At 41.9% G+C, this 1,069,084-nt stretch overlaps 11 protein-coding genes and 1 long non-coding RNA gene across 17 annotated transcripts; 8 read left to right on the top strand and 4 right to left on the bottom strand.

The window, feature by feature from the left end:
- Positions 1-25,949: 25,949 nt before the first annotated feature.
- On the top strand, positions 25,950-176,567 carry sestd1 (SEC14 and spectrin domains 1). Of its 3 annotated transcripts, none has more exons than XM_078228493.1 (19): positions 25,950-26,256; positions 50,926-50,990; positions 62,765-62,853; positions 74,873-74,981; positions 86,116-86,206; positions 105,716-105,829; positions 110,539-110,652; positions 122,106-122,203; positions 127,991-128,046; positions 130,962-131,173; positions 134,724-134,846; positions 152,913-153,107; positions 156,023-156,137; positions 158,442-158,601; positions 163,535-163,616; positions 163,763-163,885; positions 166,757-166,948; positions 168,181-168,314; positions 175,528-176,561. In XM_078228493.1, the coding sequence occupies exons 3-19, from the start codon at positions 62,799-62,801 to the stop codon at positions 175,649-175,651; spliced, it is 2,097 nt and encodes a 698-aa protein (XP_078084619.1). In that variant the 5' UTR covers positions 25,950-26,256; positions 50,926-50,990; positions 62,765-62,798; the 3' UTR covers positions 175,652-176,561. The 3 variants fall into 3 exon arrangements, with proteins under 3 accessions (XP_078084619.1, XP_078084621.1, XP_078084620.1); XM_078228494.1 differs by lacking the exon at positions 25,950-26,256 and adding an exon at positions 26,342-26,581 and having other exon boundaries at positions 175,528-176,567; XM_078228495.1 differs by lacking the exon at positions 50,926-50,990 and having other exon boundaries at positions 26,100-26,256.
- Positions 176,568-230,495: 53,928 nt separating this feature from the next.
- Positions 230,496-402,263, top strand: ccdc141 (coiled-coil domain containing 141). Its single transcript, XM_078228492.1, has 25 exons — positions 230,496-230,780; positions 231,057-231,179; positions 264,454-264,645; positions 264,875-264,983; positions 265,980-266,233; positions 268,251-268,370; positions 270,616-270,810; positions 288,536-288,708; positions 292,054-292,189; positions 313,966-314,085; positions 317,952-318,143; positions 318,880-319,053; positions 332,282-332,461; positions 338,838-338,963; positions 340,459-340,647; positions 344,537-344,716; positions 344,812-344,961; positions 366,417-366,557; positions 366,635-366,832; positions 367,973-368,156; positions 378,967-379,085; positions 381,082-381,156; positions 385,362-385,910; positions 388,912-389,885; positions 400,825-402,263. Exons 1-25 carry the CDS (start codon positions 230,679-230,681, stop codon positions 401,108-401,110), a joined length of 5,241 nt encoding a protein of 1,746 aa, XP_078084618.1. The 5' UTR covers positions 230,496-230,678; the 3' UTR covers positions 401,111-402,263.
- On the bottom strand, positions 382,469-425,522 carry LOC144503727 (uncharacterized). The gene is made up of 3 exons (XR_013499553.1): positions 425,325-425,522; positions 415,486-415,600; positions 382,469-383,210 (listed from the first exon to the last, which is right to left on the bottom strand). It is a non-coding gene; the product is annotated as an uncharacterized LOC144503727 (long non-coding RNA).
- Positions 425,386-776,265, top strand: LOC144503721 (titin-like). Its single transcript, XM_078228491.1, has 277 exons — positions 425,386-425,549; positions 433,236-433,390; positions 433,504-433,633; positions 434,267-434,417; positions 452,539-452,642; positions 453,102-453,305; positions 458,008-458,295; positions 458,504-458,592; positions 458,688-458,905; positions 460,130-461,612; positions 462,955-463,245; positions 463,404-463,514; positions 465,776-466,060; positions 466,666-466,728; positions 466,838-467,096; positions 467,193-467,262; positions 467,497-467,709; positions 469,442-469,584; positions 471,887-472,083; positions 473,566-473,796; positions 473,997-474,241; positions 474,398-474,594; positions 474,689-474,853; positions 476,016-476,184; positions 476,277-477,970; positions 478,060-478,341; positions 479,712-479,978; positions 480,140-480,412; positions 480,520-480,783; positions 480,881-481,141; positions 483,322-483,582; positions 485,386-485,649; positions 486,210-486,470; positions 487,220-487,480; positions 487,643-487,903; positions 488,000-488,141; positions 488,252-488,420; positions 488,566-488,797; positions 491,145-491,429; positions 491,860-491,985; positions 501,823-502,011; positions 503,553-504,437; positions 504,737-505,252; positions 505,673-505,720; positions 525,209-525,487; positions 526,679-527,242; positions 532,400-532,681; positions 532,808-533,086; positions 533,221-533,499; positions 533,609-533,887; positions 533,997-534,284; positions 537,076-537,354; positions 537,572-537,853; positions 537,987-538,265; positions 538,400-538,678; positions 539,923-540,201; positions 540,311-540,598; positions 540,847-541,125; positions 545,686-545,967; positions 546,077-546,355; positions 546,504-546,782; positions 546,883-547,161; positions 548,068-548,355; positions 548,603-548,881; positions 549,071-549,352; positions 549,435-549,713; positions 549,894-550,172; positions 550,313-550,591; positions 550,920-551,207; positions 551,906-552,184; positions 553,749-554,030; positions 555,317-555,595; positions 555,772-556,050; positions 556,654-556,932; positions 557,068-557,355; positions 557,608-557,886; positions 558,514-558,795; positions 558,917-559,195; positions 559,389-559,667; positions 559,802-560,080; positions 560,424-560,711; positions 560,857-561,135; positions 569,083-569,364; positions 569,464-569,742; positions 569,832-570,110; positions 570,242-570,520; positions 570,626-570,913; positions 573,629-573,907; positions 573,998-574,276; positions 574,402-574,680; positions 574,850-575,137; positions 575,304-575,591; positions 576,659-576,949; positions 577,490-577,777; positions 581,245-581,334; positions 581,750-582,032; positions 582,377-582,560; positions 582,695-582,781; positions 582,894-583,161; positions 583,248-583,508; positions 583,602-583,811; positions 585,351-585,428; positions 585,529-585,555; positions 587,007-587,030; positions 588,217-588,285; positions 588,812-588,874; positions 589,852-589,941; positions 590,876-590,941; positions 592,708-592,782; positions 595,781-595,939; positions 596,588-596,671; positions 598,842-598,925; positions 600,221-600,301; positions 601,290-601,373; positions 603,308-603,382; positions 605,391-605,474; positions 607,648-607,731; positions 608,275-608,358; positions 609,173-609,253; positions 610,312-610,506; positions 611,676-611,759; positions 612,646-612,729; positions 613,840-613,923; positions 614,673-614,753; positions 615,178-615,252; positions 615,666-615,749; positions 620,733-620,804; positions 623,770-623,841; positions 625,317-625,388; positions 627,644-627,715; positions 629,653-629,715; positions 632,877-632,945; positions 633,346-633,429; positions 634,560-634,643; positions 636,537-636,620; positions 640,696-640,779; positions 641,113-641,577; positions 642,337-642,420; positions 643,163-643,237; positions 646,687-646,737; positions 647,747-648,142; positions 648,443-648,712; positions 648,800-649,075; positions 650,791-650,927; positions 651,041-651,167; positions 651,285-651,551; positions 652,438-652,704; positions 657,279-657,542; positions 657,646-657,785; positions 658,028-658,154; positions 658,374-658,640; positions 658,743-659,009; positions 659,119-659,385; positions 659,551-659,690; positions 659,801-659,927; positions 660,543-660,685; positions 661,184-661,307; positions 661,408-661,674; positions 661,793-661,890; positions 664,858-665,026; positions 665,124-665,390; positions 665,484-665,750; positions 667,211-667,489; positions 667,582-667,990; positions 668,100-668,224; positions 668,310-668,576; positions 668,681-668,968; positions 669,082-669,381; positions 669,486-669,788; positions 669,882-670,069; positions 671,376-671,490; positions 671,607-671,891; positions 672,785-672,936; positions 674,569-674,716; positions 676,427-676,604; positions 676,689-676,810; positions 677,272-677,559; positions 677,656-677,952; positions 678,063-678,249; positions 679,429-679,544; positions 679,759-680,058; positions 680,174-680,473; positions 680,567-680,672; positions 680,767-680,963; positions 681,064-681,369; positions 681,480-681,758; positions 681,864-682,163; positions 682,272-682,574; positions 682,746-683,123; positions 683,246-683,548; positions 683,751-684,050; positions 684,148-684,444; positions 684,533-684,817; positions 684,914-685,207; positions 685,293-685,592; positions 685,704-686,012; positions 686,137-686,327; positions 686,433-686,862; positions 687,141-687,449; positions 687,535-687,683; positions 690,393-690,425; positions 690,527-690,656; positions 690,746-691,045; positions 691,161-691,478; positions 691,577-691,873; positions 692,002-692,301; positions 692,509-692,823; positions 693,284-693,432; positions 694,105-694,255; positions 694,341-694,622; positions 694,713-695,015; positions 695,124-695,426; positions 695,504-695,785; positions 695,869-696,168; positions 697,998-698,300; positions 698,406-698,714; positions 698,829-699,110; positions 699,225-699,524; positions 699,619-699,912; positions 700,024-702,990; positions 703,098-703,418; positions 703,538-703,822; positions 706,758-707,057; positions 707,205-707,507; positions 708,827-709,102; positions 710,819-711,118; positions 711,214-711,516; positions 711,636-711,935; positions 712,089-712,376; positions 712,604-712,900; positions 712,995-713,297; positions 713,415-713,720; positions 714,927-715,214; positions 715,335-715,625; positions 715,729-716,016; positions 719,403-719,990; positions 720,082-720,186; positions 721,997-722,194; positions 722,289-722,585; positions 722,690-723,277; positions 723,401-723,703; positions 723,818-740,923; positions 742,058-742,354; positions 742,501-743,088; positions 743,194-743,496; positions 743,625-743,921; positions 744,141-744,428; positions 744,522-744,821; positions 744,907-745,209; positions 745,313-745,618; positions 745,724-747,490; positions 747,599-747,892; positions 748,011-748,298; positions 748,432-748,731; positions 748,856-750,922; positions 751,034-751,336; positions 751,458-751,763; positions 751,871-752,161; positions 752,269-752,568; positions 752,683-752,988; positions 753,084-753,389; positions 753,650-753,931; positions 754,044-754,637; positions 755,292-755,579; positions 755,743-756,042; positions 760,445-760,747; positions 762,911-763,213; positions 764,608-765,192; positions 765,298-765,603; positions 765,760-766,059; positions 766,152-766,727; positions 766,812-767,117; positions 767,207-767,800; positions 768,104-773,916; positions 774,027-774,180; positions 774,514-774,807; positions 774,917-776,265. Exons 2-277 carry the CDS (start codon positions 433,286-433,288, stop codon positions 775,213-775,215), a joined length of 98,019 nt encoding a protein of 32,672 aa, XP_078084617.1. The 5' UTR covers positions 425,386-425,549; positions 433,236-433,285; the 3' UTR covers positions 775,216-776,265.
- On the top strand, positions 517,739-525,126 carry LOC144503958 (titin-like). Its single transcript, XM_078229123.1, has 2 exons — positions 517,739-517,760; positions 520,285-525,126. The coding sequence occupies exons 1-2, from the start codon at positions 517,739-517,741 to the stop codon at positions 524,313-524,315; spliced, it is 4,053 nt and encodes a 1,350-aa protein (XP_078085249.1). The 3' UTR covers positions 524,316-525,126.
- LOC144503957 (titin-like) lies at positions 562,710-566,964 on the top strand. Its single transcript, XM_078229122.1, has 7 exons — positions 562,710-563,178; positions 563,338-563,616; positions 564,163-564,441; positions 564,578-564,865; positions 565,137-565,415; positions 566,278-566,559; positions 566,681-566,964. Exons 1-7 carry the CDS (start codon positions 562,824-562,826, stop codon positions 566,962-566,964), a joined length of 2,046 nt encoding a protein of 681 aa, XP_078085248.1. The 5' UTR covers positions 562,710-562,823.
- Positions 567,117-567,945, top strand: LOC144503726 (myosin light chain kinase, smooth muscle-like). Its single transcript, XM_078228505.1, has 2 exons — positions 567,117-567,399; positions 567,544-567,945. The coding sequence occupies exons 1-2, from the start codon at positions 567,228-567,230 to the stop codon at positions 567,825-567,827; spliced, it is 456 nt and encodes a 151-aa protein (XP_078084631.1). The 5' UTR covers positions 567,117-567,227; the 3' UTR covers positions 567,828-567,945.
- A 9,896-nt stretch (positions 776,266-786,161) lies between the features above and the next one.
- Positions 786,162-810,421, bottom strand: plekha3 (pleckstrin homology domain containing, family A (phosphoinositide binding specific) member 3). Of its 4 annotated transcripts, none has more exons than XM_078228486.1 (8): positions 810,138-810,421; positions 799,959-800,075; positions 799,432-799,587; positions 798,036-798,172; positions 796,161-796,331; positions 795,951-795,994; positions 795,362-795,486; positions 786,162-791,087 (listed from the first exon to the last, which is right to left on the bottom strand). In XM_078228486.1, exons 1-8 carry the CDS (start codon positions 810,175-810,177, stop codon positions 790,948-790,950), a joined length of 930 nt encoding a protein of 309 aa, XP_078084612.1. In that variant the 5' UTR covers positions 810,178-810,421; the 3' UTR covers positions 786,162-790,947. The 4 variants fall into 4 exon arrangements, with proteins under 4 accessions (XP_078084612.1, XP_078084611.1, XP_078084613.1 ...); XM_078228485.1 differs by having other exon boundaries at positions 787,971-791,087; positions 795,362-795,489; XM_078228487.1 differs by lacking the exon at positions 796,161-796,331 and having other exon boundaries at positions 787,971-791,087; positions 795,362-795,489.
- Positions 810,422-810,598: 177 nt separating this feature from the next.
- Positions 810,599-824,218, top strand: fkbp7 (FKBP prolyl isomerase 7). Its single transcript, XM_078228490.1, has 4 exons — positions 810,599-810,932; positions 816,232-816,383; positions 818,633-818,760; positions 821,897-824,218. The coding sequence occupies exons 1-4, from the start codon at positions 810,730-810,732 to the stop codon at positions 822,056-822,058; spliced, it is 645 nt and encodes a 214-aa protein (XP_078084616.1). The 5' UTR covers positions 810,599-810,729; the 3' UTR covers positions 822,059-824,218.
- Positions 824,219-826,982: 2,764 nt separating this feature from the next.
- On the bottom strand, positions 826,983-841,757 carry pjvk (pejvakin). The gene is made up of 6 exons (XM_078229221.1): positions 841,547-841,757; positions 838,132-838,327; positions 833,944-834,085; positions 830,405-830,522; positions 829,726-829,869; positions 826,983-827,284 (listed from the first exon to the last, which is right to left on the bottom strand). Exons 1-6 carry the CDS (start codon positions 841,755-841,757, stop codon positions 826,983-826,985), a joined length of 1,113 nt encoding a protein of 370 aa, XP_078085347.1.
- Positions 841,758-850,915: 9,158 nt separating this feature from the next.
- On the top strand, positions 850,916-888,496 carry prkra (protein kinase, interferon-inducible double stranded RNA dependent activator). Its single transcript, XM_078228484.1, has 8 exons — positions 850,916-851,148; positions 852,831-853,000; positions 871,451-871,553; positions 871,778-871,853; positions 879,443-879,560; positions 882,824-882,945; positions 885,478-885,670; positions 886,703-888,496. The coding sequence occupies exons 1-8, from the start codon at positions 851,096-851,098 to the stop codon at positions 886,858-886,860; spliced, it is 993 nt and encodes a 330-aa protein (XP_078084610.1). The 5' UTR covers positions 850,916-851,095; the 3' UTR covers positions 886,861-888,496.
- A 4,206-nt stretch (positions 888,497-892,702) lies between these two features.
- Positions 892,703-992,625, bottom strand: osbpl6 (oxysterol binding protein-like 6). Its single transcript, XM_078228483.1, has 21 exons — positions 992,524-992,625; positions 978,633-978,755; positions 976,336-976,389; positions 973,213-973,326; positions 969,449-969,619; positions 960,649-960,781; positions 960,451-960,554; positions 958,424-958,516; positions 951,104-951,272; positions 946,271-946,401; positions 935,398-935,535; positions 933,823-933,910; positions 919,100-919,353; positions 918,503-918,640; positions 916,081-916,144; positions 907,795-907,873; positions 902,995-903,139; positions 901,878-902,022; positions 898,455-898,581; positions 896,810-896,932; positions 892,703-896,506 (listed from the first exon to the last, which is right to left on the bottom strand). The coding sequence occupies exons 1-21, from the start codon at positions 992,623-992,625 to the stop codon at positions 896,398-896,400; spliced, it is 2,604 nt and encodes an 867-aa protein (XP_078084609.1). The 3' UTR covers positions 892,703-896,397.
- Between the last annotated feature and the right edge of the window lie 76,459 nt (positions 992,626-1,069,084).

Raw genomic sequence — 1,069,084 nt, 5'->3', positions numbered from 1 at the left:
TGCCATAATCTTGTACACTGCTAATAAATGTTCCTTCAACCTCCTTTCTTCCAAGAAGAATAATCCCAGATTCTCCAAACTAACCTTCCGATTAAAACACGTCATTTCTGGAACCTTTCTGGTAAACCTCTGAATGACTGTCATATTCTCAAAAAAGTGTGGTAACTAGAGCTCAGCGTAACTTCACTGCTTTTGTACTTAACACCTCTATATATAAAACCCAAAATCCCATCTGATCTTGTACTCCAAATCCCCTTGCAATAAAGGCCAACATAGCATTTTCTCTCCTAATTGCATGTTAACTTTGTGTTCCTTGTACGAATACACCCAAGTCTCTCTGACCATCATCATTTACAAGTACCGTGCATTTTAAAAAATACTCTGCTTTTCTATTCTTATTATTAAAGTGAATAACCTCACACTCCCCTTACTATATGCCATCTGCCACCTGGTGGCCCATTCACTTAACCTATATACATCTCTTTGCGGCCACTTTGTATCCTCTTTGCAGCATGCATTCTCACCTAGCTTTGTATCATCTACAAACTTGGATACATTACTGTCTCTTCATTTAAGTCATTAATGTAGATTGTAAATAGCTGATGCCTCAGAACTGATCCCTGTGAAACTCCACTGCTAACTTCAAAATGTCACATTTATGCCATACTCTGTTTTCTATCCAGTAATCAATCCTCTATCTCTGCTAATGTATCACCCCCAAATCCATGAACCCTTAACTTGCATATCAATCTTTTGTGTTGCACCTTATCAAATGTCTGTTGGAAATCCAAGTTTTTTACAGCAACGGGTTTTCCTTTATCGACTCAACTATTTACACCCTTAAAAATCTGATAAATTTATCAAGCAGGATTTCTCTTTATTAAAACACCGTGACGTGTTCTAATCATACTAGATTCCAATACTAATATCAGGTTAACTGGGCCTTCGTTTCCGACTCTATTACTCCCTCTTTCCTTGAATAGTCATGTTAGTTTTGCTCATTTCCAATCTGCTGAGACCATTCCAGAATCTAGGGAATTTTGGAAAATCATAGCCAGCACATATTCTATCCCTGCAGCTATTTATTTTAGAATCTGGGATGTAGGCATCAGGTCATGGGGATTTGTCAGATTTTTATCCCTTGTGTTTCTCCAGTACTTTTTCTCTGCTGATATTAAGTACCTTAATAGAGTCATAGAGTCGCAGAGGTTTACAGCACGGAAACAGGCCCTTCGGCCCAACTTGTCCATACCACTCTTTTGTTTTAAACCCCTAAGCTAGTCCCAATTGCCCACATTTGGCCCATATCCCTCTCTCCCCATCTTACCCATGTAACTGTCTAAATGCTTTTTAAAAGACAAAATTGTACCCATCTCTACTACTACCTCTGGCAGCTTGTTCCAGACACTCACCACCCTCTGTGTGAAAAAATTGCCCCTCTGGACACTTTTGTATCTCTTCTCCCTCACCTTAAACCTATGCCCTCTAGTTTTAGATTCCCCTACCTTTGGGAAAAGATATTGACTATCTCGCTGATCTGTGCCCCTCATTATTTTATAGACCAATATAAAATCACCCCTCAGCCTTCTATGCTCCAGAGAAAAAAGTCCCAGTCAATCCAGCCTCTCCTTATAACTCAAACCATCAAGTCCCGGTAGCATCCGAGTAGATCTTTTCTGCACTCTTTCTAGTTTAATAATATCCTTTCTATAATAGGGTGACCAGAACTGCACACAGTATTCCAAGTGTGGCCTTACCAATGTCTTGTACAACTTCAACAAGACGTCCCAACTCCTGTATTCAATGTTCTGACCGACGAAACCAAGCATGCTGAATGCATTCACCACGCTGTCTACCTGTGAATCCACTTTCAAGGAGCTATGAAAATGTACCCCTAGATCTCTTTGTTCTGTAACTCTCCCCAATGCCCTACCATTAATTGAGTAAGTCCTGCTCTGGTTTAATCTACCAAAATGCATCACCTCGCATTTATCTAAATTAAACTCCATCTGCCATTCGTCAGCCCACTGGCCCAACTGATCAAGATCCCATTGCAATCGGGGATAACTTTCTTCACTGTCCACTATGCCACAAATCTTGGTGTCATCTGCAAACTTACTAACCATGCCTCCTATATTCTCATCTAAATCATTAATATAAATAACAGATAACAGCAGACCCAGCACTGATCCCTGAGGCACACCGCTGGTCACAGGCCTCCAGTTTGAAAAACAACCCTCTACAACCACCCTCTGTCTTCTGTCAAGAAGCCAATTTTATATCCATTTAAATATCTCACCCTGGATCCGTGAGATTTAACCCTATGCAACAACCGACCATGCGGTACCTTGTCAAAGGCTTTGCTAAAGTCAATGTGGACAAATCAACTGCTCTGCCCTCATCTACCTTCTTGGTTACCCCTTCAAAAAACTCAATCAAATTTGTGAGACATGATTTTCCACTCACAAAGCCAAGCTGACTGTCCCTAATCAGTCCTTGCGTCTCTAAATGCTTGTAGATCCTGTCTCTCAAAATACCTTCCAACAACTTACGCACCACAGTTGGCTCACTGTGAGGCTCACTGGCCTCTAGTTCCCAGGCTTTTCCCTGCAGCCCTTTTTAAACAAAGGCACAACATTTGCCACTCTCCAATCTTCAGGCACCTCACCCATGAGGAATATTAATTTAGGATCTCATCCATCCCTTGTGGATCCTTAAGAGGCCCTACTCTCTCCCTTGTTACTCTTTTGCCCTTTATGTATTTGTAGAAGCTCTTTGGATTCTCCTTTGCCTTATCTGCCAAAACAATCTTGTGTCCCCTTTTTGCCCTCCTGATTTTTCTCTTAACTCTACTCCTACACCCCCTATTGGAGGTATTGATAGAGTGGATTCTCAGAGGCTTTTACCCAGGGCTGAAATGGTTGCCACAAGAGGTCACAGGTTTAGGGTGCTGGGGAGTAGGTACAGAGGAGATGTTAGGGGTAAGTTTTTCACTCAGAGGGTGGTGGGTGCGTGGAATCGGCTGCCGGTAGTGGTGGTGGAGGCGGATTCGATAGGGTCTTTTAAGAGACTTTTGGATAAGTTCATGGAAGTTAGTAAGATAGAGGGTTATAGGTAAGTCTAGTAGGTAGGGACATGTTCGGCGCAACTTGTGGACCGAAGGGCCTGTTTGTGCTGTAGTTTTTCTATGTTCTATGTTCTATACTCTTCAAGGGATCCACTTGATCCCAGCTGCCTATGCATGTCATGTGCCTCTTTCTTCTTCTTGACCAGGGCCTCAATATCCCGAGTCATCCAGGGTTCCCTACTTCTACCAGCCTTGCCCTTCACTCTAATATCCTCATCTTTATTAGGTTTGCCCCTATTCTGGTGTGTAACTTGAGTTTTCTACTTTGAAGAGAGACATAAATATTTGTTCAAAGTCTTTGCCATTTCCTCATTGCAATGATACTTCCTCCTGCCTCTGCTTCAAAGGGACCTACATTTCCTTTAACTACTCTCTTCCTTTTTATATCCATGTAAAAGTACTTACAATCTGATTTTATATTCCTGCCTGGTTTACTATTCTATTTTTCCCTTTCTTAAAAATCAACTTTCAATGGTCCTCTACTGATTTCTAAAACACTCCCAATCCTTAAACATACTACCATTCATTGCACCATTTTAATCTGCTTCTTTCAACCTAATCCTCTTTTAATCTAATCTTATGCTTAACCTCCTTAGTAAGCTATGGATGAATCTTTCTGCTTGAGTTTTTATTTTTCAATATTTTGAATTAATTCTTTAAATGTTTCCCAGTATTTATTTACTGTCGTAGCAGACTATTTATCAATCAATTTTAGCCAGCTCTCTCCTCATACTTATGTAATTGGCATTGTTTAAATTAAAGATTCCTCTCTCTGATTGGAGTCTGTTTTTTTTTAATTCATTCATGGGCTGTGGCATTGCTGACTATGCCAGCATTTATTGCCCATCCCTAATTGCCCTTGAGAAGGCGGTGGTGTGCTGCCTTTTTGAATCGCTGCTGTCCATGTGCTGTAGATATACCCAGAGTGCTGTTAAGACGGGAGTACCAGGATTTTGACCCAGCAACAATGAAGGAACAGCTATACAGTTCCAAGTCAGGAATAATATGTGGTTTGGAAGGGAAATTCCAGGTGGTGGTGTTCCAATGCCTCTGCTTTCCTGGTCCTTCTAGGGCATAGAGGGTGCAGGTTTGGAAGGTGCTGTTGAAGGAGCCTTGATGAGTTGCTGCAGTGCATTTTGCAGATGGTACACACTGCTGCCACTGTGCATCAGTGGTGGAGGGAATGGATGTTGAAGGCTGCTTTGTCTTGAATGATGTTGAGTGTTGGGAGTTTTTTCAGAGACTAAGTAATGCCGAAACTTCAGCTAAAACAAAGACTCGCAAAGTCAGTATCCTGGTTAAAGATGTATCTTTATTTGACCAATGATCACTGGGAGAGATAGTATTGAGCAGTCCAACACGAGGAGGCTCTGAGCATTCCAATACCACTCTGAAGTTACAGTACAATAGACAGGACAATTATAAATTTTCAAGTTCACTTTTCCCACCTTCCAGCAAGTTATGAGCCAGTCTTCATTAGTACAAGTCAATCATTGTTAACAGTTGTCATTTACCTTCGCTAATTACATTCTACTCAATTACATCAAGGGATTTTATTGGTCCGTAGAATCCGGATGCTTCTTCCCCCTGTTACTTAGCAACCCCTGACGCTTAGCTATAGAGTTCAAATGTGCTGTTCTCACCAACTCTCAATTGCGTCAATAGTCGAGCCAGACAGTTGCTATTCCCATGTCTGAGAAGCACTGATTATTATCAGTACGAATTGAACAGCTGTATTATTTGGGAACCCATACTGTCCATAACTTATGCTGATAAGAATATACACGTTCCATGGTTTCATTGTTCCAAAGAATGTGGTTTGTCTCACCAAGTCTTCATCCCACCATGCTGCTGGGCAGCCTGCTTTTGGCTAAAGCGCACAGACCATTTTAAAAATGCATCTGAAATACATTTTAAAGTCCAAAATACATGTTTAAATCAGAAATACTTGTTCAAATCTCTTACTGTGGTTATATGTGTCTTTATGCAGACAGTACCTCTGTTAGTCTGTAAGTCTGATCTAGAATCATTTCACTTAGTGTTAGTAGTTTTATTAGTATCTTAAATCCCTGCTTATTTGAAATTTCTCTAACATTGAGCTTCGTGGGTATATTTGGAGCTGCACACATCCAGGCAATTAGAGAGTTTTCCATCTCACGCCTGACTTGCACCTTATAGATGGTGGACAAGCTTTGGGAAGTCAAGGTGTGCGTTCTCTCCTCAGAATTCCCAACCTCTGACCTGCTGTTGTAACCGAATTGATGGGCTGAAAGGCCTCTTCAGCACTGTGTGATTCTGTGATTCCGTGATTCTGTGATATGGCTGGTCCAGTTCAGTTTCCGGTCTTTGGTAACTCCTGGGATGTTAATAACGGGGAATTCAGCAATGGTAGTGCCAGTGAATGTCAAGGGAAGATGGTTAGATTCTCTCTTGTTGGAGATGGTCATTGCCCAGCACTTGTGTGCCACACCTTTTTATACCACTACCTAAAATTCATAGAAGCATTCTAGGGATATCCCATGAAGAAATGACTACCCCACCCACCACTTTACTTTACCCTGAGATGGAGCCACAAAGGCACTACAACCGAAGCTATCTGTTCACAAGGACCACCATCGAGCAAGCTGTGACGATGCCATTCCAGTGCTTGAACTAGTAAGGTGGTTCTCTGCAATGCACTCCTACACTGCACTAGAATCCATTCTCACATATTGTGGTGGCCAGCTGCACTCTGAATAACATGGCCCTCCACAGAGGTATGGTTCTTGAAGAGAGTGAGCTGCGAGAAGGACACCACTCATTGGAAGGTGAGGAAGATACTTAGCAAAGAGATACTTTGCAGGGAGATGGCCTGGGCCAAATCAGAAGTCTAAGCTCTCATCAGCATGGCATGAATGCCAGGGAACATCTGATCCAGGAATGTTTCACCAAGCCACCTCTCACCCAGCAGCACCGCATGCTCTGAAGCTCAGTTTGATCTGCCTGTGAAAAGACAAAACCTTGAATTAGATCCACTCTTTTCAACGCCAGGTAACCATCTGCCCTGCAATCCCACTGTTTATATTCAAAGGACCTGGCTTCCCTTCACCGTTTAATCCCTCTTTTCCAGTTCTGCTCTTAAACAATGGAAGCTGACATATCTAGATTCATGCGTCAGCATTTCCAATGTCAGCAAAAATTTACAAAATGCATATAAACAAGTGAAGCGATCCCAGTGAACCTCTCAGTGCTCTGCTCGACATAATGGCCTCTGCTCTCAACCACTTTTACATAATGCTCCGCTGTGGCCTCAGAGCAGGTGGAGGCAGTCAGCTCATCTGTCTCTGCTTGCAACTGAGATGCATGTTGTAGTCATCCTCATCGTGGTGGTGTCAGTGTGGGCATTTTAAAGGCTCCTGCACCTGTGCCAATGCAGAGGCAGCCTCTATCATTCATTGTGCCCCCTGCTGCATAGATGCCCCTTCAGTCAAAGGGCCAAGGAGAGCAATGATAGTGATGGTGCCCATTGTTTTATGTGCTGCTTATTTACTGAGTAAAGGAGGAATCTGGAGCCAGTCTTTCTTTAATGTAGGTTTAGTCACCAGACCTGAGAACACAGGTATCGGCTCCCTTTCCATCCCTCCACACAGGTGGAAACCACTTCTTATATATACTTAAGAAAAATAGCCTAACTGTTCCCACAATTAGTAACAACTGCTCACACTTCTAACTAGAGCATGTACTTCACTGTGACAGGATCATAACATTGCGATTCTCTTCTGAACAGGTGCCTAATTACAGACAAAATGTAAAATAACTGAAGCAAGATAAATAAATCTTACACTATCATGAGTTGTTTTTCTTCTAAGACTTTGGGGCAGGACTGTGGCACAGTGGTTAGCACTGCTGCCTCACAGTGCCAGGGACCCAGATTCGATTCTGGCCTTGCCATTGTCTGTGTGGAGTTTGCACTTTCTCCCCATCTCCGCATGGGTTTCCTCAGGGTGCTCCACTTTCCTCCCACCGTCCAAAGATATGTGGGTTAGGTTGATTGGCCATGCTAAAATTAACCCTCGTGTCAGGGGGATTAGTAGGGTAAATGTGTGGAGCTAAAGGAATAGGGCCTGGGTGGGATTGTGGTCGGTACAGACTCGATGGGCTGTATGGCCTCCATCTGTACTGTAGGGAATCTATGATTTTATAACTCCTCACCGGAAATGTTCCTTTTGGCAAAACAATCTGACAATTCATGGCTGGTATTTAGCTATTTTAGTTTGGAAATTTCCTCTTCCTTCCCCCTTTGTTTCAGACTAGTGATATAAATTTTAATCTGTTCTCATTCACACATTTTATAGACTGCACATTATCCTAACGGGAATGATTATATATGTATATATATATATATATATATATATATATATAACATTGTTGAGGTACGGTTTCTTCAGTGTCTTCCTGATACTGAATTTACACTAATGGCTGGGATTCTCCCATTGAGTCATTGTTCAAGATTCTCTTTAGGTTAACGTGCAGGTTCAGTGGCAGTTAGGAAGGCAAATGCAATGTTAGCATTCATGTCGAGAGGGCTAGAATACAAGAGCAGGGATGTACTTCTGAGGCTGTATAAGGCTTTGGTCAGACCTCATTTGGAGTATTGTGAGCAGTTTTGGACCCTATATCTAAGGAAGGATGTGCTGGCCTTGGAAAGGGTCCAGAGGAGGTTCACAAGAATGATCCCTGGAATGAAGAGCTTGTCGTATGAGGAATGGTTGAGGACTCTGGGTCTGTACTCTTTGGAGTTTAGAAGGATGAGGGGGGATCTTATTGAAATTTACAGGATACTGCGAGGCCTAGATAGAGTGGACGTAGAGAGGATGTTTCCACTAGTAGGAAAAACTAGAACCAGAGGGCACAACCTTAGGCTAAAGGGACGATCCTTTAAAACCGAGATGAGGAGGAATTTCTTCAGCCAGAGAATGGTGAACCTGTGGAACTCTTTGCCGCAGAAGGCTGTGGAGGCCAGGTCATTGAGTGTCTTTAAGACAGAGATAGATAGGTTCTTGATTGATAAGGGGATCAGGGGTTATGGGGAAAAGGCAGGAGAGTGGGGATGAAAAAAAAATCAGCCATGATTGAATGGCGGAGCAGACTCGATGGGCTGAGTGGCCTAATTCTGCTCCTATGTCTTATGGTCTTAAAAGAAAACTAAATGCTCAACAGGCGAGAAAACGGGAATATTTCCCACCCGTTTTTTGGGCATACTTACCAGAGTGAATCTCCAACATTCTGAGCATTGCAGAGTGCCTCAGTGGGATTCACTGTGGTAAGTAGGGGATGGGACCTATTCCCGCCTGAGAAACTGGGAGTGTGGTGCTGAGTGTAGCACTGCACATGCGCCAAACACCCGCCCCCCCCCCCCACCATTGCCGGCCTCCCAATCGCTGGCCAACCTCACAAGTCCCCGATCGCTGGCCTTCCTGACCCCCCCACCGATCACTGGCCTACCAGACCCCACCACCCCCCCCCCCCCGGGCCATCCCCGATGTCCCCCACCCCCATCCAGCTGTGTACCCCACTGATGGCCAGGCCCAACACTCCCGCCCAGCGCCAACCCCCAATGGCCACTCCTGGCCAGCCCAACCCCCTTGGGACTGCCCAGTGCCTGGTGGCAGGATGAGGGTGCCTGGTGGGTAGTAATTAGGTGCCCAGTGGGCAGTGCCAGGGTGCCAGTCTGGCACTGCCAAGCTGGCACTGCCCAAGGGGCACCCCTCCTTGCCTCCAACCTCCTGGGGGGGCCTCATTGGCCTCTGTTCCCACCAGCGAGGTCAGGACTCCTGTTCCCCGTTAGTGGGGAGCAGTCATAAATCCCGCTAGTTGGAACCACTCCCGGTGGACGGGGAGGTGGGGGTGCTAGCAGAACGGAGAATAGTGTCTGGGGTCTTCTAATCTTAGGGAAATGGAGATTTCCATGTGATAATCAGCCCCACACTAATTTACACTGGTCACAAGTCTCTCAAGGGCTTTTTTTTAAGTGCAATCAGCTCCACGCTGAATATTGGAGCTGAGGTGATTATCATGTGGAAATCTGCATTTTGAACCTCGCTAAAAGCACTTCGCTGGTCTCTCCTGGCCTGTTGTGCTGCTCGAGCAGCGTAGCGGGCCGGGAGGATTCCTGACAATATCATTAATTAAAAAGAATGCAAGTCAACTGTCTCGACAAGTGCAAGAGTCTCAGCGGCCAGGTACTTTGTTACTATTCTCCTTAATTTCTTGCCTTCCCAAGCCAAGGGACAACATTTTTGATTTTCTCCCAGCAGAAATATTGTAAAACCAGCTGTACTTAAAAACCCATCACCCAGGTTTTCATTGGAGACATGAATAAAAACAATTAATGTTATATTCTTAGGGTCACCAAAAGATGGAAATTTCAACACACATTTCTCCATCTTTACTCTTTTTACTATTTTACTCGCTTGTAAAATCTCCTTGACCTTTGGATATTTAATTACAGTACTCAGTTCTATGACATCAAAACTTACATCTGGCCTTATCTGTGTGCCCAGCCAATTCAATTGTCCAATTAGAGTCTGCAGCTGCTCCATCTCAGCTTTGGAAGCAACTGCGTCTTTTTGTGAGGAACTGTTGCGATTGGCTGTGATGGGTTAACACTCTCTGAGTAAGTTTTTTAATGTAAAGTAACATCAGACCCTCACTGTCCTATTTCTAACCCAGTGTAGTTCAAGGCCTCAGAAGCCTGACTCACAACCTTAACTTCTGTTCTAACACTATCAGTAACATTGACAGGAATTTTCTGGCCATTCATGCCGGTGGGATCTTCCGGTCCTGCTGACGGCAAAACCCCGCCATTGGTTTCCTGGCGGCAGGGGGTGCGTCCAATGGGTAACTCCATTGACAATGCCAGAATCAGAAAATTCCGCTGATGGTCAATGCCAGGCTGCCTCCACCACTGCGAAACACACAGTGGGAGATGTGGAAAATCCCACTTTCTTATTTTAGAAGTCGCTAATACCACCCCATAGGAAGTCATCAACATGCATCGTAAAGATATCTGAGCGTTTCCCACCATGATACCAATAAAGCATGGCAGGATTTGCCTTCAGTTGGAAACAACCCAACTTTAATAGAACTGATCTAACTGAAAAGTATTGAACAATGTCTGATCCATAATTTTGAAGCATAATTCGAACCATAGACATACTTATCTAACTTCCAAAGTCTTCCTTCTGCATCTGGTGCCTCCTTTGGAGATTGGAGAAACACTTCTCTCTGGAGGTGATCCCCTGCAGAAATGCAGCTTTTACTTATATTAACAAGAAAATGTTACTAAGGAGGCCAAAATATTTTCAAAATTACCTTTCCCACTATAGGCGAGTCTATTCCCTATCTCCTAAGCAATCTTCAAAACCTCGGGTCACTAACCTAGGCTTGGCCTTATGAGATCTATCCAGTAGAACATTTTGTGTACAGATATATCAAGGCGATAATACTGACTAACATCTATCTGAAACCTCTGAATACACACCACCCTTTCTCCAACTGTCTTAACTCTTTCTATTTATCCTCCCATAGGGTTTAATCTCCTACTTTGTTGACAGCTACAAAAGCTTCTCAGTCATGGGGACTTCTGCCTCTTTATGTGGGGATAGTTCTGCACTCACCATTTTATTATGTTGTCTGGTCAGACTGTGACCTCTGCTCACGTATTCAAGTCTTACTAGGCTACTAGTGTTAGATCCCCTGTTAACTTATCTGATGCCCTTTCCACCCTACGTGAAGGTTTCCTTAGATTCATCCCCCAACCCATCACTGTAACATGAGTTACACATGCTTACTTTCCAGTCTTGTATGCCATTCTCCCAGTCCATGGCTTTCACTGCTTGACCATCTTCCTGAACATTTAGCCAATTCTTATCTTTTCCAGTAGATTTCCCTGTCCCTCCCAACAATGTGGCATCCTTCCAGTTATTTGATCCTTCTGGATGGTACCCTTCCAGGGAATCCACTTTGGGCAGTTGACCTCCAGACAAAATAGCTCCTTCCTGTTCACGACAATCAGTGTTTCTCCCAGCATCTAACCCCTGATCTGTCCTATCTTGTCCCCATTCATTTCCAGGGTTCAAGTGCCTATGGTCACCATCCATTTGCACACTCTCCCCGTGGCTGCGTGGGTTTCCTCCGGGTGCTCCAGTTTCCTCCCACAATCCAAAGATGTGTGGAAAAGGTTTACTGGGCATGCTAAATTGTCCCTTGTGACAGGGGAATTAGTAGGGTGAATATGTGGAGTTATGGGGATAGGGCTTGGGCAGGACTGTTGTTGGTGCATGTTCAACGGGATGAATAGCCTCTTTCTGCACTTAAAGGATTCTATGATGATTATATCAAAAGACAGTGGTTCTCGCATTGACCCTAGAGGAACACCCAAACACCATCCTCCACTCTGAAATATAACCATTTACTACAACTCACTGGTTTCTGATCTTCAGCCATTTTTTTATCCAAGCTGAAATGTACCCTCATATTCTATTAGCCTCAATTTTGTTAACCAGCCTTTTATGCGGTACTTTGTTAAGCACTTCCTTAAAATCCATATGGACTGCATCCACTTCATTCCCTTTCATCAACCTAATGTAATTTCAGAAAAATATCAATTAAATCAGTCAAACATGATAGACTTTACACAAATGCATGCTTGTTCTCCAAATTAACTTCCCCAGAGGTCAGCTACTTTGTTGTCTTGATTATTGTTTCTCAAACCTTATCCATTTCTGATGTGAAATTGACAGGCCAGTGGTTACTAGGAATGTTCTTTGTGATGACATTTGTAGTTTAGGAGAAGCCTGTTGTTCCTTTTTAAGGAAATCCCTTTACTTCCAAAGTGGCAAAGTGGAAGTATTCTGAAAAGTTTGTCATTGGACTGCTTGGCAAACATTTTAGTCCCTTGTGACGTAAGGCTACCATTTGAATGAAAGCTAAGAAGAAAAGAGTATCTAGAAAGCTAATTGGATGTTGAATTACTGTTGGTCTAAGCAGACACATTTCAGAAAAGATCCTGATGGAGAAAAGGTCTCTGAGAATAAGATGGGAATGTGTTACCAAGGGTGTAAAGCAACTAAAGTGGGAAATCATGGCAACTAATGAAAGAGATTAAAAAAAGATAGATTTCAGGAGCGGAGCAGTGATGAATGAGGAAGGATGTGTCTTTTCAGAGCCTGTGGAAAATGAGTGGTGAGACTACTGTCCGAAGGGACTTTGGACTCACCTCCTGTGTGAGTAAAGGAATAAATTTCCACCTGGGATGTACAGAGGGCTGTGAGACTCAGTAGCTGAGTTTAATGTTATATATGCTAATAGGGGTGTACTTGTAGATTTGTATGAAGTTCTTTGTTGTACTGTGCATTTCAAGTGAAAATAATCTTTTTATCTGAAATATCATTTACCTGTTAATTCATGTTTAGATTATATTGATTTTGGTTGCATAACTATGGACATGTGTGCTATTTTGCTTTCAGATAGTGCTCATCTTTATTCCGCTATTATTACTGGACCAAAGCTTTAGTGGGGAGATCTTATTGGCTCAGCACACCGGTTGATCAGTGTGGTGAGCCGGTAAGATTGCAAGAGAGTTGAAAAACCGGGTTCGTTCCTTGTTTTTTGCCTCTCCTGTTATTACCAGCTCTGTTAAGCCAGAGTAATCGGTCTCTTGCCCAAGAAAGGCGTGAGGCTGATTTTAATAATGATTAGTTCATTTTAATATGATAAGTGGAGGTCCTCACTGGCGAGGATCATGTATGTTCCCCAACCAACGTGACCGAACGTGATGGCCTCGCTGGTGGGACTGGAAGCCATTGAAGCCCCAGAGTGGTTGGGGGCAGGGGGCAGGCAGTGGCACTGACAGCCTGGGACCACAGCAGCTCCAGCCTGACACTATGGCACTGCCCACCAGGCACCCTTCCTCTGCCAGCCTGACACCCTGGCAGTGCCCACTGGGCACCCTGACACTGCCCACCAGGCATCGAGCTGGGCAAGGGATAGGGACTAAGGGGGTGGGGCCTAAGGGGAGGAGCAGGGCCTGAAGGGGAGGTACTGTGTGGGGAGATGCACACTCTGCATCAGGGATCACCAAGGGGGCTGGGGGGTGGAGGCAGTGAAAGAGGGCAGTGATCGGTCAGGGGGATGAACTGGGGCAGCAATTGGCTGGGAGTGGGCAACAATCGGGGTGGTGATCAGGGGGGCCACAATCGGAGGGGGCTGTGATCAGGAGGTGATTAGGGGTGGAGGAGCCAATGTCCGGGGGGATGGAGGAGCGACAATCTCTCAGTGCGCTGTGTACTCTTGACATAGTGCACTGGGACATCAGGTCTCATGCACAATAGCAGTCAGCAGCTGGCTTCCTGGCATGAATAGACTCTGTCCGCTCCCCCCACCGGCGAGAATCATACTTTGCATCTTTTTTTTCTAAGTGTCTTGATTTTTTTCTCTCGCCGAAAAAACAGGTCTGAAACTCTTCCATTTTCACACTCATTTGGCACTTGGAAATTTTTTAGTAAGATCACCCTTGTGTCTTTTATACTATCATTACCATTCCCTTTGTCTGATGTTCCATGACATTTTTCTCACTTAATATCTCCTGCCATCTAAACTATCCCTGATCTTTGATTTTGCTCCACCTGGCCTTTCTCCCCTTTTCAAAGCATCAAGCTTTTACCTCTTTCTGGATCCAAAGAAGAGTCATATTGGGCCGCAGATGTTAACTCTATTTCTCTTTGCACATATGCTGCCAGACCTGCTGAGTTTTTCCAGCATTTTCTGCTTTTGTTTCAGATTTCCAGCATCTGCAGTATTTTATCTTTATTAAAATTGCTACACTGTTGCTTAGTTCAAACCCCTGTATCTCTCAGTCACAAGGTGCTGAGTTCAAATCCCATTCCAGGGCTTGAGCTGAGACTTCAATGCAGCACTGAAGTGTCAGAGGCACTGACTTTCAGATTAACAATTAAACCGAGGCCCCATCTGCCTGCCCAGGTGGAGGTAAAAGATTATTCTGTTGCTTTGAAGGCCAGTGGCGTTATCCTTAGTGCCCTTGTTAATATTCACCCCGCATTCAGCATCAGAAAAGAACAAATCCTCTGGTCATTTATCATATTGCTTTTTGTGACAGCTTATTGTACACAAAACTGGCAGCCACATTTCCTACATTACAACAGTGACTACTTTTCAGAAGTACTTCATCATCTTGAAACTGCTTTGAGACATCTGGCGGTGATGAAAGTTGCAAAAAAAGTAAGTTTTTATATTTTTAAAATTTATGATTAATCTCCCCATTCTAATCCATTATGCATCAATTCAAGATCTTCCTTGCCTCCATTCCACACTGCCAAGTACATATATCCCCACCCTCTTCCATGAGAAGGTATAAGGACTTCCTCATCCCATTGCGTAATGGTTTGAGACTTTACCCTCCACATTGTGAAGTAATTTCAATGCCACCACTGAGAAACAATTCAGACGTTCCTCCCTATTCCCACAGCTTTACTGGTCAGATTCCCCCCAAAAAAGCAATTTGGCATTCTTCCCAGTCAGAAGTAAGTTTTCTCCTATTCAAATCAGTTTGATACTCAACCCCAAATTGGCAATCATTCAACTCTCTTTCACCTGTTCCTGCCCCCCACCCCCCAACATACAGATAAAAACATAGGGGGGGTGATCTTACCAAAACAATTCTAAATGCCAAACGAGCATGAAAACAAGAGAGTTTCAGATTTGTTTTTTCGGCAAGGTCACAAATGAAATCTTAAGCCACTTAGTGCAGCAAATGATGCATGATCTGATTCCTGCCAGTAGAGGAAGTGGACTGTATCAATTCTCACTGAAAAGCTGGCTGCTTGCATTAGAGGACGCTATTGCGAATGTTTAGATCTCGCTGTTCTGTGCAACAGAATTGAGAGATCTATCAGGCATTCCACCTCCTTGGATAATCACCCCGATACCCCCAACCTGGCCGACCACCCCACCCCCCTCTCCCCCCGGCACCTGGCCCAGCCGATTGGCCCCCCCTCTGGCCCAATCAATCACTGCCCTGGCTAATCCCCGGTTGCAGAGTGTGCAGCAAACCCCCGCCTTCCCTTAGGCCTTGCCCCCATCATCATCCACCCCTTGGCACTGCCTGGTGTCTGATGGCAGCTACCTTGTGCCATTGTTGTGATATTGTCACAATGTCCTTTCATTATATCAATTCTGCTTTGATGTTGACATGTTTGAAATTAACCCCTTAAAGTATAGCCTGCCTCTGTGTGTTCTTCATGTTGAAGTTTGGCCTTTTTATTTACAGTACTTGTGTCTGTGGGTTTGGGGATTTTCATATTTCATCAAGTCCAGTTGGAGGGGTTTCTGATCCTTCACTGTTGTGTAATTTCAACATAGGTTTACTCCAGAAGACTCTTGGTGCTTACACTAATATGCTCTAAAAGTTTTCCTTTTCAAATCTCAATCCACTTCCTTTATTAATAGACTCTGCTTCCATCAATGCTTTCAGCATAACATCCCTTCTCCTAATAACTCCCACATACTCGTAAAACCTTATCGTTCTAACCACTGCCTTCATTCTTGTGGTGCTGATGTTAAATTTATATTATTATTTTTAATTTACCTTACTAAAACGGCTCATAATTTTGAACATGTACGAGATAAAATGGGCAAACTTGGTTTCTGACAACCTTGGCATGCTTACTTTCATGGAAGTTTCTACCAACGCAGGACTTTCCAAGGCAAACTATGTTGTCTCATTTTGTGGATGTGGTAATCTGGGTGTTTGTAGGACTCCTTGTTCCACCTCTCCATCAGGTCCATTTGCTTGGCATCTCTCTGTAGGTCCTCCTTTTCCTCTGCATACATTATCTCAGAGAACTCCTGTTGTGCAATTCAGCAAAGGCAATAAAGGAAATGGGGCCAAAAAATAAAATAGAAAAGTAGCTTCAGAAAAACTAAAGCAGTCAAAAATGACAAGAGGGTTTTTTGTAGGTCTGAAACATAGTTGAAATTTCTGAATCCTTTATAGATCCTTGTGCCTGTGGAACTGCCTAAGGTCTCCCCACAAGTGATTGCCCCAGGTGTGCGGTCACAAGAGCCTAGCACACTTCTTGTCAACCTAAGAATATTCCTAAGGCTCATTGTGAAAACAGAGTGCAATAATGATGCGCCACTTTGGAAGCCTTTGGCAGCACTAGTCACCAAATTCAAGATTGCAACAATCCATGGCAGCAGTGTGAGTTTTACATTTCTGAGTTACAGTGTGCACAATACAATGGTCCCATTGATATGGATGAAGCTAACTTTAAGCATCTTGTTATCCACCTCTCTACTTGCTAATGTAAGCAAGTTCCTTCTATATTTCTTTCCCAAGGACCCCAAACCATTTGTCAATTCAATTTTAATGAGGTTAGAAATAGGCAGTAGCAGGTCTGGATGTTTTCAAGGTTCAGGCAACGCAGGTTCAGAAAATTGAATCTTCTTCATTTTTGTGCTAATGTCTTATTTCACTGGAGTCAGCATTCTGAATTTTAACCCTTTTCACCCATGTCATCGAACAAGTAATGCTCAAAAAACATGTACTCTGTGTACTCAGAACCCCTTGAAATTTTCAATCACCAAGGGCCAATGCACAGCCACAGGCCTAAGGCCCACGGCTATGCATTTTTCTTTCATCCTTTCTACTGCCAGTCACCCAAACAGGCCCAGAAGGAAGAAACAGCAAAACAGGGAAATAAGAATACCGGTCCAAACTGGTCCTGTATACTTTCAAATAGAACACAGGTAGAACGGGGAATTAAGAATACTGGTTTAAACTGTTTTTTTCCTTCTGGGAGGACAGGAAAGTGCTCAGATTATCCCTAGTTTATGCAAATGGCTGAGGCAAGAATTTCAGATGTGCTGCTTGCTCTGACAGCAAGGCAAGAAAATATGTCTTTATATGTTGCAATTACTAATTAGGTGTGCAAAGTTGTTTAGCGTGGTATTAGATGGTCTGAACAAATAAATACACATTAAGATACTTCAGAAGTTAATCTTGTACCATCAGCTGCTGTCTCAATTGAATCTTAAACCTTGGCAAAAAAACAAAAATGCCTGAACCTGCTGAACAGTCTGTGACTCCTAAGTCTACAGATCTGATGTAGCTCCCTTAGCAAAAAGGCTTTGCAAAAGGGACTGCAGTTCCCATTTCCTGTGTGGCACCTTGTGGTAGAGTATATTATTAGTTTCCATAGTAACTTGCTGCCTGAAGACTTGCAATCAAGGATTGGAGGAACACAACATAACTATTGAGCAGGTATTGCCAAAATACTCATATGCAAATGTAACTTGATAGTAAATAATCACATTACACTCTGTAAGTGCTTCAAAATTCTAATAAGGGTATCTTCAAATATTGAGAGACAGCCACCCTACTCTAGAATGCAATACAATTCCAAAACTCTTCAATCTTGCTATCATATTATTTCTTTCAAACTCAACTCCATTCCTTTTGCATTGTGGTCAAAAATGTGTTTAATCAATACCTCACCAAGCAAACATATGCAGCAATTTGATACATATCTTCAATTACTTTTTTTTTCTCTTGTTTCATTTCAAAAGAATCTTGGAATGATACAGCACAGAAGGAAGTCTTTTGTACCATTGTGCCTGCACCCGATGTTTGGTAAAGCTATTCAATTAATCCCACTTGACTGCTCTTTCTCAGAGCCCTATGAAATTTTTCCCTTCAATTGTTTATCTAACTTCCTTTGCTGTCTTCCATGGAAGGAGAGCGTGGGGCCCTGGAGAGTTGTATGGGTGGAGACAATGGACTGATTTTGCACCCCTGCAAATACACAAGGAGGTGCCAGAGGAAAGATAGCCAGCATTGAAGGTGGTGTCACAGCAAACCATATCATGGAGGGAACAGTCCCTTTAGAGTGAAGAGAGGAGATGTGTAGGTGGTGGGATCCACTGGAAGTGGATGAAATATTCAAAGACTACTTGGTGAATTTGAAAATTGGTGAGGGAACTATACCACAGTTTTGAAGAGGGGAAACAGGTACGAGAAAAGATATAACAAAAGCATGGGCCGGAATTCTCCTGGCTTGCTGTGACTGGTTCACTGGTCGCGAGTCTCCCAAGTGCTTTTTTTTAGCGCAATCAACTTCGTGTCAGAAATCGACGCGCAGCTGATTATTATATGGAAATGGAGATTTCCATATGATTACCGGTCCCGGGATGGTATTCTCTGGGCCTACTAGCATCTCCCCCCATGCCCACCAGGAGTGTTTCCCTCCAGCAGGGTTTACAACTGCTCCCCACTCACCGGAAACAGATGTCCTGACCACGCTGGTGGACAGAGGCCATTGAGGCCCCCCCAAGGAGGTCAGGGGCAAATGGGGGTTGTCCCTTGGGCAGTGCCAGCCTTGCAGTGCCAGCCTGGCACTACCCAAGGACAAACCGGCACTGCCCACCAGGCACCTTGGCGCTGCCCGCCAGGCATCAGGCAGTGCCAAGGGGTTGGAGTCAGAGGGGCAGGGCATACTGGGGACGGGGCCGATTGGGGTGATCGGGGGAAGGTACCTGCCGCCACTCTGCAAGTGGAATCGGTGGAGGAGAGAGGGAGGAGGGCAATCGGGGTTGGCCATGGGATGGTATTGGGCCTGCTCATCGGGTGGGGCGATGTCAGGGCTGACCATACTGCCATACATCTTGTAGATGGTACAGACTACAGCCACATTATGCTGCTGGTGGAGTGAATGCTTAATGTGGTTGGGTAGGGTACAAATCAAGAGGTCTACATTGACTTGAATGGCTTTGAAATTTTTTGAGTGCCATTGGAGCTGCACTCATCCAGGTAAATGAAAAGAATTCCAGCACATTCTTGACTTGTGTCTGTAGGTGGTGCAAAAGCTTTGGGATTCAGGAGGTTCGTCACTTGCCGCAGAACACCAAGACTCTGACTTGCTCTTGTCACCAAAGCAATAATGGCGTTGATACAGTTAATTTCTGGTCAACGGTGAGCCCAGAATGTTAGAATCATAGAATCCCTACAGTGCAGAAGGAGCCATTCGGCCCATTGAGTCTGCACCAACCACAATCCCACCAAGACCCTTTCCCCATAACCCTTCATATTTGCCCTGCTAATCCCCCTGACACTAGGTTAATTTAACATGGCCAATCAACCCAACCTGCACATCTTTAGACTGTGGGAGGAAACCAGAACACCTGGGGCAAACCCATGCAGAGACAGGGCGAGTGTGCAAACTTCACACAGACAGTGACCCGAGGCTGAAATTGAACCCGGGTCCCTGGCGCTGTGAGGCAGCAATGCTAGCCACCGTGCTGCCCCCTGTGCCACTGTGTCACCCCCATCATGTTGATGACAGGTCCAATGATGGTAATGTGATTGAATACCAAGGGGAGGTGTTCAGACCCCTATTTGGAGATGCTCATTGCCTGACACTTGTGTGGCATGATTGTTCATTGCCCTTACCAACTCAAGTCTGGGATATTATTCAGGTCTTGTTGCATTATTCAGGTCTTGCTGTATCTGAGGAACTGTGAATTAGTTTGATTACAGACATTATGAAGGAGGGAAGATCACTGATAAAGTACCTGAAAATGTTTTGACCTGAGATTGAAATGACTGGCCCTCAGCAACCACAATGGTTTTTCTTTGTGATTCCAGCCAAAGGAGATTTGTTCCCAGTTCCCACTGACTTCAATTTTACTAGAGTTCCTTAATACCACATTCAATCAAGCTCTGCCATGACCATAATTCACTTTGCCGCTGGAATTTAGCTTGTTACTTTAAAAAAGATTACTTTTGAAAAGAAATTAAAACTTCCAGTTAATAGTTGAAAGAATGATACAACTAAATTTCACATTTTAAAATATTTACTGTAACAAAAGACTAAAAGCTCTATTTGACAATATGAGGAGTGGAATTCTCCCATCTGAGATTAATTCCAATACTGATTAATTCCGAAACTGATAGCCAAGTTCCGCACACATGAGGACGGCCTAAACCGGGATGTTGGATTTATGTCACATTATCAGTAACCCCCACAGCTTGCCTCCTGGGCTTGCAGAATCTCACTAGCTGTTCTGTCTGGAGACAATACACATCTCTTTAACCTGTGTTTAATGTTCCCTCCACCCACATTGTCTGTACCTTTAAGACCTGGTTGGCTGTAGGATTCGCATTCTAATCAGTATTCTGCAACTTGATTTTGTGTGTTTGCACTGTTTGAGAGCACATTTCCACTCCATCTGACAAAGGAGCAGTGCTCCGAAAACTTATGGTATTTGCTACCAAATAAACCTGTTGGACTTTAACCTGGTGTTGTGAGACTTCTTACTGTGTTCACCCCAGTCCAACGCCGGCATCTCCACATCATTAATTCCAATGGCAGGGATGGGGACAGGGAATGTTTCCTGCCGTGGTGGCTGATGGGAAATCGTGCCATATCTTCCAGCCTGAAGTGGGGGTTTTCTCTCAGGTGCTAAATATTGAGCTGGACCCAGCTAAGTACAAAGACTCACGAAAAACACTATGCTGGTTAAAGATGTTTTTTATTGATCAACGTGCCAGGAAAAAGGCAGCCGGACATGCCAACTCCTTTCCAAAGTTTACAATGCAATGGCAAAACGGTTATACATTTTTTGAAAATTCATTTCTCTCGCCTACCCTGTCTCTTAACTGGATGCTCCAATTGCGTTGGTACACATTATTTACCTTGACCAATTGCCTCCTACCTTCTAGCAGAATTAGGAATTCATTGGTCTATAGGACCTGGAAGTTCCTACCCCCTGTTACTAAGCAACCTTACTTACGTAAATCCGTAAGGTTCAAAGGTTGTTTTCTCACCGTAAACTACAGAGTTGAAAAGGAGACGTTCCCACTGTCTTGCTCTGCCTTATTATCAGAAGAAATTGATACTTCATATACCTTGTGAATACCTATATTCATTTCTAAAGTATGAGAAATTGCACTCTCCATGACTTTCTTCCGATAACATAACTATATTCTGTGGCTTATTGTTCCCAAAGAATGTGGCCTGTCTGGTTTAACTCTCTTCCCATTATGCTCCAGGGCAGTTTGCATTTTGGCCAAGGTGCACAATACATTCACCAATACTTGTTTAAATCTAAAATACATGTTTAATTCCTGTAACAGTAGTTATGTGCCTATGCAAGTAGTATCTTTGTAATTTTTTTTATTCATTCATGGGACATGGGTGTTGCTGGCTGCCCAGCATTTATTGCCTATCCCTCGTTGCCCTTGAGAAGGTGGTGGTGAGCTGCCTTCTTGAATCGTAGTCTGTGTGTTGTGGGTTGTCTCACAATGCCATTAGGGAGGGAATTCCAGGATTGTCACCCAGCGACCCAGTACCTTTGTATAAAATAAGTACAAGGTACATTGTGACCCTTATTCTAAGTTAATTTCCCCTCTTTAATAATCTTATTCGTTTTTAAATCCCAGAGTTTTCTGAATCCCTCTAACACTGCCTGACCTCATTAATTATGCATCCAGGGGTTTCGCACCATATTACATGGTGTCGTGGGGTTGATTATACCTATCCTGACTCCTTGAACCTTGGAAAACTTTTAACATCTAGCTGCTCTCTCCCTTTCCCACCCCCTGGCAGACTAACTTTTTCGGTGAGTTTTTAGGAATATCTTAGGAAGCTGTTCCCAATTAAAGCCCAGTTCTACGGCAATATGAGACACATGGACCTTGTATCTTTTGTATCTTGGTAGAAATGCTATCTTTGAGAACTCAATTCTTTTTCACCTTGGAACTAATGGACAGTTGAAAGGACAACTATTTACAACCTGACATTCTCAACACTTTTCTGGAACTTTGAAGACTCAGTCTGTCCACTGTTAGCACACAGGCTGCTGCCATTATCTCCAAGTGTAAACACTTTGCACTGTCTTCCTAGTAGAACAATATGTACCTCCTTTCATCTTTAATAATCAAATCACCCAGGCTTGCTGTCAGGCAGACTGCAGAATAGGTCACACGACCACTTTATTTAATCATAAACTAAAGATACGGAACCAAGACATAACAATTTTAAAAACCTTATAATTTCAGCAAGCTCTTCTGTCCATGTTTGGGCCAAGGTTGTAAGGATGTCTGGAGCCAAATGGTCATAGCAAAATCAAACTGATCTTCAGTGAGCGGATTGAGTAAGTGCCAGTTGATGGCATATTTTGCTAATGATTGAGAATAGGCTGTAGGCGAGTGTTGACCGATCAGATTTGTCCTGATCTTAGAGAACAGGATATATCTGGACAATTTTGCACTTGGTTAGCTACATGCCAACATTGTATATGTACTGATAGAGATAGGCTAGATGTGTGGCTAGTTCTGAAACACAAATCCTCATCACTGTGTACATTGGATAAGGACAAGTTCAGGCATGCCGATGATGCCTTCCATGGTAAAATAGTCTGCTTACTTTCATTGCCTGGGTTCACACATTGAAATATACTGATGGAGTACTCATTGAGCTGTTTCAGGTTTAAGACAGTCTTGAGACGAATACATGCACTAGTGTGAAGCAACTGGCCTAAGTTGATGTCTTGAGACGAATACATGCACTAGTGTGAAGCAACTGGCCTAAGTTCTTCTGGGCAAAATAGGGGGAAAACAGCCACAATTCCTGCCTCAAATCACTATCTAGTGACCTCAGTTGACACTAGGTAAGGTTGGCCCTAATGATTTTTAATAACTTAAGAATGATGGCAGGATAAAGTACACCATAGAGAGGATGCAGAATATTCTGAAGGGGGTACAAGTCAGTACAATTACATGGACATGGCAGATACTTAGGTCCTATGATTAGATTTTCAGAAGGTAGCAAAAAAGTTTAAAAATAGGACCTTGAAGGTAGTATAATTTCTGGACTGCATCCCAGTGCCATCTGCTAGCAAGTTTAGAGTTAAGAAAATAGGGAGGAACAATGCATGATGGAAGAGGGAGAATGTCAGATACTTGGGGTATTGGAGTCAATTTAGAGAATCACAGAATTATTACAGTGCAGAAGGAGATCATTAGGCCCATCGTGCCTACACTGGCTCAACAAACGAGTATTATGGGTCAGTGCCATTTCCCTGCCTTTTTCCTGTACCCCTGTGTATTGTTTCTGGGGCAGGAGGGAGCTATTCAAAAGGGATGGGAAGCACTTCCACAGGACTGGGACAATATCCACATGGAGATTCATGGGAGATGTTTGGGGAGAGTTTACACTAAATTACAGGTGATGTGGGTACCAACATATAGAAATAAAAAAAGAGGAACAAGGTGCACAAAGGAGTGAAGTGTTGGAAGTAGTACCATATTAGATAGGAGCAGACTAAGAAGAGTACAAAGCTGGGTTTAGAATGCATGTATGTAAACACAGTGTGGTCAAGAATGTTGGTGAGCTATAAGCACAAATAACTATGCAGGAATATGACGTAGTGGCAATATAGGAAAGTTGTTGAGGATTGCCCGCTTAATGAAGTAAAGTTTTAAAGTTTATTTATTAGTCACAAGTAAGGCTTACTTTAATATTGCAATGAAGTTACTGTGAAATTCCCATGAAAATATTCATGAAAAAAGAGTTAAGAGAAAGGCTTAGGTGAGATAGAATTCATTTGATTAGAGCTGAGAAGAAAAAAGCAAATGGTCAGAACACTGGAGGTATTCGAGAGGCCTCCTAATAGTGAGAGAGAGATAGAGGAACAAATCTGGCAGGAATCTTAAAGAATGTGCAAGAATTTTAATTACTCTAATGTCGATTGGGATAATGTTAAAGTAAAGGGGAAGGGTGGAGGGGAAGTGGTGGTGGGGGGAGAGAGTTTCTTCAATATGTTCAAGAGAATTTTTTTGACCAGTATTTTTTTCCTCCAATTAGGAAGGAGGCATTACTGGATATGATGCTAGAGAATGAGATAAGCCAAGTGGGCCAAATGCCTGTGGAAGAACACTCGGGTACAAGTGATCATTGCATCACAGGGTTTAGAATAGTAATATAGAAGAGCAAGGAACAATCTAAAGTTGAACTTCTAAATTGGAAGAGGGTTAACTTAAATGGGATAAAAGGGGATCTGGCCAGGGTAAGATGGAACCAAATACATTCCAACAGAGGAGGTCTTGTGGTGCCATGGGTAGTGTCCCTGTCTCTGCCCCAAAAGCTCCGGGTTTGAGTCCCACCCTAGGACTTGAGGCCAAGGAGGATGCATTCATAAGATGGCCAAACATATTGACAATCAATCTGCAGATCAATCCAACACGTGCCAATGGCAGGTGGTAACAATGGGAAAGATTCCTGGTCAGCTATGTGATGGAAAGAAAGTCAGAGCCTCTATTATCACAATAACTCCAGACTATGACATACATGTACAGACAGCAACTTGGATTCCTTGAATGAACTGTAACACACCACCATCACATTCCAGTGGGAGAGAATGAGAGGGACTCCAAAACCAGGACACCATGGGGATGGTGAGGGAGGTACAGATGATGCTGAAACAATAAAAGGTTGATGATGCTTGTCAAGTGAAGTCTTCAAGTGAGAACCAGACGGAATGGAATAAGTTGAGAGAGGAAGCGAAGAGGAAAGTACGACTGGCAAAGAAATAATATGAGAATGGAATAGGAGTTAACATAAAAGGAAACAAAGAATATTTTAGTGGCATGTAAATAGTAAGTGGGTAGTCAGAGCTGGAGTGCATCTTTCTAGTGATAATGGTGATATATGCTTAGAAGCACAGAGCAAGGCTAGAAAACTTAGTACTTTGTATTGATGTTTAGTAGGGAGGAGGATGCTTACAAAATATTGGTAGAGGTAGAGTTGTTGGAGGTAATAGATGGATTGAAAATTAATAAGCAGGATATACTGGAAAGGCTGACTAAGCTTATAGTGGATATGTTGCGTGGTCCAGATGGCTTACATCCCAGATTGTTCAAGATTATGATGGGTTTTGATCAGATACAAGAAAAGTTGTTCCCATTAGCTGTGGTACAAGGACCTGAATACACTGATTTCACATTATGGGCAAGAGATATGGGGGGATGTGAGGAGAAACATTTTTTACACAGGTAGTGACCCAGAACTTACGACCTACAAGGAAGTGGAGAAAATCAATGATTTGAAAAGGAAATTGGGCACTCCTAAGGGGAATAAACTTGCAAGGCTATGGGGATAAAGCAGAAATTTGGGACCGGTTATTGGTTTAAAGAGAGGTGGCATCGACTCTATGGACTGTATGACCTCTGTGTGGTAATGACTCAGTGATTTGGACAAGATACTAAAACGCTGCTGCCACTTGGCAAATGTTGTCGCCGCAAAAGTTAGTATCTTCAAGGATAGAAAATTGGGGAAAAATTCTTCTTGATTCATATTGAGAAGTCTACGAGTCTATGAAATATCTCTGAAGTGTCACATCAGATATTTTCAACAGTGCTGAAATAGACAAATTTGAATAAAATTGAATGTATATTTTGTTACTCCAGAATCAGGCAAGTGTCTCACTTCAAGACAGATCTTGTATCACACTCAATAAGGGTTTACATATTAACCTTGTTACAGTAAAAATAACCAATAGCTAGTTTATCACTTGAGTTGCTAATGCAGTTTAAGGTTTATCAGACAATATCAAGAAACGGACAACCTTTTGTTGAAAAGAAAAAGGGAATGATTTTGGTAAAATATGATCAAGATGTGAAAACTAAGTCAATTTTGCTGAATTTCAGGTTTATTTTCCCTCTGCTGTGAGATTTATTTATGTGGTGGATTTTCATCTGTGCGCTGATCTCAGTCATACGGCACTGCATTGGGAGGTGGTGGAAACTTCTGCTTTGTTGTGCAAGCAGGCTATTTGTTGTGTGCGAAACATTAATTTTGAATCAGACGTTAATATGTTAAAAACGCTGCTGAGAGCCGCAGGCAGCGTTAATTGAGATTGCTTGCAGTGAGCGGGTTGCTGCTGCTGGGGTTGAGAGCGGTCTAGCTGCTCTTGCATTGCAAGGGAGAGAGAGGGGGAAGAGAAACCCGCAGTGGAGAGGGGCAGTGCCGGGATTTGCAGCAGGGGAGCAGCGGGCAGTGCCTGTCCTCCAGGTGAGCGGGTGCAGCAGCTCGAGGCAGAGGCAGCGGCGGCGGGAGGGGGGGCTCGCGCTCATTCACCTGTGCGCGTGGCTGGGGTGGGGCTGTGCGGTGGGGGAGGGGGCAGAGCGGAGTCTCCCCGGGCAACAAAGGAGCAAGTCTGCCCCGGGCAGCTAGGCGGCCCTGCTCCCGAAGCCGAACCAGTAGCGGCCGCGCGGGTTGAACTGGAGCTGGAAATCTTTTATTTTGTGCCTGTGTTTTTTTTTGTGTGTGTGTTGTGAAAGAAATTACGATTTGCGGCTGTTGCTAAGCTGAAGGCTTGAGAGGATTGAGGGGAAAGGTAGGCCTGAGGTGGGGTGGACGGAGCTTTGTTCAGTGGCAGCGCCCACTGCCACTTGGTGGTTCTTTCCCAAATCGCTGTCACTGTGCTGATTTTTCTTTTAAAGTAAAGGCTTGGCTCTGTTTTTGTGTTAAAAAAAAAAGACACTGTTGCAATCTGCGCTTTCCACTCTACTTGGTAAACGTTGTCCTGATGCTGAAAGTCAGTCGGCAGAGTGCAGTGTTGTTTGCACTCCAGCCATTTTCGAAAAGAGGGGATGAGTACTTCCTGTGGGTTGGGAGGGAATCACAAAAAAAAATTAACGGTATCTGCTGTTCTTGAAGTATCAAATTGCTGTCCTCTTTTTGGAGATGTTGGACAAATGCTGCAGTACGAAGTAGGTCCATTTTCAGAACACTGGGTTGATGAGGTTTAAAATCGTCAACTGGCTCTCTGACATCTGTAAATCCATCACTACGCTTGGGAGATTAAACCAAGTAATCTGCATGGGTGGTATTTTTTACTTGATGGACAATGTAGCAAATGCTTTCGTAAGTCGAGGCAAGGCTCAGTTTGTTAAAATCCAAGGCTACGTCGCTCCCACATGCCCAACAGGATGGTAATGGAGTTCAACCCACTAAAAAGATTGGTTACCAACATGGAGAACAATGTTTTCCACTATTTATTCAGCTCCATATTGGTGAAGTAGCCTTTATTTGGAACTGAATGAGTCGAATCCTGCCAACCTCTCCACTCATGGTTTGTTCCTTCAATGTTTCAATGATTCTAGTTGTCTAGTTAATTGCAGATGGTGCCTGGGAGTACTGCAGTCATTTAAGTCACACAGACTTGGGTGTCATTTTGACTTATTTGGTCGGATGCTTATCTTTGAGTCAGAAAGTTATAAGTTCATGAACCAGTATGCAATTTTGCACAGAATTGAATCAAACTCTTCAGAAGAGTGGAGTGTTGTATTGTTGGGAGATTTTTTGGCTGATGTATTAATTGAGGCCGTGCCTACTTTATCAGGAGGACATACAAAAAACTCTAATGCTGTTTGCAGAAGAGCAGGGACTTCATGTAGTGTTGTGGTCCACATTCCTCCTGTCAACACCAAAAGTCTGTGTCAGACATAGCTCAGTGATAACACTCTTGCCTCTGAATCAGAAAGACATGGATTTAAGCTCCACTTATGAGACTTGAGCACATAATCAAGAATGACATTTATGTACAGCTTGGAGGGAGTGCTGTGCTGTGTGATGAGATGTTGAAACTATGGTCCTTTCTGCTGTCGCTGGTGGTCTAACACTTAAGATACATGATCTATTTCATTGCCATTTGTGGGAGTTTGATGTGTGTAAAGGGGTGTGTTTCCCATGTTACAATAGTGACTATACTTTATAAAATATTTAATTGGCTGTAAAATGCTTTGGTGCATCCTGAGATGAAAAATGCTATATAAATGCAAGTCATTTTTCCTGTTCTTCCCCACTCTAATGCAATCTTTCTCTTGAGTCATACTGTCTCTCCTGAAATTCAGCAGTTCCCCCAAATTAAAAAATATATTACTTCTGTTGCACTCAGCAGTAACAGACATGTTGTAATAAAGTCAGATTATCAAGGACTGCTCATTGAGGCTTAGTAGAAACAAAGCAAAACTGATCTTGTTAAAACTAAATTTGACAAAACTAACCCCATCTTTAACACATCAAATATGAAACACCTTTACGTTTCCAGTGATAGAGAGCATGGTTCAACAAAAGTTGGCAGGTATAACAAAATCCTCTTATGGACTGTTAATGTTTAAAGAAATCAAAATACCCTGTAATTAACTGACAGAACCACGCCACAGGATTTCACATTTTTAAACAAAAACAACCTTTTATTGTATCAAGAATTAAACAAAGAAAGCAGTAACACAATAGTTGTTTACTTATGCTATGAACTCAGTTTTACTTTTTACTTACACCGCAACACTCCCCCGCCCCCACCTTTATGGGATGTGGGTATCGCTGTCAAGGCTGGTATTTATTGCCCATCCCTAATTGCCCTTAAGGAGGTGGTGGTGAGCTGCTTTCTTGAACTGGTGCAGTTTGTATAGATTAACCCCACAGTGTTGTTAAGAAGGGAGTTCCAGGATTTTGACCCAGCACAGCGAAGGAGTGGTGATATATTTCCACGGATGATATGTGACTTGGAGGAGAACTTGCATCTGCTGAAGATGCCCTTGTACTTTTCAGTGGTAGAGTTTGCTGGTTTGGAAGGTGCTGTTGAAGGAGCCTTGATGAATTGTTGCAGGGCATCTTGTAGATGAGACACACTGCTGTGACTTTACGTCAGTGATGGAGGGAGTGAATGTTTGTCGATGAGGTGCCAATCCAGTGGATTGGTGTAGAGCTGCACTAATCCAGGCAAGTAGAGAGTATTCCATCACACTTCTGACATGTGCCTTGTAGATGGTGGACAAGCTGTGGGGAATTAAGTTACTTGTGGAATTCCCAGCCTCCAAGTTGCTATTGTAGCTACAGTATTTATATGGCTAGTCCAACTCAATTTCTGGTCAATGGTAATGCCCAGGACATTGATAGTGGATGATTCAGCGATAGTAATGCCATTGAATGTCATGGGGAGATGACTGTATTCTCTCTGTGAGGATGGTGATTGTATGGCACTTGTGTGACACAAATTTTACTTGCTAATTACCAGTGCAAGCCCGAATGTTGTTCAGGTATTATTGGATAAACCGTATCTGAAGAGTTGTGAATGGCACTATGATAACCACCATGAGGTCCATGGGGATTCACTGATCTCCCTGCGGGGCTCATTGAGTATGAGTTCACCTGGCAACAAGACTGCTGGGCCTGCTGAACTGTAGTCCCACGCAGGGACCAGTGTGTGTATACCACGGTAGTGGTTTTAGTTTGCATTCTGTAACAAGCTATGTTCCTTTCCTGTCAGGCTTCCTGAGACATTACAGGCACAGAACATCAAGCAGTCACCAGTGAACATCCCCATTTCTGACTTTTTGATGGAGGGAAGGTAGTTGATGAAGTAGCTGAAGATGGTTTGGCCTAGGTCGTTACCCTGAGGAACTTCATTGATTTCCTGGGGCTGATCTGATTGACCTCCAACAATCGAAACCATCTTCCTTTGTGCTAGGTATGACTCCAACCATTGGAAAGCTTTCCCCTTCATAGAAATCCTACAGTACAGAAAGAGGCCATTCGGCCCATCGAGTCTGCACCGACCACAATCCCACCCAGGCCCTACCCCCATATCCCTACATATTTTACCCACTAATCCCTCTAATCTACGCATCCCAGGACACTAAGGGGCAATTTTTTTAGCATAGCCAATCAACCTAACCCGCGCATCTTTGGACTGTGGGAGGAAACCGGAGCACCCGGAGGAAACCCACGCAGACACGAGGAGAATGTGCAAACTCCACACAGACAGTGACCCAAGCCGGGAATCAAACCCAGGTCCCTGGAGCTGTGAAGCAACAGTGCTAACCACTGTGCTACCGTGCCGCCCTTGATTCTCCTGGACTCCAGTTTTTGTAGGGCTCCTTGATTCCATACTCAGTCAAATATAGCCATGATGTCAAGGGCATCCACTCTCATTGTACCTCTTGTTTGGACCAAAATTGTAATGAGGTCAGGAACTGAGTGGCCCTAGCGCAGGTGCATGTATATCAAAATTGTGTTTATTAATTTGTCAATCAGATGCCCCGTTTATCTATGGTTAAAACTTTAATTCCTAATACCAAGTGTTATATTCTAAAACATATGTATTATGTACTAGATATTTGCATTACAGGATAGAAAACCTGAGATATTTCTGAGGTACAAGCTCCATCATTTTGCTCATTCTAAATGCAAACTTTTCTTTATTTTAAATATGCAATTTGTCATGGATTTCAGGTACTTTTTTTTACCAGTATTGCACAGATTGAATTCCGTAATTTCATGAGTGTATCAAACCACTATTTCGCTGATGGGATGAATCATAACAGTTTTAAAAATCTAACCATTATAGCCCCGTAATGTTATTGTCCAAAAAAAAACAAGAGTTGACACGTCCTAAGTAGTCTGGCACCTGTAATGAGAGAGAGCCAAAACTGTTTATTTTTGAAGTGCTGCAAAAGTTCTAGAAATTTTGAACACCTCTATATGTAACTTATTTAATTCTCTATTTATATATGAGATGGATTTAGTCAGTATGTTTAATATAGATCTCTATTTTGTCAATAAGGAATAATATATGGAACTATTATATTTAAGAGACGAACAAACTTAAAGCTAATGTACAAAAACTAAGTTCTCATCTTTTATCGTGTGGGACAAAATCTTAGGTGTTCATCTTTGTAAATGGTTTGGATTTGTTTCAGTTAATGCACCAAGTCACTTGGGAATTTTTCTGGTGACATTCCTTATTCCCAAGGTCATTGATTACAGCGTACCATTGTCAGCAAATATTTGTTGCCACGGCAACAGTCCTCTGATGCAGAGCAAGACTACACAATTTTCAAGGCAGGGATAGCAGACATATTTTATTGTAACGAAAATTGAAAGAAAATTGCTACCTTAGCTGAATTTAGATTTACACTAAAGAAAGAAAATGTTGGTAGCCATCTTTGATTGTAATGGAACGTGGCCAGCTTTTTGTTTAAATATTGATCTTGCTGTTTGGAACTTGTTTCTTCACGTGAATAGTTCTTCAGCTGGTGCGGTTGGACCTGGGAATAGGATCATTGTAAAACAAAATTGATAGTATGGAAAAACTAATAATCGAAGCAGTATTCTGTAGTAGAAATGGCTGCCTAGGTGTGGTGATACTTTTTTAGCCACATTCATTAATTTAGTAGAAAATGTATGCAATATATTTAAATATACCTTTGTATGTACCCACTGAACAAACATTGCCAGCGTTTGGGGCAAAACTTTGGAATTGCAGTATTTCTCTTGGATCAATGTTTGAATGGTGTGTCAGACACAACATTCTATCATGGGACTTAATAGGATGGAGGGTTATAGGTAGGCCTAGAAGATAGGGATATGTTCGGCACAACTTGTGGGGCCGAAGGGCCTGTTTTGTGCTGTAGTTTTTCTATGTTTCTTTCTAACATATCTTAGCTTTGAGATCTGTCCAGCAGTCGTGAGTGGTACTTCAAGTTCGTCGAAATGATTGCTTCAAATGTGGACTGGGAGTGTCCAGTGACGGTGTCTACTACTCAGAAACTGAACAGAAAGGTGTTTTGATTTGTTTTCCTCCTTTTATAAGCAGTTGCGTATTTCGCAACCTCTCCGATTTTGTGTGATCCAATTTTTAGGAATAACCCCACAGCAAAGGTAAGATGAACTCAAAGGATTAATTTATTTGCAAACACTCAAATGCAGGAGGAGTGTGACAACTTTGTCTCATTTACACTCGTACAGTAAAAGAGGGATAGAGAAAAGAAAAATATACAGAGCAAAGACCACAGAGAAAAGAATTATTGTTTCGTTTGAGTCCAGAGTTCAGAATCAAAGCCCAATGAGGTATTCCTTCATGGAGGTCAACAGGTTGAAAGCCGATGCTGTATAATTCACTTTCCAGTGGAGTTGACTTAGCATGTGAGAATAGACATGCAGTGATCAATCAGTCTTGTACGCAATGGTACAGAATTTCCAGTAGAAACAGTATAAGATGGGAGATAGGTGTTCAATATGGGCAGAGCCCCTTTTTTGCTGCTGCTTGTAGTTGATAAAATGGCAGTTGGAGTTTTCAGTACAGCAAGGCAATATGACAGGTTTGAACAACTAGAGAATCATGTCACTTGACTCCCATCTCTCCACTCTGGCTTTGTCAAAGGATGTGTATCCCTGAAATTGTCTTGTAATCACATTAATAGAGTTCTAAGACGTTCTACTAACTCTAGCAGGATAAGAATCATCTATCTACTCCCTTAGTGTATGTGATAGCCAGTACCTTCAATCATTTTTTTATTACCTGGTTGGTTATCTAGCTCTGTTGAGAAGAAAAATATAAATTGACACATGGAAGATCTAATATATGCAATGGGAAAGCAGAGACAGGATTGATTTGTTTTAATTGCTGATCTTGTTTTGAAGCATGTCTATCTTCCGTTTTGTTGATCAGTTGAAATATTAATTATTTAACCAAATTGCATTATCAATATTTCATTACTTTTAAAACCTTGAATTTTTGACTTCAGAACAGTGTTCTGTAAATCTTTCCTCATAACTTTAGGCACATAATTCTGCAATCATTGTTGTCATTCTTTTTTGAACCCCTTATTTAAATACTCTTTTGCAGCAGGAAGGGTAACAACATTAAATTCTAAATACAGCCTCACCAATTTTCTGCCTCGTATAAATTGTAATTTAATTAATCGTAACTTGATAATTTTGTTTGTTGCTGAGAAGAGAGACATGTTGACGAAGCAAGCGATTTCTGGTTGAGGCATTCCATGGAAAAAGCAACAGGGAACTGTAAGCTCCCCATGTTATCTGGTAATTCAAGAAAGGAGCAAGGCTTGAACATTTTACTTTTGTTTGTAGAGAACGGGTCCATATGTTTGAGAATATGCTGCTTCTAGCAAACATAAATGAACCACATTTTGACCTTGACTGATTATCTTGGGTTGGTTGCGAGTGTAGCTATTAGCACACTTAGAAATGTTCAACAAGTGCTGCCTAATCACAGAATTATATCTAACAATAGCTGTTTTGTTTTGGGTTTTGCAAGCCCCAGTAGTTGTTGCAGTTTGATTTGTCTTATTTCTGCATCTCAAGGCAGAGAGGTGCGATTTGTGGCTGCAGTAAAAAGGGTAAGGGATTAACTTTATTTTCATTACTTTTTCGTGGGGTTTTTTGTTTACGAGTTTAAGGGAAAAGCGGAAGTAGGCCGGGCGTGGGGTGACCTGGGAAAAGAAAGAAAAAAAAAATTTTTTTTAAAGCACGCGGGATGTTTAAAAAGCAGGCCGCACTATCCAGCGGGCAGCGTCGTTAGCGGGCAGTGGAGTGAGCAGGTAGCAGAGTGAGGGCTGAAGGGCTTCGGCTCAGCGGGCTTAGGCGGAAACGTGCAAGGGAGGGTAGGTTTGGTTTTTAGTTGTTTCACCTTTTAAATCTTCAGTTCTTTCTCTGTGGAATCTGAGGAAAAGGGGCATTATGAATGTGAAGCCAGTTTGCTGTTCTCAGTGCCTGATGTGGGAGGTTGTGGAGTCTCCTAGCCTCCCAGAAGTGCATACCTGCACTGGGTGCGTCGAACTGCGGCTCCTAAGGGACCGAGTTAGGGAACTGGAGCTGCAGCTTGAAGACATTCGTCTGGTCAGGGAAAACGAGGAGGTGATAGACAGGAGTTATAGGCAGGTGGTCACACCGGGGCCACAAGAGGCAGGCAAGTGGGTCACAGTCAGGAAAGGGAAAAGTCAGGTGGTAGAGAGTACCCCAGTGGTTGTGCCCCTTAAAAATAAGTACTCTTGTTTGAGTACTGTTGGGGTGGACAGGCCACCTGGTGGAAGCAGCAGTGGTCGTGCCTCCGGCGCGGAGTCCGGCCTTGTAGCACAGAAGGGTAAGGAAAGGAGGAAGGCAGTGGTGATAGGGGACTCTACAGTGAGGGGGTCAGACAGGTGTTTCTGTGGAGGAAGTCGAGAAACGCGGATGGTGGTTTGCCTCCTGGTGTCGGGATCAGGGATGTTTCTGACTGTATCCAAGAAATCCTGAAGTGGGAGGGAGAGGAGCCAGAGGTCGTGGTGCATACTGGTACCACTGACATAGGCAGGAAAGGGGAAGGGGTTATGAAAAGAGAATATAGGAAGTTAGGTAGGGAGTTAAGAAGAAGGAACGCAAAGGTAGTAATCTCGGGATTGCTGCCTGTGCCACGAGACAGTGAGGGAAGGAACGAAATAAGGTGGAGGATAAATGCGTGGCTGAGGGATTGAAGCAGAGGTCAGGGATTCAGGTTCCTGGATCATTGGGACCTGTTTAGGGGCAGGTGCGACCTGTACAAAAAGGACGGGTTTCATTTAAATCCCAGGGGGACCAATATCCTGGCGGGAAGGTTTGCTAAGGCTACGGGGGAGTGTTTAAACTAGAATGGTTGGGGGGTGGGAATCAAAATGATGTGACTGGGAGAGAGGAGGTTAGCTTAAAAATAAAAGGGGCTTGTAGTCAGTGTGAGAGGAAGGATAGGCAGGGGACGGAGAAGAGGAGCGCTCAGACCGAAGGGTTGAGATGTGTGTATTTTAACGCAAGGAGTATAGTGAACAAAATGCATGAGCTTAGAGCGTGGATCACTACTTGGAAGTGTGATGTGGTGGCCATTACAGAGACTTGGTTATCTCAGGGACAGGACTGGATACTTCAAGTGCCGGGTTTCAGGAGGAACAGGGAAGGAGGCAAAAGAGGTGGGGGAGTGGCACTGTTGATCAGGGATAGTGTCATGGCTGTAGAAAAGATGGATGCCACAGAGGGATTGTCTACGGAATCTCTGTGGGTGGAGGTTCGCAACAGGAAGGGGTCAATAACTTTACTGGATGTTTTCTATAGGCCGCCCAATAGTAGCAGGGACGTGGAGGAGCAGATTGGGAAGCAGATCCTGGAGAGATGTGATAATAACAGAGTGGTCATGATGGGAGATTTTAATTTCCCGAATATCGATTGGAATATCCCTAGGGCAATGGGTTTAGATGGGAAGGAGTTTGTTAGGTGTGTTCAGGAGGGCTTCCTGACACAGTATGTGGATAAGTCTACAAGAGAAGAGGCTGTACTTGATTTGGTAATAGGGAATGAACCTGAGCAGGTGTCAAATCTCTCAGTGGGAGAGCATTTTGGGGATAGTGATCATAACTCTATCTCCTTTACATTAGCATTGGAGAGAGATAGGATCAGTCAAGCTAGGAAAGTGTTTATTTGGAGTAAGGGCAATTATGAGGCTATTAGGCAGGAAATTAGAGGCATAAATTGGAAGGAGGTTTTCTCAGGGAAATGTACCGAAGAAACGTGGCAAATTTTCAAGGAAAATTTGTCTGGAGCTTTGCACAGCAACGTTCCAATGAGACAGGGGAGTTATGGTAGGTCACAGGAACCATGGTGCACGAAAGCTGTAATGAATTTAGTCAAGAAGAAAAGCCTACAATTTGTGTCATCAGCAAACTTGCCAACCCATCCTTCCACTTCCTCATCCAGGTCATTCATAAAAATCACAAAGGGCAAGGGTCCCAGAACAGATCCCTGGGGCACTCCACTGGTGACCGACCTCCATGCTGAAAAAGACCCATCTACAACCACGCTTTGCCTTCTGTGGGCAAGCCAGTTCTGAATCCACAAAGCAATGTCCCCTTGGATCCCATGGGTCTTTTTCAGCATGGAGGTCGGTCACCAGTGGAGTGCCCCAGGGATCTGTTCTGGGACCCTTGCCCTTTGTGATTTTTATGAATGACCTGGATGAGGAAGTGGAAGGATGGGTTGGCAAGTTTGCTGTTAACAAATTGTAGGCTTTTCTTTTCTTGACTAAATTCATTACAGCTTTCAGGGAGCTAGGTAATGTTAGAAATCTGGAAGAGTATACGACTAGTAGGAAGGAACTTAAGAGGGAAATTAGAAGAGCAAGAAGGGGTCATAAGAACGCCTTGGCAGACAGGATAAAGGAAAACCCCAAGGCATTCTACCAAGTATGTGGCCAGGGGAAGTTTTTGGAGGGTTTAAAAAGGGCTTACCTTGGAGGTTCAGCTTCATTGTTCCCAGGAGCAGGCTGAGGGTAAGAGAGTGGGTTTTCTGACTGTAATTAATTATTTATTTTTTCAGTTAATTTTGGGTTGAAAATCGGAGGTTTTTTTCAAAACCGGAAGTCAGGCCAGGAGTGGCCAGGGGAAGTTTTTGGAGGGTTTAAAAGTGCACCAAAGTATACAGCGGGCAGCATCGTAGCGGGCAGCAGAGTGAGTGGGAAGTTGAGTGAGCTGTCAGGGCTTTGGCTCACAGGGCTTGGACGAGCAGGGTTGAGTTTTTGTTTCCTTACACTCTTATTAACTTTTCACTGTCTTACTTGACATAAAGTGTCCAATATGAGTGTGAAACCAGTGTGTTGTTCCCAGTGTAGGATATGGGAGGTCCTGGAGGCATCTTGCCTCCCGGACATCCACATCTGTGAGGGGTGTGTCGAGCTGCGGTTCCTGAGGGACCGTGTTAGGGAGCTGGAACTACAGCTCGAGGATCTTAGGCTGATGAGGGAGAATGAGGAGGTGATAGACAAGAGCTATCATCAGGTGGTCACACCAGGGCCACGGGAGGAGGCCAAGTGGGTGACGGCCAGGAAGGGCAAGGCTAGGGTGGTTGAGAGCACCCCGGTGGATTTGCCCCTGCACAACAAGTACTCCTGCTTGAGTACTGCTGGGGGGGACAGCCCGCCTGGGGGAAGCAGCAGTGGCCGTGTCTCTGCAGTGGAGTCCAGCCCTGTAACTCAGAGGGCTAAGGAAAAGAGGAGGAAGGCGGTATTAATCGGGGACTCGATGGTGAAGGGGACAGACAGGCGTTTCTGCGGAGGTAGGCGGGATTCTTGCATGGTGGTCTGCCTCCCTGGGGCCGGGATCCAGGATGTCGCTAGTCGCGTCCCGGAAATCCTGAGGTGGGAGGGAGAGGAGCCTGAGGTAGCGGTACATATTGGTACCGCTGATGTGGGTAGGAAGGGAGAAGGGGTCGTGAAAAGGGAGTACAGGGAATTAGGGAGACAGCTGAGAAAGAGGAAAGCAAAGGTAGTAATCTCAGGATTACTGCCTGTGCCACGGGAAGGTGAGGGCAGGAATGGAGTGAGGTGGAGGATGAATGTGTGGCTGAGGGACTGGTGCAGGGGGCAGGGATTCAGGTTCCTGGACCATTGGGACCTCTTTAGGGGCAGGGGTGATCTGTATACAAAAAACGGGTGGAACATGAACCACACGGGGACCAATATCCTGGCCGGTAGGTTGGCTAAGGCTACTGGGGAGAATTTAAACTAGATAGGTTGGGGGGAGGGGAGCTAGAAGAGTTGACTAGGATCAAGGAACTAATTGATGGGGGGGAGGATGCAGGGGTAAGGGGAATTACAAAATTAATGGTAGAGGAGAGGGTGCAAGTGAATGAAGGCGGTAATTTAGATAAGGGAGTAGAGGGAGAGGGTGTTCGCGACTCATCAAAGCGGGTCCAGATAAAAGCTGGAATAAGGACACTTTGCCTGAATGCACGAAGCATTCGGAACAAGGTGAATGAGTTGATGGTGCAAATCAGCACAAGTGGGTACGATCTAGTGGCCATTACAGAAACGTGGCTGAAAGGTGACCAGGACTGGGAGATGAATATCCAGGGGTATCAGGCGTTTAGGAAGAATAGACAGGAAGGAAAAGGTGGTGGGGTCGCGCTATTAATAAGAGATAATATCAGGGTAGTACTGAGGGATGACATAGGCTCTGAGGAACAAAACGTGGAATCATTATGGGTAGAGATGAGGAATAGTAGAGGGAGAAAGACACTAGTAGGTGTGGTATATAGGCCCCCAAATAATAATGTTGAGGTGGGGAGGGCTATAAACAAGCAGATAAGGGATGCGTGTAAAAACGGAACGGCAATAATCATGGGGGACTTCAACATGCACATTGACTGGCAGACTCAAGTCGGTAAGGGTGGAATGGAGGAAGAGTTCTTAGAATGCTGTCGGGATAGTTTCCTTGAACAGCATGTTACGGAACCGACGAGGGAACGAGCTATTTTGGATCTGGTATTGTGTAACGAGGTAGGTAGAATTAAGGATCTTATTGTGAAGGACCCTCTTGGGTCTAGTGACCACAATATGGTCGAATTTCTGATTCAGATGGAAGAGGAGAAAGTTTGGTCTCAAACCAGTGTCCTCTGTTTGAACAGAGGGAAATATGATAGGATGAGGGATGAATTGGCTAAGGTAGACTGGGAGAGCAGGCTGGCAGGTAGGATAGCTGAGGAACAGTGGAGGATTTTTAAGGAGACCCTTTTCAGTTCTCAGCAAAAATATATTCCAGCAAAAAACAAGGATTGTAAGAAAAGGGAGAACCAGCCGTGGATAACGAAGGAAATAAAGGAGAGTATTAAAATAAAAACAGCTGCGTACAGAGTGGCCAAAAATAGTGGAGAAACAAGTGATTGGGAAAAATTTAAGAAACAACAAAGAGAGACTAAGAAAGCGATAAAGAAAGGAAGGATAGACTATGAAGCTAGGCTAGCAATTAATATAAAAAATGATAGTAAAAGTTTTTATAAATATATAAAAAGGAATAGAGTGGCTAGAGTGAATGTTGGACCCTTGGAGGACGAGAGGGGGGAGTTAATAGTGGGAAATGAGGATATGGCTGAGTCTTTAAATAAGTTTTTTGTGTCGGTCTTCACGGTGGAGGACACAAATAGTATGCCAAATATTAACGATAGAGGGTTGGCAGCAGGAGAAATACTTAATACGATTAATGTTACCAGAGAGGCAGTGCTGGGTAGACTAATGGGACTGAAGGTGGACAAGTCCCCGGGTCCGGATGGAATGCATCCCAGGGTATTGAAAGAAATGTCAGAGGTAATAGTGGATGCGTTAGTGATTATTTATCAAAACTCGTTGCATTCTGGGGTAGTGCCGGTTGATTGGAAAACGGCTAATGTTATGCCGCTGTTTAAAAAAGGAAGGAGACAAAAGGCGGGTAACTATAGGCCGGTCAGCTTAACGTCTGTAGTAGGGAAAATGCTGGAATCCATTATTAAAGAGGAGATAGCAGGGCATCTGGATAGAAATGGTTCGATCAATCAGACGCAGCATGGATTCATGAGGGGAAAGTCGTGCTTGACGAACATGTTGGATTTTTATGAAGATGTGACTAGGGCGGTTGATGGAGGAGAACCGGTGGATGCGGTGTTTTTGGATTTCCAAAAGGCGTTTGATAAGGTGCCCCATAAAAGGCTGCTGAAGAAGATTAGGGCACACGGAGTTGGGGGTAGTGTGTTAAAGTGGATTGGGGACTGGCTATCCGACAGGAAGCAAAGAGTCGGAATAAATGGGTGTTTTTCCGGTTGGAGGAAGGTAACTAGTGGCGTGCTGCAGGGATCGGTACTTGGGCCGCAACTGTTTACCATTTATATAGATGATCTGGAGGAGGGGACGGAGTGTAGGGTAACGAAGTTTGCAGACGACACAAAGATAAGTGGAAAAGTGAATCGTGTGGAGGACGGAGAAGATCTGCAGAGAGATTTGGACAGGCTGAGTGAGTGGGCGAGGATATGGCAAATGGAGTATAACGTTGAGAAATGCGAGGTTATACACTTTGGAGGAAATAATAACAAATGGGATTACTATCTCAATGGAAACAAATTAAAACATGCTACCGTGCAAAGGGACCTGGGGATCCTTGTGCATGAGACGCAAAAGCCCAGTCTGCAGGTACAAATGGTGATCAAGAAGGCAAATGGGATGTTGGCCTATATTGCGAGGGGGATAGAATATAAAAGCAGGGATGTCTTGATGCACCTGTACAGGGCATTGGTGAGGCCGCAGCTGGAATACTGTGTGCAGTATTGGTCCCCTTATATGAGGAAGGATATATTGGCATTGGAGGGAGTGCAGAGAAGGTTCACCAGGTTGATACCGGAGATGAGGGGTTTGGATTATGAGGAGAGGCTGAGGAGATTGGGTTTGTACTCGTTGGAGTTTAGAAGGATGAGGGGGGATCTTATGGAGACTTATAAGATAATGCGGGGGCTGGATAGGGTGGAGGCGGAGAGATTCTTTCCACTTAGTAAGGAAGTTAAAACTAGAGGACACAGCCTCAAAATAAAGGGGGGTCGGTTTAAGACAGAGTTGAGGAGGAACTTCTTCTCCCAGAGGGTGGTGAATCTCTGGAATTCTCTGCCCACTGAGGTGGTGGAGGCTACCTCGCTGAATATGTTTAAAGCGCGGATGGATGGATTCCTGATCGGTAAGGGAATTAAGGGTTATGGGGATCAGGCGGGTAAGTGGTACTGATCCACGTCAGATCAGCCATGATCTTATTGAATGGCGGGGCAGGCTCGAGGGGCTAGATGGCCTACTCCTGCTCCTATTTCTTATGTTCTTATGTTCTTATGTTAAGAGCAAGAGGATAAGATGTGAAGGAGTAGGACCTATCAAATGTGACGGTGGGAAAGTCTGTATAGAACCGGTAGAAATGGCAGAGGTACTCAATGAATACTTTGCTTCAGTATTCACAGTGGAGAAGGATCTTGGTAGTTGCAGTGCAGACTTCCAGTGGACTGAGAAGATTGAGCATGTGGACATTAGGAAAGAGGATGTGTTGGAGCTTTTGAAAAGCACCAAGTTAGATAAATCGCCGGGACCGGATGGGATGTACCCCAGGTTACTGTGGGAGGCGAGGGAAGAGATTGCTGCGCCTCTGGTGATGATCTTTGCGTCATCAATGGAGACGGGAGAGGTTTTGGAGGAATGCGGATGTGGTTCCGTTTTTCAAGAAAGGGAGAAGAGATAGCCCGGGAAATTATAGACCGGTGAGTCTAACCTCAGTGGTTGGTAAGTTGATGGAGAAGATCCTGAGAAGCAGGATTTATGAACATCTGGAGAGGAATAGTATGATCAGAAATAGCCAGCATGGCTTTGTCCAAGGCAGATCATGCCTTACGAGCCTAATTGAATTTTCTGAAGATGTAACTAGACACATAGACGAGGGAAGAGCGGTAGATGTAGTTTATATGGATTTCAGCAGGGCGTTTGATAAGGTGCCCCATGCAAGGCTCATTGAGAAAGTGAAGGGGCATGGGATCCAAGGGGACATTGCTTTGTGGATTCAGAACTGGCTTGCCCACAGAAGGCAAAGCGTGGTTGTAGATGGGTCTTTTCCAGCATGGAGGTCGGTCACCAGTGGAGTGCCCCAGGGATCTGTTCTGGGACCCTTGCTCTTTGTGATTTTTATAAATAACCTGGATGAGGAAGTGGAAGGATGGGTTGGCAAGTTTGCTGATGACACAAAGGTTGGTGGGGTTGTGGATAGTGTAGAGGGATGTCAGCAGTTGCAACGAGACAGATAAGATGCAAGACTGGGCGGAGAAGTGGCAGATGGACTTCAACCCAGATAAGTGTGTGGTGGTTCATTTTGGCAGGTCGAATAGGATGAAAGAATATAATATTAAGGGTAAGTCGCGTGGCAGTGTGGAAGATCAGAAGGATCTTGGGGTCCGGGTTCATAGGATGCTCAAAGCAGCGTCGCAGGTAGAGGCTGTGGTTAAGAAGGCGTATGGAATACTGGCCTTCTTCAATAGAGGAATTGAGTTTAGAAATCGGGAGATAATGCTACAGCTGTATAGGACCCTGGTCAGACCCCACCTGGAGTACTGTGTCCAGTTCTGGTCGCCTCATTACAGAAAGGATGTGGAAGTCATAGAAAGGGTGCAGAGGAGATTTACAAGGATGTTGCCTGGATTAGGTGGCATGCCTTATGAGGATAGGTAGGAGAGCTAGATCTTTTCTCCTTGGAGAGGCGAAGGATGAGAGGTGACCTGATAGAGGTGTATAAGATGTTGAGGGGTATTGATAGAGTGGATTCTCAGAGGCTTTTACCCAGGGCTGAAATGGTTGCCACAAGAGGTCACAGGTTTAGGGTGTTGGGGAGTAGGTACAGAGGAGATGTTAGGGGTATGTTTTTCACTCAGAGGGTGGTGGGTGCGTGGAATCGGCTGCCGGTAGTGGTGGTGGAGGTGGATTTGGTCGGGTCTTTTAAGAGACTTTTGGATAAGTTCATGGAAGTTAGTAAGATAGAGGGTTATAGGTAAGCCTAGTAGGTAGGGACATGTTCGGCGCAACTTGTGGGCCGAAGGGCCTGTTTGTGCTGTAGCTTTTCTATCTCCACTGTAATAGTATGCAATTAGCTGTATTGTGCAATGGCTCCAGCACAGACCTTTTCCCTGCCAAAATAGGTGTCAAATACAGGGGTGTGTTGTTTCGCCAACACTATTCTTAATCTTTCTTGCAATAACGATGCAATATACTACAGACAGACTTCCCCACCCCAGTTGTGCTTATAACTTATGGCACTGCTATAAGCATTTGAATCTCAACCGGTTGAAGACTAAACCAAGATAATAACCACTTCTGTAACAACAGTATGCTGATGATGCACAAGTCAGTGTTCACTCTGAAGAAGAACTGCAACAAACAGTTGATTTTGATTTATTATTGCCACATGTATTCGTATGTAGTGAAAAGTCTTGTTTCTTGTCCGCTATACAGACAAAGCATACCATTCATAGAGAAGGAAACGAGAGAGTGCAGAATGTAGTGTTACAGTCACAGCAAGAGTGTAGAGAAAGATCAACTTAATGCGAGGTAAGTCCATTCAAAAGTCTGATGGCAGCAGGGAAGAAGCTGTTCTTAAGTCGGTTGGTACGTGACCTCAGACTTTTGTATCTTTTTCCTGATGGAAGAAGGTGGAAGAGAGAATGTCCGGGGTGTGTGGGGTCCTTAATTATGCTGACTGCTTTGCTGAGGCAGCGGCAAGTGTAAACAGAGTCAATGGATGGGAGGCTGGTTTGCGTGATGGATTGGGCTATATTCATGACCTTTTGTAGTTTCTTGCGGCCTTGGGTAGAGCAGGAGCCATACCAAACTGTGATACAACCAGAAAGAATGCTTTCTATGGTGCATTTGTAAACGTTGATGAGAGTCGTAGCTGACATGCCAAATTTCCTGAGTCTTCTGAGAAAGTAGAGGCGTTGGTGGACTTTCTTAACGATAGTGTCGGCATGAGGGGACGAGGACAGGTTGGTGATCTGGACACCTAAAAACTTGAAGCTTTTGACCATTTCTACTTCATCCCCGTTGATGTAGACAGGGGCATGTTCTCCATTACGCTTCCTGAAGTCGATGCCCATCTCCTTCATTTTGTTGACATTGAGGGAGAGATTATTGTTGTTGCATCAGTTCACGAGATTCTCTATCTCATTCCTGTACTCGGTCTCATCATTGTTTGAGATCCAACCCATTACGGTGGTGTCGTCAGCAAAGTTGAAAATCTAGTTGGAAGGGAATTTGGCCACAGTCATGGGTGTATAAGGAGTATAGTAGGGGGCTGAGAACACAGTCTTGTGGGGCACTGGTGTTGAGGATGATCGTGGAGGAGGTGGTGTTGCTTATCCTTACTGATTGTGGTCTGTGGGTTAGGAAGTTCAGGATCCAGTCGCAGAGGGAGGAGCCGAGGCCCAGGCCATGTAGTTTGGAGATGAGTTTTGTAGTAATAATGGTTGACATAATTACTAAAACCTACAACAATATGGTCTTGCCCTGAACACCAGGAGGACCAAAGTCCTCTGTCAACCCACATCAAATCCAATGTGTTCAATTGAGATTCGTGATAGAGTTGGAAAATATCACTCCTTCCCATACTTGGAAGTTATCTATCTTGAAAAGCTGACATTGGATTTGATGTACATTTTCATCAATGTGCCATCTCAGTCTATAGTTAATTATGTACAGCAGTTTTCAAAACCCAACACTAAATGTCAAAGCTATGGGACAGTGGTTCTCCAATGCAAAAGACTATACAAAGACATCTGGAGCTGGATGAAGAGGAGGACCTGGAACACCACTCTTCCTTGGAGGAGGATGGGAAGAGAAGCAAGCTGAGGATGAAAGAGCCTAGTGCTCAAGCATTGGGGGGAAATCACTGAGGCCATCTGCAGCCTCTTGGCAATTGCATGCCTGGCATGGCCACAAGGATGATGCTAATCCAGCAGCATTTCACTTGAGTGGCTCCCAGCCCTGCTGACAGATGGCTCTATAACTCATCTTTCATCAGAGAATGGTTATCCAGCACACACATGCATCTGAATAATCACATTGCCACCCATGTAGATTGAAAATGGGGTCTCCACAGCCAAAGGTCTTCCACAACACCGACCCTGGGACCGCAGCATACCCAGCAACTCGCGCACAGCATTCAACACCATGTCCGTTTTATTATCAGGCAATAAAAATGCAAAAGTATGCTCATTTGTATGATCAATAATACAATAAAAGAAAAGTAAATGATGTCAAGCTGAGAAAACATCACCCAAGTGGTTAATAATGTGGCACCTTTGTTTCCTGTTCACTTCTACTGGGAACTTTCCCGATTTCTGAGGGTAAGGTGGAGAGCCTGCTCCCTTAATTCTGCTTGTGGCTGAGATGCATGTGACTCCCATCCTCATTGTGGAGGTGCCCTTAGGGGTTCCTGTCTTATTGTAGATGCAGCTTCTGTCACAGCCTTGCGGCACTAATGGGTTCTGAGTTTGAAGGGCTGAAGAAGTGGGGGATAATGCCATGTCCATTGAGAGGCAGCCCCACGCATCAGCCTCTTTGACTACTTTAGCCCTTTCATAGCAGCTCCATACACTGGTCAAGACCACCGGTTGGAATGCAGTGGAAATCCACTTCTTGTATCTCGATGCTATTAGCAACACTGAGTGATCTCTGCAACAGTGATTGTCACTGTCTCTGTGCATGTCAGTGTACTGCTCCTGCACCCATTGAGTGGATATGGCTCTCCAAGAGGTTGGCAACTCCCTCAATGGAAGAGCTCAAGCATTCAAATCCCTGAGCTGTGATGGCGCACATGTGCTGCTTCATTTTCTGCCCATGGCTCCGCGATGCCTTGGGATCTTCAACGTTCAGGAATTCATCTACCTCCAATGGTCGTCTTGTTTGAGACACCCAAGGCACAGCATCTCTGCCCAAAAGAGTTTGCCTGTGATTGTCCTTTTGCCTTCCAAGCGGACTGCCTATACATGACTCTGCCTCGCTCTCCCCTTGCTCACTTATGGTATGCAGCCCACCTGGTGCAACTGAGGTCCAACCTGGATGTCTCTAAGTGAAAGGTGTGGAGGAATGATGTCTTAGTGTTGGCTTACCAACATCTCCTCCCTGCCGAGGAGGTGGTGATGACAGGCTACAACATCCTGCTTCTCTGCAACCGGCCCTGTGGAGAAGACAAGAAGGTGGTCATGAGAATTCTGGCCACTCAGCAGGTGCCTCATCACAGGCAACTCAGTAGATGACAGCGCTTGAACAGCCACAGAACACATTAGACAGAAATAGTTTCTATGCCCTTCATCTGTCTGAGTTATCAAATGACCCTGCTGTGGACCCTGTTTCACTATCATACATGTCTTATCATTTTGGCACTCTAGTGATCTCCAACTCTGTTTCCTCCTTAGGGGTCAGTGTGTGGAGCTCTGCACACTGCTACTAGACTGATTCATTTTGTGTGCTGCCTTCTCCTACAGGATGCAGAGAGACAGATTTATGCTGACCTTCTGCACTCATTCCAATTTGACATTCATAAAATGGTGTGTTCTTCAGTGATGCTCCTCCCAGCTTGATAGTGCACTATGTATAAATGTTGCTGCTGAGTCTGTGATGCTCAGTTTTTCTGACAATGTTAAGGAGAACTACAGGCACTCAATCTGCTCAGCTTGTTACAGAGTTTGACATCCGTCACCCAGGTGTCATTTCCCTTTCCAGACCTTTGCCGATTATTGAAGTACTTTTTGGATTGCACTCATGTCCTCCCAATGACTTCCGGCTACAGACTTCTATGCCACTTCTTCCATCATGTTTGCTTGGTCTTTCTTGGGGCGTTATTTCTTCTGGACAGAGGGACCAGAATATCTCTTGAAGACAGCATTTATTAAAGTCTCAAGGAAGGTATCCAAAAAGACCGGGGTGCCTGCCCATGCTAACACTGGTCCTCTGTGCTCCCTGCTACTAAGTTTATTTATTAGTGTCACAAGTAGGCTTACATTAATACTGTGAAAATCCCCTAGTCCCCACACTCCGGCGCATGTCCCGGTACACTGAGAGAGAATTTAGCATGGTCAATGCATCCAACCAGCACATCTTTCGGACTGTGGGAGGAAACCGGAGCACCCAGAGGAAACCCGTGCAGACTCCGCACAGAGAATGACCTGAGGCCGGAATTGAACCGGAATTATTCCCTGGCGCTGTGAGGCAGTAGTGCTTGCCACTGAGCCACCTGCATATCTTCAGACAACTGCAAGTCGTCATGGCTGCTTTTTCAGCCATCCTTTGTAACTGGGTTCCACCTCAAGTCACTCCTAACACCACTGATTGGGTGTCAAACTCGCCTCTGGGCCAAATAGTCCGACAATGGAAATCTCCTTTGACTGGGCGGGAATTTTCGGTCTTGCCCGAGCGAGGCCATAAAATCTCGCCCAACATGTTTTAGGACAGGGAAATACCATTCAACAGATTTATTAACAGTTTCTGGAGAGTTAAAGAGGAATAAGTAGAAACAGTGTGCATGGATTTCCAAGTTTGCAGATAATACAAATGTTACAAATGTAAGGTTTTATAAGGTGGTTATGGTTCAAATTGTCTCTCTTCATTCAAGAGAAAAAAGAACATGTGACCTGTTAGGCAAAGACAAAATGCGACAGATGCTGGAAATTTAAAATGTTGGAAAAACTCAGCAAGTCTGGCAGCATCTGTGGAGAGAAAAGCGTGTCTAATATTCTTCATCAGAACCCCTTTTCCGTTTTGATGAAGACTCATATTAGATATGAAAAATTAACTCTGCTTCTCTCTTCACAGATGCTGCCTTACCTGTTGAGTTTTCCAACACTTCTGTTTTCTATATGTGACATTAATTCTGCCCAATGATTTAACCAATGTGACCTGGTTACTGTAGGGATGAGACCCAAATCAAGTGCTACTGAAAACCACATGCCAGGTTTAACATCTGAAAACAAATGACAGAGCGACTGGTTTAGCGATGGGTAGACTAGAACTCTTGGGCAATCTAATTAAAAATAAAACCCTGGGTAGAGAGAGATGCTGTGTCACAGAGAACAAGGGACAGCAGCTGCTGCAGTGAGCAGAAGGAAAAGATCGCAGCTGGACTACGAACTTTATCAACTGCTGGGGGTGTTAGAAGAGGAGGATTTAGACAGGAAACTCAAACTAAATTTCACATCAAGGTCTGACAGAGCCACTCAATTCATCATGACCTGAACATTATTGGCTTTTATCAATGGAAGGACACAGAAATCAGGGAAGGGAAGAGTTGGAGATGGATCATATGAAAAAAGGTTGGAAATTAGAAGCAAAATTAAAGACGACGTCCAGTTTAGGAGAATAGGACATGCCAGTGATGCTGAGTTGAGGGAGGGGTGCTGAGTAGGACTGCAACAAGAGAAGTTCAACATGTCCTACAAAAAAGCAGGCATAGCTCGGGCACATACTCCTATTGATAGAAACCCTTTTTATTTGGAGAAAGTTGAGATGAGTTAAAGGATAAATTGTTCTATGAGAAAGTAAGTTCAGCCAGCCAGAGGATGGCTGCGCTCTGTGGAGGGAAGATCTTCAGAGTAACAAAAACACAAAATTCTGGAAAATTTCAGCAGCTCTGACAGCAGCTGTGGAGAGAGAATAGAGCCAACTGAAGATCATCAGAGTAGATGAGGTCAATGAGTGTTTTGGAAATTATGACAATGTTCAGTGGTGATCTAGCAGGAGATCAGAGAGTTGGCATTAAACCTTTGCAAGACCCAGATCAGTTTGTCAGACAATGAAAGAACCACCCCTTGTCAGCAGGTTTAATAATGATGTTAGGGCTGGACCTAAGAGAATGGAGTGCAGCCAGCTCAGAGGGAAACGGGTTAGAGCGATTTGAGGAGAGTAAATAAATTGAGACCACCAAGATCACGTCGACAGTTCTCAATGAAAAGATCAAGAGGCCAGAGGGAGGGGTCCAATAGATTGAAAGATTGTTTTCCCAAGACTAGGGAACCTAGATCATGGGTTGCCTTGATAAGGGGTTGGTTAATTTGGACCAAGATTAGGAGAAATTTCTTCAGTTAGATGGTTGTAAAACTCAAGAACGCTCTATCCCAGAGTGTTGTGGATACTCCATTATTGGATATATTCAAGGCTCACACATATTTTGGTGTTGGGGCATCTAGCATATGTGGAGGTACGGGAAAGTGGAGTTGAGGTAGAAGATCAGACATTATCCTGTTCCTATTTCTTTTGTTCTTATGTTCTTGTGGTAAAGTTAGTTATGAAGCACCAGGCAAATTTATTCAATTTTTCTGTTCCTGTTTCTTTGTACATTCAGAAGACAGAAATTTCTGTATGTTGACTACTTTGAAATATGAAGGGCAAAAAATGCTTGCTCGGCATATTGTTTTTATCATGTTATAATTGGATTACAAAATTCTATTGAGTATAGATGTAAGTTTCTGGAAAAGTTCCTGTGGACTGGAAAGTAGCAAATGTAACCCCATTATTGAAGAAGCGAGAGAGAATAGAGAATTACAGACCTGTTAGTCAATAATAGGGAAAATGTTAGAATATATTATAAAGATATGATAACTGGACATTTAGAAAAGAACAGTAACATTGGGCAGAGTCAACATGGATTTTTGAAAAGAAAATCATGTTCAACAAACTTGTATTTCTTTGAGGATATTACTTGTAGCATTGATGAAGGAGAAACAGTGACTGGTGTATTTGGATTTTCAGAAGGCTTTTGATAAGGTACTGCTCAGGACGCTAGGAAATAAAATGAGAGTGCCTGGGATTGGGGGAAATATACTAGTATGGATTGAGAATTGGTTACGATGTGGAGATGATTGGTTAACAGACAGAAAGCAGAGAGGTGAAATAAATTGATAATTCTCAGGATGACGGGCTTTTACTGTGGTGGGGGGGGGCAGCGGGGAGAGGGTACCACACGAATCAGTGCAGTGACCACAGCTGTTTCCAACTTATATAAATGATTTGGATGTGGGGACCAGTTATTTTTCCCAAATTTGCTGATGACACCAAACTGGGAGAGAATGTAAGATTTATAAGGCGGTTTCAAAAGGAGTTGGAAGGTTAAATGAGTGGGCTAAAACATGGCAGATGAAATATAATGTGAATAAGTGTGAAGTTACTCACTTTGGTAGAAAATGTCTTGCTGCAGTTGTACAGAGTATTGTGTCCCCTTATCTCAGGAGGAATATACTTTGCATAGTGTGAGTGCAAAGGAGGTTCACCAGATTAATCCCTGGGATAGTGGGATTGTCTTCTGAGGAGAGATTAAGGAGACTGGGTGTGTGTTCCCTAGAAACTGGAAGAATGGGATATGACATAATTGAAACATACAAAATTCTAACACGAGGCAACAGGGTGGATGTAGCTAAAATGTTCCTCCTGGCTGGTGAGTCTAAAACCAGGAAACATTATCTCAAAATAAGGGATGGGGCCTTTAAGACTGAGATGATGAGGAATTTCTTTACTAAGAGGGTGGTGAATCTTTGGAATTTTCTATCTGAAAGTTGTGAAAGTTCAATGATTGAACATGTTCAAGACAGAATCAATAAATTTCTGGCAACTAATGACATCGAGGGATTTGGTCAGTGGGACCAGGCAAAAAATGGTTCGGCACAGACAAGAAGGGAAAGTGACAATGAGGTAGATGGTTAACCATGACCTAATTGAATGGAAGAACAGCATGATGGGCTGAAATGCCTACTCCTGTTCCTATGTCCTTTGTTCCTGTTGCAGAATAATGTTAAATTGATAGTGTTGCTTAAGGTGAAAAAGGTTCATATTCTTAATGTTTTGTTTAGCCAGGAACTGAGCGTTAAAAGCCACATCTGATTCATTGCTATAAATTGAGTAAGAATTCTTGGCTCTGTAACTTTTCCTTTTTTTTTGCCCCCACTGAAGCTTTTTCCCAGGGTGCAAGAGTCAATTACTAGGGGGCATAGGTTTAAGGTGCGAGGGGCAAGGTTTAAAGGAGATGTATGAGGCAAATTTTTTACACAGAATGGTGGGTGCCTGGAACTCGTTGCCGGGGGAGGTAGTGGAAGCGGATACGGTAGTGACTTTTAAGGGGCGTCATGACAAGTACATGAATAGGATGGGAATAGAGGGATATGGTCCCCGGAAGGGTAGGGGGTTTTAGTTCAGTCGGGCAGCATGGTCGGTGGAGGCTTGGAGGGCCGAAGGGCTGTTCCTGTGCTGTAATTTTCTTTGTTCTTTGAAACTGTCATTCCGTTGCAATGCAGGCTTGACTTTTCTAAAGTCCTCCTTATTGGTATCCTGTGCTCTACCATATATGACTTCCAGCTCACCAAAGATTTTATTGCTCCTCTCCTATCTTATAACACATCCTAATCACCTATTATCCCTCTACATGCCAACTTTCTCGTACTACTTATGCTCTGATGCATTGATTTCATAATTGGTTCAAAATTTGTTTACAACTTGACCACTTTCTCAGTGTACACTCCCTCCCCTTTATTGGTTTGCCACTGGTGACATAGCTTTACTATTGTTTTCTTTTTTAGGACATGGAGTGTGATGAATTTTGAGACACCAATGGGCCATGTATTTGCTAACAGAAATCCTTCAAGTAAGTTGTAACACTTGTTTCAATGCTGCACATTTCAAGAATATCATATAAAATAATCCACAAGAAGGGGTCAACAATCTAGTTAGATAACATTTTTTATAAAGTTGTTTGGTAGTGCAGAACTTGATAATTGCTGAAAAAAGGGAATGACATCATTGAAACGTACAAAATTCTAACACGAGGCGATAGGGTGGACGTAGCTAAGATGTTCCTCCTGGCTGGTGAGTCTAAAATCAAAGCCTCTCCTCTTGCTTTCATCAGGACAGCTTACAAAAAAATTCTAATAGTGAAGGGGAATGACAGTTTATGCTGCATGAAAAGAGAGTACACATTGATTGGCAAATGGACTCTGATTGGTGGAGGTGTTTCCATGGAGAATGCAGCATGGAACAAGGCCCTCCTTTGCAGACAGAAGGAACATGTCCGCACACAGCATCTTTTTCAACTAAATGAAAGCTTGAGTATTGCTGAAAAAATACATTTTGTTAAAGCTTTTAGTCTTGCACTCATCAGGGCAATCGCAAGGGGAAATGGCAATTTATACTGTATGAGAAGAGAATGCTGATTATTGGGCAAATGGACTTTGGTTGGCAGAGTCCATTTGCCCACCACTAGATGGAGAATGTACAGTTAATGGTGACTGACAGTTAACTGCCAAGCATTGTTTGAAAATTTGAACCAGGTAGCTTGACTCTGGTCAAGGCATTGCCCTGAGGAATGAACTACTGAATTGTTGCCACTTGTTTTGTTTAGTTGAAACAGATGCAATGTGTACCTGTTCTTCCTGTCTGCAAAAGCAAAACCACTATCTAAATAAAAGCTTTAGGAACAATCATTTCTGGTTTATTCCTTGGTGCAATGCCTTGACCAGTCGGAGTGGCCCAATTTGATTTTGAAGAAAGTTGGGCAATTGACTGTTTCATCCTGCATGTCTTTCTTTTCAGCAATTTTTAAAAATTTAAGTTTCCTGTCCGTATTTTGCTTATTTTCGTTTGTACCTGTGTAAGTTGAACTTAAATGTGCAACTTTTCCTACCTCGGAGGCCTGTGAAAGTATTATCAATATAAATAAGTAAGCCTTGCCAGTTGAACAGCTCTAATGGTTTAATATCTCATGTGGCTATCATTTCAAGAAAGTGAAAATAATAGCATTCACAGTGGAGTCTTGGACGTTATCTCAAACGTGTTGGCTTGTTCGACTTTAACCTGGCCTCTGTGAGGTCATCCATTTTGGTAGGAATAACAGCAAAATGGACTATTATTTAAATTGTAAAAAATTGCAGCATGTTGCTATGCAGAGGGACCTGTGTGTCTTTGTGCAGAAATCTCAAGGAGTTGGTTTGCAGGTGCAGCAGGTAATTAAGAAGGCAAATGGAATTTTGTCCTTCATTGCTAGAGGGATGGAGTTTAAAAACAGCGAGGTTATGTTGCAGCTGTATAAGGTGCTGGTGAGGCCACACCTGGAGTACTGTGTACAATTTTGGTCTCCTTACTTGAGAAAGGATATACTGGCACTGGAGGGGGTGCAGAGGAGATTCACTAGTTGATTCCGGAGTTGAGAGTGTTCGCTTATGAGGAGAGACCGAGTAGACTGGGGCTATACTCATGGAATTCAGAAGAATGAGGGAAGATCTTATAGAAACACACAAGATTATGATAATGATTATGAATAGATAAGATAGAAGCAGGGAAGTTGTTTTCACTGGCGGGTGAAACTAGAACTAGGGGGCATGGCTTCAAAATAAGGGGAAGCAGATTTAGGACTGAGTTGAGGAGGAACTTTTTCACACAAAGGGTTGTGAATCTGTGGAATTCCCTGCCCAGTGAAGCAGTTGAGGCTACCTCGTTGAACATTTTTAAGGCAAGGATAGATACATTTTTGAACAGTAAAGGAATTAAGGGTTATGGTGAGTGGGCGGGTAAGTGGAGCAGAGTCCACAAAAAGATCAGCCATGATCTTATTGAATGGCGGAGCAGGCTTGAGGGGCCAGATGGCCTACTCCTGCTCTTATGTTCTTATGTTCTCTGTTCAGGGAACAGTGAGACAAAGTAGTCCATCTTCGCCCATGATATTTGATGTTTTCTTGCAGAGTTAATAAATTTCCTGGGAGTCATCCATAGAAAGAGTTTTAACAACACCAGGTTAATGTCCAACAAGTTTATTTGGTAGCAAATACCATTAGAACCGTAGAACCATAGAAAATTACAGCTCAGAAACAGGCCTTTTGGCCCTTCTTGTCTGTGCCGAACCATTTTTTGCCTGGTCCCACTGACCTGCACTTGGACCATATCCCTCCACACCCCTCTCATAAGAACATAAGAAATAGGAGCAGGAGTAGGCCATCTAGCCCCTCGAGCCTGCCCCGCCATTCAATAAGATCATGGCTGATCTGATAGTGATTTAGTTCCACTTACCCGCCCGCTCCCCATAACCCTTAATTCCCTTATTGATCAGAAATCTATCTACCTGTGACTTAAATATATTTAACGAGGTAGCCTCCACTGCTTCAATGGGCAGAGAATTCCAGAGATTCACTACCCTCTGAGAGAAGAAGTTCCTCCTCAACTCTGTCCTAAATTGACTCCCCCTTATGTTGAGGCTGTGTCCTCTAGTTCTTGTTTCCTTTCTAAGTGGAAAGAATCTCTGTGCATCTACCCTGTCGAACCCCTTCATTATCTTATATGTCTCTAGGATCTTCCCTCAGCCTTCTAAACTCCAACGAGTACAGGCCCAATCTACTCAATCTCTCCTCATAAGCTAACCCCCTCATCTCCGATATCAACCTGGTGAACCTTCTCTGTACTCCCTCCAAGGCCAATACATCCTTCCGCAAATAAGGGGACCAAAATTGCACACAGTACTCCAGTTGCGGCCTCACCAGTATCTTGTACAATTGCAGCAAGACCTCCCTGCTTTTATACTCCATTCCCTTCGCGATAAAGGCCAACATTCCATTTGCCTTCTTGATCACCTGCTGCACCTGCAAACTGAGTTTTTGCGATTCATGCACAAGGACCCCCAGGTCCCTCTGCACAGTAGCATGTTGTAATTTTTCACCATTTAAATAATAGTTCATTTTACTATTATTCCTTCCAAAGTGGATAACCTCACACTTGTCAACGTTATACTCCATCTGCCAGATCCTCGCCCACTCACTTAGCCTATCCAAATCTCTCTGCAGACTTTCCGCACCCTCCACGCAATTCGCTTTCCCACTCATCTTTGTGGCATCTGCAAACTTTGTTACCCTACACTCGGTCCCCTCCTCCAGATCGTCTATGTATATGGTAAACCGTTGAGGCCCCAGCACCGATCCCTGCGGCACGCCACTAGTCACCAACTGCCAACCAGAAAAGCACCCATTTATTCCAACTCTCTGCTTCCTGTTAGATAGCCAATCCTCAATCCACGCTAACACTTTGCCCCCAACTCAGTGTACCCTAATCTTCTGCAGCAACCTTTTGTGAGGCACCTTATTGAACGCCTTCTGGAAATCCAAAAACACCACATCCACCGGTTCTCCTCTGTCAACCGCACTCGTTACATCTTCATAAAAATCCAGTAAATTCGTCAAACACTACTTTCCCTTCATGAATCCATGCTGCGTCTGCTTGATCAAACCATTTTTTTCCAGATGTCCTGCTAATTCTTCTTTAATGATGGATTCCAGCAATTTCCCAACTACGGATGTTAAGCTAACCAGCCTGTAGTTACCCGCCTTTTGTCTACCTCCTTTTTTAAACAGTGGTGTCACATTAGCTGTTTTCCAATCAGCCGGCACTTCCCCAGAGTCCAGCGAATTTTGATAAATTACAACCAACGCATCCGCGATTACTTCTGCCATTTCTTTCAGTACCCTGGGATGCATTCCATCCGGGCCCGGGGACTTGTCTACCTTTAGTCCCATTAGCCTACCAAGCACCACCTCTTTAGTAATAGTAATCGTTTTAAGAACCTCACCCCTACAGTCCCACGACCATCCATGAACCCGTCCAAGTTTTCCTTAAATATTAAAAGCATTTACCACTTTATCTGGCAGCTCATTCCACACACCCACCACTCTCTGCATGAAGAAGCCCCCCCTAATATTCCCTTTAAACTTTTCTCCTTTCACCCTTAACCCATGCCCTCTGGTTTTTTTCTCCCCTAGCCTCAGCGGAAAAAGCCTGCTTGCATTCACTCTATCTATACCCATCAAAATCTTATACACCTCTATCAAATCTCCCCTCATTCTTCTACGCCCCAGGGAATAAAGTCCCAACCTATTCAATCTCTCTCTGTAACTCAGCTTCTCAAGTCCCGGCAACATCCTTGTGAACCTTCTCTGCACTCTTTCAACCTCATTTACATCCTTCCTGTAACTAGGTGACCAAAACTGTACACAATACTCTAAATTCGGCCTCACCAATGCCTTATATAACCTTACCATAACACTCCAACTTTTATACTCGATACTCCGATTTATAAAGGCCAATGTACCAAAGGCACTCTTTACAACCCTATCCACCTGTGACGTCACTTTTAAGGAATTCTGTACCTGTATTCCCAGATCCCTCTGTTCAACTGCACTCTTCAAGTCCTACCATTTACCCTGTACATTCTACTTTGGTTTGTCTTTCCAAAGTGCAATATCTCACACTTGATTGCGTTAAATTCCATTTGCCATTTTTCAGCCCATTTTTCTAGTTGGTCCAAATCCCTCTGCAAGCTTTGAAAACCTTCCTCGCTGTCCACTGCACCTCCAATCTTTGTATCATCAGCAAATTTGCTGATCCAATTTACCACGTTATCATCCAGATCATTGATATAGATGACAAACAACAATGGACCCAACACCGATCCCTGCGGCACACCACTAGTCACAGGCCTCCACTCAGAGAAGCAATCCTCCACAACCACTCTCTGGCTTCTTCCATTGAGCCAGTGTCTCATCCAATTTACTACCTCTTCATGTATACCCAGCGACTGAACCTTCCTAATTAGCCTCCCATGAGGGACCTTGTCAAAGGCCTGGGTGAAATCCAGGTAGACAACATCCACCGCCTTCCCTTCATCCACTTTCCTGGTAACCTCCTCGAAAAACTCTAATAGATTGGTCAAACATGACCTACCACGCACAAAGCCATGTTGACTCTCCCTAATAAGTCCCTGTCTATCCAAATATTTGTAGATCCTATTCCTTATCACACCTTCCAATAACTTGCCCACCACCGACGTCAAACTTACTGGCCTATAATTTCTCGGATTTCTTTTGGAACCTTTTTTAAACAACGGAACAACATGAGCTACCCTCCAATCATCCGGCACCTCCCCCGTGAATACTGACATTTTAAATATATCTGCCAGGGCCCCTGCAAGTTCAACACTAGCTTCCCTCAAGGTCCGTGGGAATACCCTGTCCGGTCCTGGGGATTTATCCACTCTGATTTGCCTCAAGACAGCGAGCACCTCCTCCCCTTGAATCTGTAAAGGTTCCATGACCTCCTTACCTGTTTGCCCTATTTCCGTAGACTCCATGCCCGTTTCCTCAGTAAATACGGATGCAAAAAAACCACTTAGTATCTCCCCATCTCTTTTGGTTCCATACACAGTCTACCACTCTGGTCTTCAAGAGGACCAATTTTATCCCTCACTTTCCTTTTGCTCCTAACATACCTATAGAAGCTCTTTGGATTTTCCTTCACTCTGTCTGCCGAAGCAACCTCATGTCTTCTTTTAGCCCTCCTGATTTCCCTCTTCGGTAACTTCTTGCACTTTTTATACTCCTCGAGCATCTGATGTGTTCCTTGCTGCCTGTACATTTCACACAACTCTCTCTTCCTCTTAATCAGTGTTACAATCTCCCTTGAGAACCAAGGTTCCTTATTCCTATTTACTTTGCCTTGAATCCTGACAGGATTGCCTTGAATCCTTGAATACAAACTCTGCACTCTCAAAATTTCTCCTCTGAAGGCCTCCCACTTTCCATTTACATCCTTACCAGAGAACAGCCTGTGCCAATCCACACTTCCCAGATCCCTTCTCATTTCATCAAATTTGGCCTTTTTCCAGTTCAGAACTTCAACCCGAGGACCAGATCTATCCATATCCATGATCAGGTTGAAACTAATGGCATTATGATCACTGGATCCAAAGTGTTCCCTCACACTCTCATCCATCACCTGCTCTCACTCATTTCCCAATCGGAGATCCAATATCGCATCCTCTCTGGTTGGCACCTCTATATACTGATGTAGAAAATTCTCCTGAACACATTTTACAAACTCTACCCCGTCTAAACCTTTAACAGTATGCGAGTCCCAATCTATATGTGGAAAATTAAAATCCCCTACTATCACAACTTTGTGTTTCTTGCAGTTGTCAGCTATCTCTCTGCTGATTTGCTCCTCCAATTCTCGCTGACTATTGGGTGGTCTATAATACAACCCCATTAATGTGGTCATACCTTTCCTGTTTCTCAGCTCCACCCATAGGGCCTCTGTAGAAAAGCTCCCTAATCTATCCTGCCTGAGTACCGCTGTAACATTTTCCCTGACCAACAATGCCACCCCCCCACCTTTTATCCCTCTGCCTCTATCCCGCCTGAAACATTGGAACCCTGGAACATTGAGCTGCCAGTCCTGCCCCTCCTGTAGCCAAGTTTCACTCATGGCTATAATGTCATATTTCCATGCGTCTATCCATGCCTTCAGCTTATCTGCCTTCCCCACAATACTCCTGGCATTGAAATAGACACACCTCAAAAAGTTATTTCCACCACACTTAACCCTTCCATTTGTGATTTTGCTTGAACTAACCTGTCTTTTTACTCCTGCTCCACTATCTGCTCTGGCACTCTGGTTCCCATCCCCCTGCAAATCTAGTTTAAACGCTCCCCAGTAACACTAGCAGACCTCCATGCGAGTATATTGATCCCCTTGTAGTTTAGGTGTATCCCGTCTCTCTTGTACAGGTCCCACCTGCCCCAGAAGAGGTCCCAATGATCCAAGAATCGGAAACCCTGCCCCCTACACCAGTTCTTCAGCCAGGTATTCATCCGCCCAAGCATCCTACTCCTACCCTCACTGGCACGTGGTACAGGTAGCAATCCTGAGATTACTACCCTCGGGGTCCTGCTTTTTCACTTCCTTCCAAGCTCTTTGTACTCACTCTTTAGGACCTCCTCACTCTTCCTACCTACGTCATTTGTACCGATGTGTACCACGACATCTGGCTGATCACCTTCCCACTTTAGAACGCTGTGCACGCGATCAGAGACATCCCTGACCTTGGCACCCGGGAGGCAACAAACCATGCGGGAGTCTCTGTCCCGACCACAGAATCTCCTGTCCGTACCTCTGACCATTGAGTCCCCTATCACTACTGCTCTCTTCTTCTTCCCACCCTTTTGCGCTGTAGAACCAGACTCAGTATCAGAGTTCCGGCTGTCGCAGCTTGTCCCAGGTAAAGCATCTCCCACAACAGTATCCAATTCAGTATACCTGTTGTGGAGGGGTATGGCCACAGGGGAACCCTGCTCTGCCTGTCCTTTCACACTGCCATTTCCTCTCCTTACAGTAACCCAATTTCCTGTGCTCTGTTGCTTAGGTGTAACTACCTCCCTAAAGCTACTGTCTATAAACTCCTCATTCTCCCGAATTAGATGGAGGTCATCAAGCTCCTGCTCCAGTACCCTAACACGCTTTGCTAGCAGCTGCAGCTGGGCGCATTTTTTGCAGGGGTTGTCGTCAGGGATACCGGAGGTCTCCCTGATCTCCCACATCCTGCAAGAGGAGCATTCCAACATCTTGCCTGGCATTTTTTTTTACTTTGGGGAAAAACAAGAATAAACTTTCTGGGAAAAAATAAACCTACTCTTGATTTTGTCTGTTCTCGCCGCTTTACATTTTGAAAACAAACCAACTGTGGTACAGTATTATTTCTCTGCACAGCTCAAGAGGAGGTCTTTAATGATATGAAAATGCAAGAGAATTTGCCCATGCATTTCAGTATCTATTGGTTATTGTGGATTTTAGCTTGCACTGCATTCATTGGTATTGCACTGAGAAGTGTTGGAGAAAAATTGAAGTGATGAGAAGAATTGAGGAAAATTAAGATTAAAAATGAAATTGGGAGAACTAAGATGGTTATATCACAGTTTGGTATGGCTCCTGCCAGGCTGAAGACTGCAAGAAACTACAAAAGGCCGTGAATGTAACCCAATTCATCATGCAAACCAGCCTCCCATCCAATGACTCTGTCTACACTTTCCGCTGCCTTGGCAAAGCAGCCAGCGTAATTAAGAACCCCATAACCCTTAATTCCTTTACTGTTCAAAAATGTATCTATCCTTGCCTTAAAAACATTCAATGAGGTAGCCTCAACTGCTTCACTAGGCAGGGAATTCCACAGATTCACAACCCTTTGTGTGAAGAAGTTCCTTCTCAACTCAGTCCTAAATCTGCTTCCCCTTATTTTGAAGCCATGCCCCCTAGTTCTAGTTTCACTCGCCGGTGGAAACAACTTCCCTGCTTCTATCTTATCTATTCCTTTCATAATCTTATATGTTTCTATAAGATCGCCCCTCATTCTTCTGAATTCCAATGAGTACAGCCCCAGTCTCTCCTCATAAGCCAAACCTCTCAACTCCGGAATCAATTAGTGAATCTCCTCTGCACCCTCTCCAGTGCCAGTATATCCTTTCTCAAGTAAGGAGACCAAAACTGTACACAGTACTCCAGGTGTGGCCTCACCCAGCACCTTATACAGCTGCAACATAACCTCGTTTTTAAACTCCATCCCTCTAGCAATGAAGGACAAAATTCCATTTGCCATCTTAATGACCTGCTGCACCTGCAAACCAACTCCTTGAGATTCCTGCACAAGGACACCCAGGTCCCTCTGCATAGCAACATGCTGCAATTTTTTACCATTTAAATAATAGTCCATTTTGCTGTTATTCCCCGGACATTCTGTCTTCCACCACCTTCTGTCAGGAAAAAGATACAAAAGTCTGAGGTCACATACCAACTGACTCGAGAATAGCTTCTTCCCTGCTACCAACAGACTTTTGAATGGACCTACCTTGCATTACGTTGATCTTTCTCTACACCCTGGCAATGACTGTAACACTACATTCTGCACTTTCTTGTTTCTTAATGAACGGTATGCCTTGTCTGTATAGTGTGCAATAAACAATACTTTTCACTGTATGCTAATATATGTGCCAATAATAAATCAAAATAGATAAGTGCAGCTGTCTGAAGGGGTGTTTTGATATGCAAATTAGAATACCAGTGAAAAAAGCAAGTATTTATCTATGTGATCAGGGGAAAACAATTGGCTGTCGAAGATGTGACCTCAAAGTGGAGAGATAAGTAATTGGCACTTATTTGCTCAAAACTGGATCTACAGGGTGGGTAACGTCAATGGGGAAAAAATGATATACCGAGAGCAAATAACAGAGAAAGGGACACAGTAGAAGCAGCTATTATCATAGCCACACCCAGGTGCAGAAAACAGTCTCCCGAAAACAAGGTATTACTGAAAGCTGGCTGGTTAAATCCAAGACATGAACATAGAAGATTATGCCTTGGCTGAAACTGAAGATGGTTTTTTTCCAAACGTGGACAAATGACATGTGCATAGGAACTACCTGCTGGATTTAGCTCATAGAATGATATAATATTGGATGCTGTTTGGGGAAAAGAGCATCTCAGATTTCAGGAAAGGTATGTAGTTGGGAACAAGGTGGTAACTTTGACAGATTGGAGTGGTAATACACTGTGTGTGCATAGCCATCCATGTAGTTAATGGTACTGTTGTGTATTATAGTCTTCCTATTATGGTCCTTCCTTGTAAATTAATAAATATTCTTTACTAATTGATCTCAAAACGACTGGACTATTCCTCCCTGGTTTGCACATCTTTTCTCTCAGTATACCAAATTGAAAATATACACCACATAGAACCAGTGTTCTGAGTTACCCTTCGGCATTTTGGGATACCCAAAGAAACAAAGAAATCTCAATATAAAATCTTCCAACAATTCTTGTTAATAAAAATAAAAAATTCTGGTAATGTATTGCATCTTCATTGAGAAAAACCTGCTTGTTATAAATTCAGGTGCATTATACATATTTTTTCTGGTTCAGTTGTGACTGTTGCTGCTGTAAGCAACCTGAGTCTTTTACTATTACTTGTACAATATTGTAACTCAGGTGTGACAATGGTGCTCCTTTCTGACCTGAAGTACTTTTTGTGTTGTGCATGTGTTTCTGCAATCTCTCCAAAGGCGGACTGAGCAAACACTTCGCGAAATGAGGCTCATTAATGAATTGTTGAGCTCCTTTATTTTTCAGTTGATTGGGCTCTCCTTCATACAAACAGTGCAACTTATTTTGCATAATCATAAAATTAAGAATGCACCATACTTTTCCACATTTAATCAAGATGACTTCTGACTGTTTTCACCTACACTTCATCCTTTGCTACTTTGGCTATCAAGACACAAACAGCAATCAGACCACCTGCCATGCTCTCAGGATCAGAGACACCCTAACACAATAGTTTTGAGGTATTAATTGGTCACCGAGACAAGCTAATGAGTTCCTTCTAAATTACAGCCCATAAGGGGATATAATGCTTTAATGCCTTATGTTTCTGGATCATTAGTCCAGGCCTCTGTATTACTAATAACCACTGTACTACCATTTCCATGATTGCATTTGACAGACGGTCAGTTCTGGTGAGAAAACTGACATAGAACTCTCCAGCTCCACTGGCTAGTTTTCTCTGCAGATCTTGTCTCTTTAATGGCAAAAGAAAGTGTGGCCGTGGTTTGCGCTGTCTATTTGGTGAGGTGGGGACTCAGAACCTAAAACAAGCTCCACTGAACCTTTCACAGAAATAAAAATTAATCCTGCTGCCATCCTGGCAGTGCCAACCAATTTGCAGAACCACTGCTGGGACAATGCCAGGACACTTCCTGGCCATGTCCTTCTCTCCCAGGGCCTATACTAACCTCTACGATCCTGCTGGGGGAATCCCCTTAACAGGTGCATGTCTATCTCGCTGGGGGGGGGACGAAATTGAAATCACACCCAATATGGACGTGCACCTGATTATTTCACCAGCAAGGTGTGGCAAATATCAGAGATCCCAATCTTGCTGGCGCGATTCGCGATTTCCAGGTTTCGCCTGATCTTGAGACCCCCATGACAAAATTGTGGACGGCATTCCTGTGTTTTTTCGATGCATATATTGGGACGAGGGACAAACTAAGGGACAAATTCATGTTCAAGAAGGAAAGCAGGTGGAGAAAAGAAGGAATTTAATCCACCTTTAAGCTGACATTCAGTAGCCTACAAGAGAAGTTAGTCTCTCGATGGGCTAATCTCTTTGCCAAAACCCCTTACATGTAGGTTAACACATTAGGTGCCAGTAAGAGTGATACATTATATTGGACTGAAATACTCATCCAAGCCTTGCTGTTCCATGTTTGAGCTGAATATCAAGGTCATGCCACAAGCTGTTCTGTGTAGATGGTTGCACTATTGTGAAGAGAGATTTCCAAAAAGAACTGCATTTGTATCTTGCATAGTTCATTTTTATTTTACTGTAAAGGTTAAGAGTTCTTAGTTTTTACAAATTGGAAGCAAAATATTTGTGGAGTAAAGTTTGTTACGCTCCAATCTGTCAAAGCTATTTGACTAATCTAAGGTTCATATTGTAGGTCTATTTGTTAGGTTTAATTTTTTCAGACGGTACTGACACAGTGAATGTTTATCTTGCAGAACCTTAGACACTGACCATTCTCATTCTGAAACAATGGAAGCCACAAGTATGTTGCCCATACTGAAGAAAAGGCTAGCCTTTCTCTCAGGTACAGTATTGTGTATGCTGCACATAATGGGTACAGTTTTCAAAAAGATTGCTTAATGTTCCCAGTATGGGTTTGATTTTGTGAAAGCGAAACCATGTACAAAATATGAGCTCATGGTGTAGGGGATTGGTTAGCTAACATGAAGCAGAGCGTAGTGGCAAAAGGGTAATTTTCGGTTGGTAAACTGCAGTGGAGTGCCATGGGGATCAGTGCTGGGGCCTCATCTATTTATAAATCTGCATCAATATTTTAGATGAAGGGACCAGATGTATGTTTGCTAAATTTGCTGATGTCATGAAGATAGATAGGAGAGTAAATTGTGAACATGGGGGGAAATTTTCCACTCCTGCCTACCATGGGAATCGTCGTGGGTGGGACGAAAAACTTGACAGACTCGGGCGAGAATTTCCGGTCTCGGGCGCAACTGATAAATCTCACCCAAGGTGTCTGCAAATTGGTATAGATAGGTTAAGTGAACGGGAAGAACTTTTGCTGATAATGTGGGAAAATGTGAACTTGTCCATTTTGGCAGGAAGGATAGAAAAGCAATATATTAAATTAAGTGAGTTTGCAAAATTCTTCGATATGGGGGTCTAGCTGTACACGGTGAGTACAATATGCAGGTGTAGCAAGTAATTAGCAAGGCAAATAGAATGTTGTAGTTTATTGCAAGGGAAATCAAATATTAAAGTCGGGAAGGTTAGCTGCACTTGTTAATGAGGTCATACCTGGGGAGGGATTTTACCGGCTTGCCACGCCGGTCGATCTGCGTGGCAAACCAGTAAGATAGGGCGAGAGGTGAAAAATTAGGTTCTCGTCCAATTTCTCACCTTTTGCGATCTTGCCGGCCCTGTCTGCCAGTGAAATCATAAGGGCGCGAGGCTGAATTAAATATTAATGACATGCTTAGCAATCGTCCAGGCTCACTTACCTTGCCCCCCTGGCTGGTTGAGGTCCTCACCAACAAGGATCACAGATGGTCCCTACCAACGGGACCAAATGTGATGGCCTTGCCGGTGGGAATGGAGTCCCGGTGGTTGGGGGCGGGGCAGAGCCGTGCAGTGCCCATAGGGCACTGTCAGCCTGGCACCCTGGTAGTGCTCACTGGGCACTGCGCAGTGCCAAAGGGTGGGGACCTGAGGGGGGTGGGGCCTGAGGAGAACAGCGCCATGACCGGTGGGGGGGGGGGGGGGGGGGGGAAGTTGGGAGAGTTAGGTGAGGAGCTCTGTAGGGGGGTGGGAAGAAGGGAGCTGGCTGAACGGCCGGGTGACTTTTGGGGGGAGGGTTGGGTCCAATTGGCAGGAGGAGGAAAATGATCGGGGGGTGCGATTGGCTGGTGCTGCGATCGGGAGGAGGGGGGCGTGGCAAACTGCCAGCACCACGATCGGGGTGATTGGCCTCCCCATCGCTACTCCAGCCAATCGGCTGGGGCGGCGATTGAGGGGGTTTCTCTAAAAGATGAGTTTCTGGTAAAGCGTCTGGCCTCCAGTAAGTGATCATATGACAAGTTGTCTGGGAGATAAGCAATGGAAAAAGGGTCAACAAGAAGTTAATTAAAAGGGTGAGTAGATTGTGTGCTTGTGCATGTTTCTGTTTCAAGCTGGTGTGATGCAGTTCAGAATAATCTGGCTGCAGAGCCAGCAACATCTTTTTCGAGTAAAGTTAATGTGCAGCTCCATTTCAAAGTCCATTCCCAGGTCCTCACTGTGGAACTTGGGCAATAAAGTTGAGTTATAAAGGACCAATCGAAACAGGGTGAAGTATGATGGGATTCCTGGGACAGAATTTTACTATCCCACCTGCCACGGGAATCATAGCGGACAGGGTACAGACCATACAAAGTTCCGTTGACCTTGGATGGGATTTCCCGGTCTTGAGGCAAACGTGGCCAGAAAATCTCACCCCTTGTAAGACAGGTTGCGTTGGTTACTTTGAAGGCTTGTTAGGAATCCTAGAAATACGCAGCAGTGGAGCTCTGACAAACAAGTCCACAGTGACAGAACAGGTGGAGGAAGATATGCTATCTGGAACATCTTAAAAGCTGTTCAGGTGGACAAATATCACTTCCAATCATCTTGATTTCCTTGTCATTGGATCAAGGTTTCATTCCGTCAACATGCGTGGGAAGCTGGTATACAACAGTTTCTGCACGCTAAAAGATGCCACGCACAGGTATCTTTCTTTCTTTCTGAGCACATGGCCCAAGCCCTTCAGCAACCAGCAAATTGCGAGCAAGATTTTTTTTGGAAACTTCTAATCATGATCTGACACAAAAGCGGCAGTTAGAAGATGGTCATCTAGTACTCAGTTGAAGCAGGGCTGCCTTTCAACAGCTATAACTGTGACTGAACAGCTCTACTTACAATGCATTCTGCTCATCTCTTATTGGACAGGAGGCTAGGAAAGGTGTCCCGAACATAATCTGCCACACCTCTCCTGACAGGATAAACACATCCACCTTCTGTGGTAGAAAGACATAGAAGGGACAAGTCATAAAATTTTTGACCTGGAACATCAGGACCCTCATGGACACACCCATGAGCGAATACTCAGAGTGTTGCACTGCATTTGTCACCCAAGGAATTTGGTGATATGCTATCGACATCATTGCTCTGAGTGAGACCTGAGTGTCAGGGGGGCAGCTCAAAGAATTCTAAGACAGCTGTGTTTCTGGGAAGAGAATTCAAAAGAACAATGCAGAGTTCATGGAATTGTATTTGCTTTCAAGAATGAACTTGTGGACTCTTTGTTCTCAAACTGACAAGGACTCAGTTTGCCATGGTGATCAGTGCACATGTCCCAACACTGATAATGAAACCAAACATGATTTCTGTAGCAAGCTGGACCAAGCTCTCTGAGGGGTTCCACAGGAGGACAGACTTGTCATTCTTGGAGACTTCAGTGCCAGAGTTGGAAGAAATTCCAATCTCTGGACTGGATCTATTGGAGGGAAGGAATTAGAGATATCAACTCCTGCAGCATTCTTCTCCTTACCAAATGCTTAGAACATGGGCTCATCATCATCAATACCCTGCTCTGCCAGAAGAACAAATACAAAATGTCATGGCAGTACCCACGGTCCATACACTTGCATGTGATTGATTACTTCATCATCTGTGCTCAGAATCGCAAACACGTCCACACCACCAGCGCAGTGACAGAGGCTAATGACTGCTGAATTGATCATCGAACTATTCCTTCAATTGTGTCCATCAAATTAGCTCTCAAAAAATGAGTGCAACAGAAGAGATGTCCACAAAAGGTTAGCATCAAAGCTCTGAAGGATCCAAACAGAAAAGTCAGATTTCAACAGTGTCTTTGGGAAAATCTTTTAGACTTTGATCAAAAACAGAAGAAGAGTGTCCACAGTGCTTGGGATATCCAGAAGTCCAAATCATCATTGTCTGCAAAGAGACACTTGAATTTTCTGTCAGCAAACAGGATTGGTTTAACAAAAGTTATTAGGACATCAACGAACTGATCACAAGCGCAAGACTTTCTGCACCTTGCAAAATGACTCGAGCTCAAAGCAAAATAAATTGGTTTACAACTAAGTAAAGACCAAGGGACAAAGATGCACTCGTGATGTGAAGAACCTGTGGTGGGCAGGCAAGACAAAAGGAAATTCAGTATCTCGCCAACAGAAAATGTATCTGTGGTTTCTTCACTGCCGCAAAGATCATTTATGGCCCAAGTGTTCAATGATCAGCAGCGTCTCTGAGAGGCTTAAGGACGGGGGATATCTGATCAAGTGTTATGAAACCCCACTGATATGTGCGAGAGTGTTGCAACCTGAAACATTGGCTTTGTATGGTGCTTTTTTTTTTGATATTGGTGAGAAACGTTTGCAGAAGCAGTAAGAACTCTGACCTCTCTTGCATTAAACAAATAAGTAAAAGTATTTATTAAGATGGAAGAAAGATAAAACACTGCAAAGAACAACCTTACACTTCAGCAAATTAACAGTAAGCACTTAAGACCGTCAAATACTGAAAACCCAATAGTTTCTGTTTCCCCGTATCTAAACTTTGCTGAGACCACCATTTCCCAAACAACAACCATAAACCTATTGGTCAAATCTAGCCACACTGTACAGCTTAAGTGACCAAGCCTTGGGAATGGTCTTCTGTTCAGTGGACTGGCTTGCCTTTAGCACTTCACCTCTAGCTGAGCTGTTTCCTGAAGATGGCTCTCGCTGCTGCTTCTTCGACTCCTCATCTGTATCTAAACTGTTTCCTGGCTCTCAGCACTCTGGTTATTAATTGTATCAATTGCAAAGAAAGCCCTGTTTCTTATTCTTTCCTTTCTCTTAGTTGCTGCCCAGACATGGTTTGCAAAACGCATGGCAGTTTGATTTTACTTATGCAACCAAAATATATAGAACATAGAACATAGAAAGCCACAGCACAAACAGGCCCTTCGGCCCACAAGTTGCGCCGATCACATCCCCACCTCTAGGCCTATCTATAGCCCTCAATCCCATTAAACCCCATGTACTCATCCAGAAGTCTCTTAAAAGACCCCAACGAGTTTGCCTCCACCACCACCGACGTCAGCCGATTCCACTCACCCACCACCCTCTGAGTGAAAAACTTACCCCTGACATCTCCTCTGTACCTACCCCCCAGCACCTTAAACCTGTGTCCTCTCGTAGCAACCATTTCAGCCCTTGGAAATAGCCTCTGAGAGTCTACCCTATCCAGACCTCTCAACATCTTGTAAACCTCTATCAGGTCACCTCTCATCCTTCGTCTCTCCAGGGAGAAGAGACCAAGCTCCCTCAACCTATCCTCATAAGGCATGCCCCCCAATCCAGGCAACATCCTTGTAAATCTCCTCTGCACCCTTTCAATGGCTTCAACATCTTTCCTGTAATGAGGTGACCAGAACTGCGCGCAGTACTCCAAGTGGGGTCTAACCAGGGTCCTATAAAGCTGCAGCATTATCTCCCGACTCCTAAACTCAATCCCTCGATTAATGAAGGCCAGTACGCCGTACGCCTTCTTGACCGCATCCTCCACCTGCGAGGCCGATTTAAGAGTCCTATGGACCCGGACCCCAAGGTCCTTCTGATCCTCTACACTGCTAAGAATGGTACCCTTCATATTATACTGCTGCTTCATCCCATTGGATCTGCCAAAATGGATCACCACACACTTATCCGGGTTGAAGTCCATCTGCCACTTCTCCGCCCAGTCTTGCATTCTATCTATGTCTCGCTGCAACTTCTGACATCCCTCCAAACTATCCACAACACCACCTACCTTGGTGTCGTCAGCAAACTTACCAACCCATCCCTCCACTTCCTCATCCAGGTCATTTATGAAAATGACAAACAGCAAGGGTCCCAGAACAGATCCCTGGGGCACTCCACTGGTCACTGACCTCCATGCAGAGAAAGACCCCTCCACAGCCACTCTCTGCCTTCTGCAGGCAAGCCAGTTCTGTGGACCCCTCCACAGCCACTCTCTGCCTTCTGCAGGCAAGCCAGATCTGGTAGGGTGCTATTAATATACATTTTAATAGCACCCTACCATTTCATGATGCAACATGAGGAAAGTTGTCAATGCCTGTTGGAGGCAGCATTTTGAGGACTTTTAAATGAAGAATCAATTGTTGACCAGTGTTTTCAACTCCATCCCATAACATCCTGGTAGAGACGAGCTCGTAACTTGGCCAGAGATGATGAAAGCCATCACTCAGTTAAAGAACAACAAAGCAGCAGGAGGTGATGAAATCCCCATTGAAACTTTTAAGCATGGAGGAAATTACCTACTGCAGCTCCATGCCCCTATCCTGCAGATCTGGAATGAAGAGGAAATCTCAAATGAACGCAAGGGTGCCATGATTGTGACAATCTTAAAGAAAAAAACCCAAAACCAACTGTGGTGATCACAGAGGCATCTCCGTTGCATTGCTGAAAAGATCATTACAAGATCCCTTATGAACCCAATGAATCATCAGCCAATTTTGGGCTCGTGGAAGACAGTCACGCTAGCGACGGATAGCCAATAATAATTTGAAGCTTGGTGTGCTGGCTAAAAGAGATTAAACCGCTTGTTAACTGTAGGATTCCTAACAGTGAGCAAAACCTCTGGGACAGCCAAGCTGAAAAGGGAGAAAGAGTTCTAGATGTAGACTCCAGAGTTAAAGAATATTTGAACCAGGAATTTTCTGACCCGAGATGACTTGCTTAAGACACGATATATTTGGAGTCTACAACCGTGAGTCAGTCGGAGGAGATTTGAAGGGAAAGCCTTGCCAGAAAGAGTGCAACATGCAAGAAATCTCGACTGGTACACACATCTTCAAAGCAGCGCTCAGGGTTTGACTTGAATATTGGGATTGTAAGTCAAATGGGTGTGGAAGGAAATTTGAGTTAGGAAGTTCGGATCAAAGCATAAACATTTGTGTTCATTGTTCTTTCAACATATTTAACGTAACTGGTCACAGAGTGTAGTTGGGAGTATTCATGCTCTCTGATTTTTGTTTAGTAACTTTCTTTTGATTTTAAGTGTGAACCTTGTGGCTTAATTCTTTTAGTAAATACCTGTGTTTTCAGAATTTAAGAAAAAGCACATAAACATGTTACTGGTCTTTAGTGAGATCATAACAATTGGTGATCTCACCTGGGATTATAACAATTGGGAGCTCATCTGGAATTCTAACACTTTTAATAAGAGACAACATTGAAACATTCAATTTGCCTTCCCCATCACTTGATATATTTGTATGCTAGCTTTTTGTAATTCATGTACAAGAACTCCAAAATCCCTCTGTACCACAGATTTCTGCAGTTGCTCTATTTAAACAATATTCTGCTTTTCTGCTAAAAGTTTATTTCATTGCAAGCTATTTTCTTCTGCATTTGGCGGTGGGATTGCCATTTCCCTTGTATCTTCCTTGATATAACCATGAAGGAGCATGGCAATTTAACTGGGTGACAGGATTCCCAAAGGACCAAGGAGTCTTAAATGGCATCCACGTGTCCTTAAAGGGGTTTGAACATTTATGTCAATGCCACTTGCATTCAAAATCACCTATTTCATAATGAGACAAACAAACCAACCGTTTTTGTGGTTGCTGATCTTTTATGTTTACAGCATTCAATTTTTTTTATTGGTGAGAGCTGTGGCTGTATTGTCATATGGTTGTAATCCAAATAAGGAATCATAAACATTCGAAATGATCCAAGGAAGAATCTGATCAGAAAATTTTCTTCCTTATCATTTTGTTATTAACTGTCTGATATTTGAGCTCAATGCCCCAATACAACCCCATTTCTCCCTCACATGGCCACCTGTCCCTTTCTTCCTTATCATTTTGTTATTAACTGTCTGATGTTTAAGCTCAATGCCCCAATACAACCCCATTCCTTCCTCACATGGCCACCTGTCCCTTGCTATTCAGTTGGTCCCATCACCAGGCTTTGAGACAATACAGGTCAGCATTCTGTTAGGTTGTAGACATGATCAGGAGCCTTCAGCAGTCAGTGGCAAAACTAGAAATTGCTGGAATAAAAACAGAAAAAGTTGGATAAACTCAGCAGGTCTGGAAGCATTTTTGGAGAGAAACAGAGTTAGTGTTTCAAGTCTAAAGATCCTTCTACAGAACTGAAGAAAATTAGAAATGTACGGAATTATATAGTTCAAATGGGTGTGCAGGAGGTGGGGCAGAAGAGAAGAACAGGGATAGGCAGGGCAAAGGAGAGAAGTACGGATTTGTCATGGACATAAGATAAAGGGAGCGTTAATGGTGCCATTAATGGATGAAGAGCACTAATAGTGGCCAACGGTGAGATAACAGAATGTGTTAATGGGACCAACTGAATAGCAAGGGACAGGTGGCCATGTGAGGGAGGAATGGGGTTGTATTGGGGCATTGAGCTCAAAAACAACAAAACTACAAAAGGGGTGGGGAGGTGGGTTTAAGATGGAGGGGGAAGTTTGCTGTCCAAATTTGATTGAGGTTAATATTGAGTCATGTCTGAGCATCTGCAGTACTTTGCTTTTTTTGAGTAAAAAATTCTGGTAATGCGCAGCATGTCTGACATTCTCAATTATGGGGGTAAGAAAGACTATCATAGAATCCCTAAAGTGCAGAAGGAGGCCATTTGGACCATCAAGCCTGCATTGACAACAGACCCACCCAGGCCCTATCCCTGTAACTCTTATATTTACCCTGATAATCCTCCTGACATTAAGGAGCAATTTACCATGGCCAATCAACCTATCCTGCACATATTTGGACACAAGTGGGGACATTTTGGGTATGTTGATTCGTATATGGTACCTCAAATGTCACATCTTGTATTTTATTTTAATTGTGAAAATACTGGCTGACCAGTGTATTTCCAAAATTTTCCCTTTTTTGATCTCAAAATTTAGTAATTTAAAAATGTTAATTTTTTAGATGTTAGTGTTGTTTTCACATTCAAAAGGAAATGGTGTTAAACCAGTCAGTGGACAGTAACAGATGACATACAATGAGTAAAAATGCCTTTTCCAGCCTTTATTTGGCTTCTATATCTAACTTTTGTTTTTTGCGGGTTAAGGTATTAAATTTTGCCTACACATTAGTTTGCCCAGTGAATTTTAAACCTTTTAATAAAAATTGAATAATGTCCTTTTATTACCATTTTGCACTGATTTGGAAAAATTGCAGTTAGCACCAAGTCAACCTTGTTTCTGTGGAAAATCTCTTTAGATTAGCAACAAATTAAATACTTCATGAAGGAAAGATGTTGTTTATGCTGTAAATGAACCTGCAACAAATTACCATCTGCATTCCTCTGGTACTGGATGTTGAGGTCACCCTGCCATGTTGTCACTTAAGGCTGCAAGATGTATCTTGATTTATCTTTTTTTCCCAAAAGGCCAAAGCTCTGCAAATATTTTTACAGTTTACAGATTTTACAAAATTCTTCTTTGTTTGTAGTTCTCTTGTATAAAATACTATGTTTGGCATTGAGTCTACCAGTAAAATTAAATCGGATTATTTTGAAAACAAAGAAATGTTCCCTGAGGTACTATATACTTGTTCCTTCATCACTTTCTGCCAAATAAAGTTAGAACTAAATCTGTGCAGTAGAGTTGAATGACATTGCAGATAAAGTTTATTTCTCTATCCTGCCATGGGCGATTTTTTTTTAGCACCTTTCAATTCTGGTGTCAATTTTACTTTGACTTCATCTTTGTGCTTAAATAAAACTTCAGAGGAAGGGTATGTCCAGTTTTACTGATGAAGTCACCAAACTGTTTAAATCCTTGATTTAATTGTGTGTGTGGAGTGGGAAACCATTCTCTACGTTGTTTTGCCAGATGTGTGCTGCTTGGCATACTTCCCTACATGATTCATGGAGTAGATCTATTGAGTCACCAAAAACCTCATAGCTGTTTGTTTCCTGCTTTTAGACCCAAACTGTGTCACTGTTAATTTCCATTTTTTTAGAGCTTGGAAGTACAACCTCTGCCTAGAGGATAATTTGAGGACAGTGTCATTATGTCAGCACAAAACTCTTCCACCAATCCACCTCCATATGCATCCACCTATCTTGGCTAATCGAGTTATTTCCACTTCTTTTCCTCCTTTTTCCAAGTCTTTTTTTTCCCCACCCTCTGAAGTCTCTTGTTTTTTTTGTCACAGAACAATTTCTTTAGCCTTATCCCATCCTTGCACTGAACAGAAATTCATGCTCACTGAATTTAATCTGTACCTAAAGAGGGGTTTAGAAAGGAAATGCAAGAGTCCAGGGCACAAATGGATGAAGGCACAGTCATCAATGGTGGGGTAAAGTGGAAATGGACAGGAGGCCTGATTTGGAGAAATGCAGAGTACCTGGAGAGTTGCAAAGTGGAATGAGATTTTAGAGAGATGGGGAAGGGTGGGGCCATGGAGGAATTGGGCACCAAGCTTAAAGTTGTAAAATCAAGTGATTGTGGAACCAGGAGCTTGTGTGGATCAGCGATTGCAGGTCTGAAGGGTGTGGAACTTGTTGCGAGGTAGGATGCGAGCAATAGTCTATTGGATGAGCTTACCTTTATGGTGGGAAGAAGCAATGAGACTGGCAGAGAGAGTATTGGAATCGTCGAGACTGGAGGTAAAAGCATGGATGAGGGTTTCAGCAGCAAACTAGGTAAGGAAGGATTGGGGATGGATATTGTTGCAGAAGTGGAAGTAGATAGTCTTGGTGATTGAAAGGATATGAGGTTGGAGGCTCAACTGGAGTTAATAAGTCTGGTTCATCTTGGCAGTGGCCAAGGAATGGGATGGACTGGAGTTAATAGCATATGAGTGCTAATTCATTGCAAGAGGATGCACATTCTGGAATTCAGTATTGTGCTGCATAAGCAGTAACCTAAAACTTCCTGATGGATGTTTGCTAATAAAGTAAAACCAATTGTAATTTAAGGCAACAGTCAACTGATTATGGCACCATGGAGTGCTAGCAAAATTGAAGGATAGCTGTCCAGTGGGAGTTATACCTGATGCTTTGGAAAATGGTTGTGCTTATGGCTAATCATTGCAGCTCAGATATTTGCTACATGAGATCATCAGGACTGTGTCCTTGGCCTAACCATCTACATTTGTGATTTTTCTCTTCATTTATTGAGCTTGTTTGCTGATGATGCCACAGTGTTGTGCTCCAATCACAATCTCTGATGAGGGAAAAACTCATGCCAGCTTTCAACAAGATTTGGTTGAAGTTCAGGCTTGGTGTGATAAGTGGCAGATAACATTGCTTAAATGTACCAGCCACAACACCATCTTTTATGAGAGCAAGGCAGAATTTGGGTACTCTATATCGACTTGCTCATCTCCTGATGCCTCAAAGCCTTGCCACCATCTACAAGGTCCAAGCTGAGAGTAAGACAGAAGGCATCCCACTTCACTTCATTCGTATGACATTAAAGAAGCTTGACACAATCTACAACACATCACTCTAATTGATGTCATGCCATTGGAATTAGTAATTCACTGTTCCACCTCAAGACGTGGTACACCACAAAAACCTACCAAGCTTTGACAGCCCCCCCTAGTTTGACAATTCTCACACCTAAGAAGTTCGAGTACAATGTCATGGGAATACATGCAAAACAGGAGCAGACTTTTGTAAACTGGATTCATTGAAGAGAGTTACATATGTTGGCCACCTGCAGGTGTGGTACAGAGTCATAGCTTTGACAAAGGGTCATCTGGACTCAAGGTCAGCTCTTTTCTCTCCTTACAGATGCTGCCAGACCTGCTGGGATTTTCCAGCATTTTCTCTTTTTTGGTTTCAGGTTCCAGTATCTGCAGTCATTTGCTTTTATCTGTTGTCTTAAACCTATTTGCATTCCTAGTGCAAAAACCCAGAAGAAGACCTCATTGCTGAAAACTAACAGTTCTTAAAGGAGAATTCCAAATTAACACCGCTGCCTCCAGTGAGAAACCATAAGAACCTGCACTGCAAACAAGCATCTGGACGCTATGATTTTTTTTTTTGCTGGCCTTATTTGTTACTGGTCAAGTTTTTACCATCAGTGGGACAGTTCACCCTGCTAACCTACTCATAATAGCATATAAAGGTGCCAGATAAACATAAATCATACATGTTGGTAGCAAGTGTGCTGGTAAGTGCTAATTGAAATATTTCCGTTTGCTCTTGTGGAAGAATTTGTTGGACTGAATTGGATAAATTCGAAGCTCCTACTGTTGAAATAGGTTCAATTACAATGAAAGTATTTGTAAATAAGGAAGACAGTCGACATTAAGGAATGATGAGTTCAAAACAAACGCTGAATGACTGTCAGTGGGTGGGAATAGTGGCAAGGCTAGTGCAAAATTTGGACTTGGGATGGGGAGGTGGTAGCTTTCTTTTGCACTTGTTAAAATGTACTGGGTAGCATTTAAATACAGAACACCGAGTTTGTCATTGAAAATCGTACTGTACCTAACAAGGGTTTGAGTTTATGATCTAATGCATTAATGTGATTTCACGATGACGATGTACTGATGCAAGTTATTGTCTCCTCCTTAGGGGGCAAGGATAGAAGAAGTGGCCTTATCCTGACAATTCCATTATGCTCAGAGCAAACGAACATGGATGAGCTGAGTGTCACTTTGGATTATTTGCTCAGCATTCCAAGGTGATTCTTTGATTCATGCATTCTAGCTATATTTAATATTCTAGCTATATTGTACAAATTATTGTCACTAATGACATTTAACTTTCTGTCAGCTGAGTTCAATACACTTGAGATTATTTTGTGATTAATCAAAAATATTATAAAATGCTTTTTATCTATTGTAAGTATTATAGGAGGAAAAAATTAAAATTCAGTTTAGGGATTTTCTTGTGATAAATGGTTTACTTGTGTTTCATCAAGAGATGATATATTCAGCAAAGAACTCCTGGCTCACTCTCAGCTAATTTTCATGCATATTTGTCGACTGTATGTTGGATATGACACATGCTGTTGAAATTTAAAACTGCAGGCAGACTTTTGAATTCTCTATCATTGCAAAAAAGACTCTCAGATTTTACTTCAGATATGTGTGCATTTGTGCCTAGAGACGCATGTAAAAGTGGGCTAAAGCAAATACGTGGTGTAAATGATTGAGGAAAATTGGGCCTCAGTGAATTAATTAGTGTTCCTGAATTTCTTTAATTTTTAACACCCACCTGTTGATCTCTCAGCTTGCCCTCATGGTTCTATCCACAAGCAATAAAACTGAATTTCTTGTAATTGAGAAAAGATGCCTGACGAGTGAAGATCTATAAGCCAAGACTGCTTTCAAACACATTACTCATATAAGACATTTATGAAGCTGTTGGATAACTGCTTTTCAAAGGAGGCCATTGACAGACTATTGGGTTTGAATTTTCAACAACAGTTAAAGCACCAACCATCATTGAATTATCCAATGATAAAGATAAGGTCGCCATAACCCCAGGTGACTCTAGGCTGCTGTCCCATTTGACGGGGAAGAGCTGACTGGGTGGTGACTTAACCGGAGGATCATCACACCTCAGGCGAGGGGCAAGGTTGGGAAGGCAGGTCTTCATAAATAATCTCAACCGGGATTGGAATTGAACCCACACTGTTGGCGTTACTCTGCAGCCCAATAGAGGTGGATGAGAATGAACATACTTTTGTGGTAACTGGGAAGCTGATTTCACCAGGGTGGGGGGAACTTGGCATCAAGATCCCACTTGATCCAACCATGGCAATTCAGTTTGGTAAAGAAGTCATTGTGTGTTTATTGAGGGGCATGCTCAGATTTTGGCAGAGTGCACATGCTGTCTGGACTAAGTGCAAAGAGGTGGAGACACGGAGCCATTCTTGGCCAGTATGGGGACTTAGGTGGGTCCCATGAAAGGTTGAATGGCACAGGGGGTGATTTGGCAATTTGCATACAGTTGTTAGCCAAGATAGTGGAGTTGAGGAAAGAGTGGTCAGTAATCAAATAACAGTCAGGGGGTTGTCAACATGTTGGTATTGTGCGACCATAAGAGAAAGGACCAAGTCTTCCAAATCTGAGGGGGCGGGTGTGTAGGTGTCCACTGAACACAAAGAAAGCAACAGCTGGCAGTGGGGACTGAATTTTGGGTCTGTTAGCAATGTAGGGGAGAGCCCCGGGTATGAGGAGTAAAAAAGAGAACAAGGAGAGGCAGGAAAGACACGAGTCAATTTAGGATCTACCGCAGATGACAGAGCTATCTTTAAAAGAACAAGAACCAATGCTACAGGAGACTGCAGGTCTCCAGGCAGATGGTCATATTGCCGAAGACCTCACAGTACTGCTCTCCATGTTCTGTTAGTAGCCGTCAAAGTCACTATGGCTGTAACCGTCTTTGCTTCTATCTCCTTTTGAGAATTGGCTGTGGACCATGGTGGCATCTTGCAAGGCTGTGCATCACTGCATCTCCCAGGTTATTGATATCCTCTTTGCCAGCGCTGGGCAGCACATTCAATTCCAGACAGGTGTGACCTTGTTAGTTTCATCGCTATTTTGGATACCTTGAGTTGCAGGCCATTATCGATTTCACTCTGTCTCTCCTAAGACCTCTTTCAACAACAGTTAAAGCACCAACCACAGTAATGACTACCATGACCTGCTGAAGTTCAACCTGTACTTGCGTTATCGCGCCTTTGCTCCAGGCCGAGCGACCCCTATTTAGCAGGCAAACATGTTTCCAATCTAATCGATTTCACACTCCTGACTTTCAAGGCATTGACAGACTGTCCAGTGAAATTCAGAAAGTGGAAGAGCTTTCACTCGCTCAACATTCAGCTGATCTGTGATCAAAGCAAGCTCTACGCATATGTGTGCTCATTTTCCTGGCAGCTGCCATGACTCCATCCTCTGCCACTTCAGGCTGCCCCAGCTCTTCGGTCTGATGCCAGTTCGTAGATGGATTCTCGGGGACAAGGGTTATCACTTGAAGGGACCTTTTGAAAAGATACGCCTTTGCGAGAGCTTGAGCCAGAAGCATTGCAAGCAAAGCCACCTGCTCACTATGACCACCATTAAGCAGATCATCAGCCTTCAAATGATGCAGTTCTGGTGCTTTTACTGGTTGGGTAGCGTACGGTGGTCCACTCCTCTAAGGGTTGTGCTCAATTGTTAATCTTCAGAATTCTTCATAACATGGCCCTCTAAAGAGATGTGGACCTTGAAGATGGTGAAGTGCTGGAAGGACACAGTTCATCAGAGGAAGAGAAGAGCAAGACTTGGAAGAGGAAGAAGTTGCAGAGCACTGTGGTGTCCCAGCTGCACAGGGAGGTGGTCAGAGGTGTACAGGACTTGAGGGTCTTGTCTAGATTCCAGAAATGTCAGGGATCATTCGATTCAGACACTTTCTGCTGAGCACCTCTGATCCAGGAGGAATGGCATGATATGGAACTTTGAGCTACCTGAGAGAACACTTCCATTTGAACAGACAGCTTGGAGCACCATAGCTCTTACCAACCATAAGGGATGTTATCTGCCCAGCTGTCATTGGTCACAAACCACTCCCTTTCTCCGATGTCACCTTTCATAAATAGAGGCTCACATGTCTTGTTTTGCATTGTGTTCCAAAAGTAGCAATATACTAATTTACAAATGGAAGAGACCCCAGTGACCCATTCATTGCTCTAGTGGTGGTCTCTGCTTCCAGTCATTTCTACATGGCGCTCCACTTGCCCTCGGAGGAGATGGAGGCAGCCTTTTCATTTATTTCAGCTTGTGGCTGAGATGCACGTGATGGTTGCCTTCATCACGGAGGTGTCAGTGGGGCATCTTCAGAAACTGTTGTAGCAGTGTTATGGCAGAGGCTGTCTTTATCATAGAGGTCTGCTGTCCAGGTGCCCCATGCCCCCTTACTAAGAAAAACCAAGTGAGTGCTGATGAGGGGTGCTCACTGATCTTCCTCAGTTACGACCTCGGCTTGTTGTTTCAGAAAACTTGAGGCGGCCACCAGTTTTGTTACAGCTGGCATCTATTCCAAACATCTCTGCACTCTCTGTGCCACTCACCAATATAGGTCAAGGCTATATAGAGTGACATGCACCTTGTGATCACCGGTATACAGTTCCTTTCTATGTTTTAACCAAGATGGGAAGAGTGCGCAGTTTATCTAGTCCACTGCTCCATAGGTCACACTGAGTGAATATTTAATTCACTCACCAAAATGGCCAATTGTTTACCTTTACTATTGCAAGACTTCTTACAATAAACTCACAAAAATTGATTTATGAAACAAAGCTTTTTTTAAAAGTTGCAAAACTGATTAACATACAGTTTAAATAAATGCGATTTATAATGATTTATCCCTTTGAAAATCCCAACACACACACAACAAATAAGATCCCTGCAGAGGTTGACATAAGAAACACATTATGAAAAAGAATAAAGCTTGAACTGGCCTTGATGCTCTTTTATTTGGTGTTATTGCATATGAAGATGGTGTAACAGTAGTTGTCTGAAAGAGCTTTCCAAAGGATCTTTGTTGAAACACTGTCATGGGGCTGCCCCAGGCGTGTTCCAGGCCTTTGTCTCTCCTAAGACCTCTTTCAACAACAGTTAAAGCACTGAAACACCAACCACTACCATGACCTGCTTAAGTTCGACCTGTACTTGCATTGTCTCGCCTCTCCAGGCCGAGCGACCCCTATTTAGCAGGCAAACATGTTTCCAATCTAATTAAGGCAATGTCTGCCTCAAAATTAGGGCCGATGACTGCTTCCATTGAAGGAAGAGGGAGTGGTTGGAACCTGGAAAAGTCCTAGCATTCCGTTGCCTCTCCACAGAACAAAAATCTTGTCCTGTGAGATGACGTATAGCCTCAAACAAAATGACGTTATCTGTAGAAATTACAGTCACCGCAGCCCTGAACTTTACAGGCCCATCCACAAGGCATTCGTGCAGGACTACTTAAGGCCCAGATTATTTGAATAGTGAAAACTTACACGTGGCTAGGGCAGCCCCATGATTTACGAATGTGGATCCAGAGGTCCTCCTCGAGACTGTGAAAGAGAAGAGGTCCTCTTCACAGAGGGTGGCAGGAAGGGGTCACTTGCCCAGACAAAGCAGGTCCGGATAGAAGTGGCTGATATGGTTGAGAGTCAGAGTGGTGGACAGTTTTAATTTACCTCCTTCAAGTTTCGAAAAAATTGTTGGTTTCCCAGAAGTGTAGGGGCGACTGAGGAAACACACATCACACAAACCTGAAGCTGCTTACCATTTCTATGATCATATTTCCTGTAACTCTGTAAGTAAACTTTTAGTCATATTTCTTCTCCTGAAGATGTTAAGTTCCTTTCTTTTGCTGACATCCAGCTCTACATCACCACCTCTCGACCCTCCACTGTCTCTTTGATGCCTGACTGTTTGCTGACATCTGGTCCTGGATGAGCCAGAACTCTCCCTACATAAACATTGGGAAGATCAAAGTCATGGTAATCAATCCCCACCACATACCCCTTCCCTAGCCACTAATTTCATACCCCTCTGTCACCATTAGTGGTTAATCAGACTGTGGATCCTATTTGAGTTTTAAAAGCTAGTCCTAATTCTGTAATATTGCCCATTTCTACTCCTGTCTCAAACTATTAGCTGCTTAAAATGTCATCCATGTTTATGTTACCTCTGGACTTGACTATTACCATGCTCCTTTGGTTGCCCTTCCATTTTCTACCCACCATAAACTTAAGATTAGCCAAAATTCTGTCGCTCGTCACCTAACATGCATCAAGCCCTGTTTGTACACCACCTTTGTGCTTGCTGATCTACTTTAGCTCTGAGATCCTGAAAGCCTCAATTTTAAAACGCTCATCCTTGTGTTCAGTAGCATTATCATCCCCATTTCTGTAACCTTTTTCTTTCTTTACAACCCTTTTGAGAAGTCTGTTTCTCCAACTCGAGCCTTTTGGTCACTTCCTATTTCCTCAATTCACTAACAGCTGTGCCTTCAGTTGCCTGGGTGTTAAACTCTGGAATTCCCTCCCATATGCCCTCTGTCCATTTCTCCTTCTTCAAGACCCTCCTTAATGTGCACCCTGCTGTTCTAATCACTTCTCCATTAGCTTAGTGCCATTTTTTGATCTGATCAATCTGCTATGAAGCTTCTTGGGACATTTACTATGATAACAGCATACAATATATGTGTATATATTTATATCTATGAAATTTATGGTTCATTGTATCAGTAAGGGCTACCACTCCCACAAATTCAAAATAGATTGGGATGCCTGGCTGCACGTTTTACTTGTGAATGCACAGCATGTAGGGGTCTGCAATGATGTATTGAATATCCAAAGCTTGGTTATCGCATGCATGCTTTTGGGCACTGTGAACATGTGTAAGAACGGATGTTCAATGATGGAGCTTATTCCTTTCTACCATTCCTGATTATACCTTTTTGTGCCATTGCTGCGGAGAGATACAACCAAGTACATCGTCCACTAGGAGATCGTTGCGAAGAACATTGGGATGCCGATAGGCTGATTCAGATGCTTGCTCCTTCAGTGCTTCCCATTGAGGGTAGTGAAAATAGTTGTTGTGTGCTGTTTCCTACACAATTTTGATAGGACAGAAGGTCTGAATAATGTTTTGTGGCTTCAATCAAAACACAGGATTCTGGACTGCTGGAACCAGAGGAAAGGGACAGAGAGGGTGGTCAAGATTCAGCTTGTAGCATAAATTTTTCTCCAGTAAGTGCTTCTGCAAAGTTGCAGTGAGAGGAATCAGGCACAACTGACTCTTGTATGACAAAAAAATCATAAGATTTTATACTTTAACAAGAAAATGTTTCTTTAAAATTTGAACAGTTGAACAAATTCTTATAAGACTCTAAATAGACTCTAAGTAATGCAGTTTGATACAAACAGAGAATATGGCAATGTTACACTCTTTCTAGAAGTGTAAACGACTATTTACAATAACGAAAATGAATTGATCTGAATCCTAATGTAAACTACAGCAGGTATAGGACCCTCCCACCCCACTCCTCCTCTCAAACCCCACCAGGCATTGCCAATTTCTTGCCTTCTCCTCCTGGGTGTTGTGTGCCATTTTGTCCTGCAAAGTCAAAGGGAGAGAAAATTGTGGTTGTTTGAAAGTGTGGGACAGCTGGTCTGAATCTTTCTAGCGGCATTCACTGCAAGCTCACAGTTCATCAGGATCTGCTTAAGAGACACGAGTGAGGCAGTCTCCATGATGGGTGAGGATGAAAGGGAGAGCTTGGTGAGTGTCTTAGTTACAGTGCTCAGGTAGAGTCATTGAATTTCTTGTGGCATAGCATCATCTTGTGAACTAATGAATTAATGACGTCTTTTAAAATGTGGTCCTTCAGATAGCTTTTACTCCCCAACTTCACAAGAAAAAAAACAAAATTGCCCATTCTAACACTTTGTACCCTGTATGCAACTGAGCCTGGCAGGGAGGTTTTATGCAAAACTCAACAGAATGGGTGTTATTTTGATAGCAACTTTGATTTGCATCCTCACAGGAAACTTTACGCTTTTTTCTGTCTGCATTCTGCGATGGTGCCAAACAGGCATATGTCAGACCCTGCCATACATCCATAACGTACTGATTATACTGAACCTGCATTTTAGACTTTTTATGTGAATCCATAGATCACTTGACCAAGTGTTGTCTTCGGGTCTGGCAAAGGGCGAGTTGCTGGGAGGTGGAATGTTAGAAGATTATAGGGAAGGGGAATGAAACGTTAGGAGAAAGGAACCTGGAAGTAGGGTGTAACAGATAGAGCACTTCTGCTTTATTGGAAAAGACCCCCAGCCTCAGGTGATTCAGGATTAATTTTCTGTTCAAGGGCAGAGAGGGTTTTGAGCTTGTAGGAAGGGGGTAGGGTTCTCCCAGCAGCGCAGCGGGTTGGGAGACATCAGCAGAGGCCGTTTCGCGGGCTTCATGCTGGGTTATCCCAGCCGAAGATTTGCAGAGTAATCAGCACTGCACCAGAAATCTGAAGTCCCCAGGCCTCCTAGCCTCTCCCCCGTCCTGACTGGGAGTGGTTCACTCCCTCGGGGTTTACAACTGCTTCCCACTTTCCCACTTATGGGCAACAGGTGACCACCGACCCCCGCTGGAGTGAAGAGGCCATTGAAGCCCCCCTGAGGTCAGGGATGAGGGGGGCTGGCCTTTGCATAGCGCTACCCAAGGAGCAAACTGGCACTGCCCACTGGGCATTAGGCAGTGTCAAGGGGGGCAGGTGGGGGCGAGGGGGTCCAGCCGCCACTCTGTATTCCGGGGGGGGTGGGGGGGGGGGGTGGATCGGGAGATCAAGGCTGGCGGAGACACTGGGTCTTGCCCGGAGAGGTCTGGGAGGCCAGCGACCAGGTGGGGGGTGCTGCAAGGCCAGCGATGGGGGAGATTGCTGGGTTGGCCGGCAATATGGGGCCACTGGGCATATGCCGATCTCGGCGCTGACAGAGCAGCGCATGCGCAGTGGCCCACTCAGCGCTATACTGTTGTCCTCTCCCAAGGGAATAGGTTCAGAGGGAATCCTGCTAGGGCACTCTGTGATGCACAGAATGTCAGAGATTCAATCTGAAAATCACACTAAATAAATCGGTGGGAGTTAGTTCCATTTTCACACGAATTGTGGACTTACTCCAGGATTCTCCCAAAAATATTGAGAGATGGAAATAGACAGGAAGACAGCCTCGTGGAGGGGAGGGGTATTTCAGTGTATTAGCTGGCTGGCAATTGCAGCAGTGTGGTTGCAACATTCTGAGTATTCTGGAGCTGGGAATGAAATAGGGTGTTGCCTGGTTGTGACCATAATTGACTTGGAACACTTAGTGGGGAGTGGGGAGATTGGTGATCCCAAAGAGGAAGAATCGCAAGTATTTGACATTTGTCGAATAGGGTCACGCTTGACATTAACTAATGTCAACATTATTGTAAGCACTAAAAGATAAGGGCAAAGCAGTGGATGCAAGGTCAGCCCAATGTGGTGGTCACTATGAAGAGAAGCCTAATTATTAACAGAGTGCTCAGACTAAGCCACTAACTTGAAGAATGCAGTAAAAAAAAGTAAATTCCTTTTAATTTGGATCTGTCTGATTCTACTGAATATGTAGAAACAGAAATTTACAAAACATAATTTTTGAAGACGAATACCCAAAATAATAAGTGTATTTTGAAAATGGTAGAAGACTCTTAATGCACAAGAGATTAACAACCTTGATAATGTGGCAAAGATTATTTTAGCCAGCTTCATCCTTTATTGCTATGGGCCTTGATTATTGTTTACAATGTCTGACAGAATTTAAAATAGTTTGATGGTTTAACTTTCTGTCAAGCATTAAATAGAGTTATTGATATTGTTATTTTTAGGTTCAGAATTACCATTTGGCTCATGGTGTTTTTGGAATACAGCAATTAATTGTTGAAGTAGAAGTGAAAGCGTTCATGAAAACACAAGATGATAATGCTAATGTGGAATTGTGCAAAGTAAACCTGGAGTATATTTGATTTGATCACAAAACTACAGCTGAAAACAAGATTTTTTACAAAACAAGAGTCAGACAAAACAAACACTAAATACTATCTCCTATACTCTAAAACCTGAAAAGGTTAAAGCTGAATTAACAGCCAAGTTGTGATTGATTATAAATTATACATTCAATAGCAGACACAACTAAGTCAAATTGGCTCAGCAGTTCACTCAGCATATATGCCATTAATTTCAGTCAGAAAGTAGTTCAAAATTTTGTCTTCCTCACGAAGAATTTTAGCTCGCTTTTTTTCCTAGGATGTAGCTTGATCTCCAACAGCAGCACACAATCAACTCAGGGTTCTGTGGGCATGGTCTTCACCAAAAATGGGTGCATGTCTGCAGAACTCCTCAAACTTGCTTATGATGGCCTGGATGATATATATCCACCAGTGTTATCCACAAGTTATGGAAACAGCTGCAGCAACTGTATATTTGCATATTCTTAGCTTCTAGGTCAAGTCATTGTCGCTTTCAGCCTACCTGTGCTGCATCACTGGGACCTTGGCTGTATGTCCTTTTCATATCGTTTCAACCCGTTTCAGTGTTCCGAGAAGACTTGGTTTCCAATCTCAGTTTCAGTCTTAAATTTTCTTAGAAACTGGGGATCAATTCCCTTTATTTCCATCTTCGACCCTAATTGAAAAGGAAAACCTGTCTCAATTACAAGCTTTGAAACCACGGATTTCATCAATACATGTACAAAGTAAATTTACACGTATGGTATACAAGGCTTTGTTTTTAAATTAACATTGGAGCATGTGGCTAAAACGGTCTGACCACAGCCACCTCTGTGATTAGCCATCAATTTATATCACATAGCATTGCCCTAAACCTCTCTGCCCCTCCACTCTTCTTTCAGGTGCTCCTTGACACTTATCTCTTTTGACTAGCTGCCATAATGTTATCTTATTTCACTTGGTGTCCAATTTTGCTTCTTTATGCTACTTGAAATGCCTTGGAATATCTCATTACATTGGAGGTGCGATATAAATATAAGTTGTTCTGTTGCTACACTAATCAAGGGGAGTGAAGAGTATTCCATCATACTCCTTGTATTGTGTAAATAATGGAAAGGCTGAGGGCAGTCAGGAGATGAGTTATTCACCACAGAATAACCAGTCTCTGATTTGCTCATTTAGCCACAATGTTGATGTTGCTGGTCCAGTTAAGTTTCTGGTCAACGGTGATCCCAGGGATGTTAATGGTGGGGGATTCAGCCAATCCATGTCAAAGTAAGGTGTTTAGGATCCCTTATTGGAAGTGGTTATTACCTACATGCCACTTTTCAGTGAAGTCACAGTGCTGTCAAGGTCTGTTGCATCCAGGCACTGACTGCTTAATTATCTAAGGAGTTATGAATGTAACTGAACACCAAGCAATCATTAGTGATTGTCCCCACTTCTGACCTTGGGATGGAGGGAAGGTCATTGATGAAGCAACTGAAGATGGCTGTGCCTAGAACACCTTACTGAGGAACCCTTACAGCAATGTCCTTGGCCTGTGGTGACAGGTCTCCAACAACCACCCCCATCATCTTTTATTTTGGATATGATTCCAACCAATGAGAGTTTTTCCCCTGATTTCCATAGCCAGCAATTTTACAAGGGTTTGGTGAGCCTGAAATGAGGTTTGATGAGTAGGTTAACAGTCTCCCCATGTCTTTGGAGTGCTGCATATGAAGAAATCCAAGATTGTCTGTGGCTATAGAATTGTGAATTGGTAAGAGAAAATCCTTCATTGAGTTTACCAGAAAGTTGAGTTTACTTTTGGTACTAATGGATCCATGATTTCATTGAATTTGAAGGTATAGGTAAAACCTAATAAATTACTTCCTGTTGTGAAATAATTTAATTAATTTGAAGATAAATGCGAAGAAAGTGACTCAGGAGATGGTAAGATCATTTGTTTAGACTAATTTATCACCCTAAATTTAGTCATTGTACAATGATCCAATTCCCAATTGTATGTTGAGTTAAAAGACTTTGTATATCTCTATGTTTTAAAACTCAGGCCTTGTACTCATAATTGACACTTAATTTGTCCATATATTTTCTTCAAGTGGCTGTTATACAGTTTTTGGATTCCCAGAACTGGTTTTGGCAAGGGATTTTTGTGATTGTTGCTCACGTTACCAATTCGTTAAAAGATACATTGAAGCTCCAGAAAATGTTTTAATATGTTACATATGGTTTTTAGTTCTGGGTCTAACTATATTTGTGATTCTTTTTATTTGATCTTCTGTTTTCAAGTTGACTTTTCTTTTCTTGCAGCGATAAGTGTAAAGCCAGGGGTTTTACAGTTATTGTGGATGGACGGAAATCTCAATGGAATGTGGTGAAGACGGTTGTACTGATGCTGCAGGTGAAGTTTCTTGACACCTGATAGTTATGCACGTAACTCACTTCACACGATATCAAGATTTAGTTGTCAATGTTAGTCTGTTCTAAATTTATTCATTTCTATTAAAATATACATGATGGTGCAAAAGACATGTTACCACATTCCTCAAATACGAATATGTTAGTAAAATTGGTGTTCTTCAGAATAAGGTTGTACAAAGAAACTGGACACCTGAATATTTGACGGAATATGAAAAGTTTTATGATTACTGAACATGTAATCATTTTTTCGTCCCATGGAATTTTTGAGTCTACTTATCTTTTTTCAGCTTATTGAAAACATACCAATTAGGTTACAATGTGAAATTCGTATAAATGTTTCCTCTTTGTTACGAGGGCTGTAAAAACAGAAGAAAGAGATTTATTTTGTTTTCGACTTGAAGTTTTGATACATCGGGCCAAGTTTTGCATACTTGGCCGTTGTGCCTTAGTGCTGGGAAACTTTGAGCTGCATGAGTTCTTGGCTGCTTAGTATCCACAGCTGTTTGCCAAAATTCCACCTCCTAATGACTTTTCAACATTGGTCTTCATGTAGCATTTTGAACTAAGTCAAACACTTCAGTGTTTATGAAGATGCAGGAATCTGTTGAGGTTTGGAGGATCCATTGTGTCTCTCAATGGGGAAATTAGTGACCATAAATTCTGTTTGTGCACATAAGAAGCAGTGCTTCATTAATTATCTGAACTGTAGTACTAACAAAATTAACCTTATGGTAGTAAATACAATGGATTCAATTGTCAACCTCAATTACATCACTCTTTGTTTTGTAGAAGTAAGAAATATCATCAGGCTTTTGGGTCAGCGATTTTATTTGGCTACAAATATTTTTTTCTAATGAATGAGCAATAGTTATGGTTTTTGGGCCTCAACAGATTTGAGCAGAGCAACAAAGGCCACTCCCAAAAATGAGCAATTGCTCTCTGCAAACAAGAGTGTGATCTTTTATGTACATATCTGGTGATGAACATTGTTCGTGACTTGAACCCAAACCCTTTTTATTGTAATTGGATAACTGAACTGATGCCGCATCACATTTTCTTGGCTTCAATATAGCAGAAGGATAAACATTATAATTTTGTGACATACTATAAATTGCAAATTCGATTTATTACAAGTAAAACTAGTCAGTAGTATCATAGATTTCATTTTATTGTATTAACTTGGAACTTCTCCGTTTCCAGAAATGTTCAGTGCAATGTTGCTAACTCATGACAATTCTTAAAGCTAGACTAACAAACATAATATTAAAAATTATACCATAAGATTTTATCTCTAGGCTAATCCTACTATGAGAAGGTATTTATTATTTAAATTGCAATGTTTATGGAAAACAAGTGTGTTTTATCATGTTCATTATTACATTTTCTGAAGGAAAGAGGGGAAGGATTCTATTCCACCCCTGTTTGTATTCCCTGCTTTAGTGTTCCCTACAATCTTTAATTTCTCCCCATCACATTTCTCCTACCATGGCTAACCTTTGTGTATTACTCCCTCCTAACATTCCCTGCTCTTATCTAATCTGAGCTCCTGTGCCTTTCCCTCCATATATCCTAATACCTTTTGCTGTTTCTTTCCTAAGTGATATTAATTTCCCCTCCGTGTGCCACCTGTTATTTCTTCTGTTCTGAATGTCAGTGTATTTTCTCCTCTTGCCACCTGTGATCCTGCTTCATGCTGTGTTACTATTCTCCATTTTTTTCATATTTTGTTGCACTTAAATTCCCCCACCTCTGATAAATCTATTCTATTGCTGTGTTATTGCAGCCATATAAATGCTGTGATTACAAAGCTTAAAAGTTTATTTATTAGTGGCACAAGTAGGCTTACATTAACACTGCAATGAAGTTACTGTGAAAATCCCCTAGTCACCACACTCCGGCACCTGTTGGTGTACACTGAGGGAGAATTTGGCATGGCCAATGTACTTAACCAGCATGTCTTTCGGATTGTGGGATGAAACCGGAGCACCCAGAGGAAACCCACGCAGACACGGAGAGCGTGCAGACTCTGCACAGACAGTGACCCAAGTCGGGAATCGAGCCCGAGTCCCTGGCGCTGTGAGGCAGCACTGCTAACCACTGTGGCACCGTGCTGTCAGATGCTAAAAATCTTGCAGGGAGTAACTCCTCTCCTGTCTCCCCAAAGCCTGTCCAGCATCTACAATGCACAAGTCAGGAGTGTGATAGCATGCCCTTCGTTTGTCTGGATGAGTGTAGATCCAACAACACTCAAGAAGCTCGATTCCATCCAGGACAAAACATCCCGCTTGATTAGCACCCCTGCCACAAATTTCTTCTACCATTGATGCACATTGGCATCAGTGTGTACCATCTACAAGATGCACTGCAGAAACTCATTAACGCTCCTTGGCATGACTGCTACCATCTTGAAGAACAATGGCAGCAGACACATAGGAACACCACCACCTGGTGAGTTCCCTCCAAGCCACTCTCCATCCTGACTTGGATATATGTCACTGTTCCTTCACTGTTGCTGGGTCAAAATCCTGGATCTCCTTCCCTAACAGCACTGTTGTGGCAACTACACCAAAGGACATCAGCAGTTCAAGAAGGCAGCGCAGTTGGAAAGGGGGGAACTTTGAACTATCATCATCACTAGAGCAAACTATTGGGATTGAAGGCAAGCAAGTCCCCAGGGCCTGATGGCCTACATCCTAGGGTCTTAAAGGAAGTGGCGTTGGAGGTACGGGAAAAGTTCTGGAAGAATGGAAAAGTTGCTAATGTAAAGCTCTTGATCAAACAGGGAAGGAGGCAAAGTTAGGTGCATTGTCCTGAACAGGTACCAAAGTGTGGCGACTAGGGGAACTTCACAATAATGTCATTGCAGCATTAATGTAAGCCTTACTTGTGACTAATAAACTCCAAATGTAAGAAACTATAGACCAATTAATTTAACATTTGTCATTGGGAAATTGTTGGAATTCATTATTAAGGAAGTAATAACAGGACATTTAGAAAGTCAAAATGCAATCCATCAGAGTCAGCATGGTTTGATGAAGGATAAATCATGTTTATCTAATTTGCTTGAGTTCTTCAAAGATGTAACAAGCAAGGTGTATAATGGGAATCCTGTAGATATAGATATCTGGACTTCCAGAAGGCATTTGATAAGATGCCAAATAAAAGGTTAGTTCACATACGATTAGGGTAATTTTCTTTAGCTTGATAGAAGATTAGCTAACCAACGGAAAGAGAATTTGGGATAAATGGAACTTTTTCTGGTTGACAAGATGTGATGAGTGGGATGCCAAAGGATTCGTTCCTTGGGCCCCAACTGTTTACAATCTATATTAATAACTTGGATCAGGGATAATAGGTACCAGAGCCAAATTTGCAGGTGACACTAAAATAGATGGGATAGTAAGTTGCGATAATGAAACAAGAAATTTACAAATGGATATGGATAGGTTAAGTGAATGGGGCAAAATTTGGCAGATTAAGTTTAATGTGTTGATAAGCATAAGGCTATCCATTTTGGTATGAAAAATACAAAGGCAAATTATTATCTAAATGGAGAGAAACTTGGGAGTGTTTTGGTGCAGAGAGATCAGGTGTCCTGATGCATGAATTGCAGAAAACTAGTATGCAGATACAACAGGTAATAAAGAAGGCAAATAGAATCTTGGCATTTATTGCTCACGGAATAGAATATAAAAGTAGTGAAGTGTTGCTGCTACTGTACAAAGCATTAGTGAGATCGCACTTCGAATATTGAGGAGGGATGTAGTTACTTGAGGAGGGATGTAGTTGCATTGGAGGCTGTTCAGAGGAGGTTGAAAAGATTGATTCCAGCGAAGAGGGATTTGTCTTATGAAGAGACATTGGGCAGTTTTGGCCTATATTCCCCAGAGTTCAGAAGAATGAGGGGGGTTCTAATTGAGGTGTATAAAATGATAAACGGGATTGACAAAGTAGACATGGAGAGGATGTTTCCTCTTGTAGGGCAATCTAGAACTAGAGGTCATAGTTTTGGGGTAAGGGGTGGCAGATTTGAGCAGAGATGAGGAGAAATTACTTCTCTCAAAGGGTCGAGAGTCTGTGGAATTCATTACCCCAGAGCATGGTGGATGCCGGGGCATTGAGTAAATCTAAGGAAGAGGTGGACAGATTTTTAATTGGTAAAGGTTTGAAAGGCTTGAATGGTGAACAGGCAGGAGAGTGGAGTTAAGGCTGAGATGAGATGAGCAATGATTGTATTAAATGGCAGAACTGGCCTGAGGGGCTAAATTACCTACCCCTGCTCCTAGTTCTTATTCTTATAAGAATAGGAATTATTATTATTCTAATGAGTTAGGATGGGCAATTAATGCTGGCCGAGCCAGTGATGCTGACATTCCATAAATGAATTTTAAAAATTCCCAGAACTTTTTTTATTTCTTCTGCCTTTCTACGCATGTTCACATCCTAACATCTCACACTCATTACACCCTGGTACCCGTACCTCCTAAATCCTGAAATGTCACTCCCAGATCTCCTTTTGCAATGCTTCCAGATACAAACATCACCCTCCAGTATCACTCCCTGATAGCAACAGTGTCAAAATATGAAATCACACTTTCATCAATGCTGAATTGGTGCATCACTGCCAGGCCTCAATATCTTCATCTGTTTGTTTTTCTTCATTATTACCATCATATTTGTGCTCTTACTCCCTCTCAGATCCATTCCTAATACTCTGATATTCCAATACATCTGTTTCCGTGTGTTCCTATGTTCCTTCTAACCCAAGCCCCTTCTAATTCCTCAGGACGTCATTACCATCTTACTCTGAATGTGAGGACTTTAGCACTGATTTCCTTTCTTGAAATTGGCTTGTAATCCAGCTGCAATTGGGGGAATGACTTTAAAGAGTGCCCAAGAAGTAGAGGAGCCTGCATTACTTAAAATGATTCTCAGTGGCCTCTAGGGCAGGTATCAGACCCCCAGTCATATTGAGGTGGGGAAATGACTGTAGAAGTGATGGGCACGCTTAGTCACAGTGGTGGGGGAGTAAATCAGGTGGAAAAACTATTATTGTCCAATGCCAGCTTCACACACACACCTGGTGAGCACTTCATACCTAATAACTCAGGAAGCGGGCTGGTCGGGGTGTGGACACTGAGTGGGTGAATGTCTCTTCCTTGTGGAATGTTGAAGGGCCACGGCAAAGAGTTCGTCCTCGGTGGCCATCTCTGACTGTGCTGCGGCGGCGAAGTCAGAGATGGCCATCCAGGACCATCTCTGAGGCTGAATCCTCGTAGATCTCTCTTTGGCTTACTATGAGTGGATTTTCCTGTCCGCGAGCCAATGTGTAAGGTGCCTTTGGTGGCGTGTCTGGTGCAGCAGTTGTCCATGTGGAGGTTCCTGACGGCGGAGGTGATCAACATGGTTTTTTATTGTCTTCTCCCCAGTCTCCACAGTGTATGATATTGGTCCAGTTTTTGAGAGCACAAATCTTGGGATCTATGGGGCGCCATCTCCAAAATTCTGTACATGAACGGTGTCACCCTGTTTCAAAGACCTATCAGGCTTCTGTCCACCATGGCCCCTTTTTTTGGGATTCTTGTTTTTCTTTGACTTTGCCGCTCAGATTTGAGAAAAGTGAGGTTAAGCCTGGTCCGAAGGCGTCAGCCGATCAGTAGCCCATCATGTGCAGTGTCGTTCTATAATTGAAAAGGAAACGTGCAGGCTTCGTTTCAAAAGAGCCTGTTATTTGTTTTTTCATGTTGTTCTTGAATACCTGGACTGCTCGCTGAGCCAGGCCATTTGAAGATGGATGACCGGGTGCCATGTGGTCGTGCCTCACTCCTTTTGTGTTTAGAGGTTTGAAACTCTCCACTGGTAAATGGGGTCCCGTTGTTCATTACAAGGACCTCTGGTATACGATGTGTGCAGAAAGAATAGTAAGAAGTCTCACAACACCAGGTTAAAATCCAACAGGTTTATTTGGTAGCACAAGCCACAAGCTTTCGGAGCACTGCCCCTTCATCAGGTGAGTGGGAGTTGTGTTCACAAACAGGGCATATATAGAGACGAACACAATTTACAAGATAATGGTTGGAATGCGAGTCTTTACAGGTAATCAAGTCTTAAAGGTACAGACAATGTGAGCGGAGAGAGGGTTAAGCACAGGTTAAAGAGATGTGTATCGTCTCCAGCCAGGACACTTAGTGAGATTTTGCAAGCCCAGGCAAGTCGTGGGGGTTACAGATAATGTGGCATGAACCCAAGATCCCGGTTGAGGCCGTCCTCGTGTGCGGAACTTGGGCTATCAGTTTCTGCTCAGCAATTCTGTGTTGTCGTGTGTCGTGAAGGCTGCCTTGGAGAATGCTTACCCAAAGATCTTCGTTATTTAAGCAGAGGGTTCACCTTGGAGAGCGGGTAAGCGGGAGAGGAGTGTTTTTTTTAATCAGGGAAGAACACAAGGGAGTTTTAATGATGAGAGCTGCAAAGAAGTAGTCAGAGATGAGCTTACCTTCCAGATTATGACCGATGCTAGCGTGGCAACTAGGGCATTTTCACAGTAACTTCATTGCAGTGTTAACGTAAACCTACTTGTGACACTAATGAATGAACTTTGAATGGGTGGCTCTGAATATGAGCTGGAAATTTTATTTGGAAGGAAAGATTAAGGAGGATAGAGGGCAGTGTGGTGAGGCGAGAGTGCAAGGAGAGCTGAGATGGAGATTGGATTGCTGACGATGCAAAGGAGGGAAAAGAGTGAAGATACCCGAGTGAGAAAACCAGGTTGAGGCTTGGGGGACTTGAAGGTCTTAGAATAGGGGGGGTGGTGGAACAAGGTAATGTACGAGTGGGCAGCGAAAGAGAAGAGAAATATTGAAGGAACCAAGATGTAATTTGGTGATGATGCTTATGCTGCCCACATGGTAATTTGAGTGGGCCATGTTATAGCAAGATGGGAAGGTTTCAACTGGGGGAAAGCCCAATTATCAACGCACTCTAAGTACAAGTTTGAAGTTTACGGAGGTTAAAGATTCCAAAGGAGATCGAATTAATATAAGGTGCAGTGAGTATGTTTTAATTTATTTAAAAGAACACCTTGCACTCAGAGTTAACAAGCTGACTGATAACCAAAATAATCCACAAGTTCAAGAACAGTCCAGTACTTAAGAACATAAGAAATAGGAGCAGGAGTAGGCCATCTAGCCCCTCGAGCCTGCCCCGCCATTCAATAAGATCATGGCTGATCTGAAGTGGATCAGTTCCACTTACCCGCCTGATCCTCATAACCCCTAATTCCCTTACCGATCAGGAATCCATCTATCCGTGATTTACTTGAACAAGTTAAAACAAATAATATAACAGATATGATATTACCAATCCCCTTGGGAGTTAAGGTCAGAACTTTGCCTTCTGTGTCTCACCATGCAGAACTTCGTTTTATTACTTCCCTTATTTTCTTTTTATTCAAACACTAAAGGAGGTGGATAATTTGCAAGATCTAATCAAGTACTTGCATTCTGGAAAAGCATACTGAGATACTTGGCGTTCTTACACAAATGATAGAACATAGAACATTACAGTGCAGTACAGGCCCTTCGGCCCTCGATGTTGCACCGACCAGTGGAACCAATCTAAAGCCCCTCTAATCTACACTATTCCAATATCATCCATATGTTTATCCAATAACCATTTGAATGCTCTTAATGTTGACGAGTCCACTATTGCTGCAGGCAGGGCATTCCACGCCCTTACTACTCTCTGAGTAAAGAAGCTACCTCTAACATCTGTCCTATATCTCTCACCCCTCAATTTAAAGCTATGTTCCCTCTTGCTCGCCATCACCATCCGAGGAAAAAGGCTCTCACTATCCACCCTATCTAATCCTCTGACCATCTTGTATGCCTCTATTAAGTCACCTCTTAACCTTCTTCTCTCTAACGAAAACAACCTCAAGCCCCTCGGCCTTTCCTCATACGATTTTCCCACCATACCAGGCAACATCCTGGTAAATCTCCTCTGCACCCTTTCCAACACTTCCACATCTTTCCTATAATACGGCGACCAGAACTGTACGCAATACTCCAAATGCAGCCACACCAGAGTTTTGTACAGTTGTAGCATGACCTCCTGGCTCTGAAACTCAATCCCTCTACCAATAAAAGCTAACACACCGTACGCCTTCTTAACAACCCTATCAACCTGGGTGCCAACTTTCAGGGATCTATGCACATGGACACCCAGATCCCTCTGTTCATCCACACTACCAAGTATCTTACCATTAGCCCAGTACTCTGTATTCCTGTTACTCCTTCCAAAGTGAATCACCTCACACTTTTCCACATTAAACTCCATTTGCCACCTCTCAGCCCAGCTCTGCAGCTTATCTATGTCCCTCTGTACCCTGCCACTTCCCTCCGCTCTGTCTACAACTCCACCGACTTTAGTGTCATCCGCAAATTTACTAATCCATGCTTCCACGCCCTCATCCAGGTCATTAATAAAGATGACAAACAGCAGTGGCCCCAAAACAGATCCTTGCGGTACACCACTCGTAACTGAACTCCAGGATGAATATTTCCCATCAACCACCACCCTCTGTTTTCTTACAGCTAGCCAATTCCTGATCCAAACCACTAAATCACCCTCAATCCCATGTGTCTGTATTTTCTGCAAAAGCTTACCATGGGGAACCTTCTCAAACGCTTTGCTGAAATCCATATACACCACATCAACCGCTTTACCCTCATCCACCTCTTTGGTCACCTTCTCAAAGATATAAAATTTGTCAACATAGTAAACATGATAGTAGCAGTCATCAGGAGAACATGGACTGGTGAAATGGGGTGGACACAGAAGTATTTAAATGTACAGGTTAAATGTGAAGTGACATACTTTGGGAGAAACTACTTGGAGAGGCAATATGATCTAAATGGTACTAGAGTAAGTCCGTGTTTCACATTGCCTCGTTCAGTGTTTTTTGTATTATTGTTGCAGATATAATGGGGCCGGTATATATTCATAGTATTGGGACATTAGCTTTAGCATCATTTTGAATAGGGGCCGCTGGAGTGTGGGAAATCTAATTGGAGCCAATTTGGAAAGGCCTCTTCCGTTCTTCCAGTGAGGGTTCAAGAGTGAGAGTGGTGAATGGGAAACTCATGAAGGAAGGAGTTAGAGGGAGAGTCTGATAGGGAAGGGGTAAACAGAAAACTTGGCCTGCGAAGGGGAGGGCGGGAGAGTCGGGGAGGGGAGGGCGGCAGAGCCGGGGAGGGCGGCAGAGCCGGGCAGGGAAGGGGAGAGCGGGTGAGTCCGGAAGGGAAGAGTGGGGAAGGGGAGAGTGGGGCAGGGAAGTGGAGAGCGGGAGAGCCGAGCAGGGAGGGGGCGGGCGGGAGAGTCGGGCAGCGAAGGGGAGAGTCGGGAAGGGAACGGGAGAGTTGGGCAGGGAAGGGGAGAGCGGGCGAGTCCGGAAGGGAAGAGTGGGGAAGGGGAGAGTGGGGCAGGGAAGTGGAGAGCGGGAGAGCCGAGCAGGGAGGGGGCAGGCGGGAGAGTCGGGCAGCGAAGGGGAGAGTCAGGAAGGGAACGGGAGAGTTGGGCAGGGAAGGGGAGGGCGGGAGAGTCGGGAAGGGGAGGGCGGGAGAGTCGGGCGGGAGAGTCGGGCAGGGAAGGGGAGGGCGGGAGAGTCGAGCAGGGAAGGGGAGGGCGGGAGAGTCGGGCAGGGAAGGGGAGGGTGGGAGAGTCAGGAGGAGGAGGGCGGGAGAGTCGGGAAGGGAACGGGAGAGTTGAGCAGGGAAGGGGAGGGCGGGAGAGTCGGGCAGGGGAGGGGGAGGGCGAGAGAGTCGGGCGGGGAAGGGGAGAGTCGGGCAGGGGAGGGGAGGGCGGGAGAGTCGGGCAGGGGAGGGGAGGGCGGGAGAGTCGGGCAGGGGAGGGGAGGGCGGGAGAGTCGGGCAGGGAAGGGGACGGCGAGAGAGTCGGGCAGGGGAGGGGGAGGGGGGGAGAGTCGGGCAGGGAAGGGGGAGGGCGGGAGAGTCGGGCAGGGAAGGGGGAGGGCGGGAGAGTCGGGCAGGGGAGGGGGAGGGCGGGAGAGTCGGGCAGGGAAGTGGAGGGCGGGAGAGTCGGGAGGGGGAGGGCGGGAGAGTCGGGCAGCGAAGGGGAGAGTCGGGAAGGGAACGGGAGAGTTGAGCAGGGAAGGGGAGGGCGGGAGAGTCGGGCAGGGAAGGGGGAGGGCGGGAGAGTCGGGCAGGGGAGGGGGAGGGCGGGAGAGTCGGGCAGGGGAGGGGGAGGGCGAGAGAGTCGGGCAGGGGAGGGGGAGGGCGAGAGAGTCGGGCGGGGGAGGGCGGGAGAGTCGGGCAGGGGAGGGGGAGGGCGGGAGAGTCGGGCAGGGGAGGGGGAGGGCGAGAGAGTCGGGCGGGAGAGTCGGGCAGGGAAAGGGGAGGGCGGGAGAGTCGGGCAGGGAAGGGGGAGGGCGGGAGAGTCGGGCAGGGGAGGGGGAGGGCGGGAGAGTCGGGCAGGGGAGGGGGAGGGCGGGAGAGTCGGGCAGGGGAGGGGGAGGGCGGGAGAGTCGGGCAGGGGAGGGGGAGGGCGGGAGAGTCGGGCAGGGGAGGGGGAGGGCGGGAGAGTCGGGCAGGGGAGGGGGAGGGCGAGAGAGTCGGGCGGGAGAGTCGGGCAGGGAAGGGGGAGGGCGGGAGAGTCGGGCAGGGAAGGGGGAGGGCGGGAGAGTCGGGCAGGGGAGGGGGAGGGCGGGAGAGTCGGGCAGGGGAGGGGGAGGGCGGGAGAGTCGGGCCGGGGAGGGGGAGGGCGAGAGAGTCGGGCGGGGGAGGGCGGGAGAGTCGGGCAGGGGAGGGGGAGGGCGGGAGAGTCGGGCGGGGGAGGGCGAGAGAGTCGGGCGGGGGAGGACGGGAGAGTCGGGCAGGGGAGGGGGAGGGCGGGAGAGTCGGGCAGGGAAGTGGAGGGCGGGAGAGTCGGGAGGGAGAGGGCGGGAGAGTCGGGCAGCGAAGGGGAGAGTCGGGAAGGGAACGGGAGAGTTGAGCAGGGAAGGGGAGGGCGGGAGAGTCGGGCAGGGGAGGGGGAGGGGAGGGGGAGGGCGGGGGAGGGCGGGAGAGTCGGGCAGGGAAGGGGGAGGGCGGGAGAGTCGGGCATGGGAGGGTCGGAGAGTCGGGAGGGGGAGGGCCGGAGAGTCGGGGAGGGGGAGGGCGGGAGAGTCGGGCAGGGGAGGGCGGGAGAGTCGGGCAGGGGAGGGGGAGGGCGGGAGAGTCGGGCAGGGGAGGGGGAGGGCGGGAGAGTCGGGCAGGGGAGGGGGAGGGCGGGAGAGTCGGGCAGGGGAGGGGGAGGGCGGGAGAGTCGGGCAGGGGAGGGGGAGGGCGGGAGAGTCGGGCAGGGGAGGGGGAGGGCGGGAGAGTCGGGCAGGGGAGGGGGAGGGCGGGAGAGTCGGGCAGGGGAGGGGGAGGGCGGGAGAGTCGGACAGGGGAGGGGGAGGGCGGGAGAGTCGGGCAGGGGAGGGGGAGGGCGGGAGAGTCGGGCAGGGGAGGGGGAGGGCGGGAGAGTCGGGCAGGGGAGGGGGAGGGCGGGAGAGTCGGGCAGGGGAGGGGGAGGGCGGGAGAGTCGGGCAGGGGAGGGGGAGGGCGGGAGAGTCGGGCAGGGGAGGGGGAGGGCGGGAGAGTCGGGCAGGAGAGTCTGGCAGGGACGGGAGAGTCGGGGAGGGCGGGAGAGTCGGGCAGGGAAGGGGAGGGCGGGAGAGTCGGGAGGGGGAAGGCGGGAGAGTCGGGCAGCGAAGGGGAGAGTCGGGAAGGGAACGGGAGAGTTGAGCAGGGAAGAGGGCGGGAGAGTCGGGCAGGGGAGGGGAGGGCGAGAGAGTCGGGGGGGGGAAGGGGAGGGCGAGAGAGTCGGGGGGGGGAAGGGGAGGGCGAGAGAGTCGGGGGGGGGGAAGGGGAGGGCGGGAGAGTCGGGCAGGGAAGGGGAGGGCGGGAGAGTCGGGCAGGGAAGGGGAGGGCGGGAGAGTCGGGCAGGGAAGGGGAGGGCGGGAGAGTCGGGCAGGGAAGGGGAGGGCGGGAGAGTCGGGCAGGGAAGGGGAGGGCGGGAGAGTCGGGCAGGGAAGGGGAGGGCGGGAGAGTCGGGCAGGGAAGGGGAGGGCGGGAGAGTCGGGCAGGGAAGGGGAGGGCGGGAGAGTCGGGCAGGGAAGGGGAGGGCGGGAGAGTCGGGCAGGGAAGGGGAGGGCGGGAGAGTCGGGCAGGGAAGGGGAGGGCGGGAGAGTCGGGCAGGGAAGGGGAGGGCGGGAGAGTCGGGCAGGGAAGGGGAGGGCGGGAGAGTCGGGCAGGGAAGGGGAGGGCGGGAGAGTCGGGCAGGGAAGGGGAGGGCGGGAGAGTCGGGCAGGGAAGGGGTGGGCGGGAGAGTCGGGCAGGGAAGGGGAGGGCGGGAGAGTCGGGCAGGGAAGGGGAGGGCGGGAGAGTCGGGCAGGGAAGGGGAGGGCGGGAGAGTCGGGCAGGGAAGGGGAGGGCGGGAGAGTCGAGCAGGGGAGGGGGAGGGCCGGAGAGTCGGGCAGGGAAGGGGAGGGCGGGAGAGTCGGGCAGGGGAGGGGGAAGGCGGGAGAGTCGGGCAGGGGAGGGGGAAGGCGGGAGAGTCGGGCAGGGAAGGGGGAGGGCGAGAGAGTCGGGAGGGGGAGGGCGGGAGAGTCGGGCAGGGAAGTGTAGGGCGGGAGAGTCGGGAGGGGGAGGGCGGGAGAGTCGGGCAGCGAAGGGGAGAGTCGGGAAGGGAACGGGAGAGTTGAGCAGGGAAGGGGAGGGCGGGAGAGTCGGGTAGGGAAGGGGAGGGTCGGAGAGTCGGGCAGGGGAGGGCTGGAGAGTCGGGCAGGGGAGGGGGAGGGCGGGAGAGTCGGGCAGGGGAGGGCGGGAGAGTCGGGCAGGGGAGGCTGGGAGAGTCTGGCAGGGACGGGAGGGCGGGAGAGTCTGGCAGGGGAGGGTGGGAGAGTCGGGCAGGGAAGGGGAGGGCGGGAGAGCCGGGCAGGGAAGGGGAGGGCGGGAGAGCCGGGCAGGGAAGGGGAGGGCGGGAGAGCCGGGCAGGGAAGGGGAGGGCGGGAGAGTCGGGCAGGGGAGGGGGAGGGTCGGAGAGTCGGGCAGGGGAGGGGGAGGGCCGGAGAGTCGGGCAGGGGAGGGGGAGGGCGGGAGAGTCGGGAGGGGGAGGGCGGGAGAGTCGGGCAGGGGAGGGGGAGGGCGGGAGAGTCGGGCGGGGGAGGGCGGGAGAGTCTGGCAGGGACGGGAGAGCGGGAGAGTCGGGCAGGGAAAGGGAGGGCGGGAGAGTCCTGCAAGGTAGGAGGGCGGGAGAGTCGGGCAGGGACGGGAGAGTCAGGAAGGGGAGGGCGGGAGAGTCGGGCAGGGGGAGGGCGGGAGAGTCGGGAAGGGGAGGGTGGGAGAGTCGGGCAGGGGAGGGGAGAGAATGGGAGAGTCGGGTGGAGAGCAGGAGAATTGGGCAGAGAACATGCTTGTGGGTAAGTTGGGCAGGGAAGGGGTGAGCAGGAGAGTCGGCTGAAGAAGTGGTTCATGAGAGTTGGAGAGTTGTAGGAGAGAATCAGTCTGCAAGTGGAAAGAGTTAGCTCATCTTTAAGTTTATTGTGTTTTTAAAGTTATTTCATTTCCAAGTCTAGGAATTTAGGAATATACAATATTTCAACTTGGATCTGATAATTGTTCCAGACAGGAAATGTTTTACAGAACGTAACTGCAGCTTATATTTTGGGTGTAATGATAAAATCTGATTCACTTCAAGTTGCACTTTTCAGGAATGCAATTAGAACTTTAAGTGAGGACTAATTATATTCTAAATGGACTGGGGGAAGCAAGGCACAGGGCCTGGGGATGCCTTTTTAAAAATCTTTTAAAGTGGTATAGCAAATAAGTTGGTTAAGGAATAGCATGGGACACTTGACTTTGTAAATATGTGCAATGGGAGGAGGCTCCATGGGCATCACCACCTTTAAAATTGGCAGAGCCCAGCACGTGGCTGAAACATTTGCAACCAACTTTAGTCAGAGGTGATGAGCTAATGATTGTTTTGGCCTCTCCCCAATGTCCCTCACAAAGGTTAGTCTTCAGCCAATTTGACTTTTTACATGTGCCAGCAGGAAATAGCTGAGAACACGAGTTATAACAAAAGCAATGGACCCCAGCAACTTTGCAATGTAGTTTCCATGATTTGTGCTCCAGAATAAGCCGCACCCTTAACCAAACTGTTCCTGTACAGCTATGATACTGGCATCTACCTAGTAAAGTGGAAAATTACCCAGCTATGTCCTGTACACAAAAGCAGAACAAATCCAATCCAGCCAAGTACCATTAGTCTACTCTTAATCATCAGCAAAGTGATGGAAGGTGTCATTGATAGTACTATCAAATGGCTGTACTATCCTGCTCAGTTTAGATTCCATCAATATTACTCTGCCTATTACAGCCTGAACAAATACCTGAACTTCACAAGTGAGTTGAGAGTGACTAACTTTGATATCAATAAAGCACATTCTTGAGTTTGGCACTGAGGAGCCCTGGCAAAATTGAAGTTGATGGGAATCAAGGGGTGTAAACTCCACTGAGTGGAATCATATCTAGCACAAATGAAGGTGGATGCTAATCATCTAAGTCCCAGAATATTTTTGTAATGGTTCTTCAGGACAGTGTCCTTGGTGCAGTCATCTTCAGCTGTTTCAGCAATGACCTTTCCTCCATCATAAGGTCGGAAGTGGAACTTTTGCTGATGATTGCACAGTGTTCAGTTCCATTGGCAACTCTTCAGATCATGACACAGTGTATGCTGGCATTGGGAAGAGCACAGTTGGTGTTAAACCAGTGATGGGCAAGTAAGTGGGCTGATTGAGTGGCTCTCCTTCACCTCAGTGGGCTGCAAGATTGCAATCAAGCTTGTTCACTAACTGTAAATAAAATTAAATACATTTAATACATGTCGAATATTTTATAACGAGTTATAGAAAATGCTTAATCATTGATATATGACTAGAATTTTCATTAACTTCAGATGATTAAAAACAAAATAAATATTTACACTTTGGATGCAGAGGGAGCTCATGGCTCTCACAATGTGTGCAATCAGCACGCACCTTACTTCACTTGTCCTTGCTTTATGTATGTATCACTTCAGTCATAACGGTAGAAACAAAAACATGGATGGAAATCAGTGGAATGCAGCAACCCTGTGTGTGGGCAACAGTCAACAAAATATCTCGGTGGACTGCATGTGGCCCACTGTGTTAAGCTCTAAGATATTCCAAATCCCTAAAGGGAAGCTTGAAACTCCTGCTCTCAACTGCATTTTGCAATTTGGTGTAATGTGAGGAAAGATGTGAAGACCAGAGAATGATGTCCCAGACATTTTTGTGTTGATTTTAAACAACTAAATGTTTATTAAACAGTAAGACACACAAGTTTATTTTTAGTCGACTTTCTTAACTAACTTAATGGCTATACACAACATATTTAAATTTACCCAATTCCAAAGCCCTTTATTTCACTCACTGCAGAGCTAATCCTCCCCAAACAACATCCTATTGGCTTTTACAAACTATCACCAAAATACAATAATAGTTACCATACCAGACACTTTGGGATTGTTTCAGACTTGAGGCGGAATAACTGTTTTTACAAGCTGGCTTTTCTGTAGCTTTCTGGGAACGCACACAGCTTTTCCTGCTGTGGGCTAAGTTCTCAAAACATTAGCTTGCAAAGAGTAAATTGCTCATGATGCACTTTTTTTTTCCCTTTTGATCTCCCATTCTCTGAACTAACCTTCTCAGAAGTCACTCTTAATTACCTTTTAGAATGTAATTTTGAAATTCGCACCTCGGGTTCGATGAACCGCTAACATATTTTCATCAAACGATTGTTACCCATTTGCCTTTGGTAAACATCCATTTTACGCTATTGCTTTTACTTCTCAACATATCAAAAGCACTAATTAAATCAACCAAGCCAATCTGTCTCTACCACTGCAGTTTCCATTTTTAAGTAATTTCTAAAAACATACAACCAACCTGACACATTTTCCCAATTCCTAAATTTTAGCGTCATGATTTCCTCACAGCATGTAGCAAGATTCTGCAAAATATTGAGGTTTAGGTTCACCAGTGGCATTCATGGCATACAAGTGCCAGGCAAAGATGATCTACAGCAAGAGATATTTTAACCATCCTCCACTATTCATAGCATGTCCAGAAATTCATAGCCCATTGTCCAGAAATTTAACTAGAACAGCCACATCAATGCTAAGGGTACAGGAGCAAACCAGAGGCTGGGTATTCTGTGGCAAGTAACTCACTTGACTTTGTGAAGCCAATGCACAAGTCAGGAATGTGATTGTTGGGCTGCAATCATCCAGGCAAGTAGTACGCAAAAACAGCAATTTGTCACATTGTACCGGTCCAATTTGTCTCTACCCAAACTTCCCACACAACATTGGAAATGAGCCGAGTCCTACTTGCAGTGCAGTCCCAACAATACTCGAGGTGCTCAACACCATCCATGACAGAGCAGATCGTTTGCTTAATACCTCATCCACTAACTTAATTATTCATTCCCTCCACCAACAATGTATTGTGGTTGCAGTTTGTTCCGTCCACAAAGTGCACTGCAGCAAGTCTTCCAAGTCTTATTTGATAGCACGTTCCAAACCCTTTATGGGTTAGAAGGACCAGGGTAGTAAGCACACAGAAACACATGGGGGAAACAGTGGTATTGTGATAATGTCGCTGGTCCAGTAATCCAGAGGTTCTAATGCCTCACTCGAATCATAACAGCTTGTGGAGTTTGAATTTAAAAATCTGCAATTAAAAGCTAGTGAAAGTATCATATGGTTTACGAATAATAAGAAAATTTGCCATCCTTATCAGGTCTGGTCTATATGTGACACCAGACCCACAGCAATGTGGTTGACTCTTAATTGCCTGACACTCAGTGCAAGAGTAATTAGGGATTGGTTTAAAAATAAAATACTGGCCTTGTCAACTCAGCCCACATCCCATGAAAAAATAAAAAAAGCCCATCACATTCCATCTTGACTTGGAAATATATTGTTGCTGCTTCGTCATCGCTGAGCCAAAAGCCTGGAACTCCCTACCTGAATCATGGTTGGTTGTACCTGTACTACTACAACAGCAACGGTTCAAGACGATGCTTTCTCAAGGGCAATGAAGGATGACTAATAAATGCTGGCAATACCAATGATGCCCATACTCCATGAACAAATTTAAAAAGTGAGTGCAAAAACACAGCAGTCTTGGTAAACCTTTATAAATCCTTGGCTTGGCCTCCGAGACCTGGGTTTGATTCCTGGTTGGTCACTGTCTGTGTGGAGTTTGCACATTCTCTCCGTGTCTGCATGGGTTTCCTCCGGGTGCTCAGGTTTCCTCCCACAGTCTAAAGATGTGCAGGTAAGGTGAATTGGCCATGCTAAATTCTCCCTCCGTGTACAGGTGTACCAGAGTGTAGCGACTAGGGGATTTTCACAGTAACTTCATTGCAATGTTAATGTAAGCCTACTTGTGATTAATAAGTAAACTTTATTCTGGGCAGGATATCAAAGCTTGGAGAGGATACAAGGAAGAGATACCAGGAAGATACTAGTTGTATTGAGAGATTGGAGAATCTGGGATTGTCCTCCTTTGAGCAGCAGAAGTTAAGAGCAGAGCTATTCAAAATTATAAAGGTTTTTGATGGAGCATGTAGGGAGAAATGGTTTCATTGGGCAATTGGGTGGATAGCCTCATAGAATTAATATGTGGCAAAAAACTGGAGGGAAATGAGGAGAATTGTTTTCACATTAAGTCTAGAATGTGTTGAAAAGAATAGTGGAAGTTTCAAAAGCCAATTTGACATGGACGGGACTCGGCTCATTTCCAGGAAAAGTTTGGGTAGAAACTAAATTGGACCGGTACAATGTGACAAATTGCTGTTTTATGTACTGTAAGATTCTAAGAGCGTCGATATACTTTGAAACTGATGACATGATGTATTCCATCATTCAAACTGCAACATGACACTGAGAATATTTCAAATATGCACCAGGGCAAAAATAAACCACCACTGAAGTAGGCTGCAAGTGTTTATGCACTGCATGTGTCATCATAGAAGATATATTATCTTGTTGATCAGGCACAGTAAAATCTTACTGGGAAACATCAACGTCAAGTATTTTATGTGGTGAAAAGAAGAGTCTAGGAAATAACGTTGACATTTGATTGCATGACAGTGTACTTTAATAGGACAGCATAGAAGGACTAAAAGCAGTCTATTAAAACCGATTTTTACTTTGTATCAAGTTTCTCATTCCTGAAGGATTTGTTTGTTGAGGTACTGTTCTATGGGTGTCACTTGGTCGCTATTCATGTGAGGTATGAATATGAATATTGCAGGGGTGGGGTGAAAGAGCCATAACGCAAGAAAGAGAGGGATTATAGAAGTGTGCTTTGTTGATGATGATTGCATCTGTGAAACTCAGGTGAAATCTATTGTCAGATAGGATTCCTGGATTTCCCTGGGCGCGTAAAGAACAGCATATTGTGGAGCTGTGTAGCTACGTAGCATCGTACAATGTTGAAGAGGAATATTTGAAGTTGTGGAAGTCAATTCTTTGCTGTATCGACCATGTAAAGTAAAAATGACCTTTTTTAAATTTGAAGCATCGTTTGCCTATTAATTCATATTTAATATGTGTTGATTTGGATTTGTGTTAAACTTAAAAATTGCAGAAAGTGGAATCTTGTTTCTAATTTCTTCTTTGTAAGTTATTGGTTAGAATGTTTTTTTGTTTTCCCCCAAGGGGATTGTTACAGGACGAAGTGGAAATAATTACATTAAATTTGGAAATTCAAAAGTTTTTTTGTTGTGGGAAAGCTAGAGTAAATAATTTCTCCCAAATCAAGTGACTTTAGGTCTCAAAAACTAACGGCATGGAATTTCACACCAGTAATTTGTGTGACTGGGGAGACTGCATGATAGAATTTATAATTTTTGGTTTTAAATTGCATCTCCAAACATTAGACAGAATAGAAGAAAAATGTCTTGCTTCATCCTGTGATGCATATGGAGTGTTGGGTATGTAGTGTTTGGAATTTTATGTAGCTATAATATAGCCCAAGATCAAGCATTGTTACATGTTTGAACCTATTTTTAATTGTCTCTCTACATATTTATAGTAGCAAACAAGAGCTAAATAAGCATAACAATTGACTTCCATTTACTAATTTATATGCAACTCAAGAAAAATTAACTCCTTGATATTTCTAAAGATTATGTGCATTGGGTGTTACTTACACTTTTTACTCCTGTCACTATTGGCTGCGTGGAAGGCATAAATACATGACCATTGTGAACTGAACAGAACTGCCTTGATCTTAATTTTGCTCTCTTCACAGGTATTATGAATAATATGTAATATTTCCAATATCTTAATATTTTGGGAAGAAATGTAAAATGTCTGCATGTGAAAGTGATACAGATTTTCTTCTGTTACCTAGAATGTGATTCCTGCTGAAGTGTCTTTAGTATGTGTGGTGAAACCAGATGAATTCTGGGACAAGAAAGTGACTCATTTCTGCTTCTGGAAGGAGAAAGATAGACTTGGATTTGAGGTATGCAAACACTGATGTGTTCTCCCAACATAGGTATTGTAATTTTACAATTGTTTAACCTGGTTTACAGCTTGCAGTATTATTTTGCATTCGTTATATATACATTTAATATCAAAATCTATTAATGGCAATCAATATCTGAAAATATGAAATTTACAGCATTACTCCTCATTATACTTATTAATTGAAATCATGATAAATCTTTCATTTTGAAACACTTGTGGAAAATCAACAGCTATTGTTTTCAACAGGTAAATTATAAACAACATCTTTCTACCATTCTGAAAATGACATTGTGCAGGTAACCTATAGTTATTTATAGCTGGTTTGAAAAGTAGTATTTTAATAAATTGGATCTTTGATAATTGACATTGTTTCTTATATATTGATATTTTTGTTAAGAATGCTCTACAGGGTTTACATTTATAGGATTGCTGCTTTATCCAAGCCAGAGTCTGACAACGGTTCAATTTTTTACATTACTTTTCAAGCAGTTAAGTAAAGAGGATTCCTGTTTTCAAATTTGGAAACTTGATCTTTTTCTTAGGATTGGGTGTTTTAGTTTATTTTTGTTTCTACTTTGAAGTTGATAAAATATGGAGGACAGATGTTTATTGTGCTCTTATGCAATAGGCTAGGTTTATAGTCAGCAGTGAAACAGTGGTACTTACCGTTGACCTTGAATAAAGCTACGCACAAAGGTTTGATTTGTATAGCGCCAACTTTGCCTTTCCTGACGTCAGTTTAAATCTGATATGAAGTCAAGGGGATCATCATCAGGCATTCAGTGCAACAGTGATGTCAACAAGCAGGGTAAACAGCCAACCATATTGAAGTATTCTCTCAGACAGCAAACCAGGAAGTAAAAACCACTAAATCCCTTCATTTTTAAATTTAATTGTAAAATAAATTGTTAGAACCTCTACACAGGATTAAGTTAGAAGCTAAAATAAATATTTAAAAAGAAAAACTATTTGAATACTAAATGGAATTTCTTATTCTAATGGAGAAATTTGATAATCAGCAAATATATTCAGAGTCAGTGAGACTGTTTAGCAATAATTATGAATGTGCACACTGTTTAAAAACCTGGTTACACCTCATTCAACAAAGTGTAACTTTAACAAGGCTTTTAAAAGTAAAACCAAAAGTGCAAGAATGGAAATTCTTGTCAGTACAATGATGCCTAATATATTGCATTTTAGGCCTCCTTAAAAGTGCACCCTCTGGATTAGAGTCAAATCGTTGATAGCAATTTCTGAATTTCCACATTTAACTATGCATGTGTGGATTCCAGTAGTTGCTGTCTGTTTTGGAGGAGTAGTTTTGGCAAATGGTGTCAGTTTCACCAGTATATTGGTATTAACGTCAAATGATTGCTGCTACGAGGGCAACTCTAAATGAATGGTCCATGATGGATTGAATGGCTTCCCTCATCCTTAACTATTTTATGATCTTTTCGCATGAAAATGGTTATAACTCCCGCTATTTTATTTTAGCATGATTTTCAGAATGAATCTCTGACACTCTGCATCACAGAGTACCCTAGCGGGATTCCCTCTGATAATCTGTGGCCGGGCCACCAGCCCCGATCCCCTGAACCACACTGTCCAACATCGCGGAGACGCGCACATCAACAGATGACCTTAGCAAGCAGGCTTCTGGGTCACTATCTAGTGAGCACCAGACATCTTCTGATGCACATCAGGTGGAGGCAGTAATGTCCCAGGAATCAGACAGCCGGATGTCTGCTCGATTGCAGGACTCCGATGTGTCCCAGCCGGGTGTCTTGCCTCTGGACACATTTGCCCCTCAGCTGCTGACGATGCAAAGGCAGAACCAGGAATACGAAAAGGGGATTTCAGCGACACTCCTGTAATTGCAAGGCCGAATGGAGGGGTCCCACAGCCTTCTGTCTCAGGCGATGGTGATGGTGCAGACAATGCAGGGCACCAGGCCAACACTGCAAGCCATCTGCAGTGGAAAGCCAGGGGCGCAAAGTCAGATCCATGACGGAAGTTGTCTGAAACTTGTCTCAATCCCTGGAGGCCATGGCTGAGGACTTTGCCTGTATGGTTCAGATAATGGTGGGCCCTCAGGACAGCTGCAGACACGAGGAGAGATTGGAGAGGTCGGTATTGTTTTCCTTGGAATGGAGAAGGCTGAAGGGTGACATGATTCAAGTATACAAAATTGTGAGGGGTAGAGATAGAATGGACAGGAGGAACCTATTTCTCTTGACAAAGTGTTCAAAAACCAGGTTCATAAGTGGCAGAAGGATTAGAGGGGACATGAGGAAACACTTTATGCAGAGGACTGTGGGTGTCTGGAATACGCCAGCTGAGTTGGTAGTGGAGGAAGAGACCCCAAATTCTTTTAAAAACCTGGACCTGTACCTTAAGTGTTGTAAGCTGCAGGGCTATGGGCCATGTGCAGGAAGATGGGAGTAGAAAGGGCACCTGGGTGTCTTTGGGTCATCATGGGCCAAATGGCCCCCTTCTGTGCTGGATAATTTCTGTGGTTCCATATTATGACTGTCTGCACCTGATTTGTAGCCTTTTTCTACCAGGGCATAGCTCATCAGTGACTGTAAAGATGACAACCACTCTTAAATTTTCATAAAATACACAAACCAACCACTGCAATAAACCAGTGACCAAGGCCATCTTCAAGGGGTTTCAGATGTTATTACCTTCCCATGCACCCACCAAGCCAAAGTGAAATCGTAGTAAAATGGCCAATAAGACACCAGGAGTACTTCCTGCAGCAATGGCTGTTGAAACCTCTCCATTGTTTGAAAACTGATGAAATGAAACCTTCAGTTCTAAGCAAATGGCTTTGGAGCATAGAATCATAGAATCCCGACAATGCAGAAGGAGGCCACTTGGCCCATCGAGCCTGCACCGACAACAATCCCACCCAGGCCCCACCCCCATTACCCAACGTATTTACCCTGATAATCCCCCTGACACTAGGGGCAATTTAGCATGGCCAATCAACATAACCTGCACACCTTTGGACCATGGGAGGAAACCGGAGCGCCCAGAGGAAACCCACGCAGACATAGGGAGAATGTGAAAAGTCCACACAGACAGTGACCAAAGGACGGAATTGAACACAAGTCCTTGGTGCTGTGAGGCAGTAGTGCTAATCACTGTGCCGCATATTCACCAGGGTTCTGAAATAGTGCTTCCATTACTTGGAAATATTATGAAAATTCTACAGTATACTCCAGTAAGATTGTCAAAAATTGCTGTGGCTTGCTATGTGCTCTAAAAATTGGTAAGTAAGAAGGAATTGAATCTTTGAAGTACAGAAGTGAAGAAGAAAGTAGAGTTGGGTACTGATGCCCTAACCAAGATGAAGGTCTCGGAGAGAGGGAGGAGGGGCACAAGGCAACCTGTTGCAAATGGCACATGGTGTCACAGGAGTTTTCATTGTCTGCTTTCAATAAAAGGTTCATATTTCCTCTGCAGATAACAAAATGCCTTTGATAAACCCTAGCATTGTTCTCAGATAACCACTATTAAACTTGCAAAGAATGTATACCTTCAATCCTGTTCCTTTTTTCTTTCTTATTTAAAATCTGTTCATTTCTAAAATTTTCCAGTTCTGATTAAACATTATTTCTGATTCCCTCTCCACAGATATTGCTAGACCTGCTGAGTGCTTCCATTATTCGTGATGTTAGAATTCCTTGTTAAGAATGACAAGTCAGTCTTGAAAGATTGCACATGATTTTGTGGTGTCTTGGCTGGCAAATCCAGACTAAAGGGATGTTAGATGCCAGCTGAAACATTGTCTAAAATCATCATCTGCAACAGAGATGTTGATAACATCATATTTGTATTGAATACTTTGATACTTCAATCTCGCTCTCAGCTACAGTATCAGGTGGTAGTAATAAAGCTGAACATTTTTATGATTTGTAACTGAAGATTGTGTGAGCCCCACAGTACTTGATACCTTCTAATTGGGTCCACATATATCGACACATGCTTGGCATATGTTTTTTACAGAATGCTTCTAAGGCTGCATTCAAATTAGATTTATATTTATGATCTAGGGCTGGGAGTATTTTTCTTAGAGGAGTTGTGGATTTCCTCTGGGTGCTCCGGTTTCCTCCCACAGTCCAAAGATGTGCGGGTTAGGTTGATTGGCCATGCTAAAAATTGCCCCTTAATGTCCTGAGATGCGTAGGTTAGAGGGATTAGTGGGTAAATATGGAGAGATATGGGGCTGGGGCCTGGGTGGGATTGTGGTGGGTGCAGATTCGATGGGCCAAATGGCCTCTTTCTGCACTGTAGGGTTTCTATGATTCTATGAATTATAGTTTGATTCCTTTTAAGATACGAGAATCCCAAAGTTGCAGAATGCTAAAACTAACAATGGAGTTAGCGAAAATCTATCGTGTAATTTGGACCAAGTCCACTTAAATCAGACTATGGAAAAAAGCATTCAGATTGAATTTTGTGCTTTGGTATCATTCAGCTGCAGGCTTGAGAACAATACATTCGTGGGAGTCTATAGACTAAAATAGTATTTGACTAAAGACTGGATGAAAAGTCAGATTATGCACAACTCTTCAATTGGAATTCTGACTGTGCTATAAGACCTACACTATACCTGATATATTTACTCAGATGTTTATAAAGATAAACGCGGGATTGTATATATTTACTTTGCTAATTTATTTTCATTTTCAACAGGTAATTTTGGTATCTGCCAACAAGCTTACACGTTATATAGAACCATGCCAATTGACAGAAGAATTTGGAGGTTCACTTTTGTATGACCACATAGACTGGCTGAATAAAAGATTGGTTAGTATTGTGAAGTTACAAGTATTATAAAATCAGCATATAAAATATTAGTATATTAATATATACATGAGGATAATTAGATATATATTAAATGTTATTCTGCATAATTAAAATATTGCCTAACAGACTGTACCTCAAATTCCCTCAGAAAATGGGAAACGTATCTGATTCTTCAACCATCATCTGTTTGGGGCAAAAAGTTCAAAAAATATTCTGGATAATATCTTTGACGTGGAGATGCCGGCGTTGGACTGGGGTAAACACAGTAAGAAGTCTAACAACACCAGGTTAAAGTCCAACAGGTTTATTTGGTAGCAAAAGCCACAAGCTTTCAGAATAGGCTGTTCCTTCGTCAGGTGGGTGGGGGTTCTGATCACAAACCGGGCACAAAGACACAAACTCAATTTACATGAATAATGATTGGAATGTGAGTCTTTACAGCTAATCAAGTCTTAAAGGTACAGACAATGTGAGTGGGAGGGAGCATTAAGCACAGGTTAAAGAGATGCGTATTGTCTCCAGACAAGACAGCTAGTGAGATTTTGCACATCCAGGCAGGTTGTGGGGATTACAGAGAGTGTGACATGAACCCAAGATCCCAGTTGAGGCCATCCTCATGTGTGCAGAATCTGGCTATCAGTCTCTACTCAGCGACTCTGCGCCGTTGTGTGTCGTGAAGGCCGCCTTGGAGAACGCTTACCCGGAAATCAGAGGCTGAATGCCCGTGACCACTGAAGTGCTCCCCAACAGAAAGAGAACAGTCTTGCCTGGTGATTATCAAGCTGTGTTCATTCATCCATTGTCGTAGCGTCTGCATGGTTTCGAACAAGACTTCTTCACTGCACAGGACCTTCAACCGATGCTATACACTAGATACATCGATAACATTTTCTTCCTTTGGACTCATGATGAACAATAACTGAAACAACTATATGATGGCATCAACAAGTTCCATCCCACCATCAGACTCACCATGGACTACTCTCCGGAATCGGTTGCATTCTTGGACACACGCGTCTCCATTAAGGACGGTCACCTCAGCACCTCGCTGTACCGCAAGCCCACGGATAACGTCACATGCTCCACTTCTCCAGCTTCCACCCTAAATACGTTAAAGAAGCCATCCCCAACGGACAAGCCCTCCGTATACACAGGATTTGCTCGGATGAGGAGGATCGCAACAGACACCTCCAGATGCTGAAAGATGCCCTCATAAGAACAGGATATGGCGCTCGACTCATCGATCGACAGTTCCGACGCGCCACAGCGAAAAACCGCACCGACCTCCTCAGAAGACAAACACAGGACATGGTGGGCAGAGTACCGTTCGTCGTCCAGTACTTCCCCAGAGTGGAGAAGCTACGACATCTCCTCCGGAGCCTTCAACATGTCATTGATGAAGACGAACATCTCGCTAAGGCCATCCCCACACCCCCACTTCTTGCCTTCAAACAACCGCACAACCTCAAACAGACCATTGTCCGCAGCAAACTACCCAGCCTTCAAGAGAACAGTGACCACGACACCACACAACCCTGCCACAGCAACCTCCGTAAGACATGCTGAATCATCGACACGGAGGCCATCATCTCACGCGAGAACACCATCCACCAGGTACACGATACATACTCTTGCAACTCGGCCAACGTTGTCTACCTGTTACGCTGCAGGAAAGGATGTCCCGAGGCATGGTACATTGGGGAAACCGGGCAGACGCTACAACAACGGATGAATGAACACCGCTCGACAATCACCAGGCAAGACTGTTCTCTTCCTGTTGGGGAGCACTTCAGCGGTCACGGGCATTCGGCCTCTGATCTCCGGTTAAGCGTTCTCCAAGGCAGCCTTCACGACACACGACAGTGCAGAGTCGCTGAGTTGAGATTGATAGCCAGGTTCCGCACACATGAGGATGGCCTCAACCGGGATCTTGGGTTCATGTCACACTATCTGTAACCCCCACAACTTGCTGGATGTGCAAAATCTCATTAGCTGTCCTGCCTGGAGACAATACACATCTCTTTAACCTGTGCTTAATGCTCCTTCCACTCACATTGTCTGTACCTTTAAGACTTGATTAGCTGTAAAGACTCACATTCCAATCATTATTCATGTAAATTGAGTTTGTGTCTTTGTGCCCTGTTTGTGATCAGAACTCCCACCCATCTGATGAAGGAACAGCCTGTTCTGAAAGCTAGTGGCTTTTGCTACCAAATAAACCTGTTGGACTTTAACCTGGTGTTGTTAGACTTCTTACTGTAATATCTTTGACAACAGTGAACTGAATTGTGAGCTGTTTAAAAAAAAAGGGACAATTTAGTTTTCCAGTGTACTGTCAGCCGTGGAGAAGGTGCTGGTGAGTCACCTTTTTAGACTGCGGCCGTCTATGCAGTGAAGGCAGTTGCACTCTCCTGTTAGGGAGGGAGCTTAAAACAGCGATAATGAAGAAATACATTTTCAAGTCAGTTCAGTTGTCTACTAATGTATGATGTCTGATGGCCAAACCTATAATTTATGTTGTGGTTATGGTTCCTCTAAGAACTAGGTTTCTCTGGAAGATGGTTTCTTGTGGGTGGCACGGTGGCACAGTGGTTAGCACCAGGGACCTGGGTTCGATTCCTGGCTTAGGTCACTGTCTCTGTGGAGTCTGCATGTTCTCCCTGTGTTTGCGTGGGTTTTCTCCGGGTGCTCTGGTTTCCTCCAACAGTCTGAAAGACATGCTGGTTAGGGACATTGACCCAAACAGGAGCCAGAGTGTGGCGACTAGGGGAATTTCACAGTAACTTCATTGCAGTGTTAATGTAAGCCTTACTTGTGACTAATAAATAAATAAACTTTACTTGTAAAAGGCAATTTACTTCCAGTAGCTGATCATGTAACCAAGCTTCTAGGAGATAAATAGCCGTAAGAGGATAAACAGAGATTGATTGCAATAGCGAGTAGATTCCTGTATGAGTGGTTCTGTTTTTCAAGCAGTTTAGTTTAGAACAAGCTGTCTGCAGGGAACATTTTCCAGCCAAATTCAGTTGCAATTATATGCACTAGCTAAAAGGGTTTAAACCTTTGATAACTAAATGATTCTATTGACAGTAACTCTATTAACAGACTTATGGGACAGCCAAGCTTAGAAGAGAGAGAAAGTTACTGGATGCAAGGCTCCAGAGTTAAAGCACATTGGAACCAGGAGAATTCTGATCTGAGGTGGCTATGCTTAAGAGGCTAGCGCCGCCTGCGTTTAACGGGAAGTCTACAACCATGGGGCAGTTGGAGGAAATTTGAAGGGATAGCCTTACTGGAAGTAAGCGAAAGGTCCAAGAAATCTCAACCTTCAGTTTTATCTTTGAAACATTATTCACACCAAGTGGTTAATCTTCCAATAAGTATCTGCCTTGAGTTTTGGAGATTAAAGACAAACTGGTGTAGAAGGAAATTTGAATTGAGAAATTCACTTTTCAGTTTACGTATCTATGTTCATAGTACTCTAAATGTTTTTAATGTAACTGACTATAAGGTAGAGTATAGTAAGTATTAGTGTTCTTGATTTTTGCCATAAAATTGTTTTAGACAGTGGAATTTGCAGCTTCATTCTTTTAGTAAATACCTGGATTTTCAGATTTCCAAAATACGTAACTTTAATGGTTTCTACCACGATCGTGACAAAGGTAATAAAATTTTGATAGAGAATACCGATTAAGACCCTTTAAGAACCCTAAGAATGACCGAGAAATAGTAGATGTCTTTATGACTTTTTCATGTCAGATGTATAATTGAGTCAGGTGACTGCTATCAAATTACAGGGTTTGAATTTACAGGGTGAGAGGGAGGTTGGATTCACAAATTGCCCTTAGTGTTAAAACAACTGAAGTTACAAAAAGAAGGCTAGACACCCAGTCACGTTGGATACCAAAATAAAGTAAAATAGGAGATATCAAATGCCATTCAATGGATTTTGACATGCATCGATTCTGATCACTAAACAAGTTTTGTGCCAAAGAACGAGTGTGGTAAACAAGTTGTCAATTTATATTTTGATTTGATTTATTATTGTCACATGTATGAGCATACAGTGAAAAGTATTGTTTCTTGCGCGCTATACAGACAAAACATACCATTCAAAAAAATCCTTTCTATTCCAGCTGTTCGTAGGAGCTCATCAAATATTGCGTTAAAATATTTTGTCTGTGTTGAATCTATTGATTCCTTTTGTAGCTTAAACCTCTAAACACTCGTGTGAATTTGGCATTTGAGAGCCATCACATATACAGCCATGTTGACTACATTTTACCATTTCATCGGGGATTTTCACAATAACTTCACTGCAGTGTCAATGTAAGCCTACTCATGACACTAATAAATAAACTTAACTTAAACGTATAGAGAAAGATCAACTTAATGCAAGGTAAGTCCAGCCAAAAGTCTGACAGCGACAGGGAAGAAACTGTTCTCGAGTCAGTTGGTACGTGACCTCAGACTTTTGTATCTTTTTCCTGAAGGAAGAAGGTGGAAGAGAGAATGTCCGGGGTGCGTGAGGTCCTTAATTATGCTGACTGCTTTGCCGAGGCAGCGGGAAGTGTAGACAGAGTCAATGTATGGGAGGCTGGTAAAAGTGGATGGAAGGAGAATGCACAGAGCTATAGATGTGAGGTTGTTGTTGGCAATTTGCAAGATATTGTGAAATATATATCACAAGAAAGGTGACGTTTAAGATAAGTTTATTTATTAGTGTCATGAGTAGGCTTACATTGACACTGCAGTGAAGTTATTGTGAAAATCCCCGATGAAATGGTAAAACGTAGTCAACATGGCTGTATATGTGATGGCTCTCAAATGCCAAATTCACACGAGTGTTTTGAGGTTTAAGCTACAAAAGGAATCAATAGATTCAATACAGACAAAATATTTTAACGCAATATTTGATGAGCTCCTACGAACAGCTGGAATAGAAAGGATTTTTTTGAAGTGGATAACTAACTGGTTGAGTCAATGAATGCACACGAATTAAGTGTGACTATGTTTTATTAGTAAGGATCAAAGGGAAAATGCAAATTGAGCTACTGAGAGGGAAGTAATCAATACTTACATTTGAAGATAATCATAGTTGTTGCTTTGCCCATGATCCAAAGATTTTAAGTCTCCTGAAACCCATGAAGATGTTACCGATATCAAGATTGTAAACAGGTGTGCTGAAACACACCTGTTTTTTTAGTTCAAGACAATTCAATTGTTTGTGACTTTTAGTCTTTTCTCTTGGATCAATCTTTCTTTGAAAAGGATCCACAGTCCATACCGTTTGGTGGGGTTCTGCAGCCTACACTCTGATTACCAGCAGTCCTGTAAAGCTGATGATGTCTTCCAAGGGAGAGAGGAAGGCCTGCATGTCTCCCATGTCTTCCCATAGAGCCAAAAACACTGTGTGAGATTGAATCTTTCATAACATTCACTTGGCAAGAGAAGAGTAGGATTAGGAATTGGGTGATGGAGAAAGTTAATCTCAGGGAGACAGGGAGAGAGAATATTTAGGGAACAGGAATTTGGAGCAGGAACTGAAAACAATTGCTTTAGTTTTCCTCCAATTAAGCATTGGGAAATGTTTGCTCATTCACTACTGGAGGCTAATAAACAATTAAAGATGTTTTTGATACCTATGCGACATCTAGATCTTCATAATTACTCTCTTGTTTTTAATTTCAGAATTGGAATTGAATTGTCACCTACTAAATTACACAATCTAGCTATTAAGTATTGCTCTCATTTTAATTGAAAATGTACCTTTTTAATTATAGGGGTAAGGGAGTAAAGTATTGATTCTGTAAACTACAGAGAAGCTATACCAAGTTGTGAATTTTTAAATATAGATCTAAAATAAAATTGAAGCAAGTTATTGCAGATGCTGGAATCTGATACAAAAACTAAAATGCTGGAAAACCTCAGCAGGTCTGTGGAGAGAGGACAAAGCTAACGTTTTGAGTCTGGATGACTTCAGCAAAACTAAAGAAAGCTGGAAATAGGATGAGATCTATACTGTTGTGGGGAGGGAAGGGTGGAGCATTAGGGGCTGGGTGGAGGCTAGGGAGAGATCGACAAAGATGTCGTGGACAAAGGGAATGTGGTGATCATGGCGAAGAATGCTGCTGATAGTGGCACATTAAGAGATCAGAGTGTCTTAATGGCAGAACAAAGGTAAGCAGTGTGTCAAGGGACAACCTGGAACAGGTTATAGATGGCCCTAGGGAGGTGGGGGGAGGGAAGGAAAAAATGATAGGAAGCGAGATAGGATAGGGGATGGAAAAATGAATCAGTGGAAGAAATGAAAACAAATAGGTAGAAATAAAAATGGGGTGAAGGTGGCGGAGAGAGTCTAACAGTCTGAAGTTGTTATACTCCACGTTCAGTCCGGAAGGCTGTAGCATGCCTAATCAGAAGATAAGGTGCTGTTTCTCCAGTTTGCATTGGGCTTCACTGGAACATTGCAGCAGGCCAAGGACAAATATGTGAACATGAGAGCAGGAAATGGTAAGTGACAGGAAGGTCTGGGTCCTGCTTGCGGGCAGACCAAATGTGTTCTGCAACCCAGTCTGCGTTTGGTCTCTCCAATGTGGAGTAGACCACATTGGGCACAGCGAATGCAATAGATCAAATTGAAGGAGGTGCACATAAAGCGCTTCACCTAAAAAAGTGTGTTTAGGCCCTTGGATGGTGAGCAGAGAGGAGGTAAAGGGGTAGGTATGAATATTCAAGTTGGTTTTAACCTTGAGTGGGTTAAAAAGGGCAAAGCAAGTGTCCTTCTCCCTTCTAGGGCCTCATCAGCATAATGCCAATCAACTCCTGCTCCTTTTGGCCCCACAAGGAATGTGAACAAAACTTCAATGCTCTTTTGGTGCAGGAGTCTTTTCCCACTGTCTCCACCTATTGATATAGCCTCAAAAAGACTACAGTTGAAGTTGCAGTTGAGGCTGAATGATGTAATTGTCAGACCCACTGCTGAATGTCAGAAGAGAGGTTAAATTGAAGACAGCAGAATCCATGCTGTATGTAAGTCATCTATCTAATTTCAACTGGCAGCCCAGTAAAGTTCAAAACATTTCTCCAAACTTTAGTAGCCAATAGAACTATTGCTTCATCTCACTTTGTAAATATTGGAAAGTATGTTGACTTATAATTTTATAATTCATATTTAAATAATATGGTTGCAGGAATTTTGAAATGTTAGCTCTGTATTACGATGATACATTTATGACATCACAACTAAAGACATCAGGAAGGCTCAGAAATGTCTGAGCTTGAAAAGTTTTTTATTTATTTATTAGTGTCACAAGTAGGCTTACATTAACACTGCAGTTAAGGGGGCGATTCTCCCAAAAGTGCTGAATTGGCGAGAAAACTGGTCTAGATCACGACTGTTTTTTCTATGCAACTTCAGACCCGAATCTCTCCTCTCTGTGCACTGTAGAGCTCACAATCGTGAATATAATTAAAAACCCGGGGGGTGGGGGGGCAGAGTCTATTTGCGCCCGAGGCTGACAGCTCTGAAACTCTGCGCATGCACAGTGGCCCCAATCTGTCAGTCTCCCCATTTGTGCTGGCCAGCCCGGGACCCCCACAGTGCTGTCCCTCCAGCCTCACCCCACAGCCCGATCGCGGCCCCGACTCCCCTCCTCCTCTCCGGGAGCACCCTGATGTCGTCCCCGTCCCCCCCCCAGCCTGCCCCAATCGCTGGCCTCCCTCCAGCCCAGATTGGGGATTCCCATGCAGAGTGGCAACGGGACCCCCCAATTGCCCCCCCCCGGCCCTGCCTCCAGGCATGGGGCAGTGCCAAGGTGTCCCCTCCGCATGGGCACTTTGCCCCTTGGGCAGTGCCAGGGGGGCACAGGGTGGCACTGCCAGGGTGCCCAAGCCAAGGGGGCACCACCACCCTGCCGCCCGACCCTCTGGGGGGCCCTGATTGCCTCCCCTTCACTCTGGCAGGGTCTCCTGCTAGTTCCCCAAACATGGGGAGCTACTCTAAACCCCACCGGAATGAAGTACTCCTGGCGGGGTGGGAGATGCTATCAGGCTCGGCACGTTCCGTGCTAGGCCCGATATTGACAGTTAAACTACATTTAAAATGTATTTAAAACAGATTAAAATCACTTACCCCTCTTCCCGCCAGTTTCCAGCGCAGTCCCAACTGCGCCTGTTCACTGGCTCTGGGAGACGTGCATGCGTCGGGAACATATGCGCAAATCCCGCGAAATGGCCGACATGTGATTCTCCCAACCCAACCCGCCAGAAAGTTTGCGGGTCGTGATGGAAGAATCGCCCCCTAAGTTACTGTGAAAATCTCCTAGTCACCACACTCCGGTGCCTGTTTGGGTACACTGAGGGAGAATTTAGCATGGCCAATGCACCTAACCAGCATGTCTTTTGGACTGCGGGAGGTAACCAGAGCACAGACACGGAGAACATGCAGAGTCCACACAGGCAATGACCCCAAGCCTTGAATTGAACCCGGGTCCCTGGCGCTGTGAGGCAGCAGTGCTAACCATTGCCACCTTGGGTTACTGATGTGGCATACTGCCTACTTTGTCCCCTTAAATTGACATACAGAAAATATGCAACTTAGTGCTTTAACATTGAAACAGGATGACAGTGAACTGAATACAAATAATTCACTGCAGCACATTCTCATTGACATGCCAGCACGTGTTTTCTGGAGGTTGAGAATTTTTCAGAAAGGAACACCTCCGTCTTCTGTTACCTTGCTGATAGGATTGCCTCTCCTGCTTTGCTTATATTATCAGAAGGCACATGTGCCTCTCAATAGCATGAAAGAATGAGGACCTGCCTATCTGGTTCACTAATGTCCTTTAGGGAAGGAAATCTGGCCTGGATGTAACTCTAGGTCCACAGCTATGTGGTTGTCTCTGATCTGGTCTCTGCAATGGCCTAGCGAGCCATTCCTTTCAAGGGCAATTAAGGATGGACAGCGAATGTTGAACTGGCCAGTGACCCCCACGGCCCAATGAAGATTAATAGTGAAAAGAAATTCATACCTGACTTAGTATCCTTCGGGAGACCTTTGTAGTGTAGTGCACGGTGTACCGTGCATCCGTGACAAGAGCTTTTAGTTTTGAGAGCATGCGGATCATTTCTTACCTTCCAGGTTATGTTCCTGAGAAATGCCATTGCTCAAGATGATTTGTAGGTTGTTTTCCTTTTTTCTGTCTCAAATGTTGCAGCCTCCTCTCAGTTTCTCTCTTGGAACTGGTCCTGTTCATTTTAATAGCTCAATGAATTGATTGCATTCATTGACATTTCTTCAGGGAATTCTGGTATTGCATGCGATGGCTGCTTTTCTCATTCATTTAAATCCAAATGCAATCAGGAATTCATGTGATTTTACAGTGAAAGAATCACCAAGGACCCCATCCTATTGCCAAGAGTGCTAACTCAGCATGCTTATTGTTCGATGCATAGGTTGCCTCAGAGCTTGAAGTCGGTCATCTGCCAAGAAAAAATAAAGTATATTTGTGTCTTTTTGCTGCCTTGTGCTCCATGCAGTAAACGTGTGTAAAATGTTGATTAATTGTAACATTAGAGTTGCTGGCATTTCACTTTCTCAATTCAATCAAATTTAATGATTTCCCATGTTAATATAATTCAAGCAACTTAAATTTGTATAAACACAATCATTCATGTCATAGATTCTCTGAGAGTTGTTTGAGCACCCCATATTTTGTGTAGTGGTATTCCTGGTGACCCTTGAACAATTCTGCATATGCAGTGAAAGCAAATGAACAAAATATCCCTGTTAGAATTTCTCTCAAATCACCAAAAGCAATAACTTTATTTGAAGTATTGCAAGGACATACAGAACCATAACATTTTTCAAGTTTACCACCAAGTGCATTGTTGGACTGATGTAACCTGTTGAACATTTACAGGTTGTACTTATAATTTAAAGAGCACATGGGAGCATGAAAAACAGTTTAAAAGTAATATTGGTGATAATCCAATCATAAAGGCCAGTATATTGTTCACAAGGGACCCATTATCCTTTGAATCTCCTGAAGAAGAGAACATAAACAATTACAACAAATCAATCTTTTCTCTCTTACTCCAGCACAATTGTTCTCTTGAGTCAAACCGCTTCCCACGAAATTCAGCAGTTGTCTCAAATTGAAAAATTCAATAGTTTTTAAATTGTATTTGTTTTGAACCCAACAGTAACAACCATGTTAAAAATCAGATTACTCATATTGATGCCATAATAAGAAAGAAGCAAAACTGGTCTGGTATAAACTATTTTTTTACCTGAAAGTCTCCACATTAGAGCTAACCAAAACACATGGGGTGGAATTTTCCTAAAAAATGGCGAAGTGTCAGGTTCTGACTGAAAACTGACATGCTTCCAGAGAAACAGCCAGGTTTTCACTCCAGATCTTCTGACACTTCGTCAAAAAAAAAAGCAGGGGCCATGTTTTGTGCCGTCATTCTTGAGGGGTGGGGCATAAAGACACCAGCAAGGCTGCTCCAAGGAGATTGGGGTGCCATTTTAAAGGGCACCGCAATCTCAAATTAAAGTTTAAAAAACTCCCCTACCAAGGACATTGGGATTCCCGGCAGACAAGGGGAGCATCCCTAACCCTCAACCACAGAGGGGCAATCTCTCGCCTAACACACCCACACTTAATGAATGCCCCATCTCCCCCACTATCACTGCAGACATTAAGGTGACCCATGACACCCCCCACCAGCACCGCTATGCAGGCACAACCCCCCCCTGCCCCATCCTCACATAATGGGAAGCCTCCAATGGGGTTTCCTAGAGGCTCCAACCCTGACAGTGCCAGGACACTGGCTTCCACAGCCCAGGCATGGTCATCTGGATTGCTGGAGACCAGTAGTTATTCCTGTTGGTGTCATTGAGCGGTTTTAAGAATATTTAAATCTATTCAAACTAATGGTAATCAAGCTCATGCCTCCACTGGGTGTGAACCTGAATATATCATGCGGAAGAGATTCCCTACCGCAAATCCTGTTATGGCACTCTCGTGAGAATTTGCAGCCAGATTGTGCCTGTGGTGAACGGACCCTGAAAATTCCCTTAATGATATCAAATATGAAACATCTTTATGTTTACAGGAATAGAAATTCAGCATTGTTCAAGAAAAACAAGGATGGATCACTTAAGATGTAAAAGCAATCTTGTTGGCAAGATTGCAATGATTAAGAAATGTGTATATTTTTCTTTAATATGATTTTGGTGAATTAAAAGACTTTTCAGATTTTTGCTCATACTATTTTACTGAATGAAAAGTAGTTTTTTTTTATCAATCAGATTCTTATTGTTGAATTCAAATGGTATTCTGCATCTGTTCTGTGCAAGTTAATTTGAACTTGAATAGCAGCTTGAAAGTGAAATTTTTAAAGCTGAATAATTGAGGAGAAAGTATTTTTCTTATTGAACTTAGGTCTTTGAAAAATTTACAAAGGAATCTACATCACTGCTGGATGAACTAGCTCTAATTAATAATGGATCTGAGAGAGGCAATCAACAGGAGAAAGAAAGGTAGGAATAAAATGTGTATGTAATGATTTATGGTTTTGTTATGACATTATGACTTTAAGTTTATTCTTTAATTTTCTTTGCAGTCATGTCTAATACAAACTCAGCCTCAGATTTCTTTAAGATTGCTACTTCTTTTATCATGCAGATTTGTAAAGGGTTAATTAATTTGAAAGTTTCTCCTCCGTTTCTTCATAAAGTACAGATTTTTGTCTCTGATATTTTCAAGCCTATAGATGTTAAAGCTTATGGGCTGGATTTTCTTCTTGGGCTTCATGACCCTACTGTCAACTCGAGTAAGGCCCAGCATTCTGCACTATGGAGCAAACAGTTTTCCCAACTTTGCCAATTAATGGCCAGGGGGCGGATTTGCTATCCAATTAAGGACTCTTGAAGCTGGAATGCCATCCGGAGGCTCTCCAGTTCAGAAGGAGCAGTAGGCCATCTTTGTGGTATATGAGTTCTGCAGTGTCCCTCGATGAAGATGCAATCGCTTCAACATTTTCTGCTGATTGGAAGCTGTTTCCAGGCAGCTACGGTGTTCTGTGATGCCTCTGGGACTTCAAGGCTGACTGGAAAATTGGTGGACCCTTAGATAATTGAATTGGTCTGCCATGACATCTCCATCCTGTTTCCAGGAAAATGGCCCCTGGGATAATCGGACAGATGCTTGATTTTTAAGGAGAGTCCGAAAGGAAGAAACATCCCATTTTTAGAATCAATATCCTTGACCTTGAATATAGTAAAATTCACAAAAGAGTAACACATTCATCAAAACCTTCAATTTCAGAGGCAAGGTAAAACACTTGGGGCCCGATTTTACCAAAATTTCGTGGTAAAGTTGGGCGTTGGGCCTAAAACGCGGTCCAGACCTGACCCAAGGCCAATCGCGCCTTTACCAACGGCCGATCTGGGCGCCAATCTGGCGCGTGCCCGAATCAGCCAGCGGGCCGATTTAAATGCATTTGCATGCATTTAAATTGGCATAATGAAGCCCGCACCCAACTTACCCAAGGATTCCCACTTTATGAGGTTCCGATCCAATCGGCGCCCACGCATTTACCGTGTTGCTGAATTCAAGTCCGATAGGGCTTCAATTCAGCAACTGAACCGCCGAAGCGCCCCCGACCACCCTTCGCGGACTGCCCCCGTGAACCCCCCCCCCGATCGGACCACCCTAGGATGCAGGCCCCGCCAGCAGCCCCCTCCCCCACCCCCGGATTAGACCCCCCGGGCCCCCGACCTACCTTGATCGCTGGTGTCCGTCGAAAACATCTTGCGATCCTGGATCCTGGCCTTGCTCCGGGGGTCCTGATGGGTAGGATGACGTCGCTTCGCTGAGGGGGGGGGGGAGGGGTAGGGGGGGGATGTGACATTTCTTCCCGGGGTGAGGGGGGGATGTGACGTCTCTACCCTGAAAGGGGGGGGGGGGGGGTTAGGGGGGGGGATGTGACGTCTCTTCCCTGAGGGGGGTGGGGGGGATGTGATGTCTCTGCCTCCCACTGTCAGCACTGCCTTTGACTTTCGCGCTTGGACACGCTGAGTGCTGGCAAATCTGAACTCTGCGTGCGCAGTTCGGGGCTCCGACAGATGCAAATGCCCTAGGCCCCGCCCACTGGACCCACGCTGAAAAAAGGCGTATGGGGGCGCTGGAGCGTGGCTGCCGGGCGCGGGTCTGATTTACGACTGCACCCGGCACTTGGAGCCGATTTGGTAAAATCGGCCCCATTATGAAGTATTTATGTTACAGAAATGGACCAACTAGCTCAGTGGGCGCCATGCCAGTGTCTATGGTCCACAGAAGCCATCCTTTCCTCATTGAACCTCATCAGCATATCTTTCAATTTCTTTCTCCCTCAGGCTGTTTGCCTCAGAACCTTCCTGTGGCAGCAAGCTCCTTATTCTGTTCTGATCAATCTTTCCATTGGAATGGAATTCCCATTGGAATCCAATTTCTATTTTTAATGGCCAGCTCATCTGATATTACTCATCTTTCACCCACTCGAATGTTGAAAGTTCTGCCCATTATTTCTAGCATTTCACTGTAGGTATTACAGAATGTAGCGTTTTAATTTAACTCATTTAAATGCTTCATTTCTATTAGTTGGCTGATGTTAGCCTGATGGCAGTTAACAACAGACAAAACTCTAAACAGTTTTCACAAATGACATTTAATAACCTTAATGTGGCTTCCAGAATCATTTCAGGCCAAGCCACTAATAATAAAGCAATGCTTGAGATGTGCAATATTTCAGATGGCTATAAAACTCAACTTAAAAGAGGATGTAATGCTTCTTAAAAATAAAAACTTAGTGATCATTAGTTAATAAATTATTCAGGCTGGATTATATTTTTATAAATAAAACCGATTACTAGATTAGAACAATGTTTTTAAGAAGAAGAAAAGACCATTAATGCCAAGAAGCCCATTTGTTTTTCATGAACCAATCTATGCATCTTATTACCATATCCCTCAATTGCTTCTCTCTATAGAACAATTGTATTTCAAAAACTCATACTGTTTACTTCAATGACTTTTCCTGTTGACTTAATTCTCAACTATGTTGGTAAAAAGATTCCATACGATACATTTTTATACTTCTGCCTCCTAATTTTGAACTTGTTCAATGATAAACGTCTTGCTTGGATCGGATAAAGAAAATAAAAATGCTGGCAATGCAAAACAATTTCATCAATTAATATTGAGTTAATATTTCGGAGACCTTTCTTCATAGGGTTAACCTACTTCCAGGTCATTGCATCTCCAATTTGCCTAGATTTATTTTTTTGTCAATTCTAATCCCACTCTTGAATTTCAGTTGGCAGAGGGGTATGCAGTATATTGGAAATTGTATATGCAGCATTCTTGAACTGTTTCAGAAAAGTCTGAAAAAGCTAATTTGTTGTATGCAAACAATACCATGTACAGTTGCGCCTTCTCGCAGATTTATGATGGCATTCATTTAAATTCGTAGGATGGAATCTTATGGCTGTTCATGCCGGCAAGATTTTCTCATCCCGTTGCAGTGAATGGAGATTTGGCTAAGCGCTAAATTCTCTGTCCTTGCTGCAGCGGCAGTGGGACTTGAACAGCTGGTAAGATCGTGCCCTTAATCTTTAGCCAAGCATGTTCTCAGAATTTTACCAAGCAGTTTTAAACAAAGGAAATGTTGATGCAAAACTTAGTATATTTCAATTTGAGGTAGTGTTTAATCTGACTGAGACCAGGATCAACATATGAAATTCAAGATGGCTCCTGTATAGTCAGTCATTTCCCAAGGGAGCTCCTCACTGTAATTGGGCAGCACAGTGGCAGAGTGGTTAGCATTGCTGCCTCACAGAACCAGCGACCCAGGTTCAATTCTGGCCTCGAGTGACCGTCTATGTGGAGTTTCCATGTTCTCCCCGTGTCTGCATGAATTTCCACTGGATGCTTCAGTTTCCCCTTCCACAGACCAAAGATGTGTAGGTTAGGTTGATTAGCCATGCTAAATTGCCCCTTAGTGTCAGGATCCGGTTACAGAACTAGGGCCTGGGTGGGATTGTTATCGGTGCAGGCTTGATGGGCCGAATGGCCTCCTCCTGCACTGTAGGGATTCTATTATCCTATAACCATGCATCTGGCCAGAAGGGGGATGGGAGAGGAGGGGCCATCTAGTTGAATTTGATCTGAAGGATAGGGGTGGGGTGAGATTTGGGCCTGGTGAGGGAGTGTGGCAAAGAGTCGTCTTGGGTGTGGGGGAAATTCTGTGGGTGGGGAATTCCCTTCAGGGGGTGTAGTCCTGGGGCTTGTGAAATCTGGGGAATGAGGGGAAACACTGCGAGATGGGAAGTCACATGGGCAGGAGTAGTTAATGGGTGGGGGGAACCCTGGGGGTTCGGGATGTGAGGAGAGTCCTGTGGAGGCTCTGTGTGGGTCTGAGAAAGAGATTTTATTTCTTTTAGCTTTTTCTGGGTAACTATTGATGTAACTATCCGAAGTTTGCAATTGAAATCACATTTTCGGATGTTTGACAGGGCGATTACCCAGGGACGTTTGCTCTTTAAACCTTATCTGTGAACCTCTAGGGTGGGGTTTCCAGTGCATCTTTAGGGGTGCCCTGGAGCTTGGAAGTTACGGTCATTTTTTGCTAATTACTACAAAGTACAGATGCCTATTTACATCACATATAGTATGTTGATCTATATAATATGTGAACTTTTTGAATTCTATACTGAATGTCATGATGCTGCCTTATTGCCATTTTGTCTTTGTTGACGTCTGGGGGCATGTTAATTTTCAAATGTTAAAATGAGGCCGCATTAAAAATAGTTTGTGAAGCACTGCTTTGCTAGCTTGTTAAGGTGCATCCTCCTCCCACCCATTCTCTTTTTTTAAGTACCCCTTCCTTCAATGTTGCTGAATCAAAATTCTTGAACTCCCTTCCGAACAATATTTTGGGTGTTCATACAACACATGGCCTGTAGTGTTTAAGAAGGCGGTACACCATTACCTTCCAGAGAGCAATTAGGGATGGGCTTCCATGAACAAATAAAAAAAACCTTCTCTGTCACCCATCCCTCACCCCTGCTCCCATGGTAAAAGTGTCCTTTAATTTATTTCATATCAGAGTTGGTCACCCTGCAGGCCACTGGTTCGACTGGTTTTTCAGCTTCAGTCCACTCCAAAACCACTCCACTGACCAAAATATCAGCAGAGAAATCTTCTGCTGCTTTTAGATTTTGTGTGTACTCCAATCTTCGCATCTGAGTCTTCACACCACCTGGATCTTCATTCCATTGAAAATACCTCTATCAATGCATCCTCCAATACACTACACCCTAACAGCTTCTGAACTTGTTTTACCTGCCTTCAAACTCCAATAACAGCTTGTTAATACTTCATGCTGATTTCACCTTTCCTGAGTTGTCATTATTCCACCACAGGACCTCAGACTTTAACTCTGGATTACTTTCTGTTACCGCTATCTATTTCCTATTGCCTTTTTACTATCCTGTTTTTATGTACCTTAGCTTCTTGGTAATAGACCTATGTAACTAGAGCTTTCCCTGCTTCAATTCACGACCGCATTTTCGTTTCCACTCCAGACCTGCACCCATCAATTTATTATTTTTACTTTTGCTCTTTTTAACTTCCTTTCTCTGCACCACTCTTCGACACATTTATTGTGTATTTTCAGTGATAATTACTCCACCATTGAGTGCCTTCGTTGACTGGGCCCCAAGCTTTGAAATAACCTCCTTACACCTCTCCAGCTCTCCATCTCACATTTCTCCTTTAAGACACTTCTTAAAATCTAATTCTTTGACAAAGCCTTTGGTGATCTGACCTAATAATCTTTTGTGTGGCTCAGTGTCATACTTTGGGGTGGGCACAGTAAGAAGTTTCACAACACCAGGTTAAAGTCCAACAGGTTTATTTGGAATCACGAGCTTTCGGAGGGCTGCTCCTTCATCAGGTGAGTGAAGGAACAGCGCTTCAAAAGCTCATGATTCCAAATAAACCTGTTGCACTTTAACCTGGTGTTGTGAGATTTCTTAAAATAAATCTAAGTTATTATTATGCATAAGATATCATACAGTACCTATTAGTACCACCAGATAGGGTTGCACAATGCACAGATATCCAAGGGCAAACTAATGTATTTTGCAGTTTGTAGTGCTTTCTCAACTCTTTTGAAATGTTTGGCAATCCATTTTTTATTTTTATGTTCTGGAACTGCTCTCTGTGATTTTGTTTTGCACCCTGTGTGGCATCTAGAAAGTTTAACTTCTTGTTTACATTGATAGACCTGTGGAATACAGTTTTCTTCCTTCCGTGGATCCAGAAACGGTTTTGCAAACAGGTAGCTTTTTCTAATGAATATTAAGTCTTCAAAAATATTTTAATTGCCATAGAAAATACTAAATTTAATTCTGCAATTAACTTGTTAAATAGATTTGTTCTGCAAAATCAGATCCAAGCTGTACCTCTGCATCTGTTTTGGATTGTTTATGTGTAGGATAGCAACTTAAATATCAATGCCACTTTAAAAAAAATTATTGAGTTACTTCCGCTAATAACACCTGTGTGTTATGTGTATGTATTACAATTCAGATAATATTGTGATATTGGACTTTTCAGATGTTTAAAAGGATAGACTCCTTTTTCATGCACAAGTGGCACGGTAGCACAGTGGTTAGCACTGCTGCTTCACAGCTCCAGGGACCTGGGTTCGATTCCCGGCTTGGGTCACTGTCTGTGTGCAGTTTGCACATTCTCCTCGTGTCTGCGTGGGTTTCCTCCGGGTGCTCCGGTTTCCTCCCACAATCCAAAAATGTGCGGGTTAGGTTGATTGGCCATGCTAAAGTTGCCCTTAGTGTCCTGAGATGCGTAGGTTAGAGGGATTAGTGGGTAAAATATGTAGGGGTATGGGAGTAGGGCCTGGGTGGGATTGTGGTCGGTTCAGACTCGATGGGCCAAATGGCCTCTTTCTGTGCTGTAGGGTTTCTATGATTTCTATGATTCTAAGCCTCTATAAACACAGTTATCTTATAAATTACAGTGACATTTTTTAGAACATGCCCACTTTTTTGGCAATTAAAAAGTTTATTGTCCATTTAGCTTCCAAACATATGTGAATCAGTCAGTGTCACAGTATGTACCTGCTCCCATGTTCTAGTAATTTCTGATCCAGTCCCCCCATTTTTGGTTCCGACAGGCAGTACTGTTTTGCTGCTGTTCATCAAGAGAAAAACATAGGGTCATATGGACTCAAAATGTCAACTGTTTCTCTCTTCACAGATGCAACCAGGCCTGCTGAGTTTTTCTGTCTTTATTATGTATAATTCATGCACCTGCTAACCTTGAATAAACTTCGAACTGTTGCCTTTGGTCCAGTGCTACCAATTGCATGCAATTTATTCCAATAATGGATATGTTATGTTCCGTATATTGTATGGAAAAAAGGCCTATTCTGCTCATTTGTTTCCTTGTGTAGCTTCCCGCAGACATAGAATAAATGGGATCATGAAAGGTTTTTAAGGTGTAAGCTGCGGCTTGATGAGTACCACTTTCGCCACTGTCAAAATGTTGTGGGACTTCTACACAAAAGTCTTGGCCTACGCTCTGTTGTAGTACTGGGGGAATGCTGTACTGTCAGATGCCACTTTTCGAATGAGAAGTTAAACCGAGTACTGATCTACTCTCTTGGGTAGACATAAAAGTCTCAATGACACTATTTTGGAGAAGAGTTGAGTTACTCCCAGTGTAGAGCAGGGGAGTTACTCCCAGTGTCCTGGCCAATATTTATCCCTCAATCAACAGCATGAAAACAGATTCACTTGGTCAGTATCACTTTGTTGTTTATAGGAACTTGCTGTTTTCATATGGGCTGCTGCATTTCCTACATTGTGGCTTGGATGATTGCCACTATGGAGAGGCTCTTTGTCGTGGTGAAAATCTCGGAAATTACGGAAAACTCTAAATCCCTCCCATTTTCACTCAACATCGCTGACAAGTTGGGGCTTTATTTTAGATAAGGCTTACTATGTGTTATTTTGTGCTCTGACCCAGACTGCTGCAATCGCCCCTCTTTGTGGGAGAGTGGACAAGTTTCTTTTTTGTTGATGTCTGAAACTTTCTGTAGCATAAACAGAGCATTTTCATGATGCAACATGAACACTAAAATCCAAATATTATTTGAATTCTGCTGCTATTTCATGTACTAAATGAGGTGCATGAATGCTAATCACAAACAAATGCTTCCTTACTTTGGCATTAAGCGATAAGATATCAAATTCTTCTTTTAGTTCCCTTAGGACAGTCTCTATATTATCTTAGTAAAGGGAGGTGACATAACAGCAAGACTTCTTTACAAAGAGGATTTGTTATAGTGTCCGAGAAATGCACATAAAGCAGAAATCATTGTGCTTGCAAGGACATAATCAGTGCCTGAGAAAATACTTTAATATTTTTTTCATGAGATGTGGGCGTCACTGGCTAGGCCAGCATTTGTTGCCCATCCCTAATTACTCTTGAGGAGGTGGTGTGAACTGCCTCTTGAACCATTGCCATTCCACATGGTTTAGATGTACCCACAGTAATGTTAGGAAGGGAGTTCCAAGGTTTTGATCCAGTGACAGTGAAGCAATGGCGATATAGTTCCAAATCAGGATTGTGTGTGGCTTGGAGGGGAACTTGCAGGTGATGGTGTTCCCATGCATGTGCTATCCTTGTCCTTCTAGTTGATAGAGGTTGCGGCTTTGGAAGGTGCTGTTAAAGGTGCTTTGGTGATTTGCTGAGATGCATCTTGTATATGGTATGTACTGCTGCCACTGTGTGTCGGTGTTGAGGGGAATACATGTTTAAGGTGGTGGATGGAGTGCCAATCAAGTAGACTGCTTTGTTTTGGATGGTGTTCAGCCTCTTGAGTGTTGTTGGCGTTGTACTCATCCAGGCAACTTGAGTATATTCCATCACACTCATGACTTGTGCGTTGTAGATGGCACAAGGAATTCTGCAGCAAGTAACTCAGTTACTGACTTCTCAGAGGCTTTGAGAAGTCAGTAAGTGAGTTACTTGCCGCAGAATTCCCAGCCTATGATTTGCTTCTGTCGCCACAGTAGTTGTATGCTGGATCAGTTCCTCCCTTTGAACAAACAGATGCCTGTTAACTTATGTCTGTTTCAAAATTGCGTGTTTCAGTTTTGAAGTAAGAGATGTTTGTACCATTGGTATATGTGAATTAGTGTTTAAATATTTTCTATAATTACTCTAAAGGTCATGAACTACTATCAGAATTGCAGCAGCGCCGCTTTAATGGGTTAGAAGGGGGTATGTCATGGTCCCCAATGGATGATGAATTGTTAGCTCAGCCCAAAGTAGTGAAGCTACTGGATTCTCTACGAGAACAATACACTAGGTATCAGGAAGTCTGCAGACAGCGTAATAAACGTACTCAACTTGAGGAGATACAACAAAAAGTTATGCAGGTGAGCAATAATTCTGAATGTTATGCACATTTTTACAAATTGCAATTGTTTAATCTTAAAACAACTGTTCTCACTTCTTGTGGGATTGAGTCCTCTCGGTCATCAGATTGCAGGTCTGTGTTGCCTTACCTCCTTTTTATCTAAGCTAAGTGTTGAGGTATTGCAGTTGGCCTATGGTTCCCTGAGGTAGAGAGAGATCAATTAACAAAGGTGTTACAGTTCTGCCTCAGTCAGAATATTATTTTTCAAGCTCCATTTTAAAGACTTGCCACATAATCTAGTTTGGCATTTCAGTACAATTTAAGAGTATGCTGCATGATTGAAGATGCCACCTTTTAGAAAGGATGTTAAATTAAAGCTTTCATGGCACTGTTTGAAGAACAGCAGGGGAGTACTGGCCAGCCTTTACTCCAAAACCAACATAACTAAAAAGTCAAGTATCCAGTTATTAATCTCTGTTATTTGTGGGATCCTTTCTGTGCATACTTGTTGCAGCATTTCCCTAGCTTACAACAGTGACTTAAAACTAAAATGTATTTCATTGGTTGTGGAGCACTTTGCGACATCCTGAGACTGTGAAAGGCACTGTATAAATAACTCTTTCTTTCTTCCTCATTGCTGATTGCTACCCAACAAGCCTTGAGGAAACAATTGCATGTGTGGACTTGGTAAAGGGCTTGATTTTAGTGTTTTCACATGGCAGATTTGATTATCATCATTCCCTTTCCAAGCTTATAAAAGGGCCTCTGACCAATGTTCATGGTGGCTGGTGACATAGAAAGTACGGCTGCCACTGATAGTGCTGTGAAAATCCGGGCTGGATAAATGGCCAGAATGCAGGAGAGCAGGCATCTTGGAGGGTTGTAAGGCTGATGATATGGGGAAGGAGCGGAAGAATGAGGTGTTTAATAAGGGCAGTCTACAACACTGGATCCAGGTAATTGATGGCATAGCCACTAAATGCAGAAGAAACTAGAATCGGAGGAGCAGGTACTTTGAGGAAGAATGGGTTGTAGTACAACAACACGTTTCATAGGTAATGAGGGGTGAATCCATGGGAGGATTTACCATTGAGGATGAGAGTTCCAAATTTGAGGTAATGTGGGACTGGGAGCCAATGTAGACTAAAGAGTAAGGGCTTGAGTGGGGCTTGATCCAGACTAAGATGTGGTTGCCACAGTTTTGGAAGGACTGACTCTTGAGGGGTTGAGGATTAGAAGCGAACCAGGAGAACATTTTGATAGTTGAGTCTCGAGGTGAAAGTTCATGCATTTCAAGATTTCTTTTACAATACCTGGAACATCTGTCTTTAAAATTTGTTACTTTAACTTTTCATTGTCAGTGGCGGTTGACAACAATCCGTTACAATCTTGGAAGCTGGTTTCTTACAAGTCCATACTTTGAAGCAAATGAGGAATGACATGTATGAAAGGGCTAAATCGTTTGCAGGCTGCCATTTCCCAGATGAGCTGACCTACAGCTTAATTAATGGCACTACTTGAAGAGTACATCCAGAATCGTTCACAATGAATAAAAGACCCCTGACTTGATCATCAAGGAATAAAACATTTTAAATAAATAAATCTTCAAAGAGGATTGTTTATTCGGAAGAGGTGGTTTGATTTTGGTTATTTTGGAATCCGTTTCTTTTTCAAGACGGTTAGCATTCCATAACTGGAAAATATGGATTTTGAACAAATTAATGTTACTACTTTGTGGATTGGTAAACAATTGCTGTCATGATTCAAGCAGCTTCCCTGAGAGCTGGGCAGTGTGCTTTATGTTGTGTTTAAACTTTCAACTAAGAGATACACAAGAGCAATACATGTTGAGTCTTTACGCTGTTTTGTTTCTCTCCCTCTCCTATTCTCTGTTTTGTAGAAATCTCTGCTTTCATTCTACATCTCTTGCCAAATGGCCCACTGAAATTGGAAAGTAATTTCAGAGGAATCGTGGTGAAGGGTGGCATACTAAGTCTCCAGAACGCTGCATTACTGTGCTACTATACAGTATCATAAGAACATAAGAAATAGGAGCAGGAGTAGGCCATCTAGCCCCTCGAGCCTGCCCCGCCATTCAATAAGATTATGGCTGATCTGAAGTGGATCAGTTCCACTTACCCGCCTGATCCTTATAACCCCTAATTCCCTTACCGATCAGGAATCCATCTATCCGTGATTTAAACATATTCAACGAGGTAGCCTCCACCACTTCAGTGGGCAGAGAATTCCAGAGATTCACCACCCTCTGAGAGAAGAAGTTCCTCCTCAACTCTGTCCTAAACTGACCCCCCTTTATTTTGAGGCTGTGCCCTCTAGTTCTAGTTTCCTTTCTAAGTGGAAAGAATCTCTCCATCTCTACCCTATCCAGCCCCTTCATTATCTTGTAGGTCTCTATAAGATCCCCCATCAGCCTTCTAAATTCCAACGAATACAAACCCAATCTGCTCAGTCTCTCCTCATAATCAACACCCCTCATCTCTGGTATCAACCTGGTGAACCTTCTCTGCACTCCCTCCAAGGCCAATATATCCTTCCGCAAATAAGGGGACCAATACTGCACACAGTATTCCAGCTGCGGCCTCACCAATGCCCTGTACAGATGCAGCAAGACATCTCTGCTTATATATTCTATCCCCCTTGCGATATAGGCCAACATCCCATTTGCCTTCTTGATCACCTGTTGCACCTGCAGACTGGGTTTTTGCGTCTCATGCACAAGGACCCCCAGGTCCCTCTGCACAGCAGCATGTTGTAATTTCTTTCCATTTAGATAATAATCCGATTTGCTATTATTTCTTCCAAAGTGAATAACCTCGCATTTGTTAACGTTATACTCCATCTGCCAGATCCTCGCCCACTCACTCAGCCTGTCCAAATCTCTCTGCAGACCTTCTACGCCGTCCACACGATTCACTTTTCCACTTATCTTTGTGTCGTCTGCAAACTTTGTTACCCAACACTCAGTCCCCTCCTCCAGATCGTCTATATAAATGGTAAATAGTTGAGGCCCCAGTACCGATCCCCGCGGCACGCCACTAGTTACCATCCGCCAACCAGAAAAGCACCCATTTATTCCGACTCTCTGCTTCCTGTCGGATAGCCAATCCCCAATCCACGCTAACACCCTACCCCCAACTCCGTGTGACCCAATCTTCTTCAGCAACCTTTTGTGAGGCACCTTATCAAACGGCTTTTGGAAATCCAAAAACACCGCATCCACCGGTTCCCCTCCGTCAACCGCACTAGTCACATCTTCATAAAAATCCAACATGGGTATAGAGGGATGTGGGCCAAATGCAGGCCCACATCCCTCTATCACCAGACCATTCGCTACAAATTTAATTTTTAAATGGAACAGTAAATGGTTTGCTAAATAGTTGATGCCCAAACTGATGATATATATATATTCCTATTTGAGTCTCCAAGTATATCTGGTTGTACCACTGTTTTTTTGTTGTGTTGTTTTATTTCACATCGGAGGGATTTTCAGGAATATTGTTCTGATGAAGATTTGCCATTCAATTAACAACATTGATTTCTCACTTTAGGTTGTGAACTGGCTGGAAGGACCTGGCTCAGAACAACTGAGGACTCAGTGGGGAATTGGGGATTCTATTCGAGCTTCGCAAGCCTTGCAGCAAAAACATGAGGAAATAGAAAGCCAGCACAGTGTAAGGGTTTGTTTTTGCACAGTACAACAGAAGTATATTTAATGCACGTGAATTAATAGGTTTAAAAATGCCAAAGAGTTAGAGTCATAGAGGTTTACAGCATGGAAACAGGCCCTTCGGCCCAAATTGTCTATGCCACCCTTTTTTTTTTTAAACCCCTAAGCTAATCCCAATTGCTTGCATTTGGCCCACATCCCTCTATACCCATCGTACCCATGTAACTATCTAAATGCTTTTTAAAAGACAAAATTGTACCCGCCTCTACTACTACCTCTGGCAGTTTGTTCCAGACACTCACCACCCTCTGTGTGAAAAAATTGCCCCTCTGGACACTTTTGTATCTCTCCCCTCTCACCTTAAACCTATGCCCTCTAGTTTTAGACTCCCCTACCTTTGGGAAAAGATATTGACTATCTAGCTGATCTATGCCCCTCATTATTTTATAGACCTCTATAAGATCACCCCTCAGCCTCCTACACTCCAGAGGATAAAGGTCCCAGTCTATCCATCCTCTCCTTATAACCCAAGCCATCAAGTCCCAGTAGCATCCTAGTAAATCTTTTCTGCACTCTTTCTAGTTTAATAATATCCTTTCTATAATAGGGTGACCAGAATTGCACACAGTATTCCAAGTGTGGCCTTACCAATGTCTTGTACAACTTCAACAAGACTGTCCAACACCTGTATTCAATGTTCTGACCGATGAAACCAAGCATGCCGAATGCCTTCTTCACCACTCTGTCCACCTGTGACTCCACTTTCAAGGAGCTATGAACATGTACCCCTAGATCTCTTTGTTCTGTAACTCTCCCCAACGCCCTACCATTAACTGAGTAAGTCCTGCCCTGGTTCAATCTACCAAAATGCATCACTTCGCATTTATCTAAATTAAACTCCATCTGCCATTCGTCAGCCCACTGGCCCAATTGATCAAGATCCTGTTGCAATTGGAGATAACTTTCTTCACTGTCCACTATGCCACCAATCTTAGTGTCATCTGCAAACTTACTAACCATACTTCCTATATTCTCATCCAAATCATTAATATAAATGACAAATAACAAGGTTCAAGGTGCCAGTTTATTTCCTTAGGATTTATAACTATTATTTCTGTTTAGAGGGAAGATAATGAGAATTTAAAACAAATTTCTGAAATAAAATAATTATACTAAAATAATGTGCATGATGTGCTCCTTTTTACAATATACAATTTTCCCATGAAATAAAGTTGGAACACGCTAAGTGACCTGATTGGTATTCTGCTGGAAAGTACAGTATTACAAAGTATCAAATGAATACTCCAGGGAATGCTCATGATTCTTAATCTTATCTCTGACAATTGCTGTAGTTAAAAATTAATTTTAATCTTGTATACTGTCACTTTTATTGCCATTGGCCCATTCCCATGCTACCTGTCAGAACACCATGATGCTGAAAAATGCTTGATGCCAAGTTCATGCGTTGAGTAAAAAGTGATTGAAAATAAAATGTCTCATATAAGTCAAAAAGCCTGTGGCAGTGCCATGTTACAGTAACTTCTTAATTTTCAGCCAGTGATAAAATTAGATGAGTGCTTAACTTTGCGTGTCATGTTGCATCGCCTTAGACTGGTATTGCTCTTCAAAATATAAGTGTGGAAACAGATTAAGGGACTGATTTACAGTGTGCGACAAATAGGAGAATGGAAGGTGGGTTGCAATCTAACAGTAAATGATTTATAAACATTTCAATGCTTAACTCAGTACAATTGTGAGCTGAAACTCAAGTTTTGTAAGTCTTCCCAAGAGTGTTTAAAGTGTAGGAGTGCCCCCAGATCTGTAGCTAAACTCATGGGTCATCATTAACTTACATAAAATATAAACTGATGATTTTATGAAGTTGAATAGAATGTTCTTTTTTTCAATTCAGAGTTTCCAAGAAATTGCTAACGTCTTAACTTTCTTTGTGCTTCACAACAATTGTATTAGTAGTTGATCAGTGGTCATGTTGTATTAGGAGGTCGAAATCATGTATAGTCTTCGGGTGAAGTAGGGACAATAAGGGATAATTGAACTAAGGCATGCAGAGGTAACTTAGTCCCATTTTTTAAAGCATATATTCCTATTTTTATAATACGTTGATTTTATGTTATTTGTAATAATTAAACATCAAAACTTGCAACAGATTTGCCAAGTCAAAAAGTAGAATTGATTAGAGCAAGGAAGTTTTTCTGCAGTCCAAGCTCCGACTCGGATTTAAAATGCAATATTTTTAAAAAAATTCTTTCACTAGATTTGGGTGTTGCTAGCTAGGCCAGCATCTGTTACCCATCCCTAATTGGCCTCAAGAAGATAGTGGCGAGCTGCCGCCTTGAACTGCTGCCAGTCCACATGGTGTGAGTACATCCACAGTGCTGTTAGGAAGTGAGCTCCAGGATTTTGAACGAGCAACAATGAAGGAACAGTGTTCCAGTTCCAGGACAGGGTGATATGGAGGGGAACTTGCAGGTGGTGGTGTTCCCATGTATCTGCTGCCCTTTTCCTTCTAGGTGGTCATGGGTTTGGAAGATTCTGTTGAAGGAGCCTTGGTGACTTGCTGTCATGCATGTTGTAGATGGTGCACACTGCTGCCACTGTGTGTTGGTATTGGAGAAAGTGAATGTTTAAGGCGGGTTGATGGGGTGCCAGTCAAGTAGGCTGTTTGTCTTGGCTGGTGTTAAACTTTTTAAGTGTTGTTAGAGTTACGCTCTTCCAGGCAAGTGGAGAATATTCCATCACATTCTTCACTTGTGCCTCGTAGATGGTGGACAGACTTTGGGGAGTCGGTGAGTTGTTCGCCACAAAGTTCCCAGCCTCTGGCCTGTTTTTGTAGCCGCATTATTTATATGACTTGCGCAGTTCAGTCAATGGTAATTCCCAGGATGTGGATAGTGGAGGATTCAGCAATGGTAATGCCATTGAATGTCAAGGAGAGATGGTTAAATTCTCTCTCATTGGAGATGGTCATTTTCTGACTCTTGTGGGGCACAAATATTACTTGCCACTTATCAGCCCAGACTTTACTGTTACCTAGGTTTTGTTGCATATGGACATGGACTACTGCAGTGTCTAAGTGTTGCGAAAGATACTGACAATTGTTTAAACATCACAAACATCATTACTTTGACCTTATGATGGAGGGGACGTCATCGATGAAGCTACTGAAGATGCTTGGACCTAGGGCACTACAATCCTGCAGCGATGTCCTGGGACTGAGAGGCTTGACTTCCAAAAACCACAGCCATCTTCTTTTGTGCTAAGTATGTCTCCAACCGGTGGAGAGTTTTCACAGCTATTCCTGTTGACTTCAGTTTTGCTAGGGCTCCATGATGCTATCGGTCAAATGAAGCCTTGATGTCAAGCCTGTCACTCTCACCTTCCTTCTTGAGTTCAGCAGGTTTTTCCATTTTAAGCCAAGTCTGTAACGAGATCAGGAACTAAGTGGCCCTGGACATTGATAAGTAAGTGATAGCACTGTTGACATTATGTCCCATCGCTTCACTGATAATTGAGAGTACACTGATACTGTTGTGGTATTTGGCTGAGTTGGATTTGTCCTGCTTTTTGTGAACAGGACATATCTGGGCAATTTTCCACATAGCCAGGTTGATACCAGTGTTGTAGCTGTACTGGAACAGCTTGGCGAGGAACATGGCTAGTTCTGGAGCACAAGTCTTCAGTACATTGTTGTCAAGTTCCAAAGCCTTTGCAGTATCTTGACATCACGTGGTGCAAATCAAATTAGCATCTATGATTCTGGGGACCTCAGAAGGAGACCAAGATGGATCATCCATTTGATACTTGTGGCTGAAGATTTTTGAAAATGCTCAGCCTTGTCTTACTGGGCATCCCTTTCATTGAGGATAGGGATATTTGTGGAGCCTCCTCCTCCAGTTTGTTGTTTAATGGTCCACCGCCATTCATGATTGGGTGTGACAAGACTACAGAGCTTGGGTCTCATCTGTTTGTTTTGGGATCGCTTAGCTCTGTCTATCGCTGATTCTCCTGTTTGATATGTAATAGAGCCTTTGGCGACAGTCCTGTGTTGTAGCTTCAACAGGTTGCCATCTTTTTAAGTATGCCTGGTGTTTCTCCTGGTATGATGTCCTGAACTCTTATTTAAACCAGGGTTGATCCGCTGGCTTGACGGTAATGGTAGAGTGGGCGATATTCTGAGCCATGAGGTTCAGATTTTGATTGAACACAATTCTGCTGCTGTTAGCCCACAACACCTCATGAAAGGCTAGTTTTGATTTTCGAGATCTGTTTGAAGTCTACCTTATTTCACAGAATGGTTATGGCTCAGAAGGAGGCCATTTAGCCCATCGTATCTGCACCGGCTCTCCAAATGAGCATCGTGATTTAGTGCCATTCCACTGCCTTTTCCCTGTCCACCTGCACATAGTTTCTATTAAAGTAATCATCCCTCATGAATGTTTCAATTAAACGTACCCCCACCACACTTCCAGGCAGTGCATTCCAGACAAACAGCTCATGTGAAAACGTTTTTCCCCACATCACATTTGCTTCTTTTGCAAATCACTTGAAATCTGTGCCCTCTTGTCCATGATCCTTTTACGAGCAGGAACAGTTTCTCCCTATCCCCTCTGTCTAGCCTCCTCATGATTTTGAACATTGATATCAAATTTCCTCTTAGCCGCCTTCTCTCTAAAGAGAACAGTCCCAACCTCTCCAGTCTATCCTTAAAACTGAAGTTTCTCATCCCTGGAACCATTCTCGTAAACTCCTGCACTCTCTCTAATGCTTTCACATCCTTCCTATAGTTAATTTGTACTCCTCCATGTTGGACACCAACTGGAAGATGTACTGAGGGTGACATAGGGAGAGAATGTACTCTGGGTGAGGGTCTTTAATGACCATCACCAAGAGTCGCTCAGTAACTTCATTACTAACCAAGCTGGCCGAGTCCTGAAGAATATCGCTGTTAAGACTGGATTTCTGGCAGGTGGAACTGTGCCAAACTGTACGCAGTACTCCAGATGAGGTCTAATAAGTTCAGCATAACTTCCTTGCTCTTGTACTCTATGCCCCTATTAATAAAGCCCAGAGTACTATATGTTTTATTAACTGTTCTCTCTCCCTGTCCTGCTACCTTGAATGATCTATGCAAATTTACACTGGACTCTCTGCTCCTGGACTCCCTTAAAAACTTTATCCTGTAATTTAATTGTCCGTCCACGTTCTTCCCAACAAAATGCATCACCTCACACTTCTCCACATTGAACTTCATCTGCCATCTATCTTCCCACTCCACCATCATCTTGTCGATGTCCCTTTGAAGTTCTACAATGTCCTTCTCACAGGTTATAATGCTTCCAAATTTTGTGCCATCTGCAAATTTTGAAATTATCACCTGATCACCAAGATCTAGATCATTACTATATATCAGGAAAAGCAAGAGGCCCAGTTCCAAACTCTGGGAACACCATTATGAGCCTTCCTCCAGCCCAAAAATTATCCATTGACATTGCACTCTGTGACCTCCTCAGAAACTCCAGCAAGAAATCCATGTTGGTTCTGCCTAATTGCCCCACATTTTTCTATATGACTATGAATTCTATCCCGAATAATTGTTTCTATAAGCTTGCCCACAACTGATATTAAACTAACTGGCCAGTAAGGTGATGTGCAGCATAATACAATTGAAGGCATCCTCAATGTAAAGACAGGAATTTGTTTCCACAACTGTGCGGTGGCCACTTCTACCAGTGCTCTCATGGGACCGATGCATTGTCAGCAGGTAGATCTGTGAGGATAAGATCAAGTAGGTTTTTCTCTTTTGTTGATTCCCTCACCACCTGCCACAGATCCAGTCTGAACAGTGATATCCTTCAGGAGTCAGCCAGCTCAGTTAGTAATGGTGTTACCGTGCCTCTCTTGGTGATGGTCATTGAAGACCCTCACCCAGAGTACATTCTCTCGCCAAGGCATCCTCAATACATCTTCCAGTTACTGTCCAACATGGAGGAGTACCGATTCATCCGCTGAGGGGTGACGGTAGGTGGTAATCAGCAGGAAGTTTTCTTGCCCTTATTTGACCTGATGCTATGAGACTTCATGGGTTCCAGAGTCAATATTGAGGATTCCCAGGACAACTCCCTCTTGACTGTAAACCACTGTGCCACAACCTCCAGGGATGATGCTGGTGGTGTATGGGACATTGTTAACTATGATTCAGTGAGTATGTCTATGCCAGGATGATGCTTGGTCCGGCCTGTGGGGCAATTGTTCCAATTTTGGCACAAGTTTCCAGATGTTAGGAAGGAGGACTTTGCAGTCTCAATAGCTTGAGTGTGCCTTTGTCATTTCCAGTGCCTAAATTGAGATTGGGTGGTCCATCCAGCTTAATTCCTCTTTGTCTTTGTCACAGTTTGATGCAACTAAGTGGCTTGTTAAGCCATTTCAGACGATAGTTAAAAGTCAGCAGACCTATAGCCAGACCAGTTAAGGATGAAAGGCAGATTTATTTCCTTCGGGGATTAGTGAACCAGATGGGTTTTTATGACAATCCCTGATCGTTTCATGGTCACCATTACTGTGCTTAATTGTTATTTACAAATTTATTAATTGAATTTAAATTCCACCAGCTCCATGGTGAGATTTAAACCCAAGTCCCCAGACCATTAACCTGGGTCTCTGGATTATTAACCAATGACATAACCACTACGTCACCATCACCACCTCTTAGAATATTTCCCAACAAGACACAAAGTAGATTATAGATTATTATTACATTGTGTCAGTTAATTGGAGTGATTTATAAAGAAGATTACTTTCATTGTTATAATTGTGAAATTCTGTTTTCATCTGCATGATTAACAAGTTTATTGCTGCAGAATGTTGGAAAATGTAATCTCAGATCAGTGTTCAGCATTGTGACTGCTGGGCAGTTTGCTGAAACTGCCTTTAACTAAGAAATAGTACAATTAATTATGGTGATTTATCTTAATCTAATCCTGCAAATTGTTTTAGTAAGTGATCAAATATTAATTATCCGAATATCTGTTAAATGTAATGTTCTATTCCAGCAAATGAATGTCAGTTATTGAAGGATAGAACTGGAGCCAATCTTTACACACTTTGATATTTAGAGTTATTTATTACAAGACCACACTACCTAACCCAACAACCACAGTTTCAGCCTGTTTCATGCACAGTTTCACTGTTTCATGCCCACTACTTGCATACAATTAAAATATAGTTAAGAGAGCCATGTGAGGAGCAAAGGTATAATTGTATTATTGCCAGTAATATACCAAGTGGCCAAGTACAAAATTTACCAAATGTTTGACTGCTTAAATCTATAATGACTTTGTGAATGGCGTACTCATGGAATAGAATCTTAGAACAGAAGAAAGCCAATTTGCCTGAGGTGCACAATGGTGAGAGACTATTAAATGTTGGTGTTCAGAGAGATTTGAGTACCTCGTACATAAAACATGGAGTGTTAACATGCAGGAACAGCCAAGCAATTCAGATGACAAATGGTATGTTGACCTACATTACAAAGGGATTGGATTACATGAGTCAGGAAGTCTTGTTACAATTGTATAGGGCTTTGGTGAAACTATATCTGGAGTATTGTGTACAGTTTTTGTCTCTGTACCGAAGGAAGGATAAACCTGTCTTAGTGGGGATGAAACAAAGGCTCCCTCTGTCCAATATACCCATTTACAAAATTAAGTATTCCATGACCTTTCTTAATCGCCTTATCAACTTGACATGCCATCTTCAATGATTTGTGAATTTGCGCCCTGAGATCCCTCTATTTTTGCAACCCCTCAAAATAATAACAATTTAGATTATAGCGACTCACCATGTTGTTCATCCCAAAGTGCAACACTTTCCACTTTTCCACATTAAGTTGCATGTTTCTAGTCTGTCTGTGTCATCCTAAAATCTGCAACTACTCTGCTCACTATTTACTAAGTTGTCTCATATTGTATCATCCATGAACATCAAAATTCTACTCCCTCTCCCCAAATCCAAATTGTTTTGTATAAAAGAAAAGCAATGGTCATATTACTAACCCCTGATTATCCCCATTGCATACTTCTCTCCATAAGACCATAAGACATAGGAACAGAATTAGGCCACTCGGCCCATCGAGTCTGCTTCGCCATTCAATCATGCTGATATTTTCTCATCCCCATTCTCCTGTCTTTTCCCCATAAACCCTGATCCCTTTATTAATCAAGAACCTATCTATCTCTATCTATCTTAAAGACACTCAATAACCAGGCCACCACAGCCTTCTGCGGCAAAGAGTTCCACAAATTCATCACTCTCTGGCTGAAGAAATTCTTCCTCATCTCTATTTTAAAGGATGTGGAGTTACCGGCGTTGGACTGGGGTAGGCACAGTAAGTAGTCTCACAACACCAGGTTAAAGTCCAACAGGTTTATTTGGTAACACGAGCTTTCGGAGCGTTGCCTCTTCATCAGGTGAGTCATCTGATGAAGGGGCAATGCTCCAAAAGCTCGTGCTACCAAATAAACCTGTTGGACTTTATCCTGGTGTTGTGATACTGTTTTAAAGGATCGTCCCTTTAGCCTGAGGTTGTGCCCTCTGGTTCTAGTTTTTCCTACTAGTGGAAACATCCTCTCCACATCCACTCTATCCAGGCCTTGCAGTATCCTGTAAGTTTCAATAAGATGCCCCCTCATCCGTCTAAACTCCAACGAGTGCAGACCCAGAGCCCTCAACTGTTCCTCATTCGACAAGCTCTTCATTCCAGGGATCATTTTTGTGAACTTCCTCTGGACCTTTTCCAAGGCCAGCACATCCTTCCTTAGATATGGGGCCCAAAACTGTTCATAATACTCCAAATGGGGTCTGACCAGAGCCTTATACAGCCTCAGAAGTACATCCCTGCTCTTGAATTCTAGCCCTCTCAACATGAATACTAACACTGCATTTGCCTTCCTAACTGCCGACTGAACCTGCATGTTAACCTTAAGAGAATCTTGAACAATGACTCCCAAGTCCCTTTGTGCTTCTGACTTCCTAAGCATTTTCCCATTTAGAAAATAGTCTGTGCCTCCATTCCTCCTTCCAAACTGCATAACCTCACACTTTTCCACATTGTATTCCATCTGCCACTTCTTTGCCCACTCTCCTAACCTGTCCAAGTCCTTTTGCAGCCCCCTGCTTCCTCAATTCTACCTGTATCGCTACATAACTTTGTATCATCTGCAAACTTAGCAACAGTGCCTTCAGTTCCTTCTTCCAAATCGTTAATGTATATCGTGAAAAGTTGTGGTCCCAGCACCGACCCCTGAGGGACACCACTAGTCACCGGCTGCCGTCCTGAAAAAGACCCCTTTATCCCCACTCTCCAGCCAGAAAAACATCAGGTCACTACTACTCTCTGCATCTCCTCTCCTATCCAATTACATGCCCAAGTTACCATCTTCTGTTTCGTACCCAGTGCTTCTACTTTCTGATTAAGTCTGTGAGGTGGTACTTTTTCAAATGGATTTTGAAAATCTTTGTATACAACAACTATTGTGCTACCTTCATTAATCCTTGTGTTGTTTCTAATCTTGTATTAATTATATGACTGTGATTCATCCAAATGTACATTTATACCATGGAATTAGTACTGAAGCATGTTTCATAATGTCCTCCAATGAAATAGTATAATGTGCATTTATTGTTCAGTGCACTGTTATTTTTCTGTTGATCTGACGTATCTTTAAAGTATCTCACTGAATTTTATGAAACAATCTACTTCTCAGTAGCAATAGCCAAGAGTTTTAAAAGGTAGCACTCCAAAAACCAAAACATATTAATATAAATGAAAGGGGCTTAATGGGTATAATAATATACATAAACAGTTACCAAAACTAATCAGGAAAGATTTCACATATTTTAGCGTTTCAGTGGCAGTAGTCTTTGTAATGTGTGGATGAGGATGTGTATGTGTGGATATGTTCATGATACAAAAGAAGGTTCATTTCTTGTGCATATTTTAGCATATATATGGCTGAATTTATGCTTAATGTTGTTACTTGCTGATATGGCAGCCCATATTAGATCATGGTATCAGTATTGACTTTGTTATTAAGTCTGAAAAGGAAAACGGGATCACGAGCAGGCCAATCAAAAGCACCGATAGATTCATACATGCCATGATCTTTGCAACAACCAGCATGTTGCTATTTTCAATCAGTTAGATGCAAAGGGATTGTCTGCATTAGAAAAAGTGGGAATAAATCATCTGAGAGTCCTGCAACAATGTGGGCAGCACGGTGGCACTGCTGTCCCACAGCTCCAGGGGCCCAGGTTCGATTCCAGTCTGTGATCCTATGATTGCCATGTTTACTAAGTGCTCTCTTACCATCATCAACTAATTATAGAGCAAATAGAAGTAAACCTTCTAGAGCAGGGGGACTATCTCATAACACAAGAGGCAACTGATAGAGAATATGCCATCCAACCAAATGGATTTACTTCTTTACATGAACCTGCCACATCAGGGCAGTTGCCAGTTTGGAATCTGGTGGATCAACTAAAATTTCATTTTGATCACCGCATGGTTCCTTTCATGGAGTCTATTACTGAAAGTACTCGCAGATGTCGTATTTATTACCATAATGCTCATATTTTCACACATCCCTGAACTTGTCATTGGTAAAATCCCCTCCATTGTCAGTTAGAAACTTGATTGGTGGAGCCAAGTCGAGTTCCTATCCATCTCTTCACAATGTTATCTCTCAGAATCCTTTTCTCTTCATTATGTATTGTTGTAGAAAGGCTAAATCTAGTCACCAGGTCTAAAGAATGCAAGGTAAAAGTATTCCTGTCTTTGTCCCATATCTTTTTTGATAAGGTAACAGAGAGGGTTAATGTGCTGTAAATCCATTTCACAAAAGCATTTGATAATGTGTCATATAATAGGCTTGCGAGCAAAATGAAGCTGATGAGATAAAAGCAACAGTGACAGCATGGATCTAAAGTTGACTGAGTGACAGGAAACAGAGAGTAGTAGTGAACAGTTGTTTTTCAGACTCGGGCATGTTGTGTGGTAGTGTTCCCCAGTGGTCTGTACCAGGACCGTGCTTTTCTTGATCTATTTCAGTGACCTAGACTTGCGTATATGGAGCACAATTTCAAAATTTGCAGATGACAGAAGTTAGCAGAATTGTGAACGGTGAAGAGATAGACTTTAAAAGGACACAATGATTGAATGGGCAGATATGTGGCAGATGAAATTTATCGGAGAGAATTCTGAAGTTATGCATTTTGGTAGGAAGAATGAGGAGAAGCAATATAAATTAAAGGATGCACTTCTGTAAGGGGTTCAGGAGCAGAGCGAGCTTAGAGTATGTGGACACATTATTGAAGGTGGCAGGGCATGTTGACAAAGTGATTAATAAGGCAGACAGGATCATGAGTTTTATAAAAAGTGCTTTTGAGGGGGTGCAGGAAAGGCACCTGCAAACAGGCTCTCAGGGGACACAAGTGTGATTAGTTGACTCTTGTGTGGAATGTTGAATGGTATTTTGGATGAGGTTTGTAAGGTTTATGGAGGCCTTAATTTCACCATTGTAGCCAAGAGGAAGGTGTGATGCTCTGTAACAGAAGAATGGTAAGGTGAGTGACTGTTGTACAATGGGAATTTAGTCTTGTGTTCATGAAAACTGTAGTCAAGTAAGGCATTTACAGATCGTCCAGCTGTACCAGGGAAATCCAAGTGGATACCACCTCTTGCTGAGAGCCTTTCTAACCCACTGCTCCTCTCTCTGTGAACTTGTCCTCCTCTTTGATGCCTCTGGCTCAGCTCTATCTCATGCTCCAGTTCAAAGTGGGTTACAATTACAGTATCAATGACTGAGGACAGGTGGCATGACCAGAACCCTTGCATTCACAGCCAAAGCCTTCTCCACATACAATGCAGTCTCTGGGCATCACCAATTTTACCCAACTCTTCAGACTACCAAGCAATTCTACAAACTTAATACTGCAAGTTGTTGATGATAGCTTTAAATAGGTATCTCCTTCCTGCTGTTGAATGCATATTTAATTGTGCATGTTTAAGAAGGCGCTTTGGCTGAAGTGGCAAGATGAAAAATGGCAGTTCCAGTGTCAAATCAGCTTCAATGATAACCGATGCCACAATCTACCTATTCTGCATAATTATAGCACACACTCCTAATGTCTGCATTAACGTCCTCATCAAGATTCCATTCAGTGCGCATTGCACAGGACTCTTGTTCTCTTGCAGCACAGAAGCTATTTTACTATCAACTCAACATCTGTAGCACTTGAACTGTGGGGAATAAGGAGTCCAGTGTGTGGATTTATGGGAAGCTGTAAACAGTATTTCCAATACTTAAAGAAAAAACTTTAATTTAACTGAAAAATAAACTGCCAAAAAAGATTGGTAACAATCAAGAGGAGAAATAGATGCCATGAAGGAAAAAATTACTTTTGTTGGGGGAAAACAATCTTTAAAGTCTGACCACAACCAAACCTAATGTTGCCTTTCTCCCAGTTAGTTTAACATTTGCAATCTAAATCGCTCTAAACTTTCAACTCTCCAAAAGGCATTGGGAAAATTACTAAAGATAAAAGAATTTGAAATCAGAGGAAATAATTGCAATCCTAATTTGAAGCAAAGCAATGCCTAAAAGATATAAATGTTTTTATTGATAGTGATGCATTCTAGCAGGGGATAGCAGTTGGGAACAGAAGACCAAGCTGAATTTTGTTTCCCCTGAACCATGGGCATTGAGGCTGATAATATGCACCAGCATGAGCTCAGTCACTTCCCTGCAGAAATAAGGGTCTACTAATGTTATCATGTATATAGAAGCACAATAATGCTCAAACAAATGCCTAATGGCATTTATTGATATTTATTTATTACAATGCCTGACTTGTCTAATAGAAATGCTTATGTAGTGGGATGGAATCAACACCAATATTGGCAACAAATACAGTTCCTTCCTCTAGAGAAACCAGCAAATAAAAAATATTTTAGTACTGGGTAAATGGTAGGACTCTGAAGAGTGCAGTTGAACAGAGGGATCTGGGAATACAGGTACAGAGTTCCCTAAAAGTGACGTCACAGGTGGATAGGGTCGTAAAGAGTGCCTTTGGTACATTGGCCTTTATAAATCGGAGTATCGAGTATAAAAGTTGGAGTGTTATGGTAAGGTTAAGGTTATATAAGGCATTGGTGAGGCCGAATTTGGAGTATTGTGTACAGTTTTGGTCACCTAGTTACAGGAAGGATGTAAATAAGATTGAAAGAGTGCAGAGAAGGTTCACAAGGATGTTGCCGGGACTTGAGAAGCTGAGTTACAGAGAGAGATTGAATAGGTTGGGACTTTATTCCCTGGAGCGTAGAAGATTGAGGGGAGATTTGATAGAGGTGTATAAGATTTTGATGGGTATAGATAGAGTGAATGCAAGCAGGCTTTTTCCGCTGAGGCTAGGGGAGAAAAAAACCAGAGGGCATGGGTTAAGAGTGAAAGGAGAAAAGTTTAAAGGGAATATTAGGGGGGGCTTCTTCATGCAGAGAGTGGTGGGAGTGTGGAATGAGCTGCCGGATAAAGTGGTAAATGCGAGGTCACTTTTAACATTTAAGAAAAACTTGGACGGGTTCATGGATGAGAGGGGTGTGGAGGGATATGGTCCAAGTGCAGGTCAGTGGGACTAGGCATAAAATAGTTCGGCACAGACAAGAAGGGCCAAAAGGCCTGTTTCTGAGCTGTAATTTTCTATGGTTCTATGGGCTGATAGTGGTAATATTATAAGAGCCCGTGTAAATCACCTCTTAAGGTGGTTATTGACTTTTGAAGCTGCAACATTATGATTTGAAGTTGAAGACAGCATTGCAACTCAACAGGGATTCCCAAACTGCTTCTGTGGAACCCTCCTTGGTTTGGGGTGGGGGGGGGGGGGGGGTTGGGGGCTGTGGGTGAGGGAGTGTATGAGAGTTGGTGCTCCTATTAAAAATGACAAAAGAAGGTAAAACTTGGAAGTATTTGTTGCATAACAGAACGTTTTAATTATAGTAACTGGATACCTGTAAGACAGAGAAATATCTTTAAATTTGGTTTTGTATGTATATACCTATTGTGAAATGATCATCATTTTTGTGGTTCAATTTTTCAATATAATAATGTTTCTCAGAGGTTCCTTCAGTGCTCTTGGGAGGTTGAGAAGCCCTGCACTACAGTCACTTTTATCTACAGGAATTCTCTCCGAAGCAGAATTTCTGATGTTCCCCTAATAAGAATCATCATTTTACCAAGTGGAAGCAATTGCAAGGCTAACCGGAACCCGTACTTGTATACTGCATTATTTTATACCTTTATTAATGCTTCATTGTACTTTTAAAGGTTAGAAGTATGAAGAATATTGTTCTTTACTTCCTGAATGCTTGCATATTAGTACATGCTGCAAATATTGCACTGTACTGCAATGGTAAATGGAACTCTCCATTAACTGGCATTTTTTACTAACCGGCCCCACCCTGTGCATACCAAATCATAGAATCCCTACAGTGCAGAAGGAGGTCATTCTGCCCATCGAGTCTGCACCGACAACAATCCCACCCAGCCCGTGACCCCGCATATTTACTCTACTAATCCCCCTAACCGACACATCTTGGGGCACTTCAGCATGGCCAATCAACCTAACCCGCACATCTTTGGACTGTGGGAGGAAACCGGAGCATCTGGAGGAACCCCACGCAGACACAGGAGAATGTGCAAAACTCCACACAGTCACCCGAGACCAGAATTGAACCCGGGTCCCTAGTGCTGTGAGGCAGCCGTGCTAACCACTGTGCCAACATGCCGCCCCCATAAGTTTTTTATTAGTCACAAGTAGGCTTACATGAACACTAATGAAGTTACTGTGAAAATCCCCTAGTCGTCACACCCTGGCGCCTGTTTGGGTACACTGAGAAAAAATTTAGCATGGCCAGTGCAGCTAACCAGCACGTTTTTTGGACTGTGGGAGGAAACTGGAGCAAATAGGGGGATAATGTGCAGACTCCACACATACAATGACCCAAGCCGGGAATTGAACCCAGGTCCCTGGTGCTCTGAGTGCTGCCACAAAAGGAAACCTGAATTGAACTTTCCTGATCCAGATTTTTGAAAAGCACAGAGACTAAAGTGAATTGAATTCACAACACGAGATGGCGAACCCCAAATTGCATTACTGTGCTTCCACATTCCACTAAAGATTTCACTGTATATCAGGGATATAATTAACGAGAGAATGTTTTCAAGCTTGTGATCTAACCAGTAAATTGTTCAGGCTTTACTGTCAATTCATGAAGTCCCCAAAGCTGTTCAACTTTTCTGGGGGAGGCTTTGGCGTAACTGTATTGTCTCTGCACTAGTAATCCAGGGACCCAGGGTAATGCACTGGGGACCTGGGTTCAGATCAAATTGTCCTGCCACATCCAGTCGTGAATGTTGGTGGACAATTAATTCGCTGGAGGGAAAGGAGGAGCCCAGCACATCAGTCCCAGAGACAAAGCTGAAGCATTTGCAACAATCTTCAGCCAGAAATATTGAGTGAGTGATCCATTTCAGCCCCCCCAGCATCACAGATACCAATCTTCAACAAATTTGATTCATTCCACATGATATCAAAAAAACAGTTGAAGGCATTGGACACTGCAAAGGCAATGGGCTGTGACAATATTCCAAAATTGTTCAGGCATGTCTTGTATACAAAGCAGGACAAATTAAACCTGGCCAATTGCCGTCCTGTTATATATTAGACTTATTGTGTGTTGCGTGGTCCCTTTAAGGGTTTGATCACTTGATCAGTCTTCATTGGCTACTTCCTGGGCTTTATTCAGTCTCGATTCAGTGACTGTGGAGTAAACAACTACCTGATAAACCTGTCATGTTGTTACACCTAAACTCAAGTACTATCACTTTCTATTATTTTATCCTGCAACAAGTGCTACAAATATAACAGGACCAAAAGAAAACTGGCGATGAGGAGCACATTTTAATTCTTCAACAAAAAAAACAAGAAAAATCGAAGTAGCGCCAACCATCGGAAGACAACAAGGAAGTCTTGACATTAGACAAAATAAACGACAGGTTAGGCAAAAGCACCTGACATCGGATCGGTAAGGCTGTGGGCAGAAAAGAAGGTCCCTAGTTAATTAAACAGACACCCCAAGGAGTTCAGACGGCAGAGCTTGCCACGTATACTGTTGGAATAGGTACGGAGGTAGAGTGGGAGAGAAAAGATTTTTGCACTGCAATAAGTCTTTGGAGAAAAATAGCTGCTGCCATTGGCTTGCCCTACCGTAGAATCTAGATGATAATTCATCAAAGACCAGTGAAAAATGGCAGGAAATTATGGCACCATTGGGCTATTCAAGGAAGAATCTGAGAATTGTAATTCTTATACACAAAGATGTCACTATTATATTCAAGCCAATAAAATATCTGAGGATATTGTAGTCTGTGTTTTCCTAAGCACTTTTGGCGGCAATACTTTTGATCTACCAAAAAGCTTGGTTTAGCCTGAGAAACCTAGTAGTAAAATCAATCAAGAACTAATCAAATTTTAGAAGTTCATTATGCACCGAGACCGTTGATCATTGAAGGAATCCGTTAGTTGGAGAAAACAACCCAAAGTGCCTCATGGAACATTGTGAATTTGGTGACTCTTTGGATTATTCTCTCCAAGACGAACTCATTGTGGTGTTAGAGATTATGCCATACAATGAAAACCGGAACGGAATTTGGGGTAGAAAGCAGCCTCGGAGATTGCCATTTTAATGGAGCTTGCGGCAAAAGAGGCTTCTCAGCTAGGAGCAAGCACGATGATCCATAACACAGGTGCCACCCAGAGGAGGTATGCCCAGCAACAGGCATATCATCGGTCATTTGCAGGCTGAGTGCTGGAGCAAGAACAATCAATGCAAAAATTGTGGCAAGATTGGTCACATAGCCAGGGCTTGCTGGAAGAAAACAACTTCTGCAGAAAAGAGTGTCTCTAAAAACAACCTGGATATACCAAAGAAGAAAAATAAAACAAATTTCACCTGGAAGTAAACTGAGGAGCTGGGCAGCCAGTTCTTTTGTCACAGGAAAGCTGACTCTGTTTTTCTGTCGTACTGCCAGATGGGGACAGGCAGGACTTGGCTCATACACTTGGATCTTTGTATGGTGTACTGATTATTTTAGTAAATATTTATTATAATTAAAATATTTTAATTTGATTCTGGACACCAGACTTTAAGAATGATGTGAAGACTTTGGAGAGGTTACATATGTACTAGAATTGATTCGAAGAATGAGGGATTCCAGTTATGTGGCTAGATTGAAGAAACTGAGGTTGTTCTTGTTGGAACATAAAAGGATAAGAGGAGATTTCATAAAGGTGTTTAAATTGTGAAGAGTTTAGATCGAGTAAATAAAATGGCATGGTTTCCAATGACCAGATGGTCATTAATCAGAAGGAAAACATTTAAAATGATTGGTAAAAGGACCCAGAGGCGATGTAAGGAAACTTTCTTCGCACAATGAACAGTGAGAATTTGGAACACTGCCTGAGAGGGCGGTGAATACAGATTCACCAGTGGATTTAAAAAGGGAATTGGATAAATACTTAAAGGAGAAAGAATACAAGGGTATGGAGAAGGTGGATGGGATTGGGACGAGCTGGATTATATTTAAAGGGGCAACATGTATTCACTAGGCCAAATTGTCTCCATCCATGCTGCACTGTTTCACAAGTCTATCATTTTGTCCACAAAATTTCTGATGATTGACGAGAATTGATGGAACAGTTAGATCTTTTTTAAGTGGTTTAGCTAGAGACGTGTGATGCTTTAGGCCACCTGAGGATTTTTTTGTAAAATGGTCTTTCTGTGATGTCAAACTTCTATCATGATATACTTCTATCATTAGAGTATACATTAGCCAAACCTGTCATGTGTAAAACCTAATAATTGGGCGATTCAGAAAAAGGGCATTTCTGTGTGTAGAATCTCTGCTGTCTCTTACTGTACTTTTCAATTTCTCTACAGGAATGGTTTGCAGTGTACGTGGAACTTAATCAACAGATTGCAGCACTATTGAACGCAGGGGATGAGGAGGATTTGCTTGAACTGAAGGCCTTGCAACAACAGCTGAGTGATGTTTGTTATCGACAGGCCAGCCAACTGGAGTTCAGGCAGAATGTGTTGCAGACAGCTCTTGAATTTCATGGTATTGCTCAGGATGTAAGTTACTTGTTAATACAACCATTTTGCACATTTTGGGAACTGATATCAATTAAGTAATTGTTTGATGATCTGCTTTAGATTTACCATGGTAAGAAATGTGATAAATTGACCTTAATGTACAGTGTTGTCTAATAAGTGCAGTCAGATAAAAAGCTACTAACTGACAAGCATATAATGAGAGTGTGGTTCTGCCATGCAGCAAAGTCAAAGATAGAGTTGATTAGTTATACTTTACTTTTCTAAGATGGAACAAAGAGAAAATAAAAGCTGCAAAATAAATACATTCTCTCATTTCCCTTATTCTAATTGTCCCTCATGATAGCAACCACCACAACACACACCACAATATTTGTGGACGGTAGGTTAGAGATATCCACTGTCTAGTTGTGAGGCACCTGCTTTTCTTATTTCAGGTGCCAAAAGGCATAGCAATACAATTAGACACTTTAGGGATTTGTGTTTTTACTGTCTAGTTGGTTTTGTATTTGCAGCACTAGTTAAGGTTGTCAAAACCTTCAGGGTTGTCATGGAAATCATAGAAACCCTACAGTACAGAAAGAGGCCATTCGGCCCATCGAGTCTGCACCGACCACAATCCCACCCAGGCCCTAGCCCCATATCCCTACACATTTACCCACTAATCCCTCTAACCTACGCATCTCAGGACACTAAGGGCAATTTTTGGCATGGCCAATCAACCTAACCCGCACATCTTTGGACTGTGGGAGGAAACCGGAGCACCCGGAGGAAACCCACGCAGACACGAGGAAAATGTGCAAACTCCACACAGACAGTGACCCAAGCCGGGAATCGAACCCAGGTCCCTGGAGCTGTGAAGCAGCAGTGCTAACCACTGTGCTACCATGCCGCCCAGGAGAATACCATGGAGTCCCCAGAAATTAACTATTAATCTCCTGGATAGTGTGAGCAACTTGAAAAGTATCATGGGGGTGTTTCTTTTTTATTCCACTCACATTTATTAGTTATTAAATTATTGGAGTTGAGGTTAACAGCCTCTTTGACTATTTGCAATTCACTTACAACTGCACTTCCAAAATCCCAACTGTGGAACTTTTGAACTTCTATTCACCACACCCATTCTGCAGCTACTGCTTTGCTTAAACACACCCTCAGTACACCTTTCTATGTCCTAATCCCCTAAAAAAATCATTACTCTCTCTCACCTGGGTCATTCTCCATGTATGGCCCTCCTCTCCACTCTCTCAAGAGATATCATTGGCAATCTGACTTGACCATATGAAGTACGATTGGGTCCTGCTCTCATTGGCTAAAAATGTTTTCTATTCCAGATGATCCTGGAATGCAAAAATAAGCCCACTTTATGTACTGCAGGCTGCTCTCTCAAATCCCATGTCATCTGTTTCCTCCATCTTCACCTCCCACGGTGAACACCAGGAGCTCTGGATTTCTTTATCACTAAGATTGAGGCAGTCTGATTAGCTGCCTCTGTCACGTACCTCACTTCAACTCATTCTCGGGCCAAACTTCATCTAAAGTTTCACCATGTCCTAACCCTTCACTCACATAATTCCCTATTTTTTCTCCTATTCCCCCCCCTTCAAGTTCTCTTGGAGCTCATCCTATCCATGAAACCCACCTCCTCGAGGTCCCTCAGCCCTATTCCCACTAAAATGCGAACTACATAACATCCCTTCCTGGTCCTCATATGTCACTTTCATTTGTTTTCGAACCACCTTCTGTTACCTTTGATCCCCTGCAATAAACTGTTCTTGGCCCCTTCCTATTGCTCTTCTACATACTGTTCCTTGGCAACATCATCTGGAAGCACACCATTAGTTTTCACATGTACACTGATAGCACTCAGCTCTACTTCACCACTGCTTCTTTTGACTCCTTTGTTATTTACTAATTGTCAGATTGCCTATTTGACATTCAGTTCTGGTGAGTAGAAATGTAAACCAATTATATCTTTAGAAGACTGAAGCCATTGTTTTTTGTCCCTGCCCGAAACTCTGTTCCCTAGCTCCCAAGTCCATTCCTTCTCCCTGACAATTGTCTGAGACTAAACCAGAACTTGGTGTCCTTGTTGATCCTGAGGTGAGCTTCTGGCCACATATTTATGTTGTCACCAAGTATGTCTCTTTCCACCTCTGCAGCATTGTCCTACTTCATCCTTGCCTCCGCTCATTTCTGCTCAAACCCTCATTCGTGCCTCTGTTGTCTCTAGTCTTGGTTATTCCAATGCTCTCCTGGCTGATCTTCCACATTCTACCCTTTGGCAACTTGATCATCCAAAACTTTGCCATTCTGGAACTAATTCACACCAAGTCTCATTCACATTTACCCTTGTGCCTACTGACTTACATTGGCTTCCCAGTAAATCAGTGTTTTGATTTTAAAATTCTCATCCTTGTTTTCAAATCCCTCCATGTCCCTCACTTCCTCTGTAATATCTGAGGGGTGTGAGAATGGAAGATATTTGTACTCATCTCATTTTGTCCTCTTGCTTATCCCTGATTTTGTATGCACTACTGTTGGTGGCTGTGTCTTCTGTTGCCACAGCCCTAAGCTCTGGAATTCCTTCCAACCACTTCTTCATCTCTCTCTATTTAAGATGTACCTGAAAAGCTATCTCGTTGCCCAAGCCTTTGCTCATCTGACTTAATATTTCCTTCTGTGGCTTGGTGTGTTTTGTTTTAAAGTGGTCCTGCAAAACACTTTTTGGGACATTTTATTATGTTAAAGGTGCTGTATACATGAGTTAAAGATAATTAGTTCACATTTTCTTGAGTTTTTACAATCGGTTTCATTTCTAGAATGTGTTTTTAAAATGTGCAACCTTTTTATTTTATTCAAATTAGTGAATATTGTGAGCAATTAATGCCATATATTTGCTTGAAAATTGAATCTTGTGAATGGATCTTTCACAGTTGTCTCAGCAACTAGATGGATTACTTGGGATGCTTTGTGCTGATGTAGCACCAGCTGACGGGACTGCTATTCAGCAAACATTAAAACTTCTGGAAGAGAAACTAAAGAGTGTTGGTAAGTGGAGAAAACTTGTACTATAATTTCCTGAAATTAATTACGATATCATGATTTTCTGCAGATTTAAATATATTGAGCATTGTAGGTTTGAATTGTGGAAAGGGTCTGCTGTTCTCATTTTGTGTGCACAACATTTGATGTAATACAGGTATGGTACAATAAATCAAAATATTATGAGCAGCAAATTGGAATTTGGGTGGATAATATAATCTGAAGATGTTTTTTACAGCCTTAATGTTCCATTAATGTACATATACATGAGACACAGTTTTGTTTTTGAAAAGCATATGTTTATATGAAAGTATTTAGTGGGAAGGTGATACCACGCTGTAAACTGTTGGTTGAAATTGACATTGAACAAATTCACAACTGAACTGATGTATCATGTGTTTCACACCAGGCTATAATTACGTTTTCATTCATAATTTATACTGGCAAACTCAACATTTTACCTGCATAAATACAATACTGCAAGGCAGTGGAAATCATTTTCTTTAAAACAATATTTTTTAAACCAAAAACTCCTTGAGTTTTATTGGTAGTGAATGAGGTACAAAAATACTTCATAGTTTATTCCTTCTGTCTGTAATGTTAACTTAAGCTATTCTTGTTGCTAATGCTAAGTAAATTATATTACGGTTAATTGAAAGGATTCTGAATGCATGAAGAGGTCATATGGGATTAGTACTTAATTTTATCCTTTCTCACTTGATTATTCTGTCTCATGGATATTTATATGAAAATTGTGTGTTTTATTCAGGTTATGAGAGAAACTTAGCACGATTTTTGATATAATTTGAACAAATATGTGAGGATACGTTCAGCACCATAGATGGAGCAAATGAAATTATCTTTTAAGCTTTATAGCTTAAATATCAATATTCTGTGACTCACTTCATTTATAAGGTGCATATTAATGTAATACTTAGCGGAGGACAGAATTTCTTTGTAGTACATTGGAACTTAAGAAAAAGTTTCTATTTCAAGACTGAAATAGCCAAAATTCTCATTATTTTACGTTGAAATCCAAAGATTTAAATGATGATGCAACTGTCTGGGAGGATTAGGGAGAGGAGGCATATCAGAGATGGAAAATTAAAGACTGATGGGAGTCTCAGGAGAATATGACACGTATGACCTCCCACTGACCTTTATCCATATATCCCCCTGCTAATTATATTATTTCTCCCACCTTGCCCTCTGCCGTACCTCCTGTGAATGTGCTTGGAAGGAAAGCATGGACACTGAACCAAAGATAAAGATATCCAAAGGTGTGAATAAAGACTTGATCAAAGTTGTGTTTTATTAAGGAGAGGGAGTTGGAGAGGCTGAGGGGGTTAGGGAAGGAATTTCAGATTGTGCCGTCCAAGTGACTCAAAGCATGACTGCCAATGGTAAGGGAAAGAGATGTGGAAGTTTTGTAGGCTTATCCAGGAACAGGGTTCAAGGAAGGGCTTTGTAACACCTGTAGAAATAAAGAAGGAGCAGGCCACAGCAGGATTTAAACACAAAGGTAGCTTTTAATTTGAGAGGTTGAAACCTGGGGGGCACTGCAGGGTGGTGCAGATAGGGGTGATGAGTGAGCTGGACTAGGTATGGGGTAGGATGTGTGTCATAGAGTTTGGGATGTACTGTAAGATTGGAGACTGTCCAGGAGAGCGTTGGAATAATTGAGTTTGAAAATTACAACAGGTTGCATGAGATTTGAGCAACAGCAACGTATGATTGAGATGTGGTGAGGTCATTGGTAGTTGATGCTATGGCAATGGAAGTGGAAGTTGAAAAGATATGGGATTAGAAGCTTAATTTAGGATCAACTAAGATGCCAGATGAGATCAGACTGCTTTAGCCTGAGAAATTGGCCTTGAAGTAAGGTGGAGTAGTGACTAGAATACAGAGAACTAGATGGAGCTGCACACAACAGCTTTTATCTTATTAATTGCAGCAACCCAAGACTGGCTGATCACCTTTGTGCTTTGCAATAATAAATTTACAATTCCACATCCCATTCCAATTTCAGCATAGCTCTTTGGGAATTATTTTAACTTTTGAGAATGGTATAAAATCAGATCAGCTGCTCATTATACATTCTTCCCAATGTTCTTCTCCATTGAAGTAAATGGAAGGTAAATCAAGCCAGATGTCTTATAAGCAACTCGTTATGGTGCCCAGATTGCACTATTATTTACACTTGGAGGTGACAATTCTGCTACTGAGCAGATACCTTTTGACCTGCCAATTAATTTATTTGCACTGCTGTAATAGCAGGGAACTTGTTCTTAAACCACTCTTGTTTTGTAGATAGTGCTTTGCAGAGTTTACAGGAGAAAGGTCAAGGTCTTTTAGACCAGATGACATCACAGGCTCCGTGGACATTTGGAAAGGATGTCTCCATTGAAAATAAAGACAATATAGAACACATTCAAGGACTTATGGAGGATATGCAGCTTCGAAAACAAAGGTACAATCTAGCATTTGCGTATATGATAATTACAAAGCTGCAATATATGAACTGGCAATGCCAGTTTGGCCCAAAAAGTTACAAAAACCAAGTGTTAACTTGATGTTAAAAATAAATGATTACCTGCAAATCAACACAGCAAATCCCACAATTTTGTGTTAAAAGCTCATGAAAAATACATTTTCATGAATCTTTGAAAGATTTGGATATATATTTTCTGTTATCATGTCTGAAAAGTGTTTCATATTCAAAATAACTCTCTCATCTTTTGGGGGGCTGTTAACCTAGAAACTGCTTTCCTAGCAGTGAATGTTAACAATGAACATGAGACTAAGAAGGATATTTTGAGGAGTGAGGGAGGTAACCAAAATCTTGGTTAAAAAGAAATGAGTTTTAAAGAGGATTTTAAAGGTGGAAAAGAAGGTGACGAGAGAGGGATTTAGGAGAGAAATCCAAATGCAGTAACGTCCTCATGTAAGTCAAAGAAGCATTACTTAAGTCTGAAGCTCTCTCACACTTTGATCCTAATTTACCCTTACAGTTAGCTTGTGATGCATCCCCTTATGGTGTAGGAGTGGTGGTCTCCTATATCATGCCATTGGGTGAAGGAAGACCCATTGCTTTTGCTTCTCAGACCTTGAGCAAAGCTGAAAGTAACTATGCCCAGATTGAACAGGAAGCATTAAGAATTGTTTTTGAAGTAAAGAAATTCCATCAGTTCCTATATGGGAGAGAGTTTGCATTGTGACAGACCATTGTCCACTCACTACCATTTTTGGATCACAAGTAAAATTTGTCACTTGCAGCAAGTCAAATGCAAAGATGGACATGACTCTTGTCTGCACGTACTTCATTAAATATCAACGGTCAAGTGTACATTGTAACATGGATGGACTTTCAAGCTTGCCCCTACCTTGCAGTTCTTCGGACTGCTCGAAGGGGAATATTTGGTACTTTGAACAAATAGACAACACACGTATCATTTCTGGGCAAGTGAGAAAACACACTCGGAGAGATCCTGTCCCTCAGAAGTGATGGATTTGGTTTTACGAAGAAAAACTTTAGAACTAGCACCTAACCTGAAACCCTACTACTCCAGGAGAACGGAGCTAGCTGTCAGTACAGTCAGGATGTCTTCTTTGGGGGCTCTGAATGATTATTCCACCACCATTGTGGAAGCAGGGTGTTAAAGAAGCTACATGAAGGCCACTGCAGAGTCGTACATGTGAAGGAAATCACAAGAAGTTGTTTCTGGTGGCCTGGACTTGATGCAAAGATTGAAGAAAAAGCTAGAATATGTACCTGTGCAAAGGTAAGAAACCTGCCATCCTTAGCACTACTTCATCCATGGGAATGGCCTGATGAGGCTTGGCAACATGTGTATGTGGATTTTGCAGGACCTTTCAAAGGACATATGTTCTTAATGGTTGATGCTCACACCAAATGGCCAGAGATTGTCGTGATGACATTTGTTTCATCTGAGAAGACGATTGAGAAGCTAGGAAAAGTATTTAGTCGTTTGGATTTCTTGAACAGCTGGTAAGTGACAACGGACTGCAATTTTTCTCTCAGGAATTTGAGAACTTCCTATTTAACACATTAATTCTGCACCCTATCACCCTGCTACGAATGGAATAGCAGAACACTTTGTCCAAATCCTGAAACACACTTTCAAAGCAATTAATAAACAAGGTTCGCTTATCAAACGCATTAATAAATTCCTACTGATCTACCTGAATGCCACACATTCCACGACCAAGACCTCTCCTTCCTTGTTCATGATAAAAAGGCAGTTGTGTTCCTTATTTGATCTTTTGAAACCTCCAAAAATGAAGAAGATTATGCAACAGCAGCAACAAGCACAAGTGGAATGGCAGGAAGGTAAGGCGAAACACAGAATTTTCCACCAAGGACAAGAAATTTTGGCTCTGAACTACCAGAGGGGAGAAATGGGTTCCTGCCATAGTCCTTGCACACACTAGTCCTGTCTCTTATGCTGTCCAGACCAAAGATTACATTACCTGGAGGAGACATGCAGATCAATTATTGGCTGGAAGGACAGATCCGCCAAACCTGGAGCTTGGTGAAAATTCAGGATCATACTTAAAAAGTCTTGACTTGAACCTTCCTACAACCCCTACGCCACCAGACACCATTAAGGAAAGCAACACCTCATCATCTGTTCAGATGCAGAGACAACCTCTAGTTCCTATGTCAGTTCTGGTTAAACCAACCACCAATGTGTCAGTGCAAAGGCGAAGACGCTCGAGGTTCCCATCAGTGAAAAGAAGATGTCAGATCATCCATTCCGAGAGCGATGACCTGCAGACTGTCTGACTTACTAACAGTGACTGACTTATTGACTATTGTTCATGTTGAACTTGTTTGGGGACATTCAATTTAAGAGGGGAGGAAATGTTATGTATTTATTCTTATTGGCTCACAGGAGCTATGCTGTATTAATGAATGCACTGGAAATGATGTAATAGACCTAGCGAAGTCAGGGCGGGCGTGCCGGTAAAATCAGGGTCTTGTTTTCAAGACAAAAGCAGATGGTGAAAGTTAACTTCAGTTATTCAGATCTGATCCCATGATTATTTAAATGCAGCATAGTTGTTTCTGACCCAACTTTCTCATTCTCAAACTGAATGCTGAATTCTATCATGTTATGATAATTGTTTCCGAGGGGTTCTTTTACTCTGAGATTGTTTATTAAACCTGCCTCATTTCAAATTACCAGATCCAAAATAGCCTGATCCCTGGTTGGTTCTACAATAAATTGTTCTCGGAAACTGTCCAGAATACACACTATGAATTCTTTCTCATAACTTCCCTGCATTCCTGCCTTCTGGGTCTCCTTACCTGCCTCAGCTGTAGTCACACCCTCCTGTCCCTGATCACTTTCCAAACCAGAAGATTCTATCCTAAGGGGTGTGACTGCCTCCTGAAACAATGCGTCCAGATAACTCCCTCCCTCCCTGATATGTCGATTCAGTCAAAGCTGCTCAAGCCTCAGATGCTTCCTGTAGACGTGTATGCCCTGAATAACACCAGAAGCCAAGCACTCCCGCGTGCTACAGCCTTGACACACACCCTACTGGAAGAACACTCTCTTCTCGCCAAACATCCGAACTCAGACTGCTATGAGGAAAATTTCTTCACTCAAAGGGAAGTGAACCTGTGGAATTCTCTACCACGGAAGGCTGTGGAGGCCACTCATGGAATATATTCAAGAAAATGATTTTTTAAAGATTTTAATAGCATCAAGGGGTATGGGGAGAAAGTGGGAATATGGCATTGAGATAGAGGATCAACCATGAATATATTGAATGGCAGAGCCGGCTCAAAAGGTCAAATGGCCTAGTCCTGCTCCTAATTTCTATGCTTCTATGTCTCCACATGAATATGGATAGTGTCACGAAACCCCACTGATCTTATGCATGAGAAGCTTCCAAGCTGAAAAACTGGTTTTGTATGGTGTATTGGTTTTTTGGATATTGGCATCAAACATTTGTGGAAAAAGTGAAAACTCAGACCTCTCTTTCGTTAATCAAAGTATTTATTAGAGTGAAAGAAAGATAATAAAACACTGCAAAAAAAAAATTATATTTCAGCAAATTAAGCTCTTAGTCCCTCAAAGACTGAAAGCCCAAAAACATTTGTTTCCCCCGCACATAAACTCTGCTGAGACCCCATTTCCCAAATAGCAACCATAAACCTATTGTCAAATCTAACCAGTGATTACCACACCAGGAATGGTCTTCGGTTCAGCAAAGAAAATGATACTTTGCACAAACTGGCTTGCCTTTAGCACTTCATCTCTAGCTGGGCTGTTTTTCTGAAGATGGCTTCCTGTCCATCTTTCTTGCTGCTGCTTCTTCCACACCTCTTCAGTGTCTAAACTACTTCCTGGCTCACAACACTCTGACTACTAATTACATCAATTGCAAAGAACACCCCGCTCCTTATTCCTTCCTTTCTCTTAGGTGCTGCCCAGACATGGTTTACAAAATAAATGGCAGTTTGATTTTATTTGTGGCAAAAAAATATTCATTTTAATAGCATCCTACTGTTTCGTGACCATAGGAGATTTCATATCCAGGAAGGAGTACCGAAAGGCATTGAAATCAGTGGAGAAAGGGTAAGAAGCACTGAGATATAGATTGAAATCAGAGGATGAGCAATGGAAATTTGGAGTTCTCCTTCCCAAAGAAGGCTGAGTGTATTTTTTTAGATAAGAGCATCATTAGATCTGAATCAAGGACTCGTAAATGAAGCAGAGATTCAGATCAACCATGATTAGATTGAGTGACATAACAAGGGACTGAATGGTCTACAGTTGTTCCCATACATGATGAGGAATTGCTCAGTGCAGATGCTGAAGAAGAATGGAGGGAGGATATCACTTGAGAAGTTGGTAGACATATTGCACTGCTGAACTAATCATTCAAATAAGAAGTTTTGAACTGCACAGATCTTTGCTCAGCGATTAGTGTAAACATATTAATGATTATATAATTTTTTAATATCAAGTTTTAACTCAATAATGGTGGAGTGATGTTTCCTAAAATGTATTTGTATTTTGCAATTAATTACTGAATTAGTTATATTCTTTGGATACCAGGTTGACTACTGTGAGCAGGTTGCAAGAATTGTTAATTTAAGATTGGCTATAACAATGTCACCTTGTTAAGTTCAAGTTATTAATTTTTTAAGTGATTTAAATTCTCACAATATTTGTTGTGCGAACCATAGGAAACACCTGTTTATTTAATGGATTATATGTTTTAAAATGGATTTGTTTTACAGGTTTATGATAAATTTCCAAAAAGAATAAATTGGAGTTTATTGATTGAACTTAAAACTGAGACAGAGTACTTATTAAATGATCAACAACTATAACCTTTTCTTTCTGTGCTTACGGGCTTTGCAGATGTGAAGATATGGTGGATGTGCGGAGGTTGAAAATGCTTCAGATGGTGCAGCTTTTCAAATGTGAAGAAGATGCAGCACAGGTAAATCATTGAACTGGTTTAAAGTAAGAATCTGGAAATAAAAATGATGGAATGTTTATATATATGAACTTAGTGGGATATCAAACTGGAATTTGGAAAGCAGTGCAACGTAATAACAGGGATTTGTTTTGCTTCATTTATAAAAGGCAGTTGAATGGCTAAGTGAATTATTGGATGCCCTTCTGAAAACCCATATTAGACTTGGAGATGATGCACAGGAAGCCAAAGTTCTCTTGGAAAAGCACCGCAAATTTATTGATGTTGCCCAGGTATGTCAATGCGCTTAATGTTATAGCTAAATTATATTCACAAAGGAAGCAAATAATGATTTGTTGTTTATGAGAGAATTTAAGATAATTAACTACTCAATAATTGTTGCTGCCAACAAAAACAGCTTTCATTCACATGGTGCCGTTTTCAGTGAAAAATCTCCCAAGGCACTTCACGGAGACTTAAGGAAAAGTTGGACAACGAGTTAAAGAAGGAGGTATTAAAATGGTTGACTGAAATGATTGTTCAAAGAGGTGGGTTTTGAGAAATGCTCTTCCCTTGCATTTTTCTGATTCTGGCTTGTTATGCACTGAATGCCTTTCATGCCTGGGTTCCACATTCTGCAATTCCCTCATTAAACCTCACCATCTCTCCACCATTTCTCCACTCTCTCCTTAAATCCAACTTCTATGAGCAAGCTTTTGGTCACACCTCCTAATTTCTTAGAATTTTTCCGTGTGTGTCCATGAAGTACCTTGGAATGGTTTTCTACATTTAAGTCTTTGTTACTGTTACTACTACTAAGAATTTTTTATTTTAGTCAAGTCAATCTACTAAAAGAGTGGAATATTGTTTTGTCCATATTTCATGTATTCTGCTGCATAATTGTCTTGTCTACAAATTGTATACCAAGAATAATCTTGCAATACATAGTTGTGCACTGTGTTCGTCAAACAAATTCCATCTTTACTATATATTACAATGAATTCTTTCCGCATTATTCTGACAACATCATGAAAAGTTGTTTCTATTTGCCTACTTTAGGGGGCAGTGTCACTATATTCAGTGAAGTGCCATTTCTACAATACATTTTCTTGTTGCATTGTTTAACCCATGGGTATAAGTGATATAACATAGCCAGGGTTACAGAGATATTTGCCCCTTTTTACTGCCCATTGTTACATTCTATAAACCTTGGTCTTAATGTTTTGTCTTCCTCATGATGTCTGAAAACACTTGTTGAGTGATATTTCTTCAACATTTGCTTGAAGTTTCTTGGGAATTTTGCTGAGTTATCACTTAAATCACACTTCTGCTTTGGCTGCAGGAAGGAAATGTTTCCCAATCATCGTAATTGTAATGAATATAAAACAGAAAATGCTGAAAAATCAGTAGTTGTTAAAGGAAAATGTTAAAGGTTTGGATGTCGCTCCTTCATCACAACTGGAAACTAGAAAGTATTTAGTGAAGAGGTCAACGGTCGAATATCAACACTGAGAACTGAAAAGCTGAGAGTTGGATATCCTAAGTATTGCTGCAGAGGGAAACTAACAATTTAATAATGTGAAAGTTTTACCTTTTAAAAATTGTGAACATCACCTCATCAGGCAGAGAAAAGACATTAAAGAAAAACGGGTGTGGAAGTAGCTCAGCAAATATATGGGAAGGAACAAAAATAAAGCTTCAAAATCGAGAAGTTCAAAATGCTACTTTCAAGTACGAATCTACCCGAACTTGCAGATGGGACCGGGATTAACAGTCTACTGAGACAACACCTTCAACAATGAGCATTTCCTCAATGCAGCACTAAAGTCTCAACCGATGTTCTTTGAAAAAAAACTGACCATTTGTAATGGCAAAATTTTGACAATGTGCATTGTCATTAATTTCTTTTGGGTGGCCACACATATGTGGCATTTAATCTGGAGCAAAACCTTCATGTTATCTTCCAGGCTGTTGTGTGGCCCGCACATGTGAGCAGCAAGGGAAACATTGATTTCAACCTAAATTATGAGCTGAAATCCAGTAAGGAAACCTCTTCCTACACTTTGGGCTGAGCAGTGAGAATACTTCTGCTGAGCCAAGGCTGGTACAGTTCCCAAATTTTATGTTGAGTTTAATTTGGATCAGCATGAAAGTATTAGAACAGAAATGGGAATGGGAGTGTGATTTGAAGTGGCTAATCATAGAGAATCAGGTTATATTTTTGAACAAAATGTAAGAGTTCATCAAAGCCATCACCCAAGCAGGAGTTATCCTCCCACATATAGAAACCCATAATGTGAGTAGCAAATGCAGACTAGATGGGAGAAAATGTTCATTTAGAGGAGTATTTGGGACGCCAGAGGAAAATAGGCATCCAGAATCTGAATTTGTTTTGACATCAGAAGGTGCTGAAAGGTCTGAAAAACCAGTGAAAAGATGCAAATTTAGGAGAATTCCTTGTAGAAAGCAGGGAATGGAAAATGTGCAGTTCTGTTGAAAGGATGACACCCAAGGATGTCAGACTAAATGCCACATGTGTGGCATTTGTGTTTTTATCCAAAAACATTAATAGAAATGCATATTTCATAACGGCAAAATTTTGACAGAACATTGGTCAAGACTTTAGTGCTGTATTGAGGAAGTGCTCATTGTTGGAAGTGTTGTCTCTCAGCAGACTGTTAATCCCAGTCCCATCTGCAAATTCAGGTAGATTTGTACTTGAAAGTAGCATTCTGAACTTATTGATTGTTTACTAATTGTTATATCTGTTCCACGCTTGGGTTTAATTTTAACCTAACCTGCCTATTTATCATTCCTGTTATAACTCCCAACCTGACTAAACATTTGTGAATGGTGGCACACTGTACATGAATTTTAGGGAGCAGAACATTGATGCTTCTTCATAGTTTAGCACATTTGAATTATTCTATGAAGCTAGGTGAGCAAATTACTTCCAAGTATCCTGCATTGTTTAATCAATGTGTCTGTTGAGATAAAGCAAAATATTTGAAAGATAAAGTGTCACTACTCAAAAATTCCTTAAGTCTAGTTTTGAATATTTTTAATTTGAACTTAAGTAAAATAAATTGCTATGAATAGAATGCAAAAGTGATCCAAGTAACAGCCTGTTTTATTTATCCCATCCAATAATGCTGTGTGTCTAGAGTACCTACGATTATGGAAGACAGTTGCTGCAGGCCACAGTAGTGCTGTGCCAATCTCTACGATGTACCACAAGGTCTTCAGGGGAGACACTACCAAGACTGAACAGAGTCTGGAAACAGTTTACAGTGACGTCGGAAGAAAGGATTCACAGACTGAGTTTGGCTTACACATTCAACTTAACTGCTGAAAAGGTTGTGTTTCATTTAATTTTTAGCATTGGGTGCCAATCAGGAATGGGAAGCATGGGTGATTTTATTTTCCTCCTGACCTGAAGGACTGAGATCAGTTGCAGTGTCAGACTGTCATCAAGGTTAACACCGCTCAGATTTGAATTTGTAACAGGAATTTTCCTGACATGTGTTAGTCAGTAGCGTTTCACAGACAACGATTGTTTACTCAGCCATTGTAAAAACACTTAATCCGAATGTTTTCTTGTGTGAAAGAGGAACTTTGATATAATAGGAACTACTAGGAATTGGAAGCGTTAGCTTCTGAGTAAATGTCTACCAACAGTTTTCTAAGCTTGTTGTCAAATAATCCTAGTTCCAGTTTCAGTTCCACTGGATTCAACCACTTTGTAGAAAATGATGCACAATAATGTTGTAGCGTGGTAAGTTCACTGCATTAAATTTGTGCGAAAATGGAACATATCTATTAAAGCCCTCAAGGTCTGTGCATTGATTTCCAGTCTCCATTGTATATTCACTAAAACAGTGCAAAGAGAAGTATGCTTCTAATTAGTATCTAAAACAACCAGTCCCACTCACACCCTTATAGCACATCCACTCTTTCAAATTAAGTGAGCACACAAAAAACTGTGCAACTAGAATTTTTTTTACAATTAATTGCTCACAAAACTTAGCTGCAATTTGTCAAAGTTCATACCTAATGCTAAAACAAGTTTGTTTCTGAGGTTAAAATATTACCCAAAATATTTATATTTCTTGATGAATTGCAATGGCTTAAATAAAATTATGCCTTTATATCAAGGGAGCTTTCATATCACTGCTTAATTTTTATCAATTTTTACAGTGTTAGCAATTAAAATGATCTTCACTCAGTTTTGATTTGCTTTTAAAAAATCATGTAGTGATATGACTGTTTCCATTTATATACCTGTGATAAATATGCTTAATTTTAAAGCCCCTAGTTTTCTTCATGCTCTTATTTTAACAAGCAGATGAAAGTGAAGTAAATCCCATAGTAAAATAATATTGCAGACCTTTTGTAATTTGTATTTTTAGCTAAATATAGACCTCAAAATTACATTCGTGGGCAACTTAATACCTAAAATCTAATATTTTGACACAGACATCCTAACCACGTATGTGTACTTATTATTTAGAATTGACTGGAATTTTATTCAGAACATGGTTATACAATTGCCTTTTCCTTTCATAACTTATAAGCATTTTTTCTTCAGATACTGAAGGATAACTCTCAATTGGAGGAGCAGACTGAAGCCTGGAAGGAGTTTCTAGAAAAATTTGATGAAGTTGAAGTCACTGGCAAATCGTTATTAGACAGACTAACGGTGCCTGTGATTTACCCTGATGGGTAAGATTTTACATTGTTGACATGTACTTGTGCACTGTATCCCCTTACAGCTAAACGAGACAGTTATTGTCATCTAATGCACTTCATGTTATTGAGAAAATATATTTACCTTTATGATCAGCTTTTTCACAGTTGTTATTCTGGTGGTGTCTCTAATGTAGAAAACATTCCAAGGCTTTTTAAAGGGAAGAGGTGAGAGATTAATGGAATAAATGAATAAATGCTATATAATAATTGGAGAATTAGCCGAAGTGACTGACAGTTTTGTTAAAAATCGTAAAGGAGAAAGGTTTCAGCAGAGAATTCCAGAGAGGAAAGCCAAGACAGTTGAAGGCTCTGCCACCAATGTTAACAGGAAGGAATGAGTAAAAGGCCAGAATTGAGGTACTTTAGAGTGAAGGCGAGGATATAAAGCACATTGCAGAAATAAGGTGTGCAAAGCCATGGAGCAATTTGAAGAAGAGGATTTTTAATTCAGTGTAGTCAGGGTCCGGAAACAAATGTACTTCATCAAGGGCAGGGTTGATGAGTGAATATGGTTGTAAGAAGTCTCACAACACCAGGTTAAAGTCTAACAGGTTTATTTGGTAGCAAAAGCCACTAGCTATCGGAGCGCTGCTCCTTCATCAGGCAAGTGGAATTTCAGTTCACAAACAGGGCATATAAAGACACAAACTCAATTTACAAAATAATGATTGGAATGCGAGTCTTTACAGGTAATCAAGTCTTAAAGGTACAGACAATGTGAGTGGAGAGAGGGTGAAGCACAGGTTAAAGACATGTGTATTGTCTCCAGCCAGGACAGTTAGTGAGATTTTGCAAGCCCAGACAAGTCGTGGGGGTTACAGATATTGTGACATGAACCCAAGATCCCGGTTAAGGCCGTCTTCATGTGTGTGGAACTTGGCTATCAGTCTCTGCTCGGCGACTCTGCGTTGTCGTGTGTCGTGAAGGCTGCCTTGGAGAACGCTTACCCGAAGATCAGAGGCCGAATGCCCGTGACCGCTGAAGTGTTCCCCAACAGGAAGAGAACACTCTTGCCTGGTGATTGTCCAGCGGTGTTCATTCATCTGTTGTCATAGCGTCTGCATGGTCTCCCCAATGTACCATGCCCCTGGACATCCTTTCCTGCAGTGTATCAGGTAGACAACGTTGGCCGAGTTGCAAGAGTATGTATCGTGTACCTGTTGGATGGTGTTCTCACGTGAGATGATGGCATCCGTGTCGATGATCCGGCACGTCTTGCAGAGGTTGCTGTGGCAGGGATGTGTAGTCTCCTGAAGGCTGGGTAATTTGCTGCGGTTGTTTGAAGGCAAAAGATGGGGGTGTGGAGATGGCCTTGGCGAGATGTTTGTCTTCATCAATGACATGTTGAAGGCTCCGGAGAAGACGTCGTAGCTCTCCGCTCCGGGGAAGTATTGGATGACGAAGGGTACTCTGTCCGCCATGTCCCGTGTTTGTCTTCTGAGGAGCTCGGTGCGGTTTTGCGCTGTGGCGCGTCGGAACTGTTGATCAATGAATCGAGCGCCATATCCTGTTCTTATGAGGGCATCTTTCAGCGGCTGGAGGTGTCTGTTGCGATCCTCCTCATCTGAGCAGATCCTGTGTATACGGAGGGTTTGTCCCCCGTAGGAGATGGCTTCTTTAACGTGTTTAGGGTGGAAGCTGGGGAAGTGGAGCATCGTGAGGTTATCCGTGGACTTGCGGTACAGTGAAGTGCTAAGGTGACCATCCTTGATAGAGATGCGTGTGTCCAAGAATGCAGCCGATTCCGGAGAGTAGTCAGTGGTGAGTCTGATGGTGGGGTGGAACTTGTTGATGTCATCATATAGTTGTTTCAGTGATTGTTCACCATGAGTCCAAAGGAAGAAAATGTCATCGATGTATCGAGTGTATAACATCGGTTGAAGGTCCTGTGCGGTGAAGAGGTCTTATTCGAACCTGTGCATGACGATGTTGGAATATTGAGGGTCAAATTTGGTCCCTGTGGCTGTTCCGTGCGTCTTGATGAAGAACTGGTTGTTGAAGGTGAAGACATTGTGGTCCGGGATGAAGCGGATGAGTTGTAAAATTACATCTGGAGATTGGCAGTTGTCGGCATTGAATACTGAAGCAGTTGCAGCAATGCCATCGTCGTGGGGGATGCTGGTGTAGAGTGCCGAGACATCCGTGGGGCGTGGAGTGCTCTTGGTTCAACTGTTCCATGTGTGCCGAGTTTCTGTAGGAAGTCTGTAGTGTCGCGACAAAAGCTGGGGGTTCTTTGTACAATGGGTTTCAGGATGCCCTTGATGTAGCCAGAGAGGTTCTCGCACAGGGTTCCATTGCCCGATACGATGGGACAGCCAGGTGTGTTTGCCTTGTGTATCTTCGGGAGGCAGTAGAGATCTCCAACGCGGGGAGTACGTGGGATGAGAGCATGGAGGGTGCTCTGAAGGTCCGGATCAAATGTTTTGATCGGTCTGTTGAGTTGACGAGTGTGTTCTTTGGTCGGATCTGTGGGTAACTGTCTGTAGTGTTCCTCATTGTTCAGTTGTCGGTACACTTCTTTGCAGTAATCCATTCTGTTCAGTATGACGATGGTCCCTCCCTTGTCTGCTGGTTTGATGACAATGTTGTGGTTGGTCTTGAGCGCGCGGATGGCGTTGCGTTGTGATTGGATGATGTTCGGGGCTGTCTTGTGAATGCGGCTGATGAATCTGGCATTGATGCACCTCCTGATGGCTTGGGCATACATGTCAAGTCGAGGGCAACAGCCTTCCGGAGGAGTCCAATTCGACTCTTTCCTCTTTGGTTGCTGCACCGCGGATCTCTCTGTCGGCTGTTCCGGTTCATTGGCTGTCTCATTGAGTTCGTTGTTGGCCTTTTGGGGTTTGTGAAAGAACTCCCGCAGCCTCATTCGCCTGATGAATTCCTCTGTGTCTGCTGCGAGACTGATGGGGTCTATTTTGGTGGTGGGGCAGAAATTGTTCGCAGCCGAGGGCTCATCAGGCGAATGAGGCTGTGGGAGTTCTTTCACAAACCCCAAGAGGCCAACAACGAACACAATGAGACAGCCAATGAACTGGAACAGCCGACAGAGAGATCCGCGGTGCAGCAACCAAAGAGGAAAGAGTCGAATTGGACTCCTCCGGAAGGCCGCTGCCCTTGGCTTGACATGTATGTCCAAGCCGTCAGGAGGTGCATCAATGCCAGATTCATCAGCCGCACTCTCGAGACAGCCCCGAACATCATCCAAGCACAATGCAACGCCATCCGCGTGCTCAAGACCAACCACAACATTGTCATCAAACCAGCAAAGGAGGGGCCATTGTCATACTGAACAGAACGGATTACTGCAAAGAAGTGTACCGACAACGAGGAACACTGCAGACAGTTACCCGCAGATCCGACCAAAGAACACACCCGTCAACCCAACAGACTGATCAAGACATTTGATCCGGACCTTCAGAGCACCCTCCGTGCTCTCATCTCACGTACTCCCCGCGTTGGAGATCTCTACTGCTACCCGAAGATACACAAGGCAAACACACCCGGCCGACCTATCGTATCGGGCGATGGGACCCTGTGCGGGAACCTCTCCAGCTACGTCGAGGGCATCCTGAAACCCATTGTACAAAGAACCCCCAGCTTTTGTCGTGACACTACGGACTTCCTACAGAAACTCGGCACACATGTGAACCAGGAGCACTCTTCGTTACAATGGAACTTGACACCAGCATCCCCCACGACGATGGCATTGCTGCAACTGCTTCAGTACTCAACGCCGACAACTGCCAATCTCCAGATGCAATTTTACAACTCATCTGCTTCATCCTGGACCACAATGTCTTCACCTTCAACAACCAGTTCTTCATCCAGACACACGGAACAGCCATGGGGACCAGATTCGCACTACAATATGCCAACATCTTCATGCACAGGTTCGAACAAGACCTCTTCACTGCACAGGACCTTCAACCGATGCTATACACTAGAAACATCGATGGCATTTTCTTCCTTTGGACTCATGGTGAACAATCACTGAAACAACTATATGATGACATCAACAAGTTCCATCCCACCATCAGACTCACCATGGACCACTCTCCGGAATCGGTTGCATTCTTGGACACACGCATCTCCATCAAGGACGGTCACCTCAGCACCTCACTATACCGCAAGCCCACGGATAACCTCACGATGCTCCACTTCTCCAGCTTCCACCCTAAACACTTTAAAGAAGCCATCCCCTACGAACAAGCCCTTCATATACACAGGATCTGCTCAGATGAGGAGGATCGCAACAGACACCTCCAGCCGCTGAAAGATGCCCTCATAAGAACAGGATATGGCGCTCGATTCATCGATTGACGGTTCCGACCTGCCACAGTGAAAAACCGCACCGAGCTCCTCAGAAGACAAACACAGGACACGGCGGACAGAGTACCCTTCGTCATCCAATACTTCCCTGGAGCGGAGAAGCTACGATGTCTTCTCCGGAGCCTTCAACATGTCATTGATGAAGACGAACATCTCGCCAAGGTCATCTCCACATCCCCACTTCTTGCCTTCAAACAACCACACAACCTCAAACAGACCATTGTCCGCAGCAAATTACCCAGCCTTCAGGAGAACAGTGACCATGACACTACACAACCCTGCCACAGCAACCTCTGTAAGACGTGCCGGATCATCAACACGGACGCCATCATCTCACGTGAGAACACCATCCAACAGGTACACGATACATACTCTTGCAACTCACCCAACGTTGTCTACCTGATACGCTGCAGGAAGGGATGTCCAGAGGCATGGTACATTGGGGAGACCATACAGACACTATGACAACGGATGAATGAACACCGCTCGACAATCACCAGGCAAGAGTGTTCTCTTCCTGTTGGGGAACACTTCAGCAATCACGGGCATTCGGCCTCTGATCTTCTGGTAAGCGTTCTGCAAGGCGGCCTTCACGACGCACAACAATGCAGAGTCGCCGAGCAGAGACTGACAGCCAAGTTCCACACATATGAGGATGGCCTTAACCGGGATATTGGGTTCATGTCACACTATCTGTAATCCCCACGACTTGTCTGGGCTTGCAAAATCTCACTAACTGTCCTGGCTGAAAACAATGCACATCTCTTTACCCTGTGCTTAACCCTCTCTCCACTCACATTGTCTGTACCTTTAAGACTTGATTACCTGCAAAGACTCGCATTCCAACCATTATTTTGTAAATTGAGTTTGTGTCTTTATATGCCCTGTTTGTGAACTGAAATCCCATTCACCTGATGAAGGAGCAGCGCTCCGAAAGTTAGTGGCTTTTGCTACCAAATAAACCTGTTGGACTTTAACCTGGTGTTATGAGACTTCTTACTGTGTTTACCCCAGTCCAACGCCAGCATCTCCACATCATGAATAAGGTTGAAGATGGGATGCGATCCGTGTGGAAAAGCTGAATTTCAACAAGAGTTTACGGATGTTCGGAGAGGATTAGGAAATGTGTGACAAAAGCATGATTAAGTGTTTTGCTGTTGGGGCACATGTGGACAATTTTATGGAAGTGGAAAAAAGCTGTTTTGAATATAACTGTGGAATGTTATTTGAGTTTAAAGTGTACATGATGGGGAACTTGTTTGAGACAGTGGATCTTTGGCCTAGCTTGGAGCCAAGTTAACTATAAAAACAACAACCATCTGTATTTATATTGCATCTTTATAAAACAACCCAAGACACTTCACAGGGACAAAAACAAAACATAACATTGAACAACCTAAGTAGACATTACAGCAGATGACCAAAAGCTTGGTCAAAGAGAGGGGTTTTAAGAGATAAGTTTTATTAGAGGAAGAAAGTAACGTAGAAAGATGGAGAGGCTTTGGGAAAAATTGCAAAATTGAGGGCCCAGGCAGCTGAGGGCATGGCTACCGATGGTAGAGTGATTTCAATTGGGGATGCCGAAGAGGCCAGAACTAAAGATTATTTGGAGAGTTGTGGTGCTGTGGATCACAAGGGTAGGGAGGAGCAAGACCCTGGAGAGATTTGAAAACCAGGATGAGAATTTTGATGAGTTGTGCTACAAAGCCAGACTTACCTCATCAAAGAGTGGGAGACCAGGAACTCCAAGTCCTAACCAGCCTCAGGAATTTTACGCATGTCCAGACTAGGAGTGGATTGCACATGTGCAGTGTAGCGCTGCTTTTGGCTTTCATAGAGAGCCATTATCCTGCAATACCTGTACTTGGGGGTACTTGATGCTGAGACTAGGTAACAGACTCATAAAATAAAGAGTTCTAGGTTTCAGCATTGGCATTCTTCACTGTGAGCACAGAGTTTATCAGATTTTTTAGGTTGTGCATTCTATTGTGATCAATATGTTATGTAAACCAACCTTAATTTTATAAATGCTCATAATGGTCGTAATCTGATAACTCATTAAGTCAGCATTTTCTATATGAATCGCTAAAACTATACAAAAATAATGTTTGCTGTGGCAATATATACCCATCTGCCTGAAGAATCAGTTCATAGAATCATAGAAACCCTACAGTATAGAAAGAGGCCATTTGGCCCATCGAGTCTGCACCGACCACAATCCCACCCAGGCCCTACCCCCATATCCCTACATATTTTACTCACTAGTCCCTCTAACCTACGCATCTCAGGACACTAAGGGGCAATTTTTTAGCATGACCAATCAACCTAACCCGCACATCTTTGGACTGTGGGAGGAAACCGGAGCACCCGGAGAAAACCCATGCAGACACAAGGAGAATGTGTAAACTCCACACAGACAGTTGTCACCTAAATTGGATAAGATCCAGAACAATTAAGCTAAATGCCTAAAGTGCTTTCTTTGTAATGTTGGTTATGCCTCCTTTATACAAGCTGTAGCACTATAAAGTTAAAAATGCATGTTTACACTTTGTGCCCCCACGGACTTTCTCTTACAGGCGGTTTGGAGAGGTAAATGATGCATTCTTGAGCAAGAACTGAAGAATTGGTAGAGGGTGGATTAAGCTGCAACATTCTTCCACATTCATTTGAAATGACATTGTTGTGGTGGGGGTGGGGAAATTCATACACATTTGAAATCATCCTGGATAAAATTAGTAACAATCACTCACAATGCCCCACAAAACTTCATCACATTTATTTTCAGTCTTTGCTATATTTTTTCAGTAATTCTGTTTTTCCGCATTTAAGTGTATTATCAATATTTATTTTCCAGAACTGAACAGTACTTTGGAAGTCCAAGTGACATGGCCTCAACAGCAGAACATATTCGAGAAAAGATGCGGTTGGTTAGCCAAAAGAAGCCACAACCACCAGAACCAATCCCAAAAGACAGTTAATTGATTAACCCTTTACCAAATGGCCAATAACAGGACTGGGAGTCACCTACTCAGCATACCATTCAGATACTAGAAATTTGTTTTGCTTATGATGATGCTACATTGGAAAATGGGTGCACAATCCAGGTGTGCATAAAATGTGAAATTTTGGTGATGGACCTTGGAGCAATTTTTGCGTATAACATGCCCTGTTATACTTTGGAAAACTGGCCTGATATCCTTGCTGTGCATTATATGTCTAGAATTATGATAGAAATATATGCTACAGCTGAGGGAAACGGAGATTCCATTCCATGCATATTCTGCACAGCTTGCTTTTGAATACAGGCCATTGTCAGCTTTGACTGTAAAAGCCATATTGACTATTAATGTTGCAATGACATTAAGATCTGAGAATAATATAAGAGTGGAATATAAAGCATTGCACTGAACTGAATTCCTACCCCGAGAGCTTTACAGTCCTGTCAACTGTTAAGTTTAGTGGTTGGCACAAAAGCTTAATGGTGCTACAAAATCTTTTAGAATGTCCCATGGACTAAGCAGTCCCTTTTACTGTTCTTAGACAGGTGCAGTGGTACTTTTAGGCTTTTAATATATCTGTTAGTAGATGTTGATAAAATGTTTCCCTTACAATTATGTCTTAATTTTTGATTTTTTTAAAGTTGCTGCTTTACTTTGTGCCAATATGAAATGTACACTTAAATGCCTTTGATGTAATTTCTTTTTTTTTCAATATCTAATATGTTTTACATATGACAATTGCATCTTAAATGATACTTGGAGATAAGGACCTTTTAAAAATACAGATAAACAATTATTTGTTTTGACAGCCCAACATTTTAAGCAGCAATTTGGCATTGAAAGTTCATGATTCTGATCCTTGCAAAATAAAATACAACATGTACACTGTATTACCGACATCTGTGTCCTTTAAACTAGAATGAAAAGGATTTTTAAAATTGAAAAGCCTGGATAAAAGCCATGATTCACAAAGCTTAAAAATGACAGAAATTAAGTGATGTAAGGCTTGGGCCTATTAGTAGAAGGGTAGAAAAACTGAGTGATTAAGGAGATAAGAGTGAGTTAGAATTGGAGAAAGTGCAATAAGTCTAAATTTTAGCCTACGAGAATGCAGAGATGAGGAAAACTATGTGGGACAACAGATCTCTGATTTGAGGCTGGAGGTCATTTGGGTCACTAGATTGAGAAATTGAATGTAGTTCAAAGAACAAAGAAAATTACAGCACAGGAACAGGCCCTTCGGCCCTCCAAGTCTGCACCAACCACGTTTCCCGACTTAACTAAAACCCTTTCGGAGACCATATCCCTCTATTCCCATCTCATTCGTGTACTTGTCAAGACGCCCCTTAAAAGTCACTAGCGTATCCGCTTCCACTACCTCCCCCGGCAACGAGTTCCAGGCACCCAATACTCTCTGTGTAAAAAATCTGCCTTGTACACCTTTAAACCTTGCCCCTCGCATCTTAAACCTATGCCCCCTAGTAATTGACTCTTCCACCCTGGGGAAAAAGCTTCTGATTATCCACTCTGTCCATGCCTCTAATAATCTTGTAGACTTCTATCAGGTCACCCCTCAACCTCCGTCGATTCAGTGAGAACAAACCAAGTTTCTCCAACCTCTCTTCATAGCTAATGCCCTCCATACCAGGCAACATCCTGGTAAATCTTTTCTGAACCCTCTCCAAAGCCTCCACATCCTTCTGGTAGTGGCGACCAGAATTGAACACTATATTCCAAGTGCGGCCTAACAAAGGTTCTATAAAGCTGCAACATGACTTGCCAATTTTTAAACTCAATACCCTGGCCGATGAAGGCAAGCATGCCGTCTGCCTTCTTGACTACCTTCTCTTACCTGCGTTGCCACTTTCAGTGACTTGTGTATCTGTACACCCAGATCCCTTTGCCTATCAATACTCTTAAGGGTTCTGCCATTTACTGTATATTTCCTATCTGTATTAGACCTTCCAAAATGCATTAATGCAGTTCATAGGAAGGTGAGCAAGATCAGTAGAAAGTATTAACAAACATAAAGACAACCTGATCTGCTCCCGAATCTTGCTTTGATTATAAGTGGTTGAAAAGAAAATGAGCAGAAATGAAGTCAATAAAAGATTTTAGTTCAATAAAATTAAAATCTCATAAACGCAAACAAGAAGCTTGTGTGTAATTGGATGAAGGAGATAGCCAGAAAGGTTTAGTTTCTAGCGACATAATAGTTTAGAACTTTGTTCTGCTGTAGATGCTGTTTTGGATTCAGTCACGCTCTTAAGAAGAGTAAATGTTTTGCTTATGTGGGTGTTGTCTCTCACTTCTATTTGTGCAGTGCTGTAATCCAGAGGTGTGACAATTGTTCCATCTTGTGATCTGGACAAGATAATGTGTCCTCCTGTGTACTTGCAGTGTCTCCCCAAGGCAGGTATGGTGAGACTAAGAATTTTGATCAGATTTATTTAGACCAATTGGTAAAAACTGTCTTTGTGTAGTGATGTGAAGATATGAGTATATGTTTTTTTTATATCTTGATCAAAGGAGCAAAATTGAAGTCAAAGGGAATTGGGAAATTTTTTTGCTGGGTGGAGTCATGCCTAGCACAAAGGTTTTGGAGGTCAATCATCTCAGTCCTGGGACATCACTGCAGTAGTTCCTCAATGACCTTCCCTCCATCATAAGATCGGAAATGGGGATGCTTGCTGATGATTTCACAATGTTCATCACCATTCACAACTCCTCAGATACCAAAGCAGTTCATGTCCATATGCAGCAAGACCTGGACAATATGCAGTCTTGGGCAGATAAATAAATAACAAGTAACATTTGTACCACGCAGGCAATTACCATCTCCAACAAGAGAGAATCTAACCATCTCCCCTTAACAGTAAATTGTATTACCATCGTTGAATCCTCCAGCATCAACATCCAATGGGTTATCCTTGACCAGACACTGAATTACAAGAGCAGGTCAAAGGCTGGGAAATCTGCAGTGAGTAACTCACCTCTTGACTCCCTAAAGCTTGTTTCCACTTGTCTGAATGAGTGCAGCTCTAACAGTAGTCAAGAAGCTCAACATCACCCAGAACAAAGCAGCCTGCATGATTGGCACTCCATCCACTACCATAAATATTTGCTCCCTTCACTACCGATGCACAGTGGCAGCAGTGTGCACTATTTATAAGATGCACTGCAGCAAATCACCAAGGCTCCTTTAACAGCACCTTCTAAACCCATGACCTCTGCCACCTTGAAGGACAAGTACAGCAGATGCATGGGAACACTACCACCTGCAAGTTCTCCTCTAAAACGTACACCATCCGGAACTGAAACTATATCGCTGTTCCTTCAATGTCATTGGGTCAAAATCTTAGAACTCCCTTCCTAATGACGTTGTGAGTGTATCAACACCACATGGACTGCAGCAGTTCAAGAAGATGGCTCACCACAACCTCGTCAAGGGTAATTAGGGATGGGCAATAAATGCTGGCTTTGTCCACATCCTGTGAACAAATAAGAAAACAATAGACAACAATGAGATACATTTTTAAATGAATAATGTTTGCGACCTAAAGGATTTATGAATGGGTACAGTAGAATGGCAGAACAGGAAGAAAGCATGCAAAATCCGACAATGCTGAGAGGCTCTAATGATCGGAGTGTGGTGGTAGAGAGAGAAATGTAGGCACCAAGGTTGCTGAACACCTCCAAGCTGCAACTAATTGGGGATCAGCAACCCACAATCTCACGCATTCTTTACAATTGTCTGGCTTTTAACTTTTAACAATATCAGACCTTTATCACAGTTCCCATTTTCTCCCTGAAATCAGACACTGGTAATGTAGGATGTGTGCAGCAGCAGTTGTAGAAATGGCCGTACTTTTGCAATATAGGCATATATCTAAGATATAAAGTTGGACATTAACGGGCGGAATTTTCTGGCCGTTCATGCCGGCTGAGCGCCAAATTCTCTGTCCTCGCTTGCAGCAATGTTCAATCTAATTTTTTATTAAGTGTGCAGGTAATTGCTTTACAATGTTGTCCAGTGCAATTTTTTTATGCTGCAACATACAGTAATTTAAAGAAACAATTTTGGCGGACCCTGCACCGGAACTTCTAGGTTGTTGAATGGCTGCACAACTTACAGGGAACATTAGTCTTCAGTCAATGTTAAGGACTCGCAGGACCATTTCTATATTTAGCGAGTCTTATCTGCTAATAGGACCGGAGGTAACTAGAGGTGGCGATGTATGAGTCTTGAAGGTTAAGTGATGGGTATGACACTGTAAATATGGCTGTGTCAGGCGATTGCTTGGCCAGTCCTGGAATAGCTCTTTGAACTTTGGCACCAGTCTCCACATAGAGTCGTAGAATGGTTACAGCATGGAAGGAGACTTTGGCCTGTCGTGATTGTGCCAGCTATCTGCAAGAGAAACTTGCCTGCCCCACTCCCTTAATTTTTCCGTGTAGTCTTGCAAGTTTTTCCTCTTCAGAGAGTTATCCAATATTGTTTTGAAAGCCACAGTTGAATCCGCATCTCATCATATTCTCAGGCAGTGCATTCCAGATCCTAACCACTTGCTGTGTTTAAAAAAAAAGTACTTCCTCATGTTGCCGTTGGTTCTTTTGCCGTTCTGTGGATTCTCAGTCATGAAATATATTCAAGGCTGAGTCCAATAGATTTTTGGACTCAATGGCAAATATAGATATGAGAATCAGGCAGGACAATGGAGCCTAGGTTGATGATCATGCCTGATCTTATTAAATGGTGGAGCAGGTTTAGGGGTTGTATGGCCTACAACTACTAATTTTTATGTTCTAAAATTGTAATTTTTATGCTCCAATCACTCCATGACCATGTCCTTCCTTATCTCTCTTACTCCCACCATCCATACAACTTTCAGAGAATTTTGTGTTCTTTCAATTCAACTTTTGTGCATCTCCCACTGCCGCCTTTCCACTGTTGACATCCATGTCTTCAACTGTCCATGCTCTAAACTCCTGTATCTCTCCATAACTCCTCATAAAGTTAACTTCTTTTGACTCGAGTTTCAGTCACCTGTCCACTAACTCCTCCTTTGGCTTGGTGTCAGTCTTTCTCCTCAGGAGCCCTATAGGCATTTTTCTATTTCAAGGTACAATATAGACAGAGGACCAAAGTTGGGGTAGTATACTTGAATTTCAAAAAAGCACTAAGTTATCACATAGAAGGTCAATATGTATGTTAAGAGATCATGGAGATGGGAAAAACATATTGGCATGATGGAACATTGGTTAATGGACAAGGAGTAGAGATGAATGGGGCATTTTCAAATTGGCAGGCTGCAGCGGCTGGCGCACTGCAAGGATCAGAACTGGGCCCTCGGCTATTTACAAATTATATTAATGACTCAGACAAAGAGACCAAAACTAATATACAAGTCTGCAGACCGTACAAAGCTAGGTGGAACAGTAAGGCTACAAAGAGAATGAACAGGTTAATTGAGTAGGCAACAAGGTGGTAGATGGAGTATAATGTGGGAAAGTGTGATATTCACTTTGGCAGGAAGAATAGAAAAGCAGATTTTTTTGTAAGATGTGAAACTTCTCGATATTTATCTTCAAAGAGACTTGGGTGTACTTGTACATGGAACACAAACAGCATGGCACAGTGGTTAGCACTGCTGTTTCACAGCACCAGGGACCCAGGTTCAATTCTGGCCTTGGATCATTCTGTGGAGTTTGCACATTCTCCCTGTGTCTGTGTGGGTTTCGTTCCACAGTCCAAAAATGTGCAGATTAGGTGGATTAGCCATGCAAAATTGCCCCTTAGTGTCAGGGGGATTAACAGGGTAAATAAGTGGGGTAATGGGGATAGGGCGTGTTGGAATCGTGGTCGGAGACTCAATAGACCAAATGGCCACCTCCTGCACTGTAGGGATTCTATGAATTTTATAGGGATTTGGTGCGACCACACCTCAATTACAGTACATAGTTTAGGTCTCCATATCCAAGGAAGGATATACTTTGCTTGGAGTTGATAGAGCAAAGGTTCACTAAGTTGGTTCCTGGGATGCGATGGTTGCCCTGTAATGAGGTTCAATAAATTAAAGCATTATCAGCAGCCTTGTCCTCAGCCGCATATCCCTCCACAAGGGCTGTTGGATGGACACCAGGATTGAAAGAGGTGAAAAGGAGGCAAGAGCCTCAATGCAAGGTGGCAACACAGGTGGAGAAGGTGGTGAAGAAGGCATATGGTATGCTTGCCTTTATAAGACGGGGTATAGAGTATAAAAGCTGGAGTCTGATGATGCAGCTGTATAGAACGCTGGTTAGGCCACATTTGGAGTACTGCGTCCAGTTCTGGTCGCCGCACTACCAGAAGGACGTGGAGGCATTAGAGAGAGTGCAGAGAAGGTTTACCAGGATGTTGCCTAGTATGGAGGGTCTTATCTATGAGGAGAGATTGGGTAAACTGGGGTTGTTCTCCCTGGAAAGACGGAGAATGAGGGGAGATCTAATAGAGATGTACAAGATTATGAAGGGGATAGATAGGGCGAACGGTGGGAAGCTTTTTCCCAGATCAGAAGTGACGATCACGAGGGGTCACGGGCTCAAGGTGAGAAGGGCGAAGTATAGCTCAGATATTAAAGGGATGTTTTTTACACAGAGGGTGGTGGGGGCAGACACGCTGACATCGTTTAAGACTTACCTGGATAGTCACATGAGCAGCCTGGGAATGGAGGGATACAAACGATTGGTCTAGTTGGACCAAGGAGCGGCACAGGCTTGGAGGGCCGAAGGGCCTGTTTTCTGTGCTGTGCTGTGCTGTACTGTTCTTTGTTCTTTGTTATCTACCGGCAAATGATCAAATCTCGAGACAAAGCTGAGGACCAGTGCCTTAGGAGGCTTAGCCTCCCATGGTACGTCATTGCTGACATCTGCAAACTTGTTCCCAATAGAGAAATTGGTGGTCGACTAGATGCCTGTCACTGGAGGGCCAGTTTCTGCTCCTTGCCAAGTTGTGTGCTCTCTTCTGAGAGGAAGAGGAAGGAAGAACACTATTGTGGAGGGATACTGTGAAGCATGGATGCAAGTGGTCAACAGATGAAAGATGAGTGTTGGTTGTTCAGATAAAGAAGTGAGATGCCTCCAGTGAGGAACAATGGAGCTGTAAGATGTGTTGGCCTCATGAGTACAGTGCAGGTGAATGCTTTGGAAGTCAGCGTGCGGGACCTAGTGATGTACCACTCACCTGGTATGTCATCCTGAGGTCATGAAGCCTCTTGGGGTACTGTCTCCAGGCTGGAGGGACAACCCTTCCTTGGTCACCTGCATTCAAATTCACTTGGCCAGAGAGGTTTTCCTCTTCCTTTCTTTGGGAGTGCTCACTTCACTGCTACCCCCTCAGATCCTACAGCAACATGCTAAGTACAATTACGAGATCCGGGAGCAGCCTTCTTGGGTATTCTTTCCCTTTCTGTGGTTGCTGCAAAAATCCAATTTTTAGTGAACCCTTGTAACCCCCATCCTGTGGTGCCTTTAATTGAAAATACTTTGACAGAATAGACATGTGGTAATTGATCGGGGAGCCCGGAGGTGGGACACAAATGCATTGGCTCAGGGAAAGAGCGTGGCAAAGCCAGCCCATTAGGAAATCTGGTTCATGACCCAAAAATGGTCTTACTGTTCCAGCTTCATAAGGTTCTGGCCAAAGTCCTTTCTGCAAGGTTAAATGATCCAAATTGTGGAAGTTATTCAGAGAACTTCTAAAAGTATTTTGACTTTTATTGTGTTGGGTGAGACATTAGGGCCTGGTTTTACGGTTGGTGGCGAAGCATTGACCTTGATGTAAGCCTCACTGAGAGATCAAACAGTTTGGTGAGAATTTCACCTCTAATTGCTGCGCAGTGGCGTTGTAACTGATTGCATTGCTCTTTACTGGGCTTTCACAACATGGGAGTGGTGTGATGTCACCTCAGCCATTCGCATTAAAGGATTTTCCACAGACTTCCCAGCCCCTTCCCAATATAGGAAATTAGAATCACTACAATAAAGTCCTTTTTTTTCCCACATATTGCAAGTTAAAGATTGGAGCAGATATGGGCGGCACAGTGGCACATTGGTTAGCACTGCTGCCTCACTGTGCCTGGGACCTGGGTTCAATTCCAGCCTCGGGTCACTGTCTGTGTGGAGTCTGCACATTCTCCCTCTGTCTGTGTGGGTTTCTTCCTGGTGCTCCGGTTTCCTCCCAGTCCAAAGATGTGCGCGTTAGGTTGAGTGGCCATGCTAAATTGACCCCAGTGTCGGGGGATTAGCAGGGTAAATATGAGGGGTTATGGGAATAGGGCCTGGGTGGGATTGTGGTCGATGCAGACTTGATGGGCTGAATGGCCTCCTGCACCGTGGGGATGATATGTGATTCTATGGGAATGTCTAAGCTGAAATATATTGAAGAAGGTTTCTCAAAGAATTTTCTTAAAATCGACTAATTAGTTATTTAACAGCACACCACAATAATCAATTATTCATTCCTTGGCGATTCTGCTGTTTGTCAAATTTTCTGATGGATTTGATGTTCCTGACAGACTTTTATGCCCTGCTTGTAACAGGAACCACCCGAATGTGAACTGTGAATTTATAACTTGCCTGTGTGGGATTTGCATTAATATATGAGAGGTGAATGTGCAGCAATTTCGAGTTCTTCTTGAGCACAGTGTCACTGAACATGGTACTCTGTGCATACATTGTCCAAGCTTCAATGTGGTAAACAGCATAAGAGCTGAACCCAGGCTTCTAATGAGCTATCAGTCTGTGCTTACCTGTCCGTTATCTTATAATTACACTATTATGTTCGAGGGGGATCTGCCTGCTGAGGTAATATGGGCTGAAGTTAGAAATAGGAAAGGAGCGGTCACGTTGTTAGGAGTTTTCTATAGGCCCCCAAATAGTAATAGAGATGCGGAAGAAGAAATTGCAAAGCAGATTATGGATAGGTGTGGAGGTCACAGGGTAGTTGTCATGGGGGACTTTAACTTTCCAAATATTGATTGGAACTTTCATAGGTCGAATAGTTCGGATGGGGCAGTTTTTGTACAGTGTGTGCAGGAGGGTTTCCTGTCACAATATGTGGATAGGCCGACAAGAGATGGGGCCACATTGGACTTGGTACTGGGTAATGAACCGGGCCAAGTGTTAGATTTGTTTGTGGGAGACCACTTTGGAGATAGTGACCACAATTCGGTGTCTTTCATTATTGCAATGGAGAGGGATAGGGCCATACGGCAGGGCAAGGTTTATAATTGGGGAAGGGGTAATTATGATGTGATTAGGCAAGAATTAGGGAGCATAAGATGGGAACAGAAACTCAGGGAAAGGCACAAATAAAAAGTGGAGCTTGTTCAAGGAACAAATACTACGTGTCCTTGATAGGTATGTCCCTGTCAGGCAGGGAGGAAATGGCCGAGTGAGGGAACCATGGTTCACAAACGAGGTTGAATGTCTTGTCAAGAGGAAAAAGGAAGTGTATGTAAGGATGAGAAAACAAGGTTCAGCTGGGTCGCTTGAGGGTTACAAGGTAGCAAGGAATGAGCTAAAAAAGGGCTTAGGAGAGCTAGGAGTGGGCATGAGAGGTCCTTGGTGGGACGGATCAAGGAAAACCCCAAGGCTTTTTACTCTTATGTGAGAAATAAAAGAATGACCAGGGTGAGGTTAGGGCCGGTCAAGGATAGTAGTAGGAACTTGTGCATGGAGTCAGAAGAGATAGGAGAGGCGATGAATGAATACTTTTCTTTCGTGTTCACCAAGGAGAGGGGCCATGTTTTTGAGGATGAGAGTGTGATACAGACTGATAGGCTGGAGGAGGTAGATATTCTGAGGGAAGATGTATTAGCAATTTTGAAAAACCTGAGGGTCGATATGTCCCCTGGGCCTGATGGGATATATCCTAGTATTCTTTGGGAGGCAAGGGGTGAGATTGCAGAGCCTTTGATCTTTGGGTCCTCACTGTCCACGGAGATAGTCATGATGTGGAGATGCTGGCGTTGGACTGGGGTAAACACAGTAAGAGTTTTAACAACTCCAGGTTAAAGTCCAACAGATTTATTTGGTAGCAAATGCCATTAGCTTTCGGAACGCTGCTCCTTCGTCAGATGGAGTGGATATTTTTGAGAGCAGATATCCACTCCATCTGACGAAGGAGCAGCGCTCCGAAAGCTAATGGCATTTGCTACCAAATAAACCTGTTGGACTTTAACCTGGTGTTGTTAAAACTCTTACATGGGGATAGTGCCAGAGGACTGGAGAGTGGCGAATGTTGTTCCCCTGTTCAAGAAAGGAAATAGGAATGACCCTGGTAATTATAAGCCGGTTAGTCTTTCTTCGGTGGTCGGTCAGTTAATAGAAAAGGTCCTGAGGGATAGGATTTATTACCATTTGGGAAGATGCAGCTTAATCCGGGATAGTCAACACAGATTCATGAAGGGTAAGTCTTGCCTCACAAATTTGATTGAATTCTTTGAGGAGATAACTAAGTGCGTAGATGAAGGTAGAGCAGTTGATGTCGTATACATGGATTTTAGTAAGGCGTTTGATAAGATTCCTCATGGTCGGCTCATGAAAAAAGTTAGGAGGTGTGGGATAGAGGGAAATTTGGCCGATTGGATAAGTAACTGGCTATCCCATAGAAGACAGAGGGTGGTGGTGGATGGAAAATTTTCAGACTGGAGACCAGTTACCAGTGGTGTACCACAGGGATCAGTGCTGGGTCCTCTGCTATTTGTGATTTTTATCAATGACTTGGAGGAGGGGGCTGAAGGGTGGGTCAGTAAATTTGCTGATGACACCAAGATTGGTGGAGTAGTGGATGAGGTGGAGGGCTGTTGTAGGCTACAAAGAGACATTAATAGGATGCAGAGCTGGGCCGGAAAATGGCAGATGGAGGTTAACCCTGATAAGTGCGAGATGATTCATTTTGGTAGGACAAATTTGAATGCGGATTACAGGGTCAACGGCAGGGTTCTGAGGAATGTGGAGGAACAGAGAGATCTTGGGGTTCATATCCACAGATCTCTGAAGGTTGCCACTCAAGTGGATAGAGCCGTGAAGAAGGCCTATAATGTGTTAGTGTTTATTAACAGGGGGTTTGAGTTTAAGAGCCGTGGGGTTATGCTGCAACTGTACAGGACCTTAGTGAGACCATATTTGGAATATTGTGTGCAGTTCTGGTCACCTCACTATAAGAAGGATGTGGAAGCATTGGAGAGAGTGCAGAGGAGATTTACCAGGATGCTGCCTGGTTTGGAGGGTAGGTCTTATGAGGAAAGTTTGAGGGAGTAGGGCTTTTCTCTAGAGCAGAGGAGGATGAGAGGCGACTTAATAGAGGTTTATAAGATGATGAGGGGGACAGATAGAGTGGATGTAGCTGTTACTAGGGGGCATAACTAGAAGGTTCATGGTGGGAGATATAGGAGGGATGTCCGAGGTAGGTTCTTTACCCAGAGAGTGGTTGGGGTGTGGAATGGACTAATTTGTCATCAAGCCCTCCCCACCAAGCCCTGCAAAATATGGCCCATTGCGATTTAGTTGAAGTACTACAATTTAACTGTTGCATGAAAACCTTGCCACTATTAATTTTATTTCGTAGACTAGCTTTAAGGTTTGAAACCTTCAGCTAATTGGTCTTTCAGAAATGCTATTTTCAGTTGAAGTTTAAAGTGGTATCCAGTGTTCCAAGTGAATATTTCATCGGTAGAAGGGTTGATTACATCTTGCACCTGTTATGCCAGATTATGTTGCACATACGTTCTTCAAGTTCATAGAGAACAAGGACTTCTGTATTGGAAGTAATTTTGCCATTGGACATGAGATCCATAATGAAACTGAATTGTTGCTTTGCTCTGGCCTTTTTAAAAATTCATATATCTAATTAATGCTATTTGATTTGATTTATTATTGTCACATGTATGAGTATACAGTGAAAAGTATTGTTTCTTGCATGCTATACAGATAAAGCATACTGTTCCTAGAGAAGGAAAGGAGAGAGTGCAGAATGTAGTGTTACAGTCATAGCTAGGGTGTAGAGAAAGATCAACTTAGTGCGAGGTAGCTCCATTCAAAAGTCTGACAGCAGCAGGGAAGACGCTGTTCTTGAGTTGGTTGGTACGTGACCTCAGACTTTTGTATCTTTTTCCCAACAGAAGAAGAAGGAAAGAGTATGTCTGGGGTGCGTGGGGTCCTTAATTATGCTGGCTGCTTTTCCGAAGCAGCAGGAGACATAGTCAATGGATGAGAGGCTGGTTTGCGTGATGGATTGGGCTTCATTCACGACCCTTTGTAGTTTCTTGTGGTCTTGGACCGAGCAGGAACCATACCAAGCTGTGATGCAACCAGAAAGAATGATGATAAAGCTCCAGCAAATTTCAGCCAGGAGATAGAGATGTTGATGCATGAATGAGTGGATTATGGCTTTTTCATGCTTTTTTCCCTTGGAAAGCTGAAGCTCCCTCGGGAGCATATATATGCTTTAATAGAAAAGATGGGTTTTGAGTATCTTAGTCAATAGAGGATAATTATGCAGGGTTTGTACAAGATTTTGCAACACTTGCTATTTTGTTACAATGAGACTTCTGCATCATTCTTGGAGTCTCGGTTAATTTATTTTTAGAAATTTCTGAAATTATGAATATGTGGCCTTTTTAAAAATTCATATATCTAATTAATGCTGTTTGATTTGATTTATTATTGTCACATGTATGAGTATACAGTGAAAAGTATTGTTTCTTGCATGCTATGCAGATAAAGCATACTGTTCCCAGAGAAGGAAAGGAGAGAGTGCAGAATGTAGTGTTACAGTCATAGCTAGGGTGTAGAGAAAGATCAACTTAGTGCGAGGTAGCTCCATTCAAAAGTCTGACATTTTACTATAAATCCTTCCATGGTTAATCTTACAATGTTTTTAAAGGTAAAGAGAACAAACAAGTCACTGTCTAAGGTGCTGTGTCATATAGAATGACGGGCCACCTAAATAGGTTGAGGAAGCAGGGAGTGAGATTGGAAGTTTTACGTTTCCTTGAGGATGATCAATCAGTCTTCAAAAAGTTCATGGGATTTCTAAAAAAAAACCAGGTGATAATAGCATAAATGTGTGTAGATCTACAATCTCCTGGGGTTTATCTTATTGCTTATGTAGGATCAGAAAAAATATTTTAAACGGGGCTGTGAAGTAATTGCCAGTCTCTTTTTTAACCTCTTGTTAGTGCATATTCATGGCATCAGCCAAAGGATGTGATATAACTTATGGGCCTGATGGTCCTTTTCTCATCCTGGAAATCGAACATTTCCCCATTCCTTCATTCTAACACTTTATTTCATTTTGTTTTCCTTCACTCTCCTTTTTAAGCTTAACGCTGTAGAAAGATATGTTTCTTCTTGCACATTGTTGGACCTCATGTAGATAACATTGTTGGAAAATTACCACACTATGGTTTCTGACCTTTACTTATCTTTGATTATTGTCAGTCTATACTGACATTCCCAAGTACAATGAAAATGGTAATTATCAGCTTTGCATTGCTTCCCAGTGAAGTGTCACAGAATGCTCTCTGGAGCCTTCCTGGAATGCAGACAGCTGCTCTAAATCTGAAGCACAGCATGTGCCAAATAAATATGGCATTAACTATGTCACTATCTAAATGTATGGCCTTGGTTGAATATGTTTCTTGATCTTTGAAATATGAGGGGGTTTACTGAAGTGTTTTTTGTTTTGTGGACTTCTATCTCAGACTCCTACAAATCTGTACTTCTTGACATTTAAGTTAAAAATAGAAAGCAGCACATCTATTTAAGATGACATTGGCATGTGACAATTAGCAGCTATGAATGAATGAATCAAGCAACCAGAGTGTTCAGCAGAAAAAGGCTTCAATGTATAGAATTAATAAGTCACCTTCCATCAAAATGCACATTAACACGTGTATCTCTCCCACAAGATGAACACACATGAGGAAAGCCGTTTTGCCATATTTGCTCATCCATGCAAGAGGCAACCCTTTCCCCAGCATGGCATGCAACTGGCTCTTGATCGAGTCTAAAATTGTTATCCTAAGTGCTTCTCCATTAAGACTATGTCATGATTACTCTTTGCATTAAAAAAATTGACCTTTGTTGTAAATTTTCCCTTCATTTTAAATGATTACCATTTTTGTCCTGAAATCTTGGTTTACCTTGAAGTAATGCTTCAGGGTTGTAATTTTCAGAACATTAAATTGCCTTATATATGTGCTTCCTGAGTCTCATTTGATACTCCATAACTCAAGGCTCTGAAGTTGGAGCTTTAATTTGATCTGCTTCCAAGATTTGAATGTTTCCCTTGTATCTTAGTAACCTGAGCACCAGATGTGGTCTGACTAATGCAACCTCTAGTTTTAACAGAACTCTTATGACTTATATTCGACTGATTTCACAATCGTTTATCATTCTGTTTTGATTTTTAATTGTTGTTGCACTGTGTCCTGATATACCGCATGCTTAATCTAATGCTTCCCAGGCTCTTTCAACCTCACCTTCATCATGATCACACTTTTTTAATGGCTCGAAGTTAAACAGCAGCAAATCTTAACTGGAAAGTTTGGGAATGTATGAATTAAAAGCAGAAAGTAACCGATCAGTAAAGAATTTCTGAGGACTTGGGGAAATAATCTTTAATGGCTCAGGCAGAAGAATGTACCAATGTCTGAAATATGGTTTGCAGTGTAAAAAAGACTTTCAGCGATTACAAATTTTATTATAACATGATTGAAGTTCTTTAAAAAAGACACTTCAATGTATATAGTGCATTTGATGACTGTAGGGCCTTACAAAGTGTTTTAAAGTCACTGTTCTAATGCAGGAAATGCAGAAGTCAATTTTCATAGAGCGGAATCCCACAAAACTGTGATAATGATCAGTTTTTTTTTTAAGTGATATTAATTGAGGGATAAATATTGCTAAAACATCAGGTAGAGTTCTTCTGTTTTTCAAACTAGTGCCGTGGAATCTTTTATCTCGACCGTATGTCAGTAACTATCCAGTGCAGCAGTCTCTCAGTATGTGCTCAAGTCTAGGGAGTGAATCTTCAACCTACAAGTTTCTGACACCAAGGCAAGCTACCACTGATTCACAACTAACACCTAATGGGGGCAATATTGAGGCTGCCCTTTCCCTCAGTGGTAATAATGGCAGGGGCTCAAAATCCAGAGGGTGTGATTTGCACCGGTGAGTTTCCAAGTTCTGATCTTACCAGCCCCTGGCCGGTAAAGCAGTCTGAAACATACCGTGGGACTGCAGAAAACTCATTTTCATACATTAGCATGACATTAGTGAGCACTCTCTCTGGATATTGAGACTGTACCAAACTTTCAGCTGGCACCAGCATGATATCACCTGGCGCCATTAACAACAAATCTATATTAGAGTGAACTTGGTGCCTTCACCTCTGTGTAAGTTTAGAAAGGTGTTATGCATTGGCGCAAGCTTGATGGGCTGAAGGGCCTGTTCCCGTGCTGTACTATTCTTTGTTCTTTGAGAGGGGTTTCAAAGGTGAGCGCTCAGGCAGCCTGTCCCCTCCACAGTGTGCACAGCTCAGAGAGCACTGAAGAGGACTCAGGGACATGGATAGGTTCAACTCAGGGCCAATGCTTGGTTCCCACAATCCCCATTTTGGGGAGAAGGGTGAGGAGGGGTCACTTGCATGCCTTCTCTACCTTTCATGTCGGGGCACTCCTTGCTTTAAAGGGGTTGTGAAGGCTGGTATGCAGGCAGCGCTTCCCATGTCCTCCTTCTTGGGTTTCTGTTCATATCGCAGCTGATGGAGTGCCCCTCCTTATTGGGGGCTGGCAAGGGGATGGGAGGGAAATAGCACTGTCATCCTCATACTCCACAGGGCTGAGACGCCGGGTGAGAACGCTGGTACCCTAAGCTTGGCGACATGAACAGACAGGGTGCAGTGTTGGCCTCAGTGCACTGTAGTGACGGCATTTTCTCCTCGGATAGAAGGCGATGGGACTCCTCCAATTTATCTTGGACTCTGAGGAGGGCTGCTGTCATCGCTTCCTGACTTTTGCGACTCTGCATTTGCAGCTCCAGCAGCTGCGGGATGACTGGACCCAGGGGCTAATCAGTGGCCTGGGGCTCAGCAGAATCCTGGGTTCCGGCATCCCTCTGAGTTCCAATTTCCTGGGACATCCCTGCCTTCACCTGCTGTGGATCTTCAGCTGTGAGTGCTCACCAGGTGAGTGACCCAGAAACCTGCCTGCCTGCACCTCCACCGAGGTGCTGGTATCTGTGCTGGTGCTGGGTTTGGGTGACAGCTGTGATGCATCTTCCATGGTGGGGTCAGAGACGACTCTACTGCCCTGCTGGAGTTAAGTTTTTAAGTTTATTTATTCGTGTCTATCAGTGTAGCTTACGTTAACAGTGCAATGAAGTTACTGTGAAAATCCTCTAGTCGTCACACTCCCTTGGGCTACCGTGGGCGGCACGGTAGCACAGTGGTTAGCACTGCTGCTTCACAGCTCCAGGGACCTGGGTTCGATTCCCAGCTTGGGTCACTGTCTGTGTGGAGTTTGCACATTCTCCTCGTGTCTGCGTAGGTTTCCTCCGGGTGCTCCGGTTTCCTCCCACAGTCCGAAGATGTGCGGGTTAGGTTGATTGGCCATGCTAAAATTGCCCTTAGTGTCCTGGGATGCGTAGGTTAGAGGGATTATGTAGGGATATGTGGGTAGGGCCTGGGTGGGATTGTGGTCGGTGCAGACTCGATGGGCCATAGGGTTTCTAAGATTTCTTCCGGTGCCTGTTTGAATACACTGAGGGAGAATTCAGCATGGCCGATGCATCTAACCAGCACATCTTTCAGAGGGAGTCCAGTGGTTCTGGGGCACACGAGGATGGACTGGCCTATTCTGGTAGTCAACCTGCAAGGGAAGGCACATGGCATTAGCGCATTACATCGGATGTTTACTCACTTGATACTTAAGGAATGAATGCATTTATGCTGAGGACTCTTACGTTTCTTTGCTACCTCCACTTCACCAGCAGCGCAAGCACGGTCTTCCTCCTCCCTGGGCCAGCTCAAGGGGCTGCTCCTCAAAGCATGTGAAGGTTCACAATTCCGGCTGGCTGCGCCCACTGGTCCCTGCTGTGCTCCATTTTGTCCGGTAATGACAGGTAGGGAGAGCCTATGTGAGAGTGTTGATATTTAAGATGGCGATGAGGTTTGACAAACACGGGGCTTGGGTGAAAGCTGGAATGTGAGGAGCATAGCAGCTACTGGGGGAACATGGTGATTGTATGGGGGGGGGTGGAAGGGGGAACCTGGGGCTTCTTGTTGGTAGATGTCGAGGTGGCTGAATTAGAGAAGGGTTTGGATGTGTGAGGGGGGTCCAGGGGGAGACTTGGAATGGTTCGCTCACCCTGGTTGAGCGAAGAAGATGATTCATCTTCTTCCGGCACTGCTGCGCAGTCCTTTTCTGCAGTGAACTCACACTCACCAGGACTACCACTGCATCCCAGGCCAGGTGTGGTCACCCTACTGGATGGCCGTCTCCTGCTGTGTGGGCACACGGTTTCCCACCTCTGCACCACTCCATCGAGCAGTCTGATCAGTGCCCCTCTCTGTGAAGCATGGTGCTGGCTTCTTGCCTGAAATTCCTGCAATCATTGTGGAACAAGTGCTGGGTACTGCTGGGGAGCCATTTGTATGGAGTTCCCAGTGCCTGCAGCTGTTGGTCATTACCCTGACAGTGAATCAGAGGGAATATGCCACTGGTGTGGCATGAAACTTGTCAGAATAGAAATAACTACTAATGAGACAGTCTGAAAAAACACCAGTACCATCACAGCAAAACACTCCATTTTTCACGCCACATCCAATCTGCCCAGTGTCTTTTATGTCTTTGGGTTTGTTTGGATTTTGAAAATGCAATCTTACGAAGCAGCCTACCTAACTTGCCATAGTTACGTGATTCTGCCATAAGGCAAGCACTGTAGGCTGTCATTTCTACTCCGTTCAGTAAAGACTCTCAGAGAGACAGACATTGAAGACATTACACGTGAAACAATGACAGGAAACATAGATTTATTAATCCTGCAAATGCTGCAGAGGTCACACTGTGAACACAGGTTCCAATTTGCAAAAAACAAACTGATGAAAAAAGGGAACAAAGAAAAGCTGCAAGTGAAATACTGGCCACGGAGAAGACACAGCTCAGAAAGGCGCACACAAGTTCAAAGCTGCAGATAGTTACTGCGAAAGGGCAAAGGAAAAGCCGACACAAAAGGATTGCAAAAAATTTGCAAGTAAATTACTGAGCAAGTAAAAATGGCTGCAGTAAATTTTCTACTCCCATCTCCACTTGAAATGAATGGTGACACGTGAAAAAACTTGCAATCTCTCAGTTTTCCCCTTGTAACAGACTTAACAACAAGCCTGAACCTGTAAATTTAGCCACACTCCTAACATTGCAGGGGAGGGACTGCTACAAAATGTTTACCACCTAAAATCTGACAAGCAAAGACAACAGATGGCAAATATTTTGAACACCCTGACTGCATGGTATAATGTGGTATATTTGGACTTTCAGAAAGCATTGGACAAAAGTCCAGCATAAGAGACTATCGTGCAAGATTAACGTGTACGTGATTGGGGGAAGTGTATTGAGATGAATAGAAAACTGGTTGGCAGAGAGGAAACAAAGAGTAGGAATTAATGGGTCCTTTTCAAATTGTCAGGCCTCCCCTGTATTAGTGGGGTGCCACAGGGATCGGTGCTGGAACCCCAGCTATTCACAATATATCAATGATTTGGATGAGGGAACAAAATGTAACATCTCAAAGTTTGCAGATGATACCAAGTTGGGTGGGAGGGTGAACTATAGAGAGAATGCAGAGATCCTTCAGCATGATCTGGACAGGTTGGCTGAGTGGGCAAATCAATGGCAGATGCAGTATAATTTGAATAAATAAGACCATAAGACAAAGGAGCAGAATTAGGCCACTTGGCCCATCGGGTCTGCTCCGCCATTCAATCATGGCTGATATTTTTCTCATCTTTTCTCCTGTCTTTTCCCCAAAGCCCCTGATCCCCTTATTAATGAAGAACCTATCTATCTCTGTCTTAAAGACACTCAATGATCTGGCCTCCACAGCCTTCTGTGGCAAACAGTTCCACAGATTCACCATTCTCTGGCTGAAGAAATTTCTCCTCTTTGTTTTAAAGGATTGTCCTTTAGCCTGAGGTTGTGCCCTCTGGTTTTTCCTACTAATGGAAACATCCTTTCCACGTCCACTCTATCCAGGCCTTACAGTATCCTGCAAGTTTCAGAAAGATCCTCCCTCATCCTTCTAAGCTCCAACGAGTATAGACCCAGAGTCTTCAACTGTTCCTCATACAACAAGCTCTTCACTCCATGGATCATTCTTATGAATCTCCTCTGGACCCTTTCCAAGGCCAGTATATCCTTCCTTAGATACAGGGCAAAAAAATGATCTCAATACTCCAAATGGGGTCTGACCAGAGCTTTATACAGCCTCAGAAGTGCATCCCTGCTCTTGAATTCTAACCCTCTCGACATGAATGCTAACATAGCATTTGTCTTCCTAACTGCCGACTGAACTTACACGTTAACGTTGAGAGAATCTTGAACAAGCACTCCCAAGTCCCTTTGAGTTTCTGATTTCCTAAGCATTTCCCCACTTCGAAAATAGTCTGTGCCTCCATTCCTCCTTCCAAAGTGCATAACCTCACACTTTTCCACATTGTATTCCATCTGCCACTTCTTTGTCCACTCTCCTAACCTGTCCAAGTCCTTCTGCAGCCCCCCCGCTTCCTCAATACTACTGTCCCTCTACATATCTTTGTATCATCTGCAAACTTAGCAACAGTGCCTTCAGTTCCTTCTTCCAAGTCGTTAATGTACTGACCCCTGAGGCACATCACTAGTCACCTGCTGCCATCCTGAAAAAGACCCCATTATCCTCACTCTCTGCCGTCTGCCAGTCAGCCAATTTTCTATCCATGCCAGGATTTTACCATTAACACCATGGGCTCTTAACTTATTTAACAGTCTCCTACGCGGCACCTTGTCAAAGGTCTTTTGGAAATCTAAATAAGTAACATTCACTGGTTCTCCTTTATCTAACTTGCTTGTTACCTCCTCAAAGAACTCTAACAGATTTGTCAGACATGACCTCCCCTTGACGAAGCTGTTCTGACTCAGTCCTATTTTATCATGCACTTCCAAGTACTCCGCGATCTCACCTTTAATAATGGACTTTAAAATCTTGCCAATGACTGAAGTCAGGCAAACTGGCCTATAATTTCCCGTCTGCTGCCTCTCTCCCTTCTTAAACAGCGGTGTTACATTAGTTACTTTCCAGTCCTCTGGGACCCTTCCTGCCTCCAGTGATTGTTGAAAGATCACCACCAATGCCTCCACAATTTTCTCAGTTATCTCTTTTAGAACCCTGGGATGTATTCCATCCAGTCCAGGTGACTTATCCACTTTCAGACCTTTCAGTTTCCCCAGAACCTTCTCCTCAATGATAACCACTACACTCACCTGTGCCCCCTGACTTTCCTGGAGTTCTGGCATCCCACTGGTGTCTTCCATCATGAAGACTGATGCAAAGTAATTATTCAGTCCCTCTGCCATTTCTTTGTTTCCTATTATTACTTCTCCAGCCTCATTTTCCAGTGGTCCAATGCCTATTTTTGCCTCTCTTATCTTTTATGTATTGAATAAAACTCTTCCTATCTTCTTTTATATTTCTGGCTAGCTTACACTCATGTTTCATCTTCTCCCCCTTATTTATATTTTAGTTGTCCTCTGCTCACTTTTAAAGGCTTCCCAATCCTCTGGCTTCCCACAAATCCTCACCACCTTGTATGCTTTTCTTTTGCTTTTATGCTGTCCTTGACTTCCCTCGTCAGCCATGGATGCCTTGTCCTCCCCTAAGCATGTTTCCTCCTCCTCTGGATGAATTTATTTTGTGCCTCCTGAATAACCCCCAAAAACTCCAGCCATTGCTGTTCCACTGTCTTCCCTGCGAGGTTCCCTTTCCAATCAACTCTGGCAGCTCCTCCCTCATGTCTTGGTAGTTGCCTTTATTTAATTGTAATACCGTTACATCTGATTCCAGCTTCTCCTCTTAAACTGCAGGGTAAATTCTATCATATCTTGGTCACTGCTCCCTTAGGTTCCTTCACCTTAAGTTCCCTAATCAATCTGCCTCATTACAAATTACCAAATCCAGAATTGCCTGTTCCCTAGTAGGCTCTGTCACAAGCTGCTCCAAAAAAACGTCATTTAGACATTTCACAAATTCCTTTTCTTGGGATCCACTACCTACCTGATTTTCCCAGCCCACCTGCATATTGAAGTCCCCCATGATTATTGTAATATTGCCTTTTTTATATGCCTTCTCTATCTCCTGATTTATTTTCTGCCCGACATCCTGACTACTGCTAGGGGGCCTGTACATAACTCCCATCAGGATCTTTTTTGAGGTTATTCACTCTGGAAGCAAAAACAAGAAGGCAGATTATTACCTGAATGGTAGTTGGGAGAGGGGAGTTTGCAGTGTGACCTGGGTGTCCTTGTGCACTAGTCACTAAAGTTAAGCATGCAGGTGCAGCAGGCAGTAAAGAAGGCAAATGGTATGTTGGCCTTCATTGTGAGAGGTTTCGAGTACAGGAGCACGCATGTGTTGTTGCAATTATACAGGGCCTTGGTAAGGCCACATCTAGAATATTGTGCAGTTTTGGTCTCCTTTTCTGAGGAGGGAGGTTCTTGCTCTCGAGGGAGTTCAGCAAAGATTTACCAGGCTGATTTCGGGGATGGCAGGACTGATGCATGAGAAGAGATTGACTAGATTGTTTTCGCTGGAGTTCAGATGAATGAGGGGAGATCTCATAGAGACTTATAAAATTCTAACAGGACTAGACAGGGTAGATGCAGGGATGATGTTCCCAATGGTGGGTCTGTCTAGAACCAGGGGTCACAATCTGAGGATTTGGGGTAGACCATTTAGGACGGAGATGAGGAGACATTTCTTCTTCCAAAGAATGGAGAGCCTATGGAATTCATGACCACAAGAAGTAGTTGATGCCAAAACATTGAATGCATTTAAGAAGTGGCTAGATATAACACTTGGGGCAAATGGGATCCAAGGTTCTCGGGAGAAAGCATGTTTCGGCTATTGAGTTGGACGATCAGTCCTGATCGTGACGAATGGTGGATCAGGCTCGAGGGGTCAAATGGCCTCCTCCTGCTCTTATCTTCTATGTTTCTGATGCACTATCAATCAAGTCAAGACTAGTTGTAAGCAAGACAAATAGGCTTTTATTAGCAAGAACTTGGAGCCATCCATGTCGGAGATCTGGTCTGTACTGAAGGCTAGGGGGAGGGGCCACCAACTTTATACCCGGACCAGGGGGAGGTGTCTTGGGCGGAACTGACAGGGACGTGCCACATATACAGGTAATAATAAACACGAACTAACAGTGGTTAACCCCCACAACAGATAACGGTGGTTTACCACATTCACCCCCTGTTAAAAAAAGAGTCCGTCGGGGGTGAGGCAGAGCAAACAAATATTTACAATATTTACAGGTTCAGTCTATCCGGAGGCTTGTTCTGCCGCTGCGATCACCGTAGTGCCGGTTCCGATGTAGTTTCAGGTCGCGGTGTCGTTTCAAGCGCCAGGACGTTGTTGTCATCCGTAGTCTCGTCCGCTCGTCGAGTGCGTGGTGACGACTCCTGGGGCTGAGGCGAGCTGTATACGGGGGTGAGAGGAGTGAATGGTGGTTCTGATGTGGTAGGGACAAAGTTGGGGATTGGGGGTGAGGGGTTGGGAGCCATAGTGGTCCCTGAGTCACCTGCGGGCGCTAGGTCACGGATAGATACTGTGTCCTCCCGCCCATCGGAGTACGCCACATAGGCGTACTGGGGGTTGGCGTGGAGGAGTTGAACCCTTTCGACCAGGGGGTCAGACTTACGGGTCCTGGCATGCTTCCGAAGCAGGGCCCGGGCATGCCAGCCACGACGGTAGTGAGGTCCCCGAGGAAGACTTCCTGGGGAACACGAACATCCGTTCATGGGGGGTGGCATTGGTTGCCGTGCACAGGAGGGACCTAATGGAGTGTAGTGCCTCCGGTAGGACCTCTTGCCAGCGGGTGACTGGAAGGCCTTTAGACCGTAGCGCTAGTAAAACGGTCTTCCAGACTGTGGCGTTCTCTCACTCCACCTGTCCGTTACCCCGGGGGTTGTAGCTAGTAGTCCTACTCAAGGCTATGCCTTTGGAGAGTAGGTACCGTCGCTGTTCATCACCCATGAAGGAGGATCCCCGGTCGCTATGGATATAGCTGGGGAAACTGAACAGAGTGAAGAGGCTGCGCAGGGCCCTGATGACTGTGGCCGAGGACATATCTGGGCAGGGAATCGCAATGGGGAAACGTGAGTATTCGTCAATGACATTGAGGAAATATACGTTGCGATCAGATGAGAGGAGGGGGGCCTTTGAAGTCGATACTTAGGCATTCAAAGGGGCGGGTGGCTTTTATGAGGTGTGCCCTATCAGGTTGGTAGAAGTGTGGCTTGCATTCCGCGCAGACCTGGCAATTCCGAGTTATAGACCTGACATCCTCAACGGAATAGGGCAGGTTACAGGCTCTAATGAAGTGAAAAAACCTGGTGATCCCCGGGTGGCAGAGGTCGTTGTGGAGAGCCTGTAATCATCCACCTGCGCACTGGCGCATGTTCCATGGGACAGGGCATCAGGTGGCTCATTGAGCTTCCCGGGCTGATACAAGATATCATAATTGTAGGTGGAGAGTTCGATCCTCCACCGCAATATCTTGTCGTTCTTGATCTTGCCCCGCTGTGTATTGTTGAACATGAAGGCAACGGATCATTGGTGCGTGAGTAAGATGAACCGTTTACCAGCTAAATAGTGGCGCCAGTGCCGTACAGCTTCCACTATGGCTTGGGCCTCCTTTTCGACAGAGGAGTGTCGAGTTTCAAGGCCTTGGAGGGTTCGTGAAAAGAAGGCCACGGGTCTGCCCGCCTGGTTAAGGGTGGCGGCTAGGGCGAAGTCAGACGCATCGCTCTCCACCTGGAACGGGATGGATTCGTCTATAGCATGCATCGTGGCCTTCGCGATGTCAGCTTTGATGCGGTCGAAGGCCAGACGGGCCTCTGCCGTCAGGGGAAAAAGGGTGGATTTTATAAGCGGATGGGCTTTATCCGCATAGTTGGGGACCCACTGTGCATAGTACGAGAAGAAACCCAGGCATCTTCTCAGTGCTTTGAGGCGAGTGGGGAGGGGAAGTTCCAGCATCCGGTCGGGATCGGGGCCGATGACCCCATTATCCGCTACGAACCCAAGGATGGCGAGGCAGTGTGTACGGAACACGCATTTCTCCTTATTGTAGGTCAGGTTAAGGAGACTAGCCGTGTGCAGGAATCTGTGGAGGTTGGCATCGTGGTCCTGCTGGTCATGGCCGCAGATGGTGACGTTATCCAGGTACGGGAAGGTGGCCCGCAGCCCGTTCTGGTCTACCATTCGGTCCATATCGCGCTGGAAGACCGAGACCCCGTTGGTGACGCCAAAAGGGACCCTAAGGAAGTGGTAAAGGCGACCATCCGCCTTGAACGCCATATATTGGCGGTCCTCCGGGCGGATAGGTAGCTGCTGGCATGCCGACTTCAAGTCAATGGTGGAGAACAAAGAACAATACAGCACAGGACCAGGCCCTTCGGCCCTCCAAGCCTGCACCGCTCCCTGGTCCAAACTAAACCATTCTTTTGTATCCCTCCATTCCCACTCCGTTCATGTGGCTATCTAGATAAGTCTTAAACGTTCCCAGTGTGTCTGCCTCCACCACCTTGCCCGGCAGCGCATTCCAGGCTCCCACCACCCTCTGTGTGAAATACGTCCTTCTGATATCCGTGTTAAACCTCCCCCCCCCCCCCCTCACCTTGAACCTATGACCCCTCGTGAACGTCACCACCGACCTGGGAAAAAGCTTCCCACCGTTCACCCTATCTATGCCTTTCATAATTTTATACACCTCTATTAGGTCACCCCTCATCCTCCGTCTTTCCAGTGAGAATAACCCCAGTTTACCCAATCTCTCCTCATAAATAAGCCCTTCCATACCAGGCAGCATCCTGGTAAACCTCCTCTGCACTCTCTCTAAAGCCTCCACGTCCTTCTGGTAGTGTGGCGACCAGAACTGGACGCAGTATTCCAAATGCGGCCGAACCAACGTTCTATACAACTGCAACATCAGACCCCAACTTTTATACTCTATGCCCCGTCCTATAAAGGCAAACATGCCATATGCCTTCTTCACTACCTTCTCCACCTGAGACGTCACCTTCAAGGATCTGTGGACTTGCACACCCAGGTCCCTCTGCGTATCTACACCCTTTATTGTTCTGCCATTTATCGTATAGCTCCCCCCTACGTTAGTTCTACCAAAATGCATCACTTTGTATTTATCTGGATTGAACTCCATCTGCAATTTCTTTGCCCAAATTTCCAGCCTATCTATATCCTTCTGTAGCCTCTGACAATGTTCCTCACTATCTGCAAGTCCAGCTATTTTCGTGTCGTCCGCAAACTTACTGATCACCCCAGTTACACCTTCTTCCAGATCGTTTATATAAATCACAAACAGCAGAGGTCCCAATACAGAGCCCTGCGGAACACCACTAGTCACAGGCCTCCAGCCGGAAAAAGACCCTTCCACTACCACCCTCTGTCTTCTGTGACCAAGTAAGAAGTCTCACAACACCAGGTTAAAGTCCAACAGGTTTATTTGGTAGCAAATACCATAAGCTTTCGGAGCAATGCTCCTTCGTCAGATGGAGTGGTCTCTGTTCTCAAACAGTGCACAGACGCAGAAATCAAATTACAGAATACTGATTAGAATGCAAATCTCTACAGCCAGCCAGGTCTTAAAATTTAAGACCTGGCTGGCTGTAGAGATTTGCATTCTAATCAGTATTCTGTAATTTGATTTCTGTGTCTGTGCCCTGTTTGAGAACAGAGACCACTCCATCTGACGAAGGAGCATTGCTCCGAAAGCTTATGGTATTTGCTACCAAATAAACCTGTTGGACTTTAACCTGGTGTTGTGAGACTTCTTACTGTGCTTACCCCAGTCCAACGCCGGCATCTCCACTTCTGTGACCAAGCCAGTTCTCCATCCATCTAGCCACCTCCCCCTTTATCCCATGAGATCCAACCTTTTGCACCAACCTACCATGAGGGACTTTGTCAAACGCTTTACTAAAGTCCATATAGACGACATCCACGGCCCTTCCCTCGTCAACCATTCTTGTCACTTCTTCAAAAAACTCCACCAGGTTCGTGAGGCATGACCTCCCTCTCACAAAACCATGCTGACTATCGTTAATCAGTTTATTCTTTTCTAAATGCGCATACATCCTATCTCTAAGAATCCTCTCCAACAACTTCCCGACCACGGACGTCAAGCTCACCGGCCTATAATTTCCCAGGTTATCCTTCCTACCCTTCTTAAATAACGGGACCACATTAGCTACCCTCCAATCCTCTGGGACCTCACCTGTGTCCAGTGACGAGACAAAGATTTGCGTCAGAGGCCCAGCGATTTCATCTCTCATCTCCCTGAGCAGCCTGGGATAGATTCCATCAGGCCCTGGGGATTTGTCAGTCTTTATATTCCCTAAAAAACCTAACACTTCCTCCCTTGTAATGGAGATTTTCTCTAATGGGTCAACACTTCCCTCCGAGACACTCCCAGTCAACACATCCCTCTCCTTTGTGAATACCGATGCAAAGTATTCATTTAGGATCTCCCCTACTTCTTTGGGCTCTAAGCATAATTCCCCACTTTTGTCCCTGAGAGGTCCGATTTTTTCCCTGACAACCCTTTTGTTCCTAACGTATGAATAAAATGCCTTGGGATTCTCCTTAATCCTGTCTGCCAAGGACATTTCGTGAACCCTTTTTGCCCTTCTAATTCCTCGTTTGAGTTCTTTCCTACTTTCTTTGTATTCCTCCAGAGCTCCCTCCGTTTTTAGCTGCCTGGACCTAACGTACGCCACTCTTTTCTTTATGACCAATCGCTCAATTTCCCTGGTTATCCACGGTTCTCGAATCCTACCCTTTCTATCCTTCTTTTTTACAGGCACATACCTATCCTGCAGCCCTAACAACTGTTCCTTATAAGACTCCCACATGCCAGATGTGGATTTACCCTCAAACAGCCTCTTCCAATCAACAGCTGCCAAATTCTGCCTAATCCCACTAAAGTTAGCCTTCCCCCAATCCAACACCTTCCCCTTGGGACACCAATCATCCTTTTCCATCACTATCCTAAAGCTAACAGAATCGTGGTCACTATTTGCCACATGTTCCCCTACCAAAACTTTGAAGACCTGACCGGGCTCATTCCCCAGTACCAGGTCCAGTATAGCCCCCTCTCTAGTCGGGCTATCTACATATTGTTCCAAAGAACCTTCCTGTACGCATTTTACAAATTCCTCCCCATTCAGACTCCCAACCCATACGCGATTTCCAGTCTACACCAGGGAAATTGAAGTCTCCCACTACAACAACCCTACTTTTTCTGCACCTATCCATTATCTCCTGACATATCCATTCTTCCACTTCCCTTGGGCTGTTGGGGGGCCTGTAGTATACCCCCAACATAGTGACTGCGCCCTTCCTGTTTCTGAGCTCCACCCACAGTGACTCGTTACATGACCCCTCTGAATTGTCCTCCCTCTGCACTGCTGTGATATGCTCTCTAACTAATACTGCTACTCCCCCACCTCTTTTGGCCCCTCCTCTGTCTCGCCTAAAACACTTGTAGCCCGGAATATTCAGCTGCCAGTCCTGTCCCTCTTTCAACCAAGTCTCTGTCACCGCAACCGCATCCAAATTCCTCGTAAGCATTAAGGCCCTAAGTTCGTCTGTCTTACCTGTTACGCACCTTGCATTGAAGTAGATGCACTCCAGACCTCCAGGCCCAGTGAGGTCATCCTCCCCCAGAGTGCTCTTCTTCTTTGCCAGCCTTGTCCTGGCCCCAAGCTCGTCCCCAGCCTCTACACTTGTAGACCTAATTTTTTGATCCCCACCCCCCTGCCATATTAGTTTAAACCCACCCGAAACTGCACTAGCAAAACTCCCAGCCAGGATATTCGTGCCCTTCCAATTTAGTTGTGACCCATCCTTGTACAGGTGCCCTCCTCTCTTGAAAACTTCCCAGTGATCCAGGAATATGAAGCCCTCCCTCCTGGACCAGTCCTTTAGCCAAGCGTTCAATTGTACTATCTCCCTATTCTAGCCTCACTGGCCCGAGGCATTGGTAGCAGCCCAAAGATTGTCACTCTGGAGGCCCTACTTTTTAGCCTATTTCCCAACTCCCTGAATTGCTCTCGTAGGATCCCCCTGCTCTTCCTATCTACGTAATTCACACCAGTGTGTACAATGACATCCGTTTCTTTATCCTCCCCTTTTAATATGCCTCCTATCCGCTCGGAGACATCCAGTACCCCAGCCCCAGGTAGGCAGACTACCATCCTGGAGTCCCGTTCGCACCCCACAGAATCGCCTGTCCGTGCCTCTAACCGACGCGTCCCCCACCACTATTGCTCTCCTAATCCCTCTCTTTCCTTTCCGGACCACAGAGCCTGACTGTGTGCCAGTGACCTGGTCACTGTGGCTTACCCGTGGAGTGTCATCCTCCTCCACACTATCCAAAACAATATACCTGTTTTGGAGGGGGACAACCACAGGTGACCTCACCACTAATTGCTCACACCCCTCCCCTCTCACACCTGTCGCCGAGCCCTGGAAGCCACTGGAGTACTCTCTGGTACGTTACCCTTATGACCTTTACTCCTCCTAACTGTAACCCACGTGTCTTCCCCCTGAGGCCCCGGTGTAACTACTTGCCTATAACTCATGTCTATTTGTCTCTCATTCTCCCTGACTAGACTAAGGTCATCAAGCCGCTGCTCCAGTTCCCTGACGCAGTCCCTCAGGAGCTGCAGTTCCACGCACCTGGCGCAAATGTGAACCTCCGGGCGGCCAGGTGTTTCCGGGAACTCCCACATCTCACACCGAAAGCAACAAACTGGCCTATCACTCATAGCTATCCTTTTCCTTTATAGGAATGGAGAAAAAAAAACATACTCCACTTCGCCCTTTCCCCGAAGCCCTGTGAGCCAAAGCCCTTACAGCTCACACTCTACTCCCTGCTCACTCCACTGCCCACTCCCGCGCAGCCCGCTCAAAAGTGTGGCCTGCTTTTAAACCCTCCAAAAACCTTCCCAGGCTTCTCCTGGGCCTACTTCCTGTTTTGGATAAAAAAAACCTCCGATTTTTTACACAAATTTAACTGAAAAATAAATAAATCACATGCACAAACACACTGCCTTACCCTCAGCCTGCTCCTGTGGAACACCCGATGTTGTGCAATCTGATTGACCATGTCAGATATGCGGGGAAGCGGGTACGCGTCCAGCTGCGTATATCGATTAATGGTCTGACTGTAGTCAATGACCATTCTGTGTTTCTCCCCAGTCTTAACGACTACCACTTGTGCTCTCCAAGGGCTCATCCTGGCCTCGATGATCCCTTCCTTGAGGAGCCGCTGGACTTCGGACCTGATAAAGGCCCTGTCTCCAGCACTATACCGCCTGCTCTTGGTGGCGATGGGCTTGCAGTCAGGAGTGAGATTCGCAAACAAGGAGGGAGGGGCGATTTTAAGGGTCGAGAGACTGCAGGTGGTGCGCGGTGGGCAATTTAGACGCCGCTGATTGCAGACGGAGAGCGGGGGAAAAGGCCCATTATACTGTATAGTGACACTCTTCAGGTGGGTCATGAAATCTAGCCCCAGGAGTACAGAAGCGCAGAGATGTGGCAGCACGAGGAGCCTGAAGTTATCGTATACTATGCCCTGCATCGTCAGGGTCACCACGCAGCACCCGAGGACATTTAAAGAGCGGGACTGCGATGCCATGGAGATCGTTTGCTTGATGGGCCACACGGAAAAGGCATATCGGCGCACCGTATCAGGGTGAATGAAGCTCTCCGTACTCCCGCTGTCAAACAAACAATGCTCCCTGTGCCTGTTTACCTCGATGTCCATTATGGACTTGGCGAGTCGATGAGGCTTGGACTGGTCCAGGGTAACCGATGCCACAGTTGAATCCTGCAGATAGCCGTAGGGGGCTGATGAGGTAGGAGATGGCAGCCCCTGTTGGTCACTCGCGGCCGAAGTTGTCCAAGATGGCGGCCCCTGTGGGTCGCCGGCGGCCAATGATGTCATCCAAGATGGCAGCCCCCGCGGTTCGCACGTGGCCGGGGCCGTCCAAGATGGCGGCCCCCGCGGGTCACACACGGCGCTCGTGGATTTGGAGGTGGACTTACGGCAGACTTTGGCATAGTGCCCCTTCTTCCCACACGCGGAGCAGAACGACTCCCTCGCCGTGCAGCGTTGTCGGGGGTGCTTACCCAGGCCGCAGAAGAAGCATTTCGGGCCTCCAGAGGCTGCTGCAGTGGTCAGGTCACCGGTGAGACGTGGTGCGGCGTAGGTCTGTGGCCCTCCCGGTAGCGACGGCTGCGTTGTCCACAATGCGCCCACGTGGTCAGGTGAGTAGGCTTCGAGATATTGGGAGGTCACCTCTAAGGATTCGGCCAGTTCCACCGTTTTCTTTAAGTCCAGCGCACCCTGTTCCAGTAGCCGATGTCGGATATAGGTAGTTCCAATGCCCGTGACAAAGGCATCCCTGATTAAGTCCCCTGTGTATTGGGTGGCAGTCACAGTCTTGCAGTTGCAGTTCCGGGCAAGCAGTCGCAACGCGCGCAGGAATTGGTCAACTGATTCTCCTGGCTGCTGTCTGCGTGTAGCTAGGAGATGTCTCGTGTAGACTTCATTAGGCCGTTTGTTATACTGGCCCTTTAAAAGTTCGATAGCAGCTGTGTAATTTTCCATGTCCCGAATCGTAGAATATACTACGTCACTTACCCGGCCGTGGAGTACCCGTAGTTTGTCGACATCCGTGCGGACAGCAGTGGAGGCGTCGATGTAGTCTTCGAAGCATTTCAGCCAGTGATCAAACGTGTCTGACGCTCCTGCAGTTTGAGGATCCAGATTCAGTCTGTCGGGTTTTAGCAACTGCTCCATTTTAAAGAAAATCTTGCTAATAAAATTGATGCACTATCAATCAAGTCAAGACTAGTTGTAAGCAAGACAAATAGGCTTTTATTAGCAAGAACTTGGAACCATCCCTGTCGGAGATCTGGTCTGTACTGAAGGCTAGGGGGAGGAGCCACCGCCTTTATACCCGGACCAGGGGGAGGAGTTTTGGGCGGAACTGACAGGGATGTGCCACATATACAGGTAATAATAAATACTAACAGTGGTTAACCACAACAGATAACAATGGTTTACCACAGTTTCAATGCACATCTTGAACCTCGAGTGAATGTTACACATGAATGTTGTGTGTTTAGTAATAGAGTTCATAGTGAAAATGAAGCTCTGAAACCAGTACATCACAACAGTAATGCAGCAAGCAGAATCATGTGAATTCAGACAGCTAAAAGATGATCTGATACTCGATGAGAGCAAGTCTACTCAAAGATGAGGACCGGACGCTGAAGAAAGCGATCGACGTGTCAAAATGCATAAGTTGTGAAACGTTAGCCACAGCATATATATAGCAGAGCAGAACAGGAGATGCATTGTGCTGAGAGACAGTCCAGAAGCTAACATAGACAATGGACAGATGCAAATACCGTGGAGGACAGCATACAAAGGACAAAATGAACTGCCCAACACGGGGAAGCAGTGTTTTAACCGCAAGAAGCAGAACCATTTCACACACAAGTATTTTGCAAGGAAAAAAAACAAGTCAAGACGGATGACCACTGGAGAAATATCAGCAATAAAGAACTATATACCATACAACAGGTTGGTTCAGTGAAGTCTATTGGCAAATGGTTTGTAACTGTCACCATGATGACCACAGAGGGAGAGCATCAGGTGGACAAGAAATGCAAAATAGACTCTGGTGCACCATGCAACATAATGACCTTCACAGATCTGTGTGAAATGGCTCACCATGGAGCTCCTAAATAAGACCTCAAAAATAAGACTGAAGCTATATGATTGCACAATATTCATGCCAAGACGACAAATTCATTAGACAGCCCAATGCAATGGCAAGAAGGATGATTTAGAGTTCCAGATCACGAATGGGACATGACAACCACTCAACTGAAGCAGGTCTAAGGCTTGGACTGGTAACCATGAATGTGCCAACAGAGATTCACAACATGTCACAGCACATAAAATCATTGATGGCATAACAGATCCTAGAGGAGCACAATGTTATGTTTATAGGCTTTGACAAAGGGTCATCTGGACTTGAAAAGTTAGCTTTTTTCTCTCCTCTCAGATGCTGCCAGAACTGCTGAGGATTTTCCAGCATTTTCTTCTTTGGTTTATGTTTTTGGGTTGGGATGTCTACTAGGAAAATATCATCTCAAAGTAGATGAGAGTGCAAGACCAATTCAGCATCTGCTGAGAAGTTTCAGCTTGCCTCAAGTCAAGGCTAAAAAACAAGATAGAAGAGCTGGAAAAGAGGGTAGTAATCAAAATGTAACAACTCCTACAGGTTGGATTAGCAGCATGATAGCAGTGAAACAACCTGGAAAACTGCGACTTTGTATAGACCCAAAGGACCTAAACAAAGTATTAAAGAGATTTCACTACCCCATGCCAACCATCAAAGGAATTCTTGCTGCAACTTTCCAAGGCAAAGATATTCACTACCCTAGATGCCAAGGATGGTGACTGGCAAGTGAAGCTGGATGAAAGCAGCAGCTTTCTAATAACATTCTGGTTACTGTTCAGGAGATACTGATGACTGCTCACGGCGTTTGGCATTTTCAAGGCTCAGGAAGAGTATCACTGCAGACAACACAAGGCTATCAGTGATCTTCTCAGAGTGAAAGCCATAGTGGATGATCTGCTAATTTATGGATGTGGAGAGACAATGGAAAAAGCCACAGTGGAAAATCTAGCGAAGACCTATACAAGGCAATCCTCGAGTGGAGAAACACACTGAAGGCATGTAAAGTAGTCCTATTGAGAGACTAATGTCTTCTGCATATAAATTATTCTTCCAATAGTAAAATTGTTACTAAGGCAGAAGTAGCATCAGGTTTGAGTGAAAAGAACAAGGTGAAACAACAGAGAGCCAAATTTCAATTTGACACGACTCCCAAACCATTAACAGAGCTGAGTATTAGAGTCAGTCAGGATGCAAATCTTTAACGCTCACAACAGGAGTCAGCCCACGTGGAAACTTGGTGGCACATGCATAGTGAAATTATCACATCAATTATATACAGTCGAAAAGAATGGCCAAATATACTGGTGTAACTGCAGGCATATACTTTCAATTAGTGAAGCTGCTCCTTCACCATAATCGAATGATCAGGGAGAAAGGATCTCACCAGCTCCACTGAGTACAGAATTATCATCACCTCCCAAATGCCCATGTCTCCCAACAACTGCAAAGCAACAACACCAAGGCAACAAGTGACACTGGAATGGCACTCCAGAAAAGGAACATCATCCAAATGAATAGCCAATGTCAATGTGCACGTGTTCCATGAAGAGACTTGCACAGTTTAAAGAGGATGTGTGCAATACATATGCAGAGAGTGTTCTTGCTAATGCATGAGAACAGTGGGTATACAGTGGGTAACTCGGATAACTCAGTCACACAGCAAAATATGTTTTTGTTTGCTAAGAAAAGGGGGATGTTTGTATGAAAAGGGAGATGTTTGGGTTTTGAAAATGCAATCGTGCTAAATGTACTACATTACTTTTTATGGTCAAGTGACTCTGCCATGAGGCATGCACTGTAGACTGCCATTTCTATTTAGTTCAATGAAGACTGTCACAGAAAGACACTGAATAAGACTGCTGTCCTTATGCACAGAACAAGCCCCTTCAGTAAAATGTTTACTTGAAGGTTTCACCCTACAGCAAAAGTTTAAACATGAACTAGACATTTTTGCCCAGAACCATGATGCTGTGAGCTGAAGGGAGGTTCTGAAGTTCCAGCATTTGGTGTATGCACAAGATTCCAAGCAAGATACATCAGCAACAGTGTTTAGTCCAATTAGAAAAATATTTATTTTTTTCTCTCAGTACCAGTTAGTTGTTTATGAAATAATTTTGAACTAAAGCTAGAAGATAAGCTTCAACAACTGTATTCAGGAAAAATTTATAGTGAGCATTGGTTGTTAAACAATGAAACTGAGATAATCAAGCAATCAAGGATTTAGCTTAAACATGACACAGTACGGATTCCCCATGTGTGGCAGCATCCAGTCACTTTTGACTCCAAACAATATTTCTGGTTCTCAGTGGATAAAATAAGATTGTGTGTAAGTATTTCAGTTCAGATATCTATGAAAATTATTTTAATACAAACTATATGATCATTTTGAATAGACTTTCAACAAGCCTTTAAATAAATGCTATTAATGTCATTCTTTTCTTCAGAAAATGAGCAGGAAATAAACAGCAGAGACATTGTTTCATTGTTTATATTTATAATTTGAAAAACGAATTATTTTTTCTATTACGTTTGTTTATCCAGCAGCAATTGGTATGTGGAGAATTAATTATTTGCATTAAGGTGGGAAATCCCAGAAGCTGTGTAAAGTACTCAAATATTTTTGTACGTTAACTTGATATTTAATTTATTGATATTCATGTTTCCATGTTTTAAATCTAAAAACATTCTTTGGGATTTTTTTATCACAGTAAGTAATATTTACTGAAGTAATGTCCGCATAACTCTGATTGACAGAAAGGTTGAGCATTTGTGGAGGGACCTGGTTGCACATCCTGTTTTCCCACCCACTTTTCAAGAGATACAAAAAATTGCTGACAGAAATTTTTTGTTTGAAATTAAGACAAAATAAGTTTTGTTGTTGTAATTTGTCATCTAGGATATAGATTTACCAACAGTGGCCCTAGGATCTAAAAATATTGAGTTGGGGGGTCTCCAGGTCTATCAGTACTATGATGAAGGGATGAGAATACTGTGGAAAGCTGTTCCATGATCATTGGAACACATCGCTGGATCCTGGACTGTGAGAGCATTGCAGAGAGAAGTCATTGCGTCAGTTAGTCTCCTCCCTTGTACACATTTGCACTTTTTGTGGGCCATTAGGCATCCCACTAGTTCCTTCTGTCTAAAAGCATCTAAAATGCATTTAAATTTAATAAAGATGTACAAGCTGGAATAACTCTAAGAGGGTGATTCTCCCAACGGGATTTACTCCAGTTTTTATGCAAATTCGACACTTAGAATTCTTTTTGGAGAATCCCACCCTAAATTTGTACCAACAAAAATCAATCTGCAAACTTAATTCATGAAGTGTATGTTATATTCAAAAAGGACTTGTCTTTTTCAGAATTGAGGGCCTTCAATGGAATTTAAAGTCATAATAAGCAAAGAAGAGAAGGGGTTAACCCAATCAGGCAGCCAATTAGAAGAAATCCAATCATTTAAACTCATTTTCGAGTCTGGTTTGAAACATTTTGGAAAACATACTGAAATGCTATTTGACTTCAGAGTTGTTTATTGTTCTGATCTGAATTCCCCTTTCTCAGTATTCCCATGTTCTCCCATAGCCCACCTCCTTTCCCGGCCCTCCTTTTCCATCATTATCATTTTCTTCCTTTTCCCTTTCCATTTTCTCTCCTCTTCTCCTTTTCCTTTCCCCTCCTCTTCTGGTAAGTTACTGCTTTCCACTTTCTTCCTTGATATCACATTGGTTTCAGTGTCCCCAAATCTCAGCCTGCTTGACCTAAACAAATTCATATTGGTCTTCACTGCCTATATGCCACATGTTATTGACTAGTTTCATATTAAATTCAGAATCTGAGACAGACCTTTCATTGAAAGATCACTCTAAGTACCTGTTACTCTTGGAGGTGACACTATAATACAGAGAATGATACAGGACAGATGGAGGCCATTCAGCCTGTTGTCATCTCTTTGACAATTAGTTCCACATCACAGCTCTGTCCCCATAGCTCAGTAATATGTTTCCCTTCGAGTACTGAGTGAATTCTCTTTTGAGAGTTACTATTGAATCTACTTGCACCATCCCATCAGGCAGTGCAATCCAGAATGCAACAATTTGGTGCATCTTAACCTGTGCCCCTGGCTACTTCTGGAAACTGGAAACAATCTCACCTTATTTATTTTATCAAAACCCTTCATGATTTTGAACCTTTGTCAAATTTCCACTTAACCTTCCCTGCTCTAAAGAGAACAACCCAGCTGCTCCAGTCTCTCCACCTTAACTGAAGTCACTCTTCCCTGGTCCCATTCTAGTAAATCTTTTCTGCACCTTTTCTAATACCTTCACATCCTCCCTAAAGCATGTTGTTCAGAATTGCACACAATATGCCAACAAGGACCTAAACAATATTTTATAAAGATTTCACATAACTTCCTTGGTTTTGTGCTCTATAACTTTATTTGTAAAGCCAAAAACCCCATATGTTTGTTAACTACCTTCTGAACTTGTAATGTACCTCCAAAGGTTTGAGTGTATATTATATTTATATACCTCAAGATCTCTCCGTCCCTGCACTTTTAAAGTTGTCTCACATTGCGAGGCATTCAGTATGTTATAATTAGAGCATATGACCCGGAGATTATGCCATCTGACACAGGGATCTCATAAATTCTACAAATGCTGTATGAAAAGTCTTTGAACAAACTATTTCTTTTCTCAGTAATTGGAATTTCTACTATCCAAAAATGTGGACACAGAATAAAGACAATGGGCTGAAGTTTTGCGGTGGGAGTGTGGAAAAGATGCCAGGACTCTTTCCAGTTTCAGAAACCAGCCCCAGTGAAACATACAAACATATGAACATAAAAAACCAAGAGTAAGAGTAAGTCACATGGGCCCTTGACATGGGACTCCACCACTCCATAAAATCATGGCTGATCTGATTATGACATCAACTCCATGTTCCCGCCTAGCCCCTATAACCTTTCACCCTGGATAACCTTTTCTATCTACCTTTCTGTCTACCTCTGCCTTAAAAATATTTAAATTCTCTGCTTCTACTGCCTTTTGAGGAAGGGGCTTATAACCCTCTGAGAGAAAACATTTCTCCTCATCTCATATTCTCAGTCTTCAATGAGCGACCCCTTATTTTTAAATAGTGACCCCTAGTTCTAAATTCTCCCACAAGGAGAAATATCCTTTTCACATCCACCCTGTCAAGACCCCTCAGGATCGTATATGTTTCAATCAAGTCACCGCTTACTCTGCTAAATTCCAGCAAATACCAGCCTGGTCTGTCTAACCTTTCCTCATAAGGCAACGTGCCCATTCCAGATACGAGTCCAGTAAACCTTCTCTACTAGTTTCAAAGCATTTACATCTTTCTTTAAATAAGGAGACTATCATTATGCGCAGTAGTCCACATGTGGACTCACCCATGCCCTGTATAACTGGATACCCTCTGTACTGTATTTAATTCCCCTCACAATAAACACTAACTTTGTATTAGCTTTACTAATTCATTGCTGTAACTGCATACTAACCTTTTGCAATTCATGCACTAGGACTCCCAAATCCCTCCGCATCCTAGCACTCTGCAATCTCTCTGTCTTTAGATAATATGCCTTTTTATTTTTCTTGCGTCGTCGATGGAGACGGGAGGGGTGCCGGAGGATTGGAGGATTGCGGATGTGGTTCCTATTTTCAAGAAGGGGAATAGGGATAGCCCAGGTAATTACCGACCGGTGAGACTAACCTCAGTGGTTGGTAAACTGATGGAGAAGATCCTGAAGGACAGGATATATGAGTATTTAGAGAGGTTTAGTATGCTCAAGAATACTCAGCATGGCTTTGTCAAGGGCAGATCGTGCCTTACGAGCCTGGTGGAGTTCTTCGAAAATGTGACTAATCACATTGACGAAGGGAAGGCGGTAGATGTGGTTTATATGGATTTTAGCAAGGCATTCGATAAGGTCCCCCATGCAAGGCTTCTAGAAAAAGTGAGAGGGCATGGGATCCAAGGGGCTGCTTCCCGGTGGATCCAGAACTGGCTTGCCCAAAGGAGGCAGAGAATGTGTATAGATGGGTCTTTTTCTAAATGGAGGTCGGTCACCAGTGGTGTGCCCCAGGGATCTGTTCTGGGACCCTTGCTGTTTGTCATTTTCATAAATGACCTGGATGAGGAAGCGGAGGGATGGGTTGGTAAGTTTGCCGACAACACGAAGGTTGGTGGGGTTGTGGATAGTCTGGAGGGATGTCAGAAGTTACAGAGGGACATAGATAGGATGCAAGACTGGGCGGAGAAGTGACAGATGGACTTCAACCCAGATAAATGCGTCATGGTCCATTTTGGTAGGACAAATGGGATGAAGGAATACAATATAAAGGGAAAGACTCTTAGTACGGTAGAGGATCAGAAGGACCTTGGGGTCCGGGTCCATAGGACTCTGAAATCGGCCCCGCAGGTGGAGGAGGTGGTTAAGAAGGCGTATGGTGTGCTGGCCTTTATCAATCGAGGGATGCGTTTAGGAGTCCGGGGATAATGACGCAGCTATATAAGACCCTCGTCAGACCCCACTTGGAGTACTGTGCTCAGTTCTGGTCGCCTCACTATAGGAAGGATGTGGAAAAGATTGAAAGGGTGCAGAGGAGATTTACAAGGATGCTGCCTGGATTGAGTGGCATGCCTTATGAGGATAGGCTGAGGGAGCTCGGTCTTTTCTCCTTGGAGAGACGAAGGATGAGAGGAGACCTAATAGAGGTGTATAATATGTTGAGAGGCATAGATCGGGTGGACTCTCAGAGGCTTTTTCCCAGGGTGGAAATGTCTGCTATGAGAGGACACAGGTTTAAGGTGCTGGGGGGTAGGTACAGGGGAGATGTTAGGGGTAAGTTTTTCACACAGAAGGTGGTGGGCGAGTGGAATCGGCTGCCGTCAGTGGTGGTGGAGGCGAACTCAATAGGGTCTTTTAAGAGACTCCTGGATGAGTACATGGAGCTTAATAGGATGGAGGGTTATAGGTAGGTCTAGAAGGTAGGGATGTGTTCGGCACAACTTGTGGGCCGAAGGGCCTGTTTGTGCTGTAGTTTTTCTATGTACTTCTATGTTCTATTGCCAAAAATGGACAATTTCATATTTTCCCATATTGCATTCCATTTGCCAGATCTTTGAGCACCCACCTAACCTTTGTAGCCTCCTTATGTCCCCCCAATAATTTACTTTCCTATCTATTTAGAAATGATACCATTGGCCCCTTCATCCAAGTCATTTATATAAATTGAGGCCCCAGCACTAATAACATGGGGCACCTCATTCATTACATCAATTCAATTGTGACTTTCAAAAAAGAATTGGATAATTATCATTTGTCTTTTTTTTAGAAGTTGAATTACGAAAGACATTAAAACTTGTTGAGGGGAACACCAGGAAGGATGAGTAGGGGGGCTCTCTTACATAATATTTACAGTGTAAAAACAAAGCCTTCAGGGTGATTATGCTCCACATAAGCCTGCTCCCACCCCTCTTCACCTATCCCCATCAACATATCTTACTATTTCTATCTCCCTCGTGTATTTATCTTTTTTTCTCCTGAAGTGTATCTGCGCCAGTGACCTCAGCTATTCTTTGTGGGAATGAGTTCCATATTTGGACAAATCTCTGGGTAAAGTTGTTTTTCTTGAATTCCCAATTGGATTTATTAGTGCGTCTGTCACCATGGCCTGGGTAGCATCTACTTCCTTGGTAAAGACAGATGCAAAGTATTCACTTAATACCTCAGCCATTCCCCCTGCCTCCATGTGTAAATTCCCTTGAGGTCCCAAATTGGCTCTGCTCTGCTTTTTAAATCTCTTTTACTATTTATATGCCAACAGAAGATTTTGGGATTCCCCCTTTATGTTGGCTGCCAGTTTTTTGCATAACCCCATTTCACGTCTCTAATGTGCTTTTTCACTTCCCCTCTGAATCTTCTGTATCTCTTGGTTCTCAATTGTATTTTCTATCTGACACCTCTCATGCTTACACCTTTGTTATATTAATTTATATCTTCTTTTACATCCATGGAATTCTGGATTTGTTTGCCCTGTCTTTCCCTGTTGAGGGAATATACCTTGACTGTGCCGGAAACATTCTTTGTTGAAGGTTGCCCATTGTTCAGCTATAGCTTTTCCCATCAACCTTTCATTCCAATCTAACTGACCCAGCTCCATTCTTGCTCCATTGAAGTCTGTTTTCAAATGGCTCCGTGCTGCAGGGGGTGGGAGTTGTTCCATGGTGGCTATTTTTGGATCGAGGGGGGCCTGCAAGTGTTTGGTAGGGGGGGGTGGAAGCGGGGGGGGGTGGAAGCGGGGCGGGGGGGGAAGTGGGCGGGGGGGAGCGGGCGGGGGGGGAAACGGGGTGGGAGCGGGCGGGGGGGGGAGCTGTTGTTGCTCATGGGGCCTGACTTCGGGGTCTCAGCATGGACCCGGGTCTGAGCACTGACCTCAGGCCATAGCGCTGACTCTGGGTCCTAGTGCTTGCAGCAGCAAGCAATGTTGGTGGTGGGGGATGGGCTGGAAACTCTCAGAACTCACACAACACCAGATTAAAGTCCAACAGGTTTATTTGGTAGCAAAAGCCACTGTGGACTTTAACCTGGTGTTGTGTGACTTCTTACTGTGTTTACTCCAGTCCAACGCCGGCATCGCCACATCATAACTCTCAGAACTGGCAGTGCTGCAGCTTCAGGACTTGTCAAGCAGCACTGTCTGGGGCTACTACTGCATGGGTTCTGGGTGTGTGTGCGTGGGGGTGTGGAATGGGGGAGGGCTGTGTTGCCATTCTGGGGGGCTGTTGTGGGGGGCAGATTGCAGAGTGTGCATTGCTGGGGAGGTGGAATTGGAGAGTGTGTTGTTGGGCTGTGAGCAAGCAGAGTTCTCTAACTTTTCCATCTCTCCCTCCCCTTGCCCCAACCACCCCCCGTCCCCCTCTCCCCCTCCAGATTGACGAAGGCTTTTGCAATGCAACCCATTGATCTCGCTGTTCTTTTGGTTTCTGCTGTAGCTGAGGAGGAGGAGCAGGAGGATGAATTGTGAGCACAGGAAGCCCAGGCCATACCACTCACAGGAGGAGAGGGAGACAGTCACCAGAGGCAGGATGTGGCCGCCATTCGCCCCAAGGGGAGAGAGGGCGGAGGCACCAGCAGTTCCGCTCGCGAGTGTCCTTTAAGCAACTGTCAGACATCGCGTGTTGCAACGGCTCCGGAGACAGTGGGACACCTGGGCATTTGTTACAGCACCTGGCACCTCGAGGCACGGGGAGCACCCACTCCCAGTGGCTGTAAAAGTGACGGTCGTCTTAAATTTTTATGCCACTGGGTCCTTCCAGACCGCCAGTGGAGACCTTTGTGGCATCTCACAGTCATCTGTGCACGAGTGTGTGAAGAAGGTCACAGACGCCCTGTATGACCTGGATCAGGCCCAGCAGGAATCTGGGCTGCAGGATTCGCGGCCATCGCGGGGATGCCAAATGTGCAGGGGGTTATAGAGTACACCCACCTCGCCCTTGAGGTCACGGAGAAAAACCTTGGAAGATTCGTGAACAGAAAGGGCTTTCAATCTATGAAGGTACATTTGGTGTGTGACCATCAGTTGCACATCATGCATGTCTGCGTCAGATACCCCAGTAGCGTGCATGACTATGTTATATTGAGCTCAGTAGTCTGGAGGTCTTTGAGGAGTAGCCCAGGATGCAGGGATGGCTCGTGGGGGACATGGGGTACCCGCATCAGACTTGGCTGATGACGCCTGTGCGGAGACCTGAGACTAGAGCGGAGACCTGATATAATGAGGCTCGCGCTGCCACCCGGTCAATTGTGGAGCAGTGCATAGGGCTCCTCAAAAGGTGTTCCAGGTGCCTGAACCGTTCTGGCAGGACCCTCCATATAGCTCCCTAATAATGTCCCGCATTGTGGTGGTATGCTGTGCCCTGCACAATCTGACAAAGCAGCGGGGAGACCTTGTGGAGGAGGAGGAGGTGGAGGCTGACCAGCCGGGCACTGTTGGGGAGGAGATTGCCCAGGAGGAAGAGGAGGAGGAGGACGACCAACACCACCCAGGCGCTGGAGGGCTGGTGACAGCAAGGGTCAGGCATGCGAGGGTAGTGAGGGAGGCCCTTATCACTGCACGGAACTAGAGGCCTATGAGGCTGATGAGGGTTCCAAGTCTCTCCCACCACCCCCCTTCAATCATCCCCCAGCCCTTGTGCACCCCTACAATCTCCTGCAATATTGTAACACCAGAATGTTGGGCCTGGGTATGCTGTGTTAGTGAGTTTGTGGCAGGCAGGAAGGTGATAACGACTCGCTATGTGCCATTGTGATGTTGTCCTAATGTAAAGTAGTCTGACTCCTACCTGAGCTCCACATACACACTGGCACCTGGGCCCACATTTGGGTAGGGGAGTGAGGGAGCACGAAACACCCATGCAGGGCCTCGGGGTGGGGGGAGAATGTCTTCCTGATTCTGGGGATGCCATGGCAGATATTGTAAGTCGCTGCCACTGCATGCTACCCGCTGTAGCCAGTGAATGATTTGAGCTCCTTGCAGTGTGCTGGGGGCTCTCCCCACTGATATCAATGTTCAGGGCCCCTCTGGCGAAGGTTGGGGTACGTGCATTCCTGTTGGAGGCTAATCAAAGACGTATTAGTCACAGGTGTGGGATGCAATAACATTTATTGATGCCAATAAAAATGCAATCTCGGCACTGTCCCACTTAGTCTCCTGCAAGCTCTCGAGCCTCTCAGCCAATGCTACAGAATCTTGAGAAACCTGTTGAGGTCGTCAGCTGGGGCCCTCTGGGATTCTGCTGCTGTGACTCGGCCATCACTTGGACCCTGCCACTCATGGTGATGATTTCCAGCCCCAGGCCTCTAACCGTAGACACCACCCTCGCAGTGTTGGCCTAGGAACCATGCAGGGCCGGCAATAGCTGGTCCACCTGAAACCTTTGGGACTCCTCCCAGCAGGCTCACAGTCGGCCCAGTTTTGCAGTCAGTCCCTCCTGCATTCCCTGGCTCTATTGCTGCATCTCCAGCAGCTGAGGGAGAAGTGATCACAGAGGCCCAGCATGTAGCCTGGAGCCAGCTGAGTCCTCACCTCTGGCAGGCCCCCGCCTGCCAGAGGCCTCAAATGTTCCCTCCTCCACCTGATGTACATCAGCAGATGTGTCGTGCACACCACAGAGTGACCCAGATGCCTCATCACTAACTTGACCCATCGATGTGAGAGTCTCTGGGATGGTGAACTGCAAGGTGGAAGCTGGTACAAAATTGGTGCCGGCCTCGGAGGTCCCATCATTGCCTTCTTCCAGGGAGTCTTCTGCACTGTCATAGGGAGGATGGATGGGAGCAGCAGGGGGGGCAACGATGCCAAATGGGCTCAGTGCATCAGGGTCCCTTCCTGCAACACAGGACACAAGGTTAAGTGCAAGGGAGGGGCAGGAATCTGGGCTGCATGTCACTTACTTCAGACATCACCAAGGAACGGAGGATTGGCAAGTGCTCACTTCTGTGCTCCAGCCCGACCTGGCTGTTGTTTATGGTGTGGATCCCCTTCTCTCCTGCAAGCTCCAATACCTGCTGCTCAAAGTGGGTGAGGACCCGGATCTCTAGCACATCACCCCCTGTCTTCGCCCTCTCCCGGCATATATGGGCATTCTTCTCAAGGAACCATGTAAAATCTGATGGCAGGAGTCCTGGAGGGTGTCGGGAGTGGCCCTCAGAAGGCAAGGGTTTTGAGACTCTTGGAGGGAGGTGATTGGGGTCAGGTGCTGGAAGCATGCAGGGTGCTGGGGATGGGGATCTGGGAGTCACTTGGGGAAAGATGCTAGTTCAGGTTTAACACTCACCCTTGCTGACCCGATTAGGTCATTCAGTTTTTTCCAGCACTGCTTTCCAGTCCTCCCGGCCAGTGCCCTGGCACTAACACATGCTGCCACTGGCTCCCAGCTGCATTGCCATCCCTTCCCCAGGGGTGACATTCTGGTGAGGGGGGAGGGTCGCCTGCCTTGCCTCCACCGCCTCCAGCCACCTGGCAAGATCTGCATCAAGGAAACAGGGGGCTATTTTCCTTGAGGCCATTTCTTTCTGCACTGCCTGCCTGTCTGTCCATCCTTGGGATTTTTATGGATCTCTCCCTTGTTAGGGCAGATCAGCTGCAGGCAGTTTGGTGAATGACTTGCCCATTAGAGCATTTCAGCAAGTTTAATGCAGTTACCTTTGTTATGATGGAGTGGAAGCCAGGTTTGGGGCGGGGGGCGAAATGTGCCTCTGTGATGATCGGGGGCAGGGAGAGAGTGGGTCATGTTCCTCAACAGTTGGGGCCAGGGTTGATGATGGGAGCATGTGCAAGGGGGTACTGGGGGTGGGGTAAAGGGGTTGGTAATGTTGGGGGGGGATCTCCGATGTCCGTGGTGGAGAGGGGAAGGCTGTATCTAGCCCAGGGGGCGGGGTTCTATCAGGAGAACCGCTTTTTTTTTAGCATTTTCTGCACATGTGCAGTTTGTGGCTCCGATCTGAGCTGCAGGTTGTCTGGCAAGTTAAGCCCCGCCCATCATCTCTAGTGGCTAGAAACAGTTTAGCCCATATTTTCAATTTCTAAGCCCATAAGATTGGGAGTGAAAACTCGCCAAAAAGCGGATCTGGAACTCTCCCGTTTTCACGCTATCTGGACACTTAGAAAAAATCTTGTAAAATCCCGTCCATTATGCCCACTAAAGTACCTTCACCTATTCCTTCTGTAACTTTTTCAAGAGTATAATAAGATTGATCAATCATGCCATTTGCTTTTGAATCTGTGCCCATTATTCTGTTTTATATTTTCAGTGGTTGTGTGTTTTTTATTCCAACATTGAATGAGAATTCCCTTATCTTTTGTATCACTAATTTTAACCGAATTGTTCTATTGTTCCCTGGACTAGCAAAATCCTCTTTTTTAAACATAAGTCGGGAGATAATGCAGCTTTATGAGACCCTCGTCAGACCCCACTTGGAGTACTGTGCTCAGTTCTGGTCGCCTCATTACAGGAGGGATGTGGAAATGATTGAAAGGGTGCAGAGAAGATTTACAAGGATGTTGCCTGGATTGGTTGGCATGCCTTATGAGGATAGGCTGAGGGAGCTTGGTCTTTTCTCCTTGGAGAGATGAAGGATGAGAGGTGACCTGATAGAGGTGTACAAGATGTTGAGAGGTATAGATCGGGTGGATTCTCGGAGGCTTTTTCCCAGGGCCGAAATGGCTGCTATGAGAGGACACAGGTTTAAGGTGCTGGCGAATAGGTACAGAGGAGATGTCAGGGGTAAGTTTTTCACTCAGACGGTGGTGGGTGACTGGAATCGGCTGCCGTCAGTGGTGGTGGAGGCAAACTCGATAGGGCCTTTTAAGAGACTTCTGGATGAGTACATGGGACTTAATAGGATTGAGGGTTATAGGTAAGCCTATATATAAGCCTCGGTAGGTAGGGACATGACCGGCGCAACTTGTGGGCTGAAGGGCCTGTTTGTGCTGTATTTTTTCTATGTTCTATAAGAATCACATTAGCTGTCTACTCATACATTGATTTTTAAAATACCTGTGAAAGTGCATCTGCTATTTCTTCCCTAATAATTTAATATGCATGGATATGACTGGTGATTTTATCCTCTCTAAATTTGATTTATTTTTAAAAAAATACTTTCTACCTTAAGTATCTTTTTCTTAATATTTTCTTCTAATCGCACATTCACGAGCTTAGTGTCTCTGGAAAATAACAAGGTAAAGCAATTATTTAATATTTCTACCATTTTGCTTTTATAATCTTTGAGTTTATCATGTATATCCTTTAGTTGCTCAATCTCTATCCTGACTTTTATTTCATTATAAGGTTTTATTTTGATTATGCTTTTGTCATTTATGTGTCTGCAGAATATTTTACTGTTTATTTTCATTTTCTTCATAACTTGATTTTGTAGTTACTCTTTGTGTTCCTAATTTTCCCCCCTTTTGTCCATATTCCCTTTTCTCATCCTCTTTTTAATTTTAATTTTGTCTGTATTTATATATTCATCCCTGGTGCATTATTCCTCTCTCCCTTCCTTCTCTTATCCTCCTTTCCCCATCTCTCTTCCCTCCTTTTTCCCCCCTATCTTCCCCTTGGCCTCACTCCTTGCAATATTGATGTTAGTGGTTGTTCCAGTATTTGGGTTTCCTCTAAACTTGAATTTCAATCCAGCATTCTCCAGTGACCGTTAATTGTTCCCACCCTACCTCCCTCCCCCCAAAGTTAGGTCAACTAGTTTATTATGCACCAATTTATCCCATTCCAACCACACAAGTTTTCCCACTTTGCTTCTTTCCCTCCTCTCCAGCCTCTAACCCTGCAGTGTTTTCCCCCTTGCTTCTAATCTCTAACTCTAATCTGCTGTCCTTCTCCAATATGGAATCTCAATGTATTTTCACCCTAAACCATGTTACTTTTGCCTTCCCATCTTCCAAGGGAATTCCAATCATTAAAACACTACTGGTCCACTTATGCTCTGTCCTTTGAGCCCATTTCACCTTTAAGACTATATGTGGTCTTGACCCATTCCCTGCGTCCAACAAAACAAGGCTATTGACTAGTTTTAAATGAACAGTTGAACTGACAACAGTTGTTAGAATTAACAATCATTTTATATTTTTTTCACAAACTACTTATATTCTAACTTATATTCTTTGTGTTAAATCTCTGATTGGCGTTTACATATGCTATTCAAAATCATTTGATTTTAAGCTATTCGTTGAGATTGCTGAGCTGGTAAAGGGTTACCATTATGGGACAGCCTATTGACCTATTCTTTTTAAATGCCATAGCACTTTTTTTCATTCTTATTCCTGGCTATATAGGTAACTTTGATGAATTTAAAATGAGGCTGTAATCTTAATGCACAACAAAATCAAATCACTACTAACATGTGCACACAATTGTGGAACAAAATGAGAAAAGAATTCAAACAATTGAGGAAAGGGACATTGTAACATTAACTATCAAATAACAAATTAGGTTGTGCTGTTGTTCTAGCACACACAAGTACTGAAAGATAAAGTGGTGTGAGTGATATACAATTGGCAGATCTGTAGTGGCTGTGAAGACAAAAATGGAACAAGTCTCTGATAAAGTACATCATGCACAATCCCAGTTATTTTTGTTATCTTGTGCAGCTGACACTTAATGATGTTTTATTGGAAATATGTGACAAAGTTACCTAAATATTTGTTTAAAAATCAGTGAAGACAAATCTCTGAATTTCAACAGCAATGAAGATACAAACCATAGATTTTAAGAATATTTTCAACTCAAAACATCACAATTTTAATTTGAACAAATGTAGCCTGGGTGAAAACATGAAGCTGTTGATTTTACCAATTAAAAAGTCATAATAGAAATTATTAGAGAATGACAAGGCAAAGAGTAACTTTTGATTTCAATAATATTAAATCAGCCACCCCTTATACATCCTGTCCCTGTCTTTGTACATAATTTTCTCATTTCTACCAAATCTGAAAGTTATCCCATGGAGTTTCTTAAATAAAAACTAGCCAGCAATATACAAATTGTAAGAACTTTTACAAGTATATCAAATGGAAGAGAGTAGCTAAAATAAACATTGGTCTCCAAGAGGCAAAGACAGGAGCAATTCTCATGGGGAGTGACACAGAGATATTGAACAAAAGTTCCTGTCTGTCTTCACATTGCATATAGAAGGTAGACAAGGGACTAATAAGAATGATGAACTTAAAGTATTTAATATCAGCAGAGAAAGTCTACTAGAAAACCTTAAGGAAATAAAATCCAACAAATCCCCAGACCTGATTGCCTGCATCATAGGGTTCTAACAGATAGCTGCAGTGTTGTGCATGCACTGATTATTATTTTCCAAAACTCCCTATATTCCAGAAATTTCTCATAGGCTTAGAAGTTAGCAAATGTAACTCCAGTATTCAACAAAGGAGGGAGAAATAAAACAGAACTACAGGCAGGATAGATAAAGGGGAACCAGTAAATGTGTGATTGAAAGATATTTGATACAATGCAAGGTAAGGGCTTATGAAGTTGGGGTTAATCTATTACCATGCACAAGAAGGAGAGAGTAGGGTTAAATGCAATATTTTCATATTGGCAGGCTATAACTAGTGGAGTGCCACAGGGCTAGGCCCTCAGCTATTAACAATCTCTCTTAATTACTTAGATGAAGAGACCAAGAATAATATATCTAAGTTTGCTGCCAATACAGCATTAGGAATGTAAAGTGAGAAGGAGGTGAAGAGGCTGTGAAGAGATCTAGATTGATTAAGCAGATGGGCAAGAAGCTGGCAGATAGTCATTTATGATATAGAAGAAAGCCAATTGGCCTATGGAGGCTATGCTGACACCCCATGAAGCAATTCAGTCAGTCCCACTGCCCCACCTCCAAGCTGGGTTATAATGTGGTGAAGTGTAAAGTTATTCATTTCGGTCATAAGAATAGAAAAGCAGAATATTTTTAAAAGGGTGGTGCAGCTTGTGAAGATTTATATTCAGAGGAACTTGGGTTTACTTGTACAAGGAACACAGAAAGTTAACATGCAGGCACAACAAACAATTAGAAAAGCAAATGCCATATCAGCCTTTATTGTAAGGGGTTGGAGTACAATTATACAGAGCTTTGGTGAGATGTGAGTATTATACATCATTTTGGTTTTCATAAATAAGGAACAATCTACTTCGAGGCAGTACAGCGAATGTTCACTAGATTGCTGCTTGGGATGAGATAGTTGCCCTATGATGAGAGGCTGAGTAAATTGGGCCTATACTCTCTGGAGTTTAGAAGAATAAGGGGTGATCTCACCATAACATACAAGATTGTTTCCCTGGCAGGGATATCTAGAACATAGGAGCATAGTCTCAGGGTAAGGTGTCAATTATTAAAGTCTGGGATGAGGAGACATTTTGTCACTCAAAGGATTGAGAATCTTTGGAATCTAGTCCAATGAATTGGAGATGCTCCTTGTTGAATATATTTAAGGCTGAGATAAACAGGGAATCAAGGGATATGGGGAGCAGGCAGGAAAGTGAAGTTGAGGCTGAAGATTGCATTAAATGGCTGAGCAGACTCATGGGGCAGTTTGGCCTGCTCCTGCTCCAATTTTCTATGCTGTTATGTTCTCAGCAGGGATGCAAGATCTTGTGGCAGCTCAGCAACCTATGCTCCAATCAATTACTAGGATTGGTGAGGCACCATCCCATAGGGGTTGCAGGAACGTTATGGAGCATGAACCTACTGCCTTCCCTCAGGGTGACAACATACATGCTCCCACCAGAGTCACTCTGCTAGTGTCCTTGCTGTTGCCTCTCAGCCAGACATCCAAAGCTGATGCTGCACATGTTGGGATGGTGCAGCCTCAAGCTGGGCATTGTTGGTCAACAACTGCTTGAGGGCATCTTGGAAGACCATTCCCATTCTCCCTTAATGAAAGTCAACAATGTTCTATCAGCGATCCTGCAACAACTGGGGTAGCACTGCATATGAGGACTAGGCTGGCCAAAGGCACCTGAAAACAGACACAAAGAGAATGTATAAACATGAGTAGTTCATCTTTGTTTTTATAGTGGATATGTGTTGGATAAATATTTTATGTAAAGATCATTGATGGTGGCTTTTATCGCAGGATCTTGGACACTATATGAATGTTAAGGTGGGGAATGGTAGAGCTATATTGATGAAGATATGTTCCAAAGAAAGCCAAGTCTGAGCACACATACTCAGACAGCTTGTCCGGAATGAAGTGGTCCAGTGGCAATATTCTTGCCTCTTGCTGCTTCTGTGGTGACCTACAAATGCCCAATGGCAATAGCCGTGCTGTCATGATGGCAAGGCTGTGAAGGAAGCTGCAGACCAACACACATTTGGCGATATTCTGTGGTGAGTATTGTAGGACTTCCCCAAGTGTTCCATTCAGTGAAACTGTTGCTTTAGAACTCCAATTGATTGGTCCATGTTGTTTGTGATGGCTGCATGGCTTTCATTACATGCCTATTGTCTTCCTGTAATTGAGTAGTGGAGGGGATTCATCAGTCAGAGATAGAGGGGAGATAACTCTGAGCACCCACCCTCTGGTTGTTGTTGGATGTCAGAAAGTGGCAGGAATAGCAGGTTATCTTAGGCAACTGCTAAGATAGCACATCATGGTTTGTGGATAGTTGCACACTAACTGCACATTGATGAAATGGTTGCCCTTGTGGGTTCTGTACCATTTCCCGTTGACATGCAGAGCCATGTGCATGTGGTCAATGTCTCTCTACACCATACCTGACAAATCCAGTGCACACTTCTCCTTCTCTTTGATTGCTATATAAGGACATGCATGTCACCCACTTGTGCCTGGAATAATCCGGCTGTGTGGAAGTCTAATGTGACTAATACCTTGACGGCCATTGGCAGTGCCTTGCACTCTTTTCCTGTGTGAGGCTGCATGTCCTCTTGAAGGAGGTGGCACAGTTCCGTGATCATGCCCTTGTGGAATCTGAGTCACCCTAGGCATTGCCTGTGGGTGGGTGGAGGCATGAGAAATGCTCTTTGAAAATATGGTGGGTAGAACCTTCTGAGAAGTTCTCTCCTCCTCAGTCTTCACTAAGCCTCCCCCTCTGCAGCCCTGGCTCCATTTCTCAGACCTGTTGCAGACCTGAAAGTATTGCAACTACTGCCCCCATACTTGGTGTATACAGGTGACCAAAATCCTGTGCGCCCTGAATGGGTACATCAAACTACCAAAATAAAACCCGCCAGAAATGAGCCCGAGTACTTCGAACAGTTTTCCTGCTAAGCTGCAAGGGTGCGCAGCCATGTAATAGCCTGAAAGTTATTGCATAGGCCTAGTTCTAATACATGTAATGCATGTGTGTGGTCCATCAAAAGAATTAATAGGGATTGTGCAATGAAAAAAAATGGGCAGACCATAACTATATTTTAAAGAACATTGGTCAGGAACCCTTCGCCTGCAAGATAGATGACTGCTCCTTTACAGAATTGACAGAATCTTTACAATGCAGACGGAGGCCACTCAGCCCATCGGATCTGTGGTGTCTCTCTGAAGAAGCATTCTACCTGGTCTCACTCCTCTGCCTTATCACCTTATCCTTGTACATTCTTTCTTTTCAGATAGCAATCCAATTCCCTTTTAAATACTTCAATCGAACTTGCCTCCACCACCCCCTCAGGGTGACCGTTCCAGACTCCAACCACCCTCGAGGTGAAAAAGTCTTTCCTCACACTACTTTTAGTCCTTTGCCAATTATTGTGAATCAGTGCCCTCCAATTCTTGATCCTATCAAGTGGAAATAGTTTCTCATGATTTATGCTGTCTTCACCAAGCCTCCCCATCTGCAGCCCCTGCTCCATTTCTCAGTCCTGTTGCAGACCTGGAAATATTGTAATACTGACTCATACCCCTTGCAATCAAGCTTTGTCTTGGATGGTGTCAAACTCAAGTGTTGTTGGAACTGCACTCATTCAGGCAAGTGGAGAGTATTCCAATAAACTCTTGACTTGTGTCTTGTAGATGGTGGACAGGCTTTGGGGACTCGGGAGGTGAGTTACTCACCACAGAATTCCTAGTCTTTGACCTGTTCTGGTAACCACAGTATTTATATGGCTAGTCCCGTTTAGTTTCTGGTCAATGATAACCCACAGGATGTTGACAGTGGGAGGTTCAGCAATGGTAATACCATTGAATGTCAAGGGGCGATAGTTGGATCCTCTCTTGTTGGAGATGGTCATTGCCTGGCACTTGTGTGGCATGGATGTTACTTGCCACCTGTCAGTCCAAACCTGGATATTGTCCAGGTCCTGCTGAATTTGGACCTGGACTGCTTCACATGTGAGGAGTTGCGAATGATACTGAACAGCAGTCATCAGCAACATTTCCACTTCTGACTTGATATGATTTGATTTGATTTTGGTTTATTATTGTCACATGTATTAGTATACAGTCAAAAGTATTGTTTCTTGTGCACTATACAGACATAGAGAAGGAAAGGAGAGAGTGCAGTATGTAGTGTTATGGTCATAGCTAGGTGCAGATAAATATCAACTTAATACAAGTAAGTCTGATGGCAGCAGGGAAGAAGCTCTTCTGAGACAGTTGGTCTGTGTCCTCAGACTTTTCTATCTTTTTCCCGATGGAAAAAGATGGAAGAGAGTATGTCCGGGGTGCGTGGGGTCCTTGAATATGCTGGCTGCTTTTCTGAGGCAGCGGGAAATATAGACAGAGTCAGTGGATGGGAGGCTAGTTTGTGTGATGGACTGGGCTTCATTCAAGACCCTTTGTAGTTTTTTACGGTCTTGGACAGAGCAGGAACCGTACCAAACTGTGATACAACCAGAAAAAATGCTTTCTATGGTGCATCTGTAAAAGTTGGTAAGAGTTGTAGCGGACATGCCAAATTTCCTTATCCTCCTGAGAAAGTAGAGGCATTTGTGGGCTTTCATTAACTAGCGTTAGAAAGTTAGGGAGGGCCCAGCGCAGGTTGTTGGTGATCTGGATATCTAGAAACTTGAAGCTCTCCATTATTTCCACTTTGTCTCTGTTGATGTAGACAGGAGCATGTCCTCCACTACGCTTCCTGAAGTTAATGACTATCTCCATCATTTTGTTGACATTGAGGGAGAGATTATTGTTGCCGCACCAGCTCACCAGATTCTCTATCTCTTTCCTGTACTTTGTCTCATCATTGTTTGAGATCCAATCCACTACGGTGGTGTCATCAGCAAACTTGAAAATTGAGTTGGAGGGGAATTTGGCCACACAGTCATAGGTGTATAAGGAATATAATAAGGGGCTGAGGACACAGCTTTGTGGGTCACTGGTGTTGAGGATTTTGATTTGATTTGATTTATTATTGTCACAAGTTTTAACATAGAATGAAATGTATTGCAGGAGGTGTTGTTACCTTTCCTGACTGATTGCGGTCTGAAAGTTAGGAAGTCTAGGATCCACTCACATAGGGAGGTGTTGAGGCCCAGGCCATGGAGTTTGGAGATGAGTTCTCTCGGAATAATGGTGTTGGAGGCTGAGCTGTAGTCAATAAATAGGAGTCTGACATCGGTGTCTTTGTTATCTAGGTGTTCCAGGATTGAGTTTGGGCCAGGGAGATGGCATCTGCTGTTGACCTGTTGCTGTGATATGTGAACTGTAGTGGATCCAAGCAATCTGGGAGGCCGGAATTGATTCGTGCCATGACTAACCTTTTGAAGCACTTCATAATGATGGGTGTTAGAGCCACCGAACGATAGTCATTAAAGCACGCTGTCTAGCTTACCGTGATGATGGTCATCTTCTTGAAGCAGATGGGGACCTCAATTTGGTGTAAAGTAAGGTTAAAGATGTCTGCGAATACCCCTTCCAGCTGGTCTGCTCAGGATCTGAGTGCTCGTCCGGATACCCCATCCGAGCCAGTCGTTTTCCATGGGTTGACTTTCCAAAAGAGTGCTCTGACGCCTGCGATGGGGACCTTGGATATGGGTTCGGCTGAGGCTTCTGGATGGAGGGTGTGCTCTCACTGACCTCTTGCTCAAAATGGGCATAGAATGCGTTGAGCTCATCGGGGAGGCATAGAGGTTTACAGCATGAAAACAGGCCCTTCGGCCCAACTTGTCCATGCTGCCCTTGTTTTTTTTAAAACCCCTAAGCTAATCCCAATTGCCCGCATTTGACCCATATCCCTCTATACCCATCGTACCCATGTAACTATCTAAATACTTTCAACATCCAACTTGTGCTCCCTAATTGCCTGCTATAACTATTCGTTTCCACTATTGAACTGGAATTGCCAATTGAATGCAGTAGCTGCTGAATTGTGCGCAGCTTTGAGAAGTGGCCTTATGTTAATTTTTACATTGATAACTTGTATTGAAATTCCCAAACTCACTTTTTCTTAATTCGGGTTATGATTTCACAAGAAAGAAATGTTGAAAAAAATTGGTTTGGAGTCGGCAAAATTTGCTTTTGAAGTTTTTTGATGATTTACAAGAATGTTATTTTTTCCTGTTGTCATATAAACATTGATTTGTAAGATCAGAAAAACTCAATCATGACTGCCCTGTCAATTGAAACCTATTCCTGTCATTGTTTATGGGTAAATGATTCCAAACATTGCATTTCACCTGCAAAACGTTATGTGCAATTCTAGCTACCAAGTACATTCTGCTTGTCAGTAAAGTTGCCATTTGGGCAAAGCTTATGTCAATGTAACCATGTGAGGTGTAAATTGTAACTCTGAACTTGGATGCCAGCTCTTCCTTACATTGCCTTTTTATTTCTCAGAATGGAAATTGCAACACTGAATCACTTTTCTAAATTATACTTATTCATTATAAGTTCAGAAATAAAACTTTACTGTAACTCTGTGACTATTCATCAGTTGCAATATAAATCTGAAAATTTAATTATGACAACTTTTTGCTTACAGCTCTTGCTGCGAGACACAAAATAATTTCCTTCAAATTGTGATTGTTTCCATTTGATCATCCAAGGTCATTTTAACGGCATCCAGTGTTTCTCTGCTGATAACGGAGCAGGACTGGTAGATTGGTGCTGTCAAAATAGGGGTGTGTCAGTTTCCCAAAGCAGTGATACAACACATGCTGCTTCAATCTATTTTTAACTCGCTGTTCTCTGCTGTGGATATCGAGCCAGTGTTAGCTGAGCCCTTTTCCTGAATACATGTTCAGTCGTGAGCACTGCAATTTTATTGTCTTTTATCAGTAACTTAACAGCCTAACATTTAGATTCTGTTGAGAATTCTGTCTGCAGGTTTAATCAATCATCTGTATGAATTACTAAGTAAGAGACCATGTCCAGAGAAAGTGACTCTGGAGGTCGACCTTCAGCAACGACAATCAGTACTGTAGCTGTACAAACAGGAGACTCAAGAATCGTAGTAGCTATACTAAAGGTGAGTGCTTTCTCCCTCCAAAGTGAATATGCTGTAGTTTTATTAAGTTGTGATGTTGAAAATTGAATTTTGATAACTTTGGCCTGTGTTTTGCTTTCCAGCCTATAGCTCCACTCCTGTGTGAAATCCTGTGTACCTCAGTATTAGCTAACTTTTCTTAGGTTCTAAACTTGAAGTGTTTTGAAAGTATTAATTGCAGTTTTATGTTAGCTATGTGTATCAATAACATAAAAAATGTAATCCTGATCTATAAATCAAATACTTCTTGCATTTCAGTCTGGAATGTGTGTGGAACTTCAGTTGGTTGAATCAGTACCAAATCTTCTTGAAATCGGCAGTAATGTGGATGAAACCAGGAAAATGCTGAATGAACATGAGATTCTTCTAGCTAAACTGAAGGTAAGGGGCATTAATTGGGAGCAATTGCATCACAATTAGTAATCACAGTTAGCTAACCTAACTGTATATTTCATGTACCAAATATTAAAGAAATAATGAATTGATGAGACAGAATAATATACCCTCCTGTAGATGTGGCCAAAAAGAGAAAATGTTTAAAGCTGTTGGAAAGGGCTGTACTGATGTTATAATGGCCACACCTTTGTTTTATTGCCAGACTTGGAAGGGAAAAATTAGCAGATTCTAGTCACAAAGATTCTGGAATTGTTCCACCCGCACTTACCACACTGAAGTTTTCAAGGTCCATAGGAATGTGTCTTGTTATTGTGGGGGATGAGATGTATTTGCGCTATTTGTAGGAAGGCTCCACCTTTGACCATTCCCCTTGTGGCGTGAGGGGCTTTGTAAGGGGCAGGATGGAAACTAGCCTTTTCAAGATGATGCTGGATTTCCCAACTGAGATTGGGACCAAAAGCTTCCTAATTTTCTGAGCCTTCCTGGAGGATTCATACTTGAGTCACAAGAATAGCTGAGGAAATTTGGTCTTTTGTAACAGTACATGTGGTAGCTGAGCTGATATGGAATTTCCAAACATTGAATCCAAACCTAATAAGTACAAAGTAATTGTTTTTCTTTGAAACATTGAGATATCTTTGCTCAACTTTACATCGTGGTAGCTGCTCTTCGTCATTTTTTAAAAATTTGTGATATGTGTTAAGCTAGCATTTATTATCCACTCCAAATTGCCCTTGTAAAGGTACTTGTGAGTCACCTTCTTGAACCACTGTGGCCCATGTAGGTATACCCACAGTACTATTAAGAAGACAGTTACAGATGTCTGATCCAGCAACAAGCAGCAACTCTAGTGTAATAATGATACCAAAATACTTCACGGGAGCATTATGAGACAAAATGAGTCAAGCTACTTAAGGGGAGGTTAGGTCACATGACCAAAAGCTTGGTCCGAGAGAGAGGTTTTAAGGAATGTCTTAAAGGAAGATAGTCATCCTTGACTCCAAGCAACTGCCTTAGAAGAAGAAAGAAAGTGAAGTAAAGAGGCACAGGGAATAAATTTTGGAGCTGAGAGCTTTGGCAACTGAAGACAGGGCCGTTAATGATGGAACAGTTAAAATCTGCTCAAAAGAACTGGATTAGATGGGCATGAATATATCGGCAGAGGATTGTGGAGCGAGAGGAGATTCCAATGACAGGGTGGAACAAGGCCATGGAGGATTTGAAAGCAAGAAAGTGGCAGCTTCAAAAAGGGTTTTGCAACTCATCTGTTCGACAAAGTAAGCCTGCTGTAAACATAGTCAGAGGGTCACCAAGGAGCAGCATGTAGATAAGAAGGACAGATACTTGTAGGATACCAGACATAATGGAGCAGGAAAGGAGAAGCTATTGCAAGTGATACTCTGACAAAGATTAGATAAGAAGTGAAACAGAGTGCTGTCCTATCCAGTTGTATGATAGTGGAAAGGTATTGGAGGAAGATGGTGCGGTCAACTGTTTCAAAGGCTGCAGACTGGTTGAGAAAGATGAAGAGGGATTCTTTACCTTTGTCGCAATCATATAGCATGTCATTTATGACTTCTATGAGCTGTTTTGTTACTGTCACAGGGACAGAAACCAGATCAGAGGGATTCCATCATCGAGTTCCAGAAAAGATGAGAACAGAATTTGGAGATTACATCATATTCAAGGATTTTGGCGAGGAAAGGGAGGTTGGCAATGTGACAGTAGTTTAGAAGAATAATTGAGGCAAGAACTAGTTGTTTTGAGGAGAGCTGTGATGATGACAGATTTAAAGGAGAGACGACCCCTAAAGAGAGAGAACTGTTAACAATATTGACCAACATGGGGACTAGGAGGGGAAGTGGCATGATCAGTAGTTTAGTGCAAATGGGGTCAAGGAAGTGATGTGTTTCATGGTGAACTCAGAGAGGTCACAGTGAGATAGCAGAGAAACTAGAGAAATATGTGGGTTCAATGTTGAGGCAAGGATTATTGTAGAGCAAGGTTGACCGGGTGGACCAGGGGAAGGGAGGGATATGGCAGAGGCAGCTGATCGGAGTGATTCCATTTTCATGACAAAATAGTCCCTGAGCTCCTTGCACTTATTGTTGAAAATTAGAGGACACAGGAAAAAGAGACTTAATGGGCCACATCTTCCAGTCTCCAGATCATTGGAGACCAGGTGTATGACTGAAGATGTGCACCGTGACCCTAGAGTAGACCTGATGCTTGGATCAATGCAAGAACCTGTGGTTGGCAATTCCTTGGCTCCCAGGGTCTCTCCGTGAATGTCTCTGACTTTGAGCTAGAGTAGGAGACTTTGACAGATCCACAGTACTGACCTGGATACCTAGGAAATGTTATCCAGATTAAAATCTAGACTAACACCTAGGTAATTCCACAACTGACTGCCCAACCACCCCCTCAACCTGACCCAACTACTTCCCAACCCAATTAATCCTCTGACTTGACTATTTGCGTGACTCAACCTGACTATCTTCTGACCCAATTTGACTATCCCCTCGTCCGCCTGATAACCCGACTACCCACCTGATTCCCTGACTTACTCCCTACTTGACCCAACGACCCCTCCCACACGACTACCACTGGACCACACTCCCGACCACAGCTGCCTATCTCCCTGACTCCACTACTACACCCGATCTGACTACCTCTCCCAATCTACTATCCTACTATTTCCTCGACCAGACCTGCTTACCCACTCACCCACCTCTCTCAGGCAGGATGAGAGAGAGAGATTAATGGTTTTAGTAAGGAGTTGGGTATTTTTTTTGTGAATTCATGGGACATGGGCGTCGCTGGCTGGCCAGCATTTATTGCCCATCCCTAGTTGCACTTGAGAAGGTGGTGGTGAGCTGCCTTCTTGAATCGCTGCAGTCTATGTGCTGTGGGTTGACCCACAATGCCGCTAGGGAGGGAATTCCAGGATTTTGACCCAGCGACTGCGAAGGAATGGTGATATATTTCCAAGTCAGGATGGTGAGTAGCTTGGAGGGGAACTTGTAGATGGTGGTGTTCCCATGTATCTGCTGCCCTTGTCCTTCTAGATGGAAGTGGCTGTGGGTTTGGAAGGTACTGTCCAAGGATCTTTGGTGAATTGCTGCAGAGCACCTTGTAGATAGTACACACTGCTGTTACTGAGTGTCGGTGGTGGAGGGAGTGAATGTTTGTAGATGTGGTGCCAATCAAGCGGGCTGCTTTGTCCTGGATGGTGTCAAGCTTCTTGAGTGTTGTTGGAGCTGCACCTATCCAGGCAAGTGGGGAGTATTCCATCACACTCTTGACTTGTGCCTTCTAAATGGTGGATAAGCTTTGGGGAGTCAGGAGGTGAGTTACTCACCACAGTATCCTAGCCTCTGACCTGCTCTTGTAGCCACTGTGTTTATGTGGTGAGTGCAGTTGAGTTTCTGGTCAATGGTAACCCCAAGAATGTTGACAGTAGGGGATTCAGTGATGGTAACACCATTGAATGTCAAGGGGCAGTGGTTAGAGTATCCCTTGATGGTCATTGCCTGGCACTTGCGTGGTGTGAATGTTATTTGCCACTTGTCAGCCCTCGCCTGGATATTGTCTAGCTCTTGTTGCATTTGAACAAGGGCTGCTTCAGTATCTGAGGAGTCACAAATGGTGCTGAACATTGTGCAATCATCGGTGAACATCCCCACTTCTGGCCTTATGATGGAGGTCATTGATGAAGCAGCTGAAGATTGTTGGGTCTGGGATATGACCCTGAGGGACTCCTGCAGTGATGTCCTGGAGCTGAGATGACTGACCCTCTACAACCACAACCATCTTCCTACATACCAGATATGACTCTAACCAGCGGAGTGTTTGCTCCCCTGTTACCCATTGATTCCTGTTTTGCTCAGGCTCCTTGATACCATGCTCGGTTGAATGCGGCCTTGATGTCAAGGACTGTCACTCTCACCTCACTTATGAAATTCAGCTCTTTTGTTCATGTTTGAATCAAGGCTGTAATGAGGTCAGGAGCTGAGTGACCCTGACGAAACCCAAACTGGGCGTCACTGAGCAGGTTATTGCTGAGCAGGTGCTGCTTGATAGCACTGTCAATGACCCCCTCCATCACTTTACTGATCAAGATTAGACTGGGCGGTAATTGGTCGGATTGGGTTTGTCCTGCTTTTTGTGTCCAGGACATAACTGGGCAATTTTCCTCATTGTTGGGTAGATGCCAGTGTTGAAGAGCTTGGCTAGGGGAGCGGCAAGTTCTGGAGCACAAGTCTTCAGTACTATTGCCGGAATGTTATCAGGGCCCATTGCCTTTGCAGCATCCAGTTCCTCCACCCGTTTCTTGATATTACGTGCAGTGAATCGAATTGGCTGGAGACTGGCGTCTGAGATGTGGGGGACCACTGGAGGAGGCCAAGATGTATCATCGGCAATTCTGGCTGAAGATTGCTTCAAATGCTTCAGCCCTATCTTTTGCACCGATGTGCTGGGCTCCTCCATCATTGAGGGTGGGGATATTTGTGGAGCCTCATCCTCCAGTGAGTTGTTTAATTGTCCACCACTATTCACGACTGGATGTGGAAGGACTGCAGAGCTTAGATCTGATCCGTAGTGAGATCGCTTAGCTCTGTCTATCACTTGCTGTTTTTGCCATCTGGCATGCAAGTAGTCCTGTGTGGTAGCTTCACCAGGTTGACACCTCATTTTTAGGTATGCCTGGTGCTGCTCCTGGCATGTCCTCCTGCACTCTCCATTGAACCAGGGTTGATCCCCTGGCTTGATGGTAATGGTTGAGTGGGGCATATGCCGGGCCATGAGCTGCAGATTGTGCTGGAGTACAATTCCGCTGCTGTTAATGGCCCACAGCGCCTCATGGATGCCCAGTCTTGAGTTGCTAGATCGGTTCGAAGTCTGTCCCATTTAGCATGGTGATAGTGCCACACAGCACGATGGAGGTTATTTTCAATGTGAAGGCAGGACTTCGTCTCCACAAGGACTGTGCGATGGTTACTCGTACCAATACTGTCATGGACAGATGCATCTGCAGCTGGCAGATTGGTAAGGATGAGGTCAAGTATGTTATTTCCTCTTGTTGGTTCCTTCACCACCTGCTGCAGACCCAGTTTAGCAGTTATATTCTTTAGGACCCGACCAGCTTGATCAGTAGTGCTGCTGCCGAGCCACTTTTGGTGGTGGACATTGAAATCCTCCACCCAGAGTACATTTTGCGCCCTTGCCACCCTCAGTGTTTCCTCCAAGTGTTGTTCAACATGAAGGAATACTGATTCATCAGCTGAAGGAGGATGGTATGTGGTAACCAGTCAGAGGTTTCCTTGCCCATGTTTAACCATGAGACTTCATGGGATCCAGAGTCAATGTTAAGGACTCCCAGGGCAACTCCCTCCTGACTGTATACCACTGTGCTGCCACCTCTGCTGGGTCTGTCCTGCTGGTGGGACAGGACATACCCAGGGATGGTAATGGTGGTGTCTGGGGTATTATCTGTAAGGTATGATTCCATGAGAATGACTGTGTCAGGCTGTTGCTTGACTACTCTGTGAGACAGCTCTCCCAATTTTGGCACTAGCCCCCAGATGTTAAGGAGGACTTTGCAAGGTTGACAGGGCTGCTTGTTCTGCTGTTGTCTTTTCCGGTGAATGCCTAGGTGAATGCCAGCTGGTTCGTCTGGTTTCCTTTCTTTGTTTAGACTTTGTCGCGATTGATACAACTGAGTGGCTTGCTAGGCCATTTCAGAGGGCAGTTGAGAGTCAACCACATTGCTGTGGTTCTGGAGTCACATGTAGGCCAGACCAGGTAAGGACGGCAGATTTCCTTCCCTAAAGGACATTAATGAGTCATTAGTATCAAAGGTAAAGGTAAGGATGTAGTTGAGCAAACCAATAGCTACAGGAATGTTGAGGTGAATAGAGAGCCAAGGACTAGGTAGTTGGGATTTTGAAAGTGGAGCTGTAAGTGAATTGGGGTACAGTTTTTTCCAGAAGCGAATGAGGTGGGGTTGTGGGTTGTGAGTGAGGCAAGGAAGTGATCAGAGATGGTCTGATCTATTATTGATACAATGGTGGTAGCAAGACTATGACATGGCAGTGTTAGGGGGTTGACCTTGAATATGGGTTGAGGAGTTTGTATGAAGGGTGGGATTACAGGACCATAAGAGGGCAGTGAACCCAAAGGAGAGAGAGCACGATGAATTAAGATGGAGGTTGAAATCACCAAGAATGAGAGGTTGTTCAGTGCTTGGGGAGAAAAGCAGCGATGATACCTCTATGAGAAGCTTATTAGTGCACTTAGGAGTGCTGTCGAGAATGAAGATTTTGAATGAGAGGTGGGAGTGGGGGGGGTGGGGTGAAACAAGGTGAAATGCTCAAAGAAAGATAAAATGTCAGAGGAACAGAGGGTCAGGCCAAAGTGATGAGGACCACCCCAGCATTGCAACAGTCTTGAGAGGCAAGTCTTATGGCCAGGTGGGAGGTGTTGTGGTAAATATTACCACTCGAGTCCATCAACTTCCAGTAATCAAAGATTTTATTCACGTATATGCTGAGGAGAGATCAGATCAATCCTGATTGCTTTCCCTTGCATCACTCAATAATAGTCTGTGTCACAATTTTATAATCCTTGGTTCTCACACAGCAAAACACTGTTTGGGGCAGTCCTCAATCACCGACGTTTCTTTAATACATACATCATATGACCTAATCAATGAGTAGGGCACTTTGTGCTTTGGGTGTTCCCTGTTATCTCAGCTTTTGGCCTCCAGAGGAGGTTTGTTAGGATGGCTCCGTCTGTTTCCTATGTCCTCAACATCTTGTTTACCCAAGCTGTGAAGGCCATTAGATTTTATGACTTGTGATTTTTAATTAGTTCCCACAATTTTGACTATATTTCCCATCATTTGTGGAAAGGCTGACTACATTTGTGTATTTTAAAGCTATTAATGTACATCTTAACATCAATCTTAGTATGAAATTGGTTAATTGACTCCACTTCAATTACTTCAATAAGGGAAAAGGTATCATCACCTCTCAGCTGTGTTTCTGTTAAGGTCATGATGTCAATACAATCACCCACAAATTCATGAATGACAAGTGTCTTGTTCGCACATGATTGGACATTCTGAGTGAGATGTGGGTAGGGATGGTGAGAGCTGATCTACTGGCAGGGGCCACATCATCAGCAGAGGGAGAGATGAATTGGACAGGGAGGACATTGGCGAGAGTAGCCCTCATCAGACCTACTTTGTGGGAAGGTCAATGAGAGTGTTGGATGGGGTAATTGGGTTCTCTTCTTGTCTTGGGTGAGTCCTGAGCTCCTCAATGAACGCTTTGGAGAACGCCAAGAGAGGTGGATCGATAAGTTGTTGACTTATCTACTTGAGGCTGGGACAGCAGCAAGAGAACACGGAAGATGTTACAGGCAGGGGAGAGATGGTAGAATGGTTTCCTCTTTTTCCATCTCTCAATTGACCAAAGACAGATGTGTTACAGAGGAGAAGTGTTTTTACCCTTGAGTGCTGTAACTCTCAAGAATAGATGAATGACAGATTTTCTCATTGGTTTTTAAAAAGAAGGATTAATGATTAGTATTCAACACATGAAATGCGTGCGCATGCACACACACATGCACTCGTGTCAAGGTGATTACAAAAGAGATAGCATACACTTGGGGTCTTCAAAGTCCAATAAGTCACTATCACGGTTCTTTCAAGCTGAACACTTGAAACGTTGCAGCCCTGTTGTTCCCTCTTCGGTCCAATAGAGGCTGGAGGTTTATGAAGATGGTTTTCCAGTAGTTTACTGTTTCTCTGGCTTCACTCCAGTCAAGGTGCAGTTGAAGCCCTGAAGCGAAAACCTGGTTTGGTTCCTGATGCGCGATATAACTCACGAGGCTAGAGATGCTCGAGGAAATAAAGGCTTTTATTAACTACTACAATAGAGCTACCATATATAATACACGATCCCAGACTGAGGGGTCCCAGACAGAGCAGTGACCTTTATACCTCTCCCAGGAGGCGGAGCCCGACTGGGATGTACCATAATAACTATAATACAGGTAGAACAGCCCAACCCTAACCCCAACAGTAACATGTAGAACAACCCAACCCTAACCCCAACAGCAACATATATACAGACTCATAGTACTGGCCAGACCCTGGCTCAGTACTACCTGGTGGGAACCAACGATGGTTCACCACATTCACCCCTCCTTTGAAGACAAAGGGCGGCGGGGTACAAAAAAAACACAGAACAATTGGTCATCAGTCTATAAGTTCAGACGGTCAGGGGGACCGCACCGTCGTTGTGACCTCCTCAACACCAGCGATGACACCGGAGTAGGCACTCGCGGTGGCGTTCTCCCCAAGGCGGTGTCCAACGGCTCCTCCAATGTCTCACGGGCCGGGTTGACCCCGAGGTGGTGACAATCCGTTGAGCTCGGACACGCCTTGAAGTGGCGACCATCTCCTGGATTCAGGCAAGCTGTACACGGGAGTAAAAGGGTTAAGTGATGGTCCCGATGCTGCCCACGCCGTGTCAGGAGGGGAAACAATAGTTGGGGGGTCTCTAACAGGAGGTATGGGAGCGACAGGGGTTTCCAAGCCCCCTGCTGGCGCCAGGTCTCGAATCGAGACCGTGTCCTCTCGCCCGTCAGGGTATGCCACATAGGCATACTGAGGGTTGGCGTGGAGGAGATGGACCTGTTCAACCAAAGGGTTGGACTTGCGGGCCCTAACATGTCGCCGCAGGAGGACAGGTTCTGAGTACGTCAAACAAGACGGTAATGAGGTCCCAGAGGAAGACTTCCGAGGGAATGAAAACAGTCTCTCATGGGGAGTAGCGTTGGTTGCCGTACACAGGAGTGAGTGTATGGAGTGGAGCGCATCAGGGAGTACCTCTTGCCAACGGGAGACTGGAAGGCTTTTTGACTTCAACGCCAGTAAGACAGCCTTCCAGACTGTATCATTCTCACGTTCAACCTGTCCGTTACCCCTAGGGTTGTAGCTCGTGGTTCTACTAGAGGCAATCCCGTATGAGAGCAGGTATTGCCTCAAGTCATCGCTCATAAACAACGAGCCCCTATCACTGTGGATGTAACAGGGGTACCCGAACAGGGTGAAAAGATCTCGAAATGCCTTGATATCCGTGGCAGCGGTCGTATCAGAGCAGGGAATGACAAAAGGGAATCGTGAGTACTCATCAATGATATTGAGGAAGTACACATTCCGATCTGTCGAGGGAAGGGGGCCCTTAAAGTCCACACTCAGTCTTTCGAAGGGACGAGTGGCCTTAACGAGTTGTGCCCTGTCAGGTCGGTAAAAGTGCGGTTTGCATTCCGCGCATACCCGGCAGCTTCTAGTTATGGACCTGACATCCTCCACCAAGTTGGGTAGATTCCGGGCTTTCACGAAGTGGTAGAGCCGAGTGACCCCTGGATGGCAGAGGTCATTGTGGAGAGCCTGCAAACGATTCTCCTGCATACTGGCGCATGTTCCATGCGACAGGGCATCCGAGGGCTCGTTGAGTTTCCCTGGACGATACATGATGTCGTAATTATAGGTGGAGAGTTCGATTCTCCACCTCAAGATCTTATCGTTCTTCATCTTGCCCCGTAACGTGTTATTGAACATGAACGCCACGGACCGCTGGTCCGTGATCAGGGTGAACCGTTTTCCCGCCAAGTAATGGTGCCAATGCCGGACGGCCTCCACAATGGCCTGGGCCTCCTTTTCCACCGCTGAATGCCGAATTTCGGGGCCTTGGGAGAAAAAAAGGCGACGGGCCTGCCCGCCTGGTTAAGTGTGGCGGCCAGGGCGAAATCAGATGCATCGCTCTCCACCTGGAAGGGGATGGACTCATCGATAGCGTGCATCGTGGCTTTCGCGATGTCGGCTTTTAGTTTTTCAAAGGCCAAACAAGCCTCTGGTGCTAGGGGAAAAGAGCTAGACTTTATGAGCGGACGGGCTTTGTCCACGTAATTGGGAACCCACTGTGCGCAGTAAGAGAAGAAGCCTAAGCATCTTCTCAGTGCTTTTGCGCTAGTGGGCAGGGGAAGTTCGAGAAGGGGACGCATACGGTCTGGATCAGGGCCAATGACCCCGTTTTCCACCACGTATCCGAGGATAGCTAGGCGGCGCGTGCGAAATACACACTTCTCCCTGTTGTAGGTCAGATTCAGGCGAGATGCAGTGCATAGGAATCTAAGGAGGTTGGTATCGTGGTCCTGCTGGTCATGGCCGCAGATGGTGACGTTATCCAGGTACGGGAAGGTAGCCCGCAGTCCGTTATGGTCCACCATTCGGTCCATAGCACGCTGGAAGACCGAGACCCCATTGGTGACACCAAAGGGAACCCTTAGAAAATGGTACAAGTGACCATCCGCCTCAAAAGCCGTGTATTGTCGGTCCTCTGGGCGAATGGGGAGCTGGTGGTAGGCAGACTTTAGGTCGATGGTGGAGAACACCCGGTACTGCGTAATCTGGTTGACCATGTCAGAAATGCGCAGGAGGGGATACGCATCCAGCTGCGTGTATCTGTTAATGGTCTGACTATAGTCAATGACCATCCGGGGTTTGTTCCCACTCTTGACCACCACGACCTGCGCTCTCCAAGGACTAGCGCTAGGTTGTATGATCCCTTACTTGAGGAGCCGCTGAACCTCAGATCGAACGAAGATCCGATCCTCAGCGCTGTAACGCCTACTCTTAGTCGCGATGGGCTTGCAGCCTGGCACGAGATTCTGGAATAGGGAGGGTGTGGTAATCTTAAGCGTCGAGAGGCTACAAGTGGAGCGCGTTAGGCAATTTGGAGGCTGCTGTTCTCCCACTGAAAGCGGAGGGAGTGGCCCACCATACTGTAGGGTTACACCCTTCAAGTGGACCATGAAATTTAGTCCGAGGAGTATTGGCGCGCAAAGGTGCGGTAACACCAGGAGCTTGAAGCTCTCGTAAACTGTGCCCTGCACCGATAGATTTACCACGCAACTCCCTAGCAAGGTGACAGACTGGGACCTTGATGCCATCGAAATTGTCTGCTTGACAGGCTGGATCTGGAGGCCACACCGCTTCACGGCGTCTGGGTGAATAAAGCTCTCTGTGCTCCCGCTGTCAAACAGACAATAAATCGTGCGTTTGCACCTGTATGTCCATCATGGATTTGTCGAGTCTGTGAGGCTTTGCCTGGTCCAGGATGATCGACGCCACCGTTGGTTCGTGAGCGCCACTGCAGGCAGCTGAGATGGATGATGACGACCCCTGCTGGTCATTCGCGGTGGGTGCCGACCAAAATGGCTGCTCCCATAGGTCACACGTGGGCGATGGCGCCAAAATCAGCGACGCCTGGTGGTCGCGCGTCTCTTGCGACTCCGTCGTCTGGAATGGCGACGTCCTGGCCAAGCACGTGGAAGAAACCCTTGACGATGCCGACGACGAGGAACCCGGCTCCGGGGAGTCGCACGCCGCACTGCTGTTCCTGGAAGTAAGTTTGGATCGACATACCTTCGAATAATGCCCCTTCTTGCCGCAGGTGGAGCACAACACCGCTTTAGCGGGACATTGCTGCCGATTGTGCTTCACTCCCCCACAGAAGTAACACCGCGGGTCGCCCAGAGCTGCTGCCATCGTCAGGCCCGAGGGTGGGCATGCCATCACGCAGCTTTTCGGACCCGCTGGGTGAAGTGGGGTCTGTGACTGCTCCTGCCACGCTGTCTCCACGTGGTCTTCGGGATACATTGCCAGGCTTTTGGAGGCCGTTGCTAGCGTATCCGCTAGCTCTATAGATTTAGTGAGATCGAGATTACCTTGCTCCAACAGCCGAAGTCGGATATAAGATGATCCGATTCCTGCCACAAACGCATCTCGAGCGAGGTCGTTCATGTTCTGGTCTGCCGACACTGCTTTGCAGTTACAGCCCCTGGCTAGCTGTAGGAGCTCGCACGCATACTGTTCCGTCGTTTCGCCGGGCTGCCGTCGTCGAGTGGCTAAGAGATATCGAGCATGCATCTTGTTTGGCGGTTTAATATAGCGCTTCTTAAGAAGCTCGAGGGCCCCTTTGTAGTCGGTGGCCGCACGGATCGCTAGATATACAGTGTCGCTTACCCTCGCGTGGAGGACCCGGAGTCTGTCGTCGTCCGTGGTGACTGCTGCGGAGGCTTCGAGGTAATCCTGAAAACATTTCAACCAGTGGTCGAAGGTGTTGGAGGCGCCCGCCGCACGTGGGTCCAGCGTAAGACGTTCGGGTTTTAACATTTGCTCCATGCTCTCTGTATCGTTTTCTTTTTTTTTCAACGACGAGAGTTCAATTAGTAGTTAATAAAATTGATGCGCGATATAACTCACGAGGCTAGAGATGCTCGAGGAAATAAAGGCTTTTATTAACTACTACAATAGAGCTACCATATATAATACACGATCCCAGACTGAGGGGTCCCAGACAGAGCAGTGACCTTTATACCTCTCCCAGGAGGCGGAGCCCGACTGGGATGTACCATAGAACATAGAACATAGAACATAGAACATTACAGCGCAGAACAGGCCCTTCGGCCCACGATGTTGCACCGACCAGTTAAAAAAAAACTGTGACCCTCCAACCTAAACCAATTTCTTTTCGTCCATGAACCTATCTACGGATCTCTTAAACGCCCCCAAACTAGGCGCATTTACTACTGATGCTGGCAGGGCATTCCAATCCCTCACCACCCTCTGGGTAAAGAACCTACCCCTGACATCGGTTCTATAACTACCCCCCCTCAATTTAAAGCCATGCCCCCTCGTGCTGGATTTCTCCATCAGAGGAAAAAGGCTATCACTATCCACCCTATCTAAACCTCTAATCATCTTATATGTTTCAATAAGATCCCCTCTTAGCCGCCGCCTTTCCAGCGAAAACAATCCCAAATCCCTCAGCCTCTCCTCATAGGATCTCCCCTCCATACCAGGCAACATCCTGGTAAACCTCCTCTGCACCCTCTCCAAAGCCTCCACATCCTTCCTGTAATGTGGGGACCAGAACTGCACACAGTACTCCAAGTGCGGCCGCACCAGAGTTGTGTACAGTTGCAACATAACGCTACGACTCCTAAATTCAATCCCCCTACCAATAAACGCCAAGACACCATATGCCTTCTTAACAACCTTATCTACTTGATTCCCAACTTTCAGGGATCTATGCACACATACACCTAGATCCCTCTGCTCCTCCACACTATTCAAAGTCCTCCCGTTAGCCCTATACTCAACACATCTGTTATTCCTACCAAAGTGAATTACCTCACACTTCTCCGCATTAAACTCCATCCGCCACCTCTCGGCCCAACTTTGCAACCTGTCTAAGTCTTCCTGCAAACTACGACACCCTTCCTCACTGTCTACCACACCACCGACTTTGGTGTCATCAGCAAATTTGCTAATCCACCCAACTATACCATAATAACTATAATACAGGTAGAACAGCCCAATCCTAACCCCAACAGTAACATGTAGAACAACCCAACCCTAACCCCAACAGCAACATATATACAGACTCATAGTACTGGCCAGACCCTGGCTCAGTACTACCTGGTGGGAACCAACGATGGTTCACCACAGTTCCTTAAATAGGAAGGTAAAGGCCAACGCAAATTCGTTGCTTCCCGATGGATTTTAGGCAGGATCTTGTTCCTTTATTGGTCTGGAAATCGCCATCTTTCTTTTTTAACTGCTGCTCCCAAAAAAATTGTCATATTAAATGACCCTTATCAAAAACCTGATTTCTGTCAAGTGACAATGACGTCTGTTTTTCATTGCCCTCACAAATGGTCTCTGTCACCTTGGCCATTGACATTGTGTTGTTTGAGTTTCGCTCATTTATGTATCCTTGTGATAGGATAGGATTCTTCTCCTATCCAGTCTGCAAGTTCATTGTGAACTAGTTTCTGTAACTATTTGGTCAATGGCCACATTAATCCACAGGGAATGTTTGTTGTGTTTTAATACATTGCTTAGAATTCCAGGCTAACTTCCAGGGCTGGAACCATGTGCAGTTCCATGTATATTGACGGTTAAGAAAAAAATGACCTGATTGCTCAACTCCATTTTGTTCAAAAGCAGTACCAATTCTCCATTTGGTTTTAATAGTAAAGTGTCCATCTTCTAGAAGTCTGTGAGCCCATATTACGTGAGCATGACAAAGTCGAAAAGCTGTGGTAGGAAATTTGGAGGCCAAAGTTCCTGTAAGTGGAGAAGTGAAGAGAGGTATGATGATAAAAGAGAGAGGTAAGGAGGGGTAAGAAGAAAATAAGTTAAACAAAGAACAGCTTTCGTTACCCACCAGTGCCACTGGGACCATGCACACACCAGTGTACCAGGGGCTTGGGATCGCCAAAGGAACCTGGTCACAGGTGAGGGAGGACAGGGTGGGGTTGCGGGGAAGGGGCCGCTGGCCGTGATGTGGTGAAGGTGTCAGAAGAAAGGCCAGGGAGATTGGTTGGCTGTCAAAAGGCACCCTTACCCAATGCTGGGTCACTCAATCAGGCACTCAGTGCCCCCCAACTACCTGGACTGTGTTTTTTGCATGTACTGCCCACGCTGGAGCAGTCGTCAATTTACAATTCAATTGTTCAGCTAAAATTTTTCGGACCATTTCGTCAGTCACGGTGGGATTTCCCTCACGTATCCTATTGCTAAAAGACTTTGTGCTGCTGTGTGCTTTGCTACAATATTCAGATTTTCACACACTCCTGAATTCATCATTGGCAAATTGTCCTCCATGGTCAGTGAGGAATTTAGCTGGTGCTCACAGCTCCATTCCTATCTGTCTTTCCATTATTATATCAAGATTTACTTTTTTGTCTTTACCAAAAATTACCATTGACAGACTACATCTAGGCTCATCATCTACAAAATGCAGAGAAAAGTATTTTTTCTCTGATTCACACTTTGAGGTCCATCACTATGGTTTCTTTGAAGTCTCTCACCAATGGAAGACTTACCACTGGTCACGATGGCATTCTCCTGTAGTTTTTTAAATAAATATCACTTTTTTCACTAATATCCTTGACAAGTCTAGTGTATCCTGCATCCAGTACCCCTGCATCATTTAACAGAACCTTCAACCTATGGCCAGAGGGAGTGCAAATAGTTGGTGTGCTTTTATAATAATTTGCTGCTTCTCCTTTAAATCCCTATCTGCAACTGCCATTTATAGTTTTAGACATTCTGTCTCGAGATGATAGGCTTTAAAGGAATACAATAATGTCCCACTGTGTAAATGCCAAATCCACAGATCTCCCAAAGACTATTGTGCTCCAAGTCCAACTTAACTTGAGACTTTTTCACTGAAAGCTTACCTAACATTAAAGGTATTTCACGTGATTCAACATCAGTGCTGATAAAATGAATTACCTCTACTATTTTGTATGGAATTACTATTCTTTTTTAGTGATTTCAACATGTTACCACCACCAAAACTGAAACAAGAACAGTCACATTATCTGGCTTTACTTCGGCCTTCCTTACTTAAAAAATCCATGTAACATTCTAGCCAATCCACTTTACATACTGTGGACATACATCCACCGTCTAGAACTGCACAACTGAATGAATCTGTGACTAGGGTACTCATTACTGGACTGAAGCTTCTGGTGACAGATACAATTCCTTCTCGTTGGACTGTGTTGTCTCACCTTCTGTACCTTCCATGTCACGCATTGGCTCAAAAGCCCTGTTTTTCATTTTTGGGTAATTCAATATATGAAACTTAGAGTTGCATCTGAAGCACCTGTTGACCACCCCTTGGTTATTCCTCGGGTTCATCCTTCCATAATTGTCTCACTGTCTGTTGTAGCTCCCAAAAGGGCCTCTGTCCTCCATATATTTTGTTTGTAACTCATCTTGCCTACAGATGTTTGGGCGCTATATTCAAATAGTCCTGAAATGTTGCTAGCATTGTATCTTCCATCTTTGGTGTCAAGGTTGAAGAGCCCATTTGTGCCACTGAAGAGGATGGAAATGAATGCTTTCCAGATATGTTTTAACGTTTTGGATATTTTATCTCTCTCTTTGAAATCCACGTATGTTCAAACCAATCCAATCTGGCCTATCCAAGTTTGATATCCTAGCACAGTCCAAAAATTTTAAGACAAGTACTGATTTAGGAATTTCCAAGTGGGATCGCTGCAATCTCGTACGTAGTCTGTTAAACTCCACGATGTATTCTTCAATGGAGCGATCATCCATTTTTGAAAATTTAGCAAAGTCTGACCAAACCTCATAGGTATTCAATAAGTCGCCTTTCATCTAAATTTTATCCATGAATCTCAAGAGAATGCCCAAACCTCCTTCGTTGTCCAGTTCCTGATCATCTAGTTCTGAAAACACTGTACAACTGATCTTGCTGTTAGCAGGAAGCAAAGTGCCAGTCTCAGCCCATGCTTTCTTTTCAGTAGAGATGTAACCTTGTCCACACATCAACTTCATTTTTCCATTGTTCATAAGGTTTTGTTTCACAAGACAGTGGTGGAAAATCATTTCCTACCACCCTATACCTGGTTTCAGTATTTTCAAAACATCTCTAATTATAGTCTTCTCTCAAAAAATTTAACACCGATACTAGCCGTCTGTCTGGAAGTGAATCTTAGGGCATGATTTTCCAGCCTCCACTGCAATGTGTTTTCCAGCAGCAGAGACAGCTTGCCATTGACTGCCTGTGGGATTTTCCAGTCCTGCGGATATCTAGGTTATTTTGCATGGCTCATGCAGCTTGCTACCAAGGAACCCAACGTGGATGCCTCACTGGAAAATCCCACCCTTTTTCTTCAGTCCTCACATTCAGGCAACCATCTTTGACACCAAATGTCAGAGAAATTCCCAAGCCTGGTTGTGAATACAACACTGATATTAGGATGCTTTGGTGGAAACTGTTTGTTGCTTGCTAGAGAGCTCACTTCTCCATCATCCATCGCCCACCCATAGGTCAGCGATCACTAGGCAGGGCATGAAGGGTTGGAGGGCATTGAGGTTGCAAAGTTCAGCTCAAAATGTTTAAATATTCTTTCATGGGATGTGGGCATTGCTGACAAGGCTGACGTTACTGACTTTCCCTAACTGCCCTTGAGAAGGTGGTGGTGAGCGGCCTTCTTGAATTGCTGCAGTCCATCTGGTGCATTTCGGAAGGGAGTACTGTGCTATTAGGAAGGGAGTTCCAGGACTTTGATGAGGCAACAGTGAAAGAAGGACAATGAAGTTTCAAGATAGGATGGGAACTTGGTGTTCCCATGCACCTGCTGCTCTTGTCCTTTCCAGACGCTAGAGGTTGTAGGTTTGGAGATGCTGTCAAGGAAGTCTTGGTGAGTTACTACATTGTACCTTGTATATAGGGGACACTGCTGCCACTGCATGTCAGTGGTGGAGGGAGTGAATGTTTAAGTTGGTGGATGGGAATAGTAATGCCATTGAATGTCAAGACAAGACAGTTAAATTCTCTCTTGATGGGTGCTAGAGATGGTCTTTGTCTGGCAGTTGTGTGGCATGAATGTAACTTATCGCTTACCATCCAATGCCTGAATGTTGTCCAGATCTACCTTCATATGCACACTGTTTCAGCATCTGAAGAGTTCCATATGGTTCTGAACACTGAAATGAAATGAAAGTCACCAAAGTACTAGAGAACCATAGGCTGCTCTCCCCCTTTTTGAGAGAGAGAGATGACTGGTTGTTTTAAAGTTTATTTATTAGTGTCACAAGTCGGCTTACATTAACACTGCAATGAAGTTACTGTGGTGGTGATTTAACCTGAGGGTCAACACACCTCCGGCGAGGGACAAGGTTGAGAAGGTGGGGCCTTCATGAATAACGACAACCAGTACGCACATTGAGCCTGTTGGCATCATTCTGCATCACGAACCAGCCATCCTAGCAACTGAGCTAACCAACCCCCTACTGAACACTATACAACTATCAGTGAACATCCCCATTTCTGACCTTATGATGGAAGGAAGGTCATTGATGAAGCAACTGAAGATGGTTGGGCCTAGGACACTACACTGCAGAACTCCTGTAGTGACGTCCTGGGACTCTGATGGTTGGCCTCCAACAACCACAGCTTTTTCCTTTGTGCGTGATATGACTCCAGCCAGTAGAGAGATTCTCCCCTTGTTTCCCATTAACTTAATTTTTGTCAGGACTCCATAATATCACACTTGGTTAAATGTTACCTTATGGTCAAGGGTAGTCACTCTCACCACACTCTTGTGTTCAGCTCTTTTGTCCATGTTTGAACCAAGGCTATAATGAAGTCTGGAGTTGAGTGGTCCTGGCGGAAAACAAACTGAGCATCAGTGACTAGGATATTATTTTGTAAGTGCTGCTTGGTTGTGCTGTTGACGGTGCCTTCCATCACTTTGCTGATGATTGAGAATAAATGTAGGGCAGTGATTTGCCAGATTGGATTTGTTCTGCCCTTTGTGGACAGGACATACCAGAGCAAATTTTCACATTGCCGCATAGATGCCAGTATTATACTGGAACAACTTGGCTAGAGGCATGGCTTATTCTGAAGCACAAATCTTCAGTACTATTGCTGGGATATTGTCAGGTCCCATAGCTTTTGCAGTATCCAGTGCCTTCAGCCGTTTCTTGATATCATGTGGAGTGAATCAATTTGACTGAAGACTGACATCTCTGATGCTGGGGACCTCAGGAGGAGGCTAAGATGAATCATTCACTTGTCACTTCTGGCTGAGGATGTTGCAATTGCTTGTTTCTTGTTTCTTGCAAGGATGTGCTCGACTCCCCCGTCATTGAGCATAGTGATAATTGTGGAGCCCTCCTCCTGTTAGTTGTTCAATTACTCGCCACCATTCATTAAAATCATACATGTATAAAATCTAAAAAGGTTGTGTTTTTCAGCTACAGTGACTGCAAAAGACTCTACTCCCCAGATGCAAATGTGTAAACAGTAGCTTACTTTTTTTATAAAGATTTGCTTGCATTTCCTGAAATGAATTAATAAAGTGGGCCACTGTTGGTGCCTGAAGTTCTAACACTGCATGAGGTGCTTTTTCAAGGGCCAAGGGAGAGACGGGGATAAAAATTGATACACATTGTGCCTGTTTTGATCTGGGTGCAAAGCATACCAATATAAGCAAAATCATGAGGGGTCTTGACAGAATAGATAGAGAGAAACTGTTCCCATTGGCAGAAGTGACCAGCACTGGAGGACACTGATGTAAAGTGATCAAGTTCCCCCAGCTAAATTTGTGGGCCCTATTTATGGGTGCCCTAGCCTATGCCAAAACATGTCACATCAAATGAACATGTAAATCAGGAGCCTAATGTCTATTACAGTACCACTTGATGAAATTCTCAAACAACGAGTATGCAGGTGTTAAGTTCTTCAGTGGTCACCAATGAAAGATAACAAACGTTCTTTTCAAAGTTCCTGTTGACGTTCCCGCCTTTCCCTCCCCAGCTCACAGCTTGCTTCAGTGCTCCATCCTGCGAGTTGCTCAGGCAACTGGCTTCCCGCGAAGTTTGGATGAGGTAGGAGGCCCTTTTGGGAACATGGGATTTGGAAAGTAAAAGCAGTGCAGGCATGATAAAAGGATATGGACTGAGCAGAATATACCATCTCAGCTGTCCCATAATGGTGCTGCAAGAATGTTAATGACATTACCAGGTCAGGCAAGTAAAAGTGGGATATCCCATCCAAAAGGTGCTATACTCAGCGTATTTAACCATTTATAATCTCCTTCCCCTAACTGCTCTGAAGGACTTCAAGACCTTCGTATTAATATCCTGAAGAATCCAGAGAGCTTCTTTACCTCTAAACGTCACCTGTGAGTGTGTTTTCACTTAGCCGGAGATGTGCAGTTCATTGAAAGCCTCAAATACTGTACAATTTCATGCATCTGTCATCACCTCTAATGTAATTCGTGCTGGTATCTGGGACAGACTGCATCTCATGGCAATCTTGAAGTGGAAAATAACTGTAAATAAAAATGGATTGACAATCTCCCTGCCTTTGTTCTTTTGTGCTCCATGCAGAGTAGGCTTTGGGGCTCGTGGAGAGGTACAGAGGAAAGGAATAAAAGGTAGAAAAGGTGGAGGTCAGGTTTGTCTCAAAATTTGGGTGCCACGAGATGAGGATGTCCCAGTCTTGTGAAGCTTTTCTAGATGCACAGCATTGGGCCACATCATGCACCTGGATATTCAGATAGCGCTATGAAGGAGCACATATTTAATGCTCATATATCACATACTGCCACCAAGAGGAAGCATGATATAATAGGATGCAATATGCATTTTCACATACTGAGATGGAAGTAAACTAATGTTAGAAATAGATTTATGCTTGAAGGCAATATTATTGGCAAGTTTGGGAAGTACCTTTGACTAGGGGCCCTGTTAGTTGATATGTGTGCTTGCGGGTTTGAAAAAGACATGTTGTGCTGGGAAAGGGGCTGATGTTTTGGATAAGTATGGTAATAAAAGATGATCTCATGGTTTGGGGATTGAGAACATTGCAGCAAATATGTGTTCTCCGGAACTGGGGAGTTGGATACACATTAAACCCCAATTAAACCTTCCCAGCTACTCCAGACTAATCGCTTGTGAGGAATTTGGTTGCGGTATCTATACCTATTGATATCGGTAACAAGCCTTGTGTTTATTTCATTGCAGATCTGACTCACTATAGGAAGTAAAATGTGTGTCAAAGTGAAACTTTTACAAATGGAACACCTTTGTAACTTGGCAACTGGAATCTAAAACATCTGTAAAAATCTGTATTCACTGCAATGAGTTTAACTGCACATTATTATTTGAACATGTTGAATTTTAACATTTTAAAATTTGTTTATAAAGTTTGTGAAGGTAGGTAACCAGATCTTGTATTAATTAATGCAATGATGACATAATCAGATAATCAATAAGAAGTCTTTTTTGGCTACTGGGGTGGATTGAACTGGATATGCCGATAAGATGCTACTCGTTTCTCTGTTTCAAAACACAGTTAAAAATTAGGCCAATAGGAGCAGAAATATTAATGACTGAAAGTTACAGCACCGTTACAGATTGTGAATGTGTTAGCACTGTTGCCTCACAGTGCCGGGGACCTGGGTTTGATTCCCGGCTTGGGTCGCAGTCTGTGCGGAGTCTGCACATTCTCCCCATGTCTGTGTGGGTTTCCTCCAGGTGCTCTGGTTTCCTCCCACAGTCTGAAAGATGTGCTGGTTAGGTGCATTGGTCATGCTAAATTCTCCCTCAGTGTACCCAAACAGGTGCCGGAGTATGGCAACTAGGGGATTTATAGTCATAGAGTCATAGTGGTTTACAGCATGGAAACAGGCCCTTCGGCCCAACTTGTCCATGCCGCCCCCTTTTTTATTTAAACCCCCAAGCTAGTCCCAATTGCCTGCGTTTGGCCTATATCCCTCTATACCCATCTTACCCATGTAACTGTCTAAATGCTTTTTAAAAGACAAAATTGTACCCGCCTCTACTTCTACCTCTGGCAGCTCGTTCCAGACGCTCACCACCCTCTGTGTGAAACAATTGCCCCTCTGGACCCTTTTGTATCTCTCCCCTCTCACCTTAAACCTTTGCCCTCTAGTTTTAGACTCCCCTACCTTTGGGAAAAGATATCGACTATCTAGCTGATCTATGCCCCTCATTATTTTATAGGCCTCTATAAGATCACCCCTAAGCCCCCTACGCTCCAAAGAAAAAAGTCCCAGTCTATCCAGCCTCTCCTTATAACTCAAAACATCAAGTCCCGGTAGTATCCTAGTAAATCTTTTCTGCACTCTTTCTAGTTTAATAATATCTTTTCTATAATAGGGTGACCAGAACTGTACACAGTATTCCAAGTGTGGCCAGATTTTCACAGTAACTTCATGTAAGTCTACTTGTGACACTAATAAACTTTAGAACTTTAAAAACTTTAAACTTTTAAAATAAACTTTAAACTTAATATATGTGGGAGGCACAAATGAGATGTTAAGGAGCCGTCATCTCCACCTTTATATCTGCTGGGACTATTACCGTGATACCCCCCACTTGCATTACCAGAGTTGGCTTCTTCAATGCCTGATCATTTTCTGATGCAAGTGTCATTTCTGGACTCTCAATCAATACTTACACCCATGCCTTCTTCCTCTGCACTCTTTCATCTCATTCTGCCAATCCACTGACCTCACTTATTGGCCACCATGCTGAACATGCAACCAACAGTTTTACTTGCCAGTGTTTGTTCCTGCACATCCCACAATTGTTGCAGCTCTCCTTTCACTGGACCCTGCTGGAGTATATGTCACCCAAGTACCTACCCTGGGCAAGTGACCTGTAGGAAGTGCTAACTCTGTGCAATGTATCTTGATCACTCACATTACCACCATCCAACCTTTCATTCTACTGCATCGTGTACCTCAGGACCATCGTCATAAAACACATGAGAACTTGAGGTATAACCTGCCTTGTTTTCTTCATCTGCCACTCAGAGTTCAAGTTTTTGTAATTAATTTGATAATGGTGAATGAATCTTAATAGTTTAATTACCATGTTTGGTAGGTACTATCATGACCTATAACCTTATCAAGAACTTTCTGTTCTTTATGTCCATCTCTTACTAGTATACTAAATCTTCTGAATTGAAGTCTATCTCATATGGTCTTATACATTGCTTCTGCACTTCACAAATTTTCTTAGCCTTTATAGAAGCCTATATGTAAATTATTCAAATGTGCATTAAGAATGTGAATACCTTCAAGCACAGAAGGCAATGTGGGACAAAGTGACACTAACTGGTAGGAATTATATTCTCCAACCATCTGGAGTGAATTATTTGCATGAACGACCCATGCCATGCTGCCAACATACAGCCTGATTGATTAGCTAAAATTTTATGTCGAATTTCATTGATCACCACGTGATTGTTTTCAAAAAAATCGTTGCTGAAAGACTTTCAGTTGCAGTATTCAAGACCATGATGCTCATATTTTCACATATGTTTGTAAGTTTGACATTGTCAAATTGCCCTCCACTATCAGTGAGAAACTCTGCTGATGTTGGAAGTCCGGTTCCTGTTATAAAACCATGTTTTATATCAAAAAATGACTATTTACTGAAGGGGCTGAACCCACTGTGTAAGTTTTAAAGAGTTAAGTGACATAAACAGCAGCCCTTAAAATGGCAGATATTTACTTAGCTTAATTACAAAGCTATCAGACAGAAACCATAGGGCGGGATTTTCCGGCCGTGCTCGCCCCAAAACTGGAAAATCCCGCCCAAGGTCAACGGACTTTTCCATGGTCTGTCCCTCACCTGCTACGATTCTTGTGGTGGGCGGATTGAGAAAATTTGCCCCATAAGGTCTGGAAGTAGCTCATTAGAACAATCGGTGTGAGTGACCCATTCCCTGAACTACTCTCAGACATCCAGACATAATATGTTTATTCATGTGGGTATGTACCAAGTCGTTAAACTTGATTGTTTTGGACAATGGAACCTGGCTGAGGATAGGACTCCACTGGCCATTTACTCTAATCACTGTAAACATGGGACCTCAGATGAGGGTTCCCCACATTGCTATGACCATATTTAGTAACTGGCTAGTTTAAGGATGGAGGTCATGTGAAAGCAAGTTACTCTTTCTGTTGAAAAGAAACTGCTTTTCCAGGGTTGGAGTCAGACAGACTGAGTGGGTAACAGCGAGGAGAGAATTCTGCCTCTCTCTCCTTCAGCCATTCTGCAAGTGTGTGCCCTATGTTCATTTGAGACTATTAGCTTTGTGGACCAGAATGAAATAACTTGGGACATCTTAAAAACCTTATCGATTGAAGAATTATGCAGTGTAGCAAGAAAAGTAGTAGTGAGTGTCGGTGCAAAAACTAAAGAACCTGAAATCCTCAAACTTTTGACAACTATTTTTTCAATTGAACTTGAAGGACAGGAGGCAGACTTGGAATTGGAAAGGGGCAGACTACCATTAGCAAGGATATAGCTGGAGCAGAGATAACTAAAGCTAGAATTCCAAGAACAAGCAAGGGAAATGTAAAGGCAGGAGGAGAGAAAGGAAAAAAAAGGAATGAGAAAGATAGCAAAGAAAATGCCAGGAAAAAGAGAGAGAGAGGGGGGCCTTCCAGAGGGAAAAGTTTGAGAGGGAGTTACAGGCACAATAAAGACCAGGAAATAATACAGCTTGAGCTGGTAGGTGAAGGTTGTCTGTGCAGAGTGAAAACACCACTTCTGAGATGAATGAACCTAACTCAGGACAAAGCTTTGAGTTCTTAAAGAACTCAGAATTGGTGCCAATGTTTAATGAGGACAATGTTGAAACATTTTTTATTTCATTTGAAAATCTTACAATGAAGTTGAATTGGCCAGGAGGGCTGTGGACCCTTCTACTTCAATTGGCAGGAAGAACTCATGAAGTTAATACCCCATTATCTGAAGAGAGATCATCAGACCACCAGAAGTGACTGGAGCAAACTTACATTCAGTTCGAAAGGGTCAAGCAACTTGCTTTCAACCGATGAATACAGGCGCTCAAGACCGATCTCCCATACAAAAACCTCCGGATGTGATTCTCCTAGAGGAGTTAAAAAAATTACTCACACTTTCCACAAGGATACATATTGAAAAGCAGAGGGTCTCCAAAGCTCGACAAGCAGTGATTATGTCTGATGGTTACATGCCCTTTTCCCAAGAAAAATCATTCCTGAGGTGTGAGTTTATGGCAATGAGGTGAAAGGTCCTCTTAAATTATTGAAAGAGGCCTTGGAATAAAGGGGAGACTCCCTTACTAGACCATTCACCCATGTTCTGGGACTGGCTTATGAGAGCCTGCACTGTGGCTCAAGGCACCTTAAAACCTTGCAGAGCATTATGGAAAGACAGGCAGATAAATTTGCTAAGACCTGGACATATAAGCCAGGAGACCAAGTTTTAGTGTTACTGCCGATACATAAGAACATAAGAAATAGGAGCAGGAGTAGGCCATCTAGCCCCTCGAGCCTGCCCCGCCATTCAATAAGATCATGGCTGATCTGAAGTGGATCAGTTCCACTTACCCGCCTGATCCCTATAACCCCTAATTCCCTTACCGATCAGGAATCCATCTATCCGTGATTTAAACATATTCAACAAGGTAGCCTCCACCACTTCAGTGGGCAGAGAATTCCAGAGATTCACCACCCTCTGAGAGAAGAAGTTCCTCCTCAACTCTGTCCTAAACTGAGCCCCTTTTATTTTGAGGCTGTGCCCTCTAGTTCTAGCTTCCTTTCTAAGTGGAAAGAATCTCTCCACCTCTACCCTATCCAGCCCCTTCATTATCTTATAGGTCTCTATAAGATCCCCCCTCAGCCTTCTAAATTCCAATGAGTACAAACCCAATCTGCTCAGTCTCTCCTCATAATCAACACCCCTCATCTCTGGTATCAACCTGGTGAACCTTCTCTGCACTCCCTCCAAGGCCAATATATCCTTCCACAAATAAGGGGACCAATACTGCACACAGTATTCCAGCTGTGGCCTCACCAATGCCCTGTACAGATGCAGCAAGACATCTCTGCTTTTATATTCTTCCCCCTTGCGATATAGGCCAACATCCCATTTGCCTTCTTGATCACCTGTTGCACCTGCAGACTGGGTTTTTGCGTCTCATGCACAAGGACCCCCAGATCCCTTTGCACAGTAGCATGTTGTAATTTTTTTCCATTTAGATAATAATCCAATTTGCTATTATTTCCTCCAAAGTGAATAACCTCGCATTTGTCAACGTTATACTCCATCTGCCAGATCCTCGCCCACTCACTCAGCCTGTCCAAATCTCTCTGCAGACCTTCTACGCCCTCCACACGATTCACTTCTCCACTTATCTTTGTGTCGTCTGCAAACTTTGTTACCCAACACTCAGTCCCCTCCTCCAGATCGTCTATATAAATGGTAAATAGTTGAGGCCCCAGTACCGATCCCTGTGGCATGCCACTAGTTACCATCTGCCAACCAGAAAAGCACCCATTTATTCCGACTCTCTGCTTCCTGTCGGATAGCCAATCCCCAATCCACGCTAACACCCTACCCCCAACTCCGTGTGACCCAATCTTCTTCAGCAACCTTTTGTGAGGCACCTTATCAAACACCTTTTGGAAATCCAAAAACACCGCATCCACCGGTTCCCCTCCGTCAACCGCACTAGTCACATCTTCATAAAAATCCAACAAGTTCGTCAAGCACGACTTTCCCCTCATGAATCCATGCTGCGTCTGCTTAATCGAACCATTCTTATCCAGATGGCCTGCTATTTCTTCTTTAATGATGGATTCCAGCATTTTCCCAACTACAGACGTTAAGCTAACCGGCCTGTAGTTACCCGCCTTTTGTCTATTTCCTTTTTTAAACAGCAGCGTAACATTAGCCGTTTTCCAATCCGCCGGCACTACCCCAGAATCCAATGAATTTTGATAAATAACCACTAACGCATCCGCTATTACCTCTGACACTTCTTTCAGTACCCTTTCAATGAACCATGAAGTAGGAAAGAGTATTGGTAAAGCGAATTACTTAATTGACACCACAGACCATAGGAAAAAGCAAATGCGTGTCATGTCAGCATGCTAAAGTGGTATTACAGACAGGAAGGGGATGAACAAGAACAAGTAGTGAGGAAAGATTTGGATCTAAGGAGTAGTGAGGATGAGCGAGAGGGAGAAGAAAGCCTTGATGATTTGATTTATTGTTGTCACATGTATTGGGATACAATGAAAAGTATTGTTTCTTGTGTACTGTGCAGACAAAATCATACCATTCATAGAGTACATAGGGGAGAAGGAAAGGAGAGGGTGCAGGATATAATGTTACAGTTAGGGTGAAAAGAAAGATTAGCTTAATATATGATAGAACCATTCAAAAGTCTGATGGCAGCAGCGAAAAATTTGTTCTTAAGTTCCCGACCGTTGGATTGGCCAATACTGAAATGCTAGGGAGGCTGAGCTCTGTTATTTAGACATGGAACAGAGAGGAGACTTAACAAAGCTGTTTGCAGCATTTAAAGAGATTCACAGGGACAACTCAAAATGCATGGCCCTAGTCCTACATGATATAGGTGGAGGAGAGACCATTCCTATAATGCAAAACTCTTATTGCATAGGTGCTGAGAAATTAGCTCAGGTTCAGGAAGAAATTTAAGTACAAGCTCGAGCACCACTTGATTGAGCCCAACCACAGCAGCTGAAGTTCTCCTGTTGAACTAGTGCTAAACCCAATGGCTCAACATTGATTACAGAAATGCTAATGCAAGGATCAAAGCTGATCCATACGCAATCCCTTTCCTGGAAGACTGTATTTACAGAGTAGGAAACTCAAGTTGTGTCACCAAAATAGATTTGTTAAAAAGGATACTGGCAAGTTTCCCTAACCACTTGAGCTAAAGAGATCTCTGTTACACCAGACAGCTAATTTCAATGCTGAATAATGCCATTTGGGTTAAGAAATGCCCCAAACACCTTTCAAAGGCTAATGCACCAGGTGGTGTCTGGCTTGCACAATGTATATTATTTTTGTACCTGGACAATCTGTTCGTGTACATCTGCAGAGACCACCTAGACCAGTTAGAATCCCTGTTCCGTAGATTGCAGTTTTCCAACTTAGTTGTAAACCTCGCAAAAAGTGAGATCATTAAAGCTCAGGTAACTACCAAGGGCATGATGCAGGTAAAGGTATTGCTCAGGGCAGTAAAAGTGCAAGTGGGGACACGTGTGCATAAAGACATAGTGGCTGTATTCTGGACAGTCTGGAATTGCGGGGAGGAGGGTTGTAGAGATTGGGACTGCTGGAGGAGGAGATCAAGGCGGGCTGAGTGGGGTGGGATTGGCTGGCCCAGCGATCAGGTGGTGGGAGGATCGCACGGCCAGTGATGCGGGGTCACGGGGCTGGCCAGTGATTGGGAGGCCGGCAGTGCAGGGCTACTGTGCATGCACTGATCTCCGCTTTGACAGATCGGCACATGCACAGTGGCCCGCTGAGCGCTATTCTGCCAGCCTCTTCAGCAGGAATAGGCCCTGCTCACTAATTTTTAGCGTGATTCACACTAAGGCTCTCTATGGTGCAGAGTGTGGGAGATTCATTTTGAAAATGCTGCTTTAAAAAACCAGCGGGATTTATTCCAGTTTTTATGTGAATTCAGCATTAGAATTGTTTTGGGAGAATCCCACCCCAAGTCATTAAACTTAATCACTTTGTACAATGGACCTCAGCTGAAGAGGGCTCCACTGACCATGTAAGCTAATAGCTGTAAACAAGGGATCTGGAATAATGGTTCCCCAGTTTGATATTAGGAATTACCTAGTTTGGGAATACAAATCATGTTCTAGCAAGCTAACCCTTTGTGTTAAGAGAGGAACTGCTTTTCCAGGGTCAGAGTCAGACAGATCATGAGTGAGTGTCAAGAGAACTCTCTTTCTCTCTCCAACCTTAATGCAAGTGTATGCCCTGCATGTAACTGACCCGCTAAATGCCGTAGTTAGTGTCTTCAATGTAAACCAAACAGCTGCTGACTTCCGAGTAAAGACTGAGATCATCTGTCGAGACTTCAAATTGGCTCTGCAGAATCCAAAAAAATCACTGAACACAGCCTGAAACCATTCAACTCATCAAGCTGCAGGATCCGTGTGTGAAATTACAACTTTCCCTAGTAACCTCAGTGTGTTGTCATCACAAAACTTAAAGCAAGTTGTACTTTTATATTCCTTAACCTTGCATTGATACCAGTTATTTAGTGAATCAGTTTAACATTTAAACAAATCTGCCCCACATACTGTCGAAGTACAAACATTATCGAATACTACAAATTTAAAGGAGTCCGTAACCAACACACGTATCACGGGATTAAAACTCCATGTGATCAGTTTAATTGTTCAGGTTCATTTTTTTTATCCTCAACATCATATTTCTTTTTCTCATGTGTTATTTTGAGGTCCCTGTCGAGTCGTTTTGATCAGTTCAACGCATAATATACTTCTAGTCATATCTGTGAGACCTAATAACTGTTGCCGAAGGAATTTGCCTATTAGAACTATTCCAATTTTGTCTCCCGCTGTAAGGCAGATCTGCTAAATGTGCTTTCATCATCTGCCTGTTTTTAATCCTTCCTTTGTACAGACCCTTTCTTCTAGTTTCTGGACTATTTTGAAATCTGACAGGTATTAGATCTTCTATTCCTTGTGTAACCACAGGATAACTCATTTCTTACATTAAGGCTGAAGGAAAAGACTACCTTCAGGATGTTATTTTTTTAACTTACTCTCACTATGAAGTTGATCCCAATGTATCCCACAAACATCTGGCTATTGCCTTCTCTCTGCTGAATATTTTGCACCCTGTCCTTGATGTCCTTTACGCTTGCACCAGGGTGGCAAAACACCATGCAGGACTCATGATGATGGTGAGAGAGATACCTCTCTGTCCCCCTATCTATACAATCTCTTATAACAACGACCTGATCAAAGTGTACAAGATTATGAGAGACATGGACAGGGTGGATAAGGAGCAGCTATCCCCCTTTGCTGAAGGGTCAGTCACGAGGGGACATAGGTTCAAGGTGAGGGGCAGGAGGTTAAGGGGGGATGTGAGGAAAAACTTTTTTTACCCAGTGAGTGGTGACGGTCTGAAATGTGCTGCCTGGGAGGATGGAAGAAGCGGGTTGCCTCACATCCTTTAAAAAGTATCTGGATGAGCACTTGGCACATCATAACATTCAGGGCTATGGGCCAAGTGCTGGCAGACGGGATTAGGTGGGAGTTCAGGTGTTTCTGATGTGTCAGTGTGGACTCGATGGGTCGAAGGGCCTCTTCTGTGCTGTATGATTCTATGATTTTACAAATTACATGTCTACACTCTGCTGTCTTGCTTCATGTAGTCCCTTACCCATTGGTGCCATGGTCTGGGCTGCACTCCTGCACGGCATTGCCGCTCCTAGTAGTCTCTAAAGCTGAGTACCACTTTAGGGAAGCACACACTTGAATACTCCTGCATTTGCTACCTCTTCCTACCCTTTTGATGGCCATCCACCTATTGTCCAGAACTATCTTTGCCCTAAGGACTCGCCACCTCCCAAAACATGTGAACCAGCAAACTCTCATCCTCCCTGATGTTCCACAGTGCCTTGAGCTTCCCCAAAAACCTTGAGATTGAGTTCGAGCAGCTGGAGCCACTTCCTACACACATGGTCCCCTAATACACATGAAATGTCCCACACAGTGCAGGAGTTGCAAGAAACAGGTCTCAACTCTAACATCCATGTGAGAGTTAAAGTTAAATGCAAAACTTAACTAAGTTTTGGAATCAGATTAACTTTTAAAGATCTTAAAATCCCCTCAGTCACCAACTTCCCCGAAAGTAGCACTAAGTAGTCTGTAGAAGAAGTACTCTGTAAAACTGGACTCCATGCTGTGTATTCCATGCATTAGCAAAAATCTCCAAAAAATTGAAAAACCTTGTTCAAATCTTTTTGAGCTATCCAAAACTAATCCACTGCCCCATGCTCACCCCATAAGCTTGTGTCTACCTCTCCTTAAAGTATATATCAAATTTTCAATTAAAAAATCCAGTGTTGTCTGCCTCAAAAACTCTGTGGCAAAACACACTGTGCTTCACCAGCCCGATGAGCAGGAATTTTTTAAAAAATGATACTGCAGCACCTTTTTAAAAAGATTAAAGCAGTGCTCTCCTGTGCTGAAAACAGCCATAGTTAGTAAATCGGCAATGCATGACCAGTTAAGGCATATGGAAGGGCCAGACTGGGCACAAAATTGAGTGTTATGGAGAAGATTTATGATTGCATCAGGGCTTGAATAAGAAAACAGAGGCTGAAATGGGAATACACTAGTATATTCGGTAGGCCCAATAGCCGACAACATAATTACCAGACAAGGAATAAATGAATCTTCCGATAACTTTGAAGAGATCATGAAGTCCTTTGACACTGACTTTAACCTAAGAAGCAAGAACATTTTTGGAGTGAGCAAAATTTAACACGAGTCTGAAGGCTGTAAATATGGTGACCTTAAGTTCGAGCCCATAAGAGACCAAGTAGTAATGCGAGTGGTTGGTTATACTCTTTAGGATGTACTCCAATCTAAAGAAGATCTGATTTTGGAAAAAAAACACTCAAATCACCGGATAATCGAAATTCTACCAGCGGAACCAATTCATTTTGCATGGCAAAGTTAAATTGTGGTACAGAACAATCCCAATAACCCAGCTCATAAAGCAACAAAAGGGCAAGGAGACTCCAGGGCAAGGAAAGAAATACTCAGCAAAACACAAGATGGTGGCAGCCCATGTGAATGCTGTGGTGCCAAAGGACCTCACAGGTGCAAGCAGTGTCCTGCAATTATTATGGAGTGATTTTACTACAACGGCCTGAGACACTTTGGAAAGATGTGTAAGTCCAAAACTTTGAGATATGCAGAGGATCCCAAGCACAGTATGAGGTAGATGAGCCATACTGAGAAGAAGTCCAACAATGCTTCTTGGGAGAAATTAAGGATCCCCGATTAAAATTTGGAATGCTGACATATCTACCTATCTGTAAATAGTCACGTCACAAATTTCAAGTTAGACACAGGAGCCAGTGTGATGCTTCTGTCAGATCAGAAATCATGGCTAAAAGACCTCTGGCCACGGACAGCAGACATACCAATATATAAACCCGGAGGAATCTCAACACCGGTCATAGACATGATTCAAGAATCGGTCCGGTATGGCAACAAGTAAATCATCAAAACTCTGTATGACACCCGTAATCAACTTTTTTCTCTCCTGAATGGGGATGTATGTGTTGCCGTCAAACTCCTCAAAATGGCAGCAACCAAGCTGGAGCTTCAAGCTCACATGCACAACATGAAATAGATCCTGGAGCAGGAGCAAAGCAATCACCAACTCACCAAGATATAACTCAGGGAGGCACAAGTGCATATGAAGAAACAGAGTGCAGCATTGGAAGCCATGCTGCAGGTTGAGCTCAAAGATGGAGGAACATACGAACATAAGGGACGTTCTTCCTGGAAGTTAACATTCAACTTCCAGGAAGAACATGGCTGACCCCACTGAAAAAGAAAACCCCAGGCCACTCTATACAAGCATATTCCCTCCAAAAGGAGAAGGACAAGTCCATAGTATCTGACTCAGGAAGACAGATTGTCAACAAAGAAAAATACAACACTAGAGAGTGCAAGAAGTGAACCAGATGTAGAAACGCAAATAATTGCAACACCAAGTACAACAACCTCGCCTCCAGACCACCAAAGCAGAGTTTGTAATCTGATAAGGTCAGACTACCATTCCTCTAAACTTGCAAAGAACGGGATCTGAAAGAGTTGGAAAGCCTGCAGACCATCTGAATTTGTAAAACCTGAGACTTGTGGGTGGCGAGGGAGGAGGGGTAGCATTTAAACATTTGTTATAAATTCATTTGTGTGAAGACTTGGGAGGAGGTACAGTATTAGGATGTTCAGGACTGTAAGGGTTAATTTGGGACTGGAGAAACAGTATTGTCGACATTATGATGTAAAATAACATGAGTAGTGGAGGGTAATTGTGAGTCAGGTAGAAGTTGACATGAAGATAGCACCTATTCTGGACTGTATCCTATTTGTATGCATATAGCTATGTGTTATTAATAAGCAGTTATTGTTCAACCATACAAGCCTCTAGATCTCTTCATAATACAACATACAACCTTACAACACTCTCAAACAACAGTAAGCTTCTTATCAATCCAAGCACTTGATTCTCAAGGCTCTTTGTTACATTTCTCCCACCATGGTCTTCTCCTGGTTTGTCTTGTGCCTATGTTGCACATGTTTCTGCTCACCCTCCCACTCTCTTTTTGTTCTCCTTTAATTCCCTCACTCTACCTTACTTTCTGTTCCTATCTTCTCCACTCCCTTTATCCCTTCTGCTTCCTCTCTCCAACCCCCTCTGAGACCGAGGCTGTTGAAATGAGTGCTGAAACAGCAGGATTAGTGATTTCCTGCGAATGAATAGCAGCCATTTCCACAAGTAAAACACAGTAATCTGTCAGAATCAGTTGTCCCAGTCATCAGCTATCACTGTTCACTGAAAATATTCAAAACAAATAGCAGAAGTAGCTAGGATGTTGAAATTGTTTTAACTATAAACTGATTATGAAATGAGTTTTGATGAAAAGACTCCAGTCTTAATTTATTTAAACAGCCAGTTAAAGTGTACAGAAAGCTTTCACTGTGTTGTTCTCTTTAATAGGCACGTGAAGATGGTGTTAGGGATTTGCTGCTTGAAGCTGACAGAACAGCAGAGGCAAATAAAAACCAGAGTCAACTGTATGAGGAGATGGGAAAAACTCTGGGAGATAATTGGACAACTCTCAACAAAATGCTTGGAAATCGAAAGACACTTTTAAAAATGGCCTCCAATTTCTTCGATCAAGCTTTAGAGGTTGGTAATGAACAAAGGAAAAGTGATTACAAAACGCCCAGCAATTTAACCGAATATAAGAGCATTTTACTGCAGATGCTAGAATCTGAAACAAAATCTCAATTCAACCTAATCTTGGAATTAAAATATGCAGTTAGATTAATGTAAATGCTGATAGTGTGCAGTGATCTCTCAATTGACATGGTAGCTTTATAGTTGATTCTGTCCTTTACAAAACTATATTTTTTAGTTTGCTATAAAAATTGATGAAGCTGAAGATTTTCTGAACAGTGCGCAGGTATTTGAGGACACGGAATCCTTGACGCAACTTCTACAACACCATCAACATCTTAAGAAAGGCAAGTGGTTGAATGAAATGTATCTTGACTATTTGTAACTCGGAGGAAGAACAGGAAGACATCTGCAGTCTTTTAGCCTGCACTGTAATTCAACTGCAGCTGTTGTGTGGGTGGGGTGCAGCTATGCATTTGCCAAATAGAGGGAAAATGCAGTTGACATAACTGTGATCCCAGGTGAAGGAAAGCTGGAGCAGCTGAGAATTAATAAAACAGATGACGCAACGTATCTTGTTTCAGGAAAGCTATGCAAGCATTTCTGAACTGTAAGCAAACATTCTGTTTTTACTGCAGAAGTCCATTTACCACATTGTTTCTGTCTCTTAATGATGTAACTATACCAATTATTGATTAACCTTCATCAGCAGCAAACCAAGCATCAGTGCCTTAGCTATGATTGCATCCTGCTCCTGACTTGACAACTTTAGTACTGAACTTGAGAAAAAGTTGACAACCAGAGAGAGGAGAGACTGAATCGCATCATAAGAGATTATTGGACTTCGAACTTTGGACTTCAAATCCCAGCATTGATTGCATTAGTTCAAATTGGGACATATTTTACTCATTGTCTTGCAGCTGATGGGAGAGTTTGGAGAATTCTACTTTTGGGCATTGGGGAGTGAAGCAAATGATTACCAGCTTCACCATAGAAATATGTGTTTTGATTACTTAACAGACAAATGCTAATTGGCAGTGGAAAATGCAATTCAAATGCTACTTCAATCCCTTTCTGAACTGAAAGTGATATTAAGAGAAAAATAGAAAAAGATGAGTAAATTACTTGATAGAATAGAGAAAGAAGAGGTGACGAGCAATTTTGGAAATTAAGGAACGGCTGATAAGAAGAATGCACACTAAGTATATTTGAATGTTTACTTGAAATTTTCTCTAAGCAATCATCCGGCAAAACAAACCCTTTATGGAAGTATATAAACTATTTTCTATTCTGTGTGTAAGTTGAATTGTAACCTGGTTCTGAGAAGTTTACTTCTGTTTCAGTCCTTTTAACAAACTCAATGGCTCTTCTCAATAAAAGTCAAGAACTCCTCGCTCTAATCAAAGAGTTCAAAGTATCTGGACCGAAAATCAACTCTGAGCTAGTTCAGGGAGCTCATAGCAGCTGTGTAAAAATCGAAAGCCTGTTGGAACTGCTACAGGACAGGAGGAGACAGTTGGAAGAACAATCCCATCATCAGAGGCTGGACCTGGAGCAGATTCTGCAGATTTATCAGTGGGACCAGCAGCTAGAGAAAGTAAGAGCCAAATCTATATTATTACCAGCACATTATAAATTTGACTTTGGAATAATAAAGTGCTTGCTTAAGAACAGAATTATTTTTTCAGGAAAAATTGCAATTGGTTCCATGTATGTTTTGAGGAAAGTGCAATGCTGCCAGTATAAAGAGAGTGACCAAGAGTATCCTTCAATTGTATATAATACAAGGAGACACCACAGGATGGGCAGCACTGCCAGCCATGTTCATGTTCTGAAAATTAATATTTTAAAAATCCACTATTATATAGTCACTGGGAATGGGATTGGAATCCAGTCACCGTTAAGATTAAATGTTATGTTTCACGCGCTGCCAGCAATGAGAGGAACATTTTTTTCCTATCATCTTGCTTTGGTTCCAGTCCAGCTTCCATAATTTCAAAAACAAATTTAAATAAGCTAATCTAATTTTACTTTTAAACTGAGGAAGTACAGAAAATATGTATAATCACTTCCAGGCTTTCATAAATTTGACATTACAATTATTCAGTTTTAATTTACCTCTATCAACTACTGATATAAATTATTATTGTCACTTCATGCAGTCTTGAGCATGAAAAGAAACTAAAAGTTAATTAGAATTCAATTATGGAAGGAAATATAAATAGTGTCATGTATGATATAATTTTTCTAATCATTCTATCATATAATTATTTTAGGACTGGAAACTTTAAGTTACAACAGTTATCAGCTAAATAGGGTTAATATTTTTATTCCAATGATTTTCCATTTAACATCAGACATGCACCATTGGACACGCTCTGTATCAGAGTCCAATGAAAGAGTCTGTTTTTTGTAAACGTTAAGTACATTTAAAATTTATTGAATTTAAATATGTTTATGATATAGAATAGAATAGAAACCCTACAGTGCAGAAAGAGGCCATCTGGCCCATCGCGTCTGTACCGACCACAATCCCACCCAGGCCCCACCCCCATATCCCTACATATTTACCCGCTAATCCCTCTAACCTACACATCTCAGAACACTAAATGACAATTTTAGCATGGCCAATCAACCTAACCTGCACATCTTTGGACTGTGGGAGGAAACCGGAGCACCCGGAGGAAACCCATGCAGACACGAGGAGAATGTGCAAACTCCACACAGACAGTGACCCGAGCCGGGAATCGAACCCAGGTCCCTGGAGCTGTGAAGCAGCAGTGCTAACCACTGTGCTACCGTGCCACCCTGGTTAATTCTGCACTGGTTAATTCTCTATATTGTTAACCATGGTGAGTCGACAGAGATAAGTTGCTTCCACATATGCAATCTGGCGAATAGGGAGCCATTTTACTCCCAAGTGGCACTCGTTGGCCAGAATCTCCATTGTTACAGTCAACTCGTCATGTGCAAGATTTAATTTCTAACTGTTTATGCAATCAGTTTCAAAGTTAAATGATGAAATGGAAGTGATCAAAAATGATGTCAACTGTGTGTTTGTTTGTGTATGTGTGTTTGTTTTATATACACATATTGCAAATTGGGGCGGCAAGGTGGCACAGTGGTTAGCACTGCTGCCTCACAGTGCCAGGGACCCAGGTTCAACTGCAGCCTTGGGTGACAGTCTGTGTGGAATTTGCACATTCTCCCCGTGCCGACATGGGTTTCCTCCGGGTGTTCCAGTTTCCTCCCACACTCCAAAGATGTGCAGGTTAGGTTGATTGGCCATGCTAAATTGTCCCTTAGTGTTAGGGGGAGTACCAGGGTGAATATGTGGGGTTACAGGAATAGGATTTGGGTGGGATTACTGTTGAAGCAGGCTCGATGGGCCAAATGACCGCCTCCTGCATTGTAGGGGTCCTATGATTCTATGTAGCAGCTGAGGACATAATGTAACACAATACTTGGATAGCTTTGTTTGGTACACAGATGTTTATATGCTTATGTCCATGAATTGATTGTAGACAATAAAAAAGCCCAACTCTCTGTAAATTGCATGTACAACACTGCATAGCAAATGACTTTCACACTTTTTTACTATTTATTTGATGAAGGTGATGCAGTGGTTCCAGCATGATGGTGAATCTTATTTACAGAATGAAAAGCTAGGGTCATCTCTGACTGAAAATGAATGGCTGTTGCAGGAGCACCAAGAGTTTGGGCGTAAAGCCCAGGTAAGTGCATACCTTCCAAAACATTATTGCATGATTTATTTTCAACATAGCTTTTGCATGATGGATAAAATGGAGTTGATTTTAAAGAGAACTCTCTGTGCAGTTAATTTGCTCCGCATATTTGTTAACAAGTAAAACATTTTATGCAATATTTTAAAAAATGACACTCCACGTGTATGTTTCCTGAATACTTCGAGAATACATCAAGAAACATATTGTGCTAGATTTTAATGTGCAAGAGTGTGGAGGTTTGGGAATTTAAAGATTTGAAACCCAGGGCTGGAACTGCAGTTCTTCAGAAGGAAAACATAAGACCATAAGACCATAAGACATAGGAGTGGAAGTAAGGCCATTCGGCCCATCGAGTCCATTCCACCATTCAATCATGGTTGATTTCAACTCCATTTACCCGCTCTCTCCCCATAGCCCTTAATTCCTCGAGAAATCAAGAATTTATCAATTTCTGTCTTGAAGACGCTCAACGTCTCGGCCTCCACAGCCCTCTGTGGCAATGAATTCCACAGACCTACCACTCTCTGGCTGAAGAAATTTCTCCTCATCTCTGTTCTAAAGTGACTCCCTTTTATTCTAAGGCTGTGCCCCCGCGTCCTAGTCTCCCCTGCTAATGGAAACAACTTCCCTACGTCCATCCTATCTAAGCCGTTCATTATCTTGTAAGTCTCTATCAGATCTCCCCTCAACCTCCTAAACTCCAATGAATATAATCCCACGATCCTCAGACATTCATCGTATGTCAGGCCTACCATTCCTGGGATCATCCGTGTGAATCTCCGCTGGACCCGCTCCAGTGCCAGTATGTCCTTCCTGAGGTGTGGGGCCCAAAATTGCTCACAGTATTCCAAATGGGGCCTAACCAGTGCTTTATAAAGCCTCAGAAGTACATCCCTGCTTTTGTATTCCAAGCCTCTTGAGATAAATGACAACATTACATTTGCTTTCTTAATTACGGACTCAACCTGCAAGTTTACCTTTAGAGAATCCTGGACTAGGACTCCCAAGTCCCTTTGCACTTTAGCATTATGAATTTTGTCACCGTTTAGAAAATAGTCCATGCCTCTATTCTTTTTTCCAAAGTGCACGACCTCGCACTTGCCCACGTTGAATTTCATCAGCCACTTCTTGGACCACTCTCCTAAACTGTCTAAATCTTTCTGCAGCCTCCCCACCTCCTCAATACTACCTGCCCCTCCACCTATCTTTGTATCATCGGCAAACTTGGCCAGAATGCCCCCAGTCCCGTCGTCTAGATCGTTAATATATAAAGAGAACAGCTGTGGCCCCAACACTGAACCCTGCGGGACACCACATGTCACCAGTTGCCATTCTGAGAAAGAACCTTTTATCCCAACTCTCTGCCTTATGTCTGACAGCCAATCGTCAATCCATGTTAGTACCTTGCCTCGAATACTATGGGCCCTTATTTTACTCAGCAGTCTCCCGTGAGGCACCTTGTCAAAGGCCTTTTGGAAGTCAAGATAGATAACATCCATTGGCTCTCCTTGGTCTAACCTATTTGTTATCTCTTCAAAGAACTCTAACAGGTTTGTCAGGCACGACCTCCCCTTACTAAATCCATGCTGACTTGTCCTAATCCGACCCTGCACTTCCAAGAATTTAGAAATCTCATCCTTAACGATGGATTCTAGAATTTTGCCCACAACTGAGGTTAGGCTAATTGGCCTATAATTTTCCATCTTTTTTCTTGTTCCCTTCTTGAACAGTGGGGTTACAACAGCGATTTTCCAATCCTCTGGGACTTTCCCTGACTCCAGTGACTTTTGAAAGATCATAACTAACGCCTCCACTATTTCTTCAGCTATCTCCTTTAGAACTCTAGGATGTAGCCCATCCGGGCCCGGAGATTTATCAATTTTCAGACCTTTTAGTTTCTCTAGCACTTTCTCCTTTGTGATGGAAATGATGTTGTCCTTTACATATTCACTTAAATCTTTCCGGATGAACTATACACAGCTCTTGTCACAAGTATCACCTGATACTTGAGACAATCCTTTGTATAAAGCCTTCTTTAGGATGAGATACAAGGGCACTCAGTGCACTGTAATTAATATATCATATAACTGTTTCCAAATATTCCCACTTTTATCTGTCCTCTGGTCTGTACTAAAGTGTATAAAATCTCGGTGGGTTCTTGTGATTGTTGATTTTGCTCCCACAGAAGTTCTGTTAGAAAGAAGTAACTAGAACCATAAACATTTTATTGCAGGAAATCACCTCTACAGCTGAGAGATTAAAAGCTGAGGCTGATGAGATTCTGCTTATGGAAGATTTTACAAATAAAGAACAGATGGCATTTCAAAATCAGAAACTGAAGGTGATGTGTGAGGAGTTCTGGCTCCTCATGAAAGAACGAGGAATATTGCTCCAAGAAGCCCATGAATTTTTTAACAGTGCAAACAAGGTTAGTTCCTGAGACATATCTGTGTTGGTATTTTTTTGCCAAATACTTCATATATACTGAAATCCACATTCTTCTGTACAGCGTATCTTGTTCAGTATGATTTCCAATGAAGATGGTTGAACCTGATCTGTTTTTCTGTCTTCAGGATTTAAAGAGGGATAAAGCAAAAGCTACAATTTTCTTCTTCATAGTTCTGGAAAAATCATTAATGCCGTTAAGATTTTAGATGTGACTAAAATGAGTGACATGGTGGCACAGTGGTTAGCACTGCTGTCTCACAGCACCAGGGACCTGGGTTCAATTCTGGCCTCGGGTCACTGACTGTATGGAGTTTGCACATTCTTCCCATGTCTGCGTGGGTTTCCTCCGGGCGCTCTGGTTTCCTCCCACAGTCCAAAGATGTGCGGGTTATGTTCATTGGCCATCGCTAAATTGACCCTAGTGTCAGGGGGATTAGCAGGGTAAATATGTGGGGTTCTGGGAATAGGGCCTGGGTGGGATTGTGGTCGGTGCAGACTTGAATGGCCTCCTTCTGTACTGCAGGGATTCTATGATTCTCGTGGAGCATTTTTGGGAGGGTAGAGAAAATTTGGGCACGATAGGTTGTTCCTTTCACCTCTGGAAAAACATTATAAATTTCCATGAACCCTAAAGGGGTCAAGGGGTATGGTGGATCTCCACCTGCTGCTTTAATTTCACCATGCCCTCATCTTAAATTGTGGGATGGGATGTTTAAAGTAATTGTGGTGAATTCCCCATTTCTATGCAGGTTCAACCATCACTCTATATTTATCTTGATACACAGCCCATATGTGGCTAATCTTGGAGTGAAAACTCCATACTATGTTCCTGGAAGATTTCTGGTTAAATTTTGGGACAAAATCCCAAGTAAAGTCATGAAAATCCTCATTTGAAAGTAGTAGTTGGAGGCAGCCAGGGCAGAACAGAGCCCTCAGTATGACGATTTGGTCAATGAGTGGGATTTCGACCCTGTGACTTTGAAGTCATTGTAGTCGATGACTGCCACTATGATTAAAATTATAGACTACAGACTTAACCTTTTGGCATATTGCTCAATTGCTGAACTGTACAGTATTGATAAGCTTGATGAAGTGGAGGAAAGAGTTCATATTGCTAGAGAATGCAGCTTCCAATCTTTGGAAAGTCAGTTACATGGTATGTAAAATACTCTGATCAATCTGGAGAGCTGGGGTCCGAGGAGGAGTGGCTGTGTGACTGGCTTTCTCAAAGAAGCTGAGGGCAAGCTCCCAGCTAATTTTTTGGGGAACCGGCTACCATGTTTTTTTAATCTCGACACGAAAGCTGGGCGTGTTTGTCTTGAAGGCCCACTTTGTATCCTGTTCTCAGGACCTGATCGCCAGCCGGTAATAAAGCATTTTCGTAGCTTCAGTCGCAGAGGTTTCAGTGAGGCTGGAAAGTGCTGGAAAGCTCTCTAAATGCAATTTGCCCTGCTTTATCCTCCTATCCTGAGGGTGACATCTGACGGATCCTTAAGGCTGTTCAGCAATCCTACTCAGGCTTTGGCCTCTCCAAACTCTGTGGATGACAATAATTTGGAGTCATAATCTGCATTTCATCACTAATTCTTGTCATTACATTCCTTTATTAATGTTATTTAGCATGTTGACAGGGGTGATCTAGTGTATGAGCACTGAGGTGAATTTTGCCTGTGATCCTTTGAAAACCAAGGACATCCATTTGTTTATATGGCATGCAATCACCAGTATGTTCCTTTAATTACTCCAAGCTTAAAAGACAGATCTGAACTGACTATATCCTCATTGTGCCTGGGATGCAAGGTGACGCAGGGCACTACCTGCATTGCTTCTGGTCCTGTGTCAAAATTTAACCCTTGTGGTTTAATATCCTTAAAGAGCTTGGGAGTATTGGGGAATGCATTGGATAGGTTGTATGGCACTAGGGCTATGCGATATTTATGATTTTTAATTTCTAATCCTTGTATTTATATAGGAACACAGAAACTAGAAACAGGAGTAGGCCATTCAGCCATACAAGCCTGCTCAGCCATTCATTTTGATCATGGCTGATCATCGAATTCAATATCCTGATCTCCCCACCTCCCCCCGCGCCCCCCCCCCCCCGTTCTCCCCATATCCATTGATCCCTTTAACCCCCAGAGCTATATCTAATTTCTTCTTGAAATCAGACAATGTTTGGCCTCAGCTACTTTCTGTGGTAGTGAATTCCACACATTCACCATTCTTTGGTGAAGAAATTTCTCCTCATCTCAGTTCTAAAAGATTTATCCCTTATCCTCAAATTATGACCCCTAGTTCTGGACTCCCCCACCATTGGGAACATTTCTGAATCTACCCTGTCTAACCCTGTTAGAATTTTATAAGTTTCTATGAGATCCCCGCTCACTCTTCTAAACTCCAGTGAAAATAATCCTAACCGACTTAGTCTCTCCTCATATGGCAGACCTGCCATCCCAGGAATCAGCCTGTTAAACCTTCGCTGTACTCCCTCTATAGCAAGGACAACCTCAGATAAGGACACCAAAAGTGCACACACTGCTCCAGATGTGACCTATACCAACGCCCTATAAAATTGTAGCAAAACATCACTATCCCTATACTCAAATTTTCTCACTATGAAGGCCAACATATCATTTGACTCCTTTACTGCCTGCTGTACCTGCGTGCTTACTTTCAGTGACTGATGCACGAGGACACCAAAGTCTTGCCGAGTATCCACCTCTCTCAATTTACACCCATTCAAGTAATAATCTGTCGTCCTATTATTGCTACCAAAGTGGATAACCTCGCATTTATCCACATATACTGCATCTGCCATGCAGATGCCCACACATTCAGCCCGTCCAAATCATGCTGAAGCATCTCCGCATCCTCCTCGCAGCTCACCCTCCCACCCAACTTTGTATCATCTGAAAATTTGGAGATAATGCATTCAGTGCTCTCTTTCAAATCATTAATATATAATGTGAACAGTTGGGGTCCGAGCACAAATCCCTGCAGAACTCCACTAGTCACTGACTGCCAATCAGAAAAAGACCCATTTATGCCAACTCTTTGCTTCCTATCTGCTAACCAGCTTTCCATCCATCTCAAGACATTAACTGCAATCCCATGTGCTGATAATGATGGTGTATACTATGTATTATCCTTTACTCTTGTCATGGCTAATATGAGAAGCACCACTGCAGGAGGTGGGTGGGTGGTGTGCTGTAGAGGTTGTGGGTATAATCTAATGAGTCCTCACAGCTGGCGAGAAAAAACCCCTTAGAACTATTGGTGTTGCGTTGTTTGTTTCTGTATTTTGTAGTCAAAGAATCTCTGACGGACTCCTGTAAAGGAGCAGACAGAGCACATATCCTGGGAAAATACATTGTTTTGTATCAATGATGCCTCTGATATAGCTCAAGATGGGTAAGTATTCTTTGATGCGTGCCTAAGCATCGTGTAAGAATCTTTGACTGATCAGTCTTTTCTATATTTGTGTCAATATTCTCTTTGGCTGAATACACAATGGCAGTAACTGCTTTGGAAAATATTGGAATGTAAGTTATGTGCCTCTGTCTCTAGTATCCTGTAAGCTGACTGGCAGAAGGCAGAGAGTGGGGATAAAGGGGCCTTTTTCAGGATGGCAGCTGGTGACTAGTGGTGTGCCTCAGGGTAGTGCTGAGACCATAACTTTTCACAATATACGTTAACAATTTGGAGGAACTGAAGGCACTGTTACTAAGTTTGCAGATGATACAAAGATATGTAGAGGGACAGGTAGTATTGAGGAAGCAGGGGGGCTGCAGAAGGACTTGGACAGGTTAGGAGAGTGGGCAAAGAAGTGGCAGATGGAATATAATGTGGCAAAGTGTGAGGTTGTGCACTTTGGAAGGAGGAATGGAGGCATAGACTATTTTCTAAATGGGAAAATGCTGAGGAAATCAGAAACACAAAGGGACTTGGGAGTCATTGTTCAAGATTCTCTTAAGGTTAACGTGCAGATTCAGTTGGCAGTTAAGAAGGCAAATGCAATGTTAGCATTCATGTCAAGAGGGCTAGAATACAAGAGCAGGGATATACTTCTGAGGCTGTATAAGGCTCTGGTCAGACCCCATTTGGAGTATTGTGAGTAGTTTTGGGCCCCATATCTAAGGAAGAATGTGCTAGCCTTGGAAAGGGTCCAGAAGAGGTTCACAAGAATGATCCTGGAATGAAGAGCATGTTGTATGAGGAATGGTTGAGGACTCTGGGTCTGTACTCGTTGAGAAAGATGAGGGGGCATCTTATTGAAACTTACAGGATACTGCGAGGCCTGGATAGAATGGACGTGGAGAGATGTTTCCACTAGTAGAAAAAACTAGAACCAGAGGGCACAACCTTAGGCTAAAGGGATGATCCTTTAAAACAGAGATGAGGAGGAGTTTCTTCAGCCAGAGAGTGGTGAATCTGTGGAACTCTTTGCCGCAGAAGGCTGTGGAGGCCAGATCGAGTGTCTTTAAGACAGAGATAGATAGGTTCTTGATTAATAAAGGGATCAGAGGTTGTGGGGAAAAAGCAGGAGAATGGGGATGAGAAAAATATCAGCCATGATTGAATGGTGGAGCAGACTCGATGGGCCGAGTGGCCTAATTCTGCTCCTATGTCTTATAGACTTATGGCCTTATATAAGTGAGGGCTTGCACCATTATGCCCATGTAGTCTTGGCTTTATCCTGTTATCCTGTTTTCCCCCAATCTCTGAAACATCCTTTCATTATTTGTATCTTTGTTTGTAATGAATAATCCGAACCAACTGCGTCGGTGCTCTCCTGTCTCTTTCTGTACGTATATGTGGAAAAATGATTATACTGTACTTTCTTTATTCATTTTATGGGACATGAGTGTCGCTGGCTGGGCCAGCATTTATTGTCCATCCCTAACTGCTCTCCACTTCAGAGGGCATTTGAAAGTCATCCACATTGCTACAGATCTAGTGTCACATGTAGGCCAGACCAGGTAAGGATGACAGATTTCCTTCCCTAAAGGACATTAGTGAACCAGATGGGTTTTTACAACAATTGACAAAAGATTTCATGGTCATCATTAGACTTTTATTGAATTCAAATTTCACCATCTGCCAATGGTGGAATTTGAACCCGGATCCCCGGATCTTGCTCTGGGTCTCTGGATCACTTGTCCAGTGACAATGCCACTATGCCACAGCCTCCCAAGTCCTTGAGGATTTGCTGTGTTGCTTTCAAGACAACATGGAAAGGGTGGTGGATTGGGCGATCAAGTGGGAGATCAAATTTAAAGCGAGGACGTGCAATGTCATTCATTTTGAAAGCGGAAACATAAAATAAGGAATACAATTTTAAAAGGGGTGCAGGAGCAAAGGGACCTGGAGCCTGTAAGTGCACAAATCTTTGAAAACGGCCGAGCAAGTTGAGAAAGTGGTAATAGAGTATACAGGATTCCTAGCTTTAGAAATGGGGGTAGGGAGTACAAAAGCAAGGGATTTACAATAAACTCGTGTAAAGGACGGGTTCGGCATTAGCTGGAATATTGTTTCCAGTTTTAGGCACCAGACTTTAGGAAGGATGTGATGGCATTTGAGAGAGTGCAGAAAAGATTTACCAAAATGGTTTCGCGGATGAGGAACTTCAGTGGCATGGATAGGTTAGAGAAGCCAGTGCTCCTTTCTTTGGAGAAGAAAAGATTAAGAGGTAATTTAGTCAAACTGTTCAATAAATTAAAAGAACTGGATCGAGTAGATAAGGAGAAGCTGTTCCCATTGGTGAAAAGATCAGAAGCAAAGGACATTGATTTAAGAAGCAATGGCAAAGGAGGGAAAACACTTTTCTACGCAGTGAGTGGTTCGGATCTGGAATGCACTGCCTGAGACTGTGGAGGAGGCAGATTCAATTGAGGCTTTAAAAAGAAAATTGTATAATTATTTAAAGAGAAAAAAAATCAGGGAAATGGAGAAAAGATGGGGTGTGGGACTAATTGAGTTGCTATTGCAGAGAATTGGCACAGACTTGACAGGCTGAGTGGCCTCCTGTGCCGTAACCGTGCTATAATTCTGCATAATAATGCAAGAGAAAATAGGATTTTGATTCTCTGCTGCCATCTTGTGGATTTTTATTACAGTTATTTATTTAACAAATATGTGTAATTGTGATTTGCAACAGTGTAATAATGTCACTAGAAAATCTCTGACTTGGAATAATGCATGATTTTAAATTTGAAAATTAATCCTTAACTCAGCCCAACTTGCAAGATTACGAGATACTTGCAGATTAGAATGAGCATTCTGCCAACTATATTTCATCCACCGAAAGAGCCGACAGTTCCTTATAGTCATATTTAACCTATTCAAAGATTCTTTTCTGTCTCATTGTATTTGAAAATTAATTCTAGATGTTGATTGCTGTCTGCAGGAAGAAGAATTTTCTGATGTCTATTATAAAATTATCTTTTACTATTTACAATCTGTGTTCCTCTCTCGTCGATTCCCATTGTTTAATTTCAGATTAAACTTTCTCGTGCTATTTCCCAATTTAAATACTACCGCAAGATCACTCCCAGGTTACCTCCTTCCCAGACTGGAAAGATCAAGTCTCTCCACTAAGAGCTTAAAGAAAATCAAGTTGTGTGTGAAGCAGGTTACCCGATTGCTGTGGCATATTTGGTAATAAAGATACAGGGAGGGATTGTGGTATCCCTTTCTTTGTGGGGTGTGGGGGGGGAAGCATGGAGAGTGGCAGGATGGGCGGAAAATCCCATGCAAGTCCTAAAATGGGTTTAATGCCGGTGGGATTTCCCATTGCAATTGTCTCCACCCCCTGCCAATGACATAATGGGTAGCCCATTTGACTATATTTAAATATAATTATCAGGTCTTTACGTCTGATAGTGCCTCCCCTGCCCCTGCTTCCCATATTGTTAGATTGTCCATCACGCCAGCATGAATCACGACAGGAAAGATGGAGGATGAGGGGAGACCTAATAGGGGTGTATAAAATTATGAAAGGAATAGATAGGGTGAACGGTGGGAAGCTTTTTCCTAGGTCGGTGGTGACGTTCACGAGGGGTCATAGGTTCAAGGTGAGGGGGGGGAGGTTTAACACGGATATCAGAAGGACATATTTTACACAGAGGGTGGTGGGGGCCTGGAATGCGCTGCCAGGCAAGGTGGTGGAGGCGGGCACACTGGGAAAGTTTAAAACTTATCTAGATAGCCACATGAACGGAGTGGGAATGGAGGGATACAAAAGAATGGTCTAGTTTGGACCAGGGAGCAGCACGGGCTTGGAGGGCCGAAGGGCCTGTTCCTGTGCTGTATTGTTATTTGTCTCCCTTGACGTCCACCTAATGAGCAGAACACGCTGTGGGCGCAGAGCTGAATACAGCCCCCCCCCCCCCCCCCCCCCGGGGAAGAGGGTCATGTCCAAGTGCAGTGGCAGGAAGGGTGTTCCGTGGGGAGGATGTTGTGTGGGTGGGTGTGTTGTAGCGAAGGGGGGGTTCCCAGATTGGGTGGGGAGGGGCTCCGTGGTGGGGCAAGGAAGGAAGGAGTTCCGAGAGGGGGGAGCAGGAGTGGGTTGAGTTCCAAGGGGGGGGATGTTCCATCATCAGGGGTTTCTGGTATGGGGAGTGTATTTGTATTTTTAAAAATTGGTGCACCCTTTAGAAAGATCTTTTTAAAACCGAGGTTATTGGTGTGGCAGGCTCAATCAGAGCCCACCCTGCCAACATGATGTCGTGGGACCCGCCCTTAACTTTTTTGGACTAAGTGGTTAAAAATACAGCCACTCGATGTGCCACTCTGCTAAAAAAGTGAAAATTCTGTCTGAAGTCTAAAATTACACCTCAATATGAATTTTTATTTTTATCTTGTTACTTTTTAAGAACATTCATGCTGGAAAATGGAATAATAATTCTTTTTGCCTCCAGTGTCAGCACCTCCAGGTCAGGTATTTTGTAACCAGGCGCTAAGTAAAATTTGTTTTACTCTGCCCGGGGAATGTGCTTTAACCCTTTCCTGCAGAACCATTTATTGTACTCCCTTATCTTTTTCTCTTTTCATCCTGACTCTCGCATCCATTACATTTTCCGGTTCTAGTTTCTGCCATTATGTTTCACTAATTGGTTATTTTTAAAACAAACATTATTTTAAAACATTTTTGTTGTCAATTTTGCTACCTTCGGAGGGGATGGTTCACATCGGCATTCATTCTGCGTAACATAAATGGTCCACATTGAAGTTGGCAATAATTTGAATTGAGCAAATAGCACAAACCATTTAGCATTGCCATTAATGCCAGTTGTAAAGTTGCTGCTTGCAGGGTGCTGAGCATGCTGGTTGTTTCAGGCAGAAAACATGTGTTCACTGAGAAGATTGCACTTTTCAAAGATGTAGGCCGCGATTCTTCCATCCCGCTGCGCTAATTATTTAGCAGAGTGGGCCAGGAGATTCTCACGTCGGCCGATTCGCGGGGTTCGTGCGAGCGTTCATGCCCAGCTTGTGTCTCCCAGTGCCGGATTTCCGGTGGCATCTGCTCTCCACGCCGGAAATTGGCAGGGAAGCTCCAAGACCATTTTAAATGGTCATTTAAATATAATTTAAATACAATTAGTCGGCCCTGACTGAAGTCTCGGCCCGCTAGCATCTCCCACCCAGCCAGAATATTTCACTTCTGCGGCGATGACACTGGCTCCCCACTTTTGGGCAGCTAATGGCCCGGCCCCGCTGGAATGAATGGGGGACAATTGGAGTCCCCCAAAGGGTTGGGGGGTGCCCCCTTGGCATCCTGGCAGTGCCAGCTTGTGGCTGGGCCGGGTAGGGGGGACCCTTAACTGCTGAGTAGGTGATGGGGGAGTGGGTATGTGTTGGGTTGACTGGAGATCTAAAAGGAGCTCTAATCTCTGAGATTAGAGCCAGCCCTGGTGGCATCTTTACGTCCCTATTCTAAAAGAAATCCTAAGTGTGGGAAAATTCAATGAGAATCTCCCCAGGTTCCAAAAAGATTTCTAAATGTGGTTGAATTGCACTGACCATCCCAGTGGGAATCTCAATGGGACAATGCTTAGAAATTTTTGGGAGAATTGCACCCATCATCTAAATGGTGAGAGATTGCAGAGCTGTGAGGTGTGGAGCGATCTGGATGTACTCATGCATGAATCACTAAAGGTTAGTATTCGGGTGCAGTAAGGAATTAGCAAAGCTAATAGAATGTTATCACTTATTGCGAGGGGAATCAAATATAAAAGAGAAGTTATCCTCTCTCCAGGACATTGGTGAGGCTATATGTGAAGTACTGTGTACAGTATTGGTCTCCTTATTTAAGAAAAGATACATATGTTTTGCAAACAGCTCAGAGAAAGTTTACTAGACTAATATGTGGAATGGGAGAGCTATCTAATGAGGAAAGGGTGGACAAGCTAGGCTTGTATTCACTGGAGTTTAGAAGAGTAAGAGGCAACTTGATTGAAACATATCAGATCCTGAGGGGCTTTGACAGAGTGGATGTGGAAAGGATTTTTCCTCTTGTGGGAGAATGTAGAACTAGGGGCTACTGTTTAAAGTAGGGGAAATACTGGAAAATCCCACCTTTTATCTCTGCTCCTGTGGTTAATTGAAACCACAAATAAGGTAGCCAAATGCATGTTTAAAAGAAGGAACTTCTTTATATAAATAAATAATGAAAGTTAACAACAGTAACACAGCAGAATAGTAAGAACTATGAAAACAGGAGCACTAGTAAAACAGTTCTTATTTACAGGTCACCTTCGTGCAATCTGAAAACCCGCCAAAGCCTGCACGTGCTCAGAGCCCTCAACAGATGCCAACAAAGCAATGACACAGTGGAAAGACTTTTAAGAACACTCCGTATTCAAAATGATACTTTGTGACACTACCACCTCCAGCCCCCCCCCCCCCCCCCCCCTTGAATTTCAATCTCCCATCAGGACAGAAAAACAGCAAAAATAATGCTTTATTATTTAAAAATCTGTCAGGAGCGTTGGGATGTGACTTGCACAAACCACAGGTGGATATTGTGATGGTAGATTTGGAATCATAGGTGAAGTGGCAGATTGAGAATCTTTACATGAAAGTTCCTCTTCCACTCCTCCCCCCTGCAGAGTCAACTGTCAATCTTTGAACCAAAGGAGCCACTTCCTGGTGAACATACACAGCAGCATTGTCTTCAGCAGTCTTATTTGTAACAGTTGCTGACTTTGAAACTTTTCCTGACTCTTGAGCCATAACATAAACGAATATGGTCTTGGTGTCTGCGAACAACTCTTCCATGTTGCAGCCTCATGACCCAAGTTACTGGGCCACTTTGGATTAAAATTATTCTCGGTTACCACCTCTGGTTAATGTCAAAGTTCCTTATGTAAAGATCACCTGGTTTAAACTGCCTCTTTGGCGTGACAGTCATGTCCCTCCTTCTGCTTCTCTTGTCTCCTGCTCACTTTTGCTCTGAGATCCGGATGAAGTACATCCAGATGAGACTTTGTCCTTCGACCTAACATCAATTCTGCTGGAGAGAGTCCTGTAGTGGATTGTGGCGTGATACGACACTGGAATAAAAATCTTGTCGAACTTTATACTCAAAATATCACCTGTCATTCTCTTCAATCCCTCCTTCAAAATTTGAACAGCTCACTCCGCCAAAGCATTTGAAGATGGACGAAATAGTGCAGTAAGCACATGGTGGATACCATTCTTTTGCGTGAATTCCTGAAACAACCCACTTGTCAACACAGTGCCATTATCCAAAACAAGCAAATCTGGTAGACCAGGTGTTGCAAAAATTTGATGTAGCTTCTCAGTTATCATAGGAGCTGTAATATTACTCACATTATGTGTTCCAACCATTTTGAATACACATCTGTGACAACCAAAAATATATGGTTCATGAAAGGTTCCACAAACTCCACATGCAGTCTGGACCACGGCCTATCAGGTCACTGCAAGGGTGAAGTGGTGCTGGTGGTGCCATCTTCTGGTTGATTTGACATGCTAAACAGGATTTTGGATTTCATCTTGTCCTTCAAGTCCTGACCATGTTAGGCTACCAAATATATGACCTGCCTCCATCTTTCATTCTGGAAGCACCGGGATGAGCGTCATGAATTTCATCCATGATTTGCGAGCAACCAGGGAGCGGAATGACCACTCTTGACCCCCACAGTATGCATCGCTTCTGAACGCTGAACTCATTCCTATGCTTCACATAAGCTTTCAGCTTGTCATTTTCTATGATAGTTGGCCATCCTTGCATCAGAAATCTTTTACCATGTGACAGAATAGGATCTCGGTCCGTCCACTGCTTAATCTGCTTTCCACTCACTGGAGAATGTGCAAGTCTCTCATGTTAGAAAATTGGAAGGACAGAATAACTTGGATGGCAAATCTGGTAAAGAGAGATGATGAGTCAATGCGTGTGCATTTGTGTTGTCTTTCCCTGCTCTGTACACAATATTACACTGATAAGCTGACATGGGAAGCACCCAGCGTTGTATTCTTGCTGAGGCCATGGGAAGAATACATTTTGACTCACTGAAAAGGCTCATCAACAGCTGGTACATATGGTGAATAAATGACCACAGAGGTACAGATGGAATCTTTTCACCACAAAAACAATAGCTAGACCCTCTTTGTCCAAATCTGAATATCCCTTTTCAACCTTTGTCAGTGTCCAAGATGCAAAACCGATGGGTTTTTTGGACCCATCCTTCATTAAATGAGAAAGTACCATCCCAAAACTGTAGAGCGAAGTATCTCACGACAGGATTAGTTGCCTGACTGGATTAAAACGGACTAGCAGATTAGTGATTGTAGCTGTGCTTTCACATTACATGAAAGCTTTCCTCTGTGTGAAGTTCCACTTTCAGTTGGTTTCTTTGTGTAGAGGTAAACACAGTGGAGACATCAGTGTTGATAGGTCTGAAGAAAACAATCCATAATTGATCAATAAGCCCAAAAGTGGCCTGAGCTCTGACACATTTCTGAGCTTTGGCGCTTCCTTAGTGGCTTGAATTTTCCCCTCCACATGAGATAAGCTTGTGCAGTGATTCTGTGGTCTAGCTACTCCACACTTAGTGCCTGGAAAATGCACTTGCTCCTCTTGACACGCAGTCCTGCCTCTGAAAACCTCTTTAAATCTTGATCCAGATTGCTGAGGTACTCCTCCTCCGTCTGGTTTCCTGCCCATTGGGCACTTTGAATTTTTTTGGGAAAATTGCACTCTACATTCTTTATTATCTACCCTTGTGCTCTCTTTGAGTGCATCTTGTCTATCAGACTCACTTGCTGCTCTCTTGACCCGATTCCTGAGAAACCGCTGACCACCCAAATTCGCTCCTTGGTCCCCGTGTTAGCTGATACTGTCAGCAATTCTCTCTCTTCAGCTATTATCACTCTCTCCTTTAAATCTGCCGTCATTATCCCTCTGCTCAAAGAGTTGCACTCTTGACCCCATCATCCTTGAAAACTACTGTTGCATCGCCAACATTCCTCTCCTCTCCAAGGTCCTTGAAGGTGACGTTGCCTTTGAAATCTGCTGACATTTTCCCAGAATTCCATGATTAAATCTCTCCAAACAGGTTTCCGCCCTGCCCCACTACTGTATTGGCTCAGTAAAGTCACAAATAACATCCTGTGTGACAGTGACAAAGGTCAACTTTCCGTCCTCATCCTTCTTGACCTGTCTCTTACCTGTGACAACCATCCTCCTCCAATGCTTCTTGGTCGCTCAAATGGGTGAGACTGCACTTACCTGGTTCCATTCTTATCTATCTAATCTTAACTCTGGTATACTCCAGGAATGTATCCTTGGCTCCTTTTTATTTCTTGTCTACATGTTGCCACAACCACCCCTCCCTTCCTGCCACCATGCCGCCTTTTGGTTTCATTGTTGCCGAGCTGTCTGCTAGAAGTCCTTTTATTGCTGCTTCAATGGCTTAAATGGAGTTTTGTTTATTTTTACTCCGGGCCTTGGGTACTTTCTGGGATTTCTTTTATGACCTTGCATTGTGAGGGGGAAGATTGATTGACAAGTCAAAGTTAGGTGCTTCCTCCCCAGAAGAATCCAAGGATTCATTTTCAGTTTTGGTTTAGGGTCAGAAGCTGTTCTGATTGCCAAGTGGCAGGCAGGTTTTCTCTCTCTATCTTTCTCTCTTGCCCCCTCCCTTGGATTGAACATTCTGCTGGCTAGCTGGAAGCAGGTATCCTGGCCGAAAATTCTGCTGTTGGTGGTTTTGCTCGCTAGTACCTAGAGTCTCTCTCTCTCTCTCTCTCCCTGGTGTTTTGGGAAGCTGTTCTGACTTCAAGCTTGTCTGTGTGTGTATATCAAGAGAACTGCAGCATCCAACCGAAGGATTAAGTTCCAGCATCACGTGAGCATTTGTATTTTCTGTGCTAAACCTGTGGCAAGGGTTTTGCTTATGGGATTTGTTCGGTTGGAACGGTGTTTAGCTGTTAGGGTTTAAACAATATCACGGTTGTTTTTTTTTCTTGTTTGTAATTGGTAAAAGTTATTGCTAATGTTCTTTCTATGCATGTTAATTGTATTCTTAAATAAACTTTGTTTGATAAAAGCTCCCTGGTGGGTCAGTTGAATCATACTTGAAGTGAAACATCTCATGCTGACCCTAGCCAAATTCAAATAGCAAAACTTATGATTCAGGCAACCTTCATTACACACTTTGGAATTTCTGACCTGAGTTATAACAATTGGGGGCTCTTTGCTGAATTAAAATCTATATTCTTGATTGATTTGGGATTATTGGGCCCAAAGACAGTGAGTGGTGAGAATATTTGCATTTTCTTTTCAGGTGTTGTATTCAGGTTTAACTAGGGAGTGCCTTGTGGAATAAAGGCTCATTCAGAGGCTAAGAAGTTCCTGGGAGTGGAAGAAGTCAGGCAGGGGAGTTTACAAAAGGTGGCTAAAACAAAGCTTTTGGAATTGGCAAAACGTTGCAGTTGACATTACCTGACGGTGTAAGGAAGGGGGGGTAATTGTGGTGAAAGCTCAGTATTTAAAATTGCCAGAAACACAATCAGAATCAATGGAAATGGCTAGAATTCGATTTGAAATGAAACAACTCCAACATGAAAAAGAATTAAAGCAGCTTGAATTCAAAATAAAAGAAAGGGGGGAGACCATTGCTGCAGAGAAAGCCAGAGAAAGGGAGGAACAAAAAGCACAAGAAATGAGACTGCTTGAATTACAGGCAAGCAAAAAAGAGTGAGAATTTGAACTTTGGAAACTGGCAATAAAAAGTGAACGTCAATGAAAATTGGTCAAGGTAAAGGAAAAAGTACAATTTGAATATAGTGATGCGGATAGTGAGAAAGAGCAACAGCATCATAGTCAAAGGCTTGGTGGGGATCTATTTAAATATATCTAGTTAAATATGTCAAGATTTGATGAGAAAGATATAGAAGCCTTTTTCATTTCATTTGAGAAAGTGGATAAACAAATGAAATGGCCACAGACCATGTGGGTATTTCTGATTCAAACAAAGTTGGTAGGTAGAGCTAGTGAGGTGTTTGCATTACTATCAGAGGAGGTATAGGGGAATTACGATGAGGTGAAAAAATCCATCATAGGTGCATATGAACTAATGCCAGAAGCTTACAGACAATGGTTTAGAAATCTAAGGACAGAACCTGGTCAAACATACATAGAATTTGAAAGGATCAAACTGAATAATTTTGATAGGTGGATAAGGGCATTGAAAATAGACCAGACATATGAAGCTCTCGGAGATATGTTTATTTTGGAGGAGTTTAAAACTTCACTTCCTGATATAGTGAGAACTCATGTGGAAGAGCAGAGGGTTAAAACTGCGAGATTAGCAGCAGAAATAGCAGATGAATATGAATTAGTTCATAAATCAAAGTTTGGTTTCTGACATCAGTTTCAGCCTGTGAGGGATAGAAACTGGGGACAAGAGAGATCCTCAGGTGGTAAATCTTGTGGGAGATAATAAAGACAGTGTACCTCGGGTTAAAAGGGAAATACAGGAGGGTGTAAGAGAAACAAAAAGCCTCAGAGTCATAGGGGTTTACAGCATGGAAACAGACTTAATAGACCAAGATCCCGTTGCAATCCTCGATAATCTTCTTCACTGTCCACTATGCCACCAATCTTTATGTCATTGGCAAACTTACTTACCATGCCTCCTAAATTCTCATCCAAATCATTAATATAAATGACAAATAACAATGGATGCAGCACTAATCCCTGAGGCACACTGTTGGTCACAGGCCTCCAGTTTGAAAAACAACCCTCTATAACCATCCTTTATCTTCTGTCATCAAACTAATTTTGTATCCAATTGGCTACCTCACCCTGGATCCCATGAGATTTAACCTGATGCAACAACCTACCATGCGGTACTTTGTCAAAGGCCTTGCTTAAAGTCCATGTAGATAACATCAACTGCACTGCCTTCATCTACCTTCTTGGTTACCCCTTCAAAAAACCCGTGAGACATGATTTTCCACTCACAAAGCCATGCTGACTGTCCCTAATCAGTCCTTGCCTCTCTAAATGCCTGTAGATCCCATCTCTCAGAATACCCACTACAGACATTAGGCTCACTGTCATGAATTAGGCCATGCAAAGTCGCAGTGTTGATGGTTTAAGAAAAGCACTGGGAAGACTGACATGGTAAAACAGCATAAGCCAGTGGGGTTTATTAAAGTGGTAAAGGAAAGCCTAATTGAAGCGGAAGAGGTGCAAAAGAATGCACAGCCTGGTCAGGAGTTGATTGATAAGAAGGTGCCAGATTTCTTTAAAGAATTCACTTGTGTGGGTAAAGTTTACTCCTGTGTATCAGGAGGAGTAGGTAAAGAAGTTAAAATTTTAAGAGATACGGGAGCAAGTCAATCTGTGATGGTAAGAGATGAGGAATTATCTAGTTTGAAGGAGTATTGCCAGAAAAGGTGGTAAGTTTTGCTAGTGGGGATAAAGTCTTAGTATTGCTACCGATGATAGATGAACCTTTAAAAGCAAGGTTTTGTGGGCCTTATCAATTGAAAGGAAATTAAGTGAGGTGAATTATTTGATAAATATGCCAGATAGAAGGAAAACTCAGAGCGTATCATGTGAATATGCTTAAAAGGTATTTTGATAGGGAAGGAAAGCAGAAGGAGAGTGTTCTATAGAACCAAATCCAGATTACTTTGAATTTGACTTTCTTCAAATTTAATTGGATAATGAGAAAGTTATTAGAAATTGGGTTAAATTATTGAGTTATCTTCCAAAGGAAAATCAAAATGACCTGAAAGACTTAATAAGATCATATGGACAAATGTGTGGGAATAAGTTGGGAAGCACTAGAATGGTTATACATGATGTAGATGTGGGAAATACTGTTCCAATTAAACAACATCCTTGTAGCCTTAACCCTCTAAAATTGGCACAAGTTCAAAAGGAGATTGAAAGTATGCTGTTAAGGTTTATACAATACCATGCACTTTTTTCGTAATTGGTAAAAATTATTGCAAATTTTCTTTCTATACATGTTAACTATTCTTAAATAAACTTTGTTTGATAAAAGCTCCCTTGTGGGTCAGTTGAATCATACCTGAAGTGAAGCATCTCATGCTTGCCCTAGCCAAATTCAAATTGCAAAACCTATGATCCAGACGGGCGTCATAAAACGCTTTGGAGTTTCTGACCTGAAGTATAACAGATTCCATTTGAAATTAAGCAGGATCGGAAAAGTAAAAATAATGAATAAGTACCATTTCCTTGTTAGTAAAGTATTGGAAATGTACCTAAAATCTGCAAAATAAAATAGCTGAAGGAAAATTATTCAGAATATGGCTATCATGAATATCGTGCACAGAATGTGTCATTCAACTTGTTCAGGTTCTGTGTACCTTAAACTGTTGCCCTATTATTGTTCTAACGCTATTGTACAGATGTCAATCCAATGTTCGAAGAAAAAGGTCTGAGAGGTCTTACATGGACCATAATATAGTCTTGCAAATGGAATTCAATCTCATCTTTAAAATTCATGAGCGCAAATATATTCTAGTCTGGAAAAAACTCAAGTGGTCAGACAGCATCTGTGGAGAGAGAAACAGAGTTAATGACCTTTCGTGAGAAAATACATCAGTCAAAAACACTAACTGTGTTTTTCTTTCTGCAGATGCTGCCTGACCTGCTGAATATTTCCAGCACTTTATATTTTTATTTCAGAATTCCAATGCCTGCAGTATTTTATTTTTCCGCAATCTGGTTTATTTCCTTTTATTATTCTTCACCTGGAGCTTGCAGATGTCAGTCCATCAATTCCAATTGAATGCCCAGTCAGTATTAATTTCATAATTAATTAAAGGGGAGAGAGAGGGACTATGTCCTTCACTGAGACAGACACATGTGAATCAAGGAAGAAGTGGGTGCGGTAGTTGAATAGCCTTTATTCATTGCAACTTTCTTAAACTTTCTGACTTGAGTGGTCTTTAACTGTTGAAGGTGATGTGCCTCAAATTTTAACACCATTATCTACTTAAAGAACCTCTGACAAGTTGTAAAGTAGTTGCTTAAGTGGAACCTACAAACCTTGCACAAACATGTGGACACCAGGTAACATTCCATTAGTTTCTTCATTTGTTGGATGCTTCTTGTTTTGTAAATATTTCTTGTAGGCATCGTCATGATTCAGGTTACAAGATAATTGAGTAATGTTACACTATGTTTCTATTGACAGGGGTTTGATGTACTGGGAGACATAGAAAGTCATTTAAAACACCTTAATTTAAAGTCTCTGTGCTTGTCGGAACTCTCTGAGGAACATAATTCTCTGTGCCGGGCAATCAAAGTTGCAACTTCAGATGCTCTACAGAAGGGACAACTGCTGCTGAGTAAAGTCGATTCCCAAAGGTAGGGAATATCGTGTAAAGAATGCAAATAATTCCAGTGTGTGAACTTAGTGAAACTGAGTGCCAATTCTTTGGCTACAGCGGTTTTAATGTGGTAAAATACCCCCCGTCATAGCCCCCACAGGCCCCACCCCCTTGGCACTGTCCCAGCACACTGGCAGTGCCCGACTTGCACTACCAGATTGCCTGGTGGGCACTGCCAGGGTGTGCAGAGGGCATTGCCAGTGCCAGGCAGGCACTGCCCAGCCATGTCCCGACCATCCTGGCCCTTCAGTTACCTCTGAGGCCTCTGGCATTCAGAGCGCTGCTCCTTCGTCAGGTAAGTGGGAGTTCAGAACTCCCATTTACCTGTCGAAGGAGCAGCCCTCCGAAAGCTAATGGCTTTTGCTACCAAATAAACAGGTTGGACTTTAACCTGGTGTTGTGAGACCTCTTACTGTGTTCACCCCAATCCAGCGCCTCCGGCATGGCCATTACATCTGGTCTCCCCTGATGAAGATCAGTAATGATTCTTGCCAGTCTCGTGCTGTGCCCAAAGGTCGGAAGATCCTGGGAGCTGGGAGAATCCGGAGCCAAATGGATCAGGCAAATTTAAATGCTGCTTTAAATATGCTAATCAGTCCAGTTTGCGCCATTAAAAAGGGACCGGGAAGAGGCCTGCATGCAATCTTCCGGGTTCGGTACGATCTGCGCAGGCACAGTGAGGTCGGAAAATTGCCCCCTTAAGTTCCCCTTGGATTTCTGATGAGAGTGACTGGCAGGACCATGTGATAATGTGGTTTGTGTGCAATCCTGGGCCCATAGCAAAGGAAAAGGCTTTTGCAGAAAGCCATTAGTTTGCAGCCGAAGCCTGGTTGAAGTTAGATGGAGTTTGCAGGCTTCTGGAATTCTAGCTCCACTGACAGTTCCAAGACTGTTAACAAATGTTAAAGCAAGTATGCCTGGCTTTGCCAACTGTATTTATTTAAAAGTGGATTTGATTTATGCAAAATGGGACTTATTTGGGACTGAAACAGACATAAGCTAGAAAGTAAAGTTGCTTTCTTTAATTTTTAAATATTGTTCAACTATTCATGGTTAAGCTGATTCATATGTTAGAATTATATTTAAACTGTTATTAAATTTAAAAATTTCACTGTAAAAGATCCGTAATTTGTTAGTGGAATTACTCCTGGTGTGAAACATCCTATCCCCACATTCACGTCAAAATAGAAAAATAGTTGGAGTCTAGTCTGGCTTCATAATGTACCTTGGGTTTCTGGTCTGGGACCCTAACAGTTGGTCAGTGGTTTTCCTACTCAGGATGCCTTTCTTTGCCACTTCCAGCACTTTGCATGCAGAATGTGCCTCCTCTTTTTTAGAGTTGCAGACTGGCTTTAAGCAATGCCTGTTAACTTTATGTGGTGGTAGCCTCTCCTGAACTTGGGGGCCCCTGCTGAGGGGTACATTTAGTGTCACACAGCTATCACATAAATTACCAGATACATCTGAAGGAATGGGCATGGACTAATAATGCATCATGATCTCCATGCCTGTTTTTTAGGGCCTATTGAATTTTGCCTGCAATGCCTTTATCCATAATTTTAAAGACAGCTTGTGATATATTCAATCTTCTTCAGAAGACTATAAATGTCAACCTCTCATGGGGATGGAAAGGCTTCAGATGTCCATGTATGAGTTGTTGTCCATGTATGCGTTGTTGCAGAAAAAAAACATGCTACTTGATGTGTTTTATATGGTAGACAATGGTAAGATTATTGATGGGTTTGATGGTTGGCTGGTTCATGCCTGGCAACTCTATTTAGGACTTTTATGGCTGTGGTCAGCTTCTTATATTGCACGATATACATTATATACCTTATACATTAATGATCTGGAAGATGGAACTGAGGGCACAATTGCTAAATTGGCAGATGATACAAAGATATACAGAGAGACAGGTAGTGTTGAGGAAGTGGGGAGGCTGCAGAAGGACTCAGACAAGTTAGGAGAGTGGGCAAAGTAGTGGTTGATAGAATGCAATGTGGGAAAGTGTGAGGTTATGCACTTTGGTAGGAAGAATATAGGCATAGACTATTTTCTAAATCGGGAGAGGTTTCAGAAACCTGAAGCTCAAAGGGACCTGGGAGTCCTTGTTCAAGATTCTCGTAAGGTTACCATGCACGTTCAGTTGGCAGTTAGGAAGGCAAATTCAATGTTAGCATTCATTTCTAGACGGCTAGAATACAAGAGCAGTGTTGTATTGCTGAGGCTGTATAAGGCTCTGGTCAGACCCCATTTGAAACATTGTGAGCAGTTTTGGTCTCCATACCTAAGAAATGATGTGCTGGCCTTGGAGGGGGGTCCAGAGGAAGTTCACAAGAATGATCCCAGGAATGATGGGTTTGTCATATAAGGAGCGGTTGAGGAGTCTGGATCTATACTCGATAGAATTTAGAAGGATGAGGGGGGGATCTAATTGAAACTTACAGAATATTGAGAGGTCTAGATAGAGTGGATGTGGAAAGGATGTTTCCACTAGTGGGAGACTAGAACTCGAGGGCACAATCTCGGAGTGAAGGGACGCTCCTTTAAAACTGAGATGAGGAGAAATTTCTTCAGCCAGAGAATGGTGAATCTGTGGAACTCATTGCCACAGAGGACTGTGGAGGCCAGATCATTGAGTGTCTTTAAGACCAAGATAGAGAAGTTCTTGATCAATAAGGGGATCAAGGGTTACGGGGAGAAGCCAGGAGAATGGGGATGAGAATTTTATCAGCCATGATTGAATGGCAGAATAGACTCGATGGGCCGAATGGCCTAATTATGCTCCTATATCTAATAGTCTAATGAGTTATCCATTGGTGGCTGCACAAAGGTTACTTTGCATTAATATCAATATATGACCAACCTTTATGTACATTTTATTTAATGTTTTTAGAAATTTATAGAAAATCTAAGATGTTACTAAATTATTTTAAAAACTGAAGTATGGACATGTGCCCAGGAAAATACCTGATTTTGTTCATTGTTACATTTAATTATTTATTGTGACCGAAAGCAAAACCTAAAACAATTAATCATTCTTGCACAGTATGTATATTTCTTTCTAAATAATAATTGAAGTTGACTCCCAGGAAGCTTTAAAAATTCTGAAAGGCAGTCCTTATGTTAGTAAGTGAAAGCTTTCCAATGCTGAAATTTGCAAGGTCAGAAGGATGATTTCCTTTTTGTGGAATTGGTATAAGAAATACTGACACCGGCCTATTTTTATGATGTGTTTATTCTGAATTGATTTAGCAGCCTCCCTGTCCCTTCATTGGCTACGAAGATGAATCAGCAGCTGTCTCTGTATATTTCATTTCAGAACTATTGGAATTCAGGACATGATTGGCTACATTCAGCGGAGAGTAGATCAGCTGACTGGACAATGCTATGCTCATAAGGAACTAGCTTTAAAGAAACAGGAACTGATCTCTTCCTTCGATGATCATTTTGAAAAGGTATAAAAAAAATCTAATCCAAAATAATCTGTACCTTTTTACTAAAATCATTTGGATAGGAAACTGCATCGACGAACTTTACATATTGTTCAAATGGTGTGATTATTAATTTATGCATTCAATAAAGTGAAATGGGTTATTGGTTGAACATTTTTTTTTCTAGCACTTAGTCTTGGCTTTTAAAGGTTGATCCATACTTCACCTTCAAATTAATTTACAACAAGAACCTAAATCTATAGAATCAGAGAAGACCATCTGGTTGGTCAAATGCACTTCTCTAAAAGGGCAGCACATATCATGGACTCCCCCAAACTGATTTCCGTCATCAGAAGCTTTAATGAGTGTGATCTTGTTACGTAGTTTGCAGTTGTTCTGTTAGCATCAATAACAACATGTAAGTCTTTATTTGAAAAATGGTAGGCTAGAATCTTACCACCGTTCACGCCAGCGGGATTTTCCCATCCCGCCGCAGTGAACGGAGATTTGTCCGGCCGCCAAATTCTCTGACCTCATTGCAGTGGGAGCATGGTGTGAATGGCAGGTAAGATCACGCCCATAGTATATCTTAATACAAAAGCAAAATAGCATTGGTGTGGGTGTTGGGAATCTGAAATGAAAACAAAAGTTCTGGAATACTCAGGAGATCATGCATGCATCTGTGGAGTGAAACAAAGGTCACGTTTGAGGTTGAGTTGACCTATCATTAGAACTGAAAAAAGGTACAAGTGTAATAGGTTTTGAGCAGGTGAAAGGGGGCAGGAAGGGAAAGTCTGCGAGAGGTGCAGAGCAGAAAATATGAAAAAACAAAAGGTTTCATGATGCCAGAGGGTATGGGAAAAAAAGTGTCCAGGTGAGGTGTAAATGATTACGTAGCAGCCACCTGAATGAAACATTAAGGAATAAAAAGAGAAATGAGACAAGACTGACCCAGCTAAAAAACATATCAAAGGTAGAGGTTACGGTCTAAAATTGTTGACCTCAATGTTGAATCCAGAAAGCTGGAAGGTGCTACAGAGATGAAAGATGAGATGCTGTGCCTCAAGCTTGCATTGAGCTTCATTGGAACACTGTCGCAGACCATGCCACAATTTTAGTTCACAACCACTGTCTCCATCTTATTCTGTGCGGTATTTTTTGCGAGGTTGGTCTTGTCTCTTTTTTAATCTCTTCATGCTGCTAGGTAACCATTCAAGCCTCATCTGAATACATCTTTTGTTTCTTTACTATATCCATTACCCTATCACATACCTTCCCTTTTGTTCTTCCTGCATCCCTGGGCACCACCCCTTCCACTGGCTCAAAACCTATTGCATTTCTACTTGTCTTCAGTTCTGATAAAAGATCATCTTGACCTGAAATAATAACTCAGTTTCTCTTCACAGATGCTGCCTCACCCGCTGTGTTTTCCAGAAATTTTTGTTTACATTGTAGTGTGCTTTAATGTTGGGAGTAATTATTTTTACTTTGCTTTAATCAACATGAAAGTTGTACAATTTATAGGAAATCCACCTTCACATCCAATGATCCTCGGTTCTTGATTTCAAGTCAGGCCTGAAATACAAAAATTGAAGCCAGTGCATTTTAAAATGTTTCAAAAAATATCATGGCTTCTGGAGAGTGCTTTATAAAATTGAGGAATTATATGGAATGGAAGATTAACATTGTGCAAGCTTGACACTTAGATATGATAGCATTTGATTTGCGAAACAAACCCCAATCGTACAGTGTAAACTTCAGCAATTCATGTTTTGTGAGTATTTAATCGCTATTGTCATAGTTGCTTGACTATACAGAACTTGAGTATTGCTGAAAGGAGAAACCTTTCACCAAAGCTTTTTATCTTGCAGTCATCAGATCAAATGCAATAATGTCAAATTTCAAACAATTACAGCAGTTTATATTACAGGAGAAAAGGGTGCTGATTGGTTGGCAAGCCAGCTCTGTTTGGCCAAGGCATTGCCATGGAGCAAGCACCAGGGAAGTATAGGCTCCCCAAACTCCCTGATAATTCCCTCCTTATATGAGCAGTGGCGAGGTTGATTTCAACTGTTACATACATTTAGCTAAATGTGACAGTTGGATCATTGGAAATGAACACTGCATTCTTATCCACTTCCTCTTCAGTGTGCTGTGAATGGGAAGATCACTTGCTGACCTTAAACACGCCTAGTGTCACTGATCTCTTTACAAATATTTATGATCAAGTGACCTTCATATCAGTAACCCATTATGAAGACAACATGGCTAACATAGAAACATAGAAAATAGAAGCAGGAGTATGCCATTCAGCCCTTTTAGCCTGCTCTGCCACTCATTATGCTCATGGCTGATCATCAAATTCAAAATCCTGATCCCTTCTTTCCCCCCAAATCCCTTGATCCGTTTTGCCCCAAGAGCTATATCGAATTTCTTCTTGAAATCACACAATGTTTTGACCTCATAAGAATTGCTTGTCGTTATGACAAGGTAATAGACCTTCTTGTCTTCCACTTAAAATCGCTTAATAGTCCTAATTAACTTTGTGTCACCAAACTACTGACATTTACAACCCTGGTCAACTATTATAAATTCAAAAGAGCTTTGTGTGCAAAAAAAATACATTTTCACCCATGCTGGACCTATAAAAGTGGAGAAAATTCACCTTGTCTGCTTGTTTGGAGAGGGAGGAGTTATGCTGATAAATGGTGGAGGGCCCGGATAAAGGTTTTGAAGAACTGGCATTACAGATTGAGAACATTCATCTGTGAGTGACTTACACTTTCTTTAAATACGCTTTAAGTTCCTCGATCTTCACTGGGTTTAGCATCACATGAAAGTTAGTTTTTTCCCCAGGTTAATTTTGCCAGTATCCTGTGCTTGAATCAGAATTGACTCGGCAGTCTTTAGCTACTTCAATTTTATAACCTAAAATGGTCAATGTCATTCAAACTTTATAGGAAAACTCAGTGATTAGCTTGGCTGAGTTGGTAGCTGTGACACTTCTGGTTCAGAATCATTCAACAGCGCTAGAACTAGATTCGCCACTTATATCGCTATTTTGGGGATCTTGCTGTGTAATGGTCAATGGATACTTTTCAGACTGGAGAAAGGTTTGTTGTGAAGTTTCCAGGGGCCAATATTAGGAATGACCTAGATTTGGTGTGCAGGGGGCAATTTCAATGTTTGCAGATGATACAAAGCTTGGAAGTATTGTAAACTGTGAAGAGGACAGTGTAGAACTTCAAAAGGACAGTCAAGTTGTTGGAATGGGCAGATAGATGACAAATGAAGTTCAATGTGGAGAAGTGTGAGATGATGCATTTTAGTAGAAAAAACATGGATGATATAACATATGGGGTAAAATTCTTAAGTCGGTGGAAGAATAGAGGGACCTGGATATAATTGTGTAAAGACCATTGAAGGTGGCAGGACAGGTGGAGAGAGCAATTAATAACGCATAAAGTATCCTGGGCTTTATTAATAGAGGCATAGAGTATAAGTGCAAGGGGGTTATGTTGAACTTATACAAGACATTAGTTAGACCTCAGCTGGAGTATTATGTACAGTTCTGGGTGCCACATTATAGACGGATGCAAACATATTGGAGAGAGTGCAGAAGAAGTTTACAAGAATGAATCCAGGGATGAGAAGCTTCAGTTATGGGAATAGATTGAAGAGGTTGGAACTGTTCTTTTGGAGAGAAGAAGGTTAACTTACATCCATCATCCAGAAAGACTGACGTGTCCAGAACAGAATGGAAGAAATTTGGAGTGAAAAAGTGTGTTTGATAATTATAAAGTTGTAGTTGCTAGTTGCATTCATTTTCTTAGTTTAAGCATCCCAGGCAACATATTTTTAGTAAGCCATTGGTGCCTCTTTATGTTTTATATATTTAAGTAGTTGCATGATTGCTTTAAGAAGCGGTCACATGATTTGATGGTGCTGTTATTGGCTGTTTTATAAGCTTCTGTCTTAGTTTCAGTTTCTACTCTGTACAGGCAAAAACTCCTAGAATAACCCTTGTTGTTATTTTGAATCCACATGTGCAAACCACATCTTTTTCTTTTGTGTAAAACCTATAACCCCCAACATAGTTAGAACAATACAAAAAGAAAATTGTCATGAGTCGTGATTTTGTTTCATCAAGAACATTGAAAAAGATCCTAAGTGAAGGAAAAAACATTGTGGGTCTTCAGACTTTGGATATTAGAAGGTTGGAGGGTGGTGTGGAAATCAACAACTGGATTAAAGGTTGAAGTATTAATTCAGGAAGATCTAGTAAGAACAAATAGGGGTGGAAGCCCCCTGTGTGGGGTTGAAAAGAGGGTTTTTTCCCAATCAGAGAAGGGTGAAATTCCAGGCAGTATCTGGCAAATTTGAAGCGAAGGAATACTTTGCTGTACGGCTTGACTCGTTTGAAAAGAAATGCATCAAGTCAACGATATCCAGAGTAAAAAGGGGAGTACTGCGAAGACAGTAAAAAAAATATACAGAGCAGTCTTGAGTCACTAGTGTCTGCAAGATAAATGATGGGTCAATTAGGATCAATGAAGAAAATGAATTATGGAGTCCTTGTACAGAGCGTTTTCAGTACTTTGTACAAGCAAATAAAATTTGGAGTATTAGTCTCCAAAGCCATTGATCACTGGAATGGTTCAGGTTCCACCAAAGAAACAAGTGGAAGGCAGAAGCATTGCTCAGTCTGTGGCAGCCTTAAGAAAGCTGGTACAGCATTATGAGTTTGCTGAGGATTGGAAGATACTCTGAGTTTGTCTAGTTTGTGGTCTCCAAAATGAAGCTATCCGAAGGAGATTGCTGACAGAACATGCTTTGACTGTAAAGACAGCAGTAGAAATCGCAGTGTCAATGGAACTGACAGCGAAAAGGCCTCACAAGAAAATCCACAATTTGGGAACTGCCTAAGAAGTCAAAACAGCAACAAGCATGTCACAGATGTGCTAAAATGGACCATTCAGAGAGTGAATACTCGAGCAAGGATAGTCAATGCAAGAATTATGGCAAAATGCGTCACATTGCAAAGGTTAGACCAGCTTCCCCTGAGGATAATATTCAGAAGAAGAATCTGGGTACCTTTAAGAAGAATAACAAGTTACATTCTACAAAAAGACTTTACAACATGGAAGAAAAGAATTATGACTGTGAAGAGAATGGCCAGAGATATGATGTAGAGCTCCAACTGAATGTTTTATCCATATAGGGTGAATCATATAGATTCTGGGTGATTCCGAAGTTAAGTGGACAACCTATTAGGATGGAGGTTGATACTGGTGCTGTTGAATCTTTAAATCCTGAGTCTATATATCAATAAAAGCTGAAGCATCTTCCTTTAAAACTAACTGATGCACTTTTGAGGACATAACATAGAAGAGATTGTGCCGTTAAAAGGTTACATCATGATCAACATAGCGTTGAGTGGACAAACAGTGGAGTAGTTTCTCCATGTATTCCGTGGTAATTTTCCAGCTCCATTTGGGAGATCATGGTTGGAGAAGATAAAACTTAACTGGAGTGCTGCCAACAGATTGGTTGATACTAAAACAGACCTACAGCACCTTCTGGATAAATACAAGAGTCTATGAGAAACAATATTTGGCTCAATGAAGAGAGTTCCAAGTGAAACTCAAGATTAAGCCTAATAGTTAACCAAAAATTCTCAAAGCAAGACCGGTGCCATAAGCAATTCATCCAAAGGTCGAAGAAGAATGAATACGACTTGTTAACACTGGTGTGTTAGACCCAGTTACAATGAGTGAATGAGTGACTGGGCTACGCCCATTGTACCTGTCATGAAACAAGATGATTCAAGTTCATAGTTGTGGCGACTTTAAAACAACCATATACCTGTTATGTGCTGATCAAAATCAGCTTCATTTAATTGAACATTTGTTTGCTGGGTTATCAGGTGAGCAGAAATTCAGCAAGATTAATCTTTCAAGCATATTTACAGATGAATGTAGCCGCTGAATCACAACCATTACTTACCATTGTTCCGCATGAAGTCCTTTTTTTTTGTTATAAAAGGTTGCCTTTTACCAAAGAATTACCATGGAAGCCCTGCAGTAGAGAAGGAAGTGATTTGGCCCATCGAGTCTGCACCAACTTTCCAAAAGTGCATCCCACTCCGGTCCACACCACTGCAATATCGCCATAACCCACACATTTTACCATGGCTAATCTACCTAATCTGCACATCTTTGGAGTGTGGGAGGAAACCGGAGCACCCCAGAGGAAACCCATGCAGTCATGGGGAGGAGAACATGTAAACTCCACTCTGATAGTCACTGAAGGCCGGAATTGAACCCACATCTCTGGTGCTGTGGGGCTAACTACTGTGCCATCCATGAAATGACATTTACGCCAGCCCTATTCTGACGATCAATAAATCAGATTTTAAGTGGTCTCTCTGGTGAACAGTGTTACCTGGATGATATTTTAATTTCAGGGTCCAATGAACAAGAGCACTCGAATAATTTAGAAGCAACATTACGTCGTCTTCAAGCATATTGCAAAGTCTATATATCAAGAAAGAAAAGTTTGACTTTTTCCAGATGTCAGTCCAGTATTTGGGTCAAATTATTGATCATAAAGGCCTACATAAAGCATCTAAAAATATGGAAGCTATTTTAGAAGCACCACGTTTGACAAATGTGATGCACTTGAGCTTCTTTCTAGGATTGATAAATTTTCATGGCAAACATTTTTCTAACCTAGCTACATTATTGAAGCCATTGCACAATTTACGATGTGTGAAACAGTCTTGGGACTGCTCCACAGAATGTGAGAAAGCATACAAGGATGTCAAAGATCTTTGCAGAAGTCTGAAGTATTGGTTCATTTTAATCTGAAGCTACCATTCCTGCTTGCTTGCAATGCTTCATCTTATGGAGTAGGGGCAGTAGTTTCACATATTTTGCTTTTGGGAGAAGAACAACCAATAGCTTTTGCTTTGCATACTCTGACTAATACTGAACCTAACCATGCTCAGATAGAAAAATAAGCATTGAACATAATTTTTGGCATTTGAAGGTTTCATCATTATTTATATGGTCGTCATTTCACGTTATTAACTGATCATCGACCCTTAACTTCTATTTTTGCGCCATATAAAGGCATACCATCGTTAGCTGCTAGCTGATTGCAAAGATGGTCACTGATCTTATCTGCACATTCCTATGATATAAAGTATCATCAATCAGAGTGCCATGCTAATGCTGATGCATTATCACTCTTATCTTTACCTATTGAGCGGATGCCACCAACTAGTTTTGCTAATATTCTTTATTTTTCGCGAGTAGATCATTTACCTGTGACAGCTTCTCAAGTTCAGAGACATACCAGAAATTATCCCGTGATGGGGAAGGTGACGGATATGGTATTGAAAGGAACGATAACTGGAACGCATCATCGGCATTCTGATTTGAAACTATATATGTCAAGCTTGAGTTGACCATCCAAGGTGGGTATTTATTGTGGAGAGTCTGAGTGATCATCTCTCCTAGTCTACGTGGAAGAGCTCTTGAAAAACTACATTGAGGTCATCCCGGTATAGTCCAGATGAAGGAATTAACACAGTTATTTTTGGTGGCTGGATCTGCATGCTCAGATTGAAGAAAGTGGAACAGTGTCAATCCTGTGCATGATTAAGAAATACACCACTGTTGTCTCTTTGTGAATGGCCTAAAATGCCATGGTAATGATTGCATGTAGATTTTGTTTGAGGGTTACATGTCCTTAATCATAATTGATGCACACTCAAAGTGGCCAGATGTTGTTATCACGAGATCTACTGCATCTGAACAAACTGTTGAAAATTTACGAAATTTTGGAAAGTTTTGGTAAACTGGAACAGATTGTTAGTGATAATTGTTCAGTTTACTTCACAAATGTTTGAGGATTATTCCAAAGTAAACGGTATTCAGCATATAACATCCACACGTCATCATCCATCAACCAATGGATTTTCTGAAAGATTTGTACAATCCTTGAAACATTCTTTAATAGCTTCAAAAGAGCAAGATTCATTATCATGTCGCGTGAACAGCTTTTTGGTATCTTGGAAACACGACTCGTGCAACTACTCAAAGTTCACTTTCATTACTACTCTTAAGAAGAAAGTTGAGAACTACATTTGATTTTTTATTGCCTCTAGAAACTTCAAAGAAAATAGAGCATCAACCACAATCTCAAGTTGCTAGATGAGAAGTGAGGGCAAAACAACACTTATTTCAACAAGGAGATTGAGTGTTAGCATATTATTATGCCACGGGTAAAAATGGGTACCAGTCATTGTTTTGGCATAAACAGGCCCAATATCTTACACAGTTTAAACTGAAGATGAACTAGTTTGGCAAGGTCATGCTGACCAATTGTTATCATCTTGAAAGGATTTCTCAATCATCTCCAGAAGTACCAACTTCTTTAGTCCCTAGTGTTGTGAATACTACTATGGGAAGACTTAATTGAACCCGAGGAGCAGCATGGTTAGTCATGGCACAGATTAATTCCAGCCTCCTAGATTGCCTGGATCCACTACTGTTCGCCTACTGCCACAACGGCTCCACAGCAGACACCATCTCCCTGGCCCTACACTCAACCCTGGAACACCTAGATAACAAAGACACTTATGTCAGTCTCCTATTTATTAACTACAGCTCAGCTTTCAACACCATTATTCCTGCAAAACTCATCTCCAAACTCCGTGGCCTAGAGCTCGGCTCCTCCCTCTGCAACTGGATTCTAGACTTCCTAATCCACAAACTTCAATCAGTAAGGATAGGCAACGACAGAGTACAAGGAAGAGATAGAAAATCTGGTGAATTGGTGTCACAATAATCTCTCCCTCAATGTCAGCAAAACGAACTAGATAGTCATTGACATGGAGGACATGCCCCTGTCTACATCTATGGGAATGAAGTGGAAATGAACAAGAGCTTCAAGTTTCTAAGTGTCCTGATCACCAACAACCTGTCCTGGTCCCTCCATGCCGACGCTATAGTTAAGAAAGCCCACCAATGTCTCTACTTTCTTCAGAGGCAAAGGAAATTTGGCATGTCCACTATGACTCACTAACTTTTACAGATGCACCTTAGAACGCATCCTTTCTGGATGTATCACAGCTTGGTATGGCTCCTGCTCTGTCCAAGACCGCAAGAAACTACAAAGAATTTTGAACGTAGCCCAGTCCATCACGCAAACCAGCCTCCCCATCCATTGACTCTGTCTATACTTCCTGCTGCCTCAGAAAAGCAGCCAGCATAATCAGGTATGCACCCTGGACATACTCTCTTCCACCTTCTTCCGTCAGGCAGAAGATACAAAAGTCTGAGATCATGTACCAACCAACTCAAGAACAGCTTCTTCCCTGCTGCCATTAGACTTTTGAATAGACCTACCTTATATTAAATTGATATTTCTCTATACCCTAGTTCTGACTGTAACACTACATTCTGCAGCCTCTCCTTTCCTTCTCTCCCATGTACCCTATGAACAGTATGTTTTTTCTATATAGCACGCAAGAAACAATACTGCTCACTGTACACCAATACATGTGACTATAGTAAATCAAATCAAATCCTACTTCTAGTGTCAAGGACAGCCAAATTCGTATATAACCGAAGAGGAATAAATGTCCTCCTGATTGACTTACTGATTGAGTATAATGATTAATGGTGCATTGTACTGTCTAGAGTATTATTGATCCTATATATAACATCGCAGTAATTTGTTGTCATGACCGCAGAAGTAAAGGGGGAGAGATGTTATATATTTAAGTTGTTGCATGATTGCTTCAAGAGCCAGTCACATGATTTGATGACAATGTCATTGGGGTAGATCATAGGCTTCTGTCTTAATTTCAATTTCTACTCTGTACAGGCAAGAACTCCGAGAATAAACCTTACTGTTATTTTGAATCCACATGTGAAAACCATATATTTTGTCTTTTTGTGTAAAACCCACAACCTTTAACATTGTTAGGGCATTACACTGAGAGACTGCTCTCATTTGTTGAGATGTCCAAGTAATTTACTAGCATACCAATGGATTGGGGAGCATCTGGGTTACTGGCATTATTAGATTCCTTCACTTCGGAAAACACAATCTAGACTGTAGTTTAGACCATAAATGTCAAGCAAATTTATTCAGCAGTAAAGAATGAGTAAATAGTACGATCGCACAACATAACTTTGATCATAGTTATAAAACTTTAATGATCTCCTCACTGAACCAACTATTCTTATGAAGTGATTATTTTTTATTTGCCAATGGACAGACTTAAACTCCCCAAAATCTTGAGACTGACTTCCCTATTTGAACTAGCTCAACTGAAAAATACTTTAAAAAAGACAACCAGAATTACAGAAATTTGAATAACTGTGTGTGTTAAATTCAAAACAAGACTGTCAATCAACGGCAGGTTTAAATATATCCTGCAAGATGTTTGTATTTGATCTGAATGGCTTTGCATTTCTACCAGATATCAGGACCCCACCTCTAAAGGCAGGAACGGAGGCATGGGTAGGGAGTACAAAAATACCAGCGGTGACGGATCGTGAGTCAGTTTCAAGGCTCCGATCCTGGCCTTGCAATAATCACAGTAAGAAGTTTAACAACACCAGGTTAAAGTCCAACAGGTTTATTTGATAGCAAAAGCCACACAAGCTTTCGGAGCTCCAAGCCCCTTCTTCAGGTGAGTGGGAATTCTGTTCACAAACAGGGCATATAAAGACACAGACTCAATTTACATGAATAATGGTTGGAATGTGAATACTTACAGCTAATCAAGTCTTTAAGAAACAAAACAACGTGAGTGGAGAGAGCATCAAGACAGGCTAAAAAGATGTGTATTGTCTCCAGACAAGACAGCCAGTGAAACTCTGCAGGTCCAGGCAACTGTGGGGGTTACAGATAGTGTGACATGAACCCAATATCCCGGTTGAGGCCGTCCTCGTGTGTGCGGAACTTGGCTATCAGTTTCTGCTCAGCGACTCTGCGCCGTCGTGTGTTGCGAAGGCCGCCTTGGAGAACGCTTACCCGAATATCAGAGGCCGAATGCCCGTGACCGCTGAAGTGCTCCCCAACAGGAAGAGAACAGTCTTGCCTGGTGATTGTCGAGCGGTGTTCATTCATCCGTTGTCGCAGCGTCTGCATAGTTTCCCCAATGTACCATGCCTCGGGACATCCTTTCCTGCAGCGTATCAGGTAGATAACATTGGCCGAGTTGCAAGAGTATGTACCGTGTACCTGGTGGATGGTGTTCTCACGTGAGATGATGGCATCTGTGTCGATGATCCGGCACGTCTTGCAGAGGTTGCTGTGGCAGGGTTGTGTGGTGTCGTGGTCACTGTTCTCCTGAAGGCTGGGTAGTTAGCTGCGGACAATAGTCTGTTTGAGGTTGTGCGGTTGTTTGAAGGCAAGAAGTGGGGGTGTGGGGATGGCCTTGGCGAGATGTTCGTCTTTATCAATGACATGTTGAAGGCTCCGGAGGAGATGCCGTCGCTTCTCCGCTCCGGGGAAGTACTGGACGACGAAGGGTACTCTGTCCACTGTGTCCCGTGTCTGTCTTCTGAGGAGGTCGGTGCGGTTTTTCGCTGTGGCGCGTTGGAACTGTTGATCAATGAGTCGAGCGCTATATCCTGTTCTTATGAGGGCATCTTTCAGCATCTGGAGGTGTCTGTTGCGATCTCGCCAAGGCCATCCCCACACCCCCACTTCTTGCCTTCAAACAACCGCACAACCTCAAACAGACCATTGTCCGCAGCAAACTACCCAGCCTTCAGGAGAACAGTGACCACGACACCACACAACCCTGCCACAGCAACCTCTGCAAGACGTGCCGGATCATCGACACAGATGCCATCATCTCACGTGAGAACACCATCCACCAGGTACACGGTACATACTCTTGCAACTCGGCCAACGTTGTCTACCTGATACGCTGCAGGAAAGGATGTCCCGAGGCATGGTACATTGGGGAAACTATGCAGACGCTGCGACAACGGATGAATGAACACCGCTCGACAATCACCAGGCAAGACTGTTCTCTTCCTGTTGGGGAGCACTTCAGCGGTCACGGGCATTCGGCCTCTGATATTCGGGTAAGCGTTCTCCAAGGCGGCCTTCGCGACGCACGATGGTGCAGAGTCGCTGAGCAGAAACTGATAGCCAAGTTCCGCACACACGAGGACGGCCTCAACCGGGATATTGGGTTCATGTCACACTATCTGTAACCCCCACAGTTGCCTGGACCTGCAGAGTTTCACTGGCTGTCTTGTCTGGAGACAATATACATCTTTTTAGCCTGTCTTGATGCTCTCTCCACTCCCATTGTTTTGTTTCTTAAAGACTTGATTAGCTGTAAGTATTCACATTCCAACCATTATTCATGTAAATTGAGTCTGTGTCTTTATATGCCCTGTTTGTGAACAGAATTCCCACTCACCTGAAGAAGGGGCTTGGAGCTCCGAAAGCTTGTGTGGCTTTTGCTACCAAATAAACCTGTTGGACTTTAACCTGGTGTTGTTAAACTTCTTACTGTGTTTACCCCAGTCCAACGCCGGCATTTCCACATCATGACTTGCAATAATCATCAGGGCAGGGGAAGGCAGGACAGGAAACCACTCTCCTCTGCATAGAGGCGAATTAAATTTGTTGAAAAACCAATCTTAGAACTGGTTGGAAACAGGCACATGTGTTTTAGAAGCTTTCAATTTCAGAACAGCTATAAGGAGACAGGTACACAGTCAAGAGCCAGCCACGGATGCTCCAAAATGTCACCCTGACCCTATAGAAGGGTTGGTGGGGCAAAGAGGGGCTTGGTCAGATGGCAGGGAGAGTGGCACTCAGTGCTGGTTAGATTGGGGTCAGCAGCCCCCTGGAAGTGCGAATGCAGAGGTACAGGGGAGAAAGTTGACGAGGACAATTGGGAAGCCAGCCATCCAGAAGGAAGGTTTAAGCTCACAATTGAGCGCGACTGTCAGATTTTTGACCCATGATAATTGAAGACAGCATCCTTTGCAGGAAGGACATGGGAGAGGAAAGAGCCCCTTCTTCACTCACCTGAAGAAGGGGCTTAGAGCTTCGAAAGCTTGTGTGGCTTTTGCTACCAAATAAACCTGTTGGACTTTAACCTGGTGTTGTTAAACTTCTTACTGTGTTTACCCCAGTCCAACGCCGGCATCTCCACATCAGAGGAAAGACAGGCAGGAAAGCAACAGAGACCAAGCCTTCAATAGATCAAGGTAGGAGACTGGGACACCCCAAGGCAGAATGTCACAGACATTTCACCCCCACCCCCCCCCCCCCCCCCCACCCAGATGCAGTGCATCATCAGAGATCCATCAACAGGACCAGCTTCCACTCCCTCAATGTCTAACTGGTCTGCACAACAAGAGCTTTGTCCCTTTGTGCTCTTGCTTTCTTGCCAATTGCCGTGACTGCTGCCATCCTTCACCAGCCCATGCTGCCTCAGATCTTCACTCCACCACGTCCACCGTGGATGGATCCCAAGGGAAAATAAATATTTCTTAGAAGTTTGGTTACTGTCCCCTGTGCAGGGACCCCAGACAGAGGCACAGAAGCAATTCTGCCACTACTACTTCTCAGCATAACCTGCATTGAGTAGGCCATCGGGCTTCTGAAGATGAGATTCCAGTGTCTGAACCTGTTAGATGGTGCAATCAAGTGCCCTCCTATGGGGGTCTGGATCATTGAGGTAGTTTGCTGTCCTCTCCATAACATGGCCTGGTTATGGTGTGAGAGGTGTGGACCTTGAGGACAATAGGCACGCCCTGGAAGGAAACAGTTCTCTGGGGCAGGAGCAGGAGGTGAGAGGAGGAGGAATTGGAGGTGGAGGGAGATGATGCTAAAGAAAGAGGTGCCCCTGCTAACTGATGAAATGTCTTCTTCCTGCCACCCTGTGGGAAGAGGATCTTTCTCGTCTCCTTCATGGCCTCCAACATTAAATCCAAGTCTTAATCAATGAAGCAAGGGTCTACCCAGATGCCAATCCTTATGCTCCCCTCTAACATCTTGCTTCCTTTTTATAAAATGGATGGCTCTGGCATAATCAGCAGATTTTTTTCCATTAGGACAACCGACAGCCTCGTTGATGGTGGCTACGGGATGTCTAAGTGAGTCCCACATTTTATCTGATCTGCCTCCATTTCTGCTCCCACTTACCCTAATTGTGAAACCTGTCTTCATATCAGTTAGACACCTCACCTCCAGGAAAATCAGTTTCCCACGGAAGGCGGGTTTCTGATTCAAAAATAGACCTGCTTCCTATTTCCCATCCCTGTGGTGAAAATTGAGCCTTGGGGTGTGTCAAAATAATTCATTCTTGATATTAATGTGGAGATGAGAACAGAACATCGATATGGGAGAGTGGAAATAGACGAGTGGTCAACTGCATTAAACAACAGTGAACCATGGCCTATTTTCAGAGTCGGGCACCATTTAAATAAAACAACAGCCCATCTGCATTACAATTTTCTGGCACCTAGTTGAAAGGTCTGTGAGGAAATCAAGTGGAGGAAGAGATTTGTAGGATTTACTTTGCAGAGGAAGCAGGAAAGAAGACGTGGTTGGAAGAGGGGAAAGGCAGCCCCCTGATTTTCAGGTACATTACTGGATGCTCTGTTGGAATGTAGTAAGAGACAAGAATGAAGTGCTGTTTCCAACCAATGGATAGAAGAAACACCAAGTTACCACCACCAAGGAGTCCTGGTTGGAAGTGGCAGAGGAGATGAACAGCAGGAATGTGACCCCCAAGATCCTGGATTCAGTGTTGTAAATGGCTCAATGAGCCGACTTGGCCAGGAAAGGTGAGCATTTCACTTTATTCACTCAAATCCTGCAGTGAGTGCATCCCTCCTTGCTTTATCTCATCAGTCTTACTCCATGCACACCACTCCTCACCACCACAGCACTTTCACCAAGACCAAACTGAAGTAATGTCCCCTCCTTCACACACATTCCCTTGACACACTCACTTCTCAATTCCTCCCTCTACCACTGCCAGCAACTAAAATACTCAACTCACTTCAATTGATCTTCTCAGCCAACTCCACCACTGTCGCTACTCATCCTGAAGTAGCCCCCTTCCCATAATCCTCAAAGGTGTGACCTCAGCATGTGGCTGATTCTCACCTTCACCATTTGTACTGCATCTTAGGGAACATGAGTAGCCAATCAGCCCCTTGAGCCTGTTCTACCACTCAGTCGACCATGGGTGCACTCTTGACTCCATCTACCCACCTTGCTTCTGTAACCCTAAAAGAACTGCCAAACAAAAATTTATCAATCTCCATTTTGAAATTTTCAATTGATCCCCAGCCTCAGCAGATTTTTGGGGAAGGGTGCACTCTTTGTGCAAGAGTGCTTCTGTAATCACCCCTGAATGGCATGGCTCTAATTTTAGGTTTATCCCTGTTGCTTGGACTCCAATGGATGTGTACATGCAAATCCACTCATTGGTTTGATGTGCCACGCTTGCCAGAGAAGAGAGTGCAGAAAACTGGGGGAGGCCAGGACTGGTGAAGAACTACAAGAAGTAGTTGAAGTTTCCCTGGTAGAGATGCAGGCTTAGGAGATGAATGGCATCTCAAACTCCCTCAGCATTGGAGATGGTGAGGCTGATGGTCCTTCAGAGAAGGATGACCTAGAAATCATAGAAACCCTACAGTGCAGAAGGAGGCCATTCGGCCCATCGAGTCTGCACCAACCACAATCCCACCCAGGCCCTACCCCCACACATTTACCCACTAATCCCTCTAACCTACGCATCTCTGGACTCTAAGGGGCAATTTTTAACCTGGCCAATCAACCTAACCCGCACATCTTTGGACTGTGGGAGGAAACCGGAGCACCCAGAGGAAACCCACGCAGACACGAGGAGAATGTGCAAACTCCACACAGACAGTGACCCGAGCCGGGAATCGAACCCGGGACCCTGGAGCTGTGAAGCAGCAGTGCTAACCACTGTGCTACCGTGCCACCCCTCGTAACCCTCTTAATAACCTGCTTGTTATTAAAGCAGCCCTTGTGTCGTGGACAGCCAAATGTTCCACTGGCCGTACATTCAGATCCCCAGCATTACTATTATCATAGCTGTCCTCATCCACTGAGTAATGAGTGCCTTTTTCATCCTGCTGCACCATACTTCTTCACTCTCCATGTTGTGTGGGTTGCAGCATGCAGCAGTCATCTGTGATGCTTACATATACTGCAGTGAGTCTCCTGATCTGCCAAGACACTTGAACATTAGCTTGCTCAATAACGTATATGATGATGTGGCTGGTGAGGTACTTCTCGTGTGGTTGAGTGATGAGGTTGCTCAGTGGTGTCATGAACCAATGTTGAAAGATATATCCCTTGTCCCCAAGCAGCCATACTTTCATGCAGGGACATTGTGGGATTAGAAAGCCGCAGTGTGAAAGCATAATGCCAGCTCTCAGGTAATCATGTGCCAACAAACATGAATGCCTGTCTTTGGTTGCAGATGAGCTGAGCATTGACGGAGTGGAAGCCCTTCTGATCGGGTGTGTCTGATTGTCATGTGTGTGCAATCTATTGCATGCTGCGCCTGTGGAAACATATCAGTGATGCAGACTCCAATGCTTGCCCTATCTAGTCTTCCTGAGACAGCAAGGTTCTATGTTTGTCTGCCCTGAAATTGAATCCAGCTACAAATTGCCTCATAGATTTGTGAGGCACAGTCTGCAGACACCTTTTGAAGGAGCCAGAAGCAAAGAACTTCCAACTGGTGGTTAATTTAATTGCCACTGACTTGGCCAGGCCACCAGATCCAGCTGGCTCCTCCAAGAGGTCATGGTTACTGAGCCTCTGCTTGCACACCCCTTAAGGCCTTCGACAGTCGCACCATCATTAATGCAGATTAGGCTCAGTATATTTAAGAATATGCAAGTGAAGAAGCTTTTCAACTTTAGTCATTTGAAAAGCCCAATACGAAAGTCGTTAAAAATGCAGTGCAAGTTTCAATGAAAATAAATACTTTAAAAAGTGGAAAAATCCTGCACTGTAAAGTTCTGGGGCACATACGAAGATGTCAATATCTTGGGACAAAAAGTTTCATTTTATTCACATTTTTGTCATATTTGAGCATATCAATATAAAACTTGGATCATTTCATCTTCAGTTAAATAGTATTTGTTCTGTCCTAAAAAGCTTGTATGCTTTTTGAAATAACTTTGATAAAAACCAAGAATCACACTTTTATAAAGCATCAGTGGGACAGATTTTATGAAAATTCCCTTATGTCTTGCGCCCCAACATAGATCTGCAGTGTTCTTTAACACTGATGTACAGGACAAATCACATGGCACAATGAACAGGTAGATAATAGCCATACCCACAGAAAGTTTCAAAACTAAACTAAGCTGCTGCAGTTGCTTTTGTGCCGTGATTCTCCGCACCTCCCGCCATGTGTTTGATGGTGGCGGAGACAGTCTGCTGCCGTCAATGCGATCTCCCGTTTTGTGCGATCTCCCATTTTATGCACGCTCCCACCACCAGGAAACCCGCAGTGGGGATTTGCTGCCAGTGGGATTGGAAGATCCCGAAGGTAGGAACGGCCAATGTCAAAGACACAAATAAATTTGAGTAGAATGATTTCAAAAAACCTTAAGTTTATACGAAAATCAGATGAACAATATCATAATGTTAAAAGTCATTGAAATAAAATCATTTTGAGAACAGTTTGAGGAATTGACTTGTTCATTGTTCAGTAGACATACTTTATAGATAATGGACGAGATCTTCCGGCTGTTCACATCGGCATGATCTTCCAGTCCCACTAATGGTGCACCCCCACCACGGGTTTCCTGGCGGCATGGGGCACATTCAGTGGGAAATCCCATTGAGAGCAGCGGGACCAGTAGATCCCACCACTTCCTGCCACCAAGAATCACGTCACTGGGGGTGGGGCAGAGAATCCCACCCAGTGTCTGAGGAAAGGTCTGTAATGTTCTGTTGCTTTTCAAAGACGTGAGATGAGTCATAAGAACATAATAAATAGCAGGAGTCGAGCATTCTTGAGCCTAATTCGCTATTCAATATGATCATGGCTGATATTCTAACGTAATTCAACGTTTGGACCCATTCCCTATATCCCTTGATTGCCTGAGAGATCAAAAATCTCAGTCTTGAAAACACTCAGTGATAGAACATTTACAACCCAAGGATTCACAACCCTCTGATGAAGAAATTTCTCCTTCAAAATGATTGACCTTGATCCTGAGGTTATGTCTTGGTGTTCCACATTAAGCAACCAGGGGAAACAATGGCCGCGATTCTCCCAACTTTTCTGTCAGGTCGGGGTGGGAGACGCGCGTCTCCGGCCTTGAACAGGGATCTGCACATGCACCGGGAACGCATGCGCATCTCCCAGAGCTGGCGAACAGTCACCGGTCAGACCATGCTGGAACCCGGCGGGAAGGCAGGTAAGTCATTTAAATCTTTTTTGCATGTATTTGAAATATGCTTATTAGCTCATTATCGGGACCTTTCAGGTCCTGATTGAATCTCCCACCCTGCCAGAAGTAGGGCATACAAAGACACAAACTCAATTTACAAAATAATGGTTAGAATGCGAGTCTTTACAGGTAATCAAGTCTCAAAGGTACAGACAATGTGAGTGGAGAGAGCGTTAAGCACAGGTTAAAGAGATGTGTATTGTCTCCAGACAGGACAGTTAATGAGATTTTGCAAGCCCCGGCAAGTCATGGGAGATACAGATAGTGTGACATGAACCCAAGATCCCGATTGACTGCATTCCGGCGGGATTCAGACTAGCTCCCCACGTTTGGGGAACTAGTGGGAATGAAGGGGGGGTCAATCAGGGCTCCCCCCAGGGGTCGGGCAGTTGGGGGGTTTGTACCCTCTGGGCATGGGCACCCTGGCAGTGTCAGCCTGTGCCCCCTGGCACTGCCCAAGGGGCAAAGTGCCCATGCCCAGGGGGCACCTTGGCACTGCCCACTGGGGGTACCAGGGGGTGGGGCCTATTGTGGGTGGGGCCTAGGGGTGATCGGTGGGGGTGGGGGTCCTGCTGCCACTCTGCAGACAGCATCGGTCTGGGATGGAGGGAGGGCAGTGATTGGAGCGGGCTGAGGGGGTGGTCTGCCGGGTGGGGGTGGTCTGCTGGATGGGGGGGGGGGGGGGGGGAGGGCGCTCCTGCCGGATGTGGGGGGAGCTGCCTCTGGGGGGGTTCAGCAGGGGGAGGTCTACCAGGGTGAGGGGATGGGGGGTGGGTGGTACATTGGAGTGCTCTGGGATGGGGGGGTTTCAGGGCTGGTCCGAGAATTGCTGTGGGGGTCGCGATCGGGCCATGGGGGGGCTGGGCAGCACTGCGGGGGTCCCGGGCTGGCTAGTGATCGAGCTGGCCAGCAAAAGGGGAGTCTGACATATTGGGATCACTGCGCAGAGTTCCAGAACTGTCAGACTCCAGCGTGAAGCGGCCCCGCCCTCCCCTGGGTTTTTAATGAGATTCCCGACTGGGAACTTTGCAGTGCACCGAGTGCGGAGATTCAGGTGAGAAGCTGAACTGACAGAACAGTCGGAATTTAGAATAGTTTTCCCGCCAATTCAGCACTTTTGGGAGAATCGCGGCCAATGTTTCCATGTCTATCCTTGTCAATTCCCTTCAGAATCTTGTATATTTCAATGAGAACACTTCTAATTCTTCTAAACCCCAGAGAGTATAGGCCCGATTTACTCAGCCTCTGATCATAGCACATCCCCCTCAGACCGGCTCAGATCTAGTGAATCATCGCTGTATCACCTCCAATGCAAATATATACTTCTGTAAATATGGAGATCAAAACTGTGGGGAGTATTCCAGGTGTGGCCTCACCAAAACCATTGCAGTAAGACTTCTTTATCCTTGTATTCCAATTCTCTGGCAATAAAAGCCAACATGCCATTTGTCTTCCTAATTTGCTTACTGTACCCACATACTAACTTTCTGTGCCTCTTATAATCAAGTCTCTCTGAACCTCAACATTTACAAATGCTGTGCTTTTTAGAAATACTCTGCTTTTCTATTTTTATTACCAAAGCAAATAACCTCACTCTTCCCCACATTATATGTCACCTGCCACCTTATTACCCACTCTCTTAACCTCTCTATGTCTCCTCACAGTCCTTTTGTTTCTTCCTCACAGCTTACATTTCAACCCAACTTTCTATCTTCAGTCGATTTAGATACATTAATTACTGATACACACAGACTGAGTAATGTAGATTCTTTATAGTTGAGACACTGAACCTTGCGGCACTCTACCAACTACTCCTCCAGCCTGCCAATGTGAAATCGCCCCATTTATCCCTTCACTCTGTTTCCTATCCTTTAATCAATCCTTCATCCATGCTAATATATTACCCCTCCCCCCAACTCTATAAACCTTTATTTTGCACATTAACCTTTTGTGTGGCACCTTATCGCATGCCATTTGGAAATCCAAGTGTACTGCATGGACTGGTGCTCCTTTATCTAACCTATTAGTTACATCCTCAAAACTCTCTAATAAACGTGTCAAACATTATTTCACTTTTGTAGGGACACAGAATAAATCCAGTTCTAAAATATTTTCCTCTTCATCTCTTTGGTGTCTTAGCAAAAATTAACTTTGATATCTGGATAGGTGAAGTTATTTTTGAGTCAATTAGGAAGGAAGGACATGGCTCTGAGAATAATCTAAAATATCTAAGATAAGGGTGGAAAAGACTCAAAACTCAAAGTGGCTTCCAAGTCTTAAATCCACATGTAACATTTTATTGCTCAGTATTATAAAGCTACAATTAATTTAAGTAGAAATCAAAAAATTCAATTTTCAATTTGCCTTTTTTAAAGTACTTGTTCCCTCAAGTAGCTTTAGTTCAGTTCAATAAGTTGGTATGTGGGATGTGAGTGAATTTTCCTTGATATTTAAATGCTCTTCTGCTTTTATGATATAAACATGAGCAGTTACATTAAAGCCTATTAGGACATTGACTTTTGCTGGGATCCTAACTCAGTCTATTTCACCTTTCCTATCGGTTCTTGCCGGAGGAGAAACATTTTGACACCATGCATTATACAGTGTCCTGAATGAGGGTTACATGACTGAGCAACTTGACAGTTTGAACAGCCTGAACTGAACAGTCGTAACATCATAAATAAAATTCAGCTTCAGACATTTATGGGAAAATGTTTCATGTGTAACTGCATGACAATGGAGCAAAGCACTGTGGGGTCACTAATCTTGTAGGTATCTTGTGGTGTTAAAGAAATGATACCAAATAACTGGGTGGAAGAAAAAAAATAGATTTTTTTAAACCGAGAAACCATGGTAGCAGCAAAGTGAGCAACTGTTCTTTCTAGTGTTGAAAACTGAACACTTTAATCTAGGTTACCGAAGTACATTTGTCTGAAATGATTGTTTGAATCAAATTATATGTCTTAGAGTGATTAGATGGCATTATGACATTGGACTTTAGACATAAAATGAGAGCAATCAGAAGGTTGTGTAGTGTTGACAACAGTCAACTGAATAAATTGATACATTCAAATTACAGAAAGAGCTGAAAAGAATATTCAGAGCAAATGAATTAATCCACCATAAATAATATTTGACCTATTTCACTTTTTCCCATCATTATAAGTGACTTCTTTAAATTTATAAAATAAATTATATGCTTGATAAGGTAAATCACTATTTCAGATTGTTTAATGGACAAATTTGCAGAAACTAGTTTTAACTATTTGACTGTAATTTGTCAAGGTCTCAGGATTTCTACAAGCCTATAGATCACGACTTTCCAGTACTTCCGAGCCAGGTTCTTCCCTCTCTGAATCTGAAGACATTCTGAACAAATATTTGGAAATGTCTGACCAGTATAAGGTAATCTTTATTTATAGATTTCCACTTTGTAAAACTGCATGTGTTCTAGGTGAGATTTATTGTTTTCTCTATTGATGCTATTATGTAAAATAATATATTTACTGTGCAATGTTGAACTAGGTTCTAATGGTAGGAAATCTCATTCAATAGTGTTATAGGCCATATCGCTGATCCATCAGAGTCACAAATGGCCCACAGTATGACTTCAGAAAATAGCAGCCCCACTTAAGGATGGTATTAATTTACTATTTGGCAAATGTGTAATGTCTACTTGTGTTCCTTTGACCTAGGCTGGAAAGTATGGTTTTGCTGGGCCAGATCACTTTTCCCTTGAAGTTCATGAGGACTCCAATTCAGGAATCTGTGTAGAGCCTAAGAACGTTACTTTCTCTGATTTAAAACACATTCTTGCCAGGCTGCTTCAGTGTTGGAGCTTATTTCAGAGACAAAGCATTAAGCTGGCTCAGCTAATACAAAGACTCACGGCGACAGTTTCCTGCTTAAAGACGTTTCTTTATTTCTCAAGCTTGATTCAATGCAGTGAGAGAGAGTGATTTTGGTTGCGATCCAAAATCACTCTAAAAGTACATTGCAATACTCAGTATTACAATTATACAATTTTCAAAAGTCGTTTGTCCGCCTCTCTGCTCACCCCAGCCGGGTGTGAGCCAATCATTATTGGTATGGATTATTTACCTTGGCCAATAACATTTACTTTCTGACAGCATGGGAATATGTAAGTTCATGGACTTTGAAAATCTTTTCTCACAGTCTTCTAGTCACTTCTTATTGGGAAACTGTATGCCCTATTCATTAACTGGGATTGCTAGGACTTTCTGGAGTCCACACGGAGTAGCTGTATTCTTCCGAAGAATGTGGTTCTTTTTATTTAACTACATTCCATCATGCCTTAGAGCATTGTGCTATTGACTGAGGTATCTGCTTTTAATACAGAATATTCAGAAATGCGTATCTAAATTCTCTTACAGTGGTTATATGTGTCTCTATGTAAACAGTACCTTTGTAAGATATATTCCAGGCTCTTTGTGACTTCACTCTAACTTAATCTACTCTGATTTGTTAGTCTTTTAGTCCCAAGTTATTCTAAACCCCTCTTACATTCAGAAAGAGTAGGAAGTCTTGCAACACCAGGATAAAGTCCAACAGGTTTATTTGGAATCATGAGCTTTCACAGTGCTGCTCCTTCACTCACCTAATGAAGGAGCAGCGCTCTAAAAGCTCTTGATTCCAAATAAACCTGTTGGACTTTAACCTGGTGTTGTGAGGCATCTTACATGCTCACTCCAGTCCAACATCGGCACCTCCACATCATATATGCAGTAAGGCAGTGTGCGAGATGCAGCAATTATTTGAATAGGGGCGTGTTGTTCACAACGCTGCTAATGTGGATCTGCAGAGCCCAACAAAACTTGCTTCAAATAAACGCCATGCCCACTCAGCAGTTTTTTTAATAGTTTGGAAGTTCTAGATTTGATCCTGTCGGTCTTTAGTTCGAGCCTCAATTAAAACTAATGGAGCCACTTTGTCATGCAGATGTTCACAAATATCCCTATTGTCACAACAGCTGAGAGGGAAGGAGGCCTGAAATAGTATTCTTCTTACAAATTTGCCCTTTATTTAATCTTGTGAAATATTTTTATAATTGGAAGGATGAAGGTTGGGGTTTATACTAAAGCTACTCCTTGAGCTATTTTTTTTTTCACAATCAATAGTAGATTTAAAATAAATCCAAACAGCATTGTGAACTGAATTGCTTTCTTCGGTTATGTTGCATTTTTAACAATACACCAGATTTTTTTTCAATTGCAGAGAAGCATTTTTAGTTAACTGAATTAGGAATCTGCAGCAATCACATAATCAGGAACAAATATGTGACTATGCTAATGAAAGATGATTCTTTGTTGGGATGTATTTAAGGCAATGTGTAATAGTGAAAAAATATACTGAGAAAGTAAGACCTAACAAAACAAAAGCAAAATACTGTGGATGCTGGAAGTTGGAAATGAAAACAGAAAATACTAGAAACACTTGGCGGGACAGACAATGTCTGTGGAAAGAGAAACTGAGTTAGAAAGTCAATAAAAATTCAGCAGTCAAATAAATTAAGATGTGAGGAAGCTTCTTGAAGGATGCATAGGCTTTATATCCTTAATACAGGAGAGAAATACTGTGGCTCCGAATATCTTAAATGAAAATAGACAATGTTGGTAAGACTTAGCACGTTCGTCAGTACCTGTGGGAATAGAAACAGGGTTAATGGATGGAATTTAATGGTTGTAGTAGTCCACTGACCCATTGGGGCCATTTCTGAGAATCCCATCAAGATGAAATCCCAATCAGGCAGTCTGCTGACTTCTGCCAGGGTTCTGGCTACACTGAGGGGAAATTTCCCACCAAGCTTTCTCCTGAAGAGAATGTTCCGCCTCTGAAAGCTTCCAACTAATCAAAAGCTATCAGATCACCAGTACTTAGAGCAGTGGCCTCTGCCAGTACTGTGGTGACCTCAGGATGAAGATTGTTACTGGAATCCTGATGTGGAGGTGAGTAGAGCAGGATCACTGGGACCAGACATGGAGGCCTTTGAGGATTTGATGTCAAGAGTATCAGGAGGCAGAATGAGGTGCTGCAGTGATCTTTAACTGGTAACCTAAGCACCTCAATTGGCCTCCAGATGCGATGTATTTTCCTGACCCTTTCCATCTCAGACTTGATTGGGGAATTGGTAATGTGACAGGTTCTCCATCTTGCACCTTGCTCCATTGTATGTCTTCTCCACCACACAACCTGGTTCTAAGGCGGGGTAGAATTAAATTCTGCCCAACGTTTCAGTTCAATTATTTTTTTTATTAGATCAGGAAAACAATGAGAGATCCAACAGGTTTTAAGCAAGAGTCAGGGAAAGGGGTGGGGGGAGCAAAGAACAAAATAGAGGATTTGTTATGGGGTGAAACAGGAGCGATTAAATGATAAAAGGGATGATGGTGCAAACCGAAAAGTAGGTGGTGATGAAATAAGTGAAGAAACAAAGGATGTTTCCAGAAGAGGGAATGGGAAATTAGAAACATTACCAGCAGCTCCTTTCAGTTCACAAATGTGATCCTGAGCTTCCCGTCATTTTAGTTCTTTGTTGCACTCCCAATCTGACCTCTCTGACTTTGGCCTCCTCCACTGTTCTAATGAAGCCAAGTGTAAGCTCAAGGAACAGCATCTCAACTTTCAGATCGGCATTTTAACGCCTTCTGAATTCAATACTGATTCAAAAATTTCAGATCGTAACCTCTGTCCCCATTTTATTTTGTATTTTGTGGTTTTGTTTTTGAATGGCAGATGTTGGTACTGATTCTGTTTTTGTCATTTATACCTCCTCTCGACACATCTTTGTTTCTTGTCCCATTAGCTTTTCCTATTTGCTTTTCACCATCATCCCTTTTGCAATTTAATTTCTCCTGCCTTTCATCCTATCACAATCCTTCCCTTTTCTTCTATCCTCCCCTCCTCCCTTTCCCTGCCTCTTTACTTGTTTTAAACCTGTTACATCTGTAACTTCCTTCAGTTCTGATCAAAGATCATCAACCTGAAATGATGGGTGGGATTTTCCTGTCCCGCCCGCCATGGGAATTGTAACGGGTTGGACAGGACCATGCAAAGGTCCACTGACCTCGGGGGGATTTTCCGGTCTTGGGGTGAGCGTGGATGGAAAATCAAGCTCCATAACTCTGTTTCTCTCTACATATACTGCCAGGCCTGCTGAATGTTTCCAGCATTACCTGTTTTCATTTCTTGCTTCAGAACATTGCAGTTCTCTTTTATGTATTTTAACTGCAATGTTATTATATGTGTTTCAGGAAGTAGAGAATGAATTAGAACGCATTACAGACATCATCAAACAGGCAGAAATGTTTAATGTCCCAGAAGTAAAATCATTTTCTGAAAGGTTTACCATCCTGAATGGAGAATGGAAAACGTTGTGTCGGGACCTGAATGCACGGGTCGAACATTTGCAATCTTATACAACCTTTCTGAAACAAGCTGAAGAGGTGATTCTTCAAGACAAATTATCTTACTGAAGCATGTTTTGTTCAGTTATGCTATGTGGAACTCAAAATGCATTTGTTGATTACGATCTTAAATTAACAAATACTTTCTTGTTCTGTTGTGGGCGAATGGGTGGAAGCAGCAAGAGCTCAATGTGGAACTGGCATTATTGAAATGGGTTTGGAGGTGAGGTAGAGTATCTCAGTGCTAGGCTTGAGTCTTGAAAGCCATGGAACGTTGATGGGTGAGTGATGGCAGTGTGATAAATTGAGAAACATGAGGGATTGGTGGAGCAGTGCATGATGTTATCACAGTTGTGTGACCGCTGTCAGATGCTTGGATCCAGATACCGGGAATTGACCGCTTTGGCTACTAGCTCACATTCCCTTCAGGTGGTCCTTGAGGCCTTCTGGCTACCCTGCAGAGGCATAGCTTCTCTCCTCCTATATACTCCAAACACTGTGGCCTCCAGCACTATACCTGTGATTCTGGGACTCATTTCTGTGCCCTGATGTTCCAACTAGTTTGTTTTTTTAAATTAAAGCTTTATGATTTTTTTGAACATGGTTTGGTAGTCATAATGTACTCATCATATTCGTCATGATTAATTCTTTAGTTTATAATTTCTTAGCAGCATTAAATATTTTTGTTTCTTATCAAACTAAACACAGTATTTAAAAGTTAAATTATGCAATATGGACTGGTTTTGAAACTAATCTGCATCATATTTGTCATTAGGTTGAAGCCTCAATGAAATGCTTAGAAGATTGTTACCAGCCTCAATCTATGAAGGACAATGAAGAAAATGTAAGATCAATGTTGGAGCTTGTCGATTCCAAATGGCAATTGGTACTTATGAGCTTTCTTTCACTCCAAGATCTGGGGTTTAACTTCAAAAGTGCAGTAAATATGGTAAGACTTTTGCTACAATTAAACCATTTTAATGCAAATTCTTCAATTCATGTTGAAAGTGTGGATTACTCGGGTTTTTGTCCTTCATTAACTGTTATGATCCCAGCTGATGTTAAGACTGGACAAGTCCAATCCCAGAGGGGAACATGGCTCGATAGATCCTAACCTTTTGAAACTGCAGAGGAAAGTTACTGAAACTTTCAGGAGTCTGCTGATGAACATCTAACACAAAGAATCAAATATTTATTAATCAAGAAAAATGAACCATATTACACCAGAAAAGAAGATTGGAAAGAGCTCAATACAAACACAAGAAAATTATTCAAATATTCACTATTCCTTCACATAGTTATAGTTTTACAGACATGTACAAATTTAGAAAGATAAAGCAATTTACCCTATCCATTTTAAACTCTAAATGCAGGGTAAGTACAGTGAATTAACAGGCGAACTGTAGTCATACCTTCTTTGGAGTGTGCAGTGTATCTAAAAATTCTATACATTCTCAAATCAGATTTCCCAAATGATGTTCCAGATTAGTTTTCTATCACCTATGTCAATGGACATGTTAATGTAATTTTAATATCACAGGACCAAATTTATTGGGTTATAATTCCCACCTAGCATTGGAAAGTCATGGAATTATAAGAGTTCAAAGCACACTTGCCTGCTCTGGGAAACTTAATTGAAACCTCCACTGGCTTGAGCTGCTGGCAGCCTGCAGTGAAAGAGTCCTGGTAGGCCCCAGCACAGTCCAGCTCCGGCAAACTCAGGGAGGCCACAATCCCTTTTATACTGCATAGGTAGGTTTAAAGGGTCCAGTAGAATTGATAGGCCAATGAGCAGTTAAGTGTCCAAGATAAACGGGTTGGGGGGCGGGGTGTGTGATCAGGTTGGGTCAGGTGGAGGGTCAAGTGAGGTGGGGGCTAGGTCAGGAATGTCGGAAGGGGTCGGGAGTGGCAGGGTTGAGTTGAAAGCAGGGGATCAAGTAGGGAGGAAGTTGGAGTCGGGGGAGGGGGTGTCAGGTCAGGATGGGGGGGGGCGGGGTCAGGTCTAATGCAGGTGTCAGTTTGGGTTGGAGGGGTCAGGCATCGGAGGAGTGAGGGAGTCAGTAGTCGGGGGAGTTGTGGAGGGGAGGGGTCGGACATTTTGAGGTGGGTGGTTTGGGTTGGGGGAGTCCAGGGTTGAGGAGAGCATTTGGGAATACTCTGGGGAGTTGATTAGTTAGGGGGTGGGGAGTCTGGAGTGTGGGGAGAGTCCCATGCGGGGCTCCATCTGGGTGTTTAAAATAGTTATGCTGAAATTACAAGTGTTTTTATTCCTTCTAACGCTTTCAGAGTAACTATTAGCATAACCCTGGCAGAATCACCTGAAGTTAGCATGAGAAGGTTAGGGAGGTTCTCTCATTCAAAAACATCAGGAAGGGGGCTGGGGTGACTGAAAGCAGTTCCCTACTCTTGTTCCCACCCACACTCTGCAAACACCCTCCCGCCATCACTCAGTTGTGGCCAGGGATCCAGCGACAATAATGGGCTTCGGCTGGTGTCATATCAGCCACCACCTCCCTTAATAGAATTGCTAACCTCTGATTGGCTGGCAGTCACTTTTGTCCCCCCCCCCGCTGAAACTGTATACCAAATGCAAGCATTTCAAGACACATAGATGTGAATTTCATATTTAGGACTATAAAACTATTGAAATTTAACTTTGTATTTGATATTTTCAGTGAAGCTTTACTGACATGATTCCGCCTGAGTGAAATCTGAGAACACGATTAAGTGTATCTTTTTATACATCCATATTAGTAAGCCAATTATTGATACATTTGTTCCCTTTGATGTTTGAAATAAGCCCTGACTAATTTATTTGATATAGCCTCCTTAGGAACTACTGGCAAAGAACTATCTTTGTTTTACCTCACTGCGTTATGAACAGTATCAGCTCATTTGACAGAATAAGGATGCCAGGTTCATTATTAATAAGGTATTTAAAGTGCAGAGTATCAGATATCAGTACTCGACTCTGTTTCGTATCTTTGCAAAGCTCATACATTGTCATTGTCTATTGATCTTACTACAGTATTTATTCATTTGGAATGGTGGTGATGGAATCCTCTAAGTGTTTTGCATGGCAGCGTAACATGTACAGAAACTGGTAAAGTATCTCAATGCCGATAATGGGTGGCATTACACATTATTACTTCTCAGCTTCATTCTAATAAAGGCAAAGGAAATTTTTAAAACAATATAGGGTGAGCTTGCACTACACAGAAAATAACGTTGCAGCTTAGCAACTGAGAGTGGAATCTGACCACCTTAGTTTTTTGGTAGGCCAATTTTGGGCTGGGAAGCCAAATGCACAAATATCGGGACTTCTGGGTTGCTCTTTTTGGAACGTGATTATATGATTATGTTGTTGGGTTGGAGTATCAATAACTCCTGAAGGCTGCCAGTTGAACACACTCTAACTTTACTGTAACATATTTACAGTTATGGAAACACGTTCACTAGTTTCTTTTCCATGCTGCTTTCTCCCAGCTCTTCAGATCATATGAATATATGTCACTTCCTTCTGTGACATCACGGATTATTCCAGTTAACCTTTTGTGGGACTTAGTCGGGATTTTCTCCGATATTGGTAAAGGCCGATGTTGGGCAGGAAAAACGTTGTTGTAACCACCGACAGCAATGGAGGCTTTCTCCGCCACATAGTGAGGAACTTTGGACAAATACTTCAAGTCACGGGTTCCACAATATATCGCCATCAGGAGGCCTCTGATTCGCCCAACCCGCCATCAATGCAGACATTCAAAGATCCGCAATTTTTAAAGGCCACCCCAGTGCATAGTGAGTAAACCAGTTCACCCAGCTGCACATCCTGACACTCTCCTGCCATTAAGCTGGCACCACCCTGGCACTAAGCCGTCACCTAGGCATGACACTCTGCCACATGAATGTTGCACTCACATGAGCTCCCCTTGGAGGGCTACTCATTAGGTGCAGGCTTTCTGAGACCAGTCGTGCTTTATGCCATTCTAATAGTATGCCACCATGGATAGACTTTTTGACATGGGATAATTCTGGTGTTTCGGCTAGATAGCTATATTATAATTTATTGTAATTTTTCTGACATTGAACGTCTGGAAACATGTCCCATCACTGACAGGGGGAGGGGACAGTCACATCATGCTTTCATATTGTCGTGAAGTGCAACTTTGGATTACTTGTGATATTTTCCGCTCCCATCACTGAACCCACCCGATATGAATGGGAGCGGAAAATCTCAGGCTTAGTCTCAGATAGTCCATTATACTACATCTCGCTAAATCTCCGTTCGGACTTCAACATTCTCTATCCTGGAAATCCACTGCTTCAGTCTCCTCGTCATTCTGAACGTTTCAGTGTTTTGAAGCCTCATAGGAAAAGTAGCCTTAGGTAAATGTTGTTTTTTATCTCTCCATGTTCTCTTCCTGTTCCCTCTTATCTCTTTTTCTTGTAATTCTCGCCTTCTCTCCATCAGTAATTGTGGTGTTTTACAAGTCTACTGTAATATTCTCCTCATATGCAAGGAATAAAGCATTCTGCTGTTGGTCTTCTGGATGCTGTTGAACAGAATTCAATTTAGTAGCTGGTTCGGGAAAATCTGCTTCCATGTCTTTAATTTCAATTATTGTGACATCTCTGGTCTCTGATCTTCATTCTGTTGCGCCAATGAAATCAAAACTCTTCTGTTTCGTCTTACTATTCATTTTATTTATTTATTAGTGTCACAAGTAGGCTTACATTAACACTGCGATTAATTTACTGCGAAAATCCCTTAGTCGCTACACTCTGGCGACTTTTCGGGTACACTGAGGGAGAATTTAGCATGGCCAATGCACCTAACCAGCACATCTTTCAGACTGTAGGGGGAAACCAGAGCACCTGAGGAAACCCACACAGAAATGGAGAGAGCGTGCAGACTCCACACAGAAGGTGACCCAAGCCGGGAATCAAACCCTTTTTTCAAGTGATGGCAGTTCTAACCACTGTGCCACCGTGCTGTCTTTCATTGTCCCGTGTGTTCCATCTGGACAATGTAAAATCTCAAGTATGGTGATTTCTCCAAATCTCAATTGATTTCTGATCCAAGCCTGTTCTCCGTGTCGAAGATCTGATGATGTTCTTGCTCTGTCTGTGATGACAATCTCAGTGTTTCATCTGCTTACTTTGTTAAGATTCCTCTCTTTCTTGTCCTTTCTCGAAGTCGGTGTCTTTGACCTCTGGTGTCATTGTATGTGAAAAGGTAGGAATCTGTGCCAGGAACCTTCTTCCCATGTACATATGAACAAGGTGCAGGAGCAGGCCATTCAGCCCCTGGAGCATGTGTCAACTGAGCTGATGGCTTGGAGTCAATCCATTCTGCAAGAATGAGAATCTGTAACTGAAGGGTGCTATTTGAAGATCCTGATTCTTTTTCAGTAACGCCTTTACAGTTCCGACACCTCTCTCAGCTTCTCCATTAGCCTGAGGAAACCTGGAGAAACTTGTTTGAATAAATCTGAATAATTCTGTAAAATCTTGAAACTCTATGCTTGTGAATTTTGGTCCATAATCTGATATCAGAATATTAGGAATCCCATAGGCGGTGATGTTATCACTGTTTCTGATGTATGACAATCTAACTGATTCACTTTAATTCACCTTGAGTAGCGATCCACTATATGATGAACATTTTCCCATTATGCTCAAACAAATCCATTCCTAGCTATTCTCATGGCCTTGTTCGGAAAAGAAAATGACACTCGTCGTTCTTTTGATTCCTGTGAATTTACATGTGATCCATCTGGATATAATTTCTCCCAATGACTTTGAGATACCTGGCCGTTGAACCGAACACTATGCTCTAGCTCTGCACTTGGTAATAACCAAATGACCTTGATGTAGGTATTGGTAGATCTCAAATCTCAATGCTCTTGGGATTACCAAGTTATCGTTGTATACCAGTAAATCATCAGTCATAATTAGATATGCTCCCAGCTTAGAATATTGTCTCAAGTTAGGTCTTTGTAGTATCTATGTTGGCTAGTCTCAAATGCAAAATTCTCTGATCTGCCTACATTCTTTGGGTATGATAAGAATTTGGCAAAATGTTGGTTCCAGTGAGGAAAAGCATGTGTTTCACTCCAGAAAAACAAATCGGTTTTCTCTCCAGATCTTACCACACACTGTCAAAAAAAACCAGCTGGGTGAGTTTCATGCTATCATGCAATGGCACAGGACCTAAACAAGTCAGCAAAGCCCGGCTGCACTGAGATCGGTGCGTGATGTTTAAAGGGTGCCCTGATAAAGACTCCCCCCATCCCACCACAGATGTCTCAGGGGCTCCCCTGTACCACCCTCCTTCCCAAAATCGGAGTTGGAATCCTTCCCGATCAGAATTGCAACTGACATCTCTACCTCCCCCTCCACCCCCCCCAACAGTCAGTGTTGGAACCCCCTCCTTCCCCCCTCCCCATCTCCTCACATGGTCATTGCTGGCATTCCAGCATCCATGTCTGCTCCCAGCCACCATGTCTGCTCCCAGCCACCACCACATACAAATGAATCCCCCAACACCCCCATGAGGCTCCCACTGTGGTCTGCCCCTGCACTGCCCCCTGGCACAGGTTGGTATTGCCAAATTGGCATTGCCATGTCAGCATGGGAAATTGTGCCATTCTGGCAGTGCCAACCTGTGTCAAGGGGCAGTGCTGGGGGCGTTGCTCCACTGCCCGACCATGGCCCTCTCCCCTAGGGGCTATACTCACCTTTACACCCCCAGGGAGATTACACAACAGGTTCACATCTGGGTGAACCTGTTCTAAGCTGTGCCGACGTAGAACATTATGGGCCTGAACCTGATTAATTACTGGTGGAGGGGGCACTGAAAACCAGAAGTTGCAATCTCACCGGCGAAATTTGCGACTTCCGGATTTCACCACATCTTGAGTTTCCACTGGTATTCCCACGGATGGTGAGAGTGGGCTCACCCCTTGTCTTATTTTCGAACCTCTTGGATTTCACTCGATCTTTATGCAGTTGCCGGTAATGTGTGCACTGTCATTATCGCAAACACCCCGACGACTTCCACAAATTCAATATCACATTTTTATAGATTCTCTGTTCCAATGTGTGATGATGTGCCTGCTGTTTCCTTTGGAAATATACTGTATGAGTATCAAACCTCATCGATCTTAATTTAAACCTTTGAACTCTTGATGGCATTGCTGCAAGCTCTTTCAAATTCAGTGGTGTGATTAAAGGCTTATGGTCTATTTCTATCGTAATGTGAAAATCTAAGACACAGTCAGCAAATTTGGAACATGCCCATGTGGCTGCTAATGCTTCCTTTTTGATTACTGGGTATCTATTCTCCTGTCTCTGTTAATGAATGTGATGCATGAGACTGGTCTGCATTTTCCATCCCTGTGCATCTGGAAAAAGTACTCCGCCCAATTCTGGACAGGATGTGTCCACTATTAGTGTAGCTAATTTCAATTGTATTGTGCTAATATCTCAAGTCTCTCCTTGGTTTTTTCAATGATTTCTTATGTGCTTTTTCCCAAACCATTCATTGTCTTGGTGTAAAAGCTGATGTTGTAGCTCGTTGAGCTCTGTTAAGTTTTTTTTTAGAAACTTTGCTCGATTCCCTTGGTGAAAGATTTATTTCTTTACCTTTGGAAGTAAAAGAAATAGAATCTTTCGGGTGTAAAACATATTGGTTTCCCTTCTGGGCTTAGCGTTATACAGTAAGCTGTTTTTAGCTCTCCAAGTTCTTTAAAATAACATCGGAAGTTCTGCTCTAAAGTCTCCTGATTAACTTTCATCAATCTTTATTTCTTCTATTCTGCAGATGAGATTCAATTCCATGAATGCTTTTCTACTTAAATGTGAACAACTTTGATCTAGAATTACAACGAGGACTCTCTCTCTGTGCTTTAAAGTCTCTGTTAATTCTCCCAGAACTTTCAGCTTTGTTCATCCTGATTCGTGTAGCTTTCTGTAGGATAGTTGAAGAACTCTCTTGTTTAACCGTGGTTCAGCATCGGAAAGAACTGAATCTGCTGCTTCAGTATCTAGTTTAAAGTCTTCTACAGGATCTCTGCACTCCCATAGTTCCTGCTGAATTCTTTAATCTCTCTCCCAAGGAGTGTCTTGTGAATCTTCACTGTCATGGACTCTGTTTCCTTTTAAAACATTTTCATTTTGCGTGTTCTGCCCATTTTCTTCTACTCCAACAAACTGCTTAAAATGCCCCATCTTTTTGCACCAATGGCATTGTGCATCTTTGGTGGGACAATTCCCATGCCCATATCTTACTCCTCCACACCAGCAACATCTAGTCTGGGCTGCCACCCAGAAGTGTAGCTTCTCATGCTACACATCTCTTGATTTTCCATTTTTATGTCTGACGAATTCAACTGTATCTGTTACTTTGGGATTTATTGTGTTTAGGTTTGAGTAGTTTCATTAACTCTCAAAGACTGCCAGCTGCAAACAGTCTCACTTTATTGTAATGTATTTCCAGTTATGAAAAAAAAGCTTCTTTCCATGCCGCTTTCTCCCAGAGATTCAGATCACATGAGTATACGTCATTCCCTTCTATGACATCACGGATTATTACAGTTAACCCTTGGTCTAACATTATCCAATATACTACAGCGACCATTTAAGAGTCAGCTTCTGAGCTCCCCGACCAATTAAGGAGGGTAAGGGAATTGCAGAGTCATTTGGTCATTCTTTGTTATTTACTGCTTTTTTAAAAATCATTCATGGGATCGCTGGTTGGTCAGCTGTTCTGGTTGTAGGTTACTTATGACCAGTGTCTCACTAATTCACAGAAATGTTACAGTGCAGAAGGAGGCCATTTGGCCCATTGTGCCTGCACCGGCTCGCCAAACAAACATCATGGCTTAGCACCATTCCCCTACCTTTTCCCCGTACCCCTGCATATTGTTTCTATTCCAGTAACCATCTAATGCCCTCTTGAATGCCTCGATTGAATTTGCCTTCACCACACTTCTAGGCAGAGCTTTTCAGAGGTGAACCACTCGCTGAGTGAAAAAGTTTTTTCTCACATTGTATTTGCTTCTTTTGCAAATCATTTTAAATCTGTACCCTCTTGTTCTTGATCCATCTATGAGTGGGAACAGTTTCTCACTATTTACTCTGTCCAGCCCCTCATGATTTTGAATATCTCTATCAATTGTCCTCTTAGCCTCTTCCTCTCTAAGAAGAAGAGCCCAACTACTTCAGTCCATCCTCATAACTGAAGTTTCTCATCCCTGGAATCATTGTTATAAACCTCTTCTGCACTCTCGCTAATGAATTCACATCCTTCCAATAGTGTGGTGCCCAGAATTGTACACAATATTCCAGTTGAAGTCTAACTAATGTCTTGTAAAAGTTCAGCATAATCTCTTTGCTCTTTTGCTCCATGCCCCTATTAATAAAGCCCAGAATACTATATGCTATAATATTATATAGTAAGTGTTCTCTCTACCTGTCCTGCCACCTTCAATGATCTATGCACGTATACATACACCCAAATCCCTCTGCTCCTGCATCCCTTTAAGAATTATACCCATATTTTAGATTGCCTCGCCATGTTTTTCCTACCAAATTACATCACCTCGCACTTCTCCGCATTGGACTTCATCTGTCTGCCCATTCAACCAACTTGTCTATGTCCATTTGAAAATCTATACTGTCCTCTTCACAGTTTACAATACTTCCAAGTTTTGTATCATCCGCAGACTTTGAAGTTGTCCCCTCCACACCAAAATCTAGATCATTAATATATATCAGGAAAAGCAAGAGTCCCAGTATCAACTCCTCGGGAACACAACTACAAACCTTCCTCTGTCCAGAAAAATATCCATTGATATTCCTGATCCCATCTCTGACTTACCCTCTTCATGTATGCTCTGAGCTATTGGTTGTGAGTATGAGCATAAGCTCTGGTGTTTCTTCTTCAACACTGTCTTATTACTCTTCCGTTTCTTTCTGTTCTGCCAATCCATGACCAGGTGGCAGTTCTAGGTATCTGAAGGAAGAAAGTCACAAGGGTAAGTGTTGCCTTGACAGGCGTTTGGGAAAAAAGGAGGTGCATGCTTTTAGACCATGTGCAACATGTAAATTAGAAATGATTGTGGGATGAGGGGTAAGTAGGATTTGAGATGGAGGATTAGGTATGAGCAAACCATCTTCTTTGATGGCTTCAGCCCCAACTCTGGCAATAACTTGTCATGACTGCTTGAATGATGGAGCAGGCTGTCTCTTCTATGAAGTAAGGACATGCATCCATGCCTGTTCCTGTGCTGGCTCTAGGTATGTATCACCTTGCTCTGAAAGAAAGTGTACCAATGATTCTGGTGCAATCTGGTTGAGTAATAACCTCGCATGGTTGAACAGCTGGCAATATGAGTAAACACTGAGATCTGGGTGTGAGACTGGAGGCAATGCTAAGTGCATATGAGGGTGATGCGAAGCTATGAATGTATGTGTCAGGATTGATAGAGATTCTTGGTTGGTGAGTGATAGGCAAGTATTTGAGTTGTAAGGCAATTGGAAAAGAATTTACTGACCTTGACCACTCGTGGTATCATTAAAACTTTTATAGCTCTTCACACAGGTTTGCGGGGCTGCAATGCTTGCAATGACTGTCATGGCTAGCTGCACCTAGTGCCTTCTCAGACTTTTCCTGAAGGACCTCATGGCCTCCCATATGTAGAGGGCATCTCTACTCCTGCCCACTCCCACATCAAGGTGTTGGGTCTCATGTCTGAGAACCTTGGATTACGCTTTCTGCCCTGTTGTATCTTTCGTCAGCCTTGATGTAAGACACTCTTCCCCAGCCACTTTCAGAACCTACTGCAGCTAATATGTACTTCACCTTGAAGAGGTTCAGGATAGCTTTAAATAGCACAAACTACTTTTAAAGTTGTGCTAGTTAGCACAAACCTGGGTGCCTTGCTGATACGTGCAGCCATTCAACAACATTAGTAGTAGCAAGTCCTAGGCTTAAGTTAGTTGGTAGCATGAAGTTTGCATGCGGCCTGCATCAATAGGAACAAAATGTCTTTTAACAGTTTTCAAGGCTCCAGCTGAGGCTTTGGTAAAGTTGTCTGTGCAGGCAGCTGGTACGGTTGAATATTAGCTGTAATTTAAGAATGAAATACTGGAGAATCTACTCTATTTTCATTGGAATTTTATCTTCTTGGAAAATAATTTGTAGTTATTTAATTCCTTCAGAAGAATAAGTAATCAAGGTAGGAACTGAGTGACAATTAATTGTGTCATGCATTTGTTTGTATTCTTATTTCCTTACTGCTACTGTGGAATTATATTTATCCTTTTTGATCTTAGGCTTGAAATAGACAGATGATACTTCATGAGGTTGTTTTACATGATTAATTGTTTGATTTGCTTTGTGAATGCACAGATGCAAGTCTGATGACTGTGTGTGTGTGTGTGCATTAAATACTACAACTACAAAGAAAGTGACATTTTAGTGCCATGCAAAAACTCATTAATATGTCATAGAAAACAGGTCCCCAACTGTAGTGTCCTGCCACTAGTTTACCCCCTTGGTAGCTGGCCAGGCTGTCAATCTGGCCAGGCTGTCAATCTGGCCAGGTTGTTAATCTGGTTGGTTGTTGGGAGGAAATGGAATACCATTTTTTAGTTTTTAATGAATATCAGGACACAAAAATCTGATTTTTGATGTGCCTCGCATTGGTATTTGGAAAAATCAAATTTTCGCTGGTTGTAAGCCCCAGTGTTATTTTCCAGGTAGGCCAGTGATGGTCATATGAAGTTTCTATCCAAAGCTAGTGGGAGACTCAATTTCCTACTGTAAAAGGGACAGGGAAGGGATTCATTCTCCTCCCTGGCCCACAGACATACCGGATGATGAGTCCACAGTATGCTGCTGGAAACTTAATAGAAAAGGGCCTTCAAGTCTTTAAGAGATCTGAGAATTGCAATGTTCAAGGTGTCTTTCATATATTGTTCCCTGCTGGCATGATCCTTGTGCTGGTCATCATTTGGCCCCAGTCTCCTATCGTGTCAGACAGTTTGACAAAAAAATCTTCCTAGTTAACTTATTTGGAGGAAGGGAAGGATCTCTGAAGGATTGTCAAGTCGATGTGGTTGCCTGATTGATGCTCTATACCCTGCCTTTGCAACCCATATCTGTTTGGAAAGGCTATGTACTTTGCTTTGTAGATGTTGATCGTTGGTGGTGTCTCATTCTTAAAGCAGAGCCCAGTACCACTATGAACATGACTAATCATTCTTCTAGAGAACTTTTCCAAAGGACAGCAGTCACATCACATTGCCATTCATATGCTACTGTATTAAGTGTAGCATACCGAAGTAATAAGGAAACCACAGTTGCCTTGTTGGCACATCTACCAAATTCCACCTACCATTTCTGCAGTCCTTGGCAAACCCACATGGGACTAAATGTGGAAGCTTGTGTTCTCAGGGTATCACACAGCAGTGAGGCACATGCCAGACTGTGCCATATTTGTAAGGACTAATGCAACTGTCTTCAGTGCAGAACTGTCACATGCACAACAAAAACGGTCAACTCTTAACCTAAAGTTTAATGCTATGGAATCATGCTGTGGTGTGGCAACTATCCTCATAAGCAGCTAATGCAGCAACCATTAAATGGGGAAGCGAGAGTGGAGAGCGAGTGGCTGCTGTCAGCTGTTTGCAAATTCATGCTTGAACCTAGGGCTTACTTTGCCCTTGCAGCTTCCAACTTGTCAATCCACCATTCCGACACTTGGAAAAAGGCTATTGATGCCTTTGAAGTTTCTTTTAGGCTCTTCAGATGTTCTGATTTTTTTTCACCCCCCATTGTGGCAGTAATTAACCCAATTCCTTTAAATTTCACTTGAACACTATTGTCTTCTCCTGTTACTAGGTCCATCTCTGGATTCATTTTGGGTTTGTACTGGACATTATGAATAATTATGCAAATGAGCTTGGAACATAATCATTATTTAATTCCTTCAGAGGAATCAGTAATTTAGGTAGGGACTGAGTGGCAGTTAATTGTGTTATGCATTTGTTTGTATCCTTATTTCCTCACCGCTATTGTGGAATTATATTTATACTTCTTGATCTTAGACCAAATTGTAGAGAAATATTTTACAGAGAGAGATTGAATAGGTTGGGACTTTATTCCCTGGAGCGTAGAAGATTGAGGGGAGATTTGATAGAGGTGTATAAGATTTTGATGGGTATAGATAGAGTGAATGCAAGCAGGCTTTTTCCGCTGAGGCTAGGGGAGAAAAAAACCAGAGGGCATGGGTTAAGGGTGAAAGGAGAAAAGTTTAAAGGGAATATTAGGGGGGGCTTCTTCACGCAGAGAGTGGTGGGAGTGTGGAATGAGCTGCCGGATAAAGTGGTAAATGCGAGGTCACTTTTAACATTTAAGAAAAACTTGGACGGGTTCATGGATGAGAGGGGTGTGGAGGGATATGGTCCAAGTGCAGGTCAGTGGGACTAGGCAAAAAATGGTTCAGCACAGACAAGAAGGGCCAAAAGGCCTGTTTCTGAGCTGTAATTTTCTATGGTTCTAAGTGAGTTATCAAGCTGTGCAAACCCAATTTGAATTGATTTAAACCTGGAGCTGAAAATTGGCTATGTTGACTCAAAAGACTTGAGGTTCTGGAACGCATGTGTTTACTTAAGCATTGGAATGAAGACTAATTTGGCTTCTGTATACTATGCTTTTCATGTTGAATATAAACAACCATGGATATTAATTCAGCAAAAAAATTACTGATTAAGAATAAAATGAGACAATGGCTCTCTCCTTTAGCTGAGTGATGAGGACAAATTTTGTCAGTTCAAAGCTTTCAATCTATCATCAGAAAACCCTATCAACAATGCTTGGTCTTGGTTTGATCCAGTTGCAGTGGCTGAGGTCAGGAAGACTTGAACTTACAATTTGAATTTCTGCTCATAGCTAACATTCTGATCCTATTTTTAAAAATTAGTGTAAATTAATTTATTCTGTTTTTCTAATGTTTATAGTGAAGCGGATGTACATTAGCTGCTTGAAATACAATACAGTCCTTATTGATCATGAGAGTACAAACTGAGGCATTAATTGAGAAAACACTATTGTGAAATATTTATCTGAATGAAATAGCTTCTTACTGAAATTGCATTTCTTCTTCTTTCAGAGAATTGAAAGCTTGAATCTGAACCTGAAAAAGTCAGTAGATGTGGTTGAAAATAAGATTGACCAGCTAAACAAGAAAAAAATGGCTCTCACAGATCAGTGGACAGGTTATCAACTGCAGTTAAACCAAATTCAATCAGTCAAAAAACAGTGGAAAAAATTCAAAGAGCAACTTAAAAAGGTAAGAAATAACTGAGCAAATGATAATTGAAACATTGCAACTTCATGAAACATTGGGTCATTCGCAAACAGTGAGGGCTGGATTTTCACAGTCCCCCCCATCTCCCCCCCCCCCCCCCCCCAAATTTTCACAAGAACGAGATAAAGGTGCAGGCTGGTGAGGGTCATGAGCCTCCGCCTTACTCTTCCAACCTGGCTGGCTCCATTGTGGGGATAGACATCACCCAGTCTCTGCAGTTTTCATGGAATCAGACCAGTCTTTCAAGGATTAGAGGTTCATGGCCTCTCACAGGTGGTGTGTATCCTGGTCTGGATGAGGGATCCTTTAAAAAGATAAGTTCAAAGCTCTTACCCATCCCCTCCCAAGACCAAACTATGCCCCTCCAAATAAGCACTGAGGGTGAAAAGGGCACAAAGTGTTCTCTGCTTGGGGACTTCATGTCCATCACCAAGAGTGGCTCAGTAGCACCAACTGGCCAAGTCACAAAGGAGGTATCTAATAGACTGGGTTTGCAGCAGGAAGTAAGGGAACCAACTAGAGCAAAAAAACCTATTTGACCTGTTACATATGCCTCTGTCCATGGCAGTATCAATAAGAATGACCAGTGCACAGTCCTGTCAAAACAAAGTCCAATCTTACATTGGTAGTACCACATATGATGGAGGGAATTCTCAATGTGCTTAAATGGGATAGACTTGAACAGATCTAACAACTCAAAACTGTACATCCATTAGGCATTGTGAACCATCAGCATTGGCAGAATTGTATTCAACCACAATCTGTAACCTCATGGCTCAGCATATACACAACTCTCAACATTACAATCAAACCAGGGATCAATCCTGGTTCAATGAAGAGTGCAGGGGGACATGGCAGGAGCAGCACCAGGAATACCTAAAGATGAGATGTCAATGTGGTGGAACGACTGAAGGCACTGGATACTGCAAAGGCTATGGGCACTGACAATTTTCCAGCAATTGTACTGAACATTTGTGCTCCAGAACTAATTGGAATTGGGGAAAATTGAACCATCTCCCTTGACATTCAGTGGCATTACTATCACTGAACCCCCCACTATCAACATCAGGTATGTTACCATTGACCAGAAACTGAACTAGGACTAGTCATATAAATACTGTGACTACAAGAGCAGGTCAAAGGTTAGGAAATCTGTGGAGAGTAATTCACCTCCTAACTTCCCAAAGCCATCTACAAGTCGTCAGGAGTGTGATGAAACACTGTATACTTGCCCGGATGAGTACAGCTCCACAAACACTCAAGAAGCTTGACACCATCCAGGACAAGGCAGCCCACTTGATTGGCTCACCAATCAAGGTGGACACACCAATCATGGTGGAGGGAGTATTCACTCCCTCCATCAGCGGCACACAGTGACAACAGTGTGTTCCATCTACAAAAAGCACTCTAGCAGCTCACCAAATCTCCTTCACCAGCACCTTCCAAACCTGCAACCTCTACTATTTAGAAGGATGTTGCATGGCAACATCATCAGCTGCAAGTTACCCTCCAAGCCACACACCACCCTGACTTGGAACTATATCACCATTCCTTCACTGTTGTTGGAACTCCCTCTTTAACAGCACTGCGAATGTTCTTACTTGGATAAAAACTAGGACTACTTGGATAAAAACTAGCCCCAGGTTTCTTCAACTGATTTGTGGCCAGATTGTTTATTAATTTCTGAAAACATACTGGGGGCGATTCTCCCATCCTACTGTGCCAATCTTTTAGTGCAGTGGGTCAGGAGAATCGTGCATCGGCCGATTCATGGGATTCTTGTGAGCGCTCGCGCCCCGTTTGCATTTCCCAGGCCTGGATTTCTGACGGCATCTGCACAGCACTGGAAATGGGCTGGGAGGCAGGGCTAATATTCAAATGGTATTCAACATACTATTTAAATGCTATTATGAGGCCCGGGACTGAATTCTCTGGGCCCGCTAGCATCTCCTACCGCACCAGAGTGTTTCACTCCAGCGGGGATTACTATAGTTCCCCACTTTCGGGGAACAAGTGGGATGACCCCGTTGGAGTGAAGGGAGGGCCATCAGGGCTCCCGGGGGGGGGGTCAGGCAGCGGGAGATGGTGCTCACTGGGTATGGGAACCCTGGCAGTGCCAGCCTGTGCCCCCTGGCACTGCCCAAGGGGCAAAGTGCCCATGTCCAGGGGGCACCTTGGCACTGCCCACCAGGCATGGGGCAGTGCCAAGGGGGGCAGAGTCTGCTGGGGGGAAGGGCCTTGGGGGCAATTGGTGGGGGGGGGTCCCCACTGCCATTTTGCATTGGGATCTGGTCAGGGCTGGAGAGAGATCAGTGATCAGGGCAGGCTAGGTAGGGGTGGTCAGCCGGGATGGGGGATCTGCTGGGGGGGGGGGTCTGCCTGCGGGGGTGTGGGGGGGTCGTCACTGCTGGGGGGGGCGGTGGCTGGTGGTTGGGTGGGCTGGAACGGGGGCTTGGGGCTGGCCTGCGAATGGACAGGGGGCCGCGATTGAGCTGTGGGAGGGTTGGGGGTGCAGCTTTATAGGGGTTGCAAGGCTGGCCTGCGATCGCGCTGGCCAGCAAACCGTAGGCTGGCAGTTCGGGGCCACTGTGCATGCGCAGAGCCCCCGCTGATTTCAGTCTCTCCAGCGTGAATGGGCCCCGCCCCCTGAAATCTAATGATATTCATGCTGGTGGCTTCTGCAGTGCACAGAGTGTGGCAGATTCTTCTCTGAACTTCCACTGAAAAAAGCAACGTGAATTGCTCTAGAATTTACTTAGAATTCTTTTGGGAGAATCACCCTCGGCTATGTCTGGAAATATTGGGTCCTATTTTACCATTTTGATTCTAAATGCTGGGCGAACTTGAAACTGGGAGTGTTTCAGATCCGACTTTTGGACCCGTTCTCAGGCGCCCCCATACACACTCTGCCTGCAAAAATATCAGCGATTCTGAATCGCGCTGCAGAAGCCTGTGGACGGGGGTTAACACCCCAAAATCCTGCAGCTCCGATCAGCGCCTCCAACTGCACATGCGCGGGAAAAAAATGATAGAATGTAGCTCCCCTGCCACATCCCTCCCACACCAGATAATGCCTCCCCCCGGTCCGCACAGACATTGCCCCACCACCCCCCCCAACATTACTGACCCCTTATCCCCCTCCACCACCCAGACCAATCGCGGGCCGCTTCCCTCCCCCCCCCCCCCCCCGCCTGCCCCCCCACTGATCTCAGGCAGAGTGGCAGCGGACCCCCCCCCCCCCCCCCCCAAAAACCCCGATCTCAAGCAGAGAGCTGTCGGACACTCGGCACCTACCTCTGATTTGGACTTTTGTGAAGCATGTCTGTTTTGCGCCAAATCTGGATGGGCGAATGCGGTGGTGAGGGGGGAAATGCTGGTCAGGTTGGGCATGCAACCCTTTAAGTCAATTTAAATGCATGCAAACGCGTTGAAATGGCTGTCGGGCGCTGTCCTGATCGCGGCCATTTTCTGGCCTTGGTAAAGGGGGAACTGATGTGGAGATGGGCACGGATCACGCTACTCGCCTCACACCCGACTTGACCAAGCTTTCATGCCCGAAAACGGGCGCAACTTGATGGTAAAATCGGCCTCATTGTATGATTTTAACATATTGTATTTTCTTCCTCATTGATCGAAAGTGGGTGTCACTGGTAAGGCCAACATATATTGCCCATCCCTAATTGTCCTTGAAAAGGTGATGATGAGTCATGAACTTGGACTGCTGCAGTCAATGTGGTGTGGGTATACCTACAGCATTGCTAGATAGGGAGTTCCAGGATTTTGGCCCAATAACAGTGAAGGAATGCTGATGTATTTCCATGTCAGGATTTTGCATGACTTGGAGGAAAAATTGCAGGTAGTGGTGTTCCCTTGCATCTGCTGCCCTTATCCTTCCAAAGGATAGAATTCACAAGTTTGGAATTTGCTGTTCATAAAGCCTTGATGAGTTACTGTGATGCATCTTCTAGCTGGTACACATAGCTAACATTGTGCATCGCTGATGGAAGACGTGAATATTTGAGATGATTGATGGCATGCTGATAAAGTGGGCTGCTTTATCATGGATGGTGTAGAGTTTCTTGAGTGTTATTCAAGCTACACTGATTCAGGCAAGTATGGAGTATTCCATCACACTCCTAACTTGTGAGGTGCATATGGTGGGCATGCTTTGATGAGGCGGGAGGTGAACTCCTCACTGCAGATTTCCCAGTCTCTGACCTGTGTAACACAGTAAGGAGTCTCACAACACCAGCTTAAAGTCCAACAGGTTTATTTGGTAGCAAATACCATAAGCTTTCCACTCCATCTGACGAAGGAGCAGCGCTCCGAAAGCTTATGGTATTTGCTACCAAATAAACCTGTTGGACTTTAACCTGGTGTTGTGAGACTTCTTACTGTGTTCACCCCAGTCCAACGCTGGCACCTCCACATCACTACTGTGTAACCACAGTGTTCATATGGCTGAACCAACTCAGTTTCTGATCAATGGTAACCCTTCAGGAAGTTGATGGTGATATTCAGAGATGGTAATCATAGAATCATAGAAACCCTACAGTACAGAAGGAGGCCATTCAGCCCATCGAGTCTGCACCGACCACAATCCCACCCAGGCCCTACCCCTATATCCTTACAGATTTACCCACTAATCCCTCTAACCTACGCATCTAAGGACACTAAGGGCAATTTTTAGCATGGCCAATCAATCTAACCCGCACATCTTTGGACTGTGGGAGGAAACCGGAGCACCCGGAGGAAACCCACGCAGACACGAGGAGAATGTGCAAACTCCACACTGACAGTGACCTAAGCCGGGAATCGAACCCAGGTCCCTGGAGCTGTGAAGCAGCAGTGCTAACCACTGTGCTACCATGCCGCCGTGATGTTGTTGAAAGTCAAAGGGAGATGATTAGATTCTCTTTTGTTGATCTGAATCAGCCTTTTTAAACCATGTTGTTATCAATTTATCTATCTGGCCTAATCCTAACCAATCTACCTGTTACAGCTATATCTGTCCATGACAGTATTGATAGGAGTGATCATTGCACAGTCCTCATGGAGACTAAGTCCTGTCTTTACAATGAGTGCACTCTATTTGTTGTGTGGCAGTACCGCAGTGCGAAATGGACCACATTAAGAACAGATCTAGCAGCACAAAACCCAACATTCATGAGACACTGGGCAACAGCAAAATTGTATTCTGCCACAACCTGTAACCTCACGGCCCAGTAAACTGCTCACTCCTTCATCATCAACCTTGGTTCAATGAAGAGTGTAGAAGAACAAACTGGAAGCAGCAACAATTGTATCTGAAAATGAGGTCCCAACCTAAGAAACGTAGAAACATAGAAACTAGAAGCAGGAGTAGGCCATTCAGCCCTTCAAGCCTGCTTCACCATTCATTTTGATCATGGTTGATCATCAAATTAAATATCCTGATCCCCCCTTCCTCCCATATGACTTGATCCCTTTAGCCCAAAGAGCTATATTTAATTTCTTCTTAAAATCAGACAATGTTTTGGCCTCAACTACATGTGGTGGTAGTGAATTCCACACAATCACCACCCTGAGGGTGAAGAAATTTCTCCTCACCTCAGTTCTAAAAGGTTTATCCCTTATCTTCTAACTATGAGCCCTAGTTCTGGACTCCCCCCACCATCAGGAACATTCTGTCTGAATCTACGCTGTCTGATCCTGTTAGAATTTTATAAGTTTCTATGAGATCCCCTCTCACTCTTCTAAACTCCAGTGAATATAATCCTAGCCGACTTAGTCGCTCCTCATATGACAGACCTACCATCCCAGGAATCAGCCTGGTAAACCTTTGCTGTACTTCCTCTATAGCAAGGACATCCTTCCTCAGATAAGGACACCAAAGCTACTCACAATACTCCAGGTGTGGCCTCACCAATGCTCTATACAATTGCAGCAAAAAAAAGCAAAGCTACTATTCAGGACTGCAAGATGCAGAACAGCAAAAGTAACCTGCCATTGACAGAGTTTATGTAACATTGTACATGGCATTCCAAATTCTGGGCCCCATACTAATAATCATTTTTGCTCTTGAAGATATGTAACTTTAGGCCCTCAGTCCTCCAGTTGTATGTTAACAAAGTAAATTGTAAATGAATTTATGGTCTTTGAAGGAACAGGCTTGACCAGTTGAATGTCTCTCCCTTTTTATCTCTGTTTCTTTTTGACTCAGCTCTAAAAACGTAGAGATTTATTTGACTTTTTCACTGTATAACTTTGAAGTTTTTGGTAGAGATTTACAGCAATGAAATATTGTTCAATTGTCAGTAAATTTGAAAATTTAAATGTAATATAAAATGAAAGGCCACTTCAGAGTTCTTTTGTTCAGACAATTCACAGTTTGAAGACGTTGGAAGATGACCTTATTCCACCATTCAGTATTGACCTGGGATGCAATCTTGAGACTATTATGGAGCTGCAAGACAAATTCAATAAAGCAAAGCCACATTTACAGGTAAGGAGTGCTACCTTTCTAATAACTGGGAGACTAAAAAGTACAACAAACCTGATGGCCTTTAGAAAAAAATGCACCAAATGCAAACCAGGACTGGGTTCATCCATCGGTCTAAGCCAGAGTAATTGAACAGATAGATATGGTACAATTGACTTCAGTGCCTTAGGCAAGGGAGGGAAAATTCATTGAGATTCCTCTCCAAATTGCTGGATTTGATCAGGACACGATTAAGTTTGGATGTGATCTTCCTGCAGTTGGAGACCTAATTAGTGTCGAGATTCACATATGGTTACAATAGCAAAGCACAGGAGGAAAGGTATGGAGAACGTTACATGGGGAAAGTGCTACAGAAAGTAATTCTCATCCTTCGTGTAAGAGACAGAAATATGGGGAAAGGCACTAGAAACTTCAATTAAATAAATGATCAAATAACCTGTTTGAGTGATATTGGTTGAGGGATAAATATTGACTGGGGCACCTGAAGAACTCCACCCCCTTTCCACACCCTCTGTTCCTCTTCAGAAAAGGAGAAGGAATTTTTTGCGGTCACCCAAAGGGAGAAACAGGGTCATGGTTTAACATTTCAGCTGACGGATGGCACATGCAACAGCATAGCACACCTTCAATTCTGCAAGGAAGCATCTGCCTAGATTATAGAAGAATAGAATCATAGAATCCTACAGTGCAGAAGGAGGCCATTCGGCCCATCGAGGCTGCACCGATCACAATCCCACCCAGGCCCTATCCACATATCCCTACATATTTCACCCACTAACCCCTCTAACCTATGCATCCCAGGACACTAAGGGGCAATTTAGAATGGCCAATCAATCTAGCCCGCACATCTTTGGACTGTGGGAGGAAACCGGAGCACCCTGAGGAAATCCACGCAGACACAGGGAGAATGTGCAAACTCCACACAGACAGCAACCCAAGCCGGGATTCGAACCCAGGCCCCTGGAACTGTGAAGTAGCAGTGCTAACCACTGTGCTACTGTGCTCAAGTGTCTGGAGAGAGACTTAAACCTCTGACCTTCATACTTTTGCCCTACTCAAAAACAAATTTAAGCCAGGCATTGGAAGGATTTTCATTGGGCACAGTGTGAATAATTCATGGAATGAATTCCATGATAGAGTGGTGAAAGTGAGAATTAAAGTGAAATTGTCCTTCTCTTCTGTAAATATCTTGTGATCTGTTATAGAAATTATTCCAGATATTTAGTAGAGCAGACAGAAACATTTGCATGCTGAATGTGTATCGGTATTTTTGGGTTGGTAATAAAATTGTTGTCTCTAATTTTTCAGTTTATTTTGAATAAATATGGCAGTAAAATTGGTTCGATGTTGCTGCCTGCATCTTGATGTAAGTTGGATGTATGCAATGAACCTATGATAAAATGTTGTGGGCTGGAATGTGATGACTTAACTTTTACTGCATGTTACCATGAATTACTAATTCCACAATGTTGATTTGGTGATTTTCTTTTTACTATAGCAGTTAACTGCCGAGGTGGAATACAGAGTGAAAATGGCTGAGCTTTTGACACTGAAAGGTGTTTTCCTAAAGGAGAGAAATGAAAAAATCACTGAGTTACTGAATCTTCATCAGCAAGTGAAGAATAAAGCAAAGGAGTATGAAATGGTTTTTCTTATGACGGTTAAATTTCACAAGATCATGCAAGAGGTATGCACTTAAATGTAAATATTTTACAGTGGCTTTGATCATGTATACATAGAACCATAGAACAATAGAACATCATTTTTATTTCATCCTATCTCTAATTCTGTTTGTGATTATAATTTTTAGAAGTTGATTATTGCATTTCTGTAATCTTCACCTTGCAGCTTTGCTTCTAAATTAACATTGTCACATTTGGAACCTGACTTCTACATATCACCACTACTGGGTCTCTTTTCTTATTGATTAGCATAGCCATGCTACAAAATGATAATATTCCATCAGTTGAAGATACATTTTTCTGCTTGAGGACTGTATCAAAACACAGATTATTGTAAAAAAGGAACAAAATGGTGCGATCTCTGCTGCATGGAAAATGGAGGAATAGATCTTTCATCCTGTTTCTCTAATGATTGCCCCCCACCTTTTAGAAAACGAGTAATGAGCCATAGAAGATATTTAGAACTATTTGTTAAGTTCTTGTAAAAAACCTTGTTTAAAGTTAACAGTGGGAAATACAAATAAGATTGCACAGCAGGGAAGGCTCTTCCAAAGGTACATATTTAACTGCAACTCAGATTGAATGATTGAGGTGGACTGTCGAAGTAGTCCAAGCAGACAAACCAAACAATCAAACTCCTGCACCGCATAGCCAATGACAGTGAAGGGTACAAATATCCTGAACATTTATGATGCAAGGACCTCAGGAAACATGACAGGAGTGAGACCGTTATACTTGTCCTACTACAGTAGGCCCTATGTTCCCTTGCATCCAGCAACTTACATTTCAGTAGTGACTTGCAGCAGCAAAAACAGCAAACGTGTGGTGGAATTGCTGCCATCCCCATCATATGTCACTGATTGTACACAAAGATATTTCTACTTTTATTAACCTCCAGAATATCATGATTGGATTTTGCAGTTGTAATGATGGTGAAACTGTTAGCATTCATTGTCATTACTCCTCTGAATCTGAGAGCAGTTTCAGGAGCTTGCATATGCATGGTAGAACACGGAAATTCACAAGTTGCTGTCACTGATTCAATTTCCCTCCATGGGTACATGGAAGTCTCCACAGATGATTCCAACAATATCCTAGCCATCTTTCGATCTTCCACCCTCCATCAACTTGAATCCACCCAAAGCTCTGCTGCCTGCATCCTAATTTGCACCAAGTTTGTGGGCGGCACGGTGGCACAGTGGTTAGCACTGCTGCCTCACAGCGCCAGGGACACTCAGGTCTGTGTGGAGTTTGCATGTTCTCCTCTGGGTGTTCCAGTTTCCTCCCACGCTTCAAAGATGTGTGGGTTAGGTTGATTGGCAATGTTAAATTGCCCTTTAGTGTCAGGGGGATTAGGAGAATAAATATGTGCGGCTATGGGGATGGGGTCAGGGTGGGATTGTTGTAGGTGCAGGCTTGATGGGCCAAATGGCCTCCTCCTGCGCTGTAGATTCTATGAGGTTCCATTGACTAATCACTCCTGTATATGTTGACTCCCATTGACATCCATTCTGGTGATGCCTTAATCTTTCAACAATTGTTTTCAAATGTATCTTTGGCCTCACCCCTCCCACATTCCTACAACCTAGTTAAATCTTTGTTCTCCTCCAGTCGCATCCGCAGTTTTTAATTGTGCTTTCAATACCCAAGGCTGAAGTTCTGGAATTTCCTCCCTACACCTCTCTGTCTCTCAACTTCACTCTCCACTTTAAGATGCTCGTTAATACCTCCCTCTTGATTAAGCTTTTGGTCATCTGCCGTAATATCCCCTTATGTGTCTCAATGTCAAAGTTTGTTTGAGTAGTGCCTTGGGACATCTTATTACATTAAGCCGTGCTTATTGCCAATTGTGCAGGATTAAATGATGCTGTGGATCAGCAAGATACATAAGTGCCAATGAGCTACTACCATGATGCTGCACTCATGTCAGTGCTGATCATTTGTCCTGCTGAGCCTAGAAGAGCTTTGCAAAGTTGTCTCTGGAATGCAATTCAGACAACCATTCCTGCATGATCTTACTTATGACAGCTGGCATAGCATATCAGGGTATTACATTCCAAGGCCTTACGGAAACCAGCTGTCACAGTTATGCAGAAACATTCAAGTGATTGTGCATCATCAGCACCAGTTTTAAAGCAGGTTGAATAAGATCTGCATTCCCATGCAGCTCTGGAGGATCACTCAATATTGCGGATCCTGACCAAAACAAACCAAAATCATAGAATCCTTATCGTGTAGAAGGAGGAAATTTGGCCCATCAAGCCTGCACCGATAAGTCCCACCCAGGCCTTATCCCCGTAACCACACATATTTGCCCTGCTAATCCCCCTGATGCTAAGGAGCAATTTACCATGGCCAATCCACCTAACCTGCGCACCTTTGGACTGTGGGAGGAAACCGGAGCACCCGGAGGAAACCCACGCAGACACAGGGAGAATGTGCAAACTCCACACAGACGGTGACCCGAGGCCGGAATTGAACCCAGGACCCTGGCACTGTGAGGCAGCAGTGCTAAACACAGTGCCACCATGTCGACCTGATGCACCATCCTGAACGATCTATATGGTATTTTATCAATTCTGATTGACTGATTCCACCCCATCATTACAATGGGATGGTTGGAGGAGGGTGTCAGAATAATAGAATCAGATCAGCCGTGATCTTATCAAATGATGGAGCAGGCCAATGTGCCAAATGGCCTAACTCTGCTCCTATTTCTTATGATTTTATGATCTTATGAATTGGGTTTTAAAACCAAAGATGGGTCCTGCCATTGGGCCCATGACTAAACTGGTAAGATTTCATCCACAGACAAGTTAATAGAATAACTTGTCAGAGGAAAAAAAATGGAGAAGTGGAAGGAAATGTATTTTGGAGGAAAGAAAATGGATGGAATATGGACATACATAGGAAAGACAGTGAAGGGTGTGAACAGACGGAGATAACTAAGCATGTAAATGTAAATTTACTGAAAATAGGACCAGTAGCTTTATTAGGCTTTATAAACAGGGGCATAGACCATAACAGAAAAGAGGTTATGATAAATGTGTACAAGATTATGGTTAAATCTGAGTTGGATGACTGTGAGTGCCCCATTATAGAAAGGATATTAAAATCATAAAGAGCATACAAATAGATGTATGTGGACCTCTGCTGCTGGCAGAACAAGGTAAGTTGGTTGTTAATGTTTCTGAATGTTTTTGCGGCATTAAAACAACTTTAAATGAGGTACTGAATTCACATAACTGGCCTGGAAACATGGGAATTTTAAGAAAATGATTGATAAGGGTTGAGGTTTTACTCATTTAAGCGGTATTGGTGCATTAGGTAGCCACTTGGAAAGAGTTTTGTGATATGCTGAAAATTAGAGCATTTTGAAAATTATAATTTTAAGAAACAATGCATTATTTGTCAGAATTTAAAATATTGTCCTTAATTTGACTTCATTTAGAGATTTAATTCTATATTAGATTGTCTATATTTCCAAAGTATTAGTACCATTGTTTCTCCTAGCTAGCCTCTTTCATTCTACCTTCTATAAACTTGATATCATCCAAACCTCTGCTGCCCACACCCCAATTTGTATCAAGTCCATTCATCCACCCTGTGCTCACTAACCTACAATGGTTCCCAGATAAATGCCTCAATTTTTAACTTCTCCTCCTTGTTTTCAAATCCCTCCATGGCCTTTCTGCTCTTTATCTCTGTCGTCTTTGACCAAACATTTGGTCACTTACCCTGATATCTCCTTGTGTGTCTTGGTGTTGTATTTTATTTTATAATGCACCATTGAAGTGCTTGTTACGTTCTGTTATGTTAAAAGCCCCATATAAATAAAAGTTGTTGTTATATTAATTCATGTTATCAATTGTAATTTAATGGGTTTTGATTCAGCTTGAAGGGATGATGAAGACCGGAGAGTTGGAATATCCAGAATTGTTAAGAACGTCAGACAGTAGTAGTCAAGCAAAGATACAACTTAATCACCACAAAGAAAAGCAGATACATGTGCGCCATTTATATAAATTGTCCCTCACATTAGCAATGGATATCATCTCCATTACGCAGCAGTCCGTAAGTTAAATTTGGATTGTACACAAATCTTTCCATTGACACAAGTTACTGAATTCACTAGCTGGTTTAACCTCTGATAATTTTCCTTCGGGTAGAAACTCATTGAAGCTTCAGTGGACTCTCTTCAGCAAAAACTTGAAGTGCTAGAGAGCCAGAGCATCGAGTGGAGTGCAAAGGCAGACAAACATGGAGAAAAACTGGAGACAAATTTGCATTACTGTACCATGAGAGAAGAAATAAATGAGGTTAGTAGAAAAATCAATCAGTTTTTTTTGGGAAAAAGTATCAGTTGATTTAAAAACATAATTGCAGTGGATGAGGAGTGTGGGTGGATGGTTTGCCAGACCTTATGAATTTTCTCCTCCATGTCAATCTGCAACCTTCCCTTACTAAAATCATTCGCCTTAGACTGCCTTTCTTTTTTCATCTTTTTGATACCTCGAATTGTGATGTCTGCCAGTTGATGACTGTTCTCAGAATTATATATGGAGCAATGAGAAAGGAAATTGGTTGTACCGTTTACACTTTGTGTTCAAAGGGACTGACACACAGGTGGAAAAAATACTTTTTGTTGTGGGTGGAAAACAGGAGAAACGCTCCATGCATGATCTGTGCCTGGAATACAGGTGCTGACCACCAGGTGGCCACTTGAATCTGACCCCTTGGATATGTTAATGAGCCGCTCAATGCCTGATTAAGCAGCTTTGAAATTTGTTCATGCTAAAACACTCAGTGGTTTGATGCTAATGAGGCTTATCCAATTGTCCTTTTCAGTACTACTGGAGACTCTCACCCAACAAGTAAATATATTTTTTGAAAGTCATCTTTATATGGCAACAAGAGGAAGTATAAGTGTTCTTCTTGGTTCCACGGTGCTGTTGTGCCTCTTTTAGGGAACAATGCTGTTGTGGCCTATTGATGGTCTGCACACAGCTCTCTTGTTCGCCTTCCTCCCAGCCCCTCCACATGCCTATCCTTCATTTCCAGAACCCACGCAATTGGGTCAGCTTTCTCTGGGATAATTTTGCCATCTGTTTTGCCTCTTGCCCACACTCTGAGTATGTTACATTTTCCATGCCTGGAAACATTTCGAGACAAATTTCTGTTTTGGTGCAATTTGTGTCAATGGGTTTTTCAGTGTTCAAAACAGTACTTTAGGAATAGAGTTACTTAGGACTAGAGCCATGGTTTCCCAATCCATCTAGTGATCTCACTGCCTTGCATTGGTCCTGCATAATGTGATATTGCTCTTCTTTCAACTGTGAGAAGCATATGCGAGGCTAATGGTCCCTTTAAATGATTAATGCATTTCCTATTAATAAAATAAACTAGTGAACAATGTGAACCTTCTTTAAAAGTTACCAATTCATTACCACATGGTTAACTGAAGGGAGAATGACAGCACAGTAAGACCAGTGAGAACATTGATCGTAAAAGCATAGCAGGAAATCAGTGAGAGACAGGCCAGCTTAGTGCTCTTACAATAAAAATGAGAAATTCCTTAAATATCTGGGAGAATTTCCCACAACAATATGTAGGAAGTCTCAGTAACCTGTGCATTCCCAGGCTGGCATTAACTGTTCCAGGAGAAGCCTACATCTCCCAGCAAGCATTGTGATCAAGAGCAGCAGAACAAACTTGGAAAAATTGACTCAACACCAAAGACCACATTCCACTTTAATTATAATGTTTAAATAACTATTTATTTTATTTATGAAGCACTTTCCTACACTACAAAAGACATGAACGTATTCCCTATACAATGAACTAACTTGAAGGGCAGTCATCATTTTTATGGAGTGATGCGCGACAATTAAGCACGTGGAACCAAGGCTTCGATATTGAAGGCTTTTATTGTGTAACAATGGAACTACTAACACGAATACACCAGTTCAGACTGAAGGGGTCCTGCCGGAGCAGAGGGTCTTATACCTCGCCACCGGAGGCGGGACCCCACTGGAATGTGCCATGATAACACTTATAACAGGTAAACACCCTAACCCAACAACATTGTACAACCCCCACAGTAACAACACCCTAGCCCAACAGTAACATAATAACAACCCCCAGTGGTGAACCAACGATGGTTCACCACATTCACCCCTCCTTTAAGAACAAAAGGTGGCGGGGTGCAAGAAAAAAACAGGTCATATAAACAGAATTCACAAGTCCAGACGGTCTGGAGGACCGCACCGACGCTGTGATCTCCTCAACACCGGTTGCGAAACCGGAGCAGGTGCTTGCGGTGGCGTTCTTTCCAAAACAACGTCTGGCTGTCCCCTCAAGGACTCCCGGGCCGGCTGGCCCTGGTGAGGCGATGGTGCAGGGGATCCTGGAACCTTTGGTGGTGGTGGTGGTGATGATGGTGGCGCCGATCTCCGAGTCTCAGGCAAGCTGTACATGGGAGTAAAAGTGTTATGCACTGGTCCCGGTGCTGACCGCGCCACGTCTGGGGAAGCAATGAGGAGTAGTGGATTCGTGACTGGGGGAATAGGAGCGACAGGAGTTGCTACGTCCCCTGCGGGCGCCAGGTCTCTAATGGAGACAGTGTCCTCTCGCCCGTCAGGATATGCCACATAGGCATACTGAGGGTTGGCGTGGAGGAGTTGGACCGGTTCGACCAAGGGGTCGGACCTGCGAGCCCTCACATGTCGCCGCAGAAGGACGGGTCCTGGGTACGTCAACCAGGCTGGCAATGAGGTTCCCGAGGACGACTTCCGAGGGAATGAGAACATCCTCTCGTGGGGAGTAGCATTGGTTGCCGTACACAGGAGGGAGCGGATAGAATGGAAGGACCTCCTGCCAACGGGAGACTGGAAGGCCCCTGGATTTCGGTGCCAGTAGGACAGCCTTCCAGACTGTAGCATTCTCCCTTTCCACCTGTCCGTTACCCCTAGGGTTGTAGCTCGTGGTTCTACTAGAGGCAATCCCGAATGAGAGCAGGAATTGCCTCAAGTCGTTGCTCATGAACGACGAGCCCCTGTCGCTATGAATGTAGCAGGGGTACCCGAACAGGGTAAAAAGCTCACTGAATGCCTTGATGACGGTGGCAGTCGACGTGTCCGCACAGGGGACAACAAACGGAAACCGGGAATACTCGTCTATTATGTTGAGGAAATAGACATTCCGGTCCGTTGAGGGAAGGGGGCCCTTAAAATCCACACTCAGCCTCTCGAAAGGGTGAGTGGCCTTGACCAATTGTGCCCGGTCTGGTCGATAAAAGTGTGGTTTGCATTCTGCGCAAATCCGACAGCTTCTCGTCACTGACCTGACATCCTCCACCGAGTAGGGCAGGTTGCGGGCTTTGACGAAGTGGTAGAGTCTGGTGACTCCAGGATGACACAGATCATTGTGGAGAGCCTTCAAGCGGTCCTCCTGCATGATGGCGCATGTTCCGCGCGAGAGGGCATCCGAGGGCTCATTGAGCTTCCCTGGACGATACATAATATCGTAATTATAGGTGGAGAGCTCAATTCTCCACCGCAAGATCTTATCGTTCTTGATCTTGCCCCTCTGCGTGTTGCTGAACATAAACGCCACGGATCGTTGATCCGTGATCAGGGTGAACCGCTTCCCTGCCAGGTAATGGCGCCAGTGTCTGACTGCCTCCACAATGGCCTGAGCCTCCTTCTCCACCGCTGAGTGCCGAATTTCGGGGCCTTGAAGGGTGCGGGAAAAGAACGCGACGGGCCTGCCTGCCTGGTTTAGTGTGGCGGCTAGGGCGAAATCAGATGCATCACTCTCCACCTGGAAAGGGATGGATTCATCCACCGCGTGCATCGTGGCTTTCGAGATGTCGCTTTTCAAAGCCTTGAAGGCCAATTGGGCCTCTGGCGTAAGTGGGAAGGTCGTGGACTTAATGAGCGGACGAGCTTTGTCCGCGTAGTTGGGGACCCACTGTGCATAATACGAAAAGAACCCGAGGCATCTCCTCAGTGCTTTCGTGCTAGCGGGCAAGGGAAGTTCAGTAAGTGGGCGCATACGGTCTGGATCAGGGCCAATGACCCCGTTTTCCACCACGTATCCGAGGATGGCTAACCTGCGCGTACGGAATACGCACTTCTCCCTGTTATAGGTCAGATTCAGGCGAGATGCAGTGCGCAGAAAGTGTTGGAGATTCGTGTCGTGGTCCTGCTGGTCATGGCCGCAGATGGTGACGTTATCCAGGTACGGGAAGGTAGCCCGCAACCCGTTCTGGTCCACCATTCGGTCCATAGCACGCTGGAAGACCGAGACCCCATTGGTGACACCAAATGGAACCCTGAGGAATTGGTATAGACGACCATCCGCCTCAAAAGCCGTATATTGTCGGTCCTCTGGGCGGATGGGGAGTTGATGGTAGGCGGACTTAAGGTCTATGGTAGAAAACACTCGGTACTGCACAATCTGATTGACCATATCAGAAATGCGCGGGAGAGGATACGCATCCAGCTGCGTATAACGATTAATGGTCTGACTATAGTCGATGACCATCCGAGGTTTGTTCCCGCTTTTGACTACCACGACCTGCGCTCTCCACGGACTAGCACTGGCCTGTATGATCCCTTCCTTGAGGAGCCGCTGAACCTCAGATCTAATAAAGATCCGGTCCTCAGCGCTGTAACGCCTACTTTTAGTAGCGATGGGCTTGCAGCCAGGTACCAGATTTTTAAAAAGGGATGGTGTAGTGATTTTCAGGGTGGAAAGATTGCATGCGGGGCGCTTTGGGCAATTTGGAGGCTGCGGCTGATTCCCTACTGCCAGTGAAGGGAGTGGCCCACCGTACTGTAGGATCACACTCTTCATGTGGACCATAAAGTTTAGTCCGAGGAGAATTGGCGCACAAAGGTGAGGTAACACAAGGAGCCTGTATTGCTCGTAAATTGTGCCCTGTACCTCAAGAGTTACCATACATCGTCCTTGGATCGGTGCAGACCGGGACCGTGATGCCATGGAAATTGTCTGCTTGGCAGGGAGAACCCGGAGTCCACACCTTTTAGCAGTTTCAGGGTGTATGAAACTTTCGGTGCTCCCACTGTCAAACAGACAATTCACAGTTCGACCACTAACCTTTATATCCATCATGGAATTTTCAAGTCTGTAGTGCCTGGTCTGGTCCAGGGAGATCGACGCCACCGTTGGCCCCTGGGCGTCACTGCATGCTGCCGATGTTGATGCTGAGGACCCCTGCTGGTCGCTCCTAGTCGTCGTGGACCATGATGGCCGCCCCCATGAATCGCACGTGGGCGAGGGCGCCAAACGCAGCGACTCCTGGTGGTCTTCCTCCTCCTCCGTCAGCCACGATGGCGCCGTCCTGGGTTCGCACGTGGTCGGACCTCATGGGTACTGCGACGCCGAAGGAGATTGTCTCCGTTCCGGAGGGTTACAAGCTGCACTGCCGTTTTTAGGCTTGGACCTGCAGACTTTGCCGTAGTGGCCTTTTTTACCACACTGGCTGCAGATTGCCGTTCTTGCCGGACACTGTTGCCGTGGATGCTTGGCCCCACCACAAAAATAGCATCGCTGGCCACCTGGAGCTGCCGCCATCGTCGGATCGATCTGGTTAGCGGGGCGAGGAGGGAGCTGAGCTTGCTCCAGCCACGTTGACTGCACGTGGTCCTCGGGGTACAGCGCCAAGCTCTTCGACGCCGCTTCCAGCATCACAGCCATCTCCATTGCTTGGGTCAAGTCGAGTTTCCCCTTTTCCATCAATTTAAGCCTGATGTACGAGGACCCTACCCCTGCTACGAACGCGTCTCGGGCGAGGTCGTACATATATTGTTCGGCTGATACGTCTTTACAATCGCAACCCCTGGCAAGCTGCAGGAGCTCATTGGCGTAGTCCTCCATGGTTTCGCCCGACTGCCGACGTCGTGTAGCGAGGAGGTAACGAGCGTGTATCTCGTTGGGTGGCTTCGTGTATCGTTTTTTTAGGAGCTCGACGGCACCCGGGTAAGTGGGAGCTGCACGAATGGCGAGATAAATCGTGTCGCTTACCCTTGCGTGGAGGACCTGGAGTTTATCACTGTCTGTAGTGATAGCTACCGAGGCTGCCAGGTAGTCCTCGAAACACTTCCACCAATGGTCGAATGTGTTAGCGGCACCGACCGCACGTGGGTCCAGTGTCAGACGATCCGGTTTTAAGATCTGTTCCATACTCTTTTTTTTGTACAGCTGTGAGTTTTCTGTTACACAATAAAATTGATGCGCGACAATTAAGCACGTGGAACCAAGGCTTCGATATTGAAGGCTTTTATTGTGTAACAATGGAACTACTAACACGAATACACCAGTTCAGACTGAAGGGGTCCTGCCGGAGCAGAGGGTCTTATACCTCGCCACCGGAGGCGGGACCCCACTGGAATGTGCCATGATAACACTTATAACAGGTAAACACCCTAACCCAACAACATTGTACAACCCCCACAGTAACAACACCCTAGCCCAACAGTAACATAATAACAACCCCCAGTGGTGAACCAACGATGGTTCACCACATGGAGGCTAATGCAGCACCCAATTTCATGTATCATAAAGTCTCAAACAATAATGAAATGAATGACCAATTAATCTTTCATTCATGGTGAAGGTGGAAGGAAGAATGCCCTACTCTATTTGAAACACTCTATGGGATCATTAATGTCGACCTGAACTATTGAAAGAAGTAGATAAGGGCCAGAGTTGGATGAATTTGATCTTTAAAGCTTTAAAAGGAGGAAGGATCATACATATTTAGTCGCAGTCAAGTAATGTCTTGATTTTAAAATGTTTTCAAATCTCTCCATGGCCTTGCCCATCCATAGCTCTGTAATCTTCTCCAACCCCACAGCCCTTTGTGATATCAGCAGTCCTTTAATTCAGGCCTTTTGTGCATTCCCAGTCATAATTGATCCAGTATCGGTGGCTGTGCCCTCAGTTGTCTAGGCCCCAAGCTCTGGAATCCCTCCCTATATGTCTCCGGCTCTATGCCTCACATTCTTGCCTTAATACACTTCATAATACCTATCTCTTTCTGGTCATTTCCCCTAATATCTCTTTATGGGTTCAGTGTCATGCTTTGTTTTATAATACCTGTGCAGAGCATCTTGGAAGTTTCATTATGTTAAATGCGCTATATAAATGCAAGTTCTATTGCTGTTGTTTGGTCTTCCAAGTAGAAAGGGGGAATTATTGAAGAGGTGGTAGGATGCCAGGACTGAGGGAACTGTACAATCTTTCTGGACACAGAAACAGAGAGTCGGGATAAATGGGTCATTTTTTGTAACTAGTCAAGTGCTGCAGGGATCAGTGCTGGGCTTCAATTATTTACAATCTATATTAGTTAATTGGATGAAAGGACAGTGTATCGTAACAAAATTTGCTGACAACACGAAGATAGTAGGAAAGCAAATTGTGAGGTGATCATGCAGGCCTGGATTTTCCATTCGCCCACTCGGCCAAACTTCCTGTAATGCTCCCCCTAGCTTAGCCCTGAACTCGCATCTTTCTCTCGTTGCTCTCCTATCGTTACTCATGCCCTTTATGCACACATCTCCCCCTTGAAGATTGAGGGAGTCATGAAAATCCCCAGCTCAGACTGCTAGACTTGGGAGAAAGTGTCCTCCAAGGCGGGATCTTCATTGCCGGGGGTCAGGTATGAAATGGAATCAGGCCAGGTGACTCGGGAAGAAGTGCGGAGGCAGGCTGTTTAAAAAGCCTCAGTGCTATGGGGCTTCGTCCCAGTGAACAAAAATACAAAGGTCCTCCAGCCTTCACCCTCCCTCACCCTATCCATGCCACCTCATGTGCCTATATGCACCATTCCACTATATCCCTCTTGCCCCCATGCCAAGCTCTGCGATTCCACCACCCCTTCAGTTCCTTCATGCCTGGTGTGCAAATTCTACACTCCCACCCACCACCTATATCCCCTGTGCTCTGCTGTTCCACCCACCCTATCAGGCCCATCATGTCCCTTGTGCCAAGTGCTGGCACTTCCATGCCAATTGACCCATTGTACACATTATAGAAACAATGTACACCATAGTGTATAATGGAATCTGTCAAATAAACTTTTAAAAAATGTAATATATTGACAGTTTTTCCCATGAAAGAAAGTCTGGACTGCAAACCAATAAAATCATCCAGAGCATTTGACGTTTCAAAAACTTCAAACCACAAACACTTAAAGTCACTAAAGTTAAGCCAGTAAACATTGTGAATGTGACTGCTGAGATCAGAGAGCCTGAACAGTACAAAATGAGATTTGGTTCATAGCCCAGACAGCTATTAAATTATGAGAACACCTGTTGCACAAAAGAAACATTGTTTGATGACAGCTTCGGCTCTCTAATCAATGCAGTCAATTTCACAATGTTTGTTGACGTAACGTTAGTGGTTTCAAGTGTTTTTGGTTTGTTCTTCTTGAAACTTCAAAGGGCCTGGATGAGTGACATGCTTATTAGCTTGAGTCCAGGCTTTTTCTCATAGGAGAAATTGATCAGTGAATTACCTTTTTCAAAACTATTGTTTGACAGATCCCACTATACCCTATGATGTACACTGTATCTATGAAGTATTCAGTGGGTCAATGGGGATAGAAGTGCCAAAGCTTAGTATGGGAACATGAGGAGCCTGGGGGAGTGGGTAGAAGGACAGCAGTTTGCAAAGGGCCAAGGGGGGCCTGAGAGTTTGGGTGGAAGGGCAGAGTATGACAAAAGGCATAAGGGGAATGGGGGTGGGTGGAAGGGCAGAGTCTGGCAGAGGGGCATAAGGGAGACCTTTTGAACTTACAAATTTGCAGAATTACTGTTATTGTGACTATCATTGCTTTGACCTCAGCTTATCCTTCAGTCCTTGTAAAATTTGCATTATTTTGGACTGTCATGCATGCTTTTACATTTCTTACAGTTGAAACAGTGAGTTACTGATGCGCGACAATCAAGCACGTGGAACAAGGCTTCAGCTATTGAAGGCTTTTATTAGCAAACAATGGAACTAACTAACACGAGTACACCAGTTCAGACTGGAGGGGTCCTGCCGGACCAGAGGGTCTTATACCTCTCCCCCGGAGGCGGGGCCCCACCGGGATGTGCCATAATAACATTTACCACAGGTAAACACCCTAACCCAACAACATTATACAACCCCCACAGTGACAACACCCTAACCCAACAGTAACATAAGAACAACCCCCAGTGGTAACCAACGATGGTTCACCACATTCACCCCTCCTTTAAAAACAAAGGCCGGCGGGGTGCAAAAACAGGTCATATATGTACAAAATTCACAAGTCCAGACGGTCTGGAGGACCGCACCGTCGCTGTGATCTCCTCAACACCGGTTGCGACACCGGAGCAGGTGCTTGCGGTGGCGTTCTCTCCAAAACAGCGTCCGGCTGTCCCCTCAAGGACTCCCGGGCCGGTTGACCCTGGTGAGGTGATGGTGCAGGGGATCCTGGAACCTTCTGTGGTGGCGCCGATCTCCGAGTCTCAGGCAAGCTGTACATGGGAGTATAACTGTTATGCACTGGTCCCGGTGCTGACCGCGCCACGTCTGGGGAAGAAATAAGTAATAGGGGATTCGTGACAGGGGGTATGGGAGCGACAGGAGTTGCTACGTCCCCTGCGGGCGCCAGGTCTCGAATGGAGACAGTGTCCTCTCGCCCATCAGGATATGCCACATAGGCATACTGAGGGTTGGCGTGGAGGAGTTGGACCGGTTCGACCAAGGGGTCGGACCTGCGGGCCCTCACATGTCGCCGCAGAAGGACGGGTCCTGGGTACGTCAACCAGGCTGGTAATGAGATCCCCGAGGACGACTTCCGAGGGAATGAGAACATCCTCTCGTGGGGAGTAGCATTGGTTGCCCTACACAGGAGGGAGCGGATAGAATGGAGCACATTTGGCAGGACCTCCTGCCAACGGGAGACTGGAAGGCCCCTGGATTTCAGCGCCAGTAGGACAGCCTTCCAGACTGTAGCATTCTCCCTTTCCACCTGTCCGTTACCCCTAGGGTTGTAGCTCGTGGTTCTACTAGAGGCAATCCCGTATGAGAGCAGGAATTGCCTCAAGTCGTTGCTCATGAACGACGAGCCCCTGTCGCTATGAATGTAGCAGGGGTACCCGAACAGGGTAAAAAGCTCACTGAATGCCTTAATCACGGTGGCAGTCGACGTGTCCGCACAGGGGACAACAAACGGGAACCGGGAGTACTCATCTATTATATTGAGGAAATAGACGTTCCGGTCCGTTGAGGGAAGGGGGCCCTTAAAATCCACACTCAGCCTCTCGAAAGGGCGAGTGGCCTTGACCAATTGTGCCCGGTCCGGTCGATAAAAGTGCGGTTTGCATTCCGCGCAAATCCGACAGCTTCTCGTCACTGACCTGACATCCTCCACCGAGTAGGGCAGGTTGCGGGCTTTTACGAAGTGGTAGAGTCGGGTGACTCCAGGATGACACAGGTCATTGTGGAGGGCCTTCAAGCGGTCCTCCTGCATGATGGCGCATGTTCCGCGCGAGAGGGCATCCGAGGGCTCATTGAGCTTCCCTGGACGATACATAATATCGTAATTATAGGTGGAGAGCTCAATTCTCCACCGCAAGATCTTATCGTTCTTGATCTTGCCCCTCTGCGTGTTACTGAACATAAACGCCACGGATCGTTGATCCGTGATCAGAGTGAACCGCTTCCCCGCCAGGTAATGGCGCCAGTGTCTGACTGCCTCCACAATGGCCTGAGCCTCCTTCTCCACCGCTGAATGCCGAATTTCGGGGCCTTGAAGGGTGCGGGAAAAGAACGCGACGGGCCTGCCTGCCTGGTTTAGTGTGGCGGCTAGGGCGAAATCAGATGCATCACTCTCCACCTGGAAAGGGATGGATTCATCCACCGCGTGCATCGTGGCTTTCGCAATGTCGCTTTTCAAAGCCTTGAAGGCCAATTGGGCCTCCGGCGTGAGTGGGAAGGTCGTGGACTTGATGAGCGGACGGGCTTTGTCCGCGTAGTTGGGGACCCACTGGGCATAATACGAAAAGAACCCGAGGCATCTCCTCAGTGCTTTCGTGCTAGCGGGCAAGGGAAGTTCAGTAAGGGGGCGCATACGGTCTGGATCAGGGCCAATGACCCCGTTTTCCACCACGTATCCAAGGATAGCTAACCTGCGCGTACGGAATACGCACTTCTCCCTGTTATAGGTCAGATTCAGGCGAGATGCAGTGCGCAGAAAGTGTTGGAGATTCGTGTCATGGTCCTGCTGGTCATGGCCGCAGATGGTGACGTTATCCAGGTACGGGAAGGTAGCCCGCAACCCATTCTGGTCCACCATTCGGTCCACAGCACGCTGGAAGACCGAGACCCCATTGGTGACACCAAATGGAACCCTGAGAAAATGGTATAGACGACCATCCGCCTCAAAAGCCGTGTATTGTCGGTCCTCTGGGCGGATGGGGAGTTGATGGTAGGCGAACTTAAGGTCTATGGTAGAGAACACTCGGTACTGCGCAATCTGATTGACCATATCAGAAATGCGCGGGAGAGGATACGCATCCAGCTGCGTATAACGGTTAATGGTCTGACTGTAGTCGATGACCATCCGAGGTTTGTTCCCGCTTTTAACTACCACGACCTGCGCTCTCCACGGACTAGCACTGGCCTGTATGATCCCTTCCTTGAGGAGCCGCTGAACCTCAGATCTAATAAAGATCCGGTCTTCAGCGCTGTAACGCCTACTCTTAGTAGCGATGGGCTTGCAGCCTGGTACCAGATTCTTAAATAAAGAAGGTGTGGTGATTTGTAGAGTGGAAAGATTGCATGCGGGGCGCTTTGGGCAATTTGGAGGCTGCGGCTGATTCCCTACTGCCAGTGAAGGGAGTGGCCCACCGTACTGTAGGATCACACTCTTCATGTGGACCATAAAATTTAGTCCGAGGAGAATTGACGCACAAAGGTGAGGTAACACAAGGAGCCTGTATTGCTCGTAAATTGTGCCCTGTACCTCTAGGGTTACCATACACCGTCCTTGGATCGGTACAGATCGGGACCGTGATGCCATGGAAATTGTCTGCTTGGCAGGTAGAACCCGGAGTCCACACCTTTTTGCAGTGTCAGGGTGTATGAAACTCTCGGTGCTCCCACTGTCAAACAGACAATACACAGTACGACCATTTACCTTGATGTTCATCATGGAATTATCAAGCCTGTGGTGCTTTGTCTGGTCCAGGGAGATCGACGCCACCGTTGGCCCCTGGGCGTCACTGCATGCAGCCGATGTTGATGCTTCAGGACCCCTGCTGGTCGCTCCTAGTCGTCGTGGACCATGATGGCCGCCCCCATGAATCGCATGTGGGTGAGGGCGCCAAACGCAGCGACTCCTGGTGGTCTTCCTCCTCCTCCGTCAGCCACGATGGCGCCGTCCTGGATTCGCACGTGGTCGGACCTCGTGGGTACTGCGATGCCGAAGGAGATTGTCTCCGCTCTGGAGGGTTACAAGCTGCACTGCCGTTTTTGGACTTCGACCTGCAAACTTTAGCATAGTGGCCCTTTTTACCACACTGGCTGCAGATTGCCGTTTTTGCAGGACACTGTTGCCGTGGATGCTTGGCCCCACCGCAAAAATAGCATCGCTGGCCGCCTGGAGCTGCCGCCGTCGTCGGATCGATATGGGAGCGCGAGCCCGCGGGGCGAGGAGGGATTTGAGCTTGCTCTTGCCACGTTGTCTCCACGTGGTCCTCGGGGTACAGAGCCAAGCTTTTCGACGCTGCTTCCAGCATCTCAGCCATCTCCATCGCTTGGGTCAAGTTGAGGTTCCCTTTCTCTAGTAACTTAAGCCGGATGTATGAGGACCCTACACCTGCTACGAACGCGTCTCGGGCGAGGTCGTACATATATTGTTCGGCTGATACGTCTTTACAATCGCAACCCCTGGCAAGCTGCAGGAGCTCATTGGCGTAGTCCTCCATGGTTTCGCCCGACTGCCGACGTCGTGTAGCGAGGAGGTAACGAGCGTGTATCTCGTTGGGTGGTCTCGTGTACCGTTTCTTCAAGAGCTCGATGGCCCTCGGGTAAGTGGTGGCCGCACGAATCGCAAGATAAATCGTGTCGCTTACCCTTGCGTGGAGGACCTGGAGTTTGTCGTTGTCTGTAGTAACAGCTACAGAGGCTGCCAGGTAGTCTTCGAAACACTTCCACCAGTGGTCGAAGGTGTTAGCGGCACCGACCGCACGTGGGTCCAACGCCAGACGTTCTGGTTTTAATATTTGTTCCATACTCCCTTTTTACTGTTGAGAGTTTTATGTTTGCTAATAAAATTGATGCGCGACAATCAAGCACGTGGAACAAGGCTTCAGCTATTGAAGGCTTTTATTAGCAAACAATGGAACTAACTAACTCGAGTACACCAGTTCAGACTGGAGGGGTCCTGCCGGAGCAGAGGGTCTTATACCTCTCCCCCGGAGGCGGGGCCCCACCGGGATGTGCCATAATAACATTTACCACAGGTAAACACCCTAACCCAACAACATTATACAACCCCCACAGTGACAACACCCTAACCCAACAGTAACATAAGAACAACCCCCAGTGGTAACCAACGATGGTTCACCACAGTTACATACCCAGCCAATTTATGAATGTTTTTACCTGCATGATAACGAGAAAAATAGCGCAGTAACTTATGTACAGATGTGTTTAGAATTCAAGTTTTACCATTGATTCTTAAAGTGACCTGGTTAGGCTCACTGGCCTGGGAACTACAGGCCAGTGAGCCTAACATATGTAGTGGGTAAGTTGTTCGAAGGTATTCTGAGAGACGGGATCTACAGGCATTTCGAGAGGCAAGGACTGATTAGGGACAGTCAGCATGGCTTTGTGAATGGAAAATCATGTCTCTCAAATTTGATTGAGTTTTTTGAAGGGGTAGCCAAGAAGGTAGATGAGGGCAGTGCAGTTGATGTTGTCTACATGGACTTTAGCAAGGCTTTTGACAAGGTACCACATGGTAGATTGTTGCATAAGGTTAAATCTCACGGGATCCCAGGGTGAGGTAGCCAATTGGATACAAAATTGGCTTGATGCCAGAAGCCAGAGGGTGGTTGGAGAGGGTTGTTTTTCAAACTGGAAGCCTGTGACCAGCGATGTGTCTCAGGGATCAGTGCTGGGTCCACTGTTATTTGTCATTATATTAATGATTTGGATGAGAATATAGGTGGCATAGGTAGTAAGTTTGCAGATGACACCCAAATTGGTGGCATAGTGGATAGTGAAGTTTATCTAGGATTGCAACGGGATCTTGATTAATTGGGCCAGTGGGCTGATGAATGGCAGGTGGAGTTTAATTTAGATAAATGCGAGGTGATGCATTTTGGTAGATCAAACCAGGGCAGGATTTACTCAGTCAATAGTAGGGCATTGGGGAGAGTTATAGAACAAAGAGATCTAGGGGTACAGCTTCATAGCTCCTTGAAAGTGGAGTCACAGGTGGATAGAGTGGTGAAGAAGGCATTCAGCATACTTGATTTCATTGGTCAGAACATTGAATATAGGAGTTGGGACGTCTTGTTGAAGTTGTACAAGACATTGGTAAAGCCACACTTGGAATACTGTATACAGTTCTGGTCACCCTATTATAGGAAGAATACTATTAAACTAGAAAGAGTGCAGAAAATATTTACTAGAATGCTACCGGGACTTGATGGGTTGAGTTATAAGGAGAGGCTGAATAGATTGGGACTTTTTTCCCTGGAGTGTAGGAGGCTGAGGGATGATCTTATAGAGGTCTATAAAATAATGAGGGGCACAGATCAGCTAGATAGTCAACATCTTTTCTCAAAGGTAGGGGAGTCTAAAACTTGAGGGCATAGGTTTAAGGTGAGAGGGGAAAGATACAAAAGTGTCCAGAGGGGCAATTTGTTCACACACAGCGTGGTGAGTGTCTGGAACAAGCTGCCAGAGGTAGTAGTAGAGGCAGGTACAATTTTGCCTTTAAAAAGCATTTAGACAGTTACATGGGTAAGATGGCTGTAGAGGGATATGGGCCAAATGCGGGCAATTGGGACTAGCTTAGTGGTTTAAAAAAAAGGGCAGCATGGACAAGTTGGGCCGAAGGGCCTGTTTCCATGCTGTAAACCTCTATGACTCAATCTCTGTGACCAGTTATATCGCCCAACCTCACCCCTGCCTCAGCTCACTTGCTGCTGAAGCCCTCATCCTTGCTTTTGCTATCTCGAGACTTAACTATTCTAATACCCTTCTGGTTGTTCTCCCACATTCCATCCTCTCTAAACTTGAGATCGTCCAAAACTCTGTTAGATCCCATTCCCCCATCACTTCTGTGTGTGCTGACCTACGCTAGCGCCCGGTCAAGTAACACCTTGATTTTAAAATTCCCATTCTTGTTTCCTAATGCTGCCATTGTCCTGCCCCTCCCTTTCCCTGAAACTTCCTCCAAACCCGTGACCCTCAGAGACATCTGCAGTCTTCTAATTCTGGCCACTTGTGCATCCTCAATTTTAATTGCTATGCCATTGGTGGCTGTGTCTTCAGTGTCTCGGCCCCAAGCTCTGGAATTCCCTCCTGCACCTCTCTGCCTTTCTACCTCACTTTCCTCCCTTAAGATATTTCTCAAATTGTACCAGCAGGTTTTTGGCCATCTGACCTAGTGGGTGGGATTTTATGGCCTCACACATCCCGAAACCATAAAATCCCGCCCAAGGTCAACGGACCTTCCCAATGTCCATGCTCCTCACCCGCTCCAATTCCCATGGCGGGCAGGGTGGCAAAATTCCGGTCAATATCTCTTCTGTGGCTTAGCCATGCTTTGTTTTGTATTGCTCCTCTGACGCACCTTGGGACATTTCATTGTGTTAAAGGTGCTCTATAAATATGAGTAGTAGTTGTTGGTGACCATAAAGTACAGCAGAACAATTATTTTCTTTAATAGTTTATCAGGCAAAAGGTGTTCTCAATGTATACAGGGTTTTTCCCTTATTAAAGACTTGACAGCTGTCATACAGCCAACTATTCGGGTGTTTGCCTTTGACAACATAATGTATTACCTAACACCTTCCACATCTGAATAAACAAAATCAGTACAGCTGCTCAGAATGGTCAGTGGCTAGTGCTTCCAGTCTTTTAGGGGAACAGTGGCTCAGTGGTTAGCACTGCTGCCTTACAGTGCCAGGGACCAGGGTTCAATTCCAGCCTTGGGTGACTGGTTGTGTGAAGTTTGCACATTCTCCCCAGTCTGTGTGGGTTTCCTGTTTCCTGTTCCTGTTTCCTCCCACAGTTCGAAGATGTGCAGGTTAGGTTAATTGGTCATGCTAAATTGACCCTTAGTGTCCCAAAATGTGTAGATTAGGGGCATGAGCCACGGCAAATGTGAGATTATGGGGTGGGGCGGGGAGGAGAGCCTGGGTAAAATGCTGTGTCAGGGAATTGGTGCAGCCCTGATGGGTTGAATGGCTTCTTCTGCACTGTAGAGATACTATGATTTATATCCAGCTGAAAACACACAGGTCTCGATTAGAAATTCTGTACAATGTTAACTAAGACAATGGCTCGCCCCCAACCATCAATGGGCGAAACGAGCCGGTAAAATCGCAGAGAAATCAAGATCACGCCAGATTTCTCGGCACTTGTGATCTTACCGGCACAGGATTTCCGGCGCGGTCAAATTTATTCAAACTTATGTTAAATGTGATTTTCATCTGTTTAGCAAACCCCACACTCAATCATCCAGGCTCACTTGCCTTTATGGCCTAGCTGGAAGAGATTCTCTCCAATGAGGAAAGCATCTGCTCTCCATGAATGGACAGCCAAGGGGTGGAGCCTGAAGGGGGGCTGTGGGGAGTAGGGCCTATGGAGGGGGCAGGGGCCATGGGGACGGGGCCTGGAGGGAGCGGCACCAGACCAAGGCGGCCCAATTGGGTAGGTGGGGGGAGGGCCGCTGCGCACTCTTCCAGAGATCGTGGGTGGGTTGGGGAGGGAGGGCGAGCTCTCTGCATGCGAACAATGGGGAGGGCGAGGAGACCGCTGCTGCTGCTGCTCTGCCTGCGATCAGTGGTTGGGGGGGTGGGGGGCACAATCCGTCTGGGCAGCAGGGGGGGTGGCAGGTGCTATATTTCCGGACGGTGTGGGGTTCGGCCACAGACCCCTGCGATTGCTTGGGGGGACACTGTTGAGGCCAGCTGCAACAGCAGAAGCTTGAAAAATTCTCTCTCTGTCAGACCTCTGCTGTTGCAATTGCGCGTGTCCAGCCACAGAGATCTGCACAATGGCAATAGCTCCCTCTGCTGCCTGAGCAGGCTTGCTGGTGAATTAAGCCCTGCCCACTACCCCTCATAGCTAGAAACAGTCTAGCTCATTCTTTCTTGTGCTAAGTGCACAAGATTGGGAGTAAAAACCCGGCCAAAAAACAGATCTGCAACTCACTCATTTTCACACCAGCTGCACACTTAGGCCATAATTTTACTGTCCTGCCCACCACAGGAATCGGAGCGGGTGAGGGGCAGATCATGGAAAGGTCCATTGACCTCAGGCAGGATTTTACGGTTTCGGGATGAGTGAGGCCATAAAATTGCACCCTTAGAATTTTTCTCGTAAAATTCCACCCAATGTGTCATGGATTTTTTTTCACTCTCAGCATAAATTAGTACGTTAGAATAACAAATATCATCTGAAACTGGAGCTGAGTAACAGTGATTAAAAGATGTCCTATTTTGTTTAAAATCTTTCCATGTGATTAACATTTGAGTTTGAAGAAAATGTCACAGTGCCAATTTTCAACAGAATATTTTTATTTCTTGATTTTAAACTCTCAATTGAGTTGCTAAGTCCAGAGATATCACAATTTTATTATTGTGGTCTGGTGTAAAGAAAAGATTTCTAAATTTTAAAATGCTTTCAGTGTTGCAAATTTCAACAGATGGTAGCAGGAGTTCTGTTCATACCACAGTTTTGACATGAAAGCTATACTTAGAAACTACCACTCTTAGAGTGACACTGAAATTCAACCAGCAACTATAACTCATTGGATGTGTGGTCAGACAATTATATCTGAACCAGAAAGACTAATGTATATGTCCAACACTGAGCTACACTGGGCTCTTGTGAAATGTCATCAAATCAACAAGCTCAGTGGCTGCATCAGGAGCAGTGTCATCGTATTTAAAAGTAGCAAAATGACTTTAGATCTATAAAGAGACACAGGAGAGGGCACCCAAACAGTTGTTTCTCTAAGTCGCGAGTCTACATTTTAATGGTGTGATTCCCTTACCAATATTTCAGCATTTTTAGAAATCGTACTTCAACATTGTCTGGTATTTGTTGGTTTTAAACAAGAGTTCTATTGACAGCTAAAACAAAATTACTACTCAGTGTTTTTACAAGCATATATTTTTTAGCAGTCTTTTCAAATTTGCAAATGGTTTGTTCCAGGTGACAGAAATACTTGGTTTATAAAGAAATGATGTTTCATGTGCAACTCTGTGACTGCTGTAATTGTAAATCTATTCATATAGCATTAAATTGAAATGAAAACTAAGTGGAACAGTAATCCAACATGGTAAGGTTGAGGGTTCATCCCTCACTCTACAATATTCTTGGTGTCAAATTCATTGCAATGATGATTGTTGGAGGTGGGGGGGGGGGGGGGGGGGGGGGGGCTCAGACTGGATTTCATGCAAGAAGGAAAATGAGAGTCAGACATTCCTACACTTCATTCCCAGACAATTATTAGAATGGCATTGATAATATGTTACCCGCTAACCTTTCGGCTTTATCTGGAGAAACCTAATGGAATAAATCAAAGGATGACTAATCTGAAAGTAGGAAATGCAAGAATTGTAAATGTGCCTCTTCATATATAGTAGCTGTCTTTGAAAATATTACAAAACATCACTGTACTTATTCCAAATCTGTGGATAATCGTGGCATATTAATATTGTAGGCCTTGGCATAATGTTTCAAATTTGCCCATTTATTTTAAACCAGTTACCACCATCTTTTCTTAAGTAGTATATACTAAGCATTTATATTCTATAATCCCATAACATGATTTCAAGGTCATAGGTTTTCAACATTGGATTAGATATTAGACTGGTTTGTTCCACTCAGTGCTGTGCAATCAACATGTTCAAACGGAGAGACCGAGAGTGTCCAGGAATTGTGCATTAGGGCCTTAGCTAGGACTTGGAAGTGAGGTGTTGCAGCAGGTGCCTGACCACCTCGCGCAGGGCGCTTCACCCTGCAAACTCAATTCAAAAAGGGGTCAGATCAGGTGAAGTGAGGATGGGGCAATTGCAAGGACTGTGGAGTCAGGGGAAGCATTCCTCTTCTCCCCGATCTATAGAATGAAAAACTTTACGAACCTTTCTAGAGTTGGCTTCCACAGGAGCTGCTGTGGCGGGGGTGGGGGGGGGGGGGGGGGGCTTTAGCCATGGTTCATCTGGGCCATCTAAAAAATTAATTTAACAATGGGACCAAAGCCTGCACATGTTGGGCACAGGCCGACCTACTGCTGAACTGGTATGCTTTGCACCCATTTTATTCCCAAAAACAGATGCAACACATACCAATTCCTACTCCCAATGTGCTGACAGTTCCCTATGTGAGTAAAGATTTAAATGAATGATTAAAAAACGTAACTGGGAATTCCTGAACATGGTGGCAAACTTGGTAGAAAGGGTAAGGGACACTTCATTGATGGTAATGGCGAGGGTCCTGGTGAGACCGGAAAAGTGACTAGAAAAGCCCCAACCACCCCTCATGCCTGCGTGGGTCCACACCCTCCCCCTCGCACTTTCCCAGGACCCTGCACTTGGGCCTGCCTGTAATCGCACCCTTCTCTTCTGCCTCCACACCCCCGCCCCATCCCCTAAAATGCCCCCAGGCCGCTGGAACCCTCTGGACCTGTGCTGGACGGAATCCAAATTCCAGGACAATTCCAGAACAGTTGGTGGACCCACTTCTTTATATTTCAATTACACAACCTTCTTTATGCTTTAATACACCATTGATTTTCCTTATGCTGTAGTCACTAATACCTCCAATAACAGTGCTGTTATGCTCGGTTTGACTTTCCGTAACAGCTGACATTGGCACTAATAGATATGCTGTGACAAATTTTTTTTGCTATGACCCAGCTACTGCATTTGTCTCCTGGGTTGGAAACAAGCTGTTAGTTCTTCCAACTCACCCCATGACTCTTTCGGTTTACTTCAGGGGTTGGGTCCAGAAAACCATAAAATTTCTTCCCACATAAATGCAATTAAAATGAATGAATATTTGCATTATCATAGAAAACCAAGACTACAATATCTATAATCATTACTCTACCATGATTAATTAGCGTAATGACAAAGCCACTGGCCATGATTCTCCCATCCCGCTCCGCTAAAAAATTAGCGCAACAGGCCGGGAAATCCTCGTGTCAGCTGATTCGCGGAATTTGCGCGAGCGTTCACGCCCCACTTGCTTCTCCCAGTGCGGATTTCCGGCGGCTTCTGCTCTGCACCAGAAATTGGCGGGGAAGCAGAAAGACCATTTACATGGTCATTTTAAAATAATTTACATATAATTAGTGGGCCCGGGACTGAAATCTCCGGGCCCGCTAGTGTCGCCCACCCTGCCAGAGTGATTCTCTCCAGCAGGGATTACAGTAGCTCCCCACTTTTGGGGAGTTAGTGGCTCGACCCTGCTGGAGTGAGGGGGGGAGGGCAATCAGGACCCCCGAGAGGATTGGGTGGTGGGGGTTTCCCCTGGGCATTGGCATCCTGGCAGTGCCAGCCTGTACCCCCGGCACTGCCCAAGGGGCAAAGTTTCAATGCCCAGAGGGCACCTTGGCACTGCCCATCGGCGGGGCAAATCAGGGCAAGGCCTAGGAAGCAGGGCCTACGGGGCGATTGGTTGGGTTCAGGGCCCCGCTGCCACTCTGTATAGGGATTGATGAGGGAAGCAGGGAGGCCAGTGAACGGGGTGGGCTTGGGGGGAGGGATCAGCGGGGGGGCAGTCAGTCTGCTGGAGGTGGGGTCAGCACTGTAGGGGAAGAGGGGGCAGCATCGGGACTGCAAGGGGGGTTTCTGTCAGGAGGGAGAATCGGTGGGGGGGGGGGGGGGGGGGGTGCTGGAGATCGCAGCAGGCTGGGAGGCGGGGAGGCCAGAGGCTGGGCCTGGGAATGGTTGGGGGGCCAGTGATCGGGCCATAGGGGGGATAGAGAGCTAGCATTGCTGGGGTCACGGGGCTGGCCAGCAATTGAACTGGCCATCAATCGGGAGGCCATCAGTGCGGTTCACTGTGCATGCGCTGATCTCAGCACTGACAGATTGGCACATGCGTAGTGGCCCACTCAGCCTGCTGATTTCAGCCTTTCCAGTGGGAATAGGCCCTGCATCTTGAAATTTAATGATATTCACACTGATGGTCTCTGCAATGCACAGAGTGTGGAGATTCTTCTCTGAACTCCCACTGAACAAACCAGTGTGAATTACTCCAGTTTTCACGTGAATTCGACACTTAGAATTTTTTGGGAGAATTCCACCCACTATCTTTGTACTCTTAACAATTAGGTATGATCCTTTTGTAACATTGTTAAATTAAATGAAAACCAGCTCATTTACAACTTGATATTCATCATGTATTCAATTATCATTGCCCTGATTTTATAGGAATATTTTAATCTAACTCTTTGGAGTACAGTTTTAAAGTTGATATAATGAATAAATAATAATTCTGTAAAAATATATATCTTTAGTTAAAGGAATCCTATAAAGAACTCAAGAAGAAGTTTAACAACTTGAAATTTAGTTACCTGAAGAAAAATGAGAAATCCCGCAATCTGAAAGCTGTCCGAAATCAAGCCCAGCAAGTCGAAATATATGCTGAAAAATTTGAGGTAACGCTAAGAACCAACGTAATTTGATGCAACTAACTCAGAACCTCGAGTTCATGTTGTGCTTTCTGTGTTAAAAGATATTCAAGAAGAAAATGATTCAGTATGTGACAAAAGGCATCACAGTGCTGGAAAAGCATGTCCCCAGAACGGAAATAGATGTACTTGAAGAATCCTTGAATGAATTACAGAAACAGGTGAATGAACTTGACAAGACAGTGGAGGAATACAAACAAAACTTGGACGTGACTATGCAATTGCAACAGGCCATGGAAGAGGTGGGTAGTGCGAATTATTGTAGTGGTACACATTTAAACATAATCTATCTTCTGTTATAGGAATAACATAGAAAAGGTAGTTATTTTAGTTGATTATCACCAACTCTATTATGTTGCTCGACCATTGTTTATGCCACACCTGTTTTCAGCTCATGAGATCATTGGGAAAATGAAAAAAAGGCATTTTAAAAATGTAGTATATTTTTTATAAAAGGTGAATTAAAAATACTCAACAGAAACCATGTACGCCTGAAAACTTGAGCACCCAGGTTCTGGCGAGCATATAGATCCTAGTTTTACTTTTCAGAGCTAACACTAGTGCATGGAGATAATCTGTGTTTTTAAATGGTACTAGAAATACAGGATATGGCACTGAGCATTTTGTTTTCACTTGGTTTGTTTTGGGAAGATGCTCATTTATCTTCGGAACAAAACAATATGTATTTAATTTTCTCCTCTCTTTCTCTGTCATTTTCATTACTGCAGAGGCAGGCGTACTCTATTTTTAAAAAATCCCTTAAGACCTTATTCCTCAAGATGAAAGATGAGATACACAGGGGCATGAACTTATATTGGGATACTTATGTATTTGCACATTATGAAATATATTCAGGGTACACATGGCAACGTGATGGACATATGAGGGAAAGATACCAATCAAAGGGATTTGGACTAATTAAATTAATGTTGTAGTGCATAATAGATTGTATGTCCATTAACAAAGGTAAATAAGAGAAAGGGTTTGGACGTGAGTGTTGACTATTCATTGAGTATATCTGTGAAGACAAATTGAAGCTATAATCAATAAAATTATTTTGGATGTACTCAGGTTATAAATCAAAAACCTAATTAAAGCATAGTATATTGATGTGATGTATGGTGGCATCTAAAATAATCCAGCACTTATTCCCCCTTCAGTAATAGAGACATGAGGGAAAAGTTCTGAGAGAAAGTTGTTCAAGATCTATGGAAGGAAAGGACTTGATGTGTGAATGGCCTTTCAGTGCTCCATCATGAATAGTTTGAGTACATTTTCTTGACACAGAAAATGATAAGATGTTATGGTTCATTTTCAAAAAATCATTTATGTGAGTGCATCACTAAATATATCAATTTGCTTATTTACCACATGCATTTCAGAGTCAGTTTTGGTGTGAAGATGCAAGTGGTACAGTTGTTCGAGTTGGGAAGTATTCTGCTGAGTGCAAGACCAAGGAAGCAGTGGGAGTTCTCCACAAGCAGTTTGAAAAGTTTGTGTGGCCCACCGTCCCACAGCAAGAGGAGAGAATCCAACAAATCACAGAACTGGCAATGCGACTATATGGTTAGAGCGGATAATTATTATACTTTAAAATGTTTTTTGCATTCAGCAAGCTAAGCAATGTTAATGTGGGGAATGGAATGCTTGTCATATTGGACAATGTGCAGGCATTGCAGGTTCATTTGGATTGGTCAGAGTAAATCTCCTTTCACCCTTTCCCAACAATGTTCCTCAACTATTTTTTATTTCCCACAGTGTCCCAACAATATGCCCCAATCCCCTCTGTAGAAAGAAGTCATCCCTTCACTCCATTTACAAGATTCAACTACACACAACAGCCATCTAATGGTTTATTTGAGTGAGATTGCAAACCAATGGCAATTAAAAGAAAAATTACATTCCATGGTCCGATACCAAGAATGAATTGAATTGAGATGGCCCAAACTCATGTCGAGAAAGGTGCTTACAACAGATCAAAAACATTTCCATCCTCTCGATCTGGTAGATCCCATGTTCTAGAAGTGAAAGGTCAGGATTTAAACCCATTGCATCACCTGGTCTTAGTTTGGCAATTTTTAAATGGGTGTTTAAAAATTCCATTTTTTTAATTGCAATATTGTAAAATATATTTTATATTGTCATCTGGCTTTTAATTTAAACATTTTGCAAGCATTCCAGTTCAGTGAGACAAACAAAAAAATCAGTCGACTCCTTAATTTATTCAACAGTTTATTTATTTAACACTTCTGGTACCAACTCAAACATTGGGGCAGCACGGTGGCACAGTGGTTAGTACTGCTATCTCACAGCACTAGGGAACCGGGTTCAATCCCAGCCACGGGTCACTATCTGTGTGGAGTTTGCATATTCTCCCCATGCCTGCATGGGTTTCCCCCTTGTGTTCGGTTCCCTCCTTCAGTCCAAAGATGTGTGTGCTAGGTTGATTGGCCATGCTAAATTGACCCTAATGTCAGGGGATTAGCAGGGCATATATGTGGGGTTACGGCAATAGTTCCTGGGTGGCATTGTGATCGGTGCAGACTTGATGGGCCGAATGGCCTCCTTCTGCACTGTAGGGATTCTATGGATAAACAGTTGCAACTCATTAACTCTTCTCCTGAACTTTAACTCTTAACTGAACATCAACTCTCAACTGAATTTTAACTCTCCACTGAACATTAACTTTAGCTGACCATCAACTCTCAATTGAACTCTTAATTGCACATTAACTTTAACTGAACATCAACTTTAATTAATTAACTGAAAATAGATACTATCAAGTTTAGGAAAAACCTTGACCAAGAAATATCTCTGATGTAGAATCTATCTTTTTCCCTGAGGAAAATTCCTTCAGGGCACATGTTTCTTACGATGGTTAGTCTCTATAGAGTTGTCGCTGGCAAACAAAGACTGCAGTGACTTTTATCCACAAATCCTCCACTTCCTTCCAGAAGATTTTCTGTCATCCAGCCAACTATGTAACCAGAAACTGATCACATGATTCAAACATCCAATGAAATTACTTATGAATGACTCCATTACGCTTACTTCACATGACATTTACCACACCTCATGGTAATAAAATTCAAAGCCAGGAATGTCTGAGCCAATGTAAATAACTTCCCTTATTTAGTCAACACAGAAAGCTTCAGATCACAGTTCCCAGACCGGAGCAACTTTACAATCTGCATCTGGTTTTAATTGTAAGTTAACCAAAAATCCCAGCATGCTTAACTCTCAGCCAGAATAGCCATTTTAAATCCACTATTGCCATTATTGTTGTTAAATCATTGTTGTAGCCATTCTTTCTCGATCCACAATATGTTAGAGCTATGATATATAGGCAAGCTGTTGTTGTTGAATATCTTTCCATAACAACTAATTCAGGCACCTCCAGATTTATTATTGTTTAGAATTCTCTTAATCATTTATGTGTCCATGAATACAACAATTACTTATTTATTAGCAACTTCACATAAAGGCTGGAATTTTCTGGCTGTTGACACCAGTGGGATTCTTTGGGCATTCTGCAGTGAACGGAGATTTGGTTGAGCACCAAATTCTCTGTCCTCGCTTGCAGAGGTGGTAAAGCATGAACGGCTAGAAAATTCTGGCCAAAATTTCCTTAGCATCTTCAAAGGAGCTTATAAAACAAAATATGACACTGAACCATATAGCAAGATATTATACAGAATTTTCCAGTCCTTCCTGCCAGCGGGATCTTCTGGTCATGCTGATGGCAATCCCCACTGCTGGTTCTCCAGCAATGGAGGGTGCGGGCCACACAAACCCTGTAGGCATCAGTGGGACTGGAAGATCCTGCTGTATACCATGGTGGTGTGCCCCATCACCAGAAAAAACACTGCACGGGGCTAGAAAATCCCACCCATTAAGTCAGATGATCAAAGACGCGGTCAAAGAAGTCGGTTTTTGGGAAGAAAGCAAGAAAGAGAATTGTAGGAAGCATGGTCCTTAGCATGGGGCCTAGACAACTGGAGGCAGGGCCACCAATGGTAAAACAGCTATAAAATTGGGGATGCACAAGAGGCCAAAATTGGATGAGCGTGAATATCTCAGAATGCTATTGAATGTTATTGCAGGTTCTGGAGGTGGAGAGGAGTGAGGCCATGGAGGGATTTGAAAACAAGGATGGGAATTTTAAAATCCAGGCATTGGTTGACAAGGAGTCAAAGTATGGCAGCAAGCACAGAGTGATAGGGGAATCGGACATGCTGCGCATTAGGACACAGGCAGCAGAGTTTTGGATGACATTGCATTTAAGGAATTTAGAATGTGGGAGATCAGCCAAGTGTATGTTGCAATTGTCCAGTCTAGAGTAACAAATACACAAATAGGGGTTTCAGCAGCAAGTGAGCTGACACTGGGCAAAATTGGGAGATGTTATGGAGGTAGAAATAGGTAGTCTTAGTGATGACATGAATATAAGGTTGGATCAATGGAGTGCCAGAGTTGTGTATTGACTGGATTCATCTCAGACCATTGCCAGGGAAAATGATGGAGTCCATTGCCAGGGAATAGAGTTTGGGACTGGGACTGAAAACAATGGTATCAGTCTTCCCAACGTCTTATAGGAGGAAACTTCTGCTCACCCAGTACTGGACGCAGGATAAGTAGTCTGATAATTTAGCAACATTGGAGAAGTTGAGAGAGGTGATGGTGAGGTCGAACTGGGTATCGTTAGCGTGCATGTGAAAACTAACACTGTACCTTCAGATGATGCTGACGAGGGGCAGCATGTAGATAAAAAATAGGAGGAGGCCAACGTTTAATCCTTTGGGGGATGTCAGAGGTAACTGTGTGGGGGCAGGAAAATAAACCATCGCAACTTATTTTCTGGCTGTGGTTAGATAGATAAGAATGGAACTAGGTAAGAGCAGTCCGATCGTGCAGGACAAGAATGGAAAGGTGTTGGAGAAGGATGGTGTGGGTTATTTTAGTCTTGTGGTTGGGGAAGCCAAGGTTAACAATCCATTCACGGGCTTTGGCTGACATAGTGTGAAGGGTTGGGATGTCACCAGGTATGGATTTCTCGGAGCAGAAGTTCAGTATGTGGGTGATAGGCTGATTTGGATAGCCACAGTCACAGTCTGAGCTGTTTTTCATGTTCCATTTGTGGACCCAGTGGCCAATTCTTCCCTGGCTCATTCTTAATTAGTCGAGGGTTGTTCAGATTAACCATGCAAGGTTGAAGCCTGAGACTTCATCACTTGGGTCATTAACCTTGTTGCAATTGGTGATGTTTGCAGTCAACTCAGCAGTTTGCAGGGTATGGAGTGTGTTCCAGCTAGGACTCTGGGTGTTTTATTTGGGTCCTGTGTCAATGAGAGTGCTTTGTTAATTGTTAGTGTTTTTTGAGGATGTTTTTCCTGCGAACAGCAGACAGTTCAAGGTGTGCTAACACAGGCAGCCACCAGAGCTGTTTTGGTCTCAATCTCCCAAAAATAATCATAGAATCATAGAAACCCTACAGTGCAGAAGGAGGCCATTCGGCCCATCGAGTCTACACCGACCACAATCCCACCCAGGCCCTGCCCCCACATATTTACCCGCTAATCCCTTTAACTATGCATCTCAGGGACAATTTTTAACCTGGCCAATCAACCTAACCCGCACATCTTTGGACTGTGGGAGGAAACCGGAGCACCCGGAGGAAACCCACGCAGACACGAGGAGAATGTGCAAACTCCACACAGACAGTGACCCGAGCCGGGAATCGAACCCAGGACCCTGGAGCTGTGAAGCAGCAGTGCTAACCACTGTGCTACCGTGCCGCCCCATCCTCATGACGTCCCAGATGCTGTGGTCAACCATGCCAAAGGCCGCAGGCAGCTTGAGGAGGACAAGGAGGGAAACTTCATCTTTGTTACAGTTGCATAGTATAAGAGCTGTCTTTGTTCTGTGGCAGGGGCAGAAACCTGATTGGAAGATCTCAAACATGGAGCTCTGGGAAAGATGGGCACAGATTTGGGAGGCAGGATCATGTTCAAGGGCTTTTGAGAGGAAAGAAAAGTTAGAGATGGTAGTTTACAAGGCTGATGGGTCAAGAGAGAATTCTTTGAGGAAAAGGGTGATAAAAAGGAAGAATAACTGAAGAGGCAGAACGGTTTACAATATCTGCTAATAACGGGGTCAGGAGGGGAAGTTAGGTGATCAGCAGTTTCGTGGAAATAGGATCCAGAGAACAAGAGATGGACCTCATGGACAAGTTGAGCTCAGAGAGGACATGAAGGGCGATCATAGAGAATCTAGAGTAAGACATTAGTTTATGCCTAGGGCGGAGTGAGGGTTGATGGTGGTGAATTAAAGAAGGCTTGACAATGTGGCTAGTGGGTCATGGTGGAGGCAGCTGATCAGGTGGTCTCAATGTTAGTGACAAAAATCCATGAGCTCCTCGAACTTGTTTTGAAGATGAGATTAGAGGAGGCAGGGGAGAGGGGCTAAAGAAGACCATTGGAAAGGATTACTAATGATGGTAATTGTTAGGTGACATAAACCCCAAAGATGAGAGGGATGAGAGGATCCGAAATGTTTATTTTGCAGGGGGAGGGAGCTGGGGTTGGGTGGGTGGGTATGGTGGTTTTGAAGCATTACCCTTTGCACAGCCCCTCCCAGATATCTTTCCCTATTCATGCAGCCACATGGTTCCCCAGGGTCTCCAGGACTGCTGCTTCATGATATGTCAAAGGTCTATTATGTGTTCCCAATTGTTATGAGCAAAAGAGCAGATAGTCTACCTGTACCCTAGTGGCAACTGTTGACGAAGGGAAGGATTTTAAGGTTCAACAAGAAATTTCTGTTTGGGAAAAATGGCAACACATAAATTTTAAAATCCTGAGTTAATGAATCCCTGTGGGGGCAGTTTGGTCAAACTGACTTTGCCTTATGGATGTTTAGTGTAAGGCTCATGCTCTTATATGCCTCAGTGAAGGTGTTAAAGATGGCTTGGAGTTCAATCTCTGGCTGTGCGCAGATGCAAACATCATCTGTGTACTGTAGTTCAGTGAAGAAGATGGGACGACCTTGGTTCAGGCCTGCAGGCGGCAGAGGTTGAACAGATTCCCATTTGTTCTGTAGTTTAGCTCCACTCCAAGGGAGCTGGCTGAGGATGAGATGGAACATAGCAGCAAGGAAGATCAAGAAGAGTGTTGATGCAATGACACAGCCTAGCTTGACCCCAGTTTGCATGCAAATTGGGCCAGTGGTGGATCTCTTGGTTAGGATGATGGCTGGTCACCAACCTGGCATGAGGTAGAAAGACCATTCAACGGATAAAGAACAAGACATCTGGAGAAGATGGAATCCCTGCTGAAGCACTAAAAAATGGCAAAAAGCATCATTGACGTGAATATATGACCTAATTTCCCTTATGTGGAGGAGGAGAACATGCCTTACCAAGGGTCATCCAGACTTGAAACTATGGCTCTTTTCTCGCTCCACAGATGCCGTCAGACCTGCTGAGATTTTCCAGCATTTTTGAGCTTTATAGGAAATTTGGCACGATGGTCCATTGGAGAGGAGTGACATGGCAGAAGCAGTGAACCAGATGGTCTCAATATTAATCAAAAAGGAGTCTATGAGCTCCTTGCGCTTATTGCTTGAGGTGAGGGTGGATGGGATGGGAAGAGAAGTTTAATAAAATGGTTTGCAGGAGGGAAAAGCCGCCTGGGGTTATCTTTCCATACTAGGATGATCCTGGAATATTGTGATGGCACAGCGTGACGCTGATTTGAATGGATATATTAAATAAAAAGTTCAGCCATTCATTACTTGATCTGGCTGAACCACTCAAAGCACCATTGAATCCTGCTCCCGTCTATTGAAAACATTCAATATTCCAGGATCATCCTAGAATGGAAAGATAACCCCAGACATCTTTTCCCTACCACAAACCATCTTATTAAACTTCTCTTCCCATCCCATCCACCCTCACCTCAAGCAATAAGCGCAAGGAGCTCATAGACTCCTTTTTGATTAATATTGAGACCATCATTAACAGAGTGGAAATAAAGGCTGTATCGGGGGATTAGCCAGATTGAGAGAGTAATGGTTTTACTGCAGATTAGAGTATCAGAGTTGATGAATCTGCTGGTTGCAAAAATATTGTGGAGAATGCAGGACCAAAAGGTGGATGATTGGAATTTTGAAAGTGCAGTGATCAGTGAATTGGGGATAGCTTTTTCCAGTGTTGGACTCAGAAGGAAGTAGGGTTAAGACCTGGAAGGGGAGGTGAGTGGAGAGTAATATAAGGAATCATATAGCACAGAATAAGCCCCTCGGCCCATCAAGTCTGCGCCGACAAATTTGAAACACCTGAACTTGCATCTAATCTCATCTGCCAGCACTTGGCACATTATAACATTCAAAGCTATGGGCCAAGTGCTCATCCAGCTATTTTTTGAAGGATGTGAGGCAACCTGACTCTACCACCCTCCCATGCAGCGCATTCTAGACCGTCATCACCCTCTGGATAAAAAGGTTTTTCCTCATCCACCCTAATCCTCCTGCCTCTCACCTTGAACCTATGTCGTCTTGTGACTGACCCTTCAACTAACGGGAACAGCTGCTCCTTATCCACTCTGTTCGTATCCCTCATAATCTTGTACATGTCAATCAGGTTGCCCCTCAGTCTTCCCTGCTCCAACGAAAACAGCCTAAGCCTACTCAACCCCTCTTCGTAACTTAAATGTTCCATCCCAGGCAGCATCTTGGTGAATCTCCTCTGCAACTTCTCCAGTGCAATCACATCCTTCCTACAATGTGGTGACCAGAACTGCACACAGGACTTTAGCTATGGTCTCATCAAAGTTCTATACAGCTTCCTTGCTTTTGTAATCTATACCTCGATTGATAAAGGCAAGTGGTCCATATGCCTTTTTCACCATCCTATTAATATGCTCTTCTGCCTTCAGTGATCTATGGACAAACACGCCAAAGTCCCTTTGTTTCACAGAACTTCCGAATGTCCTACCATTCATTGAATACTTCCTTGTCAAATTACTCCTTCCAAAGTGTATCACCTCACACTTTTCAGGATCAAATTCCATTTGCCACTCATCTGCCCATTTGACCATTCCGTCTATATCTTCTTGTTGCCCAAGACACTCAGCCTCATTGTTAACTACCTGGCCAATTTTTGTGTCATCCGCAAACTTACTAATCCTACCCCCTACATAGTCACCTATGTCGTATATATAAATGACGAATAATAGGGGCCCAACACAAATTCCTGTGGTACACCACTGGACACTGGCTTCCAGTCAGTGAAGCAGCCTTCTGTCATCACCCACTGTCTCCTACAACATTGACCGCACTACCCTCATCTACACATCTGTCCACCTCCTCAAAAGATGTAATCAAATTTGTTAGGCATGACCTCTCTCTGATGAAGCCATGCTGACTATCCTTGATCAAGCTTTGCCTCTCCAAGTGGAGATAAATGCTCTCCTTCAGAGTTTTCTCCAATCGTTTTCCCACCACTGACGTGAGACTCCCTGGTCTGTAGTTCCCTGGTTTTTCTCTGCAGCCCTTCTTAAATAACAGAACCACATTAGCTGTTCTCCAGTCATCTTACACCATCTCCATGGCCAGCGAGGAATTGAAAATTTGGGTGAGAGACCCTGCAATCTCCTCCCTTGCATCCCATAGCAGCCTGGGGCACAATTCATCTGGACCTGGAGATTTACTCACTTTTAAGGCTGCCAACACCTCCAATACTTTGTCCTTCCCTATGTCAATTTGCTCAAGAACCTCACAGTCTCTCTTCCTGAATTTTTGAATTGATTTGATTTGATTTATTATTGTCACATGAATTGGGATACAGTGTAAAGTATTGTTTCTTGCGCGCTATACAGACAAAACATATCGTTCATAGAGTGCATAGGGGAGAAGGGTGCAGAATATAGTGTTGCAGTTACAGATAGGGTGAAGAGAAAGATAGACGGTTTAAAGGAGTAAGAGTTACGTTTTAAGAGCATAGAACAAGAGTAAAAAATGGAAATAGAGGGTATGCTGGGGACAGCTCTCAAGAAGTCGCCATGCTCCGGTGCCACCCTTATGGAAAGTGATCTGAGATGGCCTTATTTGTAATTGTAATTATTTGTACTCCTTCCAATTCAATATTTTTCAATGTGCTGTGCCCAGTCACATCTGCAGAACAATATTTGTTTTAGAAATGCAATGAATGAATAGTAATCTAGTTAGATTGCACAAATAAATTGTAAAGATAGTTATTTATTTAACTGTTATCAGAGGCCGAATGTTTTAACTGCCGCTGATTAAAATATTCTAAATTTGCATCAGTATTTGGAATGTAATCATTATACTCTTTTTACTTCTTTCTAAGTTGTCTGATTAATGGTTATTCTATCTCTCCATTCTGTGGTGTAATTTACAGTAGTCAAGTGCCACAATAATGCCAGAGTTTGCCTTACATTAGAAAGATAAGCAATTCAGGGTAAAGATTTTTCTATCTGTACAAAGAACTGAGCATCTGTGCTGGACATATGGCTGTGGATTTTGTTGTGTGACTTCTCCTCCCCCGCCGTGAACCCCTCACTGGGGGCCTGAGGTACTCTGCATTTGTGAAGAGTATAAATTACCATTTGGCGCACACACACACATACCTTGTACCGCACCACACCAAAACGGACATCAGAAATAGGAAGACAGCTGCAGGTCTCTGCTGGCCTTGGAACCATGCCGAGTTATAAAAACAAAAAACTGGCTGCAGCTAATTTCTACCTTTGAATTGATCTTGGAGCCCCTGCCTGAGAAAACACTTGTCACAAGTCTTGTTGCACCATTTTATGGATGCCCTTGCATTTGCTGTCCCATGAACGAAAAGTAGGATGTGAGATCTGGAAACAGTCTCTTTTATATCATTATATTGTTTATGATGGGCCTGCATCCAGTGCCAAGAACAGGCTCATCAATAATCCATCCAGGGTATTCCAGGAAATCATGAAGCAGTGTAGTGGAGATGAGAAAGGTATTTCCCCTTTTTATTTCTCACTATGCCTGGGGATGGAGTGTACATGTATGATGTGGTGATGCCGGCGTTGGACTGGGTTGGGCACAGTAAGAAGTCCTACAACACCAGGTTAAAGTCCAACAGGTTTATTTGGAATCACAAGCTTTCGGAGTGCTGCTCCTTTCTCAGGTGACTCACCTGAGGAAGGAATAGCGCTCCAAAAGCTTGTGATTCCAAATAAACCTGTTGGACTTTAGCCTGGCGTTGTGAGACTTCTTACTGTACATGTATTGTTACTGATCACGAACCAAAGTAATTACAAAAGTCTTTCAAGATTCCAGTAAGGTTAGGCCTCTTATTTGTCAACATATTGGGCAGGATTTTCTGGCAACGCATGCACTTTGGAATACTGTGATCCACGTCAGATCAGCCATGATCTTGTTGAATGGCGGGGCAGGCTCGAGGGGCTAGATGGCCTACTCCTGCTCCTATTTCTTATGTTCTTATGCCCCAAGACTGGAAATTCTCACCCGATTTCAACGGACCTTCAAATGGTCCGCCAAATTTTCTGTCTCACCCGCTACGATTCCTGCAGCAAGACAGGAGAATTTCGGCTGATAACTTAGGAAAAATATACAGATCAAACATTCTGAATGTGGTAGAAGTGTCTACCATATCCACGCATGTATTGATTGCTTCTTCAACAAAGGTCTGTGCATAGTTTTGAATACATTTGGACTTTTGTACAATCAGCCACACTAACCAACAAGCATTTTCAAAGTTAAGCATATTTGATCAGTAAATGATTTGCTGAGGATGATTTTACAGCTGGTTGCTACTTTACAGTGGTCTTTGTCAAGTAGATATTTCAAGAGAAATGCGGGGAGTATGAAACTTGTGATTACTTTTGAATATTGATCTGTCAACCTTTCAGAAAGACAATAAACTTCTGACCTGATTTGCTTTAAGTACATCAAAATCATCCTTGAATGAATTTTTACCTTAGTTTTTCTGTTCCAAGTGATCTTAATCCCAATACTTCTTCCAGATCAATAACTTCAAATTGTAAGAGAATGTTGTTTTACAACTGCCTTAATTAACTGAGAAATGTCACTTTGATAGTAAGTTTTAATGTGGACACGGTTGCATAACATCTATTGCTGATGCAGAGATATTTAAAGATTATTTTATGCAGTAAAGTATTGGTAATTCGCCACCTGTAATTCAAAGATTAAACAAGCACTCTATTCAATTTAATAGTTACAATATATGCAAATAAGAATTAAATGCAACTAGAGAAATGTATATTTGAAAATAGAGTTAGATTTGTCTTCCTTTAATTTGGAAGCCAACACTGGTTGATGTCTGTATTCACACGTAAAGGTCCTGAAGAAGCAAAGAAACTTGTGAAGAAAATGGTAACAAAGCACAATGAAATCCTTGAATCAATAAAGGAACTATGCAATGGATTAAGAGAACTTGAATCAAAACTCCATAATGTGGTAAGCACAAAAACTGTTCAAGTAGGAATTTTCAGTTTTATTGATGACTACAGTGGATGACTGTCTCTACACATTCCTCATGTATGCTAGCTCTACCTCACCACCATTGTTATCTTTACCCCTCCAATGTCTGGTATTGGATGAGCAGAGGTTTGTTCTCTTGGGCCCTCAACTCATCTGCTACTGAAACCTTCATCCTTTTTTACTTGTAATGCTCTCTTGACCAACCTTCCCTCTTTCTCCTCCATAGAATCCCTTCAGTGCAGAAGGGAGGCCATTCAGCCCATTGAGTCTGCACTGACAACAATCCCATCTAGGCCCTATCCCTGTAACCCAACATATTTACCCTGCTAATCCCTCTAACCTATGCATCCTGGGACACTAAAGGGTAATTAAGCATGGCCAACGCACCTAACCCGCACATCTTTGGACTGTGGGAGGAAACCGGAGCACCCGGAGAAAACCCACGCAGACACGGGGAGAACGTGCAAACTCCATACAGACAGTGACCCAAGCCGGGAATCAAACCCAGGTCCCTAAAGCTGTGAGGCAGCAGTGCTAACCACTGTGCAAAAAATCTGCAGCCAGTATCCTAACTCAGATCAATTCCTACGTACCTATCTCCCCCGCGTTCACTGACCTACATTGCCTCTCAGTCCTGCAACACATCAATTTTAAAATTCCCAATCCTGTTTTCAAATCCCTCTATGGCATCACCCGTCATTATCTCTGCAACATCCTCCAGACCTACAAACCTCCTAGACTTCTGTGCTGCTCTAATTAAAAAAAAGGTAACTGAACTGAAACAGCAAAGGAGATTCGTTTTATTAAAATGCTAAAGGAGGTGATTGATTGACAAGTTCAGACTACCCTAAAACATGGGAATCTTGTATCGAGTTTGAATGCATTGGGCAGTCAGGGAACCAGAGTATTGTACTTTCAAGCACTGAATCAAATTTGTGATCAATTGCTCTGTGTAGAGGATTTCTACAGTTAATGTAGACATTCATTAACTCAAGAGTCATGTTTGTATTAATAGGGAAATGAAAATCATGTCAAGTAGCCTTGTTTGTATCTTTGAGGCATAATGGCTTCTATATATGTATGTTGTGCGTATTATTTTTACACATCTTCCTGGTCCAGAAATTAACACTATTTTGCAATAGTTTGATTTTTAAAGTCTCTAAATGAGAATGACATTCTTGTACATTGCCAAATGAAAGATCAAACAAATATACCACAGTGTCATACCGGTTTTGTAAAGATAATACAATTTCTGGTTCAATGGAATTTGGGGAAACAGAAGACAAAACTACATAAACATGCCCCCAGCTCAAGTATGCAAGTACATTCCATGTTTTTCTCACCGTTTCATTTAAGGGCGACCCGTTGGCACAGTGATTAGCACTGCTGCCTCACAGCACCAGGGACCCGGTTCGATTCCTGCCTTGGGTGGCTGTCTGGAGTTTGCATCGGTTTCCTCTGGGTGCTCCGGTTCCCTCCCACAGTTCAAAGATGTGCAGGTTAGGTTGGTTGACCATGCTAAATTGCCCCTTAGTGTCCCAAGGTGTGTAGGTTAGGGAGATTAGTGGAGTAAATACATGGGATTATGGGGATAGGACCTGGGTATGATGCTCTGTTGAAGAGTCAGTGCAGATTCGATGGGCCAAATGGCCTCCTGCTGCACTGTAGGGGTTATATGAAAACTTTTCATTTTTTGTAAAAGTTCAATATTAATCATGTCTGTATGATGTCAGTATAGCAATACTTTTCATACATCCTCCAAAGAAGGTCAAATTCTTATAGTAAATCAATCTATTACAAAAATAAACCTTGTATTTGGCTGACATTAGGATGTTGACATTACACCAAGTAGCAAAAATGCTCCCTGTGCCAGAACTGAACTGATTCGAAGGAAACATCCTGCAAATGATAGCTGAGTGCCTTTAACTCATATATTTTAACATAGCTTACACTGAATGTCAATATCAAACAGGCTGAAGCTGAACAGAAGCCAATGGAAAGCTCAAGTCAATCAAATGGAACAAGCAATGTTCAGGAGGAAAAGCAGGTAAATATTTATATATTTATTAGAAAAATAACAAAGTAATTTAGAAATTGATTATCTCGGAGAATGATCACAATGTGAGAATTTATTTATTCCATTTGTTTTCGCTCCATGCAAGGCACTATGTGGCACATTGACATGAAGGTCATTGACACAAGGGGGATCCTTCCTGGACCAAAGCGCATCCAAAAAAGGAGGGTCTTCCCACTGCCCCAACCTGCAGAATCTGCTGGGAGGCTGCCAGGTTTCATTGCCTGGTCTCCTCATGCGGCAGCGGCACCCAACTCCCCCGAGTCTGGCCAAACTGCTTACAGAGGTGGAAGTGGCCCCTAATTGGCTACTTAAGTGGCTCAATTTGATTTTTGATTTATTTGATTTGATTTATTATTGTCACATATATTAGTATACAGTGAAAAATATTGCATGCTATGCAAAGCATACCCTTCATAGAGAAGGAAAGGACAGAGTGCAGAATGTAATGTTGTAGTCATAGCTGGGGTGCAGAGAAAGATCAATTTAGTGCAAGATAGGTCAATTCAAAAGCCTGATGGCAGCAGGAAAGAAGCTGTTCTTGAGTTGGTTGGTACATGACCTCAGATTTTTGTATCTTTTTTATTCCGACGCGAGAAGATGGAAGTATGTCCAGGGTGCGTGGGGACCTTAATTATGCTGGCTGCTTTCCCGAGGCAGCAGGAAGTGTTGACAAAGTCAATGAATGGGAGGCTGGTTTGTGTGATGGACTGGGTATCATTCACGGCCCTTTGTAGTTTCTTGTGGTCTTGGGCAGGGCAGGAGCCATATCAACCTGTGATACAACCAGAAAGGATGTTTTCTATGGTGCATCTATAAAAGTTGGTGAGAGTCGTAGCGGACATGCCAAATTTCCTTAGTCTTCTGAGAAAGTAGAGAGGTTAGTGGGCTTTCTTAACTATTGTGTTGGTATGGGGGGGGGGGGGGGGGGTGGGGGGGATCAGAACAGTTTGTTGGTGATCTGGACACCTAAAAACTTGAAGCTCTTGAATTAGGCACCTGGCAGGTGCCACACATGCCAACCTTCCTGCTGCTGGCAAATGGCACCTCCCAGTCTATCCCAAATGGCTGGTAAAATTCCTACCAATCTTCACCCTTACAACATCCATCTTACTCCACAAATACCGACTAAGCTGTTTTCAGCAATGGTACCATGTTTCTGTGCTGTTGGAGCAAACTTTGGAAAGATGGAAGCTTTACTGAAGGTAAGATCTTCACCTGAAAGGAGTCGTATGGACTCAATGTTAACTCTGTTTCTCTCTCTACAGATGATGCCAGACCTGCTGAGTTTTTCCAGCATTTTCTGTTTTTATTTTAGATTTCCAGCATCCACAGCACTCTGCTTTTATTTTAGCAATAAGAGAGGGTAGGAGGGGGGGAAAAAATATAAAGAGGACAAAGAGAAAGAGTTACACTGAGAAAAAGAAGACAAACAGTGCAGTATACAGTGGTCCGCTCACAACTCTTTGATATCTGCGTTCCATGCATACTATCTGTAAATAATTGTAAGGCAATCTGTAAGTGGTATCAGATTAACAACATGGAGACAGCAAAATGTACTTAACACTTCTACATCAATGATTATATTGCCCTCTTAATCTCCTTGATGATGATACTCTCATTAACTCTTTTCAACAGCTTATTGCCAAAAGTAAGCTGACGTCTATCTACCTGACTATCAGACATATGGGACTGAAATTTCCCAACAGGTACAATAGCAGGCTAGGCATTGTGAGTGGTGCCGATCAGCTTCCCATGGCAGCAGCAGGAAAGCTCGGGCATGCACCTGGTGGCCAATGTAGCCACTTAAATGGACAATTAAGGGCCACTTCTTGCCTCTGCAGACATTATGGCTATTTCAGGAGAGCCTTCCACTGCCAGTGTGTATGTATGTACATTGCCAGAATCTGAATTGGTCGCTACCAGTGAGAGATCAAGTGATGATGTTTTATCATCATCAGTCTCCTCTTCCTTTGGGACTTCACATTCCAACACCACTGCCCGATTAGGTGGCAACTCTTGGGTATCTGAAAGAAGGAAAGCATAAGGGTAGGGTTGTGGTGAGGGAAGACAGGGAAAGCAAGAGGTGCATCTTTATATCATCTGTAGCTTGTAAATCAAAAGCGACTGTAGGATGGTTAGATAGGGACATACAGCCATCTTTAATGGTCTGAGCCCCACCGCTGGACACAACCTTAGTCATGGCCACCTAACGTTGGCAATCCTGGTCTCCTCCAATGGAGTGAGGACCTACATTTGAGCCTATGCCCTAGTGGTTAGTTATTGCTGCCTGTGGTTACATGCCAATTTGTTCTGCAAGGAAGGGAGAAGTGTGCAAGTGAATGTGGTAAATGTGGTTGGGTGATGTGATTGTTGAATAACTGTGAGTGTGTGTATGAGATATGAGTATGAGGTTTGCAGCAGTGTTAAGTGTGTCAGGATCAGTTGAAGCTAAGAATGTGAAGGACGAGTTGTGGTCAATCAAAAATTTTGGGTGGATGAGTGAAGGGGTATGGAGCAGTATGTGAGGCCAGTGGTTTATTTGTAAGACATCTGAATTTGCATTCACACACCCAGATTACTTGTGTAATGTCATTGAATTTCTTGCATGACTGCATCCACGTTCTAGGGGCTACAATGCTGGCAATGACAGCGATGGCTATCTGCTCCAATTACCTTCACATTGTCTGACCAGTGAACTTCCTGGCCCTTTGTGTATAAAGAATCTCTCTCTTCCTGTACACCTCCTGCATCAAGTCCTCCAGTGCAGCGTCAGAGAATCTTGAAGCCCATGTTCTCCAACATTGCACCATATTCACTCTTCTGGCATAATTCCCTAACCACTTCCAGCACCTGCTGCAGCCAGAATACACATTTACTTTGAGACTCAGACAGGCTTTAAGCAGTACATTGCTCGCTTTAAATGGTGCTAATCTTGCGTAAACTTGGGCCCCTGCTGAGGATAGCAGCAACTCAGCAGCATGTTTAGCACTGGGTTGCTAATGCTTTTATTTAAGTTAACGGGCAGTTTGTCTGCTGCCTGTATTGAAACAAACAGGTGTGGCTTATTCATACATTATGATCCTTGCACCTGTTTTTGGGCCTTATTTACCTTTTCCCCCCCAGTATCTCTACATTTTAATTGTGGCACATTACTCCTTTAATATTACTTGTAAAGTTATAAATTAGAAGCGATTTAAAAACCTAATGTTTTGCTATGTAGCTAAATGCACATTAACAACGAATAAAACTCTTTGGCCCAGATCTTCTGGTCTCTGGAGCCCCAAGATACACATCGGGACTCCTCGGAGAGCCAGTGTGCTGACTGTGGGATTTGTATGGGAGATTTGACCTTCCGATGGCCAATTCCCCTACTCTTCAGTGGCCTCCAGAAAAAACCTCCAACTCTGAGTTAGAGTTGGAGATTTTAAAGTTCTGACATAATTATCTGGATAGTTAAGTCGGAAATGTTAGAAAAATCCTAGTCCAACTCCTGGGTAGCTATACAACTGACCCCACTGACCTCCTGCCACCCTATGCACCTACCTATGTGCTATCCTACCCACCTACCACCATTTGCAACTACCCACCTTCCATCCTAGCACCCTATGCACCTATCCACGTGTCACTCGATCCCCTTACCCATTTATCTCAGCTACCTATGCCCTTACCCACCTACACATTCACTCACACACTCGTGTGCTAACACACTGAAAAGCTGTTTAAATGTTCCAGCTTTTTCAATGTGTTAGTGAACACCTATCAGAAAAAGGGCGGCATGGACAAGTTGGTGCCTTAGGGCCTGTTTCCATGCTGTAAACCTCTATGATTCTATGATTCGCTATGACAGCTAGTGCCATAAAAGGGGGACATGGTTTGTCGTCCCCGGACAGTCCAGCGCTAAGAAGCAGTTCCATTTCGGGTATGCTTCACATTTCTGGAGAAGCAGGGTTCAGAAGCCCTGGCCAGAGACGTGAAGCTCCGACATGGTGCAGTGAAGTTGGAGTGGAGTGGCAACCTGACATTGATTGCTGACAGTGAATCTCCTGAAGATTTGGGCATTTGTGCTATGGTGAATGTTAAAAGTGAAATAACTGCTTTCTTTAAATTGAAGAACCATGCCAGTTAATACTGAAGTTAAAAGTGTCTTAATTTTATGTCTGTTTAACTACTGTTAGATGGAAACTGGTGATTTACAATCATCTGAAGATGCAAGGTTGCAAATAACACATCAAACAATGGACAACCATGAGCAAGAAAAAGTGACCACAGCTTCATCAAAACCAACTGTGGACTCAACTAAAGGGACAAAAGAAAACAAGGACCTAAGGCCATCCTTGATACATGTTGCCGATCCTAGTCATGTTCTTGGACTACCCACAGATGATGTTCAGACAAGAACAGATGGCACGAAGAACTGCAGTGGGGGAGAGATATGTGTTCAGTGTTATACCACCACCTTGTCCCAGCCATTTCAAATCAAGCAGTCCCAGACAAACTTGCTCTTTGCATCAACAAATTCCGCTAATTCAGAAAGAAGGGTTTTTGCCCTTCAACTCATAGGAAACACATCAGAAAATACTAAACTTTTCACAACTGCTCTTGGGAACAATTCAGAGATATCAGTATCAAATTCTTCCAAAGAGGATCAAACAGATGAAACAGAAAACCGAGGGACACCGGGTAGTCAGACTGAACTGCAAAAAGACACGTTGTTATCCAGTCATGTATGTATTCCTTTACAAGATTCCTAAATTAACAATGCTGCAGCAAAGGTAATGACTGTTTCACCAGGATAGGCCCTGAACACATTTAGTAAAATTTGCTGAAAAATTCCTCTGCTCACAGAAATGATTTATTATGAATTATTTCAAAACCATATTTTCAATTCACAAGAGAAGAATAGTTTATTTAGTTCAATCATGTATTCTCTGCTTGAATGCAGGTCATTGGCTCATCACTAATGCTTCATCCTGAGCTATTTCCTTAGCAATTTATTTTTCCCCAGTGGTGGCTTTGTCATTGCCTTCCACTCTCGGAGGCAAGGCAAGGAGGCAGCTCTCAAGTCTATCTCACCTCAAATCAGAATCAAACCAATACCACTGACATTTTTCTGAACCACGTGCCAGCCATCTGGGTAATTGAGCAAACCAACCCCGTTGAATTTAGTTATATAAAAAGGTTCATGACAATTTTGGGCGGTTAGGAATATTGATAGGTGTACATTTTTAGATTGATTGAATGTAAATAAACAGCTTTTTACAATGTGAATATTCTAACAAATTGCAATTATAAGGCACCGTTCATGTAAATCATGCCAAGGTGTTTCAATGTCGTGTTATTAATTAAAAATTTGACTCCAAGCTACATAAGATATTTGGACAGGCGATACAAAAGCTTGGTAAAAGACCTGGAAAGGATCTTGTTGGGGGGGCGGGGGGTGGGAAAGGTAAGAGGTTTGGAGAGTAAGTTAAGTAGTTTAGTAAATTCAGAGTAAATAAAAAGGCTCAGGGCCTCGACAGCCGAAAGCACGGCTGTCAGTGGTGCTGCAGTTAAAATTCAGAATGTACCAGATGCCAGAATCGGAGCAATGTAAAGATCTCAAAGTGTGGTTTTGGCTGGAGGAAGTCACAGAGATAAGATGGAGCAAGGCCAGGAAGAGATTGGAAAACAAAGCTAAGAATTTTAAAATCAAGGTGTTGCCGGACCAGGAATCAATGTAGACCAGCAAACACAAGGAAATTGAGTGAACAGTGGGTTAGGATATGGGCGGCAATGTGGAAAATGGGTGGCCGGCCAGATCAGCACTGGAATAGCCTAGTCTAGACGCAACAAAGCTTTTCCAGCTAGATGGAGGAAGATTCTAGTGTGTGCCAAGTGGGAAAGTCTCAGTAAATGTTGTTGGACATTGAGATCCTGATGTCATAACACCCTCTTCCGGCTTTCCCTGGAACAGGTTCTGAGACCTGCGGGAAACCCCTGTAAGTCGGCAGGAAAGCATTTAAGGTACTGAAATGGAGATGCTTCTTTCCCTAAAGCTCACGGCATCCACGGCGGTGTCTAGACCTTGCCAGGGTGACTGAGGTGGATGCACTGTGGGAAGAGCTACTTCAGTGAAACTGACAAGCTGGAAAGGTTTTGATCAGTTACACTGAAGAGCTCCAGCCATGGCCATTGAGAAATTTGTTCAAAGCCCTTCTTAGCTATGACTGTTCTGGTTGAAGACCTGTGGCTGCAGAATGAGGCCCTCATGTGGCCACTTAAGGGCTTCAATTGGCTTCCGGGCAGGAAAGCTGTTCACAACCCTTCCCACTCCGGTCTAATCAAAGAGAGTCAGGAAGGCAATGGGGTCTCTACCCAGCACCTTCCCACCCTCCCCTCACATTCGCCTGCTCCTAGGGAAGTATTAAATTCCATCTGCAGAACCTTGTATTGCAGAAGGCCATTCAGCCCATAATGCATTGCCTGCTCTTTGGAAGTCTCAATCACCTGCTCTTTCCCCTGGCTCAGACAATTTTCTCCACTTCAAGTATCCATCCAATTTCCTTTTAAAACGTTTTATTCCACCACATTTTTAACATTGCATTCTAAAAGATAACTCGCTGTATAAAAAAATTCTCCTCATCTCACCCCAAAGTCTCTCTGGTCCTGCACTGTCTTTAATATTGTACTATATATAGCCTCTGCCTCATTCTTGCTTCCAAATGCATGACTTCATACTTCTCTGTGCTAAGTTTAAGCTGTCATGTGTCTGCCCATTTCAGAGGTAGCCTTTGTCCTCTCGATGTCTGGGACTATCCTCCTCACTGTTTACTACTTTCCTGAGTTTTGTGCCATCTGAAAACCTGTAAATCATTCTCCTTATACTCACCACAGGTCATTCATAAGTATCTAAATGAGCAGTAGTTCTAATCCCACCTCAAGTGAGCACCACTGTCCGAAAAATATTCACACTTACTCTCTGCTTTTTGTCCCTCAGCCAATTTTGTATCCATACCACCACTGCTCCTTTAATCTCATGGGCTTCAGGTGTTACATAGAAGGCTTTGTAATTTTATGCAGTTTTTGTCATACAGATGTCCTTGAAAGAAATATGTTTGAAACCAAGCACATTATGAATTTAATATAATTAGCCTGTTGGTCAATCTCCTATCTTAAAGTTTATTTATTATTGTCACAAGTAGGCTTACATTAACACTGCAGTGAAGTTACTGTGAAAATCCCCCGAGTCGCCACACTTTGGCGTCTGTTCGGGTACACTGAGGGAGAATTTAGCTCCCAACCAGTTTGTCTTTCAGACTGTGGGAGGAAACTGGAGCACCCAGAGGAAACCCACACAGACACTGGCAGAGCGTGCAGACTCCACACAAACAGGAATTGAACCTGGGCCCTTGGTGCTGTGAGGCAACAGTGCGAGCCACCGTGCAGCCCTTTCTTTCTTTGTTCTTAGATGTTACCACCATTAAATTTAACAGTAGCCGTGAAATGACCTTACTTCCTCTGCTGTCTGGTTTTCTGATGGAAGAACAGTATTGTGAATTCCTGCATTTATTTGCTGAAGAATTCAGCAGTAGAAACTGCAGACTTGACGGTGAAAAACAATATTGGGGTCGTTATCAAGGTGCCACCTAGTGGTACAGCAGAAAAACTAACACTCGGATAAGGAGAGCATGGTGTACTTAACAAATTCAATATATTATAACTACTGTTTGTTTTTTGTTTTTTAAGGAACCCTTAAATGCCAACTTGGATGGATTAATGAGCACTGATTCAGTTCCAGAAGATCCATATTCACAAGAAGCTACAGAGTTATTTCATCCTTCCGCTGAAGGCAGCACAGTGACTGATGGAGATGTGCAAAATGAATCTTTAGTAGATGAAACCCTATCTGTCGAAGAATATGAATGCATGTCACCTGATGACATTTCTTTGCCTCCACTTCCTGAGACTCCAGAATCGAACATACTCCATTCTGAAACAGAAGTGGATAAAATGTCCAGGTTGAGTTCCCACAGCCTATTTGCTGGGTCTTACAGTGGCCAACCACAGATGCAAGCAAGCTGTAGCAGAATGACTGACAACTCCGACCTGCTAGCACCTGTTGGCACTGCTGATACCATAAATCACTCAAGATCACAAGTTTATAGTGGATCAGAATGTCATTCCTCATCTCGTCCAAATCACAGCACTGAGCCCTGCACAAAATATAGATCTGAGTCTTCCTCATTTATCCACAGCCCACTGACAATTCCTGCACCCAATATTGTTTCGAGCATGCATTTCATAAAATCCCAAACGGTAACTAACTCATCAGCCTGTGATTCTTTCTCTGAAGTGCATGAGACACAGCTACAGACTTACAATATGCATGAAAGTGTGACTGAAACTCAGGAGTTGCTGCATGGTCGTAATCGGAGCTGTTTTAGAAAAGAATTGAGTTCTAACAGAAATAGCTTATATGCTTCCTCTGAACCACTAACAGTGCCCCTCAGTGTAGACCAATCAGTGCATGATACAAGCTATCGTATGGATACTGTGGTCGGTGAGGAAATCAGACGTACATCAAGAAACACAACCACGTGCAACCTGGCTAGCAACACACCCAACTTCTCCAAGCTCTTGTCTAATGTCAATGTGCTAGAAGGTTCTCCTGTGACCTTGGAAATAGAAGTAACAGGATTCCCAGAACCAGCTTTGACGTGGTGGGTAACATATAACAAGCAACAATAATTTATACAAGTCAAATTGCTTCTGTCTGGGAACATTTCATATTACATGAAGATACATTTAGCTCCTCAGCATGAGCTGTTGACCATGGGTCTGATGTTTTTTTGTGTTATTACAGCCTAAGTCTAGACATAATTTTTTTTCACTATTCAGTTAAGGTCATTTTCTAGGAAGCTTGAAGAATGTATGAGAAGTTTAATAACTAATGAAACCACAAAGTAAATTAACTGAAAATTGAATAATATAATTACATGATTAATTAAAGCACATTAAGAATGGCAGAGCGGGTGATGTGAAAAGACTGCAGCTTGTGGGAATTCCTGGATGCTGTTGTCATCTAGGGCAAACACATCTGCAATAAGTTTTCAGCTTGAGGAGCTTCAACTCAGAGTTATTGAGCTGGAGGCCGAGCTGTAGACACTCACATTAAGGAAGGAGAATGTTACCTGGATGTTTTTTACCAGGAGGTAGTCACTCCATTTAGAATATGGTCTTCTGATTTGGTCAGTGGTCAGGGACTGGGAAGTGTGACAGGGAAGGGGACCCAGAGGGAAGGAGTGCAGGAGCCTCAGCTTTTGCAATTGTCCAATAGGTTTGAGGCTCTCTCAGTTTGTTTGGATGAGAGTGGGGGCTGCAGGGTGGATGAATGAACTAACCAAGGCACCGTAGTACAAGAAACCATCCAAGTGGAGGAACGGTTAAAAGGAACATAGTGGTAGTAGGGGACAGTATAGTGAGGGGGATTGGCACTGTTCACCTCAGCAAAGAGCATGAGTCCAGACTGCTATGTTGCCTACCCGATGTCAGGGTTTGGGATGGTCAATTCCAGAGCACTGTAGGCTCTGGAATTGCTTCAGACAATATAGAGGGAAGCAATGGGATAGGAGAGAATATGTGATGAAGCAGAACAGTGCTTCTCTTTAGCATTGAAGGCTTCATGTTACCTGATCATCTTGGACTTCGCAAGTGCCCGGGATGGCTATGAAGACACACTGGTTGTGTGGAAGAGGAGACATTTCAATATCAGGCAGTCAAGTGTTTGAACTCGTCATGCTCATGTGCTCTACCCCCATATTAGGATTAGGATAAATACAGCTCAGGATCCCTAACTTAAACTGCAGGGTGTCAATGTCATTTCGGGGAGTGTACCACAGCTGACTGAGTTATTTCTAAGTGTAGTCTCAGCAGCAATATTTTACTGGCTGCCTTGCCCCATGTATTACATTTCTGCTTCAACATCACTGTAACGCATTGTGGAATACTGCAATGGTTCTGATGGATCTCCTTGAGGAGGCCTACCAGAGTGAAGGCAGGCAGCCACCAGGCTACTGAGGATTGTGCAGGTGCCCCTGAGTCTTGTAGGGTGCTGTTGCAACTGGGATACTGGACAGATGTGTGAAGAAGCACCACTTTTTGCCATCTGATGCTGGGATGCCCTCCTCCAAGTAGCAACTCATCTCAGCACAGACACATGCCCTCGAAGTTTGTTCATCCTTCAAAGAATCAGGGTCATAGGAGCATTCTGCACAATGATGCAATGTCATCTGGAAGTTCTTGGGTGAAATCAGAGAAATAGCAATGCTGGTGGTCATGCTGGCCCATGATGGAGGTGAGTTGTTCAAGAAGACCTTCAGTGCATCTCATCATCCTGGAGTCTGCTGGCAATGGGGGCCTAATGAGCATTCCTGTCTCTTCTGGCCTATGAAATGGCCTCTTCACCTGCATCCTTGACTTTCACAACCTCAACATCATCGGCACGGTAGCACAGTGGTTAGCACTGCTGCCTCACAGCGCCAGGAACCCGAGTTTGATTCCCGGCTTGGGTCACTGTCTGTGTGGAGTTTGCACATTCTCCCCATGTCAGTGTGGGTTTCCTCCAGGTGCTCCGGTTTCATCCCACCGTCCAAAGATGTGCAGGTTAAGTGGATTGGCCATGCTAAATTGCCCCTAAGTATCAGGGGGACTAGCTAGAGTGTTATGTTATGCATGGGGTTATGGAGATAGGGCCTGAGTGGGATTGTGGTGGGTGCAGACTCGATGGGCTGAATGGCCTCCTTCTGCACTGTAGGATTCTATCATCCCCTTTGAGGTCCTCCACAACAGAGGAGGCCTGTAGCTCCACCATCTCATCATCTGCCAAGTCCTCCCTACTTTGTAGTGCCAGGTTGTATAGTGAGCAGCAAGCCACAATGATGCTTGAGATCCTCTGGGAAGTGCACTGCAAAGCTCTGCCAGATCTGTCCAGGTATCATAAATGTATTTTCAGGATCCTTATGTTGTGTTTCATCAGTGTCCGGGTTGATCCTCGTTATAACTTCTTTCAGCAGGTGCCTGAGGCCGCTGCACGGGCATCATCCGCCATGTCCTTTGTGGGTAACCCTTGTCCCTGAAGACCCAGCCCTGAATCCAGTGTGGCCACTCGAAGATGTCAGGGATCTGAGAGCTACTCATTATGTACAAGTCATGGAGACTTTCTGAGTACCTGGCACAAACCTGCGTGACAAGTTTGTTACAGTTGCTCATCAGCTGCACATTGATCCAGTAGTAGCCTTTCCAGTTGACATACTGGACTGACTGTTGCCAGGGAGCTTTTATAGCCACATGAGCACAGTCAATGGCACCCTGCACCTATAGGAAACCAGAAATCTTATCAAAGCCCAGTATTGTTGCGTCCTGGTTTGCTAGATCTCTGTTGATGTTGACAAAATTGTGGACCTTTGCAAAAATGTCTTCAGTAACCTCCTGGATGCATTTGTGAGTGGACACTGGAGAGATCCTGCAGAGGTCCCTAGTGGAGCCCTGGAAGGAGCCATTGCCACAAAAGTTGAGGGCAGCAGTTACTTTCACAATCACTGGCATTGGATGCCCTCCAACTCATCTTTGCACCAAGTCCTGCAAAATGTGGCAAATGTGAGTCAGCAGATCTCTTGACATACAGAGGCATCTGTGACACTGGTTCTCGCTCATCTACAGCTAACACGTGCAATATCTATACACCCTGGATCGCGCAAGACACTTATGAATGATGGCTCTCTGAGGATCATACTCTGCCTCTAGAGGAGGACCTGTTGCTGCTGATCCCTGCAAATGCTGCGCAATCTGAAGAGGACTTAAGCAGCCACTGCGCAAGACATGCAAACTGACCTCTGAGTCATGAGCAAAACTACACATCATTTAATTTCTGTTGTGAAACACATTGTTCTAATTGCATGCCGATGTCAGCTCTTACTCCAGCATGGAGAAATGAATCCTGTGAGCAGATATCATAAATGAGATGCTAATTTATGCTAATTGCATTCATGATGCTCGGCTGCGAAAAACATGGCCCATCATTGGCAGCTGAACTACACAGTTGCTTCCTCATTTTACATTGCCATAAAACCGCTTTTGGGCCTTCTCACGAGAATGAGCTCTCGCGCCCATTATGACATCAGCCGCAATCGGGAACAGAAAAACGCAGCCAAAGACTGGTGCGGGAGATGTGGGTTCTAGTTTGTGGTACACTGGCACCAGTATTGGAGAATGTGGTGGCTATACTGTTGGGATGGTTTCCACCTGTAGCCTGTTGGGACCAGCTGAGCTGCATAACTAGGGACGTACAGAGGGTTTTACACTAAATAGTGGAGGCAAGGGATCAAATTTGGGAAGATGGGGGAAATCAAAGAGTAGAGAAAAGGAAAGAGAGCGAGCTATTAATCTGGGAAGTACTAATCAAACTGTGACAGGATGGGAGAGAGGGTACAGGGAGTACAAATCTTAGAGTAAATCAGCATAAAAAGATACAAAAATAATATAAGGACAAAACTAAAGACTCTGTATCTGAATGTAACATTCAAATCAAAACTGATGAACTGAGACAGCAAATAGAAGTAAATCAGTATAATCTGATAGCCATTACAGAGACATTGTTGTAGGATAGCTTAGATTGGAACCTGAATATTGAAGGATATATGGAAGGACAAGAAGCTAGGAAAAGGTGGAGGAGATGTTCTGTTAATTAATGGTGATGTTAGCTCATTAGCGAGGGATGACCCAAGTTCAGGAACCAGGATGTAGAAATGCTTTGGTTAGTGATCAAAAATGATAGAGGCAAGAAGTCACTTGTGGGAGTAGTGTACAGGCCCCTTAACATTAACCATATGGTAGGGTGGGCTATAAAGGAAGAAATGATGGGAGCTTATCAGAAAGATATGGTGATAATCATGAGGGATTTTAATCTGCATATAGATGAGCAAACCAGATCGCCAAAGGAAACCTAGATGAGGAATTCATAGAATGTTTTGTGATAGTTTCTTAATACACCACGTTCTGGCACCAACCAGAGGGCAGGGCATACTAGACCTGGTATTGTGCAACAAGATGAGATTGATTAATGACCTAATTGTGCAGGAGCTCCTAAGTAGCAGCGATCATAATATGACTGAAGTTTACAATCAGTTTGAAGGAGAAAAGAGTGAGTCCAAAACTAATATTTTAAACTTAAATAAGAGCAATTATGAGGGCATGGAAGCACAGCTAGCTAAAATAAACTGGCAAATTAGATTAAGGGACAGGTCAATAGAGATGCATATTTGATGGCATATTTCAGAATATACACAATAAATATATTCCAATGAGAAAAAAAAATTCCAAGGGCAGGATCACCATCAGTAGTCAACTAAAATAAAAGATAGTATCCAACTTAAAGAAAAAGCATATAATTGTGCAAAGATTGGTGACAGATCAGATGATTAGACAGAATATAAAAGCAGCAAAGAATGACCAAAAGATTAGTAAGGAGGGAAAAATTAGAGTACGAAAGAAATATAAAGACAGATAGTAAGAGTTTCTATAGATATTCAAAAAAGGAAAGCGTTAACAAATTGAGCATTTGGTTCGATAGAAAGTAAGTCTGAGGAATTAAGGAAAATATGGAGATGGCAGATGAATTGTACAGGTATTTTGTATCTGTCTTCACTATAGAGGATTCAAGTAACATCCCAGAAATAGCTGTACATCAGGAAACAGGGGGGGATGTCTGGAAAATTACCATCAGCAGGGAAGTGCTACTAAGAAAATTGTTGGAGCTATGGGCTGAGAAGTCACAGGTGCTGTGGATTTTATCGCTAAAAGAAGTGGCGAGTGAGATAGTTGATGTGTTGGTTTTAATTTTCTAAAACTCTCTAGATTCAGGGAAAATTCCATTAGATTGGAAATTTTACAATTTATAACAACAACTTGGATGAAGGGACCAAAGGAATGGTTGCTAAATTTGCAGATGACAAAAAGATTAATGGGACAGTAAGATATTAAAAGGCTACATCGGTTCAGTGAGTGGGCAAAGATCTGGCAAATGGAGTATAATTTGGGAAAGTGTGAAATTGTCAATTTTGGCAGGAAGAATAAAAAAGTAGCTCATTATCTAAATGATGAGAGATCGCAGAACTCTTGTGATGCAAAGGAATCCAGGTTCCTGGTGCATGAATCACAAAGGGCTTGTATGTAGATGCAGCACGTAATTAGGAATGTTAATAGAATGTTATCATTTATTGCAAGGGGAATTTAATACAAAAGTAGACAGTGTTATGCTTCAGTTATACAGAACATTGATGAGACCGTATCTGGAGTATTGTGCACAGTACTGGTCTCCTCATTTAAGTAAGGATGTAAATGCATTTGAAGCAGTTCAGAAAATGTTTACTAAACTAATACCTGGAATGGATGGGTTGTCTTTTGAGGAGAGGTTGGACAGGCCAGGCTTGTATCCGCTAGACTTTAGAAGAGGTCTTGACAGGGTTGATATGGAGAGGATGTTTCCTCTTGAGGGGGAATCTAGTACTAGGGTCCACTGTTTAAGACGGAGATGAGGAGAACTTTTTTCTCTCACAGCGTTTCACGTTTTTGGGACTCTCTTCCTCAAAAGGCGATGGAAGCAGAATCTTTTAATATTTTGTAAGGCTGAGGTCGCTAGATTCTTGATAAACAAGGGGGTGAAAGGTTATCATGGGTAGACAGGAATGTGGGGTTGAAGTTAGAATCAGATCAGCTATGATCTTATTGAATAACAGAGCAGGCTTGAAGGGCTCCTAATTCATATGTTAGTTTTACAATTCTCCTGGTATGCACAAAATTGTGTGTAAATTGTTGCAGGGTAATTGCTGTTTAAAATCTTCCATCAGCCATTGGATTTGGACATTTTCAGTATATAGAATTATTAGGACTGCTGAATAGCTTGTCTGAACAGCTATTACAAGATGGCCTTGGCTGCCATATATTACACTTACTGTGACCAGTAGCTTCCTCTGCAAGAGAAAGGTAGAAATGTGGTAGAGGGAGTGTAACAGACAGTGACAAGGAAGTCCCTTGAGCTCCTCACACTTGTCATTGGAGGTGAGAGTTTTGGGTGCAGGGAATACATGTTTACGGAAATGTTTAGTAGTCAAAAAAAGCTCTGAGATATTTTTGTATTCCCAAATAATCCTGATCAGTTTTGTTAGAACAGAGCAGGTGCCATAGTACTTGAGTTGATCCAGCCAGATCTAGTGATGAAAGACTATATCAGTTGTGTACCTTTTGCATTTAAGTGTGCCCCCTTCAACTAAAGGGAGCAGAGATGGGGGTGGTTTACAGAAAAGGTTTAACAGGATGTTGCCTGGTTTGGAGAGTAATAACAATGAGAAGAGATTGGACAAACTTGGTTTGTTTTCACTTGAACATCGGAGATAGTGGGGCAACCTCAAACTACAATTTACAAAATTATGAGGGGCATGGATAAAATAGATAATCGGCGTCTTTTTCCCAGGATAGAAATGTTAATTACTAGGGCACATAGGTTTAAGGTAAAGGGGGGGAAAGTTGAAGGAGATGTGAGAGGCAAGTTTTTTTACACAAGGTAATGAATGCCTGGAATGCATTGCCAGAGGAGGTGGGAGAAGCAGATACAATAGCAACATTTAAGAGGCATCTTGACAGACACACGAATAGGCAGGGATTAGAGGGATACGGACTGTGTAGAGGCAAAAGGTCTTTTGTTTAGAAAGGCTTCAAGTGTCAGCACAGACTTAGTGGGCCGAAGAACCTGTTCTGTGCCATACTGTTCTTTGTTCTTTATCCTTTGATGCCAGGGTGAGAGAGAAAGTTAAGGGTTTAATGAGTGCATCGAAAATGGAGTTGAGGAAGTGATTGAGTAGATAGAGAGCTGCAGAGTTATTGTGTTAATGGATGGCTGGAAGTTTGAATGTGTCATTATAAGTGACTTGGAGGAGAGTTTTCTCCAGGGGAGGATGCAGAAACTGGAAGGGAGATGTGAATGGTGGGTAATACAAGGAGTTGATGAGTAATGACCCTTTGTCTGAAATCTACATGATGAAAATTGAGATGACACAGTCAAGGGGATGGTGTGAATATGGGTAAGTGAATTTTATATGGAGGAAAAGATTAAAGGGGAAGACAGAAAAGAGGGTAAGGTAACTTGGCGCAGTGATTGAAATCACCAAGGATGAAAAGTCACAGTGCAGAGGCTGAGGTTGAGGAAATGAGTGAGAAACCTCTGTGGGGCTTCCCTGAGCTGCAGAAGATGAGCATTTAAATTGAAGGTTGTTTTAGTGCAAGGTAACATGCTCAGAAAAGGAGAATGTGTCAAAGAAATAAAGCAACAGACCAAAATGAGATTTGGTGAGTAGGACCACAATGTCACCATAGCAGTTTGTCTGGTGTAGGTGGAAGAATGAATTGTCAAGTATGGCAGTTACAGTAAGAGGAAAGGTGTCAACACCCATATGCCAGGTTTCCATCAAAGCCCATGACATCGATGAAATCATCCAGAATAGGGTCACGAATGTTGTATACTATGGATGGGATTTTCCACATCCGTCACAGGAAAATCTGCCACGAGGATGGGGGCCTGGAAAATCCCGGCCTACATCTAACACACACACCAAGAAAATGAGTCTTGTAACCAATCATCTTCTAAACTGTAGAGCATTTTTTGTGTACACGCTACTTCAATAGACCTAATGTTATTGACAGTATTTAGATTTTGTAGAAGCAACAAGATCAGATATGGAGACAAAATAATACTATATCATTCCAGTCATTATCATTTTGAGTTTTCATTATCAGTTTTCACTCAAAAATTGATAATTCCAGAAACTCAATATGGCAAAACAAAGAAAATCATACTGATCCAAAATAAAAAGGGTGATCTTTACTGTTGATGGAGAACATGTGACCTGAGAAATCATAATTCTGTAAGGTTTTCAATGAAAACTAGGACCTTGTAATTGCATTACTTTAGAACATTGAAAAGCTGATCTCAATTATCTTGTTATATCAATCGGACTTTGAGAAAATAGAACATAAGAAATAGAAGCAGAAGATGCAGCCTCTTACCCCTGCTGCTTCATGCCATAAGATTGTGACTGATCTTCTCCTTTAACTTCACTTTGCATCCTATCACCATATCCCTTGACTTCCTTTGTCACCAAAACTCTCTCAATCTTGAATATACCTAATGTCTGAGCATGCACAACCCTCTGGGATCAAGAAGTCTAACAATACATAGCCCTGTTGATGAATACATTTCTCTTAATTTCAGTCCCAGAAGGTTAACTCCTTATCCTGAAACTACAGCTTGGTCCTAGACTGCAACCTCTCTGCACCTACCCTGTCAAGTCCTCTAAGAATTTTATATGTTTCAATGAGATTACCTCTCATTCCTCTATAGACTCATTATATTCAATTTCTTCCCATTGGACATCACTCTCATTGTAGGAATCAATCTGGTGAACAACATTGCAACCCCACTTGAGCAAATATATCCTTCCTTAGGAACAAGACCAACTCTCTACTCAATACCTCAGGTGTGGGCTCACCAAAGCCCGATATAAAAATAACAAGATATTTATGCTTACTCTTGTATTCCAAACTCCTTGTCGTACAGGCGAACACAGCATTTGCTTTCATAAATGCGTGCTGTACCTGCATATTAATTTTCTAAGCCTTATGAACAAGATCACCAAAATCTGTTTACATCCTAACTTTTACTAGTATCTAACCTCGTAAAATGAATTTGGCTTTTCTCACTATCAAAGTGAAAAATATCAGCCACGATCTTACTGCAGCAAGATTGGAGAATCTGGCGCCCAGCCAAATCTCTGTTCATTGCAGCGGGATGGGAAAATCCTGCCAGCGTGAATGGTTGTAAGCTTCCAGCCATCATATTTCCAACATCATCCTCCCCATTTTCCATCCATTTCCCCACTCACTTAACCTATCTCTATTCCTTTGCAGCCTCTTCGAATCTTCTTCTCAGTTTACTTTCCCACCTAGCTTTGTATTGTTGGCAAGCTGGTCCCCTTATCTAAGTCTTTAATTTTACATTGTAAATAGCTGAAGCCCAAGCTCTGATCTTTGTTGTGCCTTATTGGCACAGCCAGCCAACCCTAATTGATACATTGGCCCTGATCTTCTGGTCTCTCGATCATCGGAGACTGGGTGTACTCGCCAAAGTGGACTACAGGACCCCTCTGAAGTTCCAATCCACTGACTTCATGGAAATAGCTTGGGAAGTTTGAACTTCTGATGGGCAATAACCATGTTCCCAGGGACCCTACGAAAAAATCTGAGTTAGAGTTGAAGACTTCAGATAGTTCCAACTTGCTTACCTGAATTGTTATCTAGTAAATGTTAGACAGAAAAATCCTAGTCTAATTCCTATGCAACTATACAACTGACCCACTCTTTCCTTGGCTACCCCTTCAGCCTCTCGATTACACTTCCAGAATTCCCTCCACCCCTGACCTGACCTGACTAGCCCCACCTCAACTTTCCCTGACTGATCTGACTAGTCCCACCACCCGAAACCCCCAAACTCAAACTGACTAGTCCCACACCCAACTCCTCTCATGACCCCCAATATCCCCCCTGACTCGCTCCGACCTGATCTCACCAATCCAAATTACCCAGCTCCAGCTGCCACCCTACCTACCCCCTTACCCACTTAATGTCACCCACCTTATAACACATAGCTGTAACACATTGAAATGCTGTTTAAAGGTCCTTTACAGTGTGATAGTGAACGCTGACCAGAATGTGGTAGCTAGTGCTGTAAAAAGGGGCATGTCTGCTGCACAGATTTCCTTCGCTGATGTCTCCGAGATTTCCTGCACTGGCTGATTCCTGCAGCAGTTTCCATCGGAAGATTGGCCAGTAAAATTTGAGGAAGAGAAGCCCATAATTTTTATCTGATCAGGGTTGGAAATCAGGGGTTCCAACACTGATTGGAAGATTGGGGCCATTCATTCCCATTTGCTGTCTTCTGTTCCTTGATGGGATTAGGGTGTTGCTGGCTGGCCAGCATTTATTGCACATCTCTGTTGCCCTACAAGATCCAATTTCATTCATTTCCATTCAAAAGCTGAATGATTGAATTGTTCTAAGTTTTCTCATTGCTTGGTACTTTGCTACCAAGAATTAATCTTCAGCCTCTTTTTGTAGAGTTTCAAGAAGGCATACAAATAGGAAAATGACAAAAAGAACTGAAAGTGATGTTAGGATTTTTATTGCTTGCAGATAATTAGGATGTGGAATTCTAGCAGAATCATTAAATATAATTACAATGAAATGAGATAGCTGCTTGAGAAAGAATATTTGAGCATGAGGAGCAAGTAAGATCATGTACAGGAGTAAAACACTTAACTGTGGTTTTCCCATGCTAATACATTCCATGCTCCTGTATATTTGTGAGATTTGAAAATGTTTTGAAAAGCGTGTTCTTAGTCACTTAAGACTAGGTAACAATATTTTGCCTTTATACAGAAAACTCTTTTATATAAAATTCATTTTCTAATTTTGGGCTAATTATTAAAAATAAAAATGGTATTATTAAAATGGTGCTGGACGTTGCTTGACTTAAAAATACACTCTTTACTTCAGGTACAAGAATGGACAGAAGCTGACAACAGATCAGCATTTAAAAATTTCAAACAAGGAAGGCAAACACATTCTTTTCATTGACAAGGTGTCTGATAAAGATGCTGGCATTTATGTTGTACGAGCTAAAAATTCTAATGGTACTGTCAGTTCCAGTGCTATCCTTCAAGTACAAGGTAACTGCAGTCTCAGCTGTTTCCACACTGGTGATGTAGACTGGTTCACCTGTCTTGGTTTGTTGTGTACACTGTATGTTAGCTTGTTTCTTGTGTATATGCTGTTAATCTAACCATTGCAAATATATGTTTCTGCCACCTAGCTGTCTATCACTGTCTGTTCTGCAATATCTGCACTTACCACAATCACATATTATTGTACAATTTTTCTGGCAACTTTAGTAATGTGTTTTTATTGCTGACTTTTTCAGGGATTATTTTTTCACTGTTGCTCAAAATGAATACATGGAAAATACTAATGTTATAATTTAATATTTTTCAGTGAAATAGCTCTTTAGCAATTGAACAACACTAACTTGAATGTTGTTTGTAATCAGTAACATAAATAAGAATTTAACTGTCTGATTATAGTGATAGAAGTGGAAATGAGTACAGGAACATTATTTGCAAAAGACTGAAAAAGGATAATGACTTGAAAGGCTTTTTCATTGCTATCTTTAAAATGTTCATAGAGAAACAGTTTTGAAGTTATTTACAGACAAATATGGACTCTTTAATTACAAAGGCAATTTTTGCTATTCAACATTTTTGAAATAGAGACATTGCAAAAACATGTGAAAATTGTAAATGAACGGCTGGCACAGTGGTATGGCATGCTGGCACTCGAATATGTATGATATGTGTTAATTTCATGCATGATCAGTTCTCTGTCTAAGATGTCTGTGGGGGAAGATATGGAGGAGAGACTGGGTGGTTTCCAACAGGAAAGAAGAGAGAAAATCAAAGGGCAATTGCCCTCGGTGAATACACACGATATCACAACACACTCGTGGAAAAGCACAAGGTAGCATTGGCCCGGGTTGGCCCACACTCAGTCAGAGAATATACTATTGAATTGTAAATCTAGCCGTTCGAATGGTTAAGGAAAATAGAAGTATCACACAGTTTTTTTAAAACCTTGCAGACGAAATGTGCATTGTTTTAATGATGTTTATTTGATCACAAATAAGGACTTGTTATGTTCAGTAGATCTCTACTGTTCGCAATACCTTCTCTCTCTGGATCATTTTAAAACTACGATGGGGGACTTTCAGAAGTGAATTTTCCAAAATAATTTTATATTTATTGGAACTGTGTTTTAATAATGACTTACATTTCACTATATTTTACTTGTACAATTATGCCAACAAATCACAATTTACAATGTATTGATAACACATGACTAATTATATGTCTTTCTTCGTATTACCATAAACATTTGGAATTAAGAATATTTCATTGTCATTACCTACTTTTGATTCTTCTCTATGATACAAATGAAATTCATATTGCTGTAAGTTGTACCAGTGCAGTCACACTGGCCAAGAATCACTAAGACAACAATTATATGCTGACTGAAATGCATGGAACACTATGTCTGTTGGATGACTGGACCATATTGCGGGTCACACTTGGGTCAACCACAAAGGAACATTGTGCGCACTTCCCTCCTGGCAGTTCATTTTTAAAACTAGGCAGAAAATAGGTCAGAGAGACGATTCTCTCAATATTTAACCTAATGTCCAAAGGACCAGTTGAGCACCATCTTAATGTAGTTTCATACCAAGAGTCCTGAAACAACTAGTGTGAGCCTCGCATCATTTATAGAGCCATATAATCATTTTAGTTTGCTTGGAAGTCAGGTGGACATTTGCTATGAGTTATGCTGTATTTTTCATATTAACTCATAACTGAAACCACACATACAAGTGGTATTAAAACTGCACTGTGAAACATTTGGGATCAACAGATTTTTTTACTTACTGTAATGTGTATGTACAGTATATTGGAGATGAATCAGATTCACAAGGAGATTTATATACAAGGTGGCTCCATTGTGCATGTTTTATAGCAAAACATAACCGATTAGCGATGTAGAATTTAATTATGCATTGCTAAATGTTGACAGTTTAAATATAACTTGCGTTGTGGTAAATTTGTGGCTGGTGATTCTGTGTGGTGTTAAATATATCAGAAGAAATGTAAGTGAAATAAAATGCACTCTGGAAAAATAATCATTTCTTTCAGTTAAAAATGATTGGTTAGATCAAAGAATATTTTCACAATCACAATCCAAAAAATGGAACAGTAAAAGAGCACATAAAACAAATCCCCTCAAAAACATCTTTATTATAGTGTACAGACATTAACTGCAAATGTTTGGGGCTGCAGTGGTAAATATGTGGCCCATGTATTTTAAGAGTTAATGGGAGGAATATACCCAGGCCCTTTGAATTGGGTTTGGAGGTGGGTGCGGGGAGGGAGGGGAAAACAAATTTGGTTTAAAAAAAATGCATTGGACCGGTGGAAAAGGTAAATATCAGCCTTGCTGCCCAGAAGTCAATGGAGGCCTTTAAGTGGTCAATTAATTGGGATCCACGCCATTTGGGTAGTTTGCCAGGTATACCCTGTTGGGCCTGTCTGCAGTCAGAGGAGGGGTCCCTTCTGCTCAACCACTTTGTACATCAGAGAGGGCCATATGGCAGCAGGGGCCTCCCTTGTAGTAAGACTTTTCTTCTGACCTCACGCTGACCGGATCCTCCCTCCCCAATGCCAGAGTCTTCCTGACTAGCCCTAATGAGGCCACCCCACTTGCCTGGGTTCTGGGGCCTCCAGACATGTTCACGGTGGCACTATTGGGTTTGAAGATTGGCCGGATCTTCCTGGAGCTGGGATCTTCAAGCTGAAGGCCCTAGCAATCCTAACAGCTGACAGCTAAGTGCCTGACTGGAATTTAGTCCCATCGGAGCTTTCAGAAATGACAACAGATTTATTGCCATCCCCAAGTCATTAAATTTGGCCTATCATGCCAAAAATTACTTTCCAGCCTCATTTTCCAGCACTTGATTCATTCTCTTGTAGTTATATCATTTTAAATGCATGTTTAAGTATTTTTTAAATGCATTGAGACTTTCTGCCTCTATCACTCTTTCAGACAGTGACTTCCAAATGCCATCACCCTCTGCATGAAAAAACATCTCCTTCAAGTCTTCTACCGATTACTTTAAAGCTATGCCCCTGGATAATAACCTCTTTGCTGAGGGAAATAGGTCCTTCCTATCCACTTTATCCAGACCCTTCATAATTTTATACACCTCAATTAAATCTCCCATCAGCATTCTCTATTTGAAAGAAATCAACCGCAATCCTTCCTTAAATCTAAAATCTTCCACTCCCAGCAATGCCCTTGTAAATTTCTGCTATAATTTCTCTAGTGCGATTGACCGGAATTGTATGGAGTACACTAGCTTTGGCCCAACTAGGATTTTATATAGTTCTAGTGTAACCTCCTTGTCCTCCTATTATGTGTCTCAGCGAGTAACATGTAAGCCTTCTGAACTGCCTTAACCATCTGTCTGGCTAGTTTCAGGGATCTGTGGACATGCACTTCAAAGTCATTTTGTTCCTCTGCACTTCTAAGTATCCATTTATTTGCTATTTCCTTGTCTTGTTTGCTCTCCCTAAATGCATTACCTCACACCCCTCTGGATTGAATTCCATTTGCCACATTTCTGCCGATCTCTCTCGTCCATTGATATCTCCCTGCAGTCTGCAGCCTTGTGTCATCTGAAGATGTGTTCTTCTTGATTCCTACATTTAAGCTTCAATCAAAGATTGTCTCCCACAGAAAGCCAAAAAAAAAACAAGCTGGTATGGAGCTAGTACATCAACTTCCATTGCCTCTTCATTACTGTGGCAGTAATCATTACCGCACTGAATAAATCAGAACCAAATGAGCCTTTTAATTTCTAAGAATAATGAAGTGTTTGCATAGAATTCTGCATAGAATTCTCACCTTTTGTAAATAATGGAGTTACATTGCATTTTTTCAAACAACAGGGACAAAAGCTGAATCAAAAGAGTTCCCTGTTAAATAACTCATCCAATTTGCATCCCATAGAAATGAACAGCTAAAGGATCTGCACTGCAACTTTACATTGTGATGTTGAAAATTAATCCCCAACCTTTCAAGTTGCCACTACATCCAGTGAGTGGGAGATTGTAATAGGCCTTTAAAATGGAGTTGGATGAGTTCTTGCAAATGAAATATAGCTCAACTTAGAGCATGTGTGTAGGTTTAGCTGGGTTTAGTGATACCAGTTACCAGGGTCTCTAGCCTTCCCGATTGCCTTTAGAGGTTGGAAAAACATTTTCCAGAATCATTTTCCTAAATCAAACTAAGTATTTTTTCCATTGTGTTTTGTCTTTCCCAGTCATTGTGTGACTGGTGAGGTTATGTTGCCTCCATATTATGCAAGCCTTGTTTCCTGTAATCAGTACAAAGAACCAGAAGTTTGGTCGAAGGGAAGAGTGATATTGAGAGAGGGAAGTCCAGAACCTCGAGGCATGGCAGCTGAAAGCACAGCCACCAATGACAGAGTGATTATAACTGGAATTGTACAAAATGCCAGAGATGAAGGAATGCATGAATTTCAAAAGCTTTTTAGGCTGAGTGAAGGTTAAAAAGATAGGGTTAATTTTAAAATTGCAATGTTGCTGGACAAGAATCATAAAAAATAGAAGCAAGCCATTCCACCATTCCTGTAGCATCAGAGGCTGGGATTCTGTCAGTTGATGAGGGTCTTGTCCATCAGTCGAAGAACCAGCGGGAAACCCCCATCAGCTCCATGGGGGAGGCCCGGCATAATCAAGTGCCTTCAGGTACTTAAGTAGCCAGCGTTGGGCCTACCCTGTGGGGAAAGTCCTGCAGTTTCCATTTAATCGCTGATCCATCACCAAATTACGGGGGTTCAGGGATAATTGGTGTCAATTAGCCCATTAATGAACCAGCCCACTGTAAATTAAATCCAGCCCACTGTAGGTTAGTAACCACATGAATGATGGGGCTAGTTGGGAGCATTGGAATGGTCAAGGCTAGAATTGAGAAAAGTGTGGATGAAGGTTCAGTTTATGAGATGAGACAGGGTTGGAATCAGATAATGGCATGGAGTTGGGACAAGGTAGTCGTGGTGATTAGGTTATTACATGTTTCATTTGGACCATTCGCTTACTTGTGTCATGATGACGTTCATTGAATTTTTTTGGCACTGTTAAGTCCAGCTCTGCACTGAGGCTGATGAAATGTGACACTAGTGCAGCACCAGCTGATTAGTGACTCTCAGTCGGCAGTAGAGCAGCTAAATCAGAACTTGAACTGGGAGGGCGGCACGGTAGCACAGTGGTTAGCACTGCTGCTTCACAGCTCCAGGGACCTGGGTTCGATTCCCGGCTCGGGTCACTGTCTGTGTGGAGTTTGCACATTCTCCTTGTGTCTGCGTGGGTTTCCTCCGGGTGCTCCGGTTTCCTCCCACAGTCCAAAGATGTGCGGGTTAGGTTGATTGGCCGTGCTAAAATTGCCCCTTAGTGTCGAGATGGGTAGGTTAGAGGGATTAGTGGGTAAATATGTAGGGATATGGGTGTAGGGCCTGGGTGGGATTGTGGTCGGTGTAGACTCGATGGGCCGAATGGCCTCTTTCTACACTGTAGGGTTTCTATGATTCTATGATTCTATGTTTACATCAAATTTAATTGTTTGGGCATGCATATTGTAAAAGAAATACATGGTACCCACAGTCATAAGAAACAGTTGTCCAACTTTGTCCAACATTTTTAAAGATGTGGAAAGCAAAATTTTGATTTGTGTGTTGCCGAAAAAGGTGCATTGGAAGCCAGGGGCCATGCTAGTGCGGAGCACTGTGCCTCCAGCTGCTTTTGCCACAGCACCCATGCTGTGAAGCACACTCATGCAGGTCAGCCACTCATGTGGAAGAAGCCATTGAACGAGTGCTGACATCACTGAGCCCTAGCTCAATGCCCTTTTGATGCTTTATTTGTGAACTCAGATCATACAAGCAAGAGGGATCCACCACTCGTGTTTTGTAAAGGCTCAGCAATCAATTTGCAGATAAGGCAATTTAGAATAACTTCTGCCATTGCAAAGCCTCTGGAAGTACTGTGCAGTGTTTCTGTAGATGGTGCGGTGAGTTCCTGGAGTTGACAGGGAGTGTGGCTGCATCCTCATAGAGAGGGTAGATGATTTTATGACAGCAGCAAATATTAGGGCAGTGGTGACAGTGTCCTTTGGTCAACATTACAACAGGGAGATGACCCTGCAGATAGAAAAGTTCTCCATGATACCCTCTCCAGGATAGAGCCAGATAGAGTGCCTCCTACGGAACCAATGACGTCTCTCCTCCAGTTCACCTCCACTACAATGGCCTCCAGCATCACATCTGTGAACGTGGGAGCCCTCCCTCTTGTTCTGAAGTTCCATTTTCCTCTTTAAAACTGAAACTATGGCAGTCAGCAGCAGTGTTCTGTGATTCATTGCAGCTTCCCCTGAATTGAGAAACCATTGCCATGACATTTCATCTGCTCTGTTCCTGTCCAACCTGTTTATAACCCTCTGCAACCTCTTTATGTCCTCATCACTTACTTACCCATCTAACTTTGTATCATCAGCATACTTGAATATGTTACACTCAGTCCCTAGCACTTAAGGCACTAGCACAGATTGTAAATAGCTGATGCCCACATATTAATCCTTGCAGAGCCTCATAAGTTGCAGCCTATCAACCCAATAATGTCCCTGTTATTACAACTCTCTGTACCTGTCCATTAACCAATCTTTAAACCATGCTAATACATGATCAGTCCCATGAATCCATTTCTGTATAACAATCTCTTATGTGGCAACTTATCAAATGCTTTTGCAAAATCCCAATACACTACATTCACTGGTTCCCCTTTATCCATCTTACTACTTACATCCACAAAGGTATGACAAGCACATTTTCCCTTTCATAAATCTGTGTAGAGTTGGCTCAATCATGTTATGATTTTCTATGTGCACTGTTACCATATCCCACATGGGTAGCCAAGAGCAGCGAATGCATCATAAAAAGACCTCACCTACTACCACCAACTCCACTCGCCAATCACTCGCTGCTTCCAGGTAACTCCAGCTATTTAGCTGCAGCAGACTCATCACACAAACACAATGGAACACAATCAGTCTGTCCCCTGCAGGACAAGGTTGTGTGTAACCGCTGAGAGCAGAGAAGACCTGATGGATGAAAAGTTCACTGCATCTCTTGAACTGTGTGAAGAAGATGATATTTTGGGGCCTGCTGCAAAGGAATCCATGGCATCAAGCATCACCAAGGCCATTGAGGATAATAGATTTTCCTGCAATATGATCCTTCTCAACTTCCAGCTCACACCCATTCTACTATTTGACATGATGAGCAAGCTGCTGATGGTGTGGCCATAGACCATGGAATTTCTACCCTTACCGCCTCCTACACCCAACCTTTCCCTTTTTGATTTACTATTTTCAGGCACCCAAGAATTGCTGCTTTTCCAGCCATGACAGCTGAAGAAGAAAGAGAGAGAGCAGCAGCACCACAACACTGACCTTGACTACCCATGTGGGATAAAGTAACAGTGCACATAAAAAATCATAACATGACTGAGCCGAGTCTACACATAATTGTGGAAGGCAAAATGTGTTTGTCAAATCTTTCAGAGTTTTTTGAAGATGTAGTAGTTAGATTGATAAGGGGGGAGCCAGTGAATATAGTGTCACTTCATCTGACACTTGCAGCCATCAGTTCAAATACCAGCACTGCAAGTACCTTACAGGCAAATATAGAATAGGGATCTACATGTGGTAAGTCATAAGGCATGAATGGCATCTCTTCCACAAACATTCACTCCCTCTACCACTGACACACAGCAGCAGCAGTGTGTACAATCTACAAGATACGCTACTGGAACTCACCAAGGGTCCTTAGGCAGCACCTTCCAAACCCACAACCACTATGATCTCAAGGGACAAGGGCAGCCAATACATGGGAATACCATCAGCTGAAAATTATTTTCCAAGCCACTCAAAACCCTAACTTGGAAATATATTGACACACATCTATCACTTCCTTTAGCGTCAATTTCTCATCTTTTAATAGATTTTCTCTCACCGAGGGGTCTCACATGCCAAAAACTAATCTATCTGTAATCAAGTCATTTTTAGCTGTCCAAATATACATGATTATGCAAGCTTATTACTGCTATCACGTACTGTTCAATGGGTTTCGTATGCACCATGTTCTCTAGTGTTGAAAACATAGCGTTCATACATAACATTCACTTGAGGTTCAAAGTGTTCATTCAAAGCTTTCAAAATCTCTGTTGTCTTTTTTCTTTGCTCATTGGTTAGATTTATGGTGGAATATACATTGTAGCAGTATTAGAAGTATGGCTACTCTTATCAGGTCAGGCTTGTTAACTAAGTCTGTTGCAACCCCATAGTTTTGCCAATCTAAATGAAAAAACTGCCAATTTTGCCACGTATCACATTTCATATCTACTGGAGCTGGGATTGAAAAATTTACTGCAGCCATTTTATTCAGTATTCGTTTGCAGCCTTTGGGATGTATTTGCTTTCCTTTTGTCCTTTTGTGCATATTTTTCCATTCTCTCTTTTTTCTTAGCTTTCTGCAGATTTTAAACTTTTCTATGTGCCTTTCTTCGCTGTGTCTTCGCTGTAGTCAGCATTTTGTTTGCAGTCATTTTCCTTTGTCCTTGTCTCAGGAGCTTTTTTGCACATTTGAACCTTTCAGTGTGCTTGAATCCTCAGTGTCTTATCTGCAGCATTTGCAGGATTCAAAAATCTGGTTTATCCCCACTTCTGAACACCATGTTTCATGTATAAGGACCGCAGTACTTCATCAGTGCTGTCAGATGTGACATGTAGGCATTTCAAAACCCAAACACTAAGTCTGATGACATGCTAGTCTTCAGATTGCATCCAAGCCAATGCAAAGGGTAACCTCATTGTAGAAAAATAAATTCGAAGGCACTTCATACGGCCAAAAGAAAAGAAAATGGTTGCAGAGCCACATATTAGAGGGAATGATCAAAAGTATGATCATAGAGTTGGGGTTTAAGAAAGGTCTTTTGAAGTAGATGGAAAGATTTAGGGAGGGAATTCTAGAATGTGAAGCTTAGGCTGAAAAGAATATACCCAGACTGAGAGTTTGGGATGTGTGGGCGGCTTGCACTATTGGCAGACGTTAGATAGTGAAGGATATGGCCATGTACATACAGATTTAAAGACAATAGAATTTTAAAGTTTGGGTGAGGTACATTGAATCAAAGCAGGACAGTAAATAATGTTGAATGGGGACTTGGGGGTGTGGGATAGGATATGGTTAACAGAACTTTTACATGAACTAAAACTTCCAGGAAGTGGAGCATGGAGACCAGCCAGCAAAGCATTCGAATAGTCAACTTTTGAAAGAATAAAGGCATGAATGAGAAAATGCCACAATAAGGCTGAACTGGAGGCAGAAATGAATGATGTTATGGAGATACAAATAAAGTCTTTGTGATGGTGAGAATACGGCTTTGATTTATTTTTGTAATGCTTAGTTGGAGGAAATTGTTGCTCATGGTGGCAGTGGCTAGCATTGCTGCCTCACAGCGTCAGAGACCCGGGTTCAATTCCCAGCTTGGGTCACCGTCTGTATGGAGTTTGCAGTTTTTCCTCCCACAGTCCAAAGATGTGCAGGTTAGGTGAATTGGCCATGCTGAATTCTCCCTCCGTGCACCCGAACAGGCGTGGGAGTGTGGCGACTAGGGGATTTTCACAGTAACTTCATTGCAGTGTTAATGTAAACCTACTTGTGACTAATAAATAAACTTTAAAATTGAGCAGTCTGAGCTCTGAGAGTCAAGGAGAGATTGAAAGAAGGAGTAGAAAAGATGACAGAGTGTTTTCAGTGTTCATGTGGAAGCTGGTGTATGTTTGAAATCATCAAAGGGCAGCAAGAGATGAGGAGGGGCTATAGATGGGAGGATTCTAGAAGTTATGATGAGTGGGTGGGACTTTGCTGGGCATGCTCTGGCTCTGATTGGATAAGTAGGAGTGAAATCAAAAGGGAAGCCGACTGAGCTGACCAATGGAGAAGACAAGCCCTTGGAAAACCAAATAGTTATTTTGTGGGAAGGAGTTTCCTCGCCTTTGCATCCAAAGAACATTCATTCCTTGGTGCAAAGGTGACAGAAATTTGCTTCATAGTGCCTCAATGTATTTGCATTACCTTGGAATTTCCATTGCTTGTCTTGCCTCTTCTCGAAGTGATGGTGCAGAGGTAGGAAGAGAAGCCATTGCTGGAGTGTTTCTGGCTTTATTGGATAAGTAGGAGTAGAATCAAAGAAGGGAAGCCTACAGAGCTCAAATATGGGGAAGGTAACTATTTAAAGCAAACTTGTTAAAAGAAAGGTACATTTTGGTTGCAACAGGTGCTGCAAGTGGCTAGGAAAAGAGAATCATAGCTGTTAGAAGAGAATGCATCAAGATTTTCAGATGTAGCATTGGAGGCCTTGATGCAAGAAGTGAAAAGAAGAAGAGCTGACCTCAATCCACAGGGGGCCAAGGATGCCCTTCAGACAAACTCTGAGAAGGCAACGGGAGCATAGCCCATTGTGGTTAATGCAAGTAGCCTCAACAACCTGATGCAGTGCTGCAAGAGGCTTAATGGCCCCACACTGTGGAAAAGATCAATAGATGATAACTATAACTGAATATAACTTATAACTGAAGTACTAACCTCACACATTGCTTACAAACTATTTTATCAATCATACTTCACAATCACAGTTTCACATCATTTCTAACGAATTTGATTGAATTTTCTGAGGAGGGGCTAGGTGTGCATACGTGGGAAATGCAGCTGATGTATCTACATCAACATGAGATCCAGAGCAATTTGGCAAATTGGATCCAAAATTGGCTGAGTGGCAGGAGGCTGACTGTTTTTGTGCCCAGTGGCGTATTGCAGGGATTGGTGCTGGGTGCCTTGCTGTTTGTAATCTACATGAATGATCTGGATGTGAATTTGGGAGATGTGATTAGTAAGTTTGCAGATAGCACGAAAATTAGTGATGTGGCAAATAGCAAAGAGAAAAGTCTTGGTTTACAGGGTGATCTAGACGGGCTGATCAGATGGGCAGAAGAGTGGCAAATGGAATTTAACTCTAAAAAAGTGTGAAGTGATGCATTTTGGGAGGACCAAGAAGGCAAAAGAATGCTCAATGAACGATAGGATGCTAGGAAGTACAGAGGATTGGATGTCAACAGCCTTCTGCCAATTCTGGTGCAGCCCCTGGGGTACTACACAGAAGCATTAGGACATGCAACAGCAGAAGACAAGCGCAAAGGGAATACGTAAGAGTAATTAGTCAACTTTTGGATTTTGCTTTATAAATTTGGTTTGGAATATTTATTTTGTGGTGGCTTTTATTTTTATCATTGTGGTCAGGAGAATGCTGTGTGTGTCAGTGACAGAGGAATGGTAAAGTGTCTATTGATGAATGAGGATTAGGAGTTGCGTTCATTGATACCGCAGGCCATTCCTCCTTTTCCTTCATGATGGTGAGCTCCTGAAGCATGCATGTAGATCACCTACAAATCTTAATATGCACTCTCTTGAATACTACAGGGTCCCTTCAGAGCCCTCCAAGCAGCAGGAGTATTGTTCCAACATGCTAATGGTTTCTCGATCATGTGACATGTGGCTGCACGGCTTTCATTATACACATAGGTCTGGATTTTCATTCCCACGGCCAGGAAATTTCCCAGTTCATTGCATCAATCTCAGGGAAACAGACCCAGAATGGCAGGATCTGTGATCTGACTGATGGGATGGGAAGGATGCTGAATGGAATCAGGCCGCCATCCCCAGATGCAGGTAGGAGGTGGACATGAGGGCTGCCAAGTGCCTGTTGGGTAGCTAAAAGGCCAGCCTTGGTATTCTGAACTTGCCCCAATTGTTTTCTTAACCATTAGGCTCTCTAGTCCTCACCCCTCATTCCGTAACCCATTTCCCATGCCTATAGATGTCAACCTGTGCCAACACACAACCATCACCCACCCTCAATGGTCTCTCATACTCTCCATGCCAACCCATGCTCCCACCCCCCCCCCCATAGTTCCTTATAACCCCTATGCCAACTTAGTGCTAAATCATGCCCCACCCACCACTCTTTGCCCTCACACCCTCCATGTCAACTCACCCAGTATCCATCATGGGCAGACCTCAGGAGCAATGCTAAGATGAAATAAAATAAAGTTCTAAATATCTATTCCACACTTCACTACATTAAAAACTCTAATTCATGAAAGCCAATTCAAGACATTTAGATCCCTCAAATACTTAATCCCATATTAAAAAAACAGGTGTATTCATAACATCCCATCAAAGGCAGCTAAGCATTTATAACCTCTTTGAGCGGCCAATCAAACTACGAACTTACAACCCCACCCTTTCCCACTGTGATGATAATTGGTTGTAGAAAGCAGTTAAGCATTAATAATGCTATAATATCACATAGGGTTATGGAAACAAAAAGCCACTGAAACTGCTAAAACAGTTTTTTCAACTCTCACCTACAAAGGCAGTTTGTTTTCATTTTTTGAAGGCTTGGCTATTTAAATAACTTGACAGATTGAGGGTTCTATATACTTTATCCTCCCTTCATGAGTATTTACTCCTTGCTCTAAAGGTACAAACCCTCACAATTTGGGGTAAGGTCCTCGCTGCAACAAAAATAGGGTCTGTTTCATCTCAGCACTGAATTTAAATGGTTCTGCTAGCTTTGGGTTTCCCACATCTGGGTGTCACATCCCATCCCCATTTCCATCTCCCCGTCTCCCCACCTCCCCCTTGCACGGAAATTTGTTTTTGCCAGACATGAGGGGCAGGGTTTTGGATCTGGGAAGTTCATTGCCATTTTGGATACTTCACAGAGCATCCATGAGTCTGCAAATATCCAGCCCATATTGTCCACACATGCTTGATGATGCACTGGAGTCATAAACTAGCTGATCAGCAGATAGCATTTGTCACTAAGTAACTATCCTCCGGTTTGCCCTGGTGGCTCAAATACGTAAAGTGGACTGCCACAGAATGAAGGCAACGTGATTGCTGCCAGAGTACCAAGCAATGACCTACATGATATTCTGAGTATCTTTGTCCACCAGCAGGACATTGAGTGAGTGAAATTCCTTTTGGCTGTGGTACACCTCAAAATTGATATACAGAGTGACATGTATCCAGTTAATGTCAGCCTGCACTAAGAGGAAATCTATGATCTTGGTGGCCACTCATGCATGTTCCACCTGTTTCTCTCTGGTAAGAGAGAATAGAATGGAATGCTTTCCAAATAAAGCCTCAGTGCCCTCCCTAGAGCAACAGTGCATACTGAATTGGCTGTCGCAAGTAACAACTGTTCCAGCTTGAAAGGAGTCCGATGCATAATAGTATAGGGTCATGATCATGTTTATAGCCTTTGGCAATGCAGTCCTTGCCCTGTTTTGAGGTTGAGGTCATGGCAGGAGTGGGTGCTGGGTTGCAGGGAGTACCTCCTTGGTGAAATGGAGACTTCTCAGACATTGTTCTTCACTGAGGTTCAGTTAGAGAGTTGCTCCCTCAACATCTGCGAGGATACGGACTGTTGCTCAGACTCCTCATCCCCTCTTCCTCACCCCACTTTGAACAGCCTGTCCTCCTTTACCGTGAGCATATCTAAGAGCAAATGTTTTGCCCAGGCTTAGCACAATGGGTTAACAAAATTGAGACTCATGATAAATGAGGATTCGTGTCAGCTTGGATAATAAATATGGTTTGAAGATAGAAAACAGCAGGGTCTGGACCTGATGGAAGCCAGTGGTGTTTCCTGAGTGTCAGTGCTGGGATTGTTGCTTTTTTTAGCAATAGAGACTAAAAGACAAAGTTCTAAAGTGTGTCAAGGACAAAGTGACCTGGAGGTGCATGTGCATAGATCTTTGAAGATGTCAGAATATATTGAGGGAGTAGTTAGCAAAGCATGTAGAATGTTGTCCTTCATAAATAAAGGCATTGGATAGTAACATCTGAGCTCCAGCTCCAGGACAGTATAACAGGGGATACACCACTTATGCGCTGGGAAATCATTTTGCATCCTCAGATGTTTCCAGTGAGTTTTGCACGGCAGTTGCAACTGCAATCTTCCAATAGGCAATTGCCCTGAACTGGGAACCATGTGATTTAAATCACAATCTTCAGATGGTTCCATCTCTCTTACATCAATAGTTCCCCATAAAAAGTTAGAAGAATTAAAACCACTTCTAGTTTTTGGGTGACTATTGTACAGACCAATACCAACACCCCCACGAGACTCCCCTGACAACCATCCCCACGTGATTCCCCTATCCCCCAACTAACATGCCCCATGGGTCTCTCCACACAACACCAGTCACGGCCTGATGAGCCTCCCCACCCAACCCAACCCTAACCCATTGACAGCCCCCTGAGTGCCCACCTTCCCTAACCCACTAAATTCTGATCATTTACTTGAGAAACCTACTTTCCCCCTGGCTTGTAAGTTCCTGAAACTTTAATCCTACCTGATTTATGGCAGTCCGTGCAGTAAAACAGGAGGTGTGACTTTCTTGCATCCAGCTCTGAAGTCCACGACGGACCACTCCAGGAAGGCATTACCCTGCACTGTTCTTGCCTGGCCTGAATCAAAAGGTTGGGTCAGAAAAGAATAGAAAGTTTTCAAAGTAAAATTGTAAGAGAGATAATCCAACTCTGATTGCCACCCATTAAGTGCAAGTGCAGGAAAGTTATTCTGAACCTGTATGAAGCTCTTGTTACGCCACAATGAGAGCATGCATTTAGTTGCAATTACCACTCTTAATAAGGATGTGAATGAGGGTCCTTGACAGGGTGCAGAGGAAACTTACCAGAATAGTTCCAGGGATGGAGGATTATAGCTATGAGGTTAAGGTGGAGAAGCTGGGGCTGTTCTCCTTGGAAACAAGGAGTTTATGGGGAGATTTGATAGATGTGTACAAGATTGCAACAGGTTTAATGAGATAGACAAAGAAAAACTGTTTCAATTAGTTGATAATAGAAGGACTGGGGGGCACAGATTTAAGATTTTGGGAAAGAGAAGGAAGGGAAGAGTGTAATCCCAAAGGAAATAGGAAAGGTACTTGAAGGATTTATGGAGATAGAGTGGAGGAATGGGATTGATTGGATTGTTCTCCAGAGAGTTGGCATGGACTTGATTAGCCAGTGACCCCTGTCTGGCTGTGACTCTTTGATTTTGCAACTCCCTTTAGACTATAGAAACTTTAAATAACAGTTCAAACTCCCAAGCTCCTCTATAAACTCAGCAACAGCCGAAAGAAATAAATCAGCAACAGACCTGAAAGTAGCTGATGATCCCTTTAAATAGTGCGGGTGAGGGCGTGCTTCCTACTACTGAACACATATTCAGCTGTGCAAGGTTACGAGAAGGCATCAGCTGGCATGTTGCATTCCAAAAGGGCACCACTGGTGTCAAATCAGCATTACATGCTGTTTGACATCATTATTTCCCTACTTTGCATACTCCTGGCTCATTGTCCCTGCACCCGCAACAATGCCCAACTCAAGATGGTCCAGCATTGCCCATGTCATCTGTGTGCGTATGCATCAAGGACGCAATTTGGCAAAAAGAATGGTAACTCTAGAACTGATAAAAACAATTGCTAAACAACCAATTTTGATTGCAGCACTAACCTATCACTGCTGAGTATGAGTGCAAGTAGCCAGATCAATCTTTAATGCGATGGTGAGATGATGCGAGTGTGGGATTGGTGGACGGTATAGACAACCTGAAGAATTCTCCCAGATGGGCTGGATTTTACTAGTCCTCTGGATCTAGTCGAGGAGGCATTGGCAGCCAATAAAACATAAGAAAGTGAGGGGTGGCATTATCCTCATCTTCCTGCCATCAGACCATTTTTCAGCAGTGGGGAAGCTGGCAATGGTCCTCCTGCCCAGAGGGAAATTGAGGGAAGTTACATTTCTTTTCAATCTATTCTTTCAAGCGATATGAACGTCTGTGGCTCAGCCAGCATTTATTGTCCATCCAGGTGCTGGTGAGCTGTTTCCTTCAATCATTGTAGTCCATGTGGTGTAGGTACACCCACAGTACTATCAGTGAGGGAATTCCAGGGATAGTGAAGGAACAGTGAAATATTTCCAAGTCAGGATGGTGTGTGGCTTGGAGGCAGTGGCATTTCTTTGCATCTGCTGTCCTTGTCCTTCTCGATGGTATTGGTCACGGGTTTGGAAGGCGCTTTTGAAGTATGCTTGACAAGTTGCTGCAGGATGTCTTGCGTATGGTACACACTGCTGCCACTGTGTTGGTGATGGAGGGAGTGAATGTTTAAGGTGGTAAGTGGGGTGCCAATCAACGGCCAATTAAGGGCCTTTCCCACCTCTACTGGCATTTAGCATGTAGTAGGAGGCTCTCTGCAATATGGGGAGATGACCAGGAAAACCTTGGCAGCTTCCCAGGAATTTCAGGAAGGGGGACCCTCCTATTCAGGCACTCTTTGGCTACGGAGGCACTCTCCTTTGGCAATGGCCACCCCAGCGGCAACAGGGCTGTCTGCTGTAACCATTGTAATATAAGTGTGCCACAGCATAGCAAGGGTTATGTGGGACTGAAGAACAGTACGGCCCACAGTATGATGTAGAGATACATGATCATAGACAGGAGTCGGAGTTGTATAGAGCCACTTGAGCAGGAGTCAACATGGAGTTAGCTCTTAGTTCAGGCCACACCTTAGAGATATATGCTGTTCGGTGTTACCAATAAAATTCCTACTGTCAACCTTACAAGCCTCTGAACCTCTTCGAGACTTACTGAACAAACACTTACAACATGGTCCAAAAACAGAAAATGCTGGAAAATCTCAGCAGGTCTGATAACATCTATGAAGAGAGAACAGAGCTAACATTTGAAGTCTGGATGTCTCTTCATCAAAGCTGGCTCCAGTTCTGAGTTATCCAGACTTGAAACATTTGCCGGAATTTTACCACCTCGCCCGCCTGAGGCTCGTAAGATCCTGCCCGAGGCCAACGGAGAGTGCCAGTAAAAATCCGGCGATTATCTCTATACTCTCTCCACAGGTGCTTTCAGAACTGCTGAGATTTTCCAGCATTTTCTATTTTTTGTTTCAGATTCCAGCATTTGCAGTAATTTGCAGTTAACAAAGGAACCCAGAACCAAAGAAGCTGGGAAGGACCTTGGAATCTGAAAGAATGAAAGCAACAGCATCTTAACTTGACTGAAGTGCACCTGGACTGAAGACACAGCTGGAGGTCACCAGAAAGGTCCATTGCAGACATGGAGGCTGAAGAGGAGAAGAAAAATCAATTATACAGCTGAAGGACTCCACCAGAGTATGTAGAGGTTCATTGTGAATCCCCAGCGATTGCAGAGTCAAGGGTGAACAAAAATTCAGTTCTAAGCATGAACTAGCCTGTAAAAGTGCTCAGGCTATGAGTCAGTCGGAACAGTCCATCTTGCTAATCACTATGCAGCCTGCGTTCAGGGTCAGCGCTATACCATGTGGCAGCCGAGCTCATCTGAAAGCAAAGTATTAAGAACTCAGCCAAAGCCCAGGAATCGCTTTTTAATTGCCCTAACATAGTCCAATAATGTTCTAAAGGGACCAATTCGTTGATTAAACAATTTGCTGCAAGAAATTGATCCCTTTGATAGGTTGTGGGAGCCCATCAAAACCCAACAAGCACGGCAAGAAACATTGAAAAAATGGTTAGTGCCTCATCATGAAATGAAACATTTAAAGCTTCATTTCTCTGAGCTGAAAATCAATCCTAACAGATCAATTTGGGAAGGGCCAGACCAGGCGCAGAACTGGGGGCTTTGGCAAAAAAGATTTTCAAGATACATGTAGGCAGCAGGATTCGATAAAAATACAGAGGCTGAACAAGTGAATAGACTACTGTAGTCAGTGGGTTTGATAGCCAATGACATTGTGAGGCAAAGAATAAATGAATCTTCAGATATGTTTGAAAATGTTCTGAAATCCTTCAATACCTTTTTTAATTTAAAAAGTAATATCATTTCAGAGCAAGAAAAGTTCAGAAAGCGAGTTGAACAACCTGAAGAACCCATTAACTCTTCCATAAGCAAATTATGCATATTGGCTGAAGGCTGTGACTCTGGCAGCCTTCAGTCAGAGCTCATATAAGAGCGAATAGTCATCAGAGTGGCAGATAAAGACCTTTCAGACATACTACAGGCAAAAGATGATCTGACTCTAGGAAGGGAAATCCAAACAATTGGGTTGTCTGAAATTCACCAACAACAACAGTTCATTTCATGTGGTGAGGTTAAACCATGATGTAAAGCAACCTCACCTGGCCCACTCATTAAGCAACTGAGGTGCAGGGGGACTCCAGGTCAAAGAAGATATATCCATCAGATCACATAAAGCATATTAACGCCGTGAAGCCGAAAGACCTCAGGCAAGAGCCATATTTAGCAATCTCTTTATAGTGTTTCAACTACAACCATTGGGACACTTTGGAAAACTGTGCAAGTCTAAGGCATCGGTGGGGTTTTTCTGGCCTCGTCAGCAGCAAGCATCATTGCGGACAGGACTGGAAAATTTGTTGGGCAACTGGCTACTCTCTAAATTTTCCCATCCTGCCTGTGACAATGTCTGCTGCTGGTGGCGCTGGAAAATCCCAAAACAGTCTAGAAGACTGAGATATCAAACCAGGAAGAAGTCCTTCTTGGGTGAGATCAAGGATCCTGGATTCTCCTTTTGCAATACTGACATCTCTGTAAACGGTCACCTCACCTGTTTCAAATTAGACCCAGGAGCCCATATTATGATCCTCTTGGATGAGGACCCATATCTGAAAGACCTACCAATGACAGACACACCACTTAATAACCCTGGAGGAATCCAACTTACGGTCATAGGTATGATCCTTGAACCACTCCGGTGTGGTGGCAAGCAAGTTTTTGAAGTTCTGTACACCATCTGAAACCAATCTGTTTCTCTCTTAAGTAAAGATAACTGTGTTTCCCATTACTGCCTCAAAATGGCAGACAATGTCAAAATAATCTCTGTTGTCAACTACATGGAACTGCAAATTCCTGGGAGGTCCACCAGTAAAGAGACTCTCAGCTGGGAGTTCAGCTCTGAATTGTCTTCGTTCTTGCAGGGTTGGTTTGTCCAACTCTCTTGCAGGTAGAAGTTCAACTTTGGTCAGACCAGCCAAATCTTTAGATAAGTACCATCGTACTTTGAGCAGAAGACACACATAAGAAGGACCAGCAACAGAACAATGAGCCCAAACCTCAGGCTCCAACGGTTGCTGTTACACAACCTGGTAATACCATGACAATGAAACTGCAATTTCTAGCAGAAGCGCATGTCAGCAATGTAGTGCTGGAGCAGGAGTACAGCAACTATCAACTCACCAGAGAGGTACAAGGGCACAAAAAGGAATGTAGTGTGACAATGGAAGCCAAACTGCAGGTTGAAATCTTCGATGAGGAACATTCAAACAGAATGGAGATATATCTTCGACTCCCAGAAAGATCCTGGCGGGCCCCACAGAAAAAGAAAACCTGAATCCACCCGACGAATGAACGAAGTGAACACCCACTCCAGAAGGAACGCCTCAAGCCTATGGTATCCGAACAAAGCAGATGGGTTGTCAATAGGGAAAAGTTCAACTCCAAGGGGTGCAAAAAGTGAATCAGGCGGAGACAATTAAGTGCCAAAAACACAATATTAGAAGTGCGATCTTACCTGGTATTCACGCCACGCTCTCGCTGCAGCAAAGTCATCGAATTTGGTAGTCAGTCAAATCTCCATTCACTGCGGCGGGATGGGAAAATCCCGCCAATGTGAACGTTGTTAAGATTCCGGCCTACAATTTCAACTCCAAGCCAACAAAACTTGCCCAAAGCAACTGGGCCTAGCACTCCTTCAAACTTGACCAGAATATGTTGGGTGAAGAGTTGGGGGCAGTGTGGTGTAAGGATGTTCAGCATACCGAAGGTTAATGTGGAACTGGAGAACAATATAGAGAGACACGTGACAGTGGACAGGAAACAGAGGGCTGGAACTTCCAATTGATGTCAAAAAGCGATGGCCCGCTGGAATGACGAGACTTTTTTCCTCCGCAATTACCTGCTCTTGAAAACTTCACTGAAATGTCCAATGGCCGAAGCTGCTTGGAGCCTTCAGAGCTCAATGCAGTAACGCAGCATTAGATTCAGGAAGGTCACGCCTCTATTTTTACTGCACTTGCTGCTATAAAGCAGTAAGTTTATAGGGCCCAGTGAAATTGACAGGTCAGGGAGAAGGTAAGTGTCCAAGTTAAGTGGATGGGATTTGGGTGGTCGGGAAGTTTGGAGGTCAGGGGGGTTTGGAGAGGGTGGAGGTCAGGATGCCAGGGGAGGTCGGAGAGGTAGGAGGACTCAGATGTTGGGGCCTCAGGAAGTGAGTGAAAACCCTTGGGGATATGGGGAATACCATGGGAAGGGCTGGTTAGTTGGGGAGTGGGAGTGTTCCATGCAGGGATCTATCTGGGTATTTAAAATAGTTATGCAGAAGTTAGGAGGTATTATTTCTTCCAATTTTTCTTGAGTAGCTATTAGCGTAACCTTGGCAGAACATTCTGAAATTAACTACTTAAATCGCTTTGCAGCGCAATTACCCAGGGGGAAGTTCACATTTCTGGACAATTATCGAAACTGGGAACTTCTGAGAGGATTCCCCAGCGCATTTTTGGAGTACCCCCAAATATAACACTGGGAAGCCAGAAAGGCCAAAATTGTATGAAGTGACTCGAGTAGGAGTCAACATGGAGTGAGCTCCTATTTTGACCTATACTTTTTATATTGGTATATAGCTATCTGTTATCAGTGAACACTACTGTTCAACCTTACAAGCCTCTGAACCTCTTTGTGAGACCCGCTGAACAAATCCTTACAACATACAAAACTGGCCAATATCACCCCCAGACCAACAGAACTGGTTGTGAGAACACATGTCCATCATTGTTCCCTCCTTCTCCAAGTGCAGCCCCAGTGGTGGCTGCTACTCCTGGATACTGCTGAGCTGCTGACCTCATGATGAGCTGGCAGCTCTTGGAGGTGAGCAGCTGTGCCACTAACAAGGTATGGCTGTGGGTCCTGCTGACCATCAATGTGGGGTCACCCTTCCCCACTTTCAGATCAGTCACATGATCCCCACCATCAGATCTAAATTCAGCCCGCATGTGTTTGAGGAAGAACCAGATTTGTCACTATGCCATCAGTCAGTAGGACAATCCATATACAGGATACTTGCAGTTGTAAAAGTCCATACCTATAATAAGGGGAATAAAGGGCATTCAATTATTAATTTGCAAGTGTAAAGGTAAATGATATATTTTCAATAACTTGTCCTTCAAGTGGAGAGGTGTAATTAACAATAAGGCAATGGGAACATGCTTTTGGACTAAATGTTAAATAAAATTATTTATTGTTCTTTGACATTACCATATTATACATCTTTGCCAACAAATATTTAAGTAATTTAATTATTAATTAATAATTAATTACAACTGCAATCTGCTGAAAAGGTATCAGAGTTGGTAAAAGAAACTTGCTTCTATTTGTTAGTGTCTCCAAACATTTTCTTGTTCTTCAAGTTTCCTGTGAAGCCAAACAGGTCATAGAATCATAGAAACCCTACAGTCCAGAAAGAGGCCATTTGGCCCATCGAGTCTGCACCGACCACAGTCCCACCCAGGCCCTACCCCTTATCCCTACTTATTTACCCGCTAATCCCTCTAACCTACGCATCTCAGGACATTAAGGGGCAATTTTAGCATGGCCAATCAACCTAACCTGCACATCTTTGGACTGTGCGAGGTTATTATAGGTGCTAGGGAATGTATTATTCAATCTGAAAGATTTTTTAATGGCCTGAATTTTCCAATTACCTGAATTTATTTGACTATAAATTATATTAATATTTTGTTATAATTCATTACCATTTATGGTACCTTATGTTGTGCTGTCAAAATGTAATAAATAATGAGTAAATAATTGTTAAAATTGGCTTTGTTCTTTGATCTGGTATTCACAATACAATTTCATAGCTTCCACTGTTGGGAACTGAAACATGTCCACCATTCTCAAGAAAATAATCGCAAAAATTAAAACTGATGCCAATTGAATATACCGAATGTTTAGTTTTATTCATTTCTAATTTCAGTTCATCAATTTAGTTAAAAATTTCATGGCTTACAAGTTTCTGAAGTGGATACTAAATATGGATAAGTCAGAAAATTAAAAAATCTGGGGTACAAAAAGTTGAATCCCACTTCCTTGATGACATCTGCATGTGGTGGATAGGAAAGAAGCAGTTCCAACAGGGGCAAGGGGAGGGATATCCATTTTGGGGCAGGAAGCCAGCAATAGACTTTACTGTCATGCCTTGCCCTATTTCTGCTACTGTTCCACCCGATGTTAGGTAGAGTATTCCAGCTCCCCTTGCTTCAAAACCACTTAGTTTTAACTGGATTCTTAATTATGAAGAAAAGTATATTACTCCATTCTTTGTTCAACCGATGTTTAAATAAATGCCAGTATGAAAAGGAAGTTTGAACCCAAGGAGTTATGTACAATCTGCAATTTTAGATCTTGTGCAACAGTTTATTTACATCAATGGCCTGTTTTAGAATTTCTTTTTATGTTCCTTGTATCTGAGTGTTCTGAAATTCAATACTGAGTTAACGCTAATGATGGGTCAACAGACTCCTAAATTTAATCAAGTCATTGCAGCTGTTTTAAATGTCAAATAAGCACGCACAGATTGACAGGAGCATTTGGGATGATAGTTCATTGCAGGATTTACTGTTTGCATAGAAGCGTTATAAACTTATTTGAATGAGCAAAACAGTTATCGTAATATGCAAATTTCTCAAGGTAATGGAAAGTAACAAGTTATAACTTCAGTCAGGTGCAAACACACCTTGTGTCCATGCCCATAACTCTTCCCTTGTTTTATTAAGCAATGTCTAGATTTCTAAATTTTAATTCTTGTTTTCAAATTCTTGTATGACCTCATCCTTCCCCATCTCTGTAATCTCCTTATGCCCAAAACCTACCAATGTATCTGCACTCATTTAATTCTGATCACCTCAGTATTCCTAATTTTATTCACTTCACCATTGGCGCCTGTGCCTTCAGTTGCTTAGGCCCTAAACCCTGGAATACTCTCCTAACACCTCTCCAGCTCTCTACTTTACTTTCCTCCTTGAAGAGACTCCTTGAAACCTACCTCTTCAAAAAAAACCTTTTGGTCATCTGATCTAATATCTCCTAATGTGGCCCAGCGTCATATTTTATTTGAGAAATACTCCAGGATGTCTTATTATGTTAAAGGTGCTATATAAATATACATTATGGTTGTTGTACTATTGAGCTCAGTGTGATATGCAGTTGGCAGGTAATTTAGGCATGCTGTTGAAACTGTTCAGAATCACTAGGCTGATTCCTGGGATGAAAGATTTGTCTTCTGAGGAAAGGTTGGACCTATATTCATTGCAGTTCAGAAGAATGAGATGTGAACTTGGGAGACCTCGTCCCGTCCAAGAGGTCCCCATGCAAGGACAGCGCAGGGGTTGCCTGGGAAGTTTAAACTTCTGATGGACAATTGCTTTGTACTGAGATCCATCCGATACTGCGATTTCAATCAGAGAATAGTTAATGAGAAAAAGTCAGAAGGAGTTAAACAATTTTGCTTCCTTGATAACTATGGTATTAATCCCCCTGACCCGCCCCCTCCCCCACTGGACCCCCAATCGCCCCGACCACCTGGCATCTGCCCCGCCCCCCACCCCCCACCTCCACACATGCACACCCACCCAAAACCTCTGAATACCCGCCTCATTCCTCGACTACCCCAATCCCCTGAATATGCCCCCCAAGTCCCAATTATACCCTAAATCCCCTACCTACACCCCTAACCTCCATGACTATCTCCCACCCACTGGCTACCCTCCTGACAACCCTGACTATCCCTCTGCTAGCCTCCCACACCCCTGACTACAACCCTCACTTCTTGCCTATACCCCAACCTGCCTGACAATAGTCCTGACCCTCTGACTAAGGCCCTGATATCCAACTATCACCCACCCCACTAGCTAAACCCCTGACCCCCATCTACTCACCCCCAACTATCCTCTACATCCTAGTGACCCTCTTGACATCCTCACTCATGGTTTCCATCCTGAACTCCCTTCCTGTCCACCCAAAACCCAAACCACCTAAATCCCCTCCCCCTGACCACCCAACCCACCCTCCTCACCCTCCTCTCACCAACCACCCTAACCCCTACCCACATACCTTACAACTTACCTTCTCCCAGCTTCTCAAGGTGGCTGGGACCCATAAATGTGCCTGGTTTACAGCAGCTGGTGTGTACAAAGTGGGTATGGTTTCACTACCCCCGACGCTGCTGCCTGCACTGACGCCTCCAGGAGCTGCTTTACATTTCTCACTAGGCCTGGGACGAAAGATCAGGTGGAAAATGTGCAGCTCCTGACTTGGTTATCTGAAAAGGAGTGTAGTGGCAATCCAATGGTGAGTGCCAGTCCGATGAGGTTCTGGCCTATAAGTTTCGGAGGTGGCTTGGCAGGGCAGATGCTGAGAGGTGGATTCCCCTTGTGACTGAGTCGAGATCTATGGGGGCACTGTTTAAAAATAATGGGTCACCCATTTAAATTAGAGATGCGGATGAATTTCTCCCTTCAGAGGGTTATTAATCTTTGGAACTTTCTTCCCCAGAAAGCAGTGATCTGCGGGTCATTGAATATATTCAAGGCTAAGTTAGGAAAATGGAGTTAAGGCTACAGTCAATCAGCCATGATCTTACTGAATGGTGAAACAGACTCAAAGGGTCACATGGCCTCCTCCTGCTCTTATTTCTAATGGTCTTATGATGTTGCACTGACGCATACCAATCTGAGATCATCTGTTTTTAAAAAAAGATTTGTTCTGAAGATGTGGGTGATGTTGGCAACGTCACATTTAATCATTCATCCTTGGTTGCCCTGAGTAGGACCTGTCTTTGAACCACTGCAGTTTATGTGACGGTGGTCACATGGTGGTATTAGGTAAAGAATTTGAAGATAATGATCCAACAACAGTGCCCAAGTCAGGATGACATGTGATTCAAAGTTGAAGGTGTTCCCATGACATTGTTACTGTGATTCTACCTGGGTCGTCCAGGAAGAATCCCCTGTGAAGGGGATTGTCACAGTATAGGTACAACTTTATTTTCTACCAGCAAAATCTCACTTCATTTTAAATTAGACATTAACTAATGCATGTCAAAAGTGCATCAAATCTCTTCCATTAAAATAATTTAATACTGTTCAACTTATCATCACAAGCTGTGATTTTACATTATCCAAGAGATATTTTATTATTGCAATAACTTGAAACTGTTATTCAGTTTCTCAATTTTCTACATGACTTCCTTGTATAACTTTGAGTTTCTTTTGAAATAATTGGACTAGATTTCCCTCCTGTTGGCAGGATAGCAACAAAACAGGACAAATGCCTGACCACATCAGTCCATTACTAACCTGGCACAATTCCTTCTCAACACCCTCAATTGGTATACAAGGCAGAAGTGGAGCAGTAATACTGCTTGTGGCTTACCCTCTCTGGGAGAGATGGAAATTGATAGCTGTAGTGTTCAGATTACTGCAGCTACCTCAAAACCCACAAATCTATCTGGACAGCAGTACTCAAACAATATGAAATTACAGTAGTCTGAAGCATCGGTAGCACAGTGGTTAGCACTACTACTTCACAGCTCCAGGGACCTGGGTTCGAATCCCGGCATGGGTCACTGTCTGTGCGGAGTTTGCACATTCTCCCTGTGTCTGCATGGGTTTGCTCCGGTTTCCTCCCACAGTCCAAAGATGTGCGGGCTAGGTTGATTGGCCATTCTAAATTGCCCCTTAGTGTCCCGGGATGCATAGGTTAGTGGGTAAATATGTAGGGATATGGGGATAGGGCCTGAGTGGGATTGTGGTTGGTGCAGACTCGATCGGCCGAATGGCCTCTTTCTGCACTGTAGGATTCTATGATTCTATGATCTTAACAACTGGAAGAAGTTCTAGATTTTCCAGGCATCCATGGAGGTCCTTTTTAGTAAGTGAGGACAAAAAGAGCAGCAGTGTTGGGTGTAATATTCAAATATACAATTGTTTTGTGTTTGATTATGTGAATCTGTTTACTATTGATGCTCACTGTGCTTGATTAATTAACCCTGGGTATGTACTCCGAGAAAAGTAAAAAAAAAACTGTAGAAATTGCTGGAAGAAAGAACAGTAAGCATGGAGTAGACATTTTAAAGTACTATGAATAAAATTTGTTTTACATAACAGAACTAGTTTCATCTCTGCATAGCTTCAAAGTAGAAAATATACAGTACTGGGCACTTAGAGAGGAGGGTGGTTCAGATTATATGGAAGTACGTGATAGAGGTGAATGCTAGTTCTACCATTTTAAGACTGGCACACAATGCAAAAGAGATTACCTGTCCTCACACAGGTAATAAAAGTAAGTCTGAACACTGGTAACCTTACACATCTATATTGGTACTTTCTCCATTCATCCCCAAAAATATCAATGTGCTAGGGAAACTTGGCAATACAACAAGAACATTTCTAAAAACACTCCCAACACCATCTTAAATAACACCTACTCTATCAACTCATATAAGAGCTATAACTTAGTATAATGGGTTAATATTAAATATGTAAGTAGACAGTCTACATCATCAGTAATGTAAGATCACATGACAATATGTCAAACCTCATGTTAAGCCTTGTATTGTATACAGTTAGAATGTTCAATAAAAGGTAAGGTTTACTAACAGCCTAGCCTCCTGTACTCTCAGTCAATCCAGACCAAGTGTAGCTTTATCTAAGATCCACAACAATGATAACAGATCACAGCAGAAAACATGATGGAAAAAAACACCAAGTAAATGGCCCAGTAACTGGTAGAAGCACTAAAAGAAATGACTGTGGGATGAGGACAGCCTGGGAAAACGCCAACAAAAACCAAAGGAAGGTTAGAATGAAGAAAAGCCATGGAAAAAAATCTTATTTTTACCAGAGGGCTTCAGAGCCTGGATCAGGCTGTGAAATGGAAGAATTGGCATAGTAGGCTTACCAGGCATAAAACCGTTTTGAGACTAGAAGAAGAGAATGGCAGGAACAAGTCAGAAACCTTCTCTACACCATAGGCAGTGATGCAGATGACATAATGTGCAGGCAGGGCATAAACAAAGAGAGAGCAACATACAAAGAAGCAATAAAAGGCTTCAACACATTTTGCAACCTTAGAAGGAACACCATTATGGAAAGGGTGAACTTCAATAAATATACCCAATGACTGGCAAAGAGCATTGGTTCCTTCTTTAATGATTTGTATCACCTAGCTGAGAATTACGAATATGGACGCCTGAAAGAAATTAATTTGGTATCACATTGTTGCAGGAGTCTTAAAGGATTATCAGATTTTCGGCACTCAAGGGAGGATATGATGCTATCAAAGGCCATGCCATTAACAAGACATGGAGAAGTGAGAAAGCAAAATTGTGTATTTATTCAAGGTGACAGGGAGATCAAATGGAAAAAAAATGATTGACACAATGCAGGACACAAAAATAGTAGTATCCCTGTCCAAAACAGGGCAGGTACAAAGAGGGCAGTAACCACCATTATTCCCTGTTCTCACTGTGGTTGGAAAAGGCTGCACCGATGTGAAGAATGCCTCATCAAAATGTAGGGTGCCATTTCTCTATGAGGAGAGGACATTTTAAATCTGTATACCCCCAGCAAAAAGCTCCTAAAACTGGAAGAAAAGGAGAAACCAATAAAATCATTGAGTATTCAGGAAATTGAAGATGAAAGAGACAATGAAGTGCCATTCATGGGACAAACTATAGGATTTAATGGGAACTATTGGATTGCAGATATCCGGTCAACAGACATAAAACATACTTCAAATTAGACACTGGAACAGGAGTTTCAGTTCTTTCAGACACAGAACAGTGGCGAAAGCTAAAATCCCTTCTGTCATCGAACATATGACTCCATGGTCCAGGAGGCATTCAACAGAAGCTTAAGGGGTAGTTGACTGCTAAACTTTAGTATAAAGAAAGAGAAATGACAGAAAACCTGGTATATGATCCAAAGAGTGTTTGCTGTTAAGCTGATGAAAAGCTTGCAAGGATCTGCAATTCATCTATAATGTTGAGGAAGCCAAAAAAAAGATAATTCAGGACAGAATTTCCAAAATTATTCAAATGTCTTGGGAAAACTGAAACAAGTGTACAAAAGACCAGAACTTAATAGAGCTATGTGAAAACTGACAGAACATAGGCAGAAGAAAAGCAGGTGAAGGAATTACAAGCTCATTACCTGGAAGAGCAGCTTGCATCAAGCAAGAAACAAATGGACAGACTTAAGCAAGATAAACAACAAGCAATGGCAGATGCATTGTTAAGAAATCTGTTGAAAATCCTGAACAAGAGGACATAAATTTATGATATATTGTCCTGTATATCATTGACCACAAGATTTCTACCGTCACAAACACGGGGGTGAAATGAAATTCAAAAGGTGCCAAAGCAGGTGCTGAAAATAAGGAAGACTGAGAAAATGTATGGCAAGAATAATTCTTGATAATCTCACCCTAAAGCAATACTTCAAGCAATGAAGATATTTTGGTGCTGTAGATGATCTGCTGATTTATGATCAGAGATTGGCCATAACAAGAGTCTTCAGACTCAAGATCCTTCAGAGAATACACCTGGGATACCTAAGCATGCAATTCTGTGTGGTGGCCAAGGGTCTCAGAATCAGTAGAGGAAACAATTTTGAGCTGATTCACCTGTGGAATCCATTGCCAGGAGCAAAGAGAACTGCTAATGGTATCTTTAATGCCAATCACGCCAAGGAGACATCTCAGAATGAATCTTTTTAAGCTCAAGGAGAAGACATTCCTCATAGTTGTTGACTATTAGTCCAGGTAGATTGAGGTTAAGTATCTTCATGGTCCAACCTCAGAAGCAGTCATTAAATCACTAAAATAATTTTTTGCTGCACATCGCATTCCAGATCTTGTCATTTCAGGAAATGGCCCATATTTTGCACACAAATGTTTTAAACAGTTTAGAGAAGACTATGGATCTGTCCACATGACTAACTCATCCAGACATCCACAAGCTAATGTAAAGGCTGGAAGAGGAGTAAGAACAGTGAAGGTTTTGTTGGAGAAAAATGACAACATCAATTTAGCAACGCTAATTTCAAACAACCCCTAAATGACTCTGTCAGGTAGGAAGGCAACTACAAAATCAACTTCCTGTTCCTCCACACTTTTATGCCATTTCTCAAAGCGGCAATTAGAGAGAGAATAATAGAGCAGGAGGAAGAGTATCATCCAAATCAAACAATCAATGCCACAGACAGCAGTATTTACCAGAACCCCAACCAGGAGAATCACTCTGGATTCTTAACCAGAATCACACAGAATTTTGGAATAAACACTACAAGAAGAAAGCCATCAATGGAATGGACTAACTATCCAAATGATCAGGAAGACAACTTGAATAGAGAGCCTGTAGGCTCTGAAGATTCACATGCTACCCGACCAAATTCAAAAGAGAACATGGAGAATTTGAACTCTAGGCAACTTTCAAGAGAGCTAAGAACAAGGCTGGTGAGCTTGGTGAAACCACCACACCACTTATCTTTTAGAACCAGGGATGAAAGCTGAGACTTTAGAGGAGATATTAATGTAAATAATATATTTAACTGAGTTAGAGACATGGGGGAGATGTAGTACAAAAGGTTAACGTGGTACGTAAATAGAAAGTCTACATAATCTGTGATGTAAGGTCACATGGCAACAGAGTATGCTGAGAGATAGTTCTCTGAAGCCTCACGGTAAGCTTTCTACTGTATACGGTTATTAGAATGTTCAATGAAAGATAAAGTTTACCAACAGCCTAGCATTCAGTCTTAGTCAATGCAGATAACCTTATCCAAGACCCACAACAATGATAACAAAAAAAAACAGTCTTCAAAGATATAAAAACAGAAAATTCCGGAAAAACACTGCAGGTCTGGCAGCATCTATGGAGAGAGAAACAGGATGAATGCCTCAGAGTTCTGGAGTTCTGGGGGAATTTCACAGTAACTTCATTGCAGTGTTAATGTAAGCCTTACTTGTGACTAATAAATAAAAAACTTAAACTGGAGAAGTCATACGGACTTGAAACATTAACTCTGTTTCTTTCTCCACAAATGATGCCAGACATGCTGAGCTTTTCCAGCATTTTCTGTTTTTATTTCAGATTTCCAGCATCTGCAGTATTTTGCTTTTATTTTAGTCTTTAAAGATAACTTGTTTAAAGGGAAAATATATCTGATCCTCTTGTCAATATGGACAAATAAGGAAAATGTTCATGGTACTCCTGTCTCTCCAAAGGAAAAACTTACTCATAACCATCATATTCAAGGAACATCAATCCATAAAATTCTGAGTCCATAACAAGAAGAAATCTTAGAAATCATGGGCAAGAGAGGCTGCAGAGGCTGGAAGCAAGGTGGAAGTAGAAGTTTGGTAAATGTTAGATAGAGATCAGCATAAAAAATCTAGGTATCCTATGTTTGCTCAAAGTATAGCCCTCAATTGCCCTTACCCTCAACAGTTCTTTCTTCAAGGGGAAATGGCCCCTTATGAATAGCTAAAAATGCCTTTTCGTATTTTGCAACCTAGAAGGTGCCCATATTTGAAATGTATTAGTCATTACCTATGACTTGTAGAAAACCCAATGGCAGCCTGGAAGATTTCTTCAGCATCCAGCTACCAGGCACAGCTTCTGAGGATATTGATGGTTGGTGGAGAGGCAGTTTCTGGACTATCCTTGCTTCAGTAGGTGCCTTGAGGGTCAGCATTAATGTCATCTTAAATTAGATTTCCAATGCTTGAATGAAACTATTCATCTGTGATAATTTCAACCAGTTGCATCTCTGAGCCTGTATCCAGCAGAGTGGATGCAGGCATCAATATTCCTCTTTACAGTGAGACTACTGCCCATAAAGGCTAAAGTTTGAGGGAAATAATTGGAGAGGAATGGTCCGGTCATTCCCCTCCAAAAGGATGCAAATAAATCAAAGTAAATTAGAAGGGATACTATGGCCACCTGAGAATATTAATGAAATGTCAGGGAAATGGAATCCCACTAATCTCTGAAACTCAGATTAAGTCGATTTCAGTCGATGTCTAATAACATTATAAAAGTAGAATAGAGTATGTATTATACGTAATCCAAGAGTACTCAATGTTGGTAACTGCTGCTAAAGTGAAGAAGTCCTATAATTATTATTACTGGCATGAAAAACTCACCAAAGGTGCATGTGTTCATAGCCCAACTTGCAAAACACTTAATGAATGAATCAATTAATTATTTAAAGATAGTATGAACTTTCCTGAATGCTCTCATTATTCTTTCATCATGTAATTATGTAATTTTGTATGGAGCGAATTATATCAAATTCATCTTTTACAGTATCTGGCGTACATGCATTTTCAATACAAGTATCAACAGGAACAATTATTTTGCTGATGGGTGGTTTTCTAAGTTATCAGTGTTATTATTTGTTTTTGTGATGTGGGTGACACAAGCAAGGCTACGTTTATTGTCCGTCCTTATTTGCTCTGAAAAGGTGATGCTGGGATTCTCCTTGAAATGCTGCACTCATTGTGGTGATGGTACTCTGTGTCAGTGTTTAGTAAGGAAGGACTGAATGCTGACCTAGAGGTATTACCAGAACATCAATGCATGTCCAAGGTCCAAGTCAAGATGGTATGCACCTGAGATTTGACAGTATTATCATGAAATTTCTGTTCATCTAATTCTTGATTGTAGAGCTTTGAGGAGAGAATAAAGGCTTATATGTATTCACAGCTCCAAGACATTCCAAAATGCTTTACTACCACTGTACCTTTGAAGTGTAGTTGCTGTTATAAAGTAAAAAAATGCTGTTGATATAATCTGTGTAAGTTGTTACAGTGCACCCGGTGTAGCTCATGCACAGTACACCAATTGATGGAGGCAGTGGATGTTAAGTTTTGATCAAGAAATGCTGTGCTCATAAGATGTCATCATAAAACATATTTTAACATAGCCGAACGATCTGATATACTCACCAGTTGATGTATTTTTATTTCTAGTACAAGACAAACCTCCAGTTTTTGAAAAGAAATTTGGTGATTCAGTATTAATGACAGGGGAAGATCTGATACTCCATTGCATTATTTCAGGACAACCAAAACCAAGTATTACATGGTTGAAGGATCACGTGATACATTCACGCAAGAAAGCCAATGTGAGCCATCTAAATTTGATTTTATTTGTTTTATTTCAGGTTATTAGAGTCTAATGGTTATATGGTTTAATAACATATTTAATGTGCTTAATAAAGTGTATTTTTTTATTTAGAGAGAGCACTTTGATGAAAATTATGTATTCAGGAAAAGAAATATAGGCTCAGCTGATACTGGAATATATAGTTGCATTGCCAGAAATGTAAAAGGAGAAGTGCACTGTTCGGCTTCAATAGTTGTTACAGGTATTTGTATAATTGATTTATTGCAATGTAAAACTTTCCAATATTGATTATATGATACACTCTATGCCATGTGTAGCTTATAGTTAAGTATATGCTAATGACTGGATTACTATATTCAGAACAAAAAGATAAGATTTATATAACATAATGTAACCATTTTATTTTCGATAGCTAACAGATTTATCAAATTTGCAGCTCATGATAAATATCAGTTCTTCAATTAATGTTATTACATATTGGCAAAGTGGAGCAAACATATTACTGGTACCCGTTCAAGCTGAACAATAGCACCTATGAAATGGACACGTTAAAGTGCAGATTGCCTAGAACAACTTTGTTTCTAAATGCATTTGGGGTTCAGAAACCTATAGCTTAACCAGGTTCATGCTGATGCTTTAAGGATAACATAAACATCACGTAAACACTTCCAATGTATATTAATCTATATCTTACTACATAGCTAGTAAAAATATGTTTTATCATTACAGCTGATAAACTTCAGACATTTTCAGCTTAATATGGAATTATAACAATCTAAAACATCAATTTACTTTACCATTACTGAGTACAATAATGCATGAGGAATTTATTTCTACATAGTTTTGAAACATTATTAATGGTGGTTGATTTCAGAAAAACATAAAGAATTATCCAATATCAGTAAGGAAACTCCAGAAAAGGATCAGGGAATTATGATCAAGAAAGTTAGACCTGATTCATCTACAAATACGCACGGACGTGGAGCATGTTGTGTAAATGTTCAAAGATCAAAGACATGGTCAAGGTAAGTTGACCATTCTTTTTGTGTAATGCCCTTATGTATGTCCTTACATTTGTTGCAATTGTGTAATACATAAGAAGTGCCAACAAATATTTTTACTTTTAACTCACTGTGCAGTTTCTTCCTATTTCCAGTTTCATTATTTTAATACAAATGACAAAATTTGGTAACTGAAAATACGAACTTGAACAGTGAAATTGTTGTATGGTGAGATTGAAAGAAGGTGGAAGGAATCTTGAGCAGAGCATAAACACTGACATAGACCTAGGGTGGGATTTTCCGCCCATGCTCACCCCAAGGTCGGAAATTCCCGTTTGAGGTCAATCAACCTTTGCAGGGTCTCTCTTCCCCCCCCCCCCCCCCCGCCGCTACAATTCCCATGGCAGGTGGGATGGGAAAATTCTGCCCCTATTGCGTTGAATGTCTCGTTTTGGTCTTACGACTACGACATAATGTAATTCTATGTAATATGCATACAGCATGGCAACATATTTCTCTACAGTGGCATACAAAATGCAGCATAACTTATGTAAGAAAAGCAAACAGCCAAATAGAAGATAATCAGAATTATACTTGAAGAATTTAACTTAATCTCATGATCCTTATACAACTGTAGTTTCCTGAAGCTTAAACCCAGCAGTTCATATTGTACCAGAACTCATCAATTATGTTACAAAATGTTATTATTCAAATGATGGGCAAAGTTGAAAAAGGACATAATTTTATTTCCCAATTTTTAAATATATTTTTCCTCTCATGGAACACAGCAAACAGACAGACAGAAAACGTGAAGTTGTTCACTTTGGCAGGAAGAATAAAAAAGCAGAGTATTATTTAAATTGAGAATGGCTGCAGAACTCAGAGGTGCAGAGGGATCTAGGTGTTCTAATGCATGAGTCCCAAAATGTTGGCATACAGGTAGAGCAAGTAATTAAGAAGGCTAATGGGATGCTATCCTTTATTCTGATAGGAATTGAACATAAAAGTGAAAATGTTATGCTTTAGTTATACGGGGCATTGGTGAGACCACTTCTTGAATATTGTGTGCAGTTTTGTCTCCTTATTTAAGGAAGGATGTAAATGTATTACAAGCAGTTCAGAGGATTGACACCTGGAATGAGCAGCTTGTCTTATGAGGTAAGGTTAGACAGACTGAGCTTGTTTCCACTGGAGTTTAGAAGAGGGGTGATTTGATTGAAATATATCCTAAATGGTCTTGACAAGGTGGAAGTCAAGATGATATTTCTTCTTGTGGGTGAGTCCAGAACTGGGTGGCTTTGTCTTAAAATTAGAGGCTCCCCTTTAGAATGGGGATGAGGAGAATTATTTTCTTAGAGGGTTGTGTGACTTTGGAACACTCTGTCTCTGGAGGCAGGGAGATTGAATATTTTTAAGGCTGAGGTAGATAGATTCTTGTTAGGTAAGGGAATCAAAGGTTATTGGGGGTAAATGGGAATCTAAAACTTGAAACACAAACAGATCAGCCATGATAGTATCAAATGGCAGAGCAGGCTCAAGGGGCCAAATGGCCTACTTCTGCTCCTATTTTGTATGTTTGTAAATTTGTTTGTTAGCCAAGCCCTATCCAATCCTTAACCCATGTTTACACGTGTACATTTCTATTGGGGTTGTTGGATAGCCAATCAAGGAGTCCTAACTGATATCCAACTCATCTAATTTGACATCTTCATCAATGATTTGGCAGATGGAATTGCTTGGGAGAATTTTAGAGTTCTTTTCCAAATAATTTCTGACACTTGGGTGACAACTGCTGAAAGACAATACCTGATGTGAGATAATATGCTATGTCCAGGGCTTGGAACCTACTATTGAGTTGCAGAGAGGTGAGCTGTTGCTGCTGGAAACTCTCTCATCTAATTGATAATACCTCTGTTCATTGCAGCCAAGAAGACTATGGCAATACACCCCCATATCTTATGGTGAATTTCACTGTTGACCATATTGGTTCAGAGGGTTCCTCTGCACAAATTTATATCCCTTATGTACAGGAAAATACTATTTTTTGTTAAGACTTGGGCCTGGGAGGGAATGTGGATGGAGTTTTCAGGAAAATGCAGAATTGTTAAATTGCTACCATCCAACAAATATTCCCTGGATTGAATTCTCCTGTTTTGAGGCTAATTGCCAGACTGGTGGGTAAATGGGAATGTTTCTTGCGGGCCTTGGCAGCATCTTTCAGGTGGGATTCACCCACATGGAAGATGCTAATAAACTCAATTCATGGAACCCACTGTCCAGTCCTCACTGTTCAAAGACTGGGCCATCGTTTATTAAAGGATAATTGAGATCTATTTAAGCATGAAATGAAATGAAATAAAAATAAACACAGGTGGCTGGAGGATAATAGAATTACATTGAGCTGTCAATGGAATCTTTAGCAAGGCGTTGAAGTTAATTTTGTTCGATATCAAAGAGTTCCATTGGAATGGAGAGGTTTTCAAAGATTTCAGTTTGCTCAGAAACCTCAGCAACTTCAAAGCAAAGACGTGTGCGTTCATTGGGGCTTAGTGCACAGCTGGGCAGAATGGAACTCACTCGCCTCTCTACTCCCCACCCAACCCCCGGCCAGGGAAATTTATACCTTTACACCTCCTCTTTGTCAGAAGACTTCAAAGGGATCTGCGGCTTCTGACAGGGAGAAACAAATATCTCTACTGCAAAGTGGAATGCTGCAATGATTTTAAATCCTGCCAGGTGATCACGGGCGTGGAGATTGAAGTGGCCTCACCATTTCAGAATTTTCACAGCCGACAGGCAGGAATGCACATATTGATCACAGAGGTACCTGAAATCACCAGGCCAGGGCTGATCTTCAGGTCGGCTGGGGCTAGAAGGGGCATCCAGCCATGACACCCCCATCCTGTTGGAGAGTGGCGTGGCCAACACCTTGCCCCCAACTTGAGCCCATTCAACCAGGATCTTTGAGGGACACTTTCTCTGCAGCCTGGCAGCAGAAGAGAGGCAAATGGCCACTGGATCAACCTCCTGAACCTTCTTGGGGCCCAAAGCACCAGGCCAGGGTCTCGATGCCTGGGCAGTGCACTGTTGACACTACTAAGGCGCGTGGCCTGAAGGGAGGCTGAGGAGGAGGTCTGAGGGGGGGAGGGGGAGGCTGTGTGGGGTCTGACGGGGATTGGGTCGGGTCACCCCCATGCTTGCATTGTATGTGTGTTTGTGTTGGGGTGAGCCACGATTTGAGTGGTGGGGGGAGGATGCCCCTATTTTCTGAGGGGTTAGGGGTGTTCCCCTGGGCCTTCGGGATCCAGCACACCATGTCACCACTTGTCGCTAGCACATGTAAAGCCTGCCTGGTGCTGTTCCTGCTGGCATGCCGGGTGAATGGCAGGAGGCTGGTGAATGGCCTGTCAAACCCGCTAATGATATTCAAATTAGTGGGTTAGTATAACTATTGGTTTGCAGCCCACTCTGGGCAGGAACCCAGCTGGAGCCGGCAGGTCAGGTGAATTCCGAATGTCCTCATGCCTGTCGGGAATCCCGATTTTTGGCTAACTCCACACTCACTGGGGCATTGGGATTTCTGCCGGCCATCTGAAGAGGTTGGAGAATCGGGCTTTTGTCTTTGGAAGTCTTCCCCACACTCACTGTTTGCCTCCTCCTCTTCTTGACTCCATTTGCTGAGTACACGTATCATTCATCAGGTGCTTCTTTTATTCTTACATTTCTTTGAAGGCCTTGTCTAGAAGACACATTGCAAATTGCTGCCAGTTTTCTTCCTGTAAATTCTTCCAATGATAAAGCTTTATGAGACAAAGCAGCATGGACTCTGTACATTACGTTCAATCAAACATCTAGCATCAGTCCAGCTAATAGCCAGAAACTACCAGAAATTAATGAGTTTGAGAACAGGACCCCAAGAGAAGTAATATTCCCAAGTGAGAAGGTGCCAGTGGAGGGTCAACGCTAAAGACTGGAGTAGGCTATGAGTTCAATACTACATCCCCACAGCAGCTTCAAGCGATTGGTATTCTACCTGACCTGAGTTCAAATGTGATTTAATGCAAGTGCACAAGGCATTAGGTTTAACTTTTGCCACAAGCAGTAACCAATCAACAGTATCAGCATCTTAAGTGCCCACTTTGTGTGGCACATGTGATGTCTTCATGGCCATCTGTAGGGATATCTCAAACAATGAGGCAGCAATCATGGAATAACTTTCTATAATGATCACTGTCATTGAGACCTTAGATGCCCTTGTGCTGCATTGGAAACACAAGATCATCTAAAAACAGCAGTAGCAGTGGGTTTTACTCACACGAGGGATGCACTATTGACTCATAGTAGCCTGCTGAGCCATCCACCCCCAAGCAGCAAGAATTTCAGAAAGGGAGGTAGCAATTCCTGTCCTTGCTGGAGACTAATGAAAAGTTGGTGATCACATCTGAAGTTTCTACACCTTGAGAATCATTGCTACCATTCTGAGAGGCTTGCGGCACTGCATCAACTCTTTCCATCACAGCAGGCAGTAGAATAAGATAATATTTTGCTGTAAGCAAATAGTGTTCGTGAATTTTAAAGATTCCCCGAAGGGAAGCATGGATAAGAACAAGATTAGGGGACAAAAATTGGGAGGTATGAGTAAGTGTCTCAGTGAAGATGTCCCCAAATAAATTCATTGTGTGTTCCCACGCCTGTCTGAAGACCATGGTCCTTCATTTTTGCTTCCTTTTCTCCATCACTCTCTTCATATACATCTGCTGCCCATTGCTTTTTCCATCCTCCAACTGCAATGCTTATCCCACTTTATGTGATGTAACTGTTCAGCATGCAGCAGATATTGATAATCTAGATGATTGTAGCCAGGCTATAAAGTAGTGGCATTATTGTTTGAACATTCCTGCAGTGGGATCCATATACACCTGGATGGTGGCATGGTAGTTGTTAATGCAGTACAGGTCAAGATTCATGGCTCTAATAGGTATTGCTGGTGTCTGGATATTTACTGACTACTTGCCAATCGATGAAAGCACTTTAAAAGATTGTGGATGCTCCATGACTCTCAGATATTACAAGACCTCACTGTGGTTGAAAACCACCTGTGCTTTGAGGAAATTGAAACATTTCCAGTTCATCCATGAATCAGGGTTGTGATGTGGAGCCGTAACGCTCATATATGTGTCATCCCTGGTGCTCAATACATTTGGGAAACTTGCTAATTAGTAAAGGCTCTGTATCCTCTGCGATTAGTATGTCATTTCTCTATGAAAGGTGATTGGCAAATATGGCATCTGTCACTTGCTGGGTTTAAGAATGATTTAAGGACTACCTTAATGGTAGATGTATCATGGTAGGCTGCAGGATCCTGTGGCATTGAAACCTAATGCACCATGGGCTCCAACAGTGAGAGATATTCCAGTCCTTGACAGAGTCAGCAATTCAAGCTGTGGGAGATAGTATAGTTCTGCCACTGCATTTGCAATGAAGGAGAGGGGCTCCAGACCACTCACATCCGACATACTCAAATAGAAAATACATGGTCTGCAACTGTGGGTCTTAAAGTGATAGTGGATGCATTCATAGTTCCTGTGCTGTTGTTGAATTTTCAGATGTTGTCTCATTGTGGATTGTTCCTCTTTATCAAAATCATGCATGAGAATGGGGCTTGAAATGAGTCAGACCCATTGCTTTTCATGATTTATATTAATGACCGAGACTTAGCTGTAAAGTACACAATTCAAAATTTGCAGATGATTAAAAATGAGGAATTATTGTGAACCATGAGGAGATAGTGATAGATTTGAAGAGGACATAGGCAGGCTGGTGGAATGGACAGACTTGTGCCATTTAATGCAGGAAAATGTGAAGTGACAAGAGGCTTGGGGTACAAAAAGAAAATTATGGTGAACCTTTATAAGATACTGCTGTTCATCTGAATCTGGTGCAAAATCAAAGGGACCTCCAGGCATCCAACAAGAGCAATGTCAACATTGCACGGTATTCATCCAGTCACACTGAAGGATTATCACAGACCTCACAGCAAGAAGTAAAAATAATTTATCATCTTTCACTGTAGATATATTTTTAGGCGATTGAAGTAATGATTGGGGCATAAATATTGGATACTGAAATATCATAAACAAACCTTTTTATTATTTTAAAACTATAGAATTTTAAATCACAATGGAAAAAATAATATTGCACAAATATAATGTTAGTCTTCCAGGGCCAAAGAGGCTCTTCATCAGTAGTTATGCCTCGGTACACCATTAAAATTCCAATTAGTCCTCATTAACAAGGTATAAGTTGTTCAGGGTATTGTTTAACAGCAATAACACAGTGCAACATGGGAAGTCTTATTCATTCAGTGATTTCTAATTTATTCCCATTCACGAGAACTTGAAAAGTGCACCCTGTGGCAAACCATAGAATCATTGACAGCAACTTTTGTATTTCCATGCTTAACATCCTGTGAGTAGAGCCCAAACATTGCTGTCAGTTTTCGAGACATAATATCAACAAACACTGACAATTTCACTGTCATTACTATTGCAAAATCCCTGCCACAGTTTTCTACTTTGCTGAGATCGCAGGAAACTTTGAATACTTATTAAACTACGAAGATAGTGAAATATTTTGAGATTTTGTTGAAACATTATTGGGGATCAGGGAAAAATTCTTTAGAATTTGTATGCTTTTTAAAATATTATTGTGTAGTACCCTTGATGAGTGCAAATTGTATTGCAAAAGAAATAGGGGGTCAGGGGCTGAAAGAATCCGAGCTGTTTTATATTCTTATACATAACATTATATTCTCTTATCTGAAAAGTGCTTAGAGGGGAATTTTATGAGATTTTTTTCTAAGTGTCCAGTTAGCGAGAAAACGGGAGAATTCCTGATCCGTTTTTTTGGGCGAGTTTTCACGCCCAATCTTATGAACTCAGTCTTTGAAAATATGGGCTAGACCATTTCTAGCCACTAGAGGCAGTGGGCGGGGCCTTGTTTGCTGGCAGCTCAGATCGGAGTCACAAACTGCGCATGCGCAGGAAAAGCGGAAAACCCCCCAGCTCTGCTGATAGTATCCCGATACAGCCTCCCCACCCCCCTCCCCACCACAGACATTGGAGACCACCCCCCCCCCCCCCCCCCCCCCCCACATTACTGACCACCTTGTGCCGGGCAGTAAGGGTGAGTGTTTTACTTCATCTAGCAATTTTCCCCTAAATGACCCCCAGAACCCCACCCCTAGCACCCTGCATGCTTTCAGCCTCTGACCCTTCAGCACCTCCCTTCCCCCACCCAAGAGTATCACAACCCTTGTCCTTTGAGGGCCACCCCCTGAAAACTTCAAGGACTTGTGCCATTAGATTTTACGTGGCTCCTTCTGTCCCCACAGGAGGAGAATACCTATAATTGCCAGGAGAGGGTGAAGACAGGGGGTGGTGTGCCTGAGATCCGGGTCCTCACCCATTTGAGGAGCGGGCACTGGAGCTTGCAGGAGAGGAGGGGATGCGGACATTAGTGACAGCATGGTTGGGCTGGAGCGTAGAAGTGAGCACCTGCCAATCCTCCACTTGTTGGAGAAATTGCAAGTTGCATGCATCCAAGATTCCTCTCCCTCCATTGCACTTAACCTTGTGTCCTGTGTTGCAGGAAGGGACCCCGACATGTCTGGGCTATCTGGCATCACGGCCCCCACTGCTGCTCCCACCCATCCTGCCCCGACAGCTCGGAAGACTCCTCGGAGGAAGCGGATGAAGGGACCTCCGAGGCCGGCATCAATTTTGCATCAGCTTCCACCTCGCAATTCACCATCCCAGAGACTCTCACATCAGTGGGTCAAGTTAGTGGCGAGGCATTTAGGTCACTCTCTGGTGCACACCACACATCTGATGATGTACATCGGGTGGAGGAGGGAACGTCTGAGGCCTCTGGCACACAGGGGTCCGAGGTGAGGACTCAGCTGGCTCCAGGCTACATGCTGAGCCTCTGAGATCACTTCTCCCTCAGCTGTTCGAGATGCAGCAACAGAGCCAGGGAACGCAGGAGGGGCTGACAGCCACACTAGACCGACTGTGAGGCTGTTGGGAGGAGTCCCAAAACCTTCAGGTTGACCAGCTATTGACTGTCTTGTGTGTTTTGCTGGCCAGCACTGCAAGGCTGGTGTCCGCTTTGGAAAGCCTGGGCAGGAAATCCTCAGGTTAAAGTCCAACAGGTTTATTTGGTAGCAAATACCAGAAGCTTTCGGAGCGCTGCTCCTTCGTCAGATGGAGTGGAAATGTGCTCTCAAACAGGGCACAGAGACACAAAATCAAGTTACAGAATACTGATTAGAATGCGAATCCCTACAACCAACCAGCTCTTAAAGATACAGACAATGTGGGTGGAGATCTGGTTGGTTGTAGGGATTCGCATTCTAATCAGTATTCTGTAACTTCATTTTGTGCCTCTGTGCACTGTTTGAGAGCACGTTTCCACTCCATCTGACGAAGGAACAGCGCTCCGAAAGCTAATGGTATTTGGTACCAAATAAACCTGTTGGACTTTAACCTGGTGTTGTTAAAACTCTTACTGTGTTCACCCCAGTCCAACGCCAGCATCTCCACATCAGGAAATCCTCACCATGAGTGGCAGAGTCCAAGTGATGGCCAAGTCACAACAGGCCACAGCAGAGTCCCAGAGGGCGACGGCTGAGCCACAGCAGGCCACAGTTGAGGGCCTCAACAGGTTTCTCGAGATTCTGTGGCCCATAACTGAGAGGCTCAAAAGTTTGCAGGAGACCCAGCGAGACAGTGCTGAGATACAGCGGGCTATGGCTGCAGCCCTTGAGCACATGGCTCAGTCACAGATGGTCATGATTGAGGGGCTGCAGAGCGTGGCCCAGTCTCTCAGGGCACTTGCTGCTGCCATTGACTGGTGGCCCACAACTCAGAGGGCCATTGCAGAGGGCTTGACCACCATGGCAGGAATTCAGATGGTCCTCCAAGACTGGCAGGGTCTGGTGACGCCGAAGCTTCTAGAGCTCACTGCAGAAGCACCTCCGTCCCATGGAGTGATCCAGGGGCCCACAGGAACCCCGAGGGAGGGGGAAGGGCTCAAGCCCATGCTGGGGCTTTCCACCCTCGAGACTGCGGCTATGGCCACACCCTCTGACTCCCCGCTTCCTGACACTGGGGCATCTTGGGTTAGCAGGATGATGAAGGTGTCATGGATACATCCCTGAAACCTGGAAGCCGGCCAGGGCCCTCAAGGTCCAGGCCCTCCAGAGGACAATCACCAAGGGCACCACGGAGCGCAGTAGGCAGCTGGCCACCTCCACATCTGATGTACATCCAGGGGAGACACCGAGACATAGTGGTAGGCCATGTAAAGTTAAGAGGTTGTAGCGGTCCTGAGATGGCATGGGTGAAGTACAACACTAGGTAGATAGAATATTTAGGCACTTTAAAGTTTCACATTCACATGTTTTTATATTATCACTTATTTTGAAAGCACTATTAGTGACAACAATAAATGTTATTTCACCCCACACTTATTACTAACTTGTCCCTAATTAGCCTCTAACGGGGATGTACTTACCCCTACGGTCTCTGGACGGACCCTGCATATTGATGTCAGTCAGGGAGGCCCCTCAACACACTGTTACTAAGAAAGTCAAGGCGCTCAAATAATTCACTGGCTACCGCAGGTGGTGTACATTGGCGATTTGCAACATCTGCTATGGCATCTTCAGAACCCATAAGAGATTCCCTTCCCTCCGCAACCCACCTACCCCCGGGGCCCTGCATGGGGGTTTAGTGATCCCTTGCCCACCACTCGGACATGGGCCAAGCTGCCAGTGTGCATGCGGTGCTCAGGTAGGAGTCAGACTAGTTTGCATCAGGGAACCATCACAATGGCTCATAGCGAGTCATCATCACCCTCCTGCCTGCCGGGGGGGAGGGGGGGGGGGTGAGTGAATAGCACCCATGTGCGGCACAACAGCCTGCTAGTGACCAAAGCGCATGGTGATCAAGGCCTCCTTCACCGCCCTCACATGCCTGATTCTTGCTGCCTCCAGCTCTCCAGCACCTGGGTGGTGTTGCTCATCGTTGTCCTCCTCTTCCTCCTCCTGGGCGGCCTCCTCCCCAGCGACGCCCGGCTGATCGGCCTCCACGTCCTCCTCCTTAAAATGGTTTTGTCGCTGCTGCGCCAGGTTGTGTAGGGCACAGCACATCACCACAATGTGGGACAATATCAGGGGGCTACATTAAAGGGCCCTGCCAGAGCAGTCCAGGCATATGAACCGCATTTTGAGGAGCCCTAAGCACCACTCCACTATTGAACGGGTGGCAACATGGGTCTCATTATATCGGGTCTCTGGATCAGTCTCAGGCCTCTGCACAGGCATCATCAGCCAAGTCCAAAGTGGGTACCCCATGTCCACCATGAGCCATCCCTGCACCCTGGACCTCCGGGATATCAAAACTCCTCAATATAAAGCTGTCACGTGCGCTGCTGGGGTGTCCGGTGCAGACGTGCATGATGTCCAGCTGATGGTCACACAGCAACTGCATGTTTATTGAATGGAAGCCCTTTCTGTTCATGAATCTTCCTGAATTCTTCACTGGGACCTTGAGGGTGACGTGGGTGCAGTCTATAGCCTCCTGCACATTTGGCATCCCTGCGATGGCCACATATCCTGCAGATTGGGCTTCCTGCTGAGCCTGGTCAAAGTCAAATTTAATATACTGGCCAGCCCGGGCATACAGGGCATCCATGACCTCCTTGACACACTTGTGGACGGACAGCTGGGAAATGCCACAAAGGTCTCCATTGGCGGTCTGGAAGGACCCATTGGCGTAAAAGTTTAAGGCGGCTGTCACTTTCACAGTCACCGGGAGTGGGTGCACCCCCGTGCCCCGAGGTGCCAGGTCCTGCAACAAATGGCACAGGTGTCGCAATGTCTCCTTTCGGAGCCGGAGCCATCGATGGCACACAATGGGCCCGATTTTAACCAACAATTTGCGCCTGTTTTCGGGCGCGAAATCGTGGTAAATTCGGGCGTCGGGCCTTTAACGCGACCTGCACTCGAATCCGAGCAAATCGCGACTTCACCGACACCCGATTCGGGCGTGGATCCGGTCCGCGCCCGAATCGGGCGGCTCGACGATTTAAATGCATTAGCATGCATTTAAATCGATTTAATGAACCGCGCGCCCAACTCTACCACCAAATCCCACTTTACCACCGCGCGGCCCGACCAGATTTCTATTCTGCAGGGGAACTTCCAAAGCTCTCTCTGCCCTTGTGAAGTCAGTCTGTGGCCACCATCCTTCTCGACCATCCTTCTCAGAGCGCCCCGATATCCAGCCCACGCCCCCCAGCAGTGGCAATCCCTCCACCCCCCTCACCCTGGCAGACTCCCCCACTAACCACCCCGGCAGACCAACTGGAGGCAGATCCCCCCGACGGGAGGCAGAGCCCCCCGGCAGAGCACCCCCCCCCCCCCACACCCCCCGGGATCAGACCCTCCTGGGAAGCAGGCCCCTCTCAGCAGACCACACCCCCAATCTGCCTCGATTGCTGGTCTCCCTCCACCCAATCCTTCTCGACCATCTTCAGTCCTTCGAGAGCCTGCAGCACCTTCCCGGCCACAGACTTGGAGCCAAGGCTAAAGTGACAGGGCTTCACACCGTTCCGCTGGCGTCTGCCGGAGGAGGGGGGCGGGCTCAGATGGATCTCTGGTTGCGGGGGGAGGAGGGGGCTCAGATGGATCTCTGGTTGCGGGGGGGGGAGAAGGGGGCTCAGATGGATCTCTGGTTGGGGGGGTCTGCCGAGGGGAGCCTGCCTCCCAGAGGGGTCTGTATTATTAAACTGACCAAAAGATAAGTGTCCTGGGTCATGTGACCTTGCTTCTCCACAAAAACTTCAGAAGGGATATTCATCTAATGTCTGGAATAGGGGGCATAACTCAAAAGACTGAACGCACATATATCACAGCGTGAAAAGCCAGCATTCTTTTAGATGAAATATACAGTCACCATAGACTTTTCTTCAACTGCAGTAATGACTGAAGTGGCCAACATAGGACCAGTTGGAAGAGAGCTGACAGCCTCCAGTGTAAAGTGCAGCGAGACGTTTCAGAGTCTGGTGAATGGTGATATTTTTATCTCAGCTGGCATATGTCTGATAGATATTGACTATCTACCTTGTCTATGCCCCTCATTATTTTATAGACCTCTATAAGGTCACCCCTCAGCCTCCTACGCTCCAGAGAAAAAAGTCCCAGTCTATTCAGCCTCTCCTTATAACTCAATCCATCAAGTCCCGGTAGCATCAAAGGCAAAAAAGATAATTTATTGACCAAATTCAGTTGTTCGAGATGAGACTCGACGGTTTCCAGGCAGCTGGACAGAGATATTGGTACAGGATGGATCAGTGGGAGCACTGACTGATAGACTAATCCATGGAAATCTTTCGGCACCCACTCATTATCTGTGTTTCTAAGATTTCTAAGATTCTAAGAACACAGATTTGTGGCATCATGGAAATATTAAAAGTTACTTCTGATCAGCAAGAATGATGCAAATTGCAAATGTAGTTACATACATGCAGCTGTGTTTATTGCTTCTGAGTGGTTTGCACAGGAACAGGTTATAGAGTCATAGAGGTTTACAGCATGGAAACAGGCCCTTTGGCCCAACTTGTCCATGCCGCCCTTTTTTTTAAAAAACCCCTAAACTAATCCCAATTGCCCACATTTGGCCCATGTCCTTCTATACCCATCGTACCCATGTAACTATGTAAATGCTTTTTAAAAGATAAAATTGTACCCGCCTCTACTACAACCTCTGGCAGCTTGTTCCAGACACTCACCACCCTCTGTGTGAAAAAATTGCCCCTCTGGACACTTTTGTATCTCTCCCTTCTCACCTTAAACCTATGCCCCCTAGTTTTAGACTCCCCTACCTTTGGGAAAAGATATTGACTATCTACCTTGTCTATGCCCCTCATTATTTTATAGACCTCTATAAGGTCACCCCTCAGCCTCCTACACTCCAGAGAAAAAAGTCCCAGTCTATTCAGCCTCTCCTTATAACTCAATCCATCAAGTCCCGGTAGCATCCTAGTAAATCTTTTCTGCACTCTTTCTAGTTTAATAATATCCTTTCTATAATAGGGTGACCAGAATTGAACACAGTATTCCAAGTGTGGCCTTACCAATGTCTTGTACAACTTCAACAAGACGTCCCAACTCCTGTATTCAATGTTCTGACTGATGAAACCAAGCATGCCAAATGCCTTCTTCACCACTCTGTCCACCTGTGACTCCACTTTCAAGGAGCTATGAACATGTACACCTAGATCTCTTTGTTCTGTAACTCTCCCCAACGCCCTACCATTAACTGAGTAAGTCGTGCCCTGGTTCAATCTACCAAAATGCATCACCTCGCATTTGTCTAAATTAAACTCCATCTGTCATTCGTTAGCCCACTGGCCCAATTGATCAAGATCCCGTTGCAATTGGAGATAACTTTCTTCACTGTCCACTATGCCACCAATCTTGGTGTCATCTGCAAACTTACTAACTATGCCCCCTATATTCTCATCCAAATCATTAATATAAATGACAAATAACAGTGGGCCCAGCTCTGATCCCTGAGGCACACTGCTGGTCACAGGCCTCCAGTTTGAAAAACAACTCCCTACAACAAGAAGCCAATTTTGTATCCATTCAGATACCTCACCCTGGATCCCGTGAGATTTAACTTTATGCAACAACCTACCATGCGGTACCTTGTCAGAGGCCTTGCTAAAGTCCATGTAGACAACACCAACTGCCCTGCCCTCATCTACCTTCTTGGTTACCCCTTCAAAAAACTCAATCAAAGTTGAGATACATATTTTTAAACTAACAAATAATCGTCGTTCTGAGTGAGATATTTACTCGCAGGTATGATTTTAAGTCAAGGCATCATTTCTACTCCTCAGATCTGTGATCTGACACAGGAGCGCTTTTTCAGATTTTTTTCGAACTGCGCATGCACAGTTCAGAGCTCCGAACGTTCCGGCAGCGCTAAGCCCCGCCCACTGCGCGGATCAGACTGGAGACCGCAAAAAGCGTATGGGCGTGCTGGAAAGAGAAGATTCCAGGCTCGGATCTGTATTACGTCCAGATTCGGCACTTAGACTCAAAATGGTAAAATCGGGCCCAATATCTGACAGTTGCTCGAAGGACACTCGTGTGCAGAACTGCTGGGATCTCCGCTCCCTCTTTCTCCAGCCCCCGCCCCTGCAGTGAACGGTGGCCACATCTTGCCTCCGGCGTCTATCTCCAATGAGTGGTAAGGCCTGGGTCTCCTCTGCCCGCAATTCATCCTCCTGCTCTTCCTCCTCAGCTCCAGCAGCAACCAAAGGAACAGCAAGATCAATTGGCTGCATCGCAAAAGCCATCTTGTCAATCTGAAGTGGGGTGGGGGGTGGAATTTGAGGAAGGGGAGGGACAGATGGAGAGGTTAAAGAACTCTGCTCACCCCCCAGCTCTGCAACACACATTCCACATACCCCCCTACAGGCCCCCAGCAACACACACTCCCCATACCCTCCCACATTTTGAGTGGACTTACCTTGCATTAAGTTGATCTTTCTCTACACCCTAGCTATGACTGTAACACTACATTCTGCACTCTCTCGTTTCCTTCTCTATGAATGGTATGTTTTGTCTGTATAGCGCGCAAGAAACAATGCTTTTCATTGTATGTTAATACATGTGACAATAATAAATCAAATTAAATCAAGATCCCCAGCAACACATACTCCCCATACCCTCCCACACAGACACCCAGCAACACACACTCCCCATACCTCCCCCCACAGACCCCCAGCAACACACACTCCCCATGCTCCCCCCCCACAGACCCACAACAACACACATTCCCCTTATCCCCCCCCGCCAGATCCCAGAATGGCAACCCAACCCCCCCCAATTCACAAACAAACACCCAGAACCCATGCAGCCGTGGCCACAGACAGTGCTGCTTGACAAGTCCTGAGGCTGCAGTACTGCCCCTTCAGAGAGCTTCCAACCCATCCCCCACCAGCAACAGTGCCTGCCACTGCCTGGACTAGGACCCAGAGTCAGCGCTAAGACCCAAGATCAACACTCTGACCCGGGTCTGTGCTGAGAATCTGAGGTTGTACCCCAAGTAACAACAGCCCCTCCCCACACACTCGCAGCCCACCTGACCTGAAACACAACATGGCCACCATGAAACAATCCCTTCTGAGCAGCATGCAGCAGTTTGAAAGCAGAGACTTACCTCCTTGCTCACCTTCACTGATCAAGCACCTGAATGTGACTTTTATACATGAGGTGTTTTCCTGGCCGATCCGGCTGCAGTGAGTTGAGGTAGTTAAGGCAGGTGAGCTGGGACGATTGGGAATGAATCTCACTAATTACATTGTGATGAATGCAAAAAAATGCAAATTGACGTTTTGCCTGTTTTAGGCGAGCTCCCGATCCCCAAATTTTTTTTTCTTGGTAAAATGGGAAGGGGCACAAAAACAGGCGCCATTCCCACTAGTCACATCACACCTGATTTTATGACATTTTCTGATGACAAAACAGGTGCGATGATGTTGTAAAATTCTACACTTAACTTTTTTTAGCACCCCACATTTTCTTATTGATTTTCAATTATCAACTTCCGCATGGTAGATATATGTCATGAATGCTTCTATAAAATGTAAATATAAGCTTGTCTTTGAATTTCTGCAGCTGTATATAACATATATGACCGCACGATATATAACTACCAAATTAGAACACGTCTCCATTTTATATGATTAAGAAATATTATAACCATATGCATTTTCTTTACTTTGTTCAATCTTTTATAATTATTAAAAGAAACTTGTGCAAGGAGCTTTGTATATCATAATATTGTCACTACTATTATAACCTTTGCATAAGAATTAATTGCAACAGAAAACACAAACTACATTTAGTCCTTTTTTACAATCAGATTGAATTACACATCCTCATGCATTCTGAACTGTTCGCAAATCTTAATAGCTTTCATTTTAACTTTTGCAGTAGTACCGGTAATATGAAGCAAATGTGAAGTTTTATGTTAAAATGGGAATTTGTGTGCCAGAGGGACCACTATTTATTAACAAAATTATTTGATCAGTTGCTTTGGAATGAAGAGACTGTTAATCTGATTTGGTGATTGATAGAAGCAGTTGTTAGTATCAATGTGTCATCAGTGATTGATGCTTTCAGTCATGCACAGTTGCTAAAAGCTTAATTCTTTATCAGTTTAGTGATAATTGCAATACACAAAAGTAAAGATCAAGAAAATGAGACAATAAAAGTGATGACTGTATTTGAATTAAATCTAATAATTGTGACCACGGGCATTGGATATTACTCAGAACTAATGTGCCAAAATTAGCACAGTCTGCATAAAAGCAAAGTGACAGGCGACGTTGGCTTGCCTAAAATGGTTTCATTATCCCATGATGCCCTGCTGTAGTGGCCAATCAGAAGTGTCTAAGAAATGATGTTGCATATTTTCAACAGAGTTGTGGTATATAAGGTAAAACCACCATGTTAGCACTTCTGAGCGGTTCAGGCATTCCCAGCCTTGCCTCGGGTGTAGGGATTGCATGGAACCTCCGGGTAGTTTTGTTTCCTTAACATAAGAGGAAAGCTCCATTCTCTCAGTGGATTGTTGGAAAAATTCTGAATAAGGAGGTGGTTTCCGAAGCTTTAAGACCTTTGGGCTTAGCCCTACAACTTAGGCACTCTTGAATATTCAGGTTAGTAAATCAATCTTTCTTCTAACAGAGCATTTTGTTTTCATGGTAATAAAATGAATTCAGGTGAATTTGTATATGAAGCAATAAATACATGTTTGAGTGTAAAAGTTTGAGAAAACCGCCGGTTAAGATATATTTATCTATACCTTATTAAGTCGAGACAATGATACTCAATCTTCTGAGTGTACAATGGATTTATTGAACAATATTTAAAGACAAATCAAATTCAGTGGTTTAAATCTAAATTAATTAAGACATTCAGACTGCAATCAAAAGTTTTCAAGGTTATCCTATTGACAGATAAATTAAGAACTGCTAAAAATAGCACTGATTTTATGCATCTGGTATCAGCTAAGCAGTGATGTCTTTTTAAGGGAATCAGCACTGAGCTATTAGTTGCGCCACCAGCTATGTAACACATGTCCCTTGTCAATCAAAGTCATCCAGCTAAATTTAGAACAACTCTTTTCTTTTGCCAACTGCATAGTTAATCCTTATTTAAAGAAACTAAGAATAATATTTGTAAGATGTTGCAAATTAATTTACCTTGTAATATTTATTCTAAATAAAATGTATTCATCTATATTTCCTTCCATGTGTTTATATACCATATTCGTTTCCATTTAAACTAATATTTGGATGTAATTGTGTTTTTAAACTTCAAGATCAGAATTATATCCGAGTTTAGTTAAATCTCAGGTTATAGAAAATGTAGGTAGGAGTGGAGCAAGAAAATATTTTCAACAACTGAAGCACACCTCGCACAAAATATTTATTTGTTAATTTTAATCGAATAAATAGTTAATTGAAACAATTCTTCTATAGTGCAGCATGGTGATCTAACACAGGAGTGCTCAACACTTCAATATTGCGTTTTTTAGCTATCTGTTAAAGCATTCCATCGCAGTTGCCAGAAACGTCATGAGCAGTTAAATCCGGTTATCAGTGATGTTTGCTCAAGCACTGAGTTGACTCACAGTCCAAATATATTTAAACTGGATATTGCTGTAGTCACTGAATCGACATTATAAAATACAAGCGATTATGATAAAATAAAGTTCCACAAAGGTTGAACTGAGGATAACTTCAAATTGCATGCATGCACAAAAATCATTCTGGCCCACAATTTATTTATTATTCTGAAACAGAAATAGCGTTCAAACTAAGTTGGATTCTGACCACTGACTTGCAACAAACTAACGAGCAGCCCGTGTCAGTCAGATATAAAAATATGACTTCGGAAAAATGTTTATTCGTTTCATTCCTTGAAACAATGGCCAATGTAACATTTCTAAGAAATCCCGTTACTAACTATCCATGTTTCTCTTTTTTTTGTTTATAGAGTGCCTACGAAAATGGCAACACAAGCTCCGACTTTTTTACATCCGCTTCAAAGCGTTGTGGCACTTGAGGGTAGTGTCGCAACCTTTGAAGCGCATATTAGTGGTAAGTCAACTTTCGAAGTGTCACCTCAACTCAAACAGATACAAAGGACACCCAATAGAGGAGATTAAAAATCACTGTTCTCAGAGTGAATTAATTGGATAGTCACTTCTGCTGTTCAATGTACACCTGTCTGGCACATTGTGCATTTTATTCAGGCACCAGTAAAATAATTGTTCCCCACTACAGTTACTTAACGATATCGATTGCTGAAAAAATGTATCACAGTATTGCTTAATTTATTGTCGAGATGCACATATAAATAAACATGTTCCCCACAAACCACCCCCCCAAAGAGTGTTAACTGATCAAATCCGAGTAATGTAAACTGAAATACATATGTTTTATTTCTACACTATTTTGCCCATGTCGCTGTGTGTGTGAATTGCTCTAGTGTCTGTGTGTGAGCCGCACTCGTTTCTGGAGCCCCCCCCCTGACTCTTGTTCTCCATGTTTGGTCAGGATTGCCAGTTCCTGAGGTGAGCTGGTTCAGAGATGGCCAGGTTCTCTCCGCTGCTGCTCTCCCGGGCGCAGAGATTTCTTTCAGCGACGGCCGCGCCAAGCTGACGATCTCTCGCGTGACGCCCGCACACAGCGGCAGGTTCTCTGTGCGAGCCACCAATGGATCAGGACAAGCGACTAGTACCGCCGAACTGCTGGTGACAGGTCAGTGATCCCCGGGAGGGGGGCGGGGGGGAGGCTAGGGGACAGACCTCATTGAAAACATCCTGCAAATCTCTCATCAACTACATGGGAGGCCACACCAAGCTGCAGATACACCGCCATCGAGGCTGTTGAGTTTCGCTCAACTCTATGATACTGAAAATACATGTCCTAAACTGGTTAAAAATACTACACTCTTCCTCAGAGGTTTGGATACTTTTACTTCACACCCTCAGCTAATACATAATAAACACATGAGGGGCTGAATGTTCGCGTCTGAACTGTTTCTGACACCCCTGAACAGTCACTGAGCTGGATTTACAGGGAAGGGGACAGTCCAATTGCCATGGCGACAGGTTGTCTGATTAATGGTGGTAGGCGGGTTCCTCTGGAAGGCCCAATCAGAGGCCCTCCAATTTGAGAGCAGCTGCAACCTGCAGCAAAGGTCAGGAACTGAGGGTGCTTCAACATGAGGGTAACTTCTTTAAGAATTTAAGTATGAATTCGGAGTACGTCTCGAGGCCCTTCCAGCCTGCCCCACCATTCAGTAAGATCATGGCTAACCTGTCTGTAACTTCAATCCTGCCCACCCCGCAGAAGCTTTCACCCCCTTGTTAATCAATAATTGATATATCTCTGCCTTAAAAATATTCAAACGCTCTGCTTCCACTGCCTTTTGAGGAGGAAAATTCCAGAGACTTGTAACCCCCTGACAGAAAAATATTTCCCTCATCTTTGTCTTAAATGAGCGACCCCTTACATTTAAACAGTGGGCCCTCATTCTAGATTCTCCAACAAGATGAAACATTGGCCGGAACTCTTCCACCTTGCCCACCACAGAATCGGAGCGGGCGAGGGTCCTAAAATGGAAATCTCCATTGACCTCGGGCGGGAATTTCCAGTCTCGTCCGTGTGAGGTTGTAGAACCCTTTGTCATCCACCCTATCATTACCCCTCAGGATCTTAAAGGTTTTGATCAAGTTGCCTCTTATTCTTCTAAATGCTAGTGCAGTGGTTCCCAAAGGGTGCGGCGAGCCACATTGGTGAGGCGAGAGAGGATGGCAAGTGTGGCGGGAAGATTCAAGGACAATCAAAGAAACATTTAAACATGGTTTGATGTTTTTATGTAGCTGCATTGTTTTATACTTTCTGGATGTCTCATGATCATATTATAAAGTAGTTGTGTTCTATGTTATGAATCAAGCACTGCCAGGAGTTGTGTTTTTTTGTTTTTGAATGTATTTCTTATCAATAAAAGATTCGGTGTGGCACGAGCAAATTTTTATTCCGAAAGTGCAGCCCAGTGAAAAAAGTTTGGGAATCACTGTGCTAGTGGATACAAACCTTACTTTCCAACCTTTCCTCATAAGACAACCCACCCTTTCCTGATATTTGTCTAGTAAGTCTTCTCTGAGCTGTTTCTAACATAGTTACATCTTTCCTTAAATAAGGAAACCAATACTATATATATATATATATATATATATAGTACTCCAAATGTGGTCTCACTAATGCCCTGTACTAAAGCATAACCTCTCTACTTTTGTAATCAATTCCCCTCACAGTAAGCAATAACATCCTATTAGCTTTCCTAATTACTTGATGCACCTGTATACCAGCCTTTTGTGATTTATGTACTAAGACATCCAGATCCCTCTGCACCTCAGAACTCTGCAATCTCTCACCAGTTAAATAAGGTTTTTTTATAGCCTTTCTGCCAAAATGGGCAATTTCATATTTGCCCACATTATACCCCATTTGCCTGATTTTGGCCCATTCACTTAAACTATCTATGTCCCTTTGTAACCTCCTTACATCCTCTTCAGAACAAACAGCCAAGTCACCGCTATGCAGGCTCGGGGGATGGAGAGAGATGGGGGGGGGGGGGGGGGATAATCGTAATCCCTTTATAGGAGAGCCCTTTGCTGCACCCACACCCAGAGAGGCAGGAAAGATCCAAAGTCTCACCTTGTGGGGACAGATAGCTGTGCTGAGCCCTGAATTCACTGCCACCAAAATGGCTGTCACCAGGAATAGGTGTTTGGAAACTCCAGCGCTGGTATCTTTGGGCCCATTTGCCTCTGTTCCCAATCTTGACAGGACCCAAAACTTCTGCCCCACACATTCTCAGAATTGCCAGTCTCAACATGAGGGAAACTCTTAAAAACCAAACAATTTCGTATAAAATCTACCCTTTTTTTTTACAAGAGACAAACAAACCATTATAAATTCAGTGTTTTATCAACCTCATTAGTGGCTTATTTAATCCCCAACAGGAATGAACTTATTACAAAGTTCTATCACTGCCCTGTTTGGGTGTAAGAAGGCCTAATTTCAATGATCAAAGTCCTGTACATCGAAAGAAACGGTTATTTTTCAGGCATCCAGCGTGGCTACCTCAGATATGCATTTGGCCCGTTGCATGGACTAATGAGAGGTCTGATTTAGGGCCCTTCTGGAAAACTGGGTTGCTTAGAAAACTCTAACCAGTAGGGGGAGTGGTCTCTCTTGTAAGGCTCATTCATCTCCTCCCCACCCATTCAGTGAGGGCCTGTGGGATATCCTTCTTGGAAAGCTCAGTAGTTTCCTTCTCCCCGCCCATTCCCCTATTGAGAGTTGATGAGTGCGAGTCCATATGTGGAAGTCTCTGCAAAAGCATTCCTCTATTACCCATGGTCTCCTGTTCCTTCAACCCTTCCGCTTTCCCCACCCACCCAACAAACTTGGACATCATGGAGTGACATCTGACTTCTTAAAGCCCCCTCCTCTGAGGCTCTTATGTGCACCGAGCACATAAGAGGGATGAATGTCCCGAAGCCACCAACAGATGCTTTGCCTCTGTCTCTGGCTAAACCATAAACTTTGGCACAATATGCTACATTATACCATTACTCAGGTATTTATGTAAGCACATAGCTCACCACTTCAGATTGCAAATTTAACAGAGCAAGTTGAAGTGTGGGCATGACCAAATGGGTGCACATATGCAGGAAGTTTTCAGAGCTTGTTTTTCCATTCCTCCTACCACTGTGAATAACTTCCCAACATTATACTATATCTTTTAACTTGATGCCCACTCACACAACCTGTCTATATCTCTGGGGCAGCACGTAGCACAGTGGTTAGCATTCCTGCCTCACAGCGCCAGGGACCCCGGGTTCGATTCCCGGCTTGGGTGAGTGTCTGTGTGGAGTCTGCACATTCTCCCCGTGTTTGCGTGGGTTTTCCCAGGGTATTCTGGTTTCCTCCCACAGTCCAAAAGTGTGTGGGTTAGGTTGATTGGCCATGCTAGATTGCTCCTTAGTGTTAGGAGGATGTCAGGGTGGGGTACGGGGATAGGGCCTGGGTGGGATTGTTGTCGGTGCAGGCTCAATGGGCCGAATGGCCTCCTTTTGCGCTGTAGGGATTCTATGATTCTAGCCTCTGTTTGTCCATTTCACAACTTACGTTTCCACCTAGCTTTGTAATGTCAGCAAGTTTGGATACATTCCTCCTGGTCCTTTTGCCTAAGACAATATAGATTGCAAGTAGCTGCGGCTGAGCATTGATCCTGGCAGCAATCCACTAAATCCAGCATTTTTCCAACAACTGATGTCAGGATAACTGGCCTGTAGCACCCTGTTTTATCTTTCCCTCCTTTCTTAAATAGTAGTGTTACATTTGCTAATTTCCAGTCTGCTGAGAATCATTCTGGAATGTGGAAAGTTTTGGAAAATTACAACTAGAGCACTCAATGAGGTGTTTCATCCATCTGGATTAATGGATGGAAAACCATGGGAATTGTCACCTGAATTCACATTATGTACCCTCAGCAGGTGATCTCTTCTTGGGGCATCAATTGTAAAGTTACCATTCTCTATTCATTAGCACCCTTCAATCTGAGTTCAAAAAGCTAAAAAAAACAACTGAACAAGTCCAAAAGATGTGCGGATTAGGTTGATTGGCTATGCTAAATTGCCCCTTGGTATCAGGGGGATTAGCAGGGTAAATATGTGGGGTTATGGGGATAGGGCCTGGGTGGGATTGTTGTCAGTGCAGGCTCGATGGGCTGAATGGCCTGCTTCTGCACTGTTTTTTACCTCCATTGCTTGTGTTGTAAACTGATGGTACAGATCGCTGGCCTGAAATAGAGTCTGCTTGATTTCATTTCTGTATAGAAATTAAAATTAGACAGTTATTGTAACAAACAGAAGATACCCACATAATAAAAGCAAATTACTGCGGATCCTGGAATCTGAAACCAAAAGAGAAAATGCTGGAAAATCTCTGCAGGTCTGGCTTTGACAAAGGGTCGTCCGGACTTGAAACATCAGCTCTTTTCTCTCCTTACAGGTGCTGCCAGACCTGCTGAGATTTTCCAACATTTTCTCTTTTGGTTAGAAGATACCCTCAGGTATTTTACGGCTAAAAATGACAATTATCCCCATACACATTCCCTGAAACCTGGGTATGGTTCTGCAGTAGTTTAGATTGTATAACTAGGGAGCCCTGTGAAGCACAGAATATTGCATTGGATAATAGCAAAATCACTATTTAGGGACAAAAGGCAAAGCAAGTCTAATTAGAAAATATCAGTTCTTGTGGTAGTGACATATTTAAAGTGTGGTGTGTTTGTCATGTGCAAGATTTTTAGTTATTGCTACACAATAACATGATCCAAGAGAGCTATAAATTTAAATTTAGAAATTTCTTTCACATATTGCAGCAGAGACAGCACCTCCCAACTTTATACAGAGACTACAAAGCATGACTGCAAGACAAGGATCCAAAGTTAGACTGGACGTTCGTGTAACCGGAATCCCTACACCTGTGGTGAAGTTCTACAGGGAAGGAGCAGAAATCCAGAGTTCTCCCGACTTCCAGATTGTACAAGATGGTGATTTGTACAGTTTAATAATTACTGAAGTTTATACGGAGGATTCTGGAACCTTCTCCGTGACTGCCACAAACAGTGTTGGACGTGCCACCTCTACAGCCGAGCTCCGCGTCCAAGGTATTTATTTGATGGTTGTAATTGCATACATTGAAACAATACTTTGCACAATTCCAAAATTAATTGAAGAGCCATCCAGACTTGAAATGTTAGCTTTGTTCTCTCGCCACAGATGCTGAGATTTTCCAGCATTTTCTGTTTTTGTTTCAGATTCCAGTGTCTGCAGTAGTTTGCTTTTAACTTTCAATATCATGTTCCTTTTCTACAGCTGATGATGAAGTGGTACCAGCTAAAAAGACAAAGACAATTATTGCTGCTTCTGAAATTTCCCAGGCAAGAAAAGTCCAAGTTGAAAAGGTATCTTGGTCTTATTGTTCACTCTGAAATCAACGTTACTGTAATTTATTTGTTATAATCTGACGATTACAATTTTCTTTTTGTTTATATTCCAGAAAATGGAAGCTCATTATGAAGCCAGATCTTCAGCATCTGAAATGATTATTGATGGCAGAACAGTAGTGCAGCATTTGCATCATAAGACGCCACCACGCATCCCACCAAAGCCAATGTCCAGGTCCCCAACTCCGCCACCTACGACTGGCAAAGTGACTCGCCAACAATCCCCATCTCCTGTTCGTCATGTGAGGGCCCCAGCACCTTCACCTGTTAGGTAAGGGAAATTTAAATGCCCATATCTTAATATTAAAACATCTTTCTTAATGTGTTTCATAACTGATAATTCATGTCGAATAATAAAGTAAAAATCAAAACTTCGCTGAATTTCTAAATAAATTTTGGGATTCATCAATCTGCTCCTTTTGGGTTCCAATCAAAGGTAAAGTGCATGGAATTAGATCTGTTTTTACCCAAGAATCCATCTGCTGGCCAGAATTTAGAGTTCATGGTGCTACCTAGGGCATTTAGATTGAAGTTCTTCAGTTGCTTGGATGCAACACATTCCCGAATTGAACTCAGTTGAATCCAATTTCCAAGTTTTAGTTTAGTTTGCAAAGAAAATTGGCATTGTATTTAAATGGCAGCTATTTTAGAGTGATAGAAGAGTGTAGAATTAATTAGGATCAGAAAAGGATATTGCAGTCCATCTGGTCAGTGCAAAATTTTAAAAGTGCCAAATGATATTCCATTATAACATTCAAACACTTTTTACCCCTCAATCATTTCTTTCATCAAAAAGCTATTCAGTTCCTTGTTGAATTTTCAGGCAATTTTGTTTCTAATTTTGTTTTTTATAAATATTGTAAATAATCTGAAATACCTGTTTATTGTTCATCTTTTGAGTTTCAACTCATGACCATGATGAAGTCGACCAAGGTTCAGTAATTATAATCATAATATTAGAATCTTGAAAATATCAATAACGCCTCTCCTGAGTCACCTCTCTTCATTATTCTTACATTAATAATGTAAATGTTCTTATTCCTTTAACTTTATCTTTAGCTCAAATGCATAATCCCTGATATCTGTTTGCTCTTCCTCCACTTTAATCTCCTCAAAGCCTCGGTAGCATGATGAACTGATTGGTATGTATCCCTCCAGGTGGGTGGGTCTGCACCAATTTCTATACAAAACTCATTCTTTGAACTTCTGGGCAGAATGGGAAAATCCTCCCTCTGGCAGGATTTTCTGGTCCCTCTGAAGTCAGTGGACTTGCCGTTTTTAGGGCGCTGCCCCCATCGCCACAGGGCTGTAAAATTCTGTCCTATGTTTTCTTCCGTTTGCTAAAGACAACAAGATTTTGTTTGGAAAAGGAAAAAAAAATTTCTGTGTGTGCAATGCTCAAAGGCAGGTTTACCACTTTGACAGCGAGAATTGTACCATTGAGTCACCATTGCAGGAATTATTACATTTAAATGCTACATTTTGTAAAATACAGATCTGTGTCTCCGGCTGGAAGACTCTCAATATCACCTATCAGACCTGTCAAATCTCCAGTTCTTAGTCGAAGATCTCAGACAACAGTTGTTGCTGCAGAAGTTATACCTCCTTGGAAGCAGGAAGGCTATGTTTCAGCAGCTGAAGCACAAAAGAGACAGAGCCAATTAACCACAAGTACCACACAGATTCATAGAGAAGAAAAATGGGAAAAGAGATATGGAATCCACGGACAGATGACAATCACTGGAGCTGCAGGAGCTGCTGGAGCTGCTCGAATGACCACAGTTGAACATGGTGTCAGTGCTGCTGGAGCTGCAGGAGCTGCTGGAGCTGCTCGAATGACCACAGTTGAACATGGTGTCAGTGCTGCTGGAGCTGCTGGAGCTGCTGGAGCTGCTAGAGTTATCTCCTATGAACATGGCGTCAGCGCTGCTGGAGCTGCAGGAGCTGCTGGAGCTGCTCGAATGACCACAGTTGAACATGGTGTCAGTGCTGCTGGAGCTGCTGGAGCTGCTGGAGCTGCTAGAGTTATCTCCTATGAACATGGCGTCAGCGCTGCTGGAGCTGCAGGAGCTGCTCGAATGACCACAGTTGAACATGGTGTCAGTGCTGCTGGAGCTGCAGGAGCTGCTGGAGCTGCTCGAATGACCACAGTTGAACATGGTGTCAGTGCTGCTGGAGCTGCTGGAGCTGCTAGAGTTATCTCCTATGAACATGGCGTCAGCGCTGCTGGAGCTGCAGGAGCTGCTGGAGCTGCTCGAATGACCACAGTTGAACATGGTGTCAGTGCTGCTGGAGCTGCTGGAGCTGCTAGAGTTATCTCCTATGAACATGGCGTCAGCGCTGCTGGAGCTGCAGGAGCTGCTCGAATGACCACAGTTGAACATGGTGTCAGTGCTGCTGGAGCTGCTGGAGCTGCTGGAGCTGCTAGAGTTATCTCCTATGAACATGGCGTCAGCGCTGCTGGAGCTGCAGGAGCTGCAGGAGCTGCTAGAGTTATCTCATATGAACATGGCATCAGCGCTGCTGGAGCTGCTCGAATGACCACAGTTGAACATGGTGTCAGTGCTGCTGGAGCTGCTAGAGCTGCTGGAGCTGCTAGAGTTATCTCCTATGAACATGGCGTCAGCGCTGCTGGAGCTGCAGGAGCTGCTGGAGTGATGACCATTGAACGAGGTGTCAGTGCTGCCGGAGCTGCCAGAGCTGCAGGAGCTGCCGGAGCTTCTAGAGTTATCACCGTTGAACGAGGTGTCAGTGCTGCTGGAGTTACCACAGTTGAACGTGAAGCTGGTGCTGCTGGTACTGCTAGAATAACCACAATTGAACAAACTATTAGTGCTCCCCGAATTACCACAGTTGAGCGAGTGACCAGAGTTACCACAGCGGAAGGAGCTGCTGGTGCTGTTGGTGCTGCTAGAGTTACCACAGTTGAAGGAAGTGCTGCAGCTGTTGGAATGACTGGTGTTGCTGCTGGCAAAGAGGTAAGGCAAATTTACTATTTCATAAAACATGATCAACTTCTGAGAGAAATAAAGCATTGTTAATAATTCAAATCAGGTCTGTGTGAAAACCTAGGACATAAATGTATTAGGGGCAATAAGTTTTAAACACAGTGAAAGTTGATTAAAATAGATTGATGTAAAATAGCCAACTTCCTGCTTGGATATATGGGACAAGTACTCTATATCTGTAAAGATCTAATAATCAAATTTGTTTTCTTTATGCTTTACAAATGTATGGATTTGCAATATGCATTTTGAATATTAATTACTCCAATACAGATTCATGTTGAAACCATTTTTCAAATTGCATTTTAATTTATTACATGGCATATATAACATAATCCATCTATTTTTTGCTGCCACAAATTCAGACAGAGCATGCCGTAGGAAAAACAGCAGCTGTTGCTACTGTAATAGCTGCTGTTGACCAAGCCAGAGTACGTGAACCAGTTACTGTAACCACAGAAAGAAGCACATCAGAGAAACATGTATTCACAGTACAAGCAGAACTGGTTGAGGATCAGGTAGTTTGAAGCACAATGAAAAATAACTTCACACATTTGTTATAAACATGTAACCTTTTTCTCTCATGAGAATTTCACAGTGAAATTTATTATGTAACAATTAAATATTGTTATGTGTCCTCTAGTTTTGCCACGTCTCCCTGTAGTGGTATCACTTAATTTCACTAGAATTTCTTTCGACTTATACCCCTTTGGGTTTGCCACTTCTCACTGGTCCCTTAGTTTCACACTTACTTCCCTTTTTTGATATCTCTTTAGTTTCATCACTACTCCTCGGTGAAGTGTGCACCACCTTGCATGTACATGTCATGTAATTTTAGATGGTTTGCTTAAAATGTATTGGTTATAAATGCATTAATGTATAGTGTGCATTTTTATTGTCAAAAGCAATGCCGATTTATTTTGTAACTTAAATCTTTACACGTTGACTTTTAAGGTTGGAAAGTAAAAGTTTCCTTTTGTAAACTTTCTGGAACAGAATCGGAGCGGACGAAGGTCCGACAATGGAAATCCCCATTGATTGCTGGAATTTCCGGTCTCGTCCAAGCGAGGCCGTAAAATCCTACCCGGACCCCTTATGTTTGCCTTGATTAACAAATTGACCAGCTTTTGAAAATAACAGTATCTTTAAAACAAAATAAACTTCCAGGAAATTGTAAAGAAGAAATATGTTTTCAGATCTCAATGTGATAAATCAAAACGCAAGATGGTATTGCTTTTGAAGGTCATAGTTAATCTTGTGAAATTTAAGATTAGACTATGAATGCCCTCGCAGACTTAGCCCTTGTTGTCTGCAGATTGAAGTTGGCAAAAAGGCTGAAGCTGTGGCTAAAGTGTTGGCTGCTGTGGATCAAGCACGTACTAGACATCCTTTGTATGCTGAAGGAGTGCACACAGAAGAGACATCAATGGAGTATGAATATGCACAGCGTGGTGTATGTCAAAGTGCCACTGAGTTTTCTGCTGAAAAACGAAAAGCCCCTGCTGAACAACAAGTTGTCACCACAACTGTCAGAAAAGGGACAGTTATTGTGCCAACTGAAACACAAATTTCCTATGGCGAGCAAGCTGAAAAACACATTTCACAGGTTAGACATCATTTAACTCGTAAAACAATGAGCTAACATTAACAAAGATTCTGTTATTCATGATAACTGTGAAGAACATCGTACCAGACTTTAAAAAAAAAATTTATTGGTACACTCTGAACTAAACATGATAATAAAGATGTTGTTGGTTGCTATAGATTGAAAGAGCATCAGAATCCGCAGTACATCTGGACCACAAACTTGCCAGTACAATTCCTCACTTCACTGTTTCAAAAATCACTGTAGCCAAACCAGAACCGACCCAAGAGGTAAGGGTGAAAATTCTATGTGGCAGGCAAATATAACATTTATAACATTAACCTTAAATAGACAGGACTATAAAATGAGGTACTTGATCGTAAAAGAAAACTATTGCTACAGATATTAGGAAAGTAAAATCCATGTAGTTTGTTTAACAAGACCGTTAGCAATTTTAGGGAAATACTTTTGTAATTCCCACCATGTAAACAAGGTCTGTGGATGTACCATGCAAGCAAATGAGATAAATGTATAATTAAGTACAAATACCTTCTAATGGAATAAATCATGTGGATATTGACATTGGTAATGATTGACACACATGCTAAACACATTAGATCCAATTTCAGGCCTGAAGTGAACGCCCCCAACTAGGAGGTCCCAATTTAGACCTTAGAAATTAGTAATGCTATTTAGGTGAATTGTTGGATCTTAGCATGCCTCTACAGATAGCTTACCCCATTTCAAAAAAGAAGTCAGTCTTGACAGGGGAGGAGGGAGATGGCTGGGAAAGAAGGGTTAGAGTGATAATGGAAGATTACTTGCACTGTGGAGCGAGGAAGGTACTCCTGCTTCTCCTTGCTCAACAGGAACTCATTTTACACTTTACATTTTATTTGAAAATAAATTTTTTGTTGGCGACCAGAGTCCAGTGTGGTGCTGGCTTAGCTCCAGTTTCACACAATTTCCGTGACAGGCCTAAAACAGATGTTTGACTCCTCATTTATATGTTTAAGGGACCTAATTATTGTCTTAGGTATCGTCCTAATGATTAAGACCCAACCCAATATTATGGCATACATCTTTCAGGCATATCGTGGGTGCTAGATTTCTTCCTTGAAATTAGTGCTTGTGCTTGTTTTCAGCTCTGATGTTTATCCCACTGCTCTTACAGCACATGTCATGGTAAAACATACAAACAAAACATAAATAGTGGATATTGTTATCATTTATATTATGGAAAACATTTTTATACTCGAGTCATTTGAAATATTATAGAAATCAGATACATATACTGTAATTAATGAGGAAGCATGCAGAGTGAGATGGCAGATATCATACCTCAAGGTACTTTTGACATGTATTAAGCAACTTGCATTTGTGATTCCTATTACTTTGCTATACAGTATAATCATTTTTTTTTAAGTTTATGAATGATTTAAAAAGCCTTTTCTATAAATGGCCCAGAATTTGCTTGAAAAGTAATGGCAATTTTAATGTGCTTGCAGTTATTAGTTTAATCTATTATTTGTGGCGGGGAAGAGATAGCAAGTTGTGAATCACCACAAATTGTTGAACAATTTGCACTGCTCAACCAATAGCCTTGTGAAAATGGGATCTCCCCCATCAGCCTCCCCGTGAGTTTCAGGAAAGTGCTGCGTTTGCACTATTAAACAAATTCACCGCAGGAAGTTAGGGCTGACACAGAATGATGTAAGGACCCTTTTCATTTCAATGTTTAATTTCCTGCAATGCCACTCAACCATTCCAGGCCATAAAGGTAACAATTGAGACAGGTTATAAATTGCTCCTGGAGGTTTTTAAAACTTTAAATGTTACATTTTTAAAACTATTCTTATTTTCCCTTTCCATTCCTTTCAATCTCTCTCTGTCAGTCTAATTTTTCTCTCCATTTTGTATTTAATTTGGTGTAATTCACGCCATTTCCTTTTCCACCATGAGCTCTGTTTCCTTCTGCCCTTGATTGAGGAAATAGAGTGTTGGTCCTGATGTCCAGTAAGCTCTGGGATGCCTGTTGATTTGGTGACCCACCGTTATCAATTTGCATTTCCAGCACTTTGCAAGGCAAAATGTTTTTGGGCTGAAGGGTTGGAAAAAATATATAACAAGTGGGCACACCGTGAGATGTTACACACCAGCAAATTCTGGGCCAAATTGCAATTTAGTTTTATTTGTTTGTCATTCATTTTACATTCTCACAAGTACAGTTTTTTATCTTCATCATTTATACTAATAGTTTAATTTTTTAACAGTTGTAGAGAATTAACTGAAGATCTTGGAACCTAACCCTTCATGTTGTAGGAGGCTGTTTGGTCGTACCTTTCACCCTTACCTCAATGTTTTCTAAACCAAGAGTTCCTTTCTTCCTATTGACCATTTTGTTTTCATTCTCACGCAACATTTTCCAAAAAAACCCATCTAATTTAGCTAACCTAACAATCAATCCATCCCTGCCTGTCATGTGACCAGTCATTAAAACAATTAAAGTAATTTGTAAAAAATGTAATTTTATTCTTCTTGGCCTGGTTAGGTTTCTATAGCAGGAACTGCCATTGTTACTCTGGAAAAAGAGTTGTCTGCGTCTTCTGCTGTGAAGGTTACCAAGCCAGTGAAACGTCCCGTGTTAAAAGAGGCCAGAATTGTGACAGAGGAGAGTGTCTCTCCCCAGCCTCGTTTTAGAGAAAGAACAGATGTGTATGAAACACGGTTTGATACTGAGGTGCACAGGCATCTAGGTTTAAGTGTTTCAGGCTCACTTGAAGCTGATTTTGATGTTGAACACGAGGAAGATCAATATGAAGCAGAAGATGAGCAGGTTTGTTAATTACCCAGTAGTGTGCCCTAAATACGCTAACTTTGTGTGTTCCCTACAAATTAACAGCAGCAAATAGTGCAAAACATTTTGTTCCTGATCGAAAGCACAGCTAACATTTTCAACTTGCCCCTCTCTCATCTGAAACTGTTCAGTACAGCGTAACACCTTAACTCCTTTTATTGTGAGAATGAGAACTCAATGGTGTGACAGCTTGACAGTCTTCTGCAGGAAGCTCATTCCCATGTTTCTGTTTGATGTGTGACACTCTCCAAAACCTAATACGAAAGCATAATACTGTGGTTGCGGGAAATCTGAAATAAAAACAGAAACTGCTGGAAATACTCAGCAGATCAGGCAACATTCAGAGGGAGAGAACAGAATTAGTGTTTCAGGTTGATGACCTTTAGTCAGAACCAGAAAAGTTAGTGATGTAACAGGTGCAGAGGTAAGGAAAGGGGGGTAAATGGAAGGACAAAAGGGGAGAATATAATCGTGTCGACGGCATGCAGATTAAATGCCAAAAGCAAAAGTGAATTCCCCTAAATCTGTTTGACTAGTTGTCAAATATGGTGTGTTTTCTTGCTCACTATACTTCGTTTTTTCAGATCACAGAACCTGTTGCTCCAATTCCAACAGTAGTTCCACTTACCCCACCAAGTTTTGTGTCAGTAAGTAATTAATTCACATGAAACCACATTTTAAGTGGACCATTTGTACATTGTCGTCTTTATATTTGCTTCATTTCCAGCAATTTAATTCTACTGTATTTTTTTGTAGGGCTTGAAAAATGTCACTGTAATCGAAGGCGAATCTGTAACCCTGTCATGTGAAATCGCAGGACATCCTACTCCAACCGTGATGTGGTTTAGAGAAGATTATCACATTGAAACTTCCATTGATTTCCATATAACCTTTGAAAAAGGCATTGCTAGTATAACAATTAGGGAAGCCTTTGCAGAGGATAGCGGTCGCTTTACATGTACTGCCACCAGTGATGCTGGTACTGCTAGCAGTTCATGTTATCTTCTTGTTCAAGGTGTGTATTTTTGCAGCATTAACAAAGGTGATTAAAATTTGAGAAACAATTATTGTAAGGCACTGTTAAAATAATTTATTATTTGTACTTCTTCAGTGTCAGAAGAGATTGAGAGCAGAGAAGAAGCCTTTGCAGTATCAGAGCAAGTTGTCACTGAAAAGAAACGGTATTTAAAGTCTTTAGATGTTACTGTTAAAAACAATTAATCAAACTTATTGTTTTTTTATTTCTGATGTTTTGCTTTTTTATTCCGGATTAGGATATTCTTTGACCTTTGATCTGTGCATTAGATGGGGAGTAGCATAAATAGTATGAAGATATATGCCAACATGTGTTAAAACTAAGTCATCCATGATGATCTGTCAAATCAAAAACAGTCTCATTATTTGTTTCTTACCAGAGTTGAAATGAAAGTTGAAACTTTATCAGGAGCAAGTACTACCCCTGAGTCAGTGGAAGATGGCGCAGGAGTTGCTCCTTTCTTCATTAGAAAGCCAATAGTACAGAAACTAATTGAAGGTGGAAGTGTCGTTTTTGATTGTCAGATTGGAGGCACGCCTAAACCTCATGTTTACTGGAAAAAAGCTGGAATTCCATTAACAGCTGGATACAGGTATAATATTCTATTAAAAGACACTTGAATCCTTATGCTAAGGCAATTTAAGTCATAAGACAGCCAACTAAAATCACTTTCCATTGTTTTATTGGAATATTGACTGAACTTCAAAAAAACACAGTTGCGTAACAAAACTATTGCATTTAATAATTAAAAAAATGATTCCGTGTTTGGGAAAGTGTAACTTAGAGTTAGGGTTACAATAGTGTCACCTCTGAATTGTGCTCACTTTGAGTGTGAATTTGAAAATTTAATGTTTATGCAGCCCTGTACATGTTCTTTAGGAACCAGACACAATTAATGAATGAATGGCATGTTGGTGTCAAGCTAATTATGTACTGGGATAGGTTTTAGAAAGCCAACAGGTTACTCTAACATAAGGGCGCAAACGCACTGTCCCACTGCACTGGTCGATCAGCATGGCGAACCGGGAAGAGGCCAAAAAGCCGAACACCATCTTCCCGGCCCTGTTTTGGCGGTGGGATCAGCTTTGCGTCCAGAAAAGGCGGCATGGTGGCAGAATGGTTAGCACTGTTACCTCACAGCGCCAGGGATCAGGGTTCAATTCCGGCTCTCGGTGACTGTCTATGTGGAGTTTGCAAATTCTCCCCATGTCTGTGTGACTTTCCTCGGGGTGCTCCGGTTTCCTCCCACAGTCCCAAGGTGTGCAGGTTAGGTGGATTGGCCATGGTGAATGTATGGAGTTACAGCGATAGGGTGGGTAAGATATTCCGTCAGAGAGCACCGCAGTGGATCGGGCAAGCCAGCCAAAAGTCCATTGACTTTTGACGGGACCAAAGATCCCAGCAGTGGGCAGGGCTGGAAAACCCCTTTAAAAATATAGCTTTTATATGGGCAATGGAAGTAATGTCTTGATGTGTTTATGTTGTTCAAATATAGTTAGTGCTGCACCCACATGGGTGGCATGGTGGTGCAGTGATTAGCACTGCTGCCTCACTGCACCAACGACCAGGGTTCAATTCCAGCCTTGGGTGGATTTTGCTCATTATCCCCGTGTCTGCGTGGGGTTTCCTTCCACATTACAAAGATGTGCGGGTTAGGTAGAGTGGCCATGATAAATTGCCCCTGAGTGTCAGGGGATTAACAGGGTAAATACATGGGGTTACAGGAATAGGGATTTGGTGGGATTGTTGTCGGTGCAGGCTTGATCGGCTGAATGGCCCCCTTCTGCACTGCAATGATTCTATGATTCTAATCATATGTTCGAGTGTAAGTTAAATGTTGCATGGGACATGATGCTTCTTGCTGACTTTTGTGCTTCATTCTCACTTGGGTTCCTGCATTCTTGGGATCAGTGACGGTCAAGGTCAAGGAAGACAAAGTTAGATGCAGTAATTTGGAAAGTAAAATTAATCTTCTGGGATTTCACCAGATTCACCTTTAAAGGCAGGGGGTCCTTTTGTAGGTTATAAAAACAAAATACTGCAGATGCTGGAAATGTGGGATAAAAACAGAAAATGTTGGAAATATTCAGCAGATCTGTCAGCATCTGTAGAGAGTTACAGAATGTTGCGGGTCACTGAATGTTTCTCACAGGACCAGGTGAGTGGGCTGGGTACAGCCTGTGCCGTCACACGTTCTGTGCACTGTTTGGAAGGAATGAGTGTAATAGCCTTTTCTTGTTTCACGTTTCTTTCATGTTCATCAAGATTTTTCTTCCTTCTGATTTTTTGAGGTTTTGTGCTTTATGTATTTCTTTCCTCTCTAGATACAAGGTGAGCTACGACAAGGAAATGGGAGAATGCAAACTGGTGATTTCCATGACTTTTGCAGATGATGCAGGTGAATATTCCATTGTTGTTCGGAACCAACACGGAGAAATTTCTGCATCAACTCAACTGCTGGAGGAAGGTATGGAGCCTTTAAAATAATAGTTAAAATAACTTAATTTTCTGCAACAATTAAATCTGCCTCATTGAGGTACTGTGATAAAATTATTTTTGAAATTGAAACCTCTTAGTTTAGGTAATGATTAAATAATTTACTTTAATTGAATTAGCTTTCAAATTTTGGCTACTGTCTACAGTTATAATTGTGATATGTACGTAGGATAATAACATTTTACAGCATAGAAAGAGAGCATTTAACTCATCACATTATCTACAATATCTATCTAATTTCCATGCCCTTACTCACTATTTTCTTTTTTGGATGTTCATCCCTTATCATTTCAAAAGTCCATTATCCATTCTGCTCCTATCACTATTTCTGCTTGAAACTTCCATAGGCCAACAACCCTCTGTCAAAAAATTTTTAATCTCTCGCTACATGTTTTGTTCTTTCAAAGAGCTGGCACAGGAGTGAAGGGACAAATGGCTTCTTTCTGTGCGCCAAGATTCTATCGCCATGAAAATTGGACCAGTAGTGCCCTGTGTTTTGGTGCTATGGGTACTCTTTGGGGTACAAAATAGCACTTGTGGCACAACTGCATAGTTTTAGGGTGAGTCACACCAGATACCATTGCAGGGGGGCATTAGCAGGGATTCGGTGAATAGTTTCTGGAAGTAAGCCAGCAGTGCCTTTTTGGAGCTCAATACTCCAGCTAACGCACACACATTGCTTTGTGTGTGCCACATGCCAACTTTGCCCTGCACCACAACTGAAAAGGATTCCACTTTGTCAGTGTCCAGCTGGTGTAAGAGCAGAGGCAGAGAATCATGCAAGTCGATGTCTATGTTGTGGCAGCAGTTAACATGCCTTCATTCTGCATAGCTCACTGTGCCAGCTACATTTGAGTCAACACAATAAATCAAAGGGTGGCAACTATAAAACAAGGGCTATCTGCTGACCACATGGCTGATGTCACTGGTGCACAACCCACATACATATGTGCAGTGTACATACAATGAAAGCCATGCTGCCACACTAAACGTGATATAGCAAATGATTGGTGTGCAGAAACCCCAATGCTTCTGCTGCCTCAACCACAACAGAGGAACCGGCAATAATAGACAGAGCTTTGTCATGGTCTGTTGCTTGCTGCACAATAACAAAATCAAGAGGAGACAGTCCTTGCCATCGACTATATAACAAGCAGATCAGGAGCAGGAAGAGGAGAAACAGAGGAGGAAACACAGATAGCCTTTTTCCTGCTGGGCTGTCAGTGATGAATCCATCTTTGTGCAATACCAGTACACAACCCCAATTATCCGTTCACCAACAATCCCACAATTTCCCTTCTCTCTGTCACTGACTGTCACAGCATCCACTTAGCTGCAATGTAAAAATGAAAGCCCACAGAAAATAAACACTCCAAGTCAAATTTATAAATCAAATTACTTCATGTTATATACAGAGGTCAGCTAATCATTCTTGTTCATTCTCTTGGAGCCTGTTTCCAGTGTGCCTTTGCCCCTGTGAGTGTTCCTGTGCAGTGTTATCCCGGTGACTGCTGAATGTCATTGGAGAAGATTGCAGGTGGCTTCGAGCAGCTTTTAGCCTGGAAGGCCCAGTCGCGGATAGCACAATCTCGGCACGGGTGGGAGCACTCTTGGCTGGCTGCCTGTAGGAAATAGTTTGGCTACTAGGATAGGTGTGAGAATCAGTGCTGACCTCTTGAGCGAGGACAGCAGTTTTGGGTTTTGTGGAGCTTTTCAACTTCTTTCAACATTTTATCTTATTTAGTGTACGATTTCATCCTCTCAGTTACCTCACATTAAATGTCATCCGTAACCATTTGCTCAAATTGCAATCTGAAATTGCTAAGTGTCCTTTTTCATCGTTAAGCATAGTAAGAAGTCTCACACCAGCAGGTTAAAGTCCAAGAGCTTAATTTGGAATCACTCACTTATGAGGGAGCTGCTCGCCGAAAGCTCATGATTCCAAATAAACCTGTTGGACTTTAACCTAGTGTTGTGAGACTTCTTACTGTGCTCACCCTAGTCCAACGCCGGCATCTCCACATCATTGCTAAGCATGATTCCTACTTTGCTGTTGTCTGCAAATTTTCATGTGCCTCTTTCATGCAAGTCCATCTGCTCGAGACGAGAGCAATGATCTTAATACTGATTTCAGAGGGACACCACAGTTCATATCCTTCCAGTCTGAGTAGAAGATAATTTATGTGCCATATTTGTTTAGCTTTTTGTATTGATTTGCCATTTTAATAACTCAAAGAATTTGTTGTTCTAATTCTGATGCAATTTCTTCTTAGCTGATTATGAGCTTTACATGAAGGAACACCAGGTGGTGACAGAGCGAATAGAATTAATAACAGAATATGTCCAAGAACCCAAAGTTGCAGATGTAGCACCAATGTTTTTAATGACTGAGTATGAAAAAGAACAAGCACTAATCAGGAAGAAAATGGGCAAAAGCGCAGCCATAATGAAAACTATGATGGAAGAACATGTGAGATTCCTCTTAATATTTGTTAACGTTTCTTAAGAAATATTAGAAATGCATTGCGAAATTATAACATTTGTTTTAGAATGTGAGAGGTAACTTGTGTTATAAGTGTTATGGCTTAATTAAGCAGTTTTGCAAATACAGTAGAGCATAAGTTGCGTGATTATTGTTCACCTTTGGATAAAATCATCTTGGCAGCCAATATTCTGTCCATGCAGAGATTTTGTAAACTTCACTAAAGTGCAAAAGAAATGGATGGGCGAATAGAACAATAACTGATATTTACATATCAGTTATTACATATATTTGATCATAAATGCAGAATTTTCAAACATACTAATGCACAGTACTCATTTTTGAATGTTAATTGTGTGGGGGAAGGGGTATGCGTAAGGCTGAAGGTTTGTCAAGGGCACCTAATATCCACACCAGCTCTGAAAGTGATAGGGGGTGATCTTACTGGCTTGTCCCATCAGTTGACGAAGCCGGTAAGATCAGGCAAAAAGCAAAAAATCGGCTCCACACCCAGTTTCTTGCCTCTTGCAATGTTACTGGCTCTGAATTGCTGATGAAATCAGCTTCACACCCTCATTGCGCCCACCAATGGGGACCTGACGTGATGGTCTCGCTGGTGGGACTGGAGGCCATTGAAGCCTCCAGGGTGGTTGAGGCACGGCCAAGCAGTATCCTTTGGGCAGTGCCAGCCTGGCACCTTGGCACTGCCAGCACCTGGGCAGCGCCAAAGGGGCTGGACCTGAGGGGGGTGGGCAAGGCCTGAAGGGGACAAGTCCATGTGGGGGGGAGGTAAGATGGGGTGGGTTCCGTAGGGGTGGAGGGAAGGGCGGGGATTGGTATCACCTGGATTGGTATCGGCCAGGGCAACGATCGGGGGGGGTTGGCGTGGGGATCGGCATTAGCCAGGGTGGCGATGGGTGGGAGGGTGGAGTCTAGATTGATTGGGTAGCAATTGGGCGGGGTGGGGATTGGCATCAGCCACGGCGGCAATTGCGGGGTGTGTTGAATCGTCATTGGCTGGGGCGGTGCTTGGCGGTGGGGGGGGGGGGAGGTGCACTGGGAGTGCACTGGGAGATCAGGGTGCCTGCGTAATGGTGCCCCTAGAGCTCAGCAGCCAACTTCCTGGTGAGAATAGGCTCTGCTCCCTCCCCATGTTGGCGAGAATCACATCTGGGCTTTTTTGTTCTTGGTGCCATACAATTGCATCTGGGAACTCCCCACAAAAATCGGCATGATTTTCTCTCAATGTCCTGTTAAAGAATATAAGTAATATGAGTACTGTTCTTTACTTCCTGAGTACTTGCATATTAGTCCATGCTGCAAATATTGTGCTGTATTCCATTTGTAAAGGGAATTCCCCATTAACTGGCATTTATGATTAACTGGCATCACCCATTCCCTGCACGTAAAGATTTTGCTGTATTTTGATCTATTGCTCATTGCCATATAACTTCTGTTTTTTTTCTTCAGGAATACCACATTTCTTCATTTGAAGAAAGACTTATCAAAGAAATTGAATTGCGAATCATCAGAATTACTTTGGAAGAGCTTCTTGAAGAGGATGGTGAAGAAATGGTGTTGGATATTCCTGAAGATGAATCTGTTGCACCAGGATTTGATTCGACATTGAAAAGCTTTAGAGTTCTTGATGGAATGGGCGTTACTTTCCATTGTAAAGTAGCTGGTTATCCATTACCCAAGGTAACCTATTTTTTGCATTGGGAACCACATTTGCCATGAAGAATGTTTGAGATGAAATTTTTTCTAGTTAGATATCGTGGTTAATGTGAAGAGCTGAAAATATGTATCGTACAATCTAAAATGCTTGTGTAAATTTTTATTTCGGGAGATTTTTAAATGATCTAATGCATCTTGGTGATATATGTTTCATATTTTCATAGATTGTATGGTTCAAAGATGGTAAGCGTCTGAAACATGACGATCATTACCAGATGGATATTTCTCAGGATGGTAGAGCTAATCTGCGTATTCCAAAAGTTTTACCAGAAGATGAGGGCATCTACACAGTGTTTGCCAGCAATGTCAAGGGAAATGCTATTTGCTCTGGAAAGCTGTTTATTGAACCCATTGGTGCTCCAGCAAGCCATACTTATTTACAAACAACAGAAATAATGAGGAGAATGCGGTACTATTTATTTGACACTATTATTTCGTACTAATATTATATGTTATGCTTCACATTCGGTAGCATTCAGAAAATTTAAAAATTAATCAGCTAATGATTTCAAAATAGAAATTATGACATTAATGATAATGTTAAATCCATTTTCCCTTTCTTCAGTTCTGTGTCTCCTCGATCTCCAAGTCGTTCACCTGCTCGTAGATTGGAAGATACCGATGAAACTCAACTAGAGAGACTGTACAAACCAGTTTTTGTTCTGAAACCTACATCATTTAAGTGTTCTGAGGGACAGACAGCTAGATTTGACCTAAAGGTTGTTGGTAGACCCATGCCTGAGACATTATGGTTCCACAATGGTAAGAATTATATTTTGTCACGTCGACGTATTCGAGTGTGTACAAATAATATGGGGAAATTAGGTATTTGATTTAATATCCATTTCTGTTACAGGTCGTCAAATTGTGAATGATTACACTCACAAAATTGTCGTAAAGGAAGATGGGATTCAATCCCTGATCATCGTTCCTGCTCTGCCAAATGATTCTGGTGAATGGACTGTTGTGGCACAAAACAGAGCTGGCAAAAGCTCTGTTTCCATGACACTCTCTGTCGAAGGTACGTTATGCTTAAATTAAAAATGTGTAGAATTACTTTAAGTGAACTTGCTACAAGAAATATGTTTTTATTTTTTCTGTGTTTGTTGGAAGAGATGCATAGCGATTAATAATGAGCAGCACTGGGACCACTGCTCCAGTGCCTTTTGCACCGCCAGCAATTTCATAATGAAAAGGTCCAGTTCTTTATAATATTTATATTTTGCTCCATCTATATTGCTTAGAATGCACTGAGAGTACTGAGATGTGGCAATAAAGTTTCCAGTGCCCAGCAACCCTGGGAAGAAGGATGTATTTGGGCTGAAAAAACATTGCGTGAGATTACAATTAGTCTTCTAAGGCCAAAATGTTGAGCAGTGTATAAACAGGATCATTATAGTAGTACATTGGGATCACCCAGATTTTAAAAAAGTGTTAACCTCTTGACAGATGATTCAGCTGCTCTATGGAAATAGATTTAATTGCAATAAAAACATGTGACCTTGTGTCACCTTGCCTGCAAGCGCTATGTGCATTACATGTTAACTGGCAGTGCAGTTTGGGGGAGGATAGAAACATTGGAACAGGATTAGGCCACGTAGTCCGTCAAGCCTGATGCACACCCAATGGGATCATAGCTGATTGATGATCTAACTATATGTCTGACTTTGCCCCAGATCCCCTAAAAAGTTTGATTAACAAGGCTATATGGGTGGTATGTGAAATTAGCCTCAATTATACTGTGAGCTAGTCCATGTTACATGCCAGAGCAACAGATGTTGAAATTACACTTTGTACGTTTCGAGGCAAAAAAATTAATCATTTTAAAAAGTTGATCTGTTTTTTATATTGCTTTTTGAGGCTGAAAGGGTGAATCTTTTTCCGGGTTTTGACAGAATCTCAAGTTGATAATTCCCAAATGTGGAGGAGGGAGTCAACATGAATAGCATGTGAATTTCACTTCCTCTTGGTGCCAATTTGGTTGCAATGCATGCTTCTCCCAGTGGCAAACCACAATGTGAAACTACAGCCCAACTCTCAACTGTACAGCAATTTGGAGCATCAACATATTGTGCCATTCAAATTTCCAAAATGTAGTCATTATGTACACAAAATTTATGTTTGTTATTGCATATGTTTACTTTTGAACAACAACATTTAGAACTGTGTTGTTTTCTTTGCAGCTAAGGAGCATTTACTGAGACCACAGTTTGTGGAAAAATTGAAAAATGTCAGTGTTAAAGAAGGTGCCCCTGTTGCAATGGCAGTAAAAGCTGTTGGAAACCCAAATCCTGATATTGTATGGCTGAAAAATAGTGATATTATTGCCCAACACAAGTATCCAAATATTAAGTAAGTACATTGCAATATTAATAAATCATTAATAGGTACATGTGCATATGCAGTATTTGCTGATTTCTAATTTCTACCTACTTGTATCTTAGGATTGAAGGTACTAAAGGAGAAGGAGCACTGAAAATTGATTCTGCAGCAAATTATGATGCTGCCTGGTATACTGCAACTGCCATCAATAAAGCAGGTCGCGACACAACAAGATGTAAACTTAATGTTGAACTTGAATTTGCTGAACCTGAACCAGAAAGAAAGTTAATCATTCCAAAGGGGACCTATAAAGCTAAGGAGATATCGGCTCCTGAGCTAGAACCCCTTCATTTACGTTACGGCCAGGAACAGTGGGAGGAAGGTGATTTGTATGATAAAGAAAAACAACAGAAACCCCATTTCAAAAAGAAGACCAGTTCTGTGAGGCTCAAATGTTTCGGACCAGCACACTTTGAATGCAGACTAACACCAATTGGTGATCCAACAATGGTTGTTGAGTGGTTACATGATAGTAAGCCTCTTGCTGCAGCGAACAGACTTCGTATGATCAATGAATTTGGATACTGTAGTCTTGATTTTGAAGTAGCATATCCCCGGGATAGTGGTATCATCACCTGTAGAGCTACAAACAAGTATGGCAGTGATCAGACATCTGCAACTCTCATTGTAAAAGATGAAAAGAGCCTCGTTGAAGAATCTCAGTTACCTGAGGGTAGAAAAGGAATGCAACGAATTGAAGAACTTGAAAGAATAGCCCATGAAGGTGCACTTACAGGTCTTTCAGAAGAATTGATAAAAGAGAAGACAAAGCCTGAAATAGTTTTGTTCCCAGAACCAGCAAGAGTGCTGGAAGGTGAAATAGCACGCTACCGGTGTCGTGTCATAGGCTATCCTCAACCAAAGGTCAACTGGTATCTTAATGGGCAACTTATTCGCAAGAGCAAACGGTTTAGGCTACGTTATGATGGTATCTACTACCTGGAAATTGTTGACTGCAAATCATATGATTCAGGTAATGTCAAAGTTACGGCAGAAAATCCTGAAGGGGTTGTGGAACACACTGTGAAGCTAGAAATAACAGAACGAGAAGATTTCAGGTCTATTTTACGGCGAGCCCCTGAACAGAAAGTTGAAATTGGCCCATCGGAACCTGCCAAGCCATTTTTTGAAGTCATTAAGGTAGAAAAACCAGCTGAGGCTGCAGTCAAAGAAGTAGTAACACTTAAAAAGGCTGAAAGAATTATTCACGCGAAACTAACGGAGGAGACCGAAGAACTACGTAGCAAGTTTAAACGTAGAAAGGAAGAAGGTTATTATGAAGCCATTACAGCGGTGGAACTCAAATCACGTAGAAAGGATGAAGCTTATGAAGAAATGCTGAAAAAAAGAAAGGATGAACTTCTCCATTGGACCAAAGAAGTACCTGAGGAGGAAAAGAAACTCCATCCTCCTGAAGGCACTGTCACCATTCCAACTTTTAAACCAGATAAGATTCAGTTATCACCAAGTATGGAGGCACCCAAAATTTTGGAGCGTATTCAGAGTCAGACAGTGGCTCGTGGAGATGAAAGTCATTTCCGTGTTAGAGTGGTGGGCAAGCCAGACCCTGAATGCCAATGGTTTAAGAATGGTGTCAAACTTGAAAAATCTGAACGAATTTACTGGTATTGGCCTGAAGACAATGTCTGTGAACTTGTAATTGGAAATGTTGTACCTGAAGATTCTGCCAGTATAATGGTGAAAGCTATCAACGTTGTTGGTGAAATCTCAAGCCACGCTTTCCTGCTTGTACAAGGTAGCTTTGTCTACTAAATGCTAGATGTGTGTTTTTAAAAAATTATTCTTCCTGATATTTACAGTATGTTTTTCCTCATCGTTTTTCAGCCAAGCAAGTGATTACGTTTTCCGAGCAGTTGCATGATGTCAAAGCAAAAGAGAAAGACACTATGGCAACTTTTGAATGTGAATTGTCAGAACCATTTATAAAAGTAGAATGGTTTAAGAATGACGTGCAGATTTTCCCTGGTGACAAATACCGAATGCATTCTGATCGGAAAGTTCATTTCCTGTCTGTATTGACAATTGCTATGACTGATGTTGCAGAATACACTTGTGCTGTTGTTGAAGATTCTTCTATACGATCAACAGCAAAACTTATTGTTGAAGGTATGAAAGATGCATGAGTAGCAAAGCAAGAACTAAATAACTGCAACATAATAGACAGCAGCCAAAGAGTAATTGAAATGAAAATTAATTATTTAGAACATTGGTTAAGTTACTTCTCTTTGAATATTACCATATTATGATTGAATGATGATGCTATTATCTCTCCATAATGTCAGTTGGTTAAGTTACAAAATGAAAAAAATAGCATTGATGGAAATTCCTTAATTCGTGTCAATTTACCACAGATTAAATGACTTTCTATGTAAGCAGAAAGTTATTCTTGTGTCTGCTTCTGGTGACAGTTTTGATGATTGATTGTTTTCATAAAATCATAAGGTCTTAATAAGATCACAAAGTCATAAGAAATTGGAGAAGGAGTAGGTCATTCGGTCCAATCGGACTGCTGCACCATTGTATAGGATTGCGGCTAATCATTTGTGGCCTGACCTCAAATTTCATGCCCCCCCCCCCCCCCAAACTTCCCTGTTGATCAAAAATCTGCCCAATACAGCTTTGAATGTATTCCATGACACAACCTCCATTTGCTGTCTGTGGAAGAGAGTCCAAAGATTAACAGACCTCTCCATCTTAAGTGGCTGACCTCTGATTTTTAAGCTTTGCCTCCTGGTTCATGAGCAGAAACATCCTATCAACTTCTATCTTGTCAATCCCCCTCAGAATCTTATAAAATACAATCAGATTACCTCCCATTCTTCTAAACTCGGATGAGCATGGACCCTACCTGCTCAAACTTTCCTCTTGCAGTTGTTAAAAATAAATGTAATGCAACATCAATTTCCACATGTACACTGATGATACCCAGTTCTTCACCACCACAATCTGGTACACTGAGGGAGAATTTAGCATGGCCAATGCACCTAACCAGCATGTCTTTCAGGCTGTGGGAGGAAACCGAAGCATCGGGAGGAAACCCACACAGACAAAGAGAGAACGTGCAAACTCCGCACAGACAGTGGCACAAGCCAGGAATTAAACCTGGGTCCCTGGTGCTGTGAGGCAGCAATGCGAACCACTGTGCCACCGTGGTGGCTTGGTGTCAGATATTTCTGATACCTGTGAAATGCACTGAGACATTTAACTATGTTAAAGGTGCTATATAAATGCATGTTGTCATTGATTTATGGATAAACTCATTGATCCAACACTCCCTATAGGAAACCACATTTAAAGGGATAATGGGTTGGAGAATTTATACTACAGTGCTGTAGCTCGATCTCTGACCCATGCTCCTTCAAGCATGTCTTCGATTGAGAGCTTGGATTGATGAATTTACACTTTAATAGCATTACTTAAGTCAAGATAGGCTATGATACGATGACTTAAAGTACAACTTTTTAATGTCCATATAGGAGCTGTTCTTGAATTCACCCAAGAGCTTGCGGACTTAGAAGTGCCAGAGTTATTCTCAGGTGAATTAGAATGTGCTTTTTCAAGTGAGACTGCTGAAGGAAAATGGTACAAAGGAGATGTAGAGATCCAGTCCAACAACAAATACTATATTTCCTCTCGTCGTGGTCGCCATACTTTAGCAGTTAAAGATGTTGTCAAGGAAGACCAGGGCAGATACAGTTTTGTTGTTGAAGGCAAAAAGACAAGTTGCAATCTGAAGATGAAACGTAAGTTAATTTGTATGTAAAACAGTAATAATTAGCGCATGTTTAATCTTCTAATAAAGCATTTGGTTTGAAAATGAAATGCATTCACAATGATGGTAAATTCAACAATTTTGGAGATATTGCAAGGGTTTATTGACAGTGGTCACCTTTGTTACTTGCAGCACGTGCTGTGACAATCCTTCAAGACCTTGGAGACCAGAACATTTGTGAAGGCGATATTGCCCAACTTGAAGTAAAATTCTCTCAAGAAAATGTTGAAGGTGTCTGGCAAAAGAATGGTCAAGAAATCCAGGCTAATGAACGTGTTCACCTTGTTATAGACAAAACATCGCATATGTTGCTGATTGAGGATGCAACAAAAGAAGACGCTGGCAAATATTCATTTCATGCCACTGATTTTGACCTCTCTACCTCTGGACGTTTAACTGTGCAATGTAAATGTTTTTTTTATCTTTATTTTTACAGTTTTGTAATGTTTCATTCAGTTATAGGAGATATCCCGGGATTTCCAAATGACAGCCATATTTTCTTTACTTTCCAGCTATCGAAGTTGTGATCCCTCTTAAAGACCTTACTGTTGTTGAGGGAACAAAGGCAGTTTTAGAGTGCAAAGTCTCAGTTGCACACATTACTTCTGTGAAATGGTACTTCAATGACCAACCGATTGAACTTGGTGACAGGATACAAACTGTTGCAAAAGGGGCTAAACAACGTCTGGTAATCAGCAGGTCCTTCGCCTCAGACGACGGATGCTACAAACTTGTCATTGGCAAAACTGAAACAAGCTGTAATCTAACAGTTGAACGTAAGTGACCAATTATTGTGAACTGGTTTAAGAAGTTTATATTGTTTTTATTCAGCATTTTGTTTTCTGAAATTTGGATTTGTGTCTTTCCTTATAGGAATTGAAATTATTAGAGGACTCAAAAATATGACATGCACAGAGACTCAGAGTATTACTTTTGAAGCAGAGTTGTCTCATACTGGAATTGATGTAGCATGGTTATTTAGGAACCAAGAGCTCAAAACAGGTCCCAAATACAAGGTAGAGGTAAAGGGCAAAATTTACAGACTGACTGTAATGGACATAATGAAGGACGAAGAAGGAGAATATACATTTATGGCTGGTGAGAAGACATCAAAAGCAAGCCTTACGGTTTCAGGTATGAAGAAATTGATATACTGTAGAACATAGTAGTTTTTTCTATTTGTTTGCACTAAAGATCGTGGTAGTTCTTTATAAAAATAATAGCAAACTCATAATTAAATATTGTAAATACCTAGGTATCATTACTGTTACTATAAGATGGTTTGAGACAGTTACAGTGAAAACAAAAACCAGCCCTCACTACTCATGCTCATGCATTCCACATGCCTCCCTATGCATGCCACTTCATGTCCCCACCACTTCCCATGGCCCCTCATAATCTCCATACCGACCTATTCCCTTTCAGCCACCCCCATGCCATGCCAACCTATGCTCTTTACTCACCCCCATAGCTCTTCATAGCCCCTGTGCTAACTAAGTTCCAACACTTGCCAGCCCATGACCCTTTGCTCTTTCACTCACCATGCCAAATCATCCAGTATCCACCATGAGCAGATCTCAGGGAGCCATGTTGAGAAGACATAAAATAAAGTTCTAAATGTCGATTGCAGAATTGACTAAAAAAAAGTCATTCCTACAAGCTCATTCAATATATGTGCATTCCTTCAAACACTTAATCCCTAATAAAAACAAACATTTACTTCAAGTACTTTAATCACTTACGAAAAAAAACATTTGTATCCATTATGCCACATTAAAAAGACTCTATAAACCCTTGCAGCTCTCAATCAAACTATGAACTTACACCCCTACCCCGATCATGGTAATGCTAGATCATGGAATCAGACATGCAACATTGAGCCGAAATGCTATCCCTCAGGCTTAAGTAAACAGACAGGTAGTGAAATGGGAAACTGCCACAGCAGGTCGGAGTTTTTTTTAAAAAAAAGATCTTGAGGATTTGAATGACAGTCTGACTTTTCTATTGAGCTTATCCACTTTTAACTTTACACTTGTGTAGGAGCATTTTTCAGAGACTATGGCCGGTATTTCATGACCTCGCTCAGACGAGGCTTGTAAAATCCCACCCAAGGCCAACAGAGAATTCCATTCCGCGCCTGCCCCGATTCCGGGGCGAGCGTTGGCAATAAAATTTGGGCATATGTGTTATGCTGGCTTTCACATGGTGGATTTCCACTCTTAATTGTGGCTCAGCTAACACAAAGACTCACGGAGGCAGTACTCTGGTAAAAGACATTCTTTATTTTCCAAGCTTGGTCAATGTACGAGGAAGAGCGATTTGGAGCAGTTCCAAATCAACTCTGAAATTACTCTTTGTTCTCTAATTATGCAATTTTCAAAAGCTATTTGCCCACCCCAGCTGGATATGAGCCAATCATTATACGTGTAGATTATATATCTTGGCCAATAACACTACGCCTGGGCAGCATGGGACTGTGTGATCAGCTCGTGGACCTTAAAGGCCTTACTCATTGTATCCTGATGTTTTCCAGACCCCCTTATCTGGTGTCCTTGGTTCTGTATCCCATTCATAAGGGCTGTCTGGAGACTACTGATAAGAATTGTTTTTTTCCTTTGCTCAGCAGCGAAGTGTTTTAAGGAATGTGGCTCTTTTTACTTAACTATGCCCCATTATGCCCTATGAGCATTATGTTATTAACAAAGGTATATGCTTTTAATACAAAATATGTTTAAATTCTCTAATAGTGGTTATATGTACCTCTATGCAAGAGGTTTATAACTTTTTCTATATCCGACCTTATCTACCCCAATCTGCTGATCATTGGTCCCAAGCCGTTCTGAATGCCCTTACAACTTGACAATACTAAAAGGGAAACTAACCTCTTCCAAAGGGCACCTTACCTCCCCAAGGGGTATCCTCCAAATATCTACTGCAGCTATTCCTCAAACATTTAAAGTCTGCAAGTCATATTTTGGACATCACAGTTATGAAAATAGCATCTGTTTGCAGGCAATTACACTTCTACATGCAGCTGCCTGCGTGAACCATGGATGTGCATACTACAATCCAGTCCCTGCCCCAGCCTCAGCCTCCCCTGCTCCCCCAACATTGCCCTGGTGAAAATTGTGGGTGCCAAGGTCAGGGGCAGGACACCCAGAATCTGAGCTGCAGTGCCATTTTTGCTAAGGCGTGGTGGAGCCCTTATTTCGGGTCATTGCTTATATGTGCATGCACATATGTAGTTAATTGTTATTTGGTGGTGTTTTGTTTCCTTTGATTTGCTTCATTCCAGTATTTTTATACAACCATAGGTGGTGCTATCAGCAAACCTCTTGAGGACCAGACAGTGGCTGAATCACAGCCAACTATCTTTGAATGTGTGGTTGCTAATGCAAAATCTGAGGGAATATGGTCAAAGGATGGCAAACCAATAAGCTTCAGTAATACGATCCGAAGTGAAGTAGATGGAGTTACCAGGCAGCTTGTAATTGATATCACTAAATCAGAAGATGCCGCTGAATACTCGTACCAAGTTGCAAACTCCAAGACATCTGCTAAGCTGAAGGTTGAAGGTCAGTTTCACAAACACAAAAAAAATTATGTTTAGACATGTAGCTGAAGAACAAGATTGTGACCTTTCATGTTTCATTGAGAATTATTGAATTAATATGTGAAAATTATGAAGTGTAATTGCCAAATTATTTTGCTGTTAATGGAAAAATACTTTTCCTCTATTATAAGAACACAAATACTTAGAAATATCAAAATAGGATTTTAGCTAATTTTGAAAAATTAATAATTTAACTTGCATCAAATAATGCACTGTGTATTTCAAAGCAGCAATATGGTGACATATTGAAGGATTTCATGATATTGTAAAGAGAAATTTGTTACTGTCTGCCTTAGAACTTGCATCAAAATGAATCACATTGCTTAACAAGAGAATAATAGTAGAATTTAATACATGCGAGTAAAATATAGCATCCCTAATATTTAAATATTACACACAGGTAGCAGATGAAGAGTTGAAAATCCAGCTTCTGTATCTAATCAAAACGTAGGCCAGAACTTTGCGACTGTTCATTCTGGGAGGGTCTTCTGGTCCCAATGACAGGGCGGGTTTCCTAGCGGTGTGGCGTGGAGTCTATGGGAAATCCCATGACAGTGGCGGGACTAAAATATCTCACCACCGGCCAATGGCACAGTGCCTCCTGCTGCAAGAAAGTTGCTGTGGAGAGGCCAGAGAATCCCCCCCCCCCCCGCCCCCCTCATTCCTTTGAAAATAGGTTACGAATGACTTCTGACAATTAAATAAATCGGATATCCTTTTTTTTCCAATGCATAATTTTATTTTGCAAAACTTGATTTTCATGAAAATTATTCACAAAACACTGCTATAACAGAATGCACGAGGGAAAAATAGAGTGGCTGGTTTGTTACTTTCATTTAAAAGACATTTGTCTTTTATCTATTTGTTACTGGATCCTTTGTGTATGGGAAAACTGACAGCTTTGCTCTTCCCCAAAGATTAGATATGTGAAATAGTTTCAGAAAATTTAAATGTTGTTTCTTTTTAATGGCAATTATTGGAGCAATAGAAGGTAGCTTATTACTCCCATTTAAATTATGTAAGCTATCTCTCTCTAGAGCTGATTGGAAATCTCTTACTATTGAAAATTTAACATAAGTGGATGCTCTGACATTAATGTAAATACTTAGTCCCATTACTCTAGACCAAGGTGAAAATTAGAAATTTGATATCAGCTGATGTGTAAAAAGAAATGGCAATTTTGCTCAATTGGTTCTGTGCAATAAAACACCTGATTAAAAATATGTGACACAGCATGAGATTTAATTGCAAAGTACCACTTGATCTTGCAAAAAGGTTTGGTATTACTGAGGAGTTAATTCACAGTCAATTCACAGGGAGGCGATGGCGAAGTGGGAATATCGCAAGGCGATTAATCCAAAAACTCAGCTAATGTTCTGGGGACCCAAGGTCAAATCCCACCATGGCAGATGGTGGAATTTGAATTCAATAAAATATAGCTGGAATTAAGAATCTACTGATCACCATAAAACCATTGTCAACTGTTGTAAAATAAAACCCATCTGGTTCACTAATGTCCTTCGGGGAAGGAAATCTACCGTCCTTACCTGATCTGGCCTACATGTGACTCTCAACTATCCTCCGACGTGGCCTAGCAAGCCACTCAGTTCACGAGCAACTAGGAATGAGTAATAAATGCAGGCCAGCCAGTGACTCCCATGTCTCACGACTGAACAAAAAGAATGATGAGCTGGATGATGAGCCAATGTAAAATTGAGGTTGCATTTTGTAAATAAATAATAATCATAAAATTATTCTCTAAAAGCTGTCAAAGTAAAGAAGACTTTGAAGAATCAGACAGTTACAGAAACCCAAGATGCAGTCTTTACCTTGGAGCTTACACACCCTGATGTGACCGGAGCCCAGTGGATTAAAAATGGGGAAGAAATGAAACCGAGTGACAAGTATGAGATTACCGTTGATGGAGTCATTCACACTCTTAAAGTTAAGAAGTGTCTAGTTTCAGATGAATCTGTGTACAACTTCAAACTTGGCAGAGTGTCAGCCAATGCCAGACTTCATGTGGAGGGTAAATAGAGAATTTTGAGTTTTTTATGCTGCTTGACAATACTATGTATTAAAAACTCAATTACTGTAGGCTGTAATTTCTTAAAAACGCCTGATGCTATTTTTAACTCTGCTAATATGTACAACTGTGTTCTTGTGTTCTGCATTTTAAACATATTTATAGGAACGCTTTGCAGGCTTACAGGATTGCCAAGCACATATTAGATTTTGGCTAGTTCAGCAAAAGAAGTTTATTATTTTGGCATATAGGACAACCTAATGACTAAGCTTAATAAAATTTGAGTATCAGCTCAATGCTTTAGTGCAAAAGCCTGAATAAAATATCATGTAAATAAATGGATATTAAACAATAACAACATATTAATTTCTCATGAATTATTTTGTTAACATTTGTTAACTATGCATTACATTACACATCACTTTTATTTAAATTGTAAAACTAAAGCTATTAAACTGGAAATATGTGTTCATATTCTTTATCGCATTAGCTATTGCTATGTCATCTAAAATTTTTACTTGAACATGCAGAACTTAAAACAACGTTTGATTTTATGTTATTAGTTATCAAAGTAATTAAGAAACCAAAGGACATCACTGCCATGGAAAATGCCACTGCTACTTTTGAACTAAGTGTGTCACATGACAATGTGCCAGTAAAATGGATGTTCAACAGTGTGGAACTTAAGACAAGTGACAAGTGTAAAGTCATTTCACAAAGGAAAGTTCACAAACTAGTATTGGAGGATGTCACCCCAGCACAAGTTGGCGAGTACTCAGCCATTATTGGACAACTTGAATGCAAAGCAAAACTTTTTGTTGAATGTGAGTATATACTTATATGTTCTGCAGTAATAATACATTATAAAACAGCAATTCAAATATAAAATCAAAAATGTAATCATCCCAAAATATATTGGATGGAATTTTGCACCCTGTGCACTGAGTGCTGGCTGAGGTGAGAAAACCGGCGAGCAGCTCTCCAGCTGCACAGCTGAGTTTTCTCTCCAGATTCTCTGGCACTCTGTGCACAGAAAATCTGGGGGAATGGTTTTCACCATCACACTGGAGGTGTGGAGGGTGGGGCCTGATAGAGCTGTAAATGCCAGCTCCACAGAGATCAGGGCATCGTTTTTGCAAGTGCGCCCCAATTTGTGCTATTAAAAGAAACACTCCTCCCCCTCCCCCCCACAAAAAAAAAGCACTGGGGCAACCACCATCCTCAGTACATAAGCGAAACCCTTATGGGCACACAATTGAGTGTCTTAGAGGGCCCACTGCAGTGCCACTGGTTAGCACTGCCAGCGTGTTATGAGGGCAGGGGGAACAAATGGTGGGAAAACCTTTAAGTGTATTTAAATTTATTAAAATGTATTTAAATGAAAGGGCCTTGTTACGTCACCGGCATTGGGTGGGTAAAATTGGAAAATGAGATCCCACTGGCGAGAATCCCGTTTTCTGATTCTTGCGAGATTTTATATCCACATCACTGTTTGCACTCGTGGCAATCACGGGCACAAAATCACCCCTGTTATCTATTTTCCACATTCTAATTTATTTATTTATTTATTAAGCTGTACACATCACGAAGACAATGAAGAATATTGAAATTCCAGAGACAAAGAATGCAACCTTTCAGTGTGAAGTGTCTCATTTCAATGTCCCAGCCACATGGTTGAAAAATGGTGTGGAAATAGAAATGAGCGACAAGTTCAAAGTAGTTGTACAAGGCAAACTCCACCAGCTGATCATCATGAACACAAGCCATGAGGACTCTGCAGAGTATACCTTCATCTGTGGAAATAATAAAGTGTCAGCTACTCTGACAGTAAACCGTAAGATTTCCTCATTCACATAGATATTGTACAGCAATAAATTTTAAGTTAGTCTTACATAATTACAAATGAAAATAACTAAGTACCAAACAGTTAATAATGATTGGAATGTGTACATTGACAATATTTCCCTGCAACTAAACGCATGTTTTCTCTCTTTAGCGATTTTAATAACATCCATGCTAAAAGACATGAATGCACAAGAGAAAGACACAATTACTTTCGAAGTAACAGTGAACTACGAAGGTATTACTTATAAATGGCTCAAGAATGGGAAAGAAATCAAATCAACTGACAGAACCCATATAAAGACCAAGCAATTAACACACACACTTTCAATCCGAAATATTCACTTTGGTGACGTGGCAGACTACAGTTTTGTTGCTGGATCAGCCTCATCTGCAGCGACTTTATATGTGGAAGGTAATTAATGAAGTCATTTATTTGTACTTCTGTTTTAATAACAAAATTGACTGTAAAATCGCACATTTAATACATGCTGCACGCTTCCTTTTATAGCTCGGCACATCGAGTTTAGGAAACACATCAAAGATATCAAAATCGTTGAGAAGAAGAAAGCCACCTTTGAGTGTGAAGTTTCAGAACCAAACATTGCAATACAGTGGATGAAAGATGGTGCGGCACTTGAGGCTTCTGACAGGTAAGTATCTGATCTACTCAGCATTTGATAAGTCAGTTTCCTGTGCTAAATATGTTACAAAAAGCTAAATACAGAATCACATTTATATTTTTTTGATTTTTTTTTTACAGAATTAAAATGGTCGATGACAAATTTATCCATCGTCTCACCATTCCTGTTACAAAAATGTCCGATGCTGGCCAGTATGAAGCAGTGGCAGGTGGAACTATTTCTACTGCTAATTTGTATGTGGAAGCTCGACACATTGTGATTTCAAAACCTGTTCATTCAGATATTCAGGTATAAGTATTCCTTTTTTATTTAAAACCAGTAACTTTGACAGTTATCAGAAGTAACAACATATAAATTGATAACAGAACTAAGAACCATTAGTTTTGCTCTTTCCGTACATTATCTTAATAAGAAAATAATTTCCTGTAATCAGATCATTGAGAAAAAGAAGGCCATATTTGAATTTCAAGTCGATGAAGATGATGTTGAGGCTCAGTGGCTCAAGAATGGAACTGAGATCAACTTTGAGGCTGAAGAAAGATACAGATATATAATCCAAAGACGGGTACATCGCATGACCATTATTGAAACAAAAGTTAGTGATTCTGGAGAGTATACCTTTGTGGCTGGCAGGAATCGAAGTTCTGTGACACTTAATGTTAATGGTACGTATAAGAGCAACAATAACTACATGCTATGATATGGCATCTTTGAAATAAGAAAAAGCGTCCCCTGTGCTTCACAAAATTGATTAAATAAAAGTGGGGATGCTGAACCAAAGCCGGAGATATTAGGAGAATTGAGAAAAAGCTATGTTGAAAAGATGGGGTTTCAGGAGTGTGTAAAAGAAGAAGCAAGTGGAGAGTTTCAGAAGAAAATTCCAAAACTTGGGACTGAGATGGCTGAAGGTTCAGCCATCATTGGTGGCGTGAATAAAGGGGAAGTGGCACAAGTGACCAGAGTCAGAAGAATGCTTGGGTTCAGGATATGGAATGGTGGTGTGCGTGTTGGAGAGGATAAAAGAGAAAGGATATAGGTTATGAATAAAATAAATTAAGAGAAATGCGAATGTTAAACTGGAGTCTCTGGGAGAACACTACAGGAGTGACGAGTGAACTGCACTTGTTGTAAGACAAGGTGCAATCAAGAGAGTTTTGAATGAATTGGTTCACAGTGGAGAAAAAGAAAACTTTGAGATAGTTGAGTCTGAAGGTGACAAAGATATGGAGAAGGGTTTCAGCAGAAAATAGGTTAATGCAAGGGCAACTGCAGAGGCAGGCAATATTATGGAGATTGTAGTAGGTGATTTTGGTGTTGGAGAGGATATAGGATTGTATGCTCAGCTTCTGGTTGAATAACATGCCGAGGTTGTAAACAGATTGGTTCAACTTAGGTTAGAGGCTAGCATAAGAAGTGTAATCAGTGGCAAGGATAGAGAGCTGTGACTTTGGTTGAAGATAATGGTTTCAGTATTACTAATTTTTAACTGGAGAAATTGTAGCTCAGCCAAGGCTGGATGTTGAAGAAACAGTTTGGCAGCAGAAATGCAGTTCAGTGGTCAAGAAAAGTGATTGAAAGTTAGAGCTAAGTATCATTAATGTGCATATAGATGATGTGCCATGTCTTCAGATGATGTTGCCAGGGGAAAGAGCAAATGGGAGAACAGAACTGATCATGGGTTGATGCTTTTGTGACTCAGGCAATGTGTGGGGCCAGGAAGAGAAGCCATTGCTGGAGGAGATTAGATAGATAGGAATGGACTCAAATGAAGGCAGACCCGCTGATCTAGCCAAAAGACTGGAAGTGTTGGAGGAAAATAGGTATGGTCAACTATGTTAAAGGCAGCAGAGGGGTGAATAAAAGGGAGGTGGAACCGATAGATCATGGTCAGAGAGAATGTCATTTGTGGCTTTAGAGCTGTTATGGTGCTCTAGCAGGAGACAGGAACTTGACTCAAACATGGATTAGTAGGAGAAATAGATGCAGATTTAAGAGGTGAGAGCTTCAATACTTTGGAAGGAAAATAAATATTGTAGAAGCAGTAGTTTGCATGGACAAATGAATTCAAACTGGATTTTTGATGTGGGAGTGGAGATAATGATAATTTTTAAAAGTATGATAGTAATTGATGGAAGTCTGGATTGGTATCATGAATGGGTTAAGCTCAGAGAGGGCGTGGGAAAATATAGATCAGAAATAAAAAAGAATAGCTGTTCAGCTTTAGGGTGGGGGAACCATACGTTACTTCATTACCTAGGCAATGGAAAGGGAGGGAAGCAACAGGTGAAATTGAGCAAATGGTCTCAATCTCAATAGCAAAGAAGTTCATGATCTCTTCATACCTTTTGTAGGTAAAGTTGATGGGAGTGGGAGGAGACGTTTAAGGTTACCTTTGTTCTCCGGGATGTATACTTTTGACACAGGAGAGTGAGGCCCAATAGCATTTGTTGTGGTTGTGCAACATCCACTGATCGATGGCTAAAGCAGTTGTGTGCCAGATATGCTCAAACCCTTTGGAATCAAGAGAATAAAACTGGTGACTTGTCAAGGAGGATGATCAAGATAGGGCGAATTTGTTTGGCCAGGCCAGCATTTATTGCCCATGAAGGAGGATATTTTGGTAAGAAGCTAGAGGTGGGGCTTAGGTAGGAGGTAGAAAACCCACACTTTAAAAGAGGAAAGGAGTTTGGAAAAAGTTGAGGTGGCAAAAGGGGAAAATACTATGAGATAACAGAGATCAGGGTGCGATTGGAGAATGTGGGCAGTGTGGGGTGGTAGGTGGTAGAACTTGTAGCAAATGGAATCAATCCCAGGAAGTAGCCTTTTTGTACATTTATTTAAAACTCCCTCAATTCTTTCTCTCTCTCAGATTTTTTTAAAATGGAAGTAATGCTATTTTCTAGTGCTATGAAGAAAGAATAAATGGCTATTCAACAGTCAACTGCAATAAAAATTAGTTTATTGGAAATGAAAAGCTAATGTTTGGCCCTTCTTTTCTGTCGTTTACTTCAGTTTGTGAGCCGCCTTCCTTCAAGGTGGAGCTGGAACCCTGTGCTGTGAAAGCTGGAGAACCTGCTCGATTCTGTGGCGTAATCGTTGGCACACCAAAATTAGAAGTATCTTGGTTCAAAGATGGCCAAAAGCTTTCCTCAGGATTTAAGCGCAAGTTACTTCATGATGAGAACCAGTACACTTTGTTACTGATTGAAGCACTCCCTGAAGATGCTGGCACCTACACTTGTGAAGCAAAAAATGAAATTGGGATAGCTGTTAGTGGTGCTTCACTTGATGTTGAAGGTACAGCTGATTGAATTGATTTATTTGCATGCTAAGTGCTTTGATATATATAATCTTTGTGTAATAGAGACCGTCTGCTCTTAGTTATATACAGGTATGGGGGAAATGAAATTACTCTTTGATGATGGTGTGATATGAGCAATAGCAAACATTGTGTTAAATGTGCCCTTGGTGCCTTTTTTGTTATTGCTCATTTTGTCCTACCGTAGATGCCTAATTTAGCCTTGGGAATTTTCTATAAATAACAGTTAACTTAAGGTTCTGTGCAATTTAATCAGTGATGAGCTTCTGTCATCTGTTAAAATCTTCAAACTTACGCTATATGTTGGTGCAGCCATGGATTTTCCTTTACCTAGCTTATCAGAATGATGATTTGAAAATTATGCAAAGGTGTGCACACAGCATTTTATGAATTATTTATTGTTTACAGTCCCAGAAGTTGTCTCTCCTGAGGTAGAGGTACCTGTTTATCCACCAACCATCATAAGTCCGATACAGGACACTTCAACCACTGAAGGAAAATCTGCCCAATTTCAGTGCCGCGTCACTGGAACAGGTATGTTCAATATTCATGTTTCAGTTTCATCTTTCTTATTTCAGTTTCCAGCTTCCACCCCTGAAAAGTTGACTTTCGCTGAGGTAGGGTTCCAAAGTTACACGCAATGTTCTTATACTTTAGCCATTCTATATATTTATGAACCCAGCCACCTCACCATAGATGGCATCACAATGAGCTCCCTGTGCTTACCCAACATTTATACAATGGAAACATTTTTTTTCAAAATTATGACTCAGAAGGTGGAAAAAGTTAAGGGATAAAAAGATGACAAATCCTCTGGATTTAATATCCTGTATCGTAGGCTCCTAAAAGAGTTATCTGCGGAGATTTGCTGTTATGATTTTGCAAAGTCCCCGAGGTCCCAGTCAACTGGAAGTTGACAAATGTAATTCCATTATTCAAGAAAGGAGGAGGAGAAATCAAGGAACTACAGGCCAGTTGGCTTGACATCTGTTGGAAAAATACTGGAATCTATTATTAAGGAAGTCTTAACAATGATCAGACAAAATCACTAAAGTTTTGCAAAATTGTGCTTGGAATTTCTTTGAGGAGAGCATAGATAACAGGAAACCCAGTTGATGTAATATAGTTGGATTTCCAAAAGGCATTTGGCAACATCGTGGGCCGAAGGGCCTGTTCTGTGCTGTACTGTTCTATGTTCTATGTAATGTGCCATGCAAAGGTTTAATGTACAAGCTAAAGATTCTTAAGAGTTGAGGGTAATATGTTAGTATAGATAGAGGATAGGTTGGTGGACAGCAAGCAGAGAGTAGGGTTAAAGGGGACATTTTCAAGTTGACAGGCTGTGACTAGTGGAGTACCACAAGGGCTGGGGCTCAACTATTTACAATCTATATTAATGAATTATACAAATAGACCAAGGGCACGATTTTACCAACTATTCACGCCACACTCCCGCTGCAGCGAGGTCAGAGAATTTGGCGCCCAGCCAAATCTCTGTTCACTGCAGCGGGATGGGAAAATCCCACCAGTGTGAACAGTGGTAATGTTCCGGCCCAAGAATAATAAATCTCAGATAAAAGCAAATCGCATGTGAGGACCCGACGTGTTGGACCCTGAGAGTTGAGGAAACACAACCAACCCCTCAGCAGTGAGAACCGTCCAACCCCCCACATCATGCAGGCATGAGGTTTATCCGACAGGACCCCCAATCAGGCCCCCTTTGCCCCTGAACTCCCAACTCAGGCCCCCCCACTCAGAATGCCCACTCAGACCCCCCCCACTCAGACCCCCCCCACTCAGAATGCCCACTCAGGCCTCCTTCTCCCTCAGACCTTCCACTCTGGCACTTTTCCCGCAGACCCCCCCACTCTGGCCCCCCTTCGCCCCTCAGAACTCCACACAGCCTCCCTTCCCCTTGGACCCCCCACACTGCCACCATTCACCTTCAGACCCATCCCACTCAGTAACCACCACCACCCCCCCCCCCCCCCCCACACACACACACACACAGGACCCCTTCTTCTTCTTCAGACCAACCACTCAGCCTCCCTTCAGTCCACGCACCTTGGCAGTGCCAACAGTGCACTGTCCCCTGGCATCCTGATGCTGACACATTGGCCTGGTGCCCAGGGCCCCGAAGAGGCTCAAGGAGGTAGTTCCAGTGACCATTTGTTCCTCAGAGGCTGACAGGCTGCAAAAGACTGATTTCTCAAGGGTCCTGGAAGTTGGGTGGGCTCAGGCTGAGGTGAAATAGTTGACCTTGCCACTCTGTGCTGGAATAGGGATGTCGTGGCTGGACTGGCTTCTAACCCTGGCAGACCTGAATATTGCCCCGGCATGGTGATTTCAGTCAGCCCTGTGATCAATATCTGGATTCCTGCCTGTCAGCTGTGAAAATTCTGAAGTGGCCAGTTCAGTTTAATCTCCATGTCCCCCCCAGTCACCTGGCAGGATTTTAAGTCATTACAGCATTCCATTCGGCAGCCGAGATTTTCCTTTCTCTCTGACCGAAGCTGCAGATGTGAGCAGGCACCTTTGAAGTCCTCTGACAGAGAGGAGATGTCAATTTCACCTTGGGGGTGCGGAGGTTCCATTCTGCACAGCGATGCACTCAGCCCCAATGTGTGCACGCAGCTTTGACTTGATGTTTCTGAGATTTCCTAGCAAGCTGAAATCTTGAAACCTACCCATTGGACTTGAAGCCTTTGACCTGCAACAAATTCACTCTGCAGTGCCTCATAAAAGATTCAACTGCCAACTCAGTGGATTTCTATCATCCTCCAACCACCTGTGTTTATTTTTATTTGCCTTCACAGTTGAACACCTCAAGTACCTCATTAATCCCGACCACAATGTTGACAGAATCTAAGCCTGATTGACAGTTTGTGGTTTAGCTTCCTCTTTTGCAAACCACTTTAAAGAGGAAGTTAGACGACAAACTGTAAATCAGGCTTAGACTCTGGCAACATTGTGGTCAGGATCAATTGGGTACTTGAGGTGCATTCAAAAAACTCAGGTGGCTGGAAGATGATAGAGACCCATTGAGCTGGCAATTGAATCTTTTACTAGGCACCGCCCATTGAATTTATTGCAGATCAAGGCTTCAAGTGCAATTGAGAGGGTTTCAACAATTTCAGCTGACTGGGAAGTGTCAGCAACTTCAAATCGAAGCTCTGTGCATACATTGGAGCTCAATGCATATGGGGCAGACTGGACCCCCCACCCTCAGGTGAAATTGACATCTCCTCTCTGTCAGGGAACTTCAAATGGGTCTACTCTCACCTGCAGCTTCTGACAGGGAGAAAGGAAAAACTCAGCTGCAGAATGGAATGCTGCAATTACTTAAAATCCTGCTAGGTCACCAGGTGGCATGGAGGTTAAATGACTTGCCCACTTCAACGTTTGCACAGCTGACAACCAGAAATGCAGATATTGATCACAGGGCTGCCTAAAATCATCATGCTAGGGGTGATCTTCAGGTCTGCCAGGGTTAGAAGGGGCAGTCCAGCCAAGACACCCCCCATCCTGATCCGAGAGTGGCGAGATCAACCATTTGCACTCAGCCTGAATCAAACCAAACCTTAGGACCCTTGAGTGACCTATCCTCTGCAGCCTGGCAGCAGCAGAGTGGCAAATGGCCACTGGAAATACCTCCTTGAGCCCCTTAGAGCCCAAAGCACCAGGTCAGAGTGCCAGGGTGCCAGGGAACAGTGCACTGTGGCACTTCCAATGTGCATGGCCTGAAGGAAGACTGAGTGGGGGGTCTGAGGGGGAAGGAGGGCTGTGTGGAGGGGGGTCTCAGGAGGAAGGGGTCTGAATGTGGGGTCTGAGAGAAGGTGGGTCAGGTCACCTTATGTCTGCATGGTGTTTGGGGGGAGGGGTTACCCATTATTTGCGGGTAGAGGGGATGATGCCCCACTTTGATTGTTGGTGCTCCACTGGTCAGTCGGTGGGGGGGGGGGGTTCCATTTAGGTTTTTTGTTGGGGGTGGGGGGGGGGGGCTGTCTCCTAGCATAGGGATCAGGGAGCCCTTTAAAAATGGCAGCCCAGTCTCTGAACAGCAGGGATGACCGGTGAGATGCTCAAAATAAGCTTATTAGCATCTTTCAGGTGGCATTGCGATGTCGCTTTTTATCTGAAGTGTTATTCAGATGTACTGTCATGGGATTGGGGTGCTCTTTTGTAGGGAGGCACATACTTGTGCTCAGAAGAAGACCAGATGAATAACATTAGCATTCGTTAAGGGGACTTATCATCAGCACAGAACTGCCAATATTCCCCATTCCCAAGGTTAAAGGACTACTTGTATTCAGCAATAAGGACAGAAGTTGAAAAAATTCCTTTTATTCAAAAGCAAAAATGAAGTGGTTTCATGGCAATACTTATCTGTCCCTCAAGATAGAAAATGTAACAAAATGGTGACTTTGAAAGTCCAAACACCAGGTTTTACACCAAATGCTATTGGGAAATTTAAGTCTCTGACATTTTGATAAAATTTATATTCCTGTGCCCTTTTTAAGTGGAAATACCATGGAACCCTGATAATCTAAGTGTGGATCTAACAAAGTCTTGTATATCCCAAGTGTAGTGTATGAACTCCCTCTTTGCTGTCCCTCTAACCGTCTCTGACTGGTTGCATACTTTTAATGAATTTTCAACAAGTACCCTTGGGCCCTTTTCTCTCAGCTTGAAATTTATTAATTAAATTTGATAATTCTACATTCATTGCAGAAGAACTTTCAGTTTATAGATTTAAAATACATAATTAGCACATTGTATTTGTGCCCAGGTTAGATTTGAAATGAGTCCAGATTGAGATGAAGTTAGCAGTCTTTCATTTGTGTGAGGGTATTTTGGCAAAATGGTTGTTGGAAATGTCAAACCTTTTCTTGTTGGACATGATACTGAAACAGTTCTATCCTTAATCTGGCTCTGACTGACATTAAAGCTAGCATTATACTGTTTTCAAAAATCCAACTCTTGTATGTGCCTGCTTCTACCTCTCTTTACTCTTCAAGACACTCTATGAAACCTATCACATTGATCAAGCTTTTGGTCATCTGCTTTGATACTTCTTTATCCTAGAAGGGTCACAACGCAGAAGGATGTTATTCAGTCCATTGTATCCTCACTGCTTTTCTACAAGAGCAACTCCACCATCCCACTCCCCTGTCTTTTTGCTGTAGTTTGGTAATGTTATTCTTTTCAGATACTTATCCAATTCCCTTTTCAAAGTCATGATCCGCCTCTAAGGGAATGGATTCATTGCGTGGGGAAAAAAAAACTTTCCTTCATGTCACCTTTGCTTCTTTTATCATTCACCTTAAATCATTGTTTTGTGGTTCTTGACCCTACCACTAAGGAAACAGTTTCTCCTTATCCACTGTGTGTATTCCCCTCATGATTTTAAACAGCTCTATCAAATCTCCTCTAGACCTTGCCTTCTTGAAAGAGAACAGCAAGTCCCTCAACCCTGGAAACACTCTGTGCAAATCTTTTCCTGTGCCCTTTCTAAGGCATTCACATCCTTAAGTGTAGTGCTCAGAAATGGACACAAAACTCAAGTTGAGCTTGAACCAGCATTTTATAAAATTCACCATAACTTCCTTGCTTTTGCACTCCATGCCTCTATTTATAAAGATGATTCCAAATATCTTATTAACAGCATTCTCAACCTGCCCTGTCACCTTCAACACCTATATCCAGGTGTCTCTTATCCTGCACTCACATTTGTAACGTACTCTTTATTTTCTTTTACCTTTCCTCATTCTTCCTACTAAAATGTATCACTTCATACTTCCCTGCAATAAATTTAATCTGTCACCTGCCTGTCTCACCATGTCCTCCTGAAGTCTATTACTATCCCCCTCACGATTCACAATATTTCCAATTTTGTATCATTTATAAATTTTGAAATATTGCCCCTCACACCCAAGCCAAGTCCATCAATATAGATCAAGAAAGGCAACGGTCGTAATACTGATCCTCGGGGAAGCCCAGTATATACCTTCCTTCAATCTAAAAAAACAATTGTTCGCCACTGCTCTTGTTTCCTGTCACTCACTGAACTTCAAATTCATGCTGTCATTGTTCCTTTTATTCTCCGGACTTTAACTTTGCCGACAACTCATGTATGTGGCACTTTATCAATTGCCTTTTGAAAGTCCATGTACATCACATCAACCCCATTACCCAATCAAGTCTTTCTGTTACACCATCAAACATCTCAAATCAAGTTAGTTAAACACATTTAATCTTTAACAAATCCATACTTGTTTTCCTTTAATCCAAGTGACTGTTAATTTTGTCCCAGGTTATTGTCTCCAAAACCTTCCCCACCATCAAAGTTAAACTAACTGGCCTGTATTTGCTGGGACTACCTTTAAACTCTTTTTAAATCATGGGTGCAATGTTTGCAATTCTGCAATCCTCTGGCTCCTATATCTAAAGCGGGTGGGAAGATCATGACCAATGCCTCCACGATTTCCACGTTTACTTCACTCAGTATCATCAGATGCATTTGATGCAGTCGTAGTGACTTGTATAGCACGAGGTCAAATCTTATTTACTGTTGCTCGTATCCAGCACCCTGGGAAGTTTTACCACACTAAAGATACTATATAAATATCAGGGCTGCAGAGTTTGGTTATGTAGTACTAGTGATTTTGGAACTCCGAATTCTAGTTTTGTTAGCAAATTACATCCATGGCATTTCTGCACACATCCGGTGTGATGCGTATGAAATTCCAAGTTGTTAAGTACAATAGGGAGTGTAAGTAAGACAGAAATATGCTAGACAGATTATGATGTTAGCCAGCATCTGACACTGATTTGGCAATAGATGTGCCATTTTAGACCTTGCTATTCTTATTAATGCCTTCTTTGAAACACTCAGAGCTGAAAATATGTTCAGCAGCATGAGGGATACCCCATCAATGTAATTTACAGATCATTAACGTCTTGCAGGTCAATTGCTGCTGGCTGATCGAATTTCTGGAAGTGCTAAGTGGTGCTGCACATGGGGCAAATATTACTTTTAACTTCAAGGGCTCTGAGCACACCACATCACGGGCAATAGTAGCAGTTTCCTTGGGCTGGAGCATGAGAGGGAGATGGTGCAGAAGCAACAACTAAGAAGATGAGCTGTATGGAGAGGGAGGAGGAAGGGAAAGAAGCAGGAGGTATTTACGCACCTGCAATCCTCCCCAGCCCTCATCCTAACTCTAGTTATGATGTGGAGATGCCGGCGTTGGACTGGGGTGGGCACGGTAAGAAATCTCACAACACCAGCCTACCTCTCCACTCACCTGATGAAGGAGCAGTGCTCCGAAAGCTTGTGATTCCAGATAAACCTGTTGGACTTAACCTGGTGTTGTGAGACTCCTTACTGTAACTCTAGCTAAGTCGGGATCAGGTGTCTACAATTCACCAAGGAGATGGCCAAAGAACCCTACTTTTTCTTGGGAACTAGACCTGAAGTTTTTGAGCAGGGTGAAGACGATGTTGTCAGTGACTGTAATGGCACTCAGTTTTTCCACAACCAGCTCTTTCCAACCTGGAAAAAAAATGACATGGCTAACACCTGATTCACCTTCCAGTGATGGATGGGAGAGGTGATGGTGCTTCTGTCTGCCAGAAGACGGGACTTCATTGTGTTTCTCTGAACAGTGAGAAGCAGGAGGAGCATTCATGTGGCTTTGGAAGGAAAGCGGGCTTCTCTATGGTGCAGGCTGCCATCCACTGCATACATGTGGCTTTAGGGGCATTATGTCTGGATTTTCATCATCGGGCAGGTAGTGGGAGTTGAAGAAATTCTCGGCTTGGTCCAGCTCGGAGAAATTGCCCAAAAAGATGGGTTTTAATTGTGGAAGTGTAATTGTGGTTGAGCTGTAATCAGACCAGCTGACCCAGGAATGTTTGAAGGCAGCCCCAGGTGATCCAACAGCCTAATGGATTTTGAGGTTTTTAACCAAGCATTCATAATGAGGGCTTGGCTGAGAGCCCAGCAATCTTATTAGACTGTTAAAGCACCTGACCTTTCAAAGAAAACATTGCCATGATTCATTGAAAACCTGGTCTGACTCCATGAAATTTTGCCACGATTCATTAAAAACCTGGACTGACTCCATGAAATAGGTATGGTCTGACTCCATACCTATTCCCGCAATGGAATTGGCCAGGTCGGAAGTACAGGAAGTAGACTTCGAAACCCTGGGAATGGGGTCAGGAATTTCAGAATCAGGTTCTGGCCACCATTTCTAAAGGACTTCTACATCATCCCGACTGGGTGAAAATCCAGGCCTACATTTCAACTGTGAGCTATTCCAAAACCATAAACTCAGGGGTTGTGTGCCATGCTCAGCACATCATGCTGATGAATGCCTACTGTCCTGGAAATAGTCATGATGCATTTATTCTACGCCAGTCTGCTGTTGTAACTGTCTTTCAGCCATCAGGTCAAAACATAGGTGGGCAACACGGGTTACCTACTTTATACCTGGCTAATGAAACCCCTTTACAAACTAACCACATATGGCAAGCATGCTACCGTGGGAAGCATCGTTGGGCAGAAGATGGAGTGCTGGAGCATTGGTTATGCTATCTAGATTACTGTGAAGGAGCCCCCCACTATTGACCAGAGCGGGTATCCATTTTGTGGTGGATGGTTGCATACCTTACAACCTGGTCATCATGATAGCACAACTCTTGCCACCAGGGATATGGCAAGTACTTCAGAAAGAGGAGCAAGAGGACAGGATGGACTGTGTATGAACATGTAATTCAACTTCAGTTCTTGTGAATAATGCCACAAATCTTCATTTTTATAATAAGACATCCAAATACTCCATAAAATACTCAGCTAATTACTCTCGTGCATTTCCTTTATGTCTGCCTTCTATGTCCCCATGACTATCCTAATGCTTCAGTATGGTGTTACCTCAGTGATTGCTGCATGAGTGATGGAAGGTGGGAAATTGCAAACAGCCTTGTAGGGCAGTCTTGAGCAGCTCTGGGCCATGCTTCAGACTGCACTGCCTCAGCAATCTGGGCTGACTGGCTTACAAGGCAGCAGCAATGGAAGTATAAATGCTGTCATCCTGAGAGAGGACAGCACTTGTACGCTCCCAAGCTATCACTGCCACACCACCTCAGCAATCGAGTAAGCTTCTGGAGGACATATTGCCAGGCTGTGAGATCCTGCAACCCCCTTGAGCATTGGTGTCTGCAGCCATGATGGCAGCAGTCTGAGCCTGCATGGCACCAAACTGGACTTGTTTGGCAATAAGCTGAGATTTCATAACTTCAGTTTGAATTTTCACTGTCGTACTGACATGTTGGGGGCTTCTGTTTTGCTGCAATGGAAGTCAAAGCATCAGACATTGGATTATGGTTGGGTCTACGAATGTTCTCATGGAATTTGTCACCATTTCCACACTGGAAGGAATGGGCTTCAAGCTCTGCACAAAACCCATGCCAAGTTGGAGTCATACTTCTGCATTTTTCTTAACAACGGGTGGCAGCCTTCCTGGCAGGTCTGCCAGTGCTTCAAGCATTTCTTTCTGCGTGCCAACTAGCCTTTTTGGATGAGGGTGAAACATGACTTGAGAAGCTGGGCGATCAGGAGGAACATAATGTCATCCTCAGTGGATTGAGCCCTGCCACTGGCCCCTGCTTCAGTAACAACTGTTCCATTGGTGGCAAGCAAGCACTGTCTCCTCCATGGAGATCAGCACATGCAGCCTTCCCACACTCCCTTCTCACCCCACCCTGGCAGTGAGCTATTAGGTGCCTCCTTGTCCTGGAAAGAGAGTAGGAAGTGTGTCTTTGAGTGTGGTGCAAAGTGCTTGGATATTGCGTATGCCACAGTTGAACAGCTGGCAGAATGTACAAGTTGTGAAATGCAAGTGTGCATCTGCAAGCTGCACAGTCACTTGGAAATATTTAGCTGTAACTCTCAGGCTGTGCTGCACTTCAATCTGTGCTACGCTGAAAATTTGCAGTTCTTCCTCTTGGTTGGCTAGCACTTAACCTGTGGATTTCTGCTATCTTTACAGTGTGGTTCTCTCTAACCCCACTTCTTTTGTCTTGTTTGCTGCTGGGTGTTTCCATTGTTTATACAGAGTACCACTTTCTGCCCTCCCTTCCTTTTACATAATCAGTTCATATCCTTAACCAATTTTTATATGCTGCACATATATTTCAGCTGCATTATTTCAAATTATAAGCACTGCGCAGTTACATTATTTGAGTTTAATTGTGTTACTTTTAAGTTAATACTGTAGCTCATTAAGTTGAAGTTTGTTTGCAAGATTACAGTCAATTCGGAACAATTTTTTTGGTGAAACTGCATTTTTTAAAAAATACATTTAGATCTGAAGATTACATGGTATAGTAAGCAGAAGGAGATCAAACAATCGCGATTCTTCAAGATGGTTCAGTTTGAAGATACCTACCAACTGGAAGTTGCTGAAGCATACCCGGAGGATGAAGGAATGTATAAATGTGTAGCATCCAACTCCGCTGGAGAGGTGTCGTGCAGCGCTAACTTAAAACTGGAAGGTAAATTAATGCATTCTTTATTTTGGCTTTATGTGCTACACATTACATTATTTTTACATTTCTGTTTTCCTGGTCTGAATTTTGAAGCGTATTCCTGCCTGTGGTTATTTTCATTGTTTGGTAATGGTTGACATTGCCTGTGGCATTCATTTTTACACATCAGCACCATTGGGCCAGCAAACGTGTTCACTTCTTGTGAAAGCATGTGCATTTTGTGCTTGTATTGCTGAACACCATTCCACCTTGTCTCTGTATCTGCCATTGGTTGAATGACGTCCGTAATAGACTTCATCAAGCAACTCATCTAGTCTACATTTGTTTCCAAACCTGTAATAACTCATGGCCAGTTCTTTCATCCGCCTCTAAGGCAAACAACTGAGGCTACCAGCTGTGCACTGTGGAATGCCACTATAACACGATTATACTTAATAAATTTCTTTTGTAAACAACATAATATGTTACAACTGTAAATTTATTCAGCAATAAAGCATTGTATTTCATCATTTTGTTTGGATTTTCTTGTTAGATCTCCTCTTGCAGTGGCTTCAATTTTAAGATTTTTCCAGTAAACTATAAAATAAGATGAAAGTTTTCATCAAATGCACCCAACTACCTCAACCATACAAAGGCACACTAATTTTTAAATGACAAGTATGTGCCTTGACTTTTAATTTATAATGCCAGTCATACAGTGCAAAACCTGATTTCCTTTCCAGGATATAGAAAGGTCGATTACATCAAAGACATCATATGTCTACGTTTGGTTCTTCTGAAGAAGCAACATGAATCCAAATGCCTATCCTTAGTGTGTGCATTTTAAGTAGGCAAGTGCACATTAGGCCGGCAAGCATATTATATGCAATAGTGTCTGTTGGTCCCAAACCAAAGATCCAAGGATTGCATAGTGGACAGTTAATCAAGCCAAGAAAAGTTCTGGAGCTTCATTTTGATAGTCTAAGAACAACAGTACACTTATTACTGATGCAAGAATAAAATTAGGATTTCCTTGGTATAGTTCTTGTTAACTGACTTAGCAATTTCAGCAAAGTACAGCCCACATTGGGCAATATAAATATGCAAAGCATAAATAAACTATGCTGGCAAAAAAATCTAATAGTGCTACACTTACAGTAAACAATTTACCCTCTGACTAGATATTTGCTGTAACCCTTCCAAATAGTATATTTTATTATTTTTTCCTACTAGTCTTTGATTTCGCACTTCATATCACCTCATGTTTCTAAAATCTGATTCCTTTAACACACAATTTAGAAGCCTTTCATCTTCATCTTCATCTGGAACATTTGCAAGAGAAGAACTAAATCTTCATTTTGTTCAATGAATGCCATTTTCTCCCATGGAATTTTGCAGATTTTATTGAGGAAAAAGAATTGGGAGTTTTCCTCAATCAAGTGAATTGCACTTCTTTAGCATGTGGCTAGCATGCTGGGTTGCCCGTTGGACAACATGAGCTATTGCTTTGATTATTTTGTCAGTCATGATTTAATATCATGATTAATACTTTGTCTTTTGTTACTCAGATTACAAAGTGCAAAGCATAGATAGTCAGAGCATAACAACTTCTGGAAAAGCTGTAGAGGAATCCATCGCTTCAAAGACTTTTGAAGTATCAGAAATGCATGTGGAGTCCCCTGTGACCTTAACGCATACAAAGAACTATACCAAGGAAATCAGTTTGCAGCAAGAACATACATACAATGTTCAGACATTTGAAAGTATTTCCATGAGTTCCTCAAGCAAGACAGTTTCCTCTGGAAGTTGGGAAGAATGCCAAAAAGTTGCCAAGACGAAAACAGTTAGAAGTGGCTGTCAAAGTTCGCCGAAAATCCTGCAAGATATGAATGATGTCACAGTTTTGTTAGGTCAAACTGCATCTCTAAAATGTCAAATTCTAGCATTGCCAAGACCTGAAATAAAATGGTATAGAGAAGATCAAGAACTTGCGGAAGTTAAGAGAATTAAAATTGTTACTATAACAGAAGATGAAGTTTTGACATTGTCTGAATTAATTATACAACAGATCCAAGAAGAAGACACAGGAATTTATGGATGTAAAGCTACAAATCCTTTTGGCGAAGTTAAATGCAAAGCCGAAATAACTGTTACTGCAGCCAAACCTGCCCTTGAGGTTCCCCTGATTCTCCTTGAACTTAGTGATCTAACAGTGAAGGCTGGTCAGATGGCACAGTTCATCTGTTCTTTTAGCGGGGAATCTTTTACAGAGGTCATATGGAGTCACAGAAGCAGAAGACTGGAAGAATCAGGAAGACTGAAGATTTCTCAGAATGGAAATGTTATGTCTCTCACTATCCTAAATGTGCACTTAGAAGATCAGGGACAGTACAGCTGTACTACAAGAAATGAAAGTGGTGAAACGAAGACTACTGCTGTACTAATTGTAGAAGGTGGTTGTTTATTATTTTATTTACAAACAGCATCCTGATCCACCTACTTCATGTTTCTGTTCCAAAATAAGTTTAGTACCTTTTTAAGAAGATCTTAAATTTACTTATTAATAGTAAAATGTTCAGTTTAAAATGTTTAGCTAGTGATTTATACAAACCTTAACACTAGACATTTCATCACACCAAGTCTGCATGAATTATTGCAAACATTGCCTCTTGCTGTTATAATTTTTTCAAGTATTTACTTTGCTGAAATTATTAAATCAGTTAACATTTATCCTAATTTTATTCTTGCATAGCTGAAGAATCAAAACCCAAAACAGGTGCAAAAATTCCCACTGATAGCAGTTCAGATAGCACAATAACTGAACAAAGACCACATATCACATCTGATAGCACACCAGAAGTACTAAAGAAACCATCAAGTCCACCACCATCTTCAACCAAAAGGCCAACTGGAAAAGAGAAGCTACGAAGCCGAGACTATTATCCTGACGTGGTGCCCTTTGACGAATTGATAGACACTGGAGCCATAGCACCGATGTTCTTAGAAAAGCTGCCTCCAGAAATCATTGTACAAGATGGAGAAGATGTTTTGTTGTTTTGCATCGTAAAAGGTGTACCATCACCTTGTGTACTTTGGCTGTGCAACCAACGCATAGTTGAAGAATCTTCATTGTGTTCCATTAAACATGATGGGTTACTATGCAGTTTAAAAATGCAAAAAGTCTGCCAAAGGCACAGTGGCACTTATTCATGCAAAGCGGTTAACTCTGCTGGAGAAACAGCGTGCAACACTCTACTTAGAGTGACAGGTTGGCAATTGCATGCTTTGGTCCTTCCCAATGTGACTCTATCATGCATCTCAGCACATCCTATGGAAAGATTCTTTGCAGAAAGTCATCTTGTTGACCTGCGGATTATTGCATTCATTTTTCCTGAAATCAGATTAGGCATGTTGAGGCATGTTTGTTGTTTTGATTCAGAGCAAAACAGAGAATGTTTTTTTTACAAAATCCTGGATTGTCTGAATTATCTTTGTGATTCAGTCAACCAGTTGCTTGGTAAATCCTTCTGGAAATCACAATTAGTGAATATATTTAATTTTTTTGCATGTATGTTTTGTATGTCTTTGCATATTAAATGTATTTTGAGTTTCATTTTCCTTTTTGCATATTTTATTTTATGGGAAAAATACATTCTTACAATTATATTCAATATTCATTTTCATGCAGGAAAGATTCAAGACAAGATTGAACAACAGATAGAAATGGAAGTGAGAGGTAATACTTTTATCATTATTCGATAAACAATTACTTAATTTTGCATTTACTGCTAGGTTCGAACAACTGCTATCAACTTTGGTATTTTGCCATCATGATAAGTTGTGCTGTGTTACAAAGTGGAAAAAATTACATGTTGTCTGTGCCAATCTGATTTACAAACCCAACTTCTTGTTGTCATTCTCATTTCGATCTAAACAAAAAAACCCCTTTAACATCAAAAATATTTACTTTGCAGGAAACGTTACTTTTTAACCAGTATTAGTTCCTCATATTTCAGCTGAATTTCAATTTGAAATTGCTCATTGTCATAATTGATACACTGCAAAAGGGATATATAGAGTTACATTCAGTATGTTGTATTCTAACATGAATTATATAATGAGAAGTGTTTAAATGAACTCTCAACTATCTGTCGTTCAATGATTGAATGCTGTAAATATATATTTTAGTGGTGATTACTTGAATCAGTACTTTTGTTGGTCTCATTTACTTCTGATTTTCCAATAAACTTTTCGATAAAGAACTCGCAGGCAATATTTCATAAAGGAACTTTGACCAGGGTCTTTTCCATTTTTAGCATTCATTTTCTTCCATTTTCATGACATCAACCTATCCTCATGTATTTACACTGCCTTGCAGATAGCAGTATGTGTTCATGTACGCTGGCATTTTTTTGCATAATATTGTGAATCTAGCAACTATATTAGTTCGAATAAACGCCTTCTCATGCAAATTGGAAGGATTACAGTTATGGATGAATTTATTTCCATCTATTGATTCCAATTCTAAAAACTATATCTATCAAACTGGCTGAAAAATTTACCTATTATTGAAAAAGGATCAGAAAGGGCGTTTATTCTGCTGTCTGCAAGTCAGGTAAGAATTGTAATAATCTAGATATCCCCAAATCACAGGGACAGATTTTACATTCAAAAATAACAAAATTCTGTCATGAGATCACTTTATGCTTTTTTCAAAATATACACTCTAATATGATTTTTGAGAAGAAATTGCAACAGTCTGAAGAAGGAACAAAGAACGAGCGATTTTCCTGCTCAGAATCTTTAAAAAGAAAATGGTCTTGCGTTTATTCGAACAAATATGGTGAGTGAATTTTTTACAGTATTTGTGAAAAAGCTGATGCATTAAGTTCATCATTTCATTATATTACAGATTTGTGCTCAATTTAATTCTTATAATGTTTTGAACTGGCTTTTAAGAAACTTCATACAAATTATTTCTTTTTTTTTGCAGAGTTGTTTTTTGGTGCTGGGAGAGAATATTTGGAAAACCGAGAAAACCTGCGTGATGCATTTTCGGATGCCGAAGATTATTTAGATCAGGGAATGGTTTCTGCTGATCGTTGTGCAAGCAGAACATCTTCTATAAGTTCCTGGTCTGAGAATTTCAGGCCATCTTTCACTGAAAAGCTCAAATTCAAATCCGTAATGGAAGGAGAACAAGCTATTTTTAAATGCAAATTGGTTGCCAGCCCAGCACCAAAAGTTGCATGGTTTCATAACAACAGACCTATATGTAAAGATTCAAGAAGGATTATTAAAATAGAAAGCATAATGCACATTCACAACTCAAGTTTGGAAATCAATAATGTAGAAGAGAAAGATTCAGGGAGTTACAAAATATTTGCGATAAACTCTGAGGGCTCAACAGAGGCAACTGCATCTTTACTTGTTGCACTCAAAGAAGAGCAAAATGCAAACTATCTGAACTTTGTGAAAAGATCAGAGATGGTTCACGAAAGTATAGACTCTTTAGTTAAGAAGCGGGATGCAAGACTTAGAGTTGATCTCAGACATGTTGGATCACCCTTTGATAAGAAATATCAGGTTCAAGGAGCTTTGCGTAAACATTCAAATTCTAAAAGCAAACTGATGCGTACAATGTATTTTGAAAGAATACCAACAAGGCATTATCTGTATAAGGACAGTTCTGCAGAAATACAGCCATCTGGATTATCAGGGAGGATTCTCGATAAGGATAGCTTGATTGATGAAGATATTAAAATTAAACTGCAGCTTTTACGTGAAGCTAAAAGGAAAAAAAGATTTTCTCTTGCATTCTCTGAAGCTTCATTTGACCTGGGCACTGCATCGGTTGAAGACAATCTGAAGTATAATTATGTGTATTTAGACAGGGAGCGCAGCAGAAGTATGGGAGACATTGATCACATGGATTTTGAACCTAGTCAGTCTTATTTTGTGCAAGGACAGGAGCTGTCTTCTGGTGACTATTTCCAGAGAGAGTCTCCTGAATTTCAGTGTCGAGTGGAGCGGGTATCAGGACTTTCTCCACAGGAAGTAGAACCACAAAGAGACTTGGAAGGAAATTTTACTGAAGAATCTTCCAAAACAAAAGTCATAAAGTCATTACCAGAACAATTTCTGAAAGGTAGTTTAATTCAAGAAGTAGAACAGGCACAGGAAAGTCAATACTGGTTGGAAGAAGAGGAAACCGATGAATGCCATTTTCAGAAGCAATTTGATGAAAGAGAAGAACCACGGAGTGAACCTTGTGAAGAACCACAGACAATCTCTGACCAGTGGCTTGGAGGCTTTATTATTATGCAAAGGGATTTAATAACAAAGGGGTCTGGAGAGTTGTTTGAGCCTCCCACACCAGCAGTCAAAGAAACACCAATAATTCAAGAAGCAGCACAGCCTGAAGCCAGTGTTGAGTATCCAGAGATTTTACTGAAGGAAAAAGAATTCCCTGTGTTTGTCAGAACACCAATAAAGCAAACTCCAGTGGAATTAAAAGAATGTCCAAGTAAATCTGAGTTGAAGGAAGATCATGAGATATTTTCTGACCAGTGGTCTGAAAGTTTGATAAGTGTGCAGAACTCATTAGCAAAGGAAACTGAAAGTAACCAGTCAATGTTTGACTATTCCAAAGCAACTGAGATAAGTGGATCCAGATTTGGTGAACAAGATGACATGATGAGAGAATCTATACAAGAACAGATGCCTTCTCCTTTAACAGAGGAAAAAGAAGCCTCCACCCTTTTCAGAACATCATTTGATGATAACACTACAGAAATAAGCAAAATTTCATGCAGAGTTCAAGACAAAGAAGACCCCAATGCACCTTTTGACAGATGGTCTGAGAATGTCTTAGTAAAACAGGGGGCTGGATTTGACCATATAATCATTGATCCAATAAAATCCACTTCCGAGGAAAGTGAGATCAGTGTCTCTAAAATCAACCAAAAAGCAGCACAATTTGAAAATGAAGATTATACCCAGATGCTAACATCCTCTACTTTGCCAGAGAAAAAAGAAACCTCAGAATTTGTCAGTTCCTTGGTGAAAGAAATACCAAAACAGGTGAAGCATATTCCATTTAAATCTGACAAGGTAAACTATGAGACATCTGTGGAACATTGGCCTGAGAGATTCATTTGTGTACCCAGTGACTTACCAACTCAAAAACCTGAAGATGGTCATAAAATATCTGACCAACCTGCATCAGCAGTCAGGCAGTCAGAGGTAGTTAGTATGTCCAAAATCAGGCATAAAACCCCACAAGATGAAGCACAGTTTACAGATTCCAACCATGTTGTGAGACATTCTCCTCTTGTAGCAAAAACAAAAGAAACATCAACTTTTACTAGAACAGTGATAAAACAAACTCCAGAGGATATAAAAGAACCTCCATATAAATCTGATGTTGAAGAAGAACACGAGTCACCTTCTGATAAAAGGCGTGGAAGATTTATTTGTGTGGAGAAAGACTTTCCAGCAGCAAAATATGAAGATAGCCACAGAATCCCACTGACCGATCAAGCTAGGTCAGCAGTAGATCATGCAGAGGTGATTGATTTGTCTAAACTCAGTGAAAAAGAGCAGCATAAAGACAAGGTTAAAGAATTCACTTCAATACTAAGACCTTGCATACCAGAAAAGAAAGAAACTTCAATATTTGTCAGTTCACCCATAAGTAAAAGAGCAACAGAAATAAGAGAACCTCCATATAAATCTGAAGTGAAGGATAGTCACCAGATACCTCTCGAGCAACTTGTCGGAGGTTCTGTTAGTCTGATGAGGGATTTTGTAACTGAAAAGTGTGAAGATACCCATGGAGCAACCAATAGGTCCATACCAGTACTCGAACAAATAGAGACAACTAACATATCTAAAATCAGTCAAAAAGAGTCACAACCTGAAGGTATGGTTACAAGCACCACCCAGATAATACACACAGAGCCAGAGGGCAAAATTGAATCAAGCTTTTTCATTTCATTGAAGAAAGAAACAGCAATGGATTCCCCAAAAGAACCTGCATATGAATTTGGACATATGGAAGATCATGGAACAGCAGATGACCGACAGGCTAGCTTTCTAACTGAGAAACCTGAAGAGAGTCATGAAATGTATAACCAATCTAAATTTACAGAAACGCAGGCTGAGATGGTTAGTGTAGCTAAAATCAAACAAAAAGAGCCACAATATGAAGCAAAGATTGTGCATTCCACATGGATGGTGAAGCCGCCTTCTTTATCAGACGAAATGGAAACTTCAACTTATTTAAGTTCGCTGAAAAAGCCAACTCCAATAGACAAAATAGAATCTCTTGAAAAAGCAGAAATTAAGGAAGACCCTGACACAGCCCTTGAAAGTTTTGCCATTACGCACAGAGACTTGCTGACAGAGAACCTGGAAGGTGACCATGGAATACTTGATCAATCAGCAGATAGAGAGATATCAAAGATTAGCACATCTGAAATTAGTCAGAAAGAACCACGAGAATGGAAAGTTAAATGTTCCACCCAAACAGTGAGACCTTCTCCTTCAACAGAGGAAAATAAAACTTCAAATTTCTTCAGTTCATTAGTGGAAGAGACACCAACAGAAGTACAAGAACATCAATATAATTTTTTAGCTACCAAAGAATCTCCAAAACAAGAGCCTCCTACAATTAAACATTGCCCACCTGAATTTCTCCATCATGTTGCATCTACTAAAATTAAGCAAGGAGACTGGTGTGTGCTTGAGTGCCAATTTCAAGGGCACCCACAACCTGTTGTAACTTGGTACAAGGATGAACACACAATTCAACGAAATATGGGCTATACTATTCACTCCATAGAAAACAAATCTACATTGAGTATTGGGTGCACATGCAAAGAACATGAAGGAGTATATACATGTGTAATATTCAACCAGTATGGAACTGCAAGTACATCTGGCAGCCTTACGATACAAGGTAAGATTCTTAATGCTTTATTTATGAAATTATTTTCTTAAATATGTTTTTGGAACATATTTTATGAATGATGACTTCAAATTAATGAAAAATATTATTATTTTCCAGAACCGGAACTGTTTGAAGAATCTTTGAAAAGGTTTGACATACATGTAATTGAAGCACCAGAGAACTATACTGAAGAAGATGATGTTGACCAGTTGCTTGAAAATGAGATTGAATCTTATTTTCCACCATTTACTGTAACAAAGTCCACCTTGCAATTACCAAAGGTTGCAGTACCGCGACCTTGTCCTGTAAATTTATCTTTGCTTTCTTCTCCTGTTGAAATTAAAATAACTGCTCCAACTCCAACACCAGAGCAAGATGAAGAATGGAAAGAGTTACTTCAAGAACATGAATCTGATTCCAAGCATTCATCTCCAGAACTGTCCTCTCAGACCTCAAAGCACAAATTTACATTCTCTTTTGATGTAATTTCTGAACCCCCACAGGTTGTAAAAGAATTAGATAAGATTTGTTGTGCAGAAGGGGAATCAGTGATGTTTGAATGCCTAATTTCTGGAGAGCCAACACCTATTGTTACATGGATCCAAAATGACAGAGTTTTAACTTATGATAATAGCAAGCACCGATTTGAAGAGAATGGAGGAACGTATAGGTTATATATTGATGGTGTTTCAGCATCTGATGTGGGGAACTATAAATGTGTGGCTAAAAATAAAGCTGGACAAGTACAGAGCATATCTAGTCTTACAATAGAGCCCACAGTGCATAGTTTTGTTTGCCATCTGAAGGATATTGAGCCATATGATGAGGAAGCAGAGTCATCTGTTAGCCGTTTTCTCCTTAATTTAAGTAAAATGGGACAAGAAGATATTGAGCAACAAGAACAATTATCAGTACAGGAAGGGCATGTGGACACTTCTCCTTTATTTAGCAGAAAAGAACAACCATTAGGCCTAATTTCTGAATCTGGAGACTCTTTGATTTCCACTGCTGATACATTTTCGAGTAAAGTGTCATCTTTAAAGGAAGAGGGCATTGAAGCAATAATAGGTTCAAATACTTCCTTTTCTGATGAAATTTCATCTTTGCAGGAGGAAAGCAATAAAATAGTCTCAGATTCAACAACATCCTTTCCTGATGAATGTTTAAGTAAGTGTTCATCTTTAACAGAAGTTAGTAAAAATGTAGGTCACAAAATGCCAGTTATAGCAGCAGAACAAATACATTCTATTAGCGAGTATCTACGCTCTCTTGATGAAAACCAGAACGTACCTGAAGCTTGGAAGATGGAAGAGGAAACGGAACCAAAAGGGGACAAATGTGACTCTGTGAGTGAAATGTATGAGGATAGTATATTTCCAGAAAGTGTAATTAGGCAAGTTGCTGAAAGTCCTAGAGCAGGAGCAGAAGGAAATGCATCAGAGATGAAGTTAAGTGGTAACTCCATATCCCCTGAACCCATTTGTGAAATAAATGACGATCTAGCAGAAACAATTTCTAAGAAAGACGAGGAAGATGAAAATGTTTCCATAGCACAGTATCTCCTTACTGCAAGACAGGAAGAAGCACCAATTCATGAAGAGGCAAATAATGAGGCATTTGGGTACGATGAATCTGGAATAACTTCGATGGAGATTGAGGAAGTAACATTCGGTGCTGTTTATGACTATTATAATCAAAATGAAGAGTGGGTACGTTCTCTGTCCCCTGAATCCGAAATGTCAATTGAAATTAGCAGTACAATTAGTGATGATGTAGCAGAGAATGGAAGATTTTATACACCACCCTTGGCTTCTGATAATTTCAAATCTGCTGTGTCTGCACAGTCATTCCATACCCCACCGCAATCTCCTGGCTATGTGACTCCTCCAGAGAGATTGCCTCCACTTAATGCTGTGGGTAGGTCTCCTTCTGGCGCTTTGCTAGAGAGGTTTTATACACCACCTGAATATTTCAGATCCCCGATAGATGAGGGTATTGAAACAACGCCTCTTGAATATATAAATCTAGCCGCTGAGGAGCAAAGATCAGAGTTATTTTCAACTCCTGCACAGGAAGCTGAAGCAAAAGGAAGTGAAATGCCGCCAGCATTTATCAAACCTCTTGTCAGAAAAAAGATCTATGAAGGAGGCACACTTACATTTATCACTGAGGTAATTGGTTGCCCAGTTCCAAATGTTAAGTGGTATAGAAGGAAGTCATTATTAGAACCAGACCATAGAACTAGACTTGAAAGAGAAGGAGGTTTGTGTATATTGGTAATTCATAGCATCCAGAGAGAGGATGAGGGAGAGTACATTTGCAATGCTGTAAACATCATAGGGGAAGCCAAACTTATTACTCAGGTGGATGTGTTACCACAAAATGGAAGGTCAATTGCATTGCCACCCCCAGTGACTCATCAACATGTTATAGAGTTTGATGTGCAGCAAGGCCAAACGTCAAGAACTCCTTCACCTCAGGAAATTCTTCTGGAAGTTGAACTTGATGAACATGAAGTGAAGGAATTTGAAAAACAGATAAAGATTATTACAATTCCTGAATTCACTCCTGACAATAAAAACATGATTATCTCCTTGGATGTCCTTCCTATGATGATTGCTGAAGAACAAAACGTTGACTTTGTAACAAAAGAAAATGAAGATGTGAAAATTAATTTTGAAATCACTGAAACACCCCCACGATTTATTCGCTATATTTTTGACCTTGAAATTCCAGAAAACACTGATGCAGTCTTTGAATGCTCAGTGACAGGTATTCCTACCCCTGAAATAATGTGGTTCAGAGATGATTCACTCATAACTTCGGATGGCAAGAAGTACATCCGAACAGATAATCCTAGTCACAGTCTCAAAATAATCAATGTTTGTCCTTCCGACAATGGCATATACAGTTGCAAGGCAGTGAATAGTGTTGGAGAAACAACATGTAGAGGTTATCTTGCAGTGACAAATTCAAATGTGGCACTTACAAAATCTGGTGGTAGAGCAGTGGTAGTACAATTGGATAGCGCCCAAAAAGGTCCTCAGCAATTAGATGTTGATGTTGGTAATTCTTTACTGCAAAGCAGCCAGAGTTCAGAAATTGAGGTTGAGTTTGATTTTGAGCAAGGTACAGATGATTCTCAGAAATTGTTGAAACTCATAGCAGTAACCGAGACCGGGAATGAAGAAGAAGGAGAGAAATGTGTAAACATCAATTTTGATGTATTTGGTGAGTCTGCCAAGGAGGAAACTATTCAGTTTAAAGCGGAGGCTTCTGAAAACTGTTCATTTGAATTTCAAGTGACAGAAACTCCACCAAAGTTTGAAATAGCCCTCCTAGACTGTACCGCAACTGTAGGGAACTCAGCATCTTTTCAATGCCTTGTGACTGGTACTCCAAAACCTAATGTAATGTGGTATATGAATGATAGAATGCTTGAAGGTGCTAACTACATCATTGAGGAGAAAGAACCTGGCCACCATTATTTGAACATTGCAAATGTTAAAGAAAGCGATGCTGGAGTATATAAGTCCAAAGCTGTTAACAAAGCTGGGAATGCAGTCTCAGGAGCTATTTTAAAAGTACTTAATTTGTAAAGTAGTACTTTTCTTCTGAATGTCTTTGAATAATAATGAATTTTTTTTTAGATTTATTTTGCATTTATGAATTTGCTAAATACAAACTTAAAAATTTCTTACTTCCAAAAAATAATCATATCTTATTTGTAGTTGCTGAAAAGGTGGTTCATTTTTAGAGTTGATTGATAATAGTTGTACCCTGCAGTGGTTTATCAGCAGTGGAACTTTAATTTGTGATGTTCAAAATATTAGCTGAAAAGTAACTATTGCAAAAATACTCATGGTTTTGGACTAGAAGTATAAAAAAACCTAGATGAGGTCAAAGGTGTTGAAAAATAATGATAACAAGCTATTCTAGATCAAACAAGTTGACCATTAATGGCTTGATTGGCATCTTTAAACATGAGATTTTCTGCTCCCCGTGGTGCATTTTGCAGTGGCAGAGGCGGCCCACCATTGCCAAGCAGCAGGATCTTCCAGTCCCACTGCTGTCAACAAGGTTTACCATTGCTCTGCCGCTGGAAAACACACAGCGGGAATCACTGGAAGATCCTGCAGGCGGGAATAGCCGGGAAATGCATTGAAGGACTGTCCTGTTGAATTTAGCATTACAATTTGAAGTAAACCCAACCAAAATCCTTATCTACATGTACTTATTTATTTTGCAATTCCTTTGTAGTATGTTATCACACTGGTTAGCATTGCTGCCTCACAGTGCCAGGTACCTGGGTTCGATTCCCGGGTGGGGTGACTGTGCAGAGTCTGTACATTCTCTCCGTGTCTGCATGGGTTTCCTCCGGGTGCCCTGGTTTCCTCTCACAGTCCGAAAGACACGCTGGTTAGGTGGCCAAGCTAAATCCTCCCTCAGTGTACCCGAACAGACGCCGGAGTGTGGCGACTAGGGGATTTTCACAATAACACGTAAGCCTACTTGTGACACTAATAAATAAACTTAAACTTATCATTGGCAATGACCTTCACTGATTTCTTGGGTGATCTACTTTCAAAGACAGTATCCAAACTATTTTGAAAATTCTGTAGCGCTGCAGGAAAATTCTGTCATTCTGAATTCTTTGGCCCAATACCTTGCTTCTGCATGAAGCTGTGTCTGACAAGTCAATTGAGTTCCACAATTCTCTCATGCAGAGGCCAAGGTGCTAATCTCATCAGAGGTTTGCATTCAAACACAGATCCTTCAGTGATAGGTACTGCTCTTAATGTGCTTTCTGGAAATATTCACTTCAAGATGCATGCTTGTGTTTCATTGAAAGATGAGTTAGGATATTGAAATCTTATTAAGTGAGCATTTATCCTATTTGATATACAATAGCTGAATATTTTTGTTAACATTTAGTATAACTAAAGATGTGAACTAAGATGTGATTCATTGTTAATTCTTTGAAGACTATCATTTTCCACAGCAGAAAACATTTCATACAGCATGTTTGGCTGGAAAATTTAACTAAGGAGAAGAGTATCAGAAGAATATTTTAAAGATTTTATATTGAAATAGACAGAAATAAATGTCCAGTTTGACAATAATGTCGAGTACATTCTGTTTGATACATTTGACTGAATAACGTTCGATCCCTAAAACGGAGATTAAGTTATGAGGCCGCATTACCTGAACGGTTTAAAGTTATTTCTATCTGGATTCTGCTCTGTTTCCTGTTGGCACCACCGTAGATTTAGACTTAAGTGTGGTTTAGAAAGTATTTTAATTTAAAGGCTTGAAATTCATGTTAATGATACTAGAGGAAAATCACTAAACATGCTGATTTGACATATCTCTGCCCAGCATGTTAAGAGGATCATTAATCCCATTTATTTTAGCTGGTCTAATGCCGCAATTAAAATGATGTGGAGATGCCGGCGTTGGACTGGGGTGAACACGGTAAGAAGTCTCACAACACCAGGTTAAAGTCCAACAGGTTTATTTGGTAGCAAATACCATAAGCTTTCGGAGCACTGCTCCTTCGTCAGATGGAGTGGAAATGTGCTCTCAAACAGTGCAAACAGACAAAATTTGATTTTGTCTTGATTTTGTCTGTTTGCACTGTTTGAGAGCACATTTCCACTCCATCTGACGAAGGAGCAGTGCTCCGAAAGCTTATGGTATTTGCTACCAAATAAACCTGTTGGACTTTAACCTGGTGTTGTGAGACTTCTTACCGCAATTAAAATGCCCAGAGCAATGTCAGATCAACATGCTAAAGATTTATTTGCGAATATTACCTACAGCAATTTCTTGTCCAATATTTTACTATTGGCAAATTAGTACCTGATAACTTTAGGCTATGTGGAATTGCCATCTCGTGAAACTATTTGATACTATGGAGATCAAGCCGAGGGATTGTGATAGAAGGAACTGAAAGTGATGTCAATTGTCACGTGAAGGACGAGGATGGATATGCTTATGATTATGGACCACAGTTCTTGAAGGAATTTATGCAACAGGACAGAACTACTGCAGGGACATGACAGGATAGTTTCTGTTGGCTATAATTTAGAGGGATTCTTGAAGCTTCGGTAAGTATGATTTCATTTATGGTATACCTCTGCTTTTACTCATTGTTATAATTTCCATTTAGATCTCATGTGTGCACTACTTTGCAGCTAAGATAGAGAAGAGCTTGCTTTGTCCCAGATGGTTTTGGTTAGATAGGGCACAAAGTCCATGCGACTCTTTACCTAGATTTCTTATCCTGTCAATCAGAAAATATTTGGCAGTCCTACCTTTCCTTTTTTCTGTCTTTATTGTTTCAGAAATCCCATGTTTAACCACTGTTGTGCTACTCTATAGCAGTTTATTGGAGTACTGGTGTACTACATCGCCACATTGGCCAGATGTTCAACATTTGTTTATTCAGTGTTTTACTTGTCATTCTGTTGTTGTTAACTTTAAGGCTAGTGTCTGGGGGGCCAGAAGAGCTTGAGAGATGGTTCAGAGCTGGAAGTGCAATGTGTAGGATTAAGAATTCATTTTATGGAGTTGCAAAACTTACTGATTTGTGTTACCACATTCGCTTTTGGAGGAAGTAAGCTCTGTGCCCCAATGTATTTTAATGTGCCCTGAGAATTATTATCAAATATGTCAGTTGAATCTTTTAAGCAGTTTCCATAATAGTGAAAGTAGAGCAGTAAACATGTATATTCAGTAGGCCTAAAGACTATGACCTTATCATAATACTGATGATTTCAGTGTTATTGTAAAGTTACAATGGAGATTGAGTCTTCAATGAGTTTGCAGATAATCATATTGTATCTATACGTGGGTCACATCTTTGAGTATCATTTTAATACTTACTTTGTAACTTGTTATTTTTAATGTTAGAATGAAGCTTTACTGTTGTAATCAATGTTTACTATTTGTGCAAAACATGTAAATGGTTTAGGAGTGAAGGAGAAGCTTTGGTGGTTTGATTTGTACAAACGCCGAAATAAAAAAAATTGTATCTTTCACAACATAAACATAAATCAACATTTTAGTCAGTATATTTATCAGTTATGTTCTTGCAATGCAACAGTCTAATTGTGTGAAAGCATGTGTTGTTTACTAACATTTATCTGCCCCATTTACATGATTTATGATGTGATGAATGAAAAAGGCTAGACTTCCATCTTGATGAGAAGTTCTTCAATACAGACATCATTCATTCCTTGTACAGGTTTCTGTTGCTGTATATCGTAATTGTATCACGTGCTCTATGGTCGGTTAGTTGATGATAGTTTGGTTTTGGTATAGTAATAATGTGATTGATATGTATGGCATATTTCCTTTCACTTAACCGTTCTTGTCCTGAAGACAGCTGCTCATGCTATGATGCAGTTCCACAGGCCCCCTAGTACCTTGCCCAACTGAATGTTTAATGATGGTCAGTGAATTTTGGTAAATTATTTGAGTGTTGACCAACATGGTGAATGTTATTCTGCACTTAACTGATGGCCACACACACGGCTGAATATCCTGGTTCCTGGGTGCTGGCAATAGGAGCGGTGGTGTAGCTGGTAAATTAGCAGAAGCAATGTTGACATGCCTCCCCTTCGCTGACCCATTGGCGGACAGGTTTTCCAGTGGTGGGCTGCAAGACAGTTGGCTACCTGCTCCATGGAGGCCAGCAGGGCCCAATTAAAGGCCATTTTACAGATCCATCACCATTTACTAGTGGCAGATAGGCCCCCATTGTATGGAGAGTCTGCCAATTTCCTGGAGCTGGCTCTTCTGCTTTGCCTGAAGGGGCCTTCAGAGCCAGAAACTCCATGCTCCACAGAGAGGCCGCAAGTACAAAAGGCAGCCCAAACACCCCTAACAATCCGCTGGAGTAGTTTTGTTCTGTGATTGGTGTGGCCAACTGCTGTCATCCCTCCCAAAGTTTAATTTTACTTACCTCTCTGAGGCTCCTTCACTTTCAGTCACCTCAACATCTATGTCCCGCCTCAGCAGTGCCCTCCTCTCCCAGTGACAAGGCCTAAGCTTCAGATCTGATTGGGCCAGCAATATCAGGAGCCAGAGTCCATAATTGGATGGTGGGCTCTCAGGTGGCTAATTAGGACAAAAGATGTGCTGGTTAGGTGCATTGGCTGTGCTAAATTCTCCCTCAGTGTAACTAGGGGATTTTCGCAGTAAATTCATTGCAGTGTTAACGTAAGCCTACTTGTGACACTAATAAATAAACTTAAAGGAAGTCAGCTGCGGTACAATCATTGAGCCAGTCCCTCTGACAGCAAGTATGGGCTCAGGATCTGCCTTTCACCCTAAAGGCAGGATCCTGAAGCTCACATTCAGTTTGGATTGCTGGATAGTGATCAGGAAAATAAACTTTTTTAGATTTTGTGTTGCCATAGCCTGGAGATGCTGAAGTCAATTTTAGATTTCATTGCTCCCTAGTTAAGAGAGGTTCAGCATAAATCAGGTTTTGTGTGGCACAGGGCTGGACAAATGTTGCACTTGTCTCCTGAACCACTGGACCAGATCCTGGCTTAGTAAATTGTTATCAAGTAAACCAAGATGGGTTTGACAACATTGAGTTATCAGATGATTGGCAAGGTTTACAAATGAAAACTGTGTTATTTTTCATTCTGAAACTTGGCAGGCTATGAAATTATCAGGCAGATAGTGTTATTATTAAGGTACAAGTAACAATGCATTTTTCTTTTAGCTTGCTTGTGGTATGACTTACTGCTCAAATGTGATTTATTTGATTGGAACATTTGTATTTCTGTGATGGAATAAAATTTATATTAGAAATTATTCAAGCCTTTAGAAAATTTCTAGCATGCAAAACAATTTTGTATACTGATAAATAATACCAACATGACTACCTTATAATGGAATTTTGTAAAGTTCCTACGGCAATATGGTTACTGAGCTAGTTTTTACTCACTTTGATTCAGAAATGGAGAATATTGATGTGACATAAAATCATTTTTATCTGTAAATAGTTATTCTGGCTTTTCAGAAGATATATATTTAATATCTACAAATCTCAATAAATTTTGAGTTAAATGGTTTAATTTTGACTTGAGAAATGAAGGCAAGTTTTTTTTTATTTTGCTTGTAAGCTGTTCAAAATAGCTTGAGGCAAAATTTTCCTCCTGTTTTGGACTAATTCTATTCACAATTAATGGATCTGATTGTATGTTTTAGTTAAAGATAAATCTTTGAGATAAACTATTACAGAATTTTATTCTTTTGAGGCAACTTGAGCTTAGCATGCAAAGTTATGTGATTAATTTTTGTGATTATTTTCAGTTTCCAGTATTAAGAAACATCACTCACAATCAACACACATTCTAAATTTAAGCATCTTATTTCTTATACAGAATTTTCTAGCTCTGTTACCGTCGCTGCTGAAGATAAGAGGGAAGATTTCTACAGTAGTGACCTCCATGTGTCAGATAAAACATTTGAACTCAAGCCTGAAACAGCAGCTCTTTCCAGCATTTCAGACATAGAAGCTAAGCCTTTAAAAGCAATGCCAGCATTTGTTAAAAGCATTTCCAGTATAGAGGTAGTTGTGGAAGATGTAGCTAAATTCACTGTGACAATAACTGGATTCCCCAAACCCTCTATTCAGTGGTTTTATAATAGTAAAAAATTGACTACTTCATCAAATTGCAAATTTGTTTACGATAGGGATGAGTATAGTCTAATTATACCTTATGCAAAATTTACAGATGAGGGAGAATATACTTGCTCAGCTGCTAATGTGCTCGGAACAACTTCATGTAGTGCATATCTGAAGATCAAACCAAAGGAAGGTACGGGAGGGTTTAGGACATCAGCTTCAAAACCTCCAGTTGCAAAACTGGCAGATAAAAAAATAAGTAAAGAGGCACTCTCAAAGGAAATTGTGTCAATGATTCCAACAGAAACCATACATACCCTTAGAGGTCAGCCACCGCATTTTTTCAAAGAACTTAAATCTTTGCAGTGCCCAGAAGGTCTGCCTGCTAAATTTGACTATGTAGTGAAAGGTGAGCCCGTGCCAGAGGTGCTTTGGTATAAGGAGAACTATCAGATTCACCAGAGTGTGCAATGCAATCTTAGATCCAACCCTGATGGCTCTGGTTCATTAACTATTAATAATGCGCAAAAAGAGGACAGTGGTTTATATTCCTGCAAAGCTTTTAACTCATTTGGTGAAACAACTTGCACTGCAGAGCTAATTGTGTTCAGTGGCACTTTTGCTACTGTTGAACATAAGAAACTGGAAGTAGTTCAAAAGCACCATACTAAGTCATACACAAAGACTGTTGGCGATCATGCCACAGAGTCACGTTTATTCATGGTAAAGTTACCTGGTGAGGCTCAGGCTGAATTACAAGACAGAGATCAACTGGTGTACACAATAGCTTCTGAAGGTAAACATTCGGTTCACAGTGAGCAGACTGGCACGTTGCACGATGTGACTGTTTCTACTGCAGAAGCAGCAATTGCAGGAAAGAGACAGATAATAATGCATTCACAAACGACACAAGAAAGTCTGGGTTATATAGAGCAACATTATGAACCAATTAAAAGTCCACCAATGTTTGAATTATCAAGCACCGAAGTACAATTAGATTCTACCCTTTGTTTGCCCACAATTGAGGAGAAAACTATAATTCCAAAGGAAGGCAGTTTTAGTATCAGAGATTCATCTACTATAGATACTAAGACAAAGACAAAAGAAACAAGCATCTTGTCTGTGGAAAAGCATCTAATTCCCAGCTCAAGGACTGTTGTGGAGAAAGAAATATCAAAAACGGAGCCAGCTTACTCTTTGCACAGCTACAAGGTTGAGGGAGATCAAGAGCCACACAAAGAGGCGTTGTTTGGTTTTGAAATTCCTGCATTACAGAAATGTGAAATACAAAAAGAAAGAAAAATGGAGGTTCATACAGCTGTAGCAATGGAACAGAAGAAAATAAAGCATGAAATGGCAGAAGACATACAAATATTAGATGAAGCAAGAGAAGCAAAATCGTTTAAAGAATTGCCAAAACCATTCTTGATGACTGTCACTGAAAGCCAGAAATCATTAGCAAAGGAATCTCTGTTCAAAGTACCTAAAGCTGACACACAACAAGCTTCAGTTATGAAAGATAAAGTTGTGAAAACTGCTTTAACTGCAGAAGAAAAACAACAGCTCACGAGTGAACATACCAAAGCAATATTTGGGCTGGACGATGCAATCTCATTAACATCAAAAAAAGAAGAAAAGACACCTTTGCATTTACAGATTGTTAAGGGACAGGACACTCTGCCCAAAGAAACAACATTTACTTTTGAAGTACTGACAGATGAGAAAGCTGACCTCAGAAGGAGCCCAATATTGCTGCATTCATTATTATCAGAAGAACCGCACCTTTTACCTTACGAATACACAACTCCGTTATCTGATGTAAAAGATGCCATCAGAACTAAACCTGTGAAAGAGCATATGCCTATTTTATCTCCTCATTATATGGAGACTACATGCATTCTTGATAAAGAAAGGATGCGACCTGATGAGAAACCAGCATCTCATGGTGCAGCACACAAACTTGAGAAAGCATACAGCTATACTGCTGTTGTGGAAGAGAAAGCAGAATTGTTAGCTGAACGAACTAAAACACTTGAAAAGGAAATTACAAGTGTACAGGCTGAAGTTAAAAGTGAGCGTTCACCAGAAGAATACCTCCCAGCTGTAACTGTACCAATGCACCTATCAAAAGAGAAATGTTTTACCGTTGAAGAGAAAGAACAACGTGCAGTAATAAATAAGTTGGATGACACAGTTAAACAGTTCAGTACTATAACAGAGATTAAGATCGTGGAAGATGGTTCACTTGCCATTTCTGAAGCCGTAAGTGCAGCAACCTGTGAAGATAAATATGAATCAAAGCTCCCTTCAGTTTCTGTGCAGGTTAAAGATAAGGCGATGCCGATAGAAAGCATCAGGACTTTAGAGGCTGCAGAAGAGGACTTTGCAGCAAGAATCCAAGAGGGTCAGTCAGTAAGATTTCCATTGTTGCATGAAGAAAAACAGCTCATTGAAGAGGAACATTCTTCAGGAATCAAGAGATCAGAGCAAAAAATTCTGAAGGTGGAGAAACAACCACATGAAACACAATTCGCTCAAGTAATACAAGAAAGTAATGCACTCCATAAAGAAACAGCATTCAAGGTTGAAGTTCCTAAAGCAGTCACCTTAGATGTTAGTACACAGATTAAGAAAGCATTGCAATCGGCTTTAGCAAGTGAACATTGTGTCCTTTCTTCTATCTTACTAGGTAGCATAGAACAGGTGAAGATTAAGGAATTAAAAGTTCAAAAAGAACCTAAATATAGTTTATATACATACCAGCTTACTAATATCAATCCTCCCATAGACATAACTCTGTCATTTGAGGGAGAATACCCTCAGAAAGCTGACTTAAGAAAGGAATTAATAGCTGCCTTCCATGCCATTACTCATGAACAACAGCGGGCTTTGCTAGCTGAGGAATTGGATATCATTCCGCTGCCAACTGATAGGTTAGAAAAATTGTGCATCAGCATAACTCCTGCAAAAGAGATGATCTCACCTGAGGCTGTCAACATTGCTGAAAGCACCTCTGAAGTGGCTAGGTATGGAATGCATATGACTGAACAGAAAATGCAGACAGCAGAGTTAATACAAGCTTCAGTTACCAAGGAACGCCCTGCAGTCTCAAAGAAGACAGTTGTTCAAGAAATGATAGTAACCACTGAATCAGAGGATTTTATTCAGGAGTTTAAATCTGTAGAGACAATTAAAAAAGGGGCAGTCGTTAGTCACATAAGAGATGTTGGTGGTGCGATAATTACTTCAGATGCCCTTTCAGCACCTGTCCCAGTAGAGCAACCAACAGAAATTCTTAAAAAAGAGAAGAAAATTGAGGAACTTATAGTTACTAGCATTTCTAAACCGAAAAAGCCGGGTGAAACACCCATAAAAATCACCAAAGACATTCCAGTAATTACTGAAGGGCTTACAGATATCATTGTAGATGAAGATAGTGAAGTAAAATTAAGCACAGTCATAACAAAAGTTAACAAGGTAAATTGGTATATCAATGGGAAGAAAATCATTTCAAAAAATGAGTTCAAATGTTTACAAAAACTTGACACTTACTCACTTATAATCAACAATGTACAGAAAGAGGACCATCAAGGAGAATATGTGTGTGAGGCACTGAATGAAGCTGGAAAAGCAACTACTTCTGCAAAACTCACAGTTATTATAAGAGGTTGGATTATGGGGATAAAATCTTTGTTAATACGAACTTCAAAAGCTAATATATTGAACTAACTATGTAGTTAACTTTTGATATTAGTTTCTCAAAACTCAACTTAGTTTACGCCAATAAATTAACATGACTAAATATTTCCTTCCCTCCTTCCTTCCTTTCCTGTCTTCCTTTTTTACCTTCCTTCCTTTAAAAGTAAAAGCATTATCTAGTTGTCAATCTCTATACCGTGCAGTCAAAGCCTGAACAGACCGCATCAGTTGATTTCACAGATATTTTGCATCAAAAATTTCAAAACTTAACATTATTAATTTAGGAAACCTAATCTGGTTTTGTATTAATTTAAATGAAAATTGCATTCTGGCTTGATGCAATCTTCAGATGCTTTTGCTGTCGGTAATAAGTAACTTTTAAAGCTCAAAGTTATGTTTAAACTTTACAGTGACTATATTATTATATTTTGGTCTCTTACACTTTAACATTAATTTTTGATTAACATCAGCCATGGTGCTTTAAGTTTCTACTAACAGAATTAATATTGCTTTCATCCCCATATCCACATTTGAGGAGTTGCTAGATTTTTTATCATTATCATCACTTTGTCATAACGAAAAGACATTTCTTCCTAAAACTTAATATCACCGTTTCTGTCATCTATTTTTTTCTAGGAAAACGTTTCATAGACGTACCAATTATTTGCATGTTTCTATGGACACCACACATGTCAATAAATGTTGAATTTCATTCATTGAAGTCTTTCATTTACTATGTCGAGCACAACCACTGGTCAGCTAACATCTTTTAACAATCATTTCTTCTCCACAGTCACTCCTTGGATTGTTAGTTACTGTCACCCTCCCTCCTCCATCCATGAATTTCAGGGGGTCACATGCGAAAAGAATTACAGTTAACCATTGCAGTATTTTCACGTGTTTTCCTTTAATTTAAATCATAGTGCCTCCGTCGTTCAAGAGGAAGATTGAATCACTGGAGGCGATAGTTGGACAAGCTTCTCAGTTTGAATGTGAAGTTGATCCTATTCCTGATGTAAGGTTCCAGTGGTTTCGAGCAAGAGCTGAACTTCGCGATACTGAAAAGTACAGGATTGTGAATGAGAAGTACATCTCCACCTTGAAACTTCTGAAGCCTCAGCTTATTGACTGTGGCGAATATACCTGCAGAGCATCCAACCAATGTGGTAGTGTGAGCAGCACAGCCAAGCTGATGGTGACTGGTAAGTCATCTATGTTCAAATTGGCTTTCATTTTAACAATTTGTTTTCAATCAGACTGGCCTTAAAAGATTTGGATGGTTTCATATGTACATTTACTTCTCATATGTCTTAATATCACTTTCAACAATAGCAACACACATTTTGATATTTTTATATCATTTAATTATGAAAATGGTTACATTTTGAAAAGATATTTAAATATTCAATAACTTTGCGTATCATCTTTTCATTTTTTTTGTAAAATCACTATTGTGGCTTCCTTGTACTGATAAAGCTGTCTGTTTTGCTAATGAGATAGAGTGGGTTGAATTTTTCCATTTGGATCATGAGTCTAACCCTGGCCCCAGAAGTGGCAGTGGTGGAATGTTGCTTGTGATCTTCCCAGAGGCAACCAATTGGCCTCTGGAAGCGCTGTCCAATTAAGGACGGCAGGAGGACTAATGAAGTGAGGGCATGTAACAATGTCTGGAGTAGCCCACTAGAAAGGTGGGCTGAGATGAGCAGGCGGCCATCAGGGGTCTCCCTAAGATTGAGATGCTCTCCGGAGGATTATGAAATGCTCAAAATCCCTCATGGTTGCATCTATCAAGCCATCAGTGTAAAGGATAAGCCCACAACAGGTTAGCTTGTGGCCAGGAGGCTTTCTTCAGGTAAATGATGGACAATAGCCTCACTGGGTGGCCCAGCTGTCATCAAGAAGTCCCCAACAGTGGCATCTCTCCCCCAATTGGTTCAGTAATGTGTGTAAAGCATTACAAAATCATTGCAATAAATTAATATATCTGTATAGCTGCATGATTAGTATACAAACTTTGAAATTAAACTATGACACATATTCCTCCACATATAATACTTCACCGTCAGAAAAATACTTAATTTTGAATTCATACCTTCCTTCAGTAATGCAATACAGCACCTTGGCATCCGAATCAGTTTTGCTACTGAGATAATTGTTTTGCAAATGAGTTTTTTTTCTGACTGTGAGCTCTCTGAATGCCACAACAAATGCAGCAGAGGGTATCAAAAATGCTGCAACAAATGCAGCAGAGAACATCAATGTCATCACTTTTCTTGTGTCTTTCTAATTTTCTTTAAAGTAAATCGGGACAATATAATTGTCCTAAATGAGTACTAGCTTAAAGCTTAATTCCTTCAAAAATGAAAATCCTAACCAAGATGTTTCTTTTGTAGAACTTTCACCACCAAGCTTTATAACTAGACTGGAATCACTTACAACATTTGTGGGTAAAACTGCAAGACTTCAGTGCACAGTGGCTGGATCACCTGTGATCCACACCACTTGGCAGAAGAATGGTGTTGATGTTACTGATGAAGAGAACTGCAAAATATCAGTCAAAGACAACAAACGTGTTTTAGAAATTACCAATGTAAAGGTTCTGAATAAAGGAAGCTATTCTTGCAAAGTGATCAATGACTGCGGCACTGAAATTTGCAGTGCTGATCTGATAGTACTTGATAAACCACATTTCACTAAGACTCTTGAACCTACTCAGACTATAATTAACTGCAGTACACATCTTGAATGTCACGTAGATGAAGACACAGCAGTTAAAGTATCATGGAAAAAAGATGGATTAGAACTTCATTCTGGCAAAGATTATAAAATTGCATTTGAAGACAAGGTAGCAGTTTTAGAAATCCTGAAAACCAAACTGAAAGATGCAGGAAATTATGTCTGTACTGCTTCAAATGATGCTGGAAGTGATTCTTGCTCAGCGGCATTAGCAGTGAAAGGTAAGGAATTCTGGAGATTGCAAACCTCTGGTAAGCAAAACTTGTGGTTACTTTGGATAAAACTAGTTACAGTTTTTAAAATCTTTTAGTAGAGACAATGTTTCTTGTTGCAGGTTAGACAATTAACTCTAATTGCTGTTTGTTCAAATCATATTTTTCTTCATTTTAATTTGCAAATTTTACATTTATTAAATAACGCTTTTATTAAAACTTCTTGATTAAAGGCTGTTTTCTAATGCAGCTGATTCTTATTTATGATTGCCTCATTTTCATAGTTTAATGAAGCTGAGGATAATATCACTGTTTTTGTCATCGACTCTTTCTCTATAAATTCAATAAATGTTGAAATTCATTCATTATCCTTAAGGATAATTTTTCATTTTGTCAGATATATTATTGAAGCAATTGCGAATTCGGTAGAACAAAGTAACTATGCTTTACATGCATCATTTTGTACATCATAGGTAAATTATGCCTTTCTTCTCGTAAATCAAATATGCACAGCAGATATATATTTCTGTCACAGTGAAAGCTATCTTTCTCTTAATTTTAATTAAACAGGCATTTATCTTGAATATCCTCAGTTCCTCCAAATCAGATGGCTGTCTACTTGTCCAAAGACAATCTTAATCTTGTATAGTATAAATGTTTTCTCCATGACATAATGAGAAATGTTGAGTAAAGAGGACAAGTTAATAATGCGAAGTAATGGAGTCTATCTGAATTAGGAAGTTGTTCTTTTAATACAGTCACGTTAATTACAATTACTGTGCAGTTAGGATTGTGACAAATTTGTTTCATTTGGATTCAGATTCACATAGCATGTTTGTGTGGTAAATAAGACTGATGAGCTGCAGATGCAGATAAGTACATGGAAATATGATGTTGTGGTCTGGCACAAAGAGGGACAGGATTGGGTATTAAATATTCCTTGATACAAGGTGTATGGGAAAGATAGGAAATGAAGGAAAGGAGGAGAGGCATTATTGATTAAGGAGAATTTTGCAGTGCTTGAGAGAGGGGATGTCAGAGGGGTCAAAGGCAGAATCTATTTAGCTGGAACTAAAGAACCAGAAAAGATGCAATTGCATTGCCCATTGTAGTCTATTGACCGTCAACAAGTGAAAAAGCCTACAGGAAAGAAAAGAGTAGTTACAATGGGGGACTTTAATTGCCTGAATATAGACTGAAGGGTAGAGTGGGAAAGATTCCCAACAGTTTGTTCAGATTAATTTTCTGCAGTAGTTTGTTTTCAGTTCAAAGAGAAAGGAGGCATTGCTAGATGTAATTCTTGGGAATTAGTTGGGCCAACTGGATCAAGTGTTAGTAGGGGAACATTTAGGGGATCATTGTATCGTGAAGTTCAATCCAGTGTGAGAATGATTAACTTGTACAAAAGCGACTTCAATGTGGTCAGAATGGATCTGGCCCAGATAAATTGGAATCAAATATTAGACAATGTTACAACAATGTAACCGAACAATTTTAATTGACTTTAAATAAGTAGCAGGTCAAGTATGGTCAAGGTGTATTTCCGTGAAGATGAACACTAGGGCATACAAATGCAGAGCTCCAAAGATGATGAAAGGAATAGAGATTATGATGAAACAGAAAAAAACGTGCTTATGTCAGATGGATAATATACTGGGTGTCCTTGATAGGTATGTCCCTGTCAGGCAGGGAGGAAATGGCCGAGTGAGGGAACCATGGTTCACGAAAGAGGTGGAATGTCTTGTGAAAAGGAAGAGGGAAGCTTATGTAGGGATGAGGAAACAAGGTTCAGATGGCTCGATTGAGGGTTACAAGTTAGCAAGGAATGAGCTGAAAAAGGGGCTTAGGAGAGCTAGGAGGGGACACGAGAAGTCCTTGGTGGGTCGGATCAAGGAAAGCCCCAAGGCTTTTTACTCTTATGTGAGGAATAAAAGAATGACCAGGGTGAGGTTAGGGCTGGTCAAGGACAGTAGTGGGAACTTGTGTATGGAGTCAGTAGAGATAGGCGAGGTGATGAATGAATACTTTTCTTCAGTGTTCACCAAGGAGAGGGGCCATGTTTTTGAGGAAGAGAAGGTGTTACAGGCTAATAGGCCAGAGGAAATAGATGTTCGGAGGGAGGATGTCCTGGCAGTTTTGAATAAACTGAAGGTCGATAAGTCCCCTGGGCCTGATGAAATATATCCTAGGATTCTTTGGGAGGCAAGGGATGAGATTGCAGAGCCTTTGGCTTTGGTCTTTGGGTCCTCACTGTCCATGGGGATGGTGCCAGAGGACTGGAGAATGGCGAATGTTGTTCCTCTGTTTAAGAAAGGGAATAGAAATGACCCTGGTAATTATAGACTGGTTAGTCTTACTTCGGTGGTTGGTAAATTGATGGAAAAGGTCCTTAGAGATGGGATTTACGACCATTTAGAAAGATGCGCATTAATCCAGGATAGTCAGCACGGATTCGTGAAGGGCAAGTCGTGCCTCACAAATTTGATTGAATTTTTTGAGGAGGTAACTAAGTGTGTTGATGAAGGTAGGGCAGTTGATGTCATACACATGGATTTTAGCAAGGCGTTTGATAAGGTCCCCCATGGTCGGCTTATGATGAAAGTGAGGAGGTGTGGGATAGAGGGAAAGTTGGCCGATTGGATAGGTAACTGGCTGTCTGATCGAAGACAGAGGGTGGTGGTGGATGGAAAATTTTCGGATTGGAGGCAGGTTGCTAGCGGAGTGCCACAGGGATCAGTGCTTGGTCCTCTGCTCTTTGTGATTTTTATTAATGACTTAGAGGAGGGGGCTGAAGGGTGGATCAGTAAATTTGCTGATGACACCAAGATTGGTGGAGTAGTGGATGAGGTGGAAGGCTGTTGTAGGCTGCAAAGAGACATAGATAGGATGCAAAGCTGGGCTGAAAAATGGCAAATGGAGTTTAACCCTGATAAATGTGAGGTGATTCATTTTGGTAGGACTAATTTAAATATGGATTACAGGGTCAAAGGTAGGGTTCTGAAGACTGTGGAGGAACAGAGAGATCTTGGGGTCCATATCCACAGATCTCTAAAGGTTGCCACTCAAGTGGATAGAGCTGTGAAGAAGGCCTATAGTGTGTTAGCTTTTATTAACAGGGGGTTGGAGTTTAAGAGCCATGGGGTTATGCTGCAACTGTACAGGACCTTGGTGAGACCACATTTGGAATATTGTGTGCAGTTCTGGTCACCTCACTATAAGAAGGATGTGGAAGTGCTGGAAAGAGTGCAGAGGAGATTTACCAGGATGCTGCCTGGTTTGGAGGGTAGGTCTTATGAGGAAAGGTTGAGGGAGCTAGGGCTGTTCTCTCTGGAGCGGAGGAGGCTGAGAGGAGACTTAATAGAGGTATATAAAATGATGAAGGGGATAGATAGAGTGAACGTTCAAAGACTATTTCCTCGGGTGGATGGAGCTATTACAAGGGGGCATAACCAAAGGGTTCGTGGTGGGAGATATAGGAAGGATATCAGAGGTAGGTTCTTTAGGAACATTTAAGCGGTTATTGGATAGGCACATGGAGCACACCAGGATGATAGGGAGTGGGATAGCTTGATCTTGGTTTCAGGTAAAGCTCGGCACAATATCGTGGGCCGAAGGGCCTGTTCTGTGCTGTACTGTTCTATGTTCTATAATACAACTGAGAACCAGACCAAATATAGAAGGGTCAGAAGGGAGTTGAAAAAAGAAATAAGAGAAGCAAAGAGAGTGTGAGGAGAGACTGCCAGCTAACATAAAGTGAATCCAAAAGTCCTCTAGAGGTATATAAATAGTAAAAGGATGGTAAGAGGAGAAATGGGACTGATTATGGTCCAAAAAGAGGATTTGCACATGGGGCTAGGGGACATGGGTGAGGTATTGAATTAATGCTTTGCATCTGGCCTTATCGAGGAAGAAGATGCTGCCCTGGTCGTGATGAAAGAAGAGGGAGTTCAGACAGTTGAGGGTTTAAAATTGATAAGTAGGAGGTATTGGGTAGGCTTTGTATACTTAAAGTTGATAAGGCATTAGGACCAGATGAAATGCATCCGAGAATACAGAGGGAAGTCAGGGTGGAAATTGCAGAGATATGGCTATAATTTTCCAATCTTCCTTAGACTCCGGGTCGGCACAGATGACTGGAGAATTGCAAATGTTAAAACGTAGTTCGAAAAAGGGTACAAAGGCATGGTAGTGGGACAGCTTTTAATAATTCTATACAAAATTAATAGTCATTTGGACAAATGTGTGTTAATGAAGGAAAGCCAGTACAGACTTGTGAAGGGAAAATCATGTTTAGCTAACTTGTTTGAGATTTTTGATGAGGTTACAGAGGGTTGATGAGGGTAATGCTATTGATTTTGTGTACATGAATTTCCAAAGGACATTTGATAATGTTCCACTCAGTAGACTTGTGAGCAAAGTTGGAGCTCATTGAATAAAGGACACAGTCGCATATGGATAAAAAATTGGCTGAGTGACAGGAAGCAAATAAGAGTGGTGAACAGTTGTTTTTCAGATTGGAAGAAGGTTTGTAGTAGAGTTCCCCAATGATGAGTGTCAGGAGCCCTGTTCTTCCATTTCTATTTTAATAACCTGGATCTTGGCGTACTGGACACAATTTCTGAATTTACGGATGCAAAGCTTGGTGAGATTGTGAACTGTAATGACAATAGTGTAGAACTTCAGAAGAACACAGACAGGTTGATGGAATGGGCGGACAAATGGCATTGAGAGTTAATGCAGGACCGGAAAATCCCTCTCTTTGTGTTTCTTTTATAATTTGCTTACTTCTGTTACTTAATTTACCTTTACAACAAAATAAATAAGAAGGGAGTGAGATGCTAAGCAGTTATTAAATCAGGCATTCTGTTGATCTCTCTCATTTTAAAATCAAGACCTATCTGAGCCAAAGTGTTATCAGTTTCACACTTCAGTTGCTGCTTTATATCTGTCACCAACTTAACTTTTATTATATATATAAATAGATATGATTTTGCTTTTATCTTTGTTGAAAAAAGTTTAAAAGCTTAAGCACTATTATCACTAGTGATGATTAATATGTTGTATGTTACATCTTTTCTTTAAATTTGTTTCAGTGATATTAGTTCTCTTCTTGTAAATGCCTCTTTCTTGGCATTTCTTAAAATGTTTCTTCAAACCTCCCTTCAGAACCACCTTCATTCGTTAAGAAGCTAGAACCATCATTGCTATTGAAACAAGGTGATTCAGCGCACTTGCAGTGCCAAGTGAAAGGGTCACCCGAAATCAGCCTTGCCTGGTACAAGAACAATAAGATTCTCAATTCCTCCGAAAAGTACAAGATATCATTTGCTGACACTACAACTGTTCTTGAGATTCATGATCTAAATGTAGAAGATAGCGGGGATTATGTGTGTGAAGCACAAAATGAAGCTGGTGCTGATAGCTGCAGCTCTGCCATCACAATCAAAGGTCTGTATGATGTTGGCATCGATTTCACATTAGGCAACATCATTGTTGCTTTCTCTCACCTCTTTGGAAAAAAATAATCGTTTGAAATAGAATTTTAGCATGGGATTTTTATGTTTTCCTTTGTAGAGCCTCCCTCTTTTATCAAAGCGTTTGAACCTATTGAAGTGGTAAAAGGTTGCGGTTGCACTCTTGAATGTGAGCTGGCTGGCACAGCTCCATTTGACATTCTATGGCATAAAGACAGGAAGCCGATTCGAGTTAGCAAGAAGTACAGGATGACCTCCCAAGACGCTCATGCTTCTCTCCATATTAGCTTCTTTGAGTCCTCAGACGTCGCTAATTATCAATGCACTGTTTCCAACGAAGTTGGAAAATGTCTCTGTGGCGCATCAGTAAAGTTAAAAGGTTAGTAATGTTCTCAGAAAGTGAAGCAAATGCTTTCATCATCTACCGGTATAAGTAGATATTGAGAAATTAACAAAGTTCATTTAATGGATGGACCCAACCAATACATATTCTATATGTTCATTTTAAATTAGAACCACCATCATTTGTGAAGAAGATTGAAAATACTACTGCACTTTTGGGAAGCTCAGCTGTGTTTCAGTGCAGCCTAAAAGGCTCGCATCCTATTACTCTAACTTGGCTGAAAGATAAAGACGTTGTCACAGAAAATAATAATATCAAAATTACGTATGAGAATAATATTGCTACTCTTCATATTGCTGCTGTTGAAATGAACAACAGTGGGAAATACACCTGTATTGCAGAAAATGAAGCAGGAAGTCAAAAGTGTCTGGCAACATTAGTTGCGAAAGGTCAGTTTGAGAATGTATTGGCACTTTTTATGCGAGACTCATGTTTTATGAAATTATGATGACTTACGACATTTTGTTAATGGCTACTAACTATTTCATTTTGCCATAGAGCCCGCAAATATCCTAGAGAAAGCTGAACCAATTAGTGTGACTGCGGGGGACCCAGCAACCTTGGAATTCACAATAGCTGGCACACCAGAACTAAAAATTAAATGGTTCAGGAATGGAAAGGAGCTGATATCCAGTAGAAAATGCAAGACAAGTTTTTCAGATAAGGTCGCAAGCCTAAAGATTTTTTCTGCAGAGAATGATGATAGTGGTGAATATTCTATTGAGGTTAAAAATGATGTGGGCAGTTGCAGTTGCAATACCTTTATTACTGTACTGGGTCAGTATCTAATAATCCAATTTTATATTTTCTTTGTTCGTTGTAATGTTAAACATTGTTTTAATTTTGTTTTGGTAATCTTATTGACTTGTTATTCTGTCTTGGACAGATCGCATGGTTGCACCCTCCTTCACGAAAAAATTACGAAAAATGACTAGCATCCTGGGTGCTTCTTTTAACATGGAAAGCAAATTTTCTGGTTCTATCCCACTCAGTATTTCTTGGTATAAAGATGACAGAGAGATATCAACCAATGATAAGTACACAATTGCATGTCAAGACAACGCTGCTACTTTGACGATCAATCATTTAGAGATTGCAGATGGGGGAACTTACTCCTGCAAAGTTACTAATCCTGCAGGAAGTGATGAATGCAGTGGAGTCTTAAGTATAAAAGGTTTGAACAAAGAATTAAATTCTGCTTCTGCACTGACATTTTCTTTTGCCGTTTCAATTTAAATCCCCGAACAAGTGCAAACTCATTCTAGTTTCATTCAAAGCATATTCTTAATTAATGATTTTATGCTTGCCAACTTTTAATTGCATTTATTTGCAATTTACTCTCCATTCGCTATCTGCTGTCATATTAAATTGCATGTCTCAGCAGTTCACAAGGCTTTTGGGGTTTCTTTCTTGGCTACCTTCTTCCTCTCTTGAAGCTGTTGATTTCTTACCAAGGCATAATTCCATGCCATTTTTTTGAACTTGTCCAACTGCCCATTACTTATGTGTGGAACTCAGCAGAGGTTGTTGCTGGGATATTTGACTGTAGAAATCATCTATTCAGAGTCATAAATTGTCTTTGCTCAATGTCTGTATGCACACAATTCTAGCCAGAGATTGGGAATGGGAGCTTGTGTAATTTTTCCCTCCTGAACAATGATGCTCAGACCAATTATAATGAAATAACCACTGCCCTGGCTATGGTCAACTAACACCCACTCCATCTGACGAAGGAGCAGCGCTCCGAAAGCTAATGGCATTTGCTACCAAATAAACCTGTTGGACTTTAACCTGGTGTTGTTAAAACTTTTACTGTGCTTACCCCAGTCCAACGCCAGTATGGTCAACTAACACAGATTAGGAATTGAACCTTGTACGTTACTGGTCTCTGTTATTTGGCTCTTTTCCAGATAAACTTGCTGAACAACCAGGGGATCCCCTGGAATGTCCAAGAGTTATTTGCTAGAATGTCATGAGTGAGCTAATCTCAGTTAACTGAGGTACCAGCAGCCTGTTAAGGCGCAACACAAAACTTGGAGCTGGAGTAGGCCATTTGGCCACTTGAGCTTGCTCCACCATTTGATAAGATCTGATGGTAATCTCAACTTCACTTTTCTGTCTGCCCCCAGCCCACCATAACCCTTGGCTCCCTTGTGTATCAAAAGTCTATTTAACTTAGCCTTGAATATATTCGATGACCAGCTCCGCTGCTCTCTAGGGAACAGAATTCGACAGGCTAACAAAATTCTGAGAGAAAATAAATTCTCCTTATCTCAGTCTTAAATTGGAGACCCCTTATTTTAAACTGTGCTCTCTAGTTCGGGCGGCACAGTGGTTAGCACTGTTGCCTCACAGTGCCAGGGACCGGGGTTTGATTCCTGGCTTGGGTCACTGTCTATGTGGGGTTTGCATGTTCTCCCTGTGTCTGCGTGGGTTTCCTCCGGGTGCTCCAGTCTCCTCCCACATTCTGAAAGACGTGCTAGTTAGGTGCATTGACCTGAACAGGCACCGGAATGTGGCGACTAGAGGAATTTCACAGTAACTTCATTGCAGTGTTAATGGAAGCCTTACTTGTGACTAATAAATAAACTTAACTTAGTTCCATACTGCCCCAGAAGTAGAAACATCCTCCCCGCATCCACCTTGTCAGAATCATATATGTTTTAATAAGATCACCTTTCATTCTTCCAAAATCCAATAGCTGTAGCCCCAACCTGCTCAATCTTTCTTCAAGATAATCCCTTCATCCGAGGAATCAGTTATGTGAACCCTCCCTGAATTGCTTCCGATGCAATTTTTTCCTTTCTTATGTTAAGGAGACCCAAACTTCACACAGTACTCCAGATGCAGTCTAACTAAGGCCTTGTCTAACTGCAGCAACAATTCCCTTTTATACTGAATTCCCCTTGCATTCCATTTTCCTTCCTAATCACTTGGTGTGCCCACGTACCAACTTTTTGTGATTCATATGATCCATAGACTTCTTGAGTCTCTCGCCATTCACATCATGTACTAAATTTTTCTTCTTCATGCCAAAGAGGAAAAGTTCACATTTTCCAACATTATTCTCCAAATTTTTGTCCACCCACTTAACCTATCTAAATTCCTCTGAAGACAATTTATGTCCTCATGGCAGCTTACTTTCCTATCTTTTATTGTGCCAGCATACAGTCCATCCCTTATCCAAGTCATTGAGGTTTTTCATGAAAGCCCTGCCTTCTTAACCTTGTCCCTCACCTGAGCAGTGGTGATTCTCAGATTAAATTACCACCAGTCAGCCCTTCCCCTCAAAGGGTAGAGCAGCTCTGGACATCTGGGACTGTGGCAACTTCACCTTACCTGAAATAGATTGTAAATGGTTGACGACCCAGCCCTGATCTCTGTGACACCTCACTAGTTACAGCTTGATAATCCAAAAAAGATCTATTAATCCCTACTCTCTGTTTCCTGTTCACCAGCCAATCTTTATCCATGCTGATATGTTAATCTCTAACTATATGCTCTTATCAAATGCCTTTTGGAAATCCAAGTACACCACGTCTATCCAACTTGAATATTACTTCATCAAAAAACTTTAATATATTCGTCAATCATGACTTCCCTTTCACAAAACCATGTTGACTCTGCCTGATTGTATTGTGATTTTCTAAATTTTGTGCTTCTACTTCCTTAATAATAGATTCTCAATTTTTTCCTATGACAGACATTAGAGATTTTTTTCTCTCAGGGGATCATTGGCTTGTTAAATTTCCCATAGTTTCTTGATTTTTGTCTCACAAGGGCAATGTTCTTCTCCATGTATCCCTTTACTCAACACTATAATGTTGTAGCAAGACATTGCACCCCAACATTAATCCCTGCAAATCATAATGGAAGGAGGAAATGGGGGGAAAGCTTCCTTGCTTACTGCTGTCTATTCATTCATTATGCATTATTCATATGCTGTTTCTTTGAATGTCTTTTAGAGCCTCCCAGCTTTATCATAAAACCTGCTTCTGAGCATGTTCTACCTGGTTCAACCGTGAAGTTTAAGACTGTGGTGAATGGAACACCTCCAATGTCAATGAAGTGGTTCAAGGATGACACAGAGCTTGTGACTGGTGGCACCTGCTTCATTATGAAGGATATTTCTACAACTTACCTTGAGCTATTTTCAGTGAAATCTTCTGACAAGGGTGATTACATTTGTGAAATCAGCAATGATGCTGGAACAATTTCCTGTACCACAAACCTCTCCGTAAAAGGTGACTTAAAATTTTTTTGTCTCTTTAGTTATATTTAGTTTTCTTCATATTTTCTTTGTTCTTTCTATTAAAATATCACTAACATTGTCACGTATCCTCTTATTAACAGAAGAAATTGAAGTTATCATCTCTGAAGCACAGTGCACATTTTTATCTTCTTGTCTTCATGTATCAATGTCTTTTAAATTCATTCTTTATAACATCTTGATCTTTATAGAACCACCAGTGTTTTTACGGAAACTAGAACCATCACAATTACTGAAAGTTGGTGATTCAACTCGGTTTGAATGTGAAGTGACTGGCACACCTAAAATTAATATTACTTGGTACAGGGAAGACAAGCAAATTCTTCCCAGTGAGAAATACAGAATGTCATTTGTCAATGGTGTGGCCATTCTTGAAATTCTTGAGGGTGATGTGCAAGACGGTGGAGAATACAGTTGTGAAGCTAAGAATGAAGTTGGTACTGAGAGTTGCAGTGTTACTGTAACAATTAAAGGTCCGTGAATATATCTTGCTTCTAATTTCACAAATGTAGGCTGCATTTACAAGCTATTTCTAACATTTAAAGTTTTACATTTAACCGTAAAGTGATATATTTTAGATTGAATTTATTATTTGTTCCTTTATAGAACCTCCATCTTTCATGAAAAAACTTGAATCTCTTAAGGCGATCAAAGCCTCTGACATCATTCTTGAGTGTGAAGTGGCTGGTACAGCCCCATATGATGTTTCTTGGTATAAGGACAATAAGCAAATTAGGCCTAGCAAGAAGTACAAGGCAATCAATAAAAACTCGTTAGTTAGTTTACATGTTCTTAAATTTGATACCATAGACGTTGGTGAATATCAATGCACGGTATCAAATGAAGTGGGAGAATGTTCCTGCAGCGCTGCAGTGACTTTGAAAGGTTAGTAAAAAAAACAGTCAAATCTTTCTTTTCCATTAAATTACAATCCATTTTTTTCCACACGAATTGTCAGTTGATTTTACAATGATTAATCAGCGACATCCAATATTCATAATGTTTCACTTTAAAAACAGAACCTCCATCATTTGTTAAGAAGATTGAAAATATTACTGCACTTTTTGGAACTACTGCCATGTTTCAATGCACTGTGAAAGGTGCAAGCCCAATTTCTATAACCTGGCAAAAAGATAACGATGATGTGACAGAAGACGATAACACTAAAATATCTTTTGAAAATGACACAGCCACACTGAAAATTGATTCTGTTGCAAGTCATCATGGTGGGAAGTTCATTTGTCAGGCAAAGAATGAAGCAGGAATCACAAAATGTATTGCAAATTTGCTAGTGAAAGGTTGGTTTAAAAATGATTGTGCGTTGGAACTTTTTAAAAACTTGACTGTTTTAAATATTTTAATTGCATAAAGGCTGCCTTAAGGCGGCTGAATCCAATAGTGTACAGTGCATGCTGAAATGTTTGGTCCATAAAAAAAGTCTTTAAAAAAATTAGGGATCAGAAATAACTGGAAAAATGATGATGACCTGGCACCCTCCATTATTAATGTGTATAAAGCCCAGCAACTTGTGGCAAGAAAGAGGTATGCCATTAGCAAATTGGCATAAATTGTTAGATGATCTGCTCCTCCATTGGCCTCACCAAAATGGGAGCTTGCTGTCACTCGCCATGAGTGACTAAAAATTGCTGGATTTGCAGCGCACGTATAAATTAGTCTTAAAATGCACACTTTGGGCTTCGACGATGTCAATGATGTGATTAGTGATCCTGAATTGAAAGCTCAATCTTGAACGCCCAGAAAGTGATCAGTTGAAATGATCAAGTCTTACTTGAGGTGGTTGATGATTCTTAGAGTTTTAAAAAAATGCTAAATTATATTTTTCCTCACTTTTGGTTTTGCTGGGTTTTTTTTCAATCTGTCTCCTAATCCAATCTTGCTTTGCATCTTTTCATTTCTATTTTTGTTTCTAATTCAGTTCTAATTCACCCTAGTTCCCTCTGCACCATCTGTTTTGTTTCCTTGTCTATCCTTAAATTTAATTTAATGAAGCAGGCCATTAAATATGGATATCCTATACAATTATCGGTTTGCATTTCCAGCAATTTATCATGTGTAAAAAACCAAATTTGCGACAAATGCTTCACGTTGTGCCGTTCCAGCAATTTCTGAGCCATTCTCCATTGAGTAGAGAAAATGGAGTAAGAATATAATGCAACAATATCTGGAATCGTGGAAATAACTGATTAAGTTAATATGAAGTTGATATAATTGAAGCAGAACAGTGGTCAAAAGAAAAAAATAGCTGAAAGAAATTCGACATGAGTGTAAACCCACAAAATTGTCAATGCATGCCATTAATTAATGTTAAATGAGAAATTGAACAGTTGCACAAGCAGAATTTTCCATGACTTGAGAAAGGCATTTTCGAATAGTATGATTTTTTACAAGGTGTACTTGTGGAATTATGTGCATGGTTTTGTTGTAGCTTCAATAGTTTGGCTCAGTGAAAAAAAATTACGAGGGTCAAAATGGCCTATTCATGCTTCTTATATTCTTGTCTTCTAACTTTTCTTTGTCACAGAACCTGCAAATATTATAGAGAAAGCAGAATCTATTAGTGTAACTGTAGGAGAGCCAGCAACACTGGACTGCATTTTTACAGGAACACCAGAAGTGAAAGCCAGATGGTTTAAAAATGGCTCGGAGTTGGTGACTGGTAGAAAATATAAAATCAGTCTTACTAATAAGGTTACAAGTTTGAAGATTCGGACTACTGAGAAGGAGGATAGTGGTGAATATACTTGTGAGGTTGCAAATGATGTTGGTAGCAGCAGTTGCAAAGCTTCTATAACAGTATTGGGTTGGTATTTTTGCTTTTCCATTTCATTGCATTTACCATAAATTTAAAAGAAACATCTGATATTTTGAAAGAGATTATAGCTTTTCCTTTCCTACTATGTGTTGGACAGATCGCATAGTTCCACCATCGTTTAAAAGAAACTTGAAAAATATGGATGGCATCAAAACATCCTTTATTAAGATGGAATGCACGATCTCTGGGTCTCTTCCAATGAATGTGCTCTGGTATAAGAACAATCAAGAAATATCACCGAATGAAAAATATAAATTTTCTTATCACGATAACTTGGCACAGTTGGAGATTCATCACCTAGAGTTGACAGACAGTGGAACTTACATTTGCAGAGCAACAAATGTTGCTGGAACTGACGAAAGTAGCGGTGCCTTAACTGTGAAAGGTTGGAAATCTTGTCTTCAATCTCTTAATTGCTTACATGAATTAATTAGTTCACCTAGGATTTAGTTATCACAAACATCAGTTATTATGCAATTCTTATTTGCTCTATTAAAAAACATGCACAGTGTACCATAGGTTGTACTTGCATAGTTATTGTGCACTCACGTATTTTGCCATATCTTTTCAAAGTTTCTATTTCCCATGTATTTTCTTGCCATAATGACTGCAATTTTCCTCTGGTAATTTTAGAGCCTCCATATTTTACTGTGAAACCATTGTCCCAGAATGTTTTGCCTGGTTCCAAAGTGCAGTTTAGGAGTGTTATGAGTGGGACACCTCCAATGGCAATAAAATGGCTTAAGGACAATAAGGAGTTAACGTCTAGTAACTCGCGTTACATTTCAAAAGAAGGCTCATCAAGTTTGCTACAACTGCATTCAGCTGAAGTCTCTGATACTGGTGACTACATTTGTCAAGTCAGCAATGAAGTTGGCGCAGAATCGTGTACTGCTAGTCTTTTTGTCAAAGGTGTGAATTATCTTCATGTTTCTGCATGTCATTTTACAAAGTTTACTTTATCGTCTTTCTTTAAAACATTATGGGGGGAATCTTCCGGCCTCCCAGTGTGTGTTTCTTGGTGGTGGGAAGTGGTGCGCAGTTTGCTGGTGGTGCAATTCGCTGGTCCTGCCGCTGTCAATGGGATTTCCCATTGATGTCTCCCCATGCCGCCGCGGGAGGGGGTGCACTGCCAGCTGGACGAGAAAATCCTGCGAGCGTGAACGGCTGCGAATTTCCCCCGATTTATATCTTTATTTGAAAGCTCTTTTTCTCTTACAGTTTTATTTGTGTAACTGTTGTAAGCCTATCTTTATAAGGTCAACCTGAATATTCCTTCAATACTGATACATCTGATTTATTTCTCTCAGTGCTGTGAAAAATGGGATTTTATATGGTTTCCAGAGGTTTTGACTTTTATGTCATGAATTGACAATAGATCACAATAATTTTTGTTTAGAATTTAGCTGTTTAAGTATATATTAGAAACATTGTGGCCAAATTAAGGCACATCAGCCCATCAAGCCTGCCCTGCTATTGAATAAGATAATAGCTGATCTGATTATGGCCTGAACTCCAATTTTCTGCCGAGACTCCCTTTAGATCATAATTCTGTTTAATCTCTGCCTTGAATATAATCAGTGACCCAACCTCAACTGATGTCTGTGGAAGAGAATTCTTGACGGCTCAGTGGTTAGCACTGCTGCCTCACAGCACCAGTGGCCAGGGTTCGATTCCTGGCTTTGGGTCATTGTTTGTGCGCAGATGGCACGTTCTCCTTGTGTCTGCGTGGGTTTCCTCCGGGTACTCTGATTTCCTCCCACAGTCCGAATTTGATAGGTTTAGAATCCTGGAATTTTATTCTGAACAGCAGCGATGGGTGTTCCTGCACCAGGAGAAGACTGTGGTGAAGGCCAGATGGTTAGGTGCATTGGCCATGCTAAATTCTCACTCAATGTACCCAAACAGACACCGGAGATGACTCGGGGATTTTCATAGTAATTTCATTGCAGTGCTAATGTAAATCTACTTGTGACACTAATAAATGAAAAAGAATTAAAACATCTGAGAGAAAAATTCTTCCTCATTTCAAGCTTAAATGGAGACCCTTTATTTTTAAAGTGTGTCCTTTTTTTAGATTCCTCCATGAGGAGGTACCTTTACCTGGCACCTATCAAATGACTTTTAGGAATCTAAATACACTACATCTATTGGTATCCCTTTCACCATCTTATTGTTACATTCTGTTGAGACTTATGAAATATCTCCTTAAAAGTCTGCTGATGCTTTTCTATTGTCTTACTTTTTAACCTTTTCTCAACTCCATTTTAGGCAACTCCATCTTCATACCCTTTTAATTGCCTTTATTTAAGTTTAAGATGGGCTTCTTTGTAACTTCATAGTAACTTCATTGCAGTGTTAATGTAAGCCTACTTGTGACACCAATAATAAATTTTAAACTTTAATAAATAAACTTTAAACTTTTAAACTTTAAGATTTAAACTTTAAAACTCTAGTTTCAGACTCCCATTTCTAACCCTCAAATTGGATATTAAATTATTCTATGTTACGATCAGCTTTACTGACAGAATCCTTTACTATGAGGTCATTCATTAATCCTGTCTTGTTACACGTTACCAGATCTAAAATAACCAGTTCCTTGGTTCCTTCCAGAGCACATTGTTCTAAAACAAACTTTCCAGAATCTATGCACTCACCCTGCAAACCACCTTTGCCAATTTGATTCATCTAATCCACATAAAGATTAAAATCTCTCATGATTATCGCAGTGCCTTTCTCACAAGCCCTCTCTATTTCTTGATTTAGAGTCTGTAATTCATAATTCTACAATGTATTGGCTGTGAGAGGGTTTAAAAACAAACCCAACAGTGACTTATTTCCTTTGCTATTTCTCACCTCCATCCAAACTGATTCTACATCATGACCCCCCCAAGCCAAGATCACTTCTCACCACTGTACCAATCACATCCTTTATTAACAGAGCCACCTCATTTCATTTTCCTTTCTTCCCTCCTTCCAAAATGTCACACATGCTTGAATATTCAGGCCTCAGCCATAATCACTTTGTAACCAGGTCTCTGCAATGGCTATTATAGCCTGTTCATTTAATTCTAATAGTGCTATGAATTCATCCATCTTGCTGTGAATGCTGCATGCATTCAAACAAAATGCCTTCAATTCTGAATTTTTACTATTTTTTCTTACTCTGACCTTATTTGCCAGTGCACTCTTATGTTTCTCTGTTCTGCCCCTCCCTGCCACTCTCTGGTTATCGTTGTCGTCCATTCTCTTTAACTTTCCAAACTTTTCCTCCCATGAGCTCTCCTTCCCCTTCCTCCACTATTTAGTTTAAAATCCTTTCTGCAGCTTTATTATAGGATTCACTAGAACACTGGTCCCAGCACAATTCAGGCGCAGGTTGTTACAACAATACAGAGTACCTAATGAGCCATGAATTGGAACACATTTACCCCACACCAATATTTGAGCAATACTTTCAACTCTGATCTATTCACACAAATTTGTTTGTGATGAAGGGGATAATCCAGAGACTTTTACTTCTGCGGATCTGCTTTTTAATTTAGCTCCAAGCTACTCATACTCACTGAGCAGAATCTGTTTCTTTGTCTTACCAATGTCTACCATGTGGACCATGACAACTGTGTCCCTCCCCTCCAACTCAAGTTCCTCTTCAACCCCAAAAAGCTGTCCTTAACTTTTATTTTTGCTTAGAAAAGGTGGTTGCATAAAGCCCTATTCTCCTTTTGTGCTGTTGTCAAATGTGAGTACATTTTCTGCAGTCAGGAATAAGATGCATGACAGTTGTACTTTGTGGCAAGTTCCTCTAAAACAACCAGCAATTATAGCTGTGGGGTGGAAGGAAAAAAATATATAAGTGAATATTAAATCAGTGGAAATTGTTACAACCGGGGGAGGAGGAGTGAGCTTTATTCAACCTCCTCAGATAGTTGCAATAAGTGTTTTTTAAAAATTATCCCCCTTGGATGTCTTTTCCAATCCAAATGTATTTACTTCTTATTAAGGAGCCAACCAGACCAGGTTTTCAGGAGTCAAAGAAACAATTAGGGCGAAATCCTCCCTTTTTGAGACAAAGTGCCGTGGCGAGGGTGGAAACGATAAGCGTTTCCCGCTGTGGCGGCCAACGGGAAACATACCAGATCTTCCAGCCCCTACCTTATTAATTATACGCCTGGGTGTTTCATGCCGCTCTTGTCTATTAAATAATAAAATATGTAACGATACACATAGCATCAGAAGTAAGAAAAGTTAGAGTCAAAATAGAAGTTACAAAAATATATGATCGAGTTATTTGTTTGTCCATGAGGTGTGGGCTGTGCAGCCATTTGAAGTTAGGTGGTTTCTGGAGTTGACTTTATTAAGGATTGCATGCTGTCAAAGACACCCTGGCTTGGTTCAGGTCTGCACTTTGTTGAAGACTCTCTTTTAACTTCAGAGAGAGTGATGTTTCCTACTTGAGACATGTACTTACAGACTTTGGGAAGTTGAATTGAATCAAAATACACGTTCACAATTTAGCCCCCATTCTAAAGCCAAATAAATTCTTCCCTTACTTTTATATTCACACTTTAAGTTCCTGTGCTTGCATTTATAATGTAAACTTTCTATAGAACTTCCTCTCATTAACCCTATTTCAACCCTTTTCTCTCTTTCAATTTTTATCTCTCAACCTTTTTCTTATCCATCTCTTCTCAAGCCCTTCTTTCCCACTTGTTTCCCTCTCTTATCCCAACTTTCTCTGAATTAGTGGATGGGATTTTCCACGCAACCTGCTGTGTGCTTCGTGGCAGCAGAGGTGGCCTGCCATTGGCCAACGCCCCTTGCCACCGGGAAACCTGTGGTGGGGGTACGATGTTGGCAGGACCATGAGATCACACTGCCATAAACATGCAGAAAGCTCCAGCCCTAGTCTCTCCTAGCGCTCCTTTCCTCCTCACCCCCAAATTTGAGAGATCATTGGCAAACCACTTAATATGCACATGGCTGGACTCACAAACGTAAATCTGGCTGTATCCTGGAACCTGCTTCTCAAATGAAGTGGAGAATTGGTTAAATGTAACTTAAGAGACTCAATTTATTTTTAAAACAAAACATTTTTAACTTTAAGACTTTTGGGTTAGTTTTTGCTCAGTTTATAAAAATTGCTCACATATTTGAATGAGCATGAATTTTCTGATGTTGCTCCAAAGTGACAATGATCCACAACATGATAGTTATGTGATGATTTGTCAACATGTAATCTTTCGAGAAAATTGTGGAAAGATTTGGAGAATTGTAACATGCGCCATTTAAAGTAAGGTTGATTGGAAATCAAAACCGATCAATTGTTTCCATCATAGTATATTTCTGATTACATGGAGATCATTTTGATTATCATTAATTTTTATTTCTCACATCCATTACCTTCAGTTGTGTGCACATAAAATCTTTGGCTTTCTTCTCATTCGATTCAATAAATTTTACATTTTATAGAGCCTCCAAAGTTCATTAAGAAGCCAGATCGCAATGTAACATTGAAAAATGAAACTTCAATCAGTCTTGAGTGTACAGTAACTGGCTCGCCTGAAATCAAAATTACCTGGTGCAAAAAGGAAAGTGAAATTCAGCCCAGTGACAACATTAAGATGTCATTTGTTGATTCTAAATCAATCCTTGAATTGATTGATGTCCGTGTTGAAGACAGTGGACTTTACAGTTGTAAAGCAGAGAATGAAGCTGGTTTTGACACTTGCAATGTGATGGTTGCAGTTAAAGGTGTGTAGTCATAAAACACATTGAAACCAAATTTGACTTTTTTTTAATAAGTGTTTCCAGCCTGGTGAGGTTCTAAATTGTTTTGCTTTGCTTGGTCTTTTTTTTTTAGAACCACCTTCTTTTAAAAAGAAACTCGAACCTGGTGAGGTAGTCAAAGGCAGCGATAGCCATCTTGAAAGTGAAGTGGCTGGTACAGGTCCATTTGATGTTGTTTGGTATAAGGACAATAAGCAAATCCGACCTAGTATAAAATTCAAGATGTTCATTGGAAAATCTTTATTTAGTCTTTCTATTCAAAAATTTGATAACTCGGATGTTGGTGAATACCAGTGTGAAGTGAAAAATGAAGTGGGAAGTTGTTCTTGCGTTACTGGAGTCAAATTGAAAGGTCAGTTATCAAATACTGATCATTTTCTTTTTAGGCATTTTCAATATTTCTATTTTGCAATTCATTCTTTTTTTGTCTGCTGTAGTATGGGTGAATGCCAAGTGTCTGATTTTATATCTAATTCATAAAACTCTTAACTTTATATCAGAACCCCCTTCTTTTGTGAAAAAGATTGAAAACATCACAACATTATCTGGAAGTGCTGCCATTTTTAGCAGCCAAATACAAGGCTCCGCTCCCATATTTGTTACATGGATGAAGGACAAGGATGAAATCAGAGAAGATGATCATATTAAAATATCTTTTGAGAATGGTATTGCTACACTGCAAATTACTTCTGTTGGAGCAAATCACAGTGGAAAGTACACATGTCAGGCCATGAATGATGCAGGAACAGACAAGTGTTTTGCCACTTTGTTAGTAACAGGTTAGTATGAGAGACACAACAATTCTGAATTTCAGTAAAGTGTCAAGTATGCAAACAACTTCTTACTTCACCGATTGAGGAAGTATGATTTTTCTTGCAGAATCTGCACAAATCATAGAGAAGCCACAGCCATTAAATGTCACTTCAGGAACTACAGCAATTTTAGAATGCATTGTTGCTGGTACTCCAGAACTGAAAGTAAGATGGTTCAAGAATAAAGCTGAATTGATATCCAGTAGGAAATGTAAAATGACGTTTGTGAACAAGGTGGCAATCCTCAGGGTTCTGAGTGTTACTAAAGAAGACAGCGGGGAATATGATTTTGAAGTCCAGAATGAGTTTGGACGCAGCAGCTGCACAACTTCATTGACAGTACTAGGTTGGTGTTTCTTTTGTTAGAACATGTCAAAATAAAATGTAGAGCAAAGAACTCAGTACAATTTTAAAATACTTTGCATGAGAAAGTTATATTTTAAATGTACTGAAAACATATTGTCCTTCTAAATATGTGCAATTGGTTTTAGACAACATCTTAGTCACATCTTCGAGTTAATGTAGTAATTGGCTTCATGGTTTGAGCAACTAGTTAAATATTACAGCATCTGTTAGTAAAACATGTCAAAATTTTAAGGGTAAATTTTAACTAGTGGGCACATTGTTGTTTCAGTGAGGGGACCAGCCATCAGATTCCTCAGGCAGGAGGCTTAGTCCATAACCCATTTTAAGTGCTAGGCTTCATTACCATATTATGACTATGCTGCCTGCCCTGAACAGGTGTCCTTCTGCATCTTGCTGGCTGAGGACCAGCACGCTATTGGGACAGGCTTATCCAACTGGCAAAACAGTAGATCCAGAGAGAAGGTAATAATCGTGGGGTTGGATTACATAGATCCCAGGCTGACAGTGTCCTACATTATTCTAGTTGAGCCTAGAAGAGCACTTCAATTCTACTGATACTACAACCTCATCTGCTGTACCACTTATAGTAATGGTGCAGAGCATGTACATCACACCTCCTATCCAGTAGCCTGTAAGATGACTTCAAAGTTCCAAGTGTATCATCAGGTCACAGTCTGCATAAATTAATGGCTGGCCTGCTTGGTTTTGGTATGCGCATCAGATTCCTTACAATAGGCTACAGAAAAATTGGAAGTGGAACAGGTTAGGAAGTCCACCACCACTATTTTAACTCCATTACCTCCTGTTTCCACCAGATGGAATGAGTATACAGCTCCCCTTTGGTATTCTAGCAGACAAGCCATTTTTATTGTTCTTTATTGGACAGATCGAATAATTGCTCCATCCTTTACAAGAAGTTTGAAGAAACTGGATAGCATCTTGGGCACATTGATGCACATGGAGTGCAAAGTATCTGGTTCTCTACCAATAAGCGTTTCTTGGTATAAAGACAACAAAGAAATAGTGACTGGCAATAAATATAAAATATCATTTGAAGAAAACACAGCACTTCTGGAGATCAAAGAACTTGAAATCACAGATGGTGGAAATTATTCATGCAAAGCAACGAATACTGCTGGGAGCACTGAATGCAGTGGATTCGTAACAGTGAAAGGTTCGAAAATCTCTTGACTCCAAACAATTTCTATTTCAAGATGCATCAAATGCTGGTTTTCCAGTTGTAATATTATCCATTTCTTCTCTTCTCTTAAACATTTAGATAAATTGTGTTTTTCACTTCTTGAAATATTTTAACACATCTTCATTGAAATGCATGGGTGATGTAACTAATATTAAACGTTTTGGCTTTATTTTTACTTTATCTGACCTTACCAAACAATATTTTCTTAAATAACTTCTAGAACCACCACATTTTATACAAGAACCAAAGTCCCAAGCAATTGCACTTGGTTCCACAGTGCAGTTTAAGAGTGTTGTGAAAGGAACTCTTCCACTGGTTGTCAAGTGGTTCAAAGCTAATAGGGAATTGAAACCTGGTCCAAGATGTTTCATTTGGAATGAAGAAACAACACACTTCTTTGAACTAATGTTAGCTAAAACCACTGATGCTGGTGTTTACAGCTGCCATCTCAGCAATGAAGCTGGTTCTGTCACAAGAACTGCCGAAGTTTTTATCAAAGGTTTGCAACTCTTGCCAGTCTTATTGGGAATTAATTTTTAAGTGACATTTTTAAATGTTACATTTCTTTCCTCGTTATCTTAAAAAAAAAGAGTAAATTTTATTCTGAGGATGATTTTTCTTATGTTTAAGAGATGTAAGTTTAGTTTGCAATTCCAGTATTCAGCTTCATCGCATTTACTTTTCTCAGAGCCTCCAAGTTTTGTTAAGAAGCCACCTCCTACAACAGCACTGAAACAGGGAGAGCTTGCACATTTTGAGTGCAAAATAAAGGGTACGCCTGAAATCACAATTACATGGTACAAAAATAACACTGAGATCCATACCGGTGAAAAATACAAGACATCATTTCAAAACACAGTGGCTGTTCTTGAGATTGCTGATGCAAGTGTGGAAGATAATGGAGAATATTCCTGTGAAGCACAGAATCAAGCTGGTGATAACAGCTGCAACTTTGTGGTTCAGGTTAAAGGTGTGTAAAATATTACCCTAAAGGAGAGTTAATTTTTGGTGTTTAATTGTTTACTAAAGGAGATTGTTATTTTACTCTTTAGAATCTCCAACATTTGTCAAGAAACTTGAACCTGTTGATGTAGTTAAAGCCTGTGATATTACCCTTGAATGCGAGGTGACTGGTACAGCTCCCTTTGAAGTTCTGTGGTATAAGGATAATAAGCAAGTTCGACCCAGCAAAAAATGCAAAATGACCTTTGAGAATTCTTTAGCCAGTCTTTGCATTCTTAAGTCTGATGCCTCTGATGTTGGTGAATACACGTGTGCAGTAAAAAATGAAGTGGGAAGTTGTTCCTGCAGTTCCACAGTCAGTTTGAAAGGTCAGTTATCGCCTATTATAAGAAAATATCTTTCTTCTGTTTACAGCGTCATTTCAGTTATCATTTATTGGAGCATGCATTGCTCAGCTATTTATACAAGCATTTCTTTACATCAAAGTTTTTTAAAATGCTTACTAAAAACAGTTAAATATATCCATATTACCATTTGTTTTGAACTAGAACCCCCAGGCTTTATAAAGAAGATTGAAAATATCACAACGTTGTCAGGGAATTCTATTGTATTCCAATGTCATGTAAGAGGCTCAACACCAATTCATGTAACTTGGATGAAAGACAAAGATGATGTCAAAGAAGATGGTAACATATCATTATCTTTTGAAAATAATATTGCTGCTCTTCAAATACATTCTGTTAGAGAAAATCACGCTGGAAAATATACATGTCATGTCAAGAATGATGCAGGAACTGAGAAATGTTTTGCCACCTTGTTAGTAGCAGGTCAGTACGACATTAGCTTATTTGTACCTTCCACTTCAAAGTTTTTGCTAATTGCAAGTGCTCTCAAATTCTTTGTTGTGCATCAACTAAGGTGAGATTCATGCAAATAATACATTGAAGAGATGTTTTTTCCTTCATAGAACCAGCCAAAATCACAGAACAAGCGCAGTCAATCAGTGTGACTGCGGGGAATCCAGCAAGCTTGGAATGTACCGTGGTTGGTACACCAGAACTAAAAGTTAAATGCTTTAAGGATGGTAACGAAATGGCACCTAGCAGAAAACACAAATTCAGCTTCGAGAATAACATGGTCAGCCTAAAATTTCCTTCTGTTTCTAATGATGATACTGCTGAATATACTTTTGAGGTCAAGAATGAGTTTGGAACAAGCATCTGTAAAGCTTCATTGACCGTAATAGGTTAGTGCTTTATTTATAAAATAAGAATTCACCAAATAAATATACAGTGTTACTTAAAAGTTTTGTTTGCAGAACAGAGAAATACTGATCGTAAGGATCATAAACATACGCAACTGTCTTATTGTTATAACTTTTTTATTGACTCCAGTTATGATGGGAGTACACAGATTAGCCATTTCAGTATTTAAAATAAGTTTTGTCGCATTTTTACTGTTGAAATCATTATGTCCTATTATAAACAACCACAGTGGATTTTACTAATTTAAAGCACTTGCAAATATTTACTGTAAGTTGACTGGCTGTGCTTTCGTCACTTTATCTTGGACAGATCAACTAATCCCCCCATTGTTTACAAGAAAGTTACGGAAAATGGATGCTGTTTTAGGATCTTTCGCACATATGGAATGCAAAGTTTCTGGTTCACTTCCAATGAGCTTTACATGGTATAAGGATTTCAAAATAATTACACCTGGTCAAAAATACCAAGTGTCATGCCAAGATAACACAACAACGTTGCAAGTTAATGAACTAGAATTTTCTGATCACGGAACTTACATTTGCAAAGCGACCAATTCAGCGGGAAGTGCTGAATGTAGTGGTATCTTAAAAATAACAGGTTTGAAAAATGAACTTGCTCTATTTCAACTCTTGTTCTAGCTTTTGCATTTACCTGCAGCAATTAAATTTCTGATTTTTGCCAGATGCCCAACAGGGGGCTGAATTCTTAAGTCCTGCCAGGGGTTGAAGTGGATATGGACAGGAGCTGAAAATACCAGTGCCCAGATCTGGGCTGGTTTTGTGGTCCTGATCCTAGCACCGGACATTTGTACCGAATTGTGTTTGGGCCAGTTAAGGCTATCCGTGCCCATGAATCGTATAGCCAAGTAGCTTTGTGAAGAGTCTTTCTAAGCACACTTATAAGAGGCTATCTGGCCTTCAACTAGATTGAACTGTTGGGAAATTGGATCCATTAGCAAGCTGGATAGGCAGTTGGAAACCTAGAGGTTTTCCCAATCTGCCTGCAGAGGAACTTCAATTCCGCCGCCACCTTCCCAGCCAATTTAGAGGAAACCCCGGTAAGAATCCCAATGAGTGAATGCACCCCCACCCCCCGCCGCCGCCGAGTACAGAACCGGTGGCTCTTGTTTTGTGCCCTGGAGGGAAGATTCAGAAAACCCAGCCTATGTAAATGCTTAAAATGCAGTTCATAATAAGGGGCAGGTCAGCTATTTTATTTTTATTTGAGCTTTATGCAATGTAAACATATACTATAGAGATCCAGTTGCATTATTCTTTTTTCCATCTGAATTTTAGAACCACCAAGTTTTATAGAAAAGCCTGTAGCCCAGGAAACTCTACCCGGTTCCACAGTACAGTTTAGAAGTGTTGTGAAAGGAACTGCTCCACTTTCTATAAAATGGCTGAAGGATGGCAGGGAGCTGATTTCTGGAGCTGACTGTTCCGTTTTAACTGAAGGTTCAACAAGTTTACTCGAGTTATTTTCAGCTAAAGTGTCTGATTTGGGTGACTATACTTGTGAAGTCAACAACAAAATTGGCAGCGCCACTTGTACAGCAAGACTATTTGTCAAAGGTGTGTATTTTAGGTTCACTTGTGGAACATTGTTAAAAATTCTGTCTTTGCCCGGTTTGAAAACTTTGCATGTTCGGTTTGTTACATGCTTTTCTCTTGTTGTTACTCTTAATGTTACTATTGAGCTTTGTGCTATCTTCCTTTGCTCTTTTATATGCTGCATGTATTTCATTGACAGCGATTTAATTATCTTCCCTGGAAACAGGATAGGAATGATGTGGAGATGCTGGCGTTGGACTGGGGTAAGCACAGTAAGAAGCCTCACAACACCAGGCTAAACCTGTTGGACTTTATCCTGGTGTTGTGAGACTTCTTACTGTAACAGGATAGGAGGCAGGGAACCCATTTAATTGCATAAGAAAGTGCAGGTTGGAAACCACTTTGCCTTTTTGTCTCACCCCAATTAAGTCTGGAGAAGAAAGGCCTGAAGACAGCCTTCACACCTGGAAACCAATTGAGGCTCTTGTGTGACTACTTCCAGGCCTAATCGCCCTGCCTTGATATTTAACCAGCAACAAGCAGCGGCCACAACATTTGGGCAATTCACGAGGTAACCCTGCCAGGTATCTTGTAGCCTGATGGAACTGGGGTCACTTCTACTTGGGCAGCCCCTTCTCAATGGAGATAGCTGTTTGAGGCATGGGCCACGTATCCCCACCCACCTATACTAATACACATCCACTATCCCAGAGAGGGACGTCCCAGTGAACCTTCCTCATTTACCGTGTTCCTGAGGCTTCATTGCTGAACCTCTGCCTGGATCTCCTGTGATAGCAGCGGCCAATGTTCCTGGTGGCAAAGCCAATACTGGAGAACTAGTGCTCCTCTGATTAGCTGGCAGCACTCGGGGGGGGGGGGCAGGAAATTCCTTCTGAGGACAATGGAGAGCCCAGGCCCAACTCAGATCCATAGAAATCATAGAAACCCTACAGTGCGGAAGGAGGCCATTCGGCCCATCGAGTCTGCACCGACCACAATCCCACCCAGGCCCTACCCCCACTTATTTACTTGCTAATCCCTCTAACCTACACATCTCAGGACTCTAAGGGGCAATTTTTAACCTGGCCAATCAACCTAACCCGCACATCTTTGGACTGTGGGAGGAAACCGGAGCACCCGGAGGAAACCCACGCAGACACGAGGAGAATGTGCAAATTCCACACAGACAGTGACCCGAGCCGGGAATCGAACCCGGGACCCTGGAGCTGTGAAGCAGCAGTGCTAACCACTGTGCTACCGTGCCGCCCCTGTTGGATTTCTGCAGCTAATCAGAGGAGCACTAGTTCTCCAGTATTGGCTTTGCCACCAGGAACATTGGCCGCTGCTATCACAGGAGGTCCAGGCAGAGGTTCAGCAATGAAGCCTCCAGTGCCTGAATGGTAGTAAATCGGGCTTGAGGAGCAGAGCATGGAAACGTCACAGTAGGGTTGCCACCAGCTCTCCAAAGGGGAGGCAAGCCCCACTGCTGCGAGCATTAAATTTCACTTATTTTCCTTTATATGTTGCATGAATGTATTCCTGCCTTTTACTGTTGTAATGAAGTTTACCACATTTTCTTCTCTAGAACCTCCATATTTCATTAAGAAGTTAGATTCTGCAGCAATATTTAAAAGAGGAGAGACAGCAATTTTTGAGTGCAAAGTAACTGGCACGCCTGAAATCAAAATCTCTTGGTTCAAGCATTATCGTGAGATTCATGCCACTGAAAAATACAAGATGTCATTTGTTGATTCTGCGGCGATCCTTAAAATCGCTGATATAAGCCTGGATGACAGTGGGGATTATTTCTGTAAAGCACAAAATGAAGCTGGCAGTGAATCTTGTGAGATTAAAGTTGCAGTTAAAGGTCTGTAAAAAATTCTGGTTACATTTTCCATTAGAAGTAAATTAGCCTTTCTGAAAGTGTTGCAAGTTCCTATTGTACACTTGTGGAATATGTGGGAATCTTGACTTAGCAGCCTAGTTTCTTTTATCTTTTCAATGGTGGAGTAGAAATTAATTCTGTGCGGAAAGCTGGCAGGCGGAGACAATGTAGACATTTTCGTCGGAAGCCGGGAAGATTTTAACTACTGCGTTTGATTCAAAAGCAGCTATTCAGTTGCTTGCTGCCTGAACTATGCCGAGATTTCCACTTATTGGTGATGTTCCTGTCAAAATCCAGTGGATGCCTCACCCACTGCCAAAGTCAGTGGGAAATGTCAAGAAAATGGAAATGCGTCCGTCTGTTAACAACTCCCCCATTACTACTGATGGGGTTAGTTAAAATTCCCCTTCTATTATTTTATGCTCGTTACAATCATTTGCATCTAGTCAAAATTTGATTTGACGTGGACTGTTGGTGCTATTGAAACCTGTAGAGAATCATACAATCATAGAATCCTACAGTGCAGAAGGAGGCCATTTGGCCCATCGAGTCTGCACCGCCCATAATCCCACCCAGGCCCTATTCCCATAACCCATGCATTTACCCTAGCTAGTCCCCCTGACACTAAGGGGAAATTTAGCATGGTCAATCTACCTAACCTGCACATCTTTGGATGAGACTGAACTATAAAGTAAATGTGAGGTTCATTTATTTTAAAGTATTTGGCACTCTTTAGTTGTCATAGTGGCACAGTGGTTAGCACTGCTGTCTCACAGCACCAGGGACCTGGGTTCAATTCTAGCCTTGGGTGACTGTGTGGAGTTTGCATGTGCTCCCCGTGTTTGCATGGGTTTCCTCCAGGTATTCCGTTTTCCTCCCACACTTCAAAGATATGCAGGTTAGGTGGATTTGCCATGCTACATTGCCCCTTAGTATCCCAAGATGTGTAGGTTAGGGGGATTAGTGGGGTAAGTATGTGAGATTACGAGAATAAGGCCAGGTTGGGATGCTGTGTTGGAGAGTTGGTGCAGACTTGATGGGCCAAATGGCCTCCTCCTGCACTTTAAGGATTCTATGATTCTATGACTAATCTGCATTAAACATTAACCGAAGGAGACAACGTCCATGTTGGTTTATTTTCCATGATTACTCATCGGACATTTTACTGAAAATCAGTTGAGAATTTTTAGTATCAGGGAGTCACTTTGCAGAACTTGGATTTTAGGGGTAGGTAATTTGTAAACCATGTTATGTGTTTATTTTTATAGAACCTCCCACATTTACGAAGAAGTTTGAACCAGTTGAGGTAGTAAAATCAACTGATGTTACTCTTGAATGTGAGGTGGCTGGTTCAGGTCCCTTTGAAGTTCTGTGGTGTAAGGACAATAAACACATTCGACGCAGTAAAAAATACAAAATGATCTCTGACGCTTCTTTAGTCAGTCTTTGCATTCTAACGTCTGATAGCTCAGATGTTGGTGAATACACGTGTACAGTAAAAAATGATGTTGGGAGTTGCTCCTGCAGTTCTACAGTCAGTTTGAAAGGTCAGTGGCAATCCAGTTTCCCTCAGTAATTTACGTGGATGTAGTGTGGTATCTGCATGTTGTCATTTTCCTGTACCCCATTATTGAATGTCTTGAAACGTAAAACATTTAATAATTAAACATTGGTTGTCTAATTATAAATTATAACAGGTTATATTCTCTTTACTTTAAACCAGAGAGACCAACCTTCGTACAAACAATAGAAAATGCAACAGTATTTTCTGGAAATCCTGCTGTATTTCAATGTCTTGTAAAGGGCTCAGTTCCAATAACTACAAGCTGGAAAAAAGATGGCAAACGTGTTAAAGAAGCTGATAATGTAAAAATGTCCTTTGAAAACAATGTTGCCACGTTGCAGATGATTAAAGTTGAAGAAAAAGACAGTGGAAGTTACATGTGTCAGGCAAAGAATGACGCAGGAACTGCAAAATGCGTTGCTGCATTGGTCGTAATGGGTTAGTAGCAAGTAATAAGCACCGGTGTTGTTCACAAGCTGTTGATCTCAGTTTCATGACATTTACTTTTCCACATAAAATTATTTTTAGGTTTATAAATTAATTTTGTGACCATCCAAGTTACCAATGTTATAACTGGCACTGGGAACATTTTCCATGTGGAGCAGTCATTATTAGAAACAAACACTCAAATATGGCACTGTTAAATACAGGATATGGTTCCTCAATCATGCTCCCTTAACATATCTCTGATAAACTCTTGGAAGAGTTCTTCCACTTCATCCATGTGACTCTTGTCCATTAACCTCATCATCAATGTTGTGGCATCTCTAAATGAGATCGTTGACTTAATTCCCAGATAGGGACAGTTTTGCCATATCAGCACAAACCATTGTGAGCTCTATGGAGACCATGCAAAGGCATTTCACATGAAACACATACAGAAAGATTGACTGATTAAGCAGAATTTTTTCCAGATTGACCCTAATTCTGAGTCACCAAACCCATTGTATGGTCATCCCCCACCAAAATGTTTTAAAATAGCAATCTTTGCACCAATATTGTACAGTTCCCCTGATGCAAATAATCTAATTCTTCCTGCAGAACCTGCGAATATCATAGAAAAAACAGAACAACTCACTGTGTCTTCAGGAAACCCAGCCATTTTGGAATGTACTGTAGCTGGTACACCAGAGTTAAGCGTTGCATGGTTCAAAAATGGAAAGCAACTGGAATCAAATAAAAAATATAAAATGAGTTTTGTGGATAAGGTGGCTAGTCTAAAAATTCTGTCTGCTGAAATGGATGACAGTGCTGACTATACTTTTAAAGTTCAGAATGAGTTTGGAGCCGACAGCTGCGATATGTCTTTGACAGTATTAGGTCAGTGATTAATTTGTATTGAAAGCTTTGACTTCATGAAGCAATTATTTTAAAACCAAATCTTATCACAAAGTTTGAAACAATTGACTTTTTAAAAAATCATTTTGTTCTTTTTCTTTCCCTTGTACTGGACAGAACAAATAATTGCTCCATTGTTTACAAGGAAATTAAAGGAAATGAGCAGTATTTTAGGATCTTTTGTACGAATGGAATGCAAAGTTTCTGGTTCTATTCCCATGGACGTTACTTGGTATAAAGAGGGCAACGAAATATCAGCGAGTAACAAATACAAGATGTTATTTCAAGACAATATGCTGTCTTTAGAAGTCAATGAGTTAGACATTTCAGATGGTGGATATTATACTTGCAAAGTGGCAAATTCAGCAGGGAAGGATGAATGCAGTGCTGTCTTAAGTGTAAAAGGTTTGAAAAATTGCTTTGTCACATTTCCTTCTTATTGATAGTCCAAGAAATGTTTATTTCTTTATCAAAATAGCCAATTGATTTTTCTTCACTTCAATATTGAAGTAACTAAATAAACCTATCAAACTTAATTTTGTTAAGTTCTTAAATATTAGCATGTACTATTCATAAAATTGTCTTCAATCTGATCATTTCTAGTAGTTTCCACATACGTGAGTTAATTAAATGTGTTTTTTCTTGTGTGAATTTTAGAGCCCCCAAGCTTTACAGAAAAAATAACATCGCGAGATGTTGTACTTGGTTCTACAGTACAGTTTAGAACTGTTGTGAAAGGAAGCACACCATTATCTACAAAATGGCTTAAAGGGGACAGGGAACTGATGCATGGTGTGGCATATTCTATTTGGAATGAAGGCTCAATATATTTGTTGGAGTTGGTTTCAGCTAAAATATCTGACGCGGGTTGTTACACCTGTCAAGTCAGCAACGATATTGATACAGTTGCCTGCTCCGCAGAATTGTTTGTGAAAGGTGTGCATTTTTTATTGAAATTCTGTTTTGTACTATACTGCTTTCTCTTTTTAGCCATCTTAATAGTTTAGAACTATCGATTTGTTTTCTTGATGGTAGATCAGCTCTCGTGGTTAGTCTTTACACTGCCAACCATGGAGAGGGGGAAGTGACAATTACCCAGCATCAGTAAATTTGGGCTGATACTCAGACTTGATATTCCTCATTTGGAATCTCTGCATTAACGGTTTGATGAAGCATCATATAATTTGTTCTGAGTTTAAAGAAGAACAGGCAAAACAAAAGTCATACATCAAATTGATTTGCATCTTAAAATGACAGAGATGGACAAGTTTGAGAAGGTTTAAAGCCTAGAATGCCCCACCCACCCCCAAAATGAAGAATAACCATTATGGTGGAGGCACTAATGAGGCACTAAGAATAACCATTATGGTGGAGGCACTACTGATAGAATAGAAAAAAGAAATTCGTACACCGTTGTAATTGAGAATTAAACTATAATAATTTATTTATAAATTGTAAATGTGCACTTTAAATGTATTCTCACTAATTACTTATACCTAAATGTTAGTTGGAGTTGCTTTTGATTATTCTTTAAATTTACTCTGACATTTATTTGGCTTCCAGAACCACCTAGCTTCATCAAAAAGCTAAACACTTCAACAATATTAAAGAAAGGAGTCACAGCACATTTTGAGTGCATTATAACTGGCACACCTGAAATCAAAGTCACTTGGTACAAACATGGCCAGGAAATTATAGCCAATGAGAAATGTATGATGTCATTTGATGGTTCTGTGGCAGTTCTTGAAATTATTGATGTTATGGTGGATGACAGTACATGCTACATATGTGAAGCAAGAAATGAAGCTGGTAGTGTCAGCTGCAGCTCTGAGGTTGAAGTTAAAGGTCTGTAATAATGCCTTCCTTGATTCGGTAACAAAATATATATTGCGGTTTCTTGAACAAGGTTTCTATTAGTTTCTGCACTTTAGTTGATCTGGATTTCTTCACTGTGATTATTTTATAGAACCTCCCAGTTTTAGAAGGAAACTTCAGTCCGCTGAGATAGTTAAAACCAGTGATATCACTCTTGATTGTGAGGTGGCCGGAACAGGTCCTTTTGAAGTTCTGTGGTATAAGGACAATAAACAAATTCGTCGCAGCAAAAAATACAAAATGATCTCTGATAATTGTTTAGCCAGCCTCTGCATTCTAACATCCGATACCTCTGATATAGGCGAATACATGTGTACAGTAAAAAATGATGTGGGGAGTTGTTCCTGCAGTTCCACAATCAGCTTGAAAGGTTAGTCGTAGCATGTTGTAAGAAAATATTTTTTTTCCGCTGTTAATAGTGCTATTTTAGTTGTCTTGTTCTCCATTGGAAAAGCAATCGCTAAGATGTTTGTGGAAGCATTCCACCTTTATATGTTGAAGCATTGTTAGAAAAAAAAACGAAAAACTAAAATATATTTACATTGCTATTTGCTTTGAACCAGAACCCCCAGGATTTATAAAGAAGATTGAAAATGTCACAACATTGTCAGGGAATTCTATTGTATTCCAATGTCTAGTAAGAGGCTCAACACCTATTCATGTCACTTGGAAGAAAGACAACGTTGGTGTCAAAGAAGATGGCAATATTAAGCTGTCTTTTGAAAATAGTCTTGCTGCTCTTCAGATAAATACTGTTGGGGAAAAACATGCTGGGAATTATACATGTCATATTAAGAATGATGCAGGAACGGAGAGGTGTTTTGCCACCTTGTTAGTAGCAGGTCAGTGCCACGTTAGTTGTGTAGTACTTTCCATTTCAAAGTTTTTACTAATTGCAAATAAACTCAGATTCCTTGTCATGCACCGTAGAGCTCATAGCAGTAATATATTGAAGAGATCTTTTTCTCCTTCATAGAACCAGCCAAAATCACAGAACAAGCGCAGTCAATCAGTGTGACTGCAGGGAATCCAGCAAGCTTGGAATGTACTGTGGCTGGTACACCAGAACTAAAAGTTAAATGCTTTAAGGATGGTAATGAAATGGCACCGAGCAAAAAACACAAATTCAGCTTCGAGAATAACGTGGTCAGCCTAAAATTTCCTTCTGTTTCTGATGATGATACTGCTGAATATACTTTTGAGGTCAAGAATGAGTTTGGCACCAGCATCTGTAAAGCTTCATTGTCTGTATTAGGTTCGTGTTTGATTTACATTTAAAATTTGACTAATTTAAATATCCAGCACAATTTAAAAGCTTTGCTTTCAAATAAGTTGATCATAAACATATATAAAGGATTCCATTGTATATTTTTTCTCATTGAGACTGAGTAATGATAAGAATATCCAAATCAGCTGATTTTAAAAACGCCTTGTTTTGAATGGACTTTGAAGTATATGTCCTTGTAAAGCTGAAAATTAAACTGTTGAAATCATCCCATCTTATTAAAAACAATCACAGTTGATTTGATTGATGTAAAGCTTTTGGAAATATTTATTCTAAGTTGACCGCTGTGCTTTTATCACCTTGCCTTGAACAGATCAAATTATTCCCCCATTGTTTATAAGAAAGTTACGGGATTTGGATGCTGTTTTAGGATCTTTCGTACATATGGAATGCAAACTTGCTGGATCTCTTCCAATGAGCTTTACATGGTATAAGGATTTCAAAGTAATAACATCTGGTGAAAAATACCAAGTATTATGTCAAGATAGTGCAACAACACTGCAAGTTAATGATCTAGAGTTTTCTGATCACGGAACTTACATTTGCAAAGCGACAAATTCAGTGGGAAGCGATGAATGTAGTGGAGTCTTAAAAATAACAGGTTTGAAAGATGAACATGCTTTACAGTTTCTATTCTATCTTTTGTATTTACCTTCACTTGTTCAGTTTCTGATTTTTCCTCGGTGCCCTGAAAATGTAAACTAAGTACTAAAGGGATTCCATTTTTCTTTCCACCTGAATTTTAGAACCACCAAGTTTTACGGAAAAACCTGTAGCCCAGGAAACTCTACCTGGTTCCACAGTGCAGTTTAGAAGTGTTGTGAAAGGAACTGCTCCACTTTCTATAAAATGGCTGAAGGATGGCAGGGAGCTGATGTCTGGAGCTGACTGTTTCATTTTAAATGAAGGTTCAACGAGTTTACTCGAGTTGCTTTCAGCTAAAGTGTCTGATTTGGGTGTCTATACTTGTGAAGTCAGCAACAAAGTTGGCAGCGCCACTTGTACAGCAAGTCTATTTGTCAAAGGTGTGTATTTTAGGTTCATTTGTTAAACCATTGTGGAACACTTAAAAGTTCTGACTTCACCCAGTTTGAAAACTTTGCATGTCTGCAAAGTTATCTTTCTTTGGTTTGTTACGTGCCTTTCTCTTGTTTGTTACTTTCAATGTTACTATTGTTTGTGTGTTGTTTTTCTTTATTTCTTCATGTTCGTAGGCGTTGATTTTATGTTGTCCCTGTTTGTTGCTGCATTTTTACCTTTGTAATGAAGTTTACCACGTTTTCTTCTCTAGAACCTCCATATTTCATTAAGAAGTTAGATTCTGCAGCAATATTTAAAAGAGGAGAGACAGCAAGTTTTGAGTGCAAAGTTACTGGCACGCCTCAAATCAAAGTCTCTTGGTTCAGGAACCACCGTGAGATTAGTGCCAATGAAAAATACAGAATGTCATTTATTGATTCTGTGGCAATCTTTGAGATTGTCAATGTAAGCCTGGATGACAGTGGGAATTATTCTTGTAAAGCACAAAATGAAGCTGGCAGTGAATCTTGCGAGATTAAAGTTGCAGTGAAAGGTTTGTAAAAATTCTGGTTACATTTCCTGTCAGAAGTAAATTAGTTTTTCTGAAAGTGTTGCAAGTTCCTTTTGTGCGCATTTGGAATAGTTGCGAATCTTGATTTTTAACAGCCTAGTTTTATTGCTTCGTTTCAATTGTGGAATAGAAATTCATTCCGTGCGGGAATCTGGCAAATGTAAACTATGGCAGCATTTCTTCACTGAGGGCCCAGGGAGACCTTCGCCGGAATTCACCTGCCACGGATTCGGAGGGGGTGAGAGGTGGGTAACGGAAATGTCCGTTGACCTCAGGCGGAATTTCCGGTCTCGCTCAAGCAAGGCCGTACATCCTTCCCCTTAACTTTTGGATCTGATTTGATTGTGGCCACTTGACTGTTTGGAGCAGTAAGCGACAACTGGGGGCTTCCTGTGACAAGGCATCAGGTGGGGGAAGATAGACTACTGTGGAGCGATGGTTGCAAGGTGTGTTATATCTGGCTTCTGACACCGGGCAATGCCACATAGCATCAGCAAGATAAACCTAGGAGGAGGACTGTGTGAGATTCTCAGATTCCCTGAGAGATTCTCTGCTGAAGGGCGAATCCAAGAGCAAAGACTACAGACCACCTTTCCGAGGCCAGTAGAAGTTTCTATTATGGAATCGCTTTTGGATTATCTCGAAAACGCTGCTATCTTCCTGACAACTTAACCTGGAGAATGGCCATTGGAGTCATTTCGCATCATCCTCAAAAGAAAAATAAAATTCCCATTTGGGTCCCATGCATATAATTGGATTCCAATTTGTGTTTATCGGTCAGATTTCAGCTACAGTCCAATACACATTTTTCTCCACCCAAAGGATTGGTGTTAAAAATGGGGAACTGGCAAGAGCGGACCTGGAAATGAAGATGTTCGATTTTGACTGCTCCCTTCTTTCCTGCTGATGGGGCACAGGGAAAATTCTCTGTAATCGTACGCATCTGGGAAAATTTATAAACATTGAGGACTAATAACACCATTGAAGATTGTGCATATGGATAAAACAACAAGTGTAAAAGTGTACTTGAATAATTCAATGATAGCTGAAAGAGAAACTAGCCGGATGTTGGTTTGTCTCGCGCATTAGCCATTGCTCTTTAAAAATGAATCTCAATTCTTTATGTCATTTATAATTGTTGGAAGTCAACTTGCTAAACCTGAGATTTATAAAACATGTTATCGTCTTTACTCTTTAGAATCTCCCACATTTACGAAGAAGCTTGAACCAGTTGAGGTAGTAAAATCCACTGATTTCACTCTTGAATGTGAGGTGGCCGGTTCAAGTCCCTTTGAAGTTGTGTGGTATAAAGACAATAAACAAATTCGACACAGTAAAAAATACAAAATGATCACTGATATTTCTTTAGTCAGTCTTTGCATTCTAACGTCTGATAGCTCAGATGTTGGTGAATACAAGTGTACGGTAAAAAATGATGTTGGGAGTTGCTCCTGCAGTTCTACAGTCAGTTTGAAAGGTCAGTGGCAATCCAGTTTCCCTCAGTAATTTTAACTGGATGTTTGTTATTATGTTCTTATGAGGTATTATTGAATACCTTGAAATAATTTTTAATCATTAATCATTGGCTGTGTAATTATAAATTATAACAGGTTATATTCTCTTTACTTTGAACCAGAGAGACCAACCTTCGTACAAACAATAGAAAATGCAACAGTATTTTCTGGAAATCCTGCTGTATTTCAATGTCTTGTAAAGGGCTCAGTTCCAATAACTACAAGCTGGAAAAAAGATGGCAAACATGTCACAGAAGATGATAATGTAAAAATGTCCTTTGAAAACAATGTTGCCATGTTGCAGATTATTAAGGTTGAAGAAAAAGACGGTGGATATTACATATGTCAGGCAAAGAATGACGCAGGAACTGCAAAATGCTTTGCTACATTGGCAATATTGGGTTAGTAGCAAGTCATAAGCACAAATCATTATCCAAAAGTTCTCAATTCATAATATATACCTCTCCAAGCAAAGTTATTTTAATGTCAAAATTAAAAATGACAATGAGAACATTTTCCATGTTGAGAATCCATCGTCAGGAACAATAGTTTCCCCTGATTACTGCCAAAGGTATGACTCTGGCAAATACTTGGAAGAGTATCTCCACTCCATCCCAGTGGCTTAATTGAATTTTCCTCATCTGTTTTATGAGCTCTGTCAACGAGATTGTTAATATAATGCCAGAATGGGGCAATTGCTCTCCATTGAACACAAACCCATTATGAGTTGATTTGAAGCCGCCCAAACTCATTTCACATGGATCACCTACAGTCCTCATGCAGACTGACACCCCTATTGCAGCAGCCTTTACTGGATTTAAACCCAACCCATGAGTTATCAAATCAATTCTACATGTTGCTGTGCCCATGTTAATTTCTTAACATAGAAATCGTAACACAATTATTGCATAGTTCTCCTGATGGAAATGGTCTAATTTCTCCAACAGAATCTGCGAATATCATAGAAAAGACTGAGTCATTTACAGTGTCTTCAGGAGACCCAGCCATTTTGGAGTGTACAGTAGCTGGCACACCAGAGTTAAGCGTTGCATGGTCCAAAAATGGAAAGCAACTGGAATCAAATAGAAAATATAAAATGAGTTTTGTGAATAAGGTGGCCAGTCTAAAAATTCTGTCTGCTGAAATGGATGACAGTGCTGACTATACTTTTAAAGTTCAGAATGAGTTTGGAGCCAAAAGTTGTGATATTTCTTTGACAGTATTAGGTCAGTGATTAATTTATATTGAAAACTTTGATTTCATGAAGCAATTATTTTGAAAACCAAATCTTATCACAAAGTTTAAAATAATGGACACGTTTTAATTGATCTTTGTGATTTTTCCCTCCCTTGTACTGGACAGAACAAATAATTGCTCCATTGTTTACAAGAAAATTAAAGGAAATGAGCAATACTTTAGGATCTTTTATACGAATGGAATGCAAAGTTTCTGGTTCTATTCCCATGGATGTTACTTGGTATAAAGAGGGCAGCGAAATATCAGCTAGTAACAAATACAAGATGTTATTTCAAGACAATATGCTGTCTTTAGAAGTCAATGAGTTAGACATTTCAGATGGTGGAATTTATACTTGCAGCGTGGCAAATTCAGCAGGAAAGGATGAATGCAGTGCTGTCTTAAGTGTAAAAGGTTTGAAAAATTGCTTTGTCACATTTCCTTCTTATTGATAGTCCAAGAAATGTTTATTTCCTTATCAAAGCTTTTTTTTAAAAAAAAATCAGTGCAATAGTGATGTAACTAAATAAACCTATCAAACATCCCTTTCCTCATTATTTTAAGTTTGTAAATTTTTGAATATGTTAGCATGTACTATTCATAAGATTATCTTCAATCTGAGCATTTCTTCCAGTTCCCACATACATGAGTTAATTAAATGTGTTTTTTCTTGTGTGAATTTTAGAGCCCCCAAGCTTTACAGAAAAAATAACATCGCGAGATGTTGTACTTGGTTCTACAGTACAGTTTAGGACTGTTGTGAAAGGAAGCACACCATTATCTACAAAATGGCTTAAAGGGGACAGGGAGCTGATGCATGGTGTGGCATATTCTATTTGGAATGAAGGCTCAATATATTTGTTGGAGTTGCTTTCAGCTAAAATATCTGACGCGGGTGGTTACACCTGCCAAGTCAGCAATGATGCTGGTACAGTTGCCTGCTCCGCAGAATTGTTTGTGAAAGGTGTGCATTTCTGTATTTATTATTGCGCTTATGTTTTATTCTATACTGCTTTCCCTGCTTAGCTATTTTAAAAGTCTAGCACCATCAACTTGTCTTCTTGATGGTTAGTCAGCTCTAGTTGTACAACTTTACACTGCCAACCAGAGAGAGGGCTGTGTCATTTACCCAGCATCAGTAAATCAGGGCTGATACTCGTTCCTTATTTGGAATCTCTACAGTTTTGACATTAACTGTTAGATGAAGCATCATGGGTGAAGGCTGACATTTAGGTAATTGTGGAAAGTTCTTTCTTAGTTAAGGAAAATCTCAAATAAATAAGGTTTAAAGTCAAATTGAATTGCACCATGAAAGGACAGAAAAGGCAATTTTGAGAACTTTTGAAGTCTAGACTGCCCAGCTCTCAAAGTGAAGAAGAACAATTATGGTGGAGGCAGCAATGGGAAAAGCTGGTCATATATCTGGTTTCCTCCCGCAGTCCAAAGAAATGCAGATTAGGTGGATTGGCCATGCTAAATTGCCCTTCGGTGTCCCAAGATGTGTAGGTTAGATGGATGATAAATGTATGGGGTTGCAGGGATCGGGCGGGCAAGAGGGCTTGTGCAAGATACTCTGTCAGAGAGTCGGTGCAGACTTGATGGGCCGAATTGCCTCTTCTGCACAGTGATTCTATACGTGAAAAAGGAATTTTTGTTTGTTTTACCCGACACAGAGCTCTCACTGAGCACTGAACTATAATTTTTTTTAAGTTGTAAATTTGATCTGTAAATTTTTTGTCGCAAATTATCTATAGCTAAATGTTAGTTTGAATTGGTTTTGATTATTCTTTAAATTCATACTGACTTTTTAACGTTTTGGCTTCTAGAACCTCCTAGCTTTGTTAAAAAGCTAAACACTTCAACAATACTAAAGAAAGGAGTCACAGTGCGTTTTGAGTGCATTATAACTGGCACACCTAAAATCAAAGTTATTTGGTACAAAAATGGCCAGGAAATTATAGCCAGTGACAAATATATCTTGTCATTTGATGGTTCTGTGGCAGTTCTTGAAATTATTGATATTATGCTGGATGACAGTACATGCTACATATGTGAAGCAAGAAATGAAGCTGGTAGTGACAGCTGCAGCACTGAGGTTGAAGTTAAAGGTCTGTAATAATGTATTTCTTAATTCAGCATCAAAATATATACTGTGGTTTCTTGAGAAAGGCTTCTATCAGTTTCTGCACTTCAGTTAATCTGTATTTCTTTACTGTGATTACTTTATAGAACCTCCCAGTATTAGAAGGGAACTTCAATCCACTGAGTTACTAAGAGGTAGTAGTGCCACTCTTGAATGTGAAGTAGCTGGAACAGGTCCCTTTAATGTTATGTGGTCTAAGGATAATAAGCAGATTCGATTAGGTGAAAAATATAAGATGGTCACTGAGAACTTTTTAATTAGTCTTCACATTTTGAAGATTGGTGCTTCCGCTGCTGGTGACTATAAATGCACAGTAACAAATGATGTGGGAAGCTGCTCCTGCAGTTGTAGTGTCAGCTTGAAAGGTTAGTTACATTGAGTCTGGAAAGTAATTTTGCTCATAATGTTGATATTTTTACAGAACAGTTCCAAAAAAATTTTCTATTACATATTTCTATTTTATTATCATGCTTGAGGACAGAGGAAATAATTCATATTTATTTGTCTGCCTCTTTATCTGAACCAGAACCTCCCTCATTTATAAGGAAGATTGAAAGTATTACAATAGTTGCTGGAAATCCTGCTGCATTTCAATGTTTTGTAAAAGGGTCACAGCCTTTATCCATAAGTTGGATGAAAGATGATGATGATATCAAAGAAGATGATAACCTAGCAATTTGTTTTGAGAACAATACTGCTATCCTGAAAATTATTGCTGGTGAAACGAAACATGGTGGGAAATATATCTGTCAGGCTAAAAATGATGCAGGAATTGAGAAATGTTTTGCTACATTGACAGTCACAGGTTGGTAGAGAACACTTGTGAATCTTGTTGCCCAACTTGTGAAAGTCAGTTGCTGCTAAGTTCAAATGTATATTACTCGTGAAAAAGCAGCACTCCTTTAAAAAGAATAAACAATGACTCAGCACAATATTTTTTTCTTAACAGAACCTGCAAAAATTGTTGAGCGAGCAAAGTCACACAGTGTAACTGTGAGAAATCCAGCAAATTTGGAATGTACTGTAGCTGGTACTCCAAACCTAAAAAATAAATGGTTTAAAGATGGAAAGCAGATTACACCCAGCAGAAATTACAAAATGAGCTTTGAGAAAAACATAGCCAGTTTAAAGATTCTGTCGGTAGAGAAGTCGAGTAGTGGTGAATATACTTTTGAGGTGCAGAATGAATTTGGAGTCGACAGCTGCAAAGCTTCCTTGACAGTATTAGGTTAGTATTTTAATTTGTTGTGAAAAGGAATGCAGTTAAGGCATGAAATTAGACTTGGTATTTTAGGCTACTTTTACATCTTAAGCTTACAGATTGTGCTCTATATTGTACAGATCAATTAATTGCTCCAACATTTACGAAAAAGTTAAAGGATATGGGCACTTCATTAGGGTCTTTCATGTCCATGGAGTGCAAAGTATCTGGCTCTCTTCCATTGAGCATGCATTGGTATAAAGATGGCAAGGAGATATCAGATAGTGACAAATATAAAATATCACGGCAAGATAACACTTCAGCTTTGGAGCTACATCAACTAGAAATCACAGACGGTGGAAATTATACCTGCAAAGTATCAAATGTAGCAGGAAGTGATGAATGCAGTGCCACATTAGTTGTGAAAGGTTTGAACTACAATCTTTGTGTTATCAACTCCATTTCTTAAAATGATAAAAGTCAGTTGTTCTGAATTTATTAGCGTTATGTGGTTCATAATGCAACAAATATATTTTTTCTTCAATGAATTTTAGAACCACCAAGATTTATAGTAAAACCAGTGTCACAGGAGGTCCCCCCCAATTCTGCAGTGCGGTTCAAGAGTGATGTGAAAGGAACACCTCCTCTGTATTTCAAATGGTTTAAGGATGACAAGGAGCTAAATTCTGATGCTACGTGTCGCATTATGACAGAAGGTTCATCCAGTTTTCTGCAACTGTATTCAGTAAATCATTCCAATACAGGATACTATACTTGCCACGTCACCAATGATGCTGGCGTAAATACCTGTACAGCCAAACTATTTGTAACAGGTGTGCAATTTTTATGCAGTGTTGCAATATGTTATCAGTATCTTGTTTATGTTTCACTTGTTGTTTTGTCTTTAACTTGCTGAGTATTCTCAGTAGAGATCATCTTTCTTATCTGTTTATCATGTTAGCATCTTGTGTTCTTCATGACATTGAACATATGTTACAATCTTATACTCTTCATCAATTTTATATTTACTTCTTATTTTCTTCATGATCTTAAGAATATATCATCTTGTACTCTTCACTAAAGCGATTCTATTGAATGCTTTTTATTGTATATAACACTGAAAATAAATCTTTGATTTATGTCTTTTTAAAATAATTTGAAACATTCTCTTATATGATTACTGTTCAGTATCATACTTCTTTCCACATACTTCACAATTCCAATTCTTCCAAAACACTAACATTCTTGTTACTCTGGCACTAAATGTCCTCTATTTTGGTTTCCTAGAGCCCCCAACTTTCATTCAGAAGCCAGAATCATCCAAAGTGTTGAAGAAAGGTGAATCCGTACATTTTGAGTGCAAAGTGATTGGCACGCCCGAAATAAAGGTTTCATGGTTCAAGAATGACATTGAAATTAGTGCTGGTACCAAGTACAAAATGCGTTATGATAATTGTGTAGCAGTTCTTGAAATCATTAACGCTGGTTTGGAAGATAGCGGGGATTACCTATGTGAAGCTCAAAACGAAGCTGGCAGTGCAAGTTGCAATGTAGCTTTTACTGTCAAAGGTATGTAGATTTTTTTCAAGTGTATTTCAAAGTTTGTTCTAAAGCAAGTATCTTTTCACCATGAATGCATAAATGAGACAAATTACGATTTTCTTACAGAACCTCCGGTTTTCAGTAAACCACTAGAGACGGTTAATGTCAGAAAAGACTCTGATATCGTACTCCAGTGTGAAATCCGTGGTACATCTCCTTTTGACATATCCTGGTACAAAGACAAAAGGCAAATCCGAGCAAGTAATAAGTATAAAATGATGTATGAAAACCATGTCGCAAGTATTCATATTCTTAAAGTGGAGGCTCCAGATATAGGAGAATATATGTGCATGGCCAAGAATGATGTAGGAGGTGATACTTCCATTGGCACAGTCAATCTGAAAGGTTGGTAAATTTTCCAAATTTAAATTTTGCCACTGTTGCAATTTTAGAAAAACAAATCACACATAAAAAATATTTCTTTAATTCTTCAGAGCCACCAGTATTTGTGAAGAAACTTTCCAACATTTCTTCTCTGCTTGGAGAGTCTATAACTTTACAAGCTACCATTAAAGGTTCAGAACCAATTCATGTAACATGGATCAAGGAACACAAAGAATTGAAAGATAATGAGGATATGACTATTACTCATGAACAAAACACTGTAACGTTACATATTTCAAAACTAGAACCAATTCATGCTGGAAAGTATGTTTGCCAAATCAAAAATGATGCTGGAATGCGTGAGAGTGCTGCTATAATATCGCTTCTGGGTCAGTACTTAACGTCAACTTATTGATGTTTTTAGAATTTGGCTTGCATTTAAGGGCATTGCCCAATATTATTTTATTTACCAATGTATACCAAGAATCTTTTGTAAAAGTACATTTTTTTTGTATTTTAGAACCTGCCACAATAACGGAAAAAGCAGAGTCTGTCAGTGTAACTGCAGGAGATCAAGCAACTTTGGAATGCGTTGTTAGAGGTACACCAGAACTAAAAGTGAAATGGTTGAAAGATGGTCAAGAGTTAGCATCTGGCAGGAAGTATAGAATCAGTTTTCTAAATGGGATTGCCAACCTAAAGATTCTTTCTGCCGAGAAGGCAGACAGTGGTCAATATACTTTTGAAGTCCAAAATAATGTTGGTAGCAGCAGCTGCAAAGCATCAGTCAGCGTTCTAGGTTTGGTTTATTTTTTCTTCTTTTTCATACTTATTTTCAGGATTCGTTAAATACTTGTTAAACAAATCTTTTCATAATCATGGTTTATTGATGTAACTTAAACAGATCGAATCATTCCACCAACGTTTACAAGAAAGTTAAAGAAGGTGGATGGTATTTTGGCTTCTCCTATCCAAATGGAGTGCAAAGTGTCTGGATCACCACCTATTGCTATATCTTGGTTCAAAGATGGACAAGAGATTGTTCATGGAGCAAAATGTCATCTCACATTTGGAGATAATACATGTGGTTTAAAAATAAATGCTCTGGAAATGTCAGATGTTGGCAATTATACATGTAAAGCAACAAATACTGCAGGGAGTGATGAATGCAGTGGTGTCTTGACCGTGAAAGGTCAGTTTATTTTTCTGTGAAGATTCCAGTATTTTACATTACTCTTTGTATTACTACAATCTCAATAGAGACTGGTAATGTTTTTTATAGCATCCAGAAACCTATGTATTTCAGAAAAGAATAATGTCACAAGATTGACCGTTTAATCAAAAGAATTTTAACACATAAAAAATCAAATAACATGAATGCTAATAAATAATCATGTATAGTCAGTTAGATTAAAAGATAAAAGTACAGTGAACTCTGTTGCTAATAATCTAAACTGAACTCCCTTATTCACAAAATTATTCTTAGCTTTCTGTTCTTTCCCCTTTTAAGCCTGGTAACTTTTAACTGCAGAACTGTCTTCATAGTGAAAGCATTACCGGAGACCCTGCTTCCAGCACAAGTGAGACAAATCATCCAGCATTGTTTCAATTTCTCATGAATTAGGTCTTTTCAATCCAAGTTCAGGTTTCAAATCACATTCCAGCATGGTGAACAGTAGAGGCTTCGGGCCTGTAGCTGCTCTGTTTCCTTTAAACCCCTAACAGAACAAACTATCTTTCATATTCAGTGATATTTTAGGAAATCCTGATAACGCAGTGGTTACCTCTGTACCTTGTCATCTCAAAGCCCATCACCGTGGCAACATGAATCACATGGGTCTTATATCCAGATAGAGATGTGTGTCAGCTATCCTTAATATTCCAACCAGCTTTTATCTTAGTAAATGGACAATCTTTTAACAACCCAACATTATCAACATCTTTTTGAAACTTTGGAGACTCAAAGGCTATTAGCACACTAGCTGCTGCCATTGTAATCAGGTATAAACATCTTGCTCGTTCTTCGCCAAAAATCACTCTGGATCCCCTTTCAACTGATCGGTGCTTGATGACAGGCAGACATCAGAACAGATCACATGATCTCCTTCATCTTATGTTAAAGACACAGCCCCAAAAATATACAGAGGGCGATTCTCCCAGCCTGCTGCATGCTGCTCGAGCAATGCAATGGGCCGGGAGACATCAGCAGGGGCCATTTAGCAGGGGGTAGGGGGGGTGACCCCTGGGCATTGCCAGCCTGGCAGTGCCAACCTGGCCCCCTCGCACTGCCCAAGGGGCAAATTGGTAATGTCCAGGGGACACCATGGTACTGCCCACCGGGCATTGGACAGTGCCAAGGAGGTGGAGCCTAATGGGGTGAGGCCTATTGGGAGTATGGCCTGTGTGGGGAAGATCGGGAGATCGCTGCCACTCTGCTCTTGGGATCAGTGGCAGAGGAAGGGGAGGAAAGGGCTGATCGGGGCTGGCCATCGCGATAGATGGGGGGTTCGGTTTTCCGAGAGGTCAGGGCTGCCGGGGGAAGGGCATTGGTGCTGCTGAGGGTGGGGGCTCACGTGAGACCTGGACTGCCGGTGGGGGTGGAATCGGGAGATCGAGGCGGACAGTGGAATGGGGTGGGGGGGGGTGGGGGCAGTGGGGGGGTGGGGGGGGGTGGGGGGCAGTGGGGGGGTGGGGGGGGTGGGGGGCAGTGGGGGGGCGGTGGGGGGCGGTGGGGGGGTGGGGGGCGGTGGGGGGGTGGGGGGCGGTGGGGGGGGGAGGCGGTGGGGGCCCTGAGAGATTTGGGAGGCCAACGATCAGGGGTGGGGGGGGACTGGAAGGGCAGCGACGGGGGGGGGGGGGCTGTTGTAGAGCTGGCCAGCTATCAGGAGGCCAGCAATGTGGGGTCACTGCATATGCGCTGATCTTCGCTCTGTGCTATGCTCCTGTCTCTCGGGCAGGAATAGGCACCGCGTATTGATTTTCGACGTGAATCTTGCTCGGGGACTCTGCAGTGCTCAGAGTGTGAGATTCATTTTGAAAATCCTGCAAAAATACCATAGGGAGTTACTTCAGTTTTTACTTGAATTCAGTATTTAGAATCCTGGTCATAATCTTGTAAATCTCATAATTGCAACACTGCCTGGGTAGAAATGCATTCTCTATGTTACAGATCACTGAACCTGTTCTAGATACTGTCACATCAATCAATGCGATATGCGACCTCTATAATCTCTGCTTGGGAATCTCCTCTTATATTTCTTTATCCAGTAAAGCCTGTAAAGACTAATTCAACCCACTAATTATATTACAGTGGCCCTATTAAAAATATATACAATTTATCCATCTGACTGTCCAAACCAGGTCAGATCTCAAGAGCTCCTGCTTCCCAAACTTAGACTCCATCAGCTCATAAACATTTCAGTGTCAAGCTCGGCAAAAGCAAGAAAAATAATTCAGTTAAAGGTTCAGTATAACGAATAAATTAAAGAAGTCAGTCACAGTATTTAAGTTAGTTTTCATTAATTAGCCTAAAAAACCTGATGTAGGAATTTGCCAGGATTCTTACAGCAGATCTCAACCAGACAATCTGATGTCACTTTCAAGAGACATCAGTGTGGGTGTTGTGTCAGGACAGAACTCGGCCCAGCTATCATCATTATCTTCGTCAAATGCTCAAACTGTTGCTGCCCACCTTTAGGCTTAGACATGAAGAATGGTACCGGAAGGCTACTATTATCTGTGGATTTGCATGAACCACATCCGTCAGGAAAGAGGGGGCAAAGGAGTAAAAATTGTGGAAAAAGAGAAAAATTAATTTTGTCTTAATTTCCAGCAAAAATTACATTCATCTTTCTAGTAAATTTATAACTTAATGTTCCATTACAATATTTTGCTTTGACTCCTTTAGAACCACCTTCATTTATGAGGAAACCTGATCCTCAGGAAGCTTTACCTGGTTCAAATGTGAGGTTTACAAGTGTTGTTACTGGAACAGTTCCACTGAAAGTGGCATGGTTTAAAGGTAGCACTGAACTGGTAACAGGAAGGAAATGTCTAATTTCTTTAAGTGGCTCGACAGCAGTATTAGAGCTACTAAACATAGATGCTTCCCAAAGTGGAGACTATATCTGCCAAGTCAGTAACGAAGCTGGCCAAGATTCTTGTGCAACAAAATTGTTTGTGAAAGGTTTGTAAATTACAAATTAAATGTAAGTTAATATTTTACTGGAGTTGCTTGGCCTTTTTGAAAAAAAGTTTTCATATGTATCCTCACCAGAACCGGCCGTATTCCAGAAGAAGTTGAAGGACTCCAGTGTTGTACTGGGCAAGTCAGTTTGCCTTGACTGCACATACACTGGTACCCCAGAAATCACAATCAGCTGGAAAAAAAATGGAATGCCTATATTCCAGTCAGAAAGACATATTCTAACTACTACTGAAACATCTTGTATTTTGGAGATTCTCAACTGTATTAGAGATGATAATGCAGAATATACATGTGAGGTAGAAAATGATGCTGGAATGGACACTTGTCATGCTGAGGTCAAAGTATTAGGTTTGTTAAACTTCAGATTTCTATTAGTCACTGACTTTACATCAATATTATGTCCCTTTATTTTCTTTTTAATACACATGATATGCATAATTTTTAACTGTTGATATATATTGATTATACTTCAGAACCGCCAACATTCATCCAGCATTTAGAACCCCTGGAAATAACAATAGGTGACCCAGGATTCTTTGAATGTACTCTTACTGGAACACCTGAAATTAAGGTTTCTTGGTACAAAGGGGACACAAAACTGAGAGCCACCCCTAATTGTAAAATGGAGTTTGTGAACAATGTTGCAAGAATGGAACTGAAGAAAACAACTTTGAGTGACTGTGGGGAATATATATGCAAAGCTGAAAATAAAATAGGGACCTGCTCATCAAAGGCCATGCTCAATATTCAAGGTGATTTTGCTGAACTGATTAATTGTGCTTGACAGATTGGCATATGTCAGCATCTGATATATTTTTCCATTGGAACATTTAAAACATTTTTCACTGCGATTTTTAAAAAGTAAATTTCCGATATGATCACAGTTTTGAAGAACTCATTCCTTAATTGTTTACTTTACAGAACGTAAAGTTGCTCCTTCTTTCACAAGAAAAATTCAGAATATAGAAGGAACTCTTCATCTCCCAGAGACATTTGAATGTCACGTTTCTGGTTCGATGCCCATTGAAACCTCTTGGTTTAAAGATGGTGTAAAATTGACGAGTGAAGAAAAATTAATTATATCTTTCACAGGAAATGTAGCAACTCTTAAAATTCTTAACGCTGAGATGAATCATGCGGGTGAATACACTTGCAAAGCTTCAAACATGGTTGGAGCTGTTTCATGCAGTTCCAAACTAACCCTGAAAGGTTTGTTGGGTTAAAAATTAATTAAATATCTTCATCTCTTTCTCTTTATTATCTTATATCCCAATTTTGCAACATTTAAAACTTGTTTCTTTTATCATTGCTGGGTGCAGTTATTTTACTGCTGCAATATTCCGATAGAAAATAATTATTTCTTGTTATTTTTTAGAGGCTAGAGTTGCTCCTGTATTTGACAAAAAACTAGAACCATTGGATGTTACTACTGGGCAAAGCATAGATCTTGAATGCCATTTCATTGGCTCTTCCCCAATTAAAGTTATTTGGCTGAAGGATGGCAAAGAAGTTCGAACAAGTGGCAATTACAAGATAACTTGCGTGGAAAATACACCTCACTTGACAATTCTAAAAGCAGACAAAGGAGATTCATGCCAGTTTGTTTGTGAGGCTAGCAATGACATTGGAAAGGACTCATGCAAAGCATTAGTGACTGTAAAAGGTATTTCTCCAAGTCATTTATTAGTTTTTCCCCCAGCGCAGTATTCCAGACTCAGCGTTATTCATTTGAAGGAAGAATGTTGCTGCTTCTTAGTTTTCCTTCTTCAATGTGATTATTTTCCAGTGACCTGTTTTTTTCACTTTCTCAATCCGGAGTTCTTCTTTTGAAGTAAGAACTTGAAAAAGGCAATTACTAAAAGCACAAATCTAAACTGAAAAGTAATGTAAAATATTGTGGAAATCTCGTTAATCCACTCACATCAAAGAATTTTAGGGTGGAATTTTCCCTTGCCGCACCGGCAGGTTCATTGGTGGGCAGGAGGGGGAATTCAGGCAGGTGTCCAAAAATAGGTTTTATGTCAGTGTGGATTTCCCACTGATGCCCACCATGGCAGATTGGGAAACCCACTGGAAACTGATTTGCATCCCGCTAATGGGATGCAAATGTAGGCCTGAGTGGAATCCCGCTCCCCACCCCCCAAACCAATTCAAGATGCCAGCGGGAAAATGTTATTCCAGAACATGCCTGGAACAACATGGCGTGCAGAAGTCAGTGTTCACCTGCTTGGAGTGCCTCTGGAGTTTGGGATGAAAGCTGCCTGGACTTTGGAATGCCATAGCAGTGTGTGAGGACCATCTTACTTCTTCAATGGTGGGTCAGTGATGCTGGGCACCTTTTAAATATGGCACCTAGATATAATGGCGGCACACGCCAAATTCTTCATTCTTACTGGCCTGCCCCTTCACAAGATACGACGCTAAACCCCCGGGATGCAAAATTAATAAGTTTAGGCCAGAAGATATGGGATGGTTTTCCGCTGGGCTCTATAGCAGGAAACACTCCTGTCATCACCGCTGCCACAGGACTAAGTTCCAGATGGGAGAATATTGCTCTTAATTTTTATAACCTTCCACTCTCCACCATCCATCTTGAAGTGAAATTTCTGATTTTCACTTTTTAACAGATTTCTCTTGCTGAAGCCTAACTTCACTGAATAAATAAAAAATATATCCATACATTTGAGCATTTGTAATATTGATCCATCTTGAAATGCCTGTCTTTTACAGATCGTAAAATCCCACCAACCTTCACTAAAAAACCTCTGGAACAAATACATGATACAGAAGGAAAATCTATAAAACTTGAGGGTCGTGTTTCTGGTTCACAACCAATATCTGTAACCTGGTTCAAAGATGAACAAGAGATCCTGCAAACTGAAAATTATGACTTGTCATTTAAAAACAATGTAGCAATACTGAACATTAAGAAAACACATCTTAATGATTCTGCTGTTTACACATGTAAAGCAGCCAATGAAGCAGGCACTGAAATGTTTACTGTGTCTGTTTTGATCAAAGGTTAGTAATGAAGATAATTATTTATTCTTAGTGCCTGATGACAGTGGATAAAGAAACAAATGTGTGCAAATTCTACAGTTGATAATTCAGTCAAATGTATTGGGTTTCTTAAAGACTTTACTAGACATCCTTTATTATTTTTCTGTCTAAAATGCATTCTAAACTCTTTGCTTGTTGTCAGTTGTTATCAACATTTCCTTTAGATTTTGGCCGGAATTCTCCACTTCTTGGACAGGTTACCAGATGAAACATTATGTGAAGTGAAGGTGCTAAACACCTCCAGAAATAGTATTGCCCAACATCAACGCATATTTTGTTAACAAATTATAAAGTACCATTAATGATATCCATTACTACTAAACCCTCCTGGATGAAAGAGGAAATGTGATGATGCGAAACAGCAATAGCAGTGGGTAACCTGAAAGGGGAGAGTGGGTATGGACTGGGTAAAATAGATAGTTTGAAAAATCCTTGATTGTATGTTTGATGCTGGCAGGCTTTCCTTTTTAAATACTTACCTGCAATTTATTGTTGTTTTAGAACTTTTAAGGCCTCCTGTCTGTGACATACCACTTAAACCAATGACAATAACCGAAGGAGAGTCATTGAAGCTTAGCTGCCATGTCCATGGGTCTGAACCAATTAAGATACAATGGTTTAAAGACAGGAAAGAAATTAAGCCATCTGAAAGATTGAACATGACCTACAAGGATGGTACAGCTGCCCTAGAATGTAAAACATCTACTAAATCAGATAGTGGTGACTACCTCTGTAAAGCTACAAATGAAGCTGGAAGTGTCTCTTGCAAAGCCAAACTAACAGTCCAAGGTATGGGGTTGATATGAAATAAATTGGCATTGTAATGTGCATACCCTAAGGAGGCTAAAAGCTCTTACTAATCATGTTTTGTTAAGTTTATCGAACCTCCTTAGCCTTACTGCATTAAGAGAAAAATCAGTGGCGCATTGAGATCCATTACTTGAAGCATTGAAACATTGACATGATCCACTCAGCCATATAGATGACACTGGATCATTGGACCATTAACCAATTGTTAAGTTTACCATTAACAGTGTCAAAACCAGGCTTTTTCATTGGCCAAATATGTCTCATGCTGCCAGTAGTAATCTTTGATTAGTCAATAAAGGTGTTCTCGCAGATCTTGCAAGCCACTTGGATCAGGATCCTCTTGCTAAGCAAGACGGAACATTTTTAAAAGGAAGAAAACATTGCTTCATACTTTTGAATTCTTAAATCATGTATTCGTTTCTTGCAGTTAAATAGCAAATGCTGTTTCATGCTGGTTAACTACATTTCATATCTCACAGACTGAATATATATATATATAATAATATATAAAACCCTCGCTCTGTTTGATACAATACTCTATTATCACTACTGTCTTTTAAATGCTGCCAAAAGATCTTCATTTGAAGTTTAATTCCTGATGTCTTAAACTAATTTAATATTGTGGTTAATGTAGTTTTAGTTATATAGTACAAGACTTAAATTGTTCTTAAACAGATAATGGTTTAATACATTATTTATTGAGGTGTAATTTCAATGTGCACCATGTGCACAAGGACTTTCATAATTTTTCATGGTATGAAAACGGTATCTTAGTCTGTAATCATTTTGTTTCATCTTATTACATAATCTGTACAAGTAATTGGTCTCCATGTCTTGTATGAACACATTTCAAAATACTATAATAACATAATCATAGAAATTGGAGGATCGGGCCATACATCTTTGATAAAATATGGAGGCAGCTCTGGCCAGTATTTTGTTCTTCCACTTAATGTAATGGTAATAAATGGGGACCTAACACTAACACCATGGACTCCCAAATCTGAATTCCTATGATTCCACGTGCATAATGCAAAAGTTACCATGCACGAAAATAGGCACATTCTACCTATTTTGCAGTGGTGGCAAATGTGTGTATGTGTTATAGTAGTGTTTTCCAAGTTGCCAAATAAATATCTTAGCAGTACTTGCACTGAATTGCTAATGTTTGTAATGCATTTCATTCACAATGTCTGGAAGACTTTATTCAAGAATTTCTCATCGGTGAGATATATGGGTCAATCATGTCAGTTCTCGAAAAAGAGAGGAATAGTGAACTTCTAAGTAATAACGAAGATATTTAACATAAATTTTGCACCCATAGACTTGCTAGCATACTTCTTCAATGTTATAGCTTATTGCCAGTGTCAGTACAAGGTGGATTTCAACTTTTTTCGCATATTTATTATTTATAATGTACATTTTTGCATGTTTGATGGTAGAATGTTAATTTCCCACCTATCACAAGAGAAAATTTGCTCTGTTCCACAAGCAAATACGTACACAGATCTAAATATTTGGAGGAGCATGGTATTCTTGGAAAGGAAGATGTCAGTGAATGTGTATACGTTAGCCCAACTCTTTCAAGGTGCCTACCAGAGGTCTGATCCATCAAACAACTTAGGGACTTCAAATGCATCTAAGTACCCTATAGATTCCAAGACGTATTACTTCTCAACAACACAAACTTGAAGAACCACGTCTGGCAATACGATTGTCTCATGAAACTCACAATTGGATGAAGAGATGAAAACTTCTTTCACATCATCAGTGCAGATGTTCCATTGGAGATTTTTCACAATCTTTAAAATTTTTAATTCATCCATTTTTATGGTTGAGGCAGATTTAATATCTACTATCAACTCCCCAGTCTCAAATGAAAATTACTTTTCATAGACCCTTAGAAGAGATTTCTTAGAAGAAACCCCATAGCTGTTTCAATGTTATCAGCTGGAGAGAAGCGTAAATCCTGCTGATGATATCCTATAATGACTGTAAATGGATTTAAAACCTGGCAGGGAAAAAAGGGCATCATCGGGCTTTCGACAAAGGCCAGATCATAAATTTTGAGTTAACTGAAAAATTACATGTTTCATTTAACTTGTACTGTTTTCATATCTGGCACTTTCTCAAAGACATAGTGACATCATGCACAATCAAAACACCCCAATGCAGAGCTGCAGCTGCCCAGTATTTTGTGCCTTAGCAATCCATATGTGAACTGAAAAAAAAACTTATCATCTGCATCTGACTTAGATCATCCACTAAATGGTAAGGAATTAGATTAAAATCAAGCACCCTACAACTTGTATATATAGAAGATTGCAGGAGGAATAACAGGAGATCATACGCTAAATAGAGTTTACAAATTGGCAAGTCATGTTGCAGCTTTATAGAACCTTAGTTAGGCCGCACTTGGAATATAGTGTTCAATTCTGGTCGCCACACTACCAGAAGGATGTGGAGACTTTGGAGAGGGTACAAAAAGGTTTTACCAGGATGTTGCCTGGTATGGAGGGTATTAGCTATGAGGAGAGGTTGGAGAAACTTGGTTTGTTCTCAGTGGAACGATAAAGGTTGAGGAGCGACCCGATAGAAGTCTACAAGATTATGAGGGGCATGGACAGAGTGGATAGTCAGAAGCTTTTTCCCAGGGTGGAAGCGTCTATTACTAGGGGTCATAGGTTTAAGGTGTGAGGGGCAAGGTTTAAAGGAGATGTACGAGGCAAGTTTTTTACTTAGAGGGTGATGGGTGCCTGGAACTTGCCAGTGGAGGTAGTGGAAGCAGATACGATAGTGAGTTTTAAGGGGCGTCTAGACAAATACATGAATAGAATGGGAATAGAGGGATATGGTCCCCGGAAAGGTAGAGGTTTAGTTCAGTCGGGCAGCATGGTCGGTGCAGGCTTGGAGGGCTGAAGGGCCTGTTCCTGTGCTGTAATTTTCTTTGTTCTTTGTTTGTTCTTCATAAACTTTACACCATTATGATTGTTGAATAATGACAATCATTTGGAGTAAGCAACAACTGCATGAACCACAGAGTATAAGATGCAATTCACTGTTCAAACACTACTGCTTCTTTATATTGCTGGCGTAGGTATAACATAGATTCATACAAACTGAATTCAGACTCAGACCTGCCCTAACTACACAACAGAATAAAAGAATTGGGTCGCACTGCTCCTCTGCAGCCTCAATGCCAACCCTAACTCCAGATTTGCATACACAGACTGAAATCTGCATGGAGGTGAGGTCAAGTTTGTAGTATAAGTGCGCACCAAAATGCTTGGCCAGACTTTTAAATCTTCATTGTGACTTACTGTTTATATTTTTTTTGTATACGTGCTATTTACTCCTGGCACATTCAACTTGTTTGCTTGTGAGAATTTTGACATTGAAAACTAAAGCAATGCCATTCAAAATAACTTTAACATGTTCTGGTTTAGAAAAAGCTGCAGCAAAGAAAGTGGCTTCTCCACCACAGCCAGACAAGATCTTCTTCATTGAGAAACCAAAGAGTGTGAAAGTAATAGCAAGTAAGTGCACCTTGGAATATTCCCTCTCATGCATAATGTTTATTAAAAAGAAACATTTCTGAATAATGCAAAACATGTCAAAGCAAAAATGAGCAAATAATTACAGTGCTACACCATCGACTGTCAACGAGAAGGTGTTAGGGTAAATTTTTATCTGAAAGTAGATTCACATTCATTCTTCTAGAGGAAATTAATTAAATTCTTTTGTTGGGTCACTCAGAAGAAAGAGAACGCAAAACAGGGTTCCGTTACTGTATAATTTAAGCACATAACCTAACGCATTAAGTGAAATGTAGATGCCTTTTTTTAAACAAAATAGAACAACAGCAAGTTCATAGATGTTTGGTGGGAAAATTATAGAGAGTAAAAGTTTAGAAGACATTTTCATTGATCTTAATTATATTTTACATTGCAGAGGGTGTAGCAACATTCATTGCAAAGGTTGGTGGTGATCCAATTCCAAATGTTAAATGGATGAAAGGCAAATGGAGACAGATTAACCATGGTGGCCGAGTTATTGTACAGCAAAAGGGACAGGATGCCAAATTGGAAATTAAAGACGTGATAAAAACTGATGCTGGACAGTACAGATGTGTCGCATCTAACAAATCTGGCGAAATCGAAAGCAGCATAAGTTTGGAAATCGAAGAGAAGAAAGACATTATTGTTGAAACAGACTTCAGAGCTAAACTGAAGAAGTAAGTATGTTAGATTTGGTGAGATTGTTTAAGGTTCTAATTCATAATATGAATGAACAATGATATTCAAATGTAGTGTTTGTCATTTTAAGATTACTTTTCCTGTTTACCAGAAAAAATAGTGAATGTTCATGAAGTTTAATGAAACAGAATCTTTTTTTCGGTCCAGCAGCTTTATTCTCGATTTTTAAAAATTTCATTTTATATCGAAATTGGCAACATAATTTTACAGAAGAACATCATTGACTTTAGTTTTGGTCCATCAACTTGTACATTTTATTTAATTTACATTTCATTTACAGTGCAGTAACAATGCATTAATATTTGTCATTTATTTTGAAAAGAACACCTTCCAAACAAAAGGAAGAAGAAGTAGACAAGGATATTGACATTGTAGAACTGCTAAGGAATGTTGATCCGAAGGAATATGAAAAGTATGCCCGCATGTATGGAATTACTGATTTCCGCGGTCTGCTTCAAGCCATTGAACAACTGAAAGCCAGCAAAGGAGATGAAACTCACAGAGTGGTGGGTTGCTTCCTGATCATTTCTCTGTGTTAATACTGTAGAGTATACTAGTCTTCATGCAGAATAAAGATCTTACATGGTCACCATGCTGTACATTTTTGTAATTGCCTTTAACTCATTGTCACTTTATTAAGGAGTTGGAAGAACATGAACGAGGCCCCGAAGAAGAGGAGTTCAATGAACTCATCCAGTATATCCAGCAAAGAATAGAAAAAGTTGAGGTAAGATCCGCACTATAATGAATTAATAGTGACCTTGAGTTGCATTCTAATAAAGCGTCTACAGTGTTTTGCTTGAAATGACTATTTTGTTTAAAAAAATTGTTCTCTGCAGCCTATTGAATTAATCAAGGACATTGAAGATCAAGTTGTACGTACAAATGAGGTTGCAGTATTTGAATGTGCAATAAAGATAAACTATCCTGAAATCAAACTTTCCTGGTACAAAGGAACTGAAAAGTTGGAATCAAATCATAAATATGAAATTAGCATTGATGGTGACATTCATCGCTTAAAGGTCAAAAACTGTGCATTGCAAGATCAAGGCAACTTCCGCATTGTCTGTGGCCCACACATCTCTAGTGCTAAACTGACCGTTGTCGGTAAGTACCGTTTGCAGTTTTAATTCTGAATCTTCTTTTCTCTCATTAACTCATCTAACTTATTTGCGTTGTGCTATGTTTTCCAGAACCTATAGTTGAACAGCACCTTGAAAATCTTTCTGGTAAGGAAGGTCACATTTGTATCATGGTTTGCCAGTTTTCCTTGCCAAATCTGAAGACGGAGTGGTTTAGAAATGGTAGAAGAATTGAGGGCCGAGGCAGATATTCCATAGATGTTGTGGATAAGTTGCAGAAAGTCACTATTAGTGACTTGAAACCAGAAGATCAAGGCCGATTTACTTGCAAGTATGAAGATCTGGAAACATCTGCTGATCTCCGCGTTGAAGGTTTGTGGTTTAACCAAAAGATCTTAACTGAGTTGCACTTTGATGATTAGTTTTGTACAAGTGTTATATTGTTTCTGCTCTTGTGTGTTGTAGCGCAACCAATTGAATTTACAAAGACAATTCAAGATATTGTGGTGAAAGAACATGAATCGGCTGTGTTTGAATGTGAAGTGTCCTTTGATGATGCCATTGTAACCTGGTTTAAAGATACAGTGGTGCTTAAAGAAAGTCCAAAGTACAGTTTCAGAAGACATGGACGACGACACTTTATGACTATCCATAATGTCACAACAGAAGATGAAGGTGTGTATAGTGTAGCCATTAAACATGACACTTTTAATACAGTAGTTATCTATACAAATCTATCTGCAAACGAGATACTTGGGTTAAGGAAAAGCAATGAAGATATGTTAAATGTATAGAATCTTGATTAGGCCACAATTAAAAGTACTGTGCACAGTTCTAATCTCCATGGCCAGATTGGGCATCATGCGTGCTGTCTACCCACCCTTGCCTGCCCTGCTGTGATTTTACCAACAGCGATGAGACATCATGCAGCCTTGCCTGTGGGTCAATTGAGGCCCTTAGGTGGGTTCCCACTTTAATGGCAAGAGGGGTTTGCATTCATTTCAAGCCCCCATACCTTTCAATGCCCCTGACCCACTCACCACCATTATTCCCTTTCCAGCCGGCCTGTCCGCCTGGCTGCACCCCTCCCCTCACCCTCGTCAATGGGACTTGCCAGTCTGGTCCCAGTGAGGCCCCAGACTTGCTGTCACAGCTGGCTGCATCTTGGCATGCTTCAGCCTGGGACCCGCTGCAATTCCAACAGTGACCACCACTTCTGGTGCCACTGCTGCAAAGAGAACTGCCGGCCATTTAACTTCCCAGCAGTTCTCTGAGGAGGGCCTTCCTTCACAAGGGGAACAAGCAGGCAGGCTTGCTCCTCACATTTACGCCAGTGTTAGGCACCCAGCCCCAATGCAGAATTCAGCCTCATGTTACAGGAAAGGATATAGAGGCACTAAGGGAGGTACAGAAAAGATTTACAAGGATGATGTCAAAATGGATAGCTTATCAACATAAGGAAAGAGTGCTTGAAAAGATAAAGGCTGAAAGTGACCTGAAAGGAATGCTTAAAAATAAGGAAGGGTTGGATGGAATAGATGTAAAAAAAAAGTTTCACTTGTGGAGCTGTCCAAATCTAAGAGTCATGGATATAAGATAGCCACTAATAAGGAATTCAGGAAAAGCATCTTTACTCACTGAGTGATTAGATTGTTTAACTTGATGTCACAGAAATATTTAAGGTGAATAGCACAAATGTATTTAAGGGGAATTGGCATAATTACATGAGGGGGAAAGGCGGCATGTTGGCACAGTGGTTAGCACTGCTTCCTCACAGTGCCAGGGATCCAGGTTCAATTCCGGCCTTGGGTCACTGCCTGTCTGTGTGGAGTTTGCACGTTCTCCCCAGGTCTGCATGGGTTTCCTCCGGGTGCTCCAGTTTCTTCCCACAGTCCAAAGATGTGCGGGTTAGGTTGATTGGCCATAATAAATTGCCCCTTAGTGTCAGGAGGACTAGCAGGAGTTACGGGGATAAGGGTGGGATTGTTGTCATTGCAGGCTCAATGGGCCAAATGGCCTCCTCCTGCACTGTTGGGATTCTCTGATAGAAGAGGAAGGATATATTGATAGAGTGAAATGGCATAGGGTGGAAGAGCCTCATGAAGAGCATGAACATTAGCAAAGATTGGCCGTTTTCTGTGCTGTGAATATTACGCAACACTGATTTAAAATAGAACGTCGGTAAATATAAGAATATAAAATTGTATTTTTCAGGGGTTTATTCAGTAATTGCTCAACTTGAACCAAGAGGTGAAGCTAAAAGTACTGCAGAACTTTATGTATCAAGCCAAGGTAGGTGCAATTGTAAATTAACACATCCTTTTCATAAAACTAAAAGATTTCCTTTACAATTTTACTAACTTTCACTGATGCTAAAATCTGTTCTCTGCAGAAATCACCTTGAAGCCCAGAAAACCTGGTGGGTAATCTGTTTTTAAAAAATCTTTTAGTCTACTTTTAAATTCTCCTTAATGCTGCAGTGAAGTACATGCAGAACTAATTATTTTCATCTTCACTGAGGCAAAAGATTTAATTGTGCAAAAATGAATTGTGGCGGTATCAAATAACTTATTTAATTAATTACAAATATTTTTATTTGTATTTTTTCTTTATTTTGAGTTTAAAACAATAAACATGTACAAGAGAAGCCAGCGATCAATAATTTAAAAGCTGCCACTGGCTTGCCTATTTGTCAACGATGTTAATATTCTTATTCAAGTAGGTCAAATATTAAAATCTGAAATACTATTTAGAAATTTAGGCTGGAATTTTGGAGGTGGGAAGGGCATGTCTTTTAGCGGGATGGTGGCAGACCAAAACCCATTAGCCTTCACACCTCTGCCAGAATTAAGTTCTGGGCAGCAAGACCCATGGTCGACCTTTCCACTCTGGCCCAATTGAGATACTTAAGTGGCCAACTAATGACCACGTCACCACCAATAATCCAGCTGCAGGCAGGCCTGTTGCCATGCGATGTGCATAACACGTAAAACCTGTGAAACCAGCTTGTCAGCTCCATGGGTGGGGCAGGGCCATTGTGGTTCTTCAATCAAAGATGCCTGATCAAGTGACTGGATATCAGGAAGGGAACGGCCTGCTGTGATCAATGGTTCTGCCCTTGCTGTCAACCCCCTTCCACTGCTCTCAGGTAGACCACATCCCTCTCCCCAACGGCACCCCCCTCCTCTCCGTTATTTACCTGTGGACTGGGTCGCTCCGCCATCCAGGGACTGTCCATTCAGCAGCAGCCCTGGCCTCTCCAATGGCAGTGCTCAGCACTAGAACTGTCATCCTCTGATTGGCTGCCAACTCTTGGTAGATGTGACTTCCGTCCCCATGGTCTTGTTTCCAGGGGAAGACCCACCACTGGGCTCACCACTGCCTGTTTTGTCAGCAAACCCCCCCCAAAAAGAAGCACCGTAGGTCTCAGGCTGGCTCTCCAGCCAGCAGGCGAGAACTCCAACACCCAAATCAAGATTCCTCCCTTAATTTCATTTCTTACATTAAATAGTTTAGTAAAGTAATAATGTGATAAATGTACAGAAAGAATGGAAGAACAAAACCTAATTACCATTCCTGTTGTATTGTTCAAATGTCTTTGACATTGGAATTCCATTTGGAAAAAATTGCCGGTTACAGATAAGCAAGCAGATATTATGGAAATGTTTTCTCAAAGGAGTCTTGGTTCAATTATTCATTTGTCAAAATCACGTTTTGAATTTTTGCCACATTTTTCAGCAAATTTTTGAAGTTCCTCTGTGTCCTGTATCCCGCTCTGTGACCTTTTCAATAAGCTGCATAAATGCATTTTGTTTGAATTTTTGGAATTATTTGTTATTAACGTATGTTTTCCTAATTTCTATGTTGTAGAAGAGGAAAAGAAAGAAGAAATAGGTAATGTGTTTATATCCTTTGCATTTCCATAAGCTACAGAGATGATTAATTTCTAGGCATTCCAACATTCTTTTAAAAAATTATTAAAACTGAATATGCTAGAAATACTCAGCAGGTCTGGCAACATCTGTGGAAAGTGAATGGGTAGAATACTAACAGGCAAGGGGGAGGTGGGTTTTGGTGTGGAGTGTGGATCCAGTCCACTCCTGATTTAGCACAAACTGTGCCCAGATTGGGCATGAGGGGCATAACCAATGGGAGGGAATGAGACAGAGACAGGACTGGTGGGGGGGTTGAAAGGCAAGAGGGTAAGATGGAAGCAGAATTTAGAATGGGGAGGCAAGAGGATGCGGTGGGCAAAGGTCCAGAGTGCGAGGGTCAAAGACTGTCCCATGGGCATTTTTGAGAGATTGTCCAGGGGAGGGTGAAAGACTGTTTGAATGCCGTTTAACTATAGCACCAGGACCTTCGACTCCATACAGTAATGGTGGGGCGTATGACGTCCTGCCCACCCCACCATGAGATTTGCCAAGCGTCTCGTGGATGCATAATTCATGGGCTGAATAGCGGAAGATCCTGCGTGTTTAGTTGGCTGCCACCATTGGATAATGGAGAACAGAAAATTTCACACACGGTCTTCTTCAGTTGAAAACTCATATCAGCTCACAGTCTGAGTATATTTTATGTAGGAACCAATAAAAATGTACAGTTATTTTCTGATATTTGAAATAGTTAATCTTTCACAAAGATTTAGCATTTTTATGTGAATACCCCCTTTTTCTGCTCTTTCTGTTGATTTATTTTAGGAACACTTTCCTTTAAACAGGAGTGGCTGTTAATAGGCAAACTTATTGAAAGTGACCATGCGTGTGAGCTAATTAGTTGAAATGTAAGGTTGTCTGGATAATCTTGCGTTAATGACAATATCAATATCTTTAGCAGTATTGATTTAATTTTCTTTTATTGTCAAGCTCACTGAAGTCAGTTTCTCAATTATTTAATCAGCACTCCACTGTGGGACGGCATATTGCCAAAAATAAGCTTTTTAATTGAAATTATTTTACTAAATTTGGAAATTTCTTGTTTTATGTTGTAAAAATATATTGTCCTGTCTCAAGTGTTATTTATGAAATATGATCTGTTACTGGCAATGAGCTAACAAAAAATAATTCTTTTGAAATCACAGAAAGAGTCAAGATAAGTGAAGAGATTGTTTACACGATTGTGGAAGAAGAGAAAGTCAGTCATTGGAAAGGTACAGACAAATTGTGTTACCTTGATTAAATACCTAGTCGGTTAGGTCAGTTGACTGGATGGCTGGTTTGTGACGCAGAATGGTGCAAAAGTGTGGGTTCAATTCCCGTACCAACTGAGGTTATTCATGAAGGCCCCGCTTTCTCAAACTTGCCCCTCACCTGAGGTGCCGTGATCCTCAGGTTAAATCACCACCAGTCAGCTCTCCCCCTTCAAAAGGGAGAGCAGCCTATCGTTATTTGGGACGATAGTGACTTTAACTTTTACCTAGCTGCAACTTGTTATCTAGCCTTATTTAGGAAGAATAAATACATGGGTGTCTTAGATAGCTACTGCTGTTCACGGAATTGCATGGAACATTATCCAGCAGTCTTAAGGAGAAGTTTTTTTTTGCCAACTTTGGTGCTTATTAATTCACTGAAAGAGGATCAGCACATCATAGGTTGTCATTCAGATTTCTTAAATGCATTTTGTTCCATTGTGTAACCAAAAGAAAAGTGTGTAAAATTAAAAATGCTTTTTTAAAGTTCCTGAGGCTCCCAAGAGAACTGGCGACATTTATGTTGAAGAGGAAATTTATGTTAAAGAAGGTACAAAAATGAACAGTGTTGTGTCTTTTTAATGTGCGCTTTTTGTGTTTTTATTATTTTAACTTGACGTTTTTTTCTTTAATTAGTCCCTCTCGTTGTTCTTTTTCTTTTACAATACTAATGACGTACTTCACCATCTTTTTGTTTCTTAATTTTTGCTTAACTATTGCATAAATTCAAGTCTCGTTGAGTGTGTGCGTTTGTGGTGGTCCCCATATTTTAGATAAATAATTTGTTTAACAGTGGAAGTCTGATTGTGGTCAATTACTTTGTACTTTATTGCTGTGTAATTTGTGTAAAAAAAACCCAAGAAAATCCACCATAGTTATTTGACAGAAAACTGAACTTAAAATAATTTAAAATCTCAATATATTCAAATCAGTTTAATATTTTCAATAATGAAACTAATTAGTCTGAGACCTTATTAAATGGTAAGCATGTGAGTTTTGAAATTCAATCTATGTTGTCCAACTTTCTGTATTATTAAGTATGATAAGTCTTTGCTGCGATCTGCATTTCCTTTGAATATCTTTTGTTAGTCGTGCTCTCAGATCACGGTTAAGCCTTTTCTGTGCGTCAGTTTTTCTTCTATTTTCTCTGAACATTTTCTTGTGTCTTTTTCTGTACACAACATAACCAAAAATGAAACTGAACTAGAAAAATATGGAAACATTAATAGTATGAAGGTAGTTTGTAAAATATTAAATACATTTCACCTGCAAATTATACATCAAGCACAGAATAAACTTCTTATGGGACTCTGCTTGCTATTTAACACATGATTTTAAATTCTGGAAACATGAAGGAACCCATTGGAATTAGTTTTCTTGCTGTCTGACCAATATCCAGCAGAAGTGCATTTTTCTGCAAAATATAGGATGTGAGAGCACAGAATATTTGTTAATATAGTTTGTTAAATGTGTATAAATATCTTCTGTTAATTGGTGTAGTCTGCAATAATAATAATTTCTTTAAAGTGTCTGGATTTGCCGAAATATCCGAAAAAGTACCTGAACAAGCTTTTCCCCCTCGGACTCCTATTGTACAGGAGACAATACTACACAAAGGTATAAGGAGCTTGCGCTATGTTTACAACAAAGCATCTGTATGTGGATCTTGTTAGTCTTCCATTGTGTTTTCTCACATCAAAGGCCAGCTTCTTGTATTTACCTTTGCTTATTTATTTACGTAGCGCTCTTTGAGATTTGATGCGGTTTATCAAAGCAGTTCTTGTTCTTCTTAATTGTTACTACCTGTGTACACTCCTATTACTGATCATTTTTGATGTTCTGTGCAAAGCGTTTAACACTGTCAACTCTGTGTTTGTTTATACTTTATTGAACTAATTTAAAATTGTGTGTCTTTTAAAAATTGTACATGTGCAAGAAAGTTTGGATTCGCACTCAATCGGGACTAATAAACTTTACATGGCATAAAGTGCCAAGAAAATATGACTTCACTAATTTGGATTACTAACTCTTCCGTAAGCATTCGAGGGCAAATTGAACCAGTTGGTATAGCAAAATGATTGAAGACCGATCCTGGAATTATTTCTACTGCAGCACTTCAAATTGCACTTTTGTCATCTTTTGAAAACTGATGCAAAGAACCGAATGCAATCTTTAGATCTGATTGCTGGTGATTATATTTTTGCAGGAACTAATTACAAAAGAGGTTTTGGTGCAGATCCAACAAAATATAGTGCAGTGTGACAGATTTCACATTTCACCACCACCTCAAATATATTTTGATTCCGGGTTTAACAATTAATTGGGAATTTTTGAACATATGCATTTTCTTACACTTCCAACTGGTAAGATTTGTAATTATTGTTGTACATTTAGAGCTGCTTCTTGTATTTTTGTGTCAGATGACTGTGCTTTATGTTCTAGTTGTTGTAATGTATGCTTTTGTTCCATATATGTTGCTTAATCTTTTAAACATCTTCTAAGTTAATCTTCTTGAATGTAATTTATCTAAAAATCAAAATATTTTTTAAAGAATCTGCTGTTGAGGAGATTACGCAAATTACAGTTTCAAGAAAGGAAGTAGTGCCTCCAAAAAAAGGTATGGAAATATTCATAGTATATTTTTTAAATGTCTTAGTAAAAGAAGAAAGCACAGGATCTTGCTGGATTTGCTACTTGTCTCTAAGGGTGGAATTTAATGTTATTCCCTCGTGGCCAGGGTACATTTAATCAGGCAAGATGGTGGTGGGTGGGACGCCACTGCTTTCCCACCTATGCCCCAATTACGTCCAGGGCAGGAAGTGTCATGGATGACTTTCCCCTCCTGCCACCAATTGAGGCCTTTAAGTGGGCAATGAGTGCCCACTGAATTGCTGATTTGAGGGCCTGGCTTCGGGAAGAGTGGAGGGTTTGCTGAGATTCACCTCCCTCCCCTTGCTGCTGACCCATCCCCACATCCTATGACCCCCGCCTCATCATCACCAGTCTGTGGAGGGTCCCTCAGTGATTAAGGCCTTGGTTGGGTGTACTGCTGGAACCACTCATGTGGGTGCTGCTGAGCAGCAGAGCAGCCGGCCTTTGGCTGCAAGCTCTGGTGGGCGATTTCTACCCTGGGGTCCTTGTTCCAGCACAGGCCCACTGCTGCCTTGTTGATTATCTGATTGGCACTTAATTCAGCTGGCCTTCCCAAAAAGAGTCAACGTGGAGCTCTGACCTGCAAGACTCCATTACATCCATTAAATACCACTCTGTCCATGAACCTTCTGGATATTTTAAGGCTATTTCTCAACGAGCCTAAATGATTTTAGCTGCATCTTTTCATATAGTGTTCTTTATGTATCCCAAACTGCTTTTATATATTGCATATTATAGTTTTGTTTATCCATTAAATAGAGGGGCACATTGCATTAGAAACACTGGCCGGAATCTTGTGGAGGCAATCGGGACCCTGGTCACCAGCTGGAAAACATGGCAGGAGCTAATCATCACCTCTTTTAGGGAAAGCATCTTGCTCCACACAGACACTCAACAATGCCAGCAGCGGGCTTTACCTTGGGATCAAGGACTCCAGGAGCAAAACTCAACCCACCAATAGCTGCCAGCCAATCAGAGAACAGAATAATGGTGGTGTCATTGGTAATGGTGGCTGCTGCCAATGTAACACCCACCTGAAGGCCTGGACAGGCCAGCAATGTGTGATGGTGGGAGGGGTGGCGCCAGAGAAGGTGTTGAGCAGCAAGGAGGGTGGGGGGTTTCTCACTGGGCACCCCCATCCCCCCGCAGTGCTGGCTCCCTCGATCTGACTCTCAGTACTTTTGAACGAGACACCCCCATCACAAGAGACTATAAGTATGGCAAGCCCCCTTCCCCCTGCATGCTGGTAATTTAAAATAGCAGCGGTGGGATAAGACCCTTAAGTGGGCATTAATTGGGCCATGCATGGGCCTTTCCACCATGGACTTATTTCTGGTGGAGGTGGGAAGATGGCGGGGTCTCCACCCAACATCCTTCTACCTGATTAGCAATCATATTCACAGTGCTATTGGAGGTAAATATATGAAGAGTTACAACTAAAATCATTTAGACTAGTTGAGAAATAGCCTTAAAATATCCATAAGGTTCATGTGTAATTGACCTGTCTTGTAGCTGCTTTACTAATTAAGTAGATTGCTTAAGGCAATAATAAGTTTTTGTATGGTAGAATCACAATACAAAGTGAGAAATTATTGTGTGAATGGAGTAAGGTTGTACGCTGTGCAATGCATTGGGTGGATCTTTTGTGTTTAATGCTAAATGTATTTCTGTGTTAAAATGTTCCATGTGCAAGTCTTTGATTTTCTTTGTCCAAAATTGAATTTCTTAAAGTGCCAGAGGTTCCTGAGTTTCTTCCTGAAGAAGCGAAACCAGTTTTGCGAAAAGAGAAGGTTCCTCCAAAAGAAGGTACAAAGGAAGCCACATGTTTTATGTTCGCATTGTCTTTTGATACGTCATGCATCCATCTTGTCATTACCACGCAAAATATTTCTCTTTTGGAGGCTTCAAGTTGCTGATGCTTTGCTACTTGTTAATCTTATTTTACGATATCTGTCGTTTCAATTGTTTGCTGATGCATTTGTGCCATTCCATTGCTGTACTGTGCTATTCTTCTGCTAGAACTAGAAATAATTTTGATTAATGTCCTTATAATTAGCTAAGCATTCAGATGCAGAGGCTGAGAAATTTAGCTCCTTAATGCTTGGTTTTCCATGCTCTGCGAGAACCAATTTTTCTCCAAAATTGCTTGCGCGCACTTCTGGTGCGAGCCATGCTGTCACATTTTGTTGAGGGTATTAGAGCACATGCAGGGAGCATCTGTGAGACATTTGTAGACATCAGTCAGCATGTAACATTGACTTGATACAAGTGCTGCCAATATGGAGCTGAACGCTCCAGTCAGCAGTCTCACTTAAGCTCACACTGCTGAGCCATTTGGCATTTAGCAATGGTACATGGTTAAGGGATCAGCAACTACTTTTAAGTTAGTTGATTGATTTCTACTGGCTATACTACAATTGTCGAAAGGTTTAGTGGGTTTCCAGAGTTGATGAAGGACTTGGTCCTGACTTAAAGGATTCTTCACAAACCATTTGATCTGAGGTATGGGTCCAGCATCCTCTTGAACTATGACATGACAGGGCGAATGAACTGAGGATCTCTGAGCAGAACAAATTGCTGGAAGCGAGAGTCGAGGAGGGAAGAAGGACTCTCAATGGGAGCATGAGGAACTCCAATGAGGAACAGTATGTTAGACAAGACCAATTCGTTACGAATATCCTCAGTGAAATCCACTATCTATTGCAGCCACAAGTGCAACATCGGAACAGGATGATAATGGCACTGACAGTGTCCGTGAAGGTGACTGTGGCCACGGATCTTCTGTTTCTGATTTTGTTGTGTCAGCATCATGGACTAATGTCCATATTCCGCCAGCGTGTATGTGTGTAATGTTAGCTAAACCAGGCATGACCTGTTGAAATGGTAATCCTGATAATGGAAATGTTTACATGGAAATAATCTAAAGGTAGGCCTTGAAGATTTCAAATGATGGGGCTGTGACATTTTGTCGCCATGACAGAACAGAGCATGGCTATGTTTTCTGGCAGACCTGCCAATGCACCAAGAATTTCATTGTGCATAGAACATAGAACACTACAGCGCAGTACAGGCCCTTTGGCCCTCGATGTTGCGCCGACCAGTGGTACCAATCTAAAGCCCCTCTAATCTACACTATTCCAATATCATCCATATGTTTATCCAATAACCACTTGAACGCTCTCAACGTTGACGAGTCCACCACTGCTGCAGGCAGGGCATTCCATGCCCTTACTACTCTCTGAGTAAAGAACCTACCTCTAATCTCTCACCCCTCAATTTAAAGCTATGTCCCCTCGTGCTAGCCAACACCATCCGAGGAAAAAGGCTCTCACTATCCACCCTATCTAATCCTCTGATCATCTTGTATGCCTCTATTAGCTACCAGTCTTCTTCTGAATGTCCCACCAAAATCTTTATCTGAGTCATCTGCAGCAGAACGTTTGTGAAACCTCACCATCTGGAAAACTAGCACCTATGCTTCCCAGGTCCCCTGACCTGGCTATAGCCCACTTGTGCCTGGTGACTCACCATGTGAAAATCTTTTCTTTATTTATTCCTGGGATGTGGGCATTGCTAGATAGGCCAGCATTTGTTGCCCATTTCTAATTGCCCTTCAGAACGTGGTGGTGAGCTGCCTTATTAAATCACTGCATTCCACATGGTGTGGACTGTTATCACTGGTAGGGAGGGAGTTCCAGGATCTTGTCCCAACAATAGAGAAGGAATTGCAATATATTTCCAAGTCAGGATGGTGAGTGATTTTGGAGGAGAACTTACAAGTGGTGGTGTTCACATGCCCTTACCCTTCTCGATGGTCATGGTTATGGATTTGGGAGGTGCGGTCTGAGGAGCCTTGGTGAGTTCCTGCAGTTCATCTTGTGGATGGAATACATTACTGCCACTGTGCGTTGGTGGTGGAGGGAGTGAATGTTTGTGGATGGATTGTCAATTAAGGGGGCTGCTTTATCCTGAATGGTGTAGAGCTTCTTGAATATTGCTGGAGCTGCACTCATCCAGGCGAGTGGAGAGTATTCCATCACATCCCTGACTTGTACCTCGTAGATGGTGAATAGGAATTGAGGAGTCAAGAGGTGAGTTACTTTCTGCAGGAATCCTAGCCTCTGAACTGTTCTTTAGCCTCAGTATGTCTATAGCTAGTCCAGTTCAGTTTCTGGTCAATAGTAACCCCCAGGATGTCGATAGTGGAGAATTCAGTGACAGTAATATCATTGAATGTCAAGGGGTGATGGTTAGATTCTCTCTTGTTGGGGATGGTCCTTGCCTTGCACTTATGTGGAGCAAATGTTACTTGCCATTTGTCAGCCCAAGCCTGGATATTGTCAACATCTTGCTGAATTTGGACATCAACAGGTTCTGTATCTGAGGTGCGAAACATTGTGCAATCATTGCTGGAATATTGTCAGGGCCCATAGCCTTTGCAGTACACAGTGCTGTCAGCCGTTTTTTGATATCGTGTTGAGTGAATCAAATTGGCTGAAGACTGGTTGAGGCTGAGATGGATCATCCACTCAGCACTTCCGGCTGAATATTGTCATGAATGCTTCAGCTTTATCTTTTGCACTGATGCTGGGCTCCTCCATCATTGAGGATGGGGATGCTCTACAAGCTCTTCTGCTCCAGTGCGTTCTTTAATTGTCCACCACTATTCACAATTGGATGTGGCAGGACTGCAGAGCTTGCCTTTGTCTGTCACGTGCTTTGTGTGATTTTCATTAGACATTTAAATAAATGTCAATTTTTAATAAGCTTTTGCTAAATATACAACATATTCCTAAAATGCCAGATGTTGCTGTGAAACCTACTCCTGAAAAACCAGCTCCGGTTCAAAGGAAACCTACTCCTGAAGAACCAGCTCCGGTTCAAAGGAAACCTACTCCTGAAAAACCAGCTCCGGTTCAAAGGAAACCTACTCCTGAAGAACCAGTTCCGGTTCCAGTAAAAGGTACAAAAGTACAAGATTTTATACAAACATTTTCCCATATGATACGGTAGTTTCGTCTTGGCACTAAGGTGACAATTTTGTCTTGTTTTCATGATGTTTCAAAGGAAACATTGACTGCTTGTTGCGCAAAAAAACTAATTTTCAACTGTTGTGAATGTGAGTGTTGTAATCATTCTTCTTATCTGCGTACATATAAATTATGAATATTGTGATAGTATTAGCATTCTTCAATATTCTGATAAGACATGGATTAAATTGGAGTGAAGCTTTTTTCAAAACATTATGAAAAATTGAAAAAAATTATGGAATATTTTAAGAAAAATTGTGATGATGATATTGGAAAAAGGGAATAACAATACTCAGCAAAATGTTTCATTTGTTAGCAAAAAAAGTAAGGAGCCCGTTTGCATTATATTTTAGCAAATATGTTACAAGGAAGTAAAAATATTCCATTAACTCTGATTGTCAGTGATTCAAATTCCTATTGGCATTGCATTACATACATAAGTACCAGTAATTGGCACAGCTTTACAATTATGTTATTGTTACAAGAGAGATTGTTGTGTGTTGTCCTCTTTGGTGCTTTAATGCATTCTGTATATTTTCTTCATTTACTCAAGTCTTTAAACAATCAATGTTCTTTTAAAGTGCCGGGGATCCCTAAAAAAGCAGTTTTTGAAGAAGCAAAACCAGCTATTATTTCAAGGGAAAAGGAGGTTTCTCCATTAGAAGGTATATTATTACCTTGAGGAATTTCGTGCAAGCTTCATTCATATATCATTTAGTATCAACTTCATATCAGAATGCAAGCATGGTTTTTCTTCATAATCATCTTATGTGTTCTAATCAGAACCCTGTTGTTGATGATGCTTATTGTGGCATTTATTGATTTTATTTTATGCTATGCTTCATTCTGTTGTGAGTTGTGTTTATGTGTCATGCTCATTTATTGTTTTATTAAGTGTTTTATGTTTGCTTTAACATAATAATTGGGGATTTAATCTGGAATATTTGGATCAGTGGAGGGATGATTGTAATTAATTTGTTATGTCATCAATTTAGAAAGTAAGGCCGGAACTCTACCACAGATTCAGAGCAGGCGAAGGTCCGTTGACCTCAGGTGGGAATTTTTGGTCTCCCCCGAGCGAGGCCATAAAATCCCGCCCTAAGTCTGTTGTTTCCTTAGTTCCCATGATGGGGGAGACGATGGCCTAGTGGTATTATCGCTAGACCATGAATCTAGAAACTCATCTAATGCTCTAAGGACCCGGTTTCGAATCTCACCATGGCAGGTGGTGCAATTTGAATTCAATAAAAAGAATATCTGGAATGAAAAATCTACTGATGACCATGAAGCCTTTGTCGACTGTCAGAAAAAACCCATCTGGTTCACTAGTGTCCTTTAGGGAAAGAAACCTGCTGCCCTTACCTGATCTGACCTATATGTGACCCTAGAGTCACAGCAATGTGGTTGACTCTCAACTGCAACTAGGGATGGGCAATAAATGCTGGCCAGCCAGCGGCGCCCATGTCCCATGAATGAATAAAGAAAATAGTAGATTATTAAAATTGTGAATTGCCAGAGCAAGATTTTAGGATTTTTACATGTTTGTTAGTTATTTAAAGTAAGCAAAACATAATTTTAAAGGTAGTTTGATTTTTGCTGGTTCCCACTAGCCATTTTTTCATTTGTAGCATCAGTTGTCAAAATTATTAATTTGGAAAAGGAATGTCTTCTTCCAGCAAATAAAATGCTAAGAGGCAAGTTCACACAACATGGAAACTCCTGATGGTTCAATGAGTAAATAGGATTGAATTTTTACTGATCAAAAAGATCCAGTTTGAGGCCCAAGATGAGTCAGCTTGTTTAGTAATGGTGAAGTTTAACAATGCCAAGATTCTTTTTGGCATCCCCTATTTAGATAAGATGGAAAATTCCTTGTTTATATTCTAGAATCAGGTTTGATTCTGTTGCAAGAAGAGTGTAAATGATTTAAAATGTGCTGGATGATGGGAGGAGTGGTAAATGTGGCCAAGAAGGACACATAGTTGTAAGCGCAGTAGCAGATTTTGAGAGTATGAGTGTTGCAGAAAAGAGGTGAAGTTAAGCCTTCCCCAGATAACTGTAGCAAATGGAGAAGGGAAGGATTGTTTGTATTGTGGTGAAGATAGAGTTCTGCAGATCCATGGAGAAAATATGCAACATGAAGTGGCAATCCAAGTGAAATCACTCAGTTTACTTGTGCATTGCAACCAGTTCCTGGCAATAGTGGTTAATGCATTAGCATGTACCACTCTTTACTATGTTCATTCACCATTTTGCCTTGGCACCCAGAAGCTGTCCTAGAGAAAGAGTATCTCAGGCGGAATTCTCCCATCTGGGACTAAGTTCTGTGGCTGGGGAATGGGAGAAATGCATCACTTTGTTTCTATTTTGAATGTCCACCAGCCCCTTTACAGATGTATCTGAAAATCTATTGGTCCTGCTTGAAAGCTTCTTGTCCCCATTCATCTTGCAGCTTCAGATTGTCGCTTCCCTGCTTGGGTCACAAAAATAGCATATTCACTGTAAGCCTTTAAGAAGCTGCTAAAACACTTGATTTCTCACTTTCTAATCAATGAGCTATCTGTGGTGAGCGCATTTTATGCTCGCACTTGAGTCATTCTTGCAAATTATGGTTGATCTGCAATTGGGTAGGTTTACCCACTAACCTGTATAAATGCTTGTGCCTTTCACCATGCACACACCTAATAAGAGACTAAAACCGACCTTAATGTCTCCGTTTGTTGAGTACAGTCAAGCAGTTATCAAAATGCGCAGATCTGATCTCCTTCTAATCCTTGGCTTGCATGATAAATCAGGCAGTATTATACTTTTTTAAAACCATGCCTTTTCTTAAAGTGACAGAGGTTGCTCTGGAGCCAATTGTTGAAGAAGTAAAACCAGCTGTTGTGCCAAGAAAAGAAAAGGTCGCTCCAGCAAAAGGTACAAGATCACTCAGGATCCAGACGCCAACGTTATCTTTACATCATGCAGCATTTTGTTCTTTCTTTTACAATAGAAATGACAGCTACTTTCCATGCTTGGCGCTTCAGCCTGAATCAAAGCAACTTCTTTGAGGTTTCGACTAGTGCAATTTCACTTTCTATATCTATTCATAGATTTGTACCATTCTTCTACAGCGTAGTGAAGTTATAACACAATTTTTTGTTGTTGTTTAGGTTACTCATGCTCTTTGACTTAAGCAACCAGCAATTTAACATTTTCATTACCATGCTTAGATGAAAATGTTATTTCAAGCAATGAGGTGAATGCAAAGTTAATATCTTGGAGTTAATCATAGAATCCCTACAGCGCAGAAGGAGGCCATTTGGCCCATCGCGCCTGCACCAACAACAATCCCACCCAGGTCCTATCCCCATAACCCCACACATTTATCCTCCTAATCCCCCTGACACTAAGGGGCAATTTATCATGGCCAATCAATGTAACCCGCACATCTTTGGAGTGGGGGAGGAAACTGAAGCACCCAAAGGAAACCCATGCAGACACGGGGCGAATGTGCAAACTCCACACAGATCGCGACCCAAGGCCGGAATTGAACCCAGGCCCCTGGCGCTGTGAGACAGAAGTGCTAACCACTGTGCCATCATGCCGCCCTAATATGTAATATATTATATGTAATGTAGAATCACCTATATGAAAACAAACCCAGTATTTAAGACAATTTTAAAATCAGTTACTAGATTGCAACATGAATCATTTGATTTGAAAAAAATATAAACAGTGAAATTAGGTTGTTTATAATTTATAAAGATAGGAAAGAAATATTTTAATATGATGGTATCAGTGCACCCAGATCACCAATATTATCCATCATTTACTTTTAAAACAGCAGCCAGGTCTCTGTCACAAATCAGAATATCTTGGTTATTTTTCCATAAAAGTATTTTGGGAAAAGAGTTATATTTAATGTTAGACTTGTAAAGGGAAAGTGTATTCAGGGAAATTTATAAAAATAGGCAACAATAAAAGATAGTTAAGGTGCTAATGAGCTAGTTTAGATGTTGTTTCTTCATGTACTATAAATACTAAATGTAACAATTCTTCGCTGCCCATGTCTCACTCGGTGTCCGCACAGAGTTTGAAATAGTAATCATGCAAAGGTTATCTTGGCGATTTAGTGTTTGTTTGTCATTGCAAGGAAAAATATCACTTTACGTCAAGCATTGTCTGCTGTGTGGTTCATGTCATAATTTCTTGCTTAAATTTTTTTCAAGTACCAGAAGTTCCTAAGAAACCAATTCCCGAGGAAGTTAAAACCATCAGAGTGCCAAGAGAAGAGATTGTTCCAGCTGAAGGTAAAAACAAACACGTTGAAGATTTTACATCAACATTCTTCATCCATCATATAATCTCTTATTCTCACCATTACAACCATTTTCAAATCTGCTTCTTATTTAAATGTTACATGTATTTTCCATGTCTGCATCTTTATGCTGGTCAGTTCGTCCGTTGCAACCTCATATATTGGCCCAAATCTTGCTGGAATGAGGCATCCTGTTGTGTGCACAATTAATTGGACTTTTTCCTGCACCCTACAGATGAATTGTTCTTTTTTGTCCCATAAATTGCTGAAAGTGCAAGCTGAAAGCATTATGGTCAGGGTAATGGGGCATAATGGGACTTAAGTGAATGACAGGAACAACAGTCTATCTTCTTAACCAATGAGACTGGTGTTACACTAACAATCATCATACAGTTAAGAGAGTACTTGTGCTAAGTTCCCAGCCCTAACAATCTGTGCCAATCTTAATTTAAGTTCAAGTTCAGATTCCAATAAAGTCTTAAAATATAAAGGCTGTTCAGGGTAAGATGTGGCCTGTGTGAGGCAAACAGTGGAGCAAAATGTTTTTTAAAAATCAAGTTATGGCAATTTATAATTCACATCATAACTTTTTTGTATCTCAATTTTCATAATAACAATGTATGTTGTAAGCTCACCATTTTTCCAGGAAAATTTGAGCCAATGCGCTTTGCGCATTTCTTTATTATTGTTATAGGAGTAGCTAAATATGTTGATACACTACTATGTAGTGTATCAAATAAATGTAAATTTGATCATGAACCTTCACATTTATAGAGAGATTTAATAAATATAAAACATGATAGTAATACAATGATAGTTAAAACAATCTATTCAGCATTTCATGTATGTTAGTTACTTTTATTATGTATGTTTCATGTTATCATGTTATGTCATGTTATGTATGTTTTGTACATCTTCAAAGCTATGTAAATGTTCTTGGTTGAATCGTAATGGTTTTAAAAAAATAATATTCTTTCAAGTTCCGGAGATCCCTAAGAAGACAGTTGTTGAACAAGCGAAACCAATTACCACCACAAGAAGAGAAGAGGTCATTCCAACCCCAGGTATAAAAATAAGAAGGTGTCAATTGAGTTTATTCTTATATACGAAACAATGTATGATTTCCATTAAACTGGAAATGATTCTGACTTCTTACGGTCATCGCATAAATTCTTTCTGAGACACTGCTTTAGTAGCTTCTTCTTAAAAACAATATTTGTTGAAAAGTTTTTTAAAGTTTATTTATTAGTCACAAGTAAGGCTTACATTAACACTGCAATAAAGTTACTGTGAAATTCCCCTAGTCAGCACACTCCGGCGCCTGTTCGGGTCAATGCACCTAACCAGCACGTCTTTCAGACTTTAGGAGGAAACCCAAGCAGACACGGGGAGAACATGCAAACTCCACACAGACAGTGACCCAAGCTGGGAATCGAACCCGGTTCCCTGGCGCTGTGAGGCAGTAGTGCTAACCACTGTGCCACCTTGCTGCCCCAATAAATCACATAAATTCTTACTGAGACACTGCTTTTGTAGCTTCTTCTTAAAAACAGTATTTGTCTTTGTGCATTAAATCAAGTTGTGGTGTTCTGTCATATTGTCATGGTGTTCTAACAAATGGTGTAAAGTGCTGGAAATATAGGTAAGAGTCCTCCGGGCTCACATGTCCCGACCTTGCGGCCAATGAATACAGAGAATTAGGCGCTCAGCCAAAACTCCATTCACAGCAGTGGGACCGGAGAATCCCAGCTGCCGGGGGAGGTCAGAGAATTCCGGCCATAATTCTTGTGTGATAATATGATAGCAATTGATATTGAATATTCATATTTACAATTTACGGTGAGCTTGTGCTGTTTAATTCAAATTATTAAAAATATTAATAACTTTTCAGCGATTACATGCTGACTTATGTCATTACATTTGGAGATGCTGGATGGCATTTTACGGCCCTTCCTGTAAGTGGGATCTTCCGGTCCACTGTAGCCCCCCACCGCCCCATTCCCCCCAGCCGTGGCGGATTCCCTGATGGCAAGATGGGCAAGCAACACAGAACAACATAGACATCGGCAGGACTGGAAGATCCCACCAGCTGCCAACTCCACCACCAGAAAATGCTGCTCATTTAAGAAAATTAATTTTTAATGTGAAATTAACTTAGTTTGTAAAGAGCTTAATGCATCTTTGCAAAAAGAGGAACACATAACATTAAGTTTGCTAATATACTTAGATATTTAAACTGAGATGGTAAAGATTTAGTAGACACAACCAAAGCAGAAACAGAAGAGAAGTAAGTTGAAAACAAATGGGTAATTATCGGTCTTGCAGAAAGAAAGTCTTGAAATCTATGGATCCCAACCTAAGAATGTTGTGCTACAAATGACACTGTAGCAATCATTTGAGTAAAAATGTTCATTCAAAAATATACACATCAGTCGTGACCAACTAAAAAATGGAATATAAAATTTTGACTTAAAGCAAATGAGTCAGATAGTCAAATCCTCCTTCTCTGCCCAGTAATATTTCTTAACCATGACCTCAAAAGAGCATCTTCCAATTTGTTTGCATCAACAATCCCATTTTGGATTGAGATTTACAATTGAGTGCCAAATGTGAGGCATTTTTCTGCAATTGGGTCCGTGTCCATTATGAAACACACTGAAATGTTCTCAATTAATTCCACATGTAAAATTTACAACCAGGCACATTCCATTACTCTGCACTGGATTTCAACCCAAATCCCAAAGAATAGAAGGCTGTATCTAACCTATTTCACCATTTGGTCGCGAATCTGAGATATTTATGTTTATTTTAGATACCTTCTCTTTAATTAAATATATGTCTTCTTATGAAAAGTAATTTATTTTATTTCTGTGTCTTGTCCAACTCATGTTGTCATCTTTTGTCTCTTGCAAGTTCCATGTTAGCTTGTTAAATGTTAGCCTATAACTATTTTTGCATTAATTCCACCTTAAATTAATAATGTTCCTTAATGTGCCAGAATTCATTGAGAAGACCATTCCTGAAGAAATTAAACCTGTTCCTGTTCCCAAAAAAGATATTATACCAACCAAAGGTATAAAAAGTTTTTTTTTAAATAATCTTGTAAAAGTATTCTGTCTTCAGTTATGATCCATGTTACCTTTCGTTGTCTTCTAATATGTTGCAATGTGTGTTTTCTTTTAGTGCTTCTTGTTAATTGATGAAAATTGTCTTCTTCATATTTGTAATGTGTGACATGGCATTCTGTAATTCATGCTTAAAATCTATGTAAATTTGTCTTAAACAGTTTTAACAGAAGTCTAATATTTGTGCAATTTGGACTTTAGTCTGTAAGCTTGAACATTCGATCTTTACTGAATTCAAATATTAAAATTTTTGAATTTAATAGAATTTTAATTATTGCACGATAATTTGATGACTTACTTTGACAAAAAAAATTACAAACTTGGCTTTAAGTATAAGGTCAGTGAAGAAATTATAATGGTGTGAAATATATTTTGTTAACAAACCCAGCAGGCGGAATTCTTCCATGTTGAGACTAGGTGCTTTGGTAGGTTGCTCTGACGGCACCTGTCCTGCCAACCAGAATGGTGAGATCCCGCCCCAGATTCAGTGCTTGGAATCTCATTAATTATACACAGACGAGTCCCCTTCAACTTTCCTGGTCGTCCGGCAGCTGATTCGTCCATCTGCCCTCTGCTGATGGGTTCAAAAGTCCTGGTGCCATATTTAAACACCAGTCCAGCTCACTCGTATCACTCTCTCCAGCCCACTTGTCTTCACTGTGCAGGACGTCAGCAACCTAGAGGGAAAAGGCTAGCAGCTTCAAGAAGAAGTCTGTTCTTTGATTCAACCACTCCTCCCCCCACCCCCCTCCCACCCCGAGCCCATCACCTGTGAGGCATCCATATCCGTTATTGATCTCAACCAACATCTCTGGAGTCTTTATCCATCCCCTTCCAGTAAATGATGTGATATTCCTTTGATCCCCTTATTGTGAGCTTTCCGTGCAATCTTGTCGGGGTCCAGTTTTCCTACCCTTGGTCTTCCTTCTGTTGTTTGGCTTCATCATCCAGCTTCTTGCCCACCGTCTTGCCTGCCATCCTACGCCCTCGCAATTCCCCTCCACCCCTCCCACCCTTGCACAGCCCTCCTTCCACATTGCTCTCCTTGTCTTTGTCAGGCTATATCCACTCTCCCCTGGGCTCACCTTGCACTCCCTCCCTGGTCAAACCTCGGAACTTTATTGTGATAGCTGCATGAGTCCCGCAGCAGAGTCCTGTAAAGATAAACACTACTGGGTGGCACCAGGAGGAAAGGAGACCCCTGTACTCCTCAACCCCAGACTCAGTACTTATCTGACCCGGTGATATAGGAGGGTCCAGCAGCATGATGATGTCCATGAAGTCCAGCTCAGCATGGAGATGGAGGGCAGGAACCGATTTGCCTCGGCAGAATGGTATACAGTGCATCAGGAGCAGCGCAGCACAAGAGCAGAAAGTTGCACTGACCCCGAAGTGTCTGGCCAACTGAGGATCACCTTGTGCACGTCACTAATTAGCAATTGGGTTTGACGTCAATGTAAATTTCCACTGGTTCCATGGCAGGCAAGATGGAAGCTGGAAAGGCCTGCTGGGATGCTGTGGGGGGGGGGGGGGGCGGGGTTTGCTGTTTGGATGATCATTCATGAGATGCAAATGAATGCAAGTAGCATTTGTGCCATTTACCAGCAGGTAGTGCAACCCACTATTAAACTCCCCTCCCCACCCCCATCCTCCTCCCCCGCTGGGAGAATTGCAACATGATTTTCCTTGGAGTTTTTGTCTCCCACTAGATTCACTGCATCCGCCCACCACCAAACCCTCTGGGGCCAATTGGAAGAATTCCACCCATTGCTGATATTTGCTGTTGTTTAATTGATTGAGCAGTAATACATAACTGATAAAATAATTGTCTGGTGATGTCTTGTGTTAGTTTCATCTGTATTTATGCTTCGTATCTTAACCTCTTTCTACGTATCTTCGTTGTCATATAACATACATTCTTGAATGAATCTGATCTTAAACAATTGTCCTTTAAAGTACCAGAGATTCGTAAGAAGCCAGTTATGGAAGAAGAGAAACCAAGCATTATTCCAGAAAAAGAAGAGATCACTCCAGCGAAAGGTAGAGATATACACAAGATGTTTTTGTAACGTTTTATTCTTCGATGACATGACAGCATGTTGTTGGCATTATAATTACAATTTCTGCAATTTGTGGTCATCTCTTGAACCACAGTCTTGCTTTGGTGCTGTTTGTTCTGCAGATGTCGACTGTCCTTCTGTTCTTTGTGTGAAAAATGTTCTGTTAAAGTGGTGTATATTTGTGCTTTGCATTACAAAACAACCATGCCGGGAAAGGTTTTTGAATGAGTTAAAAATAAATTTAAACTTAAATCTGGTGATTCTCCAACCTCGCTAATGCAGGCGCAAATCCCGTTGTGGCTGGACACTTCCGAGAGGGGCCATAACGGGATTTGCGACGGGGAGATTTCGTTTTGAGATTTTCCCTTCTCCCCCCACCCCCAGCCGGCGATACAATCTGGTTCACACCCTTAGATTAGCGTGTATTAATGGTGATTTAAGTATTCAGAAAAGACTTTAAGCTGAATTCTCAGGGAACGGTCAATGCTCACACCTGCTTGTGTGACGTGAAATCGGCAGGAATCACTACAGGTCTCCAAAACGGAGATCAGATGTGATGACCACGATGGGGATGGGGGGGGCTCTGAGGCCATTGCAACCACCCGCCCCCCACCCCCCAGTAGTTAGGCACATCACTAGACAGAGCCCGAGCACTGTCCCCTTCGCTTATGTGAGGGGGGGGGGGGGGGGGGGGGGTGGAGAGTGTTGGGGGGGGGAAGCCTGATACCAGTGTTGTGGGGCAGGTATCCTGTTGATGAACATTGAGGGGGGAGCCCCGATGCGAGACATTGATGGAGGGGTCCTTCAACCTCATTTTGAGATCAAGGGCACCCCGATCTCTAAGTAGCAGACCTTTCCGCTGTCACTAAATTAAGTAGGATCGGGATCAGGATCGCATCAACCGACCCTGCAGGAATTGCATCGCATTTCCCGCTGGAGATGACATTTCATCATTTTTTGGAAAATTATATTCAAAATATTTCCATTTATACAGAAACTTAAATTCGTAGTGAATTCTAATTCAGTTAGTGTTATATTGCTTTGATTTTGAAAAGTTAAAATAAAATTATGGGCTAACAAATATACATAAATTGTGAACCTGTAACTCATCCTTTGGCCAGGATTTTTTGCTCACGCTTTTTGAAGTCTATTTCTTATTGTCACAAATAGGCTTATGTTAACACTCCTGTCAGGCATGTTTGGCAGAGGGCCCAGAAAATCTTACGAGAACTCTCAAATCGTGTTTCACACCGATATAAACATGTGACGCGATTGTCCCCTCCATCATTGACGTAGCCATTTCCCAACATTGAATGTCAGGAACATCTAATTATCAGGCCTTGACGCCTGAATCATTCCCCCTACACCATCAGAAAATCCATTCACTTTGGGTGGAACCCAACTGGCCTCCCAAGGTGTGTATCTGGCATGCAGACCTCCCAGGGGAACTCAGGTAAGTGCATCACTTGTGGGTGAGGGTCCTGCCCGGGCACTTCCAAGCAGTGTCAGGGGCAAAGCCTAGGTAGTGTCAAGCGGAGAAGGGATTTCATGTGAAATTCTTTGCTTTAAAAATGGTGCCACGATCTTCAAAGGACTAAGTTGCTGTGGGGCATGCCAATCAGAGGCCACCCTGCCATTGTTACCTAATAAGACAGGCCTCTTGATTTTTTTCCCCCCTATGTCCGACCCTATATGTCAGAGAAAACTGCTGCTTCTGACGGCGTCTTCAACACTGCTTCTCCCGCCCACCATTGGCCTTTGTCAAATTCTGGGAAATTGCTGGTCTTTTAGTTTTAGCTTGTTGACGAAAATAACATTGAAGTATATTTTTCTCTGTCTATCTGTGGTATTAAAGTAAAATAGATAAATTGATGACAGTGCAGTACAGATTTTTCTTAACCATGCACAGAAGAAACTGTGCCCAATTATATTAATGCAAAACCTCTTTATCACAGCAATTGCCTTAATAGAGTACGTGTTCGTGCAAGTAAATCTCCTTCTGATTTAAAGATCATGCATTTGCAAATGTGCATGAAATCCTATATTTGTATCTCTTGTCATTTGTGTTTCATGTTGTCTGTTGTTTAACATCTTCACAATTATGTGCGTTTTATTGAGTTACTTTGCTCTTAATACACAATTGTTCTTTAAAGTGCCAAAGGTTCCTAAAAAGCCTCTGGCTGAAGAAATGATACCAACCCCTATTTCAAGAAAAGAAGCAGTCATTCCTGTCAAAGGTATAAAATAAATAACAACGATTGTTGAATGTTGTATGTTATGTTTTTGATTTTTTTCTGGTCATTATTTTTTGTTTATTTGTTTGTCTTTTTTGAGATGAAAATAAAACATATTTAAAATTAACAGTTTGACTTCCAACACTTGAAAATGTACCAATATTAGTACTCTTTAATTTTGCCCAATCTGGTCTGACCAGTGATTTGACCTTGACTTGGAAAAATTTAAGATTATTTAAATTTAAGTGTGATTGAGAACATTTAAGTTAATGCATGAACTAGAAAATAATTAAACTAATTTGTAAAGACAATTTTTCTTTCAAAATTTGTTAGCAAAGAAAACTATTGTTACCAATTACTGCTCAATTGCAACAAACTATGTATCTAAGCACTCTAGCTGTCTAACTTATTAGTTTCATTGCACATTCAAGATGTTCGTGCTGGTGTTTCAATCTCTTAGATGTGTTCATCTGGTCTCAATTAATGTAATATCATGAAAGCTGTGCTTACTTATTTGAGCTAATGAAACAATAATGTTCTTTGAAGTGCCAGAGGTTCCCAAGAAGGCCCCTGTTGAAGAAATTAAAGTAGTTACTGTTCCAAGAAAAGAGGAAGCCCCTCCAGCTGAAGGTACAATTGCAATAGAATGACTTACAATAATTTAGTTTCTAAATAGTGTGACAAAATCTTCATATTATTAAACAGAAAACAGCTTCTATTTTCATAGTCATCCCTGAAATCTTTTCATACCCTATCTGAATTGATCATCTCTATTTTTATATGTCAGTCTATTTGTTTTGTTACAACATAGTATTATATATGTTTTGTTGATGCAGTAATAACTCTAGAGTGTAGGGAAAATGATTTTTTTGTTAATTCGATGTCAAATTTGAAAATGATTTGAGACATTTCGATTTGTACAGACTACATTGAGAGATTTCCAAAGTTATCAAGAGTATATTTTCAATTAATAAAAACACTCCAACAATATTTATGAGTTCAAAACCACCATTCTTACAGCATGGATTAGATTATTTTTTACGAAAATTTGGACAAAAATGTCTTAATTTTGTCAGACAATAGAATGTGAAACAGTTAAAAACATAATCTATCGCAACATGAAAATCATTTTCGTCTTGATATAAGGGTGGGATTTTCCAGCCCTCCTGGCTGGCAAGATATTCTGGTCCTGACGAAGGCAGCGGGATGGGCGGGCCATGCAAAATGCCACTGACATTTGCGAGCCATCTCAATTTCTGGAAAACACTCTGAGGGAGGGCAAGAAAATCTCACCCAAGTTATGTTCATTCATAAGAAAATATAGATTTATGCTAGTTTGTCTACCAATTTGTCATGTTTTCTTGACTTCCTGTTTAAATGTCTTTGAATTTTTATGTAAGTTCTTTGAGTGAATCTTATCTTAAAAGCATTATGTCATTTAAAGTGCCAGAGGTCCAGAAGAAGCCAATAAAACCAGAAGAAAAGCCAACCATTGTTCCAAGAGATAAAGTAGCACCAGCAAAAGGTACAAAAGTAGAATGACAGTCTTGTAACACAGCGACGTGCTTATACCATTAGAACAAAAACAGTTATTTCTATTTCTGGACACGCACTATTCTTCTTCAGAACTTTGTTTCTGATCCTTCTTGTTATTCGAAAGAAATTCTTTGATTCGTTATCAATTTGTCAATGAATCTGTAATAACCTTGTGATGCGAAAGCTCATGCTATATCTGTGTAAATTGTAGAAGTTGTAAGATGCACAGAATTCAATATCATTTTACAGCATAGAAACAGTCCAGTCAGCATTTGCTTATTATTATCCATTTTAATCACCTCAGTTATTATCCATTTTAATCACCTCAGTTATTCTGTATAGTAGAAAGTTCTACATTCTCATCATTGAGTGAAGAAGCTCCTTCTAAATGCCTTATTGGGTCTATTCTTGGATGTTTTATACTTATGGTCCCTCATTTTGGATTCTCCACAAATGGAAACACACTATCAAATCCGTTCATAATTAGTCTTTCTTCTTTTAGAGAAAGGAACTCCAATCAGTTCAATCTTTCCGACATTTAGTTGTATATTTTTCAAATGCAACCAAATAAATCTAAATATTATTTTGAAGATTTTGCATGGGATTATTAGGCTGTGGCGCCCCAAGACTGGAAATTCCCATCTGAGCTCAACGGACCTTTGAATAGTCCGCCAAATTTTCTGTCCCACTACGATTCCCCCCCGCAGCGGACGAGACAGGAGAATTTCGGCCTTTATTTTATACCAAAGTAGTGTTCCAATGAGTAGTGATCCACCAGAAATAACATTTTAGTCAATTACATGAATGATTATATTTGGAAAAGCCTGGCATATTACTATTGGAAAATCTTCAGAATTTTCAAGCCATTAAACAGACATTGACAAATATATACTCTCTTAGTTCACCAAGTAAATGTATACTGACAGTAGAGTACATTCATAGTTTTATGGCAATGTGTGTTTCATATAGTGTCGACATATTTTTAAATATCCTAAATGAAGCATTTTTTTGGATTGAACATATCTTAAAACGCAATGTTCATTAAAGTGCCAGAAGTCCCCAAGAAGCCAGAAGTCCTCAAGAAGCCAGAAGTCCCCAAGAAGCCAGAAGTCCCCAAGAAGCCAGAAGCCCCCAAGAAGCCAGAAGTCCCCAAAAAGCCAGGAATACACAAGAAGCCAGAAATACCAGAAGACATTAAGCCAGTTGCTGTTTCAAGGCAAAAGGGTGTCATCTCAACAAAAGGTACAAATGTACACTGAAACATTGCATACAATCTTTATAGCTTTCTTGCTGTATTATTATATAAATTATTGTCTGTTTGTCATGTCTTGCTCACTTGCCAAAGCCTAAACTCTTATTTTGGCTCATTTTGTTGATATTACTGGAATTTGTCATGCCTTTTGTTTGTGAGTTTAATTCTGTGGTCTTCATGTAAATCTTACCTGCATATGTGGTGCTCGTTTTCATGTGTCATTTGGCATCTCAAATTGTATTTATGTGTTTGTACTGTGATAAGAAGAGGTTTAATTTGTAGTAAGGTAATTATTTACTTATTTTTAAAAATTGAGAAATGTATGTAAAGTAGCAGGACACCATCGTGACTGAAGAGAGTAGAAGATAAAAGGCAATCATATTGTTTTTATTAACATTATGGAAATAGATAGTGGAATATCTAATTTTGATTAATTGCTAATATTTGGCCTTAAACAATAGATTTGAATACATATTAATATTTAACTAATTATTGCATTTCCCTAGAAATAATCAGTTTTAGAAATCTGACATGGAAGAAGTCCAAATAAAATACTTTTAAATGACAACTTAATTGTTAGGCTGATGAGAATTATTTATGGTATTCTGAGCATGGTAAATTACTGGTGCATTAGGGTCCTTATTCTTAATAAATGCTTCAGTGTCACAAGTCGGCTTACATTAACATTGCAGTGAAGTTACTGTGAAAATCTCCTCGTCGCCACACTCCGGCGCCTGTTCGGGAGAATTTAGCATGGCCAATGCATCTAACCAGCACGTCCCTCAGATTGTGGAAGGAAACCAGAGCACCTGGAGGAAATCCACACAGACACATGAAGAACATGCAGACCCTATCTGGGAATCGAACCCAGGTGCCTGGCGCTGTGAGGCAGCAGTGCTAACCACTGTGCCACCGTACTGCCCCCTAACCATTGTGCCACATATTATGCCTGATATAAGCTCTGCGAATGGATGAATTTTGAATAAACTAATATCTCATATCTTTAGATATAATAGTTATGTTATTCTTAGCAAAATTATTATTATCCTGTGTTAGATGTGTCTGTGTGTTTCATGTTGTGTTTTCTTTTAAAATTCTCTTCAAAATTATATACGTCTTTTCAACAAATCGCATTCTTAAACAATAATGTTCTTTGAAGTTGAGGAGATGCCTCAGATGCCGATTGCCTTTGAAGCTCAGCCAGTCACTGTACTGAGAAAAAAAGAGACCATCACAGTAACAGGTAGAAAACTACATGGACATATCATTCTTCTACAGCACTTATTTCTTTTTTTATCTTTCATGGCTTTCATGTAAATCATACGAGTGCTATTTCTTTGTGTACTCTTTTGCCTCTCAGTTCATTTCTGCAACTGTAGACCAAATTTTAAGTCTGTGTTGTCTTGACTGTCATATGAAGAAGTTTTACTTGTTTAAAACATTATTCGTTCATATTATGAAATCGAGATATGTATATATGTGCTAAATTATATAAAATGGTACACCATCTTGGCTGAAGTAGGACTGGAAATGTGAGGAGGGAAATAAAAAAAATAGTGAGTGAGTGATTTGAAGTTTGTGTTTGAACCAAGTTATAGGAGATAGAAAGGCCTGGAAAAAAGCTGCTTACATATTACAAATTTAATATAATTAAAAACTTGGGAGTATTCAGTATACACTATGTTCAAATAATTGATTTACAAAGCTACTAAAAAAGAAAAAAGACCTTGCATTTACCTTCCACTTTGGACGTCTCTAAAAGCTTCACGAGTGTTTTGAAGAATAGTCATAAATAATGAAGGGAAATGTAGCAGCCAGTTTTCATACAGCCAAATCCCATTACCAGCTTTGAGATAAATGACCACAAAATCTTTTTTTGTGTGTTTGAGGGATAAATATTGGCCACAACAGTGGAGATAAAAATCTGCTGTTTTTTGAAAAGTACCATGGGATCTTGTGTCCAGCTGAGTGGGCAGCCTATTCATTTACCTGGACAATTTATTTAATGTAACATACTCTTGTGTTAGCTTCATCTGTCATATGTGCTTCATGTTGTTCTGAATTATTAAATATTTTTGAAGTGTTTTTTTTAAATTAATCTCATCTTAAAACAATGATGTCTTTTGAAGTGCCAGAAATTCCTCAGAAGCCAATTGTTGAAGAATTCAAACCAGTTACTGTTCAGGAAAAAGAAGAGATCATTACAGTTGAAGGTACAAAAATGAAAAGAAGACTTTCATACAAACTTCATCCAACATTATTATGTGAACAATTGCTACTTTTCATGATAGCATTATATATCATAACCAGGGACCTTTCTGATCTTTAAGTACCATTGGTCTTCTCCATGTGCATCCATTAATGCATGCTGTTGTGTTGTATGGTGCTGCTTCTGTTTTATATCTGATTGCATTGCTTGTGCTGCCATGGAGAAGCTTTAATAGTTAATAATGTTTAATTAAATACCAAAAGATTAGAAGTAATGAAGTGAATATATTAACAAATTGTTACGTACTAACCAGAAGTATTATACAAGTGAAATGGAAATGCCAATTAGAAGAAAATTAATTTAATTATGAAATAGTGGGGAATATATTTCAAACTACAGTCATCCTGACGTACTCCCTATGTAACCAGAACAGAAAAAAAGCCAGTTGAATCTTGACCTGGAAATAAATATTTTGGCTTTAGAGCTTCTGCCCATCTGCTACCAGTTCATCATAGTCATGAGGAGACTGGAGCATAGTTAGGATGCCCCCAATGTCAGGAGTTTCTGAAATCTCAGGCTTCAAAGAAATTTGCTTGTGGAGTCAGCATAAGAACATCTGCTAGGACCTGGTGAGACCAAGAGACCAAACATATTGGTTTATCTAATGGTGGATATGAAACTGTGGTCTGAACCATATTAAAGTTAGCACATTTTCTTTTTTTTTTACTAGCAACCTTTGCAAAGGGTCTTTAAGAGGGGGATAGCTAAAATTAATTTCCTGCTTGGAAGTCCAACACCTTAATACGTGATGTTCTGGCGAACATCTTAGATGTGGCTCTGTTTAACATGTGAGTCCACCACTTAACAGCAGCTTAATAGTAATCATCCAATTTAGCCAAAGAAAGATGTTCTTGCTAGGTGCTGTCCCCACATAAATGGAATTACTGACCAATGGATTTTGGGTTTTAGCTCTTTATAACATGGAATGCTATTTAATGTTTGTTGCTATTGTTACATGCTTCATAGGACATGACTTTGCCTGTTCTTAAACAATTTCAAAATGCTTACATGTTCTTGCATAAATTACATCTTAAAACAATCATATTCTTCAAAGTGCGCGAAGTTTATAAGAGGACTACTGTTGAAGAGTTCCAACAAGATGAAGTTGAAAGAAGAGAGATTGTTACTCCAGTAAAAGGTACAAAATAATCAGAATTTCAAACTAGCCTTCATCTTGTGTTACAAAAGTAGTTTATACTTTTCGTCATTTTCTTATATATCCAATTCTAAGTTCTTAGCTTTTTCTTCTTCAAAAGTAATTTGTCTAAGCCATATTTCTGTGTATCTATCGTCAATTTGTGCATTCCTGTTTAATTGGTACATCAATGAATTTTTTTTAACATTTGTTTGTGTTGTATATGCTGCCATAACAGTAGTTCTAACATTAAGGAAAAAAATTCTATTTGCATTCAGTGCTGTCAATTAAATTTACCTTGTGAGTATTTTGTATTTCTGCCAAAGTTATCATGACAGTGTAAGTAACAAAAACACCAGGAATATAGATGTTATTTGGAAAGAAACCTGAAGTTACTTGTTGACTTGGATCATTGCATTTGTAAAACAAAAAGAAAATGCAAAATGGTAAAACAATCTCATTTTTAAATTTGATAATTTTACATAATGAGTAAAGAATCTTTATTTTCTAATTGTTGGGAGAAATACATTATCCTAGCAATCCAAAATTATCCATATAACTATTTTCTCCTCAAGTGCCCAAAAAGTAATTTAAAAGATTTAATAATTTTGGTGCTTTACAAGAGAAATGTCACTCTGTGTTAATTTTGTCTGTTCAGTGTGTTTCATGTTATATTAATTTGTATATATAACTTTAGCATGATGTATATAATTGCCCATGAATCTTACATGAAACAATCATATTCTTTAAAGTGCTGGAAGTGCCAAAGAAACCAGCTGCTGAACCAGTCCAACCACTTAAAATTCCAAGAGAAAAGGTCACTCCTGTAAAAGGTACATTAAAAAATCCATGTAAATAGTATATCCACACCTATTCTTGTCAATCTGTTTTGCATAGTAACTTCTTCAATCCTGTCCAGAATTTCCTTTGGTACTTTTTATTTATCACCAAAGTAAAAATTAGAAGTAAAATCCTTTCTCTAGTAAAGATAGCAAAATATGTATTTTGCCAAAATAAATGTCCTCAAGTATGATTCCCCAATGCAGAAATATGTAATGATTACTACTTACTACTCATACATTAAATTATGGAAAGCTACATTACTTTGATTTAACAGTTGTCTTGTACTTGTAACAGGGAATGTCATTTTGTGTTAATTTAGTGTTTTTTATGTGTCTGGATTTAGTCAACTAACTTTAATGTTATCTGAATCATCTTAAATGAACCTTATCTTTAAACCAATAATGTTCTTTAAAGTGCCAGAGGTCCCAAAGAAACCAATTGATGAAGAACCAGTTATGGTTTCAAGGAAGGAAGTTGCACCAACTGAAGGTACAAAAGAACACAGAAGAATTTCCATCCAAATCTTAATCTTATGCACTGTACCGTCCTGTTATCTACATCATTGTAAAACCATGTATTCTGTTTTTTTTCATAAATTAACTAACATCTTGCTTATACTGTTTTTATTCCAGTACATTTCCATCTACTTGTGCTTAGTAATTCTTTTCTTCTGCAAAATGGTAGCTAATATAGTTTTTGTCACTCACACTACATACTGTCTGCTGCAATAGTTTCCATATCCATTTAATACTTATATTGTTACAAAGTAATGTGTCCTATTCTGTTGGTTTTGTCCGTCATGTCATTTTGAGTTTCAGTATCTTAATGGCTTTATAGATTTTCATGAAATAATTGAATTCTGAAGTAATATCATCCTAAAATTATAATAATGTTCTTTAAAGTGCCAGAGCTTCCAAGAGAGCCTGTTATTGAAGTGGAGAAACCAGTTGCTATTCCAGGAAAAGTGGAGGTTCTTCCAAAAAAAGGTATAAAATAAAGGAGAGGATTTCAACCCAACATAGTGTTCTGGCCATTCCATTATAACGTGTCTTTTGGGGCTATCTCATTAATGTAACTAAAATTTCACTTTGAACACAATTAAGTCAAAATGTCTTTTTATTACCATTGATGTGTTCTTCTATTTATGTTGTGAGGTGTGGATAAATGTAGTGTGTCTCGTTGCATTTTTCATGTCGTCCTATCTTAATTGTAAATGTCATGTTTTGTTCTTTGGAGAATATAACCAAAACTTGGCGTTGGAACTTGAACTACTCACAGGTTAGCTTCTGGATTATTTCTTCTGGCTGCTGTTTTTGGAACTTTGATATACTTGTCTAAAGTTTCATTACACAACAGGAAGTGGTCTGACTGTTGCAACAATACTTCGTTGATTTGAAAGTTTATTAAATGTTTGCTAGAACAAGTTGTTTACTGATTTGGTTGGCCTAGTAGGCCAACTTCTTCTGTAAATTAAACAGGACTAGGAGAACACAGAGAGGCCACAGGGACAGGGCAAGCTGCTAGAAGAGGCAGAGGAAGGGCTTTCAGCAGGATGTCATATTTTTAAGGCTGGTCTTTAGGGAGCAATTCTCTTATCTCAACTTCAACATGGACCAGTGTTCAAGGTATCTTCACTTCACAAAAGAAATCATGACTGAAATATGCTAATTGCTGCAGCCACAGCTGCAATCTCAACGAATGGCAAGGACAGCATTGTTGTGTCCTTCAAGGTTATATAGCTCTTATCTTTGATATGTCTGATTCTTTACAGGCCGCTGCTGGAGATATAGGTTATATGTTAGTTTGTAATATACAGCTGCATCTGGGAAGTCACGGGCGCTGTCTATGCAGAGAGCTTCACCTCATTTATTCTTGCTGGAGATGAGCAGATAGAGCAATCATGAGGGTTTACACGCATAAACTACTCTATGGCACAGGGTGCCATGGACATCCTGCACATGGCTTTGCATAAACCTCATGTGAACTCAGCATTTTTTACAAACCGAAAGGCATTCCACTCCCTCACTTATTTGTAGTTATACATCCACTGGTAGCTCACAATGCAGATGAATACCTACTATCCTGGCAGCGCTCTCTGTATCACCATATTCTCTGTTGACCCAGTATGATAAGCCAGAGGCTGACTACTGGGCAGCAATTGTTATCCACTCATGTCACAACTCGTGTTTCCTGTAAAGGACCCACACCCATAAGCACAGCATGTCTACAAAGAAAATCATGTTGTCACAAAAAATATTACAGACTATTCTCAAGCAACGCTGTCATTATCTGAACCACTGTGGAGGAGCGCTGTGGTTTTCGTCTGAGCAAGCAACAATATTTGTGCTAGTTTGCTTCATGTTGCATGACATCATCTTTATGGGAGAAGAAGGGAGGATCTATGTAGGCAATCCCTTTCTGTCCCAGCTCTTCATGAATGGTAGTAGCACCTCAGCCAAGCTTCCCCAGTCAGCAAAATTCCGCACTCCTTATCCTTCCTTAATCACAAACCATCATATTCTCTTTCTGGTCCTACAAATGGAAAGAACATCTGAAAATGAACCTTCTAATGCAATTTTATGAATTCAGCCATGAGATAATGTATCTAAAATAGTCCAATCACCAATGTGTATTCCCCTAGTGTTTCTGTTCTAGAAGGTTCAGCTTCAGACTACACCATTTCAGCCTGGGCTGTAGCTGTCTGAAATGGCTGACTGACAGGCAACAAGAGCACAGGTAGAGTGCAGAGATGGGAACAAGAATGCTGCAGTCTTGAGAGAGGCTCCACTGCCATTCTCATGGACCACTGCCATTCTGCTGGGACAGCTCCTAAGCAATCCTATTGATCTGCTGGACATCAAATTAATGGACAAAGAAACCCTCTGAACAATGGTATATCAGAGCCATGATACTCTTACAACAGTGCATAGAGCTTTGATGGAAGCTGCTGAAACTGCAATAGAAGTTGAGATGTTGCCCTTAAGGATTGATATCACAGGGGTTCCACAGAGCTGAGCACCCATTCCAGTTTGGAAAGAATGGGCCCTAGGTCTACCCAAAGCCCTGTGCTAAATCTCTATTGGACACCGCTATATTCCTTGATATTAAGCAGACATTGCAATGCTCTGAATGTTTGGCTATGTATACCCACCAGCTTTAATTTTTCTAAAGTCCAATCTGTCAAAATCCTCATCTGAATCCTATGTAATATGGTCCATTAGGATGGTGTGCCCTGGAGGGGAACTTTCAGGTGGTGTTCTTGCCAAGCACCTGCCATTCTTGTCCTTCGCTAGAGCACGGTAGAGATTGAAAGTTTGAAACATGCTGTTAAAACAGGCTTGTTGAGTTGCTGCAGTGCAGCTTGTAAATGGTACACACTGCAGCCACTGTGCACCTGTGATGAATGGATTGAATGTTTAAGGTTTGGATGGGGGGTTAATCAAGAATGCTACTTTTTTCCTGGACAGTGTCAAGCTTCTTTGGTGTCGGAGCTGCATTCATCTTGGCAAGCGGAGAATGTTCCATCACACTCCTGTTTTATACCTTGTAAATGATGGGCACACTTTGGTTCACCTCAGAATTCCCAGTCTCTGACCTGCTCTTGTACAGTAAGAAGTCTCACAACACCAGGTTAAAGTCCAACAGGTTTATTTGGTAGCACAAGTCACAAGCTTTCAGAGCGCTGCTCTTTCATCAGATGAGTGGGACTTCTGTTCACAAACAGGGCATATAAAGACACTGCTCTTGTAGCCATGGCTTTTGCAGTTAAGTTTCTGATCAATGGTAACCCCCAGGATGTTGATGGTGTGAAATTCAGTGTTTGTAAGACTGCTAAACATCAAGGGGAGATGATTAGTTTTTTCTCTTGTTGGAGATGGTCATTGCCTGGCACTTGTGTGGTGTGGATATTAGTTACCACTTATCAGTCCAAGTGTGAATGTTTCCCCAATCTTGATACATGTGGACATGAATTGCTTCAGTATCTGAGGAATTGCGGGAATGTACTGAATGTCGTGTAATCATCCCCACTCCTGACTGAATGTTGGAGCAAAGTTCATTGATAAAATAGCTGAAGATGGTTGGGCTTGGAACTCTACCCTGAGGAACTCCTGCAGTAAACTCCTGGGCACCGAGATGATTGGCCACCAATAACCATAAGCATTTTGCATTGTGCTAGCTATGACTCCAACTAATGTAGAGTTTTCCCGTTTGCTTCAATTTTGCATGGGCTCCTTGATGCCACATTCAGTTAAAGCAAGCCTTGATGTCGATAGCGGACATTCTTCCCTCATTGCTTGTATTCAACTCTTTTTTTCTGGAGCTGAGTGGCCCTGGCAGACCTCAAACTGAACATCTATGAGCAGATTATTGCTGTGCAAGTGTCACTTGATATCACTGCCACCACCATCTTCCATTACATTGCTGTTGATTAAGAATAGGCTGTTGGGACAATAATTCACCAGGTTGGATTTTTCCTGCTTTTTGTGGACAGGGCATGTCTGGGCATTTTTGCATATTGTCAGGTAGAGGCCAGCATTGTAGTTGTGCTGGAAAGGTTGGCTGGAACGTGGTACTTATGGAGCACAAGACTACAACTTGGATGTTGTTAGGACCCATTATAGTTCTTGTAGCTGGTACCTTAAACCCATTCTTGATATCAGGTGGAGTGAATTGAATGTGCTGAAGACTGGTATCTGCAAACTTTGGACCTCAAAAGGAGGCTGAGATGGATCAAGCAATTGACATTCCAGTCGGAAGGTGGTTGCAAATGCTTCAGCTCCGTCTTTTCCGTTGGGTTCCAGTTTGTGGAGTCTCCTCATCCTGTTAGTCGTTTCATTGTCCACCACTTCTCATGTGTGAATGAGGCAGAACTGCAGAGATTTGATCTGGTTCATTGTTTGTACAATCGCTCAACTCTGCCTATTGTGAGCTGCTCCCAGCTTTTAGCATAAATGTGGTGTTGTCTTGTAGCTTCACCAAGTTGGAATCTTATCTTGAGGTTTGCATGGTGCTGCTCCTGATTGATTGAACCAGGATTGATCCTCTGACTTGATGGTAATGGAAGAGTGAGGGATGCAGCAGGTTATGAAGTTACACATAGCAGTTAAATACATGCTGCTCCTGTCCTTGGGTTCAAGGGTGCCAGGTTTCGAGCAGTTAACTCTGTTCTGAATCTATCCCATTTAGCATGATGGTGGTTCCATCCAACAGTACACACGCTCAGTTTGACAGCAGCAATGTCCTTCAGGGCAGACCAGCTCAATCAGGAGTGATGCTACTGAACCACTATTATTGATTGGCATTGAAATCCTGCTCGGAGTATACATTCTGTACTTTTGCTACCCTGAATGCTTCTTCTAAATGTGTTCAACACGGAGGAATACTAATCAACAGCTGAGGCAACATGGTAGGAGGTAGTCAGCAGGATGTTTCCTTACCCGTTTTTGACTTATTAACATCAGAGTTCACTAGGTCTGGAGATAATGTTATGAGAGCTTCCAAGATCAGTTCCTCCCTACCCTATACCACTGTGTCACCAAGATTGGTAAGTGTGTCCAGCTGGTTGGACAGGACATACCCAGGCACAGTGATCCAAGAGTCCAGGGCATTGGCTGTAAGGTATGATACAGTGAGCATGGCTATGTCAGGGTGATGCTGGTCTCATCTGTGAAACGACTCTTCCAGTTATTGCACAAGTACCCGGGCATTTGTGATGATGACATTGCAGGATCAGCAGGGCAGGATGTGCCTTTGTCTTTTGTGGTGTTCCGGTCAATGTTGGGTGGGGTCCATCTGGTTTTATTTTAACCAGTTTCTTCCCTCGTGTTTGTGTAAGTGAGGATACATAACGTTCCCACGGGCTGATTTTCTCTGCCAAGCACGCTTGGGTTATTTTAATTTGTTAGTTCGCATACCTTCAAGATAAAATGATTATATCTTAAACATCTGAACATTATTGTTTCTTAAAGTGCCAGAGGTTCCTAAGAAGCCAGTTCCTGAACCACTGAAACCAAAGAAAGAGGCGGTTACTCCAGAAAAAGGTATTCCTCCTTGTGATTTTAGATGCTGGAAATTCTTTTATGGCGCATATATCGCGAACTGGGATTTTCCGGGCCTGGTGGGTTGGGCGCAGCTGCGACGGATGCAGCAAGCCAGCCAAATGTTCATTGACTTTGAAGAGAGGGATAGAGATGTTTTGCTGCAATTATATAGGGCATTGGCGAAGCCACGTCTGGAGTATTGTGTGCAGTTTTATCTGAGGAAGGATATCCTTGCTATAGAGGGAGTACAGCGAAGGTTTACCAGGCTGATTCCTGGGATGGCAGGTCTGTCATATGACGAGAGATTAAGTCCGTTAGGATTATATTCACTGTAATTGAGAAGAGTGAGAGGGGCTCTCATAGAAATTTATAAAATTCTAACAGGGTTAGACAAGGTAGATTCAGAAAGAATGTTCCCAATGGTGAGGGAGTCCAGAACTAGGGGTCATAATTTGAGGATAAGGGATAACCTTTTAGAACTGAGATGAGGAGAAATTTCTTCACCCAGAGGGTGGTGAATGTGTGGAATTCACTATCACAGAATGTAGTTGAGGTCAAAACATTGTCTGATTTCAAGAAGAAATTAGATATAGCTCTCAGGGCTAAAGGGATATGGGGGGAAGGGGGGATCAGGATATTGAATTTGATGATCAACCATGATTAAAATGAATGGTGGGGCAGGCTCGAAGAGCCAAATGGCCTACTTCTGCTTCTAGTTTCTATGTTTCTGTGACTTTGACAAGACCGGAAGATCCTGGCCCATGTTGTTCTTTACATTTAAGTGTTCTACTTTGCTTGTGTTTCCTGCTTTACTATGTTTATATGTATTGGTATTATTGCTACAAACTTCCACAACCAGCTTTCTTTATGCTAGTATAATTCCAACCAGTGGAGAGCTTTCTCTTGTTGACTTCAATTTTGTTTGGGTTCCTTGATTTCACTCTTGCTCAAAGGTGCAGTCACTCTCACCTCTCCTCTTGAATTCAGCTCTGTTGTCCATGTTTGGACCAAATCTCGAAAGAGGTTAGGAGCAGAGGTGCCCTGGCAGAACCCAAACTAAGCCAAAGTGAGCAGGATATCTCTGAGTAAGTGTTGCCTGGTGGTACTGTAAACTGCACCTTGCATCATTTTGCTTACGATTGAGAGTCGACTGTTGGGGCAGTAATTCACTGGTATTGATTTTTCCTGCTTTCTGTGGACAGGACAAAAGTAAGGTAGATGCCAGTGTTGTGATTGGGCTGGAACAGCTTGGCTAGATGGAGCACGTTCTAGAGCACAAGACTTGAGTACTACTACCAGGTTGATGTCAGGGTCCATTACCATTACTATATCCAGTGCCTTCAGTCAATTCCTGTTATTGTGAGGATTGAATCAAATTGGCTCAAGCTGATGCTGTGACCTCGGAGGAGGCTGAAATGGATCATAAACTTGACACTCTTGGCTAAAGATGATGGCAACCACTTCAGCCCTTTCCTTTGAATTGATCTGGGCTCCACCTCCTCCACCTGATAGTTGTTTCATTGTCCACCACCAATCATGGTTGCTTTAGGCAGGACTGCAGAGATTTGATTGAATCCATTGGTTATTGAATTGCTTAATCCTGTAGCAGGCCGCTTCCACTGCATGTGGGGAAGCAGTCCTGTGTTGTAGCTTCACTTATTTTAGGTATGCTTGGTGCTGTTTTTGACATACTCTCATGTGCTCCATACTGAACCATGTTAGATCCCCTGACTTGATGGTAATCATAGAAACCCTACAGTACAGAAAGAGGCCATTCGGCCCATCGAGTCTGCACCGACCACAATCCCACCCAGGCCCTACCCCCATATCCCTACATATTTTACCCCCTAATCCCTCTAATCTACGCATCCCAGGACACTAAGGGGCAATTTTAGCATGGCCAATCAACCTAATCCACACATCTTTGGACTGTGGGAGGAAACCGGAGCACCCGGAGGAAACCCACGCAGACACGAGGAGAATGTGCAAACTCCACACAGACAGTGACCCAAGCCAGGAATCGAACCCAGGTCCCTGGAGCTGTGAAGCAGCAGTGCTAACCACTGTGCTACCGTGCCGCCCCATAATGGTGGAGTGAGGATTATAGCAGTCTCAGTTGAATACAATATTGCTGTTATTGATGGCCCATAGTGCCTCAAGGATGCCCAGTTTTGAGCTGCCAGGTCTGTTCCAAATCTATCCCATTAGCATGGTGCTAGTGGCACACAACAGGCTCACAGGCCCAGCCTTGCAGCAACGATATCCTTCGGGACTCATTCAGCTCAGTAAGTGGTGAAGCTACTGAACCACTAGGTGGTAGTTATTAAAATCCCCCTGCTAGAATGCATTCTGTGCCCATGCAAACCTCCGTGTTCCAAATAGTGACCAAGATGGAAGATTACTGATTTGTCAGCTAAGGAAGTTTCATAGGCGATTATCAGCAGGAGATTTTCTTAGCCTTGTTTAACCTGATACTATGAGACTTCATGGGGCATGGAGATAATGTTGTGGGTTCCCAGGGCCATTCTGTTCACCACTGTGCCTCCACCTCTGGTGCATCTGTCTTGCTGATGAGTCAGGACATAACCAAGGATGATAATGTGGGAGCCTGGTTCACTGGATATATGGTATGATTCAATGAGTATATCTATGTCAGGCACTTACTTGACTAGTCTGTGGAGCAGCTTTCCCAATTTTGGCACAAGTCCCTAGATGTTACCAAGGAACAATTTGCAGTGTTAACTTGGCTCGATATGTCTTTGCCATTATTGTTTCATTGCTGGGCAGTCAGTCTTGTTTGATTTTAACCACTTTCTCCCCCAGTATTGTACATGCGAATAGACAATGTAATTTTGAGTTGTATTTCTCTGTCAAGTATGTTTGTGTTATTTCAACCTGTTGCTTAAATATCTTAATGATAAAAACAATTGCACTCGAAGCAACTTAGCATTATTGTTTCTTAAAGTGCCAGAAGTTCCTAAGAAGCCAGTTCCTGAACCATTGAAACCTAAGAAGGAGGCGGTTACTCCAGAAAAAGGTAGATTTCTTTTTATTTTAAATTCCAGAAATATTTGGATGAAGCAAATACCATGTTGCTATTTAAATATTAATAGTCTATTTTTTCATGCTTTAATATGTTGAGAAGTATTACTATTATTACTACAAATTCCAACAACCTCAACCATCTTAATTTGTGCTGGGTATGATTCTAACCGGTGGAGATCTTTTTCCTCAATTCCCATTGAGCTTCAGTTTTGTTAGGGCTCGCTGATGCCACACCGAGTGAAATGCAGGCTCCAGGTCAAGGGCAGTCATTCTTACCTCACTCTTCAATTCAGCGCTCTTTTGTCCACATGTTTGGAACAAAGCTGAAATGAGGCATAGAGTTGAGTGGCTGCGGTGGAAGCCAAACTGAGCATCAATGAATGGTTGTTGCTTGATAATACTGTCAACGATATTTCAATCACTTGGTTGATGATTGAGTAGACTATTGGCTCATTCATTGGCAGGTTTGGATTTTTTCTGATTGTGAATTCATCCTCCTGCCTTTACTTCTACGCCCCCTCCCCACCCCCTTGCAATCCCTCTTGCACTCTCACTCATCCAGTTTCTTGCCAAACCCAGCCTTCCCTTTGGGTGCACTATCGACAGCAGCTACCACTGCCAGTAACACAGCCTCTTATGGAGACCAATGCGTCTCATGATTGGTCAGCAGCTCTGGATGGGCAGGATTACTGATCCAGGGGTCCTGAATCCTGGTGTAGTCTCTATGCTTGGCCATTCAAGTGCCTGATTTTCAGTCGGTCCTTGCCCTCAGAAAAGATTTGGTTTTCCAACCAGTTCTCCATCCAGTAAGCTGAATCCACATCAGTTGCATTAAATCCACCCCCATGAGAGGGCATGCAGGCTGGAGTCAAGGATGAGGATTCCCAGAGTCACACCTCCAAATGCCATTGTGCCACCACCCTCACGAGTCTGTCCTGCTGGTGAGACAGAGAAAAGCCAGGGATGGTGCTACAGGAATCCGGGACGTTGGTTGTAAGGACTCTGTCAGACTGTTGCTTCACTAGACTTTGAAATAGCTTTCCCAATTTTGGCACAACTCCCCAGATGTTACTGAGGAAGACTTTGCAGTGTCAACTGGAGAGGCTGTGTCCTTGATGTTTCCAGTGCTTAGGGCCAAAATTCTCCTGTCTCGCCCGCCACAGGAATTGTAGCGGGTGAGACAGAAAATTCGGTGGACTATTCAAAAGTCTGTTGAACTTGGATGGGAATTTCTTTTCTTGGGATGCACACGGCCAGAGAATCCTGCCCAACATCAATGCCACGCTGTCCATCTTGGTTTACTTTAACCAATTTATCTCCCTGTATGTGTACATGAGTGTGCATAATGTCGCCTTGGGTTAAACTTCTCTGCCAAATATACTTGTATTATTTTAACTTGTTGCTTAGATATTCTAATGATAAAAGCTTTGTATCTTAAACATCTTAACATTAAACTGTTTCTTAAAGTGCCGGAAGTTCCTAAGAAGCCAGTTCCAGAACCATTGAAACCAAAGAAAGAAGCTGTTACTCCAGAAAAAGGTACATATCTTTTCAAACATGCTGGTCGACACATCCTGTTTCCAGGAAATGAAGGGATGAAAGTAAAAAAAAAAGCTTTGAAATAATAAGAGAAATAAAATGTTTTTTTGTGAAGTCATAGGCTGAAATATTCCCCCTATGGGTAGATGGACTGAATATTCAAGAGATTTCATTCAATAATGCACTAATTATCTTCTTTTGTGTAATTACTTTAATTACCAATTTTAATTCCACAAATATGAAACACAGACGCCTAAATTCAAAGCATTATATTAAAAAAAATTTTTTTACAATTAATTTACTTTAATTTGCTTTATTTAACTAGATTCTCGTTTTAATAGATTTACAATTTTACAAATATTTTTATAAATCATTCTCTGCATCCTCGGTTGTTGTTGTTTCTCTTCCCACACAAGGCAATCCTTCATCTGTCCCCATAGCAAGGTTTTGTCTGGAACAGGTTGCTAACCTGTCGCCAGAGGCTCATAGCTTGAGGGGTGCCACTTTGCATCAAGCATGGCTGACTAGAATCTCTCCCACTCTTACCATCTGTCATTGGCATGTTGGAAGGATTTTGCAGGTTGACAGTCAATCTTTTGGCTGCATTATAAATGTACCTTCCTTGGCCATTAAGTCCAAGGCCATCGAGTGGGACTCGAACCCACAGCTTCTGGCACAGAGACAGGGATGCTACTCAGTGTATCACAAGATCTCCCTCTACATTTTCAGTGTCACTCTCAATATCCTCAGGCTCAAAATCCATATCCTCACCTATTTCTCAATACTCTGAATATTTCATCATGAGTGTCAAGGGCAACATTTGTAGTATCACTTTCTCCATTTTCAGTGTCACTGTCTGTATTTTGTGCCTTCAATGAACGATTAAGTATTTCATGATGGACCACATTAGATGTTCTTTTTCATTGAGCCAAAGTAAAGAGATTTCTGGGTGATCCTATTCAGCTTTTATATTTTCTGATGTTTTCCAAGAGTGTTTTCATTTTGTTTTTCTCATAAGACAGTGGGTCAGGTGGCTAACCTAAGGGTGACAATCGTACTTTACCATCATTTACCTCTGATGTTCTGCCAGTATCACATTCTGGGTTGACTCATATTTATGATGGATATTATAGATAAAAGCTTCTTTAAAGAGTCTTGCTCTCTTACTTGCAACACTGGTTCATGCATTCTGTTGCTGTTTGTCAACTTATAATTTGCACTTTTTCATCTTCTGTGCCTTGGTGTGGCATCTACCATTTTTGCCTTGCCAAGTGACATGTAGGTCTCAGAACATTACTGGCACAAAACAAATAAATTATCAGAGAAAAATAAACAAATGAAGTCGGAAAAATAGTAAGAGATGCATGGTGTAATTTGTTGCATTCTTTCTTGAAAAGTATGGGTAAGGTTGTTTGAAGCATGTCTGACTTACAATGTCAGTGGGGACACCTTGTAGGCAGGGCCACAGGATCCTCTGCAAGGAGGCCAATGCCCCCCAGGTAGGGATGGTGTGGTGTCAACTCCCTTATGACATGCTTTTTGGTCTAGGAATGCATCTCACCAAGACTGGTTGAGATTGGCCTAAGGACCTCAGAATGTTCCAACAAACAGGCACATTTCTTATGTACAGATATTCGGTTTTATTTTGCAACCCTCAATGCTTCTTCCAAATGGTATTCAACATGTAGGAGTAGGAACTCATAACTGAGGGAGGGCGGTGGGTGTTAATAAGCAGGAGATTTCCTTAGCCTTGTTTGACTTGATACCATGGGAATTTAAGATATCTGGAAGCAAGATTGAGAGTTCCCAGGATCATAACAGACTGTAGAACACTTCTGGTGGGTCTGTCCTGCTGGTGGCACAGGGCATAGCCAGGATAATGATGCAGGAGTCTGGAACAATGGCTCTTTGATGGGGGTCTTTGATGGGGGTCAGGCTCTTGCTTAACTGGTTTGTGGGACAGCTGTCCCAACTTTGGCACAAGTCCCCAGCTTTTAATGAGGAGGATCTTTCAGGGTGGACTTGGCTGGATGTCTCTTTGTTGTTTCCTATACTTAGGTCAATGCCAGCTGGTCCTTCTAGTTTTATTTTAACCAGTTTCTTCTCCGATGTATGTGTACATGGCATTAGGTAATATTGCCTTGGGTTGAATTTCTCTGCCAGCTATGTTTGTGTTATTTTAATGTGGTGCTTTGATCACTTATTGATAAAATGATTATATATTCAGTATCTTAACATTATACTGTTTCTTAAAGTACCAGAGGTTCCTAAGAAGCCAGTTCCTGAACCATTGAAACCAAAGAAAGAGGCAGTTACTCCAGGAAAAGGTATTTCTTTGTGTTATTTTAGATGTTGGAAATACTTGCGCAACCCAAATGCCATGTTGCTGTTTAAATATTAAAATGTGATTTGATTTATTGTTTATGCTTTAGTACTTTTATAAATATTGTTATTGTAGCTGCAAACGCCAACAAATCCAACTACCTTCCTTTGTGTCAGTTATTATAATTGCCCGTGCAGAACTTTCCCTTTATTTCCATTGGCGTAAAATTGGTTTGGGCTCTTTAATGCCATAGCCAGTCACATGCTGTCTTGAGCTCAAGAGCTATCACTCTCTCATCTGACCTCTTCAAATCACCCTTTTTGTCCATATTTGGAATGAAGCTAAAATGAGTCCTGAAGCCAGGTGCAACCCAAACTGAGCGGCACCAAGTAGATTATTGCTGAATAAGTGTCACTTGATAGCACTGTTAATGACTCCTTTCATCACTTTGCAAATGATTGAGTGTAGAATGTTGGGTTGGTAATTGGTTTGGATTGGATTTTTCCTCCTTTTTGTGGACAGAACATGCCTGGATACTTTTGCACATTGTCAGGTAAATGCCAGTGTTGTAGCCATACTGGAACAGTTTGGCTAGAGACACGGCTAGCTCTGGAGCACAAGACTTGGTTACTACAACCAGGATTTTGTTCAGTCTCTTCAGCTTTGCTCGACCGACCTAAAGCCAGAGATTTCTTGGTATCATGTGGAATGAATAGAATTGGCTCGGTGCTGTCTTCTGTGATGCTAGGACCGCAAGAGAAGGCCAAGATGAATCAGACATTTGACCCCATGTTCATGTGGCCTCTCCATCCCTGTAGTTGTTTCATTTTTAGTCACTGTTCATGACTGAATGACTATAGGTTTGATCAAATATATTGGTTTTGGAATTCCTTAACATTTTCTATAGCAAGCTGCTTCAGGCTTTTCTCATGCATGTCACTGGGATAGCACTTAGTTTTTAAATCTGCGTACTGCTGCTCCTAACATGCCGTTGCACTCTTTATCGAACCAGATCCCCTAGCTCAGTGGAAATGGTAGAATAAGGGATATGACAGACCATTAAGTTACTGATTGCAGTTGAACACAAATACTGCTGCTGTTGATAGTCCATGTGCTTCCAGGGCGCCCAGTTTTGAGATGCTAAATCTGTTTTGAATCTATTCTATTTAGTATGGTGTTAGTGCCACACATCACTGACAGAGGTACATGGCCAGTTTGGTATTAGCTATATCTCTCAGGATCCAGCCAATTTGATCAGCAATGATGCTACCAAGCCATTCTTGCATTAACATCTCCCTCCTAGAATGCAATCTGTGCCCTTGCTAACCTCAGAATTGCTCCCAAATGGTGATCTACATGCAAGATAACTGTTACATCATCTGAGGGAGGGTAGTAGGGAATGGTCATTGAGGGATTTTCTTGATCATGTTTGACCTGAAACCATGAGACTTTGTCGGGTCTGGAGTCAATTTCAAAACCTCTCAGTGTCACTCCATCCTTACTGCTTACTGTTAAGCTACCACCTCTGGTAGATGTATCCTGCTGTTGGGAGAAATTATAGTCAAGGATGGTGATGGAGGAGCATGGGACGTTGTGATTCAATGAGTAGTTATATAAAAAGTATTGCTTGCTTATTCTGTGGGGCAGCTCTCCTACTTCAGGCACAAGTCACCAAATGTTTGTGCAGGGGATTTTGCAGGGTCAACTGGGCAGGATATATCTTGCTTGTTTCCTGTGCTAAGGTCAATGCCCAGGTGGTCCATTTGGTTTCATTTTAACCAGTTTCTTTCCCAATTTGTCTAAATGTGGATTATATTGACAATGTTACCTTGAGTTAAATTTCTCTGCCAAATATGTTATTGTTATATTAACTTATTCTTAGATATTCTAATGATAAAAGCATTGAATCCTAATCATCTTACCATTAAACTATTTTTAAAGTGCCAGAAGTTCCTAAGAAGCCAGTTCCTGAACCATTGAAACCAAAGAAAGAACCAGAAAAAGGTATGTTTATTTTTATTATTTTAAGTGCTGGAAATATTTGTGTGAAGCAGATAACTTGCTGCTGTTTAAATATTAATATTTTATTTTTGTTTCATGCTTTAATATAGTTAGAGGTATTGTTGCTACCACCTCCAGCAACCACAACTATCTTCATTTGTGCTTGGTATGATTCCAACCCATAGCAACCTTTCCCTGTGTGTGGCATCAAGGTGTGGCTCTTTGATGCCACACACTATCAAATGCAGCCTTGAGGTCAAGAGCACTCACTCTGATCACTTCTTGAAATCAATATTTTTGTCTATGTTTGGACCAGAGCTGAAATGAAGCCTGGAGCCAAGTGACCCTCGCAGAACTCAAACTGAACATCAATAAGCAAGTTATTGTTGAGTGAGTGTTGCTTGACACTTGACAACACTTTGCAAATGACTGAGAGTAGACTGTTGTGAGGAGGGACTGTGGGTGTAATTGGCTGTATTGAATTTTTCCTGCTATTTGTGAAAGGGCATACCTGGACAATTTTGTACATTGTCAGGTAGATGCCCAGGTTCTAGCTTTACTGGAACATAGATAGATCTGGAACAAAGAAACTTCACTGCTAAAACCAGGATGTTGTTAGGGCCTGTATCAAGTGGCTCAACTTGTTTCTTGATATTATGTGGAATTAATGAAAATGGATTGAAGACTGGCATCCGTTCTGCTGGGACCTCAGGAGAAGGCTGAGATAGATAATCCATGTGACACTTCTGGCTGAAGGTTGTTGCAGATGTTTCAGACCTGGCTTCTACCCTGAAGTGCTGGGTTCTGCCATTGTTGAGGATGGGAATGTTGTTCCTCCTCCTATTTATTGTTTAGTTGTCCACCACTACCATGACTGAATATGGCAGCACTGCAGAGCTTTTGATCTGATCCATTGGTTGGGGAATTGTTTAACTGCCTATCATGAGCTGCTTCCACTTTAGCATGGATATAGTCCTGTTGAAACTTCACAGGGTTGGCACCACATTTTTAGCTATGTTTGATGCTGCTCCTGGGCTGCCTTTCTGCATTCCTCATTGAACCAATTTTGATGCTCCTGGCTTGATGACAGTTAGGAAATGAGGGCTACGGTGGGCAATGAAGGGTGGAATTCTTCCAACTAGCCCGTGGCTGGTTTGGTGGCGGGCAAGCACGGTGAATCTGGTGGGAACCAAAAAGTTGGAAACCAGCCAGCGTAAAATTCTCCCAAAGGCGGGTTAATGGCAGATCGCTGGTAGGTGGCACAAACACCATTTACATTCATTTGCATCTCATGATTGCTCATTAAAACTGCTGCCCACTGACATCCCATCAGGCCTTCCAATGGGAATTTACATCAGTCTAAAATCTGATTGCTAATGAGTGACGTGCGTAAGTCAGTCCTCAGCTCGCCAGAGAGTTCGGGGTGAGTGCAACCGCAGTGCTGTGCTGCTCCTGAAGCATTGTACACCACTCTGCCAGGACGGACTGGTTCCTGCCTTCATCGCCAAGCTGAGGCTGGTTGTCATGGACAGCAGTGTGCTGCTGGACCCATTGACTCTCCTGTGTCATCATGTTGGATCAGTAATGTGTCTGGGATTGAGGAGTACAGGGGTCCCCTTCCCCCTGGTGACACCCAGCAGTGTCTATCTGGATAGCACTATGCTGCTGGACACATGCAGCCACCACAACAAAGGTCCAAAGTACAAGCAGGGGTGGAGTGTGAGGTGAGGCCGTGGGGTTGTGGTGTAATGAAGACAAGGAGGGCAATGTGGAAGGAGGGTAGTACAAGGGGTGTGAGAATGGAGTGGGCTCATGATGACATGTAGAGGGCAAGAAGGTGGATGAAGAAGATGAACAATGGAAGGCAGAGGGAAGAGCAAGGAGAGAGAAGACAGACCCCAACAAGACTACGTGAAAAGCTCACAAGCAATGGCGTCAAAGGGATACCACATTGTTTACTGAACGGGAATGCCCAAAGACTCCAGATGTGATGGGGAGAGGTCCAAGTGCGACATGGATGCCTCGCAGGTGATGGACTCCGGGAAGGTGGAGGGGTGGGGGGCGGGCAGGCAGGCAGGCAGGAAATGGTGGTTGAATCAAGGAACAGAATTCTTCTTGAGTCTGTTAGCCTTTTTCCTTCAGGTTGCTGACATCCTGCATGGTTTGGTGAAGACAGGTGGACTGGAGGGAGTGATATGAGTGAGCTTGACTGGGATTTAAATATGACCCCAGGATCTTTGAAATGGCCAGCTGAGGGCAGACAGATGAATCAGCTGCCAGCACACTAGGAGATTTGGAGGTGAACTCTCCTGTGCAAAATTAATGGGATTCCAAATACTGAATCTGGGTTGGGATCCCATTATTCTGGCCGGCGGGACAGACGCTGCCAGAGCCACCCACCACCTCACTGAGTCGCAAAATGGGAGGATTCCACCAAAGTTACTGTTTGCTGTTGAGTACATTCAGTCAATAGTGATGTTCCTGAGCCACTATTGATGATAGACACTGAAAGCTCCCTCCTAGAATTCAACCCGTGTTCTTGCTACCCTTTGTACTTCTTTGAAATGGTTTATGAAGGAGTACTACTCCATCAGCTGAGAGAAGATGGTTGGTGGTGATCAGCAAGAAGTTCCTTGGCTATGTTTGGCCTGATAACATGAGACTTCATAGGATGTGGAGTCAATGTTAAGGACTCCCAGTGTAGCTCCCTCCCCATTGTACACCACTGCACCAACACCTCTGATGAGTCTGACCTGCTGAAGGGACTGTACATAGTCAGAGATGGTGATGCTGGAGTCTGGAACATTGACTGTAAGATATAATTTGGTGAGTGTGATTATTATGTCAGACTGTTGCTTGATTAATCTGTAGGACAGCTCTCCCAATTTCGGCACAAATTCCCAGATGTTAGCAAGGAAAGATTTGCAGTGTCAGTTCGGCTGGATGTGTCTTTGTCATTACTCTGGCTTAGGTCAATGCCGGATGATACATCGTATCTTATTTTAAACAATTTCTCCTGCAATATGTGGGGTACATGAGAATCGACAGTACCATTTTGGGTTAAATTCCTCTGCCAGGTAGTGTTATTTTAATTTGTTGTTTAGGTGTATTAATGATAAAAGCATTGTACCATAACCAAATTAATATTGTACTGTTTCTTAAAGTGCCGCAAGTTCCCAAGAAGCCTACTCCTGAACCATTGAAACCTAAGAAGGAGGGGGTTCCTGAAAAAGGTACATTACTTTTTGTTGTTTTTCACACTCGAAATACTTGTACGAAGCAAAATCTTTGTTCCTGTTAAAGGATTAATATTCAATTTTGATGTTTTAATTGTTGTTATTGCTGCTACACCTCACTTGGACAGTTGAGAACCTAACTTCAAGTCCCCAGAGAGGGAAGTACATGCCAGAATTATTGCATCAGCAAATTGAAAGGATGACTGACAATGAAGAACTTATGAAAATTACTCAGATTGGGCAGCATTGAGACTGACCCAGAGTCATTACTTGCATCTTTACCAATGATAGTATTAATATTATTTAATACTAACTGTGTTGTGTGTGTGTCAAATGTGAGTTTCTTTTTGTGTAAATGTTCTTTGGTACTTATTTTAAAAATAATTGTTTTTAAAAGTGCCCGAGATTCCTAAGAAGCCAGTTGCTGAAGTGGAACCGGCAACTATTCCGAAAAAAGTTGAGAAGCCTGCACCAGAAGAAGGTAAAACAAAGATTTAATAGAGTGGGGGGAAATGCATCTTTGGCAGGAGCACATTATGGGTGTTAATGCATTGGACACCCATTAATTCAGCACTCAATTTCATTTTGTGGCCCTGCCAAAATTAAATTCTCTTCCATGTTTTATATAGGCACCTCTCAGAAGAAATATTTCTTTATTCTTCAAAGTTTCTTTATTTTTATTTTGGATATTTCTGCCATTTTCTTTGATACGATTTTCTTTTGTTGGAGAAGTGTTCATTGGTATGTGATGTCTTTCAATTGTCATTCCCTTTTCATTATTTTCAAAGTCTTGTCATGTTTCCTCTTAAAACATACATTGTTCACATTGTAGATCTCCAAACATGCAAGCAGAATTTATACTGTAATTATCTAGTAAATGGAAAATATAATAAACAATGCCTTATGTTTATTATATGGAAAGTGGGAATAAATGCAATAATTTTATCCTCAAATTTCTTTTTATGACAGTTTTAAAGGTGGTTTGAGGGGAGAAATGTTTGTGCAATGAAATGGAATATTGTCCATTTCAAACACTCATAATTAGCATCAAGCACTCAGATAGAATCACACTAACAATGCCCCTCAGGGATCAAGCTGAAAAAAAAGCACACTGCCACACTACCTTTTTTTTAAACTTCTCTGAATTACTTTGATGGCTCAAAGTTAAATTGCCAATTTCATATCACTGAGCAGAGTTCTGTGCTGTGGGCTCGCGCTCACCAAGAAATGTGTTAAGAAAACCCAATCTCGTTATCTGTAGAACCTGCAGCAGTTCTTCATTAATTCAATCTGGACTCGATTTGAATCTAGGTCTAATTGACTATATCGTTCAACTTTGCTTGTCAGATTTTCTAAATTATATTAAATCATAAAAGACACCTTGGGTAGTTTGAATATTTTTCAAAGTAAAATGCCTTGTAAGTTTAAGAAATTATAGCATTCCCTTCAACCTTCCAATTGTATATAAAAAAACAGCTGTATTGTAAATGATCGAAAACAACACAATTTTATGTTTATTCCTTTATTCTGTTTTCTGTGTTTTATGTCACTGTACTTATGTTATCTCTATCTTACCGAATACTTAATTTGTCTTAAAAATAATATTTGAAGTGCTTCAAGTTGACAAGAGAGAAAAACGTGTACCCATCACTGTTTCAAGAAAAGTCTTACCCACTTCAGAAAAAGATAGAAAAGGTACAAACCAGCCTATGAATGATGGTATTTGAAAAAGTGTGCTAGTGCGAGCATTCTTTTTTTTAACTAAATGTTACCAGTGCTTAGCTGGTTCATCAGAATTCTTCTTGCGTCACAAGTGGTGTCTTTTGTTTCGATGTCAGTTATGTCTCAGTGTGTAGTCTTGAAATGTTTGTTCTGTTTTAGAGTCATAGAGGCATTGTAGCACCAAAGGAGGCCATTGTGTCCATGCTGGCTTGCTGTAGAGCAATCCAGTCAGTCCCATTCCTCCACTTTATCCATGTAACCCTGTGAGGTTATTTCCCTCAAGGCTCTATCCAATTATCTTTTGAAATCATTCATCATCTCCACAACTGCCGCCCTCATAGGCAGTGAGCTTCATGTCATTACCACTTGCTGCATAAACATGTTCTTCCTCACATCCACCCTTTATCTCTTACACAAAACCTTAAATCTGTGTCCCCTCATCCTTGTGCCATCAGCTAATGGGAACAGCTTTTCTTTATCTACTTTACTTAAACCAGTCATAATCTTACACACCACAATCAGATCTTCTGTCAACCTCATTGCTCCTAGAACAACCCCAGCTTCTCCAATCTAACCTTTTTAACTAGAACCTTCCTGGTAATCATCTCTATACCTTTTCAAGGGTCCTTCACAACCATCTTAAAGAGTGGTGACCAGAATTTGACACAATTCTCGAGTTGTGGCCTAACCACATAATCCATCATAATTTCCTTGCTTTTGTATTCAGTATCTCTATTTATGAAGTCCTTGATCCTAAATGCTGCGCTAACTACTCTCTCAATATGTTCCACCACCTACACAGATCTATACACATGAACCATTATTTATAAAGCCCTTTCACCCTTATCACAAACTATATAGTAGCTGCTATGGGAAATAATTATAGTTTATTACAATTAATGTATCTAGTTGCTTTGAAGAATCCTTCTTGACAACATACATGTGAACATTTGTCTCAAGTCTCAGATGAATACCATAGCATCCAGCACCTTGCATATTCTGACTGGATTGAAGTGCAGCCTAGAGATAGCATGGCTGTTTGCACATATTCTGCATTGTTCTGCTCAGCAGCATGAAACTGAAGTACATTCCAAATAGCAGTTAGTGCCATTTAAAGTCATCCAACATGTGAATAGTGTTAACTAATACCTTGGGGACTTTCTAACTATCCCCTTGGCAGAAACTGGATGAGGGGGTCAGGTAAAATAAGGAAACCGACTTATTCCTAGGGTGCCACAGCATTATGCAGAAATGCATTTTAACCTGGGGTTTGTCAGTCAGATGGCATTGGCATCTGGCTTTAACTTGCAGACCTTGCCCTGTCATGCAGTTGCTCCTCTGGGCCTCACAAGAAAACCCTACATCCTGCCCCAAACTTTGCCCCAACCAGTATGCCTTCCCCATTCCCCAACTGTTTCCTGATCAACCTTCCCCAGTGCTGTGGACTATCCTCACTGGTGGCCTCCTGTCACACAAAATGCCACCTGTGCCAGCCAGCTAGCTGGATCAGCCTGGAGGCTGGCAGGTTACATATAAACAAGACCTGGAAGTGAAATTTATTGATTGATGACATTCTGTTCACTCCAAACATGTGCGGCTTTAGGTCGATTGGCCATGCTAAATTGACCCTTAGTGTCAGGAGGATTGGCAGAGTAAATGCGTGGGGTTGCATGGATAGGGCGGAATTGTTCTTGGTGCAGTGTCGATGAGCTGAATGGCCTCCTTCTGCACTGTATGGATTCTATGATTCTATATTCACTAGCATCATGTCAAACAAGAATTGCTTTTAACTGCCAATACTGTTTATCTTTAATATTCTATACTAGTAACTTATTTATCGTCTAAAGCTATATATTATTATTAAAGTCCCTGAGGTTATGAAAAGTCATATACGTGAAGAAATTACAGAAGTTCGTATTGAAGCAAGAGAAAAAATTTCTTCTCCTAAAGGTATATCAAAATCTTTATGCCTGTGGACTGCTGTCCTCTTAATTCTTTTTGTGTTCCAGTGCCATGCTGGTTCTTCTACCTAAATATCTTTGATCCCTGTAGTTTTGTATTTTACGTCTTGACCTGCCTGTTGTTATGTTATTGTACAGTTGTGTTTTGGAGAATATTTTGATGTGTTGTAAGTGTCTGTAATATTCACTAAACTAACTTGAATGTATAATTTTGAGCCATAACAAGCATCTGCAAGACATCTTTAAAGTTCTGAAATGTCCCAAGCCACATTTCAAATAGGAGTCAGGAAAATAACCAGAAAGGAAGGAAGAGAGGAAGGGAATGAACGAAAAGCTGGTTGAACTGATAGGGTTCTCAGACGGTTTTGATGGGAAGAGATAGAATGTAAGAGGAGGGAATTCCAGACAATAGGATTTGGGTAGCTGAACATTCAGGAACTGGCTGGGTCAAGGGAGAAATGGATGTTTAAAAAAATGCTACAATCAGAGGAATTGGGCACTAAGGTGGGGACAATAGAGAGCTGAAAGGGATTAGAGAGATGGGGTTGAAATCATGATGGGCTTTGGAGACAAACATGTGGAAGTTGTATCTCCTTAGAGTATTTCTTCTTCAACTGCCATTACTGTGACAGGCATTCAGCTGAAACTTCAAGATGTACAGAGCAGGAGAAATTCTGAAGAAATTTTCCCAATTAGATTTTAAATTAAACGCTTTGCAATTGGAAAAGAATGTAAAAATGGGGGCAGACGTACTGGATAAGTGAGAATTTGTACGAACAGGATATTTGCAGCATAGTTTGTACAATTAGCAGCCATAGAGGGTGGAGAAAGGGAAGTCAGTAAGGAGAACTTTGGCATAGTTGAGTCTGCAATTCACATAAACATGCATAAGGATTTATTCCCCTTTGAGTTGGCTCTTCTACTTCAGACTTGTGGAGGTGGAATTAAGTGGGATTTGTAAGTGGAGAAGATGTGTGTTTGAAATTCAACTGAAAGTAAAATCAGCCTGAATCTATGTTAAATATATATTTTTAACAAGAGGCAGTCACTTCATTACAATTTGATTTTTGGACACGTGGTTGATCAAAACTAATTGTTTTATATTAGAGAAAATGCTTGAAAATCTCAGCAGGTCTGACAGCGTCTGTGAAGAGAGGTACAGAAGTAATGTTTCAAGTCCTTGCAGTTACGGATTCTAAACATTAACTCTGGGCCGAATTTTCTGGCCCCCTAACAGCAGGTGAGGGAAACGATGCAGTTGCGGTTTCCCACCAGCGTAAAATGATGGCGGGATCTTCCGCACGTCATGGTGGGTTAAAATTTCCACCAGAAATTGGCATGAAACTGATTTGCATTACACAAATGGAATCCAGATGAAGCCACAATTGGAATTGCTCTCCCCGCCTGATCTGTGGTGCTGCCAGTGGGAAATCTTGCCAATACGGAACACATCTGGACCAACATGGTGTATACATGTCAGCACTTACCTGAAGGTGGTCTGGGGTAGCTCGCCGTGACCTGAAGAGAAGACAAAGGCCTCCAGCAACCAGACCCCAGAACACCAGGTGCAGCGGTGGGCGGGGGGGAGGGGGGGGGGCATCAACCATGTGAATCTTCTCCACGTAGCAGCTTCCAGGAGGTGGTTGTTCTCGGTGAAGCAACTCCTTCCAGAATTTGGATCTACAAGCTGTAGGTGAAAGGCTGCAGGAGGTACTGGTCTGTGCTAGGGATGGGAGACATTAGACAGGGAGGTAAGGAGTGAAGTGGTGGAGTGGGTGTGGAGGCCTTGGCGTGGGAGGAGGGTGGCGGTATTAGGGGAAAGAAAGAGATTCTGCAAGGGTCCTGGAGTGGGTGAGCTGGTATGGAGCAGGAGAGTGGGAAAAGCCCTGCCGGAGTGTGGATGGAGGAGCATGTTGTGCATATATGAAAGGGTAGGGAGGTAGTGTAGAAGTGTGGATGGACTTGGGGGAGAAGAGAGAGAGGGTTTTAAAGGGAGAGATCAGTAGAGTCAATGGAGGATTCCTGGAGGGCATACTGAGGGTACCAATGATAGGATGGAATGATGACATTTAAAGGGGCACTGGAAGCCAATAGGATAAGGATGCAGTGAAGTTGAGTGAAGGGGTGCTGAGGGTTGTTGGAAGGAATGGGGAAAGTGACGTGGATTTTGGGGTCGGCAAGATGAGGGAGGCATGTCACTCATAACAGAGGGGATTTTCAAGAAGGTAGGGAACTTCTACATTGACCTATACAGGATGGAAGGCATTGGGGGAGGGTTGAAGGATGACCATGGGGTGGTCAAAAGTGAATCCTAGAAAGTCAGTTGCAATGGGAGGAAGGATATGGGTGACGAGGGAAGGGGAAAAGGTATTAGACTCAATTTTGAAGCTGATGACAATCATGGCTGCAGAGCCTCGTGGCAGAGATCTCATGATGCTGCATGAGTGTTGTGTGGTCAGGGGTGAGCGGAGCGACAGGTCAGCTCAACTGGACAACTGAAGGTGAACCCCAGCTCATAGTCCTTACAATGCTAGGGCCTCGAGGCAGATAAGAGTGTGAAGGGAAAAAGCTCAGTGTGAATGGGAGACTTCTTGCACATGACTCACAAGGACCCGGGTTGATTCCCTGCTTGATTCTGGAAAATGTTGGGTATTTTGCTCGCAAGTTTAAGGACTATCACAAATAAACCATATCAGCCATGATTAAAATGCAAATGAACTAAATTTTTAAAAAGTACACTGAACGTAACTATCACAGTCACCTGTGCAACACTTGTGAAGTCTGAACTTCTTAATTATTCTTTCCCCAACACTTCTTCTATTTGCTCCCTCGATATCTGCAGCAGGGGTAACGGCAGCCTGCTGATCAGTTGGCCCTGTTGTCTTGGATGGCTTTGTCACTTTTGGGCCCTGCCCTCTTTCTGACACCTGTAAGTGAAAGAGGTGAGAATGGGTGACTGCATGAGCTCCCTCCAACACGGAAGCACCCTTGACCCTGAGCTTTTTTATGACATGCATTGATCATTACCCAATGGAGGCCGCAAGCCAATCTCTCCATCTCAAATTGATCTAACCTGCTCCGCCCCTGCCAGTTGGGTTTCCCACTCCTTGAAGTTGGTCAATTAATTTGTAGCCAACCCAGAAGGAAAAATTCCACCCTGTTTCTCTCTCCACATGTGCTGCCAGACCTGCTGAGTTTTCCCTGCATTTTCTGTTTTATTTTGGATTTCTAACATCCACCGTTTTTTGCTTTTATTTTATATTAATTACTGGCCTCGCTAATCTGCCTGCAGCTATTAAAAGTTTGTTCGTGGCAATAAGAAAATAATTATTATTTAGTTGGGAACAGTGCTTGAGGCCATAAAAATACAAACAATTCCTTTTCTGAAGGAATTGAATTGAAAAACGGATAGATTATGCTAAACTTGTATTGAACTTTGCTCAAATACCCATGGAGTACTGTGCACAGTTCTAGTCTCCAAATTACTAAAGAATACAAAATGAAAAGAAAATGCCGAGCATGATACCAGAACTGAGAGGTCAGACATATCAGGAAAAACTGAACAGGTCAGAGCTCTTTTCCCTAGAAAATAGAAAGTCAAGTGATGACCTGATGGAGGATTTTATAATTATGAAGGGAATTGATGGGGTAGATAAAGTGAAACATTTTTCACTTGTGGGAGAGTCAAAAACCAAAGGACACAAATAAGGCACAGTCATTAATAAATCCAATGGGGAATTTAGGAGAAACGTCTTTATCCAGAGAGTGATTAGAATGCAGAATTTGCCACCACATGGAATAGATCAATAGCATAAGATATTGAAAAGGGCAGCAAGTTAAGTACCTGAAGAAGAAAGATATAGAAATTTATACAGATGGAATGAGATGAAATAGAGTGGGAAGTGGCTGAGGCATAAATAGCAGCTGAATGGCTTGTTTCGCTATTGTTGTTTTGTTACATGAAAATTGCTCTTATCATTATCAAAAATTGTAGGTTCTTGTTTTGCTCTTCAAGAAAAAAAACTTTAACGTGGCTTACAACAGTTTTAATAATATCTTTAAAGTGCCTGAGATTGCCAAGAAACTTGTGCCTGAAAAAGTTGTTCCAATCACACTTACAGAAAGCAAGGAAATTGCTCCAGTAAAAGGTACAGAAGTGAGAGTACTTTCATCTATATGGTTTTCTCATATATGTTACTAATGGTAACTTTAATGTTCCATGAGCTTTTTCCAATAACAAATAATATCTTCTCTGTTTTTTGTTTTTTCATCGTTTTATATGGTTTGTTCTGGTGATTACCTTGTGTGGTTTTATCTTTACATTCTGATTTTTGTACCAGTCTTTGTAGTAATGTTTTTGTATTTTATGTGGTAACATTTGTGTCATCTTATTCATCTTATTCTACACTCTTTTTAAACCTAAACTTATACATTTTTGGCCTTTATCTAAAATTCTAAAACTTTTTCTTCAACCTCTGAAGCTTTCAAGAAGATTTTACATGAAGAGACTATTGAAGTTGACAAGACTGTTTCATATGAGGAAATTGTTGAGCACGATGAGATAATCTTACATGAAGAAACAATTCAACCTGATGAGACAATCTTACCTGAGGAAATTGAGCATGATGAGATATTATATGAGGAAAGTGCTGAGTCCGATGAGATGATATTTGAAGAAACTGTGCAGGAGGATGCTGATAGAATTTTACCTGAGGAAATTGTTGAGGCAGATGAGGAGATTTTAGATGATGAAATTGTTGAACTTGACGAGGTGACTTTATATGAACAAAGTGTTGAGTTCTATGATATGGGTTTACCTGAGGACACTGCTCAGCTTGAGGAGCTTATTTTACCCAAGAAACTTATTGAGGCTGGTGAGAAGACTTTACATGAAGAAATTGTTGAAGTCGCACTTCCAGAAAAAAAGAAATTTATTTCAGAGAAAGGTATAGAACTATTTATTAGAAGATTATATTCTAAAGCAGCTGCAACATCTCATAACCATTGGAAATGTCTGTGATTTTTAAATTTTATTTATGTTCTCTGCGGGCCCTCTGTTTACTCACAGTACTGTTGTCTCCAATGTTGACATCTATATTTCAGATGTTCCCTAGTTACACTGGCTCTATTATTTCCTGTCTTTTGTTTTTAATACCATATTCTAATAGTTATTGAGTAGTGAAAGAGTTTGTGAGTTCAGTCATTTTTACAAATTCCCCAACAAACCTAAACTTTGCCAAACTAGCTAAGTAAAAGTTTACATAAGTAACAGTTAATATTTGCCAGATGGAGCAAACAGTCTCTTCCAGTAGGGACATGCTCCCATTATCTGAGTGTGGAGAATTTAAACCCTGACTTACAAGAGCCAAAACTGGAGACTAATCAGCTAAAACTGTGCAGTGTAATGTAAAGAAGTATTAGGAATCTTCTGCTCTCTCTGAGACCATTTTACATGGTACAGCATTGACTTTCTGAGTTTCCTAGAGTCTTTTTCATGGGGCTGCCATCTTTTCATTTGTGTACAAATGAAAAAATTCCATGCAGTAACTAGCACTCAAAGGTTCTTTGTTAAACATTTTTTGAATAAAGTTAAAGAATTATGTTTACTGTTTCTTAAGTATCACACATGTTCAGTTGTCTGTTGTTAATAATATTAGAAATTTTGTATATGCTCACTAAATATTTAAACAAAATATTTTTTGAAGTGACTCCAATTACCAAGAAGATTGAACCTAAAGGTGATGTTCTAGTCACTGCTCCAGTGAAACAAGATTTGGAACCAGTAGAAGGTATACAAATCAATGTCACTCATTGGCTTGTGTCACTGGTGCAAAATCCATGAAACATTCGACATTTCAATGTCTTTCACTTCCATTACATCTCTTCATCTGCATTTCATCTTTCTTGTGGTTCATTATTTCATTGCTTAATTGTCCATGCTCGCTTTCAACTGTTCCTCATTTTAATTTTGTCACTCAGGCCTCGTTCTTACAATCTAATTACTAAAGGAGCATTTGTAGTGAAAGGAAAATTTGCTGGCCACATACAAGATATAACTATGAAAAATGAAGTTCAAACCCCCAACCTATCCAATTACTTATTTTGGCTTGTTTGTCATGAACAATAGTTAGCATGTTACGCAATTTTAATGTGAGTAATATTTCCAGTTTTATTTGGATCGTTCTCCTGTACACCCCTCCTCGAGAGCAAAGAATAAACAAGAATTTTAACCTTCCAAGGACTCTATCAAGACTATTGCACAATTGACCAATCATGTGCCATGCTTAAACCCTGAGGAAAAGTATACTTCCCAAGTTTTTCTTCCCTCTGACCTGGATAAACTGGCAAAATTCAGCATCAAGTGGAAAGTTGGGAAACAAATGCTTGTCAAAATTAGACTGATGCTGAACTCTAATAGTTTGATACACTCTAGCTGTTGAACCAGGGAATAATTTGGGATAATATTCCATGTAATTATGCTTTTCAAGAGTTGACTTTAATGGTAATAAAATCTTTGAATTGTTTTTAAAGTGCCTGAAACTGAAGAGGTACCTGTTACAACACTTCCTATTTCTGCTCCAGGACCAGTCAAGAAACCCCTTAAAGGTACAATTTATCAAAAGCTTGAACCTTAATTTACAATGGCAAATTTTAAAATACCTAACTACATAATATGTTGATATACAATTTAGTATTTTTTTCCTGAATGTTAAATGGTAAAGTTATGCAGAATTTAATTGCACAGGTTTCTAAATGTTGTGTATCGGTTGTATCAAATTGTCTTCAGTCTATTTAAAAAGTTACAATTCATGTATCTTGTCTCTTGTGATCCCTTCTGTTAATGTGTTTATTTGGAAATTTTGCTGTCTATGAGTATGTTTTACAGTGTGTTTAATTTGGTGAACTCACCAATGTAGCTTGGAGATTATGACATTGTTTGGTTTTGTTTAAATGTTAGACTGTTCTTTTACGGAATTGCAAAAAAAGTCCTTTTTGATGTGTCACTAAATTATATATGAAACCTTTATAGCTGCAGAACAATCCAAGCCATCTTTGAAACTAAAACCTACAGTCAAAGTTCCAAAGGAAGTAGAAGATATAGAAATGCCAGTACTGAAGAAAATTAGTAAGCTTCCCAAGGAAGAGAAAGATGAAGATGAGGGCATTATATTAAAAAAGGTGGATAGCTCTCCTAAAGAAGACAAGTACATAGGGGTAAAACGTAGGAAACCGATTAAAGGTCCTGAGGAAGTGGAAGATGAAGAACATGTATCACGAAAGAAACCAGATGTAATCTTAAAAGAGAAAGAAACAGAAAGAGAAATAATATTGCAGTTGGTTGATGAGATTCCTAAAATAGACAAAGATAATGAAAAAGGTGTATCAATAAAGAAATTAGATAAAATTTCTATTGAACAAGATGATGCATACAAAATGTTATCAAGAAAGGTTATCAAAGTACAATCCAAAGAAATGGATGAGGAGCCAGGTACACCACTTAAGAAACCTGATAAGATCACTAAACAAAAGGAAGAAGCAGAAAAGGTATCACTAAAAAAGCATGACACAGTCCTTAAAAAAGAAACATTAAAAGAAAAACGCATAATATCAAAAAAACTACCCAGTGATGAAGAAGATAGAAAAAAGCAAATAATATTGGAAACAGTTGGTGAAGTGCCTAAAATTGAAAGAGGTATAGAAAAGACTGTGCCTTTAACCAGAACTGAACCAGTTCCTATGAAGGTAGAAGACAGAGAACAGATATCTGTGAAACATACCCTAGTTGCTGATACAGAGAAGGATAAGGAGAAAATAATCCCACTGAAGAAACCTAGTCAAAGCCCTATAGAACAGAAAGATGAAGGCAAGCATTTGGCACTGAGAAAAGGTAGGACATCGCCTCAGCTTGAGGGGGAAAAGGAACATCCTAGTCTCAAGAAAGTTGACCTTCCTAAAATTATTCATGAAAAGACCAGGATTGCACCATCTCTTGAAGAAGAGGCACCCAAAAGTATAGAAATTTATCCAGTCGATAGGATACCCAGGAAGACTGCTCCAGAAGAGCCTGCATCAAAATTGGTACCAGAGGTTACTGCAGAAGAGGCTGCCAATATTACAAAGACAACATATGAAAAGAAAATGGTACCTTCCAAAGAAAAACCTCATGAAACACCTTTAAAGATTGGAAAAGGGAAAGTTCCGGTTTCAAAAGACGAACAGGAAACTGCCTTACTGAAAAAAATTCCCTCAAAAGGACGTGCATTTGACGCAAAAGAACCACAAAAGACTCACAAACTACCTGAAAAGGATGTGGCAACTTATAAAGAAACAATACAAATTATCCCTACTAAAATGGATAAAGGGAAAGTATCTGAAGAACAGGAACCAGTGCAGTTAGAAAAATTCCCCTCGAAAGAAATCCTGTTTGAAGATAAAGAACCACAGAAAATAAAGAAAGTTCCTGAAAAGACATCAGTGATCCCTACAGCGAAAGTTGATGAAACACATTTTAAAATTGCAAAAGGAAAAATTCCTGTTTTGGAAGAACAGAAAGATCACATGGAGCTGAAGAAAGTTCCTTCAAAGGAAGTTGTAATAGAAGAAAAGCCACAGAAAATACCAGTAAAGAAAGTACTGACACCCAGGGATATACCTGATTCTGCACATCCTAAAATTGGAAAGGGAAAAGTACCACTGTCAGAAGAAAGAGATCAAGCACAGGTGAAGAAGATTCCTTCAAAAGAAGCTGCGGTAGAAGAAAAGCCACAGAAAATACCAGTAAAGAAAGTACTGACACCCAGGGATATACCTGATACTGCACATCTTAAAATTGGAAAAGGAAAAGTGCCAGTATCAGAAGAAGAAAAGGATCATGTACAACTGAAAAAGATTCCTTCAAAAGAACTTCCGGTGGAAGAAAAGCCACAAAAAATACCAGTAAAGAAAGTACTGACACCCAGGGATATACCTGATACTGCACATCCTAAAATTGGAAAGGGAAAAGTACCAGTGTCAGAAGAAGAAAAAGGTCAAATACAGCTAAAAAAGATTCCTTCAAAAGAACTTGCGATAGAAGAAAAGCCACAGAAAATACCAGTAAAGAAAGTACTGACCCCTAGAGATGTTGCACACCTTAAAGCAGGCAAAGGGATTCCATCAGTTGCTGAAAAAGAATTGGAACTAACACAAATCAAAAAAGTTCCCTCTGAAAGCATCTCAACAGAAGATGACTACGAAGTAGAATCAGAAGAAATGTCAATAGAAGAACTACGGGACAAAGGAGACTGGGAATGGGAATTAACTGAAGAGGAGGAGGAATATGGCTCATCTGTTGATTGGGAGCATGAAGATGATGAAGAGCTTGAGGGTGCAGTTGAGACTCCTTCAAAGCCTTACAAACGACGAGGTGAGATGGCTGCTGCACATCTACCAAACTGATTGTTCATATCTTGTGCTTTGGAAAATAGATCAGTGTTCTTTGTTTTTGTTTGTGTTCATCTTTTGTCAAACATCTTTGTTTGTCCTCGCAATGCAGCTTGTGTTTATGTGCATGATGTATCATGGTTGTCAAAAGTCTGTCAAAAGGTTGTTAAAATTCATGTCTGTTTCTTGTGTTTGGTCCATGTGGTCCTGTGCTTCCCAAAGAAAAATTGTCTTAATTTGCTTTGTCATTTGCTATTAACAGAGCTACGGGTGAATTACAATCATTTTTCATATACATCATTGAAGGCACAGGCTTCAACAGACCTTTCAAATTGTCTGGTTTCACATTTTTCATTCAAAACTAATTGTCTTTTTCTTCATTTTAAATCTCCTCTGGCCGCATGAGTAAACCTTTGTTTAGTGTATTAAACAAGTAGTAGTGCCATTTTTGATTTTTCTTTTGCCTGTATTATTAGATAATCAATATATAAATATATCTTTCCATCTAAATACAATACACTTTCCTAGCCTCGTTGTTTCCACCCTAAGGTTATAACAGAAGCATTTTAACATATAATAATTTGGAAGGATAGTCTTGACATGCCGATAATTATGTTACTATCTCACTACAGATGCTAAGGCACCAGCAGATGAAGCCGGCAGGGGTAGAGGCTTCCTCAGAGGTGAGAGGGGATATTAAGCACATAGTCACAACTATGGATCCATGCATGATTGTACACATATATTTGTTTCACAAGCACTACCAAACATTAAGATGCAAACACGTGCAATAATATTCCAACATAACACGCCAATTTAAGATGAATTATTGAATTATATTGCTGTTAAACAGAACTTTATTTAAATTTAATTCATATATCAGTGAAAAAATCCATTAAGTGTTATGATACATTTCAGTTATTTTAGAATTTAATTTGTCATATCAATTTGCATGCTCTTCCAATTACAAAAATGATTGTTGGCTGCGTAGACTCGATAGCAGACTGTAGATTAATATTGCATTGCTTACTTTTGCATGAACCGTCCTCTCTTTATATGCTTGCAGTTCCAAAGAGTAATAATTGAAGTTTAAATACACCTATTTACCCAAGCACGAGTAATCAGTTTGTATACTGCACCTGATTATTGGCCAGAACTGATGTTGGTGGAGGAGAACTTAGCATCAAAGCTAAATGAAGAAACATACGCAATGTTTCAGTGTCCTGATCGCCTTACTAGAATCTAAAACTTTAATGCATGCATTTCATTTTCTATTTGTGTGAAAACTTGTGTTTTTGGCTGTATTGAGTAGTTCCTACTTGAATATAATTGTGCTGCCTGAAGACTGTGATTATGAATCATTGGTGCTCCTTGGCAAATAGCGAATATACCTGTGCTGAAATTATAGTGGCTGTATATTATGCAAATCTTACAACCTGAATAGCATGGTGAATGCATAGACTTTGAAGGATGAGCTTCAATGCACCAATTTACCTCAGAAAATCAAGTTTGCAGAGTTTGATCTCTTAGTCAGTCAGTCACATTGCTCTGCTTGCATCGCTATATTTTCTTTTCCAACTGAAAATGGCACGTGGCATCTAAATGTCTGGTTCGCATCAAACCATCTTCAGAAGCATGCAAAAAAAGCAACAAATAAAACTGAATGTATTTATGTTCAACTCTAAATTTTAGCGAAAAAGACGCCATCGCCTGGAGATGGAGACAAGAAGTCACTTAAACCGGGTGGAGGAAGGCCACCCTCAGAGGAGCCACCTTTTGCAGGATTCCAGCTCAAAGCAGTCCCACTGAAATTTGTCAAAGAGCTGAAAGATATTGTGCTGGAGGAAGCTGAGTCTGTAGGGTCTTCTGCTGTCTTTGAATGCCAGATCTCCCCGTCTACAGCATTAACATCATGGATGAAGGATGGGAGCACTGTGAGAGAAAGTCCTAAATACAAATTTACCTCCGATGGCAAAGATAGAAAGTTACAAATTATTGATGTGCAGCTTTCAGATACTGGTGAATATTGCTGTGTAGGTCGCCTCGGCAAACAAGAAAAGACATCTACAGCAAAACTAATTGTTGAAGGTACTGAGCATTGCTGTTTGAGAAATTTCACAGCATAAACCATGAGCAAGACTGTGCATTGTATTAAAATTGTGCAACTTTGGAACCCTGCTGAATAGCTATTTTCGCAGTCTAATTACTAAGGTCAAATGGTCATACACACTGTTACCATGTTATTTTATAAGATTCATCAATTCAGTATAATCCAAGTACAAGATTTGGATCTTTTAGATGTTATGAAAAACTTTTGGCCATTTTGTATAAAATGGATACTTTGGTTTTTTATCGAAAATTAATTGATATTTTCCCAAAACATTTTAGAATTGCCAGTGGCATTCTTTAAAACATTGGATGAGGAAGTAACCGTCTTCAAAGGACAGCCCCTGTATTTGACCTGTGAGCTGACCAAAGAAAAACCAGTGGTTTGGAAGAAGGATGGTGAACCTTTTGAACCCACATCTGACAGATACACAATTAGTGTCATTGGGCTGCAGCATTCGATTACCATTCCAAGTTCAGATTTTGAGGATGCTGGAGTGTATTCTGTTGAGACTGCTAACATAAGATGTGAGGGAAAAGTTAATGTACAAGGTTAGTATATATGTCTTCATATATTTGAAGCAGCAGTAAAGGGATTTGAGGATTTGGTTTTAACTTACATATTTTTGTCCATTGTAGAGATTGTGAGGAAGTGGTTTGTTAAACCGGTTCGGGATCAGCGGGTCAAACAGAAAGAAAATGCCGTTTTTCAATGCGAAATTGCAAAAGACACACCAAATATTAAGTGGTTCAAAGGGGAAGAGGAGATTCCAATGGAACCAAATGCAAAAACTGAAATTAAGAAAGTTGGGAAAATTCTTACTCTCACTGTGAAAAATGCAACACCTGAAGATATGGCTGAATACACAGTGGAAGTGGAAGGACAAGCTTCTACAGCCAACCTGTTTGTTGATGGTAGGTATTCTATTACTTGGAGAAATGTGCACTCCTTTGCCCTACTAGCACTGATGATCAGTATTAATAATAATTTTAGGTAGGGCACATGCCACTTGTTCATACATTTAATCCCTACTGTCATAATGTTTGGTCACCGTTGTAAATTTCTGTCAGGATTTTCTGTTCTTTTTCTACATGGACTAAAGGAATGTAGCAGCAGGTTTTAGTCACAAGTGGCCTTTTGAGCTAGATCCTGAACTTTGTAGTTACTGACTTGTGGGCAACACTACAGTCAAGTTACTAGTTTAATAAAATGCTTCCTATGTTGCTTATCATCATGAAATAGAAATCTCTGACTGACGATTTTCTGACATTCCAATTCTAAAATTAAGTAATTTTATAACCAATGGAAAATTTCAACCTTTTCCTGCACAATTAAACCGATTCCTATCTACCCTAGTCCAGTCTTTTTCCAGCAATATCCATGACTCTTCCGATGCCCACAGTCACTTTAAGTCTACAATTTCCTAGTGCTAACCATCTCATCTTCACCATGGACATGCACTCTCGCAATATCTCCATCCTGCACCAGAGTAGTTTGAGGGCTTCCCACCTTCCTTGAACAGAGGCACAAACAGACTCCATCCACCACCATTATTTTCTACCTGACTGAATTTATTTTTGCATAGAATAGCCTTCCAAATCCACTCACTTCCTTCAAATAGGAGGTGCTGTTAAAGATATCCAAGTGGATCCTAGCATTGCCTTCCTTTTTGGGGGTTTGTGGAACATTCCTTGAATTTGGGGCCCTTTTTTCAGGCAACTTGATGACTGTGTCAGTGCCATTTCCTGCTTTCACACTGAACTAGAAAATTTCATCAACGTTGCATATTTCCTACCTTCCCCTGGTTCATCTCTGACTCTTCCCTTCCTTGACTTCTTTGCCTGCATTTCTGGGGATCGGCTATCAATGAATATTCGCAAGAAAAGTTTCTTATAAAGTTTATTTATTTACAAGTAGGCTTACATTAACACTGCAATGAAGTTACTGTGAAAATCCCCACACTCCGGCGCCTGTTCAGGCCAATGCACCTAATCAGCATGTCTTTCAGACTGTGGGAGGAAACCAGAGCATCCGGAGGAAACCCACGCAACACGGGGAGAACATGCAAACTCCACATGGACAGTGACCCAAGCCAGGAATCGAACCTGGGACCCTGGTGCTGTGAGGCAGCAGTGTTAACCACTGTGCCACCGTGCCGCCCCCTGAAACCCACTGGCTCTCACAGCTACCTTGATCATACTGCCTCACTCCCTGTTTCCTGTAAGCACAGCACTCTATTTTCCAAGGTTCCCTGTCTCAGTTGCACCTGATGATGCAACTTGCCATGCTACCACTTCCATGCCATCAGCCTCCATATTCAGTGGATCATCCTCTGCCGTTTGCACTACCTCCGCTGTGGTGCCCTCACCAAACACCTCTACCCTCCTCTCAGCTTTCACCACTTCACAGGAACCCTACCCTCCATTACATTCCTAATTCTAATTGCAGATTGTTGTTGCTATGTCTGGTATATGTTTTGCAAAAGAAGTGGAAATTATACAAATCAGAAATTCAGGATCAAGAAAACTTGTGTAGACTTTTCAAGTCTGCTTTTGATGATATTACTTGTGATGGGATATTTTCAGCCTGCTATTCTAATGGGAAAATGACATTGAATGTTCTATTTTAGAACGGGAGATAGACATACTTACAGAATTGCAAAGCGTGGAAGTGTATGAGAAAGAGACAGCCACCTTTGAAACTGAGATCTCTCAAGATGTTCCAGTTGAGTGGAAGCTCAAGGGAGAAATCCTCCGCCCATCACCTGTAAGCTTTTCTTCAAAGCTGGAATCTTTATCATCATTAAAAAAGTGGAATTCAAAATTGTAATGCTGTTTTGTAAAAATGTACCTAAATTATGATGTTTTTAAAAATTTCAGACCTGTGAAATGAAAGCAGATGGTGCAAAACGTTTCTTGATCCTTCACGATGTCAAACTGGACCAAGCTGGTGAAGTTGTCTTCAAGGCACGCAATGCCACATCCATTGCTTACTTAAGAGTTAAAGGTAACTAATAATCCTTGAAGAAAATATTCAGTGCAGTTTTATTTATGAAGAAAGAAGATGAGAAATTTTAAAGTAAAGTTTGTTTATTTTTTGATTAAAATGTAATTTTGCTTGCAGAAATTGAACTTGACTTTGAGGCACCACTAAAAGATGTGACTGTTCCCGAAAAACACCAGGCACGATTTGAGTGTGTGCTCAACAAGGAGGTTTCCAAAATTCTGTGGTCGAAAGGTACCGACATTCTTAAGGCTGGTGATAAGTACGATTTAGTTGCTGATGGAAAGAAACACATTCTTGTTATCAATAAGTCAACCTTTGATGACGAAGGAGATTATAGCGCTGAAATTGTGGACAAGAAATCGACTGCAAAGCTCACTGTAACTGGTAAGTCCTTTTAATTAATTACATTTCATGGTTAACAATTTGCTGATTTAATGTGTTGGTAATATTTAATTGAGCTGACCTTAGTTTGGCTTATGGTTTGGTAATGTGATAATATATTTGTTAAGTCTTACTTAAATATTCTATTGATGTTGTTTTTTACATTGTCTCCAGCTGACTTAACGTTTGTTTTTCTGAAGCACTGAGAAACCTGTATAATTAAAGATGGAGATCCATCATTCAGAATATCACATACGTAGAATCCCTATAGTGCAGCAGGAGGCCATTCAGCCCATTGAGTTTGCACTGACCCTCCAACAGGGCATCTTACCCAGGCCCACCCCCGTAACCCTGCATATTTACCATGGCTAATCCCCCTAACCTACCCATCTTGGGACACTAACGGGCAATTTAGCATGGCTAATCTACCCAACCTGCACATCTTTGGACTGTGAAAGGAAACCGGAACACCCAGAGGAAACGCATGCAGACACGGGGAGAGCATGCAAACTGCATACAGTGACCCAAGGCCAGAATCAAACCCAGGTCCCTGGTGCTGTGAGGCAGAAGTGCTAACCACTGCACCACAGTGCTGCCATATTAGATCAAAGCCGGGAACTGATCCAGGTTTGGGGAGTTGCCTTACCCTAATGCCAGGCCAGTTAGGCCATTTAAAAAGTACTATATTAAAGAAAGAACTTGCGTTTATTTCATCGCTTTCTTCATAGCTTGGATGTCCCAAAGCTCAATGAAATACTTTTGAAGTGTAGCTCCTGTTGGAACGGAGGGAAACAGCAGGGTATAAGACAAATGTCAATTTCAATTGAATTATTAGTTACACGATTTTGAACTGTACAGTAACTGGTCCATGCATTACTTCACATTTCAGGTATGAGGTTGAAGTTCATTACACCGCTAAAAGATCAGACTGTCAAAGAAGGTAACACAGCTCATTTTGAATTTGAGCTTTCGCATGAAAATCTCCCAGTGACCTGGTACCGGAATGAAAACAAAATTCACTCAAGCAGAACGGTTCTGATCTCCACTGATGGGAAGAAGCATGTATTAGAAATTAAAGAAACAACTCTTGATGATACATGTCAGATACGAGCAGACGTTGCTCACCTATCCACAAAAGGACAACTGAAAGTCATTGGTAAGAATTTAGTAAAACAATGGTTTGGAATTCTGTTGTGCAGAATGCAATATTAACTGAGGTTGCAGAGAACGAGGCTGAGGGGGCTGGGGCATTGACTCGAACAGGAGATGCCATGTCTGACCTCCAACATTGGGGTCAAAGGTCCAAATTATTCTGGCAGTTGAGGGTAAGCAAGACAGCAAAACTGACACCAAAACAGCGAGAGGGTAATTTTACTGGTTTAGCACATCCTTATAACTCATTAACATGGAACTTTTTGCGATTGAATAGTAGCTTTGAAATTAACCGTGAAGCACACGGGACCACAGGTCTTCAGTTTCCCGGCTGTTTAAACTTGAAAGTGAGCAGGCAGATCAGTCTATGAAGGGAAGGTGAGCTACTTAGACCCGCCTGCCACCACTCAGCCATTTTCAGAACAGAGAGGAGACTATGATGCATCACAGGGAAGGATGCAGTCACTGCATGGTGGGTGAGGATCATTGACGGGAGATCAAGGGTCACTACAGAGAAGTTGAGAGTCTTTGCAAGAATCTCAAGGTCTTTCGAGGAGGATGAGGGTCATTGCAAGGAGGTGAAAGGACATCTCAAGAAGGGAGAAGGGTCACTGTGGGAGGACAAGGGCCATCTCTTGGGGGGAGGGGAGGGAACAAGAGCAGATTAAATTGCCCGCAGGACCTTGGCGACACATTTCAAACACAGGTGCTAGGTGTTTCCTGAAGACTAGGGACACAGTGGAGGACATACCTTTGCCAGGGCAGCATTGCGACATTTGAGTTTTTAGAGCTTACCATGGTCTTGCCCTCTCGGTGTTCCTGGAACTCTGAGTGAAGATGTAGCAACAGGGAGGTAGTCTGGAGCTGGGTCCAAAGGAACAAATGGTGGGAGGCCATTGTAAAGTGACTCAGCCTGTGGTTGGATCAAACACTAAGGACTGTTAAGAGGAAGCCCAAAGTGGTGCAGTCAGGTGATGATCATTGCTGCATTTCATAGTATACAGATCTTGGCTGAATTACCTTCAAATATCAGAGGAATGATGCCAACAAAAGTTCTGAATGTCTTGGGAGACCATCATGTACCAGTGTGCCCTGCTACAGAATGATCTGCAGCACCTGGAACTCCGAGGAGACCCAATGCCTGTGACTTTGATGGTCTGGTATCATTAAACATCTGCGCCAATAGTTGTTTCCAGGGTGTCACTGAGGAGATGTGTGGCATTTCTGAGGCAGCCGCTCACCACTGCATCATTGAAGTGACCAGTTCTCTGCTCAAGAGAGCCAGAGAGTTAGTGCAATATACGACTGACAAAGAGAACCATGCCAACAATCTGTGGGCTTCATGACCAGTGCAGAGTGTTATCCATTGAATCCATGTGGCAATTTGGGCTCCTTGGGAGCAGCCTGTGCTATTTATCACCAGAAGTGGTTCCAATCCATTCACTTGCAATTGGTGTGGGACCCAGAGGAAACATATCTTCAGCTTTGTGCTTCAGGTTTCCAGAAATTTCACAAGATGCGTACATTCCAAACCCCACCCAGATGCCACAGATCTTCAAGATCACTACATGCCTACACATATATATAATCACAGAGACAATGCACCACTCCAGCCGAGGAGCATTATAATGAATGCCATTGGTCAACACGGGGAATAGTTGAGTAGACCATCGGCTTGTTAAAAATAAAGTACCTAGACTGCTCTTGCAGAGCTCTACAATTGGTGCCTCAGTGGATCTCTGGGATTAATGGCATCTGTGTGCATTGCTTAACCTTGCAGCAAAGGGAGGCAGCCTTTGCTGATTTAGGAGCTTGGGGAGTCACACTCCTCATCTGATGATTAAGAAGGGGAAGAGGGAGCAGAACAGGCAGGTCATCAGGCTGAAACTCCTACACCAGGTGCAAAGGCAATGGAAAGACCCACAAGAGAGACCCGTGAGCTCCACATTGACACCAGATTCCAGCAGGCAAAATGCCTTTGACAAGCCTTCTGCTTTAGATCTTATGCTCATGCAACCTCCACATGTCCTTCCAAGAGCAACCATTATCCATCAAGAAGTAACACCATTCTTGTCACTCCAACCACGGAGAAGTCAATACTCTCCTTTCACTGATATATACTTGAAACTCATTCTGCAAGTACCCATCTGGCTAACCAGGGGACAACATTAGCATCATCCAAAACAGAGAAATAACGAAATTAAGATTATTTAGTCACATGCTGCTATAAGTTATCAACATGGTGCATCTACATGTGGTCTCTCATGCCATCATGGGTATGTGATCATAAGTGATACTTGGTACCACTTTAACATCAACAGCTGAGGTGGAGAGAGAATGGTTGTGCTCATTCTTGTTGCTCTCTCTGCTTGTTTCTGCCAAGTTCTGGATTCTCCATAGTGATTCCACTGTGCGATGCCCCATGCCTGCGATGATCTTGGTGACCATCCTTTGATTGCCCGAGCCTGGAAGGTCCTGGCAAGCTGAGGGACTCCTGCCTGGATGCCGATGCTTCTTTCATTGCCATGGTTACTGGAGGCGCTAGGGTCACTGGTTGAGGAGCGGCTGCTCGCCTTCTGAGAGCCCTGAGAAGAGCTTCTAGGAGATGGAGCCTGGTGCTTCTCCTTCATCTCTCTGCTTGACAGCAGCTCCCTATCCACTTGAGGAGGAGGGAGACCTCGAGGAATGTCCAGTCATCTCATCCCCCTCTTGCCTGATCCCTGTTGCAGAGAGCTCATGGCCAATGCAGCAGTGACCAGGTCCTGCAGTGAATGCAGGTCCGAGTACATACCCAGCAGCAACTGAATGGTCTGCTGAATCTGATTCTGCCTGATGGCCGCAGCCTCTCCATGGAGAAAATCATGCCTGAGACATGGGCAGAATGCTTGGTCTGAATAGACTCCTCCATCATCTGCATATGCCTATACATTAAGAAGTCTCACAACACCAATGTGAGACTTCTTACTGTGTTCACCCCAGTCCAACGCCGGCATCTCCACATTATGCCTATACATGGCAGTTCTGCTAGATGTTCCCCTGTCTGTTTCTCCATCACCAGAAGGTTTCTGCTGCCTGTCACCAGAGCCCATCATCCGCTAGGTGCACTGAATGGACCTGGCTTCCAACAATCCTCTGACTATCAGGTTGCTCAGCTGTTAAAGCTTCCATCAGCTGTTCGGGCATGTCTGATATGTTCATTCAGCCCGATTCTGAATGATTATCACATTCATCGAGGTGAATGTATCTGCACTGATGGAGAATGTGAGGGAAAGATGCACCCCTGAGTCTTCAATGTTACCTCCTCAAAACTGCAGGGACATGAATGACAGAGCAGCATGTCCCTCCAGAATGCAAAGAACTCCAGTGGAGAACACAAAGAATTAGATTCGCATTTGGTTTAGACGTGAAGGGTGAAATGACCTACTACTCCTCCTATTTTCTGTATTATTTATAATCTCTCTTCTCTTCCCTTTCTGATGCATGTCTCCTTTCTGCCCATTGGTGGACACCAACTGGAGACTTCCTCACTCTCTTCTGTCCCACTTCACTGGCTTCTATTGCTCAGCTGCCCCGGCTCTCTGTCCAGGCTCATTGCCTCCTCCTGTGCTGATGTAAGTGATCTAATGTTAGCCACTGCTCCACCCACCTTTTCTTGTTCTTTGCTGTGTGTACTATATTCTCCTGAGAACAGAAGGGGAGACGAATCTCTACCCAATGGACATCTGACCCCCTGATCATCATGCATTCCTCTGGCAAGGTAATGGGGCCTGCTGGTTGTCCATTCTCATGGCACTTGTACAACAGTGGAAGCATGAGCCTTAAACTTGGCAGCCACAGGCATTCAAGCCTCACCTTGTATCTGATGCTGGGCCTTACACTTCTTTCACCTGTCTTCCTACTCACTCCCCTCACTGGGGCACATTGCATGTTGCACTCATGAGAGCGATGTTGTTCCAACCATTCAGTTCTGCTCACCCTGAAAATATGGAAGAGGTAGTTGACCCTCTTTCTTCATTCACCTTTGTCCATGTGAGCCATGTGCCACTCCCTGCATGATGCTGATCTCTGATGAGGTGGAAGTCTGAAGCGTGAACTTGAAGTGCTGTTGCAAGAGAGAAAGTTGAGGCTGAAGGCGTTGTCAGGATTCCCCTTTGCCTCTGCAACACTGAAGCTTCTGCCTTGTAGTCACTGCCACTCAGAAATGGTTCCTGGACCTCTGACTCCATCAGCTGGTTGGCGTCTTCCTTCCAGCTCCCATCGCAGAATTGGCTGGGCCCGGACACCATCGCTTTTATTATCCAAAGCCACCATGTAATTATAGTTGGCCAGTTATTCCTGCCAATAATGACAATGCCACCCACTCCAGGTCTGTCGCTGGTTGGTGCACTGGGATGACTAAATTCTGCCTGATATGTTGTGTACAATCCTCTGCATAACAGAACAGATAAAGAAACGGTTTTAAAAAAGAGGGCACCAGGTGTTCCTGATGATTCACTTCTTGAAATGTTTTAACTGTTAACAGGTTGTGAGACTCTTTCTCTTCAGGCAGTAAATTAGCTGTTTGTCTCTCATCCACAGAGGCTGATCCTTATTTCACTGTGAAACTCCAAGATTATACAGCTATCGAGAAAGATGAAGTAATTCTTGAATGTGAACTCAGCAAGGATGTGCCTGTAAAATGGATGAAGGATGGCAAGGACGTCATAGCTTCAAAGACAGTTTCAATAAAGGCTGTTGATAAACGCCGTATTTTGACGATCAAAAAAGTTGACAATAAAGACAAGGGTGACTATGAATGTGACTGTGGAACGGACAAGACTAAAGCCACTTTGAATATTGAAGGTATCGACCTTCTGACTGAGTACAAGTAGATTCTTCAACAATTATAAAGTAACATTCTTTCCAAATGTTCAGTTTAAACATCCATTTTTAATATTGTTTGCAGCTCGCATCATCAAGATAGTGCACCCATTGCATGGTGTAGAAATCTTTGAAGGTGAAACTGCGCACTTTGAAGTGGAGATCTCAGAAACAGATGTGCATCCTCAATGGAAGCTGAAGGGCGAAAGTTTGTTTGTGTCACCTGTAAGTTGTTTCCTTCATTTATCTCAAAGTTAAACATTCCTACCTCTGTGTTGGAATTATTTGGTAGTAAATAATTTCACCTCAGAATTGTGTTAATTTAATTAAACATTATAAAATCACCTTCCTAATAATGTTCAGTGGAACTCAAGAACCTGAATATTTGTTCCTCAAGAAAGTTTTGGGGTAAATTTTCTGCAAATAAACATCAACCTAAAATATCTCGGGTGATTTTGTATTGGCAGCAATGTGAGATTATCGAGGATGGCAAGAAACACACCCTTACCCTCTACAATTGCAAGCTAAGTGATTCTGGAGAAGTTTTATTCCAGGCTGCTAATGCTAAGTGCGCAGCTAATCTGAAAGTCAAAGGTAATTTTTAATTCAATTGGAAGAACTTGTTACTTTTTTCTGAAGTTTGAATAATTGCAATTCAGACTAGTAATGTAGTACTATCGTTCCATTAATTGTATGTGTGATTTCCATGTGTTATATAAGCATATTGAAAAATATATATATAGGTATATAGTATATATTGTATATACCTATCTGGATAATTGGTCATTTTTTACTTCCTACACTCCCATTCAGAAATTCCACTCACTTTCATTGTACCGCTTAATGATGTGAAAGTATATGAGAAAGATGAAGCAAAGTTTGAGTGTGAAGTGTCCAGAGTGCCCAAGACTTTCCGTTGGCTAAAAGGAATTGAGGAGCTTAAACCTAATGAGAAATTTGAAATTCTATCAGATGGGACAAAACATATGTTGACAGTTAAACAGGCTGCATATGATGATGAGGCAAAATATATGTTTGAAGCAGAGGACAAGAGGACAAGTGGCAAACTGATTATCCAAGGCAAGTGAATGGAGCAAAACAGCGATATATAAATTCCTTAGTAAATCAGCTGTTTTCTTGGTAAGGCGGCTTGCATTTGATTAAAAATTCATTTCTTCATAGGCATTCGACTTGAATTCACCAAACCTCTTGAAGACCAGACTGTGAAAGAGCGTGAAAGTGCAGAATTTGTCACTGAACTTTCTCATGACAACATACCGGTTGTGTGGTACAAAAATGACAAACGGCTGCATCCAAGTAGGTCCGTGTCTATGAAAGACGAGGGTAAAGTCCATTCCATTACATTCAAAGATGTGACCATCGATGATACTTCCCTCATCAAAGTTGAAGCTATGGCTAAAAGTTCGGAGGCCAAGCTTACTGTAATCGGTAGGTATTGCATATGGAAACATGAGTTAATTTTGCTCACCAAACTTTGAAACATTACATTCATTGTTTGACTTTTTTTCTAATTTGCTTCTTTTTCTGGTTTTCTTAGAGGGTGATCCATACTTTATAAACAAACTACAGGATTATACAGCTGTAGAAAAAGATGATGTTATCTTCCAGTGCGAGGTCAGTAAATCTGCTGCTCCAGTTAAGTGGTTTAAGGATGGAAAAGAACTGATTCCTTCAAAGAATATTCAGATTAAAACAGATGGGAAGAAGCGTATACTGATTATTAAACGGGCTCAGAAGAGTGACCAGGGACAATATTCATGTGACTGCGGCACTGACAACACAGCAGCCAAACTAAACATTGAGGGTAAGAGTCTATTGATAGCATTTAGATACCCAATATCCTTTGCCCTTTGTACCTGTTTATTGTGGCAATTCAACTTGCATTTTTAGTAAATTAGATGAAATTATTTTAAGTTATTGGTAATGTACTTTTCCAGGAAAATAACATTTGCATATTATTTTGCTTCAGAACGTGATATTAAGATATTACGTCCACTGTATAGTGTTGAAGTCACAGAAACAGAAACTGCTCGTTTCGAGACTGAAATTTCTGAAGAAGATGTACATGGCAATTGGATGTTGAAGGGGGAGAAATTGCATCACTCTCCTGTAAGTTTTAAACATCAGACAAGTACTGAGGTTTCTCTTGTCTTCTTTCTCTCTTTCTTTCTTGCCGTCTTCCTTCCTTAAAGGTTTTGCTTTTTTTTTTCTTAATTTAGGATATTGAGATTAAAAAGGAAGGCACAAAACATTTTCTTACTCTGTACAATGTGCAAATGGATCAAGCTGGTCAAGTTGAATTCCAGGCTGCCAATGCCAAAACCGATGCCCATTTGAGAGTCAAAGGTAAACCTGCTGAATATCATAGACCAAGAATGTTAAAAGCCAAGAAATATGCACTTCTGAAACTCTTAAGACATTTTGGCATTTTATGAGGGATCTATATTTCTCTGCATGTTATGGATATCCAGAACAATCTACGATGATGTTTTCCATTGCAAACCACTATAGGTTTCCAAAATTATTGACCACCTAATTAATAATTGATAGAAGGTTACATTGTTGGCAGCTTAAAGCAGAGAGCTGCCATATTTATTGTTTTGTTATTGAATAATCCCCTTTTTGGCAGCTGCTAAAAGGCTGGTGGATGGAATCAGGCTGTTGCCAAGTGCACAGCTGTTTAACCAAACAGATCTGCCAGTACTCGTGGATGGGTTGTTCCTCAAGTAGAAGTGGGGGGACAACCACGGTAAGCAGTTTGAATGTGATGTAGGTCAGGTTTACTGTAATATTCTTCAGAAAGTAAAATGTGGAGATACAGATTTTGAATTCACCCATTGCTTTTACGGCCAGGCCTTGGTCATCTGGGTGGTTGAATAGTCACATTCTGTTGGGACAAATAAAATGCATCTTCAATTTTCTTGAGACTAACGGGCACACCCATCTCTTTTGCATTCAAAGCTCGAGTGATTGGTTTACTTCGGCCCCTCAAGGATGTGACTGTAACCGCTGGAGATTCAGCTACTTTTGAATGTGAACTCTCATACGAAGGAATTGAAGTGCAATGGTTCTTGAAGAACAAGTTACTTGAGCCCAGTGAAAAAGTATGCTGAAAAATACGAAAACAAAAATAATATCCATGAGTTCCGTGTGAATGTGCATGCTGGCTACACTATGCAAAGCAACCTTTATTTTAGAGTTTAGAAAATAAAATGGAACTGTTAATTCTTGACTACCAAAACCACGATTTTGCAAACCAAATATCTTTAATGAAAGTATCCATGACAAACTTATTCCACTTCCAATTATCTGAACTTTATATTATCTAGAAAAAAAAGGCAAGGCTGAACTATAGTTGAAATAAAGCATTAGAAATTTAAACAATGTTAAATTGATTATAATTTCTTAGTATTTTGCAACAGTTGAATTGCATCAATGTCTTTTCAGATGCCTGATAAACCCCCATTTTTTTGAAAGTTGGAAAAGATAGTTTGTATGAAAATGTGATTGTTGTTTGAACTGGACAATTGCCTACTTTAAACATGACTTGAATAATCATAAAGTGAATCTACTAATTATATAAAATTCTTATTTTGGATCAGGTTGTTACACGCGCTGAAGGCAGAGTGCACACTTTCACCCTCAGAGACGTCCAGTTGGAGGAGGCTGGTCAAGTCAAACTCACTGCTAAGGACTTTGCAACATCTGCTAAACTTATTGTTAAAGGTGCGTAATGCATTATGCCAATTATTTTCTTTCCAAAACAATATATTCGGCAATGTACTTTAAGACTGATGTGCTGAATTTTCATTTACATCTTTTACAGAGCCACCAGTTGAATTCACGAAACCTCTGGTGGACCAGACAGTTGAAGAAGAAGCCACTGCTACATTGGAATGTGAGGTGTCCAGAGAGAATGCCAATGTTATATGGCTTAAGGATGGAAAAGAAATTCATAAAGGCAAGAAGTATGATATAATTGCTGATGGAAAAGTTAGAAAGCTTATTATCCATGACTGCAAACCTGAAGATGCCAAAACATATACTTGTGAAGCCAAAGACTTCAAAACTTCCTGCTTCCTCACAGTGGAACGTAAGTAGAATAGTGTCCAATGTTCATCCAAAGCATTTTGCTCTCACATTCAGAGCTGCATTAATGAAAATACACATGTGGCTATTTCTCGACCAGTAAGACTTTGTTTCTTTCACAGCTCCTCACGTTGAATTTACAAAGCCTCTCACTGATCTTGAGGTGAAAGAAAAAGAAGTGGCCAAATTTGTATGTGAAGTCTCACGTGAAACTGCAAAGGTTTGCTTTTTGCTTATGTCATTCTATCGGTATTTATTTTTTAAGTTTCCCTTTATGATGAAAATTAAAACGCAATTGTTTTAATTTAAGCAAACTTATGGGTTAAATAACATATCTCACCTTCTGTGAGACACATATGTTTTCATTTCTTTATCAATTGCAGAGTGAGGTTACAATTAATGAGACTTCATGGTGAAATAAATGTTTTTGTATGTGTTCCTGTATAATGGTCTCTTCCACCCTTTTGGGTCTCAAAATTAATAAATTACCAGCATTTCCATTTTTCTTGGGGTTGCATATATGTGCAAGGTCACTTACTAATCCTCATTTTTCCTGCACATGTGCAGGTGGTCAGTGCCAAATTATACATTCTAGATCTGGTAACAGCTCTGGGACTCTCCTGGATCCAACCTTCTTGCCAAGTGCCATCAACAAGCCCCCCCCAGTCCAGGCCTTCTTTGCCAGCTCCCTCCCATATACTAACCCCACTCCCACACTGCCTCATCCCAGTACCTCGAGTGTCAATTTGCATGTTATATTGCATTTCCAATACCTTTATAGGAGCCTGGGAATTCCGGGGCTTCTCCAAGAATACAGGATATCATTTTCCTGCTCTTGTGACCACAAGACACTCAGACTCAAATGTGCCTTGCAACGCTGTCCATCAGTAGCCTGAACGTCCAGATGTTTGTGACAAACAGCACAACCTCAGATTTCTCAGGCCTTTTACGCCCTTGTAACATTCTACAATATGTCTCCAAATGTAACTAACCGACCAGAAACCTTCCTCTTTAAGCATATAGTGTCACCAGAATTGCATGATTGTTTCCAGGAGTTTAATCAATCAACATTTATGAAAATTAGAATTTCTATTAGAACCTGTAGTCACATTTGTAAAATTGAGTGTTCACTTTACTCCATGCATTTATAGGTAGATAAAAAGAAAGAACCAGTTCAGTAAAGCTGTTCAGAGATGGAAACCAATTTTCCTATTCCACTCTCACAAAATGATGTTAATTCTTAATACTCTCTGAAATGACCTTGCAAGCCTTTTAGCTATAAAACAATCACAACAAAGCATACCAATAAGGGACAACCAAGAAATATTTGCCTAGACCCAGTCAGTAGGTCAGGCCAAAGCTCAGGCAACCCAAGCCATTCAACCCTAGGAAAAAAAAACATTTTGCTGATCTCTGGGAACTGAGTGATCCTGGGTATGTCTTATCACATTTACTGAAGAGATCTACAGGATGGAGACTACTGGGAGCAGAGGCATAGTTGTAATGCTTCTGGACTGGTAATCCACAGGCTTGGACTGATGTTCCAGAGATATGGGGCTGGATTTCCCAAATAGTACATGGTCCCACTTCTGGGACAGGAAACAGGTTCCAAGCCCATGCATCGTCGAGTCACCAGAAACAAGAAATGCACACCCCCTTCCCAGTCCTCCTCAATAACATCTGACAATTTAAGAATTGGAAGAGCTATCTCACTGACTGACCTATGCTACAGAAAGAGGAAATTCAGCCCATCAAGCCTGCACCCCAACAACAATCCCACCTAGGCGCTAGCCCCGTAACCCCACATATTTACCCTGCTAATCCCCCTGACGCTCGGGGTAATTTAGCATGGCCAATCGACATAACCCGCACATCTTTAGACTGTGGGAGGAAACCAGAGCACCCAGAGGAAACCCATGCGGACACAGGGAGAACGTGCAAAATCCACACAGTCATCCAAGGCTGGAATTGAACCCAGGCCCCTGGCACTATGAAGCAGCAGCGCTAACCATTGTGCCACTGTGCCACCCATGGTCATTCTCAGAGAATCATACCTTTACAGCCAATGTCCGAGACTTCTCCACCATCATCCATGGGTATGTCCTGCCCCATCAACAGAACAGACCCATCAGAGATGACAGCACTGTGGTTTAGAGTCGAGAGGGAGCAGCCCTGAGATCCTCAATATTGACTTCAGACCGAAAGATGTCATGGACCAGGAAACATCTTGCAGATTACCACCTACTGCCCTCCCTCAACTGAGAGATCAATACTCCTTGATGTCGAAGATCAATTCAAAGAAGCACTGGGGGTTGCAAGTGTACAGGATAAAGCTAAAAATGTAACCTAGCCCATATTGTATTTATTTTTCAATTATGTAGCAGCCGATGATTTCCTCAGGGCATGGCATAGAATTACACAGAATCTACAGCACAGAAACAATCTTGCATCGGTGTTCATATTCCATACAAACCTCCTCTCACCCTGTTTAGTCTATCTAATCCTCATCTCACTAGATCATATCCTACTGTCCTTTCCACCCTAGTAAACTTATCTAGTTTCCCTTTAATTGCATCTATGCCATTCAAGTACTTCACTGTATAGACAGAAAAAAATATCTTCCACACACTGAAGTAGACATATAGGCTCGTGCGTTGTCAGATATGACCACCAATAGTATCACTCCAGATCAATGATTATATTCCACAGGACCTGCCTGGAAATATTTAGCACCTGGTCGCATTCATCTCTGCAACTGCAACATCTGTGCTCAATCAGAAAATTAACATGATATCTGAGGCGGAATTTTCCCGTCCCACCTGCCATGGGAATCGGAGCGGGCAGAATAGGACCATGCAAAGGTCTATTGATCTTGGGCAGGATCTTCTGGTCTTGGGGTGGGCGCGGATGGAAAATCCCACCCTTGCTGTTATTGCTGTAAGGAAATTACAGGGATTTGAGTACTTCCGTGCACGCCCGTGTCTCTTTCAGGATGAATAATTCAAATAGTACCAGCATGCTAGAATCCAACTTCCCATGATTAGATTTGCCAAACGATTTTCTTGCAAATAATCTGTATTTTGAAAACAGCACTTTAAATATTTTGAAAATGTTTCACATGGTGTTTTAAATAAAGAATTTGTTAAATTATCCTGAATAAGGCATTGTGGATTTTCTTTTATTTTAGGTTCGTTGGTTTAAGGATGGTGTTGAAGTGAGAAAAGGCAAAAAGTATGACATTGTTGCTAAAGGCGTGGAGAGAATGCTTATCATTCACAAAAGCAGCTTTGATGATGAAGCTGAATATGAATGTGATGCAAGGACTGCTAAAACCTCAGGATTGCTTACAGTTTTAGGTAATCAGATCAGAGCGGTACATAGTTTTATCTTTCAGAAACATGTTTTAGATGTTATTGATCCATTTGTACTGACATATGATGCTATGTTTTGCAGAAGAGGATGCTGTCTTCACAAAGAACCTTACAAATGCAGATGTTACCGAAACGGATAGCATTAAATTAATTTGTGAAGTTTCGAAACCAAACGCTGATGTAAGATGGTACAAGGGAGACACAGAGTTGCCTGAAATTGGTCAATATGAACAACTTACAGATGGCAAAAAGCGAATTTTAGTAATTCAGAACACCAACCTAGATAATTCTGGCGAATATAATTGCAGACTTCCAACTGCTCGGACTTCATGTGAACTGAAAGTTCATGGTATGTACAGTGGTCTATTCTGTTATGAGTTTGTTTAATACGGCCATGTCATAACTTTATCCGATGTTAATTATCCTCTTAACTTTATTACAGAATTGGCAGCAGAGTTTATTTCTCGACCACAGAATCTGGAGGTAGTAGAAGGAGACAAAGCAGAGTTTGTCTGTTCGGTATCAAAAGAGACCTACGAAGTGAAATGGCTTAAAGGTGGCAAAGAGCTTGAATCAGATGATAAATATGAAATCGTATCTGATGGCAAAAAGCGAATGCTCGTTATCAAGGACTCCATACCAAAAGATGAAGGAACTTACGTTGCCATGATTGGTACCTCAAAAGCACCAGCAGAACTGACAGTTATTGGTAGGTCATGTAAACTGAATTGTATGTGTACAAACGGGTTTACAGGAAATAGAAGCACTGCATGTGCACAGTCAACTTACATTGAATGTTGCTGAAAAGACAGACAGGTTACCGAAGCATTTTGTTCATCAGGAATAAATGTAAAAGTGACAAATTTCAAAAAGTCATTTGAAATTTGGCATTCTTGTGTTTGTTCTGATGAGTGCAAAACAAAATGCTTCAGCATTATGTTTCTCTTTTCAGCAATATTCAAGTTCTGTACTATCAAGCAATGTATCAAATTATATTACTTTAAATGAATTATTAAAAATAAAAATCTATAAACAGGTATTTTAACTCCCATCATCTTGCAAAAGCAGGAGCAGTAATGGATGAGGATGGTGCATGTAATGCCCCATTTGCATGCTCTATCACCTCACCCCGCCCCCCTCCTCCACCCCCTAACTGCCCCCCACCCCCGAGCTTCCTGCTGGGTGGCTGAGGCATATCGTCTAAATCAAACAGAAGCCACGTTAGTTTAACTAAATCTGTGCACTATTTCCTACAGGAGCTGGTTAGCCCAGTTGGTTAGATGGCTAGTGTGTGATTCAGAATAGTGCCAATGGCACTGGTTTGATTCTCATTCTGCCCGAGGTTGACTTGGGGGACCTGCCTCCTTGTTCTACTCCTGAGAGTGGAAAGCAAACCATGACTGGCAAAAAGTACCAAGAAAATGGGTCGGGATGAAGCATCAGCAGACATGAGCCAATGACTTGCCTTTGGGCAGAGCATACATCATGACAATTTCCTCTGTAGGACACTGATGCCATTTTAACTGCCTGCTGACACAGCAATGGATGCTCTATTTGACTTCATTTTGACTTGACAAGCTGCACCGAGGTGGCCATTTAAAGCTTGCAAGTCACTGCATGCATCTTAGTGAAATCAAGCCCTGGAAATGGGCACTATCAGATGATCAGACAATGGTCAGCTACCAGATTTTTAAAAGCAGCCCTCGATGTAAAATTCCTGGTGTGTTTCAGGCATTATTTCAGATGTTATTTTCCCGATGGAGCATAAATAATTCAAGAACGTGAAAATATCAGGTCAAAGGAAGTTAATTTTGAGTTTGAAATGCAATTAAGGGTGATATTAATGCTACATATCCAGGCGTTCTTGGTTCCCTGCCTGAAATTTTCAAGGCGCTGCAAACAGGAATTAGGGGCTAAGGTCAGCAGGGGATTGATTACTAGCAGAGTGCTATTCTTTTCTCTTCCTTGGAGTAGTAAATTTAATTTCAAGCTTATGAACATTGTAAGTCACCCAGGCTAGCCCAAGGCCCCAAGTTAGGAAATGTCACTTCAATTATTGGTGTATCCCACCCCTAATAATAGTGTTGAGGGAAAATTTGCTTTCCCCAAATAGATAACTTCATGCAAAAACTATTTTATTGTTTTGAATAAACTTGTTTCCTTTCTCAGAACGTCTTAGGATAATAACTCCCATCAAGGACCAGCTCGCCACAGAAGGACAAGAAATTGTGTTTAATTGTGAAGTTAACACGGAAGGTGCCAGAGCAAAATGGTTCAGAAATGACGAAACTATCTTTGATAGTCCAAAATATATCATGGTCCAGAAAGACTTGGTCTTTACTCTCAGAGTCAGGGATTCACAAATGGAGGATCAAGGAACGTACTCAATTGCACTAACAAATAATAGAGCTGAACATGCAAAATGTTCAGCAACATTAGAAGTACAAGGTGAGTGCAATTTCTTGGATGTTAAACAGTTGCATGTACATTATGTAAGTAAAGTGGCACAAATATTACATAACTCTTTTTCATCTTTGCAGAGGAGGAACTGAAAATCATTGAACCTCTTGAAGATTGTGAAACAATGGAGAAGAAGTCTGTCACTTTCTGCTGCAAAGTGAACCGTGAAAATGTCACTCTAAAATGGATGAAAAATGGAGAGGAAGTCACACTTGACAAACAATTTATGTACAAAATTGACAAGAAAAAGCATTCTCTTATAATTAGAAACTGTGCATTCAAAGATGAAGGTGAATACACTGTAATTGCCGGACACGACAAATCAGTTGCTGAACTTCTTATCACAGAAGCACCGGCAGATTTCGTAGAGCATATTCAAGATCAGACTGTCATTGAGTTTGAAGATGCAATCTTTTCATGTGAACTGTCTAAGGAAAAAGCTGCCGTGAAATGGTACAGGAATGGCAGAGAGCTCAGGGAAAGCAAGAAGTATGTTTTGTTTTTGTTTTATTTTTGTCTGTCATTCATAAGAGTTTCATATATGATATATGCATAATATATAACATATGTATCATTCATAATCTTGTCACGTTGCCAGGTATCAGTTTGAAAAGGATGGTAGTTTGCGCAGACTTATTATAAGGGAATGTCGACCAGAAGATGAATGTGAATATTCCTGTGGTGTTGAAGACAGACGTTCAAGGGCTAGATTGTTTGTTGAAGGCAAGTACTGATTTAGAAAAGCAAGCATACTATGATTTTAATAATTCAGGAAATGCAGAGCTAATTATTATTTTTCTCTTTCCAGAAATCCCAGTTGAGATCATTAGACCGCCACTGGATGTCTTTGAAGCTCCAGAATCAGATGTTATTTTTGAAGCTGAATTGAACAAAGACAAGGTTGAAGTCAAATGGCTCAGGAACAATATGATAATTGTTCAGGGTGATAAACATCAAATGATGAGTGAAGGAAAGGTCCACCGATTGCAGGTTTGTGACATCAGACCACGTGACCAGGGTGAATACAGATTCATTGCCAAGGATAAAGATGCAAGAGCTAAACTGGAACTTGCAGGTAAGTTAGTTTAAATTCCTTGAGCGTTCTTGAGAAATATTTTCTATCACTGAGCTGTGCTGAGAATTTGACATATTCGCAACTTGTGAATCTTCTCATTGTAGCGGTACCAGTAATCAAGCTGACAGATCTGAACCTTGTGATCGATGCTGGAAAACCGTTCACGATGACACTTCCATATGATGCTTACCCACGTGGTGAAGCTGAATGGTTCAAGGAAGACAGTGCTACTGCTGAGTATGTCAGCCTGCCCAAACGGAACATTGACACCACTGCAGAAATCACTAGTTATAGACTTTTTGATCCAAAGAGAACTGACAGAGGAAGATACAAGATTGTGATTCAGAATAAACATGGAAAGGGTGAAGCACATATAAATTTGGATGTTATTGGTAAGTATTCTTTGTTACACATATGTTTTATAACTGTGTTATTATGAAAACTATTCTTAAATTTTTTTCTAAAATGTGCTCCCTAAAACAATATCACCTCTCTGAATTTACAGATGTGCCTGGCCCAATCAAGAATTTGAACGTAGTAGACACTTGCGATGGTGAGGTCAGCCTTGCTTGGGATGAACCTGACACTGATGGTGGTAGCAAAATCCTTGGATATGTAGTAGAACGACGTGATGTGTTGCGCAAAACGTGGACCTTAGTTACTGATTGTGCTGACAATACTGAATTTACCGTGACTGGTCTCCAAAAAGGAGTAGAGTATCTGTTCCGTGTCAGTGCAAGGAACAGAATAGGCACAGGTGAACCTGTGGAAACTGATAAACCTGTTGAAGCTAAGAATAAGTTTAGTAAGTATCAGATTGTCTTCATTCACTAATTTAAGTTCTGAAATCCAATTCATTGCTATGGGTCAGTGTCAGAAAATAAGAATGTTACTACCTTTTTCCACCAGGTGTACCTGATGCACCACTGAACGTCCAAGTGAAAAATGTGAACAAATTTGGCGCCACCATTACATGGGAACCACCAGAATATGATGGTGGATCAGAAATCACAAACTATGTTATTGAGTTACGTGACAGAACCTCTGTCAAATGGGAACCAGCTATGACAACCGGAGCAGATGAACTCACCGCTCAGCTGAATGATGTAGTAGAAAACAGAGAGTATATATTCCGTGTCAGAGCAGAAAACAAAGCAGGCGTAGGAAAGCCCAGCGCAGCTTCACGTCCTGTGAAGATCATGGATCCAATATGTTAGTATCTGATCAGAAATATGTGTATCTGTAGTAAACGTTCTTCAATTTTTATGTTTGTACATTCCCTCATATGATTTCTCCTTTTTTCAGACAAGCCAAGTCCACCTATTGAATTTGCTCATTCAAAGCAAACCAAAGAATCTGTGCAGTTGAAATGGGAACCTCCTCTAAAGAATGGAGGAAGTCCAATACAGGGTTACATTGTTGAATTAAGTGAAGAGGGCACAGATAAATGGACACCCTGCAATATAAGACTTATTCCTGAAACAACTTTCAAGGTTATTATCTCTGATGTGTAATTAATTTGTTAAGAATACCCCTGATGACCTAATAAGAGCTAGAGGCAACTGCTTTCCCAATCGTTATTTTAGGGGTGCAATTCACCCACAATCCATCACCAAGTCACAGTTTGATTGTCAGTTGATGGTGATGGTCCCTGGGCAGCTGATCTTCCTGGACCTCTGACGTGGTCGGTGAGACTCATGAAGTAGTGTTTCAAGTAGGAGGTGTTATTCAGCATTAAATTTCATTCACAACTTCAGTGCAACTATTTGTGAATGGATTTGCAAATTTGGTACATGATATCTGTACCATTCGATGCAGCATTGGACTAACTGATGGGTCACATGGATAGGGGACATCAAAGACATGCTTTCTCTTCATATGATTGTCCATAGGAACTTACCCAGAGAATATGTGCTTTGTTGCTAGGTCATATGGAAAGATTAAAAATCAATGGTCTTAAGTTTATTTATCATTGTCACAAGTAGGCTTACATTAACACTGCAATGAAGTTACTGTGAAAATTCCCCAGTCGCCACACTCCGGCACCTGTATGGTACACTGAGGGAGAAGTTAGCATGGTCAATGCACTTAACCAGCATGTCTTTCGGACTGCGGGAGGAAACTGGAGCAACCAGAAATGCACGCAGACACAGGGAGAACTTGCAGGCTCCGTACAGACAGTGACCCAAGCTGGGAATTGAACCTGGGTCCCTGGCGCTGTGAGGCAGTAATGCTAACCACTGGTTCTTAAGTTCTGAACAATACTGTTGATAATCTTGAATCAACCACATGGTATAGGACTGGATTGACAGAGGCCAGACTAGGTAGGGTTGCAGGTTCACAAATATTTGAAGACGAGTTTAAATTTTTGAAATCATTTCTTCAGGAATAAAGATCTGCAGGATTTTCTGTAAAATAGGACGTAGGTCAGAAAATTCTGAAAGAGCTGAGGTTTGTCAAGGATGGACTTCAGGGGATTAGTGAAGAAAGCATTAGAGAAATGAAGCCTTGAGGTGTTGAAGGGTTTCACAACAATGTTATTACTGATACAGGATGATAAGATAGACAAGATAGAAATCAGACTCTATACTCCAACTGGGAGTGAGTGGATGATGAGACAGAGAACTGGATATTGATAAATTCTGAAGAGAAAATGGAGATGGTGGAGAAAGTTCAGAGGAATCAAATTGTTTTAACTCTAAAACATTTGTGACCTCATACTTGCTGATGGTTGAAAAAATGTGCTCAGAATACTAGTACTGTTTTATATTACACGGCTTTTCATTTTTGTCATTCCAGGTTACTGGTCTGAAACCAGGAGTGAAATATTATTATCGGGTATCGGCAGAAAATGCAGCAGGTGTTTCAGACCCAGCTGATGCTCTTGGCCCACTAACAGCTGATGATCCTCATGGTAATGAAAGTCCTTTTCTAAATGCAAATATATTAAAGGCTACAAAATTGAGCTTTTAAAAAAAATTATGATAATATGTATAGCTTTTCAAGACTGATTGCATTTATCTCTTTCAGTGGCTCCTACCCTTGACCTGAGCGCATTCAAAGATGGTCTTGAGGTCATTGTTCCAGAACCACTTAAGATTCGCGTTCCTATCACTGGCTACCCTGTACCCACTGCAAAGTGGGCTAAGGATGAAACACCTATTGAAAGTAGTGATCGTGTGAAGATGCAAACAACTATTGCATATACACTACTGGTCATTTCTCCCAGTGAGCGCCCTGATAAGGGACTATACGCCTTGACACTGGAAAACGATGTGTCATCTGTCTCAGGAGAAATTAAGGTGAATGTAATTGGTAAGTATCTGAATATTTTCAAAAAATCAACATTTTTAATTAATTGTTTCAAGAGAATTTCAAGATAGTTTGTATTTATGTATCACCTTTAACACTGAAAACATCCCAAAACATTTAACAAAGGCAGGAAGAAAATAAATATGTTATGTGGGCATGTGCCATGCCTTCAACCTGCAAGTTAGGAGAAGTAACTGAAAATGTAATTAAAAGGATGGATTTTGTAAAGGTTTTTAAAGGTTGGGAAAAAAAGCGAAGACTGGAAAAGATTTAAGGAAGGCATTTCAGAGAGTAGGGTTAAACCACCTGAAGGTGCTGAAAGTAATGATGAACTAAAGGGACTTCAAAAAAGGGGAAAGAGAGATACAAATGGTCAGAGAGAAGGACTGACTGATAAAGAAAGAGTTCTAATCCTTGGAGAAATTGCAGGAATAGGATCAAATTGTGGAAGAATTTGAAAAATGGGATCATTATTTTAAATTGCATGCATAATGCAATCATGGAATCAGAGTTTGTCAGAAATGCTGTGGACGATGGAAGAATGCAATTGATCACTGGACAGGAAGTAGTTTTTTCACAAGTTGGATTGTACAGAGGGTGAGGAGTGGAAGACTGGCATAAAGAGATAATCAAAAGAGTGAGCCTAGAAGTATGGCGAAGGAGTTCAACAGGAGTAAATAGACATGGAGATAAGCAATGTTGAATCAAGTGGTCTTGTTGACATTATAAGCATGAATACTAGTATGAAGCTCAGCTCCAGATCAAATGTGATGGTGGCTTTTCACAGCCAAGGTGCCTTGAGAGGAGAAAGGAATCAGTAACAAGGACGTTTATGACATGGTTATAAAACAACAAAATTATAAGACATTTAATTCTTCACTGTTTTAACTTCACAGAACGCCCAAGTGCACCAAAAGACTTAAAAGTGTCAGAAATTGGTCGAAATACAGTACATTTGATGTGGGAGACACCAGATAATGATGGTGGAAGTCCATTGACTGGATATCTTGTTGAAAAACGTGAAGTTAACCGCAAGACTTGGGTCAAAGTAAGTCATGAACCACATTGGTCTAATTTTACATTTGGTATAAACCCACAAATATTAAACTTGCGGTTCAAAATTGTCACCTACTATCATTAAAGTTACTAATTTAGACTGGAAACACAGTAATTGCTGCCTATTTGGACAAATGATTTTTGTAAGTTATAAGTTCAGAGACTGAGATACTGAAGGAAACAAACAAGAATAGAGCTGTTCAGATGTCAGTACAAATGCTGCTCCATTATTACAAAGAACAAATAACAATACAGCACAGGAACAGCCCACCAAACCTGCACCAATTCCTAGTCCTTACATAGATGTTATTGCCCATATTGCTGTGTAATATATGTAACTAAATATAGAGGTCAATCCTATGTCTGTACCATTCTGCACAGTAAGTGTTCACTGTAGATTTAAGCAGTTCATTCAAATTCTTATGCAGAATTTTCTGTTTTCTTTGAGTCCTTGTATTACGTTTCTCCGGTCAAATCAGTTTTCAAAACTCCTTGGGAGCACTCATTTCCCCAGTGGTGTGGGAAGGAGAGGAGAGGCAAGTCAGGCCTTTTCCCTTTCAGTTTGTTTTGGAATGTCTCAGGTTCTTCATACAGGCAATGCTAAGCCTATACTGACTGTCATCAGAGGATCAGGTCAAGCCATGGCAATGAGATGGGTGCTAACAGCCCATTTACCTCATTTTCTTCTAAAAAAGAATCAGTTTTACGCCGGCGTGAATTTCCCATGGGATCTTCCACTGCTGCCCACCATGGCAGATAGGGAAGCCTGCTGGTGGCTGGCATGAAACGGATTTGTATCCTGCTAATGGGATGTATATGAAGCCCTGACCAGAATCTTCTCCCCCACTCCCGACTCGCCGTTAAACTAATGGGAAAGCACGCCGGTTCAGAACATGACTGGAATAATGTGGAGTGCAGAAGTTGGGAATTACCTGAAAAATGACTGGTGTTATCCCTGGAGTTTGGGGTGGAGGCCGTCAGTGACCCTGGACCCTGGAGTACCACAGCAGTGGGTGGGAGGAAGCATCTATCAGGTGGATCATCCAGCTTCAGTGTTATTGAGAAGGTCCATCTTCTAGCCTCAGCATGTTCCTGAAGATCCATCTTCTTACTTCAGGAGGTCCATCTTCTTTGTTCAATAATGGGTCAGTGATGTTGGACATCTTTTAAATATGGCATCCAGATATGATGGCGGGGCACATACAGTCAAGCACATTCAACCATGGAATATGGTGCAAAACCCCAGGTGCATAATTAATGAGGTCAGGGCTGAAAGATATGATGTGGCTTCCCACCAGCCTTTGCAGTGGGAATCACTTCCTATCCCCGCCTCCACCATGGAACTTAGTCTCAGATTGGAGAATTCTCCCTTTGTCTTTTCCTGCCTCTCACTATCTGGAACCCTTTCTCATGGCTGTTCCCCAATGGCCTCTCCAGGGGCTAATGCGAGGCCTGCAGTTATGATATATTATGAAGCTGCTTGACAAACAATGGTTCTTCAATCTATTACACATAATTGATGGTAAGAAAAAGAGGATTTTGCTGTGTTTCAGAAAGAGGTGGCAGTATTTTTATGTTTTGGATTTATTAACATTAATGGATCATCATATTCTCCCATTTCTAGGTTATTGAAGGAGTGCAAGATTTGGAATTTACTGTCCCTGACCTCTTCCAAGGAAGAGACTACCTATTTAGAGTTTCAGCCTGTAACAAATGTGGTCCAGGGGAACCTGCATATCTTGATGAACCTGTTAATGTGTCTGCACCAGCAAGTAAGTATTTAGCTATATTAATCATCCAGCTGGAATGGTAGCTTATTTCCTTTGTAAATAAAGCCAAATAGATCTATTTGATTTCTTTTTAAATGTATGCAGTATAGTTACTCTTTAAATATTTCATAGTGTTTCACTAGTCACATGCTAAAATATATCATGTTAAAACATTTGTAGAGAAAGAAGTTGCATTGCAAGCTGAGATCTTTCCAAAAATGACTTAGTAAGCATTTTCATAGATCAGCTGTATAAAGTTGAGATGTAATTTAAGCTAAGCATGTTTCCTTCTCCACTCTCTTAATGGATGAATTTTTCTGGGTTTTTTCCAATATTGTCTCAGGCGAGAAAAGCAGTGTGCAGCCTGTCAGCTGCATTGCTGGTTTTTCCTGCCAAACTTTTAAACACTTTGGGAACAAAAATGCTGACGGCATGTCCTATGCCGTCATGCTGGTGGGGCAGGCTCTGAATGAACCCACAATGTCTCCCCAATCTAAAAAAACAAAATCAGGAAAGGATCCCCTTGATGCACATGGGACCCCCAACTACAGACACATCCCCCCCCCCCCACTCATCCCTCTGGGAACACCCCCTCCAACCTGAACCTCCCCAATGGAAGCCCCTCTGGGCACTGCCCCTGCTATCAATGGGCAGTGCCAGGGTACTGCCCAGGCATGACCCTCTCCCCACTGGGGACGCTACTCACCTGCCAGGTTCCTGTTTTACAAAAGCTGTGGTAAATATTGGCATGGGGGGAGTCCTAATGTGGGGGATAATAGAGCGGGGAAGCTTGCTAATGATATCAAAATGTATAGTAATGGGTTTCCCATCATTGCATGATGGGAACCTTGTTACATTGTTGGCAGGGGGCGGGGACAATCCAGTGAGGAAATCCCACTGGCGTGAAAGCCATTTTGGGGTTCCTGTTGGATTTTCTGACCAGCCATCATTCCTGCCTGCCGAAAACAGGGGAAGAAAATCCCAGCTGATGTTTTCCCATCTGGATCATCTGTGGATTTCCTTTGGTTGGCATCAATTACTGTCCCTTTCGTGGAGGTACCTTCCCCTATTTTGGGGAAGGTACCTGCGCGAACACAGAGTTTCTTAGTGATGGGAGTTCAACTTCTCGACTTCTCTTTTTCACTTCCCTTCCCTTTCCCTTCTCGTGTAGTTCTCAATCACTGCTGAGGTCTAACAGGGTGCCAATCTTCTACCTTCAAGGTGCTCCTGTGCTTTTAGCAGCCTCTTGGGCTGTGGCAGTAGCCCTACCATGAACCTGTCATAATTTGACTTGTGAAATCAGTTTGAGATTTTGGGTGATGATGGATGGATCTTAAGTCATGCCCTACTGCAGCATTGACTGGAAGGAGAATCCCACCTTTTGGACAGGATTTTCCAGCCCTGCCTGCCTCCAGGATTGTCTGCCAAACATTTTGGCTGGACCACTGAATCTCCTGCAGATGTCCCCCCACAATGTAGTGGGAAAGTCCCAGCCTATTGTGACTCACATCCTTTAATCCTACCAATCCCTATATATTTCGTAAAACTATCATTCAGAGAATTGAACATCATTTACATTGAACCATTTGAGCTGTATTAGCAACAAATATAAACTGATTTAGACCCTTTGAGGAAATTTGTCTTAAGTATGTTTGATTAGTTTTAAAAAATTTTTGGACTGAAGGTTTTAATTTGTAATTCTGCACTTCACAGCTGTTCCAGATCCTCCAGAAAATGTCAGATGGAGGGATCCATCTTCCAAAGGAATCTTCCTTACATGGGAGCCACCGAAATATGATGGAGGCTCAAGAATTAAAGGATATATGGTAGAAAAATGTCAACGTGGTGCTGAAAAGTGGGAGCTCTGTGGAGACCCAGTCAATGAATTGAAGTGAGTTTTGTATTTAATTTTCTGATGTTTTCTATGTTTTCAATAGTACACAGTAAATACTTAAACTGCTGATATGTTAAACAGGATGGAAGTGACCGGTCTCATTGAAGGGGAATGGTATTCATACCGTGTTAAAGCTTTGAACAAACAAGGGGCCAGCAAACCAAGTAAACCCACAGATGAAATACAAGCAATCGATCCAAAAGGTGCATTGTTATTGATATAAATGTATTGTTCCAAAGCTGTATCATTTTAAGAAGCTTAAGCTTTATTCAAATATTTCAGACCTATTAAAAAATGTTGATAGATTTATTTCACAAATATGCTCATTGTGTTAAACTTTGTCACTGCTGCAAGTTTAATTGCTTTGTAAGGAAATAGAATGTTAGTTATTCAGTAACTTACTATAATGCATTTACAGCTGAGATATATTAATAAATTCAGTGAGCTTGTGCAACAAACAATTCTAATTTCCCCATTAATTCTTATTAATAATTGGGAGCCACAAATCAGGCATGCAGTTTTCCATGCCTGATTCTCCAATCAGTAATCTGTCAATTGTGGCTTCACAATGGAAGCAAAGCCTGACTGAATTTAACCTATATTTTCCATTTTAATTACACGACTTTTTGACTAAAATTATAACATGTTTTTTTCTCCCCAACAGAGGCCCCAGAGATTCATCTTGATGTTAAGCTATTGGCTGGCATTACTGTGAAGGCTGGGACAAAGATTGAGCTCCCAGCTTTTATCTCTGGCAAACCTACTCCAAAGCTTACGTGGACAAAAGCTGAGCACTTGCTGAAGCCTGATGACAGACTAACTATCGAGACAAAGCCTGATAGTTCCACTGTGGCAATCGTAAACACCAAAAGGAGCGACAGTGGTCCTTATCTTATTGAAGCAGTAAACACCAGTGGCCGTGCCACTGCTATTGTTGAAGTCAATATTCTAGGTAATTCAAATGTTAAGATTCCTTTTATCAACTTAAGTAAAGCTTGAAATAAATTAATTCTCTGAAACACGTACTGACTGTTTCTTTTGTTTACAGACAAACCTGGACCACCAGCTGCATTTGATATCACTGATATTACAAATGAAACCTGCACCTTGACATGGAATCCACCCAGAGATGATGGTGGTTCACGCATTACAAATTATGTCATGGAATGTAAGGCAGGAACTAGTGAAATATGGAACAAGCTCTCATCCACTATCAAAGAAACCAAATTCAAGGCAACAAACCTTACACCATTGAAAGAATATACATTTAGAGTTAGTGCTGAAAACATGTATGGTGTTGGAGAACCATCTCAGCATGCTCCAATTATAGCGAAATATAGTTTTGGTAAGGAAAATATAATTTTGTGTATTATAATTGTAACATTTGTTACATAATTTGTACATAGTATGTCATTTTGATTTTTAAAATCCCCGGGAAATGTGATTGTCTATTAGATCCACCTGGTCCTCCAACGCGTCTACAAGGTTCAGATATTGCCAAGGATTCACTTACATTGACATGGTATGAACCAGATGAAGATGGTGGCAGCCCAATCACTGGATATTTTGTTGAAAGATTTGATCCAGAGACTGACAAATGGATTAGATGTAATAAGGTTCCTGTCAAAGATACAAGTTTCAGGTATTTATGACAATGATGATTTACACATGAACCAAATTTTATAAAGCTCAATAATAGGTTATGATAACTGTCATATGAATAATAATGATTTGACTAGAGATAGTTAATCTCCCATGGCAATTCTCTTGGTGAAACTTTAAAAAAAACTTCCTCTGTAAAGGTCTTTTTGTTTCACGTGTTAAAGTCTCTCTTTTTCTCTTCACTTTGATACATGCTTATTGCCTTGTCTATCGTCCCTAATTTAAAGCGGGGGCCACTACTTGGAATCTTAATGACCGAGCTACTCATATGATCTGACAGGTGTTAATTGTTGCACAAACCGAATCCCATGGGAAAACTTGGCTCTGGTATTGAGATGATAAGTTTACTGAATTCAGAAGCCACAAATTCCAGTTACCCTTTCGGGATTTAAAATATTAATTGAAAGCACTTATCAACAGAAGAAAAAGAAAACTTAACACTCAAGATTACTTTTACACAGTTACAATTAGTCATACAAAACATTCTCCCAAAAAGACTTGGTCAGGCTCACAAGTAAACACTCTTTGCATAACAATCTCTTTTAACTATAAACATTTCAGTAATATTACCATAAACCAAACCCATAATTACTGTAGGAAATGTATATCTCAGGGCTTCTCACTCACTCCCACTCTACTGTGGAAATCCAAGAAACTTCAAAGCAAAGCCCTGCTTCCTGAGAAACAGGCACAGGCTGGAATGGTTCCTTCAGCTCTTTTCCCAACACAGAGCAGCACCCTAGTAGGTCTCATACAACCACTTCAGCTATGCTTTCAAAACCTCTACTCAAATATTCCTTTTTCCTCTTTCATCTTTGATGCCCTGTTAATGCACCTTGGGACATTTTACTTTGCCAAATATATTATACAAATATAAACTGTTTCTAAGTGATCTTCTGATTAATTGCTGAACTTATGAATGGTGACTTATGGTTGATTAGTTTTATTAAAGCAGAAAAGGAAGAAAAGTTTAGTTAGAATGTGACTGATCAGAATTGTTTGAGCAGCGGTGGAACGTGATTGCTGAAAGCTGCCAACAATTAACCAATTAGCAAGAACAAAGACAATTTTGCCATTATGGTCATTACAGATATCAGAGAATTAGATAGATACTGTGAGTACAAACTAATGTGTGCCCTTACATTTTTGCAACCAACAGAGTGAAAGGACTAACTCCGAAGAAGAAGTACAAGTTCCGTGTTCTGGCAGAGAACCTAGCCGGCACTGGCAAACCTAGCAATGAAACAGACCCAATCCTAGTGAAGGATCCTATAGGTATGTATACAATAGGCTCATCAAATGAAGTTTCATAATACTTTATATTAGGGTAAATTTTGCCAGACCCTTCGCTAGCAACATGCAACCAGCAAAATCAGAAATTCACACCCGTAGTTTTTCATTATGCACTGGCTGTGTGCAAGGCCTGATAGAATTGACCAAGTTGTGTTTCCAGAATTGACCAATATTTTTCCTATAAATTCATTTATAGACCCACCATGGCCTCCTGGAAAGCCTAACGTTAAAGATGTCATGAAGACTTCAGCGTTCTTAACTTGGAATAGGCCAGAACATGATGGAGGGGCAAAGATTGAGTCTTACATTGTTGAGTTGCTGAAGAGTGGAACAGACGAATGGGTGAGAGTAGCTGACGGCATTCCCATCACTGAATATTTCCTGAAAGGGCTTATGGAAAAGCAAGAATACTCATTCCGTGTTAGAGCTGTTAACAAAGTTGGTGAAAGCGAACCCAGTGAACCCAGTGATCCTGTGCTGTGCAAGGACAGATTGAGTAAGTTGCACTCAATTTATCACATATTATGTATATCACATAGCAGCCTTCAATTACCAAATTAATGCAAAAAGTCATAATCTTTTGAGTATGAGGATTGCTTTCTTCCCCATAGATCCTCCTTCGCCTCCACGCTGGCTTCAAGTTGTTAATATCACAAAAAATACTGCGGATCTTAAATGGACAGCTCCAGAAAAGGATGGTGGCTCTCCAATAACAAACTATATTGTGGAAAAAAGAGATGTAAGAAGAAAGGGTTGGCAGACTGTTGACACAACGATAAAAGACACCAAGGCTACAGTTACACCTCTTTCAGAAGGTTCTCTGTATGTATTCAGGGTCGCTGCAGAAAATGCAGTTGGACAGAGTGAATACTGTGAACTGGAAGATTCAGTACTTGCCAAAGATACCTTCAGTAAGCTAATTTATGGATATTATTTCCCTGTGTATAATAATTTATTTCTTTGAATTATTTTTATCTTACATATACACTTTGATTTTTCTCAAGCAACACCTGGACCACCTTATGCTCTTACGGTCGTTGATGTAACCAAGAGGCATGTTGAACTGAAATGGGAAGCTCCCAAAAATGATGGTGGAAGACCAATACAGAGGTCAATATCATTCTTTTTTTATCCAGTGCATTTTCTGACAATCTCTTTCTTTCCGATAATGTGCATTAATGAATGCTATTGAATGTTCATATAGGTATGTAATTGAAAAGAAAGAAAAGTTAGGAACTCGCTGGGTTAAAGCTGGGAAGACCTCAGGACCAGAATGCAATTATAGAGTCACTGATGTTATTGAGGGCACTGAAGTACAATTCCAAGTCCGTGCTGAAAATGAAGCTGGCTGTGGACATCCAAGTGAACCAACTGATATGCTTACAATTGAAGACCCAACTAGTGAGTAGAAAGTGATACTAAGAGTCCCCTTATAATATGAGTCCCCTTAGTTTGAAAACAAATAGCAGATAACATTTAATATAATTTTTTGTGTGTCTAGGTCCTCCATCTCCGCCTCTTGAATTACACGTGACAGATGCAAGCAGAGAACACATATCGATTGAATGGAAACCACCAGATAAAAATGGTGGCAGCCCTATTATTGGCTATCATGTTGAAATTTGTGAAGCAGGAACAGAGAAGTGGATGAGAATTAATTCTCGCCCAGTAAAGGAACTGAAATACAAAGCAGTAGAAGGCATTATCCCTGATAAGGAATATATCTTGAGAGTTAGAGCTGTGAATGCCATTGGAGCAAGTGATCCATCAGAAATTTCAGAAAATGTCATAGCAAAGGATTCTGACTGTGAGTACAGCTTTCTTTTGAAATGGTCCCTTTTTTGGTCTTAAATTGTTGTTCTTCCATAAATAGAATTAACTTTTCCAATAGACTTAAAAATATACTTATTTTAATAGGTAATCCAAGTATCGAACTACAGACTCAAGATATAACTGTTGTGGAGGGTGAGAAATTGAACATCCATGTACCTTTTAGAGCTGTACCAACACCAACAATTTCATGGTATAAAGATGGAAAGGAATTCAAAACAGATGACAGAATGACCATGAAGAGCGCCTATACTCTTGCATCCCTTGAGATTACGAAGAGTGTTCATGCTGATGCTGGTGTCTATACTGTTACTTTGGAGAACAAACTGGGTTCAACGACAGGAACCATTCATGTTAAAGTCATCGGTAATAATCTGAAATGAAATGGAGGGAAACTTCCTTATTTATTTCCTGGCCTGAAAAGTTTATTTTCGGATTAAAATAATATGTTTTCCTTTGTTTTTAATTCAGGATTGCCTGGTCAGTGTAAAGATATCAAAGCAAGTGATGTCACCAAGAGTTCTTGCAAAATCACTTGGGATCCTCCAGACTATGATGGCGGCAGTCCAATTTTGCACTATGTTCTTCAACGTCGGGAGGCTGGTAGAAGAACATATACACCAGTAATGTCTGGTGAGAATAAACTGAGCTGGCCAGTAAAGGACCTTATTCCAAATAGTGAATACTATTTCCGTGTAAAGGCTGTTAACAAAATTGGTGGTGGTGAATACACTGAGCTTCGCAACCCAGTAATCGCAGAGGATCAAAAGCGTAAGTATTTTGGGGGAAAAAATCATCGCTTAACAACATGTATCTATTTAGCCTGCAGTCATTGTCACATTTTGAATCTGATTAATTGATGCTTTAAATTTTCCACAGAACGCCCTGATCCGCCAATTGATCTTGAGGTCCAGGATCCAACATCAAAATCAGCAACATTGACATGGAAACCACCTCTTTATGATGGTGGTTGTAAGATCATGGGCTATATCATAGAAAAGATAGCTAAAGGAAGTGAAAAATGGGAGAGATGCAATGAGTACTTGGTTCCAGTTCTGTCATATACTGTAAAAAATCTTGAGAAAGGACATGAATATCAGTTCCGTGTACGTGCTGAGAATGTTGCTGGAATTAGCGATCCTTCAAGAATTACACCAGGAATCAAAGCTGTAGACCCAGTTGGTGAGTTTTTTTTTCATGTAAGGCTTTGGAAAATCATTAAATGGGTCAAAACTTGATTCCTTCATTTTTATAAATGACCAGCTGAGAAAACAATATGCACCAATTTCAAGGCTAAACAATTAAATAATGAGAAATCAATATTATTTACAATTGTTCTGCTTTTCTGTACAGATCCACCAAAGGTCTTCCTCGTTGGAAACCTTCAGTTTGGATTAAATGTCAGAAGGGGTGATGAGATTGATCTTCTGGCCCGTATATCTGGTTCTCCTTATCCAACTGTGACATGGCTTCGAAATGATATAGAAATCAAACCTGAAGAAATCAAAAAGAGAGTAGCAAAAATATTTCCAGCTAAGAAGAAGGAAGCTGTCGTAGAGGAGGAGCCCTTTTCTCTCAGTTTACCAGAACGTTTAAGTGTTGATAACAGAAGAACAGGAGAGTCTCAAATTATGGTTCGGGATTCCATCAGGAAAGACTATGGAAAGTTTACAGTCAAAGTAGAAAATGATCATGGTGTCGCCCATGCTAGTTGTGATGTTAATGTCCTCGGTAAGACCTTACACAAATTCTTTCATGGACATAATATTATTTTTATAAGAGGTTGAAAAGGTGCAAACATTTACTGCTGTTACTATGAATGTAATTTATGAATTTTGTATTTGGTGTTCTAGACACACCTGGCCCACCAGTCAACTTCATATTTGAGGAAGTCAGAAAAGATTCAGTCCTCTGTAAATGGGAGCCTCCTTTGGACAACGGTGGTAGTGAGATTCTTAACTATATCTTGGAGAAGAAAGATAATTCCAAACCTGGAATCAGCTGGATTACTGCAACTACAACTCTTAGACACTGCGTGTATCACATAACAAAACTTATTGAAGGAAAAGAGTATCTTTTCCGTGTGGCAGCTGAAAATAAATATGGTCCTGGTCCATTTTGTGTCACAAAACCTCTTTTAGCCAAAAATCCATTTGGTAAGCTTTTCCTGTTATTTGCCAAAATCAACATAAGATGCAATACTTAAATGTTATATTAAAATTTTATTTGTCACAAACATTGTTTAAAAAATTACCTTATTGATAAAATATAGTTTACAACTACATTGCTAATGATATTTGATGTTGGATTGTTAATACCTGTACAGCAATATACATATCCTTGTCATTCCCTATTTAGAACCTCCTGAAGCACCTGATAAACCTGAAGTGGTGGATGTTACTAGAAATAGTATGGTTGTTACATGGAAAGAACCAAAAGATAATGGTAGCCCTATTATAGGCTACTGGATTGAAAAAAGAGAAATTAACAGCACACATTGGACTCGCGTTAATAAAAACTTGATAAATGCTCTGGAAGCACAGGCTGAAGGTCTCATGGAGGGATTAACGTATCTATTCAGAGTGTGTGCAGAAAATGCAGCTGGTCCTGGAAAATTCAGTTTACCTTCAGATCCCAAGATAGCACGGGACCCAATTTGTAAGTATTGGCTTAACAATAGCTGATAAACTAAAAAGCACATTTGAATGCATCTCTTATTTATTTCACAATTAATCATGTTTTTTTCCTTTTTAAGTGCCACCTGGGCCACCAATACCAAGTATCCTCGATACAAGTGCAACATCAATTGATGTAGCCTGGGTTCCTCCTATCTATGATGGTGGTGGTGACATCACTGGTTATTTCGTCGACAAGCAACTTGTTGGCTCAAAGGAATGGTCACGCTGCACAGAAAGACCAGTTAAAGATTGCAAGTTTACAGTCTTTGGGGTTAGAGAAGATGCAGATTATATTATTCGCGTGACAGCAGTCAATAATGCTGGGGAAGGAGCTCCTGGCCTCACTCAACCTATAACTGTAATGGATCCAAAAGGTATTAAAAATTAAGCAATTATCTAGTAACTAGTTTATATTTTTCAGTTTTTTCTCTGTTTTTAATAAAACACATCTTGTTTTAATAGAGCCTCCAGTGGTAGAGTTTGATGAAAGCGTAAGAGCAGGTGTCCTAAAACAAGCTGGAGAAGTACTTAGACTTCCTGCCACAGTAACAGGCCGTCCAACTCCAGAAATTAAATGGACCAAGGACGAAGAAAAACTTGATGAAAATCATGCTGTTGTTGAAACGGTTGGTACCAGGACAGAGTTAATTATAACAAATGCACAAAGAAGCGATTTTGGCAGATATGTGGTCAGTGGAACAAATAGTAGTGGCTCCAAATCTGCATGGACTCGAGTGGACATCGTAGGTAAGTCACATGCCAAAGAAATAAACATAAAATAGGTTGGTATTCTATATCGATACCTTCATCAAATCTAAATGGTATACCACCTTTTTCTTTCAGATGTGCCTGGCCCTATACTGGATCTAAAACCTGTTGTTGTTACAAGAAAGATGATATTACTTAACTGGTCTGAACCTATTGACGATGGTGGTAGTGATATCATTGGCTATGTTATTGAAAAAAAGGATGCTAAAATGCACTCCTGGAGACAACCGATGGAGACAGAGAAATCCAAATGCGATATTGTGGGTCTTCTTGAAGGACAGGAATATATGTTCCGTATTTGTGCTAAAAATAAATATGGCTGTGGTCCTACTTCTATACTTGGACCTATCGCTGCAGTTGATCCACTAAGTAAGATATGAGAAAAGGAGGAAAATTAAATAATTTTTGTTCATTAATGTCACATGTTTGAATTGAAAATGTACTTTAATTATAGGTCCACCAACATCGCCTGAGAAATTTACATACACAGACAGGACAAAGTCAACAGTCACACTCCAGTGGAAGCCTCCAAGAAATGATGGTGGCCGACCTGTTTTAGGGTACTATGTTGAAAAGAAAAGACATGACCAGCCTAAATTTGATAGAGTTAACCAAATGGCTTGCCCTGATACAACTTTTGTGGTTGAGGATCTAGAGGATCTAAACATGTATGATTTCCGTGTCAGAGCTGTCAATGAAATTGGAGAAAGTGAACCATCAATTACTATCAATGTAATAGTGCAAGATGATGAAAGTACGTGCATTTAGTTGTTATGTCTTGTGCTATTGACCTTTTCATGTATAATTTTCTTCCAAATTTTAATACTTTTGTAACATTTTTGTTCATATTTGATTTGCTTAACAGTGCCGCCAATTGTGAGACTGCGACTGAAAGTTAAGAAAACCGTTGTAGCTGTGAAAGCTGGTGAACCAATTGACATTCCAGCTGAAGTGGAAGGCCTTCCTTTACCCAAAATTGAATGGAGTAAAGCAGAGACTGTAATAGAGAAACCAACTGACCGACAAAAGATAGAGACTAAAGTAGTATCAAGAACGAATGCACTGACTAAGTTTAGTATTCCTGCAACTGATCGAAAGGATACAGCTACTTACACTATTACAGCCTCCAACCGCCTAGGAACAGCATCCCAATCTGTGGATGTTAATATTCTAGGTGAGAAAGCAAAACAATTGCAACAAAGAACTTGAGAAAATATTATGAAGCTTGCATAATAAATTCCCCAAAATTTACTACTTTGGTTAAATATTGATTTACTTGGCACTTTTCTTAACTTTAGATAAACCTACACCACCAAGAAACCTTAAAGTTTCGGATATCAAAGCAGAATCCTGCCATTTGACTTGGGATGCCCCTGAGGACAATGGTGGTAGTGAAATAACTAACTACATTGTTGACAAGCGTGATGCAAGCAAGAAGAAATCTGAATGGGAGGAGATCACAAACTATATTATTGAAAGACGATATGGGGTAATGTTTCTTTTTCATATTACTGCATTAAACCAATATTTTAATAAGCTTCTTAATTGAATTTGGTGAATTTTATATGTGTAACCAAACTTTTCTTCTATTTAGGTATGGAAACTGACTACAGATGGAGAATATCAGTTTAGAGTTAGAGCAGAGAACAAATATGGAATTAGTGATGGTTGTATGTCTGATAAAGTGACAATCAAAGATCCATTTGGCCTCCCAGGACCACCAAGTAAACCAAACGTGTCTGATGTTACAAGATCCTCGATGCTTGTATCTTGGGATCCTCCAATGGACAATGGTGGTTCTCCAATCACAGGTTACTACATTGAGAAGAGAGAGGTCGGCGGCGTGTATTGGTCACGCGTCAACAGAGCTCCTCTGACAAAGCCAGCTGTAAAAGGCCTAAACTTCAATGTTCTTCGCTTGATTGAAGGTGTTGAGTATCAGTTTAGAGTCATGGCTATAAATGCTGCTGGAATTGGACCTCCTAGTGAGCCTTCTGATCCTGTTTTGGCAAGTGATCCTAAAAGTAAGTTTCACTCCTAGATATGTGTGTCCATGTGTCTCAGTTAAATATATAGCTATTGATCAAAACTTTGATTGAAACAAAACCATCCTAAAACAATCCATATACAATAATAAATATGATCGTATTTTAATAAATTTAAACAAGATGAGATCTGTAACATGGTAAAATATATTTGACGTTTGGCTACACTGCTTAAAGCAAGCGAGTAGCACAGAAGCATGTTCAAACATACTAAAGAAAATAGATCAACCCAAGTATGATTTTGTTTTTCTTTGAAGATCCACCAAGTGCTCCATCCTGTCCTGAAGTCACTGACAAAACCAAGGATTCAATATCGCTTAAGTGGGATCGCCCAGCTAAAGATGGTCATAGCCCAATTCAAGGTTATGTTGTTGAGATGCAGGAGGAGGGTTCATCTGATTGGACAAGAGCATCAGATCCAGATAAATTAGTTCCCAACTGTGAATATGTGGTGCCCAACCTAAAGGCTCTGAAGAAGTACAGGTTCCGTATTAAAGCTGTTAATGCTGCTGGGGAATCTGAACCAAGCTTACCAACGTCAGAAATAATTATGAAGGAAGCTCTAGGTACGTACCTCTACATTTAGAATTTCGGAATATCAGAATACATTTTGCAAGTTATGATTAACATATTTTTATTCATGATTTACAGAGGAACCAGACGTTACATTGGACGTCGGTGCACCAGATTTTCTCAATTGCTATGCTGGTAAACCTTTGAGAATTCCAACTGTTGTCACTGGCCGTCCTACTCCAAAGGTTACTTGGGAGTTTGAAGGACAAGCTAAGACAGTGATGAAGGTATGAAGTATTCTAATTATATTTAGATATGTACCTCTGTCCCAGGAAAGATTTTTTCAAAAATTCACTTACTGGATGTGGGCATCACTGGCTAGGCCAGCATCTTTTACCCATCCCTAATTGCCCTCTAAGCTATCCAAATTTAAAATGCCTTCGGCATGTGGGGCTGATGATGACCACACTTGGTGAGTGTGCTCCGGAAGGTTACAATAGAGAATTTCATTTGACAGTTCTGGTAAGACTAAATAATAATTGGGTGGCATGGTGGCACAGTGGTTAGCACTGCTGCCTCACAGCGCCAGGGAGCCGGGTTCAATTCCAGCCTTGGGTGACTGTGTGGATTTTGCACGTTTTCCCCAAACAAATGCTCCAGTTTCCTCCCACAGTCCAAAGATGTGCAGGTTAGGTTGATTGGTCATGCTCAATTGCCCCTTGGTGTCAGGGGGATTAACAGTGTAAATACATGGGGTTATGGCCTGGGTGGAATTGTTGGTGCAGGCTCGATATGGGCCAAAAGGCCTCTTTCTGCACTGTAGGGATTCAATGATTTTAGGAATATACTGCAACAATCAAAGAATTGTTTCATTCTGTTTGGTGTTCCTTGATAACTGTTGTCTTTTTATTTGTGAGGCTGGTGAGGTTGATTTGACTTTTGCTCCATCTGGCTTGCACTTATAAGACTGCTATGAGTGGAATGAGAGGTTCTCAGTTGACCCTCTTGACCTACTGATACTTCCCTTGGAAATGTTTTGTTCACATACTCTATACCAAAACATGAAGAGTTGTGCCAATTCGTGCAAAACCTTGGGTGACCAGTAAAGAATATCCCTAGGATAGATTTCATCTGTACCACCAAGTTGTGAACTATCCCGGGTGCAGGAAGGCAAATATGTGTAATGCAGCTTGCGTTAATTTTTCTTCTAATTAAATTAAAGGAGAAAAATTAGACAGACTCCACCTATTAGGTGTTCAATCGTCCCAGCTCAGTTCTTCTCCCTGAAAGAACATCCTGATCTCAACAATGTGCCCCTAAGTTCATTGAGCAACATTTATCCATCTCAGTTATACAGTTGCAGACTGACCAGGTCTAAGCAGATACCTTTCTAATGGCTATTTTTGTCACTAATTACCACTAATATAGTATCAGATATTGGTTCACAGTACTGCAACAATAGGTGATGTTACATATACCAAACATTACATAGAATATGGTACTATCTTGCATACAACACTGCTCCCCATATTTTTGGCTCTGCCCACACTATAAACTGCTGCAAGAGCTTTTCTAATTACTCTAATTTTGGAAGTCAAGTGGAAAGTTAACTAAAGGTTTTCAATGTAACAATTGAACATATCAAATTTAACCTTAATTGAAATGTACAAATTAGCATATATAATTCAAATGAAAACACCTAATTTTGAAAGATTTCAGGTGTCAGAGGTGATTAAATGCATTCACAATTGGCAGAAATTGAGGGATATTACTCCAGTTATTTAAGGCGATACCAGATGAAATGACCTCTGTGATTGTCGGTCCTATTATACAGAGAATTATCTCCAACAAAGGACTCAGAAATGCAGATGTGCCCATTGCCTGACAGTTCACTGTTTCTTTTGGTGTTCATGTGTAATCATGTACAAAAGAAAGGGGAGAATGTCAACGATTGTGTTGCATTAGGTTTGGGTGATGTCCGCCTGCTGTGAATATCTGGAAGTATATGGAAACTACGAGGCATGGGTATGAGGCTGGCTATCCAGCCTCATACCCATTGGTAAATGTATGAGGGAGGGTACAGAGCATCTAAATGTTAGGTATGTGTCCCAATGGGTCAGTGAGGAGCCTGTGAAACATTGAGCAGCATGAGAAGTTGCTAGTACAATGGATAGGGGATTTAATTTGAAGATGCATTTATTGACCTTAACCACCTGTGTAAAATCATTGAACTTTTTGTGGCACTGAGCCAGGTTGTCAGACAGACTCTGGGAATTGACCTCCATGACCACATATTCAGAAGGTCGACCTAGAAGGCCTCCTAACCTCCGATGGAGACACCACTTCCTCCTGTCCACTTACAACACCAACGCCTTCACCACTGCATTTAACAACCCAGTAGTCTCTCTCTGGCCTGTTGTTCCATTTGCAATCTTCTTCCTTCCAACAAAGACTTTGGTGGGGATTTTAATGCAGCTTGCAAGGGCAGGGACCATGGCATATGGGTGATTCAATTGAAGATTTCAAAGGGGCACTGTTATCTGAAAAGGAAGAATGTGCAGACGGGGAAAACAGGAGAATGACATTAAGTGAATTGCTGATTTGGAAAGTCGGTGTAGACACCTTGAGCCTAATGGTCTCCTTCCACATTGTAACAATTCTGTGATTTGTAAGGTAGTTTTCATTCTTTAAATCCTCAATATCTTTCACAAACAATGATCCCTTCGAATTATCGTCTCCAACTGGCTGCACTTGCGTTTTTGGCCAGATTAGTTATTTTCTTGTTTGAAGTTGATTTAAATTGGGTAAAAATGAATGGAACCAATACACAAGCCCAGGCTGAAATTGATGTGTGGATTCATCCAGTATGGCATCATGAAAAAAATAGTTGGGGGGAAAGCTTAACATGGAACAAATAAAATACCAATGATCATAGTTTTTCCTAAACAAGGATTAAACAGATTTTGTAACATTTGATGTTTTACTGTTTTGTGTAGGAGGAAGGACATAATCTCCCAGCTGATGCCCAGGTAATAATATGGTTAATGATTATTTTAAGGTATCATTTTGGAATGTAAAAATGGAATTTGCATATTACATGCTGCTTAATGATTAATCTTGTCTTTAATAGGTTGAAAGTATCAAAAATAAGTCAACTGTGATTATTCCAGAATGTAATAGAGGTCATTCTGGTCGATATAGTATTACTGCGAAGAACAAGGCTGGACAAAAAACACTAAATGTCAGAGTAAATGTTCTTGGTATGTAAATGTTTTATTTGATTGTATTTGATAAAGAATGAATTGTAGTAGTTTAATGTGATTATTAAATGAATTATTTTTGGTTACAGATATGCCAGGACCACCAAAAGGCCTCAAAGTAAGTGACATTACAAGGAGTTCCTGCAGACTCTCATGGAAGCCCCCAGACAATGATGGTGGAGATAGAATTAAATGTTACGTTGTGGAGAAAAAGACTGTAGAAGGAAAGGCTTGGGTAAAAGCGAACGCTGCCTGCGCAGGCACAACATTTGTTGTGCCTGATCTTATTGAAGGGCAAGAGTACTTCTTCCGCGTCCGGGCAGAAAACCGATTTGGCATTGGTCCACCAGTAGAAACCATTCAGAGGACTAAAGCTAGAGATCCAATTCGTAAGTTTATAGTTTTAAAAGCGTATATCTATCTAGTTCAGAGATCAGTATTATTTGTTTTAGTGAAGATGCTTCTTGATAGCAACTTTTTTTGATGACTACTTTTATATTTCAGACCCTCCCGAGCCTCCAACAAAACTCCGAGTTGGTTTGGTTACTAAGAATTCTGTTTCACTTACTTGGAGGCCACCAAAGAAAGATGGAGGGGCTCCAGTATCACATTACATTATTGAAAGTCTTCTCGTGGATCCAACTGGCCAAAAGAAGGAAACTTGGAAGCAATGCAATAGACGTGATGTGGAAGAAACCAAATTTACAGTAGAAGATCTTATTGAGGGTGCACAATATGAATTCCGTGTGAAAGCTGTAAATGAAGCTGGTGCAAGTAAACCATGTAACTCTGTTGGACCCGTCATCGTGAAAGATCAAACATGTAAGTGCTGACACAATTAGGACATAACACACCAATGTAACAATTGAACATATCAAATTTAAACCTAATTGAAATGTACTAAATGTTCTCATGCCCAGGTGCACCTGAAATTGAACTTCAAGAATTTTTGGAGGCAGAACAAAATACAGATGTCAACATTGTAGCCAAAGTCAAGGGCACACCATTCCCAACTTTGACATGGTACAAAGCACCTGCCCATAAACCAGAGGAAAAATCTAAAGTAGAATATGATCGACACGTCAACAAAATTGTGACTGAGGATGGGTGCACTTTACTAATTCACCAGTCCCTCCGAAAAGACACCGGTCTTTACACCCTCACTGCTACAAACAATTTGGGAACCGCTTCTAAGGAAATGAGACTCAATGTTCTTGGTAATTATTTTTATTAGCTATCTCTTTAAATTCCTAATTTTGGCAATGCAATTATAATTGCAATCCTGTCACTTACTATAATGAGTGCAACTGAAAATATTGATATTTTGACTTGTTTTAATACTTAGGTCCCCCGGGTCCTCCCGTTGGTCCTATTAAGTTTGAAGGAATTAGTGCTGAACAGATGACTATATCATGGCTCCCTCCAAAAGATGATGGTGGCTCCAAGATCACTAACTATATTGTTGAAAAGAAAGAAGCAAGTAGAAAGACTTGGATTCAAGTTTCCAATGATGTTAAAGAGTGCATTTGCACAGTGCCCAGGTTATTGGAAGGACATGAATATGTATTCCGCATCATGGCTCAGAATAAATACGGTGTTGGGGCACCTCTTGACAGTGAACCAGAGACAGCAAGAAACCTGTTTAGTAAGTATTGAAATATACAATTCCTCCTGATATTCCATAATTTGTTATTTCTGATTTTATGCATCCATGCTGTTCAATTCTATGCGATCTTACACCCGACCTTTAAGTGTTCTACCTTTAATTTCAAAGTGACTGTCAGAATATAATCAGGTTACCTTCTTTTGTAGATTTAGAAAATACTAATGAAATATATATTTTGTTTTAAAGCTGTACCTGGAGCTTGTGACAAACCAACTATCGGTAGTGTGACCCGTGATTCAATGGTTGTCAACTGGGAAGAGCCAGAATATGATGGTGGTTCTCCAGTAACTGGCTACTGGTTAGAGCGTAAAGAGACTACTGGAAAGAGATGGAATAGAGTAAATCGTGATCCAATTAGGATTATGCCACTTGGAGTATCCCATCAAGTAGATGGTCTTATTGAAGGCTCATATTATCAATTCCGTGTGTTTGCCATCAATGCAGCAGGCATTGGACCCCCAAGCGTGCCTTCTGACCCATTGGTAGCAAGAGATCCCATTGGTAGGTATACATTTTTGCTTGGAGTTTTCAAACTTTTATGTGTGAGAAACATCTGCAAATAATAACAAACCAGTACAACTATTTTCACATTCCTTGGGACCAACTATACTAACTTCCAACACTATTGGCTACCCATAAGTAAAGCAATGTAATATTGCAAACAATATTTTTATTAGTGTAAAATAACAGAAGCAACAAACAGGTTAGGTGCATTGACCCGAACAGGCACCGGAGTGTGGCGACTAGGGGAATTTCACAGTAACTTCATTGCAGTGTTAATGTAAAGCCTACTTGTGACGAATAAATAAACTTTTAAGTGAGTCAGCAAAGAAATCTAATTACTACATTCTCTGAGGAACCACTCATTCTCATTTTTAAAACTTGTGTTTTATGATCCATCTAGATTAACAAGAGATTGTTGATAGCTTGTTCTGAATTTTCCTTTTTTCTTTCTAAACAGCACCACCTGGTCCTCCATTCCCTAAGGTAACAGATTGGACTAGGTCAACTGTAGATCTTGAATGGGCTCCACCAACAAAAGATGGTGGATCCAGGATTACTGGCTATTTTGTTGAATTTAAGGAAGAAGGAAAAGAAGAATGGGAAAAGGTAAATGAATCAAAAATGGTTTGGTGTATGTTAAAGGCTGATTTTCTGGTTCCTATCCTATGCCTTTACCAGGTTCAGGATAGACAGAGCAAAATTGAAGTGCAGTCTGCCAGGACTGTGCCCAAATTTGCTGGGCCAAGTCATTAAATGGATCCATATCAATCCCACTGCAGCTTCTCCCCTTGGCAGAGCCATACAATGAGGGTGAAACAAAAGTGCAGATGAGGTCACTCAGACCTACAGTGGCACTCCTGCTCCATTAGCCTCAGGCTCTACTGGCTTTTGTTGAAGAACAGCACCTGAAGGCCCCAGCAACCTAAAGCCTGTCACCTTTCTTTTGGCCTGCCTTTGTCACATGGCTCTGTCAAACCCTCCCATATGAGAAGACCCAAACTCGAAATCCAGCTACCGCTGAATTTGGTTCCTCTTTTTCAAAGAAATGAGAGAAATATGAGATTGTCGTGTTTGAAATGCACTTCATTTCCACAAGAGCTGGCAATGTACATGCTCGTCCAACTATTGTAGGCACAGGACTTACTTCACCTTCCAAGCAAAGCAGAAATTTTCAGGCAGTGTGAAAAGGCCAGAAATCTGGCATCAGAGTTTTCTTGCTCCAATTTCTGTTGCTCAGTCTTGGCTAATATTTTTGCCTTTTGTGCCGTTTATTCGTAGGTAAAAGACAAAGAAGTTAGAGGCACAAAGTTTGTTGTACCAGGACTGAAGGAAGGAGGACTGTACAGATTTAGAGTAAGGGCAGTGAACGCTGCTGGAGTTGGTGAACCAGGAGAGGTTTCTGATGTCATTGAAGTCAAGGATAGAATGGGTAAAAAAGTGAAGACTTTGGTTGCATTTCTTCTGTATTACTTAGACAAAGATATTAATTTACATCATGTCTTTATTTACTCTAGTCATTCCGGACATTAGCTTGGATGCCAGCATGAGAGACAGAATTGTAGTGCATGCTGGTGGTGTCATTCGCATCTTGGCATATGTATCAGGTAAACCACCTCCAGAGATCACATGGCAAACAGATGATAAACCAATACCAGGAGAAGCTGCAATTGAAACCACAGCTATTAGTTCTGCTCTTGTCATTAAGAATTGTCAGAGAAAGCATCAAGGTGTGTACAATCTCATTGCAAAGAATGCAGGAGGTGAAAGAAGAAAGACAATTATTGTTGTTGTTTTGGGTAAATATTCTTACTTTTTGATTTTACACTTAGTGCAGTCAACTTTTCGTAAGACATTAAGTAAAATCAATTAATATTTTTGAATTGCAGATGTTCCTGGGCCCGTTGGCGAACCTTTCCGCTGTGAAAACCTGACAAATGATTCGTGCAAATTGACCTGGTTCTTTCCAGATGATGATGGTGGATCTGCTGTCACCAATTATATCATTGAAAAACGTGAAGCTGAACGACGAGGCTGGTCCCCTGTCTCATACACAGTCACAAGACAGAATGCTATCGTTCAGGGTCTAATTCAAGGAAGTAGTTATTTCTTCAGAATTGCAGCTGAAAATATCATAGGCATGGGCCCCTGGGTGCAGTCAGCACAAGAAATCATGGTTAAAGAACCAATGTGTAAGTAATGTTTCTAGTTGCATGTTTTTCTTCCCATCTTTGCGTCTTAAAGAAATCAATTGTAACCACTGAATATATTAATTTTAATATATTTTTCCTAACTTGCAGCTGTCCCTGAACGCCCTGAAGATCTTGAAGTGGCAGCAGTCACGAAGCAATCAGTTAGCTTGAAATGGAACCCTCCTAAATACGACGGTGGCGCAGACATTACAATGTATGTTCTTGAGGGCCGTCTTATTGGCAAAGAGAAGTTCATCAAGCTTACTAAAGAGAAATTGTTAAATCGGGTTTACAAACATAATGGATTAAAGGAAGGTGACACTTACGAGTACCGTGTCAGTGCAGTGAACGTAGTTGGACAGGGCAAACCATCATTCTGCACAAAACCAATCACCTGCAAGGATCAACTTGGTAAGACTTCTTTCAAAAATGTTTTAAGAAATATCTCTTTTCTTCCAGAAAGGCAATAATTGTATTATTATCTTTAGAACCACCGACACTTGAGCTGGATTTCCGCGACAAATTTGTTGTGCGCGTTGGTGAATCTTTCAGCCTGACTGGAACATATAAAGGGAAACCTGCTCCAAAGGTTTCTTGGCTGAAGGATGATGATGCAGTTGAAGAAACCAACCGCCTAAAGATAAACACTACACCGTCAAAACTGTGTCTGGGAATCCTGAAAGGTGTTCGTGATGACTCTGGTAAATACTGTGTGGTTGTGGAGAACAGCACAGGGGTACGAAAGGGTCTCTGTCAAGTGACTGTTGTTGGTAAGTTAGTTATTTTTCTGCTTTTTCAGTTTAAAATCTTGTAAGCAGGAAACAGGATTGAAACCAAATGGGTTTTTTTTCAGATCGTCCTCTACCTCCAGTTGGCCCAGTTGAGTTCCATGAAGTTCATAGAGATCACATGGTTATTTCCTGGAAACCGCCACTTGATGATGGAGGCAGTATGATCACTAATTATATTGTTGAGAAAAGAGATACAAACCGAGAACTTTGGATGCCTGTTACTTCTTCAACTATTAAAACAACTTGCAAAGTTCCAAAATTAATTGAGGGCAGAGATTATATTATTCGTATCTATGCTGAAAACATGTATGGAATCAGTGATCCATTGCTTTCAGAAGAAATGAAAGCCAGAGATCGTTTTAGTAAGTACTGGACTTTCGAATTTTCTCATTAATATATTAAGTGAAACAGAAAAACAAACAAGTGCTCAATAAAGCAAATTAAGGGCCCTATTTTACCATTGCGTCTTGCCCGTTTTCGGGCGCGAAAATGTGGTAAAGTTGGGTGTGAGGCCATTAACGCGATCCACGCCCACGTCCGCACAGATGCCCACTTTACCGAGACCCGGGAATGGCCACGATCCGATTCGCGGGGAGACGGGTCAGATCATTCTTCGGTTGGGGGAGGGAGGGGAATGAGGCCAGATCATTCTCTGGGGGGGGCGGGTGGGGGGGGGGGGTAGTGAGGATAGATTGTTGTCTGGTTGGGTGGGGGGGAGGGCCAATCATTGTCCGGTGTGGGGGGGGGTAGGTGGAGGGCAGATCGTTGTCGGGTGGGGGGGGGGCAGATCATTGTCTGGTTTGGGGGGAGGGAGGGAGGCCAGATCGTTGTCTGGTTGTGGGGGGGTAGGGGTGATTGGTGGCAGGGGGGGGAACAGCCGATCGTTGTCTGGTGGAGGGCTTGGGAAGGGCTGATCATTGTTGGGTGGGGGGGGTGAGGAGGGCCGATCATTGTCTGGTGGGGGGTGGGGAGGGCCGATCATTGTCGGGTGGGGGGGGGCGATCCTTGTCGGGTGGGGGGCGATCCTTGTCGGGTGGGGGGCGATCATTGTCGGGTGGGGGGCGATCATTGTCGGGTGGGGGGGGCGATCATTGTCGGGTGGGGGCGGCGATCATTGTCGGGTGGGGGGGGGCGATCATTGTCGGGTGGGGGAGGTGGGGAGTGCTGATCATTGTCAGGTGGGGGAGGTGGGGAGGGCCGATCATTGTCGGGTGGGGGAGGTGGGGAGGGCTGATCATTGTCCGGTGAGGGGGGGAACCAGATCGTTGTCTGGTTTGGGGAGAGGGGTGGGGGGGAGGAGGAGAGGGGTCAGATGTAAGTCTGGTGGGGGGGAGGGAGGCCTGATCGTTGTCTGGTGGGGGGGGGGGTGGAGGGAGGAGGAGGCAGGTTAGTTGTTCCTCTGGGGGCGGGGGGGGGGGAGTGAGGCCAGATCATTCTCTGGGGAGGGGGGTGGAAATGAGGTGAGATCATTCTTGGTGGGGGGGAGGAGGGAGGCGGGTAAGATGTATCTCTGGTAGGGGGGGGGAGGCCAGATGGATTTCTGGTGGGATGGGGGAGGGGGGTGGCAGGGGGGTCCGCTGCCACTCTGCGGGCGATCGGTGGGGGGGAAGGGGGCAGCGGGTCGCGATCGGTCTGGGTAGAGGGGGGTGGGTGGATAAGGGGGACAGTGATGCCATCGCTCACGCCTTTCGCTCCCGGGCCATTTTCTCCGCTTTTTGTGGCCCGGGAGCGATCTGACACGGGGCGCGCTTTTTCAAATTTTTTTCTAACTGCGCATGCGTAGTTCAGAGCCCCGATCATTCTGGACGCGCTCAGCCCCGCCCACAGCGCAAATGGGACTCACGATTTTTCTTCAGGCTGAGTGCGTATGGGGGCCCCTGAAAACAGATTTCCAAGTCGGATCTGAATTGCACCCAGATTCAGCACTGGAATGAAAATGGTAAAATTAGGCCCTAAGAGTCTTGTTTTCTCCTAACTGGGTCCACCTAAAGGAAGGTAGAATTCTGATTTCGTATTCAATATTGTATTAAATATTTTATGGTTTTGATATTAAAATCATTTTAGTTATAAGTGTTGCACACAACAAAGGTGTCTCTTTCCTATTTTATTCACAAGTTTACAAAACATTAATAGTGAGGGAGAAATCTTTGTTTTTATTTTTCTTAATCCGTTTTCATTATTTTCTCTAAAGGGGTCCCTGAAGCACCAGAACAACCAACTATAAAAGATGTGACTAAGGATTCTGTTGTGGTGGTTTGGAATAGACCACGTGACGGTGGAAAACCTATCACTAGATATATTGTGGAAAAGAAAGAAACCATGTCCAATCGCTGGGCAAAAGTATCCAGGGAGCCAATTTATCCAGACACTCAGTTCAAAGTAACTGACCTGCTTGAAGGCTGTGAATATGAATTCCGCGTTTCAGCAGAAAATGAAATAGGAGTTGGTGATCCTAGTCCACCATCCAACCCCATCTTTGCAAAAGATCCAATTGGTATGTCAAAATATATACACCCAATTTCTTTTTTCCTTTAAAATAACTTTTGTAATGTATGTGTTCTGATTTACATTGACCATGCTTTTAACTGTTTTTATTCAGTCAAACCAAGCCCACCCATTAACCCCGAAGCAGTGGACAAAACCAAATCTACTGTTGATTTATCTTGGCTACCACCACGCCATGATGGAAAAGGGAAAATATTAGGTTACTTAGTGGAGTATCAGAAAGTTGGTGATGAAGATTGGAAGAAAGCGAATCAAACACCGGATTCCTGCCCTGACACTCATTTGCAGGTGACGGGTCTGACAGAAGGTGATACATACAAATTCCGGGTGATGGCAGTCAACCAGGCTGGTATGTCGGATCCGGCCTATGTCCGCGACCCAGTTGAAGCAAAAGACAGGCTTGGTGAGTGTGTTATAGGAATACAGTGTGGATCATCCCACGATCAAGAATTTTACTCTTAATCCTGTTTTATGTGGTTGATTCTGTTCACTCAAAGGCCATTTCTTCCTTTTACAGAGGCACCTGAATTGTTTGTGGATGCGAACATGACTCGTAATGTGAACCTAAAAGCAGGGGCTACTTTAACCCTCAGTGCAACCATAAAGGGAATGCCATTTCCAAAGATCACATGGAAAAAGAATGACTTGGAAGTACCGATGAAAGCTGATATTGAAATTACTCCTGTTAGGAGCAAGCTTGAAATCCGTAATACTGTTAGAGCTGACAGTGGAAATTACACACTCACTGCCGAAAATGAAGCTGGAAGCAAGAGTGCTACGTGTATAGTTACAGTATTAGGTAATACAGCAGAGCATAAAGATTGTAGGAACAATCTGTGTATTTAATTCAATTTTCATCTATTTGTCTTTTTTCATGTAATTACAATATTAAGAATACATTAATTATTTTCAGATAAGCCTGGTCCACCGCGTAACCTGAATATCAGTGAAGTAAGAAGAGATTCATGCTACCTGACATGGAAAGAACCAGAAGACAATGGTGGTGCTGTTATCTCCAACTATGTAATTGAGAAAAAAGATGTTGCAGCTCCTCAGTGGGTCCCTGTCTCATCCACAACCAAAAAGCACAGTGTTATGGCTAGGTACTTAATGGAAGGCACTCAGTATTTGTTCCGTGTGGCTGCTGAAAATCAATACGGTAGAAGTAGCTTCATTGAATCAACGAAACCTATAAAGGCAATTGATCCAATATGTAAGTTCTCATTTGTCGAAATTAACTTTTCACTCACAACTTCCGTCCCAGTTCACAACAGCTAAATTGTCATGTTATCATCTTTTTTTGATAGCTCCACCTGGCCCACCGAAGAACTTACACCATGTTGACGTGGACAAGACAGAAGTGTCTCTTCTTTGGAATTATCCAGATCGTGATGGAGGTTCTGAAATCACAGGATTTTTAGTTGAATACCAGGAGGATGGAGCGCAAGATTGGATTAAATTCAAGACTGTTAGCATACCAGAATGTGTCGTAACTGGTTTACAACAAGGAAAGACATACAAGTTCCGTGTTAAAGCTCAAAATGCAGCTGGGCTTGGTCGGCCAGATACAACCGTACCTATCCTCTGCCAGGAGAAATTAGGTTAGTTAGTTACATTGACTCAAATCATTTGCTTTGTGTTTTCCATTGCATTCAATCTGCAATTCATTTTTCATGATACTCATTGGTTTCCTATATGCTTTTGTTTTATAGTATCCCCATCAGTGGATATAGATGTGAAGCTGATTGAAGGTCTTGTTGTAAAGGCTGGAAGCACAGTCAGACTTCCTGCTTTGATGAGAGGTATTCCTCCTCCTTCAGCGAAGTGGGTCTTTGACAGTACTGAGATTAAATCAGAAGGCAATTACAAAATCGATACTGACAACTATTCAACAGTACTCACTATTAAGGATTGTACCAGAAAACATACTGGTGAATATATACTTACTGTTTCCAATCCAGCTGGCAGCAAGACAGTGGGTCTACATTTAACAGTCCTGGATGTTCCTGGTCCTCCAGTTGGCCCAATCAATATCCTTGAAGTAACACCACAGCACATGATTATCTCTTGGCGCCCACCTAAGGATGATGGTGGAAGTCCCATCATCAATTACATTGTTGAGAAACGAGAAACCAGGAAGGAAACCTGGGGTGTTGTTAGCTCTGGAAGCACAAGCACGCAAGTTAAAATTCCCCGTCTTCAGAAAGGGTGCGAATACATTATGCGTGTTCGAGCAGAAAACAAAATTGGCATTGGTGAACCACTCGAGTCTAAACCCACTGTTGCCAAGTACATGTTTGATGTTCCAGGCCCACCCACTAAACCAATTGTTTATGATATCACAGAAAATGCTGTAACAGTTTCCTGGGGCATACCAAAGTACGATGGTGGCAGCCCAATTATTGGTTACATTATGGAACGCAGAGAAACAACTGGTAAATGGATACGGGTGAATAAGACGCCAGTATTGGATCTAAAAATGAGAACGGTTGGACTTTTTGAAGGAAATGTGTACGAATTCAGAATATTTGCTGAAAATATTGCTGGTCTAAGTAAGCCATCACCAATCTCTGATCCAGTCTCAGCAAAGCGTCCTATTAGACCACCGGGACCACCAATCAATCCTAAACTGAAAGACAAGACAAGAGAATCTGTTGACTTAGTCTGGACAAAGCCCACCAAGGATGGGGGTAGCCCAATCTTAGGATATATTGTAGAATGTCAGAAGGCAAGTACTACACAGTGGAATAGAATTAATAAAGATAACTTAATCGGGCAATGTGCTTTTAGAGTACCTGGTCTTATCGAAGGTAATGAATATCGATTCCGCATAAAGGCTGCCAATATTATTGGTGAAGGTGAACCAAGAGAACTACCAGAATCTGTAATTACAAAGGACATCCTTCATCCTCCAGAGATAGAACTTGATATTGTTTGTCGTGAGCTGGTCACAGTTCGTGTGGGACAAACAATTAGCATAACTGGCCGTGTTAAAGGCAGACCGGATCCAGAAATCACATGGTCAAAAGAAGGCAAAATGCTTTCTGATGACAAACGTGTAAAGATGAATAATGATTACCCTGTTATACAGCTCTTGATTAAAGAGGCAACCAGAGCTGACTATGGTAAATATATTGTTGTTGCTAAAAATAGTAGTGGACATGCACAAGCTGCTGTTGTCGTCAATGTACTTGATAGACCTGGCCCTTGTAAGAACATCAAGGTAAGCTATGTCACTAAAGATTCCTGTATGCTTGCCTGGGAAAATCCAGATGATAATGGAGGCTCAGAAATTACTAACTACATAGCAGAAAATCGTCATCCCAGCCAGAGAGGATGGTCTGTGATCTCATCTGATTTGACTAAACGTGTGGTCAAAGTTCCACTTACAACAAATCATGAATACTTCTTCCGCGTGTGTGCAGAAAACAAAGTAGGACTAGGTCCAACCATTGAAACCAAAACACCAATTTTAGCCATCGATCCCATTGAAAGACCTGGAGAACCTGAAAACTTTCACGTTGCTGATATAGGAAAGACATTTGTCCTGCTTAATTGGAGGCGACCCGACTATGATGGTGGTAGTCCTAATCTATCTTATCATGTTGAAAGAAAGTTAAAGGATTCAGCTGAATGGGAAAGATTACACAAAGGAAGTATTAAAGACACTAGTTTCATGGCTGACCGATGTATTGAGAACCAGACCTATCAGTTTAGAGTTCAAACAAAGAATGAAGGTGGTGAAAGCAACTGGGTGAAGACAGATTATATCATTGTTAAGCCAGAAATACAGAAACCAGTCTTGGATCTAAAGCTGACTGGAGTGCTAACTGTAAAAGCAGGTGACACCATCAGAATTGAGGGATCTCTCAGAGGCAAGCCTCAACCAGAAGTTGTTTGGGTAAAGGACAAAGATGCAGTTGATCTTAGCAGATCACCTCGAGCTAAGATTGAAACAACTGCTGACGCATCCAAACTCACTATAACTAAATCTAAACGTGAAAACAGCGGCAAATATGTAATCACTGCAACTAATCCAGCAGGTAGCTTCACAGCATATGCTACCGTGAATGTTTTGGATGTGCCAAGTGAAGTCAGAAACTTGAAGGTCTCTGGCATTGCAAGTGATAGGTGTAGAGTCAGCTGGGACCCACCAGCAGATGATGGTGGTTGTGAAATTCAAAACTATGTTCTAGAGAAGTGTGAAAGCAAGAGAATGGTCTGGTCCATGTTCTCCTCTTCTATAATTGCCGAATATGCAAATGTTACTCGTCTTATTGAAGGAAACGAATATATCTTCAGGGTACGTGCAGAAAACAAAATAGGCACAGGTCCACCAACAGAAACAATGCCAATTGTAGCTAAGACACAGTTTAATAGACCTGGTCCTCCAGATGCACCAGAGGTCACTAAAGTTAGCAAGGAAGAAATGACAGTCGTTTGGAATGCACCAGAAGATGATGGTGGAAAATCAATCACAGGATATATACTGGAGAAGAAAGAGAAACGAGCTATTAGATGGATTCCAGTCACCAAGAGTTCAATCCCAGAGAGACGCATGAAGGTTACAAATCTGACTCCTGAACGTGAATACCAGTTCCGTGTCAAAGCTGAAAATGAAGTTGGATTAGGAGACCCAAGCCCGCCATCAAAACTGGCAATAGCAAAGGATCCAATAGGTATTTATATATTATAACATTTTTAAAAATTCTCAAAGTGCAAATATTTTAATTCCTTGTCACTCTATAAATTTCTCCTGACTCATTTCCTATCTTTCTGTGCACAGAACCTCCTGGCCCTCCAACTGGTCTAAAGGTGGTTGATAGTACAAAGACCTCCATTTCCCTTGGCTGGACAAAGCCAGTGTATGACGGTGGTTCTCCCATCATTGGTTATGTTGTTGAAATGAGACCAAAAGGTGTCAGCAAATTACCCGAAGAAGGATGGAAGAAATGTAACGTTCCAGCTCAGCTTGTCCTTACTCAATTTACCATGACCAGCCTTAATGAGAAAGAAGAATATGAATTTAGAGTTTCTGCTCAGAACCAGGTTGGAATTGGTCGCCCTGCTGAACTGAAGGAAGCAGTATCACCAAAGGAGATACTGGGTAGGCACTGCATTTTGCCCTTTACCTCCTATGTGATGTAATTAAAACTTTTTTAAATGTAGTAATATTTTTTGATGGCAAAATGATTTCTCACACCAAACTAATATTTTTTTTTCCAGAACCACCAGAGATTGATTTAGATGCAAGCCTGAGAAAGGTTGTCACTGTCAGAGCAGGATGTCCGATCAGATTGTTTGCCACTATCAGAGGCCGACCTGCACCTAAAGTCAGCTGGAGGAGAATAGGAATAGATAACGTCGTCAGAAAGGGTCAAGTGGACTTAATTGACACAATGGCTTTTCTCGTCATTCCTGACAGTACTCGTGACGATTCTGGCAAATATTCACTGACACTTGTAAACGCAGCAGGCGAAAAGGCAGTGTTTGTGAATGTTAAAGTTCTTGGTGAGTAATATGCATTCTCTTTTTGTTTTGGATGCTTTCTGATCTAACTTGATCGTAGGGAAGGAATTTTTGAAGTTTGTTCAGGAGAGCTCCCTTAATCAATACGTTTTCTGCCCAATGAGGACGGAATCATTGCTGGATTTAGTCCTGGGGAAAGTAATGGGCCAAGTGAAAAATATCACAGTGGGGGGAAGCATCTCAGGAATAATGAGCATAGATATAGTGAGCTTAGATATTGTGGAGAAGGACAAGTAGCAACATAGAATAAAAATACTCAAATAAGGAAGAGTTCATTTTGGTGAATTGAGCAAGGACTTGGCTCAGGTAAATTGGAATCAAAACTGGCAGAGTCAAATACAATGGTGCAATGGCTGATCTTAAAAGAGATGGTTCAGGTAATCTATATGTATTCCCAAAAGGAACAAGGAGAGGGCAACCAATGCTAAATCTGTTTGGATCTGTTTGCTAATGCTTAAAAAAGCATTAATAGGATGAATCAGTAAGGGGCTTTTGGCAGATGTCAGTTTGATAATAAAACAGAGAATATAAAAAGTACAGAGAAGTGAGAAAAGAAAATAAGACGGGTGAAGGAAGATTATGAGAACAGATTGGCAGCTAACATAAATGAGAATCCAAACATTGTCAAAGGCATATCAACAATGGAAGGTTTGTCAGAGGAACAAAATGGGGAGCCATTGGTTGAGGCAGATGGCTTGGCTGAGGTACAAAGGAGGTTGTTGTGATACTGAAGAAATCAGAATAGCCAAAGAGGAGGAACGTGAAAAGAAATCTGGGAAATTATAGGCCAGTAAGTTTGGCGTCGGTGGTGGGCAAGTTATTGGAAGGTGTGATAAGGGATAGGATCTACAAATATTTGGATAGACAGGGACTTATTAGGGAGAGTCAACATGGCTTTGTGTGTGGTAGGTCATGTTTGACCAATCTATTAGAGTTTTTCGAGGAGGTTACCAGGAAAGTGGATGAAGGGAAGGCGGTGGATGTTGTCTACCTGGATTTCAGCAAGGCCTTTGACAAGGTCCCTCATGGGAGGTTAGTTAGGAAGGTTCAGTCGCTAGGTATACGTGGGGAGGTAGTAAATTGGATTAGACACTGGCTCAATGGAAGAAGCCAGAGAGTGGTTGTGGAGGATTGCTTCTCTGAGTGGAGGCCTGTGACTAGTGGTGTGCCGCAGGGATCGGTGTTGGGTCCATTGTTGTTTGTCATCTATATCAATGATCTGGATGATAATGTGGTAAATTGGATCAGCAAGTTTGCTGATGATACAAAGCTTGGAGGTGTAGTGGACAGTGAGGAAGGTTTTCAAAGCTTGCAGAGGGATTTGGACCAACTAGAAAAATGGGCTGAAAAATGGCAAATGGAATTTAACTCAGACAAGTGTGAGATATTGCACTTTGGAAGGACAAACCAAAGAAGAACGTACAGGGTAAATGGTAGGACTCTGAAGAGTGCAGTTGATCAGAGGGATCTGGGAATACAGGTACAGAATTCCCTAAAAGTGACGTCACAGGTGGATAGGGTCATAAAGAGTGCCTTTGGTACATTGGCCTTTATAAATCGGAGTATCGAGTATAAAAGCTGGAGTGTTATGGTAAGGTTATATAAGGCATTGGTGAGGCCGAATTTGGAGTATTGTGTACAGTTTTGGTCAGCTAGTTACAGGAAGGATGTAAATAAGATTGAAAGAGTGCAGAGAAGGTTCACAAGGATGTTGCCGGGACTTGAGAAGCTGAGTTACAGAGAGAGATTGAATAGGTTGGGACTTTATTCCCTGGAGCGTAGAAGATTGAGGGGAGATTTGATAGAGGTGTATAAGATTTTGATGGGTATAGATAGAGTGAATGCAAGCAGGCTTTTTCCGCTGAGGCTCGGGGAGAAAAAAACCAGAGGGCATGGGTTAAGGGTGAAAGGAGAAAAGTTTAAAGGGAATATTAGGGGGGGCTTCTTCACGCAGAGAGTGGTGGGAGTGTGGAATGAGCTGCCGGATAAAGTGGTAAATGCGGGGTCACTTTTAACATTTAAGAAAAACTTGGACGGGTTCATGGATGAGAGGGGTGTGGAGGGATATGGTCCAAGTGCAGGTCAGTGGGACTAGGCAAAAAATGATTCGGCACAGACAAGAAGGGCCAAAAGGCCTGTTTCTGAGCTGTAATTTTCTATGGTTCTATGGTTGACATAAAGTGAATAGTTCACATGGTCTAGATGGGAATGCTGAGCAAACAAAGGGGGAGAAATTGTGGAGGGGCTGGCCAGAATATGTCAATCCTCCTTAGATACGGGAGTGATGTCAGAAGAAATGAGACCTGTTTAAGAAAGTGCAAAATAACTTTGACAATTACAGACTAGTCAGTTTAATGTAGGTAATTTTCTGACCTTGCCACCCCAGCACAGATCACACCAATCCCAGAGAATAGCGCGTGGGCCTAAAAATTGGTTTCTTGCCCGGCACCTTCGCTCATTTAAGACAGAAATGAGGAGAATCTTTTCTCCTAGAGGGTCATAAATCCCTGGAACTCTCTTTCTCAAAAGGCAGTGGAAACAGAGGGTGAAATTTTCCGGTCGCGCTCACCCCAAGGCTGGAAATTCCTACCAAGGTGAATGGACCTTTGCATGGTCCACTCCTGCCTGCTACAATTCCCATGGTGGGTGGGACAGGAAAACTCCGCCCATAGTCTTTGAATACTTTTAAGGTAGAGCAAGATAGAGTTTTAGTTAACTCGGAGCTGGGCAGGAATATGGGGTTGAATCATCTTATTGAATGGCAGAGTAGGCTTGAAGGACTGAATGGCCTACTCCTGCTCCTAATTCATGTGTTTGCTCTTCAAAAGAACTGGCATAGACTCGATGGGCTGCTTCTGTGCTTTATTTTTCTAAAATAAAGTCTTGATTTTTATCAAATTTGGCTTTTTGTTTTTAGATACACCTGGACCTGTCTCAGAATTTGAAGCTTCAGATGTTACAAAAACAACATGTCATTTGTCCTGGTCACCACCTGAAAATGACGGAGGTAGCCAAGTGACCCACTATATCGTGGAGAAGCGGGAAGCGGACAGAAAGACCTGGGGTGCAGTGATACAAGATTTGAAGAAAACTAGTTTCAAAGTGACTGGCCTGGCACCTGGATGCGAATACTATTTCAGAGTAACTGCTGTCAATCAATATGGACCCGGGGTTCCAAAAGATACTGCCAAACCTATTTTGGCAAGGGATCCAATCAGTGAGTAATTTATTTTTTTGCAATTTTCCTGTTAAACTAAAAAGAAAAGAGCTGGGTTGGCCAAAATGCCTTGAGTGATCATTAGCCTTTCTGGGTAGTATTGATACCAATTAGTCTCAAACTAACAGTTTGCAATTTGATTTTTAGGTGAACCAGATCCACCCAAGAAATTGGATGTCATTGATATAACGAAGAACAGTGCTTCACTGTCATGGTTGCCACCTATTAGAGATGGAGGAGCTAAAGTTGATGGTTACATTATTGAGTATCAAGAAGAAGGCCAATCTGAGAAGCAATGGACACAATACTCTGTAATCAAGGAACTGTCCATTCTTGTAACAGGTCTTAAGGAAGGAATTAAATACAAATTCAGAGTTGCAGCTAGAAATATTGTAGGAGCCAGCTTGCCCAGAGAAACTGAAGGATTATTTGAAATTAAAGAACAACTGAGTAAGTAAACAGTTAATTATTTCGATCCAAAATAAAAACAGACTTTTAAGAAAAATTGTGATTGAAGACTTTCAGATTAAGCAGCAGTCTATTAAAGCTATCAGGAAACTTGAACAACTTTCAAACTTGTGCCTCATCAATGTTCTGCTACCAAGCTGCAGCTCACTGCCTTCCTTCCATTGTAGCACTCAGATCCTTAGCATGTATGACTAGTCACTGGGGGTGGTGGAGGGTGCAGATTCTGGGGAGGGTAAGAAATGGCTGGCAGCAATCCAAAGGAACTCCTGTCTTTTCTGGCACACTTCTTGGAGTGGTCTCCTTTTAAAGTTTCCCGATTAGGCTTCTCGACGTTTATAGAAATGGGACTGGCAGGTGCTGTCCATTCTTCCTCCTTTCCTCTTTGAAAGATGTAAATTGAGATCGTCACTGAGCTTCCATTTAGTGCAGTCTGGCAGGCAAAGGCACACACACACTCCCCCACCAAACTTTTCCCCAGTCACCATTTTCAGCCATGAAGTCAAAGACCTGTCATTTCAACCACTGTGACTTCTTCAAGAGAGCTTCAATTTTTTTAAAAAAATTGTATTTAAATAGTGCCTCTCAGAGACATTTCAAAGTGTTTTACACGCAATGAATTACTCTGACATACGGCAACCACAATTTTGCAGGCAAGCATGGTAGCCATTTTTCGCAAAAACAGGGGCCAGGATTCTCCAACCTCACCCGCGGCTGGGATTCTCCGGTCCCTCTGCAGTGAATGGAGATTTGGCTGAGTGCCAAATTCTTCCTTCTCACTGGCAGCAGTGGCAGGATAGCAGTACGAGACCAGAGAATTGCAGCCAAGAACTCATCAACAGCAATGATATTTTGAATGAATACCTTAACAGGGCTTCAGCTCAACAATCTTAAAGTATCAAATTAGCATCTCAAACAATCCAGCACTGAGTTAGTATTCCACTGAAGTTGCATTCCTAATCTTATGTTCAAGTCCTGGAGTGGAGCTTAATCCTACAAATTTTTGGCACAAAAGCAAAGGAATGGAACTGAACTGATGTTGTATTGGTAGAAAGTACAAATAATTTATTGTCGGTAATTGTTAGGTTATTTAAGATGCTGATATATTAGGACTGATTCCCCGATTGTTTGTTGCTGGTGGGGAATTTAACCAGTTGCCTGCAGTTATGAAATATTGGGAAGCTTCTTGCTAACAATGCGTCCTTGGAAAATTGGCAGAGATATGTTTTAAAGATGCATGTAGGTTTTTAACAAAGGTTCGCACTCCTGCATTAACATTGAATTAATGCCTTTTTTTTTAATAGTGCCACCAAAGATTATCATGCCTGAATTCATAACGGTCAAAGCCGGGCAGAAGCTTAGAATTGAAGCTCATGTAGCTGGCAAGCCTGCACCAGTTTGCAAATGGATGAAAGGAGAAGAGATTGTAATGCCATCTAGTCGCCTGGTTGTACATAAGACAAAGGATACTTCAGTACTTATCATTAAAGATGTTACCAGAAAAGATAGCGGCTACTACAATCTTTCTGCAGAAAATAGCTCCGGCATCGCCACCCAGAAAATACGTGTGGTGATAATGGGTATGTATATTTGATACTTTGTGTAATCATAGAAAGTTTACACACAGAAGGAGGCCACTTGGCCCATCGCTTCTTTTCCAGCTGAAAACAAGCCGCCCCGCAATCCCACTTTCCAGCATTTGGCCCATAGCCCTGAAGATTACAGCACTTGAGATGCAAATCCAGGCACTTCTTACATGAGTTGAGAGTTTCTGTCTCTTCCACCTTTTGAGGTAATGAGTTCCAGGCCCCATAATCCTCTGGGTGAAAAGATATTTCTTCACTGACCCACTAATCTTTCTACCAATCATTTTAGATTTGTGTCACCTGGTTAGTGTCCTCTCTGGAAAATCCCTTTCCATCAACTCCATCCAGGCCCCTCTCAATTTTATACAGCTCAATAAAACCTCCCCTCAGACTCCTGCATTCCAAGGAGAAGAACCTCAGCCTATTCAATCTTTCCTCATAGCTGGAATTTTCCAGTCCTGGCAATGTCCTCATAAATTTCCCCAGTACGCCTCTCTAATGCAACTGTATCCTTTCTCTAATGCAGTGATCAGAACTGCACACACTACTCAAATTGTGGCCTAACTAATGTTTCATATAGTTTCAGTTTAACCTCCCTGCCCTTATATTCTGTGCCTCAGCTAATAAGCAAAAGAATTCCATGTGCCACCTTAGCCATTTTACCACCCTGTCCTGCTACCTTCAGGGATCTGTATACTTTCACTCATTATCTCGCATTCCTTCTACACCTTTCAGTGTCCTCCTATTAATTGTGTACTACTTTGCCATGTTTCACCTTCCCAAGTGCATCCCCTCAAGCTTCTCTGGATTGAATTCCATTTGCCACTTTTCTGCCCACCTGACCAGTCCATTGATATCTTCCTGCAGTCCCCAGCGATCCTCCTCACTACCAACCTAACAGCCAATTTTTGTCATCTGCAAACCTCCCCTACATTTTCATCAAATCATTAATATATACCACAAAAAGCAGGAGACCTAATACTGAGCCCTGGGGAACCCCACTGGAAGCAGCCTTCACAAGAAAATCCATCAACCTTCCTGCCACAAATCTAATTTTGTATCCAACTTGCTACACCCCCTGGATCACATGGGCTTTTTTTTTTAACCAGTCTTCCATGTAGGACCTTGTCAAAAGCCTTTCTAAAATCCATGTAGGCCACATCAATTGCACCACTCTGACCAATCCTCCTTGGTACCTCCTCACAAAATTCAATCAAATTAGTCACATACATGACCTTCCCTTACTTAACAAATCCATGTTTACTGTCCTTGATTAATCTACGCCTTTTGAAGTGACAGTTTATCCTGCCCTTCAGAATTGATTCCAATAATTTGCCCACTACCAAGGGTCAAAATGACTAGCCTGTAATTATTTTGTCTATCCTTCACTCCCTTTTTAAGCAAAGGTACAATAGTAGACCCCTAACCCTCCTGTGCCTCTTCTGTATCCAGTGAGGATTGGAAAATGATAATCAAAGCCTCCACAATTTCCTCCCCAGTTTCTTTTAACAGCATGAGGTACATTTTATCTGGCTCTGGTGATTTATCCACTTTCAAAGATGCTAATGCTCTTAATGTTTCCTCTGTCCTAAGGCTATGTAAGGTTGTGCACTTGAACGAATTAGAGCTGTGTAAATAGTATTCCATTAATACTGCTCTGCAAAGCAGCATTATTTCATCGTTTCACTCTGAGCACTTAATGTTTTTCAGATATTCCTGGACCACCACAGCCACCGTTTGATATTTCAGAAATTGATGCTGATTCTTGCAGCCTGAACTGGCATATTCCATTTGAAGATGGTGGCAGCAACATAACAAACTATGTAGTAGAGAAATGTGATTTGAGCCGTGGTGACTGGGTTACGGCTGTGGCGTCTGTAACAAAAACAAATTGTAGAATCGGGAAGCTTATCCCTGGACAAGAGTACATGTTCCGTGCTCGCGCAGAAAATAGATTTGGTATTTCGGAACCTCTCACCTCTGATAGAATGATTGCTAAATATCAATTTGGTAAGCTATGACAAAGTGTTTGGGCTGCATTTTTTTAAGACATAAAACCTGGCTTCAGAGCTGATGAAAGTTATTTTTTAAATTTTTATATACAGATGTTCCCAGTGAACCAAGGAACGCACATGTCACAAAGGTGAACAAAGAATGCATATTTTTGGCATGGGATAGACCAGAAAGTGATGGTGGTAGTCCCATCACTGGATATGCTATTGAACGTAAAGAGAGAAATAGCCTTCTCTGGGTAAAGGCAAATGACACATCTGTCCGTGCCATTGAGTACCCATGTTCAGGACTGATTGAAGGGCTAGAATATACTTTCCGAGTCAGTGCACTGAACAGAGCTGGATCTAGCAAGCCTAGTAAACCAACTGAGTTTGTAACGGCTAGGACAGCTGTTGGTAAGTATTCCCAAAAATCTTGAAAAAGTTACTTTTATAATCATCTTAAATTCTTTAGATTTTACTTCTTAAAGTTTTTGTGTGTAAACTTAGAAACATGTACCCATATTTTACAACAGATCCACCAGGCAAACCTGAAGCCATTGATGTCACGAATAGTACAGTTTCTCTCATCTGGGCAAGGCCCAAACACGATGGTGGAAGCAAAATAATTGGTTATTATGTTGAAGCCTGTAAATTACCTGGTGATAAGTGGATCCGATGCAACACCAACTGTCAAAATGTACCTACTGAAGAATTCACTGTTACCAATCTTGAAGAACATGCCCAGTATCAATTCAGGATCATTGCAAAGACAGTAGTTAATATCAGCAGACCATCTGAACCTTCAGATCCAGTGACCATCGTGGCAGAACACGGTATGAACGAATGTCACTTTGTTGTATTATTTTATGCCTGATTTTCATTTTGCAGAACTTGCAATGTCATAAAGAGGATGATAAATGTAATATATTAACTTTATTTTACTTGAGAAATATTATTCATATTAAAGTGTTCTGTTCAAATTACAGTTGCACCAAGAATTGATTTGGGTGTCTCCATGAAGTCTCTGATCACGGTGAAGGCTGGATTTAATGTTTGTTTAGACGCTCATGTCTTTGGAAAACCCTTTCCAAAGATCACCTGGAAGAAAGAAGGCAACATACTAAAGTCTGGTGAAGGCATTAAAATAGCCAGAGCAAGAAATCTGTGCACACTCGAATTGTATAGTGTACAAAGGAAAGAAACTGGAGAGTACACTATTGTGGCAGAGAATGCAAGTGGATCCAAATCAGCTAATGTAAAACTGAAAGTATTAGGTAAAAGTATTTTAAAATGTTTCATAGGATATGAGTGAATCTGGTGTCCATTGTATGTGAATTTTCAACTATATATTTAACAGCTTCCAAATTCATAAATGTAATTTTTTTGCGAACTTGACAAAACAAGATTTTAAAGCAAATGATTAGTTTCATTTTTAACTCAATTTTAAAAATATAATCTTTCCAAATTTTTAATGCATTATTATGTTTTGTGTTTTTCATAGATAAACCTGGTCCACCAGCTTCTATCAAAGTTAGCAATATTTATTCAGATCGTGTTACACTGAAGTGGGAACCTCCTCTTGAGGATGGAGGTGCTGAGATAACTAACTACATTGTTGATAAGCGTGAGACAAGCCGTCCTAATTGGGCTCAAGTTACTGCGAATTTACAGATTACACAGTGTGGTATAGAAAAACTGATAGAAGGACATGAATACCAGTTCCGTGTCAGTGCAGAGAACAAGTATGGAATTGGTGACCCAATCATTACTCATCCAGTCATTGCTAAGAATCCTTACAGTAAGTAAAACACATTATAATTTTGTAGCTACTTTTGATTTTAATTGATAAACAGGCAAGCACTATTTAACATAATGCATTGTATTATTTACAGATGTACCTGGGCCATGCGATGCTCCAATAATTAGCAACATCACAAAAGATCATATGACTGTGAGCTGGAAAGCCCCAGCAGATGACGGTGGATCTCCGGTGACTGGATATATGTTAGAAAAACGTGAGGCAATGTCTGTTGCTTGGTCAAAAGTCAACAGGAAACCAGTTTTAGAAAGGACAGTTAAAGCCACAGGACTTCAAGAAGGCACTGAGTATGAGTATCGAGTTATTGCCTTGAATAAAGCAGGACCGGGTAAACCCAGTGAATCTTCAAAAGCAGCGGTTGCCCTTGATCCTCAGTGTAAGCAGACATATGACTTTATATATAAATAAATATATATATATATATTTATGAGCACCATATTTTACTCTCTTGTTTGTTGAACTTTTTCATAGAAATTGTTTTATTTCCATTCAGATCCTCCAGGACCTCCTGCCTTCCCAAAAGTTGTTGATACAACTCGCAATACTATCAGTTTGTCTTGGAGTAAGCCAGCATATGATGGTGGCAGTCCAATTTTGGGATATCTAGTTGAAGTTAAGCGTGCAGATGGTGAACACTGGACAAAATGCAATATACCAAAGAATCTTCGTGAGAGACATTATACTGTTACAGGACTATCTGAAGGCACTGAGTATCAGTTCCGCGTAAGCGCAGTGAACAAAATAGGCTTCAGTGATCCAACTGAGGTGCCAGAAAAACATACCGCCAAGGATATTTTGAGTAAGTTTTCATTACTCTGTGAAGCAAATTCAATATTGTCATTAAAACGTTATATTATCCCCAACAAGTCAGGCAATATGTGGAGACAGTACTTTCTAATGAAAGGTCATCGATCCACTATGTTAACTCCGTCTCACGTTCTACAAATGCTGCCCAACCTTTCCAGTATCTCCAGCATTTTTAAGTTTATTTACAATTTGCAGCATTTGCAGTATTTTGCCTTTGTATTATCTTTTGAAATGTTCTCTCCATTATTCAAATGGAAGAATTATTGCATTCTAAATACATGGGTTAATGGCGATAAATAAATAAATATTTTTGATACTTGTAGTCTGAAATCCAGCAACATTATTACAGAGTCAGTGGGTGGTATTTTCTGGCCTTTCCCACTAGCAGGATCTTCCGGTCTGGTTTAGGTTAACCACCACCAACCCCCGCCCCCCCCCCCCTCCACCACCATGTGGCAGGTTCCCTGGTGGCAAAGTGGATGCACTATGCAAAAGTCTGTAGACTGTGGCAGGATGCAAAGATCCCACCAGCACCTAATGACTCACCACAGGAAAACACGCCACAGAGGGGCTGAAATATCCTGGACAGCTGGAGATCAGCTCAAACTGGCACCAGACGTGCATGCCTTGGCGTGCTGTAAGTGTCCTTATGTTCTTCAACTGACCCTTAAGAATGTGGTTTGAGTCGGGTAGTGCCATAGTGTAGAGTGATGCCCTTTTTCTAATCGGATAGTGTTAACAGAATCAGATCTTTATCATAATGGGAATGAGGACATGTTCAAGAGTTGTAAAGTTAGATGGCAATTTTGTGGGTAAGTTTTTTTTTAGTAAGTTTAAGACTATTTTTGTGCAATTTGTTCTGTCTTAATGATGTAAAAACATAATTTTACAGGTATATGGTGAGGTAGATGAAGCAAATTTTGTATGAATACAATTGGCATTTTTTGTGACTGAACTAAATGACACTGTAGAGGTAGCATAGGACATTATTAGTTCCTGGGATAATGGTTCTGGAATCTGATTGACCAGACAGGTTGAAGTGAAAATGTTCTCAGGGATGTAGCTGGCTGAAGCAATCGTGGCCTCAGGTTCTGTAATCTGTTTGGTAGAATTAATTTGATAACACAGAAACATATCTTGATACATATGGGAGATTTTTAATAATGAAGATTGAGTTATGTACCTTTTTTCTGAACAGTTCCCCCTGAAGCAGATCTTGATGCTGACTTAAGGAAGGTGCTTGTATTGCGTGCTGGTGTCACAATGAGAATCTATGTGCCAGTGAGAGGCCGGCCTCCACCAAAGATTAGTTGGGCTAAAATGAATGCCAACATACAGGATAGACAAGGACTTGAAATCAGAACTTCAGACTATGACACAATGTTGTACTGCGAAAATGTGAATCGATACGATGCTGGAAAGTACATCTTAACTCTACAAAATAGCAGTGGAACAAAAGCATACACACTTACTGTGAAGGTTCTTGGTAAGTTGTTACAAATTATTTCGTTGTCATGAAAAGTAAAATATTAATACAAAGTGAGTTGATTATATTTATTTTATTCAGTGAGACAACCATTTACTTTTTTCTTTACTTTTTAATTAGATACTCCTGGTCCTCCAGTTAATCTTATAGTTAAAGAAACATCAAAGGATTATGCCGTTATATCATGGGATCCTCCTCTCGTGGATGGTGGCAGTCCAGTTAAAAATTACTTAGTAGAGAAACGAGATGCTGAAAGAAAGGCATGGTCAACTGTAGCAACTGAGTGTTCCAAGACAAGTTTCAGAATTATTAATTTGGAAGAGGGTAAATATTACTACTTCAGGGTTCTAGCTGAAAATGAATATGGCATTGGCGAACCTTGTGAGACGAAAGATGCAGTGAAGGCTTCAGGTAAGGATTAAAGTATTGATTACTTTTCACGATTTAATACTGGACAAAAAAAAACTGCGTACTGTAATTTTTTTCCTCTTAAACAATCCATTGCATTATATAGAAGAGCCTGGGCCTGTGGAAGACTTAAAGGTTGCAGCTGTGTCCAAGAAATCTTGCACTTTGACATGGAAAAAACCAATCAGTGATGGTGGAACACGAATTACTGCTTATGCTGTTGATGTAATGGTTCAAGAGGACAAGTGGAAAGAGTTGATGAGAGCTAAGAGGTTGCAATTTTCAACAAATGATCTGGAGGAAGGAAAAGAATACACTTATAGAGTAAGAGCACAGAATGATACTGGATTCAGCGTGCCACGTGAAATTACACTTGTAGCAAAGGATCAAGTTGGTGAGTAACCCCTCTTGGCATCTGTAGTTTATCTTTGAATAATTAGAAGTTCAAATGCAAGTTTGAATTGTTGAATGTAGAATAACTAATATTTGGTTTTGTAATTAATTAGACCTTTTTGGACACATTAGCAAGGTCTCAGAAACTTCTAAGGTGTTTTGCAGTGAATAAATTACTTTTAAAGTTTAACTACTGTGTTATATAGACAAAGAATATATGAGTAGGGAGGTTATGATGAAGCTGTATAGAACACATGTTAGGCCACAGCTAGAGTACTGTGTGCAGCTCTGGTCACTGCACTGTAGGAAGGATGTGATGACACTAGAAAGGGTGCAGAGGAGATTCACCAGGATGTTGCTTGAGCTGAAGCATTTCAGAAGTGAAGGGAGGCTGGTGGTTAGGCTCGGGTTGTTTTCCTTAGAGCAAAGAAGGATGAAATGGGACCTGATCAGAGAATATAAATTGGAAGAAACTTTTCCCCTTAGTCGAGGGGTCAATAACCATAGGCCTTAAATTTAAGGTAAGGGACAAGAGATTTAATGGGGATTTAAGGAAAAACTGTTTCACCCAGAGAGTGGAACTCATTGTCTGAAAGTGTGGTAGAGGTGGAAACTCTCATGACAGTTAAGGAGCATTTAGATGACTATTTAAAATGCCATAGTATTCAAGGCTATAGACCAAGTGCTGGAAAAAGGATCTTAATAGATAGTGCTTTATGGCTGGCGCAAATCAGATGTGCCAAAGTGCCTCCATCTGTTCTGTGGACTTCTATGACTCTAAGGTGTTAGGGTGGTAGAGATATATAGGTACAGTGTGCTGAGTGGCAGATAGGGTGGTAGGGTCCCAGCTGGGTAGAATGGCATGGTGGTATGGTGAAAGAGTGGGAAATTGGCATGGTAGTAAGGTGGCAGGTTGGGAAGGTGGTGAGGCCAGGACAATCAGGGGGAGTGGAATGGTCAGGGGATCAGTTGGAGGGTCAGGGAAAGTCAGAGGGTCAGTGGAGTTAGAGGATCGGGGAAGTCGAAGGTTCGAGAGGAGTCAGTGAATCAGAAGTGAATTAGAGAGTTGTGGGGGAGTTGGATGGTTGGGGAGAGCTGAAGGGTCAGGGGAGTCAGATGGTCGGTGTGGAGGAGGGTGGAGTGTCAGAGGATTGGGGGAGTCAGAGGACCAGGAGCGAACTGGAGGGTCGCAGGGTGTTGGAGAGTCAGGATGAATCAGATGATCAGGGGCTTCTATCAGCGAGTGGGGGGGATTCAGAGGGTGGGAATGAATTGGAGGGTCACAGATGAATATGAAGATCAGGATGTGTTGGATGGTCAGCGGTGTGTCAGAGAGTCAAGGTTGATTCAGAGGGTCAGAGGTTTGAGGGGGGATCAGTGGATCATGAGGAATCTGGGGAGCTGGGGTCAGGGAAAGTCAGGGGCTATTACTCTGGAGTTAGAACTGTTTTCTTTCTGTTTGACATTTCCTGAGTAACTATCCAGGTAAATATGTCAAAATCATCCATTCTCTCTGACTCCAGATGGTTCAGATTCGGGAATTGCCCAGTGAAAATCCAAACTTCCTGGAGAATCCCCACAGTCAGTGCATTGGGACATCTGATGGGTCCCAATACATATTATATATTGGGGGAATACAAGTTGGATAGGACCATCCAGAATTTCTGGCCTTATACATGCATTCTAGAAGGATTTGATTTGGCTTTACACAAAGAATTATTAGAAAAATGAAACGTTGTGTTTAGACATTTGACAGGCAATCAAATTGAAGGCCTGAATTTTGCTGCCCCCCAGGAGATGCGCTGGAAGGCAGGGATTGGGTAAAATCATGGGGAGCTGTGTCTGATTGACTCCCTGATATATTCCCACTATTGGGGCATTTTACCAACAATGGACTGGAGACAGTCTGTCCACTCTAATTTCCAGAGTTAAAAGCCCAATTCGGTGCCATTGGCATTTTACCGATGGCGGTTGACTCCCACTATATGAGACTGGCAGATAATTGGAGGCGGCCCCCCCAGACAAAGTGAGCAAAACATGGAAGGCAGACTCTGTAGCCAAAGCAATCTCCCCAGAGGGCTCTCCCTCCAGCACTCATCCCTTTCATAATTTAAAAATTTGGCTTCACCTACCTGCTATAGGCCCCAGGTCCCAAGGCAGCTTCAGCAGAGAGTGCCACTCCTGATGGTGCTGCTAAACTACTGGCCCTCTAATTGAGCGGCAGCTCATGGCGGGTATGTCACCAGCATTAATAGGATGACAGCTCATAAAATGCAGGGGGAAGTTCCGTCAGTCACTCGTGCATGGTAGTGACACATTTTTCCACCCGACATCGGGAACTCCACACTGCCCACCAAAGTCTGGTCAAGGTATTTAAAATGATAAATGGATTCAGTACAGTAGATTAAGAAAAGTTATTTTCTCTGGTGGAAGAATCCACCAGAGGGGTGGCACAGTGGTTAAGACTGCTGCCTCATGGCGCCAGGGACTCAGGTTCAACCTGGTCTCGGGTCACTGTCTATGTGGAGTTTGCACATTTTCCCCGTGTCTGCATGGGTTTCCTCCGGGTGCTCCGATTTCCCCTCTCAGTTCAAAGATGTGGGTTAGGTTGATTGGCCATGCTAAATTGACCCCAGTGTCGGGGATTAGCAGGGTAAATATGTGGGGTTACAGGAATAGGGCCTGGGTGGGATTGTGGTCGGTGCAGACTTGATGGGCCGAATGGCCTCCTTCTGCGCTGTAGGGATTCTATACAACAAGGGTCACAATCTGAAAATTAGAGCTAGATCATTTCTAGGTTTGTAGGTGAAGTATAGAATTTCTAGGTTTGTAGGTGAAGTATAGAATTCCCTTCCCCCCAAAAGTCTGTGGATGCTGGGACCACTGAAATTTTCAAAACATCAACAGATTGTTGTTAGGTCCAGTTATAGGGTTTTGGCTTGAAGATGGATAGATAGAGTTGAAGCACACACCAGCCAAGATCTGATCCAATGATGCAATGTTGCCAAAAGACTGAATGACCGACTGCTGTTCCTACTATAGGATATAGCTAGTCTTTTCATCTTCAATTCTAACATTCCAAGCGTAAATAAACTACATTTATATTACATTAAAATTGGCACAAGCCAAGTGCACAATTTGCACAGTGGCTGTAATAGTTACTTCAATTAGACAATGATCATTAAATAATCTCTTTGAAATTGGTCAGCCATTATATGTCACCTATGGTAAAGTATTTTATGTCAATTGTTAAGTTAAACTGCATACCATCTTAAGGCCTCGCTCATAATAAGACATTGCAAATTATTATTTAAACATCAGAATGGTTTCAAAGTATACTTGTCAAAACTGAAAATTGGACTTATTAAACTTTCCTTGCCTCAACAGTACCACCAAATCTTGACTTAGGAGATTTCCCTGACCTAACATACATTGCCAAGGAGGGAAGCACTGCCCGTGTAAAGATTCCAATCAGTGGCAAACCTGTACCAAAAGTAACATGGAAGAAAGGTGAAGATGTGCTTCAGGAAACTGGAAGAACATCTGTGGAATCCACAGCAGTTAATACAACACTCACAGTGCGAGATTGTCAAAAGAGTGATGCTGGAAAATACACAATCAACTTGAAGAATGTTGCTGGCACTAAAGAAGCTGCACTGTACATGAAAGTAGTTGGAAAGCCTGGAATACCAACTGCACCTTTCCGTTTTGATGAAGTAACAGCGGATGCAATCACTTTAATCTGGGCCCCTCCTAAGGATGATGGCGGTGCAGAAATCACAAACTATATTTTAGAAAAGCGAGATAACGCCACCAATAAATGGGTGACAAGCGCATCTGCTGTACAAAAGACATCATTCAGAATCACAAGGCTTCATGAAGGAAATGAGTATGTGTTTAGAGTCAGTGCTGAGAATAAATATGGAGTGGGAGAAGGTCTGAAATCTGACCCTGTGATAGCCAAGCACCCATTTGGTAAGCATCTTTTGCATTCTGCAACTAAACTTTAATTACAGTGCTACATTCAATTTGAAACTGAACGTTGTTTCTTTTTCCCTTCCTCAAGATGTGCCTGATGCTCCTTTGCCACCAGAGATAGTTGCAGTCAGGCATGACTCTGTCTCCCTGACTTGGAAGGATCCTAGGAGAACTGGTGGCTCACCAATCACAGGTACATAGAACATAGAACAGTACAGCACAGAACAGGCCCTTTGGCCCACGATGTTGTGCCGAGCTTTATCTGAAACCAAGATCAAGCTATCCCACTCCCGATCATCCTGGTGTGCTCCATGTGCCTATCCAATAACCGCTTAAATGTTCCTAAAGTGTCTGACTCCACTATCACTGCAGGCAGTCCATTCCACACCCCAAGCACTCTCTGCGTAAAGAACCTACCTCTGATATCCTTCCTATATCTCCCACCATGAACCCTATAGTTATGCCCCCTTGTAGTAGCTCCATCCACCCGAGGAAATAGTCTTTGAACGTTCACTCTATCTATCCCCTTCATCATTTTATAAACCTCTATTAAGTCTCCCCTCAGCCTCCTCCGCTCCAGAGAGAACAGCCCTAGCTCCCTCAACCTTTCCTCATAAGACCTACCCTCCAAACCAGGCAGCATCCTGGTAAATCTCCTCTGCACTCTTTCCAGCACTTCCACATCCTTCTTATAGGGAGGTGACCAGAACTGCACACAATATTCCAAATGTGGTCTCACCAAGGTCCTGTACAGTTGCAGCATAACCCCACGGCTCTTAAACTCCAACCCCCTGTTAATAAAAGCTAACACACTATAGGCCTTCTTCACAGCTCTATCCACTTGAGTGGCAACCTTTAGAGATCTGTGGATATGAACCCCAAGATCTCTCTGTTCCTCCACAGTCTTCAGAACCCTACCTTTGACCCTGTAATCCACATTTAAATTAGTCCTACCAAAATGAATCACCTCACATTTATCAGGGTTAAACTCCATTTGCCATTTTTCAGCCCAGCTTTGCATCCTATCTATGTCTCTTTGCAGCCTACAACAGCCTTCCACCTCATCCACTACTCCACCAATCTTGGTGTCATCAGCAAATTTACTGATCCACCCTTCAGCCCCCTCCTCTAAGTCATTAATAAAAATCACAAAGAGCAGAGGACCAAGCACTGATCCCTGTGGCACTCCGCTAGCAACCTGCCTCCAATCCGAAAATTTTCCATCCACCGCCACCCTCTGTCTTCGATCAGACAGCCAGTTACCTATCCAATCGGCAAACTTTCCCTCTATCCCACACCTCCTCACTTTCATCATAAGCCGACCATGGGGGACCTTATCAAACGCCTTACTAAAATCCATGTATATGACATCAACTGCCCTACCTTCATCAACACATTTAGTTACCTCCTCAAAAAATTCAATCAAATTTGTGAGGCACGACTTGCCCTTCACGAATCTGTGCTGACTATCCTGGATTAATGCGCATCTTTCTAAATGGTCGTAAATCCCATCTCTAAGGACCTTTTCCATCAATTTACCAACCACCGAAGTAAGACTAACCAGTCTATAATTACCAGGGTCATTTCTATTCCCTTTCTTAAACAGAGGAACAACATTCGCCATTTTCCAGTCCTCTGGCACCATCCCCGTGGACAGCGAGGACCCAAAGATCAAAGCCAAAGGCTCTGCAATCTCATCCCTTGCCTCCCAAAGAATCCTAGGATATATTTCATCAGGCCCAGGGGACTTATCGACCTTCAGTTTATTCAAAACTGCCAGGACATCCTCCCTCCGAACATCTATTTCCTCCAGCCTATTAGCCTGTAACACCTTCTCTTCCTCAAAAACATGGCCCCTCTCCTTGGTGAACACTGAAGAAAAGTATTCATTCATCACCTCGCCTATCTCTACTGACTCCATAAAATCTAATTTCTCCTTTTTGGCTAGTAGTTAAACTTATATAACTGCACAACATTTATTTGAAACTACTTTTTTGAACCAGGTTATCACGTTGAATATAAAGAAAGGAACAGCCTCCTTTGGAAGAGAGCAAATAAGGCCGTACTGAAAATGAAGGATCTTAGAGTGCCAGGCTTGACTGAAGGTCTTGAATATGAATTTAGAGTTATGGCAATTAACTTGGCTGGTGTGGGCAAACCTAGTGGACCATCACATCCTGTTACTACACTTGATCCAATTGGTAGGTGGAATCCATTGCACAGTTTCTCATTTCTTACTACTGCGCATTATAAATGACAAAATCAGTGCCTGACATAAAATGCTTTTCTTTTCAGATCCTCCTGGAAAACCTGAAGTCATTAATGTTACCCGAACATCTGTGACCCTAATCTGGACTGAGCCCAAGTACGATGGTGGTCACAAACTAACTGGCTACATTGTTGAGAAACGTGATCTGCCTTCAAAGACATGGATGAAAGCAAATCATATAAACGTTCAAGAATGTGCTTTCACTGTTACTGATCTTACTGAGGGCTGTAAATATGAATTCCGTATAAGGGCAAGGAATGCAGCAGGCGCAATTAGTCCACCATCTGAAACTACAGGAACCATTATCTGCCAGGATGAATATGGTGTGTAATTTTCTTTTGTTTAACCACAGGATAAAAATTTTAAAAAACGAGAAAAAAAAACACATTTAGTAATACTAATTCACTCCTTTCTTTTATACCCACAGTGGCACCAACAATTATAATTGATCCAACCGTCAAAGAAGGATTAACAGTTAGAGCTGGTGATACTATTGTAATTACCGCTATTAGTATTCTTGGCAAACCTCCACCAACATCAGTATGGTCTAAAGGTGGAAAGGACTTCAAAGTCTCTGAGATTGTTCAAATTGATCAAGCTCCAACTTCCTCGATGCTGTCTGTTAAATATGCTACGAGGAAAGATTCCGGTGAATATACAATCACCGCCAGCAATCCATTCGGCACCAAAGAAGAAAATGTGCGTGTGAAAGTGTTGGATGTCCCCGGTCCTCCAGGACCTATTGAAATAAGCAATGTTTCATCTGAGAAGGTCACACTTAATTGGTTACCACCAATAGAAGATGGAGGTTCTCCAATTAAATCTTACACAATTGAAAAGAGAGAAACTAGTCGCCTTCTCTGGACTTTAGTTGCTGAAGATGTTCCAAGCTGCAGATATGTTGCAAGCAAACTTATACAGGGAAATGAATATATCTTCCGTGTCTCTGCCGTAAATCAATATGGGACTGGTGATCCAGTGCAGGCGGAACCAGTTAAGATGGTGGACGGTTTTGGTAATCACATTTTTTTTAAAAATACTGATTTAAATAATAATTTAATAATGATTTAAAATGATATTACTTTTGCACATTGGTCTGATAGAAATATAAACTTAATTTATGCTATCCTTCTTTCAGGTCCTCCTGGCCCACCTACAAAGCCTGAGATTACTAATGTTACCAAAAATACTGTTACTATTGGCTGGAAGAGGCCAGCCGATGATGGTGGTAGTGAAATCACAGGATACATTGTGGAACGTAAAGAAAGGAAAGGCCTCAGGTGGATTAGAGCAACAAAGAAACCCATATCGGATCTCCGACATAAAGTAACAGGACTCAATGAAGGAACTGAGTATGAATTCCGCGTCAGTGCAGAAAACAAGGCAGGCATTGGACCACCAAGTGATCCATCACTACCAGTACTAACAAAAGATGTAGCATGTAAGTATTAACGTTGCACTACACCTTTCTCATTTTTGTTTTGGGTACATTGTTCTGTGAAAATAGAAATACTTACTTGTATGTAATTGTATTATTTTCTTCCAATTTATACAGATGTACCTGGACCACCTTCGAACCCAAGAGTGGTTGACACAACAAAGACTACCGCTAGTTTGACTTGGCGAAAGCCCCACTATGATGGTGGCCTTGATATTATTGGCTATATTGTCGAACACAAGAAAGAAGGAGATGAGAACTGGGTAAAAGACACAACAGGCACCGCACTCAGAATAACTGAATTTGTTGTCGCTAACCTTCAGTCAGGAGAAAAATACCGCTTCAGAATTAGTGCCATCAATGCAGAGGGAGTTGGTGAGCCTGCACAAGTTGAAGATGTTATTGAAATTAAGGAACGTGAAGCAGCACCTGATTTTGAATTAGATGCTGAACTGAGAAGAACTCTTGTTGTCAGAGCTGGAGTGACCATTCGCATTTTTGTACCAATCAAGGGACGTCCAACTCCTGATATCACATGGTTCAAAGGAGACATCCCAGTTAAGGGTCGTGCAACTGTAGAAAACACAGATTCATACACATTCCTGCTTATCCCAGACTGCACAAGATATGATGCTGGAAAGTACACAATGTGCCTTGAAAATGTTGCAGGTAAAAAGAGTGGCTTTGTAAATGTGAGAGTCTTGGACTCACCAGGTCCACCCATAAATCTCAGAGCCAGAGAAGTAACAAAAGACAGCGTTACAATACAATGGGACATGCCAATGATTGATGGCGGTTCACGGGTAACCAATTACATTGTAGAAAAACGAGAATCAACCCGGAAGGCATACTCTACTGTCACAACCAATTGCCAGAAATGTTCACTCAGAGTTGTCAATTTGGCAGAAGGATGTGAGTACTTCTTCAGGGTAATGGCAGAGAATGAATATGGCATAGGTGAGCCAGCTGAGACTACAGATCCTATAAGAGCATCTGAAGCCCCATCACCTCCAGAACGCCTGCACATTATGGATATAACAAAGCATACTGTTAGCCTAGCTTGGCCAAAACCAGAACATGATGGTGGTAGCAAGATTACAGGATATGTGCTTGAAGCGCAGAAGAAAGATTCTGAAAAATGGATACCTTTGGCAACTGTAAAGGCACTGGATTATATTGCAAAGAATCTTACTGAAAATGAAGAATACACATTCCGAGTAATGGCAGTAAACGCTGCTGGGAGAAGTGATCCACGAGAAAGCAGACCAGTTATTGTTAAGGAACAAACAATGCTTCCAGAATTTGATCTACGTGGCATATACCAGAAGCTTGTGATTGCAAAGGCAGGTGATAATATCAAAGTTGATATCCCTGTCCTTGGTCGACCAAAACCAACAGTCACCTGGAAGAAGGATAACCAGCCTTTGAAGCAGACACAGAGGATAAATGTTGAAAATACAGCAAACTCCACCATACTTAACATCAATGAATGCATACGAAATGACAGTGGCAAGTTTACATTAACAGCTAAAAATATACTTGGTGAAGTAAGTGACATCATCACAGTTCAGGTTCATGACATTCCTGGACCCCCAACAGGGCCAATTAAATTTGATGAAGTTTCATCTGATTACGTATTGCTGTCATGGGAACCTCCAGAAAATGATGGAGGAGTGCCAATAAACAATTACGTTGTAGAAATGCGTGAGACCAACAGTACTACATGGCTAGAACTAGCAGCTACTGTAATACGTACAACATTTAAAGCTCCTCACCTTACAACTGGAACTGAATATCAATTCCGAGTTAAGGCTCAAAACAGATATGGTACAGGTCCTGCAATCTCTTCAGAGGCTGTTGTTGCAGCATATCCATTTAAGGTGCCTGGACCTCCTGGAACTCCACAAGTTATTGCCGTTAGTAAGGATTCAATGACTATCACCTGGAATGACCCTGTTTCTGATGGTGGAAGTCCTATTTTTGGATACTACATTGAAAGAAAGGAAAGAAATAGTATACTTTGGCAAACTGTAAGTAAGTCTTTGGTTGTAGGCACCACCTTTAAATCAGCTGGACTTACCGATGGCATTGCATACGAATTCCGTGTTGTGGCTGAAAACATAGCTGGCAAAGGTAAACCAAGTAAACCATCAGAACCTGTATATGCATTGGACCCGATAGATCCTCCTGGTAAACCAGTTCCACTTAACATTACAAGAAATTCTGTAACACTCACCTGGACAAAACCTGAATACGATGGAGGCTTTAAGATAACTGGTTACACAGTTGAAAAGAGGGATCTGCCTAGTGGTCGTTGGCTTAAGGCAAACTTCAGCAATGTGATCGAGACTTTCTTTACTGTCAGTGGTCTTAATGAAGGTGACACGTACGAGTTCCGCATAGTAGCTCGCAATGCTGCTGGCTCAGTAAGCAAACCATCTGAGCCTACCGATGCCATTATATGCAGAGATGACATTGAAGAACCCAGAATAATGGTTGATGCTAAGTTCAAGAGCATTTTACTACTGAAAGCTGGTGAAACATTCAAACTTGAAGCAGATGTTAGAGGGCAACCGCCACCAACAATGGTTTGGACTAAGGAAGGCAATGAACTTGAAGAAACGGGGAAACTAGAAGTAAAGATGACAGATTTCTCCACTGTTCTAATACACAAAGAGAGCATAAGAAGAGATGGTGGTGCTTACACACTTACTGCGTCCAATCCTGGAGGAACAGCGAAGCATGTTTTTAACGTCAAGATTTTGGATAGACCTGGGCCTCCTGAAGGGCCAATAGTGATTTCAGATGTCACAACAGAAAAATGTGTGATATCATGGCTACCTCCACCAGACGATGGCGGTGCCAAGATTGAACACTATGTCGTTGAAAAACGTGAAACCAGTCGGCTTGCCTGGACTAATGTGGCCACAGATGTCCAAATAACCAAATTAAAGATACCCAAACTTCTGCAAGGAAATGAATACATTTTCCGTGTAATGGCAGTAAACAAATACGGAGTTGGTGAACCCTTAGAATCAGATCCCGTTGTTGCTGCTAATCCATTTGTAGCACCTAGCCCACCAAAGAATCCTGAAGTTACAGCAATCACAAAAGACTCAATGGTGGTTTGTTGGGGACATCCTGATTCCGATGGTGGAAGTGAAATTACTAACTACATTATTGAGAGGCGTGACAAGACAGGAATGCGCTGGGTTAAATGCAATAAAAGAACTGTAACCGACCTACGATACAAAGTTAGTAAGCTCACAGAAGGGCATGAATATGAATACAGAATCATGGCTGAAAATGCTGCTGGTGTAAGTCAACCCAGCTCTTCCAGCCCATTCTACAAAGCACTTGACACTGTATTCAAACCTGGACCACCAGGTAACCCAAGAGTGCTAGATACCAGCAGATCTTCAATCACTATTGCGTGGAATAAACCTATCTATGATGGCGGTTCAGAAATTACAGGTTACATGGTTGAAACAAGTCTCCCTGAAGAAGATGAATGGACAGTTGTAACACCACAGAGTGGACTCAAGGCTACTTCATTCACAATCACTAATCGAAAAGAAAACCAAGAGTACAAAGTTCGCATATACGCTGTAAATTCTGAAGGCATTGGAGAGCCTGCACAAATTCCTGGAACTGCTAAAGCTGAAGAAAGGTTATTGCCTCCCGAAATTGAGCTTGATGCAGACTTGCGTAAAGTGGTAACTATAAGAGCTTGCTGTACCTTGAGATTATTTGTTACAATTAGGGGAAGACCAACGCCTGAGATTAAATGGGCAAGGGAAGATGGGGAGCCCCTAGATAGAGCTTCAATTGAAAATACAAGCTCATATTCCCTCTTAATCATTTCAAATGTAAATAGATTTGATAGTGGCAAATATGTCTTAACAGTAGAGAATAGTGGCGGTAGCAAATCTGCTTTTGTCAATGTTAGAGTTCTGGATACTCCAGGAGCACCACAGAACCTTAAAATTAAGGAAGTTTCCAAAGACTCTGTTACAATTAATTGGGAGCCTCCAATCATTGATGGTGGTTCAAAGATTAAGAATTACATCGTGGAAAAAAGAGAATCAACAAGGAAAGCTTACTCTACAGTGATTGCCAATTGTCATAAGACAAGCTGGAAGGTGGATCACTTGCAAGAAGGCTGCAGCTATTACTTCCGTGTTTTAGCTGAAAATGAATATGGAATAGGTCTTCCTGTTGAGACACCTGATTCAGTTAAAGTATCAGAGAGGCCACTACCACCTGGCAAAGTAACTCTTGTAGATGTGACAAGAAACAGTGCAGTTTTGTCATGGGAGAAACCAGAGCATGACGGAGGCAGTAGAATTTTAGGATATATCGTGGAAATGCAAAGTAAGGGCAGTGAAAAGTGGACAACGTGTACTACAGTGAAAATAACTGAAGCCACCATAACAGGATTGACACAAGGTGAAGAGTATATGTTCCGAGTGTCAGCACAAAATGAAAAAGGTGTCAGTGATCCCCGACAGCTGGGCGTTCCTGTTATTGCAAAGGACCTTGTGATTGTCCCTACTTTAAAGCTTCTGTTTACCACATTCAGTGTCCTAGCAGGAGAAGACCTAAAAGTTGATGTACCATTTATTGCACGCCCTAAACCAACTATATCTTGGATGAAAGATGGTCAGCCATTAAAACAAACGACAAGGATTAATGCTGAGAGCAAAGACAGTAAAGCAGTTTTGATGATCAAGGAGGCCTGTCGTGAAGACGTTGGCCAGTACAATATAAAACTTACAAATACTGCTGGGGAAGTATCTGAAAATCTTAGCATTGTTGTGTTAGACAAGCCTGGGCCTCCAACTGGACCAGTCAAAATTGAAGAGGTTACTGCAGACAATATTGTCATATCATGGCAACCACCAGAATATGATGGGGGCTGTCAAATCAGTAATTACATTGTTGAAAAAAGAGATACTTCAACCACTGCTTGGCAGATTGTTTCTGCTACTGTTGCCCGAACAACTATCAAAGCTGCACATTTAAAGACTGGTACCGAATATCAATTCAGGATTGCAGCTGAGAATCGATATGGAAAGAGCAGTTATCTTGTTTCTGAATCAGTTGTGGCACAATACCCTTACAAGGCCCCTGGTCCACCTGGTACCCCTTTCATAACAAGTGTTACAAAGGATAGCATGGTGGTGCAATGGAATGAACCTGTCAATGATGGTGGCAGCAGGATCCTGGGTTACCATCTTGAACGTAAAGAAAGAAACAGCATTTTATGGATGAAGCTGAACAAGACAATTATTACTGACACAAAATTAAAGACCACGAATCTTGAGGAGGGCATTGAATATGAATATAGAGTGTATGCTGAGAATATTGTGGGCATTGGCAAACCTAGCAAAGTATCTGAATGTGTCGCGGCTAGAGATCCTTGTGATCCACCAGGTCGCCCTGAAGCTATAATTGTCACTAGAAATTCAGTGACACTGCAGTGGACCAAGCCTGAATATGACGGAGGCAGCAAAATCACTGGCTACATTGTTGAAAAGAAAGAACTTCCTGATGGCCGTTGGATGAAAGCCAGCTTTACCAATGTCATCGATACTCAGTTTGCTGTCACTGGCTTGGTAGAAGACCAGAGATACGAATTCAGGGTAATTGCTAGAAATGCAGCTAGTGTATTCAGTGAACCATCTGAATCCACTGGTCCAATTACTGTTAGAGATGAGGTAGAACCACCTCGAATAAGCATGGATCCACAATATAAGGAAGGTATTGTAGTACACGCAGGCGAAGTATTTAAACTTGAAGCTGATGTTCATGGAAAACCAATACCTACAATCCAGTGGATGAAAGGAGACCACGAACTTGAAAACACAGCTAGGCTTGAAATGAAGAGTACGGATTTTAACACAATTTTGACTGTCAAGGAAACAATTCGTGTCGATAGTGGCCACTATACCCTTTTGGTAAAGAACGTAGCTGGTCAAAAGTCTGTTACTGTTAATGTGAAGGTACTAGACAGACCAGGACCACCTGAAGGGCCAATTGTTATAACTGGGGTAGGTACTGAAAAATGTACATTAACTTGGAAGCCACCAAAACAAGATGGCGGGAGTGATGTTTCACATTACATTGTTGAAAGAAGAGAAACTAGTCGTTTGGTCTGGACAGTAGTTGAGTCTAATGTGCAGACGACAAGCTGCAAAGTTACCAAGCTTCTGGAAGGAAATGAATATATCTTCCGTGTTATGGGTGTGAACAAATATGGTGTTGGCGAGGCACTTGAATCTGATCCAGTAATAGCAAAGAATCCATTTGTACGTCCAGATCCACCAATAGCACCTGAGGTCACTACTGTCACAAAGGATTCCATGATAGTTGTATGGGGAAGACCTGCATCTGATGGTGGTAGTGAAATTCAGGGTTACGTTTTGGAAAAACGTGACAAGGAGGGTATCAGGTGGACAAGGTGTAACAAACGCCTAGTCAGTGAATTACGTTTCAGGGTAACTGGACTTATAGAAAACCATAATTATGAATTCAGGGTATCTGCTGAAAATGCTGCTGGTATCAGTGAACCAAGTCCATGCTCCATTTTCTACCAGGCAAATGACCCCATCTACAAACCTGGACCACCCAACAATCCTAAAGTAACTGATTTTACAAGATCATCTGTCTTCCTTTCATGGGGTAAACCCATTTATGATGGCGGATGTGAAATCCAAGGATATCTCGTGGAGATGTGTGATATAAGTACTGACGAATGGACAATGTGTACAACAGCAAGTGGCATCAAGCAGACCCGATTTGAAGTGGATAAATTGCAGGAAAAGCATGAATACAAGTTCCGTGTCTGTGCTGTCAATAAGGCAGGAGTTGGTGAACATGCTGACTTTCCTGACACTGTCCTTTTGGAGGATAAGTTAGAAGCTCCAGATCTTGATCTTGATGCTGATTTGAGGAAGGTTATTAATGTCAGAGCTAGTTGCTCTTTGAGATTATTTGTCCCTATCAGAGGCCGTCCTACTCCAGAAGTGAAATGGACCAAGGCAGATGGTGAAATAAGAGACACTGCACAGATTGAAGTTTCCGACAGTTATACATTGCTTGTAATTGATAATGTTAATAGATATGACTCAGGCAAATACATATTAACTTTGGAAAACAGTAGCGGAACAAAATCTGCATTTGTTACTGTGAGAGTCCTTGACACCCCAAGCCCACCAGTTAATCTCAAAGTAAGGGAAGTAACAAAGGATCATGTCACCTTATCCTGGGAACATCCTCTGTTGGATGGAGGTGCTAAAATTAAGAATTTCATTGTAGAAAAACGAGAATCTACAAGGAAAGCTTACTCAGCTGTTATCACAAACTGCCACAAGACCTCATTTAAGGTAGAACAACTTCAAGAAGGTTGCAATTATTATTTTAGGGTAACTGCTGAAAATGAGCATGGAATTGGATTACCTGCAGAAACTGCTGACGCAATTAAAGTATCTGAGGTGCCACAGCCTCCAGGAAAGATAAGTGTGGTTGATGTGACAAGAAAGACGGTGTCCCTTACCTGGGAGAAACCAGAACATGATGGCGGTAGCAAAATCATCCAGTATATTGTAGAAATGCAAAGTAAAGGCAGTGAAAAATGGTTGGCATGTGCACATGTGAAAACACTTGAGGCAGTTATCAATAACCTGGCACAAGGAGAGGAGTATCTGTTTAGAGTCATGGCAGTGAATGAAAAGGGCAAGAGCGACCCAAGAGCCCTTGCTGTGCCTGTGGTTGCTAAAGATCTTGTGATTGAACCAGATGTCAGACCAGCATTTAGTAGTTATAGTGTACAGGTAGGACACGACTTAAAAATTGAGATTCCTGTAGCTGGGCGTCCTAAACCAAAAATTACTTGGACAAAGGATGGACAGTCACTCAAGCAGACAACTCGAGTCAATGTTACTGATTCTGACAATGCTACAGTCCTAACCATCAAGGAAGCAGTTAGAGATGATAATGGATTGTATGGTATCACTGTGAGTAATGTTGTTGGACAAAAGGCAGCAACTATTGAAATAATAGCACTTGATAAGCCTGGTCCACCAACTGGCCCTGTAAAATTTGATGCAGTTAGTGCTGAAAGTATCACAATTTCATGGGATCCACCAAGCTTTACTGGTGGCTGTCAGATAACTAACTACGCAGTTGAGAAGAGAGATACAACTACCGTAAATTGGGAGATTGTTTCAGCTACAGTTGCCAGAACAAGTCTGAAGATAACCAAACTTAAAACTGGAGCAGAATATCAGTTTAGGATATTTGCCGAAAATAGATATGGTAGAAGTTTCGCTCTGGATTCTGCAGCAATTATCGCACAGTATCCATTTAAAGAACCTGGCCCACCAGGTACACCATTTGCAGCAGCTGTTACTAAGGACAGCATGGAAGTGCAGTGGCATGAACCAATTAATGACGGAGGTAGCAGAGTCTTGGGATACCATCTTGAGCGCAAAGAAAGAAACAGCATTCTTTGGACAAAAATCAATAGAACCATTATACCGGATACCAGATTTAAGACCTCAGGACTTGAAGAAGGCATCGAATATGAATTCAAAGTGTATGCTGAAAATATCGTTGGTATTGGAAAACCCAGCAAAGTCTCTGAATGCTATTTTGCTCGTGATCCATGTGACCCTCCAGGTTGCCCAGAACCCATTATCGTATCCAGGAACTCAATAACACTTCAGTGGACAAAGCCAGAATATGATGGTGGCAGTGTTATAACTGGATATATAGTAGAGAAGCGTGACTTACCTGAGGGTCGTTGGATGAAGGCAAGTTTTACAAATGTCATTGAGACTCAATTCACTGTAACTGGCCTCACTGAAGATGAAAAGTATGACTTCAGAGTTATTGCCAAGAATGCTGCAGGTACAATTAGCAAACCATCTGACAACACTGGACCAATCATTGCAAAGGATGAAGTTGAACCACCTAGAATAGCTATGGATCCAAAATACAGAGACACAATAGTGGTTAATGCAGGTGATACATTTAAGTTAGATGCTGATGTCCATGGCAAACCACTACCCATTATCCAGTGGTTCAAAGGTGATAAAGAAGTTGAAGAATCAGCAAGACTTGAGGTTAAAAATACAGATTTCAAAGCTTTGCTCCTGGTTAAGGATGCAATTAGAGTGGATGGTGGACAGTATATTCTTCAAGCTTCTAATGTGGCTGGTACAAAATCTGTTCCTATCAATGTAAAAGTTTTGGACAGGTCAGGACCTCCAGAAGGTCCAGTCCAAGTTACTGGTGTCACTGCTGAAAAATGTTCATTATCTTGGGGCCCACCACAACACGATGGAGGAAGTGCTATTTCGCACTATATAATTGAGAAAAGAGAAACCAGTCGCCTTGCTTGGACTGTTGTGGTCGCAGAATGTCAAACTACTTTGCATAAAGTTACCAAGCTTCTAGAAGGTAATGAATATATCTTCCGCATAATGGCTGTCAACAAGTTTGGTGTTGGTGAACCTTTGGAATCGGCACCCGTACTAATGAAGAGTCCATTTGTACCTCCTGGTGCACCAAAATCCTTGGAAGTAGCCAATATTGCAAAAGACTCGATGACTATCTGCTGGAATAGACCAGATACTGATGGTGGTAGTGAAATTATAGGTTATATTATAGAGAAGAGGGACAGGACTGGAATCAGATGGACAAAGTGCAACAAGCATAGAATAACAGATTTGCGCTTCAGAGTCACAGGACTCTCAGAAGACCATGAATATGAATTTAGGTTATCTGCTGAAAATGCTGCTGGGATTGGTGCACCAAGTCAACCAACAAATTTCTATAAAGCATGTGACCCAGTTTACAAACCTGGGCCACCAGCAAACCCACACGTTGTAGACACTACAAAAAATTCTGTTGTGCTTATTTGGGGAAAACCAATTTATGATGGTGGCAGTGACATTCAAGGATACATAATCGAAATCCGCAAAGCAGATGAGGAAGACTGGACAATGTGCACACCACCAACTGGACTACAAGTCACCCGCTTTGAAATTGAGAAACTTACTGAGCATCAGGAATACAATGTTCGTGTTTGTGCCATCAACAAGGTTGGAGTTGGTGAGCCAGCAACAGTAGCTGATGTAGTTAAACCAGAAGATAAACATGAAGCACCTGAAATTGAACTTGCAGCAGAGTTAAGAAAGGGAATCACAGTTAGAGCTGGCAATACTATCAGAATTTTTACACCATTTAAAGGTAGGCCAACTCCTGAGATCAGTTGGTCAAAGGACGAGGGAGAACTACCTGATAAGTCTCAAGTAGAAAAGGGCCTAAATTATACTCAAGTAACAGTAGACAACTGTGATAGAAATGATGCAGGGAAATATATTCTCACGTTGGTGAACAGCAGCGGTACTAAGTCCGCATTTGTTACAGTAAAAGTTTTTGACACACCTGGCGCTCCACAAAATTTAACTGTAAAGGATATAAAGAAAGATTCAGTTACACTAGTGTGGGAACCACCCGTTATTGATGGAGGAGCAAAGATTAAAAACTATGTTATTGACAAGCGTGAATCAACCAGAAAAGCTTATGCTAATATAACTGCTAAGTGTAACAAGTGCAGTTTCAAAGCAGAGAATCTTACTGAAGGAGCTATTTATTACTTCCGCGTGATGGCAGAGAATGAGTTTGGTATTGGTATACCTGTTGAGACTATGGATGCTGTGAAGGCTTCTGAACCACCTTTACCACCAGGGAAAATCTCTCTTGTTGATGTCACCCAAAAGAGTGTATCTCTAATTTGGGAGAAGCCCGAACATGATGGAGGTAGCAGAATCATGGGATACTTGGTAGAAATGCAGCCTAAAGGATCTGATAAATGGGGTGTCATTACCCAGTCGAAGACATGCGATGCAGTAGTTTCTGGTCTCAGTTCAGGACAGGAGTATCTCTTCCGTGTAATTGCTTTCAATGAGAAAGGAAAAAGTGATCCAAGACCCTTGGCTGTACCAGTGATAGCTAAAGATCAAAGTATTGCACCTGCTTTCAGACTCATGTTCAACACATTTAGTGTCCAGGCCGGGGAGAACCTAAAGGTTGAAGTTCCATTTATTGGCAGTCCCAAACCTAACATTGTGTGGACGAAGGATGGGCATTCACTAAAACAGACAACAAGAATCCATGTGGAGGATGCAGCAACAACAACAACCCTTCTTATTAAAGAAGGTCATAGAGATGACCATGGAAAGTATTCCGTAAGTGCTACAAACAATGCTGGGACAGTAACAGAAGACATCGGCATCATTGTGCTTGATAAGCCAGGTCCTCCAGTTGGACCAGTACGATTTGATGAAGTTAGTGCTAATTTTGTTGTAATGTCATGGAATCCACCAGAATATACTGGAGGTTGTCAAATTAACAACTATATTGTTGAAAAGCGGGACACAACTACCACCAATTGGCAGCTAGTGTCAGCAACTGTGGCAAGAACAACTATTAAAGTTACCAAACTTACCACAGGATCTGAGTATCAGTTCAAAATCTTTGCTGAAAATAGATATGGAAAGAGTTCGTCTTTAGATTCTATAGCGGTCATTGCACAGTACCCATACAAACAACCCGGTCCACCAGGCACTCCATGTGTGTCAGCTGCCACAAAGGATACCATGCTTGTACAATGGAATGAGCCAGTGATTGATGGTGGAAGTAAAATTTTGGGTTACCATCTTGAACGCAAAGAAAGGAACAGCATTCTTTGGACAAAACTGAACAAAACAATCATACAAGATACCCATTACAAGTGCAACAACCTAGAAGAAGGTATTGAATATGAGTTCAGAGTTTATGCAGAGAATATTGTTGGTACAGGTAAACCTAGCAAGGTTTCTGAATGTTATGTGGCCCGTGATCCTTGTGATCCTCCTGGCCGTCCTGATGCTGTTGTCATCACAAGAAGTTATGTTACTCTACAGTGGAAAAAGCCTCAGTATGATGGTGGTAGCACAATTACTGGATATGTGGTAGAAAAGAAAGAACTCCCTGATGGTCGCTGGATGAAAGCTAGTTTTACGAACATAATTGACACTGAATTTACTGTTACTGGATTAACTGAAGATGCAAAATATGAATTTAGAGCAATTGCAAGAAATGCAGCTGGTATTTTCAGTGAACCATCTGAAAGCACTGGACCAATTACAGCAAGAGATGAAATTGAAGCTCCAACAGCTTCAATGGACCCTAAGTACAAAGATGTCATCATTGTTAATGCAGGGGACACCTTTGCACTTGAGGCTGACATCCATGGTAAACCTGTACCTGATGTAACATGGATCAAAGATGGCAAAGATGTTGAAGCAAATGTTGCTAGAATGGAAACTAAAACTACCATTCAGAAAACTAGTCTGACTGTCAAGGACTGTATTCGAATTGATGGTGGACACTATGTACTTCAACTGAGTAATGTAGGTGGAACAAAATCTATTCCAATAACTGTTAAGGTCCTTGATAGGCCTGGTCCTCCTGATGGTGTTTTGACAGTTTCGGGTGTAACTGCGGAAAAATGCTACTTGGCTTGGAATCCTCCTTCTCAGGATGGTGGTGCCAATATTTCTCACTACATAATAGAAAAGAGAGAAACCTCCCGACTTTCATGGACACAAGTAGCAATTGATGTACAAGCTATCAGTCACAAAGTAACTAAACTCCTTACAGGTAATGAGTATATATTCCGTGTCATGGCAGTAAACAAATATGGAATTGGTGAACCACTGGAATCTGACCCAGTTTTGGCTAAAAACCCATACCATACACCAAGTGCACCAACAGTGCCTGAAGTTACAGCTATTACCAAAGATTCTATGGTCGTGACATGGGGGCACCCTGAAGATGATGGTGGAAGTGAAATTGAAGGTTATATACTAGAGAAGCGAGACAAAGATGGAATCAGGTGGACCAAATGCAATAAAAAGAGGCTGAGTGATTTAAGGTTCAGAGCTACTGGTTTAACTGAAGGTCACTTCTATGAATTCCGTGTATCTGCTGAAAATGCTGCAGGCGTGGGTGAACCAAGTGAACCATCCATTTTCTACAGAGCTTGTGATGTAGTCTACCCTCCTGGTCCGCCAAGCAATCCAAGGGTGATAGACACAACGAGATCCACAGTAGCCCTTCTATGGGGCAAGCCAATTTATGACGGTGGGGCTAAAATTAAGGGTTACACTGTCGAGGTGAATGAAGTAAATACTGATAACTGGATCACATGCACACCTCCAACAGGTGTGCAATCAACACATTTCACAGTAGAAAACTTGAAGGAGAACATTGAGTATAACGTTCGCATCTGTGCTATTAATTCAGAAGGAGTAGGAGAACCTGCCAATGTTTCTGGGACAGTAATTGCAGCTGATAAGCTTGAGCCACCAGAAATTGAGCTAGATGCTAATCTCCGGAAGGTTGTGTCTGTACATGCCAGTGGTACTTTGAGATTATTTGTTCCTATTAAAGGCAGACCAGAGCCCGAAGTAAAATGGGAAAAAGCTGAAGGTACTCTAAGTGAACGAGCCCAGATTGAAGTTACGAGCTCTTACACCATGCTGGTTATAGATAACGTCAACAGATTTCACAGTGGCAAGTATAATTTGACTTTAGAAAATAACAGTGGTGTTAAATCTGCCTTTGTTAATGTCAGAGTACTTGATTCACCAAGTGCTCCTGTGAACCTACACATAAGAGAAGTGAAGAAAGATTCAGTGACTATATCATGGGAACCACCTCTTATTGATGGTGGGGCAAAGATCACCAATTACATTGTTGAAAAACGTGAATCTACCAGAAAGGCTTACGCTGCTGTTACCAACAATTGTATTAAAAACACATTCAAAATCGATTCACTTCAAGAAGGCGGTATTTACTTCTTCCGTGTAATGGCAGTTAATGAGTATGGAATCGGCTTGGCAGCAGAGACTGCTGAGCCTGTTAAAGCATCTGAGGCCCCCTTACCTCCTGGCAAAGTGACACTGGTAGATATAACACGAAATAGTGCAACACTTACCTGGGAGAAACCTGAGCATGATGGAGGTAGCAAAATAACTTCCTACATTGTCCAAATGCAGACAAAGGGAAGTGAAAAATGGCTTTCATGTGCCCAAGTGAAAACATTAGAAGCAACAGTGAAAGGACTTACCGCAGGTGAGGAATACACCTTTAGTGTAATCGCTGTGAATGAAAAAGGAAAGAGTGACCCAAGGCAGTTGGGAGTACCAGTGGTTGCAAAAGATGTCGAAATTGAGCCCTCTGTTGAACTTCTTTTTAACAATTTTAGTGTAAAGGCTGGTAATGACCTCAAGATTGACATACCATTTAGGGGAAGACCTTTGCCAACTGTGACTTGGAAGAAAGATGGGGAGTCTTTGAAACAGACAACACGAATAAATGTTCAGACATCAAAGACATCAACACTTCTTACCATCAAGGACGCCGTAAAAGAAGATGTTGGAAAATATGAAGTAACTTTTTCAAATAGTATAGGATCAAAAACTATCTTAATTACCATTATTGTTCTTGACAAACCTGGACCACCTAGTTCCATTCATATCGATGAAGTCAGTTCTGAATATATAACTCTATCTTGGAAAGCACCGGAGTATGATGGTGGTTGCCAAATTAACAATTACATTGTTGAAAAGAGAGATACCACTACAACTACATGGGAAACTGTATCTGCCACTATAGCACGAACGTCAGTTAAAGTCGTACACCTTACAGCAAAATGCGAATACCAGTTCCGTGTTTATGCAGAAAACCGATACGGCAAGAGTCACTATATTGACTCTCCCGCTGTTGTTGCAGAGTATCCATTTAAACCACCTGGTCCTCCTTCAACTCCCATTGTTGCACATGCTACTAAAGGTTTTATGATTGTAAAGTGGAATGAACCAGTTGTTGATGGAGGTTCCAAAATTATAGGCTACCACCTCGAATGCAAAGAAAGAAGCAGTATCTTGTGGACAAAGGTCAATCGGGCTCCTATAACTGACACAAAAATGAAAGTCACCGGCCTTGAAGAAGGACTGGCATATGAATATCGTGTGTATGCTGAAAACATTGCTGGTATTGGTAAACACAGTAAGGTTTGTGAACCCGTTGCAGCAAGGGACCCCTGTGATCCTCCAGGTCAACCTGAAGTAACATACATTACAAGAACCTCTGTTTCATTATCTTGGACCAAGCCGGAATATGATGGTGGAGCTAAAGTTACTGGTTATATTATTGAATCTAAGGAGCTACCTGATGGACGCTGGCTTAAGTGTAATTTTACTAATGTCCAGGAAACATATTTTGATGTTACTGGCCTGACTGAAGATCAACGTTATGAATTCCATGTTATTGCAAAGAATGCTGCAGGGTTATTCAGTGAACCATCTGAATCAACAGGGCCCATTACTGTTAAGGATGATATGGAAGCCCCAAGAATTATGATAGATGCCAAATTTAGAGAGATTGTTATTAAGGCAGGTGAGACTGTCAAGGTTAATGCAGATATTGCGGGTCGTCCTCTTCCAGTGATATCATGGACAAAGGATGGTAAAGAGCTTGAAGGACAAGCTAGAGTTGAAATCCAATCGACTGACACCAACACTGCAATTGTTATTAAGGACTGTATGAGGCGAGATTCAGGGCAATATATTGTGACATTGCAGAATGTTGCAGGTACAAGATCCCTGGCTATTAACTGCAAGGTACTTGATAGACCAGGCCCACCTGCTGGTCCTTTAGAAATAACTGGCCGTACAGCTGAAAAGTGTTCACTGTCTTGGGCACCTCCTCAAGAAAATGGAGGAGCAGAAATCGATCACTATATTGTTGAAAAGCGTGAAACAAGTCGTCTTGCTTGGACTTGTGTAACAGAAAACATACCAACAACATCATGTAAAGTAACTAAACTGCTTAAAGGTAATGAGTATGTTTTCAGAGTGATGGGAGTGAACAAGTATGGAGTTGGTGAAGCTTTAGAGAGTGAACCTGTGAAAGCCATTGATCCATTCACATTTCCCGGTGCACCAAAATCAATAGAAATCACCAATGTTACAAAGAATACCATGACCATCTGCTGGGAAAGACCTGACAATGATGGTGGGAATCCAATTTCTGGATATATAATTGAGAAGCGAGAAAAGAATGGTTTACGCTGGACTCGAGTTACTAAGAAACCTGTGTATGATCTAAGAGTTAAAGCAGCAGGGCTCCGTGAAGGTGCTGACTATGAATATCGTGTACATGCAGAAAATGCTGCTGGTGTTGGTCCTCCAAGTGAACCATCAGCATTTGTCCGTGCAGAAGATCCAGTTTTCATACCTTCTCCTCCATCCAAACCAAAAATTATTGATTCAGCAAAGACGAGCATTACTGTTGCCTGGGCAAGGCCACTGTTTGATGGTGGAGCACCTGTCACTGGATACAATGTGGAATATAAAAATTCTGAAGACACTGAATGGACAACAGCAGTTCAGAACTTAAGAGGCACAGAATACACAGTACTTGGACTTACATCTGGAGCAGAGTATGTTTTCTGTGTACGATCAGTTAACAAAGTTGGTGTTAGTGAACCAAGTCAATCATCTGACCCACAGATTGCAAAAGAAAGAGAAGAGGAACCTGCATTTGATGTTGATAATGAAATGCGCAAAACTTTAATTGTCAAGGCTGGAAGTTCCTTTACGCTACCTGTGCCTTTTAGAGGAAAACCAGTGCCCAATGTTATGTGGAGCAAACCTGATGTCGACCTCCGTGTAAGAGGAGCTATTGATACTAATGATTCACGTACCTCCTTAACAATAGAAAAAGCAACAAGGAATGACGGTGGTAAATACACAGTAACACTGCAGAATGTCCTAGCTACTGCCACACTAACATTAGCTGTCAAGGTCCTGGATTCACCTGGACCTCCTGGCACTATTATTATAAAAGAAGTTACCAAGGCATCTGTAATGTTGTCCTGGGATGTACCAGAAAATGAAGGCGGTGCTCCAGTGAAGAATTATCATATTGAAAAACGTGAAGCTAGTAAGAAGGCATGGGTCACTGTAACAAACAACTGTCACCGTCTTACTTACAAAGTTAGCAACTTACAAGAAGGCGCCATTTACTACTTCCGTGTCCGGGGTGAAAATGAGTTTGGCATTGGTGTACCAGTTGAGAGCAAGGACGGCGTTAAAGTGACAGGTAATTTATCAATTTCTTACAATCTTTTGAACATTTAATAATTAGTTATAATACTTAGCCATGTAGCAAAAACATAGTGTTCATACTCCTCACGTTACATCACAGCATTAGTAACAGAGCTTTACGTAATTTCCTAAGGGTTATGTGTTAGCAATTTCAGCCCAGGCTTCTATAGAGCGATAAAGAAAAAAGGCCTCTTTTTCCTCTTGACTCCATAGTAATATTATATCCAATTTTTGTTTTAAAAACACTGTTGGCAATCGTTGCTAGGTGCCAGTGGCCGCTGAATAATCCTGGGTGGAGCAATTCTGGCACAAGTTCGCTTGTGTCATATCCAATTTTCCAAAGGGAGCTTGATCCAGCAATTAATAAATCTCATTTATGTTTGTCAGGGGCCTAACATAGTTTTTGACAGAGACGCTTGAAATGAAGTTTGGCGCATAGAAACCATAGAATCCCAAAAGTGAAGGAGACCATTCAGCCCATCAATTCTGCACCGACTCTCCGAAAGAGCATTTTACCCAGGCCCAACCCCCACCCCTATCCCCATAACCCTGCACATTTACGATGGCTAATTCACCTAACCTACGCATCTTTGGATACTAAGGGGCAATATAGCATGACCAATCCACCAGATCTGCACATCTTTGCACTGGGTTGGATGTTATTTAGGTATGGAATTAATATTGAGACAACGAGGTCTAATTTTTACCTCATGATGCTGCAGAATGTAGGACATAGATTTTCTCTTCTCATTCTGATTTAATTAACTCTCAATCTTGACCAGTTCATTTGGTGCAGATATCATGTGAATGAGGGGTGCAGCCAAAAGTGGGGAAGCAAATATCTGCGAGTTTGTCAACCAGTTTTTTGTGCAATTTGTAGAAATTTAAGAATATTAAACACCAAGGAACACATTTTCTGTTTGTGCTCTGAAATTGGGCATGTTTTATGTTTTGAGAAAATTAGGAAGGAAACCAAAGGAAATAACATAGAAAATAAAAATGAGAGAACTGTTTTAAGCATTCTACTTGTAAATTATTATATTATCGGCATTCTTAATTAAGGCATAGTATGATAAAATCTGGAAAGTGCATCTGACATTGACAGGCTAAAAAGTATTTATTTTTCCAGAAAAACCAAGTACACCTGAACGACTTGGAGTGACAAATGTCACCAAAGAGAGTGTTTCACTTGCTTGGTTGAAACCAGAACATGATGGAGGCAGTAGGATCACAAGCTACCTCATAGAAGCCCTTGAAAAAGGCCAGCAAAAGTGGATTAAATGCGCAATTGTGAAGACCACACACCATGTTATACATGGTTTGAAGGAAAATGTTGACTATTTCTTCAGAGTATCTGCTGAAAATCAAGCCGGCCTAAGTGATCCAAAGGAAATGCTTCTGCCAGTGACAATTAAAGAACAACTCGGTTAGTATTATTTATATTATAGTAATGACATTCTGTCATACGAACAGCTGTAATTTACATGATCGGCCTTTTTTTCATTTATTAGCATTTTGAGCTTTACAATTCATTCACTAAACCAAAACTGATATTCTTAAAATTTATTTCAGAGTCACCTGAAATCGACATGAAGAACTTCCCACACAACACTGTGTATGTTAGGGCTGGATCCAACCTAAAATTTGAAGTCCCAATATTGGGCAAGCCACAACCAAAAGTATCTTTGTCTAAAGGTGGTGTAAATGTGAAGTCAACCATGAGATTTAACACGGAAATGACTTCGGAAAGCATGATCGTGAACCTGAAAGAAAGTGTTGCTGGTGACGCTGGTCGGTATGACATTACTGCTGCCAACTCCAGCGGAACCACAAAATCATTTGTTAATATTGTGGTGCTGGACAGACCTGGACCTCCAGTGGGCCCTGTAAATATTAGTGATGTTACTGAAGATAGCGTAACGCTGAGATGGCAACCACCAACTTATGATGGTGGCAGTCAGGTAACAAATTACATTGTTTTGAAAAGAGAAACAAGCACTGCTGTGTGGTCAGAAGTGTCTGCTACTGCAGCCAGAAGCATAATCAAAGTTATGAAGCTGACTACTGGAGAGGAGTATCAGTTCCGCATCAAAGCTGAGAACCGCTTTGGAATCAGTGACCACATCGACTCCAAATGTGTTGTAGTCAAACTACCATACAGTAAGTAACTTATTGAGCAATAAAATGAAATTGAATACAGCAAAAAAAAATGATCATTATTCATTTTATCGATTCACTATTCACACAATTAACTGTATTTTCCAGCAACACCTGGACCTCCATCAACTCCATGGGTCACTCATGTCACCAGAGAGAGTATAACTGTAGGCTGGAATGAGCCAGTTTCTGATGGTGGAAACCAAGTGATCGGATATCATGTGGAGATGAAAGACAGGAACAGCATTTTGTGGCAGAAAGTTAACAAGACCATTGTCCGGACAACACACTTGAAGGTCACAAATATCAGTGGTGGACTTATCTATGAATTCCGTATATATGCAGAAAATGCCGCAGGCATTGGCAAAGTCAGCCATCCTTCTGATCAAGTTCTTGCAATTGATCCTTGTGGTATGTATTCACTTAAATTGTCCTTGACTTCTATTTAAACAAAAGTAGAACTGTATTATTGCTTAGATTAAGCCACTATTTGCATATATGATCGAATAATTACATTTTAATTCACGTTCATTTCTCAGAAATTCCAACAAATCTACATGTAAAAGATGTTACAAAGACCTCCGTAAGCCTCAGTTGGAAAAAACCAGCCTATGATGGCGGAAGCAAAATCACTGGCTATATTGTTGAAAAACGCGATTTGCCAAATGGGAGATGGACAAAGGCCAGCTTTACAAATGTCATTGAGACTCAGTTTACTGTCTCAGGCTTGACTCAAGATGCACAGTATGAATTCCGAGTATTTGCAAAGAATGCAATTGGTTCAATAAGTAATCCATCTGAAGTTGTTGGACCTGTGACATGCCACGATACCTTTGGTAACTATTTCTTTCTGACCATAATGTATCTATGATGTGGAGATGCCGGCGTTGGACTGGGGTAAACACAGTAAGAGTTTTAACAACACCAGGTTAAAGATGGGTAACCATCTTTAACCTGGTGTTGTTAAAACTCTTATCATAACGTATCTACACATGAAGAATTGTTTTGTGTCTAGGGCTTCTATTGATATCACTGTTGTTAATTTTGATTCATAGGTGCACCTCAAATTGACTTGCCAATGGAATATATAGATGTGGTCAAAGTTAAGGCTGATACATCTCTAAAGATTAAAGTTGGAATCTCTGGCAAGCCTCTACCATCCATTGATTGGTACAAAAATGGTAAAGAACTTGAGACAAGCTCTCAAGTCTTCTTGGAAAGCACAACTGACTCTGCAGCAGTAATAATCAAGGATGCCTCTCGGATCAACAGCGGAAGCTATGAAATCAAGCTTAAAAATGCCTTGGGCTCAACATCAGGAACAATCAGACTACTCGTACTCGGTACATTGGTGTCTTGTGTGCTGATAAATTGAAGGCTTTTTTCAAACTGTACATTTTTCAGAAATTACTTGACATATTTCCTCTGTTTCGCAGACAAACCTGGACCCCCAATTGGGCCTATACAATTTAAGACTGTTACAGCTGAGAAGATCACAATCATGTGGACTGCTCCAACAGATGATGGTGGTGCACCGGTCATGCACTATATTGTTGAAAAACGTGAGACAAGTCGAGTTGTCTGGACTCTCGTTTCAGAGAAGTTGGAACATTCTATCGTTACAGTACGAAATATCATCAAAGGCAATGAATACGTGTTCCGTGTCCGAGGTGTCAACAAGTATGGTGTTGGTGATCCACTGGAATCTGATGCAGTCATTGCTAAGAATGCATTTGGTAAGATAACAACACCATTTTGTCCACTGGATGCTCTTCCTAATTGCTGCATGAAGGTTAATTTTTAAACTTCTCTTTTCAATAGTTACACCCGGGCAGCCATCCATGCCTGAAGCTACCATGATAACAAAAGAGACAATGACTATCATCTGGAAGAGGCCTACTGTTGATGGAGGCAGTGAAATCAATGGCTATATCTTGGAAAAACGTGAGAAAAAGAGTCTGCGATGGTTTAAGGTCGTTAAGGAATCGATCCGTGACACCAGACAAAAGGTTTCTGGCCTTACAGAAGGAAATGAGTATCAGTACCGTGTGTATTCTCTTAATGCAGCAGGAGCAGGCCCATTCTCTGAACCTTCTGAATTCTATAAAGCTGCTGATCCAATTGGTATGTAAAAATAATATGAAACATGTTGAAATTTTGCAAATATTAAGTAATGGCAACAATGCTTTACATGATCATACATTAAAATTTTCATTTTATTCTGCAGACCAACCCAGTCAACCGACTAAACTGAAGATTGTGGACAGTACTAAATCTTCCATCACTCTTGGCTGGACCAAACCTGTCTACGATGGTGGAAGCGTAATTACAAGCTATCTAGTGGAAATGAGGGAAGCTGAAGAAGAGCAATGGACTGTAGTTACTTCTAGGGGTGAAGTCAGAACCACAGAATATGTTGTGTCCCATTTAAAACATGGTGTAAACTACTACTTCCGTGTCAGCGCTGTTAACGTTGCTGGGCATGGAGAACCAATTGAAATGGCTGAACCTGTACAAGCTAAAGATATACTCGGTAAGTTTATGATATTTAGAATGCATTGAAAAAATATATATATTTACGCTCATACATAAAGGATATTTCCTAATATATGTATATATGATCATTTATATTCTGCAGAAGAGCCAGAGATTGATCTTGATGTTGCACTCAGAACTTCTATAACAGCAAAGACGGGTGAAGATGTAGAAATTATGATACCTTTCAAAGGCCGTCCTACTCCAAATGTCATCTGGAGAAAGGGTGAGAAAAATATAAACGCTGACGAAAGATATGTCATCCACAATACCGAGTCATCTACAGTTCTCACTATTCCTGAGGTCACCCGTGAAGATTCCAGCAAGTATACTTTGACAATTGAAAATGGTGTTGGAACACCCAAGTCAGCATTTGTAAGTATAAAAGTCCTTGCTTCTCCGGGACCTTGTCAGAAATTACATATTAAGCATGTAACCAGAGGCATTGTCACGTTAGTTTGGGAGCCACCTCTTATTAATGGCGGTGCTCAAATTACCAATTATGTCATTGAAAAAAGGGATGCAACAAAGAGAGCCTGGTCAAGTGTCACAACTAAATGTTCCAGCACAACATTCAAGATTACCAAGTTGTCAGAAAAGAACGCATTCTTTTTCCGAGTACTAGCAGAGAATGAAAATGGATTGGGCGAACCATGTGAAACTTCAGAAGCAGTGAAAGCCACAGAGGTACCAGGACCAATCAAAAATCTTGTGATGAAAGACTCAACAAAATCTTCTGTTGTGTTAGAATGGAACAAACCTGACTATGATGGAGGCAGTCTAATTACAGAATATGTAATTGAAAAGAAATTAAAAGAAGATCAAGAATGGTCACCTGCTGGAACTTGCAAGGCCTGTATATTTGAAATTACCAAATTAAAGGAGTTAACAGTAATGGAATTCCAGGTGTTCGCTAAAAACGAAAAGGGATTAAGTGATGGTGTTACCAGTAACCATATCACTGTGAAAGATTATGTCATTACACCTGAAGCAGACTTAAGTGACATACCAGGAGGACAAATAAGTGTAAGAATTGGACACAATGTACATGTTGAACTGCCGTACAAAGGTAAACCACGGCCAAGTATCAAGTGGCAAAAAGACAATGTTCCATTAAAAGAAAGTGAACAAATCCGGTACACAAAAACAGAAAACAAAGTCACATTAAGTATTAAGAATGTTAAGAAAGAACATGGTGGGAAGTACACCTTAATTCTGGATAATGCAATTTCCAGAAAGTCATACAGCTTTACTGTAATTACATTGGGTCCTCCATCAAAGCCGAAAGGACCAATTAGATTTGATGAAATCAAATCTGAAAGTATCATAATATCATGGGATGCTCCTGAAGATGATGGAGGAAGTGAGATTACATCGTACAGTGTTGAAAAACGTGAAACTTCACAAACCAATTGGAAACTGGTCTGTTCTAGTGTGGCCAAAACAACCTTTAAGGTCCTCAAGCTGGTTAAAGATTTAGAGTATCAATTTAGAGTTTGTGCTGAAAATAGATATGGAGTAAGTCAGCCACTTACCTCAATGACTGTTATGGCAAAACATCAATTCAGGCTTCCTGGACCACCTGGAAAACCTGTTGTATACAATATTACTTGTGATGGTATGACAATCTCATGGGATGCACCAGTGTATGATGGAGGTTCGGAAATCACCGGTTATCATGTTGAGAAGAAAGAAAGAAACAGCATCTTATGGCAAAAAGTAAATACATTGCCAATTACTGGCAGAGAATACAGAATTTCAGGACTTATTGAGGGCCTGGACTATCAGTTCCGAGTTTATTCTGAAAACAGTGTTGGATTGAGCCCCGTTAGTGAGGCAAGCAAATTCACTTTGGCTGTCTCACCAGTTGGTAAGTAACTTATTCCTGTAAAGTATAATACTCAATTCATCTTTGTGTTTACTTCTTTGTGCATCAGACCATGAAAGGTAATATTGACTATTTGTATACTTCCATCAGATCCACCTGGTATGCCAGATTATATTGATCTGACAAGAGAAACTGTAACACTTAAGTGGGATCCACCACAACGTGATGGTGGAAGCAAGATTGTGGCTTATAGTGTTGAAAAGCGACAAGGAGGTGGACGTTGGCTGCGGTGCAACTTTATTGATATTACTGAATGCCAATATACAGTATCAGGTCTTAGCCCTGGTGATCGTTATGAATTCCGTATAATTGCTAGGAATGCAGTTGGAACAGTCAGTCCACCTTCTCAATCATCAGGACACATCATGACAAGAGATGAAAGTGGTAAGTACTGAAAAAAGAACCTAACTATCTTATATATGGTATTGTAGATATTTCTTATGTCTTTGAAGTTTTACTTAGTCAGTTTAACTTAGTAACTATTCAACACATTCTTTTACAGTTGCACCATCAATTGAATTTGGTGCTGAACACTTCGAAGGTGTGACAGTAAAAGCTGGTGACAACATCCGGCTCAAGGTGCATATTAAAGGCCGTCCCCTGCCACAGGTGACCTGGTATAAAGATGGAAAGGAAATTGACAAGAAATTGATGATTGATATCACAAATGTTATTGGGTCTAGTTCTGTCTTTGTTAGAGACAGCAATCGAGATCATCGTGGTATATACACTGTGGAAGCCAAGAATGCTTCAGGCACCAAAACAGCTGATATTCATATCAGAGTTCAAGGTATTTGGAGGAAATTGACAACTTAAAAACCTACTTTAAATTTTCAAAAGTTTATTTACTATTCTTGGTAATACAATTATTTTGGTTCTTGTTAGATCACATGCATGTCCCTAACACTTCTGATTTTATTTAGATACCCCTGGACCACCAGTAGGACCTATTCGATTTAGCAACATTACAGGCGAGAAACTTACATTGTGGTGGATTCCCCCCGATAATGATGGCTGTGCTGTTGTTAGTCATTATGTGATTGAGAAACGAGAGACCAGTCGACTTTCTTGGGCATTGGTCAATGATACGTGTGAAGCCTGCTCGTACACCGTCATCAAACTGATTAAGGGGAATGAGTACCAGTTCCGTATCTCAGCTGTCAACAAATTTGGCACTGGCAGACCAATAGATTCAGTGCCAGTTATTGCACAGACACCATACAGTACGTGTGTTTCGCAATTTATAATTTATAGTTGTTAAGAGTTTTCCTCACGTTTTTGTCAAACTTTTGCTGGTTCTAACTTGTCAAACCAGTCCTAATTAGATAACTGTTTTTTGTTTCACAGCTGTACCTGATGAACCTGGTACTCCAGAACCAACCAATGTTTCAGGAGAAACTATCACACTTACTTGGTCAAGGCCAATATCAGATGGAGGAAATGAAATTAACCACTACATCCTCGAACGGCGTGAGAAGAAGAGTATGCGATGGGTCAAGGTTTCTAGCAAAAGACCCATTACTGAAACCAGATTCAAAGTAGCTAATCTTACAGAAGGAAATGAATATGAATTCCGTGTCATGGCTGAAAATAATGCTGGAGTCGGTCCCCCAAGTGGTATTTCCAGACTTATTAAATGTCGAGAACCAGTTAACCCACCAGGTGCTCCCACAATTGTCAGAGTCACAGACACAACAAAGACATCTGTAAGTTTGGAATGGACTAAGCCTGTCTTTGATGGCGGCATGGAGATTATTGGCTATATAATCGAGATGTGCAAAACTAGTCTTGAAGAGTGGCGTAAGGCCAACGTAGAAGCTTGTGTCAACACCAAATACACAGTTACTGACTTGGAACCTGGTGAAGAATATAAATTCCGTGTCTGTGCTGTGAATGGTGCAGGAAAAGGAGACAGCTGTGAAGTTTCGGCCTCAGTACAAGCTATAGATAGGCTAACCTCACCTGAAATTGATATTGATGCCAGTTTCAAACAAATACATATTGTTAAAGCTGGAGCTACAATTCAGCTGCATGTTGCCTTCCAAGGCAGACCAGTTCCTATTGCCACCTGGAAAAAAGTAGATTCTTCCATTGGAGTGCATGTTCATATTAATACAACAGACACGAGCAGCATATTAATGGTGGAGAACTGCAATAGGTATGATGCTGGAAAATATACTCTTACTCTAGAAAACAACAGTGGCAGCAAATCTATTACATTCACTGTTAAGGTACAAGACACTCCTGGTCCACCGGGACCAATTACCTTCAAAGATGTTACGAGAGGTTCTATTACATTGATGTGGGATGCTCCTGTTCACGATGGAGGTTCACGAATTCGTCATTATGTTGTGGAGAAGCGTGAAGCCAGCAGGCGTAGCTGGCAAGAAATTAGTGGAAAGTGCACTCGGCTGATCTACAGGGCACAAGAACTTGCAGAAGGAGTGCCATACTTCTTCCGTGTAATAGCAGAAAATGAATTTGGTCTTGGTGAGCCATACGAAATGGCAGAGCCAATAATAGCCACCGAGGAGCCAGCTCCACCTAAGAGGCTAGATATTGTTGACACAGGCAGAACCTCTGCCGTCTTGGCCTGGTTGAAACCAGAGCACGATGGTGGCAGTCATATTACTGGTTATCTAGTGGAGATGAAGCAAAAAGGTTCAGACCACTGGGTTGAAGATGGTCACACCAAAGCCCTTACTATTACAGTTAATGGGCTTGTTGAAAACACAGAGTATGAGTTCCGTGTCAGAGCAAAGAACGATGCTGGCTACAGTGAACCAAGGGAGGCGTTTTCATCTGTTATTATTAAAGAACCACAGATAGAGCCTAAAGCAGATTTATCTGGAATCACCAATCAAATAATCACCTGCAAAACAGGCAGTGCCTTTACTATAGATGTGCCTATTAGTGGACGTCCGGCTCCTAAGGTAATGTGGAAACTTGAGGAGATGAGACTTAAGGAAACTGAGAGAGTGAGTATCAAAACCACAAAAGAGAGAACCACACTGAGGGTGAAGGACACTATGCGAGGTGATTCTGGCAAATATTATTTGACGCTTGAAAACACAGCAGGAGTCAAGACCTTCACTGTAACTGTTAATGTTATTGGTCGACCGGGCCCAGTCACTGGTCCTGTAGACATCACATCCATTTCAGCAGAGTCATGTGTACTGTCATGGGCAGAGCCCGAAGATGATGGTGGCACTGAAATTACCAACTACATTGTAGAAAAACGTGAATCTGGTACTACTGCCTGGCAGCTCATCAATTCCAGCGTAAAACGTACTCAGATTAAAGTTACTCACTTGACAAAGTATATGGAATACAGCTTCCGAGTCTGTTCAGAGAACAGATTTGGTGTCAGCAAACCTTTGGAATCAGCGCCTGTGGTTGCTGAACATCCATTTGGTAAGTGAAAAAATGCAATCCATTTTGTAGTGCTTTTGTCTAAACATGCACCTAAAGGATGAGACCTGACAACAAAAAACTTGCTAATTTTGTTTTTTGTTTATTATGTAGTTCCACCAAGCCCACCAAACAGACCAGAAGTATATTTTGTATCTGCCACTGCTATGTCTATTCGATGGGAAGAGCCATACCATGATGGTGGCAGCAAAGTTACAGGGTATTGGATTGAAAAGAAAGAACGTAACAGCATTCTCTGGGTAAAAGAAAACAAGATACCATGCATTGATTGCCATTACAAAATATCCACTCTAGTGGAAGGCTTGGAATACCAGTTTAGAGTTTATGCAATGAATACTGCTGGCTTGAGTAAAGCTAGTGAAGCTTCTAGACTAGTAATGGCTCAGAACCCTGTCGGTAAGTACATACATAAGTGTAAGAAAAGAAAAAAAGATTATATTTTTGCAATTATACTTTTCTATATTTGCAAGTAGTTACAAATTGAAATTTAACTTTACTTTTGTTTGAATTTATAAAGATCCTCCAGGTCAACCAGAAGTAACAGATGTTGATAAATCTTCAGTTTCAATAAAATGGACTGTACCAATGTATGATGGTGGAAGTAAGATTATTGGATACATCGTGGAACGTAAACCTTATAATGAAGCTGGGGATGGTCGCTGGCTAAAGTGCAACTACACCTCTATCTCGGATACCTTCTACACTATTACAGGACTTAGTGACTCAGAAGTCTATGAATTCCGTGTTTTAGCCAAGAATGCAAGTGGAGTAATTAGTACACCATCTGAATCTACAGGACCTGTCACTTGTAAAGATGAATATGGTATGCTAAAGTCAGAAACACATCATAGACCTATACTAATTTTAATTTCCTTATGAAACAAAAGAAGTCTCTTTTAAGGAATACTTACGTTTTATTTGTATTTTCAGTTCCACCTAAGGCTGAACTACACAGCAGGCTACTTGGAGACCTGATTACTATAAGGGCTGAATCAGACCTGGTACTTGATGCTTTTATTGGTGGGAAACCTGACCCTAAAGTCTATTGGTCAAAGGGAGAGAAAGAACTGGAGCTTTGTGAAAAGATCTCTCTACAGTACACGAACAAGCGTGCTGTTGCCATTATCAAGTTCTGTGACAGAGATGACACTGGAAGATATACACTAACTGTGAAAAATCCAAGTGGAACTAAGACTGTATCTGTAAATGTTAAAGTGTTAGGTAAGTGTCCTGTTACAAAACATAATAAATACTTTTGGAAATGTACTTCAAATAAAAGTTATTTACAGGATATCATGTGTTTTAACTTGTTTTCAAACTTTGTTTAGATTCACCTGGACCGTGTGATGGTCCACTTGCCATCAGCAGATTAACAGAAGAGAAATGCACTTTGACATGGAACATGCCAAAGGAAGATGGCGGAGCAGAGGTTACACATTATATTGTAGAGAGGCGTGAGACTAGCAGACTTAACTGGGTCATCGTTGAAGCTGAGTGCAGGACTCTTTCCACTGTCGTTACAAGACTTATAAAGAGCAATGAATACATTTTTAGAGTAAGAGGCGTTAATAAGTATGGACCTGGTGCACCACGGGAGTCTGAATCTGCCATAGCCAGAAACTCATTCAGTGAGTAATATGTGATTTGTTTATTTCATATTTGCAAAGTATTATTATTCATCTTAGTAATGCAATGGCAAAGATAATTCTGAAATCTAATGCACTTCAATTTGTCATAAACAGCAATTCCATCACCACCTGGTGAACCGGAGGTTGTTGGGATTGGAAAGGAGCACATCATCATCCAGTGGTTGAAACCAGAAACTGATGGCGGAGCTGAAATTAGCAACTATCTTGTGGATAAACGTGAAAAACGAAGTGTGCGCTGGACTCGAGTCAACAAAGACTTTACTATTTATGATACCAGACTCAAAGTTACAAATCTAATGGAGACTTGTGAGTACCAGTTCCGTGTTACAGCAGTAAATGCAGCTGGTAGCAGTGAGCCCAGTGAATCATCAAGCTACATCCTGTGCAAAGAACCAACATGTAAGCATTAGATTTTTAATTAATATTTTAAACTTCTGATAATTGTGAATCTATACAAGTACTTACGAGCTTTATCTATTTAAAATAAATGACAGATGTGCCTGCAGCACCTTCGGCACCGAGAGTTGTGGATACAACCAAACACAGCATTAGTCTAGCATGGACGAAACCCATGTATGATGGTGGTTCTGATATTATCGGCTATGTTCTTGAAATGAAAGAGGAAAGCATGGAACAGTGGTACAGAGCACATACTACAGCCAACTTAAGAAATACTGAATATACCATTACAAGTCTTACAACTAACAAGAAGTACTATTTCAGAGTTGCTTCTGCCAATATTAATGGAATGAGTGAATTCAGTGAGTCATCTGCTGAAATTGAAGCAGTCGAAAGAATAGGTAAGCAACCTTATACAGGTAATTCATATAGTTTTGCAATTTTTAGCACCATTAGCACAGGATATCTAAGGTTGAAATAAAGTGTGCATATCTGGTACTAAAAATATAATAACATTAAATTATAACTGAAAGCAACTTAAACTTTATAATCCTGAGAAATTTCATCTGTAACATTTTCATTGTTGATAACTTTTAAAGAATTTATCATTGGAAGAACTTGTTTTTCATCGTTTTTGCACTTGTGCATTTTATTTTTCTAGAAATGCCTGACCTTGAGCTTGCAGATGATTTGAAGAAGATCGTCACTGTTAGAGCTGGTGGCTCACTCCGCTTAATGGTCTCGGTTGCAGGTAGACCTACTCCAATGATAACCTGGAGTAAAGCTGGTGTTGATCTTCGCCATCGTGGTATTATTGATATAACAGATTCTTACACACTGCTAGTAGTTGACAAGGTGAATCGCTACGATGCTGGAAAATACACCATTGAGGCTGAAAATCCCTCAGGCAAAAAGTCAGCAACTGTAGTTGTCAAAGTATATGGTATGTGGAAAAACAGTGTTTTTAATCTTTATTTTGTTCCTGGTGGCACTTTAGACATTTTAAAACATACAAAGCAAATGATTAGGAACTAAAATATCTTCTATATTCTTAGATACACCTGGCCCACCTGGTGCTGTCAATGTGAAGGAAGTCTCAAGGGATTCTGTGGTTATCACATGGGATATTCCAACAATTGATGGTGGAGCACCAGTCAACAATTACATAATCGAGAGACGTGAAGCTGCTATGAGAGCATTCAAGACAGTGACAGTTAAATGCAGCAAGACAATTTATAGGATAGCTGGACTTACTGAGGGAATGATGTATTATTTCAGAGTCTTGCCAGAGAATATGTATGGCATTGGTGAGCCATGTGAAACGGCTGATGCAGTCCTTGTCTCAGAAGTTCCTATGGTTCCACAGAAATTGGATGTCATTGATGTCACAAAATCTACAGTCACACTCGCCTGGGAGAAACCACTACATGATGGAGGCTGCAGACTGACTGGTTATATTATTGAAGCATGCAAGGCTGGCACAGAAAGATGGATGAAAGTTGCAAATGTTAAACACACAGTCTTCGAACATACTATAATCTCGCTAAATGAGTCTGAACAGTACCTGTTCAGAGTTAGAGCCCAGAATGAAAAAGGTGTCAGTGAATCAAGAGAAATTGTAACTGCTGTCACTGTAAAAGACCAGAGAGGTATGTGCAGGTTTAAAATGATTTTTGATATTTATTTTAACTATTCTTTCTTGAGATGTGGTAGCACTGACCAGGCCAGCATTTGTTGCCCATCCCTAACTTGAATTGAGAGGCTTGAGAAACTGTTTAAGAGTCAACCACATTGCTATGGTCTGGAGTCATATGCAAGCCATTACAGATAGGCATGGCAGATTCCCTTCCCTAAGGACATTAGTGAACCAGATGGGTTTTTACAACAATCAATGATAATTTCATGGTCATTGTTACTGAGATCAGCTTTAATTGAACTAAGATATATTAATTGAATTCAAATATTTCACCAGCTACCATGGTGGAATTTGAACCTATGTCCCCAGAGAATTAATGAAGGGGCAGTGCTCCGAAAGCTTGTGGCTTGTGCTACCAAATAAACCTGTTGGACTTTAACCTGGTGTTGTGAGACTTCTTACTGTGCCTACGCCAGTCCAACGCCGGCATCTCCACACCCCAGAGAATTTGCCAGGACCTCTGTGTTACTACAAGTCCAATGACATTACCGCTATACCATCATCATCCCTCCATATAGTAGTTAAAAATAACCGATGTGTACTTACACTAATGTGGAATGGCATATAGTTTTACTAAAATTGCCTTACTCTATTTCTTTTCTAACAGTGATACCAAAGATTGATTTGGCAGGCATACCTCAAAAGACCATCACTGTACATGCTGGCAGACCTATTGAATTATCTATTCCAATTAGTGGCCGTCCACCTCCTGCTGCTACATGGTATTTTGAAGGAACCAAAGTAAAAGAAAACGATCGAACAAAAATAGAAAGACTAGCCAAGGTAGCTCAGCTTACCGTACGTGAAACCACCATAGACGATACTGGAGACTACATGCTTGAGCTAAAAAATGCTGCTGGATCTGCTTCTGAATGCATCAAAGTGATCATTCTTGGTAAGTGTTTCTCACAAACTATAACAAAAGTACATCTATACCAGTGTACTGTCCATGGCACTGTAATCATTTTTCAAATCTTAGATTATTGTCTTCTAGTGTACTGTCTGCAGTCCTACTATCAGTTTTCAAGTGTTAGATAATTGTATTAATTTATTTTCAGATAAACCAGGGCCACCTGCAGGCTCAATTCGTATTGATGAAGTTGATGCCACCACTGTCACTATCAGTTGGGATCCCCCAGAGAAAGAGGGTGGCGCTGCCATCAGTGGTTACGTGGTGGAACAACGTGATGCTCATCGCCCAGGCTGGCTTCCAGTGTCTGAATCTGTTACCAGGAACACATTCAAGTTTACTAGATTAAATGAAGGCACTGAGTATGTCTTCCGTGTGGCTGCCACAAACCGCTTTGGTATTGGATCATTTTTACAGTCTAGCATTGTGGAATGCAAGAGTGCCATCAGTAAGTGCAACACTAAAATATATGACTGGTAATTAAAAATGTCATGATATTCCATTGTAGATTGTTTTATGTAAAAACCATCCTATGACTTTACAGTTTATTGATTGCGGTAATTATAATGGACTACAGTTGCAGAAATGATGATAATTTAGTAACGACTAGAGTCAGTAATTAGACAAATCTTTGGACATGCTAATTCTCACAAATTTATCGTGAGAGATGCAATTTCAATCCAAAATATGTCCATTTTGAAATCTTGCAAGAGGGCTCTGAAATCTTGGGAGTTTTCAAAATGCATTTAACTTGGGGTAAAATTGTGGGGAACAAAATGGCCCAGATCTTCTGTTCCCTGGAGGGTCGTACCCCAGAAGATGTGCTGGGGAGGTCCCCCAGAGCTCGCCATGCAAGCACTGCATGTGAATTGCTCAGGAAGTTTAAACATCTGATGGGTAATTACCCTGCACTGGGAATGATCCGATATTCTGAATTAAATTGAAGACTTTGAATGATTCCGACTCTGTTCACAGATTAGCTATCCAGGATAAAATAAGAGCATTTAAACCACTTCTAGTTCCCGGGTACTACTGACCCCTCAAGCTGAACCCTCACTGGATCGCCCAACTACCCTCCCAACCCCTGTACCTCTTGCCCTCCACCCTGTCACACCCCCAATCTCCAATCTCTCGACTAACCCCCACCCTCCAACTACTCCTCCAACTACCCACTCACCACCATAACCACCCTCCCCACTACCCTGACCACACAACAAACTGTCACCCACCACCACACACTTACCTTCTCTCCTGAGCTCAGACCTTTAAATGTACCTGAGTTCCATCAGCGAGAGGCACCACTTCAATTCCCCTGATGATCATGCTCTGCAGTGAAAGACTTCAGGAGCTGCTGTGCTGCATATTTCTCACTATTTCTCACTTGGAATTCTGAGCAATGTGCAGCTCCAAATCTTTTGCACCATAAAATTGTTTAAAAATCTATTTCTTTGACCCAATTTTTCATCCAATTCCTTGTTTGCTGTTCATTTTCCTGTTGCCACCTGTAAACCATCGTAAGGCTGTTTTTCTACCTTATAGGTGGTATGGAAATTTAAGTTATTGTTTCTCACCCCAGGTTAGACCAGAAGGAAATGTTTTACATAATCCCTTAGTTTATTCAGAACTGAAAACAATCACAACGGGAGTTCACTAGAATTTCTGTCATGTTTAAAGCCTCCCACCATGTATGTAACTTAGCTCCATTGAAAAATGGTTTAAAAGCTGCACCAACGCAACATGAATATTTTGCCCAGTAGGAGCCCCATGTGGTGTTGTGTGGAAGGTCAGGAAGCTCCCACATTCTTTCACTGTTCTGTGCTAAACCAATCTCAGCTTGGCCTGCACCACATGGCTTTAGTTGTCTCTCTGTGCAAGTGAAACAGGGTTTTTAAAAGTGGGTCAGGGGTGGTACATATCAGCTAGAAATTATCAGGGAGATCTTCCATGCTAATCCTGTGAGCATGCATGAGGATGGAGTGCCTGAGTCTCATTATACCTTCCAGACAGCTATAAATGAAGGTTGCATCATGTTACATCGCGTTGTTACAATTGAGACAGATAACTTTTAAAAGAAATTTGAACTTCCAGTTGATAGCTGAATAGCACAACAAGATTTCATGTTTTAAGGTGTTTAGTATAACACCTTGTTGTAAAAAAAAAACCTATACTTTAAACTACAGAAGATAATACTCCCTTCTTATTTTTAGCGCAACTGTAAAAACACACTTCACAGGTAGACAATATGTTACACTGTCCTCTGAATTCTCCCAGAATCCATCCAAAATGATTCTTCGCTTCTGAGGCTTTCATTCTGTTTTTTTTTCCTTTTCTCAACCTGGTAACCACAGAACTGTCCTACACAGTAAGAATATTACTGGGATACTCCCTCTAATGCAAGCTAGGCAAATCTTCTAGCCTCACTTTAACACCTCACAAGTTTGGTCATTGAGCGCAAGCTTCCTCATTTCAGTGAGGTGAACTATAGAAACTATTTGCTTCTGGCTGCTCTCACTGAGAGACTCTGGCAGACTAACCTGAATGTGATATGTGATGATATTTTAGGAATCCCTGGAATCCAAAATCACAGGGTCTTTCTCTGTAGGGTAACAAAGTTTGCGGATGATACAAAGGTGAGTGGGAAAGCGAATTGCATGGAGGATGCGGAAAGTCTGCAGAGAGATTTGGATAGGCTAAGTGAGTGGGCGAGGATCTGGCAGATGGAGTATAACGTTGACAAGTGTGAGGTTATCCACTTTGGAAGGAATAATAGTAAAATGGACTATTATTTAAATGGTGAAAAATTACAACATGCTACTGTGCAGAGGGACCTAGGGGTCCTTGTGCATGAATCGCAAAAACTCAGTTTGCAGGTGCAGCAGGTGATCAAGAAGGCAAATGGAATGTTGGTCTTTATCGCGAAGGGGATGGAGTATAAAAGCAGGGAGGTCTTGCTGCAATTGTACAAGGTACTGGTGAGGCCGCAACTGGAGTACTGTGTGCAATTTTGGTCCCCTTATTTGCGGAAGGATATATTGGCCTTGGAGGCAGTACAGAGAAGGTTCACCAGGTTGATACCGGAGATGAGGGGGTTAGCTTATGAGGAGAGATTGAGTAGATTGGGCCTGTACTCGTTGGAGTTTAGAAGGCTGAGGGGAGATCTTATAAAGACATATAAGATAATAAAGGGGCTAGACAGGGTAGAGGCAGAGAGATTCTTTCCAGCCTGGGAATGGAGGGATACAAACGATTGGTCTAGTTGGACCAAGGAGCGGCACAGGCTTGGAGGGCCGAAGGGCCTGTTTCCTGTGCTGTACTGTTCTTTGTTCTTTGTTCCACTTAGAAAGGAAACAAGAACTAGAGGACACAGCCTCAAAATAAGGGGGAGTCAGTTTAGAACAGAGTTGAGGAGGAACTTCTTCTCTCAGAGGGTAGTGAATCTCTGGAATTCTCTGCCCATTGAAGCAGTGGAGGCTACCTCGTTAAATATGTTTAAGTCACAGGTAGATAGATTTCTGATCAATAAGGGAATTAAGGGTTATGGGGAGCGGGCGGGTAAGTGGAACTAAACCACTATCAGATCAGCCATGATCTTATTGAATGGCGGGGCAGGCTCGAGGGGCTAGATGGCCTACTCCTGCTCCTATTTCTTATGTTCTTATGTACCCTTCCTATCTCAAAGCCTATCACCATGGCAACCTAATTTACTTAGGTAATCTATCTGGGTAATAGACCCATCATTGAGATCCCAACTCTCTTTAATTGTGAAAGTAAATGGACAGTTTAAAACATAACTGTTTACAACCCAGCAGTCTCAACTCTTTCCTGGGACTATGGAGAATCATAGAATATACACGTTTAACGCACAGGCCGCCGCCATTGCCTCCATGTTCAAATATCTTGCACCTTCTTCCCAGTAAAACAATCTGGACCCCCTTCAATCTCTAACAATCAAACCTATCAGACAGACTTCCAGACAGGTCACTCATTTTATCTTTAAGTAAAGGCATGGTCCCAAAACCAAACAATTTTATAAACCTCATAATTGTAACAGCCCATGGTACAGAAATAGACCATTGAGTAGAACTGGTCTATGCCAGCATTCATGCTTCACACCAGCCTCCTCCTCCCTTATTTCATCAGACCCTATCAGCATATCCCATTATTCATTTTTCCATCATGAATTGTGATTGCAATTTGACATGCCATTCCTGAATGGGTGATAGAAGCAGCTGCAACAGTAAACTTTAAAATGTAATTAGATAAATACACAAAAGGGATTTTTTTTTTACAGGGTGAAGGGGAAAAGCAGGGGCATGTGACTGATTGGATAACTCTATCAGCACAGGTGAAATAGGCCAAATGATTGCCACCTATGCAATTAATTTAATTAACCAATCATTTAATGGTGGTGGTAGGGTGGACCCTTTTTGAACATGGGCAGGGATAACAGATTTGGGAAAAAAAATTTTGTAAAGCAATTTCAATTGCAGTAATATAGTTTTTTTTCAAACTCTGACCTATTATAGATTAAATACGCCATTAGTGAGCTTTGTAAACCAAATGACAAGCTATATTGGTTTATGCTTTGAAAAAAAAGCTATTCATGATTTCTATACCAAACCGCCTCATCTTTAAGAGACTGTCTCTTGATTTATGAAATGGTTGGGTTGGTATACCTGAAATGTTGCTTGACTGCTTAGGAGACTCTTTCCTGAAACAATGGAATTCTTCAAAATCAGAATCATTAATACTCCATTATACTTCTAAAAATTACTTTTAAGAATCGGTTCCAGTGGATCACTAAATGATTTTATACAAGATGAAGTACATTCGTCCTTTTTCCCCAACAGATATGCCTGCACCGCCTGGTACTCCTCATGTATTTGATACCTCTCGTGATGGCATGACAATTACTTGGGAACCACCAATTGAAGATGGCGGTTCGCCAATCAGCGGGTACATCATTGAACGGAAAGAACTCAAATCTGACCGATGGGTGAGAACGAACAAAGTACTTGTGACCATGACAAGATATCGTTCCACTGGTCTTATAGAAGGATTAGAATATGAACATCGTGTGACAGCCGTGAATGCAAGAGGTGCCAGCAAACCAAGCAGACCTTCCAAATCTGCAGTTGCCATGGACCCGATAGGTAATGTGATACAATGTCAAAGCTTAACCAACAGATTTTCATATTTTGAAATTATTCTCTTGAATTCAATTTGTTGTCTTCTGTTTTGTATGAAAAATATTAATCTAATTATTAATACTTATGGAAGATGTTCGGTTTACCAAGAATGAGAGGTAACACCTAAGGACTGTGTTGCTACTTTTGATTAATTCACAATTCTAAATTTTGTGAAATTCTAAAGCACACTTTATTGAGTATACTGTGTCAATCGTGTTACTGAATTATATTACCACAGCTTTGATTTTCCCTGTTATTAAAATTGCCACAGTACAGTTGTTATATCTAAGTTGACTTCTTAAATCAAAGTGCTTTAAATGTTTGAAATAATTCTTCAAGCAAGTTAATGGAGAGAAAAGCATTGAATTGACTCAAACTTTGTATAATGCTGTGTTAATGTACTAGGATTAACTTGTACAGGTTATTTCTCACTCGTGATTTTACTTATGAATAATCACTTAGGTTGCAATAAGCACCATAGAATACAAATGCATGCTGTTTGGACAGAAATCCACCTTTATAATTCTAACTGTGTGAGTCGCAACTGCAATAATAACATTAAATGGAAAATATCTAGCTGTTTCCATTGATTTGAAGGAAATAAAAGGTGACGCCATTAACAACCAGCATTTAATCCAAAAATAATGAAAATTTGGGCTTACAAGCTTAATTATATATTACTCCTATTTATTTGTTACACATTAACTTGTCAGTTATCAATATGCAATATACATTCGGACAAGATGCATCCAAAACCTGAACAAATTTAAAATTAACTCTATAAATCATACCTTCCAGTTTACACCCTGTTTGATATTTTTCCTTTCTGTCCTTTGCGTTCTTCTATTGACATTCTGCTTTCTTCTGAAGGCATTAGACAGAATTTACTGCACAGGCCTGGTAGTCAATCAAAGGAAGTTGGACAGGGAGGCCTACAGCCACATTTCCAACCCTGCTAGTGATGCTTTTGATTTTCCTCCACCCAGGTTAGGAAAGCAGCTGGTCAGCTATTCACTCTCCCAGCACGTGCTAATGAGAGTGGGGCATATTTCCCTGTCCTTTGACACCACTGTAAGAGTTTTAACAACACCAGGTTAAAGTCCAACAGGTTTATTTGGTAGCAAATACCATTAGCTTTCGGAGCCATGCTCCTTCGTCAGATGGAGTGGAAATGTGCTCTCAAACAGGGCATACAAAGACACAAAATCAAGTTACAGAATACTGATTAGAATGCGAATCCCTACAACCAACCAGATCTTAAAGATACAGACAATGTGGGTGGAGAGAGCATTAAGCACAGGTTAAAGAGATGTGTATTGTCTCCAGACAACCACTACCAGCCTTAGGAATCACCAGAAATGGGGCAGCAGTAGACTCTATCATAATAACAGAAGTCCCTTTTGAAGAGAGAGAACCAAGTAATGGGGTTTTCTCTCTCTCTCTTCAGGAAACTCAAAGAGACCTAAAATAATATTGCTCAGATGTTGTTTTACTGTATTTATAGATTCCCTGTCCCCTTTAAGTAGGATTTCTCCTTTTATAGTTCTACAGTGGGTGTGCTGTTGTAGCAATGCTGCATTTTCCTCAATGGTAGTGTCAGGCTCCCTCACTAGAAATTATACTCGGAGCTCACCCTACTTAGATAAACAGCAATGGCCCTGTAAAGCTGATCGGAGTCATGACAGGGTCAAATGACAGTTGGAGGTACTTCTTGACTCTTCTCTGGGAGAATCTATCCTGAAGGAAAATCCTGGCCTGTGCCTCTTTGCTGGGCTATAGTTTCAGGGCCAACTGACACTTTCCAGTAGTTTATCGGCTAGTTATAATGTGATTGTGTGCTTTGACAGTGAGTACCACAAGTTATTTGAAGAGATCTTCAACCCATCCTTGACAAGCATCATTGTGCAGCAATCAAGGAGGGAGTCCCGGACCCAAGCCTAAGTGTGATGTGGCTAAATGCAGCACGCCACATCAACGAACATCAACCAACTTAACAAAAACCACGGATCAAACTTCAACTTTTCTAATCACCTCAATTACTCACAACTTAAAATCACTCGCACATCATTTAGCTTTATATAACTATACCAATTGCACTGAAAGTTCTTAATTTGTTTTATTCTGTAGAACCACCGGGCAAACCACAGAATCCAAGAGTTACAGACACAACAAGAACATCTGTATCCATTGCCTGGAGTCCACCAGAAGAGGAGGGAGGTTCCAAGGTCTCAGGCTACCTTATTGAGATGCAGAAGGTTGACCAGTATGAATGGACTAAATGCAATACTACTCCAACAAAAATATGTGAATACACGCTGACTCACATGCCACAGGGAGCTGAATACAGGTTCCGTCTTATCGCAGTTAATGCTGGTGGTCCTGGTGAACCTGCTGATGTGCCAGGAACCGTTAAAGTCACTGAAATGCTAGGTGAGAAATGTTAAAATTGCTGCGGTTTGTGGCATGTCATGCCTAATGTTATGCTATGCCCAATTTTAGGTTCTGCTATGATCCATTAATTAACCAAGTCTGTTGCATTGTACAGTGCAAATTCACAGTTGTCAGCCATCCAAAACTGTCCAACATAACCTGAAAAGAAACCTCACCTACAATGCACTCGCTCCAATAAAATTTCTATTTCCTCATTAGAAAATCAGGGCATGCAGTTGCTGAAATGGCTAGATAAAGGAATCTTGAACTTCAATGATACTCATTAGTCATTAAATCAAAGGCCATTTTTCATCCATCAATGGTTGATCCCTCAATGATGAAAATAGAGAGGGGCCAGTACATTTACAGTCAGGCATGCACTAATAATGTATTGCCCAAATCAGGCACGAATTAGCCCGAGTTACAAATAAGAGTCATAGAGGTTTACAGCATGGAAACAGGCCCTTCGGCCCAACTTGTCCATGCCGCCCTTTTTTTTTAAAACCCCTAAGCTAATCCCAATTGCCCGCATTTGGCCCATATCCCTCTATACCCATTGTACCCATGTAACTATCTCAATGCTTTTTAAAAGATAAAATTGTACCCGCTTCTACTACTACCTCTGGCAGCTTGTTCCAGACACTCACCCCCCTCTGTGTGGAAAAAATTGCCCCTCTGGACACTTTTGTATCTCTCCCCTCTCACCTTAAACCTATGCCCTCTAGTTTTAGACTCCCCTACCTTTGGGAAAAGATGTTGACTATCTACCTTGTCTATGCCCTCAGTATTTTATAGACCTCTATAAGGTCACCCCTCAGCCTCCTACGCTCCAGAGAAAAAAGTCCCAGTCTATTCAGCCTCTCCTTATAACTCAATCCATCAAGTCCCGGTAGCATCCTAGTAAATCTTTGCGCTCTTTTAGTTTAATAATATCCTTTCTACAATAGGGTGACCAGAATTGCACACAGTATTCCAAGTGTGGCCTTACCAATGTCTTGTACAACTTTAACAAGACATCCCAACTCCTGTATTCAATGTTCTGACCGATGAAACCAAGCATGCCAAATGCCTTCTTCACCACTCTGTCCACCTGTGACTCCACTTTCAAGGAGTCATGACCCTGTACCCCCAGATCTCTTTGTTCTGTAACTCTCCCTAACGCCCTACCATTAACTGAGTAAGTCCTTCCCTGGTTCAATCTACCAAAATGCATCACCTCGCATTTATCTAAATTAAACCCCATCTGCCATTCGTCAGCCCACTGGCCCAATTGATCAAGAGCTGTCACATTTTTTTCACACTTGTTTTGTGATATAGGTAAACTAATTTTTGGGATGTCACCAATATATGATTTGGGGTATTTTTTATTAAAGTTGGATTTCTTTTCTTTCCAGAATATCCTGATTATGAACTTGACCAACAATACCTTGAGGGTCTGATTGTAAGACAAGGTGGAATGATCAGACTATCAGTGCCCATAAAAGGCAAACCTATTCCCATCTGTAAATGGACAAAGGAAGGTCGTGATGTTAGCATGCGTGCAATGATTGCAACTTCTGATACCCACACTGAACTTGTGATAAAGGAAGCAGACAGAGATGATTCAGGCACTTACGACTTGGTTCTAGAAAATAAATGTGGCAAAAAGACAGTGTACATTAAGGTGAAAGTGATTGGAAATCCCGATCCTCCACAAGGACCACTTGAATTTGATGACATTCAAGCTCGTTCTGTCAGAGTATGTTGGAGACCTACTGCTGATGATGGTGGATCTGATATCATTGGGTATATCGTTGAGAGACGTGAGGTACCCAAAGCTGCCTGGTATACTGTTGATGCCAGAGTAAAGGAGTGTTCCACTGTTGTTAAAGGCCTGAAGGAAAGTGTGGAATATCACTTCCGTGTTTCTAGTGAAAACCAATTTGGCATTAGCAAACCTCTAAAATCAGAAGAGCCAGTTGTACCAAAGACACCACTAAGTAAGTAGAACATGGTTCATTGTAGCCTTAAGCGAAGGCTACATTATCTTACCTTTTGCATTTAATTGATTCATTTTTCACATACTGTCATTGCTTTCATTCTAGATCCACCAGAGCCTCCAAGCAATCCACCAGAAATACTGGATGTCACCAAGAGTTCTGTCAGCCTCTGCTGGTCAAGGCCAAGGGATGATGGTGGCTCACGTGTCACTGGCTACTTTATTGAACGTAAAGAGTCTACCACAGACAAATGGGTGCAACAAAACAAGACCCATATTACCACAACAATGTATACCATTGCTGGACTTGTTCCAGATGCTGAGTATCAATTCCGTATTCTGGCACAGAATGACATAGGCCTTAGTGATCCAAGCCCACCATCTGATTCCGTCCAATGCAAGGATCCCTTTGGTAAGTTTTATTGAATCTATGTAAATCCACTGTATGAAAATGCAATTTTAAAATAAGATTTCAACAGCGGTGCAACTGTTGTACCTTAGTAAGGTGCCTCACTATCAATTTAATCACATTAAAAGTTAATATAATTCAAAAAATTATATTTCACAGATAAACCAAGCCAACCTGGAGAGATTGAGATTACTTCTGTCACGAAGGATAGCATCACTATAGAATGGGAACGTCCTGAATGTGATGGTGGCAAGGAGATTATTGGTTACTGGGTTGAATATCGTCAGTCTGGTGACAGTGCATGGAAGAAATGCAACAAGGAACGAATAAAGGACAGACAGTTCATGCAGGGAGGTCTTCTGGAAGCCACAGAACATGAATTTAGAATCTTTGCGGAGAATGAGACTGGTGTCGGCAGACCCCGTAGAACCATAATGGCAATCAAGACTAAATTGACTTGTATGAACTTTTGTTTTGTGTTTTAATTTAAATTAATGTTTTTGTGTTGTTAGAAATTACTCCTGCTCATGTTTCTTTTATCTTATCAACAGCTGGAGAAGAACCATGTGTTAAGCAAGAGATTGCTGAGGTTATTGCTAAACTAGGCGAATCAGCCACACTGACCTGCCAGATTATTGGTAGACCACTTCCTGAAATTAGATGGTATCATTTTGGAAAAGAATTGCATCAAAGTCGCAAGTACAAAATGAGTTCAGATGGACGTAATCATTCAATTACCATTGCAACAGAAGATCAGGAAGATGAAGGTTTGTATACATGCAAGGCTACCAATGACGCTGGAGAAACCGAGATCAGTGGTAAAGTATTGCTCGAGACTCCTCCACAATTTCACCCTGGGTATCCATTAAAAGAGCAATACCTCATAGGTGTTGGTACCAGTCTTCGCATCCATGTTGTATATATTGGGCGTCCTGTGCCTGCTATTCGCTGGTTTCATGGGAAGAAACCCTTGACAGATTCAGATAACGTTTCCATAGAAAACACAGAGCAGTATACTCACCTCGTAGTGAGAAATGTCCAACGAAGGAGCCATGCTGGAAAATATAAGGTGCAGCTGAGCAATGCATTTGGAGCAGTTGAAACAACATGCAGTGTGGAAATCCAAGGTAATCTATGGTTAGTTTTATTGAGTTATTGCCAGATCATTTCACTTAAACAGTACATCTAATATTATTTACATTTGCAAATAGATAAACCAGCTATGCCGGAAGGACCAATGGTAATTGATGCTTTGCTGAAGAATTCTGCTGTAATCAGTTGGAAACCACCACTTGATGACGGAGGTGCATTAATTACCAACTACGTTGTGGAAAAACGTGAAGCCAAGGAAGGTGAAAAATGGCGTCTAGTATCATCCTCTATTGCGAGCACATCTTGTAGAATTTTGCATCTCATTGACAGTGCTGGCTACTATTTCCGTGTTTCTGCTCAAAATCAGTTTGGAGTCAGTGAACCATTAGAAGTTTCCTCTGTTGTCATAATCAAGAGTCCATTTGGTAAGTATCTACATAAATTAAGTTGTTACTTGTCCACCGTCTTGTTATATTTTGAATTCTAATATGTATGTTGTTTTTCCTCCTCATAGAGAAACCTGGGACACCAGTCAAACCTGTTATAAGTGCGGTCACAAAGAACTCCTGTGTGGTTTCATGGAAACCACCTGCCAGTGATGGTGGTGCAAAGATTAGAAATTATTACCTTGAAAAACGGGAGAAGAAACAGAATAAATGGATTGCTGTAACAACCGATGAAATACATGAAACAGTCTACTCCGTGAAAGGCCTCATAGAGGGCTTGGAGTATGATTTCCGTGTCAAATGTGAAAATCTTGGTGGTGAGAGTGACTGGAGTGAAGTATCTGATCCTGTTGTTCCAATGTCTGATGTACCCATCATGGCCCCGAAGTTCAAAGAAGAAATACGCAACTTGAGTGTGAAATATAAGGGCAATGCCACTTTTGTTTGCAAGATTACTGGTAATCCTAAACCTGTTGTGAAATGGTTTAAACAAGGAAAGGAAATTGAGCCTGATGGTGAAAAGGTGAAGATCCAGGAATTTAAAGGAGGATACCACCAATTGGTGATTACTGGTGTCACAGGAGATGATGCCTCTGTGTATCAGGTCCGAGCAGTCAATCAAGGAGGCTCCATTTCATCGACGGCCTCTTTGGATGTTGACGGTGTGTATCATGTACCAATTATTTTGTATAATAATGAGGGGATGTAATTGGTCTTGGGAGTAGTGCAAAATGGGTGAATCAACAGCTCATTTTGCAAGCCATTCACTTTTCTTTTACATCAATTTATCTTTTCATTGAAGTCATTGGAAAAAATCAATTGGATGGAGTGAAAAACAGGCTGTTTATACACTATTTCGCATTTGTTCGCGAGACCAACTTTACCCCTGCTAAGTTCACTGTTTTACATTAACTTGCTGCCTTTCAATATTTATATTTATTTTTAAAACTTTTTTTTGTTTCCAGTTCCTGCCAAGATTCATCTACCCAAACAACTGGAAGGCATGGGTGCAGTTCACGCTCTCCGTGGTGAAATAATAAGCATTAAAATTCCTTTCAGTGGCAGACCTGATCCAGTAATCACATGGCAGAAGGGTCAAGATCTTATTGATAATAATGGTCACTACCAAGTAATAGTAACAAGATCATTTACATCTCTTGTATTCCCCAATGGAGTTGACAGGCAAGATGCTGGTTTCTATGTTGTATGTGCCAAGAATCGATTTGGTATAGATCAACAAACAGTTGAATTGGATGTGGCTGATGTGCCTGACGTGCCAAGAGGAATTCAAGTTAGTGACATTACACGTGATTCCGTTGTATTAACATGGAATCCTCCAGCTAATGATGGTGGAAGCAGAGTCATTAACTATGTCATTGAAAAATGTGCAACAACTGCGGAGATGTGGATTCGAGTTGCACAGTCACGTGACACTCATTACACTGTTGTGAATCTTTTCGGCAAGACCAGCTACCAGTTCCGTGTGATTGCTGAGAACAAGTTTGGCCAGAGCCTGCCATCAGAGCCAACCGATCCTATAGTCACTAGAGAAGATAAGACAAGAGTTATTAACTACGATGAACAGGTTGATGAATCAATCGAAATTACCAAAAGCAAAGCTACCCATTCCACTATTAAGGAACTTCACAGTCGATACTCAATTGCTGAAGAGCTGGGACGTGGACAGTTTAGTATTGTTCATCGGTGTATTAAAAACACCAGTAAGAAAACATACATGGCGAAGTTTGTTAAAATAAAGGGTGCTGATCAGGTGCTGGTGAAGAAAGAGATTGAAATTCTCAATATTGCGAGACACAAGAATATCCTTTGGCTACATGAATCATTTGAGAGCCTTGAAGAACTGGTCATGGTCTTTGAGTTCATTTCAGGCCTTGACATCTTCGAGCGCATCAATACGACCAACTTTGAACTGAACGAAAGGGAAATTATTATCTACACCCGCCAGATCTGTGAAGCACTTGAGTTTCTACACAGTCAGAATGTCGGCCATTTTGACATCAAACCAGAGAATATGATCTACACCACAAGAAAGAGCTCTTTTCTTAAGATTGTTGAACTTGGACAGGCCAGACAACTCAAACCTGGTGACAACATTAGAATCCAGTTCACTGCTGCAGAGTATGCAGCACCTGAACTCCATCAACATGATGTGGTCAGTGCAGCTACTGACATGTGGTCAGTCGGTGCGCTTGTGTATGTACTTCTTAGCGGTCTAAATCCATTTATTGCTGAAACAAACCAACAGATTATGGAAAACATTATTAGAGCAGAATACAACTTTCAGGATGAAGCTTTCAAAGATATCACCACTGAAGCTCTAGACTTTATCGATCGCCTGTTGGTCAAAGACAGGAAGGCTCGGATGACAGCTGCTGATGCTCTTGAACATCCATGGTTGAAACAGAAGACAGAAAAAATGAGCACCAAAGTGATTAAGACTTTGAGACATAGAAGATACTATCAAACCCTAGTTAAGAAAGAATTAAATGTTGTTGTTTCTGTAGCTCGAATTTCTTCTGGTGGAGCTGTTAGAGCTCAAAGGGGAGTTACAGTTGCTAAGGTTAAGATAGGTCCAATTGAAATTGGCCCACTTACTGGACAAATAATGCACGCTTCTGCTGAAGAAGGTGGCCATGTTAGGTATTCCTGCAGGATAGAAAATTATGATCAATCTACCGAAGTCACGTGGTACTTTGGTGTCAGGCAACTGGAATGCAGTGATAAATATGAAATTACCTACCAAGATGGTTTGGCAACAATTTATGTTAAAGACTTAAACAAGACAGATGATGGTACCTACAGATGCAAAGTGGTAAATGACTATGGTGAAGATAGCTCCTATGCAGAGCTGTTTGTGAATGGTGTCAGAGAAATGCGTAAATTCTATGTGGAACGCACAGTGAAGAAAGTAAAACGTAAGGTGGATACTATGAGACTCCTTGAAAGGCCACCAGAGTTTACATTGCCTCTGTACAAGCGTTCTGCATATATTGGAGAAGATGTCAGATTTGGTGTCACTATAACAGTTCACCCTGACCCACGGGTAACTTGGTTGAAATCTGGACAGAAGATCAAACCTGGTGAAGATGACAAAAAATATACTTTTATTTCTGACAAAGGCCTCTATCAACTGATCATCCACAATCTAACAAACGACGATGATGCTGAATACACCGTACTAGCTCGCAATAGATATGGTGAGGACAGCTGCAAAGCCAAATTAACAGTATTACCTCACCCACCTGCAGCAGATACCACAATGAGACCCATGTTTAAGCGTTTGTTGGCAAACGCAGAGTGCATGGAAGGCCAAAGCATTCGTTTTGAATGTAGGGTGTCTGGCACACCGTCTCCTGCTCTGAAATGGGAGAAAGATGGACAGGCTTTGGCATTTGTTCCAAATATTGAATTTGTCCATGAAGGTTTAGACTACTATGTTTTGCACATAAGAGATACATTACCAGAGGACTCTGGCGTTTACAGAATTACTGCTACCAACAGCGCTGGATCTACGAGCTGCCAGGCCTATCTAAAGGTTGAACGCATGACCTACGTTAAGCGTCAGTATGAGAATGAGGAGGAACGACAGCGACATGCTGAGAAACAAATTAACAAAACAATGAGAATGGCTGAAATTCTTGCAAATGTTGAAGCCGTTCCACTGACAGCCGTAGCAAAGGAAGCTCTGCGAGAAGCTGCAATAATGTACAAACCAGCTATCAGCACCAAGAACGTCAAAGGTGAATATGAAATTTCCAAAGTAGAAAAACAAAAGGAAGAAAAGAGACTTCGTATGCCCTATGATATTCCAGAACCTCGTGTGCATGCAGCAAGTGCAATTGAAGAGAATCAAGAGATCAAACAATTTGTCCCATTATCTGACATGAAATGGTACAAGAAACTGAGAGACCAATATGAAATGCCAGCACCCATGGAGAGAATTGTAACAAAACGACCAAAACGAATCCGTCTCTCCAGATGGGAGCAGTTTTATGTCATGCCTTTGCCACGCTTTACTGATCAGTATAAGCCCAAATGGCGTATACCAAAAATGTCACAAGATGATCTTGAAACAGTTAGACCTGCTCGAAGGCGCACACCATCTCCTGAGTATGAAATATATTACAGGCCAAGGAGGAGATCACTTTGTGATTTGTCAGATGATGATTTGCTCCGCCCTGTTGACGAGTACCTTTCGATGAAGAGAGTAGAGGAAGAAAGATTGCGTCTTGAGGAGGAACTTGAATTAGGATTTTCTGCTTCACCTCCAAGGCGCAGCCCGCCACGTTTTGAGTTATCAGCTCTTCAGCACAGACAGTTAGCTACAGCAAGAGAGGAGGGAACACATGTCAAATACCAAGGATATCACATCCCTTCCAAGCATGAAGCTGGCCCAAGTTTTATTGACCTCCGGCAGCGTCATGACAAAGCTGTTTATAAGCCACCAAAAGAAAAGCAAAGAATGATGGAAGACAGAGAAGATGATGAGTTGCTTCGACCAATTGCTACAGTCCAGAGATTGTCTGCCTACCAAAAAGAACTTGAGCATATGGAACATGAGGAAAAAACAAGGATCAAAAGTCGACGGGAAAGAGAGATTTTCGTGACAAAATCTGAAGAAGAAGAACAACAACAAAGTTTTGAAGTTAAGGGATACGTTCGCAAAGAATCTCCTGAAGTCTCAAGGCTTCTTAGGAGAAGAAGATCGCTTTCCCCAACTTACATTGAATTGATGCGACCTGTATCTGAACTAATCAGAACTCGACCACGCCGAACAGAATTTGAAAGCGAAGGCATAGAAAGACGATCACCCACACCAGAGAGAACACGTCCCCGTTCACCAAGTCCAGTATCGCGAGAGAGCTCACTTTCACGTTTTGAAAGGACTGCCAGGTTTGACATCTTTTCACGCTATGAATCGATGAAAACTGCCCTAAAGTCTCAGAAGACTTCAGAAGGAAAATATGAAGTTATTACTCAACAGCCTTTCAGTCTTGACCATTGTCCACGTGTAACTTTGAGAATGCGTTCTCACCGCATCCCCTGTGGTCAAAATACCAGATTTACGTTAAATGTTCTGTCCAAGCCGAGAGCTGAAATTAGTTGGTACCACAATGGTAGAGAAATTCAGGAGAGTGACAAGTACCGCTTTACTGACATGAATGGTGTCCTAACACTAGAAATCCGGGATTGCCAAACTGAAGATAGTGGAACCTATCGTGTTGTTAGTTCTAATTACAAAGGAGAGGCTTCTGACTATGCAACACTAGATATTACGGGAGGTGACTATTTTACCTACCTATCTCGGCGTAAAGATGAGCAGCAACCAAAATTACTTGTACCTGAACTGACGAAGACTGATTTTTATCAACTCTCTTCATTCAAAACAGCAACAGAAATTGAAGAAGTCAGTGAGATGAAAGAAACTACAGTAGAAGAATCGGAAGTAAGGGAATCCATCAGGTCTCAAATGCATGCTTCTAAAGAAAGATCAGCTTACGCAGCCAAGAAAACTCTTCCAGCCAAAATAGTAACAAAACCACAGTCAGTCACAGTAGCAGAGGGAGAATCTGTTAGGTTTTCCTGTGGCATTGACGGTGAGCCAACACCCACTGTGACGTGGATGCATGCTGGGCGAAGAATTGCATCCTCCAAACGCCTATTTATTATGACAACACAGTATAAATCTACCTTTACAATTTCATCAGTTCAATCTTCTGATGAAGGAAGCTATACAGTGGTGGTAGAAAATTCTGAAGGCAAACAGGAAGCACAGTTTACTCTGACTATCCGCAGAGCAGGAGCAAAAGAATCAGGTATCGTTGAGACAATGAGAACTAAGAGAGTCAAATCACCAGAACCCGCCACTTCTCTTCCAAGAGTTAAGTCACCTCCAACTCTCAGAACACCTTCAGCAGAACGAGTAGAGATCCCTGCAAGTGCTCCACCCAAGATTTCTCGAGAATTGAAAGCTGAAGTTGCTGAAGATGGTACAGTAAAACTCACGTGCGCAGTTGAGAGCACAGTCCTGAATGTGAAAGAATTGACTTGGTTCAAAGATGGACGTAAAGTAAAGGAAAACAGTCACTACAAATTGGAATATGCTGCTAATGGTGTCTACAATCTCAGTATCCATGGAATTAATGCAACTGATGAAGGAGAATACACTTGTGAAATCACTGGTGAAGGAGGCATTTCCAAAACCACTTTTTCCTTTGTTGGTCAAGTATTCAAAAGCACTGTTGCTAAAGTGGCCAAAATAACTGAAGTTCAGAAAAAAGCTGCTAAATCGTATGGAAAAACAGAGGTAGTTCAGGAACAAATTGCGAAAAAAGAACTTAAAACATCATCCACAGAAATTACAACCACGCGGGTGCAAATGACTGCTGTAGATAGCCAGAAGGCTGTACTTAAGGCAAGCATACCAAATGCTTTTGATGTGAAATGGATCTCAAATGGTTTGGAGCTAATCAATTCAGAAGATTATCGATATGGTGTATCTGGAAATGACCACACTTTAACCATCAAAAAGATCAGCTTTAGAGATGAAGGCACAATCACCTGTGAAGCAAAAACCGAGCACGGAAGAGTTAAATGTCAATTTGATTTAACAATTAAGAAGAAACAATCAAATGCGCCGGCATTCACTGTGCAGCCCAAGTCCCAAAACGTTAATGAAAGACAAAGTGTGACATTTACTTGTGAAATATCAGGAGATCCTTCTCCAGAGGTTGAATGGATGAAAGACAATCATCCTGTGAGTACTTTATTAATTTATGTTTGCTATTCATTTATGTGGTTCTCCAAATCAAATTATTTACTGTGTTCTTTGGCTTATGACGAAAGGGAACTTGTTTCATATTTCAGATTGCAATTTCAAGAAATTTGAGAGTGAGTCGTTTGAAAAATAAGTACACCCTAGAAATTCTGAGTGCAGCATTCGCTGACAGTGGAAAATATACAGTAACAGCAAAGAATTTCCATGGGCAGTGTTCTGCAACAGCATCTTTAATTGTACTAGGTATGCTATTGCCTTAAATTAATTATTGCACTTTTTTGCATTTTCTGTACATCTGATTAATATTGACTTTTTTTTTTACCCTGAACCTGAGTTTCTTCGGTACACTGTTGAGCAAAGGTCTGGCAAGTAATTGAATATTTTTAACGTGAATCTACATTTTTTATAATATAAACTAGATGCAAATGTTTCAATGTTTTATTTGGTCTATCAGCAAACAATGTACGACACACTCAAGTAGGACCCAGATTTTGATCTTCATTTAATGATTATACCTTTCCCATATGTTAAAAGTGAGGCCATTTATGCATCATATCTGTTTGCTATGCTCCACAGCTCTAATTGAAGAACCTTCCAAGATGGTAGTTCTGGAGACAGGTGCTTCTGCCAGCATGCAGGAACATTTCTCTGCCAAGGCACAGGAACACTTCTCTTCCAAGGCAATGCAAATGACCAAACAAGAGGCCAGCAGCAGCATGACTGAAGTTAAATTTGCCAGCATGTCTTCAAGTAGCATGTCATCTTTTAAAGAATCAAAACTATCAATGAGCTCCAGCTCTTTCATGGAGCATTCCAGTATGAGTCATCTAGAAGCAAGTACTGGCAAAATGATAACTGGTATTACTAAAGGTGATGTTACCAAAACATTTAAAAAATGACCTTTTCTATTAGTGGCATCCAGTTGTACCAACATACTGGAAAGAGAAACTAATTTGTTTACCGTATGTTTTTTTTACAGGATCTTCTCCTAAAATTGAAGCTTTACCATCAGATATCACTATTGAGAAAGGAAAGGTTCTAACAGTTGCCTGTGCTTTCTCTGGTGATCCTATGCCTGAAGTAAAATGGTCACGCGGGGGAAAACCTCTTTCTGACGATGAGGATGGTGGCAGATTCCACATTGAAACAACAGATGATCTAACAACACTCATTATCACAGGTGTCAAAGAAAATGATGCAGGGCGCTACACTCTAAGACTCTCAAATGAATTTGGATCGGATTCTGCCACTGTAAATATTAAAATCAGATCAGTATAAAGATCTGAATCTGCTGACACATAAATTAAACTTCAAAATAGATACCTTAACTGTTATGAACTTGAATTTCTGACCTGTATATATTATTTTACATATTTTTTTACCTAACGTGACATTGTGCATTTATACCAGACTAGACAATATCTGAACAAATGGTAGATTGTGCATTATGCGATTATTGCACATGGATTTAGGAATTTTTAACCAATTTCTGTGACATGTACATACTGTATATAGCCGAACTAAACGGTTATGGAAGTTTTGTACCTTGTGTTTTATGAGATTTTTAATGGAACTTTTGAAACTGATAGTTGTCAGGGGAAAGTTTGAATAGGACGACTACCTTGTTCAACTTGGAACTAAAACTTGTACCTCAACATAATGTTGATGTCTAAGAATACCTCAGCAGGTGGAGAGGCTCCCTGTTGAAGACAACCTACACCCAAGAGATGATACTATGCACTGTACCTAGATACATGCAATACAAGTTTGTGGAATTAGAAGGCTATGTCTGTGATGCTATTTACATATACCCTCCTGCAAATAACACCACAAGACTTTAGCCAATGAACCGACTATGTCATATCACTGTTTAACACAGACAAGATGGTTAACTATGAATACAAAGTACAAGCGGCCATTACTTTGTATTACCATCTTTAATGTGCACTGTTTCCAACATTGGAACTACTTGGATAGTTTGAATGAAAAATACATCAACCTGGCCATACCCTCATTTCGGCAAACCGTTTCAAGTACTTCTATGTGGAAATAGTGCTAACTCAAGGAGGTTCAGATTTACCCTGGGGTGCACTGACTTTGTGTGGTAATTGTAGAATTTTATTTCATATTATCTGTTTTAGGGGCATAAGTAACAGAAATTAACCACATTGAAGCAAAAAAACCTTTGTGCTCCAACATTTTAATGCCCTGTGCAGTAACTTTAGAGAAATAAGTAGTGTTTAATTAATTTTATTGAACCTCCTTGAGATTTAGAAAAGTAAAATTGTATTTCTGATTGAGAAATAAAGCATGCTTTCTGCACCGATATACATTTCCTTGCTTTTTTTCACGAGTTTAATCAACTAAAGGCATCAAACAAAGTATACAAACCAGTTCAGAAACTTAGTAACTTCACACAACTCTATTAGAGAGAAATTTATTTCATTATGGTTGGGGGGTTGGAGGGATGTGGGGGTGGGTTGGGAGGGGGGGGGGGGGGGTGGAGGGTATGTAAAATTCCCTGGGTACCTTTCCTGCCCCCAACTTTATGTGGATCGGGTGAGGCTCTAAGAGGCCACTTTCCACCTGACCTCAATTTTGAAGCTAGTGGGGGGAATTCAGGGGCAAGGTATCCCAACTGGTCACCTTGCTTGGGCTCTGGATGGGAACGGGGGCGGGGCACCTCCTTAAAGGCCCACTTCCCACATCAGGTGCTCCCCCACCCCTGCAGGGCCTCTATATCAAGGCATCTCCCCCCCCCCCCCCCCCCCCCACCCTGCCAAACCACTGAGTGTCTGGGCCTTTGTTTAAGGAGGTCTCGTAGCTCAGGGAATGTTTGATGTTATTTATCTGAAATTCCAGAAGGCAATCAATAGGTTCCAACGAACGACTTGGAAAAAATGAAAATATATGAAATTGGAAGCAACCTATTGACATAGGTAGTATATTATTTAGGAGTTAGGAGACCAAGAGTACAGTACTCCGATTGGCAGGATGTGACTAATGGAGTTCCCCCGGGAATCTATACTAGGGCCTCAGCTTTCCCTTCTAATTACCAATGTTTTAGCTTGAGCAGTATCTCCACATTTGCTCACCACTACATTAGATGGCACAGTAGGTGGTGTAAATGGGAGCAAAGGGATAATGATACATCGAGTAGGCAAAACTGTGGCAGATTGAGTTTGATGTGGGACATCATGAAGTGACCACTTTAGACAAAAAAAGATAGGCTGGAGCACTTTCTAAATGGTAAGAATTTACTAAGTGTGGAAAAGCGGAGAAATTTAGGGGGTCCACATACTAAAATCATTAAAAGCTATTGGACAGTTGCACAAAATAATTTTAAAGCTGATGAAATGTCTTTAAACTAGGAGTCTAAGATTAAAGAGAGGGAAGTTCTGCCACAGTTAAATAAAGCTTAGATTAGAGCATTTCTGCAGTACTGCATTCAATTGTGAACAGCACACTTTATTCCACACAATGGACTTGGAGTGGATACATTGCAGCTTCATCTTGAATGATACATGGACCAAAGGAGGTTCAATTATGAGGACAGGTTTCATAGAATAGGCTTCTGAGTATAGAATATTAAAGTGACCTAGTTCAGGTGTTTAATATGATTAAAGGGTTTGATGGGATAGATAGAAATAATTTCTCCCTTTCTACCTCTTCACATAAAAGATAGTGAAAATGTAGAATTCCCCCTCAAAAGGCTGTTCACGCTAGATCAATTGAAAATTTCTGAACTGAAATTGATAGACTTTTGTTATTTAATTACATAACACATAGTGCATAGTATTAATGGTCAGGTCAAAAACTCCAAAGTGTTTTATGGAGCCCACCTGGATCATAAGTTTTGCATCTTGAATTTGGCTAGGATAAGCATGATATGTTTCACTTCAGTTATGATTCAAATGACCCACTAGGGAGCTTTTATCAAACAAAGTTTAATTAAGAACATAGTTAATATGTGGAATGAAAATCAGCAATAACTTTTATCAATTACAAACAAAAACAAAACAACCACGATAATGTATAACCCTTAACAAATATATCTAAGATGTTCCAATCAAACCAAAACCTTCCATGGACAAAACCCTTTAAACAAATTCAACACAGCAAAGTCTAATGCTCACGTGATACTGGAATTGAGTCCTTTGGAGAATTGAAAACTCACAGTCTTGTAGGTTCTAGCAGTCCTCTTGACACACCCAGAACAGTTAGAAGTCAGAACAGCATCCCAGAACCCTAGGTAGACTCTGGTCAAGGCACCAACAGTAGAATCTTTCCTTCAGTAAGGCAAGATGCATTGCTTTCAGCTAACCAGCAGAATTTCCAAAACCAGGGAGAGAGAGAGAGAGAAAGGCTTTTCAGTTTGATGCCCCTTCTAAAACTAAAACAGAAAACAAAACCTTAAACTCACTGGAAAAGAAAAAGAAAACTGTTGAAAAACACATGACTGTCCTCCTAACAATGCAGGACCATAAAACACCCTAGAGTTAAAATAAACAGACCCCATTTAAGCAATTGAAGTGGCAATAAACGGACATCTCCAGACAAGCTGGTAGCCATAATGAAAAAAAAACCAACTGAAGCCAAAAAGGCTTGCGTACAACTGCAGAAAACATGATGTACAAAAACAATCTTAAAGGTGCACTAACGTCACAATAGTATTTACCAAACAGAAAGACAATTCATCCAAACAGGTCCATGAGGTGTTCAATGCTCCAAAAGAGCCTGTCCCCATCCTACTTCATTTAACCCTACCAATATAACCTATAGCCTTGCTCAAGTATTAATCTACCTCTCCCTTAAATACATCTATGTTTTTTGGCTTAACTATTTCTTGTGGTAACTTTTCCACATTCCAACCATTCTTTGAGGTGAAGAAGTTACACCTGAATTCCCCATTAAATTATTGACTATCATATGACCCCTATTTTGATTTGATGTTATTTGATTTATTATTGTCACATGTATTGGTATACAGTGAAAAGTATTTTTCATTGCACACGAGACAGAAAAAGCATGCCATTCATAGTGAAGAAAAGGAGAGAGTGCAGAATGTAGTGTTACAGCCATAGCTATGATATAGAGAAAGATCAGCTTAATGCAAGGTAAGTCTTTTCAAAAGTCTGATGGCAGCAGGGAAGAAGCTGTTCTTGGGTCAGATGGTATGTGACCTCAGACCTTTGTATCTTTTTTCCTAATGGAAGAAGGTGGAAGAAAGTATGTCCGGGGTGCGTGCGATCCTTAATTATGCTGGCTGCTTTTCCGAGGCAGCGGGAAGTATAGACAGTGTCAATGGGTGGGAGGCTGATTTGAGTGATGGACTGGGCTTTGTTCACGACCCTTTGTAGTTTCTTGTGGTCTTGGACACAGCAGGAGCCATACCAAGCTGTGATGCAACCAGAAAGAATGCTTTCCATGGTGCATCTGTAAAGGTTGTTGAGAGTTGTGGACATTCCAAATTTCCTTAGTCTTCTGAGAAAGTAGAAGCATTGGTGGGCTTTCTTAACTATAATGTCGGCATTGGGGGACCAAGACAGGTTGTTGGCGATCTGGACACCTAAAAATGTGAAGCTCTCAACCATTTCTACTTCGCCCCCATTGATGTAGACAGGGACATATCCTCCACTACGCTTCCTGAAGTCGATGACAATCTCCTTCGTTCTGTTGACATTGAGGGAGAGATTATTGTCATTGCACCAGTTCACCAGATTCTCTATCTCTTTCCTGTACTCTGTCTCATCATTCTTTGAGATCCGACCCACTACGGTGGTGTCATCAGCAAACTTGAAAATCAAGTTGGAGGGGAATTTGGCCAATCATAGGTGTATAAGGATAGTAAAGTGGCTGAGGACACAGCCTTGTGGGGCACCGGTGTTGAGGATGATCGTGGAGGAGGTGTTGTTACCTCCTTACTGATTGCGGTCTGTGCATTAGGAACTTCAGGATCCAGTTGCAGAGGGAGAAGCCAAGCCCCAAGCCACGGAGTTTGGAGATGAGTTTCATAGACATAATGGTGTTGAAGGCTGAGCTATAGTCGATAAATAGGAGTCTGACAGGTGTCTTTGTTATCTAGGTGTTCCAGGGTTGAGTGCAGGGCCAGGGAGATGGTGTCTGCTGTGGACCTGTTGTGGTGGTAGGCGAACTGTAATGGATCTAGGCAATCTGGGAGGCCAGAATTGAGTGTGCCATGACTAACCTTTCAAAGCACTTCATAATGATGGATGTCAGAGCAATAGTCATTAAGACACGCTGCCTGGCTTTTCTTTGGTACCTGGATGTTGGTCGTCTCCTTGAAGCAGATAGGGACCTCAGATAGTTGTAAAGGGAGGTTGAAGATGTCTGCAAAAACCCCCACTAGCTGAATGCTCATCTGAGTACCCCATGCGGGCCGGTCTTCTCGAAGGATTGACCTTTGTGAAGACTGCTCTGACATCTGCAATGGTGACCTCAGATACAGGTTCATCTGAGGCTTCCGGGGTGGAGGGCATGCTCTCGCTGACCTCTTGCTCAAAACGGACATAGAATACATTCCCTCATCACCTCATGAGGGAAGGGTGCGTTGGTGCTGGCGATTTTACATGCCTTCATCTTGTAGCCTGTTATGTCCTGCAGACCTTGCCATTGTCAGCAGGGGTCCGTGTGGCTAGCCTGGGATGCTAGCTTGGTCTGGTATTGTCTTTTGGCTTCTTTGATGGATCTCCTTAGATCATACCTGGCTTTCTTATATATGATGTGGAGATGCCGGCGTTGGACTGGGGTAAACACAGTAAGAAGTTTAACAACACCAGGTTAAAGTCCAACAGGTTTATTTGGTAGCAAAAGCCAGGATCCAGTTGCAGAGGGAGAAGCCAAGCCCCAAGCCACGGAGTTTGGAGATGAGTTTCATAGACATAATGGTGTTGAAGGCTGAGCTATAGTCGATAAATAGGAGTCTGACAGGTGTCTTTGTTATCTAGGTGTTCCAGGGTTGAGTGCAGGGCCAGGGAGATGGTGTCTGCTGTGGACCTGTTGTGGTGGTAGGCGAACTGTAATGGATCTAGGCAATCTGGGCTTTTGCTACCAAATAAACCTGTTGGACTTTAACCTGGTGTTGTTAAACTTCTTACTTTCTTATATATGTCAGGGTCACCTGACTTGAATGCCTCAGACCTGGACTTCAACAAGCAGTGGATATCCCTGCTCATCCATGGTTTCCGGTTGGGAAACATGCGGATTTGCTTCTTTGGCACATAGTTTTCTACACACTTACTAATGAAGTTAGACACTGTAGCGGCGCCCTCATTCATGCCAGTCACAGTGTTTTTAAATACTGACCAGTCTGCTGACTCTAAGCAGCCCTGATGTGGAGATGGCGGCGTTGGACTGGAGTAAACACAGTAAGAAGTTTAACAACACCAGGTTAAAGTCCAACAGGTTTATTTGGTAGCAAAAGCCACACAAGCTTTCAGAGCTCCAAGCCCCTTCTTCAGGTGTCTGTGTTGATATGCGCGATCTTCTTGGAGATCCTCTCCACTTGGAGCCGGCAGTTTGCGGTGCCGATGGTAGTCATGATGTGGAGATGCCGGCGTTGGACTGGGGTAAACACAGTAAGAAGTTTACCTGAAGAAGGGGCTTGGAGCTCCGAAAGCTTGTGTGGCTTTTGCTACCAAATAAACCTGTTGGACTTTAACCTGGTGTTGTTAAACTTCTAAGCAGTCCCACAGGAGATTATTAGATTCCTTAGATCAACATTGCATGGCTTTCTTTGACGGATTCTCCCGTTTCAGTTTTTGCTTGTAAGCTGAGAGCAGGAGCACAGCCTTGCGGACTGATTTGCCAAAGTGTGGGCGGGTGATAGAGCGGTAGGCATGTTTGATATTTGTGTAGTAGTGGTCTAGGATGTTTAGGCCTCTGGTGGAACAGGAGACATGTTGGTGGTATCTTGGTAGGACATTCTTGAGCTTGGTCTGATTGACCCTAGTCTTGCCCCCCCCCCTCCCCCCGCCTTGCTGGAAACATCTTCTCCATCTACCCTATTAAACACTTTCGACCTCTTACAGAATTACCCCTAAGTTTTATCTTTTCAACATTCAGCCTCTTCAATCTTTCCTAATAAGTAAAACACCTCCATTCTAGTATCATCTTGATAAAGCTTTCTTTCACCCTTCCCGGTGCCCATATATCCTCTTAATTATGTGGCAACCAGAACTTTTTACCCCGCGCCATGTGTGGTCCAACCAAGGTTCTACACAAGTTTAACATAATTTTTTAAAAAGCACAGGGTATGTTATGTTTTAAATCTGCATCACTAATTAATGACCTTTGTACCTGTATCCCAAGCCTCTCTGCTCCTCTATCCCATTTAGACTTTTTTCAATGAGTACGTGATCTTCCCATCTCCCACTTATCTATATTGAGGTACATTTACCAATTATATACTCATTCTACAAGTTTATTAATAATCTGCCTATGTTCTGTCACAGCCCTTCTCTGTATTCTCTCCCTAATTTGTTGCCAGTGAAAGAATACAGAACTAAGATCGAAAAATGGAATTGTGGTACACAACAGCTATGATCTTATCTAATGGGGGAAAGAAACTTAAGGGGCTAAATGCCCCACACCTGTTCCAATCCTGCTTCAGTTGCTACAAAATAACCTTATTGTTTAAAGTTTATTTATTTGTGTCACAGTAAGCTTGTATTAACACTGCAATGAAGTTACTGTGAAAATCTCCTAGTCGCCACACTCCAGTGCCTGTTCGGGTACACTGAGGGAGAACTTAACATGGCCAATGCACCTAACCAGCACATCTTTCGGACTGTGGGAGGAAACTGGAGCACCTCGAGGAAACCCACGCAGACATGGGGAGAACGTGCAGACTCCGCACAGACAGTGACCCAAGCCAGGAATCAAAATGAGGCTGCAGTGCTAACCACTGTGCCACCACTGCTTTGAATGTAAATTACATGCAAGTAAAACAGTTGCTTCAGTAATCATGAGTGTCTCTAATTTTAATTTATACATTTATTAATTGTGAAGGGCATTCCTATTTCTGAGAAGTTGCAGCAATGAGTTCTGCACTACACATTTCAGAGACAAGAATGAACATGGTTATTGTTATCAGGCCTTTGGTTACATATTCAAAATCATCAGACATGTTTGAGTGGTTACTATAGCATTTTGCCATCCTTCTTTGTAGGGATGCTCATACTTTGTACTTGATTGTATAGGACAGAGCTTGCAAATCCCACGTTTAGCAGAAAACAGTTTTAACTCACATTCAGATCTTAACCAAACATGCATTGATCCCACAGACTGTATAGAATATTGAGGTACTCTGATAGCATGGAATCTTGTTCCCACAACCAGCATCTCAAAATCAGCAATTACCATAGGAATAAAAAACAATTGTGGACGAGAACAGGTAAACTGATCCAGCAAGCCTATTCCACAAGCTGCAAGTTTCCCTCATTTATCGTACTCATCTCTGGTCATAATACAACTTAACCAGTTCACTTCCTTTAGGGGAATTAACTGTGTCAGGCCATGTTACCATTGCTTTAAACCACTGTGCATCTGGATCCTTCTCAATAACATAAAGTGATCTATGTCAGATTAACCTGTCAGGATCAAAGTCACCAATCCTCTCAGTTCATGTCGTTTTTTTCCCAGAACAGTTATCCAGTTCTGTTGGTTCGTGACTGAGACCAGCATTTATTACACATCCCTGATTGCTTGAGCAGGTGGTAGTGAGCTGCCTTTTTTATCCGCTGTAGTCCATGTTGTGGAAGCACCCCTTTAGTGCTATTAGATAGGCAGTTCCATGATTTTGGTCCAGCAATGAAGGAGCAGAATGGTGTGTGACTTGAACAGCAAGATGCAGGTGATGGTGCTCCCATGTGTTTGTTGCCCTTGTCCTTTGATGCAGTCGTCACTTCAAATCCTTTTTCATATGCAGAATTTCCCTTTTATTGGTGTGAAGCTACTATGCAATGTTGATAACCCATTGCACATCCTTGGGGAACACTAACTCTCTGTGATAATTCACCTATGGAGCCCTCATGACTCAAAGCTCAGTATTAGATTAGTGAACTGGTGATCAGGGCTGAATCCTTCATTCATGCATGATGCAGCATGAGGTGAACAGATATAATAAGGCTTATTCAACTACAACATGTGCCCTAGAGCATCTTATATGCATCCTGAAACTTTTCTAGGCACTTAAGGTATTCGAGTACAGCACAGCCAGAAACAACACATGAATTATTCACATAAAGGCTTGCTGCATTCTGAATCCGAAAGTGGTGATCAAACCAAGGATCAGCAGCGGCAACTCCAAAGTCAGGGAATGTGCAGTTAGAAATTGGAACAGGAGTCGACTACCAGAGAAAGGACAGCATAACTGAAAACCCAGTGCTGTCAAACCTGTATTTATTTTGCACCTTTAATATACCAAAAGCACCCAAGGAGCTTGACATAGAAGTTAGGTGGCCTGATGTCAAATGGTGCCACATGAGCGGAGATGGCCAAAAACTTAGTCAAAGAGGTAACCTTTAAGAAACATTTTAAAGGAGCAAAGAGAGGTAGAGAGGCAACGACATTTAGGAAAATAATTCCCGAGTTAAGGGTCTCAGCTGTTGCAGGCCTAACCACAATGGTGGGCAGTTAAAATCAAGGATTTCAAACAGCCAGAATGAGAATCAAAATCTTGGACAATTGTGATGGAGAATTTACAGAAATGGGAGTTGGGGGAGGGGGGTGGTACTGACATGGTGGGATTGGAGAGCAATGGTGATAAAATTAATGCATTTCTGAACTGGGAGTACATCAGAGAGCACAGGGGTGGTAAGTGAATGGAAATTGGTTCAGGTAAGGCCACAATCAGTCGAGCAAATTTAATGGAGGATAATAGCATGTGGGTGGTGGGCCAGGAGTTCATTAGTCTATTGTAGAGGTAACAAAGGCATGGATGAGGGTTTTAACAGCAGATGATTTGAGGCAGGGGTGAAATCAGACACTGTCACAGAACTGAAAATAAGAGTCTCAGTGATGGTACGGGTATGTGGTCAAACGTGACTCCAAGGCTGTAAACAATCTGGTTCAGCCTCAGTTTCCAGGGAGAGGTATGGAATTGGTAGTGAGGGAGCAAAGTTTGTAGTGGAAACTGAAGACATTGCTTTTCTCAATAGAATTGGGAGGAAATTTTGCTGATTCGTTACTGGACATCTAACAAACTAATAATTCAATGACAGTGACGGAGCCGAGAAAGATGGTGGCAAAGTTAGAGCTGGAAGTCATTAGCATATATGTGAAAACTCATGCTGTGTTTTCAGATGAAATTGCCAAGGAGCGGCACCTAGATGAGAAGGGAGCCAAGAATGGATCCTCGGGCTGCATCAGAGATAGCGGTGCAGAAGCAGCCAGTCGAGCTTGGCAAGTGATACTCTGGCTACAATTAGATGGATAAGAATGGAACCAGGAAAGTATCAGCTGGATGACGTTTCTTCAGAAAAAAAAAGTCCACGTGCCAAAATATATTTAAATCTCTCAGGCCTGCTCACTTATTTCCGGTCACCATCACATTCAGGCTTCTGAAAAAGTTTTTCAACAGTAAAAGTCTTTTCTATGGATGAATTCACAAGCATTTGCTACCTTGGCAAGCACGGGACTGTAGTATCAGAATGCTATTAGGCATCAAGCATTTCTTCTTTAGGTATTGGTTTTGGAATAAATATTCTGTTCACACACAAATGATCACCATCAGAAAGGACACCATATTGCTATTATTTTAAACTAGTATTGAATTATTTTGTTCTTTTCTAGATTTTATGCTCCAGGGAGAACACAACAATAAAACATACATAACCATTTAGGACTAGACTTTTGAGATGAAAGCGTCACGAGCAAACCTTTTTTGAGAACACAGAAGAGATTTACAGTAGCACGAGTCAGATGATGCATATTGGTGCTGACAATCATCTTTGCTGTACTGTTCAATCTAGAGGGTTAGGGCATTATTAGATTAATAAACCCATAAGCTTCAACTTTGAGAATAGCAATATTTGTAAACCCCCTATATTTATGGCTTTCTAACTCAAAATTAGGTGCATCACTGCATGTTGCTCATTATGCACAAGTATATAAGCTCTGCAGTCTCAGGAATGTTTTCCCATTTTATTTTGATCAATTAAAATTCAGGTAGGGAACAAGGTAAGAAACCATAGACAAAGTAGCAATAGCAAGTTTTTATTCTTACAATACAGATCATGTTTTCAGTGTTGAGGACTATTAAAACGTTCAATGAAGTATACAAAAAATCTTAAAGTATTCCCTTCAGTGTTTATATATATAACCCAATTATTTTCTCTTTAGTTATAAAAAAACTAGTTAATTCACCTGAATGTAGATTTTGGTCCAACTGATTAAACAAATCAGGCTTGCTTGATTTTATTTAGCAAGAAATTGGAGCCACAAAAAATGTTAATCACAATTGAACAATGCATCATATCCAGACCTAAATCCCTACATTCCTACAGTACATACCTCTTCTTTAACAACCACATCTGGTAGTCTTTTAGTACTTGTGAAAAGTTAAAAGCATTGGCTAATTGGCACAGGTCTCTGTTGGCCATTGAATAGAGCCCAAATGTTTAAAGATAACTATCCAACATGATATAATTTCTCAATTTAAAAAGTATTTTTAAGCCATACTGCGTTCTGTTCTAAGATATTCAAATGCCTTCTTATAACAAGATTCATAGATTTCTGGTTGCATTAATTAATGGACTTCTGTCATAACAGGAATATATTAAAGAGTAATACTTAAACAAACTTAAATGTTTGTGGCAATCTTAAACATAACTATTCAGAATGTTCTCAGACTTCAGAAAACAGTTTAGAGAAATCAAAATGCTTCCACGTTTCAATCCTTTATTTTCTAGGTATTATTGCTATAGTTGAATATACTGACTTCCCAAATTTCAATGTTGAGTTAAAGAACAGGATCATCTTATCTCACACAATATATCCTCAGTATCCCATCCTTTGCATCAGCATGGGGACTAAAGGAATTTAAATGCACTTAAGACCTGTTTTTCAGTGTAGTTAAATACTATATCTGTACATGATTCATTATATATGCAAGATTCAAATATGGTCTGGAATGGTACACTTCAAAAATAAAGCGTCAAATGTGGTTTAGCAAAGTGTACAGGTAGAATTTGGCACTGGTGAGCATATGCTCAAGAGTTGGTAAAGGAAAATTTCCAAGACTGCTCAATTATAATTACAAATTACATGTTGATCTAAAAGGTTGCTGGTAAAATGTATGCCATTTGTGACTAATTCAGTCTACATATATAGTCAATATAAGGAGCAGTTTTGGAAGGTGTACACAGTAGACCTGGGAAAATCATTTACCAAGACAGATATTCTAATTTATAGATGCTGTGATACATTGGAGAAGTTCTTTAAGGAAAACAGTGGCTATTTGTGTTTTACTGATAGAACTGCTCAACCAAGATTTGGGTGTTCAGTAATCAAGGATTCAATATTTGGTTTTGGAGATAACAAATACTTTCTATCAATGTTACAAATTATTTTATAAGGTTATACAAAAAAGTTCAATAGTTAATGAGAATTGCAAAAATTTATTCAGATTATATAAATCTCACCACTGAGCTTATCAATGTGACTGACAAAGTGAGTAGTAAATCAACATACTAACAGTACACCCCTCTCCCACATAAGCTTAACATTCAGAACTCAACTTTAATTCAAACTATTAGTATAGCATTTAATGTCACTGTTTACTATTAATTAGTCTCTTCAAGTTCTACTAACATGTAAAAGATCTAGTCTGTTGGTTAAACATAATTAGCATAATTGATTGAATATATTACAGTACAGACTGTTGGAATATTCAATCACCTCTAATCAGCAGAGCAACAACTTTGATTGTGTATACCCCTCTGAAGGGGAGGTGTTTTCCCTCGTTATTTTCTCAATGCAAATAACATTTCAAGCTTGACCAAAAGTATTTTCATAAAAGTTTAATTTCTTTATATGAAGAAATGTAATTGAAAGATAGCAGATAGTGATCAGCAATGAAACCCATTTCACATGCCGAACCAGCACATCCTAATGGACATACAGACATGGCAAAATCCATCTCCTGTAAGCTATTTTACATTCACTGAAAGCAAAATTTAACATTGTACATGTTAACATCATAAATCAACCACGTTGAGATCTTAATGGCTCAGGATTACCCATTAATTAGGATTATAATACTTCAAAATGCCTACTCTATAGTGCATTACATAAATCTTTCCTTTTGAAGTTCTCTTCCTCTTTTAAATCTCCAAATCTAATGTACTAAACTTTAAATTGTTAAACTATATTACTGAGAAGCATCAAGGTTCAAAAAGTGTGGTAATTTTTCTATCATTCTAAATTTTAATAGCGAAAAATGTCACTAATAGAACTTAGTGCTACATCTTTTAAGACACAAATAAATGGGAAATTTTCTTTCTCCGTCTACTTTCTTCCCTCCCTTCCTGATGATGAGCTTTGGGTTCAATCAAATACCTTATCCAAGTGGCTATTATTTACATGTGAACCAAAACAGTCAATGTTAGCAGACTATCTGACCATTAGATGTGGGAAAAGAAACATTGGGTTGGGCAGTGGGAGATACCAGATTTGAGCTTGATTCCATCTTCCCCACATCTACATGTGTGAGCTAACAAAAGGAGAGGCAAGGTCAACAGCAGTTGGTAATTGAAATACTGATTAATTTTTCCCTTCTGCAACACAAGCTCAATTGTACCATCCTGATCATTGCTTCAGCAGGAGGCTAGTTAACGTAACATAAACCAAACATCTTGACATGAGACTCAGTTTTTCACTGGATAAAGTCACTAAATTATTGGCCAAGCTGCAAAATCATGTATTTTAAGCTTAAATACCCAAACTGATGCATTTTCAAAGATATTGCTTGATATAAAATTCTGTTCCTTTAACAATGGAATTTTGCATGCAAACTCTTAACATTCACAGTACTTTTTATGAAAAAACATACACAGCACAAAATGATGGCATGGTTAACAATTTACATCCATATGTAACCAATTGGTTCTATCAACTCCATTATTTACTGGTGCATGTAAATGCTAACATTTTTACTTGCTTAATACTTTCTTGACCTTTAAAAGCTGGAGTTGGTTAATGAACCAAGATTAGGCAATTTCTGAACTTTGCTACAGAGTTTTGGAGATTAAAGTGCTATACTTTGCACAAGGAGTTATGACATTAAGGATATACTATTCTCAGATAGTGCTTAACATGCTTGAAATAGAATTTATACATACTGCTCATAAGTTTATATTATCCAAATTGGGCTGTCAATCATTAGATAAAATACGCACATCACAGCTTCAAATATTTTGATAATTTAAACCTATAACAAGAAGGAAAGATGTGATCTCAAAGAACTGGAGTGCTATTAATCTGAATTTTAGTTCCATATGCAGCAGAACAAAGATTATGTCCACAATTTTGTTTCCTCTTGTTTGCTAAAATAAGAAATTTCTCCCCCACTTTCGTAATGGCATTTTTCAGACTGGAAGAGGCAGATTTGTAGAATAAACTAAACAATTAAACAAAACTGATTGGCAAAGATAAAGCAAATGAAGTAATAGGTAGAAGAGGTTTCTTGAACTGAATTTGTTTTTGGCTAACTGGACGATAAATGAATTGCCGTTCTAATTTTTTTTTACAAAACTACATTTTGTTCTAATTTAAATGCACTTGTCTAGACAACATTTTGGACAGAGCTACATTTTACTCCTCTGAAATATCTAAGTCCTCACTGCTTAAAAAAAGGCGCAACAGATAAAGAAATGCAAGAACTTTGAATTGCACAGCCAGTTAAATCTCTACAAATAAGCAGAAAACAACTGGTTAAGGGAAGGAAACAGTAAGAAGAAAAATAGTTCTGAACTATAACGCCTTTTGACCACTGGAAAATAACACATTAATTCTATCTCAGATAAATAAATTATCATAGATACATCAATTTCAAAGAAAAGCTCTACTATTTACCTCAGCTGGAGACGATCATATAAAGATTACATCTATGTCGTTGCCAGTAACATTTTGTTTCTGGGTTTCCATGGTCTTTCATTAATCTATTTTTATTGGATATAAAATACACTACGTTTACCATCTCCGCTAAACTGCATACACTTTGAATCGGGAAGAATTTACTCGTGTCTCTTTTACAAAAGATTTTATAATATAGTGCAGAACACATTAGTTTTAACCATGTCGTGTTCTGGAAGCTGTTTCTACAAGTATTTGAGTTCTGGTATAACCAGTACTAATTGGCTGCTACTAGAAAAGATGAAGCAAAATCCAAACCTCATCCTAAGACAGTGTACAGCACTGATGTATGTAACAAAGATTCCATTCAAAATGTACAAACACCAAATTAAATAAAAGGTCTAAACAAAGATCAACATTTAACAGCAATTGCTCCAGAATGTACATCCCTCCTGGATAGATAGGTGCAAACAATGGACATGTACAACCCCAAGGATTCAATTCATGGTATCAAACCTGTCCTGGCAACAGTCACAAAAGTACACGCCTCTAGCACTGCTGTGTTCTGTCACATGTTATATCCTCATTTTTTCAATCAAGTATCACTGTTGTGACCAACTTTTAATGACACCTTGCTATGTGTGGAGAAGTTCTAGACCAGACCATCAATAAACAACAGATTCCACAATATAGTGTAGAAAATACAGTTGTAATTTGCTGAAAATATATAATAGAAATCAGATTAGGTAAGCTTGTCAAGTTTTCTGATTTTATGTAGTAAAGTGCAGAGAAAGTCATTTAATTGGGAAACTGCAGATCCATTTCACCTTATTGGAATACCTAAATGCCAGCAGTAACTGCATAGCAATATCAGCGGAGTGAGCATCTTTTTAATCCATTTTAATTCACATGTTTTCAACTTGAAAGTGCAACAAAAGGACTCTCTGTCTCAGATAATTTATTCCTCGAGTTTGCAATATTTTCTTCTGGAATGGCCATTGGAGGGAATTCACCATTTGCAGTCGGTGAGGAACTGCAAGAAATCTGAGCAGTCTCTGTAAATGGTTGAAAGATAAAAGTTTATCATCTTGGTTCAAAGTGTACATTTTACCTCCACAAATATTACTTCCAAGCATCTAACTTCAAAAGAGAGAGAGTAAACAGATATTAAAATCCTCCACTTTGGCTTAGTTTTGCCTTGCACATAGCCAAGAAGGTGCACTTATTGCAAAGCACAGATAGGCCAAGTCAGTTTCTTCAATGTTTCAGTGAAAGTCCTGCCTACATGACCAGTGGCTGAGTTTTAATCATTGGGGCAATTTAAACCCACTGCAGCATGCTTTGAAGTACATCCAACAGCAGCTGTACTATTAGATATCTGCCTACATTTTATGTTCATTGAATGTTGTGAAGTAGCAGCGAATTATTAACAGGGTCATATGTCAAGCAATCGTTTACATAAACAGCTCGCTCAGCCCAACTAATCAGTGTTGATAGTCAACGGACACGATCCAATGTGCCCTCCCTGCTTCCAAATTTCTGTACCTTCAATCATTTGCCAAAACTATTCAGGAACGTTGAGTTGGTTTCTCCTTGTGTTCTACAGTTTCATCATCTTCAAAAAGTGTTGCATTTTATACTAAATTCCTTACATTTAATTTTTATACCTATATCTCCTCAATCTAATCATCACAATCACTGGAAACAGTCCACTGTGTTCTACTCTGTCCCATCCTTAAAATAAATTAAACATCTGTCAAAATCACCATATCATTTCCATTTCAGAAAAAACAGTTCAATAGTATATTCTAAGAAGTTATACAATTGTGAAATTAAATTTGCTTCATTCATCTGATTTTGTTCATGGTTTACATAGACTTACGTAGGATATACAGCACAGAAATAGGTCATTTGGCACAAGTACATGTTGGCATTTACATTCCACTTGAGCCCCCTCCCATCTATCCTCATCCAAATCTATCTTGTAACCCTCTATTCCCTTCTTCTTCTTATGCTTGTCTAGCTTCCCCTTGAATGCATGTATACTATTCATTTTAACCACTCCCTATGTAGTAGCACATTCTCACCACTGTTTGGGTAAAGACATTCCTTTTGAATTTCCTGTTGAAATTCTTGATGGCTATCTTACATTGTTAGGCTCTAGTTATGCTCTTCCCTATAAATGAAAACATTGGGCGAGATTTTCTCTAACATCAGGCAGGAAAAGGGCCATTGAGGTGCCAATGGTGGCTTTTTCTGCAATAGTGTGGGACTTTGAGAAAAAGGCAGGCAGGTGGGGGTTCTACATCGTACTGCTGGCGGGCATCCTCTGATTCGCTTACCCCATCATCAACTCAGCAAAGCGATGATCCAGGCACCATTTTTAAAGGCCAGCCCAGTGCACAGCAAATGTCTACCTGATCTAGCACCCTGCTAAATACTGAACCAAAATAGTTAGAATGCTTCTATTCAATTAAAGTGAATATAAACTTCGGTCATGATACTGAACCATGCAACGATATAACCTAGTAATATGTATGTGAGAACATGGGTCCTTACATAGAAAATAGGAGGAATCAGCCATTTGGCCTCTCAAGTCTGTTCTGTCATTCAGCTAGATCATGGCTGAACTTCTACCTCAAAGCCATTTTCCAAACACTATCCCCATAGGCCTTGATGTCCTCAATATTTAGAAATCTGTCTAACAGCACAGATGTGGAGATGCCGGCGTTGGACTGGGGTGAACACAGTAAGAGTTTTAACAACACCAGGTTAAAGTCCAACAGGTTTATTTGGTAGCAAATACCATTAGCTTTCGGAGCGCTGCACCTTCGTCAGATGGAGTGGGAATGTGCTCTCAGTAAGAAGTTTAACAACACCAGGTTAAAGTCCAACAGGTTTATTTGGTAGCAAAAGCCACACAAGCTTTCGAGGCTCTGAGCCCCTTCTTCAGGTGAGTGGGAATTCTGTTCACAAACAGAACTTATAAGACACAGACTCAATTTACATGAATAATGGTTGGAATGCGAATACTTACAACTAATCCAGTCTTTAAGAAACAAAACAATGGGAGTGGGGAGAGCATCAAGACAGGCTAAAAAGATGTGTATTGTCTCCAGACAAGACAGCCAGTGAAACTCTGCAGGTCCACGCAACTGTGGGAGTTACAAATAGTGTGACATAAATTCTGATTCTAGGATCGCATGATAAAGACTCAGGAGGAAAAAAGCAGAAATATTTATGTGAAATAGTGTGACATAAACCCAATATCCCGGTTGAGGCCGTCCTTGTGTGTGCGGAACCTGGCTATCAGTTTCTGCTCCGCGACTCTGCGCTGTCGTGTGTCGCGAAGGCCGCCTTGGAGAACGCTTACCCGAATATCAGAGGCCGAATGCCCGTGACCGCTGAAGTGCTCCCCAACAGGAAGAGAACACTCAAACAGGGCACAGACACAAAATCAAGTTACAGAATACTGATTAGAATGCGAATCCCTACAGCCAACCAGATCTTAAAGATACAGACAATGTGGGTGGAGGGAGCATTAAGCACAGGTTAAAGAGATGTGTATTGTCTCCAGACAGCCATGGGCATTCAGTCTCTGATCTTCAGGTAAGCATTCGCCAAGGCGGCCTTCATGACACACGACAGCGCAGAGTCGCTGAGCAGAAACTGATAGCCAAGTTCCGCACACATGAGGACGGCCTAAACCGGGATGTTGGATTTATGTCACATTATCAGTAACCCCCACAGCTTGCCTCCTGGACTTGCAGGCTATCCTGTCTGGAGACAATACACATCTCTTTAACCTGTGCTTAATGCTCCCTCCACCCACATTGTCTGTATCTTTAAGATCTGGTTGCTTGTAGAGATTCGCATTCTAATCAGTATTCTGTAACTTGATTTTGTGTCTGTGCCCTGTTTGAGAGCACATTCCCACTCCATCTGACGAAGGTGCAGCGCTCCGAAAGCTAATGGTATTTGCTACCAAATAAACCTGTTGGACTTTAACCTGGTGTTGTTAAAACTCTTACTGTGTTAACAGCACAGAGGCAGTGCAGTGGAGGAGCTGAATGACATTAGCATGCAAGTGTCAACAAGTGTCAGCACGTGGATAGACATGGGATGGTGCAGTGGAGGGTAAAGAAGTTTTTTTATACGCTCTACCTACAATTGGAGAGTGAAACCAAACCAAGGCAGTTTCACCTAGAGCGAGATAATGGAGGAATGGTGTTGGAGAAAGATGGCATGCTCAACTATGTCAAAGCTGCAGGAAACTGATAATGCACCATGGCCACAGACATTTCTAAACAAGTAATTGATACTTGATTGGAAGTATCAAAAGGACAAGCTTTACTGACAATTTATACAAAGATCTACACCTAAGGTTTCTCAAAGAAACCTCAAAGAAATTTCAAAGATAGAAATCACAGAAACCCTACAGTACAGAAAGAGGCCATTTGGCCCATCAAGTCTGCACCGACCACAATCCCACCCAGGCCCTACCCCCTTATCCCTACATATTTACCCACTAATCCCTCTAACCTACGCATCTCAGGACACTAAGGGGCAGTTTTAGCATGGCCAATCAACCTAACCCGCACATCTTTGGACTGTGGGAGGAAACTGGAGCACCCGGAGGAAACCCACGCAGACATGAGGAGAATGTGCAAACTCCACACAGACAGTGACCCAAGCCAGGAATCGAACCCAGGTCCATGGAGCTGTGAAGCAGCAGTGCTAACCACTGTGCTACCGTGCCGCCCATGTGCTCTGCCATGTGGGTTGGGTTGATTGGCCATGCTAAAATTGCCCCTTAGTGTCCTGAGATGTGTAGGTTAGAGGGATTAGTGGGTAAATATGTAGGGACATGGGGGTAGGGCCTGGGTGGGATTGTGGTCAGTGCAGACTCGATGGGCCAAATGGCCTCTTTCTGCACTGTAGGGTATCTATCTATCTATGGGGCGGCACGGTGGCGCAGTGGTTAGCACTGTTGCTTCACAGCTCCAGGGTCCCGGGTTCGATTCCAGGCTCGGGTCACTGTCTGTGTGGAGTTTGCACTTCTCCTCGTGTCTGCGTGGGTTTCCTCCGGGTGCTCCGGTTTCCTCCCACAGTCCAAAGATGTGCGGGTTAGGTTGATTGGCCAGGTTAAAAATTGCCCCTTAGAATCCTAAGATGTGTAGGTTAGAGGGATTAGTGGGTAAATATATGGGGGTAGGGCCTGGGTGGGATTGTGGTCGGTGCAGACTCGATGGGCCGAATGGCCTCCTTCTGCACTGTAGGGTTTCTATGATTTATTTCTAATAAAGAAGGGATCGATTTGCTTGCTTACTTTCTGCATGTTCAAGAACACTATCGCCGCATGATTCAGCACCTGAATACGCCCATATTCTCCTGTGTTCTTCGCCATGTGGTGTCACAATAATTGCTTCCTTTTGGTGATTAGTGTTCAGTTTCCTGCTGAAGACAACATTTAATTTCGACACAAAACATGTTCAGGAAAGTAATCATCCAAGTATAAAATAGATAAGTCAAACTGCTGAATGGTGACGGACTGGCAGCCAGAATAATACAAAGTCCAAACCCATAACTACATTAAAATAGAATCTTTTATAATTAGAAGCTAAAAATTAAGATGTTAAACATCACTAGCGTTGATATCCTGTTCTGTCCTTGCTTGCATTCAAATCAATTGTGACCAGCTTTGTGCTAACAATGTAGGGGCACAGTTATACTGAGGAATTAAGAACTCTATCATTGCCAGCACATTCTACAACATATTTATATTGCATCAGTGACAATACCGACATGCTGGGATAGAAAATACTATAGTTAAAAAGGTCTCATCATTAACGATCACAATTACCAGTACCCAAATATAATTTGAATCTATAACCAGTAATATAATTCCTTTAACTTACCTATCATAAAGAATGGTACCAGGATGACTAATGGATCGTTTCATCTGCAATATCAAAATGAAAGTTACCAACTTTAAAATCATCTAAATTAAGCTTGTATCACAACTCAATTTATATCAGGTGCAAGTCATGAAAAAGACAAAGTTTTACGAGAAATAGCAGTAGACAAATTGCAAAAGCATTAGTAAATATATTTTTATAGTATCATACCCGAACCATCTGAACAGGTGATGGTGATACAGGAGAGACAAGTGGATCAGTGACAGAGAATTGGAACATTTCTGGTTTAAACTTGGCATTGGCTATTTTCATACACTCATCAAGAGTTGTAATGAAGGTATTGCAAGTGGCACTGAGCAAGGATGAGGCTTCATTCATGTTCTATGAAACAAACAAAAATGTTATTTAAATGTAGAGATTTCACAACATACTTTAAATGTAGACTGCACAATTGATCGCTGTTGTGTATCTGTAGTTATCCAAATACTAAGCTACATAGGAACCTAAAAGCTTGAACCAATTTATAGATTCCACGCAAAATGTTTTTAAGTTATGAAATATGGAGCAGCACTTTACCCAACTTGTATTATTGGAATAAGAATTCAGCCTTTGTTTATTTTAGAGAGTTATATTTAGCTGGGTAACTGTTCATTAATTCACAAAGTTGTAGCAGAAAGCAAATGTAATGTTGTCATTTATCTCAAGAGGCTTGGAATACAAAAGCAGGGATGTACTTCTGAGGCTTTATAAAGCACTGGTTAGGCCCCATTTGGAGTACTGTGAGCAATTTTGGGCCCCACACCTCAGGAAGGACATACTGGCACTGGAGCGGGTCCAGCGGAGATTCACACGGATGATCCCAGGAATGGTAGGCCTGACATACGATGAACGTCTGAGGATCGTGGGATTATATTCATTGGAGTTTAGGAGGTTGAGGGGAGATCTGATAGAAACTTACAAGATAATGAACGGCTTAGATAGGATGGACGTAGGGAAGTTGTTTCCATTAACAGGGGAGACTAGGACGCGGGGGCACAGCCTTAGAATAAAAGGGAGTCACTTTAGAACAGAGATGAGGAGAAATTTCTTCAGCCAGAGAGTGGTGGGTCTGTGGAATTCATTGCCACAGAGGGCTGTGGAGGCCGAGACGTTGAGCGTCTTCAAGACAGAAATTGATAAATTCTTGATTTCTCGAGGAATTAAGGGCTATGGGGAGAGAGCGGGTAAATGGAGTTGAAATCAACCATGATTGAATGGTGGAGTGGACTCGATGGGCCGAATGGCCTTACTTCCGCTCCTATGTCTTATGGTCTTATGGTCTTATAGATAAACACTTTAACCTGATAATGAAGTAAGCAGAAAAACAGAAGAGAGCATCTACTCTTTTGTATAATATTCATAGAGATAGTGAGGTTATAGAACTCACTTCCAGAGAAGGTGGTTATGGCACAAACTGTCAACATTCAAGATTATATTTGACAGGTGGATGAAGGGACATTGTACAAGTTCCGTAAATGCAAAAAGAACTTTTTCCCTTGGATGAAGGATCAGCACCAACATGAATGGGCGGCATGGTGGCACAGTAGTTAGTGCTACTGCCTCACAGCGCCAGGGATCCAGGTTCAATTCCTGGCCCTGTCTGTGCAGAGTTTGCACGTTCGCCCCGTGTCTGTGTGGGTTTCCTCGAAAGATGGAAAGATGTGCTGGTTAGGTATATTGGCATGCTAAATTCTCTCTCCGTATACCTGAACAGGTGCTGGAATGTGGCAACTAGGGGATTTTCACAGCAACTTCATTGCAGTGTTATTGCAAGCCTACTTGTGACACTACTAAATAAACTTCTTTGGACTTGTGATCCATTTATATCGTAGCTTTTATGCATTTCGATGACCTGGTAGAATGATTTACATATAGCAAAAAAAAAAATTGTCAACAAAAGAAAGTCATAGACTGACAATAAGGCAGTTTGACTCAGGAGCTTCTGATTATGGCCCAACAGTCCACTGTACATCCACGAGAGTAGGAAATTTAATTACATGTTTACCAAATCTAACATCTATCAGTATATCTTCTGATACATCATACCTCAGCAGAGGGTGAGAAACTCGGCTGGTCTTGTCTGACAGACTCCTGTATTGTATGAACTTGCTGCATCAATAAGTCACAGTACAACCGAAGTTCTGACATCTTAGTTTTGAGAGACTCATTGGTTTCACTGATTTCTAGAGAATTCAAATAAAAGCGCACAATTTACAGGTAAGGCAATGGATTCATTTGCCACATTTACACGAACGAGCTCAGTATCAGTTTGTTCAGCAAGAGTGAATGGATTGATTTGAATGGACTGATAAGGAAAGAGTGTGCAGCACCAACACCAGTCTATTTCAGCTTTTTTTGCAACTTTGTGTAATTTACAAAACAAAAATCAGTAACTTTCTGACAGCAACTGATATTTTTGAACATATATCTAAAAGGTTATAATCGTTACATTTACTTTTATTTTCCTAATCAGCATGGTGTTAGGGTCCTGGACCAGAATCCCAAATTACATTAAGAAGCCAGACTAGACCCCAACTACTTTTCTATTTTGGCATAAATGTGAGGATCAGATGCTTCACTCCAGGATTAATTCCGCTGACAAATTAGGGATGCTTTATAATAAAGCAAACTTTATTTAATAACACCGTTCAAGTATAACTAACAAACAATGTAGCTTAACTATTAAGAGTTGAACAATAGTTAAAAATGAAGGAAAACAACTTTAATTTCTAACTTATTACTGTTTCAGTTCCAAATATGCAACATTCTCTTACAGGCTTAAAATTCCACTTTAAATAGTTAGGAACATAAATATACTTGCTATCAGTGTCAACAGCCTTGAAGCATTCAGAGAGATTTTTGTGGAGTGAGTGAGCAGCTTATAGAAAACTTGTCTTCAAAACAAACCTCAACCAAAACTGAAAGCTGTTTTCCTCTGCTACAAACCTAGCTCCTCTCATTTACCATATTATCGCATGACTCTGCCAATCAACCTAATTAAAAACCCTCGGGGAATACTTCATTTATAAACAAAACTCGATTAGCTCTCGTAAGTAAACACTACATGGCTCAATGAGAAATTATTCTACTCTCCTACAGCATCTGAGCTGTATTCCCTCCAGATACACCGACTACCTGTAGAAAAAAGCCGAATGTTAAAACATTCCCCTTAAACATAAAATATACCAATAGCACACTATCATCACAATGGGTTTAGTGGGCACTATCAATGATTTGCTGACTTTGGACATTTTCATATAATCATCTCCAAATGGCTTAAAAATCTAGTTACATTCACTAAAATGGGCATAAGAAATAGTGTAAGGGCAACCAGAAAAACCTAATTATTTGCACAACAGTTTATCAGGAAAACAAAGTTACAACAGAGAGCTTACAGTTGCCTCTATTGTGTGTTACAAATCTTGTTTGCAGTTAATGTTACCTTTTTCCTTTTTAGTCCTGGTATCTGTCAGGCATGCTTTTGAACTTCCTAGTGCCACCAACCATCTCTGCCTTTCAGCAGCATTGACTGATTTCACATAGAAATGCTGCTCTCCGGGAATAATCAGCTCCATTCGTGTGCTGTCTGTTGGATGTACTAATTTTAAAGAAAAATAACTTATGAAATATTCTAGTGGTATGTCAAATGCAAAATACTTAAGATAATTTTTTTGGAAATTTGTAATTAAAAACTACAATTGGTACTCTAACTTCCATTAAAAAGGTTAGCAATCTACAACAATTTACAAGCTATCTGATAAATTATCAGGTTTTGGTTTTCTGAAGACGAACCTTCAGTAAATGTGAATTAAACCAATGCTTAAAGCATCCTGCCCTAAATTCTAAAACACAGAATTTAAAGCACTCTAAAATGAAGATCCCACAGTAGTAATATGTCACACGGAGTATGGAAAGAAATGTATACTTTCATTTATGATATTTTGACTTGGGAAATAGGTTATTCTTTACCTTTAATTTCACATACAGCCATTTTGATACTTCCTTTGCTGCCTTTATTAACATCATCCTGAGAATCATAATAGGAAAGTATGCCATTATCCAGTATGAACCAACGAGGCTGCCAACCTAGGAGAGAGAAATAGCAATTCAAAAGCCTGGTTAGAACTAATTTTTTGAAGCAACAACATTCACAGGTCAGGAACTCGTTAACTTTCACTTCCTTTGGAACTAATCCTACCCAATTATTTTGGCCTGTATAGATTAGAAGGTAAAAGGCTATTCTGGTCCCAATTTTGAACAGTAATACTAAAAAAAAATCTTAAATATTAAATGTCATTGATGTACATGTGGGTTACATCCTTGAGTAGCAGAGCATGAATTACTGTAGGATTAGGTGCTGTAAAGGTAACCCTTTGTAAACCCTGTAAAGGTAACAAAATGTTAGCAACCTGACTCAAATCTAAGAAAAGGTGATTTAAAAGTATTCTGCCAGTTGTAAGTTCCTATGTGAAATATGTTGGACAGGCAATTGGGATATGTACACAGTTCTAAACTCCAAAATGGAAATGTTACACTTGCATAAAATGGGTATAGAGGGATATGGGCCAAATGCAGGCAATTGGGATTAGCTTAGGGTTAAAAAAAAGGGCAGCATGGACAAGTTGGGCCGAAGGGCCTGTTTCCATGCTGTAAACCTCTATGACTTCAAATCAGGGTAAATATCTTTTCGGAAAATAATAATTTGGAACTGGATGTGTTACACCCCGACCTGAGTGTATTTGATACCAGCACTGGAATCTGAAATAGAAAAGGACTCTGTTCCCAGGACAAATATACCTCACTTTGCTTCGTACATTCTAAAAAAAAGTTTAATGGTGACAGTAAGTTCAGAGGTCATATTGGGTGAAGCTAATGTGGTCCAGTTTGAAAAATAATACAAGTGAAAAACTCAACTGATGATCCCTCAAGTATACTGTTGTCAGTGGTTTAGTAGCAGCATCCCTGACTATTGCCTTATTCAAGATTAGATTGGAATATGCAGTTAGGGAGAAAATACTTTATTTTAGAATTTAAAATCCCTCACTCCATTTCAAAAAATTAAACATGAATTCAAAAATTCTATCAAAGGAAAAATGCATTTCCATTTATATAACAACTTTCACAACTTCAGTGGGTCCTAAAGTGCTTCACAGCCACTGAACTACTTCTGTAATGTAACAAATTGGATGGGATTTTATAGCCTCACTTGACCCGAGACTGGAAAATCCTGCCCAAGGTCAACAGACCTTCCCATTTTCCGCCCTCGCCTGTTCGGATTTTTGTGGCAGGTGGGGCGGTAAAATTCCAGCAATTGTCTTTGGAAAAAAACCAAAAAATATAGGCTGTCAATTTGTACACAATAAGGTCACAGAAACAGAGTAATGGGACAGTTAATCTGTTCGGAGAAGTTCATATAAAAACATATTTGGAGCAGTAGGCCATTCAGTCCCTTGAGCCTGCTCTGCCATTCAAAAAATTGGCCTGGATGCTAAATCATATTTCCACTCCATCTGACGAAGGAGCAGCGCTCCGAAAGCTAATGGTGTTTGCTACCAAATAAATCTGTTGGACTTTAACCTGGTGTTGTTAAAACTCTTACTGTATTCAATAAATTCACAGCTGATCTGACTGTGGCCTTAACTCCATTTGCATGCCTGCCCTTCCATAACACTGGATTCCTTTGTAGATCAAAAATCGGGCTAACTCAGCCTTGCTGGGGAAGAGAATTACAAACATTAATGGCCCTCTGAGAGAAACAATCCTCATCTCTATCTTAAATGGTAGAGCCCTTATTTCAAAACTCCCTAAATTAAAGTTTCCCCCAGGGGGAAACATTCTCTCAGCATTTACCTTCAAACTCCCTCAGAATTTTATGTTTCAATAAGATCACCTCTCATTCGTATAAACTCCAATCAGTACAGACCCAACTAGCTCAACCTTTTCTCCTGAGACCAACCCCTTACCACAGAAATCGACCAAGTGAACTTTCCCTGAACTGCTTCTAATGCAAGTAAGGTGACCAAAACTGTACAGCACTTCAGGTATGGTCTCAATCAATGCCTTTGTAGTTGTAGAAAGACTTTCCTACTGTTATACTCCAACCTCTTTGCAAGAAAGGTCAACATTCCATTTGCCTTCCTAATCTCTTCCTGGGCCAGCATGTCGGCATTTCACATACAAGGACACATAGATCCCTCTGTCCTGCAGCATTCTGCAGCTTCTTCCCATTCAAATATTTTGCTTTTCTATTCTTTCCACCCAAGTGTACAGCAATTTCTCACATTATACTCCGCCTGCCAAATTATTGCCCACTCATTTAACCTATCCATATTCCTTTGCAGCTTCTTTGTATTCTCCTATCTATCTTCATATTGTTAGCGAATTTGGCTACAGTACAATGAGTCCCTTCATCCAAGTCATTAATGTAGATCGTAAATAGCTGAGGCCCCAACACTGATCCTCCCTGTGTCACTCCACTCATTAGTTTACCATCCTGAAAATGAATCATTTATCCCTATATTCTGTTCCCTGCTTGTTAGCCAGCCCTCCTCCATCCATGCTAACTTTCAATGCGGCACCTAATTGAATGTCTTTCGAAAATCCAAATACACAATATCCCCTGGTTCCACTTGCTCCACCTTGCTTGTTACATCTCAGAGAACTCTAGTAAATTTGTCAAACACAATTTCTCTTTCACAAAACCATGCTGAATCTGCCTGATTGTATTATGATTTTCCAAATGTCCCACTACTACCTCTTTAATAATGGATTCTACCATTTTCCCAAATGACAGACATTAGGCTAACTTGCCTATAGTTTCCTGCTCTCTGTCTCCTCATTTCTTTAACAAAGGTATTACATTTGCAGTTTTCTAATCTGCTGGGATTTTCCAGAATCTAGAGGATTTTCAAAAATTACAACCAATGTATCCGGCAACCAATTCCATTAAGGCGCTAGGATGCAGGCCATCAGGTCCAGAGCACTTGTCAACCCCAAGTCCTATTAGAATTCTCATTATTTTTTCTCTAGTATATGGATTGCTTTATGTCCCGCCCTCCCCTTGCCTCTTGATCTTCTATTATTCTTGGGAAACGCTTTGTGTCTTTGACTATGAAGATGAATAGACCCTCTGCCATTTCCTCATTTCCCATTATTAATTCCACTGTCCTATCATCAAAGGGACCAATGCTCACTTTAACTACACTTTCCCTTTTTATATACAGGGACTGGACCCCTTATCTGGCATCCCGAAAAATCGGCTGCATTTGACAGTGTCGCCATGTTTAGCAATTTAAATATGATGTGCAGACTAATTTGTCAAGCTCTCACTTTATTTAATGGTACTATTGGTTGCCACATCAATTACCTGTACACAGTGTTTCTCTGTAGTTCTAGCCTTTATTATTGCTGGTTTCATGTCAAAAAGGCAAGCAGAAATAATCAGCAGAAAATGGAGTTACTATTTGGGTAAAGAACAATGCTTCGGTGAAAAGTGAAGAGTATGGTGCTGGTACATCGACCATTTAGGAGTTAAAGAGACAAAAGAAGTTTCTTAAAGCTTATGCTGCCAGTGATTTATCCTAATTAATGGATAATAGGAGAACACTCCATCAGTCAAGACTGTCCATTCAGACTAAGTGCAACTAAGTGAATCAGGCAGCGTCGAAGCTAGAAATATCCATTTGATCATTTCCGTGGGCCAAGTTATTATGTGGCAAAGTGAAAGTGTTCCATGAAGAGCCACGTTTAACAACACCATGCAAATACTTGCTAAGGTGGTATAACAAATGTTTAAAAACACTATGGTGTTTGTCCATTGAAAGTATCCATGCAAAAAGCTTTAGGTGCCAATCAAGCTGCAGAGGCATAATTAGATGCATTTTCCACAATAATATCAGAAGGTCTAACAGCAGAGTAAGTGTATAATACTGATGAGGCCTCTATATTAGAGGCATGTTCCCAAGAAAACTGATGTAACTGCGGGTGAGACAGCACCAACGAGATTCAAAGATTCTAAGGAACAAATGGCTTACTATACTGGGATGTTCAAATGCCATGATGTGGAGATGCCAGCTTTGGACTGGGGTAAGCACAGTAAGAAGTCTCACAACACCAGGTTAAAGTCCAACAGGTTTATTTGATAGCACAAGCCACAGGAGCAGCGCTCCGAAAGCTTGTGCTACCAAATAAACCTATTGGACTTTAACCTGGTGTTGTGAAACTTCTTACTATGTTCAAATGCAGCAGTCACCCACAGGTGTAAGTTGCTTGTTATTGGTAAAAGTCAGAATCCTAGATCTTTCAAGGGGATCAAGAATTTTTCTGTTTCTTATAAGGCCAATAAGTGTATATGGATGACTAGACCAATTTTCCTTGATTGGTACGAGAATCATTTTGTCCCTGAAGCCAGAACTCAGAGTATGTTACTCTGTGATAATGTGCTGCACATCCCACTGCAGAACTCATCGTCCGGGACAATGTTTTTGGAACTTATTTGTCCAGTCCATGGATCAAGGAATTCTGCGGGCATTTGGGTCCAAGGCTGAATTAATGTGCAAAGAGCTCACAGTGCGCAAGAGGCTTGGGATTTAAGGAATTCCAGAAATAATTCAACACAAAAAATGCACTCAGGAACGTTGTGAAGGACCAATCTATCCCAAAGTGTTTTGATAAATGGATGGCACAACTTGTGGTTTTTAAAATGGTGACTGTGAAACTGCACCTGATTTTAGTGGTTTTTGCATGTCTGAGGAGAAAAGAAATTGAAGATATGCAAAGGATTTATCATGTGCTGAGCTTAGAAGAAGAAGTGGTTGAGGAATGTCTGAACATTGACAATGGTGCTCTAGTTCACCTCCTTCCTCACTGACAGTGAAATATGTGATACGGTCATAAATAAAAATAAACAGAACAAGAGTGATAATGATGAAAGTAATGTGTTGGATAAACAGAAATAAAGTGTCTACTGACAAATGTATAAGCATTACAGGGGAATTGTACTCTGAAATTTAGAAGAATGAGGGGAGATCAAATTGAGGTATTCAAGATGATAAAAGGTATGGATAAAGTAGATGTGGAGCAGTTGCTTCCACTGGTGGGTCATTCTAGGACGAGAGGTCATAGTCTTAGGATAAGGGGTAGCAAATTTAAAACAGAGAAACTACTTCTCCCAAAGGTTTGTGAATCTGTGGAATTCGCTACCCCAAACTGCAGTGGTTGCTGGGACAGTGAGTAAATTTGATGAGTTAGACAGATTTTTAATTAGTAATGGATTGGAAGGTTATGGGGAAAAGGCAGGAAAATGGGGATGAGGAGCATATCAGCCATGATCGAATGGCAGAGCAGACTCGATGGGCCGAATGGACTAATTCTGCTCCTATATCTTATGAATGTATGAATTGATTCATGGGATTGAGTAAAAGGGCTTTGTTATGGAGCCACTTATTATGTGGGTCTACAGAAAAGAAGAGCTGTTTTTGAAAGAAAGGCCCACCTGTTTAAACCAACTTAAACTACAGGACATGTTTAAAAGTAGTACAACGGAATCTGAACCTTCAACTTCTGCCCGCACGGCAATTAACTTTTCTTTGGTTGAGATGCAATTTACGAAAATAAAACACATTAATTAAACACTAAAAGTAAATAAAAGCCTTTTAATGTTTATTTCTCATACTTTCATCATGTTTTGTAAATGCATGGTAAAACAAACTCGATAAAATCCCCAAATCCATAACATGTCGAGTCCCGAGCATCCTGAATACAGGATCCAGTAGTTGTACTTGTAGAAGCTTATACTGTCTTTTTCCTTTTCATGCTAGTTTTCTCTTGCACTCCAATTTCTCCTTCCATTTTGTTTTAGGAATCCTTTGCTGGTTTCTCTGCCTACTTCTTTCCATCAATCTTCACAGCATTGTGAGCCTTTCCTTTCAATTCAATACCACACTTAACTTCCTTGGTTAGCTATGGATGGTGTATCCTTCTGTTGGAGTCTTTCTTCCTCAAATGAATAGATCTGCTTAAATGTCTGCCACAGTTTCTCGATTGTCTTGCCTTTAACCTATTTACCCAGTCCAATTTAGCCAATTCTGTCTTCATACCCTTGTAATTGCCTTTATTTAAGTTTAAAATATTAGTTATGGCCCTGTACCCTGGCGGGTATCCATGAAGACACCAGCAAAGTCTATTGGTTCAAAAGGCTAACTCTGCATCGGGATAAGAATTGTGATCTGCAGTAAGGAACAGGAATTGTTGATTGGGCAATCACCTCATGTGAGACAATGCTGTGCAATGCCTCTGGTGGACAGTGATTGAACACAGACCCTGTGAGTGGAAGTGCTCAGAAACAAGACTTCCTGAGATAAACACAACTCCCTGAGCAGTCATGACTTAAAGACAGTGATTCAGCAGTGCCTGTCAGTATGTGACTAACAGCATGATCAGTACCAGATAAAAAGGAAAGACAAAGAAACATCAAGAGCGACAACCTACAGGAACAATAATGGAAAGAAGCACCACCCTGGGTCTGGGACTCAGAAAGGACATCAGAACCCACCGAGAGATGAGACTGATCACCTCGCCTCTTAATGGGTTGTATTTAGGTCCAAGCTGAGAGTTTTGATACTTTGTGTAATAGAGCTCTTGATACTCTATAGTGGAGTCTTGATACTTTTGTGGTAACCTGGCAAGGTACAATAAAGGAGATTGTTGTATGAAATTTGAGTATTTTTGTCCAGAATGTCAGTTGGCCAACATATCCGAGGTGCAGCAGCCCACATTTCTCATTCAAACTGAATGCGAAATTCAGTCATGTTATGATCATGCTTGCCAAAAGGGACCTTTACCAAGAGGTTTTTAATGAATGTTTCATTCCACATTACTAGGTCCAAAATGGCCTGGTTCCTCGTAAGCTCTGGGACATAAAAGCAAATTACTGTGAATGCAGAGATCTAAAAGAAAAACAGGAAGTTCTGAAAAAACTCAACAAGTCTGGCAGCATCCATGCAGAGAGAAACAAAGTTAACATCGAGTCCAGTATGACTCTTCTTCGGAACCAAGTTGACCTTCTTTCATCTTCAGATGGTGCATTTCTAACCCTTGCATTCCTAAACTTCAGTCTCCATTTCGGAGGGTAGGCCATCAATGGATCTTCACTATAAGCCAAAAGATTTTCACAGCTACCTCGGCCACACCTCCTCACACCCTGCAAGTACTCTTCTCCTAATTATTTGCCCTCTGCTACATGGTTTCTGAAGATGAAACTTTCTGTATCAATGCTTCTAATATATCTGAAACAAAAGCAGAAAATTCTGGAAAAACTCAGCAGGTCTGGCCGCATCTGTGGAGAGAGAAAGAGTTAACATTTTGAGTCCGTATGACTCCTCTTTAGAGTTGAAGAGTGATAGAAATGTGATGGATGTTTTACTGTTGGAGAAAAGGTCAGGGATAGGTGGGAGCCCAGGTGATATTTGACAAGGTTGCCATAGACACAATACAAAGATTAATGGTCGTGTTAAAGACTATAGAAAGTGCTAATAGTGGCAGAAGGTAAGATAGCAGAATGTGTTAATAGCAGAACAAGGATCAGTACTCTATGCAAGTAAACTATAACAAGTTACAGATGCCTCTGTGGGGAGAGGGGGTTGGGGGAAAAAAGTAAGATTTTTTAAAAAATCAAAATGGGGTGGGCAGCACAGTGCCACAGTGGTTAGCACAGCTGCCTCACAGCGCAGGGACCCGGGTTCAATTCCAGCCTCGGGTGACTGTCTATGTAGAGTTTGCTTATCTCCCTGTGACTGCATGAGTTTTCTCTGGGTGCTCCCACAGTCTAAAGATGTGCACTTAGGTTGATTGGCCAAATTGCCCAGAGTTCAAAATTAAATGCGATGAGTCAGTGCAGACTTAATAGGAAGGATGGCCTTCTTCTGCACAGTGGGGATTCTATGAGAGAGTTTGTGGTCTGTAGTTGTTGAATTCAATGTTAAGTCCAGAAGGCTGTAAAGTATCAAATCGGATGATGTGGTTCCATTCCTCCAGTTTGTATTACGTTTCACTGGAACACTGCAGCATGCCAAGAACGGAAATGTGGGTTTGAGAGCAAGGCGGTGAGTTAAAATGGCAAGTGACAGGGAGGTCAAGGTCATGGTTGCGACTGAGCGAAGGTGTTCTACAAATCAGTCACCCAGTCTGTGTAGTCTTCCCAATGTAGAGGAGGCGGCATTGAGAGCAGCAAATACAGTAGACTAAGTTGAAGACGGTGCAAGTGAATCACGGTTTTGCCTGAAAGGAGTTTCTGGTGCCTTGGATGGTGAGGAGGTAAAATAGCAGGTGTTACACCTTATGCAATTGCAAGGGAAGGTATCCACCATGGCAAGGAGACAAGGAGTTGGGGATGATGGAGGAGGGGATCAGGGTGTCATGGAGGGAACAATTCTTACGGAATACTGACAGGGTTTTGAGGGGAAGATGAATTTTGTGGCAGCATCATGCTGGAGTTGGCAGAATTAGCATGGGTTAATCCTTTGAGTGCGAAGGGGTGGAAAGTGAGGATAAAGGGGACAGTTATGGAAAAGAGAGAAAGGGGTGAGGGCAGAGGTGAGAAGAGATGGATTGCACATGGTTAAGTGCCCTGTCAAGCACAGTGTGGGAGGGAACATTGGCGCAGGAAAAAGACTCGCCAGAAGTGCAGTTTGGAAAGGGAGCATCATTGAAGCAGATGCGACAGTTGGAGGAACTGGGATAATAGAATGGAGTTCTTCCAGGAAACAGAGTGAGAGGAATTGTGGTTGAGGTAGCTATGGAAGTCGGTGGGTTTATAAAGTCTATCACCTAAAAAGGAGACAGAAGTCAAAAAGCGGAAGTGTTGGAAATTGACGATATGAAGGAGAGTGTGGGGTGGAAATTGGAAGCAAAATTGATAATTTCTGATATTTTCCTTTTTCCACAGCTAGCGATCACCTGCACACCGTCCAGCCCTACAATAGCTGACAGGGTTCTTGGCCTTGTCTGTCCAATTTCCGACACTCCCACTCTCATCCCTTCCTCTTCCCCCCGCCCCCCCATCCAAGATAGAGCCCCTCTCTTCCCTTTCACCTCACTGGCTTCCATTTTTAACAGATCATCCTCTGCTATTTCAAGTATAACAGAACGAAACAAATCTTCCCCACCCTCTCTTTTTTGCACTTGGAGGAACCATTCCCACCATGATACACTTGTGTATTTCTCAATTACCACCAACAGCTCCTTCCCTTGGCATGGTTCCTTTCCACACAAGCACAGGAGATGCAACACTCGCACTTTTACCTCCTCTCTCCTCACCATCCTAAGTTCCAAACACACTTTTCATGTTTACATATACTTATTTCAATTACTACATTCACTGATCAAAATAGATCTGTTCATCATTGGGGAGACCAAATACAGTCAGATTGACTGCTTTGTGGATTATCTCTATCCAGTACACAAGCATGTCCTGAGCTTCCAGTCACCTGTCATTTTAGTTCTCCACATGCTCTCAGGCAGACTCTTCCATCCTTGGCCTTCTGTTATGTTCCAATAAAGCTCAAAAAGAGCACCTCTTATTTCAATTTGGCACTTCTCAGTTCTCCCAACTCAACCCTAAATTTAACAATTACAGACCATAACGTCTGCTCCTATTTTGTTTCCTTTTTCTATGTAGAGATTGTTTTTTTTTTGTTTCTGCTTTTAGGAGGGGGGTTCAGTCTACCATTCCCAATTCCTCTGGACACATCTTTCGTTCCTTTACCTTCACTATTATCACTTAATTTATCCCTGTACCAACTCTACTGTCATTTAATCTTTCCTTTTTTCCACTCACTTTTGTTCATGTTATCTTCCCAAAACCCTCACTTTCATTTACTCAAGAACAACTACATTCCTAACTTTTCCCAGCTCTGACTAGTTCGTCACATTTAGACATTAACTTTCTCTCTCCGCAGATGTTGCCAAACGTGCTGAGCGTGTCCAGTATTTCCCGTTTTCCAGCTCTCCAGCGCACGCATTGTATTTCGCTCTTCGCCATAACTTATTGACTGGGTATTTATTATTGCCACCGCACGGATCCCCCTCACTTACAGCCCGGGAGATGGACACCTTCAACACCCACCCAGCCCCGGCCTGCTCCCCACTCACCCGTCAGGTAATTGGTCCACTTGTACAGGATCCCTTCCATTTTCACATCTTCCGATCCGGCGTCACTTCAGCATCAGCTCGCCTTCACATCCAGGCCGCAGCAAAACCCCCCCAAGTGGCCCAATCCAGTCCGGCCCGCGCTCTCGCTTTCATTGCTGCGCGGGCCTCGGTTCGCCCGTGGCCCCGGCCTCAGACACAGTGGATCCCTCACTCAGTACCATCCCGACAACCAGGCTACCCACCCTCCCTGCCTGCCTGCCGACCTTCGACCCCCCACCTTCGGCACCGGAAGCTCCCACCCTAACAACGCAAGGGGGGGAGGGAGGCCACCAGCAACAACGATCAGAAAAGGCAGTGGCCGCGCAGCCGCAGAACTGCCCGTCCGCCCGCGAGCTGGGGCGGGCTTGTCTCGCGCACGAATGGGATTGGGCGGTGGGGTCGCTGATTGACAGCTCGAGGAGCCAATGACAGTGAGGGTCGCCCGCCCCGAAGTCCGTTGTCTGGGTTACGTGGCCCGTTGCGACGTGGCAGCAGAGCTCGAGCTGCAGCTGACGGTTTACGGCGGTGTTCGTTAACCAACCTCATCTCCAGCATGTACCGACATAGCGCTTTGCTGTTTTACTCGCTGGTTTGCACTGTTCTCTTCGACGGCATTTGCGCGGAAGACGCGGAAGAAGTAAAGATAGAAGTTTTGTACAAGCCAGAAAACTGTCCTGTGAAGAGCAAACGTGGAGATGCGCTTAATGCTCATTACGATGGCTTCCTGGCAAAAGACGGCTCCAAAGTTTACTGCAGGTTAGTCGCCTGTCAGTGTTTTCTTCTACTTTACTTGGGAAATGACAAATTTGGATTTTACTTTGTACATTTTCTGCCAGTTCCATTCTGCACCTTTCCCTAAAGCCAAGTTGGTATTTCATGTTCGAAAGCAAAATACTGCGGATGCTGGAAATCTGAAATGAGACACTGAGGTCCATCTGTGGTGAGAGAAACAGAGGAGTTAAAGTTTCAGGCTGATGACCTTCCATCATTACTGGGAAAAGTTGGAACGGCACATGTAAGGGTGGGGTGGGATGGGAATGCAATAAGGAAGATCTGTGATGAATGGGGAGCAGGTGAGATTATTTGACAAAAAGATTATGCCATTTGGGAGTGGTGATGAAAGAGACAAAATATGTGCCTAGGTGAGGTGTGAATGGCAGAATGATGAACAGAGGCAGTCCAAAAGCAAAAATAAGGAAGAAACAGGACTGCAAGAACAAAACCTGCAAAGAACATGGGGGAAGAGATTACAGTCTGAATTTGTTGAACTCAAATGTTGAGTTCAGAAGGCTGTAAATGCCCGATTGAAGGATAAGGTCCTCTTCCTCGAACTTGCATTGAGCTTTATTTATTGGAGTTGCTCCAATCCCAGTTGGTGTTACTACTGGACTGGAGCTCCCAGAATTGGAATGATAACAAAGAAATGGCAGAGGAACTGAATAGTTACTTTGCATCAGTCTTCATGGTGGAAGACACCAGTGCGATGCCAGAGCTCCAGGAGAATTGGGGGCACAGGTGAGTGCAGTGGCAATCACTAAGGAGAAGGTTCTGGGGAAACTGAAAGGTCTGAAGGTGGATAAATCACCTAGACCGGATGGACTACACCACAGGATTATAAAAGAGATAGCTGAGGAAATTGTGGAGGCATTGGTAGTGATTTTTCAGGAATCGCTGGAGGCAGGGAGGGTCCGAGAGGACTGGAAAGTAGCTAATGTAACACCGCTGTTTAAGAAGGGAGGGAGGCAGCAGACGGGAAATTATAGGTCAGTTAGCCTGACTTAGGTCATTGGCAAGATTTTAGAGTCCATTATTAAAAATGAGATTGCAGAGTACTTGGAAGTGCATGATAAAATAGGACTGAGTCAGCACGGCTTTGTCATGGGGAGGTCATGTCTGACAAATCTGTTAGAGTTCTTTGAGGAGGTAACAAGGAAGTTAGATAAAGGAGAACCAGTGGACGTGATTTATTTAGATTTCCAGAAGGCCTTTGACAAGGTGCCGCATAGAAGACTGTTAAATAAGTTAAGTGCCCATGGTGTTAAGGGCAAGATCCTGGCATGGATAGAGGATTAGCTAACTGGTGGAAGACAGAGAGTGGGGATAAAGGGGTCTTTTTCAGGATGGCAGCCGGTGACTAGTGATGTGCCTCGGGTCAGTGCTGGGACCATAACTTTTCACAATATACACTAACGATTGGGAAGAAGGAACTGAAGGCACTGTTGCTAAGTTTGCAGATGGTACAAAGATATGTAGAGGGACAGGTAATATTGAGGAAGCGGGGGTGGGAGGCTGCAGAAGGACTTGAACAGGTTAGGAAAGTGGGCAAAGAAGTGGCAGATTGAGTACAATATGGAAAAGTGTGAGGTTATGCACTTTGGAAGGAGGAATGGAGGCATAGACTGTTTTCTGAATGGGGAAATGCTTAGGAAGTCAGAAACACAAAGGGACTTGGGAGTCCTTGTTCAAGATTCTCTTAAGGTTAATGTGCAGGTTCAGTCAGCAGTTAGGAAAGCAAATGCAATGTTAGCATTCATGTCGAGAGGGCGAGAATACGAGAACAGGGATATACTTCTGAGGCTGTATAAGGCTCTGGTCAGACCCCATTTGGAGTATTCTGAGCAGTTTTGGGCTCCGTATCTAAGGAAGGATGTGCTGGCCTTGGAAAGAGTGCAGAGGAGGTTCACAAGAATGATCTCTGGAATGAAGAGCTTGTTGTACGAGGAATGGTTGAGGACTCTGAGTCTGTACTCATTGGAGTTTAGAAGGATGAGGGAGGATCTTATTGAAACTTACAGGATACTGCAAGGCCTGGTTGGAGTGGATGTGGAGAGGATGTTTCCACTAGTAGGAAAAACTAGAACCAGAGGGCACAACCTCAGGCTGAAGGGACGATCCTTTAAAACAGAGATGAGGAGGAATTTCTTCAGCCAGAGAGTGGTGAATCTGTGGAACTCTTTGCCGCAGAGGGCCGTGGAAGCCAGGTCATTGAGTGTCTTTAAGACAAAGATAGGTTCTTGATTAATAAGGGGATCAGGGATTATGGTGAAAGGGCAGGAGAATGGGGATGAGAAAAATATCAGCCATGATTGAATGGCAGAGCAGACTCGATGGGCCGAGTGGCCTAATTCTGCTCCTGTGTCTTATGGTCTAATTGGACCCTGATCCAAAAGACTATAACTTTTTCTTTTTTTAAGAAAATGTGGATGAACAGTGCCAGAGGGCTGCCAAATAGCTTTCAACAACAAAAAAATGTATTAAACACAAAAGGTTTGACGACAATACGATATTCCTTCACACTCACTTGTCTTTGCAAATGTACACAGATTTTAAGTATAACACAGGTTACAAAATACATCTTGTGCTATAAGGTTTTCAGTAAGTAGCAGTCCCAGGCTAACTGTGGTCAGGCCACCCTGACTCTGAAACCAAGCAGCAGATGCCACTCAATCGATCTTCTGTGAGTTTCTCCTCAAATTTCCCCGAGATAATTGTCACACGATTGTTGTATGGAGTTATTCCTCCAAGAGGAAAATCAAATTCTTCTCTTTATTAATCAGGGAGATTGTAACTGTCTGCACTGCTTGACTCTGTTTATTTTCTCAATTGAATAAAGGTTTGTGATGTCAAGCAGCCTGCGTGAGCGATCTTAAACTGAAGTTCCTAATCTGCTGAATATGATGATACTGTAGTGTAATTTTGTTTTTAATTTAAGAATATTTCTGTAAGTTTTCCTTAGGAAAATGAAATTAAGCTGCTCTGGTGCGTCAATTTTTGCATTCTTACATTCAGCTCTGGCCTATTTTGTCAATGTGATTTAATTTTTTAGCTATGGTGGTCATATCTTTTAACCCATGTTTACTTTGAAGATGACAGAAATTCAGCCTCCTTCAGCTGACCTGTATTTTTGAGCTGACATTTTGATACTGAATACAAGTTTGTATTTCTTTACAGTAATAAAACAAAACATTAATAGGTTAGTACCTAAAGTAAACTGAAGAACACTTTAATCTTTAATCACTGTCATCCCTTTCTCCTCTTATTCTGATTTATTTATTTTGACTTGTTCAACTGTTTACGTTTATTATCGCTATGTACACTTTTCTCTTTGCTTTTCTTATCATTCTAAAGTTTCTTTTTCAATATCGCTCATTAAAAACCAATGATAGCCAGGCATGATCTTTGATGAGATTAGGCCAGTTTCTAATGCGGATTATATTATGTATTGAACATTTTTCTTAAGTTTTATCATTCACTCTCAAAGAAATAAAGGTGAATTTCCATTTTGTGCTGTCACCTGATTGACCATTTTGAACAGATTGGCGTGAATTGTTCAGTTACCATTTTTCAGCTAAGAAGCTTTCATTATGATGGTATGAAGAACAATATTTAATATTATAAATAAAATGGAGATACTGTAAATGTTATTGTTTAGTATTATTGAAACATGAAGCAATATAACTAGATATACTTCCAGGTCATTTATACCTTGTGTAGTCATTGAAAACGATTCTGAATTCTTTAGAGTGAAGCTTGTATTCGGATAAAGTTTTTTTTTGCTCTTAATAGAGACCTTTCTCGTCAGACTAGCAAACAGTTTAAAAAACACTTACACTCTCGATATGGAGCAATTACCAGAGGCAATCCCAGCATAAATTATAATTAAATATCTACTTGTAAGGGCGGCATGGTGGCACAGTGATTAGCACTGCTGCCTCACAGTGCCAGGGACCTAGGTTTGATTCCCTGCTTGGGTCACTGTCTGTGTGGAGTTTGCACATTCTCCCCGTGTCTGCATGGGTTTCCTCCGGATGCACCGGTTTCCTCCCATAGTCCAAAAGACATGCTGGTTAGGTGTATTGGCCATGCTAAATTCTCCCTAAGTGTACCCGGACAAGTGCCCAAGTGTGGCAACTAGGGGATTTTCACAGTAACTTCATTGCAGTGTTAATGTAAGCCTACTTGTGACACCAGTAAATAAACTTTTAAAACTTCTAAACTTGCGTTTAAGTCATAATTCTATTAAGGTTGAGATGTGGTAAGATTTAAATGTCTGGCTTTAATATGGGAATAGTAATCCAAATCGGTCACAACCGAGCACTGGTCCTCACACTCGTGCCATTTCTAAGTAGCATACGATTTCCTCAATGGGTCAGGATTGTTTGTTTTTTGTTGGGTCATTGTAAGAAACAACATCTGAGGGGGAAATCCTTACACCCTGTGGAATGTTCATTCTTTACAAGGTCCTGTAGAATCTTTAAAATAAGGCTAAGTACTAATCGCAATAAAAACAGAAAATGCTAGAAAATTTTAGCGGGTCTGACAGCATCTGTGGAGAAAGAACCAAGCTAACTTTAAGAGTCTGAATGAGTCTTTGAGGGTCATTCAGACTCAAACTTAGCTCTGTTCTTTCTCCACATATGCTGTCAGACCCTGCTGAGATTTTCCAGAATTTTCTGTTTTAATTTCATTTCCAGCATCTGTAGTAATTTGCTTTCATATTATACTAATATGCTGTTCTGCTGCAATATTAGGGATGTGCACAAGCTGACCATGGATTATTGGCTTCCTGATAACTATTGTAATGGTAGAACTAAACAAGAAAATCTTTACAATATCTTAGCATTGTTAGAAAGTAAACCAAAGTGTGCTTTTGCTGCACAATTGGGACACCAGAGGGTTGGAAAGGAAGATTGAATAAAGTTGTGGGACATGACTATGGTAAGGGATCATATAACTTAGTTTATTGACCCTGTAACTTAGTTTATGGATTGAGAAGGATGGCAGCCACCTCCAATGTACATTAATTTCTGAAGTGCATTTCAGTATAACAAATTCAAATGAAGAAATGTCCTGAATACATTTTCAACTTGCTTTGTGTCCTAAGGATGTCATATTTGGATTATGTATGGGGGGAAATATTGTCCTTTTACTTTATGTTTTGGTTAGGTGGTCCAACTTCTCTGCAAAACAGCTTTCATAATTGTAATTCTGTATTTTGATTTGTTGAAAGATTTATGACCTAGCTAATTGAAGAAAGCATTTCATATTCCTACAGTCGTACAGACAATGAAGGCCACCCTAAGTGGTTCATACTTGGTGTTGGGCAAGTGATAAAAGGATTAGACATTGGTATGACTGACATGTGTGAAGGAGAAAAAAGGAAGTTACTTATACCACCTTCCCTGGGATATGGAGTAATTGGCAGAGGTAATATTCAAATTCAATTTAACAGTTTTTCCTGTTTATTTTTAAAATTTGTTATTGAAGCCTCATTAATGTAATACAAATAACACAAAGTCTCTCCAGTTTAACTTGTAGATAAACATTGAATGTATGACATGGTCATTAACATACACACTTGTGTTCTATGAATTTCATCTGTGAAACAACAATGATTTAATGCATGTTACTTAACAGTGGAAGATTTTGGCCAACAGCATGAACATTATTTCAAAACTCTTCAGATTATTTTGGAAGAAAATATAATCTAATACCGTGGCATTTCCTGCACTTTTATTGTTTATTAAAGGAATGTTTGGAATGTTTTGGGCATAGAACTAATTGTGCATGAACCTAACAATATTATTTACTACTTTTTTACATGTAATATATTCTTCTGTATTGCCTTGACTAATTGGTAATGCCTCACTTTTAACTGTTTAAAATTTTGTACAGTTCATGAGAAGAAGCTTGTCCATCTACATAATCCATTGATAACTTGGGCAGTTATGCATGCTGAGAAAGATGAACCTCTGGTGTAGAGTAGAGTGCATGTATTTATTTCTACACGGTACGTACACTCAAAGTTGGTCCTGGAATTACTAGCTTCACTAATATTAATAAAAATAATAGACTTCTGACCAAATAAAAATGAAGAATCACTTTAAAGATTGTGTGGGTCAAAAGGAAAGCATGTCAGTGCTTTGGTAATTTTGACAGTAAATGAGACCTCATCAGCATTACTAAAGTAATAAGCACTAATAATAAAAATCAAGGTGATGGATTTGTGTTAAGAATGTTTTCCATGAAAATAGAACTCATCAATGTCAGTATAATAATGCCATGGTTGGAAGGATGGGTCTAGAGTAGGCAATTTTCCAAAAGTGAGTAGTGCAGGAAGATTAAAATGGGTTTTGTAAGGTGACAGATACTAAAAGAAGGGGGAAGAAAAGGTTAGACTTTGGTGGACCAAGCAACAACCTACAGCAAGATAGGTCTCACTTTCCCCATGGAAGTGAGCAGTCAGCATACTAATCTTGAAGAATTGGCATATCAAAAGTTAACATGGGGCAAGTGGGAAATCATGCTGTTGAAAGACCTTTGCCTTGTCATTCTGCACCAATAACCATTGATTTAATTAGTACTTGACTATCAAGATTTGTCTTTTAATATGGGAATCCAGAATTGGTCACAACTGAGCACTGGTCCCCAAACTCATGCCATTCTTAAGCAGCATATGATTTCCTGAATGGGTCAGGATTGCTTCTTATTTGTTAGGTGATAAACACAACAACATCTCTGAGGAGGAAATTCCTATACTCTGAGGCCTCTCTCCTTTACAAGGTCCTGTACAATCTCCAAAATAAGGCCAAGTACTAAAGACATGGACTTGTTGCAATTTTAAAAAATGTTTTACTCCACCCTTAAAATGACAAAGCCTATGCTCAGAGTGGACAGGAAAACCCAAATCCAATCCTTTCTCCAGAAACCGAATTCGAATTCCAGTTGAATCCAATCCATGGTTCCCACAAGAGAGGCAAACAAGATCCAAGCTGACAACATAAGACATTGCACCACATCTCAGGCTTGATCTGATGCTTGAACTTAGCCAAAAGACCAAGTGGACCATTGGCCTCCTGATAACTATCAAAATGGTAGAACTGAACAGAAGGAGTTTCTTGACAATACTTAGCATGGTGGGAAATTAAACTAAAATGGACAGAGCTTTCTCTGTGCAAACAGGACATCACTGGGATAACTGAAGTTATAGGATGTGGCTGTGGTGAGGGATCAAAAGGCACAGTACCTGTTTGAGTCAGGAAACAGTTTTTCAGTCTTACTTATTACATTAAAGAACATGTTTAAAACTTTAATTACTACCTGAGAATCATGATTTGAATGTCTGTCTTCAATATGGGAATAGTAATCCAGATTGGTTAGAGCAGAACACTGGCCCCCAAATTCGTATGCCGTTCCTAGGTAGCACATAGATTCCTCAATAGGTCAGAATTGCTTGCTATCTGTTGGGTTATTTTGCACAACAACAATTCTGAAGAAATCTCAGGCATCAGGCATGAGCACCATTTTCTTTGACAAATATAAGGCTCAACTGCCCTGTCCATTTGGATGAAGGACGAAACAACAGAAATTGTAGTACTTATGGGGGAAATGAAGGCCAGATGTAAACCAAGCATACCTTTACATAAAAGGGAAATAATGTTTGGTTTTCTATTCAGAAAAGATACCGCCCAATTCAACCCTGATTTTCGAAATTGAACTCTATGCTGTGAGACGGGGGCCAAGGAGTGTGGAATCTTTTAAACTGATTGATTTGGATGGTGATAAAAAGCTTTCCCGTGATGAGGTATGTAAATATTTTTTTTTGGAAGGGTTGGTTATAGTTATGAAAATATTTGAAGCCCGTTCTTCTTGTGAAAAATGTTGTGTTAAATTTTTTGAAAGCGAGACATTGCCATTTTGAACTGATTCATGTAAGTAACTATATCACATTGGTACTAAAGTGAAAGTCTATCTGTAGGCAAATGCTTTGCACTGCGACTGCATGCCAAAAATGGATAATGTTCTATTTCAAGCATTATCACCGTGATGCACATAATGCAATTTCAACTAAAATCATTTCAGCCTATAGTGCCTGTTCCTGATCTTCTTCCACTAACTTTATGGCAGTGCATTTCAAACCACAACTCATATTTTAAACAAAAAAAGTTTCTTCAAGTTATCTCTGGTTCTTTTGCCAATCACCTTTTTAAATCTGTGTCCTGCTGCCAATCTAATAAAGCTTTTCTGCTGCCTCTCCAAGGCCTTGACATCCTTCCTTAAAGGTGTGGTGCTCAGAATTGAACACAATACTTGACTGAAGGCTAACCAGAGTTATGAAGGTTTAGCATAACTTCCTTACTTTTGTACTCTCTTAATAAAGTCAAGGACCCATATGATTTTTTAAAAACAGCTTTCAATTTGTCATGCCACCATCAAAGATTGATGTGTATATATAGACCCCTAGCTCCCTCTTTTCCTGCATTCCCTTTAAATTGGTACCATTAAGTGTCCTTATTCTTCCGACCAAAATATTATCACTTCACACTGCTCTGCATTAAATTTCATCTGCCCATTTTACCAGTCTATTTTTGTCTTACTTTTTCATGGGATGTGGGTTTCACTAGCTAGACCAGCATTTATTGCCCATCCTTTACTGCTCTTGAGAGTGATGGTGAGCTGTCTTCTTGAACTGCTGCAGCCATATGTTGAATGAACATCCACAATGCTGTTAGGAAGGATGTTCCAGGATTTTGACCCAGGAACAGAGAAGGAACGACAATATAGTTCCAAGTTAGGAGATGAGTGATTGCAGGTGGTGGTGTTCCTATGTCATGAGTCTGGAAGGTGCTGTCAAAGTTTCTGAATTTCTGGACTGCGCCTTGTTAATGGAACACACTGCAGCCACTGCATCAGTGGTGGAGGGAGTGAATGTTTCTGCATGGACTGCAAACTAAGAGAGCTGCTTTGTCCTGGATGGTGTTGAGCACTGCTCTCATCCAGACAAGTGGAGAGTATTGACTCTTGACTTGGTGCCTTGTAGATGGTGGACAGGCTTTGGAGAGTCAGGAAGGGAGTTACTCTTTGCAGAATTCCCAGTCTCTGACCTGCTCTTGTATTGCATGGCTGGTCCAGTTTAATTTCTGGTTAATGGTAACCCTAGGATGTTGGGGATTTAGTGATGGTAATGCCATTGAATGTCATGGGGAGATGGCTAGATTCTCTCTTGGTCATTGCCTGGCATTTTGTGGCTAATTTTACTTGCCACTTATCACCTCAAGCCTGAATGTTGTCTGGGTTTAGCTGTATGTGGACACGGACTGCTTCACTAATTAAGCAATTGCAAATCGTGCCACATATCATGTCATCTTCATTGAATGTCCCCACTTCTGACCTTCTGATGGAAGGAATGTCATTGATGAAGCGGGCAAAAATGATTGGGCATAGGGCACCCCCACTCCTGCAGTGATGTCCTAGGACCAAGATGATTGACCTCCAACAACCACAACCATCTTCCTTGATGCTTGGTATGCCTCCAACCAGTGGGGAGTTTTCCCCTGATTCCCATTGGTTTCAGTTTTGCTAGAACTCCTTGATGCCACACTTGTCAAATGCAACCTTGATGTCAAGGGCAGTGACTCTCACTTCAGTTCAGCTCTATTGTCCATGTTTGGACCAAGACAGCAAATGCGTCAGATCCTGGTGGCCCAAACTGAGCATTAGTGAACAAATCATTGCTGAGCAAATGCTACTTGATAGCACTGTCAATAACACTTTCCATCATTTTGCTGATGAGCTCATCCTGCAATCAGTTACTATCCTCCTCATTGTTTACTTCACCAACTTTCCTATGAAATAACAAAGTTTTGAAATTATATCCTGTATATTCAAGCCTTGATCACTAATTTATATCAAAAAGAGCAATGGTCAAAATCTGACTCCTCGGGGACCAGACACCATTAATATTTTTTCTGTCCCTTACAACTGTTCAACATTATTCTATTTTCTGTTCCTTAACCAATTTCATATTCACACTTCAAAACTAGCAAAACTGAAGTCAAGGTTCACTAATGTCCTTTAGGTGAGGAAAGCTGCTGTCCTTGCCTGGTCTGGCACTTCCATCTAGAAGGACAAGGGCAGCAGATAAAAGGGAACACCACCACTTGCAAGTTCCCCTCCAAGCCACTCACCATCCTGACTTGGAAATATATCGTCGTTCCTTTGCAGTCGCTGGGTCAAAATCCTGGAATTTCCTCCCTAACGGCATTTTGGGTCAACCCACAGAACATGGACTGCAGCGATTCAAGAAGGCAGCTCACCAGCACCTTCTCAAGGGCAACTAGGGACGGGCGATAAATGCTGGCCAGCCAGTGACGCCCATGTCCAAAGAATGAATAAAAAAAACTTCCCTGTGTGTGTTACAGTTCACTCGGGTAGTCCAAATTCTGGTAAGCATTTTACATGTGTGTTGTAGGCTGGGGCTATGGGTAATGATGGGAGGGAACTTTCTTTCTATTACATGACTAACAAGAAATCTGTTCTATTACATGGCTACAAGGAATCTGTCCTGCTTTTACCGCCTGCCATGGTATGTGTTGGAAGGATTTGCAGTTTGATGCTTAACCTATTTGGCCAGATTATGAACGCACCTTCCTTAGTCACCAAGTCTTGGGGTGGACTGGCTCAGAAGCAGCGATGCTACCTACTGTACCACAAGACCACATCATTCACCTTGCTATCTCTTTAATCTCATAGGCTTTAATTTTGCTCACTAGTCTATTGTGTGGTACTTCACCTACTACACTACCCTTGGCCGCACTACCCTCAACTTTCTACTTTATTGAAAAATTTGATCAAATTGATTTTCATGTCATTCTTACAAGATCTACAATTGCCTCACTTCAAAGCAGATTTGAAATAAATTCTCCTTTTATTAATTTCAGCTGAACATGTATTTGCAAGAGGAATTTAAGAGAGATTCTAGGAACCAAGATCCTAATTACAAAGATCGTGTCCTCACTGATATACTCCTAAAAAACGATCATGATGGAGATGGCTACATTTCTGCCAGGGAGTACAATGTTTTTCAGCATGATGAGCTGTAGCATTTGTGCTCTTAAGATGTTTCGTATCAACCTGACTAAAATACAGCTTTTTCAGTAATACTACTTGAATATTTTAATACTTGCCTTGTTACTTCAGAATACAAAATATTTTTGTCAAAATGTTGACCTTTTGATACATAGAAGTTATCTTAAGCCTAATATTGAGATTAAAATTCAAAGACTGTGGAACTGGATCACTCCAGTGTTCGTATTTTAAAAATATTGGATTGTACACTGACAATTAAAATAAATGTTTTGAAATAATCAGCTGTAATTTCATGCCTTATTTTTGCATATTGACTGTTTGTTAGCTACTTGTTGTAACTATTGAAATTGTATAACTAATTATTGCCGTTAGAAAATGCAAGCTAGGGTGTGAAAAGATGCAGGAGCTAAGGGAACTTAGATCGTGAAAATAAAATTGTCCTTTGTATTGTTCAGCCAGTCCTTTGCTTGGGGCCCCATAAATCTGCCAACCAAAAGAAAGCATATTTTCTGCCTTCAATATAATTGGTAACACAGTTGCTTTCTTTAATGGACAGAAGTGGATCCGAAACTTGTTGATAAAACACCATCTTCAGGTTTGCCTGCTGAAGAGAACGAAGTTCAAGGAGTATAGCAAGGTGATGGTCCCTGAGTAAGTGCAGCCCCTTTTAAGGATAATTGCTCATGGGAATAGGAGGAGACTTCCCCAGCCAGGTAAGCATAAATGAGGTTTGGATAAAATGAGTGAATGCCAGATACAACCACTAGAGGGCACTGACACCAAGGTACAAAGATCACTGAGTGAGGACAGGATAATCATGTTAGAATCGCAAAAGGTTCAGATTGACACCAATTGGTTGGGATTCCCAGTGTTTGGGAAGTAATTTACAATTCCAAATAGATCTTATCACCTGCCAGGTAACTAGACAAATTAGTTTAAATGCAAGAAGATTAGTCTCCAGCCATATTATGTATACCCACACAAGTTACCATGTCTACTCTTATGCCCAGAAGTAATAACCATTTGTGTCTAAGACCAATAATTTCTGTCCACGCCAGTTCAAATTCTGGTTTTCCGACTTACCTAGCAATTTATACATCCTAAGTGTGCAAAGTTCAGCTTTTTTCTACAGGTAGTCAGTATGTCTGGGAGGAATGCAGTTCAGATACTGGGAGAGTAGAATAATTACTCATTTCAACCTTACGTTATGTTAAGTTGAGTTAATGGACTTTTGTTTACTTGAATTCCCCTGAGACTTCAGATTAGAGTGATTGACAGGGTCATGTGATATTGTGGTTTATGTGCAATCCTGGATCTGAAGCAGAGAAAGAAAAAGGCTTTTGCAGAAAGGTGTGGAGTTTGGCTGTTCTGGTTGAAGTTGAGAGTTTTGCAGGCTTCTGAAAGCTCTATATACCTCTGAAAACTCTAAGGCTGTCTACACTCATAGCAAGTATATGAGTGATTGCTAACTATATTTAAAAGGGGGTTTTATGTCTAAGAAGGATGTTACTTATTTGGAACTGAAATAGTGATACGTTAGAGATTAGAGCTGTTTCTTTTCATGTTTAAAGAGTGTTCAATTGTTAAGAGTTAAGCTGTTTCATTTTGTTAGAGTCATACTTAAATTGTGTTATGAATAAAGCTTGTTTTAATAAAAAGATCCCTAATATTTCAGTGGAATTGCTCTTGGAGTGAAGCATCCTTTCCTCACATGTATGTCAAAATAGAAAACTCGTTAGGGTCTCGTCTGGCTTCATAATATACTTTGGGACTCTAATAATAGCTATTTCCTGTCCTTATACTACACCAGTCCTCTTTGAACTGGAACAATGGGCACCCAATGTTGCATTTATCCGCTTTGTTCATTGATCATTTACAAACAATAATCATTGCCAATGTTAAGTTTCAATGACTTATTAATGAGTCACTTTCCACAGTAAGTAAGGATGTAATAAGTATTTCCCTAAAAACCTAATTGATAGGTGTAAGTGGATATAGATACAACTTCTGTGCAAATGTATATCTTTAATTGGTATATGCTAATTTCTTGTAACTGGATGTTAACTATAAATGCCTGATTAATTCCTGGATCGAGGCTCTCCCTGATGAACCACTAGTTGGAGCCCTGGGGCCAACCTGTACTATAGTTCTAATAAAGGCATTGTCTGAAACTCAAAGTCTTGGCCTGTTTTTCTCATGAGTGAGTGAAGTACACTATAGTTGAATAGCTGTATTTTTATCCCTAACAATTTCATGTACATGCTGATACAGAGAGGGTTAAGCTGTCATTTGTGGTGCATTGCATGGTCAGGTACAGTTTAATTGCTACTTTTGTCAAAGCAAAAATCTGTATATTTATATCTGCTTTTTGGACAACCTAAAGCAATAGTGGGTGGAGTCACACATTCCTCTGGATAACCATCACGCTTATTTTGGAATTTAATGGAGTCCACCAGAGAGGTCTAGGTGGCAGGTGGCCCCATACAATTCACAGGAAAGACCATGTGGCCCATTCCCCAGTTACTCAGTGCAGGAATAAATGATACAGGATACCCTACTGACCATGTAAACTCATTATTGAGCCACATAAAAGCCATTATTCCTGTGTCCACTGGGTGGTTCAGAGATTCGGGCAAACTTGTACAGGTCTCCTGTGCCTGCAGGCCATTCAGAAAATACTAGTGGGTTTGCAATTAGGCTCCCTAATGTCTGTGAAGGCACAATGGCCAATTGGATGAATGGCAACAGGGAGGGGGTGCCTGCTAATACCCCTCCTGCCTTTGTATACAACTACTCTTGTTTGGTGACCAACCCTCCCCGCCTCCCCCACTTTCCCCATGACGCATAGCCCATGTCCACACTTGCCTGTCTAATGATTTAGCAGTAATTCTTAGTGAAGACTTCACTAAATTTCACACTGCCAGCTATGGATAGGTCTCCAATTGGCTTGATCGCAGCGGTTGAACTTCTTCCCTACTGGAGGCTTAACTCTATGGAAGGCTGATGCTGCACACTCATTGCACTTAGACATAATTGAGTATGTATTGGAGAGCTTACATCGGTTTCCCACCAGTTCTACCATCATTGGGCTGAATCCATGTCATCCATGCTAAATTTGTCCATAGCTTCAGATTATCTTCCTACAATATAGATATCTTGAAGAAAGTTTGTAGTCTTATGGTTATCTTGGTGATCATTACTCCCAATTATGAAATAAACCTTAAGCCCCTTTCATTAACTTATACAGAATTCCAATTCCAGGAATAAACTCCTTTTCAGCAAGTAATCCTACCATGCACCAGTTATTTTATTTTAATCTCTTGATTTGTCTGTTGTTTGCCTTAGGCTGTCCACAATAACAAAGAACCATGCAATGGTCACAATCATTCATTACCTTTGAAATGAGACAATTTTGAGCTTTTATTTTACCAATTGTAGCAAGATCCTTCTAGACCTCAGCCAAAGCTGATGTGTGGCTTCAATCTTTTGTAGAATTACCTTCCAGGCATCTTTAACCCTTTTTCTTTGGCCATCTGGCATCTATCACCAAACAGGTGGCCAGGCATCTGAATGAACAGATGACCTCCAAGAATCACTAATTGATTCAGCCCTGAAGGGAGTTTTTTTGCGCAGCTTGATGGGGACTGCTAGCTTTGGCAATTTTATGAGCTTGCAATAAGTTTCTGTGGTTTTTCAATGCTGGTTTGTTTATTTGCACAAGGTTGTGTATTAAAGGTTTATTCAGCAGGATATTTGGCTGTGTTTGACAGATTGAGACTTTGATACATTTTCATAGGCTGATTTTAAAAATATTATTTCATGAGTATTTCAAAGACTTGTGATTATTTGACCTTTGGTTCTCTAATTAATGTGTATTGGAAGAGTATTTCAAAGGCTCAGCAAATGTTAGGGCATTAATTATTTCGCAGTTAGTGGTGAAAATATCAGTCATGCTGGTAGCCTTTTCATAATAGTCAGCAAAAAATCCTCTAAATAAAGATCTAAGTTTCTGACATCGTCCAACATATTTTCATCTGTTCAAAGATGTGGTATCAAAATTTACGCTCACTGATTCTACAATATGAAGAATACAGAAGCAGGCTTTATCGACTGGATAAAGTACTCTGGTGCATCTTAACCCTTACATTGGACTGGTCAAATTAATGCTCTCTTGCGTTTTAAGGAAACAGCCCCATGATTATTGTGTTTTAATAACTATTCAAACAGCATTTAATTGAGTTAGCAAAAGCTTTTAAACTCAGCTGTCAAAAAGTTTCCAACGCTGCAGCAGGCTTCTCAAAGGTTCACAAACTAACTTACCTGGAGTAGTCGCTGCAGCCTTCAGGAACCCACCAACTACCATGAAAATAGCAATTAATGGGAAAATTATATTTGGCGCAGACATTTAAACAGCAAACTCATTTAAACTGAAAACATGTCAGTGTGACCTGCCAAGGGAAAATGCCCTGCATGCTTCCACTTTGGTCCACCTGATGTGGGTTTGTTCAGCTTAACACTTTAACTCAATAAACCTTCATGTGTTTGCAATTTGATTCTTTAATGAATTATTAATCCTTTTAAACAAGTCAACTACTGATATTCATTGCAGTTAATTATGTAAAAACACAACAGGAAGATGAAACTGTTTACACAGTCCATACAAAGGTGGATGATAACTTTCAAGCATGATCCCCCAAAACACATTGACATCACAAATTCACAGTAATGTTCTTTCGCTGATGGATAGACCCAAGAATTAGTTCTTTACACCATTTCACTATACTTTAAAACTACAAATTTGCAATGGAAAGTTTTTTTTTTACACAAAATCAAATCGACTTGCTGATTTAAAAAAAATGAAAAGTGCTACACAAGTACTAATGTAGTCTTGCAAATGTGATATCACATCCAGAACTCTGATCCACACCAAAATATATTTCATTTTATTCTTTTGTGCCACAAATCAAAGCACGGCACAACATGCAGTCTCACATATTTCTGCCCATTGAATGAACACTCAAGGCACCCATATACAGTCTCTCTTCGGGAACTTCCCATGCCACAAAGGGTACAGGGTCCTTTGGAGATATTATGGTTGAGGAGATTGACCCGCGTGTGTGCATTATCTCGCAGGTAGTTAGTGGAAATATCAGTCATGCTGGTAGCCTTTTCATAATAGTCAGCAACTAAATCCTCCAAATAAAGATCCGAGTTTCTGACATCGTCCAACATCTTTTCATCTGTTCAAAGATACAATAACAAAATTTGCATTCACTGAAAAGATCAATTTATCACAAGAAACCTGTGGCTTTATTTTACCTCTGACAGTATTGGAAAAGGCACCTGTTAACAATAAAACGGCACTGCCAACTGGTGTTCCATATAGCAATATTTTCCAGTAAGGAACAAAATTAAGTTTCTGCCAGCAATTTATATTGAACAGCACTTTGAGTACAACTAGCACATGGAGCAGGAATTCACAGGGGAGGTGAAGCAAATAACATTCGGTCTCATTCCCATCAACACAGCTACTCCCTGCCATCTAGGCACCTCTCACTATCACTAGAAGGCTATTCCCATTGCTGCAGAAACAGAATTGCACAATTTTAAAAAGCTATCAGGAAAAATGGCTGTTAGGAAGTTAAGTATACCTGGTGAGCACAGATATATATTAAAATGGATGCTTCCAATAGATGCAATTGCAATTGGGGGGTAATATCAGACTTTCTGTCAAAATAGCAAAAGTGAAATCTCCTGCAGCTCACATGCAAAAATCACAAGCTTAGTTCTATTTAAAATATTAATTGTAAGTTAAAGTAGGTAACATCAATGATGTATTTGCATCAAAACATTCTGGCCCATAAGAGCTCAATAAAGGTTTAATTTAAACTCTGGCTCAATGGGGTAAAATAGACTCAAAACATTTTAATAAGACTGACAAGCTAAACATATCTACTGCGTGTCCCTGGACAACTCGCAGACAAAGTGGGGATCAATGCCCAACAGTAAACCTTTTATGGGTTCTGGGGCTTGGCGGGAGGTGATTGGGATAGGGACTGAGCAGGGGATAGGGACTGAGCAGAGGCCAGGGGCAAGCAATGGGAGGAACAGCGTGTTAAACAGTGCAATAAATATATATTTTCATTTATCTTTTTATTGAAGGTCACCAATCGTCCCTTTAATGGCAACTTGAGCTGCATATAGGCTAAGTTATCCTGAACAAAACAACTCATTGCCTGCTCCATTTAGGGCAACCAAATTTCTGGATGGAATCATATTACCAGCATTAGGCCCCTTATTGTTCTAGAGCCTAGTGGCACATGCTGAGAACACCTCTACAGCACCTGTACCAATATGATGTTGGATGTGCTTTTGACGCTGGGAGGTAATCTGTGTTTAAATAAAAAAATAGTAAAATGAAAGACATAACTCAAGCTCATACCCACTCCCACATACTCCCTATGCCCCATTCATGACAACCCACCCACCCTTGGCCACTATGCTCCCTATGCCAACTTACACCTACCACCCTCTGTCCTTACTCCCTCTATGTCAACTCACCTCATATCCTTGGACAGTTCCGCCACTTCCTGGATAGCTTTGAGAACTTTGATAGCTGTACAGCTCTTTAACAGTTCCTTGACAGCTGGACAATTCCTTGATAGCTGGACAACTCTGACACTTTGACAGTTGATTGACAGCTGAACAATGGTTTGAAAGCTTAGACAACTCTTTGGCAGCTTTACCATTCCAATGATTTTGCGTGTAGGAAGTGCATAATGATATTCACTTTTAACAATCCCAAAGAGGTGCCTTACCTTTCCCCAAGGTAACATTACCTCTCTCAAAGATGTCCTCAGACTCCATATAAAGACATACCTTACCTCTCCAAAGGAGTACCCTGGCTATCCCATCGAATCCACCCAGTTAAAACCTCCTCTTATCTAATTACATTTACACACTCCAGATTCCACATTCCTGTTCTTGAGGAGGCTGTGGCATAGTGATATTGTTGCTGGACTGCTAATCTAGAGACCAGGGTAATGCTCTGGGGACCTGGATTTGAATCGCATCATGGCAAATAGTGAAATTTGAATTCAATAAAAATCTGGGCTTAAAAGTCTAATGATGACCATTAAATCATTGTTGACTGTCATTAAAAAAATCTGAATCACTAATGTCCTTTAGGGAAGGAAATCTGTTATCCTTACCTGGTCTGGCCTACATATAATTCCAGATCCACAGCAATATGGCTGACTCTTAAAGGCCCTCTGAAACGGCCCAACAACCACTCTGTTCAAATAGGGATTGCCAATAAATGGTGGCCTAGCCAGCAATGCCCACATTCCATGAATGAATAACACTTTTTTAAAGTCCCACTTCAGCGGAAGAAACTGGTGATTTAAATAGCAAGCTGCCACCACGAATCACACATAAATGAACCCCAACCTGGTCCCAGTCCTGCCCCTTGGGATGACAGGAAATGCCAAGTTCAGAGGCAAGAGAAATTTCAAACATTCTTGGAATTTTCAGCATGATGGAGAACCTCTCTGTCATGGTAAAAATCTGTGCACATTCTACATCAGTAAGTACAAGATATATATGGGGCTTCTATGAGTTTTACTTAAATTTCTCTTACAATACAGTGTTGTTAGTCTGTAGTATTTGAGGGAAGACTTACCAGATCTGAATGGACTGCCATAAAAGAAATCCGAAAAGCATCGTCGCAGCTTCCACACTGAGAATCGGCTCATTAAACCACCCAATTGCTCTGATATTTGTTCTTTTTCGAACCCACCTTCTGATTCAGATGTAACACAAAGTTCTAAAAGTATATAAATGCAGTTTGGTTAAATGATCTTGCTTCATCCTGCCTAACTATAAATGCAATTTTCTTACTACTGATCAGCCTGCATAGCCTCCAACTGGCAAATGGTTCATTCAATCATTGAGAATGTATGAATTCAAAAAGGATAACACATTTTCACCATTTTGTGACCAGAAAAACATTTTTTTAAAGCTCTTAAAATAATGTTCTGGATTTATACCTTATAGTGCAAGTATCAGTAATCAGCTATGTTCTGTATTTAAACTAAATAAACAGAAGCAACTAATTAGTAATCACAGAAATTATCTAAGGGTGCATTGAAGAATTTGAGCTTTGACAAAGGGTCATCTGAATTTGAAACATCAGCTCTTTTCTCTCCTTACAGATGCTGCCAGACCTGCCAAAATTTTCCAGCATTTTCTCTTTTGGTTTCAGATTCCAGCATCTGCAGTAATTTGTTTTTATGCATTGAAGAATTCTTCAGTATTAACTAAAAGTAGTTTTAAAGGAATATAGACAATACGTTACCTACCAAAATGCCCATCTAAATGAATGTAGAGTTCAAACACACTAAATGCAATTGTTGTATGAGCTGGAATAACAATGGCTTTGTCACATCCTTTATGATTCCGTCCATCATCAATCTGAAACTAGAATGGGTATTATAAACAGAACTATCTATCTACGTTTACAGACCAAAATTAAATACATAAATGCTGAAATATCTGAATTTGATTCTTATCAAAAGTATGAAAACCTTTTATTTGTGCTATTTTCTCCATGCAATTCCGAGCAATAATATCTCTTTACAAACAAACACTGTTGCAATATACGCAAACAAGTATATTATTTTAGGATCAGCAGTAAAGCTGGTCGTTCACAGAGAATTCCAGTATTGGAGTCCACAGAAGATGGCACCTTATCATCAAATCAGATTAAAAGGAAAAATCTGAATGCTATTTATACTTAAGGGTCAGATAAGTGTTATAACAGCACAAGACAGATTGGATCTGGAGATGAAAATCAACCTCACTAAGTCTTAATATAAGCACAAAGCGTAAATTTATAATACCATTACACTGCAATAAGTTAGAATATGAATTATAATTGAAAATGAACAATTAATTAATTGTGCAAATCTTGCATGTTGTCTAATCTACCTTTCTCACATCCTTCCAATGCCAGTGCCAGACATCTCACTCCCCTCAAGTAACAACCGGTCTTTTCACAGCTAATAGGATCTTGAAGTTTATAGCAAAAGAGATAGAAAATAGATCTCACAGGCCCCTGATGATTCTATGCAAGGCACTTGTATAACTCGATCTAGAGCAGCAGTGTGTGCAGTCCTGATTGTTTTACTTTGGAAAGGAGAAAGAAGATTCACGGGAGATGGTATTGAATGATGCAGAATTCTTACAGAAATGGCTCAAATTTAACAAGATGTACAAATTGTTTAGATTTAAGGACACAAAGTGCTGAATATGTGGCATTAACTGCAGAGAGAGGCAGTGGAGGAAATCGATTAAAAAAATAAAAGTATTGAATAGTAATTTCAAGGAGTGCGCAATTGCGGTATTAGTTTGTGGGACTGGAGAGATGGACTGCAGAATTTGTTCCAGTCCTCTTCTTCTCCAAACATCTATATCTGGTTCTCCATTCTCTACCCGTCTTCCAGCACACTAGCCTCAGCCTACTACCCCACCGCCAACTTCCAGCTCCTTTCTCATCAATGGGGCTGCACGGTGGCACAGTGGTTACCACTGCTGCCTCACAACGCCAGGAACCTGGGTTTGATTCCTGGCTTGGGTCACTGTCTGTGTAGAGTTTGCATGTTCTCCCCTTGTCTGTGTGGGTTTCCTCGGGTGCTCCAGTTTCCTCCCACAAAGAACAAAGAACAATACAGCACAGGAACAGGCCCTTCGGCCCTCCAAGCCTGCACCGATCATGTGTTCCTAACTAGACCATCCATTTATATCCCTCTATTCCCAGTCTGTTCATGTGGCTATCGAGATAAGTCTTAAGATGTGCAGGTTAGGTTGACTGGCCATGCTAAATTGCCCCTTAGTGTCAGGGGTACTAGCTAGGGTAAATGCGTGGGGTTATGGGGAGCGGGCCTGGGTGGGATTGTGGTCGGTGCAGCCTCGATGGGCCGAATGGCCTCCTTCTGTGCTGTAGGATTCTATGAACGCATTAGCACGTCTCTTGAATGAGTTGTGGGGGGTGGGGGGGGGGGGGGGGGGGGGTGGAATTTGAAGGAGATTTACAAAAGAAAGTAGAAAGGAAGAGAAAGCGTCTGAGCCAAATGAATATAAGCAAGAGGAACAAAAAATAAATTGTGCATGAGGTGTATGAAGAGAGGAAGCAGGGTAAAGGAGAAACAGAAAGTGAAAAACTAGAGTGGGTGCGTGTAAGAAATATCACAGAAAATAAACTAATTGTTACAAATATGATGGTTATGGAATTATGTTCTGTACAAAGTCCTAAAAATGTGTTGAGAATGTCAAGTTTTAAACAATTATGCTTTAAATTGCCCATTTAATTCTGAGGTAGTGAGTTGGGTTCTCAAGGATAGATAATCAGCATTTCTACCTAAATAAAAGGTCCATGTGATTAATGTTGTCATGGATATGCGTTTTGAGAGCGGAAGGTTTCTAAAATATCCCTGAAACACAGACCTGGCCAATCTCCCAGGATCCAGGAGAGAACAGCTGGAGGCCAAAACTACGCAGGGATGCAGGTTGGAGTTCACCCTCAAATTGAAAAGTCAAAATTTGGTAGGACTCGCATGAGATTGGAAAATTCATCTAGTTTTAGATACAGGGAGGAATCTCCAATAAAACTCTCATGGTGGAATATAGTTTGGGGTTAAAAGTTACCAGGTTGGGAAAGGAAAAGAACAGAATTTAACCCTTTGGAGCGGAGAATCATTTTGAACGGCTTCCTGGAAAGTTGAATATATACGTTGGGGATGATTTTCCTAAAATAAAAATGCCTACCACGCAGGAAAAAGGAGATTTTCCCATCTGTTTTTTGGGTGTACTTAGTCACATGAATTTCCGGCTGGGGATTCACTGTAGTAGGTGGTGGTGGGGCCAAATCCCGCCCAAGAGGCCAGCATCAGCAGGAGGGAGATCGGCACATGTGCACTGGCCCCCCAATCTTAAGCACCCGATGGCATCCCCAATATCCGCCCCCTCCTCCCCGATCGTCGGCTTCCCCGATCAAACCCGCACTCCCCCATAGCCAGCCTGACCCACAATGGCCAGCCCAAACCCCTGCCATGACCAGCCCCAATCGCCCAGCTCCCTCCTTCCCCCATTGATGGCTGTGGCACAGTGCGCAGCGGTAATCCCCCGTTGACGGGGACCAGCTTTAATCCCCACTGGTAGGAACCTCCCCCGGTGAGGTGGGAAACATTAGCGAGCCTGGGCGATACCGTCCCAGGCTCGCTAATGACATGGAAATAAAGATTTAAATATTGTAATTTAAATATTGTAATCAGCCTCACGCTGTTTTCCCACATGGGTCTGATTACACCATAAAAAATGGCCCAGGAAAGCCTCCCGCTTACATTTCCCAGCCCGCTGCGCTACTCGTATAATGATGTGGGCTGGGAACATCGCGCCCATAAAGTATATCTGTGAAGTTTTTCTTTCGATTTTGTTAAAGTAAAAGGGGAAACTCAGTACTGTAGCTGCTTACAAACAGAGTGTTGAGCCAGTAGTGCTTTTAGTTTGTTTATCACAGAAGTAGTCTTGGAACATGAAATCCCATTGTGACATCCTTTCAGCAATTCACTGGGAAGTTCAAATTTATTTTGAAAAGTCAACAGCCTCTACAGTGATTATACAATTAATCTTCAATATACTTTTATCTGTCTGCCTCACAGATAAATACCTGTTCCTTAAATTCTTTGTTATTACATATTTCATCTGCCAACTGAAAGCAGCATTTTAAAAAAAGTTTTGGGATGTAACTGGAATTATGCAAAATGAATTAATTCTATGTAATTACATTTTTGGACCAACCACATCATTAACTATAATGCAATCAAAATTTACAGAGTCTTACTCTCATTGTTTTTCCTCTCATTCCCGCATGCACAGTGAGTGAGCATTGCCGAGTTGTGCGGATGCTTTCCATGACAACACACAGCACCGCACGCCGACTTTCTTTCATCTGGCGAACGAGACAATGTTCCACATCAATCTTTCTGTGGAGATATCAAACAGAGGAAGAGTTAGAAATCCCATATCACAGAATTCTACAGTATAGCTCATTACCCTGTGCTGGCTCTGACTTAGTCCCATTCCTTCACCCGTCCTCCATACACATGAATTTAAATAAGAAATACAGGGGCAATTCTCCCATCCCGTGCGCCTAATCGTGTGGGCCGATTCGTGGGATTCACGCATGCGTTCCCGCCGCACACATCTCCAAGCACCGGATATCTGCTGGAAACTGACGGGAACAGCAGGTAAGTGATTTAAATCTTATTTTAATGTTTTTAAAATGTGATTAGCGGGCGCGGGACTGAAGTCTCCAGGACCACTAGCATCTCCCATCCCGCCAGTACGATTTCACTTTGGTGGGCTTTAGACTAGCTCTCCACTTTCAGGGAGGTAGCGGGGTGACCCTGCTAGAGGTAGCGGGGTGACCCCGCTAGAGTGAAGGAGGGCAATCAGGGCCCCCTAGGGGGTCGGGCGGTGGGGGGGATGGTGCCCCTGGCAGTGCCAGCCTGTGCCCCCTGGTACAGCCCAAGGGGAAAAGTGCTCATGCCCGGGGGCACCTTGGAACTGCCCAAAGGGCATGGGGCAGAGCCTAGGGGGCAGGCCCTAGGGGCAATCGGTGGGGGTGGGGAGTCCCGTTGCTACTCTGCATGGGGATCTGTTGGGACTGGAGGGAGGCCAGTGATCGGGGTGGGAGGTGGTGGTCACCGCTGGGGAGCGGGGGCTGGAGATCAGAGCGGTCCGGGATGGTGGGGGTTGGAGCCAGCCCACGAATGGACGGGGAGCTGCAATCGGGCCATGAGAAGTTTGATGGGGCAGCGTTGAACAGGGATATCCACTGCTTGCTGAAGTCCAGGTCTGAGGTGTTTAAGTCAGGCGACCCTGACCTATACAAGAAAGCCAGATATGAGCTAAAGAAAGCCATCAAAAATGTCAAAAGACAGTATCGGACCAAGCTAGAGTCCCAGGCTAGCCACACCGAGACCCGCCAACTATGGCAAGATCTGCAAGACACAACAGGCTACAAGATGAAGGCATGTAAAATTGTCGGCGCAATTGCACCCCTCCCTGATGAGCTCAATGAGCCCATTTTGAGCAAGAGGTTAGCAAGAGCACACCCTCCACCCTGGAAGCCTCAGATGAACCTGTATCTGGGGTCACCATTGCAGACATCAAAGAGGTCTTCTCGAAGGTCAACCCACGGAAAGCGACTGGCCCGAATAGAGTACCTGGATGAGCACTCAGATCCTGTGAGGACCAGCTGGTGGGGGTATTCACAGGCATCTTTAACCTCTCTTTACACCAATCTAAGGTCCTCATCTACTTCAAGAAGATGACCATCATCCCAAAACCAAAGAAAAGCCAGGCAGCATGCCTTAATGACTATCATCCGGGGGCTCTGACATCCATCATTCTGAAGTGCTTCGAAAGGTTAGTCATGGCACGAATCAATTCCAGCCTCCCAGATTGCCTGGATCCACTACAGTTCACCTACAGCCGCAACAGGTCCACAATAGACGCCATCTCTCTGGCCCTGCACTCAATCCTGGAACAGGATAGGTAACAAAGACGCCTATGTCAGACTCTTGTTTATCAACTACAGCTCAACCTTCAAAACCAGTATTCCTCCAGAATTCATTTCCAAACTCCATGGCCTGGGCTTGGCTCCTCTCTCTGCAAATGGATCCTGAACTTCCTAACCCACAGACCACTAACAGTAAAGGTAGGTAACAACACCTCCTCCATGATCATCCTCAGCACCGGTGCCCCACAAGGCTGTGTTCTCAGCACCCTACTATACTCCTTATACATCCATGACTGTGGGGCAAAATTCCCCTCCAATGCAATTTTCAAGTTTGCCGATGACAAGAGCGTAGTGGATCAGATCTCAAACAATGACGGGGCGGAGTACAGGAAAGAGATAGAGAATCTGGTGAACTGGTGCAACGGCAATAATCTCTCCCTCAATGTCAATAAAACAAAGGAGATAGTCATCAATTTCAGGAAGTGTAGTGGAGGACATGTCCCTGTCTACAGCAATGGGGACAAAGTAGAAATGGTCGAGAGCTTCAGGTTTTTAGGTGTCCAGATCACCAACAACCTGTCCTGGTCTCTCCATGCCAGCGCTATAGTTAAGAAAGCCTACCAATGCCTCTACCTTCTCAGAAGAATAAGGAAATGTGGCATGTCCGCTACAATTCTCACCAACTTTTACAGATGCACCATAGAAAGCATTCTTTCTGGTTGCATCACAGCTTGGTATGGCTTCTGCTCTGTCCAAGACCGCAAGAAACTACAAAGGGTCATGAACGAAGTCCAGTCCATCCTCAAACCAGCCTCCCGCCCATTGACGCTGTCTGTACTTCCCGCTGCCTCAGAAAAGCAGCCAGCATAATTAAGGATCCCATGCACTCCAGACACAGTCTTCCACCTTCTTCTGTCAAGAAAAAGATACAAAAGTCTGAGGACACATACCAACCGACTCAAGAACAGCTTCTTTCCTGCTGCCACCCAACTTTTGAATGGACCTACTTCGCATTAAGTTGATCTTTCTAGACACCCTAGCTATGACTGTAACACTTATTCTGCACTCTCTCCTTTCCTTCTCCATGTACAGTATGCTTTGTCTGTATAACGCGCAAGAAACAATACTTAACTGTATGCTAATACATGTGACAATAATAAATAAAATCAAAAGTAGGAATAATTTTCCCCTATTTATCGTCATCATGTTCATAGAATCATAATAGAATCCCTACAGTACAGAAGGAGGCCATTCAGCCCACTGACTCAGCATCTCACCCAGGTCCATTCCCCTGCCCTATCCCCGTAACCTCATGTATTTATCCCACTAATCCCCCTAACCTACACACCTTTGGACACTAAGGGAAAATTTATTATGGTCAATCCACCCAACCTGCACATCTTTGGAGTATGGGAGAAAACCAGTGTGCCCAGATGAAACCCACGGGGAGAACATGCAAATTCCACACAGACAGTCACCCAAGGCTGGAATCGAATCCAGATCCCTAGAGCTATTAGGCAGCAGTGCTAACCACTGTGCCACCATGTTGATAGCTCTATCAGAGCCACTCTTAGTCTTTGCTGCTGAGTTGAAAATAATTTGTTTATTGAGTCTCTCCTCAGAACTGAAATCTCTCATTCTTGGTATTGCCCTGGAAAATTCCCATGAATTGATCTTCTGGAACTAAAACATAGATAAGGCCTAACGAATAATCTGTACAGGTTTTGCATTAACTCCTTGATTTGGGCTTTGGTACAATCTATGTTATCGAGGATCTCATATCCCATCTTCTTCAGCCTTTTGAAGAAGGATTTAGGAATCCTTCTACTTTAATATCGAAGCCCTACATGTCACTGTTCCTCTATTTCTTTTACTATTTTATCATTTTTTATTTTACTTCATCTTAACACTTGGTATTGACCTTCAAGGCTACTTGCTCTTACTGCTTATTAAGTACATGTTGGGAGGGCCTCCTGGCCCCATGAAGATAGAGGAAATTTCTGACACTTTCTGTAACCCACACCAAGGTCTCTTGTGCATAGCAAAAAACCTTGGAACCTGTTCTCTCATGATGTGCCATTCTTCACTGTTTCCATGCAATATTCACTTCCTGCATGAAAGCCAGCACAATGCATCACAACTTTAAGCAGTGCAGATTCTTGTTAAGTGGTGCTAAAAAAGTTATGATTCAGAGCCCCATGCTAACACACGCAGCCAAGTAACAGCACAGTTAGCACTGGCTGAATGCAGCAATCATTAAAATGAGCATGCAGCACAAGTAGGCATGCTGCCTGTATTACATTGTAAGAAGTTTAACAACACCAGATTACATTGAACGTACATTGGTTAATCAAGCAACGCAATTTCATGCAAATTTCAGAAGCTATTCAGTCTAAGTCCCTAAGTACTTATGATGCTCAATTGTCATTCCCACTGTTTCAATGATATGTATTTTTCATGATATGTTGACAACTAGATAAGAATCATGGAAAATGGCAGAATTACCTGTTAATGATCTCCCGGAGAAGTAATGGAACCTCTACTTCATGTTTTGTTACTATTCCAAATGAAGCTTTCACTGCCACAGAGTCCGATCCATCAATGTTAAATCCAACATCATGAATAATATGATTTCCGAGTTTCCCACTTAAGGAAACATCTGACTTATCTTCATAATTAAGTAGCTGATATGAAGAGACCCCTATGAAACAGGAAATAAATGCCTGATTATTTTCATTATCTTTACCAGTAATATTTTCAACATAAATTCATATTTATTTTAGCACATATAGAATCACTACAGTACAGAAGAAGGCCATTCAGCCCATCAAGCCTGCACCGACAGCAATCCCACCCAGGCCCTACCCCCATTACCACATGTATTTACCCTGCTAGTCCCCCTGATACTAAGGGTCAATTTAGCATGGCCAACCAACCTAATCCACCACACATTTGGATGTAGGTAATGTACTGATGCAATCAGTCTATGAAACTCAGATTATTGATTACACCTGTTAAATTAACAATCCCCAAAGTGGTAATCCACTTTATAGAAACTCATTTAATTTAGTGGAAGGAGGCAAACAATTTGACTAAGAAGTGAGGTTTTTGTAATAAAAGATAAATAGTGTTCTGAAAATTTGTGGTCATAAATATAATCTATATTAATGTGGTATAAGGGTTTGGCATGGAAAGGGTTAATGTGGAACTGGGTACAGTACTGCCCACACTGTGATGTAAAGAGATACATGGCCCTAGTCTAGAGGATAGTCTTGTACAGGACAGAAATGTGTGTAGATGTAAGTATGGGGACAGCTCTTAGCTTAGACCTTATACTGTATATATTTACATTGTTACTAGTAGTTAAAAAAACACTTTCTGTTAAACTATACAAGACTTAGGAACTCCTCATGAGACCTATTGAACTACACACATCTTACAACAATTAATGTTTTAAGAATGATAGGCAACTAGTAAAATACCATCACTATAACGTCACTACAATAAAACATAAAGCCTGGGGTATAAAGGAAGTGATGAACCAATAAATTATTCATAAAATAAAAACCAAATAAAATAACTAACTTTGCATAGTATCTGTAACATATCATACAGGAGTAAAAACATAGGCCTGAATCTTCTGTCCTACCTTATGAAGAGTTTGGCTCGGAAGTGCCATTTAATCAGGAGGGATGGTGCTGGTTCTGGTGGCAGGTGGGATGCCCCTTTCACCCTGCTGTTGATGAAGCCCTTCATGCCATTTAAACTGAGCACCAAATCCTCCATCCATGTTTCTAACAGCGGCAGGGTGTGAACAGCTGGAAAATTACGGCCCACCAAAAGGCCCACAGGCAGGTTACCCATGGTTTAAGTTTGTACATTTGTTGTTTTATGGCTTACCATTCTACTTTGACCTTTTAAGTCAACATTGTCCAGCCTTCAATTAGTTTTTTGGCACGGCCATCACAATTTTAATGTGTTATTAATACGCTTATGTATAATAATGCATTCCTTGAATTGTAATTGCATTCACACCAAATGTTTACCTATCTTAAATTAAGTTCCCCTGTCCCCATTTTAAATTAGGTTCCCGCCTCCACCCCATTCTTCACAGTTAAACTACCTCAAACCAGAAGTTATGACAACAGTGATGGAATGGTGATATAGTTCCAATTAAGCTATGATTGCGTGAGAGTTGGAGAGGGACTTGCTGGTATTCTCATGTACCTGCTGTCTTTGTCCTTCTCAGTGTTAGAGATCACAGGTTTTGCAGGTACTGTAGGAGCCTTGGTGAGTTGTTGCAGTGCACCTTGTAGATGGTACACCACTGCTGCCACAGTGTGGGGTGGGGAGGGGTGGTGAATGTTTAACATGATGGTGGGGTGCTGTTCAAGCTTTGTCCTGAATGGTATCAAGCGTCAAGTGTTATTAGAGCTGCACTCATCCAGGCAAATGGGGAGTTTTCCATCAGACTCCTGACTTATGACTTATAGATATTGGACAGGCTTCAGGGAATCAAGAGACGAGTTAACCCCACTGAATTCCAATCCTTTGATCAATACCTATAGCCACAGTAATTACATGGCTGGTTCAGTTATGTTTACAATCAACTAGGATGTTTATGGTGGGGGACTCAGCACTGCTGATGCCATTGAATATCAACGGAAAGTGGTTAATTTCTCTCTTGTTAGAGTTCGTCATTGCCTGGCACTGGTGGCAAGTTACATTCATGCCACATATCAGCCCAAGCCTGATTGTGGTTCAGGTCTTTCTACATATGGGCACAGACTACTTTAGTATCTGAGGAGTTGCAATGAGCATTGAAATCCATCAGCAAACATCCCTACTTCTCACTTATGTTGGTGGGAAAGTCATTGCTGAATCATGGTTGGGCCAATAACCTAAGGAACTCCTGTAGCAATGTCCTGGGCCTGAAATGACCGGCCTCCATCAACAACAGCTATTTTCCTTCTGAATAACCGACACAAAAAAAATTATTATAGAACAAGCAAAATAGCCAAATAGCCTTTCTTCATTTCTTACGTGCCAGGTATTCAATCTTACAAACATAATACACAATCACAAATTTCATTAGGACTTGGGGTAGAGTTTAAGCAGCTTATTTAGTCAAAATGATTTCACAGGCAGTCCATGGACTGACGGCACAATTGGTTCCGAAAAACGTAAGTTGAAACATCGTAAGTTGGAACTGATTTTCCCACAGGAACAATGGTACAAATAAGGTTCTGTAGAAGGGTCATTTAGATCCGAAATGTTAGCTCTGTTTCTCTCCACAGATGCTGCCGGATCCAACATTTTCTGTTTTTATTTCAGATTTCCAGTATCTGTAGTATTTTGCTTTTAACTGTACAAACAGGGCATTGGTTCCAGAACCAAGGCCGGAAATCACTCACAGCAGGGTTAAGTGCTCTCATCTCTTGCCCTGTCAAGTCGCTTAGGTGACTGTTGATGCCTGCACAACCTAACGCAAGTTCCTTGGTCAGTGTGGGGGATATAATGAAGCTGTTCGATCATTATCAGCTGCCTTAACCTTGAACTTCTGCGAGCCTGAGCACATATTAAATACAATGTAAGCGTATTAATAACACATTAAAATTGTGATAGCTGTGCCAAAAAACTAACAGGATAAAACATTAGTCTCCAACTTAAAGATGGTTTAACCTGTCCAGTCATACAGATGGATGGCACAGAATGTCAATGTGCATGTATGAACATGCTGATGTGGCATCTTAAAGTTGAAACCAACATTGTAAAGTTGAAATGGGGTGTTAATTTATAAATGTTGGAATGCCATACATCGTAACTCAAATATCGTAAAGTCGAGGACTGCCTGTATTGTAATGACAGTTTCCTGCAAAATGCCCAAATAATTTTCCCATAAATCAAATAAACATATTACCTGCAGAAACCTCCTTTTCTCCAACAAGAATGTCCTTCAAAGTGAATGGTGTAGAGCTATATTTCTTTCTTTTCCAGAAGAAGGATTTCTTTCTCTTTGTGACTAGACTGAGTGGCTGATATCGGTCAGCCTCACTCAGACCAGGAACAGGTTTCAGCCTGCCCGTATCTCCAACCTGCTTCACAAAGTTCTTTGTGGCAGCAGCAAACATTTCCAACAAACAAAAGCCTTACCCGGTTTGTTACAGTCGTCTCGCACTAGAGAAATTAAGATTCTGGAATTCTAAGCAATCAAACTATGGCAGGGAATAAAAAACATTTGAAACGATAGTAACTTTGGAATTATTGTCAGCCATTTCAGTAGAACTTCTCCTTGAACTGCACTGTATCTTTTTGCACGTCTGTTGTGTTCAGGTTTATGAATAATAAACAAGCAGTTAACCTGATAGGGCTGTTTGTGACAATATCTCTTGCAGTCACAGGTTTATTCTAATTATCTGATGATAATATAATTAGCAAACCAAAATAACTTCAATTATGCATTAGGTATAAGTATACAATTTGATTATTGCTGAATATCAAAGTATCTTCAAAACATAAAATGTTTAAATATATGCATTGTGAGAACAAATACTGTACCAACATTTAGAACAAGATATTAATGGTGTTTGTTTCAGTTCCAATATTATTGCTGCAATAAAGTAATAAGTACCTGGATTCAGATTAGAAACCTTTGAATCAAATCTTTTAGGTCAGAGATTTAGCAACCTTTATTTGGGAATGAACAGAAAGGATGATGCAAACAAGCAAGATCGCCAAAGATGGGGAAGAAAACAAAAATAGGACTGCTGAGTTTTGACTAAGATTGGGGAATGAACAGCCAACAGAATGATAGCTTCCAAAGATTTGAAGCTTGACCATAAACTGCCATAATAAGAAACAGCACAGAACTAATTACAATGAAGTAAAATAATTTTGAAACTTAACAATCAGAACAACTTTGGATGGTTCCTTAATAACGGCAAGTAACCCACAGAAAAACAAGAATCAATTTTAAAAGTAATTACGGTCTCCAAGGGACACATGTGTGTGTACATAACACCTTTCACAGGACAACCCAAAACAGTTTATAGCTAATGAGTTATTTTTGAAGTGTAGTCACTGTTGTAATGTAGGAAATGTGGCAGCCAATTTACACACAGCAAGATTCTATGAACAGCAATGTGATATTGATTGAGGGATAAATATTGTCCAGGATGCTGGGGGCGAAGTCTCCTACGTCCACCTGAGGTATGGCCTTGGTTTAACATCTCATCTGAAAGACAGCACCTCGGTCAGTACAGCATTCCCTCAGTACTGCGTTGGAATGTCAACTTAGATTTTTGTGCTCATGACCTGAAGCAATAATCTTCAAATTCAAGAGGTGAGGATGCTACTAATCCATGGCTGACAATATAGAATCATAGAATGTTTCAACAGGAAGAGGTCAGGAGGATGTCATTTGACCAATTGTGCCTGCGCCAGCATTGTGGTAGAGCCATCCAATTGATCCTCCTCCCCCGCTCAGTCTCTCTGACCCTTGTCATCATCAAGTGTTTACCCAATAATTTTGAAAGTTACTACTGAATCTACTTTAAAGCCCTTTTTGGTCATGCATTCTCAATGCATTTTTTCCTCCATGTTGTCTCAAAATCTTTTGCTTATTATCTTAAATTTATGGCCTCTAGTTATTGACTCTTCTACTACAGAAAACAACTTTCCCGTATGTATTGTCTAAATGATTCATGATTTTGAACAACCCCACTTCACCAGTCTCTCCACATAACTTAAGTTCCTCAACTGCAATATCATTCCAGTAAATCTCTCCTACACCTTGCCTTCCTTCCTGGAGTGTGCCCAGAATCAAAGACAATACTCCAGCTAAGGTCAAAGCAATGTTTTATAAAGATTCATTGCCATTATTCATCTATTAATAAAGCCAAGAATTCCAAATGCCATTTGAGAGTTTTTTCAACTTGTTCTGGTGGTAAAATATTTGTATACATATCTCAATATGACTTTGTTCTTGTAACCCTTTACTGCCTCACTTCAGTCGACCTACCAAAATTAATTACTTCACACTACTCTGTGAAATATAATCTGTCCATTTCACCAGTCTGTCTATGTCACCTGAGGTGTGCTTCATTCTCCTCATTGTTGACGACATTTCTAAGAAGTCAACAGGGGGCTAGGTTGGTTACAATGAAGAGGCTGAAGTCACTTCCAGGGATAGTGTGTTTCATAGGAGTTCACTTTCAGCAAGGGGTCGAGGAAATCTGTAAGCAGGGACTGGGAAAGATACATGAGATGCAGTGAGTAAAGATCACCACATCTGCATCCTGCATCATGTGTTGCATCGCTGTTTGAGATTAAGCAAATGTTACTCTTTGTCCCTGCTACTCATTTATCTTCTTCCCTCTCCAGGTCATTTGGCAGCCTGAATAGACCTCTGCCCCGAGGGACTGCCATTAATCTCTGAGGAAGATGAGCAAAAGTAAGAGGGTGCATTGTCCCATCCTTGCTCCACACCTTGCACCAGCTTAGATACCAGCAACTTGGTGGGTTTGCACTCAGAGACTGGAATGATTACACCTACTGGTCTGAGCACTGCACAATCACCTGAGCAGCTGTCAGAGGCGGCGACAGTCCAGGCCTCTGGGAATTTGGGAAACCACGACAATGCTATGCCCTTTGCAGATAACGATTCTCTGGCGTCATCTGTGAGGCAACAGGTGTTGGATGGTAAACGGGGGCTATGTAAAAAATCTTGCAGAGCTTCTGGAGGGTATGCATGCCCTGACATTATCCTGTGACCATCCTCTCTTTGGAATGCATGGCTTCCTCCATTGAGAGTTTGTTAAGCCTCACGTAGAGCCTCACCCAGCAGCTCAATCAGGGGTTTCTGGGCATATGTTCTAACCTGCAAGCCCTCACATTGCCAACAGCATTTCAGGTAGGCATTGCCAGTATAAGAGATGGATAAAGCATCTGGTGTGCTGGTCAGGTCTTGGTTCATTTTTGGTCAGAAAGGAGGGCTCTGTGGACGTCATGTTGACAAATGAGTGGCAGCTGTCTGCATCTGAGGGCTCCTCTTAGGGCATGCCTGATGGTGACAGCCTCTTCTTCCCAATCTGCCATTGACACCAGCACCTCAGGATGCTGCAGTGATGAGAACATCTGCTAAGGTCATCCAGGCCAATGGGGCGACAGAGTTAGCAGCCTGCCTCTGGTGTGGCTGATTGTGATGGGAGGAGCACCATCCACAGCACTCAGAAAATAATTTAAAAAACACTTTAGGTACGCAAGGGACAGCACAGGTGTTAGATGTGTTCATTTGCTCATTTTCTATGTTGGCTGATGCAAATAATTGGAGTGTAGATGTCTTTGTAAAAGGTTGTAATACACTGACATTTCCATAATGAAATTCAGAGACCATTGTGATAAATGTGCGCAGAGGAGGGGCCTCAGAAAATTATTTAAGTGTTTAGACAGAGGTCATATGGCACCTGCTCTCAGGTATCTGGGAGAGGCAAGCTCTCTTGTTGCCCATCATGTTTCACATTGCCATGGTGCTCCTCAGAGTCAAGGTTGGGCCTTCATCTGACCTCTCCTGGCATATCTCCATATCCTCAATGTCCTTTCCCTTGACAGACCCAGACTCTGCACAGAGTAGCACCTTACAATGATCAATGACACTTGATCTGTTGTGTATTGCAAGGCTCCTCCAAAACCTCATCTTCAGAATGCTTACGATCCTCTCTATAGTTGCTCTTGTAGAGGCATGGTGAGTACTGAACATCTGCTTTCTGTAGGATTGCAAGGATACCTGTGTTGTAGGATGAATTCCATTGAGAATCCTGAATTGGTCAGGGAAAGGTATTCTTCATTAAAAGCATGCAGGGAAAGATTCAAAACTTCAGAATCTCTCAAAATAGCAGTTACAATAACATACATTTATACACAGTAGAGCTTTAGTTGACCCTATGCCCAAGTGTGTTTTGTCTGACGAAGACCTCATATGTCCCTCATAAACACATACTATCATATTCTCGCAGACAAGCAGTACAAAATGTATGGAAAATAGAAAATAACTCGGGCTCATCAGCTATAGTAACTTCATTTCTATACATATACAGAAAAACAATAGCATATGTGTAGGGATGCTCCTCCATCAAAGGTTGTGATAGAAAAATACAGCGAGAGAGGCAGGTTTCATGAATACAACTCACTTTATAACTCATTAATTGTATTAATTACATCCCATATCAGGCTTCATAAGTCATCATAACAGGTAGCCCTTGGACGAGTGTGGATTAGGAAAAGTTAGCAAGGATCTGTTAAACTGTGTTTAATCAATTTGAATGAGATTTTTGGTGAAGTAGCAGAGAAGGTAGATGAGGATAATGAAGTTTATGTGGCATTTGATAAAGTGTTACATAACAGACTTGTCAATAAAATTGACATCTATGAGATACAAACAGTGTCAGCATGATACCCGACTGTTAAAATTTTGCCCATACTGTCAGTAAAAGTATACAAAAAACAAAGAAAATTACAGTACTGGAACAGGCCCTTCGGCCCTCCAAGCCTGCACCGACCATGCTGCCCAACTTAACTAAAACCCCCTACCCTTCCAGGGACCATATCCCTCTATTCCCATCCTATTCATGTATTTGTCAAGATGCCCCTTAAAAGTCACTACCGTATCCACTTCCACTACCTCCCCCGGCAACAAGTTTTAGGCACCCACTACTCTCTATGTAAAGAATCTGCCTCGTACATCTCCTTTAAACCTTGCCCCTCACACCTTAAACCTAGTAATTGACTCTTCCACCCTGGGAAAAAGCTTCTGACTATTCACTCTGTCCATGCCTCTCATAATCCTGTAGACTTCTATCAGGGTAGCCCCTCAACCTCCGTCGTTCCAGTGAGAACAAACCAAGTTTCTCCAACCTCTCCTCATAGCTAATGCCCTCCATACCAGGCAACATCCTGGTAAATCTTTTCTGTACCTTCTCCAAAGCCTCCACGTTCTTCTGGTAATGTGGCGACCAGAATTGAACACTATATTCCAAGTGTGGCCTAACTAAGGTTCTATAAAGCTGCAACATGACTTGCCAATTTTTAAACTCAATGCCCCGGCCGATGAAGTCAAGCATGCCGGATGCCTTCTTGACTACCTTCTCCACCTGCATTGCCACTTTCAGTGACCTGTGTACCTGTACACCCAGATCCCTTTGCCTATCAATACTCTTAAGTGTTCTGCCATTTACTGTATATTTCCTATCTGTATTAGATCTTCCAAAATGCATTACCTCACATTTGTCTGGATTAAACTCCATCTGCCATCTCTCCGCCCAAGTCTCCAACCGATCTATATCCTGCTGTATCCTCTGATGGTCCTCATCGCTATCCGCAAATCCACCAACCTTTGTGTCGTCCGCAAACTTACTAATCAAACCAGTTACATTTTCCTCCAAATCATTTATATGTATTACAAACAGCAAAGGTCCCAGCACTGATTCCTGAGGAATGCCATTTGTCACAGCCCTTCATTCAGAAACGCATTCTTCCACTGCTACCCTCTGTCTTCTTTGACCGAGCCAGTTTTGTATCCACCTTGCCAGCTCACCTCTGATCCCATGTGACTTCACCTTCTGCACGAATCTGCCATGAGGGACCTTGTCAAAGGCCTTACTGAAGTTCATGTAGACGACATCCACTGCCCTACCCTCATCACTGCCCTACCCTCATCACTTTGTCACTTGCTCGAAAAACCCCATCAACTTCGTGAGACACGACCTCCCCTTCACTAATACGTCCACTTATTTCCAAGTGAGAATAAATCCTGTCTCGAAGAATCCTCTCCAATAATTTCCCTACCACTGATGTAAGGCTCACTGGCCTGTAATTACCTGGATTATTCTTGCTACCCTTCTTAAACAAAGGAACAACATTGGCTATTCTCCAATCCTCTGGGACCTCCTCTGTAGTAGTCATGATGTGGAGATGCCGGCGTTGGACTGTGATAAACACAGTAAGAGTTTTAACAACACCAGGTTAAAGTCCAACAGGTTTATTTGGTAGCAAATGCAAATGTTTATTTGCTACCAAATAAACCTGTTGGACTTTAACCTGGTGTTGTTAAAACTCTTACTGTGTTTACCTCCTCTGTAGCCAGTGAGGATACAAAGATTTCTCTCAAGGCCCCAGCAATTTCCTCCCTTGCCTCTCTCAGTATTCTGGGGTATATCCCATCAGGCCCTGGGGACTTGTCTACCTTAACGTTTCTCAAGAACCCCAATACCTTCTCCTTTTTGATCTCAACATGACTCAAACTATCTACACATCCTTTCCCAGACTCATCATCCTCCAAGTCCTTCTCTTTGGTGAATACTGACGCAAAGTACTCATTTAATACCTTGCCCATTTCCTCTGACTCCACGCATAGATTCCCTCCCTTGTCCTTGAGTGGGCCAACCCTCTCCCTGGCTACCCTCTTGCTCTTTATATATGTATAAAAAGCCTTGGGATTTTCATAGAATCATAGAATCATAGAAACCCTACAGTACAGAAAGAGGCCATTCGGCCCATCGAGTCTGCACCGACCACAATCCCAACCAGGCCCTACCCCCATATCCCTCCATACTTTACCCACTAATCCCGCTAACCCATACATCTCAGGACACTAAGGGGCAATTTTTAGCATGGCCAATCAACCTAACCCACACATCTTTGGAATGTGGGAGGAAACCGGAGCACCCGGAGGAAACCCACGCAGACACGAGGAGAATGTGCAAACTCCACACAGACAGTGACCTAAGCCGGGAATCGAACCCAGGTCCCTGGAGCTGTGAAGCAGCAGTGCTAACCACTGTGCTACCGTGCCGCCGAACCTGCCGAATCGCAGGATTTTCCTTAATCCTGCTGGCCAATGCTTTTTCATTACCTCTTTTAGCCCTCCTTACTCCTTGCTTAAGTTTCTTTCTACTTTCCTTGTATTCCACACTTGCTTCGTGTGTTCCCATCTTCCTAGCTTTGACAAATGCTTCCTTTTTCTCTTTGACTAGGCTCACAATACCTCTCATTATCCAAGGTTCCCAAAACTTGCCATACTTATCCTTCATCCTTACATGTACCGGTCCTGAATCCCTATCAACTTGCACTTGAAGTAGAAATAGAAAACTTCACATACAGTACCACAGTTTCATAAATATATGGAAAAGTTGTCATTTCTAAAAGCTTTCCTATCACTGAGGTTACACTGACTGCCTGGTCGTTGGTGGTTTTATCCTTACATCCTTCTTTGAAGAGGGTACAATATTTGCCATGCCCAGTCCTCTGGTACAAGCCCTATAACTAAAGGATTGGAAAATTATGGCAAAGCCTCTGTAATTCACATCTTTACTTCCCTCAGTATCCTTGGATGCATCTGATCCAGTCCTGGTGATTTATCAACTTTACTTTTTAAATACCTCCTATATCAATTTTTTGCTTAGCCTATCCAGTGTCTCAACTACTTCCTCTTTCAAATTGACTTGGGCAGCATTTTCTTCCTGGGTAAAGACAGATGCAATGTATTAATTCACTACCTCACAATGCCCTCAACTTCTTTGTGACCCTAATCAGCCCTCCTGCTCCTTTTACCACCATTTTACTATCTTTTTATCTAAAGACGACTTTTAGATTCCCTTTTAGGTTGACTACCAGTCTCTTCTCACTCTCTCTGCTTTTTATTTTTTGACTTCCTCTCGAACTTTGTGTTCAGTCTGGTTCTTACTTGTGTGACTAACTAGACACCTGTCCTACCGACCTGACATCTGTCATACGCAGCCTCTACCTTTCACCATCCAAGGAACTCTGGTTTTGTTTGACCTACCCTTTTCCCCTTGCGGGAATGTACCTTGACTGTATCACTCTGTATCAGAACTTGTGTTTTGATTCATGAAACTGTGAGTTTGTGATGTCTGTTATATTCATCAGTTGGTAAGAGAGCGACACAGTGGCAGGCGGGGGAGGCGGCACAGTGACACAGTGGTTAGCACTGCTGCCTCACAGCGCTAGGGACCTGGGTCCAATTCAGGCCTCGGTCACTGTCTGTGTGGAGTTTGCACATTCTCCCCGTGTCTGCGTGGGTTTCCTCCGGGTGGCTCCAGTTTCCTCCCACAGTCCAAAGGCTGGGTGGACTGCCCATGTTAAATTGCCCCTTAGTGACAGGGGAATTATCAGGGTAAATACATGGGGTTACGGGGGATAGAGCCTGGTTGGGATTGCTGTCTGTGCAGACTTCAATGTAAGAAATCTAACAACACCAGGTTAAAGTCCAACAGGTTTATTTGGTAGCAAATGCCACTAGCTTTCAGAGCGTGCTGCTCCTTCGTCAGGTGAAGTGGAAGATGTGCTCACAAACAGGGCATACACAGACACAAACTCAATTTACAGAATAATGCTTGGAATGCTAATCAATGCTAATACAGCTAATCAAGTCTTAAAGGTACAGACAATGTGAGTGGAGAGAGCATTAAGCACAGGTTAAAGAGATGTGTATTGTCTCCAGACAGGACAGCTATTGAGATTTTGCAAGTCCAGGCAAGTTGTGGGGGTTACAGATAGTGTGACATGAACCCAAGATCCCAGTTGAGGTTGTCCCGCCTCTGGAGACAATGCACATCTCTTTAACCTGTGCTTAATGCTCTCTCCACTCACATTGTCTGTACCTTTAAGACTTGATTAGCTGTATTAGCATTGATTAGCTTGATTAGCATTCCAATCATTATTCTGTAAATTGAGTTTGCGTCTGTGTATGCCCTGTTTGTGAGCATATCTCCCACTCCACCTGACGAAGGAGCAGCACGCTCTGAAAGCTTGTGGCTTGTGCTACCAAATAAACCTGTTGGACTTTAACCTGGCGTTGTTAGACTTCTTACTGTGTTTACTCCAGTCCAACTGTAACAGTCCATCTCCACTGTATTAGGAACATTTAAGTGGTTATTGGATAGGCACATGGAGCACACCAGGATGATAGGGAGTGGGATAGCTTGATCTTGGTTTCAGATAAAGCTCGGCACAACATCGTGTGCCGAAGGGCCTGTTCTGTGCTGTTATATTCTATGTTCAACGCAGGCATCTCCACATCAGACTTCATTGGCCTTATGGCCCCCTCCTGCACTGTAAGGATTCTATGATTCTAAACCCAATCTCCTGAACCACATGTAGGCGCACCTCTCAATGGGCACTGACGTCACTGGATTATGACGTCTTTGGATGACTGATTCTCTTCCGCCTGGCGCTCGGTTACGTCTCACTGAGAAGCTCCCAGCATGCCCGAGCTGCCGCTCTCCGATCACGTGACGGACGGAACGGACTACACTTCCCAGCGCCCTCCGCGGCACCCACCTCCTTCCACCGGAAGTGAGCGGGAAGAAGCGCCGCCGAGGGTTTGATTCCAAACTCGGGGGGGACACAGAGCACCTTTTCCGCGCGGCTACAATCCTACTCCAGCGGGACCAGCATGTCTGAGGAAAGGTTTACAGCCGCGTCCAAAAGGAGCTCTGGTTGCGCCAGGTGAGTGCCAGCAGCTGGGACCCACGGCCTCTCAGCGCATTAGCCAACAAGGCGGACGGAGTGGAGTATGGCGGTTTCACTCACCTGTTAATAAATGCAATGTCTGTGCAACCTCCTACCTGCTCAGGTACAGCTTCCCCATTCAACATCCAGAACCAGAGCCCCTCCCTGCTGTTGGTGGAGGGGGAAACTCATTTCTCCCTTTCACACGTTTTAATAACTAATGAAGGAAACCGTCAACAAAAATTGAAGTTAAAACACTTTTTCTAATGTTGTCTGTGATTTTGGGGCCTGAGTCGTGCCCATCTGCGTCCAGCAGATTAATCTTCATTTCCCTGAGCATCCAGCACACTCCAGGAGGGTTGTGAACCCTTACCTCTGCCCTCTTCACCCTAATGATGTCTCTTCACCCTAACTCAGGGATGGCAAGATCTCCTGTGGCATAGAATCAAAAATGTTTGTGGTGCCGACAGAGACCATTCAGCACATCGTCTCAACTGACTGAAAGAAGGAACTATCCAGCCCACTCCTGCTTTTCAGCTTTTGGTGTGAGCCCTTGTAGGTTCAGCACTTCAAGTGCCTATCCAATTATTTTTTAAATGTTATGGGGGTTTCTGCCTCTTTCATCCTCTCAGGGGTGTGTTCCTGATCTCCTCCACCCTCTGAATCGAACATTTCTCCACCACTCCCTCTTCACCCTTCCAATTACACTCATTTCTCTCTGCTAACTGTATAGACCCCTCATTATGTTTACTTCAATTAAACTTCCCCTCAACCTCCTCTGTTTCAAAGTAAACAATCCAATTTTTCCTCATAGCTAAAATTTTCAGACCTAGCAACCGTTTCCTAAATCTCCTTGATCCTACCTAGTATGATCATCTCCTTCCTTTAAAGTGGTGATCAGATCTGTATACAATACTCTAGCTATGGCGTAACTAGTCTTGTATACAATTCAATCACTCCCTGGTCTTGTTTGCCCTTCCTCACTTTTCTGCACTGAATTTAATGTCACTTTTCCATCCATTGACCAGTCTATTGAAAACACCCTGTTATCCAGAGCTGTTTTCCTCACTATCCAGCACATGGGCAATTTTTGGATTATCTGCAGATTGCATAATCACACCCCTAGATATCTAAACCTTGATATTGATCACAGAAAGCAAGACATGAAATTCGAAGCATCAGTATACATCGTGATTTAAATGTGAGGAGTTACTAGACTTTCCAATGGGCATCCCAATTGAATACTATAAAGGCCACACAGGAATAATCAACATAGTGATATTTCAGCTACTGCTAATAAGTTTTAAAAATTAAGTATTGATTGTGATCTGAATTGGCTATTCTTTCCATTTCTAATTTTATTTTCTTAATTATGCTGCTGCTGCACCTGTCGGAATTTAGTGATAATTGGTTATTTGGAAAGGTCGGTCTTCATCTCTTTTCTCATGGTAGTTTTAGAATGTGTGTGTTTCAGACGGATGAATTACTGGAAACTGAATGGGCTATGTAGAATAATCATCTCTGGTTTAGTACAAAACCCAGTAAACGGACGGGTAAATTTAAACATTTCAGGTTTGAGGTAGTGGATTTTAAAATTCACAGTATGACTGGATAACTTGCATTCTTGGAATACTTTCATTTTCTTCCACCATTAAATTTTGTTTATTTCAACCTCCTAGTTTGGATCAAGTGATTGCTTCAAACCCTGGCAAGACCCCCATCAGTCAACTGCAGGAATATTGCACAAAGAATGGTAAAGCCCCCCAGTATGAGCTTGTGAAGTCTGAGGGTCAAGCCCATCTGCCTAACTTCATCTTCAGAGCAACAGTGGGAGAAGTGAGCTGCACAGGTCTGTCAAACGTTAGCAACACTCTTTCCATCTGTAATTTAAAGTTGTAATGCTCTGCACCTATTAAATATTAACACCTTCTGAAAGATACTGCAGAGATCTGTTGCAAATATTTCAGATTTTACAGTAGAATTCAATTGAACTGTGCAATTAGCAATTTTGAACAAAATATTGGCACGAAGTACAGCATACTATTTAAATGGTGAGAGATGGCAGAACTCCGTGGTACCAAAGGGTGTCCTAGCAACCAAGGATGCATTTCATCCAAACTGTGTGACTTGTAACTAAATAGCGGTAGCAGCATCCTATAGATAGAACTAAGAAATCCCACAACCAAGGTGTCAGATTAATGATCTGCAGTACTCCTATGTCAAACAGTTAATGGGCGGAGTTGTCTCCATGGCTATCCTCATCATCAATGGCAAAACCCAGTCTGTGAATGTGAAAGACAAGAAGCATTCACAACTATCTTCAGCCAGAATTGCCAAGTGGAGGTCCCTAGCATTATTGATGACAGGGTTTAGCCAGTTCAATTCACTCCGTGCGCCATCAAGAAACAAACACACTGGACGCAGTGAAGGTTATGAGCCCCCATCAACATCCAGGCTGTAGTGCTGAAGCCCTGTGATCCAGAACTAGTTGCATCCACAGCTAAGGTTTATCAGTACAGCTACTTTCACCTACCTGAAAAAAAAATGGAAAATTGCTTGTGTACATCCTGCCCAGGAAAGGCAAATCAAACCCAATCCGGCCGTCTCTCACTCATCAACAACATGAAAGTAGCACTGTTGGTGACTTCCCTGAAATGTAAGGGGCTCACTTATAAACTGCTCGTTAATGTTCAATTTGTGTTCCATCGTGCTGGTTGGCTCCAGTCCTGTTAATAGCCTTAATCCAAACAGTTGAATTTCAGAGGTGAGGTGAGTGTGACTGCTCTCGACATTACGGGAGCATTTTGACCAAGTAGGCACAAAGGCACCTTGGTAAAACTGAAGTGAATGAAAATCTGGGGAAAACTTTGCACTGGTTGGAGTTATTCCTAGCACAAAGGATCGTTGTTGTTGGAAACTAATCTCTGTCCCACGAATCACTGCAGGTATTCCTAAGAGTAGTGATCCAGAGCTACTAATGTCCTTTAGGGAAGGAAATCTGCCGTCCTTACCTGGCCTGGCCTACATGTGACTCCAGAGCCACAGCAATGTGGTTGAATCTCAACTGCCCTCTGAAATGGCCCAGCAAGCCACACAGTTGTAACAATTGCTACAAAGTCTCAACAAAGAAATGAAACCGGATGGATCACCTGGCATTGACCTAGGCACCGGAAAAGATAATGGCAAAACAAACAGTCGGCCCTGCAAAGTCTTTCTCACTAACATCTGGGGGCTAGTGCCAAAATTGGGAGAGCTGTCTCACAGATGAGTCAATCTACAGCCTGACATAGTCATTCTCACGGAATCATACCTTACAGATAATACCCCAGACACCACCATTACCATCCCTGGATATGTCCTGTCCCACTAGGCAGGACAGATCCAGCAGAGGTGGCGGCACAGTGGTATACATTCGGGAAGGAGTTGCCCTGGGAGTCCTTAACATCGGCTCTGGAGCTCATGAAGTCTCATAGCTTCAGGTTAGACATGGGCAAGGAAACCTCTTACTGGTTACCATGTACCATCCTCCTTTGGCTGATGAATCAGTATTTTTCCATGTTGAACAACACTTGGAGGAAGCACTGAGGGTGGCAAGGGTGCAAAATGCATTCTGGGTGGAGGATTTCAATGTCCATCACCAAGAGTGGCTCGGCAGCAGCACTACTGATCGAGCTGGTCGGGTCCTAAAGGATATAACTGCTAGACTGAGTCTGCAGCAGGTAGTGAAGGAACCAACAAGAGGAAATAACATCCTTGACCTCATCCTGACCAATCTGCCGGCTGCAAATGCATCTGTCCATGATAGTATCGGTAAGATTGACCACCGCACAGTCCTTGTGGAGATGAAGTCCTGCCTTCACATTGAGTATAAGCTCCATCGTGTTGTGTGGTGCTATCACCGTGCTAAATGGGACAGACTTCAAACCGATCTAGTAACTCAAGACTGGGCATCCATGAGGCGCTGTGGGCCATCAACAGCAGCGGAATTGTACTCCAGCACAATCTGCAACCTCGTGGCCCGGCATATCCCCACTCAACCATTACCATCAAGCCAGGGGATCAACCCTGGTTCAATGGAGAGTGCAGGAGGACATGCCAGGAGCAGCACCAGTCATACCTAAAAATGAGGTGTCAACCTAGTGAGGCTACCAATCAGGACGACTAGCAAGCCAAACAGGAAGTGATAGAGCTAAGCGACTCTACAACTAACGGATCATATCTAAGTTCTGCAGTCCTTCCACATCCAGTCGTGAATGGTGGTGGACAATTAAACAACTCACTGGAGGAGGAGGTTCCACAAATATCCCCATCCTCGATGATAGAGGAGCCCAGTACATCAGTGCAAAAGATAAGGCTGAAGTATTCGCAACAATCTTCAGCCAGAAGTGCCGAGTGGATGATCCATCTCGGCCTCCAGCAGTCCTCAGCATCTCAGATGTCAGCCTCCAGCCAATTTGATTCACTCCACGTGATATCAAGAAATGGTTGGAGGCACTGGATACTGCAAAAGCAATGGGCTCTGATAACATTCCGGCAATAGTACTGAAGACTTATGCTCCAGAACATGCCGCTCAAGTAGCCAAGCTCTCCCAGTACGGTTACAACACTGGCATCTACCCAACAATGTGGAAGATTTGATTTGATATTGTCACATGTATTAGCATACAGTGAACAGTATTGTTTCTTGCGTGCTATACAGACAAAACATACTGTTCATAGAGAAGGAAATGAGAGAGTGCAGAATGTAATGTTATAGTCATAGCTAGGGTGTAGAGAAAGATCAACTTTTAATGCAAGGTAAGTCCATTCAAAAGTCTGACACCAGCAGGCAAGAAGCTGTTCTTGAGAAGGTTGGTACGTGACCTCAGACTTTTGTATCTTTTTCCCAAAGGAAGAAGGTGGAAGAGAGAATGCCCGGGGTGCGTGGGGTCCTTAATTGTGCTGGCTGCTTTGCCGAGGCAGTGGGAAGTGTAGACGGAGTCAATGGATGGGAGGCTGGTTTGCGTGATGAATTGGGCTACATTCATTACCTTTTGTAATTTCTTGCAGTCTTGGGCAGAGCAGGAGCCATACCAAGCTGTGATACAACCAGAAAGAATGCTTTCTATGGTGCATCTGTAAAAGTTGGTGAGAGTCGTAGCTGACATGCCAAATTTCCTTAGTCTTCTGAGAAAGTAGAGGCATTGGTGGGCTTTCTTAACTATAGTGTCGGCATGGGGGGACCAGGACAGGTTGTTGTTGATTTGGACACCTAAAAACTTGAAGCTTTCGACACTTTCTACTTCGTCCCCGTTGATGAAGACAGGGGCATGTTCTCCTTTCCGCTTCCTGATGTCGATGATGATCTCCTTCGTTTTGTTGACATTGAGGGAGAGATTATTGTTGCCGCCCCAGTTCACTAGATTCTCTATCTCATTCCTGTACTCTGTCTCATCATTGTTTGAGATCCGTCAGCAAACTTGAAAATCGCATTGGAGGGGAATTTGGCCACACAGTCATAGGTGTATAAGGAGTATAGTAGGGGGCAGAGAACACAGCTTTGTGGGGCACCGGTGTTGAGGATGATCGTGGAGATGGTGTTGTTGCCTATCCTTACTGATTGTGGTCTCAGAGTTAGGAAGTACAGGATTGCCCTGTACAAAAACAGCAGGACAAATCCAACCTGGCCAATTACCCCCAAACAGTCTACTCTCAATCATCAGTAAAGTGATGAAAGGGGTCATCAACAGTGCTATCAAGCAGCACCTGCTCAGCAATAACTGCTCAGTGACACCCAGTTTGGGTTTTGCTAGGGTCACTCAGCTTCTGATCTCATTACAGCCATGGTTCAAACATGGACAAAAGAGCTGAATTCCAGAGGTGAGGTGAGAATGACAGCCCTTGACATCAAGGCCGCATTCGACAGAGTGTGGCATCAAGGAGCCCTAGCGAAACTGGAATCAATGGGTATCAGGGGGCAAACTCTCCACTGGTTGGAGTCATACCTGGTACATAGGAAGATGGTTGCGGAGGGTCAGTCATCTCAGCTCCAAGATATCTCTGCAGAAGCCCGTCAGGGTAGTGTCCTCGACCCAACAATCTTCAATTGCTTCATCAATGACCTCCCCTCCACCATAAGGTCAGAAGTGGGGATGTTTGCCGATGATTGCACAATGTCCTGCACCATTCGCAATTCCTCGGATACTGAAGCAGTCCATGTTCAAATGCAACAAGACCTGGACAATATCCAGGCTTGGGCTGACAAGTGGCAAGTAACAATCGCGCCACACAAATGCCAGGCAATGATCAAAACCAATAAGAGACACTCTAAGCACCGCCCCTTGACACTCAATGGTGTAACCATCACTGAATCCCCCACTGTCAACATCCTTGGGGTTACCATTGACCAGAAACTCAACTGGACTCACCACATAAACACAGTGGTTACAAGAGCAGGTCAGAGGCTAGGAATACTGCGGCAAGTAACTTACCAGCTGACTCCCCAAAACCTAGCCACCATCTACAAGGCACAAGTCAGGAGTGTGATGGAATACTCCCCTGGATGGGTTCAGCTCCAACAACACTCAAGAAGCCTGACACCATCCAGAACAAAGCAGCCCGCTTAATTGGCACCACATTTACAAATATTCAATCCTTCCACCACTGACGCTCAGTAGCAGCAGTGTGTACTATCTACAAGATGCACTGCAGCAATTCACCAAAGATCCTTAGACGGCACCTTTCAAACCCACGACCACTTCCATCTAGAAGGACAAGGGCAGCACATAAATTTTGCTGGGTCAAAATCCTGGAATTCCCTCTAACGGCATTGTGGGTCAACCCACAGAACATGGACTACAGCGATTCAAGAAGGTAGCTCACCACCACCTTCTCAAGGCAACTAGGGATGGGCAATAAATGCTGGCCAGCCAGCGATGCCCATGTCCCACAGATGAATATTAAAAAACAAAATCAGCTGCTTTGGTGACTTTCCTCAAGCTCAGAAGTGTGAATGTTGACTGATGATTGCACATTGTTCAACTCCACTCTCAATTCCTCATAATCATGTCATCCATGCATGCATCAAGACCAAGGCAACATCCAGGCTTGGGCTGATAAGTGGCAAGTAACATTCGTGCTGCACAAGTGTCAAACAATGACCATCTTTAACAAGGGAAACTAGCCAACGACCTTTGACATTCAGTGGCATTATCATCAACATCCTGAGAGCCACCATTGACCAGAAATTTAACTTAATCAGCCATGTATGTACTGTGGCTACATAATTGGGTAATTAAGTGATAAGTGACTCAATTGCTGACTCTTACAAGCATCTTCACTAGCTAATAAGCACAAGGCAGAAGTGTGATGGAGTGTTCTCCACTTGTCTGGATGAGTGCAGTGCCAACAACAGTTGAAGTTTGATGCAATTCACGACAAAACACCCTGCAGGATTGGCACCCAAATCTTCACCTTGAACATTTACTCCCTCCACCACCTATATACTATGGCTGCTGTATGTACCAGCTGTAGAAACTCTTAAGGCTTCTTGCAAGCCTGCAGCTCGACTGCCTAGAAAGAAGAGCAGCCAGTACATAGTAACCTCTAAATATGCCCCCAAGGTGCACACTATTCTGACTACGTTGCCATTCCTTCATTGTTGCAGGGTTAAAATCCTGAAATTCCCACCTGGCACCATTGGGTATGATATCATATCTTTTGTGTTATTTGCCAGGCTTAGCTGCTGAGCAATTCAGCCTTTTTTCTATTAGTCACAAGTAAGGCTTACATTAACGCTGCAGTGAAGTTACTGTGAAATTCATTCGTGTAGTCGCCACACTCCGGCGTCTGTTCGAGTCAATGTACCTAACCAGCATGTCTTTCATGCTGTGGGACAAAACCGGAGCACCTGGAGGAAACCCACACAGACACGGGAAGAACGTGCACACTCCACAAAGACAGTGACCCAAGCTGGGAATCGAACCTGGGACCCTGGCACTGAGGTGGCAGTGCTAACCACTGTGCCACTCTGAAGTTTATAAGAATGAGTGATCTGATTGAAATGTACAAGATCCTGAAACTGCTTGATAGGGTAGACGCTGAGAGATTGTTTCTGCTAGTTGGGGAATCTAAAATGTGGACACGGTCTCGGGATAAGGGGCTGAGCATTTATGGCTAAGATGAGGATAAATTACTTTATTAAAAAGGTTGTGAATCTTGGGATTCCACTTACCCAGAAGGCTGTGGATGCTCCAATATTGAATATATTTAAGTCTGGGACAGACATATTTTTTGCCTCTAAGGGAATCCAGGGCTTTGGAGAACAGGCAGGGAAGTGGAATTGAAGTCCAAGACCAGCCATGATTGAATTGAATGGTGGAACATGCTCGATGGGCTGAGTACTACTATTTCTTCTTGTTTTCTAATGTTTTCCTGGATAACCTTTCACCTTCCACTCTTAATGAACTTGAGCTCTCTAAAACTCCTCTATACGTTATCTTAACTTGCACCAAGTCTTGTTCAGCCACCACACATGTGGTTGTTGATCTACTATGGCTCTTTGGTCTACTCATACCTTGACTCTACTCATACCTTGACTCATCTTCATTTGAAATTCTTTCCTTGCCTCGCTGAATATGTGTATGCATCCTGCAAATTCGGGAGTGTTGGCATGGAGCTCTGAAGCCTGTTTGTGACAATGACTGAATCAAATTACAGAACTGAATTAGTTAAATTACCTTGAATTACAACATGGAAGTTTGAATTACATATTCTAGACAAGTTATTAGGTGTCCCCCTTTCAAGTGTGCCAATCAGAAATCTGGACCAAGCCAAATGAGATGCAAATAAATACAGCCTATTTTTTTAAAATGGAGAGAGACTAGGAAATGTTGGTACTCCAGAGAGACCTGGGTGTTCTTGTACACAAATAGTTACCGGGCAGATATAGCAAGCAATTAGGAAAGCAGATGGTGTGTTAGCTTTTATTACAACCGGGTAAAAGGTACAAGAATAAAGAAGTCTTGTCTGCAATTATATAGGGCATTGCCAAAGCCACACCTGGGTACTATGAGTGGATTTAATCTACCTAAGGAAGGGTATACTTGCATTGAAGCAAATTTAACAAAAGTTCAGTGCACTGACTTTGGGATGAAGGGATTAACCTTCGAGGAAAAATTGAGTAGATTCCCTAGAATCTAAAAGAATGAGATGTGATACAGTTGGGCTTGATGTTGGATTGATGTTGGGAGGGTGTTTCCCCTAGTTGGGATGTCTAGAACATGAGATTACATTCTCAGACTAAGGAGTTGGCTATTTAGCACCATGATGTGAAAATTCTTTACCCCGATATGAATCTTCAGAATTCTCTACCGCAGCGAGAGAACTGTGGTGCTCAGTTGCTGAGCATATTCAGGACAGAGATTGCTAGATTTTTGGATACGAAGGGGGTTCAGGGAATATGGGAACAGTACAGGAATGTGGAATTGAGGCAGAAGATCAACCATAATACTGAATAGTAAAACAGACTCTTAAGGGCTGAGTGATCTACTGTCTCCTGTTTCTTTTTGTTCATAAACCCAAACATTGCTTGTGAAATGCTGCATACCTGGGCCACATGAAAATCTTCCCACAGCTCCGAGGCCCTGGGATACCACGTGCAGTATTTCTACACCCCTCGCTATCTTTATTCTCCACCACCAGATTACCTAACGTTCTCACTAATAATGCTGAAGATTACCAGAGCCTATGTCTCATTATTGAGCTTTGGTTAACTCTATTTGTCATTCTAACCATGCAATCTTCGAAGGAATTATTTTTATTTCCTAACTATATTCCTATCTTCAACCAATCTTCTGCATTGAAATTGGCATTTGACTTTCAACTCAGAACTTGCACCGACACACCGTTAAAAGCTGTACTCTTATCTGCATTCTGTCTTTGTTTCCCCCCACTAATTTATTTTATTCTTCAGTTAAGCATTATCAATACCATAATCAAGAATCAGTTATTCTGTGCATCCCACCTCTCATCCAAGTGGCGTTGTATTTCACATCTTTTCTGCACACTTTGATTTGACGTTTATTGCATACAGTACTCCTCCCAAAACTGCTGCATCTACATTTATCACTGCACCTTAATGTGATGCACTTTATGCATAAGTAGTGCCATAGGAAATCAACCACTAGTACAAAAATGGCATATCTAATGGTTGTCACACTTCAGATATTACAATTTTTTGAGGGGGTGTGTGTATATAAAATCTCATCCAGCACAACAGCAACACTGGAAATTTTACAAACAAAGGTTTGTTACATTTACTTGACCCAAATATTCTTCACATTCCTCATAACTGACCAATACTCTCTGGAGAAAAAGAGAAGCCAGTTCCTGATCTTTCTCCCAAGATAGAAGGCAAGAATTTACAAGCAGCCATCGACGTAGAGAATCGGGAGACTAATGAACCTTTCTAAAGGCTGGCATTATTTTTAAAGATAAGAACTTCTTTTAACAACCAAATTTAGCCTTAAATTGATCTTGGGATTTGAATTTAAGTCCATTGTCCAGTTGGTAGCTGAGCAGTTAGAAATAATTTCTGTTTTGCTCTAGCCATTTTCTGACTGTCATACTATGTAATGCAACATTGAAAGATGCTTGTAAACTTTTGCCTTTACCTTCGGGAAAGACCAGGAAATGACTTTTTTCGTCTAGGAAAAAATAATCAACTGTAATGCACATTAAAATAAATGGGACAACGGATGTAACAAATTTTTTTGTGCATGATATTTCCAATGCAGAAGGAATACTCTACCCTAGTCATTTGTACCCATGAGGAAACTGCATTGACACAAATACTTTACACACATACATGCAGAATAACACCTATGTCATAAGAGTGTACCACTAAATTACCTTGAGAAACACCACAGGAAATCTAATTGTCAAGTTTCATATTGATTAGTTAATTTGCTTTGGTATAATGCTTTTACTGAACTACAATGTCCCAAGGCATTTCAGAAACATAGGCAGGATTTTCCAGCCCTTCCTGCTGGTGGCATCTTCCAGTTCCATCAAAGGTCCCTCCCCCCTACACCTCGGTGGGTTCCATGGCGGCAGGGTGGCCATGCCATGCAAAACGCTGTAGATTTCAGAGAGACTGGAAGGTCCCACCAGTGGCCAATAGTGAGCCGTCTTTGCCACAAAAAAAAACACCACAGGTGGGGGGAGAAATCCCAGCAATATAAAAATGGACCTTGAGCCAAAGGGGAAGATGTTGGGAGGAATGACCAAAAGCTTTGTTAAAGAGTTTGGCTTTAAGGAGAGCCTTTTGAGCTTAGGGGTGTGGAGACCGATTGTCAACAAAATTGAAGAATGAATTTCAGGGTGTTGGGCTTAGATGACTGAAGGGTTGGCTAATCATGTTGATTTTGAGACACAAGGCAGAGAAGATGTAGAAAGGGTGAACTTGGAAGAACAGAAGATTATGGAGGAAATATCTGATTTTTAAAAAAAGGCTGAAGCCATGAAGGGTTGTAAATTAAGAGGATTAAAATTTTAAAATAGGCTTTGAGAGGGCTAGGAACAAATGAAGCTCAGCAAGGATAGGGGCATTCAGCAGACAACAGCCAAAGCAAAACAGGGTTAAGAACATAGGAGCAAGAGTTGGCCATTCAGCCCATCAAATCTGCTCCACCATTCAAATAGATCATGGCTGATCATTTTATCTGTCATTCCACCCCCCTCCCCCCCTGCATTATCCCCATATCCCTTGATGTCATTAATATCTAATGATCTGTTTTGAATATGATTGATCTTCTGCAGCCCTCTGGGGTAGAGAATTCCAAAGATTTACCACCACCTGAAACATGTCACTCTTCCTCATTTCAGTGTTGAATGGCCTGCCCCTTATTATGAAACTGTGTCCCCTCACCAGCCTGGGGAAACATCCTATCTACACTCAATTTCTGAAGAGGAATCTTTGGTATTGTAACAAAAATATCAGAGTTATAACTTATCAAACATTTCTTCATCCAATCCTGGAGTAAGCAAATTGGCTCTGGGATCCTTGTGTGGCAAGAGATGCAAATAACATGAACGTGATTCAAAAGACCTGCTGCATGATTCTGTACGAATCAGTATGTGAAATACGTCAGTGTCACATTCACTATCGAAGATTTTGAATGAGAATCGCTATAGCAAAAGGGGGGCGACAACATACTGACCACATTGTATAACATGGAATGGACTGGTTGGAATTGACTGAAACAAGGACCTGGTGCACTCTGGCAATGGCAAAATGTAAGGTAGCCATCACGCAAACTACAAAGACCATTTGCTCCCAAGATAATGTAACCACAATTTTTTTTTCCTAACGACAATCCCATGCAGCCAAAAGAAATAGAGACAGTCCCATCACTTGAAATTTTGAAGACCTATCCTTATATTATGTTGTTTTAAGTTTTCATTATCAAGCCTAACAGGTCAGCAGATCATGCTTGCTTTTAGCTAGCATTTCCATGTAAATGTTGGCTGAATACAGATATTAGTCTGTGATACTGACACAACTAAAGCAGAAGATCAAGACAGGAATGGGCAGTGTTATTTTCTTTACCATTGATTGCACTTGTTTGAGAACATTTCACTATCTTAAAAAAAACTTGAAAATACTTTAAGATTGCAAAATGACCCGAATTACTTTAAAACTCTTTGAAAGCAGTTTACTGTGCTAGGCTGCTACTAGTAACAACTGCGATGTAAAATTTGCTCTGAAAAGAGCTGTTGTTACCTTAAGAGTCCCTTTAGAAGAACTAGTGGGCTTGAACATTTTGGGCAGTGCATCCTGCCTGTCATCTGGAGGAATGAGCAGAATAAGTGACACAGACGATATGAATTAGGGGACGGGAATATGGGTGGGAACTCACTACTGATTGGTCAGGCTATTGTGTTTGCAATAGGTCAGTCAGTACCTGTGAACATTCCTGCTTCTGATTGGTCAACTGTGCAGAATAGATGGTAATGTGTTTCTTGAACAAGAATAGCCAGATGTCATTGATGAGAAAGTCTTGGGGGAGGGTGTGATATTGGTAGATTGATATCTTGTATGTCAGTGCATGATGGATCAGGCTAGAGTTTGACCACTGGATGTGGTGGTTGAAAGTGTTTGTTGATAACTGACTTTTCCCATTCACCGTGTTTGATGTTATGTGAGACTACTGTGTAGGCTGTGGCATGTTTCCCCACTAATGGGCAAATCCACATATGATGTCTCCAACTCAAACATTTCTTTAAGAGAACACAACAAACCTCAATCAAGACACAGTGTCAGTTCCAACATTGAGTCAGTCTTCACCAATGTTCCCATTCCAGAAGATTGTCTTATCATCAGGCAATGTTTGGAAGATGACATCTCCTTGTCTAACAGAATTGTGATATCATTGGATCAGACTTAATCTTCTATAGATGTGCCTAAATTTAACATAATTCCAAATTCAAACAAACAAATGGTGTTGCTACGTGATCTCCATTGTCACTAGTCAGTGCTAACATCTTGTTAAACCAAGGGATAAAGGGGGAGGTGGCTAGATGGGTGGAGAACTGGCTTGGTCATAGAAGACAGAGGGTGGTATTAGAAGGGTCTTTTTCCGGCTGGAGGCCTGTGACTAGTGGTGTACCGCAGGGCTCTGTATTGGGACCTCTGCTGTTTGTGATTTATATAAATGATCTGGAAGAAGGAGTAACTGGGGTGATCAGTAAGTTTGCGGACGACACAAAACTGGCAGGACTTGCAGATAGTGAGGAGCATTGTCAGAGGCTACAGAAGGATATAGATAGGCTGGAATTTTGGGCAAGGAAATGGCAGATGGAGTTCAATCCTGATAAATGCGGTGATGCATTTTGGTGGGAATAATGTAGGGAGGAGCTACACGATAAATGGAAGAACCATAAAGGGTGTAGAGACGCAGAGGGACCTGGGTGTGCAAGTCCACAGATCTTTGAAGGTGACGTCACAGGTGGAGAAGGTGGTGAAGAAGGCATATGGCATGCTTGCCTTTATAGGACGGGGCATAGAGTATAAAAGTTGGGGTCTGATGTTGCAGATGTATAGAACGTTGGTTCGGCCGCATTTGGAATACTGCGTCCAGTTCTGGTCGCCACACTACCAGAAGGACGTGGAGGCTTTGGAGAGAGTACAGAGGAGGTTTACTAGGATGTTGCCTGGTATGGAGGGGCTTGGTTATGAGGAGAGATTGGGGAAACTGGGGTTGTTCTCCTTGGAAAGACGGAGGATGAGGGGAGACTTAATAGAGGTGTATAAAATTATGAAAGGCATAGATAGGGTGAACGGTGGGAAGCTTTTCCCCGGGTCGGTGGTGACGTTCACGAGGGGTCATAGGTTCAAGGTGAAGGGGGGGAGGTTTAACACAGATATCAGAAGGACATATTTTACACAGAGGGTCGTGGGGGCCTGGAATGTGTTGCCGGGCAAGGTGGTGGAGGCGGACACACTGGGAACGTTTAAGACTTATCTAGACAGCTATATGAACGGAGTGGGAATGGAGGGATACAAAAGAGTGGTCTAGTTTGGACCAGGGAGCAGCGCGGGCTAATTGTTCTTTGTTTCTCGTTTCAAGGCTTCATTCTATGATCATCTTGCTGGTGCCAGTACAGAGCGAGACTGCGGATAGTTGGGAACCTGTCTCGGGGGCAGGGAATTCATATGGTGTTCGTGGAAGTGGAAATGAATAGGGTTGGGAAGCATTTTCCGATCAGGGCCAGTGTGATCTCCTGGACTCGTTTCGATCGCCTCGGGGTCGGAGAGGAATTTCCCAGATTTTTTTTCCCCCACATTGGCCCTGGGGTTTTCACTCTGGGTTTTCGCCTCTCCCTGGAGATTACATGGTCTGGAATGGGGCGGTGGGGGTGAGTTAATAGGTTGTGATGAACAAAGCATCGTAGCTGTGAGGGACAGCTCGGTGGATAGGATATTAGTATGTAGATAGGCTGGAAAATTGGGCGGGGATCCTGGATTCAGGACTCAATCCTGGACCGGGGAGCGGCGCGGGCTTGGAGGGCCGAAGGGCCTGTCCTGTGCTGTATTGTTCTTTGTTCTTTGTTCAAGCAGCATTTCAATCAGCTAGACTTCAAGCTAAGCTCCGATTTTGGTAATTCAGGTATCTGTCAGTGTGAGTAGGCTTATGGAATCATAAAATGGTTACAGTACACAAGATGGCCAATTGGTCCATCATATCTGCTGGTTCCCTGAAGGTGCAATTCACCGAGAAGCGCTCTCCTACCTTCTCCCTCTAGCCGTGCACATTCTTCCTCTTCAGATAATCCAGTTCCCACTTGAATGCCTCAATTGAACCTGTCTCCACTTCTCAGGAAGTGGATTCCAAATCCTTACCCATCACTGCATGAAAATGTTTTTCCTCTAGTCTCAATTGCTGCTTTTGCCAATTATCTGAAATCTCTGTCCTCTGATTCACAATCCTTCCACCAATGGAAACAGTTTCTCCCTATCTAGTCTGTTCAGATACTTCATCTCAAATTAAATCTCATCTCAACCATCTCGTCTCGAAGCAGAACATCCATCCTAAGGCGCGGTGCCTCGAACAGAATGTAGTGCTCCATTCGAGGCCGAACCACGGTTTCATACAGATTTAACATAACTTCCTTGCTTTTGTACTCTGCCATCGATAAAGCCCAAAATGCTGTATGCTTGATTAACTGCTCTCTCAATCAGTCCTGTCACCTTCAATGATTTCTGCGCACATTATGCACTCTGTACACAGTGTGCTGGCTGGGGTGATAAACCTGGTGTGTGATGGAATACTCTCCACTTGCCTGGATGAATACAGCTCCAAAAACACTCGAAGCTTGACACCATCGAAGACAAAGCAGCCTGCTTGATTGACACCCAATCCACAAACATTCACTCCACCACCGAGAACAGTGGCAGCAGTGTATGCCATCTACAACGTGCACTACAGCAACTCACCAGGGCTATTTATGCGGCACCTTCCGAATCTATAACCATTATCCAGTTAATGGTAGGGCATTGGGGAGAGCTATAGAACAAAGAGATCTAGGGGTACTGGTTCATAGCTCCTTGAAAGTAGAGTCACAGGTGGACAGTGTAGTGAAGAAAGCATTCGGCATGTTTGGTTTCATCGGTCAGAACATTGAATACAGGAGTTGGGACGTCTTGTTGAAGTTGTACAAGACATTGGTAAGGCCACACTTAGAATACTGTAAACAGTTCTGGTCAACCTATTATAGAAAGGATATTATTAAACTAGAAAGAGTGCAGAAAAGATTTACTAGGATGCTACCAGGACTTGATAGTTTGAGTTATAAGGAGAGGCTGGATAGACTGGGACTTTTTTCTCTGGAGTGTAGGAGGCTTAGCTGATCTTATAGAGGTCTATAAAATAACGAGGGGCATAGATCAGCTAGATAGTCAATATCTTTTCCCAAAGGTAGGGGAGTCTAAAACTAGAGCTCATAGGTTTAAGGTGAGAGGGGAGAGATACAAAAGGGTCCAGAGGGGCAATTTTTTCACAAAGGGTGGTGAGTGTCTGGAACAAGCTGCCAAAGGTAGTAGTAGTAGAGGCATGTACAATTTTGTCTTTTAAAAAGTGTTTAGACAGTTACATGGGTAAGATGGGTATAGAGGGATATGTGGGCAATTTTGACCAGCTTGGGGGTTTAAAAAAAAGGGGCGACATGGACAAGTTGGACCGAAGGGCCTGTTTCCATGCTGTAAACCTCTATGCTCTATGACCACTATCATCTAGAAGGACAAGGACAGCAGGGAACACTGCCACCTGGAAATTCCCCTCCAAGCCATCATCATCCTGAGATGATGTTCACGAGGTCGGCACACCACCTCAAGGCAATTAGAGATGGGTAATAAATGTTGGCCTAGCTCGTGATGCCTGCATCCCATGAATGAATTTTTTAAAAAGACTGTAGCAGGGCACTTGGAAAATTTCAGGGTAATCAGGCAGAATCAAAGGGAAATCGTGTTTAACAAATTTATTGTTGTTCTTTGCGGAGGTAACATACGCTGTGGATAAAGGGGAGCTGGTGTATGTACTGCATTTAAATTTTTAGAAGGCATTTGTCACATCAAATATTGTTGTGAAAAATATAAGTTTGAGGTGTAGGGGGTAGCATACTGACATGGTTAGAAGACTAGCTAGCTAACAGGAAACAGGGTCGACACAAATGGGTCGTCTTCTGATTGGCAAGATGTAATGAGTGATGTGCCACAGGGATCAGTGCCTCAACTTTTTACAATTTATATAAATGATTTGGATGAAGGGACTAAAGGTCTGGTTGCTAAATTTGGTGATGACACAAAGATAGGTAGGATTATAAAATGTGAAGAGGATAATGCCACTTTTCTCACCTGCTATCGGCCTTGGCTGATATTCAGGAAAATTTTGCCCTTTAACATAAACGCAAGTCAGTGGACATTTAAGTCTAACACAGCCATTGAAGAAGCTCCACTCCACCCTTCGTACCCAAAAAGATAAAACATAATCTCAACTAAACCAGGAATTTACAGCATACCATGTGATTGTGATTGTATATAACTACCTCTTTCACATGTTCTAATCATTCCTCCGGATGACAGGCAAAGTACATGGCCCGAAACATTGAAGTCTAAGAGTTCTTCTAAGTGAACCCTTGTGAGGTAACATCTGCTCTTTGCAGGGCGAATTTTCCATGGTGTATCTGCAAAATTATCTTACTCAATGTACCACTCTCACTGTGAAAACCTTCAAACAACCTGACTTCATAATTGGCTGATGGCACCTTGAGCTAAACGGGTTTTCTTTTTGTTTAATATGTATGTTTTTCTCATTATGGTGAATAAGCAGAAGTTAATCTTTTAAAAATATTCAACCTGAACTTTAGTTACAACATTGTATCTGGATATATTTAAACGTATATTTGTCACAGTGTAAGGTTCTCAATAAATATCTGGGCCTGGATTTTATGGCCCCTCTTGCCCGGCAGGATATTATGGTCCCGCTAAATTTAATGTAGATTTCCACCGGGGGAAGACATGCAGTGGCAGAGTGTGCATTCAAATACATGTACAAGACCCACCCATCAAACAAATTAGGAGATGGATCAATTCAACTTAAACAAGCAAAAACTAATGTGAAGTGGCACAGTATGTAAATATCAGCATTTTATGCAATTAAAACCTAGAATCAGGGCTTGTAAGGTAGGCGCAGTTTCTGCAAAGTCGACTGATTGAGGAGCAGATTTGGATAATTCTCAAGCATTTCATACCTTGCCTAGTTAACTTAATGGATTTGAAATAAATGACACAATTGAAGTCTGCTGATTTGCAGCTTTTGCATGCTGCTTCAATATACAAAAATGAACTTCGTGGCAATTATCTCACCCCTTAAGAAGCTAACTTGGGAGAAATTATTGCATTCACTTTCACAAGTGGAACGTGCAGAAATTAACAATCTGGTATAAATGGATTTAGAAGATTGATGCCACCAGATGCTATTTGGGTCTGGAAAAGCAAATACTGGAACACCAAATCTTGGTTCCAAAAGCATAACATGGAAAATGGGAATTTGAATGAAAGGGGAGACATTCCAGTTTTCAATGGCAATACAGTGCACCTGCATCCAGAATTCTCAATATTTTTCTATTGTTATTCATTAATCATTACATTCAATTTTTGTCCTGAATTTTTTACTAAGCACATTTTCCTATAAATTGTACATAGTCTTTGGTTATTATTTGTTCTTGGGATGTTGACAATGCTTGCATAAAAGCATTTATAATCCATCCCTCACTGCCCTGAGACCATTAATAGTGGACTGCAATTTTGAACATTAAGGGATGATTTGATTGAAATTTTCAATATGTTAAGGGAAACAGAGAAGATCAATGTTTTTGGAGGCGTCCAGGAAAAGGGGGCATAGCTTAAGCTTCAGAACCAGGCCTTTTAGGATTGAAACTAGGAAATTAAAAGTTGTGAATTTGGGAAATCTGTCCTCCACACAGGGTGGTAGAAGTTCAAAATGCTCTTCTGTAAACAGCAGCTGATGATCGATCAATTGATAATTTTAAACCTGAAATATAGATTTATGTTAACCAAAGGTATGAAAAGATGTGGGACAAAGGCAGGTATGTGGAGCTATATCAGATCAGACGTGACTTCATTGAACGGTGGAACAGGTGTGAAGGCCTGAATGGTCAACTTCTGCTTGTATTTTCCTATGTTTTAGACTAAAAGACCAAAGTGGTTACACCCACTTCTAATACTTTTCTTTTGGTGGTGAGGGCAAAGTGAGGAGAAATTGGAACCAAAGCAGTGCTTGAGCCTCTTGAGTTTGCCAGTGTAAAATCTGGACGATGTGTTCCTGGTTTGAGTTTGCATTTAAATACAGTATTTTCACAGTGGGGCTTTGCTTCCTCTTTACCATGTCTGGGTCAACATGTCTTCATTAATTTCCCTCTGCATCATGAAGGGGGAATCAAGCTTGCTTGCTTTCTTTGTGCCAATAATTACTTTATTTTGTTTTCCTCAAGTTTTGGTAACTTGATACCAGTTGTTTTGTTCCATTGTTTTGACCAAAAATAAGGCAGTGTTGATAATTTGTATATGCACTGTATTCTAGTACTAGAATTGTCTGATGTAAAAATTAAGTTACAGTTATGTGACCAAACATTGTTTTACCATCCCATCATTTGTAAGTTCTGTAGATGACTAGACTGATTAATTATACTATTACAATCATTGGGCAAATTAAACAATGGCCAAAATTTCCTGGGTCCATCATGGTGGGATCCACCATGAGAAATTTAGCAGGCCTGCCAAAACCCCATTGACTTCCAGCAAGACCAGATGATCCCAGCAGTGGGTGGAGCCAGAAAATCCCACCCTGTCACTTTTACTTATAAGAACCCACATTACTTTTTGCTCCAAATGGGACATAAATCCTGGGTGGCATTTTGAATCCATTAGAAGTAAAGGAATAATAGGACAAACATGTAAATTGTCACACTATCAATCACGGTAGAATTGATTGCATGTGTGTAATAATGATATAAAGTATAATTATATATATATGCTCATGCTGTGTGTACCTTTTAATTGCATTCTGGGCTTTGTCTACATTCTCTTCTCTGCATCCAGGATAGATGAATGTAACCTTGTTTTATTTAGTGTTTCAGTGGAATATGTTTTTATAATCAATATCCTAATAATTAGAGTTTTTAAAAACTATAGTCAAATGTTTCCATCCCAAATAGATAATTAGTATTTCCATGTTTGTAGGCCAGGGTCAAAGCAAGAAGGCTGCAAAACACAAAGCAGCAGCAGCTGTCCTTGCTGTTCTGAATGGAGGAAGTCTGCAAGACTCTGTATGTGATGGCATAAGGTGAGCAGGCGGCTAGATTTCATAAATTGACTGATTATTTAATTTGCACTCTTACTATGTAGTTAGCACCTGACCAAATACAGAGCACATTTCTATTTATTGAAATTTTTTGCTTTTAACAGTACAAGAGATCAAAATGTTTAAAAAAGAAATGAAGTACCGTAATGCTTTATTCCTGGACTGGATGTTTTATGAAATACATATATCAGTTACTCTCTTTTCAGCTATGCTTTGCCAAATTCTGAACCCATTACCTCAAAGCAGCCACACAATCCTCCCAACCCTATTGGTACACTTCAGGTGAGATGAGGATAGTCCTCTTTCTTTCATATAATTTGTGGTTTTAATTGTAATCTGTTTGCTCTATGACTGCATTGGTATTTTTTGGTGCAATTCATTTGGGATTATTATAGCAGTTGTAGTGTCAGGCGGAGTATAAATCAGGAAACTAAAGATGCATATAACAGGAGGTTAGCTTAATTTTCATATTGACTGAGGAAGCCAAATTTTCAGTAATAATGAGAGCAACTTTATGGAAATATACAAGATAATTTTGTAGATCAGTGTGTATATAAACCATCAAGGGTACAGCCTATTTTAAATCTGGTATTGTGTACAATGAGAGGATTAATTAATCTTGTAATTAAAAACCTGTAAGGACTAGTTAGCAAAACATGATAGAATTTTATATTGAATTGGAGAGTGATCTCGTCAAGTCTAAAACTAACGACATAAATCTGAGTAAATCAAATTACGTAGGTATGAGGAATGAGTTGTCTAAAATAGATTGGGAAACTAGGTTAAAATATATGATGGATGACAAACAATGATAAACATTTTAAAAATTAATTTATAATTTGCCACAAATATGCATTCCCTTAAAGAATAAAAACCCAAAGGAAATCATGGTTAAGAGGAAAAGGGAGAAGCTTATTAAGTTGCCAGAAAGAGTAGCAAGCCTGAGTATGGGGAGGATTTTGGAATTCAATGAAGAGTGACAAATTGGTAAAGGAGCAAATAGAATATGAAAGTAGTCTACAAAGAGACTTGCGGTTGAAATTTCATTGCTGGCACAGGAACACAAAGTCCAATATTTGAGGTGGTGGCCAATCTAATAGATTCTGAGGCTGGAAGGCCAATAGGAGGACCGCCAACCCTGAAAGCCCACTGTCTGTTGTCAGAAATGCTAATATAAGTAAGGCCATATGGGTAGAACTCGGGAACAGGAGCAATCGCACTGTTGGGATTGTACTACAGACCTCCTGACAGCCAGCGTGAAGTGGAGGAACTGATATGTCAGCAGATTATGAGAAGATGGAAAAACAACAGGGTTGTTGTGATGGGCGATTTTAACTTCCCCAACATAGACTGGAATTCCTTTAGTGCCAGGGACTTGGATGGGGCAGAGTTTGTTCATTGTGTCCAAGAGGCAATATGTAGGTAGTCCAACTTGGGAAGGGGCTATCTTAGACCTTGTTCTGGGAAACTAGCCCAGACAGGTGATTGATGTCTCAGTGGGGGACCATTTTGGGAACAGTGATCACAAGTTTCAAGATACATGTAGAAAAGGATAGAAGTAGTCCCAGAATGAAAGTACTGAACTGGGGAAAGGTTAACTATGACAGTATTAGGCATGGTGAGATAAAAAGGGAGGAGGTATTGGAGGTTTTGAAAAAATTAAGGGCCAGGTAGAGTGTATCCCAGAATACTGAGAGGGGCAAGGGACAAAATTGCTGAGGCTTTGGCCAAAATCTTTGTATCCTCTTTAGCCAGGGGTGAGATACCAGAGGATTGGAGAGTAGCTAACATTGTTCCTTTCTTTAAGAAGGGCAGAAGAGACAATCTGGGAAATTACAGGCCTGTGAGCCTTACATCAGTGGTGGGGAAATTATTGGAGAAGATTCTTAGGGACAGGATGTACTCACATCTGGAAGAGAATAGGCTTATTAGCATTGGGGACACAGTTTTGTGAAGGGGAGGTCGTGTCTCTCAAACTTGATTGAGTTCTTTAGAGGAAGTGACAAGAAAAATTGACCAGGGCAGTGGATGTTGTATATATGGACTTTAGTAAAGCCTTTGATAAGGTTCCTCATGGCAGGCTGATACAGAAGGTGAAGTCATATAGGATCTGAGCTGAGCTGGTAAGATGAATACAAAACTGGCTTGGGCATAGAAAGCAGAGAGTAGAAATGCAAGGGTCCTTTTCTAACTGGAGGTCTGTGATAAGCGGTGTTCCACAACGATCAGTGCTCGGGTCTCTGTTATTTGGATGGAAAATGAACAATCTATTTTAGACAACTCATTCCTCATACCTACGTAATTCCTTTGTAAACAAGGTAGTTTTTTAAAATGGTGAGAGACTGATAAATGTTGGTATTCAGAGGGACTTTGGTGTCCCTCAGTTTATATGAGGAGGTAGGACCTGAGACAGGCAAGCCAACAAAATGAGGAGGTAGGATCTGAGGCAGGCAAACCGACAATTTACCACCATCAGCTGGATTGCAAGTCAGCCACCATGATCCACCATAACTCCACTTCGAGGAAGAGGGAAAAGAGGATACAATAGGCCAGTTTACCTGAAATCAGTGGCTGTGAAAGTGCTAGAATATATTTTTAGGCCCATGGTAATCGAACACTTCGGGGAATTATAGTAAGATTAGACCAAACAAAGAACAATACAGCACAGGAATAGGCCCTTCGGCCCTCCAAGCCCGCGCCGCTCCCCGGTCCAGGATTGAATCCTGAATCCAGGATCCCCGCCCAATTTTCCAGCCTATCTACATCCTAATATCCTATCCACCGAGCTGTCCCTCACAGCTACGATGCTTTGTTCATCACAACCTATTAACTCACCCCCACCCCCCCATTCCAGACCATGTGATCTCCAGGGAGAGGCGAAAACCCCAGGGCCAATATGGGGAAAAAAAAATCTGGGAAATTCCTCTCCGACCCCCTGTGGCGATCGAAACGAGTCCAGGAGATCACACTGGCCCTGATCAGAAAATGCTTCCCAACCCTATTCATTTCCACTTCTGCTTTACGAACACCATCTGAATTCCCCGCCCCCGAGACAGGTTCCCAACTATCCGCAGTCTCGCTCTGTACTGGCACCAGCAAGATGATCATAGAATGAAGCCTTGAAACGGGAAACAAAGAACAATTAGCCCGCGCCGCTCCCTGGTCCAAACTAGACCACACTTTTGTATCCCTCCATTCCCACTCCGTTCATATAGCTGTCTAGATAAGTCTTAAACGTTCCCAGTGTGTCTGCCTCCACCACCTTGCCCGGCAACACATTCCAGGCCCCCACGACCCTCTGTGTAAAATATGTCCTTCTGATATCTGTGTTAAACCTCCCCCCCTTCACCTTGAACCTATGACCCCTCGTGAACGTCACCACCGACCCGGGGAAAAGCTTCCCACCGTTCACCCTATCTATGCCTTTCATAATTTTATACACCTCTATTAAGTCTCCCCTCATCCTCCGTCTTTCCAAGGAGAACAACCCCAGTTTCCCCAATCTCTCCTCATAACCAAGCCCCTCCATACCAGGCAACATCCTAGTAAACCTCCTCTGTACTCTCTCCAAAGCCTCCACGTCCTTCTGGTAGTGTGGCGACCAGAACTGGACGCAGTATTCCAAATGCGGCCGAACCAACGTTCTATACATCTGCAACATCAGACCCCAACTTTTATACTCTATGCCCCGTCCTATAAAGGCAAACATGCCATATGCCTTCTTCACCACCTTCTCCACCTGTGACGTCACCTTCAAAGATCTGTGGACTTGCACACCCAGGTCCCTCTGCGTCTCTACACCCTTTATGGTTCTTCCATTTATCGTGTAGCTCCTCCCTACATTATTCCCACCAAAATGCATCACTTCGCATTTATCAGGATTGAACTCCATCTGCCATTTCTTCGCCCAAATTTCCAGCCTATCTATATCCTTCTGTAGCCTCTGACAATGTTCCTCACTATCTGCAAGTCCTGCCAGTTTTGTGTCGTCCGCAAACTTACTGATCACCCCAGTTACTCCTTCTTCCAGATCATTTATATAAATCACAAACAGCAGAGGTCCCAATACAGAGCCCTGCGGTACACCACTAGTCACAGGCCTCCAGCCGGAAAAAGACCCTTCCACTACCACCCTCTGTCTTCTATGACCAAGCCAGTTCTCCACCCATCTAGCCACCTCCCCCTTTATCCCATGAGATCCAACCTTTTTCACTAGCCTACCATGAGGGACTTTGTCAAACGCTTTACTAAAGTCCATATAGACAACATCCACGGCCCTTCCTTCGTCAACCATTCTGGTCACTTCTTCAAAAAACACCACCAGGTTAGTGAGGCATGACCTCCCTCTCACAAAACCATGCTGACTATCGTTAATGAGTTTATTCCTTTCTAAATGCGCATACATCCTATCTCTAAGAATCTTCTCCAACAACTTCCCCACCACGGACGTCAAGCTCACCGGCCTATAATTACCCAAGTTATCCTTCCTACCCTTCTTAAATAACGGGACCACATTAGCTATCCTCCAATCCTCTGGGACCTCACCTGCGTCCAGTGACGAGACAAAGATTTGCGTCAGAGGCCCAACGATTTCACCTCTCGTCTCCCTGAGCAGCCTTGGATAGATTCCATCAGGCCCTGGGGATTTGTCAGTCTTTATATTCTCTAACAAACCTAACACTTCCTCCGAGTCAACATAGATGCAGGAGAATAGTTTGCCTAATGTATTGTTTTGGGGGGCTGGGATTAACAGGGTAGATGAGGGGAAACCAGTGGATGTGGTGTATTTGGATTTTTAAAAAGCATTCAATACTTTACCACACAAGAGTTTATTGGACAAAATTAGGGCTCATAGGATTGGGGTAGTATATTAGCATCAATTGAGGATTGATTAATGGACAGAAAACAAAGTAGCAGCTAATAAACAAGTAATTTTCAAATTGACAGGCTGTAATTAGCTGAGGGGGTGGTGGTGGGGTACTGCAAAGATCAGCTATTTACAGAATATATTGATGACTTAGCTGAGGGGATTGAGTAATATATCCAAATTTGCTGACAGAACAAAGTTAGGTGGAAAAGTAAGCTGTCAGGAGGCTATAAAGAGGCTGCAAAGGGATAGGAACAGGTTGAGTGAGTGAGCAAGAACATGACAGATGGGATGTAATGTGGAGTTATTTACTTTGGAAGGAAAATAAACAAGGTAATTTTTTTAAATGGTGAGAGACTGAAAAATGTTGGTATTCAGAGGGACTTTGGTGTCCTTGAATCACTCAAAGTTAACATGCAGGTAACAGCAAGTAGTTAGGAAAACAAATGGTACCTAAGGCCAGGATATTCATGTCTATGTTTGAACAGAGGCAGCGGATTTATAAATGGCTTGTTCTGGGATTTCTGCCTCTGTTCCCATCATGTGGGATTTTTATGGCAAGAGTTTTAACAACACCAGGTTAAAGTCCAACAGGTTTATTTGGTAGCAAATGCCATTAGCTTTCGGAGCGCTGCTCCTTCATCAGACGGAGTGGAAATCTGCTCTCAAACAGGGCATACAGAGACAAAAAAATCAAATTATAGAATACTGATTAGAATGCGAATCTCTACAGCTGATCAGGTCTTAAAGATACAAACAATGTGAGTGGAGGGAGCATTAGGCACAGGTTAAAGAAATGTGTAAAAAATTTAACCTGTGCCTAATGCTCCCTCCACTCACATTGCCTGTATCTTTAAGACCTGATCAGCTGTAAAGATTCGCATTCTAATCAGTATTCTGTGACTTGATTTTTTTGTCTCTGTATGCCCTGTTTGAGAGCAGATATCCACTCCATCTGACGAAGGAGCAGCGCTCCGAAAGCTAATGACATTTGCTACCAAATAAACCTGTTGGACTTTAACCTGGTGTTGTTAAAACTCTTACTGTGTTTACTCCAGTCCAACACCGGCATCTCCACATCAGGATTTTTATGGCTCCAGGATAAGGGTATGGTACCAACTCCCTGCTCAGTAATCACACCCTTGCCTATTCATTGCTGCAGTGGGCATTTTAGAGCCCTACTATTTTCATGGAGTCAGGCCCGTTTTGTTAGGGGACATGTTCATGGCACTTCAGGAGTTGTGAACTACAGGGGACCCAGTTCCAAATGGGAAACCAAAAAGCTAAGTCACCTGCTGCTGGAATTCTTTCATTAACAGGCTTTGAAATAGAAAAATATCTGTTATTTCAGTTTCAATAGCTAGATGTTGTATTATGTCAATTGTGTTTTTGATTCAGTGATTGATCACAAGGCTCTGTCTTATAAAGTTAAGCTAACCATTACATTGATGAGCATAATGTAAATGTTGATTTGCATTAGTGTTCTTCCCATTAGGAAATATGTTCTTGTGCATTAAAAACTGAAGATGATTCTGCTTGGAATCTCTGGTGTAATAAATTGGAAGTGAGTTAAATGTTCAGAGCCCTTTAAAAGTAGTAAAAAACCTTCAGCAGTTGTCAGTTAGAAAAACACCAGTTGCTGAAGTACATTTGACTGGTAAAAAAGCACAACCATCTGTTTTTGCAATTTCAGTAGGCACCATTGTGAGTTGAAATTGTTTGTTTTGATAGCTGAGCACATTCTGAAAGCTTGGCTGAGTTTTAAAAAGTCCAGAACCATTTATCTCAGCAGGTGCTGTTTTGACATTTTGACAATTTTAAGAGGCTATTAAAGGATGATGTGCTTAATGAAATCAGTGTTTTTGTTTTTACAATAGAATGGCCACTTGAGGGGATTTAATGGAAATTATTTTTAGTATGTTCTGTTTGAATGAGTTTTTTTAAAAATAGTCATTTCAGAGATATCCTGAGGTCTGTTCATATTGGATACTGGTGAGTTGTATTGAGGGTTGGGAAGGGCCATGAGAATTGAAGGGCAAGGGGGCATGGGAACATGAAGGCATGGAGAGTGATGGGTGAGGTCTAAAGGGCCCAATAGCCTTTAATACAACTGGAGCAAAATCCTAGAGAACAGAGGCAGTTCTTAGCAGTCCTCTTCAGCACTTGCAGGCCTCTGTGGCTGACACTGAACTACTTCAGGAGATAGCAAACCTCACTACAACCTGCCGCTGGCTCCGCAGAACAAAAATATGGTAGGCGGAGATCCTTTAAAAGAGTCTGTTGGGTTGGGAAGTCTTCCAATTCCACCTTCCTGCTGCCTCCACGAAAATCCGGCTCAAAGTCTTTATTACAAAAGGGTTCAAATATAATAGTAAAGACAGTCTTATTGTGATTAAATAAGGCCTTTGTGAGATCACACCTGGAGCACTCTATGTAGTTTTGGACCAGTTACCTCAGGTGGATATACCTGCCTTGGAGGAAGTGTAGTAACACCGCTAGATTAATTCCTGGGATGCGAGGATTATCCTGAGGAGAGACGGCAAACTGGAGCTAGATCCCTTGGAATTTAGAAGAATAAGAGATTGAAACATAAAACTCTGAAAAGACTTGATCGGGAAATGTTGGCAGGATCTTGCCCCTGGCTGGGGACTTAGAACTAAGGGCCACAATCTTTGGAATAAGGGGTCGACCATTTAGGACTGGGAAGAGAAATTTCTTCACTCAAACATTTGTGGAACTTTCTAACTATTGGTTGTTCAATCATAAACCATAATAAAGACAGAGATTGACAGTTTTGGATTCTAGGAGATTGAGAGATATGGGGATAGTGCGGGAAAGTAGACTTGAGGTAGAAGATCAGCCACGGGAGAACAGGCTCGAAGAACTGAATAACTTACTCCTGTTCCCACTTTTATGCCCTTATTTTCAGTAATTCATTACAGTAACAGCTAGTTCAGGCTTTCTGAGAATTGTACAGCCAGACAACTAACATATGGTTTACTAGGAATTGGTTGTGCGGAAAGGGTGGAGACTTCCAGATTACAGCGTTGCCGAAGAATCGGGTCCAGCTCACAAGAAAGAATTTACAGTGACTTGCACAGTAGAAAAGTTTGTTGAAACAGGTATGAATCATGAATATTATATGTTTAAAGTTTATTTATTAATGTCACAAGTAGGCTTACATTAACACTGCAATGAAGTTACTGTGAAAATCCCCTAATCGCCACTCTCTAGCTGTTTGGGTACACCAAGGGAGAATTCAGTATGGCCAATGCACTGAACCGGCATGTCTGTCGGACTGCGGGAGGAAGCCCGTGCAGACATGGGGAGGACGTACAGACTTTGCACAGATTGACCCAAGCTGGGAATCGAACCAGGCTCCCTGGCGCTGTGATGCAGCAGTGCTAACCACTGTGCCAACGTGTGCAAGTCCAAGTTGAGAGTTTGGCATATCTCTAATTGGGAAGATGTTTGTAATTTAGCATATATTCCTAAACCATTGATTATAAAATAATTATGTAAATTAAATTTACATTAATTAAATTTTTTTGTAATTCCATCTTGCTGTTAATGTTTTTGTTGTGTGTCAGTGGCAAGAGCAGCATTTATTGCCCATCCTTGAGAAGGTGCTGGTAAGCTGCCTTCTTGAGCCACTGCAATCTTTGTGTAGGTACACTCAGTGCAGGATGAGAACCATGATGAGTGTGCAGAAATCAATTATTGACAATTACATTGTTTCATACAGAACTCACAGAATTGTTACAGCATAGGAAGCCGTTTAACCCGTCATGTCTGCACAGGCTCTCCAAATGAGCAACTAACTCCCCTAGTTCCATTCTCCCACCTCCCTGTAGACCTGCACATTCCTCCTTTTCAAATAACAGTCCAATTCCCTTTTGAATGCTTCAATTGAACCTGCCTCCACCATACTCTCAGGCAGAGCATTCCAGACTATAACCACTCGCTCTGTGGACAAACTTTTCCTCATATCACTATTGCTTCTTTTACTAATTACTTTAAATCTGTGCCCCCTCATTCTTGATTCTTTCACCAGTGGGAACAGTTTCCGGCCATTCACTCTGTCCAGATTTTGAATACCTCTATAAAATCTTCTGTGTCTTTGTCAATATGCTGCTCCTGCATCCACTCCAAGTTCTATCCCATGTGGTTCTACATATGGCCAATCGAAGAGCTCGTGTTCAAAGCCCTGAGGGCACACATGAGTTGAATTGCTTCCTCAATTCTAATCCCTGATTCTGCACTGCCTCAGTGAACTTTGACACCTTGGTACACATCTGTTGCTGCTGGGCTTAGAGCCTTCTTTCTTAATACTCATGAGGTCCTGCACCATGTACAGCTGAGCATGGCTGTGTCTTTTTTTTTTAATTGGTTCATTCACAGGATGGAACATGAGTGGCTAGGCCAGTATTTATTGCGCATCCCTAAATTGCCCTTGAGAAGGTCTGTCCTCCATCCTCTGAAGAGGACTATCCATAACTACCTCCTCTTGCATTATCGTGCCATATCTTCACCAGTGTCATCCTGTCTAACTGCCTGTAAGGATCACCAATGTGAGTGTGTGTGCACGGGTGGGAGGTGTGTCAGCATAAAGTGATGGTGCTGGCTCTGCTGTTTTGGTTTCTTGCAATGGCCCCTGTGCCTTTATAGGACTCAGGAGTTCCTCCTCCATGCCAGAACCTGTGGGAGACACGAGAAGAAATCATGAGGTAACCTGTAATAGCAGATCCCTCTTCAGTGCTGAGGCTCCCCAATGCAGTTGGACCTTTGACACACTGTCAGATGGGAAGCAGTGAATTCCATCCCCATAACCTGCAGATTGCAAGAAGTTTTCACCCTCACATCAGATATCATAGAATCTAGGGCATGGAGGCAGGTCCTTAGACCCAAACTGGTCCATGCCAACCAAAATGCCCACCTAAGCTAACCCCATATGCCTGAATTTGGCCCATATCCCTCTAAACCTTTCCTATCCATGTTTCTGTCCAAATGCCTTTTAAATGTTTTCAATGTCCCTGCCTCAACCATTTCCTCTGGCAGCTCATTCCACCCTCTGTGTAAATAAAAAAAAAGTTGCTCCTCAGGTCCCCGTTAATTCATTCCCCTTTTAACTTAAACCTATGCCCTCTAGTTCTCGATTCCCCAACCCTGGGAAAAAGACAGTGCATTCACCCTATCCATGCCTCTCATCATCTTATACACCTCTATAAGATCACTTCTCAATCTCCTATGTTCCAAAGTAAAAAGTCTTAACCTGTCCAAGCTCTTCCTATAACAGTCTCTTGAGTCTTGGCAACATCCTTGTAATGCCCATTCCTTTCTCCCTGAATTGTTTCTGCAAGGTCTCCCTGTCTATTTCCATGGCTTCCTCCTCCATGACAGTTACGGTGTGGAAATGGGACACTCCTCTTCCAGTCAGAACCCTCTCCCTGGCATTGTGAGCCCTTTTCTCCTGCAAGGACAACAGAGAGATAAGGTACTGCTGGCCTTTCTGACTGGTGCCAGTGGCTTTGACCTAAGCTGCGTGTATCAGTGCTGGCAAGTTCTCAACCGCACAAAGGCTCTGAACCTTGCTGAGAAATCAGCAAGTATCCTAGACACTCATTCCTCTCATTCAGGAGCAAAATTTGCTCGTTTGTCTGCTGGAGGTTGAGAACCTAGACCTTGTCATTAGGGTCTAAAGTTGAATTAACTTTGCCTGGGCAAAGAAAGTCATTGAACCTTTTATGGGACTGGACCTAGTTCCTATGGACCACAGATCTGCTGACTGTCTCAGCCATGCCATTTATTTTTGTCTTGGTGGCCTCCTCCCATCCTCCAAAAAAGAGGACCTCCCTCTTCCCTCATAACTTCCAGGAAGACCTCAAAATCAGCATTGGAGAATCAAAGGACTGCCCTGCTCCAGGTGTCAAACCTGTCCTCCTGACTCTCCCCCCTCCCCCCCCCCCCCCCTCGGCGCATGCATCTTTTCTTTCAAATAGTAGCCACTACAATGGCTGCCACAATGGCTTTAAACGGGGCCTGCACTTGGAATCCCACCTCTATCCCGCAGCAGCACTAATCAGCTGCTCAGCACACCCCAGAAATCTCAAACTGTGAACACTCACTCCCACCCCAGGCTGGGGACAGGACCAAGAAACAGTCCCGACGTTGGCATCCCGATCCATGAGGGAAAATCCTGCCTGATTCACTTCTGTATTAAAGGCAGTAAATAGACATATGTTGATGAGCAAAGTAATTGTATATGATGCAGACAATAAAAATTAGACTGTACAGAAATTAGAAAATATAAATTGAAACTTTAAGCAACAATGTACTTAAACGCACAATTATCACTGAATTGTGAATTTTTAATTCTTATGTGCAGGTTGTGGTACTTCAAAAAAAATGGCAAAGCGCAATGCTGCAGCAAAGATGGTTGCCAAACTACAGAATATTCCTGCAGACTGGAAACAGGGAGATAATGTCAATACTGATGTTATTTCATTGGTAAGAGTATGATAAAAAGTTTGCAGCAAGAGGTTCATGTTTAGATAAATTTACAGCAGTTTGGGAGGTGGTCACAGTTCTAACAAAAGCTGAAATCCGAGACTCTTTGACATTCACCTGCCTCAAGCAAGGAACTTGAATGGATGGTGAGATTAAAATCCAGAAAAGCGCAAATCAATTCGATAGTTGAAAAAGTTAAAATTTTCAGCTTCAAATGATCTATTGTCACATGTATTAGTATACAGTGAAAATATTATTGTTTGCACGCTATACAGACAAAGCATATCATACATAGAGAAGGAAAGGCGAGAGCGCGGAATGTAGTGTTACAGTCATAGTTGGGCGCAGAGAAAGATCAACTTAATGCAAGGTAGGTCCATTCAAAAGTCTGATGGCAGCAGGAAAGAAGCTGTTCTTGAGTCAGTTGGTACATGACCTCAGACTTTTGTATCTTTTTCCCGACGGAAGAAGGTGGAAGAGAGTATGTCTGGGGTGCGTGGTGTCCTTAATTATGCTGGCTGCTTTGCCGAGGCAGTGAGAAGTGTAGACAGAGTCAGTGTATGGGAGGCTGTGGTGTGAGTGAAAGTATTGCCATCTTGAATGTGATTTGGAATTAGCTTGCATGCTATTTGTCACCATGGCAACTGAACATAAGATTATGACAAAGGTTACTTGCCTTTGACTTTTATTGTTTTTAATTCTCTTTGTCCCCCCCCACAACCACTTGAGTCCCATTTCCAGATTTGTGGCTGCTTCTGCAAATTGTTCGTAAGACCCCAAGCAATTTTGCTCTGTTTCTAACTGATAAGTCTGAGTGTGCTGCAACTGCAATATGGTGTCTCAGGCTTTGCCTTTGAGAATATTCCTCATCTCTGGCTGGGGGAATTCAAACTGAAATTTGAAAATAAACTGGCATATTGCCTTAATTTGTGACATTAACATTAGGGAGGTTCTGGCAACTTGGAGAGTGAACCCCTCTAATTACAGGATAACACTAGAAGTGAGAGCTGCGACTGATTCACGTGGATTTGTTAGGAGGTAGAATATGCTGAATCCAAACAATTGGAGAGATTTAATGGATATTATTTTTAAAGAAAATGTAAACCACGACTTTCCACATCCTTGGTCTTTGTGGGCCACTTAAATATATATATTTAAAGTTTGTTTATTTATTAGTCACAAGTAGGCTTACATTCACACTGCAATGAAGTTACTTTGAAAATCTCCTAGTCGCCACACTCCGGCGCCTGTTCGGGTACACGGAGGGAGAATTTAGGCATGGCCAGTGCACCTAACTAGCATCATTGGACTGTGGGAGGAAACCCATGCAGACACGGGGAGAATGTGCAAACTCCACACAGACAGTGACCCAAGCCAGGAGTCGAACCCGGGTCCCTGGTGCTGTGAGGCAGCAGTGCTAACCACTGTACCACCGATTGATACTTGATTAACTTCAATTATTGTAAATTACCAATAGTAAGAAATTAATATGATTTAGGATTCACATAGGACAGATTTTCAAGCCTCCGAGCCCTCAAAATTCGAACAGCAGGATTCAGCAGAGTAAGAACACCAACGTCTGTACTTTCTCAGAAGACTAAGGAAATTTGGCGTGTCAGCTACAACTCTCTCCAACTTTTGCAGATGCACCATAGAAAGCATTTTTTCTGGTTGTATCACAGCTCCTGCTCTGCCCAAGACCACAAGAAACTACAAAAGGTCGTGAATATAGCCCAATCCATCATGCAAACCAGCCTCCCATACATTGACTCTGTCTACACTTCCCGCTGCCTCGGCAAAGCAGCCAGCATAATTAAGGACTCCACGCACCCCGAACATTCTCTCTTCCACCTTCTTCCATTGGGAAAAAGATACAAAAGTCTGAGGTCACGTACCATCCGACTCAAGAAGAGCTTCTTCCCTGCTGCCGTCAGACTTTTTGAATGGATCTACCTTGCATTAAGTTGATCTTTCTCTATACCCTAGCTATGACCGTAACACTACATTCTGCGCACTCTCGTTTCCTTCTCTATGAACGGTATGCTTTGTATAGCATGCAAGAAACAATACTTTTCACTGTTAATACATGTGACAAATCAAATCAAAAGAAGTATAAATGAAAATGTAGGTTGCGTATGACTTGTGGATTGTTTGGCCATCCATAATAAGTCATGGAACAAATATATCTTTTTAAACACATTGGATTCCTGAAACCCGTAAAAGGCTAGAAGAGCCAATTTGAAACATTTTAGACCACAATGTTGTTGGGTTTGAATTCTCTGATCTCCTCCTCCTCCTCCTCCTCTCCCCCCCCCCCCCCCCCCCCAAGCAAAAATTGAGAATTTGGCATTCAGCCAAATCTCCATTAACAGCAGCAGTGGGATGGGGAATCCCAGTGCAGGCAAGGTTGGAAAATTCCGACCAGAATTTGATCAAATGGAGTTTCAATGTTTTACCTCAATTTTTGTAAGAATAAGCTAGATCAGTTAATTCTATGCAAGTGTCAAAAAGTCAAACTTGTATGTGCTTCAGATACCTGAAGATAAATGGAATGGTTCAAGGGGAAAGATGTCGGTAAGCAGCTGGGACCTGCTAAGAAATTCATCTGGAGAAAAAATTAACCAACTGAGGAGGAGTCCACTCAGCATTCCCAACACTGACTATAGTCTGATGTTGGCAGAAGTGATGGAAGAGCAAGGATTTGATGTCTCCTATCTGGACATAGGTATGTAAATTACAACAGCCCGTCATCTTAGTTAATGATTTTCACTTCTCAAAATGGAGCTGAATATTTTACATTATTTAATAAAATATCCAGTCAAAACATTTGGTAAACTGCTAACGTTCAATTAGGAGTCTACTAGTCATTTTGTAATTCTTATATTGAATGGAAGTTGCAATACAGGACTAAGGCTAATCTTGCTATCTTACACAATCCTTCCACTTCTCAACAATGTTAATCTAGAAGTCTTGTGGCACTGTGGGTAGCATCCTTCGAGCCAGAAACTCTGGTTCAAATCTTACTTCAGGACTTGATGGCCAAGAAAGGTGTGTTCGTCATACTCCTTCCAATATATACCAATGGCAGGCAGTAAGAGTGGAAGAGAGATTCCTGATTAGAGATGTGATAGAAAAAAAATTGGGGTATCTACAATCACTGTTTATAGCTCTGGGCTACAACATGCATGTAAAGTGCATGTTGTAACAGTAACTGGGACTCCAGTTGGCCCGACGACCAGTGTGGATCAGATTGGTGCCAACGACAGAGTTCAATACTTGTTCTGGTTGCGATGGATCCCTGATCTGCCGCCTTGCTCTACCCGTGGTGGAGATCATGACACTGTAGGTTGGACCTGTCTTTGGACTCAACTGAAGGAGGAGAATTAATCCACATCTATATTATTTACCTTATGCATGTCCACACCATATATGCTTATGGGTATGTTAAGCTTAATTCAATGACAAACTCTATTTTTGCTCAATTCATTTTTTGAAATGGGTCCCAAAGTGCATAGAAGTGATCTTTAGAGTTATCTTAATCTGACTTTTGTGTTGATACTGTGACTTAAATTGATTTTTTAACTGTACTGATTGTAACAAGTATTCATAATGACGACTAGATGGGAGGTTACTATCTCATTATGTAAATTATGAATCAAGACTATTTAAAGTGATAACACCTTTCTATGAAGGCTTACTGATTGTTTGACCTGTGTTTAACTGGGGGAAGAAATTATTTTGTTTTGTTCTGTTACAGATGAGTTGACTGTGAATGGGCAGTATCAGTGTTTAGCTGAACTCTCAACTCAGCCGGTTACTGTATGCCACGGTACTGGAATTTCCCGTAGTAATGCTCATAATGATGCGGCCCACAATGCACTGCAATATTTGAAGATTATGGCTGGAAGAAATTAAGAAAAGATTCAAGTTTCATCTACATTGCCCTAGAAGAGAAATAAGCAACTCCAAGAAGTATTTTTCTAAATTACATGATTGAAGCACAGCCTGAGATTTTAAGCTGTGTTTTAAAGATTGGCCTAGGCGTATGTATGTATGTGCACACAACAAACTGTTCTGAGTGTTTCCTTAGTACTAAAAGTCTGAAAGGACCCAGACTATTTTAAAGAATTACACAGTACCTTTGAAAAGCAACTTATCAAGAAACTGATTTTTAAACGTTTCTCCCCAGCCCTGTCCCTAAGTGACAAATGGAGTCTCATTAGAGTTTTCTTTATGGAAAGTAAAATAGTCAGACACATCTTCCTATATATATCATTTAGTTCAATTGTCAGTTTTGTCCAGTTCATGTTCAAAGATGAATGACACCAGTTAATTAAAAATAACACTTTGAAACATTTAGCAGGATTTTATTAACTCAAAACTATAACGGGCAGTTTTCTTTTTTTAAAAAAAGGTTTTCCTTTTCTTTAGATGTACATAAAGTTAGTTAATGGCCCCTACTAAACTCTAGCTCCCTATCCTATGTGGTTCAGGTTGGGCGCAGACAGATGGATCAATTGGACCTCTTTCCACCCTCATGTCCTAGCTTGTCACTTTATTGCAATATTTTAAAAATTCTCTTTTAATGAGGAAGCTTAGCCATTCAAAAATACTTGAAATCAGTTTGGTCATCTACCAAAGTAATGATGATATCAAATGATGCATTGAAGAATTAATTTGGCATATAATAAAACTGTTACAGATGAATATTGAGGCCCAGTGTAAGTTTTCATTACAACTGATCTTCAGGTCATCCCTGAGTTTTCATGTATTTATGCTTCTGTATCAGACTTTTTTTTAATAGAGCCATCAATTTTTTAGGAGTATGAATATAAACATTGTCATAGCTTTATAAGCTGATACATTTGTGCTAATATTGAGAGTGGGAATGAATATTATTTATTTATAATGAGGCCTAAATAATTTTTCCATCAGTTTTTAACTTTTCACAGTTTAACTTTTTAACATGTTGACAATCTGAAAATACATTTGCGTAACTCAGCTAGATAGAAATTGGATTTTCCTATTATTAAAAGTAATCCTGACTGAGGCTGTCCAATTAATAACTGAAAAGCTAAACTATTTTAAAAGTTCTAATCCGGTGTTGTCTATGCTCCAAACAGAAATCATGTTCATTTATGATAACAGTTCTTGTACAAACAAAACAATCTCTCTCTCAACATCCCTGGTTAGCCATCTAATGATTGATTTGAACTGTATGATTGTAAGCATGCTTTGTTTTCAGTCTTTGTATATTAAAAAGCTATTTACAAAATGTTAATTATATAAATCCATCTGTAGACTTAATTATGGAAATGATTAGTACTTTCAGTAATTTTGTATCTGATTGGTTCAAGAGAGCCACTTAAGAGCCTCAGGAAATTTATCTTCATGACATAGACCTCATGTTTCAGGCCTTCCATTGTCTGATATCAATGTGGCAGTTTTTCTGTAATTTATACTTCAGGAGCTAAATGAGAACTTTAGCTGTGTTATCGTGATGTAATTTCATAGTAAAACTAAAGATGAATAAAGGTATTGTGTAAAAACAGATTCATTAATTTTGCTTGTGAACAAGGGCCTGAAAATTTGACCTAAATGACCGAAGTCTCCAATAAATTGGAAACATATTGGGAAAAGCTGGTTGTACTTGCATTGTGGGATTTCATTGGTGTAAATAACATTTTAATTAGGTTTCTTCTCTTTGCAGCACCCAGTCTTGATACTTTAACACTCTCTAGTAGTTCACATGTTAGTACAGCACAACTGGTAGAAAAGACTCCTGTACTTGCCTGACTATATAGCAAGAGTGCCCCTCTCAACCCTACATCAAAAGAATGTGAGCTGTGAAACCTATCCCTTCTTGACTGCTCCAGGTCACAAATTGTTGCTTTCCTCTTCACATGCGTGAAGACCTCTACTACCACTACAGCAGATTGATTTTCTTTGGAAAAGGGCCAAGATCTAAGAGCAATGATACTTCCAGAGTTACTAACCCACTTCCCTCCTCCCCAATTGTCTGGAGTATAGTTAAGTTTATTAGTGTCACAGTAGGCTTACATTAACACTGCAATGAAGTTATTATGAAAATCCCCTAGTCGCCACGCTCTGGTGTCTATTCGGGTACACTGAGGGAGAATTTAGCATAGCTAATGCACCTAACCAGCATGTCTTTCAGACTGTGGGAGAAAATCCACACAGACACGGGGGGAATGTGCAGACTCTGCACAAAGGACCCATTCCCGGCTTGGGTCAATGAGGCAGTAGTGCTAGCCACCCCCATTATTTACATGCCATACTATATGCTGTTGTTTTTAACCAAACCAGGTGGATTTATGTTCACAAACAGGGCAAGGAGGAATTGGTAGGGCGAGGGAACCGTGGTGCACCAAAAAAGTTTCTTTGTTGGTTAAAAAGAAAAAGGAGGCTTATGTTCGGATGAGACGTGAGCACTCGGGTAGTGCACTAGAAAGCTTTAGATTGGCTAAGAGGGAGTTGAAGAGCGAGCTTAGAAGGGCTAAAAGGGGACATGAGAAGACTTTGGCGGATAGGGTTAAAGAGAATCCTAAGGCGTTCTATAGGTATGTCAAGAACAGAAGGTTGGTTAGGGCAAGTTTAGGGCCAGTTATAGATGGCAGAGGGAAGTTATGTGTGGAACCGGAGGAGATTGGTGAAGCATTGAACCAATATTTCTCTTCGGTGTTCACGCAAGGGGACATGAATATAGCTGAGGAGGACACTGGGTTGCAAGGGAGTAGAATAGACAGTATTACAGTTGATAAGGAGGATGTGCAGGATATTCTGGAGGGTCTGAAAATAGATAAATCCCCTGGTCCGGATGGGATTTATCCAAGGATTCTCTGGGAGGCAAGAGAAGTGATTGCAGAGCCTCTGGCTCTGATCTTCAGGTCGTCGTTGGCCTCTGGTATAGTACCAGAAGATTGGAGGTTAGCGAATGTTGTCCCATTGTTTAAGAAGGGGAACAGAGACTTCCCCGGGAATTATAGACCGGTGAGTCTCACTTCTGTTGTCGGCAAGATGTTGGAAAAAATTATAAGGGATAGGATTTATAGTTATTTGGAGAGTAATGAATTGATAGGTGATAGTCAGCATGGTTTTGTGGCAGGTAGGTCGTGCCTTACTAACCTTATTGAGTTTTTTGAGAAAGTGACCAAGGAGGTGGATGGGGGCAAGGCAGTGGACGTGGTATATATGGATTTTAGTAAGGCGTTTGATAAGGTTCACCATGGTAGGCTTCTGCAGAAAATGCAGATGTATGGGATTGGGGGTGATCTAGGAAATTGGATCAGGAATTGGCTAGCGGATAGGAAACAGAGGGTGGTGGTTGATAGTAAATATTCATCATGGAGTGCGGTTACAAGTGGTGTACCTCAGGGATCTGTTTTGGGGCCACTGCTGTTTGTAATATTTATTAATGATCTGGATGAGGGTATAGTTGGGTGGATTAGCAAATTTGCTGATGACACCAAAGTCGGTGGTGTGGTAGACAGTGAGGAAGGGTGTCGTAGTTTGCAGGAAGACTTAGACAGGTTGCAAAGTTGGGCCGAGAGGTGGCGGATGGAGTTTAATGCGGAGAAGTGTGAGGTAATTCACTTTGGTAGGAATAACAGATGTGTTGAGTATAGGGCTAACGGGAGGACTTTGAATAGTGTGGAGGAGCAGAGGGATCTAGGTGTATGTGTGCATAGATCCCTGAAAGTTGGGAATCAAGTAGATAAGGTTGTTAAGAAGGCATATGGTGTCTTGGCGTTTATTGGTAGGGGGATTGAATTTAGGAGTCGTAGCGTTATGTTGCAACTGTACACAACTCTGGTGCGGCCGCACTTGGAGTACTGTGTGCAGTTCTGGTCCCCACATTACAGGAAGGATGTGGAGGCTTTGGAGAGGGTGCAGAGGAGGTTTACCAGGATGTTGCCTGGTATGGAGGGGAGATCCTATGAGGAGAGGCTGAGGGATTTGGGATTGTTTTCGCTGGAAAGGCGGCGGCTAAGAGGGGATCTTATTGAAACATATAAGATGATTAGAGGTTTAGATAGGGTGGATAGTGATAGCCTTTTTCCTCTGATGGAGAAATCCAGCACGAGGGGGCATGGCTTTAAATTGAGGGGGGGTAGTTATAGAACCGATGTCAGGGGTAGGTTCTTTACCCAGAGGGTGGTGAGGGATTGGAATGCCCTGCCAGCATCAGTAGTAAATGCGCCTAGTTTGGGGGCGTTTAAGAGATCCGTAGATAGGTTCATGGACGAAAAGAAATTGGTTTAGGTTGGAGGGTCACAGTTTTTTTTTTTAACTGGTCGGTGCAACATCGTGGGCCGAAGGGCCTGTTCTGCGCTGTAATGTTCTATGTTCTATGTTCTATATAAAGACACACACTCAATTTGCAAAATAATTATTTTGTAAATTGAGTTTGTGTCTTTATATGCCCTGTTTGTGATTTGTGATCCCACTCACCTGATGAAGGAGCAGCGCTCCAAAAGCTAGTGGCTTTTGCTACCAAACAAACCTGTTGGACTTTAACCTGGTATTGTGAGACTTACTGTGTTTACCCCAGTCCAAAGCCAGCATCTCCACATCACAGCATTTATTGCCCATCCCTAGTTGCCCTTGATACAACTGAGTGGCTTGTTAGGCCATTTCAGAGGGTAGTTGAGAGTCAACCAAATTGCTGTGGCTCTGGACTCGCATGTTGGCCAGACCTGGCAAGGACAGCAAATTTCCTTCCCTAAAGGACATTAGTGAATCAGGTGGGTTTTTATGACAATCAACTATGGTTTCATGCTCATCAGATTTTAATTCCAGATTTTTTTTATTGTATCATGGTATTGTATCATAAGCAGTAGATAATAGATACTGACAAGATTTAAAATGAGAATTTAAAGCTTGGAATATTAATTTACTAACTAGGTACAGAATAATTTCCCAATATTTCTCCGCACCACTTGAGCTTTGCTATAATGGTTTACTTGAATAACTACAGCATCAACATACACATGCCATAAATTCTGAGCTATAATTTAACAAAATTGAAAACTGACATTTGGATGATAAACTATAGATTGAATTTTAGCTGTAATACTTACCTAGTTTTGGAGAACTCATTGTTTCTATACCATGATTGACAAAGAGAAAGGAGTTGGTATATAAAATATAATTACATATCGCACCAGTTATAGAACCAGAAAGTAATGAATAGAATGTATTTACATAACTTACTCACTGAATAGCTACTAAACATTCAGGAAATGTTCAATTAACAAATGATAGATTCAACAGAGCCTAAAGGTACTCTTAATTCATATTTCATCATAAGTAAAAGAGGGACCTAAATTAGCTGAATGACTATTTTTTGATTTTACTTTCTTATGCTGCAAATCTATAGCATGGTGGCACAGTGGTTAGCACTGCTGCTTCACAGCGATTTCCAGCTTGGGTCACTGTCTGTGCAGAGTTTGCATGTTCTCCGTGTCTGCATAGGTTTCCTCCCACACTCCAAAGATGTGTGGGTTAGGTGGATTGGCTATGCTAAATTGCCCCGTAGTGTCAGGGGAATTAGCTAGGGTAAATGCATGGGGTTATGGGGATACGGCCTGGATGGGATTGTGATTGGAGCAGACTTGATGAGCCAAATGGCCTCCTCCTGCACTGTAGGATTCTATACAGGTTATATATCCTAAAATATAGTAGGCATTGCTAAATACTGATGTGCTATTTCTCAAAGAAAGCCTATTGCTGCAACTAACCAAAGAGCTTAAGACTGAAGGAAAAACAATCCATAGTTCCAATGGTGCCATACAATTTTATTAGAACGAGCACAGATAGCAGCAGTGTACAGAATATAAGTACATATATGCATTAATTAACAATTGCACTTCTTCAGAGGCCCTTTTAAAATATGCACTTCAGTAACCTATTTATGCATCACTGTCAGGTTTAGCACAGTAAGAGTTTTAACAACACCAGGTTAAAGTCCAACAGGTTTACTTGGTAGCAAATGATGTGGCATTTGCTACCAAATAAACCTGTTGGACTTTAACCTGGTGTTGTTAAAACTCTTGCTGTGTTTACCCCAGTCCAACGCCGGCATCTCCACATCAGGTTTAGCACCAGTCAGTTCATTTCCGTCTTCCAAGACAACTCATCACTACAGACCTTTTGGTAAGGCATTTGTAACATTCATTGGCAGGCTAATTTATACTTGCACATGCAACTTAATTTACATTGCAACAGACACTGCAGCGTGAATTCTCTCTAAACAAACATATTAAAATTTATCTATTTAAGTCAGGCACAGCCTGAAAATACAGAAAAGTAGACACCTGTTGAAACATATAATACAGGTACAAAGCAATTCACTTTGTTCTGCAAAGCCCAATGCTTCAGTACGAAAGATACTTCCCTTTTTAATGTTTTGTAATTCCCAAAGATGAATTCCAGTCATAGGATAGGGTGGCAAAGGGATAGAATGAAAATTGATTAAATAATTGAGGGATGGAATAAATATTCCAGTTTTGGAAAATGTAACTACGTTATTATACACATGTAATGTACAGAAGAATGAACATGCAATGGACATCTTAGTCATCCATCTCCTTATTCAGATAACCAAACATAGTGATTGCAGTTTCCTTTTCAAATATAACTAATGCAACTTTAGATATTGTTACTCAGCTGCTGTTTGGCAAAGGTTTAACAAGAAATATGTTTTAAATGACAGGGATAGGAGGAGATTTTTCCTTTTGAAATTAGAATTTTAGAAAAGTTATTGAATGAAAAAATAGTTTCTAAATTAGAAACCAACGACACTTAACAAAATCCAACACTAAATTGATATCCCAATTTTGGCCTAAGGACTATACTTCAAAAGATTTAATTTTTCAGCAATTGGACCTTAAGGCACTCGAGTAGAACTACTGATCAAAAAAGTTAATAGCCAAGAAAGAAACAGATGAAATGGAATGGCTAGAATAATTAATGTATTAAGTGGTTATTCAACTGATACAATTTTGCTACTTAGGATGAATTATTAAATCATTTCAATGGTGGAGTACAAAGAGAAGAAGAGAGTTTTGTAGATATGTTATGATTGAAGACTCATTATTCAGAGATAATGGATAATTTCAGCACAACAGCAACATTAATAATCACATTACTGTTGTTCAATAACTTATTCACACAACACAAATCTAATAGCTTTCGGAATATTAAAAAGGCTTTTACTATGGAAGTATATTGGTAAAACCTCTATTTACATTCTTAATCACACATTGTACTGGATGCATTTATTTAAAAATACATCTGTAATAAGATCTAATGAAATCTATACAGCTATGATGAAAAGTAATCAATATAGTGCAGTGTCTAATATTTTATGACAATTTTAGAAAAGTTGACCAATATTTTAGTTCATATGCGCTTTGTAGATGGATTTTTATGATTCCTTTCTTAGTTATCAATCTCTGAACCCAGCTGTTCACAAAGTAAAGTGTAAGCTACATTTATGTTCACTGACAAAAAAGTAATCTTCATATTTTCCTGATAAGCTGAGCAGGTTAAAAAACAAAATTACTTTATTAATCTAGTGAAACAACTAAGCATTTATATATTGGGAAAATTAAAGCACAAACTACATAAAGAATTAGCAAGACATTTTCATTCATTCAATATTCCTTACAATATGAAAGAACTGAAAATCCAAAAAATGTGAGCTTGATTCATTTGAAAGCAATAAATGGCTCCACTTGTCAACTGTTGCTAAGTGGAAGAATAATAACGATATTGAATAGTAAATAGGATCAAATGAAATGATCTTAAGTTTTTGAGATATCTCAGACGGGCTGTAAAATGAAACCTTCTTTTACTTTCTTGACTCACAGTTAACTGCATATAACCAGTTGCTTAATTAACTTAATCAACAAGATAGAAAATCCTCATCCTGTCCAATGCATTAATAACTGAAATAGACTATGTGTTTACATATTGTCTGGTGGTCCTTTTGGTAACTTTTCTTCGGGAGAGTAGCATTTCTTCTAGAATCTAAACAAATGCTGACAGCATGATTTTGTATTACCCTGTCGTATGCAGATTACATGTTATTTAATTACTCAGCTAGTTGGCTATGATGTCTCAAATATAAAAAAAAGTCTAGATTTTCTTGTGCGGTTTTGATGCATTTCAAAATTGACAGGCTTACGTTCATGAATTTTACATAATGCATTAGAAAACTTGCATTGAGTTTAGGGCAGCTATGCTATGTATGTGCATCTTACATATCTTGGTACAGCCTGCTATGTTTCACCAAAGGCAGTTGGAATCCAGTATGATGGAGTAAAGAGTTAATTCCATCGAGTTAAATGATAATGGCTACATCACATAAAAGATGATCATGGAAAACCTTTAAACAAAATGAAATACATGTGGTTGTATGAACACATTCAGCTTAAATATCACTGTAAAAATTATAATACCTCTTAATAAGACCACCTGTGTACTCAGCAATATATTCTGTTTATCAAATGGTTTTCTAATAAGTGAACTGACTGGGGATTGGCTTGATTGATTTGTATATATTTCCTTTAAAATACCACTGCCATTAAATGGGTTCCAATAACCGGTTTCTATTGCCGCACCATTGCTTATATCTTCCCAGACTGAACATGCATACAACTACTCACTGAAACTGAATTTAAAATACACCGTGTACTGAAATTTGTTGCTCGTGAACACAGTTTCTTGCTTGCGCTTGCAGGACCGATAATAAATGATGTAGAACTTTTTACACATCAGTGTATAAATATTACTGATAAATATATATTCTTTATAAACTTTAAAATTGTGACACAGAACATAAATGGCAAGCCAAGTGAAAACAAAGCCCATCTTGAATGGTGGAAGAAAGTAATGAATGCTGAATGAGACCACATTAATAAATGTTAGTGAATTTCAACCCAATTATTGTCCTGTACTCTAGGCACATTAATCTTTGATATGATGCGTTATATTTGAAAAGTGAGTTGACCTTATGTAGATCTCCAGAATAAAAACCATGTTTGCTAAAGGTATTTACTATTTTAAGGCATGGAAATGAATGTTGAAACATTTTAGCAAAAAGCCATGATAGTTATTAATGCTTCATTAGGATTATATTATTTTCATAAATATGTGACTGTCAAACAGCCATCCCTATTCTTGTGCATTCACTTTAAATTACACTTTTGGTTTACCAAAAATTCACAGTTTTAGTGGAAAACAATTTTCTAAACCAGTGTTTGGGTCATGGCCTATATTTATAATGATGTCTGTAATTAAACAGACATACCTAGCATATGACCAGCAAAACCACAAGAACACAGTAAAATTTATAATAGCAATAATAACTTATGCATAGTTAATTTCTTCTCCATGAAGAGTGTATTTTTATTTCTTCAGATCCAGTTACCAGAGTGTTAAGGTCTCTAATTTATTAAACCCTGGATCCTTCCGCAGTTCCCAGTAGTTGCCATTGCTCATCCAGGATTCTCTTTGATTACCTTCATAAACTTTCCTGCAAAAAAAATTATGGAGCTTTTGTTAAAATCACCTACAAATGCAAAGGTGGGAATTTTCCCGTCCCACCTGCCATGGGACTCGTAGCAGGCATGACACGGACCATGCAAAGGTCTGTTGACCTCAGGCAGGATTTTCTTGCCTTGAGGCAAGCATGGCCGGAAAATCCCGCCCAAACTCTGTGAATAAAATAATCCATTATGATATCAGATCATGAGCTAGCCAAGGCAAATTAGTTACTACAGATTCTTCCTGAAATGCAACAGACACTACACCTAACACAATGACGGTCAGCACTCACTTAAAAAATCGTGGTTGATAAATTGTATTGTTTTCTTCCATAAACCTTCTCTGCTCCCTTTGCAATTCTTCTATTCTACGCTTCTCAGCTGCAGCAGCTTCAATATTTCCTTCTTCCAAATATCTGGTGAGAAAAGATACAAACTCAGTATTGCTTCTGAATTGATGTTTGAATTGGCTGATGCCTGATAGATAAAATCCATTTCTCCAACATTTTGTTGGGAATACGCTTGTAGAAATAGTACTAAGGCACAAGGGGGAGCCAGTTTGTGTGCAGCATTCTCTGTGGACAATAACATGAGGTGAACAAATCTACACTGATTATTTACTTTTCTATTGACTTCAGCAAGAATATTACACTGAAAATCAGCCTCGTATCAGTGGTAGTGCTCTTACCATCGAGTTAGGTCATGGGTTCAAGTCGACTCTAAGGAATTTAAGCACATAATCTAATCTATTATACATAATCACTGTAGCATTAATAGAGGGTCTCCACTTTTGGATGAAGCAATAAACCAAGATTGTACCTGCTTACTCGTGCAAGCATGAAAGATTCTGACCCAAAATTTCCGGTCAGAGTCAGAACACCCGTGTCTGACCCTGGTCAGACAGAAAGCCATGATGTGGAGATGCCGGCGTTGGACTGGGGTAAACACAGTAAGAGTTTTAACAACACCAGGTTAAAGTCCAACAGGTTTATTTGATAGCAAATACCATTAGCTTTCGGAGCGCTGCTCCTTCGTCAGATGGAGTGGAAATGTGCTCTCAAACAGGGCACAGAGACACAAAAATCAAGTTACAGAATACTGATTCGAATGCGAATCCCTGCAGCTGGCTTCCAATCCACGATGCAGAGGAACACTCTCAGCGCAGGAATCCTCGCAGAGAGCAGCAAAGAGAATCAGTGCTCAAGCCACATCCTCCTTTTAACAGCACTAGCTGCCATAAGATAAAGCTGAATACATTACACTGTGTTCCTTCATCTAAGTCATTTAGATTTTTATCACTTTAGGCCCCAGCACTGATCCTTCCTGCACTTCACTAGTAACAGCCTGTCAACCTGAAAATGGCCTGATATTTGTCTGTCCTCCTCTACCCATGCTAATATATTACAACAACTCCTTGGCCGGAATTCTCCGGCCATTCATGTACTGCTGCCAGCGGGGATGGAGAATTTGGCCAAATCTCTTTTCACTACAGCATGACCAGAGAAGCTGTGCAAAGTCGGAGAATCTCACTCCTTATTTTGTGCAGCACCTTGTCAAATGCAATTTGAAAATCCAAATAAGTGACATCCATTGGTTTCACTTTATCTGCCCTGTTAGTTTCACCCTCAACTGACTAATAAATTTGTCAAACCTAGTTTCCCTTTCAGAGAAGCATGTTGACTTTGCCTCATCACATTACGATTTTCTAATTGCTGTTACCTCTTTTTTTTAATGGTTTGCAGCATTTTCCAAATGTCTGATGTCAGGCTAACAGACCTGTAGTTCTGTGCTCCCCTTCTCCCTCCTTTCTTGAACAACGATGTTACATTTGTTACCTTCCAATTCACTGGGAGCATTCCAGTTTCTGGGGGTCATCAACCAGCACTTCTGGGTTCTAATATTGTTAACTCTGAAAGTGATACATTTAATCCTTTTTACCTCTGATCTGGTCTAAATCTGGCATCTGTTGATGGGAGGAACTCTTTCAACACGGGATCCAATTCATTCAGCTCAATAGCAAATCTCGTAAAACCATAATACATCTCACTGTCTGTCGGCATTGAGCCTGTGGAATTTTAAAAAAATGTTTATATACCAAAATAAATGTACCTTAACGTCATTGGCATGCAAATATACAGATATCACATTATTTTCATTGCAACTAAATTACTTAAGACCTCTGTTATGCAGCATTAAATAGGTCAAGATAACATCAGGAATAAAAGTTTTGGAGCTGTTAAAGATTGGTATCCAATTTACTATTCACTTGCCAACAATTCAGCAATTCTTTTGTTAAACGAAGCAAAGAGTTTTGTGTAATTTTAAATGCAATTTACATATTTTATCACTGTCTAAATATTGACTTGCAGATTACTAACATGACGAAAGTCAGTTTAGAGTGACAAAACATACACTCTGAACAAAATGGATATTGTAATACAAACATCTGATGTTATTCAGTTAATGAGAGAATACAGCAACAATGCTGTATTCAATATCACGGTGTGTGTCATGTATGCTGTGTCTATTGTCCATGCTGATCTATTGGTAGATTTCCCTCTTTCTCATCAAAGATGCATTTACACTACAGGATGACCATCATCATGAAGCAATTTCTGTTTTGAACAGATGTTAAACTTAAATCAAGGGTGAGGTAATAATCAAACTCAGCAGCCCAATTCCCTGAAGGAGAAAGGATTGTATTATATGTAAATATGATACATTGCCTTTGTCAAATCTGGTTTAAAAAACAGGTCGAGAGAATTCTGATTGAAATCCTGGTCTTTTTAAAACATACTTTACTGCAAATTTGGGGAGAGTCATTAGGGGGGGGGGGTGGAGGTTAGCGTTTGGGCAGGAAAATGGAGGGTAATGATCCTGCCTCCCTCCGATTAAGTCTGAGACAGGAAGGCTCAAGGATGGCCTTTTCACCCGGCAGCAATTGAGGCCCTTACGTGACCACCTCTGCTGGTATTTAACCAGTGACAGTGGGGGCCATGTCACATCGGCCTACAGCCAGGAATACCTGGGAGATTCCTCCTTGCTGGGCACTCTGCTCAAAGGAGGCACCTGCTGGTGGGAATGGAATAAGATACTCCTCCTTCACGTCAACTCCCCGTCTCCTCCTGCTCACCCACTTGGCCTCCCTCTTATGGCTCCATCACCAATCGTCTGCCCAGGTTGCACTGCAATACTGCCGTGGCCACTGCTCCCAGTGGTGTTGCTGGTGCTGGAAGGCTGCCAGCCTCTGACTGGCCAGCAACTCTGAGTTGGGATGTCCCACACTGTGATTCTTGGGGGAAATTGCCCTCACAGGAGCCAGGAGACCCAATGGCAGAAAGGTGTGGGACCCCCATTGTGCCTCTTGAAAATTGCCGTGGCGGAGAAGCCACTGGTTTATGAGCTGGTAAATGGGCCCCTGTCACAACCATTAAATTTTGCCCACTGCTCTGTAAACATTTATATTTCCAACCGTCAGGCTGAGTAGGCACAAGTGTTTATCTGTTCTATATCCCTCAGCCAGGGGAAGCAACCTCTCAGTGCCTACCCTGTCAAGCCCCTTCAGAAGCTTGTATGTTTCAATGAGATCTCTTCTCATTCTTCTAAACTCTAGAGAACAGACTCAATTTAATCAGCCCCTCATTGTAGAAAAAGCCTCCTGTTGCAAAACAATCCTGTTATGCCTCCAAGACAAATATATTATGTTTTAAATAAGGAGACAGAACTGTGCACAGTATTCCAGGGAGGCACACATGCTTATCACAAGTGCATGATGCTCTTTTCTGGACCGAACATTTGAACTTGTAGCCAACTTGTTGCCTATCAATGTAAATTCAAACCACCGTCACACATCTCAGACTTGTAGCTACACACTTCCCTTCTCATTCTATTTCCTAACTGCTATTCAATTTTCATATTATGCAAACCTTTCTTCCAATTTCAATTTTCACCTCACCTTCTACCAAAAGAAGTTCTGATATAACCAACATGATAGTTCCTCGCTAGTTCCATACACCTCTCAGATTAAAATTAATCACAATGCATTAAAACAAAGGCGGGCTACAAACATGACTTCAAAAGTGTTCCACTCCTGGAAACAATACATTATACCCTGTCATGCCTCTTCCCCTCCCCACTGTGCACAGGAGCAATTTAGAGAACAGAAGTGTAACCCTGCCGTACAAGATGGAGTGATAGGGAGCGAAACCACTTTGTCATGGTAATAGAGGCAACATGTCAAGTAGCAACAGGAAAGTGATACTCTGGCAGAGAGAAAGAGAGACATCTTTGGCTCTGCTAGGAAGGGAAGGTACACTTGCTGTCAGGGTTTATTGGATTCACAGAAAACAGCACATCTGCCAACATAATATAACTAATTGCATAGGTAAACAGACAAGTGCATATAAAATAATCTGAGATTTTCAACTTCTATTTAACAGAAACTCTCATGAAGTGGACTGTAACAGAGAAAGTGCTACATGTAAATGGTGTGGAAGATATATACGGATATTCATATGCTCCCAAAAGAGATCAGATAATTTGGATGCAATTTTACTTAGAAATCATAGAATTACTACAGTGCAGAAGGAAGCCATTCGACCTATTGAGCCTGCACCAACAACAATCCCAACAAGGCCCATCCCTATTACCCCACGTATTTACCCTGCTAATCCCCCTGACACGGAGGGGCAATTTAGCATGGTCAATCAACCTAACCAGCACATTCTTGGAGTGTGGGAGGAAACTGGAGCACCCCGGGGGAAACCCACGCAGACACGGGGAGAACGCCCAGACAGTCACCCAAGGCCGGAATTGAACCTGGGTCTCTGGCGCTGTGAGGCAGCAGTGCTACCCACTGTGCTGCCCATACTTAACCCGTCCAATGAGAACAGGGTCAAACACCCATTTTACAAGTTACCCAATTTTACACATCACTGGCTTTAACTGTAAAACAGGCATCCAGTCAGAACCTGCTCTATTCACACTGCTTGGGTTAGGTTAAGGTTACTCCTGTTGTTTTGAATATCCTTCCAGTTACTAAAATGTAAAATGTTTTTTTGGTTATTGTTTTCACAATAGAACTTTACTTTTTGAAAAAAGCAAAGGTGTCCTAAATCGCAACATACCCAAGGATCTAAGTGGTTACTGTGGAAATCTGATCTACTTATTGAAATTATAATTGAAAATGCCAATAATAAGGAACCAGAAAATGAGGTAGTGGTTGTGGTCTCAAAATAAGATGCATGATGTTGCTGTTGCTCTAAATGTCAGTTCTTTGTCTTCACTAATTTAATCAGTTCACACTCTATATGTTGAACTCTAAAACTTGCACTGTGATATATCACTCATCAATGAATTCACCTGGTCTCCATGTGCATTTGGCAGAGGGTGCAACTCCACAATACAGCCCTTCATGCCACTTGCCAAACAGTCGGCGTACTACCTTCCCTTCCTGATCCATCACAAGTCCTTGGACTTCATTTACGTTTGAGCTCCAGTAATTTCCCTTTGTAAGTAAAGGGAAGAAATATGATTATTTGATAAACAAACACCGATCCCTTTAATATTTATGATGCTCTATTTTTGAAATAAGGCAACCATTTTTCTTCTACAATTGCATATTTAAACTAAGTTTATTTTTCACCACTGCAAAGCAAAGAGAAATGTATTAAATATGTAACACACTTTAAACATACATTAGAGTTAATGCTGCACAATACGTGCCAATAATTCCAATGTTGAAACATTATTCATAAATGCGTTCAAGTTTGATCAAATTCAGGATCAGAGTCAAAGAACAAAAGAATAAAGAAAATTACAGCACAGGAACAGGCCCTTCGGCCCTCCATGTCTGCAACAACCATGCTGTCCGACTGAACTAATACCCCATACCCTTCCGGGGACCATCTCCCTCTATTCCCATCCTATTCATGTATTCGTCAAGACATCCCTTAAAAGTCACTATCGTATCTGCTTCCACTACCTCCCCCGGCAGCGAGTTCCAGGCACTCACTACCCTCTGCGTAAAAAACGATGAAGGAAGTCAGTATTTACTAGAAAACATTGTACACACAAAAAAAAACACTGCAGGAAATCGCATTATGGTGCCATTATTATACAGTGGTTGTGCTTCTGTAGTTAGCTCTATTTCGTCCTCTCCTATCTAATCATTTTCCAACATTGCTTCCTTGGTGTGCAGAATGTGCCATATTACACCAGTAGTGGGCGAATATCAGCATGATGCAGCCTCAAACAATGCTTAGATCAAGCAAAGTACTTCTAATATCAAAACCAAACTGTGCTTCATAATTCCAGAAATTGAATGTTATTATGCAATAAATATAAATGGATTCGTTATAATTAAAAGGCATCCTTGAGAAACATTTTCACAGACAAATTCCATACAATTACACAACTGACTTTTTGCATTCAATCAAGAATAGTCTTTTTATATTAATGGAAATGTATCTGCATTTACCTTAATGAAAGTCAGTTTACAAATACACGCATTATTCTTTGTGTTTCTAACGGTGATTTCTCCATAGTGTTCTATCCAACGACGCCCACTAAGGATGTTGTGTATACAAGTGGTAACTTTGTTCCATTCAAAATGATCACCATATCTAAAATATCAAGTAATTATTCTGCAATTATACAATTATATTTAGCTGGTAGCAAAAACATGAGGAAATATAATACATATGTGGTTTCCTAGTTCAAATGACTAGGCTGACAAATAAAATAGTAAACACTATAAAAAGGAGTATGAAAAGCAAGTTGCAAGGAATATCAAAATCAATGCAAAACCTATTACAAGTACATGAGGAAAACAGAAGAAATGTGCCTCTGATAATGGTAATGTCAATGAAAATAAGGAAAAGGTTGACATACTAAATACTTATTTAGCTTCAGTACCTACAGTAGAGGAACAGGTCAGAAAAAGCCTGGCCTTCTTCTTGCCCCTTTTACTATTTATATGCTTATAGAAGACTTTTGAATTCCCTTTCAGGTTAATTGCCAGCTTCTTCTCATATTCTCTCTTTGCCTCTCATTTCCTTTACCGCTGCTCTGTCAAATTTTCTGTAGGCAGCCCGGTCCTCATTATATGATCAAAATTAAATCTGACATAGTCGCCCTTTTTCATTTTCTTTTATCTCTCTCTTTCCTCGTCCAGGGAACTCTGGCTTTTGTTGCCTTACCTTTTCCCCGCGTGGGAATGTACCTCAACTGTACCTGAACCATCTCTTCTTAAGGCAGTTCCGTTACAGTTTTGCCCGACAATCTTTCATTTCAATTTATCCTGCACAGCTCTGTTCTCAAACCCCTGAAAATTCCCCTCCTCCAATTAAGTATTTTTTACATTAGATTGCTCCTAGTCCATTTCCGTGGCTGATCTAAACCTAATGATATGTTGGTCACAGTTCCCTAAATAAATCTCCACTGACATTTGATTCACATGACCCACCTTTCACCCCAGAACCAGATCCAGCAATCTCTCCTCCCTTATTGGACTGGAAACATAATCAAGAAAATTCTCCTGAACAGTCTTCAGAAACTCTTCTCCCTACCTGGCCTTTATACTATTGCTATCCCAGTTTACCTAAATGATAATAGGCTACCCAACCACGAGAAACAGCTTCTCAGAATCTTATACCTTTCACTGACATCGCCTCTCATTCTTCTAAAGTCTAGAGATCTACTCAATCTCTCATTGTCGGACAATCTTCATGTCTCATGAATCAATTCAATGCACATCCTTTGTTTGATAAGGAGACTAAAACTGCCCACAGTACTCCAGGTGTGGTCTCACCAAAGCCTGGTACAATTGTAGCAAGACTTCCTTTCTTTTGTATTCTAACCTCTTGCAATAAAGCTCAACATAACATTTGCCTTCCCAATCGTTTGCAGCATATGCATGTTAAGTTTGTTTCTTGTATGAGAATATGTAAATTGCTCTGAACACTATTAGAACCGCTCCAAGGACCTGGGTTCAAATCCACCTTGGGTGATTGTGTGTGTGGAGTTTGCACATTCTCCCTGTGTCTTCCCATGGTTTTCCCCAAGTGCTCCGGTTTCCTCCCGCAGTTCAAAGGTGTGCAGGTTAGGTGAATTGGCCATGCTAAACTGCCCCTTAGTGTCCAAAAATGGCCCCTTACTGTCCAAAAATGGGTAGGTTAGGTAGATTAGCCATGGTCAATGTGGGGGGTTACAGGAATAGGGCCTCGGTAAGTTACTCTGTCAGAGAATTGGTGCAGATTCGATGGACTGAATGGCCTCTACTGCATTGTATGGATTCTACGAACACCGACATTTAAAAGTTTCTCAACATTTAGAAAAGCTTCTCAACATTTTCTATTCTTCCTACCATAGTGAATCTCACATTTGCTCAAGTCCATTCAACACCTTATGGTCCATTCACTTAACCTCTTCATATCTCTTTGCAGCCTCTTTGCATCCTCCTTCTAGTTCCCACCTAGTTCTGTATAGTCAGCAAACCTGGATACATTATTCGCAGTTCCTTCATCTAAGTCATTAATATATCCTTACAGCACTCCACCAGTTACAATTTGAAAATGCCTCTCTGCTCTCTGTTAATCAATGATCCATACTTACTAATATATTACCCTCAAGAACCCTCATCTTGTGCAATAATCTTTTATGTGGTGTCTTGTCCAATGCCTTTTAGAAATCCAAATATGCTACATCCACTGGTTCACCTTTATTTACCCTGCTAGTTACATCCATAACAAACCATAATAAATTTATCAAGCCCAGTTCCCCATTCATAAAGCCACGTTGTCACTACCCAATCACATTATGATTTTCTAAATGCCTTGCAAACACCCACTTAAATAATTGGCTACAGCATTTTCTTGATGGCTGATGTCAGGTTAACTAACCTGTGGCTCCCCGTTTACTCTATCCCTCATTTTGTGATTTGAAATGCAACATTTGCCAACTTCAATCCACCGACAGCATTTCAGAATCGATTTATTTTGGAAGATTGCAAACAGTGAATCTACTATATCTGCAGTAGGTCTGTTAGAACCCTGGAATGTAAACCATTAGGTTCAGGGGATTTGTCGGCTTTTAGTCCCATTTGTTGTTCTTTACTGACATTAATTAAATTAAGTTTTTCATTCCCATTAGGCCCTCGGTTACTCACAATTTTAGTATACTTGTTGTGCCTTCTACTGAGAAGACAGATGCAAAATATATTTTTAATATCTCTGCCATTTCCTAATTCCCCATTACAATTTCTCCGATCTCAGCCTCTAAAAGTCTACTGCTTATTTTCACTACTCTTTTCCTTTCTACATACTTTGAGAAGCTTTTACAAGTTCAATTGATCAAGGCCTAGAATACTGATCTTTGCTGCCTTGCTGTATGCAGCAACTATCTAAAAATAGCCCCAGCAACTCTACACAGAGCTTTCACAAACCTTGCCTTAGCAAAGCTTAGTCAAAAACGCCACACCTATTTTTTTTTTACATTGGCCTGGCATGACATCGAGGGACCTACCTCCAGCATTTTTTTCTCTGAAGTGTTTAAAAATTTGGCAAGAAAATCCACCCACTTTTCCTACCTGAGGCAATGCTTTTCCCACCTGAGGCAATACTTTGAAAGAAAAACAGAAAATTCCGCATATTGCCTGCATATGCATCAGCCAAGTTTAAGATCCTGACATTGTAACATCCTGTCTGACTGACTTATGCCCAAAGTCTTTGGGTGCATACAGGGAAAGCACCCGAGTGCAATTCTAAAACAACAATGCCATACAAGAAGTGACCAATGATGCATTGTTCCCTATGACGCTGAGGCAACCTCTATTGTGCTGCTCTCTACCCCTTCCTCTCACATTCTGCTCATCTTTACTCAACTTGCTACATTGCTCTATTATTTTAACTTTTCACTTTAATTTTCTAAATATCCCCTCAACTGGCCCTGCCCTCCCTCCTTTTTTAATTTAAATATGAAAGTACATCTCTAGCTTGCTAGGACACTAAACTCAGCCTGGTTTAAATGTACCCCTTACCAATGAAACAGCTCTCTTTTATTTCCCCAGTATTGATGCCAGTGCCCCACGCATCAAAACCACCTCCTCCCACATCACTGTTGGAGCCATGCATTTAACTCTATCTATTTGATCCAATGCCAACTTGCACATGGTTCAGCCAGTAATGCCAAGGTTATAAGTTTTGAGATTCTGCTTATTAATTTAGATCCCAGCTCCTCAAACTCGCTTTGTCGCTGAACCTCATTCTGGGTTATAGCTATGCTATTACTTCCTATTTGAACCATAATTAAGTTAAGTTAAAGTTAATGTTTATTTATTAGTCACAAGTAAGGCTAACATTAACACTGCACTGAAGTTACTGTGAAATTCCCCTAGTTGCCACACTCCGGCGCCTGTTCGGGTCAATGCACCTAACCAGCACGTCTTTCAGAATGTGGGAGAAAACCTGAGCACCTGGAGGAAACCCACGCAGACACAGGGAGAACATGCAAACTCCACACAGACAGTGACCCAAGCCAGGAATCGAACCCGGGTCCCTGGCACTGTGAAGCAGCAGCGCTAACCACTGTGCTACCGTGAATTACTGGATCCTCGTCATCCAAGATCTTCTCCAGTCACAAGACATCCTTATCCTGGACACTGGGCAGGTAACACAACGTTTGGAAATCTCTGTTGCAATGGCAGAGAATAGTGTCTATTCCCCTGACTCTACTACACCCTACCACTGCCTCATTCCTGTTCCTCTGCCCACTAGGTTGGTCCTCTTTACCACTGGCAATGGCCAGTTGTCCATTCTCACTGCAGTCCTCCAGTTATATTTAAAAAAAGAGTAAAATTAAAGTTTCAAAAACAGTGGCTATTATATAACAAATCTCAATTTTGCAAACTGATTAAGAAGAAGTACGTTTAATATACTCAGGCTGAAATTCCACAGGAAGTACACATTAAGCTAACAGGCATCACAGTTAGGTTTGGCGCGATAACGTTCCTAAAAGCCGTTTGCTGGAAGTGCCGCATGGTTAGACATTTGAACAAACCAAAAAACAAGAAACTCAAATAAAAACAGAAAATTCTGGAAAAGCTCAGCAGGTCTGGCTGTGGAGAGAGGGGGACAGAATTAACATTTTAAATCCAATTTTAACTCTGTTTCTCTCTCTAAAGGTGCTGCCAGACCTGCTGAGTTTTTCCAGCATTTTCTGTTTTTACTTCAGGTCTCCATCATCCGCAGTATTTTGCTTTGATTTTAAATATGAAACTCACTTAGGTAGTATGACATTCACTCTTCCTATTGGAAGTATTTCCATAGATTTTCCCCAAAATTTATTCTTCCATCTGATATCTGAAACAATGGGAAGTTTGATGATAATTGAAATTCAAAGCATGCATTGTTTTTTTAACAGATACATATCACTGCATGTTAATTTTACACTAAACAAAAAAATGACCATGTTTACATATAAAGAACTTGAAAAGAAATTCATTGCCAGTTGTCACCATTGACTGGGAGATTGAGCCAGAGTTTGCCGTCAGAATAAGTGAGGTTAATGGCGCTTGTTGCAATTTATACAGAAATGGCACAGCAACTTCAAGTGTGGGGCAGCGCTCAGTTAAATGTCAATGATCAAAAGTTGCCCAGGCTGCATGAATCCACCGTTAGTTTTACAAAAACGCTATTTTGTCACCTCCCTCGATGTGCAATGAATGTTGTGAAGTTGTAGTATTAACAGAGCAGACAAGAACTAAACTTGTTTCAAAAGTCTTGTGATTACAAGTATAACTACCCTTTTAACTATGTGACAATTGTTAGTTATTGCCAATCAATCTCTCTGGCACTGAAGATTAATTATTCAAAATGGGAAGTCTCATTCATTCAACTATTAAATGTTGAAGATTTTAAAAAGGCAAAATATCTTTATAAACCTTTCCTTTGTCTCTTTTTTAATCCAATCATTTCTCCGAACCGGTTTTAACCTTGAATTCAACCATTTTAATTTATACTTCCTTCTCAGTTCTTGTACTGTTTATTTCCCAATCCTTTAATTTGACTGATTAAGGAAATAGTCTTTTAGTTGCTCTGTTCACTCAGGTTTCAGATGCCCTATTTCCCTCGCTGCAACTTGGTAAGGTGTTTTGAGCTGAAAGCAACAGGGCAAAAGTTTAATTAAGAGCTGATGCCGTTAGGTACCCAGTTGCAACAAAATATAACCCATTGTATTGTTACATTATTGACCATTTCTGTAGTTGACAAAGTTAATTTTTTAAGAACATGCCAAGCCTGGTGTTTTGCACTGTGTGAATTTGCAACTCCTCAGATACAGGCCATGTCCGCATACAGCATAAACTGGACAACATTCAGACTGAGGCAGATAATTTGTGTCACATAGGTACCAGGAAATGACCATCTCCAACAAGAAAGAATCTACTCATCTGCCCCAGTGTTCAACAGCATTACAATTGCTGAATCCTCCATCATCAATATACTGAGGGAGCTACCATTGACCAGAAACTTAACTGGTCTAGCCATATAAATGCTGTGGCTATAAGAGCAGGTCCGAGGCTGGGAATTCTGTTTTGAGTAACTCAAGTCACCTCCTGACTCCTCTAAGCCGACCAACAGTTACAGGGCACAAGTCAGGAACGTGATGGAACACTCTCTACTTGCCTGGATCAGTGGAGCTCTAACAACACTCGAAACATGATACCATCCAGGACAAAGCTTGATCAGCACCCATCCCCCAATTAATGGCCACTTACAGGCCTTTCCCTGCCCCCACTGAGATTTTACCTGGTGCCAAGCGTCCAGCCCGGCCAGGCCAGTGGGATTCCTCCTTTTTAGGCCACTGTGTCCTACAGAAACTCCACCCCCACCTCCCCAACCAAGGCATTCCCTCCCCGCCCCAAACATAAAATTCTAAATCAGTATTACACACGCCCTGTGCCCGCCTGTCATCCTGCTCTTTGTGGGCCACAGAATTCCAGCCATCAGGTATTACACTTTTTTAATTTTCCAACAACATTTTCAAGATTGCTACATTGAAGCAACCATTTATAATGAGAATATATCAGATTACCTGGGTAACAAATGAAGCCCAACAAAATCAATCAATAGCAAAACATTGAAAGTTTGACTGACATAACTGGAAATTCTATAGGCACTTGAATGCTATTTAATTTTGCAGGCAGATTATAATTAAAAGTCCTACATTCAAATAGTTTTATTCTACCAAAAAATTGTAGTTACACAATGGCCTAGATTTCCATCTGTGCGCGGGTGCACAGAGTCAGGACAATTCCTGACTCCGCAAGCCTGACTCCTAAAAGTGTCTGACGAGACATCAAAGTTTAATTCAGTCGGGGCAGTATTCCCTGGGAGTTTGGCCAGCTGACCCCACAATGAGTGCGGAGGATGCCGAGTGCGAAGGCAGGCTGGGCAGAAAGGCTGCCTTTGTACTCTAGACAGCCCTTCAACCTTCAGCACTTAACTCGCACCCCCCCCCCAGTCCCTCCCATGCTCCACCCATGCCAACCCATGTTACCTCGTGCCTTTGCCCACCCCACGGACCCTCATACCCTCCATGACAACCTATGTCCTTTCTGCCTACTCCCATGACTCTTTATAAGTCCTATGCTAACCTATGCCCCACCCACCACTCATGGAATTTTTTGAACCTTCTGCCAACTTAGTGCCACCTCATGCCAACCCATGACCCCACTAACCACAATTTGCCCTGACACCTACCATGCCAATCCACCCAGTATCCACCACAAACACACCATGCTGAGTGTCTGTTGCAGACTTTATTAAAAAATCTCTACAGGCAGCTGCTTCTGTAACGTGCACACGAGCAAATTCCAACCTGGGCCCATTCTCGCCCCTGTGAGAATGGTATGTGTTGTGTTTGGGGGATTCCTGGATTTGAGCCTATTCTGCCATTATGAAGAGGCTCTCCATTGTGAGAAAAATCTCGGCAAATGTACTGGCAGAAAAAGTTTAGCAACTTAGAAAAGATGGAAGTAAGTTCTATATATCTCATGATATGCAGATATTTATTTACTTACTTCCAGCACATGATGGGTTAACTTTCTCAAAAATTCCTTTCGAAGACTCAAACTGATTAAGTGAACCCCTCCTTCCATCCACCACCTGCCTCATGCTCAAGAAGCTTCCCATTGTAACAACTTAATCATTAACTACGTCATGTCACAGGAAATCTGACAATAAAGAAACATCAGGAGTAGCATGTGCCGGTGTCAATCCTAACTCGGGTGCCATGGCTGAAACTTGAAATTGGCTTCACAAAATGATACAACAGACAGCCAACAGGTGATTGTGCCTGTGCCAAATCTCAAAGAGCAGCCCAATTAATCCCACCCCCCTGCTCTTTTTCCATTGCCTTGCACATGTCCACCCTTTAGCAATTGTCCAATTCCATTTGAAGGTTATTTAATCTGCTTTCAGACAGTTGCAGCCCAGGTTACACTACACAATTGTTTATTTTCTCATGCCACCTTCAGCTCTGTTGCCAATCACTTCAAATCTTTATCCTTTGGTTACTGATGCTTCTCCACTGGGAACCCAGGGAGTGTGTGTGTGATGAGGAGATGAGGGTTTAGAGGGCGGTTTTCTGTTTTATTGTAACTGGGATGAAGTCCCATGGCATTGAAGCAAGCCTTTTAAACAGCCAACCCTGTGACTGCCTCTGAATTATGAACTATGTCCGGGGTCAGAGAGTACTAATCCAGAACATCATGCCTTTGCAGGCACTTTCTCCCGAGTTGGGTGCATCAAGCCTGGAAGTCTTCTGACGCCAGGATGAAAATCCAGCCCGTTGAGTAGAAAAGCAGAGAGGTTTTGCTGAACCTTTATAAAAGACTGGTTAGGTCTCAGCTGGTTTCATTACATCCATTCCTGGGCACAACAATTTAGAAAAAAATGTCCTGATATTAGAGAGAGTGTGGTAGAGATTTTCTAGGTATGAGGGACAGAAAACTTCAGTTAAAAGTAAATACGGTAGAAATTGGGAATTCATTTCGAGAGTAGACATGTTTTTGAGGAGGTTTGATGGAGATGTTCAAAATTATGAAGGGTTTTGGTGAGCAAATAAGGAGAAACTGTTCCCTATAGAGAAGTGTCAGTAACCAGAGGATAAAGATTTGAAGCGATTGTCAAAAGAACTGGAGGTGGCACGGTGGCACAGTGGTTAGCACTGCTGCCTCACAACGCCAGGGACCCAGGTTCAATTCCCAGCTTGGGTCGCTGTCTGTGTGGAGTTTGCACGTTCTCTCCATGTCTGTACGGGCTTCCTCCGGGTGCTCCGGTTTCCTCCCACAGTCTGACGCATTGCCCCGAACATGCGCCGGAGTGTGGGGAATTTCACAGTAACTTTATTGCAGTGTTAATGTAAGCCTTACTTGTGACTACTAAACAAACTTTACTTTAAAAAACAATTATGTAGTAAATTATGATTGCCAACTCATGCCACCTTATGACTCCCACCCAACTCAACTGGCCTCTCATGTCACTCATGCAAGCCTATGCACCTCCACCTAATGGCCCCTCATTCCCTCCATGCCCACCAATGGCACTTCAATGCCCATTTAGCCAGAATGACTCAGAGTATTAATTAACATTAATCTGTTGAAACAACTGTGCCCAAGGGAATTTCTTGATTGACAGTTTTCTCTGTTAGATCTATTTCTCAAATGCTCATTTGCTCAATATTTATTTACACAAGATAAAGAGAATCAAGTGTGTGCAGTTACTTCTATTAATACTTTGAAGAGATAATGGATTGACACTTTTATATGACTGTGGTAAAGTGAGGTTTTGTAAGAAATTTATGAATGGTTGACTTTTTTTTAAAGCTCTTTCCCAAATAACATTGTTACAATAAGGCTCATTGGTTCTGCTCAGAATACATACACATGCTTAGATTGGCATGGGGAGGGAGGACCATTGGAGATGGGTGGTGGGGTATAGGTTGGCATGGGGGTATGAGGGGTGATAGGGAGTGAGTGGAGGGGAATATGTTAGCACAGAATGTATGAGGGACTATTGGGGGTGGCTGGTGGTGTATACGTTAGACCTTTTAAACTTGCCTTTTAAAAGATTCCCTCATCCATCCTGAGGGACCATGAACCACAACTTATTGAAAAGCTGGCCTAACTCCACAAAATCTCCAGGAGGCGCCTCTCCCTACAATAAAGATGGCCAGGTCATAAGTGTGGTGTGCAGGCCTTGACAACATTAGTGATGCTGGGAATGGAGCCAAGCCTTCCAGAATCATGTCCCGGCTGCCATTTTTGAAGGTCTGCGGAGACTCCTCAACTCCGGAAAACTCCAGCCCCTATATCTCTATTTATAAACTCAGGGCCTCCATAAAACATTGTAAATGGTCTTCTTAATTTGTCCTGAGACCTTCAAAGACTTGTGCACCTCCACCCCGAGTCTCTGTTCTTGCTTCTCCTGTAAAATTATATCATTCAGTTTATGTTCCTCCCAAAATTGTTCACTTTTCTGCGATAAAGTTCATCTGCTGTGTGTCTGTCAATTTTACCGTTCCATTTCCTTCTGGTGTCCATTTCTATCCACCTTGATGCTTGCTTCAACAAACTTTGAAAGTACGTCCTTATACTCAGATTCAGGTCAAAAATATGATATCAAAAAGAGCAATGGTCCCAACCTGGAGGATATCACCGAACACTTACTTCCATTCTGCAAACAACCTGGGTGGGGTTTTACGGCCTCGCTCAAGTGAGACCAGAAATTCCTGCCCGACGTCAACGGACATTTCTGTTGTCCGCTCCTCATCCGCTCCAATTCCATGGAGGGTGAGGTGACATAATTCCGTCGAACATCTCACCAGTACTTTCTGCTTTCGGTCCCTCAACCTATTACACATCCACGTAGCTACTACCTCTTTAATCTCTGGGCTTCAATTTTGTTCCCAAATCTATTGTGTGGTACTTTATCAACTTCCCTTTGAAAACCTATATACATAGCATCAACCCTCCCCATCACTTCAGCAGGGAACTCAATCGAGTTAGTCAAACACACTTCCCTTGAACAAATATATATGCTGACTTTTACCTCTGAATTCGCCCAAAACAATGCTTGGTGTCGAATTTGTGAAAATTGGAATAATTCACGCTGTTTTTTTTCAGTGGGAGTTCAGATAAGAATCTCCCACACACTGCACTGCAGAGGGCACTGGCGTGCATATCATTAAAAATCAGTGGACGGGTCCTATTCCTGCTGGAGAAACCGGCAGCATAGCGCTGAGTGGGCCACTGCGCATGCACTGATCTGTCAGTGTCGAGATCGGCGCATGCGCAGTAGCCCCGCACTGCCGGCCTCCAGATTGCTGGCCAGCCCCACGATCCCTGCAACACCGGCTCTCTGCACCCCCCACGGCCCGATTGCTGGCCCCTGACCATTCCCGAACCTCCCCTTCACTCCCGCCCCGATCCCCAGCCTCCCCTTCCCGGATTTCCGACCCCACACCCCAACCAGCCCACCCTGATTGCCGGCCTCCATCCTTCTCCCATTGATCCTGTCTACAGAGTGGCAGCGGGACCCCCACCCTCACCGATTGGCCCACCAGGCCTTGCCCAATCAGTCCCAGCAATACCTGCTGGGCAGTGCCAAAGTGCCCCCCAGAGCATTGGCACTTTGCCCCTTGGACAGTGCCAGGGGGCCAGGCTGGCACTGCCAAGGTGCCACTGCCCAGGGGGCACCCCCACGCCCGACCATCTGGGAGCCCCCGATTATCCCTCTTCACTCCAGTGGGATTGGGCCGCCAGTTCCCCATTAGTGGGGAGCTACTGTAATCCCCGCAGGAGTGAACCACTCTGCTGGGGGGGAGTGGGTGGGAGATACTAGCAGGCCCGGAGATTTCAGTCCCGGGCCCACTAATTACATTTAAATTATATTAAATTGACCACTTAAATGGTCTTAGCACCTCCCTGCTGATCTCCGGCATGAAGTTGACACCGCCTGGAATCCAGTGCTGGGAGATGCTATTGGGGCGGGACGCCCAGCGCGAACCCCACAAATCGGCCAACGAGAGAATCAACCCCATATTTTTCCAAATGCCACGTTGGCAAGGAAGGAAAGTTGAACACTGAAGTGAACTTTTCTTATTTTTGGTACATTTCTCAGCTCTTGCTGTGAAATGTCAAACCTCAATCAAATTAATTGTACAAGTGAAAAAAGGAGTCATTTAGTTTAGTTAACTAAGGGTGTGGCACAGCACGGATTCAAACCCCATACTGGCTGAGCTAATCCTCAGAGCCTATCTTTTTGCTTTGCCACATAGCTGAAGCCATGATGAACAACCCTCAGTGAACTGCAAAGGGGTGAAAGCGGAGAAACACCCTGTACTGACCATCCACCGCAACTGCCAAGATACCAAGATGTCAGCTTCGATATATTTAAACAATGGGATGTCTACCAATACCACTACCAGTAAAGAGTCACACTCTCTCATTAGATGTGTAAAGATTTAGAATCATAGAACAGTAGAATCCCATAGTGCAGAAGGAGGCCACTTAGCCCATCAAGTCTGCACCCACTCTCCAATAGAGCATCTTACCCAGTCACTATCCCCGTAACCCCACATATTTATCCCGCTAATTCCTCTAACCCGCACATCTTTGGATTGTGGGATGAAACTGGAGCACCTGGAGGAAACCCATGCACGTATGGGTAGAACGTGCAAACTCCACACAGTTATCCAAGGCCGGATTCAAACCTGGGTCTCTGGCGCTGAGGCAGCAATGCTAACCATTTATTGAAGCAGGGTTGATATTCAAATGAAAAACTGACTTATTTCATTTCAGTGGTGAAAGAAACAGGAACAAACTGGAAACAAATATTCCACCGTCTAAATTGATCTCTTACTAGTTTCTTTCAGTGGCGATATAAACCTTTTGGCAGTCACACACACCCCAGCATCTGCCTCACCATGAGGCACACCATCAGACTTCTAATGATTGATGCATTAAAAAAGGCCCTGCACCCAATGCTTTCCAGCAACTTCAGAAATGATACTTTAGAAGAATACAAGTAAGTGACCTGGCGATAATTTGGGCTTTTCAGTAAGGAAAAGGACTAAGTAGCCACCAGTCTGGAGAAACATCCAATGCCAAGATCAACTTAATTGATCATAGGATTTAGACTACTTCCTTGGACAAAATACCCGATTAGCAGTTTAAAACCATTAGGTCAGTTTAGCGCTTAACATGTGCTCCAGATTCTATGAACACCACCACAACAAATGCCATCAATCATCACATGCATTAGCACCATGTTCTTTTATAAATCCATGAAAAATATCAAATCAGCAATAAAAAGAGAAGGCGGTGTAAAAATAAACATTCAGGTGAGAACTCAAAAACATTTCCAGCGATCCAACGCTGCAGCCCTTAGAGTTACCCAGCCTACATAGAATTATATCCAACCTACTAACTTCACATCTCAATTGTGGAAAATGTAATCTCAATTCCTGTTTTTAAAAATATGTATTTTTTTTAAAAAGTGTATACCTTGCCAAAAGACAAATTTCTTTGATTCACAATGGCAGGCAGAGACGGGTGGATGGTGGCTGACCTGTAAAATAAAATTTGGAAAGATATTTTAAAAACGGAAAGGACCATCTAGTTACTTTCTTTATTGTACAATACACACATTCTTTATGTACATTCCTTCTTTAAAGGAAATTAGGAGCAATAAGAATTATCAAATCTTTCATAACTGCAGAAACATTGAAGGTATTGGGTGCCAACAATATTGCAAATATTGAAAACTGCTACTGTAAACTTGTAGCACTCCCACTGGCTGAAGGATGCAGCTACAGCATGCCAAGTTTACATAGTTAGCTTCCCATTCTACATGTAGACATAGTAAATTATATAAGATATGCTGACAGAATGTTTGCACAGACATAGGGTATTTATTATGGAACTGATGTCATGATTGGCGATAAAAACATGCTTTGCTGGAGACACACAGCAAATCAGGGATAGCATCTATGGACAGAAATGACAAGTCAATTTTGTCAGAACCTGGTTTCAGACTTCCGGCATCGTGTTGAATTGAAATTCTATTCAGCTAAATTGTGAATTTGAATTCGATAAGCTGTGAGCTGGTATTAAGAAGGGCAAAGAAACTGCCTGTGGATTCTCATCTACTAGCCTTCTACTAAAAAAATCACTGTTGCTCCAAGTTGAAGACTATTTGGAGCAAGCACTGAGTGAAGCAAAAGCAGCATCCAGGGAAGAGACACATATGTTAATCTTTTAGAACTCATAGGAATTTTCACAGTAACTTCATTACAGTGTGAATGTAAGCCTACGTGTGACTAATAAATAAACTTTTTACTTTAGAAGCCATGGGGACAGACAATTGTATAATTGGCAATTTATTTGTAGAAGCAGGCGGCAGATTCCATCTAGCAGCTTGAGGGGCAGGTTTTCCATCTCGCAGCCTGTAAGCCGGTTCTAGCTAGCAGACCAGAAGCAAGAGTGCAGAAACCTTCGTGGAGACAGCTAAAACTAAATCTTCGCTGAATCAAGAGACATTCCCCAGCATTACTACTCAATTGTGTACAGTGTGGTAACTACAAGCTGGCCTTTACTTATAGATTTATTGAATTGGACCTTGTTTAAGAAGAGGGAAGTCCTGAAAGAGTTCAGATCTTGTAAATGTACTTTGAAACAAAAGAGTTAATTTCTACTTAACCTGTGTGGGTGTATTTAGTATCCGTACATAACTGTCTTAGATCATTATAGTCCTGTTTGTGGATAAATATCTTTTCTTTATTGTAATAAATAATATTTTAATAAGTGTTTTACTATGACTAGGCTGGTAACTGTTCTCACTGAGTCTTGCACATGGCTCCTTACACTATTCCTGTAAAAAAAAACTATGCACCACCACAAATTGGTGTTTCAAAGTTGGTACACCCTCGCAGATAACATCAACCGGGTTTGTGACATTCAATCACATGCAGTCAAGAATGGTGATACACAGCTCCTGAATATCCCCAACCTCCATCATAGTGCAGTTCAGAATAAATACAAAAGGCAAGTTTGAGCTGTTAAAGTATCTTCAATTGTGCCCAGTGAAAAATCCTAATTTGCTTCATCTGAAAGTTTCCACGATCATAGATGCCAATCTAGTTGAATCCACATGGATTAAGTAGTGTCTGAGTGTACTGAACACAGCAAGGCTGTGAGCTCTGATAATAACCTAGCTGCTGTGCTGAAGATCTGCACTCCTTAACTAGCTGGCTCCGGAGTCAAGCCAGTCAGTGCAGCTATGACAATCGCAATTATCCAACATAGAAAATTGTCCCAATATGTCCTACCAACAAAAGCAATATAATCCTCACCCAACCAATTACCACCCTATCAACTTCCCTTCAGATATCAGCAAAATTATGGGATAGTAATCATAAGTGCTATCAAGTAACCTTAATCTCAATAATTTTCTCACTATCCTTCAGTCAGTTTTTGACCTCATTCACAGCCTTGATCCAAACAAGAGAAGTGACATCAAGACAACATTCAACCAAACCTGGCCAGCCTCAAGTTTCTGGTTTGGGTTGCTCACGCAGTGCCCTCGGATCAAGCCAGACAAATTTCAACCCTTATATGTTTAATTCTTTAAGATTAACAATAAAACACTGTCGACTTCGAGTTGCTGTATTGAAGATGATATCTTTCAATTGACAAACTGGTTATATTTTATTCATGGTCCCTTTACACTTCTTAGAATTTTGAGATATACAATGTTAGATCTGTGGAGAAAGTTTGACGTTATATTTCTTCACTTTACCATGTAATTGAAAAGATCTTTATGATGATTTAAAAACCAAGTAGAACAGCTGAGAATTTAAAAAAAAAATGTTTTCACTTTGAGATCAATCAAGATTTATAGAGCAATGGATTAGGATATGAATCATACCTGTTCAGCAAAAAACCTGAATCCCTTGTCTTCTCGAATACATTCATATGTTTCCCCAAGCACTGGATTAAAGGGTTTAAACGTAGCTCTGTAATATGTTGTAGCATATCCTGAAACTGCAAACGTCGCAACCATAACCTAGAAATTGAGGTCAGAATGAAGATAGGAATAGATAAAGCCATAAACATGCAGAATGTACATTCACAAATTTATCATAACTTCAGTTATATAATATTTATCAATCTAGCTTTTGTTCACAAAATTACTCAGGTCAAATTATGGCACAGGAACAAAGGTTCCAGTTTTAGACACCAGTAGGGACAAAATGTTGAGTTTCATTTTGTAAATTGTGTTCTAGTAAATTGTATTTTAATTTACAATATCAGCATTTGTCTTGAGATATGCAAGCTCGATATAACAATAGTAACGTTACAATCACTGTTTTAATACCGACAGCAACATTACTTATCAAACACCGAACTTTACAAAGGTCAATTTTTTTTCAACAGAAAAAATGGATCAGAACAACCAGTAAAATGCTTAAATTAACAAGGACATTCAGTTACAAAGCAATAGGACTGATCCGCTGTAGATTACCATTCGATCATATGGATCATCTGTTTCAGCAGCCTTGTCTAACAATTCAGAATATTCCAATTCTTCACATAGATGCTGCAGAGTGTTGAGGGGTTCATTCAACTCAACTGGCATGGAGACCTTGGATAGGTCCTTTCCGATGTTATTTCTCAAAATATTCCACAGATTGATGCAACTGGTATCAGGTGATGGTGCCGGGAGACATGTACGTCTGCCATTTCGGAATGCACCACTAATGAGCTCGCCATTAGATACTGTAAGAAAAATTAATCAGACACATAGTTAAAGTGTCATTCTCATATATTAGGTCAAAACATTAACTTGCATTTCCTTAATGTTATGGATAGCTAATATTTATGTATGGGTTTGCTACAATAAGATAGCAAAATAAGGCACATATCAGCAATATTCACTATATGGTGTATGCACAATTTGGAAGATACCGAACATTAAAATAATCAGGCTGCTCACAACAGGGAGAACAGGGAGCTCATACTGGGTCTGGGATGGGAAGATGAGCATCCAACTCCAAATGCAAAAGGTTGAGTCACTTTGGAGAAAACAGGATGAAGTGCAAAAGGAGCAGGAAGCACGGAGAGGTGGAATGTGTATTTGGAGGAATAGCGAGCTTAAGCCATGTGGGGGTGGGAAGGAAAGGGAAGTGTGTCTAGAAGTGAGCAGTGCAAAGTGAGAAGAGCAGGAGCTACATAGCCAGACAAGACCAGGAGAAGCTGTACTTCAGAGTGTGAGGGCACTCTGAATCATTGGTGGAGGCTTGTGGAAGAGAGTGAGACTCAGGCTAATTCCTTGGTCAGCCTGCAACAAATGGGAAGGAGCTGAGCTGGATGAAAGTAATTCACAAAATTGTTACGGCGCAGAAGGCAACCATTTGACCCATCATATCTGCACTGACTCTCCGAATGAGCAACTCACCTACTACCATTCTCCCATCTTTTCCACATAACCCTGCACATTCTTCCTTTTCACATAACAGACTAATTCTCTTTTGAATGTTTCAATTGAACCTGTCTCCACCACACTTTCAGGCAGTACATTCCAAACCCTCACCACTTGCTGCATAAAAAGTTTCCCACATCACTTTTGCTTCCTTTACTAATTACTTTAAATCTGTTCCCTCTTGTTCTTGGTCCTTTCACAAGTGTGAGCTATCTATTCTGTCCAGACCCCTCATGATTTTGAATACCTGTATCAAATCTCCTCTTAGCCTTCTTTTCACCAACAAAAACAGTCCCAACTTCCCCAATCTATCTTCGTAACTGAAGTTCCTCATCCCTGGAACCATTCTTGCAAATCTTTTCTGCACTCTCTCTAATGCCTTCGCATCCTTCCTAAAGTGCAGTGCACAGAACTGGACACAATACTCGACTGATGGGGCCCATGCAGCATCTGGTTGCCAACCTTGGATTTGTTTGAGGCATGTTCCTCATTTAACAATTGTCCAGGACTCAACCTGGAAACAAATGGCCCAGGAAAGTCCATAGCAAATGAAGGTCACAAAGCCAGTGGATATGGCCCGCAATGGTCAGATAAATGCATAGCCTGGGGCGAAGTTGTTCAATAGATTTACTTAATGAGCATTTACTATCTAATGATAGGTCGGATAATAATGCAAATTAGGCTGTTCATCTGTTTTTAATTGATCCACATATAACGGCCTGGAAACCAGAGGTTAATTGGTGCTGTCTTGGTTCATGGATCATGGACGAGAGACCAGGTTCTATGAGCTTCATTTCATTGTTAGAGATAATTGAATTTTTAAAGATGTTTATGATCTGAACTTTCAAGCTCTGTGCATTCTCTCCACAGGATTTGTATTTCATCTACACTTGCGTCAGGAAACAAAAGCCATCAGTTCACAAGCGTGACATAGGAGGTGAGGAAGAATGGGACAAATGTGAGGAGGGGTGGAATGGAATTTGAGAGAGGAGATAGAATGGGATGAAAATGAGGAGGGGAAGAATGGGACATGTGAGGAGGGGAGAATGGGATGGATGAAAAGAGGGAGAATGGGATGTGTGGGGGGGGGGGGAGAATGGGACATGTGGAAACAGGGAGTATGGGGTGTGAGAGGATGGGGAACATAAGACCAAGGAGAAGTAGGCAATTCAGCCCCTCGAGCCTGCTCCGCCATTTAATACGATCATGGTTGATCTCATCTCAGCCTCAACTCCATTTTCCTACCTGTTCTCCATAACCCTTCAACCCATTACTAATTAAAAATCTGTACATCTCCTCCTTAAATTTACTCAATGTCCCGGCATCCACCGCATGCTGGGGTAGTGAATTCCACAAATTCATAACCCTTTGAGAGAAAGGATATTGAGGCCCTGGTCAAGAAGAAGCAGGAGGCACATGACATGCATAGGCAGTTGGGATCAAGTGGATCCCTTGAAGAGTATAGGGAGTGTAGGAGGAGAGTTAAGAGAGAAATCAGGGGGGCAAAAAGGGGACTCGAGATTGTTTTGCAGATAAGGCAAAGGAGAATCCAAAGAGCTTCTACAAATACATAAAGGGCAAAAGAGTAATAAGGGAAAGAGTAGGGCCTCTTAAGGATCAACAAGGTCATTTATGTGCACATCCACATGAGATGGGTGAGATCCTTAATGAATATTTCTCATCCGTATTTACTATTGAGAAAAGCATGGATGTTAGGGAACTTGGGGATAAATAGTGATGTCTTAAGGAGTGTACATATTACAGAGAAGGAGGTGCTGGAAGTCTTAAAGTGGATCAAGGTAGATAAATCCCCGGGACCCGATGAAATGTATCCCAGGACATTATGGGAGGCTAGGGAAAAAATTGCAGGTCCCCTAGCAGAGATATTAAAATCATCGATAGTCATGGCTGAGGTGCCTGAAGATTGGAGGGTGACAAATGTTATGCCTTTGTTTAGAAAGGGCTGCAGGAATAAGCCTAGGCTTATTCCTGCAGTGGAGATGCCGGCGTTGGTCTGGGGTAAACCCAGTAAGAAGTCTCACAACACCAGGTTAAAGTCCAACAGGTTTATTTGGTAGCAAACGCCACTAGCTTTCGGAGCGCTGCTCCTTCATCAGGTGAGTGGGAGTTCTGTTCACAAACAGGGCACATAAAGACACAAACTCAATTTACAGAATAATGATTGGAATGAGAGTCTTTACAGCTAATCAAACTTACAGCCAATCAAATTTACAGCTAATCAGGCAAGTCTGTTCTCTTCCTGTTGGGGAACACTTCAGCGGTCACGGGCATTCGGCCTCTGATCTTCGGGTATGCGTTCTCCGAGACGGCCTTCACGACACACGACAGCGCAGAGTCGCTGAGCAGAGACTGATAGCCAAGTTCCGCACACATGAGGACGGCCTAAACTGAGATGTTGGGTTCATGTCACACTATCTGTAACCCCCACGACTTGCCTGGACTTGCAAAATCTCACTAACTGTCCTGTCTGGAGACAATACACATCTCTTTAACCTGTGCTTAATGCTCGCTCCACTCACATTGTCTGTACCTTTAAGACTTGATGAGCTGTAAAGACTCGCATTCCAATCATTATTCTGTAAATTGAGTTTGTGTCTTGATGTGCCCTGTTTTTGAACAGATCTCCCACTCACCCGACGAAGGAGCAGCGCTCCGAAAGCTAGTGGCGTTTGCTACCAAATAAATCTGTTGGACTTCAACCTGGTGTTGTGAGACTTCTTACTGTGCTTATTCCTGCAGCCAGTGAGTCTCACATCTGTGGTGGCTAAGTTGTTTGAAGTTATTTTGAGAGACAGGATCTACAGACATTTAGAGACACAAGGACTGATTAGGGGCAGTCAGCATGGCTTTGAGAGTGGAAAATCATATCTCACAAATTTCATTGAGTTTTTTGAAGGTAGATGAGGGCAGGGCAGTTGATGTTGTCTACATGGACTTTAGCAAGGCCTTTGGCAAGGTACCGCATGGTAGGTTGTTGCATAGGGTTAAATCTCACGGGATCCAGGGTGAGGTCTCTAAATGGATACAAAATTGGCTTCTTGACAGAAGGCAGAGGGTGGTTGTAGAAGGTGGTTTTTCAAGCTGGAGGCCTGTGCCAGCGGTGTGCCTCAGGGATCAGTGCTGGGCCCACTGTTATTTGTAATTTATATTAACGATTTGGATGAGAATATAGGAGGCATGGTTAGTAAGTTTGCAGATGACACCAAAGTTGGTGACATAGTGGACAGTAAAGAAGGTTATCTTGGATTGCATCGGGATCTTGATCAGTTGGGCCAGTGGGCTGACGAATGGCAGATGGAGTTTAATTTAGATAAATGCGAGGTGATGCACTTTGATAGATTGAACCAGGGCAGGACTTACTCAGTTAATGGTAGGGTATTGGGGAGAGTTACAGAACAAAGAGATCTAGGGGTACATGTTCATGACTCCTTGAAAGTGGAGTCACAGGTGGACAGAATGGTGAAGAAGGCATTCAGCATGCTTGATTTCATTGGTCAGAACATTGAATACAGGAGTTGGGATGTCTTGTTGAAGTTGTACAAGACATTAGTAAGGCCACACTTGGAATACTGTGTACAGTTCTGGTCACTCTATTATAGAAAATATATTATTGAACTAGAAAGAGTGCAGAAAAGATTTACTAGGATGCTACCGGGACTTGATGGTTTGAGTTATAAGGAGAGGCTGAATAGACTGGGACTTTTTTCTCTGGAGCGTAGAAGAGAGGTGATCTTATAGAGGTCTAAAATAATGAGGGCACAGATCAGTTAGGTAGTCAATATCTTTTCCCAAAGGTAAGGGAGTCTAAAACTAGAGGGCATAGGTTTAAGGTGAGAGGGGAGAGATACAAAAGTGTCCAGAGGGGCAATTTTTTCACACAGAGGGTGGTGAGTGTCTGGAACAAGCTGCCAGAGGTAGTAGTAGAGGCAGGTACAATTTTGTCTTTTAAAAAGCAGTTATACAGTTACATGGGTAAGATGGGTATAGAGAGATATGGGCCAAATGTGGGCAATTGGGATTAGCTTCGGGGTTTAAAAAAAAAGGGTGGCATAGACAAGCTGGGTCGAAAGGCCAATTTCCATGCTGTAAACCTCTATCTCTGGAATCAATCTAGTGAACCTTCTCTGAACTGTCTCTAACGCCACTTCAACCTTCCCCAAATAAGGGAACCAAAACTGTACACAGTACTCCAGGTGCTGTCTCACCAATGCATTGTATAGTTGCAGCAACATTTCCCTACTTTTATACTCTATTCCTTTGGCTATAAATGCCAAAATTTAATTTGCTTTCCTTATTATCTGCTGTACCTGCATATCAGGTTTCTGTGACTCATGCATGAGAACACCCAGATCCTTCTGCACCAAAGAACCCCAAAGTCTCTCTCCATTTAGATAATAAGTAGCCTTCCCATTTTTCCGACCAAAATGGATGACCTCACATTAAACTCCACCTGCCACATTTTGACCCATTCACCTAACCTATCTAAATCCATTTGTAAATTCCTTATTTCCTCATTGCGACTTACTATCTCACCTATTATAGTGTCATCTGCAAATTTGGCTATAGTACCTCCTATCCCATATCCAAACCATTAACATAGATTGTAAATGGTATGGGCTTGAGGACCGAGCCCTGTGGCACCCCACTAGTTGCATGTTGTCAACCAGAAAATGACTCATTTATCCCGACTCTCTGCCTTCTGTCAGTTATGATGTGGAGATGCCGGCGTTGGACGGAGGTAAACACAGTAAGAAGTTTAACAACACCAGGTTAAAGTCCAACAGGTTTATTTGGTAGCAAAAGCCACACAAGCTTTTGGAGCTCTAAGAAGGGGCTTAGAGCTCCGAAAGCTTGTGTGGCTTTTGCTACCAAATAAACCTGTTGGACTTTAACCTGGTGTTGTTAAACTTCTTTCTGTCAGTTAGCCAGTCATCTATCCAAGCTAATAAAGATAGCAAATGTGAGCACTGGGAGCATGGGGTATGTGAGGAGGGGGAGAGTGGGAAATGTAAGGAGAATGAGAGGAGTGGGAAGAGAGCACATTTCCCTGTAATGCTCACAGATGCTCAGCAATCTGCAGATTACTGCACATTGAAATTTCAAGTTGAGGCCTGCTTATTTCAGCAACTTTTAAAATGTAAACTTCCCAAAGATGTGGAAGTAGTGCTCAGAAAGTTTGCAGCCCTCCTTGTACAAAGAAAGTTTCGAGGGATGATGCACATCAGTGAGCTTTAACAACAGCTCAGGACAGTTATTATAATTCATTTTTACAAGTTTAATTAGCAACAGCCCATAGGATTTCCATTTGTTTATAAAAATAATTTAAGATGGTTATAACCATAGAAACCATTTTATTGCATTACTAATAGTCATAGTATGCCTGAACCTGACAAGGAATCAATTAAATATTCAGTGAAATATAGTTTCATTACTCAGTTGTTCACAATCACCCTTACTTTATATATTGAAAAGTATTCCTCAAGGAGGTGGAAAGTGTAAGTAATTATATTTTAAGATTCATTGCCGCTCTTTGAGACGTCACTATTGTATCAGAAATTAAAATTCATGTCAAGTAGGAATAATGTTCATTAAATTCGAACTCTCTTCCCATTGGTTCAGAAGGCAGATAATCATCTATTTTGAAAAATCTACACAAAGCCATATAAAGGAGGAATTTATGATTACATGGCATAGGACCTTCTCCATCTTTAACCCTAATACCTTGGTCTGCTCCAACTTGGTTCCTCCTCATCCCTTCTTTGCAATTGCTTTCTCATCCCTCCCCCAAACTGATTTGCTCCATGAAATTCTCTTCTGTTTCTTCAATTAACTGCCTGACTTCTACAAAGCTCTTGACGCTTAAGTCATTTCCTCTTCTCAACTTCCAATATCTTGTATTGCCAAGCTGTCCCTATAGTATCAGCATCCCAATTCCCTTTAACATGGCTGTTGTTCCTTTTCAAAAAAACCTGCTCTATTCTGTCAAACTAACACCCTCTCTAAAACATATACTTTCTTTCCAATGTCCGCGTAAGTATCAATGTTAACATTAGCATCTCCATGGTTACATCTTCCACCAATTGCTTTCAAATGACTGCGAGAAGGACGAGCAAACTGTCAGCAGTACCAGGGTGCAGGGTGCTGCTGCAATGGAGAAATCAAAGAGAAATGTAGTAGTAATTGGGGATAGTGTAGTTAAGGGCATGGACACTGTTCTCTGTGACCAGGAGAAGCAATACCGTAGGTTGTGTTGCCTGCCTGGTGCTCGGGTCCAGGTTGTATCATCTGGGCTGCAGAGGAATCTGGAGTGGGAGGGTGAAAATCCAGTTGTCGTGGTCCATGTAGGTGCCAATGACATAGACAAAACAGGAACTAAGGATCTACAGAGGGAGTACGAAGAGCTGGGGAACAAATTAAACAGCAGGACCAACAAGGTGGTAATCTCTGGATTACTACCTGAGCCACGTGCAAATTGGCGCAGGGTTAATAGGATTAAGGAGACGAATGCGTGGCTCAAGGATTGGTGTGGGAGGAATGGGTTCGAATTCATGGGGCATTGGCACCAGTATTTGGGCAGATGGGACCTGTATAGATGGGATGGTCTCCATTTGAACCGTGCTGGGACCAGAGTCCTAGCAAATCGTATCACTAGGGCTGTAGATAGGGCTTTAAACTAATTTATGGGGGGGGAGGGTGCAGAGCTAAGAGGAATTACGAAATCAATGGTAGAGGAGAGGAAGCAAGTGCAAGTGAATGAGGGCATTCAAGTAGTTAAAGGAGTAGAGGGCGAGGGAGAGGTTGATAGCGTTTCATCAAATCGAGTCCAGATAAAAGCTGGAATAAAGACACTTTGCCTGAATGCAAGAAGCATTCGGAACAAAGTTAATGAGTTGATGGTGCAAATCGGCGCTAATGGGTATGATCTAGTGGCCATTACAGAAACGTGGCTGCACGGAGACCAGGACTGGGAGATGAATATCCAGGGGTATCAGGCATTTAGGAAGAATAGACAGGAAGGAAAAGGTGGTGGGGTGGCTCTGTTAATAAAAGATAATATCAGGGTAGTAGTGAGGGATGACATAGGCTCTAAGGAACAAAACGTGGAATCGTTATGAGTAGAGATAAGGAATAGTAGGGGGAGAAAGACACTAGTAGGCATGGTCTATAGGCCCCCAAATAATAATGTTGAGGTGGGGAGGGCTATAAACAAGCAAATAATGGATGCGTGCAAAAACGGAACGGCAATAATCATGGGGGACTGCATATTGATTGGCTGACTCAAGTTGGAAGGGGTGGAATGGAGGAAGAGTTCTTAGAATGCTGTCGGGATAGTTACCTTGAACAGTATGTTACAGAACCGACGAGGGAACGAGTTATCTTAGATCTGGTAATGTGCAACGAGGTAGGTAGAATTAAGGATGTTCTTGTGAAGGACCCTCTTGGGTCAAGTGATCACAATATGGTCGAATTTCTGATACAAATGGAAGAGGAGAAAGTAGGGTCCACTGTCCTCTGTTTGAACAGAGGGAAGTACGATAGGATGAGGGCTGAATTGGCTAAGGTGGACTGGGAGAGCAGACTGGTAGGTAGGACAGCTGAGGAACAGTGGAGGATTTTTAAGGAGATCCTTTTCAGTACTCAGCAACAACATATTCCGGTGATAAAGAAGGGTTGTAAGAAAAGGGATAACCAGCCGTGGATAACTAAGGAAATTAAGGAGAGTATTAAATTAAAGACCGATGCGTACAGAGTGGCCAAAAATAGTGGAGAATCGGAAGATTGGGAAAACTTTAAGAAACAACAAAGAACGACTAAGAAAGCGATAAAGAAAGGAAAGATAGGTTATGAATCTAGGCTAGCTCTAAATATAAAAAATGATAGTAAAAGCTTTTACAAATATATAAAAAGGAATAGAGTGGCAAGAGTGAATGTTGGACCCTTGGAGGATGAGAGGGGGGGGATTTAATAGTGGGAAATGAGGAAATGGCTGCAACTTTAAATAAGTTTTTTGTGTCGGTCTTCACGGTGGAAGACACAAATAATTTACCGAATATTAACGATAGAGGGTTGGTAGGAGGAGAGGTACTCAATACAATTAATGTTACCAGGGAGGCAATGCTTGGTAGACTAACGGGACTGAAGGTGGACAAGTCCCCGGGCCCGGATGGAATGCATCCCAGGGTACTGAAAGAAATGTCAGAGGTAATAGCGGATGCGTTAGTGGTTATTTATCAAAATTCGTTGGATTCTGGGGTAGTGCCGGCGGATTGGAAAACGGCTAATGTTACACCGCTGTTTAAAAAAGGAAATAGACAAAAGGTGGGTAACTGCAGGCCGGTTAGCTCAACGTCTGTAGTTGGGAAAATGATGGAATCCATCATTAAAGAAGAAATAGCAGGCCATCTGGATAAGAATGGTTCGATTAAGCAGACGCAGCATGGATTCATGAGGGGAAAGTCGTGCTTGACGAACTTGTTGGATTTTTATGAAGATGTGACTAGTGCGGTTGACGGAGGGGAACCGGTGGATGCGGGGTTTTTGGATTTCCAAAAGGCGTTTGATAAGGTGCCTCACAAAAGGTTGCTGAAGAAGATTGGGTCACACGGAGTTGGGGGTAGGGTGTTAGCGTGGATTAGGGATTGGCTATCCGACAGGAAGCAGAGAGTCGGAATAAATGGGTGCTTTTCTGGTTGGCGGATGGTAACTAGTGGCGTGCCGCAGGGATCGGTACTGGGGCCTCAACTACTTACCATTTATATAGACGATCTGGAGGAGGGGACTGAGTGTAGGGTAACAAAGTTTGTAGACGCAAAGATAAGTGGAAAAGTGAATCGTGTGGAGGGCGTAGAAGGTCTGCAGAGAGATTTAGACAGGCTGAGTGAGTGGGCGAGGATCTGGCAGATGGAGTATAACGTTAACAAATGCGAGGTTATTCACTTTGGAAGAAATAATAGCAAATTGGATTATTATCTAAATGGAAAGAAATTACAACATGCTGCTGTGCAGAGGGACCTGGGGGTCCTTGTGCATGAGACGCAAAAACCCAGTCTGCAGGTGCAACAGGTGATCAAGAAGGCAAATGGGATGTTGGCCTATATCGCAAGGGGGATAGAATATAAAAGCAGAGATGTCTTGCTGCATCTGTACAGGGCATTGGTGAGGCCGCAGCTGGAATACTGTGTGCAATATTGGTCCCCTTATTTGCGGAAGGATATATTGGCCTTGGAGGAAGTGCAGAGAAGGTTCACCAGGTTGATACCAGAGATGAGGGGTGTTGATTATGAGGAGAGACTGAGCAGATTGGGTTTGTATTCGTTGGAATTTAGAAGGCTGAGGGGGGATCTTATAGAGACCTATAAGATAATGAAGGGACTGGATAGGGTAGAGATGGAGAGATTCTTTCCACTTAGAAAGGAAACTAGAACTAGGGGGCACAGCCTCAAAATAAAGGGGGGTCGGTTTAGGACAGAGTTGAGGAGGAACTTCTTCTCTCAGAGGGTGGTGAATCTCTGGAATTCTCTGCCCACTGAAGTGGTGGAGGCTACCTCGTTGAATATGTTTAAATCACGGATAGATGAATTCCTGATCGGTAAGGGAATTAGGGGTTATAGGGATCAGGCGGGTAAGTGGAACTGATCCACTTCAGATCAGCTATGATCTTATTGAATGGCGGGGCAGGCTCGAGGGGCTAGATGGCCTACTCCTGATCCTATTTCTTATGTTATGTTCTTATGTTCTTAAATCCTTCCTGTCTTAATTCTGATCCATCCATGACACTGAGACTGCCCTACTCAAGTTAACCAAGGAGACAAAGTTCAATGATGTTAATCATTCTATTTTCTTCTCTCTTCTATGAAAGGAAAACCATGGGTTTATGAAAGGGAAATTGTGTTAAACAAATTTATTAGAATTAGTTGAGGATGTAACAATCACAATAAAGGGGAACCAGTAAAAGTAAGTATTTGGATTTCCAAAAGGCATTTGATAAACTTTTGATAGAAAAAGGTTTCTGCACAAGATAAAAGCTCATGGTATTGGTGACAATATATTATTATGGATACAGGATCAGCTGACAGCAAAGTGAAGATGAATGGATCATTTCCAGGGGGCTTGTTGAGGCCATGAGGCAATGTCGCCATAGGGCAGCCATCGCCACAGAGTCCATTCCCTGGGACAAAAAAGTGTCTGAAAGGAGGGCCATTCCCCTCCACCACCCCAGAGCCCACCAGGAAGCCACCATTTGGTCACTGCACATGGCTGGGGAGGGCGGGGCCAGTGCTGCTGGTGGAATACTAGTGGAGGTGGGAAGAGCTTCTTCGTTGGCCACTTAAATAGTTCAGCTGGGCTTTTAGCAGAATGGCCGTCTGCCACACTTCCTGCCATTGACAAACTGGCATGGCAGCAGGAAGACGATAGGCTCCCCCTCCAATGGTCTTGTCAGCTTCCCTGTCTCCTCGCCCATTGCCAAAGAACTGGTAAAATCCAGCCCAAAGAGTGCAAAGAGATATAGGTAGGTGAAATAGGTGGGCAACAACTTGCTATATAGATATAATGTGGGAAAATATAAGGTTACTACTTGGTAAGAATAGAAAAGGAAAACAATGGGCAGGTCATTACAACTGGCATAGTCCCACCACAAAAAGAGTCAGCAGGGAAAGCATCCCTGCTGATTGCAACAGTCCCACATCCCTTTATGCAGGAGACAGGGCATCTACCCCTCATTCGCACAGTGTGCCAAATGGCTGGCAGCTCTGTAGCCCCAGCAGTGCCTTTGGCAGCAGTGGCCAAGTCTATGACTACAAACAATCTCCAAATTCCAAGTCCAGGAGCAGCTAAGTGCGGCAGAGAAGGAAGACGAGTTGAACAAGGGTGGGGCGAGGTGGCTGGAGGGCTTGATACAGAGGCCAGAGGGTAGAGAGCACCTATGTGGCCTGAAGTCTGGGACAGGGTGACCTGCTGGGTTTTGCCCCTGCTTCTGAACTCCTCCCCTCAGCCTCAAAATTGAAGTTGGGAAATGACTATGGTTAATATTTGGCCATCTAAGGGCCTCAATTGGGACGAATGTGGGCAGGCCACCTTAGGTCTCACCCCATAACTCTGCAAAATTGAGGACAGGTCAGGGGTGGCGGCGTGAATGCCACCTGGGGAATTTTATGATCCCCATCCCTACCAGTTCATTCAGAACAGAATTTAGAAAATACTTCTTCATACAATGGGTAGTAGGAGTCTGAGGTTTCTTCCACAAGAACCACAGATACAAGCTCAATTAATAATTTTAAATCTTGTTTGTTAGGGACATGAAGTTATGCTGGGTGAATAGAGTTAGGGATACAGATCAGTCTTGATCTCATTGAATGTGACCTCGATTGCCGTGAATGGAAACAGGGAAGGCTATTGGAATTGAAGGGTTTCCAAACGCAAAATTCTAATCACATCATCTGACAGATTCACTCAATTTATCAGGAGCTGAATATCCTCAGACTTTTTCATACAATGGGTAGTAGGAGTATGACACCTGCTTTAAAGGGCTATGTTTCAAACTAAACCCCCCACTTTACAGGTTTGAAATACTGCTTATCCCATTCCTTATCCCATTCTTTTGTAGGAGTTATTATTTTAGTCGCAGCACCTATACTCTTACAACCTCTATCCCAAAAATACCTGCTCATGTTCTCTCCCTTCCAAGGGTCGTCTTAAAAAAAAAACTCTCCAATCATGCTTTTTCGGTCCTTTTATCATTTTCATCGCTTGCTCTTTGCACCCTCCACTGTAAAGTACTCTATTCTTCTACATGAGAAGCACTATACAAATGCAAGTTGTTGTTGTATCTGTTTGACATATATGTGGTCATTTGAACCACACTGTTAACACGTGAGACTCGCTCACACTCGTACTCTCTTCATCCCAGAATTAAGGAAACGGCCAACACTTCTCCAGTATTAAGGATTTCTGACTATTATGAATATTCAATTATGTTTTACGATACAAGAGATGATTATATCTTAAGAGCAGTTGAGTACTGTCATTTGCCTGAGGTCTTTTGTTTCAGGAGATAAAGATAAACTGACAACTCCTGTAATGTAACAGTGGAATGATATCCAATGACTCAGTAGGATAATAACTTGCTGTAATTCAGTTAATGAGGCATTCTGTAATACCGTTCCACAATAGTATACAATTATCTTTCAATGCTTGAAAATGAATATAGCTGATAAGATTATCATGTAGTGAACTGGGACTGACATAGATAACCAGGTGGTAATTCAGTACCTTTCTTTCCAAGGCTTTGCTAATCTATGTCCTGTCCTTTCCAATGCTCTCCTCTTGAGTGCAGAGAATGCGAGCCTGCACTGATTAAACTGGAAGAGGAGCTGCTGCTTAAAGTATAAATGTGCACCGCATGCTATTTCCCCTAATATTCAATTAAATAAGTCCCAATATCACTTCAATTAAAATCGGTTGAATTGGCATGTAGTTATGGAAACCTGTGATCACACCTACCAATGCTGCATTAAAAAGTAAACTAACCACCTTGGAAAATGCAAAAAGATTAACAAATTCAAACAGAAAACTGATTAAACAATAGCATGGAGTAGAAAACATTTCAAAGATAATAACACGTGTCAGAGGTGAGTGAACACTGGTAAATGTAAATTATGATATCGCTGAACTTATGACATACTGCTTTTTGTAACATATAAGTCATGATTTTTTCTATCTACATGGCAGTTAGCTGTAATTTACAAAGTATTTACCACATGGAAATGAATCATTTGGTGCAACAGATCGATTGGGATGACTGGGCTTCACATGGGCTTTGCCCACCCCTTACCAAACTCCATCAACATATCTTGCACTTCCTTTCTCTCTGTCGTGCTTATCTAGCTTCCCTTAAATATCTCTGTCTGAACAACTCCCGGTGAGTTTCACATTCTAACCACTCTCTGAATAAAGTAGTTTCGCCTTGATTCTTTTTGGAATTTATTAGTGACTATCCTATATATACACCTAGTTTTGGTCTCATCCACAAATGGGAAAATCTTCTCTCTGACTATGTTATCAAACTATTCCATAATCTTAAAAAGTTTCGATCAGGTCACACTCAATTTTCTCTTTTCTTGAGAAAACAGCCCCAGAAAATTCAGGCTTGCCTGAAAAGTTTTGGTATTAGTCCAGTAAATCTTTTTTGCACCTGCATCCATATTCTTTTAATAATATGGAGCCAAGAACTGTTCACATTGCTCCAAGTGCATTTTAATCAACAATTTTAACTTTTTAATAAGTTAAGCACTATTTCTGTTTTTCACTCTATCCTTCTAGAAATGAATCTCAGTACTTTGATTGCTGTAACACTGCCTTACACTGCAGCACTCCTTTTAGTGATTTATGTATCTGTACCCCGGATCCTTTCGTTCCTCTACCCAATTTAGGCATTTACTTTCCAAGGAGTATATAACCTTCTTTATTCTTCCTACCAAAATTGCACTCTCTCTCTCATATCTAGATTGAAGTCAATTTGCCAATTAAACGACCATTCTGCAATTGTATTCACATCTTCCTGTATTTTGTCACAGTCTTCCTTTATATCAAATATATCCCCCAATTTGATGTTATCCACAAATTATGCTTCCCATTCCACATCATTTATGGAAATAGTGAAGAACAATACTCCCATAACATGCACGCATGCACACACGTTTAAAATTCCATCATCACTAACTGATATTGTATGTTTTTGTTCATACATTGTCGAGAAACTGTCTCTCCAACACTGGCATTGTCTTCTGAAATATTGTCACTGACATCACTAACATACGATTCATCATCTGATCCCTAAGGATTAAAAAGAGAAGTATGAGATTTGTTGTGAAAGAAAACAAAATTGTTTACATCTTGACTCCAGTATCATAAATACAAGTGGGCTATATGTAGGAACATACTGCAAGTCAATTTTCACTGCAGCTTGTTAACACACTGCAGAAAATAACAGAGACCGATATTCCTGACCTCGGGCAGTGTGCTTCAGGTTGAAGTGCCTGCAGGCACTACACACTTGAAGTGCAGCCTTATCCAAACCTAGGAGACTTCTAATAAGATATAAAATTAAATCAGTGAACGGTACAGCACAGTCTGTTTTAGAGAAATAAAATTATGAACGGCTGAGTTCTACTTAGTTTTAACCTGAAATTGACCACCACAGGCTGGACTTTCAAATCAGGAACAGGAACACGATGCCTAGATAGTTTCTGGGTCCTGACAGCATGCCTCAACTGCAGTGCTCATGCAATGCTATTTTGAAATGTTAATTCCTTAATTGGGCAGGAGGTGAGCACAGTGCCCATGGGGGCTGACAGCAGCCATGATGGGGCCTATCACTGCCTTGCTGAAGAGAACAGGCAGCACCTCGGCGGACCAGCAGCATGAAAGCTATAAAAAGATGGCCATGTGGCTAAATGAGCAGTGTTGCATTCAATCTGGAACAAGATCCCACTACTTCTCAATGCATCAAAGGGTGGGATTCACTGAGAAACCTGCCGCGGGAAGCAGCCTGCCATTGGCTGGTGGCGGGATCTTCTGGTCCTGTCATTGTCAACTGGATTTCCCATTGAACACACCACGTGCCACCGAGAAACCCACAGGGAGGGTGACAACGGCAGCCACCGTTGGCGGGACCAGAAGGTCCTGCCAGGCTGAATGGCCGGAAAGTTCCGGCGTTAATTTCTCCACACTTTGACCCCAACAGCTGCGCAGTAACAAGCATCAGACTGTTTGATTTTGCCAAAAATCACATTTAAAAATTGCGGTCTCGCTTTTCCTGGCCCATTGTAAAGCTCCTCATGGAGCTTAAAGGGCCCTTAATTGAAAACCGGTGGGCTCCCCATTCCCCCCCCTCCCTTTGAAAATCAGAGCACATCCTGGAGGCATTGGGATCGCAAGACGCCCTGTCGGAATTCGATTTTTAAATTCAGACTGCACCTAATCCCCACCCCAGTAACAATGAAAATTCAGCCCTTAGTTTCTATCTCACCTGGGGTCCTATTTGCTTTTAACTGTTGGAGATTTTGCCTTCTAGGAATAGGCAAGCTTAAAAACTGTAACTCCAACTAAACAGGAAAATAATACATTGTGTGTGGTATGATACTCCCGTCATTAAAGAATCTGAAAGCATTTTTTCCCCATATATTATGAACACGTTACAATTAAAGTGAACGGTTGGAATTCTTGATAAAGCCAATACTGTTGGCTATCCATTAAATTTTCACTTTTCCTCCCAGAGGAAGATTTTCTTTGTCAAAGTGTTGAAATATTTTCTCTCTTACCTCATTCTCGGAAGAACTTGCTGATAGGAGCACTTCTTGAGCATCAAAGAATTCTGACACTGATTCAGACATGGAGAGCCTGCTCTCATTACAGACCTGCTGTGACAGTGGGATACCGGCATGAATCTTGCCGCTTGGCTGAAAGTTTAAAAAAAGAGTTTAAAATTTTAAAAATGCTGAAGATTATTAGCTTTAGGTATATTAGGCTCGAAAAGCTGTTTAGCTTCGCATCTCCATTTTGAATGCAATCTTGCATCAGAACAAACTTGATTAAAAGCACACATTTATGATAGCCCAAACCCTTTGTGGGCACATTTTGTGTCAAAACGTTGCATTTACCAAACCTATGTCTGATGAAATTATGCTGCAAATTATTTGACCATTGCATTCAAACCAGTCATGCAACAATAACTAGGCTGACTTTAAAACCAGGCCTAGAGTAACATAGCAAATCCAAAATAATCTGAGAACAATATAAGTTGCAGTAACAATGATTTGACTGGAAGGAATCACTTTTAGGATGCTTTTCAGGACTGTGAAACATTTTTCAACAAGAAAGAAAATGAACATTCTGTCATAGGTCCATGTGCTGAGCATATGGAACGTGAAAGTTAAGTATTTGTGAGTTCATTGTCATCATAGCAGGCAGATGAGAAAGAGAAAGGTTAGCCTTGCAAGAAATAAAAGGGATATTGGCACAAATTGGGCCCCTAATCGAGAGCCCCTTGGTTATCCTACAGAATAAGATAAATCAGAAAAAAAAGAAAGCTTATGACAGTCACAAAACACTCAATACTGTAGAAAGCATAGAGTATAGAAACTAAAGGAGTAAAGTAAAAAAGAAAATTAGGAAAGCAAAGGGAGGACATGAAAAATAGGTAAAATCAATGAAAACCCAAACATGTTTTACCAATGCATTAAGAGGAAGACAATAACAAAGGAACAAATAGGACCTATCAGAGCTGCACATAGTAACTTAAGTTTTGATGCGGGCAGGGATTTTAAATGAGTAATTTGTCTTTGTCTTCACTAAGAAGAGAGATAATGCACTTACTCTACTTAGAGGAGTATGAATATTAGATACAATAAGCATAAAGGAAGAAGTAGGATAGGAGGGACTGACATCCTTGAAGATGGATAAATCACTAGGTCCAGATGGATTATATTCTAGGTTGTTGAAGAATGCCAGGGAGAAAATAAGAGATGCACTGGGGGTCATTTGCCAATCGTCATTACATACGGCCGAGGCACCAGAGGATTGAAGGTCTGCAAACGTTGTATCAGTATCTAAAAAGGGTGTGATGTCTAGGCCAGAAAATTATAGGATGGTCAGTCTGACTTCGGTGGTGGCCAAAGTATTGGAATCAATTCTGAGACACAGGATAAACTGTCACTTAGAAAGGCACAGATTTATCAGGGATAATCATAATAGCTTTGTTACGGAAAGATCATGCTAATAAATTAATCAAATATTTTGAGGAAGTAACAAGGAGGGTTGATGAAGGTAGAGCAGTGGATATTGTCTACACGGGTTTTAGTAAGGCGTCTAACAATATCCCACATGGCAGACTGGTCAGAAAAGTGACATGCCATGTGATACAAGGGAAGGTGCTGAGTTGAATCCAAAATTGGTTCAGCAACAGGAAACAGTGTGTCATGGTCGATGGGTGTTTTTGCGAATGAAAAGTGGTTTCCAATGTGTTCCAGGGCTTGAAAAATTGCAGCTGAGAGGGGAGATTGGATAGGTTGGGGTTGTTTTCATTGAAACAGAGGAGACTGAGGAGTGACTTAATTGAGGTGTAAAATTACGAGGGGCCTAAATAGGGGAGACAGGAAAAACCTGTTTTCCTTAGTTGAGCAGTCAATTGCCAGAGAGAATAGATTCAATGTAATTGACAGAAGGATTAGAGGGGACATGAGGAAAAACCTTTTCACCCAGAGTGTGGTTGGTGTCTGGAATTCACTGTCTGAACTGGTAGTTGAGACTGAAATGCTCAACTCATTTACAAGATACCTGGATCTGCACCTGAAGTGCTGTAACCTGCAAGGCTACAGACCAGGGACTGGAAAATGACCAGCTAGTTTCTTTATTCTCTTCTTTGGCCAGCAGACATGATGTTCTGAATGGCCACTTTCTTTCTGCGCCATAAACTTTTCAGGACTTTATCTCTACTATGACCAAGTTGAAGGCCACCAGCATCGAGCACCAACACCAGCAACAAATTACAGCATCGCTATCACAGTTGCACAAGTGCAGGGTTATTGTTTCAGTTTTAATAAAATCAAAAGTTCCAAGAAAGCCATGAAGTTCCATAAAGGTGAAAATATCTCTTCATGTCTAAATTCCAAAGCGCAGAGCAGCAGCTTCAGATGGTCATTACATTGAAAACCTAGAGATGCCACATCATCCTTTGGCATCTACCTGAAGTCAACTCATTAGGATGGGAAATTTGCCTCACCAACACCAAAGCCCATCAGAGGAGGTGAAGGAGTATCTAGAACTCTAAAAAGAGTGGGTTAAGTAACATTTTGCTTGTTTCACCTCAGTATTACAGGGATATGTATTTATTAAAGGAAAAAAATTGCACTGCAGAGGAAAACTATAAAGAAGATGACTGTCAGTAGGCAATGGGACATTTAGGTATCAGATAAGGATGTTAATGTATGCAGCTCGGCAACAAACTGCACTGTCACGTATTATTATAGCTGACTGTACAACTCTGAATGCTCTCAAAAAGGTATCATATCCAAGAGTGAAGATTTAGTAAATTTATTTAGGTTTTACAGTCTCTCAATCACTAAAGAAAAAGACATGTATAATTAATACATTTAATGAATTAACGCACAGGCGCTGCTATAATTCATGACAAAATGTAAATATAAAATTTATAACAAAGAATTTTATATTAGAATACAAGAAATATTTTGCCCCCTCTTTCAATAAAATTTCCATAATGCTAAATTTTATATAAATAGTTTCATGTTAATTTTTTTTGTTTTACACTTTTTGTTCTTAAAATTTCAAAGCTTATCCCTCCAGCTGTGAAGTTAAATTTATTCTGGGAAAGCAAACAAGCCTAAGGCCACTATAGCCATTGATTACACCCGCAAAAAAGCAGAATAGCAATGTCAAACTTTTGTAGGAACTGAGGAACAAACATTTATTTTCTGTATGAAGGATCGGGCAAGCATTCATTCCATCCCTTGCAACAAAGTCCTGGCTGGTGTGAAAGTCCATGCTTTGCAAACATGGCTTATTGAATAGATACAATTAAAGAAAATGGTTGTTGTCCCCCCAGTCAAAACACGCATCATCTGTGGTTCAGAAAAGTCAGAAGCCAAATTAATGCAGGAAATTGATTACTTCTGCTCGACATGAATTGCAGTAACAAACTGATTGGATCATGCTATGAAAATTGTATTCATGTATTTTATGTAGAATAAACCAAATTGTTGTTTTACAGTTGGCCTGCTCCCACTAGAGTCCTTTTCAGTTCAGTTCCTGAAAAGTAGGAGAAATATACATGGGAGAGAGAGGAATCTATTGTACAAAATGAAGGAACTTATTGTTACAATCCCTTGGTTGGACTAATGCTTAACTAGATAGTGGAAACAAAGAGGATCCCAGGATGATAGGGAAGCCATGTCCATTCGCAGGAGTGACAAGTGATGCTGAAATGCTGAACCAGAGAACAGATCTATAAAACTAAGCATAAACGTCATGGGAAATGTTGTGATATTAATCATTTATTATCTGGAGAAAGTTTTCTAGCAGTGTGTTATCATTTATCTCAGTGCTATTTGTGAGACCGTCGCCCCTTGAGATACAATGGGGGGGAATTTTATGACCTTCATGCCCGTTTCGCAGCGGGAAAAAGTCATATAATTGGGCTGCTGCGACTAGTGGGAATGGTGCCCATTCCCATTTTACCAAGAAATCGGCACGATCGGGAGCTCCCCCACAACGGACAACAGGACAAAGCAGACCACTTGATAGACATCCTTTCCACAGACATTAACTTCCTCCATAGTGGCAGCAGTGTGCACCATCTATAAGATACACTGCAAGAACTCACCAAAGATCCTTAGACAGCATCTTCTAGACCCATGACTACTACCATCTAGAAGGACAAGAGCAGCATACACAAGAACACCATTACCTGGAGGTTCCTCACTAAGCCACTCACCATCCTGACTTGGAAATATATCACCATTCATTCATTGTCACTGGGCCAAAGTCCTGGAACTCCCTCCCTAACAGCACTGTGGGTGCACCTACACCACATGGACTGCAGTGGTTCAAGAAAGTAACACCACCTTCTCAAGGGCAATAAATGTTGGCCCAGCCAATGACACCCACATCCCAAAAATGAATTTTGAAAAATTGAATGTTGAAATATTGAGAACAGAAAATGCTGTAAATAAACAGCAGATCTGTCAACACTTTACAGGCAGGTTAATAATCTGGGTGGAAGCTCATTGCTAGGCTAGAGGTGGATCTGTTTTTAGAACAGCCTGTTAGCCTGTAATTATTAGAACAAGATTGAATCCCCAATCCACATTCCAAGATCACTTGGCAATTTAACACAACCTCAAGAATAAAAGAATCTATTGCACGGTCAAAAAAGAGAGGTGAAATTATATAATACCACCTTAAAATAAAAAACTGCATTTTAGTCATGAACCCAGGATGACAACCAGGGAATGACCTCTGGAAGAAATTAAAACCAGCTGCGTGAAGAATTACCCAGTTGTTCAGTTGTAAAACTTTGAGTGAGATGGCAGAAGAAAACATGCAACCTCGCTGTTACAAAAACTATAGTGCAATCAGAATTAAATGATTTGTGAGCTGAAAAGCTACAATAAATAGTTAGAATGGCCCTGGCTTTGTGGCAACGGTGAAGTTATCATCAATTGCAAAATAGAGTTGAGCGCTGGTGTTTCAAGTTTCCCATCCTAGATTTGGAATACCCTGGCATTCACCATCAGATGTGTTCTTAACAATGGCCACAGCTACCTGCCTGCCTGTGATTACTGAGGGTCAACCCCCTCAGGGGATGGTCAGTGGCTGCAACCCAGCAGCCATTATGGGTCAAGGAGTGGTTCCTCGTATGACTCATCATCCACTCTGCTTCACTTCCGGGCCGGAGTTGAGGATTATCATATCAGATCAGTCGTGATCACATTGAATGGCAAAGCAGACTCGATGGGCTGAATGGCCTACTTCTGCTCCGACATCTTATGGTTTTATGCTGGTGGTGCAGGCTGACACAGGCAACTCGCCATGCTGGCTGAAAGTTCTAGTTGGCAGGGGAACGTAAATGATCAACAATTGGTCTGAATTGTCAGCCTCGCCGACCGACAACAGATCTGACTCCAAGCCACCATCATTAGAAATGACTCAGGGTCAGGATAGTGGTGGCAAACCAGCACGGAGGTCATGGGTGGAAAATTGTGTACCTCCCCACCCCGTTCCGGACCTCGCAACAATTTAAAACTCCCGACCTGTTGTCCGAGTATATGGATTCTTCAATCTGTTTGGTTGAGGAGACATCCTGTTGCTTTCCCTGTTGCACAGGTTTCAGATTCTCTAAAGAGGCTGAGGCGATGTTTCAGATCTCTAATTACTGCAAATAGCAGTACGAGAGCCCACAGAAATGAATCAAGTGCAAGTGCAGCCAATGGTGAGCACAATTTGCTTGCTGCAGACTGTAAAATAGCCACCAAAATTCGTTACAGAAGCTGCACAATAAATGTGAATCATTTCATTGCCAGCTTTGCAGGTGATGTGATAATCCCAGTGCTTGTGCTGTCTCTATTAAAGTGGCTGAACTATTCGGAATGGAAGCAGAAATAACATCACAAACACCACCACAATACAAACTGAGACATCTCCATTATCTATAGCTCGTTAATAACCTATTGAGGCCAATTAAAGTAGGCCAACTGGAAACTTCCAGTCAGCCTCCAGGTTCTTGCAGGCGGCCGGGGGCCAGTTTAGGTGCCTGGAGGCAGCTGCCTGTTGGCAGACTCAGGGTCCCCAGCACCCCAAGCCAGGCTGGAAGCCCTCCATGCCTGCATGGGTGCAGGAGCATCCGCAAGGCGGCCCCTCCCCCCACTACAATGTGGTTGTAAGATCCATGTTTTGATTCAAGTGGAAAGAATATCTGATTGGCCCTCATGCTTTGAAAGCCTACCTGTTATCTTTAATTGGATGTCTGACTCCAGGTCAATTACTGCCCCCCCCCCCATTGGAAATCCCCAATTGGCCTGATCTTTGACAAGGTTCTTGATATGCTGAATTGACTGCTCAACATGTGGGGGGAAGGCAGCCCAGCTGACCTCAAACCCATCTCGTCCAAAACGGCTGATGGCAAGAAGTGTGTTGCAAAACTGTTACGTCATCCGCTTCTGATATTTTCAGGACCTATACATCTCCTTCCCCAATCTCCGGAGAGGTTGACAAATAAATCTTAACCTGAACCTCCTTAGGAGATATTAGGGCAGAAGGTCAAAAGCTTGATCAAATAGGTTCATTTTAAAGAACATCTTCAAGTAGGAAAATGAGGTGGACAGCCCTGGAGGTTTGGGGAGGAATTTCCAAAGCTTAGGACCGAGGCAGACGGAGGCAGGACCACCAATGGTGGAATGATTGAAACTGGAGATGCTCCAGAGGCAGGAATTAGAGAAACGCAGCTCTCTCAAAAAGTTGTAGGGATGGTGGAGATTACAGAGATAGAAAGGGGTGAGGCCTATACGGTATTTGAAAAACAGAGTAAGAATTTTAAAATCAAGATGTTGCTTAACTGGGAGCCAGTGTAGGTCTGTGAGGACAAGGGCGAGAGGAAATGTGATTTGGTGCGAGTCGGAACACAGGCAGCAGTGTTTTGGATAACCTCATATTTATTTGGAGGCAGAATATGGGATGCTAACCAGGACTGCATTAGAATAGTCTGAAGCTAACAAAACGATGGATGAGTGGAGAAGAACGAAAACAGCAGTGAAGTCAGGAAATGTAACAGAGGTGAAAAATGGCAATCTTAGAGACAGCATGGCTGGAAGCCTATCTCAGGTTCAAATACGATACCAAAGTCCCTGGTTCAGCTTCAGACAGTTGCTAGGGATGGAGTTAATGGCGAAGGAATACAGTTTATGGCAAGGATTGAAGACAGTGTATTCAATCTTCACAATATTTAACTGGGGTAAATTTTTACTTATCCAATAGTGGGCATCGATAAGCAATCTGATAATTTAGAGACAATGGAGTCAAGAGAGCTGGTGCTGAGGTAGAGCTGGATATTGTTAGCCTACATGTGGATGCTTAAGTTGCGTCTTTGAATGATGTCTGACGAGGGACATGTAGATGAGAAATAAGAGGGGGAGATCAGAGGTAATTGCAGGGATGGGAAGATTACAATTAGATAGATAAGAATGGAACTGGACATGTGCAAACCCACCCAATTGGATGACAATAGAGAGATATTGGAGGTGAATGGTGTGATCGCCATCTCAGTTACACAGGACATCATTTGTTACGTTGATAAGAGCTGTTTCAGCAGGAATGAAAACCTGATTTGAAGGAATCACACGGAGTTCCAGAAAGATGGGCACGAAACTGGGAGGTGAAAACACGATCAATGGCTTTGAACAGGAAAGGCAAGTTGGAGATGGGCGATAGTTTACAAGGATGAAAGGGTCAAGGGTTGGTTTTTGAGGAGAGGGGTGATGACAACTGATTTGAAAGAGGGGCAGAACCTGCAGAGAGGGAATCATTTAAAATGTCAGATCACATGGTTGAGTGGTGTGGTCTGTAGTCCAGTGTGAATAGAGTCAAGAGAACTGGAGTTCTCATTGACAAGATGAGCTCACAGAGGCCATGAGGAGTGATGGGAGAAAAAGATGCAAGTTCAGGGTTAAGCAGGGCAGAACTTTAGAAGAAATTTGGTTCTGATGGGCTAGTGGAAGGGAAGAAAGTGGCAGAGGTAGCTGATCTCATGCTTGGTCATGATGTGGAGATGCCGGCGTTGGACTGGGGTAAACACAGGGGTAAACTCATGCTTGGTGACAGGAAATCCATGAGCTCTGTGCACTCATTGTTGGCGGTGAGAGTGGAGAAGAAAAGGGAAGTTAACAACATAACATTTCTATCAAACATCAATCTGCATACCTTTGATGAATTACAATTTATTTCAATATAAGATCTAGATTTAGAATCAGTTTGGGTAGAGGTAAGAAATAGCAAAGGTAGTAAGTCACTTGTGGGCCAAGTCCCCTAACAGTAACAACATTATAGGACAGTATACAGGAAGAAATAATGGTGACTTGTGAAAAGATACAGTGATAACCATGAGTGATTTTTATCTACATATAGATTAGATAATTCACATTGGCGAAGTTAGCCTGGAAAAGGAGCAAATCAAATATTTTCAGAACAATTTCTTAGAGCACATACTAGAACCAACCAATGAGCAGGCTATTCCAGACCTGGTAATGTGTATTGAGGCAAAATTAATTTGTGACCTCATAGTGAAATCATCCCAAGGTATCAGCGATCATAACATGATTGAATTTCCCACTCATTTTGAGAGAGAGAAGAGTGCGCCTAAGATTAAACTTAAATAAAGGCAACTATAAAGTTATGAAGAGAGAGAGATGGCGAAACTGAACAGGGAAATCAGCTTAAGGGATAGGTCAGTAGAAATGCAGTGGAAGACATTTGAGGAGATATTTCATAACAAACAGCAAAGATACATTCCAGTGAGAAAAAAAGACTAAGGAGAAGGATGTATCACTTGTGGCTAACTAAGGAAGTTAAAGATAGTATCAAGTTGAGAGAAAAAGTGTACAATCCTGAGATGATTAATGGCAGGTCAGAAGATTGGATCAAGTGTAAAATACAGCGAAGAATAACTGAAAAATGTAAGGAGGGCAAAATGAGAGCATGAGGGAAAGCTAGCTAGAAATATAAAGATTAAATAGTAAGGATTTCTACAGGTATTTAAAAAGGAAACATGTAACTAAAGTGAGTGTTGGTCCTCTAAAGAGATAGTCTAGGGAATTAATAATGGGGAAATCAGAACTGGCGATATTTTATGCCCATCTTCATTGTAGAAGGCACAAATAGCACCCCAGAAATAATTATAAATCAAGAGGTGAAAGGGAGGGGAAATTTTTAAATATTTACAATCACCAGAGAAAGGGGACTGAGAAAATTATTAGAAGGAAAAACTGGCAAGTATCCTGGTCCTGATGCACCTCATCCTAGGATATTAAAATAAATGGTTTATGAAATAATAGGTGCATTGGTTTTACTTCTCCAAAATTCCAATGACTGTGGATGGTCCCATCAGATTGCAAATTAGTGAATGTAACTGCTCTACTCAAGAAAACAGGGAGAAAGAGAGCAAGAAATGATAGGCCAGTCAGTCTTACATTTGTAATAAGAATAATGCTTCAATCTATGATTAAAGAGGGGATAATAGGGTACTTAGAACAACATGGTTTCGTGAAGGGGAAACCTTTTCACTAATTTATTACAGTTCTTTCAACAACCAACATGGATAAAGGGGATGGTGTACAGATCAGCTATGATCTTATCAATGGTAGGGCTCCCAATTCATGGCCGGGATTCTCCCAAAATATTTCTAAGTGTCGAATTCACGGGAAAACTGGAGTAAATCACATTTTTTTCAGTGGGAGTTCACACTAGAATCTCCCACGCTTTGTGCACTGCAGAGGCCACAGTTGTGTGGATATCATTAGATTTCAGGGGTTGGGGCTTATTCCAGCCCAGGAGGCTGAAACCACCGGGTCTCTACACATGGGCAGTGGCCCTGAACTGTCATCCTCCTGATCGCTGGCCAGCTCGATCGTTGCCCAGCCCGGGACCCTGACAGTGCTGCTCCCCCAACCTCCCCACGGCCCGATCACAGCCCCTCCGAACATTCCCAGGCCAGCCCTGAACCCCTGCCCCCCCCCCCCTTCATGCAGTGACGATCCACCCCACCCACTCCAGGAGGCAGATCCCCCCCCCCCAGCCTGCCCCAATCGCTGGCCTCCCTCTTTCCCCGACTGGATCCCAATGCAGAGTGGCAGCAGGATCCCCCACCCCCACTCATTGCCCCTTGGCCTTACCCCCAGCAGGTCCCATCTCCTTAGCTCTGTCCCATGCCTGATGGGAAGTGCCAAGGTGCCCCGTGGGCATGGACACTTTGCCCCTTGAGCAGTGCTGGTAACATAGGCTGGCACTGCCAGGGTACCCATGCCCAGGTGGCATCACATCCCTGCTGCCCACCCCTTGAGGGGTCCCAATTTCCCCCCCTCACTCCAGTGTGGTTCTCCCACTAGTTCCCCGAAAGTGGGAAGCTAGTCTGAACCCCGCTGGAGTGAAACACTCCTGGTGGGGTGGGAAATGCTAGCGGGTCTGGAGAATTCAGTCCCGGGCCTGATAACAGCATTTAAATAGTATGTAAAACGCTATTTAAATGCTAGCCCTGCCTCCGATCTGATTTCCAGCGCCGCGCAGACGCCGGCGGAAATCCGGGCCTGGGAGACGCAAGCGCGGCGCGAATGCTCGCGGGAATCCCACGAATCGGCCAGTGCGCGATTCTCCAGCAGGATGGGAGAATCACCACCCCCCACTTGTTCATAGATAATTTACATTTTCCACCACTTCTAACCTTTGTGACTTTCAGAGGGCTACGGAGAGGTTTCTGCCGCAAACACATGTTGGGACTCAAATAAGGCAGCAAGTTAAGCAAAAAGAATAACTTTGAGTAAAGCTGTCTGTAAACAATCTCAACGTATGTCTCAGTTCAAAGATTACTGGAAGGTATCACAGCTGGCAAATGACAATCTCCCGTGTGTAAAGTACCTGGGAGAGCGTTCTCCTCAGGTTGAAGATTTGGGCATTGTGGCCGGAATGTTCTTGCTCCAACAACATTTGCTTCAGCTGCTCCCTTTCTGTTGCTACTGTGTTGAAGGCAGACTTTAAAAGACAATGAACTGTGAAAACAGCAAAAACACACAATAAATATACAGTTTTATTGGGCTGATTGCTTAGCGATTATTGTTTTTATAGAATTTTCAGTCCTCACATAACTTTTGCTGAAGGAAGTGACATTGCCACAGCTGTCTAACCCGGCATGATTCCTTCCCATGAAGAATATAACTGGCAGGGCCTTTGGTTGAAGTAAATTTAACTGAATTTTAACAGCTTTTAGTTTCTGAGTTAGAGGCAGCCAAAAGTTAAGATTTACCTCACTGCATAAAATTTCTATGATAAAATCGGAACTAAATGGCATTTTCTACTATTTCTTTACATTTTTCTCAATCCAAAGGCAGATACACTCATGGTTTGTTTTTGCTCAAAATGGCTCGTCAGCAAATCTTGGGTAACAAAGATCAATCCCAGGATTTAACCATTCTGAACATGAATATCTTACAGATTTTCTGCTTCACAATCCTTCCAAGTAAATGTAAATTTTGTAATTTCGTCATATTTTACCATATTATAGGTAAAATGGCTGGACTTGCAGATGGTGAGGAACATTGTCAGAGGCTACAGAAGGATATAGATAGGCTGGAAATTTGGGCAAAGAAATGGCAGATGGAGTTCAATCCAGATAAATGCGAAGTGATGCATTTTGGTAGAACTAACGTAGGGGGGAGCTATACGATAAATGGCAGAACCATAAAGGGTGTAGATACGCAGAGGGACCTGGGTGTGCAAGTCCACAGATCCTTGAAGGTGACGTCACAGGTGGAGAAGGTAGTGAATAAGGCACATGGCATGCTTGCCTTTATAGGACGAGGCATAGAGTATAAAAGTTGGGGTCTGATGTTGCAGTTGTATAGAACGTTGGTTCGGCCGCATTTGGAATACTGCGCCCAGTTCTGGTCGCCACACTACCAGAAGGACGTGGAGGCTTTAGAGAGAGTGCAGAGGAGGTTTACCAGGATGTTGCCTGGTATGGAAGGGCTTAGTTACGAGGAGAGATTGGGTAAACTCGGGTTGTTCTCACTGGAAAGACGGAGGATGAGGGGGTGACCTAATAGAGGTGTATAAAATTATGAAAGGCATAGATAGGGTGAACGGTGGGAAGCTTTTTCCCAGGTCGGTGGTGACGTTCACGAGGGGTCATAGGTTCAAGGTGAGGGTGTGGGGGGGGGGGGGAGGTTTAACACGGTTATCAGAAGGACGTATTTTACACAGAGGGTGGTGGGGGCCTGGAATGCACTGCCGGGCAAGTTGATGGAGGCAGACACACTGGGAACGTTTAAGACTCATCTAGATAGCCACATGAACGGAGTGGGAATGGAGGGATACAAAAGAATGGTCTAGTTTGGACCAGGGAGCGGCGCGGGCTTGGAGGGCCAAAGGGCCTGTTCTTGTGCTGTATTGTTCTTTGTTTGTTTGTTCTATAGCTATAGGGGAGGCAGTGGCATAGTGGTACTGTCGCTGGACTAGTAATCCAGAGACCCAGGGTAATGACTCTGGGGACCTGGGTTCGAGTCCCACCACGGCAGATGGTGAAACTTGAATACAATACAAGTCTGGAATTAAAAGTCCAATGATAACCATGAAATCATGTAATTGTCCTAAAAACGTGCAGTAGCACAGTGGTTAGCACTGCTGTACTGGGTCCGATTCCCGGCTTGGATCACTGTCTGTGTGGAGTTTGCACGTACTCCCTGTGTCTGTGTGGGTTTCCTTTGGGTGCTCTGGTTTTCTCCCACTGTCCGAAAGATGTGCTGGTTAGGTGCATTGGTCATGCTAAATTCTCTTCAGTGTACCCGAACAGGCACCATAGTGTGGCATCTAGGGGATTTTCACAATAACTTAAGCCTACTCGTGACACTAATAAATAAACTTTAGAAACATATTTGTTGTCCTTACCTGGTCTGGCCTACATGTGACTCCGGATCCACTGTAATGTGGGTTGACTCTTAAATGCCTACAGGGTTGGGCAATAAATGCTGGCCCAGCTAGCAACACCCACATCCCATGAACAAATTTTTTTAAAATTCTGCTCAAAAGGTTCATGTAGTTTAGTTTTTTTTTTAAGTATTTAGGTCTCAATCTTCCATTCTCTAACAAAGCAATCATTGGGATTTAGTTAACATACATAGCTATGTCATTTTATGGTTGGCTGAGAACCTTTACCTCTAAATTAATTTTGAAATCTTTTCACTAGAGACTAGCGAATTAATGTTTGCAATTCTAAACAATAAATTACTTTCTCCAGGTGACATTGCTAATAATATGGTTAATAGTAATAATATCATGTTTAAAAACTATGAATGACAGAAGATGTACATGTGCGATGCCACAAGGCACAGAAAAGAGAGAGGTAACTTTCTGTCATTGTCAGAGCTTAACACCATTCATTTTCTTCTGGGTTGCTGAACTTACAGATGATGAGTTAACAAAAAAGTTAGGCCAATTATTTAAACATAATGGCCCACATCTTCCAAGAAGCAGCAATCACCATTGGATTGCTGTTCCACTCAAACTTTCCTGACATGACTCTGCATTTCTCGCCGGGTCATCCGGGCCTGACTTTAACAGGAATGTGAGCGCAGCATTTCTCAGAGAACACTGTTGTAGTGGAGTAGAGTCAGGGGAAGACAGGACATGCCCTTTCTTACAGCACTAGCTGGTGTATGGCAAGCTTAATTTTAGTGTATGAATGTCAGTGGGTGGGTGAATGGGTGAGTAGATGAATGAATGCATGTATGGGTAGGGTGGTAAGCTGGGTGAAATAAGTGGGTAAATTGGTATGGTGGGTGAGGCAAGTGGATAAGAAGGGTGAGGTGCCAGGTGGGTGGGTGGGTGAAATGGCAGGAGGATAGGGTGGCAGACAATTGGTGGGTGGGTGGTAATCAGATTGCGAGGCTGATAGGATGATTGGGATTGATGGGGGGGGCGGGGGGGGTGCTTATGCAAGAAGGTTGTTGTGGAGTCAATGTGAGCGACTGGGGGTATCAGTTCCGGAGTTGCCCAAGAGGTAATCTAATTTTTTTTCTGACTAACATTTCCTGGGTAACTACTCAGATCAATAAATTGGAACTATCTGAAGTTTCTGACTCTAGGTCAGAGCTGGAGATATTTGCACAGGGTGCCGGGAAGCAGGGAAATTCCCAGTGGAAGTTGAAACTTCCCGGGCAGTTTCCACGTAGGTCAGTGCATCAGGACTTCCACAGGGTCCTGACACACATCTCCATTCGTACGTTCAGTCTGATGATCAGGAGACAGGAAGATTTGGGCCATCGTTCCACAGTGCTGACTACGGTTGCTCCAGCAGTGGATTCTGATAAGTTGTGTAAATGAGGCTAATGTATTTGTCAGTCTGAAGTACCTGATGAATGGTAGAACACCTTATAAAGAAAATCATAAACTTTCAAGTATTAGTGACAACCTGCATGCTTCTTTTTTGCTGTTGATTGCTAGTATTCATCCTTTTTCACCAGTAGCCTGCGTAATAACACTGATAAAATATTTAAACTGAGTTTGTGACACATTATTAAAACACACAAATGCTGAGTTATATTTGCTTTCAATTTTTAAACTTGGTCAACACTGTTTATAACAATTTCCATGGTTGTAGCAGAAATGCCTTATTAAATAAAAGTCTAAGAGATGTTAAAGAAACCTTACATCCCTGTAAAATTCATATGATCAAATTGGAGCAGCATGCATTCAAAGATATTAATTCAGGACAATTATTCAAATATTAATACATATTTTAAATGACTCAAAGGTTTCAATTTTTTAAACAAGTTTATTTAGCAATTAATCTATTACTTTTACCAGATATTCACTGGGTTTGCAGTGTGGCATTTTCCATATTTTTGTTTTTGATCTTTGTTGGTATATGACATGAAAGATTATTTGATGATCTGGTAACTTTTATTTCATTTCACACTATTTGTGAATTGTGAATAGACAATTTTCTTTAGTGAGGGAGAAAATCTGTGTCTTTGAATTGTAAGCAATATTCAGATGCGTACACACCCCATCGTCTCCTTTGAAATACTTAGTTTATGCTTCGTAAGGCAAAACCCTCCATTTCACTACACATCACCCATTTCCAAAAATATCCTGTAAAACTTAAAGAAGCGGAAAGAAAGCAATAATTGCCAATAATGCGCAGTTAATTTAATCCATGCTCCTAGCAGGGCAGAAAATGCTACATTGTATCACCAATATGTTGGGGTTTGAGCTCATTACTATCACATGCTAGATCAGCACATGTTCTTTCATTGGTTAAACTGGAGTGAAACTGATCTTCTATCATTTCGAGTCACAAAATGGTTTCACCAATAAACTGATTAGATTACATTAGTGAAATCAATACCTCAATTGTGTTAATTTTGGTAACCCAAGAAAAATTCATCACTCTTTCATTTACAGAATCACAGAATCCTACAGTGCAGAAGAGGCCCTTCGGCCCATTGAGTCTGCACCGAACCATTAAAGGCCCTGACCTGCCCACCTAATCCCATTTACCCGCACTTGGCCCATAGCTTTGAATGTTTTGGCGTTATTTCGGTTCAAGGTGCTGCAATGCAGATAAAATGGAATAACTTGTCAAGGTTCAATTATTTTTATGCATTTATTTTGCCATAGACCGAATTAATTGTCCAATCTTGGTCAGATGGAATTACAAATTTGGTAATAAACCATTTTTAAGAATTCAATTACCTTTCTGTGCAATTTGACAAAACTCTTCTTGAAGTTTAGTATAATCTGCAGCAGAATCAGGGGAGTCCGCGAGTGGACTTGGCTGTATTGGATATTCTCCAATGTCATCAGATAGATTAGGATTTGAAGCGTGCAAACGAAGTGGAGACATAGGGGCATTGGTAGGAACCTGCAAGCGTAAACAAATCAACTTAGTAATGACTACAGTATCACTTTCCCCAGAATGCAGAAGTAATTATAATGCTCTTTTAGCACATCCTCACATACATTTTTCCCTTTGGGGAATATTGGGCAGGCAGTAAAAGGATTCTCGACTGATTATCAGTCTGCGGAAATGCGTTATAAATGCTCTCTCCATGGTCAACAAGTCTTACTGTGAGACTTGAAATCAGAGTTTCTGGCCCAGAGTTAGGGATGCTACCAACATGCCAGAAGACCAATATGTTATAAGCATAACATTAGATCCACAATCATTTAAATGTGTTTGATTGATTTTGTATCAATTATGGCCATTTAGAAATGTATTTGGATATCACTTTATAGCCTAGAATAGACACGTTCAATCTTTTACAGCAGTGGGTCAGATCCATCACAATCAAATGAGAGCCACTTGCAAAGCCATTACTTCCGAGTCTCTCAGAATCATGATTACATGGCACTTCCACATTATCTTTGCGCTTCTTTGGATCTGTCAGACAGTGCAATTTCCAACTTTTTCTTTATCCTACACTTCAGTCTATCAATCTCCACATTCCCTTACTGCCACCTTCTGTGACTTAACTCTTACTCACCTTTTGAGTCATCATTCATCATCTCCTAGTAGGAAGTTGCAGTTGAATAGGTCACAAGGTAGAGGATTGGCAAAACAGCGATCTTGTTCTATTTACAGACATGTTTCCCACAAATGAATCCCACGGAGAGTATGTAATGTGAATTCATTCTACTGCCTCTCTCCTCCTTTCATTTCCTATCATTATTCTCTCTTTTCCTCCCATCCATCTCCCTCAAATCTTTTCCATCACACATACTCTCCTCTTTCAGTAACTAGTCTCACAACACCGGGTTAAAGTCCACCTTTTCTACCTATATCTTTCAAACTATAACACTACATCTTTCTTGTTCTCTTTTAGAGGTTATATTTAATATTAATCTTAGTAATTCCTAAAATTCTGGCTCTTGTGTTTTGGAAATAAAACAACCAGCTTGTATGGCCTAGAAGAAAAGCAAAGTACTGGGAATGCTGGAAATCGGGAAAAAAAACTGGAAAAAACTTAGCGGTTCAGGCAACTTCTGTGGAAGGAGAAACATGCTAACATTTTAGATACCACTGTCCAGCTTTTTTGTGGAAGCAGAGCAGTCTGACAGTACACCTCTGACTCCCATAGCACCAATCCCCCATCAGTCCAGGAATCCATAATATTCACATATCCATGATATGTTGAGAGTGATTTATATCATCAGTCCCTTGCTCTCCCACTGAAAACATTGCAGTCTAATTATTTTGTTCTGATTATTCCATCAGTTCTACTGTTTCTGCTGCATGGTTTCTCAAACCAAGAGCCACTAGGTAGGCTGTGTAAAAGTGCGAGCAGGCTGGATTCAGCCTAGGAGTTGGAATTTCTGGGCTGGAAGTTTGTAAAGGGATCTCCAGTGTCCACTACGTTGGATTTCTATCCCACTAGAATAAAATATGTTTCATGCATGAGCATATTGTTAAAAAATTGTGGGATAATTTTGTTTGGTTGATCTGTCTATGTCAATCTAGTTTGCCTGAAATCAAGAAACTTTTGTGCTAGCTTTTAAAGCATCACTCTAGAAATTGACCCTGCCTGTATGAATGGCCAGATGCCCAGGGTGAATTACTCACAATTGGGCTTGATTAAAAGCCTTCAAAGAGGTTCAATGGGCATGTTTTAAAATGTTTTTACCTTTTTAAAAATTTGCTAAGAGACTACAGTAACCCAACATAACTAGTAAATGCTTCTATACATTTTAAACTCCACTTCCAATAATTTACTACCCCATCCACCATATTACACATTCACTTATCCACCACCGACGCATAGTGGTAGCATTGTGTACCATCTACAAGTTGCACTACAGGAACTCACCAAGGCTCCTTCGACAGCACCTTCCAAACCCGCGACCTCTCCCACCTAGAAGGACAAGAGCAGCATATGCATGGGAACACCACCACCTGCAAGTTCTCCTCCAAGCTACACACCATCCTGACTTGGAACCATATTGCTGTTCCTTCACTGTCACTGGATCAAAATCCTGCTCCCTAACATGGGTCTACCTTTACAACAAGGATTACAACCGTTTAAGATGACGACTCATCTTCACCTTCTCATGAGCAATTAGGAATGGCAATAAAAGCTGACCTTGTCTGTAATGCATTACATGAAGAAAAAAATAAAGTCACTCACAAATGGCAGATTGTCACTGTGATTAAAAATGCTTATTTTTGTGATAAACCCATTTGTATTTTTATTAATCAAACTTTACCAAGTTACAATTCAAACAAGGAATATTTTTAAAGAATTGTTTTAAAATTATGCTTTAAAACACTGCCCAAACGGACTGGCTCATGACAGATTTTATATTCTCTTATATGCAGATGAATTTCAGTTCAAACTTGTGAAAATAAAAACACTCTCAAAACAGCCACAATTCTGCACATAACTTGCACCCAGATCACCAACTGTGCCCAAAGCAGAAGCTCTACCCATGCATTTATTGTTTTGCAGTGATTAATTTTTTGATGAGTTCAAGTGTATGGGGGGGGGGGGGGGGGGGGGAGAGGGAGAGAGAGAGAGAGAGAGACAAGATGAGAAGCCAGTCAGGAGAAACTTTAATAGCCTAGTCAGGAAGTTGCAAAGCCAGGTGTGAGGATGGCCTGCGGTACAGACAGAAATGAGTTAGATGTAGGGGTGGCTGTGATATAAACAATACAGTACTAGACCAAATAGAACCCTGATAGCACAAAGTCTGGTTCAGTCTGAGACAGTGTTTACAGAAGGACATGTAAGGAGTGGTAAGGGTTTAAGAATTTTTGGTACAAATTGTTTAAACATATGTTCTAAATGCTCTAAAGCATGATGCAGCTTACACATTGCATTAAGTTAGCAAAAAATCTTTTCTATGTTGTTCTGTGAGCCCTATTAGTAGATTGGAACAAATCAACTATTGATGGTATGAGACATTGCTGCAACATTTGTTGGTGTTCAACAACCATGCTGTTAATCAAAAGATCTATTGTTCCAGAGACAGTATCTGACATCTCGCTGTGACAGCAGATGCTGCCTGCAGGGCAGGTTGATGTCGGTCTTGCTTATGAGCAGTCTGTGGTGAGTATGGCATTATTGCCTGTTCGGAGTATCCTTTCTGAAGCACCCTGGGAATCAGGGAACTGGAGCAAGAGTGTTCAAACTTTTGTATATGGAATAAGATGTGTCCCCAATGAGAAATGGGAGGTGAAGAATTGCTCGAGATGCAAACAGATCCATCACTAGTCAATCCATACACTGCACATTCACTGAACTTCTATGTGATTATTCCATTGGCCTGAAGAATTGTAAAATAATTGACAATATCTAGTGTTGTGGTATCTATCTCAGTTAGATGCTACGTCAAGAGAAATAAGTTGGCACGTATGTCTGGGCTAAGTCCTGACACAACTCAAGAATAAGTTCCTCCTTACTCGTTATAACGGACAACTCTCATTATTGCTGCCCAAATGTGCCCCACATAGCCTTGGACTAAGACTAATGGCTCAAAGTAATTAAAGTGTTCTGCGGACAGTTCTATCCATGTGCTTTGTGTTTATCTGTCTCAATGTTATGCCCCAATCCAAAATGGTGATATCCATTGATGCTGCAGCTAAAGAGATGGTAGCTGTAGGAATACACCATGTAACATATTGAATGCTTAAGTGCACCACAGGAGACCCTGAAGGGATGTCCTAATTGCATTAGATGGGATATGGGAAGTCTGCAGAGCAACAACTGTCTGAGTCAATTTAACTGAAAAATCCTCATGTACAGTTCTACTTTAGGGATGGAAGATGGCCATTGCAATCAGACCAGGTAAGCAAAATAGACCTATGTTATGTTTGTAGTGATGGGGATGTGAAATTAAGTACAGATCTTAGCTGTGTAGACTTCTGATGGGCAAACCCTGTCCAACGTAGTTGATAACATATACATTACTGAACTGTAAAAGCCCCTTTCACAGATAACTGCAAACTAGAATGTACGAATGCTTAGATTCTGGCGTATACTCCAATATTGGGACAGGGCCCGGAGGACGATTATCGGATTTTCTCAGGACATGATCATTTCCTTGGTGAAAGCTTTTCTTAGAGACAGCCCCTAAATATTTTCTTGGATGAACCAATACTTTTTCTACCTATGATCTGTAAGGAACTAAAAGGAAGCTCAAAGTCACTGGCTCAGGCTGATGAAAAATTTGAAAGAATAGTTCTATCTTTGCTATGGACAACAATGAGGCCTACTGCTGCTTGAGTTTTAAATTGATTTGAAAACTATTTTCCTCTACGTCATTAATGTCCTTCATGACCATGCCCTCTCATCATCATGCTCCAACTTGCACAGGATGATTCATAGTGTGTAACTGTGGAGGTTCCTTGGAGAATTATCCAACCAACTCAATGTGGTGGATAAGGCAGAAAATAAAACAATCGAACTAGCAATTGTCTGGTTAAAGAAATCAATTGATGTTTTGGCAGGGTCTCCTCTTGACCGCTTCCTACCCATATCACATAAAAGGATGGCCCATTCATGTTTAGGTTCCACTCAGTGGCTGTTTTAAGTGCAAGTAGAATGTACATTTCTAAGAAGAATTCTGTTGGGAGGGGCCCCAACCACAGGCAGGAAAGCCAGGGACAATCAGCATAAATTGTTGTCTTCCCCCTTATACTGGCAGCCTTGCAAGTGTCCTGATGAGTGAAAGATGAAAAGCTTCGACATGTCTCTTGTTTCAGAAATATAACATTTCTTCAACACTATGTTAAGGTCAGGGAAAAATATTAATTTGTGGAATTCTTCATCTACTATTCTCCTCTGGAAGAAAATTGATAAAACAGAAAGATGATGCTTCTGAGGCATATGAAGCTAATCCAGGGAAATTCTTTTCAGGAGTTGAAAGTTTATATCATTAAAGCTCATGTGGTTTAAAATGTATTCATCAGCTATGATACCTCTTTAATTAACATTTTTTTCTCAATGTACAGGGCTCCATCTGGAAGTTGAACACAATGTTGTCTCTGGCAATAAACTGCCCAATTATTCCATTAGAAATATAAGATTGGTTTAGTTGGTTACCGGTCATTAAAGGTCATTTTTCAGCCATAAAAATAATGAAAACATATTCGTTACTTTCGGCATGATGATTTAAATTGGAAATTTCTCTTTTCATTTTTGATTCATTTGTTTGTTCATTTTGTGATTTAACGTGGAAATGAGTCTGCCTGATACTTTGTGAAAATTGTGCAAGCTGGCATTATAAACATTAGGCTTGAATAATAATAATGTTACAGAGTCAAATACATGTTTATAAGAGAGCTTCAGAGATGGTATACCGAGATATCCAGAAAGTTGAATCTCTCATCCCAAGTTACTACTTTAATCATTTTTATCTTTATCATCGGAGCCTTCCCACTAAACTGTTAGAAATTGCATAAGGACATGATGGGAACTTTATGTTATTGGTGTTTTGATTTTAACCACAGTAAATACCTTTCCACAAATTGAATTATCAATGGACACGTCTGACGGCAGTATTTTGCCCGTAGATGTTTAAAAAAGGGGATAATTCAGACATTTATGAATTTACTCGAAGGGGCCGCCAGATTACTTCACATCATGAATTTGTTCGATTCATTGCTTGTCACAGGGGTGGGGGTCCATTTTGTCCATCAATAAAAATGGAGATCAGGGGAATGTATGACAAAGGGCTGATGCAAGGCTGAACTCAAAATTACCCCATGCAGTCCCAAGAGGCAGTACAGAGAAATGGGCCGCGATTCTCCCATCCTGCTGCGCTAAATATTTAGCGCAGTGGGCCAGGAGATTCTTGCGTCGGGCCTGTTTGCATCTTCCAGTACCTGATTTCTGGCGGTGTCTGCTCTGTGCCAGAAATGAGCGGGGAGGCGCAAAGACCATTTAAATCATCATTTAAATATAATTTAAATACAATTAGCGGGCCCCGGACTTAAATCTCCAGGCCCGCTAGCACCTCCCACCCCGCCAGCGTGGATTACACCAGCTCCCCACTTTCGGCGAGCTAGCGGCCCGAACCCAGCTGGAGTGAAAAGGGGGGTCAATCGGCACCCCCAAGTGGGTTGGGCAGCAGAGGGGGTGCCTCCTGGGCATTGGCCCCCTGGCACTGCCCAAGGGGCAAAGTGCCAATAACCACCAGGCATGGGGCAATGCCAAAGGGGTGGGGCATATGGGGACAGGGCCTAGGGGCTATTGGTGGGAGTGGGGGATCTCGCTGCCACTCTGCAGAGGGACTGGTGGGGGAAGCAGGGAGGCCGGGGGGGGGTGTCGGCACTGTGCGGGGTGGAGGGGGGTGTTTAATGTCGGGCAGGAAGGTAAAATCGGTGTCTGGAGGGGGGGGGGGCTGGAGATCGCGGCAGGCCAGGAAGAGGGGGCTGGACTCAGGAATGGTCAGGGGTCAGCGATCAGGCTGTGGGAGGGGTGGAGAACCGGCGTTGCAGCAGTGGTGAGGCTGGCCAACAATTGGGAGGCCGGCAGTGTAGGGCTACTGCGCATGCGCCAATCTCAGCACTGACACTGACAGTGCGCAGTGGCCCGATCAGAGCGCTGATTTCAGCCTCTCCAGCGGGGATAGAAATTTAAATGATATTCACGCTGGTGGCCACTGCAGTGCGCAGAGTGTAGGAGATTCTTCTCTGAACTCCCGCTGAAAAAACCAGCGTGAAATTACTCCAGTTTTTCACATGAACTCGACACTTAGAATTTTTTTTAGGAGAATTTTGCCCATGACATGCCATTATAGCCGGTTGCTTCCCATCATCTAATCCTAATTCTGTATTGTAACTGGATGACAAACGAGTTATGCACTATGCTAGATTAATAAACTATCCAAGCGTTTTACCCTGGGAGGTTCATGAGGGAACCACAATTTCACAATATTGCTATTTGGATTAGAATATACAAATTTATTTTACTACTCCTGGAAAATAGTGGCTGCCCACGAAGACTGCAGAATAAAAGGCATTATTGTAACTAGTCTAGTCTAACAGTGACAGCATTATAAAGGTGAACCAAGTACCTGAAGCTGCATTTTTCCATCTTTGCTGACACTTTTTGTTCTCCATCTTCTGGTGACACGCTTGTCTTTCTTTGTAATATCTATGCAATTAGCCTACATTATACAAATGGTTAAAGCCAAAGACAAACAGGCTGTTAAATTGACTAACAATCACACAGACAGACCAGGACAATTTAGAAACTACATTTTTCTGAAGAAAATATGTAGAATCGGTTTGGCATGATGTTCCAAAACCACATGAAAACAGATGGGCAATCAAGTGTCGACTGGGTTCAATTTCCTTTAATAGCCGGTCGTAATTATTTCTTAATAAACCCATAATAGTGATGTCACAAGCTGCTGTTTCTCATCACACGAGTGCACGGGATGTGCCGAGATGTCCATATCTGGACCGACAGCTGCTGCTTGTTCAAAACCTCAAACACTTCTTCCCGAACCAGGAAAATACAAATAAAATATATCAGGAAACGACTTGAAAGCTGTAGTCTAATTTCAGTATCCTGTTGCGTGTTGGTCTGCTCAAGCTTTGATTTGTTTTATGACGTCACCTCAATTCCCCCTCTAATTGCTGACATGGTATCTTGCTCTATATTTAGTATTCTAAGTTTAGCTCCTTCCATACAATGCTGGCCAATTTGATGCACACTAACTAGCCTTGTAAAAGCAACCTTGTACAATTTGACTAAAATAATCAAGTATAAGCCACAGAATGTTGGCTAAATTCTTAACCTCTTAAAATAGGGTCAATTGCTAAATTGCACCTTGATGCGAAGACGACAAACTTAAATTTATTTATTTCCAATTCACCCAACTGATGTTCGTTAAAGCTAAATAGAGCACAGAAACTGTGGGGGACAACACCATTTTAAGGCTATTTTGTCAGCATATTACCGATTAATCATTTCTAAAAAAAGCAATTAGAAACCCATTGCTGAATTATTCTCAAGTACCAGGAACAATTTACATTTTTAAAAGGTAATGTCTGTAAGGTTGCATTTCAAATACACTAAAAACATATTATTAATAAGTTAATGGATTAATACAAGTGCATGTAAACATCAAGGGCACGATCTTACGACCTCGTCCCGCCCATCATTCAGCGAGGTTAGGTGGTAAGATTGCGTGAGGCGCAAAAAATTGGGTTCGCACCCGTTTTCTTGCCTCTAATAATCTTACCAGCCCTTTACGAGCGAAATCGGCTTTGCACCCAGAGAGGGTGTGAAGCTGATTTAATTATTAATGACATGATTTACATGTCCTTAGTGAATCCCGGGCGGTATCATCCGGGCTCACTTGTACTTACCCCCTCACCGGTCAAGTTTCACACCGGCGAGAATTATAATTGGTCTCCACCAGTGGGAGACCAGATGCAATGGCCTTGCCAGGCGAATCGGAGACCATTGAAGCTTCTGGTTGGTCCGAGGCATGGCTGGACAGTGCCAGCTTGGCAATGCCCACCAGGCACCCTGGCACTGTCCAATGGACACCATAACTGTGCAGGGATGGTGATTGGTGGGGGAATTCTCTGGGGAGGTGGTCGGCGGTGGGGGGATCTCTGCAGATGAGGGAGGGATCTCTACAGGCGGGCACTGGGGAACTCTGCAGGGGGAGTGGGTCGGCTGGGATTGTGTGGGTGTGGGGGGGGGGTGACTGGCACAGGGAGCAGTTGGCGGGGGAAATGGCAAGAGATCTCCCAGTGCACAATGGCGAGCGTAGGCGCTCCCCCCCCCGCCCCCTTCCTGGGAATCACATTGCGGCTCTTGTTTTGCACCGAGTGCCGTAAGTTTGTGACTTGAGCTTGGCGAAAAAACCAGCACCATTCTCTCCGGTTTTCTCACTCATTTGGGCGCTTGGATTTCATAAGATCATGCCCCTGTCTTTAAAGAATCATTAAAAGAACCACCTTGTTCCTGGAGCTTCTATGAATTTCAAAGTTTTCTATATTTTCAATTATCAGGTTATATAAACACATATTGCCTCAGTGTCACAAAATCAATCTTAGAAGAAATATGGATATTGTGCTGTACCTGCATATCAGTGAAATTTGGAGCAGATTGTGTTCTTTGTAGGATTTCCAGATTTTGTAGAAGTTTGCTGAGTTCAACAAGGCTTGATTGGCAATGTGCAAGGTCTACAGATATCAGAAAGACAAGTGAAATATCCTTAATACTATCAGCTTGAAATTCAAGAACAGAAATTATTATTTAATGAGGTTTAACAAGTACCTTTAGCACACTTGTTCATTTCCTCAGATTCCAACAACCATGCTGCAACTTTGGTTTGGCTGTTGCTGTAGGAAGCAGGTAGACTTGTACTGCATGGATTGGAGGGCTGCCGTGAGAAACTGTTCTGCTGAGGCTAAGTATATTCAAAAACACAGGGATGCGTAAGCACAAAATAGATCAAAATTTTAGTCTACAGAGCTGTAAAGCAAGAGGAACCGTCACAAACAATTGATCCTTTAGTGGTAAAAGCAAATTACTGCCGATGCTGAAATCTGAGACAAAAACAGAAAATGCTGGAAAAGAGCTCTAAGGGTCATCCAGACTTGAAATGTCAGCGCTATCGGGCGCAATCTTACCGGCTCGCCGGGCCCAGTTTCTCGCCTCATGTAACCTTACCGGCACTGTTTTGCCAGCAAAATCCGCTGATTTAAAAATTAATTACATGACTTATACATCATTAATGAGCCCCACATGGCATCGCAAGTCAGACCTCACACCGGCGAGAATCACAGCTGGTCTCTATCAACGGAGGCCAGCTGTGAGGGGCGGGGGGGGGGGGGTGGAATCGGAGGCTATTGAAACTCCCAGGTGGTTGGGGGCAAGGCTGGGCAGTGCTCATCAGGCAAAATAACATGGTTGAGGGCAGTTCTGCAGGGGCTCTGCAAAAGAGGGGGGAAGCAAAGGTGAAGCTCTGTAGGAGGAGCTCTGCGGGGGGTGATGGGGGGGGCGGGGGGGGAAGGTATGCAAGGGAGAATGATCAGTGAGCAGGAGACCAGCACAGAGAACGATTGGCAGGTGTGTGTGTGTGTGTGTGTGTGTGGGGGGGGGGGGCATGCAGAGTGGGCCACGGAGGGGTCATGACAGGGGACACATACTCCAATGCTGTGTTGTCATGGGGGGGGGGGGGGGGGTGGGGGGGTGGTTAACATTGTCGCTGATGAGGAGGGCGGGGGCAATTTTCATTGGGGTATGGTAGGAGGTCTCCCAGTTCACCGGGAGGTCTCAGTGCCTGCACAATGACTCCTCAAGCAGAATCGCACTTGAAAGTGTCATAAGATTACATTTTCAAACTCGCTCAAAGAACAGGTCTGAAACTCTGCCGTTTTCTCACTCGTTCAGCACTTAGAATTTTTTTCATAAGATTGCGTCCATTCTCTCTTCACAGACGCTGTCAGACCTGCTGAGATTTTCCAGCATTTTCAGTTTTTGATCCTTTAGTGGATCTGGTGTTTGCTGAGAGATACTAATTCCTTCAAACTCAGTTTAACATTATTGTTGCCTGCAAATTTGAGGTAACTGAATGTTTTTTTAAAATTAACTAGATCCATTCTACTTTTCTTTTTTTAAAAAAGCCTTTTATATCTTCTGTATGAATACTTCCTACTGTCATTGATAGGAAAAGCTTAACCATAATTAGAATTCAGGTGATCCATCAATTCTACTTGTGAAACAGATGGTCACATCACCAAGCTCCATGAAGATTCGGTTGAGCGCTGTCCATTGTCTTTAAGGGAGGTTGAATCTCAGGACGTCTACTGCTGGGTCAGTGATGGGGTGTTGGTTCTTTATGCTGCACGTGTTTCATGATCCCATCCAGGGGATGGGTCAGCACCAGTTGCATGAATGTCAGTTGCTGCCTCCGACAATGGCTAATGCAATGCAAATTGGTTTTGTGGTGGAATGTTCTAGTCTTTGTGAATGGGAAGGTCAGGGTGAAGGTCACGACTAAGTCACCTTCCCCAAAAGGCAACATTGAGGTTTTCCCAAGAGGTAGTTTTGTTTGATGTAGAGTATTGCTTACTCTTTGGTGGGTCTGAAAAAATCTTCATAGTTACACAGAAGTTAACTGCAAGTCTTTATTGACCCTTAGGACTATTTACAAATATACAGTAAAAGGAACAAATTAGGAGCTGTCTCCTTGCTGATACACGTGGCTCTGTTCAACACTCAACTGATCCCAGGTGCGGGTTATGTGTTCTCTTATACCACTGTGTGGGCAGTACTGTACTCAGTACCCCATTAACCCTACATGTGCCAGACCCTTACACACCATTGTTCAGTTGAAGCACCAGCGGACCTATCTTCCCCAGCTTGGGAAGCAGCATTCTGGTAGATCTGGATCATTTGTGAGGATCTGATTTGCTTCTTCCAGTATTGATGTCTGCAGCTTCTGTTTGTTTTATGTAAATTGCATTATCCTCTTATAGATACCATCTCACTGCTCTAGCTGAACACAATGTTTTAATTTCTTTTGGCATTGTTCTTTTGCTCCCTGGTCACTCATCTGTTTTATTTTTATTCTATGTGCATTGCTTTTGTCTGCAGAACATATGAGGAAATAACAGAAAATTCTCATTTTTGTTAAAACTCCTCAATGTCTCTCGCTTAAGCAGATTTTCTGGTGCTATTGTATGTAGTTGGTATCAGAGGAATTATAGTATACAATCAAAACAACCTTATATTACCAAAAATTAAAAAGGCATAAAGATCATAAAAGATGACAAGGTCAGTGTAAAAATATGGGGCTTGAGCATTGAGAATTTCTTCAAGCCACACTGCTGGTTTTACAGGAACACGATCATATGATGACCATCCATATTTTCAACTGTTAAGAAACTATACAGCGATAAAATAATATGAGTTTTCAAGGTCCCATTTCCATCTGTGGTAACATGTCACTTTAATAAGACCAGGATTAATGTGACATCAATGAGAAATGCAGTTGCCTCTACGTACAATATTAGACTTCTTTTTCCTATAAATGACTAATAGTTTGGCACGAGACATTAATCAAACATTTAAGTAATTCATCCATCACTCCAGACATCAGCTTGGAGGCTGAAGTCCCACTGACAATGAACCTGAACAGGACAAATGCACAGGTTGTTGTCTGTGATGTCACAAATGATCTCTTTGACAAATGATCTCACTCTTTGAAGAACATGCAATGTGGAGGCTTTAAAAATGTCACCTAGGGAGACAATGGGAAAGACTGTGTCCCATGAATTCATAACACAAGGGCTAGTACCTACCCTCTGCACACGTGCAAACTCAGTCTGGTAGATATCACTCACCCACAAATGCAAGACTTCCACTTTGCTGTCAGCAGTCACTCGGAAAGGGGAAACGTTGGGGATACCCTTTATTTCAATTCATGTACTTTAAAACAATTAGAGTTTAAAGCAATTCAAGTCTTCATTTATTCTCGGGATACCATAGCCTCGATTTTCTCCGATGCACAGTGTTGCGTGAATTCCTGACTCTACAAACCCGGCTTGGCTGCCCAGTCTGGGAAGACAGGCTATATTAGAAGCTGGGGTGGGCAAGTCCAGAAGTAGTGAGGAGGATGCCAGGTGTGAAGGTGGGGTGGAAAGCCTGCCTCAGGGCTCTGGCACAATGTCCAACATTTTTAAACAGAGAAATAGACATGAAAACTCCATCCAGCCCTCAACCCCCCTTCACACTCTCCATGCCCCATCTATAACAAGCAATACTACCTCATGTCCGTACCCAACCTCCATGGTCCATCATACCCTCCAAACCAAGCTATGCTCTTCTACCTACCCCAAAGCCCTAATACCCTCCATGCCAACATATGCCCCTGTACCCACCCCCATGGCCTGTCATACGCCCCCATGTCAATCTATGCCACCCACCCACCATACGTTTCCATTATACCTACTATGTCAACTCACCCCAATAGCCACAATGGACAGGCCTGAAGACCCAAGCAAAGGTGAGACAAAATAAAGTTCTGGGTGCGCATTGCTGCCTTCACTATAGTGAAAAAACTCCCATCAATAAAAATCAATTTACTACATTTACATTTCTTCAACGATATAAATCCTTACAACAACAAGCATTGGAATTCACAGTCCAACTTCAAAGAGTCTATAACCACTTGTAGCTGTCAAGCAAACTTTGAAATAGAAGGTATGCCACTGTAATAATGAATGTTTGTGATAATCAGTCATGCAGCAGTAATCCAGTAATGGAAGCCCTCAGGCATGTGTCAACAGACAGAGTGAAATAGCAAGCAATTTTGTTTTTGCACTCCAGACAATTTTTCAAAGATTTAAGGACAGGACTGCAAATGCCTTGGCAACCTGACAGCTCATTTGACATGCTTTCGATTGGTCCTCTGACAGTGGTTTTGACAGGTCTGTTTATAGTTCCACGAGCTTGACCGTTAATGAATTTATGCACTTTTTCTACGCGTTTTATGCGTTTTACATTTATGCGTACTTCAATAATTCCAAAGGGCACCTTACCTCCCCCAAAAGATGTCCCATGATCATATCCAGAGGGTTACCTTACCTCTCCAAACGGCTACCCTGGTTATCCAAACCACACCACAAAGTTCAGACCTGCTTTTAACCAGGTCTAATCTGCACACTTCGGGTTTTACAGTCCTGGGCTACCAAAATCCAATTTGAGTGGAGGCAGCTGATGATTCAAATGGCCAGCTGTCTCCGTGAAATGTGCACGCATGAAATGCAAACCGTCCTCATTCCCACCCCTGCAGAAACGGGAAGTGTTCCGGAGTCGGATTTTCTGGCAATTGCACCATTTTGACCATGACAGAGAGGCACTCTGTCATGGCAAAAATCCCAGCTTATGCGCAATCAATCAGTTAGGATCAAAGACACATGCTGAATCAGTTCTACCCAAATAAGGTTAATTATGTCCAGAAATAATGTGAGAACCTCTCCAAATAGTTTGCTCACAAATGTTGGACAAATTACACCCTTTGTTAAATGTCTAAGGTTCTCCTAAGCAGTTTTGTCCAACTGGCAATGACGTGGCATATACTATCTAATAAACTACTCTTTGCTGGAGTACTTGCAGTGCTCTCACTTAGTGAATCAGTAACGGTGGAACATACATCTGACATTTGATTTTGATGTTTATAAAAAGCCATCATGGTTAAATTCTGTAAACGGGATTTTCCAAAATGCTTTATGTTATAATAATGTTCACCTTGCTCATATGTACAGTAAGAAGTCTCACAACACCAGGTTAGAGTCCAACAGGTTTATTCGGAATCACGAGCTTTCGGAGCGCTGCTCCTTCATCAGGTGATCCTTCATCATCGGAGTGCTGCTCCTTCATCCCACTCACTCCGTGATTCCAAATAAACCTGTTGGACTTTAAACTGGTATTGTGAGACTTCTTACTGTGCCCATCCCAGTCCAACGCCGGCATCTCCACATGATGCCTGTTCACATGTAGGTCTTTGCTGGGAGTAATAGGGTTTCATTTAAGGGTTAATCATAATGCTGGGGTGAGGGTATTCCTGAATGGCTATCAATCTGCTTCATGTCTATAAAGGTGAACTACCTGGGCTTCAATCTTGTAGCATGGCTTTCAGTACGTCAAACTCCTCTTTTGTAGCCATTTCACTATCAATCATTAGGTGCCCTACTTCAGCAGAATGAATCAAAGAATGAATTTTTCTTGCCCATGAAACTTGAACTTATAACCAGAGCAGTACTGGGTGGGAAGACAAGTGGTGAGGATGAAACAAAAAGTCTACAAAGGGATATTGACAGGTTAGGTGAGTGGGTAAAAACACTGACAGGCCCAAGAGATATTCTCTCTTGTAAATTTATAAGCTAGGGGAGGTATTACGGAACAGAATCAAAATGCTAATCCACCTAAAAAGAGTTACACATTGGACTGAATTTTACTATCCCCTTTGGGGCTAGGCTCAGAAGTTGAAAGGCTGGCAAAGTAATAGGAAAGCCTGTTGGCAGGGATGCCCAGTCCCACCCTGCTACCATTTTGTTAATGGTGAGAAAGGTGATAGAAAAGCTGCCTGCTGGGAGCCCAGCTGGTGCTTACCTAGATAAATGGTAAATTGGGGATCTCCTCTTGCTTCCACTGGCAGGGGGAGAGGGTGTGCGGGAGTGTTTGCCTGCCACCAAGGACGGAGACTGCTGAGTAAACCCTGGTAGCCTCCTTTCCGGTAGGCACTCTTTCACCCACGCAGGGGACCACCTGGCAATACCCAGCCTCTGGCAATGCACCACCTGCCTTTAGCAACCTCTTTCGCCCAATTGAGGAGGTTTGCCTGGCTGGAGCTGGCACCCCACATCCCACTTAACTGACTTTGAGGATGCATGCCCATTGCTGCAACCTCATCTTCCAGGTGCAGTTCCAACAATGGCCAGCACCAGCAGTGGCACAGCTGAACTGCCAGGCCTCCGAGTCAGCAGCTGTAGGGAGCCACTTAATTGACTGCCACCAGCAAAATGCAGCTCTGGGTCATAGGGTCACCCCCTGCTTTTGGCTCTGGTAACAGGACAGCTGCTGCTTCCACTGAATGCATAATTCAGAATTACACATTAATTCAGAGTAGTTCCAACCGAACCTCTGGAAATGCAATTAGGCTTAACAAGTTCAAGTTTTGTACTTTAGTGATCTCGTGATTGACAAATGTGAATTTTATAATTACATGTTATACTCAATATTTTACTTGGCTTTCACTTGACAAACATAGTCATGCTGGGGTAAATCAATGTGAAGTGGATAAGCATTACTTCACATGCAAATGCATTTTATCGGTTCTGGGTAAATTTATGTGCCAGGAGCAAATGAAATAAACATCTGACATTTAAAATTAATGTTTATAATGAGCTATCAATGCTAAAACAGTTACAACTGACTCCTCTATTACTCAACAAGCTTTTTCACTGAGTAACAAATCAGGCGTTCACAGGTTTTATCTATAGCCTGTTCTGTTTTAGTAGATTGCAGCTGAGATGGATCAAAACAAAAGCCCAGATTCCTGATTTTGGTCAACATGATGCTGGATGTGTAAGTGTGGATGTCGAGCAAGGGCAGCATCAAGCTTGGCACACAAATAACTTGTCATAGTCAGTGACGTGACTTGCGCATTAATATGTGCATCAGATACCAAAGGGCAAGTGACACTTATGGAACGGTGCAACAGCAGAGTAAGAATGGAGGTGGGAGAAATCTCAATTAAATCACAGATCCAAATGATTAGAAATATCTAAATAATGAAACTGCAGTTAATATATACTTGCAGTGTCATTGTGTCTCAGCAGATATTTTTTCCACCGAGCTGGCTTAGAAAAGTTCCAGTAATAAATACACTTAATTTAATTCGTTGTGGCTCTATGGATAGATACAGAAACAGACCTCTGCATTGATCTGTACTTAAGGAAAACTACATGACCATTCTGGTTGCATCACTGCAACCAAATGATTATTATCTCCAGATGTTCTCCTGTCTGATGTTACACACAAAAATTATATTCCTTCAAAAAAAAATTGTACATAAAACCAGGGTTCCAAACATTGCTCAAAGCGAATTTGATTAAGCTCGACAATGATTTATTCTGCTTTCAAAACATGTGGAATAAAAACATGCTTTCATCCTAAACTTCCATAAACCTAAAGAATATTTTGATGTCTAAATTTAAATCCTGCCCATCATTTTTTCTTCAAAAGGCAAGGGGCATGACTGAGGTATTAAAATAATACTTTGCATCTTGCTTTATTAAGGAAGATGCTGCACAGCATGTGGTGAAACAGGAGCTAATTCAGTCACATAAGCATTTAAAATTGATAAGGAGAAAGTATTGGAGAGGCTATCTGTACTTAAAGTTGAGAGCACCAGGACCAAATGAGATTCATCCAAGGATATCAAGGGAAGAAAGACTGGAAATTGCAGAGGCACTGGCCATATTTTAGCAATCTTCTTTAGACTCAGGGATTGTGCCAGAGGACTGGAGAATTGCAAATGTTACATCCTTGTTCAAAAAAGAGTGTAAAGATAAGGTCAGCAACTATAGTCCAGTCAGTTTAAAATCAGTGGTAGTGAAGCTTCTAGAAATTATCATTCATTTTGGCACAAAGAACTCAGAGACATTATATAAAGTAAAGGGTACAATTCTAAAGATGGTGAGAGAGCAGAGGGATCTGGGCGCATAAATACCTGAAGATGGTAAGATAGGTTGAGAAAGCAGTTAATAAAGAATAACAATTCCTGACTTTATTAATTAGGAGAGTAAAGCAAGCAAGTTATGTCAAACTTGAATAGAACATTACTTTAGTCTCAATTGGACACTTGCAGCCAGTTCTGGGTGCCACACTTTAGGTAAGATGTGATGGTATTAGAGATAGTGCAGAAAAGATTCATTAATGGTACCATGGCTGTGGAACTTCAGTTACGTAGATAGGTTAAAGAAGTTGGGGCTGCTCTTCTTGGAGAAAGTCAAACGGAGATTTGACAGTTGTATTCAAAATCACAAGGAGTCTAGAGCGAGGAGATGGGGAGAAACTGTTCCCACTGATGGAGGGATAAGGAACACAGGCGCACAGATTTAAGTGGTAAAACAAGCAATTTTCACACAGCAAGTGGCACGACCTGGAAACAATCTCGAGACGATGGGGGAGACAGGTTCAATCGGGGCATTCAAGAGGAAATCTGACAATTATCTGAAAAGGAAGAATGAGCAGGGAGATGGTAGAGGAGTGATTTTGGCTGAATTCTTACTTCAGAGAGTCAGCATAGAAATGATGAACCAAACGGCCTCCTTCTGTGCTCTAACCATTCTGTACATTTGAGGCCGAACTAGTGTTCTATACAAGTTTAACACAACTACCTTGCTTTTGTACTCTATTCCCCTGCTAAAATGTTGATTTTAGAATTAAATAGCCAGTCTAAGTAACACGCAAGTACTAATATGCTACCAGCTTCAAAGTCTCATTGGTAGGAACCAGAGAACAGAATTATTACATGCTCTAAACATCAGTCACAATCACTCACCTTTACATCTAATACAGTGGTAGCTGGAGCTGGTGAAGAATCAGTTTTTGGTGGTGTAGGGAAGACATGAAAGCTCGCATCTCTGGGTGATCTCACAATTTCATTTTGACGGTACAATCGATGATGGCGCAATTTTGTTACCCAAGCATCAAACACTTCCTGAGATTTTACCTGTACACATAAAATTATGTTGATATTTTTTGCATTTCAACAAGCTTTATTTATTTTTTACTAGGAGCACAAAGATGCAGCTTTGTCTGAGTGTAGCAGACCTGAGTGCTTAATCCTGGGAATTTGGCAGTGAGGGAATTTGGTGCGGTGAGGGAGGAGGTACTATTTGGTAATTTTACAAAAAGGAGCAGCCTGGGAGAGGGAGCCAGAGACAGCAAGACTTGAGGGCTAAGTAGGTGAGTAGGTAGGTGACTGGTGAGTTTTACATTTTTTTGTATGCTCTAAACTGGGGCAGTAGATTAATGGGATATTGGGAGGATATAAGTAGTGTTTTAAATATATAGCATAACTAGTTAAATTCCATTATATAACCACAGAGTCATTCAAATGGGTGGTGGCAGGGGACGGAGGGGTGAAGATTATTCTGAGGGCATATAGGAAGATTTCTCTGTTCAGAAATCAGATTTGGGGGGGGTGGGGGAGAGATTCATGGGAGGAGAGAGAGGATTCATGGGAGGAGATAATTGGACAGTTGAAGAGAAAGGCCAAGGCAAAAGTGCAGGGTAGCAATACAGACAATACGGGTAATGATAACCAGAGTGTGACAGCAAGGGGAAGAGTATACAGAAGAGCATGATTAGAGTAGAGAAAAAAGGTAAAAAGGCATAAGCGATGCTCTTTATTTGAAGTTACACAGCATTTATAATAAGATAGGTGAATTGATAGCACAAGTAAAAATAAATTAGTGTTATATGATAGCCATTACAAAGACATGGTTGCAAAGTGACCATAGATGGGACTTGAAAATTCAAGGGTATTTGAGATCAGTAGTGAGAAATGTGCCAGAATCTTACTGCTTCGTCCTCCCAAGGCTCATAAGATCCCGCCCGAGGCCAACGGAGAATGCCATTCTGCAAGCCTAGCCTGCCCCCATTCTGGGGTGGGTGAGGCAGTAAAATTCCGGCCATGGTCTTGATTCAGAGGATCAAAATGTAGAATCAGTTTCGGTAGAGACAAAAAAAGCCAAGAGTTTTTGTGGGGGGAGGCAGGGGGGGGGTTTAGAGTTCATAGGCCCCTAACTGTAGCTACACAGTAGGATAGTACAATTCAATAAATAATGGAAGCTAGTAAGAAAGGTACTACAATAATCATGGGTGACTTTAATCCTCACATAGATTGGATGAATCAAATTAGTAAAAGTAACTTGAAGAATGAGTTTATAGAGTTGATTCAGGACAATTTCTTGGAACGATACATTTTGGAACCAACCAGGGAACAGGCAATTTTAGATCTGGTAATGTGTAATGAGCCAGGATTAATTAATGACCTCAAAATAAAGAATCCTCTTGATAAGAGCAATCATAACACAATAGAATTTCACATTCAAATTGAGGGTGAGAATTGAGAGACTGAAACTAAAATCTTAAACTTAAACAAGGTATGAAGACAAAGTAAGTGAACTGGGTAAATAGGTTAAAATGTGAGATTGTAGAGAAGCAATTGCAGACATTTAAGGAGATATTTCATAACTCTCAGCAAAGAAATATTCCACTGAGAAAGACTCTGTGAAAAGGTTGCTTCATCCTTGGTTACCTCAAGAAGTTAAGGATGGTATGAAATTGAAACAAAAGTTGCATAATGTTGCAAAGATGAGTGATAGACCAGAAGATTGGGAAAACCTCAGAAACCAGCAAAGGATGACTAAACAAATAAAGAGGGAGCAGTTGGAGTATGAGAAAAAGCAAGAAAGAACTTTAAAAACATACAGTAAATGCTTCTACAAGTATATAAAGAGGAAAAGAACAGCTAAAGTGAGCATTGGAACCTTGAAGCATAAAACTGGGGAATTAATAATGGAGAAACAAGAAAATGAAGGAGACTGAACAAATATTTTGTACTTGCCTTTACAGGAGGAAACACTAGAAGCATCCCAAGAACAGGAGAAAAGCAAGGGGCAAAGCAAAGGGAGGAACATAAAATGATCACTGGAGGAAAAAGTACTAGGAAAACTAATAAGGCTAGAGGCTGACAAGTCCTTGGACTTGATGGTCTGCATCGTAGGGTCTTAAAAGTTTTCTGCTGAGATGGTGGACTAATTGGTTGCAATCCTTCAGAATTCCCTAGATTGGAAAACCACATATGTGACACCTCTGTTCAAGAAAAGAGGGAGACAAAAATCAGGAATCGACAGGCCAATTATCCTAGTATCTGACATTGGGAAAATGCTAGAATCTATTATTATAGAGATAGTGAAAGGACATTTTGAAAATTGTAATCCAATCAGGCAGAATCAACATGGTTTTGTGAAAGAAAAATTGTGTTTCACAAATTCATTAGAGATCTTTGAGGATGTAAGATGTAGGGTCAATAAAGGTGTAATAGTAGATGTAGTGCATTTGGATTTCCAAAAGGCATTCAGTAAGGTGCCGCAGCAAAGGTTACGGTGTATAAGATAAAAACTCATGGTGTTGGAAGTGATATATTAGCATGTTGATAAAGAATTCACTAACAGGAAATAAATGGTCAGGTTAAATAGGTCATTTTCAGGACGGCTAACTTAAGGGCTGGAGTGTGTCGGAAATCAGTGCTGGGGCCTGAACTATTTATGGTCTATATTAATGGCTTAGATGAAGGGACCAACTGTACTATAGCCAAATTTGCTGATGATACAAACATAGATAGGAAAACAAGTTGTGAGGAAGATTGTACAAAGGGATATAGATAGGTTGAATGAACAGGCAAAAAATAGACAGACGGAGTATAATGTGAGAAAATGTGAGATTGTCCACTTTGGCAGGAAGAATGCAAAAGCATAATATTATTTAAACAGAGAGATACATTGCAGAATGCTATGGTGCAGAGGACTCTGGCTGTCCTTGTACATGAAGTGCATAAGATTAGCATGCAAGTAATTAGGAAGGTAAATGGAATATTGACCTTCATTGCAAGAGGGATGGAATATAGAAGTAAGTAGCCCTGCTACAGGGCATCAATGAGACCTCATCTAGAGTACTGCATGCATTTTACACCTCAATACATAAGAAGGGATATACTTGCATTGGAAGCAGTTCAGAATAGGTTCAACAGGCTGATTCTTGGGATGAGTTTGTCTTATGAGGGAAGGTTGAGCAAGTTGGGCCTATACTCAGTGGAGTTTAAAAAAATGAGGTGATCTTAGTGAAACACATAAGATTCTGAGAGGGCTTGACAGGGTGAAAGGTAAAAGGATGTTTCTCCTCATGGAGCCATCTAGAACTAAGGGGCAGAGTTTAAAAATAAGAGGTTTCCCACTTAAGATGGGGATGAGGAGGAATTGCTTCCCACACAGTTAGTCTTTTGAATCTTTTTCCGCAGAGGACAATGGAGGATGGGTCACTGACTATATTCAAGGTTGAACTAGACAGATTTTTGATCTACAAGGAAGTCAAGAGTTATAGGGAGCAACAAAGCCACAATCAGATCAGCTATGTTGTTACTGAATGGTGGAGCAGGCTCAATGGGCCATATGCCTATTCCTGCTCCTATTTCTTATGATTTTATATTTACCAACCTTTAAGTAGTAAATGGGTTTCTTCATTTCCATGTTTATATACCTTTAGATGGTAGATATGTTCTTCTGTGTCGAGGTCTATTCTACGTGCCTTCTTTTTGATTGACATCACTGACAATCCGACGTCAATACTTCCATGAAGTTTGCCTTTTTGAATCTAAGAACAGACAATAATGAACTGCAAGGTCAGTGCACAACATTAGGTGAATACTTACAGATCTAAATCAAACAAAAATGCATAGTAACAGGATGCAATATGTTCTGCCCCACAGAGAATTGGCCTCTTTTCTTCACAGGAGTCTATGATGACATGTAATTCTGTCTTATGGTCTTGAAATATTACTCTTTCTCATTCTATGATGCACATTAGAAGTCACAAAGCTGGCTCAAATGCAATGAAGTGATAGCCTAAAAATTCTAGATACAATAGAATGATCACATACATATTATATAACCTATTATCTATTGACAATTAATAAAGCATTATGAAAGTTTTACACTTATTTAAGATTGATCGTTATCTATGCCATGGATAACATTTTCACTCATGTTTCACTATTTTCAAATGTCAGAAAACTAAAATTCAAAGAAAATATAATATTTTGAAAATATGATATTTTTGCCAGCAGGGCTAATGCCTTTTGCAAACTCTCAAAAAATCTAAGGGTTCTGCAAAAAATAGAAAAAGCTATTCATACGTAATTTTAAGCTTGGAAATTAAAATCAACACTTTTCTCCACGTATTCTTTTGCCATCATTTTGCTGAATTCAATAACTCACATAAATTGCAAGTATAACCTAAATACGTCGTAACATAATAATGCAGAAAAAGATCACTGGTCTAAGTAGCCTAACCTTCAAAATCCTCTTGACAGTGATTGTCCAAGTGAATGCCTTTTATCGCCTTTTGTACCAAGTCTGACCATTATTCAGTTTGCTATTTTGGTGTCTATCCCTGTGAATCATTATTAGATGGGACAGCTTCAAACTTCTTCGTAAAATCCATGCAGGTAACCACTAATGCTTCACTCTAAATCTGAAACTGCCTAATACAAATTCAGTAAATTGGTCAGGAGGAACTTGCCCGTCTGAAACTAGGCCCATAATCTGACCCTGATGGTCCTTGTGCATCATCAAATTCTCAAACACTTTCTCCAAAATCAAGACAAGATACACAGGTCAATAAATTGAGTTCCTCCTTACTTCTTCGGATAATCATGGAGTAATATTGCTGAACTCGAGAACTAATTAGTCAAATGAATCAAAATAAAAATAGCAGGCAGCTGGTGTGTTGCAGCTGTAGCACATGGGTTCTGTGATTCAAGAAGACCACATCTGCAGCTTGAGGAACTTTGGTTCAGAGTTGATGAGATGCAGTCTGAACTGCAGACACAACAATACATTGGTGAGATGGGGTGGAGTACCAGGATACTTTGTTCCAAGAAGCAGTCACAAGACTAGATTTGGTCCAGGGTGAGGGACAGGAGGGTAAGAAAGGCAGAAACAGGGATCCAGAAGGTAGCAATAGAGAAGCCTCAGCCCTTTCAATTGTCCAACATGTAATAAACTCTGGATTACTGTCTAAGACACAAGCAAATTGAAATAGGGTGAATAATATCAGAGAGTTGAAGGTGTGGCTTAAAGATTGATGTGAGAGAAATGGGTTTCAATTCATGGGGCACTGATACCAGGACTGGGGAAAAGCTGTACTGTCAGGACGAACTTCATCTGAACTGTGCTGGGACTACTCCTGCTCCAATTTCTTATGATCTCATTTAAAAATTGAGCTGTATTTGGTATTTTCCAATCTTTTAGGTTATTATTCAATTCCAACGAGTTCGCAGTGACATCTGCAATGTTCTCAGCCAACTCCGCTAGAATTCTAACATAGCTTTCCTTGTGATTCGAAGAGGTCTCAGTCTGTTCTATGTGCTCTTGTTCTTCCCTCACCTCCAGCACCTTTTCTACTCTTTAGTAAAAACCATTATGACATGGTGATATAGTAATTCCAGCACTTCCATTCCTGAAATGCCAAGTCCTCCCATTGTACCTTTCACTTGCTCTTGATATGTTTAAAATACTATATTATTGTTCACTATGTTCCTTCTTATTCCCTCTTTGCATCTCATCAGTGTTTTTGCTTGATTTTATGGTTCTCCCCATCCTATTTCTTCCCTGTAAGTCTTAAAATTCAAGATGCCCTCTCTTTGTCCCAATGGCTTTCCATTACTTACTTTTGATTTATGTTGCTTTTACTTGCCTGCTTGTTTTTGGGTAAAACAGCCTTTACAATGTAAAACAAAATCCCCTTAATGCACGAACACTCTTTCTTTATTTGCTTCCATTTAAATAGTTCTCATCTAATTCATCCCATGCAGCATTTTACTTCCTCAGTCTGCTATTCTAAAATACAAACTAATGAATTTAAATTATCTATTCTGTTCTCATATTAATCTTAAAATTAACAACTTTGACGGCTTAATCTTAAATATTTCCTTACTTTAACACTGATTTTGTTATTCCTTCTTGATTGCCTTTCCTGCTAACTTCTCTCACCTGCTACTTAAGAAAAGATTCTTGAACTACTTTAATAAACTTCTTCCTCCATAAACTGTCCCTGTGGTAAGCCCCAGTCTGTGTAAGAAAAATTAAAATTTTCCATGACTACAAGGCAGCCTTGGCAGTTTTTTTTTTAATATTCCCATCTCCGTCTTATTTTGTGATGGTCTGTAACGTAATCCTACTACTCCCATTTCACCTATTTTCCAGATGTATCCAAAGACACTAACAATATCCAATTCCTCTTTCTTGGAAATTTGCATTTGATTCCAGCTACTTAACACCATGCATGAAGAATACTTCAGACAATGCATTTGGTCCATCAAAATGGGATCGAAAAATCATTATACAAATCCTAGTGTAATCATTCAAAAATTTGTAAATTTGATTCCTCAATTCCGTCAAAAATTGCAGTAAATCAGTTAATAAATCAATCATTAAATACTATTCAACATGAAACTCCTTTATTACCTACATATGATCCACCCCTTTAAGTATAATAAAATGAAATTTAAAGAGCAACAATAGGGTTACTAAGTAAATCAGAAAAGGTGAACTGCTATGAAAGATTACTGCTTAGATCAGATCACATTGCATGATTACTCACATCAATTGGCGCCTTGGAGTACTTTAGCATCCCATTATCAAGGACAAAGAAACGCTGCAACAAGAAAACTTTAATTAATTGACTAACATACAATCGATACACTTAATTGTAATTAAATTTGTACAGTCTAAAAGTCCAAACCAATCAATTTGATAACAGAAAAACATACGTACAATGTCCTGCATTTCCAAATGTTTGAGGGAACCTTTGATCAGTGAAAATGAAGAGCTGTTTGGTGAGGGCTGCTGTACAGTTTCTCAGAGAGTGCTTAAATGGCAATTTCCAACTTGTTGAAAGCCATTTCACATGTTTTGAAGTTCAGTCACCTACAATTGCACATCTCTGCTACCACACTTCACAATGGCACGGGGCCAGTGCTACCTCCTACCTCTGACAAACAGCATGAAGGGCAGCAACACCAGCAACAGCATCAACTGCCTTGTTCTCAGCCACATGATGTCCCACAGGGCAGAGGAGCTGAACAGAGATCCAACTTGAAGAAGACAAGATCCCAAACACAGGCAGAGAGGATCAGCTCTCTCGACGTGCATGAACACCAGTGCCTCAAGAGGCTCAAGCTTTTACAGCAGGTCATTGTTGACATTTGTAGCCTGTGTTGGCATGAAGAGTTTTGTGCAGGTGAATAGGGTTTGGCACCTGAGTGTGTTAGTCACTCATCACACCATCCTGCTGAGCTCCTGGAACCTCTCAGTGCACAGTCTCCGGAATGGAGGGAGTACACCCCAGCTACTTACTTCCTCAGCCATTCCCATCCACTCCTGATTGATTGTAGAAGGCCAGCCCCTTCCTTTTCTCCTTGGGCGACTCACCTCACTTCTGCCCCTCAGACTCTGCAGTAGGACCTCCAGGTAAGAGTGAGAGACCTGGGAAACAGCCTGTGGTCATTGTAGCCTCAAAATTCCATGCAATGGTTAGCTCTTGTAAATCATGTTGGAGACTCTTCAATTAGAAATCCTGCCTTTGACAGACCCTGTGCATTATTCCACCCATCCATTGATTGCTTGGGGAACTGAAAAATGGGATATTAATGTTGTGACTCAGTTAAAGAGACTCAGCAAAGCCAGCTGCAGAGTCCAATGAGTTCCCAGCAGACTAATGATTGTGTCGATTCAGCGGGGAACTGGTTGAGAAAATTCCACCCTTGGTGTAAAACAAAAGATACATGAATAAAATCTTGAGAAAGTGAGCTTTTCAGCCTACAATGAAAGTGTAAATCCAGAAAACTAATTCAAAATAAACAGCAAAAAGATGGTGTAAATTAATAAAAGGAAAGTTTAGGCATGTTAAAAGGATCAACATATGGAATGGACTTCCAGGTGGAACAGTAGGGATGAAAATCCTGCTGTGATTTATAAAGCAGCTAGAGGTCATAGTGGGAGGACTTTAGGACCCTTCCAGATGCAGAATCTAAAATGGGCAAAATGCTCTCTTCATTTATCTTGTAATGTTATAACAGAGGGAGGAGATGGGGAAAAACACACCAAAGAAATTCAAAATTAAAGTTTAGGTAGCTGAAAACCTGACAAAATTGCAGATTGAATTGGACACAATGATACAGTAGCACAGTGGTAGGCATTGCTGCCTCACAGTGCCAGGGACCCTGGTTGGGTCAGTGGAGTTTGCACATTCTCCCCCTGTGTCAGTGTGGGTTTCCTCCGGGTGTTCCGGTTTCCTCCCACAGTCTAAAGATTTGCAGGTTAGGTAGATTGGCCATGCTAAATTGCCCCTTAGTTTTATCCAAGAATTGTCCTTATTATTTATTGCTTTTGTATTTTCCATAATCACTTCCTTTACTGCATTTCCACCAATTTTGCTGCTGCTTCTTTCCATTTTTATATTTATATTTCTTCCTTTTGGTCAATTTTCAAACAGGGAAATATGGGGAAACAACATAGGGTTGGGTGTCAGGATTAAAGTAAATATCAGAGACTATGGAGTAAAAGAGGGGCTGTTGGAAAACACAATCGATTAAAATAGCTTTTACACCAGAAGTTCATATACCACACCAGCCTATAATGCAACATTCTGATTAAATAACCCATTTTCCTGAATTGATGATATTACTTGCAAAATCATCTCGCAATTGTGCAACATCGATGCGAGAGCATTTGCTAAAATGACACAGCAATTATAAATAATGTAAATCTTTACAGACCCCAGTTAGAAGTAGGGGCATTAATCACACAGCAACATTCGGTTCCAAATTATTTTGCAATCTCGGGCATCAATGATCTATAAATTTGCCTGTCTTGAGAATGAACTTATCTGAAACTTACTTTATGCCACCCCTTTAAGGGCCATTTTCGTTTCTTCAACATGAATCCTTCATGTTTATCTGGTTTCTGCACATTGCTCTGCCCGATTTTTAATCCTTCAATGATTTCCCAGTTGTCACCATCCTGCAAGTTTTGAGAATGACAATTATTCCGCAGTGAAGCAATTTTTAAGATAAACTCTTGTAAATGAGAAAACACGCAATACTCAGGTTTCCGAATAATACTTTTCAATTGCTTTCACTGGCTTATTATTTACATAGACCTTGAAATGGGGTAAGAGGAAGTGGAGTACATAGCATAAGGATGGATCTGAATACTCTATCTAGTCACTTCATGGAAATGTATAAATGTAGTTGACAATAAATTGCATTTTGCTTAATATTTAACACCATCACATTCCAGGCTCCTGCACTGTCCATGACCGTAAGAAACTACAAAGGGTTGTGAACGTAGCCCAGTCCATCACACAAACCAGCTTCCCATCCATTAACTAACTTCCCGTTGCTTCGGAAAAGCAGCCAGCATAATCAAGGACCCCACACACTGCGGACATAACTCTCTTCCACCTTATTCCATCGGGAAAACGATACGTTTTGGTACATCTGAAATCACGTACCAACTGACTCAAGAACAGCTTCTTCCCTGCTGCCATCAGACTTCATATTAAGTTGATCTTTCTCTACACCCTAGCTATGACTGCAACACTACATTCTGCACTCTCTCCTTTCCTTCTCCCCTATGTACTCTATGAATGGCATGTTTTGTCTGTATAGCACGCAAGCAACAATACTTCTCACTCTATACTAATACATGTGGCAATAATAAATCAAATCATGCCCTTCATATTAGGCTCTTTTTGGGTTCATTTTAACTCCCAGATGGAAACACGTCCTAATAAGCTACCCATCTGAGATGACAGTGAGGAGCTCCTGTTAATTTCAACACCAATAATTAGTATTTTTATATTATAACATCACAAAGTGCTTCAAAGGAGTGGTATCAAGCAAAATTTACCACTGTGCAACTTGAGGAGATATTAGGTCAGGTGACTAAAAACTTGGTCAAACAGGTAAGTTTTAAGGAGCATCTTACATGAGGAGAAAGTGGAAGTGAGGCAATGAGGTTTAAGGAGAGAACTCAAGCGCCAAGACCCTAGGCCAACAGAAGAGACAGCCTCCAATGATGGGGCAACAAAAATGAAGCATGCGCAAGAGGCCAGAATTGGAGGAGTGCAGAGATCTCAGAAGGTTGTGGACTTGGAGGAAATTACAGAGATTGGAAACATGGGAGGGATTTGAAAACAACAATAAGAATTATAAATGCAGGATGATGGGAGCACAGAACCTATTTTTTGTGGGATGAGAGTGGATCTGTCAGAATGAAAGATTGGCAGGATGAAAGAAAGGATGAAAACTGCGGAGGTACTGACAGTAAACGTCCAATCCCCTTTAGATACGAGATGCTGCCAGAGAATAAAACTGCAAACATTACCATAATTGCAAACATTATATCTCTGTTCAAAACAAAAGTGCAAGGATAAACCCAGCAACATAGGCCATTCAGTTCAGTGGTGGAAAAGCTTTTATAAAGTATAATCCAGGACAAAGTAAACAGTCACCTGACAAGTGTAGATGAATGAAGGAAAGCCTGCAAGGATTTTAATTATCTTGACTAAGGTTTTTTTGATGAGGTCAACAGAGAAGGTTGATGAGGATGGCACAGTTAATATGGCTTGCCAGCTAAGCAGAAGTCTATGGAATAAAAGGGACAAGGGCAGCATGGATGCAGAGTTGGCAGAGTGACAGGAAACAGTAGTGGTGAACGATTGTTTTTCAGATTGGAGAAAGGTCTGCAAAGAGGTTCATCTGTGGTCATCTGTGTAAAGGACACAATTTCAAGGTTGGCAGATGACATAAAACTTAGAATTATTGTGAGCTGCAAGAAGGATAGCGATAGGCTTCAAGAGGACATAGGCATGCTATGTTTTAGAAAAAAGACAATCAATAGTGTATGTTTGTAGTGATCACAGTTGATGGTAGGAGGAATGAAGAGAGGTGGTTTAAACTGTAGAGAATTTAGGATATACTTTAGGAAGATGTAAAGGGCAACACGGTGGCACAGTGGTTAACACTGCTGCCTCACAGCTCCAGGGACCTGGGTTCGATTCCCGGCCTGGGTCACTGTCTGTGCGGAGTTTGCACATTCTCCTTGTATCTGCATGGGTTTACTCCGGGTGCTCCGGTTTCCTCCCACAGTCCAAAGATGTGCAGGTTAGGTTGATTGGCCATGCTAAATTCTCCCTCAGTGTATCCAAACAGGCGCCGAAGTGTGGTGATTAGGGGATTTTTACAATAACTTAATTGTAGTGTTAATGTAAGCCTATTTGTGACAATAATAAAAAACTTAAACTCCAAAAAAAAAATTTAAGGCTAAAGTTTAGAAAAGATTTACGAGCATGGTTCCAGGAGTGAGGGACTTCATTTATGGATAGGTTGGAGATGCTAGAGTTGTTCTCCTTACAGATGGGAAAATTGAGAGGAGATTTGCTAGCAGTGTTCAAAATATGAGGGTTCTGGACAGAGTAGATATAAAGAAAATATTCCCATTGTCAGAAAAATCAAGAATCAGGGGACACAGGTTTAAAGCGATTAGCAAAAGAACCAAAGACAACATGGGGAGAACCTTCTCACGCAGCACATGGTTAGGATCTGCACTGCTCTCTGCCTGAAAGGGTGGTGGTGGAGGCACATTCAGTCGTAGCTCTCAACAAGAAACAGGATAAGCACCGGATGGGAAAAGAAACTCAGGGCTATGAGAAAATGGTGGAGGGAGTGAAACTAGTTAAATTGCCTTTGTAGAGAGCCAGCATAAGTCTGGTGGGCCAAATGGCCTCCCTATGTGTTGTGTTGTAACCATTCTATGATTCTAACATCTGTGCTTTTACTTCTTCCATTCCCTCAATGTGGGGCCCCGAGTCACCCCATCCAGGTGGAACAAGGATTCACTTTCAATTTAATGTACCATATGCACTACTCATAATGCAATCTCTCTGCATTGAGTAAAGCACAAATTGATTGGATGATCATTATGCTGAACACTTATGTTGAGTCCATGAGCATGCCCCTGAATGCTGGTTGTTTGTAATTCCCTGCCCTGCTCCACTCTGATCTCTATCACCTTGATCTCATACATGGTTCCAGTAATGTTTAACCAAAGCTCAAGAAGCAGCAATACATCTGTTGATTAGGCACTTTACAGTCTATTGCATCCAACAATGAAGTGTAACACTGCTTCCATGTTGTCGCCATTTATGTCTTTTCCAGACCCATTGCAGTTTAAATCTGACACCAACTCAAGGGAATCTCCAGACATTCAGCAACAGTGGTGCTGTTAAGCAGGCAGGTAGACAATCACATTGAAAAATCTCCCAGGCAGCATGCCAGGAAAATCTGATTGTCATTTAGATTTTTAATATCAGATCGCAAAAATAAAGATTTGAACATACACATGGATTAAAAAGGTGAAATATTAAACAAACTTAAAAAAAATAAAATCTGGAATTTATCCTAATGAAGAAATTTAGCTTTCCATAAATAGCCAACTTTTCAGCTAGAGAGGTTGTTCAGAAGCAATGATTAACTTAGTGCACAGCTAAGCAAAGTTATTCCCCATATTCAATAAAGTACATTTTGTCAAGGGTTTTATAGCAAGACAAATTGCATCCAAGTGGAAGTTCTAATCGGTTCAGTAATTTCCAATTGATTGCAGTCTGAGGGACTTCAACAACACACCTTATGGAGAAGCACAGAATCACTGACAGCAATTTCTGGATTTCCATGTTGAAGTACAGATTCTCAGGCTCCAGAAAGTTGTTGACAGTCAGCCACAACAATGAACATTAGTGCCATCACTACTACCACAGGATCCAGGCTTTAATACTCTTGCCTTCCACTTTTGTTCTTTCTCCCCATCTCTCATTTTCCCTGACTGCGTTTGCCTAAAACCTGCTACATCCTGAACATTTTTGTTTCCAGGTCTGACGAAAGGTCAGCAATCTGAAACATTACCTCCATTTCTCTGTCCAAAGATGTTGGGTGTTTGCAGCACTTCTTGTTTTTATTTGAGATTTCTAGTATCTACTAGATTTTGCCCTTATCATAAATGAAGATCAACCTGTAAGCATCCTGCAATACTAATTAGAGTATTTTGTTTATATGGCTTCTTGCAGTTAACTTATCCATTTATTTTAAAGCCATAATATCAGCCAAATAGACTATTCACTACTGATTTCCATCACAACAGCATAAAATACAATACCAGTACCAGCACAAGCATGGTAAGGGAACACTACCTGCAGATCTGATAATTTTGACAAGTTACATGTGCAATTTAGAAAAAAAGTAATCAGTAGTATATGTTTGTAGTGATCAATTGTATATCAAAAGCAGCCAACTTATCTGCAGTAAAAGTAATGTCCTTCATAACAGTGGTTCTACTGCAGTCCCTGGATAACGAGACATGGGTAGTTGCAAAGTAGCTGACTGGCGGCTTGTAAAGCAGTCATAATTCATATCACTGACCTTGGTGTGTAATGCACTTTCAAATTTTGACATCTCACTGCTGCTAAAGACAAACATTCTCGCTACAGTGTGGTTGCGTGCTTGCTGTCCCAGTGGACGTAGGATCACATGGGCGGATTACTGATCTCAAGCATGTCACTGGGAGAGCTGTTGGATGCGTGTGGCTCTCCCAAACATGGAGATATTGCGAGCTGCAGCATATGAGCTGTGGTTCAGTCTAAAGATATTCCAAAGAAGTAGCTATCTCAGAAAGATCCTAATGTTTTAGAAATAAAAGTTGGGGGGTGGGGGGGGGGGGGGGGTGTGGGTGGCGATGCTGTTAATCAAAAGAACAAGGAAAAGTACAGCACAGGAACAGGTCCTTCGTCCCTCCAAGCCTGTGTCGATCATGATGCCCTTACTAGTCGGTGCAGGTTTGATGGGCCGAATGGCCTCTTTTTGTACTGTAGGGGATTCTATGAAAATTGCTGTTTCTGTACAATATTATGATAATAACGGCTTAAACTCTTGTATTCTGTTCTCCCCCAAAAGGACGACCATTTCCATTAAATAAACTGACTGGCAAGAGTTCAAAGTAATGTTGTGCCTCACTGATATAAAAGTTCATTGCTAAATTTATTTTTAGGAAACCTGTCTCAATTTTTTAAGCTTTATATTCACCTGGCTTCCATGTACATTGATACCTGGGTGATAAGTACAATTCACAATCCTCCTTTCAAATTACCTGGAGCGTGATTTACCTGTTTTGAATCCAAGTGTCCATTTTAGCAGGAAAAGCGGAATGTTCCCCACTGGCATTAGCAGTGGCTGTGAGGTGACAGTCTTCCACCCGAGTGATGCAAAGTTATGCATTGTTGGAAACACGCCGTCAGCCCAGCTGTTCAGAGTTGGGAGCGCAATTTTTAAAGGGTGCCCCTATTTCTCCACATTGACGGATACGCCCTCCCTCGACCACAACAGAAATGATGATACCCCTGCTGATCAGGGGAGTTCCATCTTCCTCCACCACAGAAAGTCACCTGGGATTTCTGATTAGAGTGATTGACAGGATCATGTGACGATGTGGTTCATGCGTAGTCTTGGTCTGTGACAGAGAGGAACAGCTTTTGCAGAAAGCAGTTAGTTTGCAGCTGAAGCCTGACTGAAGTTGGAAGGATTTTGCAGGATTCTGGAACTCTATCTCTCTGAAAGATTCAAGACTGTCTACACTCATTATAGCAAGTATATTTATGGTTGCTAACTGTATTTAAAGTGGCATTTAAGTCTGTGAAAGGAATGTAGCTTATTTGGAACTGAAAAAGTGATGTTAGAAATTAAAGGTGTTTCCTTTTCATTTTTAAATATTGTTCAACAGTTAATAATTAAGTGCTTCATTTGTTAGAGTTATATTTAAACTGTGTTATTAAAAAAAGTTTGTTTCACTATAAAAGATGCCTACTTTATCAGTGGATTAATTCCTCAAAGTATCCTTTCCTCACATTTATTCCAAAATAGATAAGGGATGTAGTCCAGCTTCGAAATATATCTTGGAGTCCTGGTCCAGCATCCTAGCACTATGAACTTATTGATTCACTGGTGCCCACCTCTCCATTAATGTATTAATTTGCTGCCATCCACTGTTCCACTCATTGAATTCAGTGGCGCTTTAATTTAATGGTGTGTCCGCTACTGTATTGATTTGCAGGTACTTTATTTACTCTATGATATCCCCTCTTCATTAATTTGCAGGTGTATGTTGCTCTATGAATATTTTTATTGAGTGGTGGCCAGGGCTCTAATAACTCATTAATTCACCGTTGTCTACTTAGCTAACTGCAATGCACATTGTTGATATGAATGGTCATGCATGTGGGTTGAGTTTTCCATTTGCAGTTATCTAGTGTCAAACAGAACACATTTTACTCTGTCTTAAGTTCACCAGTTTATTCACTTAACATTTATTTTTTGTATTATGATATTGGCCATTGTGTATGTGTATTTTCACACCGTATGGGGACATGGAGAGAAAACTTTTCAATATTGTTGATTCTCCATGTGAAATGCCAGGGTGAATAGCCTACCATCACCTTTTAAGAAACCAAACCACACATTCTCAGTGAAAGCAGAATATTGTGAATGCTGGAAATTTGAAATAAAAGCTAGAACGACTCAGCTGGTTACGGCAACATCTATGGACAGAAAGGTCACAGGCTTGAAACGTTAACTCTGTTTCCCTCCAACAGATGTTGCCATAACCTGCTGAGTGCATTTCCAGTATTTTCTGTTTTCACTTCACAAGTTTTTGAGGTTTGAGCAGTGAAGCAGAACTCATTGTATTGTCTGATAATCTTATATAATGGCCAGGCTCTGCCAATCCTGTTCTAGTGAAGTTATACTTACATCCTTTGTTGCAAAGCCATCTAAAGCATATAACAATATGAAAATATGTTAAATAGCCTCTTCCTTGTTGAAAACTTCCTTTGTTGGAAGGTAAATAATTCAAGAGTCAGGTCAGGTTCCCAGCATGACTTGTGAAACCATCAGTTGTGTATTCCCAGATGAAAAAAATTCTTCAATCTATTTGACCTCATTCTCCCAATCTTCCCATCTTGCCCTGAGAGAGTTTACTGAATTCGGAATTAAATCCAGAGTTCTGACCACAACCACTCTTCTTAGCAACCCATTCCACTTCTTCGCCACTTTTGCATAAACAAATATTCTTCATGACAGATAATAAAATATCTGAATAGGGATTTAAATTGTAGAAAAACTGAAGGTTAAGAGGAAAAGAATCCAGTGGAAAGTTGAACACAAAAAAAGAGAGGGGGAAACTAAAAAAGGCCAAAAGAGAGTTTGAGATAAATTTAGTAGGTAACGTGAAAGGGAACCCAAAAATCTTTTATAAAACATATAAAAGAATAATTAATAGAATTGTGGAGCTCATTAGCATGTTGATATTGGGGGATTCAGCTATGGTAATGACATTGAATGTCAAGGGACAATAGTGAGATTCTCTCTTGTTGGAGATGGTCATTGCCTGGCACATTTGTGGCACAGATGTTACTTACCACATGTCAACCCAGGCTTGAATATTGTCCAGGTCTTGCTGTATTTGGACATGGACTGCCTCAGTATCTGACAAGTCACAAATGGTGATGAAAGTTGTGTAGTCATCAGTGAACATCCCCACTTCTGAGCTTGTGATGGAATGAAGGTCATTGATGAAGCAGCTGAAGATAGTTGGGCCCAGAACATTACACTGAGGAATAGCGTAATGTTATGGAACTGAGATGATTGACTCTCAACAACCACAACCATGTTGTTTTGATCTAGGTATGACTCTAACCCATTAGAGAGTTTTCCCCGAGGCCCATTGACTTCAGTTTTTCTAGGGCTCCTTGATGTCATACTCTGTCAAACGCTGCTTTGATATCAAGGACAGTCACTCTCACCTCACAGCTGGAGTTCAGCTCTTTTGTCCATGTTTGAACCAAATCTGCAATGTCAGGAGCTGAGTTGTCTTGGGGAACCCAAATTGAGTGTCTATTAGCAGGTTATTGCTGAGTAAGTGCCATTTGTTTTTGATCCCTTCTGTCACTTTACTGATGGCCAAGAGTAAACTAATGAGGCGGCAATTGGCCAGGTTGGACCTGTCCTGTTTTTTGTGTACAGAACATTGCTGGGCAATTTTCCATATTTCTGAGTAGATGCCAGTGTTGTACATGCACTGGAATAGCTTGGTTGGCACATGGCAAGCTCTGGAGCCAAGACTTTAGTACTATTGCCAGAATATTGTCATGGCTCTTAGCCTTTGCAGTATCCAGTGCCTTCAGCTGTTTGTTGATATCATGAGGAGTAAATCAAATTGGCTGAAGACTGACTTCTGTGATGTGAGGCCGAGATGGATCATTCACACAGCACTTCTGGCAGAAGATTATAGAAAATGCTTCAGTCTAATCTTTTGCACTGATGTACTGGGTTGCTCCCTCATTGAGAATGGGGGTATTTGTGGAGCGTTCTCATCCAGTAAGATGTTTGATTGTCCCACCACCATTCAGAGCTGGATGTGATGGGACTACTGAGGTAGATCTGATCCACTGGTTATAGAATCGTTTAGCTGTATCTATCAATTGCTGCTTACGCAGTTTGGCACACAAGTAATCCTGTTATAGCTTCACCAGGTTGTCACTTTTAGATATGTCTGGTGTTGCTCATGGTATGCCCTCCTGCACTGTTGAACCAGGGTTGATCCCCTCACTTGATTGTAATGGTAGAGTGGGAAATGTGCCTGATTATGAGATTGAACACTGTTGTTGAATACAATGCCGCTGCCGAGGTCCACAGCACCTCATGGTTGCTCAGTCTTGAGTTGATAGATCTGTTTGATATCTAACCCTTTTAGCATGGTGATAATGCCACACAACACAATGGAGATTATTCTCAACATGAACACGGGACTTCATTCCACAAGGACCGTGCAGTGGTCACTCCCACCGATACGGTCATGGACAGATGTATCTGAGACAGGCTGGCTGATGAGGATGAGATCAAGTATGTTTTTCCCTCCTGTTGATTCTCTCACCACCTGCCACAGATTCAGTCTACAGCTATGTTCAAAAAGGACTCAATCAGCTTGGTCAGTAGTGGTGCTACCAAGCCACTCTTGGTGATCACATCCCATCCATCCCAATTTGGTAATCCCATCCAGAGTGCATTCTGCACCCTCGCCACCCTCAGTACTTCCTCCAAGTGGTGTTCAACATGGAGGAGTACTGATTCATGAGCTAAGAGGGACTTACCTTGCCCTTATTTAACTTGATGCCATAAGACTTGATGGGGCCCGAGAGTCAACATTGAGGACTCTCAGGGCAATTTCCTCTCGCTGTGCTGCCACCTCTGTCCTGCTGGTACGATGATAATGGTGATGGTGGTTTCCAGGACATCGTCTAAAGGTATGGTAAGCAAGAGTTTCTTTCATATATAAAAAGGGAGAGAGGCCAAAGCAAACAAAGCCCCTTAGAGAATGAGACTGGGGAATAATGAGGAACCAGGAAATGGCAGAGGAATTAAACACATACTTTGTGTCAGTCTTCACAGTGGAAAACACTAATAACATTCGAATATTACTAAATAATTAAAAGGACAGAAGGGGACACGGGGAGGAAATAAATACAATAACTATCATTAGATAAAAAATACAAGGGAAACTAATGGTGCAAAAGGCCAATAAGCCCCCTGGACCTGATGGGTTGCATCCCAGGACATTAAAGGAAGTAGCTGCAGAGATAGTGTATGCACTGTTAGCAATCTTCTGAGAGTCCTTTAGTTCTGGAAAACTGCCAATGTAACACCCTTATTCAAAAAGGGAGGGAAACAAACACAGGTAACTATAGGCCAGTTAGCTTAACATCTGTCATTGGGAAAAATGTTACAGTCCATTATAAAGGATGTAATAGCAGAACATTTACAAATACGTGATATAAATCAAGCAGAGGCAGCATGACTTCATGAAGGGGAATTCATGCCCGACAAATTTATTAGAATTCTTTGAGGTGTTAACAAGCAAAATAAATAAAGGGAAAACGAGTAAATGCAATATACTTGGATTTCCAAAAAGTGTTTAATAAGTACCGCACAAAAGGCAACTTAATAAGATAAGAGCCCATGATATTGAGGTTAGCATATTAGCACAGATAATTGGCTAACTGATAGAAGACAAAGAGTTGGGGTTAAGGGGGGAATTTTAAGGATGACAACCAGTAACTAGTAGAGTACCACAGGGATCAGTCCTGGGCCACAATTATTTACAATATATATAAATGACTTAGATGAGGGAAATGAATATACTATTGCCAAGTTTGTGGAAGACACAAAAATAGGTGGAAAGGCAAGTGGTGAGGATGACACAGAGTCTACAGAGGGATTTAGACTGGTTAGGTGAGTGGGCAAAAACTTGACAGATGGAATATAATGTAGGGAAATGTGAATTTATGCACTTTGGTAGGAAGAATAAAGAAGCTGAATAATATTTAAATAGAAAAAGACTGCAGAAAACTGCAGCGCAGAGGGATTTGGGGGTCCTTGTGCATAAATCACAAAAAGCTAGCATGCAAGTTCAGGAGGTAATAGGGAAGGAAAATGGAATGTTGGCCTTTATTTCAAAAGGAATGGAGTATAAAAATAGGGAGGTCTTGCTAAAACTATACAAGGCACTAGTTAGACCACACCTGGAATATTGAGAACAGTTTTGGTCCCCTTATCTAGGGAAGGATACACTGGCATTGAAGGCAATCCATAAAAGGTTGGTTGATCCTGAGTATGAAGGGATTTTCTTATGAAGTGAGGTTAAGTAGGTTGGGTCTTTACTCATTGGAGTTTAGAATAAGAGGTGACCTTATTGAGACATTTAGGATTCTCAGGGAGCTTGACAGGGTAGATGCTGAGAGGTTGTGAAAGAGTCTAGGATCAGAGGGCATAATCGCAAAGCAGTGGCCCATTTAAGACAGAGATGAGAAGGAATTTCTTCTGGGGGTAGTGGTCTGTGAAATTCTTTACCATGGATAGCTGTAGAGGCTACGTTGTTAGGTTCAAGGCTGAGGTAGACAGATTTTTAACCAGTACAGGAATCAAGGGGTATGGGGATAAGGCGGGCAAGTGGAGTTGAGGAATATCAGTTCAGTCATGATCTTACTGAATGGCAGAGCAGACCCAATGGGCTGAATGGCCTGATTCTGTTCCTACAGTCTTATAATATGAAATACTTGGTTATTTCTGCAGTCCATTTTTAGGGTATAGTATCACACCACACGGAAACATTGAATACAAAAACAAAGAAGCTCTGCTAAACCTTTACAGATGACAGGTTGACCACAGCATTGTGTACAATTCTGGACACCACATATTAGGAAGGATGCCAATGCCATGAAGAGTGTATAGGAGAAGTTCATCAGGATGATACCAAGGATGAATGACATCAGGCATGTGGAGAGACTGAAAAGGCTGAGATTGCTTTTCTTTGACAATGGAGGTCTGGGGATGCCTGGTATTCGAAATTATTAGGGGCTTTGATAGAGCAAGTGGGGAGAAATTGCTGTGTCTGCTAATTGGGTGAGAAACCAGAGATCACAAATTTAGAATAATTGGCTAAAGAACTAAAGGGGAAAGGAGAATTTTTTTCACAGAGGGTTTTTGATCAAATTGCACAACTCTTTTGAAGAAGCAGCAGTCACAACAGGCCAAATGGCTGCCGACTGTGCTATAACATTTTCTTATTCCATGTCTATCCAATAATTTTCCCTTCACGTCTCCGAATTCATGTCCTTGTACCCTCAGAATTATTATTTCAGGTTCATTGTTTATTTGCCTCCACATACAGTATACACCTCTATATTATCCTGCGAGGCATCCTTTTGAAGTTGAAGAGTCATAACTAATCAATCACCCTTCTGTCACATTGTCACCCTCAATTTTCTTCAATGTACTGCCTCCAGGATGCAGATTGACCTCTTACAGCTTCCAGAATGTAACACGGTATCCAAGCTGACAAGGGTATTGTCGAGCTCCAATATGACCTCTAGGAATTTAAACTCAAACTAATTCAGCAATATAACTTTGCATACTATTTGGTTAATTTATTGCATCTTAAATAATATAGAGATGGTAAGCAATGAATGAAAGCTTATCCCTCTAACAAATCATCTGTTCCAGTTGTCCACTCCAACCCCACTCTCAGAAACCTCAATGCCAACGGTGACGTTAGTGTACCTTTAAGAAAGACTTTTTTAAAAATCATGATCTCTGCAGCTCTCACAGCTTCAGTATTTTCTCAACTCACAGCCTTAGATGATGTCATTGTGGCACTGGCTTGACTGGAGATGTTCTTTTACAGCTGCTTAAACGACGGTTTGTTTATTTTTTACTGGGATATTTATGACTCTGCATTGCTAGGACAAAACTGGTTGTCAGCTCAGGTGACGAGTTTTTTCATTTTCAGTTTAGAGCTGCAGTTTTAGTTTTAGAATGGACAGCAAGCTGAAAAGAAATCTCTCTCTCTCTCTCTCTCCCTGGTTTTAAAAATTCTGAGGGTAAGGTGAAAATCATCCTGGAGTAGAAAATCTGTTGTGGTGACGTGATCAGAGTCTACCTGGGGTCCTGGGAAGCTGTTCTGAATTCAAACTGTTCTGAGTCTATCCAGAGAACTGCAGACTTCATCCAAAGGCCTCAATTCCAGTATCATGTAAGCATTAGTCTATACTGGATTAAACCTGTTTGAAGGGCCTTGTTTATGGGATTGGTTTGATTGGGACAGCTCCTCTATATGTTAAGGGTTATACATTATCGTGGTTGTTTTGTTTTTGTTTGTAATTGATTAAAGTTATTGCTAATTTTCTTTCCACACGTTAACTACATTCTTAAATAAACTTTTGTTCGATAAAAGCTCCCTAGTGGGTCATTTAAATCATACCTGAAGTGAAACACATCATGCTTATCCTAGCCAAATTCAAGACGCAAAACTTATGGTTCAGGCGGGCTCCATAAAACACTTTGGAGTTTCTGACCTGAACCATGACACCAACCATGGAATCTATTTATATTTTTTCCTCCAATATGCCTATCCTAGTACTTAATTGCATTTGCCACTGATCAGTTCCAGTGCCTAACTGCTTGGAAAGTGTGTGAGTTGTCCATTAGGCCATCTGGAGACGGAACTCTTTAAACATAATCCACAATATTTTTAACACAAAAATTGAATACCTGAATGCAGGGTGGAGAGAGGCGGGAGACATGGAGAGAGGTGGGAAACATGCAGCAAGCCTCAGCATGACAGTCAACAGTATAACTTGGTCTGGTGACTGAGTATCATAGTCCACAGGCATCATCCCAAGACTGGTAATTCTAATAAAGCTATAACTTTAGTTAAGAACATTTAATTGTGTGAAAGAACAAAACTATTTTCAGAATACTGCAATTCAGAATTTCTAATACAAATACTAAAATATTCTAACACTGTTTCAGACAATAAGTTCAGGATTCCGAAAAATGTATTTTGTAGAACCAATTAATCATAATACAAATTGGAACGGACAGTATGTTCTAATTGTTCCTGGTTACACAATTTCCTCTGCAATTCTATTCTCAGGTGAAAGCCTTTCATTGACTTGAATTGATTTCACCAAAATTAATACCCACTACACATCGTACCTCATGCACAGCCTTAAAACAAGAGCCAATTACATGAGTGACTGGAAATTCAGGCATATCCAGCCAAGTATCTTAACACTCAAAAGGTCAAAAGGATTATAGTCAGCAGCAGTTTTTTTTTGTTGCCTTACCGGTCTAGCTTCTCTTTGAGAGGACGAAGATGATGACGCACTCCGATGAGTGGGAGTTGATATTTTGTGAGCAGGCGACATAATTTTCTCCTCTGAGCTCATGCTTACTGATGGTGGCTTGGTGTACGTGGAAACAGCTGCACTAGGGCCTTCACTTAAACTTTAAAATTACCACTTGACTTCTTTACGTTAACTAACATTATTTCAATCAGCACAGCAGCAACAACAAGACTGGGAATTCCGGAGCTAGTGCTGCCTTTTTTGTTTACCAGCCCAACCTAAAAGAGAAAATAAAAATGAAACAATAAAATGTGTCAAATTAAATAGACACGGGTATTGACAGAACAATTGTTTTAAACCATAAAACTTACAGGTTGCATTCAACAGCAGGAGCAGCCAAAACAGTCAATCAAAATGTATCTAATTCCACATGCATGAAATCATTTGCAACAATGATTTGGTCCCAAAATATATTGTCAATTGCAGTAACTTGAACTATAATGTATGTAAACACTTTCTCATTTTATTATGCACAGCGACACATCACAACCTGCAAATTATTCTACATTTAAAATGTGGGCATCCACTCTAAATTTGCAGACATTAAACTATTTGCCCATTGTTCGCAATTGGCATAGCTGCCTCATCATTGGTGTACTCTTCTAAAAGGTATTTTGCATTCTGGATTTTTTAAAAGTTAGATTTTGACTGCATGATGTCAATTATGATTTAAAAACTCACTTTACACAACCACTATTTTCTGCTATTGACCAAATTGGTTCCCATCTCCGATCCCTTGACCTTGCAAATAATGAACAGCCTTTAAAGGAGTTAAGAAGTCAATCATGCACCACAGAAATATGAACCTCTGACCTGCCCTTGTAGCCACAGTATTTATATGGCTGGTCCAGTTCCAGGATGTTGATGGTAAGGGATTCAACAGGATGGTAATGCATTGAATGTCAAGAGTAGTTTAGATTCTCTCTTGTTAGTGATGGTCATTCCCAGACACTTGTGTGGGGCAAATATTACTTGCTGCTTATTATCCCAAACTTGAATGTTGTCCAGGCCTTGCTCCTTGTGGGCATAAACTGTTTTGCTATCTAAAAACTGCACAATTGTTAGATCCACAATCCTGACCTTGGAGGGAAGGTCATTGATGAAGCAGTTGAAGATGGTTGGGTCTAGGACACTATACTGAGGAACTCCTGCAGTGATGCCCTGGGGCTGAAATCATTGATCTCCAACAAGCACATCCATCATTTTTTGTGCTAGTTTTCACTAACAACCAGTGGAGAGTTTTCTCCCCGATTCCCATTGACTTTTGCTAGGGCTACTTTATGACTCGCATATCAAATGCTCCCTGATGTCAAGGACAGTCACTCCCCTTCAGCTCTGGAATTCAGTTTTTCCATCCATGTTTGGACCAAAGCTGTTAAAAGTTTGGAACCAAATGGCTCTGGTGCAACCCAACTGCTCGTTGGCAACCAGTTTATTGTTGAATAAATGCAATTTGATAGCACTGCCAATGACACCTTCCATAACTTTGCTGGTACTATTTCTTTCCACAGATGCTGCCTGACCTGAAGTTTTCCAGATATATTTGTTCTTATTGCATGGTCCATTGGTTCTAATGTACATACTGGATGAGAGGGCACGGAGGATGCAGGGATTGATAGAAGGGGCATGGATGTGAGAGGTGAGGTGGAGTGCCAAACAGCCTTTAAAATAACTAGAGAACCGACATGGGCAATCTAACCAGCCTGTCTTGGCACCTGCCCACCTTCAAGGCTCCCTCTGAACTGCCTCCAGAGATGCAGGGCTCAAATCCATCCCGATCTTTCCTCGCAGGCTAAAAGTATTTTGAACGGGGGTCACTTTAAAAGGAGATAGATGTCAAGTTTGGAAATTTTCCAGCTTGAGCTTCCCGCCTTGAGGGCAAAAACCTGGCCTTTAGTCTCCACAAGAACTATGCGCTGACCACTCCTACCAATACTGTCATAGACAGATCCATCTGCAATAAGTAGATTAGTGAGATTGAAGTCAATTCGGTTTTTCCATTCCTTAGTTTCCTTATCTTCTGCCTCTTACAGGTATGCCCTTCGGAGCTCTGCCAGCTCAGTCAGTAGTGACACTGCTAAGCTATACTTGGTGATGGACATTCACCCCACCCAGAATATATTTTATTACCTTGCTATGCTCAGGGCTTCTTCCAAGTTTTGTTTAACATGGAGGAGCAGTGATTCATCAGCTGAGGGAGGGCATTTGATGAATCACTGCTTGCAATCTGCAGTGTTTCCTTGCCCATGTTTGACCCGATGCCATGGGACTTTCATGGGGTCTGGGGTCAAATGTGGAGGATTCCCACAGTCATTCCTTCCTGACTGTATCCCATTGTGCTGTCACCTCTGGTGGGTCAGGCCTACGAGTAGGACAGGACATACAGCATCTTGCATCACATCCCTGGGTAAGGGATACGCTCCCTGTGTCAGGCTGCTGCTTAACTAGTCTGTGGGTCAGCTCTCCTAATTTTGGCACATGATCCCAGATGTTAGTGAGGAGAACTTTGCAGGGTCAATGGGAACTTTGTGCCTTTATCATTTCCAGTGCCTAGGTCGATGCCAGGTGTTCAGTTTGATTTGATTCTTACTCAAATTGTAAAATATAGTGAAAGCTGGAAATCTGAAATAAAGAGATAATACAGGAAACACTCAACAAGTCTCATATCGTCTGTCAAGATACAGTTAACATTTCATCAGGTGGCTGACCTTTCATCAGTCACAGACCTGAAACATTAACTCTGTTTCTTTCTCCAGGTGCCACCTGACTGAGTGTTTTCAGCATTTTAATCACTGGAATATTAGTCTGCACCTCTGATTACTTGCTCAATAACAATCCCACCGTTCCACTAAACCTACCTCTTTTCCCAAGAATTTTGTCATCTGCCCCAATGTCTCCGATTGTGACTCAGTGTCGTGTTTGGTTTTATACTGCCTCTGCGCCCTGATGTTCTTTATTACACTAAAGGTGTTTTATGAATGTAAGATGACAATTCAAGTAACAATGATCATTTCTCCTGGAAGTTGCAAAAGAGAATTGTTTGTTATCAAAAGAAATAAACAAGATTTTCCAAAGTGAATGTCATGGGTGAAATGGATATCCTCCCAAAACCATCGGGGGGGGGGAGTAATTTAACTCGACTTTACATTCTAGAGTTTGCTTCATTAAAAGATTAATTAGAAAGGAAGTCCACTGAAATGATAATCTTTCAATACCGATCACCACAAAGTAATAGGAGATGCATTATTTGGTGCTATGAATTTGACACATACACACACACACACAGTATTGATGCATTGTGCTGGGAGGTCATGCCAGATCTGTTTGAAGAGGCTACAATATATGACTTAGCATCCCCGATCACACTACAAACTCTGTTCACTTGTAAAACCTGTTAATTTGAAACTTGATATAGTTCAACGATATAATGTATGGAAGAGATTAATTTCAAAATCTAGACTACACGCCATGTTGTATCTGAAAGAAAACAACTGGCATTTAAAAAACATTTTTAAATTGTTCTTTGTCTTTGTTAAATCATCTTAATCATCTCTGTGGTGACCCTAAATGAATTCTCGCCATCCAGTAGATCACTTCAATGCGATTAACAAGAGGGAGCATCCTCATACCTGCAAGCACCTGGCAGGAGATACTACTTCAGCCTGGTTCAACCTAGTTCAGGAGCTGCTCTAGAGCTGTCTAGCCTCAGGAAACATGGCCAACTGCTGAGAATCCTTGCCCTTTGTGGCTGACTCCCTTTGTTAATTGGAATTTATCAGAAGTCTCACAGCACCAGGTTAAAGTCCAACAGGTTTATTTGGAATCACGAGCTTTTGGAGCACTGCTCCTTCATCAGGTGAGAGAAGGTAGGTTCACAAACACAACATATATAGGCAAAGACACAACTGCAAGATAATTACAGATTGGGACGTGAAGAATGGTTAGAATGTGAGTCTTTACAGGTAATCAAGTCTTTACAGGTACAAACAGTATGAGTGGAGAGTGGGATAATTGCAGACTAAAGACGTGCGAATTGTCTCAAGCCAAGACAGTTAGTAGGATTTTGCAAACCCAGGCAGTATGATGGGGATTACATGTAATGTGGCATGAACTCAAGATCTAGGTTGAGCCCGTCCTCATGCGTGCGGAACTTAGCTATCAGTTTCTTCTCGGTGATTCTGCATTGTTGTGTGTTTTGAAGGCCGCCTTGGAGAACGCTTACCCGAAGATCAGAGGCTGAATGCCCTTGACTGCTGAAGTGTTCCCCGACTGGAAGACAGGAGTGTTCCCTTCCAGTTGGGGAACACTTCAGCTGTCAAGGGCATTCAGCCTCCGATCTTCGGGTAAGTGTTCTCCAAGATGGCCTTCAAAGCACACAACAACACAGAATCTCCTTCAGAAACTGAAAGCCACGTTCCGCACGCATGAGGACAGCCTCAACTGGGACCTAGAGTTCATGTCACACTACACGTAAACCCCACCATACTGCCTGGGTTTGCAAAATCCTAACTGTCTTGGCTGAGACAAGTCACACCTCTTTAACCCATGATTATCCCTCTCTCCACTCACACGGTTTGTATCTGTAAAGACTTGATTACCTGTAAAGACTCACATTCTAACCATTCTTCACATTCCAATCTGTAATTATCTTGCAATTGTGTTTCTGTCTATATATGCTGTGTTTGTGAACCTAAGTCCACTCTTACCTCCTACCGCCACTATTGTCCGCCCCTCGCCCTTTCCGATTCTATGGCTGGCAGGGCAGTAAAATTTCAGTGTACATCTCCCCTCAAGTCTTTGTCCAAATACTTTAACTTTTATTTTTACATTCTCCTCCCCCTTCCCACAATTCATAGAATCATAGAATCCCTACAGTGCAGAAGGAAGCCATTTGGCCCACTGCACAGACTCTTACCCAGGCTTACCCCATCGACCCACGCTTTTATCCCACTAATCCCCCAACCTATATATCTTGGGACACTAAGGAGCAATTTAGCATGGCCAATTCACCTAACTTGGATATCTATGAACTGTGGGAAGAAACCGGAGCACCCGGAGGAAACCCACGCAGACACAGGGAGAACATGCAGACTCCACACAGACAGTAACCCAAGGCTGGAGTTGGTGCTGAGACAGCAGTGCTAACTACTGTGCCATCCATGTTCACTTAATGTATACACTGAATGTAGTACACAATTATATTTATGTGGTATCTTGTTAAAAGTATATTCAATAAAGTTGAGTGAGGGTTCTTATTCTTTTCCTTTAGCTAGCCTTTCTTGAAATAATTTTCAGAAAGCTTTTCAACATAAACTGCTAAAAGCTGAAAATGATTCCATCAATACGGTGTGGATCAATCCTGGGAAATTAGGTACCATGCACAAAGACTGCACACAATCCAAATTCAGTTCACAGCATCACTGTTATGGGCAAAAATAAGGTTTCGCAGAGCCTGAAGATTTCAAATTTTAAAAATTAACAAAAATCCGAGCACAAGTTTCAATATATCATGGTGATATTTTGGTTATATTGTTTAATTTGAAGCCTAATATTAAACATTTCAAATTGTCATTTGGTAATACAGAACTTGAGTATTGCTAAAAAAAAATGTGTCGATGCTTTTCTTTTAAATTCATCAGAATCCTTTGCAAGAATACCAGTACAAGGGGGAAAATGACAATTTATACTACGTGTGAAGAGAATGCAGATTGGTTGGCAAGTGGATGCAGATTGGTTGGCAAGTGGATGCAGATTGGTAGAGGTGCTGCCATGGAGAATGCACCAATTGATGGTGAGTGACCAATAATTGATGAGCATTAGTAAAAGCAAATTACTGTGGATGCTGGAATCTGAAACCAAAAGAGAAAATGCTGGACAATCTCAGCGGGCCTGGCAGCATCTGTAAGGAGAGAAAAGAGCTGACGTTTCAAGTCCAGGTGACCCTTTGTCAAAGCTGGTGAGCATTGTTTGAAATTTCAACCAGGCAGCTTGACTATGATTGGTCAAGGCATTGCCATGGGAAAATGAATCAGCAAATGGCTGTCACTTATTTTGTTTAGCTCAAACTGACACAACATGCAGACAAAAACATGACAGCCATTTGCTGATTAATTCCCCAAGGCAATTCCCCTGACTAATCAGTCAAATTGCCTGCTTTAAATTTCAAACAATGCTTGACAATTATCTATTAGTCGCCATCAGCTGATGCATTATCCACAGCAACACCTCTCCCAATCAAAATCCACTAACTAACCAATCTCTTCTCATCTGTGGAATTGCCTGCCCAGTGAAGCAGTTGAGGCTACCTCGTTGAATGTTTTTAAGACAAAGATAGATAGATTTTTGAATAGTAAAGAAATTAAGGGTTATGGTGAGCGGGTGGGTAAGTGGAGCTGAGTCCACGAAAGGATCAGCCATGATCTTATTGAATGGTGGAACAGGCTCATGGAGCCAAATGGCTTACTCCTGCTTCTAGTTCTTATATTCATACAGTATAAATTGTTGTTATATTCCCCCTTATATTGGTATTCGCACAAAGTATCCTGATGAGTGCAAGACGAAAATCTTTGACATGTCTCTTTCTTCAGCAATATTAAAATTTCAGTTAGAGAGAAATAAATGATAAAATCCTTTCTGGAAAAAAAATGTAAGGGACTTATGAGATCTCAGAAGGTTGCGGAGTTTGCATAATGAATAAATGTGGATAATTATAATTTATAATAGAAAAAGTTGACATGGAAATCTGACCGGCTGCCAGACAAGAAGTGTAATCTGACCGAAGATTTTAAATCGAAAGTGAACAGATGTATTTCTTAGGCAGTTATTTTAAGGAGCAAAGTTTTTAATTTAAAAGGGATTTCTTATTTGTGGTAAACCACTGTTATCTGCTATCTGTTACCTGTATATGTGGCACATCCCTGTCAGTTCCACCCAAGTCTCCTCCCCCTGGTCTGGGTATAAAGGCGGTGGCTCCTCCCCCTTGCTCTCAGTTCAGACCAGATCACTGGCAGGGATGGCTCCAAGTTCTTGCCAATAAAAGTCTATTTGTCTTGCTCACAACTAGTCTCAGCTCGATTGATAGTGCATCATTATTACCAAAAATAATGCAGTTATGCTACTTATTTGCAACACTGCATCATTCGCATGTGACATCATACCCATGAAAATAACATACGTTTCTTCTGCCTTCTCAAACACTATCCATAAATACCTTCAACAAAGATAACTAATGCATAGAACAATTGTCTAAACTATTTCTTCAATTGTTGGTGAAGGCAAAAATGAGGAATGAAGGGGGAAAACAGAGAAGGGAATAGGTGTTGGAATAAATAAGGTCCCATTACAAATTTAAAGCATTCCCAAGGCATGCTACTTGCTAAAAAGTTAATATGTCTGGGACATCTGAAAAGATTGAATTACAATGACACAATTATTTCTTATAAACATAAATGTTCAATGCTTTCACATTAGTCTGCAAATGATCAAGTTCCATATTCTATTCCTGGTCTGTGAAGCAAGTGTTCACTGCAGTTCAGGTTTCCAGTGTTGATGCCAATGCTGATAGTGCTTCCTAAATTTCATCAGTCAGTTCAGGTAAGTATTAAAATGTCAGCAACGCATGAAACATTAATTGTATGTACTCCATTAACTTTCTTGAAATAAACGCCGCACTGCTTTTTACATGTGAATGAGATCTGGGCAGAATTTTAACCATGGCCCATCATTTCTGATGGCAGAAGCAGAAGTGGGTGCCACTTCCATGCCCTTGCTTTTTGCCCATGCAATTCTAATTAAAATTGAAAGTGCCGGCGATTTGCACAGGAGCCATGTGCGATCACACAGCGGGGGGAACTTTTCAGTGATGAAACCCACCTAAGGCTGACAATGCAGCAACTACAAGCGGGTTATAAAACATCCTTCTAGACAAACAGGGAGGCTCTTCATCACAGCTACAAATTATCTGCCCAATTCCATTGTCATTAACATCAGTTTTATTGACAGCACGGGTGTTTTATTGACAGCACGGGTGTTTTTCAAATTTAAATTTCACTTGCAAATATTTCACATTACATTAGTTTCACTTTATTCATGTGTGCATCATCAGTATTCATTGAGATTAGCTTAGTCAGAAAGCTAAATATACTGGCACACCTCATGGTTGGCACACATTGATGGTTACAGGATATTTATGGGGATTTTTTTTCTGGAAGAAACAATGGCCCATGACTTCCTTCTTATCAACGGATGGCCAAGGGCCGCCGGAAATAAAGGAAAAAGCTATGTACTTACCTGCGTTTAAAAGTCCCGATAGAAATCCCAATTGGGCAGCAGCCTTTGGGGTGCGCTGGCGCAGGAGGAGTCCAGCATGACAGGGCCAGATTGGGAATGCCCATTGAGGTCAGTGTTTGAAACAACAGTTTTGTATTGAAGGCAGAGAGATCAAAAGGATTCCCTGCTTTATAAAGGTACGTGAAGCTTTTTTGTTATTTATTTTCCATGATTAATGCCAATAATGGTTATTGGCTCATTTAAAGAGTAATTTTTAATTTTATCTTTTATGATTGAAGATGATAATTATTCAATATAAGTGAAAACATAGATTTAAAACAAATAACAAAACCTATGAAGCTACTATATAAATCTGCACTATGTTATTATATATCTTTACATGTGGCACCTGGTCATAAGTGTTATAATTGAAAAAGTCTCCCCAGGGCACAAGCTTTCAGCTGTCTTGTGCTCAAGACACTTGTGTTTTGTTTTGCTTTGTATTGTTTATCAGTATATTTATGCCTTCATTTAAACGTTTTCCCATTTAAAATATGTTGTTTACTTCCATTATGTTATTCAGTCATAATTATCTTGTATTCCAATGTTGTGTTTTGATGTTGCAATAAGACATTTGTAGCAATCTGTAAAGTTAAATAAAAACATTTCTCAATAATGTTATAAATACAACATTTTGATGCTCTATTAACATTTAACTTAAGAACCTGCAGTATTACATTTAGAATAAGGATTACCTAAATATTCTCAAATGTTTGGCAATGAAATCTATATTTTTTCACTTCACCACAATGACTCAGTTGCCTTATTTTTGTAAATAGGGAGAGGGGGAGATAGGAGGGAAGGAAATGAGGGATTGAGAGAGGGGGAGGGACGGAATGAAATGAGGGATGGACGGAGGGACAGAAGGAAGATGACTACCGCTCTCCAATTAATGCCAGGGTGCACAAGGACAAAGCAGCCGCTGGTTAGATGCCAAGGGTGGGCTCCTTCAAGTGAGCTGGGGTGTTGAGGGGCTCAGGCGGGTCTGGATGGGAGTAGGTCAGGGTCTCCCCTGGGATGGGGGTTGCGATGGGCTGTGAATCCTTGAAGCCTGCTTTTTTTTTTAGGTTTAATAGCATTTAGCAGTGAACAGCAGAGCTGCAACCTGTCTGACCTAAAATCTTCTCACAGGACAGAGCCATTCTGCAGCTAGTTTCTTGGTGAAACATGTCACACACCTTGAAGTTTCAATAGGCTCTGTGGTTTCACTGAAGCCATCTGCTTGTTTTGATCCTATTGCATTTGTTTATTTAAAATGTGTTTCACGCCCATTAACTTCTATGAGGCTCTGTGCCGTTTCCCCCGAGATGATCTACCTGCATTGATCCCTTTGTAGTCGCTCTTTTATATTCCATTTCATGCCACGTTAAGGTGTTCTGTGGTTATCCAGCAGGTGCCTGCTTCGTAGAACATATTGAGGTTGTTTGTTTACACAGCATTTCATGCCCCATTAACTTTCAAGAGGTTACTCAATTGCCCGACTGGGGTCTGACTAAACTTTTGTTTTAAGTTGATTGATGTCAGAACTCTGAGGCTAATCTGAAAGGTTTTTTTTTTCATCCAGACAGCTGGCTCCACTCAGACATTTGGGCAAAAGGGTTCTTGAATGAAGATCTTCTCACAACCATTGTTGAATTTTCAGGCTGTGCACCAGAGAGTTGAGAAGAAACTCGCAGATTTTGGCTGCAAATGGCCTGGGGGTCATGATTTGGGGGTGCAGGGTGTGTGCATAGTAAGAGTGAAGGTTGCTAGCCTAAAGGGCTGGCTGTATGTCACCCAGAGAGAGGAGGCAGGACACTAATGTCTATGACGGTGGGAGGGGGCATTTTGGGATGTGCTGCTGGCGAGGAGGTTTGTAAGGATCAACATTACATCAGGGAGATTCAAGACTAAAATAAACAATACTGCTTAAAATACATAGCAAGGTCCAAATGGACCTTAGCTGAAGCTTATTAAGGACACTATAAACCGACATTGTTATATATGAAAGTGCTTCTTAATGGAATTAACAGCCTCATGACAAACCAAAGTTTAAAAGAAAAATCTTTCTTTCACTTTGTGCATTTTAAATATCTTTTAAACACATTTACAAAAGATTAACCCAGCTAAAGAATCTCTCCAATATTACTCCCATCTCTGCTCGCTGCAGCTAGAACAAAAAAAGCAGTGTAAATAAGCGGATGTAAATACTTACCCAACATTGGGGCAGCAGGCGAAGTACTTAGAATCATAGAATGCTACAATGCAGAAAGGGGCCTTTCGGCCCATCAGGCCTGCACCAACCACAATCCCACTTAGGCCTTCATAGAATCATAGAAAATCATAGAAACCCTACAGTGCAGAAGGAGGCCATTCGGCCCATCGAGTCTGCACCGACCACAATCCCACCCAGGCCCTACCCCCACATATTTTACCCGCTAATCCCACTAACCTACACATCCCAGGACTCTAAGGGGCAATTTTTTTAACCTGGCCAATCAACCTAACCCGCACATCTTTGGCCTTATCCCCGTAGCCCCACTTATTTACCCAGCTAACCTCCAGACACTAAGGGGCAATTTACCATGGCCAATCCACTTAACATGCACATCTTTGGACTGTTGGAGGAAACCAGAGCACCCAGAGGAAACCCATGCAGACACGGGGAGAATGTGTAAACTCCACACAGACAGTGACCCAAGCTGGGAATCGAACTTGGGTCTCTGGCGCTGTGAGGCAGCTGTGCTAACCACTGTGCCATCCCAGAAGTTAGCACTGTCTCATTAATTTTCATTCAGCAGGTTCAACGCAGTTCTTCAATGCAGACACTTAAAAAAAAGTCAAGAATGGTACGCTTTTAGCATGCAGATCCACACATACATGGGACTTGTGCATAGTCCCAACACGCATGCACAGCATATGATCTCCACCCAACTGAAGATCTAATGGATGTAATGGGCCAACGTTATGATTTTATGCTCACTCTTTCTTGAATGTTCACGTTAGTGTCCAGTATTTTACTTGCTGCTCTGAGGGCCACAGCTGAACACGCAGGCTCAGCTGACCCTCCCTTCTATGCATTGTCAAGAACATTATCCGAGATCACACTCAGCGGGGATAATTGAAGTTTTGTAGTTCAGCTTAAAGCCCTGAAAGTACTCTGCCAGCCAGCACTCTGGAAGGGACCCACATGTGGACAGTACTAGCATCACAGCCCCTCATTTTCTTACCTTGACTGACTGTTCCCACTATACACAGACATCAGACCCATCCCACTTCACTCCTCCATGCTCCCAACCCCGCTCCACATCCCCATCCCCTCACCACTGGCTCACCTTTGCTGACCCTGAGCCTCCATAAAATCCCCCCCTATAACTATTTTCAAACCACAAATAAAAACAAAATAAAACTTTTATTCAGAATATATGTGGAATAAAGTAACTACAATAAGCGTGGCACAGTGGTTAGCACAGCTACCTCACAGTGCTAGGGACCCGGGTTCAATTCCTGCCTTGGGTGACTGTGTAGAGTTTGCATGTTCTCCCACGCCTGCATGGGTTCCCCCGGGTGCTCTGGTTTCCTCCCATGGTCCATAGATGTGCAGGTTAGATGGCTTCACCATGGTAATTAGGCGGGGTTACAGGGATAGGGTAGGGCTTGGGTGGAATGCTGTTTCAGACTCGGTGGGTTGGATGGTCTCTTTCTGCACTGTAGGGGTTCTATAATTCCTTTGGTACATTCTGGATTAAACAGAAACAATCCAGTCCGCAGCCATGGCTCCCTGCTTAACATTTGTTTCTGACAGATAGAATTGCAACCTTAAGAGTGTCTAAGATACAGCACTACCTAAGAAATGAATACACTATCTACTGATCTCCCTTTTCCATGAGGTCACTGAATGTGATATTTTATACTGTATCAAAGACAATTCTGTTAGTGCACACTTATCTTGCTCTGCTCAGCAACTGTGGACAAGCTGAGTCATCTGCAATCTATCAGTAAGAATGCCCGACCAAATGCTGATGAAGCACAGCTCTTTCGTAATCCATAAAAAAGTGTATCCTTGAACACCACTTCATTTTAATCAAGTAACAAGTATTCACAAAGGGTGTTTAAAATAAATTCTTAATAAATACCTATCAGGCCTTTACACAAGAGGTAAATGAGCATTTCAAAATGGAATAAATGTAATTCAAGCAGATATGCATAATGAGCATTTAATCCTGAGGAGATGACAAAGATTTTACATTCTGAAAGGGTTTTTTTCCCTTGATGTGCACTGTCACAATCTCAACTGAGTGTGTTTTCATTTTGGTTTGCACCATTTCAGAACAGAACATCACTAGAGCAGCTAAGAATTGTAAAATATTCTAGCACCACAAGCAACAACAATCATCCTTTATACTGGCAGTGTAGTCATGTCAAACTGAAAAATATTCTTGCACATAAAATAGAATTTCTCCAGCACACCAGAATGCTAAAATGTTGGAGTCATCAACATTGTAGCTAGGAATTGAAATGTTGTAGTTTCCTTCTGCAATCAAAGTTGCAATAGCACTCCAACTGCTAGCATTTAATCAAATTTGCTATTTCTATTAGGCAATTATTCAATGTTAATGGTTTACATACATATGTACCTGTCTTTCAGTTCAACAGGCAGTCCAATTTTATGTGAATGCTGTCAAACAAATATTAATTTTATTCCAGAGTGCAGAGTTACATGGAGCCAATAGCAAAGTCACTGAGATCTTTCTTAAATGCTACAACAGCAGAAGGATCATACAGAATACATCAAAGATTACAATTCAGCCCACAGCTGATGAGGAGACATATATGAACACACAGGGAAGGATGGCAACCTCGGGTTCTGCAGCTCTTACTTAATTTTCATAGCAGATGTCACTCAGAACATGAGAAATGTAATAAAAGGGTAGTCCAAGGAAGGACGGAACCAAAAAAGGGATCTTCTCATGGAGACAGGGGACATGACTAGATAGTAAATGAGCATTTTGCATCTGTCCTCACTAGAAAAGAGGATGCTACTAAAGCTGCAGTAAAAGACGTAGTAGCATTATTAGATAAGATAAAATGGATAAAGAGGCACAAAACGTTATCAGTTCTCAAAGTAAAAACTCATTAGATTAGATGGAATTTGCAAGAATATAAGAAGCAGGAACAAGAATAGGCCATTCGGCCCCTCACGCCTGCCTCGCCATTCAACAAGATCAAGGTTAAATTTCTACCTCAACTCCATTTTCCAGCACTATCCCCATTTTCCTTGATTCCCTCAGTGCCCAAGAATCTATCAATCTCAATCCTGAACATTGTCAGTGACTCCGAGCCTAGAATCATCTGAGCCAGCGAATTCCAAAAATTTACAGTCCTCGGGGTGAAGAAATTGCTCCACATCTCAGTGATAAATGGCCAAACCCTTATCCTGAGACAATGACATTTAGCTCTAAACTCCCCAGCCAGGAGATAGAGTATTTATCCAGTTAACCCCTCTAGGAATTTTATGTTCAATGAGATCACCTCTCATTCTTCTAAATGCCAAAGAATACAGCTAGGCTACTGAGTGAAGTAAGGGAGAAAGTTATGGAAACTCTGGCCACAATCTTCCAATCCCCCATGGGTATGCAAGTGGTGCCAAAGCACTGGAGGATTGCAAAGGTTACAACCTTTTTTTAAAAATAAAGGGGAGAGGCATAAACCTGGCAACTACAAGCCAGTCAGCCCAACAGAGATGGGAAACTTTTAGGAAGCATAATCCAAGACAAATTAATGGGTAAAGAAATACCCCTTCACAAGTAGTAGGCATGATCCTGAAAACCACTACTTAAATCAGAACTATTTATATTGAAACAAATTTTCTTGTTTAAATGTATGCAACAGCAGGCAGTGAATTCCCAGCCTAAGATTTTCGGCCCAATTTATTACATAAACATGAAATAATCAAAACACAATGTAAGTAAATCTTGTTGACAGTAGTGCAGTTGAGAGGTATATGGACATTCAAAGACATTTGACAAAGTATCACATAACTGATTTGTTCTCAAAATTCAACCCCATAGGATTGGAGGTACAGTGGTCAAGAATATGAAATTGCCTAAGGGACAGAAAGCAGAGAGCAATATTGAATATGCTCAATGACTGAACATCCAGAGCACCAGAGAATTTCAAAGATTCACACCCTTCTGAGTGAAGAAATTGATCCCGATGTCGGGTATAAATGGGCAGCCCTCATCTTGAGGCAATGACACTCAGTTTTAGGTGAATGTTTTTTCCAAACCGTTGGGAAGCATATGGTGGATACCCCACCCCCCCACCTTCCTTGTCACCCCAGTCTCAATATTAGGGCTGCTGTTATAGATGTAGATGACTGGCCTAGACTTGGGGACACGAGGCATAATTTCAAAGTTTGCAAAAGGCTCAAAATATAATAAACAATGAAGAGGATGTCAACAGATTTAAAAAAAATAAACAGAAAGGATGATCAACATCGCTGAAAGTTATGAGTTTGTGGTTTTAGGTGAGGATTTTCCATTTTGAGGACATTGACAATTAGGAACGTGTTTCCGAATTGATGTAGAACAGATTGCAGCTAGACTTGGTAGCATGTCTTTTAAAATACGTTGTGAAGTTAATAAATCCTAGCTCTAGGAATGAAAGGTAAGGAAAAGATAAGAGTCCCCGTACTTGGCTGCCTTTCAGATGCAGTTTGGTCTCTCTCCACTTTCTCTTTTCTTTCCTGTTTTTCTCTCGGTAATTGTATCATGGGTTAAAATTCATGGGCCACCCACAGGTGGGAAGACAAATGGATGGGCCAAAAGTTAGGGTGCTGTGCCATTAGTGGCATGTCCACTGCCAGCCCACCCCCACCCTTCCCCCTTCTTCCCCCAGGCCTCCTGCAATACTGGCAGCGGCCACTAATCCCAATGTGGTGTAGAGCAGCTGGTCTCTGAAGTGGGGCTTCCCCTTGGACATGGACAGAAGTCCCACCTCATACTAATTAATCTCCCAAAAATATTAAAACAGGGTGATACAGCCAAATGGAGGCAGGCTTGCCCCTGAATTTTATGCTGGGGTGCTGGGGAGATCACCTTCTATGTATAACCCAGCCCCATGTTGCAGATCACAGTAAAGCAGCATTCATATAAACAAAACTAAAACCGGACACTTTGGATATTGAAAATCTGAATTAAAACCAGAAAATGTTGGAAGTACTCAGCATATCAAGCAGCTGCTTTTGTAATTCTTTCATGGGATGTGGGCATTGTTGGCTGGGCCAGCGTTTGTTGCCCATCCTTAATTGTCCTCAAGTGCCTTTCTACACCATTTCAGAAGACAATTAAGAGTCAATCACATTACAGTGGACCTGGAATCACATGTAGGCCAAACCAAGTAAGGACGGCAGATTTCCTTCCCTAAACCCGATGTGTTTTTCCAACAATCAATGATAGTTTCATAGTCACCATTACTGAGACTAGCTGTTATATTCCACACTATCAACTGAAAATAATTCCAGCAGCTACCATGGTTTGATTTGAACACATGTCCCCAAAACATTAACCTGAGTCTCTGGATTACAAGCTCAGTGACATTACCACTACACCATCATCTCCCCACCTCTGGAGAGAGAAAAAGAATAACCTTGAACTCTGATGCCATTGTAAAGAGGGATGGCCAACTGCATTGTTCGCAATAAGTCAAGTGGACATGAAAAAAAGGTTTTACATTCATTTGTACCAAAATGTATCTTTATTCCAACCATTCATTTCTCAAGTGTTTATACAATTTCCATTACCAGATGTTGCCCTTCGGCTGAAAGGTTTGCCCATGCTGGACCAGTTGGATAGCTCTATCAAAGAGCCACCACAGACACACTGGAGCACATTGCATCCTTCTTTGCTGTATAAATCTATGAATACTACACATGGTAAACCATAATAAGTAATGCATTACATGCACAAACAAACAATAGAATACTGCACTAAGTGATTAATGAATATTAAAAATAGACAATAAATTTAACGACTAATATATGCTGCATTACTCAAGCTCCACGTCTGGTGTGTGATCACATATTACGACCAATTTCCAAAAACCATATAAGTAGTGAAGTAATTAAAAATAGATTGTCACCAAAATTTACCATTATAGTTGAATATGGAAGTAAAATGTGATGAGAAAAAGTATTGACAATGATTGCCATCTGTTTCAAATGCTTCATTTTATAATTAGCTTGTTGTTCATCCATTACATGATCTGACAGAATTTGCCATCAACAAAGGGGATTAAAACCGTTGAGTCAAATCACCAATTATGCACTCGTAATGCAATGTGCTTGACTCAGGCATCCCACAGTGGTTTGTTCTTTGTTATGCAAGCTGCTAATGTTTTCTGCTTTTTTGCCACATTACAGACAGTGCATTAATTAAAATTTACCCTTTAGTTTAGGATGGATAATAATATCCCTTTTAAAGATACAGAAAATTTTTAGCATTCTCTATTGGTCAAGATTAATCAAAAAAGTCAATTTTAATCACTAGCTAATTTGAAGGTTATGTCACCACAGTGTTTCACTGAACAGGTTTTGGCTCGAAAATAATAAACTCCGCAAAGTAATCGAATAAATAAAATCTCCTTCAAGACCGCAACCACTTCTCTTAGCAGTCGACACAAATTGCAGTCAAAAAACACCTTGGGGAATGCTTGCATGTGATATTCATACATGGCTGATCTGACAATACTGAAGGGGAAAGGACTTATTGCACACTGTTCACACACGCTGCAGCTTAGTCGCATACAGTGGGCAAATTAGAATAATACTTTAGCTGGAATCACACAACTCTAAATTCCTAGCCGAATAACCTCACGCAAACAACAATGAATCTTGGGAAATTCTACGGCTACAAAGTATCTGCAGCAGCCTCAGGAGAGTCATTAAAATCAACAGAGGCAGCACTACAATCATTAGTCAGCCTGAAAATAGATTAAAGCTCAACTATCACCTCAAGAAACAGAAAATTTTACAAAATTCAATAATTTTATAATTGCATCAGCAAAACCAAACAGCAGTGTGCCTTAGTGCACCGAGCACTGAATAATGACTAAGTAAAAGTGTTTTGTTTGGATTAAGCAAATCCCTTAATTTTACTGTAAGTAATACTTCGGGCTTTAAGCTCCTTATGAAAATCAATCAATTGTTTTTATTACTCCCCTCACATTCCTGTCCTACAGCCTTGCTATAAAGGAAGAGAACAAAATTTGGTCAGTGAACGGGAGTGTAAAAACTGAATGTTTCCAGCTGGGAGAGTTGCAGATCCATTTTATGGGCAAGTTTTTACTCCCAATCGTATGCACTTAGTGCATGAAAAAATGGGCTAGGCTGTTTCGAGCTAGTAGAGGCAATGGTGGGGCTTAACCCGCCAGCCAGGCAGCAGAGGAAGCTATTGCACATGTGCAGACCTCAGTGACTGCATATGTGTAATAGCAGCAGCAGAGGCCTGACAGAGAGAGAAAGTGGTCAGGCCTCTGCTACTGCAGCCAGCCTCAACTCAGCCGTCCTTCCGCAATCGTGGCTGATCGCGAGCCCCACACCGCCTGAAAATATAGCTCCGGCCCCCTCCCCCCCCAAAGATCGCAGGCAGAGCGGCAGCAAGGCCCTCCCTCCCTCCCTATACCGATCACATGCAGAGTGCACAACAGTGCCCCCCTCCCCAATCGGGCCACCCCTGTCTGGCCTTGCCCCATATGCACAATCCACTTCAGGTCCTGGCCCTCTCGGTGGGCAGTGCCAAGGTGCCAAGCTAGCAGTGCCAAGCTAACATGCCCAAGGGGGGGTCCCTCTTGCCCTTAACCTCCGTGGGGGTCTCAATGGCCTGAGATTCTACCAGCAAGGCCAACACAACCATTCCCCATTCATGGGGAGCAGGTGTTTTCCTCGCCAGAGAGAACCCCTCCCGGCAAGGCTGCATAAGCAAGTGAGCCCAGGTGATTGAGTGCCAGGCTTGCTAAACAGATGTACATGATAATTTAAATAAATTTAACTAATATATTCAGCCTCTCGCTGGAAATGGATGAGAGGCTGATTGCGCTGGAAATCCGGTGCTGGTAACATCGCAAGAGCCAAGTGAAGCTTCAACGTTTTCATTATATTGATAATATTATTAGCTCAGCATTGAAAACTTGCAAAATCCTTGCAGCAAATACGAATTTTGAGAAATTGCCATGGCCCAGAGCTTACACAGAAGCTGAATGAAACTGTAACTGAAAGAGATATAAGGCTCATATGCAAATCGGTATTTACAGTGACTGCGAGGTGTTCCAAAGTCAGACATATTTACCTGTACAACATTGCTCAATTTTATGGAAAAATCTTTTTGGACTGAGGGCAGAATCCTGTTAGTGGAAAATACCACTCACATAACCGCTGTATCATAGCAGTGAGAAAAAGCTTTCTTAGTCCTGCTGAAAAGAGAAACGTACTCAGCACACTCAAGATTGTTCAGCAAGTGCTGCCCAAGCGCAGAATCATATCTAATGGTAGAGGATTTGTTTTGGGTTTTGCAAAACCAGGCTGGTTGCTTACAGTCTGCATTCTGCCTATTATGAACAACCAAGGGAGCATGTCGTTTGATTCCATCAGCAATCATTGGGTTGTACTGCCCACATGCTCATCATTGCACTACACAACATTGTCCAATTGAAAGGTAGGTAGAACCTCTTTATGGACTGACTAAAGCAGCCTGTTAGTGGAAAATACTACTGCCATACCCACTACCTGGTAACAGCATTAAATGGCCTGCTTAACCTTTTGTTCAATTTTTTATTTTTAGATATTTTGCCTTTCCAGGGTAAATTGAGAAAGACCGGTCACTTTTCAGGTCTGAAAGCGGAGGTCTTTGGCTTATTTATGAGTTTGTATGATACGCAGTGAACAGCTCAAATTATCCTGGAAAGACAAAAGATCTCAAAAATTTGAACAGGTTAACAAATCTGTTTCATGCCGCTACTTTGCAGTGGCTATGAGAGTGGTATTTTCCACCAACAGGATTCTGCCATCAGTCCAAAAAGATGTTTTGCCGACCATAAAATTGAGCAATGTTGTATGTATGACTTTGGATCACCTCGCAGTTGCTGTAATACCAATTCGCATACGAGCCTCATCTCTCATTCAGTTACAGTTTTCATTCAGCTTTTGTGTAAGCTCTGGGCCGTGATAATTTCTCAGAATTTGTATTTGCTCCCAAGTATTTTGCAAGCTTTCAACGCAGAGCTAACAATTTTCGTGGACACGGTGAAAACGTTGAAGTTTCATGAACTTGCCCAAGTAATCTACTTTGCATAAAGGATTTACTGTGGTGTATCTTTTAATTTGAACTTCTCAGACAGACGAAACCCGAGGACAGCAACAACTGTAAATATAATTTATTTGGTGAATGGAATATGTAACTGATTGGAAAATATAGAAACAATGAATGTTTGAACAATTAAGAGGTAATTTTGTTTGCTTTTGAAAATTTATGTTAATTGAATACATCGCAAGTTGGCTAACTCATTAAATTTTCTATTTCAGTGCTGCTGGCACATGGTGGGTGTACACATTAGGAAATTATGCACTCCCAGCCTGTAATTTTCCATCCATTAATTTTAAGCAGGAAGTTTGCGCTTAAACACTTTATATCAAGAACATAAAAGGCAGGCAAAGCTGCTGATAGGAAAATTAACAGGGGAAGATTATTGAGGTTGTAATAGAAGCTGTTAATGGGTCAAGTAAGGAGTGCAAATTGAGGAGTTGGCTTTAATGGAACAGGAGGGATCGGAAGTTCTGATCCCATTTCCTCAGACCGCCTCTCCAACAAGGTTCTTGGAAGCTGTTTCCAACAGTGTCATTTAGATTGCAGAAAGCGCCAGTGATTCCAGAAGCTGCCCATCTCCAATGGTCTCAAGCCAGTCATATTGAACTCCCAAAAAATCTTCCCCCAGATCTACTACAAAGGACGATAGTTTTGATGGACACAGGCCAATTATCTCAGCTCCGGGAGATCATGGCTGGAATTTTACCGCCCTGCCCGCCATGGGAATTGGAGCGGGCGAGGAGCGGACAATGGGAAGGTCCGTTGGCCTCTGGCGGTATTTTATGGTTTCGGGACGAGCAAGGCCGTAAAATCCTGTCCCATGGGCTCCTCAGGGTAGTGTCCTGAACCCGAACATTTTCATCTGCTTCAATTATTTCACTCTAACAGAAGGTCAGGAGTGGGGACGTTTGCGAATGATTACAGTGTTCAGTACAACTTGCAATTCCTCAGGCATCAAAGCATTCCATGTACACCAGCAGCAAGGCCTGGGCAACAGCAAGTTGATAAGTGATGAGTAACATTCACCCCGCACAAGTACTAAGCAATGTCCATTGTAGTGTATTAAAAACTGCATTGTGAAATTTGACCACTTGAGGTGATCGTGCACCAGTAGTCTGCTAGGAAAAGAAAGATAATAAAAAATATCCGTGTTTAACAGCTTATGCAGTTTTAGTCCTAAATATCTCTGGTTGATTATATAAATATTTGTATTCCAAGAATTTCACAACCATCTCCATAAAGGTACCAAAAGAGAAAATGCTGGAAAATCTCAGCAGGTCTGGCAGCATCTATAAGGAGAGAAAAGAACTGACGGTTCAAGTCCAGATGACCCTCTGTCAAAGTCTTTGTCCATAAAGACATCATCTGACCATCACTCCTTGAAATTCAGCATAATTAAATTATCTACCATTATCTCCTTGGGGCTTACCATTGGCCAACACCTTAACTGGACCAGCCCTATAAATATTGTGGCTGCAAAATCAGATAAGACACTGGGAATTCTGCAGTGATCAACTCACCTTCTGAGTCCCCAAAACCTGTCCACCATCTACAAGGCAAAAGTCAGAATGCAATACATCCCCCACTTGCCTGGATGAGTCTAGCTTTAACAACACTCAAGAAACTCAACACTATCCTCTGGTGCGGCCGCATTTGGAGTATTGCGTACAGTTCTGGTCGCCGTGTTATAGGAAAGATGTGGAAGTGTTGGAAAGGGTGCAGAGGAGATTTACCAGGATGTTGCCTGGTATGGTGGGAAAATCGTATGAAGAAAGGCTGAGGGGCTTGAGGTTGTTTTCGTTAGAGAGAAGAAGGTTAAGAGGTGACTTAATAGAGGCATACAAGATGATCAGAGGATTAGACAGGATGGATAGTGAGAGCCTTTTTCCTCGGATGGTGATGGCTAGCACGAGGGGACATAGCTTTAAATTGAGGGGTGAGAGATATAGGACAGATGTTAGAGGTAGGTTCTTTACTCAGAGAGTAGTAAGGGCGTGGAATGCCCTGCCTGCAGCAGTAGTGGACTCGTCAGCATTAAGAGCATTCAAATGGTTATTGGATAAACATATGGATGATATTGGAATAGTGTAGATTAGAGGGGCTTTAGATTGGTTCCACTGGTCGGCGCAACATCGAGGGCCGAAGGGCCTGTACTGCGCTGTAATGTTCTATGTTCTATCCAAGACAAAGCAACTTAACTGGCACTCAATCCAACACCTTAAACATTCACTCCCTCCACCAGCAGCACACAGTAACAGCCATTACAAGATGCACTGTGGCAACTCACCCAAGGTTCTTTTGACAGCCCCTTCCAAACTCGCAAGTTCCACCAAGTAGAAGGACAAGGGCAGCAAATGCACCTGCAAGTTCCACTCAAGTCACACACCATTCTCAAATAGGAATTATATATCACAGCTCCTTCACTGTCGCTGGTTCAAAATCCTGGAACTCCCTGCCTAACAGCACTGCAGGTATACCTGCAGGACATTGTCTGCAGCAGTTCAAGAAGGTGGCTCACCACCACGTTCTCAAGGCCACTCAAGAATGGACAACAAATGCTGGCCCTTCCAGTGATATCCCAGGAAAGAAAATAAAAAGATATCCATCCCCCTTCAATTGTTCAAAAACCCCTGATAATTGATCTTGCTCTCCCCCTCCAATGCTCACAGACATGGAACTGCTCCTCGATGCCCAATGAATGAGTTCATCTCCCAGTAATTGTAGCACTTGCCTTGGCATTCATGATTAGGTGTCTGTCTGTGTCCCTCTCTCTCTTTTTCACCTACCCTCAAATAAACTGGCAAGAAAATATAGATACATTTGAAAAGGAAATTAAGTTTATACTATGGGATCAGAATTCCTTTCTTACTAAGTTTTATTAACCAAAAGCACAGCATTAGTTTTCACACTTATGCTGACAACACTAAACTCTTCGCACTACTACTCATCTCAAAATCTCCACTGTCGCTAATTTATCAGACTGCTCATCCAACATCTAGGCCTGAATTTTCCACACCCTAGCCAAAATGATGCCGGAGCCTGGAATCTGGAAATCCCACCCCTGACCCGGCTTCCATCATTTTTGCCAGGTTGGGGGAGGGGGGGGGGGTGTAAAGTATTTTGCTTATCCAGTGTTTAAAAGTACAGCAGACTTCAAATCAAAGCAAATTTTGTCAAAGTTTCAAAAACACCACTCATGCGCTTTAAACATTTGAGGAAAATGGCTGAACCTACTGGACTTCTTTAGAAAGGCAAGGTAACCCTTGGGAGAAATCACATATTCCTTTGGGAGAGATAAGGCACCCCATAGGGATTAAGAGCAGACATTGATCTTTTAAACACATTCATAAGTTCTGTGGAATGGTCAAGCTGACAAGCTATTTAAATCTCCCGCTCTTTAAATTGTGATTAAAAAGCCAGCCTTCAGCTGCAAAGTGCCTGCAATTCCACCAGATTGTTCGTTGACAGAAGTCTGAGGACTATCATTATTATATTGTTGCTGCTTGAGTGCTTCCACAGCCTAATATCATCACGGAGGGGTGGGGGTGAGCGGGGAAGGAGGGGGGTGGAATGGAAGGGAGTGCCATAAACTCACAATCTTGAAAGCTCCTAGTGGTTATAAAGAGGTTAGCTGTTTTTGATATGGGTCAATGAATATAAATGTTTGTTTTTATAAGGGAATAGGTACTTGAAAGGAATGTTTGTTTTTATAAGGGCTTGAGTATCTGGAGGATTCAAGTGGATTGAATAGGCTTTTATCACTGAAAGCTTTTTCAAATATAATTCGTTATGTAATGGATACTTAATGGAGAAGGTAGTGAAGAAGGCATATGGCATGCTTGTCTTTATAGGATGGGGCATAGAGTATAAAAGTTGGGGTCTGATGTTGCAGTTGTATAGAACGTTGGTTTGGCCGCATTTGGAATACTGCGCCCAGTTCTGGTCGCCACACTACCGGAAGGACGTGGAGGCTTTAGTGAGAGTGCAGAGGAGGTTTACCAGGATGTTGCCTGGTATGGAAGGGCTTAGTTATGAGGAGAGATTGGGTAAACTGGGGTTGTTCTCACTGGAAAGACGGAGGATGAAGGGTGACCTAATAGAGGTGTATAAAATTATGAAAGGCATAGATAGGGTGAACGGTGGGAAGCTTTTTCCCAGATCGGTGGTGACGTTCACGAGGGGTCATAGGTTCAAGGTGAGGGGAGGGGGTTTAACACGGATATCAGAAGGACGTATTTTACACAGAGGGTGGTGGGGGCCTGGAATGCGCTGCCAGGCAAGGTGGTGGAGGCGGACACACTGGGAACGTTTAAGACTTATCTAGATAGCCACATGAATGGAGTGGGAATGGAGGGATACAAAAGAATGGTCTAGTTTGGACCAGGGAGTGGCGTGGGCTTGGAGGGCCGAAGGGCCTGTTCCTGTGCTGTATTGTTCTTTGTTCTTTTTTATTTAATCACACCATGGCTCCAGAGGTCTGCCCATGGTGGATACTGGATGATTTGACATGGCAGATTTAAGGGCAAAGGATGCTGGTGGGGGCACAGGCTGGCATTAATTTGGCATAGTGGCTATAAAGATGAATGTTTGCCAGGGTTGGTGTAAGTTGGCACTTGGATGATATGGAGGATATTTGTGGCCATGGGTAGATAGAATGGCATAGGTTGTCATATAGGGTATGAAGGCCCATGGGAGATCAGTAAAGGAGCATGGAGGGTAAAACAAGCCATGGGATATGGATAGAGAGACATAGAACCTTTGAATCCCTATAGTGCAGAAGGAGGCTGTCCTGCCCATTAAGTTTACACTGAATCTCCAAAAGAGCATCTTTCCCAGCCCACCGCCTCAACCCACCTCCTCTACACTATCCCCATAACCCAGCACATTTATCATAGCCAATTCATCCAACCCACACATCCCTGGACACTGAAAGGCAATATAGCATGGCCAATCCACTTAACCGGCACATCTTTGGACTGTGGGAGGAAACTAGAGCAGAGGAAGCCCACACTGAAATGGGAGAATGTGCAAACTTTAGACAGACAGCCATCCAAGGCGAGAATCAAACCCAGGTCCCTGGCGCTGTGAAGCAGCAGTGCTAACTAAAGTGCCACCATACCATAGGTTGGCATGGAGCATATGGCAGAGTCATGGGGTGGATATGTGAGCATGGAGGTTATGAGGGGCTGGGGAATGGATGGGCATGAGGTGCCATGGATTTGTCATGTCAACTGTGTGGGGAGTGATCAGGTGTGAGGGCCTCAGGGCTGCTTTTAGTTTTACTTTTTCATAAAACAACTGGGACAGAGGACCAAGATGGGCCTCTTAAACAGTCTCAGCACCCAGCAGCCCCTACGGCCGCCTCCAAACTCTTTGAATTGTCAGTGGACCTGACTCCAGTGTCCCCCTTCCCACCCAAATTAAAATTCTGAGTTGAGTTTGGGGATTTGGGAATCTTTCCAACTCTGGAGGGGTGTTGTAGGCTGCAAAGAGACATAGATAGGATGCAAAGCTGGGCTGAAAAATGGCAAATGGAGTTTAACCCTGATAAATGTGAGGTGATTCATTTTGGTAGGACAAATTTAAATGTGGATTACAGGGTCAAAGGTAGGGTTCTGAAGACTGTGGAGGAACAGAGAGATCTTGGGGTCCATATCCACAGATCTCTAAAGGTTGCCACTCAAGTGGATAGAGCTGTGAAGAAGGCATATAGTGTGTTAGCTTTTATTAACAGGGGGTTGGAGTTTAAGAGCCGTGGGGTTATGCTGCAACTGTACAGTACCTTGGTGAGACCGCATTTGGAATATTGCGTGCAGTTCTGGTCACCTCACTATAAGAAGGATGTGGAAGCGCTGGAAAGAGTGCAGAGGAGATTTACCAGGATGCTGCCTGGTTTGGAGTGTCGGTCTTATGAGGAAAGGTTGAGGGAGCTGGGGCTGTTCTCTCTGGAGCGGAGGAGATTGAGGGGAGACTTAATAGAGGTTTATAAAATGATGAAGGGGATAGATCGAGTGAACGTTCAAAGACTATTTCCTCGGGTGGATGGAGCTATTACAAGGGGGCCTAACTATAGGGTTCGTGGTGGGAGATATAGGAAGGATATCAGAGGTAGGTTCTTCACGCAGAGAGTGGTTGGGGTGTGGAATGGACTGCCTGCAGTGATAGTGGAGTCAGACACTTTAGGAACATTTAAGCGGTTATTGGATAGGCACATGGAGCACACCAGGATGGTAGGGAGTGGGATAGCTTGATCTTGGTTTCAGATGAAGGTCGGCACAACATCGTGGGCCGAAGGGCCTGTTCTGTGCTGTACTGTTCTATGTTCTATGTTCTGTCCTCCCAACCTGGGAGCAAAGATTCAGACCCTAGTACAGGATGAGCAGAAAAATTCCTCCAAATAAATATTGGGTAGATTCACACCATTGTTTCGGTCCCCACTCTAATCTCTGTTCCTACCTGCTGACTCCATCCCTTTCCCTGGCAACTGTCTGAGGCTAAGCCAGAATGTTGACAATCTCAGTTGTGATATTTGACCTCCAAGATGATCTGTTGACCACATATTTGTGCAATCATGAAGACCTCTTATTTCCACTTCTGTAACATCACCCAACCTTACCCACCTCAGCTCACCTGCTGCTGAAACCCTCATTCACACCTTCACCGCTTTGATACACTCTTGATTCTTCGGTCAAATTCTACCCTCTGGAAACCTGAGATCATCCAAAATACCATGTCTTAACTCACACCCTGTCCTGATCATCTAAAGTTTAACGTTTATTTATTAGTCACAAGTAGGCTTACATTAAAACTGCAATGAAGTTAGTGTGAAATACTTGAATACTACACTCCGGTGCCTGTTAGGGTACACTGAGGGAGAATTCAGCATGGCCAATGCACCTAACCAGCACGTCTTTTGGACTGTAGGAGGAAACCGGAGCATCCAGAGGAAACCCACGCAGACACTGGGAGAACATGCATGGAAGTAACCTCAAGCTGGGAATTGAACCCAGGTCCCTGGCACTGTGAAGCAGCAGTGCTAACCACAGTGCCACCAACTCTTACCCATGTACTCACTGACCTACACTGGCTCATAGAGAAAGTGCCAAAAAGATTTACAAGGATTATACTGGAATTGAAAGAACATACCCTGGTTTGGACCAGGGAGCGGCACGGGCTTGGAGGGCCGAAGGGCCTGTTCCTGTGCTGTATTGTTCTTTGTTCTTGTTCTTTGTATACCCATCAGAAAAGACTGAACAGGGTAGGGCTCCATCTCGAGAAAGAAGGTTGAGGGCTGACCTCATGGAGGTCTTTAAGATTATGAAAGGATTTGATATTTGCAGACAGAGATCTTTCTATTACTGGGCAAGACCAAATCCCGTGGCCATAAATATGAGTCATTACTAAATCCATCTGGAAATTCAGGAGAAATTTCTTTACCCTGCGAGTGGTTAGAATGTGAAACCTGCGACTACAAGGAGTACTTGAGGTGAATACCAAAGATGCATTTAAGGAGAGACTAGATTAATATGTGAGGGAGAAACAGATAGGACGTGTTGGTAGGATAAAATTAGTTAGGTTAAGAAGAGGCTTGTGTGGAACATAACACCAGCATGGATCATTTGGGCCAATATGTTGTATAATCTATATAAATTTATAAAATACACAAAATGAGACAAAGCATAGAAATGGAGTTTACATGTATCCAAATTGCATGCAGGTAGATTCTGAATTTAACATTAAGTCAAAATTCATTGAGCTAGGTAACGACCTTAAATCTTTCATTCATTGACAATTTCTGCAACAGTCTGATTATTTGTTGAACTGGCTGTATGTATTTCCTGTTTATTCAGCAGTGTCACAAGAGACTGCAGGATTGTGACTCAAAGCGCAAATTAATAGTCTCACTTTACAGGCTTTTGGAGTATTGAGTGACTCCTCTACAGCCCTCTCCAGGAGTGTGGAGCAGATGTCTGCTGTGTATTCAGACCGACGTTCTCAGACCTTTAAATCCCATTGCACAGATAGACCAATGATGCATGATGCAATATTTCCAGAATGGAAAATTCTGTTGCCTGGAAACAAGTGACACATAGAATTAGGCCCTTGTTATCAGCGCATCAACACTGGAATCATCCCAGTAAGAAATCCACTTACTGATGTGGTACACGAGAACTGTAGCACAATCACTGAAGCTGCAATCATCTCTGGCACTCATCTACAAACATGGTGGCTTCTAACCATACCAGATGCCAGCGTACAAAGTGTTTTTAAATATCTAATCAATTAGCATCATCAATAATAATTTGTGTCCTCCATGTATTAGATAAAACGTAACTCAGAAAAATGTAATTCATCACATTCCATAGAAAATAGATATATGCAGGAGTCACAATGCTACTATACAAAATTACCAAGTTACACATATAAAACAAAATACCAAAGGTGTTGGAAGCTTAAAATAAAAATAGAAAATTCAAGAACATTTGAGGGGTTGATTCCCCCTTCAAAACAAGAAAATTAGAGAGACAGTAATATTAATACAAAGGGAGTGGGGGACATTTATACAACCCAATGCATAGACAAATCCAGAGAAGTTTCACAAACAGATTATTTTGATCAAATTATGGATAGAAGCATTAAGACAAAAACACCGGATGTGTGAGAAAATGGAAAAGATCAGCAGTATCGAAAACCTGGGGCCCAGATGTGAAATTAAAACAGGTTTGACAATGACAACACAGTTGAAGTAATTTTTCAGACCAGTAGCTGCCCAGGGGAAAGAGATAGCACTGGATCAGTACAATGCAAATGTCGGAACGAGGAGGAGGAGTTTAAATTGGTGACACACAGCTAATTTGCAGTTTGAACAGAGCTGCTTAATATGTGGATTCCCCAATGTAGTGGAGACACACCACAAACAACAAATGCTGAATACTAGATTAGAGGAAGAGCATTTCTTCTTCTTAAACACTCCCTCAGGATCGACAATGACTGGCTTCCACTCTGGTTCAGTGGGTTCTAAGGTTGCTGATAAGTCCAATGTGTGAACTGCAGACTCTGCCACATGTGGGGCTGGTGATGGTTGAAGGATCAAGCAGATGATCTGTTTGGAGTTGGAGAGGATGTTTTCACTGCCCTGCTTGGAGTCTCCTGCCGTGACTGAATAGAGCAATTGTTTCGTGACTCTGCTGTCAGGCATACGAAAAACACTGTCCTGCACAGTGCGAGTGATTAATGCCTCAATGCTGACAATGTTGGCTTGGAAGTGGACACTGCTGATGGACTGCCTTTTTTTGCCATCGGATTTGGAGGATCATGTGACAGCACTGCTGCTGGTACTTGCTCCAGTGCTTTGAGGTGCCTGTTGTAGCTTCAGAAGCATATTGGAATTCAGGGATTACTGCTGCTGAGTAAACCATCTCCTTCGTCTTGGGTTTGAGATCCTGAGCCTCAAATACTTAAAGCAGGCCCCACTCCAGGCCAGTCATGCCGTGGACCCCTGAGGATCCTGCCTGCTGGCACTGCCAGGACGGAGAGAGAAAATCACAATGCCGGGATTAATCCCAACAGCAAATTCCCACCTTCAATGGGAAAATTATGGCCCAGGTGTCAGTTCCTCAAAATGCTTCACTGTACATCACCTTGAAAGAGATGGTCAATGCAGAAATTGAAAAAGGACCTCCTGTCTCACCAAAACGTCGGAATTGTTTGAGGCAATTTATGGTGGAAAGCTATTGGAACATTAATATGTACAACTAGGGTATATTAAATATAAAAGTAAAATTCACATTTTGGACGTGGTCTGGCTCCATTTAGGATTCTGTGTCCAGTTATGGTCCCCTCCTCCTGTTGGAGGACACAAACTAGTTCAGAGGGCCATTCAATTGATAGCTTGTTTAAGAACCCTAGTTATCAGAACAGCACCAGGTTTTTATACTCTGGGAGAGTGTAGAATTCAAGGGGATATGAATGAGTCATGAAAATATTGAAGGGATTAGATTCTGCCAATGGATAAGTTATTTGAGAGTACAAGGTAAAAAAGCAGAGTCAGGTCATCCTTTGTGTAGTGGTTGACTTGAGGAGTTGCCAACATATGAATAGGGAAACTAACAGTCTAACCAAATGCTTCTGTCACTGTCTCCAAGTGTGAATGACTTACACACCTTATACTTTCTTTCTCCTAAAATAACCTGGATCTTTCTGTAAATTTAGTAACCCTTGTCACAGTAACTTCATTGCAGTGTTAATGTAAGGCTTATTTGTGACTAATAAACAAACTTTACTTGACTTTTATCCAGTCCTGTTGTTAAGCAGACTTCAGCACAGGTCATACACCCACTTCATTTTAATCTAAAGTAAAATGGCACAGTCCCAAAACATAATCTTATAAACCTGATTATTGTAACAATAGTACATACAGATTCAATAGCAACCACCCAGTGAAGTATTTGAGCTTTGCCTTGCTGTTTTTCATTATTTAAGACAAACCCAACACAAACACATTAGTCATGGCATGAATAAATTACAACCTCCCAGATTGCCTGGGATCCACTACAGCTCGCCTACCACCGCAATAGGTCCACAGCAGACGCCATCTCCATGTCCCTGCATTCAACCCTGGAACACCTAGATAACAAGGACACCTACGTCAGACTCCTATTTATTGACTACAGCTCCGCCTTCAACATCATTGTTCCTACGAAACTCATCTCCAAACTCCGCGGCCTGGGCCTCAGCTCCTCCCTCTGCGACTGGATCATGCACTTCCTAACACACAGACCACAATCAGTAAGGATAGGCAACAACACCTCCTTCATGATCATCCTCAACACCGGTGCCCCATAAGGTTGTGTGCTCAGCCCCTTACTATACTCCTTATACACCCATGATTGTGTGGCCAAATTCCCCTCCAACTTGATTTTCAAGTTTGCTGATGACACCACCGTGGTGGGTCGGATTTCAAACAATGATGAGACAGGGTACAGGAATGAGATAGAGAATCTGGTGAGCTGGTGCGATGACAATAATCTCTCCCACAATGACAAGAAAATGAAGGAGATAGTCATCGACATCAGGAAGCGTAGTAGAGAATATGCCCCTGTCTTCATCAACAGGACGAAGTAGAAATGGTCGAGAGTTTCAAGTACTTAGGTGTCCAGATTACCAACAACCTGTCCTGGTCCCCCCCATGCCGACACTAGTTAAGAAAGTCCACCAACATTTCTACTTTCTCAGAAGACTAAGGACATTTGGCATATCCATGACGACTCTCAACAGCTTATACAGATGCACCATAGAAAGCATTCTTTCTGGTTGTAGCACAGCTTGGTATGGCTCCTGCTCTGTCCAAGACCACAAGAAACTACAAAGGGTCATGAATGTAGCTCAATCCATCACACAAACCAGCCTCCCATTCATTGACTCTGTCCCACTGCCTTGGAAAAGCAGCCAGCATAATAAAGGACCCCATGCACTCTGGACATACTCTCTTCCACCTTCTTCCATTGGGAAAAAGATACAAAAGTCTGAGGACACGTACCAACCGACTCAAGAACAGCTTCTTCCCTGCTGCCATCAGACTTTTGAATGGACCTACCTCGCAATAAGTTGATCTTTCTCTACACCCTAGCTATGACTGTAACACTCCATTCTGCACTCTCTCCTTTCCTTCTCCAAGTACGGTATGTTTTGTCTGTATACCATGCAAGAAACAATACTTTTCACTGTATACTAATACATGTGACAATAATAAATTAAATCAAATCCTCAAATTAATTAAAACATAATTTTCAATCCTGGTAAGAAAGCATGCTTTTCTGGTATAGAGTAATAATCGGCACTGACACTATTAACACCGGTCCAAACAAAACATAATGTGATCCGTGAGATGCATATAATTCAAAGACATTGAGATGGCAGGAACTGCTTTAATTATAGCTCATCAAAGGTTAAAGAGTCGTAACTGAATAACAGAATTGCATATTCAATACACAGAGATACAAACAACAGTATGTTCACCTGAAATGTGACCACTTAGAAGTAAAACCTATATGTAAGCTCCACACATTAGTTATGTTAAAATAGCAAATATATGTAGTCCATTAAGGACATCAGTTGTTATTAAAAGTTTTAAGAGAAGACAAATTTTTAAAAAAGCATATTCATCCCTTGAAAACATAGGGCTGGATTTTCATGGAGTTGGGAAGACTCTGTGAAGGTGTCTCTAATTAACTGGCAGTCATTAACAGCCAAATGCAGGCCCAGCTTTTAAAGGGCATTTCAAGGTCAAACTGGGAACAATTGTGAGCCTAAGGCTCTACTGAGGACCCAGTATCTCAGGTTGGGATGAGCATATCTTGGGAGGTGTGTGTTGCCAATGTTTATGCATACTTATATGGCAGTGGCTCATCAATGATTTGGTACTGGATGTGCGGTGAGAATCTCAGGGTTGCAGAGGTGAACCACCTTGCTACTAAGTGGTCACTTCCACAATGGCACCCTAAATGGATCCAGCCCTAGAAACCCAGGCCTACCGCACAGGATGTCTTATGTTGTCGCTCTCCTCCTCAGTGGCATCTCCATCACAGGCGATGTGGCCCTTCTCCTCCTCTGATCATATGGCTCTTTCACCAGCATCTAGAACTTTGGCGTGCGTGTCCCTCCATTATAGAACATTCAGCAGCAAATGACCATTAGCCTCATCACCCTTACAGCTGAGTACTCCAGTGCCTTTTGCAAGCGAGCAATGTATCTGATTCAAATCTTTGACATGCCAATAGCTTGCCTGATGACAGTCCTTGCCTACAAGTGGCTGGTCTTGTAGCAACTTTGGGGTCCAGTCTCAGTCACAAGGGAGTAAGCAGCGACCCCATTAATGGGCACTCTTTTCTCTCCAGAAGCTACGGAGAGACCAGGAGTCCAGGCTAAAGTAATGACAACTGCTGTGGAAACGAGCACATACGTACAAGGAGGCCTTATTGTGGTCACACATGACCTTCACATCGATGGAGTGGAAAAATTTTCTGGTCGATAATGTCTTCAGCTGCTGCATTGTCGCACTTATAGTGACCTGGGTATGGTCTACCATTTCTTGAAATTGTGGGAAGCCGCCTATGGAGGTGAAGACCATTGCCCTCTGTGTCTGAGATGCCACATCTGTGGGGAAGTTGATGTGTTTGCCCACCTGAGCAACAAACACATTAGTGACGATGGTGATGTACCACTCAAGAACCACCTCCCAGGGCTTGAAAATTTGCCTTTTCTTTCAGTGACTAGATCTCAAGGTATGGACTGACCAAATTACCGTATAGTTTGGCCAGGACTTCTTCCAACTTATTCTACCATTTTGGCTGTATATTTGCATTTCTTGTTGTTCCTGAACTATTTCCTCAGATACTAGTAGTTTGGCATTGTCTGCAAATTTATCTTGTGCAGTTAAATTCTGAGTTTGTGATTAATGCAAATAAGAAACAGTAGGAGTCTCAACACTGACCCTCATGTGCACCCCGTTCAGCAGTTCTCCAACATGGCCTCTGTGCTGCATCGCCCGCCTTACCCTCCCACATAGCCTCTATAACAACTGTGTGCTTCTTCCTATTTTCCAAATGTATTGTAGCTTTTCATGGAAATTGTGTCAAATGTTTTGGGAGACCTGGTTCACTACCAGGGATTTGCACAGACCACTTGGAAATGCATTTCCTCAACAAGTTAAGGTTGGTCAGGTAGAGGCACCCTTTGCAAATACATATTGGTTGCTGTTTACTTCGTTGCTATGAAGGTACTCCTCAAATTTTACTGTTAAGAAATTGATTGCCTTCCTTTACATCATACTAGCACAGAATAATAGATCGGGGTTGACTGGGCTGTTTTGTTCTACTTTTTGAAAATGGACTTTTAGTCTACTTTCCCCCAGTCCCTGTCCAGTTTTCACACTTTCCTCAAAGCACTTACAAGTCTCATCTGTTGTATGTCTCTTTCCAACAGCAATAAATATCATCCCATCCTGAGATTTATTTATTTTGAAAGCTTTTAGACTGTCTAAATTTTCTTACTCAATTATAATAGCCATTGGAATACTGCCATTTAGGAAGGACTTGTTACTAATGTCTTCCCTAATGCATACTTAGTGAAAATGATCATTTTGTATTTTAATTATATTATGTTCAACTTTGGCCATAACTAATATCTTTGATAATTTTCCCTGCTGTTCTGTAGCTGCCCTTTTCCTGTCACGCTATTCGTACACTAATTTTTAACTCTGGTGTTTTGTGGCCAAAGCCATTTCAGTCCAGGTTTTTACTTTATTGCTCCGTCCATCTTATGTCCATGTTTTTGCATGTTGTTATATTAATCTTAGTGAACTCCTGCACCTCTCTCCCTACACATATCCTACAGGAAATTTTCCTGCTTACTTTGTTTCTGATTAACTTGTCTATTTGAGATCATGCTCATCTAATCTAGATAACCATTAACATGTATTTGTTTTCAATGCACAGCACCTTGTATTTAAGTATGTTTACTTCCTCTCTGCTGGTCTGTTGTTAAATCGATCTCCCACTCAGATTTTTTCACCTTTTCCCTCATTTGCTTGACATTAATGGTTTAAAATTATCAGCCTGGCTTTCCACAATTCTGTTCAACAATTCATATTGAATTTTCTTTATCCTGTGATAACAGCTGAAAGCTCTATGGTGCATACATCCTGTATATTATTGGGGTCACTTCATTTAGCGGGTCAAGGTCATAATGCCTCTTGTGGCTTCCAAGATGCAGTGAAGCAACTGCACCTTTTATTTACTAACTCTGACTCTAAACCATCCTTTTATCCCAGGTTTCTACTTGGTGGATTTAGAATTCACATCACTGCTTTCATACACCCATATCTCTTCACAAAGCAGCCAGTCTATAGCATAGCGAGGCTTTTGACAAGGTCCCACATGGCAGACTGGTCAGAAAATCAAAAGCTCGTGGGATTCAAGAGATAGTGGCACTTTGCATCCAAAATTTACTCAGTGGCAGAAAGCAACACATAACGTTTTTGTGATTGGAAGGTTGTTTCCAGAGCTCAGTTCTAGGTCCCTTGCAAGATATAAATGCTTCAGACTTAACTGTGGGAGGCATGATTAAGAGGTTTGCAGATGGTACAAAAATTGGTTCTGCGGTTGATCCATTCATCCATAATTACCATAGTGCACAAGGGGCCATGGGCATTTCTCTCTGTTCACTATTCTGCACCATTGTCATTCCTCCCACCATCCATCCATCCATTCAGATCTTCTTGGACCTGGCCTGTTCTTTCCTGATGTTTTACCTTTTATTGTCGCTAACTCTCACCCTGCCTTTTCCAGTGGTCATACTTCCTCAATTTCTGCTTCAATTAAGCAAAATGCCCATGAGATGCTGGAGTCCCATTTTCCTGCAGAAACATTCACTGATTCCTCACTCTGTCCAGCTGATTCCAGGACCCTTCATCAGAGCGACATTTCAATCATTCAGCTGACGAGTTGTAGACGGGCAATTTGGGGCAGCACAGCGGCTAGCACTGCTGCCACACAGTGCCAGGGATCCATGTTCAATTCCGGCCTTGGGTCACTGTCTGTGTGGAGTTTGCACATTCTCCAGGTGTCTGCATGGGTTTCCTCCGGGTGCTCCGGTTTTCTTCCACATTTCAAAGATGTGTGGGTTAGGTTGATTGACCATGTTAAATTGCCCCTTAGTGTCAGGGGGACTAGCAGAGTAAATACGTGGGGCTACAGGGATAGGGCCTGAGGTGGGATTGTTGTCGGTGAAGGCTTGATGGGCTTTAGACTTTTAATTCCAGACTTTTTATTGAATGCACATTTCACCATTTGCCGTGGTGAGATATGAACCCTGGTCCCTAGATCTTGCCTTGGGACTCTGGATTACTAGTCCAGTGACAAGATCACTATGCCACTGCCTCCCTGGAATGGAAAATGTTTGTTTGAGGAAAGATTGGATAGGCTGACTCTGTTTTCTTTGGAACAGAGGAGACTGACAAGAGATTTAAATTGAGGTGTATAGAATTATCTATAGAGTGATAGATAAATAGAGTGATTAGGAAGCACTTATTACTTTTAGCACAGTGGTCAATGACCAGAGGGTACAGGATTAAAATGATTAGTAGGGAGATTAGGGGAAAGTTTGGGATACCTTTTTTCACCTAGAATGGAGGGGGTCTGAAACTCATTGTTTGAAAGAGCGGTAGAAGCAGAAACTCTCATAACTATTGGTGTACAAGAGCGATAACCTGCAGACCAAGGCCAGAACATTCCGGCTGTTCACGCAGGCGAGATCTTCAGGTCCTGCTGACGGCGTACCCTTGCTGCAGGTTTCATGGCGGCAAGGTGTGCATTCAGCAGGAAACCCCGTTGACAACGGCTGGATCAGAAGATCCCGCCGCCGGCCAATGACGGGCCACATGGGAAATCCCACCGCAAGAACTGGAAAGTGGGATTAGACAGGTCGGCTCTGGCACAAACACGATGGGCCGAATGGGCTCTAACCATTTTATAAATTATTTGTGTGTCATTATCTGTCCCATCCTTCTAATGTCAGTTTTACCCTTTTCATATTGAAAGGAGAGATATTCAACCAGGGTAACTCAGTACTGAGCTTTCCAACTCCCACATCATCGATTTTAACCTCCTGGATATGCCCAGTCCATACAGCTTCTACCACTTTCCTGACTACACCATATCCATGTATTTTATATTCATACTGTCAGTCATATTCCTGACATTCCCATACATCACTGTTCTCTGCTATCAGGCACCCTACTTAATTTGCTGCTTGCTTCCATGCTCAGGCTGCTTAGCACAGATTTGCCTGCTGCGTTAAATGTAAAAACAGAGCTTTTTGTCACACACTGAAATAACATGCAATTCAACAAGCTGCAATCCCATGCAATCATGTGCAGTCCACAGTCTTCTCAAGAACCATAATGCATGAAGCTTGGGTAATCTCGGTCATATTATCCAAGCCATTATTTCAAACCAAACAGTCTCACACTATCGTCTCTACTGTATTCACATTTATTTCCTTTTTAAAAATGCACAGCGAAAACAGTGATCTGTTTCAAAATTGAGATTTTTCTTTACGAGGCACTTACTCAAACTGAAAGGACTAACTTCAAGTAATAAGTATATAGGTGAGTACCCTCACCTGCAGTAAATAAGTTTTAGTACCTTGTGCTTGGTTATAATCTCAGAGTGTGACAACAATTTCCCTCAAGTTGATGCTCAGTAGGAACTCCCAAGCTTTTTTTAAAATCAAAGCTGTCATATTATTTGCTTCAAGAGTGTGGGAGTTTTCATATGAAGCAGATTATAAATTGCTGATTTATTATTTTAAATTCAATGCAGGATTTTGCATGGATGGGTTTTGTCAGCCTTTGGCCAGATGATGCAGCACAATGCAGGGGAAATTTGTTGCACGTATGAGCAAAATCAGCATTGCTTGATCACACCAAAATATGATGCTTTATTTCAAAGAATCTCTACAGTGCAGAAGGAGGCCATTCAGCCCATTGAGTCTGCACAGACTCTCCGACAGAGTATTTTACCCAGACCTACCCCTTGCCCTATCCTCATAACCCCATTTATCTACTCGCTAATCCCCCTAACCTACACCTTGGGTAGTGTACCTTGGGACACTAAAGGGCAATTTTGCATGGCCAATCCACCTAATCTGCGCATCTTTGGACCAGAGTACCCAGGGGAAACCCACACAGACACAGGGAGAATGTGCAACTCCACACAGAGTCACCCAAGGCAAGAATCGAACCCGGGTTCCTGGCACTGTGAGGCTGCCCGCCCTAGTTGGAGATTTTTAATCTAATGTCTGTATTGAATCAGTACTGATATCATGCAAGTAAGATTCCAAACTAAGTTATAACAATATTACATCAAGGGGAATATGATTCATTGTACTTACAACTAAAGGGGTAGGAGGCAGATAGGGAGATGTGAAAGGGGAGGAGGAAGGAGGACAGTACTGGCTGGCACACAATCTACCTTTGCTCATTCATAATTTGGGATTTTAAAAAAATACACAAGTTGATTTTTGCAAGCAAAAATACGAAGAGGGAATGGAGGATAGGAGGAATATCGATTGAAGGGTCAATCTGCCTTGAAGAGAGCAAATGTAAATAAGAGTGCAGTTGGAGTGTTCAGTTAAGATAAGTGACACTGTAGTGAGAAGAAGTGGATGATTAATGTGTTGAGTAATTCAAAAGGGGAAGAGATGGAATAGCAAAGGAAGTGATAGAGTAGCAAGAGGAAAGTTCACTGAGAATACAAGGAAGCGATGGGTATGATAAGAGCCAAGGGGAAGCATGAGTAATGAGGGAAGGAGATGCACAGCCCACAATACAGATTGTAATTTGTTATCTGACCATCTTACTGGCACGTTGAACCTCAAGAATACGTCAAAGGAGGATGGAGAAAATCCACTCAAGAATGGAGCCCTTGGTGGCACCTTTCCCAGCCACTCGCCCTCTCCCATGCAAAACCGAAGGAGCAAGAGAGAAGAGGAGAGGAAAAGACGGCTGCAAAAGATGGGAAAACTTCAGAAGATAAGCAGAAAAGAAAAAGAGGCAGAAGCAGAAAATCAAAGGCAAGATAAATAGCAACATGAAGACAACAGAGATATGTAAGCCAGGGACCACATTCTCTGATTTACCATGCAATGTCATGGGAGGTAATATCCATAAACAAATGTCTTTGTGTTAATTATTAATGAAGCTAATATTGCAGCTTCTCTTCTGGTTGGAGATTTTTAACCGAATGTCTGCATAGAATCAGTACTGATTTCAATGAACAATGGAAGCCAATGCCGTCTTTATTGATTTTGACAATTTCTTAACCAAAACTTAAGTTTGTCACTTCCAGATCACCGAAACCAACTTTCACCCACTTGCCTTTATGTCCTGTGTGATGAATCATGCCAATGTCAGCTGCCACTTAAATACTTGCATTGACAGTTGCTCATCTACCAATGCCAAGTGTAAAAAGCACTGCAAAAAAACAGTCATGTGGAATGTCTGTAATGGTGAAAAGCTTTGCAGTTTGTTCAGTCTCATCAGTGAAGTACTTATTCCAATAGTCTACTGGGCTACTATCCATGGCAGTTTGAGTAGAAGATTGCCATCCGAAAAGCCCAAAACAAGTGCACACTGCAAAAGGATTTATTTTCAAAAATCCTTACACATAGATTTTCGATTAATCTTAAGTATTATTTTACTGTCTGTCCAGGTTTGGACGCCATGGCTTTTGACGTTAATCTTACACTTAGCTATGTACAGTTAGCTGGCTATAGTTTGTGTTATTCCTGGACAGGTTGACAAAGTTATCAAATGGTTACAGTCAGGGAGGTTTATGTTCATGGCAATGCCAAGTACTATATGGCTAAGGCAGTTCAAAACACTTGAATTAGTGTAAATGTTAAAAGAATAAAAACTTTTAAATACTGTAGAAATTTTGTAACACGTGGTAGGTGTATCAAGCACCATCAAAGTACTGAATTAATGTTTTTGCCCATAGAAAATTGGAGTTGGAGGGGGTGGGAGTGGTTCCCAAGGGTAAGAGGAAATAATCCAAAGTCACCCTGGACGTTAAGCAAGATGCGACCATATATAAGTAACACTGTACTCAATTTTCCACATATCGATCCTTACACACCAACCTGGAAAATTGACAAATGCTGACAATGTTTTTACAAGCTGACAATTGAAAACAGTCCTGAATATAGCCCTTTAGCATGTGGTCAGACTGAAATTGTACTGGAGATCAGGCACATGCCCAAAGTTCTTTCACTTGTTTAACAGAAGAAGGAGTCAGAAAAAAATCAAATTTTCCTTGAACTGTTGCAGGGTTGGAGCTCTGTTATTTGCTTCTTGCTCCATAGATAATATCTATGGCTGTCACAGTGGCAAGGAGGCACTTTTTGCCTCAGTTCATGATTCCCCTCTTCCTCCATCCTCCAAGTTCATGCTAGAGTCTCACATTGTTTTCAACTACAGTTTAAACTGGTACCCTACTCCTTCCCTCATTTCACACTGGCTCTCTCCTTGCTATTCAATGCAGTGTTTTCTTTCTCTTGAGCCAGTCAAGACAATATTTGTGCTCTCTTGCCCAGATTCATATTGTTCTTCTTCCTTCTCGGATATCCAGTTCAAACGGAGACCTCCTCGAGCCTCAGATTATAAGCACTCTCCTTCCTGTCTCCAACCATTCAGGCTGACACTCTTTCCCTGTATTATATGGATAGGAACTCCTGACTGTCCAACAACTTTTACTCTCAGCAGTATCCAATCCACTGCAACAGGGCAAGGAAGATGAAAGCCTAATTTTCATATGCAAAGCATAACAATGCCTCAAAATCACTGATGCCTATGTAAAATGCAGTGTACTAGCAAATATGTCTGTCCATGCACGTACATCATGAAGTCAAAGATTGGAACATACAAATGTCTATAAAACTCCAGAAAGGCACACTTGAACCTTACAAAGAAGCTACAACTCATATACAAAAAATATATATCAGATTGTGTGGAGAGAAAAAATCAAACGTTTTATTGCAATTATAAATTAATCTTTCAATGAAGTTTGATGATGAAAACATAACTTGTATTTATTGTGCCTTTGATATTCCAAGACACTTAAAAAGCCTCCTTTCATAATCTATGCCTGAATACATTACTTTAAATCATGGACTTTTTCTTCAGATGTTGAAGTCTTCCTAATGTACATGAATCAAACAGCTTGGTTTCTAAATCTCTACAACAGTCAATCCTTTTCATTGACAGCTAATGACCTGGTTTCTTCATAAGGATGGCCTCTATATCCCCACAGAAAAGACTGGGGATAACTCTGTGATCTCTTTATCTGGAACTAAAATCTTTAGAATGTTCTGTTAATACGATAAAAGTTATTTCAAGGCTCGTAACATCTCCTTCAATAGAGACACTGGAATCCACTGATCACACTTTTACAAATGGAAACAATCCCTGCACATTGAAGATAAAATTTGTAATAGTGATGTGGGTTATTTTGATTTGTATTGCAATGTTAGATTTTTAAAATTTTGACCACAATAAAAAATTGCAAGGATGTGAAGTATTTTTAGATGTAAACTTTATTCACATCACTGTGCCTAGCAATAGTCCATAAAGGTTACTGCCTAAATGTTCATTCCTAGAAAAGTAACATAAAACTATTCCATTCAACTGTTGATCTGACCAAATTGGTAAGCATTAAATTATAAATAAGTTATATGATTTAATCAGCCAAAGTTGATTTTACAAGTAACACAAGTCATTTGTCATGCAAAGGAGGCTACATGGCGGAGTTTTAAGGTTAGGTGCAAACTCTTCTAAAAACAGCGAGATGGTCAGCACCAGACACATTTCAAAAATTTACAAGGTAATGAGAGTTCAATGTTTGCTAAAATGGCAACCAATTATTAAAAGTCTTACTTACCATATTTAGAAAAATGTTGTGATCATTGGCTGAAGTAACCTATCGCCTGTTGTTCATCTAATTTGAATTATACGCATCTAGCATGAACACCAAACTTTGCACTCCTTACTCAGGATCTCTACCGCACGGACAAGTATATTGGAAAACCTTCAACAAAATTCTGATTTCAGAATAATATGTGCAAAGAAACTGTCCAAACATTGTTTGTGATTATTGTAAAACATGAAAGCAATACATACCAAGCGGAAGAAATACTAAGCAATTAACCTGCACTGCAATCTTTAATTATGTTGACAAAACTAGCTCAATCTAAATTTGAAATCTTGTTGCTTATGCTTATGAAACAGGAGTAACTACTGATCTAATTAAAAGTCTTGCAGCAGGTATGCATCTATTCACATCTAAAGTGTAACTTCAGTTTTTGTTCCCCACCATTCCCCTTCCCCACCTTATTTTATTCATTTTAAGTAAAAATCTTGAGCTAATGAAGTTTATGTTTTTCTGTATTTCTGAAGGGAAGTTGATGTTTTGCCAGAGTTAGGCCTGCCCCATAGTGTATGGTCACTTGATCATTGGTGATTCTATAAATAATGCTACACTAACAGCATCAACAAGAACATGGGAAATACTAAAAAAGGGAAAAAGCAAGGTAACTTTTATGATCATGTAAATAATTGGGGAGGAAAGAGGAAAATTAAATTAAATACCAACATCTTAAGCAAATACTGCAAATCCACTGTAAAAGGTAAAGCAAAAAAGTCATTGTTATAAATTATTTAGAGTCAAGATTTTGGGGTAGATGGACAAAGTTAATGGCATTTCTTGTTAGTTTTATAAAACAATAGGTCACTAATAATATAAGTACATATGCCTGGAGAAGTAAAATGTGCAATTTTTACCTAACCCAGTTATAAAATGACACAGCATAGGAGGTCATTTGTTTCATTATGCCAATGTCCATTGTTTAGATAAACTATCCAATTAATCCCAATTCCCTGCTCTTGCCCCATAGTCCTAAAAATATTTCCTCTTGATTTATCGAATTCTCTTTCAGAGTTTGCTATTGACACTGCACCTCTTCAGACAGTGCATCTACGTTCATAACAAATCAGAGATTTCTTTTCCTCTTATGATCTCTTTCTTTTGCCAATTACCTTAAATTTGTTGCCTTATATTTAATTACCAAATCTTCTGCCACTGCAAACACCTCCTCTTTATCTGCTGTATCAAAATACTTTATAATTTTAAGACACCTCGAGCAAATGTCCTTTTAACCTCTCTGCTCCAAGGTGAAGCCCAGCTTTTTCAGTCTCTCCACATAACTGAAATCCCTTTTGTGCCTGTTTGGTAAATCTCTTCTGCACTCTGGCCAAGGTATGGACATTCTTCCTAATGTGTGGTTCAGAATTGGCCACAATGGTCCAGTTGGAGCCTAATTGGTGTTTTAAGGAATAGTATAACTTTATTTCCAATGGACCCTCTTCCTCTATTTATAAAGCCAAGAGCCCCATAAGTCTTTTTAACAGCCTTCTCAACCTTTCCTACCAACTTCCAATTATTTGTACACATACATCCCAAGCTGTCTGTTTCTGCACCCACTTTAAAATTGTGCCAGTTAGTTTGTATTTATCCTCCAAAAATATAGCACTTCAAGCTTTGCTGCATTAAATGTTATCTGCCTTGCGACTGCCCTTTCCACCAATCCTGAAGTCTATTTCTATCCTCTTTACTGAAAACAGCATTTTTGAGTTACATGTCATCTTCAAATTTTGCAATTGTGCCCTATATACTCAAGTCCAAGTTATTAATATATGTTGGCCTTAATACAAATTCATTAAATTTGCTGCAATACAGCAATGAGTGAATTGTTGACATATTTTGGGTAACATGGGAATGTGATGGACATTAGAAATTGCACTGCAAATTCTGGATTATTTGAGAAATTCCACAGCAAATATAGTCAAAGTATGTGATAAAAGTATCACCTATTCCATTTTGAGTTCCAGTATAATCCACAGATTTATTAATACAACGTTAGTTTTTTTGAAAACAGAATTAAATATTTATCACTGTAAATATACTTTGAGAAAAACATCTTCAATTGCATTTTTTCCCATAAAGAATTATTTCTAAACAACTTTCCAATGGATTTTTTGAACTCACCTTCAGCTTTGAAAAACGATCTTAATATTAGGGCTTTTTTTTTTACACAATGACATCACATTACATGCCTCGTCAAAGTCACTGGGTTAGCTAATATTTAGAATAAGTGAATTCGGAGGAAAGAAAACGGGATTGTGGAAGAGAATAACCAATTTGTGACCCTTCTGAAAAATGTTTACTGATAATAAGTTTGAACTTAATGTCCTCACTTTGCATACTACACCTTGCTGATATTTGAGATTTGACTTTTCTCCCATTTTGCTAAGGGGATCAGTATAAAGAATGAATAAGTCTAGCTATCCAATATTAAAAAGGTGCCTTTCAAATATAAATTGTTGATTAATATCTCCCACAAATTTGTAGAACAGTTTAAATATGTAAATACTACTTCCATCTTTAACAGACTGACAATCTAGATGTTGTCACTCAAACTAAATGACATATTTAAGAATATTTGCAGTGGTCTTATATTTCAGCTGTGTTACACAAAAAAAGTTCACGCCTGAAAAAAAAATGCCTCCGTGGCTCAGATGATGCATCGTGACTGTACACCTAGAACACCACTTGCATTCATCAGAATGCTCGTCTCTTAGCCGCCAAAGTATTTCGCATGTAACCTGTCTGTACAGTATCTGCAATGCTGTCACTGGTCCTTTCTGGGTTTCTCTGTATCCAGCATCCTGGTTGCAGTCTACCGTAACCTTTACATTCACCTTGCTCTGCGGGTTTTACACAACGTAGACGGAAACTTTCCGACATACAATCTGCCTTTTCACCAGCCGAACAATAGACATTAAGTTTGCAATAATAACTGGCAATCAAAATGCCATTTTACGAAGCAGCACAGGCCACACACTGTGGAAAGCTCAGGCGGGCTTGTGTAGGACAGAAAGGCACTTACCACACAAGTCACTGACTGGGATAGATATTATTTGTCCTCGAATGCACCGCACGGTTTAATCGAAGACACGGCTACCCTAACCGGGCTTCTCTTTCCTCTGTGTCTCTGACTGAAAACGCCTGTCAATCGGCATGTAGCTCCGTACTATCAGCCAGCTGTGATGTGCTGCAATCCACCCACCCCACTCCTCCCTGCAGTGAAAGCCGGCGACTGGAGCCGGCCAACCCACCACAGGACTGGATCACAGCACACCGGATCGGACTGCACTCTGCTCCATCACCACGAAGTGGATCATACTGGACTGGATCGTCACATACCAAACCTGAGATTTGATGATATTTCGCCAGGCAACTGTTGGGAATCTGAAAAAGGTAAGGGCAGATTGTGGTACCATGCCACATGGGTGTGGGGTGGCACAGTGGTTAGCACTGCTGCCTCAGCGCCAGGGACCCTAGTTCAATTCCGGCCTTGGGTGACTGTGTGGAATTTGCACGTTCTCCCCATGCCTGCGTGGGTTTCCTCCCACAGTTCGAAGATGTGCAGGTTAGGTGGATTGGCTATGATAAATTGCCCCTTAGTGTCAGGGAGATTGTCGGGGTAAATACATGGGGCTAAGGGGATAGGGCCTGAGTAGGACCATTGCCGGTGCAGGCTCGATGGTCCGAATGGCCTCTTTCTGCACTGTAGGGATTCTATAATTCATGCAGCATCTTTTTCATATTTCTCTCACACACCGTTTAAATATATTACATCTTTTACTTTTACCACAATTTCTGAGTGTCAGTTGTCACCATTTTTAGAACAAAGAACAAAGAAAAGTACAGCACAGGGATAGGCCCATCAGCCCTCCAAGCTTCTGCCAATCATGATGCCCTAACTAAACTTAATAAAAAATCTTCTTACTCAGGCCATATCCCTCTATTCCCTCCCTATTCATGTACCCAGCCAGATGCCTCTTAAATGTTGCTAATGTGGCTGCTTTCCACCACCTTCGCTGGCAGCGCGTTCCAGGCACCCACCACTCTCTGGGTGAAATATATCTCCTGCACAGCTCCCTTAAACTTTCCCCCTCTCACCTTGAACCTGTACCTCCTTGGAATTAACACTTCCACCCTTGGAAAAAGCCTCTGACTAGCCACCCTGTCTATGCCTCATAATTTTGTAGACCTCTATCAGGTCTCCCCTCAGCCTCCAGCGAAAACAATCCTAGTTTATTCAACCACTCCTCATAGCCAACGCCCTCGAGACCAGGTGAACTTTCTTTGCACTCCCTCCAAAGTTTCCACATCCTTCTGGTAGTGTGATGACCAGAACTGCATGCAATACTCCAAATGCAGCCTAACCAAGGTTTTATATAGCTGCAACATGATTTGCCAACTCTTGTACTCAATGCCCTGGCTGATGAAGGCAAGCATGCCATATGCTTTCTTAATCACCTTGGGCAGTTTAGGGGAACTGTGGACCTGCATGCCCAGATCCCTCTGTATGTTAATATCCCTAAGGGTTCTGCCATTTACAGTATAATTCACACCTAAATTTGATCCTCCAAAATGCATCATCTCGCATTTGTCCATATTAATTCCATCTAACATTTCTCTGCCCAAGTCTCCAATCTATCTATATCCTGTTGTATCCTCTGACAGTCCCTGGCACTATCAGCAACTCCACCAATCTTCATGTCTTCTGCAAACTTACCTATCAGACCACCCACATTTTCCTCCAGATCATTTATATAGACTACAAACAACAGAGGTCCCAACACTGATCCCTGCAGAACACCACCAGGTACAGATCTCCATACTGAAAAACACCCTTCCATTGCTGTCTTCTATAACCAAGATGTGGAGATGCCGGCGTTGGACTGGGGTAAACACAGTAAGAAGTTTAACAACACCAGGTTAAAGTCCAACAGGTTTATTTGGTAGCAAAAGCCACACAAGCTTTCGGAGCTACAAGCCCCTTCTTCAGGTGAGTGGGAATTCTGTTCACAAACAGAGCATATAAAGACACAAACTCAATTTACATGAATAATGGTTGGAATGCGAATACTTACAACTAATCAAGTCTTTAAGAAACAAAACAATGTGAGTGGAGAGAGCATCAAGACAGGCTAAAAAGATGTGTATTGTCTCCAGACAAGACAGCCAGTGAAACTCTGTGGGGGTTACAAATAGTGTGCCATGAACCCAATATCCCGGTTGAGGCCGTCCTCGTGTGTGTGGAACTTGGCTATCAGCTGATAGCCAAGTGTGCGGAACTTGGCTGATAGCCAAGTTCCGCACACACGAGGACGGCCTCAACCGGGATATTGGGTTCATGGCACACTATTTGTAACCCCCACAGAGTTTCACTGGCTGTCTTGTCTGGAGACAATACACATCTTTTTAGCCTGTCTTGATGCTCTCTCCACTCACATTGTTTTGTTTCTTAAAGACTTGATTAGTTGTAAGTATTCGCATTCCAACCATTATTCATGTAAATTGAGTTTGTGTCTTTATATGCTCTGTTTGTGAACAGAATTCCCACTCACCTGAAGGGGCTTGCAGCTCCGAAAGCTTGTGTGGCTTTTGCTACCAAATAAACCTGTTGGACTTTAACCTGGTGTTGTTAAACTTCTTTCTATAACCAAGCCAGTTCTGTATCCATCTAGCCAGCCTACCCCGAATTGCATGTGATTTTAGTTTTTGTACCAGTCTGCCATGTGGGACCTTGTCAAACGCCTTACTGAAGTCCATATAAACTACATCCACAGCCCTTCCCTCTGCAATTATCTTTGTCACCTCTTCAAAAAACCCAATCATATTGGTGAGGCATGACCTTTCCCATACAAAACCATGCTGCCTGTCACTAACTAGTCCACTTTCCTCCCAATCCTGTCCCTCGTTATCTTCTCCAAAAGCTTCCCCACTGATGTCAGGCTCACTGGCCTATAATTTCCTGGATTATCCCTACTTCCTTTCTTAAAAGAGGAACAACATTGGCTCTTCTCCAATCCTCAGGAACCTCGCCTCTAGTCAAAATGAGGATTTAAAGATATCTCTTAAGGCCCCATTTCTCCCCATGCCTCCTGCAATAATCTGGGATAGATCCCATTTGGCCCCGGGGACCTGTCTACCTTAATTCAATTTTAGATACCTAACACTTCCTCCTTCGATATATTGACATTCTCTAGAGCGTTCACACACCTATCCCTAACCTCAACATCCATCATGTCCTCCTCCTTGGTGAATACCGACGCAAAATACTCATTAAGGATTTCACCCACTTCCTGTGGCTTCCCTCCATTGTCCTTGAGTGGGCCTACTCTTTCTTTTGCTACCCCCTTGCTCCCAACATAGGCATAAAAAGCCTTGGGATTCTCCTTGACCCTGCTTGTTAAAGACATTTCATGACCCCTTTTAGCCCTCCTAATTCCACATTTAAGTTTCTTCCTGCTTTCATTGTACTTCTCAAGGGTTTTGTCAGTTTTTAGATGCTTAGATTTATCGTATGCTTCCTTTTTCCTTTTGACTAAGCTTACAATTTCCTTTGTCATCCATGGTTCCCAAATCCTGCCATTTCTATTCTTCATTTTTGCGGAGACTTGCCTGTCCTGCACATCAATAAACTAGCCTTTAAAGGCCTCCTAAATGCCAGACGTGGATTTGTCCTCACATAGCCACTCCCAATCCACATTCCCCAGTTCCTGTCTAATTTGGATGTAATTGGCTCTCGGCCAATTAAGCACCCTCACCCGAGGGCTACTCTTGTCCTTATCCATGACTACCCGAAATCTTATTGAATGATGGTCGCTAAGCCCAAAATGCTCCTGCAATGAAACATCTGTTGCCTGGCTCATTCCCCAATACCAAATCTAGTATAGTCCCTTCCCTGACTGAAGTGTCAACATGCTATATCAAAAAGCCCTTCTGGAAACATCTAACAAATTTCTCTCCATCTGAGCCCCTAGCTGTAAGGGGGTCCTTGTCAATTTGGGGGAAGTTAGTCACCCATCACAACTACTCTGCTTTTTTCACACCTTTTCAGTATCTGACTACACAACTGCTCCTTGGTCTCCGACTGTTGGGAGGTTTATTAACATTGTGATTTCACCCTTCTTATTCCTGAGCTCCACCCATAATGCCTAACTACAGGATCCCTCCAATGTCTCCTCCCTCAACACAGCTGTGAAGAGCTCCCTAATCAGCACTGCAACCCCCCACCCCTTTTGTTTCCCTTTCTGTCCTGTCTAAAAAAACAATATCCCGGAATGTTAAGCTGCCAGTACGGTCCCTCCTTTAAATATGTGTCCATAATTGCAATAACATGATAATTCGATGCAGTAATCCAGGCTCTCAGTTCATCAGTTTTACCTGTTATACATCTTGTATTGAAGCAAACGCACCCCAGACCTCCAGGCCCACTGAGCCCTGTGGTTTCCCTCTGCCTGCTCTTACTCTGTGCTATGTTTATCTCAGTCTCACTTTTATAGCTATTATTTTTACCATCTATTCCACCCAAGTCCTCCCCCTCTCCATTGGCAGCAGTATTTTCAGAAGGTATGCTTGGCTTTATTTTTCGTTCACAGGATGTGGGTGTCACTGATTGGGCCAGCATTTATTGCCTATCTCTAATTGCCCTTGTTCAGAGGGCATTTAAGAGTCAACCACATTGCCGTGGGTCTGGAGTCACATGTAGGCCACGCCTGGCAAGAGTGGCAGATTCCCTTCCCTAAAGGATATCAGTGAACCAGATGTGTTTTTACAACCATTGACAATGGTTTCATGGCCATCATTAGACTTTTAATTACAGATCATTATTGAATTCAAATTTCACTATCTGCCATGGTGGGATTCAGACCCGGGTCCCCAGAGCATTACCCTGGGTAGTTGGATTATCTGTCTAGTGAGAATACCACAATGTCACCGCCTCCCCTGGCTATGCACTTGAAATGGCACAATCTACAACCAAGGGCTGGAAAATAAGATTAGCTAGATTAGCTTTTTGGTCAATGCAGACATGATGAGTCAAATGGCCTCCATTGGTGTTGTAAATTTTCAATGCATTACAAATGTGTAGTTGTGATATGAAAGATTTTGTTTTAAAAATGCTAATCTTCCTTTTTAAATGGACACAAATAGTCTTAAAGATGGCTGCCAAAGTTACATGACGTTTTCAACTGCAATGTAGTCAAGCTCTATAAGGTTTTAAGTGGTTTGCAGGTAAACACATTCAGACATGTGAAAACATTTAAAATTCATTTCACATTTCGCACAAGAAATAAGAGCAAGAGTAGACTAGATGGTCTGTCAAGCCTGCTCCCCCATTCAATAGTTTCATGGCTGGTCTTGGACTTTAACTCCATTTTCCCCACCCACTCCCATATCTCTTCATTCCCTGTGACCAAAAATCTGTCTGCAACCTTAAATGTATTCAATGATGGAGCATCCACAACCCTCTGGGGTAGAGATTTCCAAAGATCCACAACCTTTGAGTGAAGTAATTTTTCCTCATCTGAGTCCTAAATGATTGTTTATGGCTCAGTTATTATTGTCACAAGTAGGCTTACATTAACACTGCAATGGAGTTAGTATGAAAATCTCCTAGTTGCCATACTGTGACGCCTGAGGGAGTATTTAGCATGCCTAATGCACCAAACCATCACGTCTTTGGGACTGTGGGAGGGAACCGGAGCACCCAGAAGAAACCCATACAGATACGGGGAGAACGTGCACACTCCGCACAGAAAATGGCCCAAGCTGGGAATTGAACCCGGGTCCCTGGCGCTGAGAGGCAGCACCGTGCCAGAGACCCCTTATTCTGAGACTGTGCCCCCATGTTTTAGACTCCCCAACAAGTGGAAACAATCTCTCAGCATTCACCCAATCCAGCCCCTTCAGAATTTTATAGATTTCAATAAGATTGCTTCTCATTTTTCTAAACTCCTGAGAATGCAAGTCCAATTTACTCAGCCTATCATCATAGAACAATCTGCTCATCCCAGGGACCAACTTAGTGAATATTCACTGTATGCTGCCTCTTTTCTGAAATGTGGAGATCAATATGCCAGATGTCGCCTCACCAAAACCCTGTACAGCAAAACTTCTTTATTTTTGTACTCCAATCTGCTTGCAATAAATGCCAACATGCTTTTTGCCTTCTTGATTGATTGCTGCACCTGCATGTTAACTTTCTGCATTCCTTGTACAAGCAGAGCACTTACAAGTTTCACACCTTTTAAGAAATATTCTGGTTTTCTATTCTTATGACCAAAGTGAATAGCTTCACACTTTTCTACATTATACTCCATCTGATTTGATTTGATTTATTATTGTCACATGTATTAGTATAGAGTGAAAAGTATTGTTTCTTGCACGGTATACAGACAAAGCATACCATACATAGAGAAGGATAGCTAGGGTATAGGGAAAGATCAATTTAATATGAAGTAAGTCCGTTCAAAGGTCTGATTACAGCAGGGAAGAAACTGTTCTTGAGTCGGTTGGTACATGTCCTCAGAATTTTGCATCTTTTCCCCAATGGAAGAAGGTGGAAGAGAGTACGTCTGGGGTGCATGGGGTCCTTGATTATGCTGGCTGTTTTTCTAAGGAGCGGGAAGTGGATGGGAGGCTGGTTTGCATGATGGATGGGCTTCGTTCATGACCCTTTGTAGTTTTTATGCAGCCTTGGACAGAGTAGGAGCCATTCAAAGCTGTGATACAACCAGAAAGAATGCTTTCTTTGGTGCATCTGTATAAGTTGGTGAGAGTCGTCGTGGATATGCCAAATTTCCTTAGCCTCCTGAGAAAGTAGAGGCATTGGTGGGCTTCCTTCACTATAGCGTCAGCGTGGGGAGATCAGGACAGGTTGCTGGTGATCTGGAGACCTAGAAACCTGAAGCTCTCGGCCATTTCCACTTCATCCCCATTGATGTAGACAGGGGCATGTCTTCCACTACGCTTCCTGAAGTCGTTGGCTATCTCCTTCATTTTGTTGACATTGAGGGAGAGATTATTGACTTCTCACCAGTTCCTCTATCTCTTTCCTGTGCTCCGTCTCATCATTGTTTGAGATTCGACTCACTATAGTGGTGTTATCAACAAACTTGAAAATCGAGTTGGAGGGGAATTTGGCCACACAATCATAGGTGTATAAGGAGTATAGTAAAGGGCTGAGGACACAGCCTTGTGGAGTACCGGTGTTGAGGATGATCGTGGAGGAGATATTGCTGCTAGCTGTACTGATTGCAGTCTAAGATCTAGGAAGTCTAGGATCCAGTCGCAGAGGGAGGAGCTGAGCCCCAGGCTGCAGAATTTGGAGATGAGTTTTGTGGGAATAATGGTGTTGAAGGCTGAGCTGTAGTCTATGAATAGTAGTCTGACATAGGTGTCTTTGTTATCTCGGTGGTCCAGGGTTGAGTATAGGGCCTAGGAGATGGCGTCTGCTGTGGACTTGTTGCGGCACTAGGTGAACTGTAATGGATCCAGGCAATCTGGGAGGCCGGAATTGATTCGTGCCATGACTAACCTTTCAACGCACTTCATAATGATGGATGTCAGAGCCACCAGACGATAATAATTAAGGCACACTGCCTGGCTTTTCTTTGGTATAGGGATGATGGTCGTCTTCTTGAAGCAGATAGGGACCTCAGATTGGTGTAAAGAGAGATTAAAGATGTCTGTGAATATCCCCGCCAGCTGGTCCACACAGGATCTGAGTGCTCATCCAGGATCCCAACCGGGCCAGTCACTTTCCGTGGGTTGACTTTTCAGGAGGCTGCTCCGACGTCTGCGATGGTGACCTTGGATATAGGTTCGTCTCAGGCTTCTGGCGTGGAGGGCTTGCTCTCACTGACCTCTTGCTTAAAACGGGCATAGAATGTATTGAGCTCACTGGGGAGGGGTGCCTTGGTGCTGGTGATTTTACATGCCTTCATCTTGTAGCCCGTTATGTCTTGCAGACCCTTGTCATAGTCAGTGGGAGTCTGTGTGGTTAGCCTGGGACTCTAGCTTGGTCTGGTACTGTCTTTTGGCATCTTTTATGGATCTCCGTAGATCATATCTGGATTTCTTGTATGGGTCAAGGTCACCTGACTTAACGCCTCAGACATGGACTTCAGCAAGCACTGGATATCTCTGTTCATCTGTGGTTTCCGGTTGGGAAACATGTGAATTTACTTTTTTGGCAAACAGTTTTCTACACACTTACTGATGAAGTCAGTTACTGTGGTGGCATACTCATCCAGGTTGGTCGCTGAGATATAAATATTGACCAATATTGCCAACTTGTTGCCCATCACTTAACCTGCCTCTATTTCCCACTCCAAGACCCCTCACTCCCCCTACACTTCAGAATCCATTCACATTTATTGAGTATTACATTGCATTGTTTGACCTCCTCAAATGCATTACCTCACACTTTTCTGGTTGAATTCCATTTGCCACTTTTCTGGACACCTGACCTGTCCATTGATATACTCCTGCAGTGTACAGCAATCCTCTCGCTGTCAACTGCACAGCCAAATTTTGTGTCATCTGCAAGCTTCTTGATCGTTCCCCGTACATTTTCATCCAAATCGTTAGCATATGCCAGAAAAAGCAGGGGACCCAGTATTGAGCCTGTGGATCCCGACTGGAACAGCTTTCCAGTCACAAAAACATCCATTGACAAGTACCCTTTGTTTCCTGCCACTGAGTCAATTTCCACCCATACTGATTCTACTTCATGATCTTTTGAGGCCAGTTCCTTTCTCATCCATGTCCTTATGTCATCTTTTACTACCAGGAGCGATCCCCTCCCTCCTTTGTCATTCTGTCTGTCCAAAATAGTCTTTCTAAAATTGTGTACCCTGAAATACTTATTTCCCAATCTTGATCCCCTTATAACCATATTTCTGTAATGGCAATTAAATCTAAATTGCCTACCTCTACTTATTCCATTTGTTCATCTATCTTGTTGCGGTTGCTTTGTGTGCATTCAGATAGAGAAACTTTAATTTAAATTTGATAATGTGCAATTTTGGTTAAACCATGGTCCTTCTTATCCCTCTCTGCTTCTCTTTACTCACATTGCTGCGCTATCCTGATGCCTCCACCTTGTTCTTTGGATTCTCCTTTCACTTGAACCCTCCCCGCACTCGGATAGTTTAAAATCCTGTCAAAAGTCCGAGACACTGGTCCCAACCAGTTCAAGTGACTCCCATCTCTGATATTGATATCAGTGCACCATGAATCAAAACTCTTTCTTCCCACACCTATCTTTGAGCCACATATTTAGTTCTTGTAATAATTCTTGTTCACCAGTTATGGGAAAGACAACACGTTTATGTTCAGGTAAAGCCACATGGCTGCAGTCAGCTCCCAAGAAGGTTCTGGAATAAAAACCTGAGCTGACCAGGTTGATCCCCCACCCTCTCCCCGATTGGTTCTGTGGGTCATGTGACCCTTACTCTGCAGTTGGATCCTTAAAGGGACAATCACCACATCCTTCCCTGTCTAAGTCCTTTTGTACAATGTCAATACTCAACTTACACAGTCCAAGATAATTAAACATTTATTATATGAATTTAATCAACTATAAATTTAGTCTTTCAGGGGATTTCCATGTGTTTGTGGAGTGGCGAAACTCATCTGTCTAGGACAATTCCAGAGGATTGTGGTCATCGGAAACCACAAAGGCAGGTGCCTCTTCAGACACAGGCAGTTGAGTTCTACCTATTTCCATGGAGACATCGGGACAACCAGGTACTTCAGTGCTAGAACAGTCGGCAACATTCCTGATGGCAATGTAGCTCTTGATGACAGGACAGGCTGCTGGGGGAATTCGCTCTCTCAAATAGTCTACGTGTTTCCAGATGATCCCACCTTCTACATCCATTTGATAAGACAGGGATCCAGTTTTGAATACAACAATTCCTGGAAGCCAACTCAACCGACTTTGAAAATTCCTCACACACACTGCTTCACGGATTGAAAATGACTGTGCTGAATGACATGAATCATGGTTTGTCTTCTGACTGCTTTGGCTGGCCTCTCTACACTCCCCAACAAATTTGGAAACATGAGGCTCAGTCTTATTCTGAGATGATGGTTCATTAACCAACTCTGCTGGCTGGACTCTCATTGTTGTATGCAAGTGGTCTGGTAGCCAAGAAGGAAGCATGAGGTTCCAGTCTCAAGGATCCATCCTTGCTGTTTCTTTAGGCCAAGATGTAAAGTTTTGATGGCTCATTCAGTTAGTCCATTTGATGCTGGGTGGTAAGGTGCAGTTCTAATGTGCTTGATACCATGGAATATGGTGAAGTTTTGAAATTCAGCATTGTGAGTACTGTTCCATTATCAGTCACAATGATTTCACGTATTCCGAGGGTGTAAAAACATTGGTGTAATTTCTCAACTGTAGTGTGCAGTGTCGGAGACTTCACCTCAAACACTTCCATCCACTTTGAATCTGCATCAACAAGGAGCAAAAGCATTGTGCCCATGAATGGACCAACATAATCAATATGGATTCATACCCATGGCTAGCCAAGTCACTCCCAAAGGTGCAGCGGGGCTGCAGCAAGCAACCTTTGTTGCAATTAGCACTGTTCACAGTGCTTGACTAGGCTCTCAATGTTGGCATCAATGCCAGGTGGCCAGAACTAACTCCTAGCAAGCATCTTCATCTCAGACATACCCGGATGGGCACTGTGTAATTCAGCTAGGTGCAATCCTCTTCCTGGTACAGGGACAACTACCCTCCCATCTTGGCAACTCCACTCATCTTTTCGTACAAAATATCATAGAATCCATCACTGTATAAAATAGAATCCCACAGCATATAAAATATCATAGAATCTACAGTGCATGGTTTTATCTCTTCAGAAACTGGCTCATTAGTCCAACTCATTAGTATCCCGTGCTTCACTTTGGACAGCATTGGATCCCAACTGGTCCAGTACTTGATCTGTTTTGCCAAGATTGGTGATGAGTCCAAGAAATTCAATGCCACGACAATTTCCTGCCATACTGAGGGAGCTGCAGCACTCTTGCAAATGTAGGTGACTAAGTACAACAGCATTCGCTTTGTGTGTTCCAGGCTGATGCTTGAAGGTATATTTGTAGTTGGAAAGGATTAACATCCAAAGCTGAATTCTTGTTGATTTGATTGGTGGAATGGCCTTTAAAAGACCCAAAAACTGTTTGTGATCAGAAACAAGTGCCTAGTGTACAAATACTGGTGGAATTGCTTGACACCAAAAACTATTCATAATCCTACTTTCTCAACTTGTGATTTTCAGTTTCTGGAGGAGGCGATGCCCAAGTGGTACTATCGCTAGACTATTAATCCAGAAATTCAGCTAATGTTCTGGGGACCAGGGTTCAAATCCTGACGTGCAGTGGTGGAATTTGAATTCAATAAAAAATATCTGTAACTAAGAATCTACTGATGACCATGAAACCATTGTCGACTGTCAGAAAACCCATCTGGTTCATTAATGTCCTTTAGGGAAGGAAATCTGCCATCCTTATCCGGTCTGGCCTACGGAGCCACAGCAACATGGTTGACTCTCAACTGTCCTCGGGCAACTAAGGATGGGCAATAAATGTTGACCAGCCAGCAATGCCAAAAAAAAGAGCAGGTTCTCGAGACATACACACTATTGGCCTTTCAGATCTATCATCCATTTCATGTGACAATACCACACCAACGCCATATAGAGAAGCATCACAGGCTAATACTAATTCTTAGACCAGTCAAAATGTACTAAAAGGTTTGAAAAATGCAGCAATAACTTTACTCTGTTCAAAGCTTCTTTCTGGGGCATCTTCCAAAACCAACACAAGTACTTCTTTAGCAACATATGTAAGGGGGCCAATAACATTGACAAGTTCAGTAGAAAAACGCCCATAATAATTCACCATTCCTAAAAATGACTTGAGCTTAGAAGTGTTTCTGGGGACCGATGCTTCTTTATGGCTCTGATCTTGCCTTCCATGGGTTGTTGTCCTTGTGCATCTACACAGTATTCCAGATTGGTACCTTGGTGGCTTGAAAAGTACATTTATCCTCTTGAGGTGAACTCCAGCCTCTTGAAATCCCTTTAGCACCTCCTCTAAGTTAGCAAGGTGCTTGGCTTCTGTCAATCCCGTTATAAGATCATCAAGGTAACTCGTGGCAGTCTGTGCAACAGATTTTCCATTGTCCTCTGGAAAATACTACACACCAAAGAACAGGCATGTGCACTGGAACAAACCTACAGTGTGTTTGTTGTGGCATAACGTCGGGAAGCATCGACTAATTAAAGTTGCTGATACATGTGATTCATATACAGCTTTGCATACAGGTCTTCAATCTTTGTGATTGGATATTTATCCAATTTAGCAGCCTGATTAATTGTTAACTTGTAGTCACCACAAATGCAGACAGTCTTGTCTGACTTCAACATGGGGACTGTGGGTGCTGCACATTCTATGAACTGAACTGGCTGCATAATACCCATTTCTTCCAAATTCTTAATTCAGTTTCCACCTTTTCTTGTAAGGCATACAGTACTGGTCTTGCCCTAAACATTGAGGGGTCACCTCTGGATTAAGATAGATCTTCGCCTGCCTAACTCTTTGCCTGTCTAACTCATCATTAAAGATGGTCTCATGTCTTCTCATCAGTTCATGCACTTGAAAAATCTCAGTCCAATTTAACTTGATTTCTTTCAGCCAGTCACGGCCCAGAGGTCTTTGTCCTTTGCCTGACACTATTGTTACTGGGAGTTGGGCAGATAGTTGTCCATAGCTTACAGGACTGTTGTTATGCCTTTTCTTTTTTGGCTTCCTCTGTGTAGGTTGTTAACTTTGCTGCAATTCTCTTTAAATTCAATGGCTGGACTCCTTATGTAAAATACCCAAATGTATGTTGACCTATCAAAGTAGCAGATGCCCCAGTATCTGTTTCTATCTTAAGAGGCTTTCCGTTTACTGGGAACATTACAGTAATGGGGGTTATCTTGCCTGCTTTCACATTAAACAGGGAGTGAACATTTAAATAGTTTGTGCTAGCTTCTTCCACATTATATACTTGTGACGCTCTACTTAATCAGCTACAGGGTAGACTTGACTTGCTTTTGCACTGGTGCCTTAAATGGCCTTTCCTGTAACAGAAAAAACATTCAGCCTCTTTATACCTGCAGGATTCATGGGAGTCGTTATCCCTTTAATGGTAACGTTCTGTTTCAAGTTTTGCCAATTGATTTCCTCTTCTAAGTCTTCTTGTTTTATTTGTGGCAGAATTTGCTTCCCGCTTCACTATTACATCTTTGTTTTTGGCACCACTGCTGACTGCAGGTTCCTGCCCTAAGTGGTGAACGGCGCCATTTTATGCACTTTGTAATCCTTGTGCAACATTTTCAGTGCTCTCCATTGCCAGCGCTATCTCCGACTCTTGCTTATATTTGCCACTGCCAGCAACTTCCGTTGAATAGCCTCATTATTCACTCGCAGACTAATCTGTCCTGCAGCATATCATTCAAAGTAGCTACAAAGTCACAGTGCTCCAAGATTTGCCTCATCTTCGTGATACAAGTCGCAATAGTTTCTCCTAGGGCTCTCCCCCTTGAATTAAACTTAAATCTCTGCAATATGAGCAATGTTTTTGGATGGAAATGTGACTTTACCAATTCAACAACCTCACTGAATGACTTGGAATCAGGCGCGCTTGGGGTTGTGAGACTGCAAATCAGATTGTAAGTATGGGGCCCACACACATTCAGGAGGATTGCCTTTCTCTTCCTTACCTCCTCTATTCTGTTTGCCTGAAAGCAATAGCCCAAACACTATGTCTTATGTCCAGTCTCTACAGGGGCATCAAAAGGACCTATCCGTCGAAATAGGAGCATTTTTGCAATTACTCTTCTTTGTCTCAACCTCATTCAACTTCAACGGAGACTGCAAATTCACAGTTTGAGGCTTGCTTTTACTTTCATCACCACTGTACTAATTCTTGTTCACCAGCTAAGGGAAAAACAACACATTTATTTACAGATATGTTCACAGAGGGAAGCATGGTGGCACAGTGGTTAGCACTGCTGCCTCACAGTGCCTGGGACCCAGGTTCAATTCCAGCCTTAAGTGACTATCTGTGTGGAGTTTGAACGCTCTTCCCGTGTCTGTGTGGGTTTCCTCCGGGTGCTCCGGTTTCCTCCCACACTCCATGATGTGTGGGTTAGGTGGACTGGCCATGTAACTTGCCCCCTATTGTCCCAAGATGTGTAGGTTAGATGGATTAGCCATGGTGTGGGTTATGGGGATAGGACGAAGGGGAGGGCGTGAGTAAGATACTCTGTCAGAGAGTCAGTGCAGACTTGATAGGCCGAATGGCCTCCTTCTGCACCGTAGGGATTCTATGGCTACGATTCTCCCATTGCGGCCCGCCACTTTTCTGACGGGTCCGGCCAGGAGACGCATGTCTGCGACCCACAGCCGGCGAACAGTCGCCGGCCAGACCACACTGGAAACCGGCGGGAAGGCAGGTAAGTCATTTAAATCAGTTTTTAATCTATTTTAAATATGTAGATTTGTTAATCACCGGGACCTTTCAGGTCCTGATCGAATCTCCCACCCCGTCAGGAGTACTTCATTCTGGCGGGGTTCAGACTAGCTCCCCGCGTTCGGGGAACTCGCGGGAGACCCCGCTGGAATGCAATTGGGGCCCCCAGGGGATCGGGCGGTGGAGGGGGTGGTGCACCTAGGCATGGGCACTCCGGCCTGTGCCCTGGCACTGCCCAAGGGGCAAAGTGCCCATGCCCAGGGGTACCTTGGCACTGCCCACCAGGCATCAGGGTGCCAAGGGGGTGGGGCCTATTGTGGGTGGGGCCCAGGGGCAATCAGTGGGAGTGGGGGGGGTCCCACTGCCACTCTGCATTGGGATCAGTCTGGGATGGAGGGAGGGCAGCGGCTGGCAGGGTCTGACCCCGTGGGGGTCAGCGGGGAGGGGGAATCTGCCGGGGTGAGGGGATTGCCACTGCTGGGTGGTTGGGCCTGGGCATCGGGGCGCTCCGGGGCAGCGGCGGTCAGGGCTGGCCCGGGAATTGGTGTGGGGGCCGTGATCGAGCCATGTGTGGGGGGGCTGGAGGGGCAGCACTGCGGGGGTCCCGAGCTGGCTAGCGATTGAGCTGGCCAGCAAACGGGGAGTCTGACAGATTAGGACCACAGCGCATGCACAGAATTCCGGAGCTGTCAGACTCCAGCGCAATTAGGCCCCGCCCTCCAGTTTTTAAATGAGATTCACGATTGGGATCTCTTCAATGCACAGAGTGCGGAGATTCAGGTGAGAAGCTGAACTGACAGAACAGTTGGGATTTAGAACAGTTTTCCCACCAATTCAGCATTTTTGGGAGAATTGCCCCCTATGTTTCTAGGTAAAGGCTATACAGAGACTTGCAGCCTCATGGCTGCAGTCAGCTCCTTAAAAGATTCTGGAACAGAAACCTAAGATCACCAGGGTGATCCCCGCCCCCCTCTCCCGGATTGGATGCCCTCTTCAGATGAATCATTAAAGGGACAATCACCACAATTCTCTAAGCTATTTGACCCGATGTCAATTGATGCGTGGCACAGCTAACAATTCAGAAATGATTTCCTTTTATGTTCTGCATTTTAATTTGCTCCCTAACTCCTCTAATTCTCTCAGCAGAACATCATTCCTGCTTTTGGGTATGTCATTGGGTCCTATGTGGACAAGGGCAATTGGACCTTCCCCTTCCACTTCCAGGTTCCATTCCATCCACAAGGAGATATCTTTAACTCTGGTACCAGACAGGCACCATATCCTTTAGAGCTCCTGGTGATGGTTGCAGAGAGTGGTTTCTATTCCCTCGACCGTCTCTTTTCACTACCGCATTCCTCTTCACTCCACCCATTTGAATGGCATTCTTCACTATGGTGCCCTGCTCAGTCTGCACATCCACTTTACAGTCCTTTTCCTCATCCACACAGGTATCAAGCACCTTGTATCTTTTGGAGGGGCTGAGGCCCCTCCATCACTTCATGCTAGTTCCTTATACCTGCCAGATTGACAGTCACACTCTTCTGACCATTGATCAATTCTAAGGTTCTATCTAAACCAATGAGTGTGATTGCCTCCTGGAACAAAATGTCCAAGTAACTTTCTCCTTTCCCGATGCCCCGCAATATCTGTAACTCAGGCTCCAGCTGAACAACTCTAAGCCAAAGTTGCCTAAGCTACAGACACTTACTGCAGATATGGTTGTCCAGCATTGCAGTGCATTCCAGATTCCCACATATTGCAGTCATGACACACCACAAGCCCTGCCATTTCTGTCCAACCTTATTTAGTTAATTAGTCAATTAGATACTAACTTACACAGATAAAGCATGGGATTCTCTGGCTTCCCTCTGCTGTTTTTCTCACAGCGGGAGCAGCACGTTGTTGGCCAGCAGTGGGAACTTCTGGTCCCGTCGCTGTCAATGTTATCTTCCATGGACTCCACCTCATGCCGCCAGAAAACATGCACGTGGGATTGCACCAGAAGATCCTGCCGATGTGAACAGCCACAAGGTTCCAGCCAAGGTAAGAAAAAGTTACACTCACCTAGCTTGGAGACAAAGAAGAGAACTCACCAACTATCGGAGGCTGAAAAATAGTAGAAAAAGGAGCACCTCTTTCCCCGTCTCCATCAAATTTCCACCTTAACCAAATTCCTAATTATACCTTCTGTCTATGTCTCATTGTTATGAAGTTACCTCTCTGTGCATTCCAAGGGGTAAACACAAACTCAATGTGACTTCCCTGGAGATCTTTCCTATCTCCTCAAACCTGGGAGAATGGGAACTATTCAAATTAATGAATGAGACATTTAAAAGATTAACCACCTTGGGTAAAATGACATAGTCTGTAACTATGCATGACAGACTAACCTAACATCTAATATGGAAGCAGGATTTAACAGTTTTGGATAGCCGTTTTGAAACTGTAAAGAATCTGTCTGTGAACAGCCATTTTGTGTGGAGAACCCCAGGAAGAATTCTGAGAAACAACTTCAAGGAGGGTATTTGACCAAGGAGAAAGAAGAGGAAGGTGTTAATCATTCAAATGCTGTTCTGCCGAAAGAGTCCAGACCATCTGCACATGCCATATTGGCAGAATTAGTGAGGAATAGGAAACCATCCTCCCCTCTCCCAAAAAACCAGCTGAGGCCATCTGAAAAAACAAACTCCAACCATCGCAGCCGCTGAACTGAACCTTAAGTTTCAATCCATTCACTTTGGAAAGAAGGAATTCAACCAATGGTGCTGTAATAATATCTTATAGAGACTGATTTGAAATCTCCTCTTTAAGTATCTTGTTATCTTTATCTGTTTTTACATCTTGGGATGAATTTTATGCGCCCCGCTGGACATGATTTCAGTGGAGAGGGGGGCATGTAAAATGGGGCAGGTAGCCAGCCCAGCATCTTCCCGCCCATCCCCGAGTTCACTACTATTACATGGGCAGGCACCAAAATCTGCAGCTCACCCTCCATACTTAAATTAATAATCAAGGAACAAATAAGCTTGTTATTGACCCTGATAATACACTGCCCACAACATAATATGATTGGCATTTGCAGTCAGGCAGGAGTGGAAAGACTGCGTTGGTTAAAAAGTTTTCAAATGAATAGGAAGGAAGATACTATCTTTGAGGGTGCACTTTGCACATCGGGGGAAGCCCCCCCAAAGATAGTAACCCCCTTTCTGCAAACTTGCCTGCTCTCCAAAGCCCATCACCCCCACCCCTTTCCTAAGCTGCCCAAGCCTTCCCTGACCAATATCATGGACCTCCATCATTCCAGGACCCATTGAGCTACCTTGTTGGGACTAGGTGTGATCCTAGCAGTGTTCACAATGAGATCAGCCCAGGGCGTGGCTTCCTGCCAGTGAGGGGTGAAAGTCCCACTGTCACCCACCACAGTATGTTACAGCTGCAGGGCATGCTGGCGTGGAATGAGTTAGCTTCTAGCTGACTTTCCTTACAGGGGATGAGTCATTTGTCCCTCTACCCTGCCCCTCCCCCCACCCCCCATAATATGGAGGCCTTTGTATCTTTATTTCAGTTAACAGCTTTTAGCTAAGCAGTAATTTTTGCAATAAACTAACCTTTATCTTGTTTAAGACTAAACGTTGTCTGCTGGGTTATTTTTAAATTGAACTGTATATAAATTAAAAAGGGACTACATACAGACAACTTCTTAGCTCATTGACCACTGTAAGGAAATGCCTTTTATGTCGACGTGACATATATTGCAATGTCGCATGCCAGGCACCCCATGGGAGTTAACATTAAATCAGGGATAGAGATTGACCAGAATTAATGCAAGCAAAATAACACTAATGAAGAAATTGTCAGCACAAAAGAGTGACAAACTCCCCAGGACCAGATGGTTTCCACCATCTTTTCAAGGAAGTAGGTGAAAACATTGCAGATGCACTAACTATAACCTTCCAAAGGTCACTAAATTCAGGAACCATTCCTTAAATTGGAAAATTACCCATGTCACTCAGGGCTGGTGCAACCACTGGGCAAACTAGGCGGTCGCCTAGAGCTGCAAGATTTGAGGGTGCAGCGGCAAAAATCTGAATGAACTACTCATGAAACTATCTAAGTAAATAAAAAGGCTTCAGCAGTGGGAATGAAGGATCTAGATCTGCTGATATACATCTACATATATTTACATTGCTGTCTTATCCAAAATTTCCTATTATATTCCTCATTCTGTTTATGCAACAGTTTTACAAATTTCTACATCTACATGACTATTCCAAAACTGCAAACCATTAAATGATATCAAAGAACATAAATCTTGGGCAACATGGTGGCACAGTGGTTAGCACAGCTGCCTCACAGTGCCAGGAACCTGGGTTCAATTCCCGGCTTGAGTCACTGTCTGTGCGGAGTTTGCACATTCTCCCAGTGTTTGCTTGGGTTCCCTCTGGGTGCTCCGGTTTCCTCCCATAGTCCCAAAGACATGCTAGTTAGGTGCATTGGCTATGCTAAATTCTCCCTTAGTGTACCTGAACAGGCACCAGAGTGTGGCGACTCGGGGGATTTTCACAGTAACTTCATTGCAGTGTTAATGTAAGCCTACTTGTGACCCTAATAAATAAACTTTAAAAAGTTAATGATATTGATTGTGTAAATTGTGCATATAATCGACTTGCATCTGTTGCAGGAACGCATAGGGTGGGATTTTATGGGCTCGCTCGGGCGAGACCAGAAATTCCTGCCCGAGGTCAACAGAGATTTCCATTGTCGGATCCTCGCCCGCGCCAATTCCGTGGTGGGTGAGGTGATAAGAGTTCCGGCCATAGAATGACATCATGTGAGCAACAGTACATATTAGAATGTGCATTGATTTCAGCCCATATCCTGTGTAGAACAATGAGAATGTACAATCAGTATCACAATATTCACTTATTTCATGTAAAATAAATCTTTAATTATAAATGCAGAATTATTTTTCATATTAATGCATAATATTCATTTTCAAAACTTAATTGTGGGGAAGACTGAACATTGGCCGAGGGTGCCTCAATATTCTTGTATCAGCCCTGATGTGACTCTGCTATTTAAGAAAGGTAAGGGCAGGGACGGTGGGACCTGGGAATTTTAAACCATTCACCTAACAGTAGGAAATTACTCGAGTCTATAATTAAGGATTGTTGCAAATATCTAGTTCACCGTTCATGTCTTTTGGAATATACGTTTGATTTTAGAATATAACTTGTAGATTGAAGAATTAAAGCTTTAACTGTCGAAAATGGGGTAAATGCAACATAGACATGCTGGGGGGTTATCACATTTAAAAGGTCAGAATAGAAGAGTGCTATAAAACCAGCAGTGGGAGAAACTTAATCAGTGCACAGCCAAACTGAAAACAGAAACTGAATATGGAATTAGAAAGGAAACTGACTCTCTCAGATTCCAAAAGAACAAAAACTGATCCTGAAGTTTGGAAACCAAAACCTTTTGCACAGACTGAAACTATATAAAAGGATGCAGTCATCCAAGAACACGAGTTGCTGTTTAAACCTGGTGTGGTTGCAGTTCACGTTTTTAGTAAATTTTAAGTTTATTAGTGTCACAAGTATGCTTACATTAACACTGCAATGAAGTCACTGTGAAAATCCCCTAGTCGCCACACTCCGGCGCCTGTTCGGGTACACGGAGGGAGAATTTAGCAAGGCCAATGCACCTAACTAGTATGTCGTTCAGACTGTGGGAGGAAACTGGAGCACCCGGAAGAAACCCATGCAGACACAGGGAGAACGTGCAGACTCCACACAGACAGTGACCCAAGCCGGGAATTGAACCCGGGTCCCTGTGCTGTGAGGCAACAGTGCTAACCACTGTGCTACCCTGTCACCCCTGTGCTATAGGCAGAGCAAAAAACGTAAGTCATCATTCACCTTTTGAAATGTGAGTGAGGCTTAAACTCAGTTTGAATTTTGTGTGGGAATTTGGTAGATTGTCTAGTTTGAAACTTGTGGAAGAATCTACAGTGGTTCTCCTCGACTCTTGTGGCAAAAAAAGCAGCCAACAGATTAGCTTGGAAATATTGAAAAGTAATCAGAACAAGAGACTGAGGCATCCCCATTCCAGAGATGTTAAATAAAACTTTTACCTCTGAGAATAGCTGGAGCTGAGGAGAATTTATTAAATAGTGTCCGGAGAACTATGGCATACTTCTGGTTGTTCTCTGTAGAAATAAGTAACTTGAAGATAACATACGAGAGAATTCTTGGGGGAAATAAGGAGGAAACCTAAGGGTACAAGTTCTAGTGTTAACTTAAACTTATTTGCTTTGCTTAATTTGTTGTATATACAAAATGTTTGTGTTTTTTAAAAAAATGAAATCTTGTGGCATAAACCGAGCTGTTTGAATTTCTCTTTGAACGTTAATGGTCCTTAACCAGATTTTAACAAAATTGGAGGCTCTTTAAGGGATTTCGAAGCCACCGACTCATATGAGATGTGCTAGATTATTGGCTAAGGTTTAAGCTAACAAAATTTCACTGTAAACTTTTATTGCATTTATTAAGAAGAAGTTATGACATTGTCAATCGCTAAAACTTTTTTGGAGGGGAATATTTATCCCTGAGTGATTTGCATCAATTAACCAAGATTTATTTGAGGCAATAGTGCAGTGTTTGGTATTGGAATAAGAAAAGCCCAACTCAAATACAATGCAGCTTGTGTTGGCGAGAGTTCAGTTGCAGATGAAGCAGCTCGAAATAAAAAAAAGAAATGAAAAGACTCAAACTTGAATGAGGGGGAAAAGTAAAAGAAAGAGAAGTTCAAAGGTTTAAAACTGAATTCCATACAGAGAGGTTAGAGGGAACAGGAAAGAGAGTTTGAGAGAGAAAGAAATCAGACAGTATGCACTGATTAAAGAGAAGTTTAGGTCACCGGGTGAAAGAGGAGATAGTTCAAATGAAACGGAGTTCCATTCCGAGTTTTGATTTGACTTGTATCTTCACCTTGTTTTGAAATTAACTGAGGATGGAGTTGAGAGATATTTTGTTTGAGAAAGTTGCTGCAAAGCAAGGGTGGCCAAAGGGCTCTTATTTTGCAAAGCATACTAATTGATAAAGCACTAGATGTCTATTCAAGTATTTTGTAAGAACAATCCTCAAATTATGGGACAATTAAAACTGCAGTGTTTAATGAATATGAACGTGTCTCTGAAGCATATCAATTAAAATTTCAGGTTTTAAAGAAAAATTTGTAGCATTTTTAAAAAAGAAGTGTTGTTTGACTGGTGGTTTTGATCATTTAAGTTAGAGTTAACATCCAAGGATGTGAGGGAAGGAATAATAGAAGAATTTAGAAACAGCATTCCGGTAGCCATCAAGTCACACCTGAAAGACGAGATTTCTAAAATAAGGGAAGTGGTAGTTCTGGCAAATGGATGTATCTCGCATAGACAGCCAGGTAGTAGTGGGTCTCTATTTTGTAAACCCACACAGAATTGGAGAGGTGGGCCAAATGCAAATGAACAGACTTTGAATTGCTGTGATTGAAATAGCAAGGAGGAAAAAAAATCAATCCTCGCAGAATCCCTGCAGTGCAGAAGGAGGCCATTCGGCCCAACGAGTCTGCACTGACCACAATCCCACCCAGGCCCTATTCTCATAACCCCACATATTTACTCTGCTAACCCCCCTGACACTAGGTTCAATTTAGCATGGCCAATTAACCTAACCCGCACATCTTTGGACTGCAGGAGGAAACTGGAGCATTGGGAGGAAACCCATGCAGACATGGGGAGAATGTGCAAACTCCACAGTCACCAAAGGCTGGAATTGAACGCGGGTCCCAGGTGCTGTGGGGCAGCAGTGCTATTCACTGTGCCACTCTAGGTGGTCAGGAAAATAGAGTAGAAAGTAGGGATGTATCAAAAAGACCAGCATACTCCCACTATCATAAAATTGGGCATGTGAAGGCAAAGGTTTGGAGGTCAGAGCCTAAATCAATGGCACTGGTACAAAATTGTGGGAATATCCACAAAGAAAACTGTATCCAAAAGTGAATCTTGTGAGAAACTCATTGCTTCTAATATTTCTGAAGTGAGGATAGATAAGGATGTAAAAAATTATAACAGATTTGTATTTGAAGGAAAAGTCACTCCATTTTTGTCCAAGGGAAAACCTAAAAGGATTGTTATTCTATGGAATATTAGTTCAGCTCAGAGCCTATTGTTAGCAAAGGTTTTAGGGCCATATTCTCCATTCTGGGGACTATGGGCAAAGTTTTCCCTTCCAGGACCAAGTGCGATGGTGGGTATAAGGACAGGGAGTGTATCCCACTGGGAATGTGTGCCGTGCAACCTCGCGTCTTGTTAATTATGCAGTCAGGATTTTCCCAATGTATGAACACCAGGGAGGGTTGGATGGTGCGCTCCCCACCATCACACCCAGGCACCATGTTCAAAAGGTGCCGAGACAGCAACTTCCCCACCATGCCAATTGAAATGGCCAGAAGAGAATCATGCTGCAAGTCCCTGTCCTCTTCTGGCCAAATGGAAGCCAGGAAAAACTTTCTTTTCACAACAGGTGGGAGGAGAAAGCCAGGCAGGGATGACGACCCAGTATGGCAGAAAGTCACAAGGGCAGACAGTGCCTAGGGTCTCCAGCAGAGGACTGCCCAGCAATGGTGCAAGAAGATGCATAACCTCATCCACACCAGCAGGATAAGTGAACTTTCATCTGCTCACACCCATTTCAATGAGTAAATGTTTATTAAGAAATAGGAAAAAAACAATAAAATAAAAATACACAAATAGGACAGTGGCTTCACACATTACCAACCATTTTAATTTGATTACTTTCAGAGATAACCTTCTCCACCTGTTCAGCAACGCCTTATAGATTTAAGATCTATAAAAGTCCAGCAACCTTTACCACACTGTGCCTTTAAATTCTCTCTTGGGGTGCCATCTATGGTTACCAATTCAGATCTGGTCTTGTTTACACTGCTTGCTGGGGGTTTGACCAGCTAATCCTGCTGTCTGCTGTGATATAAAACAGTTCCTTTCATTGGTTTCAGTACCTCCTTAAATACATTATTTCCCTTTGATCTCTCTATTGTCTCACTCAATTTATTTAAAACTGCTCTCCCAGAATTGATTACTCAAATCACTTTACTTTATACTTAACAATTTTAAAGAAAAGTAAACTTACTCTGTCCATTCCTTATCCATGACACTTTTCTTTCACATCTTGCATATCTTCTCCTTTGAATCATAACAATCCACTCACATCTATTCCTATTCTGCAACCAGTTTTACTAAATTACCTTAACTTAACATCTATTTGAAGTCCTGTTAGATCCATTACTATATCAAACCCTCAGTTTAGATTCACACAGTCAATCTGTCCCTTCCTTTAATTACTCTATCAGTTTAAAAATATGACAAGAATATTACCAACAGAAAAATATTACAATTTCTTGGTTTTTCTTGATGGGTTTTCTTGACAATAGCAAATGGCACAGAATGACTGGCAGTTCCACACCTTGCTGGGATTTCAATATTATGAGACTCATGAATCTGAAATAAACCTGTTGCAATGTGAACTTCACCATAGATAGAAGAACACAAGTCAGCATCTTTGACATCCGGTTCCCTCATAATTGTTCAGGTGTCGCCATAGTTGGCCGCTTGTGCTGGCCTTGAACTTCACCCCCTGAAAAGACCCTCCTCCCACTTCCAGGGACCTCACTGATTGACTAATTGTGTGGTCAAAAACAGGTTGGAAAATGGTGCGTGTCCCTTTCAAACTCCCTCCACCATCTCTGTCATCTGCCAACTTTCCCCCATCATTATTGATCCACCCAATATTACCATTCCTCTCCTCCACTGTCACATTGAACCTCCCCCCATTACCCTGGACTCCATTACCATTACCCCCATGCACCTTTCCTCCCTTCAGAGACAACACCTGTTACCATCCTCATATCTACACTGACTTCCTGTTACCTGTCCTGTCCCTTCTCTGATCACCTTCATCTATCAGACTCTCATCCTGGACTTGCCACCCTACAGGATCCCACTCCCTCCTCTAATTGTGACTATTTCCTCCTATTACCATGCCTTGAGTTCTCCCCTCTGCACCCCATCATCAATACCGGCAAACTCGCTTTCTAAGACATCTCCTCCACCGTCAACTTCCCTGGACACTCTCTCCACCACCCACCTTCCCCAGACACTCTTCTCCCCCTCCTTCTCTAGACACTTCCCCTCTTTCCTAAATGTTCTCTCCAACCTTCCCCAGTAAATCTGCCTCCCATGTCTAGCCTTCACTCCACTGTAACCCCACCCCAGCTTTCAGCTGCCCCCCTTGACCAGCCTTTGTGTAGCATTTGTGACCAGCACTAAAGTGAAGTCATGTGAGGTTCCCAAGAAGGATAAAGTAGCATCTAGAGACTTCAGCTCATTGAAGAACCAAAGCTCACCAGGTGCACACCATGGGAAACAGACCATTCAAAATTCTCACTGCTGGGGCACTTAATGTTAAGAGGGTACATAATTCCAACAGATTTGCCATTTAATGAGCATTCATAAGATGCAAATTAAATCAAATATAGTTCCTGATATAGATCAGCAGGAAACTCAGCCTTTAACCTGCCATCAAATTCGGAAGAACGGAATTTCAAACTAATTACCCGCTGGCAGAAAACTGACTTTTCCATCATGCCACCTGTCATGAATCCCACTGCTGGTGGGAGTAGAAAATTCCGCCCTTAGAACCCAAGAGCAAAGAACCTAAGAACTAGGAGCAGGAGTAGGCAATTCAGCCCCCTCCAGCCTGCTCCGCCATGCAATACAATCATGGCTGATCTTGTCTCGACCTCAACTCCACTTTCCTGGTCGTTCTCCATAACCCTTCAACCCATTACTAATTAAAAATCTGTCCATCTCCTTAAATTTACTCAATGTCCCGGCATCCACCGACTGTGGAGTAGTGAATTCCACAGATTCGTGACCCTTTGAGAGAAGTTTCTCTTCATCTCTGTTTTATCCCTTATCCTAAAACTATGACCTCTTGTTCTAGATTGCTTCACGTTAGCAGGGTTTGCAAGGTGGCAGGTATCACCGAAACTTCAGCCAATACAAAGACTCATGAAAGCCAGTGTCCCAATTTAAAGATAGATCTTTAATTTGACAATTTAATATGATAAAAGGTGTTGACAAAGTAGACTTCGAAAGTATGGGGGTGATTCTCCCAAAAAGTTCTAAGCGCTGAATTCGTGGGAAAACTGATGTAAATAACGATTTGTTTCCAGTGGAAGTTCACATTCGAATCTCCCACACACTGTGCAATTCAGAGGTCACAATCGCGAATATCATTAAAAGCTCGGGGGGGAGGGTGCCTATTCACGCTAGAATCTGACAGTTCTGGAACTCTGCTTGATCGCTGGCCAGCCTGGGACCCCCGCAAGCCCACTGCCCAATCGTGGCCCCCACAACCATTCCCGGGCCAGCCCCAACCTCCCTCCTGTCCCTCTAAGTCACAGGAAGAGATTATCGAAGAGTCCTAGGACTCTCCAGACATAGAGCAGCCTCACATCTCCAATAAACTCTGACGTGTACAGTTTAGGATAGATCAATTATATATTTTTCTTTTCAAATTCTCCCGCCTTTCATTAGCTTTGAATCAATTATCTTCAATACATTTAAATCATTAATAACATGTCATATACTTAGCCAATTGCATTTTACCCTCTGACATGATGGGATTTCATTGGTCCGTGGAATCCGGATGCTTCCTCTCATTGCTGACTCAACTTCCTCTGTTGCTTAGCAACCCAGATGCTAAGGTCAAAGTTAATATTCCCACCATTTTCCTCCACATCACCGGCCAAGTCAGACTAATGCACATTCTCACATCTGAGAAGGCATTGCCTTATCTGGATAGTGAATAACTCTATTCATAAGCAGCTTTGAGAACCTTACTGCAAGCAATTCTTGTGGATAAGAACTTGCACATTCTGAGGTTTCATTGTTTCCTAAGAATGTGGTTCTGTCTGAAAGTCCTCGTACCATCAGGCATTGCCGCAAGTTGCTGCTTGGCTAAAGTGCACAATCACTTTATAAAAATACAGTTAATACATTCAAAATATCAAAATGTGTGTTTTAAATCACAATCACTTGTTTAAATTTCTTACTGCATTCACGTGTGTAAACTATCCTCTTGTTAGCTTATAAGTCCGATTTAGAGTCATTTAACTCAATGCTGGTAGTTCTGTCAGTGTCTTAAATGCCTAATGATTTAAAATCTTCTCTAACCTACTCGGATATTTTCTTTCCCCAATACTCCACAAGAGGAAATATAGGGGGCGATTCTCCCATCCCGCTAATTGGTTTGCGCGTTGGACCGGGAGAATCGCGTGTGGGCCGATTCGCGGGATTCTCACATGCGTTCCCACCACGTCTTTATGTTGTCTTTAACCTGCATACTTAGCCATGGATGTTATGTTCCCTTCTTACAATCGTTCTTCCTTACTGGAATATGCTTTAGTTGGGAGGAATTGAATATCTCCTTAAACAATTGCTACTGCTCATCAACTGTCCTACCTTTTAGCCTTCTTGCCCAGTCCACTAGGGCTAAGTCTATCCTCCTGCCTACACAATTACCTTTGTTGAACTCCAGAATGAGAGTGTGGGACTCCAGTTTCTCGCCCTCAAACTGAATTTTAAATTCTATGATCGCTCTTCCCCAGAGGATCCTTAACTATGAGGTCATTAATTAATCACTGCTTATTGCACGATACCAAATCTAGAATAGCCTGCTCTCTGGTTGGTTCCACAACATATTGCTTGAAGAAACAATCTCTAATTCGTTCAATGAACTTTCCCTCGAGGCTACCCTTGTCAATTTGATTAATCCAGTCTATGTGCATATTAAAATCTCCCATGATTATTGCCGTACTTTTCTTGCAAGCCCCCAGTATTTCCTTGTTTATACTGTTCCCCCACTGTTGAATTACTGTTTGGGGACCAAAAGATTACTCCCACCAGGATCTTCTTTCCTTTGCTATTTCTTATTTCTACCCAGACTGATTGCACATCTTGATCTCCAGAGCTTATATCATTTCTCACCACAGCACTGATCTCTTCCTTTACTAGCAAAGCTACACAACTTCCTTTCCCTTATACTTTTGAAAAAGTTCTTTGAATAAAGATGTTTTAGTAAGAGGTATTGATGGGAAGTGTGCACTTATCCTCCCAATTTAAATTGTGCTCTAGCAAAGAGGTCTATTGTCATTGGCATTGTTTCTGTATTACACGTTAAAGTGTAGATTTTATATTGGGAAATTAAATAGTGGGCAATTTTTCCACAGCCTGGGATAATCTGCCACAGTTCAGGAGCAGTTCCTATGAGTAATAATTCCTCATCTATCTGTGATCGAGTCATGAAACAAATTGATACAAGAAAATATACTGATGGAATAACTCCAGTAATGGACATAGAGGCAGAATAAGTATCGGCAAAATTTCCAAATCAAATTCATTGCAGAAAGGATTGAGACTTCAGAGTTAAAGAGTTAAAGATAGTTAACACTGAATTAAATGGACCTATCAGTGTTGAACCAGCAAAAGAAGTAACAGTGTCTGTCAGTGTTGAAATACAAAATACAGATGCAAAAATCTAGGCAATTGGACTGAGTTCAAAAGACCAGTTACAGCCTCAAAATATTTGAAAGAAAATTGAAGATGCAAAATAAAGAAACTGTAAATATTGCTTGGAAAGAATTAAATAAAATTTGATCTGAATGGGGTCAGGAGAAACTAAAAGATTTTAAAATGTTCAAAGATCAGAGCAGTCAGAAATATCAAACCTGTTTGCCTGAACATAAAAAGCATTTCAATGACATTCGTGGAGCAGCCAAAAAAGATTTTGATCAAAGAAGGAATGAGTTATAGTGGCACAGAAAAAAACTATTTATAACTCGCTATCCTCAAAAAGGAAAATTTAAATATTTGAAACTGGAATGAACTTCAAAAACAAATATATATTTAAAATGGAGACAAGAAACGATGATGCAGAATTGACTGGAACCTTCAACAATGAGAAAACTACGACATAGAAGAGAATAATATTCAAAAGCTGACAATTAAAAAGAATGTTTTAAAAATTTAACCTAAAAAAATCAGAAACTGCTTGCAGTTGCACGTGGGAAGCTGATGAAGAAGCGTAAGTTAGTCATAGTGAAATGCAAGGAGGAAACTTTCAGAAAACATCATAAAAAATAATGAGTGGGATTCTTCGGCCATTCACATTGGTGGGATTCTTTGGTCCCACCCCCACCGCCTATAGGTTTCCCATGGAGTGGCTTCTATGGGTCCAGGTCCTCAGCCTCATTAAGCTGACAGCCATAGATATCATTGGGCCATCTGGAATGACGGCAGGACTGGACGCTGCACTCAGCTAGTTATTATTCACATTTTTTCCTTTAATTCAAATAATCAGTCTTTCAAACAGCTTGGCAACTCCATTTGGTAGAGATGTCACTCCTCTGCTGCTATGTAGTACAATGATTTTCAACTTTTTTTCTTGGTTAAGGAGCTGTATAACATATTGCGAAATTCTGTGGAATCCCAACCCTCTCTCCCTCCACCGCTTCCATCGTACACATATTTTAAAACAAAAATTAAATCAAAGTGAAACACTATTGAACAAGCGAATGAAAATGCAAAATAAATTAATGACTATTTTCCACCAAATTCAAGAACACATCTTGAAGAACTGAAAAATTAGATCAATTTTTAAAATGACCTAAAATTGTGTGGAGCGTGTTGGGAATGTTCATGGAAACCTTGGGTTCCAGGGAATCCTGGTTGAACAACATTGTATTTCAGGATTATTTCTTGTCCCTTTCTAGGTCCAGAGGGCTCAAAGATGAACAATCCTCCGGGTGAATCGCCATCCCTTTCTCCAGTCCTCCCAAACACCAGCACAAGGATTAGTACTTTGAGTGCAATCACAGTAAAAGATGGTCATTGTGTCAATGGTGTTTGCGTGACCTTGCTGTGGACAAGTCAGCTGCCACATGGTATACCCTATGTTACATCAGGACATAATGTAGGAATAAGTGAGCATGAGCAGCAGTAAAGGAAAGTACAACCTAGGAAACAACTCATTGAAGGGCAAGCTAGGCTCCAGGAAGAGGACAGCTATGCTTGTCTTAGAGTCCAAGTCTTTGTTTACTGCACACATGCAATTGTCTGAAGATTTAGTGTTGCTAATACATTAGCAACTAGCTATATGTGGCTAATTGGCAATCCAGATATGGCAGATTGCATTTTGGATTAGTAAATACAAAATGAGTAATAATAGGCACTGAACATGTGATCCTATTGTTCACATACGAGCATAGAACATAGAACATAGAACATAGAACATTACAGCGCAGAACAGGCCCTTCGGCCCACGATGTTGCACCGACCAGTTAAAAAAAAAAAACTGTGACCCTCCAACCTAAACCAATTTCTTTTCGTCCATGAACCTATCAACGGATCTCTTAAACGCCCCCAAACTAGGCGCATTTACTACTGATGCTGGCAGGGCATTCCAATCCCTCACCACCCTCTGGGTAAAGAACCTACCCCTGACATCGGTTCTATAACTACCCCCCCTCAATTTAAAGCCATGCCCCCTCGTGCTGGATTTCTCCATCAGAGGAAAAAGGCTATCACTATCCACCCTATCTAAACCTCTAATCATCTTATATGTTTCAATAAGATCCCCTCTTAGCCGCCGCCTTTCCAGCGAAAACAATCCCAAATCCCTCAGCCTCTCCTCATAGGATCTCCCCTCCATACCAGGCAACATCCTGGTAAACCTCCTCTGCACCCTCTCCAAAGCCTCCACATCCTTCCTGTAATGTGAGCATGCACAAGAACATTAATCTTTTGTCCATTGTTGGTTGAATTTAATGGCCACAGCGCAAACCCCATCCACTGGTCAGGAAGTTGGTAATAACCACCCTCCAGCCATTTTTGGAACCCCGATGGGATCAAACGTCAATCAGAGGGCTTCTCTCAAAAGCAAGCCCAGGAAGACAAATGAGTGGGTCAGACTCACCAAGTCAGTCCGGTACACTGCTAAACTCTCTGCAGCAGTGGGATGAGGCCCTTACATGACCATTATTGGCCGTCCTTGACCTTACCCATCCCTGACTTAATCTGAGAATCAGGAAGTCAAAGGGCACTCTGGCTCCTGCCTTCCCTCCTGATTATATGGCCCCCTCGGCTTTGTGGATAGTTAAATTCCACCCAGAATGTGCAAATGTTTTTCTGGTTGATGTGCAAACTTTCTGGGATGGCAGGATAGTGGTTTGAAGAGAGATTGGGTCAACTAGGCCTGTATTCACTGGAGTTTAGAAGAATGAAAAGAAACGTATAAAGCTCTGACTGATCTGGACAGATTGGATTCAGGGATGTTATTTCCTCTGGCTGAGGGAGCCTAGAACAAGGGGTCACAGTCTCAGGATACAGGGTTGGCCATTTAGGACTGAGATGAAGAGAAACTTCTTTACCGAGAGGATGGTGAACCTGTGGAATTCTTTACCACAGAAAGCTGTGAAGGCCAAATCACTGAAGGAAAAAGAAAGATTTCTAGACTCTATAGGTGTCAAGGGATATGGGGGGAGTGTGGGAGTATAGTGTTAAGATAGATAATCAGCCATGATCATATTGAACAGCATGTTCATCCGGCAGCAAGGATACTTTAGTTGCAAGCAATAAAAGAACTAACTTCACAAAATAAATCAAAGAAAAAGGTTTAATAACAAAACTTCATTACACTAGCACCCATGCTGCACTCTGGACCACACAAGCTCCACACAATCCCCATCTGCTTTCTATTTATACTGGGTCAGCTGACCACCACATCATTTTGCCATTGGTTACATTGTCTACTAGTCAGCTGACCCTCACAGCATGTTACCATTGGTTACATTATAACAGATTCCAATGTTATCATTGGTTACATTATAACATAGCAGAGCAGGCTCAATGGACTGAATGATTTACTGTAAATATACATATGTGAAATATAGTTCTATGTGTTGTGCTATATGAAAGCTATTTTTTTACCGAAATTAGTGCAGATGATTGAAACAGTTTCACCATAGCTTTACTTGTGGCTAGTTATAACTTCTATTGGATAACATTTGTCTTCGGCCTTGGCTCAGTCGTTTCCTCCCACAAGCCCAAAGAGGTGCAGGTTAGTTGGATTGGCCATGGTAAATTGCCCCTTAGTGGCAGGGGAACTAGCAAGGTAAATACGTGGGGCTACGGGGATAGGGTCTGGGTGGGATTGTTGTTGGTGCAGGCTTGATGGTCCGAATGGGCTCTTTCTGCACTGTAGGGATTCTATGATTAACCAAGGCTCCGCCTGCCCTCTCAATTGGGCACAGGAGATTACATCACAGTATTCGGAGGAGGGGAGTTATCCTGGCCAACATTTATCCCTCAACTGATTATCAGGCAATTTACTTCACTGCTGTCTGTGGGATTTGGCTGTCACGTTTTTTACATTATAACAATTATTGTGAAAGTCAGTATGTAAATACAAGTTCTATCAACTTTATGTTCTTCTGCAAACAGGGTAGATTCAGATAAAATTCATGAAATTTCATGTTCTTGCAATGTTGATAATCCATTCTTGTACAACCTGCATTTTTAAAAAAATGCTTACATCTTTTCGGAAAACTATTTGGGAAAGGTATGGATGAGTACTTTCCACTCTACCCAA

The sequence above is a fragment of the Mustelus asterias genome, chromosome 14 (assembly GCF_964213995.1).
Source record: "Mustelus asterias chromosome 14, sMusAst1.hap1.1, whole genome shotgun sequence".
NCBI lineage: Eukaryota > Metazoa > Chordata > Chondrichthyes > Carcharhiniformes > Triakidae > Mustelus > Mustelus asterias.
The sequence above is the reverse complement of the archived record's forward strand: the minus strand, read 5'-3'. Positions and strand labels throughout refer to the sequence as shown.

Bases quoted from the DNA above. Each gene is read 5' to 3' on its own strand.
- plekha3 (XM_078228485.1), bottom strand. From the start codon at position 810,177: ATGGAAGGGATCCTGTACAAGTGGACCAATTACCTGACGG. The intron at 800,076-810,137 runs GTGAGTGGGGAG...TCTCTCTCCTAG, and splicing joins GTGGACCAATTACCTGACGG to GTTGGCAGCCTCGTTGGTTC. The intron at 796,332-798,035 runs GTATGATGTATC...TTTGTTTCATAG, and splicing joins GTTTCTCACCCTCTGCTGAG to AACATGAATGAAGCCTCATC.
- fkbp7 (XM_078228490.1), top strand. From the start codon at position 810,730: ATGTACCGACATAGCGCTTTGCTGTTTTACTCGCTGGTTTGCACTGTT. The intron at 810,933-816,231 runs GTTAGTCGCCTG...ATATTCCTACAG, and splicing joins GGCTCCAAAGTTTACTGCAG to TCGTACAGACAATGAAGGCC. The intron at 818,761-821,896 runs GTATGTAAATAT...TATTAATTTCAG, and splicing joins AAAAGCTTTCCCGTGATGAG to CTGAACATGTATTTGCAAGA.
- pjvk (XM_078229221.1), bottom strand. From the start codon at position 841,757: ATGTTTGCTGCTGCCACAAAGAACTTTGTGAAGCAGGTTGGAGATACG. The intron at 838,328-841,546 runs GTAATATGTTTA...CCTGTTTCATAG, and splicing joins AGAAAAGGAGGTTTCTGCAG to GGGTCTCTTCATATCAGCTA. The intron at 827,285-829,725 runs GTAAGTCTTCCC...ATCTTTGAACAG, and splicing joins TGGCAGTCCATTCAGATCTG to ATGAAAAGATGTTGGACGAT.
- sestd1 (XM_078228494.1), top strand. From the start codon at position 62,799: ATGGAAGCCACAAGTATGTTGCCCATACTGAAGAAAAGGCTAGCCTTT. The intron at 74,982-86,115 runs GTGATTCTTTGA...CTTTTCTTGCAG, and splicing joins TATTTGCTCAGCATTCCAAG to CGATAAGTGTAAAGCCAGGG. The intron at 163,617-163,762 runs GTAAATCATTGA...CATTTATAAAAG, and splicing joins GTGAAGAAGATGCAGCACAG to GCAGTTGAATGGCTAAGTGA.
- LOC144503726 (XM_078228505.1), top strand. From the start codon at position 567,228: ATGAAAGATGATGATGATATCAAAGAAGATGATAACCTAGCAATTTGT. The intron at 567,400-567,543 runs GTTGGTAGAGAA...TTTTCTTAACAG, and splicing joins TGCTACATTGACAGTCACAG to AACCTGCAAAAATTGTTGAG.
- LOC144503958 (XM_078229123.1), top strand. From the start codon at position 517,739: ATGGAGATTGAGTCTTCAATGA. The intron at 517,761-520,284 runs GTTTGCAGATAA...TCCAGTATTAAG, and splicing joins GGAGATTGAGTCTTCAATGA to AAACATCACTCACAATCAAC.
- LOC144503957 (XM_078229122.1), top strand. From the start codon at position 562,824: ATGTCATTTATAATTGTTGGAAGTCAACTTGCTAAACCTGAGATTTAT. The intron at 563,179-563,337 runs GTCAGTGGCAAT...ACTTTGAACCAG, and splicing joins TTCTACAGTCAGTTTGAAAG to AGAGACCAACCTTCGTACAA. The intron at 565,416-566,277 runs GTGTGCATTTCT...TTTGGCTTCTAG, and splicing joins CGCAGAATTGTTTGTGAAAG to AACCTCCTAGCTTTGTTAAA.
- osbpl6 (XM_078228483.1), bottom strand. From the start codon at position 992,625: ATGAGCTCAGAGGAGAAAATTATGTCGCCTGCTCACAAAATATCAACT. The intron at 978,756-992,523 runs GTAAGGCAACAA...CAAAACTTGCAG, and splicing joins CTCAAAGAGAAGCTAGACCG to GATGGTGACAACTGGGAAAT. The intron at 960,782-969,448 runs GTGAGTGATTGT...GAATATACTTAG, and splicing joins CCACTGTATTAGATGTAAAG to CCTCAGCAGAACAGTTTCTC.
- LOC144503721 (XM_078228491.1), top strand. From the start codon at position 433,286: ATGACAGGGGAAGATCTGATACTCCATTGCATTATTTCAGGACAACCA. The intron at 467,097-467,192 runs GTGTGTATTTTT...GTACTTCTTCAG, and splicing joins ATGTTATCTTCTTGTTCAAG to TGTCAGAAGAGATTGAGAGC. The intron at 576,950-577,489 runs GTTAGTAATGAA...TTGTTGTTTTAG, and splicing joins TGTGTCTGTTTTGATCAAAG to AACTTTTAAGGCCTCCTGTC.
- prkra (XM_078228484.1), top strand. From the start codon at position 851,096: ATGTCTGAGGAAAGGTTTACAGCCGCGTCCAAAAGGAGCTCTGGTTGC. The intron at 871,854-879,442 runs GTGAGATGAGGA...ATGGTTTACTAG, and splicing joins ACCCTATTGGTACACTTCAG to GAATTGGTTGTGCGGAAAGG. The intron at 879,561-882,823 runs GTATGAATCATG...TCTTATGTGCAG, and splicing joins AGAAAAGTTTGTTGAAACAG to GTTGTGGTACTTCAAAAAAA.
- ccdc141 (XM_078228492.1), top strand. From the start codon at position 230,679: ATGTCCAGAGAAAGTGACTCTGGAGGTCGACCTTCAGCAACGACAATC. The intron at 264,646-264,874 runs GTTGGTAATGAA...TATATTTTTTAG, and splicing joins TCTTCGATCAAGCTTTAGAG to TTTGCTATAAAAATTGATGA. The intron at 292,190-313,965 runs GTATAAAAAAAA...TAATTTGTCAAG, and splicing joins TCGATGATCATTTTGAAAAG to GTCTCAGGATTTCTACAAGC.